General features: G+C 45.7%; 2 protein-coding genes across 2 annotated transcripts; both read left to right on the top strand.

Annotated features, from left to right (window-relative positions):
• The first annotated feature begins 33,770 nt into the window (after positions 1-33,770).
• On the top strand, positions 33,771-97,564 carry EIF3F (eukaryotic translation initiation factor 3 subunit F). Its single transcript, XM_069217797.1, has 8 exons — positions 33,771-33,977; positions 43,978-44,048; positions 52,162-52,241; positions 69,754-69,891; positions 83,066-83,157; positions 93,899-94,035; positions 96,495-96,608; positions 97,193-97,564. Exons 1-8 carry the CDS (start codon positions 33,797-33,799, stop codon positions 97,268-97,270), a joined length of 891 nt encoding a protein of 296 aa, XP_069073898.1. The 5' UTR covers positions 33,771-33,796; the 3' UTR covers positions 97,271-97,564.
• Positions 97,565-278,699: 181,135 nt separating this feature from the next.
• On the top strand, positions 278,700-773,077 carry LOC138268285 (Fc receptor-like protein 3). Its single transcript, XM_069217783.1, has 9 exons — positions 278,700-278,807; positions 460,884-461,144; positions 621,092-621,358; positions 656,834-657,121; positions 677,391-677,678; positions 728,936-729,223; positions 746,101-746,388; positions 747,989-748,291; positions 772,288-773,077. Exons 1-9 carry the CDS (start codon positions 278,771-278,773, stop codon positions 772,590-772,592), a joined length of 2,325 nt encoding a protein of 774 aa, XP_069073884.1. The 5' UTR covers positions 278,700-278,770; the 3' UTR covers positions 772,593-773,077.
• Positions 773,078-1,153,433: the final 380,356 nt, after the last annotated feature.

Here is a 1,153,433-nt window from a genome sequence, read left to right as displayed (position 1 = left end):
TAATTTGTGTGAGGGCCCTTTAAGAGGAGAAAAGTCTTCCTTGTTCCGAATGCATCCACTTCCGATCACCGCCGCGCTCAAATAAGGCGTGCGATGATCGGGAGCGGGCATGTGCACATGCTGTTTGTTCAGATGGGACTAAAAATAGGACTGCGGCCGCAAAGTGCTGCAGTCAGCTCCCACTCCACAAGTTAGCCGAGCACTCAGAAGCACTGAAAATGGCAAAAAATTATTACACTGAAACAATTATTCTACAACAGCGTTAGTGCTACACGACGATGAACGCTAAGCGCATAAGCAATATAGTAGCTTTATGAGATAGGAAAAAGGCACTGAAGTGGCTGCAGGAGCAGCAAAGAAAGAGTAAGTGTTTTGATAGTGTCACCTTATATAGAGGCAGACTCTATGGTTAGTCAGGTGTTGTTAAGGGGTTAATGGGATATGTTTTGTTTGTGAACTTTCCCTTATTGGCTCCTGGATAAATTAAAGCATGGAAAGAGAAGCATAATCAGAGCCTCCCGTTCCCGACATAGAATTTACGTGTAGCAGTTTATCACACCTTTTAGGATTTTAGATAAGGACCCTTACATCGGACGTAGTTTATTAAACACTAGACTGAATATGACTAGAAGAACTATCAGTCTCAGAGCTTGGAATTGTGTTTATTTTCACCACATATGGCCACTCCCCACCCTAAAAAAATACACATTGTCTTGTTTCTTAACCCCTTGTGTGCCACAGATGTATCAGTTAAGCCTTTGGCAGCACCGCTCGGGTGCTGAGGACATAACCGTTACTTCCTGCACCAGGACCTCGGGGGAAGTTCTAGCGCTCCCCCGAGGGCCTCCCACCCCCCTCCCCTGGGCAGGGTGGAAGGGGAATCACTGCCTCTTCCACCCCGACCCCCCCAACACCCTCCCCAGTGACGTCTGATGACATCAGCGTGTACCTCATCAGAGGCCACCCTCAGATTCCAATGCGATCGGAAGAGAAAGGGAAGCATTTGTCTTCCGATCAGGGGTGTGGGGGCACGCAGAGAGGCAACGAAGGAAAGGAAATGAAAGGCCTTTCTTTCAATGTCTTTCTGAGCATTTATGCAGCCCGATCGTAAAGCGATCGGGCAGCAGAAATGCCCACTAGCCACCAGGGATGTTTATTTTGTTTGGAAATTGGCATAAGGGGAGCAACCCTTTTAGCAATGGTCGCTCCCATGGGTGGCATTGATTTTTTAGGCCTTTTGCCCTCTTTAACCGTAGGCACCAGGAATGTTTTAATTTCTTACAGCTGGGGAGCGACCTCTTAGGCAAGGGTCACTCCCCTGGGGCGCAAATTTATTTTAGGCCATTTCTGCCCGCCTTGGGGGACAGATCAGCCTATTTCTATTAGGCTGATCTGCCCTCAGGGTGGGCAGAAACCACTTAGACACAAGGGATAGGTGTGTGTGTGTTTTGTTTTGAGGGAAGACCTTTGGGCAAGGGTCGCTCCCCATGGGGGGTCATTACTGTTGGCCATTTCTGCCCCCCATGGGGGCCGATCGGCCTATTGTGAGGCCCATCTGCCCCCAAAGGGGGCTTGAAGCCCACCAGACACCAGGGAATAATGTTTTTCAAAAAAAGAGGGTGGGGGTATGGCCATATTCCCACCCCAAATAAATGGGGACAAAGTTGTTCTGCCCACTGGTGGGCAGTTGGGGCAATTACACCCGATCCATTCCCGGGGGGCAGAAAGCCTACTAGATGCCAGGGAATTAAAAAACAAATAGTGGGGTGGTGGCTAACAACCAATTTGGGCATGGTTATGCCCCACCCCAACTGAAAGGGGTAACAGTCTTTCAGCTCTCCCCCGCACACTAATAGATCTTATCCCAATGGAAAGCAAGAGAACATTTGATTATTTTGGGTTTTGAATTTACATTTGGGCCATGAGAGCTTGTCTAACTCTCAAAATCATCCCACTTGGAATGTTGAAGCTGCACTTTTTGGACTTTGGGACGCTGCCATGTAGAACAATCTACGAGACCTAGACACATCTGAAAACTAAACATCTGGGTGAGTCCAGGGTGGTGTGCTTCACATGTACCCTGCACCATTTTCTTACCCACAATGCCCTGTAGACCTCCAACTTTGCTTGAAATCACACATTTTCCTCTCATTTTTGTGATGGAACTTTCCAGAATCTGCAGGAATCCACAAAATTCCTACCACCCAGTATTGTTGCATCTATACCGATAGAAATTCTGCCCCACTTGTCAGCCTAAAGACGTTTTTTTTCAAACTGCCCTTTTGAGCCTGCTTTGGTTCCCCCCCAATTTTGACATGTTTTTGGCTCTTGCCTCTCACAGGCACTTGGCCTACCTACAGACGTGATGTATCATTTTTATCAGGAGACTGAGAGGAACATTGGGTGGTAGGAAATCTGTGCCGGTGAGGTGATCCCACACAGAAATGTGGGAATTTTTTGATTTTTTAGCTAAATTTGAAGTTTGCTGAGGATTCTGGGTAAGAAAACACTGGGGGATCCACGCAAGTCACACCTCCCTGAACTACCTTGGGTGTCTAGTTTTCAGAAATGTCTGGGTTTGGTAGGTTTCCCTAGATGGCTGTTGAGCCCAGGACCAAAAACGCAGGTGCCCCCTCCCGCAAACACAGGTAGTTTTATATTTGATCATTTTGATGTGTCCACGTTGTGTTTTGGGGCATTTCCTGTCGCTGGCACTAGGCCTACCCACACAAGTGAGGTACCATTTTTATCTATCGGGAGATGTGGGGGAATGCTGGCTAGAAGGACATTTGTTGCTCACCTCAGATTCCAGAACTTTCTATCACCGAAAAGTGAGGAAAAAATGTTTTTGACAAATTTTGAGGTTTGCTAAGGATTCTGGGTAACAGAACCTCGAGAGAGCGCCACAAGTTACTCCATCCTGGGTTCACCTAGGTGTCTAGTTTTCATAACTTTTCAGGTTTACTAGGTTTTCTGTTATATTCTATGGGATATTGTAGGAAGGTGCCACTGTTCAGATGCTTACCCCCCCCACACACACCTATTGCCTAGAGTTGATGCCAACGTTGAATGAAAGTGTGCTGGGACTCTGCTAACTAGGCCCCAGCACCAGTGTTCTTTCCCTAAAACTGTACCTTTGTTTCCACAATTGGCACAGCCCTTGCACAAAGTTAAGTCCCTTATAAAAGGTATGGGTGTTTGTGCCAACAGTTTAACACTAACCTTTGGTCTGGTGGATATGTGTTTGTGTCAGTATTCTGTCAGTTTGGTGTGTGTCATATTATGGTGAACAGATGTTCACATCCGTGACAGTATGTTGGTGGCCGTCACCACAGCGGTATGCAGGATTTACCACCAATGTTATGATGAGGGCCACAGTGTTAATGGTTGATGATGTGAGTGTGTAAGAGATTTTGAGTGAAGCAAAGGATGTTTTTGATTAAAATAAAATTGGGGATGTTAAAGGGTATGTACACAAAATTACATTGGAACAAGGTGTCATTCCAGTAAAACATAAAGTGAGGAGAGTTCCGGTAGTAGTGAGGCAAGAGGTTAGGAAACTTTTGGATGAGATGTTACAAAAAGGGATTATATAACTAGGTGAAGCCTCTCCATGGGTTTCTCCAGTGGTTATAACAAAGAAGAGTGATGGGAAACTCTGGTTCTATATGGACCTACGGAGCTTGAACCAACATGTGGTGACAGATACAGTTCCCCTTGTAGGAAAGTACCATCTTCATTGGCATGTTTTCCCCAATTTCTACCTGTTTGTCAGTGTTTTTTTCTGTCTCACTGGGATCCTGCTAGTCAGGACCCCAGTGCTCATAGTTTGTGACCTATATGTGTGTCTGTATGCTTGAATGTATCACTGGAGTTCTGCTAACCAGAACTCTAGTGCTTATGCTCTCTCTGTGTACCAAATTTGTCACTATAGTTTAGTGACTCCATATTCCAATTCTGATTGGTACACTGGACCCCCCTTATAAGTCCCTAGTATATGGTACCTAGGAACCCAGGGCATTGGGGTTCCAGGAGATCCTTATGGGCTGCAGGATTTCTTTTGCCACCCATAAGGAGCTCAAACAAACCTTTCATCAGAACTGCCAGTGCAGCCTGAGTGAAACAGTGCACATGCTATTTCACAGCCATTTTTCACTGCACCAGGTAATTTATAAGTCACCGATATGTCTAACCTTCATTTACTGAAGGCCATGTGCAAAGTTACTGTGTGTAAGGGCACCCTTGCACTAGCAAAGGTGCCCCGAAATTGTCCAGGGCCAATTCCCCAGACTTCGTGAGTGCGGGGACACCATTTTAAGCGTTCACTACATATATAAATACATATATTTAGCTTTGCAATGGTAACTCTGAATGTGGCCATGTTAGGTGTCTAAAATTATGGAATTAAACCCCCAATCCAAATCTGGTATTCGGGGGGCAATTCCATGCACAGTGGGAGCTCCACTATGGACCCCCAGTACTGCCAAACCAGCTCTCTGAGGTTTCCAGTGCAGCCCCAGCTGCTGCCACCTCACAGACAGGTTTCCGCCCTCCTGGGGATTGAGCAGCTCAATACCAGGAAGGCAGAACAATGCATTTCCTTTAGGAGAGGGGTTTTACACCCCCTCCCATTGGAAATAGGTGTTACAGGCATGGGAGGGGTATCCTCCCAGAGCTTCTGGAAATGCTTTGGAGGGCACAAACTGTGCCCTCCTTGCATAATCCAGTCTACACTGGTTCAGGGACCCCCAGTCCCTGCTCTGCTGCGAAACTTGACAAAGGAAAGTGGAGTGACCACTCCCCTGTCCATCACCACCCCAGGGGTGGTGCCCAGAGCTCCTCCAGAGTGCCCCTGGCATTAGCCATCTTGGATTCCAAGGTGTAGGGACCCTCTGGAGACCTCTGAGTGGCCAGTGCCAGCAGGTGACATCAGAGACCCCTCCTTATAGGTGCATGCCCTGGGTAGGTAGCCAATCCCCCTCTCAGAGGTATTTAGAGTCTCTCCTCTGGGTGTTTCCTCAGATTCAGTTTGCAAGATTCCTCCAGGACTCCTCTGCATCCTCTGCTTCAGCTTCTGACCGTCGGATCAACCACAGACTGCTCAAGGAACCGCTGTAACTGCAAGTTCAGCCTTGGCTGCACTGCTACAGCTACCCCTAGACAGCCTAAGCTGCTAGAACACTGTCTACATTTCACTAATAAGGGATAACTGGACCTGGTACAAGGTGTAAGTACCTTAGGTAACCACTACAAACCAGGCCAGCCTTCTACACCCCTCCCCAACATAAATGACCTTCTGTTTCTTAAGGATGGTAAGTATTTCTCCAAATTAGATTTAAGAAAGTGCTTATCATCAGATAAAATTGCATGATGAGTCCAGAGCACTGACTAGTTTCATAACGATGGAAGGCACGTTCCCATTCACAAGGATGCATTTTGGCTAGTCCTCAGCTGAGTGCGTGTTCCAGAGAATAATGTCAGGAATTTCCAAAGGAATGCAAAATGTAACTTATTTTCAAGATGACATTTTGGTTTTGGTCAGACAAAGAGAGAACATAATGTGATCTTAAGGTCTGTTCTAGACAAGTTGAAAAAGGCCAGGCTCACCCTTAGGCGAGATAAATGTAAATTTTTGGTAGAAGAAATTGATTATTTGGGGCACACAATATCGTGGGAAGGGATCAGGCCCAAAGTGGACCTATTGAAAGCTATTAGATCTGCGGCCGTTCCGTGTGATAAAGACCAATTACGATCCTTTATGGCAAGTTTGTTGATAACTTTGCTCAAAAAACCGAAGGATCGAGGATGCTGTTGTGTAAAAGTTGCACATTCAAATGAGATGATGCTCAACAGGTAGCGTTTGAGGTTATAATAGAAAGAGATTTGCAAGTCAGGTATTTTGACACCCTTTGATGTTAGGCAAAAAACCTTTTTGACGGTCGATGCCAGTGCTTGGGGAGTAGGAGCAGTTCTCTCACAGGCACAAGGGAAAAATTAAGTGACAGTGGCATTTGCTGCGGTCTCTCTAACAGAAAGTGAAAAGAATTATTCAGTGATAGAGCGGAAGGTGTTAGCTGCAGCATGGTCTGTAAAGCATTTTAGAACTTTCCTCTAGGGCATAGATTTCCTCATAAGAACTGATCACAAACCACCCCTTAAAGTGTTGAGTCCAGGAGAGGCAGGCAAATGTTACGCTAGATTACCAAGGTTAGCTTCACTGCCTTGTCTGTAAAGAAAGTGAAAAAACATTGAAGACGGGTGTGTAAAGCGTGCGAGGTCAAATAGCAGATCCGGGTTCACCATGGAGTAATATATGTGTAGATTTCATTGGTCCCATGCAAGGCTTAAAGAACAGCTTTAAGAAAGCAATGGTCATGATTGATGTTCACTCCAGATGGGTTGTGGTCAAATTTTTAACTGAAGTTAATACTAGAAGCACTATAGAAACAATGGGAAAAGTGTTTCAGGAGGGATTCCCTCATGTTCTAATAAGAGACAATGGGACACAACCTACTTGACATGAAATGAAGAGCTTTCTAGAGTAATGTGATTAAACATCATCGCACAGCACTGTACAATCCGCAGGCTAATGGTATGGTGGAAAGGATCAACCATTTGGTTAGGGGTACCATACTTATGGCCACCCAATGTGATGGGGATGTGGAAAGAATGGTGAGCGAGATAGTGTGGGCTCATCGTACTACGATTAACAGAGCGACTGATGTATCTCCTTTAGAGAAGATGAGGGGTAGGAAACCTGGGTCAAAGATAACTCCTGCTTGGATGACACCTCATATGAGTAAGACGTGTGAGGATAAGGGGAGAGAGGAAAGTATGAGGGATGTTAAAGAAGGTGATCTGGTGAAAATAAAGCATAGGAGAGTGTCTGGAGGACTATCCAAATTTTAGGGACCATGGACTATGATGTGTTGGAAAATGTAAATAAATGGAACAAAAGGAAAGTAGCTTTGTATCAAAGAGGGAGTGAGGGTGCCATGACAGAGAGATATGATCATTCAAGTTTCAATAGTTTCATGATGATGGATGATGATGAGTTTGCAAGGGTTGGTAAAGATAAGGATTGCAAAGTTGTTGAGAAGCCTGGTGGAGAGGGTGTTACTAGAGAACGAGGACTCAACACCTCTCCGCCAGGAGTGACAAGAGCGTTTTGCTGCGAGAGAAATCATAAACCTCCTCGTTAATTGGAAGATTACATACAGGAGGTGTAGACTTTAAGTTAGGGTTCTTCGCTTTCATTTAGGTATGTATTCTCTTTTTTCATCTCTGTGTTAGTTTAGTTAGTGTGGGTGTGAAAGGGGGGAGATGTGTTATATCCTATGGGATGTGTATTTCTTTGATAGTTGAAATGTAATGTCTTTTAAAGTGTTGTGCTATCAGTTCAAGAATCTTGACTGGCATAGAGTCAGTTTGTTCTGTGGCTAGTGAAGGGAAGGTTCATGCCGGACTCATCTTCAAATAAACGTCATATATTTGAATCCTGTTTTGGTGTACGGTGCAGCTACTTCATTTTCCTAGGTGCCGGATGAGCTAGAGACCAAAATCCACAGCTAGGCACTTTGCAAAAAACAGGTCAGTTTTCTTTGGGAAAATGTGATGTGTCCATGTTGTGTTTTAGAACGTTTCTTGTTGCCGGCACTAGGCGTACAAACACAAGTGAGGTACCATTTTTATCGGAAGACTTGAGGGAATGCTGAGTGGAAGGAAATCTGTGACTCCTCTCAGATTCCAGAGCTCTCTATCACCGAAATTTGAGGAAAAGGTGTTTTTTTTGCCAAATTGTGAGGTTTGCAAAGGATTCTGGGTAATAGAACCTGATGAGAGCCCCACAAGTCACCACATCCTGGATTCTCCTAGGTGTATAGTTTTAAAAAATGCACATGTTTGGTAGGTTTCCTAGGTGTCGTCTGAGCAAGAGGCCGAAATCCACAGCTAGGCACTGCTAACGCGTCCCTTTCTGATTATTTTATTCACTCTGGGACTCGTTTTAGGCCAATGAATCTTTTGACTCTGATTGAAGATACCTTAGGACGAGATAACTGATCAACATGTCAATCAATATGTCAATAACGTCATCAATAAGACTCATGAACCACCATGACCTTGCAGTCATGAATAACCACACCAGTTTAGTATGATTATATGAAGTTTATTCCCTATTGATTACAATTCTACTAGCAAGTTTATTAGTCTCAAAACCAAGAAACACATTAGCATAGTCATAATATGGCAACTCAAGTAAGATTTCAATAAGGCAAGAATCACAAACATTAGAACATAGCACGACGTCAACATAGGTTAACCTTAGCAGAGTATCATTAGCACATCATTCAACAAAACATTGAACCAGTCATTTGTCTGTTTGCGTCCGTTTAGTGAACCCCTTAACTAACCTCGAATTAGCATTGGCATGTTGGGCTTCATGCAAAACAATTTGGTAACACGAATTTGGAAAAACATCTAACTATGGTCCCTGTAAAAAGAAGCAGTTGGTACCTAGAAAGGAAAGGCAATCAGACAATTACAATTTCATCATCATATAGTTACCCTCCATAATGGGTCAGCATACAGATTCCGTCTTCGTCCTCAGGACATCAGCTGATTCGCCATCAGTCAGGGAAACACAGCAAGACGGCTAAAAAGGGACACTTCCCTCATAAGGAGGAAAAGTACATAACGGGCAAGGCAAGGCAAGGAAGGTTTGAAGAACCAAACAGCAAAGTCTCTATTCAGAGTGACAAAGTGTCTGGGTCATAACAACTTTGCAATGGCATCTCTCCTAATGGTTCCTCGTGTCAAAGGTTTTTATCCCTTTTCTGTTGTACAGTCCCCTAATTCTTCATTGGTCAGGGTTGGCACCCCACTATCTCCATCCAGTAGGTTTTCAATGATTTCATCAAAAGTGTCACCCCATAACAGTTCTCACGTAGTTTATTGGTTCTTATGATTGACGTCTCCAGGGGGGCAGAATGTCCGGTATGATTTCATACTCTTGTGGTCCTCTTGCATCTTCAGTCAGTAGGTCCATTGTCTGTACCGGTTCAGGCGACCTTGTACCTGCTACTAGTCTACAGTGTTGCATTTAGCAAAAATGTTTCTCCTAGCAAGTCGAATTTCATGAGAACGGATCTACTATGGTTACCTTCATCCTTTAGCTTCGGAAAGATACGAGTACATGTCCTTCAGCAAGTCAGCACACTGCATGTTAGAAAAATACATTTAATATGAAAACCGGGCAGCTAGGCCTCGACACATGCTAACTAAAGCCTAATGATTTATTAGCAAAACCTTAACATATAATTCTTAATATTAGTGTAAAATCATACTTTAAACATCTCATTTTCATTATTATTAGTCAGTTTCATTAGTCATTGTATACATTGGTGGCCACTCCACGTGGGCACATTTCAAACGCGTGTTTAGCAAAAGTACATTAATACATTTTCTATGCGCCATTATTATGCATTAGTTCATAAAAATGTCAGGTTAATATTGAGTATAAATGCTACGCTCTATTAGTCCCTCCTCTGATGACACTTGTCATCACACAAAACCTTTCCCTTCACAACCTTTCACTTTCTTAAGTTACGCATTTCAATTTCTTCCCCGCGTGTGATCTTTCCCAATTTCTTTGAACATTTTCTCCTTTTTCTTTTCTTCTTTTCTTTTATTGCGTTTTGCCAAATTTCTTTTAATTCTTTTACTAAATTTGTATGATGACCATAGTCCACATAAACAGGTTAAAATAATCAATATACCCCCTAATAATTTTGCAAGTACCCCATTCCAAATACTACTAAACCAATTCCCTACTTTAGTGATTCCTTGTCCAACCTTTTCCCAAACTCCAGGTTCCTTCAGCTCCTTCAAATCTGCACTGTCTCTTGTTAGGTTAGTAAGCATACTCCTAATCTTTTTACTATTATCTGGAATGAATGCACAACAATGGCGCTCATTAAGCATCTTATAGACTCCGCCACTCTTCGCTAAAAGAATGTGTAAAGCAAGACAGTTTTGAAGAGTCATAGCCCTCTCCGCAGCAAGTTCAGTATCCATCAGGAGTATAGCCCCTGTGAAGTTTGTCAGCATGTTATCCACAATAGTAGACAACTTTTGAATCTTTATGGAGTTTAAGATAACCCCCACTGAAGGAATTGTGGCTCCAAATATGTCACCTACAACAGCAGCCGCTGTCTCTCTCTTTTGTCTAGTATGATGCCATTCAGACATTTTAGGAAGTTGCTTTAAGTCATCAATCTGGTAGATCTTTGGGAAAACTATTCCCAAATAACATGTCCCATCCCTTTGGAAGACGGTAATAAGCATTAAGTCCACATATATAATAGATCCCAGTGATCGCTGGATCCTGTCCATTTAACATGAACGTCCGTTTACTCTGAAACAAAAACACATGCCTGCACGCACTCGTTCCCACAAATAAAGTGTCATGCTCAGATTTTGGCCTATATATGCAAAGCCTTCCTACGTGTAATGCATCTATAGCTAATTTGCCTTGCGTCTTTATTGCACTATAAGCCTAGTCATTTGCAAGAGTTCGTTTTTCTAATCCCTTTTCTAGCCTTTCCTTTAATGCTTTTCTTCTATTATCAGAGTGATCTAAGAAGCTCTTTTCTACCGGCGTCAGTAAGCAGGTTAGATTCTTGCGGTGCGCATAAGCTGTCCCAAATGTCAGTGTCGGCTCAAAGAAACCCCTAACTATTTTTATGTTATGTTCTTTAGCTAATTTGTTTAGAAACTCAATCACAGGCACAAAAGAAAACACTACCTCTAAATTAGAGTAGAAGTATTGAACATGTTCCTGATTATAGAATCTTGTTAATAGCAAACTACAACTTATCCCATATGTTAATGGCAGACTATGGTAAGTAACCCCTTCTTGTACTGACGAAGGAATCTTTGTGCACACATATCAATTTTTCACATCCATTGTGTCAACATACTCATTCAGCAAGCGATAGAAGACATTAGTAGATAGTTCCCCTTTTGAATTAGTTCCCTCATGCAAGTATTTTGTATCCTGCTCAAACCTCTCCCATGGTGTTAGTGTAGCAGTTTCAGGAGTTGAAGCATTGTTAATTATACTCTTATCCACCAATGGCATTCCCACAATCACACCTATAATTATTATTACGCATGCAATGCCTAAAATAACACTCAACCAACCAAGCATCCTACCCTTATCATTATCTCTAGTGTTACTCATGATCTATAAAGAATCAGAGAGCAGAATAGGAATAAACAAACAATCAACTTTGAGGTCGACTAAAAGCTCTTTTTTTTTTCTCGTGCAAAGTCTCTTTCTCTTTAGCAAGTATTTACAGCGTTTCACTCACTCCCAGGACCCTTTGTCAAATCAGGTTAGCAGCTTGTCATAATCGGTTTTTCAGAGTCAATTCAGGTTATCAGTGTCATATTGGGTAATTTATCAGTCTCTTTTCTCAGATTTTTTTCTTTATTAAATTTTTCTAAATTTTAACACAGTCTCTTTCTATGGTTGAATTCAGGTGCCGCAGTATTGACCTGGAATTTCTCGATCAAAACAGAATGCCAGGAATTCTTGTTGCCATTCAGCTGATGTTGCATACGCCCATTCAGGACCTGCGGATCTTCTGTTTGCAACTCTCTTTCTTTTCAGTTTGCGATCACCCTGTAACTCTCCTTTACTGAGAACTTCTTTCCTGGTTGTGTCAACTTCTTCCTCTATTGTTTTGTTAAGAATTACTCTCTCCTTTGCAGCTTGTGTCTCCGGCCAGTTATCTCCTTTAAGTGTTTTCTTTCCGCTCGACCTTTCAGTGTGTTGAACAGTGCCCTCCTCTTGCGCTATGGTGTTTTCTCTTGATGGACCTGCATGTGGCTCAGGAGGAGTCTGGATACTCTGACATTCTTCCGCCTCCCCTAGGGTCAGTTATGGGCTCAAGTTCAAACCCGTATCCGTCTGCTTCTGGGAGAACCTCTCTTTGTGTTGGTTCCCCTGTTACCTCAGCTGAGATAGGCTCACTGTCACCCCTCTGGATCTCGTTTACTGTTTGAGTGATTAAGCCGCCCTCAGCGAGCTCTCCTTCAGTCTCAGTTCCCCTTTGATTACTCTCCAGACCTGAGTCTTCCTTTTCTGCAGCTGTTGTTTTGGACACTTCAAGTTCCTCATCAGTTGGACACTTCACCTTCTTTGTGTGACAGGCATGTATCCAATTTGGAAGACCTGCACATTTTACTGCAGTAGTAGTTGTCAGTATTACTTGATATGGCCCTTCCAACGTGGCTTCAAACACGACTTCCTCACGTGTTTCTTGACAACCACCCAGTCACTGGCTTTCAGGGTGTGACCTGGATCACTTATCAGTGGCAATGTGGTAGCCTCCACCTGGTGAGAGAAAGAGCGGACCACGTCAGTCAGATCCTTGCAGTAGTCCAACACCATATCATCCGTGATATTCACAAGAACATTTGCAGGCACTGCGGGCAATCTCATAGCTCGGCCCATAAGAATCTCATGAGGAGACAGTCCTGTTTTCTTGTCGGGTGTGTTTCTCATTGACATCAGCACTAAGGGAAATGCATCTAGCCATTTCAAATTGGTAGCTGCGCACATTTTTGCCATTCTCAACTTCAAGGTACCATTCATCTGCTCCACTAGTCCTGATGCTTCAGGGCGACAGCTACAATGCAACTTCTGTTCAATGTTCAATGCAGCACACAAGAGCTTAATCACCTCATTGTCAAAGTGTCTTCCCCTATATGATTCTAAAGAGATCGGAAACCAGAAACGTGGTATTAACTCCCTAAGCAGCAGCTTTGCTACTGTGAGACTGTCATTCCTACGTGTGGGGTAAGCCTAAATCCAATGACTGAAAATGCACACAATTACCAACACGTATCTCAGACCTCCACACACAGGCATCTCGATAAAATCCATCTGCATTCTGCTAAATGGACCTCCTATTCTCCCAACGTGGCTCTAATTCGCCACGGTCTCTTTCCCCGCATTCATCTGCTGACAGAAGATGCACCTGTGACAGATGACTTCTGCAGCTTGTCTGAATTTGGGATTGAACCAATCGATTCTGAATAACCTGATCATTGCGTCTCTCTCAACATGTGCTTGACCATGGTAAAACCTCGCAAATTGTGACAAAAGACTGTATGTCAAAAACATTTTCCCCTCCTCTGAAACCCATAAGTCATCAGATCTCTGTATGCATTGCATTCTCTGCCAGGAGCGTTTCTCCTCTTTACTAGCACGTCCCTGCAATGATTTTAGCTCATCTAGTGTGTCAACCACCCTCAATGCATACCCTGAGCATGTTTCATTTTCAGTTTCAGGTAACAATTCCCATTGGTCTTGAAACGATATACAGTTCAATGCACAGAACCTTGCGACTTGATCTGCATATCCATTTCCCATTGACACAAAGTCTTGTGACTTAACATGAGCATTGCATTTCACCACGGCAATTTCAAGAGGTAACTGAATCGCATGCAACAAGTCCTTAATTTTCTCGCCATTTTTCACTGGTGAACCATAAGAGGTCAGCAAACCCCTCTGTGACCACAACTGGCCAAAATCATGTACAATTCCGAATGCGGATCTGCTGTCAGGATAGATAGTGACTTTTAGGTTTTCAGCTGCATGTCGTGCCCTAGTAAGAGCAAGTAATTCAGCCACTTGAGCAGAGTATACTCTTTCGAGCCAGGAAGCTTCTAAGATACCAGTGATTGTACACATGGCATATCCAGCCCTCAGTACTCCTACTGCGTCTCTCAGGCATGAACCATCAACAAAGATAATGTAATAATTTTCTTCCAATTGGGTATCTTTAATGTCAGGTCTCGGTTTGGTGCACAGATCTGTTACCTCAAGACAATCATGTTCTACCTCCTCAGCATCATCAATGTCTGCATTATCAATAGGAAGTAAAGTTGCCGGGTTCAATACAGTACATCTCTTCAGAGACACATTGGGGGAACCCAGTATAATTGTTTCGTACTTTGTCAATCTCGCATTTGTCATATGCTGAGTCTTTGTTCGGGTCAACAGGATTTCAACTGAATGTGGGACCATTACTGTTAAAGGATGTCCCATCACTATACCTTCACACTGAGTGAGGCTTTGACCAACTGCTGCAACTGCACGCAAACAACCCGGTAAGGCTGCGACTGGGTCCAAAGTAGCTGAAAAAAATGCTACTGGGCGGTTTGCACCTCCATGGACCTGTGTCAGGACAGACAAAGAACAAGAATCACGTTCATGACAAAACAGTACAAAAGCCTTTGTGTAATCAGGAATACCTAAAGCTGGTGCCCTGCACATGCTTTCCCTCAGTTCCATGAATGCCTTCATCTCTTTCTCGGACATGGTTATGGCACCCGGGCCATCCTGAACTTCTTTAACAGTCAATCCCACCAAAGGTTTAGAGATAATCGAGAAGTTGGGAATCCACTGACGACAGTAGCCCACCATTCCCAAAATCATCCTGACATCTCTCTTTGTTGTCGGGGGATTCATCTGTAATATGGCTGTCACCCTTTCTTTGGATATTTTTCACGACCCTTTCTCAATCAGGTGATCTAAGTACTTCACCTCTTTCTGACAGTATTGCAGTTTCTTTGGGGACACTTTGGTGGTCTTTACAACCCTGGCGGTCGGTGTTAAATATATACACTATTAACAAATATATACACTAAGAATAGAAGTCCAGGTATTGCTCCATTTAAGACCGCCAACAGGCCGGTGGTAAAAAAAATGGAATTACGACTGTGGCGGAAACCGCCAACATGGACAGCCACTTTAACACTCTGACCACCACGGCGGTACAAACAAACAGCTTGGCGGACACCGCCAACAGACAGGCGGAAGACAATGTACTGCCCACAGTATCACAACCTACCAATCCGCCACCTTTTCTGGGGCGGATTCACTGCGAACAAAAACACGTCGAAAACAGGACTTCGAAAGGAAAACGCTCACCTCTACACACCCCTTGAGGAACCAGGACGCCATGGAACCAGAGCTTCACATTTTCCCAGCTTTCATCTTCTTGCTCCTCTACCAGGAGCACGAACGCCGGCAGCGAAGACCCCGGTGAGTACTGCACCTACGACACAGGGGAGGGGGAGGGGGAGGGAAAAAACAGGAACATACACATGCAACACGCAACACCCCACCCTCACCCACAACAACACACACACTAATACATATTGAGAAATCACAGTTACACCCCTCAACCCCCCTGGAAGAATGCAAAGACAAAAGGAAATGAGTGTAACCATTGTAATCTAATAAAATCCAGTACGCAAAAATATATATACACTATTAACAAATATATACACTAAGAATAGAAGTCGAGGTATTGCTCCATTTAAGTCCCTGGAACACTGGGCCCACACTGCATGGGCAAGGCCCACACAAGGTACCCGAACATGACGGAGAGAACACTGCAGGGGCATCAGATAGAAATAAAACAGGCACCTCAGGGGGAAGGAAAAGGGGGGGCACCTCAGCCGGATGAGTGCACAACGCCAAATCCACGAGGGGGCCACATGCCCACTGTTCAATCCTGGGGAGTGCAAAACCACAGTCTCTCAAGTCTCTACAGTGTGTGGTTTGCCCACTGTTCAATCCTGGGGAGTGCAAAGCCACAGTCTCTCAAGTCTCTACAGTGGCTGGGTTGCCCACTGTTCAATCCTGGGGAGTGCAAAGCCACAGTCTCTCAAGTCTCTACAGTGGGTAGTTTGCCCACTGTTCAATCCTGGGGAGTGCAAAGCCACAGTCTCTCAAGTCTCTACAGTGGGTAGTTTGCCCACTGTTCAATCCTGGGGAGTGCAAAGCCACAGTCTCTCAAGTGGATAACAGTCTCCACTGGTTCTGGAGGGGGCTTGGTGCCCAGAGTGCTTCATCCTGTCAAGAACTGAGGTAGTGGATGTAAATCTCCACTGGTTCTGGAGGGGGCTTTGTGCCCAGAGTGCTTCATCCTGCCAAGGACTGAGGTAGTGGACGTAAATCTCCACTGGTTCTGGAGGGGGCTTTGTGCCCAGAGTGCTTTATCCTGCTCGTGGCGGACTCAGTAGCGTCAGTGCTCTTGGCGCTCATGGGCCAGCGGTGCTTGTGGCGGCGGTGTCCTTGGCAGCGGTGCTTGTGGCGGCGGTGTCCATTGCAGCGGTGCTTGTGACGGTGGTGTCCTTGGCAGCGGTGTCCTTGCCAGCTGTGCTTGTGGCGGCGGTGTCCAATGCAGCGGTGCTTGTGGCAGCGGTGTCCATTGCAGCGACTCAGCTGCTGACGGTCCTGTCTGGGCCAGCGGCGGGGCTGGTGCTGGCAGTCCTGTCTGGGCCTGCATGGCTGCTGCTGGCGGTCCTATCTGGGCCTGCGTGGCTGCTGCTGGCGGTCCTGTCTGGGCCAGCGGGGCTGCTGCTGGCGGTCCTGTCTGGGCCAGCGGGGCTGCTGCTGGCGGTCCTATCTGGGCCAGTGGGCTGGTGCTTGCGGTCCTGTCTGAGCCTGCGGGGCTGGTGCTGGCGGTTCTGTCTGGGCCTGCGGGGCTGGTGGTCCTGTCTGGGTCTGCGGGGCTGGTGCTGGCGGTCCTGTCTGGGCCTGCAGAGCTGGTGCTGGCGGTCCTGTCTAGGCCAGCGGGGCTGGTGCTGGCTGTCCTGTCTGGGCCTGCGGGGCTGGTGCTGGCGGTCCTCTCTGGGCCTACGGGGCTGGTGCTGGCGGTCGCATCCTGGCCAGCGGAGCTGGTGGTCCTGTCTGGGCCTGCGGGGCTGCTGTTGGCGGTCGCATCCTGGCCAGCAGAGCTGGTGCTGGCGGTCCTGTCTGGGCCAGCGGGGCAGGTGCTGGCGGTCCTGTCTGGTCCTGCGGGGCTGCTGCTGGCGGTCGCATCCTTGCCAGCGGAGCTGGTGCTGGCGGTCCTGTCTGGGCCAGCGGGGCTGGTGCTGGCCGTCCTGTCTGGGCCTGCGGGGCTGGTGCTGGCGGTCGCATCCTGGCCAGCGGGGCTGATGGCGGTCGCCTCCTGGGCAGCGGGGCTGATGGCGGTCGCCTCCAGGGCAGCAGGGATTATGGCAGTCGCCTCCAGGGCAGCGGGGCTGATGGCGGTCTTCTCCGCCGTGCCGATCTTCCCAGACTTGCCAGGTTTCTTGTGCCCCTTCCCCACCTTGGAAGGTGTCGCAGCTGACTCCACACTCCCACCTGTACCCCTCGGAGCGGCTTTGGTGGCTGGTGTCTTCCCCCTCTCCCGCCAGGCACTGGCCAACTTTTGATGCTTGACAGGTGGGGGACTATCCGTGCTGTGGCTCCTTGCAACACTGGCTGCCCTGCTGCCTGGTGCACTCCAGAATCCGGTGACTACTGGCACCACTGATCCCGCCGATGTCGTGGCTAAGGTGTTAGGTTGGGACCTGGAGAGTCGGGCCCTAGGGGACTGACGGGTGGGGGAGGTGAGGGAAAGAGGTCAAGGGTGGGCAGGAAAAGTTTCTTGGGAACACTGGGACGGGTAGCTGGAGGGGGTTTGGGAGTGGAGGAAGAGGTTGTGGTTGTAGGAGGTGTACGTTTGGTGACTGGGTGAAGGTGCATGTGCTGGAGGCTGTCGTGAGGTGGATGGCTGTTGGGTGGGTGTGTGCCTGAGTTTGTGTACCTTTGGAGGTGGCGTCACAGACACACTGGGAGAGGACACAGTGGATGTGTGAATTGTAGTGGGGGTGGTGACTGCACGTGAGCGGAGTGTGGTGGTAATGGAAGTAGTGGCTGTAGATGTAGTGCATGCAGGTGTGAGTGGAGACAAGACTGGGAGGGAGGAGGGAGACGAGGAGGAGGGGGACACAGTGGAGGCAGTGGATGTTGCTATGTCTGCATGTGTGTGATGTTTGCGTGAGTGCCTGTGGGATGTGTGGTGCTTATGTTTGCCTGAGCTTCCTTTGTGTGTTGGGGTGTGTGCATGCTGGTCTGATGATGTGCTTGGGGTAGGCTGAGGTACAGGGGTGTGGGTCTGGGTAGAGGAAGTTGGAGGGGGGAGGGACAATGGCTGCAATCAGTGCTGAGGCCAGAGTCTGAAAAGCTCACTGAAGGGCTGCCTGACCAGAATGAATGCCCTTCAGGAATGCATTCGGTGGTGCAACTGCCTCTCTACACCCTGGATGGCATTCAGAATGGTAGACTGCCCAACAGTGAGGGACCTGAGGAGGTCAATGGTCTCCTCACTGAGGGCAGCAGGGGCGACTGGGGCAGGGCCTGAGGTGCCTGGGGCGAAGGTGATGCCCACCCTCCTGGGTGAGCGGGCACGGGGCAAAGGCTGAGGGTCTGCTGGGAGGGCGGTGCTTGAAGGGGGGTGGCGGCTGTACCTTTAGATGAGGGGGGCACAAGTTGGCCCGCTACCACAAGGGCGCTCCCATCAGAGGATGAGTCCGTGTCATTGGTGTCAGCACCTTTTCCCGCTGTGGAGCTCCCCTCGCCCTCCGTCCCACTGGTGAACTCCGACTCCGTAGTGTCGCCCTCCAGGGCCATGTGGGATGCAGCTCCCGCCTGCTCTGGTGCCAGTGCTCCTGCGCCTGATGATGCTAATGCACACAAGAACAGGGAGACCAGAAAAAGGAAGGGGACGACAGAAGAAATGCATGTTGAGTGCATGCATTACCGCTACCGTTGGCGGACAAAACAGACACAGAAGCCCCCTGCACTACGCTGCGCACTTGGGGTCCACTATTCAATCCCTGAGACATGGCCTACAAGGCTAAGGGCGACATCTGCACACATGGATGTCACAAGAGCCTGACTAGGTGTAGTTGGCACTGTACCCAGGTGGGGTGGGGTGCCACAGGGCCTGCCAGAAAAAGGAGACCTAACTAGCACACTCGCCCTGGCCTAGGGGAACCCACAGCCCACCTCCCCCACCCAGACACCTCAACTGCACGCTGAATCAGCAGAATGAGAGTGTACTCACCCCCTTGTTGCTGCTGTGATGCCCTCAAGCGCCCATCCAACTCCGGGTACGCCACTGCCAGGATCCTGAACATCAAGGGATCACGTTGGGAGGCCATCCCCAGCTGGGCCTCCGCCATCTTCTTGCTCCAGCGGCAAATGTCCTCCCATCTCTTATGTCAGTGGATGCTCCATCTGTGATAGACCCCCAGGGTCCAGACGTCCTTGGCGATGGCACGACAAATATCCTTCTTCTGGTGGGCGCTGACCTACAGGAATTGTACAGGGGAAAAAGAGAAGTTATTTCCAACTGCACCGTCAACTGCACCGTCACAGTCATTGGCCCGCATCCCTACCCTTGCCATGTGGCACATGCACTCACTGTCGTTTCATGCACGCCTCATTCTCCCCCCCCCATCTTTCATCCACCCCACTCCACACAGGCATAGCCCATACAGCAGGCTACCAGTGTACTTACCTGTTTGTCTGGAGGACCGTAGAGTAGCGTTTACTGGGGGAGGACCCCATCCACAAGTTTCTCCAACTCCTCCGATGTGAAGGCAGGGGCCCTTTCCCCAGACGCACGAGCCATTGTCTCTTCCAGACTGAGGTCACAGCAGCACTTGCAGTGTAGGTCCTCTCCTTTCGAAGATCAGGTATCGAGTGATTGAACAAATAGAAAATGGCGGTCACGTATGCGGCAGTGCGTACTGTCACCGCCGGCGTACATCGTCATTGGCTCCTGTGACCCATAGGGTCCAATGCTAACCAATGCAGAATTGCACCGCGGTCTTCGACCGCCTACCGCGACGGGGTACAACGCCAGCGCAGTTACCTCATATCCCATTGTCCCACTTTACAGGTCAGGCAGCCGCCATTTCAGGGGCCCACATGGCTCTATTTTTAACTGCGTCACACATAACTAGGCCTTGCCTCAACATACATACATGCTTATTTCGGATTATGAATCATGTTCTGTGTAAGCTATGTGTACGTACCTCCGAGTTGGTTGACTCTGTGCTCGCTGTTGTCCTTCATAGGCACTGTCCGCTGGGACATGTGAGGAGATGGCGGCATCCTCTGGTGTACAGACCGCTGGTGGACCTGTCGACAAAGGAGGAAAGACATGTAATCATCACATACAGGGTAGATCGTGCCACAATCCTGGAACTGTGTGCCCAGTTGGAGCCAGACGTGATGTCAGCTCCGCCATCCCACAGGAATCCCCCCAAGAGTGCAGGTGCTGTCAGTACTCCATTTCCTTGCAAGTGGGTCATTTCAAACAACAGTGGCCATAGCATCAGGGATGTCCCAGCCTATGTTTTCCAATGTGTTGTCCAGAGTGTTCTCTGCCCTGCTGAAACACATGCAGAGCTACATCGTTTTCCCTCAGGTGGATGATTTGCCTATAGTGAAAGGTGACTTCTATGCCCTGGGACATATCCCCAACATCATAGGTGCCATTGATGGGACACATGTGGCCTTGGTACCCCCCCCCCGCAGGAGTGAACAGGTGTACAGAAACCGGAAGAGTTATCATTCGATGAATGTGCAGATGGTGTGTTTGGCAGACCAGTACATCTCCCATGTGAATGCCAAATTCCCTGGCTCAGTGCATGACGCTTACATCCTGCAGAATAGCAGCATCCCTTATGTGATAGGTCAACTCCAGAGGCACTGTGTGTGGCTATTAGGTGAGCACCTGGAACCAAATCAGTGGGAATAGTTGTCTGGGTCTGGGAATATCCCTACAGGTTAGTGTGTGTCTAACAGTTGTCCCTCGCGTTTTTCAGGTGACTCTGGTTACCCCAACCTGTCATGGCTACTGACCCCAGTGAGGAATCCCAGGACAAGGGCAGAGGAATGCTACAATGAAGCCCATGGGCGAACTAGGAGGATCATAGAGCGGACCTTCGGCCTCCTGAAGGCCAGGTTCAGGTGCCTCCATATGACGGATGGTTCCCTATTCTACTCACGAAAGAAGGTGTGCCAGATCATCGTGGCCTGCTGTATGCTTCACAACTTAGCTTTGCGACGACAGGTGCCTTTTCTGCAGGAGGATGGTCCAGATGGAGGTGTTGTGGCAGCTATGGAGCCTGTGGACAGTGAAGACGAGGAAGTAGAAGAAGAGGACATCGACAACAGGAACTCGGTTATCCTGCATACTTCCAGTGAGACACAGGTAAGAAGACAAACCTGCCTACTACATGTAATTTCACACTACTACCGCTCTACTGTCTGTCCTTCTCACCCACTGTGTGACATCTGCTTTGTTTCCTCATGGACTAGAGCTGTGTGACATAGGTATGTTGACATTACAATTGTAAGAGCATTTTGTCACTGTAATTGGTAATACACTATTTCAAAATCACAGACAGACTCCAGATTGTTTTGTGCCTTAAGGGTGTTTATTTAAGTGCTCAATTTTGGAGGGTGCTGTAAAATGGGGAGGGGTGATGGTGGAGGAATGTCCATGGCACATTCCCATCTATCAGTCTCACAGGTGCATTGTCCAAAGGGGCATAGGAAGTGGAGCTGGTGCAGTTTGAGGATGGACAGGGTGACAAGGTGGGACAAAAGGATGACATTCAGGGCGGTCTCATTTCTTGGCGGGGGTCTTGGCATTGTTCTCTGTCTTTGCCCTGGATCTCAGGGACCGTTTGCAGGGTGGTTCTCCATCTGCAGGGGGTGGGGTGCTGGTGTGGTGGTCCTGCGGCGGTGCCTCCTGTCCACTAGCGCCGGCGGAGGTGGTGGGCAGTTCATCGTCCAGGCTAGTGTCAGGGGCCCCTTGTGGTGCCACAGTGTCCCTCCTGGTGTTGAGGACTTCCTTCAGCACCCCTACGATGGTGCCCAGGGTGGAGTTGATGGATCTGAGTTCCTCCCTGAAGCCCAAATACTGTTCCTCCTGCAGCCGCTGGGTCTCCTGAAACTTGGCCAGTACCGTTGCCATCGTCTCCTGGGAATGGTGGTAGGCTCCCATGATGTTGGAGAGGGCCTTGTGGAGAGTGGGTTCCCTGGGCCTGTCCTCCCCCTGTCGCACAGCAGCCCTCCCAGTTCCCCTGTTTCCCTGGGCCTCTGTCCCCTGAACGGTGTGCCCACTGCCACTGCCCCCAGGTCCCTGTTGTTGTTGGGGTGGTGGGTTAGCCTGGGTTCCCTGTAGTGGTGGACACACTGCTGCTTGACGTGTCCCGGGGACAGAGGTACGGGCCCGCTGGGTGGGTGCTGTGCTGGTGTTTCCAGAGGGGGGAGGCTCTGTGGTGGCCTGTGACTGTGTGAGGGGAACCGACTGTCCCGAGGCCCCAGATGGGCCGGGCTGGTCGTCTAGATCCAGTTGGACAGAGCTACTGTCATCACTGTGGGCCTCTTCTGTTGGTGGTGTGGACATGTGTGGACCCTCCTGTGCGGTGACGTTGAGTAGGGGTCCTGCAGGGGTGTAAAAGCATGATTATTGCATCTGTGTGTACCATGGTGTGCAACGGGTGGGTGACCGTGTACCCCAGTGCTTGCATTCCTGTGTGGGACCTTGTGTGATAATGGTTTAGGGGAGTGTATGGGTATGTGCAGTGGCCATGCTTTGGTGATGGGTGTCCATGCTTTGGTGTTGCATGCAGGGCTGGGTTTGGGATGTGTGGTTAGTGATATTGGGACATGTGTGAGGAGTTGGAGTGATGGGGGTGAGGGCGAGGGTGGGGGTATGTGATAGCATGCAGGTAGGGTGGGGGATAAGGTAGTTAAGTTTTGACTTACCAGAGTCCATTCCTCCATCTACTCCTGCGAGGCCCTCAGGATGCAGAATCGCCAAGACCTGCTCCTCCCATGTTGTTAGTTGTGGGAGAGGAGGTGGGGGTCCGCCACCAGTCCTCTGTACCGAAAGGTGGTGTCTGGATACCACGGGACGCACCTTCCCCCGTAGGTTGTTCCCTATTTCTTGGGTGCTGTCCCACTGCGTTGACCCTGTCCACTATTCTTCGCCATAGCTCCATCTTCCTAGCTACGGAGGTGTGCTGCACCTGTGATCTGAATAGCTGTGGCTCTACCCGGATGACCCTGAGCTCCTCCTCAGAGAACCTGGGGTGTCTTTGCCGTACCATGGGGTGGTGTGGGTGATGTGTGGGGTGGTGTGTGTTATGATATGTGGGGTGATATTTAGTGGTGTGTTGTGTGGGGTGCGTGGATGTTATGTGGGTGATGGTGTTGTGTGCCTGTGGATGCCTGGTTATAGATTGTTGTGTCTCTCTCTGACCTTCTATCGTAATTGTGGTCGTAAGGGTTTGTGGGTAATGTGGGTGTGTGTTTTATATTGTATTGGGTGTGTGGGAGTGGTGTGTGTATGTGTATCAGGTGTGTGTATTTCGAATTGTCCAATGTGGCTGTGTTTTGTATATGTGTGTGTATTTTGAGCGCGGCGGTGTGTACCGCCAAATGGAATACCGCGGTTGAAAAACTGCTGCGTGGATTCGTGGGTAGTGATAGTGTGGGCGTATTTCTGTTGGCGTGACGGTGGAGGTTTTGTTTTCGCTAGTTTATCACTGACCTTTGGTGTGGCGGACTTGTGTGGGTGTCTGAATTTTGGCAGATTCTGCGCTGTGGGTCATAATAGCTGTGGCAGAATTCCGCGGCCGCGGCGGTGTGTTGGCGGTCTTATGCACGGCGGTAAGTGGCTGTTACCACCAATGTTGTAATGACCCCCTTTATGTCCATTCTTTCCCAAATGGTTCAGTAAGGCAATTGTGTCATACCTGCAGTCATCTTTTGTTCTGGACGCAATTAACAAATCATCAATATACTGCACTAGAGTCGAACTGAAAGGCAGTTCTAATGACTCCAAATCCTTCTTCAGTATCTGATTGAAGATGGAAGGTGATTCAGAAAACCCTTGAGGGATTCGACACCAACTGTAAACCTTGTCCAGGAATTTGAAACTAAAAAGAAATTGGCTATCCTCATGAAGAGGCACCGAAAAGAATGCTTGACACAGGTCCACGACTGTGAACCACTCTACATCACACGGAACCTGAAACATGATCACGGCTGGATTTGGCACTATGGGGCAACATTTTACCACAATCTCATTTATTTTCCTCAAGTCTTGAACAATTCGAACTTTCCCACAAGGCTTTTTCAGACCCATTATTGGTGAATTACACAGGCTGCTCATCACTTCTTTTAGAACACCTTGCTTTATAAAGTCTGCAGTTATCTGCATCACCTGTATAAGGACATCTTGTGCCATGTGGTACTGTGGTACCTGGGGAAACACTGCATTTGGCTTCACCTCTACTTTGACCGGTTCTACTCCTTTTATTAGTCCCACTTCTTTTCCTGTCAGGTCCCACACCTTTTCTGTCACTGTTCCCTGTAATTCGACTGGTAAATCCATCACTGTGAACATCGGGAATAGGGTTATCAAAGGGTACTTTTCATTTGCGGTCTCCGTTTTTGACTCTGAGAACTGACCATAGTCCCCTTCATCATCACTGTTTGTCTGCACCTCGATTCCTTCATTGGAACAGGTAATCGAACACCTTGTCTTACACAGCAAGTCTCTTCCCAGTAGGGATACAGGACTAGAGTCACAGACTACAAATCTATGTAATCCCTGGAAAGTACCAATCTCGACTTGGACTGGACCTGTAATCGGATTTGTCAGGAACTGATTTGCTACTCCTACCACCCTTATGGTACGCCCCGAAAGTGGCAATTTCAGAACCTCTGCACTTCTGACTGTAGGGCGTGTAGCTCCTGAATCAACTAGGAATGAAACCTTATGACCCATCACCTTTCCTTCTACATAAGGTCCCCTCTGATCTACTTCTAAGGACACTGCAAGCCTGCACTCCTCACTATCTGAACAATCATCCAACCATTCATCGTTTATTCCATCCTCACCACGCAATGGGAACTGCTGTACTGTGTTATTTTGACTCACTGTTTGACCTGTGACCTGTTGAGGAAGCATCACCTGTTGCTGTCCCATTGGAGCTAATGGTATTTGCATTTGCTGTCTAAGTACCATGGGAATCTGCTGTTGTACCTGCTGCATTTGTGCTGGTTGAACACGTGGCATTTGCATTTGTTGCATGGGTTGGAGACCCTGCATCTGCACCATGTTATTCTGGAAATTCGGATTTTGGCCCCTCACTTTTAGACCCCTCACATTTTGAAATGTACCGGTATCATTGCCTTGTTGAACAACACCATCCTGCACCATCATTGGGCATTCCCGCTTCCAGTGCCTCACGCCCCCGCACGCGTGGCATGGTGACACCTTTTTCATCCCGTGCACATCATTTTGAACCACAACGGTATTGATATCTGGACCACGGTTCACAAAACCTCCTCGACCGCGACCTCTTGGTTGTGCCTGAAACACTCCAATTCCCTGCGGTTGCTGCTGTACCATCTGCTGTATCCTATTTCCCTGCATCCCTGCTTGCGCTGCCTTAATTTGCATCACCATCACTTTCTCTTTCAACTTTCTCTGCTTCAATTCAATCTTGTCACTACAGTATTTCGCATACTGCAACACCTCATCAATCAGCTTCGCTTGCCAACAGATCAAGTGATTCTTAATCATCTGGTTAATCTTTGGTCTCAGCCCTTCGACAAACCTGAACACAAGGTGATTCATGTCTTTCGGCTCTATGACCTCTGTGCCACAGTAATGTTTAAATGCGTTCAACAACCTCTCATAGTAAGCATGTATCGACTCTTTGCCCTCCTGTGATGTTCGATCAATTTTCTGCCAATCAGTCACTTTCGGCGACACTTTCTGCTTCAAAAACTCAATCACTTTGTGATAATACCTCATCACCTCAGAAGACGGTGCTCCAGTAACCTTGTCCCTTGCTGGTTCCTCTGTCGGCCAATCCACACCCCTCTTGCATTCAAGCCATAAGTCAGCTGGAACTATTATCTCAAACAGGGTATTCAAGTCTTCCCAGAGACATTTTGCAAGTTTCACAAACCTGTCCATCTGCTGGTACCATTCTATCAGCTTCTCCCTCAACCTGGGATAATCATTTGTGAATGACAAGATATCACCCCTAGACCATGGTACATGGACTAGAACCCCTCCAGCTGTCTCTCTCATTGGTAACATCTTTAATGTCCCCGTGTCAGGTGCAGCTTTCGCCTGCTTTGGTTCCGGGCCATCACCTTTCTATTTATCTCTCTTCTTTGCCCATCTGCCTTCCCATTTCTCTAATGCTCCCCAAATTTTAGCACTCTGCAATATCTCTTTGAGGTGTGCCTTCATCCCCGTAGATCTCATGTGATCAAAATCTTTAGGTTCGAAGTCTAGCCTATAGCTCCTTTTGAAATGCTTAGTACTCTCTATGTCTATGCCGTATTTGTCTGCTAGGTTTGCCAACCTCTGATGCACCTTGCTCACTTCCTTGGTTATTTTGGGACACAGATACCTCAATTCTGCTTCCGTGTATGATTCTAATCTGTTCACCCCCATTGTTCCTTCCACTAGTTCCGTGGCTTCTACACCCAGCCTCACAAAATTCAGATATTCTTCTCTCTCTGACTTCTCTGCGGTCACAGTAGTAGTCTGCGGAGTGTTGAGCTTATCCAACCACTCGTTCAATTGTTGCACTGTTAAGCCTTGCAACGAAACATTTTCAGACTGCATCATGGGTGTCTGTGTCGTATTTGTACTCATTACCTGTGGGGATAGTGTTCCCAACCCTGCTTGCCTCATCTTCTCCAAAGGAACCCCAATTGGACTAAAGTCCAACAAGGACCTAGACCTTTCAGCTGTCTGTCCTCCCTGTGTCATTCCCTGCAAGTTTCCGGTGGACCCTCCTCTTATTGCCTCTTGGGTCATTACTCCCTGATCACACACGCCAGGCTTACCTTGCGCATACAGCGGTACTGGTGGACCAACAGTAATTGGCAATGATATAGCAACTGGTGATTGTCCAATTCCCAAACCCTGTGGGGCATTAACTCCCATAGCTTGATTCATCATGGGTGCTGTAGCTACTGACTGCGGTCCTGTAACAGAAGTGTAATTCGGAACCACCTGTTGCTGCGGCTGGGGCAGCAATTGAGGAGTTGGCTCAATCTGCACTAACTTTGATCTTGTATATACTGGATCAGGTGGCACCATCAGACTCGTAGTTGTCTCTAGTACGGGAACATCAGGGTAAAGCCTCTGAATCTGTGGCGGTTGCAACTGTATCTGTGTCTCTGGCGCAGTGGGTACACTGACACCATTCTGTATCAAAACTGTATCACTTGTCTGCACTGTATTCGGGATTCCCTTATTTTGTGCCGGGTCTTCAGAACCCACACTAGAGCTCAGTACATTGTCATTTATGGCATATGGTGGCGGACGATCATGTAACAACTGTATTGAATACATGAAGGTGTTTTAAATTTATTTAATTTTGGGAAATTATTTTTTTATCTGTAGGAACGGTTCAATGTATGCTCACTTCCAGCATTTACTTTCTGGGGTGAGGTACATGTACACGCATTTGGCTTTTGACACTTACTTTTTTTCCTTTCTATTTTCCTATAAAATAAGGGGATAAAATCTTTTTACTTTACCATACCAATATACGCATAGCCCTCCCAACATAGCGTTTTAAACCTTCATGGGTGAGACGTCTATACATAAACAAATATATTAGCATAAATCTACTATTTAGGGTTCCCTTTTGAATCAGTGGTATCGGTATTTTGGGTTTTGAGTATTATCATTCTTTCTTAATCACGTTACGGAGCAGATTTATTATCCTATCCCCCTAGTAGTATCTTTTTCTCACTCTCGATATTGGTATACATATAAAATGCACAAACCCATATACCTTCTCTTCGGGTTAGCCTATTTTCTTTTTTCTTTTCTCTTCATGTCTGCGGTTCTTTGTGCTTGGCGCGTGGTGGTTTCCGCCTTTGTTGTTTTGCTTTTGTTTGTTTGGTTTTCTATTTTTTTTGCAATAAATTATCTCTTGTTCCATAGAAAGTTTGGGCTTATCAGGGCCCTGCCACTAATATTTCTCACTATTTCGAACGTTTGGCTTATACAGCCATTGCAGCATACAGGACCTACGATTTTCTCTCAATTTGAGATTTACTTTTGGACGCAGTATCTCATCAAGCTATATGGTATGCTTTGGGATATTTATTCCCATCCTTACTACAACTTATTGTTAGGTTTTCATAACACACCCTGTTATATACCCAGGGGCTTTCTGTTGCTCATTTAATCAATGGGGTAACTGTTTTCTGCAGCCCCTACCCTAGCATCCTGCTCACGTACTCATCCCGTTGGTGCCATCTCGGCACTTTTTCTGACATTTGTCTGGCCACTGTATGGTCTTTATATTTATTGCACTTATCTCTCTTTGGGCTACCCCCTATGGTCTACAGCTTTCTACACAGTATGGCTTATCTATTTTTCCTATTCACATCACTACTTAACATCCGGTTGACGCCCTAGATCCTATTCAAACTAATGCACTTTTCGTAAATTTCTTTTTACACCACTTGTTGATAATTTGCAGTGGCTATCTATCTCACACTTAGCATGAGAGTATCTCAATTCTATTATCTGTCATAGTGATTCTATGGTTTTCAAATCTTGGAATGCACCACATATATTTTAATTTACAAAATCATATGTTTTGTCTTTGTACACCGTTTGTGTTTTGTGTAAATCATTCAATATTTGTACGCCATTTGGTGTTTGTAAAGAGATGTCATTTTTTTCCTTACAGCCTTGAAAAAGTCCGGTTGGACGAAACAAGTGTTGGCTGTCTCTCAAAATTGATTTGCATACTTGGATGTCTCTGAAAATGTATGTGCTTACCCTTTTTTTCAACACAAGGAATTAAAACCTTTTGTATTCTTTCATATTCTGGACTTATCATTTGGAGTGCTCTGGTATTTTCTGCCTTCATTTGTAGTCTGCGGAGTGTTGAGCTTATCCAACCACTTGTTCAATTGTTGCGCTGTTAAACCTTGCTACGAAACATTTCCAGACTGCATCATGTGTGTCTGTGTCGTATTTGTACTCATTACCTGTGGGGATAGTGTTCCCAACCCTGCTTGCCTCATCTCCAAAGGAACCCCAATTGGACTAAAGTCCAACAAGGACCAAGACCTTTCAGCTGTCTGTCCTCCCTGTGTCATTCCCTGCAAGTTTCCGGTGGACCCTCCTCTTATTGCCTCTTGGGTCATTACTCCCTGAACACACGCCAGGCTTACCTTGCGCATACAGCGGTACTGGTGGACCAACAGTAATTGGCAATGATATAGCAGCTGGTGATTGTCCAATTCCCAAACCCTGTGGAGCATTAACTCCCATAGCTTGATTCATCATGGGTGCTGTAGCTACTGACTGCGGTCCTGTAACAGAAGTGTAATTCGGAACCACCTGTTGCTGCGGCTGGGGCAGCAATTGCAGAGTTGGCTCAATCTGCACTAACTTTGATCTTGTATATACTGGATCAGGCGACACCATCAGACTTGTAGTTGTCTCTAGTACGGGAACATCAGGGTAAAGCCTCTGAATCTGTGGCGGTTGCAACTGTATCTGTGTCTCTGGCGCAGTGGGTATACTGACACCATTCTGTATCAAAACTGTATCACTTGTCTGCACTGTATTTGGGATTCCCTTATTTTGTGCCGGGTCTTCAGAACCCACACTAGTGCTCTGTACATTGTCATTTATGGCATATGGTGGCGGACGATCATGTAACAACTGATTAAGAAACTCTTCATCGTCTGAATCATCTTCATCTACCCAAGACCTCTGAGTCTCCTTTAGCTTACTAGAGCCCTTGTCTGTCTTACATGTGGCATTCTTTCCCTGTGTCTCATCTTCTTGGGTTATTGCCGGAAACATTTTAAGTCCGTCAACTATTCCCCTTCTCCACATTTTGGTCTCATTGTCCCATTTAGCTTCCGCTAAAGTCTTTTCTGCTCTTTTCATTCTCCTCATAAATTTCTGCTGCCTCTGTTGTATGGCCATTAAATCCCAGACTGATAATGCCTCATACTGAGCTGGTCTTGGGCGTTTTTTGCACACTTAACATCAACCGCAAATTTTCCAAAATTCTTATATTAAACGTTCCGTGTTCCGGAAACGCCAAACATCCCTCCTTCTCTGTCAATTTGCACCACTGCTTTAACCAAAGACATGGCGCGACTCCCTTCTCCTCCATTATTATATAAGCTGGAATACCCTCACGCGGTGTAGGCTCCCCCACACTTGCTGTAATGCATGTATCTGCCCTCAAAGCACACTTTAAAGCCTTGAAAAACTTCATTTTGTGTATTTTATTTTGTTTTGGAATCTAATCAGGAAGTGACTTTAATCCCCAGAACACTCTTCGCCTACCTTCTCAACCAATTGCCTCTCACAGACGGCTGCCAATCCATGCGTGCCCCCTCTCAGCAACTGACCTATTCCAGCGCAGCTCAAATGACGTCACACTCACACACTCTCTGCGGCTGACAAAGTCATGCGGCTTGTCCTCCTCACACAAAACTAATACAATATATTGTGAGCACCTTTAACAACAAAAACCCAAATTTGCCGGTTTACTACAGGAAGGGTAACACATTTGCTTCAGAACTTTACAGAGATTTCACTTGAAGCCTCGGCCGCTACTCTCTCCTTCTCAGCTCCCGCACTCGCAAGCAGAATTCGACTCGCAAATCCTACTCTCAACTTGTCAGTGGTTTCTTCTAGTGCACTTTAGAACTTGCCAAATCTCCATCGAGGGTTTCAATCACACAATTTGACTCAAACTCGACTTGTCAACCATGCCCGATTGACCTATTAAACCGCACAAATTACAACATAAACCAAATGTCTCATGCACTTTTCAATATACTCCGGAGTCTTAGACCACGCCGGGTCCGTACATCACCAACAACCACATGGATAATTTTGAGCGCAAAGCGCCACACTCACATGAAGTTCGCCGACTTCCCCACTCTCATACTGCGGAGTACGCCCACTCCTACTAAAACAACATTACCTGTCCTAAATCCACACAAATCTCACAAATCACCTGCAATATGCATAAGTTGAGCAAGCGTAAATTCTACACCATACATACTAAAACGCCGAGAACATACCCAACTCACTTAGGCAAGCTCTGAGATTCCAGGTAAGTCATAGGGAATTTAGAGACACATCATACCTCCAATTTGCATTCTTTCGAAAAACACTTTTAAACAATGGTCCCTCGTCCTAGGGCCCCAAAGGGCCAGAACCATCCTCTGCTACCAAAACTGCTAATGCGTCCCTTTCTGATTATTTTATTCACTCTGGGACTCGTTTTAGGCCAATGAATCTTTTGACCCTGATTGAAGACACCTTAGGACGAGATAACTGATCAACATGTCAACCAATATGTCAATAACGTCATCAATAAGACTCATGAATCACCATGACCTTGCAGTCATGAATAACCACACCAGTTTAGTACGATTATATGAAGTTTATTCCCTATTGATTACAATTCTACTAGCAAGTTTATTAGTCTCAAAACCAAGAAACACATTAGCATAGTCATAATATGGCAACTCGAGTAAGATTTCAATAAGGCAAGAATCAGAACATAGCACGACGTCAACATAGGTTAACCTTAGCAGAGTATCATTAGCACATCATTCAACAAAACATTGAACCAGTCATTTGTCTGTTTGCGTCCGTTTAGTGAACCCCTTAACTAACCTCGAATTAGCATTGGCATGTTGGGCTTCATGCAAAACAATTTGGTAACACGAATTTGGAAAAACATCTAACTATGGTCCATGTAAAAAGAAGCAGTTGGTACCTAGAAAGGAAAGGCAATCAGACAATTACAATTTCATCATCATATAGTTACCCTCCATAATGGGTCAGCATACAGATTCCGTCTTCGTCCTCAGGACATCAGTTGATTCGCCATCAGTCAGGGAAACACAGCAAGACGGCTAAAAAGGGACACTTCCCTCATAAGGAGGAAAAGTATATAACGGGCAAGGCAAGGCAAGGCAAGGAAGGTTTGAAGAACCAAACAGCAAAGTCTCTATGCAGAGTGACAAAGTGTCTGGGTCATAACAACTTCGCAATGGCATCTCTCCTAATGGTTCCTCATGTCAAAGGTTTTTATCCCTTTTCTGTTGTACAGTCCCCTAATTCTTCATTGGTCAGGGTTGGCACCCCACTATCTCCATCCAATAGGTTTTCAATGATTTCATCAAAAGTGTCACCCCATAACAGTTCTCACGTAGTTTATTGGTTCTTATGATTGACGTCTCCAGGGGGGTAGATTCTCCGGTATGATTTCATACTCTCGTGGTCCTCTCGCATCTTCAGTCAGTAGGTCCATTGTCTGTACCGGTTCAGGCGACCTTGTACCTGCTACTAGTCTACAGTGTTGCATTTAGCAAAAATGTTTCTCCTAGCAAGTCGAATTTCATGAGAACGGATCTACTACGGTTACATTCATCCTTTAGCTTTGGAAAGATACGAGTACATGTCCTTCAGCAAGTCAGCACACTGCATGTTAGAAAAACACATTTAATATGAAAACCGGGCAGCTAGGCCTCGACTCATGCTAACTAAAGCCTAATGATTTATTAGCAAAACCTTAACATATAATTCTTAATATTAGTGTAAAATCATACTTTAAACATCTCATTTTCATTATTATTAGTCAGTTTCATTAGTCATTGTATACATTGGTGGCCACTCCCCGTGGGCACATTTCAAACGCGTGTTTAGCAAAAGTACATTAATACATTTTCTATGCGGCATTATTATGCATTAGTTCATAAACATTTCGTGTTAATATTGAGTATAAATGCTATACTCTCTCAGCACTTTCCAAAAAACACGTCAGATTTCAATGTAAAAATGTGATGTGTTCATGTTGAGTTTCCTGTCTCAGGAATTAAGCCTACCCACACAAGTGAGGTCCCATTTTTATCGGAAGACCTGGGGAACACAGAATAGAAGAACAAGTGTTATTGCCCCTTGTCTTTCTCTACATTTTTTTCCTTCCAAATGTAAGACAGTGTGTAAAAAAAGATGTCTATTTGAGATATTACCTATAATTCACATGGTAGTATGGGGACCTCGGAATGCAGAGATGTGCAAATAACCACTGCTTCTCAACACTTTTTCTTGTGCCCATTTTGGAAATACAAAGGTTTCCTTAATACCTATTTTTCACCAAATGAATTGCTGTATACCAGGTATACAACAAAACCCATAGCTCATGTATTGGCACTGGGTACCTAGGATTGTGTCTACTTTTCAGATATGTTTAGGTGTTCGGGATCCAGCATTGGTTTCACACCCATTTCTGTCACTAACTGGAAGGAGGCAGAAAGCACAAAATATAGTAAAAATGGGTATGTCCCAGTAAAATGCCAAAATTGTGTTGAAAACTGGTAACTAAGGAGTTAAAGGTTTCTCCCAACCCGATCCCAACATTTACATATATGATAGATGAGGTCAGAACAGGAACATCAAACTAGAAATCAGCCGCATCTGACGTCTTTAAAAGGTAGGTACATGACGCGTCTGGGTATTGACTATGCCTTCCTCGAGTTATAATTTAACTACTTTAAAAAATGTGCGCTCTCTTGGTGTGCGAAAACTTTTTTTTTTTTTTTTTTTTTTTTTACATTAAATCCCTTTCGGTTTTTAAAGTGGATTGTTAATCAACATTCGCACAAGTGAAGGATCCACCAGAAACACCGAGAAGCATGGACCTGTTCACTTGAGATACAGTCGAGGTGACGTTGGTCTAGTTGTCGCCAATCAGCCTTCCGGCGCGTCACGCTCCTAGCTAAGCCAATCGCTGGAGCCGCGCTGCGCATTACCCTTTCCTTTCCAAAATGGCATCCACTGCACCGACATCTGGTTCGACAGCCTCTCCGGCGCCAGTTCCAGCGGTAACCGCACCCGGGGTACTGATCGGGCCAGTGGTACGAGTGCACCCGGTGGTGTTGGCTTCCATCGTTGACAGCTATGAAAGGCGGAATGAGGGAGCGGCTCGCGTGATCGGGACTTTGCTAGGTGAGAAGAGTGGATGAAGTGATGTCTGCCGCACTCATGGTGGCACTGGGAGTATGGGGTCCTTATCATTTTACCGAAGTGGCCATGTTTAAGTCAGGCACGCGGAACACGCTCATGGATGACAGTGGGAGGATACTTCACGGCCGTGTTATGTTAAGGGAACGGTAGAAGGCCTTTTAAAGAAAAGAACAACAAAAAGCGGGTCTAAAAGGAAACGAAACCGAAAAGCCCAATACAGATTGTTAACCATAGCTCCTAAGTATTTAGCTTGCTTAAGGGTTGCATTTCATTGGTTTCAACGTGCATGTTATGTGACTGATGTTATTGCCGATTGTGTGACATTTCAACTTCAGTGGAAGGGGTACAGCTCATCAATTACTCATGGTCTCCTCGCACAACATTTCTGTACAGTCTGTCACTGTTTGCCCCGTACGCCCATTTGCATGCATCTTCTTTCTTCACTCTGTTCCTCTGCATGTGCCTTTACTGTGTTGCTCCGGTTCACCACACCACCCACTTCCAATTTCCGTATCTGTGAACACACTATTTTGTTTTCATTTCTCTTTCACTATTTCAAGAGCAGCGTTACCTCCCTTACATACTTTAGACAGTTGGTATGCGTGACTATCGCTTTATGTGCTCTGCAGAAGGGTCAAGTATTTGAGCATCTTTATGCCCCCCTCCCCCCCCCCCCCCCCAAACACGCACATACACACACTCGCACAGGCACTCTCATTGCCTTCAGCCTGAACTCCAAAGCTCCCAATGATTCCCTTTCTTTCACACCTATCCATAACCTGGCGATACTCGGACACCTAGAGGCGGCTCATTTCATATATACAAGCTTCACATTTTGGTTAGGAAAAAAAAATACAAAAACCCCTCATTAGAAAGTGAATGTAAACAGGGTCCCAGACTGCGTCACTGTCATGGATTGATGTAAGGCAGCAGTTTCCAAACTGTGAGTCGCCTTGAGCCAATTTCTGGTAGGTCTTGTAAATCCAAACGATAAAGGAAGATGTCTTGAAATTGTGACGTTTTCTTGTCTCATTTGCTTTTTTCTTCAAAGACAAAGGTCAAGTCAGACAATGTCTTCTGATAAATTGTTTTTTTTTTTAATTTGGTGATTACTGTTTTCAAAAGTCCTCTCACTTTGCAGTTAGAGAAAGTAAAGTGAATTAAGTGACAGTCTTGTGACAGACTTGCTGCCCTGCTTGCGTTACCACACAATGCTTTGGTTACCTCTGAAAAATCGCCTCCCTCATGTTCATTAAAGCTAGGTTGGTCGCGAAACTTTGTTGTTCTGAAAACTGTCTGTGGCTTTAAAATGTTTGGGAAGCTCTACCTTAAGGGTTTACAGTTACTATAGAAAACACGATCTGGGCTGCCTTCTCTGCCTCAGGGTGCTCCGATTGGACTTCTAGTGTGCCACTTCTCTTTTCAGTCATAGAGTTTGTTCCAACTTGTGAGGGAGTTGAGCTGGACCTAGAGCTGATTTTGATGGCAGCCACAGTCACCTCATTTCTGGGCCCAGCACTGCCTGGTCCATTTTTAAATATAATTCAGACAAACGCTTGCTTTCTTTACACCTTCTGCCCTACTATCAAATAATTTCCAGCAATGAAGAGGAGCTAAGCTTGACTGAACTTTAGCGCATTGATGTGGAGACACACATCAAAGTGCATTGGATCATTTTTAGATGTGTAGCACATAGGAGGGCTGGTTAATACATATAATGAAATAAAGCTGGCCTTAGAAAACACAACTCAGTTAAAAAAAAGGGCAAAAATACAAATATATGAATATGTAGCCGAAACATTAAAGCGGACCATGGTCATTGTCATGGAGGCTGTCTTTGCTGGATTGTTACAGGAATGTTGGAAGCAGAGCTATCTGTATCCATCCACCAGTACAGATGCAATATCCACGGTTGTAGGATCATGTCTTTGTGACAACTATGTACACATAATCTGTCTGACCTGATCGCAAAGTGGTTGTCTGCGGTTCGTGATGTTTGTCATAGAACCATTTTTGGTTGTACGTTCTACTGTACTGGGGCTTCGAATGAAGGATCCAATGATTGTCAGTAGCTGCAGCATTGGCGAGGTGGCACCCTCCTGGCCTCTACCTTTCTCTGACTTAGGCCATGTAAGCAATTTTTCACCTCTATTCAGGCAAAAGGTGCTCAAGTCTCCCACTTATCTACTTCACCTAATCCATAAAGAATACTTGAGCTACAGTTATATCATTAGTAATGTTTTATATGATGGCGACAACGCTGACCTGAGTCGATCTACTCAGGTCCACAAATGCTTCTTTGACAGTGTTGCTACAAATTGCAGCTTAACTCCTAATGGAAAAAAGCCAATTACTGCTTCCTTTTGATCTGTTTGACCTTCATGATAGTTTTTCAAGTTGTTTCATTATGCTTAATTGGCACCCTTTGGCTTTTTATGAAAATGTTTTGCCACGGGGGGGTCATTGGTGAGTCCTGTGTGACTCTGCACCAGGTAGGTTTGAATGAGATTGTTTATTTGTTGCTCATGTAGCTCTCTTTCCTTTTCTTAGATTTTGGCATTATGTTGGTCAGTGCAGATCCTGGATTTTATGGTCTATTATTGTGATTGACGCCATGACGCACAGTTTATGTAGCTGATGACTCTTTATTTGTGAACGCGATTGTCACTAAGAGAGTGAAGTGGCAGGAGGTACTTCAGATCATGTTCCTCAAGGGGTAATTAAAGCTATGGTGTGCATATGTGGTATTGAGGGAGACATGTTGCCAGTGGTTTGACCTTGGGTGCTTTTGTATTTGTGATTCATATGTTTTGGAGGTCATTGGGTTTGTTTGGGATCTGTGGAAAGCTCAAGCTGAAGGTGGCAGTATGCACTCTGTAAACTTTGGGTCTTCGTGATGATTTCCCTGCCAAATATGTAGGGCGATACCGGTTCCAGAATTAACAAGTCTGGCTGCTATCGCACAGTGAGTTTATGGGGATTTAGAATTATTCTCCCCAGAACAGAAAATCGTAACAAAACATCGAAATGTATTCCAAAAACCATGCTCCAAAACATTACTTCTTCTAGCAAGGACATGCAGGGAGGGCTTTGTTTCCTTCCTGTGACAAAAGTTTCTATATATTAATAACAAATATTGGAATAAAAACGCCTCCAAATGAAAGTAGCATCCTTTCTCCTCTGGGTGCATTTTTCAGAAGCCAGATCCTATCTCATAAGACGAGACCATGGTGACACAATTGCATCGCAAGAACCATAAGCCATTTGTGGACAGAAGAAGCAGAATTACTTTTGAAAGGCATTGTTTTTGAAGTAATAGGGCTTCTTCCCCACTGTATTGCTTAAATATGTGTTCTTATCATGGTGTTGCAGAAATATTGGCCTTTAAGGTCTGTGGTGATCATAGTCCCACGTCTTAGTTCAGTGAGTGCTATTGTCACCATTTAGATAAGCTCCTTTAGGATTAACATAATTAAACGCTCAGACCCTCATGAAACAACTCCTCTACAAGGAAATCCCTGGAATATACTTCTGCTTATGATGAGAAAGGGTACTCTGTCTTCCCTTTCTTCAAAAAGGAAACATTTTTGAAGACTGAGTCAGTCCACTGAAGATGCGTCTTTTGGATGCCAGCTTGAACCAGTATCCACGCTAAACACCCCTTATCTCCCGCTTTATGAAATTAGGTTGCAGCTCGTAAGAAAATCTTGTGCACACTCTGCTGCCCACAGATATGAAGTGTATTAGAAGCAGCCTGATGGAGTTATTGTTTTGGGGGATTCCCCACACCTGCAGTAGTTGAGCTCTTAAACCTTTGCCATGATCAGTGGCTGCTTTGTTGACATCGTAAGAATGTCCTGTAAGTCTAATTGCCCCATTTCAGTATTTGAGCATGCCGGAAGTATCTCTGTGTAAAATAATATCTGTCATGCCCTTACAGAAGAGAGAGAACCATTCGTAGTGTTAGTCCGACCCTATGACAAAAACAGCTAGGTCACATCCTCTTGTTAGACACATCAGTAGGTGTAGCTTGCTCATGCTGTTTTGTTGTTCCATTGATGGTCACACCTCAGAAATCACCTGTGTCCTTGCAGCCCAGTCCAAATTACAGTGTTAGTCTTGCACTTAAAATGCGTGTTTCTGAATGACTAGTGAATGTTCAGGGTGCTAAAACAGGAAGGCAGGTCAATGGGCATGATACGACCTTGCATTTGATATTTGAACCCAATTGAGTGTGATTTAGAACCTTAGAAAGTGGAGTATTCAAATTGACTATTACTTGAATGCAGCAGTCTTAGGATCACTGTCAAACATCAGACACCGATATCGGATGTTTTCTGATTGGGAATAACTTCTTGGGCATTATCACGCTGTAGTCTCCATCTGCCAAAGTGCTTTCGCAAGTAAGCAAAAGGTGGTTCATGGCTTTATAAAACATTCCTAAATAAATAATACCTGGAGAGATCAAAGTGGTTCAGTTTTTTTTTTTTTTTTTTTTTTGTCCGAAGATATTTATAAGAAGGACTTTTCCCAATTTACTGTCATTTGAGAAGGTGGGTTGAATTTGTTCCTTTCTGAGACTGCACTCTGGCTCTTTTGTCTTCCATTATTTCCGCTACATGGTTCTCATCCTTTTCCACTTCCCTTGCCTTCTTTCAGTTTTCCCCTTTGAGAAGTCTTTCAATTACTTACATAAACGACTACCTTGTTCAGTTGATTTTTACCTCCTCATGACAAATTAATATGCATTATCTGGATCAAAAGTAATATATTTGTGAAGGTAAACCAGCACCAGAAAAATACTGATATCATTGCATGTGGTCCTTTCGGGGAGCAGTTCTGTTTCACCATTATAAATTAAGGAGTTCATAATGGGGATAATGCTGTACCATATTAGGTTTTCTCACTGTGAGGTGCAGCACTTAGAATCTTGCATTTGCCCCTCTTCCACTCACACAATTTGCCAGGTATGACATTTTGAAATCTTGGTACAGATGTAGCTTCTGTTTGGCTGCCAAGAGGCATTTAGCTGGGCTCTCAGATTGAGGCAATGTGTGTGTACACAAATACCTTAACCATCTACTAATCGACCTTGCAAGGAGCCCATGGGGTTTCAACTGTTTGGTTACCATCTCTGCCATGCCATCCGCAAACTACAAGTCATTTTGATGTAGTAAGTTGAGTTTTACTCACATTCCTGCTGTTTAAACTCGCCTCATCTTCTTATTTACAATATCACATTTTAAATGATAATTGCATGAAAGGGATATGCAAAAATTACTGTTTATTCTTATATAACTTTTTGAGGCCTTGCCCAGGCCGCGCATGCACTGTCTCTTCGAGACATGCTGTATCTACTGTACGGACGTTTGGCATGCCCCTCGCTTTTAAAATGTGCGTTTGTGTCTCTTTTAAAATCTGGTTCTTTTGGGTAGTGAATCACTCAATTGTCCCACCTTTTTGTGTTTTAGTTTCCACCCATAGCACTGGCCCTTTCACATGTGTTCTTTCACGGTTGGGCATTTATGTTGTTTTCAACGGACTAGTTTCTTATTTTGTCTTGCCACAGGATTTTGGAAAGATGTGCTTTAGGGGTGGTGAACCAACTGCGCTTGAGTGGACGTGATTTTTGCGTGTATTGAAGCAAACATGCTTTTTCTGATGGTGCTTGCTTTGTTTAAAGTTTTCCAGAAATATGGGCCGTATTGTTAATCGCTTTGAAAATACAGCAGTTGCTCACATACTGTCTGTTTATGTGCATTTCCCTCACTTTCACTTCAGTGCTCCAAAGCTTAGATTGCTCCTTTGAAAAAACAGTATTTGTGCTCGCACTGTGTGTTTTTGTGCAATTTCTCACTTTCATTTTGGTGCTCGTAAGCTAACATTGTAAATGTACATTATTTTATGTTCCATTACAGGGAGGTTATGTGATTTGATCAAAGACACCAAATGCTGATGCTGTGTTGCTATATGCTTGGAGCACATGCCAGTGCTTACGGTTTCTGTTTCGCTTATGGGCTTTAAAAACAACTTTCGCGAACAGATTGTGGGGGTTATTCTAACTTTGGAGGAGTGTTAATCCGTCCCAAAAGTGACGGTAAAGTGACGGATATACCACCAGCCGTATTACGAGTTCCATAGGATATAATGGACTCGTAATACGGCTGGTGGTAAATCCGTCACTTTTGGGACGGATTAACACCTCCTCCAAAGTTAGAATAACCCCCTGTGTGTTTTTGTGCAATTCCCTCACTTTCATTTCAGTGCTCTAAAGCTTAGATTGTTGCCTTGAAAACACCTTCTCGCATGCACTGTGTGCTTTTGTGCGATTTCTCACATTCACTTAAGCACTCCTAAGCGAACATGGTGAATTTAGCATTTTTGTTTGAGTACGGGGAGATATATGCTTAGATCCCATTCAGCAAATGCAGATACTATGTTCTGTACGCTTGGAGCACAATCCATTGCCCTAGGTTTCTATTTTGCTTGTGGGCTTTAAACATGGCACTCGTGCATGCACTGTGTACTTTTCTGCAATTCCCTCACTTCCACCACAGCTCTCTGAAGCTTACATTGTTGGCTTGAAAGCATGGCATTCACGCTCGCACGGTGTGCTTTTGTGCAATTTCTCACTATTACTTCAGTGTTTTCCCAAGCTAACATTGTAAATTTACATTTTTGCTTTAGTACGGGAACATTATGTGATTTGATCCTATTCAGCAAGATCTATACTGTGTTGTTGTACGCTTGGAGCACAATCCAGTGCTCTAGATTTCTGTTTCGCTTGTGGGCTGTAAATACGGCATTTGCACATGCACTGTGAATTTCATGCAATTCCCGCACTTTAATTACATTGCTGCAAAGCTTAGATTGCCGGCTTGAAAACACGACATTTGTGCTCACACTCTGTTTTTGTGCAATTTCTCACTTTCATTTCAGCGCTCCAATGCTAACATTGTAAATTTACATTTTTATATTTCAGCACAGGGAGATTTTATTCCCAGTGCCACAGTCTGATGCTGTGTGTTTACAGGCTTGGAGCACATTCCAGTGCAATATGTTTCAGTTTCGCTTGTGGCCTTTTGTTCCCAAGCCTTATTGTAAACATTTACACTTGTGGTTTCTGCCTCCTTCCGTATTTTTTAAGTTTGTGCCGTGACTCTGCATGCGCTGTCTCTTTGAGACATGCTGTATCTTTTTTTTTTTTTTTTTTTTTTTTAGTTTTTCAGCGTGTTCTTGTTCCCATCTCCCTGGCTTTTTTCCCCTGTTTTAGTTTTTGTTGTTGTTTTGTTTAATTGGGTCACATGAACACAAAATAATTTAAGTCTCAGTGAGACTTTTTTTTCCCCAAATGTCTACAGGGGTATAAGTCTTGTACATCTTCGTGTTGCTAAAAAGCAATGTAAGCTTCTGTGCGACCTTCTTATTTTGACTTGGGTGCTTTTAGTTGCTGTCTCACTTCTTGACATATGCCCCAAAATCATATTGTACTATTTTACACGTTTGGTTTTTGCCCAGCTCCATGTTCTCTAGTTTTCCTGCTGCTCCCAAGCCCTTTTCATTTTCCACATTTTTGAATTGGTATATAGTGCAAACACAAAGGTCGGACTATAAAGGTCCGGTTTGCTATTTATTTTTAGTTTTAGGCACAGTAAGATTGCATGGTTTGCTTATAATTAAAAGATGCTGGGCCATATTGCTCCACGCTTTAATCACATTGCATTTGTGTGTAGATACTGGTATTTTTTTATGTGTGTGAAAACACGTTAGCACACGACATTCGCTCACTCGTGTTTTTGTGCAGTTCTTTCACTTCAGCGTTCCAAAGATCAGATTGTACATTTACAATTTTGTTTCAGTATGAGGAGATTATATGATTTGATCCCAATCACCAGGGGCCAGTTTTATGTTGCTGTATGCTTGGAGCACACTGTTGGTTTTAGTTTAGTTTTTTGTCCCTGAGAGACAATACGCAATTTCTTACATTCACAATATGTTGATGCCATGCTGCGGCATGCTTTAAACGCTTAGCATTAGCTCACACATGTTAACATTTAATTTTCATTGGCTTTAGGGGAGCTGGGTTTGAGGTTGGTGGATGGGGTAACATCCTGTAGTTTATGGTATTTGACTCAATTGCTTTGTGTTTCCCAACATTTCATATGCAACTTGTAGTACTGACAGCATCTTAACAGATGCTAATTCATTCGCTCCAAATAGACAAGCAGATTCTTCTGTTAACAGAGCCTGCAAGATTTTTTTTCTTTCCCACACCACTTTCTCCAACCTGATGCCGGTTTTGTGCCAAAAGGTGTGAGTCTGCCTCTAGCATTGACATAGATAAAGGGTGGCTAAAAAATAACACTATGGGGGTTATTCTAACTTTGGAGGAGTGTTAATCCGTCCCAAAAGTGACGGTAAAGTGACGGATATACCACCAGCCGTATTACGAGTTCCATAGGATATAATGGACTCGTAATACGGCTGGTGGTAAATCCGTCACTTTTCCGTCACTTTTGGGACGGATTAACACTTCCTCCAAAGTTAGAATAACCCCCTATATCTGTTAAAATGTCAAAAAATGGTTTTAATTATTTGTCATTTCTAATGGGCAGGGGATTTTTATAAATGCACTTAGTTCAACACATCTTTGATTTACAAGATGGCATGTTTTTTTTTTTTTTTAAATCTGTGGCAAAGGAAGTTTATTTTCTGGTATAAGTTTTTTATGCGGGGGGGGGCTTTCAGGTTTAAAGGCACTGAACAGATTGATACATTATTGGCTTAGTCCCAAACGTACCAGCCTTTTATCATTAAAACACGCTCATGTTACAATTTAAGGGGAGCTTTATATTACTGTGGTGCACATTGCAATTTTAGTTGTGTATAGACCTTCTGTATTTAACAAAACTCCTATGGTGGTTGTCTGGTTATATTTGCTGATGAAGGGTTATTAGCTTTGCACATTCTTTTTTTTACCTATATTGTTACCTATTTTACCTATTCTATCACCCGGCATTTTCACACAGATGGTGAGATTTTAATATTGTTGTAATTAAGCCCAGAAGAATTTTTTTTTGTTTTTTTTGTTAGCCGATTCTAGTGGGCTCATTTTGACATAAGCAGTCCCACCACAGGACCGCTAATCTCCCCGTCTTATTACATAGTTCCCCCAGGTCTGACCGGCGCGAACATTGTGTTACGAAGTTCCCGCCGGGCTGACTGGTCAGAACAGTGCTACGGTAGTGGTCTTGATTACCTTAAGGGAGCCAAGGCAAATAAAGTAGCACCAGCACCCTCGGAATGCGTACTGTCTGCAGAGGAGTGTGCATTCTGAGGGTGCTGGGTGGAGGGGGGCCCTGGGCAGTGCAAGGGTTCCCCCTGTGGCCCCCTGAACTGTTTCTGCCAGCCTTTCCATAGCTGGGTCCCCGCCATGGAAAGGCTGGCAGAAACAGGAGTTGTGATCAGCACGGCGGCGATGAGTTCTGTGCCGCTGTGGCCGACCACGAGTAACGGCGGTCCGACCGCTAGGGTCGTCATGTGGTAGTCGGACCACCTGTATTGCGGCAGTTCAACCCTCACCGCGAGTGAATCTGGTGGTCCGTTTCTTCCTTCTTCATTATGTGTGTCACTGCCACGCAGTGGAATTTATGTGGGGAAACACTAAAAAGCTGAAAGCGTAGTACCTTGAGATGGCAACATTTGTGGGCAAAAAGGAGGGTACTTTTGAAAACTAAATTGTGGGAATGACCAGATTAATAGGATATTGTGCTGCATGGCTAAACACTTATAAGGTCCAGTGGCGAGACCTGTTGGCTATGCCAACACTTGTTTTGGTTTGTAATCTTTAGAGTGAGGTTAATTTACTTTACCCATGTTTGTAGATTTAGGTGTGATCAAAATATCAATTGGTGTTGGTTGATTCTAGAACTTGCATAAAAGCTCTTCTGTTTCATATTCTAACGTTGCTTTTTCTGTGTAGGTTCAGTCGATAAACACTCAATTGAAGTTACCAACTGTTTCTCAGTTCCACACAACGAATCAGAAGATGAGGTGAGTGTTTTTATCCCTCCCCATTGTCTCTCTGTCTTGCACCTGTAATTCAAGTTCAGCTTTTGCTATTGGTTGATAGGTGTTGTCCCACGGTATTGAGGTGAATGTGTGACTATCTGTAATTCCCTTAACATTCTTGGGTAACGTAATGCTCTGTAGTGTTTAGCAAAGTAGTTCAATTTCTCTTCTGCCCTATTTATGGGGCACAGAATTTTCTTCACACCCAGTATTTGCTATACTTTCCCATAGCCGTCCTTCAGTGTTGGTATCCGTGCTGTTCCCCATTTTGTTAAATAAACAGTATTAGCAGTCAGCAATAAAACATTCACTAATAGTGCTTGATTTCCATATCTTTTCCATTTTTGCTCAGACATTCACTCCAGTGTCATGCTATCTGGACTCTGTGGTATTTATGCATCTTTGAATGGATCTACAGCCTTTATTACCTTCTCCCATTAGGTTCCAAATTTGGGGCATTCCCACCGGATATGTATGATCATTCCACCTTGACTGTGTTTTGCCGATAAAGTTTGCAGAATTCATATTGATATTATGTACGCAGCAGGGTGTCGACTGCCAGTGGTATTGGATTTTGACGGCTGCTTCTCTCTCTTATGTTTCAACGCCCACTTGCCCCCATACGTATTTCAATATTTGTTCTCCTATTGTTCTAGGGTGAATTCCACTTCCATGTTTCTATCCTGGCTGGATTGAGAGCAAGTCTTGTGCACAATGTCTCTCATTAGTAATGTTGGTATTTTCTGGAAATTAAAAGTGTGTCCTCTGTCACTCTCTTAATTGTTATTCAAGTTTGCTGAGTGCACATTTTGTTTGCTTCTCTTTCTTTTTGCATGACCTAGTGTCTGATCTGCCTGCATCTAAAGCTCTCTGACTCACCTATGCCCTAGTCTGTTTTGATTTGTTACAACATTTTTAGAATTCCATTTTTTAAGACCTCTCCAATGTTTGTGCATTGAGCATGTCTCCACATTCAAGTTCCTCTGTCTTATCGCAGAACAAAATCTGGATTTCTGAGCAGTTGTGTGTATGGTAAGGGGTGTATTATAAGGCCTGTCGACTCGTGTTACGTCCCAAATTTAAAACATAGCCCTTGTTATCAAGGATCTTGACAGAATTTAAAGACTGTACTTCGGGCATATCCCAGAGTGGGCCTCCCGCCAATAAGTGGTTCATAAGACACCACTGTTTCCCTGTTTTGACTGCTCTAGAAGGCGGCTTCCGTGGCCTTCATAGTAATAAGCTACAGGTATTTCATGTCCTCCCTTTCATTGTGATATTTTTACTGCTTTTCCTGTATTCCTCCGCTCCCCCTCCCACCACCAAGAAAGTCTTAAGTATGCCTTTTGTAATTGATTGACACTCTAGAGGTCTGTTGTGATCAGCATTGTCTGGAATAGAAAACACATTGGGTAAGATCGCTACTTTGATGGAGGCAATTTGACAATACCAAGATAATGAGCAATCATGCCAGCTTTGTAATTATATTTGGGTTTCTCTTGATACAGGTAGGGAATTAGCATTTTGTATGTTCTGCAACTTACTCCCTGGTTGGATTATTAAATATTTAATGGTAAAGGCATAGGATTAGTTGGGTTTTAAGGCACTTAAGGCACGCCTCGTTGCTCCTCAAGAAGTTAATTCCAAGGGAATCTCATTTAGTCTGAACCCTAATATCTTGCACACCCAGTGGAGTTATTCCACCATGAAGGAGGATAGTGATTGTTTCGGTTTAGTGATGGCCACTAATATATCTTCTGCAAATGGGGATAATTTGAATTCGTCCCTGCCAAACATCCCCCCTTTGATTGCAGCTGTATTTCATATTTGTTGTGCCAGTGGCACTAATTAGATCATGAAAAGCAGGGTTGACAGTGAGCATCCTTGTGTCATCCCCCCCAACCCCCCCCCCCCCCCCCCTTCACTTCCTTGAAGTCTTGGTCGTTAACTCTAATCATGGAAGTGAGATAGTGATATTGAGCAAACACCATAGATATGAGTTGATCATCTGTGCTCCTGTTTCTCAGGTCTCTTTTCAAGAAAGTTGAATGCTTTTTCGGTCTTGTGTGATAAAAGGACAATGCTTTTCTTTTGCTTGTTGGCTATACTAATGGGCTGAATCACTTTCCTTGTGTTGTCTCCCACTCGTCTTTTACTCCTAAAACCAGTGTGGACTGAATGTGGTCAGTCAGCTATCAAATTATGGATTAGATACATAGATAAGTTTTTTTGTTGAAGCACAAGATCCTTGCCTCTGTCATTGATGGGTTCACCTTCCTGGTGGCAGCTATTTTGTTATATACCGTGGCCATAACTGCCAGTAGCCCAGGCCAGAGTAACTTGTAGATAAATGGGGATAACCTGTCTGGTCTTGGGGCTTTGGAAACTTGGAATCTGTGAACAACTTCAACCATTTTGTCTGCTGTTATGTGGCTGTCTGGGCTTTCCTTCTGTTTGGGTGTTAATTTGCCTAGATTGACGTCTTCTGTGTATGCTATTGCTTATGACTAATGTTCTGATTTGGCTGTTTTTTTTGTTATGGGATCGCATGCGCCAAGTGTCCCCTTTCTATCAAGTGAGTCCGCTATATGTCACTTCTTGGGGGTTGTTGGACTCTAATTCCCTGACAGGGCTGTTTAACCTCTCACAGTAAATTTTGTGATTATTAATCTACCAATTTGATATTTTGTGAGTTGCGTGACTTGAAGGTCCCGGCATGTGCAAAGTGATTAGGTCCAGTATGCACATAGGAGTGGAATTGATATCTACATGTTCATAGTATTTTACAGGCAAGTCGTATTTTAAAAGGAAAGTCCACATCCTTTATGCATTCTGAAACATGTCCTCTGTGTGGAATATTTTTTCTGTTGGGCGCATTGATATGTTCTCCGTGATGTAACCCAACCTGAGTAAGTCTTAGGTCTCACACTTACTTTGCAGAACTTACAATGTGACTTGTTCTTCTATAATCCCCTTCATAGTTACCTCAAGACAAATCTAATTCTCCTCATCATGTAGCAATACCAAGTTTGTCCCGGTGTTTAGCCAAAGTCATCATTCATTCTTTCTAGTCTCCATAGTAGATTTTGGCATGTTTGATTTCCTGGCTTCACCCTTCCTCGCCAGCTTCCTGAACTAACTGTTTAATTGTTAGTTGTTTCTGGGCTCTTATGGTTTTGTACTTGACTTTCTGTGATGTTTCCCTCTTGACCTTTTCAACTAAACTTATTTGTGTTGTGTTGCGTGTCTGGAGATGTCGCCTTACTGTTTTATCTCTTCAGGATTCCAAATATTCATGTAAAAGTAATCCTCAAGTGCCATCCTATGTATAATGAGTCAAAGTAAGTCTTTTATTGGCAGAAACGCTTTCCATTTGGCATGTCTTCATCTGTTCCCGTCTGTCACTCTTAGACTTGTTGCTGTTAAATTACTATGACCCCCCCCCCCCCCAGGCAGACAGTCCTCTATAGCAGTGTTGTCCAACCTTTTTATTGCCGCGGACCGGTAAATGTTTGATAATTTTTCCGTGGCCCGCTTGGGAGGGCGCAATGCTCTGCGCCTCGGCCGCCCGCCACAGTGAAATGATTTGAAGTTCCTCGGGCGGCCCGGTGCCGATTGATCCACAGAAAGGCACCGGTCCGCGGCCCGGGGTTGGGGAACACTGCTCTATAGTCTGCTTGTATGACAGTCTCCTGTTTCACTTACTGTCCTCTGCTTCCCCTTCCCATTCCTCTTCTCCTTCTCTTACAATGGTAGTTGTGCTGCTCAGATCTCATAGACTCTCCTGTGTTCCAGCCTTAGTGAGTGTTGGGGACACTTCGGTCAGTTTTCCACTCCCCTCTGCTTGCAATGTTGGTCTCCTATTGCTCCTCCCACTACCCCTCGTCCACCTAACTTAAGGTTTCGGTGTGATGGTTCCTTGCTGCTCTTTAGCATTTGGCTCATCTTCACATTCTTACACCTCTGCCACCTTAAACCTTGTCTGCCTTATGCTCCTCGCCAGCTGGGCTTCATCTTCCTCTAATAACAGGTTGTCGATCTCTATTTGGAAGCCCTGCTCTGATTGTGGGGCTTTTCCGCTGGGCTACAGTTCTGTCTTCATCTGTCAGAGAGTGATACATCTGTGAGGCTCAGTGTCTTCACCTATATGATTGTCTTTGCAGCTCCGAGCCGTTATATTGTTAGGTATAGGCCTTGCTCTTGGATTTTCACCATCCACCAGTACGCTCCCCTACTATATCTGTCATCTCCTGGTGCTGTTTCTTGCTGATGTCACTGCAGCAGAAACTGTAGAAATCTTTCTTGGGGCTAAGTCACACCCCAACCAAAAGCCATTGTGGATGTGCCCCTCCAGCAGAGCATTTCTAAATATGTTTTGACAGACATCAAAGTTGGCGGATATTGGTAGACCAGAACACTATGAGGGTCATTACGAGTTTAGCTGGTGGAAAAGGCCGCCTGACAAACTCCCACGGTCAGGTTGCCGCCAGTGGGCTGCCTTGCTGTGGGCCCCACTACGAGTTCCTTGCTGGGTCAGTGGGCAGAAACTGTTTCTGCCTGCTGGCCCCGCGGGGAACAGTCCACAGCATTGATGCCGGCTCATAATTGAGCTGCAGCAATGTTGCGGTGCTTGGGGTGCAACAGCACCTGTCGCGCTTTTCACTGAAGCGTGACGGGGCTGTCCAAGAGCATGGGCAGTGCAGGGGCCCCCATGGCGCCCCGTGCACCCAGTCTCCACCAGATTTTACATGGCAATGCAACTGCCATGTAAAAGCTGGCAGAGAGGTGGATCGTAATCTTCATGGTGGCGCTGCGTGCAGAGATGCCCTGGCTGATTAGGACCGCCAGTACCTCCAGTGGTCGGCCACGGTCATAATGTGGTGGTCTGACCGCCACCAAAGTGGTCAGACCACCGCTTTGGCTGCGGTCAGACCGGCAGGGTTGTAATTGGGCTCTAAATCTTTTCTGTTCTACGTTATTAGCATTCCATGTGCTTTTTGCCTTCAAGGGCATGTCAAGAAGTGTCATGTGTGGTTACAAATGGCAGGTCCTAGTTCTGATAACTGGGATGTACACATATTTATGCAAAAAAATAGAACTTAGGGTAATGGAAAATCTGCATTTTTGGTGGATCTTGCACAGCTTAAGTTAAGGGTTATCTGTGAGAACATGTATCTTCAGAGAAATTAGGTATTTGGGATGGTCCTTTTAGAATGTTATCAACTTTCACATACCCAGTGCCTTTTATGCTCAGGTTACATTCTTTCGTATTTTATTTTATTTTTTATTATTTTTTTAAAGGCTGTTGTAATATTGGGTGTTTTTATTCAGAATACACTCATATTTTTGAGATTGTCATTGCAGCAATCTTTTCTCGTGTTGGAGAATTAAAAGACCCACCATTCTTATCTAGAACTAGGGCCTCTGATGCCAAATGTAACCCAAAAGGCACATTACTTCATTAACAAGATGTTTGCTGTTAAAGGCTGTCTACTTTTGGGCCTTCACATCAGAATCCTTAGTTACTTGGGATAAATAGTGATAACTGAAGCTATCTACTACTACTTCTACAATTCGCTTTGTCATCTTATGAGTGAGTTTTGAAACTTGTGAGTTAGAGTAAAACAAATTGGTTCACCTAGAGATCTGCTTGGCAGATTTTTTTTTTTTTTAAGGCTCTGCTAAATTCGGAATTCTCCTTTCAAAAAGTGCATTTATGCCTTGCTATCAACTGGTAAATTTGCTGAGGTACTTTAATATGCTTCTGTACCACTGCTACTGAAGAAGTCATCACTATAACCTGACCTGTCGATTGCCGCCCAATTTCATAATTGTGAGAGTGCAGAAATAGTCAGTGACTTATGCTGGTGAGCTGAAGATAACATCCTTGCTGCGCTTAATTGTTCAATAAACCATCTGACCATTTTAGATGTTTTAAAGATATCAGAAAGCCGTCCATAGGAATGGCTCCACATTACTGAATTGGCAGGTGGTCTATCAGCAGTAGGGGATTACGTGTCATTAGCATTACATTCCGGGGTCCCACAGGGATCAATTTAGTCCCCTCTGCTATTTAATCTGTATGTGGCTCCACTTCCCATGTTGAATCAGTCTCATGGTTTTGACCTTTTCATGTATGCGGATGATAGGAATGTCACATTAAAATTCTCTCTAAGAAAAAAAAAAAAATGGAACAACATGCAACTAAACTTTTAAATTATCGCAGGGTGAACAGTGGATGGTCACTCATCATTTGAGGTTGAATAGCAGTAAAACAGAGTTTCTTTGTCCTTTTGGCCCTCATTTCATCACGTTTATGCATGAACAAACCATGCCACTGTTTTTTCCTGCCACAACAAGGGGCGCCATTCATAATGACTGGATTCCATTGTATAATTTTTCTCTTTCTTCAATTCATCTGCTATATCTCTATGTATGGACACTGGAATTGCCTCGTAGTGTGGACCTTAGGCCCAGTATTTCTTCCGTCCAATGTGATGTAGAAATTGTGTTTTCATATCCTTCCTTTAAATATTTCTGGGATCCCCACTAAATAACTGCCTCTGTTGTGAGCCTGTGCATTTCCACCTGAACTAATTCTTCTCCCCTGGCATCCAATTTAATGTGTTAAAGCTTCTGATGTTCTAATATTGGTAGTCTCTCCCGCGCAAGATGTAATCGCCCTGCACTACTATTTGCTAAACGATTCTAAACTCTAGTTCTTTTTATCCTGTAATGTTTATGAATGACCCAAAATATCCTTTTGGATTTTTATCATTCTTAGAATTTGACAGTGCTGGACATAACTCTTCATGTAATCCCTCTTCCAGTGCATATCGTGCTGTGACTTTCAGACTCCAGACAACTGTAACATGTACTGCACTTCATTTTATATGCTCTATAACCTCTGGCATAATAACGTATTGCACTTAGTGAGTGACTGCTTTCACTTGAAAACTACATAATGTAAGGCGCACACCTCGTAATAGCACACTCCCACAATTAAATATCTTTTAGGCAGATATTAATGTTCCTTGTAAACCTGCTAAGCATTAAAAAACGTTTATTCCAAATCTGCCACTATGTATTTCAGACTGTGTGTTCATTCCCTTTTTGCTACCAGAATGGTGCACTTAACTAATTATACAATTTACTTAGTTTGACATCCTGCCTTTTATCCAGCATCCTTCAACAACTATTTGCCATTCAGAAGTTTCTCAAACTTGATTAATTTTAGGGTGTTTTTCTTTTATTATCCTGCACATGTCTATCTCGAGCGTAGAAGGTACTTTACCATGGTGAAGTGAGTTTCCGATTTAAATGCAAAAGTAATTTTTCTGAATGTAGGTCCTGTAGTCAAGAGCAGCATTCACATGGTGTCCCCAGAGTTGCTCCTAAGTCTGTTTCGTCACAAAGTTGTCCCCAATTGAATGATCATCTGTTAAGTTATTTAAGACTTCCTTTTTTCAAACAGACCATCTGCACAGCAAGCAAAAATGTTCCTTTAAAAACCTGACACTTTCACAAGGTGATAATGGTTTTGAAGGCCACATGTGTTTTGCAAATAGTAGTGATTTGTATTGCTAGTTAGGGACCAAGAGTCCCATATACTGTTCACAAGTGGCTCATTCGCATAAGAAGGTAGTGCACACATCCCACACTCCACATCTTTTCTTAACTGAGATTGCCAATCTCCTTAATATTTGTTTTTGTCATAGTCATTAATTCTTGCTGTGCTATATCATTTTACTTTTCTTGAGCAAAAGATAAGTGATGTGCTTGAAGTAGCCCTCTATGCAGAATAAGTTACTAGTTTTGAATAGAAGCGGTGAACCTTCCTTGTTTTCTAAAAGCTTATGGTTGGATTTGAAGGCTCAGAGGGAGTGAGTTTGCTTTTGTGTAAGTACAGCAGGTCCACTCTCCAATGAACCACGCGATTCTTAAGAAGCTACACCAAGAAGGCTGAAGAGAAGTGAAACGGGGAACGGGTACTGGGAAGGTGGTGGCTGACCGAACAAGAAGTGAATTGAGGTGAATGCAAGTCCCTTATCATGAACTCTGGCCAGTGTCTTTCACAGTGTCTCCTTTTCCACAGGTGGCTGTTGACATGGAGTTTGCCAAGAACATGTATGAGCTGCATCGAAAGGTTACATCTAATGAACAAATTGTTGGATGGTAAGGCAATTATTGAAACTCCATTTCTCATTGTTTTGCTAGAATCTACTGACTTGTACTCCTCTGAAACACAAAAGAGAGGATGTGGCAAGCTTTCAGGAAATGTAATTGTGCTGGTTTGAGACAGATAAAGGTGGGCTGTAGTCGAGAAGAAGGTTGCATGTAGGTTCAGAAAAACAGTACTTTGAAGACCATTGTTTTATCAAGTTCCTTTGCAGAAATGCATCTCGCTCCATTATCTACCCAGTTACAGAGTGTAGGAAGATGGCCTGGTTTGTAATGGGTACCTAAGGTACTTACACCTTCTACCAGGTCCAGTTATCCCTTATTAGTGAAATGTAGGCAGTGTCGAGCAGCTTTATGCTATCTAGGGGTAGCTGTAGCAGAGCAACCAAGGCTGAACTAGGAGACATGCAAACCTCTTGCAATACTACTATAGTCACACAGTACTTATACACAATAAAAGACAAAGCTCAGTGTTACCAAAAATAAAGGTACTTCATTTCAGTGACACAAGGCCAAAAATATATTGGAGGCAATACTCCTACCGGAGGTAAGTATTATACACAATATATACACTAGTAACCAAAATCAGGTAAGAAAACAGTCATGGAATGGGGCAAACAGTGAAAAACACAATAGATTGCAATGTGCCTAGGGGCAACACAAACCATATACTTAAATAGTGGAATGCGAATGTCGGATTCCACCCTAGGCAAGTGTATTGTGTAATGTAACGTGGCGCTGGGAGTATAAGAAAACACCAAAGGTAAGTAAAGTACCCCACCCCAGAGCCCAGGAAAACAGGAGTAAAGTACAGCAAGTTTCCACAGAACACAGTACAAGTTGTGGTGAAGGATTATGCAAGAACCAAGCAAGACTGCAAGAAACCAATATTAGATACCTGGACCTGAAGACCTGTGGAGAGAGGAGACCAAGTCCAGAAGTCGATGAAGAGAACAGGAGCCCCTGCCCACCTGGAAGAAGGTGCAAAAGTGGATTCTCCGGTTGTAAGAAAAGTACAGAAATGCACTAAAGAAGATAGCTGCGGGTTCCTGCTTGGTGCAAGAGATGTCCCACATCGAGTTGTTGGATGCAGGGTGTTTGCATCGCTGGATTCCGCCAACAAGCCTTGGTTCACGCAAGAACTCGTTTTGCGTCAAAGAGGAGCTGCCCGGACCCAGGAGGGACCTGGGGTTCTCAACTCTGACTGGGGAGGCAGAGGGGGCTCTCTGCACTTCAGAGGGCACCCACGGGAGTCCCAGGACAAGGGGACAAAGGAGTTGCAAAGTGCAAAGCACTATACAGAGGGGTCCCATGCCTCTGGAGAACAACTCAGGGAGATTAGTGTCGCAGGATAGAGTGCTGGGGACCTGGGCTACGCTGTGCATGGAGAACGTTTGGAAGAAGTGCACAAAAGCCCAAGGAGCTGCAGAGGACGCGATGCACAGGGGTACTGTCTGGAATGGGGAGGCAAGCCCTTACCTCCACCATATTTAGACAGCTGAATCTTTGGACAGTCAGGATCACTTCGGTCCACCACCTGTGTTCCAGGGATCATGCTCGTCGACAGGAGAGGAGTCCCAGAGTACCGGTTGTTGTTGCAGAGAGGTGCCTACTGAAGCAGGGAAGTGACTCAGTCACTCCACGGGAGATTCCTTCCATTCTTCTGGTGCAGGGTGAAGACAGGCAGCCCTCAGAGCGTGCACACCTTGGTAACTGTTTCAATTGCTGGCTGGAGCTGAAGTTGCAGGTCACAAGAGTTGTCCTGGATACTTTGTTGCAGTTACAGTGGTTCCTGGAGCAGTCTGGGGTTGATCCGATGGTCAGAAGCTGAAGCAGAGGAGTCCTGGAGGAAACACCCAGAGGAGAGACCCTAAATAGCCATGAGCGGGGGAGGGGGGGGAGATTGGCTACCTACCCAGGGTATGCACCTATCAGGAGCGGTCTCTGACGTCACCTGCTGGCACTGGCCACTCCGAGGTCTCCAAAGGGTCCGACACCTTGGAATCCAAGATAGCTAACGCCTGGAACACTATGGAGGAGCTCTGGGCACCACCCCTGGGTGGTGGTGGACAGGGGAGTGGCCACTCACCTTTCCTTTGTAAAGTTTCGCACCAGAGTAGGGACTGGGGGTCCCTCAAGCAGTGCAGGCTGGATATGCAAGGAGGGCACAGTTTGTGCCCTTCAAAGCGTTTCCAGAGGCTCTGGGAGGATACCCCTCCCATGCCTATAACACCTATTTCTAATCGGAGGGGGTGTAACACCCCTTCCCTAAAGGAAATGTATTGTTCTGCCTTCCTGGGATTGAGTTTATTAATCCCCAAGAAGGCAGAAACCTGTCTGAGGTGGCAACAGCTGGAACTGCAGTGGAAACCTCAGAGAGATGGTTTGGCAGTACTGGGGGTCGATGGTGAAACCCCCAGGGTGCATGGAATTTGTAGCCTAATACTAGATTTTGATTGAGGGTTCAGTTTCACAATCTTAGACATCCCACATGGCCATATTCGGAGTTACCATTGTGAAGCTACATATATGTATTGACACATATGTAATGCACGCTTATAATGGTGTCCCTGCACTCACACAGTCTGGGAATTTGGGCCTGGACAACGTGGGGGCACCTTTGCTAGTGCAAGGGTACCCTCACACAGTAACTTTGCACCCAGCCTTCAGTAACTGAAGGTTAAACATATAGGTGACTTATAGGTTACCTGGTGCAGTGAAAATGGCTGTGAAATAGTGTGTGCACTATTTCACTCAAGCTGCAGTGGCAGTCCTGAAGGAGTGTTTGTATGAGCTCCTTAAGGGTGGCAAAATAAATACTGCAGCCCATAAGGATCTCCTGGAACCCCAATGCCCTGGGTACCAAGGTACCATATACTAGGGACTTATAAGGAGAGTGCAGTGTGCCAGATTTGGAATATGGAGTCACTAAACTATAGTGACAAATTTGGTAAACATAGCCTAAGCACTGGATGTAGGAAGTTGGCTCTGTATGAACTATTTCAAAGTAAGGAATGGTATGCACAGAGTCCAAGGGTTCCCCTTAGAGGTAAGATAGTGGCAAAAAAAGATAATACTAATGCTCTATTTTGTGGTAGTGTGGTCGAGCAGTAGGCTTATCCAAGGAGTAGTGTTAAGCATTTGTTGTACATACACAAGCAATAAATGAGGAACACACACTCGGAGACCATTCCAGGCCAATAGGTTTTTGTATAGAAAAATATATTTTTTTAGTTTATTTTAAGAACCACAGGTTCAAGATTTACATGAAATACTTCAAATGAAAGGTATTGCAGGTAGGTACTTTAGGGACTTGGAATAATCAAAATAGCATATACAGTTTCTAAATAAATCACATATAGCTATTTTAAAACTAGACACAGTGCAATTTTCAACAGTTCCTGGGGGGTGTAAGAGTTAGTTAGTTTTTGCAGGTAAGTAAACCACCTACGGGGTTCAAGTTTGGGTCCAAGGTAGTCCACCGTTGGGGGTTCAGAGCAACCCCAAAGGTACCACACCAGCAGCTCAGGGCCGGTCAGGTGCAGAGGTCAAAGAGGTGCCCAAAACACGTAGGCTTCAATGGAGAAGGGGGTGCCCCGGTTCCAGTCTGCCAGCAGGTAAGTACCCGCGTCTTCGGAGGGCAGACCAGGGGGGTTTTATAGGGCACCGGGGGGACACACAAGTCAGCACAGAAAGTACACCCTCAGCAGCACGGGGGCGGCCGGGTGCAGTGTGCCAACAAGCGTCCGGTTAGCAATAGAAATCAATGGGAGACTAAGGGGTCTCTTCAGCGATCCAGGCAAGGGGGGGGGGGCTCCTCGGGATAGCCACCACCTGGGCAAGGGAGAGGGCCTCCTGGGGGTCACTCCTGCACTGGAGTTCCGATCTTTCAGGTCCTGGGGGCTGCGGGTGCAGAGTCTTTACCAGGCGTCGGGATCTGGGAAGCAGGCAGTGGCGGTCAGGGGGAGCCTCGGGATTCCCTCTGCAGGCGTCGCTGTGGGGGCTCTGGGGGGGCAACTCTGACTACTCACGGTCTCGCAGTCGCCGGCGGAGCCTCCCTGAAGTGTTGTTTCTCCACAAGTCGAGCTGGGGGCGTCGGGTGCAGAGTAGCAAGTCTCACGCTTCCGGTGGGAAACGCAGTTGTTTTAAAGTTGCTCCTTTGAAACAAAGTTGCAGTCTTGGGTGAACAGAGCCGCTGTCCTCTGGAGTTTCTTGGTCCTTCTAGAGCAGTGCAGTCCTCTGAGGATTCAGAGGTCGCTGGTCCCTGGGGAGAGCGTCGCTGGAGCAGTGTCTTTAGAAGTGGGGAGACAGGCCGGTAGAGCTGGGGCCAAAGCGGTTGGTGTCTCCGTCTTCTCTGCAGGGTTTTTCAGCTTAGCAGTCCTCTTCTTCTTAGGTTGCAGGAATCTGAGTTCCTAGGTTCTGGGGAGCCCCTAAATATCGAATTTAGGAGTGTGTTTAGGTCTGGGAGGGCAGTAGCCAATGGCTACTAGCCCTGAGGGTGTTACACCCTCTTTGTGCTTCCTCTCAAGGGGAGGGGGTCACATTCTTATCCCTATTGGGGGGAATCCTCCATCTGCAAGATGGAGGATTTCTAAAAGTCAGTCACCTCAGCTCAGGTTGCCTTAGGGGCTGTACTGACTGGCCAGTGACTCCTCCTTGTTTTTCTCATTATCTCTCCTGGACTTGCCGCCAAAAGTGGGGGCTGTGTCCAGGGGGCGGGCATCTCCACTAGCTGGAGTGCCCTGGGGCATTGTAACACGAAGCCTGAGCCTTTGAAGCTCACTGCTAGGTGTTACAGTTCCTGCAGGGGGGAGGTGTGAAGCACCTCCACCCAGAGTAGGCTTTTGTTTCTGTCCCCAGAGAGCACAAAGGCTCTCACCACATGGGGTCAGAAACTCGTCTCTCAGCAGCAGGCTGGCACAGACCAGTCAGTCCTGCACTGAACAATTGGGTAAAATACAGGGGGCATCTCTAAGATACCCTCTGTGTGCATTTTTTAATATACCCAACACTGGCATCAGTGTGGGTTTATTATTCTAAGAAGTTTGATACTAAACTTCCCAGTATTCAGTGTAGCCATTATGGAGCTGTGGAGTTCGTTTTTGACAGACTCCCAGACCATATACTCTTATGGCTACCCTGCACTTACAATGTCTAAGGTTTTGCTTAGACACTGTAGGGGCGTAGTGGTCATGCACCTATGCCCTCACCTGTGGTATAGTGCACCCTGCCTTAGGGCTATAAGGCCTGCTAGAGGGGTGACTTACCTATGCCACAGGCAGTGGGAGGTTGGCATGGCATCCTGAGGGGAGTGCCTTGTCGACGTAGTCATTTTCTCCCCACCAGCACACACAAGCTGGCAAGCAGTGTGTCTGTGCTGAGTGAGGGGTCCCTAGGGTGGCATAAGACATGCTGCAGCCCTTAGAGACCTTCCCTCGCATCAGGGCCCTTGGTACCAGTTACAAGGGACTTACCTGGGTGCCAGGGTTGTGCCAATTGTGGAGACAATGGTACATTTTAGGTGAAAGAACACTGGTGCTGGGGCCTGGTTAGCAGGGTCCCAGCACACTTCTCAGTCAAGTCAGCATCAGTATCAGGCAAAAAGTGGGGGCGGTAACTGCAACAGGGAGCCATTTCCTTACACTGGAGTTCTAGTTAGCAGTGACACAGTCAAGCATACTGACAACACATAAAGGCCACAAACTATGAGCACTGAGGTCCTGACTAGCAGGATCCCAGTGACAAACAGGCCAAAAATGGGGGTAACAATGCTAGAAGAAAGCCTCCTTCCTACACAATACCTTTATAAATTTGAATCAATATATAGTGCTTACTACCACTATGTGAAGCAGTGAACCACTTGCCTACATGAGTAGGGTGTTTGGTTGGAACAATGTTGTCTTTGTTTTGATCCCATGTGGGAAGTGTTTCCATGTGGGTCATGATGACCACCGAGGTGCGGTTATTGTGAAACGGGACGCAGTGCTTAGCAGTGTGATGGATGAATGAAGAAGTGTGAGAAATAAATGCACAGTTTATGGTTTTCAGTAAGCTGGAAGCTTCGAGCAGCTTTGCAAGTGCCTTCATAATATATGTTATGTTCATATTTGTCTTTAACTTTCAAATGAGTCTTAGGCTGCAAGACAAGTAAAGCTAAAAAGTCCTATTTTTGCTTTTCATTTTTTTTAAATAAAACATTATCAACCCAGTCTTGAATGTATCTCAAAATGCGTAGTATTTTCATCCCAAATTTCTTCAGAGTATGAGCAGGGGCTAAATCAAGGACCTTGTTGTGTCCCAGGGTTACTGTTATGGTAGTTCCACAGATGCAACAGTTCTGTTATCCATATGTTTAAGTTTGTCCTGTTTATCAGTTTTTATCAGGTGTGCACACACCAGGATTGTTCCATACTTCTGGTACTGGTATTCTATTTCCTATTTTATGATATTAGATTAAAGGTGCTTCAGAGCAAACAGTAACCATTTTATATGCTGTCAGTTCTATTTCTTTATTTCACCTTCTCATCCTTTGCTCTCCTCAAGTTATTTCTGACTCCTCCTTTCATTTAGTCACATATCACCCATTATCCTCTCTTAACAAAGCACTCCAGTTAATATTGTGGTGCGTCAGATAATTTGTATCCGACTATTAATTCTTAATTTGGGATTGTTATATTTTCCATTTGGCCGCCTTGTTATTTGACTTGCTTTATTGGTAGTGCAATTTTTTTAGTTGCTAACTGTAAGGAAATGCCTCCTTGGCATGGTTGCCCCCTGACTTTTTGCCTTTGCTGATGCTATGTTTACAATTGAAAGTGTGCTGAGGCCTGCTAACCAGGCCCCAGCACCAGTGTTCTTTCCCTAACCTGTACTTTTGTATCCACAATTGGCAGACCCTGGCATCCAGATAAGTCCCTTGTAACTGGTACTTCTAGTACCAAGGGCCCTGATGCCAAGGAAGGTCTCTAAGGGATGCAGCATGTCTTATGCCACCCTGGAGACCTCTCACTCAGCACAGACACACTGCTTGCCAGCTTGTGTGTGCTAGTGAGGACAAAACGAGTAAGTCGACATGGCACTCCCCTCAGGGTGCCATGCCAGCCTCTCACTGCCTATGCAGTATAGGTAAGACACCCCTCTAGCAGGCCTTACAGCCCTAAGGCAGGGTGCACTATACCCTAGGTGAGGGTACCAGTGCATGAGCATGGTACCCCTACAGTGTCTAAACAAAACCTTAGACATTGTAAGTGCAGGGTAGCCATAAGAGTATATGGTCTGGGAGTCTGTCAAACACGAACTCCACAGCACCATAATGGCTACACTGAAAACTGGGAAGTTTGGTATCAAACTTCTCAGCACAATAAATGCACACTGATGCCAGTGTACATTTTATTGTAAAATACACCACAGAGGGCACCTTAGAGGTGCCCCCTGAAACTTAACCGACTGTCTGTGTAGGCTGACTAGTTCCAGCAGCCTGCCACACCAGAGACATGTTGCTGGCCCCATGGGGAGAGTGCCTTTGTCACTCTGAGGCCAGTAACAAAGCCTGCACTGGGTGGAGATGCTAACACCTCCCCCAGGCAGGAGCTGTGACACCTGGCGGTGAGCCTCAAAGGCTCACCCCTTTGTCACAGCCCAGCAGGGCACTCCAGCTTAGTGGAGTTGCCCGCCCCCTCCGGCCACGGCCCCCACTTTTGGCGGCAAGGCTGGAGGGAACAAAGAAAGCAACAAGGAGGAGTCACTGGCCAGTCAGGACAGCCCCTAAGGTGTCCTGAGCTGAGGTGACTCTGACTTTTAGAAATCCTCCATCTTGCAGATGGAGGATTCCCCCAATAGGGTTAGGATTGTGACCCCCTCCCCTTGGGAGGAGGCACAAAGAGGGTGTACCCACCCTCAGGGCTAGTAGCCATTGGCTACTAACCCCCCAGACCTAAACACGCCCTTAAATTTAGTATTTAAGGGCTACCCTGAACCCTAGAAAATTAGATTCCTGCAACTACAAGAAGAAGGACTGCCTAGCTGAAAAACCCCTGCAGAGGAAGACCAGAAGACGACAACTGCCTTGGCTCCAGAAACTCACCGGCCTGTCTCCTGCCTTCCAAAGATCCTGCTCCAGCGACGCCTTCCAAAGGGACCAGCGACCTCGACATCCTCTGAGGACTGCCCCTGCTTCGAAAAGACAAGAAACTCCCGAGGACAGCGGACCTGCTCCAAAGAAAAGCTGCAACTTTGTTTCCAGCAGCTTTAAAGAACCTTGCAAGCTCCCCGCAAAAGGCGTGAGACTTGCAACACTGCACCCGGCGACCCCGACTCGGCTGGTGGCGATCCAACACCTCAGGAGGGACCCCAGGACTACTCTAAGACTGTGAGTACAAAAACCTGTCCCCCCTGAGCCCCCACAGCGCCGCCTGCAGAGGGAATCCCGAGGCTTCCCCTGACCGCGACTCTTTGAATCCTAAGTCCCGACACCTGGGAGAGACCCTGCACCCGCAGCCCCCAGGACCTGAAGGACCGGACTTTCACTGGAGGAGTGACCCCCAGGAGTCCCTCTCCCTTGCCCAAGTGGAGGTTTCCCCGAGGAACCCCCCCCTTGCCTGCCTGCAGCGCTGAAGAGATCCCTAGATCTCCCATTGACTTCCATTACAAACCCGACGCTTGTTTCTACACTGCACCCGGCCGCCCCCGCGCTGCTGAGGGTGAAATTTCTGTGTGGACTTGTGTCCCCCCCGGTGCCCTACAAAACCCCCCTGGTCTGCCCTCCGAAGACGCGGGTACTCACCTGCAAGCAGACCGGAACCGGGGCACCCCCTTCTCTCCATTCTAGCCTATGTGTTTTGGGCACCACTTTGAACTCTGCACCTGACCGGCCCTGAGCTGCTGGTGTGGTGACTTTGGGGTTGCTCTGAACCCCCAACGGTGGGCTACCTTGGACCAAGAACTAAGCCCTGTAAGTGTCTTACTTACCTGGTAAAACTAACCAAAACTTACCTCCCCTAGGAACTGTGAAAATTGCACTAAGTGTCCACTTTTAAAACAGCTATTTGTGAATAACTTGAAAAGTATACATGCAATTTTGATGATTTGAAGTTCCTAAAGTACTTACCTGCAATACCTTTCGATTGAGCTATTACATGTAGAATTTGAACCTGTGGTTCTTAAAATAAACTAAGAAAAGATATTTTTCTATATAAAAACCTATTGGCTGGATTTGTCTCTGAGTGTGTGTACCTCATTTATTGTCTATGTGTATGTACAACAAATGCTTAACACTACTCCTTGGATAAGCCTACTGCTCGACCACACTACCACAAAATAGAGCATTAGTATTATCTATTTTTACCACTATTTTACCTCTAAGGGGAACCCTTGGACTCTGTGCATGCTATTCCTTACTTTGAAATAGCACATACAGAGCCAACTTCCTACATTGGTGGATCAGCGGTGGGGTACAAGACTTTGCATTTGCTGGACTACTCAGCCAATACCTGATCACACGACAAATTCCAAAATTGTCATTAGAAATTGATTTTTGCAATTTGAAAAGTTTTCTAAATTCATAAAAGACCTGCTAGGGCCTTGTGTTAGATCCTGTTTAGCATTTCTTTTAGAGTTTAAAAGTTTGTTAAAAGTTTGAATTAGATTCTAGAACCAGTTTTAGTTTCTTAAAAAGTATTCCAACTTTTAGAAGCATAATGTCTAGCACAGATGTGACTGTGGTGGAACTCGACACCACACCTTACCTCCATCTTAAGATGAGGGAGCTAAGGTCACTCTGTAAAATAAAGAAAATAACAATGGGCCCCAAACCTACCAAAATACAGCTCCAGGAGCTTTTGGCAGAGTTTGAAAAGGCCAACCCCTCTGAGGGTGGCAACTCAGAGGAAGAGGATAGTGACTTGGAGGACAATTCCCCCCTACCAGTCCTATCTAGGGAGAACAGGGTCCCTCAAACCCTGACTCCTAAAATAATAGTCAGAGATGCTGGTTCCCTCACAGGAGAGACCAACACCTCTGAAATCACTGAGGATAGCCCCAGTGAAGAGGACATCCAGTTAGCCAGGATGGCCAAAAGATTGGCTTTGGAAAGACAGATCCTAGCCATAGAGAGGGAAAGACAAGAGATGGGCCTAGGACCCATCAATGGTGGCAGCAACATAAATAGGGTCAGAGATTCTCCTGACATGTTGAAAATCCCCAAAGGGATTGTAACTAAATATGAAGATGGTGATGACATCACCAAATGGTTCACAGCTTTTGAGAGGGCTTGTGTAACCAGAAAAGTGAACAGATCTCACTGGGGTGCTCTCCTTTGGGAAATGTTCACAGGAAAGTGTAGGGATAGACTCCTCACACTCTCTGGACAAGATGCAGAATCTTATGACCTCATGAAGGGTACCCTGATTGAGGGCTTTGGATTCTCCACTGAGGAGTACAGGATTAGGTTCAGGGGGGCTCAAAAATCCTCGAGCCAGACCTGGGTTGACTTTGTTGACTACTCAGTGAAAACACTAGATGGTTGGATTCAAGGCAGTGGTGTAAGTAATTATGATGGGCTGTACAATTTATTTGTGAAAGAACACCTGTTAAGTAATTGTTTCAATGATAAACTGCATCAGCATCTGGTAGACCTAGGACCAATTTCTCCCCAAGAATTGGGAAAGAAGGCGGACCATTGGGTCAAGACAAGGGTGTCCAAGACTTCAACAGGGGGTGACCAAAAGAAAGGGGTCACGAAGACTCCCCAGCAGAAGGGTGATGAGACAACCAAAACTAAAAATAGTAAAGAGTCTTCCACAGGCCCCCAAAAACCTGCACAGGAGGGTGGGCCCAGAGCCTCTTCACAAAACAATGGGTACAAGGGTAAAAACTTTGATCCCAAAAAGGCCTGGTGTCATAGCTGTAAACAGCATGGACACCAAACTGGAGACAAGGCCTGTCCCAAGAAAGGTTCCACTCCAAACTCCCATCCAGGTAACACTGGTATGGCTAGTCTCCAAGTGGGATCAACAGTGTGCCCAGAGCAAATCAGGGTCCACACTGAAGCTACTCTAGTTTCTGAAGGTGGGGTGGATTTAGCCACACTAGCTGTCTGGCCGCCTAACATGCAAAAATACAGACAGCAACTCTTAATTAATGGGACTAGAATAGAGGGCCTGAGGGATACAGGTGCCAGTGTCACCATGGTGACAGAGAAACTGGTTTCCCCTGGCCAATACCTGACTGGAAAAACTTACACAGTCACCAACGCTGACAATCAGAGAAAAGTACATCCCATGGCAATGGTTACTTTAGAATGGGGAGGGGTCAATGGCCTGAAGCAGGTGGTGGTCTCCTCAAATATCCCAGTGGACTGTCTGCTTGGAAATGACCTGGAGTCCTCAGCATGGGCTGAGGTAGAGCTAAAAACCCATGCAGCAATGCTGGGTATCCCTGAACTGGTGTGTGTGAAAACAAGAGCACAATGCAAGGCACAGGGTGAAAAAGTAGAGCTGGAGTCTGGAAAAATGGCCCAGCCTACCAAGAGAACAGGAAAGTCAGTTGGGAAACCAACTGCAACACAGCAAAAGAAAGGGAACCTCTCTTCTCAGGAAGAAGTTCTGCCCTCTGAGGGAACTGAGCCTTTGGAGCTTGAACCTTATCAGGTTGAGCTCTTAGGCCCAGGGGGACCCTCAAGGGAGGAGCTGTGTAAGGGACAAGAAACCTGTCCCTCTCTTGAAGGCCTTAGGCAGCAAGCTGCTGAAGAGTCCAAAGGCAAGAAAAATGGAACACATAGGGTCTATTGGGAAGATGGGCTCCTGTACACTGAGGCCAGAGACCCCAAACCTGGTGCCACTAGGAGAGTGGTAGTGCCTCAGCTGTTCAGAGAGTTCATCCTAACATTGGCCCATGACATTCCCCTTGCTGGACATTTGGGACAAACCAAGACGTGGGAGAGGTTAGTCAACCACTTCTACTGGCCCAATATGTCCAACATGGTTAAGGAGTTTTGCCTCTCCTGCCCCACCTGTCAAGCCAGTGGTAAGACAGGTGGGCATCCAAAGGCCCCCCTCATTCCACTTCCTGTGGTGGGGGTGCCCTTTGAAAGAGTGGGTGTGGACATAGTTGGTCCACTGGAACCTCCCACAGCCTCAGGAAATATGTATATCCTGGTAGTAGTGGATCATGCTACCAGGTATCCTGAAGCTATTCCCCTTAGGTCGACTACTGCCCCTGCAGTAGCCAAGGCCCTCATTGGTATCTTTACCAGAGTGGGTTTCCCTAAGGAGGTGGTGTCTGACAGAGGTACCAACTTCATGTCAGCATACCTAAAGCACATGTGGAATGAGTGTGGAGTGACTTATAAATTCACTACACCTTACCATCCACAAACTAATGGCTTAGTTGAGAGATTCAACAAGACATTAAAGGGCATGATCATGGGGCTCCCAGAAAAACTCAAAAGGAGATGGGATGTCCTCCTGCCATGTCTGCTTTTCGCTTACAGGGAGGTACCACAGAAGGGAGTAGGGTTCTCACCCTTTGAACTTCTGTTTGGTCATCCTGTAAGGGGACCACTTGCCCTTGTTAAAGAAGGCTGGGAGAGACCTCTCCATGAGCCTAAACAGGACATAGTGGACTATGTACTTGGCCTTCGCTCTAGAATGGCAGAGTACATGGAAAAGGCAACCAAAAACCTTGAGGCCAGCCAACAACTCCAGAAGTTTTGGTATGACCAAAAGGCTGCACTGGTTGAGTTCCAACCAGGGCAGAAAGTCTGGGTTCTGGAGCCTGTGGCTCCCAGGGCACTCCAGGACAAATGGAGTGGCCCTTACCCAGTGCTAGAGAGGAAGAGTCAGGTCACCTACCTGGTGGACCTGGGCACAAGCAGGAGCCCCAAGAGGGTGATCCATGTGAACCGCCTTAAGCTCTTCCATGACAGGGCTGATGTGAATCTGTTAATGGTAACAGATGAGGATCAGGAGGCAGAGAGTGAACCTCTCCCTGATCTTCTGTCATCAGACCCAAAAGATGGCACAGTAGATGGAGTGATCTACTCAGACACCCTCTCTGGCCAACAGCAGGCTGATTGTAGGAGAGTCCTACAACAGTTTCCTGAGCTTTTCTCCCTAACCCCTGGTCAGACACACCTGTGTACCCATGATGTGGACACAGGAGACAGCATGCCTGTCAAGAACAAAATCTTCAGACAGTCTGACCATGTTAAGGAAAGCATCAAGATGGAAGTCCACAAGATGCTGGAATTGGGAGTGATTGAGCGCTCTGACAGCCCCTGGGCTAGCCCAGTGGTCTTAGTCCCCAAACCTCACACCAAAGATGGAAAGAAAGAGATGAGGTTTTGTGTGGACTACAGAGGGCTCAACTCTGTCACCAAGACAGATGCCCATCCAATTCCAAGAGCTGATGAGCTCATTGATAAGTTAGGTGCTGCCAAATTTCTAAGTACCTTTGACTTGACAGCAGGGTACTGGCAAATAAAAATGGCGCCTGGAGCAAAAGAAAAGACAGCATTCTCCACACCTGATGGGCATTATCAGTTTACTGTTATGCCCTTTGGTTTAAAGAATGCCCCTGCCACCTTCCAAAGGTTGGTGAATCAAGTCCTTGCTGGCTTGGAGTCCTTTAGCACAGCTTATCTTGATGATATTGCTGTCTTTAGCTCCACCTGGCAGGATCACCTGGTCCACCTGAAGAAGGTTTTGAAGGCTCTGCAATCTGCAGGCCTCTCTATCAAGGCATCCAAATGCCAGATAGGGCAGGGAACTGTGGTTTACTTGGGCCACCTTGTAGGTGGAGGCCAAGTTCAGCCACTCCAACCCAAGATCCAGACCATTCTGGACTGGGTAGCTCCAAAAACCCAGACTCAAGTCAGGGCATTCCTTGGCTTGACTGGGTACTACAGGAGGTTTGTGAAGGGATATGGATCCATTGTGACAGCCCTCACTGAGCTCACCTCCAAGAAAATGCCCAAGAAAGTGAACTGGACTGTGGACTGCCAACAGGCCTTTGACACCCTGAAACAAGCAATGTGCTCAGCACCAGTTCTCAAAGCTCCAGATTATTCTAAGCAGTTCATTGTGCAGACTGATGCCTCTGAACATGGGATAGGGGCAGTTTTGTCCCAAACAAATGATGATGGCCTTGACCAGCCTGTTGCTTTCATTAGCAGGAGGTTACTCCCCAGGGAGCAGCGTTGGAGTGCCATTGAGAGGGAGGCCTTTGCTGTGGTTTGGTCCCTGAAGAAGCTGAGACCATACCTCTTTGGGACTCACTTCCTAGTTCAAACTGACCACAGACCTCTCAAATGGCTGATGCAAATGAAAGGTGAAAATCCTAAACTGTTGAGGTGGTCCATCTCCCTACAGGGAATGGACTTTATAGTGGAACACAGACCTGGGACTGCCCATGCCAATGCAGATGGCCTTTCCAGGTTCTTCCACTTAGAAAATGAAGACTCTCTTGGGAAAGGTTAGTCTCATCCTCTTTCGTTTGGGGGGGGGTTGTGTAAGGAAATGCCTCCTTGGCATGGTTGCCCCCTGACTTTTTGCCTTTGCTGATGCTATGTTTACAATTGAAAGTGTGCTGAGGCCTGCTAACCAGGCCCCAGCACCAGTGTTCTTTCCCTAACCTGTACTTTTGTATCCACAATTGGCAGACCCTGGCATCCAGATAAGTCCCTTGTAACTGGTACTTCTAGTACCAAGGGCCCTGATGCCAAGGAAGGTCTCTAAGGGATGCAGCATGTCTTATGCCACCCTGGAGACCTCTCACTCAGCACAGACACACTGCTTGCCAGCTTGTGTGTGCTAGTGAGGACAAAACGAGTAAGTCGACATGGCACTCCCCTCAGGGTGCCATGCCAGCCTCTCACTGCCTATGCAGTATAGGTAAGACACCCCTCTAGCAGGCCTTACAGCCCTAAGGCAGGGTGCACTATACCCTAGGTGAGGGTACCAGTGCATGAGCATGGTACCCCTACAGTGTCTAAACAAAACCTTAGACATTGTAAGTGCAGGGTAGCCATAAGAGTATATGGTCTGGGAGTCTGTCAAACACGAACTCCACAGCACCATAATGGCTACACTGAAAACTGGGAAGTTTGGTATCAAACTTCTCAGCACAATAAATGCACACTGATGCCAGTGTACATTTTATTGTAAAATACACCACAGAGGGCACCTTAGAGGTGCCCCCTGAAACTTAACCGACTGTCTGTGTAGGCTGACTAGTTCCAGCAGCCTGCCACACCAGAGACATGTTGCTGGCCCCATGGGGAGAGTGCCTTTGTCACTCTGAGGCCAGTAACAAAGCCTGCACTGGGTGGAGATGCTAACACCTCCCCCAGGCAGGAGCTGTGACACCTGGCGGTGAGCCTCAAAGGCTCACCCCTTTGTCACAGCCCAGCAGGGCACTCCAGCTTAGTGGAGTTGCCCGCCCCCTCCGGCCACGGCCCCCACTTTTGGCGGCAAGGCTGGAGGGAACAAAGAAAGCAACAAGGAGGAGTCACTGGCCAGTCAGGACAGCCCCTAAGGTGTCCTGAGCTGAGGTGACTCTGACTTTTAGAAATCCTCCATCTTGCAGATGGAGGATTCCCCCAATAGGGTTAGGATTGTGACCCCCTCCCCTTGGGAGGAGGCACAAAGAGGGTGTACCCACCCTCAGGGCTAGTAGCCATTGGCTACTAACCCCCCAGACCTAAACACGCCCTTAAATTTAGTATTTAAGGGCTACCCTGAACCCTAGAAAATTAGATTCCTGCAACTACAAGAAGAAGGACTGCCTAGCTGAAAAACCCCTGCAGAGGAAGACCAGAAGACGACAACTGCCTTGGCTCCAGAAACTCACCGGCCTGTCTCCTGCCTTCCAAAGATCCTGCTCCAGCGACGCCTTCCAAAGGGACCAGCGACCTCGACATCCTCTGAGGACTGCCCCTGCTTCGAAAAGACAAGAAACTCCCGAGGACAGCGGACCTGCTCCAAAGAAAAGCTGCAACTTTGTTTCCAGCAGCTTTAAAGAACCTTGCAAGCTCCCCGCAAAAGGCGTGAGACTTGCAACACTGCACCCGGCGACCCCGACTCGGCTGGTGGCGATCCAACACCTCAGGAGGGACCCCAGGACTACTCTAAGACTGTGAGTACAAAAACCTGTCCCCCCTGAGCCCCCACAGCGCCGCCTGCAGAGGGAATCCCGAGGCTTCCCCTGACCGCGACTCTTTGAATCCTAAGTCCCGACACCTGGGAGAGACCCTGCACCCGCAGCCCCCAGGACCTGAAGGACCGGACTTTCACTGGAGGAGTGACCCCCAGGAGTCCCTCTCCCTTGCCCAAGTGGAGGTTTCCCCGAGGAACCCCCCCCTTGCCTGCCTGCAGCGCTGAAGAGATCCCTAGATCTCCCATTGACTTCCATTACAAACCCGACGCTTGTTTCTACACTGCACCCGGCCGCCCCCGCGCTGCTGAGGGTGAAATTTCTGTGTGGACTTGTGTCCCCCCCGGTGCCCTACAAAACCCCCCTGGTCTGCCCTCCGAAGACGCGGGTACTCACCTGCAAGCAGACCGGAACCGGGGCACCCCCTTCTCTCCATTCTAGCCTATGTGTTTTGGGCACCACTTTGAACTCTGCACCTGACCGGCCCTGAGCTGCTGGTGTGGTGACTTTGGGGTTGCTCTGAACCCCCAACGGTGGGCTACCTTGGACCAAGAACTAAGCCCTGTAAGTGTCTTACTTACCTGGTAAAACTAACCAAAACTTACCTCCCCTAGGAACTGTGAAAATTGCACTAAGTGTCCACTTTTAAAACAGCTATTTGTGAATAACTTGAAAAGTATACATGCAATTTTGATGATTTGAAGTTCCTAAAGTACTTACCTGCAATACCTTTCGATTGAGCTATTACATGTAGAATTTGAACCTGTGGTTCTTAAAATAAACTAAGAAAAGATATTTTTCTATATAAAAACCTATTGGCTGGATTTGTCTCTGAGTGTGTGTACCTCATTTATTGTCTATGTGTATGTACAACAAATGCTTAACACTACTCCTTGGATAAGCCTACTGCTCGACCACACTACCACAAAATAGAGCATTAGTATTATCTATTTTTACCACTATTTTACCTCTAAGGGGAACCCTTGGACTCTGTGCATGCTATTCCTTACTTTGAAATAGCACATACAGAGCCAACTTCCTACACTAACTATATTCTGAGTTGAGTTGTGGCAAACCGTGAAATTGATCTGCTGAAGGTCCCAAGCAGTTGAATTCTGTACAATAACTTGGTAAGTAAACCTATTCTTAATGACACAGTGAGTGGTCACTTTCAGATTTATACATTGGTGTGCGTAGACTTCACCATGCCTAAGTGTAAATCCTTCATTCCGGAACTACCTTTAGAACCAGTGTGGTTAAAGCTTTTGCCATTAAACAAATGACAGACCTGTTTAGGTGAAATATTCTTAAAGTTTAAATTCATATATAAGGGTTTACCTGTATTTGTTTTTTGTAGGTATGCCACCGGACACGATATCACAGAGCATTCGGTATTGATTCATGAGTATTACAGTCGAGAGGCACACAACCCTATCCACATGACCGTGGACACAAGCCTGCAGGGTGGACACATGAGTATTGATGCTTACATCAGGTAAACATTCTGTTGCTGGGTAGGCTTAAGAATTTGATGGCAACAAGGAGTGGATGCTACCTATAGTGTTAATGAATCTAGAATTGAAAGACTAACTAGCTGCACAATGTCAGTTTCTAAAGATGCCAATATTTTTTCCTGTAATTATAGGTGATCTGTGCCACTAGTGTTGTACAGAAGTTGCTGCCCAGTATATTGATACTTTTCTTCCAGAGAAGTTATAAACCTAATTTGGATTAAAGGTGATCTAAGAACCACTGCCAAGACTTTTTTTTCTCGCAATCTTAGAACATGGTTCATTTGAGCAATATCCATCGTCAACAGAAAATCCTCTCAATGTTAATCACATTTTCCTCAGTTTTGCAGAATGTATTTAAATTGTTGCACTCAATATGGTAATGTCACAGTTTTAAATATATATCCTTACCAATCTCCACTTACTAATTGGTTCAGTTCCTTCTTATCAGGGCCATCAATTTCTATACAACAGTATAATCACTGGTCATTTTTTATTTTTTTAAGTAGACATTTTTTCACACTTCATTAAAAACTTTAGTTGTTGGTCACCTACCTTGTCGCTTGTATTCTTGCAGTGTGATTTTGGGCAAAGAATCACACAGAAGGGTTGAAACCTAGTGCTGATCCAGTTCATATGTGCTCAATCACTTTTCCAGGCTTCCTGCTTCTGCTGTGTGGATTGAAAGACACAGCAGAGGTGTTGAGGAGCCTTTACTGCATAAATCTCCGAAGGGTCACATGCCTTTGGATGTTGGAAGCATGCTCCATTCTCTTCCTGATTTCGATTTTTCAGATATCATACTGATTAGAAAACATTTAAAGTTTGACTATGTTTAAGGTAGCCACACTTTTTAGCAATGCATATTGTATTTTGCAATTCTCATTTGTAAGTAAAATTATTCACAAAAAATTGCATTGGATAGTTGTACTTTGTAAGAACAAAAGCTGCTCTTTGAGCATTGTTAGTGGCTCACCCTATCCAGTGTTGTTTTTTGAGTCCATGCAAATCATGTATTTTTTTTTTTTTTTTTTTTGCGGGGGTATGGGAGTTGGGGTGTAAGAGCTGCATATCATCTGTTACTTGAGTGTGCTGTACAGATTTGTGGCCTAGCAGGAATTCAGTCATGTAAATGTCACACTTAGATATTTTTGTAGATATTCAAACATAAGCTGTATGTTTCTGCTTTGATTTTTGGTCAGGTTTTTGGAATGTAGCATAGATATTTCAGTAATTTGTGCCGCTGAAAGTGATCTTGTTAGTTACAAAAATTGTGTGAAATTTAGTCTGTAGAGGATCTTTTAGAGGAATGACAATGGCAAGTTGCTACCCTTGACCATGCTGTTAATTTTGATGAAAAAGAACATGTTGGCATATACAGTAGACGCTGGTCTGCACCCCTTTTGGCTGTAGGGGGTGGACTCAGTAGATTCACTGAACATCTCAGTGGGATTGATTTCTTTTATGTCTCATGAAACATGACAATGTCAGCCTTTGTTCCATTCAAAGAACATTACTGGCATTCAGTAGTATACATGATTAAGGAAGTTTTATGATTTATGTTCTGGTCTTCTAGGTGCTCATCCACTCATATGTATTTGGGTTTGTTGGCATACTTTTTTATATTTGGGCCTCATGTTGACTGAAGACCTAGGTCTTGGGCGCAAAGTGTATGTTGAACAATAAATAACAGGCTGAGCCTGTCTGTACTCCATCTGACACTTTACTCAGACATGGTGTATTGGATTTAATTTGCACTTGGCGCTGATCTCAGATGAACACCCCATTCCAATCTAAAGCACTCCATGTGGTCCCTCTCCAGTACTGGAACCTGAAAACACATAGAAAAAAGTGCAGATATTTTCATTTTGTAACATATTTGCTCAGTATTTTGTTGGATTTCTCAAATGGAGAAACATAAGTCCTTGAACGCTCACTAAGGCAATGTTACCCAGAATGTCCATACTCTGGCAATATCAAATATATTTGGGCTTTCCTAGGGAATGTCTTTGCAATCAATGGTGTAATAATATGTTAGATCACAAACTCGTGGCAGCCATCGTTTATTTGATGACATATCAAACTCTGCTCTATATGGAAAGGTCACAAACCTTATATTTTCTAATTTTGTGTTAACTAAGGAATCTAGTTTCTAATTTTGTGTTAACTAAGGAATCTATGTAAATAAGATCTCCCTTTCCTGACTGGCTGGACAGTAAAACAGTCTGAAAATGACGTTTGCCAGGCTTTTAACATTTTGTTCCCAAATCATGGTAATTCCCTCCTGTCCCCCTCATGCTGTAACTTATCCTTGTCAACGCTTGACCCAAATCTGTGCCTCCCATAGCTGTTCTGTTTTTCTCTGTGATGCCTAAGCCTTATGGGTGCCTGATATATTGGTTTTTGAAGGGTTCAGTGTGTCCACAGGCAATAAACTGTGTACGCTGTTTTGTAAGACATTCTAAGAGCTCTCGAAAGCTAAATGCTAGTTTAGGGTATCTCTATTTTGGTCACAGATATAACTCCTGGACTGTATGGAAACATACAACACATTTTTAATATCCATATATTATAAGGTTTCTAACGCTGCATCAAGACTGCCCTTGTCCTGATTACTTTACTGGGACAATGCGCTGAACAAGACATTTGGCAGGCTTCAGTTATTTTTTTCCCTGAAATCACAGTTCCCTTCAGTCTTCCTCACACAGGAACATATGCTTCCCAAAGCTTGACCCAAATCTATGTCCAATTGGTCTTGTGTGTGGGGTTATCCTACAGGGCTTTCCATGGGTTTCATCATGGATCAACACACTAGACTTGAGGGAATATTTTTAATGGGCGGAGATTCCATGGAAGATGTCTTCAGCATTTGAGTGCAGGTGCACCTAACACTATGAGAAACCTGCCAAACCAAGACATCTGAAAGCTAGAGACACTGTGGCATCCACAATGACATGGCTTGCATGAATCCCAGTATTTTTTATTACCCGTTATCAGCTCCTGCGAATGCCAAAATACTGGTAGAAACATTGTAGTTATTTCTTATTATGATGAAAAATTCCAGAACTTTAGGCAAATGTTAAAAGCCTTACCATCAGTGTTCCCACACTTTTCTCGATAAAAATGGCATCACACATATTTGGATGGGCTTATTAAACTGAACAGGAATAGGCCAAACTTTGACCACATGAAGACCGCATTGACTCTATATTGATTTAATCTCTCCCTGTCAGATACATTAGGGGCACCCGCGTGTGAACTACTGTTTTTATTGGTAGACATGTGTGAGCACGTGGTGTTTGGAGTTTTGCTCTTTCCAACCCATTCCATAGATTTGCGTCACAGAAATGTGATAATCTTTTTCCCTATTTTTTTTAACTGTATTTATTTTATTTTTAAAAGAAAAGGTATAGCACATTACTCCCTCATTAATGCAATATGTCTCAAAATTACAAACCTTTCTCTGCTTAACATAGTTCCTTAGCCAATACGTAGGCCTTGGTGAGTTTTCCTCTCACCCCCTCCCCCCCCCCCCCACACACTCCTCTTCCCTCACCTTCAACAACTTCAGGAGCCTCGATCGATGGCGTATTTAAGAGACTTTTTTTCTCCTGTCTGTGGACTGTCTTGATACAGCAAAAGTAATGTGTGGGGGAACCTTCCTCTCCCTTAACGGGTCGTATTATACTCTACAGTGACCCGAATCTTTATCAAACTTCCCTGTGCACATTTCATTACATGCTGGAGAGCCATAACAGTTTCTTGAGTCCTGTTGCCTTCTCCACATCATGTCAATATCCATTTTGACTTCCATGATTTTCTTGACCAATGTTTGTCTTGTGCAGGTGATTCTGGGTAGGAAAAAGTGGTGCTATCCATGCAAGCTGCACTATACTGGAATCCTCCAAGTGGTTAGTGTTTAGAAATGTCTGGAGTTGGTAATTTCCATCTGTAATAGAATTAAATTTGTTGTATTAGTCATGCAGATTGCAAAATCATTTGAAGATGACAAATCCACTGCTGCACAATCGCAAAAATAGTTTGTTGCCCCAGTGTGAGTTATACATAGGGTATTATGTTAATTTATCAGTCTTATAATGCAATATGGATTAGATGGTCGGAGGTAGGAGTCGCTTGATATTTTGCGTATAGATTTTTTTTCCCGATTCAGTTATGTTATTGAAGACATGGGAATCATATAATAATAGCAGAGATGTGATTTTCATCCTTAATTCTTTTATTAATAAGCCAATTGCTTGGCTGCCATATAATTGTGCAAACCTCATTACTGATTTTGTAATTGCCCGACAACCCCAGGCCCATATGTTTCTATGTCTTATTGTGGAGCTGTGCACGGTTTTGATCTCCTTGCTGGGGTGCAGACATGCGTGTCTGCACCCCAGTGAGGAACTGGGCACTGTTCGCATTTTTTCTTATCCTGGGGGGGAAAAAATTAAACAACATCCGGTTCCATGCTAGGATGTGCATGAATTGATTTTTTTTTCTTCTTTTTTTTTTATTTTTATTTTTAAATTTTTATTTATTGCAGATGGAATTACATTGCATAAATCAATTGATAATCCTGAGTCATAAATCAAAACTTAATCCTATTACACTTGCTGTAAATCATTGATAGTTATACTGCAATACTTCCCACTACCCGCATCTCAATACTATCTGCACCACTATACCTATAAAAAAATATATATCTTAATCCCACCTCCCCCCCTCGACCTAATCCTACTTTGAATTACTCATCTTCCCCCATGTCCCCTGGTACCTCCGCAGTGCTCCGACCCGCTGAGCATACAATTTTTCTTTTGCCTGTGTTGCCTCCATCTTAGCCTCCCACTCCGCATACATAGGGGGCACTGGTGATTTCCACGCCTAGAGAATCGGTGATTTGGCTATCAAAGTACCAGCAAATATTATTTGTCCAGAGAAAATAGACAATTCTGTATTTTGCGTAAAACCCCTTAATGCCACTAATGGGCTGGGGACTAACTCGTGCGATATCATGGTACTAATCCTTTGAAAGATCTTCTCCCAGTAACCTGCCAGATGAATACATGAAAAGCACATATGGGTCCAATCCCCCTGGTTTTTTTTTGCAACATGGGCAGATCTGTTGCTGCAGGGTGCATTTCCTTTACTCTAGTGGGTGTGTAATAAAGCAACCATTTGGAGTACAGAGCAATCTTTATAAAATTCGCCCCTCTAAGTGCTTTTTGAGACACCTCATTGTGCTTTTGCCATAACCCTATTTAACACCCCGTGATATTTTCTACTCTGACCAAGAGCTGTGAAATTGCCTTAGTTGCGCACCCATCTTGGAGTGTCTTATACCATCTGCCATTACCTATTTGATTATCATAAAAAGCCTGACCTACAACTTTATTAGGGCCATCTCTTACTTTTTCCGTTGAGTGTAGGATATGTTGGATTTGACAGTAAGAGAATTCTAAACTTTCTGGAATCTCCCTTTTTTCCATTACGCACTTTGCCCATGTTTTAAAATGGTCCCCTATCTAAAAATCCGCTAGCGTCTTAATCCCTATCTCTTCTCATTGCTGAATACTTCTTTGATTAAGTTCTAAGCCTATCATCATACATCCCAAACTTGGATTAGCGGGTGGGTTTTAAAAAGTTGATATTTTGCCTGTATTTGTAATATACTGAACTGTATCATTCCTGGTAATTTATATCTTACTCGTTTTGGTAGGCGGGGAAATTTAAGAAATCATGAAAGCTGCATGTTTGTCTCTGCCAACATCTGACTAAGGTAGAAATTGAGATTTGGCTTTTGCGCAGCTCTTGATGCCCAATCCAATATTGTAGTTGGGGAGTGCCAGCCCCCATCTTACACTGCAAAAGTTAGCTTCTTTAGCTGTAACCGAGGTTGCTTGTCGTTCCATATGAATTGTCTTATTAATGAATCTGGCGCGTGGAAAAACTTTTTAGGAACCCTCAAAACTATGCTAGAAAAAACAAGTAATAACAAAGGGAGAAGAATCATTTTGACCAATGCGGTCCTTCCTTTAACAGTTATGGTCGATTCCTGCCATTGCAAAAGTAACCCTTGGATCTTTTTAAACACCCTTGTGTAATTTTAGCTGAAACAAGTCAGCAGAGTTCTTGGACACCTATATGCCTAAATATCTAATGGAACTAGAAGATGAAGATGCTACCTGAATACCTGCTGTTCCTGCATTATACAAGAGACCCTCTGATTTAGCTTGATTGATTTTATAACCCCCCCCCGTCTGAAAAAGCCTTGATCTTTGAAAAAGCTCTGTCGATAGCATGTGGATCAGTGCGAAGATACAGAATCATCATCGGCAAATAGCTTCACCTTAGGTGCTAAAGAGAGTGGGGCCTGTATATGTTGATCCTGTCGAATCGTCGCAGCTAGTGGCTCGCTAAAAAGTGCAAACAGCACTGGAGACAGAGGAAAGCCCTGGCGCTTGCCCCGCGATATCTGTACCAGTCCTGCTATTTGTGTGTTTACCGAGACCTTGGCTTGGGCCCCAGCGGATAACCTACGTAGCATCTGGATAAACTTCCCTGGGAAGCCTAACTTGACTAAAACCATAAAACAGCGCTGCCCATTGAACTAGATTGAATGCTTTTTTAGCATCTAGCATTATGATCGCCGCCGGATGTTGATTGTGAGATAAATAGTCTATTGCCTGTGCCAAGAAGTTAGTGTTAGTGTAAAGTAACCTCCCCGGTAGAAATCCGTATTGGTCCTCATGTACCAATCCTTGCGCCATCTGAGCCAAGTACCTTGGTGAATAATTTATAGTCCTGATTTAAGAGGCTAGTGGGACGATAAGAACCCGGATATTCCGGTGGTTTATGTTTTTTAATAAAACTAACCACTACAGCTCTTGAGAATTCAGAAGGAACCTCGACTCCTTCTAATATTTCATTAAATAAATCTACTCCTATTTTAGCGATTTGACCCTCCTAGTATTTTGTAAACCTCCACAGGGGGGCCATCTTGGCCTGGAGCTTTTCCTTTAGGGGCTCCCCTTATCGCCTCCACTACGTTATTGAGCATAATAGGGGATGCTAAAATATTCTGTGCCACTGAATCTAAGCCTGGCAGTATCCCTGCATCTAAACACTGTTTGATTTGTAAGTTATTCACTTGCATCGTCTCGGTATATAGCTTGCGATAGCGCAGGAGTAATGCTTTTTCTATCTCTTTAGACTGACTAACCATTATACCTAGCTCCTCATCAAAAATAGTTTTTATTATTAAATTAGCGTTAGATCTCCTTTTAACTGACCAGGCCAAATATCTACCTGCATGCTTGCTTTCTTCATATTGCCTCTGAAAATGTGTATGTCTATTAAGTATCTCCCGAGGCAGATAGAAATCCCTTACTTTGGCCTGATCCCTGCCCAATATTAACTCCGCCTCCGGGCTGGGTAGTAATTGATTTCTTTTTATCGCCTGCTCTAGCTCCCTTTGAAGTAGATTGCTTTATTCGCAAGCTACTTTTCCTAAATGAGCCTTAAAGGAAATTGCCTCCCCTCGTAAAGAAGCTTTGTTGGCTCCCCAAATATTAAAAAGAGAGGCAGACTTCTTATTTACCTAAAAAAAAATCAATGACCGGCGCTTTGAGATTGGCTACCCAGCCTTCGTCTGCCAAGAGGGATTTATCCAATTGCCTTTGCAGGCGACTCTGTTGTTTGTCGAATTCGCAAATATGAACCCAGGAAACAGAATGATCAGAAAAAGAGATCGCAAGTATTCATGACCTCTGCCACTTCAGTGCGAATGAAATTAGAATATAGTCGATTTTTGATGCAGTATTATACCTTTTTGAATAGCATGTCAATTCTTTCTCCTGGGGATGATCAGCCCGCCACACATCTATTAAAGCTAAATCTGAGATCCATTTCGAAAGCATCTGGTAGGCGCTTGGTTTATTCTGCATTTTGTTCCTCCGTGATGTGTCCCATTGAATATTTGGTATAATGTTGAAGTACCCTCCAATTATAAAATAACCTGGAAGTAAAGATAAATGTGTATGTAAAGCCTGCATTGGCCCTGCATCGTCCTATATTGGAACATAAAAACTTACAAAATAGATTACTTTGTCTGCAAACATAACAGTAACTACTATCCATCTTGCCTGCGGGTCTCTAAAAACTTCCTTAATCTTCCCTGCAAATTTTCTAGAGAACAGAATTGCCACACCTCGTACCGTGGCATCAGCCGACACAAAGGAAGAATGCGCGATAGATGCAGGGAGTTTAGGAAGCTTGCTTTTGACCTTCAAATGATTCTTCTGCAAGAGGGTGACTTGTACCTGGGATGCCTCCAACCAGTTAAGAACCGGATGTAATTTAGCATTATTATCAGCCCCATTTAGATTACATGAAGCTACTTTTAACTTGTGCCCAATCATTCCTCGATATTCCAGCCCATCACCTCCATAGGCAAGTGTATCATGATTGCATTCTTACTTGCGCCCTCCTTCTGTACCTTATCCATAGGTAAAGGATATAGCTGACTAGTCTCCACCTGCATTTTTAGATCTAACTCCACCCTGTGTTTCCCCCCTCCCCCTCCGATGCCCGAGTTTTTACTTCCTCTCTGTGAGCTCGCCCCTCCCCCTTATTCTTGTTGAGGCCCTTTCCTGTCCTGGTTCCTCCCTCCCTCCCTTGTGACCCCCCGTGGTGCTTCCACCACTGTGACCCCCCCCCCCCCCCCCCCAACCCAACCCCACCCCAATATCCCAAAAATGAGTGCACTGTCTTGGCACTGCAAGAGCCTGACTCCCAAGGATGCACATGCCGGTGGGTGGAAGCGATGGAAGCGCACCCAATAAAAAGTGAACGTATAAAAGAGCATTGAAGAATGTGTAAAGGGAATCTTATACATCCCCTATTTTTCTGCCTACACCCCTTCCTCCTAATGCCTTATTTCCCAGATTACCTTTGCTTGTCTTGTCATTGCTTGACCCGAGGAAGTGGGGGGAGGGGATCAACGGGTCTCCAACCCCAAGGCAGTCCTCATTATGTTTGCTGTACTTATCCAAGAAAGCTCAATCAGAGGTAACGTCTCCAACAGCACCCGAGGTCTCCGAAGGGCTAAAGTTAGAGACCCGAAGACTTGATGAGTGTGGGAGATGACCTAGGTCCCATCCAAGTCTCCCCTGATATTTTTTTTTTTTTGTAACTATATATGCGGCTTAGGTCCCATGTTTTTTTTTCTAATTTGGGAACTCTATCTCTCGCTATCGCTGTTGGCATTTCCATTGTGTACACCTGTATGCCCTAGAGACTGGGATGTTGGATCCATATGTATGGTGGCACCTGTTATGTTCTTTAGCTCTAGTAGCACTGCTTTCCAAAATGTTTGAACTTGGTCACAAAACCACCACATATGGGACACTGTGCCTCGAGCACCTGACAATACCAGAAGGCCAGAAAAGTGCAAAGGCATGAGAGTCTGTTGGACTTGTGGATGGATGGAGAAAGAAGATGCCCAGTGAAGCATTTAGTCTTAACGTTTTCTCCACTTTCAATTATGTCTTAATGTTTCTTCACTTTAAAGTGAAGGGCACAAGGGCCTCCATTGAGGCTTTTCCCTGCCATGTGATATATAGCAGCAAGCGCCCCCAAGGATATCCAACGGGGGGGCACCCACTGCAAAGTTTCATGAGGAGCCCTTGCTTGGTCTCCCATGTGGACATTAATCAGTTGCAGCAGCCCATGTCTGCGCAATGAAGTTGGCATGAACACAGGGTAACCTCCTTTACAATGACCAGCCCGCTTGCCAGCCAAGGAGAGTGGTGTTGCAGTATTCCCTCTGGGGCCCCGCACTACCTTCTGTTCTAGTGAAGTGGCAGACATGGCCACCTGGGAGAGCCTTTAGGACTGGGGTCCAATGTCTGTTTCCATCTCTGAGTCCACAGTGGCCTCTGTCCGTAATACTGGGGGCTAACTGTTGCCATTGCAACTCCGTCACAGCAGTGGACGGCGAGTGACTTAGACTCTGCCATGGCTCCAGGCTCTGCATATGATCGCCCATCCAAAGTACTCCTTCAGTCAAGGGTGATTAGCCCACGTGGCCCCTCTCGGTCAGCGTGCATCGCACTGTAGGAATATGCAATACATGGCCTGGAGCAGCCGAAGTGCTACCCACTGCTCCTTTCTGGGGCAGAGCTAAGAGGAAAGACTTGAACCAGCACACTGCTGCTGGACGCACAAGGTGAAAAAAGTCCCACGGCAAGGTGCTTGGGGGAGGGGCAATCTCTGTTGATCCTGGGATTGCCAAATTGCGGGCAAGTCCTCATGCCCTTGGGAGACGCTTTAGAGAGACAGACAGACAGACAGGCAGGCAGGCCAGCTCATCCATCTAAATTACAAAGTGGCAGTCCCTCCTTCAGCGCAGTAAGCAGCATGCAGTTCAATAAAGCAGTTAGTAGGCATGGCATTGTCTATTGGCAGCACAGCAGTATCTCAATAGAACCTCTAGAGAACAGGGTCAGGGCACAGCTGGTAGCAGAGCAACAAGCAGAAAAGCAATCCAGTGAGTCCTTTATGCCACCCAGCAAATAGGAGGCAGCAGGACAACAGCAGAAGAGGAGTCCAGATGAGTACTTTGTGCAGCACAGTTGTCCTTCTGACAGAGATTCAGTCCCAGAATTGCTAAAAAAAAACATAGGGTCAGATCCCTTGTATTTATACTACAAAATGTCTTTGATGTGAAAGGTGACGTCAAAAGAACCCCTTTCAAATGTAATACAAACCCCTTTCAAGCATTTAAACAAATGGCTGTATTTGTCTTTTATAAAGATGGCACTGTGGCTACAGGGCGCTGGTAGCAAGATGCCTGCTGTCTGTAAATGTGACACTTGGAAATGGGAGAACATTTAAATGAGTTTTATGGAATCCATATAAACATAAAGATAGCTAGTAGTTTAATATTCTCCCATTTCAAAGTATCGCCTTTAGGCATCTTTCTGACAATGGCTGGTAGACACTTTGACATATATAAAACTGAAGAATACAGCCATCATTTTAGGTGGAAGAAATTAAAAATGCAGAAAAATGTTCCATTTTATGAACATTCTTGCAGAAAATTTTTCAGAATTTTAAATTGCTCCCATAAAAAAAAAAATAAAAAAAAAAAAATGTAACGGTACCACATATGGTGACAGGTATGTTCTGTACCACAAATAGATACAACACAAGCTTTCAGTCACCCATACACATATATTAGATTCATATACGCTCATGTTCATACATCCCCAGAAGATCATGCTCTTACCGACTCACACAGCAGCCCTGCCATAGTGCCCCTAGTCAAAGTATTTTGTTCAAACCGTAGTATTTGGCTCTATGGACATTCGGCTTAAAGTCAATGGGGCTTGGTGTGGTGGTGTCTGTTAACAATGCACAAGTTGCTTAGTCCTTAGTAGCTCACAGTGATTTTCGCTAATCAGAAGTACCTCTCACTGCAGAAAAGTTCTGAGATCCCTGATTTATTGCTAGAGCTTACCATCAAATTGGTGACAGCTTTTCGGGATTCCTGACATCAGTGATGCCAAAGATCTAGTCAAGTCAACATGGGCTAATATCTGTGTAGGCTTAAGCATCAATTAGTGATAAAAGTTTATTGTTACACCATCTAGCGAAGTCCAGTCCCATCTTGTGTCTAGAGTTAACATTTATGCTCCATAAATTATACACACTGAATTAGTGTTATAAACGTCAAACACTGAGAGTATTGATATTTCTCCATATAGCATTGAAAACTTTTTTTGTTGTTGTTTTGTTTTTGCAGTACCCAGTGTCTGATAATGCTGTTTATTTAATCATCTTCATTTGTTGTGATAATCATCGATGGTGCTGTTATACTACTCTTCCTTCCAAAGGCATCAAGGGGTCTTCCCTGTGAGCCTAGAAGTTTTGGACATATGGCTGCAGAATTCATTGAACATCTTTGTGTTGAGTTACTCTCTTGCTGGTAATCCACGGTGGCGCTGCCTCAGGCCACTTCTTTTAAATCTCTTTTCATCATTGTAGTCTTATATATTCTCACAGAGTTTTTTGCAGCATTCCACTTTATATTACATGTTACCACAATGCATAAAAAATGCATGAGGCAGGCGCGTCATACAGGTAAAAACAGTACAACAAATCTTACAGCACACAGTCAGACATCAAAAGCGTCATCATAGGGCTTTGTCCTGCAGGGTTCAACCATTGACACTTCAACCATATGTAGGTTGTCCAGGCTCTGGAAGGGGGTTGAGCAGGCAAATCTCACTAATCCCATTGGAGTAGGGTGCCACTTCACAGAGCCCTACTCTCTTCTCTGTACTTTAGCTACCACCTCAGCCTGCACCACAAACAGATCTGGATAATCTGTAAAGTTCTGGGACACCTCTCCCCACATGTCTGATGGAGGGCGCTTATGTATCCCACATGCCTCCTCTCACAATAGTGCTTCTTTCTCTTCTCTTGCCGATCTTTCCACTTCCACCAGTAACCTAACATAACTATGGCACATTCTCACCATCCCTGTTCTGGCTATCAGTTTCGTTGCAAGGGTGATGGCAAGGTCCAACAATTCATTACCTTCCTTTTTAGGTGTAGGTCAGGTGAAACCTCCGAAAATGCAGACCTTCAGTGTTATGTCCATCTCCCCGGCCAGGGTGCCACCCAGGTGTCACACCATTACCTCTCTGCAAGTGAGTATCACTGGGCCATTCCAGACCATCTGAAAAAAGGTCATTGACCCTGACCCACATCTTTGGCTCACCCACAGTTACGGTTGAGACCTCTGGGTCACTATCATCTGGGCCCTGTGGGTTGGACTAGCCAATGATGAAACATGCCATAAATAAGTGGGTGAGGCTTTTCCATCCATAAAGGAAATACCCCCTAAAGAAGGTGAATAATCATGTAGCGCAGTAGGCATCAAATCTGTACACAATAGTGAATGAAGCTCTGGCCCCTTTTTTCGTGAGTATGTGTTATGGATTAGGAGTGAGTGGAGCGAGTTGATTCTGCTACCTCTCTAATGTGATAGGTTTCGGGATGCCCTAACTGGCCTTTAATGGAAGGGCAATCTTACAAAACTGTATGTGATGTCATTGAATGCTTACATGTAATCTTTTCTCTTTCCAGTAGTCCAATGGGTGTGCCGGGAAAAACTATGGGAGTCATGTTCACACCTCTTACAGTGAAGTATGTTTACTATGACACAGAACGTATAGGAGGTAAGCAGTTTGCCTTCCGCGGTGGACTCTTCCAATGTTGTAGTGACCTAATTTGATTAATGTACCACCAGCATTTAAACAGGTTAAAAAAAGTTCGATTTTGTCAGACCTATATTATTCTGTATATGGCTACATTGTTCTCTTCACATTTTGCTTCACAGCTAAAACACATATTTTGGTGCCCTTCACTCAGCCCAGCCCTAGAGATCGATGAATCTTCTTGGCCCATGGCTCCCAGTATAATGCTTTCAGCCACACTGAAGGAGTGTTTTGGGGCTCCTTCTGGAGGCCTTTCTATCATAGTACGGCAACTTGGTAGGACATCAGGCTGCATCTACTCTTGAGTCTTTTCCAAGGCCCTTCAGCACCATGTCTAAGGATGTCCCTTGAGGTAATTTCAGCTAGGTATACATTATGATCTCTTGAGGGAGTCTCTTTACTCTGACCTCTCCTACCACAAACTTTCTTGTTGATTCCTAAGTGCTTGCTAGGCATCTTCTCCAAGAAACCTATGGTTTGGTAATATCAAATAAAGGTGTGTGACCTAATTCTTGTAACTAAGTGTAGATGAGTCCTCTTGTACTTTAACGTGTCCTGTGCCACAGAAGTATGATTTGAAGCAGTGTGCAAAAAAGTGTATAGGACAACAGGTTATTAATATTATTGTCATACGTTTTAGAATTACTTTAGTAGTTTTTCTGATAGATGAGTGATCAAGGGAACCACTTTCTTCTTCATTAGAGAGGTATCCCCCCCTCCTCCCCCCAGTGAAATTAGTAATGGCTCAGTATCTTGGATAAGGCTCGAATTTGTGAGTTACTTGGTGGGATCCTGTTATCCTAATGAGGTGAGATGACGTTGGTGTGTAAGCTTCCCAAAGTGGTGATCATGAATGTGATGCATAGCTGATTAGTCAAGAAATCGTTTGTTTGATTCTTTATTTGTCGTTAGATGCATATGCTCTGCAAACTCTTGCCATCTAGTGTGGGTTCTGGAATGAGGCAAGTTGTTTTAATTTGAATAGGACATTTGAATCACAGGATCGAGTGACTCCTCCTCTCGGTGATATAGCGCATGGACATAGACTCCTTTCTTATATTGTTTTCCCTCCGCCATCAGGTTCGGATATGTGTGCCTCTTTGACTCCATTCTGTTTCTATCTCTCTCTTTCTGTTCCGACATCATTGTACTTAATCACTCATTTCTACCTTTGCGTTCCCTACATTTTTCATCTGTTCAGGCTATGACCAACCGGCCTTCATGGCGTTAACGCCCGTCTCGGACCTACCTTCTGCATGGCTCTGGCATCAACCGAAATGGTTACCTGATGGAATGTACACCACTTTGTTTCTGATTTTGGTGCCATGCTAAGTTCCTGCACACTGACCATACCTTGTGCATCTTTTGCCTCTCTCCAAACCATCGTGAGGCCAAGGAGGCGCCAGCAGCTCAGGAGCAGGAAGTTGTTTCCGTTAAGGACTCTGGCTGTCATGTGCAGTCCGATATCGAGAGCCCAAAAATTTATTCTGCTCAGTGTGTGAGTACTGTGGCCCCTGCTCTCACACAGAAATCCTTCCAGAAGTCCCTTCTGTCTATCTTAGAGATTGCAGGTCCATCACTCCCTCCCGGCCATGGCCAGCACCGAAAGACTGTTACAGCAGCCTCGCCTTCGGGCTTGACTCTGAAAATTGCTGTGAAGGCTAAAACCTCATCCTCCGCTTTGACCTTGACAACTTTGAACCGATAACTTGTTTCGGTGTCAATCCAAACCTCAGGACTGACCCAGCAGCTGACTATTTCAGCCTCGGCGCTAACCAAGACCCAGCAGTAGAGCACCAAAATCCTTGGAATGAGTGACTCCGGCCAGTCTTCCACTAGGCCATCACCACTCGAGCCAATACTTGAAAAGATACAGGGTACACTGGATGACACACCCCAGGGGTCACCGCAGTCTTTCACTGGGGGAGTTAGGCAGCCCACCTGAAGATGCAGATTAAGTGGATGCTTACGACCCATATCCCATCACTCCTAATGACCAGGATCTTTATGCTGCACCCCCCTCCCCACCAGAAGGTACTACCTCATATCAACAGGTAGTATCCTGGGCAGCAGCATTCCACAATGTACAACTTCATGAGGAGCCCATAGAACAGGACTTTTTGTTTGATACTCTCTCCGCAGTCCATAGAGACACTTTGGTGGGGGGTGCGGGGGGTGATTATGACCATGGTGGGCAGCGTTAATATGGAGGAAAATACTGGCAACAGGCTGGCGGTACTTCTCTCCATATTAAGACATTGGCAATGTACCACACCGACGGCCACGGCGGTAACGACCGCCGGGCTGGAGACTTCACTCTCCTGTGAGACGGTCGTCATTAGCCCGCCTGCGGTATTATGACCCCGCCTACTGCCATGGTTTTCGTGGCAACCTTACCGCCATGAATACCATGGCGGTAGGCACTATCAGTGACAGGGAATCTCATCTGTGTCACTTGAAGGGTTCTTCCCCGCCCCCCCTCCACAGATCCCCCCCACCCCTCTCCTCTCTGAACCCCCCCTTCATACACGCCCCTTCCTTCACACATGCATACACACCCATTCCCACATTCATCCACGCATGCATACATTCATTCACACCCAGACCCACACACACATCCACACACACCCATACATACAAGCAGACACGCTCTCACACAACACAACATACACACACTCACACATCCATACATGCAAACACATACAACACGCAACACTCGCCCACATACACGCACAGACATACACACCCCCCCCACACACACACACACCCCCCCCCACACACACACACACACACACACACCCACCCACACACACACCCCACACACACACAACACCCCTTACCTCCCTCCCCTGTCGGAGCACCCCACTTACCTGTTGTCAGTGGGTCCTCCGCAAGGAGACGGGACAGGGAGCTGCCGCCAGCAGCAGTGTCCTTCAGCAGAACATCTCCAGGCCGTGTCATGATATGGTCGGCGGCGGTCTACTGGTGTGGCGCTGCTGCTGGCTGCAGCGCCACCTTACCGCCATATGCCGGTATGGCCACAGCCGGATTTCCTCCATCCTTCTGGCAGAAATCCGGCTGTGGTCCTAATCCGGCTGACAGCTGGTAGCTGCGGCAACGGTCTTTTGGCGGCCGCCACTGCGGCGGTAGGCGGTTTTTACCGCCAGGGTCAAAATTACCCCCTTAGTATCTTCCCATGCTCCCTGGCATTCTCAGAGATGTAAAAGATATATTTAAAGAACCTGTCCACTCCATAGTAATCACCACTTGGATGGACGAGCAGTATAAAGGGGTCCCTTTACATTAAAGTACAGATGCCACTAGAGACTCTATATTTACCACCATTGCCCATAAGTGAGCTAACAGCCAGGCAACAGGGCACTCTCCGTCCCCCAGAAAAGCAAAGCAAAAGTATTGATGCTGCAGGAAAGAGAGCAGCTCTTTGCCAAGCCGCAAATTATTGGCGCTTCGCCAATTCTCAAGCCCTTTTAGGCTGATACAACAGCTTATTGGGATGAGATGGAGGAATTGCTGCTATACCTCCCTGAAGAACATTGGAAACAGGGAGAGCAAAATGTCTCTGGGGGCTAAATCAATCCAAATACCTACATTTGTTGTGCCCTCGATGCAGCAGACACAGCAGCCAGGGGGATCAACACTAGTATTCTCTTGAGAAGACCTTCCTGGCTTTAGAGTTTCAGCTTCAAGCCAGAGGTCCACACAGGCAATCTTAAACATGCCCTATCATAAGGAGCACCTGTTTGGACCTCAAATGGACACAGCATTTGACAAAATGAAGAAGGGCACTGCCAAGGCCATGGGTGCTTTACAAACTCCCACAAGAGGTCGAGGGTTTAGGAGAACGTCCAAATCCACTACTACAGAAGCTTCCTCGTCCCAACACAAGCAGCCTCAATCCTCTTACTGCAGAGCCTACTTCAGAGGCTCCTACACGGAGACAAAAACCAAAGGAAGAGGGAAGAGTGCCACCACCCTTGGTTCCACTCCCCCTGACAATCAGTGACTACTTACACCTGCCACCCACCTATTCCCCCACCCACCCCTTTACCATTGAACACCTTTCAAAACTGCAACACTTTCATTCAGTTTGTGACATAATCACCACGGACCAATGGGTCCTTGCCATTAGCCAACATGGCTATTTTCTGGCGGTAATTACCACACCCCTAAACATTCTGCCTCTCATCCACAGAATGCTGCAGGGACAGCTGTCACTTCTCAAGCAAGAGGTTCAAGCCCTTCTTCTCAGAGGGGCCATAGAACTTGTTCCCCTGCAGCAACAAGGTTAGGAGTGTACTCCCTATACTTCCTGATCCTCAAAAATGATCGGTCTCTCAGACCAATTCTGGATGTCCGGCCTTTAAACAAATACATCCTATCCGAACACTTCCACTAGATCTCTCTTCAGGATGTCATTCCACTTCTGCACCAAGGTGACTTTGACAGCTCTAGATCTAAAGGACACCTACTTCCACCATACCCTTACAACCTACTTCCACCACCAATCCACCCTTCACAGCGGAAATAATTAGGACTAGTCATTGCAGGCAAACATTATCAATTTTAAAGTCCTTCCGTTCAGAGTGACTTGCACCCCTCAGGGATTCACAAAATGCTTAGAGGTGATCGCATTGCACCTGCAAAGGCAACATGTCCACATGTTTCCTTACCTGGATGACTGGCTCATTAAAGCCACTGCACTTCACCAGTGTCGGCAACATATTCAGTTGACAGTGGATCTCCTTCACAAATTAGGGTTCATTCTCAGCATCCCCAAATCTTATCTCCAACCTATAAAGTTTAAACCTTACTTGGGGGCTATATTGAACTCACAGTTAGGGTTATCATACCCCAATCTTACTCACATTCAGAATTTTCAGACATTTCGCCTCGGTCCCAGGAAAACCAATATTATAACAGGGGTGTGGATTTTATTAAAATATCTACTTGTCCAGGGGACAGGTTGCTTCTCAAATCTACTTGTCCTGTAAAAAGATCTACTTGTCCCTTTGGTGCCATGTAGTGTGGCGACAAATTATGGCAGCAATCTCATTATGTAAGAGCTCTGATAATAGTCTCTCTGATTATGCCAGGGCTACTACCATAGTAGGGCTTGAATACTTGCGTTTCAATCCCTACTGTAGCAATTTCCTTATTTTGCCACCTTTCTGCAGATCTGCATACTGGGGCTGGAGGAAGCAGTAAGCAATAGTTCCAGGGCTGGAATGCCTTTGAGTCTGCAAACCTACTAACCTGCATGTTTTAAAGATTTTCACCAGCTTCTCTCTAATATTTTCCCATAATAAGAAAGGTTGGACATTTACTCCTGACAATGGCAGAATTAGAACTTCTTCCAGGGTTGGGAAGAAAGTGGCTGGAGGGAAAATGAACTTGCAAATGCTCAATAGATTTTCACATGAGCAAATCTACACATGCGTATTTACCCATGCTAAAATACAGTTCACCAATATTTGATAGGGGTACGACATATACCATGGGTGCACTTTTGTGACTTTAAGAATTTGGGGCCACATGTAGGTAGGTTCAGATTTGCGACCCACAAATTGCGAGTCAGAGCGACTCGCAATTTGAGATTTGCAAATCCGAATGTAGGATGGTGTCCCTGACACCATCTGTGATTCGCAAGGGCTTCGCAAATGCCCACCTAATGAATAATCATGAGGTTGGGTCGCATTTTTCGACCCCCTTGTGAATGGCGGCCCTCAAAGGGATAGTGGCCTGCTGGAGACAGCAGACCACCATGTCTGTGACTGCTTTTCAATAAAGCAGTTTTTTGTTGTTGTTTTTTTTGTAATGCAGCCCGTTTTCCTTAAAGGAAAACGAGATGCATTACGAAAACGAAAAATGAAACGTTTTCGTTTCATTTGCCTACTCCGAAAAAATGTTTACAGTGACATTCACAATGGGGAAGGGGTCCCATTGGGACTCCTTCCCTTTTGCGAAAGTGTTAGCACCCATTTGAAATGTGTGCAAACTGCGATTGGTTTGCGCCCGCGTTCGCGGTCACAAAACAATCCTACATTGCACTGCGAGTCGCAATTAGGAAGGAAACACCCCTTCCAAATTGCGAGTCGCAAGCCCGTTTTGCGATTCGGTAACCAGGTTACCGAACCACAAAACTGGGTTTGTGCATCGCAATGTGCTTTTTGCACATCGCAAACAGCGAAAGTCGCTGTTTGCGACATGCAAAAAGCTACCTACATGTGGGTCTTGGTCCCTAATTAGGTCTGGTGTTAACTAAGACATTTTGTTTTTATTAAACTTCTATTTCTCTCTCTTTCGGCTGGCTTTACTATGAGTGATTGCATTCTGCTCTTCCACAAGGAGCATATTGGCACACAAAGTAGTTTTGTTCAGTGTCAGGAACTACAGTGGCAATCAGCGACGTAACGCAACTGGAGGGTGCCCCTTTGCAAAGAACATGGAGGAGCCCCCTCTCCAGACTCACTCAGGGTAGGTGATGTGCTGAAGGGGCCCCCTGGAGGGTGGCTGCGGGCCGTTGTTATGCCACTGGTGGCAAATTGTGCTTTCAGATTTCAAAAACTTTTTGGTTTTTTTTTTGCCAGTGTTTGTTACAATGTTGAGGGCCTGGTCGCTCCCACAACAATAAAGTGTTACAAAAGCCATGTCAAAACAAGACACTCATTGATGAAACTAAAAGACTTATAAAAATATGTGAGATCAGTTGGCTTTGTCAGTGTTTGTTTATTTTCATGCTTCCCATAATCGTGTTGAAAATGGTTACACTGATTTTCCATTAGAAATATTTTTGGGAAATACTAGCATGCATCAACACATTTTACTAAATGACATTTCATTTGCATATAATCAGAGAGCATTCTGGGAGCATTATACTTAGCCTCATAGCCTAAACTTTTCAAACATGTGTATACACGTCTTTTTTTTTTTAGTACTGGAACCAACGTCAGTAGTGAAGTGTGACCTTAAAACATTTACTTACAGCACTCACCCTAATAATGAAGGTTTTCAAATAATGAACCATAAATACAAGTTCGAACAGCATTATCTTTTGGTAACTCATTACCTCAACTGCAGAGAGTTCCACTCTCTGTAAACAGGCAGCCAAAGGGTTTGTGCTGCAGAGGGTTGGGCCTACTTGTCCCAAGGACAAAGTACACATAAAAACTTGTTGCCCTTGACCCCAAACAAGATGTCCCGGGCGTCGGGCGATAGGAATTCCACATCCCTGTATAAAGTAAGGCACATCGGGCCTCATTACGGCACACTGGCGGTTACACCGCTAGCAGGCTAGTGGTGTACCGGCAGTGTATTATGACCGTGGCGCATTAGCCATGGCCATACCGCTAGCCCCTCCACTTGACCGCCAGGCCATCATAATCCCCAACCGCCAGCCTGTCCATGGCGGTAAACACTGCCATGGAAAGGCTGGTGGTAAGGGGGTCTCGGGGTGCTACTGCACTGCCCATGCACTGGCATGGGCAGTGCAGGGGGCCCCCAGGCACTGCCCCATCATGCATTTCACTGCCCGAATTTCGGGCAGTGAAATGCATGACGGGTGCTGCTGCACCCGCTGCACATCAACATTGCCGCCAGCTCTATTATGAACCAGCTGCAATGTTGATGTGACTTTTCCACTGGCCCAGTGGAAAAGTCATAATAGGCGCCAAATATACCGCCAGCACTGGCGGTATAGTTGCGCCCGTGGCTTCGGCGGTCTTTTAGTAAGACCGCCGAAGTCATAATGAGGGCCATCATGTGTCTGCTTGGGAGGTTGGCTTCTTGCATTGCCATAGGTTCCTCATGCAAGACTACACATGCGTCCTCCACAGCAGTGTCTATCTCGTCAGTGGTCTCAGTCACATAAACTCCCTGTTCTCTGCAATGGTGGAATACCAACAACCTGTTGATGGGGTGGCTTTTTCCAGACCCTGTTCCTCACATCACACTAACCACAAACTTGTCACGGATGGGTTACAGTTCTCACCTACAAATCTGACCGTTCATGCTCTTAGGGATACCAAACACCAGTTGGTACATATGACTTGGAACTTCAGGCGGTATTCCTAGCACTGAAAGCTTTCCTTCCTCACCTGTCTCACAAGGTTGTCCTAGTCAAGATGGAGAATACAACAGCCATGTTTTACTTAAAAGACAAGGAGGGAGGGGGAGAACACAGCCTTCACAACTATCATACCTGTCTCAGACCATATGGAGTGGGCCATTCACAACATTCACCTGTTGGCGGAATACCTTCCATGCATGGACATCGACTTTGCAGACCTGCTCAGCAGGTTTGAGCAACAAGCCCACAAATGGGAACTCCACCCACAAGTCCTCCAGGCATATTTCAGAAATTGGGGGTCCCCTTGCATAGACCTTTTAGCCACAGCAGAAAACACAAAATGCCCAAACCTAAGCTCTAGGTACACCCACACTCTTCATCCAAGGTAGCACATTATGGATGAGTTGGTCAGGGGATATTTGCCTACGCTTTTCCACCTTTCCCTCCCTCTCATTCCATTTCTGGTCCAGAGGCTCAGGGAAATGTTTCTCACCATGATCCTTGTGGCTCCCACCTGGGCATTCCAACCTTGGTTCGCCACACTTCTGGAGCTTTTAGTAGTCCCACACAAGAAGCTCCCCAACAGGCTGGACCTTCTTACCCAGAATAAAAAACAAATCCAACATCCTGGCCCCAAGTCACTCAATATTGCAACATGGCTCCTGCGTTCATAGAGTTTGGCTACCTTGGTTTGCCTGCGGAATGAATGGACATTCTCAAGGAAGCACACAGACCAACCACTAGAACCTGCTGTGCTGCAAAATGAAAACATTTTGTGTGCCACTGCCAACCCAAACACATTGATCCAATGAAAGCCACGGTACAAGAAATTGTTTTACTTTCTGCAAATGCAGCAGATAGCAATCTCTTACGCTTCTATTCACTTGCATCTCACAGCAGTCGCTTCACAAATCTAAAATAGGCAATATATCTTGCTGTTCAGAATTCCAGTAATGAAATCTTTCATGGAAGGACTCAAACGAATCCATTCTCCCTCGGGTGCCCAAGCCCCCTCGTGGAACCTTAACATTGCACTCACTACAATCATGGGTCCCCTACTTGAACCGCTTCACTCATGCTTACTTCACTTTCTCTCATGGAATCTCAAATGTGTTAGTGAGCTCCAGGCACTAACCTTAGAAGAACCTTTCTTTTAAATTCATAGAGACAAAGTAGTTCTTCGAACTAATCCTAAGTTTTTACCTAAAGTGGTTTCAGCTCAATCAGTCTGTTGAGCTTGCGGTTATTTTCCTACAGACAGATTCTGTTGGGGAAAGAGCTCTTAACACCCTAGATGTTAAAAGAGCACTAGTACTACATAGACCGAACTAAAACATTTAGGAACTAAACACTAATCTGTGGATGTTTTAGCATGCCAGCAAACCAGTGTAAGTCAGGCAGTGCTACGAATCCTTTTTCAAACTACTGCAATTCCCACAGGCTATCCACTGCTTTTAAGGAGCGACTACTTTATAGTCTGTGCAGAGCATGTATATCTACAGCCACACAGGCCAACGAACGGATTATGTTACTTAAGATGTAAACATCTGTTTATGGCATGTAGTGTTGTAGATCCACATGCGTCAACTCCTATGGTCATTGCAGTTTCACTTTATGAACATGTATGAATTTACATTTAGCATGGGCATCTTTTTTTTCTCTTGCACATACCTTTCCACTCCTTCCTCACACCCTTGCGGGAAGATAGCCTAACAATGCGCAAGGGCAAAGACTCCTTTATCACCAAGTGGAAGAATCACTCAATTCTGTGACCCAAAAATCTTCTTTGGAGCAAATAACCTGCACCATTCCGGACCCAGCACTATGCGGCAGGAGTATGCAGAGGATGTGAATCTACAGCACTACATGCCACAAACAGATGCTTGCAAAGTAAGTAACATAATCCTTCAGATGCAACAGGGTGCAGGTAGGACATAGTTTCAATAAAGAGCATGTAGCAGGTCCTAATTAATGTTCAGACAACAATACAAATTAGCAGTGTTGTGTTAGGCTCTGTATTTCCTTTGCAGTCATAGTCACTCATACTACACATCTTCTTCATTAATGCGAGGTAAAAAGAATCCATTTTAGCAGAACTCAGTAGTGGCAGTAAATAGTGAAAGTTTGCTAAAATAAAAGGGAAGTGTGCAGCCTTAACTGGTATTACAAAGAAGTACTAGGTTGTAATCAACTTAAAAAGTGCCGCAGAGCAGGTTGATGAGTGATGAGAATGAAGAATGTGTTCTGAGTGAACTACAAAAATAATAATTTATTTGAGTAAGACTGAATTGTTCAGTTCATTCTGATTCTATGGAGGTAGCCTTTGCTTAGGAAGTATCCTTGAGCATTTATTTTAAACAAAACACATGATTAGACCCCAGTACTAGTTTAGTATAGACATCATTGCTGTTCAGCTTTAGACTCTGAACCAAATGCCAAGCATATTGGTTAGCATGAGTGATGCAATGCCAGATGACTCCTCCATTTTTATTTTGGCCATCTTTAGACCTATTAAGTGATAATTCGTTGTTTAATTGGAGTTCATATTAGGGATTTCTATTGAATTGTCCCAAAGAAATGTGGATTTAAGAATGTTGTTGTTCTCTCAATTTACAGTTGATCTCATTATGAAAACCTGCACCAACCCTAATCGTGTAGTGGGACTTACCAGTGACTTGCAGCAAGTGAGGTCTGCTTCAAGTCAGACGCAGGATAATCTGACTACAGTTCTGCAGTATGCCGAGGATGTGCTTGTAAGAATCCACTTGCTGTATCTTGTTACTAATATTTCTATAGCATGTTTCTGATGGATGCTTCTGCTCATTTCGTTAATCCTCCCAGGTGCCACATTCCATGCGCAAACCAGCAGGTTGTCCCTTGGTTCCGTCTTGACACTGACTCCTCCCATGGTGCTATAGAATGTACCACCTAGAACACTGATGCAAGTTCCTTTTTTCATGCACTTTGACACAGATCCAAATTGCTACTTTTCCTGTACTTGCAGTGGTAGTGTTTTCCGTTGAGGGGCCCCATTTGTGCCTAGCTTTATTGCAGACTGCTGCTTACCACATCATCTCATCTTCTCCCGAGAGTATTTGAATGTATTTGAGGGACTTCGTAGGTCAGTGTGACTATCGCCCCTCAGGTCCAGCCTTTGGAGTGGGTGTGAAATGTCTGCAGTTGAAGTGTACCACTGGTTGCCATTTCACTTTCATCTGCGTGTGGGTGGTCATCACTGTCCAACACTACATACTGGGTAGGTCTGATTATCAGCCGCCCTGTGGCCCAGACTTGGGCTTTGGTGTCATCCTCAGACTTTACTCCTGCCGAACTGGCCAGCACTGGTACCTGTCTCTGTTCAAACTCTGTGCTTGATGCTGGTGGATGCTCTTCTAAAGTCTTTCCTTGTGGGTGGCTCTGATCCTACATAGATAGTGCCACTCAGACATTGTTTGCAGTTATGCCCTCATTCTACCTTTCTCTGATTCACCTCCCAGCTCCAAGATTACTTCAGATCCTTTAGTCCCTCCTCCTTCACTAGACTCTACCTTGGCTGGTCTCACTGGTCCTTTCTACGTTTGCTTAACGTAGACTGCACCAGTTTTGCTACCAGGGGCCTTGTCGATTTTCTTTGGCTTTGAACCCGGCTATAGCGTTGTCCTCTACTCCGTCTCTTGCTTCCCCCATTCCTCAGCACTGAAACATTTTGTATGACTCCATAATTAAAATGCACATTGTCTATGGGTACAATAACCAGTCTCACTGGTTGGAATGTAAAATACTCTGTCTCTGTTCCTGATACAATCCTATATCAAGGACAGAAACTATCAGCCGCCGTTAAGTGCCATTCTTCATCATAGGGTACCTTTTTGCCTTTGCACCACTTGCAGAAGCTTGTGGTTTGGGTTGCAACTTGCCCCGCATCTTGAAGGAATGGTCAAAAGTGATGGGCATTTGTTCTTGACTGCTAGCTGGTGCCAGTGGGCTGGAATAATTTCTCCATTGTATGTTGATTTTTACACTTTGGTGCAGTTGCAGTACCTGCATACCTGGCCTCTCACGTGGCCTATGTTTCCTTTAACATACTCTGCCTTTCAGTGGCCTTTCATTAAGCTGGGTTTGTTTTCATTTCTCCACTTCAAGCACCCCCTCCACCCCCCACTCCTCCTTTTCATGAGGTACTGCTTTGAATTAGGGATTCACGAGGGAAGGAATCTATTGGTAGAAGTATCAATGTAAGAAAAAGCTATTTGCCTTCAGTAATCTTTCTGGTGGATAAATCTATCTGCCGATTCCCCACCATTCCAGCTTGCCTCCTACTCTAAATTGTCGGTGGGTGGGTGTGTGTATGTATGTATGTATGTATGTATGTATATTTGGATTCTGGCTGATTTTCTGCATGACTGTACTATTTCTTTCATGAGTTCGATCTCTAAGGATATGATTAAAATATGGGAACTAACATCAGCATTCATGATAGCTTCTTATGGGGCTCTGTTTTTGTCTCTACTGTGGAGCTGGAGATAGAGCCATGGTGCCACATGCTGACATAAAGGAGCAATTTCAGGTTTCTGGATCCAGGCAGGGACCTGGGAATATTGATGAGCTGAGGAATCTGTAGGTAGAAAAGGGTATCCACCTTTAAAATGGTTGCTATGGGTAAGTTACTTTCTCCTCTGCCTCTTGTTTGGCTTCTTAACGTGTGTGGGCTGTGCAGGTTAAATTTTGCCACACTTTTCTGGGATGCATCTGTTGCCACTTCATACAAGCTCTTTGTGCATTGCCACATGATATTGGTGCTGGTGCTACACTCACTGATATGCTATACCATCTTTGTACCTTTGGTGGATAGGTTACTGTTACAGTGTGGTTTGTGCAGGCTGGGTCATCTGTGTAGCAACAGGTCATGTTTAATTTCATAGTACCTGTTTGAAAGATCTGTTGCGCAGAAACCCCTGTTTTCATGATCGCTGGCATCACCCTTTTTTCTTGGTTTCTGTGTGGAATATTTCAGAGCAGGTAATGTTGAGAAGGCAATTTGGCAAAAACTGATTCTGGTGAGACAGATCTGGAGGGATTTGTCAGATTAGAGGATAACCTGGATGAGAATTTTCTTTAGCATACAAATTGTTTATTATATTGCAGACTCTCTGTAAAATAGATTGCTTTCTGTGACACTGCATGTTTTTTTTTTTTTTTTGTATTTCTCTAGTCGGGTAAAGTTGCAGCGGACAACACGGTGGGGCGATTCCTGATGGACTTGATAAATCAAGTACCCAAGATTTCTCCCGAGGACTTTGAGTCTATGCTGAACAGTAACATCAACGTAAGTACCCATAAACTCGATCTTAGACATTTCCGAAACCTTGTGAATAAAGATGTGCTATTTTGTGGTAATGGCTATAATGCATTGCTCACTAGGCACTTTTAATTCTCCACCCTCTCCCTCTTTTCAGTGTACTGGTGTGGTGAATTTGTCTTTTGTTTGGGATGGTGTGTGACATGTTCACAACGTTTCTCACAATCATCCTTTACCTAATTGAGTTGAAAGATGATGCTTGGAATGCTGATTTTACACCTTTATTCTTTTAGACAAACCTTTCTACTTTAAAACAATCACATTGTTCACAACTACACATGTAGTAGTTTGTAAAACTTATTTTAAATGAAGCTTTTATGTGTTCTAGAACATACAAATTGTTTGTCACTACTGTGCCATTGTCTGCACCTTTTTCTTTGTGTCTTGTCTTCTATCCCAATCTCTTTGCATTTCTCCGTATTTATTGTATATTTTCCCCAAAGACTGAATATGATGTGAAGGTTCTTAGAGTGCACTATAATTGAACATGCAGAGTTATACGTTTTCTAATGCCTTAGGCTAACAGGCTATTTTTTTAATTTTCTTCCTAGGACTTGCTGATGGTGACGTATCTTGCAAACCTGACTCAGGCCCAGATTGCGCTCAATGAGAAATTGCTGAACCTTTAATGGTGACTATCTGAATTGAGGAATTCCTTTAGCCTTTTCAGACTAATAACCAGGTGGCAATTAATAAAGTGTGTTGCTTCTTCAGACGTACAAGAAGTTGTTTTTCCAAATTTGATTTCTCTAACCTCAGCAATGAGTTGGCAGGTCTAAGATGGTTGAAAGTAAGCAGGTCACTATGCTTATTGGTGGAAATTATTTCATAGCCTGTTTTTTGCACATGCCAGGTCTACAAAACAAACTTTCTTCCCAATTTTTACTTGTTGAATATGAATAAAAATTTTCCATTAGAGCAAATTGTCTGATCTCTTTATCATGTGGAAGAGGATATCCTGCTTTGCAAACATAATTTTTTGGAATGAGAATACTTGATTGTTATAGTAAATTGTGGGTATAGTTAAGAGAAAGCTGCCCAAAGGCAAATCATAATCTTGATGTTAAGTGAAAACACAGTATCAGAATGATAAAAACCTTTTAATAGTACTTCTGATGGATACTTCAAAGCGCAGATTCCTCACCTTGTGTATTTCTGCAGGCTCCAGGCTAGATAAGGAATACTCAAAGGCAGCACTGATAGGTAGTGCCATGCTTTCCATGCCTTAAGTTGCAACTCTGGAGCTCTGCCCTTTTCCTTCACTCTATGAAGAGATTTTCTTTACACATTTTCTAGGTTGCAAGGGACATGTCACCCCCTTAAACTATGGGGTTTAAACATTTTAAGGACTGTCACAGATCACGAGGTGTGTAGGGTCAACAGACCGCTTCAAGGACTCTGACGACTGCCCAGATGAATCCAAAAGCCATCTAAGACTCAAAAACGAATCTGTAAGTGACGAAGCACTGAAAGGCTCTGCGCCGGTCCTGCTCCAGGGCTTAAATCGTTGGCACGGTCCTTCTCAAATATTTTTCTTGCCGTAGAAGTCCTAGAAGAAACTTAAGAAGTCCAGACGGGACTCTGCCCCTTCCCACCGCTCTGGCTGTCCAGTGAAGGTATGAGGACATCATGGTGCCTCCGGATCGCACCCCTGTTCCTCTGAGGAGCAGATTTCATGCTTGGTCCTGATGCATCCTATGTTCCCAGGTCCATGGATGACATTGCAACAGGTTGAAGTCTTTCGAGAGGAAATGCTACACATCTTTGGCAAGGTTCAGGCTCCCTCTAACGCTCCTTCATACCCCAAGGGTCCTCCAAACCTCCAGTCAGGTTGCCATCAGAGGGAGGGGTGTGGCTCACCCTCTGCACCTTCTGTTACCCTGTAGCCTGCTTTGGTGTTCTCTACTAGAGTCGGGTTCGGCTTCTGTTCAGCTCCTAAATGTGTTCCAACCCTTACAACATCGACCGTGGCGTCAACCGTGCCAAATGGCACATGCAGGCAATACACTGGGATATGTGATCTCAGTAGGCCCAGCACCAAGGGAACCTGTCAGGTCCAATTCAGGTGTTGTAGGAGACTGCAAAATATCTGCAGTGGTGGCTGTACCCTTACTGTTGGACCAACGGCAGACCCTCTCTCCCATGCTCCACCCAGAGTTGACTGTGGTGATGGATGCGTGGCTACTGCGTTGGGGAAGCCATCTGGGAGAGATGAACATCAGAGGGTTCTGGTCTCTGGCGTAGACCTGCCTCCACATCAATTTGCTGCAGTTGGAGGTGTTACTTTTGACATTGAAAGCCTTTGTGCCTCCCATCAATGGACAGCTGATGCACGATCTCACAGGAAACAGCATCCCTATTTGGTACTACAACAAGCATAGTGGTGTGAGGGTCGTGAATCCTGTGCCAAATAGCCCCGTGCCTCTGGAGCTGGATAAATCAACAGGGGATTTCCCTGGTGACTTGGCTACATCTCTAAATACCAGTGCAGACAAACTCAGCTGCCGACGCTTAGCAGATCATGAAATGCAGTTACATCTGGAAGTGGTGAAGGGTGTCTTCTAGCAATTGGAGAGAACACTGGCTCGATCTGTTCGCCACTGCTAAGGATGGCCAGTGTCAATACTTTTGTTTCGCAGGAGCAAAGAAAGGCAAGACAGTAAAGGAAACAGCCATCTCATTAAATCTGCTATGTGTTAGCTAAGAAGCACCCACCTGAAGGATTACAGGACCATTCCACTTAGGCCAAAGCTGCTACTACTGCGTTGGCAAATGGAGTACCTGTTACTTGATATCTGTCAGGCTGCTATATGGGCATTATTGCACATGGTCACCAAGCACAATTGTATGGCCGATCAGATCTGGAGAGAAGAGGTTTTTACCCGATCGGTCCTGCAGGACTTTTTGATCTGAGCCATTCCTGGAGAGTTACTGTTTTGATATCTATTCACAATGTGAGGAATCTGCGGTTAGAAGTGTCCAACAGAAGAACGACTTGCCTACCTTTGGTTAGGCTCTTTCTGGTTGATACTGTATCTAACCACAGATTCATCAACAACTCCCTGTTCAATGGAATGGACTTTTTCCAACTGAAATAGATTCCTCTCTAGAGATCTGCACAGTGGTCATACCAGTTTCCTTATACGCTCTGTTTGAGGGCAAGACCAGCCTGTGAAAGAAAGTGACAGCGCACATTGGTGGAGCTTATATTTGGCTCTGCTTGGCACATCCGAAGCGGAACAATGTTGATGCAGAGCTGCACACTGTCACCTACTCAGTACTGCTTTTTGAGTTTTCCATATCCATTTTGACACCTGGGGAATACTCACAAGGTGAGGAATCTGAGTTTAGAAAGAGTAGTTCCCTGCCACTGAATTGTGTGTATATTGTACCCTTTACATTATTGTTCTGTGTTGGGTCACTTCTGCCAGCCCACACTTTAGTCCTGGCTACCACTATTGCCCATGTGTGTTGGGTCTTACCCCTGTTCCGTCCCATCTGCCCTCTGCCTCTCTAGGTGTGCAGTTTTTAGATGACTACACCTCCCTCTTTCTGCTCCTCACTTTGCTCCTCCAAATGCATCCAAACTGGTTGTCCAGATGATTGGGAAGAATGGCTAATGATGTCTTAATATTGCATTGTCTTTGCCTGGGTTAGGGCCAGGAAGTGTTCTAGACAAACCTTGGCAGACTCCCTACTTAGTTACTGCCATTATCCACCATTATATACCAAAACTTAACTGTACCTTACTTCTACTCTCCTTGTACCTTGCATCTCTCACCTCTCATTACATTTTGTGTTTATCTTATGGTGCCCTGAAGCGGCTTGGCTCATTCCCACTTCTAGGGAGTAGGATATTCCCTGCCGCCTTATATTTCTATTAAGTAGTTTTCTGCACCTCACGTCTGGGTGGTCACTATTAAAATACTTTAATTGTATCACATCTGCTCCCCTTTTGCTCCTGATTGGAGCCCATAGAAGACTACTGCTGTTCCTCTTCAGGGGCCACATCCTTTACCTAACCCATATTTGCCGAAGCGCTTTTAATTCTCGGATCTAGGCTCACAGAAGAAATGGTGTCCTTGTCCTTGGTCATAACTTCACTGCTCCTGCATGCACCCTTTAGTCCACTTCTATGAGTGATCCCCTAGATTTCTGGGCCATTCCATACTATACGGCAAATCCTTTCATAGGTGGACCCATAAACACACATACCTTCAGTTTCTTAGGGTAGTTTCATTAACTGTGTGGGTGGACACAGTAGGCTTTGCAGCGATTTTCTCTCTTAACATGGGTCACAGTATATCCCAACTTGGGTGGCTCCTAGAGGCCCATGTAAGAATGGTATCTCCTAATCTTACCAAGTCCAGTGTCTGCTCCATGGTGGGCACGCTATACCCATGTAATAATAGCTCCTAATCATCCTTGGTCACTACGACTCAGTTTCTAGTTTGTTACCGCCTTGCAGACTGACTTTGTTATAATATGTTTGACTGTGAGCAAACTTCTTTTTTTAGGATCGAGCCTGCGTTGCATGCGCTCGTGCATTCGTTTCGCAGGGAGAATCTTTTGTATTTATAAAAGGGCTCAGAGCCCTGTCAACTTCAAATCAGTGTTTTTTATTGGTTGGTGGGCTTCCCTAACAAAATCTGCTTGCTTTTATTAGTCGAAGGCACGCATATGGCATGCCTTTTCCGGTGGCTAGCCCTCCTCCAGCGCAGCGACCAAGTACAGAAAACATGCGAGGCTCGCTGTTTTCCATCGGGCTCGTGGACTTTTTTTTCACTAATTTACGACCCCGATCTCGCTTGGCAGGAGTCGAGCGCTTTATGTACATAAATGTACTTTTGCCCGATAGGTGAAAAGTCGGGTTAGGAGTTTACAACGCGATCAGCTCTAACATGAGCAAACGCGAGACCCGATGCATTGTAAATGCTTGTTCTTTGTGTCCCTCTTTCACACTCATGGTGGCCATGGGGCTATGAATCGTCTTACTTATGTCAACTGCTTTACTTTTAATTTTCAATTTATGTGGCAGGAAAAGTCCAGGTAGGATTTCATAACGCCAATAGCTATAACTGGAGCAGATGCGAGACTGATTACATTGCAAATGCTTGTTAATTCAGCTGATAAAAAAAAAAAACTATAACATCCGGCAATGCAGAGCAGCTTTTAAATATCTCCAACAGCTGGCAAATACAGATTGCTGTTACCATATAGGATCTTTTTTTAAGTTAGCTGTGCGTTCAGGAAGCAGTATGCACTTTGATACTTTATGGGACATTGTGACATTTTTAGGGCTGTATTAATTTTATCCTTCAAGTTCTACAAGTCCTGAATTGAAGAAGGTTTTTACTGTTGAATTATGTATATTTTACTGTAATTATGGATGAAGGTTTTAACTTTCATTGTACTTTTATGGATGTTTTTAGCATCTGAATAAAGATAAATTGAATTAAATTGACAATTACTTTACACTTGAAAATCTTTTAAATGTTTAAAAATACTTTAATTATTTTCCCTATACTTTCCCATAGGGAAATCTTCACCATGGTGGCAGGGATCATCATTTACTTTTACACACTAACTAGTGGTAATGTTACACTCTTAAGTCCTGTTTTAGGAGGCTCCCACCCAAATCTACACCTACATGTAAACCTCCACTTGGAAATGGTGAGTAGCAAAAGAAATAAAAAAAAGAAAAGAAAAGAAAGTAGAATTGCCCCTAGGTGTAGCAGTAAAAATAGACCTACTTAGTTCTCTTTGTGAATAAGCCCTCACACAGTAGCAGCTAAACATAACAAACCAAGCTGCTTACTCAGCTATCTACAAAGTGCTTTGGTGCCATGTAAAAGGTACGAATGTGTTATGCAAAAGCTACCATATAATACAATGCAAATTTTTCCAAGTTTGATAGTTCAAAATAAAATGTCATCAACAGCAAAAAATAACTTTAAGTAAAAAGATATAAAACAATAATACCATAAATATACCTGTTTCCACGTACATAAAAACAGCAATAAATAGTCAATTTAAAGCCCTTATAAGCAAACGTGTATCACATCAGACCCCATAAAATCTCATCCCATCATGTTACAATAGCCTTTGCCTCATTATCCAAGCTACATACAGAAACTTTGACACAGCTACTACGACTATTGTGGAGGTGTCTCTTTTACAGATTCTATACAACTCTCCTCTTTCCGGCAAGCTTAGAGTGCGACAAAGGGTCACTGTCCACTTGCTTTTTGTCTTTGGCGTACAGGGGACAGATGAATAACAAATGTTCATCTGTTTCCACAACAGATTTACAACTAAAACAATAACGTGACCGCGCCTTCACATCCACCCGTGAGGCGGTAAGAACTGCAACTGGTGGTATCCCATATCTAAACGTGTAGAAACACTGTAAGTGGGTATGGTGCGCATATAAGGTAAAAAAAAAAAATCCAACATCCGGTTTATTAGTGGATTTGTATAATAGAAAGGATCAGGTTAAACTGCCCACGTGGTTTTGATGCTCCCTGCAAGTGGCAACTTTCATTTAAATCAATTTTTTTACTACTTGTGCGTCCCCATGTCAGATACAACAGGGTTCTTCCCAAACTTTTACCAGGGCTAGTTTGTGCTAAACTTTTTTCACAAAACCCAGTCATTTTATGTTTGCAGCAAGTTTCATGCTTAAAATTTCTGCCAACCCTTCTCTAAAGCAACACAATTTGCTGGTGCTCCAAATGCATATCCAGTTTAACAATGGTCTTAATGCTGCCAACACAACTATTTCATGGATACCTACATCCAGGCATAGTGGTCCTAATGGTGTTTCCCCTCTCTTGGCTAGTGAGAGCTCTGAGGAAATTATTTTCAGCACACTCAATACATCCATGTTGCCATGACCTCATAATTCAGCTCCGTATAGGGCTGCCACCCCTTGCTTGGGCCTTGTAAATTTCCACAGCTGACATGATTGGGGACCAGGTAGCCATACATTTTGTCCTAGCTCTGTATTGAACCGTAAATTACCTTTTTTAAATCTCCACTTCCCAGGACCCTGTTTCTGAAAATGTATGCCTAAATAATCAAACTCCCGCACCCTCTCTACTGGCTCGTTTCCCGCTCTGATGACACCCCTTGCCCTCTCTCTTCTTGAGTAGGTCATGAATTTGGTTTTGGTGGTATTAATTCCGAAACCGTATATTACACAGAAGTCATTCAAGGTGTTGATCGGATTCTGAAGGCCCCTCCCGGTTTTAGCCACAGACATGTCATCAGCAAAGAGCAGAACCATGATTTTGTGGCCCGCCAGGGAAGGGGAATCATTACACAGGTCACAGTTAAACAGGTAACTAACACAATTGTTGATGTATAAAAGAACAGGTATTGGCGCTAGAACGCACACCGTGTTCAAATGGGAAAGCTTCAGTGAATTCGCCACTTGTGCCACACTGAACCTTTGCAAAATGTATCTTGTGGAGGAGTATAACTAGGGTAGACCCCGTATCCCTCGAAGAACCTCACACAGTTTCGCCAGACACTAAACCAAATGCATTATGAAGGTCAATGAATGCCACAAAGAGTTCCCTCCCCTCCCAGGCCAGAAGAAATCAGAAGGCCTGGTCAACCGCAGTCTATTTGTGCCTGAAGCCTGCCTGCAGGTTCGAGCAGATATGGTTCCCCTCACACAAGTCTAGGGAGTCACTCCATACCCTGTTTAAAGAAGGCCTTTTGTAGATTGTTTATAAGACTGATTGGTCAGTAGTTAGATGGGATGCTGGGATTCTCTTTCCTAAATATTGGCACAATTTCAGCACCCTTCCATGATATAGGAATATAGCTACCTCCGCAACAGTTGCATTTGAGATGGCAAATATCACGATAAAGTAGACCACACCAATATAAGCAACCAGCCTGAGGGGTGCCCAGCAGCAGATTTAATAGCGGGCAGTCTACAACTCTTAAACCCGCCCCTATACACTTGCTCAATTGCCCATGTCTCTTGAAATAGACACATTTCATGACTGTCAATAAATGGACCCCAGCAAGGGTCTCCTAACTTACTTCTGATACCTGCAGTGTTCCACCTCAGAATAGTTGTCTGTGAAATGGAACCATGGACAAAGTGAGGTGAAACTTTGCCACTTCTGTAATCATGGCTATCGGAATTATGACTTTATGATGACAAGGGGATTATGAGAATGTGTCACCTACGGGGCATCAAGAGCATGAAGGGCCATCCTTCATCACTATAGATTTCCCACAAAATGATTGGTGAGTTTATCAGCATTGTTTTTTCCTTACAGTTGGTTTAAGTATTTATGCAGTGCAACACTTTGCGAGTGATTTGAAGAACATTACTGATTTTGTTTTCTAGTCCTTACTCACCTGAGCTAAATAGATTCCTTTGTCCATTGTAGTCCAGGTACTTCTAGGCAGCTTCCAGTTTCCGTCCCATCCGCCTCAATCGGTTGCCTGATCAAGGCTTACTTCTTTTGGCTGTCTTAGAGTGGGGTGGGGGGGGAGGGGGGGGGCTTAAACTGTACTTTGGTTCTGTGCTGCTGATTAAGGTGGTATCTGGCCATCAAAAATTTAACTAATCTGCCTGCACTGCATGTGCGTTTTTAAGTGTGCTATATTGGAGTACAGACCTGCTAATTGAATTTTAAAATTTTGCAATTCTGCTTTCCAGGAGATCTTTCAGTACTTGGGCAGCAGGACCTCCCTGCAAAATATTTCAGTAATTTTACTGCTTCTGTTTTCAAGCCTTCTTTCCCACACAAGCTACACTGTAGTCCAAGTGTTTCTCTTGTCTTCCTGTCCTTTCTGTTTGTCACCTCCCTCCCTTAACCTACTCTTTTCACACTGGAGACCCCCCTGGGTGTCCAGGTTAAGGTCACAAAGATTGAGTGTCCTCCTGTGTCATCTTACCTGTTTGGACCTTGAAGGGCCATGATTATAAACTATGCCTTCCTGTCACTTTTTGGTGGATTCTCTATAGTTCTTTCCGATAACTATGCACACAAAGTAAATTGAAGCATAGATTTATTGGCATAAGTAATGCAGCACCTCAAGTCACTCTGACGTCCCAGCAACTGTCACAAACTCTGGAATAACGCAGCCCCTAAACCATTTGCACTTAGCGTCTACATCAATGACACTTCCTTCAAAGGTACACCTTGAATAAAAAGCTCTTCATTTTTGCTCACCCCATGTAATGTAAACTGGTGGCCCTTATGCAGTAACAGCCTCAGGAGCTCCATAAGTTCTGCAAAACTTTCAACAAATGTACTGTAATATTCACAGTGCCCTCCTAAAGAGAGAAACTTCTTCTTGCAATGTGTGGCTACTGCACCCTTTATGGCTTATACAAAAGTGTACCTTGGTACTGTTCCCTCATTAGAGAAAGTGTCCTAAATAATCAGCTTTACTTGGAGGAAAGAAAACCCCAGTCAGCACACAAAACCATACCATTCCTCCACAGTATGGAGCTTACTTCTTTAGGTTTTCCAAGATGATCTGCTTTGTTTTTGTGAAAGATCAACATATCCTGAAAGATCTTGATGGCTAATTTCAAATCATTAACTATGCAGATCACATATATCTGAAAAACAAGTGACTGAAACCAGGCTAAAAGGCATAATTTTTAAGCAGAAGCAGATAGGCCAATGTTGTTTTGAAAGTGCTAAGTAACTTGGATTCAGGAGCCAACTCCACTTGATGGTATGCTGCCTTTAGGTCTATGGTAGAGAACAGTGATGCGCCATCTAGCATTGATATAATCTCATTAATATTGGGTAATAGGTGCTTATCAACAATGATACAGTATTTCAAAGCTCTTAAGTTAATGCATGGGAGCAGCTCTCTATCCCCTTTTTTTTAGATGCTCAAATAGGCGAAAACCACTTGGACAATATTACTTCTTCAGTAATAACAGATTTTATCGTTTTTCAATTCATTCCTTACACTTCTGTTTCACAAGAACAGCTTCACTTTTAATAATAATCTTGTGCTTGTAACCCCTAGGATTTCCCAACATGCCTGAAAATTCATTCTGAAATTCCTCTCTTGTTTACGCCTGGATCTTCATGAATTTTCTGTTGAATGGCCAAGCCTTGTTGCGGGTGAAAACGTCTTAGGGAGCATCACTAACAAACGCTGATCTTTCCATTCCCGTATAAATACATTCACCTTTGATAGCAATATATTTGATTCCAGTCACTTCTGTCCTTGAAGCTCATATCTCCAGCAAAGTAGACCATAATATATATCTTTTTTTTTATTTTAATTTTTTATTGTATTTATCAACAAACACAACTAAAGAGAGTATGGCTCTGCACATCATAAACAATGCAGTAGACCTTGTCAATTTGTAAGCCTCGTAGTAATAGACTGTCGATCGAGCTGGAAAACAAGCAATAGAAAAGGTGGCTTAATCTGTAAATATCATCCATAAAGTGCACAATTGGAAATTAGGGACAGGACAGGGGAGGGGGGGGGGGGGGGGGAGGTCAACGCAGCAATCATGTTACTCACTGATGGGGTGCAATTTCGCTTCCCTTCTTCCCCTCCCCCGCCCGGAAGGGGGCTGACCACCGCTCCAGAATCCATGAGATGTGAAAATCGGCTGCCTGCCGCCTTATATTCAGGTCTCGAGAAAGGATCTCAAGGAGACCCATATATCTCACGGGCGGGAGCCCTCTGGCATCAGCTCCCAATAGGCCATTAGTTGTTCTTGGCAATATGCGGAGTCCTTCACCTATTCATTACACCGGGAAGCCTGCTTCCTCCTTCAGCACAGCGCTATACTACACTTAGCCAGCAGCAGCAGACTCACTAGCATCCTACACGTAGAGGGTATCTCCTCAAGTTAACCCAAGAGGGTGACTTTAGGACTGCGCTGCAGCACAAGCTCAGTCATCTCCTCCAGCACCTCTGTCCATTAGTCCTGCAGCACCCCACAACTCCAGAACCAAGACCCCTGAGTATCTATATTTGACACGCTGAGGAACTCATGTAGCTGGCCGTCCCCCGACGGAGACCGACCCACATCTCTAACTGGCATCAAAGGCGTGAATGGCTCGCGCACTTCGGTGCGTTTCAATAGCATTAACCAGGCCCGTGCCGAGCAAGACACAGTATCCACTTCACGCATCCGGGGCCTGTGCATTCCGCCAATCACCCGAGATAACGCAAAATGAGCCTGTGCGCTGTTGTAATAAAGTTCAAGATCTGGGGCCGCCAGGCCACCTTGTTCGAATGGAAGAGTCAGTGTTTCCCATGATATTCTAGGTTGGCCGTCCGCCCATACAAGAGTCACCAGCGAGGATTTGAGTCTTCAGGAAGCTAGTGGTAAGGACAAGAGGTAGACCCACCCGTCTGCCCAGCTAAGGGGTATCTGGGGCAGCACTGCGTCATAACATCAGACAAAGGTGACACCACTGACTTTGACCGATTAATTGTGATCCTGAGAGCCAGGCAAATCGGACTATCTTATCCAGCAATATATCGAGGTGTAGCCGTGGTTTGCGGACATACAGTGCAACATCATCCACATACATAGAAACCAGTATTGGACGCTGTCTGAACGCCAGTTCCCTATGATCACTACGATGTGCAGCCTCCTCATATAGAGTCAGTTTTTCCCTGAGTTCAGCCAGGACGCCACCAGACCAGCCAGAGGCCAACCATTTCTTCAGGTCAGCTAATTGTGCCTGTAGGTTCGTCAGCTCCCACTTTATCGCCTGTTTGGCGAGGCAAGACCCCTGAATTACGACGTTGAAAGATTCCTATAAGGTGCCCGCCGAGGATACCGATCCCTGATTAACAGCAAAATATTCCACTATAGTGGCATGTATCTCTTCCCTGAAGGCCTGATCTCTCAACGCTCCACAGGGCAACCTCCACAAGAATTTGAGGCTGGAGCCCCCAGGTACGAGCAATTCATGCATGACCGATGAGTGATCCAACAGGGTACAGGGCTTATGTTCAATTGATTTTGTCCAGAGCTCCACATACCTAGTACCGAGCCACCTGTCTATTCTGGACCAGCTACCATGCACGTAGTTGACACATGTGCCCTCCCTTTCCTTATCATGTTTAGTCCTCCACCGGTCAACCAAGCCATCCTCCGCCATGATATGAGACAAGGTTCTTGCAGCAGCCGCATGTTGCAGCCTAGCCCGGCTCTCGCAGTTTGCCTCAAGGCCCAGCACCACATTGAAATCGCTGCCCCACAGCACAGACCCAGAGCCCAAAAGTCCCATATTGCCCCAAAGAATTCGGGGTCGTCAACATTGGGGCAGTAGACTGATACCAATTGGAACGGCCTGTTGTGTAATGTTCCCTGCATCATGACATAACGACCGTGCGGGTCCACAAGAACTTTTTCTGTGCGCCACTGCAGTCCCTTTCTAATCAATATTGCACTCCCCGTGCATAACTCGAGTATACCGCTACATGAGTCTCCCAATCCAGCCAGCCTTCACCCTAGATCTCATGGCCTCGACCAGGTGTGTCTCCTGCAGCATACAGATATCAGTTGCATGACGCTGCATACAAGCCAACACCATTCTCATCTTTCTTCCATCATTCAGCTCCCTGACATTCCATGTGAGGCACTGGAGATGAGTCACACTGTTACACACCAACACAATAGTTTACTGCAGTGCATAGCGCTCCCATCCAAAACACTTGCAGCCTCAGTAGCGAAATGCCCCCAGCCATCACACATGCACCATCAGCTGCGCGAGGAAGGAGAAGGAAGGAAGGTGGGGAGGGGAAGGACAAAACCAACAATCCCAATAACAAACAGTACAGGCCCCCACCCAGGCTGGTCCCCCAATTGGACCAGTCCAGAAAATCCACCCGCGCCCAAACTCATAACCCATAACATAACAACAAACAACTTGGTTGGACTCATCCAGCGGGACTTCTGTGAGGCCATCCGTTAACCACCCCGGATGGGGTGGGTGGGCAGAAGCATCAGAATGCCATTCGTACTACAAGACCGGCCGCACCAGAGTAGGCCCAAGTCAAAACTCGACCGGTTCCAGGCCACAATGTAGGTTCTCCTGCGGCATCCAACGGCGGATCAAGCTTAATCATTGTCACTGTCCTCGGGGGCACTGCCACTCACCCTGCCCGCCTGCGCACAAGCCGGAAGTGCCTTTTTGGGAATATTCTTAGCGTATGTGGTTGCCAGTTTCGGGTCTGTAAAAAAGTGTAACTTGCCCTTATGTAATACACGCAATTTGGCAAGGTAAATGAGGGAGTACTTGGCATCCGTGTGGCTCAAAGTGGGCTTGACCGGGAGAAAATGCCCTGCGGGCCGCCTGCACTCCGGGGGTGTAATCTGGGAAGATACTTAGCTCGTTGTTATTGTATATCACTGGGCGAGGCTCCCTGGCCAGCCGAAGTATTGTGTCTGTCCTGATAGTTCAATAAGCGCACAATGATTGGGCTTGCCGGCGTCCCCGTCGGGGGTCTTGGGCCAAGCGTACTGTGAACCCGATCCACTACCAGTATCTGAGAAAGCTCAACAGAGAAGAGCGTAGTTAACATAGTCTCCACGCAGTCTTCCATACGCCCCATGGCTGTTGTCTCTAGATGACCCAGAATACAGATATTGTTGCGGCGGGAGCGGGCCTCGAGCTCCTCATTCTTATTGCAGATTAGTTCTAGCACACGTTCCATCAGCAATAACTACTTCCCATTGCCCTGGCGGCCGTCCTCCAGATCCGAGGTGCGAGATTCCACATGTTCGAGACGGGTGTCATGACTCCACTCTCTCCTTCAGGCGATCTATTTGTTTGGTCAAGTGGTCAAATTTGCCATCTGCGCTAGCCCTGATGTGCTTGGGGTCCAGAAACATAGCCTTCATAGAGGGTGATTGCGCTTCCTCCTGGGTTAAGTCGTCAGACGACCTGGCTGCCTGGATGCATTTCTTTTTGCCCTCAAACGTAAGTTTGGGCTGCTTCTGGTCCGCCTTTCCCATCATAATTAGGGCACACCACAGCTTCCGACCCGGCCAGCCGCACGAGCAAAGGGGAGGAGAGGGGGGTTCACTGGCTCCCCGGCACGCCTACAGTCGAGTATTCGAACGCACCAGCCACCGCCAACCTGAGCCAGCGCGCACCTCCAGTCAAAAATGGGCCCTGGCCGGCAGTCTCCGTCCACTCCAGCAACGAGCGTCATCTGTGCCCTCCAACTGCAGCCTCTTCCTCCAGGCCTGCCAAACCGTGGGGTCTGAGCCTTGATCAGCGCCGCTGGTGCGGCCCCCGCGGGGGACTGATGTCAGAAGCGCCGGCGGTGTCCCAAAGCACCCATTCACTGAACCAGCAATCCTCCTCTCTGGGGTGGGGGGGTTCTCCCCCTAGTGCCCTCTCTGTCCCTGGGGCCCCGTCGTGTCCACTGCAACTGCCAACGATCCATGGCGCAGCCCAGCCTCGTGGCGGAGCAGTCATCCAGCCCCAACCGCCCGCCCAGGCTGCCAACCTGCCAGCAGAGACACCCACAGGGCCTGCAGTCCGATCTGTAGCGCTGATCCAGCTCCGCTGGACTTCACTCCCCAAGGCTTGCGTGGCGAAGAACAAGCGCCACCAATCCTCAGGAGGGCGGTGGGGGGGTCATCACCCAGCAGCACTGTCCGTGGGAGCCCTGAAGTCTGGCCCGCTCCATCGCGCCCCCAGCCGGCGCCTCTGTCGTCTTCTGCCGCACTCAACAGTTCCCCGGGCTAGGGGAACCTCGTCAGGCCACTCAGGCAGCCGATCTGCAAGGAGAAAGGTCGGATTTAGGCTCCCACCCAGCAAAGTCTCACTAAGTGGCGGCCATGTTGCAGGTCGGCCAAGCCACGCCCCCACCATTATATATATATATATATATATACCTTGCTGTTATCGATCACATGATACAGCTTTCACATATAGGACTTGGAAGCTCCTCAACTATATCTTTAATTTTGCAGTCAAAATAGTTGTTCATGGTGATGGAAAATGAGTCAGTCATGACTTCTAAATCCCTACTTGTAGTGCTAATGATACACATTGGTGGTCCTAAAACTCCATCTCTTTTGTTACTGTCAACGTTTTTAACTACAAGTATTATCTCTTTAAGTTTATGATAACACTCATCATATTCTTCAACTTTGGCTAATATGAGCTATTTTCCCTTTGTTGCCTATATTCTTTTCTCTTTGTACTTTAGAAAAATGTTGCCATTTTTTGTTGGCAGCACACCCCTAACTGAAGTCATGTGAAACGTACCCCCACACCTAAATGAAAAAAAAATGACCTCACTCTTCCTTTTTGTCTTGCAAATTGTTACTCTCCACTGCACACACTTCTGTTTTTCTTTTCATGTCTGTCTTATTTGACTTCTTTAATACACAAGGCAGATTGCTCATTAAACTTAAAAGAGCTAATTACTTCCTGTAACTTTGGTCCACCTAAAATCCACAATGTTTTTTGTATTTTATTTTGAGCTAGTATTAACCATGAGTAGATCTCTGATAATCTCATTCACAGATGCTCTTAAATTACAGAAGTTAATTAAGCCAAGCCCTTCAGTGCTCTGAATAATTCCTCAAATGCCTCAGTGTAAAAGTGGTACCTTTCAAGGGTTACACTTAAGCTTGAATCTCTGTTCAAGTCTCCTCATAGCTTCATAAGAGCCATTAATATCTCCCTTCCCTTTTGCAAACACTACCCTGGGCAAAGTTCTGAATATTTCTCGTCCTTCTGACCCTAGACATTGCAGCAAAATGCGCATTTTCCTACATAGGGGCATTTTATCAGCACAATTTATACCAATAAGAAATTTCTGTGGAGGGTCACGCTGCGTTAGAGGATGATACAAAATTAAGGAAGCAAAGGTGCAGAGTAGTCTTAAAGCTCACAAGGAATATGACAAAACAGCAATATGGTAATGACCCATTTAATCAGACAGAGGGTAAAAAAAGATGTGCGTACAAAAAATAGTTACAGAGAAGGAATAATGTGAGCCGCAGTTCAAATTAATAGGAAAGGTGGGTTAAGTAACTAATTAAATCATATTGCATGACTCCTGGGTGGGTTGTTATACCAGATATGTATGAATTCCTGCTCTCATCTTATCAAACTTCTCTACCCATCATCATGTCATGTCTCTATCAAACTATCCTCCATTCTCACTCTGACTCATCCCAAATCCTTTCTACTACTTTCATCTCCTAAAAAACTCTGCCTAAGCTCTTCCCTCCGCTTCCACATCTAACTCACCAAACCTCACTCTACCACCGTGACCTCCCACACAACCCTACTAAATTCTCCCGCATTTATCTCACCCTGCTACTACGCTCTCTTTAACACTTCCACATACTCTTCCCTCCTCCATCCCCCTTTACTCATCCCAAGCCTTTGGGTTGAGTAAATTAAGGATATACTCCCAATTAACACTTCTGGATTTCTTTCCTCCTCTACCCCTCCATTACTCCAGTCAATCTAACTAACAAACTCTCATATCCGTGGCTCAAATTAACTCATAATAATACTAAAACTGTACTCATTATTTCCCGATACTAATCCATCACTAGTTCTTGTTGGGTTCCAGAATAGCGTGCTACTCACCGAAAAGCGCATCGACGCCTCGTCAGGGGTAGTAAGCGCTATATAAATACGATTAGAAATACAATGCAATATTAGAAGCTTTGAGTGTTTTGAGAACTAAATTACTGTGGGTGCATTGCAGTGAAGATCCACAAGGCTCAGTCTTAGAAATACTGAGTTGTATTGAATTTGTTTGTGCGTCATAGGAGGCAATACAGTGATTTCTCAAACATATTCATGCATTTATGCAGAAATGTTTTCAATCCTACATGTTCATTACAGATAATGTGAATTACACACGCTTTTAATAGCTAGAGTTGTAGAGCTAGTGTTGCACTTAAAAATAGCCACCATCTTTGACATTAAAATTCTCTGTAGGCATGAGGGGAATGCTCCACCCCGTTATATACTACCTGCTGATGCAAACTCCTCCCTTGCAAAAAAAAAAAAAAAAAATAAAGTGGGAAATACAGAAGACTTTGCCCACTAAAGAGACACCTGCTCAAGCAGCCACAATCTGAAGGGTGGGGTGTAACGCTCTGGATGAAGGGTGATAAAAGGTGTGCTGAGTGCAGGAATTTTCCTCAGTGGTAGGATAATAATATTTTCAAGGATACTCTGAGCTCCAGCCAGGAGTAAAGGAATTATCATTGGTGCCCTTGATGCACCCTGTATCTGTGGCCAAAAGTACCTTAAGGGATGACACTCCGCAGTGAAGGCCGGCCAGGAAGATAAATGCAGGCTTGGTGAGCTCATACAGGGGTCAGATGCTGCTTGATAGTGCTCTTAAACAGCAGTAGGGTAGATTCACCGGTACCAACTAAGTGTGGTAATGAAGCAAATAGAAGCATAGATTTATTAGGTCAAGTAATGAAGCACCTGAGTTACCACTGAAATCTCAGCAACTGCCACTAACTGAACCATGGAATATCCTAGAGAGAGTTCTGAAGGGGCATACCAAGGAAGAAAAAAGGGGCAGGGTAAGAAGAAATGGGGGGAGAGGGCTTGGGATAACTGCATGATATGTTCTACATAATGATGAATATAATGTCATCCTTTGGTGCTTTAAGGCTACCCTCTTCTTCTGCCACTTTTCAGTGGACTCCATATAGTGCACCTTTTGGATTCAGTATAGATATCCCTAATATCCTAATAGTGCCTCCAATGTGTTAGACCTTTCTGATACTAATGAGAAGACATGGGTGGTCATTACAACCCTGACGGTCGGTGTTAAAGCGGCAGTAAGACCACCAACAGGCCTGCAGTAAACAAATTGCAATTACGACCGTGGCGGAAACCGCCAACAAAGAAAGCCACTTTAACACTCCGACCGCCACAGCGGTACAAACAAACAGCTTGGCGGTCACTGCCAACAGACAGGCGGTGGACAATGGACCGCCCACAGTATCACAACCTACCAATCAGCCACCTTTTCCAGGGCGGATTCACCGTGGACAAAAACATGGCGGAAACAGGACTTCAAAGGGAAAACGCTCACCTCTACACACCCCACGAGGAATCCGGACGCCGTGGAACCTGAGCTCCAGGTCCTGCCAGCCCTCATCTTCTTGCTCCTCTACCAGGAGCATGAACGCCGGCGGCGAAGACAACGGTGAGTACTGCACCTACGACACGGGAGGGAAAAAACAGGGACGCACACACGCAACACCCCCACCCACTACAACACACACACACACTAATACAGCATGATACATTACAGTGACACCCCACAAACCCTCCGGAAGAATGAAAAGACAAAAGCAAATGAGTGTAACCATTGTAATCTATTAAAATCCAGGACGCAAAAATATATATATATATACACTATAAACAAATATATACACCAAGAATAGTAGTCCAGGTAGTGCTTTATTGAAGTCCGTGGAACACTGGGTCCACACGGCTTGGGCGAATTCCACACTCAATCCCCGAACATGACGGAGGGAACACTGCAGGGGCATCATATAGCAATAAAACAGGCACCTCAGGGGGAAGGGAAAGGGGCGGCACCTCAGCCGGTTGAGTGCATGGCGCCAAATCCATAAGGGGCCCACATGCCCACTGTTCAATCCTGGGGAGTGCAAAGCCTCAGTCTCTCAAGTCTATCCAGTGGGTGGGTTGCCCACTGCATTATCCTGGGGAGTGCAAAGCCACAGTCTCTCAAGTCTCTCCAGTGGGTGGGTTGCCCACTGCATTATCCTGGGGAGTGCAAAGCCACAGTGTCTCAAGTCTCTCCAGTGGGTGGGTTGCCCACCGCATTATCCTGGGGAGCGCAAAGCCACGGTCTCTCAGGTGGATGCCTTTCTCCACTGGTTCTGGAGGGGGCCTTGTGACCAGAGTGCTTCATCCTGCCAAGGACAGAGGTAGTGGATGTATCTCTCCACTGGTTCTGAAGGGGGCCTTGTGCCCAGAGTGCTTCTTCCTACCAAGGACAGAGGTAGTGGATGTATCTCTCCACTGGTTCTGGAGGGGGCCTTGTGCCCAGAGTTCTTGGTCCTGCCAAGGACAGAGGTAGTGGATGTATCTCTCCACTGGTTCTGGAGGGGTCCTTGTGCCCATAGTGCTTCTTCCTGCCAAGGACAGAGGTAGTGGATTTATCTCTCCACTAGTTCTGGAGGGGGCCTTGTGCCCAGAGTGCTTCTTCCTGCCAAGGACGGACTCAGTAGCATCAGTTCCCTTGGTGCTCATGGGCCAGCGGTGCTTGTGGCGGCGGTGTCCTTTTCAGCGGTGCTTGTGGCGGCGGTGTCCTGTTCAGCGGTGCTTGTGGTGGCGGGGTCCTTGGCAGTGACTCAGCTGCTGGCTGTCCTGTCTGGCCCAGCGGGGCAGGTGCTGGCGGTCCTGTCTGGCCTAGCAGGACTGGTGCTGGCGGTCCTGTCTGGCCCAGTGGGACTGGTGCTGGCGGTCCTGGCTGGCCCAGTGGGACTGGTGCTGGCGGTCCTGTCTGGCCCAGCGGGACTGGTGCTGGCGGTCCTGTCTGGCCCAGCGGGGCTGGTGCTGGCGGTCCTGTCTGGCCCAGCGGGGCTGGTGCTGCCGGTCCTGTCTGGCCCAGCGGGGCTGGTGCTGCCGGTCCTGTCTGGCCCAGCGGGGCTGGTGCTGCCGGTCCTGTCTGTCCCAGTGGGACTGGTGCTGGCGGTCCTGTCCTGGGCAGCTGGGCTGGTGCTGGCCTCCTGGGCAGCAGGGCTGGTTCTGGCAGTGGACTCGTGGGCAGCAGGGTTGGTGCTGGCGGTGGCCTCCTGGGCAGCGGGGATGATGACGGTGGCCTCCTGGGCAGCTGGGCTGGTGCTGGCGGTGGCCTCCTGGGCAGCTGGGCTGGTGCTGGCGGTGGCCTCCTGGGCAGCTGGGCTGGTGCTGGCGGTGGCCTCCTGGGCAGCAGGGCTGGTGTTGGCAGTGGCCTCCTGGGCAGCGGGGATGATGGCGGTGGCCTCCTGGGCAGCTGGGCTGGTGCTGGCGGTGGCCTCCTGGGCAGCTGGGCTGGTGCTGGCGGTGGCCTCCTGGGCAGCTGGGCTGGTGCTGGCGGTGGCCTCCTGGGCATCAGGGCTGGTGGCGGTGGCCTCCTGGGCAGCGGGGATGATGGCGGTGGCCTCTTGACCAGTGGGGATGATGGCGGTGGCCTCCTGACCAGTGCATCCTGACCAGTGGGGATGATGGCGGTGGCCTCCTGGGCAGGGGGATGATGGCGGTCTTCTCCGCCGTGCTGCTCTTCCCAGACTTGCTGACTTTCTTGTGGCCCTTCCCCACCTTGGAAAGTGTTGCAGCTGACTCAACACTCCCACCTGTACCCCTGGGAGCGGCTTTGGTGGCTGGAGTCTTCCCCCTCTCCCGCCGGGCACTGGCCAACTTTTGATGCTTGACAGGTGGGGGACTGTCCGTGCTGTGGCTCCGTGCCACACTGGCTGCAATGGTGGCCGGTGCACTCCCGATTCCAGTGACTACAGGCACCACTGGTCCCAGAGATGTTGTGGCTGAGGTGCTAGGTTGGGACCTGGAGAGTCGGGCCCTAGGAGACTGACGGGGTGGGGGAGGTGAGGGAAAGAGGTCAAGGTTGGACAGGAAAAGTTTCTTGGGAACACTGGGACGGGTAGCTGGAGGGGGTTTGGGAGTGGAGGAAGAGGTTGTGGTTGTAGGAGGTGTTCGTTTGGTGACTTTGGGTGAAGGTGCATGCGCTGGAGGCTGTCGTGAGGTGGATGGCTGTTGGGTGGGTGTGTGCCTGCGTTTGTGTATCTTGGGAGGTGGCGTCACAGACACACTGGGAGAGGACACGGGACGTGTGAATGGCAGTGGGTGTGGTGACTACACGTGAGCTGGGTGTGGAGGTGTGTGCTGGTGATGGAAGTAGTGGCTGCAGATGTAGTGCATGCAGGTGTGAGTGTAGACGAGACTGGGAGGGAGGAGGGAGGGAGACGAGGAGGAGGGGGACACAGTGGAGGTAGTGGATGTTGGTGTGTCTGCATGTGCGTGATGCTTGCATGAGTGCCTGTGGGATGTGTGGTGCTTATGTGTGCCAGAGCTTCCCTTGTGTGTTGACGTGTGTGCATGCTGGTCTGAAGGTGTGCTTGGGATAGGCTGAGGTAGAGGGGATTGGGTTTGGGTGGAGGAAGTTGGAGGGGGGAGGCTAGAGACCGGGACAATGGCTGCCATCAGTGCTGAGGCCAGAGTCTGAAAAGCTCGCTGAAGGGCCGCCTGACCAGAATGAATGCCCTCCAGGAATGCATTTGTTTGTTGCAACTGCCTTTCTACACCCTGGATGGCATTCAAAATGGTAGACTGCCCAACAGTGAGGGACCTGAGGAGGTCAACGGCCTCCTCACGGAGGGCAGCAGGGGTGACTGGGTCAGGGGCTGAGGTGCCTGGGGCGAAGGTGATGCCCACCCTCCTGGGTGAGCGGGCACGGGGCAAAGGCTGAGGGGCTGCTGGGAGGGCGGTGCTGGTAGGGGGGGTGGCGGCTGTACCTGTAGATGCGGGGGGCACAGATGTTGCCACCACCACAAGGGAGCTCCCGTCAGAGGACGAGTCCGTATCACTGGTCTCCGCTCCTGTCCCCGCCATGGAGCTTCCCCCGCCCTCCGTCCCACTGGTGAACTCGGAGTCCGTTGTCTTGCCATCCAGGTCCATGTGGGATGCAGCTCCCTCCTGCTCCGGTGCCACTGCTCCTCCGCCTGATGATGCTAATGCACACAAGACCAGGGAGACCACAAAAAGGGGGTGGGACGACAGAAGAAAGACATGTTGAGTGCATGCATTACCGCTACCGTTGGCGGACACGACAGACACAGAAGCCCCCTGCACTACACCGCGCACTTGGGCTCCACTGTTCAATCCCTGGGACATGGCCTACAAGGCTATGGCCGACATCTGCACACATGGATGACACAGGAGCCTGACTAGGTGTACTTGGCACTGTACACAGGTGGGGTGGGGTGCCACAGGGTCTGCCAGAACAAGGGGACCTAACTAGCACACTCGCCCTGGCCTAGGGAAACCCACAGCCCACCTCCCCCACCCAGACACCTCCACTGCGCGCACAATCAGCAGAATGAGAGTGTGCTCACCCCCTTGTGGCTGCTGTGATGCCTCAAGCGCCCATCCAACTCCGGGTACGCCACCGCCAGGATCCTCAACATCAGGGGGGTCATGGTGTGACGGGCACCCCTCCCACGTTGGGAGGCCATCCCCATTTGGGCCTCCGCCGTCTTCTTGCTCCAGCGGCGAATGTCCTCCCATCTCTTACGGCAGTGGGTGCTCCGTCTGTTGTAGACCCCCAGGGTCCGGACCTCCTTGGCGATGGCACGCCAAATATCCTTTTTCTGGTGGGCGCTGACCTACATGAAATGTACAGGGGGGAAAAGAAAAGTTATTACCAACTGCACCGTCGCAGTCATTGGCCCTCATCCCTACCCTTGCCATGTGGCACATGCACTCACCGTCGTTTCATGCACGCCTCAATCTCCCCCCCCCCCCATCTTTCATCCACCCCACTCCACACAGGCATAACCCATACAGCATGCTCCCAGTGTACTTACCTGTTTGTCTGGAGGACCGTAGAGTAGCGTGTACTGGGGGAGGACCCCATCCATGAGTTTCTCCAACTCTTCCAATGTGAAGGCAGGGGCCCTTTCCCCAAACACACGAGCCATTGTCTTTTCCAGAGCGAGGTCACAGCAGCACTTGCAGTGTAGGTCCTCTCCTGTTGAAGATCAGGTATAGAGTGATTAAATAGATAGAAAATGGCGGTCACGTCCGCGGCAGTGCGTACCGTCACCGCCGGCGTACATCGGCATTGGCTCCTGGGACGCATAGGGTCCAATGTTAACCAATGCAGAATTGCGCCGCGGTCTTCGACCGCCTACCGCGACGGTGTACAACGCCAGCGCAGTTACCTCACATCCCATTGTCCCACTTTACAGGTCAGGCAGCCACCATTTCAGGGGCCCACATGGCTTAATTTTTAACTGCGTCACACATACCTAGGCCTTGTCTCAACACTCATACAGGCCAAATTTCGGATTATAATTTGTGTTCTGTGTAAGATGTGCGTACGTACATCTGAGTTGGTTGACTCTGTGCTCGCTGTTGTCCTTCATAGGCACCGTCCGCTGGGACATGTGAGGAGATGGCAGCATCCTCCGGTGTACAGACCGCTGGTGGACCTGTCGACAATGGAGGAAAGACGTGATCATCACCTACAGGCTTGATCGTGCCACAATCCTGGAACTGTGTGCCCAGCTGGAGCCAGACCTAATGTCAGCTATCCGCCATCTCACAGGAATCCCCCCTCAAGTGCAGGTGCTGTCAGTACTCCATTTCCTTGCAAGTGGGTCTTTTCAAACAGTGGCCATAGCATCAGGGATGTCCCAGCCTATGTTTTCCAACGTGTTGTCCAGAGTGTTGTCTGCCCTGCTGAAACCCATGCGGAGCTACATCATTTTCCCTCAGGTGGAGGATTTGCCTACAGTGAAAGGTGATTTCTATGCCCTGGGACATATCCCCAACATCATAGGTGCCATTGATGGGACACATGTGGCTTTGGTACCCCCCCGCAGGAGTGAACAGGTGCACAGAAACCGGAAGAGTTATCATTCCATGAATGTGCAGATGTTAATGCCAAATTCCCTGGCTCAGTGCATGACGCTTACATCCTGCGGAATAGCAGCATCCCTTATGTGATGGGGCAATTCCAGAGGCACCGTATGTGGCTATTAGGTGAGCACCTGGAAGCAAGTCAGTGGGAATGGTTGTCTAGGTCTGGGGATATCCCTACACGTTAGTGTGTGTCTAACAGTTGTCCCTCGCCATTTGCAGGTGACTCTGGTTACCCCAACCTGTCATGGTTACTGACCCCAGTGAGGAATCCCAGGACCAGGGCAGAGAAACGCTACAATGAGGCCCATGGGCGAACTCTGCGGATTATAGACCGGACCTTCGGCCTCCTGAAGGCCAGGTTCAGGTGGCTCCATATGACAGGTGGATCCCTATTCTACTCACCAAAGAAGGTGTGCCAGATCATCGTGGCCTGCTGTATGCTTCACAACTTAGCTTTGCGACGACAGGTGCCTTTTCTGAAGGCGGATGGTCCAGATGGCGGTGTTGTAGCAGCTGTGGAGCCTGTGGACAGTGAAGACGAGGAAGCAGAAGAAGAGGATATCGACAACAGGAACTCGGTTATCCTGCAATATTTCAGTTGAGACACAGGTAAGAAAACAGACCTGCTTATTACATGTACTTTAACACTACTACCTCTCAACTGTTTGTCGTTTTCACCCAGTGTATGGTCACTGAGTTGTCCCTTTCCCTTACGATTTCACAGATGTGGGTCCCACTGTGTGACATCTGCTTTGTTTCCTCATGGACTAGAGCTGTGTGACATAGGTATGTTGACATAACATTTGAAAGAGCATTTTGACACTGTAATTGTTAATACACTATTTTGAAATCACAGACTGACTCCAGATTGTTTTGTGCTTCAATGGTGTTTATTTAAGTGTGCAATATTGGAGTGGGTTGTAAAATGGTGAGGGGTGATGGTGGAGGATTGTCCATGGCAGAGTCCAGTCTATTAGTCTCACAGGTGCATTGCCAAAATGGGCATAGGAAGTGGAGCTGGGGCAGTTTGAGGATGGACAGGGTGACAAGGTGGGACAGAAGGATGACATTCAGGGTGGTCTCATTTCCTGGCGGGGGTCTTGGCATCGTTCTCTGTCTTTGTCCTGGATCTCAGGGACAGTTTGCGGGGTGGTTCACCCTCTGCAGGGGGTGGGGTGCTGGTGTGGTGGTCCTGTGGCTGTGCCTCCTGTCCACTAGCGCCGGCGGAGGTGGTGGGCAGTTCATTGTCCAGGCTAGTGTCAGGGGCCCCTTGTTGTGCCACAGTGTCCCTCCTGGTGTTGAGGACTTCCTTCAGCACCCATACGATGGCGCCCAGGGTGGAATTGATGGATCTGAGTTCCTCCCTGAAGCCCAAATACTGTTCCTCCTGCAGCCGCTGGGTCTCCTGAAACTTGGCCAGTACCTTTGCCATCTTCTCCTGGGAATGGTGGTAGGCTCCCATGATGTTGGAGAGGGCCTCGTGGAGAGTGGGTTCCCTTGGCCTGACTTCCCCCTGTCGCACAGCAGCCTTCCCAGTTCCCCTGTGTTCCTGGGCCTCCATCCCCTGGACCGTGTGCCCACTGCCACTGCCCCCAGGTCCCTGTTGTTGTTGGGGTGGTGGGTTAGCCTGGGTTCCCTGTAGTGGTGGACACACTGTTGATTGACGTGTTCTGGGGACAGAGGTATGGGTCCTTGGGTGGGTGCTGTGCTGGTGTTCCCAGAGGGGGGAAGCTCTGTGGTGGCTTGTGACTGTGTCAGGGGAACCGACTGTCCAGAGGTCCCAGATGGGCCGGGCTGGTCATCTAGATCCAGTTGGATAGAGCTGCTGTCATCACTGTGGGCCTCTTCTGTTGGTGGTGTGGACATGTGTGGACCCTCCTGTCCGGTGATGTTGGGAAGGGGTCCTGCAGTGGTATAAAAGGATGTTTATTACATCTGTGTGTGTCATGGTGTGCAATTGGTGGGTGACCGTGTACCCCAGTGCTTGCATTCCTGTGTGGGTCCTTGTGTGATGGTGGTTTAGGGGGATGTATGGGTATGTGCAGTGGCCATGCTTTGGTGATGGGTGTCCATGCTTTGTTGTTGCATGCAGGGCTTGGTGTTAGGATGTGTGGTTTATGATGTTGGGACATTTGTGAGGAGTTGGAGTGATGTGGGTGAGGGTGGGGGTATGTGATAGCATGCAAGTTGGGAGGGGGATGTAATAGTTAAGATTTGACTTACCAGAGTCCATTCCTCCATCTACTCCTGCAGGCCCTCAGGATGCAGAATCGGCAAGGCTTGCTCCTCCCATGTTGTTAGTTGTGGGGGAGGAGGTGGGGGTCCGCCGCCAGTCCGCTGAACCGCAAGGTGGTGTCTTGAGACCATGGAACGCACCTTCCCCCGTAGGTCGTTCAACCTCTTCCTGATGTCATCCCTATTTCTTGGGTGCTGTCCCACTGCGTTGACCCTGTCCACTAGGTGTCCTGCACCTGTGGTCCGAACAGCTGTGGCTCTACCCGGACGATTTCCTCCACCATGACCCTGAGCTCCTCCTCAGAGAACCTGGGGTGTCTTTGCCGTGCCATGGGGTGGTGTGGGTGATGTGTGGGGTGGTGTGTGTAGTGATAAGTGGGGTGATATTTAGTGGTGTGTTGTGTGAGGTGCGTGGAAGTTATGTGGGTGATGATATTGTGTGCCTGTGGATGCTTGGTAGTTATTTGTAGTGTCTCTCTCTGGCCTTCTCTCTGTAATTTTGTCATAGGGGTTTGTGGGTGTGTGTTTTATATTGTAATGGGTGTGTGGGAGTGGTGTGTGTATGTGTATCAGGTGTGTGTATTTCGAATTGTCCAATGTGGCTGTGTTTTGTAAGAGTGTGTGTATTTTGAGCGCGGCGGTGTGTAACGCCAATGGAATACCGCGGTTTAAAGACCGCCGCGTGGATTCGTGTGTCATGATAGTGGGGGCGTATTTCTGTTGGCTTGACGGTGGAGGTTTTGTTTTTGGCAGTTTATCACTGACCTTTGGTGTGGCGGACTTGTGTGGGTGTCTGAATTTTGGCGGATTCCGAGCAGTGGGTCATAATGACCATGGCGGAATTCCGCTGCTGCGGCGGTGTGTTGTCAGTCTTCTGCACGGTGGTAAGTGGCTTTTACTGCCAATGTTGTAATGAGGGCCATGGTGTACTCTGGTGCACCAAACTGATTCACACTAACATCCTGTTTACGTGTGATACTGTCCACCAAAATGGTTGAAAGTACTCATATGTGCGACTGTGTCTAGTCTTGCTCAGTGACACTAGCTACACCCCGATGCCACAATGTTATTTGAAGCCCATGCTCTTCACCTAAAATGTCCAGTATAGGTCATAGGTCAAACTTGGAACAGCATCTTTTCAACAATGCACTCCAAAGGGTGCTCACAAACCTGATACAAATCCAAGCACTTAACCCTGCAAAGGATGTTAAGCACTATTTAAATAATACAGTTGGATCACCAGAAAGTGCTTTAGTTCTCACAAGAGGTATGCAAAGCACTATATAAATATCAATACTAGTCAGATGATGCAGTTAGACAAAATTCCAAATTATTTGGTAGAGTAGCTGAAGGGTTGGAGTCAGCAAGTCTTCCCTGGTCAGGCTGTTGTTTCAGAATGGTATGTAAGGACCAATTTGATACACCTGAAGGCTGATTGGTGATCCCTGAAGAGCACTTGATAGTGTCTGAAGGGGCACTCTGAGGGCAGACTGCTGATGCAAGGGAGTATTTTGCAGGTTTGCTTGAGGTGTCTGACGGCAGACTTAGGATATTTAAGCGTCCACTGGCAGAATGGAAGGACCAACTAAGGGTGACTGAAGAACGACAAAGGGACTGTTCAGGGCATGCTTGGAAGTATCTGGGTGTAGACCAAAAATGAATGACTGATTGGAAGTGTCTAAGCAGGATGGGAGCTGTCCGAAGGTCATGTAGCGTGCACATAGATTCTGAGTGCATGCTGGCGTTGTCTGAGGGCACATCAAAGGTGTCTGCAGAAAACCTTGATTATTTACATACAAGCTGATGCACAAATTCAACCTGAGGGAAGGCTTGGTGTATCAAATGGGTAAATGAAGGTGTCTTAAGTTGAAGCCCGAGATCATCCTACAAGTCTCTGAGGGCCTTTCAGGAGGTTCTGGGAATTGGTTTGGGGGATATCTGAAGGGGATTTAGCATGTATAGGTGCTAGTCGAGTGCTTGCTAAGGAAGTGCTGGGAATTTCTGAGGGAAAGCAAAAGATGTTTGAGGCATGCAGTGGGTTCCAGAAACCAGCTGTGGATGTCTGAATGTTGTTGAAGGATTGTCAGAGCTCGTCGGAGAAAATGCTCCCCGCTACATGCCGACCGGAGCTCCTATAACATGGCTCCACGACACGATATTACGTGCCGTTTCAACAACGCAAGTTAAGTTGGTGTTTACTTACACACCACTTACGAGCATTCCTTATGGATTTCTTCACACAGAGCCACATAAATTGCACATTGGTTTTAAGAACCAGAGGGATTGCTTTGCCACTTATTTTCTTGAATCTTTGCATTATACCTTATTGAGCCCTGAGGAAGTCGCGGGGAGCATTTTCTCCTACGACGAAACACGTGTTGGCTGTTTTTCTGTTCCAATAAAATATGAACATTTCATCCCAAGATTCAATTGGAGTTTCTGTTAACCTGTATGGTCTACTCAGATTTGGATATTGACTTGTGAATTCAGATTTTCCTAGCTTTAGTGAAGGAAAGTCTAGATTTTATTAAAGACACGGAGGCGAGTATTATGCTTTATGCTTTCCTTTCTTGCTTTAATCGAATAGCAGCCAAGATAAAATATTACAAAACTACATATCCCATGAACATGAGGAAAAAAGGTCATTGATGATGTCACAAACAAACAACCAATAATGAACGCCCAATCCCAATAACTATCTTAACTACGAGCAACAAGTCCTCTTTTCTTGCAGGAGCAGGTTAATACGAACGGAATAACGGAATTATCACCAAAACAATGGAAAAGGCCATTAATAAAGTGAAAAAGTCTTTGGCAAAGTCCAGAGAAGAGAGAGGAGACGGTTCCATGCGGGTCTCACAACATCCGGATAGTGGTAAGTAGTGAACATGGAAAGTGGGAGAAGAAAGATGGCTCCGAAGAAGGGCCTCACACCTGGAATCGGCATCTTCAGGATGAGACGACTGGTTCAGGAGGAGCCGGCACTGAAAAAGAAAGGGTGGGTTAATAAAGCGGTGGGATAATACTCGCCTCCGTGTCTTTAAGAAAATCTAGACTTTCCTTCACTAAAGCTAGGAAAATCTGAATTTTATTACAAGAACGGAGGCTCCTATTATGCTTGTTTAAAGCATATTAACAACTGAATCAGCCATAGAAGAAATAGGTTTGCAATAAAAGGTCCTAAAGGTGGTAACATTAGACCAATCCGCTGATCTAAGAATGTCCTCCAAGCGAGCTCCAGCCCAAAAAGCCTTAGAAGCCATGGCACCTCTAGTAGAATGAGCTCCAAAAGCGGTAGTGTCAATACCCGCAAGGGTCATAACCCATTTAACCCAACGAGCCAGGGTAGGGGAAGAAACGGGTTTATGAGGTTTAGAAAAAGAAATCAATAACTGGTGAGAGGAGGACGTTCTTAAATCTGCAGTTCTGGCAATATAAACTTTTAAACATTTACCAACACATAACTTAGGATGCAAAGGAAAATATGGATAATGAATTAAAGAAATGTTAGTTTTAGTTCTCCTATGAACTCTAAAAGATACATTAGAAGGAGAAAACTGGACGGAAGATATATCCAAAGCTCTTACATCAGAAACACGCTTCAAAGAAACTAAGCATAACAACATAGTTAACTTTGCAGAAAGACACTTTAAAGAAAGTAAATCATTATCGAGCCAAGAATTGAACAAATTTAAAACCAAGTTCACATCCCATAACTGCGAGTATCTAGGTGTAGGGGGATTAGAAAATCTTACTCCCTTCAAAAGACGACACACAAGAGGATGTTCCCCAACCGGTTTACCATCGATTCGAACATGTTCAGCAGAAATGGCGGATCTATAAGTATTCACTGTTCTATAAGCCTTTCCTTGGGAGGCAAGAGACGCCAAAAAATTAACAATTAGAGTTACATCGGCTGAAAAGGGATCTGAGTTCCTATTCAAACACCAGCCACACCAGACCAACCAGGCAGACTTGTAGGCCTTGGATGTTCCTGGGGCTCAAGAGTGGCGGATATATTGAGCAGCTTCTTCCGAAATTCCTGGGGTTCTCCAGGCTGACCCGAAATCTTCCATGCTACCAGAGTTAAGGAGTGGTCGAGAATCATGTCGTGAGGACGACCTTCTGGATCTAGCAAGAGCTCCGGGAAGGAAGGAATCAGGACAGGAAAGTCTATTGACAATTCTAGAACCGAGGGGAACCAAGGTTGGGTTTGCCAAAAGGGGGTCACCAATACCAGGGAGGCTCGTTGACGACGAACCTGGGCTATAACTCTGGCAATCATCACAAAGGGAGGAAAGGCATAATTGAACTGGGGAGACCAGTCTTGGAGAAAAGCGTCCGTATCGAGAGCTTGGGGATCCGGTCTCCAGCTGTAAAATCTTGGGAGGTGAGAATTCAATCGTGAAGCGAACAAATCTATTGACATGAGACCGAATGTTGAAGAAAGCTTGTTGAATACTAAAGGATGAAGACGCCAATCGCTGGAATCTTTTAGGTAGCATGAGCTCCAATCTGCTATGGTATTCATTTTCCCTGGAAGGTATTGTGCCGTGACCGACAATTTTCGGAGAAGGCAAAATTCCCAAAAGCTTTTTGCTAGATCGGCAAGGGGTTTGGATTTTGTTCCCCCCAGATGATTGAAATATTTCACGGCAGAAATGTTGTCCATCTTTAGGAGAATAGAACAGTTTACCTTGTCCTTCGCGAAGGTCTTTAGAGCAAAGGAGCCTGCAAGCATCTCTAAACAATTGATGTGCAAGGCAGACTCCCTCCCTGACCATACGCCCCCAGTCGAGATGTTGCCACACCTTGCGCCCCAACCTGTCCGACTTGCATCGGATTCTAATACTAGATCTGGGGCCAAAGAGAAAATAGCTCTTCCGTTCCAGGCTTCCAAATGATCGAGCCACCATTGTATCTCTGCGCGAGAATCCTGATCTAATCGAACGACGTCCGAGTACTGAAGACCCTTGCGGAGGTGGCGAATCTTAAGTCTTTGGAGAGCCCTGTAATGTAACGGACCCGGGAATATGGCCTGAATGGATGAAGCCAATAGGCCCTCAATTCTTGCTAAGGATCGCAGAGAGAGATGAGAGAGACTGAGGACCTGTCGTAATTCGGGCTTTATACGACTTACCTTCTGATGGGGAAGGGACAGAGATGTGGTTTTGGAATCTATGAGGAAACCCAGGAACTCCACTTGAGTTGAGGGAACCAGAGAAGATTTTTCAATGTTTACTAGAAAGCAAAGGGATTGTAGAAGATGAAGGGAAATGTGCAAGTGTTGCAACAGGGTATCCTTGTTCTGAGCCATAATGAGAAAGTCGTCTAGATAGACGATCAACCTTATTCCCTGAGCTCTTAAAAAAGCTACCACTGGTTTCATCACTTTCGTGAAGCACCAAGGAGCCGAAGCTAGACCGAAAGGGAGGGCTTTGAACTGAAAAATCGAGTCTTCCCATTGAAACTGAAGGAACTTTCTGTAAAAGGGATGGATAGGAATTGCAAAATAAGCGTCCTGAAGATCCAGTCGAACAAACCAATCGCCCTCCAACAGAATGTCCCTGAGATGCAGGATCGTCTCCATTTTGAAATGATTGTAGACAACATAGTTGTTGAATAGTTTTAAATTTATCACTGGGCGAAATTTCTTGTTTTTCTTTTGTACCAAAAATATGGTGCTGAGAAATCCCAAGGGATGGAAGCAAGTCTTTTCTATTACATTTTTTGAAATTAAAGATAACATTTCTAGATTCATCAAACGAGACTGTTCTTGAGAGAACCTTAGAGGAAGAGGTGGAGAGATTTGGCTGGGAATTTGATATAGATCTATGCAGTACCCTTGAATGGTTTGAAGAACCCAAGGGTCTGCGGTAATTCGGTACCAATTTGACAGAAAATGGCTAATCGACCACCTTCAGGAAGAGGGCCAAAACATAAATCTCTTACCTGAGACCTGTCCTCCCCTTTGACGGAAGCTTCTGTTCCTGAAGCCCCTTCCTCTTTGGGGGTAGAACTGAGGTCTGAAGTCCGTGGAGTAGATGGAAGAGCCTCAGAAACTGCCACCGCGGCTCCTTCCTTTACCGGCCCTGGCAAAAACTCTGGAATTGAAGATCTTCTTCATTGAAAATTGAGCCTTATCCAATGTTGCAAAGGTAGAAACATATCTACCGAGCTCTTTGATAAATGAGTCTCCAAAAAGAAGGCCGTCCGCCTGCTGTCCTTCTTCCCTGGCTGCGAAACTGCCCAATTTAGGCTCTATCTTGAGCAAAAGACTCTTGCGTCTCTCTTGAGAAATTGCGTTGTTTGCATTTCCCAGCAAACAAATTGCCCGCTGGGCCCAATTGGACAGAGCTTCAGGGTCAATTTGAGAGCCTTCCAACCTGGCATCCTCAGCTAAATCAAGAATCCTAGTTAAAGGACCAACCAAATCCAATAATCGATCCTGGCAAACGGACCACGCACGGTCGACCCCTTTCTTAGGATCCTTACCAAACTTGGAGAAAAATAACACCATGTTAGAATCAATTACCGGTGTGGAAGTAATTTTACAAGGAAGGGAGGGACGGGGACATTCAGATCGTAGTTTATTTCTCGTGGCTTTATCTAACGAGTGTCTCAAATGACACAAAACATATTCCGCCACGTGATCCGACGGGAACCACTCCGTAGAATTTGGATGGTGAATCAGCGTTGGATCAAACATTGGTTCCCCCATAGCATCCAGTACTGTGAAATCATTAACCTGTGAAGGATTTGCATCAGAGAGAGAAAATTTTAGCCTCTTCTCTAAAGGCCCTTTCCAGGGGTCGTCAGAACCCTGTAAATCATCATCGTCCCCATCATCATATTCCATTTCATCATCAGTATCCCTCAACTGAACAATATTCAAAGGAGAGGGACCCTTTTCCACCGTTTTGGATTCCTTACGGGGGGAAGGACCAGCCATCTGGGGAGATTCATCAGCGCTCGATTGAATTTGAACTTTGGAAAATATGCGCTTTTTACCTTTACCCGGTTCCAAATTATTAGAACCCTGAGAGGACATTTTCTTAAAAGACAACTCTAGCTTTTTTGACATTTGTAGCATAGACAAAGAAACAGCCTGTTGTACAGTATCCTGAATAAAAGAATTCAAATCAGCTCGTAAATTATCCATATCTATGTCATTAGACTGATCAGTTACTTGTTTTGACATATTAAAGTAAATGACAATACGAAAGAATAAAAAATACTAATAATAAGTAGGATGCCAGGCAGGAAAAAAAAAACAAATTGAAAGGGAAACTGTTTAAAAATTAAACAGTAAAGTAAGGGTTAAAAATGTGGCCAAAGCGGAAAGAAATAGACAAAATAGAGGAAAATACTGAAAAGGGGGGCGTGTCGCGCCTCCCGCGATGAATCCGAGCCTCTCAGAAACAGCTGAGAGGAAACTGAGCCTTCCGATGCAGGGAAAGGTTTCCCTGACGACGCGTCAGTGCTGGGCCGAGCTCTTCAGAGGAACGCGTCTGAGGAAAGACGCGCTCCTCAGGAGAGATCGGCGGGAGAGCCGAACGTTCTAAAAGAACGCTCGGCTCTGCCTGTAAAGCGCGAGGCAAGCGCTTATGGAAAAACGGCCAAAGAAACGGATAAGTAAAATAAATTAGCGAAGATAAAATATTTACACTAACATAATTCCAAAACAATAACATAAAGAAAATAATGTTAATACACAAGAGAAGAAAACGAGATGAAGAAAGAACTTATCTTGACTGCGAGCAGCAAGAAAAGAGGACTTGTGGCTCGTAATTAAGATAGTTATTGGGATTGGGCGTTCATTATTGGTTGTTTGTTTGTGACATCATCAATGACCTTTTTTCCTCATGTTCATGGGATATGTAGTTTTGTAATATTTTATCTTGGCTGATATTCGATTAAAGCAAGAAAGGAAAGCATAAAGCATAATAGGAGCCTCCGTTCTTGTAATAAAATTCAGTATACATGGACTACTGATCTCATATTATCATTTCATGTGTGCCTTGACCTCTGTTGAGCTTGCATTTGTCTCTTTTGAGGTTGTGTTGGAGGAGGGGGAAGATCTTTTGGCCATGCGCACCGTGTCCAAAATTGTTTGCATCTACTTACTAGTGTGGTGAATTTTGTGAGCGTTTTTATTCCCTTGAATCTTCTTCCCATTTCTGTTGTTCGTTATGTTGAGGGTTGTTTGGGGGTGTTTGAGTGACTGTGGGAAGTGTCTGACACCAAGCTGTGAAGGTTATAACTGCAGGAGACTATGGCGATTTGGAGGGTGGGAGTCAGAGAAGCTCTTTGAGGGTAGACCTAGATTGTTTAAGTATCAACTCTGAGTGTCTTAACATCAGCTGAGAACTTCCAAGGGGCAGCTAGCTGTGCCTTGAATGTAAGACGAGCTTCTGATAGTCTGGTGGTCCTGTAAGAAGGCCATTCTAGGGCCTCTGACACTTTCTGAGGGCCACGTAGGGCATGCAGGAGATGGTTCAGAATTAACTGTCTTGTCACAGTTTCGTCTAAGGGTCTACAAGGTCTTGCTGCTGCGGCTTTCGAGCTGTGCTGGTGTAGTTATTAGGGCATACTGGATGTTTGGAGTCCATACCAAGGTTCTCTGAGGCTAGAAGTGTTTCAAGTAACAGCCATGGGTTGCTGAGGTCATGGAGAAGACTTCGATTAACATTCTGCCGATCTCCGAGGGTCCACTGGGGAGTGTTTAATAGTCTGTAAAAATGATCTGGGTGTGCCGGTTACAACAGAACTATAAGGTGATATAAATAAGAAGAACACAAGCACAGTAAAAAAAAAAATGGAAAGAGATGTTACAGACAGGATAGCAAGCTATACGTTCTTTCATTAACAGCACCTTTCTTTTCTGTAAGCATGCATTTGTTGAATTGAATAGTTCTCTTAAATATTCCAAAATGAACCAATATAACCTGGTTGAGAGACCTCTGTGCCCTTCTTAGAATTATTTTATGTAGTTTTATCCCATTGCCAGTGTTTTCTCATTACTTGATTTGTGGAAACTGAAATCAGTATCATAAGTTGTATTTACATGTTATTAGCCCAGTGTGAAGCACCACCTGTCTTCAATTCTCCACAACGAGTTATGTAGCTTTTTGACTTTTTGGTTCTGCCCACACAACAATCATGGGTGTGCCCTAGGGGCATCCAGAGTGTGGCATTGTAGTCTGCAGAGGCACACCACGTGCGCCCTCCTTTTGCTGAGCATGACTAACATCAATCCACCTTGCTGTTGAGTACTGGCAGTGGTGACAACAAATTATTGTAAAAAGACTGGCTTTTCTACCTGTCATCTGCTTGCGAGAATCTGCTACTTGCCTCTCTTGTAGTTTTAAATTGGTTTCCCAGTACCGTGCGCCCTGATCCTTTGCTCAGCCCATGTGGAACATGCATGCCACTTGTTTATATTTACCTCTGTGTGCAGAGGTTGTAAACAGAGCGTGCCCGTTACATGTGGCTATGGCTTCACAAGAATCCATTTTGATTTCCGGAAATCCAAGTGGTACTCAGAGATTGAAGAGACCCAGACAACAATGTGTGAATTCCAGGACATTCCTAAGGCCATTCCTTAGGTCCTTTGAAGTGGGTCAGACTCTACATGTGGGGGAAAACAGTCTCTTTAAAATAGAAGCGAATCCACCTGCCCTTTCCTGGCCACTTTCTCCCTGGAAGGTCTACTTCCTGAGGTGCACAAGTAGTTAAGTGGGGCTGCCTTGCCTTCTTTTATGCCCATGCATTGGGTCTACCCATACAGGAGACCCCCAACTCCACCTTACCTTCCTGCCCACGCCTAAAGACAAGGTCCATGGCTCCACTAGTATGGGAGAAATAAGCAAAAGGCAAGACCTACCTAACACCTGTCTCAGGGCTGCCCTCTTGGAATACACAAACTGTCTGCAATCCTTAGTATAGAGATAGGAAAAAAAACATTTCCAGCCAGTGTACCAGGATTTCTCTACCAGAATGTGAAATCCTGTGCCAGTGGTGTCTGAGAATTTTTTTTTTCGATGGTCACCACATTGACTACAAACAACCCTTAGCCAGTTTTAGGATGAGAAACCTGGAAAGTTCTATGGGCCTGCAAGGGGAAGCTGAATTTGTTAAAGCCTTGTGAGAAGGTTAGGATCTGGCCTTGCCTGTACAGGAAGGGCACTGGAGGTGCCTTTGCTCAAGGAAGACAGTGTGAAGAAGACTGGGACAGGAAAGGACGTCAGGCTGAGCCGACTGAAGCTCCTACTGCATCTTGGAAGATACAAGCATTGATTAGCTAGTGGGTGAGGTCTGGAAGATACAGGCATCCCCACAGTGTGCAATGAATCTGAAGTGTCTAACTGCAGACGCTCATGAGTATAGGCTGTGTTGTATAGGCTTTTCTCCGGGAGATTACAAGCACTATTAAGAGCAAGGTGCTAAATGCATTATGACCCTATACGGTGGCCTCAACTGATGAACCTGAGTACCAGGCAAAGTGGTGTGCCAGGAAGTGAGGCACACCCTCTGTCAGAAAAGACATTGAATGGCACCTCACCTTTACTGCTGGTGTCCTACCTTTGCTTGGGTGATGGACCTTTGTCTAGGTCCAAAGAAGATGCACTCCAAGCCAGCTAGTTGGTGGAACCTAAACCTGGTTCAGCAGTAACCCCGCCCAGTTGAAGGAGTTTTATGAGTCCATGTGCTTCATATTTGGGCCCTACCCCTCTATAGTGCCTTTGGCCCCACTGGCATGAGGGAGCACCCCACTGGACCCACGCCAGTGGGTTTACCCTTGGCACCATGGATCCCATGCTGGATCCAAAGTGGAGCCGTCTGTGAGACAAGCCATCATCAGCATCTGCTCCAGTGCTCCCCTCCAATGTGGTGCCATCTTCATTGTTATTCCCAATTCCGACAGAGTCGAATGGGCGTTGTCCGATGCTGACTCCAGTTCCGACTGGGCCCATGCTTCCCGGTGCGGAGCCAGTCCTTATTTGTTTGATAGGCCTGGCGAGGGAGATAAAGGGGAGGGGTTTATGGATGCTTATGGTTACCAGCTTGATGAGGAACAAGACAACTTGTATGAGGAACTGGCGGAGACCAGGGTGATAGAAATCTCACCTGACACTGGTCTGATCTCTCTCCTACTGTGGCTATAGAGGAGGGAGCCTCTTTTGCAATTGTGGTGCGTAGAGTGGCTGAGGTCTTGAACCTTAAATTGCCCTCAGCGGCAGTCAAGATAAAGGTCTTGATGGAGGTACACCAACCGGAAGTCACCCCTTCTGAACTCTCATTCAATGAAGCTCTTATGGACATCCTACTCTGGGCTTGGTCCAAGCCCTGCACAGGAGCTCCGTGCATAGGGCAATAGACCGCTGCCATTGGCCTGTGCCGGAGGACTCCAGTTTGTTACCCAGCACCCCACCCAAAGAGCCTGGTGGTCCAAGCTACCACATCCAGAATTAACCCTGCACGTTCCCTACCGCTCCACTAGATAGGGAATCAAAGAGGCTGAAAACATTTGGTAAGAGAATATTCTCTTTTGCCAGCATAGCACTGCAGTCGGTGAACATTCCGCATCCCATATGATAAGGAAGTCTGTTGTGCAAGTGGTGCCTATGGTCTCGGAGGAGGCGCAAGCCATACATCCCCAGGCTATTACCGATGGGAGAGATTCAGCTAAATTCACCATAAGGTCTGGGCTTGACAACCTACTCGCTGGGCAGGATAATTTCATTGTTAGTGGCCTTGCAGCACCTCGGCTGTCTGAGAACAACTGTCTTTTCAGGGAATGTCCAGGCTTTCCTCATGCACATGTCAGTTCATGGCTGTCGCCTTTTTGGAGAGAAGGTGGACCCTGCTCTGGTTCGCTTTGAGGGCAGCAGAGCTATGGCCAGGTCCTTGGGCTTGTCCATGGCCCCTCTCCACCACCAGACTGCCTTCTGCCCCTTCCCACCCCTTTCATGGCCATGGAAGGTGCATCCAACTGCATCCATACCTTCCGAGCCCTTAAGGACAACAGGCTTCCCAGCCTTTTTGTGGCAGAGGATGCCGGTCCCATTGACAGTGTAGAACAGATGGCCTGCGGTCGGGTCAGTACACCACCCCTCGGCAGCTGCGACTTCCAAGCTTCTTAAGTTTGCCCTCTGACAATCATGGGCACCCCGTGGGAGGCAGGATGCGCCATCACCTTTCCCACTGGCGGTCCTTGACATCAAACTGCTGGGACCTACAGATCGTCCAAAGGGGCTACTCTATCCCCTTTGCGACTACCCCACCACCCATCTCACCCCCTTACAATTGATTGATGGAGGACAATCTCTCCTTGCTCCATCAGAAAGTTCAAGCTCTCTTGGCCAAAGGAATCCTAGAGACGATGCCTGCATCAGAAGTAAATTGTGATTGTTATTCCCACTATTTTCTTGTGCCAAAGGAAGACGGAGGGCTTCATCCTATCCTAGGTCTGCACCATGTCAACCTCTTCTTGAAAAAGAAGTTCCAAAGGCTTACTCTTCCTCAAGTCCTGTCTGTCCTGATTCCGAGAGACTAGATGGTAGCGTTGGACTTGCAGGATGCATATTTGCACATCCCTGTCCTGCCTGTCCACGGATGATACCTGTAGTTCACGGCAGGCCAAGAGCACTTTCAGTCTGCCACTCTCCTTACAGACTTACCTGTGCCCCTCGTGTGTTTACGAAAATGATAGTGGTTGCAGCTCATCTACGGAGATTGAGGGTTCCAGTCCTCACATGCCTCGAAGATTTGTTGTGAAAGACCGGCTCGCATCTGACAGTCGTCTCCCACCTTCAAACTATAGCAAACCTCCTCACTCACTGGGGTTCACTATCAACGTGCCAAAGTCTCACCTGCCTCCCTCTCAGATGCTTCCTTTCATCAGAGCCATTCTGGACACTGAGGTTTTGGGCCTATTCATCTGAGTCACGGATATTCAGGCTATGAATCTGATGTTTCAGCCTTCATCCTGGATTTCGATGAGACTGACTCTGAGGCTATTGTGCCTTGTGGCCTCTTGCATCCTGCTAGTTGCTCATGCTTGTTGGCATATGCAGGCTCAGCAGCAGGACCTAAAGGTCCCGTATGTGCAGCATTAGAGGAATCTCTCCAACGTGGTCCAGATCTTGGAGGGAACTGCAAAAGACCTGCAGTGGTGGCTAACAAACTGCGATTGCGTCAGATCTGTTTGGGGCAGGAAGAGTAGTCCACCACTGACTGTAGTGACAGATGTGTCACTCTGGGCTGATGTGGCAATCCGGTAGAGGTGGAGATCAGAGGACTCTGGTCTCCAGTGGTGTCCAAGCTCCACTTCAACCTGTTGGTGCTCCAGGTGATTAACTTAGCATTAAAAGCCTTTCTTTCTTCAATCAAGGAAAGGCTGGTGCAGTTGTTTACGGGAAACACCGATGCCATGTGGAATGCAATAAACAGGGTGGGGTGGTGCTGTGGACCCTCTGTCAAGAGGTACTGTGTCTCTGGACATGGCGGGACATCTGGGCATTTCCTTGGTGGTTCAACACCTGGAGGCTGACTGAACGCCAGAGAGGATGAACTCCGTTGAAAATGGCTAACATATCAGGAGTGGCGTCTCTATCCGGGGGTGGTGCATGGACTCTTTCAGCAGTAGGGAGAACCTTGGTTACATCTGTTCTCCACCCTGGATAATGTGCAATGGCAGCGGTTTTATGCACTGGAGTTTCTAAGGCGACTCTAGCTTGGAGATGCCTTTCATCTTGAGTAGAACTCGGACCTCCTGGGCACCTTTCTGTCAAAACCTCTCCTCCATGTTCTCAAGAAGATCAGGAATGACAGGGCCCCAGTTATGTTTGTGTCTCCGGATTGGGCATGAAGAGTCTCCAAGTCCGACTCCTTGTGTTGATGTTCATTCTGTTCCACCTTGACCTTTTTGTAAATGTTTAATTGCTGCTTTATGCCCTGACAATATTTCCTCCTTTTCAGGTCTGCTGATTACTTTGTCTGTTTACTTCCCACTATTATGGGCTTTTGGGACCTGGCATGTTTTGTTGGCAGTCATGGCTGTATTCCAGACCAAGCACATTGCAGGCCTCTGTAAGAGACTTTTTGGTCTATTTCTTTCCCTCCCAATCGAAGGAGATGCAGAAAGGATGTGCCCTTCTATATGTAATCCCATGGAGTGCAGAAAAAATATAATGCAGAATGCCGTTCTCTTCTGTAGTTTGATGATTGATAAATCTTGGTAACTTTGAAGATCTGTGCTATTAAGTGAGATGGGCCTCTTGTAGCAAGCCCTCCTTCTCTCTGCACTGTTGATTCTGATGGGTCCCATTCTCTCACTTCTTTCCAGCAGGGTATCTTGAAGTCCTTGCATATAACTTCTTAGTCCTTGCCTTCTACTCTTTTCATCACACTTCAGATAAAAATATTACCACTTCTTGTACAATTTTCAGTATCTTCAATTTTGTTCTTGTAAAATTACCATCTCTTTGTCTGGAATTAAGAACCGCTTTCTGCGGCCTTCCAGTCCAATCATTCTTTTGCCAAAGGCACTTTCAAGGGAGAGACCCAGTACACTAATATCGCTTTTCAAATTCTTTCAGGCCCAGCTTCAGTTCTCTTCCAGCCTGGCTTAACCCATCTTTATGTCCTAAAAGAAGTTTCATGAAAATTGTTGTAACTGCTGAATCATCATCCCTACACAGGTCACCCATCTTCTTTGGCTAGCTTACCGATATCTGTGGTGTTTTGCTGTTTAGATGATCTTTGTTATTGTATCTCATTGATATTGGTGTCTCTCTTGTTTCTCCCTCCACCTGCATTGGTAATTCTAGGTTAAGCCGTCACAGACATCGGTTGTGATGCTGAGGATATGTTTCTACTTCTGCTTTTTGTTGATGTCTCACAGGTACCCATTATCCATCATTTGAGAGCCCACTCACTTAGTCCTCTGGAGTGCCCCTGGACCGGAAGTCTCATGTTTTTTAATGGTAAAGCTGTTAAGTGTTAAATCACACCAACTATTCCTTCTTTGATGGAAGACCTGGCAGAGTTGCATACTTCCCTGTTTCATACTTTCTTCTTCAAATCTGTGAACAATTAATACGCCTCATATTTTTCATTTGCTTATGTCATTGAGGCCTTGTTTACTGTGGTGTGCCATTTCTCATCTTCTCTGGCAGCCGGCCGGGTGAAACTGCTAAGGCTCGACCTTGGTCACCACATCCATCAATGCCAATTGGTCCTATCCACCAAATGGGACACTTCACCACCTCTGTTGAGTCCAGTATGAGGAGAATTCTATCTTACTGTTAATTCAGTGTTCTGTGCCTATGGTTCCCTGCCCACAGTTCTCTTATTTGTGCTGGGGGTCTCAAAATAGTTATGAGGACATTCAGCCACCCAGGAGACTCCCAACAAGGGAAGGGGCTAGTGTTTTCCCCTGTGGCCAAACCTGAGACAGATGCTCAGCTATCCGAGTTATGTAGGGCCATGCTCTGCCCTAACATTCTGCATTTGAAGCATTGAACCTCAGTGCCTAGTCTTAACTTGGACAGGGTTTTAGTCATCCGTTAAATACTGCACAAAGTTTAAAAAAATACTACTTCTAACAGATCATGCATTTTACCACACAAAGCCCCCTTTAGGTCCTTGAAACCTCTTTTGTATTAGATCAGGGATTTCCAGTGGGCAGCTCTGTAGCTACTATTAGCTTACTAGTGCCCAGGAAGTGGCTCCACGAAGGGCAGCCAAGCACAGTACTTAATTAAAAGGATCTGGCCATTTTAAATATGGCAGTGGCTACATATCTCCATATCTTAGGAGTCACTGCTAGTAAAACCAGTAGCTGGGTCACACACATGCAAAAACTAACACTCACACACTGTAACAGCCTGTGTTATCCTTGTGAAAAATAGACCAAAAAGGAAGTACCAGCAATAGTCAGAATAGTTACTACGGTAGTAGCTCCCAACCTGTGGTCTGGGGACACCCGTGAGAGTCCATGAAGCCACCTAAGGGGGCCCTTGACTGCTTTGAAAATGAAATATTATTAACAGACTAATAAAGTGTATAGGAATAAAGTGGCTAAAAGTTACATTGAAGGCTTTAAAACGTACTGTATATGTCAAGGGGTTTGAAATTGGAGGCTAAAAATTAATTTAGTATTCTCGGATAGATTTGATGACTCTCTCTTACATAAAGTTGGCACTGGTATAATAATGGAAAATCTGGACTTTTTGGGGGGGATCCTGGTCTAAACATGGCCTACTGGCAGATGATGCTGTGATATTGTGATATTGTGAGCATGCTTGGTCTGATTGGGGCCAACTATCATATAATTGTGTCCATCCTTGAAATAGTAGTGTCCATGACTGACATGATAGAGTGGTTCTTAGCATTAATTTGGGTAGTCATGGCACAGTTACACCCTTGCATAATGGTGGGTAACCTTTATATAATCTGTTTATCTTTGACATTATGCTGGGCTTCCCTGACAAAGATCTCTCTCCCCCGCCCCTCAAGATGATAATTGTGGTTGTGAGTAGCTTTTGCCTTTATATTCCCTTGATATTACTTTTTATCTGCACAAGATAGTGGCTGCACATAACAAAAGCCCCACTAATAAGGCAATGTTATATACAGACGAAAACAGGTTCTGAGTGGCCTTATTGACTAATGCCATAAATGCGGCTGGTTAGTCTGGGCTCCCTAAGTTGTCAAGCTCTGCAATTGTCATCTCTATTTGTAAAAAAAAAAAAAATCCCAATTTCTCTTTTAGATTTGTTTGTTTAAATAGTGGGCAAGATTGACCTGGAGAGGCTCTATCAGCAGATCTCTAAGTGCAATTTTATCTCAGGAATTCAGTGTGGTTTTTAGGGCAGGCTTGGGGGATCATTGAACAATGTTTGACTCTTTTACTTATTTTCAAATGCACTATGGCTAAATGCTGCCCTTTTTTTATGGCCTTCATGGATCTTATTTGTGCGATTGTCCACAGTCTGGACTGGCTGACACTATCAAATATGAGTGATTATGGTATTGACTCTGGGTTGGTGACCTTTTTGAGTGCAGTACATTTTGATCGGTCACCTTCTTGATCTGAAGGGGAATGTACAGATTTATTTGACTTGACTTGGGACGGGGGGAGTATGGATGGATGGATGGATGGGTGGAGGGGGATGGCAAGGATGAGTCCTAGCCCCTATTTTTATTTTTAATGTCTACAAATGGTCTTGAGGATGCCTTGCTGCTGGGAGGGTAAGACATGTTTATGGTTAATGATAGACTCGTTCTGATCCTCCTATATGCAGATGGCGGAGTGCTTATGACCAGATCCCCCAATGGCCTAAAGAAGCTGCTAGGATCTTTTCTATTCAGTTTATGGAGCAGTTAAAACTGTACACAAACTTTACTAAATCTTTTACTGTGTCCTGGGGTCCCAAAACTCTGAAATCCCCTTGTTTTACTATCAAGAGAGGACCCCTTATTTTCCGTATCTAGGGGTGACCTTTGACATTAACTGTACTTGGAGTCCCTGCTTGATTGCTACAAAAGAGCTTCTGATAGAGACTTCTAGCTGCAGATTTCTTACTTTAGAATTTTCCTCAGGTGTCAGACCGGATCTGGAATTTTTTCGGGAGTAATACCTCTGCGTGCCGGTATGTGACGTCGTCCGGCTCCATGTAGTGTTGTATGCTCTGGAAGTAATTAGCGGGTCTGTATAGACACCACCTCAGCGCTCTGGCATCAGTTCTTTTCTGTCTGCACCAGTCAGCGCTGATCCGGAGAAGCGTTACCCCCAGTCTTTTTTAACTGACCCTTTTTTTTTTCCTGGTGTGTTCAGGTATGTCCACTAGGAAAGCTGGTTACAAGCCTGGTGGCCCGTCTCACTGACAAATGTCAGTGACGGACACACATTTAACATTTCTCTTGTGCATGACCACGATGCAGGGACCTGCACCTATTGCTGCTTCATGAACCCTATGGTCTTTAAGGAGCGGTCCTTCAAGCTCCTTGACTTGCAACACCGCAGTATTCTCGATCTCGTTCAAGACGAAGGTCCCATGATCTGTTGCGGAACCACTCCTGGTGCTCGTCATCGCAGTTGAAGTTGCTGGGGAATTTGGGTACTCCCACAAGAGGAAGAAGAGGAAGAAAATCGAAGAGGTCTTCGACTTTGCTCCATCTCCCAAATCTTTTGACGAGACGAGGAAATGTTGGTATTCTAGGCCTGGCTCTACAGTAGAGCCTGCTCCTGGGCCACCTCCGCACCTTCCAGAGTTTACAGGCGCCGGAGTGACTCCCCGTCAGCTACGCAAATTTTATTAAGCCATGCACCTCATACTTGAGCAGCCTGGCCCCCGGGAGCACCTTCGGGCCTAACAGGCTCAGAAGGTGTTCCTAGTGGTCTTCCACCTTGGGTTCGCCTTTGGCGCCAGTCAGACCCTAGGGATCCGATGATATATCTGGAACAGCACCTGTTGTACCAGTTCGACCTTCCCTGATATCTGCCCCCATGCCTTTGTCCACCCCATTGTCATCCCTAGCTCCCACAAGGAGCCTGAGTGATGGTGTCTGATGTCGATCCTGGCGTGAATCGGATCCTTTACCATATTCCTATGACATTGGACTGGGTGATGATTGGGAGATGCCACTGGACCCTTATGAATGCCAGCCATTAGGATACACTTAGGACAACACCTGGCATGAGGATCTAGCAGATGGCCACAGCCTAGATACCTCCCCAGACACTGGTTCGGTCTGTGCCACATACCGTGGCTATGAAGGAGGGTACCTCATTTGCAATTGGTGTGAGAAAAGAGGCTGAAGTCCTGGACCTCCATCTGCCCTCCATGGCTGTCAAGACGGTCTTGACGGAGATGCTTCAACCAGTAGTCACCCAATCTGAATTGCTTCTCCTTTACAATGAAGCCCTTACAGACATCCTACTTGGGGCCTAGTCCAAACCCTGCATAGGGGCTTCTGTGCATAGGACAATTGGCTGACGCCTTTACCCCACCCCACGGGACCTTAGTTTCTGCAACCAACACCCTACCCCACCCCAGAAAGCTTGATCTTCTAAGCCTCCACTTCCAGAGTAAATTCTGGTGCAATACCTGTCACTCTACCGGACAGGGAATCCAAGAGGCTGGATACCTTTGGGAAGAGGATGTTCTCTCCTGCCAGTCTGGCACTGGGGTCGGTGAACACTGCATGCCTTTTGGGCTTATACTCCCATACAATCTGGGACTCTGTTGTGCAGGTTCTGCCTATGGTCTTGGAGGCGTACTCTATCGTGCCATTGCTGGCGGGAGAGATGCAGCTAAGTTCGCATAGGCCTTCGTTCTGTCCTATACCTGCTTCTTCAGAATTTCTTCCTAAAGAAGGAGAAATTCTAAATGCTCACACTTGCTCAAGTCCTGTCTGCCCTGGACCTGGGAGACTGGATGGTAGCTTTGAAATTACAGGATGCAGACTTCCACATTCCTGTCCTGCCTTGCCAAAGGCGTTGCCTGCTGTTCACAGTGGGCAATGAGCACTTTCAGTTTACCATGCTTCTCTTTGGCCTTACCAGTGCCCCTCGGTGTTCACCAAAATGATGGCAGTGGTTGCAGCTTATCTGTGGAGATTAGGGGTACCAGTCTTTCCCTATTGTTCACGACTGGCTGTTGATGGCGGGCTCACCACAGGCAGTCGTCTCCCACATCCAAGCTACAGGCGACCTTCTGCACTCGCTGAGGTTCACTAACAACATGCTGAAGTCACATCTGACTTCCTTTCAGATGCTCCCTTTAATTGGAGCTGTTCTGGACAGAGTGGAGTTTCATGCTTGTCCTCCCGAGCAGCAAGTCAAGGATAATTCATGCTATGATACCGATGTTTCAGCCTCTATTCTGACTTCAGTGAGACTAACTATTAGACTGCTGGGCCTCTTGTTCTCCTGCACCATGATTTTGATGCATCCCTGTTTGCCTATGCGGGCTCTACAGTGGGACCTGAAGTTTTAGTGGGAACAGCTTCAGGGGAATATCTCCGACATGGTCCAGATCTCAGAGGGACCTGCAAAAGATATGCAGTGGTGACTGACGAACTGCGATTGGGTCAGCGGCATACCTCTCTCCCTTCCCTAACCAGATCTAATTGTAGTGACAGACGCATCCCTCTTGGGCTGGGGTGGGCTTCTGCGAGAGGTGTAAAGATCAGAGGACTCTGGTGGAATCTGGCTCCACATTAACCTGTTGGAGCTTCCAGTGATCTGATTGGCATTCAGAGCCTTTCTCTCTTCCATCAAGGGAAGGCTAGTGCAGATGTTCACTAACAACACCATTACCTATGGTATTAAAACAAACAGGATTGGGTGAGGTCAAAGGCCCTTTGTCAAGTTGCAATGCGTCTCTGTAGATGGCTGGAACGTCAGGACATTCCTTCGGTGGTTCAACACCTGCCAGGCTCTCTGAACTCTAGGGCGGACAAATTCAGCCATCGATGCCTAGTGGATCACAAGTGGCGTCTCTGTCCAGAGGTGGTGCAAGGTTTCTTCCAAGAGTGGGTAGAGCTTTGGTCAGATCTGTTCGCCACCACCAAGAATGCGCAATGTTAGCAGTTCTGTGTGCTGAAGTTCTCAAGGCAGCTCATGCTCCAAGACGCTTTTCATCTTGAGTCGAGCTCATACCTCCTGTATGTCTTTCTGCCAATGCCACTCCTTCCCAGAGTTCTCAAGAATATCAGGAACAACCAGACCCAAGGCATTCTTGTGGCTTTGGATTTGGCATGGAGAGTCTGATATCTTGAGCTGTTGAGCATGTCCATTGATCAGCCTGGCTTCAAGGGAGGACCTCCCTTTGCAGCAGCAAGGCGGCTTTCTGCACCAGAACCTGTCAACACTTCACCTTCATGTGTGGAAGTTAAACAGCAACAGTTGAGTCTTAGACCTTCTGCCTGAAGTCTGTAATGTCATATTGGCAGCCATGCATCCCTCCACCAAAGGCTTATACGCCTGCCATTGGGCCAAGTTTGTGACTAGGGTGGGTGGGATTGTTAATTCTGTTGGCGGAATTGGGGGAATTTGGTAATACAGTGTTACTCTTCCTCTGGTTGAATTAATCTGCAGTGTTTGGTTTTTAAACAGGGCTGGGAGTGGGAGCAGTCTGTCTATGTTTCAAAACCACTGCAGATTAAACTTTAATCTGCAGTGATTTTAAACAGAGGGACAGCTCACTCACTAGGCTCGGTTTAGAAACCGACTGCAGTGCTGTGCATAGCCCACGGCACCCTTATGTACTCAGAGTATATAAGTCTTATTCACTCTGAATATATACGGCTTATACGCTCTGAGTACATGGATGCGTAGGAGTATGCACAGTAGTGCATACCTTTTGGGCCCTTATCAACTCTGTAGTAATCACTACAGAGTATGTAAGGGCACCAAAGGGTATGCACAGCAGTACCAACTCCCCTTTCAGTGAGTACCCGTCGGCACCATTACATACTCTGCAGAGACTCCTGGAGCAAATGTAAGGACACCGAGGGCTATGCACAGCATACTGCTGTCTGTGTCTGTTACCTGAGAAGAGCCATGAAGGACTGAATCTGCTCCCACTTGTACCCAGGGTAAATAATTGGACTGCAAGGATCATAAAAGTCACCTGTTAAAGCTACAGGAATATACAGCAAGTTACAAGAAACCTTTCGTGGATGCAACCAGCTGCCTATTGCCAACTGGACCTGGACTGGAACCTGTTGTTGGCCTCTAACTGGCTACCTGTGAGTCTCCAAGTGCCACTCCTGAAGTCATGGGGGGCTTTAGAAGTGTACTTCTTTGGTGGATTTGAATGTAAAAAAATAACTAAACAAGAAGGTAAAATATTTGATCAGGTGAACCTTGTTGGTGTTTCTGACCTGCCGTCCACCGCGGTCATCCTAGAGTTGTCCCTAGGTCCCAACATACCGCAACCATTGGCTTTCATTGGTAAGTTTTGTCATTATGTTTATTAAAAAATTAAAAAATACATGTCTCCAGTTCCACTTATTGGATTCCTGGTGCCATTTTGTTTATTAAATTGTTCTCTATTTTTCTAATATGTTTTGAGTTTTTTATTTTTTTGCATTTTACCTTTATTATTGTTTTGGTACTGCACAAATACTTTACACATTGCCCTGAGTTAAGCTTGTCTGCTCTGTGTCCTAGCTACCGAGGGGCTGAGCTCAAGTTAATTTAGTGACTTTAAAAGTTCACGCTGACAAGCTGGGTAGTCAACCACCGTAAATAATAATTACATTTCTCATAATGGGTTATTGCAAAAATGTGATTTGATTTTTCCATTTTATATAGCGCTCGAGTGCCCGAGAGCGTCTTGGTCCTTGCGCTGTTGCAGAAGGGGGAGGGAGAAGAGAGTGAGGTGGGCTTATTGTGTAAAAAGCCAGGTTTTGGGGATTTTCTGAATTTCAGCAGGTCAGAACAGGTCTTTAGGTGTGTAGGAAGAGAGTTCCAGAGCTGAACTGTTCTGAAAAAAAGCTTATACCGCCCCATGATGCCTGTTTAACCCAGGGCAGCACAAGGTTCGTGGCAGCTGTTGATCTCAGATTCCGAGACAGTTGCTACCAGATGAATCTGTCCTGAATGGGAGCAATTTTATGTATCACCTTAAAGGCTATACAAAGAGCTTTGGATTCTATTCTCCTAGCTATGGGGAGCCAGCAGAGCTTTTTAATGGCTTGGGCGGTGGATTGATATTTTGGAATGTTCATCAGAAGCTGGGCAGCTGTATTCTGGAGCATCTGAAGTCTGAGACGCAGACTTTTCCTTATGCCTAGGAAAAGTGCGTTCAGCAAGGGTAGCACCATCTTTAATAGATCAGGTGAAATAAAACAGCAAATAATTCTAATTATTTTTAGGACATAGAATGCAGATAAAGCTAACTTATTGATCTGATATTCAAAGTTAAGCTGTTTATCAAAGAACCCAAGTTCTTTCTGCATGGGCGAAGAAGGTGCTCCTGTTTCCTGTGGCCACCACTTGGAAGACCAGAATAAGTGTCATTCCCTAGCAGGAGAACCTCTGTTTTACTAGAATTCAAGTTGGGACAGTTACTGTTCATTCAGCTCTTTATTTGTATCATACAGGAACTGAAATTAGCAGTAGTAACATCTGGATTTGTAGAGATTGAAACCACTATTTGTGTTTTGTCTGTGCATGAGATCACCAAGAAGCCAAAAAATTTAATAATTTTGGCCAGAGGGAAGAGAAAGAGAATGAACAGGGTGGGACTCAGTGAGGATCCCTGTGGCATACCGCAGGGTAGACAGAAGTGATCAGAAACAAAGCCCTCCACGGCAACTTAATGCACTATGTCAGTAGGCAAAGATTTTATTAGACTGAGTGACGTGCCACCTATTCCCAGTCCAGCAAGACGGTCAATCAAAATTGCATGATTAACAATGTCAAACGCAGCTGAAAGGTCCAGTAAAATCAATGCAGCCTTGCCACCATCATCCACTATAGATGTCAGTCCCTTTGATGCGCCAGTTAACACAGTTTCTGTGCTATGGCATTTCCTGAACCCGTATTGACTGCTATCCAGCAAATTGTTAGTATCCATGAAAGTCATCAGTTCCAAGTTCAAAGCCCTTTCTAATATCTTAGCGGGAAAGGAAGTTTAGAGATTGGTCTGTAACTACTGGCTTCCTTTGTGTCTAGATGAGATTTCTTTATTAATGGTAGGATAGAGGCCATTTTCCACTCCAGAGTGAAGTGACTTCACTGGATTATGTCATTCAGGATAATGGTCAAATGATATTTGGTGCAAGTTGAATATACGTAGGCAGGCCGGAATCTAAAGGCGATCCTGATCTCTTACTTGCTATCATTTTAAGAACCTGTTGGGTACTGAGTGTAGCAAAATTATCCAGGGTAGACATTGCAGATTGCAGTTCATTACCGGTCAGAGTTGACAAAGATAAGTTAATTTTTGATTGGAAAGTATTGTAAACTTCCTCGACTTCAACCCGAAACTAATATACTATACTATTATGGATGGCTTGGTAACAGTTATTATTTCTTGCCTCTGGCAGCTTAGATAAAGGGCCTCATTATGACCCTGGCGGCCGGCGGTAAACTGGCGGTAACACCGCCAACAGGCTGGCGGTGTTCCGCCAGCTATTATAAGCGTGGCGCTATAGCCACGGCCATACCGCCGGCCCCTCCACTATACCGCCAGGCTTTCGCCTGGCAGTCATAATCTCTAGGGCAGCGGTGAAAGCACCGCTGCCCTGGGGATTATGAGTCCCCGACTGCCAGCATGGCCACGGAGGTAAACACCGCCATGGAAGAGCTGCCGGTAAGGGGGACCTGGGGTGCCCCTGGGGGCCCCTGCACTGCCCATGCACTTTGCATGGGCAGTGCAGGGCCCCCAGGCATAGCCCCATCGCGCATTTCACTGCCTGAAGTACCAGAGCAGGCACTTAGAAGATTTGTGAACCCGGAGCTGGCTCAGAGTCCCAAAGGAGGGTCCCGTGATGTCGGAGTCCAACTCAGAGGGTTGAGCACTGCAGGACGAAGTGCTGGGGACCCAGGCTAGGCTGTGCACGAAGGAATCCTTGGAGAAGTGCACAGAAGCCGGAGCAGCTGCAAACCATGCAGTACACAGGTTTGCAGTCTAGCGTGGGGAGCCAAGGACTTACCTCCACCAAACTTGGACTGAAGGATCACTGGACTGTGAGAGTCACTTGGATATAGCTCCTGTGTTCCAGGGACCACGCTCGTCGAGATGAGAGGGGACCCAGAGGATTTTTTCATTTTGCCCCAAGTGGGTTGCTGGAGCCAAACGAAATAATGACCCAGCACCACTGCACATCGAAGCAGGTCTGTGTGACTAAAAGTGGATTGTCACATAAGAGCAATCAGGTTGGGTTACTCATAGCAAATCTGACAATTTTACTTTGGATTCGCCTACAAAGGTTTTGCACTTTGGGTCATTATTTCGTTTGGCTCCAGCAACCCACTTGGGGCAAAATGAAAAAAATGCAGGACCACCACAACCAGCATGCACTGCTCCCTTGGGAGGCCCACTGGGGCGGACTAGTATTTAAAGAGACTAATCAGGTGCCTGTAATTAGATAAGCTGAAGCCATGCCGGTCTTTTCAGTAAGAAAGAGATGCCTGGAACACCTCCAGCACTGGCTGCACCTACGAGGGTGAAACACTTTTATATTTTTTTCTGCTGAAGAAAGGATTGACCTTGAAACACGTGTCCAGAGATGATTTTATAACTTAAGGCCTGGAATAATGAAACTGCTTAAAGAATTCACTGTGAGTTGCTGGCTTTGCTTTTTCTTCCCGTTTATATAACCTGTTGGGAGTGCGCTTTCACATGAGGACAACTTAATTTTTGATATAAATATATATATATATATATATATATATATATATATATATATATATATATATATATATATAAAAAAACAGAAGAAGATAAAAACCTCATTCATAAAAACAAGAAAAATAAATGAGATCATGCTAAAAATTCTACGTTTTTGCGCCAAGTAGTATCTCCCTTCAGGAATGATCCCAGGCCCTTCCATACCAGTACATCCGAGGCCATTTGCAGCCACATGAAAGCAGGACGGTATTGCACAAAACCCTTGGGCCTAAGGAGCGGTAGTAGGAATCGGGTTCTAAATGGTGCATAAAAGACACAGAACAGTGTAAAATGGATCAAAGTCGGATGGGACACCCCATCACAGGGGCAGGGTCTAATACATTTCTCCCCATACTGACCTAGGGGGAAGCACAAATTACTTCTAATGATCCCCAAGCGAAACCGAGTTATGAGAGACCTTTCCCTCACATCCTTGATTTCTAAGAGATATCGCTCAGGACCCACCCACATCTTTAGCATAGTAAATTCCCTGATCGATTTTTTCCTTAGAGCCTCCCCCTCCCTCTTGGTCTCCTGGATTCTCTGAAAGTTATCCTTAACCCATTTCTTATTGTAGCTAGTCAGGTCCTCGGGATAATCAAACAATTCAGGCCGCCCCAGATCATGTGCCATCTTCCTTATGTACGACAGCCAGGGAATATGCTTTACATTGTCGCAGGCCAAACAATCCCTTAGGATATCCCTATTAAGAGAGGCATGTTCTATTCTACTCGAGCAGCAGCTTCCTCAACGCGAACAGCATCTTTATCACGAGCGTTAGCCGGCTACCGATTGCATTTAGAAATCTTGCTCGTGCTCGCCAATGTAGCGATTTCTCTCACTCGATTTTCAAGAGAGAAAACTCTGCGCTGCGTCACTTTGTAGAGTTTTTCAGAACTCCGCACTCCGTGCAGAGTGGAAAACACTCTATGAACTCTGTTGGCAGAGCGGACTTCTTCGCTCACCCCTACTCTTTAGATCTACTCCAGACCTTGCCACCGTGGAGGAACGGGATGTTCTCAGGAAGTTCAGGTTAAATAGACAAACTCTCTTGGATCTGTCAGCAGCTGAATCCTGATCTCCTGCCGCACAATATAAATACAACGGCAATAACACCAATAGTGAAAATCAAGGCATTACTTCATTTTGTGGCCACAGGATATTTCCAATACACTGTGGCAGCATCTGGGGTTATGCCCCAACCAACTTTCAGTAATGTGCTACAAGACGACCTTTCTTTAGTGCTGAGGCACATCAACAGCTACATCCATCCGCCACGACAACAGGATTTTGCCACAGTGAAGGGAGAATGTTAAAATTTTGGTGGCCTACCACATGTGGTTGGAGCAATAGATGGCACACATGCAAGGGAACAGGTCTACCGCAATCTGATAAACTTCCTTTCCATCAATGTACAAGTTGTCTGCTTAGCTGATCTGTACATCTCAAGTGTGTGTGTCCGCTTTACTTGGCCAACATGATTCCTTTGTACTATGCAACAGCACCATATCTCTGCAAATGTCACAATTTGGACCTGAGAGGGCCTGGCTTGTCGGTATGTACAAAATTACATGAGGATCATTTGTTTTAATCCTAGTTTAGGAAGATATAATGGCTTGATGTGATATTAATCTATTGATATATTTCTTCCATGTAGGAGACTCCGCATATCCTAACAGACCCTGGTTGTTAGCACCTCTGAGAAACCCAACAACGTCAGGGGAAGTCCTCTTTAGTGAGGCCCATGGAAGGACATGGAGGCTAGTGGAGCTGGCTTTCGGGCTCCTGAAGTCCAGATTTAGATGCCTGGACAAGACCGGTGTTGCCTTCCTTTGCTCACCCTATAAGATTTGCCAATTCACTTTGCATGCTGGGTAACATCGCCCTGCGATGGAACATCCCAGTTATCTCAGACGATGGAGACTGTGAAGATCCACTGGGTGAGGATGTTGAAATGCCCAATGGAGATGAAAGTGGCGAAGGACTTGATATATGTCAAGATGTCATTGACAGCTACTTAACCTGAGTGTAAGTGTACGTTTACATACCTTTGCATATTGTAACACCCAATGTCCGACATTTCAGTCTGTGATGCTAATTTAGTAGGAATGGTCAGATCAGGAAAGTCCTACGCAAAGATGTTTGTTGTTCAAAGGTTCCATACATTGACTGTTGTGTTTCTTGACGGAGATTCTCTTTGCTTGTGCAAAAACTATTTGTCATCTTGACCTATCAATGAAGTCAAATATCTCTAATGTAATCATTAGTTTTCCCTTGTTATTCTTTTTTAGGATCCTTTACCATGTCATCTTCATTTGGACATTTCAAAGTTGTGACACTTAAAATGCTATGTTGAAAGTACGAAGGGAACATGGGTTGATCCGGGGACAGACATCTACTTTGGATGTACACACTGTACAGGGACAACTTGCATATGGATTGGATGGAAGGTCTTCAGATTGTGTCAGATCTGTTTTCTGTTGGATCGTGGCACCAAGGCAATATGTGCTGCTTAACTTACTTTGACCACATGTATATGTCAAGGCATAGCATACTGAACTCCCTTCACATTGACCCACTCTCCACTTTGTGTTCAGTGTATGAAGCTGTTGATGTGTCTCCACACTGTTGAAAATACTTTTTGTTTCAAACCACTGAAAGGTGATTGTGACATTCCACCTGATAGTGCCACCATGTACTGAGCTGGTCCTGTGGCCTCATATTTTGTTACTGCCATAATGTGGACTTTTGTTGTTATTGATGTTGCATTCCTACTTTGGAGGCATGAAGTCTGGCTCCAGCTGTTGTCATGAATCAATAATACTGTGCCTATTTAATTTGACATACTGTGATTCTCCGTATCATTCAACGTGCCAAGGGCGTGGATTGTCAAACCACTACACGGCACACACTATTTGGATTATGCCTGGTTTCTTAACGCAGCTATGCTTTACTCAAAGACTTGTTACCTACACATGTGTGACACAAATACATTGTGATATTACTTTTGTTTTGTGTGAATAAAATGGGAAACATATTGTCTATTTGTCATACTGATATGTCTTTGGATGTTATTGGTCAATATGTTTTGCATAATGATGTTTGAAGTAAGACATGAGAAACTAAATCACATGATAAATACAACAGTCCGACTGTGTAATTTGCTTTGATTTTTGTGGCACAAATTAACAAAAAAGTGATTCAAATGACAAGCAAGGATAAAATAAATAAGTATCATGGTGGATGAAACTATTATTGTATAGGCTAAATTGTTTGGAGTCCAAGCTACAAATGAAACTGACCTCAGAAAAGGTAAATGTGTATTTGAAATAGTCCACAGAGTGAATGGTAGACAACAATGGAGGAAAGTATGTTCTGCATCTCTTGGAGGTGGTGGTGGAGGTGTTGTCACCCTCTCCTGGTGATCTGGAGGAACACCCACACCTGGCAGGGGGTGCAGATGCAGAGTGTGGGGTGGGTGGAGCACTCACATGTTGTGGCAGGGCCTACTGTCTGTGGCTGAGGTTGGCGTATTTGGTCCTGATTTTGAGGGACCACATACAGGGATAGATGGTACAGGAAAAGCCTTGCACATATGGTGGTAGATATCAATCATCACCCCAGCCAAGTAGCCCAAATGGTAGTTCCGATTCTCCTTCTGTACATTGTGCTCCCTATACGCCTGCTTAATGTCCTGGAGCTCTGTGACTTCCTGACCCATCACTTCTTAGGATTGTTGGAATGCTCCCACAACTTGGTCAATGGTGGTCTGGATGACGGTGACACCAGTTGCCTCACTATGCTGGCCCACAGATTCCTTCCCACAGCCCCTACCCCCAGTACCCTTGAGGCACTGTGCCCCATACCACTGTGTCCTGGCATGTAACTGGAGGTGGTGTTGGTAGTTAGTCAACCTCAGCCAGGACTAGGGAGCACAATATGAGAGTTGTGTTCCTCTGGACACAGGAAGTGGAAGAATCCATCAGCTGAGTTGTCGTATCAGCTGGGGTGAGACGTGTAGTTGTGGTCCGAGTGTGACTCACTGGGGCTCTCTGCACAGACAGACCAGATGTTCCAGGCATGTCATCATCCAGACTTTCAGGAGTGGTGTTCTCACTGAAGGCTTGATCCTGGCCTGGAGTGTGGAGGTGTGTTCAATTGCAGACAGTGGTCCACTGGCCCTGGTTGCTGGCCCTAATATCAAATACAAAGGAAACAACATTAAAGTATTGTACAGTTAATGTGTCTTCTTGACAAAATGAAGCAACCTGCAAAAAAGACAGAATTTATGAATAATGGAATGGTTAGGCCTTTGTGTGGTTTGTGACTTTTTAATAATGCAGGTTAATTTACATAGATGCCAACTTTAGACACACTAATGGAGAGATGACCTAAATTATGAGATGTAAAATAGACAGTGTACATTCCATGCCTCAGACATGCAACTCAACACAGTAAAGAGGAGATTTGAGAGCTATACTGTTTCAAGGCCTAGACGCCTCAGACAACTTGGTTCAACTTATTGTATTTAATGGCATTGGTCATTGTGAGTAACCTTGTTGCCCCAATTTTTCACTTTTTGCTGGTGTTTTCCTGACTCTGATGGTGCCCTGGGTACTGCTAACCAGTCCCATGGCCTGTGCTCTATATAAAGTAAGTATGCAAATTAGGCTAATTATAATTGGCTATGTCAACCTACCTATTGGTCCCTAGTATATGGTAGCGAATGTAGGTTTAGGGACCCCAGAAAGCATAGGTGATGCACCCATAGGTGAACTGCTGAGGTTCCCAGTGTCATTTTAAAGGCAGGCCTGCCTTGCTGGCTGCTTTTAAATTAAAGTTACATGCAAATTTGACTTTGGAATTAAAAGTACTTCCAGAGTTTTAAACTACCTTATCTAAACATATGTCACCACTAAGGTGCCCCTATGTGCCCCTAGGGTTGGGTGCAATGTAACTATAAGCAGGGACCCTAAAAATAGTTTTATAAGCCCTGGTGAGGTGAATTAGCCAAATTAAAATCCCCTCACTAGTGAATGACCTCCATAGACTAAAATGGGGAGACTTTATTTTAATTAACAAAGTCTCCTTAAGTGTCAGATACCACGAGCTTGGTATCAAATGAATTGTTAAAATAAATCGTACAACTTACAATTGTTGGATTTAATATAACTAGTTCAGGTAAAGAGTTTTTTAAACTCTACTTGAAAAGTTGTGAACTTCAGCTCTGTGCCCTTCTGTCTGGCCAGCCTCTTGCAGCCTGGCTGCCTTGATGAGGTGAGAAGTGGCCTGGGCTGAACACAACGGATGTGTCTGGAGGAGGAGAACTTCCTTGGCAGATGGGAATGCAGGAAGGAGGGAGGACTGTCAAATTGGTCTTCAAAGGCAGGGAAACCCATTTGGAGCAACCCAGTTCCTCCCTCACATCCTGCAACCCCAGACAATTAGGTGCCCTCTTGATTAGATTAGGAGATGGCAGGAGAGGGTTGTGTTTAAGATTTTTTATCACACCAGTGGGTGAGCTCAGCCAGACCTAACCTCCAAAAATCATTTTCAGCCATGATGGATTTTTGAAGAAAGTTGCTCTCCGGAATTGAAATCTGCCACCCTTCCCAGGAAGTGGTCATCACAGGAAGAAGGACCCTGCCTCTGATTGGAGAACCAGAACCTCCTAGTTTTTCACCCAGGAGCAAGGATAAATATAGCAGAGTTGCACGCACACCTCAGATCCCTACCAGATCCCTACAAGGAAGCACATCAGGAGAAGGAGGACTGCCCTGCTGGCCACCTGACCTGCACTTGGACACTGTACTCTGAAGTACCGCACCAGCTGCACAATTGGGCTCTACCACAAGAAGGACTTTGCTTTGCTTCAACTAGTTCAAGGAGGGACTCCCTACAGGTAACAAATTGCTAACCAGAGTCCCCTGCCTCAGATTCTGAAGGAACTGACCAGCTGACCACTGTCCAGTGGCCGTTTTGGAGTTTTCGCCAGGTGCATTCTGTGAGTTGTAGTCCGCACCCTCAAGGCCCAACTCAGAGCTTCTGGAACCTTGGAGTGAGTTGTGAAATCCAAAAGAACCTCAAAAGACCTTCTGGAAGCAGATCCAGAAGTTTGGAGAAGATTGAAGAGCTTTTTGGAGAAAGCTCCATAGAGGGACTGGACTGTTGCAGCAACTCTAGCCGGCTTGCAACAACCGTGACCCGCCCTGACTTGCAGGTGTTTCCAGCTGAAGAAAATCTCCAAAAAAGTGACTAAGTCCGAATGCAGAAAGTTGACTGGGACCTCCTGAGCAGTGTATCCGAAGAGGACTCCAGGGACGTTGGATCAAAAGTCAGGTTTGGCCCGGTTGAAGGATTTTCATCTCGAAAAATCTTCTAAGTCTGAACGTAGAAATCTTCACCAGGGCTCCTGCAACACGTATCTGAGGAAGGGCTCCAGGGAGGTCAGATCAGACTAGCGACTTCGTCCCACTGAAGAAAATCTTCAAGAAAACAACTAAGTCCTAAGGTAAACTTTCGACCGAGGCCTCCCGCTTGGTGTAGCCGAGGAGGGCTCCATTGTGGTCAGCCTCAAACTTTGACTTTGCCCCGGTCGAGGTGCGACCAGACGTCCAGATTGGCACTTTTCATTTCTATGCGCTAGAAAACAGTAATTCTTTAAAAAATCATATCTCCGGTTCCCCTAATTCAATGTTATTCGTTTTGGTGTCATTTTAAAGATAAAAATATAATCTGTTTTTATAAATTGTTGTGGGATTTGTATTGTGTTTTGTGTTATACTTATTTACTCTTTTGTGATTTTTAAATGCTTTACACTTGTCTCCTAAGTTAAGCCTTGTCGCTCGTTGCCAAGCTACCAAGGGTTGAGCTGGGTTTCATTTATTGAGACCTACCTGGATCTAAGTGGAGGATAGTGGCCTATTGCTAAGGGTAGGTACTTACCTGCCCTTACCAATAATCCACTTTCCAACATCATCATATGTACTCTGCAAAGTAATTTGTGTTTCAATACTACTTATAATCATCATGCCACAGAATATGATTGGAAACCTTTAAATCCACAAACTATTATTTATAGAAGCAAGTAAATCAATTCATTTTAGTGACAAGACAGTGATAGCATACTGGATCAACACAGCAGATGAAATTTCACTACATGCCATGAAATGGTGAACGTCACCTACATCAAGTGTTGATTTTTGTGCATATGTTGAAGGAAAGGGAGGTTGAGTTACATCACATTGTACTATTGTTTTGCAGAAACAAAAACAGGGCATCATGGTAGTTGCTGTCATTTGTAAACACTATTGCCAATACTTGGGGAAAAAAGTGGGTTACACATACCTGTAAACCTTTTCAGTGAAAATCAATTAGACATTTTCAATATGTACACACTTATGTGTTTAAAGTGAATAGGTTAAGGTACCACTTACAAGCACTATACCTTCATGTGGCTATGAATGGAGTTTGGAACCTGTTTGTGGAAGTAAAACAACCTACATTGATTTACAGTAAAGGACTAGGCAAATGCTTGTGGTGATTCATGGAGGACAACACACAATGTGACTATACATATTGGTCATTGTTAAATAGAGTATATCAACCATGGAGCTACTGTTTGGATTACGCAAGATATTTTGGTAACTGCAGTTTGAATAAATATGTTATGCTAGGTGCCTGGAAACATTCTGAACACGCATGTTAATGGCAAGAACTCCATTTGAAATTGTTAAGACATTTCTAAGTGTGACTACCAGTCTCCACTCCCCAGGGATTCCAATCAAGCCCTCAGGATGTAGGATCTGCAAGACCTTCTCCTCCCTGGAAATAGTTGTGAAGGGGAACTGAGACAACCACCACCAGTTATCTGGGCCTTGGGCCTCCAGGTGATGTTTGGAGGCCAGAGAACGCACTCTGCCCCACAGGTAATTCCACCTCTTCTTAATTTACTCTTCTGTGTGCAGATTGTTAGCTACAGCATTCATTCTGTTGACTATTCTGTTCCACATTTGCCTTTTCTAAGAAATTGTAGTATTTTGTACTTGGGCTCCAATCAATTGTAGCCCTACCCTAATAATTTAATCCAGCATGACTGTCAATTCTCCCTCTTAAGAACAGGGGGTCCTCCTCCCTGCAAAGTGAGAATAAATATATATATGTTTATATATATTTATATATATAGGATGCAGCTGGTGGTACGGAGTCCACTCTGTGAATTGTGGACAGCGGCTGAGCCTCAATAGATCTAAATAGGGCGGGCACGTGGGCCACCATCAGCTTGATGGAGTACTTGGGCCTGCCGCTGCGGCGGTTTGGAGGTAAGACTGTCAAGATCTAAATAAGGCCCTAAGTGATTTGCTTAGAATCATAGGATGTTAAGCATTGTTGATCACTGGCCGTTAAACCAAATCTTCTGGTTTTGTTCTGTGCCTTCTTAGTACTTTTAATTCCACAACAACCTAGTAAGATTTCCTGCTAAGAGTCTTCAGAATATGAAATATTTTGAAGAAATACACCAGCAGACTAATTGCAAAACTCTTGGTTGATACTAAATGTAAGCAGACCAGATGTGAGCTGTTTTTCTCCATTTAGGTAAGGCTGACAAAATAAGTCTAATATTCTTTCACTTTTCAGAGTCTGTAACCACAATCTTCATTCCCCTTTTGTAACAATGGGTGCATCTTTGGAGAAAGGGTATGGTACATTCATATTCCATTGTAATTTCGTTAGACTGCACAATGTACATTATGTTAATGAGCAAATGTTTGATATGCAGGACAGATATTCCTGAGCATTTGAAGGAAGCCAAGAAATGTTTGGAAGAACCTCAGATGGATGTATGAAATGTGATGGCAGTCTATATGTCAAATGAAAAAGAAAGGATTGTTATCAAAAGCAGGATATGTCATGTTTTATATGCTGTCTTTGACAGTCTGTTTATAGGCTCTGCCCTTAGCAACTTCTGCCCTAGCAGCTCATGACTCAGAACTGGCCAGTTTTAGCACCCCTTGCTTTAGAGGACTATTTGCCAACATCACTCCAACCTTTCCAGCCCAGTGCATGGACCCCCATACAGAATCAAAAGTTCTTGTGTTTCAAGAGAGGATGAGCCCTAGACCTTCTAGCGTGATGTGGGCGTAGGGGGAGAGTCTGGTGGTAAGACAAGGCCCACATAATTGCTGAACATTGTTCTCTTAGTTTGTAATAAGTCTCAATTTAGATGTCCACTAACTCAGCCGGAGTGAAATAACTAACTTCAATGGCACCTGTTTCTGCTTATGTTGATGACTCTACATAGGACATGCAACATGACAATCAGTGTCAGGCTATCCTATGCCACCTAATTTAATGTACAGACTCGCTCTACTAGCCCAGTATGCAAGCTGAGATTGTCATAAACACTATAAGCAGTTAGTAGTATATAACCATTCAGTTTCACACTCGCTGCATAAACACACGATGTGGTGTCCTTGACTGAAAGGTAGTTGATGACTGTTAGTTAAGAGCAGCCATGGTGGAGAGCATGGTGTAAAAGGTACTATCGGACATGCAGTCCTGACAAATGTTATCAGCTAGGCACCTGCTGCAAGCCGTCCCTTTCATCATCCTACTTCAAAGGGGACTTGGAGGGAGTAAGTCTCCCCCGGGCTTATCGGGCATCAGTGGCGCAATCCATGATGTGGATCCCCAGGATTGGTTAATGGACCTTAGTGGTGGGTCTAGTGGCAGGCCCTATAAAGGGAGGGTGTGGCAAGAGTGACCTTTTTGGCCACTGTCACACCGCAGGTAGCCAGGGCATTGTTTTTGTTGTTGATTTTGGTTTAGCGTGAGGTAGGCTGAAAATAGTTTTGGTGGTTGTAATTCACTACGGTATTAGTAGATAATGGCTCAGCCTAATAAAGTAGTGGAGGCATTAATAATTTTGTATGAGGAGGGTAGGGAAGCTTTGTCACAGGCAGGTGTCTTAGAGCAGGCTTCGGTAGGTATTAAACGCTTAAAAGGGCATCAGCTGAAGGGATTGCCACAACAGTTTTAGCGTACACATTGCCTGTGCAAAGAGGGAGAAAATACCGTCAGAAGAGCATGTCTGGTAGACAAGCATATTCCTCAACTGAGCTAGCAGTTGTCGGTGATAATTTGTTATCAGGTGATGTTGTTCCAGTTTTGGAGGAGCGAGTTAGGATTCTGCGTGGGGGGGGCTCCCTTTGCTTTGCTGCATGGGAATGTCAGGAAGGCAGTGCTTCGGAGGCAGAAGTGATCAGACCAGGCCACTAGTGTGGTGACGTGCCCGTGCCGCATCGGGCCTGGTGTTTCAAGTGCGCATGCGTTTCAGATTGGGACAGCATCATAGAGGAAGGACTGCTAGATTTGCACACATATTCAAGGCAGGCTGATAGGCCACCTGATTTATTAGAGGAAAATGAGTTGTGGGCACGTTGCAAGATGGTTGCCCCTCTTCATTCCAATCTAGTCATTGTAATCGATTTGGAGGAAGAATCGGATAATCGGTGAGGTGGCTATACTGTATGGTCAGGCAAGAATTTTTTCAACAGGATGAAGCGAGTCATAGCGAGAAAGATCATCTTGATGTGCAAATGGTGCATAGGCCGTGAGCCCAATGATTTATAAGGTGCAGAGATGGCAGATTGACAACAGCACTATGTGGCCAGTGAAGTTGTCATTTGATTGTGAGCAGGATGTAGTTAAGGATTTAGATTTCCATGCAGGGGAGGCAAATTTTGAGGACACTTTTTTCAGAGTGAAGGACATCATTTGCATGTTGGTCAGTTTTTTAGTCAGGCACAGCCCAGTGCAGCTGAAGGTAATTTGGGGTCTGACAGCAACTTTGGGCTTAGCGGCCCAATGGATAGAGCCATGCCAACTTCTTCAATGCTGAGTTTGGTGACAGCGGATTTACCGGCAAGGGTTGGGACACCCTTAAAACGTAAAAGTTGTTTCCGGAGCGAACAGCCTGACTCCAAGGGTGTTGCCTGGTGAATGTTTGGATTCCGGACGCAGGCGGATCCTGTAGCAATCATCTACCAGCCGGGGCGCTGATGTTCTTAATACTGCTTTACTTTAATTTTCAGGATGATTTGCTAGACTATGAGGATGATCAAGATATGGAGGATGGTGAAATTCAGGAGGAATTGAGTGAGAGCAATGTGCGGGAGAAGCCTAAAGGAAATATGGGGATGTTATCAAATGAAGGAAGGCGTTTTGTTTTTTTACAGAATTTGCCTCACAGGACGGTCCAGCGCATTCAAAGGGGCAGAAGAGAATGGCGGGCACCTTCAGGTGGTTTAGTTTCTAAAGGTGAGAAACCGGGTGTATTGGGCGAGAGACAAAAAAAGGTAATTTGGTTGGTCTCAGTAGCCATGGAGAATAGCTCTGGTGTGCCAGTGCCAAAAGGTTTGGTGAATTTGGGTGGCAAGGATATTCCTAGTCAGACAAATAATGAAGGGGTCAAGGGAGTATCGGATGACAACCTGGCTTTGGTGTGTAATATTGCTGGAGTTTCTGACGGTAAGTCGGTTTCGGGCTTTAAGGACGCTCCTTTGTCAGAGTCGTCAGGTGCGAAAGAAGGGACTTTGTTTAGTGGCAGTATTAAGAGCAAAAAATTACCGTTCATGGTGGTGTCCATGCCATTTGGGGTGCATCTCACCCAAGCAATGAAGGATAAAATTTGTAATGGGGAGTTTGTTGATGTCTTTCAATTGCTACACAGAGAGATTCAGGCTAAGGAAGGATTGAAAGAGGAAGAGTGGGAGTTAGCTAGGAGGCCCAAAGTAACTACTAGCACTGAGAATTGGATGTCCGCCTTTTTTATTATTGCAAGTGTATACTGTGAGCGGCATCCGTAGTGATTTGTTGCTTTATTCAAATATATTGCTATGGTGCAGAGGACGCAAATGAATTATGGTGGGTTTGGATGGTTTTGATATGATGAAGAATTTAGAGCGCAGATGGCTTTATTTCTAGATAAGGAATAGGGAGATATTGACACTGAACTATGATGCAATGTTTATGTAACTTCAAGAATGCCCCAACCCTACACACAGCTAGCAGACCTCCTTTACCACACACGTCCTTTAGGGGCTCCCCACCTAATTTGGGGTGGGTGGCTTTGCCAGAGGTCAGTTTCCACAAAATGGATCTTGTTGGTCCTTTAATAGGTGTTTATGTACCTGTCTCCAGTGTAAATTTTGACACAACAGCTCAAGCTGTGGGGGTAAACTTCCCTTGGTGCAGTGTTTCGGGGGGATGCAAAGGGGATGGCAGTCCAACTCTGGGAGAGGTGGAGACAGGGGCAGGGTCAGGGGCATCCAGTGGTGGGGAAAGGGCCCTACTCTTATTAAGTTGGATATTTTGTTTTACTGGATACAGTTTTATCATTTGCAGGAGGAAGCTAAACTGCTATACTGGGGATACTTAGAAGGTTTTAGGTTATGTTATCAAGGTCCTAGAGTGCATAGATTGGCAAAGAATTTGAAGTCTGCAGTTGATAATCCAGAGGTAGTGAGAAGCAAATCGAAGAAGGAATGCAGGCTTGGAATGTAGGCCCCTTTGTTTTTTGGCCCTTGGCTAACCTCAGAGGTGGTTTCTCTTTTAGGGCTGAGGAACTGTGCCCCTCTGAAATTCCTACACATTCATATTAAAAATATTAAATAGATCGAATTGTTGAGAGATATGATCGTGTCTCTAAACAGATTGATGCATTGAACTCTGGGCTGTCTATCCCGGACAGCTTGGCCTGCCTCGCTTTGAAGCACAAGGCGGAAGCCAGGCAGTAAATCAACTTTCTACACTATGGCATACAACGCAGGGCTGACTGCTCTAAAGCCCTTCATTTCCATTGTGGTCTAAGACAGTATCCACTATAGGCCAGTGACACTTTTTGCATCATGATTTTGGGCGTTGGAGTCTTCATCCCTCAGTGAGGGCAGCCGTCTGCCATTCACAGGCATAGAGCCCACCATTTCCCAATTCATCACGCAGTAGGAGTGGTTGCAAGCACGTGTAACTTGATGCCTTGTCTTTGGTAATGGTAAGTGTTATAATGCTATTCTTGAGTTATTTTTATTGTACGGAGACCCCACGTCTTACTAAACTCTGCTATGTGACACCCCAAGCCTTAGCTGCAGATCTCTGGCTCCTTTAGAACTGGAGCTGCTGTATTTATTCATTGTAAAACTGTTTCAAAAGGCAAGCAGCTTTCTTGCTCCCTTGCAAAATGGATCCAATTATCCGAGGCAAGCGCAAGGGTAGAAATACGTGCTTACAGTAAAGGCAGTTATCTGCTGTATGGCGCTAAAGCTGGCCCTAGCTTCATGCCCTTTACATTACTGCCACAAACCAGGATTGATATGCAAACAATAAATGTTAGAATGTGTGTAATGTGTCAGCCATGTAGTTCCTCCTATTTCACATGTTTTAATGTTGCATTCCCCAAGAGTTAGCTGTTTTATCATGGTGTGTTTCTGTGCATTGTATTACTCTTGCATAGTGCATACTTTGATTCGTGCCAGGTCTTCATGAGGTGCTTTGGGTGAGAGCGCTTGTGCTGAGGTTGAGGACAAAGCAAAGTGCCTGACAGTGGGCTGGTCTCTCTGCAGAGCACACAGAACAATGGTAATGTATTCCAGTTGCAAATGAAATTCAGTATAAATGTATGTGAAGGGGTGCATACAGGTCAAAATATTTAGAAGGCAAAAGCAAAATGAAATAAAGTGCTTAAATGTGAATGGGTGCAGTGTATGTTTTGGGTGGTAAAATGAGGGAGTTGCGAAGGAGTGCATTCAGGCGAGAGGGAAAAGAGGGTGCTGAAGAGGAAAGAGAGGAGATTGGAAATGTGCAGGTGCAGGAGATGTGAAGAGAAAATGGGCATACACTTCTAATGTAAAGCACACGTAACTGAAGGCCATACTCCTTCGATAGGCCTCAATAATATTTAATTCACAGTCCCACAATTTTAGAGTTGAAACACTTCCAAGGTTAACTATTTGTTACTAATCGTTGTTACTCATTTATCTTAAACAGATAACAACCATTGATATAGCCAATAGTACTGACAGGTTTTAGGTGTATGTCAGTGGTTGTGTTATATTTCTGGATGCAATAACGTCTCAGAGAGAAACCAAAATACAGGACAGGTGGCACACTATAGGAATCACATAAGTCCATTTTACATGTTCCCTTTTAGAGAGCCCCCACTTTTTTCATCCCACTTAAAGATCTGTCTGCACATATTTCTGTGTGATTGCAGCCAGCAGTTGTGGATGCTTCCTGATTCCTGTTTAGAGCATGTTCTTCCTATGTTTATGCTGCATGCAGTGAAAGACACTGGGCAGGCATACACTTTAAAGGGCCTGAAGTTGTCGCGCTGTACAATTTGCACCTTAAAGTAATTGTTGAAAGTATTAATGCAGTAAGATATGGGGCAGTTTTGAATGTGTTTAGTATTTTAAGACTATACGTTCCTACTCCTTTATAAACCTTGCTTTCTCACTAATTTGCTGTCAAATGCACCATTTTACAATCTCTATTCAATATTTTCTTGGGAGGAGGACTTACCTTGGACCCCACATTTGTCCAACTTTTACATCCCACCATTTTCAAATGTCACCAGCTGCCACTTGCTAAACCAACTAGTTTGCCCTTGGGAGGTGTACCTAAGGAGAAAGAGGGCAAGTTTAGGCTTATCCACCATTTAGCTTGGCCTTTTGGGCAGTCAGTAAATGATTTCATTGTGCAGGAAGACTCTATTGTGCATTCTGCATCTGTTAGCGAGGCAATTAGGCTGGTGAGGGCTTGTGGAAGAGGGGCGAAGTCAGACATTCAATCAGCATTGAGAATATTGCCTGTGCACCCTGATGATTTTTCTCTGTTAGGACTACAGTTTGACAGCTGTTCAGTTTCGTGTTCCTTTTTTGAAACATTTCGTTTTCTGCAGTGTTTCTTTCAGCAGAGGAGTGGTTTCAGACATGTGATACACTACCTGGATGACTGGTAGGCAAGTCTGGGTCCAATGAATGTCAGAGTGGTTTGCAGAATTTCAGGTGGCTATGGAAGAGCTGGGAGTTTCTCTAGCACTGGATAAGACTGAGGTTCCTGCTACATGCATTTTCTTTTTGGGTATAGAATTGGACTCTGGGAAAACGGAGGCAAGATTGCCAGCTGATAAGGTCAAGAAGTTGATTTCTTTGGTGGAGGAGGCAGTTAGCAAAGAGAAGTTGGAGCTACAGCAGGTGCAAGCCTTTCTGGGACATTTGAATTTTGCATGTCGAGTGACGAGAGTTGAAAGAGACTTTTGTAGACGGCTTGATTTTGCAGTCCAGGGTGTGGTTTTACCACACCACAGGATTAGGCTTAAGATGTGCATCAAGGCTGATTTGCGGATGTGGATTGCCTTTCTTCAATGATTTAACATTGTCACAATATATATAGCTGACGAGGAATGGTTATGGCAATTTTCAATTTTTTTCTGATGCTTCTGGAGTGCATGGTTTTGGAGTTTTCTGGGATGGTCACTGGGCTGCAGAATGTTGTCTTGATTCTTGGAGAGTGGCACACCATAGAATTGCTTTTCTTGAGTTTTCTCCTTCGTTGATCGCTCTGGTTTTGTGGGGTGGCAGCTTGGCAGACAGGTTAGTGGTATTTAATGTGAATAATCAAACTGTGGTCAACTTGGTTATTTTACAAAAGGCACATGATGAGAAAGTTTTGAAGTTGTTTTGCGGCTGTTTTTACTTCATTGCTTGAAGGTTAACATTTTGTTTAAGGCACAGTATGTTGCGGATTTAAATAATGATATCGCTGGCACGCTATCTTGTTCACAGTGGCAGAGATTCCATAGACTGGAACCGGGAGTGGATGTGCAGAAGACAGCTTTGCTGCAGGACCTTTAGGACCTGGAAATATGAGGATGTTACAGTTGATTAGTCAATCCATAGCTCCGCCTACTCAGAGGACGTATGATAATACTTGGTCTGAATTCCTCAAGTCAGGGGCAGTTAGGAGATGAGAAGGACCTTATGCGTTATGGCACAGGAGGCAGGATGCAGTCTGTTTTATCAGAGGTCAGATAGATCTGGGAATGGCGGTGGTTACTGTATCAGGGAAGATGTCAGGTATTTAATTTTAAGGTAGGTATTATGACCCAGTGGATGGTGAAATATGCAGTAGAATTGTTTTGGGTTGGGCTAGGGAGGGTGGGGTAAGGTCTGACAGAAGGCATCCTATTTCTATTCAATTATTGAGGGGCATATTGGGTACTTTACAGTTGGTTTGTTTTCCCCTTGGAATATGGCCTTGTTCTCTTCATGTGTCTTCGGCTAAACCATGGTGCTTTCAGAGTCTCTGAGTTACTGGGGACGAAAATGAGTGGAGGTTTACAATGCTGTCACGTAAGTATTCTTGAAGATGGAACTAAATTATGGTTGGGCTTGCCAAAAACAGACAAGTTGTGTAGAAGTCAAGAAGTGGTTTTAAGAGCAACTTTTCTTCCTGATTGGCCCTTAAATATTTGTATTTTGTTTTCTTCTACGTTTTTATCGCCATTGAGTGAATATGTGTTTTAACATGAGGATGGTTCTGTCCTAACATCTTTTCAGCTTATTTTGGTTCTAAGAGCTGCTTTGGGTAAGCTGGGCATATCCCCAAAAGTTTATGGTACACACTTTCTGCATTGGAGCTGCCATGGATGACAAAATGGAGGGGAAAAATGATAAATTGATTATGGATCTTAAATGCTGGAGGTCACTTTGTTTCAAGCAATATATTAGCCCAAGTAACTCTGCTATTTATTATGTTTTTGTATGCTTGCAATGTTACCGCAGGTTCTGTGGTTAATACTGTTTTTCTTTTCAGGTTTTGTTGCAGTTCATCAAATTTACGAATCATCAGTCTGGATTGTTGGTCATGCATTTGTGCACTGGGCAGCCAAGCAGGCAGAGGCAAGATGTTTCTGTCGACAGTTCGGCCTCAATGGGACTAGAGTCAAGATGTGGTGGGAGGGAAGAGTGGGATGAGGTGGGGTGAGCTTTAGGGGGGGTACTTTCTAAAAAATTGGCATAGGGGTATTGTCCTGATTTGTTGATTTTTTTACTTAGGTTAGAAAAAATTGGTTCAGTTGTCAGGTATCTGGTTGTTAAAAGTTATTAAATTAAATTTACTTAGGTTGAAAGCTAGTTGGTCTGGAACTCATATTTTATGGACTGAATTGATGCCGGGGAGATTTTGGAGAGGGGCACAGAGTTTTTCATGTATTGAGAAAGAGGTCATGTGAAAGCATGTGGAGGCAGGCCATTCACCCACAAGTTAAGGAGGATAGATGGAGACCGCTTTCTTTGTATCGCCTGATCAGAAGTGTGGGTAATAAAACATCCAAGTGCTCTCAGTGGGCCATCAAGGCTTTGTTGTTATGGGCAGAGCCACTGGAACTATGCAATTGTGCGGCGCATTGATTTTCGCATAGTTTCAGATTTGCTGGGTATTGGAACAGAGAAACAATGTGTGGCAGCACAGAGAGTGGATTCCCTGTACAAAGTTCCTGAATTATGAGTGTTATGTTGTAGAACATGTCATTTAGGGGCTCCTGGGTTAGTAATTGGCGTCATGAGTATTTTGAGGCACATTGAAAGGTTCTCAGCTGTCAGATGCATCGATGGTCACAAGAATGTTTCATTAATTTCGCTTTGCAGATTTAAAGCCAGCACCGTTAAAAGGTAAGGGCTTTGGTTGAGCGCCGTGCAATGTTATATGCAAGACAAAGGACCTGGCAAGGTCTTGTGGCTGATATTTTATTGGGTGCAGCTGCTCTATAATTTCTCTGGGCATGGGGGATTCAGTGAGCCTAACAAACTGTAGGCAGGGTGATAGGCCTGCTCCAATATCCGTGCCATAACAGGACTCCATTTCAGTTCGATAATAGATTGGTTATGTTGCATCACCTTTTTGGGATCGGGTTAGGGTGACCACCCGTCTGTAAATTTCACGGACTGCCCGTAATTTCATCCTGCCATCCGTTGTCCGTGATAAAAGGCTTAACGGACGGCATTTGTCCTTAATTTTAGCTTTTCACCAAAAGGACAACAGAGGCAGGGCGACATTATGGTCAGATCAGTTTCTCTAGCTGGATTGAAGGGCAGGAAGTCTGTTGTGCTCTGAGGGAGGGAGGGACAGACAGATAAGAAAAGGCGTTCTTGCCAGGGTGTCTCCCTCCATAAAGAAATGCAAATGGTGGTAACTGGTACATCTGCAAATGCAAAGGGGCTTGAAAACCTGCATTGACTTTAATCAAAGGAGTCACTTGAAGCTTTCTGATTGTAAATATATTATCTTTTAGAGAGGTACTGTATTGGTATTCCAAGGTGAGCTGTGGAGTGTGTGGTTTTAATTGGGTGTTATAAAATATGTTAGTACTAGGTATAAACCGTACATTATTCAAATCTGTATTTGAGAAGAACTTTTTTTTTTTTATTTAACCGAACTGTATTTGCGCATTTTGTAGCAGCCTGTATTATGATGTAATTGTATTTCTATTGCGCTTTCTACACCTGGCGAGACTTCGAATGCATGTTTAAAATAAGGACTTGCACAGTCAAAGTTCTTTCAGGGACCTCAGTACCTCATAGTACTAACAAACCTTGGCAAAGCCAATAGGTCTCGTCTATGTAAGAGTTATTGGCTTTGCCAATGTGTTTTAGCCATGTTATACACCAAAGTGGCTTCTGTTCAGCATGGCTAAAAGTTAGTGGCATAGTGGAGTGGAGTGGCGTAGGAGCAGTGGCGTAGAGCCCAGTGGTGCAGAGTACAGTGCAGTGGGGTACAGTACAGTTGTTTAGAGTGCATTGGCGTAGAGTGCAGTGGTTTGGAGTGCAATGGCATGGAGTGGCGTGGGACTGAGAGGAGTGGCATAGAATGCAGTGGAGTAGAGTGGCATACAGTAGAGTGACAGAGAGTGCAGTAGTGTAGAGTGGTCTAGTGGCATAGAGTGCAGAGCAGACTCACGTGGCAGAGAGTGCAGTGGCAAAATGTAGAGTGGTGCAGTGCAGAGTAGAGTAGAGTGCTGTAGAGTACAGTTGCATACAGTGGAGTGATGCAGAGTGCAGTGGCATAGAATGCAGTAGTACAGAGTAGATTGGTGTACAGTACAGCAGCGGAGACTGCAATATTGCAGAGTACAGTGTCAGTGCAGTGATGTGGAGTAGAGTGGCACAGAGAGCAGTGGGATAGAGTACAGTGGAGCAGAGTAAAGGGCAGTGGCATACAGTGCAGTGGCGTAGAGTGCAGTGGCATAGAGTGCAGTGGAATAGAGTGTATTGGTACAGAATGTAGTAGTACAGAGTAGAGTGGTGTAAAGTGGCGGACAGTGCAGTGTTGCAGAGTGGAGTGTCAGCATGCAGTGGTGTAGAGTGCATTGAACTAGAGTGCAGTGGTCAGAGTGGTGTACAGTGTAGTGGTGTAAAGTAGATTGTTTCACAGTAGAGTGAAATGGATTAGAATGGAGAGGTGCAGGATAGAATGGAGCTGCATAGAGTTGCATAGAGTATAATGACATAGAGTAAACTGGTGTAGAGTGCCGTGGCATTGGGTAGATTAGAGTGACGTATAGTGTATTGATGTAGAGTGCAGGGGTATAGAGTTGAGTGTTTCAGAGTAAAGTGCACTAGCATAGAGTGTATTAGCATAGAGTGCAGTGGGGTGCAGTGCAGTGTTGCAGAGTGCCATAGAGTAGAGTTGTGTGGACTAGATTGGTGTTGTCTAGGCTGGAGTAGTATAGTGTGCAGAGGCGCAGAATGCAGTGGTGTAAAGAGGCATAGAGTGCATTGGCATGGAGTAGAAAGGTACAGAGTAGAGTAGAGAGGTGTAGTGTGAAGTAGCATAGAGTGCAGTGGCATAGAGTAGAGGGGTTCAGAGTGGAGAAGAGTGCAGTGTCCACAGTCCAGTGGCATGGAGTGGTGTAAAGTGGAGTGATGCAGAGTAGGGTGCAGTGTGGAGTGGAATGGAGTGTGCATGGTGTGATAGTACATTGCCATTACAGGCAACACATTTTTGATTGAAATGACCATTACATTGCACAGAGATACCATTGTTCAAATCAAAATATACAGTGCACAGACGATGGTGTGTGGAAATTGCATCATCTAATGCATGGGTACTCACAAACATTTTCCCAGGGGCCAAAACGTTCGGTCTGTGACGCGCCTGGGGGCCGCATTGATGCCAGGGCTGTGGCGGACAAGTGGGGGGCTTGGGGGATTGGTGGCAAGGTAGGTGTAGGAGAAGCAAATGATATACATCTAGTGGCTGAAATAAACAATGAAAAACTAGAAAACCTGGAATAAATCCCGGCTTACCCACTTTTCCAAATTGTGTGATCCGAAGCAATTGTTTAGTCTCACTTCACTCCTTTTTCTGTATTATCACATTTAAGATGACCTCGAAATACATGATTCATGGTGTGCACTGCACAAAACCTGCCTCTATGTTTGATTTAATAAACTATAATGTTGTTAATGTATGATAGGAACCCAGGCCACCGATATAGTGCACATACCAAGTGACTGGCCTCTTCAATTTACTATTGGTTGTTTTCTTAGGATAAGGGAAATAATTAATGTTTCAAAATGTATGTTTCCAAATGTATGTTTGAAAACTATCACTTTTAAAGGAATACATCTCAGTGCACTGATAAAATAAATTGTACTAAGGCAAAAAGGTTCTGCATGTTAACTAAATACACGTTTATAATTTTAAATAGACTGTCTTAGTTTTACACTTGTGCTGCAAGATGTCTTTAAAAATGAAGGCGTTTCTAAAGTTAAGTGCAGGAGTCCCTAGTTACTTCCTTTGTTTAATACCAATTAAGTTTGAAATAAATGATTGTGTGTGTATTTAATATTTTTATTGTTAGTGCAGAGTCGAGCAAACAGCTGCCAGTGCTCCTGTTGCCCAAGGGGCCGTATGTTAAGGTCAGAGGGGCCGCATGAGGCCCACGGGCCGTACTTTGAGTATCCACGACCTAATGCAATGATCTGTTTTAATTGTATAAAGGTATTTGTTTCCAGGACAGTTCAGAATTAACAGAAATGTGCTTCATTTGTACTCCTAATTCTGATATATTCTGAAGTTTAGTTAAATGTTGTCATGTGATAGAAAAAAACTCTTTCATAACCCCAGTATCCAGCAGGATTGTCGCATAAATCCTCTCACTTTGAAGTCAGAGAAAGAAAAGTAAACACTGAAATCCCACCGAGAAAGAGCCTGACATTTGACTTTGTTCTTTGAATGCACAGCAACTGCGATGAGATAAGAACAAGATTTACAGAAAGGGAGCACTTGGAAGGATACTGTAAATAAGGTTTGGGCAAGGGACTCAAGCTGCATAGCCTAAAACAAATAAAGGCAGCAGACTGAAAGCAACAAAATGTGAGTTACAAACCACAAGGCCAATGGCAAGCAATGGGCAGAATACATTCCCAAGGAAGCACTATGAAATAGGGCATTTAATAATTATTAAGGCGGTTGTAAGTAAGGAGTTGACCTGAGTGAAGATGTTAGTCTGCTACAACGGTTTGGAGATTTAGTAGCTCGCCGTCCAGAAACAAATCCCCCAATTTTAAGACACCTGCAGCATGCTATTGATGGACGTGCTCTGAGCACAGCCATCCTGTGCGAGGGGGAAGGCTTAGCAAAGGTAGTGCAGGAGCACAGGGTTTCTTTGTGTCAGTGAGTTTACATAGTCAAGCAAGGCAAGAGAAAGCTGTTCATGATAACCCCGGATGGTGATCCGTAGAATGGTCAGTAGGAAACAATGAGCAGTGCACTAAGCCTTCCTTAAAAGTCTTTACTGATAAATCCCATCTCATGCAGGGAGGTGGGCAGAAAGCCAGTGAGCCACCCATTGGACCTGTGCAGCTGAATAATAGCATTCTAAGTCCAGAAGCCCTAATCCACCCACAGTCACAGGTAGCTTTAGAGTGGAAAGAGCTACCCGACGGCGCTGCAGCGACCAAATCAGATGTGGCATGTCTGAAGAAGGAATGAAGGCCAAGCAGGGGAAGGTTTGCATAATAATATTATCATTGGGGGTAGTACACCATCGTCACTATTGCCACGTGGCCCACTACAGAAAGCAGAAGATAAGACCAAAAAGCAAACTGGGCTTGAAGGGACCGTGACTCTGCCGAGATTTCCATCCTGCACATCAGTGAGAGAATGGTAAATATTAATCACTAGGTATCGAAAGGTAACTGGTTCCCAGTTCAATCTGAGATCTAATTGCATATAAAGGAGAAAACAGTGTCATATGTTAAAGAAACACTAATTACATTTTACAATTTTTACAGTTTGTGCAATTTACATCCCAAATATTTTGAATATTGTGTGTGTACTTGACACTTGGGGATACCCAAGATCACTTTTGCTCAATTTCAAAGCCATTGAAAGATATGGACAAAGCGGGCAATTGCCTTGCACAACCTTGCAAGGGGTCTGGCCCCTGCTCACCGTTCACAAGCACGAACACTGGACCATTGCACCAGAGGAGTTTGCCACGGTGGATGGGTGTTTTGTGTTCAACCACTTGACAGTGCCTCTTCTGTTTCTCTCCTGTGTGCAGAGACAACTCCCCAGGTACCCAAAACCTTCCGATAGTCTTGGTGGAGCCATCTTGTCTGATTTTAGGAACTGTCCCACCTTGTTCTACTCTTCCTTATTTATCCAGTTCTGAGCAACAACCCTTTGAATCACTTGCCATGGATCTCCCATTTGATCTCAATTTCATCCTCCTCTTTTATTATCTTTGGTAGTCCGGGCTCTCATTTCTGAGATAAATATAGAGTCCCAGACGTACAGTCTAGTGCTGTGAGACTACAGACAAGTTGTGGGTACCTCACATCCTGACATTAGGTGTGAGACTGTCGCCAACACCATCTGCCCTGCCTCATAAAAAAAAAATGTAGGTTGAAAGTCCATGGGCAGTTGGGGTGACTCGTTTAAACTAGCATAAGGTTAATTACCGTAATGTTCCCCAAACTGTTTGCCAGGGGTTTTAAAATTTTCAGAAACATAATAAAAATGTTGCTGTTACTTTCTCTTCCACAAAGATCGGGTAGATTTGGGTAGGGGTGATGGCCTTGACACAGTGCTGAAGGGCATTAATTACTACTGAACAAGACGTAATGTGACACCTGAATGTAGCATACCAGGAGGCAATCACAAAAAGACCACCGTGAATAAATAATGCAATGTTAAAAATTAGTAAATAAAAGTACTGACAACATAGAGAGTCATGGCCTTTCTTGGGTGTATCTGTAAAACTGATGTTTGTTCTTGAATTTTTGTCCTGAATTTTGCCCCTTCGCCTGAATTTTGCCCCTTTGTCCTGATTTTTTTACAGTCCTTTCCAGAATTTGCCTCAATGCTAGGTGGTCACCCTAGATCAGGTGGCAGCTTTTAAGTGTTCTCATACCCTGCTAGGTGGGGAGTGGTTTCTCAGCCTGAAGCGAGGAATATAATTTATTCTATGGCCCTTCTACTTGTTGGAGCGCATAGGCATTGTAACCCATCTGCAATCCGGGGCTACACCACAAAATTTGTGCAGTTCCAGTTTGTATTGAAAGGTACACTCATTTCCCACTTTGGACTTTGCTGGGTGTAGCCTACTGCCTTTATAAGGACAGCATCCAGAGGCCAGGTCTGAAGGCTTCACCCAGGTACAGAGTAGTAGTGCAGGGCTCCAGCTGGGAGGCGGGGGCCAATTTCAAAGCCTTCACGTAACAAGGGCAAAACCTCGGGAGACTCTGACAGGTCTACAGATTTTTCGGCGTAATTGTGAAGGTTTTATTTAAGTTGTCGGGGGCAGCAGGAAGCTGTAGCTTAATGGTTAGGTTGTGCGCCCTGGTGGCACAGACTCCCGAGAACACGAGTTCCGAATCCGCTAATGCTATTGAAGAAGGGGGTCTTTTTAATTTTGCAGCCATTGAGAGCTCGTAACTTGTTCTTTCTAGTTTGGTAGCACATACTATTTGCAGGTTTCTGTTGTTTGAGTGAGTTGTAGATTGGCAAGCTCATCCTTGCCTTTCTCCCTGTTCCATGCAGCAGGTTTTTGATGACTGTTGGGAGCCAGTGTCGGCACTGCCTTAAAGATTACATCTCGTGATGGTTCGCTCAACCCCTGGCGAACATTCGCTAGCTATCTCACTACCGTGTGTCACGGTAAAGGAAGGACAATCATACGCGGTGCTGGTGCACTGAGGGTTCATCTGACATATTTGGTAGTGGCTCCTTGCTGTTCTACTAGCCACAGGTTGGCACTTGAGGAGGCACTCTGATGTCAGTGTGCATAGTGCCCTGGTTTTTCACTTATGCGACTTCATGGCTTGATGATGTGCCCGGTGGCTTGCAGCACCTCGGATTCCTGCCCAGGATGTGGTGCCAAGGCAGAATATGAATAGAGTTAAGATCCTAGTGTTGTTCCCACCTCCACATTGCTGGTAGGGCAACTACATACCCAGCAGCGTCCCAAAGGTAAACAAACAAACTATTCCAACTCAGTGGCAGCAATTTTTTCAAGGTGCAAAAAGATTCTGCCTCACCTGGGCCTGCAGGGGCCTAAAGTTCAGTTAGGGAGCAAGGGTGCCACGTGTCTTTTCTGTTGGTGAAGTAATGCCCCAAACCCTGTTGGGGTGCGCTGCGAGGTTTGAGTCTGGTATGTTTTCATACCCGCTGCACCAATGGAAGCTACACCGCCGGTTAGAAAGTTGCACCTTGCATGTACAGATTAAGCCACCAATGTGGGATTACAATTGGGGTAACTGACAGTTTATGGTGAGTTGCAAACGGTGGATGCCGCTCGTTCACCCCTTTTGTTGTCAACAAATCAACCAGTGCTCTATCACTGTTAATCATGTTCAAGGCATAGGAATAGAGAGTGGGCTAGTACGAATGGCAAATTCTCATCCTGTCACTCTTGCATATGTAGGGGCGTGTTCCACCATATCTTATAATGTATCCTTCCTGTGAGGCCTGGTGCTTCTCTAGGGGGAGCAATTAATTAAGTGTTTCCTTGCAGGGTGATGTCCTTGGAATGTTCCACTCCTTGCTGTGTTTTGGTCCAATAAGCTGTTTGACCAGGTGCAGTAATATGGGTGTTTTTTCACTTAGTTTAGGGTGGGGTCGCAGTGGAAGATGCTTAACATGGAGGGTCTTAAAATGCTATTTTCGCGATAAAGCATATTCTTCTCGTGGTAGCGAGTGGCCCAAGTCATGTGTCTGCATAAGTAAAGCCATGTTTTTGGGACTACATGTGCTGGAGGATTTAGGAAAGGGAAAAGGTTGGTTAAGGATTTCTTCACCCGAATTTAGCAGCGCATCTCTTGAAGGCCTTGAGAGGTGAGAAACTACCTCGGCTGCACTAAATGCTAGACTCTGCAATTTCCTCCAAAACCAGGATGCCTGGAACTGGCATATGTGTGGATCTCTGAAATGGGGGAGCCTTTGCTGACTGTTAGACAGGCTGCGTTGCTTGGGGTAGGTGGCAGATTCAGTCTGTTCGGTTTGGGGTTGGCTCCGCTTGTCACACACTAATGCATTTGGACTAAGGTCAGACACCACTAAGGAGTAAGCTTCTTCCCATGTCTGGAAATCATCGAGCAGCCCTCTGGTTAGAAACTACCGAACAGTGATTGTCTGCCAAGTCCCCACTCCAGGTGGGCTGTCTTCAAATATTTCTCCCTCCAACCTGGCGCGAGGTGCAGGCTGCATGCCTGTCTTTATGGCTCCTTCCAGAAGGAACTATTCCACTTATTGGCACTTTGCCTGTTATGAAAGTCATTTGGCTGCTACATATCCAGGATCAGGTTCATTGAAATGCATCTACAGTCTGCCTGCATATTTCATCCTGAAGTTCATGGAGATCTGCTGCATGGGGGCTAAGTGATAATATCCCGCTGAGTGACAAAAAATATGTTGTTAGCTGGCAGGCTCATAGTCATTACATTTTCATCTACCTTGCTGTTACTTTTGCACAGTTTTTGAGAGCTGATCCTCGGATTGACCTGACTCAGAGCTTCAGTAATGTTTTATGGGTGTAGCATAAAAGTGGTAGGCAGGGCTTGCTCTCACAGTAGAAGCCACATTGAAAAGAAGCATTGTTGTATGATCCTTCTGAGTTTAGTTCTCAATCCTTTTGGCTTGGCGAAGCCACGCAGTGGCAGGAATTGGGGCTCTCATGCTCGAGAGCACATTTTGTAAAGGCTGCTTCTGTTCCCTGTTTTTTTCTTTCCTTCCTTCTCATGCTGATGCAGGTAGTAGGTGCAAACAGTCCTGTGAGCGGCCGGAGTTCTTGGCAGCCCCTGTCCATGCAGAGGCAACCGGAATTACAAATGTGTGGGTCTGAGGCCACTCTTACGTGCAGTGTACAAAAGAGTTTTTTTCAGAGGTGGTTTTCTGTCCAAGGTGCAGCAGGTTGGTTACTGCCTGTTCTTTTATGGTCGAGGAGGCATGCAGCTGGCGCACCTGAGGTCTTCTTGACATGATGTTGCTCAAGTGGTTTAAGGCCACTGGCATCATCATACTGCAACTGGGTGGCACTGATTTGGTGCACATTGGCCGGAAGAATGTATTTAAACTATTAAGCCCTGACATTGGATGGCTGGCTAAATTATTCTCTCATGCCACACTAGCATGGTCTAAAATCCTCCCCAGATTGCAGTGGAGGGATGATAAATCGCTGAGGGCTTTGAGTGATTTGATTAGTGAATAAACAACCTGGTTGGTAAGTTGTTCATATCGCCTAAGCTGTTGTGCATACCCAATGGGTACATAAAAGGTGAATGTTTTTTTCTTACATGATGGAGTACGCCTGTAAATGATTGGTAATGAGATATTTCTAGAGAACCTATTTAGCCTGGCTAGTGCACCGCCCTCTGTAGGGTATCTCTTTGGGAGGGGAGGCCAGATAATAGGAGAACTATGCTGGCCTGTGGCGGGTGAAGTTGTGATTGGTGGGACAAGTCAGCATACCTTTCTTTACATAAGCATGACAGCGAGGTCACAGAGCCATCCAAGGGGTGCGGGCAGGGAGTCGAATGAAGGAACCAGGAGCAATGGGGGGGGGGGGGGTTGCAGGAGTTCACTGGTCTCTGGTGCTTGTGGCCGACCACCTGCGCATGCGCAATTGGTGCAAAGCTAGCACTGACCCTTGGGGGAGTAATGATGGGTGTAGGGGGTGCCTGAGGTAGGGATCCTGGCAGGCAGGTGAGCCTCCTACACAGATGTACCCCAGTAGGTGAGTTGGGTGGGTGGAGTCCTCTCCTAAGGAGGGACTCAACACAGGTCTAAAATATAGGAAAGGCTGGTTCGGGACCAGGAGACCCCATTTGGTGCAGTCATGATCTCACTCGTTGGCATAAATTGTGATACGCAGGAACATGTTTAGAGAGTGCTAGGAAATCTGATTTATTAGCATCTCTGTTGAGGTGTAAATATTAAGAGTTACTGCATCTAACTATTTGACATAATGTGTGATCTTTACTGTAAAAATCTGTGTATGCTTTAATATAAATTTATCTAAGAGTTTATGACCTCAACCCAAAAAATTGTGGGCCATATTTATACTTTTTGACGCAAAACTGCGCTAACGCAGTTTTGCGTCAAAAAAATTAGCGCCGGCTAACGCCATTCTGAAGCGCCATGCGGGCGCCGTATTTATTCAATGACGTTAGCCGACGTTAGCCGGCGTTAGCCGCCGGCGCTGCCTGGTGTGCGTGAAAAAAAACGACGTACACCAGGCAGCGCCGGCGTAGGGGGAAAATGGAGTATGGGCGTCCACAAATGGTGCAAGTCAGGCTGAGGCAAAAAAATCGCCTCAACCCGATTTGCGCAATTTTTTTACGACGCCCAACCCCCATTGAAATGACTCCTGTCTTAGCAAAGACAGGAGTCATTCCCCCTTGCCCAATGGCCATGCCCAGGGGACTTATGTCCCCTGGGCATGGTCATTGGGCATAGTGGCATGTGGGGGGCACAAATCAGGCCCCCCTATGCCACAATTTTTTTTAAAAAAAAACACTTACCTGAACTTACCTTAATGTCCCTGGGGTGGGTCCCTCCATCCTTGGGTGTCCTCCTGGGGTGGGCAAGGGTGGCAGGGGGTGTCCCTGGGGGCAGGGGAGGGCACATCTGGGCTCATTCTGAGCCCACAGGTCCCTTAACGCCTGCCCTGACCCAGGCGTTAAAAAGAGGCGCAAATGCGGGGTTTTTTGCCCCGCCCACTCCCGGGCGTCATTTTTGCCCGGGAGTATAAATCTGACGCATATGCATCGGAGTCATTTTTTAAGACGGCAACGCCTACCTTGCATCTCATTAACGCAAGGAGGTGTTCACGCCAAAAAATGACGCTAACTCCATGAACTTTGGCGCTAGACGCGTCTAACGCCAAAGTATAAATATGGAGTTAGTTTTGCGTCGAAAAAAACGACGCAAATTCGGCGCAAACTGAGTATAAATATGCCCCTGTGTATATTTTTTGCTTGTCAAATGTGGAGATTAATGGGATGTATTAGGGAACGCAGATTTATGGTTGGAAAGGCTTCAGTGATACCAGGCCATATAGCAGGCTCTTCAAAATCAGCCTCTTCGAAAATGTCTGAGAAAGACTTGCCGAAGCCCAAATCATAGATTTGTCTGATCAGAATTTAAATAACGTAATATTTGTCCCAAACAATGTTTGAGTTTTTCTGTTACATGATTTCCAAGAGACCTTAAATGCAACAAAACTGTTTCGTTAAATCTGCTTAAAATATTTTTTTTTCCAGTCCGTGTGTGAAAATGCATGTTATCATGAAAGCAGACTTTAATTCCCTGTCGTTTAAGCATCTTACTAGGCTAACTTTGGAATCTGTGATGTCTACCTATTTGGAGCGTTCGTCCTCCGTATATTTTACTTTTTGTCCAGATTTGATTAATTAAAAAAAAATCTGTGGTCAAACAAATTTGGACAGTAATTGACAATTAAACTGCCGATACATGTGGGGAAATTATTATCATTAACAGTGAAATATACTGCTGCATTAATGCAGCTTCTTATTATTCAACAACGTTGAGTCACTTCTAAGGAATTCCATCCCATTGTTGCCATTTGACATGGACTAGCTACACTGATCCAGCAAACTCCGAATGGTGGGTGGATTCCAAGGAAGCAACCGGCATTTCTCAACCGCCCTTGTTCTAATATGCTTCTTCTGTATTGGCTCCCGAATTTTCATAAAACAGCTTTGATCTCCCCTCTTGCCATTTAGTATCTGGAATAAATAACAGCTTGAAACTTGTTTCTAAATGTATATTTCATTTTTGAGGCCTGTTGTGTAGGACATTCCAACCTGAGGTGATAATAGTTGGCCACGGGCTTGACTTTTGTTAACGAAAGAGCCATCTAATCCAAGTTGGAATGCCATCCAGCCTTTTTTAAATGTATTTATTTATATATATATATATATATATATATATATATATATATATATATAACACACACACACACTCTCTTTCTCTCTCTCTCTCTCATATGAGATAAATAATTCTTCCTTCAGATGAAGGTAATGAACATTGAAGCTTCTTTTGCCCCATCTTCAATCAGGCCAAAATGATGCATTAGTGCATATATGTTGATATTATATTCATTTGGATATGCAAATAAACTAACTTAGCCACTTTATGGTCTGGTCATGTCCAGAATAAAAACATTGCACTCTTGGATTTAACATTTACTAAAGAAGGCAAGTTAGGCACAACTACATATACAGAGGAATCAGTCAAAAATAAATTACAGCACTATCCTAAAAACGATTTACAGTGTGCACAGTTTCTTCATCTGCAGCGAGTTATTTGTTTTCACTGATTATAATACCAACTCTCTGCTGCTTTAAAACAAAATACTAACTCGTCCAAAACGCCTGGTGGCGTGCTAAGAAAAGAGTAGAGAACGATGACCAAGAATCATTAGTGCTCCCATCTGATAGATGCCAAGCATGACTTATTCTGACTAAACATAATTGATAATTTCTTAATGTCAAATATCGGTTCATACCGTTAGACGAAATATGATGAGAAATGGTGCCATTAAGGATATTAGTGGTATAAGGAAAGATACTAGCCCTATTATATGTGGCTCTTGCAGTGTATGCCATTTTACATAGGACCATAAGGGCCTGATGTAGATGTTGGCGGTAACAGTCCTGCCGTTGGTTTTCTGACTGAAAACTCGCCTGCTGCCATGACGGTCTGCCCACCAGATTTAGATGTTGGCAGTTCTATAGACAATAAACTGTCTGAGTTCCGCTGACTCCACCAAGTATTCCCATCTGCTGCTGATGGCGGGACTCCAGCCACACTTCTCACCGAGCAGATTTGAATGTGCCTTACCATCAAGCAAAAAGTGGCAGTCCGACCACTTCTGAGTTGGTGGATTGGGGGAGAGGTAAGGATTAAAACTCACCTTTTCTATTGATTCCACTTCTGTTGCCAACCGGACAGGATGCTCCATCGCTGCTGCCATGGGACCCCAGAGAAAACACGATACCCCATCCCCATTGTCGGACACAAAGGTAGGCAACTTGGGAGGCATTCATTGGGAGGTCACTGAACATGGGCTCGGGGCCACTGCAGACATATACATGTCACAGTATTTTTTTTAATTACTGTAGCATACATATGTCAGGGCATGGGTGGTTCAGAAACGTACAGGGACACACTGATACACAACACATATCAAACATGTACACAACTGTCATTATGGTGCCAGTAGTCATTGCCAAATGAATGCTGGCACCACAATGATGGCACATTCACTCTTGTCAACAGTGCTGATGTGTGCACATTACAAGGGGACCTCTACCTGTTATGTTGTGCTTCGAGTTGTGTGTGAGTCACTACATGATGTGTGTGAGATGCAAATGGCAGTGTGAGGTGGAGGGAGGTGTTGTGGGTGATGTGGGTGTCTGTGTGTGTGGCACCTGCATATGGCATGGATGTTGTGTATGTTGTTTTGCTGCATGCAGAATATAATAGAGTGTTGTGTAGTGGTTGCTGTCATGATGAATAGTTGTGCTTGTGTGTGCGTGTGTTTGTGTAGATGAGTGTGTAGTTGTATTGGCTGTGTCGTGTGTGATGCAGGGTGATGCATAAATGAAGGGTTGTGTGTGTGGGTGTGTGTGGCTTACTTGTATTCCCTGGCCACTGCCATTGTCCGATGTCCATTGGGTCCAGTGATGTCCTTCCTCCATCAGCAAACCGCCAGCAGGACTCTGCTTGTCCAACTGTAACATCTAAATATGGCAGATGGGAACCCGCCTGCATGACGGCTAGGAAGAGCACTCCTTCATGGCGATCTCTGGCTCAGCTGCAATACATCTAAATATGGCAGGCGAAACACTGCCGACTTGACTGTCTTCTCAGGCTCGCTGCCGATGTGGCTTAGCGGTAACACTTCCAAGATCTGAGGAGTGAATTTAATGCACTATACCAGTTATAATTTCAAGAACTTGATTTACATTTTACTTTGTTGCCCATATGTGCGTAAGACATCCAGGTTAAAAAATGATGATCAAACGATGCTCTGATACTTATTACCGTGAGCTGGCAGCATTTCCTCAATGGCTTTTTTAAAGACGTGCAACACGTTTTTAATACGGTTATTGTTGTTTGCAAATTTGTATATTCTTTTCTTGTAATGATAAAAATGAAAATAGTTTTGCTAGTTTCCACACATGCTACATGTAATTATGGAGTCATGGGTGGAGGCATTAATTTTGTCTCTGTCGCTTACCTTCAAACACAACAGGTATGGCTTGTAAAAACTACATGTTAAATAAACTCTAGCAAAGCCAGTAGATCTGGATTGAATGTGCTAACATATGCATACTCAAATGCTGTTTCTATGCAGTACTAAATGAAATGTAGATTACTTAATAGACCTATTCAGTTACTCCTTTGTTTCTCATTCACATTCTTCCTGTATTGGCTAACTTCTCTTTGGATCATCAACCTTATTTGGGGTGATCATGTCAACTGTTACCTTTATTTGATCAGCTTAAGCGTTATTTTCAATACACATATTTTTCACTTTGTTCTGTACATTAATTTACTGTCTGCTTCCATAATGCATACGCTACCACCCCTTTTGTCCTGCAGTAGTATTTTTAAGATGTCTTAGTACCTTGCGTGTTTCTACAGCCACTTAGTGGAGAACATAGGTGGATAAGCAGCTGTTTTCAGCAGTTCAAGATGTACGATATACATCTATATATATCTTTGTAAAGCCTAATTGTATTGATGCCAACGCTGTAACTCTAACGTTTAGAAGGAAGAAGTAAAACGTTTTAAGCTGCAAATGACGTTATTTCATCTTGTCTTAGCAACACTTTCTCCAGCCCGATGCAAATCAATGTGGAAATTAATTTCCTCTGATTTTTGTGTCAAAATCACTCGGCTGTTGGTTCCCAAATGTTAGCTGGTACGTAGTAGAGGGAAATGTTTCAGACTTGCACAGTGATCTCGTCATGAGTCTTTGACAAGCAACATCATTTAGCTCCAGATTCGGACCAGTTCTTGATGTGGGGGTGTGTAGCAATGTGGGAGGATAGGAGCAACATCATTGTGCACAAAGGGACTTTCCGTTGTATTCCCGAATTAAGGGCCAGATGTATCAAAGGGTTTTACCTATTCTATGTCTATGGGAAAGTGTGTTCGTAGATATGGCCCAAAATGGTTTCCACTGGTTTCACATCCACAACTTGCTGTAGTCTTTCCATGCTGCAGAACACTAACATTCCAATGCATACTTACAAAGCCAGGCTGCAGACCAAACAACACAGACAGAAAGGGAACAAGCATAGCCAGAGCCAGGTTCCCCTCACAGGCCCACAGATGCCTCACTAGGGCTTGACTTGCACTCAATTCAGTTCATACTTTGTATTCGGTCATCTAATGACCATACGAGAGACAAAAATAAAATCATACATAACAAACCGCACAGTATACGAAAGTGTTCTAAAATTCACGGTTTATAAAATAGACATTTGAAATAAAAGCAATAATTTATAGAACTACAGACATATAGCACATTGTACAAAAATTGCAGTCGAATAACATATCCTCACTGTTGGCAGTGACTGTAAATATTCCATAGCATGCCTGCATTGTGTAAAATTAGCCTGTTTAAAAAGGGTAAAATAAGTTGTTTTCTGAGCGAGGTATAGTATTTGCAAAAATGAATAAAGTGCAGTGTGCTTTGTGGAGAATGTCCATCACAAGGGCATGGAGGTAGATGGGCCACAAATATATCCGTCCTGGGGAATGAAGCAAGAAGGTGTACGAAGTTCAGTCTGGGTCTTGTTGACAAACGCCTGTGATTCACAGTATTAACCCAGGTTAGATAAGGCTCAATACCGAGAACAGTGGGTCTAGCAGCTTTATTGACCGATCTGTCTTCCCTGCTTTTAGTTTGGAGCAACTCAATCAGTAAATTGGAGAATCCAGTAGTAAAAGTACACTGGTTGTCAAACAGGTCAATTAAGTCCAAATGATTACAAGTTTTTTGTATGTGTGAAATCAAGGGCATCTTTAGACCCTTCTCCGAGGCTAGTATTAAACAATACAGGGGAGGTTTCCTCCTTGGTCCATATCTGTAACTGTAACAAGAATGGTTGTAGCTTCACATCGTCAACTATGTACCCTAGCCTGACTTCAGTGTGACATACGTAATAACTGGTGGATTTGGGTACCGCTAAAAATCTTTTTATGAAGCCATTTTCCACCTTCTCCAGCCCAGGTTGGTAACAAATGCCCCACAAACCTACCCCATATGTGGCAACTGGGCAGCACTTTGCCTAATTGGGTTCTCTAATCGGCTTGCTTCCCAGTCTAGACACAAAACCTAAAACTGCATCTATGCTTCTTACCAGAGTGGCTGCCCTGCTGGTTTTCAAAGCACCCCAGGTAAGCCTGCCATCAAAAATAATCCGAAGTATTGGTACCAGGGAACATTGCTAATTTCCATGTTATTTATTCTGAACACCTTGTTTTTCTTATCCCAGGATCCAATTCCAGTTCTGGCCAATAAGATTGTGTCACAAGCGTATTTCATTGCAGGTATACTAAGGTTACAGGGCCTAGGATAATCCGCATTAGAATCAAGCAGCTGTTTCTCCAACCCATTGGCATACAGTGAAAAGAAAAAGGAGTCCAGAACACAACCCTGTTGTACACCTTTATCAAGTCTGAACACTTCAAGTGGTTCCTCCAGCTAGCCCAAATCTCACACTGGTTTTTACTTCTAGAGGGAACACCCTCAAGAAATTCACAATACTGAGCTCTACCCCTAAGTCTGTTATAACTGACCTAAGTTTTGACCTACTAACACAGTCAAAGGCCGAGCTCAGATTCAAAACGGCTGGGTAGATCTTGCCTTCCTCAGCCACTGTGTACTTGTTGGTTAGGAAATATAAATTGAGGCATTGCTCCATTGTAACAAGGCTAGTGCGAAAACCGAATTGAAGATCAGAAACACCTTGTTTTCACTTGCCCACACCTGCAGCTTTTCTAACAGTATCCTGTCCATGATTTTGCCCTTAGAATTTAATAATGAAATGGTATGACAACATTGCAGACTGCTTTCAAACATTTTTTTGAAGATGAGGATTATAGTCACATGTGGCCAGTCCTTTTGGGGGTTAGGGAAGAGTGGGGGATTAGAGAAGCCTTGAGGACATTGGTCAGAAGAGTGTCCCCATAGGGGTACGTTTGCCCTAAATAGGTTCACTGGAATCCAGTCTGGACCAGGTCCTTTCCCTGCAGGGTATCTGCTAAGGGCTGTATTACATCAGCCAGATTACTCTCAAGGCCACTCGAAGGCTGGAAAGGAGCTATATAGGGCCTGCAACCATCACCTCACTCTGGACGTGTCCCTCTGACATGCTGCTCCTGAGTACAGTTGGGTAAAATGGCTAACCCAGGCCTCCGGGGGAATCACTGTGTCAAGCTCAGTTGGATGGGGTTTCTCTGTGTAGTTACGATCTACTGTATGCCAGAAGAGTTTACTGTCCTTGAGGTCACTGGCCATAACTAGACTATGATAGGCTTCCTCCTGCAATACTTTTTCCGGGCCACTAATGCCTTTGTGTAGAACTTCCTACAAATGTGCACCTGCTCAGAGTCTCTTGCCACTGCTTTAAGAGTTGACAATAACTGACTGCCTTGCACTCAGTTTAAGCTGTCCACTCTCTTGCTGCTGCTTCCATTGCTCATCCAGTCTGGAGAGGTCCTCTTCCAGGATGCCATGCTCATAATTCTTCCTATCACCATGCTAATACATTTGAATGCACCAGCTTGTCTTAGGAAGAGGGGCAGTACCCTTTGAGACAATAGCTACATGTATTTTGATACAATACTTGGGATAATGCACAGAAGTCTAACATGGGTTTAAGAAAGCAAGCAAGCAAAATTAAGCATGACAATTGCTGTTTCAGCGCGGCCCACACCTGCACCCTTGGTCATGTGGAGAACATAATGCTAAATTCCATGCTTTTTTAGGGTCGAGCCTGTCTGGGTCAAATGCTAGATCGTGGTCTCTCGCTTGCGAAACACTATTGTGTACAAAAAAGGCTTAGAACCCGCCCACTGCTTGTCATTCCTTTGTGGTATTTCTCTGTGAGTGCTCTATGCTCCCATTTAGAACCCTTGGAACTCGAGGGCTTCCAAAAGAAGCTGTTGGGGCTCAGCCGGTGAGGAAAGCTGTTGGCAAGCTGTTGCTGGGGTGTCTGAATAAAGCCTGTTTGTAATAGGAAACCTGCCTTTCTGTTTGCGAGGAGGTTTACGTTTTCACACTTGTGACCAGTTCAGGATCGTACATTTTTCCAAGACACCTCAACACGCGACGAGAAGCAGATGGAGTAGTTTGAAAATGGTGGTAGCAATCTACCCCCCATTTGGCGGAGGTCAGGGATTCTTTGTGCGAGTTTTGCCTTATCCGTAAAGAAAATAAAACTCTGACTTCTACATTGCTGAGAAGGTACTATGTGCTGGCTTCATGTTTATGGATATTTTAAAGGCTTTTTGTACTGGGATTTCCTCTGAGCTGTTATATTCCATACGGGACTGGGACGCCGCTTCATAGAATGGCTTTTTTTGTTGTACGAGAGCCCTGTGGTGTGGATTCGAATGGGGCAAAATATTTCCGGAAATTGTGGATTGGAAAGGGGCACCCATCTTTGCTCTTGCAGTGGAGCCTCGTTTGTGCAGAGCTGAGTGCCACGCTACATGCTGGCATGCAGGCTTGTGGACGGCCTGAGGAAGCAGTGCATCTCCTTAGGGACTTTGGGGAGGCCTCCCAAAATCAGTCTGTTTGCACTACATGGGAACAGAGGAGAGCCACCAGCTCTGTGTGACTTGCGCTGGGAGCAATCTGTGGTCCAATATCTAGGAGTCAGAATCTATTGGACATTCCCAGACCTCCTGGAGGGCAATGTGGGAGCGGCAGTGACAGCCTCCTGAACGAGTATGGGGTTTTGGAAGTCTTTGCCCTGGTCAGTGGCTGGCCGAATAGTCATCGCTAAGATGGTGGCGCTGCCTTGCCTTCTATACTAATTTGCAGTCCTCCTAATAGTGGTACCACAGAATATGTTCTGGGAGCTGGACTCTGTTCCGAAAGAGTTGATATGGAGCAAAGCCTGGCAGCATGTATCATTGGCTAATTAGCAACGGGTGTCAATGGACGGGGGGGATGAACGCTCCTGACTTTGAATCCTACTATTTGGTGGTGCAATAGCGATGGAGTTGCTTTTGCAGGGTTCCATGGGATGCCGGGATGGGGATGCTGGGTTTACCGGAACACTCTGACCAGCCCCCATAGTGGACCTTTTTGCTTAGTCCCAAGCAGGACCCCCCCCCCCCCTGTGGGGAGGCATGAGATAGTGGTACTTCAGGACTGCTGTACGAGGGTGGTGACTGTGAGCCCTCATCACGCAGATCGGAGGGTTGAAAGCAGGTCGCTTGCATTACTGGGAAGTGTCAGGCTTGGATACGGTGGGCACACCTTAAGAGGATGGCGTGTTGCGACCCTTTGATGATCTATGTGTGGAATTCAACCTCCCCGTGGGGCGGTTTCCGTTGTACGGTACGCTAGCTGTGCGAGAGGCAGAACCAAATCTGCTGTCAATTCCTATGTGTTGCTACTGATTCATGGCCTGGCTTTGGGGCTGTACGGAGCACTGCGTGAGGATGTCCACTCCCCCCTCACAACACTGCGCAAACATTGGGAAGTGAATTTGGGCCCACCTATGACTGACAGCGACTGGACTAAAATGTGGGCGATTGCACCCAAACTTTCCTGGAATGCTTATTTCAAACTCATACATGTTACATTGTGCATACCTCACAACACGGAAACTTAGGGCCTGATTAATAGTTTAGGGGACAGGTTACTCTGTCACAAATGTGACCCATATCCCATCAGCCACATTACGATTCCCATGGGATATATTAGGATGGTAATAAGGCAGACGGTAAAACCGTCAGGTTTGTGATGGAGTAACCCCATCTGCCAAATCCTTATCAGGCCCTTCAGGTCTATTTCCACCGACCTCACCTATATGTCCACGCTGTCATGATGTTACAGGCGATCTCTTCTATATGCTGTGAAGTTGTGCCCATTTGGTCTCTTATTGGTCTGAGGTGGTACGCCTCATGTTTCCGGACCCTCTCACTTTAGTTCTGCCTGCTGGGCCTTTATCCTCAGCCTGCTTTACTCAAAATCATGAGCAGGTTCATCGACTTGGCCCTGATACTTGCCAAACACAGAATTACGACGCACTGGAAACCCAATGTAGGGCCTCAGATTGAGTGCTGGAGGCTATGCTGGGCAGAGTGGGAGGGCAGTGCTTTACTCCAATAGGCACATCACAGCAATAGGCCCATAGCATCAGCACATGCTTGGGACATGATATTGGCTGACTTGCACAGGGTGAGGCCGGATGGAATGATGCTGCCTCTGACTAGGGGACACCTGGTTAGCTGCCTTGATTAACTGGGAGTGGGACCTCCCTGGGTGATGGCAACATGGGCATCTCTTGCACTGACTGTTGTCCCACTGATTCCTTATAGTTCACCCACCACTAGGAGGGCGAGAAGAACACTGGATAGTCTTAGGTGAGAAATGGGAGGCTCCTCTTAAAGAGAAATTTTTCCTGTTAGTAATGCTGTTTAGTTTCTAATATTTGTTGAGGTTGCGGGAATCATAGCCCACAGTTGTACAAACTATATTGCTGACTAAGTACGTTTATTGGGCGACAGCTGCGGAACCATTGCATTTTATTGATAATGAAAAGTTTCCTTCAAAAAAAAAAAAGGTACTGTCTGCACCGCCTGCCATTTTTTTCTCTGTTAGCTATTCAGTTCAGTCAGCTGTAATCATCACGACCAGTGAGTAACAGTCCCTTGGTACTAACATATGATATTGTATTAACCTTTGCCTTATAACTGAACAGATCAAGGCTATTATTCACACTTCACTATCAGTTATGAACAGTAAATCACTTTAACACTTTCAGGGGCACATGATACAGGTGGGCAGACTGTTGTTGAGTGTGTGCTAGCTGGGAGTGTGTCACAGAAGGCTGGGAAGTGCACAGTTGAGTTACTGCTGTTTCTCACAGTGAAAATTGAACCTGCTGTTTTGATCGAGTGCACAAAGCACTTTGACCTGTTGTAGGTATTGTGGGCTTTTAACCACACCCTTCTCATGGCAATCACTTTCATTCATTCCTGGGCTTGCGTTTCAAAAATCACTTGATGTCATTGGTAAATGCTATACATTTGTCCCTCCTTGAGGCTCTTTTTGTCACGCCTTGCAGGCTGCCACTGTTACATGGATTATTACATGGTTGCAAATATACATCATCGTGGGCAATCTATTTTTTCTTTTGTCTTTTCCCCTTCGTGCTGCATGGCCGCCATAGCCCTCACAGAGCAAATAGGCACAACAGCATGAACTTGATCAGCAGTATCGGAGTGGTGGTCACATTGTTCACAGTTACCTAATCAGAGTAATTTCTTGTGACTCTCCCCTTAAAATACTTAACATTTGTAAATGCTTTACGTAAAACAGAAATCCTCAAAGTGAAAGTGGCTTGCCCAGCATTCAGGAAACTCGCCCCATGATGCTTTGCAAGGCATTACTTTTACAAAACATTTTTGCTCATAACTCAGTCTGCTGGTCCTAGGACAATGGGACAACTTACAAAACATTCACCACAATGTGCTCTTTCTGTCTAGGTCATTTCTGGGTCCGCACACTAGCTTAGTGGGGACCACAAAATAATAACCTCTCCCACCATACAGAGTCTTTCTAAGCTCTCTAATGACTGGAACCTTTCTTTTACAGCTGGAAATAGCTTGTGTTTTAAGGGCCTTTTTAGAAATATCATTGCTATAGGCCTGCTAATCCTGAAAATGTGTAATGCACTACACCTTTTATGGGCTAAACATATTGGTTATACTGTATTATTTATTGCCATTTTGTTTTGTGTTGTTATGCCCTCTAGGGGCTAACTATATAGTTACAAGACCATGGCGGTCATTCTGACCCTGGCGGTCAAAGACCGCCAGGGCGGAGGACCGCGGGAGCACCGCCGACAGGCCGGCGGTGCTCCAATGGGGATTCCGACCGCGGCGGTAAAGCCGCGGTCGGACCGGCAACACTGGCGGGCTCCCGCCAGTGTACCGCCGCCCCATTGAATCCTCCACGGCGGCGCAGCTTGCTGCACCGCCGCGGGGATTCCGACCCCCCCTACCGCCATCCAGATCCCGGCGGTCCGACCGCCGGGATCCGGATGGCTGTAGGGGGGGTCGCGGGGCCCCTGGGGGCCCCTGCAGTGCCCATGCCACTGGCATGGGCATTGCAGGGGCCCCCGTAAGAGGGCCCCTACATGTATTTCACTGTCTGCTGCGCAGACAGTGAAATACGCGACGGGTGCAACTGCACCCGTCGCACAGCTTCCACTCCGCCGGCTCGATTCCGAGCCGGCTTCATCGTGGAAGCCTCTTTCCCGCTGGGCTGGCGGGCGGTCTGAAGGCGACCGCCCGCCAGCCCAGCGGGAAAGTCAGAATTACCGCCGCGGTCTTTCGACCGCGGAACGGTAACCTGACGGCGGGACTTTGGCGGGCGGCCTCCGCCGCCCGCCAAGGTCAGAATGACCGCCCATGTTTCTTACAAATATTATTTTCATTGTTGTGTCCTCTATGGTCTCTCTTCGGGCCCAAGGGGTTCAGCTGAGGGGCCTTTGGGTTCCACGGCGGCGGCTTCGGCTCCAGCCACCGAGGTGATCACCGGATCCGTGCATGGATCCGCACCGGCGCCTGTTGCACCCTTGAGACTTTCCCTGGCACTGGGTCGATTATCAACGCTCCAGATGTTGGTAGTGCCCACTATCGACGTCGACCCGATTCTGATCCCCGACAACTCGGATTCGGAGCGGCGTTGACCAATGCCGCCTTGGCTTCGATGGGGCATATTCGCCCCAGGTCAGATTCGGACCCTTTTTTTTATGGGTTGGAATTGGAGGGGTCCCTGGACCCTTATGAATACCAGGATGACCCTGCTATGGCCTGGGCTCAGGAATTGGACGAAGCTAGTGGTCTGGATACTTCTCCTGACACTGGCATGTTGTCTCCTCCTACCGTGGCTACAGCGGAGGGAGCAACTTATGGTATGGTGGTCAGTAGGGTAGATGAGGTCCTTGGTCTCAAGCTTCCCACTGTTGAGGTCAGGTTTAATCTCCTGACGGGGGCGCTTCAGCCTGAGGCTTCTACTTCAGAACCCCTTTTGCCTTTTAATGACCCCTCACCATTGTCCTTTTGGGTACATGGTCCAAACCCAACACAGGGGCTCCTGTGAATAGGACTATTGCATGCCACACTGAACGACCCTAAATTCCTGTCCCAACACCCCATGCCTGAGAGTCTTGTTATCCAGGCTTCCTCAACTTCAGGCGCATTCCCTTCCGCACCCCCGGTTAGGGAATCCAAAAGGCTGGAACAGTTTGGCAAGAAGTTGTTTTCTTCCTGCAGTCTCGCGCTGCAGTCTGTGAAAACCACATGCCTTTTGGGACACTATACACACTCTTTGTGGGATACGGTTGCGCAAGTCCTGCCGCAGATACTGGAGGACGCCCGTGCTATCGTTTCCCAAGCTGTGAATGATGGGAAAGATGCGGCAAAGTTTACAATCCGTTGTTGGCTGAAAACGACCAACTCTCTGGGCAGATCAGTTGCTACGACGGCGGCCTTACGACGCCACACCTGGTTACGTACTTCTGTTTTTTTGGGGATGTCCAACAGTCACTCATGGACATGTCCTTTGATGGCTCCCGTCTCTTCGGAGACAAAGTGGACTCGGTCTTGGAGAGATTCAAGGATTCCCAGGCTACTGCTCGGTCCCTAGGTCTTTCCTCGGCCCCTCACCCCCCACTGTATGCTTTTCACCCCTTTTGAGGCCACAGAAGGGGCTCCCTGTCGCGTCCTCCACACAGCCACGTGCTTCGCACGCTGGTCAGCCTATGCGTGGCTGAGGATGCGGAATCCCACGTGGCCGTGGGACAGGGGACCAGATGTCTGTCCAGTCCAACTCTGCCCCTGCTGCAGCCTCCAAACCCTCCTACTCCGTCCCCTCACTCCCGTCCAGTTGTTGGCAGGATTCGCCATCACCTTCCCCACTGGGAACATATCACCACGGACAGGTGGGTTTTGCAGATCGTTCGAAAGGGCTACTCCCTCCCTTTCGAATCTGTTCCACCACCCATGCCACCATCCTTCAATCACCTTCCAGAGGATCATTTGACACTTCTCCGCCAGGAAGTCGCAGCTCTCTTGGCTAAGGGAGCTATAGAAAAGGTCCCTGTGCCAGAAGTAGGTCATGATTGTTATTCCTGCTACTTTCTGATACCAAAGAAGGACAAAGGCTTACGTCCTATCCTAGACCTTCGGAACCTAAACTACTTCCTCAAGAAGGAGAAATTCAAAAGGCTCGCCCTGGCTCAGGTTCTGTCTGCCTCGAACCCAGGAGTCTGGATGGTAGCGTTGGACTTGCAGGACGCTTATTTCCACATCCTCATCCTGCCTGCCCACAGACGTTACCTAAGATTCGTGGTAGGTCACGAGCACTTTCAGTTTACCGTGCTCCCCTTCAGCCTTACAAGGGCCCCTCTGCAGTTCACGAAAGTGATGGCAGTGGTTGCAGCTCATCTGCGCAGGTTAGGGGTTTCAGTCTTCCCCTACCTCGACGACTGGCTGTTGAAGGCGGACTCGCCCCAGAAAGTCATCTCCCACCTTCAGACTACGGCAAACCTCCTGCACAGGCTGGGGTGCCGAAGTCACACCTGACCCCCTCTCAGTCGCTCCCTTTCATCGGAGTGGTTCTGGACACAGTGCAGTTTCAGGCGTATCCTCCCGAAAAACCAGTCCAAGATATTCAGGCTATGTTTCCGATCTTTTGGCCTTGGTCTTGGGTTTCGGTGAGACTGACTCTGAGGCTGCTGGGCCTCATGGCCTCCTGCATCCTACTAGTAACACATGCCAGATGGCATATGCAGGCTTTGCAGTGAGACCTGAAGTTCCAGTGGGCGCAGCATCAGGGGAATCTCTCTGACCTGGTCCAGATTTTGGAGTGGACTGCAGTAGTGGCTTTCGAATCTGCATTGGGTCCATGGCAGATCCCTCTCCCTTCCCCAACCCGATCTCTCTATAGACAGATGCGTCACTTTTGGGTTGGGGTGGCCATATGTGGGAGGCGGAGATCAGAGGACTCTGGTCTCCAGTGGAGTCAGGGCTCCATATCAATCTGCTGGAGCTCCGGGCAATCAGGCTTGTGTTGAAAGCATTCCTTCCCTCTCTCATAGGGAAAGTGGTGCAGGTATTCATGGACAATACTACCGCCATGTGGTATTGCAACAAACAGGGCGGAGTAGGGTCCTGGACCCTATGTCAGGAGGCACTACACCTCTGGACATGGCTGAAAAATCAGGGCATTACCCTGATGGTTCAACATCTGGCAGGTTCCCTCAATGCCAGAGTGGACGAACTCAGCCGTTGATGCACAGCCGATCATGAATGGCGTCTCCATCTGGAGGTGGCACTAGGTCTCTTCCAGCAGTGGGGCGAGCCTTGGTTAGATCTGTTTGCCTCTGCAGAGAACGCTCAATGTCAGCTGTTTTGCGAGTTGGAGTTTCCAAGACGGCGCTCGCTCGGAGACGCTTTTCGTCTCAAGTGGAACTCCGACCTCCTTTACGCCTTTGCACCTATACCTCATTGGACCAGAGTACTCAAGAAAATCATGAACGACCGGGACCAAGTCATCTTGGTGGCTCTGGACTGGGCACGGAGAGTATGGTATCCAGAGCTATTGAGCATGTCCATGACTGCCTCTTCGGGCGGATCTTCTGTCGCAGAAACACAGGACGGTTCTTCACCCAAACCTGTCCTACCTCCGCCTTCATGCGTGGAGATTGAGCGACAACAGTTGACAGCTTTTGCCCTTCCACCCGAAGTCTCCAAAGTAATCTTGGCAGTCAGGCGTTCATCAACTAAAACTGTATACGCCGGTCGTTGGAATAAATTTGTTGCATGGTGTACAAACAAATCTGTTGATCCCCTTTCTGCCTCTCTATCAGAGGTTCTTCTGTTCATTCTTTCTTTAGCCCAGCAGGGCTCTGCTTTGGGCACCCTTAAAGGTTATCTGCCATTTCGGCCTTTCTTAGGCTACCTGATCAGCCCTCACTCTTTAAATTTCTATTGTGAGTAGATTCCTAAAAGGGCTCACCCATTTATTTCCCCCCACTCCATTTATCATGCCTCAGTGGTACCTTAATCTTGTACTTACTTATTTGATGTGTAGCCCCTTTGAGCCAGTGCATAATTGTCTCTTGGCTCCTCACCTTCAAAACTGTCTTTCCGGTCGCTATCACCTCTGCTCGCAGGGTGAGTGAGCTACAGGCCCTTTCCTCAAGGCCTCCATACTTGTCTGTACACCCTGACAAAGTTGTGTTGTGCACTAGGGCTTCTTTCCTTCCTAAGGTGGTTACACCCTTTCATGTAGGCCAGTCCATCACTTTGCCTACTTTCTACCCACCCCACACCCTTCCCATGAGGAGGAGAGACTCCACCATCTGGACCCAAAAAGAGCGTTGGCGTTCTACCTCAATTGTACTAAAGATTTCCGAGTGGACGATCAACTCTTCGTTGGGTATGTGGATGCGAAAAAAGGGAGGGCGGTGCAAAATCGTACCATCTCTCCATGGGTGCTTCTTTGCATCAAAATGTGCTACGCTTTGGCCAAGAAGCAACCTCCTGAAGGCTTGCGTGCTCATTCCACCAGAGCAACTGCTGCTTCCACTGCGTTAGCACGCGGAGTTCCTGTCCTGGATATCTGCCAGGCGGCTACATGGGAGTCCTTGCACACGTTTGATGCACTACTGCTGGGACAGTCAGGTCCGTCGAGACGGCTATTTTGGTTCGGTCCTACAGGACTTTCTAGTATGATCTTGGTTCGCAGCCCACCACTGAGGATGGCATTGCTTGGTTATCTATTCTACGGTAAGGAATCTGCAACTAGAAGTCTCTATCAGATGTACATGTTACTTACCTTTGGTAACAAAATATCTGGTAGAGACATAGTCTACACGTTGAAACCAATGGCATGGTTGAGAGATTTAATAAGAAATTGAAAGAGGGCATGCAGTTGGCAAAAACTAATGAATTATGTTGAAAGAAGAAGTTATGAATCGTTTGGAGATTTACAGGTTAACCCCTCATTGGACTACAGATAAAGCGACCATTGAGTTGTTCAGAGGTAGAAAACCTAACTCAAGATTGGTGCCAGGGTGGATCAAGCAGTTAACAAGCTGTGACTGGGGTCTCAATAAAACCTCCACATATACCCCAAACCCTACCTGCCATATTTGCTTGTTGGTGATTTGTTGTCTTGTTGTGCTCCTGCACAAACCCAGGCATTTCTAGGGATAAAAAGAAAGGTTCGTATTGTCTTGAAAATGAAAGCATGCTGCGGCAGGACAGTGTTTTCAACTTTGACCTTTGTTCACAGATGATGGACTTTCATTTTCACAGTGAAAAATGTCAGTGCAGTCTCCCACCAAGGGTGCATTTGGATGACAGCTGAAGCCTTTGCATATTGCACTTGTTTTTTTACAATACTCTTTCTAAGTTTGAAATGCCAAAACATACCTCCAGTGGTTCATTTGTAAATACAAATGTGCCGGTGCCCATAGCTCTCCTCTGAAAAGTGGCTTCTGCCATTAAATGTGCGAGCACTGAATGCTGGGATAACGTAACCCTAAATACATCTCGAACCTCTTTAATCCATTTACAGCCGTTTCCTGCTTCTTCAGCTCAGTATTTCAGCTTCCTGCGTTCTCCGCCTTTGTGACGCTTTTCCGTCTTTCTCTTCATATTTACCATTAGTGTCTTTTGCTAGCAGTAAATGCCTGATGCAAAAAAAATAACTGCCGGCCCCCAAAAATAAGTGCTGGTGCCCCCCACCAGCAGCCACCCGCTCAAATTAAGCACTGCATATCTCACAGTTCATGCAGTTGCGCACCTTTGTTTAATGTATTTAATGTACTTGGGCTATGTTTGAGAATGCCACAGGCTGTCTTTGTACCCCCTTTCCTGGCACATTAATATAGATATAGATATCGCCAGCCTCACCAGATCCGGGGCAGTGCTTTTATAATGGGTTCGCCCTTATACCGGACCCATCTTCAATCTATTGAGCTGGGTGACATTAAACATCAACTCCAAGATGCCCCTCGGGTTACACAGGTGCTACATGTGAAGGAAGATTCCTTATTGTCACGGATGGAGCGCATCTTTTTTCACACTGTTGACAGCCTCCGTGTTGTCACGAAGCGAGGTGCAGTTCTCAATATTTGCTTTGATGTTATTGGTGAGAAGCCCATTGGCTAGAGCATGTTCGCTGTTCAAGAGTCCCACAGTTGAATTTGAGGGAAGAGAGCATACTAGAAAAGTATTGGCAAAAAAAAACAAAAAACAGCGGAAAAGCTGCTGATGACCGTTGCAGAGATTACAAAATGCCTGCTGCTTTAGAAAGAACATGCCACGTGTCCGTCACATTGAATCTCTCTTCACATCCTTGTTCACATTCTCTGCCCGTCTGGGTCTTAGCCTGAGGTCCGCACTGTGAGGAAGTAGCCTCTTTCTAGCCTTGTTACCCCCACTTATAGCCTGTTTGTGAGTATAAGTCAGGGTGTTTTCACTGTCTCACTGGGATCCTGCTAGCCAGGGCCCAGTGCTCATAGTGAAAACCCTATGTGTCAGTATGTTTGTTATGTGTCACTGGGACCTTACTTGCCAGGACCCCAGTGCTCATAAGTTTGTGGCCTATATGTATGTGTTCCCTGTGTGATGCCTAACTGTCTCACTGAGGCTCTGCTAGCCAGAATCTCAGTGGTTATGCTCTCTCTGCTTTCTAAATTGTCACTAACAGGCTAGTGACCAATTTCACCAATTCACATTGGCATACTGGAACACCCTTATAATTCCCTAGTATATGGTACTGAGGTACCCAGGGTATTGGGGTTCCAGGAGATCCCTATGGGCTGCAGCATTTATTTTGCCACCCATAGGGAGATCTGACAATTCTTACATAGGCCTGCCAGTGCAGCCTGGGTGAAATAACGTCCACGTTATTTCACAGCCATTTACCACTGCACTTAAGTAACTTATAAGTCACATATATGTCTAACCTTCACCTGGTGATGGTTGGGTGCAAAGTTACTTAGTGTGTGGGCATCCTGGCACTAGCCAAGGTGCCCCCACATCGTTCAGGGCAAATTCCCCGGACTTTGTGAGTGCGGGGACACCATTACACGCGTGCACTGTACATAGGTCTCTACCTATGTACAGGTTCACAATGGTAACTCCAAACATGGCCATGTAATATGTCTAGGATCATGGAATTGTCACCCCAATGCCATTCTGGCATTGGGGGGACAATTCCATGATCCCCCGGATCTCTAGCACAGAACCCGGGTACTGCCAAACTACCTTTCCCGGGGTTTCACTGCAGCTGCTGCTGCTGCCAACCCCTCAGACAGGTTTCTGCCTTCCTGGGGTCCAGCCAGGCCTGGCCTAGGAAGGCAGAACAAAGGACGTCCTCAGAGAGAGGGTGTTACACCCTCTCCCTTTGGAAATAAGTGTCAGGGCTGGGGAGGAGTAGCCTCCCTCAGCCTCTGGAAATGCTTTGATGGGCACAGATGGTGCCCATCTCTGCATAAGCCAGTATACAATGGTTCAGGGATCCCCCAGCCCTGCTCTGGCGCGAAACTGGACAAAGGGAAGGGAAGTGACCACTTCCCTGACCTGCACCTCCCAGGTGAGGTGCCCAGAGCTCCTCCAGCGTGCCCCAGACCTCTGCCATCTTGGATTCAGAGTTTGCTGGCACACTGGACTGCTCTGAGTGGCCAGGGCCAGCAGATGACGTCAGAGACTCCTTCTGATAGGCTCTTACCTGTGTTACTAGCCTATCCTCCTTCCTAGGTAGCCAAACCTCCTTTTCTGGCTATTTAGGGTCTCTGCTTTGGGGAATTCTTCAGATACCGAATGCAAGAGCTCACCAGAGTTCCCCTGCATCTCTCTCTTCACCTTCTGCTAAAGGATCGACCGCTGACTGCTCAGGACGCCTGCAAAACCGCAACAAAGTAGCAAAGATGACTACTGCAACCTTGTATCGCTTATCCTGCCGCCTTCTCGACTGTTTCCTGGTGGTGCATGCTCAGGGGGTAGCCTGCCTCCTTCTTGCACTAGGAGCTCTGAAGGAATCTCCCGAGGGTCGACAGAATCTTCCCCCTGCAACCGCAGGCAACAAAAGACTGCATCACCGGTCCTCTGGGTCCCCTCTCAGCACGACGAGCATGGTCCCTGGAACTCAGCAACTGTGTCCAAGTGACTCCCACAGTCCAGTGACTCTTCAGTCCAAGTTTGGTGGAGTCCTTGCCTCCCCACGATAGACTGCATTGCTGGGTACCGCGTGATTTGCAGCTGCTCCGGCCTCTATGCACTCTTTCAGGATTTCCTTCATTCACAGCCAAGCCTGGGTCCCCAACACTCTAACCTGCAGTGCACAACTTCTGAGTTGTCCTCCGGCGCAGTGGGACTCCCTTTTGTGTCTTCGGGTGGACTCCGGTTCACTCCTCTTCCAAATGCCTGTTCCAGTACTTCTGTGAGTGCTGCCTGCTTCTGTGAGGGCTCCCTGACTTGCTAGGCGCCCCGTCTGTCTCCTCATCCAAGTGGCGACATCCTGGTCCCTCCTGGGCCACAGCAGCATCCAAAAACCCTAACCGCGACCCTTACAGCTAGCAAGGCTTGTTTGCGGTGTTTCTGCGTGGGAACACCTCTGCAAGCTTCTTCACGAGGTGGGGCATCCATCCTCCAAAGGGGAAGTTTCTAGCCCTCTTCGTTCTTGCAGAATCCACAGCTTCTACCATCCGGTGGCAGCTTCTTTGCACCCTCAGCTGGCATTTCCTGGGCATCTGCCCACTCTCGACATTGTCGCGACTCTTGGACTTGGTCCCCTTGTTCCACAGGTACTCAGGTCCGGAAATCCACTGTTGTTGCTTTGCTGGTGTTGGTCTTCCTTTCAGAAACCCCCTATCACGACTTCTGTGCTCTCTGGGGGTTATAGGTGCACTTTACACCTACTTTTCAGGGTCTTGGGTTGGGCTATTTTTACAACCCTCACTGTTTTCTTACAGTTCCAGCGACCCTCTACAAGCTCACATAGGTTTGGGGTCCATTCGTGGTTCGCATTCCACTTTTGGAGTATATGGTTTGTGTTGCCCCTATATCTATGTGCTCCTATTGCAATCTACTGTAACTTTACATTGCTTGCATTACTTCCTTTTGCTATTACTGCATATTTTTGGTATTGTGTACATATATCTTGTGTATATTTGGCATCCTCATACTGAGGGTACTCACTGAGATACTTTTGGCATATTGTCATAAAAATAAAGTGCCTTTATTTTTAGTATATCTGTGTATTGTGTTTTCTTATGATATTGTGCATATGACATCAGTGGTATAGTAGGAGCTTTGCATGTCTCCTAGTTCAGCCTAAGCTGCTCTGCTATAGCTACGTTGTATAAGCCTAAGCTGCTAGAAACACCTCTTCTACACTGATAAGGGATAACTGGACCTAGTACAGAATGTAAGTACCCCTTGGTGCCCACTACAAACCAGGCCAGCCTCCTACATTGGTTGTGAAGCGGTGGGATAAGTACTTGCAACTACTTACCACTTTGTCATTGTGTACGTTTCATAAGAGAATAATATACAAAACAAGTTCAGTGTATGTACACCTAACCAAAAGGTTTTGCTTTTCTTCTCTTACACTATCTGCTAAGTGCTGAAAAGTACTTCTAAACTTTCTAAAAGTTTAAAAAAGTTGAAAAAGTTTTTTTTTCTGTTCTTTAAAAAGTCCTGAAAACTTTTTTTCTCTTTTATCTGTCTCTAAACCTTCTTCTATCATGTCTGGTGTAGGAACTCCTCTTCATTTAGTCAATACAACGTATGACCACCTTAACTTTAAGAGCCTAAGGAGTCTCTGCATTGATAGAGGTTTAGTGGTAGGAAAGAACCGTTCTAGAGAATTATTGTCTAACATGCTTATTGAGAATGATAAGGCCTTAGCTGGCAGTTCAATTGAGAAGTTAGGAGATAGCTCACACTCTGACTCAGGGGAGCCCCTAGTGGTAGTGGGACAGGGTTCTCTTCCAAACCTGCCCCCTAGCAGACCTCATAGCAATGCTGGTAGTATAAGAAGCTCCCATCATAGTAGGGAGGGTTTTATTCTTGAAGGCCAGGTTGTTAGAGTGCCAGTTGTTAGGGACAGGTCTCCCTCTGTTCATTCCAATATTTCTTCTGTGTCAAACCATTCCCAACCCACCCACCCTGATGACAAAATGTTAGAAAGGGAACTCAATAAGTTGAGAGTGGAAGAGACCAGGCTGAAGCTTAAACAGCAACAGCTGGCTCTAGAGAGGGAATCCATAGACTTAGAAAAGGAGAGACAGAGGTTGGGGTTAGGACCCCATGGTGGCAGCAGCAGTATTCCTGATAGCAATCCTGTGAGAGAGCATGATTCCAGGAATCTGCATAAGATAGTTCCCCCTTACAAGGAGGGGGATGACATTAACAAGTGGTTTGCTGCACGTGAGAGGGCCTGTATGGTACAGGGGGGTCCCACAAAGGAAGTGGGCTGCTATCCTATGGCTATCTTTCAATGGAAAGGGTATGGATAGGCTCCTTACTGTGAGAGAAAGTGATGCCAATAATTTTACAGTTTTGAAGGATGCACTCTTGGATGGATTTAGCTTAACCACTGAACAATACAGGATTACGTTCAGAGAAACCAGAAAAGAGTCCTCACAAGACTGGGTAGACTTTGTTGACTATTCAGTGAAGGCCTTGGAGGGGTGGTTACATGGTAGTAAAGTTTCTGACTATGAAAGCCTGTACAATCTAATCCTGAGAGAGCATTATCTGAATAACTGTGTGTCTGATTTGTTACACCAATATCTAGTGGACTCAGATCTGACCTCTCCCCAAGAATTGGGAAAGAAGGCAGACAAATGGGTCAGAACAAGAGTGAACAGAAAAGTTCATACAGGGGGTGACAAGGATGGCAAGAAGAAAGATGGTGAGAAATCTCAGGATAAGCATGGGGATAAGGGTAAAACCAAAGATCCTTCTTCAAATCCTAAACACTCTTCAGGGGGTGGGGATAAATCAAATTCTTCCTTTTCTTCACAACATACACACATTAAAAAGCCTTGGTGCTTTGTGTGTAAAAATAAAGGCCATAGGCCAGGGGATAAGTCCTGTCCAGGTAAACCCCCTGAGCCTACCACCACTAATACATCAAACTCTAGTGCCCCTAGCAGTAGTGGTAATAGTGGTGGGACTGCTGGCGACAGTCAAGCTAAGGGTGTAGTTGGGTTCACTTATGGGTCCATCATAGAAACTGGGGTAGTCAGTCCCAAGACAGTTTCTGTCACACCTAGTGGCATTGGCCTTGCCACACTGGCTGCTTGTCCCCTTACAATGGATAAGTACAGGCAGACAGTTTCAATAAATGGTGTTGAGGCCCAGGCCTACAGGGACACAGGTGCCAGTATCACTTTGGTGACTGAAAACCTAGTGGCCCCTGAACAATACATCATCGGACAACAGTATAAATTTATTGATGTCCATAACTCCACTAAGTTTCTTCCCTTAGCTATAGTTCAGCTTAGTTGGGGTGGAGTTACTGGCCCTAAGCAGGTGGTAGTATCACCTAGCTTACCTGTAGACTGTCTCTTAGGTAATGATCTAGAGACCTCAGGTTGGGCTGAGGTAGAGTTTCATACCCATGCAGCCATGCTGGGTATCCCTGAGGAATTGTTCCCTCTCATTTCTACTGAAATGAAAAAGCAAAGGAGAGAAAAAGGCCTGAAAACTCAGGATCCTTCTCCAACAACAGGTAAAAAGGGTATCATAGTATCCCCTAACCACCCTACCATTCAGGATACCATTTCTGTGGTGGGGGAAACCTCTCCTAGGGTGGCACCTGTACTAAGGGAATCATCAGCTGGCATAGCTGTACTGCCTGAGGTGGAAGTACCTCTCTGTGGGATAACTAATATTGGTGAGAAAACCACCATTGTAGTTAACACGGAGCATCCCTCCAACCCTCCCAGAGAAACTTTAGTGCAGAAACCCTGCACTGCCTCACAACACTTAGGACAGCAGCCCTGCCCTAGTGTGGAGCTCATAGGACAGCATCCCTGCCCAGCTCCAACTAAAGAGAAACAGCATCCCTGTTCTCTCTTCCAGCCATAGGAACAAGGTTTTTGCCCAGCTATGGCTTTTCTGAGACAGCATCCCTGTCTGGCATTTTCATCACTAGAAATAGGTCCAGTGGACAAATCCCACTGTTCTAAATTAAAACTTACTTATAGGAACTCTGAAAATATATTTTCACATTGTTGGTTAGCTAAAAAACTTCAAACAGGGTGGTTTACATCCCCACTGGGAAGTAACCATATAGTGGATGATAAAGGGAGTAACCAGTCTATTGCAGAGCTACTCTCCACTTATCACCACTTAGACAATAAAGTCTGAACTGGCCAAGGTTAGCCTTATTGTCCTTCATTTGGGGGGGGGGGGAGGTTGTGTGAGAAAGTAGCCTCTTTCTAGCCATGTTACCCCCACTTATAGCCTGTTTGTGAGTATATGTCAGGGTGTTTTCACTGTCTCACTGGGAGCCTGCTAGCCAGGACCCCAGTGCTCATAAGTTTGTAGCCTATATGTATGTGTTCCCTGTGTGATGCCTAACTGTCTCACTGAGGCTCTGCTAACAAGAACCTCAGTGGTTATGCTCTCTCTGCTTTCTAAATTGTCACTAACAGGCTAGAGACCAATTTCACCAATTCACATTGGCATCCTGGAACACCCTTATAATTCCCTAGTATATGGTACTGAGGTACCCTGGGTATTTGGGTTCCAGGAGATCCCTATGGGCTGCAGCATTTCTTTTGCCACCAATAGGGAGATCTGACAATTCTTACACAGGCCTGCCAGTGCAGCCTGGGTGAAATAACGTCCATGTTATTTCACAGTCATTTACCACTGCACTTAAGTAACTTATAAGTCACCTATATGTCTAACCTTCACCTGGTGAAGGTTGGGTGCAAAGTTACGTAGTGTGTGGGCATCCTGGCACTAGCCAAGGTGCCCCCACATCGTTCAGGGCAAATTCCCTGGAATTTGTGAGTGCAGGGACACTATTACACGTGTGCACTGTACATAGGTCTCTACCTATGTACAGCGTCAGAATGGTAACTCCGAACATGGCCATGTATGGCATTGGGGTGACAATTCCATGATCCACCGGGTCTCTAGCACAGAACCCGGGTACTGCCAAACTACCTTTCCCGGGGTTTCACTGTAGCTGCTGCTGCTGGCAACCCCTCAGACAGGTTTCTGCCCTCCTGGGGTCCAGCCAGGCCTGGCCCAGGAAGGAAGAACAAAGGACTTCCTCAGAGAGAGGGTGTTACACCCTCTCCCTTTGGAAATAGGTGTCAGATCTAGGAAGGAGTAGCCTCCTCCAGCCTCTGGAAATGCTTTGATGGGCACAGATGGTGCCCATCTCTGCATAAGCCAGTCTACAATGGTTCAGGGATCCCCAATCCCTGCTCTGGCGCGAAACTGGACAAAGGGAAGGGGAGTGACTACTCCCCTGACCTGCACCTCCCAGGGGAGGTGCCCAGAGCTCCTCCAGCGTGCCCCAGACCTCTGCCATCTTGGATTCAGAGGTGTGCTGGCACACTGGACTGTTCTGAGTGGCCAGGGCCAGCAGGTGACATCAGAGACTCCTTGTGATAGGCTCTTACCTGTGTTACTAGCCTATCCTCCTTCCTAGGTAGCCAAACCTCCTTTTCTGGCTATTTTCTGACAAAGTAGCAAAGACGACTACTGCAACCTTGTATCGCTTATCCTGCCGCCTTTTCGACTGTTTCCTGGTGGTGCATGCTCTGGGGGTAGCCTTCCTCCTTCTTGCACCAGGAGCTCTGAAGAAATCTCCTGTGGGTCTTTTTTTAAATTTTTTTTAATTATTTTATTTATTGAGTATTTCACGATATAAAAAATACAACAAACAAACTTGCCAGTTATCATCATTAGTGTGTTACATATAGTATGCTATTAGGTGTCATACAGAAAGGAACATATTACAATAGTCATCATGTCCATATCAATAGAGATTACAAGCTCCTAGACTGGGTACAGGGGCTCGGAGGGTCACAACATTCTGCCTTAGTGTGCAGAGAGGGCAGCCCCAGAAGAAAACAGGTGTAGCGGTCAGGGTCATGCTAGTGTTACAGGCATTCCCTCCATGATGTGAGAGGAGAGGAGTGCGATGTATCCCCACCGTCACCCCCCTCGCAGGGATCATTCACTTAGGGTATCTCCCTCTGATTCCCTGCTCTGATGTTCCAGAGCCCAACTCACAAACGGATCCCAGATGTCACGGGGCCTAGATGCAGCCGGCATTAACTCCCAGAATGTGGTTAGCTGCGTGTGCCCGTAAGTTACATCCGCCAGCCAATCCCTCACCGCGGGCACCCTCTGCCTACCCCAGTGGATCGCCACCCGTCGCTTAGCAAACAGTAAAAGTAATGCATGTAGCCTGCGCACTGCTGGCGGAGTGTCCCTGACATATCCTAGTAACCCAAGCAGAGGGGAAGGGACGTCCGAGCGGCCAACTATCTGGTTTACCGATACAAAAATCTGAGACCAATAACCCTTCAACTTCGGGCAGGACCACGCTATATGTAAAAAAGAGGCTGAGGCCGACCCACATCGCCAACATTCATCCGTCTCCCTAAGCCCCATTCTTTTAAGGCTGATGGGGGTTCTGTAGAACCTATGCAGGTATTTAAAATGTATTAAACGCAGCTTGTAATTTGGCGAAAGCTCAGTAAGCTGCCCATAGCAGAACTCCCACTGTTCCTCAGAAATCTCAGGCTGGAGCTCCTCGTTCCAATACAGCATAGATTTAGGCGCCACCCCCGGTGTCATGTTTTGCATATGGCGATAAATACGAGTTACTAGCTTTCTGGGAGAAGGGGAGCCCACCACCGCCTCCAAAGCTGTAAAGACCGGCGGCTCGTCAGGGAACCCCCCGAATAGTGTTCGGCACGCCGCACGTAGTTTATGGTACAGAAATAATTTGGAAAAGGGCACAGTACCCCCCTCCTCCGGCGCCGGGGGAGTCATAAACTTGCCATTGGGAAAAAGGTCCGCAAAGGTGCGGAGATGCATCCTGTCAATCAGGTGACCAGCTATCCCATCAGCCACACATGGCAGCATCGGGTTATGCATCAAAGGGAGCGATGGAGCATACAACAGTGGGACCCCGGCCCTCTTGTGCAACTCCTCCCATACCCACTGCAGCATCCTAGCCGTATCTACATCTGCTCTAGGACGCCTCGCCTTCGCGCATATCGCCACTCCAAGTGGAAGGGGCGCCACCACATCTCGTTCCACTGCCACGTGAGGCTGAAAAGGGACAGGGTGGGTCCAAAAATGCAAGAACTGAGCCTGAGCGCAGAGGGCATACAGTTTTATATCTGGGGCACCCAAACCTCCCTGTCACAGCGGCAGTGCTAGCGTGTCCCACGCTACCCTGGCCTGTCCGCCCGCCCACACCAGCTCCACCAGGCATGACCGCAGAGTGGTAAAGAAGTGTGCTGTAAGCGGTATAGGTATATTGACAAATAGATAAAGGAATTTGGGTAACACTATCATTTTTGTCAACGCGATCCGCCCAGTTAGTGATAAGGGCAGGGAAGCCCATAATTTCACTTTCTCGCTCAACCACATCATAGCCCTGCCAAAGTTAAGGCCCCAGATCTCCTGAAGGTCCCGGCTGATCCAAATCCCCAGATATTTGACTTTTTCCGCCTCCCAGCGCAGGGGGTATTCAGAGCACACCTCCGTAGTGCCGTTCGTGAGGGGAAAGATTACCGATTTAGACCAGTTAATGGAGATGCCCGCGAAACCCTCGAATCGGACAAATTCCCGCAGGATGGGATCCAAGTTGTCCGCTGGATTGGTAAGATAAAGGGTCACATCGTCTGCGTATAGTGATATTAGAAGGTTTCTAGAACTGAATCCTATACCTCTTGCAGTATGATGTTGCCTAATCCTCGCTGTCAGCGGCTCCATAGCTATGGCAAATAGCAGTGGGGAGAGAGGACAACCCTGTCTAGTACCACGCAAGACAGGGAACGGTTCAGACACCAGGCCATTCACCCGCACTCTGGCTGTAGGTAAAGTGTAAAGTAGGCGAATTTTCTTAAGCAGCAACGTACTGAAACCCATCCTTTTTAATATATGGAATAAATATGGCCATTCAATTGTATCAAAGGCCTTAGTGGCATCTAAAAATACCACGGCAGCTCTGACCTCGGGTGTAGGTAATGTAATACAGCGAAGATCGTTCGCAGGTTGTGGGAAGTCGCCCTCCCTGGTATAAAACCGGATTGGTCAGGGAGTGCGACCATCGACAACATTGGTTGCACCCGGTTAGCGAGCAGTTTGGCTAAAATTTTCACATCTACATTAATCAGAGATAGGGGCCGGTATGAGTTTAGATCGTCAGCAGGTTTATCCGGCTTCAGCATCGTGATAATCAGCGCTTCGCGCATAGTGGCAGGCAACACCCCTCTCTCCAGGGCCTCCTCGTACACTGCCAGCAACTGGGGCGACAGCTCATCTACGTATGCCTTATAGAAAGCTGTTGTCAGACCATCAGGTCCCGGCGCCTTATCAGGCGGCAGGCTCCTGATAACTTGTGCCACATCTCCGGCGTCTATCGGGAGGTCCATATATTCTCTGTGGTTATTATTGAGCCATATCAATGCAATGGAATCTAGGTAAGATGCAAGCTCCTCCGGGCATTCATCTTGGGTGTTGGTATATAAACAAGAATAGAAATTGGAGAATGCTCCTACAATGTTCTCCTTGTCATGAAGCAGTTCGCCATCAGTTGTGTGCAGTTCATGGATATATGTCGTGGGACGCGGCGGTCTAATCATATTTGCTAGGACCTTCCCCGGTCTCCCTCCTTCACCGTAGCGCCTCGCCTCCGCATATTTCCCCAGAAACCTGACCTCCCTCAACGCCTCCTCCTCATACTCCAATAATTTGGTTTTCAACAGCCCCGCCGCCTCTGACTCTCCAGCCTCTAAAAAAGTGCTTTCGAGTCGTTTTATATCGGCTTCCAGTGCTACCAGAGTGCCTCGTATTGCCCTCAATATACCCGCCTGCCAGGCTATACATTGGCCTCTAATGACGACCTTGAAGGCCTCCCACAGAGTCGCCTCTGTGTCAACCGACCCTACATTACGCTCAAAATAGTCAGTGATATCAGTCCGTATCTCCTCTCTGAATGCAACATCAAGTAGTGCCTGGGGTGGGAGTCGCCACGAGAACGCCGGGGAAGGACCCCCAGGAAGTAGTAACCTCAGCATACAGGGCGCATGGTCGGACAGCGTGCGGGGCATGTGCTCTACCTGCGCCGTCCACAGTGCAACATCTCGCGACACCAGCCAGAAATCTAGACGGGACCACGCACCGCTATAGGTCGATATACAAGTGGCCTCCTTCAGGTCCCCATGTCTACCTCGCCATATATCAACCAGCGCGCCATCCAGCATTATTTCCCACAGCGCGGAACCCGCCAACGGATTCAATGTGCGAGCTACCCCCTTCCTATCTACTTTGTCATCAAGTACTGCATTGAAATCACCTCCCCATACAATTGTATTGCATCCTGTGGCTTTCACTTGCCCCCAAAGCTTATGGAAGAAACCTGGAGAGTCAGCATTAGGCCCATACACAGCCACGAATACTACCGAAACACCGCACACAATGCCCTGTACCAAAACATATCTCCCCTCTGGGTCACATTGAACAGCGCCCTCCCGCCAGTCCAACCCGCGTCGTATCAGTATCGCCACCCCTCGGGCATAATTGGAGTAGATAGCGGAATAAACATGGCCCCATCTGGTGTGACGCAGTCTTTGGGCAGGGGCGGTGTTCAAATGAGTTTCCTGCAATAGGCAGACATCCACACCATGCCGCACCAAATATGCATGTACCAACCTAGCCTTCCTGTGGTCGTTGAGCCCCCTAACATTCCAGGTGAGACAGTTCAAGGTTTTATCCACTCTTGGCATTTCCCACGCACATTATATAAAGTGCAGTAAGACATGCTGACATTGACCAAGCTGTACGTTCAAGACACCACACAGATAGCATACAATAGATATTGGCAGTAAACAACAAAATAACAACCCCAACCAGCCTCCCCCCACCCACTCCAACCCCCCAACCGGGTCGTAGGTTCCCCATACTATCCCCAAAGCGACATTTTAATAAACAAGGGAACATTCCCGAGGGGGTGTGGCGATGCCGGCTACTTCCCCGTGTGAAACGGGGTGGCCGGAAGATCTGCAGGGGATCCTCGCCGCTCAAAACCTAATAGTTTAGATCTATCTAGAATGGCAGATGACAAAGATTGAACAATAGGCATCATAAATGCATCGCCCCCTCCAGCGGATAGAAGACACTTTTAAATAGGAGCCATTCCCCACAGGATATATTAGATTGGATCCGCGTTTACTCATTGTCGCAGAGCCTGCTATCCATTGTCTCTGCAGCATCCCTGGAATGTTGTGCGGATTTACGTCCCACATGTTTTGCGAACTTCATCGCCTCCTTGGCATCAGTGAATATGTGGGCAGACCCCACGAAGGACACCTTTAATTTAGCCGGGTAGAGGAGGGAGTACGGGACCTGCGCCTGCAGAAGAAGTCGCTTTGCAGGCTGAAACTCCCGGCGGGCAGCCTGGACAGCCGGGGTGAAGTCAGGGTAAAAGGAGATGTTATTGCCCTTGTGCGTGATGGATCCTCTCCCCCTTGCCAGTTTAAGGATCAAATCTCGGTCTTGGTAGTTCAGGATTCTCGCAATTATAGGCCGGGGCGGCGCTCCCACAGGGGGCCTCTGGCCCAGCGACCTATGCGCCCTCTCCACCGTAAACACCGCCGAGAGGCTAGGGTCAAACAGTTCGTGTAGGAGTTCAGTGATATATGTTTCCATCTTGGTTATGGCAGTGGTCTCTGGGATCCCCGTGATGCGTAGATTATTGCGCCGGGATCACGCTTCCAAGTCCTCATTCTTCGCATGGATTATTCCCAATAATTTGTCCATGTGCAGGAGCTGGTCCCTCGTTTCCACTTGAAACTCATGACACTCCGACTGGCGAGCCTCAAGCGTGTCCAACCTCGTCTCGTGTGTGGCCACCTGAGTTTTCACAGAGTCTAACTGACTGGTGAGATTGTCCAGTTTAGTATCAATATTACGGAGGCTGGAGCGCATCTCAAGCATCAACGTGCGCAAATCTTCACCCTGATCGTCAGCGGCCAGATCGCGCCTCTCCGCCGCCTGGGGCCCCTGCTCCAACTCTCCCTGACGCGTTAAGCGCTTATGATCAAAGTTCAGCTTCGGCTGCTTAGCATCATGCTTCCCCATTGCAGCGAGAAATCCACCTGGTCCTGCCGCTAGCCAACAGCCAAGGCCCGCAGCCACCTCCAGTGAGAAAGTAGTCTCTTTCTCGCCTTGGTACCCCCACTTTTGGCCTGTTTGTGAGTGTATGTCAGGGTGTTTTCACTGTCTCACTGGGATCCTGCTAGCCAGGGCCCAGTGCTCATAGTGAAAACCCTATGTTTTCAGTATGTTTGTTATGTGTCACTGGGACCCTGCTAGTCAGGACCCCAGTGCTCATAAGTTTGTGGCCTATATGTGTGTGTTCCCTGTGTAGTGCCTAACTGTCTCACTGAGGCTCTGCTAACCAGAACCTCAGTGGTTATGCTCTCTCATTTCTTTCTAAATTGTCACTAACAGGCTAGTGACCAATTTTACCAATTTACATTGGCTTACTGGAACACCCTTATAATTCCCTAGTATATGGTACTGAGGTACCCAGGGTATTGGGGTTCCAGGAGATCCCTATGGGCTGCAGCATTTCTTTTGCCACCCATAGGGAGCTCTGACAATTCTTACACAGGCCTGCCACTGCAGCCTGAGTGAAATAACGTCCACGTTATTTCACAGCCATTTTACACTGCACTTAAGTAACTTATAAGTCACCTATATGTCTAACCTTTACCTGGTAAAGGTTAGGTGCAAAGTTACTTAGTGTGAGGGCACCCTGGCACTAGCCAAGGTGCCCCCACATTGTTCAGAGCCAATTCCTTGAACTTTGTGAGTGCGGGGACACCATTACACGCGTGCACTACATATAGGTCACTACCTATATGTAGCTTCACAATGGTAACTCCGAATATGGCCATGTAACATGTCTAAGATCATGGAATTGCCCCCTCTATGCCATCCTGGCATTGTTGGCACAATTCCATGATCCCAGTGGTCTGTAGCACAGACCCTGGTACTGCCAAACTGCCCTTCCTGGGGTTTCACTGCAGCTGCTGCTGCTGCCAACCCCTCAGACAGGCATCTGCCCTCCTGGGGTCCAGCCAGGCCTGGCCCAGGATGGCAGAACAAAGAACTTCCTCTGAGAGAGGGTGTGACACCCTCTCCCTTTGGAAAATGGTGTGAAGGCAGGGGAGGAGTAGCCTCCCCCAGCCTCTGGAAATGCTTTGTTGGGCACAGAGGTGCCCAATTCTGCATAAGCCAGTCTACACCGGTTCAGGGGACCCCTTAGCCCTGCTCTGGTGCGAAACTGGACAAAGGAAAGGGGAGTGACCACTCCCCTGACCTGCACCTCCCCTGGGAGGTGTCCAGAGCTCCTCCAGTGTGCTCCAGACCTCTGCCATCTTGGAAACAGAGGTGCTGCTGGCACACTGGACTGCTCTGAGTGGCCAGTGCCACCAGGTGACGTCAGAGACTCCTTGTGATAGGCTCCTTCAGGTGTTGCTAGCCTATCCTTTCTCCTAGGTAGCCAAACCCTCTTTTCTGGCTATTTAGGGTCTCTGTCTCTGGGGAAACTTTAAATAACGAATGCAAGAGCTCAGCCGAGTTCCTCTGCATCTCTCTCTTCACCTTCTGCCAAGGAATCGACTGCTGACCGCGCTGGAAGCCTGCAAACCTGCAACATAGTAGCAAAGACGACTACTGCAACTCTGTAACGCTGATCCTGCCGCCTTCTCGACTGTTTTCCTGCTTGTGCATGCTGTGGGGGTAGTCTGCCTCCTCTCTGCACCAGAAGCTCCGAAGAAATCTCCCGTGGGTCGACGGAATCTTCCCCCTGCAACCGCAGGCACCAAAAAGCTGCATTACCGGTCCCTTGGGTCTCCTCTCAGCACGACGAGCGAGGTCCCTAGAATCCAGCGACTTTGTCCAAGTGACCCCCACAGTCCAGTGACTCTTCAGTCCAAGTTTGGTGGAGGTAAGTCCTTGCCTCACCTCGCTGGGCTGCATTGCTGGGAACCGCGACTTTTGCAGCTACTCCGGCCCCTGTGCACTTCCGGCGGAAATCCTTTGTGCACAGCCAAGCCTGGGTCCACGGCACTCTAACCTGCATTGCACGACGTTCTAAGTTGGTCTCCGGCGACGTGGGACTCCTTTGTGCGACTTCGGGTGAGCACCGTTTCATGCATCCTCGTAGTGCCTGTTTCTGCCACTTCTCCGGGTGCTACCTGCTGCTGAGAGGGTTCCTTGTCTTGCTCGACGTCCCCTCTCTATCCTGGTCCAATTTGCGACCTCCTGGTCCCTCCAGGGCCACAGCAGCGTCCAAAAACGCTAACCGCACGATTTGCAGCTAGCAAGGCTTGTTGGCGTTCTTTCGGCGGGAAAACACTTCTGCACGACTCTCCACGGCGAGAGGGATCCGTCCACCAAAGGGGAAGTCTCTAGCCCTTTTCGTTCCTGCAGAAACCTCAGCTTCTTCTGTCCAGTAGAAGCTTCTTTGCACCCGAAGCTGGCATTTCCTGGGCATCTGCCCATCTCCGACTTGCTTGTGACTTTTGGACTTGGTCCCCTTGTTCCACAGGTACCCTAGATTGGAAATCCACAGTTGTTGCATTGTTGATTTGTGTCTTTCCTGCATTATTCCTCTAACACGACTTCTTTGTCCTTAGGGGAACTTTAGTGCACTTTGCACTCACTTTTCAGGGTCTTGGGGAGGGTTATTTTTCTAACTCTCACTATTTTCTAATAGTCCCAGCGACCCTCTACAAGGTCACATAGGTTTGGGGTCCATTCGTGGTTCGCATTCCACTTTTGGAGTATATGGTTTGTGTTGCCCCTATCCCTATGTTTCCCCATTGCATCCTATTGTAACTATACATTGTTTGCACTGTTTTCTAAGACTATACTGCATATTTTTGCTATTGTGTATATATATCTTGTGTATATATCCTATCCTCTCACTGAGGGTACACTCTAAGATACTTTGGCATATTGTCATAAAAATAAAGTACCTTTATTTTTAGTATAACTGTGTATTGTGTTTTCTTGTGATATTGTGCATATGACACTAAGTGGTACTGTAGTAGCTTCACACGTCTCCTAGTTCAGCCTAAGCTGCTCTGCTAAGCTACCATTATCTATCAGCCTAAGCTGCTAGACACCCTATACACTAATAAGGGATAACTGGGCCTGGTGCAAGGTGCAAGTACCCCTTGGTACTCACTACAAGGCAGTCCAGCCTCCTACACCTCCGTTCCCGAGTAGCCGCAGCAGGGCACCCCTACCTCCTTCACGGCGCTCTTGCTGACTGATTCTTCTCTAACAAGCCACGTTGTCGCCGTCAGCACCTCCACTAGGTTCCCTTAGATTGACTCTCCGCATTTGACCAACACAGTTGCCAGGGTGTAAGCAAATTTCCACTATACCATCCACTGGCGCAGGGCGGCGGGGGGGGGGGAGGGACCTCCGTTCACCCCCCCACACTCACGAGACAACCGGACAGGCCCTAGCAGCACCTGTCCTTACTATCCACGTTTCGCCTTTTTCCTAGCTGTGTTTGCTCACAGGCTCCCAGTCGCCTCACCTCTGCATCATCGGAGCACGCCACTCGCGGCGCCGGGCAGACCAGGCACTTTCACCTTCTCCAAAGCTCCAATTTTCCTCCCTGTGGCGCCCTCGGCATCCGCGAGATTCCGCGCCGGCGCTCAGCCTCTCTACAGTCCGCGCACCACCTCACTTTGTCATCGGTGCTTTTGGCCTCAAAATGGTGGCCTCCGCCTCCGAAATCTGTTACTCCGACCCCCGCCTCAGGCTCAGCAATGATGTTCAGCGGGCCACCTCCGTCCGTCGGAGTGCAGCCCAAATATCACATGTATAGTTTTTATGGGGGTCCCACGTCTTGCCGGCGTCGTCTGAGCCCGCAAGCCGCGCTCCTAGCCCAGAGCCGCCACCCGGCCGCACGGCTCCTCGAGCTCCGCTCTTAGGCAGCCCAGGGGCCGCCTCAACACCCCAGCGCTGACAGGATCTCTTGGGCAGTTTTAGCAATGCCGGGACCTTTCCACGTCCCGGCGCTGCCCCAGCTTAGGCTCCGCCGCCAGCACACGCCCCCGGCCAGAGTCACGGCTCCTCCACCAGCGAGCCCCGGCAGACGCCCCCGCCAGCTCCGCTCTCAGGCCATGCGGTCCCCCAGCTCCTCACAGGCAATAAAAAATTAGAGTCTCGTGCCTCCACCTGCGTCGCTCCGTCATCTGCATGTTTCCTACAGGTTTTGGTAGCTTAGGCTCGCCCCAATGTGTAGGATAATTGAAGGATTTCGATCCGGCCGGCGGAGCTCACTCAGAGAGCGGCCATCTCGCTGCTCAGCAGGCCACGCCCCCCCAGAAATCTCCTGTGGGTCGACGGAATCTTCCCCCTGCAACCGCAGGCAACAAAAGACTGAATCACCGGTCCTCTGGGTCCCCTTTCAGCACGACGAGCGTGGTCCCTGGAACTCAGCAACTCTGTCCAAGTGACTCCCACAGTCCAGTCACTCTTAAGTCCAAGTTTGGTGGAGGTAAGTCCTTGCCTCCCCACGCAAGACTGCATTGCTGGGTACTGTGTGATTTGCAGCTGCTCCGGCTCTTGTGCACTCTTCCAGGAGTTTCTTCGTGCACAGCCAAGCCTGGGTCCCCGACACTCTAACCTGCAGTGCACAACCTTCTGAGATGTCCTCCGGCATCGTGGAACTCCCTTTTGTGTCTTCGGGTGGACTCCGGTTGACTCCTCTTCCAAGTGCCTGTTCCGGTACTTATGCAGGTGCTGCCTGCTTCTGGGAGGGCTCCCTGACTTGCTGGGTGTCCCCTCTGTCTCCTCATCCAAGTGGCGACATCCTGGTCTCTCCTGGGCCACAGCAGCATCCAAAAACCCTAACCGCGACCCTTACAGCTAGCAAGGCTTGTTTGCGGTCCTTCTGCATGGGAACACCTCTGCAAGCTTCTTCATGACGTGGGACATCCATCCTCCAAAGGGGAAGTTTCTAGCCCTCTTCGTTCTTGCAGAATCCACAGCTTCTACCATCCGGTGGCAGCTTCTTTGCACCCTCAGCTGGCATTTCCTGGGCATCTGCCCACTCTCGACATTGTCGCGACTCTTGGACTTGGTCCCCTTGTTTCACAGGTACTCAGGTCTAGAAATCCACTGTTGTTGCTTTGCTGGTGTTAATCTTCCTTGCAGAAACCCCCTATCACGACTTCTGTGCTCTCTGGGGGTTATAGGTGCACTTTACACCTACTTTTCAGGGTCTTGGGGTGGGCTATTTTTCTAACCCTCACTGTTTTCTTACAGTCCCAGCAACCCTCTACAAGCTCACATAGGTTTGGGGTCCATTCGTGGTTCGCATTCCACTTTTGGAGTATATGGTTTGTGTTGCCCCTATACCTATGTGCTCCTATTGCAATCTACTGTAACTTTATATTGCTTGCATCACTTCCTTTTGCTATTACTGCATATTTTTGGTATTGTGTACACATATCTTGTGTATATTTGGCATCCTCATACTGAGGGTACTCACTGAGATACTTTTGGCATATTGTCATAAAAATAAAGTACCTTTATTTTTAGTATATCTGTGTATTGTGTTTTCTTATGATATTGTGCATATGACACCAGTGATATAGTAGGAGCTTTGCATGTCTCCTAGTTCAGCCTAAGCTGCTCTGCTATAGCTACCTTCTATCAGCCTAAGCTGCTAGAAACACCTCTTTTACACTGATAAGGGATAACTGGACCTGGTACAGAGTAATTACCCCTTGGTACCCACTACAAACCAGGCCAGCCTCCTTCACGCACCTACTGCGTGATACATTTGTAGTGTGAATGTTACTCTCCACTAACACAACATACAGCGATCCTTCTCTGTCGGTCTTTATACATCACTCTGTACCCTCTCACAAAGACACCACAGACATTTCAGATGTCTCTGCTCTCCTCCTCCGCTCTGAGATCTCCTAAGAAGCTTGCATAGAAACGATTCAGTTCTTCATGTGTTTGTGTGTTATGTAGCACAAAAATAACAGAATCTGTGTCGGTTGCATAGTTGTCAATACTAAATCAGGTTCAAAGGCACCAGGACACAGGCCTGAAGGGGGCACTACATCCTAATTCTGGTTGGCACCACTAAATTCATGGAGGCACTGGGGTCTAGCTTCCTTGCATCCAATGTGGAATGCAATGCCATTAGTCTGTATGGACCACACATTAACCACTTGGGTTCTAAGCACGTGCTGGTCATGTCCTCAGAGCAGGTGCTGAGGATGTACCCAGCACGTCGTAGCTCCCACCGGCAGGGGGAAGTGCTGGATCCCCCCCGTGGGCACCCCTGCCACCTTCTACCCAGGGATGGCATCAGACGTTGTTCTGCTGCCAGCCCCAACCACTCCACTGGTGATCTGATGATATCAGTGTACACACTGTGCTGACATCATCAATAGGAGATGGGGACGTGCTGAAAGCCATTTCCTTCCAGTGTGTTGGGTAAAGAGGAAGTTCAGGTAAGTCCTCTCGTCTGAGGGGGGGAATCAGCAGCAGAAGAGACACCCAGGGAAAGGTAAGAGTTTTTCCTTTCCTCAAGTGTTTCTCTAAAGTGTATTCCTCTTGCGGGATCATGGGTGGTACTGCGATCATGCAGCAGGAATGCACTACTAGACATCAGGGAAGTTCTTCTTTAGTGGTGGGACCAGCTCCTTGGTCAAGGGACACTTATTGTTCAAAAGATACTCCCTTTTGACCATTTCTGACACCCCTGCCCCCTGGGGTCGATCTCTCCCCGTGGGGGTAGAAACCCACTAGAGACCAAGGAGATGAATCATTATTCTTTCAGGGAGTGACCTATTGGATATTGGATGAGGTTCGCTCCCAAATTCGGAATATATGTTTTAGCTGTACCCCCCCCCCCCCCCCCCCACTCCCAGGTGCAGATCAGCCATTTGTTAGCCGATCTGCTCCAAAGGGATTTTATTTAGACAATCAGTGCAAGGGTCACTCCTCAAAATAGAATATAATATGTTTTGGCTGTTTTCCACCCCTGGGGTTAATCAGCCACTTTGTTGGCAATCTGACCCAAGAGGGGTGGACACTTCTAGACACCAGGGATTAGTTTTATCTATGCATGTTTAGGAGGGCCCCCTTGGGCAATGGTCACTTCCTAAAAATATTGAGGCATGTTTTGGCCATTTCCACCACACGCATATTTTAAGCCAATCTGTCCAGAAAGGGGTGGCCGAAAACCACTAGACAACAGGGATTTTGTATTTATAGATGTTGAGGAAGCTGCCCCCTTGACAGGGGGCACTTCCTGGTAGTGCCCACACAAATCTTTTGTTTTCAGTTCCCAGCTTTCAGCATAGCCGATTTTATGTGGGATTATCTTCCCACATGGATGGTAGAAAACCACTAAACCCAGGGAACACATTTTTGTGTGGTGAACTGGTGTGTGGCTGGTGATATGTGTGGAATGGCTTGTTCTTGGCTGTTTGACTAGCGTTTGACTGGGGGTGTTTGTGAAATGGTGCTTGGCTTGCGTTTGGCTGGCAGCTGGAGTAAGGGTCACTCCACACTAGGGTACCATTTTTTTTAGTTTTTGTTTTGTGCCTGCCTTAGGGACAGCTCAGATGGTTGTGATGCTTATCTGCCCCCAGGTGCACACTTCATTGTGTTTTATGATGTTAACTGTTTTATTTCTCGTCAACATTTCCATGCAACTTAATATTTCATTTATTTTTATTGTAGTTCAAAGCTTTTGATTTCCTTGGTGGTGACTTCTACTTGCAGTTTCGACAATTACAGATCTGAGGTTTCATACTTGCTTGGTAAGAAAATGTTTTTTGTACTGTTTCTTTAAATGAGTATTAGTGCCCAGCATAAATATGTTTTTTTTAAATGGTGTAATAATTGCAGCATATTTAGCTTCTGTTTTGCTGTGTGTCAAATTCACTTTGGATTTGTGCAAAATGTGTATTGTGTTGCATGTGTAATTATCATTTGTTTTTCCTTTCTAGTTCGATATCATTGGTGCTTGCTGTGTCTGTGAAGGGTAGATGCAGTTTATCCTCAGTCTAACTGTCTGTGGCAAGGGAGAGGTATTTTTGGAGGATAAAATGAATTGTGTGGTTTGTATTGATAGGTTTTTTTTCTAGATCATTATATGTCAATAGTTATAATTACTTTGTGATACAGCCAGAGTTTGTTGAGTTTGAATTTGACACAGGGTTGTTTATAGCTGTTTTGTTGTTGTGTTTGCTTACTATGCATTATGACTGCCCAAAGGCTGACTGCCCAGCAGATTGTTAAGACCCACTCGAGCTTCCAGGTGCACTCCCAAAACTCTCAATGAGATTAAGCTGTTCTGAGGTTTAACATGCTTGATGGGATTGCTAGGAAAGCCATCCCTGTCTTTATATTGGTCTACTAGTCCCTTCATGGCAAATGCTATATATTTCCAACCATGAGGCGAGACATGTATTTGGTTCTGCAGCGGATGTTGAACTCAGTGGATAATACTACAACATTGCCACAAGATCATCCTGATTGTGACCTTCTCCTGAGGATTCAGCTTTTTTTGACCATTTAGTAGATCGCTTCTCAGAGATCTATGTTACAGGGAAAGATATATCAGGGGAAGGGATTCAACGGGGGTGGCAGGTCGCAGGACTATGGCACCCCTAACCAGTGGAGGGCAGCCCCATAGATCTGTCACTAGTTACACTTGGGGTGGGTCCGCTCGATGGGGGGTCCCCAGCCAGATAAAGGTCTGCCAAGTCTCAATCTGCCCCCTGAATGTATCCTATGTGTAGCGATCATGACTGGGGTCCCTCAAACTAGTCCTAAAATCAGGGAATCCACCACCCAGCTGAAAAACAATGTATGCCACTGGTTGTGTTACAATGCCAACTTCAATACCAGTGAATACAATGACATTTTGTTTGTGAGGTGGATGGGGTGGGTGGGTCCAGTGGCCAAAAACTTGAAAGGAGATTGTATGGTTATCAATTGCAAGTCCCTGAGTCTGGCAAGGTGCTTCATCCACAGCGCAAACACAAAGTCTTCATGAGACATGAGCATAAGCATGCTCTTGCTTGATTTTTTTCTAAAGGAATCTGCAACTCAAGCATGCAGCAGTATTCCCCCCAGGCTCACAGACCTTGGAGGAAACATCGGTTCCCTACATCCAACAGATTTCTCCCCTTGACAGACCTGGATCTTAACAACTTACTCCAGGTCACCCCATCCTCTAGTCCCAAGGTCCACAGGCCGACATTGTCCATACACCCCACTTCAACTATGATCTACCATCATGAGATTGATGTAAGGGCCCCTTGTTGGAACATGGCAGGCCTTAAGGCCAAGCTTTTGGACCCTGGATAGTTTGTTTATCACCCAATTTGATGTTGTAAAGCTGCAAGAAGCTTGGGCCCAAGAGTCGTTACCTGGGATGGCTTTGAATACTTTATCATTCCAGCCACTCCCTCCCCAGGCCATAGAGCCCAGGTTGGGTTTGCTACCATGGTCCATATTTCTAAGCGCCGCAGAATCATTCCAGTTCGTTTTGAACATGCCAGGACACAGATATTATGGATATTTGCTTATTTTGAGTTCCATTTCTTTCTAGTTAACATTTAAAACTCAGTATGTAACTTAGGGTGCCAGATTGAGACTTCATTGCAAGTGTTGTCCGTCCTTGAGGTTTGATCCCTTTCCAAACTTAACTGTTTTAATGTGATTTTAACATCAAATTGAGCTTGAATTCCACTACCTTTAATCTTAATGTGATACTGGGATATGATTTTAACTTTAAATTGGGCTTGAATTCCACTGCCTTCAATCTTTTTTTATGGTTTATGATTCTTTTTTTATGTCTGGCGACATCTGACACCAGAGGGATGAAATTTAAAAATGCCTTGGGGCAGGTGAGATTGTGTAATGTGATGGACATGGGGTAAATGGTTTCAATCAGCAACTGACCTTTGAGGGTTGGGGAAAGGGTCAACCATTGACTACGTGTTCACCTCCAGGACCCTTGTAGGAACCGTCGGCACTGGGAAGGTACATGAAACTTGTTATAGCGATCAGAATCCCATAGAGGTTGGGGTGGCACTACCAGTCAGAGGCATACTTGAGGCGTCCCCTGTCCTAACTGGCTTGACCACAAAGGACAAGGGTCTCAGGGTTAAATGGCATAATGTGTCAATCCCCACTCTAATAAAAGCCTTAGCTGGCTCAAATTTGAGCTTGATTATGGAGCCTTTGTTAACCTTTGGGGTGATCCCTACCTCTGTTCTCTTCCACCGCTTAAACCATTCCATCAGAATTATTATGCTAGAATTGTCTGGGCCCCGTAGGACTCCCCATACTGGTTAGTTTGATAAAGACTGTAGGGCGGCTAACAAACAGCTCTGTGAGGCCTTTAATGTCAGGCCACAAAGTCAGCAAAGTATCAAGACAGCTCGAGTAGTCTATAGGAAAGCTATTTGGGAGAGGAAACTAGCCTTATCAGAGGCAGCATGGGAGCACTCAGTAACTACTTGCAATGCTGGGGATGTTCAAGGCTTTTGGGAGATAGTCAATGGGAAGCAGCTCAGTACGCCGTGCCCGATGACATAGCTAGGACTATTGCTCCAGAACAATAGATGGCACACTATAAAAATATCTATGCACTTAGCGGGCTGGGCACCAGTCAAGGCAGAGGACTCAACTGTTCCCGTTGGGGGTCAGTTTTTACCTAGAGGAAGTATGTTAGAAATGGAGGTCTTTGGTTGGCAGTCACGTTACCCCCTGTCCAAGCAAGCACCCTCACTCTAGTCAGGTCAAAGGAGAAACACACCTGGTTAACCCCCACTCACCCCTTGGTAGCTTGGCACCAACAGAAAGACTTAACTCAGGAGCAATGTGTAAAGTATGTGTACCAACACATACAATAATACAGTGAAAACACTACAAAATGGACACCACACCAGTTTAGAAAAATAGGTACTATTGATCTAAAACAAACAAGACCAGAACAACAAAATTCCAACATACGCAAGCAAGATATGAATTGTTTTCAAAATAATAAGAGGCTTACTCCATAGAAAACAATGGAAATGTTGTTGTTACACAAAGTACCTGGTTTGTGTAAAAAATAAAGCTGCACAGGCAAGCGTGTGTCAGAAAAGTCAGCGATGCGTTGATTCTTTACTCGCAAGTGAGGCCATGCGCCATTTCTCCTCCGATCGTGTTGGCGATGCATAATTTTTCACCTCCGCAAGAGAGCAATGCATTGATTTCCAGATGGGCACCTCGGATCCGCGCAGGCTTGCAATGATTTTTGATGCCTAGCAACGATGCGTGAGAAATCCGATCGCACAGTGTTAGAAAACCACGATGCATGGGGGTTTGCGTTGTTATCAGCATTTGTGTGTTGAGTCATTTCTCCAGCCGCGATTCATTGATCTCCCAGCTGCGATGCAGGTGGAGCGTTGATTCTAGCCGTGAAGTGGGTGGCGGGACATTTTTCAGCCGAGTTGCAGGTGGTGCGTCTAAAATGTTCCCGCAAGGTTTTCTGTGTGTGGATTTCAGTCCATGTTCTGCCAACTTCACCTTTCAAGGGCCCAGGGACTGGATGGGGCACCACTTGGCAGGGCATGAGTCTCAGGAGAGAGTGAGTCCAGGTTCTGGCAGAGGAAGTTTTTGATGGCCCGAAGCTTCAAAACAGGAGACAAGCTCAGTCCAAGCCCTTGGAGGTTCTTCTCAAGAAGTTGATATGAAGTTGGTACCCCTATCAGATACCACCTCCTTGGGGAACCCCATGTGGGAAAAAACCCCCATCAATGCACGTCCTGCCACAGGGGAGGTGATTGCCCTTAAAAGAATGGCTTCTGGGTACCGGGTGGCATGGTCCACCAAGACCAGGATAAACCTGTTGCCCATGGCTGTCTTGGGATCCAGAGACCCCACAATGTCAATACCAACCCTTTCAAGGAGGGTGCTGACCACAGGAAAAGGTCGGAGGGGAGCCTTACATTTCCCCCCACTCTTGCCACTTGCCTGACAAGTTTGTCAAGACCTACAGTGTGAATCTGAGTGCCTGCACACTTGGGGCCAGTAGAAGTGGGTGACAAGCTGTTCAAATGTCTTGTCCTGCCCCTAATGACCAGCTAAAGGCATATCATGAGCCAGACCCAGTAAGAAGGCTATGAAGCACAGGGGTACCACCAGCACATGGGCTGACCCAAGCTCAGCAACCTTAGGCTCACTATATAGGAGGCCGTCCTCCCAGTAGATCAAGTGTGATCCAGACTCATTGCCAGACTCCTGGTCTGCAGCCTGCTGCTGCAATCTGTCCAATGCCTCACAGAATGCTTCCCTGGTAGGTCCCCTTCCTGCTGCCACTGAGTCAGCTCAGGGACCTCCCCCAGTTTAGCCACCTGTTCCCCTGTAGGATCCAGGGCACCCCCCTCAGGTTCAGCCCTCTCCACTGACCATGGAAACTTCTGGGGTGGGTTTCCCATGCCCCTTGCCCTTCCTCCTTCTGGCAGACATCTGGACCACTTTTTCAGGCTCCAGGGTCTCCTGATCACCCTGATGGGCTGCCATCGACCTGGTGGACACACCCACCCACCCAGGCAGACCAAACATCTCCAAGTGAGACCTGCATTCCACCTCCTTCCAAGGGGAATCCTCCAGGTCATTGCCAAGCAGACAATCTACAGGCATGGTTGGACTCACAGGTACTCTCAAGGCACATGAGACCCCCCCATTGAAAGGGAACCTGCCCCACTCTGCACAGGCGCTCCGAGTTGTCTACTGCAACTACTTGGTGAAGTACTTGGGGATATATCTGCCCTTCAGACACCAGGTGACTTCTCTCAGTAGTCACACTGGTTCCAGTGTCTCTTAGAGCCTCCGCCCTCTGTCCATTGATGGCCACCCACTGCCTGTACTTCTTAGTGTTCTCAGGTACAAGAGTTCTCTGGACCATCTCACTGTCCCCTAGTGAGACAAAGGTCATCTCAGCTGGCTCCCACCCTCCTGGAACTAACTCCTCCCTATGCGGTATACTGGCCAAACCCTGTGACTGAGCACCAGTGGGTGCAGGTATCCACTTGGGACATGTGGGATCCCCCCTCACATGACCCACTTGGTCACATGCATAACACTTGTGGGGACCCCCCTCTGCAGGTTTCCTTTTTAGAAAACCATGGCTTCTTTTCAAATGGGGACTGGGAATCCTTACCTTGGGAACTAGGTTGGGGCCCTTTAGAGAACTCCCCTTGTTTACCCTTACCCCTTATTCCTCTGAGAGGGACCCTGCCCACCCTTGGCGTGGTCTCCCCTATACCTTCTCTGGACCCTGGTGCACTCCCAATGGTCTGCTTCGTAAGCAAGCTTCCTAGGATCAGTCAGCTGACTGTCAATCAGGTGCTGATGCAGCTCTGGAAAACAAAGACTGTATAAGTGCTCCCAAGTAATCAAGTTGTAAAGCCCCTCATAAGTTGTCACCTTACTGCCCTTCAGTCAGCAATCCAGTGACCTGCAAAAAGAGTCAACACATTTCAACCATGTTTGGGATTCTTTCTTTCTGAAGGACCTAATCTTGTCCTTGTACTGCTCAGGGGTGAGACCATACCTTGTGAGTAGGGCGTCCTTCTTGACAGATTAAGAGCCCCTGAGGATCCCCTAAGGGTGTCAGAGTACCCCTCCATTTCTACCTCAAAGTGCTTCCACAGACCTTCCCCCTAATGTGCTTCAGGGACCATGTTTATGTGGAGAGCAGACTCATACCCTTTAAACCACAAGTATATGTCATCCTCCCTTTTATAAGCCTTTACTTGGTCTTTAGGAATGTGCACTCTCCTACTAGACTGGCTCCTCTGAACTCATGAGCCAAGATCATCTTTTTCTCTTCTATGGCCAACCTTCTCTCTTCCATCTCCATTTTAAGCTTCTCTAACTCCAGCTGGTGAATTCTCTCTGCTTGTCTGTCCTGCAACTCTTCAGGAGTCATACCCTTGGTTGACCCACTGCTACCTGCCCTGGAGACCCTGCCCCCAGGCAGAACAGGTACATCCACTTCCACATTATGAATACTCTGCACGTCCTCACCCTCATCCTCCTCCTCTGTGTGCCCCCACGTCTCATTGGCTGTCACCCAGGCCCTCAATGCCTTTTGCAGCTTCTCCTTCCTGGCGGAGCACCTGATTAGGCTGGCAAGGTCCTTACAAAACTGCTTCAGTTGAGCAACTGTATAACTCTCCAGCTTTTCCAACTCAAAAACAGCTCCAGCTGGTGCATCCCCAGATTGAGACATGTTGGTATGGTTCACTCAAAAATGCAAAGTTCCAAAAAGGACAGAGAGTTCCTAAGAGAGGTTAAAAAAAAAGATAAACATATGGAAGCATAAAAAGTCCAAAAAGAGAAAAAGCAAAAACAAGTAGTATGTGGTCACATAATGGTATGCACTGAAAACACTAATGTACAATTAATCACTGTATGTCAAGTACAAATGCAAGTCCAACCCTCACCACTGATCACCAATGTTAGAAAAGGGGTCTTTGGTTACCCCCTGTCCAAGCAAGGACCCTCACACTAGTCCAGGCAAAGAAGAAACACTCCTCGTTAACCCCACTCACCCCCTTGGTAGCTTGGCATGAGCAGAAAGATTTAACACAGAAGCAATGTGTAAAGTATTTGTACCTAGACACACAGTAATGCAGTGAAAACACTACAAAATGGACACCACACCAGTTTGGAAAATTAGGTAATAATTATCTAAATCAAACAAGACCAGAACGACAAAAATCCAACATATACAAGTCGAGATATGAATTTTCAAAAGAATAAGGGCCAGATGTATGAGGGTTGCATTTGCAAATACCAAATAGCGATTATTACCGAATCGCTAACTGGGATTCACAAAATGTGATGTAACAACACAATCACAGATTTTTTTGCAAATCCTTAAAATTCATAATCACAAGTAGCGGGTACCAAATAGCGATTCAGTAAAGTAGCGAATTGGTAAAATAGCGAATCGTTATTTGAAAATCGCAAATTGTGATTCCTGTATTCTAGAGCAGCTTGATGACACCACAACCAGGAAACCAGTCACTGCATGCTGTTTCCAGAAGCCTGAGCCACAGGAGCAGGCAAAGAGACCCACCACAGCACAAGGGAGGCACTCAGGAGAGTCAGCCAGGACCAGAAAACACAATGGTCACTGATGGGAATGGCAATGACAAAGGAGAGAGAAAAAGAAAACTGAAATTTAGTGAGCAGGAATTGGAGGTGCTCTCAGAAGAGGTGGTCAAGACCCATGACCAGTTATTTGGCAAACACTCACCACAAGTCACAAAAAGTGAGAAGAGGAAAATGTGGACTTATATCCAGACCTAAATATGCATGGTGGGTGTTATGCTGCGTTCCATTGAGGAGATACGCAAGCGCTGGTATGACTTGCGATTGCGTGCCAAAGAGAGGGTAGCAAGCAGGCTGAAGGAGGCAAGGAGCACTGGCAGAGGACCACCCACCCAGACACCGTCCACCCCCATGGAAGACATGGTGGAGTCAACACTGCTGCCTGAAGCAGTAAGTGGTGTCACTGACATTGCACCAGCAAAGGTTAGGGCAGTAATGATTTGACTCACCATATGTGCATGTACAAATGTCCCTTAGAAAATTGCAATGGCACTATGCACAGTGATAAGTAGTCCATGCCACCTATTCCATTCAACACAACAATGTCTTTGGGACTGATAGTCCATACCGCAAAAGTGCATCTACTACATAAATAGCAGTATAGTGTAAAACCAAACAGAGAAACAATACAACAGACAATTCGAGACACTATGCCAGGGGAAATGTTTATCATGAAAGTAACTGTAAGATTACAAATGCAAGGTGAACATCATGAATGACATGCTGCACATTGTTGTTTCAGATGTTTCTGGCCCTGACACAGCAGAAAGTGGAAAAGGGGGGAATGACGAAAGTCAGCTACAGTCAGATTCAAACACCAGTGAGTCTATCATACTAGCACCAACCAGATGCAGGGCAAGAGTGCTACCCCTCCCTGAGTTCACTGTGGACTCCGATGAATTGCAGGAAGAAGTAACCACACCACCTTCAGAGGGTAGAAGCACCAACAGACAGCAGTGCCTGTTCCAGCATCAGTCTACTCCCCTCAGGAGGCACTGTGAAGAAAGCAAACAGTGCACAGAGGAAGGTGAGGGCCCATCACTGTTCGGTGGTCTTGAGTCATCCATGTTGAAAGTGCAGCGCCTGCAATGTAAACACATGAGATCAATGCACAGGCAGTTGGTGCCCATTGATGACAACATGGGATAAATTCACAGGCAGTTGCTGTCTCTCAATAACAACATGTGCAAGCTGCATGAGGAACAGCAAGCTGCAGCAGAACACGTAAGGGAGATGACAAATACCATTAAGGAACTCCGCACCAATTGATGGGTAGGTTGGATGGGTTCAGCAGATCTGTCAATCGGCTCACTACCACAACGTGCTGTGGGCGTGCAAGTGGAAATGGCACATTGCAGTCAGGACATTGCACGAGGATTGGTGCAAGTCATCAATGTATTGGAGACAATGCAGACAGCCCGGAGTGCTTCAAACAGCGGTATGGGTGGTGTGGATAGTGAGGAGCTCTCTAGCCTCAGCACTGTCACAGCCCCTGTGATGGATCCTAGGTGTCGCAGTTCCAGACACAGTACTGTCTCTGAACCCACAACAAGAGGTGCCACTGAGCCTACTGAGCGTTCCAGTGGAGTGCATGGATGTAAAATGTAATGTTGAGAAGTACAGGGGCCTTGCATATCATGTAGCAATGTATTGATTCTATGATGTCAATAGTTTCACACTGTAATTGGGACCTGATTGTGTATTTTGTAAACCTATGTCCTATTCACAAATATTACCTGTCAAGTCAAGGCATTAAATGTGATACCTACTGAAATAAATGAAAGTAGATGTGGTATTGTCATTACTTACATCAGAAATAGTTGCGCGTAATCTCAGCACGTCTTTGCCTACCCTCTGCTGCTCTGGTTCTGTCTGCTGGTTGAAGGCATGGTAAGGGGTCGTCATCCTCATCAGAGTCTGTCTCTGTGGGTTTGACTGGTATGCCTCTTGTCCTTGCGATGTTGTGCAACATTGCACATGTGGTCACGATCTTGCAGGTGGTTTCCGGACTGTATTGCAGTGCGCCCCCACTCTTGTGCAGGCATTTGGAAATGACTCCTCAGCAGGCACCACTTGGCAGGACAGGAGTCTCAGCAGAGCGTCCAGGTTCTGGCAGAGGAAGTCTTTGATGGACCTAAGACTTCAAAACAGGAGGCAAGCTCAGCCCAAGCCCTTTGAGATTCTTCTCAAGCAGGAATGTACAACAAAGTCCAGTCTTTGTCCCCTTTCACAGGCAGAAGCAGCAACTGCAGGATAGCCCAACAAAGCATAGTCACAGGCAGGGCCAGCACTTCCTCAGCTCTTCACCTCTTCTTCTTGGCAGAGGTTCCTCTTGAATCCAGAAGTCATCTAAAGTCTGGGGTTTTGGGTCCACAACTTATATCCCTTTCTGCCTTTGAAGTAGGCAAACTTCAAAGGAAAGTCTCTGTTGTTTACAGGATCCTACCTTGCCCAGGCCAGGCCCCAGACTCACACCAGGGGTTGGGGACTGCATTGTGTGAGGGCAGGCACAGCCCATTCAGATGTAAGTGACCACTCTTCTCTGCACTCTAGCTCAGATGGCTCATCAGGATATGCAGGCTACACCCCAGCTCCCTTTGTGTCACTGTCTAGAGGAGATTCACAAACAGCCCAACTGTCAGTCTGACCCAGACAGGGAAACCACAAACGGGCAAAGTCACAGAATGGTTAAAGCAAGTAAATGCATACCTTCTAAAAGTGGCATTTGCAAACTAACATTCTAAAAAACTAACTTCACTAACAAATGTATTTTTAAATTGTGAGTTCAGAGACCCCACACTTCATATTTCTATCTGCTCTCAAAGGGAAATTGCACTTTAAGGGTATTTAAAGGCAGCCCCCATGTCAACCTATGAGAGAGATAGGCCTTGCAATAGTGAAAATCGAATTTGGCAGTATTTCACTGTAAAACACATCAGTACATGTCCCACCCTTAACATGCACTGCGCCGTGCCCATGGGGCTACCTAGAGCCTACCTAAGGGGTGCCTTATATGTATAAAAAGGGAAGGTTTTGGCCTGGCCAGATCGAATTCGCAGTTTAAAACTGCACACACAGACACCACAGTGGCAGGTCTGAACCATGTTTACAGGGATACTCATGTAGATGGCACAATCAGTGCTGTAGGCCCACTAGTAGCATTTGATTTACAGGCCCTAGGCACCTCTAGTGCACTTTACTAGGGACTTACTAGTAAATCAAATATGCCAATCATGGAAAAGCCAATTACACACACAGTCTCACATAGGGAGCACTTGCACTTTAGCACTGGTCAGCTGTGGTAAAGTGCCCAGAGTAACCAAAACAGCAAAAATAGAGTCTAGCACACAGCAATAACCTGGGAAGTAGAGGCAAAAAGTTAGGGGAGACCACACCAAGGATGCCCGGTCTAAAAAAGTACATTCTGCAATTTTAGTTACCCCATCAATAAAGTGTCTGGCCCTATGGACCTTTATAAAATGGGGATCTTCCTCTTGGCCCCTCTCCTAACTAACGCTCTAAACAAGGCTACCCAGGACACAATTCACCTCCTCGAAATCTGAGGTCACAGTACCTGTTTCTAAAAAGGGAAATAAGCAGGACCCTAGTTGCTACAGACTCATTTCTCTTCTCGACTCGTTAAGGTAGTGGGTTGTATGATTTTACAACGATTTGAAGATGAGGCTCAATCTGATAACATCCTCTGTCCAGTCCAGTATGGTTTTAGGGAAGGCAGGGACACCATGGAACAGTATTTGAATCTAAACCTGCTATTTGGGAAATATGTTGTTGCAAAGAAGGGGCCATTTATTTAGCATTCATGGATATGAGCAGTGCTTTCGACCGGGTGAACAATCCCAGCTCTGGAATAACTTAGCTGCACTTGGTTGATTGATTTTCTAAGAGCTCTTCATACCGATGTAAACGCCTCGGTAAGGTATGGTATGGGAGGTGACTGTACAGATTCCTTTAGCCTCCCCTGGGGGGTTAGACAAGACTGATTTTTGGTGCCTATCTTATTCCTGTTAAACATTACATGCCTGAACTCCTTTTTGGCAGCAAATGGGAGGGATTTGCCTAAAGTGAAGTCTGTACTTGTATTCTCCTTTTTATACACTGATGATTCAGTATTACTCTCCCGTACTTCCAAGAGTCTCAAAGGACTTGTTGATTTATTTGTAAAGTTTATGGATGATCTGGAGCTGGACACTAACATTTCCCAAATGCACTACATAGCATGTGGGAAGCAGTCCACAAAAAATAGACCCATTACCATCAAGGGGAAGGTGATCTCAAGGGTGGCTGCTTTCCCTTACCTAGGGGTCATATTTGATCAACAGAATAACTGGTTGCTTTGTCATGCTAACTGCTGCACTCTAATAATCTAATAAATCAAGTGTGTGGGGCTCTTTTTAGGTTTGCATCTATGGTGGGTAGTAAATCTATCCTATCATGTTAGCAAATCTATAAAATGAAATGGCTCTTGGTCTTGTCATATGGTGCTGAAAGTTGGGGCTAGTGCAATTATATGAGCATCTAGCAAGTGAATCGATTTTGTAGGAAATTGTTAGATCGCGGTGTAAATAGCTCCATTCTTTTTATGCATGATGGGCTGAGCCTTGACCATGTTGAAGATCATGTTAAACTTGCCCCCTTACTTTTATGGCTTGTTTTACCAGGGACATGATTGAAGATTGTCTCCGGTTGAGTAGGGCCATGAAATTCTGTGGCTTCATTACGTTAAGACTGTTGCCTTGTCCTTGGGTCAACCTGAATTGTTTTGTAGCCACCAGTTGCTTAAGAAAAGATGACAGAAGGTTAATCAGAAACCTGTTCCTAAACCGTGCCAAGGAGAACAGAGAGTGCAAGGCAGTGGAGAAACCAACCTAGAGATCTCTTTTGCTCCTAAAAAACATTTCTGGCCCTGAACCTTACCTGTCCCTCATGAGCAACCCTTGGGAGAGATCTCTTCTTACAAATTTCCAGTTGGGCAAAGTTCATTCAAATCTTTGTTTCACTCCCGGTCGATATGATTCAAACTCAATAGTTGCATGCCCCTGTGATGGTTGCTCTCTCCAGACTTTGGAGCATCTGGTAATATTTTGCAGGTATTATGATCCCCTATGTCGAAGGTACCTGTTGCCAGTCCTTAAATCAATGGGGTTTTCACTGATATAGGCCAGCTTTTCTTTACCTGCAGATGCTAACAGATCATACAGTTTATTTTGCAGTTTCTTTCTTTTGATAAGTACCCTGTACTGGAACAACATTATTAATTCTTAATATGTAATAGGGTGTTGAAACTTAGGGCTGCCATGTCCCCCTAAGAAGTATGATGGGTTTTGTGTTCATTTTAAACTTGCTGCTGATAATGTTATGTATATAATATTGCTGATTTTTAACTGTGTGTTTTTATATTTTGCGTGTTATTGATAAGCTGTCTTAATCTATTATGATTATGTTTTATAATCAATAAATATCTTATCAATCATATATCTGTGGATGAGTCTCTGGTCCTGCTCAAAGGCTGTTTTGGTTTCAGACATTACATTCCCAGCAAGAGAGCACTTTATGGTGTTAAGATGTCTATATTGTGTGCAACTGCCACAGGATAAGAGTACAATTTCAGGGTGTACACTGGTAGGGATTCTTAAATTGAACCCCCTGATTGCTCTTCCCCTTTTGGAACCAGTGAAAAAACTGTGTGGGAGGATGCCAATGGAGTTTTTTTTATAATTGTCACCATTTATAAGTGGACAATTTCTATGCAGGTGTGGAATTATTTAAGGAATTGTTCAAGGTGTGCACTGTGGCACATGACACAATCCACTTTAACCGTAAAAGGTACCCAAAGGAGCTTCTATGTAAAAAATAAAAATAAAAAGTCAAAGGGGACAGAGAGATGTCACATCTATTTTTGATGAAAGTACTTCACCTGTGACTGTTTGTGTTCAGGTAGTAGAAGTGTGCTAAGCTATGTGCGTTTTTGACCATAACAAGCACATGGGAGGTACAGATAGAGTAGATGAAAGGTGAGAGCTTTACAATGCTGCTCGAAAGTCATACATCTGGTACAAGAAGTTGGCTGTTCATTGTTTTCAAAGATCGTTCTTCAGATTCCAAGATGAGTTTTGTACAGTTTCAGCAGTCTGCAATAGGCAGCCTTCTTGCAGTTGAGCAGGCAATGGTCACCATTTTATATTTGGTAACTTTCTATGTAGGTGTGCAATTATTTAAGGAATTGTTGAAGGTGGGCACTGTGCCACATCGCACAATCCACTCTAACAGTAAAGATCATTCTTCAGATTCCAAGATACGTTTTGTACAGTTTCAGTAGTCTGCAATAGGCAACCTTCTTGCAGTTGAAAAGGCAAGTGTTCCTAGAGTCAGAGTGGTGGCGGATGTTGCCAGATTGAAAGATTACCACTTTCCTGAGTGCATTCCTCCAGCACCTAAAAAAAGTCTTTCCTTGTCGGAGATTTAAAGTCTGTGTCCAAAGAGGACTACAAAAGGAGAGTTTGTATGTAGTGCTCTGGGTGTCCTAAACCTTGTCTATGTGGGCCCATATGGTTTTAAATTGTACCATACACAACTCAAGTATTGGGAGCAACCATGACAATAAAAGGGGACTGACTGTGGTCTGTACTGCTAAAGATTTTCTGTTTAGATATCTGGTTGGCAGTAGTTTGATGTGCGTAATTACATCTGTTGTGTATGCACACAGTTGGTATTTCATCTTCTTCCAATAGGTTGGTTATTTCTATTTGAACAAAAAATGCTATTTTCAGTTGGATGTTTCATGTGTGCATATTCTGTTCACTGTGGGAGTATTTTAGAAATGAAATTGGTGTGGAGCTTCCCAGTGATGTCTTAGTGGCGTTTGGTTGGCGGTGTGTGTGGCTGGCGGTGTGTGGACTGGCTTATGGCTTACATTCTCTGTGTGTGTGGTAACCAGCAGCCAGTCACTACACACACACTGCCACTGAAATACCAGTCCACGCATTCCACATTCTGGCTGGCGGCGTGTGGGGGTTGGCATTTCACCAATGGTGTGTGTATTGACTTGCTGCTGATCACTACAAATACATTGCCATCCAAATGTTAAATCCATTCACTCCGCCAGCTGTCCGGTGGTGTGATTGCTGTCAGTCCTGTGGGCATATGAAAGTGATGGGCCCATGAATAGCACTGTTTGTTGATGTGAGTGTTTTAGTGTGCTAGATCAGGGTCAGTGTGAATGGTATTGTGTTTGTGACGCATGAAGGTGAGTGAATGGCCTGCATAGCGGTTGGTTCCTTGCTGTGGCTTTACAGCTCACAAGCTGTGAATCTTTGGTTGAGTGTTACATAATTATCTTACTACAAGTGACTTCTATGTTTTCATATTCATGAAATCTTTTAATAAAGTTTACATTTTCAGCATCTTCAACTTTTCACTCACCCTTGTGCCAAATTCAACCACTATGTGTGTGTACTTGGGTAGTAGATGGTTGTGCAGTAATATTTATCTTTTCTGTATTTGTCTGGCAGGGTGTCTATTGTTCCTATTGAAAATCTACCAATATTTTCTTAAAGTAGACACCAGAGGGACTCCATGGTAGCACATCTTACATGGATCCCACAAGGATTCTTACCTACAATTCTTAAACTTAGGCTAAAAACACATCTTTTCTTCATATTTGTGTGACTCAGAATACTGGAATCTGCAGGGAGTGCAAATTTACTGCAACTCAGATTTCCCTCATGGATCCTGATAAAAATGGAACCTCACCTGTGTGGGTGGGTCTAGCACCTAAAAACGGGCAGGGTCCAAGACGCACTGTGGCAGCATCAACAAAAGGAGAAGGTGCAGTTTTTGGGTCTCAGTCTGGTGGCCACCCAGGAAAACCTACCAAATCCAGGCATTCCTGAACACTGAACACCCAGAGGAGTACAGGGTGGTGTATCTCTCATGGACCCACAAAGTTGTCTTACCCACAATGCCCTGCAAATCTCACAATCGTTTTCCTTGCATTATTTATGACATATTCTTCCAGAATCAGAAGGAATGCACAAAATTCCTACCACCCAGCATTATTTTGCCACTTGTACAGATAGAAATGCTGCCCCACTTGTGTGGCTGGACCTATTGCCCACAACAGGAATGGATCAAACTAACATCAATGTGAGCCCTTACAAATGGACACTCTTTGATCTTGCTTTGATCTGTTCCTGTTTTGCGAGCACTAGACCCAGCCATGCAAGTGGGACAGTGCTTTTATTGGGATAAGTGGGAGAATGCTGAATGGTAGGAAGTTTGAGGATTCCTGTTGATTCTGGAAGTTTTCATCACAGACATGCAAAGAAAATGAGCAATATTTGGCAAAGTTTGAGGCTTGCTGAGCATTGTGGGTAAAATATATGTGGAACCCACGTAAGGCACACTACTTTGGATTCCCTTGGGTTTCTAGTTTTCAGAAATGTCTGAGTTTGGTAGGTTTCTCTAGGTGGCTGTTGATCCCCAGACAGAAAACCGCTGATACCCCCATTGCCAAACATTACCATATTTGTGATAGGAAATAATGATGATTTCACAATGTATTTTGGAGCCTTTCCTGTAGAAAGTACTATCCCTTCTCACACAAGTGAGGTACCATTTATATCAGGAGACTTGGAGGAATGGTAGGCAGTAGGAAATGAGTTGCTCCCTGCAGATTCCAGAACTTTCCACCACAGAAATAGGAGAGAAATATGTTTTCTTAGTCATAATTTGAGGTTTGCAAGAGCTTCTGGGTAAGAAAACCTGGTGCGAGCCACACACACCACCACACCCTGGATGTCCCCAGGTACCTAGTTTTAAAAAATGTGAAGGTTTTCTAGGTGTTGTCTGTGCTAGGGCCCAAACTCTACAGCTAGACACAATGAAAAAAGGGTCTGTTTTCACTGTACAAATGTGACATGTGCATGTTTTGGTTTAGGCCCTTTCATGTTGTGGGCACTAGCTCTACCCACACAAGTGGTACCATTTTTATCGGGAGACCTGGGAGAATGCTGGGTGGTAAGGAATTTGTGGCTAGCTCAAACTCCAGAAGTTGTCCTCACACAAATGTAAGGAAAACGTGTGTTTTAGTCAATGTTTGAGGTTTGCATGGGCTTCTAGGTAGGAAAACCTGGTGAGAACCACACAAGTCACCTGACCACGGTTTTCCATAGATGTCTAGTTTACAAAAATGTCCAGGTTTGCTAGGTTTCCTTAAGTCTCACTGAGTTAGGGTCCCAAATCCACAGCTACCCACATTGTAAAAAGGAACCGTTTTTAGTGAAAAATTGTGGTGTCCATGTGGTGTTTTGAGCTTTTTCCTTATTGCAAGCAATAGGCCTATCTACACATGTGAGGTGCCATTTTTATTGGAGGACATGTGGGAGTAAAGAATAGTGGAACATTTATTAATGCCAATTATATTTCTCTGCATTTGTAGCATCAAATGTAAGCCAGTGTGAGAGAAAAAAGATATTTTGAAAAATGCCCTCTGAATTACATGCAAGTATGGGTACCCACAAATCTGAAGATGTGCAAATAACAACTGGTCCGAAACTCTGTATCTCGTGTCTACTTCAAAATTACATAGGTTTCCTTCATACCCATTTGAATTGCTCTATACCCGGTACACAATTAAAAAACATTGTATGATGCGGTTCAGCTATTGAGTCTGGGTACTTTGGGTTCTTGGAAAACCTACAAACCCTATATATCCCTGCAACCAGAAGGGTCTAGCCAACATAATGGCATATTACTTTTGTAAATCGTCCATTGTAATACTAAGTTACTAAAGAAAATGGTGTTACAAAAGGTTGGTTTTCCTACTCATTTTTAATATTATTTTATTTCAACAGACATTTTCTTTGGGAAATGGGGAAACTTAGAAGGATCTACACAAATGACTCATTGCTGAACTCAGAATTCTGTCTACTTTTCAGAAATATATAACTTTACGGGATCACCAATGGGTTGCACCTTGATTTCCAACACAAACTGGAAGTAGGTTGAAAGCACAAAAAATTGAAAAATGGGCTACCTCTTAGAATAAAATGGCAAAACTTTGGTTAAAAAAATATTTTTTTATTCAGCTGTATGTGTTCTTGAAACATATGAAAATTGTGATTTTAGCATCTTTTGCTGATGCCAAACACTTTTTTTGCAGAACACTTGTTTCCTATTTTTCACCCAAAAAATCAAAAATGTACCTATATTTGGGCTATTTTTCGGTACCCCTCATGGAGTACATGAAACCCTGGGTATATTTGGAATCCTCGGATGCTGGAAAGAAAGGACGCAAATTTGATGTGGATACCTTATGTGAAAAAAAGGTTATGGGGCCTAAGCGTGAACTACCCTGAATAGCCAAAAAAGGTCTAAAAGGCTTAGCAACCAAGGGGTTAAGCTTAGCGGTATAGAAAATATAGGGTTCCTTTCTTATTCTAGGGAACTGTGGTGCATAACTGTATAAAGTGTTGAATCTCAATGGCAATTGCCATAAACGTAGTAGGAAATAATAGCTAGCTTATTCCTCTATGGTTTCAATTTTTCCCCATGTATGTGCAAGTCCGGAATACAAATATGGCACGAATATTTATCATGCATTTGAAGTATTTATTCATTATATATTTTCTGGTCTTTTTAGTGAGACTGTGACACTACATATTTTAAAAGTCACCTTTGTGCATCTGTGTGATTGCTCGGGTCCCATTTCTTCTACATAGACTTCAATCTGATGCATCAATTTTTTTGAATTTGGCATTAGAAGATGCTATTCTTAACTCTCTCAAAACAAAGTGCCTTTTTCTGAGCAATGCTTGTGATTTGCAAAATTAAATTATTTTATTCTTTATCACAAGAATTACATGCATCTGGGAGAGTGTCAAAGAGTGCTTTATGCTAATGGTTCAACGAGCACTTTTATACGCTGGAACATGTACATATTTGCCATGAGTACTGCTCCTGCCGGTATCCTCACATGAAATACGCACTTACGATGCATGTGACGAGGCGTGGCACGCTTGAGCCGCTCTGTTCATGACCGTAAGTTGGAGGAGGATGTGAGACTACTCGCAGAAAGGCGATACAGGCCTGCTTTGGTACTTGGGGTGCATGATTGAGCATCAGACTCGACATGAAGGTATTTTTCAGTGATAAAAGGAAAAGGGCATGTTTTGTAGTTAACCTGCCTCCATAACAGCTGTGCTATTATGTCATGCCAGAGCAAGCTGTGCTTCCTTCTTCACACTGCCTATGGGAGATCTATTGGCTTTGTAGTGTTTTTTTTTAGTCAAGTTGCACATTAGCACAACTACTGTGCAGGCGATGCTGTGCAGCATGACTAAAAGTAAAAATATAAAAAAATGCACTATGACGTAGTCGATGTTGGCCGTTTCAAATGTTTTTGTGTTTACTTTCAACCACACTGAACAACAATGCGCTGCTGTACAACATAGCTTCAAAAATCCTCATAGCCAAATATTAAAGCTATCTGAGTTCTTCAAATTTTGTTGGCAGGTTGTCCAGCAGTGCAGTGTTGCTCAAAGTAAAAAATAAAAAAAAATAAAGCTATGACGCAGGCAGTGTTGACCGCGTCATAGCAACACTTTTTCCCTTTTTACTTTCATCCATACTGCTGTACAACATGGCTAAAAAACATTGCCAACGTCAATAGATCTCACATATGCGATACCTATTGGCTTTGCCAGAGCTTTTGAGTTATATTTATGCATTTTATCTCAATACACATGAATGAGAACAAGTCACAGGAGACACATTTGTGGATACCTACTAATGAGCAGGAGCCAAGATGTACTTGTGGGATGGAATGTGAGAGGAGCTTGGGTGAGAGACGGTTATCACTAACAGGAGCTTAGTCTACTATTTTGTAACATCTTTGCTTCGTTGTGATGGCTTCAGAATGAGGCTATGCTTTGTTAGCATGTTGTGGAGGAGGGAAAACAGCACCACTACCACCTTTTGAGTGTGTAAAAGGCCGCTTTATTGGAAACAGGTGCACTCACAATTCAATACCCTTGGCTTCCAGCCTCACAAAACTAAAACCTCACTATACATAAATTCACCTCACCAAAACTCTCCCCCATCCCCTACTCTACCCTCCTCCCTCCCTTCCCCTTAAACTTGCATATCGTTAAAACCGTCCTCCTTAGCCGTCAATTACCTTACATTCATTTGCTGCCATCTATCTCTTGAACCTGCAAGTCTCCAACCCTTATTGCCCAATTTATCTCTGTTTCCCTGCACCCCCTTTCAAATCTGCAATTGTCTTGGCATATGTCCTGTCCATCCGTGATCATTATCACTTGAACAGTCTCTGTCTCTGCCACCAGAAAAGGAGGGGGAAACCCCCTTTTCTGCCCCCCCAGCCGCCGCATTCACCGCAGTTCGTGCCGACGCTGACAAACGCTGCAATCTCCTTATTCCTTCCAACACCTCCCTTAAGCTTCCTTAAACAAACCTTTCAAAATTTCTTTTAACTGGAGCAGGTACAATTCCATGCCCATAAAGGACAAATGTACACCATCGCTCTGAAAAAACTCCTGATCTTCAAAACACAAGTCTGTATGTTCTAAGTAAGTCATTCCTTTCTCCAGACAATACAAACGCATTTCTTTATTGATCTTCCTACGAGCCTTCTCAATTGCAGAGGGCCTCCGTCCCCCCTCCAAACCCTGCAGGGAATAAAAGCTGTCCATACTACGTGGCAACCATACCACTGCCTCTGAATTTCATACAGATCCTTCTTCATATCTTTCATAACGTCCAAGCCTGTCCTCTGCACCAAATCATTCTCACCCAAATGGATGAGCACCACATCAGGGCAAAAACCTCGTCCTTTTACCCGCTGTAAAGTCCCCAATAATTCCTGCCAAAGCATACTCCCTTTACCCTCGCAACGACACGGTACCTGTCCCTGTTCAAACCTAAATTGTCCCCGATAACCGTCGTCCACGCTTTTTGCCAGGCTCACTTGATAAAAGAGTGTCCAACGACCCAAATGGAGATGCATCGCACAGCTGGTCAGGGCACTGAACCTGCAGCAGGAAAGAACAAAGTTACTACTCCAATGCATCACAAGGGCGTCTCACATACCTCTTATAGGCATCTGAACGCCACCTGCCTAAAGACTGCAAATCACCCCGCTTCCAACCCCTACAACCCTGCTTCCGTCGCCATACCAATCCTGAAGGAATGAGTCCCAAACTGCGCTGCCTCCAACCCTAGTACCTTCAACCCTGCCCTCATTACTGATAAAAGCTGATAGGCAGACACCGCCCCACCCTGCTTGTGACAGAAAACCCTTCCTCGTAAATCCTGCGAAAAGGCCCTCAACCCTAAGCTTGACTGGAGTGGGCAAACACCCGAAAATGGGTATGCTGGCAAGAAAACATACTTACCTCTGCCTTAGATTTCTGTAAATAAATCCCCACACCATGGAGTCCAATGCAAACGTCATCCCATTGAACCCCTGGGTGTGCTCCCGACCCCAACAATTCCGACACCCGAAAGGCCCCAAAAAACATCCAATACATAAGAGTGCGGAACAACAGACACTCCGCCTCTTTAAAACACACCTCCTTAAGTACCCGCAGGAGTCTTTTCAAAAGGTTCACTGTAATAGGCTTTCTTAACCTCCCCCCCTTGTCGTCCTCCCTGGCCCAACTCGCCAATATCCTGTATCTAAACTCACCCGCTGAGGGGGCATACCGCCAAAAAACCTTCCCCATGACCGCAATACCAACCAATTTTCCTGGAATGGACACCTTGGACAAACGGCGACCTACTAAATCCATAATGAAGTTTACCACATCCTCCACCCTGTCCTTCGCCGACTGACGTCTCTGAGCCCCCGATCGCAAAAATTCCAACCACACCCTGACATACGTTTGTCTGGTGGAGGGGGCCAAGGAGCTCACCACCAACCGCAGCATCCTCCTTCTTCTGTGGTCCATAACGTCGCCGGCATCGCCGTCCTGCATATTGCCTCGTCCGCAACCAATCCATGGAACCTCTCCCATTGTAAACGAGACAACGCATCCGCAATGTCATTGTTGACTTCCGGAACGTGACGCGCCCTGAAGTAAATATCGCGCACAAACAATCCAATATGAAAACGCGCAGCAATTGAAGAACCTGTACATCTCTGGCCGACTGCCGATTTATCACCTAAACGACGTCGAGATTATCCACGCGAAACAGCACTCGTTTGTGCTCCAAAAGGTGGCCCCAAACCGCGACCACCAAGGGAAACAGCTCCAAAAAAGCAATGCTGCGCCCCCCGACCGCCAAGCCTCCGGCCAATCCTCTGCACAAAACTTCCCCTTCCAGTACAGGCCAAATCCTGATGCCCCCGACCATCCGAAAAGATCTGGACATCCCATTCACACAGCGGCCACCGCTGAATGGGGATTCCTTTGAAAGACTCCAAAAACACACTCCACATCTGTAAATTATGTTTCACCCCCGCACTCAATCTCACATGATGGCGCGGCAAACTGTGTCCAGACAAAGCCATCCCCAGTCATCTACAGAAAGTCCGCCCTGCTCTAACCACCTTGCACGCGAAATTCAGATGTCCCAACAGCACCTGGATATCCTTGACCGTCACCTTTGTCTTCTCCAGCATGGAGTGCACCAGTGTGAGCATAGCCGTTCGTTTTTCTTCTGGCAAGCGGGCCACCATGGCCACCGAATCTAACTCAATACCTAAAAAGGCCAAGGCTGTACAGGGCCCGACTCTTTTCGGGGGCCAGGGGCACACCCAAGTCCCCCATAATATCCTTAAACTGCCCCAGTACTGTTTCACAGCAAACAGAACCGCTGGGGCCCGCAAAAAAGAAATCGTCCAAGTAATGGGTCACCTCCTTGTGCCCCGTGAACTCCTGAAAAATCCACTGCAAAAAGGTGCTGAAACACTCAAAAAGAGAGCATGAAATGAAACATCCCATGGGCAGCGCCTTATCCACATACCATCTGTTCTGAAACTGAATCCCCAGTAATTCAAAATCCAGAGGGTTCATCAGCACCAATCTAAATGCCGATTTTATGTCAGTTTTTGCCATCAATGTGCCTGGGCCCAGCGAAACCACCATTGCCATGGCCACATCCACCGACACATACAACACCTTTGTCAATTCTTCTGGAATGAAATCGTTAATAGAAGAGCCTTCTGGCCAGGATAAATGATGTATGAGGCGAAATTGTCCTGGTTCTTTTTTGGGGACAACGCCAATGGGGGCACAATCAGATTCGGCATAGGCCAATCCTCAAAAGGACCTTCCATGCAGCCCTCGGCTACCTCCTTCTCCAATTTAAGCCGCACCAGCTCCTCTCTTCCCCGAACCGAACGCAGATTCTCTGCCCAACAACGCTGTCTAGGTCCAGTATATCCTAGTTCAAAACCATGCAGAAATCCGTTAAATAGCAACTGCCCTGCCTGTTTGTTAACATACTGCTCTGTCCAAAAACCAAGCCTCTCAAACTTAACTGGAGTAGTAGCTTTTTCCCAAAGGATTCTGACTGTTCCTATTTCTGCCTTGCCCTTGTTGTCCCTGCCCACTTCGGCCGTGCCCCGCGTCGGTGGTCCCCCCCCCCCTCCGGACCCATAGCAGTTAACGGCGGTCAAAAAAGGGCCGATAGGTGATACGCAAGCCACTGGCTGTAAAAATCGTGTTCCCAAATTTGGAAGGCCCCATCGTGTGTTGCCACAAATCCGTGTCGATTTCCCCCCATTGCACGTCGGCGTCCGCTGCCATACGATCCCTAAATTCCTCGTCATATTGGACCCAATCGTACCCTCCACAATTGAGGTACGCCTTTCGAATCACGTCCATGTATTTAAAGAGCGCCACTGCCCTGTCAGGAAAGTGCTCACAATATACACTAGCAAAAATCAGGAATGCGGCAGTCCAGTTCTCAATGGTCACTGGCAACTTGGGGCGTTTTGCCAACTCGTATTCCTTCGATCCTTCTTTGGACCGGACTTCCCGATGCAACAATTTTAACATTTCCACATACTCCCCTTTCCAGATTTTCTCTTTCGTAGCCAACATAAGGTGCGCCCCAAGCGGCTTCGCTGTGCCCATGTAGGGCAAACGCTTAGGCTTACCTGTCCCTTTCTCCTCGCTCGCCTTCTCTCCCTTGTTAGCGGTCTCCTCCCTGTCACTTGCGCCCCTTGCACCCTCCTGCTCTGGACCCGCCCCTCATCCTGAACGTAGACCCCCTTGTGCACCCGCTCCCCCGTGCCATCCGCATGCACCTCAACCGCAACAGACACCATCTTCGGGCGCACTACACCCACACTATTACCTTTTTGCAGGGACAGGGGCCAATCCTCAACCTTCCGTCCTGCTCGTCCTGAATCTAAAACACCGTCCGCACTCTGAAAAGACTGACAAACAGAATTAGACACCCCCCCCATTTTCATCCCACCAAACCGCTTCCTCCCGTAACTCCCCTTCCTCAATGCTGTCCTTGTCAAAATTCAAGTCGTCCTTACCAACCGTCTCCATACATTCGTTCAGCCAATCCCCTTCCCATCCCCTTGCTTTCTTAACTTCTGTCACCGAGCCCGTTAAGTGTACCATCTGCCGTCGGGAAGACACTCGTGACTTCCCCGATAGGTCGGAATTGCCAGGCCACTGCACGCCGGGCATCGCACCACTGGAGGACGCAAAACCCGTTCCAGTGCGCTGCCCAGTCATACCAACCTTAGCCTCCCTGTGATCCAAAACCGCTGTCCGTGATGAAATCCAGCCTGCCGCACTGGGCCCCGCCTTCCCTTCCTCCCAGGGTCTCCGGGCCACCTCAAGCCCGCCTGAGTCATTCAGGGCCGCATTTTGCTGATCCTGCCAAAAAAGGTCCGGTGTTCTGGTGAGCCATTGAAAAAAAACGCACCCGTCGTCCCGACGCCAAAATTCCAGTCCCTCCGCATCTAACCCAACTGGCCAAACTTCACCTTCACCCCACCCGGTTGCGGGGAACCTAACCTCTCCATCTGCACACGTTTCCCATAAGTTTGCCGAGGAGGGATGACCTTTAAGGTGATCCCATCCTCGTCGACCTCCAGCTCCTCTTCATCCCCCTCGCTCCACTCCAGTAGGGGCTCTAGCCCCAGAGGCTCAGTGTCCCGTGATGTTCCCGCACCATCCTCACCATCCCCCCTTCCCCCCTTCCCCCCTGACTGTACCCCTTCCAGCCCAACCTGTCTTGCCTCAACACACAGCACCCCTCCCACGATCTCCCTAGGGGGCGACACCCCCATGTCATGCTCTCCAATCAGAAGCCCCTCCCCCAGGGGCCCACCACTCTGTGCTCCCTTCGCAACCTTGGCCCCCAATCCTCCGCCATCCCCCACGTCAGTCTGGACAGCCACCCCACCCTCCCTCCGAGCCCCAGCCACCTTCTTACCTCCCCTGCTCCTGTCGTGTGCAGAGAGCCGACCAGGCAGTCTCCGAGCGGGTGCCGCCCCTCCCCCTGCCCTCCGGGACACACGCATACCACGCGACCGAAAAGCCATAACAGCAGGCTGCCTCGGCGCGCCAGGACTCCTCCCAAGGGTGGCCCTCACAGCCGAATTCCGCCTCCCCCGCCCCGATCCCTCACCTGATGCTCCTCCCTGCGAGAACTATGCGGCGGCGAACAGGCCACCACGGCCGCCGCCACACTGCTCACAGCACACTGTGTGGGCCGGGTGCTGTTGACTGCTCCTTCGGCCAGGAGATCCAAGCACCCGGCTTCCCGCAGGAACCTAAGAGCTTCCGTGACACGGCCGTCCATCGGCAAACACCAGGTGCAATCGGTAAGAAAATTACCACAACTAACACAACCACGATCCGGCAAATTCCGATTTTAGCCGCACCCTGCCGCAGTCTAAATAAGACTATAGCCCAAATGTCTAGACACTGCGCCACGCACAAAACTGGGCCACGCACAAACCAGCCGTGCCAGAAAAAACCAGCAGCGCACCAGCCACTGTGTCACCACTAAAATGGGGACCACACAAAATGGCTCCCCCTATTTAAACCACCTTTTCCTGCCTACCAAAAACAGCCTGAAAAGTGCCCAAACGGCGCCCGCGGGCTGTACCACCCTCCACAATCTTTCCGGGGGGGGGAGACCTCCTGTGCTCGTCTCCCCCTCAGGATCCATTTCCAGCAGAAATCTTTAGTGTACAATGTAAAGTAACACAAAGGTAGTTCTTTTAAAATATGTGTGAATGTGCAGTGATTCTAAGGCTTTAATGGTGCAAAAATAAAAAATAACAAATGATTAATAAAATGTGACCAATCATGTTGAGGCATTCACAAGAATTGCCATTTTCATAAAAAACATGTAAGCATTAGGGCGGGTATACAGGTAAATTCACTTTCTGACGCCCCTGGTTTTGTAGAGAGGAAAGGTTCCTACAACAAACTCAATAGGAAACAGACAACTGATTTCAGTTTTAATCTCTTTATTATCACCATCTCCATCACTCAGTGGGTAAGCAAGCATACAGATATTATTATTGCAGGCTCATTGGATGAAGCACATATTCAATTTAATTAGCATGTATAAAGTGATTTATGATCAGATGACTGCAACTTCGATCTCAAATATCTTCATTCCCAATTTCCAAAATGGCCCTGACAACCAAGACCAGATGGCACTCAAGTTGAAATCACTCCGAGCTAAGTACCTCACATATCTTCCATCTTTTGCTGCCAGGGGGTAATCTAAAGCCATTCTATACTGCAGCAGCATAGTCATCTAAGCATATAACAGATCTATTATCAAACCTAAGACTATAACATTTGCTGCTTTTTCCAGTTTTTCAGTAATGTGTCTAGTCTGTTGGATGTCCCGTCCCACCCCATAGCTTAGAAATAGAATTGAGAAACTTATGTTCATTTTAGAGATATTGAGGTGTCACATCTGTCTCTAGAGATGGTGAACAGTGTTGGAGCATGTCTTGCTATTGCCCTGGAACCCATATTCACAGTAGCGATCATGTGCACAAAGGAATTAGGAACATGATAGGGGACGACCTATAGGCAACGGGTTATTTTAGGGATGAGCATCATGGCACTAGGGTAAGATCTAAGGGCCACTTGAGGTGAAGGAGCTAGTGAAAATAGTGAATTGAAAGAGCTCATGCCAAAGGGAGTCTGGTGCTGCACCAAATAGATAAAAGGGGCCCCAAGAGCCCAATTGACAATCGTGGATACAGCCAACCATTATTTGTCAATTCATTCTTCAGGATGCTGCTGCTAGACATCAAAGTGGTACCCAGCGAACTCCCTCATCTTTCTTCCCAGAAATCCCAGCATTGCCCCAAAACAGATTGAGTCATCTCATGCGGGTAGCAGGACTGGCACTCAAGGAGTTTGCAAACAGAAACCTTGCCACCAGCCATTCACTTTCAATGCACGACTTCTGTACCCGTGTGTCATCACTAGGGCCCAAGGATCTCACCGAAGAAGGATAATGTCTCTATGTCACCTACCATCGACCTACACATAAAACGATCCATCAACCTATTGGTCAGATTCCAAATTCTGATTTCTGATCTCCATCAGTTTTGTATGTCTTATTTCTGCTGCCAAACCTCTGGCTCAGCTTCTGTCCTCTGAATCTGTCTTGCGCCGTCTGAATTCAGAATACTAATGTATGCTACACCAGGCTAGTAGGCTTTGCAAAGGTAGTTATTTCTAGTTCTTTCCTGGTTTTTCAGATTGACAAAGCAAATAGCTTCTTACCGAAACCAATAATACTCGCTATTCGTTATTTGGTTTATAACCGCATTAGGATGGATAACAAGGAAATAGATGAAGCAAATAACGCCACGTTTAATCAACACCCGATTTAATTAAGCATGTCACCCCAGTGGGAGTAAAGCAAAAAGGAGGAGAAAAGTATAACAAAAGCTTGTAGTGTGTGAATGAAGCCTGTTTGGGCCGAGTATTTGTATGTATGGCCACATCAGTGCCATGGGTTTGTGCTTGCTTTAGTTAGTCTCTAAAGTCACTTGAGCGAGACATACAAATGGTATATACCTTTATGTTCTCCTCTAGATTACTACTAACTTAAATTACTCTGGACAATGGGAAGGTACAAATTCATGCATGATGTGAACTTTAAAGCAGTGGTTCCCAACCTTTTGACTTCTGTGGACCCCCATTTTATCATTACTGGAACCCAGGGACCCCCACTGAATCATTATTGGAAACGGGGGACCCCCTGTGAGTCATTACTGAAAGCTGGGGACCTAAACCATTAATATTATTTAATTTTCTGAGCAGTCGCGGACCCCCTGAGGAGGCTTCCCGGACCCCAAGGGTTCCCTGGACCACAGGTTGGGAACCACTGCTTTAAAGGGATCAAATGAATCTCCTACAAAATATGAAAGACAGACTAATTTCTGGGACAACGACAGTCCATCCTCCACAGGAAAACAATAATGAATTGCAAGAAGCTGAGTTTTCAAATAGAGAAGTGAGGGCCCCATGGGTTATTGGTAAGGACAGGTAAGTACCTACACTTAGCAATAGGCCACTAACCTCCTCATAGGTCCAGTTAGATCTCAGTAACTTAAACCCAGCTCAACCCTTGGTAGCTTGGCAACGAGTGACAAGGCTTAACTTAGGAGACAGAGTGTAAAGCATTCAAATCTCACAAAACAGTAATTAATAAAACACAGGAAACAGTTTAAAAATCCAAAATTAATTTATAAAAATAGATTATGGGGGTCATTACAACATTGGCGGTAAAAGGCGCTTACCGCCGTGCAGAAGACCGCCAATACACCGCTACAGCTATTATGACACACATCTCGGAATCCACCGAAATACAGACACCCACACAACTCCGCCACACCAAAGGTCAGTGTTAAAGTGGCGAAAACAAAACCTCCACCTCCACGCCAACAGAAACACGCCCATGCTATTACGACCCACGAATCCACGTGGTGGTCTTTCAAGCGCGGTATTCCATTGGCGGTACACACCGCCGCGCTCAAAATACACACACATCTCCAAAACACCGCCACATTGGACAATTCCAAATACACACACCTGATACACATACAAACACCACTCCTATACACCAAACACGATATAAAACACACACCCACATCACCCACAAACCCCTATGACCAAAATTCACGGATGAAGGCCAGAGAGACAGCACAGCCAAGACAACACCACCATACAGAGGCACACAACACCATCACCCACACCACATCCACGCACAAAACACCACACACCACTACACATCACCACACACATCAACAGTCACACCGCCCCACACATCACACACACCACCCCATGTCACGCCAAAGACACCCCCGCTTCTCCGAGGAGGAGCTCAGGGTCATGGTGGAGGAAATCGTACGGGTAGAGCCACAGCTATTTGGCTCACAGGTACACCACACCTCCATAGCCAGGAAGATGGAGCTATGGCGCAGAATCGTGGACAGGGTCAACGCTGTGGGACAACACCCAAGAAATAGGGAGTACATCAGGAAGAGGTGGAACGACCTACGGGGGAAGGTGCGTTCAACGGTCTCCAGGCACAACATCGCGGTGCAGCGGACTGGCGGCGGACCCCCACCTCCTCCCCCACAACTAACAACATGGGAGGAGCAAGTCTTGACCATCATGCATCCAGAGGGCCTCGGAGGAGTCGGTGGAGGACACTGGTAAGTCAAATCTCAACTATCATATCCCCCACCCTACCTGCATGCTATCACACCCCCCCACCCTCACCCCCTCCCCTATCACTCAAACTCCTCACTAATGTACTAATAACACAAACCACACATCCCAACACCAAGCCCTGCATGACACAACTAAGCATGGACACCCCTCACTAAAGCATGCCCACTGCACATACCCCTAACCATCATCACACAAGCCCCCACACAGGAATGCTAGCACTGGGGTACACAGACACTCACCCATTGCACACCATCACACACACACATGCTATAATCATGCTCTTATGCCCCTGCAGGAACCCGAAGGTCCGTCACCACACCAGAGGGTCCAGACAACACCACTCCACCCCCAGAAGAGGCCCACAGTGACGATAGCAGCTCTGCCCTACTGGATCCTGATGACCAGCCCTGACCATCATGGGCCTCGGGTCAGTCAATTCCCCTTGCACAGGCACAGGCCAACACTGACCTTCCACCCTCTGGTAACACCAGCACAGCACCCACCCAGCGGACCCAAACCTCCGTACCCAGGACAGGTCAATCAGCTGTGTGTCCACCACTACAGGGAACCCAGGAGAACCCACCACCCCAACAACAACAGGGACCTGGGGGCAGTGGTAGTGGGCACACGGTCCAGGGGACGGAGGCACAGGAACACAGGGGAACTGGGAGGGCTGCTGTGCAACAGGGGGCGGACAGGCAAAGGGAACCCACTCTCCACGAGGCCCTCTCCTCCATCATGGGAGCATACCACCACTCCCAGGAGACGATGGCAACGGTCCTGGCCAAGTTTCAGGAGACCCAGCGCCTGCAGGAGGAACAGTATTTGGGGTTCAGGGAGGAGCTTAGGACCATCATCTCCGCCCTGGGCACCATCGGAGGGGTGCTGAAGGACATACAGAACACCATGAGGGACACCGTGGCACTCCAAGTGGCCCCTGACACTAGCCAGGACGATGAACTGCCAACCACCTCCACCGGCGCTAGTGGACAGGACGCCCCGCCACAGGACCACCACACCAGCACCCCACCCCCTGCAGACAGACAACCACCACGCAAGCGGACCCTGAGAGCCAGGAACAGGACAGAGCAAGATGGCAAGACCCCCGCCAGGAAATGAGACCACACTGATTGTCCCCCCACTGACCCACTTTGTTACCCTGTCCATACTTGAACTGTCCCAGCTCCACTTCCTATGCCCAGATGGGCAGTGCACCTGTGAGACTAATAGACTGGACTCTGCCATGGACATTCCTCCACCATCACCCATCCTCATATTACAACCCCCTCCCATTTCTGAGCACTTCAATAAACACCCTTAAAACAAAAAACAATCTGGAGTCAGTCTGTGAGATTGTAAATATGTATTATCAATGACAGAGTCATAATGCGTTCCCCATTGTAAAGCCAACATACCTATGTCACACATCACAAGTCCTTGAAGGATGCCATCAGATGACACACGTTGGTAACCACATCTGTGAAACCGTAATGTAAAGGAACAACTCAGTTACCAAATACTGGTTGAAATCGACAGACAGGATAGAGGTAGATGTGTGAAAATTAATGTAATGGTAAAAATTTAAATGTGCTCACGTGTGTGTCACTGGAAATCTTGCTGTATGACTGTTGTCGTTGTCTTCTTCCTCAGCTTCCTCCTCATCACTGTCCACAGGCTCCACAGGCTCCACAGCTGCCACAACACCGTCATCTGGACCATCCTCCTGCAGAAAAGGCACCCGGCCTCGCAAAGCCAAATTATGAAGCATGGAGCAGGCGATGATGATCTCGCACACCTTTTTCGGTGGGTAGAATAGGGAACCACCTGTCATATGGAGGCACCTGAACCTGGCCTTCAGGAGGCCGAAGGTGCGTTCGATCACCCTCCTAGTCCGCCCATGGGCCTCATTGTAGCGTTCCTCTGCCCTGGTCCTGGGATTCCTCACTGGGGTCAGTAGCCATGACAGGTTGGGGTAACCAGAGTCCCCCAATAGCCACACACAGTGCCTCTGGAGTTGACCCATCATATCAGGGATGCTGCTATTCCGCAGGATGTAGGCGTCATGCACTGAGCCAGGGAACATAGCATTTACCTGCAAGATGTACTGGTCTGCCAAACAGACCATCTGAAAATTCATCGAATGATAACTCTTCCTGTTCCTGTACACCTGTTCACTCCTGTGGGGGGGGACCAGAGCTACATGGGTGCCATCAATGGCACCGATGACGTTGGGGATATGTCCAAGGGCATAGAAGTCACCTTTCACTGTAGGCAAATCTTCCACCTCAGGGAAAATTATGTATCTCCTTACGTGTTTCAGCAGGGCAGACAACACTCTGGACAAAACGTTGGAAAACATAGGCTGGGACATCCCTGATGCCATGGCCACTGTTGTCTGGAATGACCCACTTGCAAGGAAATGGAGCACTGACAGCACCTGCACGTCAGGGGGGATTCCAGTCGGATGGCAGATTGGTGACATCAGGTCTGGCTCTAACTGGGTACATAGTTCCTGGATTGTGGCACAGTCAAACCTGTAGGTGATGATGACATGTCGTTCTTCCATTGTCAACAGGTCCACCAGCGGTCGGTACACCGGAGGATTCACCCATCTTCTAAATTGTCCCAGCTGACGGTGCCTACGAAGGACAACAGCGACGAATCAGTCATTTTTCATCCAGGTATGTACCCACAGTTACACACAAGACTACACCAATCACAAAACCCTTCCTATATGTGTGTTGTGTGTAGGCCTAGCTATGTGTGACTCAGAGGTAGATGAAGCCATGTGGGCCCCTGAAATGGCGGCTGCCTGACCTCTAAACTGGGACAATGGGACTGTGGGGTAACAGCGCTGGCGTTGCACACCGTCGCGGTAGGCGGTCGTAGACCGCGGCGCAATGCAGCATTGGTTAACATTGGACCCTATGGGTCCCAGGATCCAATGAACAGGTGCGCCGGCGGTGATGATGCGCACCACCGCGGACGTCACCGCTGCAGACGTCACCGCCATTTTCTGTCTGTTCAATCACTAGATACCTGACCTTTGACAGGAGAGGACCTACACTGCAAGTGCTGCTGTGACCTCGGTCTGGAAGCGACAATGGCTGCTGCGTCTGGGAAAAGGGCCCCTGCCTTCACTGCTCAGGAGTTGGAGAAACTGGTAGACAGGGTCCTCCTCCAGTACACGCTACTCTACGGTCCTCCAGACCAACAGGTTAGTACACAGGGAGCACGTTGTATGGGCTAGGCCTGGGTGGAGAGGGCTGGCTGTAAGAGGGAAGGGGGCAGAGTTCATAGAACATTAATGCATGTGAATGAATGGGCCACATGGCCAGAGTAGGGAGGGGGCCACTCACATCGACGGTGCAGTTGGTAATGAGTGTTCTTCTTCCCTTGTGCATGTCATGTAGGTCAGCGCCCACCAGAAGAGGGACATTTGGCGTGCATTCGCCAAGGAGGTCCAGGCCCTGGGGGCCCACCAGAGACTGGGCACCCACTGCCGGAAAAGATGGGAGGACATTCGCCACTGCAGCAAGAAGACGGCGGAGGCTCAGCTGGGGATGGCCTCCCAACGTGGGAGGGGTGCCCGTCGCACTATGACCCCCTGATGTTCTGGATCCTGGCGGTGGCCTACCCGGAGTTGGATGGGCGCTTGAGGGCATCACAGCAGACACAAGGGGGTGAGTACAACCTCATTCTGCGGACTTTGCGCGCAGTAGAGGGGTCTGGGTGGGGGAGGAGGCCTGTGGGTGTACCTAGGCCAGGCAGAAACACGAAGACTAGGCTCCTCTGTAATGCAGCCCATGTGGCACTCTACCCCACCTCAGTAGAGTGCCAAGTCGAGGTATAGTTGCCCCTGTGGCATCCATGTGTGCAGATGTCCACCATTGCCATATAGGCCATATCCCAGAAATTGCATATTCAGAGGGCAGGAGCAAGGCGTAATGCAGGGGGCTGCTGTGTCTGTCTTGTCCGACAACTGTAGCGGTATGCCATGCACTCAACCTGTCTTTCTTCTGTCTCCCCCCCCCCTTTTTGTGCTCTCCCTGTTCTTTTGTGCATCAGCATCATCAGGCGGAGGTACAGTGGCACCGGAGCACGAGAGAGCTGCATCCCACATGGCCATGGAGGGCCACACCACAGACTCAGAATGCACCAGTGGGACGGAGGGCGAGGGGAGCTTCACGTCGGCCACCGGATCACCAACCAGCGACACAGACTCATCCTCCGATGGGGGCTCCCTTGTGGTGGCAGCACCATCTGTGCGCCACACTTCTACAGGTACAGCCGCCACCTCCCCTACCAGCACCGCCCTCCCAGCAGCCCCTCAGCATTCACCCCGTGCCCGCTCACCCAGGACGGTGGGCATCACCTTCGCCCCAGGCACCTCAGGCCCTGCCCCAGTCACCCCTGCTGCCCTCAGTGAGGAGGCCATTGACCTCCTCAGGTCACTCACTGTTGGGCAGTCTACCATTGTGAATGCCATCCAGGGTGTAGAACGAGAGTTGAAACACGGTAATGCATTCCTGGAGGGCATTCATTCTGGTCAGGCTGTCCTTCAGCGAACCCTGCAATCTCTGGCCTCAGCACTGATGGCAGCCATTGTCCCTGTGTCTAGCCTCCCCCCTCCAACCTCCTCCACCCAGACCCAATCCCCTGTACCCCAGCCCATCCCAAGCACACCTACAGACCAGCATGCACACAAGTCAGCACACACAAGTAGCTCAAGCAAACATAGGCACCACACAACCCACAGGCACTCACGCAAGCCTTACCCACATACAGACACAGCAACATCCACTGCCTCCACTGTGTCCCCCTCCTCCTCTTCTCCCTCCCCCCTCCCAGTCTCGTCTACACACACACCTGCATGCACCACATCTAGAGGCACCAGGAATCGCACAAGGACACCCAGCACCACAAGACGCTCACCTGCACTCACCACCTCCACTGCCATTTACACGTCCCCTGTGTCCTCTCCCAGTGTGTCTGTGACACCCCCTCCCAAAGTACACAAACGCCGGCAATCACACAACCAACATCCATCCACCTCACGACAGCCTCCAGTACCTGCACCTGCACCCAAATCACCTAAAGTTACACCTCCTACAACCACCACCTCTTCCTCCACTCCCAGACCCCCTCCAACTACCCCTCCCAGTGTTCGTCAGAAACTGTCCCTGTGTAAAGTTGACCTTTTTTCCCCCACCCCCCCCCCCTCCAATTCATGATGTCCCGTTGTAGCGCCTCAGCCAAAAAACCTCCAATACCAGTGGTGCCTGTTCAAGGTATGTGGAGTGCACCGGCCACCAGGGCAGGCAGTGTGACCCGGAGCCAAGGCACTGGCAGCCCACCCCCTGTAAAGGCTCTGAAATTGGAGAGTGGACGACGGGACCGTGTGAAGCCTCATGGTGGGAAAACAACTCACATGGGTTCCAAGGGGATTGGAGAGTCAGCTGTGACTCCACCAAAGGTGGGGAAGGCCCAGAGGAAGTCTGGCCAGCATGTTGTGAGTATCACGGCGGAGAAGGGTGCCATCATTCGCGGCGGTCGAGACCCAACCGCCTGCACTGTCGTCACTGGTCAGGAGACCACCGCCAACGCCGGAGTCATAGCCCAGGAGCGCCCAAGTATCGTCACTGGTCAGGAGACCACCGCCGGAGTCATAGCCCAGGAGGGCCCAAGTATCTCCTCCCCCAGGCACATCTCTTTGTGTGGAGCCAGGCCACTTCACACCTCATGAAGGCAGCCTGGCCAGGCTGCCAGAGGCTGGCCAATCAGAGCACTGCAGCAAAAACACTGCAGGGCAGAAGTTGGCAACTTTTCAGGTAAAGTTTAAAACTCTTTACCTGAACAAGTTATATTAAATCCAACAACAGGAAGTTGTGGGATTTATTATATTATAACAATTAACTTGATACCAAACTTCTGGTATCTGTTACTTAAGGGGACTTTTAAAATTAAAATAAAGTCTCACCATTCTAGCCTATGGAGGCCATTCACTACAATGAAGGAAAAACAAATTTGGCTGTTTTACCTCACCAGGGCTTATAAAACTATTTTTATAAGGTCCCTGCTTATAGTTACATGGCACCCAGCCCTAGGGGCACATAGGGCACACCTTAGGGGTTACTTATATGTAAAAATAAGGTAATTTAAGACTTTGGAACTACTTTTAATTCCAAAGTCGAATTTGCATGTAACTTTAATTTAAAAGCAGCCAGCAAGGCAGGCCTGCCTTTAAAATGACACTGGGCCCCTTACCTCAGCAGTGCACCTATGGGTGCACTACCTATGCTGGGTTCCCTAAACCTACATGACCTACCATATACTAGGGACTTATAGGTAGGTTGATTTAGCCAATTATAATTAGCCTAATTTGCATACTGAGTTTACACAGAGCACAGGCCCTGAGACTGGTTGCCAGTACCCAACGCACCATCAGGGTGAGGAAAACACCAGCGAAAAGTGGAAAATGGGGGCAAAAAGTTAGGGGGTCTCTGCAATCAGCCCTGTTCTCTCACAAGAAGGATGCTTGAGGTGCGGGGAAGTGACCTGACACATGAAGGTGGAGTATGCAAGTTGCAGTGCTTAAAAAATTATCTTTGCTGAGGGAGCGAATAATTCTTGTTCAGGCTGTGTGTGTCTTCGAATTTAACATGTGTGAAAAAAATGTCTTCTGAATTGTTTGGGTCTGGTTCACAAAGCCGTCTCAGCGAGTGTGATTTAGTAGGAAAAAGTTGTAATTGATGCATGTGTGACTTACTAATAATTGACAAATCCAGGATGTCAAGGTCACACTTGCAGAAGAGTGAGTGACATGAAACTATGTGTTCATCCCACAAAAATGTGCACACACTGGTGTTTTCTGGAAGAGTATCACAGTTTAAGGAACTGCAGTTCAAGAGCAAGAAAAACAATATAGACACACATTCATAACCTTGTGTACACTCCATGTGGTATAGTGACAATCAGAATAAATATAAGCTCCTTTTTTATCTATAACCTGAGCAAAACATATGTTTTGCCCGCATTCGACTTTTGTAAATCAAATAACCGGAAGTATACTTCCACATGACAACAATATGCCTTCGTATATATGAGTCAGGATCTTTATGTAAAGACGTTGAATAAATGGATGACATAACGAAACATTACCTCAGAAGACATTGCACTTATGTCACAGCCAACTTGCCTCGCACTGGCACACCCCAAATGCTAATTGGGAAATATCACATATTGTAAACAGGTTTTTCAAATTCACATTCTTGGTAAATATAGAAAACAGACAAAAACAGATTTACATTTATAGTAACTTAACAATTACAACTTAATGATCCTGCTGAAGACAAAGGCACATGCTTTGAAAAACCCTCTCCATATTATCCCCAGTAACACTAAAGCCCTCATTACAGCCCTGGCGGTCAGTAATAAAGCGGCGGTAATACCACCAACAGACCGGCTGTAAAAAAACATGGAATTTTGACCACGGCAGAAACCGTCGACACAAACAGCCACTTTAACACTCCGACCGCCACGGCATTAGCAACAAGCAGCGCGGCGGTAACCGCCAACAGCCAGGCGAACTACAATGTACTGCCCACTGTATTATGACAGGCCACTCTGCCACCTTTTCCAGGGTGATACCAACGCCATCAAAAGCACGGCGGAAACAGTACACAGAAGGGAAACGAGACACCTCTCGACACTCAAGGAAGAACCACGACGCCATGGAGTCTGAGTTGCACATATTTCCAGTGCTGGTCTACCTCCTCCTACACCAGGAACACAAACAGTGGCGGAGACGACCATGGTGAGTACTGCACCTAGCACACAAGGGAGGGTGGGAGGAAAAAGAGTGACACACACACGCAACATGCAACACCTCCACCCCCAACACCATACACACAAACAGATGCAACAACATTACATATCCACCCCGTAACCCTCAGGAATAACGCAAGGACAAAAGGAAATGATTAAAGTGAGTGTAATAATAAAAATTTAGATAAATATGTCCTTAAAGCACAATACAGTATGTACAATATATACAAATGGAGGGACTATGCCCACTCCAAAATGTCCGTGGCCCACAGGGCCATAACACTTAGGCCAAGGCCACAATTGACTCTTGCCTCAATACGGAGAGAACACTGCTGGGGCATGAGGTCAAAGATACACAGACACCTCAGGGGGAAGGGGAACGGGGGCACCTCAGCCGGAAGATGGTACAACACCACTGCTCCTGAAGGTGGCTACATGCCCTGTGCGATGTCCCGGGGAGTGCAAAGCCACAGTCTCTCTAGTGGGTGGTTTGCCCACTGCTTAGTCCTGGGGAGTGAAAAGCCACAGTCTCTCTAGTGGGTGGTTTGCCCACTGCTTGGTCCTGGGAAGTGCAAAGCCACAGTCTCTCAAGTTTGTGCCTTCTTCCACAGGTTCTGGAGGGGGCCTTGTGCCCAGTGTGCTTCATCCTGACAAGGAGGGGGTGAGTGGATGCCTTTTTCACTGGTTCTGTAGGGGGGCCCTGTGCCCAGTGTGCTTCATTCTGGCAAGGAGGGGGTGAGTGGATGCCTTCTTCCACTGGTTCTGGAGGGGGCCTTGTGCCCAGTGTGCTTCATCCTGGCAAGGAAGGTGTGAGTGGATCCCTTCTTCCTCTGGTTCTGCAGGGGGCCTTGAGCCCTGTGATGCAGATCCTGGATGGTGCGAGGTCACAGTCAATCAATCAATCAATGAATTTGTAAAGCGCGCTATGTACCCGTTAGGGTTTCGAGGCGCTGGAGGGCGGGGGGGTGGTGTGCTGCTATCGTTCGAAGAGCCAAGTCTTGAGGAGTCTCCTGAAGGTGAGGAGGTCCTGGGTCTGGCGTAGTGAGGTGGGGAGAGAGTTCCAGGTCTTGGCGGCGAGGAAGGAGAAGGATCTGCCGCCAGAGGTCTTGCGCTGGATTCGGTGGGCGAGGGCAAGGTTGGCAGAGCGTAGTTGACGTGAGGGAACGTAGAAGTTGAGTCTGGCGTTCAGGCAGGTGGGTCCGGTGTTGTGTAGTGCCTTGTGTGCGTGGGTGAGGAGTTTGAAGGTGATCCTCTTATCCACTGGGAGCCAGTGGAGATCCTTCAGGTGGGGGGAGATATGACATCGGTGGGGTATGTCGAGGATCAGGCGGGCGGATGCGTTCTGGATGCGCTGGAGTCGTCTGATGTCTTTCGTTGGGATGCCTGTGTAGAGTGCGTTGCCGTAGTCAAGTCTGCTACTGACGAGGGCTTGGGTCACCGTCTTTTGTGGTTCCTGTTGGAATCCACTTGAAGATCCTGCGGAGCATGCGGAGGGTGTTAAAGCAGGAAGAGGAGACATCGTTGACCTGTTTGGACATGGTGAGAGCGGAGTCGAGGATGAAGCCGAGGTTTCGTGCGTGGCTGGCTGAGGTCGGTGGGGGGCCGAGGGCGGTGGGCCACCAAGAGTCGTTCCAGGCCGAGGGGGTGCGCCCGAGGATGAGGACTTCCGTCTTGTCGGAGTTAAGTTTCAGGAGGCTGTTGCTCATCCATTCGGCGATGGATTTCAGTCCCTCGTGGAGGTTGGTTTTGGCGGTGAGAGGATCCTTGGTCAGGGAGAGGACGAGCTGGGTGTCGTCGGCGTAGGAGATGATGATGATGCTGAGGTTGTGTTGGCGGGCCAGTTGTGCGAGGGGGGCCATGTAGACGTTGAACAACGCTGGGCTAAGTGAGGAGCCTTGGGGTACGCCGCAGATGAGGCTGGTGTCTTTGGAGCGGAAGGGTGAGAGTCGGACTCTCTGGGTTCTGCCGGAGAGAAAGGATGAGATCCAGTTGAGGGCTTTATCTTGGATGCCGGCTTCGTGGAGACGGGTTAGTAGGGTGCGGTGGCAGACTGTATCGAAAGCGGCTGATAGGTCGAGGAGGATCAGGGCTGAGGTTTCACCGTTGTCCATTTGTTGTCTGATGTCATCTGTGGCGGCGAGGAGTACGGTCTCAGTGCTGTGGTTTCGTCTGAAACCAGATTGAGAGGGGTCTAGGATGGAGTTGTCTTCTAGGAAGTGGGCGAGCTGTGCGTTGACGATCTTTTCGATGACTTTCGCTGGGAAAGGGAGGAGGGAGATCGGTCGGAAGTTTTTGAGATCGTTGACGTCAGCCTTAGGTTTCTTGAGGAGGGGTTGGATTTCTGCCTGCTTCCAGCTGTCCGGGAAGGTAGCGGTGTTGAAGGAGAGGTTGATGATCTTGCGAAGTTTGGGGGCGATGGTGGCGTCGGCTTTGTTGAATACGTGATGTGGGCAGGGGTCAGCAGGAGATCCTTAGTGGATGGAGTTCATGGTCTTTAGGGTTTCGGCGTCTTCTACTTGGGTCCAGGTAGTGATGCGGCAGGCGTGGGAGGAGTTGTCGGGGTGGGGTCTGGTGGAGGTTGGGTGTTGAAGCTGTCGTGGATGGCTGCGATTTTCTGGTAGAAGAAGGTGGAGAGATCGTCGCAGAGTTTCTGGGAAGGAGGGACGTCGTTGGCGTTGGGGTTGGAAAGTTCCTTCACGATGCAGAAGAGTTCTTTGCAGTCGTGAGCGTTGTTATTGAGGCGTTCTGTGAAGTGGGAGCGCTTGGCGAGTTGGATCAGTTGGTGGTGTTCACGGTTGGCTTCCTTGAGGGTAGCAAGGTTGTTGGGTGTGCACTCGAGGATCCATTTTTTCTTGAGTTTCTGGCAGGTGCGTTTGGAGGTGGTCAGTTCGTCTGTGAACCAGGCTGGTTTTTTCTTTTCTTGGTTGGCGGTGGGTCTCTTGAGTGGAGCTAGGATGTTGGCGCAGTTGAGGATCCATTGGTGGAGGTTGATGGCGGCGGAGTTCGGGTCGGTGGGGTCGGGTGGTGGGTTTTTGGCGAGGGTGCTGGTCAGTTGATCTTCGGTGACTTTTCCCCAGAGGCGGTGAGGCGATAGAGGGGTGCGGTGGTGTTCGGTGTTTTTCTTGAAGGTGAAATGGACGCAGTGATGGTCGGTCCAGTGGAGTTCGGAGGTGTGGCTGAATGAGATGTGGTTGCTTGAGGTGAAGAGTGGGTCAAGGGTGTGTCCGGCGATGTGGGTGGGAGTGTTGACCAGTTGACGGAGTCCGAGGTTGGAGAGGTTGGTGGTCAGTGATGCGGTGTTGGCGTCATTGTTGTTCTCCAGGTGGAAGTTTAGATCTCCCAGGAGGATGTAGTCTGGAGAGGCAAGGGCGTGGGTGCTTGCGAGGTCGGAGACGGTGTCGCTGAAGGGGCTCTTGGTCCTGGAGGGCGGTATATCAGGGTTCCTCTGAGGGTAGTGTTGGGGTCCGTGTGAATCTGGAAGTGGAGGTGTTCGGCTGTCTTGAGGGTGTCGTCCGTGTGGGTGTGGATCTTGAGGGTAGATTTGTGGGCGATGGCTATTCCTCCGCCGATTCCGTTGGTGCAATCTCTTCTGGTGATCTTGTATCCGTCAGGGATGGCGATGGCGATGTCAGGGGCCGAGGAGTCGTTCCACCAGGTTTCGGTCAGGAAGGCCACGTCTGGGGTGGTGGTGTCGAGCAGGTCCCAGAGCTCGATGGCGTGTTGTCGTGCGGAGCGTGTGTTGAGGAGGATGCAGTGCAGGTGGTTTGTGTTGGTTGTTGCTGGATTCGTTGTTCTGTTGCAGGAGAAGTTACAGGTGCGGCAGGAAAAAGGTCCTTTGGTGTGCTTCGGGGTGGTCTGGAAGCATTCTGTGGAGGGGCCAGGGTTGAGGGCGAGGAGTTCGCTGGCCGAGTATCGGAGGCAGGGGGAGCGGGGGGCGTGAGGACCACGGGGGGTGGTGCTGGGCGCGGTCCAGGCGCGGACGGGCGCAGACGGGCTTGCCTCTGGCGCGCCAGCGGCGCGGACGCGCAGCGCCAGCCATTAAGAAGGGAGGAGGGAGGGAGGGAGGAGCAGCTGGGATGCGGGAGGCGGGAGGGAGCTGCGAATGGGGTCGCGAGGGGGGCGGGCCGCAGGGAGGCAGCGGCAGGGAGAGAACTGCAAGGGGGAGCGCCCAAGGGGCGAAAACAAGAAAACAAGGCAGAAAAAAGTCGGGCACAATTTGAAAAACAGTCACAAAAATACACTAATGGCACAATATACAATCGGGGGACAGCAGTCAGGGGGGCACAACGGGGGCAGATGCGCAGGAGGCAAGGCGCTTGAAAAACAAATAGAAAATAATAGAAAAAGCACTTACAGGACGGCGAAAAGTGGCACAATCAGAAGGGGCACGACGGGGGCAGAAGCGCAAGGAGGCAAGGCGCTGAAAATATGGAAAAACACTTACAGGACGGCGGAAAGCGGCACACGGGTCAAGTGAAGCTTACTAGAGCCCACTAGACACCAGGGATGAGGCGCAGGAGGATGCCTGCGGGTGGAGGAGGGCCTCGAACACGCTAGCAGCAGCGTGGGTCAGAGGCAGGAGACAGCAGGTTGGTGCTGCGGACATGGGGGGCGAGCTCTAGACCTAAAACAGGTCAGTCTCTCACCTGGGTGTCACACCTACAGTTGTTGCAGGGGCCAGGATGCACTACAGCCCATGGAGGCATGACTACACACTGCTCGCCGACGGTGACGGCTGCTCAGTGCTGGCAGGTGGCGGTGCTGACGGAGGTGCTATCAGTGGTGGGGGGAGGCTCCAGCCCTTCCCCTGCAGCCTCGGACGGCTGCCCAGTGGGGCTGCTGCTGCTGGCAGTGATGCAGGTGGCGGTGCAGGTGGCGGTGCTGTCAGTGGTGGGGGGAGTCTCCAGCTCTTCCCCTGCAGCCTCGGATGGCTGAAGTGCCATGGCTGGTGTTGTTTGCCCAGATGCTGCTCCAGCCCCAGACACCAGATCCATCCTGCCTGCGGCGCCTTTTCTTTTACATTGGCCTTGGCATGCGTTGTTCCCTTCCTGCCCTGGCAGCATGTGGTGCCTCCTTGCTTCTGTCAGCTGGTGTTCCCTTCCTGCCCATGCTAGCTGGTGGTGCCTCCTTGTCCTTGTTGGCTGGTGGTACATCCTACCCCCTTGCTGGCTGGTGTTCCCTTCCCACCCTTGCTAGCTGGTGTTCCCATCCTGCCCTTGCTAGCTGGTGGCCCCTTCTTGGCAGGTGGTGCAGGCACACTGGCTGTGCTGACAGGTGCCTCCTAGGAGCCTCTCACACATGCAGTAGCTGCAGAAACTACAGTGGCCGTGGACAGGGTGGCTGAGGTGCGGCCTGGGTTCTGCCCACCCTGGCCCGAAGTGAAGGACGGGGGCGTGGCAGGGAATAGGTCAAGGGTGGAGAGGAAAAGCCTTTTAGGGGCATTGGGGCTGGAAGAGGGTGAAGATTTGGGAGTGGAGGAAGAGGGAGTGGTTGTAGGAGGTGTCTGTCTTCTGTGTTTGAGTGCAGGTTCATGGGCTGGATGCTGTCGTGAGGTGGATGGCTGTTTGGTGTCTGAGTGCTTGCGTTTGTGTACTTTGGGAGGAGGGGGCCCAGACACTGTGGGAGAGGACACAGGGGATGTATGCATGGATGTGAGGGTGGTGACTGCCAGTGAGGGGCGTGTAGTGATATGTTTGCTGGTGATGGAGGTAGCGGATGAGGATGTAGTGCATTGAGGTGTGAGGGAAGATGCAACTGGGAGAGAGGTGGATGACAAGGAGGAGGGGGACACAGTGGAGGCAGTGGATGTTGGTGTGTCTGCATCTGGATGGTGCTTGTGTGAGTGCCTGTGGGATGAAGTGTGGTGATTGTGTTTGCCTGAGCCACTTCTGTGTGTTGATTTGGGTGCATACAGGTCTGAAGGTGTGCTTGGGATAGGCTGGGGTTGAGGGGAATGGGACTGGGTAGAGGGAGTTGGAGGTGGGAGGCTAGAGGCAGGGACAATGGCTGCCATCAGTGAGTTTGCTAGAGCCTGGTATGATCCCTGTTGGGCCATGGTGAATGCCCTCCAGGAATGCATTTCTTTGTTGCAAATCCCCTGCTAGACCCTGGATGGCATTCAGTATGGTTGACTTCCCAACAGTGAGGGATCTCAGGAGGTCAATAGCCTCCTCACTAAGGGCAGCAGGATTCACTGGGGCAGGGCCTGAGAGGCCTCTGGTGAAGGAGATGCCCACCCTCCTGGGTTAGTGGGCATGGAAACTCGCTGAGGGGCTGCTAGGAGGGCAGTGCTGGTACGGGGGTGGTGGCTCTACCTGTAATTGGGGTGGCCACAGAGGTGTCCGCCACCGCCAGGGAGCTTCCATCGGAGGAGGTGTCGCTGTCAGAACTGTCCCCTCCTGTCTCCATTGTGGTGCTCCCCTCGCCTTCCGTCCCACTGGTGCCCTTACTGTCGGTGGATTCGGACACCAGGCCCATGTGGGATGCAGCTCCCTCCGTCGAGGGTGTCTCTGCGCCTCCACCAGATAATGCTAATGCACGCAAGGACAGGGTGACAAACCAAAAAGGGGGGGAAGAGACAGATGATACACTTGGTCAATGCCAGCAACAACACTGCTGTTGGCATACATAACTCACAGGGAACAGCCCTATGCACTATGCCATGCAATACCAGTTACAATGCCTAACGCCATTAGCTGCACTCCTGAAACCGACAGGACCCTGCCCAGTAGTAGATGCCCACTAGCATTATTGGGGTTGGAGTGCATCGGAGCTTGCCCATCATGGAACCTACCCTGCCATGATCGCCCTGGCCTAGGGCCACTCACGGACCCACATCCCCCACCCAGGTAACACCTTAACGTGTGCAACTTCATGATTCAGAAAACTGTACTCACCCCCTTGTGGCTGCTGTGATGCCTTCAAGTGCCCATCCAACTCCGGATAGGCCACCGCCAGGATGCAGAACATCAGGGGGGGTCAGGGTACGAAGGGCACCCCTTCCTCGTTGGGAGGCCATCCCTAGCTGGGCCTCCACCATCTTCCTTGCCCAGTGGCGCAAGTCCTCCCACTGTTTTTAACAGTGGGTTTCTCCACCTGTCAAAGACTCCCAGGGTCCTCACCTCCTTGGCGATGGCACGCCAAATACCCTCTTTCTGATGGCCGCTGACCTGCAGAAAAAGATACATAAGAAAAGGTATTGGTCATACCAAACGGACTGTTATACTCACGGCCCACCATATCCTTCCCATTCCCTTACGCACAGACATTGCCCACCAAAGATGCAGCACTCTGCCCTGGAACCCTCAGCCCCCCCCCCAGTTGACTTACACACACAGCACTCCATACATTCATGCCCCATGCATCGTGCTCATAGTGTACTCACCTGTTTGCCTGTTTGTCTGGAGGACCATAAAGTAAAGGGTACTGGGGTAGGACCCCATCCACTAGTCTCTCCAGCTCCTCAGAAGTGAAGGCAGAGGCCCTTTCCCCAGACACTCGAGCCATGGTCGGTTCCAGACACCCGTCACATCAGCACTTGCAGTGTAGGTCCTCTCCTGTTGAAGGACAGTTAGTAAGTGAGTGAACAGATAGAAAATGGCGGTCATGTCCGCAGTGGTGAGTACCATCACTGCCAGTGTACATCACCATTGGCTCCTGGAACCCGTAGGCCCCAATGATAACCAATGATGTGTTGCACGGCGATCGTCAACTGCCTCCCGCAACGTCAGAGGAATTACCTAATTTCCACTTGTCCCTCCTCACAGGTCAGGCGGGCGCCATTTCAGGGACAAACAGGCCATGGCACCTAACTGCGTCACAGCAGACATAGGCACATCAATGGACCTACACGTTCACATACTGTTTCTGTGAAAAAAATGCAAGGCATATTAATCAGAGTATATGTTTGAATATGACCATCTGCTCACCGTTTTTCACCCTAGAGTTCAACCGGTGAGGATGAATAGGAGATAGAGACAAACCCCCATGTACAGACCCCGGTGGACTTTGCGACAATGGAGGACAAGCACATTATCCTAACCTACGGACTTAATAGGGCCACAATCCATGAGCTGTGTGCACAATTGGAGCCAGACCTGATCTCAGCTATCTGCCACCCCACCGGTATCCCCCCTCTTGTGCAGGTCCTGTCAGTGCTCCATTTCTTCGCAAGTGGGTCCTTCCAAGCGACAGTGGCCATGGCAGCAGGGATGTCACAGCCTATGTTCCCAAACGTGCTGACCAGAGTGTAGTCTGCCCTGATGAAACACATGTGCAGCTACATCGTATTCTCCCAAGTGGAGGATTTGGCCACAGTGAAGGCTGATTTCTATGCACTGGGACATATCCCCAACATCATTGGTGCTATTGATGGTACATATATTGCCTTTCCCTCCGCCCCCCCAGAGAAATGAACAGGTGTTCAGAAATCGAAAGAGCTTTCACTTTATGAATGTGCAGGTAGTGTGCCTGGCGGACCAGTACATATCCCATGTCAATTCAAAGTATCCTGACTGTGCATGATGCCTTTATCTTGAAGAATAGCAGCATCCCATATGTGATGTCTCAACTCCAGATCCACAGGGTGTGGCTAATAGGTGAGCCCATGGTCCCCACCCAGTGTCTGTTGGTATGTGGGTGTGGGTTTGGCCCTAAGGGTGAGTGTCTGGCTAACAGGTATCCCTCAATATTTACAGGTGACTCTGGTTACCCCAACCTCTCATGGCTACTGACCCCAGTGAGGAACGCCAGGACAAGGGAAGAGGATCGTTACAATGAGGCATATGGGTGAACAAGGAGGATCATTGAGCGCACCTTTGGCCTCCTGAAGGACAGATTTCAGTGCCTTGATCTAACAGGTGGATCCCTGTGCTACTCACCCAAGAAGGTGTGCCAGATCATCGTTGCATGTTGCACAACCTGGCCTTGAGACGCCAGGTGCCTTTTCTTCAGGAGGATGAGGCTGGAGATGATTGTGTGGCAGCGGTGGAGCCTGTGGACAGTGATGAAGAGGAGGAAGAGGATGTAGACAACAGATCAACTATAATTCAACAGTACTTCCAGTGACACACAGGTAAGACACTGTAACTTCACCTTCCATTGCAGTTTTGTGTTGGACATTGTACATGGCAGCCTGATTTTCCAAATTCTATGGCCACTTACTGTATCCTTGGCATCTCAATTTTCAGATATCTGTGCCACACTCTGGCTCCTGGTGTGTTTACTGCTGCCCACTACAGATCATACCTATGTATATATAACTGTACATTTGAATTGCAATGTTTACAGCTTACATACTTCAATCAATTGACAGACTCCATACTTAGTTCAAAAGGGTGTTTATTTATGTGATAATAAGTGTAGGGGGTATTGCAATGGGCTGGGTTGATGATGGAGGAATGTCCAGGATAGAGTCCCGTCTATTGGTATCACAGATGCATTGTTCAAGGGGGCATAGGGAGTGGCAATGGCAGTTCAAGGTGGACAGGGTGACACAGTGGGACACAAGGGTGACATTCAGGGGAATCTTATTTCCTGGTGGGGGTCTTGGCAATGTTCTCTGGCTTCTGCCTGGATCGCAGGGACCTTTTGCACAGTGGTTCTCCTTCTGCAGGGGGGGGGGGGGGGGATTCTGGTGGCCTGTTGTTCCTGTGGCAGGGAAACCTGTCCATTGGCGTCAGCGGAGGTGGAGGGCTGTTCATTGGTGTGGCTAGTGTCAGGGGCCCGTTGGTGTGCCACTGCCTCCCTCATGGAGTTGGCCATGTCTGTCAGCACCCCTGCAATGGTGACCAGGGTGGTGTGGATGTTCCTCAGGTCCTCCCTGATCCCCAGGTACTGTCCCTCCTGCAGCCACTGGGTCTCCTCCAACTTGGCCAGTATCTGGCCCATGGTCTCCATGGAATGGTGGTATACTCCCAGGATGTTGGTGAGTGCCTCGTGGAGAGTCAGTTCCCTGGGCCTGTCTTCCCCCTGTCACACAGCAGTCGTCCCAGCTTCCCTGTTGTCCTGTGCCTCTGTCCCCTGAACTGTGTGCTCACTGCCACGGACCCCAGGTCTCTGATCGTCCTGTGTTTGTGGGGTTGCCTGGAGTCCGTGTAGTGGTTGACACACTGCTGATTGACATGTCCTGGGGACAGAGGTATGAGTCTGCTGGGTGGGTGCTATGGTGGTGTTTCCTGGGGGGGGAGGCTATGTGGTGGTATGGGACTGTGCCTGGGTCACCCACTGTACTAGGGTCCCTAAAAAGCCAGGTTGGTCATCCTGATCCAGGCGTGCAGAGCTCCAGTCATCACTGTGGGCCTCTTCTTGGGGGAGACTGGATGTTGCTGGCACCTTCTCTACGGTTATGGGGGTCCATGCTGGTCTCTGATGGGGGTCCATGCACTGGTGTTGCATGCAGGGCTTGGTATTGGGATGAGTGGGTTGTGATGGTGGGGTGTATGTGAGGTGGTGAGGTGATGGGGGTGGGGTATGTGATGGCATGCAGGTAGGGGGGTGATAATAATGGAGAGCTGACTTACCAGAATCCAGTCCTCCTGCTACTCCTTCCAGGTCCTCAGGATGCATAATCTCCAAGACTTGCTCCTCCCATGTTGTTAGTTGTGTGGTAGGAGGTGGGGGTCCAGTGCTAGTCCTCTGTACAGCTATCTGGTGTCTTGCAATCACAGAACACACCTTCCCCTGTAGGTCGTTCCACCTCTTCCTGATGTCATCCCTTGTTCTGGGGTGCTGTCCCACGGCGTTGACCCTGTCCACGACTCTCCACCATAGCTCCATCTTCCTAGCAATGGACATCTGTTGCACCTGTGGCCCGAATAGCTGTGGCCCTACCCTGATGATTTCCTCCACCATGACCCTTAGCTCCTTCTCAGAGAACCTGTGGTGTCTTTGTGGTGCCATGGGTGTAGTGTGAGTGGTGTGTGTGAGGGTGTGTGGGGTGATGTGTTTTGGTGTGTGCTGTGAGGTGCGTGTATGGTGAATGGGTGATGGTGTTCTGTGGCTCTGATTCTGTGGGTGCTCCTGGCGTGTCTGTCCCTCAGTTGTCAATTTTCTTTAGTTGTAAGGGGTTATGGATAATGTGGGTGTGTGTCTTATAGTGGTGTGGGTGTGGTGTGTGTATGAGTGTCAGGTGTGTGTAGTTTGAATTGTCCAATGTAGTGTTGTTTTGTTAGGTTGTGCGCAGCGGTATGCACTGCCAATGGTTTACTGCGGTTGAATGTCCGCCGCAGTGATTCGTGGGTCATAATGATGTGGGTGTATTTCTGTTGGCGTAATGGTGTGGGTGTTGGTACCGCCAGTTTATCACTGACCTTTGGGCTGGTGGACTTGTGTGTGTGGCTATATTTTGGCGGATGTCTATGTGTGGGTCATAATACGCGTAGCGGTATACCGCCGCGGTTTCGGTATGTTTGTGGCAGTCAGCATGGCAGTAAGCGGCACTTAACGCGAATGTCATAATGAGGGGCTAATTCTCCTACTGTTACTCAGAGAATGTGCGCCACTTATGGTCCACACAAACCAGAAGTTTGATCACTGCTTCCTTAGGTTAACCGGAGGTCCTAGGCCCAAAAACTGGTTATCATCACCCCTCCCTTCAAATGGTGACATTCACTCCAGAACCCATAGTCGTTAATTATCATCCCTTCACCGAATTCCCATTAATTGAAAAAAGGCTCGACCAAATGATAGACTGACAGTTATCACCCAAAATACACTAGTGAATCCAGTGCAAACTGGATATAGTAAGATTCAAGGAACAGAACTACGCAGTATTTGCAACAACAGATGTGCAGGAGTCAATGATTTTAGCAAATCCTTGTTCATTAATCCACACAATACTATTGTATCACCAAAAATAAGATAGTGAAATATAATGCCATACTGTCAAACTGTCCGAGTCAACATTGGCCATTAGGCCTAAAAATGGAAATAGGGCTAGTGTTCCTCTATCTTTACCCCTTTGTTCTGAAGTGCTCCGTGATTCCCGTTATTCAATATTTACATCCCTTCCTGTCCTAGAAACAATATACAAACAAGGCATGGCTCTGATTGACTATTCAGACTGAATACCTTCAGGTCATCCAAATGTAGCTGGGAGAAAGTTTCTGTGATTAAGCAAGTTGAGCGAACTACCTAAATATATATTTTATTTTGCTCGAGAATGCTGTTCTTTAAAAGTTTAACTTCTCTGATGATTTTTTTTTAAGTCGGAGACGACTATTGAGGGACCTACCAGTAAACATATTTTTCTGGCATGATGAATTAGAAGTATTCTGTGACGTTGGAGTCTTGTACTCTTGTTTGCATCAGGAATGTGTAAAACTAAGCCCAATGCTTTTTCACAGACAAAAATACTACTATTGTACAAGTATTTATTTGGTCTAGCATGAATGCTAATTTATACATTCTGCCTATGAGGCCTGTGAGTTGAGAACATGAAGACAGTGTTGTCCCTTCACCCGGGGCATTAGCTCTTCTAGCAAGGGCTTCCTACATTTTCATAGCTCTTGCACTGTGCACTGGTGATCTGCCTACATCTTATTGCTGCTGGACAATTCAGGCTCAAGGCGACATCCCGCGCTGCTGACTCTAGACAGGCACTTCCCGTATGCACAACCTTAGAAATGGGGTCTTATGTATTCCACAGCCAGGAAGAGGCACAGAATGGTTAAGCAAGAAAAAACCCTTTCTAAAAGTGGCAATTTCAAACTTACAATCTCAAAGCCAACTTCACAAAAAGATGTACTTTTAAATTGTGAGTTCAGAGGCTCAAACTCCATATCTCTATCTGCTCCCAATGGGAAACTGCACTTAAAAGATATTTTAAGGCAATCCAAATGTTACCCATTGGGAGAGATAGGCCTTGCCGTAGTGAAACCCACATTTAGCAGTAATTCACTATCAGGACATGTAAAACCCACTAATACATGTCCTACCTTTGAAATACACTTCATTCTGCCCATGGGACTGCCTTGGGCCTACCTTAGGGATGACTTACATGTAGTAGAAGGGAGGGTTTGAGCATGGAAAGTGAGTGCACTTGCCAGGTCGAACTGGCAGTTTAAAACTGCACACACAGACGCTGCAGTGGCAGGTCTGAGACATGTCTACAAGGCTACTCATGTAGGTGGCACAATCAGTGTTTCAGGCCCACTAGTAACATTTGATTTACAGGCCCTGGGCACCTGTAGTGCACTTTACTAGGCACTTACTAGTAAATCAAATATGCCAATCATGGAGAAGACCAATCACCAACCCAATTTAGACAGAGAGCACTTGCACTTTAGCGCTGGTCAGCAGTGGTGAAGTGGCCAGAGTCCCGGTAGCAAAAACGAGGTTCCGCACAGGATCATAACAGGTGGTCAGAAGCCAAAAAAGACTGGGAAAACCACCCCAAGAGCTGACAGGTCTAAAAGTGTCCCACTCCAACCCTCACTGCTCAGTAAATAGCCAGTTGGTGTCGAAGTAGCCAGCAGTTACCTCAGAGAGTTCCTTCCTAAACAATGCATCACCAAGTGACTTTGGGTGCAGGCGCCAAAGTGGAGACCAATGGTCTGCTCCCACATGCACCCCAGTCCAACCGTATATGATCTGAAAGATACCTGCCTGGATCCAGTGCTAAATTTGCAAATAAATATATGCAGGTGCCCAAAGGTCTCCTCTGAAGCATGCATCTGCCTTAATTAAATGTGTGAGCACAGAATGCTTAGGTAGCATAATCCTAAAGCCATCTTGAGGTTCTATAATCCATTTACAGCCACCCCTGCCCTTTCAGCTCACTCTTGCGGCTTTCTCCCTTTGTGATGCTTTTCCATCTTTCTCTTCCTCTGTCTTTCCCATCTGTGTCTTTTGTTCTTGGTAAATGCCTGATGCAGAACAATAAGTGTCGACCCCCAAAAATAAGTGCTGGTGCCCCCCACTTCCTCAATTTAAGCACTGCCTGGATCTGGGGCCAAAGAATGGCAGCCGCCACATCTCCAGACACCAGGAACCTGTCCAGGCGGCTGTAGGTCATATGTTTCGGTACATGGCAAGTTAATTCCCACTTCCCGGGGTGGGTCACCTGCCAAGCATCAATACAATACAGGCATCCATCCCTCCGTGCGGGCTGTTGACTAAGCATGGCTTGGTGTGCAGCTTTGCTCGGTGGCGGTTGAGCTGTCCATCAAGTACGCAGTTAAAGTCTGCCACCCACTGCAGTGGGACACCAATGTATGGGAGCAGCTCCCTCTTGAGGTCGAGGTAGCATAGCTTTTAGTAGGCACATCTCCCTACCATCTAAGAAGCCATGTAATAGGTGAATGTGTCCCCCAGTGCCTGCCTTTATATCCACAAATTTGAAAGGTGACCTGTGGGGCCTCCCATAATGGAACACCCTGGGCATAGTTTGAGTAGGTGGAAGAGTACATCTGACCCCTTCAGTTCTTGTGCACCTTGGACACGTCTTCCTCTATAAGATGTGTCTCCTATTGTAGTGCAACATGCACCCCAACTCTGCGTAAATATGTCTGCGCCCTGAATCTTTTCATGTATGAGTCAAGCCCCCTTACATTCCATGAATTGAACCTGAATTGTATCAACATGTTACCTGAAATATCCCCCCTGGGCCTCCCCCGCCCTCATACATCCAATGGCACAATAGTCACATCATTGTTGCTCTTATGATCCAGCCACAGAAATATCAAAAAAAGATTATTCCCACCTCCCCACCCCCAGGTAAACACAAAAACCAACAACTTGTGCCTTCCTGCCATTTCTCCCCCTTGTACCCTCTCCACCAATAATTATCAACAACATCTGTATCTCAGAAGTAAAGAATAGTGAAAGAAAAGGAGCAACAACAGACCCCATCCATTAGATCAAGGTCACAACCGGTCACTCAGTCAGTGTACACAGAGCCACATATATACTACTTGTCAATCAACTTTCTCTTTATTTGATTTGAATAAAAAAATCATAAAAGCACATAAAACACACACAAATACAGATAATCAAAGAAATGGACCATCCAGATAGGCAAATAGTGCCTCATGACATCTCATACATATGAATGGAACATCCCTGAAAAAAAACAAGAGACATAAAAAGTGACAATGGCCAAATCTAAAAATTGAAGGTACAATAAAGCAGGTCTAACATGTATAATTAATTGCTAAAAACAACAGCAGAATATACTTAAAACGTAATCTAGAGAATATCGAACATATAAAAAAATGTGCAAGGCATTAAACTTAGCAACAGGGTCACAAAGTGCAAAAGGGAGGCTCTGTAGGTTTGTGCCATCCCATTATTAACTGTGGAAACTAGTTCAAACGAAAATAGGTCATTAGGTACCAGGGTACGGGGTACGCCCGGCGACCGCCACGATGTAGTGTTTTCCAAGACAAACCCAGTCACATACAGTTGTCAACACACACACACATACACACACACCACTCACACCGAACCTTGTAATAGCTCAAATATCATACACATAGCATTCCAATCATTCACTCACGCAATCAAACATATCCTCACTTTGGCTGGCAAATCTGCAGTCTGGGAAGGGGAGGGACACCCTGTCACTCCAGGAGGCTGTTCCTCCTTGACACTTACGCCTCAGAGTCAGCTGCAAGTGGCAGGTCCCTGATGCCCGATCTCCAATGTCACAGAGTGGTGGAGCCAGGATCTTACACTCACCACACACCTCCAGCCACACCTCCTCAGGAGTAGAGAAGAAGTGTGTCCTGTCTTCATAGAGCACCTTCAATTTGACTGGATAGAGGATCATGTTGCGGAGACCCATTGCCCTGAGTTTTTGCTTCACTCCCCCAAAGGTTATCCGTATCTGTTGCACCTGCCTGGTGTATTCCGGAAATATGTAGGTAACATGAATAAAGCTAGGATCCCGAGTTTGTCAGACTGCCCGGAGGACAGCGTTCTCGTCTCTATAGTTGAGTATCTCAGCAATGAACGCATGGGATGGGGCTCCTGCTGGCGGCCCCAGGGCAAGGGTGCTGTGAACACTTTCAACAATGATTACAGAGTACAATGTGGCCCCCCCAGGAGGGTCTTCCTGAACCAGCGCTTGAGGAGGAGTTCAGGCTCTCATCCTCTGCACTCTCCGAAAAACCAACAAAGCATAGATTGCAGCACCTGGAGCAGACCTCCGCATCCTAGGCATGGCGCCCCAGCTCCGCCATTTTTGAAGAGAGTGTTGTCTTCCATGAGGAAGCGTCTCCTTGCAGTTCGGTCACATGTTGCTTGGTGGCCAGCAGTCTTTTGGCTGCCTTGCAGAGATCCACTCTTAGGAGGCCAACATCCAAGAAAGTGACGTCCATCTTCACCTGGACTGCCGTGCTGGCCGCCTCAATTGCTGCCAATATCTGTGCGCCAGTGGGCCTCTGACCCCCCCCCCCCCCCCCCCCCCCCCATTGCCGGCCACATCTCTGTGCTGGAGTCATCCCCTTGCAGCTGTCCCCAGTGCCGTGGACTGGTCTATTTTGGTCTGCTGTGCTCCCCTCTGTGGTCTACTCTTCCCCACAGTGGATGAAGATCAGGAGGCAGTGGGAGCAAGGCAAGGAACTGGGTGACTGCAGAGCAATCCTCTGTCCCTTATGAGGCAGTTCAAACCCAATAGTTCTAGTGGCCCAGCAGAACATAGAGACAAGCAAGAAAGGAGGTGGTGGGCTGGGAGTGAATACCTGTTCTATGGTGGCGTCAATCATGATGTGTGGGGTAGCCCAGCCAAGGAAGATCCCAACCAGAATCCATCTGACTTCAAGAGGTGTGGCCTAAGGTAGGAGGCAGTGGTAGCTGTCAGTATCCCTGCGGGGACGAACCAGCCAGGCAAGTCACCCAGGCCCCCAAGGAGTCCACAACAATAGAGTCAGCAAGGGGGTCCTATAAACCTGGCGGGCCAGTGGCAGCAAGATCGCACAAACAGTAAACTCTAGTCAAAGCACGTGCCAGCGGAGAGAAGTGGGGGATCCCTGCACAATCCCAGTGGGGGCAGCAGCTGGGCAGGCCTCTAACAGGATCCACCATTAGCACCTCAAATATTGTCCCCACAGCTCCATGGTGTCCAGCCAGGTGAGGTGCGATGCTCCCTCACCCCACTCCAGGGGCACTAGTAGCAGTCCTGGGCCCCACACTCATTCAACCTCTGCCCCCGAGGACCCCTGTCTATGTATCAGGCCAATGAGCTAGCCCGAGGTCAAGGGCCAGTAGTGCTAATGTATTATATTGAGGTGCATGGGGATCCCTCAGGGCTATTGTCTGCTAATGGGGGATGCCCCCAACTGACCTTTCCTCCCTTAAGAGATCCCAGGAAGACAGCCTCCAGGCCCCTGCAGGTTGGGAGACACGTGCGCCGAGGCAGCAGACAGTTCGTTAATATAACCCTGGGGTGCCAGAAAGAGCCATCTGGTCAGCTCCCCGGGTACGGTATCACTCCAAAGCAGGCAGCAGCTGGCTCTCCTAACACTCCAGTGGGGGGTAGGGCAACTCCCAGCATGGCGTCTCCCACCAATCCACATCAGATCTTAGCTGCTTTCCTGCTTGGCCTTGTGGCCTCCGCAAGATCGCCTGCAGACTCCAACTGTGTCTTGATGGTGGCCGGCGGTGAGCAAACGCTGACTCTGTATCCGGCATGGCCTCCCTCAGCCCGGCCAGGCAGGCCACATATCTAAACCCAGGGGCCAAGAAGAGCCTGCAGTCAATTCTCAGGGTACCAGCAACATCACAGGCTGTCGTCTGACCAATGCCCTTTCAGGCAAGGCTGTGATATGCAGCCCTCCTGAAGCTCCAGGGTCGCGGTGGTGAGTCTCGCTGCAGGCCGTAGCTCCAGCTACGTGGCACCTGGTCTCTAGGCTCATAGAGGGGCTGCACTTCTCAATTCTCCCCCATTGTGCACCCTCAGGCAAAGCCAGTGATATGGCAAGCAGGCCATGCAGGCAGAGGCGGGGATTAACAGGATGGATTGCGGATAAAAGCCATTCCGGCTGTGGAGCCCACTAAAGTTTGACTGGTGGAGCTGCCATTTTGGCCATGCCCCCTTGAATGATCTTTAGATAGGAAACAATGATTTTTGAAAAGATTATGTTGACTAGTTTCTAGAGGAAAAAATTCGAGTATCTATACTGTTCCCCAACCAACCATGGAATAGCCCTTTAAATGATTTGAGGAGGCAGGGCTACTTGGAGGGAGGAACTCACACAAAATACTGTTGCTTGAAATGCCAGGATTGTGCAATGGTGCTACACCCGATACTGGACCATGGGGTAGGAAAGCATAATCTGCATCTAATGAACAAACTCAGTGCCTCAATTAAGAGGCCTGTGTTGCTGGGTGGTGCAGCAAGTGACCCTGGGAAAGGGCGGAAATGCACTATATCCACATGATAGAGAGCATTTCTGTCCTTTTCCCTTGCGCTGGTGCACAAATTGACCATAGGGCAAGGGTGCATGCACTGTGGAGATGATTGTTTTTTTGCCAGAAAGGACACCTTCCTGCACAAAAAGCAATCACAAGAGGTGTTTTCCTCTTTCTATGTGTGCCGGTATTGGAATGTGACGCATTCTAGACTGCAGAATCTGGTAATGCATCAGATTCCATTGGTTTTGCATGGGCACACTCCAAACAACTCCCATGGAACGCCCATTTCACGCAGTGTTATGCTTGAAAGGGGTCCTTAAAAGCCATGAAGAACCATGAAAGGTGGCTTTGCGTGGCCTTGTAAATATGGGCTGACACACTGCCCCACTGGAGCGCTAAAAAAATTATGCTCCGTGGCGCACTGTACCACTAGGGCCTTGTGAATGAGGCCCCCAGTTTGTGAATTCCCACAACAGCTGTGCAACTGCTGTGTGAAAACCACCAACGAGCGGCAGCGTTATGCAACACTAGCAATTGATAAATTGCATGGACCCCACATTTTGTAGGCATCTCTCGCTTTTGGGGTACATTGTACAGACATGCATTAAAACTTAAGAACCTGCACCGAGCTCCCAAAGCCACAACACCCTTAACAAAAATACCTATAGCCACGGTAATTTAGCGGCAGCAGCAGACATGAATAACCAACCAGGGAAGTTGATCGTGTATCTGAATTATGGTCTTCATTGGCAGTATTCCGGTTCACCAGGGAGGAGGAAACGGTTGCATGCACATTGAGAATAGCCTCAGATTGCAAAACAATTCTTACAAGGTTATTTGTGAAGGGCCAGCCCATTCCAGATGCTCAAGCTGAGCACTGATTATGCAGCACAATTTTTTCTGAGGGTTGTATGAAGAATGGGTAGTTGGAAACAAATGCCTTAAATTTTCCCCACTTGTGTTTCTTAAACATGCATATCAATTGTCACGTAGCCGTACACAACAATGGTATTTAATAATATAAGTGTTTATTGTTTCAGCTATCAGCCTTACAATGATTAAACATCACTAATTAATAACATAGTACACAAATTAAAGACATGCATAGTGGAATCCGGGGAATAACTATCGCTTAATGCACAGAAGCATGTTCTTTCTGCTAAAACCAAAACATAAATGTACATGTGCGAGAAGGCATAAAAGCAGCACAGGAAGCCCCTACTGACTCTGCGCCAACCAGAACAATACATTAATAAATCAGTGCAGTGCAAGGACCTATTAAAGTAGAAATGCAAAAAAGCATAACATAATATCGGGTAAAATTCAATCTAGCAACAGGTCAACAACCTTCAACACTAGGCAATAATGCCTATGGGAACAACTACAAGTCAGTATCCTACTAAGGGCACACGTGCATAAAATAAATTAAAGCATATAAAAAAGATCAATTGGATAATGCATCTATGTTGTGAATAAAGAAGATAACATCCTATCAAAAAAAGTGCATGTGCGTGAGTACATAGGAGGGATCTCAGCAACAATTGTGTGGGTCATCCAGTTTACTTAATACCTAAAACACCAGGCAACTCTTTCAATCGTGGCCAAGCAGCCCATAAATACAATGCTACCGAGTTGAGAACATACTCATCATCTGTTCTAAGGCAGTGCAAATTTCACACAATTAGCCCCATGTTGTCTAAAAAGAGGAAAAAGCCTCCTCTCACATGTGGAGTTATACTTTGTTCAAAACAGCAGAAAATGACGATGGTTATCCTTCCCTCCAAATTCGCATTTACAATAATTGGAACAACAGCTAGCCTATAGCTTCTGGTTAGATATTCCCTGCTCAGCAAGGTAACCATTAATAGTCAGACATTACTTTTCGCAGTAATCTACAAAACGCTTCTCAGTGGATAATAATATTGGAACCCTTCTTCCACTATTGGTAGGAACATCTAAGGGTTCTTCCAATTAATATTCCACTGCATCATTCAAAAAGAGGCTGAATAATAAGAACGCCAGCATGCAACTTTGTCATACATCCTTCTCTACTTTGAACGTTTCAGTGCATTCTCCTCTCTGCCTAAACCTGACTCTGGTGGTATTATCAGAGTGGAGAGCCATTATTTTATACCAGGGTAGTATCAGCCTCCTTGTTCTATGAATGAACACCCCACTTTCTCCCAGTTGACTAGAGCGAAGGCTGCTTTCAGATCCACGAACATAAAATACAATGAAGATTTCCTTTTGACTGGGTACTTGTGTGCGATTATTTAAATTTGTATTGTTTGATCGGTTGTACCTACCAATGATCTGAAACCAGCTTGTACCTCCGTCATGATATTGTGACTGTCCGCCCGCCCTGCAACCAGTTAAGCAAGACCTTCCAGAGAATTTTCCTTTCCCTGCCCAAAAGGGAGGTTGGACAGTAATTTGAAGGTTTGCCACGATCGCCCTTCTTAAATATAGGTACGAGAATGACTGAACACAAGGAGGATGGAATCACAATCCCTGCTAGTCCCGGAGTTAAATTCATTAGTAAGGTCCTAGCCCAAAACTGAGGCTCGTCCTGATAGAAATCAATAGGCACCAGGTCAGGACCTGGAGCCTTGTGGTTCTTCATGCTGTTCAATGCTCTTTCTGTTTCCGGTACCAAAATGCTAATTGCGCAGTAGCCCTTATCAGAATAGCTCAGGCTCGCCTTTAATATGGGCACTGTACAAAGAACTAAAATGTTGTACCTACACTGCTGGGCCAATGTGGTTCTCTATTAAGTTGCATACCCCCTTCTTCACCCGTGTGACCAGTTCCCAGAACCTCTTAGAGTTTTTTATCAAGAGAGGTCATTGTCAGTTCCATCCGAAGTGAACTCTGAAGGCACTCTTTCTTGGCATTCAGGAGATATTTGTACTCTTGTCTACTTTTTCAAAATAGAGCTTCGGCCTGGGAGGTACAATGGTGCTGTATCAGAGAATGACAGAAACTCTCTTCATGTGAAAACATTAATTATCATACTAATTGTAACATGTGTTTTGTCTTTAGCCTATAGGACCTTCTATTTTATTCCCTATTGTATTGGTTTAAACCACGAGGACGTCAGCTCTTCTGACATTTCATCAAAGGCCACTAAACTTCTTTCGCTGTTGTCAGCCAGGGCATTCATAATTTTGGCTCCATAATTAGCCACTATAAATTTGAGCAAAGGAGGTCATGATCGTACTTCTCTCTACAGTATTTTATGCTCCTCCTTGGGAAATCTCATCGTCATAGGCCCCCCATGCTTGATTATTTGGAGGTTGCTTGATATATTGGAGGTCATTTAAAATATGTGATTTATATGTGTGATAATAAAGTACCTTTCCTCCATGAGAAATGTGTCCTTTGACTTTCTAGCAACATCTTTCCAGCTAATACATAACAAATCTGAATAGTCTTCATAATCCATCAAGCTACTTCATGCTTAGTCATTCAAATTTGAGACATGTGATAAAAGTAATTGTAAATGTCTGATTGCCTTTATTGATCAGTGTAATACATTGCTGCCTTAATATCCAGTGAACTTAAAGCTCTTTCTGCTGCTGATACTGGATTTTGAAACAAAGTCTGCAACTACATACTCTGATTAATATAGCAAGCAGACACTACTGTGGGTAGAAATGGTGAATGTGTGTTCACTGCTACATTATCTCTATGTATTTGTAAGTACTGCTGTTCGATTATAACCACTTGCATCTTAATAACTGTATGGAAATAGGTACCTGCGACAAGGAAAATGGTTTTTAAGGTCAGATATTTCAGGATAGAGCTTTATGCATCAGTTCAAAAGTGCATCACCCTACTAAAGACTGTGTTCAAATAGTTGAATGTAGTAGCTTATGTGCTGGATATACTATTACTCATCCATTCCAAAAAAAAACCTTAAATGCATACATTACAAGGATTGTACAGTACCCTATCAATTGGTCTTCTGATGTAAGCCAGCACGGCTGCCCAATGTACCCTGACTGAGGTGTAATTTAGCCGTTATTTCCCTGATGTAGGAATATGGGTTCTGCTCATCTTATTTGTCCAGATTTTTCGCTTTTTGGTCACCTGGTTTTAGACCTCTTACTGTGGTGGAGCCTCACAACCTGTGACTCATACATGGTGAACTCATGGCAAATGGCATGCGCATGTCTGCCGCCAGTGGCTGCCTTCTAAGATAAGGCCACTCTGGCACAGCAAGGGTAAAAGGCACTTGACTGGTCACACATGAACACATGTGCACATGTGAGCGCTGTGCAGAGGAGACTTCTGTCATGCACAGTCAGGGCACTGCACACAGGTAGCCTGGTGCAGAAGGGACTCTGCAGGGTTTGTTATTGACCTCGAATAGGTTTTATAATGTTGGTGTACACTCATAGGAAAAATCTGTGTAGTTTACTGTCTTGTCTGCAGTGACACCCTATTATTCACTTAACGGGAAGGCCGTCTTAGAGTGCGGCTCCACTTCCCCTTGGTCTACAGACACCAGAGTCGTACCATTGTACAGTGTAACCAGTGTGAAAAGAACAATTCTGAAAAGTCGAAAGAAATATCTGTACAGTTTATGGGTCAGCCAAGAATGTCATATTTCACTGGTTCAGTTCGGGATCGGAGCGCAGGCCTGTTGTCTCTAGTACTGGACATTCCTTATTTCCAAGTGCTCATATCCACTGTTATTGGGGATAAAACACTCCCCAAAATCTGGGTTGGAACAGTTGTCTCCAAGGGCCTCTCCACCAACCTCTGCTGATTAAAAAAGGAAAGCTGTTCCCAGGTCCTTGCTCATAAGTTAATCTTCTCTCCGCTTCATCAAATTGGTGAGAACTGCCTTCACTTTCTGAATCGTGTGCGTCAGAAAATGTAATCAATTTCTTTGTATTGTATCCATGTCCCGACGGTTCTCCCTCTTGATATTGGCCATGTTTATCATAATTATCAGAAATATACGGGTATGCCCTCTCTGTCATAAAGTACCTAATGCCCTTTTTTAACTTGTCTGCTTTTTTCTTTAGTAGGTACTCATTTGACAAGGTCTACTCACTCACGTCTTCCTCCAACTTCTTTTTGTGCTCCTCAAGGGCATTATATTTCTTCAATTTCTCTACTAACTGTAGCATTGTATTTATCAGAGCCCATGCCGTCTCTCTTGCTTTCTCCACTATTAACTGTCTAGACCACAAGGACTACCAAATATGCCACCACTGAACGGTGAAACCAACTGCCATTAATTGGTGCTTTGAGAATAGTGTTAATTAATTTACAAGCTCTGGGACCCTTTGGTCCACAGCTTATTCTTGAATCAGTCCCATGTGACAGTTGTACAGTTGTTTAGATAGATCTCCACTATTAACATCAACCAATCTCTGGAACATCTGGTGCCAATCAGAGACCATCTTTTTAAGAATTGTCAAATTTGACAAATAACCCTGGAACATTTCTTACTCTAAAACCTTGCGTTATAGTCCCTACACATAGATGTTGCTGCATAAATTCTCTGCGTGACTCTATTCTCTTAATTTTTTTTTCTCAAAAGTAATAGTTTGTTATATTGACTACCCACCAATTTAGAGTATTCCTCACCTATGAAGCCAAAAGATTTAAGTGCCTCCATCTTTGGTAGGCAAGAAAATCTAAAAAGTGAAAAAAAAAAAAATCACACAAATCCACAAACTTAACAACAGAGCTCATTAACCCACTACCTCAAAGATATATAATGATTGCTCCCCAAACAATAATACATTACTATCAATCCAAACAATGATCCCACACAGACAAGCTGTAGGTCAATATCAAATTCAAGAACACACGACTGAAGGTGGTCAACAGCAGTTACCATGTTGTGCAAACACCCTCTAGGAGTGAAATGTTGTAATTACACATGTTGTGAATATAAATGTGATGCCCTTTAGGGGATATATTTAAATTGCCGTACATTATGTCAAACTTTATAATGAGTATAAGCTGTAAAAACTCTCTAGAGGTAATTGGTTATAAATGCACAATTTGTGATTATAAATGTGATTCCCTCGAAGGGCTATATTTAAAGTGTATATTTCATGCCAACAGGGCATACAGTGCAACACTCTCTAGGGATGAAAGTCTATAATTGTGCAGTGTTGTGATTATAAAGGTAATGACCTTTACAGGCTATCTTTTAATTGCCTTATTCATGCTAAAAGTTATACTGAGGCAGGTATGCAGACATTTTCTCTTGTTGATGTTTTGATGAAGTAATAACACTGACAACCACTCAGATTCAAAGTATACGTGCTTTATTGCCAATTTTAAGTGAGTTTGTTGAAAGTTATATTCAATCATTGCATTTTAATCCGAATGAATGTTTTTGTCATTTGATTTGTTAATTGTGGTCTTCCTTTTGGAGGGGCAAGAGTGAATATACAATGTCACCAAGAAGTATTTCCACAATGTTATGTATATTTGTATATTGCTGCATAGTATTGAGCAGTATGTGTAATAAATGTATTTTTTCAAAGAAAAATGTATAGACTGGACAATGATTTATCTAGTATTATCACTGTGTATCTGTGAATGGTGATTACTAGCCCACACCACTTCCCTTGAGTATGCTTTGGACTACCCAAGGGACCATAATCTGAAATCCTTATGAGTGCACCAGATAACGGGCAATAGTTTTTTCTAGTTCACCCTGCTGTTCACAAGTAATAGTAATGCATAGATACTAGTAATGGCTTTCAGTTATTTGGATATGGGAAGCATGATTTAACCCCACCTAACCAGCTGGTCCGAAGCCTCACTGTACCCTAAATGGACTCTACCCACTTACTAGGGTGGTTTGATAGTACCTGACCTTAAGCTCTATTATTGGCCAATGCAGTTGGTGTCAATTGGTGATTGGTTGTTTGGCAATAGGCAAAAGTGCCCTCTGTGGCTAGAGTTGGACACTCTTGAAAAACCAAGGAATATGTGCCTGTACTACAGTGGACCCATCACCAACAATCACTCCTACAGATTATGAGACTTCCACTCCAGTGCTGGCAGGAGGCCATCAAGTATATTCAATAGTTTAAGACACTGATCAAACTCCTTTTTGGCTGGGATAGAGGTTGTCCAAAGTGGCGTGGCTGTCAATGTTTGGGTCTTGGGACCTCATAGGAATCTCTCAGTTGGAGGATGTCTGTGATGAGGATTATTAAATCTTTGAACATCAGACCAAAGAGTTTGCCTAACCTAGCTCTCAATTCTTGTAATGCCTGCAGCAGCGCAATGCGCTAGCCATGTATAAAGATAATCTGTTGACTGTTCCATACTTTAGTTGGCTCAAACCTAAGGTAAATGTGGAACCATTGGGTTGGAAGGGACTTTCTAGATTATATAGGTCCCTTTTTCTTAACACCCTGAATCCTTTGGAGGAGGTGAAGGCATCCTGGGAACCGGATGTGGGGGAATTGGATAAAGATGATTGGCGGGAGCCCAAAATGGCTACTTACATTCTGGTTGTCCCTTCCAACTTTAGTATGATTCATTTCAGTTATTTTATAGGATCTTTTATAACCCAGAGAGAATATGGTGGGTGGGTAGAGCTTGGAGTTCTACTTGTATACACTGCACAGGCTCAAAAGGGTCTTTTTTCATGTAATTTGGAAGTGCACCTTGATCCTGCCATATTGGAAGACGGTAATGATTAATCTCTCTACCCTGGACCTAAAGGGGGCTTTGCTGGGCATTATGCAGGTTTGGGCAGCCTCTAGGTCACAGAAGACTCTAATGGGTATTGCTGTTTTTGTAGCAAAACCAGGCCTTGCATGCTATTGGCAGAGGGATTACTCCAAACCCCCCCCCCCCAACCACCTCTGGACGACTGGACATGAGGCATGGACTACTGTGCGTCTGCAAAAAGAAAATTTATAGATGGAGAGATTGTGAAAATACATATTGTATAATATGGGACCAATAGCAGCTTCCCAGGGATATTCATTCATAAATATATGGTAGTCAGTATTATTCGAGGGTTGTGGTATCCTGCCTTGCCTTTTGATATAAGAGAGTTTACATGTCTGTGCCGTTATGCTGTGGTTCTCTTGTTGCTTTCCACTTGGGTTATGTTGCACTGTGTTGCTAATTTCTTACATAAAAAGTAAATAAAAAGATATATAAAAAAACTGAAAATTGCCAAACACCAGTGCAAAAGACCCGTATTCAGTGCAAAAGTTCAGATCACCGGCTTTGTTAGTGTAAACCACCCGCCACTCTGTAGATTTTCTTCTTATATAGATGCACAGCTACATCGCACTGTCTGTGACCTTTGTTTTATGTTTGAACGAATGCCTTCATTTGGTTTGCCCACTCTACAGTCACCAGAAGGGTTGAAAATGAAGTCACTCTAAGTCACAGCCCTAACATCCTTTGAACTCATGTATTTCCTATTCAGCTGCTACGGAAGGAAGCTGACGGGCAGCCGGGGGCCATGAAACCTTTCACCCAGCTGCCTCGACCTTCATAAAAAGATTTGACATCTCCTTGCAACACACGCACACTTTACTCTGCCCCAGCCAGCCGGTGTGGACAAGATGTTGATGGTGGCCTGGGTGATACTGGTTCCACTGGGTGAGTCCCTGTTTTCTTGTGCATTTTTCCCTGTAACTTTCTATTTTTCGGTATGTGAAGTAGAAGAGCTGAAGACGCTGTGCATAGTAAATGGGAGTTTGCAGTGCTTAATTTGTAAATAAAAAGGTGCCGGTGCTCAAAGCTCTCCTCTTAAGCAGGCGGCTGCTGCAATTAAAAGAGCGAGCACATAATACTGAGGCAGCGTAATCCTGAAAACACTTCGGTCCTCTTCAGTCCATTTATAGTCACTCCCTGCCCCTTCAGCTCACTCTTGTAGCTTCCTGCTTTTCCCCTTTCTGACGCGTTTTCGTTTTTCTCTTCCTCCGTCTTTCCTACGTGTCTTTTCCTCGCAGTAAAGGCTTGAGACAGAAAACCAAGCACCGGCCCTCAGAAATAAGTGCTGGTGCTCAGCACTGGAAACAACAAGCACAAATTAAGCACTGGGAGTTTGGTGTCCATGTTTCGGACTAGGGGCTCGGGGAAAATAACTTTGGAGTATACAAATGAAATGAATGTATATGGTAAAACTTTACACGCTACAGCAATTGGCATTCCGATCACTCGATCATTTATTTACCCCGCGAGATACCTTGCTGGACAAAGTGTTAGCTAGAAATTATTAAATTAAAACCATGTCTTCCTAATCCTATACACAAACACACATGCATAACCTACTGGCTATTGTCAGTAGGTATTTTTAGTTAGGACCATGTTTCCATAGAAAAAGAGTTTTTTGTCTCGGACATATTTTTGACACCATTTGACAAATGTTCACAACATTTTCACCCCCCAAAAAAGTATGCTGGTGATTCTTGTTGTGCATGGGAAGTTTCGAAGTGATCTATCCAGCAGAGGCTGAGAAAAAGGAGGGGGGGGGGCAAAATAAACTTGTGTTTCGCATGTTAATTTCCATAGGAGTTTTGAACGCGACTGCAGCCCGAACCACTGGACGTAATTACACCAAATTTGGCAAAAAGGTACCTGTCAATATGCAGATTACGCTTTCAGTAATTTGGTGTAAATCTGTTCAGTAGTTTTTGAGATATTAAAGGAAATCCAAATGTGTATATCTCTGGCCGTGACGACTTAGCAAAAAATGACAAGCTGAACTCTTATTGGCTGCAAATACTTCAACCAGGAAGTGTTGGCAGCCAACTTGGGACTCTGCTTCAGCCAAGCCCCACAAAAAAAGATTAAGAAATCTCACCCCTTAAGGTCACTTTAACTTGCGCCCTTGCCATGCACAGCTAACTACTCCACAGATTGCAGCACTCATGACATCTTTGATAACATCATCGATAAGGTCATTGTAACATGTGCAGTAAAATTATTGATCAAATAACTTTGCATGACGGGGCAGCGAGTTATAGTTGCTTGAAATAACTCTAACTATAACTGGTAAATTTCTATAGTTTTGATTGTTTAAAATGTGAACCTAATTATAACGTCCATGTAATCTTTGGATTTTTAAGTGAATATAGATAGATAGATAGATAGATAGATAGATAGATAGATAGATCGATCTTGCATTTTGGCTCCGTTGGTGTCCTATGAAATTTTTCATTCTGCCACATTATGATTTAGACTTCTAGTTCCCTGTCATCAGGTAGATTGCTGTTAAGCATCCTTTGAATACTCTCACAGATTTCTTTCCATAATGTACTGTGAAAGCTTTACACTTTCACTCCTGGTTATCTTATGGATCACTTTACATTTTCCTCTCTTTGGCATTCATCGAGATAGCCTTATTATTTACTTGGATTGTATGTTAAAGTTAGCCACATTTCTTCTTCTTCATGGCAGCTTAAATTACTGTCTTGATGATATCCCTGGGAGAACAATACAGAGCTCCATCTTGGAACGGTATGGGCTACTTCACACTTCCACCTCCTTTGTGTCCAAGGAATAGCGCCCCCCCCTCTTTTTCTAACATCATAGGGATACATTTACAATGTCCTCTCCCTGACATTCTAAGGGTGGAGATCCTTTTCCACCTCCATAATACATTAGGGATAGCTTTACACTACCCTCTCCCATACATTCCAAGTTCAGATGTACAAATCCTACCACTCCTTCCTGGTATCCCATTGATAGCTTGACATTGCCCACTTCCCGTTACTTCAGGAGTAGATTTACAGTTTCCGTCCCTTGTATCCTATTAGTTGGATTACACCGTCATCTCACTCTTATTTCCAGTGGTAGAATTATGCTTACCCTCCCTGGTATCATAGATGTATGCTTCCCTCTAATTGATTTTTAAAAATCAGATTTACGGTTGCCCCTTCTTTAAATTCTAGGGCTAGCTCTGCCATTTCCTCTGTACTACACTACCTTACAATTCCTTTCCCTGAAATCCTGTAAGGAGCTGTACATTATTTTCTTCTAGATATTCCAAGGGTAGATTTGCAGTTCTCCTCCTTGGCATCCCAAAAAAGCTTTCTAACCATTACCATACCCTTCCTCTTCTGTGCTATTATTCACAATAAGTGATGTTATCTGTTCATGTGGCTCTCTCTTTGAACCTCTCACATGTGTATGATTGGTTCAACAATAACTACTGATAAGCCTAGCAATACATTTGGATATTAAGGGCAGGGAGCATGAGAGCTCCAGGGAACTTCTGTCCACACCAAGGATCTCACAAAGTCTTCCTTAAGGCAGTATATCAAACTTATATCTGGTGGTATTCTACTTAGAAATAGGAAGACAAATCTCTTGCAATTTTGTTCAATCTTTAGGAGATTCCTCCTTTATTTTTATACAATGCTTTTTACCTGCTGGAAAATGAACCCTTTTCCGCAGACTCAAATGGATTTCCATTTTTTAGTGGAAGGTTCCTTTATTTCTGGTGCTTCTGAGTATATGATCAGAAGATTACTTCTTTATGCAATGTAACTAAGCAGATATGGATATATTTTTGCTGCCTCCAGACACAGATTAATCTATTTAAAAGGAATCCTTTTCTGTCAGAAGATATGTCCTTTAGTACTATACATGTTGTTTACTGTGGAGTTTCCACTCATCTTTTTCCACCCAGTAAGACATATCTGATTCTAAGGCAGCCTGGCCGTTCTGGGCCTTGTGGCAGGCTCATGTTGTAGCAACTTCGTCCCTTCTAGAGCTTTACTGTACAAGAGTGGGATAATAAGCAGTGCATTTACACACCTATGGACGGAAGTGGTAAAAAACAAGAACTATATGGTCAGAAGATGATCCAAACCTCATTAAAAGAGATTAAGAAGACACCACACCTTAAGAGTGCTTGTAATGAATCATCTGACTGCACACATTTCACGCGGTGAAGGGGGGACGTAGAAGATCTGTACTTTTTAGCAAACTCTACTTCACATTTAGAAGGCAGCAGCAATTGCACAAACAAGCTTTGAATAGAGCAGAATAGAAATTGTAGAATAATCGGACTACTGCATATTTTTACATTTCTTTCTGATAGTCAGTGAGGCGCTATTATCGTAGTACTTCAAATAAGTTAATACTACCAAAAGGCTACTGCTGATTAAATGCTAAAAAATGCAAAGCAAATATCACCAGTGTGGTTTATCACTCAATGCTCTTCTTGGATCACCTATTGTTTAGGCTTTAATTCTAAAACCTTGAACAGTACTGCATTTTCTTATGGACCCCTTGTCATTGCATTATTACTCTTGGATGAGTTTGCAGTCCTAATGAAACACCAAACTCTAAACAAAGCCCCCTTTGGTGCCATTATAATTAATACAAACGAAATCGAAATATGAATGTATGTTCATTTGATTATTATTGCGAACTCTGTGTCTAATCAATTTGGAGATTCATTCTTTATTCTTGATGATGTTTAAGAAGAATACATCTTTATTATGTGAACTCCGATATTTGCTGATAGATAGATATATTTTTTTGCTTTGCTTAGTATACGTGGCTACAACTCTTTTATTCCTTTATTCGTGAAGTGTCTGGTTGTAAGATTTCCTCTGTTCCTACAGAACACATCACATTGTCCCAGCAACAATGTCACTTGGTGGATGATCCCTTTCCATGTCCTCTCTGTCTCATCTATTGCAAGATTTCTTTATTCGTCTTTCCCTTCTTAGACTTATCTCCTCATCCTAGAATTCTTTATGGACTATCTTACAGTGCATCAACACCTCTCAACTACCCTGTTTTTCCAAAGCTTTTTAAAATCTCACATTCAATGCTTTCTTGTCTCTCCATGCACAGAGTATTACATGCTTTCCATTTGGACAGCCAGTCACCTAATTCTAGAGCAACTGCTAACGAAGAGAAGTGTCAACATCCATCACAGTAGTACCACCACATCTCTGTGCTTATAAAATGAATTCTGATTCGACGAGTTGTTAGCTCATGGATCCAGTCTCTTTACGCTTGCCCTCATCAACTATGCTAGCTGCCCTGTTTATCAAGAGACTCATTAATGACTCAATGTCTTTTACTTCTTTACGGGAAGAGACTCCCCATGACACCTTTATCCTCAGCCCATTCCCTCCTACTGTATATCTCCAATGTTTCCTATTTATTTTGGCTTCATTTGCGATCACATAGGCCCTGTTTTGGTTCTTCTTTATTTTTGTTTTGTTTTCCTTCCTGCTCATAGTTGTTCTTCCGGCTTCCCTTCCATTGTATGCAATGGCGTTCTTCCACAAAACCTATATTTGAAGTTGGCCTAAAGGTTAATCTTTTTTTTACATACAAACTCAATGAGTGTCAGGCACATCTTGGTTTTCCATGGGAGTTAAATTCAATGAGCTTTTCTCTTGTTAAGTCAGCACCTGGAGTGCAAAGCAAGTACCCTTGGCATAACTGTATCAGCTAATGAGAGGCTCCCAGTATAACTTTAGAGAACTAATTCTCAGTCTCTTGCTGTTTCTCGCCTTTATCACCAACTCCCCATGTCAATGTTGTTCTAGAACTCCTATCCTGGATCTCCATTATTCTCCCTTTACACTACATCTTTTGGTGAGTTAATATCCTCATTTGGTCTCAGAATAACACTTTGACAAATAATCCTCCAGTCATTTTCTCATTTTCAATTAACCCAATGTTGCAATTAAAAGTCTTCCTGAAGCTCCCCATGCCTCTCTTTTAAACTATCCTAGAGACCTACTAGAACTCAAGAACTGCTTTTCCTCCAAACCGACAGCTCTGAGATTAGTTTTTCTCAGTGAAAGACCAAGGAGGCAGCATCTAATTGTATTGATTGTGTTAATTTATGACTTCTCCTTCAGGTGATTGAGAGGAAATGGATTCATAATTAAGTGAAGTGTCTCCCCTTCTTGAATTGCATATTCGTAAAACGAATAAGGACCTAATTGTGTTCCAAGGAGCCCCTCAATTAAAACCACTTTTAGATCATTATTATCAATTATTAGCAATAATGGTGATTTTGGTAAAACTAATTAATGATTTATTCACTATTTGTGGGTCCAAAAGTATAAAGTAATATGCTAACACGTCTCCAGTCGTAGTAGGGTCGTCCCAAGCCTTCAATTTTTCAGTTTGTTCCATTGAGAACGTAACTAAAGGAGCTCCTTTTTGTGTTTTGAAGGGTCCGTGAATGGGGGCACTTAAATTGCTGAAAATAATAACGCAATTCATTTGCTGGGATGACCCAGACAATCAAAGAACCAGAGAAGCAAGAATACCCAAATCCTCATGGCACGTTTAGAGAGCGACTGGTGTTTGCTTCTTGATAATTGTGATCATTCTGGCTTTCTCCCCTAGGCTCTGACAGCAGCTCTTCAACTACTAAATTATTAAACAAAGAATACTAACTCTACTGTTATTCCCAACCGTGTGGTGAATATGTTGCAGAAATTAACGGAAACTACGGAGCTTGGGCCCTCATTGATGAAAGTGTGTCTGGGTGCCATGAAGTGTAGCGTGCGGGCTTTTAAAATGACAAGTAAATTAATGCTACATTTGTGTCCTGTTGTCACTCGAGCTCCTGCACACTACCTTAGTAAACAGGGGCCTAGTTAGTCTAAATGAATTATAAACCAGTGTTCTAACATTTGCTTCTAACACATTTTTTGAAGCTCCTACTTTAAATCTTTTTTGCACTTAACCTATCAGACACATATATTCCACAACATTTAGCTCTTGCTCTGATTTTAGGTGATGATGTTGAGACTTCATTTTTTTAAGTTGTATTTTTATTTCATAAGTACTAACACCAGTTACCTCTTTCAGAAAGACAAGGCCAATTTACCTTCCTTAAATAGGAAAATCATTTTGGCTCCCAGGCTAAGAGTTCTTTTTCAGGGACATAAGGCGGGAAGGAAAAGCAGACTTCAGATGCCCATTTTGTAATCCATTGTAGAATTCCACCTTTAGTGCAGTGTTATTCAACATGCTTTCTGTAGGCAAACACGTGCAGCTTTTTAAGGAGCCAATTCTTTAAGGAAAGTATGTGTCCGTAGATCTTTTGTTACTTCTCTCCCCAAAATATATACGCACTGTGGATTTCAGAGAAGTACACTTCTCTCACCTCATGCAATTGGTAGTTTTCGTGAATCATTTTGTCTGCTAGGGAGTCCTTCCGTTGCAATGCCTGAGGTACTTTGTTTTAGCAGTCAGCAGTTAACCATCTTGTAAAGAAGGCCATGTTACTGTAATTAAGAAGATGCAAAAAATATGAAGCATGAGAAGCACTGACATAATTTAACCATTTTTTATTATCACTTGCAAATGTCGCTATGCACTTATTGCGTCACAGTAAATGGTGAAACTGTATAACGACTCCGTTGAAAAATTAACATCTTCAAGAATTCCCATCTCTTAAAACACCCCCTATGTCAGATATTCTTCTTATCTGTCTGCTTTTTGACTTTGTATATTTTAAAGACTGTTCGGTAATTTGAAGCTGTTTGCTTTGTGTTTTCAATGAAGTCCAGTAAAATCCCTCTTCAAATTAACAGTGGAACTCAGACAGATGCCGAATCACGTGTGGTATCAAAACAGAAAATAGACTTAAAAGCTGACATAACAGTGCCTCCGTTTCGGAAAACAAAGATTACAGCTGTCTCTGATTATCCGTTGCATCCCAGAACTCTTCTCAGATATTCATAGCTATCTGTTTTTGAGTTTTATATTTAAATACGGCTTACAAACTTACCGCAGCATCTTTTCAGTACAGGCCAGCAGACCTCGGAAAGATGCCGGTTTTTTGTTGTTGTAACAAAACAGAAGACATATATCAAATCCGATGCATGCTGCGGACATTTCTGAAAAGCTATGCTTTCTTTTGGCAACAGCATCTGTGATTAATCCGTGTAATGATCAAACGCTTATTTATCTATGAAAACACAGGGGTCGTATTATGAACAGAATGCGAGCTATGCACATAAGACATCCTGCTGTCTATAAGGAAACACTTAACTCAATAACTGTATATGTAAGTCAGCTATAGACAGCACAGATTGCCCACATTTATGATATATGGCCCGTGTTTTATTTTTCTCAGTACAAATGTAATCATTGAACTGCAGCGAGAAGTAGCATCTCGATCTCCCTGGCTGCTTGTATTGATGTTTCCCTTATATTTTACAGCTGGCCTTCAGTCCTTCTCTTCCACATTAAACTATGTCAGTGCCAGGGCTCAAGGCAGGACCCTGCATCCTTCTCCCTCTTTTCTGAAAAGCCCATTCAGTCCGTTCGTTGAGTGAGGTAGCAGGACATGCTAAAGTGCCTCAGGGGCATCAAGAGCCTCTGCCTCAGTCTGTAACACAAGTTCCAAGTGTTTCTTCCTTCTCTTAGATCACCCGAACAACAAAGAGCCGCTTCACTCAATTAACAAGAATTGTCAAAGCCCATCGGTCTTGCGTTTATTTGAAAGTGCATTCGTGCTTTCATCCAGGCAGTCGCTCATCTATCTGTTCTTTGTGAGAGTGCTATCTGTAGTGTTACACTGCTTTGAATCATTTCTTCTGCACTCTCCCAACCACATAACAGTAGGTCACTCACAAACACAAGGAGAAAGGCATTTTAAGTAAAGAAGTGACATTCAAGGGGTTTCATAATAAACTCACTTCTTTCTATTTATTCCTACCGAGAGGAAATGGAACTCATGATACCACTAAAGGAAAGTTAATGAATGAAGATGTATACTTCATGCATGCTGATCTAAAGACAAAGGTGTAGGTAAAAATGTGTTTATGTGCATAGTAAACATCCCTGGAATTCAATAGGCACAAAGACATTAGCCCACTACATAGCCTTGGTGCACTCAAAACAGATTAAGGGCCATATTTACAAGAAATGATGGATCGGTGCGTTGCATCAGCGATGCATTAGCGATGCGTCAAAATCATTTACGGTGCGCAGGAATCCGTTATGATTCCATGGATGTGCCATATTTAAATATGGGGCACCATGGCGCAAGGACCCAAGGTGCGTCAGAAATACTGACCAATCTGTGGAAACTTTGATGTAACGATTCCACCCAAAAAGTGGCGCATCGCTGAAGGTGGCCTCAGAACTGACACAACTTCAGTGATGCGTCAAATTTAGAGGTGCTGCATCAGTTTGAAATGACGCAAGTAACCTAATGTTTTAGGAACAATGTAAAAGACTGTAAAATGTTGAGCTATCGCTAAGCACACTTTTACTTTGGACCTGGATGTAAGATGGTATGCATGCAGTATGTCTCTGTGTCACAATACAGAGGGCATAGTATACATATGTGTATGTAGAGACCTGAGTATGTGTGACATAGTAAGGGGAAGCATAATGTAAGTGAATACAAGTATATGTTGGAATGTGAAGTGGAAATGCACGTATTACTTACCTTATGTGTGTACTTACCTGTTGTACTTTCGGAGTACGCAGACCTGAATTGGGGACCCCTTCCTCCATGGATAAGTGACAATCCTTGCCTGTCCTTTTCAAACAATAAACAACATTACATAGTCTTGCCGCAGAAGATGATGGATTCATAGGCTCCATGGTCCCAGCTTGGTCAAGGGTTCCTACACCATGATTGGCACATGTGAGTAGCCACTATTAGTAGAGGGGAAGTGAAATACAGACATATTTCAGTGTGTGAAGTGACTTCAGCTGGTCAGATCACATTGAAAAGCCCACTGCATCATTTTTATGCTTGGGTTAAGCAGGTGTAGAATTTGGACACATTTTGGACATTTGCCAACGATGCGTCACTCTCCGAAAAACATGTATATGTGGTTGTGTCAGTTCCTTGCGTAATTTTAGGAGGGAACGCCTACCTTACAGATGATTATCTTAACCTGACGCAGCCGGTTGTAGCACAAGTTTAAAATGACGCACATGAGAGAAGAGGTGTATTTTGCCTAATGCGTCACTTTGTAAATATGGAGCACTGAATGCATTGCGGCAACTTAAATAAATGATGCAGCGGTGATGCAAGGTGCTTGTAAATATGGCCCTAAGTATATGAGAGGAGAAGGGGCAGGTGAGCCACTGAAAGTTTAAACCATGCACATGCTGCATGCCTGGTACTGGCTCGGCTCGAGGTCCCCTTGGTCCGTTGAGCCCAAAACGAGCCCAGCAGTCAAAGAAAGACATAGAACTGAATTTTGACTTAAAAAGTGTGAAAGAAAGATACCCATCTACTGACTGAACTGCCCAATGTGAAACCATAAAATATGGGATCAATCCCGTCTTCTCCACTTCAACAAATAGTGTGGTCCTAGGCAAGCATTTAATTTCACCAAGGCTCCTCTTTTGCTCATTGTAACAAATGAGAGCACCTTCAAATATGCAAGTTTAGAATGTGTACTGTACAAAAACCTCCCATGTTTGATTTACTAGACCAGCGCTGTCCATATCTAAGAATCTAGGCTACATAATGGGTGCACAAGACAGCAGACTTGTCTCTTAGTTCGCCAATAGAATTCTCACCATGTCGAGGGGCATGAACGATTCTAAATTCTTGTATACAAACTATCTCTTTAAACAAATGCATTTCTCTGCAGTGATATAATATGATGTACTATCGTGAAAGACTTCTGCTTGTTAAAGAAATACACTCTTTTGGATTTTGAAATACCTTTATCATATGTAATATGTTTATTGCATGATTTACATGCAAATATATTCATAGCTCGACTTGTACATGGGCTCTTGGAACCCATAGCTATGTTCATATTTGGCTCTTCCTGGTAATTTCTTGTCTCTCCCACCTGTAGAAAGGAGGCAAAAGAGAAATGGTTAAACTAAAGAGCCGCCTCGTTCCTTGACAAAAGGTGGGTCTGTTACCGCAATCTCTTGGGCATGTTATCTGAGCATCAAATACGTTATCTTTTTGGATAACAGTATACATTTGGCTGGTGACAGGAAAGTTCTAAAACATCACACCTGTTTGTGCTTCTGTAGTGGGTGCGCCAAGCTGGAGACTACCTGGTGCGAGGGCCATCATTTCACAGTCTGTGTGAAGAGCAGCTTGGCAAGGGTATTTGAAAAGAAGGCCAACCTAAACAGGTTCTTAATTAGTAGCTTAATCCTGTAGAAGCTACATTGGAGAACTCAGTACACTTAGTACAACGACTGTTTTCTCTTCCGTACAAAGGGAGCCAAAAAGCAATTTCAGACATCAATTTAATAGTTTATTTTCTGATTGTGATCAGGACCTTCCTCTTCCTCAAATCATTAAAGTTCTTGTGCGTTTGTAGTGTTTAGTGCGTTCATAGAAGATTTATCAAACCAGCAGAGCTCCACCAAAAAGCACTCCATGAAACTCTCACAATGGTTAATAAGCAACAAACAGACATGGGAAGGATGCAAGCTGCGGGGTTTGTCACCTGGTCTGGTTTACTATGGCGAAACCACACTGAACCTGACAATAAACTTGGACCTTGCAATACACTTTCTTTTGCACTTCTGTACTGTTGATTATTAGCTGCAACAGAGACCTCTGCAGCCATGTAATGTTTTTGAAGTCACCCTCTCGCATCTCTTCTGTCTGGAGTTTGGAATTCCCTGTGACACCTAGCTCCAGGTCACTGCACACCCCTTCCCTATGTCTTACTTCCAACTCTCTATTCCCCACCTGTGATAGAAGTGATAACAGGGTCTGCTCCAAGGAGCCGGTCTTGATTCCCAGCCCAGAGTCCATGGTGATGCCTGAGCAGAAAAGCGAAGAGACCCTGATGTGGTGCAGAGATGTGTCTTTGCCACCGGTGCTCCGACCGATGATGAAATAGGAACAGGAACAGTTTGACCAGTGGAGCCAAAATTAAAACTAAAGTTGTCTTTTAATAGAGATAAAGGATCATTTATGACAAGATGTAGGATGTATTAACAAAGGTGAAAATACAGTCATCAAGATGGAAAGCTTTTTGGCATGCCAAAGAGCGAGCCACCCATGCAACCCATGATGTATAATAAAAGTTTTTTAATGCATGGATGATATCATCATCCTACTTTGTCTTTAGGAGCCTTAAAAAATTTGCTGGAGCACTTCAAGTTTGTACAGTAGTAAGGTTTGGGACACACAGGCATAAAAATGTGCCTAATACCCATCTTTGGCGTGGGTGGACTTCTAACATGGTCCTGTACACCAGCAGTGCTCATGGACTGCATACATAACAAATAGCTATGCCTGTCAGTAGGTCATGTACTTCATGTTTAAAATGCCATCCTCCCTTTGATAATGATTGATGGACTTTTGCCATTGAAGGATTCAGTTGCTATGTCACATGTCTTGCAAGTGTCATAACAGCAAGTTCTCTATGACACGGATACCCAACATCTCTTTATAAAGAAAGGCACAAGTACTCAAGATGCTGCACAAACATGATTGTTTTAAGCAATTAGGGACATCAGTTGCCAAAAAGAAGGATATCCTTTAAGACTCTATATTCAGACATTGTGCTCCACTGTGGCCATCTAGTAAAACAATTAGGAGGGGTTTTGAGTCAAATTTGGAAGGAAGTGGAGGACATTAGTTCTAATATAAGTGTTGAACAATGGGACAAACACTATAGGCCTGTGTGTCGGTTGGGGCAATGCACTGACCTGCACTCTGTCAAACATCCATCTATTTATGATATCACTATTAGATTTGATTTACAGGAGGTTATTGCAGCTGGGTTTTGCCAGATATTCCCTCTGGCAAAGCTCCAGGACCAGACGGGGTTCCCATCAATCTTTATAAATCTAATATTGATTTTTAGGCTCTTCCTATCTCTAATGGCATCAACTCTACCTGTGGCATGTCTCCCCTCTTCTTGGCATACTGCTATTATTGTGCTAGTGTTCAAGAAAGGGGCTAGTCAAGACCCACGTTGCTACAGACCAATGTTGCTGTTAGATTCAGTGGTACAAGTGATTGGCCATATTATTTTAAGCAGAGTTATAGCCTGGGCTAATGTTTTGTTGGTAGTCCAATATGGCTTCTGAACTGGGCTAAGCATACTTGAACAATGTTTAAATGATCATCTGATTCAGTAAATACACTGTGGCCAAGTTGGGTGAAATTGGTTAATCGTCCTTGATAGAGTAAACAAGGCCAGGCTATGGGATATCCCATCCAATATGGGCATGGGTCAGACAAGGGTGGACTTCCTCAGAGCTCAGCATTCAGAGGTTTCAGCTTCCTTGAGGTATGGTGTTGGGAGGGAATATACCAGCTCAATTGTGTTAGAACGAGGGGTAGGCAGGGTTGTGTACTTGCTCCTATATTGTTTTTTTATTATGGATTAATAATTTAAATGCTTTTTAGTCTCCAATTAAAAGGATATACCTTTGGTCCGATCAAAACTAATCCCAGTTTTTATGTATGCTGACTGCTCTATTATGATGTCAGGAACCCCTAATGGTCATAGAAGATTGATTGACACATTTGTAAATTGTATGGAATCCTTGTATCTAGAAGCTAACTCTTGTAAGACGTCTTACATAGTCTGAGGCTGTGAGAGTAATAAAGTTCTACCCATCCTCATTAAGGACAAGATTGTTGAGAAGACATGTCACTTTCCATATTTGGGCCTTACGTTTGATTCCCTGTGCTCTTGGATACAGTGTTTATCGATCAGGTGGCAAAGACATAATCAGTCAGTGTGTGTCCTGTTTGAATTTGCACAGGAGATCAGGAACAATCCAATTAAGGTCTTCCTTCCAATCTAGAATTGGAAATGTATAGCGCAGCTACCTCAGGATACCGTAAACCATATCGCCTCCAAAACTGAAGAAAACTGACTCTGTCAGTGCCTGCTGGAACTACCCCAAATAGCCCACATTTCTACTTGCAGGAAGAACTTAGACTAACCTATGTGGAAGATTGGAAAAAAACTTGCCCCTTATTTTATTGTGGCTGCCTGTTTGGTCTAAGTTTCATGCTTCCCTCAATTGATAAATTATTGAGGATTGTTTCTCCTGTAAACCAGGTCACAAAATTCCATGGCTCCACTATAGTAAATTGACAATTGAAATACTTGGCATGCCAGATCTATTCAGCAGCCCTCAGAAGATAACACGGGGTGAGCCAACTTGGGTCAAGGATAAGTTTAGTGCTTATGTTATTTTAACCCAAGAGGGGGAGGAACTGAAAAAGCTATTTATTGGGGATTGTGTTATAACACAAACCACAAAGGGCATGGAGCCATATTTCAATATAGTTATTAACCCTTGGGAGAGATCTCTGATAACCATAATTAGATTGGGCAGCATCCATAGTGATCTTGGAATCCCCCTCAGACAATACGACCCCGCCGACCTATTGATCTGCTTCTGCGATGAACTGTTGCCACAGGCACTAATGTACTTTATATTTTCCTTACATTTCACAATCATTTCACACGTCATTTTTAGTGCCTGAAAATGACGGATTTTACAACTGTAAATCTGCCTTTTATTATTTAGGAAAGCTGCGCTCCCCTCTAATTTGTAATGCCATTTGCTGCTTTTTAAATTCGGCTACCCAACGTTGTAAATCTTTGTTGTTTTGACTACAGTTGATATGTTTTATTGTGTACATTATCATTATGGCTATTCATTGGAAAATGTTTTACACAGTGCTTTTATGATTATTTTTTAATGAACCAGTAAAGATGTTGATAGATTGAACCTAATGTGGACTTGCATTAAAAGTCACAGGAGTATATGTATTGTATTTGTAAAGTGCATTCTGGCCGTAGGATCGAAGTGCTGAGGGATACAGTAAGCCGTAGGGGTCCTGATCCAGGAAACAAAACACACTAAGACAACAAGAGAGTGCATTCTACCTAATGTGAAAACAGCCAGGTTTTGAGTTGCTTTCTAAAGCGGAGATACGTCTCCTCCAGCCTTATTGAAGGTGGAAGTGTGTTCCATAGTCTCGCTGCCACAGCTGAGAAGGCTTTATCTCCCCATCATGCCCGATGGCAGTGGGGCACCAAGATGAGCTGGAGAGTAGCAGATCTGAGCTGGCGACAAGGCTGGTAGGGCTGTAAAACCGAGCTCAGGTAAGAGCAGCCAGCCTGGTGGTAGGCCTTATATGTAAGGCAAAGTGTCTTAAACTTAATCAGTTTCTCCACTGGTAACCAGTGGAGCCATCGCAGGCTCCTGCAGGCCGATGCGGAGCGAGGTAGATCCAGGACAAGGCGGGCCGCAGCGTTCTGAATAAGCTGTAGTCTATGTAGGGCAGCCTTGCTGATGTTCAACATGAGAGCATTACAGTAATCCAATTTAGAAATGACTAAAGCTAGGATAACTTTAATTTTAAGTTCATCCTGAAGAAATGGGAAGATTTTCTTTAGCATTTTCAGAGACCAGTAGCAACACTTGACCATATGGTTGACTTGTTGCTTAAACAATAGAGTACTATCGAATACAATACCAAGGTTCCTGGCTGACGATCTCAGGACTGGACACTCATTGCAAGACTTTGGCCACCAGCGAGGGCTCCATAAATTAGTGCCCATGCCAAAGAAAATAATTTCTTGTCTTATCTCCATTCATTTTGAGCCAGTTGTGGCTCATCCAGCTGTTGATCTTGCTCATGCAGTCATAAAATCTGTCTGCCACCTCCTCCCAATTATGGTTGACAGGAATAATTATCCGAGTATCATCCACGTAAGACACCACTTGAAAGCCAAATGAACAAAACAATCTGGCCAGAGGTGCGACATAAAGGTTGAACAAAGTAGGGCTGAGCGAGGACCCTTGTGGGACACCACAAGGAAGTTGAAACGGAGTGGCCTTAATTCGCTGAAACTCACCATGATAGATCTGTCCGTCAGAAAAGATTTCAGAATATCAAGGGCCTTTCCTCTTACACCGGCCTGATAGAGCCGCTGGATCAACAGTTGAGGGGATATTGTGTCAAATGCCACGGAAAGATCCAATAGAACAAGAATGGCTCCCTCCCCCAGATCCACTCTTCTCCGAATGATATCTGCCGAAGATAACAGAGTGGATTCTGTACTATGAGCTTGGCGGTACCCATGTTGAGAGGGGTCTAGTCTGCCACTGGCCTGATGAAAATCAGCCAGTTCAGTATTAAGGTGTTTCTCTAATATCTTGGCCGTGGTGGGTAAAAGAGAAATGGGCCGTACATCTGTCAAGTGATTAGGTTCACCGCTAGGCTTCTTTATAAGGGGGATCACAGTGGATTCCTTCCAGGTGGGAGGGAAGCACCCTTCCCTTAATATGTCAGAGTAGACCGGTTCCAAAGCAGCAGAAACCAGGTCAGGCACTTACTTTAGTATCCTTGGGGGGCAAGGGTCATTAGGTGACCCTGACTTTACACCTTCCAGCAATTCTGTAATTCTGTTGGCTAATAGCGGTGAAAAATAGGTCAGCTCAACCCTGGAATCTAAGGGCGGAGTGCCCTCTGGGTCTCCTCCAGCCCCTTCAGGAGTGAGCTGTGCAAAATACGCATGCAGCTGAATAATTTTATTCTTAAAGAAGTCAGCGACTCTTTGGCAAAAGGTAGGAGAGTTCCAAAGCCAGGAAGAGGCCAGAGGGTGGGTCAGGGTGCGGACCATTTTAAAAAGTTCCTTAGCTCCAATCTGTGCTTCCCTGATTTTACGAGAGAAGTATTCTGTTGTAGCTTTTTTAATTGCTGATTTATAGTCCTTCAGAGAGGCCCTGAACTTGACTCTCTCCGCTACAGTCTTATGGGCCTTGCATCTGCCTTCCTGATGGCGATAAAATCTCTGTAGGTTCTTAAGATCCTCTGACTACCATGGAGAGGAAGGGGTCCGCCCCGGCCTGGGACTTAATGTCACCAAGGGTGCGAGCATATCGATGGCAGCCCTGAGCCCTGAATCCAAACCCTCCAATTTAGAGTGACCCCGCTCTCTTGCATAATCCCATCCAGATTTAAGGGCCTTGGCCAGGCTCTGCTCCTCCATCTTATGCCATTTCCTGCCTAACCTAGGGGCAGCGGGCAATTTAATACCAGCTGTGGAATAGGCTACTTAAAGGTCAACAAGTGGTGATCTGTTCAATCCAAGACAGTGTTGTCTAGGCTAGTCAAACTATCATGTCGGATGAATATGCCATCCAGCGTATGTCCTGCGCAGTGTGACGCAGCCATGTCAGTGAGAGACCAGTCAAAGCTTGACATCAGATCAAGAAACTCCCTTGTTGCTGGGTCCCATTTATCCTCTAAGTGGAAATTAAAATCTCCCAGTACAACGGCCTTGGGGGGGTCAAGGCAATGGGTTGGATTATAGCAGGCCACGAAGAAGGAAAGTCATTCTTGGGGCCTGAGGGGCGATATATTAAAAGGCCCTCAAAGAGTATGGAGTAATGAAGGCGTAACTTGAAAAAGGGCCCTTCACAGACAGCTGGTTTCACACTGATATCTTTGGATGTACAGTTAAGATTGCTCCTAACAATTGCTGGGAGCCCTCCTCCCCTTTTCCCCCTCCTGTCAAGTCTGGAGAATGAGTAGCCTGGGGGTGAGGCAGCCAGAAAATCGGGATTAGAATCTTCTCTAGCCCACGTTTCTGTGATAAAAAGGCAGTCTAAGTTAGTGGATTCATTTAGCTCCCTGATTTCTAAGGAGTGTCGGCCTAGTGATCGGGCATTAATTAAGTCACATATAATAAATTGCCTAGTCTTGCCACCTTTATTTCTGCATACCGATACTGTCAATTGCTTAGATGGTGGGCTATTGTAATGGGGTGTCGCTGCAAGGTCCCAGGCGCATGTCTCACAGCTCCATCCCCACATAAGGTTGGGATCAACTTGAGCGCAGCACTTGAGAGTCTGCCTGGTTGAAATATCGAGAAGCTCCTTTCTGGAGTATTTTTGAAGCGTAGTGGAGCAATTCCCTGAGGCAAAGTGTCTGGCACCGGCCCAGTTTGGACGCAGATTGGTGCAGATGGGCTTGCCTTAGGCGCGCCAGCGGCTTGTCTGCTGCACGCGTCCGCTGCACGGCCGCATCCACGCCACTTAAATGCGGCTGGGAGAACAGGCTGGATGGACAGCTAGATCACCCCCGCCTGCTACCTCCAAACTAGCCACCACTATGTGGGGCCAACACCCTGAGCGTAGTGATCCGGTAGCCGAAATGTCGCCTGGGACCTCCGAATAAAAAATGTAAAAGCTTTAAAAATTGTAAAAAATATAAAATATTAAATAAGCAAACTTTAAAATAGTACAGAGCAAATAGTAGAAAGTGCACATATAGAGAATAAAGACTTTAAGGGGATGATAAGGGCAACGGGGGCAAATGCAAACCACCACAGTCCCCGGAAGCCTCCCCAAGACATTAATGGGACAGAGATTCCCAAAGCTCCATAAAAGAGGATCTGGGGACCCACAGACTTACTGTGTATGTATTGACATGCAGAGATAATTATACACAACAGAAAAGATTTCAGTTTGACGGTATGTTGGGGCTGTTCTTTGAAAAAACATCAAGAGGGTTGGTAAATCTTTCTCCAGACATTCATAGGAAAGACAGAAGCACCCCCGACACGTATGTCCGGTAAAGATTGACCCATACTACGGGAGAAGTGCTCCAGTTTTATTTCTATTTCCATTCCTCCGAATTACTCTTCCTCTTTACAGTCCTTTCATCCAAGAATGTCTAGAAAGAGGTAGAGGACACTAGGGTAATAACAACTGATTAAAGGAAGCTGAGAGTGGGTTATTTGTATTTCAAAAGTTTATCAATTGGCAGCTCCTCAATGAGCCTCCCTGCCATTACCGGACATGTGCCTCCCTTCCTGTGACTAAAGAAAGATTTCAGAGGGCTAATAAACATCTACTCTTAAAACAACCCCTCTCCAATAGATAAATAAATGTTAACAGAGGTGTATATTGTGTTGTATTGCAACCAATAAAGCCTTGCAGCGCTGAGCATATAATTCCAATAATAAAATAATAATTTTGCATGAGTTAATAGGAAATGAAGAGCAAGTAAATGAAACCATGACAGAAAACAGACAAAATCAGGTTTCTGCTGCGGAACTTAAGAAACGTTGTCTGTGCACCAAAGAAGGGGCATTCTTTTTAGGCTGTCTGCCTTCTCTCCTGGGACAACCTAGGCGTGGTTGGAAAGGGAGTTCCACCCCTTTATTAGAAAGAGGCAGCTCAAATGAAATGCTATACTCTGCAGGGGCGTAACAAAGGCCCCCGCAGTGCACCGCTCCACGCTCCAGAGGGCACCCTCAACACAGTACACTGTGCTCGGGTGGCAGGCCCCTCACTGGATCCAGGGAAAAGGGGGTCCCTACAGGTACCTTACGGGGGGCTCTTTAAGTTTTCTTAAGCCACTGCTACACTGAGCAACACTGAAGACAAAGCATCATCACAAGGGGATATTTCAGTGCCAGCGGTACCTGAGGGAGAGCTCTCCAGGTTCTGTTTCTCGGGGTCATGGCCTGGATGACCAAGTACCTGACAGGCATGACTATTTCCGCTCGTAGTCCCAATGTTGTGCAGTGGCGGCTGACACTCAACTGGAGTGATAGGGTAGGATGGGGGGACGTTGTGGGGAATATAAAAAAAAAAGCTTACCTGTGGAGGAGCAGTGTTGTGATTGGTCTGAATGACCAATTTCGCCGCTCAGACTAGGAGTGGGAGCCTGGGCATGTTCTCCACTCAGCTGTGCAATACAGCCAGGTAGAGAACATGCAAAGTGCACATGTCTCTATGGCCAGCCCAACACAGCCAACCAAACAGACATGCGCACTTTATAGGGCACATTCCCCTCCTCCGCCCCCTCCCTCCAGCCCAGCCCCCTCTCCCAGGAAAAATAAAATTATGATAACACAGCGTTAATATCTTTACATTTTTTTCTTTAGTCACAATCCAGTGGGGCGACGCTCCTCCACCTTAGCGGAGGGGCCGCCCCTGATGTGTAGCCGCAGGGAAATGTGGTGCCCTTCTGTGCTCAGCTGCAGAGCCACATGTCCCTCCCAGTCTTGGTAGGCAAGATGAAGTGCCTTACGTGGTAAGCTGTCACTCACAAGAAACAGAGCCGCTGGCTAAAGTAGGCGTGCCCAATGCTATGTGCTGTAATGGATGGGAGAAAAGTACAAATGACCCAACAACAGACCAAGGCATGAAGAAGGTGGGCTGAAAGCCACTATATGTAAGTATATTAGGAATAATTGTAATAAAATCAAAAGTTCTTAGCTGACAACAGACCTAAAAATGGCAGGAGTTGGTGGAGTGCACACATCCGCCCCTGAGAGGAGGGAAACGATGCAAAATGCAAAGCAGAAAAGGGCTCTTAGGAGACTACCAAGCCATTAGAAATCTAGGTTTCAAAGAAGATATCCATTTCTTCTCTTCTTCCTTTTTAGGTCGAGGATAGCAGTGTCCAAGCACTGCTTTTCTGACCTGTTTTAGTCTATTTGTGGCTTTTAGCCACGCCCATCACTTTCACTCATTCCTCGGCTTGATGTCATTGGTAAAAAATGTATATTTGTCCCACCTTGGGGCGGTTTTGTTACCACCTTGCAGGCTGCCCCTTTTACATGGATGATTACACAATCCGCCATAAAGGTTACTCTGTGCGCACTCTTTTTTTTAAATTGTTTTTTTAAAACTTTTATTTTTACTTTTGTCTGTCCCCCTTCGTGCCCCGTGGCCAAAGCAACTGACTTGAGTGTCAGTGAGGTCAGTCCTGACCGAGTCTCACTAAAACCTCACCCGACCTCCGGTGCAATAGAGCCGCTGCTCTCTGCTCGTACTGCACCATGGCACCATGGTACCATGGTATTCATCAAGCGACCGCCGGCATTGTCCCACCTCCGGTGCCATATTTGTGCAGCTTCACACAGGGCTCCCAGTGCAACAGGAAGTAGTTGTAATAAAAAAAATTAGAGCTTACGGGTCAAGAATTTTCAATTCTATTCAAGACACGGAGACGAGGATTATGCTTCCCTTTCTATGCTTTATTATTCCAGCAGACAATCAGAGAAGTTTCACATCCTGTTTTTGATGTTTTCTATGTTTTAACATTGAAGATATAGTTGTTCTGGCATTCATATGCCTGCTACCTTCTTACTTTTTATACCAACCACCTCCTTCCTTGTCAGTATGGACACTGTTTCCATTGCTGGACTTTCACCTGCAAATAATTGCTATCTGGTTGTTTGTCTAATTTGGACAATAGACACAAAGCAAAAACATCAGTAAATGGTCAAATACGAACCCCGGCCCAAGAATTTCCTGGATCTCCCCATACCAGCATGTGCCCGAGCCTTACTCCTTCAGATCAGATACGGAACATTAGCAGTTAATAGCTTTACGGCCCGTTGGTCGACCAACAGTCCCATGTCTGATAAATGTATAAACTGCCACTTATGTAAGGAAACTCCTGAGCATTTTTTATTTTTCTGCCCCTTGTATAAGTGTCCTAGAGGAAAGTGGATTATCCCCTTGTGCAAGGTATTGCTATTGCACGATCGAACCAGTGCCTACACATTATGCAAATATGATACTTCCACGTTGATAGTAAGCTCTGTTTCCAAATATTTGTCAGCAGCATGGACTATTCGTAGTAGGACTATTTTAGACCCTAGTCTACTGGCTGAAGAGAGGTCCAGCAGCTAGTGGACGAGGATTTTAGATGGTTAGGGAACTCAAATACGATTATCTGTGTTGTTTTACCTATATTAGGTTTTATTCTTGTCTGTGTTTTTTATCGGGTTTTCTTATTTAATTGATTCATAGTATTGTAGCATATAGCACTTTGCAAATGGCTAGATCTAACTCCCATGAATAATTTATTCAAGAAATGAGGTTAATCCTATGGTACCCTTTTTAATGTCTGGTTTTTAATCGTTGCAAGCATGAAGTATTTTACGAAGTATTACGAACCATTTTTTATCCATAATTTGCATTAGAACAGTTTTTTTTCCTTCTTTTAAAAATATGTGTTTAGTTCAAAATACATGGCATTCCGAAGTTTTTATAGGTAACATCAGAAAAGATTTAGTATACTATTTGTTTTTCTCTTAAACTGTCTTGGTAAATAGTACCCAATAAGCTAGGAGGCATCAACTAAGGAGTATCATTTAACATTTGGTCTGTTGGACAAGGAATGTATTAATTGTATTTGTTTTTTTTCCCTTTTTTCCTTCGTGATGGTTATGATCTCTGTTTTACTTTGTATGTATGGTTCGCTTTTATGCATTTTAATGGTCTAATTTTAGACCGAATAAACAAATATATATATCAGTAACCCTAAATGTCTTGGTTGTCGCATAAAAGTCTATGGCTGGAAACAATGTCCCTAATGACATGGCGTGAGGTGATAGACCTTCTTCTTTTGGACCTTGAGATTTGGGTCACTGCTACTGGTACTCTAGCCACTAAGCTATCTCACTGATGCAATAACCATTGTTTTCTTCTGAAGTGTGTACTGCTGTCACTATGTACTAGTGGGAATATTTTATTGTGTGATTGTTGAAGTCATGCAGCTTAAGAACAAACTGTAATTGTCTAAAAAAAATAGGTGTATGGATTAAGCTGACTCCAATCACGTTGACACCCCCAAAACACATTTTTCACATAGGTACACTTGTCTTGGTTAGCATGCTAACTTGAAGCATGGTCAGTCTGTTGTGTTTTCTGACATACTCCAACCTGAGCGATAGCAGGGAAAGTGATAGTGAGGGGTCAGACTTATTCTTCCCATTTCATTGCAAGCAACAGTACGAAAAAGTGATGAACTTTGGTGGGGGGGGGGAAGGTGGTCAGGTTTCGTATTCCCACTCCAAACTGAACAAGAGCTGAGAAAGTGTTGGACTTTTGAAGGCCAGACTTACTATTTCACTCTATCGTAAGTATCATAAGCAACAGTAGGGGAAGTGTTGAACTTTTGAGTAATTAATTTCATAAGTGCAGTTTTGGTAGTTAGGAAAAGATATGAACTTGTAATATGATCATTATTCATCAAAGTATCATATTTATTTAACATATCTGCATTTTATTCTACCCTGTCCTGATGAATTTGTTGAGTACCCTACACACTACGCAATACATACATTGGTTGAAGCAGTTGTTTTTATGTACTTTGTATCCAAAAAATTATATACATATATATATATATATATATATATATACATATATATATTTTCAACCATTTTCCTCTTTCTGAGAACAAACATACGGGCATTTGTGGGGTGGAGCCCGAGTTATTTTATTTGATGAGTATAGCCGAGAACACCTTCCTAAGTGTTAATAAAACAAAAACAAACAGGCGGCATATTTAAAAGCAATTACAGTGCAACCATGGATTCAGAAACATAAATTATGGACTACCAAAGCGGAACATAAAATGCATATGGGCAGGGACCATTACAGAATGTAGAAGTGCATCACCCAGTGATGGTCCAACTTCCCATGACATGATTATAATACTTGTCAAACATACTAAATTATACAAGTGTAATGTAAATCATCACATACAAATGTGTGTCTATAAACTTAGCTCTAATAAGCAGTGCCAACAGTTACTGTCATGCTAGGGCCAATCGAATGTGAGAGGCCATGGTCGAATTTCTGCTTCCGTTGTCATAATTATTCAATTCATTTAAACTATATATCATTAATTGTACGTGATGCCACAACGAAAGAGCAAACATAAATCAAAATATACATAATAGTAAAAAAATTGCAACCCTTTCTTGTGTAATACTCCAGTGCTGAGACAATCCTGCCCTTGATGGGCATATGTCATTGTATGAATAAGCAGCTACCCTGCCTTAGTCTAATGTGCAGATAGCATTTAGCCAACTCAAATACCAAATAATCAAAACTCAAACTCATTAAAAAACATAACAATCTCTTGATCCGACCACCAGTTCTTCAAAAATTCTCCTGCCTTTGAGTCAGTTTTGATACTGGAAGACATAACTTGTGCAGGATATTCCTGGCCCTTGTGCCTTAGGACCCGTTGTTGGAAATGGCCCTTTCTGCAGGGTCACCCCCAACCTTTTTGTCTTCCTCTTTTTCTGACCACCGTTTTGTTGGCTTTAAGACTCTGAGCACTATACTACTGCTAACCAGTGCTAAAGGGCATTTGTTTCTTCCATAAACATGATGACATTGGTGTATGCACAATTGGCATACTTAATTTATTTGTAAGACCCCTGTAAAGTGGCATATCATATACCCAGGGCCTGTAAATTAAATGCTACGAGTGGGCCTTCAGCACTGGTTGTGCCACACACTTCAGTAGCCCTTAAACATATCTCAGGTGTGTGTGCAGTTTCACTGCCACTTCAACTTGGCATTAAAAACCCATTGCCAAGCCTTACACTCCCCTTTTATTACATATAGGCCACCCCTAAGGTAGGCCCTAGGTAACCCACAGGGCAGGGTGCTATGTAAGTAAAATGCAGGACATGTACCTATGTTTTACATGTCCTGGTAGTGACAAACAGCCTATTTCCTTTTTCACTACTGTGAAACCTGCTCCTCTCATAGACTAGCATTGGGAATTCCTTAATATACTTTTAAGCTGTAATACCTGATTGGATAGGAGTAGTTACATCATGTTTCATATCATTGGAATGGTAATGATAAATCCCCTTCACTGGTAAAGTCGGATCGAACATTACTATTTTAGAAATGCCACTTCTAGAAAATGGGCATTTCTCTGCTTCTACTGCTACATGTGCCTGGCAGCCTGTCTTTAGTACAGGTCTTGACTGGGCTGGATGACAGTTACATTTGTGCATTCTCTCCTGACAGCCACAACAAAGGATACTCAACTGCATCCACATTGATCTGCATACTGATGGGACTTCCTGGGCAGGGAGGAGGGGAGGGGTCCACACTTACACTTCAAATGGTAGTGGCCTATTACTTCCCATAAATAGCCTGGCAGACACAAATGGGTTGAAAGGGTTCCTTGTGCACTTCAGAAAGTTCCTTTGAATTCATCTCCAACATCAAAGACATTTTGGAGTATAAGAACTGGGTCTCTGACCCGCTCAAATCAGTACTCTACTGGACCTGGAAAAATAACTCTGCTGGAGTAAAGGCTCCTATGCTGAAGGATTGCCACCCTGCTGTGCCTGACTGTTCTAAGGAACTACTTCCCTACTTTGCTAAGCTGCCCTGCTGCCTTCTGACCTCTGCCCTGCTCAAGGACTAAACACAGAAGTGACTCCATGGGTTTGTTGGCTTGCTCCCAGTTCTCCTTGAGATCACAGGGACATCAGAGATCTCATTATCTGCTTTTTTAATCCACTGCCATATTGCAGAGGCCGTTCTGCAAGTGGGAGTGTGCTCGATTGTGTGCTAGTGCCGCTTTGTTCCACATGATTGTTCCGTTCTACAGTTCTGTACCCTTCCCCAAGTGGGAACTTCACAGCTGTGTGAGTTTGCACTTCGCTTCACCTGTAAAAAGGATGATGAGCAGCCTCTCCCGTGAGGAACCGAGCTTTTGTGCCAGAAGAGAAATCAACTACCTCAGGGTTGTGAGCGCGCTAGACACCCCCCTGGCCTTACGCGTTGCCCAGGCGATGGGGGGTGCACGCAGACTTCTGCACCACTTCAACTTGCTTACACAGAAGAAGGACATCCCATGTGTCCGAGGCCTGCTGACACCCCTGCAGCCCATTTCCTACTCAGGTACTGGTCCAAGGAGGCAGCCGACATCTTCCGCGGACCCCCACGACTACCTTGTGAGTACACCAGACTCGGGCAGGCCGTATCCACTAGCGGCTTGCCCAAGCCCACATCCATGTGTAAGAGTGCTTTTTTGGTAACCTGTGACCAGACCTGAGCAGTCCATGCAGCTGTGTGGCGCTCTCTGCAGCCTGATGCGTTAAACACACATATCCACACAGTATATACAAAACGTATCTTCGAGACAGTGCAAGCTGTCTAGGCGAGACCTAAAAAAGCGTAAAAACACACTTTGAGCCCACCCACTACTTACCGATACTTGCCATTGGTTGGCACCCACTTCACTCCATTTTCCTTGTTTCCTACTGGTCAGGCCTCATGCTTCCTTCTGGCTGCTCACCGCCTCATGCAGTTTTCTTTGAGCTTCTGTCCACACCGAGGAGCATAAACTCAGGACAGCTTCCAGTTTGAGGCCAGTGTCCTTCTACTGGCAGCATGCTGCTCCAGGTACTTTTTAAAACTTTTGGCGATGCACTTTTAATGTGCATGGCACTGTACGGACTCTCCCACCCCACAGTGTGTTTCCTCCAAATACCTGCTGACCGATACCCACACCCATCCCGCACTGTCCACACCACCCCACCACCTAGCAATCTTTTTTTACTCTCACCCTTGCTGCTCTGTTTGTGAGCATGCCACATGGTTTTCCCTCAGTTTTATCATGACCTTGACCAGAAAGTGCTTTACATGAGCACCAGTTACATGTACTCCCCAAAGAGGCGATGCCAGGCTAACGTCACCGGTGCACTTCAGTGAAAGGAGGCACGCACAAGGAGAAACAGGCCCATGTGCTGCAGAGTGACCCTGTTGGCGTGATTGCCATGACTACCTCAGAGTCATCTTAGATAACTAACGTGATGGCTATGTATGTAAAAAAATACTTCCAGTTTTAGCTGCAAGGGATAGTTGCATAAATGGAATTAGCTTTTTATCCCAAGCTAGAATGACTGTTCTGAAACGAGTGACGCCTTTCAAAATAGTACTTGTCGGAATTCTGCCTGCTTCCAGCATGATGCGATCCTTCAAAGTAGCTCAGTGTGTTAATGTAGTTGCTCCAGAGACAGCCATAAACTCATCTTTGATGTTGTGTCCGTAGTTTATGAATGTTATTAAAGGTGCTCTTCCTGGAAAAGTAAGTGGAAGAGACACCCACTTTGCTAGTAACCCGTTTGTTTTGGCAACACAATGTTTATAATTCAAATCATAAAGATCCTTTATATCTTCTGTATAGTTAACTCCTATAATAGCATTTGGGACGCTAATGTATGCAGGTTACTCACCAGTCCAGAAGAATGAGGGCTACTGTTGTCTCAGTTCTGTGGTTGGCTCAAAATCTGGATTGAGAGGGGTCCAGGCCGTTGTTGTGTTCCAAGTGTTTAGTGAGTTGCTGGTTGATTGCCTTTTCGAGAATCTTTGCTGGAAATGGGAGCAGGGAGATGAGCTGGTATGGTCTTCTATCTTTTTGCTAGGAAACAACTTCATTTCTAGTTGGCAGCAGTTTCGTTTGGAGGATTTCAGCTCTGCAGTGATTCAGTTGGCTCTGTCAGCAGGTACTTTGGGTTTGGCTGGCTTGGCAGGGGCGATTGTTTTGGCACATTCCGTGATCTACCGGGAGAAGTTCCTGGCAGCCTGTTCTGGGTCAGGTGATGTGTCTGGGAGGTGGGAGTTGAGAGTGTAATCCCACTGGTCTTCTGTTAACTTTTTCCAGCTGGGGTGGTGGTGCTAGTGTTGGTACGTCCTGAGATGGTAAAGTGGATGCTGTAGTGGTCGGTCCAGGTGACCTGTGAGACATGGTTGTACTTCACTCTGTTGCTGGATGTAAAAATTGGGTTGAGCATGTGTCCAGCGATGTGGGTGGTGTTTTGACAAGTTGTTGAAGGCTGGTGTTGCTCTTGCTTTCCAAGAGGTCGATTGTGTTGGTGTCATCGGGGTTGTTGAGGTGGGAGTTTAGGTTTCCTAGGAAGATGTAGAGCTTGAAGTTGATGGCAATTGTGATGATGAGGTCAGGGATGGTGCTGTAGAAGGTGGGGTGTGGTCCTGGTGGTCTAAATGTGATGGTGCCTCTGATAGTACTTTTTATATCTGTGTGAAGCTGGGAACTGAGATGCTGCAATATCAGAGTTGGGTCATCTGAGGAGGTTGTGCAGCCGATTGTGTCCTTGTAGATGATGGCAATTCCACCTCTGTATTTGCTGATTCGGTCCCGGAGTGTTACCTTTTAGCCTTTGGGTGTGGCGAGTTGTTGTTGATGCGCCCGGGGTCCAGGGCTCAGAGGTCTCCAGCGATGTAGCTGCACGGGTGGAAGAACCAGGGTTTCTGGTGCTGGGCACAGTCCAGGAGCGGGCAGGCTCAGATGGGCTTGCCTTTGGTGCATCGGCAGTGCACCCATTGCATGGCCACGCTGCAGTCTCCATTAAGTAGGTCCTGGGAGGAGGGAGGGATGCTGGGAGGCAGTAGGTGGGAGCATCAAATGAAGAAAGCACAAGGAAAAGCAGTGAAAAATGAAGGGAAAAGTAGGAGAAAACACTCACAAATGGGGTGAGAGGAAGGAGAAAGCAGTACAAAAATGAGGGAAAAGCAAGAGAAAGCACTCAGAAAATGGGGGCCGGATGGAGAAAGCATTAAAAAAAAACACATGGGGAAAAGCAAGAGAAAGCCCTCAGAAAAACTGTTGGAAAGGAGGAGAAAGAAGTAAACAATGGAAAAGAAGGAGAAGGCACTCAGAAAAGCAAGGAGAAAGCAGAGCTGTCTAGCAGCACAGGAGAACTGGGCCTGTGACGTGTTCAATTGGGTCACGCTGCTGCCTCCATTAGGTAGGTACTGGGAGGAGGGAGGCGTGCTGGTTGACGGTTGGTGGGGCTAGGCAGGAGGAAGGAAAACGGGTGGCAGGCAGAAGTGCCAAATGATAAAAGAAAAAGGAAAAGTGAAAAGTGAAGGAAAATCAGGAGAAAGCACTTAGAAAAAGGGGGGAGAAATTTGCTTGAGTTAGAGCTATTGGTGTTGTAAATACATAACTGGACTTTTCTTGCCACATAAATTAGTCAACCCTGCCGCATAATTTGGCCCTCTTTGCCACATAATTCCAGTGGCCCTGCATATAACTCAAGCACTTCCATTTACCTTCTTCTGCTATCTGTAGCAAACTATGAAAATATTGCCATTATTTACTATATTTATTTATATTATTATTTTGGCCCCCCAACCTAGTTTGGGGACCCAGAGATGACCTACACAGAAATAACATGCCATGCTGATCGTTATGATGGTGGTCCCATTGTCCTAGGACCACCACACAGTGGGTTATGGGCAACATTTGTAAAACAAATGCTCTGCTAAGCATTATGGGGCAAGTTTCTGAGTGCAGCAAATATTGAAGTTTCTTGATTGTAATGCTGAGGACAGCCCCTAGAAGGCACCAAAATAAAAATAGCATTTGTAAGGAAAATGGTCATGTAACCGTATAGTCAGCCCTTAGAAAGCATACCCACATTAAAACAGAATGGAAGAAATAATGCAGTGTAGCCCATATATTTAGCCCCTAGAAGGCATAGTGCATCGCACATTTTTAGGCCTAGCAGGCCTGCTAGAATAATATTGCAAACAGGGCCCTTAAAACACAAACTAGTTCCACCTGTAAAATAAAAGTTCCAGAATGAGAGAACTTAAAAAGACACTGAAAGGTGGAAGGGTTATTATTTTGAGGTCCCCCCAGCCTAGTGTGGAGGCCCAGAGATGACCTGGACAGAAAGAGCGCGTCATGCTGAACATTTTGATGATGGTCCCATTGTCCTACCACACGCTGAGGTATGGGCAGAAATGTTTTGTAAAAGGAATGACCTGCAAAGCATTATGGGGCAAGTTTCCAAATGCAGCGAATATTGTAGTATCTTGACTGAAATGCTCAGAACCCCTAGAGAACACCACAGTAAAAATAACATTTGGAAGAAACATGGTCATGCAACCATATATTCAGCCCTTAGAGGCCATAACCACATGAAAACAGAATGGTACACTGTAATGCAGTGTAACCATATATTTAGCCTCTAGATCTAGAGGGCATAGTGTCTTACTCATTTTCAGGTCTAGCAGACCTACTGCAATATTATTACAAACAAGCCCCTTAAAAAGACAAACTACTCCCAGTCATAAAACAAAAGTTCCAGCCATAAGAGCTTAAAAAGACACTGAATTTTGGGAGAGGTAGAGATGACCTAAACAGAAAGAGTGTGTCACGCTGAACGGTTTGGCAGTGGTCCCATTGTCCTAGGACCACAATAGGCTGAGTTATGGGCTAAAATATTTTGTAAAAGAAATGCCCTGCAAAGAATTATGGGGGGAGATTCCTGAGTGCAGTGAATATTGTAGTATTGTCTCTCCTGCTGTGCCGGGGGAGCCACATTGAGGATTTCTGTGTTTTTTATGTTTAAAATGTACGAGTTTGTATATTTTTGAAACTGCCAAACTTTTATGTATGTGGTACCCATGAAGGCGCTCCTTCGATCAAGTTTGCGGTATTTGAAACTTCACATAGGTAAGAGAAAGAAGTAAAAAATGAGAGAACAGAAGTAGAAAGCACTCAGAAAAACAAGGAAGAAGCAAGCTGTGCATGGGAGAAGTGGGCCTGGGACCTGCTCCTGAGTTTGCTATACCATAATCTCACGCTCCTCATATCTCTTTTGACAGTAAGTAAAATTGTCATAATAATTGCTGGCATAAAAATGCTCTCATAAAACAGATTTTGCAATTTCAACAGCCTTTCTTTTTCCTTCTGTATTATAAATTAAAAATAAATCATCATAAAGTCTAATATGACCTTCCAATGTAACAGTTTCTTCCCTCATAGCTTTATTCATTGCTATATCTTTAGAGATTACTTGAGCATCTATGAGTGCCTTACACCCATCCCAGTTCATATTCATCGAAGCAGTGCCTTCTTGCAAAGAAGTCCCCTATTTCCACTCTAAACCTCGCTAACCATTCTTTATTTTTCCAAATATATTTGATTAAAAATCAATCCCTTATGTTTAAAATTATTCTACCTTCCATTATGTGGACTTCAATTGCTGAGTGGCCAGAAAACTCAATCAGCAGCATCATTAAATGCTCAATCCTAATTGTCAATGAAACCAAAAAATAATCAACGTGTTAGCTTTTTTAAACCTAGCAGAGGTGGTGGTAAACTCCTTCTGTGGAAAAGTGTTCCTCCCAGGATCTACTAACCGCGTCTTTATGATACTGACAAATAATGTTAACTATCCTAGGTTTAATAAGCGTCTGATTAATTATTGTGGTATCAATTTCTAGATCTTGTAAAAAATTTAAATCTCCTCTTACTCTATCCCCAGAAAAATTGATTACAACAATGTAATAAATTGTCTGGAGTTAACTTCCACTGAAGCATACAAATTGACCAACTTTAACCGTGAAGAGACAATTTTATAGTTCATCCAGGACCAGTGGCCTTCACTGTCACTCTGCCAAGTAAGAATTTCAACACTAATATGTTTAGTAGGTCTGGGCAGGAATATAATTCTGCTTGCAGAGTTGGTGGAATTCGGGAACTCAGCGCCACATGTGTAACGCAGAATTCCCTCTAAATTCCACCATCCGGCACGTGGTGGAATTATTTGTCTGGTGGCACAAGTGAAACTAGTATTGGTGCACCCTGGCAAGCGTGATGAGATTTTCCAGCCGGTAGCGAGTTCATGCAACATTTGCTGTCCATTCATGTGGCTTCCGGTTGCCACAGAGCTTTCTGCCACTACTTTTGTAGCACTCACAAGTGGCCAAGCCTGCTTCTCAAGAAAATTCTAAGCTAAATCTTCTTGAAAATATGGTTTCAAGTGACTATTCTACTCCCATGGACCATTCAGGTTGTTTTTATTTTTATTTTAGTTTTTATTCAACTGATAGTGCCCCAGAGACTCTGAGTTCTTCTTCCTGTCCAGTAGATGCCACTCAGTGCTCTGTCCATCTCCTGGTGACTTTTCGTTTGGATTTCGAAGTGGAAGGATCACACTCTGTGTCTGCAATTCCTTCTGCACATATACCATTGGATCTTAAGGACTTTGTTTTTGTGATATCACAAGTAAGTTTGTATAAGGGTGATGTTTGTTTGATAGAGGGCATGCACCAGTATTTAGTTGTACTTTTATTCAATTTTGATTTTGATTGTGGTGGGTGGTCTGGAGTTTCAGTAGGGGCCTAGTTATTATTTTGCAGTTAATTTTTTTATGTTTTGTAATGGAAAAAGGTTGCACAGTTCAATCCATGTGTGTTAAATTTGCACTATTCATTTATTTTACTATGTGATCTAGCTTGCCAAAGGGCCATCCAGCCAGTACTAGTCATGGGTACAACTGTTTATGTGGTATATGTTGTTTAAAAACCTCATTTAGGCCAGCGATGGCATTGGGTTGAATTAAAACTGTGTTTTTTTATATTTCACGTTTTTTTCTGCAAAAAAGTGTATTTTGGAGGGGAAATATTTGATGCCTTGGGAGAATGTGTGCTGTTGTAAAATGTTTATAGCTCACTTAATTTTTGTTATAGGTATTGCTGAATTAATGGTAGTGTTTTCTTCATTGTTACCATGTCTTCTTTGTCTGGCCAGTATGTGTGTGTGTTTGCCATAGGACACCATGTGTCTTTGTTCTCCATGCCATGTGGCCAGGGGGCATTTTGTGCAGTCATTATCTGTAGACCTGCATGTGTTTTTTGTTGTCCATGCCTCTTTGCTTGTTGTTTGTCAAAGTGGCTGGTGACCATTTTGTGTAGCCTGCAAGTGTGCTTTTTCTATAGGCCTGCATGTGTTCTTTGTTCTCCATTGCACTTCTTGCTTGTTGTTGTTATTTGACCATGTAGCTGGTGGTCATTTTGTATAGGCAGTCAGTGTGTTTTTTCCACAGGCCTGCATGTGTTCTTTGTTGGCCATGCCTCCTTGCTTGTTGTTGGTTAACCATGTGGCCAGCAGCCATTTTGTGCAGCCAGCCACTGTGTAAATCCTTTTTTCCAGTTTTCAAAGCCATTTTCTAGGGAGACTGATAGGAGAGGCTATGCTTTTTAGTTTTGCTCATGTTTTAAACTTTGCTTGAGGATCAGCGTAGTATATGTATGAACAGTGTTTAATATTACATACACTTTATTAAATTTTTCACCTGCCTCCCTACCAGCAGTTACTTTACTTTTTAAAAACTTTTTACATTTTATAGTTTTTTTTTTTTTTTATTGCTTTTTTAGATTTTCAAAAAATGATTTTTTTTTTTTTTTTACAATTTCCTTTATCTAGTACCTGCCTGCCTTAGGCGCCTGCCGCACACCAGCAATAATTTTTTAAGGATTGTCGTTACTCATTTTCCCCAGGACTACCTGCCTGTCGTAGGTGCCCAGCCACACACACACCATCATTAATTTTTTAGGAATTATTGCATTTCCCTCTGGACCCCCTGCCTGCCATAGGCACACACCAGCATTTGTTTTTTAAAGATTATTTCATTGTCCCCTGGACCCCATGCCTGCTGTAGGCAGGATTATTCAATTTCCCTCTGGACCCTCTGCCTGCTGTAGGTGCACACCAACATCCATTTTTTAAGAATTATTATATGTTCCCCTGCACCCCCCGCCTGCTGTAGACATCTCCCCTTAGATGCACCTAAAGCAAACAGTTACATCTGTATGTTGTTATCGTCATTGAAAATGAAATATTATGTTATGGTGGTGTGGTTTGACTTTGGAATGGATACCCTATTGTTAATTATTTGAGATAATAAGTAACCACACTAAATTATATTGCCTGTATTATTAATAATTCAAATGCCAAAAATTTCACATTTCACTAAATATTTTTCTTGCTTGTTTGCTTTTAGATGCACAAGAGACATCACCCACGAAACTGCCAGACAGAAGACTAGAACAAAGTCGGGTGACCACAACATGTGAGTCCTCCAGTCTCTTCCGCTTATGCAGTGAAGTTCCACTGCCAACTTACAGAGCTTGAAAATTGCCCTAAAGAAAGGTGCTGCCATGAAAGAGGCTACTGAGGAGGAGGAGAAGGAGCAGAATTCCACCACTGGTGTGCCGTCCCAAACCTTTTTCAGGAAACATGTGCCTGCAGCACTGCCCTACGGGCAGCAAGCTGGGAACAGCACTCCCGCATCAATGGCACTACCCTGAACCAAGCCCAAGGCCATGTCTCCCAGTGAGGCAGCCACTGCGATCATGGTGACAACATTGAGTCGGAATTAGATTTGTCTGACCCACAAAATATTACTCAATTGTCAGAAGAAACTGAGCAAAGTGGACAACAGGAGCTGCAGCCAGTAATGGAATATCTTCCTGAAGTAGAAGCAGAACAAGAGGCTGAGCTTTCTGCTGAGCAAGATGTGACTCTCCTTGAACCATTGGCTTCCCGACCTCCAGAAAGGAAAAGGAGTCAGAGAACCACCACGAGAGACCTGGAAAGGAAAGTTCCTGAAAGCCTTACAATTATAGAAGGGTATGAGGAGGTTGAGCAGTCACTGTCATGGAAGCTGGCTCAGAGGACACCAACATTACCCCTCCAAATCAACCTGCTCTGAGGGATGTGGCACTGGTAGCACCACCGCCACCACCTACACTGCCAACTTCCATATTTGTAAGGCCCCTTCTGAGACCTGCATCCACCACTACCTCAGTCAGAGTACGCACTGCAGAGAGGCAATCATCGACACACACCCCTACCTCCAGATCTTCAAGCATTGGCACAGTGGCCCACTGAAAAAGTTCTCCCCCTCCAACTTGGGACTTCTTAACGATTAGCAATCAGGGGGATAACATTTAAATGTGCTCCATTTGCCACACAGTGTTTGTAGAGTTAAGCCTGGTGAACACTATGGTACTGGAGGCCAAACGACCCATATGATCAAACATTACACAATTTGGTGGGAGGAGCACCTTGAAAAAATTGCTACAGGTAGTGATGAGAGAGGGGAGTCAGCTCTGATCACAGTGGTAGGTGAAGGTGAGGAGGAAGAAGAGTGTGACAGCTTTATGCAAAGCAGCCCTGTCCCCAGCAGTATTACCCGCCTCAGCAACCTTGAAATGGCATAAGAGTCAGATGGAGACACCACTGCATACAGTGACTGCCCGAAGATGCACATTGAGTCTACCACTTCGTAGTTCTCTCCAGAAGTCGCCTATATCAGTGGCACCAGAAAAGGAAAACATACAGGCTACTATTATGGGCATGTTTAGGCAGGAGGGGCCCTATGAAAGCAACCATCCAACGGCATGTTTGTGCAATGAGAAGTTGGCTAAAATGTTAGCACTGAACTTCCTCCCTTTTGAATGTGTGGAAGGAGTGGGATTTTAAGAATTTGTGGTGGCCATCTACCCAAAATGGAAGATTTGCAGCCGGACCTATTTTGCCAGAGTTGTTGTTCTACCGCTCCATCACAATGTGCTTTAATTGGTTGGACAAGCTTTGTAGCAGAGTGCTGTTCACACTATCCACCTGATGACAGACATGTAGACCAGTTGTCAAACAACTGATTACATGTGTATCACTGCACACTGGGTCTCTTTTGTGGGGGTTAGGCAACAGCTATCTACAGGTATCAGTGCTCTTTAAAGGTGTTCACAACATGCAACAGTAGCCATGTCCACCAAGGAGAAATCCCACACAGTTGCAAAAATCTTGGAACACTTTAACAGCATGGTGTTTGAATGGCTGCAACCCAAAGGTCTCAGATTTGGATTTGCTGATACGGATAATGGCAATAATATAGTTAAGGTCATGACAGATGGTGGTTATTTTAGAGTCCTGAGTTTGGCGCATCGCATCAACCTGATTGTACATGACTTTCTCAAAAAAGAAGACATAGTCAGCAACATACAGACCACCTGCAGAAGAATCTGCACTCGTTTCAGCCATTTTTTTAAAGCCTGGAAGCAGCTGAGGATCATTCAGCGTGCTAATGGAGTACCAGTTAAAGCCCTCATACAGGAGGTGCCAACACGTTGGAACTCGACCTATTGCATTTTGCAATGTCTGTTTGAGCGGTACAAATCAATCAATGACTATGTCATTGGGAAAAGCAAGATCATGGAGGAGGAAAAATGAGCCTAGTCAAATGGCTGATACAGATGCTACTTCCTTTTGAGGTTTTCACAATGAAGTCCGCAAGGAGGACAGTACGATGAGCCAAGCTAGCTGTTCTATTGTTTCATCAGATACACAGGACCAGTTAAAAAATGTGTCATAAAGGTTTCCCGATGTGAACGGCAACAGAGAAGTGCATGAGTGGGTTAGGAGCATAAGTCTGTGCTTGGCTGTTAATCCAAGGTTGCAAGGAGACATTGTGTCATCCAAAGAGTACATCCATGCCACAATATTTGATCCATGGTACAAAAATAATACTGGCCACTTTCAGTCCTTTTTCAGAAGAGGATGTTTCACTGAATAAGACGTCTATTGTTAATCAAGCGAAAGACCTGGAAGAAGAATGGTTGGAAATTAGAGTCCAAGGCAGAACTTTTGGCATGCAGCCTTCAACCTCCAGAGAGGGCAGTGCTGTTGCCTCACAGCAGCCAACACCAGCAACAACAGCAACAGAAGAATCAGACCCAACCTCTGTAATGGTTTAGTTTCAAGTGGCAGGGCTTAAGGCAAGTGCAGAGGCCATAGCAAAAGAGGTTGAGCCAATGGCAGTACCAATGACCATACAAAGGATTGTCCTGGACTATCTGGATGACCCAAAAGAGGTCAATGTATTGCAAAACCCATTGGTCTATTGGTATGGGAAGATGCACCAATGGCCAGAGCTCAGTAGGCTGGCAATAAAGTATCTGGCTTGTCCGGTAGCCACTGAGTCTGTTGAGTGTGTGTTCAGTGCAATTGGGGCAGTTGTCACAGTCAGAAGAACCAGTCTCTCATCTCAAAATGTGGAGAGCTTGACCATAAGTAAAATGAGCCAACACTTCATTCCACATAATTACACTGTTCCTGAAACACCACAGGAGGAGGAGGAGGGAGATTGGCCAGACTCAAGTTCATTAGCTCACCAGCGTCTGGGTGAACCCCCTGAGTTTGAGGACAAACTCTACTTCCCTGACTGACCATAGGACTTTCAGATTATTGACAAACTGCTTTGCCAAAAAATGGATGTAGCTAAAGGAATATTCTATATTTTGTTTGTATCAGGCCCACCATTTTAGGCACATGTAAGGCCAGTCTGGAGTTTGACCAGTCTGCAGTGAAGACGCCTCCTCATTCTGTTTGAGGACATTGGAGACAATGCCTGCCTCCATTCTATTACTATCCTTCTATTTTTATCCCCTAGCAGGGTTTCCCCAGTAAAGATCATTGGATTTACAAGACTTCCAAATTGTCAATGTGTTGCTTCCATCTAGAGAGGAGATACAATTGTGTCCCACCATCCTTGGATTGGAACAGGTAACTATTGCACCAATGAGTGTATTATTATTATGTGATTATGAGTGATGATTGAGGATTCATGTGGTGCCAGACAGTGAGGGAGGGTGCTCAACTAACTTGATTTCGATGTTTGCAATGTTTGGGGCCCAAAAGGTGATTTGCCTGAAGGTGATTGGCCCATTCCCACTTAGATAGATTCACTTGCAGGGTCCACTTCCTGCTGTACTTTTTTTCAGATTCTTCTGAGACCAGACTAGGCAGTTTAGTTAAACACAAATCTACACAAAAACTTTAAATTTGTTTTCTCTTCTTGTTCATCAACAGCAGTGCATTACAGGTCTATCTTGCGCAATCTCATTTGCGTTTGAATGAAATTGGACTGATTTGTTACTCTGAGCCAGGACTTGGGGCAGGGCTACCTCCACAGACAAAAATTGGAAGTCATCGACGTCAAAGGGAAGCCCACGTCATGATGACTCTAAGAGGCGTACTCTCTCTGTGGACTGGAGGGAGGTGCCTTGATTTGGGAAGTTCTGCTAAGTAGTGTGTGTGCTGGCTCAAATGTGAAACTCCTCTAGTATGTGGTTATGGTCAAAGGGAGGCTGTTGTAACTGGAGACAGACGTGATGTCACATGATGATTACAAAATGGACGCGCATGGCTAACTTTTACGATGACAGTGGTGAGATTGATCAGCCCAGGTGCATGTAGCTACTTGTCTGGGATTTGTTGTAAAATTGCTCTCATCTTTCAGTTAATCAGTTAATAATGAATGATTACTGCAGCCTATGCTCTTGCTCTGCCTCTTAGTACACTCCTCATGAAGCTTACCTTCTGTTCTTCTCCTTGATTGAACAATATTGTTTCTGTTTTAAAATCTGCAGGCATTCTCTTCTCCATGAAAGGACTCCATAACATTCCTGCTTACCTTATTGGTTCAGCCAGGTATCCAAGAAGATGGACATTCCGAGAAGAATGGAGTTGCACCGCCCTGTTTGGCATTTAATACACTATCATCTTTCTTATAATAGTCATCATTTTCAGAACTATGTGGGTTCACGCCTCCTTAAATTGGTGGTTTTTTAACCTAGATGACAGAATATTTAGATATATAATAGCTTGGAGCTCTAGAATTAAAGAACTGTTTCCAATACATTTAAATGAACTGTCATTCCTTCATTTCTTTCCACAACAGATTTGATGATGATGATGTGCTGCTCATCTACCTGCTGAATATTGTTGTTTTCTTGTGTTTTTCTTTTTCACACCTTTCCCCAACTACCTGTTCCCACCCAGTCATCAAACCCCTAACCCTCTTCCCCCAGTCTGTGTGATATATATTGAAGAGTGACTTTACACCATAAATGGATCACACACTTAGTGGGGCAGCTGTGGTGAAAGTGACACCCACGCATTGCAGGATCTTCTATTACCTGAACAGTAGCCCACACCAGCCCCACTTACCCACCTACACATAAAAGGGCTCCATAATTTACATATGCAATGTAATTCATCAACATCATCTTGCAGGCCTTGTGCTGTGTAAACTCTTATCCTTGTCCTGAGAACACTTCTCCTGACAAAAGGATTTCATAAGTTTAGTTTTAATTGTTTTAATACATTAAATACTAACTATCCATTGCTCAGAAGATGTTCCTAATGCAATATCAGGCTTTGTGTCACGGTGGTAGTCCGGTCTCAGTATTTGATGAGTTATGAGATAAATAAAAAAAACTCTAACTGTGTTTTTCTGTTCCTAGTTGCCTGTGATGGATAATCCTTCAGATTAATCCTACAGTTGGAGTTCACCTAGGTGGAAGTGGGACCTCTCTTGTGATGTCTAACCTGTTAGTGTGCTATCCTGCTACTACTACCACCACCATTAAGAACGCTCCTTGGGAAACCCCTCAATAATGTTGTGGAAGATTGAGAGAGGTAGCAGACACTGCTTTATCTATTCAGGTAAAAGAACTATGGAGTGAATTGAACTAGTTTAGTTAATGACTAACTTCTACTGAAGATTTTTAGAATAGGTTGTTGTAGGCAATATAGGCTTTGGCATACCCCTCTAGTAGTCAATAATGGTTACAGAGGGTAGTAGGAAAACGGTATAACTAACTGGTGTACACTATGATTCATGGATTAAAAAAAGTTGCTCTAAAAAAAACCCTCTCCACCCACAACAGGCCCACCCCTCTCCTCAAACAAATAAATATTGCCCAAACTACTGTCCAGCAGAGTCCAAAACAGAGTCCCCAAATTCCCCAACTACAGTTCCCAATACCCACCCACAACAAAAGTACCTCCCACCAAAGTAAATAATGAAAAAAGGGCTTAAGAGGGCATCACCACTACAGTGAAGCACCACCAGCTTGCGTAGCATGTGGCATTGGAAGTGGTCTTGGTAGGATGCAGCAGTGGCGGATCACAGCTGCTGGTGGCTCTCTGATGGTGTGACTGGGATGGAGGTGGTGGTGACTGGCTGGAGGTACTGGGGCCCGAGGCAGTGGCAGATGCCTCAGCCACCTCCTGCTCCAGATCAACTAGCTGGTGGTATTCAGCCTGGATGGCCTTCTTCAGTTGCCACCACAGCAGTCTGCTATCTCCTGCCAAGATGGTGGGCAAATTGTAAATAATGCTCAGTGCAAACACTTGTTTATATAGTGGCACAGTAGCAGTTCATTGCTGATCCCCTGGAGACATTGGAATTTTTGAAGTGATTGATTAGTCACAGGGCCAAGTTTTCCCCACATATGCATTGCATAAAAGCTCTGTCTGGCTGCACGGAATTAAGCCAGAATACCACCAGATTAAAACAAAGTGATGTGTTTCTTTCAAAGGATTTCCTAGTTAAAAAAAATAAACAAACACTTTGTGTGTAAAAACAAAAACAAATTACCTCTCATAAATGAGTCAGGACAATTGCAGCACAATTAATAGTATTCTTGTTGTGTAACATTAATGAAGACATGCTAGCGTCGGGTACTACTTTGCTAATCTCTGCAGTCTGCAGCCTGCAGCTGAGGCAGCTGTAATGGACAATTTATTACCTTACTTTAATCCCAATGGCCCTGCTCTTCTCCGACTGTCTTTCAAGTCTACCCTGACTCCAAAGAGGCAGATGAGTAATAATAATACCATTATTATGTACTGCATTGCAGTACAGGGAAAGGTACAGGATATAGATTTTATTTGGCATGTTTGTCACAGAGCATCCCGTGTGCCAAACTCTGAATTAGGCCCTTAGTCCCACTTTACTCCTTGGCCTCGCCATCCCCCATAAAATATTTTGAAGAAATTCCTTCGCTTGGTAGTACGGAAAGTTACTCTACTGCAGGGTTAAGTTAGAGGGATTAGGCTAGGTGGAGGTTTTGCTATAGAATGGTGGGGGGTCACTGATCATTATGTGCTAAGCTTAGCCAGTCACTGTAGTTGACGAATGACAAAAGGTACATTAGGAAAGAATAATGGAGTGAAGTGCTAATAGTAGGTGATTGTGTGGGCTTGGAAACACCACTTGTTTTTGGTTTGTAATGCATTGAAAACTTTGTAATGGTACATTAACTGAAGCAGATGCACATTGCACAGTCAACACTGCAGTGCCAAATTGAACCATGCTGCAATTAGGTCACATGTGGCGAAATGCAATGGGCAGGTATGTGATGAATAATGTTGACCCTCGTGGGATAGCTGCTTCACTTAACAAATACAGCATACTTTAATCAGTAAGCAATGTGATTTACTATTAATCATCCCAGTCGCTGCTCAGACTCCCCTTCCAATTGCCACCTTGGAAGTACTGGCACTGCTGACAATGCTGGCCCGGCACTTGTGGTCTGTGTGGCTAGAAAACAAATTGCACATTTTAGATGCCAGATTCACCTCCTACGTAATTATTATTGTTTGTGAACAGATTATAACTGCAATAACTCACTATAGCTCATTTAACGGTATCTTCTTTCAAAACTTGTGAGATCACTTTGAGAGGTTTGTTGGGTGACAATGTAGGAGGCTGGCCTGGTTTGTAGTGAGTACCACGGGTACTTACACTTTACACCAGGTCCAGTTATCCCTTATTAGTGCATGTAGACAGTGTCTAGAAGCCAGGCTTACTAGTGGTAGTGTGGATGAGCAGCCAAGGCCTAACTAGGAGACATGCAGAGCTCATGCAATATCACTACAGTCATACAGTACTTACACACATAAAAGAAAATACTCAGTTGTACAAAAATAGAGGTATGTTATTTTGGTGTCACACTTGCCAAATATACCTTAGAGATTATCCTCCCTTAGGAGGTAAGTAATATATACAATACATACACTAGTATCCAAAAACAGGCGAGTAAACAGTTAGAAAACAGTGCAAATAGTGAAAATCACAAAAGTCAGAAATGGGCCTGGAGGAACACAAACCATATACTAAAATAGTGGAATGCGAATGTCGGTTTCCCACCTAGCCAAGTGTAGTGTGTAGAGGGGCACTGGGAGTATTAGAAAACATTAAAGGTAAGTGATAGAACACAACCCAGAGCCCAGGAAAGTAGGAGTAAATCACAGGAACTTTCCTAGAACACACAAGAAGTCGTGATAGAAGATAATTCAAGAACAAGAAGAGACTGCAAGACACCAATGGCGGATTCCTGGACCTGAAGACCTGTGGAAAAAAGGGACCAAGTCCAAGAAGCACTGAAGAGTCAAGGGAGAACAGGAGCCCCTGCTAACCCGGATGAAGGTGCAAAAGAAGAACCACTGGGGAAGAACAACAGTCAGTACTGCACCCAAGAAGACGGATGCCGGTTCCTGGTTGGTGCAGATGATGTCCCACGCCGGATGGATGATTCAGTCTGGTTTGCGTAACTGGATTCCGCCAACAAGCCTTGGCACAAACAAAGCTTGCGGTTAGTGGAAAATGGCACTGCCCGGCTTGCTTTATAGTTAAGTCTTGTAAGTCTTGTGTATATTCTGGGGTGGAGCCAAGATAGCGACCAGTATAGTCACATAAGACGAAGCTCCGCAAAGGCCCCCGGGTCTTTATCCAGCTATCGGCTGTGAACCAGAACTGATTATGCCCCGGACCGTCAGCCCGAGAGAGGGGCACAGGGGACTCAGGGTGATGGGGCTGTGATCGAACTGGGAGTGGCAGAGCCTTTAAAAAGCAGTACAGCCTAGGAGCGCACGGTTGCGAGACGCCGCCACGGGGGTCCTGAAGCACGGTGCAGCACCAGATTAGTAGTGGTAGGCGGCTCTCTTCCGGAGCTAAGCTGATGGCAACTGCGGTGAGACGGAGTTGAGTTGAGGAGAGTAGCTAAGGGGAGGAGTGGCCTACCCCGTGCACCCGAGGTGGTTGGAGAGAATCAGAGGAACAAGGGGAGCTGCGGCGCAGCCATACAGCCCGGGGACCTGGGGTGCACAGCGGTAACTGTGGATCGTAGACGAGCTTCTATGCGACTGGGCGCGAGGTGTGCTAATGGAGAGAGTCCCCCAGCCTTCCTAGGTGAGGCGCTGCTGAATGGAGATGGGGGCTGCGACTGCAGAACTTAGATGCCCCCGGCTCCTGTAGCTGTAACCAGCTGGATGCACGTGGCTTGCTGTAAACTCTCCAGCGGATCGAGACACCTGCCGGGAGGGAGCTCCCTGCCTCCTCGCAATTGAAGATTCCTTAACGAAGCTCCCCCTCGCCATTTATCACCCCAGGGGGTCTGTGCTTTTGATGGTAGATGGCTCTGCATAGCGTGCTGAGCAGGGAGCCCCACGGAATCCGGGGGTACCAACTCTGAGACTGGTCTCAGCTGCCTAAACACTGGTTTTGTCCGGGCTTCCTCTCCCATTGGAGAGTGGCTGAATCTTGGGGCTGCAGAGCTGCGAGGTTGTGTTTTGTTAGAACAACACGGCAGGCCACTCCCCGCAAAGGCGCAGGAGGTACTGGACTACTCCCTACCTTACATCGAGAACTGTACAAGTCAGCTGACATAAATAGTTGGATATTGGCCCCTTGAGAGATGGCTCTTCTGCTCTGCTGCTTGGAGTTAGTGGACGTAGCTGGAGGGCCAAGTTTACCTATCGTGGGGCGAAACCTGTTTTTCTTTGTACCACCATGATGGCAAAGCCCACAGGTAGCAAAACTCCACTGCAAGGTCCCGGACTGCCTGCCCCCTGTGACTCTGTGGAGGAGGCCTTAACTCATTTGGAGGCTACACTCAAGGCACACTCTGCTCAGTTCGACAAGGTACTCCAGGCTATACTGGACCCGAAGACCTCCCTAGAGGCTAGGATTGATGCCATATCCACAGACATAAATCTGCTTAGGGTTGACCATCGCAATTTAACATAGCGGGTTGAGAAGACAAAGACCTCGCTCACCTCCCTTCGCTCTACAGCTAAGGAATTACAGACCCAGATGACACAGCGCCCAATAGCATAAGATTGCTGGGCTTTCCTGAGTGAGCGGAGAGCCCTAGTGTGGATTTATTCGTGGAAAAATGGCTGATCGACGGTGTTTTGGGAGGCACTCCTTCAAAGTTATTCTCAGTAGAGAGGGCCCACAGGGTACGTGGGAGGCCCACCAAACCGGGTGCTCCACCTCGGCCCATCATAGCTCACCTATTTAATTTTAGGGACCGAAGCTTGATTCTCCACGTGTCCCGTACAAAGGGCCCATGGCGTCATGAGAACACAGAGATTACAGCTTACCCTGATTTCACCACTGAGGTACAGAGGCAATGAAGTTGATATGGTATGATGAAGCAACGTCTCAGAGAGCTAAACTTCAAATATGCGCTCCTGTTCCCAGCAAAACTGAGGGTGGTGGATGGGGAGGCAACCCGGATGTTTACCACCCCGAGGATGTATGGACGTGGCTGCATGGCAAAGGCTTAATGCACTCCCCATGAGACGTCCAAGATGAGACGACCTGGTTGACTCCACTTGGAAGGCGACAAGCACGCAGACTGCCTAGAACCGGGCCCAGGTGGCTAAAGAACGAGCAGAAGCATGATGGAGGCCTCACAGCTGTCATTTAATCCTTTCCAAGTCCTAGATGACTGACCGATCATGGACCCAGGCTCTGATATAGAAACTCCCACTTCCTCCCGGACCTCCGGGGAGGAGCACCCGGCGCTCATCCCACGCACAGCTGATGATTATAAGAACATGGGCACTGGTCCTTGCCGGGCCTCGTGGACTCGCCCAGATGGAGGGAGCTTGCATTGTTGTTGGCTGTCCCTCAGGCTGCTTGTGTCCTTCTTGTGGGCTTCGGTTCTCTATGTGGCCTTCTTCTGAGGGACCCCTCCATGCAGACCTTCTTTTGCAGAAGGCCTCCCTACCATCCCCCAGCATGTGAAAGAGAGTGAGGCTTATTGCCTTCCCCGTATGGACTAGAGTTTGGGAAGTTGTGGCATGATACTTGTTGAAGTTCACGTCTGGGCTCGGGGAGTTGTTACGAGGGTTTTTATTATCCTAATATGTCTAGCAGGCAAGGAAGGCATTTGGTACTTGGGAGAAATGTTTAGAAGTGGGGGATGGGAGGATAAGGATAGGATTGGACACTGTATACCGACATCATGGTTGCTGATTACGCTGCACTAACATGGAATATCTGGGGCATGGGTACCCTGGCTAAAAGACATAGGGTGTATGTTTACCTCAGACGTAGACAAGTACACTTTGCATGCCTTCAGGAGACACACTTGACATGTAAGGACTTAATCGGAGATGAAGAGGACATATGTATGGCACAGTATACTCTGCATATGCTAGGGGAGCTCTTATTTGGATAACCCCAAAGGTGCCCTTCATTAAACATAAGGTTCATGCTGACATGAAAGGCCATTATGTTCTTCTAGAAGGAATCCTAGATGGGCGTTCTATCATGATTGCATCAAATTATGCCACTAACACAGCACAAGGCACTTTCTTAAACATGCTCTCTCCAGCCCTCCTGCAAGACCCTTGAGTCCCTCGACTATGGGGAGGAGACTTTAACTGCATACATGATACAACACTAGACCATTCGGATCCTCCCCTCCAGAACACCCCTGGCCTACAGGCCACTAAACACTTGCAGCATTGGTCCTCTTCACTGAATTTACATGAAATATGGCACCTCCATTACCCTAGAGACAGGGAATATTCCTACTATGTACCCGGACACCAAATACATACACAACTGTACTATTTCTTCTGGAACTTAGAGGGCTGGCCTCATATACAAAGCTCGGAATATCTGGGCACAACGCTATCAGATCATAATCCCTTTAAGATTACATTCCAATGGGGTAGAGTTAGGCCACCCATCCCAACATGAAGAACGAGGGTATAGGCTTTACATGATACAGCATACAAAGAAGCAATAAGCAATTATATCACTGATTACTTTGCTGCCAACTCGGGTTCTATAGGTGATCCAAGGGTGGAGTGGCATGCAATGAAAGTGGTTCTGAGAGGTCATTGTATAGCTACATCGTGGGGAGTGAGATTTTCTCTCACACGTAAGGTGTTAGAACTGGAAGACAACATCCACAAACTGGAGAGAAAAGCAATCCACGCCCCTTCTGCACACTCTCTCCTGGCAGCCCAATGGTGCCAATATTGAGAGGAGCTTCAGCGTGTTTGTAATGAGAATTTTAAGACATATTTAGTCCGACAACACATGGAGGGAGATAAACAGGGACACACATTGGCGTAATTACTGCAATCCAAAACTCCTAGAACTGTCCTGGGAGAGATTTGTGAGGCCAGGTGGTGAACACTCAAGAACAAATCAATGGTGCCTTTGCCCTTTACTACGAGCAACTCTACTCTTAATCAGAATGTCCCTACCCCTCTCATATTCAATCGTTCTTGCAGGATCTCACCTTGCCTCGACTAATGCGGTCCCAAATGAGTGAGTTGGAACAACCATTGGACACAGACGAAATACATTTAGCAATCCAACAAATAGCTAGGGGGGAAAAGCCGGGCACAGATGAGTTCCCAGTAGAATAATATGCCACTTTCAAGGGTATCCTAGCACCACAACTACTGGACATGTATAGGGCTGCCCACCAGCGGGGGTAACTACCTGGTCTCCTTCGCGAGGCACTTATAGTAGTGTTACTTAAACTGGGCAGGGATACCCATGAAGTGAGCTTATACTGCCCGTTATCAGTGTTAAACATTGACTATAAAGTTCTGAGCAAAATCATTGCAAATAGACTGATACCATTGATCCACTATCTAATTCATCCAGACCATTGTGGGCTCGTACCACGCAGAGCCACTCACCATAATATTAGGTGGCTGTGCCACATTATGGATGCAGTCTCGGAGGGGGCGGGCCACCCAGATGCTGTCTCCCTGGACCTTGAAAAGGCATTTGAGACCCTAAGCTGGACATATCTAATGCAGGTTGTCCAACAATTTGGACATGGTCCCAATTTTCTGCGCTGGGTGAAGCTGCTATACACTTTCCCACCAACGTGGGACCGTACCGGAACCTAAATCTCCTGCTCATTTCATATACAAAGGGGAACACACCAAGGTTACACCCTCTAACCAGTGCTTTTTGCACTGGCTATGGAGCCCCTAGCGACTTGGCTATTGAGCAGAGGACCTGATTGGGGAATCCCGTGGGAAGACAAGGGCAAATAATGTTGTAATATGCAGATGATCTCCTGGTCTACGTGCATGATGCAGTGTGCACACTCCCATCCCTTTTTGACCTATTGGACAGGTTTGGTGAGGCCTAAGGGTTAACTGGAGGAAATCCTGTGTTTTCCCACTGCGAGCAACGGATGATCCACAGCCGTTGCGCCTAGGTGGCGAACGCCTCTCTTGGGCTCTTGGGACCTTCTGATACCTGGGGGTTCATATATATCATACAGAGGCTAATTTAATAGAGGGAAATCATGGCAGGGCTCTTGCTTCTATTCGGCAATCCTTATCCTCCTGGACATGCCTCCCACTTTACCCGAAGGGTAGGGCGTCCATAGCTAAGATGCTGGGGCTGCACCAACTCCTGTATCTTTTTGTGCCATTGCCGGTGACCCCTGTGAAAGCTTTCTTTTGAAGTTTACGAGGCTTGCTAACAGCATTTATACAGGGACAGGGATGCAAGAGGGTGTCCCTTATCGCGCTCCAGCACCCCTTGTTGGAGGGAGGCATGGTGGTCCCCGATATGGAACGCTACTTTGCAGCAGCCCAGTTACAGTGGCGGATGCGCTGGGTAGCTGAGGATCATATAATTGAAGGCGACAGTGTGAGCTGCACTGGACGGAGAAGGGGTGCTTGAATTGCTGTTAGCCTCCGGCTCGCATCGTCCCGCACCTGGGCTGCTTATGTGGACCCCAAATTGGTTTGGATTCGATACATTCAACCACAGCGAGCGCTGATGCCATATTCCCCACCGCTCCCATTGTGAGGGGTGCCCCAGTTAGGACTCCTCAATCAGCTTTATAATTTTGCCTAATGGAAGGGAAGTGGGCTACTGCGCTTAGGAGATCTCTATGACGGTGGCTTGTTACTCCTTTTCTGGGACTTTGTGGAAACGCATGGGCTGGGCCCCGGACAGTTTCTTGCCCACATAGCTGTGAGTACAGTGATTGGCGAAGTCTGGCAATCAGGCCCATCTGAGCCCCTATCCCACAAGGGGCTACACTGTATAATGACGCATGGGCAAGGCAATTTCGGGCTTATATGTAGTACTATGGGAACTCCATAGCGTCCAACAACTGCGCAGTAAAGCTAGATGGGATGACTGCCTAGGCATGAACTTATCCGACAGGCAGTGGGAGATGGCACTGGAGTGGGTGAAATACATCTCACACAACACCAGGCTGAAGTACTCACAATTCAGTTATCCTCACCAAACATACCTAATACCACATCACCTTCACAGAATATTCCCGGGAGCTTCATCCCTGTGCCCAAGATGTTGGCATGATGATGCTACTTTCTTACATAAGACATGGGAGTGTCCTTTGCTTCGCTCCGTATGATGCCAGGTCCTACTGCATGTATCAGAAATCATAGACACACCGCTCACACCAGACCCACTCCTATGCCTACTAGGGATCACAAAGAGAACCAAAAAGACAAAACATTATTTAAAGTTTGTTGTCTTGGCGTTAATATTGTTCAAACGACTTATTGCTAAGTCCTGGGAGGCTGCTGAGCCCCCCAATATTGATAGTTGGTAACGTGTCAACTTACGATGGGCCACAGCAGAAGCTAGTGTATTGGCGCAGGACCATAGATCACCGGGTGGGATCGGGGTGGCCACACTGTGAGACATTTACCTGCTGAAATTAGCAGATACACTGACTCCCCAAATGACCGATGAGGCAGGAACCAATAACCCACCTCTGGTGACCGAATTGCTACTCCCACCCTAAACACTGCCATTACTCCACAAAAGACCCACAGAGTCTCCTCCTCATGAGATTGAGACTAGTAAGTAATTGTTAATATAACCCATATATCCTTTGCAATCCACATAAAGTGCACCCCTGAACATGCCACCACTTCCCTTATCCCCTAGTTAATACCCATCAGACGAAGGTCAACTCAGGGTGCACAGGTTATCCCACTTACTTACCATTAGGCCAGACTAGACAGTTGTAAGGTTAATTACCCTCCTAGTTAACTTCCCCCACCCCCGCATGTTTGACAGGGTGTATCAGCTAGTTCTACATTGAGGAGATGATATAATGGTGCACGCAACAGACAGAAGGAGTTTGACTATTGTTTATTTCCAGAAGTGTAAGAATCGAGCATCAGTGCTGACTGTATTCAATGTGTCAAATTTCATGCTTATTATCTAATGCAATGTCATAGATATACACCATATGATTAACTGCTTTTATACAAGATTATGTTGATACTCGCTTGTTCCCCCACACTTGTTAAAATCAATAAAAGAAATTAAAAAAAAGTATTGCATATATTCTGGTAGTACATATGATTTCAACAAAAACCCTCAATGAATGATGTAGAGCCCATGACATCCTCTTTGTGTTCTGTACCCTAGTAATACACAGGTTGGAACATCCTGAGTGATTCTCCAAACGCTCTTGTTTACCTCTGAGCGATAATAGTTTTCGTTTAAGTTGCTTGGTAAATTCAGTCGTAGTGTGGATTTTATCTTTCTCATCTGTTCATTAATCCTGCCGAAAAGTTATTTAATCTTATTGGCCATCTTCTACTGGGTTGATTTTATTGAGTTAACCTCAATAAATGCTTCCACTGGTATGCGAACAAAGTGACTCTGTGTTTGGGGGATGATTTCCATTTTTCCTACAGTGTCTGGTGAATCTCTCCATAACAAGTTTACATCTAGCAGTCGATGCATCCTAATTTTCTGAAGATTCAGAGCTCCCAGTTCAAGGCTATTTATTGTAAAACCAATGGGCTCCTCAATTCAATGATCTTTACCATAGCTGTTACTAGTCTCAGCTTTTGTGGTGGCCCTATGGGACTAAAATAGTGAACTATATAATACTTAGGGAGAAAAGGAGGCTAAAGCAAACCTGCGTCTGCCTCTGGTAAACTATCACAAACCTATCATGAAGCGGTGATTGAATCATATGGTACTATGGGCCTCATTAAAACCCTGGTGGTCGGTGTTAAAGCGGCGGTAATACCGCAAACAGGCCGGCTGAAAAAAAATGGGATTACAACCGTGGCGGAAACCGCCAAAATAGACAGCCACTTTAACACTCCGGCCGCCACAGCGGTAGAAACAAACAGCGCGGCGGTCACTGCCAACAGACAGGCGGAAGACAAAGTACCGCCCACCCTATTACAAGAGGCCTATCCGCCACCTTTTCCGGGGCAGAACCAACGACATCAAAAGCACGGCAGAAACAGTACACAGAAGGAAAAACACTCCCCTCTCGACACCCAACGAGGGACCAGGACGCCAAGGAGCCCGAACTACACGGGTACTGCCCATGTTGGTTTACCTCCTCTTCTACCAGGAGTACGAACGGCGGCGGCGATCACGGTGAGTACTGCACCGACTACACAGGGGAGGGGGGAGGAAAGAGAGTGACACACACACGCAACATGCAACACCCCTACCCTCACCCTCACACACAACAACATACACACAAATACATGCAGCAACATTACATATACGCCCCCCACCCCCTGGAAGAACGCAAGGACAAAAGGAAATGATTGTAACCATTGTAATCATAATAAATATCCATTAGTCAAAAGACAAAATTCAGTATATACAAATATGTACACCAACCACACAAGTCCGGATAATGTCCCAATCATTGTCCGTGGACCACTGGGCCCAAAATGCATGGGTGAGGCCCACACATGATGCCCGGCTGAAAACGGAGAGAACACTGCAGGGGCATCAGATCTAAAATATACAGGCACCTCAGGGGGAGGAGGGGGCACCTCAGCCGGATGAACGCACTACGCCACTGCTGCACGATGGGGCTCCATGCCCATTGATGTATCCTGGGGAGTGCAAAGCCACAGTCTCTCAAGTCTCTCCAGTGGGTGGTTTGCCCACTGCTTTATCCTGGGGAGTGCAAAGCCACAGCCTCTCAAGTCTTTCCAGTGGGTGGTTTGCCCACTGCTTTATCCTGGGCAGTGCAATGCCACGGTCTCTCAAGCCTCTCCAGTGGGTGGTTTGCCCACTGCTTTATCCTAGGGAGTGCAAAACCACAGTCTCAAGTCTCACAAGGGGGTGGTTTGCCCACTGCTTTATCCTGGCAAGTCCAAAGCCACAGTCTCTCAAGTCTCTCCAGTGGTTGGTTTGCCCACTGCTTTATCCTGGGGCGTGCAAGGCCATAGTCTCTTAAGTGGATAACAGTCTCAACTGGTTCTGGAGGGGGCCTGGTGCCCAGAGTGCTTCATCCTGCCAAGGATAGAGGTAGTTGATGTGATACTCCACTGGTTCTGGAGGGGGCCTGGTGCCCAGAGTGCTTCATTCTGCCAAGTTCTGAGGTAGTGGATGTGATACTCCACTGGTTCTGGAGGGGGCATGGTGCCCAGAGTGCTTCATCCTGCCAAGGACTGAGGCAGTAGATGTATCTCTCCGCTGGTTCTGGAGTGGCCATGGTGCCCAGAGTGCTCCATGTGACGTGTGGCCGTTACAATTCCCTCACCTGGGTGTGCGTGCCACGAGATTTGCGAGGTTCAGGTAGCATGATATGCCATGGAGGCAGCGACATACCCCACACTGCTGTGGCTGCGCCTTCCACCTGCAGGTGTAAACAGTGATGGAAGAAATGCCTCATGAAAGCTGCCAGGGTCCAGGAGCTCTCCTCCAGCCTCAGACGACTGACCACTGGTAGCCATGTCAGTGGTGGTGCCAGTGTCCGAGGACGACGCGGGGTCGGTGGTGGTGCTTGCGGCGGTGTCTGTTGCGGCAGTGCTGGCGGCAGTGCATGGGTCGGTTAGCACCTGCAGAGGGACACAGCAGGATGTTTCCTGCAGCCTCAGACTGCTGCCCACTGGGGAAGAGGCTCGGGACTGTCGCTGAGGCTGTAGATGTGCCGGGGCGGTGCAGGTGGGTGTGCTTGCGGCGGTGTCTGTTGCGGCAGTGCTTGCTGCGGTGTCTGTTGCGGCGGTGCTGGCGGCGGTACTGCCGGCAGTGCATGGGTCAGCACCTGCCTAGGGACACACAGGATGTTTCCTGCAGCACCAGACGGCTGCCCACTGGGGAAGAGGCTGGGGACTGTCGCGGAGGCTGTAGACATGCCGGGGGAGGTGCAGGTGGCAATGCAGGTGGCGGTTGTGGTGGCGGGGCAGCTAGCGGTGTTTGCTGCCATACAGGTTGGCGTGGTCGTGGACAGAAAGTGTGACACTGCTCCCTCAGTTGGTGCCACCATGCCCTCTCCTGACCTGCTCTTCAGCTTTTGGCCCTCCCCAGCTTTGATGGTGCCGCAGTTGTCTTGCCACTATCCCCTTTGGTTTTTGCTGAGCCCTTGGTGGCAGGTACTTTCGGCTTCTCCCTCTGGGATGTGGGCACCTTTTTCACCTTGGCAAGTGGCGGAATGTCCTTGCCATCACTATGTGGCACACTGGCAGCCCTGATGTGTGGCGCACTCGATGACCCCGCAGTTACTGGCACCACTGTGGCTGGGGATTTGGTGGCTGAGGTGCTGGGCTGGGACCTGGAAAGCCTGGCCCTAGGGGAAGGACGGGGGGGGGGAGGTGTAGGGAAGAGGTCAATGTTAGCCAGGAAGAGTTTTTTAGACACACTGGGATAGGAAGATGGAGGGGGTTTGGGAGTGGAGGTAGAGGTAGTGGTTGTAGGAGGTGTACGTCTGCTGAATTTGGGTGAAGGTGCATGGGCCGGAGGCTGTTGTGAGGTGGATGGCTGTTGGGTGGGTATGTGCCTGCGTTTGTGTACTTTGGGAGGAGGGCTCACTGACACACTGGGAGAGGACACTGGGGATGTGTGAATGGTAGTGGGGGTGGTGTGTGCACGTGAGTGGTGTGTGGTGATGGGCGTGCTGGTGTTGGAGGTAGTGGCTGAGGATGTATTGCATGCAGGTGTGAGTGGAGAAGAGACAGGGAGGGAGGAGGAGAACGTGGAGGAAGGGGACACAGTGGAGGCAGTGGATGTTGCTGTGTCTGCATGGGGATGGTGCTTGTGTGAGTGCCTGTGGGTTGTGTGGTGCTTATGTTTGCCTGAGCCACTCTTGTGTGTTGATGAGTGTGCATGCTGGTCTGATGGTGTGCTTGGGATAGGCTGAGGTACAGGGGATTGGGTCTGGGTGAAGGAAGTTGGAGGGGGGAGGCCGGACACAGGGACAATGGCTGCCATCAGTGCTGAGGCCAGAGCCTGAAAAGCTCTCTGTTGGGTCACCTGCCCAGAATGAATGCCCTCCAGGTATGCATTTGTTTGTTGCAAATGCCTCTCAACACCCTGGATGGCATTCACAATGGTAGATTGCCCAACAGTGAGGGATCTCAGGGGGTCAATAGCCTCCTCACTGAGGGCAGCAGGGCTGACTGGGGCAGGGCCTGAGGTGCCTGGGGCGAAGGAGATGCCCACCCTCCTATGTGAGCGGGCACGGGACACACGTGAAGTACTGGGTTTTTCAGAACCCAGTGGTGCCAGGGAACACACCCTAAGACTTCGAGTCCTTCCTGTTTCAGACTACAGAAACACAGAGTCTTCTTGGTGAAGTCAAAGATCTTGTTTATTGGCTGCAGCCAGCAACAGGTATCCTAGAAGTACAACACGGTGTATATTCTCAGGAGACTGCTGTCTTTGCAAAGCTAACCTTCTCTTTTATACAAAATATTATGCTTTAGGCAAACATTCCTTATTTTACAGTTGACCATTCACATATTTTCACTACGAAGAAATAGCAGGTTTATGATGACAAGCCCATATTTCAGTTTGTCCAGCCCTCAATCAATTACCCGGAAAGGCTTAGTACTTTCATCAGATATCGACGGACCCCCAATAAAAACGGGCACCTCCTCCTTGTAAAGCAAGTCTTAAAGAAAGAAACAGAGACAGGTGTGTGTAAGATTAGGCATGGTTTGTGTGTGATGAAAGGTTTATGATGTGTTGTGCCTTGATACTAATCTCATTCGGCCACTGGGAAAGAAACTGGCCGAACAGGTTTGGCTTCAGGCAGTGGAGTCAGCTTGCCCAGGTCACAGAGGAGTCAGCAAAGGTGTACGTGTCCTTCAGACTCGTTTTCAGCATTAGACATTGGCCTATGTGAGGGCAATCAATAAATGGCTGTTGTTTAAATGGAACACAAGGGTTCAGGACGGAAACACTGATATTCGGGTGATTTCGTTACCCGAATATGAATACAATGCTTGTGCATACTATTCTAATCATTCTCGGTCTGCTGATATTAAATCGTTGTGATACAACGACGTTTATAACACGGGTCCAGAATTTTCAGTACCACAGACCCTCCTTTTGCCCTTACATAGGCAATAACCTATACTCACGCTAATCTGAGTCCAGGTCTATATTCATAAAGTCGTTGAGATGTTGCTGTAGCATCATCCTATTACTTAGCTCGTCCCTTGATACAGGTTTCCTTACACACGATGTAGCACAGAGGCCACATATTGCAGGAGCACACTGTACACACAGACAGGACAGGAAAAGAATGGCTAAGATCATCCCAATGACTACCAGAGTCTTCCATCCCCAGGCGGATATCAGCTCACAGAACCACCCCATCAATGACCAATCTCCTTTATCCACGTGAATAGACTCGGAGATCTTATGCAGTTTGGAAATGGCCTGGTAGACTGTCGGAGCGTTATCTGGGATGAAAACACAGCAACTTCATTGGATCACTTTACACACCCCACCTCGGTCTGCAAGTATGACGTCTAATGTGACCCTGTTCTGAAGAGTCATAAGGCGATCCGATTTGAGCTCAGCAGTCAAATTACCAAGGGCACCGGCGGTTTCAACTACCGTGGATTCAACCACCTTTGTCAATTGCCTTATGTTCCTGCTGTTAACCATAGGGCCCCAAAACAGCAGAAAACCCTTTGCGAAATCTCCAAATTCTTGTCCTGTATTGTCTTCTTTACTTATGACACCTCGAACCATCCTTGTCTTATGGTAATCTGCCGCGGCCGTGTAGGTGGGAGGTAACAGGAACGAAACAAAACATGTGCCTGAGAAGTCAGGAGGCAACCATGTATAGGCTCTATTATGGCAGATGAAATAGGTACCCTTAGCTGCTAAGAACGAAGGAGAAGTCTGAGACGCAAAAACATATGTTTCAGTGCAGATACTTTTCCCTAACTGAGCTCTGGGATTCTTGCCATTACCTTGCAGACATAGGTGACCCTGATGGGGTACAATCCAAATCGGGGAGGATCTCTTTGCTCGCTGGTTCCCACTCAGAGTAACTCCACATCCTGTTCTGTTCCATCCAATATATGCTAGTGTCTCATCTCTCGGGATAGTCTCATAGGAAATATCTTCCCTAATCATATCTACTATACCCTTAGCTAGAGCACTATTCTTAGGATTATCTTTCACAGAACGTAGGGGGTTGGCTTCATACGCGTATATGAACACCGTTCTATATGCCCACACAGAACCATTATGGCTGAAAGGCAGGACCAGATAAGGGATACCTTTATCAGTAGTATGAGGCATAAGACCACACACCCAACAGTTAGTTGTGTTCACTACTAATTGGTGTTGGTGTAGAAGCTGAATGAATGAATTGTTGACAAATTCTAATCTTCTGGCAGACTCGTGTTCAGGCAGGGGGTGAAAAGAATGCGAGGAAACAGTAGAAGGAGGTATGGGCTGTGTAATGGGTGCAAATGTCACTTGAAAAGAGAATAAAAACGTCATTACACTAAGCAACATGAAAATACATAATATCAAAAATTGTTTCTTTGTCATTATTATACCCATTCTGGCTTTAAAGTCCATCTGTCTGGCAGGTCTCTCATTCTTGAAAAACTCCATCCTCTCTAATTGCTGCTCGTGGTGGTAGGGTGTTCTATGCTAGGGAATGCTTCTGTCAGTCCAGGGCAACTCCCTTAGACCGACCAGAACTAACGTCTTCAGCTGCACTCCAAAGACTTCGGCAACCACGACCCTACAGCTGAACCCAGATGGCGGTTCAAAAAGAAAAAAAAAAGAAAAATAAGAAAGTTTCTCAGATGAGAGAGCTGCACTTTAAAAAAAAAAATAGCAAAGGAACGGGAAAAAAATTATTTGTCCTTAGTTCTTGGTCTCAAATTATAACGGCTTTTTCCAGGAACTGTCTGGTTCTGGAACAAGAGTTCAGGCTCTGTAGTGTTCAATCGAATTGACGGTGGCACAGCTTCTTGCAAATTATTGTCACTTTCTCGTTCAGAAATTGTTCCTTTTACACGTGCATCGTTAAATGGCAAAAAACAAGGCTCAATCTCAGTCTCAGAGTCAGCGATCCCCTCCTGGACCCACCGGTCGTACGGTAGAGGAAAAGGGACCCTCTTGCAGTGTACGCCGTGGATCCAGTTCTTTTTCCCTTCCACTCGAACAGCTGATCTTGTTGAGAGAAGGACGAGGTAGGGGCCAGTCCAACGGGGCTGGTCATTCTTTGTCCGCTGGAAGTTCTTGACCAGTACCCATGATCCAGGATCGATAAGCTGTCCTGGAGCTTCAGAGACCTGAGGCAGAGTATCGTGAACCTGTTGGTGTAGAACACGCAATTTAGCCGTCAATTCATACAAATAATCAAGCAGTACAGGGTGTTCGATCTCACTGAATTTTGTTGGTCTTGGCACTCCCCATATGTTGGCCGGGCGGCCAAACACGATTTCATAGGGACTAAGTCCCACTCGCGAATGCACAGTCATTCTTGTTGATAGGAGTGTTAGAGGCAGAGCGTCAGGCCATTTAAGACCAGAGCTCGCTTGTATCTTTGCCAACTTCAGTTTTAGCGTGCCATTTTAGCACTCTACTAGTCCAGCTGATTGGGGGTGATTTGCAGCGTGGAATTTTTGCTGGATACCTAGCCCTTCACATACTCTTTTCATCACTCGACCCACAAATTCACTCCCATTATCACTCCAGACCATTCGCGGCATTCCAAACCTAGGGAAGAATTCTTTGGCAAGGGCTTTAGCTGTGGATAAGGCAGTGTTGTCTTTTAGGGGATATGCTTCTACCCATCTTGAAAAAGCACAAACAACCACGAGTACGTATTTCAGATTGTTGCACCTTTCCATGTGGATGAAATCTAGCTGCAAAACCTCGAGCGGACACGTTGGAGGCGCAAAATGACCAGCTGGAGTTGGGGTTCCCCTACCAGGATTGTATTTCAGACACACCATGCAATTCTTGACCACATTCTCTGCACATTTAGGAATTCCAGCATTTTGCCATACTGGAGCCAACAACTTACAAATCCCTTTCACACTGATATGGGCCATTCCATGAGCCATTGTCACCACTGCAAGCACATACGCATCGGGTAACAACCATCGCTGATGTTCTGACAAATCAACCCAACAACCATTTTCATCCAATTTACCCGTACTCTCTTTCCACACGCTCAATTCTTTCTCTGAAGCTTCAGCTTGAATAGACTTCACACCCTCTATCGTATCTTCACATATTCCAACGTCACCAACCCATCTTGCGGGACCTGCAACATACATTCAATTCATCACATCTTTTGCTGTTTCTTTTGCGATTTCGTCAGCAAATGCATTGCCACGACCGACATCATCAGTAACCTTCTTGTGTGCACTGCATTTCACAATCGCAACTTGTAATGGCAAGGTCAGTGACTCAAGAAGCTCATTCACCAACTGACCATGCTGAATTTTAGCTCCATGCGAAGTCAGGAACCCACGTTCTTTCCACAATCGTCCAAAACTATGGGCCACACCAAACGCATACTGGCTGTCGGTATATATGGTCACTTTCATTCCTTTCGATAACACACACGCTCTCGTAAGTGCAATCAGCTCTGCTGCTTGAGCCAAATTATGTGGTATACGTGCAGCTTCAACAATCGTATGCAAAGTTGTGACAGCATATGCTGCAGTCATATCACCATTCGGAAGCTTGAAGCATGAACCATCCACCCATAAGGTACCATCACACTCTACAAGAGGTGTATCTTTAAGATCTACTCTCCCTTTCGTTTCTTCTTCTGTCCTAAGAAAACAATCATGTTGTTCAACATCATCTGTTTCTACTGAAATCGGCAATAACGTGGCTGGATTCAACGTATTGCACCTCTTTATGGGCACATGACTCGCTAACAGTGTCAACTCGTAACCTGACAATCGAGCACTAGTTAAATGCTGTGTCTTGGTCCTGTTTAACAACGTGTCTACTGCATGTGGAACCATCACAATCAACATATTATTCATCACTAGCCCAGCAGACTGTCGAATAGAAACAGCTGCGGCCGCTGTGGCTCTCAAGCAACTCAGCAATGCTTTAGCTACCGGATCCAAAGTCGACGAAAAATATGCACATGGGCGCTGCTTGTCTCCAAAAGACTGTGTCAGCACTGACAATGCACAACCCTCTTTCTCATGGACATACAGTGTAAAGGGCTTACTGTAGTCGGGGGTACCCAACACAGGAGCCGAACACAATGCATTACGCAATTCGGAAAAACTTTTCTGACAATCTTCAGACCACGGAACGGGGTTTGGTGTATCTTTATAGGTCAATGATACCAAAGGTTTGGCCAGCAAAGAAAAATTCGGTATCCATTGTCTGCAGTATGATGTAATGCCCAAGAAAGCATGTACTTCTCTCTGTGTCTTTGGCACACTCAAGTTTGCAATTGCCTGAATTCTTTCTGAGGTCAGTTTCCTTCCCTCCTTCAATAAGAGATGACCTAAGTAGGTCACTTCTTGTCGACGATATTGCAGTTTTGAAAGGGACACTTTGTGATGTAAATCAGACAAATGACGCAACAACAACAAGGTGGCTTCTTTACAAATCTCTTCAGTATCTGTAGCGACTAGCAAATCATCAATGTACTGAATAAGGGTAGCGCCGTCAGGTAAAACAATTGCATCAAGCTGTGTTTTTAAAGCCTGACTATATATTGATGGACTTTCACAGTAGCCTTGTGGAGCGCGTTTGAAGCGGAAACTTCGGCCTCCTAAACTGAATCCAAAAATATCCCTGCTCTCCTCTGCAATCGGAATGCTGAAGAAAGCATTCTTTAAGTCAATCACCGAGAACCAGGTGGCGGAAGCTGGAATCATAGTCAATAGGGCAGTGATATTAGGAACAACTGGAAACTGTGGCACAACTATTTTATTTACCTCTCTAAGATCAATCACAAGCCTGTAAACAGGTGGCTTAGAGGGGTCAGTACGTTTCAAAACAGGCAGAACAGGACTATTACAAACGTTGCCTCTTGTCTCTTCAATTACATCTTTTTCAATTAAATCATAAATGATCGCTAGCAACGCCTTTTCAACTTCACTAGAGATCTTGTATTGTTGAATGCGTGGTAATTTAACATTGGCTTTCAACGTCACAACATAAGGCGGTATTTCCAACAGACCCACGTCATTAGGACCAGTAGCCCAAATGGTATCAGGAAGAAACGACAATTCGGTCGGAAGTTTATCCTTCGACAAATACATTGGAGAGACCACTTTCCTACCCAGTGTAAGTTGTACTCCCGAAGGAGAACAATATAATGTCGCATACAATCTTTTCAACAAATCCAATCCTAACAAGTTTTCACCACAACCTGTCGTCAGAATAAGGGGTGCTTCCAATTCACAAGGTCCAACAGAAAGGGACATAGGACTAGAAATCGGGTTCCTAACCGGGGCGCTAGAAAAACCTACTGAAACATTAATCTCGCCAGACAAAGGTGCGCCAGGGAGTTTTGAGTGCATAATAGAACTCTTTGTAGCACCAGTATCCAACAGAAAAGGCTCCGACACACCTTAACATAAGGTCCATTCTGATCCACTGGAACTAAAAAAACTCCCTCCCTTCGTCTATGGCTGTCCTAGCAATTATTACCTTCCAGATTCTCATCTTCTGCATAGTAGTCGTCAGCATAGTACTGAGCCGTCCTACCAGACGCGTTATGTTGCTGGTCAAAACTATTCATTGAGTTTTGAGACGGAAAGGAACGCGTGTTCTGGGGAAAACTTCCACGTCCTCTACCTCTAGGAGCTTGTTGAACACCTCGACCTCTTGCGCCAGAAGCACCATTCGTACGCTGTAACAAAATAGGACAACTATACTTGAAATGACCCTCTTCTTTACAATATGAACACTGATTGGGACCTACAGGAACACGTGGTTGAGAAAACTCGAACCTTTGCGAGTTTCTCTGGAACTGTTGAGGTTGCTGATAGTTACTCTGACCACCACGTGGCGGATACGCCTGTTGTAAAAGAACCTTCGTCTTTAATTCTTTAGTTTTCTTGTCTGCTCTATCCTTCTCATCTTTATCCCTATTTTCGTAGAACTGTGCAGTAGCCAATATTTGTGCTGAAGAGGAAACGGCCCAAGAACTCTCTGAATCCTTCAATTTCTTACACAGCTCGGCAAGCAAATTGTGCACAAACTTGTCGACGAACAACCGTTGACCACCTTCTGTACTCATATCTTGACCACTGTGGTCGATAAACGTTTCCTTAACCTGGTGAAGAAATCAGACACTGTTTCATCTTTCTTCTGCTTACACGCAGACAATTTATCCCAATTCACACGCATCGCAGGCATTAAAGTCTTCATGTAAGTAATAATGCTAGCAGGCAGTTCTGCTACCAAAGGCTCAGGCTTGGCACCACCAACTTGTCTATCATTTGCAGCACTAATATTAGCCCATGAGTCACCTAACTCTTGTGCATGATCTGTATGGCGAATCAATCCCCACAAAGGCTGCGGAACAACATTCCCAAATAACATGTCTATGTCGGCTAAATTCATAATGCATGAGTCTGCAGTCTGTGATAATTCCTTATAATACCTTGCAGGGTTTTTACGGGGATCAGGCAAAGTCTGCTGAAGGGCTAAAACTTCAGCTCGCTTCCACAGAACATGTACCCAAACACGCTGAAAATGAGCTGGGACAGCATCAATGTGATTATCATCATCAGCCTCAACAGCGTCCTTCCATACCGGAGGGACTTCTCTCATTGGGTACTGTCGCACCTTTTTTTTCACAGAGGAGTCATGTTGGAACAATGACTGAGAAGGATCCTTATTCCTAAAGGACAACAACGTCGCAACTGCTGTCTCAACATCAAGACCCACAATCGTGCCCTTTGCAAACTCAAACCGTACACAGCACAAATCAGGCGGATTTGTTTCCAAATCATTATCTTCCAATTCCTCACAAAGGAAAGCACACATTTTCTCAAAAACGTATCTTTGTTTTGGTGCTCCCCATTGACGGAAGACATCCATAACAGACTCTACATCGTATCTCAAAGGGTAAACAACCCATTTACGCGCCATACGGTCCAACATTTCTTTCTCTTGAGAATTAGGCAGATGACTACGCGACTGTTTACGCTCCGAATCTGGGGTCACACCAGACGACCCAAAGAGAGGAAATATAAGGCTGGCAACAGTATCTGTCATTCTCTGTTGGACAGAAGGAGAAGTTGATGAAAGAACAGGAGGAAAAACAGAGGGAGGCAAGGCAGACGCAGAAGCAGACACAGAGGCAGTATCAGGAAGAACACCAGAAGAGGCAGTCGATGTAGTACATAAAGTCGCAGGAGGTACAGATGGAGCAGGTAGCGAAGTCGGCGGCCCTTGAAGGGGCTGCGCCATAGTAGTAGGAGCCAACTGAAAAGGAGCTGGCGGATGTGGAAGAACCTGAGGCACAATAACCGGAGGTTGCACAGCTAAAGGTTGCGGAGGTGCTGTAGCATTCTGCGCATAAGGGGGTGGCGAACTCAACAAGTGTGACATTAAAGGATCTTTCTCAAGTTCTTTTGCTGCATCTTGCTGAAGAAGTGGAAGAACTGGATAACATTTATCGGTCACCAATTTACGTTGCCTGTGCAACTGCTCATTCATCTGTTCTTCTTCATCATCTTTAAACTGCATAGCAGCTTGCATTATCGAGATACCCTCTTCCCTCTTATTTCTCTTTGCTAATTTAATTTCCTTCTGTTTGGCTTCCTTACGCCATAGGCGGAAAGAGTCAAACATCGCCGGCCGGGCTTTCTTCTTAAAAAGTTTAACCTCCAGATTATTCAGAATCTCTGTGTCAAAACTACCATACTGGGGCCATTTTAAAACACCATCTTTCCTGGTGTATCGGATCCATACTTCATTATATGTGAGGGGGCCTATGCCATGTTTCACATATAGTTCATAGGTTGGAGTTCCAATTGGAGGAACCGGACACGAGTCCTCCAATCGGGAATCCCTATTATAACCAAGACAAAGCAAATTTCCATATCTGCTAAGACCAGGCATCTTCGCTCTCTAGTCTAGCTTCAAACTTCAAAGGATTATTGAATACGATAGTCTCATGAATACACGAATCCCTCGGCTTTGGTACTTGCAAGTTCCAAATCAAAGATCCCAAGGGGATACCAAACTAAGAACCAAACTAAGGACTGGGAGACGCTCCACTTATACTTAACTGAGGTATCGATGACGTCACCAGAAGACTCGTTTATCGTTTCGCTCTACCAAATCATCAAGGGCCCAAAACAGGGCGATAGTCAGGGCAGCAGTCCTTCGTAGCCGTCGGAAAGCGGGGAACCTCGCAGCAAAGACTTTCGGACCACGTCGACATACAGGGGTCGATGAAGTGGCGGCCTCCCTCCAGAATTTTCACACGAAGCTCCTCACGAACCTCTGGCTTGGACCGGTACCACTGAAATCGCCCCACGTTGGGCGCCAACTGAAGTACTGGGTTTTTCAGAACCCAGTGGTGCCAGGGAACACACCCTAAGACTTCGAGTCCTTCCTGTTTCAGACTACAGAAACACAGAGTCTTCTTGGTGAAGTCATCGATACCTCAGTTAAGTATAAGTGGAGCGCCCTCAGTACCACACACGCTGAGGGGCTGCTGGGAGGGCGGTGCTGGTAGGAGTGGTGGCGGCTGTACCTGTTGATGTGGTGGGCACAGAGGTGCCCGCCACCGCAAGGGAGCTCCCATCAGAGGAGGAGTCGCTGTCACTGCTGTCTGCTCCTGTCCCCACTGTGGAGCGCCCCTCGCCCTCCGTCCGACTGGTGGCTTCAGTCTCCGTTGTTTCGCCCTCCAGGACCAAGTGGGTTGCAACTCCCTCCTGCTCCGGTGCCAATGCCTGATGATGCTATTACACACAGGGAGACCACAAAAAGGGGGGGGAAAGACAGAAGAAAGACATGTTCAGTGCATGCAACACCACTACCGTTGGCGGACACAACACACAGGGAGCAGCCCTCGCCACTACGCCATGCACTAACAGTTCCTAGATATTTCAGCTGACCATGTGGTACGAGGCCTAAGACCAATTGCTGGACACATGGAAGTCACAGGAGCCTGACTAGGTGTAGATGGCTCCTACCACTGGTGGTGGTGGGGTGCCACATAGCCTGCCTCACAAGGGACCTTGCCTACCAACTTCGCCCTGGCCTAGGGGGACCCACTGCCCACCTCCCCCAACCAGACACATCATTATCCGCGCAGAGTCAGCTGAATGAGAGTGTACTCACCCCCTTGTGGCTGCTGTGATGCCCTCAAGCGCCCATTCAACTACGGATAGGCCACCGCCAGGATCCAGAACATCAGGGGGGTCATGGTGCGACGGGCACCCCTCCCACGTTGGGAGGCCATCCCCACCTTGGCCTCCGCCGTCTTCTTGCTCCAGCAGCGCAGGTCCTCCCATCTTTTACAGCAGTGGGTGCTCCGTCTGTGGTAGACCCCCAGGGTCCGGATGTCCTTGGTGATGGCACGCCAAATACCCTTCTTCTGGTGGGCGCTGACCTGGAGGAATGGTACAAGGGGAAAGGAAATTCCTTACCCGTCCAGACCGTCATACTCATTGCCCCCCAGTTCCCACCCTTGCCCTGACGCACATACACTCCCCATCTGCACATGCAGGCCTCAGCCCCCCTATGTATCTTCCATCCACACCACTCAAAACAGGTATTGCCCATGCAGCATGCTCACAGTGTACTCACCTGTTTGTCTGGAGTACCGTACAGTTGCGTGTACTGGGGGAAGACCCAATCAACTAGTTTTTCCAACTCCTCCGAAGTGAAGGCAGGGGCCCTTTCCCCAGACACATGACCCATCGTCGCTTCCAGACTGAGGTCACAGCAGCACTTGCAGTGTAGGTCCTCTCCTGTTGAAGGTCAGGTATCAAGTGAGTGAACAGACAGAAAATGGCGGTCACGTTTGCGGCGGTGCGTACTGTCACCGCCGGCGTACATCGTCATTGGCTCCTGGCACCCATAGGGCCCAATGTTAACCAATGCAGAATTGCGCCGCGGTCTTCGACCGGCCACCGCAACAGTGTACAATGACAGTGCAGTTACCTCATATCCCCTTGTCCCACCTTACAGGTCAGGCAGCCGCCCTTTCAGGAGGCCACATGGGATGGATGTTAACTGCTTCACAGCTATCTGGGCCAGGAATATAGACAGATACCGGCACATTGTGGATTAATAACATTTCTGAAAATAAGACATTGTGATACCTCAGTGTTGGATGACTCTCTGCTCGCTGTTCTCCTCCATAGGGCACGTCTGCTGAGGCAGGTGATGAGATGGCGGCATCCTCCGGTGTACAGACCCCTGGTGTACCTGTCGACAATGGAAGAGAGAAACATCCTAGTCACATACAGACTTGATCGTGCAACAATCCAGGAACTGTGTGCCCAGTTGGAGCCAGACCTGATGTCCGCTATCCACCATCCCACAGGAATCCCCCTCTAGTGCAGGTCCTGTCTGTACTCCATTTCCTGGCCAGTGGGTATTTTCAAACAACAGTGGCCATGGCATCAGGGATGTCCCAGCCAATGTTCTCTAACGTGTTGTCCAGAGTGTTGTCTGCCCTGCTGAAACACATGTGCAGCTACATCGTTTTCCCTCAGGGGGAGGATTTGCCCACAGTGAAAGGTGACTTCTATGCCCTGGGACATAACCCCAACATCATTGGTGCCATTGATGGTACACATGTGGCATTTGTAACCTCCCACAGAAATGAACAGTTGTACAGACACCGGAAGAGCTACCATTCTATGAATGTGCAGATGGTGTGTTTGGCAGACCAGTACATCTCCCATGTGAATGCCAAGTATCCTGGCTCTGTGCATGACGCTTACATTTTGAGGAATAGCAGCATCCCTTATGTGATGGGCCAATTCCAGAGGCACCGTGTGTGGCTAATAGGTGAGGCCAAGGTCCCAACACAGTTGACATAGGTGTCTGGGTATGGAGCTGTCCGTAAGGGTTAGCGTGTGTCTAACAGTTGTCCTTCGACATTTGAAGGTGACTCTGGTTACCCCAACCTGTCATGGCTACTGACCCTAGTGAGGAATCCCAGGACAAGGGCAGAGGAACTCTACAATGAGGCACCTGGGCAAGCTAGGAGGGTGATCGAATGCACCTTCGGCCTCCTGAAGGCCAGATTCCGGTGCCTCATCTGACAGGTGGTTTCCTATACTACTCACCGAAGAAGGTGTGCCAGATAATCGTGGCCTGCTGTATGCTGCACAACATGGCTTTGTGACGCCAGGTGCCTTTTCTGCAGGAGGATGGGCCAGATGGTGGTCTTATGGCAGCTGTGGAGCCTGTGGACAGTGAAGAAGAGGAGGCAGAAGAAGAGGATATCGACAACCGAAACAACATCATCATGCAAAACTTCCAGTGAGACACAGGTAAGAAGATGCCACTGCTTCCCACATCTCATTCTATTGTTGGAACTGGCATAAGTGTGTCATTTTCATTTAGTGTATGGACCCTGAATTGTCACTTTGACTTTCCATTTCACAGATGCGGGTCCCACTTTGTGCCATCTGCTATGTTTACTGCTGGCCTACAGCTGTGTTACATTGGTATGTGAACAAGTAAATTGACATTGCTATATTCCATAGTTATTGCAATTAGGCATTTGTGAAAGCACAGACTAGACCAGTCTATTTGTTTCACAGGTGCATTGTCCAAAGGGGCATAGGAAGAGGAGCAATGGTAGTTTAAGGATGGACAGGGTGACAAAGTGGGACAGAAGGGTGACATTCAGGGGGGTCTAATTTCCTGGCGGGGGTCTTGGCAATGTTCTCTGTCTTGTTCCTGGATCTCAGGGACTGTTTGTGGGGTGGTTCTCCATCTGCAGGGCGTGGGGTGCTGGTGTCCTGTTTTTCCTGTGGCGGTGCCTCCTGTTCACTAGCGCCAGCGGAGGTGGAGTGCTGTTCATCATCCAGGCTAGTGTCATGGGCCCCTTGTTGTGCCACCGTGTCCGTCCTGGTGTTGACAAGGTCTGCCAGCACCCCTGCAATGGTGACCAGGGTGTTGTTATTGGACTTCAAGTCCTCCCTGATCCCAAGGTAGTGTTCCTCCTGCAGCCGCTGGGTCGCCTGAAACTTGGCCAGTACCGTTGCCATTGTCTCCTGGGAATGATGGTAAGCTTGTGAGAAAGTAGCCTCTTTCTAGCCTTGTTACCGCCACTTTTGGCCTGTTTGTGAGTGTATGTCAGGGTGTTTTCACTGTCTCACTGGGATCCTGCCAGCCAGGGCCCAGTGCTCATAGTGAAAACCCTATGTTTTCAGTATGGTTGTTATGTGTCACTGGGACCCTGCTAGTCAGAACCCCAGTGCTCATAAGTTTGTGGCCTATATGTATGTGTTCCCTGTGTGGTGCCTAACTGTCTCACTGAGGCTCTGCTAATCAGAACCTCAGTGGTTATGGTCTCTCATTTCTTTCAAATTGTCACTAACAGGCTAGTGACCAATTTTACCAATTTACATTGGCTTACTGGAACACCCTTATAATTCCCTAGTATATGGTACTCAGGTACCCAGGGTATTGGGGTTCCAGGAGATCCCTATGGGCTGCAGCATTTCTTTTGCCACCCATAGGGAGCTCTGACAATTCTTACACAGGCCTGCCACTGCACCCTGAGTGAAATAACGTCCACGTTATTTCACAGCCATTTTACACTGCACTTAAGTAACTTATAAGTCACCTATTTGTCTAACCTTTACCTGGTAAAGGTTAGGTGCAAAGTTACTTAGTGTGAGGGCACCCTGGCACTAGCCAAGGTGCCCCCACATTGTTCAGGGCCAATTCCCCGGACTTTGTGAGTGCGGGGACACCATTACACGCGTGCACTACATATAGGTCACTACCTATATGTGGCTTCACAATGGTAACTCCGAATATGGCCATGTAACATGTCTATGATCATGGAATTGCCCCCTCTATGCCATCCTGGCATAGTTGGCACAATTCCCTGATCCCAGTGGTCTGTAGCACAGACCCTGGTACTGCCAAACTGCCTTTTCTGGAGTTTCACTGCAGCTGCTGCTGCTGCCAACCCCTCAGACAGGTTTCTGCCCCCCTGGGGTCAAGCCAGGCTTGTCCCAGGATGGCAGAACAAAGGACTTCCTCTGAGAGAGGGTGTTACACCCTCTCCCTTTGGAAAATGGTGTGAAGGCAGGGGAGGAGTAGCCTCCCCCAACCTCTGGAAATGCTTTCTTGGGCACAGATGTGCCTAATTCTGCATAAGCCAGTCTACACCGGTTCAGGGGACCCCTTAGCCCTGCTCTGGCGCGAAACTGGACAAAGGAAAGGGGAGTGACCACTCCCCTGACCTGCACCTCCCCTGGGAAGTGTCCAGAGCTCCTCCAGTGTGCTCCAGACCTCGGCCATCTTGGAAACAGAGGTGCTGCTGGCACACTGGACTGCTCTGAGTGGCCAGTGCCACCAGGTGATGTCAGAAACTCCTTGTGATAGGCTCCTTCAGGTGTTGCTAGCCTATCCTCTCTCCTAGGTAGCCAAACCCTCTTTTCTGGCTATTTAGGGTCTCTGTCTCTGGGGAAACTTTAGATAACGAATGCAAGAGCTCATCAGAGTTCCTCTGCATCTCTCTCTTCACCTTCTGCCAAGGAATCGACTGCTGACCGCGCTGGAAGCCTGCAAAACTGCAACAAAGTTGCTAAGACGACTACTGCAACTCTGTAACGCTGATCCTGCCGCCTTCTCGACTGTTTTCCTGGTGGTGCATGCTGTGGGGGTAGTCTGCCTCCTCTCTGCACTAGAAGCTCCGAAGAAATCTCCCGTGGGTCGACGGAATCTTCCCCCTGCAACCGCAGGCACCAAAAAGCTGCATTACCGGTCCCTTGGGTCTCCTCTCAGCACGACGAGCGAGGTCCCTCGAATCCAGCAACTCTGTCCAAGTGACTCCCACAGTCCAGTGACTCTTCAGTCCAAGTTTGGTGGAGGTAAGTCCTTGCCTCACCTCGCTAGACTGCATTGCTGGGAACCGCGACTTTTGCAGCTACTCTGGCCCCTGTGCACTTCCGGCGGAAATCCTTTGTGCACAGCCAAGCCTGAGTCCACGGCACTTTAACCTGCATTGCACGACTTTCTAAGTTGGTCTCCGGCGACGTGGGACTCCTTTGTGTAACTTCGGGTGAGCACCGTTTCACGCATCCTCGTAGTGCCTGTTTCTGGCACATCTCCGGGTGCTACCTGCTGCTGAGAGGGCTCCTTGTCTTGCTCGACGTCCCCTCTACCTCCTGGTCCCTCCTGGGCCACAGCAGCGTCCAAAAACGCTAACCGCACAATTTGCAGCTAGTAAGGCTTCTTGGCGTTCTTTCGGCGGGAAAACACTTCTGCACGACTCTCCACGGCGAGAGGGATCCGTCCACCAAAGGGGACGTCTCTAGCCCTTTTCGTTCCTGCAGAAACCTCAGCTTCTTCTGTCCAGTCGAAGCTTCTTTGCACCCACAGCTGGCATTTCCTGGGCATATGCCCATCTCCGACTTGCTTATGACTTTTGGACTTGGTCCCCTTGTTCCACAGGTACCCTAGATTGGAAATCCATCGTTGTTGCATTGTTGGTTTGTGTCTTTCCTGCATTATTCCTCTAACACGACTTCTTTGTCCTTAGGGGGAACTTTAGTGCACTTTGCACTCACTTTTCAGGGTCTTGGGGAGGGCCAACTTTCTAACTCTCACTATTTTCTAATAGTCCCAGCGACCCTCTACAAGGTCACATAGGTTTGGGGTCCATTTGTGGTTCGCATTCCACTTTTGGAGTATATGGTTTGTGTTGCCCCTATCCCTATGTTTCCCCATTGCATCCTATTGTAACTATACATTGTTTGCACTGTTTTCTAAGACTATACTGCATATTTTTGCTATTGTGTATATATATCTTGTGTATATTTCCTATCCTCTCACTGAGGGTACACTCTAAGATACTTTGGCATATTGTCATAAAAATAAAGTACCTTTATTTTTAGTATGACTGTGTATTGTGTTTTCTTATGATATTGTGCAAGTGACACTTGTGGTACTGTAGTAGCTTCACACGTCTCCTAGTTCAGCCTAAGCTGCTCTGCTAAGCTACCATTATCTATCAGCCTAAGCTGCTAGGCACCCTATACACTAATAAGGGATAACTGGGCCTGGTGCAAGGTGCAAGTACCCCTTGGTACTCACTACAAGCCAGTCCAGCCTCCTACAAAGCTCCCATGATGTTTGAGAGTGTCTCATGGAGAGTGGGTTCCCTGGGCCTGTCCTCCCCCTGTCGCACAGCAGTCCTCCCAGTTCCCCTGTTATCCTGTGCCTCTGTCCCCTGAACCGTGTGCCCACTGCCACTGCCCCCAGGTCCCTGATTTTCTTGGGTTGGTGGGTTTGCCTGGGTTCCCTGTAGTGGTGGACACACTGTTGATTGACGCCCGCTGGGTGGGTGCTGTGCTGGTGTTTCCTGAGGGGGGAGGCTCTGTGTTGGCTTGTGACAGTGTCAGGGGAACCAACTGTTCCGAGGTCCCAGATGGGCCGGGCTGGTCATCTTGATCCAGTTGTGCAGAGCTCTTGTCATCACTGTGGGCCTCTTCTGTGGGGGGACTGGATATGCCTGGCCCCTCCTGTCCGGTGACGTTGGGTAGGGGTCCTGTTGAGGTGTAAATGCATAATTATTGTATCTGTGTGTGCCATCGTGTGCAATGGGTGGTTGGTCCTTGTGTGACTAGTGATTTTGGGGCATGAGTGAATCTCTGTGGTGGACATGCTTGGGTGATGGGTGTCCATGCATTGGTGTTACTTGCAGGGCTTGGTTTTGGGATGTGTGGGTTGTGTTAGAGGGGTATCTGTGGGTTGTTGAGGTGATGGGTGTGAGGGTAAGGGTGGGAGTATGTGATGGCATGCAGGTAGGGTGGGGGGGATAAGTTAGTAAAGATTTGCCTTACCAGAGTCCAGTCCTCCTGCTACTCCTGCAAGGCCCTCAGGATGCAGTATTGCCAAGACGTGTTCCTCCCATGTTGTTAGTTGTGGGGGAGGAGGTGGGGGTCCACCGCCAGTCCTCTGTACAGCAATCTGGTGTCTTGAGACACCTTCCCTCATAGGTCATTCCACCTATTCCTGATGTCATCCCTTGTTCTTGGATGCTGTCCCACTGTGTTGACCCTGTCGACAATTCTGCGCCATAGCTCCATCTTCCTTGCAATGGAGGTCTGCTGCACCTGTGATCCGAATAGCTGTGGCTCTACCCGGACGATTTCCTCCACCATGACCATGAGCTCCTCCTCAGAAAACCTGGGGTGTCGTTGAGGTGCCATGATGTGGTGTGGGTGATGTGTGAGGTGGTGTCTGTTGTGATGTGTGAGGGTGTGTGTTGGTGTCTGTTGTTTGAGGTGCGTGGATGTTGTGTGAGTGATAGTGTTGTGTATCTGTGGATGCTGGTGTTGTTTTAGGTGGTGTCTCTCTCTGGCGTGCTTGAAAAATTCTGGTAGTAAGGGTTTGTGGGTGATGTGGGTGTGTGCTCTATATTGGATTGGGTGTGTGGGTGTGGTGTGTGTATGTGTATCCGGTATGTGTATTTCCAATTGTCCAATGTGGCTGTGTTTTGTAAGTGTGTGTGTATTTTGAGCGCAGCGGTGTGTACCGCCAATGGATTACCGTGGTTGAAAGACCACTGCGTTGATTCGTGGGTCGTGATAGTGTGGGCGTATTCCTGTTGGCGTGATGGTGTCGGTTTTGTTATCGCCAGTTTATCACTGACCTTTGGTGTGGCGGACTTGTGTTGGGTGTCTGTGTTGTGGCGGATTCCAGGCTGTGGGTCGTATTACTTGTAGCGGAATTCCGCGGCAGCAGCGGTATGTTGGCAGTCTTCTGCACGGTGGTAAGTTGGATTTAATGAGGGCCTATGTCTTTTATCTTTACTACTCACTTCTAAGAAGTACTATCCACCCCTGGAAGCTGTCTAGTTAATCTCAGGGCAATCCCAAGAATTGGATGAGGTGGGCTCACTCACATAATGTGACATAATGTGACATGCTTCCTTATTGGCCACTTCATCCCACCCTGGTAAGATAATACTACCAGGGTGGACTCAACCTTCAAGGGGCGCCCTTGAGGGAGTTCTTATAGATTATGTGTCTGGATATTTCTCTGGGATCCATTTTATTGACTAAAAATACCTTGGGATAAACAACAATGGCTCTTTTATTTGGTGGTATCCTGTTATGGATTCAAATACCAATAAAAAGTATTGATTCAGGACAGTAAGAGGTATCATGGCCCCTGTGTCTCCCTATAGTGCCAACATGTTACTGCTCTTCTACAAAGCCTATACTAGGTCTTGGGCGTTCATCAGGGCTAATAGGATCCCAATACTATTGCCACTGTTGAGTATAAGTAAATAGGTTTACTTTCCCTAAGTAGGTCAAAGTAGGTAGTCTAGGTATGGGGAACATAAAACACAATAGGTAGATAGTATGTCTAAGAAACAAGAAAATCAAGTGGTCCATACTAGAACATTAACACAATAAATAAATAACAATACCCCTGTGGCACACGGGACAATATACATAAAGACACACACATGGCCAACGGGTGTAACACACATGCTCGCAAAAACATACTATGGCCCTCATTACACATTGGTGGTATTGACCGCCTACCGCCACAGCGACGGCCACCAACATACCGCTGCAGTGGCTACCAGCCGGCAACACGTATTATGACAGCTGGCGGTATTCTGCCAGAAATCTGGGGAACACCGCCGCCGGTCATGACGGCGGACTGCAGTAAGGCAGCACTGCTGACAACAGCACTGCCACGCCAGCAAAACACCGCCGACCATATCATGAGCAATGATACGGCCTGGAGGTGATTTGCTGGCGGACGCTGGTGCTGACAGCAGCGCCATGGACCGTCTCCAGCCGGAGGACCCCCTGCAAGCAGGTAAGTCAGGTTCTCCGACTGGAGAGGGGGGTGGGGGTTGTTGTGTGTATGTGGGGTGTGTGTGTGTGTGTTTTGGGATGCGTGCATGCGGGTGTGAGTCATGGTGGATGCATGCGTGAATGAGTGATTGTGTTGTGTGTTGTGGAAGCATGTGTGTGACAAAGTATGTTAGTGTGTGTTGTGGTATGTGGGTATGTATGTGTGCATGCGTGGGTGGGTTTGCATGTGTGCATGTGTGTATATGGGTGCGTGTGTGGGTGTGTATATGTTCGGCGGGCAGGAGCGGGTGGGGGAGGACTCTGGGGAGGGAGTGGGGCGCAGGGGGACCCCTATCAGTGCCAGGGAAGGGATTCCCTGCCAGTGATAGTGCCTACCGCCATGGTTTTCGTGGCGGTAGAGAAACCACGAAAACCGTGGTGGTAGGCCGGGTTGTAATGCTGAGGATGGGAATGTGACGGTCGCCTGGCTGGAGACCGAAGTCTCCAGCCCAGCGGCTGTTACCACCCTGGCGGTCGGTGTGTTAAAGTGTCGGTGTTGGATGGTGGTAACCGGCAGGCTCCAAATCCCATTTTTTTTTTACCGCCGGCCTGTTGCCGTTATTACCACCACTTTAACACCGACCGCCAGGGTTGGAATGAGGGCCTATGTCTAGGTGTGTTACTCCTTTCTATTCTTTCTTCGCCTAAGCCAGATGTGGGTGCCTTGCCTCATGGTCTGTGTTGGGTGGGTGTCTCCTATTGTCACTCTAAGAAAGACAAATGTGTTATCTCCTTATACAGAGGAGCTCTCTAGTACTGGTAGTGCTCTTAAACAGCTCAAATCATACTGAGAACATCATTGACCCTGCTAGTACCAGTATTTACAAAGACGCATACAGTTAATAAATAAGTTCTAGGTTAGACCTATACCCCATAACCACATGCAAGTAAGGTAACCCCTTTCAGTCGCTCACTCTTTCAACATCACTTGCTTCATCAAGGATAGCACCTTCCAGAGTCCTACCATGCCCCCAGACACAACTGACTGTTAAACCGAAATGGAGGGAAATGCAGTGTTTAAAAGCTGTGTCCTTTAATTAGTGTCAGCCCAATTGCTTTTAACAGGCGGCTGATTGATTTAGCCAATGAAAATAAAGCCGTGGGGACTACTCAGGGCTCCTGGGGACGTTGGGAGATATAGTTTCCAGCGATGGTCAATAGGGACTGAGCCCTGGGAACTACACAGTCACACTGGGGATGCTGGGACATGTAGTTCTCGGCAGACCTGTGCTAGTAACAAAGTGCCCACAAGTCTTTCAGGTTATTGAGAATGGCTCATCTAAAGGTTCCCACTGGTTTCATAAAAGTGATAAAAGTGATAACCCACTATACTAATGGGTATACTGTTTACCAGAAGTTTATAAACCTCTTAGGGGTCACCTCAGGGTCCCCTATCCTTGACCCGTGCGGATACAACAGAATGGCGAGAAGTGCACCAACTGACCCTCACTTCTATCAAAGTGCCCTTTACGGTAATAGGTTAGAACCAATTAGTAGCCCAGGACCCCTCAAGGCCTTGTTGAGGCCTCGGGTATCTGTATGTAGCCTGAATACTCTGCGCTGCTCATCTTTTAAGAGTGCACTGTTGAAATTGCAGCTTCTTCTATCAAGTTTTTCATTTATAAATCACATAATGTCATCCGCAGAGTGATTACAGTAATGTCTAGTAGTTTAGTGTTGTCTCTTTTGCACCTTAAAGTATCCCTGTGTTCTAATATCCGTGTGCAAGGACATTTTTTCAAGTAAATTACTTTTTCAGCTTGCTTAGCTCTTAAGAGGAAGGCAGTCCTAGGTCAAAAGTTTTGCATTTTTTGTAAGCTGGCACACTCCACAGTTACCACATGGTTTATGGCCTCTGGGGGTAGGTGCATTCCATATTGTCATCTGTGTGTCAGATGGTGATTTCTTTAGACGTGTGTGTACTTACATGGCCCTAAGATTCTGACTTTTCCTTAATGAAAATAGGGGTCTTTTCATTTTATGTTTTTCCAGAGTTCAAAATGCTCCAATGTTTTTTCTCTAATTCGGTAACCATAGTTGACTCGGTCAAATTCTTTTCACACATATTATTCGTGCTGTCCATGCTTTTTGATATGTTGCTAGAAGTGCCTCACAATCGTTTCTTGCTCTCTTATTCGCTCTCTTAATTATCTTATTCGAGTAATTCTTTTCTTTCAGTTTATCACTCAATTTAGCCGCATGTACTTTGTACTTATCAACCTCAATACAGTTCCTCCTAAAGTGGGAGAACCCTCCCACAAAGATCTGGGATGGAAGCTTTTCTAGTGCAAAAGGCTATTCATGTCCATGGGCTTATAGTAGACCTTTGTTTTTAGGATCGCATCATCTGGATATATCGTAAGGTCTAAAAAAGGGATTTCAGTTCTACCCAGTCTCATCGTAAATCTGAGAAAGGGGTTGAGGCTGTTGACCCCATGATAAATTCAGTTGCCTCCTCCTCTGTACCCCTCCAAATGACCACAAAAAAATCAACATACTTTTTCCAAAGCCTCATCTAGTCAAGAAACAGGTTGTCTTTACTGTAGACATACTCAGTGTTGCAATAATGCAGAGACTCCGCTCATTGATTTGCCCCTCCTGCTGTCATAGCCAAAGCTTCTTTAAATTGAGCAGATATAGCTTCTGTAGTAGCTGCCTGCTTATATTGTTCTGACATATTATCCATTGCTACTTCCGATTCTGTTTCTGGTATGACTCTCAGGGTTCACAAGGGATATTAATGTAGAACTGGCTAAGGTAGCTTCTAGTGATATGATTTAGGTTGTATTAGAGATAGTGCCCGTGGTGTCTACCCCTTCTGACAGTCTCTCTCCTAAACTTGACAGGCCCACCAGTGGGAGTACCTCTTTCTCACTGAGTGTCAGAAGTTTTGCAGTGCCACTTAGGGACTTAGGTTATTTAGCAGGCATATTCAGTTTATTGCCCCTTTGGTGAGTAGACCTCAGTGTCAGTGGTTTGATATGTGTAGTTACCTTACAGCATAGGGCTTCTCTCATTAAATATTTATCCATGTAGATATTTTATTGAAGAGGCCCAGACCAAGCTGCAGTAGGGAGTTTATTAAGCACTGCAAAACTCACTGAACCAGAGGCACCACAGATGTGGCTCCCCGAAGCACAGAGCTGGACACAGTCGATAGCGCCTCTATTAGCTGTAACTCAACAAGCAAGACATGCTCTTAAGAGCCAAAGGGGGAGCAAAGGTGAAACTAGGTTAAGCCACTGCAGATGCCCTAACTCCCCACACCCTAGGCACCATCTACTCCACACCTAGTACACAGTTTTCATTCTCTTGCCCCTCTTGTGGTTTAGCTTTCCGTACTCGCCTGCCTGCACTTCTTTAGACATTGCCTGTTTAGCCGTTCTTTCATTTCTACATTGTTTATTGGAGCATCATCTCCATCTCCATCGCCAAGTGGAGCAGCCATGGGAGAGAAGGCACAGCAGCAGCAGGCAAAGGGAGTCAGAGAGCATGCGGAGGCAGTGACATGCTCTCCATCCCTCTCAATCTCCAAACTTGAATAATTTCACATATCTCAAGTTAGATTTTGAAGACTCAGTAAAAGAACTCATGGTGGTAACAACCTAAGAGTTCACAAAGCACACATATGACCGAGGTTAAATTATTCTTACAAGCTCAAGACCACTATAGGCATTACATATCGTAACATAATCAAAAGCGATCTATATAAAACATTGAGTGACTCGGTATCATTCACTTTCATAACAGAAGATAATGTAGTACTAACAAAATTAAGACATAACATCAGATACAATAGTACCTGGAGCAGTAACACTTATTATTCAAATTTCATATTACACGTTTTGTGCAAATGTATTTGTTTTGGGTCAAACTGCATCTGTCTGTTTTCATATAATAGACACTTTTTGTACCAAACATTAGCTTTTCGTATTTAAATAAAAAAAAAAATTCTAAACACTATCTCATAATTTTCAGGAAATGCAAGCACTTTATCAAATAACAGTTTTTCATTTTTAGCAAATGCACGATTTTTTTCTCTTTTTATTGGCTTATCATTTTCATCTATCTTAGATACTAGTGCTCCATAAGGACCAATTGTGATTATATTTTCCATCACTGCCATCATAGGCCTAAGTTCAAATTCATACACTAATGCTCATTTGCACATGCATCTCTTCATATGGCAGTCATGGAAGTAGTATTCGATGGATAGACTCTTCACACCAGATATAGTCACAGTATGCCGGGATGGTAAACATAGACTGTAAATGGTCACAGGAAGCCATGAGTGCCCACTAGATACAAGGAGGGGTAAATGTAGGCCAGGGATGACCATTTTCTCACCAAGGTAGTCGGGGATCACCTATATAAAAATATGTATATATATATATATATATATATATATATATATATGAGAAGGAAAGATAACTTTTTGTAAAACAGTAGCAAGAGAGGAGGCAACAATGCGTATGTGTGGCACAGGTTCTAGTGTAACCATTGCTGTGCAATGGTGTAACAGCCCCATACAAAATATGTCTTCCAGAAAGGTATAGTAGTTAGACTTTGGTGGCAGAAACCATTAGTGACTACAGTCCTTAGTTCATTTATCTGAGTACTGGGATGTGAATAGCCTCACGGTGCTTTGTTGAATTTAGAGCTTTTTAACATTAGAGTCTGAGGTCTTCTCTATCACTGCTGATTTCATTACACTCCAGATACACCGTCGTAAATCTGCCCAGGCATATGAGTGGTTCAGAATGTTAGTCATAAAATCCTTGCCAGAACTGTCTCTCAGTAGAGAAAGAATGCACAAATTCAGGCCTTGCACAACAGAGACATCCATCAAATAGCACAAAAGTCCCCACTTTGGCTTTGGACAGCAGAGCTGTCTCTCCGATTACACACAACTTAAATATGTCCACTTTAGAGGTCAGCAACATACTTTAAAGTACACAGAACTAGCAGGTGTGTTCCTCACACTTCACAACAATCTCTCATATGTCACAAAACATAGAGGTTGAGACCTCAGGCAGCAAAGGAATCTCACATGCTCAGTGTAGAAAATACAGAAGTTTTGCCTGATGTGCCCCAGAGTTTTGCCTTATCTGCTTTGCTGTCTTTGGAATTCTGGGCCCTTTACCCTCAGTAACCACTGGTAAAGTGCCTGTGCTCCCCGTAAAACCTGGTTGAATTGGTATTCCAAACTGGCAACTTTAACTTGCCTATAAGTCCCTATTATATGGTGTAGAAAGTGGACCAGAGGCCAGGAAGTTCAATGCCACTTTTGGACAGCAGCATCTAATGTGACATCAATGGCAGGGCAAACATGACTTCAGGCCTACCCTGTGTGGTCTAGCTACTGCAGTGTAACATTTTAATTCTGCTCTCTTTGGATTGAGACACCTAGATATATGATTTAATCAATCTTTGTTATATTCATTACAAACTCCATGTAGTGGTATAGATGGATTTGTAATAAAGATAAAGGAAAAGTAACTTGCTGAAAGTTATCTATTCCTTGCAAAAAAGCTCCCGGAGGCTAATCTGCATTAGCTCTCAAGCAATAGCCTAGTGGGTGATTCACTCTGATGAGGTGTGAAAACTGGTCCTAGAGCAGAGACAATGGCTTGGGTATTAGGAGGTGTGTTATCTTCCTTCAAGGAAAAGCAGTTGGGGAGTACCCAGGAGCGTGATATATTTGAAAGGGGCCTCACCAAATGTTAAGTAAACCTGGGAAGACCACTGCTTTTGTCCTTTCAGTTAGGTGAGCATTAAACCCAGTGCGACGGGGGAGGGGCGGCACTACCCCCAGAACTGGTTCAAAGTGACCACAGAGGAGGAGACTGCTCATCATTTTTCCACCATTTCTGTGTGGGAGCAAATACTCTGCACAAGGTGAGAAGTGTTTCGACATCTTGGATCTTAGAAGTGATCTCACTGTGGGATTGTTTACAGTAGGGAAGACAGGAACTACTGCAAAAGTGGGTATGGTAACCCCTCGTAACTTTTGCCCTGTTAGTTAGGGAGGAGCTGGGATTCAGCCCCACCCACTAGCTAGTGCAAGGCATAAATGTAACACCCCAAGGCATCCTCAGAACACTATCTGGACCTGCACAAGAATGGAAGAGGACTGGACCTGCTGGGTGTCTTAATAAATGAAACATTGTTTACTCTGTCTCTCTCTCTCTGCAGCCTACTAAAGTCTTACTTTGATTTCAGTCACCTGCCCTGACATTCATGTCAAATCAACTAAATATTTCATAACAATCTCCCCTCCCCCACCCAAGCCACCTTTCATCTTCACCTAACCTGGCTTTTGCACTGCTGTTCCTTTTAGGTCAATTTGCAGGCCTAGTTCCAGTGACACACACACACTTGTGCCCTCACATAAACTGTTCTACTCTGCTTGCTGAAGGTTGTATGTGCATCAGGCGTGGCCATTCCTTTAGGGCGGAGGGGCCACGCCCCCCACCTTTTGTCTCTCATGAAGAGTGCGCATCAGGCTGAACAAAGGTCAGCCTGCCAGACACTCTTCATGTTCAGGTGAGTCAGCCAGGAGCAGGCATGCGTGATTTGTGCAGACTACCGGCTGCCTGAGCTGAACTTTACTGGGCTGAAGAGGTCACAGCTCCTGTGGGCATGACCTCCTCGGCTCAGCAAAGGTGCCTCAAGGCCCTCCCCCGGGTGATGAGGGAAGCGTCACCCATTGACTTCGACCTGGGCACTTCAGGTTTAAGCCCTGAAGCGCCCAGGGCGAGTGTCAATCAGTGACACCTCGTCACAGAGTGGGGTGTGGTCAGCAGTCTCACTGACCCCATCCTACTCTGTGACGAAGTTGGGACTGCTGCCTTCCCTCACTGTCAGTCAGTCAGTCAAAAATGTTATTCTGCAATTGCCATAAAAGTGCATACAAAGACACATATTACAAATCTGTAAATAGTATAAAACTCAATTAAAAACTGTAAAAACAATTTCTAAAAACACCATGTAAACATCTGATCTAAAACCCCTTGACATGTAACAAATAAGTATACTAAAACATAATTAAGAATCGCAAAAACACAAAATTTACAGATGTTATCTCAGAATATAAGTTTCTCACAGACCTATAGAGATTAAAATGGAGTAGACTTTTTCCTAATACTTAAAGAAGCTGTAACAAAATTTAGTACGTGTTGACAAGTTTGGATATCTGGCAATCTCTGGAAATATAATAAAGCTTCCATATAATGGATAGGTCTAAGATGACATAAAATGGGTAAAATAAAAGCCTTTCTAGGAGCAGCATATAGAGAACAAAAGAGAAAAAAATGTCAGGTACTCTGCTTGGATTTGGAATCACAGGGGCAAGGTGGTAAATCCTTTTTCCAAAAACATGGTTTGGGAAAGGCTACCTTAAAATGAATCAGATTAAATCTAAAGAATGTTAAAAGAGGGGTTATTTTAGAACTTGAAAACCAGATCAAATAAGGTTCAAGACATGGGGCAGTTACAATCCGGCTATAGGGATCAAAAGATTTCAGTTTCAGGGAGCTATAAAATCTCAACTCTGATATGTGCTAAAAAAAGTTGACTTCAAGACAGACCTAGAGTTTGAGGTTAACAATTGGGGTTCTTCATACATGTACCTGAGCCCTAGCTTCTCAAAGGAGTTTCGCAGGAACGCAAGCCAGGGAATCCTGTTTGAGTTTACCAATTGTAAGCAATCAGAAATGCAGTCTTGAACAAGTTTTGCCGTAGGGTTCAGCCAGCATCTAATCCAGAGCAGTAAAAGAGCGATAGAGACCCTGTCCTCCAAGAAACGTTGACCAATTTCCTCATGACTGATGATGTTTGCTATACATGTTGGAACCGTCATTAGTCTACGCAGGAATTTATTTTCAGCACTTTGGAGAGAGGGTATTTTGTTATAGCCCCAAACTCCTGCTCCGTATAGGACTGCTGCAACACACTTGGACTTATAAAGTGTTTTCATCTGTGCGAGGGGTCTGAGACCTAATTTACTAGTAAAGCGAAAAATCGCTTTATTATTCATTGTCAACTGTTGGAACTTGAAATTAATGTGAGTCTTCCAGGACAAAGAGGAACTCATATGCATACCTAAATAACATTTTTTTTTAACCTTATTTAAAATATGTCCTCCCATAATAAATTGTTTAGACTTTGTATTACGTGGGCCACGTGTCATAACAAAAGTCTTAGGGTAGTTCACTTTCAAATCAAGGTCCAACATAAAATTGTAAAATAGGTCCAAGAGTCCCTGTAAACCATTTGCGGTACGAGCAATTAAAACTGCATCATCAGCATATAATAAAACTGGAAGCGGTCTCTGGCCCATCTTTGGTACATCCTTTCCATGTTTTACCAACGAATCATAAAGCCCATTTATATATATCAAGAAAAGAAAAGGCGCTAGGATACATCCCTGTCTTACGCCGCTTGTTGATAGAATAGGAGAAGTTCTCTGACCATATAAACCAGTCTGAACTGAAACCGTTAAATCTGTATGTAGGCGTTTAATAAGCTCCAAAAGGGACGTATCACAACCTAAAGGTCCCAGAATTTGCCATAACTTCGACCTATTAACCATATCAAAAGCACTAGTTAAATCAATAAATGCCATAAGAATAGACTCTTTTTTGGATATCACGTATTTACTAAGTATCAGATGCAGATTTAAAACTTGCTCAACTGTGCCTACACTGGGTCTAAAACCAAATTGAATTGGGGATAAATCTGGGCCTCAGTCACTCAATCTTCTAAACGGGATAAGATCACACTTCCTAAAATCTTTGCCGTTGAATCAATAAGAGAAATTGATCTATAACAGGAAGGATCTTGTCTGTTTCCTTTTTTGAAGATGGGAACAATAATAGCCGATTTCCATGAAATAGGTACGTTACTATTTACTGCGCTATTTAACACATTTGTAACTAAAGGACCCCAAAGATCAATTTCAGATTTCAAAAGGTCAGCGGGAACCCCATCAGGGCCAGGAGCCTTTCCCTGCCTTAGCCGATTAATGGCGCTTAAGACCTCATAGAGATCAAAGGTAATATCTAGGGCCTTGATATTAGAGTCTGAAAAAGAATATGCAGTAGGGTTGTCTTCTATATACAGGTTCTCATTATCATCGTTTCCTGGGCAAAATACTTTCCTAAAATGGGTCACCCATACGTCCTCTGCAATGAGACAATCATCGGCCTTAGTGTTGTTATCTGAAAAATAAGGATGATTTATCACCTTCCAGAATTTGGAAGAGTCCTTCAGCTCAGAGGCAGCCAGAAGTTCATCCCAAGCCTTAGACCTAATTTCTGATTTCCTTTTTTCAAGAGCAGCCTTATAATCGGCTCTAGCTAGTTTAACTAGTTCGCGGGAGGGGGGAATGGCTTTAAGAGCATCTTTAAGTTTTTTTATGAGCAGAAGAGCACACAGAATCAAACCATCTATGGACCACTGGCCCCTTCAAGGGCCTGTCCACCACCAAGGCTCGCTAGATATCAGTACTTAAAGATTCAAATTCTTGGACTATACATTCAGGATCTAACTGCTGAGACAGACACATATTAATAGAGTCAGACCTAGTTCTTACAATTTCCTGATTAAATAATTTAGGATTTATTTTATCCCATTTTAAACGTAAACCACAATTTGGATTGTAGACAGTACTAGCTCTCAAACTTTTATTCTTTGGAAGCTGGTTAATATTTAAGTCCAGATTAATGCTGAGGGGATTATGGTCACTGGCGCAGTGAGGCATGATCTTAAATTCTTGAATTAAATGATAATCAGAGGAGCCAATAAGTATGTAATCAATGATGCTCGCCTTCGGTTTCCCTGTGAAGGTTGGTATATTATAGGCGTCAGCAGCCAGTTTCTCCGTAACGTGTACCAAATCAAACTTACAAATAAAATAGTTTAGGGCATCTCCTTCAGCAGTGTGAGTGAAATGGTTGATGACTCTCTGCCCTCATCAGGGAAGGCACACAGTTCTGTTAGTTCCTTGCTACACAAAGGGGTGTTGAAATTGCCCACCCATAGTATAATTAGATCGCTATCCTGTAAAACATTTGATGAATCCATGAAGTCTGCTACCTTCTCCAGGCATTCCATAAGGAGACCACGGGGGATATTATTATACAAATTTAAAATCAGAATATCTTTTTGTCCACTAATAGATACTAAAACAACCATAAAATAAGGGGAAGGCCAAATTAAGGACACGTTTAATAGAGGGAGATGTAAGGATACAAGAACTAAAAGGCTGCCACGTGCTCTCCCCATTGGGGGGTTATAGCCGGCTGACACAGAGAAGTAAATCCATTCAGAAGGAGCGTATCCTTAGACCAAGTCTCCTGTAGACAAATTATGTCATAAGAAGAAATAAAGCTCCTCCAATCCGAGTTGTCAGTTTTAGACCGCAACCCCGCTATGTTCCAACTAAGCAGAGTTAGTGGTCTAAACCCAGGACATGGTGTTAAAACTCTGGTATTTATAGGAGTTGACAAATCCAATACAGACTTTCCTACGTCCCGAGTACATTCATTGTAAACATTCCCAGCTATTGATCTCGCCATATTAATAGGGCAGGGATAAACCGTGGCCGTCAGTCAATCGTTCTGGTCAAGATAATTGAGAGTCAAAAAACAATTGCTAGTGGGTACATTTACCTGCAATTGGGACCTTACTGGGTCAGGTGTGTGGGTTCTTAGGTTAATAGCGGAGCGATGTGGTAGGAGCGCGGGGTCATAAAATTGACACAGGGGATGTATTTGGATCCTATTACATGACCTATTGCATTGTCGGAGTTGGTCATAAAATAGTCCACTGAACAAGAATTTGCGAAATTTAAAACAACATAATCTCCCTCCTCCATTTTCTTTGAATATCCAACCCCCCTCACTCTGCGGGCCATAAGAATCTTATCATTATGATGAAAATTAGGTTTAATATTAGATTTCAACCAGTGACCAGCTTTCCTGATTAGGGATTGGGTATCTTCTATTTTAGAACTCACCAAAGGGGGAAAATTTGATAGAACCAATACATACGGATTGCAATCTGGAGGTAGATCTAAAAAATCTGCATGGTTTGTAGATTCATTATGACCCGTAACATGCAACCTGGAGGAACAAACTTCCCTGGTCAACCCCTGTGCAGAATCGTCCGTTAAGTTTCCTTGGCCAGAAACGGCCTGTAGATTGGGTGAGGGATTACTTGCTCCTTGAGGTAACAAAGTAGATCGGGGGTTGGTTTGGTGAACCAGGACTTGGCTGAGAGGTTTTCCCGTACTTACTGATCCTGGCTTAAGTAAATGAGATAAAGTACTAGTCACACCATTACAAAAGCAATCAAGCTTCCTAGTGATCATTATGATAAGTTTTGCCTCTAAGGTTGCACAAAAAAGATTTAAGTATAGAATCTGTAACACTAGTAAAATCTTCAGGGGCATCCTTTCTCAGAAAACATTCATGAGTGGAAACCAGGGAAACTGGATCTTTAGCACTTGAAACCGAAAGGGTAGATGCTGGGCTTCAGCCCCACCTACTAGCTAGTGCAAGCCATAAATGTAACACCCCAAGGCATCCTCAGAACACTATCTGGACCTGCACAAGAATGGAAGAGGACTGGAACTGCTGGGTGTCTTAATAGATGAAACATTGTTTACTCTGTCTTTCTCTCTGCAGCCTACTAAAGTCTTACTTTGATTTCAGTCACCTGCCCTGACATTCATGTCAAATCAACTAAATATTTCATAACAATCTCCCTCCCCCCCCCCCAAGCCACCTTTCATCTTCACCTAACCTGGCTTTTGCACTGCTGTTGCTTTTAGGTAAATTTGCAGGCCTAGTTCCAGTGACACACACACACTCGTGCCCTCACATAAACTGTTCTACTCTGCTTGCTGAAGGTTGTATGTGCATCAGGCGTGGCCCATCCTTTAGGGCGGAGGGGCCACGCCCCCCACCTTTTGCCCCTCATGAAGAGTGCGGGTCAGGCTGAACAAAGTTCGGCCTGACAGACACTCTTCATGTTCAGGTGAGGCAGCCAGGAGCAGGCATGCATGATTTGTGCAGACTACTGGCTGCCTGAGCTGAACTTTGCTGGGCTGAAGAGGTCACAGCTCATGTGGGCATGACCTCCTCTGCTCAGCAAAGGTGTCTCAAGGCCCTCCCCCGGGTGATGAGGGAAGCGTCACCCATTGACTTCGACCTGGGCACTTCAGGTTTAAGCCCTGAAGCGCCCAGGGCGAGTGTCAATCAGTGACACCTCGTCACAGAGTGGGGTGTGGTCAGCAGTCTCACTGACCCCATCCCACTCTGTGAGGAAGTTGGGACTGCTGCCTTTGGCAGCAGTCCCAACCCTCCTGGGACCTCAGTGGCTGAAGGTAAGTGTGTGTGATCTTTTTAAATGAATGTTTGGTGCGTGCATGTTTGAATGTTGATGAGTGTTGTTAATGGATGTGCATGTGTGTGTGAAAGAATGAGTGTGAGTGTGCATCCCGCCCACCCCCCTCCCTCCTAAAACTGCCGGCCTTCACTGACGTGCATTCTAACCCAGTTGTACACTGTGGCCTAGGAGTGTGAGTGCCATAGAGGTCGGAAGCAGTGTGCTGCTCAGCATGATCTTGTGACTGAGACTTAGGAGTAGGAAATGCGCAGTGCACTGCTGTCACTCAGGAAACAACCCAAAGGTGCATCCATTGCGGCTGCTCCGCTGAAGGCAGTGAAACGTTGTTGAGCTGCCGCCATGTTTAATGTGCCCACACAGCAAAGTTTCTTATTTTTCAAAAACAAACCCCCAAAATAGCGGTGTGTTAGTAGAAAGCAAAAAAATATATATGCCTAGTATGCTGGGAGTTTTCTACAGGCTTATGAGTGTCATTCTTTTGCTTTCAGTTTGGGACTGCCAGGTTTCCCCTTGCATGCCTTAACAGGAGGAAAGTATGTTGGAACATCTGCCCTAAATAGGACGTATAGTCTGAGGCGCTTTACTCAAAGGTCCAATATTAGGCAGACCAATGTACAAAGGTTAAACTCCTCAGTTAGAAACATGGCAATTCCCCGAATTCTAAATAGAGTGGGAGAACCATACATTTGGTGGGCAGAGCACTCTGCCATGTATATGATGGAGTACTCTTTCTGTCAAACTCAAAATAAAGCCCATTCACTGTAAAACTTACCTTATTGTGGCAGTTTCTACCCAAGGCTCCAGAAAATGATAGATGGGGCAAACCTTGAGCACCTAGAGTAACATATTCAGCTATGATGTGAATTCAAACAACAGAAAAGTCAGTAGGACTTCTTTAATATGCTGATGCTTGCAAGTACAAGCATATACAAATGCACACAGTCTATTTGTGGAATATTTTAGTTCAACCTGCCTTCCCTATGCTTTTTAACAATGTGCCCTGTTTCATATTCCCAATGCTTGTGGAGTCTAGGTTATGTATTTCCCAAGCCTGCTAAAATGCGTATTTACTTGTAACCATGAAAATCTTCAAATGTATGTTTTGTGTAAACAAATGTGGTAAACCTAATGACTGCAACCGGCAATGCGACTTCTAGCTTGTGCCACTTATGGCAAGCATTGTGGGCCTGGTCGACAAGGGGCTTCCACAGTCGCGGTGGAGGCCCCGCAGTCAATGTGGTCCCAAAATCATTATGGGACCTTCTGAGGTCCTGCCATGAGTGTGGGACCCTCGCTATGACTGCAGGGCCTTTGCCACTGCTCAGGCCCTTTGTGAATCAGCCCCAAAGTCTTTATCCTGGGTGCTAGTTGAACCCGAGATCTCAACTTGGAAGATTTGCTTTCTTTGTCCACACTAGGAAACTGTGGAGCTTTCTCCTGGCCTGTATAAGGAATTTTCACTATGCTCCTCATAGGGCTATTAAGACATGCGTTCCCAATTAAGGGCAAGATTTAGAACTTGGCAGACGGGTTACTCCATCACAACGGTGATGGATATCTCTTCAGCTGAAATCCAAATCCCATAATATCCAATGGGATTTAGAATTCGGTGGACGGGATATCCGTCACTGCTGTGATGGAGTAACCCTTTTGCTGAGTTCTAAATGAGGCCCTAAGTGACTTCCTCACCCTGGTAATTTATTGTTGTTAGCTGTAGATTTTGGTCCCTAGCTAAGGATGCACCTAGGGAAGCCTAGCAAACCAGTACATTTTTTAAAACTAGACACCTGGGGAAATCGAGACTGCAGTGACTTGCATGGCCCCCACCAGCTTTGTTTGCATCAAAATGTTGCAAACCTGAAACGTTTACTAAAAAAACACATTTTCCTAACATTTCTTTGATGGCAAGTTCTGGAATCTGTAGGGAGCCACAAACTTCATTCTACCTAGCATTTCCAGATAAAAATGGTATTTCACTTGCGTGGGTAGGTCTAGTGCCAGCGGCACGAAAGGGCCCAAAATGCAACATGAACACAGCACATTTTTTGACTCACAAGTGATACTTTTTTTTCCAAAGTGGGTAGCTGTGGATTTTGGGCCCTAGCTCAGCCTACACCTGGGAAACCTAGCAAACCTGCACATTTTTTTAAAGATAGACACCTTGGGGAATTCAATGTGAGGTGATTTGCAAGGCTTCTTCCACTAAGTTTATCCCATAATCTCTTGCAAACCGCAAACTTTGACTAAAACACATATTCTGTGCAGGAAAGTTCTGGAATCTTTGGGGGTCCCCTAATTTCATACCACCCAGAGTTGCCTCATGCCTCCCGATAACAACGGTATCCCACTTGTGTGGGTAGGCCAATAGACATTGAAACTGGTGCCATTTTGAGTTCTCTGGTGTCTAGTGTGCTTTTTGCTCCCCACAGGGCAAATTGGGGGCAAATTCCCTGGCTCCCTGGGGGAGCAGGAAGACTGATTTGGCCCTTTTGGGTGGGAGTGTGGGCAATGCCGGAGTGCAGTGCCTGCGCCGCTTTCAATGGCCCACATGGAAAATCCCTGGTGTATAGTGGGCTGGTGCCATTGGACGACACCCACACTTAAGGGGTTTAGTAACTCATGCCGAGCTGAGAATGTGCTTTGTGGCTCTCGTGATTCTCTCACCTTTTGTCTTGCTTCAGGAACCAAGCTATTGTAATTATAATTGTTGCAATTGTTGTCGTTTCTGTTAGTATTGTGTGAGCTAGCTGAATAATGAGCTTCTACATCTATCCCTTGGGCAGCTTGACTGTGTGAGATATCTTCTGAAGGCCATTCACCTGGGAGCGTCCTTTGTGCTGTGTTATGTAAGACGGGCAAATACAACTTATCACAAAACTTTGGATTATGATTCATCGACACATCTTGGGAACCGTAGGGAGATGTTCTTCAATGTAGAATTTAAGTAACTTTAATTGTGCATTGCAGAACCAGTTAGTGTCAGTTATGGTTTCCCATTTGTTTGCAAAGAGACGTCCTTCCCCTGCTCTTGAGGCTTCTTTTGCCTTTGCTCAATAAGTTGGAATCGTGAGCGAATCCTTTCTCATTTACTTAAAAATGAACCTTCATTTGGTTTTGTTGCTTGAGGATTTATTAGCTGATATCTGCTTCCTCCCCGAACTCATCTGAATCCCCAGCTGAGCATTACGGAATCTCAATTGAGGCAAACTGTATCTTATTCGATTTGCATGTGATTATCTTTAAATGACTTGCCTTTATATTTGCTATTTTGACTTGCTTATATTATACTAAACCACTTATGAAGTGATTATTGATTAATGACTGATATGAATGATTTTGAGTTTGTAACTTTGCTGATCTGCTAATAAACCGTTATGATTTGAAAATCTACTCATAACTCTCATAATTTAAGGGGCCTAATGTGCTTCACTGTCATTGTTGTACTGTTGAACTGATGTTAAGCCTCAATTCAAGAAAACATCAAGAACTTGAGTACAGTTTGTATTTTAATTTGCAGCAATCATTTGCACAGTGCAAACCCCATCCTGTGTTGCTTCAGTACTAATACACTAATAAGGTCAAAATGCAAATAGTAAAAGTCTAAAACCAAAGTAGCTGAATTGGAAAAATAGATTGAATTTTAATAAACAAAATGAAACTAAAATGACAAAATTTCCATATGGGGGAAACAGGGATATGAATATTTAAAGATTTAAGCAGAAAGAGGCCAAAAAGGACAAAGACTCAATAACAGTCGGACCTAGGCACAGTTTGAGACTGAGACCTTCTTTGAGCACAGGTCGTTTACAACAACCAGGTTCATCTTTGCAAAAGATTTTCCCTCCTGGTTTAGTCTTTTAAAGCTCCCCACGACCTCAAGGGAGGTGTGTAGAGACTCAAAGTGTATCAGGCAGAGTGCCAACAGCGGGATCCAGTCTAGGTCCAGCTGCCACTAACCAGCTGGGTGCTTCCAGGAAAAGGACTCTTGCAGTTTGTTGCCTCCCTGTAGCCACACACAAAATTTGCCAATTGAACCTCGGGACCCATTTTTTGTGTCCTGTGTATAAGAGGGAGCAGGTCCATTCCTGCAGTACTCCTTTCAGGTCACAGACAACAGGTCCATTCCTCTTCTGATCTTGGTGCCACATTTATGCCTGCCACATGCTGGTGAGTGGAGATGACTCCTGGTTCCTCCCTTACTAATGGGGTAAAAGTTCCCAGTCCCTGACCTACCCAATTTTACAGCAGTCCTTGTGTGCCTATCTGCAAACAGGTCCCAATTGCCATGTGTCAGGCCATTTTCAAGATGACAAAAGTCTTCGGCCACTTGAAACTTGAAATCTGATGACAGACGGTACTGTACAAAGAACAAACCCAGAGATGGAGGTCCTATAGGGCAAAAGCAGGGTCCTTCATCAACCAAACAGTATATACACTAGAATTGTCTTGGCACCCTGTTCTCTCCCCTTCAAGAACACCACAAGTGTTATATGTGGACCCAGCAGACCTTTCAAACTGGAGTTGACACTCAAGCAGGATTTGTATGGTGTCAAAAAAGATGCACACAGCCCCCACTAATCATATTCTGTAGAGCTCACAGGAATCAACTCTGCCCATTTGGTTCACCCTCTTTTAACCTAGGAGGCATTTCACACCTCTTCAAGGCTACTCCCTGACTGGGAGAAGCTGACAAGCCAATGCAAACTAGTTTCCAGGACATTCAGCCATTGAATTGGATTTTAATAACTATTATAAGTAGTTGATTTATTGTTTTAGCTTGTCCCATTCCAAGATACAGAATTAGATTTTTAGCCTTTAGTCTGGTTTTATACATAGGACTGATAGGCCTGCCAAGGTGAAAATAGTTTTGGGTGTTAGTCCTTGTAAGGACATGCTAACAATTTTTAACATGTCCTACTTCTACATTCCAGGCACACTGATTATTGGGCTGCATGCCCTACATAGGATGACTTAATAATATTGAAAAGGAAGGTTTCTACCTATCAAAAACAGGTTACAGTGCATTTTGCACTGTTAATTGATTTGTTTCAGTAAAATTGCATGCATGTAGATCATACACTTAGATCATGTTCATACTTTGTTTCTCCCAAGATCAACTTTGGTTTCACAGAAACAATGGGAGCTTTACAATTTTACTTGCAAGTTCCTCACACAAAATGTATATATGAGGCGTTTGCACTTAGATTGAGTCCTCTAAAAGAGAACATAGTACAATCTTTAATGTTTGACATTCACATTTGATTTAGCATTACAATAAAAGTTATGGATTTTTCCAGTGGCATCTTAATATTTATTCCTGCTATACAAACTAGGCCATTTCAAAGTTTCCACCACAATACCTCTAACAATTTTGAATCCATATTTCAAGTAAAAAATAACATTTATATTAATTACTTCACGTGCAGTCCAAGCAAGTTGGCTGCTAATACCCAATTTCAATATACACTAATACAGTAGATATAATTGACTGGATGTTTTTATTTGGTAGAAAAGTACACTGTGGCACGTGTGTTCTGGAGAAGGGTACCTTTTAAAAAATCTCTCTCGAAAATGGGCCAGCCATTGAAGATTGCTTGTAACAGTACTTGCACACTATGCCTGAAACAGCAAATATATAAAAGACTGACAGAATACTACTAGCACTTGTGTAAATCTGAGCATCAATATACTCTGTGCAGATTGTACCCAGGTGCGGGCCGTCCTTTAGGGCAGAGAGGCCAGGCCACCCCACCTTTTGCCCCTCATGAAGAGTGTCTGTCAGGCTGAACAAAGATCAGCCTGACAGACACTCTTCATTTTCAGCTCAGACAGCCAGGAGTGAGACATGCATGATTTGCGCAGACTCCTGGCTGCCTGAGCTGAACTTTGCTGGGCTTAGGAGGTCACAGCTCCTATGGGCGTGACCTCCTCGGCTCAGCAAAGGTGCCTCAAGGCCCCCCCCGGGTGACGAGGAAAGCGTCACCCATTGACTTCGACCTGGGCACTTTAGATTTAAGCCCTGAAGCACCCAGGGCGAGTGTCAATCAGTGACACTTCGTCACAGAGTGGGGTAGGGTCAGCAGTCTCACTGATCCCATCCCACTCTGTGACGAGGCTGGGACTGCTGCCTTCCCTGGGTCAGCCAATGGACCCAAAGTCAGCCAATGAGGGAAGGCAGCAGTCCCAACCCTTCTGGGACCTCGAGGCTGAAGGTAAGTGTGTGTGTGATGATTTAAAATGAATGTTTGGTGCGTGCATGTTTGAATGTTATGAATGTTAATGGATGTGCGTGCGTGCATGTGTGAAAGAATGAGTGTGTGTGTGTGATGTTTTAAAATGAATGTTTGGTGCGTGCTTGCATGTTTGAATGTTATGAGTGTTGTTAATGGATGTGCATGCATGAGTGCGTGTGTGTGTGAAAAAATGAGTGTGTGTGAACTTTTAAAATGAATGTTTGGTGCGTGTGTGCATGTTTGAATGTTATGAGTGTTGTTAATGGATGTGCGTGCGTGCATGTCTGTGTGTGAAAGAATGAGTGTGTGTGTGTGTGTGCTTCCTGCCCACCCCCCTCCCTCCTAAAGCTACCAGCCGCCACGGATTCTGCTTAATCTGGTTACGGTCATCTTTATACAGGGTGCATTATGTCCAGACCATGACTGCAATCTTACAAGGGATATAGGGAGTCATTACAATATTGGCGGTAAAAGCCGCTTACCGCCGTGCAGAAGACCGCCAATACACTGCCGCGGCCGCGGTATTCCGCCACAGCTATTATGACACACATCTCGAAATCCGCCGAAATTCAGACACCCACACAACTCCGCCAACCAAAGGTAAGTGTTAAACTGGCAAAAACAATTCCTCCACCGTCACGCCAACAGAAACACGCCCATGCTATCACGACCCACGAATCCACGCGGCGGTCTTTCAACCGCGGTATTCCATTGGCGGTACACACCGCCGCACTCAAAATACACAGACTTCTCCAAAACACCGCCACATTGGACAATTCAAAATACACACACCTGACACACATACAAACACTACTCCCACACACCCAACACAATATAAAACACACACCCACATCACCCACAAACCCCTACAACCAGACATTTTGAGGAAGCCGAGAGACAGAGAGCACAGCAATTGAAAACCCCACCACACAGAGGCACACAACACCATCACTCATACAACATTCCACGCACAAAACACCACACACCACTACACATCACCATACACATCAACACTTACACCACCCCACACATCACCCACACCACCCCATGTCACGCCAAAGACACCCCCGGTTTTCCGAGGAGGAGCTCAGGGTCATGGTGGAGGAAATCCTATGGGTAGAGCCACAGCTATTTGGCACAGAGGTGCAGCACACCTCCATAGCCAGGAAGATGGAGCTATGGCGCAGAATCGTGGACATGGTCAACGCTGGGGGACAGCATCCAAGAAATCGGGAGGACATTAGGAAGAGGTGGAACGACCTACGGGGAAAGGTGCGTTCAGTGGTCTCCAGGCACAACATTGCGGTACAGCGGACTGGCGGCGGACCCCCACCTCCTCCCCTACAACTAACAACATGGGAGGAGAAAGTCTTGACCATCATGCATCCTGAGGGCCTCGGAGGAGTCGGTGGAGGAATGGACACTGGTAAGTCAAATCTTAACTATCATATCCCCCACTCTACCTGCATGCTATCACACACCCCCACCTTCACACCCTCCCCTATCACCCCAAGTCCTCACTAATGTACTAATAGCACAAACCACCCATCCCAACACCAATCCCTGCATGACACAACTAAGCATGCTCACCCCTCACCAAAGCATGCTCACTGCACATACCCAGAACAACCCCCTAACCATCATCACACAAACCCACACACAGGAATGCTTGCACTGGGGTACACGCACACCCACCCATTGCACATCATTACACACACACATGCAATAATCATGCTCTCATATCCCGGCAGGACCACTAAGGAACGTCACCACACTGGAGGGTCCAGACATCTCCACTCCACCCACAGAAGAGGCCCACAGTGACGTCAGCAGCTCTGCCCTACTGGATCCTGATGACCAGCCCGGACCATCGTGGGCCTCGGGACAGTCGGTTCCCCTTGCACAGGCACAGCCCAACACTGACCTTCCACCCTCTGGTAACACCAGCACAGCACCCACCCAGTGGGCCCATGCCTCCGTACCCAGGACACGTCAATCAGCGGTGTCTCCACCACTACAGGGAACCCAGGGTAACCCACCACCCCAACAACAACAGAGACCTGGGGGCAGTGGTAGTGGGCACACGGTCCAGGGGACGGAGGCACAGAAACACAGGGGAACTGGGAGGGCTGCTGTGCGACAGGGGGCGGACAGGCCAAGGGAACCCACTCTCCACGAAGCCCTCTTCTCCATCATGGGAGCATACCACCACTCCCAGGAGACGATGGCGACGGTCCTGGCCAAGTTTCAGGAGACCCAGCGCCTGCAGAACGAACAGTATTTGGGGTTCAGGGAGGAGCTCAGAACCATCAGCTCCGCCCTGGGCACCATCGTAGGGGTGCTGAAGGACATACAAAAGACCATGAGGGACACCGTGGCACTCCAAGGGGCCCCTGACACAGGCCTGGACGATGAACTGCCCACCACCTCCGCCGGCGCTAGTGGACAGGATGCCCCGCCACAGGACCACCACACCAGCACCCCACCCCCTGCAGACGGACAACCATCACGCAAGCGGTCCCTGAGATCCAGGAACAGGACAGAGCAAGATGGCAAGACCCCCACAAGGAAATTAGACCACCCTGATTGTCCTCCCACTGTCCCACTTTGTTACCCTGTCCATACTTAAACTGCCCAGCTCCACTTCCAAAGCCCATATGGGCAGTGCACCTGTGTGACCAATAGACTGGACTCTGCCATGGACATTCCTCCACCGTCCCCATCACCATTTTACAACCCCCCTCCATTTTCGAGCACATAAATAAACACCCTTGAACCACAAAACAATCTGCAGTCAGTCTGTGATTTGTTAAGTTTGTATTATCAATGACAGTGTCAAAATGTGTTTTCAATTGTCAAGCCAGCATACCTATGTCCCACATCACAAGTCCTTGAAGGATGCAAGCAGATGACACACGTTGGTAACCACACCTGTGAAACCGTAATGGAAAGGTACAACTCAGTGACCAAATAGTGCTATGGAATGACAGACATGATAGAGGTAGAAGTGTGAAAGTAAATGTAATGGTAAAAAATAAATGTTCTCACCTGTGTATAACTGGAAATATTGCTGTATGACTGACTCCCTGTTGCCTATGTCTTCTTCCTCAGCTTCCTCCTCATCACTGTCCACAGGCTCCACAGGCTCCACAGCTGCCACAACACCGTCATCTGGACCATCCTCCTGCAGAAAAGGCACCTGTCGTCGCAAAGCAAGATTGTGAAGCATCGAGCAGGCGATGATGATCTGGCACACCTTCTTTGGTGAGTAGAATAGGGAACCACCTGTCATATGGAGGCACCTGAACCTGGCCTTCAGGAGGCAGAAGGTGCGTTCGATCACCCTCCTAGTCCGCTCATGGGCCTCATTGTAGCGTTCCTCTGCCCTGGTCCTGGGATTCCTCACTGGGGTCAATAGCCAGGACAGGTTGGGGTAACCAGAGTCCCCTATTAGCCACACACGGTGCCTCTGAAGTTGACCCATCACATACAGGATACTGCTATTCCGCAGGATGTAGGCGTCATGCACAGAGCCAGGGCACATAGCATTTACCTGCGAGATGTACTGGTCTGCCAAACATACCATCTGTACATTCATGGAATGATAACTCTTCTGGTTCCTGTACACCTGTTCACTCCTGTGGGGGGGGACCAGAGCTACATGGGTGCCATCAATGGCACCTATGATGTTGGGGATATGTCCAAGGGCATAGAAGTCACCTTTCACTGTAGCCAAATCCTCCACCTGAGGGAAAACGATGTAGCACTTACGTGTTTCAGCAGGGCAGACAACACTCTGGACAACAAGTTGGAAAACATAGGCTGGTACATCCCTGATGCCATGGCCACTGTTGTCTGAAAAGTCCCACTTGCAAGGAAATGGAGCACTGACAGCACCTGCACGTCAGGGGGGATTCCTGTTGGATGGCGGATTGGTGACATCAGGTCTGGCTCCAACTGGGTACATAGTTCCTGAATAGTGGCACGGTCAAACCTGTAGGTGATGATTAAATGTCGCTCCTCCATTGTCAACAGGTCCACCAGCGGTCGGTACACCAGTGGATTCCGCCATCTTCTCAAATGTCCAAGCTGACGGTGTCTAGGAAGGACAACAGCGACCACAGAGTCAACAAATTTCCAGGTATTGCCCACAGATACACAGAACACGACACCAAACACAAAACTCTTCCTGTATGTGTGTTGAGTGTAGGCCTAGGTATGTGTGACGCAGTAGTAAATGAAGCCATGTGGGCCCCTGAAATGGCGGCTGCCTGACCTCTAAACTGGGACAATGGGATGTGAGATATCTGCACTAGCGTTGTACCCCGTCGCGGTAGGCGGTCGTAGACCACGGCGCAATGCTGCATTGGTTAACATTGGACCCTATGGGTCCCAGGAGCCAATGATGAAGAGCGCCGGCGGGGATGATACACACCGCCGCGGACGTGACCGCCATTTTCTATCTGTTAAATCATTCGATACCTGATCTTCGACAGGGGAGAACCTACACTGCAAGTGCTGCTGTGACCTCGGTCTGGAAGAGACAATGGCTGCTGCGTCTGGGGAAAGGGCCCCTGCCTTCACTGCTCAGGACTTGGAGAAGCTTGTGGACGGGGTCCTCCCCCAGTACACGCTACTCTACGGTCCTCCAGACCAACAGGTAAGTACACCGGGAGCACGTGGTATGGGCTATGCCTGGGTGGACAGGGCTGGTTGTAAGAAGGAAGGGGGCAGAGTTAGGGAACATGAAGGACTGTGAATGCATGTGCCACATGGCAAGGGTAGGGATGGGGGCCACTCACATCAACGGTGCAGTTGGTAATGACTTTTTTCTTCCCCTGTGCATGTCATGTAGGTCAGCTCCCACCAGAAGAAGGACATTATGCGTGCCATCGCCAAGGACGTCCGGACCCTGGGGGTCCACCAGAGACGGGGCACCCACTGCCGGAAAAGATGGGAGGACATTCACCGCTGTAGCAAGAAGATGGCGGAGGCTCAGCTGGGGATGGCCTCCCAACGTGAGAGGGGTGCCCCCCTGATGTTCAGGATCCTGGCGGTGGCCTACCCTGAGTTGGATGGGCGCTTGAGGGCATCACAGCAGACACAAGGGGGTGAGTACACTCTCATTCAGCTGACTTTGCACGCAGTGGAGGGGTCTGGGTGGGGGAGAAGGGATGTGGGTTTCCCTAGGCCAGGGCGACTTACGCAGGCTAGGCCCCTCCGTAATGCAGGCCATGTGCCACTCCACCCCACCTCGGTAGAGGGCAAAGTACAGGTATACATGCCCCTGTGGCATCCATGTATGCAGATGTCCACCATAGCCATGTAGGACAGATCCCAGGAATTGCATCTGTAGTGGCCAAGAGCACGGCGTAGTGCAGGGGGCTGCTGTGTCTGTATTGTCCGCCAACGGTAGCGATAAGCCATGCACTCAACCTGTCTTTCTTCTGTTTTCTGCTCTCCCTGTTCTTGTGTGCATCAGCATCATCAGGCGGAGGTACAGTGGCACTGGAGCACGAGGGAGCTGCATCCCACATGGCCATGGAGGGCCACACCGCGGACTCCGAATACACCAGTGGGACGGAGGGCGAGGGGAGCTTCACGTCGGGCACCAGATCACCAACCAGCGACACGGACTCGTCCGCCGATGGGAGCTCCCTTGTGGTGGAGGCACCATCTGTGCCCCCCACTTCTACAGGTACAGCCGCCACCTCCCCTACCAGCACCGCCCTCGCAGCAGCCCCTCAGCGTTCGCCCCGTGCCCGCTACCCAGGAGGGTGGGAATCACCTTCGCCCCAGGCACCTCAGCCCCTGCCCCTGTCACCCCTGCTGCCCTCAGTGAGGAGGCCATTGACCTCCTCAGGTCACTCACTGTTGGGCAGTCTACCATTGTGAATGCCATCCAGGGTGTAGAAAGGGAGTTGCAACACACTAATGCATTCCTGGAGGGCATTCATTCTGGTCAGGCTGCCCATCATCGAACCCTGCAATCTCTGGCCTCAGCACTGATGGCAGCCATTGTCCCTGTGTCTAGCCTCCCCCCTCCAGTTTCCTCCAACCAGACCCAATCCCCTGTACCCCAGCCTATCCCAAGCACACCATCAAGCAAGCATGCACACACGTCAACACACAAGGGAAGCTCAGGCAAACATAAGCACCACACATCCCACAGGCACTCACGCAAGCATCACACACATGCAGACACACCAACATCCACTGCCTCCACTGTGTCCCCCTCCTCATCGTCTCCCCCCTCCCTCCCAGTCTCGTCTACACTCACACCTGCATGCACTACCTCTACAGCCACTACTACCATCACCAGCACACCCACCACCACACCCCGCTCACGTGCAGTCACCACCCCCACTACCATTCACACATCCCCTGTGTCCTCTCCCAGTGTGTCTGTGATGTCCCCTCCCAAGATACACAAACGCAGGCACACACCCACCCAACAGCCATCCACCTAACGACAGCCTCCAGCGCATGCACCTTCACCCAAAGTCAGCAAACGAACACCTCCTACAACCACAACCTCTTCCTCCACTCCCAAACCCCCTCCAGCTACCCGTCCCAGTGTCTCCAAGAAACTTTTCCTGTCCAACCTTGACCTCTTTCCCACACCTCCCCCACCCCATCCGTCTCCTAGGTCCCGAACTAGCACCTCAGCCACAACATCTCCGGGACCAGTGGTGCCTGTAGTCACCGGAATCTGGAGTGAACCGGAAACCAGGGCAGCCAGTGTGGCACGGAGCCACAGCACAGATAGTCCCCCACCTGTCAAGCATCAGAAGTTGGCCAGTGCCCGGCAGGAGAGGGGGAAGACTCCAGCCACCAAAGCCGCTCCCAGGGGTACAGGTGGGAGTGTGGAGTCAGCTGCAACACCTTCCAAGGTGGGGAAGGGGCACAAGAAACTCAGCAAGTCTGGAAGAGCAGCACGGCGGAGAAGACCGCCATCTTCCCCTCTGCCCAGGAGGCCAGCACCAGTCCAGCTGCCCAGGAGGCCACCGCCACCAGCCCTCCAGCCCAGGAGGCCACCGCCAGAACCAGCCCTGCTGCCCAGGAGGCCACAGCCACCAGCCCTGTTGCCCAGGACCCCACAGCCGTCATCCCCGCTGGGACAGAAAGGACCGCCAGCACAAGCCCCGCTGGGCTAGAGAGGACGGCCAGCACAAGCCCCGCTGGGACATGAAGGACTGCCAGCACAAGCCCCGCTGGGCTAGAGAGGACCCACCAGCACAAGCCCCGCTGGGCTAGAGAGGACCGCCAGCACAAGCCCTGCTGGGCCATGAAGGACCACCAGCACAAGCCCAGCTGGGCTAGAGAGGATTGCCAGCACAGGCCCCGCTGGGCCATGAAGGACCGCCAGCAGCTGAGCCACTGCACAGGAGCCTGCCGCTCCATGCACCGCTGAACAGGGCACCGCCGTCTCAAGCACCGCTTAACAGGGCACCGCCGTCTCAAGCAACGCTGGCCCATGAGCGCCAAGGGCACTGACGCTACTGAGTCCGTCACAGGCAGAATTAATCACTCTGGGCACCATGCCCCCTCCAGAACCAGTGGAGACTGTTATCCTCTTGAGAGACTGTGGCTTTGCACTCCCCAGGATTGAACAGTGGGCAACGCACCCACTGTAGAGACTTGAGAGACTGTGGCTTTGCACTCCCCAGGATTGAACAGTGGGCAACCCACCCACTCTAGAGACTTGAGAGACTGTGGCTTTGCACTCCCCTGGATTGAACAGTGGGCAAACCCCCCATTGTAGAGACTTGAGAGACTGTGGCTTTGCACTCCCCAGGATTGAACAGTGGGCATGTGGCCCGCTCGTGGATTTGGCGTTGTGCACTCAACCGGCTGAGGTGCCCCCCCTTTCCCTCCCCCTGAGGTGCCTGTTTTATTGCTATCTGATGCCCCTGCAGTGTTCTCTCCGTCATGGTCGGGGATCTTGTGTGGGCCTCGCCCATACCGTGTGGGCCCAGTGTGCCACGGACTTAATTGGAGCACTACCTGGACTACTATGCTTGGTGTATATTTTGTTAATGGTGTATATATATATTTTTGCCTACTTGATTCTAATAGATTACAATGGTTACACTCATTTTCTTTTGTCTTTGCATTCTTCCGGGGGGTGTTTGTGGGTGTAACTGTGATGTATCAATATGGATTAGTGTGTGTGTGTTGTGGTGGGTGGGGGTGGGGGTGTTGCGTGTGTGTGTCCCTGTTTTTTCCCTCCCCCCCTCCCCTGTGTCGTAGGTGCAGTACTCACCGTGGTCTTCGCCGCTGGCGTTCGTGCTCCTGGTAGAGGAGCAGGAAGACTATCGCAGGGAGAATTTAGAGTCACGGCTCCATGGTGTCCTAGTTCCTCGTGGGGTGTGTAGAGGTGAGCGTTCTCCCTTCAAAGTCCTGTTTCTGCCGTGTTTTTATCCGCGGTGAATCCACCCCGGAAAAGGTGGCGGATTAGTAGGTTGTGATACTTTGTCCTCCGCCTGTCTGTTGGCGGTGTCCGCCGCGCTGTTTGTTTGTACCGCCGTGGCGGTCGGAGTGTTAAAGTGGCTGTCTTTGTTGGCGATTTCCGCCACGGTCGTAATTGCAAAGTTTTTACCGCCGGCCTGTTGTCGGTCTTACCGCCGCTTTAACACCGACCGCCAGGGTTGTAATGACCACCTTAGTTAGCAATTAATCAATTCATCTCCTTCATTGCCCATATGGTCTCTAGAATTGGTGTGGACTATTTCACCTAGATTTTGTAATGAAACCAGAACCTTGATATCTATTATTTTTTAGCAAGCTCAGGTACCGTTTTTTTTACTTTGCATAGTTATGGTTTTGAACTCAATGGAAGACAATTCAGAACTATTTGGTGAACATCAGGGAAATATCAGAGGCAATAGTTCAATTTTCTAATTATTTCCACAATACAAAGATGTGCAAGAATAAACTGGCATGCCTTTGCGAGGAAAAGTTGGCTTCACTGAGATTGCACTCTCTTATATCAAAGCTTTAAAAAGTCTCAAAAAGCTTTCCAACCACAGGCAAAATTGATAAATGTGAATTCCCAGTTGATGCTACTAAGCAAACTCCATGGCGGAATACTATGGAAGTGTACATGCATATAGCCCAACAGTGGAACTTAAAACCACATAAATTGTGTTTTTAATGCATTCAAGAAGAAGAAGTTCCATTGTCAGTACCAAATGCAAATAGGTTACTTTGCAATTGTAGAGTCTGTTGTCCATGCATATTGAAAAGTTATCAATCATCCAGCTAAAAAAAGTGAACAACAGGATAAAACCATTTTCCAAGCAGTGTGTGTACATCAGGCATTTTCAACAACATTTCAGTGTGTATAGACCTGGTTCCGTTTATGAGAGCAACGGTACTTTCATGCTGGCCTCCACATATGCTTGAAAAGAACTCTAAAGCAAGTCGGACAAGGATGTGCATATAACCATGGCGATGACTGTTAACAACACCGTGTTAAAAATGTTTTGTTCCCACTGCTCCAAGACATAGCTGCATGTAATCAGTAGTTCCTGGAAGTAAAGCTAGGACAGGTATTCCTTCATGTGCATCACATCTATTTTGTGCAAGAGGGAAGATCCTTAGCATTAGGGCGTGCTATACTACACTGGCGCTTCTGCTATGCCGCTTATGGTTCCCTGCTGCATGCAAAAGTGTGATGTTCAGACTTGCTTCATGCAAGTAGGTCTGCTAGGAGGCTTTTCACGCCACTTCAAAGCTACTCCCTAGCTGGGAGAAGCTGGTGAGCCAATGCAAATTAGCTTCCAGGACATTCAGGCATTGAATTGGATTTTAATAACTATTAAAAGTAGTTGAATTACTGTTTTAGGTGGTCTAATTTCCACGGTATAGGATTAGTTTTGCAGTCTGTATTCTCGTTTTCTACATAGAACTGCTAGGTCTGCCACAGTGAAAATAGTTTCCAGGTGCTAATTCCTATAAGGACACACTAACATTAATTTTCAACATGTCATACTTTTACATTCCATGCACACTGGTTATTGGGCTGCAAGCCCTACATAGGGATGGCTTAATATTGAAAAGGAAGGTTTCTACCTATCATAAGAGTTTATTTTGACAGGTTGCAGTTCATGTTTTGCACAGTTACAGTCAAGCTACAGTGGTAGGCCTGAAGGCATGGTTGTGCTGCCACTATGGTGGATGGCAAAATAGGTGCTCCAGTACACTAGTGGCATTAAAGTTCCAGTCCCTTGGGTACATTTTGTACCATATGCTAGTGGCTTATAGGCAAGTCAAATATACAAATAAAGGTATGCAAATTCAATAATGTTTAAAGGGGGAACACAAACACTTCCTACTGGCTACCAGGAATAAAATGCACAGAGTTCTAAACCGAGCAGAAATATAGGGTCCAGCAAAAGGTGAAAAATCTGTGGTGAATACATAGAAAAGGTGTGATTCTTACAGCTACTTCCTAATGGCAAAGGCTTTGGAACTTGCATATATTATGATTTTTTTTCCAAGGAGAAAAAGATGTTTTATAAGAAAAACAAGGATCGGGCCACGTTTAGTGTGACTGCCATGTTCTGAATTAATTGTCTCTTAATCAAGTATTTGGGTAAGGCAAGTTACGGGATTCTAGTCTGGATTAGCTCACTGTTTATACCACTATTCTCCAAATGCTCAACCGAAGGAAGTGTGAGAGTGTCCCTCAGAGTTTTGGGAAGTATAAAACATATAAGTAACTAGATTGATTTGATTTATTAAGGAAAGATGTCAGCAAAAAAGAAAACCCAGATGTCTAACCTCTGGCACTGACATAGGCCTGTGTCGCAATAATGATGGTCCCCATTCAATCATTGAAATGTTAGAAGCGCCCCCCAGAATCATCATCATCACGTTTTATTCGTGTTACATTAAGGTGAGTTTATCCACATTCCTTAGGATATTGCTGATAGGAAGTCATAAAAATAAGCCATGTAAAATGCTGAGATAGTGCTACAACACCATGTCGCTTGAGATTTCAGTTGAATAAAAGAATAGGGTTAGCGGAAATGACATTACATGCCCTTTGACCTCCTCTTTCACACACACACATACTTACACATACACAGAAATTCACACTTTCTCTCTCAAATAAACACGCTCTTATCTGCAAGCCTCCACACAACATACATTTGAAAACATTTTTACTTACCTCAGCTGCCACGGAAGCGCATAATCAAGCTAATTGTAGATCATTTTTATTACCATAATAACGAATAGTGCATAATTATTCACTATTGGTGCGATACAAATTGACAGAAAACAAAGAGAGCGGAGCCCCAGATAAATTCCATAAGATCGAGTTGCCACTGTGTTCCTAGCACTGAATTTGCCACCTCTGATGACGGGGGTTGCAAGGGCAGTGTTAGGGATCTCAGCTGCGACCCCTAAATGACATCCATGCTCAGAGGTTAGAATTTATATTGAAAATGGGAAGTAAAGTCAGCTTGAATCACTCCATAAAAAACTGAGCTAAGCTGTTTTTATACCTTATATCTACTAAATAATTCATACAGTCTGGTGGCGGAGATGCTGTGTTTGTGGAAGCAAAAGCATAGTGCATTATTGTAAAATGAAAAATGAACTTTTTAATTGTATGAATAAAGAGATTAAGAAATATGACCTTAATCAGTTCTTAATTTGTGCTGGTAGTTGCAGATAGAGGTCCACAGGCACTCATTTGTGCTGACCAGCACACATTTTTACTCAATACACCTTTCAACAGAGCATGAATGAGAATTACACAAAAGCATAAGAGAGAAAAACACAAGAGGTAAGATGAAGGAAGAGAAAGATGGGAAAAGGGTGACACGTGGAGAACGCAGGGATGAAAAAACCTGCAACTATGAGAAAAACAAGCAGGGAGAGTTTGGTGGTGGATTAAAGAGATGTGAGATGGAATTCAAACTACACATGCTTGATATTATGCCTGTCGATAATGCTGGCCACTGAGTTCTGAGCGCAACTTTAGGCCCCAGCACTTATTCTTTTATAAATTAAGCACTGACTTTGGTAGAGAATTCAGTTATTGAGGGTGGTAATCTGATGGTTGAGTCCTTAGATTTGGTGAATGTATGATGATTATTTTGAGTCAGATGAGATGAGAATTGTTAGAAATGGGGTTTTTGGTTGGCAGTCAGGTTACCCTCTGTCCAAGCAAGAACCCTCACTTTAGTCAGGGTAAGTCACACACAATCCAAAATTAGCCTGTGCCCACCCTCTGGTAGCTTGGCAAGAGCAGTCAGGCTTAACTTAGAAGGCAATGTGTAAAACATTTGTGCAATAAATCATACAATACCATAATATAGCACCACAAAAATACACCACACAGTGTTCAGAAAAATATAGAATATTTATCTGGGTATTTGCAGGTCAAAACGATCAAAGATGCAATATGAATTTGTAAAGATATCACTGAAAAGTGATATAAAGGGGGTGATTCTAACCCTGGCGGTCGGTGATAAAGCGGCGGCCAACCCGCCAACAGGCTGGCAGTCCAAAAAAAGGAATTCTGACCCTGGCGGGAACCGCCAACACAGCCCGCCACATTAACACCCTGACCGCCACGGCGGCACAAACAAACAGCGCGGCGGTCACCGCCAACAGGCAGGCGGCAGACAATGTACCGCCCACACCATCACGACCCACCAATCCGCCACCTTTTCCGGGGCGGGAGCACCGCCGATAAAAACACGGCGGAAACAGACTACGAATGTGAAAACGCTCACCTCTACGCACTCCACGAGCACGGAGGACAGCATGGAACCCGAATTGAACATCATACCTGCTTTCGTCTACCTGCTCATCTACCACGAGTACGAACTCCGGCGCAGACGTCAACGGTGAGTACAGCACCTACGACACACGGGAGGGGGAGGACGAAAGGTTACGGGCACACACATATGCGACCCCCCCTCCCCCCCGCAATATGTACACACCAATGCAGAGCAACAAGTCACAGTGACACCACCCAAACCCCCATAAGAAATGCAATGACATTTTAAAATTGTTAATAAATATTTATGTCCAAAATAGCCTCCGATAAGTATTGGTCAACTAGCAAGAATATTTACATTTAAAAGGTCTATATACACAGCAGTGGACAACTGAAGAAATCAGTCCTGCACATTTTACGTATTAACGATTTGTCCGTGGGCCAAAGGGTAGCAACACAAGGGCAAAGCCCACACACAAGACCTGAGTCCTTTGGAGAGAACACTGCAGGGGCATGTGATGACAAAACTACAGGCACCTCAGGGGGAAGGGAAGGGGGGGGCACCTCAGCCACATGAGTCCACGACGCCAGACCCACGAAGGGGCCACCATGCCCACTGCCATATCCTGGGGAGTGCAAAGCCACAGTCTCGCAATGTCTCTACAGTGGTTGGATTGCCCACTGCCATATCCTGGGGAGTGCAAAGCCACAGTCTCGCAATGTCTCTACAGTGGCTGGATTGCCCACTGCCATATCCTGGGGAGTGCAAAGCCACAGTCTCTCAATGTCTCTACAGTGGTTGGATTGCCCACTGCCATATCCTGGGGAGTGCAAAGCCACAGTCTCGCAATGTCTCTACAGTGGTTGGATTGCCCACTGCCATATACTGGGGAGTGCAAAGCCACAGTCTCTCAATGTCTCTACAGTGGTTGGATTACCCACTGCCATATCCTGGGGAGTGCAAAGCCACAGTCCATCAGGTGGAGGAATTGCTCCACTGGTCAAGGAGGATGCATGATGGCCACAGTGAACCGTGAACGGTGCTTGACAGGAAGGGCCCAGCGGAGCGGTGCTTGAGACGGCGGGGCCCAGCGGAGCGGTGCTTGACAGGAAGGGCCCAGCGGAGCGGTGCTTGACAGGAAGGGCCCAGCGGAGCGGTGCTTGAGACGGTGGGGCCCAGCGGAGCGGTGCTTGACAGGAAGGGCCCAGCGGAGCGGTGCTTGAGACGGCGGGGCCCAGCGGAGCGGTGCTTGACAGGAAGGGCCCAGCGGAGCGGTGCTTGAGACGGCGGGGCCCAGCGGAGCGGTGCTTGACAGGAAGGGCCCAGCGGAGCGGTGCTTGAGACGGCGGGGCCCAGCGGAGCGGTGCTTGACAGGAAGGGCCCAGCGGAGTGGTGCTTGACAGGAAGGGCCCAGCAGAGCGGTGCTTAAGACGGCGGGGCCCAGCGGAGCGGTGCTTGACAGGAAGGGCCCAGCGGAGCGGTGCTTGAGACAGCGGGGCCCTATTCAGCGGTGCTCTTCTGCACGGCGGGGCCCTGTTCAGCGGTGCCTGTCTTCACGGCGGGGCCCTGTTCAGCGGTGCTCTTCTGCACGGCGGGGCCCTGTTCAGCGGTGCCTGTCTTCACGGCGGGGCCCTGTTCAGCGGTGCCTGTCTTCACGGCGGGGCCCTGTTCAGCGGTGCTCTTCTGCACGGCGGGGCCCTGTTCACAGGTGCCTGTCTTCACGGCGGGGCCCTGTTAAGCGGTGCTCTTCTGCACGGCGGGGCCCTGTTCAGCGGTGCCTGTCTTTACGGCGGGGCCCTGTTCAGCGGTGCCTGTCTTCACGGCGGGGCCCTGTTCAGCGGTGCTCTTCTACACGGCGGGGCCCTGTTCAGCGGTGCCTGTCTTCACGGCGGGGCCCTGTTCAGCGGTGCTCTTCTGCACGGCGGGGCCCTGTTCAGCGGTGCCTGTCTTCACGGCGGGGCCGTGTTCAGCGGTGCTCTTCTGCCCGGCGGGGCCCTGTTCAGCGGTGCCTGTCTTCACGGCTGGGCCCTGTTCAGCGGTGCTCTTCCAGTAAGTCTAGGGAGCCAGACCTGGGCTGGACACCCTGCTCACTCGCCCTCCGACCGTGCAGTGGCAGGCCCCTTCGGGGACGGAGTCCTGGGCCCTTTGCTGTCGTCCCTTGCAGGCGGGATGGGGCTTGCGGGGCCCTCCTGCTCCGCGCTCCTGATGGATGACCTCTCCGCCCTGCTGCCCTTTCGCTCCTTAGATGGGGCTCTCGGGCCCTTGCCTCCCCTGGCTGTTGTGGCAGGTGAAGTGGCCGTTGTTGGCTCCTTGGGGGCAGCCGTCTCAGTCCTCTCACGGCTGCCCTTCAGATTACGTGTCCTCTTGCCTGGGGGTGGGCTGGATGTCCCCTTGCTGCTCAGTGAAGTGTCACTGCCGCCAAAGGGTGGACTCCAGAAGCCATGCACCACTTGGACACTCGAAGCTGGGCTGGTGGTGGCTGAGGTGCTCTTGGGACTCTTAACCGATGGAGGGGGTGGGTCAGGGGAGGGAAAGAGGTTAAGATTAGAGAGGTAATATTTCTTAGGACCAAGGTAAAGGGTAGGAGTAGTGGTGATGGAAGTGGAGGAAGAGGATGTGGTTCTAGGAGAGTCAGGTGTGCTGTCTTTGGGTGCAGGTGACTGAGACGTAGGCTGTCGTGAGGTGGTTGGCTGTTGTTTGGGTGTCTGCCTGCGTTTATGTGTCTTGGAAGAGGGGGTGACAGACACAGTGGGAGAGGACACAGGGGACGTGTAGATGGCAGTGGGGGTGGTGACTGCACGTGTGAGGACTGTAGTGGAGGGTGTGCTGGTGATGGAAGCACTGGCTGATGGTGGTGTGCATGCAGGTGTGAGTGTAGACGTCACAGAGAGGGAGGAGGGAGACGACGAGGAGGGGGACACAGAGGTGGTAGTGACTGTTGGTATGTCTGCATCTGGGTGTTGCTGGGGTGAATGCTTGTGTGTCCTGTGGTGCTTGTGTCTGGATGATCTGGCCTTGGGTGTTGAGGTGTGTGCAGGCTGGTCTGATGGTGTGGATGAGATAGGCTGAGGAACAGGAGACAGAGAAAGGGTGGAGGCAGTTAGAAGAGGGAGACTGGAGACAGGGACAATGGCTGCCGTCAGTGCTGAGGCCAGAGCAGTGAACGATCGTTGATGGGCAGACTGACCCGAATGAATGCCCTCCAGGTAGGCATTGCTCCGATGCACCTCCCTTTCCACCCCCTGGATGGCATTCAAAAGGGTAGTCTGCCCAACAATGAGCGTCCTCACGAGGTCAATGAGCTCCGCACTGAGGGCAGCAGGGGTAACTGGGGCAGGGGCTGAGGTGCCTGGGGCGAAGGAGATGCCCGCCTTCCTGGGCGAGCGGGCACGGAGCGAAGGCTGAGGGGCTGCTGGGAGGGCGGAGCTGGAGCGCTGGGTGGCGGCTGTACCTGTTGAGGCGGAGGGCCCGGATGTTGCCGCCACCGCTAGGGAGCTCCCAAACGAGGACGTGTCCGTGTCGCTGGTGTCTTCACCGGTCCCCGTTGTGGTGCTCCCCTCGCCCTCCGGATCACTGGTGCCCTCGGTGTCTGTTCCAGTGCCCACCTGGGCCTTGTGACTTGCAGCTCCCTCGTGCTCCGACGCCAATTCTCCTCCGCCTGATGATGCTAATGCACAAGAAGACAAAGAATAAGGGTGGGGGGAGAAATAAAACAAAGTTGAGTGCATGCCTTGTCAATACCGTTGGCGGAGAGGACAGACACAGGTGCCTCATGCACTAAGCCGCGAAATTGGGGTACGCTACTCAGTACTTCTGACTAGGCCAACAGGTCTAGGGACAACAGACGCGCACATGGGTGATGCAGGACCATGGATAGCTGTACTTGGCACCCTACAGAGGTGGGGGGCGGGGGCACAGGGCCATGTCTAAGGAAGGGGACTACACTACAGAAAGCGCCCTGGCCTACTGTCACCCACAGCCCTCCTCCCCCACCCAGACGCCTCAACTGCGCTTAAGGATAGCAGAATGTGAAGATACTCACCCCCTTGTGTCTGCTGTGATGTCCTCAAGCGCCCATCCAAATCAGGGTAGGCCACCGCCAGGATCCGGGACATCAGGGGGGTCAGGGTACGACTGGCACCCCTCCTAGGTCGTGAGGCCATCCCCAGCTGTGACTCGGCGGTCTTTCGGGTTCCGCGGCGGATGTCCTCCCACCTCTTGCGGCAGTGGGTGCCCCGTCTGGTGTAGACCCCCAGGGCCCGGACTTCCTTGGCGATGGCACGCCAAATGTCGATTTTCTGATGGGCGCTCACCTGTTTGACATGTACAGGGTGGGAAAGAGAAAATGTCATATTTCGGCATGTTTGGAGTACATGCCCCCCCTCCCCAACCTTGCCATGTGGCCCATTCTCTCCTCATTTTCTCCCCACCCCAACAACTTACATCCACCCCACTCCACACAGGCATAACCCATTCAATGTGCACTCAGTGTACTCACCTGTTGGTCTGGAGGACCGTAGAGTAGCGCATACTGGGGGAGGACCCCATCCACTAGTTTCTCCAACTCTTCAGACGTGAAGGCAGGGGCCCTTTCCCCAGTCGCAGCAGCCATTGTCACTTCCAGACCGAGATCACAGCAGCACTTGCAGTATAGGTCCTCTCCTGTGGATGATCAGGTCTCGAGTGATTAAGCAGATAGAAAATGGCGGTCACGCCCGCGGCGGTGCGTACCGCGGCGGTGCGTACCGCGACCGCCGGCGCACATCGTCATTGGCTCCTGAATCCCATAGGGTTCAATGTTAACCAATGCGGCTTCGTACAGCGGTCTTCGACCGCCTACCGCCACGGTGTGCCACGCCAGCGCATTGACCTCACATCCCATTGTCCCACTTCACAGGTCAGGCAGCCGCCATTTCAAGGGCCCACATGGCTTAATTTCAACTGCGTCACACAGGCCTAGGCCTTGCATTGGCACACATCCAAACATAGCAATCCATACCTTTTCGTGTACTGTGCAAGCTGTGGTGAACGTACCTGTGAGTTGATTGACTGTGTGCTCCATATTCTCCTTCCTAGGCACCGTCCGCTGGGACTTGCGATGAGAAGGAGGAATCCACGCGTGTACCGGCCGCTGGTGGACCTGTCGACAATGGAAGAACGCCATATTATACTACGATACCGACTTGACCGTGCCACTATCCATGAACTGTGTGCCCAGCTTGAGCCAGCCCTGATGTCCCCCATCCGCCATCCCACAGGAATTCCCCCTCTAGTGCAGGTTCTGTCAGTCCTCCATTTTTTGGCTAGTGGCTCATTCCAGACAACAGTGGCCATGTCATCAGGAATGTCTCAGCCTATGTTTTCAAAGATTTTGTCCAGAGTGTTGTCTGCCCTGATGAAACTCATGAGGAGCTACATCATTTTCCCAGAGGAGGATGATTTGCCTACAGTGAAGGGTGATTTCTATGCCCTTGGACATATCCCCAACATCATTGGTGCCATTGATGGGACCCATGTGGCTTTAGTACCCCCAAATGACGATGAGCAGGTGTACAGAAACAGGAAAAATTACCATTCTATGAATGTCCAGGTGGTCTGTTTGGCAGACCAGTACATCTCCCATGTTAATGCCATGTTCCCTGGGTCAGTGCATGACGCGTATATCATGCGTAATAGCAGCGTCCCATATGTGATGGAACAGCTACAGAGACAGCGTGTGTGGCTAATAGGTGACTCTGGTTACCCCAACCTGCCGTGGCTATTGACCCCAGTGAGGAATCCCAGGACCAGGGCAGAGGAACGGTACAATGAGGCCCATGGGCGAACTAGGAGGGTCATAGAAAGGACATTCGGCCTCCTGAAGGCCAGGTTTAGGTGCCTGCATATGACAGGTGGATCCCTAATGTACTCACCAAAGAAGGTGTGTCATATCATCGTGGCCTGCTGTATGCTTCACAACCTGGCTTTGCGACGCCAGGTGCCTTTCCTGCAGGAGGATGGTCCAGATGGTGGTGTTGTAGAAGCCGTGGAGCCTGTGGAGAGTGAAGAGGAGGAAGACGACGGGGAGAACACAGACAACAGGGAAACTGTTATACAACAGTATTTTCAGTAGCACACAGGTAAGATTCACCCACGCCATTTCCCATTTACTTAGAGCCTCCTGCATCTCTACTTTCTGTATTTCCCACTAGCTCTTTTAAACAAACTTTTTTAATTTCCCTTCCCTTCTCAGTGCTTTATGACTCAGAGCCTGACTTCTGCGTGGTTTGCCCATGAACTACAGCGTATTGACATTGGTATGTTGTCATCACTAATTGACATCACATATATTGAACTGTTATGTGTAATACATTTGATGAGAATACAGCATGACTCCAAACTGTTTTCTGTGCAATAATTGTTTTATTTTTTGTGCTTAGATATTTGTACATGATAGTAAAACGGTGATGGGTGGGGGTGGAGTAATGTCCATGGCAGAGTCCAGTACTCAGTCTGATAGGTGCATTGTCCATATGCCTGTGGAAGGATGGAGCAGGGGCTGTTTAAGGTTGGACAGGGTGGCAATGTGGAACAGTGGGATGACTTCAGGGGGTGTCTCATGCTGGCGGGGGTCTTGGCATCCTACTGTCTTTTTTTTAGATCTCAAGCTTCTCTTGCGGGGTGGTTGTTCCTCAGCAGGAGGTGGGGTTCTGGTGGCCTGTCGTTGTGTGGGGGCCTCCTGTCCACTAGCGCCGGCGGAGGTGGTAGGCTGTTCCTGGCTAGTGACAGGGGCCCTGTGTGGTGCCACATGGTCCCGCAACGTGTCTTCTATCCTGTTGAGGGCCTGGACTATTGTCCCCATGGCGGTAGCGATGTTCCTGAGTTCATTGCTGAACCCCATGTACCGTTCCTCCTGCTGTGCCTGTATCTCGGTGAACCTGGCCAGTACCGTCGCCATCGTCTCTTGGGAGTGGTGGTATGCTCCCATGATGGTGGTGAGGGCCTCTTGGAGAGTGGGTTCCCTGGGCCTCTCCTCCCCCCCCTGTCGCACGGCAGCCCTCCGAGTTGCCCTGTTTCCCCCGGCCTCTGTCCCCTGGACGGTGTGCCCACTACCACTGCCCCCAGGTCCCTGTTGTTGTTGGGGTGGTGGGTTAGCCTGGGTGCCCTGTAGTGGCAGACACACCGCTGATTGACCTGTCCTAGAGACAGAGGCATGGGCCCGCTGGGTGGGAGCTGTGCTGTTGTTCCCAGAGGGGGTTGGGTCTGCTGTGGCCTGTGTCTGTGTGTGGGGTACCCACTGCCCAGAGGTCCCCGATGGTCCGGGCTGGTCATCAGGTTCCAGGTCGACAGAGCTGCTGTCCTCACTGGGGGCCTGTTCCGGGGGTGGGATGGACATTTCTGGACCCTCCTGACCGGTGTGTTGGCGTTCGGGTCCTGCATGGGGTGAGAGAGTATGGTTATTGTTTCTGTGTGTGCAATTGCGTGCGATTTATGGGTGCCCTTATCCCCCAGTGCAGGCATTCCCTTGGGGGAGGTGTTGTGAGGGTGGTTTGTGGGGGGGGGGATGGATATGTGCAGTGGTCATGCTTAGGTGATGGGTGTCCATTGTTTGTGGTGGCATGCAGGGGTTGGTGTTGGGTTGGGTGGGTTGTGCTGGGGAGACATTCTCAGGGAGGATGTGTGCTGGGGGGTTGGGGGTGAGGGTGGGGGTGGGGGTGTGGGTTGGCATGCTGGTGGGGTAGGGTGGATGAAGTAGTTGAGATTAGACTTACCAGAGTCCATTCCTCCGCCTACTCCAGCGAGGCCGTCAGGATGCAGGATGTTCAGGACCTCTTGCTCCCATGCTGTGAATTCGGGTGGGGTGGGTGGTGGTCCGCCGCCAGTCTTCTGCACCGCGATGTTGTGTCGCGACACCATCGAGCGCACCTTCCCCCGTAGGTCGTTCCAGCGTTTGCGGATGTCGTCCCTATTTCTGGGATGCTGTCCCACCGCGTTGACCCTGTCCACGATCCGCTGCCATAGCTCCGCCTTCCTTGCTATACAGTAGTGGTGTGCTGCACCTGTGAGCCGAAGAGCTGGGGTTCAACTCTTATGATTTCCTCCACCATGACCCGGAGTTCTTGGTCCGAAAACCGTGGGTGCCTTTGGGGTGCCATGGGGTGGTGTGGATGAGGTGTGGGGTGGTGTATGTGGTGATGAGTGTGTTGGTGTGTGGTGCTTTGTGCTTCTATGTGGTGTGTGTGATGTTGTAGTGTGCCTCTGTGTGTATAGCTCTCTATTCTCTGATGTGTCTCTATCTCCTTCGTCTCAGATCTTTGGTTGTAGGGGTTTGTGGGTGATGTGGGTGTGTGTTTTATATTGTAATGGGTGTGTGGGAGTGGTGTGTGTATGTGTTTCAGGTGTGTGTCTTTCACATTGTCCAATGGGGTAGTGTTTTGTAAAGGTGTGTGTATTTTGACCGCGGCGGTGTGTACCGCCAATGGACTACCGCGTTTGAAAGACCGCCGCGTGGATTTGTGGGTCGTAATGGCATGGGCGTATTTCTGTTGGCTTGGCGGTCGAGGTTTGGTCATCTCCAGTTTACCACTGGTCGCTGATGTGGCGGACTGCAGTGGAGGTCGGATTTTTGGAGGTTTGGCAGTTGTGGGTCAGAATGTCCGTAGCGGCTAACCGCGGCCGCGCGGTATTGTGGCGGGCTTCTGACCGGCGGTAAGCGGCTTTTACCGCCGAGGTCAGAATGACCCCAAAGTGTCTTAAGTCTTTAAAAAGCAAACAAAGTCTCTTTCAAGCACAAAGTACCTGGTTTGGAGTGAAAAATCTCCGCAAAGGGCAGCAGAAGAAGAGATACGTGAAAAAAATGGTGTGTGCGTCAATTTCACACATGGACTTGCGTCGTTATTTTTCATGCGGGGAAGTCGTGCGTCATTTTCCGGCACGCGGACAGTCTCTTTCTGTGGATCGCGGGGATTACCAGATGTCCCGGGTCTGCGCGTAGATTCTCCTGCTTGTTTTCCGGCTGCGCGTCATTCTGCGGGGCTGTGCGTCAAAGTTTTGCTGTCATGACAGGCGTTGTGTCGATTTCTCCTCCGGAGGTCGGGCAGCGTTGTCCTTGCGAGGCCGTGCGTCGAAGTTCCGGTTGTCACGAAGATGTCGCGTCGATCAGCGTCGGTGTGCGGCGTTTTTCTCGCCGCGGAACAAGCTGTGCGTTGAAAATTTCGGCGCACGAAGCGTCCAAGTGAAAAAGAGAAGTCTTTTTGGTCCTGAGACTTCAGGGAACAGGAGGCAAGCTCTATCCAAGCCCTTGGAGAGCACTTTCACAGCCAGCCAAGAGTTCAGCAAGGCAGCAGGCCAACAGCAAGGCAGCAGTCCTTTGTAGAAAGCAGACAGGTGAGTCCTTTGAGCAGCCAGGCAGTTCTTCTTGGCAGGATGTAGTTTCTGGTTCAGGTTTCTTCTCCAGCAAGTGTCTGATGAGGTAGGGCAGAGGCCCTGTTTTATGCTAAATTGTGCCTTTGAAGTGGGGGTGACTTCAAAGAGTGTCTAAGAAATGCACCAGGTTCCCTTTCAGTTCAGTCCTGTCTGCCAGGGTCCCAGTAGGGGGTGTGGCAGTCCTTTGTGTGAGGGCAGGCCCTCCACCCTCCAAGCCCAGGAAAACCCATTCAAAATGCATATGTATGCAAGTGAGGCTGAGTACCCTGTGTTTGGGGTGTGTCTGAGTGAATGCACAAGGAGCTGTCAACAAAACCTAGCCAGACGTGGATTGAAGGGCACAGAAAGATTTAAGTGCAAAGAAATGCTCACTTTCTAAAAGTGGCATTTCTAGAATAGTAATATTAAATCCGACTTCACCAGTCAGCGGGATTTTGTATTACCATTCTGGCCATACTAAATATGACCTTCCTGCTCCTTTCAGATCAGCAGCTGCCACTTCAACAATGTATGAGGGCAGCCCCAATGTTAGCCTATGAAGGGAGCAGGCCTCACAGTAGTGTAAAAACGAATTTAGGAGTTTTACACTACCAGGACATATACCTACAGAGGTACATGTCCTGCCTTTTACCCACACAGCACCCTGCTCTAGGGGTTACCTAGGGCACACATTAGGGGTGACTTATATGTAGAAAAAGGGGAGTTCTAGGCTTGGCAAGTACTTTTAAATGCCAAGTCGAAGTGGCAGTGAAACTGCACACACAGGCCTTGCAATGGCAGGCCTGAGACAAGGTTAAGGGGCTACTGAAGTGGGTGGCACACCCAGTGCTGCAGGCCCACTAGTAGCATTTAATCTACAGGCCCTAGGCACATATAGTGCACTCTACTAGGGACTTACAAGTAAATTAAATAGCCAATCATGGATAAACCAATCATTAGTACAATTTACACAGAGAGCATATGCACTTTAGCACTGGTTAGCAGTGGTGCAGTGCCCAGAGGTCAAAAGCCAACAACAACAGGTCAGAAAAAATAGGAGGAAGGAGGCAAAAAGTTTGGGGATGACCCAGTCAAAAAGCCAGGTCCATCAAGAATGCTTGGCTTAGATATGACAGGTACAGGGTATATTGGCAGTGGAATGTCATTTCTGGTTTGTATATCACACCAGAAAAACAAAATAATATAGCCTCATATCTTGCTTCTGAGGGCTACATCTGTTTTTAAAGGCCCTGGACCTAGGTCATAAGTCAGAGCGGTGGGTGGGGCCGTTAATAACTGGTATAGCATGGGGTAGAGGGCCTATAAAGCTACTGAAACATTTCACCCCGATGGTAGAATGTTGCTAATCAAAAAGAGAGAATAAGAAAGACACATTGAAATGTGAGAAAGTTGTATACCAGCCCTAAACATCTCCTTTGTCTTCAATGGAGCTCGCAACATTCTACTATTCTAATAAAGGAATTTGCCTGGTCTTCCAACTACTACTAAACCGCTGTGAGCAGAAGCATAACTAGAACCATGACCCATTATTTGTTGATTTAAGATCAGGCTATCTAATTGTCACAAGATATCTATGAAAAGAATGAGGAAGTGGCCAATAGTTCAGTCATTTCCTTATAATACTTCACATGAGGAACTTCACTTATTAGGAAACTAAAGAAAGCAACTATGAGGTGGAAAATATTCAGTCAGCACAAACTGCAAGAATAAACGCAACAGAAAAAAAATTGAAAGTACTGGCATTTTGTGATGGATACAGATGTGAACCCAAAAAGCATACATTTCTGAAAAGTAGACACAATTCTGAATTCAGCAAGGGCTTATTTGTGCAGATTGCTCACAGTTTTCCAAATAATCTATGTGTTGAACTAAAAAAAAGACAATTCAGAATATGTTAATATCCACAACATTTGCAAAGAACTTGCATTATCCCTGGTTTGACCCGTTCCTGTTGTAGGCACAAGGGTAAGCCTTTAAGTGGGGTAGCGTTTGTACTGAGACAAATGTGGTAATGCTGAGTGGTAGAAATTTCTGTGGGTCCAAAGTCAGAAGTTTCTGTCATAGTAGTGTGAGGAAAATGTCTGATTTTATGCAGAAATTAAAATTTGCAGGGCATTGTAGTATAGAAAAATCCTGGGATCCACACAAGGTAAACCACCTTGGACTCTCCTGGGTGACTAGTTTTTACAACGTCTGTGTTAGTTAGGTTTGTTCGGATGTCGCCTGATCTCATCACTTACTGGTAGTGAGCAGAAAGCAATGTCAATGCACCATCCACTTCACAGTCCATTCACATGCCTTTCATGTGCACCACACAGATGCACTGACACTGCCTGCCAAAGGACCAACACACACATCACTCACATTAATAAACAACTGCCATTCAAGGGCCCACTGCATTCACACACCTACAGGACTCAAACACCAGTCATACTACTACTCAACCAGTCATCTGCCAGCTTACATACAAACATACCTCCTGAAAACCAATAGACACATGAGACCAGCCAAGAGCCACACATCCCACCAGCCAACAGCAACACTTGCTACTACACACACACGTACCACCAGCCACTATTTAGGTGTTAGTGCTTTGACCAGAGATTCACTTCTACCTTAATATATGCCTTCAACCTACTCAATATCCCTACAAAAAACATAGGCTAAGCTTTTGCAAAGAGGAGATTCTACCCCTTCCATAGATGCATCTTTTCAAGCCGTTGTGCTGCCTGTGGGGGACCAGAAAGGCTCCTGGTAGCACAAGTATAAAAAAAAAAGTGGCTTCCAAATGTTCTCTTCTCTGGTGGGAGTTGGGAGTAGATCACAAGGATTCACCCCCCCCTTGAGGGCAAGGCTGACACCCCCAGTAGGGTAAAATTGAAAATTACAATTTATGCCTTCCTTGCAGTGGTCGACCCATGTCAAAGGAGCTGACCCTAGCTGTCCATAAACAAGGAATCCCTGCTGTGAGGTGGGATCTCTGGTCATGAATCACGGTGTACACACAATGCATGAGCAGGTATTTGCTTGGAAAAAGGCATCGCTGGAGAGTGGAGCAGTGGCGGCTGGCTTGTATTTACAGAAGGAGGAATAATTTTTTTAAAAGGCACTTACTTGATGGCGACGCGTCTTCCTTTTCCTCACAGCGTCCTCCTCTCATCGTGGCTCCAACGTGGTCATGAGGACCAGGAAACAGCACTAACAAATCCTGATGCTGGTTTCATGCTGGTAACTAGCATGAAAGCAGCATCAGGATTGGTGGGAGTGGCCTCTCTCAGCACTCACAAGAGTGCTGGAGGCCTGTGCTTTCTCTAACAGCCGGGTTAGAGAAGTTTAAAGTGCGCATGTCAGGCTGGCCGTTCCAAGACAGCTGGCCAAAGGGACATGAACAGTTTAAACTAAAGTGCACAGCTTCCTACTGCTGTCACTCACCAGCTGTGGCCCTGCCCCGTCCTGAGACTGTGCAGAACGGGGTGCTGAAAAATAGATTTGTAATAAATAAACTTTATTACCATCTTATTTTTTAGTTCTGGGGGTATTTATTGAGGCATTTTTTTAGCCGGTGATGCTCCTCTGCTCGCTTGGAGGGGCCACCCCTTAAGTGAAGACTCTCCCCTTTCTAGTGATGCCTCTGTCAAATGGAGACATGGCGTCTCGGGGAGATATCCCACTGGATATGTGCAGTGTTGTCGTAACCTACTCCTCATGGTGCATCTGGTGGTATCTGTGATGTCAGCGTGCCATGTGGTGTGCTGACTCACTGATGGGAAGGCACTGACTCAGAAGCGATTGCATGCCAGCCCCTGCAAGATACTTCCATGGAAGGAAGTCTCCATTGTGAGCACCAGACGTACCCCCACAATCGCACTTCTGGGCATCCTGTCGACCTCCTCCATACTGTGGAGGTAGCCAGAGGACATCAGTGAAGTATCCTCTACACAGAAAGGTTGATACAGAGCTTTATGAGCCAGTACCACACATACTTGTGTGTGGCAAAGGCAGGCAGAATTCCCCGATCTCTATATGTGTATGTGCTATTGTTGGTTCCCTTTAATTTGCAAACCTTTTGTTTGTTTTCTTACTAATGACTAACAACACATTGATAATGGCAGAGAGCTTACAGGCTGAGAGAAACAAGTCATTGTAAAGGTAACTTTATAATGCTTTTATACTGCAACTCTTTTCCATTCTCAGCCTGTTGATAGATTTCACATCATTTGAAATCAAAAAGACAGCATCAGGTTTTGGAAATGAGGTTTCTCAGTACTTACTTGCCAACATTACCATTGCCCTGGGAAGAAACCACAAGAGCTTCAAATCAGCAGTGTGTCTGACCAACAGACATAATTCTCTGAAAACAGAATGGCCGAATATTGCCACAGAATCTGCCTTATCCCTGATAAAGGATGGTCAGTGGGCTACATGCAGAGTGTTACAATGGGTGGTGCCTGACCGTATCCATCTGGCAATTGTTGCATTAGCAGCTGCTCGGCTGGTATTCTTTCACCCAAAGGTTACAAATAGATGATCTGGTGAATGCAGAGCCCTATTTTTTCCAGATAAAGGTTTAAGGTGTGCTTTGTGTCCAATTGTGGAGCTTCTGCTCCACCAAGGAAACATGGAGACAAGGGAATAACACCTGCATAATGATGCCCTTACTAGAAATACGACAGAACATTTGAAAAGAAGAAAGGATATGTGTGTTGAACCATCCTGTGTTATTGGAATATCAGAAAGGGGCAATGGCTTGAAGCCTACGTATGCGCCAAGCTCTTTTTATATTCTCCAAGGAAGTTCCATTCATTCATTCAGAGCTGTTTTAAGTTCCAGGGTCCAATTGCTTAAAAGACTTGTTCATCAACCTGAAAAGAGCCAGTTTGAGATACCGGGAGTGTGGAGAAGCTATACTGGGGAAAATACATGTAAACTGTCTCGTTATAGCTCTGTTGGTGGTCTATGTGCCTGTCCCACTACAACTCAGTACTATTAGGCCTGGCAGCTATCCACCTGCACCTCTTTCTCTGCCAGTTGGTAAAAAAAAAAAATATCACATTATTGGCTTAGCATTTGGCAAGTACTTGGCCTGTTGTCATTTTGGCAGCATAGGTCCACTGAGGGATTTTGTTCCTGAACCAAATTAATATAGATGGATGGTTTGGAGGGTGTGGATGCCCTCACAAAGGGAAACCATAAAAGAGGGGTGGGTCTTGAAACAATCCAGCCTAATCTGTGTGAATATCGAGGGTGTGGTGCATTGTAGCTTCATGGTGGTTCCCATTAAGTTCTGGGTCTGGAGACCCTCCTCCCAACCTGTGTCTGATATAGCAGTGTAGAGCTCAGGAACAATGGGTCTTGTGCACTTTCAAATGACATTGTTTCAACTGCAATGTTTGTGGATCTTCTATTTCTCATCCCAGGGGTATTGTTTATAACCTAAGATCAAATGAAAGCATGCTACCTGGATTCTTGATTATCTGTCTCCTAGTAGTTGTAACAGGGCTGCTCTTATCTTGCATTGATTCTGTGCACAACCTCCCTATGTTTTTGTGTCTGATCTTTTCAGGACCCACACTTGTTCTGCCCCTGTGTCTTCAGTACACATGGCTCCATGTATACTTGATTCCTCTGTTTCACAGGATCATCTGTGATGTTATCTTTCTCCAACAGAATGATCTCTTGGGTTATATCTCGAAGGTCTTTGCTCCTGGCTCCTTCAGATAGACAAAACAGAAATAGACATACCCGTATACATCTTTTAGGGATAGCTCTGTGCTGCAAGGTATGTCTCTGAGTGATTTTTGTGTGTGATACTACAGCTGAAAGCAAACCCTTCTTCTAGGACAGTTAATGTATAGATTTGCCATCTGCACTGAGCAAGGTATTAAACAGCAGAGCAAAGGGTTGGTCTGCTGAAGGTAGGAAGTTGCCCCGTTGCCTTTGTAAGCACGGGGTAGCTATGCTGAATGTGGCAGATGGGGAGTAGCTCTGCAATCTGTGACTGGTAAAGGATAGTTGAGCTGTTAACACTGCATGAAGAAGAAGTCAGTCATGCAGTGGCTAGCTATGTGGTAAGTGGCAGGTGGATATGTTCACTATACCACCTGTCTCTGGACAAGTGACTGTTTATTCCATGCCCAGGTGTTTTTGTGAACTTAGAACTACAAGCATGATAACTGTATTGACATACCAACCTAGCCACTCCATTTCAATAGTGGATATACCTGCAGTGAGTAACACATCTCCATCTCTCGCTAGCCAATCAATACATTTTTCTTTAATTCCCAGAGTTCGGGAGATAGAGAGGAAAGACACCTGAGCTACCGGTATGATCTTCGCTCATTTTCCAAAAGAGCTTGGTCTTGTTGGAGAGGAGGGACCATCTGATTTCAAGACGTCATCATTGTGTTGTCAATGCCAATGTGAATGCTCAAGTGAGTCATTAGTTGCTGATGTTCTTCACTAATGGCCAGTAATAGAACCACAGACGTGCACTTATACAGAGTTCTGCTGGACCACTTTCAGGCAGACGGATAACCTTAGGTGTTGAAAGGTTAATGTTTCAAGTAGGATGTATTTAGTCAGAGTGTTGTCTGGGAAGGTTACAGCAGTCTTTCCTCCACCATAAATAGGAGGTCTCTCTTGTGAGGAAAGCTTACATGGTCCCTCTGTAGACATTGAACAGGACTGTCTACCAAATCTGGTGCAGCTATATCAGAGCCACCAGGTTAACAGAATAGACCTTGCTCTCTCTGATCATATAAAGCACTCTCAGAATCAAGTGGGTCATTGGAAAAGAGTATTAAAATGACATTGTCCAGCCATCTGCATACTGTTGTGCCCATCAGAGAAGCAAACTGTTTGCAGTTGGAGTTGAGGTGGATTGCGAAGGCTCTAATTGGTGGATGACATCAGGCCATAAAGATGGTATAAAGGACTTCCTGGAGGGTCTCCTACGCATGTAACAAGTTGGATGTGTCTCTGGTGTTCTTGGTCCTCAAACAATGATAGATCATTTACAATATTCCTTGTTGCAATGTTCACACCCATGGTGCAAGGGTGCCTGCATTGCGGGGATGATTATTTTTGTGCAGGAAGGAACACCTTCCTGCACAAAACAATCATGAGAGGCATTTTCCTCCAATGTGTTCTGCAGAATAGAAATAGAAAGAGGAAAAAAGAGGAGAAATAAAGATATTTCTCCCCTTTGCACCACCCTTACGGGGTGGTGTAGGCTATTGATGCATTCCCGGGTTTACGAAACCTTGTAAATCTGTGAATGAGTCAGAATCCATGGCTGTTGCGTGGGAACACCCACCACAACACTCAGAGAATGCCTCTTTGATGCAAAGTAAGGCAACGTCGCGACTTGTGCTTCATTGCCTTACTCCATTCCTACAATGTCAGGAAAAGCCACGCAAAGTGACTTTGCTTGGTCGTGTAGATATGAGTCTATGTCCTTCTGTGCCGATGCATCAAAAAAAGTGATGGCTGGCGGCGCAAGCCACTTGTAAATGAGGCCCTAAGTGTCCCCTTGCTCACTGATGTAGGAGAGGTCAATGGTATACTTTTTGCAGATCTTTGTCATCCTAAATTTAAGCCCTTTTCTGAAAGCTGTCAATTTAAAGAAGATTGTCTTCAACTGCATAACTGTTACGTGCATTGCCATGGTCAGATGTGTCCTATAAGGCACTGATGAGAGTTCTAAGGAATATGCTCCACACCCATACCCTGATGAGTCAGTGGCGGTATGTGGTATAGACAGTAAGTCGAAGGGTCATTCCACCAAAAGGTTGAGAATATATAACCTCGGTTCTAATGTCAGAACCAAGGGTGAATGACCTGGGATGAACTGTGACTTGTCATCTAACGACTGGTACCAGCACTCTACAAGATGGCTAATGGGTACCACCCTTATACAGTATGCTTGGAGTCTCAGAAAACTCTGGAACCACCAGGCTATAATAGTCTTGTTGGTTAAACATAACTTACTACACAACTAATGGCTGTTTCCTTTTGAAGTGCTGGGAAGTTCTTTGCCAAGCTGCAGCTCAGACTTGCCTCCAGTAACTGAACCATTTTGAAGAGAATTTAAAACAACACTTTTGCTATCCTGAAGAGACTGCCCTTACATGTAGTATTTGTGGATTGCAATCTGCATTGGAAAATGCCTTTAGGCACGTACTTTGGAATATGTGCACTCCCTTGGATCTCTTGAATATATTGAATCGGCTCCATGACAAGAACTTCACCACTGTTAGAGGAGGGGCAGCAGGAGCAACTACAAAACTGTGTCTGGCTAACAAAGATGCACGGCAAGGCTGTTCCTTTGCTCTATTTTTGTTCTCGCTTTAAATAAATCAAGTGGTCAGTAACTGCATTAATGGTGCTTCTAGGTTAGGCAGGACCGCCATTTCCACTTCTTACTGGCTGATGAAACTCTTTTGGTCTTCATGCGTCCCACCGGCCTGCAGCACTTACTTAATAAGGTTGCAGAGTTCTGCAAACCCAAGGGTCTAGAAATTAGGACAGATAACAAAAATAATGATGATCGCATAAAGGTGAGAAAAGCAACTCAGCTCTGAATAACTGAGCCCTTAAACAGGTGGATTCATCTATGTACCTAAAGAGTTTGTCATGAAGGCAACAAATGGATGGCTCATATTCTTCTAATGAGGAACCTTCTGGCACAAAAGGAAGGTGCAACAGCTAATTAACAGTGTAAAATAGGGGTGGGCAGGTGTTCTTTGCTGTCAAAATATATAAGGCACAGGGCCACAATGCTTATGTGTATGGAGTAGAACTTCGGAGCTATTCAAACATCACACAACTATCGATATGTAAAAGAGGTTTCCTCAAAAGACTGCTAGGACTAACTCAATGACAATCCTTATTATCTGGACCTGAGGATTATAGATGTTGCATCCTGTGCTAAACTCAAACCGTTGTTGGATTAGATCAGAGTATGGGGCACACCCCAGCATAGTCACTTTAAGGATGTACTTTGTGATGTACTGAGCTGGTGACTCATATTGCTTGGTTATTGACAATTAGTAGTATACCTACTGTATTTATTAAGTGAGGCAGATCCCACCCATCATCATCCATGACCTCCCTGCCCATGGCATTTCAGGACCTGTGGGCCATGACCCCAACTAACTGCAGCATGGTTCAATTTGGCACTGCAGTGTTGGCTGTGCCATGTGTGTCTGCTTCTGTTAATGCAGCATTTACAAGTTTTCAATGGATTGCAAACTAAAATAAAAACATGTCTTTCTCTTCCCTCCCAGTGCCCACTCAGTCACCTCCTAGTACCACACTGCTTTATTTGTCCTTATTTCTGTCTCAGCCTAGCCTACAAAAAGCACTGGAAAAAAAAGTTTTTGACATGTGCTACATGTTATGAGACAAGTGGTTAATATGGCTTCCATAATGGATTTACGCCTTTTCAAAATTTCCCTTTTGACATTCATCAACTTTCATTTTCAACTACAGCGACTGACTAAGCCTAAGTATAGTCACGTCATCAGTGACCCCCCACTATATTCATCATCATTCTTTATTGCCTAATTACTTAAAATCTTTGCAAGAGTACACGAAAATAAATGCAAACAGAAATACAAAAGATAAATGTATATAAAGTGGAGCCCAGAAGTCAATCATCCCAATAAAATTCCATAAAAGTATCTTAATACAAAAGGTAAAATGCCTGAATGCATGCTGTTGCCATTAACCAATGCTAGGCCAATAAAAGGACTAAGATTAAAATCCATATATACATGTTTGAGGTTAACAAAAGATGATAGTATCATGGTATTATGGTCAATTTTATGTTACAAAAAGAAAGTCTAAGTGTGCATTGAGTGGTCAGTCAGTTTTGCTTGGAGCTGCATAGTAAACTTCTCAAATTTGGACAGATCGGCCGGTTCCTTTAAGGCGAACACCAATGATCTGGCCTCCATGCAGGATCTTATGCCGAGGCATATAAAAACAGGTCTTAATAAAGTGCATTGTGCATTCATCAGTGCCGGGCAGCAGCACAATAGATCGATGAAAGTTTCAAATTTGTATTCGCAGAGACTGCAACCCTTTATGTTATTGAGGGAGTTCCATTTTGGATTTAGATCCTTTGTCCTCAGACCTTGCAGTCTTGTGAAAGCAATTTGTGTCACGCAGGCTTTCCTGATGGTGCAGGTAAGGTATGGCTGTGGTGCCGAGTGGTGTGAGATGTTTGTATAAAAGGCCATCAGTGTTTCTTGCACAGGACTATTGCTCAGTTTTTCCGAGTCACATGCCTGGGAAAGCGTTTTTGTCTGTCTTCTCAGCACAAATTTGATTGAAATATGTGACTGTGCCAATCTGATCAGTTCTGCTTGGTCGATTTAGAGTTTGTTGAAAGCTACAGTTAGATATTGTGACCAGGGGTTTATTTTTGTTTCAAAGATGTAACGAAGAGCTGATTTCAAGGTGTTTGGAGGGGCCATGACTATCCTGTGATAGTATTTCAGGAAGGCCCCCATTAAAGCCCAGTGCTGTCCTTCCTGTGCAAATTCCAGCCTTATCAGATGGTTCCTTATGTATTGTGGCAGCTTGAACACTCTTTTATAGATTGGAGCTTTTCTATCAGGGCGGTGGATTGTCCGGGAAGGTCTTCGTGACCATGGTTCAGTGCCAGATAAAAGTGACTTTGAGAATTTGGAGAATTAATCTTGCTGAAGGGCTTTCTATTAGGTTATTTAACTGACATATTCTGGTTGTTATGTGGTCAGCCTTTGCCTTCAGATGATGAAGGTGGGCTTTGGGCATTCCCTTGGCTGATAGACGGATGCCCAGATAGCTGTACACATCTGTGTTGCTGATGATAAATGGCCCCAGCTTCCAGCGAGAATGCTGATGTTTCGATGACCCACCAAATATTACAACTTTAGTTTTGGTAGCATTTGCTTTTATTTGTAGCTGTGCAAGGCTGTTAGTGCTTTTTGTAGGCCAACTTTGGAGTGGTCCAGCAGAACGATATTGTCCGCATATTGCAGAAGGATGACTTTTAGCTTTCTGATTTTTGGTGGAATCAGGTTTGCTTGTCTTAGCGCCTGCAACATATCTGCTGTGTAGAGATTGAATAATAGCGGTGCTAGTACGCCTCCTTGTTTTAACCTGTTGGTAGTGGGAATCTCCTTGTGACTGTGGAGTTTGACAACTTGACCCTTACCCAGGTGGATGTGTACAGTAGAGTTAGTGCCCTTAGAAGCTTATTTGGGATATCACAGTTTTTTAGCTTACTCCATAGTAAATTCCTGTCCACCACATCAAATGCTGTAGAATAATCCACAAAGCAAGCAAAAAGTGGTAGTGACTTTTTAGCAACATACTCAGGAGCTAAATAAAGAAAGGGCTATGATGTTGTCCGTGTTCACGGAATTCGCCCTAAAGCCAGTTTGATTTAGTGGCTCTATCTCCTTGGCCTCTGCCCAGCTTTGTAGTTCTTCCAAAATTACTGAGGCAAAACCTTTTGCTTCAATGTCCAAAAGTGCGATAAGATGATAATTAGCTGGATCTTGCCTGTTCCCCTTTTTATAAATTGGGTGTAGTATGGAGCCTCTCCAATTCGATGGTACTTCCTGAGAATCAAGGCAGGAGCAATATAGCACAGAGGATTGGTGACCAGAGCTTTGTATCTTCCTTGAGAATATATGCAGATATTCCATTTGGGCCGGAGGCCCGAGACAACCTCATTCTATCCAGGATGGTGGAAATTTCACCTGAAGAGGGACCAAGTCCTGTGGCCAGTTGATGTTCGTCAATATCCAGTTCTTCCATTAGTTGTTCCGGGGAGAGTGGGTCAACTGCGTGTAATTTTGTTACGTGTTTTATCCAGCTTCATTTATCAAATTGCGTCGTTGGGCACTCTGGCCCATCTTGTTTTTAATGTATCTCCCTAAGTCAACATGGTTGTGTTTTCTTGTCATGGAATAGATATGAGCAGACTCTTTTTCTGCTTGTTGTGTTGGTTTTTTAGGGACCAGATCAGCTGCTTATGTTGTTTGGTGTATATTCGTAATTTTAATGCTAGCTCTTTTTTTGTTGAAGGGTTCCTTTTTTTGGCACGTAGCCTTCTCAGTTTACCAAAATTCAGCTTGCTATCCCTTTTGAAATGATGTGGAAGGACTTCTGCGAGATGCCGTTGGGAGATGTTAGTGGATCCTGCTTGTTGTAGGAGACTGTTGGTAATGTCTGGCCATTTGGTTCGAAGTGTTTCGCTCGTCAGTGACAACAGAATCGGGCTGTTGAAATTTAACCAGGAGTTGTATGCTTGAGATACAATAGGTCCCCATTTTATTCATCTGATTATTTGTGATTCTTCTTCCCCCTGAGAGGTTCCTGTTGATGTATGTGTTTCCAAGCGCCTTAGGTGCATCTCAAAGCTTGCTATGAGTGGAAGGTGGTCATTGGCATTTAGTTGTAAGATTTCAAAAGATGCCAGATAATTGATAGCTTCCTTGGTGGCAAAGATGTAGTCTAGGGTGCGCTTGCCCTGGAAAGGAACTATTGTGCAGAGGAGCTTGCTTTTTGAGAATGCTGAGTAGAGACGAGGTCGTGTTTGCTAAGGAATCGTTGAAGTTGTTGGGTGACCAAGCATACCGTGCGATCCAGGTCTTCCTTTGTTCCTAAGAATCTGAGATTGAAGTCCCCACAGATTATGACGTTAAAGTCAATGTGATCGCAGAATACTCCGTCCAAGGTATCGACTAGTTGTACCATACTTTCTGCTCTTGTTTGACTGAATATGTTAAAGTAGAGATTGGTTATAAAAGATCTTAATGTGTGGCCTTTTGGTGCGGAGGTTTCCAATCTTATTGCTTGTAGCATTTGATTATGCGTGGGAACGGTGCTGACTTTGAAGTCTAGATTAACATTTAAATAAACCAAGAGGCCACCGGAGGGTCTCCCAAAAATAGTTTTTTTGTTGCTAGTTGTTGTATTTCATGGAAACCTGGGATAACCAGTGGGACGGTTAGTCAGGTTTCTTGTAGGCATAGTATATCAGCATTTTTTAGAAACTGTTGAGCTGCTACGTGTTTTAGGAGTCTCTTCAGGCCCGCAACATTCCAAGAGATGATTGTCAGGTGGTGATCACTACTCTTGAGTTGGTTTTTTCTGTTAGGCATATTGCTGAGTTGTTCTGTTAGGAGTGATGGTACTCCAGTTTGTGCAGCTTACGTTCCCCTGATCAAAAGACACCTTTCTAATGCAGCTCGTTGAAGTTGGATAAGTACAGGATATAGAGAGTTTGGTGTTCCACTCATCTGTCTTGAGGTGACCTACACCTTTTAAAATACTACGAGTGCTGGATTTGTGATTCAGGGTTTCGCTTAGTTTTTTAATGGGGTAGGGATATTTGGGTTGGCCTTTCAACTCTACATTTATGCCCCATTCCTCAAGGAACCATTTCTGCCAATGCTGGAGAGCTAAGAGTCATTATGGTAGATTCACGGTGATTACTGTGTTCAGGTAGCACCTTAAGTGCTACTCTTGCGATATCATCAGATTTTATGTTGATCTCCTCCGATAATGCATTGAACAGCCTTAGCAGGTTTGAACGGTTCAAAATGTTGTGATTACCTACAGAGCAGTATTGGGGTATAAGGATTAACTCGACAGTGGATACGCTGTTTCTCAGTTCTTTTGGCCCCTGGGTTCCTTCATCAGTGCCTTTTGGTGCTCTCAGTTTATCCCCACTTATGGTGTCAGATTGTAGCACACTAGATGATTGATCCATTAACCCAGGCGTTTCCGGGTTGTGATGCGAGAAGCCAGTGCTCGCCCCTACAGAGATAGCCGCTTTGAAGTCTGGTATGATTTTTGTTGAAGCTGGGTGGCCCTGGAACACGCTTGATTTTGTGCTTGTAGTGCCATGAAGACAAACTTGGGCCAGTGGCTGCGTGGGTGATTGTCAACTAATTGGGGAGCTGTAAAATCACAAGGTTCATTTGATTTTATGCTTGTGCTATCATTGTTGTGTGCACCAACTTGGGCCGGTAGCAGTGTATATTGATTGTCCGATGATTGTGGAGCTTTCTGATTTTTCTGAGTTTTTTTTATCTATATTCCTGCATTTGAAGATGGCAGTATGTGCTTGGTTCATCTATTGATCCACCCTATGTTCCACCCCTTGCAATGCCTGTAGAGTATCCTTTTTCGTTTTGTTCTTAGCTTTTTTTAGCCTCTTTTTGGCTCTCTTTGAAAGCATTGTTGGGCAGATTGGAACTCTACTATTTGCTGAGTCATTTGGGGCGTCTTTATACCTCTCCATTTCCATGCTCCGTTGATACGGGGTGGATAAGTGCTCTGACATGTTCTTGGGTTCATTGGACACCTACTCCCTGGCATTTAAAATGATAGGTGAATTATCTAGCCGAAGCGGCAGAGCCGGGAGTGCGCTGGAGTCTGTTCGGTTGGATTCCATCGATGAGGTATGATTTGCTTGTTATACTTGCGCGGTGTCAGGTATTAAAGGCCTAACCAGGCTTAAACATTGCAGGGCTGATTTATCTGTGGTCATGGTGGTCAGAACTTCCAGTAAGGATGATAATTTGTCCACTAATGGCGTACAAGCACATGCAAGTGCTATGGTATCGATGTATAGCCCTCTTTGTTCCAGAGCTGTGAACTTTGCTTCTGTTTTATTGATGGAATTAGCTAATGCATGTATCAAGTCCAATTGCATTTCTAACTTGTCCGATTGCCATGTGATGGCATTGATTGTGACAGTCGAGGTTGTGTTAATTGATGGCAGTAAATTGCTCCGGTCTATCTTGGTTTGAGTTGCCGGAGGAGTTGCCTTCACCTGGGCAGATCCATCTGGCTTGTATTGTAGGGTGAGTAATGCTAGTCATGGCGACGCTTCAGCTGCTGTGTTCAATCCAATCTTCATAGTTTGTGTAGTTTACCATTGCCGTTAGTGTGTTGTCTGTGACACTGTTTGATGATATTGCTATAATTGCATCATCTTTTGGCCGGACCGATCCGTTTTCCCTGGTTCTAACAGTTTGTTAAACGTTGTTTAGCAAGTTTATTGATACCTGGTTTGTCCCTGGGAGGGGGGGGGGGGAAGGGGACTGGTCTAATGTTGATGAAGTTGGTTTCAATGCTTTTGTGAAAAAGTCCAAAACCCACCTTTGAGCAGTTCTTTTGGCTGACTTGCCTTGTTTTTTTGCTGCTTTTTTTTCTTTTCTTATTTAGACGTAATCGATTGTGATTTTGTGCTGGGCAAGTAGCTGTCTCTCCAGTGAGATTTTTAATTTGTTCGCTCTGGTGTGATCATAAAGTGTTAAGTGGCCGTTGAGGCATCTATGGCTGTGAGCTAGCAATATGTTGATGTAACCCCCCTGTTTACTCTCCATCATTTTCCCTGATAGCGGTTTGCTAATATTCTCTGAGCTGGGGGGGGCGTCTGTCCCTTGAATGCCTTGCTACTACTTTAATTCGTCGACGGAAAGACATTAAATTGGACATTTTCCAAGTGAACAGGTGCAGGTTTGACTTTTTTGATTGAGTTGGTCACTGGCTTAAGCCCTTCGTAGATCAGTTAAACTTACACAGGTTGGACATTATTGTATTGTACTGCTATATCAAGCCAAAGGTTTTAGTGGTCTGTATTTGACCGCTGTAGGCCAGGGGGTGACAAGACGATGGCTAGAATGTTATTAAAAATGTGTTTGAGGCAAAGGCAGAGAGGGGTAGATGAAGCGATGAGTGCTTCAGGAGTTTGGCTTTGAATGAAGACTTCGAGCAGGGCCTGCCAGCCTCCTGCAAGGCGCAACCGACACTAGCCGGGCTGCTCCCGCTGGACTTTGGTGTGCACACTTAGCGGAGGCTCAGTACAGACTCCGCGCTCTGTCCTTCCAGGTCCTTCGTAGAGCCCTTAAACTTACACAGGTTGGACATTATTGTATTATACTGCTATATGAAGCCAAAGGTTTTAGTGGTCTGTATTTGACCGCTGTAGGCAAGGGGATGTCAAGACGATAGGGAGAATGTTATTAAAGATGTGTTTGAGGCAAAGGCAGAGAGGGGTAGATGAAGCGATGAGTGCTTCAGGAGTTTGGCTTTGAATGAAGACTTCGAGCAGGGCCTGCCAGCCTCCTGCAAGGCGCAACCGACACTAGCCGGGCCGCTCCCGCTGGACTCTGGGGTACAAACTTAGCGGAGGCTGAGTACAGACTCCGCGCTCTGTCCTTTCAGATCCTCCCTCGGACTCCCTCGGGCTCCCTCAACTCCTTCATTCACCTCTGCCTCCGGTCTGTATGGCACGTCTTGTCTCACCCATGTTCGCCCTTATGTTGGCCCATTGGTGCCTATAAGGTGCCTGGGGGGCCTGGAGGATGTCTGGAGAATGCCGGTGCTGGTGGAGGTATCAGGCTTGGGGTCCGAGTCCTGCGTTACTGTGTCTGCTTGTCTTGGACTGAGGTGGAGGCACTTGCAAGCTCTCGTGTTCCTTGTTCTTCCTCACTGCCGCCACATAGTCCTGTGGCTCTGGTTCCGGGTCAGAACGGGTCCAAGACTTGCCACCCCGAGTTTCCTGAACAGGCTAGGGCTGAAGGTGGGCCGAGCCGGGGGTTCCGAGGTGCTCCGCGCATCCTCCGTGTGCTGCGTGTGGCCATGCCTCTACGCTTTGACGCTGGAAGTGACGATCCTTGATGCTGGAAGTGACGATCTGCAACTCCGACGATCTTTGCGCCCTTCTCCCATTTGCACGTGCTCTTCTATCACCCCTCACTATTCTATAGCAAAACATCTACTGTACCTACCCAGCCTTTTCCCTGTACCTTACCCTGCTGCAGCAGACTAAGGGGGTCATTCTGACCCTGGCGGTCCATGACCGCCATGGCGGAGGGCGGCGGAAGCACCGCCAACAGGCTGGCGGTGCTTCCTGGGCGATTCTGACCGCGGCGGTAAAGCCGCGGTCAGAAAAGGGGAACCGGCGGTTTCCCGCCGGTTTTCCCCTGGCCCAGGGAATCCGCCATGGCGGCGCTGCTTGCAGCACCGCCATGGGGATTCCGACCCCCTTCCCGCCAACCTGTTTCTGGCGGTGTCCACTGCCAGAACCAGGATGGCGGGAACGGGTGCCGTGGGGCCCCTGGGGGCCCCACAAAGATTTTCACTGTCTGCTTGCAGACAGTGAAAATCGCGACGGGTGCCACTGCACCCGTCGCACCCCTGCAACTCCGCCGGCTCCATTCCGAGCCAGCTTCCTCGTTGCAGGGGATTTCCCGCTGGGCCGGCCAACGTCCTTTTGGCGGTCGCCCGCCGGCCCAGCGGGAAAGTTGGAATGACCGCCGCGGTCTTTTGACTGCGGTGCGGTCATTCGGCGGTAACCGCATGGCGGGCGGCGACCGCCGCCCGCTGCGGTCAGAATGACCGCCTAAGTCAAGTTTCCTTTCCTTACTGCCAAGCAAATGTGTTTGAAATAATTTTTGTTTGAGGACAAGGTCAGAAAGTAAAGTGTGATTAAGTGTCTGTGATTTCATGTTTTGCAGATGGGATCCTCTGCGAGGAATGTGCTCAATAAAATCTATATATCCCATTCCTTTCCCTGTACTGCAGTGCATTGTTTTTCCCACTGTCTACTTACAACAGACAGGATATCTGTTATCCGCATGTTATACATGACGTGTGTGACATAATAATTATCTGCCTCTTTGGAGTCAGGGTAGAATTGGAATCAAAGTAAAAAAAAAATCCATTGCAGCTGCCCAAGCTTTGGACTTCATTTCTACCCAATGCGCTAGATAGCACAACAAAGAATAGAATACTTGTACTCCATAATGGATAATGCCTTATTCATTAATAAGAGTTATTTTACTTTTTTCCACACAAAGGGGGTCATCATGAACACAGCTGTGTTTACTGCTGTGTTCATGCTGGCGGTCAATTCACTGACCGCCACCCCCCCGGGACCCTGCCGGCCGCATAATGAACATTCCGCTGGGCCTGGACATTGCCGACGGCTTCACATGGAGCCGCCGTCAATGCCACTGTGCAGCGGGTGCAGCAGCACCCGTCTCGCAGATCACTGCCCATAAATCGGGCAGTGGCCTGCACGACGGGGCACTGCACGGGGGCCCCTGCACTGCTCATGCCAAGTGCAGGGGCCCCAGGGGGGGCCCAAATCGCCCCAAGATACCCATTCTGCCAGCCTTTCCCTGGCGGTGTGAACTGCTGGGAAATAGCTGGCAGAATGCTTGCAGCGCTGCCCTATCGGATAGGAATACACCGCCCCTGCCAGCATTACAGCTGGCGGTGTATTCCGCTGTGGGGTTTTGGGCGGTTCGTAATATGGCGGTCTGGGCCGCCATGCCAGATTTTACCGCCACCGCCTGCATTGCGGCCCAGACCGCCAAGTTCATAATGACCCCCTAAAGTGTCTGTGTGGTTTACTTTTTTAAGAAATCATTTACAAGAAAAAAATACTCAGTTGTTTTAATCTTATGCTGCCTCTTTTCAGCCACTCATTGCTTTTATGTAAGGCATATGGTGGTAAAATCATGTCCCTTTGACTTTCCTAATCACATCACAAAATCCAATAGCCCTATGGGACCAGTAATGTAGTTATACTGTGACACTATATAATTTAAAAAAACAAGTGTTTGCACAGAGCATTCTTCACAATTTGTCTTTTTTCTTTTTTTCTTTTTTGATTTAGCTACTCCTGCTGGTCCACCACTGACCCGGCAGGAGATAGAGGCCTAGCAGCAGAGGCTGGAGGCCACCTGGCCCCAGTACCAGCAGCTGGTGGATGAGGAGGGCCAGACAGATGCCCCTTCTGTAGTGCCCAGTTCCACCAGATAACCTCCTGCGCCTCCAGGCCATGCCAGTGCTGCCAGTAGCTTGGAACTGCCCGACCCTGTACCCCCATTGCCGCCCCTCTTTCAGGCGAGCTACACCCTCACAGAGTGCTGCATGAGCTGGCACATTTGGGATGGAGGATGGCATGCCTCGATGCCCAGATCCAACACCTTTGGACACTCATCAAGAATGCCCTCTTCTAGCCATTTTTAATGTTTAGTTTTTTGGCTAGAGGGAGTTTTGTTGTGGATGGAGAGGGTTGGAATTTGGGCAGGGCATTTTTTCTTTTTGGCGATTTAGACATTTAGATTAATTTTGGACATTGGTTGGGGATGGGGAGAAATGTGGGAGAGGGGTGGGTCTGTTGTGGGTGGAGGGGGTGGGGCTTATTTTTATATGTTAGTAAAGGGAAAATCTTTCTAATCTACTTTATGTCTGAAATTTTTTGTGTGTGTTTTACTTTAACTTTGTACTGATGTTTTTTAGCACAGCCTGTCTTTTTAATCTACTTCTCAAAGGTTACACTAGTTAGGAAGGTATCCTGCCATTCCCTATATTGCCTAAAGAAACCTAAATAAATAATTACTTATCTTATCTGCAGTAGAAGTTAGGTACGTAGTAACTAAAGTAGTTCACTTCACCCCATAGTTCTCTTACCTGAATAGATGATGTGATGGCTGCCGGCTGCTCACTCTGTCAATCTTCCAAAACCTTACTGGGGGCTTTCCAAAGGTGCCTTCTTTATTGCAGTAGTTTTAGTGGGCTAACAGGGAGGTCCCACTCCCACTTAGGAGACCTCCAACTGTAGGATTAATCAAAAGGATTATTCATCACAGACAAGTAAATGGAAGGAAAAACTAAGTCAGTAGGTAATACATATAGACATATATTATAGCTTTAGAATTACTGAGGACAGTCTACTACCATCATGACACATCAAAGAACATCACATATTATAACACAAACTAGCAATAATACATTATTCTGAGCATTGGTGAGCATGGTATTTCATGAAAAACCAAAGTTATGAAATCTTCAAGACAGGAAAATTGTGCTCAAAGTCTGTACTCTGTAGTTGACAAGATTAATTGTTTATTTATGCATGACAAAAGGCCTGAATGATGATATTGAAGTTGAGGAATGATGTTCTTACTTATGGGTGGTTGGGTAAGTGGGACTGGTGTGGCTATTGATTAGTTAATAGAAGATCCCGCAGTGAAATGGTGTCACATTTAACCACATCTGCCCCACAAAGTGTGTAATCTATTTGGTGTAACTTAAGACACTCCTAAAAAAAAAAAAAACACACTCCCCAGGGGAAGAAGGTGAGGGGTTTGTTGAATGGATGGGAAAGGGGATTTGGGGAAAGGTGTGAGAAAGACATACACAACCCAACAACAATATTCATTAGGGCGATGAGCAGCATATCATCATAATTCTGTTGTGGAAGGAAACAAGGGAATGAGCATGACAAAGTTCAGTTAAATGCATTGCAAACGGTCCAGAGACCTATTTTGTTAGATGTCTGAATGTTCTGCCATCTAGGCTTGAAAAAATCAAATTACGGAGGAGTGAACTGAACCCACCCAGTTCTAAAAAAATGTGATTGATAAAAGAAAAATTATACTGTATTGCCAAATTGGGTGGTGCATCTGCATTCTCCTTGGGAATGTCTGTCACTCTTGGATGCCTCTCTGAACTGGTCCGGTAGGTAAGCAGGAGTGTTGAGCTCACCTTTCTCCTTTCATTAGTCCTCAAACTCAGGCGGTTTGCCCAGAAGTCGGTCAGCTAACACATTTGATTCTGACCAATCATCCTCCTCCTGTCCTGTTTCAGGAACAGTGTAATCGGGTTTTAGGAAACGTTGGTTAATTTTGATCATGGTCAATCTCTCCACATTTTGAGGTGAGAAGCATGTACTGTTTGCTGTGGCAACTGTGCCAGCTGCACTGAACAGACGTTCAGAAGACACATTGGCTACCAGACAAGCCAGATACTTTATTTTCAGCTGGCTGACCTCTGGCCATTGGCACGTCTTCTGATACCAATATACCAATGGGTTTTAATCCACATAGACCTCTTTATGTCATCGAGAAATGCTCTGAATTGTCATTGGTGCTGCCACTTGCTCAACTTCTTTTGCCTTCCCCACTTCACTGGACTTAAGACCTGCCACTTGAAATCAGAACAATGTAGAGGTTGGGTCTGATTGTTCTGTTGCTGGTTTGCTTGTTGCTGGTGTTGGCTGCTGTCAGGCAAGACTGCCCTGTCTGGAAGATAAAGGTGGCACCCCAACTACGGAGTGGGAATTTAAGTTCCAACTGTCCTTCTTTCAGGTCTTTGGTTTGCTCAACTATCCCCCTCTTGTATTTGGAAACCACCTTCAGAAAAAGGTATAAAAATGGCAGAATGTTTTTCTACTATGGTTCAAATACTTTAGCGCATATGCACTCTTTGAACAAGATGATGTCATTTTTCAGCCTTGCATTACAAGCCAAGTGAAGGATTAGGCTCTCAAACAAGGTATGCTCTTCTGCATTTTTGTTCATACCTGCAACACTGCAAACCTTTCAGACACCTTCTTTAGCTGGTCCTGTGGCAAGTGCAACAATGGGGTAGCTTGGCCCATCGCACCCTCCTCCTTGCTAACTTCCCATGTGAAAACCTCAAAAGGGAGTAGCATCTGTTTCAGGCATTTGACTAGGTCCCGTTTGCCTGCATCCATAGTAATAGCTTTCCCAATTGCATCCCCTCCTCTGTGAATGACATAGTCTTTGATCTGTCCGTACTGCTCAAACATACATTGCAACATGTAATAGGTCAAGTTCTAAAGTGTAGGTACCTAATGTATAGAGGGCTTTGACTGGTACTCTATTAGCATGCTGAATAATCCATAACTGCTTCTGGGCTATAACAGAAGGGCTGAAATGAGTGCAGATTCTTCTACAAGTGGTCAATTTGTTGTTGACTATTCCTTCTTTTTTGAGAAACTCTTGCACAACCAGGTTGATGCAATGTTCTAAACATAGGTGGTCATTACAACCCTGGTGGTCGGTGTTAAAGCGGCAGTAAGACTGCCAACAGGCTGGCGGTAAAAAAACTTGCAATTAAGACTGTGGCGGAAACCGCCAACAAAGACAGCCACTTTAACACTCCGACCGCCACGGCGGTACAAACAAACAGCGCAGCGGTCACCGCCAACAGACAGGCTGGAGACAATGTACCGCCCACACTATTATGACAGGCCAATCCTCCACCTTTTCCGGGGCGGATTCACTGCGGATAAAAACACGGCGGAAAAAGGAATCCCGAAGGAAAAACGCTCCCCTCTACACACCCCACGAGGAACAAGGACGCCATGGATCCGGAACTCCAAATTCTCCCTGCAATAGTCTTCCTGCTCCTCTACCAGGAGCACGAACGCCGGCGGGGAAGACCACAGTGAGTACTGCACCTACGACACAGGGGAGGGCGGAGGGAAAAAACAGGGACATACACACGCAACACCCCCACCCTCACCCACTACAACACACACACTAATGCAAATCAATACATCACAGTTACACCCCCAAAATCTCCCGGAAGAATGCAAAGACAATAGAAAATGAGTGTAACCATTGTAATATATTGAAAGCAAGTAGGCAGAAATATATATATACACCATGTACAAAATATATACCAAGCATAGTAGTCCAGGTAGTGCTCTTAGAAAGTCCGTGGAACAGTGGGACCACACGGTATGGGCGAGGCCTACACAAGATCCCCGACCATGACGGAGAGAACACTGCAGGGGCATCAGAGAGCAACTAAACAGGCACCTCAGGGGGAGGGAAAGGGGGGGCACCTCAGCCGCTTGAGTGCATGAAGCCAAATCCACAAGGGGGCCACATGCCCACTGTTCAATCCTGGGGAGTGCAAAGCCACAGTCTCTCAAGTCTCTACAGTGGGTGGGTTGCCCACTGCCATATCCTGGGGAGTGCAAAGCCACAGTCTCACAAGTCTCTACAGTGGGTGGTTTGCCCACTGTTCAATCCTGGGGAGTGCAAAGCCACAGTCTCTCAAGTGGATAACAGTCTCCACTGGTTCTGGAGGGGGCATGGTGCCCAGAGTGCTTCATCCTGCTAAGGACAGAGGTAGTGGATGACAGTTTCCACTGGTTCTGGAGGGGGCATGGTGCCCAGAGTGGTTCATCCTGCTAAGGACAGAGGTAGTGGATGACAGTCTCCACTGGTTCTGGAGGGGTCCTTGTGCCCAGAGTGCTTCATCCTGCAAAGGACAGAGGTAGTGGATGACAGTCTCCACTGGTTCTGGAGGGGGCATGGTGCCCAGAGTGCTTCATCCTTCTAAGGACAGAGGGAGTGGATGACAGTTTCCACTCGTTCTGGAGGGGGCATGGTGCCCTGTGCAGGGGTGCTTGAGATGGCGGTGCCCTGTTCAGCGGTGCTTGAGACGGCGGTGCCCTGTGCAGCGGTGCTTGAGATGGCAGTGCCCTGTTCAGCGGTGCTTGAGATGGCGGTGCCCAGTGCAGCGGTGCTTGAGATGGCGGTGCCCTGTTCAGTGGTGTATGTGATGGCAGTGCCCTGTTCAGCGGTGCGTGAGATGGCGGTGCCCTGTACAGCTGTGCTTGAGATGGCGGTGCCCTGTTCAGCGGTGCTTGTGGCGGGTGTCTCCATTGCAGGGACTCAGCTGCTGACGGACCTTCATGGCCCAGCGGGGCTTTTGCTTGCGGTCCTTCATAGCCCAGCTGGGCTTTTGCTGGCGGTCCTTCATGGCACAGCGGGGCTTTTGCTGGTGGTCCTTCATGGCCCAGCGGGGCTTTTGCTGGCGGTCCTTCATGGCCCAGCAGGGCTTGTGCTGGCGGTCCTTCATGGCCCAGCGGGGCTTGTGCTGGCGGTCCTTCATGGCCCAGCGGGGCTTGTGCTGGCGGTGGCCTCCTGGGCAGGTAGGCTGGTGCTGGCGGGCCCCTCATGGGCAGCTGGGCTTGTGTTGGCGGTCCTGTCCTGGGCAGCTGGGCTTGTGCTGGCGGGCCTGTCCTGGGCAGCTGGGCTTGTGCTGTCGGTCCTGTCCTGGGCAGCTGGGCTTGTGCTGTCGGTCCTGTCCTGGGCAGCTGGGCTTGTGCTGGCGGGCTTGTCCTGGGCAGCTGGGCTTGTGCTGGCGGGCTTGTCCTGGGCAGCTGGGCTTGTGCTGGCGGTCCTGTCCTGGGCAGCTGGGCTTGTGCTGGCGGGCCTGTCCTGGGCAGCTGGGCTTGTGCTGGCGGGCCTGTCCTGGGCAGCTGGGCTTGTGCTGGCGGGCTCGTCCTGGGCAGCGGTCTTCTCCGCCATGCTGCTCTTCCCAGACTTGCCGGGTTTCTTGTGGCCCTTCCCCACCCTGGAAGGTGTCACAGCTGACTCCACACTCCCACCGGGACCCCTGGAAGCGGCTTTGGTGGCTGGAGTCTTCCCCCTCTCCCGCCGGGCACTGGCCAACTTCTGATGCTTCACAGGTGGGGGACTGTCTGTGCTGTGGCTCCGTGCCACACTGGCTGCCCTGGTGGCCGGTGCACTCCAGATTCCAGTGACTACAGGCACCACTGATCCCGGAGATGTGGCTGAGGTGCTAGTTCGGGACCTATGAGACGGACGGGGTGGGGGAGTTGTGGGAAAGAGGTCAAGGTTGGACAGGAAAAGTTTTTTGGACACACTGGTATGGGTAGCTGGAGGGAGTTTGGGAGTGGAGGAAGAAGTGGTGGTTGTAGGAGGTGTACGTTTGGTGACTTTGGGTGAAGGTGCATGCGCTGGAGGCTGGCGTGAGGTGGATGGCTGTTGGGTGGGTGTGTGCCTGACTTTGTATATCTTGGGAGGGGGCGTCACAGACACACTGGGAGAGGACACAGGGGACGTGTGAATGGTAGTGGGGGTGGTGACTGCACGTGAGCGGGGTGTGGTGGTGGGTGTGCTGGAGAGGGACGTAGTGGCTGTAGATGTAGTGAATGCAGGTGTGAGTGTAGACGAGACTGGGAGGGAGGAGGGAGACGAGGAGGAGGGGGACACAGTGGAGGCAGTGGATGTTGGTGTGTCTGCATGTGTGTGATGCTTGCGTGAGTGCCTGTGGGATGTGTGGTGCTTATGTTTACCTGAGCTTCCCTTGTGTGTTGACGTGTGTGCATGCTGGTCTGTAGGTGTGCTTGAGATAGGCTGAGGTACAGGGGATTGGGTCGGGTGGAGGAAGTTGGAGGGGGGAGGTTAGACACAGGGACAATGGCTGCCATCAGTGCTGAGGCCAGAGTCTGAAAATCTCGCTGAAGGGCCGCCTGACCAGAATGAATGCCCTCCAGGAATGCATTTGTTTGTTGCAACTACCTTTCTACACCCTGGATGGCATTCAAAATGGTAGACTGCCCAACATTGAGGGACTTGAGGAGGTCAATGGCCTCCTCACTGAGGGCAGCAGGGGTGACTGGGGCAGGGCCTGAGGTGCCTGGGGCGAAGGTGATGCCCACCCTCCCGGGTGAGCGGGCACGGGGCGAAGGCTGAGGGGCTGCTGGGAGGGTGGTGCTGGAAGGGGGGTTGGCAGCTGTACCTGTAGATAGGGGTGGAACAGATGTTGCCGCCACCACAAGGGAGCTCCCATCAGGCGACGAGTCCGTGTCACTGGTGTCAGCTCCTGTCCCTGCTGTGGAGCTCCCCTTGCCCTCCGTCCCACTGGTGAAATCCGATTCCGTAGTGTGGCCCTACATGGCCATGTGGGATGCAGCCCCCTGGTGCTCCGGTGCCACTGCTCCTCCGCCTGATGATGCTAATGCACACAAGAACAGGGAGACCACAAAAAGGGGGGGGGAACGACAGAAGAAAGACATGTTGAGTGCATGCATTACCGCTACCGTTGGCGGACACAACAGACACAAAAGCCCCCTGCACTACGGCGCGCTCTTGGGCTCCACTGTTCAATTCCTGGGAAATGGCCTACAAGGCTATGGACGACATCTGCACACATAGATGACACAGGGGCATGACTAGGTGTACTTGGCACTCTACAGAGGTGGTGTGGAGTGCCACATGGCCTGCCTTACAGAGGGGCCTTGCCTACGGAACTCGCCCTGGCCTAGGGAAACCCACAGCCCACCTCCCCCACCCAGACCCCTCCACTGCACGCAAAGTCAGCAGAATGAGAGTGTACTCACCCCCTTGTGGCTGCTGTGATGCCCTCAAGCGCCCATCCAACTCCGGGTAGGCCACCGTCAGGATCCGAAACATCGGGGGGTCATGGTGCGACGGGCACCCCTCCCACGTTGGGAGGCCATCCCCAGCTGCGCCTCCGCCGTCTTCTTGCTCCAGCGGCGAATGTCCTCCCATCTTTTCCGGCAGTGGGTGCTCCGTCTGTGGTAGACCCCAGGGTCCGGACGTCCTTGGCGATGGCACGCCAAATATATTTTTTCTGGTGGGCGCTGACCTACATGAAATGTACAGGGGAAAAAGAGAAGTTATTACCAACTGCACCGTCAAACTGATTGGCCCCCATCCCTACCCTTGCCATGTGGCACATGCATTCACTGTCTTTCATGCATGCAGCACTCTCCCCCCTTCCTTCTTACATCCAGCCCTCTCCACACAGGCATAGCCCATACAACATGCTCCCTGTGTACTTACCTGTTTGTCTGGAGGACCGTAGAGTAGTGTGTACTGGGGGAGGACCCCATCCACGAGTTTCTCCAACTCCTCCGATGTGAAGGCAGGGGCCCTTTCCCCAGACACTCGAGCCATTGTCTCTTCCAGACCGAGGTCACAGCAGCACTTGCAGTGTAGGTCCTCCCTTGTCGAAGATCAGGTATCGAGTGATTGAACAGATAGAAAATGGCGGTCACGTCCGCGGCGGTGCGTACCGTCACCGCCGGCGTACATCGTCATTGGCTCCTGGGACCCAAAGGGTCCAATGTTAACCAATGCAGCATTGCGCCACGGTCTTCGACCGCCTACCGCGACGGTGTACAACGCCAGCGCAGTTACCTCACATCCTGTTGTCCCACTTTAGAGGTCAGGCAGCCGCCATTTCAGGGGCCCACATGGCGTCATTGTCAACTGCGTCACACATACCTAGGCCTAGACTCAACACACATACAGGCCACCTTTTGTGTATGAATGGTGTTCTGTGTAAACTGTGGATAAGTACCTCTGAGTTGTTTGACTCTGTCCTCGCTGTTGTCCTTCATAGGCACCGTCCGCTGGGACATGTGAGGAGATGGCGGCATCCTCCGGTGTACTGACCGCTGGTGGACGTGTCGACAACGGAGTACCGACATGTGATTATCACATACAGGCTTGACCGTGCCACAATCCAGGAACTGTGTACCCACTTGGAGCCAGAACTGATGTCAGCAGTCTGCCATCCCACAGGAATACCCCCTCAAGTGAAGGTGCTGTCAGTGCTCCATTTCCTTGCAAGTGGGTCTTTTCAAACAACAGTGGTTACCTCAACCTGTCATGGGCTACTGACCCCAGTGAGGAATCCCAGGACAAGGGCAGAGGAACGTTACAATGAGGCCCATGGGCGAACTAGGAGGGTGATCGAGCGGACCGTCGGCCTCCTGAAGGCCAGGTTCTGGTGCCTCCATATGACAGGTGGATCCCTATTCTACTCACCAAAGAAGGTGTGCCAGATCATTGTGGCCTGCTGTATGCTTCGCAACTTGGCTTTGTGACGACAGGTGCCTTTTCTGCAAGAGGATGGTCCAGATGGCGGTGTTGTGGAAGCTGTGGAGCCTGTGGACAGTGAAGCCGAGGAAGCAGAGGAAGAAGACATGGACAACAGGGACTCAGTGATCCAGCAATATTTCCAGTGAGACATAGGTAAGAGTACAGACCTGCCTACTACATGTACTTTCACACTACTACCTCTCTACTGTCTGTCGTTTTCATCCAGTGTATGGTCACTGAGTTGTCACTTTCCCTTACGATTTCACAGATGTGGGTCCCACTGTGTGACATCTGCTTAGATTCCTCATGGACTAGAGCTGTGTGACATAGGTATGTTGACAGTACAATTGAAAGAGCATTTTGTCACTGTAATTGCTAATACACTATTTCGAAAGCACATACAGACTCCAGATTGTTTTCTGCTTTGTGTGTTTATTTAAGAGCTCAATATTGGAGGGGGTAGGAAAATGGTGAGGGGTGATGGCGGAGGAATGTCCATGGCAGAGTCCAGTCTATTAGTCTCACAGGTGCATTGCCCATATGGGCACAGGAAGTGGAGCTGGGGCAGTTTAAGTATGGACAGGGTGACAAAGTGGGACAGTAGGATGAAAATCAGGATGGTCTCATTTCTTGGCGGGGGTCTTGGCATCAAGCTCTGTCTTGTTCCTGGATCTCAGGGACCGTTTGCGGGGTAGTTCTCACTCTGCAGGGGGTGGGGTGCTGGTGTGGTGGTCCTGTGGCGGAGCGTCCTGTCCACTAGCACCGGTGGAGGTGGTGGGCAGTTCATCGTCCATGCTAGTGTCAGGGGCCCCTTGTAGTGCCACAGTGTCCCTCCTGGTGTTGAGTACTTCCTTCAGCACCCCTACGATGGTGCCCAGGGTGGAGCTGATGGTTCTAAGTTCCTCCCTGAAACCCATATACTGTTCCTCCTGCAGGCGCTGGGTCTCCTGAAACTTGGCCAGTACCGTTGCCATCGTCTCCTGGGAGTGGTGGTAGGCTCCCATGATGGAGGAGAGGGCCTTGTGGAGAGTGGGTTCCCTTAGCCTGTCCGCCCCCTGTCGCACAGCAGCTCTCCCAGTTCCCCTGTGTTCCTGGGCCTCTGTCCCCTGGACTGTGTGCCCACTACCACTGCCCCCAGGTCCCTGTTGTGGTTGGGGTTGTGGGTTAGCCTGGGTTCCCTGTAGTGGTGGACACACAGCTGATTGACGTGTCCTGGGGACGGAGGTATGGGCCAGCTGGGTGGGTGCTGTGCTGGTGTTTCCAGAGGGGGGAAGGTCTGTGGTGGCCTGTGACTGGGTGAGGGGAACCGACTGTCCAGAGGTCCCCGATGGGCCGGGCTGGTCATCTAGATCCAGTTGGACAGAGGTGCTGTCATCACTGTGGGCCTCTTCTGTTGGTGGTGTGGACATGTGTGGACCCTCCTGTCCGGTGACGCTGGGTAGGGGTCCTGCAGGGGTATAAAAGGATGGTCATTACATCTGTGTGTGTCATGGTGTGCAATGGGTGGGTGACTGTGTACCCCAGTGCTTGCATTCCTGTGTGGGACCTTGTGTGATGATGGTTTAGGGGGTTGTATGGATATGTGCAGTGGGCATGCTTTAATGATGGGTGTCCATGCTTTGTTGTTGCATGCAGGGTTTGGTGTTGGGATGGGTGGTTTGTGATGTTGGGACATATATGAGGAGTTGGAGTGCTGGGGGTGAGGGTGAGGGTTGGGGTACAGTTAAGATTTGTCTTACCAGAGTCCATTCCTCCACCTACTCCTGCGAGGCCCTCAGGATGCAGAATCACCAAGACCTGCTCCTCCCATGTTGTTAGTTGTGGGGGAGGAGGTGGGGGTCCACCGCCAGTCCGCTGAACCGCCAGGCGGTGTCCTGAGACCATGGAACGCACCTTCCCCCGTAGGTCGTTCCACCTCTTTCTGATGTCCTCCCGATTTCTTGGGTGCTGTCCCACTGCGTTGACCCTGTCCACTATTCTTCGCCATAGCTCCATCTTCCTTGCAATTGAGATGTGCTGCACCTGTGATCCGAATAGCTGTGGCTCTACCCGGATGATTTCCTCCACCATGACCCTGAGCTCCTCCTCCGAGAACCTAGGGTGTCTTTGCTGTGCCATGGGGTGGTGTAGGTGATGTGTGGGGTGGAGTTTGTGGTGATAAGTGTGCTGATGTGTAGTGGTGTGTTGTGTGAGGTATGTGGAACTTCTTTGGGGGATGGTGTTGTGTGCCTGTGGATGCTGTTGTTCTTGCTGGTGCTGTCTCTCTCTGGCCTTCTTTCAGAATTTTTGGTAGTAGGGGTTTGTGGGTGATGTGGGTGTGTGTTTTATATTGAAATGGGTGTGTGGGAGTGGTGTGTGTATGTGTATCAGGTGTGTGTATTTGGAATTGTCCAATGTGGCTGTGTTTTGTAAAAGTGTGTGTATTTTGAGCGCAGCGGTGTGTACCGCCAATGGAATACCACGGTTGAAAGACCGCAGCGTGGATTCGTGTGTTGTGATAGTGTGGGCATATTTCTGTTGGCGTGACAGTGGAGGTTTTGTTTTCGCCAGTTTATCACTGACCTTTGGTGTGGCAGACTTGTGTGGGTGTCTGAAATTTGTCTGATTCCGAAATGTGGGTCATAATAGCTGTGGCGGAATTCCGCGGCCTCGGCTGTGTGTTGGCGGTCTTCTGCACGGCGGTAAGCAGCTTTTACCGCCAATTTTGTAATGAGGGCCATAGTACCGTATGCTAGCCACAATCTGTCTTGGCCTTGACTATGTTACTGCCATTGTCCATGACAAAAAATCCAATTTGGAGACCTCTGGGTCACAGCCATTCAGACACTTTTTTGTTAAATTTGTCCAAGATGTTTGCAGCTGTATGTGATTTCTCCAGAGTGAACATGACTACTTTTGCATGCCCGAACACTCTTAAAACTTTCTTCCGGTCCAAGACCTATAGATAGCTATTGCCTTAACTGACGAAAGAGATCCAGTGTGCAGTTATGTACATGTAATCAGTTGCCTGACAACTGGTCCACATGTCTGTTGTCAGGTTTATAGTGTGAACAGCACTTTGGTGCACACCAATTGCAGCACACTGTGATACCATACTGGAACGCAACTCTAGCAAAGTAAGTTCGACGAGGAACCTTCCATTTTGGGCAGATTGCCACCACAAATTCAAGGAATCCCACCCCTTCCATAAAAAGAAAAAGGGAAGAGGTCCAGGGTTAACATTTTTGTCAGCTTCCCATTGTACAAAGGTGCAGTTGGGTGGTTGCAGTCATAGGGCCCCTCCTGCCTAAACATGCTCGTAATAGTAGCCTGGATTTTCCTCTTTTCTGGAGCCACTGATGCAGGCGACTTTCGAGAAGTAGGTGGTGGTAGAATCAATGTGCATTGTGGGGCAGTCACTGTATGCTGTGGTGTCTCCACCTGACTCTGAGTCTTCTTGTGCCATTGTAAGGTCACTGAGGAAGGTGATTCTGGTGCACTGCTGGGGACAAGGCTGCTTTGTGTGAGGATGTCACCCTCTTCTTTCTTATGACCTCCCACCATGATTGGACTTGTAGCTGATGTTTCCAGAATCTCTTCACCTTCCCCACAACCACGTTCAGCAATTTCTTTAAGGTGCTGCTCCCACCAGATTGTGTGGTGTTTTTTCATATGGGCCATTTGGTCTCCAGCACTATAATGTGAATCAGGCTTACCTTGACAAACACTTGTGTGGCAAATAAAGCATACTGAAATGTTCTCCTCCTGTTTGCTAAATGTAAAAAAGTTCCAAACTGCTGAGGAATACTTTCTTATTGGGCCACTGCCAAAGCTCGAAGAAGAACTGGAGGTAGGCGGGTGTTTCATTGATTGCCTCTCTTCAGTGCATAATTCTACCAAGGTAGGTGTTGGTGCAGGTCTTAGCTGGGGCTTTACAATTATGGGAGCTGGCGGTGCTACCCGTGCCACATCCCTTGGAGCAGGTTGAATAAGAGGAGTATTGTCGGACTCCTCTGTACCAGCTTCCACAATGACTGACTTGTCGTTGTCATCCTCCTCATCGTCTCCTTCCATAATTCTAAGGCTTTCAGAAAATGTCCTTTTCCCTTGCCTCTAGTGGCAATCCCGGAATATGCCGGGGTCCACTCCATGTCCCTATCATCATCATCATAAGTGGTGCTTGGAGAAGATGATGCAGTACCCTTCCTTTTCCTCACTTGAGATATGGGAGCCAATGATTCTAAAAGAGGAGATTCTTGCTCAGCAGGAAGCTCAACCTCCTGTTCTACTCCAACTTCAGGAAGCTCTGCTATTGCTGGCTGTTGCTGTTGTCCACTTTTCTCTGTTTCCTGAAACAAATGGGTACTACTTTGGAAAAGGGACAAATCCAATTCAAGGTCACTGCTTGTCAGAGTCACCATGATTGTAGTGGCTGCCCTGCTGACAGACTTGGGCTTGGGCTTAGGTTGGGATGGTGCTGTTGATGGGAAAGTGCTGCTCCAGGTCCCCCCTGAAGGCCAGTGCGGCAGGCATACGTACCTCGGAAAAGGTTGTGGTAGGCACGTCACTGGTGGAGAACTTCTTCTCCTTACTGGCCACTTCTTGGCAGCAACTTTTTTTGGGGTCCTCTTAAAACTCTCAGTTGGCAGTGGCACTCAGCTGCACAAGCGGAAGAGATTGGAGGACAGACGTCACTGTATAGGCCTTCTGTTTGGCAGTATTGTGGGTAATGTCTCTTCTTCTTTTGTGCACGTAAAAGCAAACAAACAAAAAAGACGTAGTGAAATGTGGCATTGTTGCAGCTTGAATTAGTACAGACAAAGGCAATCTAATTTAATTTGGTTGCTTACTTAGGTAATTAACAACAATTTATCCAGCCATTTTAATGTTACGTCACACCACCATACTTAAAATGTCATTTCCATCTGGGGGGGTAACACGACATACAGACATAGCTCTTTGCTTTATGTGCATCTATTCTAAAGGAGACACTGTTGGACCTGCCTGGCATACTTGGTGTGGTTTCCTCTGTCTTTTTGCCTCTGCCTCCTGTATTTTTGACTGTGTGCTGGATTTACTTTTAGCTGGTTTTGGTACTCTGGATACTTTACCACTGCTGATCAGTGCTAAAGTGCAAGTGCTCCCTGTGTACATTGTGATTATGATTGGTTATCTATGATTGGCATATTTTATTTACTAGTAAGTCCCCAGTATAATGCACCATGTATGCCCAGGGCCTGTAAATCAAAGACTACTAGTGGGCCTCCAGCACTCATTGTGCCACCTACCTGAGTAGCCCTGTAAACATGCCTCAGACCTGCCATTGAAGTGTCTATGTGTGCAGTTTTAAACTGCCACGATGACCTGGCAAGTGCGCCCACTTGCCAAGCACAAACCTTCCCTTTTAGTGCATGTGAGGCACCCCTAAGGTAGGCCCATGGTAGCCCCAGGGGCAGGATGCAATGTATCTAAAAGGTAGGACATGTACTGGTGTGTTTTACATTTCCTGATAGTGAAATACTACCAATTGCGTTTTTCACTATTGCAAGACCTATCTCTCTCATAGGTTAACATGGGATTGCCTTGAAATATCTCTTAAGTGTAATTTCCCATGGGAAGCAGATAGAGATATGGAGTTTGGGGTCTCCGAACTCATAATTTGAAAATACATCTTTTAGTGAGGGTGGTGTTTAAATGGTGTGTTTGAAAATGCCACTTTTAGAGTGGGCACTTTCTTGCTTAACCATGCTGTGCTTCTGCCTGGCTGAGGAATACACGTCTGGGTCAGGGTGACAGTTGGGATGGTTGTGAATTCACTCTAGACAGTCATATAAATGGAGCTGCAGTGTGCCCTGCATATCCTGATGGGTCTTCCTGGGCTAGAATGGTTGGAGGAGCTGACCCTTGCACCTGAATAGGGCTGTGCCTGTCCTTACACAATGTAGTCTCCAACCCCTGGAGTGCACCCCTTGTGCACTACAAAGACTTTAGTTGGAAATTAGTATAAGTACTGGGCCCAAAAACCCCAGACTTTTAGACACTTCTCTATCAAGAGGAGACTCTGCCAAGGAGAAGAGCTGTGGGGAGGGGTACTGACCCTTTGCTGAGTGTGCTTTGCTGGGTTGACCTGCAGTTGCCACTTCTGCTTTGGAGTACAAACACTGGACTTTGCTGTGTATCTTGCTTGTGAAGTTTCTCCAAGGGCTTGGACTGAGCATCCCCCCTCTTAAGAAGTCTCAGGGACACCAAAGACTTCACCTACCAGCCCCTGTGTTCTCTTGCTGAGGACCTTGACTTGCCAAGAGGTGCCCACTCCAGTTCCTCAGCCCTTTGGGGTGAAGTCTGGCATAAAACACACCTGGGTCAGGATGTCAGTTGGGCTGGTTGTGAATTCATTCTAGACAGTCATACAAAGGGAGCTAAGGTGTGCCCCTTATATCCTGATGGGTCTTCCTGGGCTAGAGTGGTGAGAGGAGCTGACACTTGCTCCTGAATAGGACTGTGCCTCTCCTTACACAATGCAGTCTCCAACCCCCTAGAGCAGTGGTTCCCAACCTTTTGACTTCGGTGGAGCCCCACTTCATCATTACTGGAACCCGGGGACCTCCACTGAATTATTATTGGAACTCAGGGCCCCCCTTTCCCCACCCTCCCCCCGAGTCAATAATGGAAGCTGGGGACCTAGGCATATACATTGTTGAACTGCAAAAAGCGTTCCATCAAACACATACACAAATGATAATACATTTTATTTAATTTGCAAACAAATACAATAAAAATATACATTTTAAATGTAATAAGAAGGTAGGAGCTTTTCTAAATATAATTGAAGTCACACATCGTCCATAGTATATCCTGTTTGATGCACCTGCACTGCTCCCACAAATCAATTTGAGGATACTAATTATTTTTTTAGCCTCCAGTTTTAAATTCTTTGACATTTACAGTATGTTTCACATTTTTCAATTGGACATTTAGCCACTTTATTTAAATACGTTATTAATCTGTTACTATTAGTTAATTTTCTAAGAAGTCGCGGACCTCCTGAGGAGGTTTTGCGGACCCCCAGGGGTCCCCGGATCACAGGTTGGGAACCACTGCCCTATAGTGTGTCTTGGAACGGGGCAGGAAAGGCAGGGTCTTGTGCACTGCAAAGACTATCCTTTGAAGTTTGCCTACTTCAAAGGCAGAAATGAGTATAAGTATTGCACCCAAAACCCCAGACTTTTAGAACACTTCTGGATCAAAAGGAGACTTGATTAAGGAGAAGAGCTGAAGAGCTGTGAAGAAGAGTACTGCCCCTTTGCAGTGTGGGCTTTGCTAGGTTGACCTGCAGTTGCTGCTTCTGCTTCTTTGGAGAGGACAAAGACTGGACTTTGCTGTGTATCCTGCTTGTGAAGTTTCCCCAAGGACTTGGCCTGAGTTTGTCTCCTGTTAAGAAGTCTAAAGGGACATCAAAAACTTCACCTGCCAGCCCCTGGGTTCTCTTGCTGAGAACCCTGACTTGCCAAGAGATGTCCACTCCAGTTCCTGGGCCCTTGGGAGTCAGTCTGGCATAAAACAAGAAGAACCAAGGACCCTGACTCTGGACGACTCTAGAACCGGCGCTGCTGCCCGAATCCGCACCGCTGCCTGCACCCAGGGCCATGGTCCCTGATGAAGTGCGACAACCGTGTCCGACACTAAAGGCCTGCTGCACCGGCTCTGAAGTCCCGCAACATCGTGAGCCCCAAGTGCTGTGTCACCGACGTCTGTGACACCCGACTCCGCTGCAGCGCCTGTGACCCAGTGGTGTGACTGCGATACTGTGATGTCACCTCATTGCATCTTGACCTGCTAGACTCATTGTCCCCACCGAATCATAAAGAACTGACACTATGCCACCAAAGCCACATCACCTCCGTTGCCTCTGTAAGGAACTAACTCCTCACTCCTGAGTAGCAGTAAAGAACAGCCGTCTCACCTCCCCAGTGGCAGTACGGAACTAACCTGCACCAGCTCCAGCGACGCCTCACCTCCACAACTCCGTGCCACGTCTTTGACTCTGCCTCGTTCCTAAGGTACTGTACCGGGGTGACCACGCTGCACTCCCTTGCGAGTAGTGTTGGACTGTTGGGAACAACTCCGTCACGATGCCGTGATAGCACCAGTTGGAGCTTTTGTGTTTCTAAGCACTTTTTGGGGATTTAATCTTTAAAAATACATATCTTTGCTTGTGTAGGTTGGCCTTTTGTCATTTTGATCTTGTTTTCTATTTTTGTAAACTGGTGTGGTGTACATTTCTAGTGTTTTCACTGTGTTACTGTGTGTGGGTACAAATTCTTAACAAATTGCCTCTGCGATTAGCCTGACTGCTCGTGCCAAGCTACCAAGGGGGTGAGCAGGGGTTATCTTAGGAGTGTGACTTCCTTACCCTGACTAAAGTGAGGGATATAAACTGACTGCCAACTAGAGACCCCACTTCTAACAGACACCTGTGCAGTCGGGGAGGTGTATGGGTAAATGGAATAATCCTTAAAAAAATAAGGTTAGTGTGCACCTATGGCAGGTAAGCCGGTCCAGGGACATCGATTAATCATTAAAAAAAGAATAATGCTGATGTGTCTGCCGTGCAGCTACTCTATAGCAGGCAGGATGTCGAGAAGGAAATGGAAGTATACCTAAAAAAATGAATGCTGTTATGCAGCTGTGCGCCTATGGTGGATGGAAGGATCGAGGCAAAATGCAAAAATAAATAAATAAATAAAAAGATTAATGGGAAAAAAAATCAAAATTAAATAAAAAAAATGAAGAACAAAAATTAAAGTTAAAATAACTATGAAATCTACAATAATAATGCTAAAAAATAATTTTACAAAATTAAAAAATTAAAATAAATACATGATAAATAATTGCTGGTGTTGCTTTGGGAATATGAGAAACCTATTGTAAGGCAAGGAGTTGCAAATGAAAAATGCCATAAAATGCATGTAATATAAAGCACTGTTCATCATAATCATATCCATAATAATACACATATACTACAATGATTCTAAAACATATTATTAATCTGATATCACATCCATGCAAGCCTATGGCAAAATCGCACTGGCTGGATGTACAAAATGGCCGCCCGCGACATGGTCAATCAACAACAGCATGGGGAACAAAGAACACATGTAAACCTATGCCAAAACCAAAAGCGCACTGGCTGGATGCACAAAATGGCCTCCAGCCATATGGTCAAACAACAATAGTAAGCAAGGTGGCATAAGGAACACTTGTAAGCCTAAGGTAAAAGCACACTGGCTGGATGCACAAAATGGCCACCAGTCACATGGTCAAACAACAACAGCGAGCAAGGAGGAATTGGGAAGAAAGAACACACGCAAGCTTATGGCAAAAGCACACTGGTTGAGATGCACAAAATGGCCACCTGCCTCATGGTCAAACAATAATAGTGAGCATGGTGGCATGGAGAACTAAGAACACATGCAAACATATGGCAAAAAGCACATTGGCTGGCTCCACAAAATGCCCATCTGCCACATGGTCATACAACAACAACGAGCATGGGGGCATGGAGAACAAAGAACACGTTCAGGCATATAGACACAGACAACACAAAATGTCCCCTGGCCACACGGCATGGAGAGAAAAAACAAATGGTGGCCGATGACAAACACAATCACACACAGACTGGCCAGAAGAAGGAGACATGGTAAAGTTGAAGAAAACACTACTTTTAATTCAGCAATGCCGAAACAGAAAAATTAACTGAACTATGACACCTTTACAACAACACACATCCTTCTATGGCATCACACATTACCCCACATATACACTTTTTTCAGGAAAAAACATGAAATACAAACAATAGCCAACATTTTTAATTTAATTCAATGCCATCCATGCCCTAAATGATGTTTTAAAAAAACATATACTGCGGAAACATTTCTTTCATGCCCTGATGACTAGTACTGTGTCTACTGGCTGGATAGCCCATTCAAGGACTAGGCCACATAGTGAAATAAATTAATATTGCAAATGTAACAAACATGGAGAAAAGGTACTGAACTGTGCAACATTTTTCCCTTTCAAAAGGTGAAAAATGAAATCCAAAAAATAACTAGACCCCTACTTAAACTCCAGGCCACACACCACAATGTCAATTAAAAATCAAATAAAAGTACAAAGAAATATTGGTGCATGCCCTATCAAACAAACAACATCCATATACAATAGTTTTTGAACTTACTTGTGTGATATCACAAAAACAAAGTCATTAAATCCAAAGGCATAGATCCAGCAGACAAAGAGAGAGACCCTTCTAACTCAGAATCCAATTGAACACTGACTATGAGATGGACAAAGCAGTGGGAGGAGCCTACCCGAGAGGAACAGGAAGTTTGAGTATCTGGGGATCTTCCTTCCTGTTGGAAAAAAAAGTTAAGAAAAGGCTTCTTGCACTAGAAAACTAGAATGGTTAGTTGTAGAACTAAATCCACTTGAAAACGTCTTTGCGTAGATTTAGCTGCTTCTCGAGTAGAAAATCGAATTGAGGTGTGTTTGTGAGCAGCACTGTATTGGTGGTGTTGCGACCCGAACCCACGCAAGCTGGTGTGAAATCTTGTGCGCATTTACTAGCAGCCTGAAAATAGCGTGCCCCTCGTGAGCGAGCGCTGAAAACAAATCTCAAGGGAACAAACAGAAACAAAGAACTTTGCTTTGTACAGGATGGTGGAATTCAATAATTCTGTGCTACTCAGTGTAGCTCGGAATGCCTGAATTCTGAAAACTCCACAAGCAGAGTTTATAGCCCTGGCTTAATTTGATGCCTTTACAATGCAAGTAAAAATACTTATAAGTTTCCTATCTTATTTGTGGCCCAACATGCAATAAGATTAGAATCAGGCAGCTGCAACAACCTTTTTGTGATTCTGGTAGCAGAAATGTGGACAAAATATCAGTGTTGTTGTTGAGAAATCTGCTTTCGTACATTACTGCTGGGAGAGATGCCAGGAGATCTCTCCAACACTGTGACTAAACTACTGAACCAAGAAGGGTCTAAAACATAGATACAACTAAATTTAACAGCTTTGGTTGACAATATAGGGATGGATAGGATGGATGGTAGCAACTGGGCAAAAATAAAAGGACCCTTTTCACTACGTGACCCATGAAAGAACACGGTAGAGAACATTTGTATTCTGCTTTCTATCAAAATCAAAGTTACCTTTGGACTTTGTCCTTCCTTTTTCTCGAAATCATACTTTACCAACACAGAGTCTCAAGGCTTCCTCCAACAAGGTGTTTATGAAGTTATCAAAATCACAAGCGGATGCTTATGACCTAAAGGGAACTCTTCATTGAGTACAACCCTACCTGGCAAGCCTATTGGTTTGTTTAAGGAATTTCACCCACTGTGTTCTCACTCCAGTGGCATGCTTTATCATTAAGTCCTCGGCGCAGATATTCTACACATCTGGTCGGACTCTACCTTAGGCTAAGCCAAGGGAGCGCTTAAATTATAACCTACATTCTAGGAAGGGGTGTCTACATATTAAAATGGTCTCAGGTTGCCCTTTTAGTCTTTTTATTTCTCTGGGTTCCTAGACCAGGTTACAGACAGGGTTGTTGATGTCTAAAGAGTTTATATTAAGTGCTCCATATATCCTTAGGTCATATAAAGCAGGTTGCCCAGTGAAACAGAAGAAAGAAAAACAAAAGGCTCTATGCATTTGGCTGGGGCTTGCTAGCGTGCCTGGTCCTTACTAAGTAAACTTACAAGGGGACGCGTATAGGCCGATTAACCTTTTGGATTGCATGGAGTATCCTAATTATGCAGTGATTAGTGGCATCCATAACCACTTTAATCAATTAATAACCATAAAAATCATTAGTCAATAAACAACTATAACCATCAATTCATGAATAACCACAACTCAGAAAAGCATTTAACAATTTTTATTTCCCTATTAGTTACAATGCTAAATCATCAAGTTAGGTCAAACTTTATTCAATCCACACGGAAATTAGTTCATTAATCACCATCAATATTGTAAACTAATCAGAACTTGAGAAAACATATGCTTAAATACTTCAACATAAGCCAATAAAGACAACAACATTATTAGCAGAGTTCAGCAAGCAGTCCCTCAGTCATTTGTCACTGTTAAACGTCACCCATAGGAAGTCTACCTAACCCAGATTAGCATCGGCATGTGGGACTTCATGCAAAACAATTTAGAAAATGTGAATTTGGAAAAACATCTAACTACGAGAAAAACCATAAAACAGCGCATTTGGTACCTAGAAGAAAAGGCACAAAGTTAATCAGTCACATTGTCATAGCTACCTATCCACAGAATGGATCAGCAACAAATTCAGCCTTCGTCTTCAGGTCATCAATAGATCAGCAACGCATCAGGCTCTCAAGAGTATGAGCCCAATGACAGAATCTTCAAACCGCGTCTCCTAACGTCACCAATTCTCCCCTTCCATCTGAAGTTTTAGCCCCTTGTCATACCTTTTTATTAGAGTTTTCCAGTCCATCCCCCTAGTTTCTAACTGGTCAGTCATTCAGCAGATATGATTCTAACCTATAATATTAATTTTTCAAATCTATGAGTTCTAATATTTCTTCTTTCACAGTACACAGATTGGTCCACTATACAAAGTCCTCATCATCCGGCTCTTCAGGTATCGAAAATGTTGCATGTTTCTCTTCAGTCAGTGCACTCATTGTTCAAGTCCTGGGAAAGTACATTTAGCCTACTCCACACATAATTGTATCAAATTTTCTTCATCATCTCCTGTCCATCGTTACATTGCAGAAAATTCTAGCTAAGCGACTTTAACATCGGGTGGCTCAAGGTCGGGTCATGCAACAGCTTCTCTGCACTGCTCCAGGAATTCAGCTTCTTGTGTGAGGCCTGGAAAGGACTAGGCTAGGCCATAACCTCAGCTGAGCTAATTCTACAAATTAATGCAAAACATAGGTTATACATCTTAATATAACATATTACTACATTATTCTTACATCTTTTTATTATTTCACACATTTTTTGTTATTTTAGTACAATTTCGTATAAGTGGCTGCCACACCCCGTTGTCACATTTTCAAATGTGCACTTTATTTTCTCTACAATAAATGTTCCTATGAATTTTTCATTAATCAAAACACATAATATTCATTAATAATTTCTAATTAGCATATCTGTGTCAACAGGCTCAATAGAAGGCGTTGCGCATTCCTGAACAGGCTCTGGTGAAAACGTACACACAGGCCTTTCCCAAGCTGGCTCACAAGTATACTTGTCATCTATAGGAGCCAAACTCTGACATACACATTTGACAAATGTTATTTAAGTGCTTTTGCCACAAGTGCCTATTGCACACAGAATAAATAAGATTTACATCAAAATGTATATTTAGTATGAATTAAAGTTAACATGAATAGGCTTCTTTGGGCCTCTATCTCACAAGATTGTCAGAAGGCTTTGGTAGATTTTGTGAATGTTTCTCTGTATATGCTTGTTGTTGGTTTAGACCTTAATCAGTGCACCTCTAATCTGGCAAGTACTTTCTGTCTTGCCAAACAGCATCTTGCCAGATATTTTCCAAAAGTCTTGTTGTGTTATCTGAGAGATTACAGAGTAAGCAGAATATCTTTTCGTTGTTCATTTCAAGACGACAAACTTTTGTGTATGGGGATGGCTGAACTGAAGCTATATTTTTAACCGATGGTAAAAAGGTGATATAGAAGATAGACATCAGCAAAAAAAATCAGAAGGGGAGTTTTAATTAAGCAATAGCTGTATATATGCTTTATCTTGTTCAGATATCTGCCAACAAGGGGATGTTGAAAAATAGTTGTAGCAAGTTGTCCAGAAGTTTAGGAACATGAGTGCAGAGCGAAACTTTGGGTTCACCCATGCCAAAAGGGCCCAGTACACATCGAGACAACGCAGCGAGTGAGAGAAACACACATTTCCATCCATATGATTTTATATGTAGATCAATATTTTGCAGGCGGTGAACGGACCCAATGGACCGGACATATTCGCTATCTGCACTTTTAATGTAGAACCCGAATGGTCTGTTCATGAGGGAAGAAATTGGTCATAAAGATATAAGGTCTCCATCTTCAGTGGACGTCAAAGTACAGAAATACCTATTTAGAGATTCCTTCATGGGCAGATGATAGCATTACAGTTTGTTAATTCTCATTAGGTTAGCTACTCGAGAATTATTATCCGCCCCCATAGAAAGTGACTCTCTCTTTATATAATTTGTTAGAGGTTGTGTTGGCATTTGACCACATGTGAACACTATACATCAGTGTCTTTGCGACGAATTCTTTCCATATATCTCAAACTCCAGCAGTACCATAGTTTACAAAATGGAGAGTGGAGGGGGGATAAAGGAACGCAAACACCTAATTCCTTCCCGTGATCTGATGGGGTATTTACCTATAACTTTGTCTTCCATACAGGCAGCTGGGTCTGATAAAATCTCTAACACTTTTAGTCAGTCATTTTCCTATATGTTATATAATTTTTTATAATATGATATTTAGGTGGTCATTCTGACCTCGGCGGTAAAAGGCTCTTACCGCCGGTCAGAAGACCGCCATTCTACCGCCGCGGCCGCGGTAACCCGCCACGGTCATTCTGACCAACAACTGCCAAGCCGCCAAAAACCCGACATCCACGGAAGGCCGCCTCATCAGCGGGCAGCGATAAACTGGAGATGACCAAACCTCCATCGCCACGCCAACACAAACACGCCCATGCCATTACGACCCACGAATCCACGCGGCGGTCATTCAACCGCGGTATTCCATTGGCGGTACACACCGCCGCGGTCAAAATACACACCCAGCTCCAAAACCCAGCCACATTGGACAATTTGAAATACACACACCTGATACACATACAAACACCACCCCCACACATCCAAGCAACTATAAAACACACACCCACATCACCCCCAAACCCCCACTACTTGGAAATCGGAGAGAAGGCGAGAGAGAGAGAGCGAGCGAGCACAGCAATCGAAAAACCCAACACACACAGGAACCCAACATCATCAACCACACCACATCTACGCACACATCACCACACACCACCACTCACATCACCGCAAACACCACCCCACACCTCATCCACACCACCCCATGGCACCCCAAAGACACCCCAGGTTTTCGGACCAAGAACTCCGGGTCATGGTGGAGGAAATCATAAGGGTAGAGCCCCAGCTCTTCGGCACACAGGTGCAACACACCACAATAGCCAGGAAGGCGGAGCTATGGCAGAGGATTGTCGACAGGGTCAACGCTGTGGGACAGCATCCCAGAAACCGTGAAGACATCAGAAAGCGCCGGAACGACCTACGGGGGAAGGTACGGTCGATGGTCTCCAGACACAACATCGCTGTGCAGAGGACTGGCGGCGGACCACCACCCACCCCTCCCGAATTCACAGCATGGGAGCAAGAGGTCCTTAACATCCTGCATCCTGCGGGCCTCGCTGGAGTAGGCGGAGGAATGGACTCTGGTAAGTCTAGTCTCAACTACTCCCCCCCCCAACCACCAGCATGCCAACCCACACCCCCACCCTCACCCCCAACCCCCCAGCACACAGCCTTCCTGCCAATGTCTCACCAGCACAACCCACCCAACCCAAAACCAAACCCTGAATGCCAACACAAACCATGGACACCCATCACCTATGCATGACCACTGCACATACCCATCCCCCCCACAAACCACCCTCACAACTCCTGCCACAAGGGAATGCCAGCACTGGGGGACAAGGGCACCCACAAATCGCACACCATGGAACATACAGAAGCAATAACCATACTCTTTCACCCCTGCAGGGCCCGAACGCCAACACACCGGCCAGGAGGGTCCAGATATGTCCATCCCACCCCCAGAACAGGCCCGCAGTGAGGACAGCAGCTCTGTCGACCTGGAACCTGATGACCAGCCCGGACCATCGGGGACCTCTGGACAGTCGGTTCCCCACACACAGACACAGGCCACAGCAGACCTAACCCCCTCTGGGAATATCAGCACCGCTCCCACCCAGCGGGCCCATGCCTCTGTCTCCAGGACAGGTCAATCAGCGGTGTGTCCGCCACTACAGGGCACCCAGGCTGACCCAACACCCCAACAACAACAGGGACCTGGGGGCAGTGGTAGTGGGCACACCGTCCAGGGGACAGAGGCCCGGGGAAACAGGGCAACTGGGAGGGCTGCAGTGCGACAGGGGGGGGAGGACAGGCCCAGGGAACCGACTCTCCAAGAGGCCCTCACCACCATCATGGGAGCATACCACCGCTCCCAGGAGACGATGGCGACGGTAATGGCCAGGTTCCAGGAGATCCAGGCACAGCAGGAGGAACGGTACATGGGGTACAGAGAGGAGCTCAGGAACATCGTCCAGGCCCTGAACCTAATAGTCACCACATTGCGGGACCATGTGGCACCCCAAAGGGCCCCGGTCACCAGCCCGGACCAGGAACAGCCTACCACCTCCGCCGGCGCTAGTGGACAGGAGGCCCCCACACAACGACGGGCCACCAGAACCCCACCTCCTGCTGAAGATCAACCACCCCGCAATAGGAGCCAGAGATCACAAAGGAAGACAGAGTAGGATGCCAAGACCCCCGCCAGCCTAAGATCCCCCCGGATGTCATTCCACTGTCCCACATCGTCACCCTGTCCAACCTTGAACTGCCCCTGCTCCATCCTTCCACAGGCATATGGACAATGCACCTGTGCGACCGAGAACTGGACTCTGCCATGGACATCACTCCACCCCCACCCATCACCGTTTTACTATCATGGACCTATATGTAGCACTTTAAATAAATCACTTATTGCACTTAAAACACTCAGGAGTCTGCTTGTATTCTTAACAAATGTATTACACATAACGGTTCAAAAATGTACAGTTACATTGTGATGACAACATACCAATGTCAATTTGCTTTACTCCATGGCCGAACAAACCAGAAGTCACGCAGTGGGTCATACAGCTCTGAAAAGCCAAGGGAAAGTCACAATTCAGTTGAAAGGAACTGGGGGGAAACACAGAAAGTAGAGATGCAGGAGGCCAGAAGTAAATGTAAAATGCCGTGGGGGATTCTTACCTGGGTGCAACTGAAAATACTGTTGTATGACCGTGTCCCTGTTGTCCGTGTCGTCCCCGTCGTCTTCCTCCTCTTCACTCTCCACAGGCTCCACAGCTGCTACAACACCACCATCTGGACCATCCTCCTGCAGAAAAGGCACCTGGCGTCGCAATGCAAGATTGTGAAGCATACAGCAGGCCACGATGATCTGGCACACCTTCTTGGGTGAGTACATTAGGGATCCCCCTGTCATATGCAGGCACCTAAACCTGGCCTTCAGGAGGCCGAAGGTCCTTTCTATGATCCTCCTAGATCGCCCATGGGCCTCATTGTACCGTTCCTCTGCCCTGGTCCGGGGATTCCTCACTGGGGTCAGTAGCCAAGGCAGGTTGGGGTAACCAGAGTCACCTATTAGCCACACACGGTGTCTCTGTAGCTGTTCCATCACATAGGGGATGCTGCTATTTCGCCTAACATACGCAACATGCACTGACCCAGGGAACATGGCATTTACATGGGAGGTGTACTGGTCAGCCAAACAGACCACCTGGACATTCATCGAATGGTAACTTTTCCTGTTTCTGTTCACCTGCTCATCGTCTTTTGGGGGGTACTAAGGCCACATGGGTCCCATCAATGGCACCAATGATGTTGGGGATATGTCCAAGGGCATAGAAGTCAGCCTTCACAGTGGCCAAATCACCCTCCTCAGGGAAAATAATGTAGCTTCGCATGTATTTGGTCAGGGCAGACAACACTCTGGACAAAATCTTAGAAAACATAGGCTGAGACATCCCTGATGACATGGCCACTGTTGTCTGAAAAGACCCACTTGCCAAAAAATGGAGGACTGACAGAACCTGCACCAGAGGGGGAATTCCTGTGGGTTGGCGGATGGGGGACATCAGTGCTGGCTCCAGCTGGGCACACAGTTCATGTATAGTGGCTCGGTCAAGTCGGTAGTGAAGTATTATATGACGTTCCTCCATTGTCGACAGGTCCACCAGCGGTCGGTACACAGGAGGATTCATCCTTCTCCTCGCAAGTCCCAGCGGACGGTGCCTAGGAAGGACAACATGGAGCACAGAGTCAAGTAACCCACAGGTACGTAACTACAGCTTGCACAGTACAGGATTGTCAATGCATTGAATGGCTTGTATGAGTGGCAATGCAAGGCCTAGGCCTGTGTGACGCAGTAGTAATTAAGCCCTGTGGTCCCTTGTAATGGCGGCTGCCTGACCTGAGAAGTGTGACAGTGGGATGTGAGGTCAATGCGCTGGCGTGACACACCGTGGCGGTAGGCGGTCGAAGACCGCGGCGCAAAGCCGCATTGGTTAACATCGAGCCCTATGGGTTTCACGAGCCAATGACTAGCTGCTCCGGCGGTCGCGGAACGCACCGCGGCGGTACGCGCCGCTGCGGCCGTGACCGCCATTTTCTATCTGGTTAATCACTCGAGACCTGATCATCCACAGGAGAGGACCTATACTGCAAGTGCTGCTGTGACCTCGGTCTGGGAGATACAATGGCTGCTGCGACTGGGGAAAGGGCCCCTGCCTTCACTACAGAAGAGTTGGAGAAACTTGTGGATGGGGTCCTGCCCCAGTATGCGTGACTCTACGGTCCTCCAGACCAACAGGTAAGTACACTGTGTGCACGTTGAATGGGCTATGCCTGGGTTGTGTATGGTGGATGTAAGATGGTGGGGTGGGGGGACAATGACGAGTGCAAGGCACGACAGATGAGAGCATGTGCCACATGGCAAGGTTGGGGAGGGGGGGACAATCGCATCTATCATGCGGAAAATTGATGATATTTCAATTTCCACCCTGTACATGTCAAATAGGTCAGCGCGCATCAGAAGATCGACATTTGGCGTGCCATCGCCAAGGAAGTCCGGACCCCGGGGGTCCACAACAGACGGGGCACCCACTGCCGCAAGAGGTGGGAGGACATCCGCCACGGGACCAGGAAGACCGCCGAGTCACTGCTGGGGATGGCCTCCCAACCTAGGAGGGGTGCCAGTCGTACCCTGACCCCCCTGATGTCCCAGATCCTGGCGGTGGCCTACCCCGATTTGGATGGGCGCGTGACGACATCACAGCAGACACAAGGGGGTGAGTACCAGCACATTCAGCTATCTTTACGCGCAGTGGAGGTGCCTGGGTGGGGGAGGAGGGCTGTGGGTGACATTAGGCCAGGGCGCTTTCTGTATTGTATTCCTCTCCTTTAGCCATGTCCCTGTGCCCCCGCCCCCCACCTCTGTACGGTGACAGGTACAGCTAGCCATGGTCCTGCATCACCCATGTGCGCGTTTGTTGTCCCTAGACCTGTTGGCCCAGTCACAAGTACTCAGTAGTGTACCCCGATTGCGCGGCTTAGTGCATGAGGCTCCTGTGTCTGTCCTCTCCGCCAACGGTGTTGACAATGCATGTACTCAACCTTTTATTATGTCTCCCCCCACCCTTTTTCTTTATCTTCTTGTGCATGTGTGCTTCAGCATCATCAGGCGGAGGAGACTTGGCACCGGAGCACGAGGGAGCTGCGACTCACAAGGCCCCGGTGGGCCATGGCACAGACACCGAGGCCACCAGTGATACGGAGGGCGAGGGGAGATTCACAACGGGGAGCCGTGGTGAAACCAGCGACACCGACACGTCCTCGGATGGGAGCTCCCTAGCGGTGGCGGCAACATCCGTGCCCCCCGCCTCTACAGGTACAGCCGCCACCCAGCGTACCAGCTCCGCCCTCCCAGCAGCCCCTCAGCCGACGCTCTGTGCCCGCTCGCCCAAGAAGGCGGGCATCTCCTTCGCCGCAGGCACCTCAGCCCCTGCCCCTGTTACCCCTGCTGCCCTCAGTGAGGAGGTCATTGACCTCCTGAGGAGCATCATTGTTGGGCAGACTACCCTTTTGAATGCCATCCAGGGGGTAGAGAGGGAGGTGCATCGTAGCAATGCATACCTGGAGGGCATTCATTCGGGTCAGTCTGCCCATCAACGATCGTTCAATTCTCTGGCCTCAGCACTGACGGCAGCCATTGTCCCTGTTTCCAGCCTCCCTCTTCTAACTGCCTCCAGCCTGTCTCTGTCTCCTGTTCCTCTGCCTATCCCATCCACACCATCAGACCAGCCTGCACACATCTCAACACCCAAGGGCAGCTCATCCAGACATAAGCACCACAGATCACACAAACATTCACCCAAGCAACACCCAGATGCAGACATGCCAACAGCCACTACCACCTCTGTGTCCCCCACCTCCTCGTCTCCCTCCTCCCTCCCTGTGACGTCTACACTCACACCTGCATGCACACCACCAACAGCCAGTACACCCATCACCAGCACACCCTCCAGTACAGTCCTCACACGTGCAGTCACCACCCCCACTGCCATTTACACATCCCCTGTGTCCTCTCCCACTGTGTCTGTCACCCCCTCTTCCAAGACACACAAACGCAGGCAGCCACCCACCCAACAGCCAACCACCTCACGACAGCCTGCAGCCCATGCACCTTCACCCAAGGACAGCACACCTGACTCTCCTACAACCACCTCCTCTTCCTCCACTCCCATAACCACTGCACCTACCGTTTACCTTGGTCCTAAAAAGTTTTACCTCTCCAATCTTGACCTCTTTCCCTCACCTGACCCACCCCCTCCATCTGCTAAGAGTCCCAAGAGCACCTCAGCCACCACCAGCCCGGGTTCACGTGTCAGCGTAGTCCATGGATTTTGGAGTCCCCCCTTTGCCAGCAGTGAGACATCGGTCAGCAGCAAGGGGACAGCCAGCCCCCCCCCCTGGAAAGAGGACCCGGAAAGTGAGGGGCCGCCGCGGGAGGAGTGCCACGGCTGCCCCCAAGGACCAAAGTTCGGACGCTTCACCTGCCACAACATCCTGGGGAGGCAAGGCCCAGAGAGCCACAGCGAAGGAGGGCAAGGGCAGCAGGGCGGAGAAGTCAGGCAGCAGGAGCGCGGACCAGGAGGGCCCCACAAGCCCCATCCCGGGTGTGGGGGAGGACACCCAAGGGCCCAGGACACCGTCACCGAAGGGTCCAGCAACTGCACGGTCGGAGGGCAACTGAGCAGGGAGTCCTGCCCAGGTCTGACTCCCTGGAATTACAGGACAAGCACCGCTGAAGAGGGCCCGCCGTGCAGGAAGGCACCGCTGAAGAGGGCCCCGCCGTGCAGGAAGGCACCGCTGAAGAGGGCCCCACCGTGCAGGAAGGCACCGCTGAAGAGGGCCCCGCCGTCCAGAAAGGCAACGCTGAAGAGGGCCCCGCCATCCAGAAAGGCACCGCTGAAGAGGGCCCCGCCGTGCAGAAAGGCACCGCTGAAGAGGGCCCCGCCGTGCAAGAAGGCACCGCTGAAGAGGGCCCCGCCAAGACAGGCCCGCTCCGCTGGGCCCTTCCTGTCAAGCACCGCTCCGCTGGGCCCCGCCGTCTCAAGCACCGCTCCTCTGGGCCCCGCCGTCTCAAGCACCGCTCCGCTGGGCCCTTCCTGTCAAGCACCGCTCCGCTGGGCCCTTCCTGTCAAGCACCGCTCCGCTGGGCCCCGCCGTCTCAAGCACCGCTCCGCTGGGCCCTTCCTGTCAAGCACCGCTCCGCTGGGCCCTTCCTGTCAAGCACCGCTCCGCTGGGCCCTTCCTGTCAAGCACCGCTCCGCTGGGCCCCGCCGTCTCAAGCACCGCTCCGCTGGGCCCCGCCGTCTCAAGCACCGCTCCTCTGGGCCCCGCTGTCTCAAGCACCGCTCCGCTGGGCCCTTCCTGTCAAGCACCGCTCTGCTGGGCCCTTCCTGTCAAGCACCTCTCCGCTGGGCCCTTCCTGTCAAGCACCGCTCCGCTGGGCCCCGCCGTCTCAAGCACCGCTCCGCTGGGCCCTTCCTGTCAGGCACCGCTCTGCTGGGCCCTTCCTGTCAAGCACCGCTCTGCTGGGCCCTTCCTGTCAAGCACCGCTCCGCTGGGCCCCGCCGTCTCAAGCACTGCTCCGCTGGGCCCTTCCTGTCAAGCACCGCTCCGCTGGGCCCCGCCGTCTCAAGCACCGCTCCGCTGGGCCCCGCCGTCTCAAGCACCGCTCCGCTGGGCCCTTCCTGTCAAGCACCGCTCTTCTGGGCCCTTCCTGTCAAGCACCGCTCCGCTGGGCCCCGCCGTCTCAAGCACCGCTCCGCTGGGCCCCGCCGTCTCAAGCACTGCTCCGCTGGGCCCTTCCTGTCAAGCACCGCTCCGCTGGGCCCTTCCTGTCAAGCACCGCTCCGCTGGGCCCTTCCTGTCAAGCACCGCTCCGCTGGGCCCCGCCGTCTCAAGCACCGCTCCGCTGGGCCCCGCCGTCTCAAGCACCGCTCCGCTGGGCCCCTCCTGTCAAGCACCGCTCCGCTGGGCCCCGCCGTCTCAAGCACCGCTCCGCTGGGCCCTTCCTGTCAAGCACTGCTCCGCTGGGCTCCGCCGTCTCAAGCACCGCTCCGCTGGGCCCTTCCTGTCAAGCACCGCTCCGCTGGGCCCTTCCTGTCAAACACCACTCCGCTGGGCCCTTCCTGTCAAGCACCGCTCCGCTGGGCCCCGCCGTCTCAAGCACCGCTCCGCTGGGCCCTTCCTGTCAAGCACCACTCCACTGGGCCCCGCCGTCTCAAGCACCGCTCCGCTGGGCCCTTCCTGTCAAGCACTGCTCCGCTGGGCCCCGCCGTCTCAAGCACCGCTCCGCTGGGCCCTTCCTGTCAAGCACCGCTCCGCTGGGCCCCGCCGTCTCAAGCACCGCTCCGCTGGGCCCTTCCTGTCAAGCACCGCTCCGCTGGGCCCCGCCGTCTCAAGCACCGCTGGCCCAATGACTGTGCCGGTTCTGTGTCGTGCTAATGTTCACGCTGCACTCGGGCCACCCTGCCTCCCCCATTGCCTGTGGAGACTGTTATCCACTTGATGGACTGTGACTTTGCACTCCCCTGTATATGACAGTGGGCAAGCCACCCACTGTAGAGACTTGAGAGACTGTGGCTTTGCACTCCCCAGGATATGACAGTGGGCAAGCCACCCACTGTAGAGTCTTGAGAGACTGTGGCTTTGCACTCCCCAGGATATGACAGTGGGCAAGCCACCCACTGTAGAGACTTGAGAGACTGTGGCTTTGCACTCCCCAGGATTGAACAGTGGGCATGGTGGCCCCTTCTTGGATCTGGCGTCGTGGACTCATGTGGCTGTGGTGCCCCCCCTTCCCTTCCCCCTGAGGTGCCTGTAGTTTTGTCATCTGATGCCCCTGCAGTGTTCTCTCCAACGGACTCAGGTCTCCTGTGTGGGCTTTGCCCATGTGTTGATACACTTTGGCCCACGGACATTTGCAATTTCTGTGACTGTGCAGGACTTTCTGCCTCTATTTCTCGGTCACGCAATGTTTACATTTGAAATTTTTTGCTTCATTTTCCTATTTTACCATGTCTTCAATTAACCTATTTTTTACATAAATGTTGTTTCTCACTTTAATCATATCTTTTCGTTATTCCGGGGGGTTTGGGTGGGGTCACTTTGACTTGGTGCTCTGCATTGGTGTGTAGATAGTTGGGGGGTGGGTGTGATGCGTATGTGTGTGCCCGTAACCCTTCCTCCTCCTCCCCTCCCCTGTGTCGTAGGTGGGGTACTCACCGTTGTCGTCTGCGCCGGAGATGGTACTCGTGGTAGATGAGCAGGTAGACGAGAGCGGGTAGGATGTGTAATTCGGGCTCCATGCTGTCCTCCGTCCTCGTGGAGTGTATAGAGGTGAGCGTTTTCCTGTTCGTAGTCTGTTTCCGCCGTGTTTTTATCGGCGGGGCTCCCGCCCCGGAAAAGGTGGCGGATTGGTGAGTTGTGATAGGGTGGGCGGTACATTGTCTGCCGCCTGCCTGTTGGCGGTGACCGCCGCGCTGTTTGTCTGTCCCGCCGTGGCGGTCGGAGTGTTAAAGTGGCGGGCTCTGTTGGCGGTTCCCGCCAGGGTCAGAATTCCATTTTTTGAACCGCCAGCCTGTTGGCGGGTTGGCCGCCGCTTTATCACCGACCGCCAGGGTCAGAATGACCCCCTTAGTGTTTTCTGGCATTCCAGTCACATCAATCTTTACTTTCTTTTACACTCATTACGAGTGGCCCTATCGGGGTAACGTTATTGTACTGGGTACTAAATAGGCTGATACCATAGAGATTGATATTTATTGGGGATCAGTAAATATATCCTATCACGAGTTTTAACTTTCCAAATGGTAGCACCAAAATCTGCCTGTCATGGAGTGGACTAGACATTTCTTACCTGTTAAACTTCGGATGGTTGACCGGCTGAAACTTAAATTCGGGCATCGGAAAACTCCATCTAATTTAAAATAGCTGACCTTGTGTAAACAGGTGCCTGTGTAGGGGGCACAATTTACCAGGCCACTCCAAATGAGATCCTAAGGCCTAGATTTACTAATGCTTTCCACCAGGTTTGTGTTACTTTGTAATGCAAACCCGACACAAAGTGTTATGCTGGAACTCACTATGCAACCCAAGTCAGGATTTGTGTTGGCTATTTCTCTAAGTAAGGCAAAGTTGCGCTTGGCGCTACTTCCCTGACAGTGTCAAGGGACTTTGCATTAGTGATACATGGGCTTTCCCATGCAACCACCCAAGGGTTTTGATGCAAATCCCTCTCTAGAAATATTCATAGACACGTATTTGCTCCAAAATATTACGCCTCCTCAATGCAGGCATAACCATATAGAAATGTTTAAATTTTTCTTGTTTTTTCTTACTTGGTGTGGGTGTTGCATTGAACAGCATGCATACAAAGCAGGGAAAGTATTAAATGATCCTTTTTTTACTGAAAGAGTCACCTTCCATTAACAAACTATTCCTTACAGAACGCTCACACTCTTGCCCTTTATTGCTGCGTTGTGTTATGTGGATATTTTTGTAAATTTGGAACATAATGTCAAATTTTATTAATTTGTTATTATAGAAATATCCCACAATTTTATTTCCTTTTAGCTTTCTATGACACTTGCATAGGAAATGTTAAGAGGAGGCGGAAGCACCTCCGTAAGTCCTTTTTGTCTCAATTGTTACCTCACTTTATGGTAAAGGAATTAGATTCTCAACCTCTGCTTATGGGTCCTGCTTAAAGTGGGTGCAACTTGTAGAGATACAGAGACCGGGGGCGTAGCCTGTGCAGTAATATTGGGGGACTGTAAGCTTCAGATTTTCCAACAATCACGCTGGCTTGTAAAGTTAAAATAAATTATACAACAAGCATGGTGCAAGAGAGGAGCTTAAGGGGCAGTGGAAGGTGACAGTAAAACAGATTGGTAGGGGTACTAAGTTGGTGAAGATTCAGTATTTTGCAAATTAACCAACATTTTTGAAAACTTTCAAAACAGAGAGAGGATGAGAGTGTGCATGCCTTTTTTCTCTGTGTATGTAAATGATCCTGCTGAAATCCTAAAGATACCTTACCATGCCCCACTGAAAGCACCTCTACCCAACTATGTACCTGAAAATACATTTATTAGGAGGGTGTAACACTCCAAACACCTTCCTGAAGTTATGCTCCAGATATTTTAAGGTGTGGGCAAATGGGTTCCCTGGGAATGAGAATGCTCTCTTTCTCCATCTCACCACTGTTGGTTTCCATATCTCAAACTCTATCCTTCTCACTTTCTACTCCTCTTACTCTGACTCTCTCTCTCTCTCTTCCAAAGGATTTTTGAGGCCCTTGTAAAGATATATTTCACATATGTTTGTATGACCCCATTTCCAAAAGATTGTTTGGCATCATGTGGGATTGAATTGGTATAAAAAGTACAATAAAATAAATGTTGTTCAAAAACCTTTAAGAGAACACTCTATAGATACACATAATTATTAATGAAGGGGCTTAGGTGGCCATCCAATAATCTAAAAATTCCCCAAGACTCACAGAACCCACAATATAGCCTTAAGCTGTCCATCAAACTAGTGGGAAAGTAATAAGGCTATCTGGAAATGTTCCAGCCTTTGGGTATCTTATCCTTACTATATACTTGTTAATCAGTGACCTCCAATACGTTCATAACACCAAGATGTTCTATCACTAAGGCCATGAAAACTGCACCTTTCTGCTTGAGGTGATACTCCAATTGTGTTCGTCATTTGTTTCAGTTTTTGAGGTTATTACTTGAGGTAGATATGGCTTTAGGCAATACAGACCAGGCTGCATGTTTTGCGTTTATGAGGCAAGAGTGTGTAAATCCTACATGCCTCTCTGACTACAGATCGGTTTAGTGTGGAGATCTTGTGCCTCAATTCGAGGAACGATATCTCATAATATGGCCTTTTAATGAAAGACTGGGAAATGATGTGAACCCTTAACACATCAAGACTGTCAAGCCTACTGGAGTGAATTCCCTGGTGGGGTAATACAACCCAGCTGCTTCCCTGTAGCCCCATGCTAAATAGGGGTGGTTTCTCAATAGGGGCGCACGGGTGTTGAGCCATGCTTGCATGCCATTGTGAACCATTACACCTCATACATTATCCCAAGTACATTACTGTTCTCCTTAATGGGGTGGGGGCACCACAGAGCTGTATCTCAATGCAGACAAGAGCTATACTGCTGGGAGGTGTGGTTTATTGCAGTCACCAGCTGGGGCTGTGTATCTGAACTGCACATGTCAAATTCACTGGTATTTTGCTTGTGGCCAGCCTGACATATGCAGTTCAGGCTTTCCCAATCATCGCTGTCAGGGAGGTGGGGAAGCAGAGACATAGCCCATTGGTCTCAGATGGAATGCTGTGTTCTCCTGTGCCGGCCAAAACTTGCATTGCTCTTATGCTGCTTACTATTGCAAACAGCATGAGAGAAGTGCTTTCCTTGGCTGAGGTGTGTGATGCTTAGTTTCCCCATGCCTGGCATCCACAGCTCTTCAGTTCAGCAGACAGCACAGTGGATTTTAAAGAGTCAGAATGTGGGTGAGCAAAGAAGATTGACCGATGAGGTAAGGTGATTATTTTTTATTATATTACACCTTGTGTGATGTAAAAAATTGGTTCAGAATTAATGGTAAACTAATCTTTGGCCTCTATGCAGAGTGCAATAGCAATGATCATGTATACTAGTCATAATTGTGATTCTGTGCAATTGTGTGTGAGAAGGAAGAACCCAGTTGTCAAAATATTGACAAGGCTAAAGTAAAAGAGAATGCCGTGTTTGCAGGTGAGTGGGTGAGTTGTGTTTTGGGGTGGTGCAGTGAAGGGGATGTGAGGAACTGCATTTAGGGGAGAGCGAAAAGAGGGTGCTAAAGAGGAAAGATGAGGTGTAAAATATGCAAATGGTCGAGACGGGGATGGAAACAGGGTGGACATCACTAAAAGAGTGAACATAACAGGAATGATTGAGACACTCTGAAGACCACAACTCCTTCCACAGGCCTCAGCAAAGTTTCATTTAATTCCCACTCTAACAATTTCACAATTGAAACATTTTCAATATTAGTTGTTTACAAAAAAATTGTGTTGTTACTCATTTATCTTGAACAGCTAGGATCTATTGGCAGACAGTAGTCCTTACTAGTTTCAGGTTCCTTTCAATTGTTGGATACAATAAAAGAAAGCTGAGAGAGGAACCAAGATACCGGTTGGGGGGCCCAGTATGGGACTCACCACAATGTAGTTTATGTATTCAAGCCATACCGTGATGACGCAGAAAAAGAGGGTCCTACATATATTCATACATATTGCATAATCAAACTAATAATATAGAGTGATGTTAGTAAAAGAAATAATATATGAGGGAAAATGTGCCCTCGGGGTAGTTCGCCATCATTATAAACGAGCTTTATTAATCATGAAGTATTAAAAATGTATTAATCCGTCATAATCGCAAATGTATGCCATGATTTCTTGTTTGAAAACTGTTTTGCTTAGCTTAAATTTAGTACAGGCTTTGGCCTAGTTGCTTGGTTTCAAATTCTAACTGCGTGATTCTTTTTTTCCTTGAATTAATGAAATATATTCTTGCTTGAAGTTGTATTTTTTCCAGTAGAAACTGGCTGGTACACTTATCTCCAAGGTTTCGTGCTAGGCCGGTTACATCCCCTTTGATACAAGGTCAGTCTCTGCAGGTGCGGACAATGAAGGTACAGATAGTAAAATAATTGGCAAACCATGATACAATTTGTGTTCCAAGGCGCCAAGGACAGTGTATGCATAAATGGGCGCTAGTAAAAGACAATTTTGATTGGACAATTTGAAGCCAACTTATGAACCCTCAAATGGAAGACCCTACAGAATTTGGCTTGCCCTTAACTTTGCCCCTTTGAAATTTGCCCCATGCTGATCAACCGGTACCTGAAGGACGAAGACTTTTCTTGAATGCTGATTGTATTTGGTAAATATGAAAGGATAAATGTATTATGCATTGTGTTTTTTTTCCTTTTAGGTACCAACTGCTATTTTGATAGGATCCTAGCTAGAACTTTTCCAAATTTGTGTTGACTAAATTCGTTTTGCATGAAGTCCTACATGCCAATGCTAATTAGAGGTTAGTCGAGGTTTTCATTCAATGTACCATGAAGAATTGAAATCTTGTTATGCTGACCGAATGTATGCAATTAGTCAAATACAGTTAGTCACATTGGTGATTTGCATTGCTATAACAGAGTGTATCATTATTCAGATTTTACGTAGATTGCGTTTCTTCCGCCGTTATGGACAGCTAGTAATGTTCATATACATATATCAATTGGTTTTGAGACACATATATATCGTGCTAGCTTTGTTAATATAGGGAAATAAATTCACTAACTTTTAATAAACTGGTGTGGTTATTCATGACTGAAAGGTCATGGTGCACCGAAACACCAACTGTTATTGATTTTCGATGTATTATATTGGTCTATTAATTGAGTACTGATTACCGATTACAACAGTTGTTGATTATTGATCTGAGTGACTCGACTATTGAGGATGAGGAGAGCCCGACTCGGTTAAAAGATTCACCGACCTCCAACGTGTCCAGGTATAGGTAATTTATAAGGGCTGGACGCGTTATCAGTAGATGGTAGCAGAGATTGATGGTTTAGCCCTTTGGGACCCCATCCGAACAATAGACAGAGTCAGGTTAGAATTTTCTTTGATAAAACAAGTTGGAGAGATGATGATGCCCTAAGTCCCCGATGACTTTCCCGGGATCTCGGAGCTTGCGAATGAGGAACATGCAGGTATGAGAACGGTCTCAGCGTTTCTAGTGACGGTATGAGTGAAGTTAGGGTTTCGCGCTTGCACAGCTTATCGCCGCAGATTAATTGAGAAGTTTGTGAGGATTTTAAGGGGGGTTAAAAGATATTAGAGGAGTGTTACTCCAAAGGTGTGAGAGTAGGGAAGTCGTCGAACTTCACATGTGTGTGGCGCTTTGAGCAGAAAAATTGTCCACGTGGTTGTTGATGTTGAGACGGGCCCTGCGAGGTCAAGAGACTCCGGAGTATGTTGAAAAGTGTATGTGACACTTGTTTGATGTTGTGATCTGGTCGGTTTAATAGGTTGATCGGGCGTGGTCAACAAGTCGGTATGAATGTTGCAGAGTGAAAGAAAACTTCGACTTTGAGATTTGACGAATTCTAAAGTGCACTAGAATAGTTCATTGATCAGTTGAGAGTAAAGTTTGCGGGTCAAATTTTGCTTGCGAAAGTGGGAAACCGAGAAAGATGGAATAACTGCCGAGGCTAGTGAAAAATCCCTAAGGTTTCTGAAGCGGTTGTGTTACCCTTCCTGTAGTAAACCGACAGATCTGTTTTATTCTTTTGGTTAAGTGCTTGCGTTATATTGCAGAAATTAGTTTATGAGTGAAGCTGAATGAAAAGAGGACAAGCCGCAGGACTTTGTCAGCCGCAGTGTGTGAGTGTGACGTCACTAGGAGCCGTGCTGGGATAGGTCGGTTGGTGAGAAGGGTCGCGCACGGATTGGACGCAGTCCGTGAAGCGCAATTGGAAGGGGAAAGGCAAGCGAAGAGTATTCCGGGAATTAAAGTCACTTATTGATTACATATTGTCAGAAAAACAAAAGACGGAAGGATGAAATTTTTCAAAGCATTTAAGAGTGCCATGAGGGGAGATGTTTATATTAAAGCAAATGTAGGAGAAGAAACACCGCCTGAGGGTACACCAGCTTACATCGTCATTGAAGAAAAGGGTGTAGCGCCGTGTCTTTGGCTAAAGCAATGGTGCAAATTAACAGAACAACATGGAAGTGTAGCGTTCCCTATCCACGGGTCGTTTAACCTAAGGGTTTTAGAAAATCTGAGGTTTGCGCTATACGACATGAAAGTACCCCCAAGGCCAGCACAGTTTGAGGCATTGGCAATTTGGGAGCTAATAGCTAGAAATCAACAACAAAAGAAATTTGAGACAAGAATAAGGAAAGTAGAAAAGACCCTAGCGGATGCTAGATGGGACAGCACACAAAAGGTTTGGAGATCAGACGTATTGCAGGGAATTAAATTGTTTCCAGCGATTGCCGAGGAAGAGGAGACGGAAGGAAGGAAAGCCACCCGTAAGACAAACAGGAGTCAGTCCAGGGAAGGAGAGAGCAATAGAAACTCGAAAAGGGGAGACGAGTCAGATGATGAGGAGTTCATTATACAATTACTGAATGATCGCCCACCACCATATGTGGAAAGCGAAAAAGGCTCAAGCATTAGTACTGCCCCTCCAGAACCAATACAGGGTAATGTGACGCCAAATTTGAGAAGATCTCAGAGGCCGAGCAGTTCTGACATGCCTTTCTCACCACGAATACCACGGGTTCAGAGGATGTACCCAGACGTGCCAACATTGAAACCTGCTGATAACTATCAGCCACAGGTTCAAAGGCACTGTTGTGATGAGCATAACATGGGAATGACTTCCGATTCAATGGTGCAGGGAGGACAAAACTATCAGAGACCGACATTGATTCAAGCTGAATCAACACAGTTCTCGATGCCCCAAAAGCAGACACAAGAAGTGCGAGTAATAGAAAGCCAGTTAGGTATGCCAGCAATGATGAACCACAATGTGGGGATTAACATGCCACAGAATTCGGGGAACAGACAGAATCCAGATGCAATATCTCTACCTATCACTGTAGGTCCACCAGTACCACTGTACATACAGGCAAATTCAAGCACCAGCGACCAAGGTTTAGTGATACAGAATGGGACAGGGAGAAGATGCATAGAAACCACTCCAGAGACAACTCCGATAGCGGCACTGCCAAATGGATCTGGGTCCTTGTCGGAGTTTAGTCCAATTCCAATTTGTGCTCCGTCAACCGTGGTAAGGTCACATCCACCACTATTAGTACCGTTAACCTCACAGACTGAAGCATTACAGAAACCGTCGATGGCAGTTGATGTAACTGCTACATTGATGGGACTAAACGCGCAACAGTTGACACAATGGTTCAACAGCCTGAACTCCCCACAGAGTACATCAAGCGGGAAGGGAGAAGAATACCTGAATAAAATAAGGTTGGGGATGGAGGCAGATGAACTGGTAGAAGGAACAATGGGTTTGAACAGATTAGAATCATACACAGAGGAAGAACTAAGATACATGTGCCCTAGGATTACAAAAGAAGTGAGCAACATACATAAGAAGTTACAAGAAATTGCAGACAGAAACAAGATCGATATAGGTAAGACCAAACACCTGAGCAGAAGTTACAGGTTAGACTTCGAGACAAAAGATTTTGAACACATGAGATCCGCAGGGATGAAAACACACCTTAAAGAGATACTGCAGAGTGCACAGGTTTGGAGATGTTTAGACAAGTGGGAAAGCAGGTGGGTCAAGAAAAAGGATAAAAAGAAGGAAAACACTTCAGAACGAAGTGAGAAAAAACAACAGAATGACGATCTGATAACCATGTTACCAATGAGAGAGACAGCAGGGGGAAAACTTGTGCATGTACCATGGCACAGGTGCGATATTCAATCCTTTACGGATGACTTTCCCAAATTGAGAGAGAAGCCGATAGAGTGGTATCAACAAACGGATAGATTTGTGAAACTCGCGAAGTGTCTCTGGGAAGACCTGAATACCTTATTTGAAATTGTGGTTCCGGCTGATTTGTGGGAAGATTGTAAAAGGGCTGTAGGTTGGCCGACGAGTGAACCAGAGAGAGATAGGGACACAGGTGCGCCATCACCTATGGTAATGAGTTTGTACCACAAGGTGATCGAGCACTTGAAAACCAAGGTTGCGTCGAAAAATGTGGATTGGCAAAGGATTGACAGGACCGCTCAAGAGGTTAAAGAATCTATACACGCGTATTATGAGAGGTTGTTGAAAGCGTTTAAAAATTACAGTGGCACGGAAACGATTGAACCAAAAGACATGCTCCATTTTGTGTTCAGGTTTGTGGAAGGGCTGAGACCCGAAATTAGCCAGATGATTAAATCGCATTTGATTTGTTGGCAGTCAAAGTCGATCGATGAAGTGTTGAATTATGCAAAATACTGCAGTGATGAGATTGAGACAAAGCAGAAAAGATTGAAGGAAAAGGTGATGGTGATGCAGCTCAGAGCAGCTCAGACAGGTTTACAAGGTTTGCAAGGGTTTCAACAACAGATGCCGCAGCAGCAGCAACAGGGAAATGTTATGTTTCAGCCACAGATGAGAGGCAGAGGTCGAGGAGGTTTTGTCAATAATGGTCCAGATTTGAATACCGTTATGATTCCAAATGGTATACAGGCAATGAAGAAGGTGATGCCATGTCACACGTGCGGAATTGTCGGGCATTGGAAACGGGAGTGCCCAATGATGGTGCAGGAAGGTGTAGGTCAGCAAAACAATGATGTCAATGCATTTCAGACTATGAGAGGACCGAAACTGAGAGGTCCGAATCCAAATTTTCAAAACAATATGAACCAGATGCAGGGTCTACAACCCATGCAACCGCAACAGGTGCAAATGCCTTGTGTGCAAATGACACAATTGCAGCCAATGCAACAGCAGTTTCCTATGGTACCTAATCAGCAAATGCAAATACCCTTAGCACCAATGAATCAGCAGCAAGCAATGCTTCCTCAACAGGTCACGGGTCAAGGAATGAATCAAAATGACACAGTACATCAGTTCCCGTTACACAGTGAGAATGGAATAAACGATGCATGGGAGAGTGAAAGTTCAGATGAGGAGGGAAATTGTGTGCTTGCAGCATCCTTGGAAGTTGATCAAAAGGGCCCGTATGTGGAGGGAAGAGTTATGGGCCATCGTGTTTCATTCTTGGTTGACACAGGAGCTACACGTTCCACTGTTAGGAGCATTGAAGTACCAAATCTGCCACTTTCAGGGAGAACAGTTCAAGTAGTGGGAGTAGCAAACAGGTACCTGACGAACCCAATCACAGATCCAGTACAAGTCAGAATTGGTAACTATCAAGGGTCACATAATTTTGTGGTATGTGACTCAAGCCCGATATCACTGTTAGGGAGAGACCTATTGTGCAAATTGGGATGTTCGATTATGTGTTCGAACGATGGAATTAGAATTCAGACGAGCAGTGATGGGGAAGAAGAGGACAGTGTAGAAGGGGATGAGATGGAAACTGTCGATGAAGAATATCCTCTGATTACCCTTTTTCCGATTGTCACTGAAGCAGATATTCCAGCTGAATTACGGGAAACAGTCGGAAAAGAAGTGTGGGATATGACAGGAAAAGAGGTGGGATTGGTGAAAGGAGTGGAACCAGTGAAAGTGACCGTAAAACCCAATGTAACCTTTCCCCAGACCCCACAATACCATATGGCACAAGACACCCTCATGAAAGTCGCCCAACTCATTGACGAGTTTGTAAAACAGGGAGTACTGAAAGAAGTGTTAAGCAGTCCATGTAATTCACCAATCATGGGACTAATAAAGCCAAGTGGAAAGGTCCGAATTGTACAGGACTTGAGGAAAATAAATGACATCATAATTAAATGCTGCCCTGTAGTACCAAATCCAGCTGTGATAATGTTTCAAGTCCCTTGCGATGCCGAGTGGTTCTCAGTCATCGACTTGTCACAAGCATTCTTTTCGGTGCCTCTTCATGAGGACAGCCAATTTCTCTTTTGTTTCAAATTCTTAGACAGAGTTTACAGTTGGTGTCGAATTCCTCAAGGGTTTTCGGAGTCACCGTCAATTTTCAATCAGATTCTAAAGAAAGACTTGGAAGCGTCAGAATTGCCATTCGAGTCAACCCTAGTACAGTACATTGATGACTTACTGATTGCATCCAAGACAGAAAGTGACTGCACAGCCGACACCATTGCCCTATTGAACCATTTGGGAAGGAATGGACACAAGGTGTCTCCTTCAAAATTGCAGTTCTGTCAGAAGAAAGTGAAATATTTGGGTCATCAAATAGAGAAAGGGTCACGGAGAATAATGAAAGAAAGAATAACAAGTGTACTTCAAATGAGTCCCCCAAAGACGAGGAGGGAGTTGAGGAAGTTTTTGGGAATGGTGAGTTATTGTCGCCAATGGATTCCCAACTTCTCAACTCTAGTAAAACCTTTACTGAAACTGACCCAGAAGGATGCATTGGATGAAATTGAACTGAAAGGAGAGGAGATGGATGCTTTTATTGAATTGAAAGAATGCATGTGCAGGGCTCCAGCTTTAGGTATGCCTGACTACACAAAACCTTTCACATTGTTTTGTCATGAACGTGATGCATGTTCCTTGTCTGTCTTGACCCAAGCCCATGGTGGCGTAAACAGACCAGTAGCATATTTTTCAGCTACTTTGGATCCGGTCGCAGCAGCACTTTCAGGGTGCTTGCGCGCCGTAACCCCAGTTGGTATCAGCCTCACTCAGAGTGAAGGAATAGTGATGGGACACCCTTTAACAGTCATGGTCCCTCACTCAGTCGAGATACTTCTGACATGTTCCCGAACACAGCACATGACTGGTGCTAGACTCACAAGGTACGAAACAATAATTCTGGGATCACCTAATGTGCAGCTGAAAAGGTGCACTACGTTGAATCCAGCAACCTTGTTTCCCAGTGAAAATGCTGAAATTGAGAACGCTGAAGACATCGAGCACGACTGCCTTCAGGTGACTGAATTTTGCACCAAACCAAGGCCTGATATCAAAGATACCAAATTAGAAGAAAATTATCAAATCATTTTTGTTGATGGTTCATGTTTAAGAGATGCACTGGGTGTATTGAAAGCAGGGTACGCTGTATGTACTGTAACAGGTGTTCTGGAAGCCTCTTGGCTTCAAGGGGTTTACTCAGCACAGGTAGCAGAATTGGTAGCCATTACTAGAGCTTTCCAACTTTCTGCACTAATGAAAGTTACCATTTACACTGACAGCCAATACTGGTTTGGAATAGTGCATGATTTTGGACAATTGTGGTCACAGAGAGGCTTCATGACCTCTTCAGGATCACCAGTGAAAAATGGTGAAAGAATAAGAGAATTGTTACATGCCATTCAGTTACCAGGGGAAGTAGCAGTGGTGAAATGCAGTGCACACTCGAAGGGACAAGACTATGTTTCCCTAGGAAATGGATATGCGGATCAAGTCGCAAGGTTTTGCGCATTGAACTGTATATTGCTCAGGGATGAATGGAATTTGATAAGTGAACCAGAACTTGAACAAAGCGAAATATTTGCTCTAAAAGTTATAGATACAATGGACGAATTGAAATCCCTACAGAATGGTGTCAGTGAGGATGAAAAACTCTCGTGGACTAAATCACAATGTGTAAAGAGACTAGATGAATTATGGGTTTCAAGTGAAGGGAAATTTGTTCTTCCAAATAGCCTTTTGACACAGATAGCCAGATTTTACCATGGACAAGCTCATCTTGGGAGGGATGCCATGATTAGGTTATTTAAAACTGATTTGTTTAACCCCAAATTCCGTCAAGTTGCTGAAGCAGTTTGCCACCGCTGCGTCATTTGCCAACAGATGAACGCAGGGAAGGGAACAGTAGTAAATTTGAGCCACATTGGAAGAGCAGGGGGTCCATTCAGCAGGATGCAAATGGACTTCATTGAGATGCCTGTGCATGGAGGCTTGAAGTATGTGTTGGTGATTGTGTGCATTTTTAGTCACTGGATTGAAGCATACCCTACACACAGAAACGACAGTCTCACAGTTGCAAAACTACTCTTGAGAGAGTTAATACCACGTTTCGGATTCCCGATCTCTTTAGAATCAGATAGGGGAAGTCACTTCAATAATGAAGTAATAAAATTGCTTTGTGCAGCACTGAACATTGAGCAAAAGCTGCATTGTAGCTACCGCCCTGAAGCATCAGGTCTAGTGGAGCAAATGAATGGCACATTGAAATCGAGAATGGCGAAAATATGTGCATCGACAAATTTGAAATGGCCTGACGCATTGCCTTTGGTACTAATGTCAATGAGAAACACCCCTGACAGAAAGACTGGATTGTCCCCACACGAGATTCTCATGGGCAGAGCTATGAGACTTCCAGCAGTTCCTGCAAATGCGCTTTTGAATATTACAGATGATATGGTGTTAGACTACTGCAAAGGTCTAGCTGATGTGGTTCGATCTTTCTCTCACCAGGTGGAGGCAACCACCTTGCCACCGATCCAAGGTCCAGGACACACCCTGAAAGCAGGTGACTGGGTCGTGATAAAGAAGCACGTGAGGAAGTCGTGTTTGGAACCCGTTGGAAAGGACCTTTCCAAGTGATTTTGACGACTACCACCGCTGTGAAGTGTGCGGGAGTTCCCAACTGGATTCACGCCAGTCACACAAAGAGGGTGTTGTGTCCCACAGATGAGGAAGTTGAAGCGCTGAAACTGCCAGTACCTGATAACAAAGTGCCGAGCGCTGAGGCAGAGCAAAACAGAACTAGAAGCGAACAGGCAGAAATAGAGGAGGGAGAAATATTCTCTGAGGACGAAACAACCGATTCACTTGGGGAAGACCAAGGAGGAGCCTCAGACAGCGACGAAGCAGCTGAAGGTAACAAAGAGCCTGAAGCAGCTGAAGGTAACAAAGAGCCTGAAGCAGCTGAAAGTGACAAAGAGCCTGAAGAAAGTAACGGTGACAAAGGGCTCGAAAGAGGTGAAGAAGCAGGAGAGCCTGATCAGAGGAGGCCTTTCCCAGAAGCAGACGGTACAGAAAAAGAAAAGGAAAACCTGATTGACTCCCCAGAAGGAGAGGACAAGGCAGAACAGAACGAAACTGCTCAAACTTCTTCAGAAGAGATCGCAGGCCCATCAAGTGGACCTAGTGCAAAAAGAAGACCAAGTATATCACCAGTGAAACTGAGAACTAGAGAAACGTTGAACGACAGTGAAGGGCCAAGAGTGAAAGAGAAAAGAAAGGAAGTGTCTGTCGTAGTACCAACACCGAGTGAAGAAAAGGACTTGGCCAAAGAGGAAAGTAACAGTGAGAAAGAATCAAAGAGAGATGCAAAACTGAAAAGAAAAAGGATACCGAGCAGGAGGTATTCCGGTCCGGAGTGGGCATACGTAGCCAATAACGATTCGTCAGACGAATTCGTATCCCTCAGCCTTGAGAACGAAGAGGCAGAACTTCATTTTGGAAATAAAAACTTTATGGACTCTGTTGATTGAAACCATTGATCACTTGATTGATTTTCTTTTACTGGCTAAGACATTGCTAACTTGACATTGCTAACCTGATTGACTTTTCAACCGGCTAAGACATTGCTAACTTGATTGACTTTGAAACCGATTTTGAGACAACGCTGCTAACCGATAAGAGACTAAGCTGCTAAAGAAACTGTGTGAACATTGAACTCGTTCAGCTTTGTAAATACCTGCAACTTAGAAGAAAAAAAAAAAAAAAAAAACCTGCAAATACGCTTTGATAAAGTGTCTTCAGCTTTCTGATTCTATACAGATCATGACTAGCTTCACTACACAGGGACGTAAAATGAAGTGTTGTAAATACATGTGTATAGGCTTACTGATCGCATGCGTACTAATAATTGTAGCAATAGTTCTTGGAATGCATGGTAAAGGCGAGGGTGAGACGAATGATGCTTCTACTTCTAAACCTATTATCGTTACTGAACTAACAGCTCTGAAGAGACTCGAGCAAGACGAGAGACACTTGCATGATAAGAAGGAACTTTCATCTAACGTTTTCTATCGCTTACTGAGTGAGTATGTTGAGACCATGGATGCGAAAGATTGTTATGTGTGTACACAAATACCTACCTCAGTAGTGGAGGGGGTAACGTATCACAGCATGCCTCTTACGTATGGAATTACATGTAGTATAGTAGCTTCCAGATTTTATGCTCAAAAAGACATTCATTATTTCTATACTAATTACGATGTTACATTTGCATATGTCCCCATAATAGGGCACCTAAGTAAGATAGCTAGAGATTGGTCTGCCAAATTAATGAGGGAATTTTTCGAACCAATGTCCCCTTTCTACACAGCTCACGCACATAGGGAGAACCTTACATGCTTGCTTTCACCAATAGAAATAGAATTTTTAGACCGCACTGACGACAGAAAGAACGAAATGAAGGAGAAATTAGAGAAGGAGTTGCACGAAAGGACGTCTGTAGATAATTATGCTTTTGCCGCAATAAAGACACAAGGGAAAATAGCCTTAGATACATTGCATGTGGGAAGATTTTGTATACATAGATTTCCATCATATTATGACACAGTTTTTGTGGGAACGAGTGAATGTAAACACACATACGCATTTCAACAAAAAGTGGACGTTCATGCTGAATGGACAAGACCCAGTTATTCCTGGAGTATATTATATTTGTGGACTCAACGCCTATTATCGTCTTCCTAAAGGATGGTATGGGAGGTGTTATTTGGGAATATTGTTCCCAAAGGTTTACCAGTTAGATGACTTAAAGAAATTTCCAAGGCTGTCTGAATCACATCATGTTCAGAAAAGGGAGACAGCTGCTGGCGTGGTAGGAGATATATTTGGAGCTATGATTCCTTCAGTAGGAGTCATATTGAATTCAATCAAAATACGAAAGTTGTCTACTATTGTGGATAACATGTTGACAAAGTTTTCGGGAGCTATAATCCTGATGGATGCTGAACTCGCTGCAGAAAGAGCTATGACTCTTCAAAATCGGCTTGCCTTAGACATTCTTTTAGCAAAGGATGGCGGCGTTTGCAAAATGCTTGGCACGCGTCACTGTTGTACCTATATACCCGACAACAGGGGAAAAATTAGAACAATGCTTACAAATTTAACTAGAGAAAGTGTAGATTTAAAGGAATTGAAAGAACCCGGAGTTTGGGAGAAAATTGGAAAAGGATTTGCTTCTGTGGGAAATTGGCTCAGCAACGTTTGGAACGGATTGTTACTAAAAATAGTAAAGGGAATATTAATAATATTAATTTGTCTATTAGGTTCTTGGGGAATATGGAAAGCTTTCAAAATGTTAAAAGCAAGGAACAAAAGAAAAAGAGAAGAGAAAATAGAGAACAAAATGGTGGAAATTTATAGGGAGAAGTCAAAAGGGACTAAAAGAAAAAGGGAATTGACTGAAGTGCCAAATTACTATACAGAATTTTAATGGAATAAAATTTGTGGGTAGATTTGATGTGATGACATAATTAGTCATCAGAGGAGGGATTGATGACGCAGAAAAAGAGGGTCCTACATATATTCATACATATTGCATAATCAAACTAATAATATAGAGTGATGTTAGTAAAAGAAATAATATACGAGGGAAAATGTGCCCTCGGGGTAGTTCGCCATCATTATAAACGAGCTTTATTAATCATGAAGTATTAAAAATGTATTAATCCGTCATAATCGCAAATGTATGCCATGATTTCTTGTTTGAAAACTGTTTTGCTTAGCTTAAATTTAGTACAGGCTTTGGCCTAGTTGCTTGGTTTCAAATTCTAACTGCGTGATTCTTTTTTTCCTTGAATTAATGAAATATATTCTTGCTTGAAGTTGTATTTTTTCCAGTAGAAACTGGCTGGTACACTTATCTCCAAGGTTTCGTGCTAGGCCGGTTACATCCCCTTTGATACAAGGTCAGTCTCTGCAGGTGCGGACAATGAAGGTACAGATAGTAAAATAATTGGCAAACCATGATACAATTTGTGTTCCAAGGCGCCAAGGACAGTGTATGCATAAATGGGCGCTAGTAAAAGACAATTTTGATTGGACAATTTGAAGCCAACCTATGAACCCTCCAATGGAAGACCCTACAGAATTTGGAATGTTTCTTACTTAAACCCACCGGACAAAGAGAAGTCAGCCATTTTTTCCTCGATGCCAGTTTGAAGCCTGATGCCAGACTCCATTTTGGACGACACCCTGATGCCCTTTTCTCTATCTGAGAGAAAGAGACTTTAAGAATTCTCACCCTAGAGACTTTAACTTTGATTTGCCCCGTCTTGCCCATGCAGTAACTTTGCCCTATTCTCCTTGCCGTTGCAAGGAAGCTTGCCCTTAACTTTGCCCCTTTGAAATTTGCCCCATGCTGATCAACCGGTACCTGAAGGACGAAGACTTTTCTTGAATGCTGATTGTATTTGGTAAATATGAAAGGATAAATGTATTATGCATTGTGTTTTTTTTCCTTTTAGGTACCAACTGCTATTTTGATAGGATCCTAGCTAGAACCTTTCCAAATTTGTGTTGACTAAACTCGTTTTGCATGAAGTCCCACATGCCAATGCTAATTAGAGGTTAGTCGAGGTTTTCATTCAATGTACCATGAAGAATTGAAATCTTGTTATGCTGACCGAATGTATGCAATTAGTCAAATACAGTTAGTCACATTGGTGATTTGCATTGCTATAACAGAGTGTATCATTATTCAGATTTTACGTAGATTGCGTTTCTTCCGCCGTTATGGACAGCTAGTAATGTTCATATACATATATCAATTGGTTTTGAGACACATATATATCGTGCTAGCTTTGTTAATATAGGGAAATAAATTCACTAACTTATAATAAACTGGTGTGGTTATTCATGACTGAAAGGTCATGGTGCGCCGAAACACCAACTGTTATTGATTTCCGATGTATTATATTGATCTATTAATTGAGTACTGATTACCGATTACAACAGTTATTGATTATTGATCTGAGTGACTCGACTATTGAGGATGAGGAGAGCCCGACTCGGTTAAAAGATTCACCGACCTCCAACGTGTCCAGGTACAGGTAATTTATAAGGGCTGGACGTGTTATCAACCGTTAAATACATAGGGCGTAATCCTTTTAGAGACCTCCCTCTCCCCCCCACACACACAAATTTTGTCATACCATTTAAAGCCCTAACTACGAAGTTGCAATGATTCCCCAAAGCATCCGCACCTTAAAGCTCCCATTCAGGCCTGTCTTATCCTATTGAGGCGTCCTGCTCACATTGCCACCTCCTCAAATCAGTTGATAAATGTGAGGAAAGAAGTGTCTGGAATCCATGAAAACGTATGCGTTTTGGCACGCTGCATGTCCAGGGCTGTGTAGTTATTTCTAATTCCAGGGGTAATAATTCCGTGATTGCCATAAATGCATGGAGAGAAGCTGGCAAGACACGTTTATTTTGGCCCCAATATCTGCCCTCAGGGTTTAGAACAAACCAGCGATCAGGCCCCATATGTAGTCCTGCTTCCTAAATACCAAAATCTGATTTACAGTTCTGTAGAACCAGAAACGGTTTAATGAAGAGGCAAAGTGAGCAATTGCCTTGCACCCCCCACCCTCCAAGAGGTCCCCAAGAAAAATGAGCATTCTCTCTATTAGATCTCTTTTTAGTCTAATTATTGCTCTCTTCACCTCTCTCTCTCGTTAGTTTATGGATTTTTGGGGTAACAGCAATACACATTTAAAATGTTTTCGTGACCCTGTCAAAGCTTGACAGATGATTCAGTATTGTTTGGCATCATGCGCCTTTATTTAGCAGTAAATGGATGATACACTGCAAATTTGTTCTATACAGATGCCCCATAATATTCCTTGGGCCCCCAAAATCCTTAAAATGACACATGGAGAACCTCTTTGGATACCAATTGAAAATCAGTAGCCTGAGCATATAAAGCTCTGCCGTCAGATTTAGCTAAACATTCAGTAATAGCCTGGAATCCATGTCTGAAGATATTGCCTAGAACCCAGTGTCTGTGCCTAATGGTCTACCCTCATACCTACATTCCTAAGACAGGTGATACCGATACCACCAAAACATTGCTGTGTAACATAATAAATAAGCAGGCGTATCCACAATTGCCGGCATATTGGATAACTAACATTGTTTTCGGCCTAACATTGAGGGCAGATTAATATTAATGTTTTTCATGTTTGTGAATTACCTGATATTTAACTGATCGGTTATGTTTTTTTTGCCTCTTTTCAGTGAGTGCACAAAAAGCTGAATTGTCGATAGACCCACCGTGGACCACAATGCTTATAAACACACACGTTACCTTCGTGTGCAGTGTTCCTACAGGAGTTGGTAATTCTTACGTATTTTACAAAGACGGAATGTACATAAATGGAGGTCGAATGATAAACATCCATGTGATAAACAGTGCACAAAAAAGTGACAGCGGGGAGTACGCATGCAAAACCACCGGTTCTGAACGCAGTGACCCTGTAAAGCTGGCATTTTCAGACGGTGAGTACTACAGTAAGCCAAAAGCTAATAGTCCTACCTATCTCTTTGCCAATGTTCACTGTTTTCAATTGTGTTTAATATTTTGTGACAACTGGAAGTATCATATCAGTTACCGAAGATAGGACATGATTGGGGCGAATAGAGCTTAGTTCTAGAAAGAACGTGTTAGTGTATGTCTATGGTATGTAGTACTAGTTGCTTATTGAAGCACTTTGTATGTCCCTTAGGCTGCTTCAGCATGGAGGGGCAGTGATAAGGAGGAGTCTGAGGGAGGAGCTTTGTGAACAGAATGAATGCTCAGAACACCAAACTGTTGGAGAGGTAGGGAATTTGTAGCCAATCGTAGATATCGGCTTGGCTGTGAAAGGAAACTAGTTTTGCCATACAGTAACATTTTGAGAAGGACCAATGGATTACTCCTATGTGAGAGGGATTTACCTTTCCAATGAGTTTTTTTCATGTTGTACAGCACCTTGGCTGTTGTTCAGCATGGCTAAAAGGTAGTGGCATGGGGTGGCGTTCAGAGAAAAGAGTGGTATAGAGGAGACTGGCTTAGAGAATAGTAAAGTAGAGTGGCATAGTTGGAGTGGCATGGCGTGGAGTGGTGTGGAGTGGGTGACAGAGGGTAGAGTGGCTTAAGGTAGAGTGGCATAGAGTTACATAGAATAGATTGGTATAGAAAGGATTGTCACAGAGTAGAGTGGCATAGAGTGTAATAGAGAGGAGTAAAGTTTTGTGGAGTACAGTGGAGTGGCGTAGAGTGGAGTCACATAGAGTAGAGTGGTGTGGAGTGGCATAGAGTAGAGTGGCATTGTGTGGAGTGAAGTGGCGTAGACTAGAGTGGAGTGGAATAGTGTTGTGGAGTAGAATGGCATAGAGAGGAGTAGCATTGAGTGGAGTGGGGTAGAGTAGACTGGAATGGCATAAAGCAGGGGCATAGAGTTGAGTGGGGTAGAGTAGTGTGTAGTAGAGTACAGTGGCATGGAGTAGAGTTGCATAGTGTACTGTAGAGTGGCATTGCATGAAATTGAGTGGCATAGAGTAGAGGGATGTAAAGTTGAGGAAACTGAAGGGCATGGAGTGGCGTGGAGTGGCATAAAGTGGAGTGGCGTAGAGTCGAGTGAGATAGAATAGAGTGACATTAAGTGCCACACAAAGATAATTGAGTGGAGTGGCATAGAGGAGAGTGGCATAGAGTTAAGTGGCATGGAGTAGAGTGGAGTGGCATAGTGCAGAGTGAGGTAGGGTGGAGTTGCATAGAGTGGAGTGGTGCAGAGTGATGTACGGTGGAATGGCATTGAGTAGAGTGGCTTAGAGTGGAGTAGCGCAGAGTAGAGTGGCGTACAGTAGTACAGTTGTGAGTGTAAGTAACTAAAACATCAATAGAGATGGCAGATAGGGTGAAAACAATATAAATAAGAAGCTGTATGTCTGTGTTAAATATGGGAAAGCACATTGCACATCCACACATAGTACCAAAACACTTATATAATAAAAAAAATAGTGTGATGCATAAGGATGAGGAAGACCAAAGACTAGGAAGAACACATGTACTTAAATGAGACTGACAACGAAAACAACAAATGATATGCTGTAGGTGGATTGTAAATAATCTGTCTTGTAGCACAGCACATGCAATGTGTAGGCAAGACCTAAAAAGGGGCAGTGACATCTTTAAGATTTGTGAGGCCCTGGGCAATACATATTTTGGGGTGATTTGTTTAGAACAATGCAAAAGCAGGTGAAAGCTAAAGCATCCTGGTTTTCACCAGTCAAGCAGTACCAAAATGAAGCTTGAAAAGCCATTTCTTTTTTTAGTTTGGATCTACACATTTTGACTTGCAACAACATTTTATGTGGAATCTTGTGTCTAATGAGCTTGTTGCTCCCATGCTATGGGTAATCTGTTAGACGTTTATTGTACCAGTGCGTAATATTATAATAAGACATATGCACCTAGCTCTTGAAATTTTAGCGTTAGTAGCTGAATATTTGTAAACACAAATATAACACCCATTGCTTCTGGTATTCTTGTGCAACAGGAAAAGTATAAGCAATGCTCTGAGGATGTTCACCATTCCATTGGTTAAAATCTAATAACCTCCTACTAATTTGCCTTCCCCTACAATTCTACTTTTCTCCTCTGTGTATGTGTGCACTTGTGGCTTTACAGTTACCTGAGTATAAGAAATAAGATGGGGCAGTATACTGGACTGAGACAGAAACAAAAAGAGAACAGTATAGTGAGGAATGTAAAGCAGAGGAATAAGGTGGTAGAGATAGAAACAATGAAAAGGGGAGCTAGAGAAAGACGACTGAGCTAGAAAGAAATGTAAAGATTGATAAAAAGAGGAGAAATAGAGGTAGTGAAATAGGTAAGATTTTAGAGAGCAGAAGACAGAAACAGAAATGGGGAGGAGGAAGAGGATTACAGTACTCGAAAGGGTGAGGTAGAGAGAGGTGTTGTAGTAGATGAGGTGAATTAGAGAACAGCAAAGACAATGAAAGGTAGAGGTAGACACAGAGACTTGAGAAGAAAACAAAGAGATGCAAGACAAAGAGAGAAAAATCACATACGGTATAGAAAAACTGTCCAGGTAAAGGGAGAAATGAGGACAAAGAGAAAAGGAGAGAGAGGGTTGTAGGGTAGGAAAAGAAATATGGTTCAGATTGAAAATAATTTGAGAGACATATGTAAAATAGAGAAAAAGAGGTGAGTTTTAAATACAGATAAAGATTTGCAAGAGTAAGACATGGTGAGTGTCAGAACTCGTTTCAGAGGGCTAATGGGTGGTGGGTGAAGTCTTTTACTCCTTATTTCCCAAGGTTCAAACTACAATGGATCCTAAGCAACTGGGCCAAGCACTCATTCGGCACTTGACTCTTCGCTGTAGCAGTGGACGAACAGTCAAAGGCTCCATCGGGGAGCAATGTGAAAACAGATTAGTGAACGTGACTAATAACTCAAAAAGCACACAACCTTTTCAGTAAATCAGTGCACAGTCAAATACTCATCTTTGTAATAAGAAGGAGTATTTTATTTCTAACTATGTGCATTCAAAGAAATGTTACAACATGTATAAACAATAACACATTTCCTCTTAAGGTCAGGGATCTAGTGTTTCACTGGCAAATCCCTGTAACACCTACTCCTTGTAAAGTAGTTGGGATTACTCCCTATTCACTGGTGGCCGCATCCAGGGAATGTTCACTTGTAGGCCTTAACGCAAGATTCCGCTCGGGTCCTTAGAAAATTGTCAAAAGTGCCTTGGTGCTGCAGCACCCTTAGCAGTGTGTTTCTCAATCCCTAATAGGCCCATAACCATGGTAACCTGCTTCAGCAGCGAGGAATGGTGCAGCATCTAATCGGATGCCCCATCTGCAGGCACTCACAATACTCCAGTACTATGCTGTATATGAGAGGCGTGGTCGCCTCCAGCAAGTGCAGGCTCTCTTTCAAGCTTGCATGATTGGCTCCAGCAGCGATTCAAGGTGCTTCTGTGCTCCTCCTGCACTGTAAGTTCTATGCTCCCAGTGGTGGAGAGGGTTGGATTCTGATGCTCCTGATTGGGGTCCTGATGATGTGGCATCATGTGGCGATACACCCACAGTGTTCACCTGAGTTCATAAAGGCAGATAGGTGCAATTCTCAATGCTTCCTTATGACTTACAAATCGCACAACTTTTCAGTTCTGGGGCGGCAGACCGAACCTCACAGCACCCGGAATACAGGCAGCCCCTTCTGGCAGGGAGATGATACAACACCACAAAGCAAGATGAAGGCCCTCACCACACAGCAGTCCATATCATACAGCCCCTCCTGGCATACAGAGTTGTGGCAATGAGGCCACACAGTCTTTACTCTTCCTCAGAGTTGACAGCACTCTGCTGGTATGGCAGCTGTCTCCTCACAGTGCCCCGGGATCCACTTGACAGGAGTGCTCTTGACCTCTCTCCCTCCAACACTCTCCAACACTCTCCTCTTCTTCAGCGGGGGCACACAGGCAGGCACTAGTGCTTCAGGGTCCAGAGCAGGTGGTCTTGGTTTCCCTGAGTGATGTTCCCTCACCCAGCAGGGAGTCTAGCAGGCCTTGGCCCCCTTCCTCATCACACGCAGAAGTCATACAGAGCTTTGCCCCTTCTCACTGCCCATCTGGCTGCTTGGCAGATGACAAATATTTGAGGTCTTAACCTCTCCTTCTTATAGTCCATTTCCAGACACCAAATGTGATTTGTGGTTTAACTCTTTGGAGTTTTGTGTTGGGGTTCTGTTGCTTTTGAAGTGCACACTTCTCCTCTCACTCTTCCTCTGGAAAAGTCATTGGTCACAGTTTGGGATAATTCTAAGCTGATTGTCCCACAACACAGGCTATGGGAGTGACTAGAGTCCACACCTGGATGTCAGCCACAGTGGTATGTGCATCAAAAGGTTAATCTCAGGCTCTAGATCTACTCTTTATGATTCCCTTATCTGACCCTTCGCCTTCCTTAGATGTCCCTACACACCTTCCTCGTGATCTTTCACTGAATCAAAGAGTATACTTCTCCAGTATGCCCCCCTCAGGTCGCAGGAATGCAGCAATGCATAAATGTGTCTGGGAGGATTCATCTTCTTCCTATGTCTTCACCAGACAGGTCTGGGCTACCTAAAGTGAAACCCAGGGTCCTCCTTGTAAAGTACTGCTGCAGGCACTCAGTGTGTGTACACAGCACGCACATTGTCAAGCACTGTTATCTCCATGTATTGTGTCACCACAGGCACACATATATTCAGCACACATATTCACTCTATGTACACTGCTCAGCACAGTATCCTTTCTATATTGTGTCATGCTGTGCCACTTACAGGACACACAGACTGCCAGCAAACAGACTCACCATGCACGTGCTGCACAACACTACACCCTTCATGTATTGCACTTCTCACAGATACACACACTCTCAGTACTTGCACTCACCATGCACACATTGTACAGCACTACATCCCTTATGTAATTTACTCCTTGCAGGTAAACATACACCAAGTACAGGCCAACACTGCACAGCTGTGGTCTATCCCTGTACTGTGCCGTTCCCAGGCACACATACAACTAGTGCAGAGTCACCACTTTTGCACTACACAGCACTTTATATCTAACTGATGTAGGCCAAGGGTGAGTTAATCACACAAGAGCTACACTTTAAAAAGTAAGTGGGTCAGTAGGCCTCCCTCCAGTGACACAGGTTAAAAAGGACCTATTCACTTCAGTTGATCACTACACAGTATGCTGCGACCACCTCGCTCCTGCTGCTTAACTCTTGGTGAAGGTGGTAGCTTTCCACCACTATGAGGGTAGTGCAATGGGTGCCCCTCACGATCCAATAAAACTGCAGTCTGTGTGACAGGCCTATATTATGGGGCACATGCATGAGGTGTGTTTGCTAATGACAAAAAAAAATCAGCATTAGGCGTACAGACAATAGTGCATTTGGGCACTCAGGGCAGGTGTCCATGTCTATTACCACGCAGAGAACATTTCTGTCCCAACAGTGAAGTAGAGAGATCTATAGGGAAAGAGGTTGAGAGAGACAGTTGAGATGGAGGTGAGAAAGAGGTACAGAAAGAGATGTGTGTAAGTGATAGACATGGTCAGAGAGTGGAGTCAATGGAGAAAGAGGAATAGAGGTAGATCAATATAGGTACCTAGAAAGTATGAACATATTAAAGAGGTGAAGGAAAAGGAACAGATGTAGATGCTCAGTAGTGAGCTAATGGTGAGATTTATTTAGAGGTTTGTTAGTGAGAGAGAGAGAAGAGGTGTAGAAAGAGGGGAGGTAGTGAAGTAGAGAGAGAGAAATGACATAGAGAGGTGAGGAGAGTGGTGGTGTGCAGAAAGAAGTGAACAAGAGATAGACAGAGGGAGTGTCGTAGAGCCATGGAGATAGAGAGAAAGGTGGTTAAAGATAAAGATGTGTGAGAAGGGAAATCGATAGAGGAGAGATACAGGGAGGTCGGATAGAAAAAAACAGTGAAGTAACAGAGAGGGATGAGGTAAAGCGAATTAAGGTAGAGAGAGAGGATCAAGAGTGATAGATGTAGGCATAGAGAGTGACTGAGAAGTGAAGGGTCTTAAGAGAGCGGTAAATGGAGAGTCAAGTGAGGTATATTGGGTCTATTGAATATGGCATGTGGTAGACAAAGGTGAGGTACAGAGAGTTGATATAGTGAGGAAGGATGACAGTACATTGAGAAGGAGAGATGGGGAGGTTAAGTGAGGTGGTGAAGGTAGAATAAGTGAGTTAAATAAGGAGAGAGAGAAACAACACTGAAAGATTTTTTTTCAATGTAAGTGTCAGTAAATGCTTGAGAGTATGAGGGCTTAGGCTGGGAAGGCTAGGCACGCACACTAAGTGGCAGATTTATTATGTGTTTTGCAGTTACCAAAGTTGTTGTGCTGTAAAAGTAGTAGAAAGCATCACTGTGCAATAATTATGTATCGGCTTAACTTACTCTAATGTGTGAAGTATGTCTTCAGTACCAAAACAGTAATAAGATAAAAATGCAAATCAATGGAAATCCAAACTGAATTAGAAAAATATATGAACATATAAGAAACAAAATTGTGGTATAGTTAAAAAATCTTATAAGGGAAACCATATATTTGCTTTTAAAAGTTCCAAGTGGAAATAATACCAAAAAGCACAAAGCCCTAATGATAGTTATTGGTTGTGATAGACCGAAACCTAGGCACAATTTGTCGCGGTTCTCAACGGTCTTACCCTCGCAGCGGAGAGGCGTAGGGGAACGGTCCTTGTTCCGACGGGTTCTGCTCTGGCCGAGGTAGGGGCGACCCCTTCCGGTAGCCACGGTGCTGTTTGGTATGAGCGAACCACTACAGTCCGTGCCCTCCAGAAGGAGTCCCAGAGGAAAAACCCCAGTAGGGTAAAAAACCTCCACAGGAACTCCCTGAAACGAAAAGGAGGACACCAGGGTATTAGGACCGCAGTTCAGGAAGGCAGGAAAACAAGGCAAATCAGGAACAGACAGGATTCGCAGAAGGATATCAAATAGGAGCGTGACTATCACCAAGGAGTGTTGCAACGCAATGAACAGGCAGTTGGAATCCCCTTATATACCCCTGGATAGGAAACAGGAAACAGGAAGTAGAACACCGCCATCTTGGATTGGGGAAGAGATAACAATAGTGAATTAGGTATGTGCGTAAAACAATGCATGCTGGATAGAGAGGGAGTGGTCAGCATGCTGAGAGGAAAAAAAGGACAAGTATAAAGTGCACCATGTGTAAGGGTTCAGTTTCGTTCCCAGGATATCGGTAAGTGAGATATAACATGCAAGAAAGCGCATCACGCGCTGTAAGCGGCCCTGCCGCGTCTGTTTTTATTGTAAAATGTATAATAGGGGAGGCGGCGAGTGCCGCGACCCTTAAACCGGCTCCTTGGAGCCTCCCTGGTTTTCGCCTGAGCCGCGGCATCCCCCGCAACCCAAGCGTCAACCGTGGTGGGCGTCGAAACCCGAACGCCGGCCGCAGCGCTCCCCGTGACCGGGGCGTCGGCCGCGGCGAGCGCCGCGGTGAGAGCCGCGGCGTAACAGTATGCCCCCCCGAGGCCCCGGGTTTGTGAGGGAAGAGCCGAAAAAAGCGGCGGACCAAGAGAGGAGCATGAACCGAAGAGGCATCCTCCCAGGAACACTCACTCATGGGGTATCCCTTCCAATGAATAAGGAATTGGAGGCGCCCATGGAAAAACCGAGAGTCACAGACCTCCTGAACTTCGTACTCCGGTACATTGTCAACCAACAGAGGAGGGGGACAGGGCAACTGTCTATGAAAAAGATCAGGACGGTAAGGTTTCAACTGCGAGACATGAAATACCGGATGGATCTTCCATGTCCGAGGTAGACGAAGACGCATAGATACTGGGTTGATTTTCTTGAGAATGAGAAAGGGACCATAAAAGCGGGGTTTGAATTTGTTTTGGGTGAGTCGGAGAGGTAGGAATCTAGAGGAGAGCCAGACCTTATCATGGACCCGATATAGAGGAGCCGCACAGCGTCTCCTATCTGCTATTGTCTTCATGCGGGACTTGGTGGACACAAGGTTAGAATGGATAATTCGCTGTATACCCCGTAGCTGTCGAACGAAAGAGGAGATGGCGGGAAGGTTGGAGTTGTCTCTCAGGGGAGTTGGGAAGGCCCTGGGATGGAAACCATAGGAGCCATAGAAAGGAGAGACTTTAGAGGCACTGTGTAGAGAGTTATTATAGGAGAATTCTGCAAGCGGTAAGTAGGGAGCCCAATTACTTTGTGTAGCGTTACAGAAGCTACGTAAGTACTGCTCGAGACCCTGATTGAGTCGTTCTGTTTGTCCATTGGTTTGAGGGTGGAACCCGGATGACAAGGCCACCTGGATCCCCAAGATCTTGCAGAATTGGTTCCAGAAACGGGAGATATATTGGGGACCTCTGTCTGATATAATAACTTGGGGTAGCCCATGTAGCCTGAAAATTTCTTGAGTAAAGACCTGACTTAACTCCTTTGCCGTGGGTAACTTTCTCAAGGCCGTGAAGTGGGCCATCTTGGTGAAGGAGTCCACAGTTACCATTATGACGTGGTTTCCCATTGAGGAAGGTAAGGCGCACATAAAATCGGTGGATATGGTAAGCCATGGGCCTGGGGGAACAGGTAATGGGCGGAGTAAGCCCACAGGTCTGGTTCGGGGTGTCTTGGCTTGAGCACATGTAGGACAGGATAACACATATGCCTCAGTGTCAGCCTTGAGAGTTGGCCACCAGAAAGAGCGAAGCAAAAGATCTTGAGTCGCTTTCACTCCTCGATGACCCGCAATAGGAGAATCATGGCACATGTGTAAGGCTTCGATTTGCACTGTTTTAGTGGGTAAAAACAGGGCCTTATCATGATAATAGTAGTCATGATCTATGTGCAGCTGTGGACGTAACCTTTTTAGTTCTGTTTCGTGTAGACGGGCATATTCAGACTTAACTTGATCTAAAAAGGTCTGTGCTACCCCTATGATTTTATTGTTGTCGAATAAGTTTTGAACCGCGGAATCACCGCACCCAGGATAACGTTGGGACAGGGCATCCGCCAGGATGTTCTGAGAACCAGGGATGTAGGTGATATAGAAATCATATTGGCTGAAGAAGAAGGCCCATCGAGCTTGCCGGCTATTTTGGCACTGGAAATTTCTTACACACTGTAGATTTCTATGATCGGTCCGGGCTTCGAAGGGCTCCTTTGATCCCATCAAAAAGTGTCTCCATTCAGTGCACACGACCTTTAAGGCGAGTAATTCGCGTTCTAGCACGGAATAGTTTCGCTCAGAATCAGATAGAATGTGTGATAGATAGAATACAGGGTGTACTAGGTCATCATCGTCTTGTCTTTGTAACAAGGCAGCCCCAATGGCTCTTTCTGAGGCGTCTGTGACAACAATGAATTGTTTGCTAGTGTCTCGGTGTCGAAGAATAGGGGCTTGACTAAAGGCTTTCTTTAAGTCCTGAAAAGCTGACTCAGCGCCTGGTGTCCAACAAAAACCTTTCTTTAGGTGTTCCTTTTTGAGGGTTTGAGTAATGAAGCTGGTTCTCTGGGCAAAGTCTGCTATGAACTGCCGGTAGAAGTTGGCTAGTCCCAGAAAACATTGAGTCTCCTTGATGGAAGAAGGAGATGGCCAGTTCAGTATAGCCTGTACTTTGTCTGAGTCCATGGCAATTCCGGTTTGGTCTATACAGTATCCCAAATATTTCACTTCTATCTGATCAAATTCGCATTTTTCAGGCTTACAGAACAAATGATGTTGTCGGAGTCTTTCTAAGACTTGGCGGACGTGCTTGGAATGTTCCTCTGGATGAACCGAATAAATTAGGATATCGTCAAGATACACTACCACTGTTTGTTGCAAAAGATCAGAAAAGATAGAATCCATGAATCTTTGAAAGATGGACGGGGCATTAGTGAGTCCGAAGGGCATTACTCTATATTTGTAGTGACCAAAAGGTGTCCTAAAGGCGGTCTTCCACTCATCACCTTCTCTGATTCTTAGCAGATGATAGGCTCCTCGGAGATCCAGCTTAGTGAACCTCTTGGCTCCTCTGACTGCTTCTAAGATGTCTTTGATGAGGGGTAACGGATACCGGTCTTTGATAGTGATCCTGTTTAACCCTCTGAAGTCGATACAGGGACGCAGGTCTTTGGTTTTCTTTGGTACAAAGAAAAGAGGAGCCCCGGCGGGTGAAGAGGAGGGAGTTATTAACCCACTTTGTAGATTCTCATCTAGGTACTCCTTCAGAATTTGTTTCTCTGGTTCGGTGAGGGAGTACATCCGCCCAAAAGGAACTAGTGTCTGGCTCTAAAGAAATGGCACAGTCGTATTCTCTGTGGGGTGGCAATTCAGGTCTTTCTGGCTTCTGGAATACATCGATATAGTCCTGATACTGTCTGGGAACTCCCTGTAGAACATTAATGGATCCTCCCACCTGGGCAGGTGCTGTTGAGAGACTTTTTGGGGACCAATAATCCCCGGCCGGATAGCAATGGTGTTGACAAAAATGGGAGGATAACAAAATGGTTTTTGTTTCCCAGTTGATGTAAGGATTGTGCCGTGTAAGCCATGGAATTCCCAGGATCATGACATGGTGTGGTGATGAGATTAAGTCAAATGAGAGAATTTCCTGATGTTTACCGAACTGTAAACAGAAAGTAGGGGTGGTGTATTGTACAGGTCCAGAGGCCAAGAGTGACCCATCAACAGTATGTACCTGTTCTGGTATTTCTTTGGGTATTTGTGTTATCTGTTGTTCTTTGGCCCAGGTTTCATCTAAATATAGGCCACTGGCTCCGCAATCCAATAAGGCCAAAGTTCTTGCTTCGCGGCCATCAGTTAAATGGAGGGTAACTGGTAAGAGAAAAAGAGCAGTTCCTTCCTCCCTGGAAGAGCAAATAGAAGGTATATCACGATATCCCGTCCTCACCCTTCTTACTGGGGACGGGAGTTGGCGTTTCCCAAGGGCTTGTTTGGACGAATGGGGCAGGCGCGAATTAGGTGACCAGCTGCACCACAATATAGGCAAAGCCCCTTCCTTCGTCTATGTTCCCTTTCGCTGGCGGATAGAGGTCCGCGAACTGTGTCAATCTGCATGGGCTCTTCCTCGGTATTCCCTTTGGATTCAGGGCGGGCTTCCTCGGAACGATGGGCGAAGGGACGAGATGGTACTGAGTGAAAAGGCAAACGACTCTTCTTTTTCTTCATTCGTCGTTCATTTAACCGATACTCTATAGTTAGTGCTTGGTCCATCAACCCTTTGAGGTTTTCTATCCTGGCAGAATGTACTAGTTCATCTTTGATGTCCTCTCTTAGACCTCTACGGAAGAGTGTCACCGAGGTACGTTCCACCCAGGTTGTTTCTGCAGCTAATTCTCTGAAACGGGTGATGTATTGTAATACATCCTGACCCCCTTGTTGGACTTCGCAAAGAGCCTCTTCTGCTGACGCCTCGAGTCCAGGGCGTTCAAACATCTGTTTAAAAGTAGTGATAAAGGTGGAATAATTAGATAGACAGGGATCGTTTCTGGTTACTAGAGGTGTGGCCCAGGCCAAGGCTGGTCCTGATAAGGCACTAATCAAATACCCCACCTTGGTCTTATCTTGTACAAATTGCGAGGGGCGAAAGGCAAAGTACACCGTTAAGGCATCCAGGAATTCTTTTAATGTGGTGGGATCCCCGGAAAATCGAGGTGTAGAGGCGGCTACTGCAGGGACATCTGTGGTCCTGGAGGCAAAGGCTTGTCGATAAACAGTATTCTCAGTACGTAATTGCTGGAGTTCTTGAGCTTGTTGTTGTATCGTCACCAGTAGGTCCTGGTTAGTAGGTTCCGTGTTTGCCACTGGGTTATCCATAGTTCCGGACTGCAACTGGAATTGTGGGCGTTGCAATCTGTCGCGGTTCTCAACGGTCTTACCCTCGCAGCGGAGAGGCGTAGGGGAACGGTCCTTGTTCCGACGGGTTCTGCTCTGGCCGAGGTAGGGGCGACCCCTTCCGGTAGCCACGGTGCTGTTTGGTATGAGCGAACCACTACAGTCCGTGCCCTCCAGAAGGAGTCCCAGAGGAAAAACACCAGTAGGGTAAAAAACCTCCACAGGAACTCCCTGAAACGAAAAGGAGGACACCAGGGTATTAGGACCGCAGTTCAGGAAGGCAGGAAAACAAGGCAAATCAGGAACAGACAGGATTCGCAGAAGGATATCAAATAGGAGCGTGACTATCACCAAGGAGTGTTGCAACGCAATGAACAGGCAGTTGGAATCCCCTTATATACCCCTGGACAGGAAACAGGAAACAGGAAGTAGAACACCGCCATCTTGGATTGGGGAAGAGATAACAATAGTGAATTAGGTATGTGCGTAAAACAATGCATGCTGGGTAGAGAGGGAGTGGTCAGCATGCTGAGAGGAAAAAAAGGACAAGTATAAAGTGCACCATGTGTAAGGGTTCTGTTTCGTTCCCAGGATATCGGTAAGTGAGATATAACATGCAAGAAAGCGCATCACGCGCTGTAAGCGGCCCTGCCGCGTCTGTTTTTATTGTAAAATGTATAATAGGGGAGGCGGCGAGTGCCGCGACCCTTAAACCGGCTCCTTGGAGCCTCCCTGGTTTTCGCCTGAGCCGCGGCATCCCCCGCGACCCAAGCGTCAACCGTGGTGGGCGTCGAAACCGGAACGCCGGCCGCGGCGCTCCCCGCGACCGGGGCGTCGGCCGCGGCGAGATTGGCGTGCCGCGCCGCGGCGAACCGGGGCCCGCGGCTGCGGCGAGCGCCGTGGTGAGAGCCGCGGCGTAACACAATTTGAGGCTGACAGCGATGGAACATGGGGCGGATACACCAACCATGTTCAAGTCAAAGAGTTTTCCCTCTGATTTAATCCTTTCACTTCTATTCCACATCAAGAGTATACTGCTAAAGCATCAAGGACCTCTGGGGAGGCACTTAGAGGCTCATACAGTGTCAGGCAGAGGCCAACAGCAGAATCCAGTCCAAGTCCAGTTGCCACTCGTCAGCAGGGTACTGCCAGGAAAATAATTCTTGTAGCTTGTTGTATCCCTGTAGCTTGAGCAGGAGGTCAGCCATCTGACTCTCAGTTCACTTCTTTGTCCTGGGTGCAAGCGGAGCAGGTAAAGTCCTTCAGAGCTCATCACAGATAACAGGTCCAATCCTCTTCTGATCTTCAGCTGGTCTAGAAAGGGTTCTAAAGTCGCTGTCTGAAGGTAACGCATTTATGCTTTGCACTAGCTAGTGGATTGGAATGAATCTAGAGCCCGCCCTAACCAAAGGGGTAAAAATAATAGTGGTCGATCTTACCCGCTTTGAGAATTTTCAAGATGGTGAAAGTCTTTGGCTGTATTGAACTTGTCCCCTATGGGCAGGTTTGCGTGTGTGTAAAGAGTACTATGGTAATCGTAGTGTGTTCCGAAATCTAACACTAAAGTCCAGTTTGAGAATGCCACTGTACACAAAATAAACTAAGAGATAGAAGTCTGGTTGGACTAAAGCAGAGTCCTTCAGCAGCCAGAGAGTGGATCGACAAGTATTGTCTTCACATTCTGTTCTCTCCCCATTCAAGCTTGCCCCAAGGGTTTATGTACCCCAGGGGGAGACATCTGGTAGGTAAAAATCAGAGTCCTTCAGCCACCCAGGCAGTTGATCAACAGGAATGGTCCTAGCATCTTGTTTTATCCCCTTTCAAGTGTGCCCCAAATGTTATACTCGCAGAGCGGTCAAGCAGGATTTGACACTGTAGTGTCATAAACGATTCCTACAGCCCCTACCCTGAATATTCTACGGGGTTCAAATGAGTAATCTATGTTTATTCAATTAAGCCTGTTTTTCACTCCTGGGAAGCATTTCACGCCTATTCAAACATATTTAAGGTGAATTACTGGCTGTAAGAATCAGGAAAACCAATGCAAATTAGCCTCCAAGAACTTTATGCATAGAAAAGTTAACTTTTAATAACTATTAATAATTGTTGTTTAGATATTTTATAGCTGGTCTGATTCCAGAGATACATTACTCGTATTTTAATCTGTACTCTAGTTTTGGACATAGGACAGCTAGGTCTGCCAAAGTGAAAATTGCTTTTGGGTGCTAGTCAATGTAAGGACATGTTAACATTCAGGGCCTCATTACAACCCTGGCGGTCAAAGATCGCCAGGGCTGTTTGGCGATTGTACCGCCAACAGGCTTACCGCCATGGTTGTCCCGGCGGTTTTAATCCTCATGCCCAGGGGATTAGGAGTCCCCTTCCTGCCAGCCTGTCCATGGCGGTAGAGACCGCCACGAAAAGGCTGGCGGAAAGGGGAGTCACGGGGCCCCTGGGGGCCCCTGCACTGCCCATGCACTTGTCATGGGCAGTGCAGGGGCCCCCAGGCACAGCCCCACCCTGCTTTTCACTGTCTGCACAGCAGACTGCACCCGTCGCACCGCCGCAACACTGCCGGCTCCATTAGGAGCCGGCTCCCATGTTACGGGCGACATCCTCGCTGGGCCGGCGGGCGGAAACTCTGTTTTCACCCGCCGGCCCAGCGGGGATCTCATAATGCGGCCGGCGGGATTGCAGCAGCATTGGCGGCCGCTCGGCGGTTAAACCTTGGCAGGCAGCCTCCGCCGCCCGCCAAGGTTGTATTGAGGGCCTAAATGTCTATGGGCCTGATTCTGACCCTGGCGGTAAAAACCGCCAGGGCCGTGGTCCGCGGGAGCACCGCCAACAGGCTGGCGGTGCTCCTTTGGGCATTCTGACCGCGGCGGTACAGCCGCAGCCAGAAACGGAAAGTCGGCGGTGTACCGCTGACTTTCCGCTGCCCAGGGGAATCCTCCATGGCAGCGCAGCTTGCTGCGCCGCCATGGGGATTCTGAGCCCCATACCGCCATCCTGTTCCTGGCGGTTTCGGCCGCCAGGAACAGGATGGCGGTATGGGGTGTCGTGGGGCCCCTGGGGGCCCCACTTTGAATTTCAGTGTCTGCTTAGCAGACACTGAAATTCGCGACGGGTGCTACTGCACCCGTCGCACCCCTTCCACTCTGCCGGCTCCAAGCGGAGCCGGCTTCCTCGTGGAAGGGTGTTTCCCGCTGGGCTGGCGGGCGGCCTTTTGGCGGTCGCCCGCCAGCCCAGCGGGAAACCCAGAATAACCGCGGCGGTCTTTTGACTGCGCAGCGGTATTCTGGCGGTCCCAGCCAGTCCGGCGGCGTCCGCCGCCGGCCGAGGTCAGAATGACCCCCTATGTGTCCTACTTTTAAATCACAGGCACAGTGTCTTGTGGGTTACAATGCCTATCCGAGTTGAATTACTGATAGTTAAAAAGGAGGATTTTTTACCTATCAAAAGGGATTATTTGGACAGGTCGAATTGCAGTTTTCCCACTGCTACAATCAGGTTCCAATGTATGCCTGAAGCCATGTTTGCAGTATCAGTGTAGTGGATGGCACAATAGGTGCTGCAATCCACTAGTCACATTTAACGTCCAAGCCTTGTGTACACTTTGTACCATGTACCAGGGACTTACAGGAAAGTTACACATGCCAATTAGTAGAATGTGACTTTAACTGTCTAAAGGGGAAGCACAGACACTTTACTACTGGCTAGCAAGGGTAAAGTGCACAGAATTCTAAATCCTCCAAAAATATTTGGTACAGCAAAAGGCCAAAAATCCATGATGTTCACGTAGAAAAGGCAGATTTCCTACATTCTTCCAGTACATAATCCTATGCAAGACAATTTTTAAACATCCTGCACATTCCATGCATTGTATGTGTGCTACAGTACACATTCAATGTGAGGAATAATAGGAGAGGTTAAAACATTTTTTCATGTAAGTGCCTGCTTCAAGGAGGCTATTTTTACGTAAAGCCCAGTCTTGCTGTCTTAGTAGTCTGGGATTTGTGTTGAACACTATTGGTGCCTGCGCTAGTTACACACAAGTAACACCCCCTTGAGGTAAAGTGGTGCAAAGTAGTGCCAAGCACTATTTGTGTTGCTAAAGGGACACCTTACTATTTTTTGTGCTGAATTGTTATTACCCTTGGAAGAGTTGGCGCTGCTTTTCATCACTTTGTGCGACTTTGCCCTGGCCCACATCCTTATTGAATCTGGCCCTGAATTTGACAACCGAGCATGCTTGGTTGACAAATTAGAAAAAGAAGTTGGTTTTTAACAAACAATGTTACTATGTGGGGAATTTTGACTTTTACTTTACCAAGGGGCCCACCTGAAGAGGGGACCTGGGCTATTGTCTACTTTGCCGATGCCTTAAGTATCTCTAAAAAGGAAAGATACAGAAAAAGAGAAAGAAAATTAGGTTATGCGTGTCCGTATGTGTGTGTGTCTGGTGAAATAGTTAGGGCCTGTGGGTCTCCCCTGGCAGTGCCTGCACTCAGACCTCAGTCAGCTATCTGGTTGCGGGAGTGACTGAGTAAACTTCGCACTTGTATAGCGCAATACTCACCCGTTAGGGTCTCAAGGCGATGTACGCATACCGCTGTGGAACCCCTCCTGGCTTTTCCCTGTGAGGCGCCCACTCCTGGACAGCCCCAGGGTGAAGACAGGCATCCAAGCGCTGTGAGGGCTGTTGTGGAGATTAAGCAAGCTATTGCCCAGAGTTACAGAGTGGGACCCGATAATTAGATTAGGCACCAAGGTGAGAATTATCTGGTCCAAGGGAATTGAGCCCAAGCCCCACCGAGGTAGGAATTGTACCATGGCCCCGGGCCAGATCTCTGCATCAGGGTCTGCCGCTCTAAACATTGTGCCACACTTCTCCATGAGTGAGTTATTTAATGAAGGAGTGCAGTTTGTATGCAGTTTAGTAGGAAGATTAGTGATTGATAGGGTGCTTGAAAGAGGGAGCACTGTGGATCATTTCAATATAATAAGTATCACAGCTGCAGCGTTCCCTGATTCCCAAAATTCAAAGCAGGTCTGCTTCTAGGCGAGCCACTCAGTTGTAGTTCAGAGTTCTGAAAAGTGCAGATGAGCAAGCAGACGCATCTCCCACCGGTCACTCCCCTCTCTGCCCCGTCTCTCTCTCTTATCTTTAGAATACAATTGCTTTTTTTATCAGGGACATCTGTCCCATTTAGGCCTCAGTGCTGGTCTTAACGAATACCCTAGAGGTAAAGGGCCATACCTCCATGACGTCAGAGCACTAAGGCAAAAATTAAATTTGTACTAATGAGGAAATCAGTGGAAATCGCTTACAGTGAATTAGTTTAGATGCTGCCTTTAGGTCTAGGACTCCAAGGCTCATTGCCAATTTACCTATTTAATCACATTCTATCTTCTCTGGATATGGCTGTCCAGATCATTTATATACAGACTGAAGAGTTAGAGATCAGGAAGCATTCCAGCTTGTCACTAAAAGCACCCTTTTCCTAACAAACCGTTGATGTGTCACCAATGTAAAGGGCTTGAATCGCATATACACCACCACATTTAGTGCCAAATCCACAGCTAGTTACAGGTCTACTAATACCACAATGTGGAACCCTTTCTTTTATAATATATACTTATCTATTGTCAAATGGCACATGCTGCACTGTTCCATCTTTCCCTGATCCTACCATGCACCTACCTCATCACGTCTCCATCTTATACCCATTCATGATCTGCTAGCGCAGGACTATCCCATGGACCTTTGTGCTTTTGTAAAAAAAAAAGGTTAATCAGATGGTAGCAATCACAAAAATGATCAGTATGGAAGAGCTACAAGTTTGATGCACATGAGTGCTTATGTGAGCCCGGCAAGGTCATCTTTCCCAATCAATATATAAATGCCAAAGCCATTCATCTACGTTAGGAACTTGATCCGCTCATTGTACAGTATTGAGAACAATAACTCTCATCGGAGATCCTCCAAACAGCTTTCTCCATACACTCATCTTCTGTGCCCAATCTCCAATCACTCAATTTAGCATCAAAATCCCCTCAGAGGAGAAACACAGGTGGGAAACTTCTGTCCCGAACGGTACCAATGTCATTGTAAAATCTCCTAGACTAATCAGTATCTCACCCAGAAGCCCCTCACATCCCTAGGCATATTAACAAAAGACGTGTCAGCACCTAAAGGAAGTTTGAGCGTAATACATAGCACCTGAGATTTATCTATCCTTATCCACTTGGTTAATGTGAGCACTAACGACTAGTTAAGCCACGCTTTGTAATCTCCCACACCTTCCGCCCACAGCACCCTTTCTAGCAAGATCATTGAAGGACTTAGCACTTCCTATGAACTATCCACGAATGAGGAACTTTCTTGCTGCCCGGCAACTGTGAAAGTTTCACATCAATATTTGCTCATTTGCATCTTGCAGCGTGACCGACGGATCTTCAGGGCTCCAGAGATAGACATGAAAACCCATTGTAGTTCCTTGATTTTCTGTCAATATACTTGTGCCATTAGTGACCCCCCAGTCCTTACCCATCCCCCAGTAGCCGAACTGTATCAAACCTTCCAGGTTGGGTGTAGCCCTCTCTGCACCTAGTGCTCTACAGAATGCATTTCAGAAGTCTTTGTATTTCTTTCGAAACCAGTGAAAAATATTTAGAAGCAAAAAGAAGTTGACGAGTGCCCCAGTTATCAACATAAGGGCTACCTACATCTTCCTTCCTTGCCTTTGTAATTTCCCTTTGCTATCATAGCCGCAGAGAATTGCCTGTCTTGGCTGTTTTCACTTTCGCCAGCATTTTCTTTTGAAATTCATGAACAACACGTATCATGTCTGCAAAATATTCCCTGGCCAGCCTGTGTTCAAGCTATATTCTCTTTCCATAGGATATGTATTCTGAATTTGCTTTGTTTCACTTTGTTCCAATGTGTCCTTTAGCTTATGAGACACTTGAGACGATTGCAGGTTTGCTTATACCAACCTTCTCCTTCTCACTGGCCTTACTCCAAGGCCCTCCATACTGCAAAGCTTCAATCCACTATTTAATTGCAAGTACATTTTTTTGAGGATTTGACCCGGCATTATTACTTCATGGGAGGCTCGCTGTTCGGGTAGTGCAATTGCTTCAGGATGGGAAGGTTGACAGTTGCATTTCCTACCTGCTAGTTTCTTAAAATAGGCACTTATTAGGCTTTTCCCTTTCTCAGGTGACTGACGGGCTAGTTACCAGTGATGGCCGGAGTGCCAGGGAGGCCTTCTCTCTCTTTTTCCTCCTTCCTTCTCAATATCCTTCTGAAGGAATTGTTGGGCTACTGGTCTATTCATCCATGCCTTGCATTGTTTCTCTTACTATAGTCCTAGAATGTACGGCCTGTCAGCAATTGTCTTTCTTTTTGATATCCCTGTGTCTATATACGTGCCCTAATTCCCCACACACAAAAAAGCGTTTTTTTCTGACTGACTCCTCATGGAGTCTGCTCTGTGTGCTATATCATACCTAACCGCAGAGACACACAAACTCATTACAATTCTCCCAGCATGTGCGTAGCTCTAAAGCTCAATGAGAGAGGACAAAATCTGTTTTTGTTCCTCACCTGCTGACAATCCTCCTTGCCCTTATGTCATCTAGCCTGCTCCTCGAGGATGGCTGTAGATACGAGGACCCAAACACACACCTCATTACTTATGTTACACATTAATCAGTTTCTTACCAGTACAACAAAATGTCTTCTTCTATGACGTTTTCCTAATATCGAGTTTTTATTGGCATTTTCAAGTTAGTACGTATGATAGAAGTTTACAATAAAATAATTATTGTTATGCAAGACCAAAGTAAAACTGCAAGACCACCAGATCTTATTGTGTTTGCTAATGGAGCTCATTGACTCATAAATGGGCTTCTATAAGACTTTGCACATGGATATGACCCTGAAATCTTTAAGGGCAGGGTAGAGGCTACCATTCAGCGCTGAGCAGTGTCCTGCTGCAAACATCAGAAGAACCATTTAAACTGTACATATAACATAGCCTACAAAATAAAGTACAAGAACAGTACCCCATCTCTAATGTAAAAGGTTGTTTCATTGCAGAGGCCAGGAGGGAGAGGGTTTTTATTGAGTATACATTCCAGTCTGTAGTACTTTATTGGATCTTCCAAACCCACCATATATAACAGTAGTACAATTTTTCCTACATTTTATTTGATAATTGGGCTGGATGAAAAACCCTCATGCATATTATAAGCCGCAACAAGTCTGCAAATGTGCTGAGACCGTTAACTTTGTTTCCCTCCAATCTGAATTCTAGAATAGATTAGAGGTGAAAGTCAGATCCAGGGATTGGTTCTTCTTAACTACCAATATGGTGTCTGCTAATCACCAAGGACAAACTGTACATTTATTCTCAAACAAATATCTTTTCCGTAACAGTATTATTCTCCATTTGTTGGTGTCATAGTAAGCTTTTAGCTACATTTTTCTCTGTAGTTCTATTGGAGTTTTACCCAAAGGGATAAGGTTTTCCGCAAAGACGAGAGATAACAATTTTGTTAAAAAAAGAATGTGATTTTGCCATTAGGACGAGATGATCAGTCAAAAATAGTCCGCCCAATGATTGGATCAGCAAACAGCCCGTTTTCAGGCTAATTATTTTGTACTCAATCTGTCTATCGGTCTCTCATTAATTGAAACCGTCACTCTAGCCCATTTGCCTGAGTTTACTAATTGTAAAACAGACAAAAGATGCAGGGATATCCCCCACCCTTGCTGTTTCCACAATAATATTGATTGATGGAATCGAAAGCAGCCTCACAATAAAAAATATTCCCACCAAAATCAAGGCATTTTGGCCACAATAAATTTCCAGGCAACATCTCAAAGTACAAACATTGAACCACTGGCCATTTCAAAATCTTACTTCTTCCAAGGAGTTCAAGCATTCTTAGGTTGCAGCCTATCAGACAGCAAAAGACATCTTGAAGAATTTCAGAATGTTGACCTGGGAATTAATTCGGTCAGTTGCTTGCCATTGGCTTAGTGGTTTGTAACTCACATTTTCTGGGCTTCTATTTGCTGGCTTTATTTGAATATGTCTACCCAGCTAGGGTACATACCTGCCCATGCTCAAGCTTTGTTTACAGTATACTTCCACAAACTCATTTTCTTTAATCAATAAGCCTGTAAATCTTATCTTATCACATTTGATGGGCATTTAAAAACCTAGGTCAAATATCAAGCTGTGTCCTCCAGGAAAGCCCCGTGTTTATTTTGCTTTCAGCTGACTTCAAAATGAGAGTGTTTGCAGGAAAAGTGATGCAGTGTACTTTCTCTATGGAGCCTTCCTGCTCCTGTTTTGAATTTATTTTAGATATAGCCATCTCAAAAGGTATATTTTTCTTCAGCTGCACAAAACATGCACCTTTTATTCGTGAGGCAGAAAGTTGAATATTGGCATTGTCAGGGTAGGTGGAAGCATGAACGATTCTAAAATAATGTTTGAAAACTATCAGGCAATTTTCTTAAATAATGTTGGAAAGCTATTAAGCAATTTACTGTGTTTATGGACCATTCTCCATCAAGCACAGGATAAGAACTTTTCACAGGAAAAAGCCAACCACATTGTAACATAATTTATCAATGCTTGGTTTTCACTGTGATGTTCAAAGCATATGCTTTATTTATGACATCTGTAGCAACTCGTTTTGGAGAGTTGGATAAGTTTAAAGGCAATTTTTATGAAAGCCTTTATGTTTAGCTACACAATAATTATGTATTCCGTCTGCAACAGTGATGATAGTTTACTACTAAACACGCAGTCACAATTGCAGTTAGCTTTGAGGCCCTAGGGCCATGATTTAAAAGGTGCAGCAGGGACAGTGGCAGAGCAGACAAAAGCTCTAGGAAACCCACTGAACACTGATTATTGCTCTATTCTACTACTAAACAAGCAACCACAAGTTCAGTTACAATGCAGGCACTAGGGCCATGATTTGAATGGTGCAATAGGTGCAGTGGCACAGGGATCAAACGCTCTAGCAAACCCAATGAACACCTATTATTGCTACATTTTACTAGTAAATAAGCAGTCACAAGTGCAGTTAACTTGCAGGCACTTGGGGCATGGTTTGAAGGGTGCAGCAGGTGTAGAAGCACAGGGCGAAAAGCTCTCAGAAACCCACTGAACACTGATTAGTGCTATATGTTACTACTACCCCCAACTTGGAACCAGCTATGGCTGATATATCAGTGCTCCCGGTAACACAGTGCGAGCGCTGTCTCCTTCACCACCGCACTTCCTCATGCTTCATCTGTTCCCTCACATGCTTCCTCTCTCGCAGGCTTCCTCTTCTCCTCACCTAGGACTCTGGCACACCTTAAAACTGTGCCGATCACCTTTTTTCACAGTATGATCAGCTTTATAAAAAGCACTTAAAATTTCTATGAGGTCTTTAAGTGCTTAATAATACCACCAGTTATATTGCACAAGGGCACTCTTTTATGACACTGGGAAGATTACATGATTTGGTCAGGATCACAGGATGTTGAGCCAACACCAAGACTCAAACTCAATTCCAGAAGTCGACAGCTATTTACGTTACTTCACATCCTTATTATAGTCATCTGCAACATGTACAAAAAACATCGACAAAGACACTAGATTTCGCAAAGGTGAAACCTATGGGCTTTGCCAATGCTTGTTCTTTACCATTAGATATAACAGAACCTTTAAATACATACCTCCAGGATGTGAACTGTACGAAAACTTCTCCAACATTTGATTTTACTAAAATGTTGTTTATATAGAATAGCAACCCAGGCCAGCCAAAGAATGCACATACCCGACTTGCCTCTTAGTTCACCATTGGCATTGTCAGAGTTGGTGGAAGCATTAACGTTTCAAAATTCATATTTGAAAAATATTTCTTACAAAAAAATACTTGCACTGCTTTAGTCTAATGTACAAATACTACTAAGATGAACAGTTGTGCATGTGACTAAAATGCTTTTTGGGGATTTCCGTAGAGACTTGTTCATATTTTACACATTTTTTGTAGAATGCCTTTAAAAATAAAGATGACCCAAAAGTTTACTGTGCAGGACACCCTAGTTACTTGCTTTCTTTCACAGTGCCACTTGTAAATAAATGCTTAACCATTTTGAACAGGTGGCCGAATGCAAAGTTCAATAGTGTATTTATATCTACAGGAATGATATAGTATAGATTATACAGCAGCGCTGGCTTCAGTGCAGCATGACTCCAAGTAAAAAAAAAAAAAAGACAATATAAAGTAGCCAACAACGGCTGTGTTATAAAGCTTTTTATCTTTACTTTCAGCCATTTGCTATATGGCTAAAAAAACTTTGGCTAAGCCAATCAGTCTTGCATAGCTTGTTCTGAACAGCAGTCATTTAAACTACCCAATACAAATATAGCAATGGTTTTGTGGTCCAAACTCATTAATTAGAAGAAATTATAACACACAGCATCTACTCTATTGCCCCTTTAAAAAAACTGGTTTGACATGACCCTATTCAATAAATGGCGGATTATTTCACTCAAGAGGATCTTTCTCTAAATTGGATAGAGGCATGTGGCCCAGCTGCTGTAATTTCTCTCATATTCAAAGGCAAGAATGCATTCAGGACTGGCCTATCTAGAGAGATTTATTGACCTAATTGGTTTAGAGATCGCCTGCACGGTTATTGATTCTGGGAGCCCATCATCAGCAGTAGGAGCAACCATCAGCCCAGGGAGCTCCGAAGCTCAGTAAACAGATAGAAGTCATTTGAACCATAAGAATTTGGTGATGTTCCACTGTATAGAACAATATAGTATTCCATTCTTCATATATATATTGCTCCAAAAAGCAAGGATCCTTTGCTAATGATGTTCGGGGTGCACACCAATTTTTGTAACAAAGCCAGATTCTTCTTTCTTTTATAGTCTGGCAAAAATTAGGAGAATATCCTTGACCCTTGATATCTTTCCTCCTGGAAAAGCCTTGAAGTGGTGTCACTTGTGGGTCTTGTGGCCTTGTCCACAATTGGGTTCTATATCAATATATGAGGGACAGGGAGGATTTGGACAGGTCCAGTGTGCAATCTCCCTAAACAATCGGTATGAAACAAAGTGAGTACACTGTTCCTAAAATAAAGGTAGAAAGAAAACACAAGGGTACTTCTAATTTTAGAAGCTAAAACCCTCACACATTCATTGGATGTGATGCTTCATCCTCGGGTCTGCTCCTCGTCGGGCTGGCGCTGCAATGCCCAACGGCCCCTGTAAGGGGGCTCTATGCCAGATATCTTTTAAGAGTGCCTGCCACAAAGATAAGTAGGAAAAAATTCAGACCTACTGTGAAGGACAGAGAGCTAGAAATGTTAAAATTGGCTTGGGAACCACCCTACAACCAATGTATTGTGAATGATGGGTCTCGATCAAGTTTTAAAATAAGGGAAGTATAAGGAAAATAATGTTCCTCTACTCTAACCAATCACACGTAGGGCAAAGGACTTTGACTCTAGCCCTAACAATTAGGACGACATGTTTCACGCCTCAGGCGTCCCTAAGGATCGGATGGCGTTGCATCAGAACCAAAAGACAAAAACCTTAGCTACTCAAATAACAAAAAATAAACGTGTGCAAAAAGAAAAACTTACATGAACAGCTACGCAAAAAAATCCACAATCGGCATAGACCTGACAAAGAAAGAGAAACAGACCACAGCAAACAACATGAACAAAATATAAATTATACCATCAGTGATGGCATGTTAACATGCTGAAAGTGGCAAATACATACGATGTTATATACAACCATCAAAAGTCCCCTTAAAATAGTTAGAAACGTTAAGCACATGATCAGGAGCTTACCCTCTTATATTAAGGCAAGGGCGTCATGGGTAATTGCTGGCCAAAGGGCTGTCGTCACCTTGAAGGAAAGCAATCATCATAGATATATGCTATCACAAAGTGTTCCACAATCATAAAAAGACATAATCTGAGTGTACGTGGAAAACATGAAATAAGTATGTAACCCGAAATTACCAGGAGTGTCAAATGCCATAATGTCACAGACTAACTCTCCCCCAAAAAAACCTTTTTTAAACTTAGTTAGTGAAGACGTACAGGCATAACCTAACTTGAATCCCCCTTCGTATGGGAAAGCCTGTCTGTCAAAAAACACAGGACAGGGAAACAACAGTTGTAACAATCAATCATGTCCCTGCACATAAAGCAACTATCCGAACGAGCAAAACGTGCCAGCCAAAACGTGGACTACAGAAAGGGAATACTCACAGATTCAGATGGGGCCCCTGCTGCGAGACCTACCAGCAGTCCCACACCCGGAAGTAATGGTAACCTCAAACCGCCGGGTTAAATGTAAAGAAGGTGCCGCCCGCGGGCCAATCAGGTGAAAAGTCCAGCCCATAGGAATGGCTCTGTAGGGGATCATCTCCACAATGTGAGCCAAGAAACCAAAAAAGAACCAACAGCTCAGTAGCTAGGCAACCGTAATCACGATAGTGGTGAGTGATGCATGTCGAATCTTACAGGAGTAAGAATTGAGGAAAAAGGGGGTGACGGCCATGATAACTAGTAAAGGCATGGCAGTGGACTGCTTAGCAGGGGTCACTATAGAAGATACAGCCTCAACAAGGAATTGAAAAAAAAAATGTTCCCCAAGAGCATACAGTGACGGCTGTAATTGCTGATAAGAAACAAGCTAAGGTCACTGAAAAAGGAATTCAAACCCAAATCAAAAATTTATCATGGATATATACAAAAAGTCTCCCCCAAAAAGTAAGTGGATGCAGGATGACCAAGTAGGTGTAGGAAACAGAAAGATGTTGGGCGGTACCTTCTGAAAGAGAGGGCACCCCACGACTAATCGTAACTTTACTGTTGGTCTGTGCCATTACACCCTAGAACAGAAGTTCATCCATTGTATTTCGTCATTCAAACCCTTAGTATGAGTTTTGAGCTTAAAAACCCAACGCTGTTCCTTTTCTAGTAAATAGAGTTGGTCAATCCTTGGGTCATCAAATACCTCAAGAACAACCCAACTCAAGTCGTTGGGAGAATGTTTAATGTCTATGCAATGCATACTCAATTTCATAGAAGGGCGTCCACACCTAATATTACTATGGTGTTCGTTGATACGGACCCTGACTGGTCTTGTTGTCATCCCTATGTAACGCAAATGGCATGGGAATGTAATCAAAAAAATACAATTACAAGTATTGCAATTGGTATGTTTGGTAAGGTGCCAAATGCCAATAGGTTCCAAATCTAGCAACTCTCCTCATTTAGTCAGTGAAGATACAGAACAGTTACCACATGGGTGATGTCCCTGTACTGGTGGAAGATGCCATAAGGTACTCTGGCTAGGCTCAGAAGTAACTGTCTTGGGAAGGGTATGAACCACCATGTCCCTGATGTTTCTAGTGTGTTTAAAAGCAAACTAAGGTTTTGGTATCTTACAACCCCCACTTACAAGAATAGGCCATTGTTTATTGATTATTTTTTTTATGATGTTAGACAGTGGGATATAAGTGGACACACAGGTCAATCTGGGATCCGTAGCTTTAGGTTCAGTCGACAGTAGAGAATCTCTGTGATTATTACGTGCTCGTTTCTGAGCCGTATTGATGATTTGGCATGGATAGTGTCTATTCTGAAGTTTCTGGACTAAATCATCTGCCTGTCTCTCAAAGGTCAAATTGTTGCTGCAGTTGTGACAGAGCCTCAGAAATTGGCCGAAAGGTAGATTGTCACGTAGTGATTTCGGGTGGTGACTTTCATAAAGGAGCAAACTATTGCGGTCCGTCATCTTGTGGTAAGTACTCGTCTCCAATTTGCCATGGTTAATAAAAGTCTGCAGATCCAGAAAGGAGATCTGAGATGTGGACATAGTTGAGGAAAACCTCAAAAAAGGGTCAAGACTATTGACCCAGGTGGTAAAGGAGTCAACCAACTGTGGCTCTCCTTACCATACAATCCAGATAACGTCAATATAGTGGTGCCAGAGTTTGATGTTGTTAGTAAATGGATTGGAATTGGTAAGGATATAGAATTGTTCAAAGTGAAACATATACAGACACGCTAGAATGGGCGCAAAGGTGCTTCCCCTTGAGATCCCCCGTATTTGGTGATAGATTTGGTTTTCAAACTGAAACAAATTCTTGGTGAGGGCCAAGAAAGCACACTGCATTACAAACTGGACATGTGTGGGTGAGGACCATGTGTTAGCTGTTAAGGGATCCCCAACGATGCGAAGGGTGGCCTCCTGGGGGATGTTGGTATATAATGCCTCTGCTTCCAGGATTATTAAAGCATTCACGTAGACAGTCGTGTTGATACACTCAATCAAATTCAAAACATTCTTAGTGTCTTTCAAGAACGTAGAAGTCGCTCTAACTACAGGTTGGAGAAAATGGTCACAAAAAATAGAAAGAGTTTCCAAAATGGACCCTATTCCTGAAACAATGGGATGTCCTGGGGTGGGGTGGGTGTTTTTGTGAACCTTGGGGAGACAGTAAAAGTACGGCATACATGGATGGGGAGTGTACAGAAATTCGGCCTCCTTACGAGTTACCCATCTGTTAGACTCTGCCTCATGTATGATAGATCGTATAGTTTTCTGTAGTTTCGTGGTCCGATCACATGAGATCGGTTTATAATAAGATGAATCGCTGAGGAGGCGAAGACATTCTTGTCTATATTCTTGTGAATCAAAAATAACAATGGCTCCCCCTTTGTCAGCTGGTTTTATGACAATACTAGGATCTGTGTATAATGTCTTACAAGCCTCTTTCTCTTTAGATGGAACATTAACAAAGGTATGTTTGGGACACAACTTATTGACTCTTAGGGAGACAGCTTTTTCAAATGCAAGCACTTCGCATGGCATCAATGCAGATGGAGGAATGAAAGTAGAAGGATTCCTCAGGCCAGTATCTTCCTGTGCAGATTCCATAGATCTACCCTTAAAAAAGAATTGTAAACGAATCTTCCTGAAAAACTGGGTCAGTTCACAATTCAAATGAAAAAAGTCTTCCCGAGGGGTGGGTACAAATCCGAAACCTTTGTTAAGAGCATGTTGCTCATCTGTGAAAATATCTCTGGATTTACTTTGCCTGGTTACTTCCTTGGCTCCTTGTGACCATTTGTGGTTCCCCTCTGCCCCAGTGCACGTCGTCCTCTTACTCTGCGTCTGCCTCTTCCTCTGGCCCGGCCTCTGCCTAAAAAAGGCACAAAGGGCATCATGGGTCATGGTTGGTAAACAGGATATGGTGGCTGCCATGTACGGGGTTGGTGCATTGGATAATGTGAGAACTGATAGAAGGACTGTGGTGTAGCTTTGTCAGTACTCCAACAGTCCGATGATAAGCTAGTGCTATAGGTCCAAGGTTTTTTATAAGACAAACTCGATTCATCAGAAGAACATGATTGTACATCAAGCTCATAGTCTTCCTTGATGTATGGATATACCTTTTCCTTACTGAATTTGGAAATATACTTTTGTAATTTAGATATCTTATGTTGGGTGAGATATTCTTTGTTCTCGTTAAGCTCTGTATTAATTTCCACCAAACGATGCTTAAATGCGGTTAAGGACAAAGTTGTTTTTAAGGTATTTTCAGCTAGAATAATCTCAACCATAATGGAATCAGCTAGACGTTTCGATGTGTTGATGTTCAAAGCCAACCAGTCCCGAGTACATTTCCAAGCAATCTGGGCCCAATCTTTCCTAAGGATTAAATTCTGAAGGAAAATTCTGGGAACATTAGTCACAATTAGGCCATTAGGGGCAATATTTGCCCGCAGATATTCAGTCATGATGGTACCATGAAGGATAGTTTTTATGAGGTCTCTTTTTAACAAAGATAGTTTGTCCCAGTCTTCTTTGAGGCTCCATGAGGGGCCCATCCCACCATTGCCTAAGATGGAAGGGGTTTGTAAGATAACAGTAACAACATCATCATCAAAGGTAAGGCCTTGAAAATCTTACATTTTGAATTCACTATCCAGGAAGTAGAGCTTAATATCTAATCAATGAAAAATGCCAACGGGCCCCTGCAAGGGGGCTCTCTGCCAGAGATCTTTTAAAAGTGTGTGCGACAGAGATAAGTAGGAAAAAAATCAGACCTACTGTGAAGGACAGAGATCCAGAAACGTTGAAATTGGCTACACCCTACAACCAATTTATTATGAATGATGAGTCTCTGTCAAGTTTAAAAACAAGGGGAGTATAAGGAAAATAATGTTCCTCCACTCTAACCAATCATACATATTAATTTCATCCCATAAATGGGCTCTCCTGTTAGCTTACGATTCCAGAAGATAGCTTCGAGAGAGAGCCTATCCAGATTTTAAATACCATCTGAGTGGAAGGTGCTATCTGTCACCCCAGTTTAAGTAGTGTAACATGCAGACTTCTCCAAAGGCACACCTTCTAATCCTATATGCTAGGATCTTACTCATTCCCAGCATGAGATAGGTTATTAGCATCCCATAACAATGAGAACCTACTATAACTCTGTAAACACATGTTGGACAATGAGAATCTCTATTTACAGGTGTCCACATTATTCACAATTAGCAAACCACAAGATTTTCACTGTAGTAGTAGGACAGTAATGAATTAGCTGTTTCAAGAAATAGTAGACCCTCAATCCTTCTAAGTGCATGAACCTCATCCACTCCGGTATTGAAGTATAGTGGAAAAGACCATATAACAAACATTTTGCAAGATACTGAACATTAAGCCTAATATAGGGTCATGCTTTGTCATATAGGAATGCTTAAAAATGAGAGAAGTCATCAAATTTTGTGAGGTCCTGGTCTACATTCTTTGTCATTTTGGACCCAGCTTTGTGAATCCCAAAGTGATGCTGTTTTTACATTGCTGTCCCTTATTTTGACAGTGGGAGCCAACAAGATCAACAAGGGTTTCAAAGTTTTTTATCTGACGCCATCAAATCACTTTTGCTGCTGCCACACAAGTTTTGTGTGGTCTGAAAATAACAAAATCTGGAAAGAATCATAAAGTAACTAAACTCTTGAGCTTGCCTCTCTGAGAAAACATTTGGAAAAAAGCAAGACTAACCCTTAAACTCAATGACCACCCATGATACTCTTATAAAAACAACAAACAGTGGCTTAATTGGTTTTTCTTCAATAAAAAGGCACATTCCAATTGTAACAAAAGCTTTACCAGGTATACAAAGTAAATGGTGTGAGCTAAAACATTTAAATAACGTCACAGTGGAGACCCAATTTTTAGTGCAGCACATCAGACAAATGTATTTACGATATGTAGAACAGATTCGTTTTCTTTGCAAGTCTTGGAGCAAAAGCAGGAATGACTGCCCATCCAAAAGATGGAAGTTGATGAAGATGAAGTTCTTCATTGAAAATACCATTCCATCACTCACATAGGCTTTTTTATGATGGAAGCCAATGTAGGAAAGTACCCTCTTTTTGCCATGGTTACCCCCATTTTCTACCTGATGTCAGTGTGCGTGACTGTGTTCACTGGGATCCTGCTAACCAGAACCCCAGTGATTATGCTTTCTCCTCTAAATTTAGTTGTTGCATACTGGTAACCCAGTATTTCATCCACAATTGGCATACTGGTACCCCCTTATATGTCCGTAGTTTATGGTACCTAGGTAACCAGGGCATTGGGATGCCAGGAGATCCCTATGGGCTGCAGCATATATTTTACCACCCATAGGGAGCCCATGCAAAGTCTTCTGCAGTACTGCCATTGCAGCCTACGTGAAAAGGTGCATGCACCCTTTCACTGCCATTTACACTGCACCAGGTCACTTATAGGTCACCTCTATAGCAGCACGTCCAGCCCTGAGGGCAGGGTGCAAAATACCTGTTTGTGAGGGCACCCCAGCACTATCAGAGTTGCCCTCACGACCTCCAGGACCATTTTCCCAGACTTCATGAGTGCGGGGACACCATTTAACCATGTACTGGACATAAGTCACCACCTATGTCTAACTACATAATGGTAACTCCGAACATAGGCATGTTTGGTATCAAACATGTTGGAATCATACCCCAAGGCTTTTGCAAGCATTTGTTGTATGATACCATTCACTCTGGGGGCTCCTTAGCAGACCCTTAGTATTGCCATTCCAGCCTTATGAGGTTTTCCAGGCAGCCCCAGCTGCTGCCACATGTCAGACAGGTTTCTACACTGTTGTTGCTTGAGAAGCTCAAGCCCAGGAAGGCAGAACAAATGATTTCCTTTGGGAGAGGGATGTTACACCCTCTCCCTTTGGAAATAGGTGTTACAGGCTTGGGAGGAGTAACCTCCCCAAGGTATTGGAAATGCTTTGGAGGGCACATTTGGTGCCCTCCTTACATAATCCAGTCTACACCGGTTCAGGGACCCCTAGTCCCTGCTCTGGTGTGAAACTGGTCAAAGGAAAGGGGAGTGACCAGGGTGACCCCAGGGGTGGTGCTCAGAGCTCCTCCAGTGGGTTCCTAGGTTTTGCCATCTTGGATTCCAAGTTGGCACTGAACTCTGCGACCATTCTCAGTTGCCAGTGCCAGCAGGCGACGTCAGAGCCTTTCCATGATAGGTGCTTTCCTCTCTAGGTGACCAATCCCCCTTTCAGGGCTACTTAGGGTCTCTCTTTTGGGTGGTTCTTCAGTTTCGGATTGCAAGACTCCAGCAGGAATCCTCTGCATCCTCCACTTCAGCTTCTCACCAAAGAAACTACATCTGGATTTTCCAGGAACTCTACAAATTGCAACAACGATGCAAAGACGAATTCTGCAACATTGTATCTTCAGCTCCTGCCAGCAACTGCAGTTGTTTCCTGGTGGTGCATCCTCAGAGGACAACCTGTCTTCAGCCTGCACCAGAAGAGCAAAGGAATCTCCCTTGGGGTGAAGGAGTCACTCCCCTGCTTCAGCAGGCCCCTAATGCTACAACGACCGGCTGCATGGATCCCCTCTTCTGATGAGTTGCGTGGATCCTGCATCACAGGTGGTGGACTGGAGTTGTCCTGACTTCCTACTGTCCAACTTTGGTGGAGGTAAGAGCTTGCCTCGCTACGCAAGACAGTACCCCCGTGCACCACGTGTTTTGCAGTGCCAAGGCTTGTTGGCATCCTTCCACAAAGTTCTTCATGCACCGTGCAGCTCCAGCCCCCAGCACCCTATTCTGCGATGCACATCTTCCTGAGTGATTCTCCGGCGGCGTGGGAGCCTTTGTCGTAGTGCTGTGTGGGCCTCCATTTGCACCTCCTTTGTCCCTGTGCTGTGGGGCTCCTGTGCATGCTGCCTGGTCTTCTGTGGGCTTTTTGAGGTGCTGAGAGCCCCCTCTGAATCCCCCTTCTGAGTAGAGTCCACCTGGTCCTTCCAGGTCCCTGGCAGAGCCATTTTCCACTAACTGCGAGCTTTGCATGTGCCGAGGCTTGTTGGCAGACTTCAGTGAAGCAAACCAGACTGCAGTTATCCATACGGTGTGGGACATCATCTGCACTAATCAGGAACTCAAGTCTGTCTTCTTGGGTGCAGTACTGACTGTTCTTGTTCACCAGTGGTTCTTCTTTTGCACCGTCATCCGTGTTAGTAGGGGCCCCTGTTCTCCCTGGACTCTTCTGTGCTTCTTGGACTTGGTCGCCTTCTTCCACAGGTCTTCAGGTCCAGGAATCCTCTGTTGGTGTCTTGCAGTCTCTTCTGGTTCTTGCATAATCTTCTTTCTCGTGTTTCTGTGTGTTGTGGGGAAGTTACTGTGTTTTACTCCTGCTTTCCTGGACATTGGGGTGGATTCTAATACTTACCGTTGGTGCTCTCTAGACACTTGCATTCCAATTTCTTAGTATATGGTGTGTGTTCCCCATAGGCCCATTTCTAGCTATTGTGATTTTCACGAATTGGACTGTTTCTAATTGTTTTCATGCACATTTCTGCATTCTAGTGTATATAATTTCTGTATTACTTACCTGCTAAGGGAGTATAGTCTCTATGGTACTTTTGGTATTTGCGTCACCAAAATAAAGTACCTTTATTTGTGTTACACTGAGTGTTTTCTTTCATGTGTGTGAGTACTGTGTGACTATAGTGGTATTGCATGAGCTTTGCATGTCTCCTAGATAAGCCTTGGCTGCTCATCCACAGAGCCTGGCTTCTAGACACTGCCTACATTTCACTAACAAGTGCTAACTGGACCTGGTGTAAGGTGTAAGTACCATAGGTATCCACTACAAACCAGGCCAGCCTCTTACAGAGGACTACTACCTTTATTAAAAATGCACTTTTAATGGAGTATAATTTTCCCGAGAGTTAGTAAATGTTTAAGAGAAATCCATATATATGAATACACGCACATATTGGTAGGATAAACAAACCTGGCATCATTGTATTGATTGATTGGACTGGACCAGAGAATAAGCTAATCACTTTGTGACATTGGTTCTATAGTTGTGATAATTAAGTCAGAGAAATGTTGATTTTGACAGATTTTTTCAATAAAATTTTTACATGATTAGCATGGTGAACACCTAATGGTGTATTAGAGCCATATGATAGGGTTAATTACGCTGACAAGATTTACTGTGTGTGTGTTTGTATATATAGTTAGTGTTAGTGCTACTAACTATAACTGCTGAATTTCTCTGTTTGCTTACTTTAAAGCGTTAATGTTGTTACTGAGAAATTCATCTAACTATAATGTTACTTTAAGCTTTGCTTTATTCAGTGAATTTCTAAGGTTTATTTCATTGAAAAGCATGTTTCTATTATACCTAACTATGCAATAACTTTAACCTTTGTGTTTTAGTGAATTTCTAGGGCGTTAAAAAAAATATATATATATTAAAAAATACATAGACACTAACTGCTCCAATATTGTTTGTGCTGAGAATGATCAATTTCTTAGTTTTTGATACTCGCATATACAGAAATATTCCCAGCATGGTTTCCACAGTCTTTGTATGTATCTTCATATAAACTTCATATTTATATTTCAAAAAGACACTGATCAGTTTTTCTTAAACGTTAAAGTATGTGTTTTCACCACGTACATCTATTTTTAAGGTGGGGGATCACTCTCCAGAGAGGCATTCAAGATCGCAGACTTATACTTTTTGTTCTAATTTCTTATACAGAGTTCTTTTTCACCTGGTCAAGTTATTACTGAAGTCTAATGTTAATTAATAAAGTCAGTACACTATGTATATTACATTAATTATTTTGTTTACAAACTTACGGCTCTCATGAGGCGATCGTGGGAGCCTAACACACAATCCCCTGATTGAACTACAAGAGGGCTGTACTTCTTGTCGAGCTTTCGTGCTTCACTTGCAGGATCATACATTTGGAATTAACTTAATGATTGTACTTTTGTTGTTTTAAAGAAAGTAAGACGTGAGAAGTGTTGTTTAACGTAGAAAAACAATCAATCTATTGTTGCGTTACAGATAATTAGAAAGTTCTTTATTGTTACGATCTCACAGGCCTCTTGCGAGACACCCACAAGATGGCTGGGAGAGGAAAGACATCTCAAAGAAGGACTGTGTTTTGTTCAGATGGATGTCTTTATTTAGAAAATAAAGATTCCTTCCTTGTTGCATCATTTGCCCCTTGGGTTTTTCTGGGATTATACCTTTTTGGTTAGCTCTCTAAATTAGTTGGACTGTCTTCATCTGATTCAGATGAGAACCTTATTCAGTTCCTGCAAGACAGCCACCTTAGCCACCCAAGGAGTCCTTGGTCTGGCAATTTTTTCAGATGAGGCTTGGTGGGAAGAAAGTGTCTGCCAAATACGTAATTTGTGACATATGCAAAAAAGAGTTCAGCAGGGTCAGCTGGAACAAGCAATATTCTATGATTATCATTGAGATGTGGCAACATCTGAGAGCTATGCACCCTGGGTGCCTTGCTCGGGCTGATTTAGCCTGGGCTTCAGAGCTCAAATTGGTGACAGTATGCCTTCCCAGGTACTCGCTTCTCAAGCCGATAATAACCCTGCATATCTGAACAGCCTTTTTTTGCTGCTTATGCAAGTAGGTTATTTATTTTTCTGAGACAAGCAGGGCTGCACAAAACAGGCTTGTCCAGGATGATAAATGCCCACATAGGCAGTAGGTTTTTTAAAACATTTTTGTCTACAATCTTTTCTTTTTTTTTAAATACATTTTATTTTTTACTCCCAGTTTCTTGTTTTTGTTCTGTCCCTTTGAAAAATAAACAAAAAAGTTAAAAAGGTAATAAAAAAATACAGTTCTTCAAAATGTTACTTGAAAAAAGCCCTTTCCAGAGCTACCCTATACTTTCAATATGCATGTTGTTTGAAGTATGCACCCCTTTTTTTCTTTTTTCCATCCTGATGACTCTCGTGAGACAGTTGCAAGAGCCATGATGCTCCTATACATAGCATGTGAGATTCTCACAAGCTTCTAGCGAGAGTCAGACGCACAGTCCTCCAAGTTCACTGCGAAGGGGCATTTTTGCTGGTTTGCACTCACAAGCGTCTTGTGAGACTGCACTTTTATAACAGAATTCTCATTTTCATTGAACATATCCTGTTGTAACAGGTATAATTTATATGCACCAGATTTTCACCACCCTAGTTTTTTTTACAATACAATCCTTTGAGACTCGTGTGAGAGCATAAAAAACTTTGCAGGAAGAATTTACATTTTCCTTCTCTACAATACTTACCTTTTACAATCCCCACTACTAGAAGATGGAGAGAGACTGGCCTCTCTATTGAGACCTTGCATTAACTAAGATAACTAGTGTGTTGAGTAGGGTGTAAAGAGACACTGCCTCTCCATTCACACCCTTTCCCAGGGTCATTAGTATGCAAAGTAGGGTGAGGAAGGTACTTGCCTCACATGTAAGACCTCACTATTCCATAGCAAGTATAACAAGAACTAGCCTGTCCACTGAGACCTCTCCCCAGGCAAATAACTATATCTGTTAGTGTTGGGAATGGATTTCCCTGGCCACTTACAGCTCTCCCCAGCATAATGTGTATATATAGTAGTATGTAGGGAAACTTTGTCTTTTTCACTAACACCTATCTCCAGGACAACTTGGATAAACAGTATGGTGTAGTGACGCAGTGACATCTTGTCCTCATACCTCTCTTTAGAACAACAGTTATATGTAGTGCTATCTGTGAAGGGGGTCATCTCTTTGCTAACCAGGGTAAGTGGTGCCTCCAGTAGGATTTGAGAGAAATGTATCTCTCTGCCGATAGTATTTCTCATGCTGACAAGTATATATTATAGACTGTGGGAAGAAACAACCCTGTTTCCAGACACAAGTCTATTGAATAACTCTACATAGTATAATGTAGGGAGAAAGTGGACTCTTTCCTGTGGTCTGTCTCTTGGATATTGCTTGTGCAAATTAGGGTGTGAAAGGTCACTCATCTGTCTGGTTACAACTCTCTCATGTGTGACAGATATAAAAGCAAATTATAGAGTTGAAATTACCTTCATGCTCAAAAGTCTGTCTTGCATAACAGCTATAGAGATTATGATATAAAAACACCCTGCCCGCTCAGGTGACACATCCCCCCATAGTAACTCATGTGTAAAGTGGGTTAAAACTGTTCCCTCGGCACATACCTCTTTTCATACTGATGAATGTTTATAGTAGAGTATAAAATGGAATATTCTGTCTCTTGAGAACTGTCTCTTTGACAATTGATGTCCATATTTGATTGTGGAGATATACTCACGTCTGTTTCAGACGCCTCCCAACAGCAACACCCATTTGCAATAGGGTGTGCATAGCAGCTGCAGGTTGTGCTGAGGTACCCTCCACATAGCAGCCTGTTTGTGTGTTGCGCCCACCGTCACAGAGCACCACTGTATGTGCCAAGCCCACCTCCACAGAGCAACCTATTTCTGTGCAGCACCGCACAGGTGAACCCTTTGTGTTAAGTCAACATTAGACACGTGTCCCTCAAGGAGCAGCCTTCTTTTGTTGAACCAGTCTCGTGTGGTGCACCCACCGTATGAGAGCACGCTTGCTTCCCTGTGTGCAAAACATCTGTATTTGTTGTGTGCTTTGCCCACCTTCATGAGCAGGCTCTCCTCACCCCTGCCAGCACCTTGCAAGACCTCCAGTCCCTCCTGTGCCAGCACCATGCCCACTGAGTATGCGCACCCCCATGCTGCATCCCCTTCTACAAGTGGCCTCAGCTACCTGGGTTCTTTCATCCAAACTTCTCGTATACAGACAGTAGTAGGTGGTTTTGCACCCATTAGCTTCTCAACTCATGCAACATCAAAGCACAGTTGTGTTTGGGTGTAATCAGAAAAGGGGCGCAGCATCACCTCATCTCCAACCTTAGCCCCACTGAAAGGGGCCCTAATTGTGTGCATTCCTGTAAGAGACATATCCGTGAACTGCATCCCACCGATTGTGAAAATGCGCGTACATCTGTCAATGCATGCTTAATGAGAATCTCAATGCATGAGAGAAATGTCTGTTTCTCCAGACAGTTTCAGTCCTATAAATCAGAAAAAATAGGTAAGAGCAAGAAGAGCTGTAAGCCCACAGCCATACATTGCCTGCACGCACTGAGCCTGCCCCTGTTATGTCATGGGCCCTAGGCCCACTCGCTGTGATGAGTAACAACACAGACACCACTTAGTGGGATACTGAACTGGCCAATTTTATTGGTGGGGTCACCTGACTGGTGACGCCTGTGATGGATGGGTGTGGGGCGAGTGTAGAAGCAAGCCCTCACCTGAGTGGCTGGTGGACACACTAGAATGTGTCCAGCAGGACACTACTTCCCTCCCAAACTTTATTGAAAATGGACAAATAAGTCCAACCTGTGGGAGCGAACACTAAACAGACTAACCAAATACCACTGAGTCTCTTCAGGGTGTTAGCAGGATATAGGGATGGGTGCAGCTGGGAGCACCCGGTATCATGGCATACCTCCGTAGTTTAACCAGACTACTCCGGGTATGAATGGCAGCGTTGATGAAGTCCAGATCCCTCAATTGCCTGTCCTTGAGGTTACAGTTCACTCTGGCATTGTTGGTCCTGTCTCACCTGAGCTCAAGGTGTTGGAGTCCATTTACAAAGTGCACTGTACTGTCACATCCTGAGTAGTGGTGAAGTCTATTTACAAAGTTCAAAGTGGGGCATCAGGAGCCAAGGGGAGTCCACGGCAGAGATCTCTCTGAAGATGTTTAGGCTCCATGGATAGAGAACCTGCAAAGACGGAGGATGGCATGGATGCAAAAGGCACATTCTTTGAAGGCTTTGGCACTTCCTAATGTCCACTGGTAGAGCAGCTTCAGGCTTCCCTCTTAGGGTGGTTGCCTCAGGGTCAGTGTACTCTGGCCATAAGGCCAGGATAGTCTTTGGGTGACCTGTCTCCTTCAGTGACTCCCCTCTCATTGGAATTCCCTTGAGGCCTTTGCCCCTGGATTGCCACAGGACTGTGTGAGCTGTGTAGGCCTCTCATAGGCCGCGCAAAGGTGTCGCTGCAGAACTCCCAACAGGGCCACATCCAAGCCTTGTGCAACCCCAAGTGTGGATGGTCCAGTGGTCGAGTATGATCTCTTCGGCAGGCCTCAGGTCCACAGGAGTCACAGTAGGTTTCTGGGTGATCAGCCTCCCACGGTGTCAGGGACGCCTTGTTAACCTCTGTTTGTTTTGTATACATACAGCTCCACTCTGGTGGTGTGACTTTCCTTAGGTGGTTCTGGTGATGGACCTGGTAATGATGGTGTTTACCATTAGGTGACCTGGGCGACAGGTGTGGATGTTGCTTGAATGAGGGGAATTGGAGGGACTTCGTAGCAACATGACTCATTACTTTGTTGGTGCAGTTCTTCTCCTACAGCAATGTGTGGTTAACTGGCAGTGATGCCATCAGCTTCAAGCAACCAGTGACACTGTGAGACATGGAGCAAGTACGCGGTTCGCGCATGCAGGCCGCTTATGTTCGGTATTCCTGCTGAGCTGTCTCCAGTGACGTCGCTGCACCCCGGTGGCTGGCTTGTCTGTAGGTGCACTCTTCTTTGGTGGCACAAGACCTCCATCTCTTCTCCCTGTGATCTTCCACTCTTGTACTTTTGTGGTCACCAGGTGTTCCATTGTGTCAGATATTGTCACACAATCTTCTCTCCTCTCTTTCCATTTTCTTCATGTTGTGGCGCCACACTTTCTTCTCGTTTGCCATGATGTGGCATCCAGCCACATGTGTTCCTTTTGTGCAGACCTCTTGCAGGTCCAGCCCTGTCCAAGGACTAGGTATCCTCTCTGTGCTGCTGTGGTGACAGCTTGCCACTCGGGGTGTGCGACTCTCCTCTTGCTGGTTGTGAGTCACTTCTAACTTCATCTTGAAACAGTGTGAGGGAAGATACTCTTTGAACAGTTTCTAGCCCACTTCGGGACTGTGTTGGAAGACCACTTCCTTTCCGCTTCCTCTTTGCTCGAGGGAGCAGTGTTTGAGCATTCAGGTTGCGCTGTCACTGCGCTTGCTTCTGTCTCCTTTCAGGTTTGCTTGGCAGGGCAGGTCACTCCTTGTGACATGTTCAAGGATGGGCCAACGGTGGCAATCCGGTGCCGGGGTGTGGCTGGCTTGTGCAGCCTTGTTCACTCAAAATTTCTTCTCACTCTTACAGGGCTCTTTCTTTCCCCGGGCTCCTGCCCATCCTGTCAGGTTTGCTGGTGTGGCTCTCTGCACACCTATGACTTTGCGCTCTCTGTGCTTCTTCCATTTGGAGAGCTCTCCCTCTCCAGGACACCTGCCCTTACTGTCCGATTGCCAGGTACGGACATTTGCACACCTCTGATAGTCTCTTTTTTCTCCATGGGTGCCCTTTGCTAGCACTTGGCATGCCTGTTCTCTGGGACTGAGGTGGTTGCCGTTCATGCAGTGCTATCTTCTCACTTGTGAAAACAGGTGGCTGCTAGGGGGTGTGAGCACAGTGCACTGTGCTTCTCGTGGTTTGGTGTCTTCGTGGACGGTCCTAACATTCTTCTCATGTACTGTGGTAATGGCGTCCTGCCACTAGGGTGCATACCGTACTCTTGAGGCCTGATCTTCCTTGGATTTGCACACTCTGGGCACACCTCCTGCGCTTGCTGACCTTGGTATGTATAGGTGCCACGTTCCCTGCGCTGCCTGCACCTCTCCTCTCCTTCTTGCTTGAGGTGGCATCAAACAGCTACTTAGGGTTGTGCAATCTTCTCCTTTTCTGTCCGTACCACTCTTTCTTACCAGCAACTGACATCTGGTGCTCCATGGACAGTCTCTTTTGGTCCCGGGGCGACTGCAGGCAGCTAGGAAAGTGCGCATGCAGCGCTCTTTATACCCATCCCTGCTCTCTTCTTCTGCTGCAGCAGCAGGTAGTTTGATCGTCAGGGGACACAATGCCCTCCATGGTTCTTTGCGCTGCTGGAAACCTTGTCTCGGCACTGGCTGTGGCTGTGCTGCTGGGCACTCGAGGTTGGTTGTCCTGGTGAGGTGCAGTGTGCGAACCACTCGGTGATGCTCTAAGTGAACTATGCATACCGAGAGAGTATTGGTCGTATGCTAAAGTCCGGAACGTAGCCTAGAGGTATACCGCCTCTATTTGATATATCAGTGGCCGTGGGGCCGGCAGCATAACATAAGGGGGAAAAAATCACTAGCCAGCAGTAAGAAAGCCTTGCTGCTGGTTTGTCTTTATTCTGATGTTTGTCCGGTGTTGGTGCTTATGCAGCGCAACAAGCAGCCACCAGGGGGCACTGTTGATAACTCTGATAGTAGCCGCGACAGTCTTTCTTCCGACTGCAGGCCCGACGTCTGTTGGACATGCCGTGTGGGGGAGTCATGCAGTGCAGGTGCTGCAGGGCGTTCTGTTTTCCAACAGTACTATGGCCGCAGGGCCTGCTGCATGAGGGACAACGGTTCATTCACCAGCAGGCAGGGACTCTCATTGTAGGATCTCCTGACATGCCTCCTGCTAGGTAGCGTGTACTTACTGTGTCTATTTGCCCCCAGTGCAAGGTGATGCGGGGCACTCCTTCCTTGTGGCACTGTTGATGCATTGCAACTCTGCTTGGGGGTGCACACCAAGGTGGTGGCCACTGTTTCTTCTGCTGTGTTGGCTTCTGTAACTCTGTGGACCTCGCGGGAGTCTGCACAAAGCAGGAGCTTTACTCCCTGTACTCCCCCGGACTTTCAGAATGACGTGCGGCCCTTACTGTTAGCAGTGACTGCGCCATCTCATCACCACACATGGATGTTGATGCAAGGGGGCACTTTTTTGTTGCTGCAGCACGCTTCGCCCCTCTATTTTCTCCAGGGCCAGGCTGCACGTTGGTTCCTGGCAGGTGGGGAGGTGGCTGCAGGGACATGCCTTGCAGATGTGGGGATGCATCGTGCATTTCTTCATTGATGTGCGTCCGAGCTGCAGCCGGCTGACACATGGGGCAGACCCACTCATTGCCATTGTTATGTCGTGGGCCCTAAGCCCACATGCTATGATAAGTAACAACACTTATACCACTTGGTAGGTTACTGAACTGGCCCAGGGCATGTGCGCCCGGCCCCGTTTATTGGCAGGGTCACCTGACTGGTGACGCCCGTGGTGGAGGGGTGTGGGGTGTGTGTGGAAGCCAGTCCTCACCAGAGTGGCTAGTGGAAACACTAGATTGTGTCCAGCAGGACACTACAGCCCCTTCAGATTCCACCAAAAATATACAAATGACCCTGCGTGTTTAGTACTTTGAGCAAATCTTGATTAAAACACAAAGGGGCTTTTTGCAAGCCCCTTGCGCCGCTGGTGTGTCACTTTTTGCATGGAAGGAGGAAAGTGAGGCATTGGTGGCGCAATAGGCTTGTAAATAAGCCCCAAACTTCCTAGCCCAAGTGGCTTCCTCCTTGACGTGTCAGCAGATTACAATCAAAATTTATGTTTTATTTAACAGTATTGGCCAGTGGTGAAAATAGTGCCATTTTACAGGCATTTTCCCATCTGAAGAGAAGCAATTACAATCCTGAACAGGAAAAACAGTGAAAACTTCCCATGATTAACTGCCTGTACTTGGTTCGAAATTGCAGCTATAAAATTCAAGAAAACGGAAGACGGAAGGAGACACTGATGCTGACGCTGTACATCTGATGTCTGACGTCACTGGACCACAGGGGAACAGAGTGACGGACTGATCCGCTGCCGTTGCTGCTAGCCACCGCTCCCCACCGGAGGGTCGTTTTCCAGCGAGGACTTGCTAGATCGACCCGCAGGTCTGCGATGCTGGATCGCGGACCACCTCGGGAGCAGAGGGGCAGTTTCGGCGACCCGGTCCACCAGCCTTTGATCTTCAGCAAGGTCCCATCGGGTCTTGTAGCAGGATCGCAGAATTGTGGATTTCGGATCGTTCCAGGTGTAGGGGAGCTCTGCCTGGTCCACTAGCGCGGTAAGCCATCGGAGACTATCGCTTGTCTTTCTGTTGGAGGTCATCGTACTGTACAGTTTCCTTGCTCTTTGGGCCCTTGACTGCCTTGCCTCCCTACCTCCTCATCGCTTTGTCTCTCTGCTGTGGGCAAGGTGCCCAAAAACTGCAAAAAAAACCTGAAAAGTCTTTTTCTCGCTTTTTCGTTCTTATGCACCTGACTGACTTGCGATTTTTTCACCTCCTTGCCACCTCGTCCCTCTGCGGCGGGCAAGGAGCCCATAAGGATCCTGCTGAGGGACGGAGGAGGGGGGCAGCGGGGGCAAACTAGTAGGCATATTACAGCCTTCTGGTGGGGGCCGTTCAGCCCTTGCCTTGCCACCTTTACTTCAGCCATTCTGCAGTAGGCAAGGAGCTCATTAAGAACTTGTGGAGAGGGCCACAGTGGTAACAGTGAGTTACCACTACCCCGCTGGGGGCCACCTTTTTGTCCCACCGCCTCATACCTTTGATGTTCCATTGTGGGCAAGGAGCCCATTTCAGGTACCTATGGAAGGGGCCGAGGAGACTGAGGAGGCTGTTGGGGGAGTGCAGATGGCCCGCCCTCGATCACCATACTACCTGGCCGTACCACTGCTGATCGGTGGTTTGGAGCTAAGTTTTTGGCATCTTGGAGCTACACCAAATTTTCATTGCAGCTGGCGATCACGAGCATAGCGAATTCGCCGTATTTACTACCACTGTCTCTCCTTACTACGTTTAAAGAAATCTTATAGGACTACACAAAAGCTGAGGGCGATAGATCGACGATACAGCGTAGCAAATTGGAGACTTTCAGACCCTCAATTTAAAGAGCCGTAGATGCCACGAGAGAGGTGTTGATGGCTCGACACTGTAAGGACTGGGATCTAACGTTCGGAGGACAAAATGACAGCAAAAAAATTGAGACCCGGCCGTCTGTGTTTTTGGAGATCATGTTCAAAAACAAAATCTAATCCATTGCATAATAAGGTTTCAAATCCCTTAGGCCCAAAGTGCTGAAATCAAACTTTTTCCCTATGGGACAAAGAGAAGGCTCCCCAAATTTCTTCAAAGCCAGACTCTTTAGATCAAAAGGGTTTTTCTGTTGCATGGAATCAGCCCCCGCGCATGTCTTAGCAGATTACAATAAAAGCCTAGCTTTGTCTCATGCATCTTCCTCTATTTGTGAGCCTTTGACTTTTTGCAACGTCTCTTCACCCGCTTCAGCTATAATTCCCCCACCAAATCATGACGTGAACAGTTTACCCCCTGCAAAGGAAACTTCTTCACATGATCCTGCACTAATGCACTTCTTTCATGTACCAACCAGGAGAATCTTCCCAGGGATTTCACCCTCCCTGATTTAGACTTGGAACTCATCCAAAGATATGGTTCTCATCAGGAAGCAATTTCTCCCCCGCCATCGCCTCTCCCTCTACCCAAGGGATTACAGCATTTTAGTAGTACACCCTCCAACCACTCCTCTCTTTGTTCTCACCTTTCAACAACACATGATCTGAGCCTAAACATTAATCCCTTAAGTAATAATCTTGATCAAAATTATTTTGTCTCCTCTTCGCTCTCAAGTATAGAGCATCTCCTATCCTCTATTTTGAACCTTTTAGAAAAATTAGTTGGCGGGTCCGATTGTATTCTCGAGTCCATAATGGCCATTTTAAAAGAATTTACAACTGGCAACAGAATACATCCTGGTTTCTTCACGCAGCACCGCAATGATCTCCTAGCACAGAATCACACTATTGTAATCAGTGAAACACCCGCTGGTATTGACTTTTGTTCTCAGGCTGGAGCACCGCAGGTGGGACAACCCCCCACGACCCTCATGCCAATTGAAAGTCCAGTTAACTCCATTAGATTTGCACTAAGAGACTTTAAAACAGAGACAGTCTTGGAATCGGTCTGCCAAAATTCTGAGACGGCTACGTTACCAATCTTTAAAGCTCGTTCAAAGGCTAACATCTTAACTAGTACCTCGGATATTCCTGAGCAGCCCCCAACACATAAAAAGAAAAAAAAGGCCTAAAAAATCAACCCGGAGACATCCTAAAAAAGGTCAGAAAAAGATATGTTTTTCTAAAGAATGATTTGGCCTGCAAGATTCCTTAATCCAGGAGGCCCCAGTTTCACATTCTTGCCTCGCACCTTCGATCTCTTCGTCAACGTGCGACCTCCATTCATCTATCGGCATTTCAGAAATGGCCAACCAAATTTCAACTTGTGAGCCAACTACCTCTCAATCAACTAGATTATCCTTGAAACCCCTTGCTCAAACCTTTGAAGCCACCACAGGCCTTACACCCGCCCAGTCCTGGCTGCAACCTATTACAATAGGACAGGGTCGCTACCCTGTGGACACCTTAACATTAGATTTCATGCTTTTATTTGACAACAATCTCTTCTTTAACAGATCTCAATTGTTAAAATGTTTTTCTGACATTGAACCTCCTAGAATGATTGAAAGTAAGGAAATACATTTGGTTTTCTTGAAGGTCATAGATTCTGGTCTGTTGTCATGTGTATCGTTTTTCTCTAAATTGACAGTTAACAAAATATTAAGCAATTTGGAGTTTTTACAACGTAAAGGTATTGATGTAGTTCCCATTTTGAGCGAGATGGCTTCAAGGTTAACCAAGCGAGATCTCCAGTTTTCCGACAGTGTGCAGAATCCTCTCCCCTTAGGCTCCCCTTTGGTTAAACAGGACTTAAACTCTCACACTTACCAAGACTTAAAAATTCACTTGGGGGCCTATGGTTGGAATGTATTGTTTAGGGATCCTCCTGTTTGTCCACCTCCTGATTTAAGTATCAATCTTCACTCTTGGAATTGGTTACCAACAGTTTTGAGTAGTTATACTACAACCTCTAGACCAATAGCACCACTAATGTAGCAATGAGCTTACCCTCGTATCTTGGAATGTGGCAGGTATAAAGTCTAAAGGGGAAAAAATTGACTTTCTGAACTCTCTCAATTACAATATAATTTGTCTTCAAGAAACCTGGCTTATTGGGGAGCTTCAGCTTAAAAATTACTATTCCTTCTGCAGGAAGGCCTCAACCCTCAACAAGAGGTCACGCAAAGGGGGTGGGTGCATGTTTGCTGTCGAATAGATTGTATTGGCAGCATGAATGCCTTAGGGAGTCTAGCAATTTGTTTTTAGCAGTAACACTACACCACATTGGAGTAGGAGACAAGGTATTCTCCCTCACTTTGATTAACTTTTATGTTCCGCCTGGTATCCCTTTTAATAATCTCCTACTGAAGGTATTTCTTTACATTAAGGAACTTTGTGACAGGGATCCAGAAACCCAAATCATTATGGTAGGAGACCTAAATTGTAAGATTTCTAACCCGGGGCTTGCATCCTTCTGGGATGAGGAAAAGGAAGAAGCATTTAGGTTACCGTCTTGCATTTTCCCCCACACAATAAAGTCTGATAAGCGTGGGAGGCTCTTTCTAGAGTATTTGAACGAGAATGATTGTATTATTGCTAATGGTAGACTTCCATCTGACTCCCCAGCCCATCTGACCCATAAATTGCCTGGGGGTGCTGCAATCCTGGACTGCGTGGTAACAAGCTATCAGTCTTTCTTTATACTTAAGGTTTTATTAGTAGAACAGACTACCCTTAGTGATCACAATGTTTTGGTAGTATCTCTTGATCTGAAGGCTCAATGTGCTGACTCATGGAGTCTAGCAGTGCAGCACCCCCAGTTAAGCATTAAGAATGGTAGAACATATTGGTCCCGAATAGTTTTAAGGGGCTTAAAGGAATTCTGGAAAGTACCCTGAATGGCCTTGGTAGCTGGATAGGGAACGAAATGGAGAGTTTCATTAGCTTTAAGCAATTGGTTGCTTCAATTCCTAGTCAAAAGCCTCTGAATAAAAATATACCAAAACCCCCCTCCCTTTTATTAGTAAACAGAGGAATAAATGCTCTGATCCGTAAACAATATAGGGATCATACATCCTTAAGGCAATCTCAATTAGACATTCTAAAAAGAAGGAGAAGGAGATTAAGAGCGCGCCTAAAAAAGGACGCCACAGATACATCCTGGGTTGCAATAAGAGAAGCAGCCTCTTCCGGCCATACCAGGTGGTTTTGGTCCTTGATTACCAAATGGTGTGGTACTAGAACCAGGCCCCTCCCAATAGCTATCAGTGAGTTAGGCTGGTCAACTTTTCTATCCGATCTTTATGCCTCTAATGGGACTACTGTGGAAATCCCTCAAACCAGATCAGATTCCCCATACTCATATCCAACCCTAACAGAAATTGAGGCTACAATAAAAGGAATGCATAGTTCTGCAGCAATGGGACCAGATGAAATCCCAATATTGTTAATAAAACATGACATATCCTCCTGGTGCAAGATTTTATTCCTGGTGTTCCAGTATTGTTATGAAGTCACGGAAGTCTCTCATTCTTGGTAGGATAGCGTTATTGTCCCCTTGTATAAAAAAGGGGATCAAAACTGTCCTATGAAGTACCGCCAGATTGCACTTTTGGATGCAGTTGAAATTTTGTTTGCTAAATTCCTGCTGTCACAGATTAATGACTGGGCAGAAAAGTGCAAAATTATTCCCTTAGTGCAGTCAGGTTTTAGGAGAAATCATGGCACAATTGACAACATTTCTATTTAGCAAGTAATTAATGAAAAATATGTCTCTCTGAAAGGGGAACAGATCTATGCAGCCTTCATAGACTTCTCCACAGCATTTGATAAGGTTGATCGTGTTCTGTTATGGGAGAAGCTTTTAAGACTAGGCATGCCTAGCATCCTCCTTGACCTCGTGGTTGATCTTTACTCCTCCACCTGGTGTAGAGTTTTGCTTGGGGGTGAGCTAAGTCTATCTCATGATATATTAACTAAAAAATGGCCTAAAACAAGGATGTATGTTGGCTCCACTGTTATTTTCTCTGTATCTTTCAGACTTACCAGCACATTTAACTTCATGTGAGGGTTTTGCTCCTAAATTAGGAGGCAGATCGTTATGCTGTCTACTTTATGCAGACGGCATAATTATTTTAGATCGTACCCCAACGGAGCTTAATAACAGGCTAAAAGCCCTCGAGAAATATACTGAAGCGCACCGTTTAAAGATAAATTACTCTAAAAGCAAAATTCTATGCTTTACAGGAACAAAAAATTAAAGTACAGCAATTTTAACTGGACCATGGGAGCTCAACAGCTTGAAAGAGTAACCTCTTACACATATCTGGGTAAAATTGTCTGTGGGAATCTCAAAGAAAGAGAACATATTGAGCATAATCAAAGAAAGGCCCAATCTCAAGCCAATGGTTTGAATACCCTCTATAGAGTAACGGGCAGAAGGCATTTTAAACATCTCTTAGAGGTGTATCGGGTAAAGGTACCTCCATCGTTACTGTATGGTATTGAGCATATTGCAGTTTCTAAGTGGATCTTTCCCGACAAACTCGAGGGATGTGTTGTAATAAATAATTTAACTGTAAACTCTGCCTTCTCTGCACCATTACTAAGACTTGAATTGGGCCTGCGTATCACTTTTATACAAGGCCTGGCCGCAATAATCAGTTGGATGTTTAATCTGATGTCGAGCTGTGATGACTCTTTGCGGTCACTGCTAAAAAAAGAAATATTAGCTGGGCACAAAGTAAAATATACCATCAGTAGGAATTTCTTATACGCCATGGATCTTTTACAACTAGATCCATCTGCAATCTTTGCCCTCTCACCAGCACAACTTAAATTCGTTCTCAGGAAAGCAACTTGGGCAGTGAGTTTCAGCCAGGACAGACAGGCCTGTATACATATACAGAGCTTCCATATAATAGCTGATTCTTTAAGGCCAGGGGTCACACAGCCATACCTTATCTGGAACTCATGGGGTGAGAAGATTCTGGCTCCTGCAGCTCCCCCTGAACACAATACAAGCAAAATGGTTTGGCTCTTCCGCCATTTTTAATCTATGCTATGACGGCGTTCAGGATTTGAAGCATGTTGTCTTAATTTGTTCGACCTTATTGCCTTATCGTCGTAAGTGGTTGCGCTCCATTTGTCTATCTCTTTCACTTAGATCTGCTTCTAATTTATCTCAAGCCTTATTTATTCCACCTAATGAAATGTTTTGTGCTAGAGTTTTTAACAATTTTAAGTGTTTTTTAACTTTGTATTAATTCATTTCAATCTATTTATCAAAGTTTAATTCAATTGTTATTTCTTATATTTTTTCTCATTTGTGTATCTATGTTTTTATTCTTATGTAGATCTCCATCGGAGTTCCGTAACATAATAATAAACTATAAAATTCAGAACAATTTGATTGTAATGATTATGGGCGGGGTTTATTTTAGGAGGTGGAATAAAACTGGGTATAGCATAAATTAGCCCCTAATTATACACTAGTGTCATCGCTTGAAGTATCCTGTGATCAACATGGTTTGGTAAGTGCCACGCTTAGTTTCAGTTCTCTTCCTTTTTCGCTCCCCCAATATGAAAAGAACGTAATCTCTTGTTATTATTAATCCATGTATTATTTGCAAGCGGGTTTGTATGTGTGGTTCCTGCTGCTAGCTCACTGCTGCTCGGAGATAGACTTTGCAAATACATTGGGGCAGCTGGCGTCACTGGCCATGAGCGATGGGCGACCCCTGTCTCATGAAGACCCTATGAGAGAGGGCAGGTAGGGTCTGCTGTCTGATGGTGACAGCGGTGTCACGGAGAGAGGCGCTGATCCAGGACGGACACCCCTTGTCCACACAGCTCGACACAAGTTGCGCCAATTCACATCGAGGACACCATTCTAACCTTGGAGAGGAAAAAATGCAGTGCTAAGGTTTTCATTTAAATAAAACACAGTGACTTTCCAAAACACCCCAGGTACACTTAACCCAACAGCTGCCTCCTATTCACTTATTTGGATTGTTCGGGGGCCCACAATGAGCGTAGTTACCTATTTTGCCATAATGTGGAGCTGGGATAATTTCATCTGTTTTCGCGTTTCAGATAATCTAATACTGTGAGTCCGTCTTCCCTTTCCTTCTTGGGGGATGGTGGTACCAGGACCCAATTGGAGGCAAACAATAAAACCATCTCTATATTTCACTAGCTGTGGAGCTCGGCCTCTGAAAATTGAAGGTGATTGCACATTTTGGCAACATTTTTGCTGTTATTTGTAATTTAAAGAATGTCTTTGATTTTCCTTTCCTTCTCGGTGGAAGGTGACAATAGGTATCACTTGGTAGCACAAAGTAACAACTATTAGCATTATTTAGCCCTTGGAGGGTAGGCCCGTGAGCCTCCCTCCTGTTTTTATAAATTGGCTTTGCCCACATTTTAACTATGTTTTGCTGCAAATTTGTGGCAAAAGTAACAAAACATGCTTTTTTTGCCTTGACAGGGTCCCAGGGGGCACCAGCATCAAGGCCCAGGGCATCAGGGTATTTATACCCTGCTCCCTTTCCTTTATTTTTTATGCTTTTGTCTAGGACTCACACGAGTCTGAGTCCCAAAATGGCTGCCAACACTCCTTGGTTGAAGTGTTGGCTGCCAAACATGTCTCTCCAAGAGATTGATGGTATTCACAAATTAGTCTCAACACTAGAGATACAAATTTGGATTTCCTGTAATTTTTCAAAAACTACTGAACTCTGAAGGAGTTTGTGTATTTTGGGGGTTGCATTACCCATGAAATGCTTGCTTATGCATATTGGGAAAGGCTCATTGAAATGTGTACAAGAAACAGGGGCAGTGCTTAAGATGCAAGGAAAGATATGGCCCTTGTCTCTTAACCCGGCTGTAGATTAGTTTAGTTTAGTTTCATAGATTTATAAAGCGCATCCCTACTCGAAGGCCTCCCAGTGGTGAAAGAGGATGAGGGCATCATAGAGAAGGTTTATGCTGGAAAGAGCGAAGTCTTCAATTTACCTCGAAAGGAAAGTTCGGAGTTATCCAATTGAAGTGACTGGGGGAGGGAATTCCGTAAGTTTGCTGCTTTGAATGTAAAGGACCTACTTCCCCATCTCGTTTTTCTAAAGCGGCAGATGTCGACTAAACCTGCAGATGAGGATCTAAGAGCGCTCCAAGGGGGGTGTGGAGTAATCATACGCCTGATGTAGGAAGGACCCCTATTATGAAGAGCTCGATGTACCATACACAGAGCCTTAAAGTCAATCCTTTGTTGGACAGGAAGCCAATGGAGAGAAGCCAAGGCTGGTTTGGCAGATGAAGTTCTGGGGATGGCCACGAGTAGCCAAGGTGCTGCATTCTGCACTATCTGTAGAGATTTATAATAGAAAAGCTAAATCATCATTATTGCATGGTTCTGAGGTTTGGGGTTAAGCAAGGATTGATGACCTTGTGAAAGCGGAAAATATGTTTGGCAGGAGTCTTCTCAACCTTCCACAGGGTGCTTCTCTTCTGCCCCAAATTATGGACAATAATATTCTCCGACTAACCTCAGTGTAACGTTCAGACCCAGATTGCACAGCTGAATTTGATTCTTTTAGAATCACTAGCAGAGCTCTCCTGTGAAGCCTTGTCTTGGAGAAGGTCCCCTGGTTTGCACACATCAAAACTCTGCTTTATCAGATTGGCCTGGCCTCTCCCTGGGACACCCCGGAACAAACCACGTCATTCTCGCGTACTATGGTTAAAGATCGCCTAAAAGAATATCTTGGTTGCATGAATTGAAGGGGATAAACACAGGGAGCTTAAGTGGTGTGTTCCTAGATTTAAAATTGTCCCAGAATCTGAACCATTGCTTGATATTATCCCAGATGGCATCTCTTTGCAACTGGATCTAAATGGAGATATGGGTTTTCGATGTCAATAGCTGTTGCATCAGGTGTGGTGAGAAATACTATGGTACCAGCAAGTGCCCCTTTTGCCCCACAGTTGATTAAACTTTACCTGACTTTGCTTATGCCTATGCACCTCCTTGGAAAATATGGCTCATGCCAATATGCAAGCTCCTTGAATTCCCTCAAATTTCTTCTTGTCTACGTCTACTATGGTCAGATAGCAGACAAATGATTGTTGTAACAATGTCAAGATTTCAATATATGCTGCTTGGTTGATTTACAATTGCATTATCCACAGCAAGCAATGATCTGTACTTATTAATAGCTGATAAGTGGCACAAACAGTTAACAATTTTGGCCTTGCTGCTGGCATAAGTACTTTACGTCATTTTATGAAAGTTCTTGTTCTCACATTTTATTATGATTTTTAGATATCAAAGAAAATACCTTTTTGTATGTTTGCCACAAGTATGTCATTGAGGATTCTGTGTTTTTTAACTAGCATGCTGATATTTTATGATGTTGTTTTATTATGTTTTTTGGATTATTCATCCAAATAAACTATTCTATCTATCTATCTATCTATCTATCTATCTATCTATCTATCTATCTATCTATCTATCTATCTATCTATCTATCAATGTAAAGAAAGTATAAATTTATATCTATATGAACATATATATTACCTACGGGCGTAAGCTCATAGGTAGTTTTAGTTGGAACTAATTTCCATAGGAAAAGCGTTTTTTGACTTGGCCATATCTTTGCTGCTATTTGACGAATCTTCTTGAAACTTTCCAAACAAAAGTGTCCAGTAGCGTTTTTCTTTTTTTACACGGAAAGTTTTGAGGTGATCCATCAGGAGGGAGCTGTGAAAAAGGGGGGGGGGGCAAAAAGTGCATTTCCCGTGTTAATTCCCACAGAGATTTTAGACATGACTACAGCCCGAATCGCTGGATGGACCAGCACCAAATTTGGCAGAAAGGTAGCTCTTGATCCAGAAAGCACTCTTTTTGTTATTTCATGTAAATCTGTTCAGTAGTTTTTGAGAAATTAAAGACATCCCACATTTTTATATATAGGGATGCAAAGGCTCCACAAACCCTCCCGATCTTGTGCTGAGATCTCATTGGCTGCCAACACTTCAACAAGGAAGAATTGGCAGCCATGTTGTGACCCGGCTTGTTTCACTGAGGCCCCAGGTGGACCGGGTCCTGGGGGCATTTAAAATTTGAATGGGGGCTGCCCCACCCCCCTGAAGCCCCAGGGACTGCCGTGTCACTGGGGCTTCAAAGGAAATGGATGTGGGGGGCCACTGACCCTCCACTGCAGCCCCAGGGGCCACCACCTGCCAAGAGCGAAAATATACATGTGTGCAGGGGAGGGGAGGTGTGCAGCCTCCCTCTAGAAAAGTACCATCTTTCTTGGCATGTTACCCCCATTTTTACCTGTATGTCAGTATGTTTTTGCCTGTCTCACTGCCATCCTGCTGGTCAGGAATCCAGTGCTTATAGTGTGTGGCCTAATGTGTGTGTTGTCAGTAGTGCTTAACTGTGCCACTGAGGCTCTGCTAACCAGAATCTCAGTACTTATGCTCTCTCTGCTTCTAAATTTGTGACTTCATTTACCAATTCCAATTGGCACACTGGACCCCCACACACAATTTCACAGCCATTTTCACTGCACTTAAGTAACTTATAAGTCACCTATATATCTAACTTTCATTTACTAAAGGCTAGGTGCAAAGTTACTAAGTGTGAGGGCACCCTTGCACTAGCAAAGGTGCCCCACGTAGTCCAAGGCCAATTCCCCGGACTTTGTGAGTGCGGGGACGCCATTACACATGTGCACTACATATAAGTCAATGCCTATATGTAGCTTCACAGTAGAAACTCCGAATATGGCCATGTAAGGTGTCTAAGATCATGGAACTGTCCCCCCATTCCAAATCTGGTATTGGGGAGCCAATTCCATGCATCCTGGGGGCTCCATCATGGAGCCCCATTACTGCCAAACCAGCTCTCTGAGGCTTGCACTGCAGCTACACCTGCTGCCACGTCACAGACAGGGTTCTGCCCTCCTGGGGTCTGAGCAGCTCAGTCCCAAGAAGGCAGAACAAAGCATTTCCTTTGGGAGGAGGGTGTTACACCCTCTCCCTTTGGAAATAGGTGTTACAGGCTTGGGAGGGGTAGCCTCCCAGAGCCTCTGGAAATGCTTTGAAGGGCTCAGATGGTGCCCTCCTTGCATAAGCCAGTCTACACCGGTTCAGGGACCCCCAGTCCCTGCTCTGCTCTGGCGCGAAACTGGACAAAGGAAAGGGAAGTAACCACTCCTCTGTCCAACACCACCCCAAGGGTGGTGCCCAGAGCTCCTCCAGTGTGTCCCAGACTACAGCCATCTTGTTTTCCAAGGTGTGGGGACACTCTGGAGGCCTCTGAGTGGCCAGTGCCAGCAGGTGACATCAGAGACCCCTCCTGAAAGGTGCATACCTGGATAGATAGCCAATCCCCCTCTCAGGGCTATTTAGTGTCTCTCCTGTGGGTTTCTCTTCAGATTCTGCTTGCAAGTTTTCATCAGGAATCCTCTGCAACTACTACTTCATCCTCTGACCTCAGACTGCTCCAGGAACCGCTGTAACTGCAACAAAGTATCCAGAAGGGCTACTTTGACTCTGCAACTTCAGCTCCAGCCAGCAACTGCAACAGTTACCACAGTGTGCGTGCTCTGGGGACTCCCTGTCTTCACCCTGCACCAGAAGGACCGAAGAAATCTCCCATGGAATGACGTAGTCACTTTCTTAGTCCAGCAGGCACCTTCTAAGACGACGACCAGTTCTCTTGGACTCGTTTCCTGGTGACGAGTGTGCTCCTTGGAGCACAGGTGGTGGACCCCTTCGACACAAACTGTCCTAAGGTCCTGCTGTCCAAATGTGGAGGAGGTAAGAGCTTGCCTTCCCCGTTTGTGACTGTACCCCTGTGCACCACATCATCTTCACCTCCTGAAGCCTCTGTGCACTATTTGCAAGAATCCTTCATGCACAGCCTGGCCCAGGTCCCCAGCACTCTATCCTGTGACGCTCAACTCGTTGAGTTGTCCTCCGGCAGCGTGGGACCTTCCTTTGCAGTGCTGCAGCAACCACAATTTGCACTTTCTTTGTCCCAGTGTTCTGGGACCTCAGTGGGTGCTGCCTGGTCATCTGTGGGTTCTCTCTAGTGTTAGGAGCCCCCTCTGCCTCCTCAGTCCGAGTTGAGGCCCCAAGGTCCCTCCTGGGTCCAGGCAACGCCCTTTTGATGCAATCCGTGACATTGCTTGAACCAAGGCTTGTTAGATGAATCCAGCGCTGCAACTCGCCTGCATCCAACATCTCCACATGGAACATCCTTTGCATTACACAGGAACCCGCAGCCATCTTCTTTGGTGCTCTTCTGCAGACTTCTTCCAACCGGAGAATTCTCTTTTGTACCCTCTTCTAGGTTGGCAGGGGCTCCTGTCCTTCCTGGAATCTTTTGCAACTTCTGGACTTGGCCTCCTCTCTTGACAGGTCTTTAGGTCCAGGAATTCACCATTTGTTGCTTGCAGTCTTGCTTGGTTCTTGCAATAACTCTAATCACGACTTGTAGTGTGTCCTAAGGAAACCTGCAATACTTTACTCCTACTTTCCTGGGCTCTGGGGTGGGGTGTTTTACTCACCTTTATGGTTTTCCTACTCTTCCAGTGATTCTCTACACACTAAACTTGTCTGGGGGGAATTCGTGATTTGCATTCCACTTTCTTGATATATGGTTTGTGTGGCCCCTGGACCTATGTCTTCCTATTGCATTCTATAGTATTTTCTATTGTTTGCACCATCCTATGACTAATTACTTACCTTATTTTGGTGTCTAGTGTATATTTTGTGTATGATACTTACCTCCAGAAGGAGTATTGCCTGTAAGATATTTTTGGCCTTGTGTCACTAAAATAAAGTACCTTTATTTTTGGTAACACTGAGTATTGTCTTTTATTGTGTGTAAGTACTGTGTAACTACAGTGGTATTGCAGGAGCTTTGCATGTCTCCTAGTTCAGCCTAAGCCGCTCTGCTACAGCTACCTCTATCAGCCTAAGCTGCTAGAACATTACTACATTTCACTAATAAGGGATAACTGGACCTGGTGTAAGGTGTGAGTACCCAAGGTACACACTTACAATACTGCAGCCCCCATCGAGGAGCCAATTATGGCTCTGGGGACTGCCAACCCCAGGGCAGGTTACTGCTATGTCCCAGGGTGCCGACCCCTGGGACATAGCTGTTTTCTTTGGCTCGGTGGAAGCTGACATCTTCCACCAAGCAAAAGCAATGTTGCTTTTTGGTAGCAGGAGCTGTCAAACAGCTCCAGCTGGGAGAAAGCAGAGTTTTCATCTATTTCCCTACCCACAAATATGCTTGTAGGAAAACAGATGAAAACTTTGCTCCAATAAGCAGGGAGCTGCTATTTAAAGCAGCTTACTGCTTGTGTCAGCAGTGCTGACTCAGGCAGAACGGGGGGAGCTGGCTAGGACCACTGGGGCCACGTGGCTCATTCCCCCCCCCGAGGTCCTGTCACTCTCTCGCTCTTTTTCTCTTCCATCCCATCATGGGATGGGAGAGAGAGATTGTCATTGAAATTGTCTCTCCGTACAATGACTTCAAAGAGTAAGACTCAAGATGTTTGGTATGAATGTTATTGTTACCTTTGGTGCAAAGCAAAATAGAGTCACTTCTGGGCTAATGGTCAAGGTCTTGTGCTGTCACTCAGTAGGCTGAAGGTTCAAATCCTAGTATGGCTTGGCAGTGAGTTTGTTTATTTACAAGTGTTTTGACTGTTAACCCTTCCTATTCATGGAACATTCATGTTTCTTTCCAATCACATGTCTGGAAGCATCACAGTAAGAAGTCACCTATTGCCTAAAGGTTAAGATTACCGACCCTCGCACTGCAAGTTGAGGGTTTTACTCTAGGTGTGTCCGTGGCCTTTTTTCTTCTTTAATTTCTTGTAAGCTCAAATGTTTAAGGTTCATACTGAAAGGTGATCTCACTCTTTTTAAGTGACAAATACATTTTTCTTTTTTCATTCTAAGTGTATCATTCATCAAACCCTAAAAAGCTCTGTATCTCTATCTCTCTCAGTCGCTTTCCCCCTCAATTTCTCTTTTTCAATCACTTTCTCCCACTCACACACACACTCAGACACTTACGCACCCTCTCACAGACCCACTCAGACCCTCACGCACCCACTCACAGACCCACTCAGACACTCACACATCCACTCACAGACCCACTCAGACTCTCACCAACCCACTAACAGACCCACTGAAACCATCAGGCACCCACTCACAGACCCACACTGACACTGACACACCCGCTAACAGACCACTAAGACACTGATGCACCCACTCTCACACCCAGACAGACACTCTCACACCCAGATACACCCTCTCACACCTGTTCTTACTCCCAGAGAGAAAGGCTGAGGCCAGCTCCTGCCGCGCATGGCAAAAGGCTGTGCAAAGCAAGATGTTGAGTGGTTGAGTGGTTTGGTGGTTATAGAGGGTTGACTGCAGGGCCTGGCTGCAGGCCAGGTCTTGTGGCCAACGTGCGCTGCGAACGGCCAATGGGCGTTCGCGGCTGTGGATGGATTAACATATAGTTATTACTTAACGTTGAAAAAACACTGAAATTCACTGAAAAAAACAAAGGTTACAAGGATGTTATAGTTAGGAAATAGAATTTTAAAAACATAGAAATTCACTTAAAAAACCTAAGGTTACAGGTACATTATAGCTAGGCTCACATTTTAAACATACCAAACCATAGAAATTATCTGAAGTAGCTATAACTTGTGCCCTAAGGTAGCTATGACTCGCACCCTCGCCATACACTGCTAAGTATCCAATAATTTACGCACTCATGACATTTTTGACAGCATCATTGATAATATCAATGTAATATTTGCAGTAAAAGTTTAGACGAAAAAACTGTGCATGGCATAGGCGTGAGTTATACTTCCCTTACGGCACAAGTTATAGTTACTTGAGATAACTCTAATTGTTATACACATCAAAATAGCCAAGCCACTAAAACTATAGTCAGAGAAGAGAGAGGATCCAAATGTTTTTTTCCATCATATATCAATACACTACCCTACAGTCAGCCTTTGGATTCATCCAAGAATTGGAATAGACGCCTCACCCACAGAACATGGCATGCGTCATCATAGGCAGACTATCCACACCCTGGTAAGATTATACTACCAGGGTGGACTCAACCAAAGTTTTTGAGAGTACTTCTATAAAACATCAGGTGGCTAAAAGGAAGGATCCAGATCTTATTTTTTTATAAAAATACCTGTTGGTAACCCCCGAGGATATCCTTTATTAGAGGGTACCAAAGGTATAAATAAAAACTCTTATGCGCACAATGTTCCAACGGACCCCAATCATAAGCCAACATGTTTTGGCCCTTCTCATTGAGCCCTATGGGTCTAGGGGCCTTCATCAGGGCTATCGTAGCTGTCACTGCCTATCACTAAACCATCTCAAACATACATGTGAGGCCTAATGCTCTAACTGATACTGGAGGACCACACCTTCCAACAGACCTAGAAAATTGAATTTAAAGAAGACGTCAATCTAATCCATGTTTTGCTAGACTATGGGGAAATTTTATTTTCCTTTTTTTGAGGTTATTTGATTTATACCTCTCAGACTAGTTGCCTTAATCTTAGCTTAATCTCGCTGAGCTATTCAATTAATAGTCTCCAATATGCCCACTTTTTTGGACAACGTAGGGAAAATATCCTCGTACTAGCAGACTTCAACAGGCACTTTTTTGTAGTACTATCTAGAGGCTAGGATAATGCATCTCACCTAAATTAAATTAAACCATTACAAACCTACTGGTGTGTCCAGTATTTGTAATCATTGCACCAACTTTAAAAAAATAATACTTAACATAATCACAAAAATACGTAGCGTAGTTAGTATTATGTGCTTGGTGAGCATTCTCTTCACCATAGTTTGTAAAATAATATGAGTCTCTACGCCCGGTCCATTAGGCAGTTATTACGATTCACCTTGGTATATATACGTATGTAAAATATATATATATATATATATATATGTATATGTATGTAAAAGACTTCCACATTACAAGCCCTCAAATTTGGTACACTCAAAATGAATTTGTTATGTACTCATTACAACTGGTTGGTTAAACCATAAGGAGATTTGTAACCCCCTTTCACGCAAACTTTTTTTGCCATGCTCCAGTCGAGATATAGGTCTCTTACCTGTGACTTAATTGCTGTAAAGCCAATATCTTGGTTCAATCATACTCAATTGATTAGGATGTCCAGACAGACAATGAATGTACCAGGTTGAGCACTGTTATACAGGCCCCCTGGGTGTATGTCATATATGTGCCATTTACACACACCCTATGAGCTCAGGTGTAGTTTTTGGATTCATTCTTCTTTATAATGTGTATGCCATATATGTTCCATTCATCCCCGCCCTGTGAGCTCAGGTGTAATTATGCATACATTCATGTTTAAATATACATGCATAAGTCAATCAAACTCCTTGCCCTACTTCTGGGTGGTTCATGAGTCATGTGTGTCCGGCAGGGGTGTCGTCCTGTAGTCACACACTTAAAGGGTGAGAAGAGTTACCACTGTTTGTAGTATATCAAATACTTTGTATTTTAGTGTGGTCTCCTTCCTCCATGACCAACATATTCTACAACTATATTATGTAATGACTACAAAAAACGGTTGGTCCCATTCAAAGCTCCTGCCAAGGAACTAAATGTGTGGGAAATAGAAGGATAGCAATATGCGTAAATAAACGCGTAGATGAACCAATAATCAGCTGTTCCTTTTACCAAAATCAGCTAGTCCCCCTCAAAGCTTCCTCCAAGGTTCTATATGTGTGTAAAGTGGCATGCATGAAACCAGCCTCTAGCTGGAAGAGGGAGTTTTTAAAAACCTTGCCCAGCTTTTTTCTTCAAGGATCCAAACACCGCCACTGAACCTAGGGATCTCACCATAGGACCGCCGTAGAATGGGGTGCTCCCAGCAGCCAAGATCCTAACAGCACCTGTGTATGACGTTTTAATCCAATCGTCCGGCCCGAGTGTCTTTGCAAGTATTAGTTCCAGTTAATGGGACTAATCTGTAATGCCTACGACTAGTCTATGATCAACAAAACTACCAAGTTGTTTTTCGCTGTATCTTTGCCACAAGTAAAAACTACTTTTTTAATGTGTGCATGGATCTATTAGGAGCCAACTTATTCAATTGGCCCCTAGTTATTGATATAGCTTTACTTCAAATACATAGTATCATGATATCATGAGAAGCTAGTGATAACATTATAAATCACTACTTAAATTCGAAAAATACACATTTTATAAGAATTTGGTATACTTCAACCAAATGGAAGCTGACTTTACAATTGGGCCCTTAGTTGCTTTGGTTCCCAGTCCCTGTCTTTTATATAGTATTTTAATAAAAAATGCTCAAGTCATCATGAGACTGGTACATGTGTTGTAGAGCTCAGCCAAACCATATATCAATTATAAAATGTGAAATTATGGTTTTGGAAAAGTTTGAAGCCCATCAGAAAGACCTCATATGTGTGCTAAATTTGTGCTACAAAGTGACCCAGTATTGTGCTCAAGACTGACACTGTACTGTTTATCTTCCCATCAACTGATGCCATGGAATGTCATTGTTAAGGGCCTGAGTTGCAGTGGATAGTCTGTAAATCCATCTTTGTTCCCGGTTAAAGAGTTGCTGCTCATTAGCCCAAAGCAACTTCTCGATGACATACCGTGTCAAGTCATCTTCAGAGTGGCTAAAGCTTACAAAGTGACGCATCAATTTTGTAGATGTTCTTCTACATCTGAAAGTACTTCTATGTTCATTTATCTGTACTTTTACTTTCCGTGTTGTCATGCCAATGTATTTCAGACCACACGGGCAGATAAGACTACAGATTCAGTTGGCGGTCTCACAATTTGTATGATTCTTTAGGACCCAAGGAGTCTGTAAACCCAAATCTCATTCCTCCTTTTTCCCAGTAAGAAGGAAGGCAAACATTGCATTTATCACAGCAGAAATTATCCACAAATGGTGGTAGGTGCCACAAGGTTTTTAGTGTTTGTGCAGCTACTTGTCTCTTGTGTGGTATTGTGTGAATAAGTTGGTCTCTAAGGGATTTTCCTAATTTGAAGGCAGAGGTTTTTTAAGACTCATCGGGCCTGAATTCAGAATTCTTCAATGTGTTAGAATACGTTTTTTGAAATGACTGGAGTGAATACCAAAAGTAGAGACACATATCAAGCAGTCAGTACACAATTCTTTTAAAGTTGCCAGTAGCTTCTCTCTGGCATTATTACTGGCCCGTTAATTTGCCCTTTTGATCAAAGTAGATGGATACAGTCTTGTTGTTAACTTTTCCAAGAATAACCTAGCGTGTTTTTCATAGTCACACCTAATTAAACAATTTTTTCATAATCTGAGGAATTGACCGAGTGGTAGATTATCCCTAAGGGATTTTGGGTGGAAGCTGTCATATCTATGCAATTTATTACAGTCGGCTGGTTTATAATAAACTTCTGGATGTAGCTTCCCCCTTTCTGCCCAAATCCTCAAATCCAAAAAAGTAACTTACTTGTTTTCTATAGTGAAAGTGAAACATAAGTAGGTATCTCTGGAATTTAACCATCCGATAAAGTCAAGTCATATTCACTTTCCCATATCAAGTTCAGGACATCCTTGGTATCTTTTTACAAATGATGGCATCTTAGTAACCAAGGGTCGTAAAAAATGATCTGTAAATTTTGATGAGTGTTCCAATAGGGACCGTATCCCTGAAACTATAGGTCTGCCAGGTGGAGGGATTTTACCTTTGTGAACTTTCAGCAGTATATAAAAATAGGGTAGCTTGGGATTCTTTTCAATAAGAAAATCTGCTTATTTGCTTTTTATCCAGCCCTCCTCAAATGCTGTTTTTACCGTATAGCTGATGCCTTTCTGAATGTCCTTTGTGGGGTCTCGTTCTTATACTTACGTGTGTCAGGGAGGAGTTTCAGACATTCTTGTCTGTACATCTCCTTTTGGAGAATGACTGTAGCTCTCCCTTTGTCCCCTGATTTTATGACAACTGAGTCTATCTCCCCAATCTCTTTTAGGGCCTGTCTCTCAGCTCTCGATATATTCTGAAATGGCATTTTTGTGTCATCTTTCAGTCTGTCAACCTCTTGTATGACTGCTCTTTGAAAGGACAATACCTCCAGAGGCATAGTATATGAAGGTGAAATAAAAGTAGATTTTCTCCAGAGGCCAGTATTGTCAGGCTCCTCCGTGTCCTGGGATTCTTGGTTGCTGACAGATACCACTAATCTGATGCGTCTAAAAAATTCTGCCAGTTCTTGTCTTAGGTCAAACACATCTGGCTTTGGTGTTGGCACAAACCCTAACCCCTTTTCCAACACATGCATTTGAATATCTGTAAATGTGTGATGACTCAGATTTAGTACCCCCCCTGTCTCAATGGTCCCCGGTTGGGGATCCGAAATCTGGTCCTTCTGGGATTCTTTTGCCCATTGCAGTTTTTGTCCTCTCCTTCTTCCTCTTCCCAGATTCTGGCCTCATTTAAAAAAAAAGGAGACATAGGCTGCCAAGGGAGGCCATACTGGGGAGAATACTGGGGAATGGAAGCTGGGGATTCCAAGCATATGGGAAGGGCATTTGTGGTGGTTGCAGAAAGTTGCCTCTCCCCTGATATGGGTTACCTCCTCCCTGCCTCCCCTGATTGCGATTGAGTCTGCTACTGGATCTTGCTCTTGGTGATCTCCCTGAGCAAGAACTATCTGTATCGGAAGTGTCTGAGTGTTTCAGCTTTTGTGGTTCATAAATCTGTTCAGAATAAGGAAAAGTCCCCTCGAAGGAAAACCTCTTAAAATCCTTATGAAACTTTTCCATTTTGCTCTGTCAGATATTCTTTGTATTCATTGATTGTTCTTGTATAGGGAAAACTGCGTTTTTAGCCCACTTTCCGTGGTTCTTATCTGGATCAATAGGGAATCTGACAATCTTTTTGCAGTCTGTGTAATCAAAACTAGCCAGTCCGTAGTACATTTCCACGCTATCAAAGCCCAACCTTTTCAAAATTCTGCATCATGTTGAAAAATTTGGGGACAGTTAGGAATGATCAGATCATTTGGTGCTATGTCTTTTCTTAAGTATTCTGTCATGATCACCTTGTGAAGCAATGTTTTTAACTGTGCCCATTTTAGATTTGTTGAAGAGTCCCAATTACTAGCCTCTATACTACCTGAGGATAAAGTTGTGTCAGTAATGAGAGAAGGGCCAATGCCCTCTGCCATAACTCCTTCTTGTGTCAGGTGGACCTTATGAACTTTCCACCAAAGGAGCTGATACTCCAAATGAAACTGCATTCTCAGAGCTAATCAAGCCCCTCCTTACATGTTTCCACATTTAGGGAGTGAGAGAAAGACGCTTAGCTACACTCTTCCAATCCATACCATTATACACATCAGAGTAGATAAGCCACCAAAACTATAGTCAGAGAAGCAGAGAAGATCCAATTTTTTTTATCCGTCGTATATCGATAAACTACCCTACAGTCAGCCTATGGATTCATCCAAGAATTGGAATAGGTGCCTTACCCACTGATCGTGGCATGCTTTATCATAGGCAGTCTGTCCACACCCTGGTAAGATGATACTACCAGGGCAGACTCAACCAAAATTCATGGGAGCACTTATATAAAATGTCAGCTAGATAATAGCAGGTATCCAGATCTTTTTCATAAAAATACCTGTTGGTATAACCCAAGGATATCCTTCATTAGAGTGTGCCAAAGATGTGAATACAAAGCAGATTTGTTGGGTCTCTTTTGGGCACAATGTTCCAAGAGACCGTAATCATAAGCCTACATGTTTTGGCCCTTCTCAAGAAGCCCTCTCGGTCTAGGCGCCATGGTCAGGGCTATCATAGCTGTCCCTGCCTATCACTAAACCATCTCAAACATACATGTGAGGCCTAATGCTCTCACCTGATACAGGAGGACCTCCCCTTCCAACATACCTAAAAAAATCAATATAAAGAAGATGTAAATCTAACCCATGTTTTGTTAGACTGTGGGGAATTCTTTTTGGAAGCTATTTTATTTACACCTCACAGGCTGGTTGCCTTAATCTTAGCTTAATCTTGCTGAGCTATCCATTAATAGTCTTGAATATTTTTCAAAGAAGCCACATCACTCAGAAATAGATTGTGATCAACCAGTCATCCAGATAAGTTTGGTTGTAGTAGGTTCCTTTTATTTGTAGATATGGACATCATAGTAATAGGATGAATGTCATTCCACAATCACAGCCAACATGTGTTTCGTCACAACAGATGACTTCTTCAAGGCTGCAAAATATAAAGAAATATGATTGCTAAACCTTATAAGCAGATGTTGAGGATGATAGCATAGAGAACAAAATGTTAGCTCTGATGGTTAGGTTTGTGTCCATCCAAACCAGAGGGCAGGTGGTGAAGCACCCCTATAACAAAATAGAAGGAGCCAAATAGTTGTGAAGCACGCAAGACCATTAGTGATAGATCAGTGATCCCAGTGATGAGTTTGCAAAGCAAAAAGCCAAAGTTATATGTGCCCACCGCATTATAGTGCAATTGGAACCAATCCAGATTGGGCTTAGTCTGCCCAAGCTAAAGTCAGTGGAGTTAGTTTAATAGTGTGTGGGAAACTGAGCAATGCAGAAAAACAACAAAACAGAAAATCAAGAGAACCGTAGTGGAATGCCGTACCTCATTAGGTATAAGAGGTCTAACCTGGAAGAATCACAACGGCGTGTGTCTAAAACAGAACAAGAAATTGTGGTCAGTGGAGGAAAGATAGCGTATAACTGAGAGCTATGTAGAGTGAACATCCCCCTAATTGAGAACTCACCTCTAAATAACAACATGTAACAGAAGTTAGATAGGGGGCCAGTCACAAGTTCATGAACCAGGGTAACAGGTAATCCCTGATGCAACAGACCATCGTAAGTTTCAACCATGCTGTCTTTAGAACATTTCATCAAGCTGTTAAATTTTGTTTACTGGGATGCTCAATTCCAACAATTTGTCGATTTGTTAGGTTCCTGGCCTTGGCTGAAAGATTGCTCACATCTTCATCTTAGATTACTACCATTGATTTTATTTTTTTATTTTTGAGATGTAGATTTTTAATTATTGTGACCCTGAATGTTTTCTTATCCCTCATATCGATACTTATTGGTCTGCAACAAAATATTTGCCTACTTGAACTTTCAAACTATAGGCACTTATGCACTTTAGTATCACTTTGTATAATTGGTGTTTTATTTTGTCAATGTTACTGATTGTGTTTTTTGTATTCGCTCATAGAAAATGTGCTATTTGCAAATTATAGTTTGTAGGAAGCTGGGTTCTGGTTGCAGTACCACTCCCCCCCCCCACACACACACATTTTGCCTGGTTTTGGATGCAACTCTGACTGTGGTACACTTGGTTCCTGCTAACCAGGTCCCCAGTGCCAGTGTTTCTTCCCTAAAACAAAGACACCTTGTCACTTGATCTCCAAGTGACCAGGCCATTCCGACCCCTAAAAAGCCCCTAATAAATGGTACCCCTGGTACCTAGGGCATGGGAACCGGAGAGGGCCCCTCAGAGCTGCAGCACAACTTGTGCCACTCTGAGGACCCAGCACCAAACTCATGCAGACGGCCATAGCAGATTGCTTGATAAGATGCTCCCATACACAGCCTGTATGACAGGTCCCCTAAACACTCCATGCAATATAAGTAAGTCACCTTAGCAGGCCTTACAGCCCTAAGACAGGGTACAATATATTACTGTCGTGCTGCCTTTGTCAACCTGTTCAACGCCACATTTGATTTCTTTTTATACCATCACATGATTACTTTGGCAAAATGGCACACATTGAAGAAACTTCTATTTTCGAATGCAAAAACAACATTGCATTGTATAACATGCTCTAAATATATCCTAAATAAATATTTAATATTATTTTCAGTCTTTACCGAATGTTTGAAGAATTCTCATTCGTGAAAGTGTCTAAAAACCAAATGATACTGATAGTTGCACAATTAACACAGTTATAGATTAATTCTCCAATTAATCTGTGAAATTTTAAAGTTTTACTGCGTTACACACATGCAACCACACTGAATATATTCTGAATAAATATCTAATATTGTTTTCAACCTTTACTTCATTTTTAAAGAATTCTTGTTCATAAATATGTCCAAAACATTATGATACTTATAGTTACACAATTACCCCAATTATAGACTCATGCATTCTCCAACTAATCTGTGAAATGTCATATTTTTACACAAATGCAAAAGGTAGTCACCATCAAGTCAATGTATACTCAATAATAAATTGCATTATTTCCGATCTTCACCCTACTCCAGAAAAACCCCAATCGCAAAGCACATCTGCAGACGCAACTATACAATTCTATGCCATTACTTCCGCGGATGTGCTCCATGACCGAGAACCTCCAAAATGAAGCAAAAACCAGAAACAATAGGATTTTTCTAAAATTCTCCTGCTAATCAATTAAATTCGATTATTTTATCACTCAAAAGCATAGAGCAGAAATTGGCCGAATCTATACCTAGCCGGAGTGGGCTCTCATTATCTTTATACCTCATACTTAATAATGGTCTTAAATGTTACAGAGATGTTTGTATCGTTTTAGATGTATGTAGAGTTCTTCACTGCTGTTAAGTCCATTAGGTTCTTTAGTGTCAAGGGCTACTATGCATCTTGACTCTAGCATCCTCAACTTCTTCTCTCTACGCCCTCCTCTGATATCTCCAGCTATTCCATTAATCACACTATATTTTAGATCGTCCAACTTCCCACCATGCATCTCATGAATGTGCCGGGCGACCGGATAAGTGTAATCTCTATGCTGAATAGCTCGTAAGTGTTGTAAAATGCGTTTGTGGACCTGTAGCTTGGTATTTTCTATGTATATTTTTGGGCAACTGCATTTCAAAATATATATTACATATTCACTTTTGCATGTGTATAGTCCTCTGATCTTATGAACCTTTTTCCCCATCACCACTGTTTTAATATTTTCACCATTTTTACATGCTTTACATTTTTGGGATTTAACCAGGTGTTACTCTTCTCTCTTTCTAATATCACTTCTCACCAGTGCATCTCTCATAGATTTGTTATTTACAGTATCACACGTTTCCTTTGCAAGATGATTATGAATCTGAGTAGGAAGCCACTTCCTGCAGTTTCTGAAGCATAATTATTTGTCCAGTCGTTGGGATAGGAATAGTTCAGATCCAAAACAGAAGCTGCTGACATGGCTATGTTGTGCAGGGTATTGACATTTTATTTTTGTATAGCCGCCTCATGAATTCCTTCTATAAAAGTTACAAAGAAAGGGAGCACACTGCCTACACTCCAGCAACAAAGTCCAACCCCAATGCATCATGGTAAATGCAGTCGAATTCGTAGTCCATTCCGAAAGTAATAAAGTCTTTCACCTCTGTAGGGGCAGCAAGTGCTGTTTATCCCTGTACACGTGTTTCTGGGTTTAGCCCATCATCAGCAGGGAGCAGCATGGTATAGGGGTTTGCTTGAAATGCCGCCAAATGTTTTCTCAGGTTTATGTACCTCTCATGGCGCACAGGTGCCTCCCAAGGCTCGTCAGCCGTGGCTCAAGGGAGCCGTCCAAAGACAAAATTACAAAGAAAGGGAGCACACTGCCTACACTCCAGCAACAAAGTCCAACCCCAATGCATCATGGTAAATGCAGTCGAATTCGTAGTCCATTCCGAAAGTAATAAAGTCTTTCACCTCTGTAGGGGCAGCAAGTGCTGTTTATCCCTGTACACGTGTTTCTGGGTTTAGCCCATCATCAGCAGGGAGCAGCATGGTATAGGGGCTTGCTTGAAATGCCGCCAAATGTTTTCTCAGGTTTATGTACCTCTCATGGCGCACAGGTGCCTCCCAAGGCTCGTCAGCCGTGGCTCAAGGGAGCCGTCCAAAGACAAAATTACAAAGAAAGGGAGCACACTGCCTACACTCCAGCAACAAAGTCCAACCCCAATGCATCATGGTAAATGCAGTCGAATTCGTAGTCCATTCCGAAAGTAATAAAGTCTTTCACCTCTGTAGGGGCAGCAAGTGCTGTTTATCCCTGTACACGTGTTTCTGGGTTTAGCCCATCATCAGCAGGGAGCAGCATGGTATAGGGGCTTGCTTGAAATGCCGCCAAATGTTTTCTCAGGTTTATGTACCTCTCATGGCGCACAGGTGCCTCCCAAGGCTCGTCAGCCGTGGCTCAAGGGAGCCGTCCAAAGACAAAATTACAAAGAAAGGGAGCACACTGCCTACACTCCAGCAACAAAGTCCAACCCCAATGCATCATGGTAAATGCAGTCGAATTCGTAGTCCATTCCGAAAGTAATAAAGTCTTTCACCTCTGTAGGGGCAGCAAGTGCTGTTTATCCCTGTACATGTGTTTCTGGGTTTAGCCCATCATCAGCAGGGAGCAGCATGGTATAGGGGCTTGCTTGAAATGCCGCCAAATGTTTTCTCAGGTTTATGTACCTCTCATGGCGCACAGGTGCCTCCCAAGGCTCGTCAGCCGTGGCTCAAGGGAGCCGTCCAAAGACAAAATTACAAAGAAAGGGAGCACACTGCCTACACTCCAGCAACAAAGTCCAACCCCAATGCATCATGGTAAATGCAGTCGAATTCGTAGTCCATTCCGAAAGTAATAAAGTCTTTCACCTCTGTAGGGGCAGCAAGTGCTGTTTATCCCTGTACACGTGTTTCTGGGTTTAGCCCATCATCAGCAGGGAGCAGCATGGTATAGGGGCTTGCTTGAAATGCCGCCAAATGTTTTCTCAGGTTTATGTACCTCTCATGGCGCACAGGTGCCTCCCAAGGCTCGTCAGCCGTGGCTCAAGGGAGCCGTCCAAAGACAAAATTACAAAGAAAGGGAGCACACTGCCTACACTCCAGCAACAAAGTCCAACCCCAATGCATCATGGTAAATGCAGTCGAATTCGTAGTCTATTCCGAAAGTAATAAAGTCTTTCACCTCTGTAGGGGCAGCAAGTGCTGTTTATCCCTGTACACGTGTTTCTGGGTTTAGCCCATCATCAGCAGGGAGCAGCATGGTATAAGGGCTTGCTTGAAATGCCGCCAAATGTTTTCTCAGGTTTATGTACCTCTCATGGCGCACAGGTGCCTCCCAAGGCTCGTCAGCCATGGCTCAAGGGAGCCGTCCAAAGACAAAATTACAAAGAAAGGGAGCACACTGCCTACACTCCAGCAACAAAGTCCAACCCCAATGCATCATGGTAAATGCAGTCGAATTCGTAGTCCATTCCGAAAGTAATAAAGTCTTTCACCTCTGTAGGGGCAGCAAGTGCTGTTTATCCCTGTACACGTGTTTCTGGGTTTAGCCCATCATCAACAGGGAGCAGCATGGTATAGGGGCTTGCTTGAAATGCCGCCAAATGTTTTCTCAGGTTTATGTACCTCTCATGGCGCACAGGTGCCTCCCAAGGCTCGTCAGCCGTGGCTCAAGGGAGCCGTCCAAAGACAAAATTACAAAGAAAGGGAGCACACTGCCTACACTCCAGCAACAAAGTCCAACCCCAATGCATCATGGTAAATGCAGTCGAATTCGTAGTCCATTCCGAAAGTAATAAAGTCTTTCACCTCTGTAGGGGCAGCAAGTGCTGTTTATCCCTGTACACGTGTTTCTGGGTTTAGCCCATCATCAGCAGGGAGCAGCATGGTATAGGGGCTTGCTTGAAATGCCGCCAAATGTTTTCTCAGGTTTATGTACCTCTCATGGCGCACAGGTGCCTCCCAAGGCTCGTCAGCCGTGGCTCAAGGGAGCCGTCCAAAGACAAAATTACAAAGAAAGGGAGCACACTGCCTACACTCCAGCAACAAAGTCCAACCCCAATGCATCATGGTAAATGCAGTCGAATTCGTAGTCCATTCCGAAAGTAATAAAGTCTTTTACCTCTGTAGGGGCAGCAAGTGCTGTTTATCCCTGTACACGTGTTTCTGGGTTTAGCCCATCATCAGCAGGGAGCAGCATGGTATAGGGGCTTGCTTGAAATGCCGCCAAATGTTTTCTCAGGTTTATGTACCTCTCATGGCGCACAGGTGCCTCCCAAGGCTCGTCAGCCGTGGCTCAAGGGAGCCGTCCAAAGACAAAATTACAAAGAAAGGGAGCACACTGCCTACACTCCAGCAACAAAGTCCAACCCCAATGCATCATGGTAAATGCAGTCGAATTCGTAGTCCATTCCGAAAGTAATAAAGTCTTTCACCTCTGTAGGGGCAGCAAGTGCTGTTTATCCCTGTACACGTGTTTCTGGGTTTAGCCCATCATCAGCAGGGAGCAGCATGGTATAGGGGCTTGCTTGAAATGCCGCCAAATGTTTTCTCAGGTTTATGTACCTCTCATGGCGCACAGGTGCCTCCCAAGGCTCGTCAGCCGTGGCTCAAGGGAGCCGTCCAAAGACAAAATTACAAAGAAAGGGAGCACACTGCCTACACTCCAGCAACAAAGTCCAACCCCAATGCATCATGGTAAATGCAGTCGAATTCGTAGTCCATTCCGAAAGTAATAAAGTCTTTCACCTCTGTAGGGGCAGCAAGTGCTGTTTATCCCTGTACACGTGTTTCTGGGTTTAGCCCATCATCAGCAGGGAGCAGCATGGTATAGGGGCTTGCTTGAAATGCCGCCAAATGTTTTCTCAGGTTTATGTACCTCTCATGGCGCACAGGTGCCTCCCAAGGCTCGTCAGCCGTGGCTCAAGGGAGCCGTCCAAAGACAAAATTACAAAGAAAGGGAGCACACTGCCTACACTCCAGCAACAAAGTCCAACCCCAATGCATCATGGTAAATGCAGTCGAATTCGTAGTCCATTCCGAAAGTAATAAAGTCTTTCACCTCTGTAGGGGCAGCAAGTGCTGTTTATCCCTGTACACGTGTTTCTGGGTTTAGCCCATCATCAGCAGGGAGCAGCATGGTATAGGGGCTTGCTTGAAATGCCGCCAAATGTTTTCTCAGGTTTATGTACCTCTCATGGCGCACAGGTGCCTCCCAAGGCTCGTCAGCCGTGGCTCAAGGGAGCCGTCCAAAGACAAAATTACAAAGAAAGGGAGCACACTGCCTACACTCCAGCAACAAAGTCCAACCCCAATGCATCATGGTAAATGCAGTTGAATTCGTAGTCCATTCCGAAAGTAATAAAGTCTTTCACCTCTGTAGGGGCAGCAAGTGCTGTTTATCCCTGTACACGTGTTTCTGGGTTTAGCCCATCATCAGCAGGGAGCAGCATGGTATAGGGGCTTGCTTGAAATGCCGCCAAATGTTTTCTCAGGTTTATGTACCTCTCATGGCGCACAGGTGCCTCCCAAGGCTCGTCAGCCGTGGCTCAAGGGAGCCGTCCAAAGACAAAATTACAAAGAAAGGGAGCACACTGCCTACACTCCAGCAACAAAGTCCAACCCCAATGCATCATGGTAAATGCAGTCAAATTCGTAGTCCATTCCGAAAGTAATAAAGTATTTCACCTCTGTAGGGGCAGCAAGTGCTGTTTATCCCTGTACACGTGTTTCTGGGTTTAGCCCATCATCAGCAGGGAGCAGCATGGTATAGGGGCTTGCTTGAAATGCCGCCAAATGTTTTCTCAGGTTTATGTACCTCTCATGGCGCACAGGTGCCTCCCAAGGCTCGTCAGCCGTGGCTCAAGGGAGCCGTCCAAAGACAAAATTACAAAGAAAGGGAGCACACTGCCTACACTCCAGCAACAAAGTCCAACCCCAATGCATCATGGTAAATGCAGTCGAATTCGTAGTCCATTCCGAAAGTAATAAAGTCTTTCACCTCTGTAGGGGCAGCAAGTGCTGTTTATCCCTGTACACGTGTTTCTGGGTTTAGCCCATCATCAGCAGGGAGCAGCATGGTATAGGGGCTTGCTTGAAATGCCGCCAAATGTTTTCTCAGGTTTATGTACCTCTCATGGCGCACAGGTGCCTCCCAAGGCTCGTCAGCCGTGGCTCAAGGGAGCCGTCCAAAGACAAAATTACAAAGAAAGGGAGCACACTGCCTACACTCCAGCAACAAAGTCCAACCCCAATGCATCATGGTAAATGCAGTCGAATTCGTAGTCCATTCCGAAAGTAATAAAGTCTTTCACCTCTGTAGGGGCAGCAAGTGCTGTTTATCCCTGTACACGTGTTTCTGGGTTTAGCCCATCATCAGCAGGGAGCAGCATGGTATAGGGGCTTGCTTGAAATGCCGCCAAATGTTTTCTCAGGTTTATGTACCTCTCATGGCGCACAGGTGCCTCCCAAGGCTCGTCAGCCGTGGCTCAAGGGAGCCGTCCAAAGACAAAATTACAAAGAAAGGGAGCACACTGCCTACACTCCAGCAACAAAGTCCAACCCCAATGCATCATGGTAAATGCAGTCGAATTCGTAGTCCATTCCGAAAGTAATAAAGTCTTTCACCTCTGTAGGGGCAGCAAGTGCTGTTTATCCCTGTACACATGTTTCTGGGTTTAGCCCATAATCAGCAGGGAGCAGCATGGTATAGGGGCTTGCTTGAAATGCCGCCAAATGTTTTCTCAGGTTTATGTACCTCTCATGGCGCACAGGTGCCTCCCAAGGCTCGTCAGCCGTGGCTCAAGGGAGCCGTCCAAAGACAAAATTACAAAGAAAGGGAGCACACTGCCTACACTCCAGCAACAAAGTCCAACCCCAATGCATCATGGTAAATGCAGTCGAATTCGTAGTCCATTCCGAAAGTAATAAAGTCTTTCACCTCTGTAGGGGCAGCAAGTGCTGTTTATCCCTGTACACGTGTTTCTGGGTTTAGCCCATCATCAGCAGGGAGCAGCATGGTATAGGGGCTTGCTTGAAATGCCGCCAAATGTTTTCTCAGGTTTATGTACCTCTCATGGCGCACAGGTGCCTCCCAAGGCTCGTCAGCCGTGGCTCAAGGGAGCCGTCCAAAGACAAAATTACAAAGAAAGGGAGCACACTGCCTACACTCCAGCAACAAAGTCCAACCCCAATGCATCATGGTAAATGCAGTCGAATTCGTAGTCCATTCCGAAAGTAATAAAGTCTTTCACCTCTGTAGGGGCAGCAAGTGCTGTTTATCCCTGTACACGTGTTTCTGGGTTTAGCCCATCATCAGCAGGGAGCAGCATGGTATTGGGGCTTGCTTGAAATGCCGCCAAATGTTTTCTCAGGTTTATGTACCTCTCATGGCGCACAGGTGCCTCCCAAGGCTCGTCAGCCGTGGCTCAAGGGAGCCGTCCAAAGACAAAATTACAAAGAAAGGGAGCACACTGCCTACACTCCAGCAACAAAGTCCAACCCCAATGCATCATGGTAAATGCAGTCGAATTCGTAGTCCATTCCGAAAGTAATAAAGTCTTTCACCTCTGTAGGGGCAGCAAGTGCTGTTTATCCCTGTACACGTGTTTCTGGGTTTAGCCCATCATCAGCAGGGAGCAGCATGGTATAGGGGCTTGCTTGAAATGCCGCCAAATGTTTTCTCAGGTTTATGTACCTCTCATGGCGCACAGGTGCCTCCCAAGGCTCGTCAGCCGTGGCTCAAGGGAGCCGTCCAAAGACAAAATTACAAAGAAAGGGAGCACACTGCCTACACTCCAGCAACAAAGTCCAACCCCAATGCATCATGGTAAATGCAGTCGAATTCGTAGTCCATTCCGAAAGTAATAAAGTCTTTCACCTCTGTAGGGGCAGCAAGTGCTGTTTATCCCTGTACACGTGTTTCTGGGTTTAGCCCATCATCAGCAGGGAGCAGCATGGTATAGGGGCTTGCTTGAAATGGCGCCAAATGTTTTCTCAGGTTTATGTACCTCTCATGGCGCACAGGTGCCTCCCAAGGCTCGTCAGCCGTGGCTCAAGGGAGCCGTCCAAAGACAAAATTACAAAGAAAGGGAGCACACTGCCTACACTCCAGCAACAAAGTCCAACCCCAATGCATCATGGTAAATGCAGTCGAATTCGTAGTCCATTCCGAAAGTAATAAAGTCTTTCACCTCTGTAGGGGCAGCAAGTGCTGTTTATCCCTGTACACGTGTTTCTGGGTTTAGCCCATCATCAGCAGGGAGCAGCATGGTATAGGGGCTTGCTTGAAATGCCGCCAAATGTTTTCTCAGGTTTATGTACCTCTCATGGCGCACAGGTGCCTCCCAAGGCTCGTCAGCCGTGGCTCAAGGGAGCCGTCCAAAGACAAAATTACAAAGAAAGGGAGCACACTGCCTACACTCCAGCAACAAAGTCCAACCCCAATGCATCATGGTAAATGCAGTCGAATTCGTAGTCCATTCCGAAAGTAATAAAGTCTTTCACCTCTGTAGGGGCAGCAAGTGCTGTTTATCCCTGTACACGTGTTTCTGGGTTTAGCCCATCATCAGCAGGGAGCAGCATGGTATAGGGGCTTGCTTGAAATGCCGCCAAATGTTTTCTCAGGTTTATGTACCTCTCATGGCGCACAGGTGCCTCCCAAGGATCGTCAGCCGTGGCTCAAGGGAGCCGTCCAAAGACAAAATTACAAAGAAAGGGAGCACACTGCCTACACTCCAGCAACAAAGTCCAACCCCAATGCATCATGGTAAATGCAGTCGAATTCGTAGTCCATTCCGAAAGTAATAAAGTCTTTCACCTCTGTAGGGGCAGCAAGTGCTGTTTATCCCTGTACACGTGTTTCTGGGTTTAGCCCATCATCAGCAGGGAGCAGCATGGTATAGGGGCTTGCTTGAAATGCCGCCAAATGTTTTCTCAGGTTTATGTACCTCTCATGGCGCACAGGTGCCTCCCAAGGCTCGTCAGCCGTGGCTCAAGGGAGCCGTCCAAAGACAAAATTACAAAGAAAGGGAGCACACTGCCTACACTCCAGCAACAAAGTCCAACCCCAATGCATCATGGTAAATGCAGTCGAATTCGTAGTCCATTCCGAAAGTAATAAAGTCTTTCACCTCTGTAGGGGCAGCAAGTGCTGTTTATCCCTGTACACGTGTTTCTGGGTTTAGCCCATCATCAGCAGGGAGCAGCATGGTATAGGGGCTTGCTTGAAATGCCGCCAAATGTTTTCTCAGGTTTATGTACCTCTCATGGCGCACAGGTGCCTCCCAAGGCTCATCAGCCGTGGCTCAAGTGAGCCGTCCAAAGACAAAATTACAAAGAAAGGGAGCACACTGCCTACACTCCAGCAACAAAGTCCAACCCCAATGCATCATGGTAAATGCAGTCGAATTCGTAGTCCATTCCGAAAGTAATAAAGTCTTTCACCTCTGTAGGGGCAGCAAGTGCTGTTTATCCCTGTACACGTGTTTCTGGGTTTAGCCCATCATCAGCAGGGAGCAGCATGGTATAGGGGCTTGCTTGAAATGCCGCCAAATGTTTTCTCAGGTTTATGTACCTCTCATGGCGCACAGGTGCCTCCCAAGGCTCGTCAGCCGTGGCTCAAGGGAGCCGTCCAAAGACAAAATTACAAAGAAAGGGAGCACACTGCCTACACTCCAGCAACAAAGTCCAACCCCAATGCATCATGGTAAATGCAGTCGAATTCGTAGTCCTTTCCGAAAGTAATAAAGTCTTTCACCTCTGTAGGGGCAGCAAGTGCTGTTTATCCCTGTACACGTGTTTCTGGGTTTAGCCCATCATCAGCAGGGAGCAGCATGGTATAGGGGCTTGCTTGAAATGGCGCCAAATGTTTTCTCAGGTTTATGTACCTCTCATGGCGCACAGGTGCCTCCCAAGGCTCGTCAGCCGTGGCTCAAGGGAGCCGTCCAAAGACAAAATTACAAAGAAAGGGAGCACACTGCCTACACTCCAGCAACAAAGTCCAACCCCAATGCATCATGGTAAATGCAGTCGAATTCGTAGTCCATTCCGAAAGTAATAAAGTCTTTCACCTCTGTAGGGGCAGCAAGTGCTGTTTATCCCTGTACACGTGTTTCTGGGTTTAGCCCATCATCAGCAGGGAGTAGCATGGTATAGGGGCTTGCTTGAAATGCCGCCAAATGTTTTCTCAGGTTTATGTACCTCTCATGGCGCACAGGTGCCTCCCAAGGCTCGTCAGCCGTGGCTCAAGGGAGCCGTCCAAAGACAAAATTACAAAGAAAGGGAGCACACTGCCTACACTCCAGCAACAAAGTCCAACCCCAATGCATCATGGTAAATGCAGTCGAATTCGTAGTCCATTCCGAAAGTAATAAAGTCTTTCACCTCTGTAGGGGCAGCAAGTGCTGTTTATCCCTGTACACGTGTTTCTGGGTTTAGCCCATCATCAGCAGGGAGCAGCATGGTATAGGGGCTTGCTTGAAATGCCGCCAAATGTTTTCTCAGGTTTATGTACCTCTCATGGCGCACAGGTGCCTCCCAAGGCTCGTCAGCCGTGGCTCAAGGGAGCCGTCCAAAGACAAAATTACAAAGAAAGGGAGCACACTGCCTACACTCCAGCAACAAAGTCCAACCCCAATGCATCATGGTAAATGCAGTCGAATTCGTAGTCCATTCCGAAAGTAATAAAGTCTTTCACCTCTGTAGGGGCAGCAAGTGCTGTTTATCCCTGTACACGTGTTTCTGGGTTTAGCCCATCATCAGCAGGGAGCAGCATGGTATAGGGGCTTGCTTGAAATGCCGCCAAATGTTTTCTTAGGTTTATGTACCTCTCATGGCGCACAGGTGCCTCCCAAGGCTCGTCAGCCGTGGCTCAAGGGAGCCGTCCAAAGACAAAATTACAAAGAAAGGGAGCACACTGCCTACACTCCAGCAACAAAGTCCAACCCCAATGCATCATGGTAAATGCAGTCGAATTCGTAGTCCATTCCGAAAGTAATAAAGTCTTTCACCTCTGTAGGGGCAGCAAGTGCTGTTTATCCCTGTACACGTGTTTCTGGGTTTAGCCCATCATCAGCAGGGAGCAGCATGGTATAGGGGCTTGCTTGAAATGCCGCCAAATGTTTTCTCAGGTTTATGTACCTCTCATGGCGCACAGGTGCCTCCCAAGGCTCGTCAGCCGTGGCTCAAGGGAGCCGTCCAAAGACAAAATTACAAAGAAAGGGAGCACACTGCCTACACTCCAGCAACAAAGTCCAACCCCAATGCATCATGGTAAATGCAGTCGAATTCGTAGTCCATTCCGAAAGTAATAAAGTCTTTCACCTCTGTAGGGGCAGCAAGTGCTGTTTATCCCTGTACACGTGTTTCTGGGTTTAGCCCATCATCAGCAGGGAGCAGCATGGTATAGGGGCTTGCTTGAAATGCCGCCAAATGTTTTCTCAGGTTTATGTACCTCTCATGGCGCACAGGTGCCTCCCAAGGCTCGTCAGCCGTGGCTCAAGGGAGCCGTCCAAAGACAAAATTACAAAGAAAGGGAGCACACTGCCTACACTCCAGCAACAAAGTCCAACCCCAATGCATCATGGTAAATGCAGTCGAATTCGTAGTCCATTCCGAAAGTAATAAAGTCTTTCACCTCTGTAGGGGCAGCAAGTGCTGTTTATCCCTGTACACGTGTTTCTGGGTTTAGCCCATCATCAGCAGGGAGCAGCATGGTATAGGGGCTTGCTTGAAATGCCGCCAAATGTTTTCTCAGGTTTATGTACCTCTCATGGCGCACAGGTGCCTCCCAAGGCTCGTCAGCCGTGGCTCAAGGGAGCCGTCCAAAGACAAAATTACAAAGAAAGGGAGCACACTGCCTACACTCCAGCAACACAGACTTGGCTGCTCTCTGCTGATGACGGGCTAAACCTAGAAACACGTGTCCAGAGATACACAGCACTTGCTGCACCTACTTAGGTGAAAGACTTTTGATTACTTTTTCAGCACAAAACGAAGTGACTGCATTTACCATGATGCATTGGGGCTAACTTTTTGCTTGAGTGTGAGGCAGTGTGCTCCCTTTTTTCTTTTTGTCCAATGACTGCTCCCTTGAGCTAACGAGCTGACGAGCTCTGGAGAGGCACCTGTGCGCCAGTGAGTGGTACATAAACCCGAGAAGACTTTCGGCGGCATTTCAAGCAACCCCACAGACTTGGCTGCTCTCTGCTGATGACGGGCTAAACCTAGAAACACGTGTCCAGAGATACACAGCACTTGCTGCACCTACTTAGGTGAAAGACTTTTGATTACTTTTTCAGCACAAAACGAAGTGACTGCATTTACCATGATGCATTGGGGCTAACTTTTTGCTTGAGTGTGAGGCAGTGTGCTCCCTTTTTTCTTTTTGTCCAATGACTGCTCCCTTGAGCTAACGAGCTGACGAGCTCTGGAGAGGCACCAGTGCGCCAGTGAGTGGTACATAAACCCGAGAAGACTTTTGGCGGCATTTCAAGCAACCCCACAGACTTGGCTGCTCTCTGCTGATGACGGGCTAAACCTAGAAACACGTGTCCAGAGATACACAGCACTTGCTGCACCTACTTAGGTGAAAGACTTTTGATTACTTTTTCAGCACAAAACGAAGTGACTGCATTTACCATGATGCATTGGGGCTAACTTTTTGCTTGAGTGTGAGGCAGTGTGCTCCCTTTTTTCTTTTTGTCCAATGACTGCTCCCTTGAGCTAACGAGCTGACGAGCTCTGGAGAGGCACCTGTGCGCCAGTGAGTGGTACATAAACCCGAGAAGACTTTTGGCGGCATTTCAAGCAACCCCACAGACTTGGCTGCTCTCTGCTGATGACGGGCTAAACCTAGAAACACGTGTCCAGAGATACACAGCACTTGCTGCACCTACTTAGGTGAAAGACTTTTGATTACTTTTTCAGCACAAAACGAAGTGACTGCATTTACCATGATGCATTGGGGCTAACTTTTTGCTTGAGTGTGAGGCAGTGTGCTCCCTTTTTTCTTTTTGTCCAATGACTGCTCCCTTGAGCTAACGAGCTGACGAGCTCTGGAGAGGCACCTGTGCGCCAGTGAGTGGTACATAAACCCGAGAAGACTTTTGGCGGCATTTCAAGCAACCCCACAGACTTGGCTGCTCTCTGCTGATGACGGGCTAAACCTAGAAACACGTGTCCAGAGATACACAGCACTTGCTGCACCTACTTAGGTGAAAGACTTTTGATTACTTTTTCAGCACAAAACGAAGTGACTGCATTTACCATGATGCATTGGGGCTAACTTTTTGCTTGAGTGTGAGGCAGTGTGCTCCCTTTTTTCTTTTTGTCCAATGACTGCTCCCTTGAGCTAACGAGCTGACGAGCACTGGAGAGGCACCTGTGCGCCAGTGAGTGGTACATAAACCCGAGAAGACTTTTGGCGGCATTTCAAGCAACCCCACAGACTTGGCTGCTCTCTGCTGATGACGGGCTAAACCTAGAAACACGTGTCCAGAGATACACAGCACTTGCTGCACCTACTTAGGTGAAAGACTTTTGATTACTTTTTCAGCACAAAACGAAGTGACTGCATTTACCATGATGCATTGGGGCTAACTTTTTGCTTGAGTGTGAGGCAGTGTGCTCCCTTTTTTCTTTTTGTCCAGTGACTGCTCCCTTGAGCTAACGAGCTGACGAGCTCTGGAGAGGCACCTGTGCGCCAGTGAGTGGTACATAAACCCGAGAAGACTTTTGGCGGCATTTCAAGCAACCCCACAGACTTGGCTGCTCTCTGCTGATGACGGGCTAAACCTAGAAACACGTGTCCAGAGATACACAGCACTTGCTGCACCTACTTAGGTGAAAGACTTTTGATTACTTTTTCAGCACAAAACGAAGTGACTGCATTTACCATGATGCATTGGGGCTAACTTTTTGCTTGAGTGTGAGGCAGTGTGCTCCCTTTTTTCTTTTTGTCCAATGACTGCTCCCTTGAGCTAACGAGCTGACGAGCTCTGGAGAGGCACCTGTGCGCCAGTGAGTGGTACATAAACCCGAGAAGACTTTTGGCGGCATTTCAAGCAACCCCACAGACTTGGCTGCTCTCTGCTGATGACGGGCTAAACCTAGAAACACGTGTCCAGAGATACACAGCACTTGCTGCACCTACTTAGGTGAAAGACTTTTGATTACTTTTTCAGCACAAAACGAAGTGACTGCATTTACCATGATGCATTGGGGCTAACTTTTTGCTTGAGTGTGAGGCAGTGTGCTCCCTTTTTTCTTTTTGTCCAATGACTGCTCCCTTGAGCTAACGAGCTGACGAGCTCTGGAGAGGCACCTGTGCGCCAGTGAGTGGTACATAAACCCGAGAAGACTTTTGGCGGCATTTCAAGCAACCCCACAGACTTGGCTGCTCTCTGCTGATGACGGGCTAAACCTAGAAACACGTGTCCAGAGATACAGAGCACTTGCTGCACCTACTTAGGTGAAAGACTTTTGATTACTTTTTCAGCACAAAACGAAGTGACTGCATTTACCATGATGCATTGGGGCTAACTTTTTGCTTGAGTGTGAGGCAGTGTGCTCCCTTTTTTCTTTTTGTCCAATGACTGCTCCCTTGAGCTAACGAGCTGACGAGCTCTGGAGAGGCACCTGTGCGCCAGTGAGTGGTACATAAACCCGAGAAGACTTTTGGCGGCATTTCAAGCAACCCCACAGACTTAGCTGCTCTCTGCTGATGACGGGCTAAACCTAGAAACACGTGTCCAGAGATACACAGCACTTGCTGCACCTACTTAGGTGAAAGACTTTTGATTACTTTTTCAGCACAAAACGAAGTGACTGCATTTACCATGATGCATTGGGGCTAACTTTTTGCTTGAGTGTGAGGCAGTGTGCTCCCTTTTTTCTTTTTGTCCAATGACTGCTCCCTTGAGCTAACGAGCTGACTAGCTCTGGAGAGGCACCTGTGCGCCAGTGAGTGGTACATAAACCCGAGAAGACTTTTGGCGGTATTTCAAGCAACCCCACAGACTTGGCTGCTCTCTGCTGATGACGGGCTAAACCTAGAAACACGTGTCCAGAGATACACAGCACTTGCTGCACCTACTTAGGTGAAAGACTTTTGATTACTTTTTCAGCACAAAACGAAGTGACTGCATTTACCATGATGCATTGGGGCTAACTTTTTGCTTGAGTGTGAGGCAGTGTGCTCCCTTTTTTCTTTTTGTCCAATGACTGCTCCCTTGAGCTAACGAGCTGACGAGCACTGGAGAGGCACCTGTGCGCCAGTGAGTGGTACATAAACCCGAGAAGACTTTTGGCGGCATTTCAAGCAACCCCACAGACTTGGCTGCTCTCTGCTGATGACGGGCTAAACCTAGAAACACGTGTCCAGAGATACACAGCACTTGCTGCACCTACTTAGGTGAAAGACTTTTGATTACTTTTTCAGCACAAAACGAAGTGACTGCATTTACCATGATGCATTGGGGCTAACTTTTTGCTTGAGTGTGAGGCAGTGTGCTCCCTTTTTTCTTTTTGTCCAGTGACTGCTCCCTTGAGCTAACGAGCTGACGAGCTCTGGAGAGGCACCTGTGCGCCAGTGAGTGGTACATAAACCCGAGAAGACTTTTGGCGGCATTTCAAGCAACCCCACAGACTTGGCTGCTCTCTGCTGATGACGGGCTAAACCTAGAAACACGTGTCCAGAGATACACAGCACTTGCTGCACCTACTTAGGTGAAAGACTTTTGATTACTTTTTCAGCACAAAACGAAGTGACTGCATTTACCATGATGCATTGGGGCTAACTTTTTGCTTGAGTGTGAGGCAGTGTGCTCCCTTTTTTCTTTTTGTCCAATGACTGCTCCCTTGAGCTAACGAGCTGACGAGCTCTGGAGAGGCACCTGTGCGCCAGTGAGTGGTACATAAACCCGAGAAGACTTTTGGCGGCATTTCAAGCAACCCCACAGACTTGGCTGCTCTCTGCTGATGACGGGCTAAACCTAGAAACACGTGTCCAGAGATACACAGCACTTGCTGCACCTACTTAGGTGAAAGACTTTTGATTACTTTTTCAGCACAAAACGAAGTGACTGCATTTACCATGATGCATTGGGGCTAACTTTTTGCTTGAGTGTGAGGCAGTGTGCTCCCTTTTTTCTTTTTGTCCAATGACTGCTCCCTTGAGCTAACGAGCTGACGAGCTCTGGAGAGGCACCTGTGCGCCAGTGAGTGGTACATAAACCCGAGAAGACTTTTGGCGGCATTTCAAGCAACCCCACAGACTTGGCTGCTCTCTGCTGATGACGGGCTAAACCTAGAAACACGTGTCCAGAGATACAGAGCACTTGCTGCACCTACTTAGGTGAAAGACTTTTGATTACTTTTTCAGCACAAAACGAAGTGACTGCATTTACCATGATGCATTGGGGCTAACTTTTTGCTTGAGTGTGAGGCAGTGTGCTCCCTTTTTTCTTTTTGTCCAATGACTGCTCCCTTGAGCTAACGAGCTGACGAGCTCTGGAGAGGCACCTGTGCGCCAGTGAGTGGTACATAAACCCGAGAAGACTTTTGGCGGCATTTCAAGCAACCCCACAGACTTAGCTGCTCTCTGCTGATGACGGGCTAAACCTAGAAACACGTGTCCAGAGATACACAGCACTTGCTGCACCTACTTAGGTGAAAGACTTTTGATTACTTTTTCAGCACAAAACGAAGTGACTGCATTTACCATGATGCATTGGGGCTAACTTTTTGCTTGAGTGTGAGGCAGTGTGCTCCCTTTTTTCTTTTTGTCCAATGACTGCTCCCTTGAGCTAACGAGCTGACTAGCTCTGGAGAGGCACCTGTGCGCCAGTGAGTGGTACATAAACCCGAGAAGACTTTTGGCGGTATTTCAAGCAACCCCACAGACTTGGCTGCTCTCTGCTGATGACGGGCTAAACCTAGAAACACGTGTCCAGAGATACACAGCACTTGCTGCACCTACTTAGGTGAAAGACTTTTGATTACTTTTTCAGCACAAAACGAAGTGACTGCATTTACCATGATGCATTGGGGCTAACTTTTTGCTTGAGTGTGAGGCAGTGTGCTCCCTTTTTTCTTTTTGTCCAATGACTGCTCCCTTGAGCTAACGAGCTGACGAGCTCTGGAGAGGCACCTGTGCGCCAGTGAGTGGTACATAAACCCGAGAAGACTTTTGGCGGCATTTCAAGCAACCCCACAGACTTGGCTGCTCTCTGCTGATGACGGGCTAAACCTAGAAACACGTGTCCAGAGATACACAGCACTTGCTGCACCTACTTAGGTGAAAGACTTTTGATTACTTTTTCAGCACAAAACGAAGTGACTGCATTTACCATGATGCATTGGGGCTAACTTTTTGCTTGAGTGTGAGGCAGTGTGCTCCCTTTTTTCTTTTTGTCCAATGACTGCTCCCTTGAGCTAACGAGCTGACGAGCTCTGGAGAGGCACCTGTGCGCCAGTGAGTGGTACATAAACCCGAGAAGACTTTTGGCGGCATTTCAAGCAACCCCACAGACTTGGCTGCTCTCTGCTGATGACGGGCTAAACCTAGAAACACGTGTCCAGAGATACACAGCACTTGCTGCACCTACTTAGGTGAAAGACTTTTGATTACTTTTTCAGCACAAAACGAAGTGACTGCATTTACCATGATGCATTGGGGCTAACTTTTTGCTTGAGTGTGAGGCAGTGTGCTCCCTTTTTTCTTTTTGTCCAATGACTGCTCCCTTGAGCTAACGAGCTGACGAGCTCTGGAGAGGCACCTGTGCGCCAGTGAGTGGTACATAAACCCGAGAAGACTTTTGGCGGCATTTCAAGCAACCCCACAGACTTGGCTGCTCTCTGCTGATGACGGGCTAAACCTAGAAACACGTGTCCAGAGATACACAGCACTTGCTGCACCTACTTAGGTGAAAGACTTTTGATTACTTTTTCAGCACAAAACGAAGTGACTGCATTTACCATGATGCATTGGGGCTAACTTTTTGCTTGAGTGTGAGGCAGTGTGCTCCCTTTTTTCTTTTTGTCCAATGACTGCTCCCTTGAGCTAACGAGCTGACGAGCTCTGGAGAGGCACCTGTGCGCCAGTGAGTGGTACATAAACCCGAGAAGACTTTTGGCGGCATTTCAAGCAACCCCACAGACTTGGCTGCTCTCTGCTGATGACGGGCTAAACCTAGAAACACGTGTCCAGAGATACACAGCACTTGCTGCACCTACTTAGGTGAAAGACTTTTGATTACTTTTTCAGCACAAAACGAAGTGACTGCATTTACCATGATGCATTGGGGCTAACTTTTTGCTTGAGTGTGAGGCAGTGTGCTTCCTTTTTTCTTTTTGTCCAATGACTGCTCCCTTGAGCTAACAAGCTGACGAGCTCTGGAGAGGCACCTGTGCGCCAGTGAGTGGTACATAAACCCGAGAAGACTTTTGGCGGCATTTCAAGCAACCCCACAGACTTGGCTGCTCTCTGCTGATGACGGGCTAAACCTAGAAACACGTGTCCAGAGATACACAGCACTTGCTGCACCTACTTAGGTGAAAGACTTTTGATTACTTTTTCAGCACAAAACGAAGTGACTGCATTTACCATGATGCATTGGGGCTAACTTTTTGCTTGAGTGTGAGGCAGTGTGCTCCCTTTTTTCTTTTTGTCCAATGACTGCTCCCTTGAGCTAACGAGCTGACGAGCTCTGGAGAGGCACCTGTGCGCCAGTGAGTGGTACATAAACCCGAGAAGACTTTTGGCGGCATTTCAAGCAACCCCACAGACTTGGCTGCTCTCTGCTGATGACGGGCTAAACCTAGAAACACGTGTCCAGAGATACACAGCACTTGCTGCACCTACTTAGGTGAAAGACTTTTGATTACTTTTTCAGCACAAAACGAAGTGACTGCATTTACCATGATGCATTGGGGCTAACTTTTTGCTTGAGTGTGAGGCGTTGTGCTCCCTTTTTTCTTTTTGTCCAATGACTGCTCCCTTGAGCTAACGAGCTGACGAGCTCTGGAGAGGCACCTGTGCGCCAGTGAGTGGTACATAAACCCGAGAAGACTTTTGGCGGCATTTCAAGCAATCCCACAGACTTGGCTGCTCTCTGCTGATGACGGGCTAAACCTAGAAACACGTGTCCAGAGATACACAGCACTTGCTGCACCTACTTAGGTGAAAGACTTTTGATTACTTTTTCAGCACAAAACGAAGTGACTGCATTTACCATGATGCATTGGGGCTAACTTTTTGCTTGAGTGTGAGGCAGTGTGCTCCCTTTTTTCTTTTTGTCCAATGACTGCTCCCTTGAGCTAACGAGCTGACGAGCTCTGGAGAGGCACCTGTGCGCCAGTGAGTGGTACATAAACCCGAGAAGACTTTTGGCGGCATTTCAAGCAACCCCACAGACTTGGCTGCTCTCTGCTGATGACGGGCTAAACCTAGAAACACGTGTCCAGAGATACACAGCACTTGCTGCACCTACTTAGGTGAAAGACTTTTGATTACTTTTTCAGCACAAAACGAAGTGACTGCATTTACCATGATGCATTGGGGCTAACTTTTTGCTTGAGTGTGAGGCAGTGTGCTCCCTTTTTTCTTTTTGTCCAATGACTGCTCCCTTGAGCTAACGAGCTGACGAGCTCTGGAGAGGCACCTGTGCGCCAGTGAGTGGTACATAAACCCGAGAAGACTTTTGGCGGCATTTCAAGCAACCCCACAGACTTGGCTGCTCTCTGCTGATGACGGGCTAAACCTAGAAACACGTGTCCAGAGATACACAGCACTTGCTGCACCTACTTAGGTGAAAGACTTTTGATTACTTTTTCAGCACAAAACGAAGTGACTGCATTTACCATGATGCATTGGGGCTAACTTTTTGCTTGAGTGTGAGGCAGTGTGCTCCCTTTTTTCTTTTTGTCCAATGACTGCTCCCTTGAGCTAATGAGCTGACGAGCTCTGGAGAGGCACCTGTGCGCCAGTGAGTGGTACATAAACCCGAGAAGACTTTTGGCGGCATTTCAAGCAACCCCACAGACTTGGCTGCTCTCTGCTGATGACGGGCTAAACCTAGAAACACGTGTCCAGAGATACACAGCACTTGCTGCACCTACTTAGGTGAAAGACTTTTGATTACTTTTTCAGCACAAAACGAAGTGACTGCATTTACCATGATGCATTGGGGCTAACTTTTTGCTTGAGTGTGAGGCAGTGTGCTCCCTTTTTTCTTTTTGTCCAATGACTGCTCCCTTGAGCTAACGAGCTGACGAGCTCTGGAGAGGCACCTGTGCGCCAGTGAGTGGTACATAAACCCGAGAAGACTTTTGGCGGCATTTCAAGCAACCCCACAGACTTGGCTGCTCTCTGCTGATGACGGGCTAAACCTAGAAACACGTGTCCAGAGATACACAGCACTTGCTGCACCTACTTAGGTGAAAGACTTTTGATTACTTTTTCAGCACAAAACGAAGTGACTGCATTTACCATGATGCATTGGGGCTAACTTTTTGCTTGAGTGTGAGGCAGTGTGCTCCCTTTTTTCTTTTTGTCCAATGACTGCTCCCTTGAGCTAACGAGCTGACGAGCTCTGGAGAGGCACCTGTGCGCCAGTGAGTGGTACATAAACCCGAGAAGACTTTTGGCGGCATTTCAAGCAACCCCACAGACTTGGCTGCTCTCTGCTGATGACGGGCTAAACCTAGAAACACGTGTCCAGAGATACACAGCACTTGCTGCACCTACTTAGGTGAAAGACTTTTGATTACTTTTTCAGCACAAAACGAAGTGACTGCATTTACCATGATGCATTGGGGCTAACTTTTTGCTTGAGTGTGAGGCAGTGTGCTCCCTTTTTTCTTTTTGTCCAATGACTGCTCCCTTGAGCTAACGAGCTGACGAGCTGACGAGCTCTGGAGAGGCACCTGTGCGCCAGTGAGTGGTACATAAACCCGAGAAGACTTTTGGCGGCATTTCAAGCAACCCCACAGACTTGGCTGCTCTCTGCTGATGACGGGCTAAACCTAGAAACACGTGTCCAGAGATACACAGCACTTGCTGCACCTACTTAGGTGAAAGACTTTTGATTACTTTTTCAGCACAAAACAAAGTGACTGCATTTACCATGATGCATTGGGGTTAACTTTTTGCTTGAGTGTGAGGGCAGTGTGCTCCCTTTTTTCTTTTTGTCCAATGACTGCTCCCTTGAGCTAACGAGCTGACGAGCTCTGGAGAGGCACCTGTGCGCCAGTGAGTGGTACATAAACCCTAGAAGACTTTTGGCGGCATTTCAAGCAACCCCACAGACTTGGCTGCTCTCTGCTGATGACGGGCTAAACCTAGAAACACGTGTCCAGAGATACACAGCACTTGCTGCACCTACTTAGGTGAAAGACTTTTGATTACTTTTTCAGCACAAAACGAAGTGACTGCATTTACCATGATGCATTGGGGCTAACTTTTTGCTTGAGTGTGAGGCAGTGTGCTCCCTTTTTTCTTTTTGTCCAATGACTGCTCCCTTGAGCTAACGAGCTGACGAGCTCTGGAGAGGCACCTGTGCGCCAGTGAGTGGTACATAAACCCGAGAAGACTTTTGGCGGCATTTCAAGCAACCCCACAGACTTGGCTGCTCTCTGCTGATGACGGGCTAAACCTAGAAACACGTGTCCAGAGATACACAGCACTTGCTGCACCTACTTAGGTGAAAGACTTTTGATTACTTTTTCAGCACAAAACGAAGTGACTGCATTTACCATGATGCATTGGGGCTAACTTTTTGCTTGAGTGTGAGGCAGTGTGCTCCCTTTTTTCTTTTTGTCCAATGACTGCTCCCTTGAGCTAACGAGCTGACGAGCTCTGGAGAGGCACCTGTGCGCCAGTGAGTGGTACATAAACCCGAGAAGACTTTTGGCGGCATTTCAAGCAACCCCACAGACTTGGCTGCTCTCTGCTGATGACGGGCTAAACCTAGAAACACGTGTCCAGAGATACACAGCACTTGCTGCACCTACTTAGGTGAAAGACTTTTGATTACTTTTTCAGCACAAAACGAAGTGACTGCATTTACCATGATGCATTGGGGCTAACTTTTTGCTTGAGTGTGAGGCAGTGTGCTCCCTTTTTTCTTTTTGTCCAATGACTGCTCCCTTGAGCTAACGAGCTGACGAGCTCTGGAGAGGCACCTGTGCGCCAGTGAGTGGTACATAAACCCGAGAAGACTTTTGGCGGCATTTCAAACAACCCCACAGACTTGGCTGCTCTCTGCTGATGACGGGCTAAACCTAGAAACACGTGTCCAGAGATACACAGCACTTGCTGCACCTACTTAGGTGAAAGACTTTTGATTACTTTTTCAGCACAAAACGAAGTGACTGCATTTACCATGATGCATTGGGGCTAACTTTTTGCTTGAGTGTGAGGCAGTGTGCTCCCTTTTTTCTTTTTGTCCAATGACTGCTCCCTTGAGCTAACGAGCTGACGAGCTCTGGAGAGGCACCTGTGCGCCAGTGAGTGGTACATAAACCCGAGAAGACTTTTGGCGGCATTTCAAGCAACCCCACAGACTTGGCTGCTCTCTGCTGATGACGGGCTAAACCTAGAAACACGTGTCCAGAGATACACAGCACTTGCTGCACCTACTTAGGTGAAAGACTTTTGATTACTTTTTCAGCACAAAACGAAGTGACTGCATTTACCATGATGCATTGGGGCTAACTTTTTGCTTGAGTGTGAGGCAGTGTGCTCCCTTTTTTCTTTTTGTCCAATGACTGCTCCCTTGAGCTAACGAGCTGACGAGCTCTGGAGAGGCACCTGTGCGCCAGTGAGTGGTACATAAACCCGAGAAGACTTTTGGCGGCATTTCAAGCAACCCCACAGACTTGGCTGCTCTCTGCTGATGACGGGCTAAACCTAGAAACACGTGTCCAGAGATACACAGCACTTGCTGCACCTACTTAGGTGAAAGACTTTTGATTACTTTTTCAGCACAAAACGAAGTGACTGCATTTACCATGATGCATTGGGGCTAACTTTTTGCTTGAGTGTGAGGCAGTGTGCTCCCTTTTTTCTTTTTGTCCAATGACTGCTCCCTTGAGCTAACGAGCTGACGAGCTCTGGAGAGGCACCTGTGCGCCAGTGAGTGGTACATAAACCCGAGAAGACTTTTGGCGGCATTTCAAGCAACCCCACAGACTTGGCTGCTCTCTGCTGATGACGGGCTAAACCTAGAAACACGTGTCCAGAGATACACAGCACTTGCTGCACCTACTTAGGTGAAAGACTTTTGATTACTTTTTCAGCACAAAACGAAGTGACTGCATTTACCATGATGCATTGGGGCTAACTTTTTGCTTGAGTGTGAGGCAGTGTGCTCCCTTTTTTCTTTTTGTCCATTGACTGCTCCCTTGACCAAACGAGCTGACGAGCTCTGGAGAGGCACCTGTGCGCCAGTGAGTGGTACATAAACCCGAGAAGACTTTTGGCGGCATTTCAAGCAACCCCACAGACTTGGCTGCTCTCTGCTGATGACGGCCTAAACCTAGAAACACGTGTCCAGAGATACACAGCACTTGCTGCACCTACTTAGGTGAAAGACTTTTGATTACTTTTTCAGCACAAAACGAAGTGACTGCATTTACCATGATGCATTGGGGCTAACTTTTTGCTTGAGTGTGAGGCAGTGTGCTCCCTTTTTTCTTTTTGTCCAATGACTGCTCCCTTGAGCTAACGAGCTGACGAGCTCTGGAGAGGCACCTGTGCGCCAGTGAGTGGTACATAAACCCGAGAAGACTTTTGGCGGCATTTCAAGCAACCCCACAGACTTGGCTGCTCTCTGCTGATGACGGGCTAAACCTAGAAACACGTGTCCAGAGATACACAGCACTTGCTGCACCTACTTAGGTGAAAGACTTTTGATTACTTTTTCAGCACAAAACGAAGTGACTGCATTTACCATGATGCATTGGGGCTAACTTTTTGCTTGAGTGTGAGGCAGTGTGCTCCCTTTTTTCTTTTTGTCCAATGACTGCTCCCTTGAGCTAACGAGCTGACGAGCTCTGGAGAGGCACCTGTGCGCCAGTGAGTGGTACATAAACCCGAGAAGACTTTTGGCGGCATTTCAAGCAACCCCACAGACTTGGCTGCTCTCTGCTGATGACGGGCTAAACCTAGAAACACGTGTCCAGAGATACACAGCACTTGCTGCACCTACTTAGGTGAAAGACTTTTGATTACTTTTTCAGCACAAAACGAAGTGACTGCATTTACCATGATGCATTGGGGCTAACTTTTTGCTTGAGTGTGAGGCAGTGTGCTCCCTTTTTTCTTTTTGTCCAATGACTGCTCCCTTGAGCTAACGAGCTGACGAGCTCTGGAGAGGCACCTGTGCGCCAGTGAGTGGTACATAAACCCGAGAAGACTTTTGGCGGCATTTCAAGCAACCCCACAGACTTGGCTGCTCTCTGCTGATGACGGGCTAAACCTAGAAACACGTGTCCAGAGATACACAGCACTTGCTGCACCTACTTAGGTGAAAGACTTTTGATTACTTTTTCAGCACAAAACGAAGTGACTGCATTTACCATGATGCATTGGGGCTAACTTTTTGCTTGAGTGTGAGGCAGTGTGCTCCCTTTTTTCTTTTTGTCCAATGACTGCTCCCTTGAGCTAACGAGCTGACGAGCTCTGGAGAGGCACCTGTGCGCCAGTGAGTGGTACATAAACCCGAGAAGACTTTTGGCGGCATTTCAAGCAACCCCACAGACTTGGCTGCTCTCTGCTGATGACGGGCTAAACCTAGAAACACGTGTCCAGAGATACACAGCACTTGCTGCACCTACTTAGGTGAAAGACTTTTGATTACTTTTTCAGCACAAAACGAAGTGACTGCATTTACCATGATGCATTGGGGCTAACTTTTTGCTTGAGTGTGAGGCAGTGTGCTCCCTTTTTTCTTTTTGTCCAATGACTGCTCCCTTGAGCTAACGAGCTGACGAGCTCTGGAGAGGCACCTGTGCGCCAGTGAGTGGTACATAAACCCGAGAAGACTTTTGGCGGCATTTCAAGCAACCCCACAGACTTGGCTGCTCTCTGCTGATGACGGGCTAAACCTAGAAACACGTGTCCAGAGATACACAGCACTTGCTGCACCTACTTAGGTGAAAGACTTTTGATTACTTTTTCAGCACAAAACGAAGTGACTGCATTTACCATGATGCATTGGGGCTAACTTTTTGCTTGAGTGTGAGGCAGTGTGCTCCCTTTTTTCTTTTTGTCCAATGACTGCTCCCTTGAGCTAACGAGCTGACGAGCTCTGGAGAGGCACCTGTGCGCCAGTGAGTGGTACATAAACCCGAGAAGACTTTTGGCGGCATTTCAAGCAACCCCACAGACTTGGCTGCTCTCTGCTGATGACGGGCTAAACCTAGAAACACGTGTCCAGAGATACACAGCACTTGCTGCACCTACTTAGGTGAAAGACTTTTGATTACTTTTTCAGCACAAAACGAAGTGACTGCATTTACCATGATGCATTGGGGCTAACTTTTTGCTTGAGTGTGAGGCAGTGTGCTCCCTTTTTTCTTTTTGTCCAATGACTGCTCCCTTGAGCTAACGAGCTGACGAGCTCTGGAGAGGCACCTGTGCGCCAGTGAGTGGTACATAAACCCGAGAAGACTTTTGGCGGCATTTCAAGCAACCCCACAGACTTGGCTGCTCTCTGCTGATGACGGGCTAAACCTAGAAACACGTGTCCAGAGATACACAGCACTTGCTGCACCTACTTAGGTGAAAGACTTTTGATTACTTTTTCAGCACAAAACGAAGTGACTGCATTTACCATGATGCATTGGGGCTAACTTTTTGCTTGAGTGTGAGGCAGTGTGCTCCCTTTTTTCTTTTTGTCCAATGACTGCTCCCTTGAGCTAACGAGCTGACGAGCTCTGGAGAGGCACCTGTGCGCCAGTGAGTGGTACATAAACCCGAGAAGACTTTTGGCGGCATTTCAAGCAACCCCACAGACTTGGCTGCTCTCTGCTGATGACGGGCTAAACCTAGAAACACGTGTCCAGAGATACACAGCACTTGCTGCACCTACTTAGGTGAAAGACTTTTGATTACTTTTTCAGCACAAAACGAAGTGACTGCATTTACCATGATGCATTGGGGCTAACTTTTTGCTTGAGTGTGAGGCAGTGTGCTCCCTTTTTTCTTTTTGTCCTTCTATAAAAGGATAGGATGAATAGTTATTGGCACCCCAGAAGCGAAATGTAACTCTAGCTTGATATTTTGAGTTTTTACAATTGTGATTCTGTAGTTTGCAGTACTAGGTTGCTCACAATAGCACGTGAAGCAAGTTATATCGGATCGTTCCATATTGTAGCCTGGCAATGTTATTTAAAAGTGTAAGTAATGTGTGCTTTCCCTGTGCTTTTTCTCCCTCACCTGAAAATTAAATTTCAATGCATATTTAGTTTGTTAGTGCAAGAAGTATAATGTGCAAATGTAGTTCTTGAGTGAGCTGGACCTCAAAACATAGTGCTGATATCACCGTTGTGATTTCTAAGAATGTCTTATTAAGAAATTCTGCTTTTGATTTTTTGTGAGCCTTGACAATTTGAAATTGTAACAAACACTGTTAGATTCCCACGTAACATCAATTTAGCTTGATTCCAAGTAGGGATAATATTTGGAAATTGAATCTAACTTTGATACTCAGTTATGTAGGGCTTCATTCTTACAGACTTTCTGTAATTCTATAATTCTGCACCCTCAGGTAAAAATATTAGCGGCTGTCGACGGCTGAAGAGTTTCGACATGTTGATTCAAGTGGCTGACAGCAAAGCTCGTGTCCCAGCAGCATGAACGTTCTTTCACTGTGAAATGCTAGAAAATTGTTGTTCCTTGTTAGAAATGGGGTTTTTGGTTGGCAGTCAGGTTACCTCCTGTCCAAGCAAAAGCCCTCACTCTAGTCAGGGTAAGTCACACACTATCCAAGATTATCCTGTGCCCACCCTCTGGTAGCTTGGCACGAGCAGTCAGGCTTAACTTAGAAGGCAATGTGTAAAGTATTTGTGCAATAAATCATACAATACCACCATATAGCACCACAAAAATACACCACACAGTGTTTAGAAAAATATATAATATTTATCAGGATAATTGTAGGTCAAAAAGAATAAAGTTGCAATGGAAAATTGTAGAAATATCACAGGGAAGTGATATAAAGTGTCTTAAGTCTTTAGAATGCAATACAGTGTCTTTCAAGCACAAAGTACCTGGTTTCTGGTGGAAAATCTCCTCAGAGGGCCACAGGAGAAGAGATGCGTGGAAAAAGGGGTGTGTGCGTCGATTTCTCCTCAGCACACACAGACTTGCGTCGTTCTTTTCCACGCGGGGAAGTCGGGCGTCGTTTTCCGGCGCGCAGACAGTCTCTTTTTGTGGATCGCGGGGATTACCAGATGTCCCGGGTCTGTGCGTGGATTCTCCTGCTTGTTTTCCGGCTGCGCGTCGTTCTGCGGGGCTGCGCGTCGAAGTTTCGATCTCACGGTAGGCGTCGCGTCGATTTCTCCTTGGAAGTCGGGCGGCGTTGTCCTTGCGAGGCCGTGCGTCGAAAGTTTGGTCTCACGGCAGGCGTCGCGTCGATTTCTCCTTGGAAGTCGGGCGGCGTTGTCCTTGCGAGGCCGTGCGTCAAAGTTTCGCACTCACGGTGGGCGTCGCGTCGATTTCTCCTGGAAAGTCGAGCGGCTTTGTCCTTGCGAGGTTGTGCGTCGAAGTCTCGATCGTCCCGAGGGCGTCGCGTCGATCAGCGTCGGTGTGCGGCGTTTTTCTCGCCGCGAAACAAGCTGTGCGTCGAAATTTTCGGCGCACGGAGCATCCAAGTGAAAGGAAGAAGTCTTTTTGGTCCTGAGACTTCAAGGAACAGGAGGCAAGCTCTATCCAAGCCCTTGGAGAGCACTTTTACAGCCAGACAAGAGTTCAGCAAGGCAGCAGGGCAACAGCAAGACAGCAGTCCTTTGTAGAAAGCAGACAGGTGAGTCCTTTGAGCAGCCAGGCAGTTCTTCTTGGCAGGATGTAGTTTCTGGTTCCGGTTTCTTCTCCAGCAAGTGTCTGATGAGGTAGGGCAGAGGCCCTGTTTTATACCCAAATGTGCCTTTGAAGTGGGGGAGACTTCAAAGAGTGGCTAAGAAGTGCACCAGGTCCCCTTTCAGTTCAATCCTGTCTGCCAGGGTCCCAGTAGGGGGTGTGGCAGTCCTTTGTGTGAGAGCAGGCCCTCCACCCTCCCAGCCCAGGAAGACCCATTCAAAATGCAGATGTATGCAAGTGAGGCTGAGTACCCTGTGTTTGGGGTGTGTCTGAGTGAATGCACAAGGAGCTGTCAACCAAGCCCAGCCAGACGTGGATTGTAAGGCACAGAAAGATTTAAGTGCAAAGAAATGCTCACTTTCTAAAAGTGGCATTTCTAGAATAGTAATATTAAATCCGACTTCACCAGTCAGCAGGACTTTGTGTTACCATTCTGGCCATACTAAATATGACCTTCCTGCTCCTTTCAGATCAGCAGCTGCCACTTCAACAGTGTATGAGGGCAGCCCCAATGTTAGCCTATGAAGGAAGCAGGCCCCACAGTAGTGTAAAACGAATTTAGGAGTTTTACACTACCAGGACATATAACTACACAGGTATATGTCCTGCCTTTTATCTACACAGCACCCTGCTCTAGGGGTTACCTAGGGCACACATTAAGGGTGACTTATATGTAGAAAAAGGGGAGTTCTAGGCTTGGCAAGTACTTTTAAATGCCAAGTCGAGGTGGCAGTGAAACTGCACACACAGGCCTTGCAATGGCAGGCCTGACACAAGGAAAAGGGGCTACTTAAGCGGGTGGCACAACCAGTGCTGCAGGCCCACTAGTAGCATTTAATTTACCAGCCCTATGCACATAAAGTGCACCTTACTAGGGACTTATAAGTAAATTAATAGTCCAATCAGGTATGATTCAAGGTTACCATGTTTTAAGGGAGAGAGCATATGCACTTTAGCACTGGGTAGCAGTGGTAAAGTGCGCAGAGTCTAAAAACCAGCAAAAATGAGGTCAGAAAAAGAGAAGGAGGAAGGCAAAAAGTTTGGGGATGACCCTGTCAAAAAGCCAGGTCCAACATTCCTGAAGTGATTATTTGATGCAAAGTGGATGAGGAATAATTGGACCAAAGTTGACATTGTTTCAGGCTGTGTTCTACAGCTAGACCGAGTGCTGGGTGTTATAATAAGTCCAAAGCACTTTGTAGTTCTTCAGTGATGTTTAATACTACACTCTCAGCTTTTCAGTCAAAGATCCTCTCTCACATCCACATCTAAACAGAATCTTTATGAGTATTCAACTGACAGGAACATTCCATTAGAATGAGAAGGGGGAGGGGAAAGGAAAATGATGAGGGAAAGCAGTAAGATAATATACACACTGGTTCGACCCATAGGTCAAGTAATTACAACACTGGGTATAAGTGTAGCTGTTTTGACTGCCAACATTAAAGAATACATTTTCCAAACAGTGGAGGGAGGAGTGGTCACTTACACCTGAATGGGCTGTGCCTGCCCTTTCACAATGCAATCTCCAAACCCCTGGTGTGTGTCTGGGCCCTGGCCTGGACAAGGCAGGATCTTGCAAACAAAAGAGACTTCACTTTGAAGTTTACCAACTTCAAAGGCAGAAAGGTATATAAGTATTGGACCCAAAGCCCCCTGAACATTAGATCACTTCTGGACTCAAGAAGAACCTCTGCCAAGGAGAAGAGCTGAGGAGAAGTGTTGCCCCTGCGTGTGACTGTGCTTTGTTGGGCTATCCTGTAGTTGCTGCTTCTACCTGTGAAAGGGGACAAAGACTGGACATTTTGGTATATTCCTGCTTGTGAATAATCTCCAAGGTGTTGAACTGAGCTTGCCTCCTGTTTTGAAGTCTCAGGGCCATCAAAGACTTCCTCTGCCAGCACCTCTGCAAACAAGAGCTGAAAATCACTCACAAAACGCCCTGTGTTGAATTTCTTGACGCACCATCTGCAACGGGGCTGCCAGCTTTGCGGCTGAAATCGACACTCCACCTGTATCGAGGATGGAAGATCGACACACCGCAGCTAGAGAAATGACGTGCAACACCCGCTTGCGGCTGCTGATAATGACGCAAACCCCACGCACCGTGGTTTTCTAACACCGTGCAACCGGATTTTACATGCATCGTCCCTGGGCGTCGAAGTCATCCCGACTCTGCGCGGATCCGAGGTGCCCTGTAGGGAAATCAACGCATCTCTCTCTTGAGAGGGAGAAAAATGATACACCGCCAACCCGACCGGAGAAGAAACGATGCACGGCCTCTCTTGAGATGAAGGAATGGATGCATTGCTGACTTTTCCGGCACATGCTTGCCCGTGCAGCATTATTTTTGGCGCAAACCAGGTACTCTGTGCAAAATCATTGTTACTATTGTTTTCTATGGAGTAAGACTCTTATTCTTTTGAAAATTCATATTTTAACTTGTGTATGCTAGATGTTTGTCATTTCGGTCTTGTTTGATAAATATTGCCTATTTTTCTAAACTGGTGTGGTGTGCATTTTGTAGTGTTTTCACTGTATTACTGTGTGTTTTGGTAGAAATACTTCACACCTTGCTCCTGAGTTAAGCCTGCCTGCTCGTGCCAAGCTACCAAGGGTGTGAGTTGGGGGTTAACCAGGTGTGTTTCTCCTTTGCCCTGACTAGAGTGAGGGTCCTTCATTGGACAGGCGGTAACCAACTAAAGACCCCATTTCTAACTCTGGTGATCAGCGGCAAGGATTGGACTTGTATTTGTACTTGACATACAGTGATTAAGTGTACCCTACTGTTTTCAGTGCAGATCATTACTTGACCACATACTACCTGTTTTGCTTTTGCTCTTTTTAGACTTTTTCCTGCTTCCATATTTTTGGTGATCTTTTGATTGATTCTTGAACTTCTCATTCAGAACTCTTTTTTCTGCCTTGGAACTTTTCACTTTTGATTTAAAATCATGTCTCAATCTGGAGATGCACCAGCTGGAGCTGTTTTTGAGTTAGGAAAACTGCAAAGTTACACAGTTGCTCAACTGAAGCAGTTCTGCAAAAATCTTGCCTGTCTTATTAAGAGCTCCACAAGAAAGGAGGAGCTGCAAAAGGCACCGAGGGCCTGGGTGACAGCCAAGGAGGCTGGGGAGCACACAGAGGAGGAGGCTGAGGATGGGGAGGTGCAGAGTATTCGCAATAGTGTAGTGGATGTACCTGTTTTGTCTGGGGGAGGGTCTCCAGGGCAGGTAGCAGTGTGTCATCCAAGGGTCTAACTCCTGAAGAGTTGGAGACCAGACAGGCAGAGAGGGCTCACCAGTTGGAGTTAAAGAAGTTTAGAATGCAAAAGAGAGATGGAAGACAGGAGAATGGCTACTGAAGAGAAAAAGTTACTGCTGGCTCATGAGGTCAGCTTGAAGGAGCTGGATCAGAGGAGCCAGTCCAGTAGGGATAGTGGCAGCAGTACCTCAGTGCAGCCTGAGAGCAGGGTACACATTCCTAAAGACTTAGTGAAGGACTTTAAGAGGGAGGATGACATATACTTGTGGTTCAAGGGGTATGAGTCTGGTCCCAGAGGCACATTGGGGGGCTGGGTCTGTGGAAGCACTTTGAGGTAGAAGGAAGGGACACTCTGACATCCTTAGGGGATCCTCAGGGACTCACCTACACCATAATGAAGGACATCCTACTCACAAGATATGGTCTGACCCCTGAGCAGTATAAGGATAAGTTTAGGTCCTACAAAAAGAAAGAGTCCCAAACTTGGTTGGAGTGTGTAGGTTCCTTTTGAAGGTCACTGGATGGTTGGGTGAAGGGCGGTAAGGTAACAACATATGAGGGGCTTTACAATTTAATTGCTTAGGAGCACTTGTACAGTCTTTGTTTTCCAGAGCTGCGCCAGAAAGCTTGTGCAGGAAGCAGACCACTGAGACAGCACCAGGGTCCACAAGATGTATGGGGGAGACCACACCAAGGGAGGGCAGGGTCCCTTTCAGAAAAAAGCTGGGGTAAGGGTAAACAGGGGGAGGTCTCTAAAGGGCCCCAACCTAGTTCCCAGGGTAAGGATTTCAAGTCCCCCGGTGAGAAGAAGCCATGGTTCTCCAAAGGGAAACCCTGGAAGGGAGGTCCTGCAAGTGTTATGCATGTAAACAGGTGGGTCATGTGAGAGGGGATCCCAAATGTCCCAAGGGGACACCAGCACCCACTGGTGCTCAGTCACAAGGTTTGGCCAGTGTAGCACTTGGGGAGGAGTTGGTTCCAGGTGGGTGCGAGCCAGCTGAAATTACCCTTGTCTCACTAGGGGACAGTGAGATGGTCCACAGCACCCTTGTGCCTGAAAACCCTAACACATACAGGCATTGGGTGATCATCAATGGACAGAGGGTGGAGTCTCTGAGAGACACAGGAGCCAGTGGGACTGCATTGAGGAGTCACCTGGTGTCTGAAGAGCAGATAGATCCCTGTGTACTTCACCAAGTAGTTGCAGTGGACAACTCAGATCTCCTGTGCAGAGTGGCACATGTTCCCTTTGAATGGGGGGGAGTCTCAGGTTCCTTGAAAGTAACTGTGAGTCCAATCATGCCTATAGATTGTTTGCTTGGCAATGACCTGGAGTATTCCCCTTGGAAGGAGGTGGAACACAGGTCACACTTGGAAATGTTGGGTCTGCCTGGGTGGGTGTGTGTGTCTATACGGTCAATGGCAGCCTGCAAGGGTGGTCAGAAGCCCCTGGAACCTAAAACAGTGGCCCAGGGGTCTGCCAGTAGGAGGAAGGGCAAGGGGCACAGGAAACCGCCCCTAGAAGTTCTCACGGTCCGGACGAGGTGGAACCTGAGGTTGAAGCCCCAGAGCCTACAGGGGAATAGATGGCTTAGCTGAGGGAGGTCCCTGAGCTGTCACAGTGGAAGCAGGAAGGGGGGGCGACCTAGGGAGGAATTCTGTGAGGCACAGAGATTATGCCCTACTCTGGAGGGTTTGTGGCAGCAGGATGCAGACCAGGTGTCTGGCAAGGAGCCAGGATCACACCTGATCTGTTTGGAGGACAGTTGCTGAGCCTGGGTCAGCCCATGTGCTGGTGGTACCCCAGTGCTTGCTACTGGGTCTGCCTCATGATGTGCCTTTAGCTGGACATTTGGGGTGGGACAAGACCTTTGAGGGCTTGTCACCCACTTTCACTGGCCCCAAATGCACAGGCACTCAGATGCACATTGTAGGTCTTGCCTCCTGTTTTGAAGTCTCAGGGCCATCAAAGACTTCCTCTGCCAGCACCTGGACTCTCTGCTGAGACTCCTACCCTGCCAGGTTGTGCCTATCCAGTCCCTGGGCCCTTCAAAGGTGAAGCTGGCAGAACAAGAGCTGAAAATCCACACACAGAATGTCGTGCAGGGAAGTTTTTGATGCACCATCTGCAACGCGGCTGATAAACAACGCACTGCCAGCTTTGCGGCTGAAATCAACACTCCAACTGCATTGCGGCTGGGAGATCGACGCATCGCTGCTGGAGGAAGGACGCACAACACCTGCTTGCGGCTGCTGATAACAACACAAACCCACGCATCGCGGTTTTCTTGCTCTGTGCGACTGGATTTTCCACGCATCGTCTTTGAGCGTCAAAGTCATTCCGACTCTGTGCGGATCCGAGGTGCCCAGTCTGGAAATCGATGCATCGCTCTCTTGGTGTGGAGAAAAACGACACATCACCAACCCGACCGGAGAAGAAACGACGCATGGCCTCCGTTGCGAGGAAGGAATCGATGCATCACTGACTTTTCCAATGCACGCTCACCCGTGGAGCTTTATTTTTTACGCAAACCAGGTACTCTGAGAAAAATCATCGTTTCCATTGTTTTCTATGGAGTAAAACTCCTATTCTTTTGAAAATTCATATTTTAGCTTATGTCTGTTGGATGTTTGTCGTTTTGGTCTTGTTTGATTTAGATAAATATTGCCTATTTTTTTAAACTGGTGTGGTGTCCAATTTGTAGTGTTTTCACTGTAATGTGTGTGCGCCGGTACAAATACTTCACACATTGCTCCTGAGTTAAGCCTGCCTGCTCGTGCTAAGCTACCAAGGAGGTGAGTGAGGGTGAACCAGGTGTGTTTATCCTTTGCCCTGACTAGTAGTAGTACAAAATCTTTATTCGACTTTCACCAAGTCATAAAAGACATAACAATCATAAAAAGATCTCCAGTTATGGTACATACATTTCAATATACAATAAAAAGTCAAGTAGGTAAAAACAAATAAAAATGTGATAAAAACACACAGAAATAAAAGAGATCTATCACAGTAGATTATATTTCGGTTGCGTCCCCCATGGTTTTCCTTATCTTTAATACAGAACATAAAAAATTAGCTAAGATCCCACATGTCTCTAAAGAAGATAGTAACTGGAGACAGGCGTAGGCTGTGCGACATTGGGGGAGATTGATTTTCCTTAAAAGTGGAACAACTAGGCGCTTCCTCTGGTAGGCGTAGAAATCACAAAATAAAAACACATGGATTGTGGATTTCGGTGTTTTTGCATCACAAGGGCATGGTTTTAACAAGTTGCCCTGACTAGAGTGAGGGTCCTTGCTTGGACAGGCGGTAACCAACCAAAGACCCCATTTCTGACATTTACCATCCCAAAACAATTCTGAGTGCCGGATTCAATTACATAGAGAGCTATCCAACCAGGATGCTCATCCAAATAAAATACACCATGTTCTTCAAAGAAGTGTATCAGAAGGACCTATTTAACGTCTTTCTTGTTCATCCAGTCTAAAGTGCTGTTGGCCAAAAGAGAATGTCTCATTTGCACATACAGTTTACGCCTGGAAGTAAAGGTCTTTTAAGTTCTGCTGAAAAATAAAACAATAGTAGTGCTTGTTAAGATATGGTTTATAGACTGCAAAGGAGACAACCAAAGGTGAGTGTGTGACGTTTATTGTAATGAATTAAGAAAAAATGTTATTCATGCTATGTGCATAATTTGTGATAATGCATACTATTCTCATGTGCATTAGTTGCAAAGTTGCATTTGCGCTACACATTCAGTATTGTGGTAAGAGTATGAAGTTACATCTTTATTTGCTAGCGTTTACGGGGTTAAATTATGGCCCAAAACTTGACTATGATGGTCATTACAACCCTGGCGGACGGTGTTAAAGCTGCGGTAATACCGCAAACAGGGCGGCGGAAAAAAAGGGAATTATGACCCTGGTGGAAACCGCCAACTGAGACAGCCACTTTAACACACCGCCCGCCACGGCGGTACAGACAAGCAGCGCGGCGGTCATGTCCCACGAGGAACGAGGACTCCATGGACCCGGAACTCCAAGTACTCCCTGCCCTTGTGTTTCTGCTCCTCTACGACCAACAGCTACGTAGGTGCCGAAGACAACGGTGAGTACTGCACCTACAACACGGGGAGGGGGGGCAAAAGTTAGGGGGACACCCACGAAACACCCCCACCCTCGCATATTACAACATACACACCAATGCATTCACAAAAATCACAGTAACAACCCACAATCCCCCCGGAAGAATGAAAAGACTAAGCTACAATACGAGAAGTAGTGCAGATATGTACATAACAATGTCCGTGCACCAACAGTCCAAAAATGCATGGGCGAGGCCCACAAAGGATACCTGACGACAATCGGAGAGAATACTGCCGGGGTATCAGATAGAAATACTACACGCACCTCAGGGGGAAAGGAAGGGGGGGCACCTCAGCCGGATGACTGCAAAGCCAGATCCACGACGGGGCTCCATGCCCATTGATGTATCCTGGGGAGTGCAAAGCCACAGTCTCTCAAGACTCTACAGTGGGTGGCCTGCCGACTGTGCCATCCTGGGGAGTGCAAAGCCACAGTCTCTCAAGTAGATGCAGGTCTCCACTGGTACTGGGGGGGACTGGTGCCCAGACTGGATGAGTCTCCCCGTGAAAGTTCCTGTCCTGTTACTGTCCCAGCTGCACATGGGATAAGGATGCCTGATGTGGCTGTCCATTCATTCCTACCCGGTGCTTGCCCTGTTCAGCTGTGTTTTGCCATGGCGGTCTTTGCCCTGTTCAGCGGTGCTTTGCCATGGTGGTCTTTGCCCTGTTCAGCGGTGCTTTGCCATGGCGGTCTTTGCCCTGTTCAGCGGTGCTTTGACATGGCGGTTCAGGACTGTTCAGCGGTGCTTTGCCATGGCGGTCTTTGCCCTGTTCAGCGGTGCTTTGCCATGGCAGTCTTTGCCCTGTTCAGCGGTGCTTTGATATGGAGGTTCAGGACTGTTCAGCGGTGCTTTGCCATGGCGGTCTTTGCCCTGTTCAGCGGTGCTTTGACATGGCGGTTCAGGACTGTTCAGCGGTGCTTTGACATGGCGGTTCAGGACTGTTCAGCGGTGCTTTGCCATGGCAGTCTTTGACCTGTTAAGCGGTGCTTTGCCATGGCGGTCTTTGCCCTGTTTAGCGGTGCTTTTCCATGGCAGTTCTGGTACCGACATTGGTGTGTGGCATGACGTTCCCTACACTGGGCATTGGTGTGTGGCATGACGTTCTCTACACTGGGCATTGGTGTGTGGCATGACGTTCCATCATTGCCCAGCGGGGCTGTGGCAGCCGGGGCCCTCCAGGGCACTGACTCTACCGGTGGTGGTGGTCTCCTGACCAGTGACGATACTTGTGCCCTCCTGGGCTGTGACTCCGGCGGTGGTCTCATGACCAGTGACGATACTTGGGCCCTCCTGGGCACTGACTCCGGCGGTGGGCTCTGGGCCAGTGACGACGGTGCTGGCGGTTGTGTCTCGACCGCCGGGAATGATGGCGCACTTCTCTGCCGTGACACTCACAACAGGCTGGGCAGACTTCCTCTGGCCCTTCCCCACCTTTGGTGGAGTCACAGCTGACTCTCCAATCCCCTTGGAACCCATGTGAGTTGTTTTCCCACCAGGAGTCTTCACACAGTCCCGTCGTCCACTCTCCAATTTTAGAGCCTTTACAGGGGGTGGGCTGCCAGTGCCTTGGCTCCAGGTCATACTGCCTGCCCTGGTGGCCAGGGCACTCCACAAACCTTGAACAGGCACCACTGGTATTGGAGGCTTTTTTGCTGCGGCGCTACGACGGGACTGATGAATTGGAGGGTGGGGTGGGGGCAAAAAGGTCAACTTTACAGAGGGACAGTTTCTGACGAACACTGGGATGAATAGTTGGAGGGGGCCTGGGAGTGGAGGAAGAGGAGGTGGTTGTCGGAGGTGTCACTTTAGCTGTTTTGGGTGCAGGTGCAGGTACTGGAGGCTGTCCTGAGGTGGATGGATGTTGGGTGAGTGATTGCCGGCGTTTGTGTACTTTGGGAGGGGGCGTCACAGACACACTGGGAGAGGACACAGGGGACGTGTAAATGGCAGTGGAGGTGGTGAGTGCAGGTGAGCGGCTTGTGGTGCTGGGTGTCCTTGTGCGATTCATGGTGCCTGTAGATGTGGTGCATGCAGGTGTGTGTGTAGACGAGACTGGGAGGGAGGAGGGAGAAGAGGAGGAGGGGGACACAGTGGAGGCAGTGGATGTTGCTGTGTCTGTACGTGGGTGAGACTTGCATGAGTGCCTGTGGGTTGTGTGGTGCCTATGTTTGCTTGAGCTACCTGTGTGTGCTGACTTGTGTGCATGCTGGTCTGTAGGTGTGCTTGGGATGGGCTGGGGTACAGGAGATTGGGTCTGGGTGGAGGAAGTTGGAGGGGGGAGGCTAGACACAGGGACAATGGCTGCCATCAGTGCTGAGGCTAGAGATTGCAGGGTTCGCTGGAGGACAGGCTGACCAGAATGAATGCCCTCCAGGAATGCATTACCGTGTTGCAACTCTCTATCTACACCCTGGATGGCATTCACAATGGTAGACTGCCCAACAGTGAGTGACCTGAGGAGGTCAATGGCCTCCTCACTGAGGGCAGCAGGGGTGACTGGGGCAGGGCCTGAGGTGCCTGGGGCGAAGGTGATGCCCACCCTCCTGGGTGAGCGGGCACGGGGCGAACGCTGAGGGGCTGCTGGGAGGGCGGGGCTGGTAGGGGAGGTGGGGGCTGTACCTGTAGAGGTGGGGGGCACAGATGGTGCCGCCACCACAAGGGAGCCCCCATCGGCGAACAAGTCTGTGTCGCTGCTTGGTGATCTGGTGGCCGACGTGAAGCTCCCCTCGCCCTCCGTCCCACTGGTGCATTCAGAGTCAGTGGTGTGGCCCTCCATGACCATGTGGGATGCAGCTCCCTCATGCTCCGGTGCCACTGTACCTCCGCCTGATGATGCTGATGTACAAAAGGACAGGGAGAGCAGAAAAAGGGGGGGAGACAGAAGAAAGAGAGTTTTAGTGCATGGCATACTGCTACAGTTGGCAGACAAGACAGACACAGCAGCCCCCTGCATTACGCCATGCTCCTGCCATCTGCGCACATGGATGCCACAGGGACAACTGTACCTCGACTTGGCACTCTGCTGAGGTGGGGTAGAGTGCCACATGGCCTACATTACGGAGGGGCCTTGCCTACCGAACTCTCCCTGGCCTAGGGACACCCACAGCCCACCTCCCCCACCCAGACACCTCCACTGCACGCAAAGTCCGCAGAATGAGGTTGTACTCACCCCCTTGTGTCTGCTGTGATGCCCTCAAGCGCCCATCCAACCCCGGGTAGGCCACCGCCAGGATCCTGAACATCAGGGGGGTCATGGTGCGACGGTCACCCCTCCCACGTTGGGAGGCCATCCCCAGCTGAGCCTCCGCCGTCTTCTTGCTGCAGCGGCAAATGTCCTCCCATCGCTTACGGCAGTGGGTGCCCCGTCTCTGGTGGGCCCCCAGGGTCCGGACCTCCTTGGCGATGGCACGCCAAATGTCCCTCTTCTGGTGGGTGCTGACCTACATGACATGCACAAGGAAAGAGGAACAGTCATTACCAACTGCACTGTCGTTGTGAGTGGCCCCCTCCCTACTCTGGCCAAGTGGCCCATTCATTCCCATGAATTAATGTTCTATGAACTCTGCCCCCTTCCCTCTTCCAACCAGCCCTCTCCACCCAGGCCTAGCCCATACAACATGCTCCCTGTGTACTATCCTGTTGGTCTGGAGGACCGTAGAGTAGCGTGTACTGGGGGAGGACCCCGTCTACCAGTTTCTCCAACTCCTGTGCAGTGAAGGCAGGGGCCCTTTCCCCAGACACAGCAGCCATCGTCGCTTCCAGACCGAGGTCACAGCAGCACTTGCAGTGTAGGTCCTCTCCTGTCGAAGGTCAGGTATCTAGTGATTGAAAAGATAGAAAATGGCGGTCAAGTCCGCGGCGGTGACGTCCGCAGCGGTGTGCATCATCACCGCCGGCGCACCTGTTCATTGGCTCCTGGGACCCATAGGGTCCAATGTTAACCAATGCAGCATTGCGCCGCGGTCTATGACCGCCTACCGCGACGGTGTGCAACGCCAGCGCAGTTACCCCACAATCCCATTGTCCCAGTTTAGAGGTCAGGCAGCCGCCGTTTCAGGGGCCCACATGGCTTCATTTACCTCTGCGTCACACATAGCTAGGCCTACACTCAACACACATACAGGAAGGGATTTGTGAGTGGTGTAGTCTTCTGTGTAACTGTGGGTACATACCTGGAGGAATTATGACTGATTCTTCGCTGTTGTCCTTCGTAGGCACCGTCAGCTGGGACAGTTGAGAAGATGGCGGAATCCTCCGGTGTACCGACCGCTGGTGGACCTGTTGACAATGGAAGAGAGACATGTCATCGTCACCTACCGGTTTGACCGTGCCACAATCCAGGAACTATGTACCCATTTGGAGCCAGACCTGAAGTCACCAATCCGCCATCCGACTGGAATCCCCCCCTGACGTGCAGGTGCTATCAGTGCTCCATTTCCTTGCAAGTGGGTCTTTTCAGACAACAGTGGCCATGGCATCAGGGATGTCCCAGCCTATGTTTTCCAACGTCTTGTCCAGAGTGTTGTCTGCCCTGCTGAAACACGTAAGGAGATACATCATTTTCCCTGAGGTGGCAGATTTGCCTACAGTGAAAGGTGACTTCTATGCCCTTGGACATATGCCCAACGTCATAGGTGCCATTGATGGGTGGACTAGGAGGGTGATTGAACGTACCTTCGGCCTCCTGAAGGCCAGGTTCAGGTGCCTCCATATGACAGGTGGATCCCTCTTCTGCTCACCGTAGAAGGTGTGCGAGATCATCATCGCCTGCTCCATGCTCCATAATTTGGCTTTTGCGACGCCAGGTGCCTTTTCTGCAGGAGGATGATCCAGATGACGGTGTTGTAGCAGCTGTGGAGTCTGTGGAGCCTGTGGACAGTGATGAGGATGAAGCTGAGGAAGAAGACAACGACAAAAGGGAGCCAGTCATACAGCAATATTTCCAGTGAGACACAGGTGAGAACATTTTCAGGTTTAACATTACTTTAACTTTCACACGTCTACCTCTATCCTGTTTGTCGATTTCAAACACTATTTGGTAACTGAGTTGTACCCTTCCATTACGGTTTCACAGGTGTGGTTACCAACGTGTCAACTGCTTGCATCCTTCAAGGACTTGTGATGTGTGACATAGGTATGTTATCCTTACAATGGGAAACCCATTATGACACTGACAATACATATTTACTATATCACAGACTGACTCCAGATTGTTTTGTGTTTCAAGGGTGTTTATTGAAGTGCTCAGAAATGTGAGGGGTTTGTAAAATGAGGATGGGTGATGGTGGAGGAATGTCCATGGCAGAGTCCAGTCTATTAGTCTCACAGGTGCACTGCCCATCTGGGCATAGGACGTGGAGCTGGGGCAGTTAAAGTATGGACAGGGTAACAAATTGGGACAGTGGGAGGACAATCAGGGTGGTCTCATTTCCTGGCAGGGGTCTTGCCATCTTGCTCTGTCCTGTTCCTGGATCTCAGGGACCGCTTGCGTGGTGGTTCTCCGTCTGCAGGGGGTGGGGTGCTGGTGTGTTGGTCCTGTGGTGGGGCGTCCTGTCCACTAGCGCTGGTGGAGGTGGTGGGCTGTTCATCATCCTGGCTAGTGTCAGGGGCCCCTTGGAGTGCCTGGTGTCCCTCATAGTGTGCTGTATGTCCTTCAGCACCCCTACGATGGTGCCCAAGGCGGAGCTGATGGTCCTGAGCTCCTCCCTGAACCCCAAATACTGTTCCTCCTGCAGGGTCTCCTGCAACTTGTCCAGGACCGTCACCATCGTCTCCTGGGAGTGGTGGTATGTGTGGTACTGAAAATTCTGGACCCGTGTTATAAACATCGTCGTATCACAACGATTTTGGTATCAGCAGACCGAGAATGATTAGAATAGTATGCACAAGCATTGTATTCATATTCGGGTAACGAAATCACCCGAATATCAGAGTTTCCGTCCTGAACCCTCGTGTTCCATTTAAACGACAGCCATTTTGTGATTGCCCTCACATAGGCCAATGTCTAATGCTGAAAACGAGTCTGAAGGACACGTACATCTTTGCTGACTCCTCTGTGACCTGGGCAAGCTGACTCCACTGCCTGAAGCCAAACCTGTTCGGCCAGTTTCTTTCCCAGTGGCCGAATGAGATTAGTATCAAGGCACAACACATCATAAACCTTTCATCACACACAAACCATGCCTAATCTTACACACACCTGTCCCTGTTTCTTTCTTTATGACTTGCTTTACAAGGAGGAGGTGCCGGTTTATATTGGGGGTCCGTCGATATCTGATGAAAGTACTAAGCCTTGCCGGGTAATTGATTGAGGGCTGGACAAACTGGAATATGGGCTTGTCATCATAACCCTGCTATTTCTTTGTAGTGAAAATATGTGAATGGTCAACTGTAAAATAAGGAATGTTTGCCTAAAGCATAATATTTTGTATAAAAGAGAAGGTTAGCTTTGCAAAGAGAGCAGTCTCCTGAGAATATACACCGTGTTGTACTTCTAGGATACCTGTTACTGGCTGCAGCCAATAAACAATATATTTGACTTCACCAAGAAGACTCTGTGTTTCTGTAGTCTGAAACAGGAAGGACTCGAAGTCTTAGGGTGTGTTCCCTGGCACCACTGGGTTCTGAAAAACCCAGTACTTCAGTTGGCGCCCAACGTGGGGCGATTTCAGCGGTACCAGTCCAAGCCAGAGGTTCGTGAGGAGCTTCGTGTGAAAATTCTGGAGGGAGGCCGCCACTTCATCGACCCCTGTATGTCGACGTGGTCCGAAAGTCTTTGCTGCGAGGTTCCCCGCTTTCCGACGGCTACGAAGGACTGCTGCCCTGACTATCGCCCTGTTTTGGACCCTTGATGATTTGGTAGAGCGAAACGATAAACGAGTCTTCTGGTGACGTCATCGATACCTCAGTTAAGTATAAGAGGAGCGTCTCCCAGTCCTTAGTTTGGTTCTTAGTTTGGTATCTCCTTGGGATCTTTGATTTGGAACTTGCAAGTACCAAAGCCGAGGGATTCGTGTATTCACGAGACTATCGTATTCGATAATCCTTTGAAGTTTGAAGCTAGACTAGAGAGCGAAGATGCCTGGTCTTAGCAGATATGGAAATTTGTTTTGTCTTGGTTATAATAGGGATTCCCGATTGGAGGACTCGTGTCCGGTTCCTACGATTGGAACTCCAACCTATGAACTAAATGTGAAACATGGCATAGGCCCCCTCACATATAATGAAGTATGGATCCGATACACCAGGAAAGATGGTGTTTTAAAATGGCCCCAATATGGTAGTTTTGACACAGAGATTCTGGATAATCTGGAGGTTAAACTTTTTAAGAAGAAAGCCCGGCCGGCGATGTTTGACTCTTTCCGCCTATGGTGTAAGGAAGCCAAACAGAAGGAAATTAAATTAGCAAAGAGAAATAAGAGGGAAGAGGGTATCTCGATAATGCAAGCTGCCATGCAGTTTAAAGATGATGAAGAAGAACAGATGAATGAGCAGTTGCACAGGCAACGTAAATTGGTGACCGATAAATGTTATCCAGTTTTTCCGCTTCTTCAGCAAGATGCAGCAAAAGAACTTGAGAAAGATCCTTTAATGTCACACTTGTTGAGGTCGCCACCCCCTTATGCGCAGAATGCTACAGCACCTCCGCAACCTTTAGCTGTGCAACCTCCGGTTATTGTGCCTCAGGTTCTTCCACAGCCGCCAGCTCCTTTTCAGTTGGCTCCTACTACTATGGCGCAGCCCCTTCAAGGGCCGCCGACTTCGCTACCTGCTCCATCTGTACCTCCTGCGACTTTATGTACTACATCGACTGCCTCTTCTGGTGTTCTTCCTGATACTGCCTCTGCGTCTGCGTCTGCCTTGCCTCCCTCTGTTTTTCCTCCTGTTCTTTCATCAACTTCTCCTTCTGTCCGACAGAGAATGACAGATACTGTTGCCAGCCTTATATTTCCTCTCTTTGGGTCGTCTGGTGTGACCCCAGATTCGGAGCGTAAGCAGTCGCGTAGTCAACTGCCTAATTCTCAAGAGAGAGAAATGTTTGACCGTATGGCGCATAAATGGGTTGTTTACCCTTTAAGATACGATGTAGAGTCTGTTATGGATGTCTTCCGTTAATGGGAAGCACCGAAACAAAGATACGTTTTTGAGAAAATGTGTGCTTTCCTTTGTGAGGAATTGGAAGATAATGATTTGGAAACAAATCCACCTGATTTGTGCCGTGTACGGTTTGAGTTTGCAAAGGGTACGATTGTGGGTCCCGATGTTGAGAAAGCAGTTGCGACGTTGTTGTCCTTTAGGAATAAGGATCCTTCTCAGTCATTGTTCCAACATGACTCCTCTGTTAAAAAAAAAGGTGCGACAGTACCCAATGTGAGAAGTCCCTCCGGTATGGAAGGACGCCGTTGCGGCTGATGTTGCTAATCAAATTGATGCTTTCCCAGCTCATTTTCAGCGTGTTTGGGTACATGTTCCGTGGAAGCGAGCTGAAGTTTTAGCCCTTAAGCAGACTTTGCCTGATCCCCGTAAAAACCCTGCAGGGTATTATAAGGAATTATCACAGACTGCAGACTCATGCATTATGAATTTAGCCGACATAGACATGTTATTTGGGAATGTTGTTCCACAGCCTTTGTGGGGATTGATTCGCCATCCAGATCATGCACAAGAGTTAGGTGACTCATGGGCTAATATTAGTGCTGCAAATGATAGACAAGTTGGTGGTGCCAAGCCTGAGCCTTTGGTAGCAGAACTGCCTGCTAGGATCATTACTTACATGAAGACTTTAATGCCTGCGATGCGTGTGAATTGGGATAAATTGTCTGCGTGTAAGCAGAAGAAAGATGAAACAGTGTCTGATTTCTTCACCAGGTTTGAGGAAACGTTTATCGACCACAGTGGTCAAGATATGAGTACAGAAGGTGGTCAACGGTTGTTCGTCGACAAGTTTGTGCACAATTTGCTTGCCGAGCTGTGTAAGAAATTGAAGGATTCAGAGAGTTCTTGGGCCGTTTCCTCTTCAGCACAAATATTGGCTACTGCACAGTACTACGAAAATAGGGATAAAGATGAGAAGGATAGAGCAGACAAGAAAACTAAAGAATTAAAGACAAAGGTTCTTTTACAACAGGCGTATCCGCCACGTGGTGGTCAGAGTAACTATCAGCAACCTCAACAGTTACAGAGAAACTCGCAAAGGTTCGAGTTTTCTCAACCACGTGTTCCTGTAGGTCCCAATCAGTGTTCATATTGTAAAGAAGAGGGTCATTTCAAGTATAGTTGTCCTATTTTGTTACAGCGTACAAATGGTGCTTCTGGCGCAAGAGGTCGAGGTGTTCAACAAGCTCCTAGAGGTAGAGGACGTGGAAGTTTTCCCCAGAACACGCGTTCCTTTCCGTCTCAAAACTCAATGAATAGTTTTGACCAGCAACATAACGCGTCTGGTAGGACGGCTCAGTACTATGCTGACGACTACTATGCAGAAGATGAGAACTTGGATGGTAATAATTGCTAGGACAGCCATAGACGAAGAGAGGGAGTTTTTTTAGTTCCAGTGCATCAGAATGGACCCTATGTTAAGGTGATTACATCAGGTGTGTCAGAGCCTTTTCTGTTGGATACTGGTGCTACAAAGAGTTCTATTATGCACTCAAAACTCCCTGGCGCACCTTTGTCTGGCGAGATGAATGTTTCAGTAGGTTTTTCTGGCGCCCCGGTTAGGAACCCGATTTCTAGTCCTATGTCCCTTTCTGTTGGACCTTGTGAAGTGGAAGCACCCCTTATTCTGATGACAGGTTGTGGTGAAAACTTGTTAGGATTGGATTTGTTGAAAAGATTGTATGCAACATTATATTGTTCTCCTTCGGGAGTACAACTTACACTGGGTAGGAAAATGGTCTCTCCAATGTATTTGTCGAAGGATAAACTTCCGACCGAATTGTCGTTTCTTCCTGATACCATTTGGGCTACTGGTCCTAAAGACGTGGGTCTGTTGGAAATACCGCCTTATGTTGTGACATTGAAAGCCAATGTTAAATTACCACGTATTCAACAATACAAGATCTCTAGTGAAGGTGAAAAGGCGTTGCTAGCGATCATTTATGATTTAATTGAAAAAGATGTAATTGAAGAGACAAGAGGCAACGTTTGTAATAGTCCTGTTCTGCCTGTTTTGAAACGTACTGACCTCTCTAAGCCACCTGTTTACAGGCTCGTGATTGATCTTAGAGAGGTAAATAAAATAGTTGTGCCACAGTTTCCAGTTGTTCCTAATATCACTGCCCTATTGACTATGATTCCAGCTTCCGCCACCTGGTTCTCGGTGATTGACTTAAAGAATGCTTTCTTCAGCATCCCGATTGCAAAGGAGAGCAGGGATATTTTTGGATTCAGTTTAGGAGGCCGAAGTTTCCGCTTTAAATGCGCTCCTCAAGGCTACTGTGAAAGTCCATCAATATATAGAGGGTCATTCTGACCCTGGCGGCCGGTGACCGCCAGGGTCACCGACCACGGGAGCACCGCCAACAGGCTGGCGGTGCTCCCAAGGGCATTCTGACCGCGGCGGTTCAGCCGCGGTCAGAAAGGGTAAACCAGCGGTCTCCCGCCGGTTTACCGCTGGTTTACCGCTGCCCCATTGAATCCTCCATGGCGGCGGAGCACGCTCCGCCGCCATGGGGATTCAGACACCCCCTACCGCCATCCTGTTCATGGCGGGAAACCCGCCATGAACAGGATGGCGGTAGGGGGTGCCGCGGGGCCCCTGGGGGCCCCTGGGGGCCCCTGCAGTGCCCATGCCAATGGCATGGGCACTGCAGGGGCCCCCGTAAGAGGGCCCCACAAAGTATTTCAGTGTCTGCTTTGCAGACACTGAAATACGCGACGGGTGCAACTGCACCCGTCGCACCCCTGCAACTACGCCGGCTCAATTCTGAGCCGGCGTCCACGTTGCAGGGGCATTTCCGCTGGGCCGGCGGGTGCTCTTTTGGAGAGCGCCCGCCGGCCCAGCGGAAATGTTTGAATGGCTGCCGCAGTCTTTTGACCGCGGTGCGGTCATTTGTCGGCGGTACCTTGGCAAGGTCTGAATGACCCCCATAGTCAGGCTTTAAAAACACAGCTTGATGCAATTGTTTTACCTGACGGCGCTACCCTTATTCAGTAGATTGATGATTTGCTAGTCGCTACAGATACTGAAGAGATTTGTAAAAAAACCACCTTGTTGTTGTTGCGTCATTTGTCTGATTTACATCACAAAGTGTCCCTTTCAAAACTGCAATATTGTCGACAAGAAGTGACCTACTTAGGTCATCTCTTATCGAAGGAGGGAAGGAAACTGACCTCAGAAAGAATTCAGGCAATTGGAAAATCTGGACCCGTGTTATAAACATCGTCGTATCACAACGATTTTGGTATCAGCAGACCGAGAATGATTAGAATAGTATGCACAAGCATTGTATTCATATTCGGGTAACGAAATCACCCGAATATCAGAGTTTCCGTCCTGAACCCTCGTGTTCCATTTAAACGACAGCCATTTTGTGATTGCCCTCACATAGGCCAATGTCTAATGCTGAAAACGAGTCTGAAGGACACGTACATCTTTGCTGACTCCTCTGTGACCTGGGCAAGCTGACTCCACTGCCTGAAGCCAAACCTGTTCGGCCAGTTTCTTTCCCAGTGGCCGAATGAGATTAGTATCAAGGCACAACACATCATAAACCTTTCATCACACACAAACCATGCCTAATCTTACACACACCTGTCCCTGTTTCTTTCTTTATGACTTGCTTTACAAGGAGGAGGTGCCGGTTTATATTGGGGGTCCGTCGATATCTGATGAAAGTACTAAGCCTTGCCGGGTAATTGATTGAGGGCTGGACAAACTGGAATATGGGCTTGTCATCATAACCCTGCTATTTCTTTGTAGTGAAAATATGTGAATGGTCAACTGTAAAATAAGGAATGTTTGCCTAAAGCATAATATTTTGTATAAAAGAGAAGGTTAGCTTTGCAAAGAGAGCAGTCTCCTGAGAATATACACCGTGTTGTACTTCTAGGATACCTGTTACTGGCTGCAGCCAATAAACAATATATTTGACTTCACCAAGAAGACTCTGTGTTTCTGTAGTCTGAAACAGGAAGGACTCGAAGTCTTAGGGTGTGTTCCCTGGCACCACTGGGTTCTGAAAAACCCAGTACTTCAGTTGGCGCCCAACGTGGGGCGATTTCAGCGGTACCAGTCCAAGCCAGAGGTTCGTGAGGAGCTTCGTGTGAAAATTCTGGAGGGAGGCCGCCACTTCATCGACCCCTGTATGTCGACGTGGTCCGAAAGTCTTTGCTGCGAGGTTCCCCGCTTTCCGACGGCTACGAAGGACTGCTGCCCTGACTATCGCCCTGTTTTGGACCCTTGATGATTTGGTAGAGCGAAACGATAAACGAGTCTTCTGGTGACGTCATCGATACCTCAGTTAAGTATAAGAGGAGCGTCTCCCAGTCCTTAGTTTGGTTCTTAGTTTGGTATCTCCTTGGGATCTTTGATTTGGAACTTGCAAGTACCAAAGCCGAGGGATTCGTGTATTCACGAGACTATCGTATTCGATAATCCTTTGAAGTTTGAAGCTAGACTAGAGAGCGAAGATGCCTGGTCTTAGCAGATATGGAAATTTGTTTTGTCTTGGTTATAATAGGGATTCCCGATTGGAGGACTCGTGTCCGGTTCCTACGATTGGAACTCCAACCTATGAACTAAATGTGAAACATGGCATAGGCCCCCTCACATATAATGAAGTATGGATCCGATACACCAGGAAAGATGGTGTTTTAAAATGGCCCCAATATGGTAGTTTTGACACAGAGATTCTGGATAATCTGGAGGTTAAACTTTTTAAGAAGAAAGCCCGGCCGGCGATGTTTGACTCTTTCCGCCTATGGTGTAAGGAAGCCAAACAGAAGGAAATTAAATTAGCAAAGAGAAATAAGAGGGAAGAGGGTATCTCGATAATGCAAGCTGCCATGCAGTTTAAAGATGATGAAGAAGAACAGATGAATGAGCAGTTGCACAGGCAACGTAAATTGGTGACCGATAAATGTTATCCAGTTTTTCCGCTTCTTCAGCAAGATGCAGCAAAAGAACTTGAGAAAGATCCTTTAATGTCACACTTGTTGAGGTCGCCACCCCCTTATGCGCAGAATGCTACAGCACCTCCGCAACCTTTAGCTGTGCAACCTCCGGTTATTGTGCCTCAGGTTCTTCCACAGCCGCCAGCTCCTTTTCAGTTGGCTCCTACTACTATGGCGCAGCCCCTTCAAGGGCCGCCGACTTCGCTACCTGCTCCATCTGTACCTCCTGCGACTTTATGTACTACATCGACTGCCTCTTCTGGTGTTCTTCCTGATACTGCCTCTGCGTCTGCGTCTGCCTTGCCTCCCTCTGTTTTTCCTCCTGTTCTTTCATCAACTTCTCCTTCTGTCCGACAGAGAATGACAGATACTGTTGCCAGCCTTATATTTCCTCTCTTTGGGTCGTCTGGTGTGACCCCAGATTCGGAGCGTAAGCAGTCGCGTAGTCAACTGCCTAATTCTCAAGAGAGAGAAATGTTTGACCGTATGGCGCATAAATGGGTTGTTTACCCTTTAAGATACGATGTAGAGTCTGTTATGGATGTCTTCCGTTAATGGGAAGCACCGAAACAAAGATACGTTTTTGAGAAAATGTGTGCTTTCCTTTGTGAGGAATTGGAAGATAATGATTTGGAAACAAATCCACCTGATTTGTGCCGTGTACGGTTTGAGTTTGCAAAGGGTACGATTGTGGGTCCCGATGTTGAGAAAGCAGTTGCGACGTTGTTGTCCTTTAGGAATAAGGATCCTTCTCAGTCATTGTTCCAACATGACTCCTCTGTTAAAAAAAAAGGTGCGACAGTACCCAATGTGAGAAGTCCCTCCGGTATGGAAGGACGCCGTTGCGGCTGATGTTGCTAATCAAATTGATGCTTTCCCAGCTCATTTTCAGCGTGTTTGGGTACATGTTCCGTGGAAGCGAGCTGAAGTTTTAGCCCTTAAGCAGACTTTGCCTGATCCCCGTAAAAACCCTGCAGGGTATTATAAGGAATTATCACAGACTGCAGACTCATGCATTATGAATTTAGCCGATATAGACATGTTATTTGGGAATGTTGTTCCACAGCCTTTGTGGGGATTGATTCGCCATCCAGATCATGCACAAGAGTTAGGTGACTCATGGGCTAATATTAGTGCTGCAAATGATAGACAAGTTGGTGGTGCCAAGCCTGAGCCTTTGGTAGCAGAACTGCCTGCTAGGATCATTACTTACATGAAGACTTTAATGCCTGCGATGCGTGTGAATTGGGATAAATTGTCTGCGTGTAAGCAGAAGAAAGATGAAACAGTGTCTGATTTCTTCACCAGGTTTGAGGAAACGTTTATCGACCACAGTGGTCAAGATATGAGTACAGAAGGTGGTCAACGGTTGTTCGTCGACAAGTTTGTGCACAATTTGCTTGCCGAGCTGTGTAAGAAATTGAAGGATTCAGAGAGTTCTTGGGCCGTTTCCTCTTCAGCACAAATATTGGCTACTGCACAGTACTACGAAAATAGGGATAAAGATGAGAAGGATAGAGCAGACAAGAAAACTAAAGAATTAAAGACAAAGGTTCTTTTACAACAGGCGTATCCGCCACGTGGTGGTCAGAGTAACTATCAGCAACCTCAACAGTTACAGAGAAACTCGCAAAGGTTCGAGTTTTCTCAACCACGTGTTCCTGTAGGTCCCAATCAGTGTTCATATTGTAAAGAAGAGGGTCATTTCAAGTATAGTTGTCCTATTTTGTTACAGCGTACAAATGGTGCTTCTGGCGCAAGAGGTCGAGGTGTTCAACAAGCTCCTAGAGGTAGAGGACGTGGAAGTTTTCCCCAGAACACGCGTTCCTTTCCGTCTCAAAACTCAATGAATAGTTTTGTCCATCAACATAACGCGTCTGGTAGGACGGCTCAGTACTATGCTGACGACTACTATGCAGAAGATGAGAACTTGGAAGGTAATAATTGCTAGGACAGCCATAGACGAAGAGAGGGAGTTTTTTTAGTTCCAGTGCATCAGAATGGACCCTATGTTAAGGTGATTACATCAGGTGTGTCAGAGCCTTTTCTGTTGGATACTGGTGCTACAAAGAGTTCTATTATGCACTCAAAACTCCCTGGCGCACCTTTGTCTGGCGAGATGAATGTTTCAGTAGGTTTTTCTGGCGCCCCGGTTAGGAACCCGATTTCTAGTCCTATGTCCCTTTCTGTTGGACCTTGTGAAGTGGAAGCACCCCTTATTCTGATGACAGGTTGTGGTGAAAACTTGTTAGGATTGGATTTGTTGAAAAGATTGTATGCAACATTATATTGTTCTCCTTCGGGAGTACAACTTACACTGGGTAGGAAAATGGTCTCTCCAATGTATTTGTCGATGGATAAACTTCCGACCGAATTGTCGTTTCTTCCTGATACCATTTGGGCTACTGGTCCTAAAGACGTGGGTCTGTTGGAAATACCGCCTTATGTTGTGACATTGAAAGCCAATGTTAAATTACCACGTATTCAACAATACAAGATCTCTAGTGAAGGTGAAAAGGCGTTGCTAGCGATCATTTATGATTTAATTGAAAAAGATGTAATTGAAGAGACAAGAGGCAACGTTTGTAATAGTCCTGTTCTGCCTGTTTTGAAACGTATTGACCTCTCTAAGCCACCTGTTTACAGGCTCGTGATTGATCTTAGAGAGGTAAATAAAATAGTTGTGCCACAGTTTCCAGTTGTTCCTAATATCACTGCCCTATTGACTATGATTCCAGCTTCCGCCACCTGGTTCTCGGTGATTGACTTAAAGAATGCTTTCTTCAGCATCCCGATTGCAAAGGAGAGCAGGGATATTTTTGGATTCAGTTTAGGAGGCCGAAGTTTCCGCTTTAAATGCGCTCCTCAAGGCTACTGTGAAAGTCCATCAATATATAGGGGGTCATTCTGACCCTGGCGGCCGGTGACCGCCAGGGTCACCGACCACGGGAGCACCGCCAACAGGCTGGCGGTGCTCCCAAGGGCATTCTGACCGCGGCGGTTCAGCCGCGGTCAGAAAGGGTAAACCAGCGGTCTCCCGCCGGTTTACCGCTGGTTTACCGCTGCCCCATTGAATCCTCCATGGCGGCGGAGCACGCTCCGCCACCATGGGGATTCAGACACCCCCTACCGCCATCCTGTTCATGGCGGGTAACCCGCCATGAACAGGATGGCGGTAGGGGGTGCCGCGGGGCGCCTGGGGGCCCCTGGGGGCCCCTGCAGTGCCCATGCCAATGGCATGGGCACTGCAGGGGCCCCCGTAAGAGGGCCCCACAAAGTATTTCAGTGTCTGCTTTGCAGACACTGAAATACGCGACGGGTGCAACTGCACCCGTCGCACCCCTGCAACTACGCCGGCTCAATTCTGAGCCGGCGTCCACGTTGCAGGGGCATTTCCGCTGGGCCGGCGGGTGCTCTTTTGGAGAGCGCCCGCCGGCCCAGCGGAAATGTTTGAATGGCCGCCGCGGTCTTTTGACCGCGGTGCGGTCATTTGTCGGCGGTACCTTGGCGGATGGCCTCCGCCGTCCGCCAAGGTCTGAATGACCCCCATAGTCAGGCTTTAAGAACACAGCTTGATGCAATTGTTTTACCTGACGGCGCTACCCTTATTCAGTAGATTGATGATTTGCTAGTCGCTACAGATACTGAAGAGATTTGTAAAAAAACCACCTTGTTGTTGTTGCGTCATTTGTCTGATTTACATCACAAAGTGTCCCTTTCAAAACTGCAATATTGTCGACAAGAAGTGACCTACTTAGGTAATCTCTTATCGAAGGAGGGAAGGAAACTGACCTCAGAAAGAATTCAGGCAATTGGAAAATTGAGTGTGCCAAGGACACAGAGAGAAGTACGTGCTTTCTTGGGCATTGCTTTCTGCAGACAATGGATACCGAATTTTTCTTTGCTGGCCAAACCTTTGGTAGCATTGACCTATAAAGATACACCAAACCCCGTTCCATGGCCTGAAGATTGTCTGAAAAGTTTTTCCGAATTGCGTAATGCATTGTGTTCGGCTCCTGTGTTGGGTACCCCCGACTACAGTAAGCCCTTTACACTGTATGTCCATGAGAAAGAGGGTTGTGCATTGTCAGTGCTGACACAGTCTTTTGGAGACAAGCAGCGCCCATGCGCATATTTTTCGTCAACTTTGGATCCGGTAGCTAAAGCATTGCCGAGTTGCTTGAGAGCCACAGCGGCCGCAGCTGTTTCTATTCGACAGTCTGCTGGGTTAGTGATGAATAATATGTTGATTGTGATGGTTCCACATGCAGTGGACACGTTGTTAAACAGGACCAAGACACAGCATTTAACTAGTGCTCGATTGTCAGGTTACGAGTTGACACTGTTAGCGAGTCATGTGCACATAAAGAGGTGCAATACGTTGAATCCAGCCACGTTATTGCCGATTTCAGTAGAGACAGATGATGCTGAACAACATGATTGTTTTCTTAGGACAGAAGAAGAAACGAAAGGGAGAGTAGATCTTAAAGATACTCCTCTTGTAAAGTGTGATAGTACCTTATGGGTGGATGGTTCATGCTTCAAGCTTCCGAATGGTGATATGACTGCAGCATATGCTGTCACAACTTTGCATACAATTGTTAAGCTGCACGTATACCACATAATTCAGCTCAAGCAGCAGAGCTGATTGCACTTACGAGAGCGTGTGTGTTATCGAAAGGAATGAAAGTGACCATATATACAGACAGCCAGTATGCGTTTGTTGTGGCCCATAGTTTTGGACGATTGTGGAAAGAACGTGGGTTCCTGACTTCGCATGGAGCTAAAATTCAGCATGGTCAGTTGGTGAATGAGCTTCTTGAGTCACTGACCTTGCCATTACAAGTTGCGATTGTGAAATGCAGTGCACACAAGAAGGTTACTGATGATGTCGGTCGTGGCAATGCATTTGCTGACGAAATCGCAAAAGAAACAGCAAAAGATGTGATGAATCGAATGTATGTTGCAGGCCCCGCAAGATGGGTTGGTGACGTTGGAATATGTGAAGATACGATAGAGGGTGTGAAGTCTCTTCAAGCTGAAGCTTCAGATAAAGAGTTGAGTGTGTGGAAAGAAAATACGGGTAAATTGGATGAAAATGGTTGTTGGGTTGACTTGTCAGAACATCAGCGATGGTTGTTACCCGATGCGTATGTGCTTGCAGTGGTGACAATGGCTCATGGAATGGCCCATATCAGTGTGAAAGGGATTTGTAAGTTGTTGGCTCCAGTATGGCAAAATGCTGGAATTCCTAAATGTGCAGAGAATGTGGTCAAGAATTGCATGGTGTGTCTGAAATACAATCCTGGTAGGGGAACCCCAACTCCAGCCGGTCATTTTGCGCCTCCAACGTATCCGTTCGAGGTTTTGCAGCTAGATTTCATCCACATGGAAAGGTGCAACAATCTGAAATACGTACTCGTTGTTGTTTGTGCTTTTTCAAGATGGGTAGAAGCATATCCCTTAAAAGACAACACTGCCTTATCCACAGCTAAAGCCCTTGCCAAAGAATTCTTCCCTAGGTTTGGAATGCCGAGAATGGTCTGGAGTGATAATGGGAGTGAATTTGTGGGTCGAGTGATGAAAAAAGTATGTGAAGGGCTAGGTATCCAGCAAAAATTCCACGCTGCAAATCACCCCCAATCAGCTGGACTAGTAGAGTGCTATAATGGCACGCTAAAACTGAAGTTGGCAAAGATACAAGCAAGCTCTGGTCTTAAATGGCCTGATGCTCTGCCTTTAGCACTCCTATCAACAAGAATGACTGTGCATTCGCGAGTGGGACTTAGTCCCTATGAAATTGTGTTCGGCCGCCCGGCCAACATATGGGGAGTGCCAAGACCAACAAAATTCAGTGAGATCGAACACCCTGTACTGCTTGATTATTTGTATGAATTGACGGCTAAATTGCGTGTTCTACACCAACAGGTTCACGATACTCTGCCTCAGGTCTCTGAAGCTCCAGGACATCTTATCGATCCTGGATCATGGGTGCTGGTCAAGAACTTCCAGCGGACAAAGAATGACCAGCCCCGTTGGACCGGCCCTTACCTCGTCCTTCTCTCAACAAGATCAGCTGTTCGAGTGGAAGGGAAAAAGAACTGGATCCACGGCGTACACTGCAAGAGGGTCCCTTTTCCTCTACCGTACGACTGATGGGTCCAGGAGGGGATCGCTGACTCTGAGACTGAGACTGTGCCTCGTTTTTTGCCATTTAGCGATGCACGTGTAAAAGGAACAATTTCGGAACGAGAAAATGACAATAATTTGCAAGAAGCTGTGCCACCGTCAATTCGATTGAACACTACAGAGCCTGAACTCTTGTTCCAGAACCAGACAGTACCTGGAAAAAGCCGTTATAATTTGAGACCAAGAACTAAGGACAAAGAATTTTTTTCCCGTTCCTTTGCTATTTTTTTTTAAAGTGCGGCTCTCTCATCTGAGAAACTTTCTTATTTTTGTTTTTTTCTTTTCGAACCGCCATCCGGGTTCAGCTGTAGGGTCGTGGTTGCCCAAGTCTTTGGAGTGCAGCTGAAGACGTTAGGTCGACAGTTCTGGTCGGTCTAAGGGAGTTGCCCTGGACTGACAGAAGCATTCCCTAGCATAGAACACCCTACCACCACGAGCAGCAATTAGAGAGTGTTGGAAAATGGGTTATTGGTAAGGGCAGGTAGGTACCTACACCTAGCAACAAGCCACTAACCTCCACCTAGGTACAGTTAGGTCTCAGTAAATTAATCCCAGCTCAACCCTTGGTAGCTTGGCAACGAGCGTCAAGGCTTAACTTAGGAGACAGTGTGTAAAGCATTCAAATATCACAAAACAGTAATTAAATAAAACACAGGAAACAGTTTAACCGCTTAGGTGCGGGCGTCGGCCACTGGCCGACGCCCACACACCCTCCCTGGTGCGGGTCACGACCAGTGGCCGACACCAGGAAGGGCATTAATAAATCCTCGGGTGCGTCGCACCCGAGGATTTATTTTTTATTTTTTTTCCCCCCCGGGAGACACGGAAGCTACCGTGTCTCCCCCCGCCCCCCACCCGCCCCTTTGTGACGTCAGCGCGCCGCGAGGCGCGCTGACGTTGCAAAGGTGTTTTCCCCATGAAAGCAGGAAGCAGCCTTGCGGCCGCTTCCTGCTTTCATGGGGAAAACGGCCTTTTTCACGTTCGGGAAGGCCTCGTAAGAAAGGGGAGAGTCTCCCCTTTCTTACGAGGCCTTCCTGAAAGTGTTTCCTGGCCCCCGATCGCAGCACAGCTGCGATCGGGGGCCAGGAAACACTTTCAGGAAGGCCTCGTAAGAAAGGGGAGACACTCCCCTTTCTTACGAGGCCTTCCTGAAAGTGTTTCCTGGCCCCCGGTCGCAGCTGTGCTGCGATCGGGGGCTAGGAAACACTTTCAGGTTTCCTGGCTCCCCCGATCGCAGCACAGCTGCGATCGGGGGGGTCAGGAAACATTTTGAAAAGGCCTCGTAAGAAAGGGGAGACTCTCCCCTTTCTTACGAGGCCTTCTGAAACTGTTTCTGGCCCCCGATCGCAGCTGTGCTGCGATCGGGGGCCAGAAACAGTTTCAGAAGGCCTCGTAAGAAAGGGGAGAGTCTCCCCTTTCTTATGAGGCCTTCTGAAACGGTTTCCTGGCCCCCGATCGCAGCACAGCTGCGATCGGGGGCCAGGAAACCCCACTAGACACCAGGGATTTCACTTTTGGGGGGCAGCCCCCCCCCCCCGGAAAACGGGCCGCCCCCCCCCCGGATAATTTTCCGAAAAAAATAAAAAGGTAGGTGCCCCCTGGGGAGGGGGGGGGGGGGGGCGCGATCGCGCCCCCCCCCCCCCCCCAGGGGATTTAAAAAAAATAAATAATAATAAATCAAATAAAAAAAAAAATGAAATGACAGGGGGTCGCCCGTGGCAATTTTTTTTTTAGATGTTGTAGGGTTTCCCTGGGGGCCATTTTGGCCCCCAAGGAAACCATACAACAACTAAAAAAAAATATATGTATATATCTATATATATATATCTATGTAGATAGATATATCTAGGTACATGGATATATCTATAGATATATCTATGTAGATATATATTTATATATATATATATATTGGTAGATCTGTATCAAAGAGATTTATAAAGCGCGCTACTCACCTGTGAGGGTCTCAAGGCGCTGGGGGGGGACGGGGGGGAGGGAAAGGGGCTAGGAGGTTCACTGTTCAAAAAGCCAGGTTTTGAGGCCCTTCCTGAAAAGAAGTAGGTTTTGGGTCTTGCGAATGTGGGTTGTGAGTGCGTTCCATGTTTTGGGTGCAATGTAGGAGAAGGATCTGCCCCCGGTGGTGGTGTGTTTGATGCGGGGGTCAGAGGCGAGAGAGAGGTCAGCTGAACGGACGTTTCGTGTGGGGGTGTGGAAGGTGACTCTCGTTGAGGTAGGCAGGGCCTGTGTTGTGGAGTGATTTGTGTGTGAGGATGAGGATCTTGAAGGTGATCCTTTTGTCAATGGGGAGCCAGTGGAGGGATTTGAGGTGTGGAGAGATGTGTTCGTGTCGGTGGAGGTCGAGGATGAGTCGTGCTGCTGAGTTCTGGATGCGTGTAGTTTGCACTTGAGTTTTAGAGTGGTGCCGGCGTAGAGGGCGTTTCTGTAATCAAGCCTGCTGCTGATGAGTGCGTGAGTGACAGTTTTTCTGGTCTCTGTGGGGATCCATTTTAATGTTTTTCAGTATACGGAGTTTGTTGAAGCATGAGGAGGTAAGAGCGTTGATTTGTTGGGTCATAGAGAGGGAGGAGTCTAGGATGATGCTGAGGTTGCGTGCGTAGTTGGCGGGGGTGGGTGCAGGGCCTTGCGTGGTGGGCCACCATGGGGGGTCCCAGGTTTTTTTGGTGAGGGCCAAAGAGGATTATTTCGGTTTTGCTTGAGTTGAGTTTCAGGTGGTTGGCTGTCATATATACATCACTTTTGTCAATATGTGTGTGGTTTCCCTGGGGGGAAAAGGGTCCGACTTGTCTAGTGGCAGTTTTAGTGCCATAAAGAAGCGCAGAAGGTTTATATGCCTACTGCAAAGAGCACATCTGTATTTTATGTAAATAGCTGAGTACATTAGTAAAGTCTATGGAGAGATGAAGGGCACTTTTGCTGGGTGGTAATGAGGGAATCCGAGGAGGAGGGAGTGGGAGCACCAATAATGATTGTTGGACTGGGCGCAGGAGGTGCTAAAGACTGTGACGAATGGTATGTGACAAGGTGTTTTTTGAGTGTCTTGAAAGTACGTGCTGATTGAGGGAAGAAGCGCAGGTAAGGTGGCCTCTACTGTTGCACGTATCTCACACACACCATCGATTTTGTGACTGTCTACGTAGGCTAGTGTTTTAGAGCAACAGTTTAGCCAATAGCAGAGATGGCATCTTGATGGATGACTGCTGCCTGCACTCGGGTTATAGAGGACCGCTCTGACATAGGATCAGAGACTGAGACATCAGATACTGAGACAGCATCTGAGGGATAGGACAATGGCGCAGACTCTGGGAGTGATTTTTCAGTCAGAGGAGTCCCATTCGAAAACTCCTCTTCCAGTACATTATGAGGGAGGTGATGAGGACAGTCCTGCTGTCCCTTCGCAAGCTGTTCGTGCAACTGGGTAATAGTGGGTTAGGCCAACCCAGAGAGCAGGTGAATGCGGCGGCAAGCAGAGAGAGAGTGCTCTCTTGGGAGCTCACCAATTTAGTTCAGCCCCAAATTCCACCACCCAAATCATATTGTGGAGACATCAAAATTGTCTATGGCAAAACAAACTGGTTTTGTAAGGCAGGCACCTGTGTTTTTGGTCCTGGATTCGGCGGCCATATAGAGAAACACACTAAACCCAAACATTTCTGGAAACTAGACATTCGGGGGAGTCCACAGAGGTGTGACTTGTGTGGATTCCCCAAAGTTTTCTTACCCAGAATACCCTGCAAAGCTGAAATGTTGAGAAAAAACTCTATTTTTCTCGCATTTCTGTCACACAAACTACAGGAATATGCTGGGATCCACAACATTCCTACCACCCAGTGACTCCTCACCTGTCCTGATAAAAACACTACCCCACTTGAGTGCCTACACCTAGTGCCTGTGTCAGGAATGGATCACCCCAGGGTCAACAGCTGCCTCACGTAAGGACCAACATTGACCGTTGTGTGATCTATTCCTGTCGCAGGCACCAGGCCTAACCACACAAGTGAGGTATCATATTTATCGGGAGACTTGGGGGAACGCTGGGTGGAAGGAAATTTGTGGCTCCCCTCAGATTCCAGAACTTTCTGTCACCGAAATGTGTGGAAAACGTGGTATTTTAGCCACATTTTGAGGTTTGCAAAGGATTCTGGGTAACAGAACCTGGTCCGAGCCCCACAAGTCACCTCATCTTGGATTCCCCTGGGTTTCTAGTTTACAAAAATGTGCTGGTTTGCTAGGTTTCCCCAGGTGCCGGCTGAGCTAGAGGCCAAAATCCACAGGTAGGCACTGTTTTCTATGAAAAAATGTGATGTGTCCACGTTCTGTTTTGGGGCATTTCCTGTCGCGGGCGCTAGGCCTACCCACACAAGTGAGGTATCATTTTTATCGGGAGACTTAGGGGAACGCCGGGTGGAAGGAAATTTGTGGCTCCTCTCAGATTCCAGAACTTTCTGTCACCGAAATGTGAGGAAAACTTGTTTTTTTAGCCACTTTTTAAGGTTTGCAAAGGATTGTGGGTAACAGAACCTGGTCCGAGCCCCGCGAGTCACCCCTCCTTGTATTGCCCTAGGTCTCTAGTTTTCAGAAATGCACAGGTTTGGTAGGTTTCCCTAGGTGCCGGCTGAGCTAGAGGCCAAAATCTACAGGTAGGCACTTCTCAAAAAACACCTCTGTTTTCTTCCAAAAATTTTGATGTGTCCACGTTGCGCTTTGGGGCGTTTCCTGTCGCGGGCGCTAGGCCTACCCACACAAGTGAGGTATCATTTTTATCAGGAGACTTGGGGGAACGCCGGGTGGAAGGAAATTTGTGGCTCCTCTCAGATTCCAGAACTTTCTGTCACCGAAATCTGAGGAAAACTTGTTTTTTTAGCCACTTTTTGAGGTTTGCAAAGGATTCTGGGTAACAGAACCTGGTCCGAGCCCCGCGAGTCACCCCTCCTTGGATTGCCCTAGGTCTCTAGTTTTCAGAAATGCACAGGTTTGGTAGGTTTCCCTAGGTGCCGGCTGAGCTACAGGCCAAAATCTACAGGTAGGCACTTCTCAAAAAACACCTCTGTTTTCTTCCAAAAATTTTGATGTGTCCACGTTGCGCTTTGGGGCGTTTCCTGTCGCGGGCGCTAGGCCTACCCACACAAGTGAGGTATCATTTTTATCGGGAGACTTGGGGGAACGCCGGGTGGAAGGAAATTTGTGGCTCCTCTCAGATTCCAGAACTTTCTGTCACCGAAATGTGAGGAAAACTTGTTTTTTTAGCCACTTTTTGAGGTTTACAAAGGATTCTGGGTAACAGAACCTGGTCCGAGCCCCGCGAGTCACCCCTCCTTGGATTGCCCTAGGTCTCTAGTTTTCAGAAATGCACAGGTTTGGTAGGTTTCCCTAGGTGCCGGCTGAGCTACAGGGCAAAATCTACAGGTAGGCACTTCTAAAAAAACACCTCTGTTTTCTTCCAAAAATTTTGATGTGTCCACGTTGCGCTTTGGGGCGTTTCCTGTCGCGGGCGCTAGGCCTACCCACACAAGTGAGGTATCATTTTTATCAGGAGACTTGGGGGAACGCCGGGTGGAAGGAAATTTGTGGCTCCTCTCAGATTCCAGAACTTTCTGTCACCGAAATCTGAGGAAAACTTGTTTTTTTAGCCACTTTTTGAGGTTTGCAAAGGATTCTGGGTAACAGAACCTGGTCCGAGCCCCGCGAGTCACCCCTCCTTGGATTGCCCTAGGTCTCTAGTTTTCAGAAATGCACAGGTTTGGTAGGTTTCCCTAGGTGCCGGCTGAGCTAGAGGCCAAAATCTACAGGTAGGCACTTCTCAAAAAACACCTCTGTTTTCTTCCAAAAATTTTGATGTGTCCACGTTGCGCTTTGGGGCGTTTCCTGTCGCGGGCGCTAGGCCTACCCACACAAGTGAGGTATCATTTTTATCAGGAGACTTGGGGGAACGCCGGGTGGAAGGAAATTTGTGGCTCCTCTCAGATTCCAGAACTTTCTGTCACCGAAATCTGAGGAAAACTTGTTTTTTTAGCCACTTTTTGAGGTTTGCAAAGGATTCTGGGTAACAGAACCTGGTCCGAGCCCCGCGAGTCACCCCTCCTTGGATTGCCCTAGGTCTCTAGTTTTCAGAAATGCACAGGTTTGGTAGGTTTCCCTAGGTGCCGGCTGAGCTAGAGGCCAAAATCTACAGGTAGGCACTTCTCAAAAAACACCTCTGTTTTCTTCCAAAAATTTTGATGTGTCCACGTTGCGCTTTGGGGCGTTTCCTGTCGCGGGCGCTAGGCCTACCCACACAAGTGAGGTATCATTTTTATCGGGAGACTTGGGGGAACACCGGGTGGAAGGAAATTTGCGGCTCCTCTCAGATTCCAGAACTTTCTGTCACCGAAATGTGAGGAAAACTTGTTTTTTTTAGCCACTTTTTGAGGTTTGCAAAGGATTCTGGGTAACAGAACCTGGTCCGAGCCCCGCAAGTCACCCCTCCTTGGATTCCCCTAGGTCTCTAGTTTTCAGAAATGCACAGGTTTGGTAGGTTTCCCTATGTGCCGGCTGAGCTAGAGGCCAAAATCTACAGGTAGGCACTTTGGAAAAAACAGCTGTGTTTTCTATAAAAAAAATAGGATGTGTCCATGTTGTGTTTTGGGGCATTTCCTGTCGCGGGCACTAGGCCTACCCACACAAGTGAGGTATCATTTTTATCGGGAGACTTGGGGGAACACAGAATAGCAAAACAAGTGTTATTGCCCCTTATCTTTCTCTACATTTTTTCCTTCCAAATATAAGAGAGTGTGTAAAAAAGACGTCTATTTGAGAAATGCCCTGCAATTCACATGCTAGTATGGGCACCTCGGAATTCAGCGATGTGCAAATAACCACTGCTCCTCAAAACCTTATCTTGATCCCATTTTGGAAATGCAAAGGTTTTCTTGATACCTCTTTTTCACTCTTCATATTTCAGCAAATGAATTGCTGTATACCCAGTATAGAATGAAAACCAACTGCAGGGTGCAGCTTATTTATTGGCTCTGGGTACCTAGGGTTCTTGATGAACCTACAAGCCCTTTATATCCCCGCAACCAGAAGAGTCCAGCAGACAAAACAGTATATTGCTTTCAGAAATCTGACATCGCAGGAAAAAGTTACAGAGTAAAACATAAAGAAAAATGGCTGTTGTTTTCAGCTCAATTTCAATATTTTTTTATTTCAGCTGTTATTTTCTGTAGGAAAACCTTGTAGGATCTACACAAATGACCCCTTGCTGAATTCAGAATTTTGTCTAGTTTTCAGAAATGTTTAGCATTCCGGGATCCAGCATTGGTTTCACACCCATTCCTGTCACTAACTGGAAGGAGGCTGAAAGCACCAAATATAGTAGAAATGGGGTATGTCCCAGTAAAATGCCAAATTTGTGTTGAAAAATTCGGTTTTCTGATTCAAGTCTGCCCGTTCCTGAAAGGTGGGAAGATAGTGATTTCAGCACCAGAAACCCTTGGTTGATGGCATTTTCAGGGGAAAAACCACAAGCCTTCTTCGGCAGCCCTTTTTTCCCATTTTTTTGGAAAAAACAAAATTTTCACTGTATTTTGGCTATTTTCTTGGTCTCCTCCAGGGTAAACCACAAACTCTGGGTACCATTAGAATCCCTAGGATGTTGGAAAAAAAGGACGCAAATTTGGCGTGGTTAGCTTATGTGGACAAAAAGTTATGAAGCCCTAAGCGCGAACTACCCCAAATAGCCAAAAAAGGGCTCAGCACTGGGGGGGAAAAGGCCCAGCAGCTAAGGGGTTAAAAATCCAAAACCAATTTATAAAAATAGTTTATATTTTTATCTTTAAAATGACACAAAAACGATTAAAATCGGATAAAGGGAACCGGAGATATGAATTTTTAAAGAATTATTACTTTTCTAGCACTTAGAAACAAAAAGCGCCAATCGGGTCATCTGGTTGCACCTCGACCGGGGCAAAGTCAAAGTTTCAGGCCGACCGCGATGGAGCCCTGCTCGGCTACAAGTCGCGGGAGGCCTCGGTTAAAAAGTTACCTTCTGACTTAGTCTTTATTTTGAAGTTTTTCTTCACCGGGACGAACCTGCCAGTTGAATCTGACCTCCTGGAGCCCTTGTCCGGATACGCGATGTGGGTTTCCTCGGTGGAGACTTTTACCTTCGGACTTAGTCGTTTTTTCGAGATGAAAATCCTTCGACCGGGGTAAACCTGGATCTTGATCCGACGTCCGTGGAGCCCTTCTCGGATACGATGGCTGAGAGGTCCCGGTCAACTTTTTACCTTCGGACTTAGTCTCTTTTTCGGATGTTTTTCTTTACCGGGACGAACCACGAAGTCAGGCCGGGTCGCGGTTGAGGCAAGCCAGCTAGAATTTCCGCAGCGGGTCCCTCTCTGGAGCTTTTTTACAAAAAATTTCAAATCTTCTCCAAACTTCTGGGGCTTCACCCAGATGTTCTTTTAAGGTTCTTTTGGGGTCCACAGCTCACCCCAAGGGTCCAGAAGTTCTGTGATGGTCCTTGGGGGGTGCGGACTTCACCTCCCAGAATGCACCTGGCGCAAACTCCTTTTTGGCCACTGGACAGTGGTCAGCTGGTCACTTTTTCAGGAGTTGGTGCAGGGGACTCTGGATAGCAATTTTTCACCTGTAGCAAACAGGGAGTCCCTCCTTGAACCAGTTGAAGCCAGGCAAAGTCCTTCTTGTGGTGAAGCCCAAGTGTGCAGCTGGTGCAGTCCTTCTGAGTGCAGGTTCCAGGTGCAGGCCAGGGGTCCAGCAGGGCAGTCCTTCTTCTCCTTTAGTTCCTTCTTCTTGAAATTTGGTGGGGATCTGAGGCGTGGGTGTAGGTCTGCCAGTTTTATCCTTGCTCCTGGGTGAAAAGCAGGGGGGCCCTGGTTCTCCAATCAGGGACTGGGTCGTCCCCCTGTGATGACCACTTCCTGGGAAGTGTGGCAAAAATCCATCCCAGAAGGCAACAGTCTCCAAAAATCCAACATGGATGAATCTGATTTTTGGAGGTTACATCTGGCTGAGCCCACCCACTGGTGTGGCTAAAAATTATAAACACACCCCTCTCCTGCCCTCTCCTAATCTAATCAAGGGGGCACCTAATTGTCTGGGGTTGCAGGATGTGGGGGTGTTGCTGGGTGCTCCAAATGTCCTTCTCTGCCTTTGAAGACCAGTTTGACAGCCCTCCCCCTTCCTGCCTCACCATCTGCTGAGGGGAGATTCTCTCCCCCAAGCACATTCCTTTGTGTGAAGCCAGGCCACTTCACACCTCATCAAGGCAGCCTGGCAGACGCTGCTGCAGGCTGGCCAATCAGAGCACAGCAGCAAAAACAATGCAGAGCTGAAATTGGCAACTTTTTAGGTACAGTCTAAACTTTTTACCTGAACAAGTTATATTAAATCCCATAACTGCAAGTTGTGGGATTTATTACAACAATTAATTTGATAACAAATTCTTGGTATGTAACATTTAAGGAGACTTTAAAATTTAAAATAAAGTCTGCCCATTCTAGCCTATGAAGGCCATTTACTTCAATGAGGGAAAAACGAATGTGGCTGTTTTTACCTCACCAGGGCTTATAAATCTATTTTTATAAAGTCCCTGCTTATAGTTACATGGCACCCAGCCCTAGGGGCAAATAGGGCACACCTTAGGGGTGACTTATATGTAAAAATAAGGTAGTTTAAGACTTTGGAAGTACCTTTAATTCCAAAGTCGAATTTGCATATAACTTTAATTTAAAATCAGCCAGCAAGGCAGGCTTGCTTTTAAAATGACACTGGGCACCTCAGCAGTGCACCTAGGTGTGCACCACCTATGCTGTGGTCCCTAAACCTACATGCCGTACCATATACTAGGGACTTATAGGCAGGTTAACTTAGCCAATTATAATTAGCCTAATTTGCATATCCATTTTACACAGAGCACAGGCCCTGGGACTGGTTAGCAGTACCCAGGGCACAGCCAAGAGTCAGTAACCACCAGTACCTATCCAAAAAGAGTGGGGGTGATCAGGCAAAAAAGGAGGACTTTCCTACAGAGAGGATGGAGTTTTTCAAGAATGAGAGACCTGCCAGACAGATGGACTTTAAAGCCAGAATGGGTATAATAATGACAAAGAAACGATTTTTGATATTATGTATTTTCATGTTGCTTAGTGTAATGACGTTTTTAATAGGATATGTTTTATTCTCTTTTCAAGTGACATTTGCACCCATTACACAGCCCATACCTCCTTCTACTGTTTCCTCGCATTCTTTTCACCCCCTGCCTGAACACGAGTCTGCCAGAAGATTAGAATTTGTCAACAATTCATTCATTCAGCTTCTACACCAACACCAATTAGTAGTGAACACAACTAACTGTTGGGTGTGTGGTCTTATGCCTCATACTACTGATAAAGGTATCCCTTATCTGGTCCTGCCTTTCAGCCATAATGGTTCTGTGTGGGCATATAGAACGGTGTTCATATACGCGTATGAAGCCAACCCCCTACGTTCTGTGAAAGATAATCCTAAGAATAGTGCTCTAGCTAAGGGTATAGTAGATATGATTAGGGAAGATATTTCCTATGAGACTATCCCGAGAGATGAGACACTAGCATATATTGGATGGAACATAATAGGATATGGAGTTACTCTGAGTGGGAACCAGCGAGCAAAGAGATCCTCCCCGATTTGGATTGTACCCCATCAGGGTCACCTATGTCTGCAAGGTAATGGCAAGAATCCCAGAGCTCAGTTAGGGAAAAGAATCTGCACTGAAACATATGTTTTTGCGTCTCAGACTTCTCCTTCGTTCTTAGCAGCTAAGGGTACCTCTTTCATCTGCTATAATAGAGCCTATACATGGTTGCCCCCTGACTTCTCAGGCACATGTTTTGTTTCGTTCCTGTTACCTCCCACCTACACGGCCGCAGCAGATTACCATAAGACAAGGATAGTTAGAGGTGTCATAAGTAAAGAAGACACTACAGGACAAGAATTTGGAGATTTCGTAAAGGGTTTTCTGCCGTTTTGGGGCCCTATGGTTAACAGCAGGAACATAAGGCAATTGACAAAGGTGGTTGAATCCACAGTAGTTGAAACCGACGGTGCCCTTGGTAATTTGACTGCTGAGCTCCAGTCGGATCGCCTTATGACTCTTCAGAACAGGGTCGCATTAGACGTCATACTTGCAGACCGAGGTGGGGTATGTAAAGTGATCCAATCAAGTTGCTGTGTTTTCATCCCAGATAACGCTCCGACAGTCTACCAGGCCATTTCCAAACTGCATAAGATCTCCGAATCTATTCACGTGGATAAAGGAGATTGGTCATTGATGGGGTGGTTCTGGGAGCTGATATCCGCCTGGGGATGGAAGACTCTTGTAGTCATTGGGATGATCTTAGCCATTCTTTTCCTGTCCTGTCTGTGTGTACAGTGTGCTCCTGCAATATGTGGCCTCTGTGCTACATCGTGTGTAAGGAAACCTGTATCAAGGGACGAGCTAAGTAATAGGATGTTGCTACAGCAACATCTCAACGACTTTATGAATATAGACCTGGACTCAGATTAGCGTGAGTATAGGTTATTGCCTATGTAAGGGCAAAAGGAGGGTCTGTGGTACTGAAAATTCTGGACCCGTGTTATAAACATCGTAGTATCACAACGATTTTGGTATCAGCAGACCGAGAATGATTAGAATAGTATGCACAAGCATTGTATTCATATTCGGGTAACGAAATCACCCGAATATCAGAGTTTCCGTCCTGAACCCTCGTGTTCCATTTAAACGACAGCCATTTTGTGATTGCCCTCACATAGGCCAATGTCTAATGCTGAAAACGAGTCTGAAGGACACGTACATCTTTGCTGACTCCTCTGTGACCTGGGCAAGCTGACTCCACTGCCTGAAGCCAAACCTGTTCGGCCAGTTTCTTTCCCAGTGGCCGAATGAGATTAGTATCAACGCACAACACATCATAAACCTTTCATCACACACAAACCATGCCTAATCTTACACACACCTGTCCCTGTTTCTTTCTTTATGACTTGCTTTTCAAGGAGGAGGTGCCCGTTTATATTGGGGGTCTGTCGATATCTGATGAAAGTACTAAGCCTTGCCGGGTAATTGATTGAGGGCTGGACAAACTGGAATATGGGCTTGTCATCATAACCCTGCTATTTCTTTGTAGTGAAAATATGTGAATGGTCAACTGTAAAATACGGAATGTTTGCCTAAAGCATATTATTTTGTATAAAAGAGAAGGTTAGCTTTGCAAAGAGAGCAGTCTCCTGAGAATATACACCGTGTTGTACTTCTAGGATACCTGTTACTGGCTGCAGCCAATAAACAATATCTTTGACTTCACCAAGAAGACTCTGTGTTTCTGTAGTCTGAAACAGGAAGGACTCGAAGTCTTAGGGTGTGTTCCCTGGCACCACTGGGTTCTGAAAAACCCAGTACTTCATATGCTCCCATGATGGAGGATAGGGCCTTGTGGAGAGTGGGTTCCCTTGGCCTGTCCGCCCCCTGTCGCACAGCAGCCCTCCCAGTTCCCCTGTGTTCCTGTGCCTCCGTCCCCTGGACCGTGTGCCCACTACCACTGCCCCCAGGTCCCTGTTGTTGTTGGGGTGGTGGGTTACCCTGGGTTCCCTGTAGTGGTGGACACACCGCTGATTGACCTGTCCTGGGTAGGGAGGTTTGGGCCCGCTGGGTGGGTGCTGTGCTGGTGTTACCAGAGGGTGGAAGGTCAGTGTTGGGCTGTGCCTGAGCAAGGGGAACCGACTGTCCCGAAGCCCACGATGGTCCGGGCTGGTCATCAGGATCCAGTAGGGCAGAGCTGCTCTCGTCACTGTGAGCCTCTTCTGGGGGTGGAGTGGTGTTGTCTGGACCCTCTGGTGTGGTGACGGTCCTTCGGGTTCCTGCAGGGGCATAAGAGCATGATTATTGCATGTGTGTGTGTAATGGTGTGCAATGTTTGGGTGTTTGTGTACCCCAGTGCAAGCATTCCTGTGTGTGGGTTTGTTTGATGATGGTTGGGGGGGGTGTTCTGGGTATGTGCAGTGGGCATGCTTTAGTGAGGGGTGCCCATGCTTAGTTGTGTCATGCAGGGCTTGGTGTTGGGATGGGTGGTTTGTGTTATTGGTACATTAGTGAGGAGTTGGAGTGATAGGGGAGGTTGTGAGGGTGGGGGTGTGTGACAGCATGAAGGTAGGTTGGGGGATATGATAGTTAAGATTTGACTTACCAGTGTCCCATCCTCCACCGACTCCTCCGAGGCCCTCAGGATGCAAGATGGTCAAGACTTGCTCCTCCCATGTTGTTAGTTGTGGGGGAGGAGGTGGGGGTCCGATGCCAGTCCGCTGCACCGCGATGTTGTGCCTGGAGACCGTTGAATGCACCTTCCCCCATAGGTTGTTCCACCTCTTCCTGATGTCCTTCCTATTTCTTGGGTGCTGTCCCACGGCGTTCACCCTGTCCACTATTCTGTGCCATAACTCCATCTTCCTGGCTATTGATGTGTGCTGTACCTGTGAGCCAAATAGCTGTGGCTCTACCTGGATTACTTCCTCCACCATGACCCTGAGCTCCTCCTCGGAGAAGCGGGAGTGTCTTTGGCGTGACATGGGGTGGTGTGTGTGATGTGTGGGGTGGTGTATGTGGTGATGAGTGTGGTGAGTGTAGTGGTGTGTGGTGTTTTGTGCGTGGATGTTGTGTGGGTGATGGTGTCGTGTGCCTCTGTGTGATGGGGTTATCTATTCTGTGCTATCTCTCTGGCCTTCATTTGTGATTTTTTGGTCGTAGGGTTTCGTGGATGATGTGGGTGTGTGTTTTATATGGTATTGGGTGTGTGGGAGTGGTGTGTGTACGTGTATCAGGTGTGTGTATTTCGAATTGTCCAATGTGGCAGTGTTTTGTTGAAGTGTGTGTATTTTGAGCGCGTCGGTGTGTACCGCCAATGGAATACCGCGGTTGAAAGACCGCCGCGTGGATTCGTGGGTCGTAATAGCATGGGCGTGTTTCTGTTGTCGTGGAGGTGGAGGTTTTGTTATCGCCAGTTTATCACTGACCTTTGGTGTGGCGGACTTGTGTGGGTGTCTGAATTTCGGCGGATTCCGGGATGTGTGTCATAATAGCTGTGGCGGAATTCCCCGACCGCGGCGGTGTATTGGCGGTCTTCTGCACGGCGGTAGGCGCCTTTTACCGCCAATGTTGTAATGACCCCCTATGTATCCTAGGTTAACACATTACTGGGCTGTGGATTCCCCTGAAACTAGCCACAACCTTGGACCAAATTTCTCAGCTTCCTTTCATAGATGGATTGTCAGGAAATTCACTAAGTAGAAGACAGTTTTCTTGCTAAACATTTCAATTAGCAATGATAATTTTTCATAGATACGTAACATCTAGAATGAATTAAATCATAAGTTCACCATTCTTAACATATCTTGCAGTGCAACAAAAAAACGCGCATCAGCTTTTTTGACATTCTTCATTGCAAATGCTACCTGATAGTAAAGCACTTTGTGATGATTGGAACTGGATTTTACATTTGCTGAGCTATGTTCTTACTTAATAAGGTTAGACTGATAATTTTGGAACCTTGAAATGTGAATATGTGGAGCACACTTCCAGAAATCATTCTCGGCCCTCAATCATTCTGTTTTTTTTTTCTGTAGGGTGTCTTTCTTCACAGATGTGTTTGCAAAGAAAGAAGGCTAGTTCTCAAAGATTTTATTAAGAGTAGGCGTGACTTACGTTTGTAGTACTCCAGAACTCTAGTATGAACTCTAGTATGAAGCCAGAAGTTCTGCAAGAGTAAGTTTCAACACAATAATTGCCAGTTGGACCCATCATTTCTCTGCCTTTCTTGGTTAGGCCTTTATTTCATTTGATTGTTATCGACTCCGTACTTATCTGTGGGAAAATGGTTGTTAGGGTTCCCTGTTGGGGTAGTTCACTGGGTGAGTTGCAGTGCTTAATTTGTGTTGATGGTTTCCAGAGCTTAGCACCGGCTCTTATTTAACAGGGCTGGAGCTATTGATTTTTTTCTCCCCTGTGCGATGGGCCGAGTAATTATTACAATTATATGTACCTTCCTGTCCTCCTCCTTCAGTTCATATACCTGTTCTGCAAACCACAGGTATTGTCTGCATTTCATGTTGCTTTTAGAACACTTTCAGTTTGCTATATCCCCTTTGCCTAGCGGTGGATTATGTCCTGAGCTGGATGTAGGACCAAGCAGCGTGGTACTCGGTGCTCTGGTGCCGCTGCCGGTTTTCCAGCAGCGGCTTGAGCACCAACACTTATTATTGTACAAATTAAGCATTGGTGAGTTGTAGGTCTCACCTACATACAACTTTAAGGCCCATATTTATACTTTCTTAGTGCTGCATTTGCGTCGGCTTTTGACGCAAAATCGACGCAAACTTAGAAAACACAATTTTATTTTGTGAGTTTGCGCTGATTTTGCGTAAAAAAAAATTACGAAAATGCAGCGCTAAAAAAGTATAAATATGGGCCTAAGTGTCTGGTGTCAAAGACCCATTGTCTCTAATACATCAACATATTTAAAAAATAATGGGCTTTAAATCAGCCCTCTTCCCTTCATTGGATGGCTTTCTTGTCTATCTCAATTTTCTGCCTCATATTCAGTGGCTTCCTCTCTATTCTATGTTTGTTCCATCTGCCTACTCTTAAAAAATGAAACTGAAACATTTCATTTTTTTTCTTTTTAAACACAGCCTGCTTTCCTTTAAGGAAAACGGGCTGCGTTTATAAAAAAAAAGATTGCTTTATTTAAAAGCAATTACAGGCCTGGTGGTCTGCTGACACCGGCAGGCCACCATCCCTGTGATTTTGGCGATTCCTGTTGGATCGCAAATTGCGACCTACCTCATTAATATTAATTAGGCAGGCCTATTTGTGACCCACAGAGATTCACAAAATAAACTCAGTGGGGTTGCTTATATCTGGAATTGCAATTCCCTAATTGCGATTCACATGGAATCGCGATTAGGGAACCACAATTCCAAATATTCATACATGTGGCTTTGAATGGGTAACTTATGGGATACGTTTTGCATTGAGGGAACAATTTTTAGGTCAAGCATGCAAGCGCTCTGACGTGTTGTAATCTATCTGTGGGCTTTTAACCAGGATCACTGCACGCCCATCACTACTCGTTCATGGGCTTGTCTTTCAAAAATCCTTTGTTATGGCCTTGGCCATTGACCCTGTTACATGGATGATTGCACATTTGCTGATACGTTTGACTGCAAGCAAATTTCTTTTTCCTTTTGTGCCTCTCCTTCTCGCTCACGGCGGCCGTGACGCTTTGAATTGGCTTGCTCATGTCAACTGTTTTACTTTTAACTTTCAATTTATGAGGCAAGAAAAGTCCAGTTAGGAATTTACAACGCTAATAGCTCTAACTCAAGCAAATGCGAGACTCATTGCATTGTAAATGCTTGTTTGTTCTACTAATAACTTTGGCATTGTTTGATGAATCTTCACCAAATTTTCCTAGAAAATATGATACTCGCGTCAGCGTCTGTCTGGAAAGTTTTGGGGTAACCCGTCAAGGAAGAACAGTGAAAACAGGGGGGGGAGGGTTTACCAAAATGCCTTTTACCCATTCATTTTTCCATGGAGATTGTGAACAACAATTGTATTGTAATCGTATTGTATTGTAATCGTATTTATATAGCGCTTACTACCCCTGACGAGGCGTCGAAGCGCTTTTCGATGAGTAGCACGCTACTCCGGAACCCAACAAGAATTAGTGATGGATTAGTATTGTTAAATAATGAGTACAGTTTTAGTGTTATTATGAGTTAATTTGATATGAGAGTTTGTTAGTTAGACTGGAGTAATGGAGGGGTGGAGGAGGAAATAAATCCAGAAGTGTTAATTGGGAGTATATCCTTCATTTACTAGCTATAAAACTAAGGTTCTAGCCATGCGAAAGGTTAAAAGACATTGAATGGCTGGAGGGTTTATTATTTTGGAGTCCCCACTAACATAGTGAGGGGACCCAGAAATGATGTAGACAGAAAGAGCGCATTGTGGTAAGTATTTTGAAGGTGGTCCCATCGTCCTAGGCTACGTTATAAGCAAAATTATTTTGCAAAAGTAATGACCTGCAAACCATTATGATGCAAGTTTCAGTGCCACAAATATTTTAATATGTTGATATGACTGTAATGCTTAGAACTTCCCTTGGAGAACACCACAATGAAAATAGCGTTTGTAAGAAACATGGTCATGTACCTATATAGTTGGTCCCCCAGAAGGCATAACCACAAAAAAACAGAAAATGGCAATAAATAATGCAGAGAAACCATATATGTAGACCATAGAGGGCATTGTGCATTAAGTATTTTCAAGGGAACATGCCTATAGCAATGATATTACGAACAAGGCCCTTGAAACACAAGCTATTCCCAGCTAGAAAACAAAAGTCCCAGACAGAAGAATGCTTAAAAAGAGACTGAATGGTGGGAGGGGTTATTATTTTGGGGTCCCCACTAACTGTGTGGGGACCGTGAGATGCCCTAGACAGAGTGTGTTGTGCTGAACATTTTGATGGTGGTCCCACTGTCCCAGGACCACCACACAGTGAGTTATGAACAAATTTGTTTGTACAATAAACGCCCCGCAAAGCATTACGGGGCAAGTTTCCAAGTGCAGCGAACATTGTAGTATTTTTATTATAATGCTCACAACATCCCCTTGAGGACACCATAGTAAAAACAGCATATGTAAGAAACATGGTCATGTAACCATATAGTCAGCCCCTAGACGGTATAACGACATGAAAACAGAATGGCAGAAAGTAATGCAGTGTAACCATATATGTAACCCAGGTATGTGGAATTCCCATCGCCCGACGCCCGGGACATCCCGCCCGGGGCCAAGGGCAACAAGCCCCCATGTCCACCTTGTCCCCGGGACAAGCAGGCCCAACCCCCTGCAGCACAAACCCCCCGGCCGCCCGCCCACCCACAGAGAGCCGAACTCTCCGCAGCCGAGGCAACGTGCCCCCAAAAGACAATGCCGTTCGAACCTGTATCCACGGTTCACCACCCGAAAGCCCCCACCACTAGGGTGCGTGCTGCAAACAAATGCTCCAAGGTCACACCCCACCACCGACGCCGGCTCCAGCACAAAAAAAAAAAAAAAAAAACGTGTACACACATGCCCGAAAAGTCTAGGCCAAGAGGCCAAGCACAATGCTCCCAGAACGCTCCCCGACCACATGCAAATGAAGTGTCACCCAGCAAAATGCGTTGATGCATGCCAGCACCTCCCAAAAACACTTCCAACGGAAAATCAATGCAACCACCCTCAACACGACCATGGGAAGCATGAAAACAAACAAACACCGACAAAGCCAACCGATCTGACACATTTCCACAAGTCTTCCAGTCTCATCAATGCGCGTCCCGCCCCGACACGGCCCCTGCAACACTCCCCTGCCGCGGGAGCCACCAGGAACCCCAACACTGCAACAAACACTGGCAAAACCCCCCCAAAACGTTCCCGAACTCCCAAAGCACACGTTGCCACCAGCGGCACAAGCACCAATACCACCAGATGGAATTACACTAAATTTGGCAGAAAGGTAGCTCTTGGTCCACAAGGAGCCTTTTTTGTTATTTGGTGTAAATCCATTCCTTCGTTTAAGATAAATTAAAGAAAATCCAAATGTGGGGGGCGGCGCAACCCCCTGCGGCCCAGGGCTTAAAACATTTGGTGCGTGGAGGGCCACCTGGTGCCCTGCTGCACCGGGGACCGCCATGTCCCTTGGGCATTAAAGTAATTTTATGCAGGGGGGCCCCAGGACTAAAAACATTACGTGCTACAGGGCCATCAGGCCCCCTGCAGCCCAAGGAGTACCATCTCCCCCGCAGCCCCAGGGACCACCACCTCCTCAGGGCTTAAATTTCATTCAGTGTTGAGGCCACGCGGCCGACCCTCGCAGCCCCGGGTATTGACACCTCCTTGGGACTATTATGAAATTCAATGCAGGGGGGCTGCACCCCCCCCCGCTGCCCCAGGGACTGCACCTCCCTGGGGCATTAAAGTAATATGATGTCGGCCATCCTTCCCCCCAAAAAAATTAATTTTTCGGCCTGGCTCTAGGGGTGGGGTCCCTGGGGCTGAGATTGGCCTGGGGAGAAGAGCCTCCCGCCTCAAAAAATATATTGAAGCTGGGCCCCTGGAGATGGGGTCCCTGGGGCCCTAATGGGCATGGGGAGGGGAAACATGCAGGGTTGGGTTGTTATAGGGATTGGCCGCAGGCCAGGCCCTGTGGCCAACCCCTGCTGCACACGGCCAAGTAACTATAACTCATAACTATAGTTACGAGTAACTATAACTTGTGCCCTAAGGTAACTATAGACCCAGCCCTCTCCATGCACTGCTAATTACCCCACATAAAACGTCACCCATGACACCTTTGATAACATCATTGATAATGTCAATGTAACATTTGCAGTAAAATTATTTAGCAGAAAACTGTGCGTGTTGGGCACGAGTTATAGTTACTTCAGGGCACGAGTTATAGTTACTTTAGATAACTCTAACTATAACTGATGAATTTCTACGGTTTGGTACATTTAAAATGTGAGCCTAACTATAACGTTCCTGTGACTTTTGTTTTTTAAGTGAATATATATATATATATCTTGCTATGTAGTGGTTCCTTAGGAAATTGAATTTTAGTTTGTTAATAACTTTGTTGCCATTTGATGAATCTTCATGAAACTTTCCACAAAAGGTTTCCTCTATAACAGCTTCTTCCTGGAAAGTTTTGGGTTGATCCATCAAGTGGGGTTGAGAAAAAGTAGGGGCTCCCATATTCATTTTCTTCATGCAGTTTTACATAGGAAAGTTGAACAGCCACAAAACCACTGTACAGAATTTCACCAAATTTGGCAGCCAGGTAGATTATGGTCCAGAAAGTGTGCTTTTTGTTATTTGATGTAAATCTGTTCAGTAGTTTTTTAAGAAATGATGGTTCAACATTTTTCATTGTTTCATGCAGTGGAGGATCTGCGGAGATGGCTGATCAAAAGATAAGATCTTATTGGCAGCCACAACATCAAGAAAGATATTGCCGCCACCATTTTAAGACACAGAGACTCAATCACCTGTCCTCAAAAATGGTTAAAAAAAAATCATAGGGGGTCTAAGGGCAGCATGATGATTTAAAGTGGAGGGGGCTTTTGTCTGCCGTCCCGAAACGCTATGTGGCCCGGGAGACCCCAGCCTTTAGGGCCTCAGTGAATAAAAAGCTGCTGTGGGTGCCCCACTCCCTCACAGGACACTCCCAGCAATGAGAGGCCTAAGAGCTGAGGGAGAGCTCCACGGCCTACATCCATCCTGGGTTGTGGCATAAGTCAGCTGGATTGGCTTGCACCTACACAGCGGTGGCAGTCTTTATGTCTGCTCCCTCTGGAAGGGAGAAAATCTATGGTCCTTGCCAAGGAGAATGTGGGCAGGGAGTGGGATTTTTTTCCCTGCCCGCACCCCGTGGGCAGGGGCTGCGGTACTGTGCTGTCATTAAACCCCAGGCAATGGTGCCCAGAGCCATTATGTGGCTCAGATTTGGGGGCCCATGATACCCTCCCCCGGAGGATGGGGTCTCTGAAGTCTTCAGAAGGATGGAGATGGGGGGGGCGCACACCTCCTTCCCATTAAAAAAGATATTAACTCAAGGGGATGGACGTGAGTTGGATGGCTCCACTAACCCCACTCCATTAAAAAAAACTGCATCGGGCTTAGAGGTATGGGTTCCACGGGGCCATTAAATGTCTCAGGTAGGGGGACCACATGCCCCACCAATAAATAAAAATATGAAGCAGGAATGTGAAATGAGCAGTGTAGCCACTCATTTCACATTCACTGCTGCAGCTAGGGAGCGCCCCACAATGCCCCCCCCAGTGTCATTTTAAAAATCAATAGTACGTCCACTGGGTCACAGAATTCATGACCGCAGGAGACCATATTTTTTAACCACTCAGAACTGGGCTGCATGCTCCTCAGCTGAAGTGTGGAGACCCCTTGTGCTTAGTTCTAAGGCTGTATTTTGTGGCTTGAAGAATGTGCAATGGGCCCATCCCACAGGGTTAACTATTTGAAAGGGAAGGGGGGAAATGTGCCCCCCTCCCTGTGCCTCATTGAGCACTGGGGATCACCTCCCCCATGGCTTTTTTTTTAATAAAGGGGAGGAGGCAACGTGTCTCCCCCTCCCTCCCTGAGGCTTATTAGACCCTTGGGACCCCATTTTCCAGGGCAGTTTTTTCTTTTAAAGGGGATGGGAACCACGTGAGGGTGGGTTCGCGGTGTGAGCTCCCTGGTACACAGCATGTGAGCCTGCCCTGAGGGATGGGTGGTCAGCCAGTCCCCATCCCCTGATTTATTTGTTTGGAACACAGCAGATGGGGCCTGGGGCCGAAAGTTGCCTTGGGAGAGGGACTGTGTGCACCTCCCATTAAATAAAAAAAATGCTTCAGTCCCTGTGGGATGGGGCAGGTGAAGCCAAAAATGGCCTGAGAAGGAGGGGTCAGGTGCCACCCTCCCCTTATGTAATGCGCCCTTGAGAGTGGGCTCCCTGGGGCCTATAATGGGTCAGGGAGGGGTGCTACAAATCACCCTCCCCTTAAATAAACAATGAGGCCCTGAGGGTGGGCTCCCAGGGCCTTTATTTAAAGAATGTGACCCCAGCCACAATGTTTTTTTTTCTGATTATGCAGGAGTCATGTGTTATTTTGGCCTTAGAGGAGTTCCTTTGAGTCTCCCCCATCATTTCAGGACAGGGTACCCTGAGTCCTGTAATGGCATCCAGCAACATTTTTCTGATGTTGCTGGCAGACAATCAGAGCACTTGCTCCAATGGGAGTCTGACTCCCGCTGGAGTGAATTGGCCCAAGGGAACTAAAGCTCCCTGTGCCAATCAGCACTATCTATTTTTAAACTGGCACTCCTGCGAGAGTCTCTTGTGAACCCAACCATCCAGATATACAAATATTTTTAACCTTATTTTCCCAAAAACTACTGAACAGATTCACATCAAATCACAATCTACGGAACAAGATCTAGCTTCCTGCCAAACGTGGTGTAATACCGTTCAGTCATTTTTGTAGTAGAGCTTCTGAAAGAAGTCTATGGAAAATGCATGTGGATTTTGCATTTTAGGACTCCCTTGTTTAGCAACCGCCACTTGGCAGATGCCCCTGAAACTTTCCATGCACAAACTAGTTAAAAAGTAGAATCCCTTAGGAAAGTTCCATAGAGATTCGTCAAACAGGGTCACAGTTATTAGCAAACACAAACACACTTATACTACGGAACAGCTGACCTAACTAGAACTATCCAGTGGCAGAATCAAAACAAGGGCATCACCCTTCTAGCCACACACCCTACTTTTGTATTCTGTTCCCCCAAAATGCATTCCTCCCCCACTACACCTTAGTGGTACCATCCCTCTCCCACCATTGACTCTTCCCTTACCTTACCTTGGTACCCCCCTAGATGTCAACTGCCATCTGTAATATTGTAGCATAGTCAAAATGGCAGGGTACTGGATTGGTGATGTCTACTAAAGGAGATATTCCTTACCTGTAATAGGCCTCTTCAGTTCTTAACACCTTTGTGGTGTAGTGTGCTACCAAGTGGCTGCTGCTGTCCATCAGAAATGGTGGGGCATTCATAGGATACATTTTTGTTGTCACAGGCATTAGAAGCATTATGCAGCTACTACAAATGTTTATTGCATTTACATAGCGTGAACTAGAGTTTGTGCTATGCAAATACAATAAACATCTGTAACAGCCACATGATGCTTCTAAAGCCTGTGACAACAAAAATGTGTCCTATGAATGCCCAACCATTTTTAGAGACACCAGTGTTTTACATGAGCACCAGTTAAATTTACATTACAGGGGACTGAAATAATAAAAACAATTACCTTTCCTTATCTTCTTTCCATATTGGGAAGACTGTCAAATCCACTGTGCTGTCTGCTGCACTGAAGTGCTGGGCATGGGAAAGCTAACACCATGCACTTCAGCCAATAAAAGCAGTGCTCTCATGCTGTTTATATTAGTAAATAGCATAAGAACACTGCAAGAATTGGCTGGGACAGACGAACGCAGCGCTACCTCGGAGACTGATGGGGCTGTGTGTCTGTTTCCCCATCTCCCTGACACAAATGACTGGGAAAGACCGAACTGCACACGTCAGGTTTGCCACAAGCAAAATCCTGGCCAACCTGAGGTGCCCAATTCTGATAAGCAGGCCCAGCTGGTCATTGAAATGAACCACGCCTCGCAGCAGTACATCTCCTGTCTGCCCATAATGTGTGAGAGGTAACTGCTGGAAGGCAGAGGGGGTCAACGCTCCCTTGCTCCAGTGAAGAAACCAACGCTGATGGTATCCATTTAGGCAAGCACTTCAGTGGACCACATAAGGGTAGTAAACATTATATAACTATTAAAGTATCATACAATACAATACGACGTTGAGTGTATCAATGAGGTTGAAAAGGATAGCTCTTGTTTTTTGTGCTTTTTTAGCTAGTGTTGTCTCAGAGATTGAAGTCACCCAAATGGGTGTTGTGAGCGTTTGGGATGGACAGTAATCAACTAGGAACAGTGGATGCACAGATTGAAAAGCCTACTAGGTATTCATGCTTAAGCTTTATGCTTTTTTACTTATATTATACAGTATGCCCGGTAGAAAGAAAGGTTTCATGCTTTCAGCAATGCAGCACCTGATATATTCAATGATAAGTTGAAAGTGGATCCTTTAACGGTACAACTGCATGATAGTGCAAAAACTATTTAAGAGCAAGCATGATGATTGGTGGAAAGCACTCCTTTTTGTAGACGTGCACCTTCTACTCATAAGGTTTTAACTTGAATCTAATTGATGAGTTAGCAAAACCAATCTGTTTCCCAGGTGCACTTATCAATAACTACACTGTCAGTTTCGTAAATGCTAGTGAAGAGTCAAGCATCGGATGCTGTTCAGTATGATCCGCTGAGGATCCCAAATGTTTGACCAAAGGAAAATGGCATATAGTGTTAGGCAGTCTGAAAACTCAGTATGTTCACTGCTAGAAATGTTCTTGATTTTGTAAAGAAAAGTATGCCATATAGCTTCAAATGTTAACACTAAGCATTCCAAAGTACCTGACGTTTTGTGTGAATTCCTGAAATAGGTCCCTGGTTGATGTACAAACCTGTTGCAAATTGTCCGATCTATGAATCATTGCTTCTGCTTTGGATATTCAAGGACATTGCCTTGTTAAACAGTCTTTGAACCCTAGGTATGAAGGACTAACATGGTATTTTACATATGATACAGTAACGCACGATGTGAACAAGACAATTGACCTGGATTTCATTTAACTCACACACTGTGAGCTGAGTATCTAATGTGCTCAGTTGCTGAGTGGAAACAGATACACGCAAGACTCTTAAACTATCTTAATGCCAAGCTGTTTGTAAGAGCAGCGTACTCTAATGATAGTAAGGAAACCTGTAAGCACAAAATAATTGTTGAAAATGAAAGATATATGCCATTGTACATTTATGATGAGGAGCACTGTTGTTTTCTTTACAATATGCAATCTGAACAATTATATGTTTCATTACAAGATGAGATTCAGTGACGGACAATACCTTTCGAGTGATTTTTTGTTAATGTCAGAATTTTAAATAGGACATAATTCCATAACTGAATAAGTAAGAATGACTTAGTTCTGCATATTGAGCAGTAATTCTACTAACGAATGCATGATTTTCCCTGTGAGGCTAGCCAGATCACAAAGTCACTTAGAGTAACAGGATCAGACCATACAGTGGTTTGTATAAAATATGGAAATCAGTCAATTATTTTATTTTAAAATCATGGAGGGTCTTATTTTTGTCACAATATACAAAAATATGCATTAGTGAAGAGAGTGGGGTGCTCAACAATAGTGTATATGATGCTGTCTCTCCAGTCCACTAGCATGTTGAAGAAGGTCCTGAGAAAACACCCCTGGCCAAATTTGGTTATAAAAAGAATATATAATATCCCTTTATGCAGAGAGACACTTGGTAGCATTTTCTTATTATATTGAATGGAATTACTACAAATATGGCAGGAAGCCAGATTTTGGTTCGGAGATTGTGCTTTTTGTGATTTGCTGTAAATCCGTTCAGTAGTTTTTGAGGAATTAAGGTTTTACAATATTGTATATCTCGACAGTTGTGTTTGAGGGACTCTTGCGAGAACCCTTCAAACTCAATTGTAAGAAATAGAGTATTCTGATTGGCCCAGGGAGCTTTTTCTCCATTTAGCCAATTCACTTGAGGAGAAGTCAGGACGCAGGGACTTAGTTCCACTTCCTGAAGCTTAAAAGAAATAATAATATAGGGGGGCAGGATAGGGGTATCCTGCCTCCAAGACCCTGTGGGTGGGACCCAGAGGGACCCCCACACTAGGCCAAATAACAAACTAATTGGCATTTTTTCCCACAATTCTGTTTGACTCATGCAGGATTGTGGCAAAAAAATCCATAGAAGATGGCAGCTTCCATTTTCAAAATTAGATAGATGGGGAAGGGCTTGAGTAGGGCCCCCTTTACTGAGCCGATTTGGGACCCCAGGGATGTCATCCCCCAGAGCTTGGGATATTAAGAGGAGAGGGACACTTGCCCCCTCCCAAGCCTTGGAAGGCCCTGGGTACTCCATCACGTGGGGCAGATTATTTTTAAAAAAGGGAAGGGAGCCTCACTTCCCCCTCCCGATTCTCTGAAGGCCACAGGGACCTAATACCCTGGGGCCGATCACTTAAACAAAATTGGAGAGAGGCCAGGCGATGCCAATCCCAGAGCCATTGTAGGTTCTAGGGCCCCCGTTTCCCAGGGCCAAAGTAAATTTTGTCCTTCCCTTTCTGAGCCTTTATAGGTCCCATTCCTGGGGCAGACTCCCTTACTGTGTCCCGGGGAGTCCATGCCCGAGACACAGTAGTTTCCCTGCCAAAACCTGCGTGGCCAGGGAGACATGTGTTTCCTCCCATCTGGTGCACACATTTTTAAATGTGCCACCAGACAGAAGTAAACATCGAAGTCTGCCCTCAGATTATCGGAGATTTAAACATGCTACTGCTGCCTAGGAGCTGGCTGGAGTTATGTTTCTGTTGTAAATAACTCTTCACAATTTGAAGATAATTTCAGTAGTTTATTACCTCAACAAACAACATCCACGTCCAATCTCATCGATAATGTGATAATATTACAAATAAAGTGTGAATATATATGAAATACAACACATCCCTTTCCTAAGGAAAAGAAAAAGATAGAAATAGTAAAATAACTGAAATTTGGCTTCACAGGGCACAGACACTCAACAATTTGCTAAGTATGACACAGGGCAAGAATTTACCATCTATTCCATTACATAGTAATTTTGCCAAACAGGTCTCTTATACCTGTTTTTGCAAAATCGTTTTTTTAACATCAGATTCATTGCTTTTCTCTCTTGCTCTCACATTTCCTGCTCTCACATTGTTATCTTTTACACTTTTGTCCGTGATCCATAATTGGTTATTATCTAATAAACAACATTTTTCATTACCTTACACATTTTTCTTGGATAAGAAAATTTGAATGGTTCTGGGCAATTATATTCTCCCCCAACAACATTCTCTTTTCAGCTCACATGTCTACGCCCCACTCTGTTGTTATAGTTAGCCATGCATTTCTGTTGGTAAATATGTATTTTTTCCATAATACTCTCTCTACTTACTTCAGCTGTAGGATTTTTTCTTAAACACTAGGATACCAATTTGGATCCTGGATTCCTTCAAGGTCGAAAAGGAGAAATCCCTGTGGCCGAATGAGGCATAATACGGTGTGATGATATAATTTCCTCTAAAGCCTTTCTTAGACTGGTGCCACTGGCTGCATTGAGTTGAATACATTCTTTAATTAATCTGTTTATTCACCCATCTAAACATTTCACTCTAGGGCAGTAAAGAGCAGTTTGAATATGTGTTATAGACAGACTACTTTAAAATTCCTTCATTTGCAATGAAGTGATTTGTACGCCATTATCAGTTGCAGTTGTTTGAGATTTGCCTTAATTGTGAAAAACATTGTTAACAAATTTGATTACTCTACTGGTGTTGGTGTTGTCCACCACCTCAACTACAACCCATTTAGAATGCTAATCCATTAAACTAAAAATAAATCTTCCCCCAATGCATCTACACTTCATTTGTCCTATAATGTCTAAGGCAACCTTGTTACAATGAGTAGAAGGTGCTTCTATTGCAGATATAGGACTTTTGTTAACTTGTTTGCTCTTGTCACTGAATACACAACTGACACACTCTTTTACATTGCTCTCAATCGTGGAATCCATGTAAGGCCACCAGGAATGATGTCTTCATTTGTTTTTTGTTAAACTGCAGCCTAAATGGCCTTCATAAACTAAGCTAATATTTTTCTCATACAATCCTTCCAGTGGAACTAACTCGTCTCCTCTATAAACATGTTCACCATTACTGTATAATTAATTACGTACCTTCCAGAATTCTTTTATAGGAGCATATCGTTTAGAACATTTCTTTCATTTATTACTAACTCTTTAACTTTGTTCAACACTTGATCTAATTTCATGTTATCCTCCCATTCTTTAGCATTTAAACTGTCTTTATGTATGCAACTGCAAACTCCTCTACAATACCACTTTCCATACTCATTTCTGGAAGAGGCAGTCTAGAAAGACAGTCAACTGCTGGATTCTGTACACCACGAAGATACACCATCTTGAAATTAAAACCCTCCCACCCCAGAAACCACCTGGAGATTCTAGGTGTGGTTCTCGCAGTGCTCTTGACTGAAAATGCAGATATTAGTGGTTTATTGTCTGTCCTAAGAGTAAAAGGAAGGCCCACAGAAAACAAAATCTTAAATGCTGCACTGCCCAATAACATGGCAGTGCTTCTCTCTCTCCAGCTGAATACCTACTTTCACCATCTGACAAAGCTCTTGAGGCAAAAGCCACATTTCTTTCTTCCCTCTCCGAAATTTGACTGAGAGTGACTCTTATACCTTTAGTGCTGGCATCCGCTGTAAGCATGGTGTTTTCTTTTGGGGTAAAAATGTCCAAAATAAGGTGTATTAACAATTTATTTTTTAAGTAATGTGAAAGCACTTTGACAATCAGTATCCCAATTAAATTTTCCAAGTTTCTTCAACAATTTCCTTAAAAGGTCTCTTATATATGCACACCTTTTCAGAAATTTAGAGAAATACTCTGCAAGGCCTTAAAATGACTTGACTTCTTATTTGTTGTTAGGAGCTGGAGCTAATTTAATGGCTTCAGCTAAATCATGTTTTGGTTTTTATCCCTTCTTTCCATAATAAATGTCCTAAATATGCAACTGTTCTCACCTCAGTTTGACATTTCTCTTTTTTTATTGTTAGTCCTGCTTCTTTCAACTTGTTCAGCACTGTTCTTGGTACCATATGAGTTTCTCTTCTGTGTCACCTAAAATCAATAAATCATCCTGGAAAAACAGTACATTGCCAATTCCTTTTAAAATTTGTTGCATCACTCTTTGAAACACTGCTGCAGCAGATGCAAGGCCAAAAGGTATTCTGTGAAAGCTATGTGTTTCAAAGGTTGTTATAAATGACGTCAAATGCCTACTACCTGGTGGTACGCTCAAGAAAGATTTATGACAGTGAACGGTTCTGCATAACTGATCATGCTTAACATCTCATGTATATTTTGTACAGGATGACGATCTACCCAGATATTGGCATTAAACTCCCTCAGATCTACACATAAGTGAATGGAATTGCCCTTCGATTTGGATGCTGTGACTATAGGAGAGACCCACTATGCACACTCTATAGGTTCAATTACTCCGTACTTTGTTAATTTCTCTAATTCCTGGTTTAAAAGTTCTTTCATTGTGAGGAGTATTGTTCTACATTTGTGTACTGCTGGTTTAGCATTTTCTTTTAGTTTTATTCTATGTTGAAAATACCTTAGGTGCCCTAGTTTTTCAGTGAAAACTTCCAGAAATTCATCACACAATTCCATGCCACAAATCGATCTCTCAGTTGACATCACTGGTTCATCTGATGTGGAGTCTGATTTGATACCTAAATCTTTTTGATGTCCCCACCCCAAAAGATCAAATCAATTTTTTCCAATGTATACTTTTCCAGCAGTACGTCTATCCTTGAAAGAAATATTCACAGTTACCATTCCCTCAAGAGGAATGGGATCTTCATTATATCCTACTGGTGGTATATCCGTTTTTTGAAAAGTATATGTACTTATGTCAAAATTACAATGAAAGGTATCACTATTAATACAAGTGAAAGGTGAGCATGAATCCGCAAATACTCTACTTTTCTGATCTTCAAAGTCAATTTCATAGTATGGCAACTTTGTTTTCTCGGTTTATTCTCTTACTTGGAAAACAAACTTTTGTTTTTATTCCCCATTTTCTTTAATACTACTGACTACTTTATTACCAACATCTTTACAAATGCGGGAAAATTTAACTTTGCGATTGCATTTCCTGCAGTTCTCGCTACACAATTAACATTGTTAGCTAAGCCCCCTGTACTACCACATCTGAAATATTTTAACTTATGCACTTGATTATATTTTTATTTATCAAATTCCTTTACTCATTTGATTTTTTTCTTTACTGCCAACGTCTCACTTTTTTAAACACTAATTACATTCACTTTCGACTCCTAGATACTCTCATCTTTTAAATTAGGATTACTGATAAACAGTTTCTCTTGAATTTTAGGATTATTTATGCAATGCACTAATTGATCTGTGATAAATGAATCAGTTAACTCTCCACATTCATACGTATCAGCTCACCCTCCGAGCATAGCAATGTAACTACTGACTTTCTCATTCTTTCCTTGAGAACTTCCAAAACACTCTCAAGAACTACATTTTTTTTCCCCCAACTGTTTCTCTAATTTCTTGATAGTGCACACATACACACCGGTGTCTTCATAACCATCATCAATGTCATCCAAATCAGGAAGATTTTCAAAACCTTTGCTTCCTTCAATGCCTAAATTATGTAATAATATGTGTTGCTTACTCACTGATGAGAATTTGTCACCTCCAATAGCAATTAGATTAGAATCAAATAATTGTATCAATTTTTTCAGTAGTAACATAAGTTTCCCAATGTCAGACAGAAAAGATGGTGGTTGATTCATACTGGCGACAGCCATTCTCAATTAACAAATAAGGAATGAACAACAAAAATAAACAAAGAGAAATGGAAAACAAGTACAACTAGGACTAAAATAAATGGATCACTAATATATGATTTGGATATATAGCCTAAAATATGGATATGATTCCTTATACAACATTTAGTTTCAAGTTGTTTGCATGAATTACACTTAATACCAACCATACATATATATGAGACGTTAGATGTGCTGTTATAACTTTACCTTAACATTGAAATTTGTTTGAATTTGAAAATCAAAAATACCCTTTAATTCGTGCTATGGTTATCTTTCCAGACTTTTAAAATAATTATTAGGAACAAAAAGAAAGGACTTTCCTCTAATGAGCTTGTACATTAAAATAACAGGAACTGGAACTAGATTGTTTAATTTCCACTGACTGAAGAATGAATACTGGTGATGACGTCAAAACATTATCTCTCTCAGAGCACAGGAAACACAGTGCCGTAAACCAGTCAAGAAGCAGTCAAAATGTAATTGTAAATCAGCTCGTCGAAAGTACTCCAGTGATGGGCAACGCAGCGCATACTTCTGCAATGAAAATCTGTCCACCATCGACAAACTATGCAGAGCACGCTTGGGCGCAAATTAAGTCAGCCTGCCAAAAGCCTTTCCGTGACGGGCACTAAATACACGCAGTGCACCCTTCAGCAATGCGCGCCACCTCACTTCTGACTTCACAGTGGCCAAATACAGTGTCAATGACCACAAGTGCAGCCAGCAGCAATCTCAACTTGTTCCTGTTTCTTCATGTTGTCACTGCCGCCCCTCCAGTTATCCTGCAACATCTGTGGTTGCCTCAGCTCACGGCTCACCTAGTCGCCTCACCTCAGGTAATAGTGCTTCCTCATACTAGTACTTATGGACAATCACCGCTCTGCTTTGTGATCCACTCAGCAGCAGGGATTGTGACAATCCCAGATAAGGTGATAATTCTTATATCTATGTTATTACAATCCCACTTAGTCGATGCCTGGTACAATTCCCAGTAGATTGGATCCACAAAGCTTCAGGCGGGATGTTGTTTGAAAGTTGCTCCCTGCACAACTACTCATTGCTGTGATGTAAATAACTCTCCACAATTTGAAGATGATTTTCAGTACTTTATTTCCTCAACAAACAACATCCATGTGCAATCTCTTCAAAAGGTACATCAGCTTCTAACTGTCATAACTGCTTTTTCAGAACCTTTGTACTACTTCAACATACTACAGGTAGATAGTACAGACAGGGAAAGGGTGGAAAATAATGTACCATGAATATGTACACAATTACATTAATAAAATATTATAATGTGATACTATTACATATAAAGTATGAATATATATTAAATACAACAGTTTCCCTGCCTGTGCTCCTGTGGGGAGAGAAACAGAACACATATTGTTGCCAACCAGAGGAAGCATGCAAAAAACAGCTGCTTCCTCTGAGCAGGAGCAATGCTGGTTACCACACCATGCAGGGGCCGACTGGGACCCTTGAGGACTGGTCTCCAATGTGGTGGTCAGTGTGTGCCTCGAGTAGGCACAGGGTCCCACCTCCCCAAGCCATTGTAGACCCGGGAACCACATCCCAAGGGGCCAAAATAAAGGTTAATGAGATGGGGCATGTAGCCCTCTTCCCTGAGCTTGTATAGGTGTCAGGGACCACATCCCTCTAGGCCAGCTCACTTACTGAGTCTTGGGGAGCCCACCTGAGACACAGAAGTTTCTGTGCCTGCACCAGCATGGCCAGTGAAACATGTATTTACTCCCCTCTGGCAGGGACATTTTAAAATCTTCCACCAAAAAGGAGCAAACATGGAAGCCTTCTCCCAGATGGCGGGTAATTTAAACGTGCTTGCAGCGGCTGGGTGCAGATGTGTTCCATTTCCCTGCCATAACTCCTGCAGGCAAGGAACCAGAACACATATTTCTCTGCTTCCATCCGGAGGGAGCATGCAAAAAACAGCTGCTCACTCCAGACTGGAGCAATGCCGGCTCCTACAACATGCAGGGAACCAGCTGAGGCCACGGGGTCCTGGAACTACATTGTGGTTAATGGGTGCCCTGGGTAGGCAACGTAGCACCCACCTATAAATAATGCAGTGGATGAACGGGTCCCCGGGGCAAAAATAAGCTCAGGGTAGGGTACCATGCAGCACCCTCCCCTTTATAATGACTTGCAGCTTTGGGGGATGGGGTTCCTAATGAGGCTCGGGGAGGGGGCTGCATGCACTTTTCCCGTTAATTATATAATTTGGACCCAGGGGGTGGGGTCCCCAGGGCCTAATAAGGCTCTGGGAGGGGGGCACATTTGGTCCCCACCCCCTTTTTGTTGGCTTTGGCCCTGGGGGTTGTGTCCCAAATGCATTATAAGGCTGAGGGAGTGGGCCTGCGCAGTCCCCCCTACCCATTTTTTTACATTTAGCCCTAGGGCCCCTGTGGCACGTAGGATAACCCTATGCTGTGCATGCCAAAGGCTGTGAGCGGGGTGAGATTGGCAGCCTTTGGTTCGTTTTTTTCAGTGAATTCCTATGTTTTTGTAACATGAAGTAAAATTGTATTACCATAGGTAAAGCCAACCCTCACTACATACGACCTTTGGCTGGGTGTGGAAGGAGGGTTGGTTGCCCTGCTTCCAACCCCCATAGGCAGCCAACCGCATGCTGTGACATTGGCCATGATATTACAGCATTCATAACAACAATTATAGCATCTCAAATTACCATTTATGAGAATACTGTACAAGGGAGATTGACGAGCTATAGTTAGTGTACTCTGGCTAGCGAGTTGAGAACAGTGTGTACGAAAGTGCGTGAGTTGTAATTTGAAGGTGGGGCACAAATTATAAACTTATGGTAGAACCATAACTTTAGAGTTTGAAATGTTTGTGGAGTTTAATTTTGGTTTGTATAGAAAGAACAAGTACAGTTTCCCTACGTATAAATGATCTTTAATCTTTGTTTTGTCATATATATATATATATAATGTGTATCTTTTCTAAGACTTATTGCCTTGACAACGTTTTTCTTGAAGACATATTAAAATCAAAACATGTTCCCCTCGTCATTTTTATTATATTTGTGTAGTTAGTGTCTAATTGAGTGTACTTTTTGATTAGTGTAAGAGGAATTATTTCCTCTGTAAGACATAACACTAGTAGCTGAGCACGGTGAATATCTGTGCGTATCCATGCATCAATGAGCACCATCAGAAAACGTAGCGAGAGCAAGGGAAGTTTAATGTTTTTTCCCTATGTATTTATATCAGCCTTGTGTTTTAATATTTTGAAGTGTTTTTCCAGCCTGTGTGAATGTATGCACTCAACATACGTGAAAATATAAAAGCATAAAAACTATCCTTATTGAATTAAATAACGTTGTATTTTTCACTGAAATCTCTGTGTTTCTAAAATTTCCGTCAGGGAACAACATGAAGATTGCATCCTATATTATATAGGATATGTTGACTACATTAAAAGATAAATACATTGGACTTTATGAATATATTTACAGATTCCTTCGAATCAAAGCCTTGATCTAGGACCCAAAATCAAATATTGTCCTTGGGGCAGGAGTCATGGAGTTACAGTCCTCCTTGTACCCTGAATGATAACGAAGGCGCATTCATTGGTATTTCAGAATCATACGGTGATTTATCACATAGTATTTGTCTACATAGTGAATGTATCAGAATAATAGTGGCTCATTATAGACAACTCAGCAGATAATATGCAAATTAGGCCAAAAGTCCCAAATATTATTTGATTCCACTTCGCTTACCTATTAGTATATTCCCTACCCAAATTGCCCATAACAGTTTTACCCATCGAACCTAAATAGCTGTAGTAATTCACTAAACTTTAATATGCATAGTTTCCCCACATACCTTATCCTGTCAACCAATTAGTAGTTGGAATTCAGCCCTCCTATATCTCTCAGCAACTGGTTCATGAGTATCCCACCCCAACACTGCTACCTGCTACACCTCTATTACTAATTGTGACTTATGGAGCGAGTAGAGGAGACCTTCTTTGCTACAAAGGTGTGCAAACAAACCTTCTCTGTAAAAGCATACAGAAGCAACGAAAGCTAATACTACTTTTCCTTCTTCATTCCAAGATGGATTTGTACAAGGTCATCTTTCACCAAAGAGCTGAAAAGTTTTCCTTCTCTGCATTTGAACAGTGTCAGAAAAACATGCAGTTACCAAACTTGTGACTGAGCAAGCATTACCATTCAAACAGTTAATCCCCTTTTTTTGGAGACCTGCACCTATACATACAGTTTCGAATGTTAAATGCAGTAGTTTTTACATGCAATCAGGTCAGTTTTGCATGTAACACTCACTATTATCATTGTGAAATCCCTGCCACACACAACAGTCTCTTAATGAGTACCCACTCCTTTACTAATGCCGTAGTTTTCAACTTCCAGCCTTGCACTGAGATGTTAATGATCAACAGGATTGATTTCCAACCACTGTTGGGTCATGGTGTTGTGCTATGTATCTAAAGAGAAAGGAGGAACACAGTGGCATAAGCCTGGAAGTTCAGTTTTCAGAATTTTAAAAGGTATGTACTATTCCTTAATCCATGTGATTGTGTCATCTTGCAGTATCCTATAGGAACACCCTCAACAAGTGTAGCTGGCTGGATCTCCTTTCTAAGTTGGTGGTAGAAATTAGTATTGTGATTCTGTTATCCTAGTGGCAGCGGCGTAACAAAGGCCTGAGTGCAACTGAGTGAGTCTGGAGGGGGCCCCTCAATGTATTTTGCAGGTGGGGGGGGCAGGCTCAAGTTTTGTTATGGTAGTGCACAGTGAAATATCATTATCTTGCTCTGCTTGCCTGCTCCTTATGTTCTCAATTGTCGGATTTGGTTTCTACATATCGACATACCTGGATCACCCATTTGTCTACTGGGTGTCCTGGTCACTATCATTTTGTCTGCACTGTCATGAAGGCCTGTTTTATGTAATACACTATTTTTCTTGGTTGCCAAGAGATTCTTATCATGAGGGGTGTGGTTACAAGTGCATGCCGGAGGCACGCCAGTGGCAAGCCCGTCTGCGCCCGTCCGCACTCTGACCACTCCCAGTGCCAGTCCCATGGCCCTCCCAGCCCAGATCCCCCCAGACAACTCTACTCCCCTCTCATCCTCCACTCCCTCAACCCAGGAACTCGCCCCACCTGCACCCAATCCAGCCCCACACACACCCAGGGCCCTTTCACATGCTACACCTGCCATTTCTCCTGCTCCACATCCCACACGCCCAACACCAACTCCAGTGCCCCCCGCCAAACTCAAAAACCTCAACACCATAAACACCCAAACAGCCCCCGCGCCCGCCAACCGGCCCAACCACACAACACCTCACAACCTGAACACCCCCCACAACAACACCACCACAAGCCACAGCAACACCATCCCACGACACAACAGCAACACCCACCACAACCATCTCAACTGCCTGCTCCTCAACACCCATTCCCTACACAAACATGCCATAGAACTCTGGGATCTCATCACATCACACACACACCTGACATCGTCTTCCTCACGGAACCCTGGACAAACCACTCCTCAGAGCCCGACATAGCCACAGCCACCCCCATGGGATACAACCTCCAAAGAAAAGACCGCCTCAACAAGCCGGGAGGTGGCATCGGCATCCTGCACAAAGACACCATTAAAGTCACCACCAACTCCCAAGACACCATTGACAGCGCAGAACACATGCACTTCCTAATCCACATTAACAACAACACCACCCTCAGAGGTACACTAATTTACAGACCCCCAGGTCCATGCCCCGCCTTCTGTGACACCATCGCCAACACCATCAGCACGCACACCCTCACCTCCACAAACTACATCCTCCTCTGTGATTTAAACTTTCACTTAGAGAACCCTCAAGACCACAACTCCTCCTCACTCCTAGACAACCTCGCCAACCTAGGACTCAAACAACTGGTCACAGCACCCACCCACCTAGCAGGACACACACTCAACGCAATTTTCACCTCAAGCCAACACATAACCTACACCCACACCACCGAACTCCACTGGACGGACCACCACTGCATCCACTTCTCCTTCGCCAAAACCCCCACTCACCACCACCAACACACCACACCATATCGCATGTGGTACAAGATCCCCGCAGAACGCCTGAACTCTCAACTAATGCATAACCCCCCCACACCGACGACCCCAACACCACGGCCCACAACCTCTCAAAATGGATCACTACCTGCGCAGACACATCAGCCCCCATCAGAAAAAAAAGCACCACCCGCAACATCAAGAATGCCCCAGGGTTCACCACAGGACTCCAAGACCCCAAGCGCAAATTCCGCCAAGTGGAGAAAGCCTGGCGACAAGAACCCTCCACAACCAACTTCTCCTCCCTCAAAAAATGCATTCGCACCCACCACCAACTCATACGCACCAACAAACAAGCACACTACAAGGAACACATTGACAACAACTCCCAAAACAGCAAAGAACTCTTTACCATCATTAAAGAGCTATCCAAACCCAAAGCCAGCAACATAGACCCCACACACACACAAACCCTCTGCGACTCCCTCTCCAACCATTTCCACCACAAAATCCTGGACATACACAACAGCTTCATACCACACACACCCACCACACACGCCTCTCACCCTCCCAACTCAGACCACCCCACACCCTCCAAACCTACTTACCACCTGGGCCCCAACCACCGATGAAGAAACTGAAAAAAACATGGATTCCATCCACTCTGGATCTCCCTCTGACCCTTGCCCCATCGCATCTTCAACAAAGCCAGCCCTACCATCGCCCCCAAGCTCCGCGACATAATCAACACCTCTTTTAACACTACCACGTTTCCAGACCCCTGGAAGCACGCAGCAATCACAGCACCAAAGCCGATCCATACGACCTCTCCAACTACCGCCCCATCTCTCTCCTCCCTTTCCCCGCCAAGGTCGCAGAAAAACTTGTCAACACCCGCTATCCCACTTCCTTGAGGAAAACAACACACTCGACCCCTCACAATCCGGGTCCCGCAAAAACCACAGCACGGAAACTGACCTCATCGCATGTACTGATGACATCAGAACCAGAATCGACAAGGGCAAGACCATTGCACTCATCCTCCTTGACCTCTCTGCGGCCTTTGACACGGTCTGCCACCACACACACCGCACACGCCTCCACAACACAGGAATTTGCCACAAAGCCCTAGACTGGCTCACACCATTCCTCACCGATAGAACCCTAAAGTCCGCCTCCCACCCTTCCACTCTACTGCTACCAAAATTATCTGCGGAGTCCCCCAAGGGTCCTCCCTCAGCCCCACTCTCTTCAACATTTACATGACCCCTCTCTCCAACATCCTCCGTCCACACGGAATCACCATCCTCTCCTATGCAGATGACACCCAAATCATCATCTCCCTCACCCGCAACCCCACCACCGCCAAAACCAACCTCCACGCTGCACTCCTTGACACCGCCACCTGGATGACAACAAACCACCTCAAGCTCAACTCCAACAAAAAAAAAATCATCATTTTCGGCCCCAACAAAACCATATGGGACGATTCCTGGTGGCCCACCGCCCTAGGACCCGCACCCACCCCCGCAAAGAACGCACGCAACCTCAGCATTATCCTAGACCCCTTCCTCTCCATGACCCAGCAAATCAACGCAGTCACCTCATCCTGTTTCAACACACTCCGCATGCTGAAAAAAACCTTCAAATGGATTCCCACAGAGACCAGGAAGACCGTCACACAAGCACTCATCAGCAGCAGGCTAGACTACGGTAACGCCCTCTACGCCGGTACCACTCCCAAACTCAAACGCAAACTCCAGAGAATCCAGGACACAGCCACACGCCTCATCCTCGACCTTCCCCGCCACGAACACATCACACCACACCTCAACTCCCTTCACTGGCTCCCCATAGACAAGAGGATCACCTTCAAGATCCTCATTCATGCACACAAAGCCCTCCACAACACCGGCCCAACCTACCTCAACAAAAGAGTGAACTTCCACACTCCCACATGCCACCTCCGATCTGCCGACCTCGCACTAGCCACAATCCCCCGCATCCAACGCACCACCATTGGAGGCAGGTCCTTCTCCTACCTCGTCCCCAAGACCTGGAACTCCCTCCCCACCAACCTTCGCAAAACCCAAGACCTCCTGCTTTTCAGAAAAAACCTCAAAACATGGCTGTTCGAACAATGACCCACTTACCCCCACCCCATACCCTCCTACCCCCCTAGCGCCTTGAGACCCTCACGGGTGAGTAGCGTGCTCTGTAAATTTTTTGATTGATTCATTGATTGATGCATGCACACGCAGGGAAGCTAGCAACTAGGTGTGATTACAGGTTCAAAGTTGTCCTAGGGACAGCCATGACCCTCACATCCAAAGAGTGCTTCTTGATGTTATTGCTTGGGACTAATTTAGTCGGGGCAGCTGGAAATCTCGCCTAAGATGGTTCTACAAAGTGTGCGTGTAGAATGTTTAGTTCACCAGTAGGGTTTTGTGTACATATGAGAGGAATCTTTTGTTCTCTTTCCAGATTTCTCATTTAAAGAAGAGTTAAGACTGGGCGATACCAAATACAGGCAGCATGTTCAAATAACAATGGTGGTTCTGCATTTCAAAATTGATTCTTCATTTCAAGTTGGAGAAGTGAATTATGCAGGCTTAGATCTTGTGAAATTAGTAGGAAATGTTTGCTAATTTCTAAGCGGGGTCCTGGTGAGCATCTGAACAGGTGTCAGAGGTTTGCAGGGCCCTGGCACATTTCCTGCAGGCTCCACATAGCACAGGCACCTGCAGAAAGAGATAGAAAAAACATGGGAATATTAGTTTAGTTTTCACGGTTTCTTATTGGAGGCATGATGGAGTGCAATGAAGCTTGGTATATCCTTCTTAAGTAAGGACTGGGATGAGGAACACACTTACTTTCTGGTAACCTTCATTACTCCAAATTGACAATGTTTTTATCATAATTCTCAACTCCCATCCATCCATCCATACCTTGCTCTATCACCCTGCTACCACCTGTGGATTAGCTTGGAATTATACAGAAAGAGAAGTATACCTTAGCCCTGATGTAACCAGTGGTGCAGAATTTGTATTTATGAAAGCTTCATCTTTATGATCCTTAGGGAAGGAGTTTCTGGAAACAAGGATGAGGACTAACTTCATAGAGTAAAGACTTTGACGAAGAAGAATCGGGCTGTAGGGCAAGTGAACACAGCCCTCCCCATCTGAAATCTAAATTTCTACAGACACTTTTGTTTGTTATGTATCTTAATATAGCCCTATCTTGCCATTTGTTGAAATACCTTCTCTGCCCCTTTAATCGATATCTATTATACATGTGGTGTAAACTTAGGGCCTGATTCTAACTTTGGAGGACGGTGTTAAACCGTCCCAAAAGTGGCGGATATACCACCTACCGTATTACGAGTTCCATAGGATATAATGGACTCGTAATACGGTAGGTGGTATATCCGCCACTTTTGGAACGGTTTAACACTGTCCTCCAAAGTTAGAATCAGGCCCTTAAGCTCTTAAATCTATTGTCCACCTTTCGTTATTAAAAGCAAGCACTAATTCGTTAGAAGATGTGTGTGACTATATCATGGACTTTCCCATCAAATTCTTTTATTTTTATTTCCAGATTGGATCATTCTTCAGACTTCCTACTCAGCTGTGTTTAAAGGGGAAGAAATGCTCCTTAGCTGCTTGGGCTGGACGGGATACAGAGTGGCAAATGTAAAATATTTTAAGGAGTCAAGTCTAATTGCAATATTTTCTATGCCGCAAGCTCTGATCATAAAAAATGCAACCGTCGCTGACAGTGGAACATATCATTGCAAAATGAAAATAAAGAGCGGGCTTTTTTATTCTACCTATACATCAAATATTGTGGCCATGACCGTGAAAGGTAAAACTTTTTTTATAGCTATAAAGTTTGTTCACTGTCTCGAATAGAAGTACCTAATTTAATCAGTATCTCTTAGTTTGATCTTTTACTTTTTAAAGCTCCAATTGATATGTATTTCGTGTTTTTTCTAAAAGTTATTAGTTGTGAACATTTCTGATACTTTCTGAAATGCCAGTGGACTTTTGGACAGTAATGCCTATATAAGAGGATTATCTGATAAAGTATTTCGATAACCTCGGCGGAGATGTGTGTGTGAGGATTTTTCTGTTGTTAGCACCTGTTGTGCGTACTGGTTGTATGTTGGTGTGCTTCCCTGAGATATTGGTTATTGAGTGGAGTAGTGGTATGGCCCTGTTGTTCGGAGTGGTTGATGGTCCCTCCCTTGACTGCTTTTCTCCTCTTGATGCATGACTATTAAATGTATAAGCTTGAATGTCCGTGGGCTTAACAGTCCGACTAAGAGGTTGGCGATCTTGTCGGCCCTCGAGAAGTCTGGGAGTCATATCTGTTTGTTACAGGAGACACACTTAGTGCAGAAGGACACATACCGCATGCGCTCCAAGTGGTTCCCTAAGCAATTCTGGTCTTCAGCTTCCAAGAAACATGCTGGGGTTGCGATATTGCTTTCGAGGTCCTTCCCTGGGGAAGTAGTGGCAAAAATACATGAAGTGCAAGGAAGGTTTCTGGCCATTAGAATGAGGGTGGGGGCCTTTTCCTTTACTATTGCTTCCCTGTAAGCTCCTAATACTCAGCAAGAAACCTTCCTGAGGCAGGCAGGCTGTTTCCCCGATGCTGCACTCGCCAGATGGCGCCATTTTGGTGGGGGGCGATTTTAACTTGGTGATGGATAATGATCTAGATCGCTCTGGTCACCGCTATGGGCAGACGGGGGCGTTGACAGCGGCAGGCTGCCAGTGGCTGGCTGAGTGTGGTCTGGAGGACGTGTGGAGGAGGGCACATCCTACGCTTAGGGATTATTCCTCTTACTCAGCGGCGACCAAGATGTATGCACGGCTCAACCTTTTTCTGGCATCGCAGGAGCTCCTCTCCCGAGTTAGGGAGACCACAATTGAGCCTCGGCCTTGACAGATCATGCTCCTATCACTGTAGAGGTTACTATGGATCTGGGACGGGTGGGTGCCTCGGGCTGGCGCTTCAGGGACTCGTTGCTTCAGAATGGGGCAACGGTGGAGTCGATCCGACGTGCAATCACGGATTACCTTAGTTTTAATGACGACGGGGACACCTGTTTGGGGACTCTGTGGGAGGCCTTGAAGGCGGTGCTGAGAGGGGAGGTGATGTCGCTGTCCGCTAGGGATAATAAAGCAAGGAGGGAGATGAGGGAAGATCTGGAACAGAGGGTGGCGGTATTGGAGCGCTCCCATAAATCTACAGGTGCGCCTAGAATCTGGAGGGAGTTGGAGAAGGTGAGGCAACAGCTAAAACGGCTAGATTGGGACAGGGCGGAGTATGCGATTGCACGTCTTAAGCACAAGTATTACATCGGGAGCAACAGATGTGGGAAGCTTTTGGCACACCGGTTATGAGCGCATCGCGCAGCGTTGACGATAAAGCTGGTTCGTTCCCCTTCAGGAGCGGAAGCGTGAACGAGTGATCAAATTGCAGAGGCGTTTGCGGAGTTCTAGCGGGGGTTGTATGCGGCGGACGAATGGAGCAATGTGGCTCCAGATACAATTCTGGAGGGTATTGCAATCACTCCTCTTGGTGAGAGGGAGGCAGCTTCACTGGACCAACCTGTAAGGGCGGAAGAGGCCATATCAGCAATCTCACGCCTGCAGGTGGGGAAGTCCCCTGGCCCAGATGGTTTTACAGCACTTTTCTATAAGACCTTTTGTGTGGAACTTGTGCCGCTTTTGGTGCGGCACTTCAACTCCTTCTGGACGTCGGGAGTACTAACGACCAGTATGCTGGATGCCACTATTGCAGTTATACATAAGCCGGGGATAGATCCAGAGGAGTGCACTTCCTATAGGCCGATTTCGCTCTTGAATATAGGTGCCAAACTATTCACAGGAATACTTGCCCATCACCTTAATTACTATATGCCGGGTCTTGTTGATCCGGATCAGGCAGGTTTTATACCGCACAGACAGTGCATAACACGAAGCGGTTGCTTCATTTGCTAGACAAAATGGACCGTTCCCGCCGGGAGGCGCTCTTCCTCTCTATTGACGCGGAGAAAGCGTTCAATAGGGTTCACTGGCCATATCTTTTTAGGGTGCTGGAGCGTTTTGGGCTGGGCCCGGGTTTCATGATGTGGATCCGTTGTATCTACCAGTCTCCTAGCGCTGCTGTCCGTGTTAATGGTACGCTTTCATTGCCGTTCCCAACTAGACGAGGGACCCGGCAGGGGTGCCCGCTCTCTCCTCTCTTGTTTGCGCTTTACATGGAGCCTCTGGCGCAGCGTCTGCGAGACAGCCCTCTGATCACTGGCGTGAAATTCGGAGGCGATAATCATCTCATTACCTTGTATGCAGATGATGTAATCCTTACCCTGGCAGAGCCCGCGACCTCGCTGCCTGCGCTTATGGGGATACTTGGTGAGTTTGGCCGGGTCTCGGGATTCCGGATGAATATGCAGAAGTCGCAGGTCCTTAGTCGGTTTATCAGCGTGGAGCATGAAGAGGATCTGAGGGCCCGATACCCCTTTATATGGTTGTCCTCACGGCTTTCCTACTTAGGGATTGACCGGGCGCCTTCTGCTGCAAAGAAGGCGAGCTTGAATTACACGAAGTTGGTTCGTGAAGTGCAGCAAGATCTAGAGACCTGGGGGAGACTCAAGCTGTCCTGGCTGGGCAGAGTGGCGGCGGTGAAGATGACAATCTTGCCGGGTGTACTGTATGTGTTCCAGGCGCTTCCCCTGACTCCTCCGCCCCGGACGGTAGCGACTCTTCAAGTGGCGGTTCTGAGATTTGTCTGGGAGGGTCGACCAGCGCGCCTTCTGCGACGGGTTCTGTATTGCCCTAAGGGGGAGGGAGGTTTGGCGGTTCCCTGCCTCTTGTGATATTTTGAGGCAACGCAGTTGCGTTTTCTTTCAGAGTGGAGTCGCTCGTTCAATGAGAAACATTGGTGCTTTATGGACCAGGCGGTGGCGGGCTCCCATATATGGAAGGAGCCCTGGCTCCGACGTCGGCACAGGGCGGGGGGACTTTATTCCGCCCCGATCACGGGAGCAACATTACGTGTATGGTATGCAGTGGCCGGTCGGTTGGGGCTGACGTAGTTCCCGTCCCCGATGACCCCCATAGGTGCGAATCCTGACTTTGAGCCGGGGCTACACGTGGAAGCGTTGTGACGTTGGCATGAAGGGGGCTGTAAAAGGGTGGGGAGCCTTTTTGATGAGCAAGGAGTGATTCCCCTCGACCAGATGAGAGAGACATACGGCTTGACAGAGGCGGATTGGATGATGTATTATCAGATGCGGCACTGGGCCCTGTTGCCGGCTAATAGGGCATTAATGGATAGGCCGCTAACGCCGTTTGAGAAATGGCTCCTGCTGAAGAAGGACGATAAACGAGTAATTTCGGAGCTTTGTAGGTGGAGGGGCACCTGCCTAAGTCTAAGGGACAGTTGCGATGGGAGAGGGAGCTGGAAAGGGAGCTTTCTGACGAAGAGTGGGATAGTATCTTTTATAGGATACATCATACGGCCCATAATGAGGCAGGCACGGAGACAGCACATAAGGTGGCCTCCTACTGGTACTACACCTCAGCAAGGATACACACATGGGATCCCGCTAAGTTTAGCCTCTGTTGAAGAAGTTGTGGGGGCAGGGGTACGTTTGTGCACTTACTCTGGCATTGGCCCCAAGCTCCATAGATATTGGGAGAGCATTATAGATGCTACTGATGCAGCGTTTAGTACCAAGATCCCTAGATTCCCATCGTATATCTTGCTGGGTCTGCCCAACCCGCTCACCTTTCCTCTGAGATCATTAAAAGGGCAGCAAATGGCCCTGGCCCTCAATGCGGCGCTGCAGCTGATTTTAGCGTTGTGGGGCACAGACAGGATACCGACATACGTGTCATGGCTGCAGAAGTTGTGGTTTATTTTGGCAATGGAGAAGCTTACTCTGGCCTCTCAATAGCAGGTGGGTGATCTGAATGACTTATGGAGACCGTTCTTGCAGTTTTTATCCATAGAGTTCACTGAGTTGACATGCCCGGCTTATCTGAGAGTGCTGGGGCTGACCTGAGCATCTGGGAGTATGTCTGCTGGAAAGATCTTTGGGAGAACTGTGGCTATGCGGGGGCGGGGCGGGGGAACGGAGAGATTGGTGGATGACGGGGCCTACCAAGGGAAGTAATGTTGGTGTTTTACTAGTTATTTCTATGCTTTGTACTACTACGTATGGAGTTCGCTTCACAATGCAACAGACTTTTGCGAGTGACCCACCTATACATGGGATTGCAAGGAGGAGGCGAGGGGGAGGTCCCCTCTGATATGGCTACACAGGAGATGATCTCTATGGGCCGCTTCAATGCTTCTGGACTATAAGTGCTGCATTGTGTTTGTCATATTATGATGCACTGTACTTTCGATGTTGATAAGTTGAAAATAATAAACAGATTTGATCCCTAAAGTCTTTCGATAGACTTGCACTTTCACTTGGCTTTGGACCTTAAAATGAAAGGAATACCTTTTGGGATCAAAATAGGTAATTTCGCACAAAGATGTGTTAATTGTCAGTAAGTTACATTTGTTGAACAAAGGAACTGCCAAAGCCCATCCCTTCCAAAGCTAAGTCATTGGCGCCCTGCACCCATGAGTTTCTCGCACCAACTTTTCTTCAGCCACAAACCTGCTCATCAGTCACATGTGTGCCTCGACTCCCCTAGTAGTCGCAGCTCAATTTTAGAGGGCCAAAAGAATCCAGCACCTCATTTGGAGAATTAATACTTGGTACCTCATAGACACCCAATGCTCCTCATATTTACTGAATTAATTCCAAATTTACTTTGCAATTAACAAGGGCACTGTGCCGTCATCAGGAACTCAATGGGCGGTGGGGAAAACCACCAGGAGGGTATTGGTGAAGGGCCATTTTAGATGCAAGTAGAAGGAAAAACTCCACCAGGTGACCAGTCTTGAGTCCCAAATACTGTGTATGGAAAGGCTCTAACCTCTCCTTAAAGCTCACCATTAGCTTCTTTGGTGTTCAATACAAGTTATTGTCAGTCTACACCTCTGTCACACCTTTCTGATTCAAAGCATAACATACATTTGAACTTTAGAAATGTCGTAGTTTGACTCTTGCTCTAGGTAAGACTGCTGGCTTAAGGATGACAGTACTTAAGTTTATAGGTGACTAGGCCAATCCTACAACAGGTCACACTGTCGTCCTAACCCTCCCAGCTCACAAGCAGTACCTCACCAAAAACCCAAACAGTAAAATGTGATTTTTGACAGCCTTTATGCATGGACTGAAGAGTACCACATCTCAGGGAGGTCGTGGTTAAACTGAGATTGCCCCTTTCTCACATGAACAACATCTCTCAGTCATACACAGGCAATGAAAGAGATGCAGCAAAGTTTTCAATAGGTTTTATTAACAAGACCGCAATCTACAATAAGGTGCATGGGCTGCAATAATTAAGATAATGAACAATGCAAGAAACAGAATGGTAAAAATGAGAGTAATGAGTACAAAGATCACCGCCATATTGCAATATCATTAAACATGAAATAGATGTAAAGTAGGCCCAATACCCTAGCATGATGAACCTAATCTCTAACCTAAAGAGAGTTAGGTGTGTTTAACCTAATCTGCCAGTATCATGTCCATGAAAAGAGCCCCCCAACCCTTGTTACCTTGGAATGAGTTCTCTAGATCAGACTCTGTGGGGACACGAAGATTGGGTCAGCATCAAGGCGATGTGTAGCATAAATAGTGTCAATGGCAACTGATAGGAATCCCTCTGATTATCTTGTCTGTGTGAGATGTATTTGAACAGATCTGGTATGACCCCTGAGCTGGTATGTTCCCAAACAATAGATAGGAAGGCATGCTTGGGGCGGCAAACATATATAACGATTCTCTGAAAAGGTACATTATGTTACTGTCACACGAAGTGGGAAAGTACATGATCTAAATACCTACGTATCTCATTTATCTTTGACGCTGATATTGACGCCTTTACACAGTGGCACTGATAACGTGAGACTAAAACATCTTCCTAACTATAAACATGGCAGCCATCTTGGAAGTGATATTTAAATAAATGTGCTAAAACAGCAAGCTAAGTAGGTTAAAAGTCACTAGGTGACGGGACACAGGCCTGCAAGCCAAAGGCTAAGCTAAACTCCTGATTCCCATAAAACTAAATAGGATACAATACCCCCACCCCACCCCAATTGCCGGAACAAGTATGACGCCACAATGATGGCACCAGACAAAGTGAATGAACCCAAGCTAAAATGTTCTGGACTAAAACAAGCTAAAATCATATTAAAATATAACTAAAATATGTTTGAAAACTTGTTACAAATAGCTAAAAAATATAAAGACGCATAATTTCTACCATGACAGGCACAGGCCAAAGTGAAAGGCAATGGTGGCAAACTTTAAACCTTAGAATAGGCCAATGGTCAAATTAATCTAACAGTAGCCATGATCTTGAAGAATGTCTTCGAACCCATCAAAAGGAAAGGCATTCAAAAAAGAAGCTACATCGCCAGATGTTAGATCAATAACAGGATTGGCAGGCGGATCCACAGAGCAGTAGTGCGCAGCAGCACCATCCAAAGTACCCACAGGAGCAAGACAGTCTACCAAGGGCTGCTCGGAAGTGCCCTCGCAAATCAGCCTCAGACTTATGGGGCACGACTGTGAATGAACGCTCACCAGGAACATCATCAGTTCCTTGTCCACAGGAGGCACTGGCAGAACAGCAAGGCACACCGAAGGTAGATGTTCAAACAGGCACCAGGTGCAACTGAAAGACTGGTTGCACACACCATAGGACTGGTCGGAATGACAATGACCAACCATGCTCCAATTCTTCCAGCAACGGAGCACCAAAGAACTGTCCATGTCATCACGGCACAGCTGGGCTGTTGGTAGTAGCTCCATCACTCCGCTCATCTGGGAAAGTACAACCAGTCCGTATCAGGAACAACAGCAGCTGTGTCCCGCCGATCAATGCCAAAGTCACAGGAAAGCCACCAAACACAATGGAGAGAGTAAATGGATGGCTGAAGGAATGACTCTGAAGACGGTCTGGAAGATGGACACTTATCCAGACCCAACAGCCTTAAAGAAATGGACAATCCCTGTAGCGCTTGAGGCATTGAATACTCTGGATACCAGCTCTCCAAAGTGTTGGGGGAAGTTGGTATTTAATAGGGATTGTATCTCGGCTGATGATCTTGCTTTTTGGAGAGCATACGTCTCTCTAGCCGACGTCAATGCAACTTGTTTCTGGAACAGTATCACCATTAGTCTGCTCAGCCTGTCATAAGTTACATTAGTAGTATCAATGTGAGGCCACATTTCTGCTCTTGTGTGGGGGGTAATAAAACATCACCGCAACACGTTACGATCTTAATGACTGAAATTGCGTAGGCAATTCCTGGTCGAATATCGCAGCAGCTTTGGTCGCTCAGCACCACATAACTTCCATTCGAAAGTACATAAAATGCTGGTCGAATCAAAGGGATGGGAGGACCCTTCAGAAAACAGGCCAAGTTTGCGAACCCCGCATTGCATATGCCGTGAAGGGTCACCTGTTTGCAAATCACTGAATGACCAACAGCAGTCTCTCATTAGCTTCCGCTAAGAAAGACCTCTGTTTCGCCATTCAAACATTTGTAGTCAAAGGGCAACTCCCACTATTCTTTAAAATAGTCACCTAGCCGCTCATATCTACCCACTGCAAGATGTTTCAAGCATTTTGAAAAATGAAAAGTGGAAATGGGCAGATTTATAATGCCATGTACCAGCCATACTGTCGATGGACTTGCTGTAACTGTGAAAGGCAACTTTTCTATCTTTTTTATATGAAGCATGGTGAAACATGCTTCTGTTTTAGCCATTGTCTGTGGTTCCCTGGATAAGTTAAAAGTAGTAAACAAGCAGTGCTGTTAATATATTTCCATGGAATGCGGTCATTTTTCAGAATCTGTAGTGTCCAACCTAACTGCATGATGGAACACAGCTGACATTGTCCATTGTGTAAAAGGGACATGTCATTCTGAGTGATGTCAATTGCAAGTGACACCAGGTTATTAAGGGAATAAATTCTGTTGAACAGAGTGTTCATGCCGTTATCGACAACAGCTAAAGCCTTTTCCAAATTCTCTTTATCTATCTTCCTTAACCCCTTCACTGCCAGGCCTTTTCCCCCTCAGATGCCAGGCCTTTTTTTGGCTATTTGGGGCAGGGAGCGCTTAGGCCCTCATAACTTTTTGTCCACATAAGCTAGCCACGCCAAATCTGCATCCTTTTTTCCAACATCCTAGGGATTCTAGAGGTACCCAGACTTTGTGGGTTCCCCTGAAGGAGACCCAGAAATTAGCCAAAATACAGTGAAAGAAGGCTTGTGTTTTTTTCCCTGAAATTGGTATCAACAAAAGGTGTGCAGTGCTAAAATCACCAGCTTCCTAGCTTTCAGGACCAGGCAGACTTGAATCAGAAAACCCAATTTTTCAACACAATTTTGGCATTTTACTGGGACATACCCCATTTTTACGATTTGTTTGTGCTTTCAGCCTCCTTCCAGTCAGTGACAGAAATGGGTGTGAAACCAATGCTGGATTCCAGAAACCTAAATATTTCTGAAAAGTAGAAAAAATTCTGAATTCAGCAATGGGTAATTTGTGTAGATCCTACAAGGGTTTCCCTACAGAAAATAACAACTGAAATAAAAAAAATATTGAAATTGAGGTAAAAAAACAGCCATTTTTCTCTACGTTTTACTCTGTAACTTTTTCCTGCAAGGTCAGATTTTTGAAATCAATATACCATTATGTCTGTAGGACTCTTCTGGTTGCGGGGATATATAGGGCTTGTAGGTTCATCAAGAACCCTAGATACCCAGAGCCAATAAATGAGCTGCACCTTGCAGTGGGTTTTCATTCTATACCAGGTATACAGCAATTCATTTGCTGAAATATAAAGAGTGAAAAATAGCTATCAAGAAAACCTTTGTATTTGCAAAATGGGCACAAGATAAGGTGTTGAGGAGCAGTGGTTATTTGCACATCTCTGAATTCTGGGGTGGTCATACTAGCATCTGAATTACAGGACATTTCTCAACTAGATGTCTTTGTTACACGCTGTCTTATATGTGGAAGGAAAAAATGTAGAGAAAGACAAGGGGCAATAACACTTGTTTTGCTATTCTGTGTTCCCCCAAGTCTCCTGATAAAAATGTTATCTCACTTGTGTGGGTAGGCCTAGCGCCTGCGACAGCCCCAAAACACCACGTGGACACATCACATTTTCACAAATAAAAAAGAGGTGTTTTTAGCAAAGTGCCTACCTGTGGATTTTGGCCTCTAGCTCAGCCGGCACCTAGGGAAACCTACTAAACCTGTGCATTTTTGAAAACTAGAGACATAGGGGAATGGAATCCAAGATGCGGTGACTTGTGGGGCTCTCACCAGGTTCTGTTACCCAGAACTCTTTGCAAACCTCAAAATTTGGCTAAAAAAACACTTTTTCCTCACATTTCGGTGACAGAAAGTTCTGGAATCTGAGAGGAGCCACAAATTTCCTTCCACCCAGCGTTCCCCCAAGTCTCCCGATAAAAATGATACCTCACTTGTGAGGGTAGACCTAGTGCCCGCGACAAGAAATGCCCCAAAACACAAAGTGGACACATCACATTTTCTCAAAGAATATAGAGGTGTTTTTTGCAAAGTGCCTACCTGTGGATTTTGGCCTCTAGCTCAGCCGGCACCTAGGGAAACCTACCAAACCTGTGCATTTTTTAAAACAAGAGACCTAGGGGAATCCAAGACGGGGTGACTTGTGGGGCTCTGACCAGGTTCTGTTACCCAGAATCCTTTGCAAACCTCACAATTAGGCCCAGAAAACATGTTTTCCTCACATTTCGGTGACAGAAAGTTCTGGAATCTGAGAGTAGCCATAAATTTCCTTCCACCCAGTGTTCCCCTAAGTCTCCCGATAAAAATGTTACCTCACTTGTGTGGGTAGGCCTAGTGTCAGCGACAGGAAATGCCCCAAAACACAGAGTGGACACATCACATTTTCTCAAAGAAAAAAGAGGTGTTTTTGCGAAGTGCGGATTTTGGCCTCTAGCTCAGCCGGCACGTAGGGAAACCTACCAAACCTGTGCATTTTTGAAAACTAGAGACCTAGGGGAACCGAAGACGGGGTGACTTGTGGAACTCTCACCAGGTTCTGTTACGCAGCCTTCCCCCAAGTCTCCCAATAAAAATGATACCTCACTTGTATAAGTGGGCCAAATGTTTGTGACAGGGAAGAGCCAAAAACATGTTGAAATTGAGGGGGAACCAAAGTGGGTCCAAAAGGGCAGTTTGAAAAAAAACATTTTTAGGCTGACAAGTGCAGCAGAAATTGTATCTGTATAGATGAAACAATGCTGGGTGGTAGGAAGTTTGTGGATTCCTGCAGATTCCGGAAAGCTCCATCACAAAAATGTGGAAAAAATGTGTGCTTTCCAGAAAAGTTGCAGGTTTGCAGGGCATTGTGGGTAAGGAAATGGTGCGGAGTGCATGTGAAGCACACCACCCTCGAATCAACTAGATGTTTCGTTTTCAGATGTGTCGAGATTTTGTGGATTTTTCTACATGGCAGCGTCCCAAAGTAAAAAGAAAGTGCAGCACTCACTATTCCCAGTGGGACGATTTTGAGAGTTACCAAGCTTTCATGGCCCAAATGTAAAACAAAAAACAAAAATAATCAAATGTCCTCTTGCTTGCCATGGGAAAAGATGTTTTAGTGTGCAGGGGAGAACTGAAAGACTGTTAGCCCCTTCAGTTCGGGTGGGGGCATAACCAGGCCCATACTGGTTGGTAGCCTCTAACCCATTATTTTCTTTTATTTTTTTTATTCCCTGGCATCTAGTAGACTTTTTGTCCCCCCCAGGGTGTGGATTGGGGGTAACTGCCCAATCTGCCTACTGGTGGGCAGAATAACTTTGGCCCCATTTATTTGTGGTGGGGGTATGGCCCAAGGGGTCGCTACCCTTATTTCATAAATGCAAAACAAAAAAATTCCCTGGTGTCTAGTGGCATTTCTGCTACCCGATCGCGCACCACAAATGCTCAGAGAGACATGAAAGGAGACGAAAGGCCTTTCCTCTTCTTTCATGCCTCCCTGCCCCATCCACGTGATTGGAGGAGAAATGCAAAGCTGAGCTTCCAGCGCCGGAGGGGAAGGCCTTGGATGTGGTCAGCGTGCAAAAGCGCACTGACGTCATCAAACGCTTCAGGGGTCACGGGTGAAAGGGGAAGCGATTCTACCTCCATCTCTGCCCCGGGGAGAGGGGTACTCGGCCATCTGGGAGAGCGCTAGCACTCCCCCGGGTGCCCATAGCAAGACGAGCTGGTCTCGTCCTCGGCACCGGGCAACCAGTGCTGAGGGCGAGACCAGCTCGTCCTGGGCACCCAACAGGTTAAACGCGCAGCAGCCTAAATTTGAGAAAGTTTTCAGATCTCATTGTATATGGCATAGATTAATCTTTTAGGGCGTGGCTTTCTTGGACCTAGCAAGAAGTCCTTCAAGTCTATATCTTCAGGATGAGTATTAAGATGTTCCTTAACTGCTGCTAAGGTGATAGTCTGTAACCATTTTTGGCAGGTTACCCACACTGTATGTTGCAACTATACCCAAATGTTGACCCGAGACAAAGTGAGGGTCTGGCCAGCTAATCTTGCAACCCCCTGAGGATTTCACAAAACACTTCTGACACCCATTTGTGTCTGTTGGCCATAACAACCACCCGCTGGGACTGGAAAGTAAAGAATTATAGGTACCAGCTTGAACCTTTGCATCTAGTTCTTCCTCAGTGACATTCACAAAGGACTGCCAATTAGTGAATTGTGCCAGTGTGGGATACTGGGTGCATTAATTTCCTTCATTTTTGCTAACCCTGGACAGGATGTCTGTTGAATTGTGTCATTTAAAAAGATACTTTGTACAGGAATAAGGCACGCTCTAAATAAAGCTTCCCTACCCTAAATTTGCCAATCTTGTGTTCCCCATACACTTTTTACGTCAGTAGTGTTCTACCAGTATTCGTAGCCTTCAACTGCAAGTCGGGAAGCAAAGGACTCTGAGAAAATCAGTTTTGTGTTAGCAAACTCTTCCTAATTTTAGAAGGTGGTAACTTGAAATAGTATGACTACATTTTTTGTGTCATGCCCAGAAAAAGTATGTGAATTTATCTGAATAATGTTTTGGGGTCCCCACAAGTGGAGTGAAACAGTGTTCCCATTGTGTGTAACTGAGTACTGATCTGTCTAGTTGCATGGTGCAGGTAGTAAAGTCCCCAGTTGTTATAGCAGAACATTTTCCCATAATTCTTTGTGTTGGTGCACACATCATCACTTTCAAATGCAGTGTAATTCTTCATTTCATTTAACATGGAATCAACTGCTTAGACATTCCAGTCATCAGCTTCAACACCAGGTGTAATGACATCAGTCATTAAAATTTAAAGACATATGGAATTTCAATGACCTCAGTAGGCCTGTGTATATTGAATGGAACTTTATCCCACACAATCCCATCAGGAATCGGCACTGCTGAAATGTTCACAAGGGACAAGTCTCCTTGGACCTTATGTGAGGAAAGATATGGAGTTAGGACTTCATCCAAAGGTTCAACAGAGGAGCATTCAGGAAGGTAATGACCATTTATAAGCAGGAAGAAAACAGTCACAAAACCAATCCATAGAAAAAATGCAAGCAATGTCAGAAATAACCACAGATAGTTCCATGGATAAATTAAATAGTTATTTTTAAGCCATATGTACAGTTTACGTGTCTTTGAAACAGGTCCAGTAGCAGGTGTAGATGAAGTTGAAGGTGCATTATTGGTGGATGGATCCACATCGCGTGGAGGCTCATAGTAGACGATGTTGTCATTTTGTGTTGTGTTGGAGTAGAAGACAGCCACATCTTGGACAGGTGTTGTCATTGAAGTGGTAACTGGAATCAGCAAAAGCCATTTTATGCTATCTCCATGCTCGAGGAGGCATTTGTAGCATAGTTGGACATGCTTGTGTAGTCAGAAGTGTTGTTGTTTCTTCTTTGAAGAGGTATGTCCTGTTGGGTAGTGAGAGCAGACTGGGAACCACCAAGGGACCTTTGGGTCTACTGTGTAGGATCAGCCACATAGTGAAGTTTGATATTGTCAATAGAGGCGCATCTGTTTGTTTTGGAACCAGGCAGTGGTGGCAGGATGACAGTTCTGCTACATTGTGCTCTGTAGGATGGGCCAAGTTCCTTCTTCACAGTGATCCTCTCATGAACCAGATCCCCAACTTTAGGAATCCAGCCAGTAGAAGTTGTTGGCAAATCCCTTATTCCTAAAATGGCAGCACTGGTGGATGATTTATCATCATGAAATTGCTGAAGCTCCTGTAAGACAGTGAGACGTTCATTTATGTCAAAAAGTGTTTTAGCTCCCACCAAACTAGGGCCATCTTGAGCTAGTCTAGCTGTTAAGGACTGCTTTAGATCTCGATTCCTCCCCTCCACAACCAAATTTCCCTCAAGCTGGTAGAGTGAGGAGTAATGGAGTTCAACACCCATCTTCCCCATGTTGTCCCTAAATGCCTTAGAGGCAAAAGCAGGGCCTTGGTCCGAGTGGAATGCTGCAACTGCATATGTACCAATAAAGATCAGCAAGTCTATTATAACAGTTCAAGCATCAGCCAACCGCTGAGGCCATACCCATAGGAATCCTGAACAAGAATCCACAGCGACTAAGATGTAGTTGTATGCATCATCACGTTGTAGGGGACCACAATGGTCCAGGTGCACACACTGTAGTGGCCTGTTGGCCACTAAGAGGGATGTCTGTGGAGGGCATTTGATGTTTGAGCCCTTTATCTGCTGGCAAATGTCACAGCAAAGGACATATTGCTTGGTCTGTTTGTACAGACCTGGCCACCAGAAGCGTTTCTGTAAGAGTGTTATTTTTGCCACAATACCAGCATGTGCAGAGGCGACACCCTGAAGCGCTGCTTTGATTAGATCTTATCTCTGGTCTCGATTGGGGATCACAACATTCTGTGCAGTGATGTGGTAAGAGTATTTTGTAGGGTATGCTTTTGGGAGAGGCTTGCCTTCCGCCACAGCTTTCACGGCAGCCAAAATGTCATTATCCAATTTCATCTGAGAATGAGTCACTGCAGCCACAGAAGGCGTCGCTACTGCTGACTTGGCTGCTTCATCAGCCAAGGTGTTACCTATAATGTGTACTCCTACACGTTGGTGACCCAATGTATGCTCTACATGGACACAAGGTAGCTTATCCTTGAGATCAGCCACACTCCCCCACAGAGTTCTATGTTTGATGATGTTCCCTTTTGAGTCTCTGAACCCTTTCAACTTCCAATCATTAAGGTAATCATTGTATGATTGCTCACAGTAGTATGAATCACAGCCAATCAAAGTGAGTAGTCCTGGATCTGTGTGTCCTAGCGCTAGGATAAGAGCTTTAAGTTCAGCCAGCTGAGCTGTGCAGTTCCCTAGGGTCTGCGTGTAGGTTTGTAAGGGTGGAATACACCATCCTTCATCACTCTGCTCATGGCTGCGCCAGCGGCGAGTATTGATGTTTGGTAACTACAGCTGGTTGTGCTGAACCATCAGTGTAAATGACAATGTGATATCTGTCAAGTGGCAAGATGTCTAGAGGTGCAGGGTACTCCTGCTCGTATTGGAGAAATTCTTGTGTCTGAAGTTTTGGATCAAAGATGTAATCAACTTCGGTGGCAGTCAGGTAGGTTGCCTACTGAATCCAATGTGGATGTAATGCTTTAGCTTTAGGAACGCTTGCTTTTATGACGGCCTCTAAGGCAACAACAGTAATGTGTTTCTCTAGGGAAAGTGGTCCCTCCTTGATGACAGCCATCTGTACAGCAGTCAGAATTATTTCTGTGGGTGCAAAACGCTGTTCTGCGTTGGAGTATAAGTGTGATTTATAAGCTACTGCAACTCTGTAACTTCAGCTCCTGCCGGCAACTGCAACAGTTTCCAGGTCGTGCACGCTCCGAGGACTGCCTGTCTTCATCCTGCACCAGAAGGACCAAAGGAATCTCCAGTGGAGTGACAGAGTCACTTCCCTGCTTCAGCAGGCACATCTCTGCAGCGACGACCAGTATTCTGGGTCCCCTCTCCTCATGACGAGTGTGGATCCTGGAACACAGGTGGTAGACCGAAGTGACCCTGACTGTCCAAAGGTCCATCTGTCCAGATTTGGTGGAGGTAAGAGCTTGCCTCTCCGAGCCAGGCAGTACCCCTGTGCACCCTGTGTTTTGCAGCTCCTAGGGCTTCTGTGCGCTTCTCCAAGGAATCCTTTGTGCACAGTGTAGCCCAGGTCCCCAACACTTTATCCTGTGATGCTCAGCTCCCTGAGTTGTTATCCGGCGGCGTGGAATCCCTTTGTGTAGTGCTGCGACGAACGCGATTTGCAACTCCTTTGTCCCCGTGTACGTGGACTCCTGTGAGTGCTGCCTGGTCTTCTGAGTGCCCTCTGAAGTGCTGAGAGCCCCCTCTGTTGCCTCATTCTGGGATGAGACCCCCCAGGTCCCTCCTGGGTCCAGGTAGCGCCTTTTCCCGCCAAACGCGTCTTTTGCGTTGGCAGAATCCAGTGACAAAAACCAGCCTGCATCCATCTATTCGACGTGGGAAGTCTCTTGCACCAAACAGGAACCCACAGCTGTCTTCTTTGGTGCATTTCTAACTTTTTGTTCTAACCTGAGAATCCACTTTTGCACCTTCATCCAGGTTAGCAGGGGCTCCTGTTAGTCCTGGACTCTTCAGCTGTTCTTGGACTTGGTCTCCTCTCTCTACAGGTCTTCAGGTCCAGGAATCCTTCATTGGTGTCTTGCAGTCTTGCTTGGTTTTTGCATAATCCTTTATCACAAGTGTGTTCTGAGGAAACTTGCTGTACTTTACTCCTGTTTTCCTGGGCTCTGGGGTGGGGTACTTTACTTACATTTGATGTTTTCTTACACTCCCAGTGCCCCGCTACCCACCACTCTTGCCTAGGTGGGAAACCGACATTCGCATTCCACAATTTTAGTATATGGTTTGTGTTCCCCCAGACCCATTATAGCCTATGGTGACTTTCACTGTTTGCACTATTTTAAGACTGTTTACTTACCTGATTTTGGTTACTAGTGTATATTTTGTGTATAATACCTACCTCCGAAGAGAGTGTAGCCTCTAAGATATTTTTGGCCTTGTGTCACTAAACTAAAGTATCTTTATTTTTGGTAACACTGAGTTTTGTCTTTCTTGTGTGTGAGTTCTGTGGGACTACAGTGGCATTGCGAGAGCTTTGCATGTCTCCTAGTTCAGCCTTGGCAGTTCTACCTAGGGCTTACCTTAGGGGTGTCTTACATGTTCTAAAAGGAAGGTGTTGGTCTGGCAAGTGGCTGGTGTAGTGTATATAATAGGGGGACTAGGAGATTTAAATAGTTCCAGTGCACATTCTCCCAATAGTCAAATACAAAGCAATTAGGTACACTGTCCCAGGGACCCCAATAAGGCCCTGATAATTACCACAGATCAACAAGGCACTTCTATAAGTACAAGCAGGAGGCCTCACATGCCCCAGTGGCTGTCATGCTTCATCATTGGGCCTACTCCTCGTCGGGCCGGCGCTGCAATGCCAGACAGGCCCCTCAAGAGGGCTCTTTTGATAGGTGCCGTTGTCAATAGAAGGAGTAGACTCAAACCTTCACGGGAAAGTGAAGGGCCGGGGGGTAGTGTGTTAAAGTTGACTCTAGGCCCTAAAGTAGATCAGTTTATTGTCCCTAAAGGGTCTAGGTTAAAAAAGAGGGGAGTGACCAAGTAAATAATGTTTCTCCAACCCTCATTGATGGTCGACATGTTTCACGCCTATGTTGTCACCTACGGTTCAGTTGGCGTTTCTTCAGAACCAAAAAATAACAAAGAAACTCCTAGACTAACCTTAAGTGTGTTTATAGTGTATAAAAAAGTTGAGTAAAGGACTTACATAAAACGACTAGAAGCCCTAATTTGAGGTTGACACGAGGGAGATAAAAAGGAGAGAAAGAAATGCGATGACATAATAAAGAACATCAATAACTGATATAAACATGTGGTGCCAAAACACTCATGATGTCAACTTGGCAGTTTAATACTGCACACACAGACACTGTAGTGGTAGGTCTGAGACATGTTTACAGGGCTACTCATGTGGGTGGCACAATCAGTGATGCAGGCCCACTAGTAGCATTTGATTAAGAGGCTCTGGGTATCTCTGGTGCACTTTACTAGGGACTTACTGGTAAATCAAATATGCCAATCATGGATACACCAATACAATTTAGACAGAGAGCATATGCACTTTATCACTGGTTAGCAGTGGTAAAGTGCCCAGAGTTCTAAAGCCAACAAAAACAGGTCAGAACAAATAGGAGGAAGGAGGCAAAAAATTTGAGGAATGCCCTGCAAAAAGGGCCAGGTCCAACAAAATCTAAAATGAATAACAGATCCAAGGAGGCCTATGCCTAGATGCAATACATTTATGTGTGTGTTCTCAAAGTACGTTTCAGGACCCCTTCCATGAAAATCCTCTCAGTTTTCATCAGCTTTACAATTTTATACATTTACTCTCAAGAAAGAGCCATGTTGTTTACCTCAGGTAAACAAGAATGGCCTTGTGTGATTTGGTAAATCTTGATAAATCTGGAGTAACGCAAAGCACCTCAAGTCACTGTCTTGCTTTGCTCTACCTGGTGGAGGCGTTTCATGGGTGTAACATGGGTGTTTGCATGCATTCACTCATGTATTCTAAGGCATTCCCAGATTTCTCAACAATGATGGACCTTGAAATGCGTCATAATTGTAGGCATTCCCACCAGAAGCTCAACAAGGAGAAATATCTTTATTTCTCCTTGTTTCTGCTTTCTAAATGCGCTGCATTTTGACGTGACTTAGAAAGAGGAATAAGCCTCTAAGGATAATTTATGTGCAGAAAGGTGTACCTTCCTGCACAAAAAAAATCCTGCCTGTAAGTCAGGCATTCTTGGTTCATGGTGCAAGGGTGCCTGTGTTGGCGCTGGGCTGGTGATTGTAGTCCAGCACAGGCAGAGGAGATGAATGTGCCATATCCTGATAGATATGGTGCATTCCTGCCATCTCCCTTTAATACAACACAGCAAGTTGTCTTGCTGCATTGCATGAAAGAATACAAAATCTGCCATCTCCGTGTTTTATTGTGCATCACTTCAGTTCATGAGGTCAACAATCAGCATAGTTTCTTACTTAAACACTGGATACAGTTCTTGACACAAATAGTGCCTGTCTCATAGAAGAAATCCAAAGCCCTTTACAGACACAGGCCCTCATTACAACCTTGGTGGTTGGTGTAAAAGTGGCCGTAATATCGCCAACAGGCTGGCGGTAATTACCGCCAAATTGTGACCATGGCAGATAGATCTCAGATAGGCAGCCACTTTACCACACCGATCGCCAGGGCGGAAACAACAGGCACCAACGCGGTAGACGCCTACAGCCAGGCGGAAGTCAATGTTCCGCCTACCATATAATCACATTCCAATCTGCCACCTTTTCCGGGGCGGTACCAACGACATCAAAAGCCTGGCGGAAACACTGCTCAGAAGGAAAAAGGTCTCACCATTGGAGACACAGGGAACAACCACTCCGCCATGGAGCTCGAGCTGCATGTGTTCCCCATTATATTCTACGTGCTGCTTCACCACGAACACCAACACTGGCGAAGATGACGCCGGTGAGTACAGCCGCCTAGCACACAAGGGAGGGGGGGAGGAAAAAGAGACTGACACGCACACGCACACGCACAACACCCGCCAACACCATACACACAATCAGCTGCAGTAATAAAACAGAATTACTCCATACCTCGGATGAATAATGCAAGGACAAAATGATTTTGAAAAAGTGAATGTAATGAGAGCAACACATCAAGATAAATAATTTAGGCAAGATAATAGATATATACATATGTACACAAAAACAGACACAGCCCAGTCCACAATGTTCGTAGGCCACATGGCCACAGGCCAAATTCCAAGGCCACACATGGCTCCTGCCTCAACACGGAGAGAACACTGCAGGGGCATCTGGTGGGAAATAGGCAGCCACCTCAGGGGGATGGGAGACGAAGGGCACCTCAGCCGGCAGATGGAACAAGACCACTGGTCCTGGAGGGGGCAACATGCCCTGTGCTTGATCCTGGGGAGTGCAAGCGCACAGTCTCTCAAGTGGGTGACTTGCCCAAATGCTCTGTAGGGGGCTACATGCCCTGTGCTTGATCCTGGGGAGTGCAATGCCACAGTCTCTCAAGTGAGTGACTTGCCCACATACACTGGAGGGGGCAACATGCCCTGCGCTCTTGATCCTGGGGAGTGCAAAGTCACAGTCTCTCAGGTGGGTGTCATACCCACTGGATTTGCAAGGGGCAGGCCACACAGCAGCCCATGGATGCAGGGTTACATAATGTCTGCCAACAGTGACAGCTGCACAGTGGTGGTGCTGCTGGTGGGGGGAAGCTCCAGCCCTTCCCCTGCAGCCTCGGATGGCTGCCCACTGGTGGTGGTGGTGGTGCTGCTGCTGGTGGGGGGAGGCTCGAGCCCATCCCCTGCAGCCTTGGATGGCTGTCCACTGGTGGTGGTGGTGCTGCTGGTGGGGGGAGGCTCCAGCCCATCTCCTGCAACCTCGGATGGCTGCCTCAGACGGCTGCACAACCATGGTTGGTGGTGGGGGCTCCGTCAGAGTACCTGTCCCAGGCCCCTTGCCCTTCCTGCCTGCTGGTGCTGGCACCTTGGTCTTCCTGGCAGCAACTGGGCAGGCTCCTTGGTATTCCTGGCAGCAGCTGGGGCAGGCTCCTTGGTCTTCCTGGCAGCAGCTGGGGCAGGCTCCTTACCCTTGAGGCTGCCTGGTGCAGGCTCCTTCACCCTCAGGACATGTGCCCTGGATCCTTTCCCACCACGAGTGGGTGTGGTGACTACTGGGCCCTTGGACTGGGTGGCTGAGGTGCTTGGCTGGGTTTTTGCCACCCTCGCCAGACGTACAGGATGGGGGAAAGGGGTAGGGAATAGGTCAATGGTGGATAGGAAAAGCTTTTTAGGGACATTGGGGCGGGAAGAGGGCAAAGGTTTGGGAGTGGAGGAAGAGGGAGTGGTTGTAGAAGGTGTCTGCTGATTTTGGGTGCAGGAGCATGGGCTGGATGCTGTTGTGAGGTAGATGGCTGTTGGGTGTCTGAGTGCTTGCATTTGTGTACTTTGGGAGGGGGGACAGACACAGTGGGAGAGGTCACAGGGGACGTATGCATGGCTGTTGTGGAGGTGTTTGCCAGTGGGGTGTGTGTTCTGTGGTGGAGGAGGAGGAGGAGGAGACATTGGAAATAGTGGATGTTGGTATGTCTGCATCTGGATGGTGTTTGTGTGAGTGCCCGTGGGATGATGTCTGGTGCTTGTGGTTGCCTGTTCCACTCTTGTGTGTTGTCTTGTGTGCATGCTCATATGCCTGTGTGGAGGTCAGAGCCTGGATTGATCTCTTTTGGGCCGCCAAGCCAGTGTGAATGCCCTCCAGAAATGCATTAGTCTGTTGCATCTGGGCTGCCAGCCCCTGGATGGCATTCACAATGGTTGACTGCCCTACAGAGATGGATCCCAGGAGGTGAATAGCTTCCTCACTCAGGGCAGCAGGGCTCACTGGGGCAGGGCCTGAGGTGCCTGGGGCGAAGGAGATGCCCACCCTCCTGGGTGAGTGGGCACAGGCAACTCGATGAGGGGCTGCTGGGATGGCGGTGCAGGTACGGGGTGGTGGCTGTACCTGTAGCTGGGGTGGTCACAGAGGTGTCCGCCACCACCAGCGAGCTTCCATAGGAAGGAGGTATCTGTGTCTGGACTGTCCACTCCAGTCTCTGCCGTGGTGCTCCCCTCCCCCTTCGTCCCACTGGTGCCCTCAGCGCCGGTGGACTCTGCCTCCTGGGTCCTGTGGGATGCAGCTCCCTCTCTGTCGCTGGTGCCTCTGCTTCTCCGCCAGATGATGCTAATGCACATAAGGACAGGGTGACAAAACAAAAAGTGGGGGAAGACAAAGGATACACTTGGTCAATGGCTGCACCAGCACCACCATTGGCATACACAACACGCTCACACACAGGGTACAGGCCTACGCACTCTGCATTGCACTACCAGTAATATTGCTAGCCACCAAGGCATGGGGAGGGGCACACACCGGCAAATCCAGCACACCTGGGATACATGCAGCCTTGTCCAGTAGTGGATGCCTATGAGCTAGGTAGCAGGATTATCCCTTCAGAACTATTGCCACCAGGGGACCTACGCTGCAATGTCAGGCCTGGACTAGGAGCACACACTGACACACATCCCCCCGAATACCACCCTACCATGTGTAAGTTGTAATGATGGGCACTGTACTCACCCCCTTGTGGCTGCTGTGATGCCCTCAAGTGCCCATCAAGCTCAGGATAGGCCACCGCCAGTATGCAGGTCATCAGTGGGGTCAGGGTTCGACGGGCACCCCTTCCTCATTGGAGGCCATCCCCAGCTTGGCCTCCACCGTCCTCCATGCCCAGCATCTCAGGTCCTCCCAACGTGTCCTACAGTGGGTGCTCATCCTGCTATAGACCCACATGGTCCGCACTTCCTTGGCGATGGCACACCATATCTCCTTCTTTTGATGGTTGCTGACCCTCAGAGGAATACACACAGAAAAATAGTATTAGTCAGCCAGTCCTGCCTGTTACACTTATGGCCCACCATACCCCTTCACATCACCATTTACACACACATGGCCCAGCACACAACCTGTACGCTGCCAAGGAGACATCCACCCACCCCCTTACATGAGGCCTTCACATACCACTCTTGCCACATGCATAGTGCCAACAGTGTACTCACCTGTTGATCTGGAGGCCCATACAGCACTCCATACTGGGGTAGGACCCCATCCACAAGTCTCTCCAACTCCACCGAAGTGAAGGCAGGGGCCCTTTCCCCAGTCAGACGGGCCATGGTAGGTTCCAGACACAGGTCACAGCAGCACATGCAGTGTAGGTCCTCTCCTGTTGAAGGTCAGGTAGCAAGTGAGGAATCATATAGAAAATGTCAGTCACGTCCATGGCGGTGCATACCGTCACTGCTGACGTACATCACCATAGGCCACTGTAACCCATAGGGCCCAATGTTAACCAATGAGGCGTTGCACTGCGGTTCCGATCGCCTCCCGCAACGGCACACAACGTCAGCAGAATTACCTCACTTCCACCTGTCCCTCCACACAGGACAGGCGGATGCTATTTCGGGGGGGGGAGGTGCAGGCCCAGGCTAATTACTGCATCACTGTTTACATTTGGACATACAGGACAGTTCTCACTGACTCATTACAATTTGACAGCATGCATTGTACTGTTGTTGCCCCATTGTTAGTTTGTGACCGGCTTTTGTCCCTTAGATTGCTACTGCTGCGGATGAATAGGAGATGGAGACATACCCCGTGTACAGACCCCTGGTGGACTTGGAAACAATGGAGGACAGACACATCATCCTCACCTATAGACTGGACAGGGCCACAGTCACAGAGCTGTGTGCCTAATTTGAGCCTGATATCTGCTATCCATCACCCCACTGGGATCCCCCATCTTGTGCAAGTTCTATCAGTGCTCCATTTCCTGGGAACTGGTTCTTTCCAAGTGACAGTGGGCTTGGCAGCAGGAATGTCACAGCCAATGTTCTCAATTGTGCTGACCAGAGTGTTATCTGCCCTGATAAAACACATGTGCAGCTCCATTGTATTTCCCCAGGTGGAAGATTTGGCCACAGTGAAGGCTATGGGACACATTCTCAACATAATTGGTGTGATTGATGGAACACACATTTCATTTGTACCCCCCGTCAAAATGAACAGGTGTTCAAAAATCGTAAGCGTTTCCACTCATTGAATGTACAGATAGTGTCCTTGGCGGACTAGTACATCTCCCATGTCAATGCTAAGTATCCTGGGTCGGTGCATGATTCCTTTGTCCTGAGGAATAGCAGCATCCCAAATGTGATGGCCCAACTACAGAGGCACAGGGTGTGGCTAATAGGTGAGCACTGGTCTCCACCCAGTGTTGGTGTATGGGTATAGTGTGGGCCATATGGGATAGTTTGTGGCTAAATGTTGTCGCTCAATATTTGCAGGTGACTCTGGTTACCCCAACCTCATGGCTACTGACCCCTGTGAGGAATACCAGGACAAGGGCAGAAGAACGTTACAATAGTCACATGACTCAGGATAAAGGCTGCAGGCACCAAATCGTTGAGGCACAAGGGCAAGAAAATGACAACTTTCTAAAAGTGTTGCTTTCATAATTGTGACTTAAAATCCAACTTTACCAGGAAAGAGGGTTTAAAATTACAACTCTTTAGAGACCAAACTGGACTATCTTACATGCATCCTATTGAAAGTTATCATTTGTACAATAATGCAATAAGGTAACCTCCATGTTGTCCTGTGGTAGGGGTCAGCCTGGTAGTAGTGAATAACAAATGTAAGATGTTTTCACTAGTAGGACATGTAAACGTTAGAACTACATGTCCAGCTTTTTAAATACAATACACTCTGACCTATTGGATACCTAGGGCCTATCCTAAGGGTGATACATGTATTAAAAATAAAGATTTGGACCTGGCAAAAGATGTGCCTTCCCAGGCCAAAATCACAGTTTAAAACTGTAATGTCAGGTCCAGGACTTATTTGAAAAGCAACTTAAGTGGACAGCACAGTGTTGCATGTCCACCAGTAGCATTTAAGTTACAGGCCCTGGTTACATGCAGTACTACTTTGCTATGGACCTACAAGTAAAATAAATGTGCCAATTCGGTATACGTCAATTTCAGGTTTGAATATCAGAGATAGCAACAGCAGGGGGAATGGCTTGGCATGCAGCAAGATGACGACTTCCCTTTAAGCAACGACAATCCGCCAGCGCGCACCCCACCCATCAGGGAAAGGTAACTGACACCAGCCAGGGTTGCTCCACTTTGCAGCCTCTCCCATCCGGGTTTATCGGATCCGGCGCACTCAAAATGGCAGGTCGCATCTGAATCACTCTGCATGCCCTAGATTGATCCAGGAGCAGTCCCCTACTGTAGTGGTGAGCTGAGAAATGTGCCCAATCACTGGGGGACCTCAGGCAAAATGACACTGACAACAAAGATATGGGTGCCCAATTTATAGCGGGATTAAGTCTGGCCAGCTCTGGGAAGGCTTCTTAGAAAACAGTGGGCACAGGGACACTGGAGAGGAGAGGCTATTTAAGGCCTAACAAGCACCCTGCAATCATATGGGTACTGACCATCTTTGTGAAATAATTAGATGTTCAATCATTGGCCTTAAAATGGAGCCGATAAAGAAACCACCAATAGAGCAACCTAGAGAATTACAAACATCCCAACTGGTGGCTAAATAAACATAACTCTCCACTTGCAGCCCTAGCACCGGGTTCACCATAGCGAAGGCCGCTTGCAGCAGTGAGAGTTGTGAACTTCTTACAAGCAGGCCACGCAGCCAGCCAGTGGCTGAAATCAACGAAACAATGTTAAAAGAAAAAGAAACTAAAGCTAACCTTAAATGTTCCAAGCAATCCCCACCTATTCTGGAGTCACTGGTGAAAGGTAAATCAGACGCCTCCTCTACACTAGACATTATCCTCAAAAAACTGAAAATGTTGCATGGCATAACACCAATATGAACACTGATCTTCTTCAGTTTGAAGTCCTGGGATCTGCAATGACAATGAGGACCTAACAATAAGAAAATCAAATGCTGAAATACAAATCAGCTCAGTGTGAGACTATAACAATACACAATCCAAACATATACAAGGACTAGAATTCTCTGTCATACCTTAAATGTGAATGTGGAAAAGACGTATCACCCTTCCTCTCAAAACTGGTGAGGAATGCAATAGATTTTCCCTTGCTCCTCCCGAAGCGGCATCGGAACCTGCAAGAAAAAAGAAAGAAAGCCATTAGAGTAGAGGATGGGCTGAGTTCTGACAAAACTCTGCAAACAATGGGGATGGAATTCTCATTTCAGGTAAAGAGGGGTGGAGTAACTTGACAGAAAAAACATGTAGACCAGGAAGATGGCACAAAAAGACCCCAAAGCAACTCAGGGGACAAACAGTGACAAACAAGCATGCCAGGACTTTGGTGATGAGGTGAAGGGACCGGACGGCCAAGACACCAGGTACAGCATCATGGAAGTGACTGGAGAGAAACCCCCGTGACACAAAGACATAGGGAATCCCCTTTCTAGCGAATTATAGGTCTGGGATCTGGGGAAAACTGGGAACATCAACAAAAAATATCTCACACATCCTGTATTTTTTCATTAATAGTTCAAAGTGCAACGTGGTCTGACCCGGAATAAACTCAACCAGTTTATCTTTAGTACATTTTTATCTTTTTAATTTATTCTTTGTATTGCAGTAATAAACATATTTTGTACTTTTTTAACATATACAGAAACTTCTGTCCAAATCTGAACATATTAATTTCATCAATTCGACCTAGATATTTTTACAGTACTACTGATCTTCTTTGTACATTTTTTATACCACAACCCCAGAATAAAACACTATATTATAGGATAACCATCCTAGCCCAATCCTAGCAAACTGCTTTTAGGACAGATCCTAGGCCGCAACACAACAGCGGCTGAAACTGAAGATCTTTTCCCTTTTGTATTCTGTGGTGTATGTGAGATGTGGCTAGGATGGGTATGGGTGATGTATGTTAGAGGATATGTTGTGAGAGTAAAAGAGTGGATTGATGGATGGGGTAGATAATTGAGATGTATGTTATAGTGTTGTAATATAGTGTGTTATCCTGGGGTTGTTTTATGAAAAATATACAAATAAGTAGTATTGTGAAAACTGCAAAAACAAGGAATACCTTGTTTTTTGTAACATCTTATCAATAAAAGTCAAAATAGGAACAAAAAAAAGCCTCTGTAGTTCAACCCGTCCCTCCTATAGGAGGAGTCAGAAGTAGGATCGGAAAATTGGAGGCTTTTGTATCTCGAATGGTGGAAGGACAACAGTGCCTAGAGAAAGTGATCGAAAGGTTCCTATCCGTGGCTACCGAAGATTGTGAGACTTTCCAAAAGGCAATGACCTCTCAGACAGAACAGATTGACAAAGTAGGATAGTCACAAGATGCTGCCATTGGTAAACTGGCCGACGTGTTAGGCCAACATCGGGGTCACACCACTCTGTCTTTCGTACTGCTACAAAAATATGTGGGGGAGAAGACCACAATTTTTTTCAATAATTTTGAACACGTGTCTCAGGTGGCTGCCTGGCCTGAGGATAGATGTGGGCAACATCTGGGACCCTTGCTTACTGGTGATCTACAAACCACCTATCAGTCAGCTTATCCCCAAGGAATTACCCCCTTTGCAGACATTGAAAGAAGCATTGTATCGGTTAGGGATAGACAATGAGACATACTGAATCAGGCTGAGTCAGATCAAAGAAGGGATCCATGAAACTCCTAGAGCCCTGTAGAGTGAAAGACATGACCAAATAACTTAAATGACAACCCAAGCTTTATGAAATATTTAGGTATCCGTTTTTTCAAAAATCTAACTGAATCACCAAGACACAATGAAACACAAACCCTAGCTAAAGTTAAAGACCCTTGCACCTCTTGGTCACCCAAACACATATTTTGGTGGGGCAGACTTCAGTCCCTCAAAATGATGATTACTGCAGTAGTAAATTTTGTCACATCTATGTTCTCCCTGAAACTATCACCCACTTTCTTTTAGGTCCATTGATAAGTTAATGTCCAACTTTCTCTGGAACGGCAAAAGAGCGAGAATCACATATAAGACTCTCCAACTAAACTTCACTTCTGGGGGGTGTTACCTACCAAACTGGAACCTGTACCAATCTGCTTTCTTGGCACCACAAGGGTCACATTGACTTCTGCCAGATACAATGAAGTATACCACTTCCATCCTTACAATGCTGAAATATAAATTTACACAATCTCAGCCAATATTTACAGACACAAAGAACTCGCTTAGACCACTTGATAATCAAATTCAAAAATCTTTCTATACCTCAGCACTATCCTTCATATGGCACAACCTGAAAATAAAAGCTGAAACAGTCACCAACCTCAGCCATTTTTGGGCACTTAGAGGCATACAGCTAAATCGTGACCTACATATTAAGGACCACAACCCCTACTCCTTCGCAGAACTCCATCTATATTTAACCTACCCAGTTTAGCATTCTGTGGCTTCCTAAAACTTAAAGTAAAGTTATCCAAATTACAACCCTTCGCTCCCTACTATATTGCTCTGTGATTGTTGTCATTACAATCAACAGGGCATATGGCATTGAAAATAATCAAGATATTATTAAGCACATTGCCAACAGCCCAGTCATCAAAACAGTTTTGTAACACTTAACTATGCGATAAAATTGCTCATCTCCTTATACAATCAATATTCTTTACTATGAACGTCCTCCACTAGACCTCTGCCAAACTATACAAATTAAAAGTTTGCAACCATGACAAATGCTAGAACTACAAATTGGCTGCTGGAACACCTGAACAGATGTTCTTTACTTGCACCCTCCTTGCACTGCATCGGTCATCGATTAAGAACCAACTGACATTATTCCCCTTAAACTTTCTAATGATCATTTTATGTCCCCAGGCATCACCAAACAATCTAGGCCTTGATACCCATGATATGGCACTACTCGACCTACTTCTGACCATTGCAACCAAAATAATTCTCATGGAATGGAAATTGTTTAAAAACATTTCACATCACACATGATGGGCCTCGACCTCGTGTCTCAGGGGGGCCCACTGCTCCCAAGAAGAGACCCCAACTAATATCAAAAGTTTGCAGAGAGGTTTGCAAACTCTAGATTGGCGTATACAGAACAATCCCACCTTATCCGTCTCTTAGCTACAATAGGCGGCTGAAATCAATTAACACAACATGACTATGGCTCTCTAACATTGACACAAGGTAATGACCAATCTCACTGGCACTCTTTTCCTCCCATTCTAGTTGTCAGGTACATAAGGAGATACACCTATAGAATTATATACCTCGCCCTCTGTCGGATTCAGCTGGATCCCTCAGTCATTTATTGAGTACCACTTATCTCAACCATGGCTACCGTTCGAAAATTCGGTGATTACATAGATAGTCTTGCATTACATTCGTAGTCATATGAAATACAAATATTACAGTAGCGCTCCAATGCAAGTAGGGAAGTAACATTTTCAGAGTGTTCATGCTGGCATGGCTGCATTTACGATGAAGTTGGTGAGGGAGTTTCTCTGTCTGCGCAAAGTGTTAGGAGCTGAAGGGACTCCAAATATATTTAGGGCGATAATTCACTGATATCAACGCCCAGTAGTCTTCTAATCTTTCTTGGCAGTAGCCTGCGTCCTTCAGCTAGTTGTTAAGTTTGGGGCTTGTGTACCTTTCCCAATTCATCAGCCCCCTTTTCTTCGCAAAAAGTAGCAGCATTGCTGTCAAGAGCAGGGTCGCAGTTAGGATATACTTCCCAAACCTTAGTAGGGATTTAAGTGGCGTTCGGGGCACAGGATTCTCTATCATCAAGTCAATGCAGGTGAGAACCGCATCCCAATATGCAGCTAATGCAGTACATCCCCATGCAAAGTGTAAAAACTCAGCTCTCTAAACTCTCTAAGCTCTGCAGTTTATTAATTGCACCTCCTGGACTAAACCCATCGTTCTTCAGGCCTGTGAGTGTGTGATAGCTGAGATGTAGGAATTTTATGTGTTTGGGAGCTGTAATACCTCCATATCGATGTATGATGGAACAACGCATGCACTTACAACGCATGCCTTTACATAGCAGTAAGTGCAATGCATGGTCATTACCACGCATGCACTTACCACAAAATGATTTTACAATGCATATGCTTTTACCACAAATGTCTTTACCACAAACATTTTGCAGTGAAGGCATATGCATGGTAAAAACTAGAGGTAAGAACAACATCCATTAATTATATATATATATATATATATATATATATATATATATATATATATATATATATATATATATATAAATATATATATATATATATAAATGTGTGTGTATTTAGATATATGTAATAATATATATAAATGTCTCTATATATGTGTATTCATATATATATTTACATACATACACACAAACACAGCTTTCCACCCAAAAACCCTACCTACCCTAAAAATTACCTTACCACCCAAAAACCCATACCCACCCTGAAACCTAAAAACCCTTTACCATCCCAAACCCCATACCCACCCTAAAACCTAAACACCCCTTACCACCCCAAAACCCATACCCACCCTAAAACCTAAAAATGCCCTTACCACCCCAAAACCCATAACCACCCAAAAAAACTAAAAATACCCTCACCACCACAAAACCCATACCCACCCAAAACCTAAACACCCCTTACCACCCCAAAACCCATACCAACCCTAAAACCTGAAAATACCCTTACCACCCCAAAACCCATGCCCACCCTAAAACCTGAAAATGCCCTTACCACCCCAAAACCCATGCCCACCCTAAAACCTAAAAATGCCCTTACCACCCCAAAACCCATACCCACCCTAAAACCTAAAAATGCCCTTACCACCCTAAAACCCATGCCCCCCCTAAAACCTAAAAATGCCATTACCACCCCAAAACCCATGCCCACCCTAAAACCTAAAAATGCCCTTACTGCCCCAAAACCACCCCTAAAACTTAAAAATGCAATTACCACCAATAACTGTTACCCATATATATATATGTATATATATTCAAAAAACAAGATTCTCTTTCTGTTTTAGCAAGAGAAAACCGCACTCTGTCATTGTGCCAAAAATACCTTAACTTTTAATACATTAGTGAGATCATAAACAAACAAACAGGAATCCCCTGACGCGTTTCGGTCTCACCAGACCTTGTTCACAGGTGTGAACAAGGTCTGGTGAGACCGAAACGCGTCAGGGGATTCCTGTTTGTTTGTTTATGATCTCACTAATGTATTAAAAGTTAAGAATCTTGTTTTTTGAAAATATGGTTGTCCTGCCTCAAACCAGCACCACTGGAGAATTAAGTGCGCCGTAACACGCAGATCAGGACATCTTTTCTTTCATATGTATATATATATATATATATAAAATCACTCAACCCACTTAATACTTACCTTTAAAACCTTTACCATGCATACACCTTTACTATTCGTGCCTTTACAACGAAATTCGTTGTAAAGGCATGAGTGGTAAAGCCATGCGTGGTAAACACATATGCATTGTAAATGCATCTTGGTAAATGCATTTTGTTGCATTCACCGTGATGTAAGCGATGTTTCCCCCTCCATATTCCGTCCATTAGATCATTGCCCAGATCTGTCCATCACCTCAGCAGCACTCTGGGCTTGAGCATTGGGGGGGCCTTGTCATGCATGCAGGGGCACAGATTCGAGGGGCAATGTGCTGTGTCTGGCCCTGCGGGGCTGTGCAGTCAATAGTATAGGTGTTGCAATTGGGTTGCAGCCATTCAGTACTCCTGGATTTTTTGCTTTTTTGATCACCTGGTTTGGATTTTTTACTGTGGGTGAGTCTCATTACATGTGTCTCTCCCACAGTAATCACATGGTGTTAGAAAACGATGTGCCTTGCTGGGGACGGCCAGCTCCATCTCGCCGGCGCTCAAAAGCGTGCCGTGGTGCCCCGCAGCTTTTTCTTACCTGCATCTTCAATCAACGGGGACTCCCTGTCCCAGGAAACCTCGGGACGGCCAGCTCCATCTCGCCGGCGCTCAAAAGCGTGCCGTGGTGCCCTGCAGCTTTTTCTTACCTGCATCTTCAATCAACGGGGACTCCCTGTCCCAGGAAACCTTGGGGCGGCCAGCTCCATCTTTCAGGCGCTCAAAAGCGTGCCGCGGTGCCCCACAGCTTTTTCTTACCTGCATCTCCAATCAACGGGGACTCCCTGTCCCAGGAAACCTTGCGCCTTGCTGGGGGCAGCCAGCTCCAATTCACAGGGGCTCTAAAGCGCGCCGCGGTTCTCCGCAGCTTTTTCTTACCTGCATCTCCAATCAACAGGGACTCCCTGTCCCAGGAAACCTTGCGCCTTGTTGGGGGCGGCCAGCTACATCTCGCAGGTGCTCAAAAGCGCGCCTCGGTGCCCCGCAGCTTTTTCGTACCTGCATCTCCAATCAACGGGGACTCCCTGTCCCAGGAAACCTTGCGCCTTGCTTGGGGCAGCCAGCTCCATCTCACGGGCGCTCAAAAGCGCGCTGCGGTGCCCCGAAGCTCGGGCCAAGGGCATGCCCGTCTGCACCCATCATGATATAAAGTGTCTTTAGTCTCTTAAAAAGCAACAAGTGTCTCTTGCAAGCACAAAGTACCTGGTTTGCGTTCAAATTATCCGCAAGGGACCGCAGAGGAGGTGATGGGTGGAAAACAGGGAGGTATGCGTTAATTTTTCCAGCGCACACAGCAGATGCGTTGTTGAGTTTTCACGCAAGGCAGGCTTTGCGTCGCTTTCTGGCATGCAGATTGGGATCCTCTTCGGGTTGCAGGGTTTTCGGACGCCCCAGGGACGATGTGTTGAAATCTGGCACTTGCAGGACGAAGTCACAGGGGCTGCATCGATCCGGTGGGCGTTGCGTGGAAATTTCGACCGCACGGCAGGCGCTGCTTCGATTCCTCTCAGGAAGTCTGGTTGCATCATTCCAGCTCAGTTTGCGTCGATCCAGTGGGCTAGGCATCGAATTTCCAGTTGCAATGCTGGTGCTGCGTCAATCTTCTCCTTGCAAAGTCGGGCTGCATTGTTCGGCGTGTGGTGATTTTCTCACCGCGGTGCAGGCTGTGCGTCGTTTTTTGTAGACTGTGCCTCGATTTGTGTCACACAGGGAGTTTTCTTGCAGGAATGAAATATTTTTGGACCTAAGACTTCAGGGAACAGGAGGCAAGCTCTATCCAAGCCCTTGGAGAGCACTTCTCAGCACAGCCAGAGAGCAGCAAGGCAGCAGGGCAACAGCAAGGCAGCATTCCTTCTCAGAAAAGCAGTCAGGTGAGTCCTTTGGGCAGCCAGGCAGTTCTTCTTGGCAGGTTGCAGGTTCTGGTTCAGGTTCTCTTCTCCAGGAAGTGTCTGTGAAGTAGAGGTGTCTACCTCAGAAGTGTCTGAGTTGGTAGGGGCAGAGGCCCTGTTTAAATACACAAATGTGCCTTTGAAGTGGGAGAGACTTCAAAGAGTGGCTTTGAAGTGCACAAGGTCCCCTTTCAGTTCCATCCTGTCTGCCAGGGTCCCAGTAGGGGGGGTGGCAGTCCTTTGTGTGAGAGCAGCCTACTGTCCTTTGACATGTAAGTGTCAGGCCCTCCAGCCCAGGAAGACCCATTCAATATGCAGATGTATGCAAGTGTGACTGAGCATCCTGTGTGTGGGGTTTGTCTGAGTGAATGCACAAGGGAGCTGTCAACTAAACCTAGCCAGACTTGGATTGTAAGGCACAGAAGGATTTAAGTGTAGAGAAATGTTCACTTCCTAAAAGTGGCATTTCTAAAATAGTAATATTAAATCCAACTTCACCAGCCAGCAGGATTTTGTATTACCATTCTGGCCATACTAAATATGACCTTCTTACTCCTTTCAGATCAGAAGTTCCCACTCAAACAGTATATGAGGGTAGCCCTAATGTTAGCCAATGAAAGGAGCAGGCCTCACAGCAGTGCAAAACGAATTTAGGAGTTTTACACTACCAGGACATGTATCTATACAGGTACATGTCCTGCCTTTTATCTGCACAGCACCCTGCCCTATGGGTTACCTAGGGCCTATCTTAGGGGTGCCTTATATGTAGAAAAAGGGGTGTTTTAGGCTTGGCAAGTACTTTTAAATGCCAGTTCGAATTGGCAGTGAAACGGCACACACAGGCCTTGAAATGGCAGGCCTGAGACATGGTTAAGGGGCTTCTTAAGTGGGTGGTACAATCAGTGCTGCAGGCCCACTAGTAGCATTTAATCTACAGGCGCTGGGCACATATAGTGCACTTTACTAGGGACTTATAAGTAAATTAAATAAGCCAATTGGGTATGATCCAAGGTCACAATGTTTCAAGCGAGAAAGCATATGCACTTTAGCACTTGTTAGCAGTGGTAAAGTGCACAGCGTCCTAAAACCAGCAAAAACAGTGTCCAAAAAGTGGAGGGAAGCAGGCAAAAAGTTAGGGGTGACCACCCTAAGGCTGTCAGGTCTAACACATGGCAAACAGATGGTGTGTGTTTAATGCCAGTGTCTGCCTTTTAAGATAAGGCCACTGTGACACATAAGGGTAAAGAGCACTCTTTTGGTTACATGTGAACATGTGTGCACAAGCATGTGCATACAAGTATGGGCTGCAAGTAGGAGACTACTGTTGTGTGAAGCCCAGTACTGGGCTGTGCAGCCCAGTACTGGGCTGTGCATAGGCAACTTGCAGCAATGAGGACTCTGCAGGATTTGCTATTGACCTTGGGTAGGCCTTATAACGTTAGGGTACACTAATAGGAAAGTCAATGTGATTTGCTGTTTTGTCTGTAGGGACACTTTAGTATACAGAGAGGGAGAGACCTGCCTTACTGTGCAGTTTCACTTCCCTTTGGCCTCTAGAGACCATTAACATATTGAATTGGGGCGTGACCTGAGAGGGAAAATCAATTCTGCAATTTGATATCTGTACACTTTGTAAGTTAGCCCGAATTGTCATATTTCCCTTGCTCAGCCCAGGATCAGAGCCCAGCCCTTTTGTCACCCTGCTGGGTCCAGTTAATTAATTAAATTTCTTTCCAGAAGCACGAACAAAGTCCTCCCCAAATAACAAGAGCAATTAACAGTACTTCACCCAGCTCCCAAGGACAAAAGGGGTAGGTTGGAATGATCTGCATCAATTAAACAGTTGTCACACTGTGTCAAGGATGTGCCTGCCCTTGCCCACTGAACAATGGAGGGAGTCCGGAGAACTGGAGCCAACCTAGGAGGAGCCTGTCTTTTATCTATTGGTGTGCCAGACCCTGGCTCAGCGTTTGGCTCAGCTTCACAAACGTTACAAGGGAGTAGAGAATACTCAGACTTCTTAAAAGGTTGTATGGAGAGAGTAATTCTGAGGAATTCAGGATTCCTTCCTTCATAGCAAGAATGACCAGTGTAGACAATATTAAAGTAGTCCGGGTTTGTGGTTACTGTGGTCATGACAATGGCTATTGTAGGTCAATGACATAAGTAGCAGAAATTTCCAGAGAAGATGCTGGAGGTGGAGGACATCTTTAATGACTGAGCTGACTTGGAGATGGAAACTCAGATCCATAATGTACAATAGCCTAAGGTGTCATACTACTCCATAATCACAACAAGGTTGATGGGTAATTGAATGTCCCTTACCACAAACCCTTGCATAGATGTAGTAGACCATGTCCCTTTTTCACTTGACCAGGTGTTTCCCAATAAGAATGATCTAATTTTAGTCGAACAGGAACCCTTCCACACATATTCTAGTAGACAAATTTCACATTTTAGAAGTTCCCTACATTCCCTATGATATCTCTAGTTCACAAAACATCTCTTCCCACAGTTCTTAGCTCCCTTTTAGTAGATGTTACCCACTCATAGCTCCTACACCAATTCATAGGTCATACACAAGTATGCAGTGTAAAACTATGGAACTGAGTGTTTAATATATAAAAGTAGAACTCACCAAGTATTAAAGAACAGTATATTCCCACAATGAAAATTTTCTGACAATGGTTAATCAAAGCGTCAACCAACTTTGTTAAGTTGGTAGTGATGGCAAGCACACAAATTAATGACCCGATTTCTCACACCAAGACATTGTTACAACAAATAAAACCTTTTGTATTTGATTTTCTATTTTTTATTAGCATCTACCTACTTCCTGTCTCTGGAATTGCCTTGAGCTTAGTAGCTTTGTTAAGTGATGTTTATTAAGGTCAGAGACTTCATACAAACATCTGCCTTATTGTAGGCACATGCCCAAAAACCTTTCCATGGTGCAAATTAAATATTAGACAAAATGTTAAACTTATTGTTGAAATTATTGTCCAACTTCTTCTCACTAAACCACAGGAAAACTAGATACTGTCCAATAAAGAAGTACTTTCTAATTTGAGTTATGCATTTTCTCATTGTAATTAAAGTATTTTGTTACTTCCCTAGTCCCTGTCTTTGGAGTCTGCCTAGAGGTGCTGCCAATGGGAGGCCATGTGATTGAAGAGCAAAGACTACAAGTGAACTGTTCTGTGAAGGAAGGCACAGTCCCAATCATCTTCTCCTGGTGCAAGTTAAACACCGATGAATGTATTTACAAAGAAGTATCTGATGAAAGGTGGGCAGAATTTGTTACTCCATTGGTGCAAGAGAGGCACACTGGAGATTACTACTGCAAGGCTTCAAACAGAGGGACAGCTTCAGTTAAAAGTCCCGTAACCAATATAACAGTCCACCGTGAGTAAACTATTTATTCACCAGTTTAAGTTTCTAGTTATCTTTGATTGCATATTGTCTTCTATTTTTTCCAGAAAAGAACTACCAAGCAGGACTTTGTTAAACGTAGGCCAGGAGGCTAGACCTTTTAGGTTTCAGGAGACGTATTGCAACATGTCAAGGCTCATCCAAGAAATGGCTGTATAAATCCGGATGTTGGCAATTGTTTATTACTACCCATGAAAAACATAAAGAGCAGTTGTCACTTGGCAGTAAAATCTACAATGCTGGGTTATCACAGCTGTGGTAAACTGATGCTAGGGGTAAATATATTGTTCTGGCGGTAATTATATCAGGAGCGGCTCGTGGCCAGCAGAAGGGGTAGGGCAGGGAAGGGGAAATTAAAATAAAATTAAATATAATTTAAAAAAATCACTTACCTTAATCCTGCATGCCGCTCCTCTTTCCATTGTTGCTGCAGGCACAGGCTCCCAGCCTCAGAGCAGGTTTGGCTGAGAGCGCCCAGCCAGGGTGCTCCCAGGCAGACTGGGAGCCTGTGCAGGATCTCTCCAACCTGGCAACTGTGTTGCTGGGCTGGAGAGAGCCTAGTGCTCATGTGTGTTTGGATGGCCCGAGACGGCCAGACAAGCACTCATGCGCTTTGAGCACTCCCCCCCTCATTGCTCATCACCCCCATGGCCACGCTCTTGTACTAAAAAACGATAATATACACAGTTTATTATCATTTTTTTGTAAAAGGTATGGAGCTGCCGCTGCTGGTGGGGGACAACGGTCCTCCACCCTATTGGAGGAGCCACCCCTGATTTCTATTACTTCTGATGCTTTTTATTGTAGAAAATTACTGCCCAGAACTAAGGCAATCAGCTAGAAGATCAACTAAAAAATGGGAAAAACAGCTGTTAAACACTAAGGGCCTCATTTATAATTTGGCAGAGAGGGAACTCCATAACCATGGTGCCAGTGTTCCCTCCCTGCCAACAAAGTGGTCTCCCCAGCCCAATTTAAATGCTGGTAGTCCTTAAGTGTGGCCACAACAGTGACTTCTCGGTCACCAAAGGGACCACACTTCTCCAACAGCCTGATGGAGTAATGGCCGTCGAAGAATTGGCTATATGTCTGTCCACCCAATTAGGACGGGCAGACATATAGCCATTTGTTTGCTTCCTATCACCACCAGGCAAACCCCGGTGGTAAGGGACAGTAAAAAACACAAAATGCCCCCCTCTCCATGGGAGATATCTCCCATGGCAAGGGAGGGCATTATCTCATTTGAATTTCCTATTGGAAAAAAAAAAGAAACAGTTTAGAGCAGTTTAGCCCCACACCAGAGTGTAAAAAGCATTGACAGGAATCTGTGACAGCGGTGCCGTCGAATGATTTAGAAATGACCAGCAGCCTCTCTGCTAGTAATCTTCTCTGTCACCCTCATGTCACTGCATGTCAACATTAGAGAAGCCTCCCTGAACACCCCTAGTAAATGAGCCACAAGGAGCAATAAAAGACAGAACCGGCTTACCTGAAAGACAAGGCTAAGCCTAGGTCTGGCCTACCAAGTCCAAGTTTTGTAGTAGACTAGGTATGAGGCAAGTGCCAGTGTAATTGGAGATCCTTCTCCCTGGTCGGATACATCCCCTCTGCTGAATGACAGCGCAAGATACCCTTTTGTATTGGTTCACAAAGGATGCATGAGAAAGATGCTTTTGTGATTTTATTTGTGTGTGTGTGTGTGCGTGTGTGTGTGGGTGTGTGTGTGTGTGTGTGAACAGTAGAATGTAAATACCTATAAGAAATACTCTTATGTACTTGTCTTTTTGCAGAGGTCTTTCCTTATCAAAGTCATTTGAGGGAATCACCAGTATGTTCTGGCTGCATATAGATAGAACATAATTAGCTTTCTTGTCTACTAGTAAGAAAAATAAACAAAACGTTTAAACATATTAAGAATTGTGCTAATCAGAAATCAGATGTAGGGTGGTCGTAGGTCAGAGGTCACAGAGGTCTGGCACAGAAGAAAATAATGATGTGAATGAGAGAGGAGGACAGCACCCAGGAAAAGAAGGTTTATGCCAGAGAACATTATGGGGGTCATTATGACCCCGGCGGGAGGCTGGCAGTACTTACTGCCACATTATGACCGTAGCGTTGCCACGACGGTAATACCACCGATACCGCCAGCCTGCCGCTAGCCTGCAGCCTGCCGGTCCCGGCGGTTGGAATCTGCCAGGACAGCGCTGCAAGCAGCACTGCCCTGGGGATTACGAGTCCCCATCTGCCAGCCTGTCCATGGCGGTAAACACCGCTATGGAAAGGCTGGTGGTATGGGAGACTCGGGGCCCCGTGGGGCCCCTGCAGTGCCCAGGCACTTGACATGGGCACTGCAGGGACCCTCATGCACAGCCCCATCCCGAATTCCACTGCCTGAATTACTGGCAGTGGAATGTGCGACGGGTGCTGCTGCACCCGATGAACCTCAACATTGCCGCCAGCTTGATTACAAGCCGGCTTCAATGTTGTGGTGAGTTTTCCGCCGGGCCAGCGGGCGGAAACGCTGTTTACGTCCGCTGGCCCAGCAGGAAAGTCATAATAGGGCGCCAAACATACCGCCAGCACCAGCGGTATGTTGGCACCCGCAGCTTCCGAAGTTGTAAAGAGGGCCTATATTACCACATCAAAAATCTTAATTGAGTTTGAGGCTGACAGGAACGTCTTCAACAGTCCGATAAATCTGCACATCCTTACTTCAAACCCCATGAAAAAGATACTGCTTGCAAAGTCAGCAAAGATTAACTTGAAGTTTCTCTAAAACACTATCACAATGTTTCCCTTGAGATATTTACTGAGAGCACCACTGGCGTTCCACCCCCATCCATTTGCAATTATGAGAAGTTGTGTGAGGATTCAAATCCCATGTGGCACAACATGTCACCTTCCTGTTGATGCCAGTGCAGTTATAAAGCATAGATCTTCTCCTGCACCATTAGTGGTGTCTCCATCACTATACAGATCATCAGTTTTATACCTGTAACAATGAGATAACCTTCCAAATGCCCCTTTGTTTAAAACTGCAAAAGAAACACCAGCATCAAATACAGTTGTTATGTGATGCATACCTATGTTTACTTTCATATTCCATGTTTTGATGTCCCTGGCTTGACGTTGCATGTTCAAATCCAATAGAAAATCAGCACACATTTAACAACCAAGATACAACAATCCTGCCCTATTATGTGAATTCCGAAGAGAACTAAACACTAAACTATGTGCCCTTACATATTACTCCAGTAACTCATGACTCTAATTTACACCCTCAAGTAACAGTCTACCTCATGAGGATAAAGCTTAGGATACATTTCCATAATCAAGCTCTCACAGTGTACAAGATATACAGTAGAGTATATATTCATAAATGATACCTCATTGAGAAACTGTAGGGCACTTTCTAGCCCATTAACAATCTGTACAGCAGTGTTCTTGTCCACATTAATTGTTACCAGTAGCTGAGTCAGCAGATGAAAAATAAAATGAGAGCTTGCCACTGTTTATTTTTTCACCTTATTTCATCTGCTAGCTCAGCCAGCAGAATGTACCACAAGGGGAGGGACTGGGCCACGGGAGGTGAAAGGGGAGGAGAGGAGTGTACACTAAGGGGGTTATTCTAACTTTGGAGGAGGTGTTAATCCGTCCCAAAAGTGACGGAAAAGTGACGGATTTACCACCAGCCGTATTACGAGTCCATTATATCCTATGGAACTCGTAATACGGCTGGTGGTATATCCGTCACTTTACCGTCACTTTTGGGACGGATTAACACTCCTCCAAAGTTAGAATAACCCCCTAAGTGTGAATGTGTGTTTGGCCGGCCGTCTGCAGCCAGCCAAACACACATGCGCACTTAGGTTGCTCACAGTACAGGCCCCAGGCTTGTGCCTGAGTGACAGTGACTGCTGCTCAGACCTATCCTGACGCTGTGTACATGCTATGTTTAGCTTGTAAGCAACTCCCGTATTGCTGGGGAGTCTGTGCTGGTGTCCCAGTGAATGCTGAGACACCATAAGAGGAGCGAGATGACTGGAGACAGCAGCAGGGGATGGGCGGTGTGAGGTAAGTGTTTTCTTTATTTTAAATGTTGTTTCCCCCATTGACCCCTCCTGCCCCTCCCCCTTGACATATGCGGCAGCTGCCGCTGATTGTTACCTCTTTATTGGCTTGAAGAAATCTTTCTGAACATTACTTGCTGTCCCAAACCAGCCCCAAACCATCTGCTTCTACAGCATCTGAAAAAATCTGCATTCGTCAGAGGAACTCATCTTCCAGGCACCATTGTATAACACCATTGAAAATCAACCAAATTTTTGGATCTCCTCTAATCACTGCTGAGATGCGAATTCTGTGAAGTGGCAAAGTGGCAATGTGGCGCCAGACAAGTCAAAGCCTTAATGCTTACAAAAAGGTTTTATCTGCATGTGAGACTCTGCATGCAAAAATGAGTCGACTAAACAGCTTTAGAACCTTTTCTCAGCTCTAATTTCTTTGCCACAAATGCACCTTCCAACAAGCCTGTCACCTCTTGAACCTTCTCACATGGGAGATGAGCTACCATGGCCACTGTATCAATTTTAATTCCCAAATATTTGGCATTAGGTCCTTCTATCGTCTCGGGTGCCAAGGGATGCCAAGTTTATTCACCAACAACACAAATCCCTTACTGCTGTGTCAAATTCATTAGATTGTGGGTGCCCAAGAAAAAAAAAGTAATCCAACTAATGTTTCTTGTATTTCCAGTCCTAGAAACAAAACACCATTGAAGAAAACAACTACAGCTCTCAAATAATTTGCAACATATAGCACACCCAATGAGTAAAACCTTATCAACAAAAAGGTAGCCATCAAGGAAAATGTTCAAGAATTCAATGTCCATAGGGTTAACCAGCAACAATCTGAAGGCTGACTTTAGGTCACATTTTGCCAAAGTGCCCCTGCCCCACAACCTCTGATAAGCTCAAACAATAGATTCACTGATACAAATTGCACTGAAACATTTTCCCCTCCTATGAAATTATTCACAGATTGTCCTTCTGGACATGACAGATGGTGGATCATGCAAAATTCCCCAACTTATTTTTAGGGCCAACCTCCAAAGGTGAAACAGTCAAATTCCCCAAGGGCCAATCATTAATCGGACCCGTATTCATATCCTTCTTCACTTCTTTGAAAGTGTTTTCTCTTACTGTCAGTGGCATTTGCTTAGCAGATTTTAAGTTGTCCACAAAACGTCAAACTTTAGGTCCCTGATAACCAAGTATAAATCCTTCTATGAGACCGAGGCTAGCAGTGCTGCATCTCTTTTTTACAGGCCAGCTAATCTTTCAATACATGCAAGTTAACTGGTGTGAAATCCCATGTTACCAAACTGTTGACCCTCTATCCCTCCCCTGGGACCCTGGCACTGTGTTCTTTTGCTTCCCCCATACATTGCACAATATGGGGGGCAGAAATATCATGTTTTGTATTAGCATGAAAATTTGATGCAGTACCCCCCAGTTGAAGCCCCAGCATGCACCTGAGTTAAAACTTTGACCTCTTTAACCAACTCTCACCCAACCAAGGTTGGGACACCTCAGAAATAGCCCATAGCACACTGGTAAACCACTAGCTGTGTGTAATCATGCCGCAGGATGTGTGAGAGCCATAATCTGTTCTGAAAGCTAATTGTTCAGTCCATCCTAAGGCTTATCACTGAAAATACTCGACCTGGCTCTAAACTTCTCATGAAACCAATACCAGACGAATCCCCCAAAATCCATCTGGGCTTTTCTTACAATATCCAGGTTTTTGAAAATTGCTACTTCCATCTTGAGGAATTTCTCACACTACACACTAGCAAATGTCAGAAAAGCTGAAGTCCATGTATCCACATTTCTGGGCCACTTGATCCATACCCACTGGCATTTAGTAAGCTCTTTTGCCCCTCTCCAAGACTGTTCTGAATTGTGCATTAGTGCTTCACCTTCTCTACCTCTTTCCCTCCCATACCTGTCTAAAAGAGCACTTTGCACTTTCGCCGCCCTGCCTTCCTAAGTCTAACTTCTTCCCAACTCAATCTCAGCTCTCCAGGTCCTAATGAAGGGAGTAACCTGGTCCTTCTGTCCACTTACTTTTTGCTACGCAAACTGACCGTCTGCTCTGTGTTGTCCTATGAGTGCATGGCAAGGTGACCCTTGTGCTCTGGTATGTTGTTCATGTGCTGCTATTTTGCCTGCCATATGCCCAAATGCTTTGTTCCATTCCTTCACAAAATATATTTTTTAGGGAAAAGCCTGTGACTGCATGCGCTGGTGCATGCATCTCGCTTGGAAAACACTTTTGTGTACAGTAAAGGGCTTGGAGCCCTCCTGTCGCTCACTGTTTGTTGGCTTGTGTGGCACTCTTCTTTACAACCTCATAATTCGTCAACTGCAGGCCTGGCATAATTTCCGTTCCTCTCTGTGGTGCAGGGACCAAGCACTTATTGATTTAACTTAATCAGTGCCCGTCCACTGCTCCAGACATGATAGAGGTACTATTTTGTTCTTTTTAACTTCTAGTGCCCTGCAAACAGGTAGCTTGTGACTGGCAAAAACGTGCAGGACAAACAAAATTGCAAAGTTTTCATTTTTATAGCTAACTTTCTTTTATTTTGCCAACTCATCTTTTCTCAAGCTCCACTTATGTTTTATTTTGCTTTTGCTCGTGGGTGCTCTTCTCAAAATATTATCTTGTTTGAAATATTGCAATATAACGTTTCTTTATTATGTGTAATTTATGAAATGATGCTTTAACACATAATCGTGCAGTACCCCCCACTCTAATCTGCCCCACTACAATCTACCCCAGTCCACCCCCACTTTACTAGGCCTGGGCAAAATTTGGTGAGTTCTGGTGTGCAGAACTCTGCGAAGTGCTGAAAAAACTCTGCCGCACTATGTGGAGTTTGGGTAAACTGTGCTGTTTGCACTGATTTTCAGTGCAGGAGTTTCTCCTGCATTGTAAAATCAGTGCGAACAGCATCACGTGGAGTGCCAGAAGGTGCTAAATTCTTTCTGGCACTGAGTGGCAGCTTCCTCAAGGCGAGCGGTAGCTTTCTCATCACGAGTGGTCGCTGCCTACCGCTCACGTTCAGAAGTTTCATTCGTGCTCACCAATTTAGCGATTTCTCTTGCTCATGCTCGGCAACTTAATCTTGGCGAGCACGAGCGAGTGAAAAAAACTCTGTTCTGCATCACTTCGCAGAGTTTTAGGAACTCCGCTCACAGTGGGGAAAACTCTGCGAACTCCGCCAGCAGAGTGGAATTCTTTGCTCACCCCTACACTTTACTCCACATCAATCTGCTCCACTCCAATCCAAACCAGTCACCCTAATCCAGTCCAACCCATCCCACTCCAATCCTTCAAACCCACTCCTATCTAATCTGCCCCTCTTCAATTTGCCCCACTCTAATCCAAAAACATCTGCACCACTCCAAAATAATCTGCCCCACTCCAGTGCAAACCAATCTGACCCACTGCAATCCAAACCAATAAGAGCCACTCCAATCCAAATACATCCCCCACTCCCATCTACCCCACTCCAATCTGCCCCTCTCCAACACAAAGCAGTATGCCCTACTCCAATGCAAAATAATCTGCCCAACTCCAATATTCCTAAATTCAAAACAGTCTGCCCCACTATAATACAAAACAATCTGCCCCAATTTAATCCAAATCAATCTACCCCACTTCAAGCTGCCCACTCCCATCCAAAACAATCAAAACAATCTGCCCCACTCAATCTGTCCCATTCCAAACCAAAACAATCTGCCCCACTTCAATCCACCTCACTCCAGTCTGCCACACTCCGCTCCAAAACAATCTGTCCCGCTCCAAACAAAAAACAATGCACCCCATCCCACTCCAATCCACCTCACCCTAGTCCAATGACCCCACCCCATCCTAATTCACCCCACTGCCATCCACCCTAGTCCCATCCAGTCCATGCCACTCATCATCCAATATACCCCACACCTCACCAACCCAATACTCCACACTTCAATCTACCCTAATGCAATCTGCCCCAATCCAATCCAATCCAAAATAATATGCCCCACTCCAGTCTGCCGACTCCAATCCAAAGCAATCAGCCCCACTTCAATCCAAAACAACCTTCCCCAATCCAATCCATTTAAATCTGCCCCACTTTAATTGAAAACAACCTGCCTCGCCCAAACCTGCTCCACTATACCCTGCCCCACTCCAATCCTAAACAACCCGCTCTGATCCAAATTAGCCTGCTGTTACTCAAATCCAATCCACGTCACCTCACCCCAAACCAATTCACCCCACTCCAATCAACCACAATACAACCTACAATCCTGTCCACCCCACCCCACTCCAGTCCACCCTACTCCAATCCAGCACAGTCCAATTGACCCCACTCCAATCCAATACCACTTATTCCAATCCAATCCACACCCACTACAATCCAATCCACCCCAATCCACTACAGTACAATCCACCCCAATTAAATCCAGTCCCACCCACCACAACTCACTTCAATCCATTCCACCGCACTGTGGTCCAATCCACCCTGCTTCAGTCCATCCCACCCCAATTCAACCCACTTACTCCAATCCAATCCAACCCACTCCAATCCAACCCACCCCACTCCAGCCTGTCACCCCACTCAAATCCAGTCTACCTACACCACCCCAGTCCATCTCACTCCAATACAATCCACAATAATCCGCCCTCCTCCAGTCCAATTCATCCCGCTTTAAACCACCTTAACCTACTCCACTTCAATGCAGTCCACTCCTCCCCAATCAGTCCACCCCACACCACTCCAATCCACCCCACTCCACTCCAATCCAATCCACTCCAGTCCAATCCACCCCACTACAATCCAGTGAATCCAGTCCACCCCACACCCACTCCAAACCACCCCACTCCAGTCCAATATAATTTGCCACATTCAAATCCACCCCAGTCCCATCCACCTCATCCCATTTCCATCCACCCTGCATAAATTAACCCCACTCAACCCAATCCAATCCACACCACTTTACTCCAGTCCTGTCCACCCCACTAACTCAATCCACCCCAAACCACTTCACCCCACTCCACTCTACAACGCTCTCTGCCACTGAACCACTGAACTCTACTCATCTCTACAACACTCTACTCCTCCTACTCCACTTCGGGACATAATCACTGACACAATGGTACTTAGTGTAAACGACCATTTATTAGGACAGGATTGCATGTCATACATCAACATTATGTATACTGAAATTCAAACTGTTAACTTAACAAAAGCCCCCCACCCTTTGAACTTCTCTCTATCCTTCTTCCCTTTAATCCTTTCACTATGCCTCTGTTCACTCATCTTTCACTTCAATTCACCTACACCTTCCCCTTCCCTTTCATCCCGAACATGCTTCGGGCATCCCCCGCTATCATCCATCACCTGCTTCTTTCTGCCCCTGGAAGGGTGGCCAGGCCTGCATCTGACTCTCCACCCTCCCTCATCTACTGCCAACTAAATCCTGACTGAAACCTGCCCTGACTGGTGAAACCCCCCCCCCCCCCCCCAGAGCCTCACCAACTTTGAAAGTCAAAAACCCCAAAAACTCCTTTATCCTGTAGGGTGGGCGGGTGGACCAAAGTTCTCACATGCAAGCGAGCTGATGCGGAAGAGGCCGGTCCCCTTTTCCCACCGCATTACTTATACTGTCCCTAACTCCCTCCCCCACGTACCTTTCCCCCAATCCCTGTCCCCCCCGTCACTTCCTCTGCCCCGAATGATCCCCCGGAGAGACTAGAGTGAGTCTGCTCTCCACGGGACCCTTCATCGGGACATAATCACTGACACACTGGTACTTAGTGTAAAAGGCCATTTATTAGGACAGGATTACATGTCATACATCAACATTATGTATACTGAAATTCAAACTGTTAACTTGACAAAAGCCCCCCACCCTTTGAATTTCTCTCCATCCTCCTTCCCTTTCATCCTTTCACTGTGCCTCTGTTCACTCATCTTTCACTTCAATTCACCTACTCCTTCCCTTTTCCTTTCATCCCCAACTTGCATCAGGCATCCCCCATGCTATCATCCATCACCTGCTTCTTTCTCCCCCCTGGAAGGGTGGCCAGGCCTGAATCTGACTCTCCATCCTCCCCCATCTATTGCCACCCAGTGCAACCCGTTAGGCGTTGTGCTGCCCCACCAGCGAACCAACTGCAACATTGCACTAATTCATACCGCTTCTTGAAGCCACATCCTTTCCCCTAACAGATCCCCCACAATCAGGTGCAATTCCATCAGATAGTAAGCATTGCCCAGCTCTGAAAGATGCACACCATTGGCCCGAAAAAGACCGGATTCCCCTTCAATAATGCCCTCATGTCTCAGTACTGTGTGTCCAGAAGAAAACACTCATTGCTCTATTGAGCTTCCTCCGGACCCTGTCAATAGCCCCATGTTTGACTGCACCCCTCCATTTCCTTCTGGGTACAAGCTCCGTCCAGACAATGCACGTATCGTGCTTCCGCTGCCCAATCAACTCCAGATCCCGTTGCATTTGTTGCAGTAAGGTGAGCCCTGATCGTTTCACAAAATCATTTTCCCCCAAGTGCAATATCAGCAAATCCGGATAACCCCAGCTTGGCGTGATGGATGACAAAAAAGGAAGCAGGTTACCCCACCACATGCCACTCTTTCCCCACCATACCACTTCATGTCTGCAGCTCGGAAGTCCTAAAGATCGTCCATACATCTGCCTTTCGGCATACTTCGCTGTCCAATGTACAAATGAATGGCCCACCATCCATGTGACCATTTTCCCGCTCCTGGGGCCCTCAAAGCAACCTGAAAGAGAATAAATGTCAAGTCGACTTGCCACAAAACACTTATAATAGCTAAACATTTTGCTGTCCCACTCCCCTCTGCCCCAACTCAGGGTCGCACATAACGTTCACAACATCTAGACCTCCGCGTGCCGATCCGCTTAATCTGAGCCCAGTCCCACCCCAAGTGAGCTGCCACCGTAGCTGCACCTATCCAAAAAGAATGAGTCCCATAACACTGTGCCCTTCTGCCTACCTGACGCAGCGCAGTCTGCAACACTGCCAACAACTGAAAAGCCGTCACCTTCTCACCATTAGCATGCTGAAAAACCACCTTGCTGTCTTTATGCATCTGTGTTTGAAAAACACGTCACTCCCTCACCGGACAGGCCGCTGCATTACCCCCCATCTCTAACCAAGCCCACTTACCCCGTCCCATTTGGTCTGTCTTGGATTTACGCAACCATATCCCCAAACGCTCACCGCTCAAACACACCTCAGACGCTTTCACCCCGACTGTCTTCCCCACTCCGAAAAGCTCTGAGACACGGAGAGCCCCAAAAAACATTCACACCATGCATAGGCGAAACAGAGCCAGTTCATGTGCATCATAACAACACACTGGCAAAACATGCAACAATTCCAACAACAACTCAAATGTGATGGGTTCCCTCGCCGTTTTCCCAACACACCCCCTAGTCCTACCCCAACCTTTTAACATTTTCCCTAGGATGTCGTCCCTTGCTGGGTCCCAACCAAAAACCAACTTTCCGTAAAAGGAAACACCTGCCAATTTGCCTCCAATAGTTGCCAGCGACAAATCTTTACTGATCAAAAACAAAACAAAACGCATCGTATGAGCTTGCAGCACTGCCTCATCCTGCTCCCAAAAATTCCTTGCAACAGTCTCAAAATTCTGAAACTCAAACCATGCCAGCCAGTAATTTTTCTGTGAGGAATCCGCCAGCGACATCTCTACCAGTTCAATGATTCTCATGACCCCCATTCCCAAATGTCTGCCAGGACCGCCGTCTTGTATCGTTCCACCGCTGGTGCCAAACTTCGAAAACGGTGCCACTGTGAACAAGACAGGGAATCCACAATAGCATTATTGACCCCCAGAATGTGTGCCGTTTTGAATACTACATTCAGTGATAAACATTTGAGCATGAAAAATCTTTAAAAACGCAACCCTCTCACATCCCTTGCAGTTTGTCTGTTCACTTTATCAACAACTGTTATGTTATACACGTGGAACACCACCGTCCTGTTTGCCAGTTCATCCCCCCATACAGATAAGGCCACTAACAGGGGAAAAAACTCCAAGAAAGCAATGTTCCTGCCTTGTTGCAACCAGCGTGCCGGCCACTGCTCTGCACACCAACGTCCATCCCAAAAGAGACAAAAGCCCGTGGGCCCCGCTGCATCCAAGAAAATTTGTACCTGCCAAACAGTGTCCTCTTCTTGAAACATCATGGAGACCCCGTTGAACTGTGTCAAAAAAGTTTCCCACACCTTGACGTCCTCCCGGAGACCCATCGACACTCGGATCCTGTGATGAGGAAGGGAAGCGCCTAACATGGCCAAGCCCAGACGCCTGCAAAAAGTCCTGCCCCCCTTTCACAACCCTACATGCGAAATCCAGGTAACCCAACAACTGCTAAGCTCTTCTGTAAGGAGCGTACTTGTAGCAAAACTTCCAACATCCCGCCACCTTTCCCAGTGGTAAACAAGCCACCAGGTTAACCGTGTCCAGTTCAATGCCCAAAAATGTCAAAACACAACTTGGGCCTTCGGTCTTCTCAGGGGCCAATGGAACACCCATCTCTCTAGCCAACCCCTCAAAACATGCCAGTGCCCTACCGCGGTCGTCTGAGTCCAACCTTCCAATGAACAGGAATTCATCCAGATAATGAGTCACCTCCCTGTGACCACATACTTTAACAAAAACCCACTGTAAGAACATTTCAAAGAGTGCACAAGAAATGGCACATCCAATCGGGAGGACCCTCTCCACGAACATCGCTGCGTCCAACTGCATGCCAAGAAAACTGAAATCCTGCGGCCGAATGGCAACAGCCTGAAAGCCGCCTTAATGTCGCACTATCTTCAGGAGCAATTAAATCATTCACCCACTCTCCCTCTGGCCGAGACAGATGATGAATAAGACAAAACTCCCCCACCACTTTTTTGGGGACCACGCTCAGAGGGGAGATCATCAAGTCATCCATAGGTCAATCAAAAAAGGGGCCCGCGATCCTACCTCCTGCGACTTCCTTTCCCAATTTCTCTGCTACCACCAAAGGCATATCTTTGGCAGACTGCAAACTGTCTGCCCATCTCCTGTGTCTGGGACCTTGGTAACCTATCCGAAACCCCTCCAAAAAAAAACTTTCCAGCTTGTTCACTATGTCCCTGTCAGGGTACATGTGCAGCCAGGAGCGCAATACCTCTTGCTTAATTGGCGTAGGCGCCCTTTGGACCAGGAGTGCCTTGATCCCCTAGTCGCCTCCACTGTTCTGCAGGGCTATTGAGGGAGAAACATTGAGTAACCGGGTGCTTCCCCCGCATTTGGAGCACTCATGCTTGAATTTGCTGGGGTGTCTTGAACAAAGGCCTTTATTAAAGTTCCAGCATGCCCCTGAGGTAGATCCCTGTGATCGCTGTCCCATCCCCACCCCGGCCAAGGCGGAATGGGACTGAAAGGGTTTATAGAGTACCAGGAGCCCACTCGCCGTATTAGTGGAGGCCGCTGACTATGAAGATGCCATCCACTGCATCCAAAGCTCTGAGTCCACATCCCCTAGGCTTTCTCAGGATTCACACTAACCAACACCCGAAACTCCTCGTCATAGTTGAGCCATGCAAAACCCCCGAAATGCACCTGGTCCTTCCTAATAATGTCCATATATTTAAAGAGTGCTATGGCCCTGCCCGGAAACTTCACACAATATATGCTAGCATATATAAAAAAGGCAGAAATCCAATTATCCATAGTAACCGGCACTCGAGGTCGCCTGGCTAACTCCCATTCCTCCTCCTTGGACCCTTCCTTTGCTTGAATATCCCTATTCAAGAGCTTAAAAACACCAACATACTCATGCTTCCAAATCCGGGCCTTCGTCTTGCGAACCCAATGGCATTGCCAACCTCATATAAGGAAGCCTTTTCTTATGTCCTTCAACGGTCCCCTCACCGTCTGTTTCCTGTGGCATTGTGCTCGCACTCTTATCCACAACCTGTGCTTCCGGCAGGCCCCCGTCTTACCTTCGCCCACTTGTGTCGCACTCTCGTGAACGGAATGATCACCTACCCCAATAGACTTGTGCATCTTCGACACAGTCGTAGCCTGCCCACTACCCCATACCAACCACCATTCTTCCTTACCTTGAACTCTGGGCACAGCCCTATGTGGTGTCGTCAGGAATTGACACCCTCGTCTGCTTTTTTCGCCGTCCCTTGCGACGTGCCAACTGCCGTCGACACCTGTAAAACAGAAGTAGAAGAGGGGATTTCACAGCTCCTTCGCCCCTTATCCCCCTGTCACCTTGCTCATTTCGCCTCCACGAATCTCTCCTTCTTCCCATTCATCTGACTCCTCATCATCGTCCAATTCCAGCACCACCTCGTCGTTCATGGCACACTCGTCCTCCGCACCTCTCTCGTCCATCACCTCACTCCATTCGTCCTGGTCCCTTCCCACATGGCGCCTACCACCTCTGCTGTCTGTGCGGTCCCGTGATGTAGAGAAGGTTGCCGAAGGCTCCTCTATTTCTTCAGACCAACGTCCTGAGGCCGTGGTGCGCCCCGTTGGTGTCACCTTCTTACTGCCAGCCCCCTCTGCTGGCTTGTACTCTCCCCGCCTCTCATGGCTATGTGTGCCACTCGTGCCCGCTCCGCGTGGGGATCCCTCAGCCGCATAATCCTCTTGCCTGCCCCCTTTCTCCGTGGGGACCCAAACCCAACTCCCTAAATCCTCCCCAGGTGATACACTATGGGCCGCTCTCATGCCCCCCCACCTTCCTTTTTGGCTGCCTCCCCCTCTCCAACGCCATCTCTCTGTCCCCGCACAGCTTGGCCCACCTCGCCTCTCTCTCCACCACTGCCTTACTCTGCTCGCAGATCCTGGCCTCAATATCCACGGGTGACCAATCTAGGAGGGCATCTGAGCCAGAAAGGTGCTTCTGCACTACCCAAAAGTGGGGCCCCACCTGTCCCTGACCCTCCTCTCTCTATTCAGCCCCCACCCTGTCATCTGGTACCACTTGCTTGGGGAGGGTGTCATGCCCCACCCTCTGTCCAGAACCCGGGGCCCCACCCCTCGCTTCAATGGCAGGGTCGCTAGGCCCTCCCCCATCAATTGTGCCTGGGTAGCTGCCCAAAACAATGGGGCCAGCCCCCAGGCCCTCTGCCACAGCTGGGGCCCGCCCCTGCACAAGAGGGACAGGCTCAGGCATGCTGCACCACCTGCAGCGTGTGAAAGTCCTCCCCCCCTCCCACTACCATGCTGGCCAGAGGCCCCGTGGGGCCCACAATTGTATGTGCACCCGGGGGGGGGGGCGGACGCGCTGCATCCTCTCCCCCCCCGGCAGTGCGTCGCTTCTTCGGCCTCTTGGGCGCTGTGCAGGCCACCACACGCCCTGATGCCGGGTGCGTAGGGCACGACATCCCTACCCAGGCCTGGTCGAGGACGCCATGCCTGAGTAGATCCACGCGGCCGGCCTCGCCTATCAGGTGAAGCGCGGCCCTTACCGCGGCTGAATCATGGCCTTGAGCCATTTAGAATCAAAGCACTCCCTTATCAAGAACGCCCTACCTAGTTCCCAGGGGACCGACCAAACTTCCCACACACTAGCGAGCTGGCGCAGAAGAGCCCGGTCCCCTTTTCCCACCCCCTACTTATACCACCCCTAACTCCCTCCTCCAAATACCGTTTCCCCAATACTTGTCCCCCCACGTCACTTCCCCTGCCCCGAATGATCCCACGGAGAGACTAGAGCGAGTCTGCTCTCCGCTGGACCCTTCATTATGACATTCCAACAAATCCACTGTGCGAAACCCTGCTCCCTTACTCCTTCTGACACACCACTAACTTTTTGCCATGCTGAGCAGCTGCCACACTGGTGTACAACATGCCAAACACATTGCCAAAGCCAATAGCTCTTGTATAGACGAGACCTGTTGGCTTTGCCAATGCTTGTTTTCTGGATGGAGCTACTCTCCAAGCCCTGGCTTGCCTGCCACAGATCCCCCTTCTGCTTCCTCACGCTTTCATTCCTTGTCACAATTTGACTCCTCCCATCTTTAGGACTGGTGAGGCTTACAATGCTTTGCAGCTCGGCGTGCCCTCATGCGACCTGCTTCACTGCCCCTACTGTCACTGGTGCTGAAAGCAGCTGCCTCTTTCCACCGCAGGACCTGTAGCACTAACGCTGCGGGCTCTGTGCACTGGCGAATATATTTCTATTAACACAAGGCAGGGGACAGGTACTTCTGCTACTTACTGCATGCTATTCCTCCTTCTTGCACAGTCGCCGGTAACACCTTCAATGTCAGTTCCTCTGACATTGTATCCACTTTACCAGGAGCCATCCGCTTATCTTTAGCTTTTCCCCGTGGCGTCAAAGAGGCGAAAATAGCTGCCACCTGCCTCCAGCTACTTCCTTTTGGGCGGTGTCATCCTGACCCATGCCTGGGAGAGTGCTTCCGGCTTGATAAGGTCATCACACCTTCTCTCACATATAACCTCTGTAAGCCTTCCTGAACCACCTCGGACAACATTGCTGAACTGCAAAGAACCTACCTGACTAGACAAAAACAATCAAAGGGGCATCACACAGACAAGCAGCTATTGATGAATGAGGTCAACTAGACCCAAGGGAACCATAAGGTTATCTCACCCCCACCAGACAGGAACAACTAATGAGGATGGAGCGCACAACATGCCTGAAGGCCCCAAGGGGGGAAGCAGTGAGATTCTCTCCCGGGGCCCCATCTCACCATGAAGTGGATGCATTCTTTCTGTCGCTATGCCTTCATCAAAAGGTTTCCTTGTCTTCATCAGGCACTACAGAGCTTCGAAGGAAGAGATCTTCTTGAACTAGGCCTAGACCTGCCTCATCACCGCCTCTGTATTAATTGTAGAAGGTGTATATTCGAGGTTAGCATATTAAGCATATTAAGCCATTTTGGCTAAGAGAAAGACCACCCTAAGAGACGTATACGTACGTTGAATAACAGACAGCGGACCCCATTACTAGCACTACCAAAACTTACAGACAGCATTGTAATATCTGCTCAAGATGATCATTTGCTGACCAACTGCTTAGTACCGCTCAAATAGACACTGTAGCATCACATTGCATACCTACGGAAAGGGCTGCAGGCAGCACTGTGACTGCGCACCACCAGACCCACTAATCAGTATAATTTCTTTCTGCTGCTCTGCATGCCCATGCCCCACACTGTGAGACCCGGACAGCCCTGAATACTGCCTGTGTCATTGTAGTTTTTGCTTATATTTGTTATTTATACATAGGCCTTTTTCTTCACGCATGAGTTGTAGGAACCATAAAGCCCATATTGGAGTCACTGAACAGATGCTATATCATATGTATTTGACATACTTTCGATACGCATTACTGATAATATTCCTATGCCTATCCATACTGTGAACATCCATGTGTCAATAAAGAAGCATTAAGAAAATCCTTCACTACAAAGCATCATGAACATAGAAGATACGCCACAGTAAGCTTTCATGATACTGACCTCTATTTTGTTACCAAAGACTGCATTGGAGTGTTAATTACACATCAGATATGTTTGATGTTTTTGGCTTTCTTTTGCACTGCTTATTTTATTCGTGTAAGTATGTCAATGTTACTATTTAAAATAGTACGCTGTGAATTACACCTCAATTTATCCCCTATTCTTCCACCAATTTAGGGTTAGTGGCAGCAGTTTTGAAAGGGATAATCAGATAGTGTTTTCTCTATCTCCACCACTGCCAACCACCACACTCCTGTTATGTCAGGATCAGGGTGGTATTCGTCACCGATCATAGCATAACCTTGGTAAGGTGGAAGGATGGTGGTGGATTCTGCCAGCATGAGATGAGGGTGGCACTCCTGTTTGGATATTTCCATGAGCTCAGGAAATTCCAGAAAATTGTCCGAGCCCCAGTGACCGGCACAACTAAAAAGAAATCTCCTCCTAGTAAGGCTGTTTATTGTTTGGTATGGTGGCATCTAAGGTGCGGGGACCAGGCCTAGCTAAATGTTGGTTTGATGACAGAATGGCAGCAAGTGAGAGGATAAACTTGATAAGGGTTGGCGCATTGGCTGCACTGGGTCTGTGTTTGCTTGATGTATATTGTGTTTGGAGGCAATGAAGGTACTTCTTCGAATTACTACTCAGTTTCTTTGGGAAACCTCAGTGATTCTTTTGCCATTACTACAGATGCTATTGGCACCAGGAAGTGATTCCGCACCGATTCCCCTGCCTACTGATTCTTCCACAAGTTCTAGTTTGCTCACGCCAAAGCAGGGTGGACTGGAAACCCAAAGCAACCCAGGGAAATTTTGTCAGACCAGCCCCCATAGGGTGCATAGCGAGCGAGTGAGCCTGACAACTACAAGAGGTCTTGGGGGGGGGGGGGGGGGGGGTTTACCCCCAAGGGAATTTTTCATGATATAGTCAATTGTATTACTTTTTAAAGCATAGTAAACAATGACTGTACAGTGCACAACGATACTGCAATCTTCAAAGGGGCTTTTCAATGATTTCCTCACCATCATTATACAACAATTCCTCTCATCTCTCCATAGCCCCTCTATCTCATATATTTCAACACACACATACACACACACACACACTCTATCATGTGGGTGTAAATCAATTTATAGAAAATGTTGCGTAAGACAAAGAGAACTACAAGTCACATGTCATCCTTCCTGGTAGGCATTTTTTAGGAGTGCTTGTTCTGGGGAAGCATAAACTGAGGATTCGTAAGGTAATACAGCAGTTAAGGTTTACTTTGCTAATAAGAATCTGTTTCTACCCAAACAAACCCTTTATAGCAAAATTAGGACAATGAAAGGCTGGGAAAAACAACTTTCTAACTTGTACTATGCTGTTTGTATGCATCTCTTTGATGGCAGTTCATAGCTCACTATGCTAGATCATGAGTGTAACCTATGCACTACATAATAACAAAAGCATTTCTGTGACAAAAGCAGTATGCCACTGAACACTGCACATAAATTACTGTTATCCGCATAGTACATGTCTTTTTGCAGCAGGCATATTAACCCTCTGTGCTACCTTAAAAGAGTAAAAACTGTCACTAGACAAAACTTAGATCTTTCTCCAGCAGGTACATTAATCACCAAAGCTATCTTGGCACTTTTATTGTTGCCTGAAACTGTGGCCCTCCAGTAACAAAAGCGGCCCCCAAACCTTACAGCCTCCCGGAGAAACACCTGATTCCCGGTAGGTCAAGTCCGGCCTAGGGCAATAGTAACGTTGGCATGCTGATGATTCCACATTCATGCTGATACTCACCAATGTGCTTCCATCCTTTAGTCACATCCCATCCGCCAATGCAATCAAACTTGACTACCACCAACAGGCATGGCAGGGAGGTGGAATGGTTTAGGTCTTAGCAGAGATGATGTTTTCTCCCAGGTCCGCGTAATGCCATTCGTTATTAGTGTATGGAATTCCTGCTTTGGCCATATTCTTTTCTAGGTTGCACAACCAAGTAATATATACATGTATGTGGTGTTTTATAGCGTGAACCTAGCAATCAGGCAACAGAGACTATTATGATTTCACTCAATATCTCACATCATGACATTTGTGCACAACACCTAACAAATTTCAGTGATTGTATTAATGCCTTTAATTTTGCATACAATGTTATAAAGACCCTTATTTCATATGGTCAGGGACAATATGCTATTGATGGTTGATGATAGTGCAGGCGCCCAAAGCTGGCACCATAGCTGCCTAGTCCTGATTCCACCTCATGCCTCTTTCGTCCACCACTCTACACCCTACAGCCCCTTTGTTTAACTATTGGAGGACCTTCTTTTATCTGTGCTTTCTGTCTTTGTCTCTGTTTTTTCAATCATTCTCTTCCTCCTTCATCCCTCTCTCCTGCCTCTCTATATCTTGTTCTAAGTCAAAGTATTATCATTAAAAATAAGTGCTGATCCCAAAAATGAGTGCCAGTGAACCCCACCTGCAACCATCTGCTCAAATTAAGCACAAGGTGTGGTAGATTAATTTACCCCTAGGTAGTTCACTGCCCAGTAAAATCTGCGGCCCTTATAGTGACCAAACTTGCAGAATGATGCTTTCCTTTCTGCTTTGTAACTCTGACTTTCCCAATTCGCTGCAGGTATTCCTGTGTCAGGTATTTCAGTTCAGATCGAACCTCACGGTGGCAAGGTGGTCGAAGAAGAGAAGCTAGTGGTCACATGCACTGTGTCAGAAGGTACTGGGCCTGTCACATTCTCCTGGTGCAGACAAGACATAGATGCATGTCTTCAGCAGAAAACAACATTTTCAAGGCAGGTGACATTTGTAATGGATTCGATGATGGAAGAGGATGATGGTCTCTATTATTGTACTGCTTCTAATGAGAGAGCACCCATCGAAAGTGAACAAATACAGATATATGTAGAAAGTAAGTACCAGCTCCTGAAAAGAGCTTTCTTTTTCAGTTAGTTTGTAACAGTATTAATATACATGATGTGATAAAATGTGATCTTCTCAGACATACTGGTAGTGGCATCTAGAGGCAGATATTAATAAACGTTTACGTTGGTTTGTGTCAAGTTTTTGATGCAGGCCCAATGCAAAACCCTGGTATTTATAAAGTAATGCAAATGGCTATTTAGATTGCTTTATTAAAAAAAAAAATAAAAAATAGAACAATGCATCAGAATGTGCTACCTTGCATTTCATTACAACAAGTAGGTGTTCAATGAATGGTGCATTGGCATTCCAGTGCATTCCAGTGCCACAAACCCACATCTACAAAGACATGTAGACCTGAGTTTGCACGAAAATAGTGTACCTACCTAAGGCTGGCACAAGGAGAAATATCTTTATTTTTCTTCATTATTTCCTCTTTGCATGTGTGCTCCAGAACACATTCAAAGAGTGAATAGTCTCCAAGGATACTTTTTGTGTCCGAAGATACCCCTACTGCACAAAAACTATCCTGACCTAAAAGTAGACACCCTTGCACCATGGTGCAAGGGGGCCTGTGTTGGTGCTAGGCAGTCACAAATGTACCAGTGCATGGAAAAAGCAGAACTACATCATTTTTAGTCTCTGCGAGATATGCTGTGTTCAGTATAGGGGCTTAAGCCACGCCCAATCTTGTAAATCGTTCTTTGTTGTGTTTGTCTTAAATGCTTCACTTTTATTGGTGCATTGTGCTAAATGTCCCTTCTTTGTGCTATAAGTTCCCGCCTAGGGAGCATTCACTAAGAGAACATTTTTGTTGGCCCTCACACTACGTCACGCTTCCCCCAGTGTGTGATGGCCTCGTCCCAATCCTCCCGTCTGGGTTCAGTTTTCCCTTTAATACAAGCCGCGATCCTTTCTCCTCCCGGCTCGATGTCATGCTTCATGTTCGATGGTATGTTTTTTTAGGTCGAGCCTAGACAGTGCGCGTGTGCTGTCTGCAAGACCTATAGGATGGAGTATAGGCATTTGCGCCCGCTTACCGCTGCCTATGACGCTGCCTGTGACTTGCAATAGGTTAAAGGTATTGTTGCTCTTGTTGTGCTGCCTCCAAACTGGTTTGGCAGCTGATATGTCACCTCCTGTACTTGGCTGAAGAGCACCAACCAAGTACAGTTTAATTACGCATGGAATGTTTTTATGTTGTTTGGATGGACTATTTTTCTTTGTTTCATGCCTCTTGTGTTTGTCAGTAAGCACTCGTGTTCATGCATGCGGTTCGTTTTCTGTGTTTGCCCATCACTTGGTCCTTACTTTACATAATCAGTAATTACTAGTAGTTGTGTTGTGCGTGCCCTTTGTACTTTTTTTCTTGCTCTGTATAGCATGAAATCGACCCGAAAATGAATCCTCAACAGCGGCTCTCCCGGCACAGCAGGAGAGCCAATACTTCAATATTCACTGCACTCTGGGAAACTCACCCCATAATGCTTTGCAGTCATTCCTTTTACAACATATTTTTGGCCATAACCCAGCCTGAGGTGGTCCTAGGGCAATGGGACCACCACCAAAACATTCAGAACAATGGGATCTTTCTGTTCAGGCCATCTTGTGAGTCACACTAGGTGAGAGGGGGCCCAAAAATCATAACCTCTTCCACAATTCAGTGCATTTAAATTCTCTCCTAGCTGAAACTTTTTTTTTTTTTTTAAAGCCCAGAAGAGTTTGTGTTAGAATGCCCTTGCTTGTAATAACATTCTGACAGCCTTGCTCAGCTTGCAAATGTGTAGTGTACTTTGTTCTCTGAAGGATGATAATTGCTCCAAGGCCCTACTAACTCAGTTAATATTCTATGCACTCAAGGGGCTGATTATATGATTACACTGCAATATTCCTTACAATTCTTTTTTTATGTGAATCTACCCTCTAGGGGCTGAATATATATTTACATGGTCATGTTTCTTCAACCATTACAGCCTAACTCCAATTGCATGCAGGAATGCACAAATGCACTTTATTTCTGATAAAGGTATAATGTGCTGCATGGCTAAAAATGTATTATGTCCCAAATGCGCGATTGTCATTATAATTTACAACACCAACAGCTCTATCGCTAATGCGAGACCCACTGAATTGCAAATGTTTGTTTAACTGTTGAGCCTTGTTTTCGTTTTGTGTCTTTCCTTCTGGCATGTCAGATGTGGCGCTTTGAATTGGCTCCCTTATGTCAACTCTTTTACCTTTCATTTTCAATTTATGTGTCAAGAAAAGTCCAGTTATGATTTTACAATGCTAATAGCTCTAATTTGAGCAGATGCGAGACCCATTTCATTGCACATGCTTGTGTTTTAGGTGGAAGGGATTTTGTGGTGCGCGGTGTGCTGAATGTGGACGGCATTGATTTTAAAGCCCTGTATTCCTATTTGAGTTGCTATGAGATGCTGTTTGGTGATCTCTGTTTCAGATATTGATTCAACGCTGTAATTGCATCGGCAAAGCACAGTGCGGTCATTTTGCCAAACAGTTTTGAAGATCACAGCAGCGCTGCATTTTAGACAGTGAAACGTTACCTACTGGCGAAAAAATCGACTGTATCCGCATTAAAAAATCCGTACTCTGTGAATCGATCGTCAGCGACCTCATTGATAGCAGCCCTCCCCTGTGTTGACATTAGCATTGCTTTTCTGCAGTGTGTGAACATCCCGTCATGTTCCATTCTCCCCACATCTAAACAAACTCGAGTTTTTAGGAGCAGCCAGAGATGCAAAAGACATTAGTGCCGCAGGCACATGGAGCCCTGTGGCACTGTGTGTCACGCCAATAAGCAACAGCAGTCGTAGAACCTGCTCGTTTTCATATTTTTTGCATGCCCGTCAGACCCTCCGTTTTATGTTTTAGTGGAGTTCCGGGAGGGCAGGAAGACCTGCCTGCTTCATAACTATCCATGTATGAGTAGCTAGTGCTCGGTTTTAAAAGACGTTGTATTACCACCCTTTGATAAGTTCTTCCCAGTAACCCTTTACAAGCTGTATTCTCAGGGGCGCCCCCCCCACCCCCTAAATATATTTTCTGGTAAATAGTTGGGTATGGGTATCTTCTGGTAAATAGTTGGGTATGGGTGCTTTCAATCGGGGGTGGTGATGTATCATTCATATTTCACCAGAAATGTTGACATACACACATCCAAAAATGAACATTCTCTGTTTTGAAAGTCCTCAAAAATGTTGGTTAGTTTGTAAAATACTGTGTTTTCCCTTACTTAATGACCCTGCCAATTTCCGTTCTTCTCCCATTCCACTTCCCCTTAGGCCCCTCTCATATGCCCTGCTTGTGGTATAATGAATTTTAACAATGCATTCAAATGTGATTGTTAGGAAATCTGAAGCTCAAACCCCCTCCAACCTTACAGACCAAGCTACTCCCCTGCTCTCAACTGCATTTGTTTAGAGTTTAGAACTGGAAGACTTGTGTTGCTTTATGTCCCCTGCTCCTACAAGTCAGCCTGCCAAAGTTGCAATGGGTTGTTTGACTAGTTACACGGACTCAGCCCACAACCTCAACAAACCTTTCTCCAAGATACGTCTAAAGGAATGATTGTGCACTATTTATTTTTATTTATTGAATTCATTCGGTCTAGAGATCTAGGCCATTTTGAGTAACAAAGATAACAATCATACATGATAAAATAGTATTTGTTAAAAAAAACAAGATAACAATAAAAAAAACCCAGTAATAATCAGGACAGTATAACAATAAGATCAACAGGACTAAGTATTTGATTATAGATAAAAAGTACAATAAATAAGACATGGCTAAAATATTAAGAATAAAAAGATAAAAGATAAAATATAAAATTCTGTCTGACAAACCAATGTGTGCAATTGTTTCCCCGTAAGACCTGGCCCTCGTCAATCCTCATATAGAGGCAAAAAAAGAACAGTTGAGACTCCTTCTGTCGACTAATGACAGGATGGCTCACATGCCCTTTGAAACAATAAGCCTACGCCGGATGTACCAGGCCTCCGCTAAAAATTTGGTAACTGTAATAGCTACCACGGAGGATGAGTCGTATGTACAGATTCTGGTGGCGTTTGCTCTATCATGTAATGACATATTTTTGCAGAGGGGAATGATCCACCTCCCTCTGGGACTTTTATACAGAGGGCAGAAAAATAGTATATGCTCTATTGTTTCTTTGCAATTTTGGCAAGAGATACATCTATCATTTGAAGCGATGTTAGATGACCAGTGAGCCGTAAAACCATTAATAGGCAGTGTACCATATCTTAGTTGGAGATATAAAGCATGGGCGTACGGAGGCATGGGAAGGTTCAAGAAGTTCTCAGGCCAGGGCTCGTGCTTGAATTGGAGACATTCCATTGTTAGGCTGCCCGCCCCTTTTTGGTGCAAGGAGTCTTCGTTAACTTTCTCCCAATATCTTTTTGTGACAAGTTTCTTTGCATTATCAGGGATTTGATCCGGATAGTTCCAGTAGGAAGGAAAACCTATTTTGACCCAGGCAGATTTCATTTCCTTCAGCCATGGGATTTTCTCCAGTGCCTGGGGGGTGGCTATGAGCTCTCTTATAGCCAACCTATATGGTTCGAGTTCAACAGATTTCCATAAGCGGATCCAATAGGAGAGAGGCCTTAGGGCTGCTGTGGTTTTGATACTGTTTAGACCTAGGTCAAGCCTTAGAGGGGTCATTGGTGAGCCCATACCTAGCCGGGCAATCTGTCTAAGGAAATGGTTTTCCTTGGTTTGCAGAGTATCAAGGTTTTTGTGGGACCCCCAAAGTTCTGCTCCATAGAGGGCCGCTGCTCTGATTTGGACATTGTAGATCTCTGCAAGTATGTTCAAGGGGGGACTCGGAGCCTTTCTCGATCTACGGACAAGGGCCCCACCTCTCTGGTTATAATGAGAGCCCCTTTGTCAATGGCTGCCATCCATTTGCCTGAGGTCGATAGTCTGAAACCCAAGTAGTCGAACTCTTCTACTTTCTCCAGTGGAATCGAGTTCATTTCGATGCTGACGCGCAAGCGTTTCTTGGAGGTACTATATATCATGAGTTTTGTTTTCTTAATGTTTACATCCAGACCATAGTCACTACAAAAAACACAGAATTGGTTGATCAGGTTTTGGATTCCCATTGGCGATTTAGATATCAAAATTGTGTCATCTGCATATAGCAGACACAGGATTTTTTTCCCAACCAATTTAGGTGAATCATTTATACAGTTCTCTAAGTAGTGGATGCAATTATTGATATATAGCAAAAAAAGAGTGGGTGCCAGAACACATCCCTGTCTAACTCCTTTTTTAATAACTACGGGGTCAGTCAACTCACCCCCCTGGCCACATCTAATTTGAGCGAAAGTATTTTCATGCAGTTGAGCAATGAGTTTCAGGAGACCAGATGGCACTCCCATGTTTGATAATGTTGACCACAGCAGGTTCCGGGGGATCAAATCAAATGCGGCTCTGAGATCTATGAAGACCACATAGAGATTACCCCTCCCCAGGTCAACATTCTTCCTTTTTATTGACATGAATCTTAGGGCTTGGTCAATTGTACTCACTGCAGGTCTAAAGCCTGCTTGTAGGTCAGAAAGAGCTTCGGACTCCATAATCCATTCCTCAAGATGGAGCAAAAGATGCTTTGCATAGATTTTTTGGGAGTTATCAAGGAGACTAATCGGACGATAATTGGCAGGGATGTTCGGATTTCCTTTTTTAAAAATGGGTACTATTTCGGCCCCTTTCCAAGTGGGAGGAGCGGGGGCCCCTGCTGCAATAGCATTGCAGATAAGGTTGAGATATGGTGCCCATATATCTGGTCTTGATTTGTATAGATCGCCTGGGATCTTGTCTGGGCCAGGGGCTTTTCCCCATTTCAATGAGTCTATTGCTGCTCTTGTTTCGGTTAGAGAGAATGTGATCGGGGTAGTCTCATGGTTTATTGGGGCATCAGGGGCCCACAAAGATGTTTCAGAAGGCCCTTCATATAGTTGCCCAAAGTGCTCTACCCATGATGCTGAGAGGATTGATGAGCCAGGTGCGGCAGGGGAGTTGCTACAGTCATCAGTTATTAGTTTCCAGAACCTAGATGTGTCATTAGATTTGGCAGTCTCCAAAATAATAACCCATCTGGCCTCTTCCCAACTTCTGCGTGCCTTAGAACATTCCTTCTTATAAACTTTTCTGGCTGTTCTTAACTGCCCAACATGGCCATCTTTTATTGCTCCCAGGAGAGACAGTTGGGCTTCTCTGCAACAGTTGTCAAACCAAGGAGCGCACTGCTTTTTGTTAGATTTATTGAGAAACTTTTTTGTGAAAAGATGCTTTAAAGATTGGAACAAGTCAGTGTGGGCTGCTAAGGCTCTGTCACCCTCCCCGTTCTCATTTAGGCGGATCATACACTCCATCTGGTTGGCAAGCAGGTTGTAAATGGATGCCAGGTGATTAGGGGAAGAATTAACAGATTCCCATTTTAGGTTGCGTCTGTTATTTGTTAGAGCCAGCTGGGAGGCATGGCTCTTGGAGTAGGGCACAGTAAACGAAGGAAAAAGTCCTCTGGTTGATAAAATCAACGGGTCATGATCACTCTCAATTTGCTTTTGAACCCTAATATCAAACATGTGGCTCCACAGTCGGATGTCAAGAAGTATATAATCGATACGACTGCTGAGCCCTCCGCGCCTAAAGGTAGCTTGTAGATTTACATCCGAGTGTGAGCGACCATTGCAGGCTCGGAGGCCATGGGCTAGTGTGATGTCGGCCAGTAAGCGCGCGGATTTATTCAGCCTTGGTCTTTTGTTGGAGACTAGCTGAGGGATGCCCCAATGGGCATCCTCTTCTTTACATATTCCTTGGACTAGAGGATTAGGTTCAAAAGTGACATTAAAATCCCCTCCAATCAAAACAAAGAAGGAAGGATTGTTTTTAAGAAAACTGTCCAAAATGGACAGGACATCAGAATCAGTGTGGGAGCTCACATTCCTGTTATAGATATTAATTAAAAGTAACGGTCTCTCTTCAGAAATCATTATTAATAGGACTTGCAAGTCAGGGCAACCCGTATCTATTTCTTCTATCTTGCACCTAAGAGAAGTGTTGATCCATGCAAGCAGCCCTCCCGATGGTCTCCCAGAAGAGGACTTGCGTGCTGGAACCCAATAGCTTTTAAAGCCTAGTCTATATTTGGGTTCTAATGCCCACGTTTCTTGGAAGAGGCAGATCAGGTGATCATCAATAAGACTGCCCCATCGTGGACTTTGTAATTTGCTTTCCAACCCTGCTATATTCCAGCTGAGTACCTTATCGAGATCCTCTGTTTTTATGGACCCTGCTTTATTCTGAGGATATTTCCTACAGGGGGAGGAACTGCTAGGAACCATACTAATTCCCTCGGGTATATTAGGACCAGTGGCTTTCTCGCTATGTGCCATGTGAACCGCGCTGGATGTGACCCCAGCTATATATGAATTAGGTAGGTTGGACATGTGGGTGGACCCCAGAATGTGTGGAACAATTGACAGGTACGGAATACATTCCTCGCTGGCTTGGCTCGTGGTGCTTGTGGGTGGTCCCTGGTTAACAGGATCTGCCAAGGTCGAAGGGGCAACAGAGTTAGAGATGCTGAGGGCAGTAGGGTGAATGTCCTCAGCCTCACCATTGCTCGGAGCCACTTCCGAAAGGTCATCTCCTAGTCAGTCTGTCTCAGAGAGAGATGACAAAGGGCATCTGGGGCCAAGTAGAGGGATAGACTGTGTGTGGGTAGCCGGGGGAGCCCCGTATAACGTTGGCAGTTGTCTACTCCAAGCTGGCGTGGGAGGTGGATAAAAGACTTGTAACCTGCAAAGGGAGGCTTTTCCAGTTATAGGATAAGGTCTATTAGCGTTTATAAAGAGCCGTTGGACAAGGTCTGGAGAATTAAAGTTGATAACTATGCAGTCCCCTGAACCGATCTTCGCTAGGGAACCCACCCACCCTACCCTTCTCACCATCAGTATTGAGGGTGTCATGGAAAAAGCAAACCCTGCGTTCACATGCAACCAATGAATAACCTTGTTTTTAAGTTCGGTAAAAGATTCAGTGGAGTGGGGTTTGAGTTCAGGAACATTCGATATAATGAGTACATAATGACATGATTCTGGTGGCAAATGGAGCACTTTTGGATCTGACAGGCCCCTGGACTTGTCGCTCTTCTGGTGTTCTGTAAGCCGGTGATCCCAAGTGGGGTTGCCATCTCCCGGATTAGTTACAGGGTTATGCCATGTGGCGGTTCCTTTTAAAAGGGGAACTGGAACCATATGGGGCTTATTCATTAAAATACTAGCTGTTTTGACGGAGCTGGACCAATCTTGGTTTAAAGAGGAAAAAGGGATTTTTGCTATTTGGCCAGTAGGTCTGTTGGCAGTGATGGGGTCATGGTTGGCAAGGGGATGGGATTGAATTTCTACGGATGGAGCAATTTTGGGTGGCTGGCTATTGATAAGGCTTTCCAATTTGTCCTCAATCGATTGGAGGCGGGTTAAAATTGGAAGAAAAAGTTTGGAAAGCTCATCTCTTATGAAATCCCTGGTGTACTCATTTGTATGACACTCGTTTGTGTTGTGTAAGGGGATTGATACCGTATCCTTATTAAAAGGTTGGGCCATGTTAGAGGGGCTCAAGGTCCTAGATCGTTTGTTTTTAAAAGCGGGTTCCCTTTGTTTCCTTTTTCCTTTGGTATTGGAATCTGCTAAGGTCTGGGGGCCTTCGTTTGGGGGACTCTGGGCCAGCGGAATAGGTGCAGCACGGGTGGTAATTACAATTGGGGTTTCGTCCTGATTCTCCTGGGAATTTTTGGAGGGGGAAGGGAAAGGGGTAGTCAGTACAGACTGTAATTCTGGTCGCGGGGAGGGCTGTGGGGCTGAGCTAACATGAACTAGGCTGTTATTTGAAGAAGGGGGGGCAGCTAAGCGTCGCTGCACTAACTCTATTTCTTTTTCAAGTTCCCCAACAGCCTTTTGCAGAAAACCATCTAAGGTTCTGTTAGAGTGCTGTTTACCTTCCAACCCACCCCCACGTCGACGGCCCATTATTCTTTAAATCAGGGGCCTTTAGTGGGCCCCCGGCTTATAGGGGTGTGTAGGCCTTTGGGACCCAGCCACTGACACTATAGTGTGACTAATAAGCTTCTCAGACCCTGCTGTTAACAATTACCAAAGACAAGACCACAGTAAAACGCCCAAACGTATATATATAAAGCCTGGCCCAACCACTTATCGGGCACAGACAGGCGTAGAGCGGGTAATGGATTATGGGCTCCTGCCCTTGGGGGAAGAAGAATGGTGCCGCCTCCTTCCACCCTCCAAGAAACGGAATTCAATAAGCAGTTATATGATGAACTGACATAAATTCAGCTGAGTACGTGGATACACCTGCAAGTATCCGGTTTGGGATAATAGTTTTTCACGTGCTTGGTGGGGCCTGGGGCTCTGTGGAAGAACTACCCACGCACCGAGCAGAGGAACTTGGAGTCTCCTTCAGGCAGCCATAGACAAGTTTGCTGTATGGACCACGTCTTTGGGTAGATGTCAGGGGGGTGGCCCTGCCCTGCCTCTTCCTGGCAATGACGGGCAAGGACGGGCAAGGACGGGAGCGCAAATTCAGTTTAAAGGGCTCCTGCCCCTTGACAAGCCTCCCGGCACCAATCAGCGCGTCCCGCGATGGCGGGAGCGCGAGTACAGTTTAAAGGGCTCCTGCCCCTTGTCCTTCCTCCCGGCACCAATCAGCGCGTCCCGCGACGGCGGGAGCGCGAGTACAGTTTAAAGGGCTCCTGCCCCTTGACAAGCCTCCCGGCACCAATCAGCGCGTCCCGCGACGGCGGGAGCGCGAGTACAGTTTAAAGGGCTCCTGCCCCTTGTCCTTCCTCCCGGCACCAATCAGCGCGTCCCGCGACGGCGGGAGCGCGAGTACAGTTTAAAGGGCTCCTGCCCCTTGTCCTTCCTCCCGGCACCAATCAGCGCGTCCTGCGACGGCGGGAGCGCGAATTCAGTTTAAAGGGCTCCTGCCCCTTGACAAGCCTCCCGGCACCAATCAGCGCATCCCGTGACGACGGGAGCGTGAGTACAGTTTAAAGGGCTCCTGCCCCTTGACAAGCCTCCCGGCACCAATCAGCGCGTCCCGCGACGGCGGGAGCGCGAGTACAGTTTAAAGGGCTCCTGCCCCTTGTCCTTCCTCCCGGCACCAATCAGCGCGTACCTAGAGGTGATTAACAAACCCCACGTCGTTCCTATAAAAAGATTGAAGCTGCTTTCCAGTGCCTAAGGAATAGTCTCCCGTGCCCCTGTAGAGTGACTCGCTGTCTAACTGCCGAGATTGTGCACTACATTGAAGGCTTTAGGAGCTAACAATATGGTTACATGACCATGCGGGTTACAAATTATATTTTTGTTATGGTGCCCTCTAGGGACTCTTTTGAGCATTGCAGTCTAAATCAAAAGGTTTATTTCCAGTAAAGGTGTATTTGATCATTGTATATGTTTTAATAATTTCTCCTCACTTCAGTTTTGACCATGATTCAGGCTAGCTTAACATCCTAATTAGACTATGACTGTTTGAACACTCTATATGTTTGGGTGACCCTTCTAATTTATTTCTCCTCTGTGGCTGTCTTGTCTCTTTTATTGGGGACTTGAGTTAGCCAGCCAGCAACTCTGATAGTGGGGCGGTGAAAGTGATATTCCATTGCTGTTAGCATGGCAGATATAAATTAGGATGCTAAATGGCAACATTTACATTTTTTGCTGCAGACAGAGGAAGAAAGTAAACGGAAGTGCTTTAGTTATATGCAGGGCCACTGGAATTATCTGGCAGGAAAAGAAGAAATTATGAGGCAGGGGTGACCAATTTATGTGGCAAGAGTTATGAATTTACAATGCCAACATCTCCAATTTAAGCAAACGCAAGACCTATTGCATTGCAAATGCTTGTTTAAGATATGGTTACATGACCATGCGGGTTACAAATTATATTTTTGTTATGGTGCCCTCTAGGGACTCTTTTGAGCATTGCAGTCTAATGCAAAAGGTTTATTTCCAGTAAAGGTGTATTTGATCATTGTATATGTTTTAATAATTTCTCCTCATCACAGTTATGACCATGATTCAGGCTAGCTTAACATCCTAATCAGACTATGACTTTTTAAACACTCTGTATATGTTTGGGTGACCCTTCTAATTTATTTCTCCTCTGTGGCTGTCTTGTCTCTTTTATTGGGGACTTGAGTTAGCCAGCCAGCACCTCTGATAGTGGGGTGGTGAAAGTGATATTCTATTGCTATTAGCATGGCAGATTTAAATTAGGATGCTAAATGGCAACATTTACATTTTTTGCTGCAGACAGAGGAAGAAAGTAAACGAAGTGCTTTAGTTATATGCAGGGCCACTGGAATTATATGGCAGGAAAAGAAGAAATTATGAGGCAGGGGTGACCAATTTATGTGGCAAGAGTTATGAATTTACAATGCCAATAGCTCCAACTTAAGCAATTGCAAGACCTATTGCATTGCAAATGCTTGTTTAAGATATGGTGCAGTTTTACTCTCTCCAGGTGACACAACGCAGCGCAGCAACATCTTGGTAAATCTGGCCACTAATGTGCATTAACGGTCACATTGAATCTTGCTGAGGTCAGTGCTTGGACTTCTGCAACCCTAGAGAATATTTTGATGAGCACTGATCTGGGGAATACTACTTCTGCATTGGTTAACAGCCAGCATAAATAGTTTGTTGATATGGTGCAACATCCATTGAAACTCTTTCACCGGGTGCTTTTAAGGAGTTAGGGTGAAGATGGAGATGCAGGGATGCAACTGCTTGATGACATTGCAGTGGACATTGTTAGTGTTCCCAGATAAACTTAGTATAGAGAAATTCTTTCTGGACAGCCTTCTAACACAGAACTCAGGGCCTGATGGATGCATCCAGTTGAAACTCCGACGGGCTAACCAATATGCTGCCATGTCCATGATATTTCTGCCTCATCTACCATTGGTCCATGGTTCTGGTGCCACAGTTCTGGGTGCTGGTGGTCAGTGGCATTTCTATTTGTGCTTCTTGTACTCTTATTGGTACTGTTTCGGCCTCGTGGGTGTTAGCCACCGTGATGATGGTCTTTCTGGTGTTTGTAATCCCAATGTTGCTCATGTTTCTTGCAATCTAGCTAGTCAGTGGTGCTCCTGGTCCTCCTGTTACATATGTCCCTGATAAATGCATTAACGTATTCTCTGGTGGAGGCACTGGCTGCAGTGTCCCTGCTAACAGTGGAGATAAAATGGTAAGCAAATTGAAAAAGAATGTCAGTGAGATGTCCTCTTGTCACTTACGGATTGTGGTTTCTACAGTTCCTTGGCAGTCCCTGTTTCCTTGTCTAACTCCAAAGAATGGACAGTTGGGTGTTGCTACTCAGACATTTGTTCTGGTCATTTAATTTTGTCGACACATCCTCTTTCTTTGGTGTTTACCTTCTGCTTCTTGAGGCTGGCTGTTCAAGCATTATGTCTGGTTATAGGAAGACCAAAAGTTAAAAAGCGACATAAAAACAACTATATAGAGAACATACCATGAAACAAAAAACAGAAAGTACAAACCTTATACACTACCAACTAAACAAACTTACACAGATACAAACTCAGAAATCAGGTGTAGAGTGTAAGGTGAAAGATTGGAGCATATAAAACAGCAATCATGGGAAAGAAAGGAAATGTGAAATAGAACAAAAAGAATGAAAGATAGAAAAGAGGGAAGATGTTCTAATATGTTAGTCACAAAAAGACACTCTTTCTACAAATGCAACACTTTTAGCCTGTACTTATCTATGGCATTCATGCACATAGCTGCCAGAACTGAAAGACCAGTAACCAGTTCGGGCATGCAAGGTTCCTATTTGTTGCCACATATCTAATATGAAAGTTGTCTTAAGTGTTGTAAACCAATGGCGCCTGCTATTAAAGGGAGTAAGCATCCTTACCCATGATAAGCCTGATTTAGCCCAGTGGGGATCCTTCAAAGTGAGGTCAGGATCACCAGTCGCTAGCAGTAATAGAGGAAATAATACATTTGTTGACAAATGAATTGATGATATGTCACTTGCGAATGCATCAGACCTATCACCATTTTTTTCCTGCAGGAGGCATGAGCTAATTGTTAGCTCAATCAGTTTCATAACTTATTTGAATACATTGCATTCCTCTGCATTTCAGCTATAATGATAGTATAGAATCCCTTTCCTCCACAATACCTCTAAAGGTTATTTGGTATACTTGGCGAAGGGGAGTGCTATATGCAACATGAATAATAGTTGGGATTATACAGAAAAGGACAGAATTATAGGTGCACCGTCAGGTCCCAAAAAAAACATACAATAAACCAGAATACATGGAATCCAACTGGCAACAGTTTGTTCACAGGGGCACCTTAGGGTCCCAAAAAATCCCCATCACCTGCGGAGACCTCAGGTTTCCAAACTGTCTACTGTCATCTTCAGCCTCTACATGGAGCCTATTGGGTCCCTACTTTAAGATAACATCAAGATTCACAAGTAAGCATATGATACAGAACCAACACTCAAAGTCTCTTATACTCCAGAAATGCAGTGCCTCCAGCACTGCCTGCACATTATCCAGACCTGGATTTCCAAAGGCCACCTGAAGCTCAACCAGACCAAAACTATTATTTATTATTATTCCTATTATTTGCAAAGAATAATAATCAAGATACAAACCTGGCTCAATGAGATTAACCTTGATGGCTTCAACACCCAACTTTAACTGAATAGAAAGCCAAGTCACTTGGATTCACTGTGGACACCAAACTCACTCTCAAGGAACTCCTTGCCATAAAAAAAGACAGTCTTCTGCCAGGTCTCTCTTCTAAAGAAAGCAACTTAAGAATTGATGTTCAAGTCCTCATACACTTGCATCTGGGATGGTAGTAACATTGAGCTTCGTGGGCTCACAGACAACAAACTGGCTCCTCTTAAGGGAATCCTGCACACAAACAGCACATCTCATGAAGGGCAAAAGAATTATGATAATATCACATCCATCCAAATGAAATTATATTGGCTCCACTCGTCTTCCTGCACGATCTTCAAAACCAGCTGCATCCTTTGCACTACCGTTGTGATCAGTGATAACGCGCCCAGCCCTTATAATTTACCTGTACCTGGACACGTTGGAGGTCGGTGGATCTTTTAACCGAGTCGGGCTCTCCTCATTCTAAAATAGTCAAGTCGCTCAAATCAATAATCAATAACTATTGCAATCGGTAATCAACACACAATTAATAGATCAATATAGCACATCAAAATCAATAACAGTTGGTATTTCGGCGCACCATGACCTTTCAGTCATGAATAACCACACCAGTTTATTAAAAGTTAGTGAATTTATTTCCCTATATTAACAAAGCTAACACGATATGTATATGTCTCAAAACCAATTGATATATGTATATGAACATTACTAGCTGTCCATAACGACGGAAGAAACGCAACCTACGTAAAATCTGAATAATGATACACTCTGTTATCACAATGCAAATCACTAATATGACTAACTGTATTTGACTAATTGCATACATTGGTCAGCATAACAAGATTTCAATTTAGCATGGTACATAGAATGAATACCTCGACTAACCTCTAATTAGCATTGGCATGTGGGGCTTCATGCAAAACGAATTTAGTCAACACAAATTTGGAAAACTTGTAGCTAGAACACTATCAAAATAGCAGTTGGTACCTAAAAGGAGAAAAAAAAACACAATGCATAATACATTTATCCTTTCATATTTACCAAATACAATCAGCATTCAAGAAAAGTCTTCGTCCTTCAGGTACCGGTTCGATCAGCATGGGCAGATTTCAAAATGGGCAAAGTTAAGGGCAAGCTTCCTTGCAGCGGCAAGAAGAATGGGGCAAAGTTACTGTATGGGCAAGACAGGGCAAATCAAAGTTAAAGTCTCTAGGGTGAGAATTCTCAAAGTCTCTTTCTCTCAGATAGAGAAAAGGGCATCGGGGTGTCGTCCAAAATGGAGTCTGGCATCAGGCTTCAAACTGGCATCAAGGAAAATGGCTGACTTCTCTTTGTCCGGTGAGTTTAAGTAAGGATCATTCTAAATTCTGCAGGGTCTTCCATTGGAGGGTTCATAGGTTGGCTTCAAATTGTCCAATGAAAAATTGTCTTTTACTAGAACTCATTTATGCATACATTAGCCTTGGAGCCTTGGAACACAAGTTGTATCATGGTTTGCCAATTATTTTGGTATCTGTACCTTCATTGTCCGCACCTGCAGAGACTGACCTTGTATCAAAGGGGATGAAACCGGCCTAGTACGAAACCTTGGAGATAAGTGTATTAGTCATCTCTGCTGGAAAAATACAACTTCAAGCAAGAATATATGTTTCATTAGTTCAAGAAAAAGCCACGCAGTTAGAATTTGAGACCAGGCAACTAGGCCAAAGCCTGTACTAAATTTAAGCTAAGCAAAACATTTTTCAGACAAGAAATCATGGCATACATTTGCAATTATGACAGATTACTACATTTTCAATACTTCGTGATTAATAAAGCTCGTTTACAATGTTGGCGAACTACCCCGAGGGCACAATTTCCCTCGTACATTGTTTTCTTTACTAAAATCACACCACGATATACGTTTTGATTATGCAATAAATATGAATATATGTCGAACCTTCTTTTTCTGCGTCATCAATCCCTCCTCTGATGACTAATTATGTCATCACATCATATCTACCCACAAATTTTATTCCATTTAAAATTCTGTATAGTAATTTGGCACTTCAGTCAATTCCCTCTTTCTTTTAGTCCCTTTTGATTTTTCCCTATATATCTCCACCATTTTGTTCTCTATTTTCTCTTCCCTCTTCCTTTTGTTCCTTGCTTTTAATATTTTAATGGCTTTCCATATTCCCCATGGGCCTAATAAACAAATTAATACTATTAATATTCCCTTCATTATTTTTAATAACAATCCGTTCCAAACGTTGCTGAGCCAATTTCCCACGGAAGCAAATCCCTTTCCAACCTTCTCCCAAACTCCGGGCTCCTTCAATTCCTTCAAATCTACGCTTTCTTTGGTTAAGTTCGTAAGCATCGTTCTAATGTTTCCACTACTGTCTGGTATATAGGTACCAAGCATTTTGCAAACACCGCCATTCTTTGCTAAAAGAATGTCTAAGGCAAGCCGATTTTGAAGAGTCATGGCTCTTTCTGCAGCAAGTTCAGCATCCATCAGGATTATAGCTCCTGAAAACTTTGTCAGCATGTTATCCACAATAGTAGACAACTTTCGTATTTTGCTTGAATTCAATATGACTCCCACTGAAGCAATCAATGCTCCAAATATATCTCCTACCACACCAGAAGCTGTCTCTCTTTTCTGAACATGATGTGATTCGGACAGCTTTGGAAATTTCTTTAAATCGTCTAGTTGATAAACCTTTGGGAACACTATTCCCAAATAACATCTCCCATACCATCCTTTAGGAAGACGATAATAGGCATTAAGTCCACAAATATAATATATACCCTGAATAACTGGGTCTTGTCCATTCAGCATGAACGTCCACTTAGGTTTAAATGCATACGTGTGTTTGCATTCACTCGTTCCCACAAAAACTGTGTCATAATATGATTCAGCTCTATATATACAAAATTTCCCTACGTGCATTGTATCTAAAGCTATTTTCCCTTGTGTTTTTATTGCGGCAAACGCATAACTATCTACAGATGTTCTTTTGTGTAATTCCCTCTCTAATCTTTCCTTCATTTCCTGCCTCCTATCATCAGTGCAGTCTAAAAAATTAATTTCTACTGGTGAAAGCAAGCATGTAAGATTCTCTCTATGTGCGTGAGCTGTGTGAAAAGGTGACATTGGTTCGAAGAATTCCCTCATTAATTTGGCATACCAATCTCTAGCTATTTTACTCAGGTGCCCTATTATGGGAACATATGCAAAAGTAACAACATAATTAGTGTAGAAATAATGAATATTCTTTTGATCGTAAAATCTGGACGCTATAATACTACATGTAATTCCATAAGTAAGAGGCATGCTGTGATATGTTACCCCTTCCACCACTGAGGTAGGTATTTGTGTACACACATAACAATCTTTCGCATCCATAGTCTCAACATACTCACTCAGCAAGCGATAGAAAACGTTAGATGAAAGTTCCTTTTTATCATGCAAGTGTCTCTCGTCTTGTTCGAGTCTTTTCAGAGCTGTTAGTTCAGTAACGGTAGTAGGTTTAGAAGTAGTAGCATCATTCGCCTCATTCTCATTCTTCCCATGCATTCCAAGAACTATTACTACGATGATTAGTGCGCATGCAGTTATTAACCCTATACACATGTATTTACAACACTTCATTTTACGCCCCTGTGTAGTGAAACTAGTCATGATCTGTATAGAATCAGAGAGTTGAAGACACCTTATCAAAGCGGTTTTGCAGGTATTTACAAAGCTGAACGAGTTCAATGTTCACACAGTTTTCTTTAGCAGCTTTTGTCTCCTATCGGTTAGCAGCGTTGTCTCAAGATCGGTTTCAAAGTCAATCAAGTTAGCAATGTCTTAGCCGGTTGTAAGTCAATCAGGTGGTCAATGTTTTCAATCGACAGAGTCCATGAGGTTTTTATTTCCAAAATGAAGTTCTGCCTCCTCGTTCTCGAGACTGAGGGATACGAATTTGTCTGACCAATCGTTATTGGCTACATATGCCCATTCCGGACCGGAATACCTTCTGCTCGGTATCCTTTTTCTTTTCAATTTCGCATCTCTCTTTGATTCTTTCTCGCTGGTACTTTCCTCTTTGGCCAAGTCCTTTTCTTCACTTGGTGCAGGTACTACGACAGACACTTCCTTTCTTTTCTCTTTCACCTTTGGCCCTTCACTGTTGTTCGACGTTTCTCTTATTCTTAGTTTTACTGGTGATATGCTTTGTCTTCTTTTTGCACTATTTGACGGACCTGCAACCTCTTCCGAAGGAGTTTGAACAGTTTCGCTCTGTCCTGTTTGGTCTTCTCCCTCTGGGAAGTCAATCAGGTTCTCCTGTTCTTTTCCTATATCGTCTGCTTCTGGGAAAGCCCTCCTCTGATAAGGCTCTCCTGATTCTTCGCCTGTTTCGAGCCCTTTGTCACTGTTACTTTCTTCAGGCTCTTTGTCACTTTCAGCTGCTTCAGGCTCCTTGTCACCCTCAGCTGTGTCGGGTTCTTTGTTTCCTTCAGCTGCTTCGTCGCTTTCTGAGGCTCCTCCTTGGTCTTCCCCAAGTGAATCAGTTCCTTCGTCCTCGGAAAATATTTCTCCCTCCTCTATTTCTGCCTGTTCGCTTCTAGTTCTTCTTCGCTCTGTCTCGGCGCCTGGTACTTTGTTATCAGGTGCTTGTGACTTCAGCGCGTCAACTTCCTCATCTGTGGGACACAATACTCTCTTTGTGTGACTGGCGTGAATCCAGTTGGGAACTCCCGCACACTTCACAGCGGTGGTGGTCGTCAGAATCACTTGAAAAGGTCCTTTCCAACGGGGTTCCAAACACGACTTCCTCACGTGCTTCTTTATCACAACCCAGTCACCTGCTTTCAGGGCGTGTCCTGGACCTTGAATCGGTGGCAAGGTGGTTGCCTCCACCTGGTGAGAGAAAGAGCGAACCACATCAGCTAGACCTTTGCAGTAGTCTAACACCATATCATCTGTAATATTCAAAAGCGCATTTGCAGGAACTGCTGGAAGTCTCATAGCTCTGCCCATGAGGATCTCATGTGGGGACAGTCCAGTCTTTCTGTCAGGGGTGTTTCTCATTGACATTAGCACCAAAGGCAATGCGTCAGGCCATTTCAAATTTGTTGATGCGCATATTTTCGCCATTCTCGATTTCAATGTGCCATTCATTTGCTCCACTAGACCTGATGCTTCAGGGCGGCAGCTACAATGCAATTTTTGCTCAATGTTCAGCGCTGCACAAAGCAATTTTATTACTTCGTTATTGAAGTGACTTCCCCTATCTGATTCTAAAGAGATCGGGAATCCGAAACGTGGTATTAGCTCTCTCAAGAGTAGATTTGCAACTGTGAGACTGTCATTCCTACGTGTAGGGTATGCTTCAATCCAGTGACTAAAAATGCACACGACCACCAACACATACTTCAAGCCTCCATGCACAGGCATCTCAATGAAGTCCATTTGCATCCTGCTGAAGGGAACCCCTGCTCTTCCTATGTGGCTCAAATTTACTACGGTTCCCTTCCCTGCGTTCATCTGTTGGCAAATGACGCAACGATGGCAAACTGCTTCAGCAACTTGACAGAATTTGGGGTTAAACCAATCAGTTTTAAACAATCTAATCATGGCGTCCCTCCCAAGATGAGCCTGTCCATGGTAAAATCTTGCTATCTGTGTCAAAAGGCTGTTTGGAAGAACAAATTTCCCTTCACTTGAAACCCATAAATCATCTAGTCTCTTTACACATTGTGATTTGGTCCATGAAAGTTTCTCATCCTCACTGACATCATTCTGTAAGGATTTCAATTCGTCCATTGTATCTATAACCTTTAGAGCAAAGATTTCGCTTGGTTCAAGTTCTGGTTCACTTATCAAATTCCATTCATCCCTGAGCAATATACAGTTCAATGCGCAAAACCTTGCGACTTGATCCGCATATTCATTTCCCAGGGAAACGTAGTCTTGTCCCTTCGAGTGTGCACTGCATTTTACCACTGCTACTTCCCCTGGCAATTGAATGGCATGTAACAATTCTCTTATTCTTTCACCATTTTTCACTGGTGAGCCTGAAGAGGTCATGAAGCCTCTCTGTGACCACAATTGTCCAAAATCATGCACTATTCCGAATCCGTACTGACTATCAGTGTAAATGGTAACCTTCATTAATGCAGAGAGTTGGCAAGCTCTAGTAAGGGCTACCAATTCTGCTACTTGTGCAGAGTAGACTCCTTGAAGCCAAGATGCTTCCAGAACACCTGTTACAGTACATACAGCATATCCTGCCTTCAATATTCCCAATGCATCTCTTAAACAAGAACCATCAACAAAAATGATTTGATCGTTTTCTTCCAATCGGGTGTCTTTGATATCAGGTCTTGGTTTGGTGCAAAATTCAGTCACCTGAAGACTGTCGTGCTCGATGTCTTCAGCGTTCTCAATTTCGGCATTTTCACTGGGAAACAAGGTTGCTGGGTTCAACATAGTGCACCTTTTCAGCTGCACATTAGGTGATCCCAGGATTATTGTCTCATACCTTGTGAGCCTAGCACCAGTCATGTGCTGTGTTCGGGAACGTGTCAAAAGTATCTCGACTGAGTGAGGGACCATGACTGTTAAAGGGTGTCCCATCACTATTCCTTCACTCTGAGTGAGGCTGATACCAACTGCTGCTATGGCACGTAAGCACCCTGGCAGTGCTGCTGCGACCGGATCCAAAGTAGCTGAAAAATATGCTACTGGTCTGTTAACGCCACCATGGGCTTGGGTCAAGACAGACAAGGAACATGCATCACGTTCATGACAAAACAATGTAAAAGGCTTTGTGTAGTCAGGCATACCTAAAGCTGGAGCCCTGCACATGCATTCCTTTAATTCAATAAAAGCATCCATCTCATCTCCCTTCAGCTCAATTTCATCCAACGCATCTTTCTGGGTCAATTTCAGCAGAGGTTTTGCTAGAGTTGAGAAGTTGGGAATCCATTGGCGGCAGTAGCTCACCATCCCCAAAAACTTCCTCACCTCCCTCCTCGTCTTTGGGGGACTCATTTGGAGTACACTTGTTATTCTTTCCTTCATTATTCTCCGTGACCCTTTCTCTATTTGGTGACCCAAATATTTCACTTTCTTTTGACAGAATTGTAGCTTTGAAGGGGATACCTTATGTCCATTTCTTCCCAAATGGTTCAGTAGGGCAATAGTGTCAGCTGTGCAGTCACTTTCTGTCTTGGACGCGATCAATAAGTCGTCAATGTACTGTACTAGGGTTGACTCGAATGGCAACTCCAGTGCTTCCAAATCTTTCTTTAGAATCTGATTGAAGATTGATGGTGACTCCGAAAACCCTTGAGGAATTCGACACCAACTGTAAACTCTGTCTACGAATTTGAAACAAAAGAGAAACTGGCTGTCCTCATGAAGAGGCACAGAAAAGAATGCTTGTGATAAGTCGATAACTGAGAACCATTCAGCATCACAGGGAATTTGAAACATTATCACAGCTGGATTCGGTACTACAGGGCAACATTTTACTATTATGTCATTTATTTTCCTCAAATCCTGAACAATTCGGACCTTTCCACTGGGTTTTATTAATCCCATTATTGGCGAATTACATGGACTGCTCAATACTTCCTTCAATACTCCCTGTTTTACAAATTCATCAATAAGTTGGGCGACTTTTATGAGGGTGTCTTGTGCCATATGGTACTGTGGGGTCTGGGGAAAGGTTACATTGGGTTTTACAGTCACTTTCACTGGCTCCACCCCTTTCACCAATCCCACCTCTTTTCCGGTCATATCCCACACTTCTTTTCTGACTGTTTCCTGTAACTCAGCAGGAATATCTGCTTCAGTGATCATTGGGTAAAGGGTAATCAGGGGATACTCTTCATCGACAGTTTCCACTTCGTCCCCTCCTACACTGTCCTCTTCCTCCCCATCACTGCTCGTCTGAATTTTAATTCCATCGTTCGAACACATAATTGAACATCCCAATTTGCACAGTAAGTCTCTCCCCAACAGTGATATCGGGCTTGAGTCACACACCACAAATTTATGTGACCCTTGGTAGTTGCCAATTCTGACTTGTACTGGATCTGTAATTGGGTTTGTCAGGTACCTATTTGCTACTCCCACTACTTGAACTGTTCTCCCTGAAAGTGGCAAATTTGGTACTTCAATGCTCCTGACAGTGGAACGTGTAGCTCCTGTGTCAACCAAGAATGAAACTCGATGACCCATAACTCGTCCTTCCACATACGGACCCTTCTGATCAACTTCCAAAGATGCTGCAAGCACACAATTTCCCTCCTCATCGGAACTTTCACTCTCCCATACATCGTTTATTCCACTCTCGCTGTGTAGTGGGAATTGGTGTACTGTGTCATTTTGACTCATTCCCTGACCCGTGACCTGTTGAGGAAGCATTGCTTGCTGCTGATTCATTGGTGCTAAGGGTATTTGCATTTGCTGATTAGGTACCATAGGAAACTGCTGTTGCATTGGCTGCAATTGTGTCATTTGCACACGAGGCATTTGCACCTGTTGCGGTTGCATGGGTTGTAAACCCTGCAGCTGGTTTATATTATTTTGGAAATTTGGGTTTGGACCCCTCAGTTTCGGTCCTCTCATAGTCTGAAATGCATTGACATCATTGTTTTGCTGACCTACACCTTCCTGCACCATCATTGGGCACTCCCGTTTCCAATGCCCGACGATTCCGCACGTGTGACACGGCATCACCTTCTTCATTGCCTGTATACCATTCGGAATCATAACGGTATTCAAATCAGGACCATTATTCACAAAACCTCCTCGGCCTCTGCCTCTCATCTGCGGCTGAAACATAGCATTTCCCTGCTGCTGCTGTTGCGGCATTTGTTGCTGAAACCCTTGCAACCCTTGTAAACCTGTCTGAGCTGCTCTAAGCTGCATCACCATCACTTTTTCTTTCAACTTTTTCTGCTTTGTCTCAATCTCATCGCTACAATATTTTGCATAATTCAACACCTCATCAATCGGTTTTGACTGCCAGCAAATCAAATGCGTTTTAATCATCTGACTGATTTCGGGTCTCAAACCTTCCACAAACCTGAACACGAAATGGAGCATGTCTTTTGCCTCAATCGTCTCTGTGCCACTGTAATTCTTAAATGCTTTTAACAACCTCTCATAATACGCATGTATAGACTCTTTAACCTCTTGGGCGGTCCTGTCAATCCTCTGCCAATCCACATTTTTCGACGCAACCTTGGTTTTCAAGTGCTCAATCACCTTGTGGTATAAACTCATTACCGGCGCACCTGTGTCCCTGTCTCTCTCTGGTTCGCTCGTTGGCCAGCCTACAGCCCTTTTACAATCTTCCCACAAATCCGCCGGAACCACAATTTCAAATAAAGTATTCAGGTCTTCCCAAAGACATTTCGCGAGTTTCACAAATCTATCTGTCTGTTGATATCACTCAATCGGCTTCTCTCTCAATTTGGGAAAGTCATCCGTAAAGGATTGGATATCGCACCTGTGCCACGGTACAGGTACAAGTTTTCCTCCTGCTGTCTCTCTCATTGGTAACATAGTTATCAGGTCGTCATTCTGTTGTCTTTTCTCATTCCACTCTGGAGTACTTTCTTTCTTTTTGTCCTTTTTCTTGACCCATCTGCTTTCCCACTTGTCTAAACATCTCCAGACCTGTGCACTCTGCAGTATTTCTTTAAGGTGTGTTTTCATCCCTGCGGATCTCATGTGTTCAAAATCTTTTGTCTCAAAGTCTAACCTGTAACTTCTACTCAGGTGTTTAGTCTTACTTATATCGATCCCGTTTCTGTCTGCTATTTCTTGTAACTTCTTATGTATGCTGCTTACTTCTCTTGTAATCCTAGGGCACATGTATCTCAGCTCTTCCTCTGTGTAGGATTCTAATCTGTTCAGACCCATTGTTCCCTCTACCAATTCATCTGCCTCCATACCCAATCTTATTTTATTCAGGTATTCTTCTCCCTTCCCGCTGGATGTACTCTGTGGGGAGTTCAGGCTGTTGAACCATTGTGTTAACTGTTGCGCGTTCAGTCCCATCAGTGTAGCAGTTACATCAACTGCTACTGATGGTTTCTGTAATGTTTCAGTCTGGGAGGTTAATGGTACTAATAATGGTGGATGTGACCTTACCACGGTTGAGGGAGCACAAATTGGAATAGGACTGAATTCCGTCAAGGACCCAGATCCATTTGGCAGTGCCGCTATCGGAGTTATCTCTGGAGTGGTTTCTATGCATCTTCTCCCTGTCCCATTCTGTATCACTGACCCCTGGTCGCTTGTGCTTGAATTTGCCTGTATGTACAGTGGTACTGGTGGGCCTACAGTAATGGGTAGAGATATTGCGTCTGGGTTCTGTCTGTTCCCCGAATTCTGTGGCATATTAATCCCCACATTATGGTTCATCATTGCTGGCATACCTAACTGGCTTTCTATTACTCGCGCTTCTTGTGTCTGCTTTTGGGGCATCGAGAACTGTGTTGATTCCGCTTGAATCAATATCGGTCTCTGATAGTGTTGTCCTCCCTGCGCCATTGAATCAGAAGTCATTCCCAAGTTATGCTCATCACAACAGTGCCCTTGAACCTGTGGCTGATAGTTATCAGCAGGTCTCAATGTCGGCACGTCTGGGTATATTCTCTGAATCCGTGGTATTCGTGGTGAGAAAGGCATGTCGGAGGTGCTCGGCCTCTGAGATATTCTCAGATTTGGTGTTACATTACCCTGTGTTGGTTCTGGAGGGGCCGTACTAGCACTTGGGCCTTTTTCGCTTTCCACGTATGGTGGTGGGCGATCATTCAACAATTGTATAATGAACTTCTCATCGTCTGACTCGTCTCCCCTTTTCGAATTTCTATTGCTCTCTCTATCTCTAGACTGATTCCTGTTTGTCTTGTAGGTAGCTTTCCTTCCTTCCGTTTCCCCTCCATCGGTAATTGCTGGAAACAATTTAATCCCCTGCAATACGTCTGATCTCCAAACCTTTTGTGTGGTGTCCCATCTAGCGTCCGCTAGTGTCTTTTCTACCTTTCTTATTCTGGTCTCGAACTTCTTTTGTTGTTGGTTTCTAGCTATCAACTCCCAAATTGCTACTGCCTCAAACTGTGCTGGTCTCGGGGGTACTTTCATGTCGTATAGCGCAAATCTCGGATTTTCTAAAACCCTCAGATTAAACGACCCGTGGATAGGGAACGCTACACTTCCATGTTTCTCTGTTAATTTGCACCATTGTTTTAACCATAGACATGGTGCTACACCCTTTTCTTCAATGACTATGTAAGCTGGCGTACCCTCAGGCGGTGTTTCTTCTCCTACATTTGCTTTAATATAAACATCTCCCCTCATGGCACTTTTGAATGCTTTGAAAAATTTCATCTTTCCGTCTCTTATTTTTCTTAATATGTGTAATCAATAAGTGACTTTAATTCCCGGAATACTCTTCGCTTGCCTTTCTCCTACCGGTTGCGCTTCAAGGACTGAGTCCAATCCGTGCGCGACCCTTCTTTCCAATCGACCTATCCCAGCGCGGCTCCTAGTGACGTCACACTCACACACTGCGGCTGACAAAGTCCCGCGGCTTGTCTTCTTTCACTCGTTCTTCACTCACAAACTAATTTTTGCAATATAACGCGAGCACTTAACCAAAATAATAAAACAAATCTGTTGGTTTACTACAGGAAGGGTAATACAATCGCTTCAGAAACCTTAGGGATTTTTCACTAGCCTCTGCAGTTATTCCATCTTTCTCGGTTTCCCACTTTCGCAAGCAAAATTTGACCCGCAAACTTTACTCTCAACTGATCAATGAACTATTCTAGTACACTTTAGAATTCGTCAAATCTCAAAGTCGAAGTTTTTCTTTCACTCCGCAACATTCATACCGACTCGTTGACCACGCCCGATCAACCTATTAAACCGACCAGATTACAACATTAAACAAGTGTCTCATACACTTTTCAACATACTCCGGAGTCTCTTGACCTCACAGGGCCCGTCTCAACATCAACAACCACGTGGACAATTTTTCTGCACAAAGCGCTACACACACGTGAAGTTCGACGACTTCCCTACTCTGACACTTTTTAACCCCCTAAAAAAATCCTCACAAACTTCTCAATTAATCTGCGGCAATAAGCTGTGAAAGCGCAAAACTCTAACTTCACTCATACCGTCACTAGAAACGCCGAAAACATTCTCACACCTCCATGTCCTCCATTCGCAAGCTCCGAGATCCCGGGAAAGTCATTGGGGACTTAGGGCATCATCATCCCTCCAACTTGTTTTATCATAGAAAATTCTAACTTGACTCTGTCTATCGTTCGGATGGGGTCCCAAAGGGCAAAACCATCAATCTCTGCTACCATCTACTGATAACGCGTCCAGCCCTTATAATTTACCTGTACCTGGACACGTTGGAGGTCGGTGGATCTTTTAACCGAGTCGGGCTCTCCTCATCCTAAAATAGTCAAGTCGCTCAAAGCAATAATCAATAACTATTGCAATCGGTAATCAACACACAATTAATAGATCAATATAGCACATCAAAATCAATAACAGTTGGTATTTCGGCGCACCATGACCTTTCAGTCATGAATAACCACACCAGTTTATTAAAAGTTAGTGAATTTATTTCCCTATATTAAGAAAGCTAACACGATATATATATGTCTCAAAACCAATTGATATATGTATATGAACATTACTAGCTGTCCATAACGGCTGAAGAAACGCACCCTGCGTAAAATCTGAATAATGATACACTCTGTTATCGCAATGCAAATCACTAATATGACTAACTGTATTTGACTAATTGCATACATTGGTCAGCATAACAAGATTTCAATTTAGCATTGTACATAGAATGAATACCTCAACTAACCTCTAATTAGCATCGGCATGTGGGGCTTCATGCAAAACGAATTTAGTCAACACAAATTTGGAAAACTTCTAGCTAGAACACTATCAAAATAGCAGTTGGTACCTAAAAGGAGAAAAAAAAACCACAATGCATAATACATTTATCCTTTCATATTTACCAAATACAATCAGCATTCAAGAAAAGTCTTCGTCCTTCAGGTACCGGTTCGATCAGCATGGGCAGATTTCAAAATGGGCAAAGTTAAGGGCAAGCTTCCTTGCAGCGGCAAGAAGAATGGGGCAAAGTTACTGTATGGGCAAGACAGGGCAAATCAAAGTTAAAGTCTCTAGGGTGAGAATTCTCAAAGTCTCTTTCTCTCAGATAGAGAAAAGGGCATCGGGGTGTCGACCAAAATGGAGTCTGGCATCAGGCTTCAAACTGGCATCAAGGAAAATGGCTGACTTCTCTTTGTCCGGTGAGTTTAAGTAAGGATCATTCCAAATTCTGCAGGGTCTTCCATTGGAGGGTTCATAGGTTGGCTTCAAATTGTCCAATGAAAAATTGTCTTTTACTAGAACTCATTTATGCATACATTAGCCTTGGAGCCTTGGAACACAAGTTGTATCATGGTTTGCCAATTATTTTGGTATCTGTACCTTCATTGTCCGCACCTGCAGAGACTGACCTTGTATCAAAGGGGATGAAACCGGCCTAGTACGAAACCTTGGAGATAAGTGTATTAGTCATCTCTGCTGGAAAAATACATCTTCAAGCAAGAATATATGTTTCATTAGTTCAAGAAAAAGCCACGCAGTTAGAATTTGAGACCAGGCAACTATGCCAAAGCCTGTACTATATTTAAGCTAAGCAAAACATTTTTCAGACAAGAAATCATGGCATACATTTGCAATTATGACAGATTACTACATTTTCAATACTTCGTGATTAATAAAGCTTGTTTACAATGTTGGCGAACTACCCCGAGGGCACAATTTCCCTCGTACATTGTTTTCTTTACTAAAATCACACCACGATATACGTTTTGATTATGCGATACATATGAATATATGTCGAACCTTCTTTTTCTGCATCATCATCAGTACCCCTGCTTATCTTGTGGACAAGGTCACTATCTTTGGTAGATCCCAGAACACCTACAGCCAGAACACCATTGGACAGGAGGGTGAAAATTGCCTGGCACAACATGCAGGTATCCATAAGAACTTCTCAAACGCTGCTTCAATTTAGGAAAGTGTTGAAGACACTTTTTCAAAGAACATTACATCACAATGCATTGTGGATTTGTAGAGCTCAAAACTTGTCACCAGTGAGTGTACCCAGGCCCTGAGTAGGTGTGGGTTCTGCAAGTAGGATCAGTTGAAGAGCCAGCTTTTCAGTTTCTTGCAGAAATCCATAAATGACACAGCTGTCTTGATGTGCTGGGCGAGGTCTTTCCAGGATTTGGCTGCTAGGTAGGAGAATGCCCTACCTCCTGTCTTGCTTCTTTGGATATGGGGGTGTGGTTGAGCGTGCGTTATGAGGAACAGAGGTTCCTAGTTGGTTGGTGGAAGTGTAGATGGTGGTTGAGGTAGGCGGGACTTTGGTTGTGAATGCCTTGTAGGCGTGGGTAAACATCTTGAACTGGCAGCTTTAGTGAATGGGGAGCCAGTATAACTTTCAAAGGTGAGGTGTGATGTGCGTGTGGCGAGGAAGGTTGAGGATTACTCTGGCGGCAACATTTTGGAAAGTTCTCAGCTTGTTTAGCAGATGTGTGGAGATGCTGTAGTAGAGGGCATTGCCGTAGTCCACTCTACATGTGATGAGAGACAGGTTGATGGTATTTCTGGTGTCAGGAGGGAGCCCTTTGATGGTCTTTTTGAGCATGCAAAGTATGTGAAAGCAGGTAAAGGTGACATTGTTTATTTGGTATTGCCTGTTGAGGTCAGTGCACAGAATGATGCCCACAATTCTGGTGTAATTGGAAGGTGAGGGGATAGGTCCTAGTTCTGTGGGCTACCAGGTACAGTCCCAGAGTGAGTTATTGTTGCCTAATATTAGCACTTCCGTCTTGCCAGCGTTGAGTTTGAGGTATCTGTCTCTCATCCAGTTGATTTTTAAATCACCTATAGTGGTGTTGGTGTCTTCTGAGAGGGATAGGGACAATGCTTTAACAGTCTAATAACCAGGTACCACTCCTATCACTCATTGACTGAATGCTTGCCTTTGATCCTGTACAGCACCCCCTGATTTCTTTTAGCAAGGATCGTAAATGTGAAGATGGGGATGCACAAGTATCACATACCTACACACATCCATACAAGCATGACTATATTTTGTCATCTAATAGCTTGTTAATATCATCTACCAAGTTTTATTAGAAGGCCAAGAGCCATGTCATTGGTGTCTCTCTCACAACCCAATACCAACCTAAAAACACAGAAAGCTCAAGCATGCAGCCACCAACCAATGTTAGCCTACAGAAAGAGGTTGTAGTGTGGCTTATCCGCTCTCTGCTGCATTATGGCAGACGTGTGGGTGGCTGCATGCAGGCAACACATCTGTTGTTGGCCAGGCATGTTGGTGACGGAGTGCAGGAAATTACATTCTCTTGGTTATGGATGACATTGGGCATCTTAATCCTGTGGGTACAGAGACAGGCATGTCTTGTGACACTTTCAGGAAGATTCATCTGTGAAGTGGGGTGAGCAGAGGAGAGGGGGAGATAAAAGGCATATGTCAATGGTATTGCTGTTTAGCCCTCAAGAAGGAAACAATTGGGATAATGCACAATTGTTAAATGTTTTTAGAAGGTTTCTAGGAATGTGCATCCTTTGATATGAATGGTTTTGAATGCAGGTTGAAGATGATCGTGGCATTTACAGTATTTCTTCTTAACCAGCAATCCGCTTGACTCAAATGCTCATCCAGAAAAGGCCCATTAATACTAATAGGCATATCAAAGACTAGTGTATGGCTAAAACAGTTGCCTTGAAAAAACGTGAGAGCCATCTGTCCTGACCTAAACATGCTTTGGGTAGTTGGCAAGCTGCATATATGAGAAAAAAACCAATTCTGATTAAGTATTCTAAAAGAAGTGTAATTCACTCTCAACTAACCCTGATATCTTTCATTGTGTCTTGCATGCTCTCCAGCTCCTTCAGACTCTAATAATGCATACGTTTATCAGGAGAGCTTTGACAGTACATTAGACCACTCATGGCCTGAACTTTACCTTGGCATTGGACATAACCAAATAAGGCATTGCTATACCTCAAATGGTCCTACAGAATAATGCTCCCTATCATTATTGCTTTTGGGGAATCTCTTCTGCTAGACTCTATTGTTTGTAAAAACACTTTTTTGCACTGAAGCATTGCCTGATCAAATCAAGTGTGTTTTTTTAAAGAGATCTGCTCCCTGATGTCATTAAACTAGAGGGTGCATGAGAAGTGACTTGCCGGTCACTCTTGTAAGTGAGTTTTTAGAGGTCAGGTCAGGCAAGAACACTTTGCTCTTATCCCGTGCCAAAAGTAATTACATTCAGACAGGTTCTTTACACATCATTTCTGAATTTGTTTCATTTTATTATGTCAGAACAGACATTCTATGGTGTGAAAGTGAACCAAAGTCAGAAATCTCATCACAATATTGGTTGATTAGTGCATTCGATCCTATCTATAAAGCTCAAACTGTTATAATAACCATATATTTTCTCTTCTAGGCATGCTCTTTATTGAGTTATGTATGTTACATTAGGTCACATATATCCATTTCCTTTTTAATTGCAACTTAGGTCTGCTTGAATATATTCAAGTTTTTTCGGTATGGATCAACTTCTCTTTTTCAGTGATTGTTTTAAAGCAATGAGCAACATTTCAGAAAAGCATATAACTTCATTTCTTGTTTAGTGTTTTTCAACAGTAGACAAGGTTTCATAGAAAGTAAGTAAGTGAAAAGGTGCCAGGTCCTTTCTGCTAATTGATTATTCTGAAAATGTCAAACAATGTTCAAATTCAATTTATGAACTAAAAACGGACTGTAATGAGCTAGAGAGGAACTTTGCACCACCCACTCAGGACAGAGGGCATACACAGCAGCAATCATCTCCCTTAACTGAAAGCTGCAGGGAGGCACGTCTAGCCTTCACTGATAGGGCCTATCTGTCTGCCTGCTGACATAATTTAAAGCTCAAATTAGGCCTCTTTTTGTTGCTAGGTTTAGCTCCGTTATCCAATAAAAAAGTGGGTGCGGTAGGACATGTTAATATGCATAAAGCTTTATGATATCATCTCACTGTTACAGCATTTTGTTATTATTCACTCTCCTGATAAGTTTCGCTGCCACTGTTTTTATGATTTTTATTGTTACAATTCATATTATATTGCACTAGGATAGGATTTTGATTTTAAAATACGTTTTTTAAATATAGTCCTGTTTTCCTCATGTTCTTGAGTGTTTCTTTCCGTGATGATAGAGGGTTGGATTCCTCTAATTATGCCTGGAATATCTAACAGGATTGATGATAACCTAAAGCACATCTCACTCACGTAATGCCTTGTGGAGTGCAGGCTGGCTACACCCCCTTCGGATTCCTGTCTCCGGTTGGCACATTGACAAAGTCCTTAGTGCCAGAGGGTCTAGAAAGCCTATTACACAGCTGTGTTCTGGAAAGTAAATCTAGAAAATGTTCCAAACATTTGGCCTAGGAAAAGTGAATGCGAGAGGCATAATATGTTTTCATTTCAGAAGCATGCTTGACAACAGCTCTAAAAATGACACAACTAATATCCGAGTCAATGGTTCACCCTAGTTCATGAAATGAGAATTACATAATGCCCATCTGAAATTTATACAGAGGTTTACTTTTGGGTTTTGAAATGCAACATTTTCTGCATGTAACTGTGGGATTTGAACCACCACTTTCGCCTTTAATGTCTCTAAAAATACCAGTTGACACAAGCAGTCAACTATTCAGCTTATCTTACGACAGCCATTAGCAAGGATTTTTGATGCAGTAATACAAAAAGAAAAGAAATCACACAGACTGCAATAAACAGCAAGAATCCTCACTCAGCCACACACTCTTCAATACTTATATGAAACCTCTGACCAGCATTGCCAAAACCCATGGACTCAAAATTATATCCTATGTCAACAGCACACAACTCATACTTTCCCTCTCCGAACACACCACCAACACCAAGACCAACTTCCACAACTGTATGACAGACGTGGCCAGCTGGATGACGGCCAACTGCCTGGAGCTCAACACGGACAAGACAGAGATACTGATTTTCAGAAATAAAAGCTCCACATGGGACACATCCTGGTGGCCCCTGAACTCCACCCTACTCCTACCCCCATTGACCAAGCCAGGAACTTAGGCATCTTCTTACTCCTGCTTCTTAAATCTCTGCAAGCTTCGTAAGATATTCAAATGGCTATCCCAAAGCTCTAGACGTACCATCACCCAGGCCCTCATCTCCAGTCGACTCGACAACAGCAACACTCTCCACACAGGAATCACAGCTCACCTCCTCCGATGACAACAGATCATACAGAATGCAGCAGCCAGAATCATCTGGGTTTCCCTAGACAAACCCACATCACCCTTTACCTCAGGGAAGTCCACTGGAACCCTGTACAGAAAAGATACCAGTTCAAGCTCCTGACCCCTGTATACAAGGCCCTACACAACTGCGGACTTTAACTACTGCCTGAACTTTCATCAGCCCACCAGACACCTCCACTCTGTGTCCCTTTCTTTAACCCTAACTCACAAATCTGATTATCCCGATGTAGAGGTCGCTCCTTTTCCTACCTAGCAGCGAAGACATGGAACGAGCTACCCTTTCATCTACGGCCCTCCCCATCTCTTCCAGAATACCAAAAGCCCCCGAAGACCTAGCAATTCGGTTAATCAACTGGACCCTGCCAGCACCTGGATACCCTCACAGGTGCCAAGGAGCACTCTACAAATCTACTGATTGATTGATTGTCAACAAAGACAGACTTTACAGGTGCACTTCACAGGAAATAGCAATATTAAGGCATATGATTTACTTTAAATATTCCTGATGCTAAAGGTAGTGTACTTTTATTCAAAGATTTTTGATGAAATACATACCAAACGTCATCTGAAAAGAAGAATACATAATTTCCCTAATGTGTTCAGACTGTATAAAATTATTCTGTACATTTGTCTAAAATTATACAATTTGCCGTCTCCTTGTTACAATACAGATCCTTTGTACCACATCTAAATCCATTCAGCTTTATGTTACTCTCTCATGTACTACATTTCTGTTTGCAATGTTCGACTTGCATAAATAAATGAATACTGAAATAAATATGGAATGCTATTTTCTACTTATGTCTGGGGGTGCAGCAATGCATGGATTGCTGAGTGGATACATCAAGAATGGAATGTAAATTGTTAGTCAAAAAACAAATCAGCTGTCACAGTCAATCAACCTTTTAGCATAAATGATACACAGTTGGCAAGAGACATTTATATTAGAAAGTTTGTATTGCTGAAAGTATAACCAGTACATTGCACACTCTCCAAGAAATTCTTGCTTGTTTTCATGTTGTATTTGGGAATTATTGAATTTGCTTGTGTAGCTAGGATTCTTTTTTTCAGGGAGATATAACTATTAATGTATTTAATCAATAAACTGTGGCCGTACATACACCCAATATATTTTGCAATATTGTAATTAACAGTTTATTGAATGCATTCCATAATTGTGTATAAAACGACACAATCAGCCTGTCTGGGATGGGAGTGTTAAATTGTTAAGATAAAAAGTAGGTTCTTGTCTAAGAAAAGATAAGATAACTTGAATTCCTCCTAGTAAAGTGAAATCTATTGGCTGTGAATATTCCAATAACCAACATTTATCAGTATCGTTTGACATACACCTCTTCTGTTTCACCATTTTAATTTATTCCTGTATGCTTGCTTTCATTAATAGTTGTTATCTAAAGGAGATTCATAGATCCGCCCCTGAATTTTGTTCTTGAGTCATTACAGGATCCTCTTATTTATTATGATACATCTAAGGGATAAGGCTATTGCATACACCAAAATGACATGCTACTAGATTGTAATGTACGGAAAATTATCTCCTCTGTAACAAGCCTAGGGCTCTGGGTGCTGGGGCAGCACATGTGGTCCCCCAGTGTTACCGGGCCTTCCTACTGGGTTCGGCTCATGACATACACCTGGTAGGACATTTAGGACAAGACAAGACCTTCGTCAGGCTTGCCGCCCACTTATATTGGCCCCGAATGAAGACAGATTCAGATACATTCTGCAGGTCCTGTCTCACCTGCCAGGCCAATGCAAAGTTAGGGAAAAAGCTGAAAGCTCCCCTCATCCCACTTTCCGTCGATTGCACCCTCTTTGAAATGGTGGGCTTCAATGTCATTGGTTCATTAGACCCCAAGACAGCCCTAGGCAACAGGTCCATCCTGGTCCTGGTGGACCATGCCCATGGTACCTAGAGGCAATGCCTCTGAGGACGGTGACTGCATCTGTGGTGACCAGAACTCTGATGGGGATCTTTACCCATGTGGGGTTCCCCAAAGAGATAGAGTCTGACTGAGGCACTAACTTCATATCTGCGTACATGAAGTCCATGAGGAATGAGTGCAGTTTAACTTATAAGTTCACCACCCCCTTTCACCCCCTCTCTAATGGTCTAGATGAAAGGTTCAACAAGACCTTGAAGGGCACGATTGAAGGCCTACTTTAAGCCATGAGGTGTAAGTGAGACGTTCTCTTCCCATGCCTCCTCTTCGCCTACAGGGAAGTGCCGCAGGCAAGTGTAGCGTTCAGTCCCTTAAAACTTCTTTATGTCTGCCCTGCCAGGAGACCTCTGAGCATTTTCAAGGAGGGGTGGGAGAAAGCTCCTGGGAAACACCCCCAAGATGTAGCCAGCTACAGGGTTCACCCTCCGGAGCTGGATGCACCACTCCTGCAAAAAGCTCAAGAGGAACCTCGAGGCCAGCCAGGAGGTAATTAAATGCTGATATGACCAGAAGGCCACTCTGGTTCAGCCTGGTGACAAAGTATGGGTCATGGAACCAGTAGAGTACAGAGCTCTCCAGAACCTCTGTACTGGCCCACACAAGGTCAAGGAGCATAAGGAAAGGACACTCACTTAGTGGATCTCCACAACCCTAAGAACCCCCTAAGGGTACTCCATGTCAATAGACTCAAGCTCACTTTGAGAGGTCCGAAGTGAGCAAGCTCCTGGTAACAGATAAGAGTGTGGAAGAGGAGAGTGAACCTTTTTCTCTGGTCAGTGGAGGGTGTCAACCTTGCTGCCACCCTGACTCCAGAGCAGCAAGGTGACGGTTACCAGTTTTTGGGTCAGTTCGGCTCCTTGTTCTCACTCACACCTGGACTCACATATCTCTGCGTCCATGTTATTGACACAAGAGACAGTCCCTCTGTAGAAAACAAAAATTACAGTTTGTGAGACAGGGTGAGAGCCAGCATCCAGGAGGAAGTCTCCAATGTACTAGCTTTAGGGGTGATTGAATCCTCTAGCAATACCTGGTCCGGCCTTGTGGTGTTAGAACCAAAGGCTGCCCAAAGGCTGTCAAACCAGAACTTAGGTTATGCATGGACTACAGAGGACTCAATTCCATCACCAGGACAGACGTGTACCGCATTCCCACAGCTGATGAGCTTATTGACAGGCTAGGTGCTGCCAAATTCCTCAGTACTTTTGATTTAACATCAGGGTACTAGCAGATTGCTTTGACTGAGGGAGTAAAAGAGAGATCAGCATTCTCAATCCCTGAGAGCCATTACCAATTCTGGGTGATGCTCTTTATCTTGAAGAATGCCCCTGCTACCTTCCAACAGTTGGTTAACAAGGTCCTGGCTGGCAAGGAGGCTTTCTGTGCCGCCTACTTAGATAACATTGGCGTCTACAGTGCCAGCTGGGAGGAACACCTGCATCACCTCCAAGAGGTGCTCTGGGCCCTGGAACAGGCAGGCCTGACAATCAAGGCCAGCAAGTGCCAGATTGGGCAGGGTTCTGTGGTGTATTTGGGACACCTGGTAGGTGGTGGCCAGGAGCAGCCCCTCCAGTCCAAAATTGAAATCATCATGGCCTGGCAACCACCTAAAACCAAAACAGAAGTGAGAGCCTTCTTAGGCCTCACTGGCTGTTACAGAAGATTTGTTAAGGGATATGGCACTGTAAAAGTCTGGCCCTCTGTAGTGTGCAAAGCTCGGCACACTGTGCAGGGGGTCCAGACAACCACACATTGGTTTACAGGGGTAAAAACTAGATCACCTGATCTTCTAATTTTTAAGGTAGCTTGGTCGAGCAGTTAGGCCAATCATAGAGAAGTGCAAAGCATTTGTTGTACTCACAGCATCAATATTGCAACTCACACACTCAAAGGAATAACTCGAGACCAATCTATGAAAATACTTCAGATTTGTATATATATTTTAAGACCAAGAGCATCAGAATTGATTAAGTACTTTTTTGAGATATTATTTTTTGAAGTTTAATAAAGATAGTCTTTTTGTACGTAATTATGCACCCTAAAAGTCAATGTTGGATCACATTTAAAAATACATATAAAATCATACAATTGGTTTGCCAAGTTCTTCTTTTGCAGGTTGGTCGAAGTCGTTGGTGGGCACACTGTGCCATGGAGAAGTTTGGGTGGCTCCTGGTTCTGGCAGGAGTAGAGGGAAAGATCTCTGAAGTTGGTGCAGGGCCTCTGTGGGGAAAAACTTGGAAAAGCACTGCACAGATAAGGTTAAAGGTAAATCTTGGGGATCCCCTTAGAGTGTCAAAGCTGTAAGGGGTGGGGGACCCTTAGGACAGCGCTGGGTCCTTGGTGGAGGGCACAGGGCGGCTGGGTGCAGAGCGAGTTGGTGAGATAGGAGGTGTGCGCAAGGATGCCCTCAGAAGAAGGAGGTAGGTTGGTTCAAGGGTTGTTTACAGGACAACGGGGACACTCTGGTGGGAGGTTCAGGTTTCTTCCAAAGTCCCTCAACTGGGGCTTCCTCATGGTGCTTTTAAAGCCCCGGTGGCTGTCTTTCTTGGTGTGCAATGTTGGCTGACCAATACCCTGGGTATTGTCACAGTTTGACTGCTGGAGGGCACAGTGCCACCAACTTTGGCAGATTGGCAGGGTTTGTCCTTGCGGTTGTCAAAGTATACTTTTGTTCCAGCTGTGGCATCCAGTATTGGAGTTAGTGGCTGGTCGGTGAAGTGACCCTCACTGGCTTGTTAGTTTTTTGTGGGTTTAGAGTTCTGAAGGGAGTTCTCTGGTGATTTGTGAATTCTGTAGGTCATCTGGGGCTTTGTAGAGTTGTTCTGTTGTCCAGCAGCTCCTCAGTGGTGATTGAATCTTCTTTGTGCTGATCTTCTTCTGTCTACCAAATCTGCATTCTTGGTCTAGGGATGCCCACTAAAAACTGTATTTAGTGGGCGTTTTACGGGAAACCTGGCAATGACCAGTGGGTCATCTAGCTTAAGGTGGCTACACCCACTAAGGGACCACTTCCTTTGAGCAGGGTTCACTTCCCTACACCTGAAAATGAAATGGAGGGTCCACCTCACAGGCAACACCATAGGGGTGGTGCACACCAGGTTTAGCCCCCCTCTGTAGGAAGTTGGCTCTGTATGTACTATTTCAAAGTAAGAAATAGCATGCACAGAGTCCAAGGGTTCCCGTTAGAGGTAAGATAGTGGCAAAAAGAGATAATTCGAATGCTCTATTTTGTGGTAGTGTGGTCGAGCAGTAGGCTTATCAGAGGATAGTGTTAAGCATTTGTTGTACACACACAGGCAATAAATGAGGAACACACACACTCAAAGACAATTCCAGGCCAATAGGTTTTTGTTTAGAAAAATATATTTTCTTAGTTTATTTTAAGAACCACAGGTTCAAGATTTACACACAATACTTTAAATGAAAGGTATTTCACTCAGGTATCTTAGGAACTTTGAATCAACACAATATCATGTACAGTTTTAGCAAAAATGGCAATAAGCTATTTTAAAACTAGACAGTGCAATTTTCAACAGTCCCTGGGGGAGGTAAGTTTTGGTTAGTTTTGCTGGTAAGTAAAACACTTACAGGGTTCAAAGTTGGGTTCAAGGTAGCCCACCGTTGGGGGTTCAGGGCAACCGCAAAGTTACCACACCAGCAGCTCAGGGCCAGTCAGGTGCAGAGATCAAAGTGGTGCCCAAAACGCATAGGCTTCAATGGAGAAGGGGGTGCCCCGGTTCCAGTCTGCCAGCAGATAAGTACCCGCGACTTCGGAGGGCAGACCAGGGGGGTTTTGTAGGGCACCGGGGGGGGACAAGTCAGCACAAAAAGTACACCCTCAGCGGCACAGGGGCGGCCGGGTGCAGAGTGCAAACAGGCGTCGGGTTTGCAATTGGTTTCAATTGGAGACCCAGGGGTCTCTTCAGCGAAGCAGGCAGGCAAGGGGGGGGCTCCTCGGGGTAGCCACCACCTGGGCAAGGGAGAGGGCCACCTGGGGGTCGCTTCTGCACTGGAGGTCAGATCATTCAGGTCCTGGGGGCTGCGGTGCAGTGTCTTTACCAGGCATCGGGTTCTTTGAAGCAGGCAATCGCGGTCAGGGGGAGCCTCTGGATTCCCTGTGCAGGTGTCGCTGTGGGGGCTCAGGGGGGTCAACTCTGGTTACTCATGGGCTCGCAGTCACTGGGGAGTCCTCCCTGTAGTGTTGTTTCTCCATAGGTCGAGCCGGGGGCGGCGGGTGCAGAATGGAAAGTCTCACGCTTCCGGCGGGAAACGTGCAGTCCTTTAAAAGTTGTTTCTTTGTTGCAAGTTGCAGTTTCTTTGGAACAGGGCCGCTGTCCTCTGGAGTTCTTGGTCCTTTTAGATGCAGGGTAGTCCTCTGAGGCTTCAGAGGTCGCTGGACCCTGGGGGACGCGTCGCTGTTGCAGTTTTTCTTGAAGTGGGGAGACAGGCCGGTGGGGCTGGGGCCAAAGCAGTTGGTGTCTCCGTCTTCTCTGCAGGGCTTCAGGTCAGCAGTCCTTCTTCGTCTTCAGGTTGAAGGAATCTTTCTTCCTAGGTTCTGGGGGCCCCTAAATATTCAATTTAGGGGTGTGTTTAGCTCTGGGAGGGTAGTAGCCAATGGCTACTAGCCCTGAGGGTGGCTACATCCTCTTTGTGCCTCCTACCTGAGGAGAGGGGGGCACATCCCTAATCCTATTGGGGGAATCCTCCATCTGCAAGATGGAGGATTTCTAAAAGTCAGAGTCACCTCAGCTCAGGACACCTTAGGGATTGTCCTGACTGGCCAGTGACTCCTCCTTGTTTTTCTCATTATCTCTTCCGGCCTTGCCGCCAAAAGTGGGGCCGTGGCCGGAGGGGGCGGGCATCTCAACTAGCTGGGATGCCCTGTGGTGCTGTAACAAAGGGGGTGAGCCTTTGAGGCTCGCCGCCAGGTGTTACAGTTCCTGCATGGGGAGGTGAGAAGCACCTCCACCCAGTACAGGCTTTGTTCCTGGCTATAGAGTGACAAAGGCGCTCTCCCCATGTGGCCAGCAACATGTCTGGTGTGTGGCAGGCTGGCAAAACTAGTCAGCCCACACTGGAAGTTGGGTATGTTTTCAGGGGGCATCTCTAAGGTGCCCTCTGGGGTGTATTTCACAATAAAATGTACACTGGCATCAGTGTGCATTTATTGTGCTGAGAAGTTTGATACCAAACTTCCCAGTTTTCAGTGTAGCCATTATGGTGCTGTGGAGTTCGTGTATGACAGACTCCCAGACCACATACTCTTATGGCTACCCAGTACTTACAATGTCTAAGGTTTTGCTTAGACACTGTAGGGGTATAGTGCTCATGCACCTATGCCCTCACCTTTGGTATAGTGCACCCTGCCTTAGGGCTGTAAGACCTGCTAGAGGGGTGACTTATCTATGCCATAGGCAGTGTGAGGTTGGCATGGCACCCTGGGGGAGTGCCATGTTGACTTAGTCATTTTCTCCCCACCAGCACACACAAGCTAGCAAGCAGTGTGTCTGTGCTGAGTGAGTGGTCCCCAGGGTGGCATAAGACATGCTGCAGCCCTTAGAGACCTTCCCTGGCATCAGGGCCCTTGGTACCAGGCGTACCAGTTACAAGGGACTTACCTGGATGCCAGGGTGTGCCAATTGTGGAGACCAAAGTACAGTTTCAGGGAAAGAACACTGGTGCTGGGGCCTGGTTAGCAGGCCTCAGCACACTTTCAGATCATAAGTTGGCATCAGCAAAGGCAAAAGGTCAGGGGGAAACCATGCCAAGGAGGCATTTCCTTTCACCCTCCTATCCTTTGTTTGAATTTCCTGCCGTTACTGCCACTAAAAGTGGGGATTTGCAATGAGGCCGGCCATCTGCTGCTAGCAGCAGGTCTGGAGGTCGAGTATAAAAGGCGGTAAGCTCTTTGTAGCTCACTGTCAGGGCAGTGCACATTCCTGGGGGAGGTGGTGTTGGCACCTACACCCAGGAAGTGCTTTGTTCTGCATCCCAGAGAGAAGGATCTCTTACCCCAATGTTGTAGGTTTTTTGTCTGGCAGTGACAGGCTGGTTAGAACAAGTCACCAACCATGTCCGGGTAGTTAGCTTTTGCAGGGGGCACCATTAAGGTTACCCTTGGATACATTTTATAATAAATCCATCACTGGTGTCAGTTTGGATTTATCACTTTGAGTTGTTTGATACCAAACAACCCAGGTTTCAGAGTAGCCATCATGTAGCTATGAAACTCATACTGACCAGTGCCCAGCACATTAATTGAAAATGGCTGCACTGTTCACTTACTATGTCCTAGGTTTGGCAAGGACAGTGGGGGCATAGTGCTCATGCAGCTATGCCCTCACATACAGAATAGTGCACCCTGCCTTAGGGCTGTAAGGCCTGCCAGAAGGGTGACTTACCTATGTTGCATGCAGTGTGTAGTGGACAAGGCAGTGTGCCATGTCGAGTTGGCATTTTTGGTTTGGATCAGGGAGCTCAGCCTGCAATGGCAATGCTAGGTGTACCTGAATGCATGGCCCTAGAGGGTGGCACAATCAGTGCTGCTGCCCTCAGTGGTCTGCCCCTAGTACCTCCTGCCCTGAGTACCTAAGTACCATTTGCTAGGGACTTATAATGGCAGCAAAAGATGTCTCCAATTGTACCAATGCATCACAACAGTTTAGGAGAAGAGCTCTGGCCCAGGGAATCTAGTTAGGAGGGGCCCTGAGCACTAACAACTTCTAGGCTATATCATTTACCAGGCAACAAGAGGGGGCTAACCATGTCAAAAAGAGTCCTTTTCTCACAGGGACCATTGTTGTCCCCTTAACTGAGCTGACTTCTAAAAAGCAGCCCAAGTTGGTGATCTGGACGGTGGGTTGTCCTACAAATTGATCCACGTAACACATTAAACTCCCTTTTTGAGCTAGAACAACGCTGGGTGTTTAAACTACGCACTCACGTTATTGGATTGAATGATGATATCCCATGGATGAGTCTAATGAAGTAAACTCTATATTTTATCCAGAGACCTTTCTGGGTTTTATCACTGTCTCCTGAATATGCCATCTTTACATTTTCTTTAAGTCATGACGCCACCCTCCAATATCAGGCTACTTATCCGTGGCTCCTCTGACTGAATCTGGTTGGTTTCTGTTGGTTTCCAATCTTCCCCAATTAAGGAACTATGTGACATTACTAATGTCCTCTGTTTCTTACCCCCGAGGCTGACTTCTTGTTAACCACATCGGTTAGCTTCTTCTTTTTTCTTTTTTCTTATTTTGCTTTCCAGTATTGAAGGCTTCGTTGGACTCGAGTCAGAGTCTTTCTTCAATTTCCATGTCTGTGAGCCCTTTACACGGGCGCCGCCTGGTTGCCTGACTCTCACGTCACCGGAAACACGCATGCGGTGTTTCCGGGACGGTGAGCTTTTTACCGACTCCGACAGCGTTCCTCTCACTGTGCAGGGACCACGGACCCGGGTAGGTTCTCTGCCCACCAGCAACGTATTTACCAAGTAAGTGTATTACTGCCCGCATATTAGACAGTCTGGGCCCCCGATTTCGGGACCCATCGCGGAACGCAGGACCGGCTCTGCTGTAGTATTAAACGTGATTTACTTTTGATCTTGGGCACCCGTCCTTTGAACCTACCCTGTAATGAAGATTTGTCTGCACTTAATACAATCTTGCCCTTATCCCCTGCTATTTTGTAGACCTTTGGGTAGTAAACTTAACCATGAACGTACAAATCTGTCAATATAGTGAATCATTGGATACCACCGGGACCTCCAACATACCCTATAGGGGCCCGACGCTCGTGTAATACACCTGTGTTTTTCTCCGGCCCTATTGTCTTCCCTCCTGTACCTTATCCCTTATACTTTCCCTGATCTGTTACTAACTTTGGGGCAGGATTGGATATACATAACGTTCTTAGCATTTTCTATTGATTGATTGCCAGCCAAAACTTAGGGAAGTTTTATAGAGTTAACTTCTCCATACCGTATTTTTATTTATACACTTGTTGGTATCAACCACACGTTGTACCTCCTTGGGATTATTCTAATAGGGATTTCCAAGTACACCTATATCTCCATGCTACCGTATTCTTTACTGATCTGGATACCTATTTGGTATTCCACCCTCTCTGTTTAACCTTTTTCACGTTTTCTCCATAGACGTTAATTACGCTGGATTATAGGTCTATGTGTTCCTAGGATGCTCGTTCTCTAATGTAAGCCTTTATTATGTGCATATGCATGCGTGTGCCTCTTTCACGGTCTTTGACACTCTCACTGCATAGCACTTTTTGTCCTCATTTCCCACTACATGCAAGTGTGGTCTATTGACCTCTAGTAATTTGGTTATGACTCGCCCTTATCCTTGATTAATTTGTGTATTTTGATTTACAGGGCGACAATTAGGAATTAGTGGTTCCATGTTTATGTAAGTGACGGTTATTTCTCCCAGATAATCTCTGGCTTTTGTTAAACTGTACACTCGAATTTGGAAACATATGTGGCTCATATAAATTGGAGATTCACGTAGTCATCTAGGTCCTGATGAAGCATCACTGGATCCGTATGGACCACCAGGATGCGAAACATGTTGACCCATGATAGGGTAGGTTTTGGAAAATCCCCAATCCCCCCTTCACTATCCTATACAGAGGGATTGAGCATTACCTCTGGTTCACTCTTTTGACTATATATATCTTTTTAATCTTGGCCCTGGCCGTCCATCTGGTCCAATAAAACTATCAACCCAGTGGCAGTCTTGTGAGCCAATTTTAACCACAATTTTTTTCTATCTCCTTTTTCACTCATTCACTTTTGGGGTCACGGCACCATCATTGAAAAAGATCTCCGGCAAAGAGCCCCCCCATTAGGGGTGGTGCCCGTCAGACATTGCAGCGCCAGTCTGACGAGGAGCAGTGCCGATGATGAAGCATGACATCCTATGGATGTGTGAGGTTTCTTGCTCCTAAAATTTAGGACCCCCGCCATTTGTTTTCGTTCTTTTTTGGTTGGAACAGTGTATTACGTATTTCTTGACATTTCCACTGGGAGGATATACACTGGACCATAATTCCTCCTAAATCCCCTCATTTTTTGAAAATATCAGCACAGCAGCTTAGCTGTGGGATTATCACCTTTTTCTCAAAACACCCTTAACATGGATAATTTCCAGGGACTCAGTTTTGACGACGACATAGTTTCTGCAATTTTACAGACTCCCTCTATTCTGGGAAATGATGGCTCTGGCCCTTCGGGTCCCTCTAAAGAAGAGTGGGACAAGTTGTCTACACTCAAAAGAGACCTTGTCAAAACCGTCTTACATGGTACGATTATGACCGAATATCTGAGGGCAAATATAGACCCCAACGGTTTACTCGTCTCCAACATGCCCAGGATTTTTCTTCAAGATTTAGCATTTAGAAAAGACTGGGCACAGGTAGCTTGGAAATGTACCCGGGATTGTCTAGTGCTTATCATTAACACATCCAAACGTCTGGCTGATTCCATTGCGGTACAAATCTCTCTCATGGAAGGTACCCTCAAGACTACTGTTTCACTAACTGCTTTTAAGAGTCGATTAGCAGAAATCAACTCCGAACTCAACGAAAACAAGGAGTTCTTGACTCAACAGAAGATTACGAAGTTACAGAAAGACATCTCTAGGTTCAGTCGTGAAAAAGTCTACCCCTACATCACTGATGACTTTACCACTGATACACACTCCCTCTCATCCGATGAGTCGTCTACATCCACATCAACTAAAAAACCACGGAAATACAGCAACAGTTCCTCATCTGATGGGTGGAGCACGGATGATGATGGTACCCATCCCTTCTATCACTATCCCCAGTACCCTCCCGGACAACCCTTAGCATGGCAACAGCCCTTTCCCTTTTATCAACCTCGCCCCATGCTGCCATATTTGCCTTTTTTAGGCCGCGGCCGGGGTAGGGGAAGAGGCAGAAGGAGAGGAAGAGGCAGAAGGGTACACTGGGCACAGGACGAACCACAAATGATAACCCGCAGCCAAGGGAAGAATCCACCGAATCGGATCTAGTGGTAAACCTGTCTTCTAGAACGCTTTCCCCAATTGAAATACAAGTCCTGAACAAAGGGTTAGGATTCGTACCCACACCACAAGAGGACTTTTTTCGCCTCCATTGTGAGATTTCCCGTCTCTTCAGAAAGATTAGACTTAAATTCTTCTTTGGAGAAAGACCTAATACTGACCAACCCGCAGACACAGGCCTCAGTAAACCTTCTACATTTATGCCCCCCACCTCTTCTATGCCTTGCGAGATACTAGCTTTTGAAAAAGCAGTATCAAGCGACTTGGCATCTTTACAACCTAAACGGAGTTTTTCCAACATCTCGAATGTCGAACGAAATGCCCTCAAAACACTATCATCAGATATGAGTATTGTCATAAAACCTGCGGACAAAGGGGGAGCTACGGTTATACTCAACTCTTCTGACTACAGACAGGAATGCCTCCGCCTTCTGGGGGACTCTACCTACTATATGCAGATCAACACCGATCCAACTAAGAGACTGCAAACTGAAATACGAGGCATGATAGAGGAAGCCCTAGGAAACACATGGATCTCACGTAAAGAGGCAGAATTCTTGGACACTACCAATCCACGCATTCCTTACTTCTACTGCCTCCCTAAGATTCATAAGGGTAAGAGACCTCCCCCAGGGCGCCCGATAGTCTCTGGCATAGGTTCCGTCTTGGAACCCCTCTCCATCTTCTGTGACAAATTCTTACAACCCATTGTGCAGACATCCACTACGTATCTTAAGGATACTAAAGACGTCCTTAATCTGATTGAAACTATCAATTCTACTACTCAAGTCCATGCACTCATCACTCTGGATGTCGAAGCCTTATACACCAACATCCCTCAGGAGGCTACCCTAGAGGTTGTGGAGTCTGCTCTTCTGTCTACTAGTCAAACACTTACTACCCCTGCACATTTTATCATGCATTGTGCATCCCTTGCCTTAAAAGAAAATTTCTTCCAGTTTGAGGATCTTCTTTTCCATCAAACCCACGGTACATCAATGGGCAGTACCTTTGCCCCTAGTCTCGCCTGCCTATACATGTTTGACTTTGAATCACGGTTCATACTTCCTGACACGAATCCTTTTCAGGCTAACATCAAACTTTGGCGCAGGTATATCGATGACATCTTGATCGTGTGGCATGGCTCCCTTACAGAGGTACAAGCATTTACTACCTGGATTAATACATTGAATCCTTTTTTGAAATTTACATCCTCTGTTTCCGCCACCCAGATACCTTTTCTGGACCTCATGATTTATATAGAGGGTGGGAAATTACATACGCATACTTATCAAAAATCTACAGATCGTAACATCCTCCTCCTGTATGAGAGTCACCACCCTAAGGCATTGAGAGACAATTTACCCTACGGCCAGTTCCTTCGACTTCGACGAAACTGCAGTACCATGCACATGTTCAATTCTCAAGCTGATGACCTGTCTCATAAACTTGGCAATCGCCACTATCCAGACACGGTGGTTAGGACAGCCTATAAACGGGCAAAATCTCACAACAGAGACATTTTACTATCCAACACTCCCCGCAATCCAGACTTCAAACTTACCTGTGTATCGACGTTTACCCCTCTTTCCAATTCCATTAAAAAGATTGTGAACAAGAGATGGTCGATCCTATGTAGCGGGGGCGAGCAGATTCCAAAACCTCTGTTTGCTTTTAAACGCACCACTAATTTTAAGGATCTATTAGTCCATACCAGACCTCGCTCTGCCCTTCCAACCCCTCGACCAAAATCATTATGGGGCATTCCACCTGTGACCGGTCACTTTCCCTGTGGTACCTGCAATGTGTGTGCCCTCACCAAACAGTTAAAATCCATTGAATTTGAATCCATAGGTACATGGCATTTAGTCAAACATACCAACTGCAACACAAAAAACTGTGTGTATATGATCACCTGCCCTTGCAATCTACAATATATAGGGATGACCACAAGAACAGTAAAACTGAGAATCAATGAACACCGCAGCAATATTAGATGTGGTCGTATCACGACTAAATTGGCCCTACACTGCCTTGAGAAGAGACATAGCCCTGACGACCTGTGGCGGGTTGTCCTACAAATTGATCCACGTAACACATTAAACTCCCTTTTTGAGCTAGAACAACGCTGGGTGTTTAAACTACGCACTCACGTTATTGGATTGAATGATGATATCCCATGGATGAGTCTAATGAAGTAAACTCTATATTTTATCCAGAGACCTTTCTGGGTTTTATCACTGTCTCCTGAATATGCCATCTTTACATTTTCTTTAAGTCATGACGCCACCCTCCAATATCAGGCTACTTATCCGTGGCTCCTCTGACTGAATCTGGTTGGTTTCTGTTGGTTTCCAATCTTCCCCAATTAAGGAACTATGTGACATTACTAATGTCCTCTGTTTCTTACCCCCGAGGCTGACTTCTTGTTAACCACATCGGTTAGCTTCTTCTTTTTTCTTTTTTCTTATTTTGCTTTCCAGTATTGAAGGCTTCGTTGGACTCGAGTCAGAGTCTTTCTTCAATTTCCATGTCTGTGAGCCCTTTACACGGGCGCCGCCTGGTTGCCTGACTCTCACGTCACCGGAAACACGCATGCGGTGTTTCCAGGACGGTGAGCTTTTTACCGACTCCGACAGCGTTCCTCTCACTGTGCAGGGACCACGGACCCGGGTAGGTTCTCCGCCCACCAGCAACGTATTTACCAAGTAAGTGTATTACTGCCCGCATATTAGACAGTCTGGGCCCCCGATTTCGGGACCCATCGCGGAACGCAGGACCGGCTCTGCTGTAGTATTAAACGTGATTTACTTTTGATCTTGGGCACCCGTCCTTTGAACCTACCCTGTAATGAAGATTTGTCTGCACTTAATACAATCTTGCCCTTATCCCCTGCTATTTTGTAGACCTTTGGGTAGTAAACTTAACCATGAACGTACAAATCTGTCAATATAGTGAATCATTGGATACCACCGGGACCTCCAACATACCCTATAGGGGCCCGACGCTCGTGTAATACACCTGTGTTTTTCTCCGGCCCTATTGTCTTCCCTCCTGTACCTTATCCCTTATACTTTCCCTGATCTGTTACTAACTTTGGGGCAGGATTGGATACACATAACGTTCTTAGCATTTTCTATTGATTGATTGCCAGCCAAAACTTAGGGAAGTTTTATAGAGTTAACTTCTCCATACCGTATTTTTATTTATACACTTGTTGGTATCAACCACACGTTGTACCTCCTTGGGATTATTCTAATAGGGATTTCCAAGTACACCTATATCTCCATGCTACCGTATTCTTTACTGATCTGGATACCTATTTGGTATTCCACCCTCTCTGTTTAACCTTTTTCACGTTTTCTCCATAGACGTTAATTACGCTGGATTATAGGTCTATGTGTTCCTAGGATGCTCGTTCTCTAATGTAGGACGGTAAGCCTTTATTATGTGCATATGCATGCGTGTGCCTCTTTCACGGTCTTTGACACTCTCACTGCATAGCACTTTTTGTCCTCATTTCCCACTACATGCAAGTGTGGTCTATTGACCTCTAGTAATTTGGTTATGACTCGCCCTTATCCTTGATTAATTTGTGTATTTTGATTTACAGGGCGACAATTAGGAATTAGTGGTTCCATGTTTATGTAAGTGACGGTTATTTCTCCCAGATAATCTCTGGCTTTTGTTAAACTGTACACTCGAATTTGGAAACATATGTGGCTCATATAAATTGGAGATTCACGTAGTCATCTAGGTCCTGATGAAGCATCACTGGATCCGTATGGACCACCAGGATGCGAAACATGTTGACCCATGATAGGGTAGGTTTTGGAAAATCCCCAATCCCCCCTTCACTATCCTATACAGAGTGATTGAGCATTACCTCTGGTTCACTCTTTTGACTATATATATCTTTTTAATCTTGGCCCTGGCCGTCCATCTGGTCCAATAAAACTATCAACCCAGTGGCAGTCTTGTGAGCCAATTTTAACCACGATTTTTTTCTATCTCCTTTTTCACTCATTCACTTTTGGGGTCACGGCACCATCATTGAAAAAGATCTCCGGCAAAGAGCCCCCCCATTAGGGGTGGTGCCCGTCAGACATTGCAGCGCCAGTCTGACGAGGAGCAGTGCCGATGATGAAGCATGACATCCTATGGATGTGTGAGGTTTCTTGCTCCTAAAATTTAGGACCCCCGCCATTTGTTTTCGTTCTTTTTTGGTTGGAACAGTGTATTACGTATTTCTGGACAGAGGCTTGTCAGAAAGCCTTTTACTCTCTCAAGGAAGTCATGTGCCCCCTACCTGTGTTCAGGTCCCCTCATTACTCCAAGGAATTAATTGTGCAGACGGATGCTTCAGAGCATGGCAAAGAGGAACTCTTAACACAGTTGAATGAGAAGGCCTAGACGAACCAGTAGCTTTCATTAGCGGGAGGTTACTTCCACAAGAACAGTGGTGGAGTGCCATTGAAAGGGAAGCATTTGCTGTGGTCTGGACACTGAAGAAACTGAGACCATACCTGTTCAAGTCTCATGTCTGGGTTCAGACAGACCACAGTCCCCTCAGATGGCTCATGCAAATGAGGTATGAAAATCCTAAACTCTTGAGATGGTCCATCTCTTTACAGGGAATGGACTTTACGGTGGAGCATCGCCTGAGGACTGACCATGTTAATACCAGTGGTCTCTCTGGACTCTTCCGCCTTAGACAAGAGAGCTCCCCACTTTCAACTGGGGTGGACACATATTAGAACTGACAGCCTTAGAATGATCATCCCCCAAATCTTTCCTGTCTCCCTCCATTTTTCTGATCTCATTTTTTTCTGGTTTTAGGACTCTGCACATTTTCCCACTGATGACCAGTGCTAAAGTGCTTGTGCTCTCTCCCATAAACATGGTAACATTGGTGCATAACCAGTTGGCATATTTGATTTACCTATAATTCTCTAGTAAAGTGCACTATATGTGCCCAGGGCCTGTAAATTAAATGACTGATAACCCCACACAGGGCTTCCCCCAAACAGGGCTGAGTTGAAAGAGGAACCTGTGACCTTCAAAACCACTCTTTGAATTTTCCCCCATTTCAAAGGCACTTTTGGGTGTACATATACTGGCTCTGTGACCCCCCAAATCAGACACTTCTGGACCTAGAACTGAACTCTGTCGTAGGGAGTGCCTGGCTGCCCAAATAACTCATCTGGACTGCTTTGCTGGAAGGACTGCCTACCTTCTTGCTGCCCTACTGCCTGTTGGCCCCTGACTGCTGGACGGACCCTGCCTTCCCCAGAAGTGCTCTCCAAGGGTTTGGATTGAGCTTGCCTCCTGTTCTGAAGTCTAAGGGCTATCAAACACTTCACAAAAGAGAAGAAAATCCAGTGCATCAGAAGAGTGACACAACGCTGCAAAATTCATCACAACGCCTGCTAGATTGTTGCAGCGCATCCCTCGTGGCTTAAGAATCGCCACATCACCTGCCAGATCGACACAGCCCCTGTCGTCTCTTCACAACGTGCTCTGGATTTTCCAAGCATTGTCCCTGAGTGTCAAATTATCCTTGCATCACAGTGAGGAACTAAGGCTGAGCTTCTGAAATCAGACGCATCACCTTGTGACGTGGAAAGAAACAGTGCATTGCCATGCCGGAAAAAACAATGCATTGATTTACTTTCAGACGCATCTCCCCTCTGCGGCCCTCTGTTTCATTATTTTTGACGCATCCCAACATACTGTATTTTAAAAGGATACAACCACTGATTCTTAAGGGTTAAGTTTCAGCTAAACCTTTAAAAAGTGATATCTTGACTTGTGCATATTGAATTGTTGTCCTTTTTTTCAGATATTTTCCTAAACTGGTGTGGATTACTTTTTGTGGTCTTTTCACTGTGTTACTCTATGCGTTATTTCACAAATACCTTACACATTGCCTTCTAAGTTAGTCCTATCTTCTCAGTGGCAAGCTACTGGAAAGTGAGCACAGAATAGTTTAGATAGGATTGTGGTCCCTACTTGGACAGGCTGCATACCTCAGGCAACTAGAGACCCAATTTTTAACAGTAAGTATGTAGTTACTGTACTTAAATCTATGTATGCTTGCCTCTCAACGCAAGCATGACTGGAGTTAAGAATCATAAGTATATAACTACATTATAATGTAGTGGGAGGTCAATGTGGTGGTTACGATATTATTATAGATTGATATTGTTGGTCTTGATGTAGTAACATGCTACTAGGGTTGGCGGAATGTGTGGAGTTTCACTCCACAGAATTCTGCTGAGTTAAATGAAAATTTCACAAGATTCCACGGAGTTCTGCGGACAAACAGAATTAGGCTTGTCTCGCTGATTGTGCTGATCTTTAATGCCGAAATCTCAGTCCAAGCTGAAAAATCAGAGCGAACACCAGCACTCAGCGCACCGGAGTGTGCTGCCTCTCTAGTTGATTTGCTGCGGCTAAAGTAGATTTTTTACTGGAGCCGCAACTTTCTGACCACGAACGGTCACGACCGCCTGCGTTAGGGAAATCTCGCCAAAAGCCCTGCTGGCAACCAAAAATCATGCTAGTGGTTGTCAAATCTTGCTTGCTAACTTACTGTTGGAAGAAAAAACTCCCCCTTGTGGCAGTTGGCAGGATTGGGCCAGGACCCCACGTCATATGCAAAACACGAAGTGGCCAAAACTTTGCCAGCTCCACTGGTGTAGCGAAATTTATTGCCCACCCCTACATGCAACCTGAGAATCATTGATATGTTATTGTGTTATTATTGATAGACCAAACAATGGAAGGCAGTATATTGATGATGTGAGGTTGATAGTTATTAGGCATTTGGTCTCCGATCACATTTCTTCATGTTTGTTTTAATGATTATCCTGCTGGTTTTTACATTTCTTGTTGAAACAAGGCATGTGCCCAAGTATTAACCCTTCTTTCCTGTTCTGTCCCCTATTTCTGTCCTACTTTTTAGGAACACCTGTTTCTGAAATCACTCTGAAGGTCCAGCCGACGGGTGGAAAGTTCACAGAAGGGGAGAAGATGATCTTGACATGCTCTGTGGGTGCAGGCACAGGCCCAGTGACCTTTTCCTGGTGCAAGATGCGTACAGGAAATTGTGTTTATGAACAGACTCTCAATTCCAGAAAAGTTGATTATATAGTTCCATCTGTAACTGAAATTTTTGAGGGAGCGTTTTACTGCAGAGCTTCTAATAGCAGAGCTACAGTAGAAAGCGAGCTGATCCAGTTATCAGTAAAAAGTAAGTCAGAACTTGAAGTCTGTCAGTCACAACTAGATAGAGCGTGCGAGCTTAATGAACTGAAATACAACTTCTAATGAACAAGGGAATTCTAGCTTATGGATCCAATGCCGGCTGAAAAAGAAAGATTTTGGAACGATAATGAGCTTAACATTATTTCTGCTGGTAGTAAAAAAACAATCTACTACTGTAGATTAACCAGACCGCTCTGGCCATAATTCTAGTGGTGTTGATATAGGGCATCAGTACCAATAGTATATATCAACTAAATGTGGTCTGCAATTATTGTGACAATGGAATTTCACCAGTAGTAACAAAATACTAGTTTGACCACCCACAGTGCTGTAAAGATTTCCCTAAACAGCAGCATCAAGGTTTGCAATATCACTGTCTTACTACACATTACAATAGAGGACGTCATGCCGAGAGTGCTATTTAAAGGTGCCCTTTGGGATGGCAAGTTGCAAACCCAGGCCCCAGCTTCCACTTACCTGAACTGGTCCCCTGACCAGTCTAAGGCCCTTTTGGACCCGGCCTTGTTGCCTCAAGGCTAAGCCTCCTTCTTGCACTCCTCTCCCTTCTCTCTCTCTCTCTCTCTCTCTCTCGCTTCTTTCCCTTTATCCTTGTGCCTGTTTTTCACTCTCCACTCTCTCTCTTTGTGCCTCTTAGTGCCTTTTTTTCTCTCTCAACTCTCTTTGTGCTCTTTTTTTTTTACTTTCCACTATCTCTTTTTGCCCATTTTTTCACTTCCCACTCTCTCTCTTTGTGCCTGTTCTCCACTCTCTCTCTTTGTGCCTGTTCTCTATTCTCCACTCTCTCTTTGAACCTCTTTTTGCCCGTTCTCCATTCCCCACTCTATTATTTGTGCCTCCTTTTCTTGTTTTCCTTCTGCCCTATTTTCCTTCGCACATGTTCTCCTCTGGGTCATCCGGCACTTTCCTACTTCCCCCTCCCCCTCCCATGCTTTCCTGCCTTCCACCTTCCCCCGCTCCTTACCTGCATCTCCCTTGCTTGCCTTCTCCTGCCTCCTGCACCCCGCCCTTCCCTAGCCCCACTCTCCACATCCAAGTTCCTCCCAGGACTTACTTAATGGTGGCCCATTGAGAAGATGCCCAGGCCCAGCTCCCACTTTCCTGGACTGTTACTCTGAACAATCTAAGGCCCCTTCAGACCTGGCCTCCCTGCCTCGAGGTGCCGCCTCATTCTTGTGCTCCTTTTTCTCTCTCGCTCTCTGTTCCTTTCTCTCTCCCTTCTCTTTTGTGCCCATCTCCTTGTCCTTTTTACTCTTTCTCTCACTCCTTTGCCTTCAAACTTATGCCTATTTTTCACTCTCCTCTCTCTCTTTGTGTCCATTTTCTACTCTCCACTCTCTCACTTTGTGCCTCTTATTGCCTGGTTATTCACTCCCATCTCTTTCCCTTTGTGCCTATGACTCTCTACTCTCTAATTTCTGTCTTTTTCTGCCCATTCTCCATTCTCTCGATTTGTACCTCTTTTGCCAGATTTCCTTGTGATGATTTTTCCTTCATGCTTGTTCTCCTCTGGTTCCTGCTGTGCTTTCTCGCCTCCGCCTCCTGCATTTTCCCACCCCTTTGCCTACATCTCTCTTGTGTGTCTTCTCCCACCTCCTTGGCCTGCCCTTCCCTAGCCTCGTCCTAAATTCCCGCACTCTCCCCCCTTTTCAGGGCCTGCTTAGTGGCGGTCGGTGCACGACTGCGCCACTGGTGTGCCAAAGGCACACGAAAGGCAAGTCTGTCTGCCTCCAGCCACGCCTGGACCGCACCCAGCACCACGGACCCTGGTCTGACAGAATGACCTGCTACACAACACTTCTCCTGCATGCATTCAACAGTGGTAAAACAGCCGTTCTGTGCTCACCTGATTCCATGGTAGAAGCTTTCTCATGCGCTCATTTTCATTTCACCTGCACCAATACGCAAACCCCACTTGCCACACATGCCTCACCCCATCTGGCGTGCAAGCTCCTCAACACCAGGTCTCTCAGAAAACATGAAATCAAGATCTGGAGCACCATTGGCATGCACACCCAGACATCCTCTTCCTGACAGAAACCTGGCTAACCCTACATCCGCACCCACGCTCACCACAGCTATTCTACCGGGCTACAAGATCTCCTGCTATGACAGAACAAACAAGCCAGGAGGAGGACTCAACGTCATCCACAAGGACTCCATTACCTGCACCACCTCCACTGACAAGAACACAGCCTTCATAAAACATATGCACTTCCAACTGCAGACTGGCAACCAACTTCACCATCAAAGGCAAACTTGACTACCGACCACCCGGACCATGCCACACCTTCAGCAATCTCCTCATAGATTTTATCTCTTCCATCGCCATCAGATCGAACAACTTCATCTTAATCTTAATCGATGACCTCAATTTCCATCTTGACAACCGGAAAGATCTTAGCTCCACTGTTCTACTCTGGAACCTCAAGATCCTGGGACTCACCGTGATCGTCCAAGGTCCTATCCACAATGCAGGACAGACTCTCAACCCATCTTCACAGCCAGCAACAAGGTCAGGTTCAGCCATCTCACTCTGCTCACCTGGACAGACTACTCCTGCTTCTTCATCCTACGTATGTTCTGCAAACGTTTCCGATAGCTCCTCGCTGGCACCAAACACACGGTCACCCAGGCCTTCGTCACCAGCAGACTGGATTATGGCAATGCACTCTACACAGAGATTACAAAACAACTCATATAAAGACTTCAGACCACCCAGAATGCCACCGCCAGACTCATCCTCAATGTCCCACCCAGCGCACACACTCCCCACCCCAGAGAGCCACACTGGCTTCCAATTCAGAAGCTATGTCAATTCAAACTGCTCACCCATGCATATAAAGCCCTGCACAACATGGGAGCCATCCACCTCAACCACCACCTAAACTTCTACAAACCTCCTAGGCAACTAAGCTCAGCCACACTCCATCTCATGCAAATACCCAGTTTCCGCAGGGGAAGATCAGGAGGACACTCCTTCTCCTACATTGCTGCCAGATTTTAGAACTACCTTTCACACCTCATCAGGACTTACCCATCCCTACGAAGGTCTACTATGCTACATTGCCGAGAGGGTGGCGCGGAGACCCGCATGCCAACTGACGCCTGCAACGACAGTGCCAGTCACAACCTTGGCCAGCGTGTGAGTAGGCCCCTGCCCCACCCAAAGCAAGACGAGGGGCACCCGCCCCCCGCCTGACTGGAAGAAGCACGTAGTGTGCACATTTCAGGTGCCTGACACCGGCTCCAGAAGAGGTGAGGGCCCTCCCCAGGACAGCAGCGGCAGGGTGGCACAAGGCACAGCTGATTAAAAGCAGGCCAAGAGGAGAAAACGGCCGTGCAGTCAACAGAAAAGCCCAGCTACGACATTGAGCTGATGACAAGTGGGCTGGCTCAAAAAAAAAAAGAGAGAGGAAAAGGAAAATAAATAAAAAAAAAATTAAAAAAAAATTAAAGAACCGTTAACAAAGACAAGGGTTACACTTGCAGTAAAGTAAATGAATGGGGGAGATAAGAGGCAGGACAAATAAAACATATAAGCCATGTAAGTGAGAACATTGGGATAACAGACATATTTCACAAAAAGTGTACGGAGACACACAGCAGCATAAGTTTGTCCCAGCAAAATCCCGACAAACAGCCCCCACCACCAGCAGGTGGGGCCCACTTGTCAGTAGAAGTGTTGCCCCCGTCAGTCAGTTAGTGAACCCCGCCATGGTGGCGCCATTGGCTTAGCAGACTAGACAATTACTTCTGCACCACGAGAGAAACAGACTGTGCGAAGGTCTCTCATGCTACACATGGGTGGTGATGAGCTGTACGACTCTTCAGCACGCTCCCGAACATGGGGGCAGCCAACAACTTTGATGCGTCGGTGGCCGCCCTGAACCTATACTTAATTCCCAGCTCAACCCTGATTATGAGAGATCCAAGCTGCACCAGACACAACAAGTCAGTGGACATGTTTTATGACAGACTCTGAAAGTTGTCGAGCACCTGCGTAGGCCTCAACCAGCACGAAGAGATCAGGGTACAAATTATCCAAGCGTGCCGCTCAAACATGCTGGGGAAGTCATACTAAGGCGGTTTGGCATCACATTAGATGAGATTCTGATCCTGGCACGGTCACACAAACTCTCAGCTATCAGGGCAGACGACATGGCAGCTGCCAGGGAACAGTACCTGACTGCGTCCAGTGCAGCGCAGCTAATGGTTGTGAAACAGGAACAGGTTGATACCCTGCAAACGTGCCAATATCCCCAATGACCACCTCGAAGCCAGGTGAAAGGGACTGCAGCAACTATGGGATGGAACACAGGGTGCCGGGTGTGTGCCCAACGAAGAGGAAGAGCTGCAACAAGTGCGGCAAGGCAGACCACTTTGCGAAAGCATGTAGAGGTGGGAGACTCAAACAGAAGTTTGCACCGAAGAGGATATCAGTTGTGATACACCTAGTGCCGGCAGAGTGCATGAGCCTGGATGGTGGCGCAAGGAGGGCAAGCGACACTGGTTATGATGAAGACGAGGAAGAAGACGTCTTTGTAATCTCATTTTCAGGAGGATGGCAGCAGAAGAGGCGTTCACCATCCATGTGCACCGTTGACATTAATGTCCTTCAGCAGCGGCGCTGATCAACACCGGTGCGTCGGTCAATGTGATGGGCATTGCCTTGTTCAAACAACTAACACCATGGCCGGCGTTGGCACCTTGCAACACAAAAATATATACATATGATGGACGCGACCCTCTGCCCCTAAGAGGAGCCACCATGGCTGAGCCACTGTGTCAACTCACAAGGACCAATGCTAAGTGATACTGGGGCTTTGAGGCAAGTGATGCCTTCCAAGCCATAAAGGAGGTGCTGTTGGACAAGGTCACCACGGCTTATTTCCACCCGCAGAACAGGACTGAGGTGGTGGTGGATACTAGCCCGGTACGGCTTGGCGCAGTTGTGCTCCAGAAACAGAGGATCAGGAATGAGTGCCAGTGGCTTGCGCAAGCTGGGCTTTGTCTGCTGTAAAGGCCCAGTATGCGCAGATCGAGAGGGATGTGCTGGCCATTCATTGTGCCTGTCACCATTTTCATCTCTATGTATAGAGATATGTATAGGGACGTGAGATTCAGGTTGTCATTGACCACAAACCTGTCATCTCGCTGTTCGCGGGTCGACATGGCTGGTCCCGCCCAGGATAGAAGGATGGGCTGTCATGCTTCAGCCCTATAGATTCAAAGTCATTTACCGCCCTGGGATGAACAACCCGGCAGATTTCCTGTCAAAACACCCCGCCATGCCTCTACCCGGAGATCTACTGGAGGAAGAAGGTGAAGGGATGGAAAGCTTTGTGAGGATGGTGGTGCAGGCGACTTGTCCAGTAGCTCTCAACCTGCCGGAGATAGCTGACGCCTCACTCAAAGACCCGGTCGTGTGCTGGGTGAAGGAAGCACTGACCCTGCGAGAATGGAAACGATTCCTAGATGGCACCAGGCTCATGGAGCCCGAGGAACGTGCAGTCATGCAGGTGGTGTGGAAGGTGAGGAATGAGTTGTCAGTGGGGAGTGATCGCATACTGCTGCGGGCCAGAAGATGGTGATTCCCCGCTGTCTTTGGGATCGTGTGATCGAGCTGGCCCATCGGGGTCACCATGGGGTTGCCAAGGCGAAGGCTCATCTTCGGAGCAAAGTGTGGTTCCCGGGCATGGACACCCTCGTGGAAGACCGAGTAAGGAGGTGCCACCCCTGTGCAATTACTGCCATCAACCAGCCCACAGTACCGTGATCACGGAAGAACCCAGCGTGAGACCATGGTCCAAGGTCAGCATGAACTTTGGCAGTTTCCCAGACAGAAGGCTGACGTTGGTTCTGTTGGACTCTCACTTGCGGTTTCCGATAGTAGAGCTGGTGGCATCGACAGCCTTTGAAAATGTTAAACCTGTGCTGGAAAATACATTAACCCTCTTTGCCCTCTCTGAGGAGCTGAGGACCAGTAATGGCCCCCTGTTTCATTTGAAAGAGCTCCGTGACTATATCGACAAACAGGCGGTACGTCACCGCCGGATCACCCCACACTGTCCGCAGGCCAACGGGGATGTCAAAAGATTTATGCGAACCTTGAACAGGGCCCTCCGGATTGGAATGGGACAAGGTGTGGAACTCGAGAGATTCATGCACCAGTTTCTGCGAGCATATAGGAAGACTCCCATTGCACCACCGGATGTGCGCCTGCGGCGTCGATGTTCCGGCAACCCCAGCAGGATTGTATTCCTGCGGATTCCCAGTGGGTACCGGATGAGCTAGATCAGGAAAGGGCTCAGGTAAAACGCAGGAGAACCAATCTGAAGGCCAGTGCTCGGAGGAGGACCCAGCTCCCTGATCTCTGAGTTGCCGACACTGTGGTCGTCAAGGACAGACACCCGGGATGGAAATTCAGGACCTGTATGAATCTGAATTGTGGAAAGTGGTGGCAGTCAGAGGAACGATGGTGACAGCACAGAGGAGAGAACAACGAGTCACCTGCAACATATCCTGTTTCAAACAAGTGGAGCCTTCGAGTTTTGGTGCCAGCGATGAATCGGAGGATGGAGGAGGAGACGGAGAGATGATGGATGACGCTGATCTGGCGAATCAACAGATGTCAAGCTGTACTGTTAAGCCTCCAAGGAAGCGGAAGGGCTGATAAACCTGTAGGCTGGAGTGAGAGGTATCTCTTGTGGCTCAATCCACCTCTCAGCCAGCAACTGCAAGACTTTGCAGGTCATTATTAACACGGCGGGGAATGTGGTCTAAACATAGACCGCTAGCCCCCTTGAGACCCTGCCAGCCATATAAACAACATTCCACTGGGCCGGTGGGCGGAAACAGTCAGCCCAGTGGAATGCTGGGCCAGGACATTGCCGAAGGCTCCACATGTAGCCATTGTCAATCCCGCAGTGCGGTGGGTGAAGCAGCACCCAGCGCACAGATCACTGCCCGTAAATCGAGCAGTGACCTGCGCGACGTGGCTGTGCACGGGGGCCCCGGAGCACCCCTTCCGCCAGCCTTTCCTTGGCAGGGAAAACCACCAGGGAAAGGCTGGAGGAACAAGGGTTCTCTGTCCGGAAGGCAGCGCTGCTTGCAATCTGCCATCGTCAGGCTGCCTGTCAGCGGAAGCCTGTCGGTGGCGGAGGGCCGTCTGGGGCGGTCTTCCCTTGTTGTTTATATGGCGGTCCAGACCGCCATGCTGGTGGCGGGTATTCCCTCCGCCGCTGCCGGCATGGCGGTCTGGACCGCCATGTTCATAATGATGCCCTTTGTGTGTTAGCACACCTGTTGCTAGGTCATGCCTTAATGGTTCAGTGTTTGGAGTATCTGTCCCTTTTCTCTCTCTCTTTTCTATACCCATCTTTTGTTTATTATTTCGTTCTCTTTCGTTTCTGGTCATCTGTTTCTTTTGGCTGCCTGCCCCCTGCCCATTTTGGACTATGGTCCCCCCGAAGTATTGTCTGTTTGAATAAAAACTGGGAGGGATGTAGAAAGCCACCCGAGCTCTCTCAAACAATGTTGCTAAAGAGAGACGTGAGGGCGGTCAATGCACGGGAGTAGATAAATAAAGGGTGCGCTGCAGGTTACCCAGTTGTGCATTGTATCAGACCAAGGTGTGCGAGCATTCTGCAGCGTGCGTAGGCCCTCGTCCCGGGCCACGCTAGTCTCAACATCCTGTGATTCTAGGCAAATTACTTAATCTCCCTTTGGCAACCTAAAATAGATGTGTCCTTGTGTAATGAAACTGGTGTGCAGGTAAAGCGCTCCAATACCTGCGGGTCGAGTTCGCGCTGTATAAAACTGTCAAATTAAAAAATGATGAGTGTGCTTGGACGGACTGCCTTCAGACATACTGAAAAAGGCTTCTGTGAGTCTAAGACCATTTACTTATACAGTTTAAGTCTCGTTTCCAGAGATCATGTTGTGCCTTCTTTTACATTCTAGTTTCTGTCTTTTATATTACGGTCTCATGCGGAAAACTGGCCGCTGTAATGATTTTCGAAGCTCCGGTCAAAATTAAAGGTTATCATTTGGGTGTCATTTGTTGCAGTCTACTGCCCTCTCTCAAAAGCAGTTGTCTCTCGTGACATTGGTATATCCGACCAGATCTAGGCGACCTTATGGAGACGGGATTTGTTCAAAATTATGTGCATTCTGGGTTGCCAGGTCCCTTGAAATTCCAAGTCCGCAACAGCCTCTTTCTATCTACTAAAACATGCATTTAAAGATGCACTTGTTTAATTATTTAATTATTATGATACAGGCTTCAAACTTAGTGATGCCCAGGCCCGTTTGAAATAATATGCTCAGGCTACCCAAAATGAAATATTTTGTCACATATCCTGTTTAAAATCTTAAATTTTGTGAGTGAGCAAGCTAGAACATTGCAGTGGTGTTTGTGAGCATATTCTCATGCAAATGCGGATAAAACTAACATTCAGCAGTACTTTTAATTAATTGTCTAAGTGCCCAGTATTAGGCCTCAGTTTTATGGGGCCTGCGTCTTGCGAGCCTATATGCTGTAAATAAAGTGACACCGACACCAGTAATAAATTATGGGCATGAAAGATACTGAGGTTTCTTCATAACCTCTCACAAAGCCTGGCCAGAGGATCCATGCAGCGTATATCTGGGTCACCCCAAGCATCCTTAACAGTCTGGTAGGCTCCCTACATTCCTCCCACACTTGGTATCAACGTTTCTCTTTGTTGACTTTGAATTACGCTCACGTAGTCTCTGAGTCTTTGGCTCGGTGAAGGTTTGGGTCTCCGGCCGAATCGGGACGATGAGATCTCATCGTTATCTTCCCTTCTTGCATTCCCCCTTGACTGCTCTCACGCCTGGGTTCTCTTTCCTGGCTTTGATGTGGACTGTTGCTCATTGGGGTCAGGCAGGATTCCTTGCGTCTTTTGGTGAAGCTGTCGATCGTCTCAGTCAGTTCAGTTTCTTCTAGTGCTAGTGTGGCAGGAGTCAGGTTTTTTCAGAACCATGATACGTTTCCTGTAACAGTCTCTGGGTCTTTGTGAGCTGTCACCATCACTCCTTCCACGCTGACAACCTTCCAGACTCTGGGCTCGTAAGGTGTCTGGAATTTCCAGCCTGGTCTTTTGTCTCTCAGCATTACTTCATAGCCAGGTGTGATGCTTCAGACTTTGCACGTCTCCCTTCACTTCCATGGATAGTGTTCCGTTGATGCCTGTTTTTGTGTTCTCTGTGGATCATATGATGGTGGGTTCCATTCAGGATGTGTTGGGATCAAGTCCCACTTGTTCCCTTTTAGCATCATGGCTCACAGGGTTAGCTGAGTGGTGCAGTGTTGCATTCCTCAATACTCCTTCAAGAACCGGTGGACACTGAGTTCTGTGTCTGTTTTTTTTACAGGGCTTCTATCCTCAGGGCTTTGTTAAGGGTGCGCATTTAGCAATCTGCATCCCCATTTGCCTGTGGCCATTGGGGTGTGATGCAATGGTAACGGACCCCATGAGTTATAGGAATCCTTTGAACTCAGTCCTTTGGAATGGAGACCAAATGCCAGTTTTCAGTTCGTCTTGTACTCTAAATAGTGCAGCTATCTTTTCCAGAGTGGGAGCCTCATTGACAAATGCTGTCGAGTCCATAACGTCAACTACGGAGTATTTGGAGTACCCATCAACCAGGACCATTGTTATCCTTCCATCCAGAAGTCTAACAAAATCCATGCTTACTTTGAACCATGGGGCAGTGCACAGCTCTTCTATGATGATGGGAGCGGGCACCTTCTGGCTGCTTGTAAGCTGGCAGGCAGGGCAATGCTGTATGAGCTAATTCACAATTGCTTTGTGGTTTGGGAACCAATCTTTGGCTCTCAGATGTGATTTTGTTTTTGCCGAACCTATGTGACCACCATGTGCCAGGGATGTTACACAGTGTTGCAGGCTCCCGGGGATCACTAATCAAGGCCCAGTAGTATAATGCCTTCCGGGGAGGCACTGAGTTCATCAGGGATGCTCCACACTTGTCTCCACTCCTTGTAAATTGCTGAGGAAGTTCTGCCAAGACCCTAGATGAGGGCATCCATGATTCTTGTTAGTAGGTTGTTGCTCTTGGTGGCTTCCAGGATCTCACTGAGGTTCATTGCTCGCAGACATGCCCCTTGTGGACATAGTCGACACATGCCTTGGCTTCCCCTTCAGTTTTCTTGGTGTCATCAGCTGGGTGGCGTGATAGGAAATTTGTGGAGTTCTTGGCACACCGCTTATATATGATGCTGAAACTTTAGTGCTGAAGTTGCATAGCCCAGCAATCTATCTGGGGTGGGGCATGTTGAGCCGTCCCTTTGAATAACAGGATGAGTGGTGATGATCAGTCACTACTGTGAAAGATCTCCCGCAGAGGTATAAATGAAAATGGGTGCATACCCACTTGATTGCTAAGGCCTCTCTTTACACCTGGGCGTATCTGGTCTCTGTTGGGAAGAGTGCTCAGCTGGCAAATGCTAGCGGTGCCCTCTTGCCGGATTCTGCCTCCTATGTTAGCATTGCGCTTACTTCCACTTGGCTAGCATCTACCAGCAGCTCAATCCATCAGGTGAGGTCAAAGTATGCCACTGTGGTTTCGCTCAAAAGGGCTGTCTTGTCTTTCTGAAATGCTTGACCTTCTGGTTGTTCCCACCTCGATGTGGTGTCCACTTTTGTTAATATCCTCAGAGGCTCTGTGATGGTGGCTAAGTTAGGGATGAAGCAGCTGCAGTATGTGGCCATTCCCAGGAAGCTGTGGATTTCCAACACTGTGGTGGGTGCTGGGCCTTGCTTAATGGCCTGTGATTTTCTCCAGTCTACTTGAACACCCTCCTGGTTGAATATGCAGAGTTTTGAAAGAAAGAGCACTAGTCCTTGAGCAGCATGACTCCATATTCCCAGAGGCATTTCAGTGTAGCCTTCAGGTGTGTCTGGTGTTCTTCTGCTGTGTTTGAGAATATTAAAATATCATCACTTATATTCATAGCTCCCTGTAGTCCTTAGAGGGTTTCCTTGATGGCTGCCTGGAATACTTCTGCGGCGGAAGAAATCCTGAAATTGAACCTTTTGTATCTCTGGAGTCCTAGGTGGGTCGAAAACATTGTTATGTAGTGCCTTTCTTTTGCCAAGAGCAGCTGGTGGTAGCCCAAGTTTAGGGCTAACTTGGAGAACCTCTTTGATCCATTAAGGTCTGCTATAATGTCACCCATGGTTGAGGTCCGGTGTCTTTCTCTTTTTATTGCTTTGTTGGGAAGCCTTCTATCTATGCATAGGCGCACCTTTCCAGGCTGCATTGGCTTCTTGGCGATGACCATTGGGGAGACCCATGCTGCGTACCCGGTCACCTTCTCGTTCTCTCCTAGGTCTTCCAGTCTCTTAAACTCCTTCTCCACTACGGGTCTGAGATAGAAAGCCCCTTGCCTTTGGCAGAGGACCACAGGTTTGACTGTCTTGTCGATGTGCAATTCAACTGAAGGGGCATTGAGGTACACTAGCCCTTCGAAGGGACCTTGGAATTGTATTAATTCATCCATCTGATTGGATTTGACGTTGCAGGCAAATTATACTAGCCTCAGATCTTCGGCTGCATAACTTCCCAGCAAGGAAGTAGCTTCTTTGTCGACCACATGGAAGGTCGTCTGTATCTCCTGGCCGTTCGATTTGATGCATACTGTCTTGCGGCCTTTCAGTGGCAGAGGCATTTGGCTGCCGTAAGTAAAGATTTTTGTGCGAGTTGGTGATAGTGGCAATTTGAGCTTGAGGCGGTGGTATTGTTGGATGCCCATTGTTAGAAATGGGGTCTTTGGTTGGCAGTCAGGTTACTCCCGACCAAGGAAGGACCCTCACTCTAGTCAGGGTAAAGGAGAACCACCCTTGGTTAACCCCCACTCACCCCCTTGGTAGCTTGGCACAAGCAGGCAGGCTTAACGTCCGAGTCTAGGTGTAAAGTATTGGTACCAACACACACAGTAACTTCAGTGAAAACACTACAAAATGACACAACACAGGTTTAGAAAAATAGGTAATATTTATCTAAACAAAACAAGACCAAAATGACAAAAATCCACCATACACAAGTCAAGTTATGAATTAAAAAGCAAGAAAGAGTCTTAAATCCTTAGAAAACAGTGCTAATGCTGTTAGCATGAAAAAGTACCTGGGTTGCGTCAAAATAACACAGCATGGGCGAGTGTGCGTTGGAAAAGGCCAGCGATGCGTCGATTTCTCACTCGCAAGCAAGACCGTGCGTCGTTCCTCCCCCGATCGGGTCGGCATGCGTCATTTTTCCTCTTTGCAGGAGAGCGATGCGTCGATCTGGACAAGAACCTCACGTCCGGGCAGGCTTTGCGTCGTTTTTCCGCGCCCAACGAGGTTTGCGTCGAAAATCCTATGTGGTTGCGACGTTATCAGTCTCCGTTAGCGGGTGTTGCGTGTCATTTCTCCAGCCGTGTGCGTCGATCTTCCAGCCGCGATGCAGGTGGAGTGTTGATTTCAGCTGTGAGGCCGGCGGTGCATTGTTTCTCAGCAACGTCAAGGAACTTGACAGGGTACCACTTGGCAGGGCAGGAGTCTCAGCAGAGAGTCCAGGTGCTGGCAGGGGAAGTATTTGATGACCCTGAGACTTCAACAACAGGAGGCAAGCTCTGGACAAGCCCTTGGAGATTTCTTCACAAGCAGGAATGCACAACAAACTCCAGTCTTTGTCCCCTTGCACAGGCAGGAGCAGTAACTTCAGGATAGCTCCACAAAGCACAGTCACAGGCAGGGCAGCACTTCTCCTCAGCTCTTCAGCTCTTCTCCAGGCAGAGGTTCCTCTTGATTTCCAGAAGTGATCTACTTTTTCAGGGGTTTTGGTGCTCTTCTTATACCCATTTTGGCCTTTAAAGTATGCCTACTTCAAAGGAATGTCTCTCTTGTTCGTGAGATCCTGCCTTGCCCAGGCCAGGCCCCAACACACACCAGGTGTTTGGAGGCTGCATTGTGTGAGGGAAGGCACAGTCCTTTCAGGTATAAGTGACCACTCCTACCCTCCCTCCTCGCATAGGTGGCTCATCAGGATGTGCAGGTTATACCCCAGCTCCCTTTGTGTCACTGTCTAAAGAGAGGTGCAAACAGCCAACTGTCAAACAAACCCAGACAGGGAATCCACAAACAGGTAGAGTCACTGAATGGTCTAAGCAAGAAAATGCCTACTTTCTAAGAGTGGCATTTCCAAACAGACAATCTCAAAACCAACTTTACTAAAATATGTATTTTTAAATTGTGAGTTCAGAGAGCCCAAACTCCACATGTCTATATGCTCCCAAAAGGAATCTACACTTTAATCATATTTAAAGGTAGCCCTCATGTTAACCTATAAGAGCGATAGGCCTTGCAACAGTGAAAAACGTATTTGGCAGTATTTCACTGACAGGACATATAAAACACATTAGTATATGTCCTACTTTAAACATACACTGCACCCTGCCCATGGGGATACCTAGGGCCTACCTTAGGGGTATCTTACATGTAAGAAAAGGGAAGGTTTAGGCCTTGCAAGTGGCTACACTTGCGAAGTCGAACTGGCAGTTTAAAACTGCACACAGACACTGCAGTGGCAGGTCTGAGACATGATTACAGGGCTACTAATGTGGGTGGCACAACCAGTGCTGCAGGCCCACTAGTAGCATTTGATTTACAGGCCCTGGCCACCTCTAGTGCACTTTACTAGGGACTTACTAATAAATCAAATATGCCAATCATGGATAAACCAATCAACAATACAATTTACACAGAGAGCATATGCAATTTAGCGCTAGTTAGCAGTGGTAAAGTGCTCAGAGTTCAAAAAGCCAAGAAAAACAGGTAAAACAAAATAGGAGGCAGGAGGCAAAAAGATTGGGGATGACCCTGTGAAAGGAAAAAAGTCCAACACCCATTACATTGACTGATGCTCCTATGTCAATGAGGACTTTTGTTTCCAAACCAGTTACATCAATCAGACATGTCGGTTGTGGCCTTCAATGCTTTTGTAGCCGATAGATGAATGAAATGAGGAATACTGCTTTCTCGTCCTCGGCTGGTGATTCCATCTCGGGTTGTTGTTATCTCATTGAGTGTGTGGTTGCTCCTGTTGGTTGCGGCTCGCTCAGATATAGTTGACGAATGGCCTTAGTCAGCATCCGCCTCCCTCTTGCTACTCTTTCATTGCCCTCCTTAGCAGACGGACGCAAAATGATTTTATCTCCTGCAGTTGGAGCAAGTATGTTCTTGGGCTTGGCATTCGTTCTGGGGTGCTCTTCCCCGCCACATTGGTCAGAATGAGGTTTGGGGTGTGTTGGTGGTTGGTGGTTGGAATCTGAGGTCTGCTAGGTTTTCCTCTTCTGGTTATGGTGTCTGCGTGCTCCGTAGGCGTCTTTTCCGGTGTCTGCGTGCTGACTAAGTCCATCTCCAATGCTCTTGGTGTTGAGAGATAGTGTGACCTGGCCAAGACAAGAATGTTGTTGGGGCTTATGTTGGGTTGGTGTAAGATTAGGCCTCTCAACAATGTCTTACTGTGACAGCCTTGGATTAGTTGTGCTCTGATCACCTTGAGCTGATCATCTGCTGTGTATGTGCTCGAAAGCTCGTGTAGCCATGCGTAGAATGCGTCAATAGATTCCCTTACCTTCTGGCAGGCTTGATGCAGTTTGAATCGCTCAAAGCCAGGGTTCAGTTGGGGGTCAAAATGGGCATTGAGGGCTCTTACTGCTGCACCATGGTCAGTTGCGGCTCCAGTGTTGGGCAGATGATTGAATAATTTGTGGATCTCATATAGACATAATGAGGTAGTAGGGAGCATTTGACAGTTTCATCTGTTTCCCTGGTTGCTGCAAAGTAGTTGTCTAGCCTTTCAATTCATATGCGCCATCAGGGTGTGCTGTGGCTAGGTCTGCCAATGCACTAAATGGCTTATTACACCAACAAGCATGCGTTGGTGTGGGGCTCCGTTCTGCTTGCAGTGGAAGTGCCTTAGCATAGTTTGCCATTGTCACATGTATCGAGTGGGGGTGACTCCTGCTGGGTCACGATGCAGTCACATGGCATTGGATGTAATCCTCATCGTGGGTCAGCAGATGATCTGGTGGGGTGTGCCCTCCTCCTTACTTAGCCCTGCTATGAAGTTCTAGACTAATGTGCTTCTCTGCCTTTCAGGACAGCAGAATGCTTGAACACATAGTGCCAGATGTAGCAAAGGGTTTTTCCCATTCTGTGACAATGGGAAAATGTGTTCGTACATATGGCCCTAATGCTTTTGAATTGGTTTTGACAGTGCTTGTTGCTTTTTCTAGTTTAATGTTGTCTATCTGTGTCTGATAATTGTGGAGAGGGACAGGAGAAAAGCTCTGGGCACACTTGCCTTGTTTATTTGTCGTAGCTTTGGGTGTGCACTGGGCCTGCACTGCACACAGAACTGTGCTGTGCTGCGGTGGAGGCGTCTGACTGGAGAAGGGATGGGCTGCGCTGCTGTTGCGGTTGCACTGGGTTCTGACATGGCCTGTGGGTGCCAGGCGGAGTCTCCTGGGGTGATAGGCAGGACAGTAGGTGGTGGTGCTGAGGGGTGTCGGGTCCCTGACACTGCAGGAGGCAGGGCCAATGGACTACTAGTCCACAAGGGAGGATGTGGCACGAAGTGGTGAACAGGAGTTGTTTTTCCTGATAAGTGCTGGCATGCCTCATTGAAAGTGGCAGTGTCACGGCACTGAGTGGGGATGGAGCCAAATGTAACATGCCCTAGTGTTAGGCCTCAGCGTTAGGCGGCCTGCACCTTGTGAGCCTATGCTGCAAATAAAGAGACACCCACACCGTGATGAGTTATGGAGTGAAAGACCCAGAGTGGTTTATGACCCTTTTATTTATATCCTCTGGGCATGCTTGGCCAGAGGATGCATGCAGTGTACATCAGGGTCACCCCTGACATCCGTAACAGTCCGGGGGGGCTCAGTACAGTAGGAATGTGTATTTTGAAACTTTGGGTGCTTTCCCACAATCTCAAGAGAGATCAGATGCAGCTGAGAGGAGAAGAAGCGAATCTTGGCTGTTGGAATCTTGAAAGGGAAGTCGAAACTGAAGTGTGGCCTCACTAGTTCAGTATCCTTCTTCAACTTTTGATACAAAGGGCCTGATTTAAGAAAAGTGGTGCTGCACAGTGTGCAGCGCCACTTAGTGCTAATTTTCTTCTGCCCCTTCGTACCCCCCTAACGCCACCATAGGTGCACATTGTCTAAAATACGTTGCCCCATGGCAGTAGTTAGGGAACTAGCGTCAGAATTGTTAATGCTAGATCAGGGTTTTGCAGGATTAGTGTAAAAAATGTTGACACTAATCCTGCAAAGCCCATTGAGGCCCATTGTCAACTATGGTGTGCCTCCTTTTAATGCCTGGTTTGAGCAGGCGTTAAATGTGCTGAAAGAAATGACGCAAAGAAATCTCTTAGATTTCTTTGCACCATTTTTTCGGCCTCTCTAACAGGGGAATGCCCCCTTTGCATACATTATGCCTGGCACAGGGTTAATGTAGCGCAAAGGGTTACACAGTGGAGAATTTGCTTTCTTTGTGTCTGTAGTCCTGATTTTATGAAGGACCAAACTAAAGGACAAGTACCAGAATGAAAAGAAAAATGTGGACTGGATGAGCGGCTGACACAAGATCCTGGGAATGTGGGAGGGCTGGTGTGTGGAGCTGCTGAGTGGATAGCTGCCCAGTGTGAAGGTCACTTTTAACACCTCTTGAAATATTGTATTTGCTTTTTCTTTCTGTGAAGGACTGAAATTACAACCTTTCTAATGCCTCACTTGTTTCTTGACAGTTCCAGTATCTCAGCCGATGCTTACCTTTGGCTTGGATGGGGATCGTCATGTTTTGGGGGACACAGTGATGATTCATTGTGAGTCCAAGAGAGGAACACTCCCTATTGTTTATCAGTTCTACCATCAACAGAGAACATTGGGAAAGGTTTTCATTCATCAGAAGGAACCTGGAAGATTAAAAGTAACCTTGGCCTCAGCAGATGATTCTGGTGCTTATTCTTGTGATGCCTCCAATGATGTTTCAAGTGACGTCCAAAGGAGTGAAGAGCTTTTCCTTACAGTTGTAGGTAAGAAGCATTCTGTGGGGAGGTCACATGGATAGTCTTCTGGACCAGTACAGCACACACGTTATGAAACCAGAGGAATTTTGTACTAACAAAGCAGATCAGTCTTACTTTATCTTAAATAAAAAGATTATGGAATCGAGGTCACAGTCCTTTTAAACCCATTGCGCAGTTAACCCTGTTAGTGCTTTGTGTGGTCCCTGTCTCACTGACAGGACCCAAGAAAGTATTTCATCCAGTGTGTAATGATATCCCACAAAGGATGAGACATCTAATATTGTAATACAAATACATGTACTTCTGCTACTACTACCTTCCCTACTACTTTTGCTGCTGCTACAACTGCTTTTAATACCACTACTAATGTTAACAGTAACACATTGGTATTAACAATAATTTAATTCAACTAATAATAATAATAATGACTATAGCAAAATCACGAAGAAGATGAAGAGCAAAGTTACTAATATGACTGCTACTAGCAACAATGTAAATATCAACACTTCTGCCTAAACCTATTACCCCCTTTTGTACTAGTACCACTACTATTTCTGCTACAACTAATATTAATAACAAATACAATAATATAATAGTAGTTCTACTAATAAAATATGTATTTTCACGGTACCTTTTCATTAACTTCGAAATAGGGTGAATACATAGTATGAATTTTGCTTGTATTACCAATTACACCGTCTGGACCTGTCATCTACAGCAGGCGGTCCGCTGACAGATCATAGACTTCTAAAACCAGAGATCCAGGCAGAATACTATTGTACAACCTGTCAATCAACCTGGAGAAGGGAATATTAAAATATTCTGTAAATGCCCAGAGCAAGAGTCACTCAGATCATTGGGGTCTCTTCAGGTTTTTGAAATAGTCTTTCTATATTTCCCATCACTAGTCATCAAACATTATCGCAATGTCTACCGGTTAGCGAACTGTACTATTCTATGTCGGATTCACTAAGGAAACTCAGCAGAAGGTGCCAAAACAACGCCCGACTGTCCAATGCCTAAATCCCCATCAGTATTACTCTAGAAGTGTGGAAAACATTCCCCATTCCGCATTAAAGGCGAGAATGCTGGATGTTTACTTGACTCTGAATCTCAGCAAAGTAGGATTTTTCATCTAAAATGTACTTTCTCCATGCCTGACTTTTGCTGGCGTAAAATAAGGTAAAGTGCGTTTTCGGTACGCAAAATGTTATTGGTGGCCGCTACAACATTGTGCGTTACTTCTTAAGATTGGTGGGCGCTACATCATTGTGTACATCTTAAGATTTATATAAAACATAAAATCTCCCAAATATAACTTTTAGAAATATCAATTACGATCCTTAAAATATTTCATACATCCCAATAATCTACCTAATGCTAAAATTCTTTACTGTAGATTGATTCATTTTCTGTATCCTTGATATGCAGGAAAATGCCTCACTACTGAGCACCAAACGGAAATCGTTCAACAGTGCATGGAGTGTGCTCCTTGTGATATTTTAGAGCAAAGGTGACCACCTTGCTCATATCATTAGAGCAAATAGATGTCACCAAGTGCATACATTATTACCAATTAGCCTTCATGCATTGTTTACTTCTGCAGTGCCTGTATCTGGAGCCACACTGAAGATTGATAAGACAAGTCCTGAGGTCCCAGTTGATGAAAGTCTACGATTTACCTGTTCGCTGGCGTCTGGATCTTTACCAGAATTCCACTGGTTTCATGATGAGAAAGTGGTGGATGAGACCTCTGGAATTTACCTGCTTCCTGCTCCCGGGAATTCACTTTTTATTGAATCCATTCAGCCAGAACATGGAGGCAACTACCAATGTCATGCCACAAACATTCTCAATCAGAACAAGACACTCAATTCCACAAGCAACATCATCACTGTCAGTGTAGTAGGTAAAGTATGCACAAAGATTTGACATTTGTAACTCTTGATCTGTTTAATAATTGTCTTTGTTTGTAACCTCAATATAACTCACACTAGTTGACATTGACAAAAGTTGCCACGGACTTTTAGAACCTTTCTGAATAGGTGATGTTTTATTGTTTTCTGATCATTATCTGTCAGTACTATCACCTCCAGTTAGGTCAGAATTAAAATAAATAGTTACACATTTTTGCATTGATTTTACATTCAGTTATAACATATATAGCTAGCCTATAAGGAATATGAACATATTTACTTAAACATTCTACTTCTGTTTTCAAATCTAAGGGCCAGATGTATCATGAAGGCTTTATGCGATTCGGAAATAGCGATTTTTAAGAAATCGCAATTTCTGACTCACAACATGCCTGTTTCACATTTGCGAATCGGTAATAGCGATTTCTTAAAAATCGCAAATGCTATTACTGAATCGCAAATTGCGATACTGGCCCCATTCGCATCTATGGGCCTGTTGGCCCATATCTGCAAATTGTTTGCCTTTCCAAAATTGCGATTTCTTAACCAGAAATCGCAATTTTGGAAATGCAAAACCCCAGGGTGCTGGGGGCCTAAGGCCCCCTCTGCTGCACCCCAAAAATATTTTTTGAGACATGTAAGGAGCACACATGCCAAAAGGGCATGTGTGCTTTACATGTACATTTTAAAAATGCATTTAAAATGCATTTTTTACATTTTGCACATGGTTACCACCAGGTTCAACCTGGTGGTAAATAGCGATTCCTAAATGCCCAAATCGCATTTAGGAATGGCTTCATACATGTGCTAAGAAATTGCAAATAAGGAATCCTTATTTGCGATTTCTTGTTTAGAGAGTCCCAATATGCGACTCTCTAAACAGGGTCGCAATTTTAAGGAATCGCTATTTTAGCGATTCCTTAAAATTGCGTTCAGAATGTCTTTCATACATTCTGGACTGGCCTTTTGCATTCGAAAACGGGCATTCGCACCGTTTGCGAATGCAAAAAACCTTGATACATCTGGCCCTAAATCCCTGATTTGTTTACTTTTTAAAATGGTTCTGATGTCTGTTCAAACTTGTGTATTTTGTTTTATTTATCTTTTAAATATATATTACACACACATATTCACTGAAAAGGGGAGTTATATGTAATTAAGGTTGTTAAGATTTTAACTTACATTACAAAAAAATTGAAAAATAAACTGAAAAAACAAAGACGAAGTGAAGATACGTGTAGGTCTTTAATAATAAAAGACCTATGGTTTTAAAACAAAAAGAAAATGAAATTCACCAGTTATAAGTAACTGACATAAGTATAAACTGCACTGCCGTAGATTTCAGATGTCATCAGTGACGTAATATGTGCAGTCACAAGCAGTGCATCATAGTTGTGAAAGTTATACTATGGACAGTAGAGGAGACATTCATTGATGGTTTTGTAACATATAATGTTAGAGCCCTTCCACCAAACAATTCTGGAGAGGCGGTAGGAGGCATGATGATTTTGGTTAAAACTGATTTGGCTTGCATACACTACTCATTAAACATTGAGTCTCCTGATTTAATGGGTATAATACTTAGCTTCCCAACCGGGTTGAAACTGGTAGTGTTAAACATCTAGGCCAGGACTATGCCTGTTCACATTGACTCACCAACCGTGGTTCTGCTGGATGATTTAATTGCCCAGTTTGAGCAGAAAGCTAAAATACTGGAAGCTGTCGATTTCAACACCTTTCGAACTCTTACCCTGTATTGATTTAATAACAGAGAGAGAACATGAGCACTTAGGTATTTCCAGCATTATTGGTAAACTGCTCCGCCGCCCTTCTAATGTAGCATTAGAAATTTCTTCCATAATTGTGGGAAGGGGATTGAGTTCTTGTAATGGGAGGACTCGTTAAGACCTTAAGAGAACCTCCACTTTTAGGAGAGGGATCACACTTAGCGTTGTTGATTAAGTATTACTAGATGTCAGGTTGTGGTCGTAACTTCACGAAATGAAGGTAATAAATTGTGTGGATATTGACCATAATGCCTTCAATGGTATTCTGGCTGGGGATGATTTTAAGAGACCTACACATATACACCATACAGTGGTGCCTGGTCCAGTTGTAGCTAATAATCGTAAGAGGGTGTCCTGGCCTAGTGTTTTGGCTAAAGAACAACTTCATGCAGAGATTTTTTTATTGGTTTGTGCATTTTATGCCTAAATATGAAGATGCATCGGTAGAGGATGTACCTATATTTGACATTCATGCTGATTTATTTAAAGTCCTCCAGAGTATTTTCTGTGAGGAATATTATGGGAAATCAACAAACGCAGCTAAAGACCCCAGTTGATAATCTGCTGATTGTGAGAAGGCCAAGCGTGCATTTAAAAATGCTATTAGAAGTTGCATTGGTCAGAAAATCCGTGTAGCCTGCTCAAGGTATAAGTTGGCCATCATTCAGGCCAAACATGAGTGGGAAAATAAAAACTGGCAACAGTTGTATCAGGTGCTAAAAGCTGGTGATAGTAAAACTTTTTGGCATATTATTTCCCATGTGTCCACTTGCTATAAACATTCTAGGCGTTAGATAAATTTATGGAATTCACAGCGGTCAGGGGATTACAGCTGAACACGACCCAAACAAAGCTTATGGTCTCTGGTAAGAATGCTTCTAAAAGTCAAACCATCAGGGTTAGGACTGAGGTACTGGAGAGGGTCTAAGGCTTTGATTATCTGGGGGTGGCCCTGACTGGCAAACATAAATGGTGGTCTCAAATTAATAAAGACTGTCTGGTAATTTTGCATAGATCCAAAGTCATACTTCGCTTTCAAAAGAATACTTAGACTCGCTCTATTTGACCTGCCTTAAAGGCCTGTGGGACAAAGTCCAGAGTGCAGCTTTATACGGGGCTGAAATTTGGGGCTACGTTGATTCATATAGATTGCAGGTGGCTGAGAATAATTTCATCATGACATTGGTTTCTGTGCCAGATAATACTTCCCTAATTCCTCTTTATTTTGACTTGGGCTTAAGACAAGTAGTTGATCAAGCCCAACAGAAGCTCTTTATTTTGGATTTGGATTTGGTTGTTGTAGGAAAGTAGCCTCTTTCTAGCTTGGTTACCCCCACTTTTTGGCCTGTTTGTCAGTGTGTTCACTGGGATCCTGCTAACCAGGCCTTCAGTGATTATGCTATCTCTTTTAAATCTGGTTACTGGTAACATTTCATCCCACAATTGGCACACTGGTGCCCCACTGTAAGTCCCTACTATATAGCACCAAGGTACCCAGGGCATTGGGGTTCCAGGTGATCCCTATGGGCTGCAGCATATATTTTGTCACCCGTAGGGAGCCCAGGCAAAGGGTTCTGCAGTACTGCTATTGCAGCATGCGTGAAAAGCTGCAAGGACACTTTCACCGCACCAGGTCACTTATAAGTCTCCCCTATGGCAGGCCTTCTAGCCCAGGGAGCAGGGTGCAAAGTACCTGTGTGTGAGGGCACCCCTGCACTAGCAAAGGTGCCCCCACAAACTCCAGGCCCATTTTTCTGGACTTCGTGAGTGCGAGGACGCCACTTTACGCGTGTACTGGACATAGGTCAATACCTATATCCAGCTACATAATGGTAACTCCGAACATAGGCATGTTTGGTATCAAACATGTTGGAATAATACTCCAGTTCTTTTGCAAGCATTTGTAGTATGATTCCATGCACTCTCCGGGCTCCATAGAGGACCCCCAGTATTGCCATTACAGCAATCTGAGGTTTCCCAGCACCCCAAGCTGCTGCCACCTCACATATAGGTTTCTGCCCTCCTGTTGCTTGAGCAGCTCAAGCCCAGGAAGGCAGAACAAAGGATTTCCTTTGGAAATAGTCGTTACAGGCTTGGGAGGGGTAGCCTCCCCAAGCCACTGGTAATGCTTTGAAGGGCACATTTGGTGCCCTCCTTGCATAAACCAGTCTACACCGGTTGAGGGCCCCCCAGTCCCTGCTCTGGTGTGAAACTGGACAAAGGAAAGGGGAGTGACCACTCCTCTGGCAATCACCACCCCAGCCGTGGTGCTCAGAGCTTGTCCGTAGAGACCTTGGGTTTTGCCATCTTAGATTCAAGGTTTGCAGGGAACTCTGGGAGCATCTGAGTGGCCAGTGCAGGCAGGTGACGTCAGCGTCCCCTCCTGATAGGTGGTGACCCAGCTAGGTGACCAACACCCCTTTCAGGGCTATTTAAGGTCTCTCTCTTGGTTGGTTCCTCAGATTGAGTTTGCAAGACACCAGCAGATTCCTCTGCAACCTCCACTTCAACTTCTGACCAAAGAACTTGCATCTGGATACTCCAGGACCCGACAAGCTGCATCAAAGAAGTAAGACTCCTCCTGCAACATTGTAACCATGGCTCCTTCCAGCAACTGCAACGTTTCCCTGGTTGTGCATCCTCTGAGGACAGCCGCCTTCAACCTGCACCGGAAAGAAGAAGGAATCTCCCTTGGGGTGAAGGAGTCACTTCCCTGCATCTGCAGGCACCAACTGCAACAATTACTGGCTACGTAGATCCCCCCTCCTACTGAGATGTGTGGATCCTGCAACACAGGTGGTGGACTGAAGTGGTCCCAACGGTCCTCTCTTCCAGCTGTCCATCTTAGGTATAGGTAAGCCCTCGCCTGCCCACGCAGGACAGTGCCCCCATGCACCGCTTCATCTGCTGCTGCCAAGGCTTGTTGGCATCTTTTCCAAGGGATCTTCAGGCATCTTGAAGCCCTAGCCCCCAGCACTCCATCCTGTGTCGCACAGCTCCCTGAGTGGTTCTTTGGCACTGTGGGATCCTTTTTCGTAGTGCTGCGTGGGCTCCTTCTTCAACTTTCGTGTCCCCATCCTGTGGAATTCCTGTGTGTGCTGCCTGTGCCTCTGTGGGCTCTCTGTGTTGCTGAGGGCCCCCTCTGTCTCCCCTCCTGGGTAGAGTCCACCTGGCCCTTCCTGGTCTGCGGCAAATCCACTTTCCGCTAACCGAGAGTTTTGTGTGTGCCAAGGCTTGATGGTGGAATCCCAAAGACACCAACCCGACTGCAATCCTCCTTCTGGCGTGGGACATCACCTGCATCATCCAGGAACTTGACTCTGCCTTCTTGGGTGCAGTGCTGACCCTCCCTTATCACCGTCCACTCATCTCTTGCACCTTCAGTCTGCTGAATAGGGTCTCCTGCCCTTCCTGGACTCTACAGTGCTTGTTGGACTTGGTCCCCTTCTTCCACAAGTCCTTTTGTTCAGGAATCCACTGTTGGTGTCTTGCAGTCTCTTCTGGGCTTTGCATTTTTCTTCTTTTCTTCCAAGTGGGTGTTCTGGGGAATTTACAGAGATTTACTCCTGCTTTCCTGGTCACTGGGGGGTGTTGTGGTACTTACCTTTGGGCTTTCCTAGTACTCCCAGCTCCCCTCTACACACTCCACTTAAGTAGGTTGGGGACTGACTCTCGCATTCCACTTTTTAGGTATATGGCTCGTGCTCCCCCTAGGACTATTTCTCTCTATTGTGATTTTCACTAATTGCACTGTTTTCTAACAGTTTTTATACCTATTTCTGCATATTAGTGTATATAATTTGAGTATTAGTTACCTCGTAAGGGAGTGTAGCCTCTTTGGTATTTTTGGTATTTGTGTCACCAAAAGAAAGTACCTTTTTTTTTTTGTAATACTGAGGCCCTCATTATGACATTGGAGGTAAATCCAACTTACTACCACGCTGACAGCCACCAACTTACCTCAGCCACGGCGGATATCCGTTCACCCTAATATGACACACACACACCAATCCGTCAGTATACAGCCACATACACAAATCCCCCAGACCAAAGGTCAGTGATAAACTTGCGGTATCAAAACCCACACCGTTACGCCAACAGAACAACGCCCACCACATTATGACCCACGAATCACCACGGCGGACATTCAACGGTGGTAAACCTTTGGCTGTACATACTGCTGCACTCAAAATGGACACACACACAAACAAAACAGCACCACATTGGACAATTCAAACAACACACACCTGACACCCATACACATACCACACCCACACCACTATAAAACACGCACCCACATTACCCACAACCCTTTACGAATACCAATAAGCACCACCAGACTGACACCAAGACCACTGACACAACTAAAGCCACACACTATTCACACCTATACACCACTCACGCACCCCACATCACACACCCCAACACATTACCCAACACACCCTCACCAACACACCTCACACAACACCCATGGCACCACAAAGACACCCCCGTTTCACAGAGGAGGAGCTAAGGGTCATGGTGGAGGAAATTATCAGGGTAGAGCCACAGTTATTTGGAGCACAGGTGAAGCAGATATCTATAGCTAGGAAGATGGAGCTATGGCGGAGAATCATGGACAGGGTCAACGCTGTGGGACAGCCCCCAAGAACTAGGGATGACATCAGGAAGAGGTGGAACGATCTATGGGGCAAGGTACGTTCCATTGCACCAAGACACCAGCTCGCCATCCAGAGGACTGGCGATGGTCCCCCACCTCCTTCCCCACAACTCACAGCATGGGAGGAGCAAGTCTTGGCAATACTGCATCCTGAGGGCCTGGCTGGAGTAGGAGGAGGACTGGACTCTGGTAAGTCAACTCTCTACTACTACTACCCCCCCACCTGCATGCCATCACATAACCCCACCCCCACCCTCACCCCATCACTCCACCACTTCCCACATAACCCACCATCACATCTCCCTCATCCCAATGCCAAGCCCTGCATGTGCTACCAATGCATGGACACCACTCACAGCCCTGCATGGGCACTCATCACTAAAGCATGCAGACTATAAAGAACTAACTATCCCATCATACACCAACTTACACAAGTGAAAGCTGCCAGGGCAAATCCAACCAAAGAGGGCTAGCCATGGATGCACAATATGTCAGACACAGAAACCATAACACATCATTTACATCCTCACAGGTACCCCAGCCAATGTCAGTGGAGAGGAGGTGCCAACACTATCCAGTCCCCCAACTGAAGAGGCCCACATTGATGACAGCAACTCTGGTCTTTAGGTTCTGGATGACCTACTAGGCCCATCAGGGACCACTGGACAGCCGGTTACCCAGGTCCAGTCACACACCACCACAGAACCTCCCCATCAGGAAACACCACTGCAGCACCCACCCAGTGTACCCACACCTCTGTCCCCAGGACACGTCTATCAGCAGTGTGTCCACCTCTACAGGGACCCCAGGCCACACCTTGCACACAAGACAGTCATGGACCTGGGGTCAGTGGCAGTGGGCACACGGTTCAGGGGACAGAGGCACAGGCCAACAAGGAAACTGGGAGGACTGCTGTGCACCAGGGGGAGAACAGGCCCAGGTAACCGACTTTCCAGGAGGCACTTGCAGAGATCCTGGGAGCTTATCAACATTCCCAGAACATGATGGGCCAGATTCTGGACAATCTGCAGGAGGGACAGTACTAGGGGATCAGGGAGGACTTGCAGGCCATCAACAACACCCTGATCTCCATAGCAGGGATGCTGGCAGACATGGCCAATATTATGAGGGAGGCAGTCTCACACCAGCGGGCTCCTGCCACTAGCCAGCCATCTGAACAGCCTTCCACTTCCGCTGCCACTAGTGGCCAGGAGGCCCCACCACAGGACTCTCAGGCCACCGCACCCCTACCCCTGCAGAAGGTGAACCACCCCGCAAATGTTCCCTGTGATCCAGACAGAAGCCAGAGACACTTGCCAAGACCACCGCCAGGAAATGAGACTCTCCTGATTGTCACCCTTGTGTCCCTCTGTGTCACCCTGTCCACCTTGAACTGCCATTGCTCCCCTTCCTATGTCCCCATGGACAAAGCACCTGTGCTACAAACAGACCATTGCACTTGCCCCTCCATATTTTAGCACTTCAATAAACACCCTTGAAAAAAAAAGAATTTTGCAGTATGTCATGTATATCAAATATGTATTCATTGAAACAGGTACAAACATTGCAAATGAGCTGTACAGAAAATTAGCATAAATTAATGACCTGTATCTGGCTGCAGCGATCACACCAGGGGTATATGTCAGGTCAACAACATCTGCATAATGAATTGCCAGAGGAAACAGTAAGTGGGCATAGAAGTGGGAAATGTCAGCATGCCATTGCCACACAAATTAAAACAAATGTAATTGAAATGTGAAGTAACACTGTCCTACCTGTGTGTCATTGGAAGTATTGTCAGATCACAGATATTCTGTTGTCCTCATCCTCATCCTCTGGCTCCTCATCCTCACTCTCCACAGGATCTACTGCTGCCACACTGGCATCTCTAGCCTCCTCCTCCTGCAGGAATGGGACATGGCATCTGAGGGCCAGGATATGCAATATGCAGCATGCCACCACTATCTGGCAGACCTTCGTTGGTGAGTAGCACAGGGATCCACCTGTTAGATGGAGGCACCTCGATCTGGCCTTCAGGAGGCCAAAAGTCCTTTCAATTATACTTCTGGTTCACCCATGGGCCTCATTATAACGTTCTTCTGCCCTTGTCCTGGAATTCCTCACATGGTCAGCTGCCATGATAAGTTGGGGGTAACCGGAGTCACCTGCAAATATTGAGGGACAACATTTAGCTACACACTATCCCATATGGCCCACACCATACCCATACACCAAAATATACTGGGTGGAAACCAGGGCTCACCTATTAGCCACACCCTGTGCCTCTGTAGTTGGGCCATCACATTTGGGATGCTGCTATTCCTCGGGACAAAGGCATAATGCACCGACCCAGGATACTTAGCATTGACGTGGGAGATGTACTGGTCCGCAAGGCACACCATCTGTACATTCATAGAGTGGAAACACCTGTTCATTCTGGTGGGGAGGAACAAATGCAATATGTGTTCCATCAATCACTCCAATTATGTTGGGGATATGTCCCATTGCATAGAACTCGGCCTTCACAGTGGCCAAATCTTCAACCTGGGGGAAAAGAATGTAGCTGCACATGTGTTTTATCAGGGCAAACAACACTCTTGTCAGCACTATTGAGAACATGGGCTGTGACATTCCTGCTGCCAAGCCCACTCTCCCTTAGAAAGAACCAGTTGCCAGGAAATGGAGTACCGATAGCACTTGCATAAGAGGGGGGATCCCAGTGGGGTGACGGATAGCAGATATTAGGTCAGGGTCCAATTGGGCACACAGCTCTGTGATTGTGGCCCTGTCCTGTCTATAAGTGAGGATAATGTGCCTGTCCTTGAGTGTTGCCAAGTTCACCAGGGGTCCTATTCATCCGCAGTGGTAGCAACCTAAGGGACACAAGAGTAAGGATCAGGTCACAAACTGAACAATGGAGCTACAACAGAACTTTGCATCCTGTAAACATGTAATGTGTCATAGTGATTTGTCCAGTATGTCCTAATATATCATGTGACGCAGTATTATTCCAGGGCCTGCCCCCCCACCCCGAAATGGCGTCCGCCTGTCCCGTGTGGAGAGGAAGTGAGGTAATTCCGCTGATGTTGTGTGCCGTTGCAGGAGGCGGTCAGGAACCGCCGTGCAACTCCTCATTGGTTAACATTGGGCCCTATGGGGTACAGTGGCCAATCGTGATCTACGCCGGTTGGGATGGCATGCACCGCCGCAGTCGTGACCGCCATTTTTTATCATATTCCTCACTTGCTACCTGACGTTCTATAGGAGAGGACCTACACTGCATGTGCTGCTGTGACCTGTGTCTGTAACCTACCATGGCCCGTGTGACCGGGGAAAGGGCCCCAGCCTACACTTCAGAGGAGTTGGAGAGACTGGTGGATGGGGTCCTACCCCAATATAGACTGCTGTGTGGGTCTCCAGACCAACAGGTGAGTACTCTGTGAGCACGATGCACGTGGCATGAATGCATGGAGTTGTGTGTGTGAAGAACTCATGTAAGGGGGTGGGTGGGTGTCCTCTGGGCGGCATACAGGTTGTGTACTGGGCCATGTGTGTGTAAATGGTGATGGAAACGGATATGGTGGGCCATATGTGTAACAGTCAGGACTGTTTGTCTAAATCTATTTTCCTGTGTCTCTTGCCTCTGCAGGTCAGCGCCCATCAAAAGAAGGGTATATGGCGTGCCATCGTCAAGGAGGTGTGGACCCTGGGGGTCTATGGAAGGTGGAGCACCCACTGTCACAAACAGTGGGAGGACCTGAGATGCTGGGCAAGGGAGACGGGGGAGGCCCAGCTGGGGATAGCCTCCCAACGAGGAAGGGGTGCCCGTCGAACTCTGACCCCCTGATGGCCTGCATACTGGCAGTGGCCTATCCTGAGCTGAATGGGCACGTGAGGGCATCACAGCAGCCACAAGGGGGTGAGTACAGTGCCCATCTTAACAACTTACGCATGGTAGGGTGGCATCTGGGTGGGGGATGTGTGTCAGTGGGTGCCCCTAGGCCAGGCCTGACATTGCAGCATAGGTCCCCTGGTGGCTAGGGTTCAGAAGGGAAAATCTTGCAACCTAGCTCGTAGGCATTCACTACTGGTCAGGACTGCGTGGTTCCCAGGTGTGATGCATTTGGCGGTGTGTGCCCCTCCCCATGCCTTGGCCGCTAACTATTTCTCTGGTAGTGCAATGTATATTGCATAGGGCTGTTCCCTGTGTGTGAGGATGCTGTGTATGCCAACAGTGATGTTGGTGCAGCCATTGACCCAGTGTATCCTTTGTCTCTTTCTCCTCCATTTTTTGTTTTGTCATTCTGTCCTCATGTGCATTAGCATCATCTGGCGGAGGAGCAGAGGCACCGGCGACGGAGGGAGCTGCATCAGAACCCAGGAGGCAGAGTCCACCTACGGTGAGAGCACCAGTGGGACGTAGGGTGAGGGGAGCACCACGGCAGAGACTGGAGGGGACAGTTCAGACACAGATACCACCACCGATGGAAGCTCCCTGGTGGTGGCGGACACTTCTGTGACCACTCCAGCTACAGGTACAGCCGCCACCCCCGTACCAGCACTGCCCTCCCAGCAGCCCCTCAACGAGTTGCCTGTGCCTGCTCCCCCATGAGGGTGGGCATCTCGTTCGCCCCAGGCACCTCAGGACCTGCCACAGTTAGCCCTGCTGCCCTGAGTGAGGAGGCTATTGACCTCCTGAGATCCATCTCTGTAGGGCAGTAAACCATTCTGTATGCCACCCAGGGTCTGGCAGCCCAGATGCAACAATCTAATGCGTTCCTGGAGGGCATTCACACTGGATTGGTGGCCCAACAGAGATCGATTAAGGCTCTGACCTCCTTTCTGATGGCAGCCATTGTCCCTGTTCCTACCGTCCCCCCTCCAACTTCCACTGCCCAGTCCCATTCCCCTCAACCCCAACCTGTCCCAAGCACACATACAGATGAGCATGCACACAAGACAACACCCAAAAGTGTCACAGGCAAACACGAGCACCACACTTCATCCCACAGGCACTCACACAAACACCATCCAGTTGCAGACACAACAACATCCACTATTTCCACTGTCTCCCCCTCCTCCTCCCACCCAGTTACATCCACACTCACACCTGCATGCACTACATCATCATCCACTACCAGTATCAGCACACCAAGCAGAACATGCACTTCACTGGCAAACACCTCCACAACAGCCATGCACACGTCCCCTGTGTCCTCTCCCACTGTGTCTGTCCCCCCTCCTAAAATACACAAATGCAAGCACTCAGACGCCCAACAGCTATCCACCTCACAACAGCATACAGCCCATGCACCTGCACCTAAAAGCAGCAGACAGACACCTCCAACAACCACTCCCTCATCCTCCACTCCCATTTCTTCTCCCTCTTCCTGCCCCAATGTCCCTATAAAACGTTTTCTATCCACCATTGACCTCTTCCTTACCCCCCCTTCCTACGCGTATGGCCAGGGTAGGAAGAACGCAGCCAACCACCTCAGCCATACAATCCACAGGCCCAGTACTCAGCACACCCACTTGTGGTGGAAAGGGATCCAGGCCACATGACCTGAAGGGGAAGGAGCCTGCACCAGCCAGCCTAAAGGGGAAGGAAACTGCCCCAGCAGGCAAGAAGGGAAAGGAGCCTGCACCTGCCACCCAAAAGGCCAAGAAGCCTGCACCAGCAGGCAGGAAGCGCAAGAAGCCTGCACCAGCAGGCAGGAAGAGCAAGGAGCCTACATTAGCAGGCAGGAAGAGCAAGGAGCCTGGTCCAGGAACTGTGACGGAGCCCCCACCACCAACCATGGTTGTGCAGCCGTCCGAGGTTGCAGGGGATGGGCAGGAGCCTCCCCCCACCAGCAGCACCACCACTGTGCAGCCATCCGAGGTTTCAGGGGATGGGCAAGAACCTCCCCCCCACCAGCAGCACTACCACTGTGCAGCTGTACATGGTTGCAGCCTGCCCCCTCCAAAACAAGTGGGCAAGACACCCAACTGAGAGACTGTGGCCTTGCACTCCCCAGGATCAAGAACAGGGCAGGTTGCCGCCCCCTCCAGAACCAGTGGGTATGACACTCACCTGAGAGACTGTGGCCCATCACTCTCCAGGATCAAGCACAGGACATGTTGCCCCCTCCTGAACCATGGTTGCAGCCTGCCCCCTCCAAAACAAGTGGGCAAGACACCCACCTGGGAGACTGTGGCGTATCACTCCCCAGGATCAAGCACAGGGCAGGTTACCCCCTCTATAAGCAGTGGGTGTGACACCCACATGAGAGACCGTGGCCCATCACTCCACAGGATCAAGCACAGGGCAGGTTGCCCCCTCCAGAAATAGTGGGTGAGACACCCACATGAGAGACTGTGACCTTGAACACCACAGGACCAAGCACAGGGCATGTTGCCCCCTCCAGAACCAGTGGTCTTGTTACATCTCCCGGCTGAGGTGCCCCCCGTCCCCCGTCCCCCTGAGGTGCCTGCCTATTTACGAGCTGATGCCCCTGCAGTGTTCTCTTCGTGTTGATGCAGGTGACATATGTGGCCTTGAACTTTGGCCTGTGGCCAGGTGGCCTACTCAAATTGAGGACTGGGCTGTGTCCCTTTTTCTGTACATATGTATATATCTATTGTCTTGCCTAAATTATTTTTCATACTGTGTTGATCTCATTAAATTCACTTTTGCAAAATCATTTTGTCCTTGCATTATTCAGCCGAGATAAGGGGTGTGTGTCATTCTCTTTTTCCTCCCCCTTCCCTTGTGTGCTAGGCGTCTGTACTCTCCATCGGCGTCTTCTCTGGCGTTGGTGTTCATGGTGGAGCAGAACGTAGAATATCATTGGGAAGACATGCAGTTCAGGTTCCATGGCGGCGTGGTTCTTCCCTGTGACCCCAATGGTGAGGCCTTTCCCTTCTGACCTAAGTTTCCACCCGGGCTTTTGATGTCAATGGTACCGCCCTGGAAAAGGTGGCGGTTTGCAGTGTCTTAATATGGTGAGTGGATCATTGACTTCCGCCTGGCTGTAGGCGGCTACCGCCGTGGTGGCTGTTGTTTCCGCCCTGGTGGTCGGTGTGGTACACTGTCTGTCTATCGGAGATCTTTCCACCATGGTCATAAGTTGGCCGTAGTTATCGACGGCCTGTTATCGGTATTACTGCCACTTTATCACCGACTGCCAGGGTCGTAATGAAGGCCTGGGTGTTTCTTTCTTGTGTGTAAGTACTGTGTGTGACTACAGTGCTATTGTATGAGCTTTGCATGTCTCCTAGGAAGGCCTTGGCTGCTCATCCACAGCTACCTCCAGAGAGCCTGGCTTCTAGACACTTCCTACACTACACTAATAAGGGATACCTGGACCTGCTATAATGTGTAAGTACCATAGATACCCACCACACACCAGGCCAGCCTCCTGCAGTCAACTCCTGAATTAGTGGATTATAGGAACTCTATGAGAGATCTGTTATCTCATAAGGAAGTTGCAAAGGTTCCTTGGCTAAGCTGAGTGGTGCATGAAGTTGGGTCTAACAAGATTATGGAAAGTGCCAGAGTCTGCTTCCAAAGAGGATGCAAAGATTTTAAAAGCAGCATTGTGGTCTCATGTATGTGATTAAATAAATACAAGGGAGGATCTTGGGCATCTGACCCAACAGTTCTTGGCAGTCAAACCAGCCCCGCTATTTGAATCTTATCAGGATGTCATTACTGCACCGATAGCCAAGAGGTTGTAAGTGAGGTTTAGATTTGGCTGTTTTCCAACACAATCTTTCACAGCCAATTGATAAGGAGATCAAGACTCTCTTTAGTTTGCCCAGCATCTGGTTTAGCTTCAGAAACAATAGATCACGCTATGTACATCTGCCTAGAGTATTGTGATGCGCATGGGAAATGGCTCCATCTAATTTCCCTAATTATGGAGGAGATTCACTGCATTGACTCGCAGCAAATTCTGAGGACTGATATGTCAGCTCCAATAGTATTTTCCATCAGTCGTTTTTTTATTTAGTGTGTGGATAAAGTGTGGGAAGTTAACAAAGTGATTTTTATCAATATACCTGTGTAGTTGCTGATTGTGACCAATATAAATTAGCAAATGCAGGTATTGCCATGTATAATGAACTGTATTTCTACGTTTTTATTTTTATGCACAATGCACTTTGTTGCTATATTTATTGCCATTTCAAATATAAGTGTAGCCTGAAAGACTTTGACGATTAGAATGATTTAATACGGACTAACATTAGTTATTAATTATAGGTATTACCAAGTACTTTGTACTGTAATCAATCAATCAATCAAAGGCATTTGTATAGCGCACTGCTCACCCGGAGGGTCTCAAGGCGCTGGGGGGGGGGGGGAAACGCTACTGCTCGAACAGCCAGGTCTTGAGTTGCTTCCTGAAGGCGAGATGGTCTTGCGTTGTCCGGAGGTGGATGGGGAGGGAGTTCCATGTCTTGGCTGCCAGGTAGGAGAAGGATCTTCCTCCGGCGGTGGCTCTGCGGATGCGGGGGACGGTGGCGAGAGCGAGGCTGGCGGAGCGGAGCTGGCGGGTGGGCTTGTGGAAGGTCAGGCGGCTGTTGAGGAACTTGGGGCCCAGGTCGTGGAGGGCCTTGTGTGCGTGGGTGAGGAGTCGGAACGTGATTCTTTTGTTGACGGGGAGCCAGTGCAGGTCTCTCAGGTGTTCGGAGATGTGGCTGTGTCGGGGGATGTCCAGGATGAGTCGTGCTGAGGCGTTCTGGATCCGTTGGAGTTTCTTCTGGAGTTTGGCGGCGGTGCCGGCGTAGAGGGCGTTCCCGTAGTCCAGCCGACTGGTGACGAGGGCCTGGGTGACCGTCTTCCTGGTCTCGGTGGGGATCCACCGGAAGATCTTTCGAAGCATGCGCAGGGTGTTGAAGCATGAAGATGAGACGGCGTTGACTTGTCTGGTCATCGAGAGGGAGGAGTCCAGGATGAAGCCTAGGTTGCGAGCGTGGTCCGTTGGCTTGGGGGTGGCTCCCAGGGCGGGGGGCCACCAGGAGTCGTCCCAGGCGGATGGTGATGATCCCAGGATGAGGACCTCCGTCTTGTCTGAGTTCAGTTTCAGGCGGCTGTTCTTCATCCATTCGGCGACGTCTTTCATCCCTTCGTGTAGGCTGGCTCTGGCGGCGTCCGGGTCGCTGGTGAGGGAGAGGATCAGCTGGGTGTCGTCGGCGTAGGTGATGATCTTGAGGTTGTGTTGACGTGCGATGGTTGCGAGGGGGCTCATATAGACGTTGAAGAGGGTGGGGCTGAGCGATGACCCTTGTGGAACTCCGCAGATGACTTCGGTGGCCGCTGACCGGAACGGGGGGAGGCGGACTCTCTGGGTTCTTCCGGCGAGGAATGAGGCGATCCACTCCAGGGCCTTCCCCTGGATGCCGGTGTTGTTCAGGCGCTGTACCAGGGTGCGGTGGCAGACAGTGTCGAACGCTGCGGAGAGGTCCAGGAGGATGAGGGCCGCAGTTTCCCCATTGTCCATTAGGGATCTGATGTCGTCTGTGGCTGCGATGAGGGCGGTCTCCGTGCTGTGGTTGGCTCGGAAGCCGGATTGCGAGTGGTCGAGGGATCCGTTGGTCTCGAGGAAGGCAGCTAGCTGTCTGTTGACGGTCTTCTCGATGACTTTGGCAGGAAACGGGAGGAGCGAGATGGGGCGGTAGTTCTTGAGGTCGGAGGGGTCTGCAGTTGGTTTCTTCAGCAGGGCACTGATCTCGGCGTGTTTCCAACACTCCGGGAAGGTGGCGGTGTTGAAGGAGGCGTTGACGATGTCACGGAGGTGGGGTGCGATGATGTGGTCAGCCGTGTTGAAGATGTGGTGTGGGCAGGGGTCCGTAGGGGATCCGGAGTGGATGGTGTTCATTGTGCGTGTTGTGTCTTCGGTGCTGACTGGGGTCCAGGTGCGGAGGGTGGCGGTGGGGGGCATCGGTTCGGTGGTGGGGTTTGTGGTTGGTGGGCCGAAGCTGTTGTGAATGTTGGCGATCTTGTCGTGGAAGAAGGCTGCGAGGGAGTCGCAGAGGTCTTGCGAGGGAGTGATGTCATTGTTTCCGGCGTCGGGGTTGGAGAGCTCTTTGACGATGCTGAAGAGTTCCTTGCTGTTGTGGGTGTTGTTGTCCAGTCGTTCCTTGAAGGCTGTCTTCTTTGTGGCGCGGATCAGTTGGTGGTGTTTGCGGGTGGCGTGTTTGAGGGCCGTCATGTTGTCTGTGGTCTGGTTGGTGCGCCAGGTGTTCTCCAGGGAGCGGCAGTTCTTCTTGGAGGTGATGAGCTCGTCGGTGAACCAGGAGGCTTTCTTGCTGCTGCGTCTGCTGGGGGGGTTCTTCTTCAGTGGTGCGAGGGCGTCTGCGCAGTTGGTGATCCACTGTGTGAGGTTGTTGGCGGCTTCGTTGGGGTCCGTTGAGCTGGTGGGGGGGTTCTGGCTGAGGAAGGTGGTGAGCTGGTCGCCGGTGATCTTGTTCCAGCTCCTGCGGGGGGTTTGTTGAGGGTGGTGGTGGGTCGTCGTTTTACTGAAGCTGAAGTGGACGCAGCTGTGGTCAGTCCACTGGAGATTGGTGGAGTGGCTGAAGGTGACATATTTGCTGGATGAGAAGACTGGGTCAAGCGTGTGGCCGGCGTGGTGTGTAGGGGTGGTTACCAGTTGCTTGAGTCCGAGGTTGGCCAGGTTGTCCAGTAGAGCAGTGGTGTTGCGGTCCTTGTCGTCCTCCAGGTGGAAGTTGAGGTCCCCCAGGAGGATGTAGTCGGTGGAATTGATGGCGTGGGGGCTGACGAAGTCTGTGATGTCTTCGCTGAACTGTGTGCGTGGTCCCGGTGGTCTGTAGATGAGGGTGCCTCTGAGCGTGGTCTTGGGGTTGGTGTGTATCTGGAAGTGGAGGTGTTCGGCGGAGGTGAAGGTGTCATCAGAGTTGGTCGTGATGCGGATGGTGTTCTTGTGGATGATGGCGATGCCTCCTCCTGTCTGGTTGACGCGGTCCCTCCTGGTGATTTTGTAGCCTTCTGGGACGGCGATGGCGACGTCGGGTGCTGAGGAGGCGTTCATCCAGGTTTCTGTCAGGAAGGCGATGTCTGGTGCTGTCGAGTCGAGGAGGTTCCAGAGTTCGACGGCATGCCTGTGAACGGAGCGGGTGTTGAGCAGGATGCACATCAGGTGTTTGTTGCTGGGGCTCGGTTTAGTAGGTGCAGTGTTGGGTCGTAGGCTGGTGAAGCGGCAGGTCAGGCAGGTGAAGGGTCCGTGGGTGCGTCTCGGGGTGGCTCGGTAGCAGGCGGTGTTTCGGCCGGCGTTGAGTGCGTGGAGGGTTCTGGCATCGTAGCTGTGCAGGGTGTGCTGGGGAGGGCGAGGACCAGGGGGTCTGGCGCTGGGCGCGGTCCAGGCGCGGACGGGCGCAGACGGGCTTACCTTTGGCGCACCTTCGGCGCTCAGTCGGAGCTCCCGCTGCGCGCGTCCGCTGCGCGGTCGCTCTGGGGGCGTCATAAGTAAGGAGCCGGGAGGGAGGAGCAGCTGGGTGGCGGGAGCGGTCCGGCGAATGGAATCACAGGGGGGCGGGGCCGCAGGGAGGCAGCGGCGGGAAATCCCAGGAGCAGCGAGCGAGCGAAGGAATCTGCAGGCAGGAGGCGGCAAAGGCAGGCAGGAGCGGCAGCAGTGAGTGGGGCGACCAAGCCCTGTGGAGGGCTGAGCGGTCACACTCTGTGGTCCCCTACGGTCCCCTTAAGTAAGGAGCCGGGAGGGAGGAGCAGCTGGGTGGCGGGAGCGGTCCGGCGAATGGAATCACAGGGGGGCGGGGCCGCAGGGAGGCAGCGGCGGGAAATCCCAGGAGCAGCGAGCGAGCGAAGGAATCTGCAGGCAGGAGGCGGCAAAGGCAGGCAGGAGCGGCAGCAGTGAGTGGGGCGACCAAGCCCTGTGGAGGGCTGAGCGGTCACACTCTGTGGTCCCCTACGGTCCCCTTAAGTAAGGAGCCGGGAGGGAGGAGCAGCTGGGTGGCGGGAGCGGTCCGGCGAATGGAATCACAGGGGGGCGGGGCCGCAGGGAGGCAGCGGCGGGAAATCCCAGGAGCAGCGTGCGAGCGAAGGAATCTGCAGGCAGGAGGCGGCAAAGGCAGGCAGGAGCGGCAGCAGTGAGTGGGGCGACCAAGCCCTGTGGAGGCTGTACTGTAATGTTTTCATCGTCATGCATAATGCACTGTGTTTTATTGTTATTTAAAGTACAATGCCAGCCTAGAAGATTTAGATGATTAGAATGAGACAATCTAGTCCTTACTTCTAGATAGCTACGGCGGTTTGGGTCATTTGATGTGCAATATTCATTTCCCATAGTTTCTATGGAGGTTTTTTTTGATGCACTGGTACTTTTTTTCATTTATTTTAATGTTTCTTTTTTATGCTTTTTACTGACTACTTTTGTGAACAGTCTTTTGGGTATATATATGTATCTGTTTTTTTTTTTATATGTGGCATTATGTTCCATGTATTACGAAATAATGATGTCATGTTCTGTGATGTATGATATTAACTTTGATGATCTAGATACCGAATAAAGTTTGGTTTGATTGATTGATTGAAGTTATATTATTGGGCCGCCCCACAAGCAGCTAACCACCACAGGTGATCTAGCCCCCATCAGTGGGCAAACCACCCACAGACCCCTCTCCCCACATTCTTCCTTGTTTTATTAAAAATTATCTTCCCAATCCCTCACACTTCCACAGGATTATGCCCCCCAAAGCAAAATTGTTTATACTTGGCTCCCTCACAAAATCCAGGGTGTCAGGGTACCTCTACCCTGTCTCCTTTTATATTTTTGTTTTTTAATCTGCAGAACACAAGTGCTATAATGCTGGAGTCAACATTTTTGTTCAGGTTTGCGACTAGCCAATCATAGGAGCAAGCTGGCCAATGTGAGAAAAAGCCCTCTTGGCCAACCCGACCAGTTTTTTTTAATTTGTGATCCTGTGAAAGTCCTGTGGGGCCAACCATCCAGATATCTGTATTTTTTAACCTTAATTTCTCATACAATGCTGCACAGATATACACCGAATTACAAAAAAAGCACACAATCTGAGTAGAGATCTAGCTTCATTCAAAATATGGTGGAATTCTGCTCAGCCATTTTTCCTGAATCGTTGTCTAATTTTTTTGTATTGAAACTGCATGGGGAAAATGTGTTTTGTGAACCACCTTTTGCTTGTTCCCCACTTAGTGGATCACCCTGAAACTTTCCAGGAAGGAGCTGAGGTGAATAATTTTTTTTTTTTTAAAGTTTCGTTTTGAAACTTTTTATGAAATAGTGGCCACATGACATTGAATTATAGGAGACAGAAAAGTTAAATATAGTTGTTATTTTGTGAGATATTGAACTTGTGTCATTCCTTTTAAAATGTTTCTTTTGGTATAATTCACCTAATCGTGATGTAATACTGTGTAATAATTGGAAGAATATTTTGCAATGAAAATTGTGTTTTAAAAATGCTCAAAAGTCATGACATGGTTATGTGACTCCCCTCCTTTGGGGTAATACAGTTGAAATAAGGTACCAATTGAGTTGTGCTTGCTTGGGGTAACACAGGGTTTTGACTCCTAGCAGGGCCATGGGTGTGGATTTCTTGCACTCCTTTGCGCTTCTGAAAGAATAGCCAATTTGGAAGGTAGTGTTTTTCTTTATTAGATAATTGAACCCTCTTTACTATTTTAAATAACGTACAAGACATCCCCATAACCCAAGATGACTTTCTGCAGAGGCTCTTGCAAAGAGAGAGAAAGCTGCACTGAGTGAGAGCCGGCCGGCATCATGAATAAGTGCCAGAAGATCAAGGTGTGAGGTCCCAAATTATCCAAAGCTACTGTATTTGCAGATAGAGACAGTGCCCCATCTGGGCCCCGGGCTGCCCAAGGCCATAAGTGCCTGCCTTATTCCTGCTGTCAAACATAGACTTCGTCTCGTATAAATCCTGCAATACTGCCAACTCAAATGTATTGAACATGCCTCTGAATGCACGTCTGTTCATGTCTATATGTGCGCTGGGTATGTGGGCCAGTGGATTTAGTCCTTTTTTTAAAAATCACAGAGGCTTCCTTTACCAATAACGAACAACATTCTGTCGTAAATATTGTGGCCGAAATATCGTTCACATATATATTATTATATTCTGTGTCGACTCTCTGTTATTAATTGCAGTAAGGCAGTATTTTACTAAACAATGTTTTGGACATGCCTGCAGCACTGTTTGTGCGACCCACATAAGGAGCCCTGTAATCATGTCTAAGACCTGCCACTGCAGTGTCTGTGTGCAGTTTTAAACTGTAAATTCGACTTGGCAAGTGTACCCACTTGCCAGGCCTAACCCTTCCCTTTTCCTACATATAAGACACCCCTAAGGTAGGCCCTAAGTAGCCCCATGGGCAGGGTGCAGTGTATGGTTAAGGTAGGACATACACTATTGTGTTTTATATGTCTTGACAGTGAAATACTACCAAATTCGGTTTTCACTGTTGCAAGGTCTATCTCTCTCATAGGTTAACCTGGAGATTGCATTTAAACATGATTAAAGCGTAGCTTCCGATGGGAGCAGATAGACATGTGGAGTTTGGGATCTCTGAACTCACAATTTAAAAATACATCTTTTAGTAAAATTGGTTTTGAGATTGTGTGTTTGAAAATACCACTTTTAAAAAGTGGGCTTTTTCTTGCTTGAGCAATTTTTCTTGTGACTCTGCCTGGTTGTGGATTCCCTGTCTTGGTTAGTTTGACAGTTGGGCTGTTTGCACATCTTTCCAGACAGTGACACAAAATGGGCTGGGGTGTAGCCTGGATATTCCAATGAACCATCTGTGCTAGGAGGGAGAGGGGGAGTGGTCACTCGCACCTGAAAGGGCTGTGCCTGCCCTCACACAGTGCAGACTCCAACCCCCTGGCGTGTGTCTCAGGCCTTGCCTGGGCAAGGCAGGATTTCACAATCAAGTGAGGCTTTCCTTTGAAGTAAGCCTACTTTAAAGGCCGAAATGGGTATAAGAAGAGGACCCAAAACCACAGACTTTAGACACTTCTTGGGGTAGACACTCTACCTCGCAGACACTTCTGGACAAAAAAAAACTAAAAACCTGCTGGTGAAAATCCTTGAACCAGACCTGCAAGAGGAACTGCCTGGCTGCCCAAAGGACTCACTGTGAATGCTTTTCTGACAAGGACTGCTGCCTTGCTGTTGCCCTGCTGCCTTGCTGCTCTCTGGCTGTGCTGCAAAGTGCTCTCCAAGGGATTGGATACAGCTTGCTTCCTGTCCCCTGAAGTCTCAGGACCAAAAAGACTTCACTCCTGCAACTGGACTCCTAGTGCGGTGAAAATTCGACACACAGACTGCTGAAAACTACGCACAGCCTGTCCCGCGGTGAGAAATTCACCGGAACAACACAGCGCGACTTTGCAAGGAGAAGAGTGATGCGGCGCCTGTGTTGCGACTGGAACTTCGATGCACGTCCCACCGGATCGACGCACAGCCGACCCGGGATGACACAGCCCGACTTCCAGAGAGGAATCGATGTAGCGCCTGCCATGCGAGAGAAATATCCATGCAACGCCCTCTGGATCGACACAGTGCTTGTGACTTTGCTCTGCAAGCCCAGGATTCCACGCGCAGTCCCTGGGGTGCCAGAAACCCCCACAACCCGAAGAGGAATCAAGTCCATGCACTGGAAACCGACACAAAGCCTTCCCCTGCGTGGAGAATAACAACGCATGTCAGTGTGCGAAAGAGCAAAACTGACGCACACCTCCCTGTTTTCCACGCATCGTCTCCTCTGCGGTCCCTTGCGGAGATTTTGCTTGCAAACCAGGTACTTTGTTCTTGCAAGAGACCTTTATTATTTTTAAGAGACATTTACTTGTTTTGCAAAGACTTAAGACACTTTTTTATCACTTTTACAGTGATGTCTCAACATCTATTTATTCCAATTTGATTGTTTCGACCTGCATCTTATCAGATAAATATTATATATTTTTCTAAACACTGTGTGGTGTATTTTTGTGGTGCTGTATGGTGTTGTTGTATGATTTATTACACAAATACTTTACACATTGCCTTCTAAGTTAAGCCTGACTGCTCAGTGACAAGCTACCAGAGGGTGGGCACAGGATAATTTGGATTGTGTGTGACTTACACTGACTAGAGTGAGAGTCCTTGCTTAGACAGGGGGTAACCTGGCTGCCAAACAAAGACCCATTTCTAACATATACTATAACAATTAGCAGCTCAACGATTTACCATATGTCCTTTGGCACATGGCTCATTCTGCAGCCTTTTAAAAAGAGACGTTCTTAGGGAGGTGCATCAAACCACGTTTTTCCTGGACAATATCCTTTTATATCTAAGGAGTTAAGGAAAGTGAGGGTTGAATGAGGTTTACAGTGGTTGGATAATGATGGCGTGTCTGTGTACAGTAAGTGTTAGCTGATAGGGGTATCAATACCACACTTAGAACACACAATCCTTAAGAAGGCAAGATGGCTGGTGAGTCAAATGCTCACTGCTGATGTCTGCTGTGATTTGTAGGTCTATAATTAGCACTATTGGTCATCATGCCTTTCGTGCAGTTTATTTTAGAGGAGAAAAGGCGGTTCCTTGAAGATGTGACCATTGTACTTTAGAGCACTCCATTGTATTAGTCTAGGTAGCAGCCTGAGGGAGGGTGGTCACATGGTAAAGGCCTGTTTCGGATTCGCTGCAGTGAATGGTATTCAATCTAAAATGCTTTGCTTGAAACAGTGCACACCCCTAATACTGTTACAGGCTGACCCTTGGTGCTCCTCGAACCCAGTCATGATAATGATAGGTGCGATATAACTACAGTTTAGCCAAAATCAGAATGTGAGGTAATAAGAATGTGAAATGTTAAATTACTTGTGTAAGTTGTTTGCTCGTGGTGCCAGTGACTCAGATGGTCATTTAAAGATGAACAGTCAGGGCACCAAGATGCTGGCTGGTGTAACTCTCACCTCTGCCGGCAGCTGCCCACCAACGTGCAGTATCCCACACCCTGTAATTTGAGGTAACCACAGATGCTTAGACAAAAACTGGTGCCCAACACGCTATGAGTTCTTTCAATAAAAACATAATGCTAGGTTGTCTTCCATGTTATGATAGACTTTTAATATATTTTCTTTCTTCTGGTAAAACAAAAACCCATGGTGGGAAGTGGGGTGTAGGGCGAGGGGGTCCGGAGGCTTCTTTTACCATACCAAAATGAGTATTCTTGACACGCAGGGAGTTTTCTTCCTGTGCCTTTGGTAAAAACTTGTATTATGGCAATGTGATCTGTCATCAAAAAGCCTATTCCTGGAATGTCTGGCTTGCCATAAACTTTTTGTTCTCTTTTTAAGGAAAATGATGCCTGTATGTACGACACAGTTCAATGTATTTTACATTTTGTTGCCGTCCACAAACCCAGTGACATAGTCATAATACCAGTCGTATAATATTCATTCATTCGTTCAAAGTGATCCTTTTCTACATGTTCCCTGCAGATATACATTCTTATAATTGTTTTTTTATAACGTTTCAGGTCTTTCAATCAGAGAAAGATTGGCGCAGAAAAGGATAATAGAGGAACAGAAGCAGTTAGCATGGTTCAAGAGTCACCAGACTCTTCTAGAAACACAGCTAAACATGATGTACAAACTCCAGAACAACATGAAGTTGGAGCTGCAGCATCTAATGAACAAAGTGGACCACAAGTTGCAGTGCATTCTTCAAGTTCTAGAGCAGCAGGGAGACACAAGTTGCATTCCCGTCTCTACTCCATTTTCCCAAGAGAACAGGATGGAGACGAGAGCAACAGCTGAGAGCGAACGGGGTTCTGAGCTTTAGCAAAGTCATTCAGCTAGCATCACACTAAACGTCCTAAGATCCTTCTTTTATTCATGGGCTTTTTTGAAATACTGCTTTTCTTAATTTTTTGCACTGCTTGGTGATGATCTCTGAACATTGAAGGCTACAGAAAGCAATTCAGTTTCTATTGTGCCAGTGGGAATACAAGTCCTGAATCTTGTGCGCCCAGCCATTTCAGCACATCAATTAGTTTTTCCTAATGGTAGGTAAATTCCCCCAGTAGCAGCCCTACCTATATCTTGGCAAGTGCTACAAATTATTCTGCAATTAGTATTTCTGTTTTTAAAATTCTGAGTAATGTTCAGGTAGATTGTTTGAAAAAAATGCACAACTGTACTATAAATGTATTATGTTGTTAGGTGTTCATCGTATTATAACATACCAGTTTCAGTGCTTTATTAAATTCAGTTTTTCACTGTGAATATTGCATTAGATCAATAAAATAACTTCCTACTCATACATTCCACTAATGTCGTGGATTAGAATTTGATACATTAAGGATGGGTGCTACTGTACAAGAGGGTCTATGGAGAAGATGACGTGAAAGAAGCCACAAGTACCTCAAATTGATTCGAACGTCTACATAATAACAAATACAACTGATTTATTAAGCTGATGTTTCTGTTGTGGTATGTGTACTTGTAAAGTGTACGATCACCAGCAAAGGTATCCTAGTACTGAACAGGTGTGTGAGCCTACCCCTGCCCATGGTTGATTGGTTAATTGAAAAGCCAGATCTTTAGCCTTTTGTGAAATTCAAGAAGAGAGGAGCGTAAGAACAGCTCCAATCTGTTTATATAAGTTAGTTCCTTTATTAACAGCCTGTTACACCAAACAGGAATGGTGCATCCAAGCACTTCTTACTGCTCCAGAGCTGCACCTCAAATGAAGCTCAGCATTCAACCACTTAATTCAGTGGCATAATATAGAATGTACACATTCCCCTACATTCTACATGCAGTAATGGAGATAGCCCATTACCACAAGGAGAAGGTTCAGGTGTAGAGTGGGAAGCCATTCAGCACTTCAGGAACAACGGAAGCGAAGGACAGTCCTCCTGATCTGGTTCTGTGTATGCATGTAGGGTGAGTGCAATTAGGAGTCCTACAGAGTAGGGTTATCTGGGTGTTTGGTGGAAGGAGATGCAACTTTTCAGGTAGGTGGTGCCTAAGTTGTGTAGTGCCTTGAATCTGTGTGTGAGGAGTTTGAGTGCATTTGTGTGTTGTGAGCTAGTGGAGCTCCTTGAGATGTGCTATGATGTGACGGTGCTCTCATAGCTCAACTTGCTGGTGGCAAGGGAGTGAGTGACAGTTCTTCTAGTGTTTCTTGGGAGCCATTTGAAAATCTTCCTCAGCATCTTGATTGTGTGAACACAGGATGCAGTGATAGCGGTGACTTGTGTGGTCATGCACAGTTACATTTTGAATTAGATATTTGACAAAGACTTACCGTATTTTGCACATTGTTAGTATAGCTCAGGCAATGGTGAGTTTCATTTTGTAATACTAATCAGCTCCATATAATGACAATGTTAAACAACGAGGCCCTCGTTACAAGTTGCACAGTACTGGTATGGTACAAACACCTGTAACCACCCATGCTGTGCAATAACATCCACCTTGTACTGTGCAATTGCATGTTTATCTCCTCAGAGTGAGGAATGGTCACAAATCAAGTTTTGTAATACATTTTTATGCACAAGCCAAAGAAAGGGATGTTCTTTTCATCTCTCACCTTCCCCACCCACAACACTTATATTAGCACATGCCTGCTAGTGGTAGACGCAGGTTAAGGAGAATGGAATGAGAGAGAAAACAGACATACAGGACTCTGCCTTGTCACTTCTAGGGTAAAGATAGGCTGCAGGTTGTAGTGAAACTATACAAAACAAAGAGACACCTGAAGTAACTTGTCGTTGGAACGTGTGTGCTAAGAAAAAACTGAAATTCACTGAAAAAAACAAAGGTTACAGGGACATTATAGTTAGGTTCTGAATTTACTGCAAAAAAAACCATTGAGCTTCAGCAGATATAGACATGGTTAACTCAAGTAACTATAACTCGCACCTAGTCTGCTCCCCGAGGCTGATTTTGGACACGGGACCCTATCCCACTGGGCCCAGTGCCATGTTCGGTGAAAGGAGGACAAGCTGCCCACCTCCCCAGACTGTTTTGTGCCACAGTACCCAATCCCCTGGCCTGGTGTGAATTTTTTGGGGAGAGGGGGCATGCAGCTGTACACAGGGCACCCACCATACTCTCGGAGGCCACGGGCAGAGCCCCAAAGTCCATGCAGCCTCAGCCTGTTTGCCACGTTCAGTGGGAGGTAGAATTGCTATCGCCCACAGGGGGCAGATCCAAATACTGCCTCCTCCAGGTGGGAAGAATATTATGATTTGTTTGGGCAGTGAAAGAGATCAAAAGTCCGCTCCCAGGGGTGGGAGCATTTTTGAAGGTCCTGCCCACTGGGAGTTGACTTGGTGTTGGCTCCCACTTGGTGGGAAATTCAAAAATTCTCCTGCCAAGTGAGAGCAAACACAGGTTTGTCTGCCTGCTCCGCTGCGGGTAGGGACACCACTATGTCCTGGGTGTTGGCTCCCCAGGACCTAGCTACTGAGCCAATACCATGGGGTGGGTCCTTTGGGCCATTAATGGCTCAGGGAGGGGGGCCAGTAAGTAGTTATATGTAAGACCTAGTTTACATAGGAAAACATTTTTTTTGTTTTGGTAAGAACTGAGGAGCAGTTTGAAGAATCTTCATGAATTTTTCAAAACTAATTTGCCACTCACTTCAGCTGCTGTCTAGAAAGTTTTGGGGTGTTTTGTAAAGCAAGGGCAGAGAAAGAGAGGGGGGTCCCTAAATGTGCTTTCCCCATGTAACTTCCCATGGGGATTGTAGACACAACTATAGCCCGAACCGCTGGACGAATTACAGTAAATTTGGCAGAAAGATAGATCTTGGCCCAGAAAGATCTCTGTTTGTAATCTGGTGTAAATCTGTTCAGTAGTTTTTGTGTTATTAAAGAAAAACAAATGATGTATATCTAGAGATGCAGATTCACTGGGGTGGATCTGCGGATCCATGCGCCAACATCAGTGCCGTGATTGGCTGGACACAACCCGAGAGAAAAGTTGCAGCCACCAATTTGTGTATCTGGAGTCAGTCTAGGGGGGGATAAGCCTTAATAGTGATAAAAGGAGTCAGGGTAGAGGTACCCTGACCACATGGGACTGATGTAGCGGTATGTGAGGGACCCCTTATGGCAAGAAATTGCCCCATAACACTTTTTTGAGGCGAGAATCAGCAGATCCACCGCAGTGTTCAGCATCGCCCAGTGTGAGTCCGTGGCAGATCTGTAGTTACAGATCCAATTAAAAACATACTCCCACTCACAGACCCACTCTCACACACACACACACCCATTCACGCACTCATAAAACCAGTCACAAACTCACAAAGCCACTACCACACCCACTCACACACACCCACATAACCAGTCACACACCCATGCAGCCAATCACATAGCCACCCACTAATAGACCCCTAAAACCACTCACTCACAGACCCAGACAACCATCACACACCAACATACACACCCACACAACTCACTTTCCAACTCACATGCCCATACAGCCACTCACACACCCACTCAAAGACCCACAAAACCACTCACACACCCCCTCACATACTCACACACACACCCTTATATATCCACACACCCACTCACACACCCATACAGCCACTCATACATCCACTTATACACCCACGCAACCAGCCACATACCCATGCAGCCACTCACACACTCATTCACAGACCCACAAAACCCACTTGCAAACCTCTCATAGACCTAAGAGAGCCACTCATACACCCACTCATACACCCACTCATACACCCACTCACACACTCAAACACTTGCCTATACACCCAAACAACCACTCACACACCCTCTTGCACACCCATACAGCAACTCACACACCCACTTACAGATCCACAAAACTAAACACACAGACCACTCACAGACCCACACACCAGCACATACACTCACACGCCCACTTACACAACCACACACACCCAGTCACACACCCATACAGCTACTCACACACCCACTCACAGACCCACAGAGTGAGGTTTGCTGCATGGTTGGGGTTGGCTGTGTGTGCCCATGTGCAGCTGTGGTTGGATTAACTTTTGGTGATTCAGTTTTACATTATGTTAAAAAAATAACTAGAAATTCACTGAACAACCAAAAGATTACAGGGATGTTATAGTTAGGAAGTAGAATTAAAAAAGCATTAGAAATTCACTAAAAAGCCCAAAGGTTACAGAGACATTCTAAACTATAACTCATGTCCTAAGGTAACTATAACTCACAGCCTTGCCATGCACTACTGATTACCCCACATATTACATAAGTCATGACATCTTCTGTGACATCATTGATAATATCACTGCAACATTTTCAATAAAATTATTGAAACGTGCATGGCTGGGGTGCGAGTGATATTTACCTCAGGGCACAAGTTATAGTTTCTTGAGATAACTACAACTACTGAATTTCCATGGTTTTGTTGGTGTAAAATCTGAACCTAACTATAACATCCCTTTAATTCCTGTTGTGTTGAACGCCATTGTGCACCTGACTGGAGTGCGTGTCAGTGTGAATTGAGTAAGCAAACTCCGTAGACTATTTGAAACCTCCTTAGTTAATTTTAGACCAAAGAAACCAACACTCATTGTAATGTGCTGCTTGTGTGGTTGATTATTCCATCACCATACTGCCATTCTCCACCAGACGCGTTCCGGCTGCGTCTGAAGCCTTGATTATTGATAGCAAAGTACCATTTTGTGCCATTATTTACACTAAAGTTAGCCTGTGACATCATCATTAACAGTGCCAACAGACTATCGTAAAGTTGAATAATACATGTGCAGCAATTCTGTATGTTCATTATCACAATAAACCTTATCCTGAACATAATTTTACATATTCTTTGCATTTTCAAAATATACTACAATTTTGCCCATGTGGGCCCAATCATCGAATTTGTAAAACACTAAAATTGATGTGCTAAGCGCGATTTACCATATTTTGTTAAACTTACAGAGTTTACAGCGACATAAAAACTAAGTCACAAATATAAAAATGACCGAACATAAAAATGTTGTATACTCAAATATATACTTTCAACAACATTTAAAGTGCTATGTGCAAATTGTGCCCATGGTGGGCTTACTATATCCGAATATTTACTAGACTACATATTCAAGCCCAAGTGAGCTAGCAACAGCATATGTTTGCTTCATTAGGCACATCAATATTACTTATCATTGCGGTAAAAACACATATTAGCACAGACTGCATACTTTCAATTTGAATACTTCTTAAACCAAATATCTCTAAATAAACTATACAATATCTTCATACAACTTTTAAAAATCTCTAGTGAATTCTAAAAGAAGTGTAAAATGAAGCTTCTTAGTCCTAGGGGAAACTCACTACAAATGTGTATGCAGGTCTTCCTCCATATTAAGACTATTGGGGCTTTTAGTATTTAGCTCAATAACGTACCTCAGCTCCTTCCTTCTTAATGCCTTCTCCCTGTCCCCTCCTCTCATATGAATCAGAACTGCATCTATTATAAAATATTCAAGCCACTTTGCATCACTCTGATGATATTCTTCGAAATGTCTAGCAACAGGGTATACATTGTCCTTACTCTTAATTGCTTATAAATGTTGTAAAACTCTTTTATGGACAAGGAGTGTGGAACTGCCTATATAGAGAAGGCATAGTTATATAATACAGTACACTGTTCCAAGAGAAAGAAGAGAATACTAGGGGGTCCTAATTAATAGGAGCAAGAGTCCTCAGACACCCTATTGGGTGTCATGCTTCATCATCGGACGGCTCCTCGTCAGACCGACGCTGCAATATCTGACGGGCTCCCCCCAAAGGGGGGCTCTTTACCGGAGATCTTTTTATCGATGATGCCACAAACCCCAATTGTGGGTCCGATGGAAAAGAGGAGAGATCAATAGAGAGTAAAATTGGCTCAGAACCCTCACTAAGTATTCATTTATTCATTGCTGCAGGGTAGTGGCCAAGATTAAAAATAACCAAAGGAGTGGAATAGAGATAATGCTCAAACATTCACTAAAAAAGTGGAGGAAGTCAGTAATTGCCTGACATTCTTCAAAAAGAGGTCGACATGTATTAGCCACCCTAGAGATATGAAAAGAAGAGGTTAATACTTTATAGCTTCTTTTCATATCTCTAGGGTGACTAATAGAAAGTCCGGGTTAAAGTGAACTCGTGTAAGTGACTGTTGACATCTTGACTGTAAGCAACAGAGTGCAGGAGTCTATATATTACATATTTTTGTTTTGTATTATTGGAGAAGTATAATGATATATTAGGTCCTGAAGAAGCATCATAGGATCCCTTTGGACCGTAAGGGACGCAAAACATGTTGACCTCTTTTTGAAGAATGTCAGGCAATTGGCCGTAGTATTGATCTCAGGGTAGTCTTAATGGGAGTATCTCTCATAGAGTTCACCATCCTAAAAGATACACCTGGCCTACAAGGCACTACTGAACCTATCAGTGGATCGCTTTTAAGCAAATGCAAGTGCCTTTGCAGTAACCCTTTCACACTTCCCTCTTGTCTATTGAAAGTAGTAGTAAATCTAAAATGTGGTTCTATTTTCTCCTTCATATCCTTCTTCCTCTCAGAGTAATTGGTCTCTGGCTTGTAATGTGACTCTTCTTTGTGCTTCTTCAATACTCTCCTTTGAGCAGCTCCTAGGCAAAAAGCTATCAGACATTTCATTTAGTGCCTGTGCTTCCTCATCCTTTTTGCTGCAATTAATTTCAACATGTTATTTTTTACATAGACAGCAAGGTCTTAATAGTTTACCTCTGTTGCATGAATAGTGCTGGTAAACTGTAGATTTAAGTATATTATCACTGATTTGTTTCTACTATACTTTTCAACACTTTCTTTGGTACCCTTCCAGGCCACAAATAGACCATCCATATATATCTACTCCAGTGTACAATGTGTTCACATCAATCCTGGTAATATTCGACCTGGACCACCTACTCCTGCCACCAACCTATATGCAAATTTGCATAGCTGGGGGTGAAGCAGGTACCCATCATCGTCCCACAAATTTGGAGGAAAAACTCTCTTTTGAAAAAAATAATTACTCTCCACGCACCTTTGTATCACATTTAATAATATTTGGGCCCACTTCCTGTGACGCTGCCACGGCCAGTTGTGACACCATGCAGGCCATTCACAGAGCTTCTATTTCAACATATGGTCCTCCAGAGAACATCAGTTTTAGTCTATAAGAAATAAGCCAGGCCAGCTCTAAAATTGTGTGCCATAAAGCCCCCGGGCATGATAAAGTTCCTGCGGACCTCCTTCTGGATCAATTTGATGTACGGATACCATATTTTACTGTTCTATTTAATGCCATATTGAATGGGTGCCCCATTCAGACAGCCTGGGCTTGTGCTGAGATTGTACCTGTTTACAAGAAGGGTCCCAGGGATGTCTCTTCAAACTACAGGCCGATAAGTTTAATAGTGCCCAAAAACGTTTTGCTAGGGTCATCCTGAGTATACTCCAAGACTGGATGACCACCTCTGACATATTGACCTCGCTCCAAGCAGGTTTTAGAGAGCACAACAGCACATTGGATCAGGTTTTTCACATTCTACTATTCCACTGGAACTTTGTACAGCTAGGGGGTGGGTGACTATACGTAGTGTTTATTGACTTTCAGCTTTTGACCTTGTTCCCTGGCTCAAGTTGCAGCAGACTCTGGTTGATTTTGGGGTCTCACTTTATCTTTTTCATATGATTATAAGGCTGCATGATAATAATTATGCACAAGTTAGATGCTGGCAGATGGGAGAGCTGACTGATAGATTTCAGGTGAAAAGGGGAGTCAGGCAGGGATGCGTCTTGGTGGCCACTTTATTCTTGTTATTTGTAAATGCTTTGGTCAAGGATGTAGATCATTGTGAGTGTGACGCCCTCTCTTTGGCAAACATCAGGGTTCTTGGCCTGCTGTTTGCAGATGATACTATTCTCATATCCAAAACTTCCATGGGCCTCCAGAAAATTCTTGACAGGTTTGATCTTTTTTGTGGAGTGAGAGGCCTAGATATTAACCTCACTAAGACAAAGTTTTTGGTCCTTAATCCTAGTCATTCCACTTGTACAAATCCAATATTGAGAGTACGTCCCCTTGAGAAAGTCCACACCTTTATTTGGGCATAATTTGACTGAACATCTTAGATGGCAGACCAGTATTGCAAGGTGCGGTCTCAAATTAGATCAAACTGTTATGGGCCTGTTGAAAATAATGGGGACCTCACAATACCGACCTGTCTCCCCAGTCCTGCAGGTTTATAATCATCAGCTGTTGGGAGCTGCTCTGTATGGAGCTGAGTTTCGGGAGCATAGGGAGGTGCAGTCTCTGATTAAAGCAAGGAAGCTCTTCATGCGGCAAATAGTGGGATTATCAAATCACACACCATTGCTCTCCTTACAAATGGACTTGGGGCTTAAATATGTTTTGGATAAAATAAGGTTATGGCCGCTTTTGTTTTGGAGCAGGATTTGGGCAACCTTGGAATTAAATTCTTACCTAAAGGGTCTGGCAGAGGTTTTGCGCCTGCCAGGGGAGGGTAACATCCATTGGGCCAAGAATGTGTGGACAACACTGACGGATATTGGCCTTGAGCATCTCTGGACCAACCCAGAGGCGGCATGCCCAATCTCCAAAGGGCAGGTCAATAGAGCATATTGGTCATTACAAATGGGCCTATTGTGTTGACAACCCAGTTTGGGCTCTGTGACAGAGGCATTCCTCTTAAAGAAAGATTAATTTAAATTGGAGTCTTTTATTAATGAAATTTAGCCACACATAGCAAGAAAGTTCTACCTTCAATTTAGGCATGTGACCCTCCCCCTTAATTTGTATACGCCAGGTGGGCTCGGTTGGCAAAACCAACTGATAGTTACTGTCCATCTTGTAACATATGGCGAGAAACTATTGAGCATGTTTTATTCTTTTGTCTGGTGTACTATAGTCTAAGGATGAAGTGGATTGCTCCTGTATGTCGTAATCTTGGGTTGAGAAAACATGAGGAAGCCTTGAGAATTTTTCAATCAGACGCCAGGCAAATTATTGTTTTTGTTGTTTCGAGGTACATGATAGCGATGTGTAGGATTAGGATGGGAATGACTAAACAAATTTCTCCCTCATTGTAACCCATTTTGCATGGTCCTTTTTTTATTCGATATACATAAATTTGATTTAATATGTGTTATTGATCTTGATGTGGTTTATTTTTTCATTATGCGCTGTAACTTGGTTGCTTTTTCCCTGGTTCCTCGCGGCGCGAGCAGATCAGACGAAGGGTGCCCTAGGTGCACCTTTCAGCCTAACTCGGAACCAGAAGACTCTGGAAACCTGGATGTCCGTGTTTCCATGGAAGCAAAAGAAAGATGATCAACGTGCAAAGAGAGAAGAGGAGAGATGGAAGGCCAGCCTGAGAGACCTGCACATTGAGAGAGGCGAACGGAGGCAACAAACGAGGGCAGAACAGACGGCCCAGACCTGACAACGCAGGGTGAGAGGGCCCTTAAAGGACACATCTCCCACCATGTCCCTTGAGGGGTGTGGCTAACCCAGGTACGTGCCTGTTTGCACCACCGTTGCCGGGCAGTCCTCGGGAGAGAGGAGGGAGCGGGAGGTAAAAGAGGGGAAGACGGGGACGTCTACGAATCCTCCGGTTGAGAGTGGTTCCAAGAGCATAACATTTCTGCCCTGAATACATATATATATATTTAAATATTTTTTCTTTTTTTCTTTTCGCCCTCTCTCTGTCTCTGTAAACCACCATACTAATTCACCACGAGGACTGTGAAGTTAACAGTCCTCCGGTCGTTATCTGCTTATTTATTGCTTCTATTTTCTTTATTTTGTTTTTCTCTGTTGTTTGGACATCCATGGCAACGGGGAGCACAGCACTATCGGGTGAGCCCTCGTATCGGATTGGTGGGCATCCCTGCACCTCTCCCATCTCACCGCCCCTTCCCTCTTTCCTATCCACATACCCAGAACCTGAGAAATCCCGACTTACCTTTGCTTTCTTTTTCCCCGCGCTGCTCTGGGTCCACCTCCGATGTCGTAAGATCCTCACCTCTTCGGAGACAATGCAAAGCCCTTCCCAGGAAGATCCACCTGAAAGAAAAGAGAGGAGCGAGTCCTAAAACAGAGAAAGCCTGAGAAATAAACATAACAATCCACATAAAGGAGATATAAATAAGAAAATAAAAGGTTCCAACTAAAACCCCCATATCTCGACTTGTTTTGAGCTCTGTTCACACAACGCTACACCTACCCCTCCTGCAGTGTTGTCAGAAGTGGGATAGGGAGCGGCGAACAGAGTGATAAGAGGGGTCGTGCTGCCATGGAGGCAAAACCGTTGATCCAGGATATGATACAGCAGTTAGCGGAGGGACAACGCCATCTCCAAGTCATCTGGGAAGAACAACATAGAGAAGCCAGGGCCGACAGAGAAACCCTCCAGAGCGCACTTAAGAGCCAGGCCACTATCATTGCAAATAACCAGCTGGTACACAAGACTGTGTTACAAAAGCTTACGGACACCATAGCTGCCACCAAAGTCCACCCTAATGTCCCCAGCTCGGTTCTTCAAAAATATCAGGAAGGTGAGGATCTTGATGCATTCTTCACGAACTTTGAGAGAGTGGCTACCTCCGCTACTGAGGTACTGGGTTTTTCAGAACCGGTTCTGATCCGGTAACCCAGCGGTGCCAGGGTACACCCAAAGACCTCGGGTACTTTCCTGATTCAGACTACAGAAACTCAGAGTCTTCTAGGTGAAGTCAAAGATCGAATTTATTGGCTGCAACCAATTGACAGGCGTCCTAGAAGTACAACAGCACGACTTGTATGTTCTCAGGAGACTGTGTTTCAATGCAAAGTCAGGTTTCCTTATATACAGTTTTTTAAGCTTCAGGCAAACATTCTTGACATTTTGGTTGGTCATTCACATGTTTTCACTACAAAGGAAAAAACAGTGTCATGATGAAACCTCATATTTCATGTCATCCAACCCATAATAAATTACCCGGCAAGGCCTAGAATTTCACATCAGATAAGTGTGGACCCCCAATAAAAACGGGCACCTCCCCCTCGTAAAGTAAGAAGAAGAAAAGAGCAGGTGCAGGTGTGAGCAAGTTAGGCAGGGTGTGTGAGCGATAATAAGGGTTTTATGGCCTGGTGTGCCTTGATGCTATCTGATTCGGCCACTGGGAGAGGGACTGACCAAACAGGTTTGGCCTGAGGCAATGGTTCCAGCTTGCCCAGGTCAGAGAAAAGTCAATCAAGGTGTACGTGTCCTTGGAATCAAATCTGACTGTATTATAAGCCTATGTGAGGGCAACTTTTAAAATGGCTGTCGTGTATAAAATGGGAGCCACGAGTGCAGGACGAAAAATGGCGATTTCGAGGTGAAAACGCTGCTGGAATTGAGCGAAAATGCTCATGCTTAGTGTACTAGTCATTATCGGTCTTTTGATACTAAAATCGTACTGCTGTGGCAAAGCAGATTACATGGGTCCAGAATTTTTAGAACCACAAACCCTCCTTTTGCCCTTACATAGGCAATAAACCTATTCTCATGCTAATCTGAGTCCAGGTCTATGTTTCTAAAGTCGTTGAGATGTTGCTGTAACATCATCCTAGTATTTAGCTCGTCTCTTGGTGCAGGTTTCCTTATGCATGATGTAACACAGAGGCCACATATCGCAGGAGCACACTGCACGCATAGACAGAACAGGAAAAGAATGGCCAAGATCATCCCAATGACCATCAGAATCTTCCATCCCCATGCTGATATCAGTTCCCAGAGCCATCCCATTAATTACCAATCTCCTTTATCTAAATGAATAGATTCGGAAATTCTGTGCAGTTTGGAGATGGCCTGGTATACTGTTGGAGCGTTATCTGGGACAAAAACACAGCAACTCGACTGGATCAATGTACATACTCCACCCCGGTCTGCAAGTATGACATCTAATGCGACCCTGTTCTGAAGGGTCATAAGACGATCCGACTGGAGCTCAGCAGTCAAGTTACCAAGGGCACCAGCGGTTTCAGCCACAGTGGATTCAACCACTCTTATCAATTGCCTTATACTCCTGCTGTTACTTATTTGTCCCCAGAACGGCAGAAAACCCTTTACGAAGTCCCCAAATTCTTGTCCTGCAGTGTCTTCTTCACTGAAGACGCCTCTAACTATCCTTGTCTTGTGGTAATCTGCCGCTGCTGTGTAGGTAGGGGGCAACAGGAACGAAACGAAGCATGTGCCCGAAAAGTCAGGGGGCAACCATGTAAAGGCTCTATCATGGCAGATGAAATAGGTACCCTTAGCTGCCAAAAGCGGAGGGGAGGTCTGAGATGCGAAGACATATGTCTCAGTGCAGACGCTTTCCCCTAGCTGAGCTCTGGGATTCTTGCCAGTACCTTGCAGACACAGGTGACCCTGATGGGGTACAACCCAAATCAGGGAAGATATCTTAGCTTCAATTAATTAACATGACAACAGAAAACCTTGCTATATGGCCTCACATTCCCATTAGTGTAGAGTATAGTATTGGTGCTCAATGCATTCTGAACATGCCTGTTGTCAAACATGTATTCTGGGACAAGAGAACTTGTACCAACAACTTATAGCTCAAATTAGGAATGGAGCACACCTAAACAAGTGAAAGGGATTACAATTTCTAGTTCAATACATGGAATCCATAATACTGTTGAGAAATTTGATAAATAGTCGTACTGTGATTTAAGAGAAAAATAGACCTACGCTGTAAGACAATGGTGTATGATGTATCCGAGACTGTACTGTTACAATACTTTTAATACCAAGCATATCTATAAAATGTGCATGTGTACAACAAAAGATTTGTGAAAGACCAACAAGAAATATATAATAAAGCCAAGTCAAGAATAAGCAAGAACACCACACATTTGTCCCAAGACCTATGACTTAGTCACAGCCTCGTATTTTGTGTTTTGGCAATGTCCAAGCCTCATGCTGCAATAAGTTCATCAGTAGCCGAGTAATATCCAATTCATTGGTTTGTTGCACTGAAAGTTCTTGTCATCCAATGTGGAAGATCGACATGTAATTTAATAATCCATTTCAGACCGATGTAGAAAATAAATTTGTAGATCAACAATCCAATTCAGCCATAATCCAATTCAGCCGACACGTGTTTCGTCCCAAGCGGGACTTTATCAAGGCTGATAAAACAAATCATATCATTTCTTAATATCACTTGTTTTTCCATAAATACTTTGACCAATCTACCATCTTGCACCAAAAAGTGAATTTTAAAATCCAATGTGATACCACACACCAACTACGTGTGAACACATCTAAGCACCTAAAAGTGTGATAAGAAAAGGACCTCTACATCAAAACACCAGTCAACATGCCAACAAAATTCTATGTATTCAAAATAGTATCAGACTTACACAATATATCTAAAAAAGTAGCTTTTATATTAATTGAAATGCCAGAAAGAAGACAATAATTATCAGGTAGAAAGAGGGAAGAAAGAAGTGCATGCTATGTTCATGCAAGTTAATGTTAGTTGTTGCACCAAGTAAATCAGCAACACGATATCCTGTCACCATATGTTTAAGTGAAAGGAAATATCTATTCTGACCATGAGTAAGTGGCTCTAATAAAGAGCTGAGTAGTGTAAAATGAAAATTTAGATGTTTATATCCTGTACCTTATTTTTCTGTATTCTTTGTAAATAGAATGTCCTGTTTCAGATTGGGTGAATCAATTTAGATGCAGCAGCACTGTAGAGCTACAAAAGGACAAGGTCAGTAAACCATGTCAAATGAAGATAGGAACAAAGGTGTCCCGAAGTCAGTAAGCCCAAGAGTACCACTAACCTGTAGTTGTTTATACAATAAAATCCAAATGTGCAGTTCACAGGTATGGGTGATTTATGCACTGCGTAACCTGTAATAAGTTGTACAAACAGAAAACTTAACGGATGTTCATCACGCAAAGTCTTGTAGCAAGTAATAGAAAAGAGCCAGAAAACGCTACTGCCAAAGTAATACTCAGCATCCAAACAATTTAAGATTGTTAAGTACATGTGTATGCTAATTGCTATACAGTGCATACACGCAATAAGTCCTCACACACAGAACCCTTAATGCCGTCTCCTACCTAGTTTGTAGTCCGTTCGGACTGTGTCGAAAGTCCTTCCGTGTATGTAACGCGAACCGGAATGTCTCCTGACTGCGTCTTTAGTAGTAGTTAGAAACTGAAATAGGACTACCCGCGGCCGCCATCTTAGAGTGTGCAACGAGTATTTCGTTAGCACACATGGCCCATTACAGGGAAACGCAAATGTCTAGTATCGACCTAAAGGTTACGGGGACTCCAAAAGGCAATATTAGATTATTATACGACTACGAGGATTTTGACGCACTTGTCACATTATGTCTCTCAATGTAGATAATGGCTATTTGCAGTGCTGTTAGTCTATATTGTGAAGTGAATTAGAAGTATCAATGGTTAGTGGAGATTATAGAGTGTCATGCAAACCATATTTTAACCATATTAAGATACATATTAGTTTTTCACAGTTCATATGCATAACGGAGTAAGAGTCACGACATATGTAGTTAGAAAACATGAGAGGCATACATAAGTACATGTTATTAATCTGGCCATGTAGCTTCATAGGAAATGGTACATTTCATGATCCACGTTCATACCTAGTAGTATGCTCTTTAGCCTGATTATCCATCTAACTTCATTTTTTCTGAGTTCTAACTCCCGATTGCCTCCTCTGGGATGTGCTCGTGTTTGACTAATACCCATGTACTTAAAAACAGGAGTCTCCATAAGGGAGTGTTCCTTAGTCACATGGCGTACTATTGGAGAGGCTGTATCATTATTCCTCAAAGCCCGTACATGTTCCTGAATCCTCTCCTTGAGAGGTCGAATAGTACTCCCTACATATACCTTCATGCATTCACATACCAAGACATACACAACATATCTTGTATTGCAATTTATAAAATCTTGGATCTTGTATGATTTACTACCGTTGAAATTAAAGGTATGTGTCTTGTGTAGAGCAAGGTGACATATGTTACATCTGCTACAATTGAAAAAACCTTTAGGTTTTCCAGGTAGCCAAGTTGATGATTTCTCCTTAAAAGGTGGTAGAAAGCTCTTACATATCAGATCCCTGATTGTGATGCCTTTTTTGTGAATCATGTGGGGCTTCCTAGATAGAATATGTTTTAAGGTGTTATCGGTGTGAAGAACATTCCAGTGTTTAAGCAGGATTCTATATATATCCTGGCTATTTTGGCTGAACGAGGTACAGAACGATGTTGTCTTTTCTGATTTAACATCCTTTATTTTCCTATTTCTCAACAGCACTGATCTAGGTAGCTTGTTGAGTTTGGTTCTTGCACTATTCAAAGTAGTATTGGAATAGCCTCTATGGGTAAATCTGGTGACTAATCTGTTTAGTTCTAATTCACAGAGTCTGTCATTGCTGCAATTTCTCTTCACCCGAACCATTTCTCCAAAAGGAATAGCTTTGATCTGTGTAGTAGGATGGGCACTCCTGGCATGTAGCAATGCATTGCAGGCAGTCGATTTGCGATGTAAATTAGTATGTACACAGTTGTTCTCTATAAATATTTCTAAGTCAAGAAAGTTGATTCGATCTCTGCTGTATTCATATGTCATGTTGATGTTAAAATCATTGTTGTTGATATACAGAACAAATTCGACCAACTGTGACTCATCACCTGTCCAGATCATGAGTACATCATCAATGTACCTTCCCCAGAAAAATATGTGTTCAGTTAGATTGGGAGGGCCATTCAACCACAGATGTGTTTTCTCAAACAGTCCCATGTACAAATTTGCATAAGATGGTGAGAAGCGTGAGCCCATCGCCACACCTTGTGCTTGTTTGTACCATTTTCCTTCATGAATGAAGACGTTGTTATCAAGTATAAACCGAATCATTTCCACTAACATGTTGGTGTGTTCCAAATAAGAGGCCGATCTATTGGCCAAAAAGTGACATGTTGCTTCCAGGCCTCTATTCTTGGGTATGCAAGTGTAAAGGGAGCTGACATCCAAAGTTACCCACATCATTTCTGAAGACCAGGTGACGTCTTCCAACTTAGTCAGAACATCACGTGTGTCTTGTAAATAAGAAGGAAGGTTTTTGACAAACGGCTGTAAGTAACTGTCAATATATTTGGATAGGGTTTCGGTGGGCGAGTCCAATCCCGATATGATAGGTCTACCTGGTGGTGCTGTCCTATTTTTATGTATTTTAGGAAGTATATATATACAAGGTGCCTTTGGAGAAGCATTCAGGATATATTTGAATTCAGCGTCCGAAATTAGACATTGTTCAACCCAATTACGTAACAATATCTCTAATTCCTGAACGATTCTAGATAAGGGATTGTCTTTTAGTTTTGTATACGATATATTATCCCCTAGTTGTCGATTAATTTCATTGATGTAGTCTGATCTATTGAGAATGACTATATTTCCTCCCTTGTCTGCTTCCTTTATTACTATATCTTGATTGTTGGTTAAGTTTTTAAGTGCCAGTCTTTCTTTCATGCTGATGTTGAATGAGATGTGTGATTTGCCCTCAACAATCTTTTTTTCAAGTTTGTCAAGATCCTCCACCACTAATTTCTGGAACGTGTCTATAGCATTGTCCCCAACTAATACTGGTGTAAATAAAGATTTAGGTTTCAAGCCACTACTTAGGGACAAGTCCTGTGTGACATTTAGATCATTCAGAATTTGTTGAGTGTCATTGGCCACAGTCTCAGTGTCACTAAGTGAGATTAAGGTTTGAATGTCCTCAATATCCTTTATGGTATACGTGCTGGGTGATATGTCTAATATTTCTGGATGTATGCTTTTCCCTTTTTCTACAAAGTACTTTTTTAATTTCAATTGTCTTAGAAATTTGTATAGATCAATCTGTACCTGAGTCATATTACAGTGGCTAGTGAGACAAAATCCCAGACCTTTTCCCAATATTTTTATTTGTTCATTAGATAGAACATAGTCAGACAAGTTGACAATTGCAATCTCATCATTGTGTGCACAGTCGGCCTCAACTTGTATCATCTGAGAATATGTTGTAGCTAAGTTTTTTGGTATCTGTTCTTGGACGCTCTGGTTTGTACACCCGTAGGGTTGGTAAAGCCAGCCGCCCCTTTTCCTTTTTCCTCTTCGTGTTCTTTTGCATTTGGTTGTACAGTTTGGGGAAACTTCCTCCTGTTGCCAAGACGATATCTCTTGGCCTCTCGTAAAAAACCAGAAGGGGCATTCAAGTTTGTGTCTGAAGATAAGTTAGAACTGTCGCTTTGTACTTTGTGGAACACACCAACATGTTAGTGGAAATGATTCGGTTTATACTTGATAACAACGTCTTCATTCATGAAGGAAAATGGTACAAACAAGCACAAGGTGTGGCGATGGGCTCACGCTTCTCACCATCTTATGCAAATTTGTACATGGGACTGTTTGAGAAAACACATCTGTGGTTGAATGGCCCTCCCAATCTAACTGAACACATATTTTTCTGGGGAAGGTACATTGATGATGTACTCATGATCTGGACAGGTGATGAGTCACAGTTGGTCGAATTTGTTCTGTATATCAACAACAATGATTTTAACATCAACATGACATATGAATACAGCAGAGATCGAATCAACTTTCTTGACTTAGAAATATTTATAGAGAACAACTGTGTACATACTAATTTACATCGCAAATCGACTGCCTACAATGCATTGCTACATGCCAGGAGTGCCCATCCTACTACACAGATCAAAGCTATTCCTTTTGGAGAAATGGTTCGGGTGAAGAGAAATTGCAGCAATGACAGACTCTGTGAATTAGAACTAAACAGATTAGTCACCAGATTTACCCATAGAGGCTATTCCAATACTACTTTGAATAGTGCAAGAACCAAACTCAACAAGCTACCTAGATCAGTGCTGTTGAGAAATAGGAAAATAAAGGATGTTAAATCAGAAAAGACAACATCGTTCTGTACCTCGTTCAGCCAAAATAGCCAGGATATATATAGAATCCTGCTTAAACACTGGAATGTTCTTCACACCAATAACACCTTAAAACATATTCTATCTAGGAAGCCCCACATGATTCACAAAAAAGGCATCACAATCAGGGATCTGATATGTAAGAGCTTTCTACCACCTTTTAAGGAGAAATCATCAACTTGGCTACCTGGAAAACCTAAAGGTTTTTTCAATTGTAGCAGATGTAACATATGTCACCTTGCTCTACACAAGACACATACCTTTAATTTCAACGGTAGTAAATCATACAAGATCCAAGATTTTATAAATTGCAATACAAGATATGTTGTGTATGTCTTGGTATGTGAATGCATGAAGATATATGTAGGGAGTACTATTCGACCTCTCAAGGAGAGGATTCAGGAACATGTACGGGCTTTGAGGAATAATGATACAGCCTCTCCAATAGTACGCCATGTGACTAAGGAACACTCCCTTATGGAGACTCCTGTTTTTAAGTACATGGGTATTAGTCAAACACGAGCACATCCCAGAGGAGGCAATCGGGAGTTAGAACTCAGAAAAAATGAAGTTAGATGGATAATCAGGCTAAAGAGCATACTACTAGGTATGAACGTGGATCATGAAATGTACCATTTCCTATGAAGCTACATGGCCAGATTAATAACATGTACTTATGTATGCCTCTCATGTTTTCTAACTACATATGTCGTGACTCTTACTCCGTTATGCATATGAACTGTGAAAAACTAATATGTATCTTAATATGGTTAAAATATGGTTTGCATGACACTCTATAATCTCCACTAACCATTGATACTTCTAATTCACTTCACAATATAGACTAACAGCACTGCAAATAGCCATTATCTACATTGAGAGACATAATGTGACAAGTGCGTCAAAATCCTCGTAGTCGTATAATAATCTAATATTGCCTTTTGGAGTCCCCGTAACCTTTAGGTCGATACTAGACATTTGCGTTTCCCTGTAATGGGCCGTGTGTGCTAACGAAATACTCGTTGCACACTCTAAGATGGCGGCCGCGGGTAGTCCTATTTCAGTTTCTAACTACTACTAAAGACGCAGTCAGGAGACATTCCGGTTCGCGTTACATACACGGAAGGACTTTCGACACAGTCCGAACGGACTACAAACTAGGTAGGAGACGGCATTAAGGGTTCTGTGTGTGAGGACTTATTGCGTGTATGCACTGTATAGCAATTAGCATACACATGTACTTAACAATCTTAAATTGTTTGGATGCTGAGTATTACTTTGGCAGTAGCGTTTTCTGGTTCTTTTCTATTACTTGCTACAAGACTTTGCGTGATGAACATCCGTTAAGTTTTCTGTTTGTACAACTTATTACAGGTTACGCAGTGCATAAATCACCCATACCTGTGAACTGCACATTTGGATTTTATTGTATAAACAACTACAGGTTAGTGATACTCTTGGGCTTACTGACTTCGGGACACCTTTGTTGCTATCTTCATTTGACATGGTTTACTGACCTTGTCCTTTTGTAGCTCTACAGTGCTGCTGCATCTAAATTGATTCACCCAATCTGAAACAGGACATTCTATTTACAAAGAATACAGAAAAATAAGGTACAGGATATAAACATCTAAATTTTCATTTTACACTACTCAGCTCTTTATTAGAGCCACTTACTCATGGTCAGAATAGATATTTCCTTTCACTTAAACATATGGTGACAGGATATCGTGTTGCTGATTTACTTGGTGCAACAACTAACATTAACTTGCATGAACATAGCATGCACTTCTTTCTTCCCTCTTTCTACCTGATAATTATTGTCTTCTTTCTGGCATTTCAATTAATACAAAAGCTACTTTTTTAGATATATTGTGTAAGTCTGATACTATTTTGAATACATAGAATTTTGTTGGCATGTTGACTGGTGTTTTGATGTAGAGGTCCTTTTCTTATCACACTTTTAGGTGCTTAGATGTGTTCACACGTAGTTGGTGTGTGGTATCACATTGGATTTTAAAATTCACTTTTTGGTGCAAGATGGTAGATTGGTCAAAGTATTTATGGAAAAACAAGTGATATTAAGAAATGATATGATTTGTTTTATCAGCCTTGATAAAGTCCCGCTTGGGACGAAACACGTGTCGGCTGAATTGGATTATGGCTGAATTGGATTGTTGATCTACAAATTTATTTTCTACATCGGTCTGAAATGGATTATTAAATTACATGTCGATCTTCCACATTGGATGACAAGAACTTTCAGTGCAACAAACCAATGAATTGGATATTACTCGGCTACTGATGAACTTATTGCAGCATGAGGCTTGGACATTGCCAAAACACAAAATACGAGGCTGTGACTAAGTCATAGGTCTTGGGACAAATGTGTGGTGTTCTTGCTTATTCTTGACTTGGCTTTATTATATATTTCTTGTTGGTCCTTCACAAATCTTTTGTTGTACACATGCACATTTTATAGATATGCTTGGTATTAAAAGTATTGTAACAGTACAGTCTCGGATACATCATACACCATTGTCTTACAGCGTAGGTCTATTTTTCTCTTAAATCACAGTACGACTATTTATCAAATTTCTCAACAGTATTATGGATTCCATGTATTGAACTAGAAATTGTAATCCCTTTCACTTGTTTAGGTGTGCTCCATTCCTAATTTGAGCTATAAGATATCTTAGCTTGCTGTTTCTCATTCATTGTGGCTTCATATCCGGTCATGTTCCATCCTATATATGCCATTGTCTCATCTCTGGGGATAGTTTCGTAGGAGATATTGTCCTTCATCATGTCTATGATTCCTTTAACCAAAGCATTTTTCTTAGGGTTGTCTTCCGCAAAACGTAGGGGGTAGTGTGCATAGATGAATATCGTTCTGAATGCCCACACGGAACCATTGTGGCTAAAAGGCAGGATCAGATAAGGGATACCTTTATCTGCTGTGTGAGGCATAAGGCCACACACCCAACAGTTAGTTGTATTTATCACTAGTTGGTGTTGGTGCAAAAGCTGGATGAAGGAGTTATTAATGAACTCTAGTCTCCTAGCAGATTCATGTTTAGGGAGGAGTTGAAAAGAATGTGGGGAAACAGTGGAAGGAGGAGGTGCAGACGAGGTAGTGGGTGCCAATATCACATTAAAACAGAATAAAATATATCCTATAAAAAACATAAGTATACTAAATAACATAAAAATGCACAGCAGCAAAAACCGTTTCCTGGTTATCGTTTCACATATTCTCTTCTTGAAACTCAGTCTTTCAACATGTACTCCATTTTGGAAAGATTCCATCCTCTAACCGTTGCCGCTCGTGGCGGTTGGTTTACTTCACTTAGGAGTGTTCTGAATGTTCCATGCCGCCCTAGAACAAACCAGACCTGTAGACCTTGTGTCCACAGGCTACCCCCCTAAGTCTTTTCAGCCACGATCCTACAGCTGAACCCAGATGGAGGTTCAAAAAATACAAAAAGCAAAAAGTCATTCAAAAATAATTTTCCATATTGGAGAACTTTGTTAAAGAGAAGAAAAGTAAACTGTTTTATTTGTCCTTTATTCTTGGTCGTAGATTATAACGGTTAGTCCCAGGTATCGTGTGGTCCTGAAAAAGGAGTTCAGGTTCTGTAGTGTCCAATCGGACTGACGGTGATACTGCTGATTGTAAAATGTCATCACTTTCTTTCTCAGTGAGTGTTCCTTTTATTCGTGCATCGCTGAAAGGCAAAAAACGTGGCACGGTTTCAGTCTCTGAGTCGGCGATACCTTCCTGGACCCACCGGTCACATGTCAGAGGTAGGGGTACCCTTTTGCAATGAGTCCCATGGATCCAGTGTTTCTTCCCTTCTACTCGAACAGCTGATCTTGTGGAGAGAAGAACGAGGTGCGGTCCGGTCCACCTGGGCTGCTCGTTTTTGGTTCGCTGAAAGTTCTTTATTAAAACCCAGGATCCAGGCTCAATGGGATGACCTGGAGATTCAGAGACCGGAGGCAAGGTGTTGTGGACCTGTTGATGTAAGACACGCAATTTAGCCGTCAATTCATACAGATAGTCAAGCAAGACAGGATGCTCTATCTCGCTGAATTTCTTGGGCCTAGGCACTCCCCATATATTGGCCGGGCGGCCAAAGACTATTTCGTAAGGACTAAGTTTCACTCGTGAATGCACAGTCATTCTGGTTGATAGGAGTGCTAAGGGTAGAGCGTCAGGCCATTTGAGACCAGAGCTCGCTTGTATCTTGGCCAATTTTAGCTTTAGAGTGCCGTTATAGCACTCCACTAATCCAGCTGATTGGGGGTGATTTGCAGCGTGAAACTTTTGGTTGATGCCTAGCTCTTCGCATACTTTCTTCATCACTTGACCCACAAATTCACTTCCATTGTCACTCCAGATCATTCTCGGCATTCCGAACCTAGGGAAGTACTCTTTCACAAGGGCTTTGGCTGTGGATAGCGCAGTATTGTCTTTTAGGGGATAGGCTTCCACCCATCTTGAAAAGGCACAAACAACAACGAGTACATATTTTAAGTTGTTGCACCTCTCCATGTGGATGAAATCTAGCTGCAAAACCTCAAACGGATACGTAGGAGGTGCAAAATGACCAGCTGGAGTTGGGGTTCCTCTACCAGGGTTGTGTTTCAGGCATACCATGCAATTTTTAACTACATTTTCTGCGCACTTGGGAATTCCTGCATTTTGCCATACTGGGGCCAACAACTTACAAATTCCTTTCACACTGATGTGAGCCATTCCATGAGCCATTGTAACTACTGCAAGCACATACGAATCGGGTAGCAACCATCTCTGATGTTCTGACAACTCGACCCAACAACCATTCGCATCCAATTTACCCGTTCTTTCTCTCCACACATTCAATTCTCTCTCTGTGGCTTCAGCTTGAATCGATTTCACGCTTTCTATTGTGTCTTCACACATTCCAACATCACCAATCCATCTTGCAGGGCTCGCGACATACATTCGGCTCATCACATTCCTTGCCGTTTCTTTTGCGACCTCGTCAGCAAATGCATTCCCACGACCAACATCATCAGTCACCTTTTTATGTGCGCTACACTTCACAATCGCAACTTGCAACGGTAAAGTAAGTGAATCAAGGAGCTCATTTACCAACTGACCATGCTGTATTTTAGTTCCATGCGAGGTCAGGAACCCACGTTCCTTCCACAAACGCCCAAAACTATGGGCCACACCAAACGCATATTGGCTATCGGTATAGATAGTCACTTTCATTCCTTTTGATACTGTACATGCTCTTGTTAGGGCTATTAACTCAGCTGCTTGGGCTGAATTATGTGGGATACGTGCAGCTTCAACAATCGTACACAAAGTTGTCACAGCATACGCCGCAGTCGTGTCACCATTCGGGAGCTTAAAGCATGAACCATCCACCCACAAAGTACCATCACTCTTTGCAATGGGAGTGTCCAGAAGGTCTATTCTCCCTTTCGTTTCCTCTTCTGTTCTACGGAGACAATCATGTTGTTCAGAAGTATCTAACTCCATCACAATTGGCAATAACGTAGCTGGGTTAAGTGTAGTGCATCTTTTTATATGTACATGGCTTGCTAACAATGTCAACTCGTAACCTGACAATCGAGCACTAGTTAAATGCTGTGTCTTGGTTCTGTTTAACAACGTGTCCACTGCATGTGGAACCATTACGACTAATGTGTTATTCATCACTAAACCAGCAGACTGTCGGATAGAAACAGCAGCTGCCGCTGCCGCTCTTAAGCAGCTCGGTAGTGCCTTAGCTACTGGGTCTAAGGTTGAAGAGAAATAGGCGCATGGACGCTCCCTGTCTCCAAACTGTTGTGTCAAAACTGCTAACGCACAACCTTCTTTCTCATGGACATACAATGTAAAAGGCTTGCTGTAGTTGGGGGTACCCAACACAGGAGCTGAACATAATGCATCACGTAATTCGACAAAACTTTTCTGACAATCTTCAGACCATGGGACGGGATTCGGTATATCTTTACAAGTTAATGCCACCAAGGGTTTGGCTATTAACGAAAAATTAGGTATCCATTGTCTGCAATATGATGTAATACCCAAGAAAGCACGCACTTCTCTTTGTGTTCTTGGCACACTCATTGCTGCAACAGCTCTGATTCTCTCTGGGGTCAGTTGCCTTCCCTCCTTCGAAAAGAGATGACCTAAATAGGTCACTTCTTTTTGACAATACTGTAACTTTGAAAGGGACACTTTGTGGTGTAAATCAGACAAATGACGCAATAATGACAATGTTGCTTCTTTGCAGATCTCCTTAGTATCTGCGGCAACTAGCAAATCATCGACATATTGAATGAGAGTGGCGCCATCAGGTAACATAAGAGTGTCAAGTTGTGCTTTCAAAGCCTGACTATAGATGGATGGACTTTCACAATAGCCTTGAGGAGCTCTCTTAAATCTGAAGCTTCGTCCTCCCAAATTGAAGCCAAAAATGTCCCTGCTCTCTTCTGCAATAGGGATGCTGAAGAAAGCATTCTTCAGGTCTATTACTGAGAAGCAAGTGGCTGAAGCCGGAATCATTGTCAACAATGCAGTGATATCGGGGACGACTGGAAACTGTGGAACAACTATTTTGTTCACCTCTCTAAGATCAATTACAAACCTATAAACAGGTGGCTGAGTAGGGTCAGTGTGCTTCAAGACAGGCAAAACAGGACTATTGCAAACGTTGCCTCTTGTCTCTTCAATTACATCCTTCTCAATCAGATCACGAATAATTGCCATCAACGCTTTTTCCCCTTCACTAGAGATCTTGTATTGGGGAATACGTGGCATTTTAACATTGGCTTTTAATGTTATCACATATGGCTGAATTTCCAAAAGACCTACATCATTAGGTCCAGTAGCCCAAAGAGTATTAGGAAGAGACGAAAATTCTGGTGGAAATCTGTCCTTTGACAAATACATTGGTGAAACCACTTTCTTACCCAATGTGAGTTGCACTCCAGAAGGAGAGCAATACAATGTCGCATACAATCTTTTTAACAAATCTAATCCTAACAAGTTCTCGCCACAACCTGTCGTCAAAATAAGGGGTGTTTCAAATTTACAAGGTCCAACAGAAAGAGATATAGGGTTAGAAATCGGATTTCTAACTGGGGCGCCGGAAAAACCTACTGATACATTTGTTTCGCCAGACAAAGGTGCGCCAGGGAGTTTTGAGTGCATAATAGAACTCTTGGTAGCACCAGTATCCAACAGAAAAGGTTCTGACACACCTGATGCAATCACCTCAACATAAGGCCCACTCTGATCTACTGGAACTGAAACAACTCCCTCTCTTTGTCTATGGCTGTCCTAGCAATCATTACTGTCCAAATGCTCACCCTCTGTATAGTAATCATCAGTATAGTACTGAGCCGTCCTACCGGATGCATTAACTTGTTGATCAAATCTGTTCATTGAGTTTTGAGGTAGGAATGGGCGCGCGTTCTGGGGAACATATCCACGTCCTCTTCCTCTAGGTGCTTGTGGAACACCTCGACCTCTTAAACCGGAAGTACCATTTGCGCGCTGCAGCAAAGCAGGGCAACTATACTTGAAATGACCCTCTTCCTTGCAATATGAACACTGATTGGGACCTACTGGGATACGTGGTTGAGCATACTCGGCTCTTTGCGAGTTTCTCTGAAACGGTTGGGGCTGATAGTTATTCTGATAGTTGTTCTGTACACCACTATTCTGACCACCATGTGGCGGGTACGCTTGTTGTAACTGAACCTTTGTTTTCAAATCTTTTGTTTTCTTCTCTATTCTAACTCTCTCATCTTTATCTCTATTTTCGTAGTACTGTGCAGTAGCCAATATCTGCGCTGAAGAGGAAACTGCCCAAGAACTTTCTGAATCTTTTAACTTTTTACACAACTCAGGAAGCAGATTATGCACAAATTTATCGACGAACAAACGATTACCACCTTCCGTGCTCATATCTTGACCACTGTGGTCCACAAACGTTTCTTCAAACCTGGTGAAGAAATCTGATACCGTTTCTTCTTTCTTTTGCTTACATGCAGACAATTTATCCCAGTTTACACGCATCGCAGGCATTATAGTTTTCATGTAATCAATAATTCTACCAGGAAGTTCTGTCACTAAAGGCTCAGGTTTAGCACCACCAATTTGTCGGGCATCTGCAGCAGCAATATTAGCCCATGTGTCACCTAATTCTTGAGCATGGTCTGCATGGCGAATCTTTCCCCATAAAGGCTGTGGAACAACATTCCCAAACAACATGTCTATGTCCGCTAAATTCATAATGCAAGACCCCGCAGTCTGTGACAATTCCTTGTAATACCCTGTAGGGTTCTTACGGGGATCAGGCAATGTCTGCTTAAGGGCTAAAACTTCAGCTCGCTTCCATGGAACGTGTACCCATACACGCTGGAATTGAGGCAGGACAGGTGGATTAGCATTTGGGTCCCCTTCCCTCCACTGTGGGGGAACTTCTCTCATGGGGTACTGTTTCCCTTTCTTTTTAGCAGAAGAATCATATTTAAACAATAACCTGGAAACACCTTCAGTCCTAAATGACAATAACGTCGCAACTGCTTTCTCGACATCTGAACCCACAATCAAACCTGTCGAAAAATCAAACCGTACACGACACAACTTAGGCGGATTGGGCTCCAAACCATTTTCCTCTAAATCCTCAGAAAGAAAAGTACACATTTTCTCAAAAACGTATCTCTGTTTCGGTTCTTCCCACTGATGGAAGACATCCATAACAGACTCTAGTTCATATCTCGCTGGTTCAGTAACCCATTTATGCGCCAAATAATTCAGTGTCTCTTTCTCCATACCATCAGGCAATTGGCTACGCAATTGCTTACGCTCTGTAACTGGGGTCGTAGCTAATGACCCAAAGAGAGGGGATAAAAGACTAGTCACAGTGTTTGTCATTCTCTGACGGATAGAGGGAGAGGTTGACAAATGAACAGGAGGAAAAACAGAATGAGACAAGGCAGAGACAGAAGCAGTATCAGAAACAATACCAGGAGTGGTAGTCGCTATAGTAGTCAAAGTTGTAGGAAGTAAAGGCAGAGCAGATGTCAAAGCCGGTGGCCCTTGAGAAGGCTGCACCGGAGGAATAGGAACCAACTGAAGAATAGCTGGTGGGTGCTGGGGAGGAGCAGGAGGCAATGCAACCACTGGTTGTGCAACTAGAGGTTGCGGAGGTGCCGTTGCATTCTGCGCATAGGGTGGTGGCGAACTTAGCAAATGCGACATTAGGGGATCTTTTTCAGAGTCTTTTGCTGCATCTTGCTGAAGAGGCGACAAAACTGGATAGCATGTATCTACTGTCATTTTATGTCGCCTATGCAACTGCTCATTCAACTGTTCTGCTTCGTTATCTTTAAACTGTATAGCAGCTTGCATAATCGAAATACCTTTTTCTCTCTTATTTTTCTTAGCTAATTTAATTTCCTTTTGCTTGGCTTCTTTACGCCATAAGCGGAAAGAATCAAACATTGCCGGCCGGGCTTTCTTCTTAAAAAGTCTAACTTCGAGGTTATCTAAGATTTCTGTGTCAAAGCTACCATTTTGGGGCCATTTTAAAACACCATCTTTTCTGGTGTAACGGATCCATACTTCATTATATGTGATGGGGCCTACTCCGTGCTTCACATATAGTTCATAAGTTGGAGTTCCAATCGGAGGAACCGGACATGAGTCCTCCAACCGGGAGTCCCTTTTACAACCAAGACAAAACAAATTTCCAAGTCTGCTAAGACCAGGCATCTTCGCTCACTAGTCTAGCTTCAAACTTCAAAGGATTATCGTTTACGATAGTCTCGTGCATACACGAGTCCTTCGGCTTTGGTACTTGTAAGTTCCAAATCAAAGTGATCCCGAAGGGATACCAAACCAAATATCCAACTTAAGGACCAAACCAAGTGTCCAACTAAGGACCAAACCAAGTGTCCAACTAAGGACCAAACCAAGTGTCCAACTAAGGACTGGGAGACGCTCCACTTATACTTAACTGAAAATATCAATGACGTCACCAGAAGACTCGTCTTATCGTTTCGCTCTACCAAAAATCAAGGGTCCAAATCAGGGCGATAGCCAGGGCAGCAGTCCTTCGTAGCCGTCTGGAAGCGGGGAACCTCGCAGCAAAGACTTTCGGACCACGTCGACATGCAGGGGTCGATGAAGTGGCGGCCTTCCTCCAGAATTTTCACACGAAGCTCCTCACGAACCTCAGACTTGGACCGGTACCGCTGGTATCGCCCCACGTTGGGTGCCAACTGAGGTACTGGGTTTTTCAGAACCGGTACTGATCCGGTAACCCAGCGGTGCCAGGGTACACCCAAAGACCTCGGGTACTTTCCTGATTCAGACTACAGAAACTCAGAGTCTTCTAGGTGAAGTCAAAGATCGAATTTATTGGCTGCAACCAATTGACAGGCGTCCTAGAAGTACAACAGCATGACTTGTATGTTCTCAGGAGACTGTGTTTCAATGCAAAGTCAGGTTTCCTTATATACAGTTTTTTAAGCTTCAGGCAAACATTCTTGACATTTTGGTTGGTCATTCACATGTTTTCACTACAAAGGAAAAAACAGTGTCATGATGAAACCTCATATTTCATGTCATCCAACCCATAATAAATTACCCGGCAAGGCCTAGAATTTCACATCAGATAAGTGTGGACCCCCAATAAAAACAGGCACCTCCCCCTCGTAAAGTAAGAAGAAGAAAAGAGCAGGTGCAGGTGTGAGCAAGTTAGGCAGGGTGTGTGAGCGATAATAAGGGTTTTATGGCCTGGTGTGCCTTGATGCTATCTGATTCGGCCACTGGGAGAGGGACTGACCAAACAGGTTTGGCCTGAGGCAATGGTTCCAGCTTGCCCAGGTCAGAGAAAAGTCAATCAAGGTGTACGTGTCCTTGGAATCAAATCTGACTGTATTATAAGCCTATGTGAGGGCAACTTTTAAAATGGCTGTCGTGTATAAAATGGGAGCCACGAGTGCAGGACGAAAAATGGCGATTTCGAGGTGAAAACGCTGCTGGAATTGAGCGAAAATGCTCATGCTTAGTGTACTAGTCATTATCGGTCTTTTGATACTAAAATCGTACTGCTGTGGCAAAGCAGATTACATGGGTCCAGAATTTTTAGAACCACACTTCTTGGCCAGAAGGCAGATGGGGACAATACGTAGCACCATTATTGACGGGCAATCTTCAGGCGACATACCAAGCTGTCAACCCAGCCAGAAGGACACCATGCACGGAGATAAAGAAAAGCAGTTTGGAACGGGTTGGGTAGAATACTGAATATTATAGACTTAAATTCAGAAAAACCAAATGGTGTCCGTTTGAGAATCCCCGGGCTCTCTATCATAGAGTGAAGGATCGGGGGCTAAAATGGTTGGGGCCTATTGGGACCGAGAGAGAAGACATCATAAAAACCATCCTCCTAGAAAAATACCTAGAGGCGCTACCTGCCGTTACTCGTAACTGGATCAAGCAACACCCCAACATAGATACGAATATGGCCATTGACCTGGCTTGTGCGTATCACCACTCTACGGAATTTTGACCTGGTCCTTCAAAGGTCACCAACCCTGGTAAACGACCACCAGGAACCCCCTATCATCCTACACCATGGAGAAACATAGAGGAGGTCCCTAATCCCCGACTTAGTGAACAACTTCCCGCCCAACAGCCCCAGTGATACAGTTGTGGGGAATGGGGGCATATTGCCCGAATGTGTCCCCACAAAGAAGAGAAACCCGAGCCCATGGAGACTGGTATCACCAGAGGAAGAGTCTTGTATACAGGGAAGGAAAATGCCACCTACACTAAAAGAATATCCATTAATGGCCATGAAATCACTAACCTTGGTAGACTCTGGCTGTAGCCAGTCTGTTATCCGGGCCAGTCTGGCTCATCTCTATCTGTTGCATCCATGGGGAGCTGAGAGAATATCCACTGGTTTCTGTTTCCCTCAAGTAGGAGGGACGACGGGATACGATGGACATGGGAGTCATTGACCATTTAGTAGAGGAGTGTATCGTGGGCACAGACTATATGCATTTTAATGAGTTGCTGAGCAGTTTACAAGAGAAGACCCAACTGGAGTTATGGTGGGAGGAGACACCATTTTCTGAAATACCCATAAAACCGGGAGGAGAAAGATACAAACCGAGTAGGAAAGAGAAAAGAAAAGTAAAGAAGTTGGATCATGTAAAAGAAGGAAAAGATAAACCAGTGAGCACACAAACCATAGGTGTTACTTCCCTACCCCCTTTCCGCAGTAGCCATCGGGAGGACTCTACCCTCCAAAACACCTGGAAGATAGCTAAGCCTGAGATTACAGGAGAGGTGGGTCCCTATTTTGTAATGCAAAAGGGTCTCCTATACTGAGTCACAAATTATAACAACTGGGAGAAGATGCAGTTGGTCATCCCCGAACCCTACCGTGTCCAAGCACTACACTTATGGACCAGTCAGATGGGAGGGGGACATTCTGGCAGGGAAAAAACAGAAGAATACCTTTTACGCCGTTTTTACTGGCCTGGTGTATACGCCCACATCCGGCGGTTTTGTCTACAGTGTCCTAGATGTCAGATGACTGACCCAGGACCCAAAAAGAAAGTGCCCTTATACCCACTACCCATTATTGATATACCCTTCTCAAGAGTGGGAATGGATTTAGTAGGACCCCTCTTCCCTTCATCCAAGGGCTACACCTACATTCTAGTCCTAGTGGACTGTGCGACCCGATACCCGGAAGCCATACCCCTCTCCAAAATTACTACAAAGAATGTGGATCATGCTATGGTTGTTTTTTTTTCACGGGTAGGGTTTCCGAAAGAAATTCTGACCGACCAATGAACCCCCTTCATGTTGAATCTAATGACTCAAGTCTGCCAGATAATAGGTATCAAACATTTGAGGACCTCTGTATACCCTCCACAAACAGACGGTTTTGTAGAGTGGTATAACTGTACCCTAAAATCCCTTTTGAAAAAAAACATTTCCGAATCCGTGAGGGACTGGGATAAGTAGTTACCCCTAGTCTTGTACGCGATAAGGACTCATGTCCAGGCCTCTACAGGCCATAGTCCATTTGAGTCGGTCTTCGGGCGGCAACCGCAAACCCTCCTCAATACGGGTGTAGAACTCTGGGGAAGAGGAGGAAGGGAGCAAAAAAGGCATATTAGAATATACCCAAGAGCTGAAATCCCAGATACAGACAGTGTGGGAAGATGTGCGAACCCATCTTGAGAAGGCCCAAGAGAAGCAGAAACATTGCTACGACCAGGGCACCAAATTAAGACAGCTACAGTCAGGGGACCAGGTCCTTAAATTACTCCCTAGCTCAGACAATAAATTGTTAGCCAAGTGGCAAGGGCCTTATTAAGTAGTGACCGCTATAACACCTGTTACCTATAAGATCGAGTTGTCAAAGAATCCTAGAAAAACGCAAATTTACCATATTAATCTGTTAAAAAAATGGGAAGACTCTGAACCCTCGCTTCCTTCGGTGTCCACTGGGTTTCTCGTGTCCCTGACAAAGGAATTAGATATCGAACTGTGCCCCATAGATCCAGACCTTGGTTCTGATAAACCACAGATAAATCCTTCCATACTAACTCATCAACAAGAACAACTCAACTCCCTCCATCACGAGCATGAAGGGTTTTTCTCCTCAAAACCCGGGAGGACCAGTTTGATCAAGCATCATATTAAGACCTGATTTGGAAAGGTCATTCACCTTCGACCATACCGGATCCCAGAAGCTCGAAGGCACTTAGTCGAACAGGAGGTAGAGAAAATGTTGCAAATGGGTATAATAGAACCCCCGGTAAGCCTGTGGTGCTCCCCAGTTGTCCTTGTGCCAAAACCGGACAGCTCTGTTCGTTATTGTATTGATTTTAGGCAGTTAAACACTATATCCTACTTTGACACCTATCTGATTCCCCGAGTGGATGAACTGCTAGAAAAACTAGGGAAAGCCCGTTATATGTCCACTTTGGACTTGACAAAAGGTTATTGGCAGATACCTCTAGACCAAGAAAAAACAGCCTTCTCCACACCCTCAGGTCTCTATCACTTCACTGTGCTTCCCTTCGGGTTACATGGGGCCCCCGCAACATTTCAGAGACTTATGGACCAGCTATTACAGTCTCATAGCAATTATGCTAGTGCATATTTAGATGATATAATGGTCTATAGTGAATCTTGGAAAGAACACCTAGCCCACCTAGACACAATATTCCATCTGTTACATAGCGTAGACCTCACTGCCAACCCCTCGAAGTGCCACCTTGCCTGCAACGAAATTGCATACCTAGGCTACCACATAGGAAAGGGACAAACCAAGCCTCAAAAGAATAAGCTAGAAGCTATCCTACAAATACCTATCCCCTCCACACAAAAAAGAGGTACGCTCCTACCTTGGGCTCGTAGGATACTATAGAAGGTTTGTACCCCTCTATTCTACTTTAGCCGCCCCATTGACCGATCTATTAAGGAAGGGACAGCTGACGAAGATAACATCCTTGACACCGACTTAGCTAAAGAGCTAGTACACCCTACAAAAAAGTCTCACCACCGAACCTTTATTATGTTGCCCAGACTTCGGTAAACCCTTCTACCTACAAACGGACACTTCAGATGTAGGTATAGGAGCCGTACTCTTTCAGAAAGACAAGTCTGATCATAACCACTCCATTGTGTTCATTAGCCAAAAGCTCCTACCCCGTGAGCAACGTTATCCTGTGATTGAGAGGGAGTGCTTAGCCATAAAATGGGCCATTGAAAATCTTCAATATTACTTTCTAGGACACCCATTCACTTTATATACCGACCATGCTCCCCTTGCTTGGTTGTCTCGACATAAAAACACCAATTCTCACATTTTGCGCTGGTTTATGGAACTACAACCCTTTTCCTTTCAGATGCGAAATATCCCAGGAACTCAACAATGTACTGCTGTTTACTTATCACGGTACCCCATGAACTCGGAACGCCTGGAGGGGCGTGGCTAACCCAGGTACGTGCCTGTTTGCACCACCGGTGCCAGGCAATCCTCGAGAGAGAGTAGAGAGCGGGAGGTAAAAGATGGGAAGAAGGGGACGTCTACGAATCCTCCGGTTGAGAATGGGGTCGAGAGAGAGGAGAGAGCGGGAGGTAAAAGATGGGAAGAAGGGGACGTCTACAAATCCTCCGGTTGAGAATGGGATCCGAGAGCATAACGTATCTGCCCTGAATTTTTATTTTTATTTTCTTCTTTATGCCCTCTCTCTGTCTCTGTAAGCCACCATACTAATTCACTACAAGGACTGCACAACCGCCACATTACTGCCGACCGCCAGGGTTATACGACCTCCTCAGTCACTGTAGATGTTGACTGCATCTCTTGGCATAACAGGTACACATTTTAACTTTAATCTGAATTCCTTGGATGCATCTCCATAAATATCAACACCCTTGGTCTCTACTAACTGTCTCTTATGTCACTGGCACATCACTGCCCAAAATTTCATTTTGCGATTACTGGAGTTTTGTCCGAAAGGACACATCGGCTACCCTTAATGAATGTTGTTGTGCACTTCTCATTTCACTATGTGTTGGTATCTGTTTTAGTTGAATCATAAAATGTTTCCTTAATTTTATTCCTCTAGTAAACTTGAATAAATCTATTCTAGTTTGGGTGTAGTTCATATTATAACCCGGGCAATAAGATAGTCTGAGTTTAAGAATGTTTTCTTCTTTGTTTAAATATATATCTGTTAAATTAATTATTGCATTACTGTTATCGTCGCTTCCCAAACGTAACTTTTCTTGCCCCATTTTTGTGCTATTCCTGCAGATTGCTTTTCTTTGTCTACTGTGACACTGGCTCCTCCTCCTCTGCCTCTTCTTCTTTGTGACTTTTGTGCTATCTGATCTCTTGGGCTCAGGTTGAACCTGTGGTCTCTGCTAAAAAAAATCCAATTCTTCTACCACTGTGGGAAATGGATGGCCTGTTGCTGGTCCATCCTCACCTGTGGTCCCAAGGGCCTGATAATGCTCGAAGAGGAGGCACAGAGCCCCTCTGCTTTTTTAAGGATTTTGGCCCCAGGAAATGCGGTCCTCCCTCGTATGGGCTGCATGACCTTCCCTTTAATTATATAAGTGGATGCCATGGGATGGGGTCCCCCGAGCCAAAACAGACTCAAGGAGGGAGACTGTGTGCCCCCTCCCCTTTATAATAATATACAGCCGATAGGATTTGAGTCCAGGGGGCCTATTATGGCTCAGGGAGGGGGACAGCATGCCTACCTTAGAACTTGTACCCAGGGATGGGGTTCCCAGGGCCCAAGAGGGCTCAAAGGCAGAGGACGCATGGCCTCTCCTCTGTTTAATTTTATTTGACATTGAGGCATGGGTCCTTGGGGCCTAATAAGGCCTCTTCCCTTTTTATTAATTTTGACCCCTGGAATGGGGTTCCTGGGCCACAAGAAGGCTCGGGGAGGGGATGGCGTATGCCCCTCTTCTTAATTATGGAGTTTGACCCCAGGGTTTGGGGTCTCTGGGACCTAATAAGGCTAAGGCACAAGCGCCCTCCCATTGGAATTCTGTCCTGCAGGTATGGAGGTCCACAGGACCTAATAAGGCTTAGGGAGGGTTGCTGGGCACTCCCCTCCCCTTAAAATATATGTTTTGGCCCAGGACCACTATTGGCTTGGTAAGGGGGGTGACTTGTGCCCCCTTCCACCAACATACATGATTTGGATTCGCGGGATGGGGTCCCCGGGCCATTATTGGCTCGGGGGTGGGGGACCATGGGTAGGCCAGGGTCTGCTGCGCTCCTTTGCAGCGTGGGTTGACTGCCTGTGAAAAGGGTTGGTCTCAGGGCCCGGCTGCAGACCACAGGCCTTCAGCCATGGGGTTAGCTGTCTATGAGGGTTGGATGGAGAATCTGGCTGCAATCCAGGCCCTGTGGCCAACCCCACACCATGCACAACCCAAGGTGGTGCATGGTTGCCTGTCTCTTGGTGGGAGTTGGCCACAAGGCCTGGTTGCCGGCCATGCATTGTGGTTAACCCCCCCACTGTGAATGACCAGAAGTCACTTGCGGCGGGAATTTGCTTTACGTATGGTAACAAAATATTACTTTATTTAAAAAAGTATGAATTCACTGAAAAAAGCAAAAAATTCAAGTGATAGTTATGTTATAGTGATTTGAATGTGTCAGTACCAACATAACGTTTTAAGCATGGCATTGGGTCCAGGGTGCGTGACCTCCATCCCTGAGCCACTTCGGGCCCAGGGATCCAATCCCCCAGGCCCTTTTTTTTTTAAAGGTGGGATGCATGCCACCCCTAAGCCACTTTGGGCACCTGGAACCCCATCCCCTAGGATCCTGTCCTTGCCCACTTATGTCTTTTTTTAACCTTTTTTGTAGGACTCCAGAAGGAGTCCCTAGTCCTAAGATGGCTGCAACCACATCCTTTTTAATGTGGTGGCACCCAATTATATCACTGCATGAGATCTGTTGGGTCTGTGGAGCCTCCGGGACATGATATACACAAACCGTTTTAACTTTAATTTCTAAAAAACAACTGAATCTATTAACAGCAACTCACAAAAAGAGCTCTTTCTGGACTAAGATAAAGGTTTCTGACAAATTTGATATAAATCCACTCAGATGTTTGAGTTGTAGCTGTGTGTAAAATTCCTATGAAAAAAAGAGTGGGGAAATTGCATTGCCCCCTCCTTTTTCTCAGCCCTCATTTGACAGACCACCCTGAAACATTCTGTACAAAAACTAGGCAAAAATGAGCACTTTTTGGAAAATTTTGTGAAGATTTGTCAATAGCGCCAAAGCTATTAGCGAAACAAAAATGGAATTTCCTATGGAAACACCATCCTAACTATAACTAAACAGTGGCAATTGCCACTGATTAATGTGTATATATATTATGAGGGACCTAAAAATGTTTGAGAGAAGAATGAGACTTGCAGAATACTTTAAAATAATTTGATGTTGGGCTGCCAAGCTTTCTTCTGGATCCATTTAAGAAGTTCTGTTATGCGGTTCCTACTTTGGTGATAGGACTGTGTGTTTAGGACGGCAGGACGACAAAATGTGGGAGACTGATCTATCTACGCAGTGAGTAACTACCAGCCTGACTCCTGCCTAGCCCACAGTGCCTCACTCAAACCAAGGTGATTATGGTAACCTGAACATGGCGCTCTGACTCCCCAGGGAAGCCGTGGAAACAGATAACACCCCTTTCGCTCATGCAAGCTGTGGTGAGACAGAGAGGGAAGATAAGTTTTCAACACATTTATTGAAACAGTTACAACTGGGCATGTAATGAGTGAGCTACGATAAGCAGTTGAAACACAGCAAGGTAATCAGCATTACAAACATGGTAAAAAAAGATAAACATTCCAGCCATGTGGTTCTAGATGTTCCTCACTAACCCTCCCTAACCCTATGTCTATCTATGAAAGAATAGTGGTTATAACCCTCTGTCTGCCTGGTCTAAGGGATGAGCCTCGGCCACATACCTGAAAAGAGTATCAGGAATCAGCCTGATGTGTACATGGTAATTTTTCGGGGAGTTGGCAAATCACTGCCAGCCAAGATACGTGTCACACAGCATGCGTCCCAGGGAACGACATGGCCGGAATGCCCTCTGCTCTACAAGGGTTAATGCACGATTTATATTATAACAAGTGCCACATTAGGATTACAGTTCTGATATAATGCTTGGAAAAAATAAACTTTCTCCTGAACTGCCAACACTTGTCAGCATACCGTGTACCATGTTCCATAGCCTTGGACAAGAAGTACAGATTATATATGGTGCAAGGCTGATAAAATGATCAGCGTGTTCCTTGCTTTCCGAGAATAAAGTAAACTGATAAAATGTGTAAAAAGCCATCGCTAAAAAGCGTCCTTGCTAGCATGAATACAACCTGAGTAAACATGGATTATAAAACTAAGCTAAAAACAGGGGTGACCAACCCGGGCCCTAAAAGGGTCCTCACAACAGTTCTGCCATCCTAAATCATAAATTTCCCAATGTGGTAAAAATAAATTCTTGATGCGTAAATTTTATCCGTCAACAAACTTATCAAGGAATCAACACGTAAAAGGATTTTTGATATCATGGCTAGAGAAGAAAAAAAGCTCTCCACCACCAGAGAATGGATGTCATTATAAAACCGGCAGACAAAGGTGGTGCAGTGGGCCATAAAAGTGGGACTGTGGGCACCAGGTATTAACTTATGCACATGTGCTTCTTTTGCTTCAGATAATGGGCTATCTGCAAAGTTTTCACCACAGCATGAACACTGCATTTAGTATGATCTTTAACACCTTCAGACCGTGGTTATTTTTAGTGAATAGTGCCTTTTTTGCCAAGTGTTGCATAGAGAGTACACTGTTCTTAGTAGATTCTTTTAATACTCTATAGTGTATTTCTCATGAGAGTCTCACTGTCTCCAAACAGTGCTACAGACTAAACTCTCCATAGAGTGAACACTGTTTAGAGGGCCTACTTTTCTACTTATATCAACTTATTTTCTGAATGTAAACAAGATCGCCTGCGCCTGTTGGAGGCTGATAGGCCTGCCATTTTTCATCAGCCCTAATCACCTACACATCAGCACAAATTACAATCACTTAAAACACCAGTAGAGGAACTTTGCAGGCACTCTGTGCTTTGGAGGAATTTTAATCAGCATGTAAGCACTGCAAGTGGGAGATAGGGGGTTTCAATTCTGTACCTAACAATATAATAAAGTTACCTATAGGTAGTTGCTCCCAGGAATGGCATATGATGCTATTACACTGTAGATCCCTGTCTAAACACAGTTCTGAGATCTTTATTTTACTAGAGAAATGACTCTATGCCAGACATAGCCATGTCCCTGTCCCAAGGTTATGATATCAAAAGATGTGACCATGAACATAGGAAGGGGGGAGGGGTAGCAATTATTTTCAAAGAGAACTTAAAGGGTCAATTCTCCCACACAAAGTTTCCAGGAAGTGAAAGTTTGGTGTTCTCTCTGGATCTTTCAGCTACCTTCACCTATTCAGGGATCTTAGTATATCAATCACCAAGTCCTGCAACAGAATTCAGTTCAGCTGTTTTGGATTTAACTGCAGAACTAAGTTTAAAAGAATCTAATTTGACAATACTAGGAGATCTTAATATGCATGTTGATAGGCAGGATAATGATAGTATAAAAAAGGTGACACAGGATATGGCAGCACTTCAAATAAAGCAAACAGTGAAGTACCCCACTCATAAACTAGGTCATACATTGGAGCTGATAGTCTCCAATATAAGGGAGCTTATTGTTGATATTCCTATCCCATTGTATTAGTCAGACCATTGCCTGATACCTTTCACCGTAACCATTCTGAGGGATAAAAGGAAACAGCTTCATATGGCAAAAAAATCAAAATAGAGCTGGTCAAAATTGAATATAACAGCTTTGGAAAAGAAAAAGAAAAACTGATGAAAGATACAAAGATTTGGAAGATTGGCTTAAAGAATCCGTAGATGCTTTGATTCCTATGAAGTTAATAAGAGTATGCTGCCCAAAAGGTTGTGCCCCTTTGTGAGAAAGTAGCCTCTTTCTAGCCTTGTTACCCCCACTTTTGGCCTGTTTGTGAGTGTATGTCAGGGTGTTTTCACTGTCTCACTGGGATCCTGCCAGCCAGGGCCCAGTGCTCATAGTGAAAACCCTATGTTTTCAGTATGTTTGTTATGTGTCACTGGGACCCTGCTAGTCAGGACCCCAGTGCTCATAAGTTGGTGGCCTATATGTATGTGTTCCCTGTGTGGTGCCTAACTGTCTCACTGAGGCTCTGCTAACCAGAACCTCAGTGGTTATGCTCTCTCATTTCTTTCCAAATTGTCACTAACAGGCTAGTGACCAATTTTACCAATTTACATTGGCTTACTGGAACACCCTTATAATTCCCTAGTATATGGTACTGAGGTACCCAGGGTATTGGGGTTCCAGGAGATCCCTATGGGCTGCAGCATTTCTTTTGCCACCCATAGGGAGCTCTGACAATTCTTACACAGGCCTGCCACTGCAGCCTGAGTGAAATAACGTCCACGTTATTTCACAGCCATTTTACACTGCACTTAAGTAACTTATAAGTCACCTATATGTCTAACCTTTACCTGGTAAAGGTTAGGTGCAAAGTTACTTAGTGTGAGGGCACCCTGGCACTAGCCAAGGTGCCCCCACATTGTTCAGAGCCAATTCCCTGAACTTTGTGAGTGCGGGGACACCATTACACGCGTGCACTACATATAGGTCACTACCTATATGTAGCTTCACAATGGTAACTCCGAATATGGCCATGTAACATGTCTATGATCATGGAATTGCCCCCTCTATGCCATCCTGGCATAGTTGGCACAATCCCATGATCCCAGTGGTCTGTAGCACAGACCCTGGTACTGCCAAACTGCCCTTCCTGGGGTTTCACTGCAGCTGCTGCTGCTGCCAACCCCTCAGACAGGCATCTGCCCTCCTGGGGTCCAGCCAGGCCTGGCCCAGGATGGCAGAACAAAGAACTTCCTCTGAGAGAGGGTGTGACACCCTCTCCCTTTGGAAAATGGTGTGAAGGCAGGGGAGGAGTAGCCTCCCCCAGCCTCTGGAAATGCTTTGTTGGGCACAGATGTGCCCAATTCTGCATAAGTCAGTCTACACCGGTTCAGGGGACCCCTTAGCCCTGCTCTGGCGCGAAACTGGACAAAGGAAAGGGGAGTGACCACTCCCCTGACCTGCACCTCCCCTGGGAGGTGTCCAGAGCTCCTCCAGTGTGCTCCAGACCTCTGCCATCTTGGAAACAGAGGTGCTGCTGGCACACTGGACTGCTCTGAGTGGCCAGTGCCACCAGGTGACGTCAGAGACTCCTTGTGATAGGCTCCTTCAGGTGTTGCTAGCCTATCCTCTCTCCTAGGTAGCCAAACCCTCTTTTCTGGCTATTTAGGGTCTCTGTCTCTGTCTCTGGGGAAACTTTAGATAACGAATGCATGAGATCAGCCGAGTTCCTCTGCATCTCTCTCTTCACCTTCTGATAAGGAATCGACTGCTGACCGCGCTGGAAGCCTGCAAACCTGCAACATAGTAGCAAAGACGACTACTGCAACTCTGTAACGCCGATCCTGCCGCCTTCTCGACTGTTTTCCTGCTTGTGCATGCTGTGGGGGTAGTCTGCCTCCTCTCTGCACCAGAAGCTCCGAAGAAATCTCCCGTGGGTCGACGGAATCTTCCCCCTGCAACCGCAGGCACCAAAAAGCTGCATTACCGGTCCCTTGGGTCTCCTCTCAGCACGATGAGCGAGGTCCCTTGAATCCAGCAACTCTGTCCAAATGACCCCCACAGTCCAGTGACTCTTCAGTCCAAGTTTGGTGGAGGTAAGTCCTTGCCTCACCTCGCTGGGCTGCATTGCTGGGAACCGCGACTTTTGCAGCTACTCCGGCTCCTGTGCACTTCCGGCGGAAATCCTTTGTGCACAGCCAAGCCTGGGTCCACGGCACTCTAACCTGCATTGCACGACTTTCTAAGTTGGTCTCCGGCGACGTGGGACTCCTTTGTGCAACTTCGGCAAGCACCGTTTCACACATCCTCGTAGTGCCTGTTTCTGGCACTTCTCCGGGTGCTACCGGCTTCAGAGAGGGCTCCTTGTCTTGCTCGACGTCCCCTCTCTCTGTTGGTCCAATTTGCGACCTCCTGGTCCCTCCAGGGCCACAGCAGCGTCCAAAAACGCTAACCGCACGATTTGCAACTAGCAAGGCTTGTTGGCGTTTTTTCGGCGGGAAAACACTTCTGCACGACTCTCGATGGCGAGAGGGATGTGTCCACCAAAGGGGAAGTCTCTAGCCCTTTTTGTTCTTGCAGAAACTTCAGCTTCTTCTGTCCAGTAGAAGCTTCTTTGCACCCACAGCTGGCATTTCCTGGGCATCTGCCCATCTCCGACTTGCTTGTGACTTTTGGACTTGGTCCCCTTGTTCCACAGGTACCCTAGATTGGAAATCCACAGTTGTTGCATTGTTGGTTTGTGTCTTTCCTGCATTATTCCTCTAACACGACTTCTTTGTCCTTAGGGGAACTTTAGTGCACTTTGCACTCACTTTTCAGGGTCTTGGGGAGGGTTATTTTTCTAACTCTCACTATTTTCTAATAGTCCCAGCGACCCTCTACAAGGTCACATAGGTTTGGGGTCCATTCGTGGTTCGCATTCCACTTTTGGAGTATATGGTTTGTGTTGCCCCTATCCCTATGTTTCCCCATTGCATTCTATTGTAACTATACATTGTTTGCACTGTTTTCTAAGACTATACTGCATATTTTTGCTATTGTGTATATATATCTTGTGTATATTTCCTATCCTCTCACTGAGGGTACACTCTAAGATACTTTGGCATATTGTCATAAAAATAAAGTACCTTTATTTTTAGTATAACTGTGTATTGTGTTTTCTTATGATATTGTGCATATGACACTAAGTGGTACTGTAGTAGCTTCACACGTCTCCTAGTTCAGCCTAAGCTGCTCTGCTAAGCTACCATTATCTATCAGCCTAAGCTGCTAGACACCCTATACACTAATAAGGGATAACTGGGCCTGGTGCAAGGTGCAAGTACCCCTTGGTACTCACTACAAGCCAGTCAGCCTCCTACATTGGTTGTGCAGCGGTGGGATAAGTGCTTTGAGACTACTTACCACTCTTGTCATTGTACTTTTCATAAGAGAAAAATATACAAAACAAGGTCAGTGTATATACACATAGCCAAAAAGTTTTGCATTTCCTCTTTTCACTCTTCTCTAAGTGCTGAAAAGTACTTCTAACTTTCTAAAAAGTTCTAAAAAGTTTAAAAAGTTTTTTTCTCTGTCTTTCTAAAAGCTCTAACAAACTTTTTATCTTTTACTATCACTTTAACTCTCTCAAAAAAATGTCTGGCACAGGCCAAAATGTTGATCTGTCCAAACTTGCATATGATCACCTTAGCTGGAAAGGAGCAAGGAATCTCTGCATAGAGAGAGGTTTGAGTGTAGGGAAGAATCCTTCCTTAGAACTGTTAATTAACATGCTTAGAGTACAGGATAAGGCCATAAGTGCCCCATCTGTAGAAAAAGTAGCTAATGGTTCTCAATCTGATCCAGGGACTCCCCAGGAAAAGATTCAGGAAAGAAAGTTCCTAGCCTGCCCATTACTAGACAGTCTAGCATAGTTGGTAATGATGATGAGCCACACCATATAAATAGTGTTGTCTCACATCATAGCAAAAGCATTTATTCTCACCATACTGGTAGTGATGTTTCTGTTAGCCAAGCTGTTAGGGTGGCTTCTGTAAGGGACAGGTCTCCTTCTGTCCATTCTCACCATACTTCTGTTTCAAGGCATGTCCCTCCCACCCACCCTGATGACAGATTGTTAGAAAGGGAGCTCAATAGATTGAGAGTGGAACAAACCAGACTGAAGCTCAAGAAGCAACAGCTGGATTTGGATAGACAGACTTTAGAAGTAGAGAAGGAGAGACAGAAACTGGGTTTAGAAACCCATGGTGGCAGCAGCAGTATTCCCCATAGTCATCCTGCAAAAGAGCATGATTCCAGGAATCTGCACAAGATAGTTCCCCCTTACAAGGAGGGGGATGACATTAACAAGTGGTTTGCTGCACTTGAGAGGGCCTGTGTTGTACAGGATGTCCCTCAAAGGCAGTGGGCTGCTATCCTATGGCTATCATTTAGTGGAAAAGGTAGGGATAGGCTCCTTACTGTGAAAGAAAATGAAGCTAATAATTTCCAAGTTCTTAAGAATGCACTCCTGGATGGTTATGGCTTAACCACTGAACAATACAGGATAAAGTTCAGAGAGACCAAAAAGGAGTCTTCACAAGACTGGGTTGATTTCATTGACCATTCAGTGAAGGCCTTGGAGGGGTGGTTACATGGCAGTAAAGTTACTGATTATGAAAGCCTGTATAACACAATCCTGAGAGAGCATATACTTAATAATTGTGTGTCTGATTTGTTGCACCAGTTCTCTAGGAGGAAGGCACTTCAAAATGTCATTAGTACATCTTTTGGCCTTAAATCTCCTCTGCATCTCATTTCCTATTTTGTCATACACTGTTTCTGTACTGCAAACTCTCCTAGCTCTAAAACGTTCACCAAATGGTATGCTCTTGATTAATGGCACAGGGTGGAAATGCTGAGCATGTAATATTCCCCACTGTGAGTTTTCTGTAAAGTATAGTGACCAACTTCTGTTCATGTACTCTTACCAGAATGCCCAGAAACTCCTGTGTATCACTTATGTTACTTGCAAATGTCACATTCAAATTGTTTATGTTGATATCATGCACAAGCATCAATGCCTCTGTCTGACTTCCCTTCCAAATTATAAATAAATCGGCTATGAAGCAAGCCCAGGTACAATGTTGCCCAATTCTCCAACTCTGAACCCCCTCTGGCTGCCATTGTGTTTCTCCTCACATCAGGACTCTTTACTCATATTCCTCTTTAATGAGTTTTACGGAGTACTTCTGCTGCCTTTGCTATGCATGTAATTACTATTTAACTCTGAAGTGCAACATGTGCCTGGCTTGTTTTTTTAAAAGGCATTCAGTTAATATTTATACTGTGGAGATGTTCCGGCCACCTCTCTTATAATAAGCTATAATCCTTTTTCCTCCACATCGAGTTTCCATGAATACAGTCTATTTGGTTATTATTTCTTACATAAACGCCATGCTTAAGTAACCAAATAGTATTTGTGCTCCGATAGAGGTTGGAGATACCTCCATACTTTACACACGAGTGACAGTTGAATTATAAGGTTTTTACTTCCCACTCCTGAAAATATACAGGTTTTACATTACATTAGTTCTTATTTGACTTTACAAATTCACCATATTGTTATATGGGGAGAACTAAAAAAGTATACAGGCCCGTATTTATACTCCGTTTGCGCCGAATTTGCGTCGTTTTTTTCGACGCAAATTCGGCGCAAAACTAACGCCATATTTATACTTTGGCGTTAGACGCGTCTAGCGCCAAAGTATTGGCAAATAGCGTCATTTTTTTGCGTGAACGCCTTCCTTGCGTTAATGAGATGCAAGGAAGGCGTTCCCGTCTAAAAAAATGACGGCGACGCAAATGCGTCGTATTTATACTCCCGGGCAAAAATCACGCCCGGGAGTTGGCGGGTCAAAAAACCCCGCATTTGCGCCACTATTTAACGCCTGGGTCAGGGTAGGCGTTAAGGGGCCTGTGGGCTCAAAATGAGCCCACAGGTGCCCTCCCCTGCCCCCAGGGACCCCCCCTGCCACCCCTGCCCACCCCAGGAGGACACCCAAGGATGGAGGGACCCACCCCAGGGATATTCAGGTAAGTTCAGGTAAGTATTATTTTTTATATTTTTTTACTTTTTTTGGGGTGGCATAGGGGGGCCTTATTTGTGCCCCCCTACATGCCACTATGCCCAATGACCATGCCCAGGGGACACAAGTCCCCTGGGCATGGCCATTGGGCAAGGGGGCATGACTCCTGTCTTTACTAAGCCAGGAGTCATGAAATGGCGTCTGGGCGTCGTTAAAAAATGGCGCAAATCGGGTTGAGGCGATTTTTTTGCCTCAACCTGACTTGCCCCATTTTAAGACGCCCTAACGTCATTTTTTCCCAACGCCGGCGCTGCCTGGTCTACGTGGTTTTTTTCCACGCAAACCAGGCAGCGCCGGTCTGCTTGCGCCGGCTAACGCCATTCCATAAATACGGCGCCCGCATGGCGCTTCAGAATGGCGTTAGACGGCGCTAAATGTTTTGACGCTAAACTGCGTTAGCGCAGTTTAGCGTCAAAAAGTATAAATATGGGCCACAATGTCTTGGAGTCAACGATATATAAGATTACACATTTTCAGTCCCTGGGAAAATTTTAAGCGACATGAAGAGGGGCAAGGATTTCTCTCTTTCAGACAGTCAGAACAGTGTGTCTTCCAATCAGGGTTCTGGTGCCATTGTTACAAAGATAAACACCTCAAGTTCAGTTAAAATACCTAAAAAGGATGTGGACTCGCCTCCTAAATCTCCATCATCACTAACATTAGTTGATTTGATGGAGGACCTGGTGTCTTTGAGGTAATTTGTTCAGGAAACTAATGTCAGTTTGCAATGATTGGAAGAAAGGTGGTGTACCTCAATAAAGGGATGTCCATTATGGAGCAACGCCTTGGCAATGTGGACAACTCGGAGCCCAATGTTTCACAACTGAAAAAGGATATTGATTTGATTAAAGGGATAACCAAAGATTTTGAGTACAGAAACAGGAGTAAAAATCTAAGGCTGTATGGGATTCCATAGAGAGCAGAGGGCTCAGATATGATTGGTTTTTTACAGTCCATTCTGCCAAAGATTGTTCATCTTAATCCCTTGCATCTTTTTAGCTCATCATTTAGGTCTAAAGCTTTCATCAACTTTAAGAGTTAAACCTAGGGGTATTATTGTGTTATTTCTTCAATTTACTAACCTGATCAACATAGTTCATGCTGCAAAACTGCAAAACAAAGCTTCAATGATCTAGTCTGACAACACTGTTTATTTGTCACAAGATGTCTCCAGTGCAAATGCATCTAAGCAAAAGCAACTTCTTGAACTCAGACCTCAGCTTTTGGGCTATCAGTGCTAGATATGGGATGGTACATCCTTGTTTCTTCAAGGTGGCCTACAGAGATAGAACTAGCACTTATTCTGACCGTGGTGTCCTAAAAGAATTTCTGCAACATCACAAGATGGAAATTATGTTTATAAGTGCTCATGCTAGTAGCTAATTGTGTTTTGTTGTTATCAGAATAATTTTTTGTGCACTATCTCCTTCCAGTATTCTTTTTCTGAAGGTTCGAACATAATCCCTCATATTTCTTCATCTGCAAAAATATATTTTATTCTCCTTGCTTGTATGTGTGTTGTCCAGTGATCTTGTTTAGTGGATTTTAGTTGTTCAGTGTCATTGATAGAGTGTTCCGATGATTTCTCCTGTATGTAGGTAAGTGATAGTTCTTCCTTTGCGCTGTATATCCTGTTAATTTACATTTTACTAGTTTTCTCTGAACGTTATTTTCCCTGTTTGTTTAGTATGTTGCCGGTTTTGTTCTAAACCAAGATGGAGCCGGGTTCTGCATGTCTTCGTGAAAGTGTTCCCACTGCCTTGCACATAGTTTGCTATGTGTTTTCATGTTTGAATGGTATCCACGTGTGACCTTTTTAGTATGGTCACCTTCACTTTTCTTGCTTCATTTCTGGGAATTGTTTTTCCATCCCTTATGAGTTTTTTGTTTACTACTTTCTCCTTTTATCAATCTTTCTTCTTCCTTCTCTCTTCTTTGATTTCCATCTTTCTAATTCTGCCTGGTTACCTAAATAATAGCTATTTGTATCATACCATAAACATTTAATGATGGATGGTGGTTCATCTTAAACTCAATGATATTGAAATATGTATCGTCAATGTATATGGACCCAATAATCTGATCCACAATTTTGGTTCACCCTATCACAGACACCCTTAAAGTTTCCTATTAACAATTTGATTTTAGGGGGCAATTGTAATGAGATAATTGATCCCTTTTTAGACAAGCATTCACTAGTCAAATACATCCCTAACACTACACATAAATCTTCTCTGAGAGCATTCTCACAAAGACACCTAATAGATGCATGGAAATTAGTTAGCTCAGGGCATGGAGAACATACTTTTCACTCTGATCTGCATCATTCCCAACCAATGACTGAATATTTATTCATTAGCAAGAACAGGATTCAAGCTCTATGTCAGTGGTTCCCTTTTGACTTCTGTGGACCCCCACTTTATCATTACTGGAACGCGGGGACCACCACTGAATCCTTATTGGAATCCGGGGACCCCCCAGTGAATCATTACTTAAAGCTGTGGACCTAATCTGTTAATATTATTTAATTTACTAAGCAGTCGGGGACCCCCTGAGGAGGCTTTGCGGACCCCCAGGGGTCCCCGGACACAGGTTGGGAACCACTGCTCTACGTAATTCAGGGATTGGTTCCATAGTTAATTCCCTTGTATGCTCCGATTTTTATCTTTTGCCCAAAAAATCAAACCGTGCACACTGGAGGTTCAATTACAATTTATTATGTAATTTTGCCTTCTTGTCACAATACAAACAGCTACTCACGAATTTATGCAACTCAAAATGAATGATAATATTGCAATACATAGATGCAATAAATAGAGTCTGGGACGCATTTAAAGTTGCATTTAGGGTTTCATCGTCAATTATATTTCTGTTAAAGAAAAGGCTGCAGAAAAACAAGTGCTAAAACTTTTGTCCAATATTAAAACACTAGAACCTAAATGCTACATGACAAAACAGGTACAGATGATGTAGAGGAAATCATTAAAACTAAAAATGTAATTTAATAAAGCTTCCACCTATAAGGCCTCAGGCTACTTGCTAAAAGTTAACCCTAGATGTTATGGTGGCAGAAACAGGTCAGGTTCTCTTCTGGCCAATTACTCTTAATTTAAAAAAGAGAAGACTAATATAAACGCTACATTACTTGCCCTTTTATTTACGTTACCCACTTCTTTCTCCACCTCTAACTCTTCTCATGGATGTTTTACAGTGGCAATGATGTGCCTTATTCCATAAAAGGAAAGGATCACACATCATGCCAAAATTACAGGCCAATTTCTCTCATAAACATTAATTGTAAAATGTGTGCTAAAGCCCTGGCTCTTTGTTTAGAAACATTCTTACCGGATATTCTTGGCACCAAACAAATGGGTTTTGTGAAAGGACGGAATATTTCTGACAATTCCTGCACCTTTCTTCATATAATTAATAAAGCAAATAAGCTCCATCCTTCCTTGGCAGCATTAGCTCTAGATGTCATAAAGGCATTTGATAGGGTTAATTGGCGATTCTTGAAAAAAGCTTTATAGTGGCATGGAATTGGCTCTAAATTCATAGATCTAGGGTTCCTATTGTATTCCTTACCCCAATCCTTTGTATATGTAAAGGTGGTCAATCTTCTTTTTTTCTCTAAAACTGGTCACTAGCCAGCGTTGTCAACTCTCTTCTCTTTATTTTAGCCTCGGACTCTTTCTCATGTCGAATTATGTCTTCCTCTTCTTAAACTGGCCTTCAGATTAAAGACTAACATATTAAATTCACAGCTTATGCAGACAATATTTCATTGTTCAATCCTACACAAAAATGAGAACCCACTTATAACATTTATGAAATATACTGTCTTTATTGACAAATCCTTAAGTCCATTCAATTTAGTTATTTTAAATCCATAAATCCATGCAAAATCAATGAGTGAAAATTGAGGCAGACAGAGCTAATCTTGAAATCAAATGTATGCAGAGACGAAACAGCTGACACGTGTTTCGCCCCCTACTATGAGTCCACCTGGGGCTTTCTCAAGGCTGGAAACAATTATAAACAGGCCAATTAAGATCATTAGTAAATCATTTAAGAGAAAGTATACTAAAGATTATTAGTAATAGTGCATGCATGCAATAAAACATGCTGGAATGCAGCTAAGTCCATGCTTGTGGTTAAAATGTATAACGAATAAGAAGCAAAGTAAAGGTTTTGCTAAAGGTCCTAAGATATTAAAATGATCTTTGAAAAGAGAAAAACGACCAAAAACTGGGAAAGGAAGAACAAGAAAAAAAGCTGAAAGCTTTATGTGAAATCCAATCCGCAAGTGTAAAATAATAGTGATTTCCAAACAAAGTGAGCAGAATTATTGCAAGTTAAGCATTACATAAGTACTGAATACAGTGACCCATAGTGAAAAATGTGACTCCTAAGTGAGAAGTAAACATTAAACAATGAAGTGTGAGACACTACAAGACTTGAAATAGTTCATGAATAATTAGAAAAAGTTATTTGTTGATATATTAAAAACATACCAACATAATTTTCATGAAAATTACAGCACATCAAAAGTGGTCTCTGGTCTGGATTTAAACAACAAATTAAACAAATTGTACAATTAAGCCAAAAAATTAACCAGTTTCCTTATCATCATTCCGATATAATTACTTAACAGCTATACATTCATAAAACAATTAAAGAAAATAAAGAGAAACCCTACATTTTTTAAGCAATTATTTTGTCAAGAATCAAGGAATTCATATGTCAAACATTCATGTTAATGTTCAAATAAACAATAACCTGTGAGCAATATCGCTCATGACTTGAAATGTTGAAAATATTGTGCGTAAAGATAAACTAAAGTTCAAACATTAACATATTTACACAAATAAGTGTAACTACAATTACTCAAATGCCCACGGACAAAATCCTTCTAGGAATTGAATCAGCAGAACATTGCCGTAGATGCGTTCTACTTGGGCGCCATCTTTAATCATATAATAAGAAGTATTTTGAGCCCTTCCCTCTGCAAAGCCCTTGTAAATATCTTATATAAACAATATTACTATCTTACTATCTGGAACAAACAATGGCAAACCAGATGAATAGAGGTGAATTGCGAAATGCAAAGTTGGATCAAGGCTTCAATACCTCAGGTACTGGCACTACAAGACTGAATTCATCCAACCCTATGTCGGCTAAAAGTACTTTTCTAGCTTTAGAACGAGCCTTGAAAAAGGAGACCTCTAGATGGCGGGAAGCAGCCTCACTTAAAAAGTACTTGGAACATGATTTAATTCCACGTGGACTTAGAATTTTATTTTTTCCTCCAACAGATACCACATCACAAGATCATCTTCAACAATGGGAAGCCAACCTTAAGTTGGCTTCAAACAACATGATACGGCAACGAATAGAGATAGCCCAAGAGGCAAATGAGAAATATGGCAAGGAAGTTGATTTACTCAATAAACGTATTGCTGAGTCAAATTGGGGAGATATTTCAACTAAAAACTATGAGATTCTGAATAACATTATAGATCACTATGAGGAGGACATTATTCAGAGGAAGAATAGAAAATTTAGAAGGACTTAACTGATTATCAATTAGGTAGAGTCTATACCTTTGGGAAGCAATATGATAATATCAATGATTCGACCTCTATCTAAGAACAACCCAGTTGTTCGGAAACCATCCCTTCTTCAGATCTTGACTAATCGGAGGAAATTGATAAATGGCCACCGACCAAACCTTTGGTAAATTTTTCAGAGGAAGCCAGAAGACATTGTTTAGGGGCCACACAAGACAACCGCACAAGACCACCATGTACTTCAATGGAGGAACCCAAATCAACAGGTATACAGACAAGGGCTCGAAGCAAGGAAGCAAGACATCGAGAACAGACCAAGATCTGATTGTTAATCTTTCCAATACTGAGTTATCATGTGCTCAGACTGCAATACTGAATAAGGGGTTATCCTTCTGCCCAACGAGTGGATGGGATCTTGTTCAAACAAAAAAAATTCTCTTTAAATTCATACGAAAACTCAAACTAAAGTCCTTTTTTTCAACAACGGTTTCTAGACAACCTTCTATCCAACTATCTTCATCAAGCTTTGGTGGGTTCTCAATTCAAGATTTAGAGGGAATTTGTTTGCTAAGGAATTTATTGAATACTGAGGAGCAAGACTTAACAATAAACGAAACAGCGGAGGAATTAGGTCTAGAGATTTCGTCATATAAATCATTTGATCTTCCTATTAAATCTACATTCACGCCTACTTTACCAGCCGGCAATTCAATAGACCTTTTCTTTACTGCTATAACTCAGGATCTTGATAAGGAATATAGGAAATACTTTAAGAAAAATAAATTTTTTCCAACTAATGTGAATAACCAACAGAGTAGGGCAATTCGTAATCTACAACAGAACAAATCGATAGTCATTAAGGAAGCTGATAAGGGCAGAAATATAGTGATCCTTAACAAAGATGATTATCTTCATGAAATTTATAGACAAATTAATGATACCTCACATTATAAAAAGCTTCCTTCAAATCCCACATGTGAGATTCAAAAGGAACTTAAAGATCTACGAGATTTTTGGCATGCCAAGCAAATTATTTCACTAGAGGAAACAAATTTTCTGTTCATACAAAATCCTACTGTTCCTACATTATATGTGTTACCAAAAATACACAAAGGGGATATCCCACCTAAAGGTAGACCAATAATTTCAGGAATTAACTCTGTCTGTAATAATTTAGGCACACTTATTGACTCTGAACTACAACCATTCATGAAAAATGTGCCATCATTTATACAAGATACCAAGGATGTTCTCCAGAAATTACAGAAAATTGATTGGCAGTCTGACTATATTTTAGCGACAACAGATGTAGTTAGTCTTTATATCTCTATACGTCATCAAGATGGGTTAGATGTTGTCTCACAACAAGATCAGCTAAATACACAGAACGAAACAAAATGATAATAGACTTATTGGCCTTTTGTCTCCAAAATGTTTTTTTTCTTCTTTTTAATGGTCATTATTATCTGCAACTTCAAGGGACAGCAATGGGAGCAAAAGTTGCTCCACCGTATGCTTGTATTTTCATGGGAGCATTAGAAAGATTTTGGCTCTGGAATGAGAAATTTGAATCTTATTCTCAACATACAATTTTCTGGGGTCGTTTCATAGATGATATCTTGTTAATCTTGGAAGGGCAAGAATCTGTACTTCAACTCTTTCTGAATTCTTTAACACCTAATCAATGGAATATTGATATTACCTATCAGTTTTCTAGAACCATGATTGCATTTTTAGACTTAAGAATTTATATCAAGGATGCAAGATTTCATACTTGTCTTCAAGACTGCGGCTAATTCAATTCTACATTCATCCAGCTGTCATCCTTTAAATATTATTCGCAATATACCGGCAGGGGAGTTTAGGAGAGCAAGATTAAACTGTAGTGAATTGCAGGAATAGGAGAGAGTTTCTTCGGAAATTATGCAACAACTCTCCACTAGAGGTTACAATACCCGGAACCTTAATAAAACTAAGGACCACTTTGCAAAATTTGATCGAGACAAGATGCTTTATAAGCCTAAAACTGTAGATAAGAATTCAGTAATTCGTTTCATTACAGACTACCACAATGGACATCACTTGATTAGGAAAATACTCCGGAAGCATTGGTATCTGTTACAGAATAATCCCTCAATCAATCAATATCTCTCATCCTATCCCCAAATGGGTTTTAGAAGAGCCTCGAACCTTAAGGATAAAATTTGCTCTTCCATTTATCTAGATTCTTCTTCAAATCAGAGAATGTTACCAAAACCAATTGGTTTCTTTTGCTGTACAAAATGTTCCATTTGTAGACTAGGTCTTTCAAAATCTAAATCTGTGTCAATGATGTTCATCATTCGAGATTTTATTAATTGTGATAGTATTAATACTGTCTATCTAATTACTTGCCCCTGTAAACAAGCTTATATTGGAAGTACAATTCGACCGTTGAAGACCAGGATACAAGAACATTACCGGAATATACAGAAAAATGATATCAAACAACCTTTGGTGGAGCATTTTCAGGAACATCATCCTAATGATCGTACTTTCTCTTTTTGTGGACTTATACAGTTGAAATCACTTCCTAGAGGGAGTAATCTGGAATTGCAATTGCGGAGGAAAGAAAGTTGTTTAATAATTAGTTATAATACTGTACGGAGGCGTCTGAACAAAGATCCTGAATGGCGTTTTTGGTTGTATTATTAATTATTCCTTTAGAAAGATCTGGAGCCTTTTGGTTTTTGTTATTTGTGATTCTTTATTTCCCTGAGCAGGTTTCAGACTATTTATCTATTGGAGTGGTTTTTACCTATGCAATTACCAAAAAGTTATGAGGTTCTATTCAAAACATGTTGATAATACTTTCATGGAATTCAATTATAGTTGGATTAGAATTACAACGAAGGACAATTTATAATAGTTACTTGTTGGGTGAGATTTCTGACTTAGGGCTTTTGAATTTGGAAACATAGCTGTTTGAATTATTTTTAATCTCTTCTTTTTCTTTGTCTTAGTTTCGTAGTTTACCTCTAATAATATTTAGTATCTCCTATATATTCACTCTTTCTCTGCCCCCAGTATCTCATTTTAGATGTTTAAGGTTTCTTTTATGTTTTTTCTTCCTTTTATGTCTCGTTTTCATCTTATATTGCGTTCTTCTACTTTTTTCCACTATTTTTGAGCTGTAACTGGTGCCACTAATAGGGGTATCGGTTACGGTTTAAAGATCGCGTCACCATCTTTCCCATGTCGCTTCGATTATAAAAAGAGAAAAAGGACTAAGGATAGTCCCTTTAAATATGTGTAAATGCAGTTCGAATATTTTTTAAAGATGGCGCCCAAGTAGAACGCGTCTACGGCAATGTTCTGCCGATTCAATTCCTTGAAAGATTTTGTCCGTGGGCATTGAGTAAGTGTAGTTACACTTATTTGTGTAAATATGTTAATGTTTGAACTCTAGTTTATCTTTACGCACAATATTTTCAACATTTCAAGTCATGAGCGATATTGCTCACAAGTTATTGTTTATTTGAACATTAACATGAATGTTTGACATCTGAATTCCTTGATTCTTGACAAAATAATTGCTTAAAAGATTTTAGGGTTTCTCTTTATTTTCTTTAATTGTTTTGTGAATGTATAGCTGTTAAGTAATTATATTGGAATGATGATGAGGAAACTGGTTAATATTTTGGCTTAGTTGTATAATTTGTTTAATTTGTTGTTTAAATCCAGACCAGAGACCACTTTTGATGTGCTGTAATTTTCATGAAAATGATGTTGGTATTTTTTTAATATATCAACAAATAACTTTTTCTAATTATTCACGAACTATTTCAAGTCTTGTAGTGTCTCACACTTCATTGTTTAATGTTTACTTCTCGCTTAGGGGTCACATTTTTCACTATGGGTCACTGTATTCAGTACTTATGGATTGCTTAACTTGCAATAATTCTGCTCACTTTGTTTGGAAATCACTATTATTTTACACTTGCGGATTGGATTTCACATATAGCTTTCGGCTTTTTTTCTTGTTCTTCCTTTCTCAGTTTTTGGTAGTTTTTCTCTTTTCACAGATCATTTTAATATCTTAGGACCTTTAGCAAAACTTTTACTTTGCTTCTTATTCGTTATACATTTTAACCACAAACATGGATTTAGCTGCATTCCAGCATGTTTTATTGCATGCGTGCACTATTACTAATAATCTTTAGTATACTTTCTCTTAAAGGATTTACTAATGATCTTAATTGGCCTGTTTATAATTGTTTCCAGCCTTGAGAAAGCCCCAGGTGGACTCACAGTAGGGGGCAAAACACGTGTCGGCTGTTGCGTCTCTGCATACATTTGATTTCAAGATTAGCTCTGTCTGGCTCAATTTTCACTCATTGCTTTTACATGGACTTATGGATTTAAAATAACTAAATTGAATGGACTTAAGGATTTGTCAATAAAGACAGTATATTTCATAAAAGTTATAAGTGGGTTCTCGTTTTTGTGTAGGATTGTACTCTTTTTGAAGGGGATTAACTTTGAGTTCCCACTAACAAATACAATTTAATTGGGCATTTAACCAGGAAGAGTCTTATTTGGATCTTTTTGCATATAATAATAAATATTTCATTGTTCCTCTCATCCCCAGACTCATCCCTCTTGGCTTTTGTCAGTAATTACAAATCTGCTCTCAAGTCTCATAGTGCATACGTAATGTTAATAAGTCAGAGGTTTTGCCCCCTAACAAATATTTTGTAAAGGGTCAGTTTGATCATTCAGGATTGTTGTGAAACTCTTCCGAAATCAAAGTCCTGGGCATTTGGTATTCTAATACACTTTATGAGACTCTTAAGATTAATATTAACAATTTATTGGACAAACTTAATGAACAAAGGCAAAAATGTCCCCCTTTGTATCCTCCATGGTTGGGCAGATTGTATACAATTAAAAAGATGCTTCTTCCCCTCATAAATTATTTCCTTGTGATGTTGGAAATGGCAGGAAATCACACATATCTCTTGCCCAACTTTCCTGACTTTATACATTACTGCAAGGCATTTGGTATTAAACAAACACAAGAATACTTAATTTCTTCCAACCCTGTCCCGCAGAAAATATGGATGGATATGGATTCAGCACTGATACACCCATTCACATACACATATATCTAAGGTATGCCTTCCCCTCCAAAGTGTTGGTTACCTTCTGTCATTTCACACACCTGTTCCCTGTTCAAAACATTTACAGTGTCTAATACTCTTTCCTCACAATCATTTATTTCTACTCCCATAAGGTACAACAAACATATTACAAAGAATGGTTGTGTGATTCATTGGAAACATTGGATGGATAAAGGGATAATACCAGTTTTGCAGTTATACCAGTTTTGTAGTTAGTGCATAGCAATAGTTTACTCTCATTCTCCGACTTCTCTTCTAAATTTAACATATCAAACACACAACTTAACAAATTTCATAATTCACATAAGAAAATCTCTCCATTACTTGCACATTTTTTGCAAACTCCCTTGGATACTGCTAACAAAGATCCTATATAAAAAATCAGAGGTGTCCTAAATATAAGAGGGAAAACCTGATGCCAATGGATTCAAGAAGGAATCTATATACCTAGATACTTTTTCAAACATACCAACTTGCGCTGCTATTATGGGGCACTGGGGGTGGATACAAACATTCTTCTGGACTTTTGTAATAAGATAACAAAAGGGGAGTTTGGGATACTCCTGTTTCAAAACTTTATATTCATTCCAACTAATCAAACATTGATCCGTCCATTCTTGTAACTCCTGATCAAATTTGTTTTATGTTTCCAAATACTCTTCCATATTAATTCTCTAGTAACAGTTTTGGTCCTTAAATTGTCTATATGTTTCAGCTGTATACATTTCTGTAGCCCACAAGACAACATTTTTACCCTTGTCAGATCCTCTCACTACTATATCCTCACTATCATGCATCTTTCTAATTGTGGGCCTATATTCTCTAGCTCTATTACGCTAATGTTTCATTCTTCTAATAGAGCTACATCATATTGTTCTTAATTCTTTAGTCATAACATCAGAGAAGGTATAAATGTTATTGTGTGGGGTTTGAGGAACAAAGTTAGATTTCCATTTGAAAGTTTATTATCTTTTCTCTATATTCAAAGTAGTCAATTCGGACATTAAAACCTCATCCACATTATGCTGCACCTCACAGTCTTCTTGTTCCAGTACAATTAATTCTCTCATAAGCTGCCTCAGGAATCAACAAATTGCTCTTGTTTGTCCTGTTCTCATACCCTACTCTTGTTACACCCTTTCTCATTATGCAGCTTCATTAATTTAATTTTCTAATCAATTTGTACAAGTCTACCCTACTCTGGGCAGAAATCAAAACTCGATTCTGGACAGTAAAACAGACCTAATGACAATATCTAAGCTGCTGAAAGGGTTTAATTGATCAAAATCAATAAAGTTCTTACATCAAGTATTACTTCCTGCTGTTTACTGCTGGCCTCAAGTGCTCTCCTCATTAATTTTCTTTTGCATGTTTTCCCCTACTTTGCTTTATCCTCACCTTGTTTTTTATTCTCTCCCCTGGGTCTGTGATTTGTCCATTGATCCGGTCTTAACAAAGGAATTAATCAGTGATAGATGTATGAATTGTCCCAACAATTGGTTGACTATGGTCTTGATCATCCTGTTTCACTTCTGAACTTGTATCTGAACTGAGATAACTTAGGGAGACATCTTGTTTTGTTCTATTAAAGTCTCCTATTCTTTGTCTCCTAATGGAGTCAAATCTCTTAGAAAATTTGTAAATTTGGCCCTGTTCATAATCCAAATGATCAGTTTGGAACTTTGTCACTTTCCTTGCTTTTATGGTCCGCCCATACTACTTGAATCTCTCTTTCTTTCATTTTTTAATTTAATGACTTGAACTTTGTCCTCATCTTTACTGATTATTTTTTTCAGTTCTTTAATCTGGGACAACAGTTCATTCCTTTCAATGTCCGCATATTTAATTAGAATTCCCAACATGCCTAAGGAGCTAGTTACATTATGTTCAGCCCATTTCCTAAGGCGATCAGGGTGAGTATGCTCATAGCTTGGTGTAAACATAATTCTCTTGCTGTCCTTCCTAGACACATACCCACATACACACACACACACACACACACACACACCCATAGTTTTTGCTTGACTTCTGTCAACTGAAAACAGAACCTCATTAGCATCCTGTGATACTATGCACTTAGCAATGTTTGCGCATACAGGAAATACATAAGTCACTTTGCAATTGAATATCTATGAAAATGCCCCTTAAACTCAGGCCCATATTTATCAAAGTTTTCCTTCACCCTTGCACCACACAAGGGGACAAATGGGAGATGCAAAATCGAAATAGGATTTATCAAGCCACGCAAGACCACCTTGCGTTGCCCTGTGTGGCTTGATAAATATAGAGTAACGAAAGGCAGGGCAAATCGGTGCCTTGTGTTACTCTGCGGCAGAGAGGTGTGCCATGGGTAGATCGTGAGTGTTACCACTCATCCACCCATGCATAGTGACACATACCCAGATTAACCATCACTGGTAGACCTAGGAATGTGTCAGAGTTGTATGCCTCCCCCCTAGATGTGCAACAAGGAGAAATATCTTTATTTCTCCTCTTTATTTACTCTTTCTACGTGTGCTGCATTATATAGCACACAAATAAAACAATCCTGTCTACAATGCAGACACCCTTGCACCATAATGCAGAGGTGCCACAGTTGGTGGTAGGAAGGAGTTTGTGTGCTACTGCAGCATGAGGCAGGAATGTACAGTACATTTTTAATATGGATATTTCTGCCCTTTCATGCAGTGCAACACAGCACAGCAAGATAGCTTGCTGCACTGTGTGAAAATTTGATAAAAATGCCCCATCAGTTCTGTTCTGCCATATATGGAACATACAAGCCCCAGTTTTTAGTGTTCAAAGGAAAGTGCAAACATATTCAAAGTTGTTTTCTTATTCACAGAAAACTGTAGAAGATTACTATGACAGCCAAACTGGCCAGAAGCTAATTGTAGTGATCAAGATATACTGACACTTAATGCAGCATCCATATAGCATGGTTCAGGTGTAATAATGTAGTAGCACAAATTGTGGGGGAAGATGATGAGGGAAATTATACCTGAAGATCAAAAATGGCTGCTGCCTCTCCAAACTCACATGAATCTGCAGCTTACTGATAAATGTAGTTCACTGCACTGCGAGGTGCAGCTCGAATCGAGTCAGCACCCACGCTCTATATTGACATCAAGCACTGAGGGACAGACTGCCTCACCCTGGCCGAAGCTGGCCCTTATTGGCACCAATGAAGAACTTGCATTTTTTCTCTTTCCTGTGACCTGGAAGTTGCCATTTTTTCCCAAAATAAAGACATAGCTTGCATTATTGGTAGCACTTGTATACTATGGGCCAAATAACAACAAATTCTGCCATCTATCAGAGGTTGCAAGAGGCTAGAGTAGGACACTTCACATGGTTCTAAGAAAAACCCTTTGTGTGCCTAAAATGAATAGAATATACAAGATGTGTCCATAAGCATAGTAGTAGTGCCCCCTCCTTGTTAATGGAGTAGCTCTGGCTCATAGATGCCCTCTGGACAACATGTACGTTACTACTGCTAAACATCATGGGTCAGATTTATCAAGGGCTTTCTTTGCCCTTGTGCACAGCAGGGTGCCGCAAGGGCAACACAATCCCTAAGTGAGATTTACCAAGTAAAGCAAGGCCACCTTGCATGGTCCTGCATTGCTTGGTAACTCTGAAGTTACACAAGACAGCAAAGGTCGCTGCATTGCGTTACTCTGCCTCAGGGAGCCTTTCTATGGGTGGAGCGTGGGTGTTCCCACCAGTGCTTAATTTGTGAATAAAAACATGCCGGTGTCCAAAGCTGTCCACTGAAACACGCGGCTGCTGCAAAAAAAATGTGCAACCACTAAATACTTAGGCAGCTTAATCCTAAAGCCATCTCGGGCCTCTTTAATCCATTTACAGCCACTCCCTGCCCCTTCAGCTCACTCTAGCAGCTTTCTGCTTTCTCCCTTTGTGAGGCTGTTTTGGTATTCTCTTCCTCCATCTTTCCCATATGTGTCTTTTCCTCACAGTGCATGCTCGAGGCAGAAAAATAAGTGCCGGCCATCAAAAATAAATGCTGGTGCCCCGCACTGGAAATCACCAGCTCAAATTAAGAACTGGTTCCCATGCATCCACAAATGGACTTTGACACATACCCAGATTTACCATGAGTGGTAGACCTGGGAATGAGTCAAAGTGCTATGCCCACCCAGCGCAAGGAGATGACAGGAATGTGTCATATAATGTTAAATATGGTACATTCCTGCCCTCCCCCCTTTCACGCAGCACAGTGCACCAAAGTGTCCTGCCAGTGAGGTGAAGAAGACTTGATTTGCCCTAAATTATTTTGATTCTGAGGCGTGTTGGTAAAAGAAACATTATCTTAGACTGTACACACTTTTGAGAAACTATAGGTCTTGTGGCTGGGCTCATCAACTGTCATACTCTGCAAACATTACCCTTCATCAGCAGAATAAAGTGTTTTAATCATTGGACCCACTCAGACCGGGAATGAAACCATTCAGTCATTGCAGACCAATCATTTTGTTTCTTGTTAAGACTACGATATTTTGAAAAGCATATACAAGCTTTCTTTACGAGTGCTATCCATTCTCTACGGTTGGCGGCGATGGTTCAACCCATTTTCTACAGATCACATATCTGGCTAACAGTACTAAGTAGAACTGAAGCTTATTTTTCATTGTGCTAACCCTATCCACCATCTTTCCGGATTGTGTTTCAAAGAAAAACGAGTAAAAGTGACATCAAAATGGGTTGCCTCAAAACTTCAGAAAGAATCATATAACATTATCCCAAAAATCCTGCAATCTTGGGCACTCCACAAAGGTGTGAAAATCATCTGCCTATGGACAATTACACTTCTGACATCTAGATTCTTGCCTCCCATGGGACCTTAGATAGTTTATAGAGCGTCCAATATACCTATGATATGTAAACAGATGATTCCTTTTGAATGCGGCCGGCACTTTCTTAAAGTATCTTGGGTCTCTGGACTTATAGAGGAATCCTTTCTCTACTCTACGGGTATCTAACATAGCCCTTAACATCTGTGCTTTATCAGTCTTTCCCCATTCACAGAAGTTTAAAAAGAACCTCAATGACTTAAACTGAAATGCCATGCAATACAGGTGGACATCTGGACGTTGTAGACTTCCTTTCCTAATCAATGTTAGAAATGGGGTCTTTGGTTGACAGTCAGGTTACCCCCTGTTTAAGCAAGGACCTTCACTTTAGTCAGGGTAAAAGAGAATCGGCCTCAGCTAACACCTGCTTACTCCCTTGGTAGCTTGGCAGAGCAGTAGGCTTAACTCCAGAATGCTAGGTGTAAAGTATTTGTACCAACACACACAGTAACTTAATGAAAACATTACAAAATGACACAACACCAGTTTAGAAAAATAGGAAATATTTATCTAAACAAAACAAGACCGAAACGACAAAAATCCGACATACACAAGTCAAGTTATGAATTTTTAAAGATTAAACTCAAAAATAGCGCTTAGAAACAAAAATGCTTCGATGAGGTGTTAACACGGCGTCGTGACGGAGTCGTTCCCAACAAGCCGACACCAGCGGCGCCAAACACGGAGTCATGTAGACCCCCCATGTACAGTACCTTTGGTGAAGAGTGAAAACTAGCCGCTGCGCGAAGTCGGGGATCGCGGCGTTTGTGCGAAACGTTGAATCCATGCACTTCGAGCAGCGTCGGTCACGACGTGGTGCGGCGACTTCCAAGGAGTCGGGGACTTCAGCGGGGCTGCCGCGGCGTCGGGCCTGCGAAGAGCGTCGCGTTCCAGCAAAGGTCACGGCATCGGGTGCAGGCGGCGTCACCGGATTCAGCCGCGGCGGCGGTCCGAAGTCGTCCAAAGTCGATTTCCTTGGATTTCCACCAGCTTTCCTTTCAAGGGCCCAAGGACTGGATAGGCCACCACTTGTCAGAATAGGAGTCTCTCCAGAGACTCCAGGTGCTGGCAGAGAGAAGTCTTTGCTGTCCCTGAGACTTCAAACAACAGGAGGCAATCTCTAAATCAAGCCCTTGGATATTTCTTCACAAGATGGAAGGCACACAAAGTCCAGTCTTTGCCCTCTTACTCTGGCAGAAGCAGCACTGTAGGAAAGCTCCACAAAGCACAGTCACAGGCAGGGCAGCACTGCTTCCTCAGCTATTCAGCTCTTCTCCAGACAGAGGTTCCTCTTGGTTCCATAAGTGTTTCAGACTTCCTTTCCTTAGTTTATATTTTAATTTCTTCCAAGATATTCTGGCCCCCACAGAAGCCCATATAAATCTGCTAATATTTTTTTGTGAAACGAAAGAGGAATACAATTATCAAAAAGTGCTATCCCTATCTTTCCAATCATTAAAAATGAAACTCTTGGTAAAAAACTTTTTTTTAATGAAATTGCCTTAGCAATAGTCAATGGTAGATTTTGCAATCTTTTGAGAATAGCCTTAATCTTGCTATACGCTTGTTTTTTAAAATAAGTATCTGCAGTCACTTCCAAATCGGGGTGTATCCTATTTCCCAGACACCTTATTTCTTTTTTAACCAAATTACCTTGCAGCACCTGATTTCAAAACATGGTCTCAGTCTTGGCTTGATAAATATCATACCCTGAAATTCCCCTGAAATGGTATGTCAAATCTGCAAAAAGATTCCTTTACACTAGCGGTATAAACTATCAGGTCACCAGCACAGACACACACGTTTTATCGAAAAACCTTGCCACCTAAAATGCTTGATAGCTGGTTCTTCTCCTACCCTCTGGGAAAAAGGTTGAATGTAAAGATTAAAAAGAAGGTGACAATGGGCAGCCCTGCCTAGTGCCCTTTCCAATGTTAAATTTCCCTGGTAGTGTCCATTTGATCAGCACCATAGCTGACGTATTAGAATAGAGAACTTTAACTACATGTATAAAAGAACTCGGAGCTCAGAATTTAGTTAAGCAAGCCCATAAATATTCCCACTGCACCTGGTCAAAAGCTTTTGCTACGTCAAAAGACATTATTGCCAGAGGCACATTGTGTACTGTGGCCAAATCCATGGAGCCTATCAACAACTGCACAAGCTCCTGCATTTGCTTCCCTTGCAGGAAGCACTTCTTGTCCTGATGAATGCGCCTATCACTTTTCCCAACCTTCTTGCTAAAATGCTTGCAAATATCTTATAATCTGAATTTTAACTAGGAGTTTGGGTGGTAAGACTCATATAACTTGGGATTCTCATTTGGCTTCACAATTTCCGTAATCATGGCTTTGCCCCAGGATAGTGGAGGTTCTTGTCCCATCAACAATATGTCATTAAACAAAGAATTAAAGGAGGTGCACATTTCTTTAACAGTATATAAATACACTTCTCCCAGGATACTGTCAGGGCGTGTGACCTTCTCCTTCTTGATTCTCCTGATAGCCACACAAATCTCTCCCTCTCTGATATTTCCCACACTAACTTCTCCCTTTTCTCCTCTGACAAATATGCGAGCTGTATAGAGTCTAACCACTTCTCTATATCCAACATATTAACTGACAAGATATTTTTATACAGATTTTTATTAAACCCTCAAAGGCAAAATGTATCTGGTCTGAGGAATCTCTCAGCAGACAAGTGCTAGAGGTTAAAAAAAAAGCATAGGAGGAGATGCTACAAATAAAATACGCGTACATTTCACGAAGGGGCAGGAGCCCTTTAAACTTTTCCCGGGACCGCAGCCTCAGCTTCTGATTGGGCGAGAGGCCCTTATCTACATCACAGCGCGCCCGCAGCCGCGGGACGCGCGTACATTTCACGAAGGGGCAGGAGCCCTTTAAACTTTTCCCGGGACCGCAGCCTCAGCTTCTGATTGGGCGAGAGGCCCTTATCTACATCACAGCGCGCCCGCAGCCGCGGGACGCGTGTACATTTCACGAAGGGGCAGGAGCCCTTTAAACTTTTCCCGGGACCGCAGCCTCAGCTTCTGATTGGGCGAGAGGCCCTTATCTACATCACAGCGCGCCCGCAGCCGCGGGACGCGCGTACATTTCACGAAGGGGCAGGAGCCCTTTAAACTTTTCCCGGGACCGCAGCCTCAGCTTCTGATTGGGCGAGAGGCCCTTATCTACATCACAGCGCGCCCGCAGCGCGGGACGCGCCCGGGCAAAGCCCGGGCAAAGCCCGGGCCAAGGGCGGGCCCGTCCTTCGCCCGTCCTTGACAGGAAGAGGCTGGGCCCCCCCTCTTCAAATACCTGTTTCTTCGTCCCCCCAGCGCCCACTGCCTCCTTATCTAGCAAACCAAGCCGATAGGGAAAGACCCAGAAAGAAGTCTAGTCTGATCGAGCAGATCAGATACGTTCCCACCCTACAAGTGGACCTACCAAAGGAGGGCTAAGCCACCCCTATTCTCCCCCCTCTTATTTTATTAGGAAGGGTCTCTTGCAACCATAAAACATGGGTAAAAGGAAGCACTCCAAAACACATAACACAACAAATTTAAAAGACAGCACATCTATATTAAAATATATCTCAGGGGCGATGGGCATGATAGACAAGCAAATCGTCACTGTGGAAGAGAAAATGATGGGGCCTAAAGACCACTCCCTTGAATCATTAGTTTCCGTGGAACTAACTAACAACCCCCCGCAGAGTAAACAAGGCGACGAGCATATAGAACCAAGATATATTAACGGATGTATTAAAGACACCTCTAATCTAATCTCCTCCTTGGATGATACTTCTCCCGTGGCCAAACGACCAAGGAAACCAGAGGTGGGCTTGGAGGATAAGAACCCTATGAAACCCCCAGCGACAGGCACAATAATCACCCCAGCCACAAAACTACCTAAGAATTCAGTCAGGAAGAAACCTATAAACAATGTAGGAGATACGACTAGATCACTTCTTATAAACCTTAATAAGCTAGTAAACACGTTGAAATCATCCATAGAACTTACCCTTGACTCCATGCTGGAGCGATTAAAGGGAATGGAGAATAAACTCGAGGCAGGACTAGGACTAATAGAGGCCATACAACAAACAGATACACATTACGTACTAAAGGATCCAAATACTCCATTTCCGATCCCAGCTCAGGGAAACAATACCCAATCTCTCCCGCAAAAGATACACACCCGAACGCAGACCCCCTGAGAAAGACATCAACGCAGGCACAAGCATCCAATTCGCACCCAACTCTTAGGCCTGTATTCCCTACTGCCACAGCTCAACTTCCCTTGCCTGATCAAGTAGTTCCAAAACCAAGACTAACTAAGAGAACAGACAATAGCACATTGAGGACAATGAACTCCTACCCTCATGTAAACCCAGGGAGGAATATACAAAGTAGATTTGAATCCCCAAATACACGTTATCGCCCAAGTGATCTATTACACCTCCCTCCGGAGGCTACTCCATACGTAGTAATTCTGGCCAACGTCCCATCTCTAAATGACCAACAGACAGAATCATGGATAGCTCTGAGAAATAAGGCCCTCAATTGGATAGGTGTCCGTTTGGGCTTAGGAATGGAGGGGCCCCTCTTTGAAAACATAAAAATGGTCAGGAGAATCAAGTGGATAGGTAGCAGCAGGAAAGTGCTGGAAGGCGATTGTGTGGTACTTTCATTCAGGTCACCAAATTTAGTGGACGAAATCATCCACAACCTAGGAGCCAAACAGATTACTTCACAAGGTATCTCACTACTACCCTTAGGTTTATTTTACCAAAGCCCAGAGGGACATAACCCCATAGGCCCACAACCAGCAAGGGTACTCTCTAATACACCAGATTTTCCAACAGTGCGCAACAGATTTCATACCCTCACGGCCCTAGAAGATACTGATTGACTTAATAAGAATCAGACAGCTCCAGAAGAACAATCCCAGATAGAACACAAATCAGGGCGGGCCTCAAACGAAGGACAAACATCACATATAACAGATTCCATAGTAAACAGCCCCCATATTTACCCAACCCAAAACAGTGCCCACAGAATTTCACCCCAGTCATTAGACGACATCACCTCTGTCGGTACACCAGCGGACCAGCTAGGTATCTCTAAACAGAAAGCAGAGATTGCTATACTATTCTGGAACATTGCAGGTCTAAATAATAAATTAGCCAATGAGGCTTGGGTGAACTTTATAGAAAAATATTCATGCATATGTCTCCAAGAGACGTGGACGACGAGCCCCCTTCACATTAACGGTTATAAAACATTTCACTCACCAGCTTCCCCGTCTAGTCACGAAAGATCAAAAGGGGGTCTATGCACATACATCTCTAACAAGCTACGACTACAAAACTTAGAGATGAAATTCACGAGTCTATACTATCAAATGATAGAGGGCAACTTGGATCATAAGACTCACCTAGTCCTCATTAACTTTTATAATAATGCAATCCCAGGAGAGCTTGGCAACATTCTAACGGAGATGGGTAATGACCTTAAAAAAATAACAAGCACCAATAACAGCCGGGAGATCTTCATGATCTGGGGAGGTGACTTCAACGTCCACCCCTGTAAAGAAACTTCTGACAAGGTTTGTGGCTGGGATTCTGAGGGCGTTGGCTTAAGTCTCCATTTTGCACATAACACCCAAGGAGACGCATTAAACTTACTCGCACAAACCCATAATTTATCCTTTGCAAATGAATTACACACTGCTGAATCAAAGTTTAATGCAACATACAATGGAAGGGGTGCAGATACTGTGATTGATTATGTCTTAATGTCAACCCATTTCTCACACTACCTCAAGAAATATACCCTGCATGACATCGCAATTAGCGATCACTACCCCCAGAGCCTCAACCTCCTAGTAACCCCCATAACACCTGATAGAGATGACAGGCCCACCCCGTTAGATGATACTGAGTCAACGCCACATAACAAATACATCCTGAAATGGTCACAGATGGACCCCGACTTCCTCCTGAAACAGCTACTAATTAACTGCAAGTACGCTTTCGCAGACTGTTTAAGTGAGAACATAGACCCAGGGCGACGTTTGAACGCCTTTATATTGATCATGCAATCTATAAAGAAAGCCCTAACCACCAGAAGGGGTAACCAGGGAAAAAAAAGGGCCACCGGTTGGTTTGATTATAATTGTTCACAAGCACATAAGAAACTGAAAAAAGCTCTAAAAGCCCCAAAAAGATCTTCATCCGAGATACGTAAGTGTAGACAAGAATACAAAACAGCAATGAAGGGAAGGAAAATGTCCCTAAAAAGAACCTTGTGGGAAACTCTTCATACAGCTAGCCGCACAAAAGATAATATTCTTTTTTGGAAAACCATTAATGCACCTATGCTTGGGGATAGAGACCCCCCCAGAATGGAAATAGCGATATCCGAAGAAGATTGGATAGCACACTTCTCCAAAATATATGCGCGAGTCAGCGTAGAGAACCCTACACTGTCCGCACATGATCAAGCCCTACAGGAAGGCACACGCCCGTTAATAACCCCACAATTTAGCCTGGAGGAGGTAGAGGAAGCCATATCTCTAAGCAAATCATGAAAAGCTCCGGGCCCCGATGGCGTCCCGATAGATATACACAAGGCCAACATCCACCTATGGGGCCCTGTACTAACGCAGTCACTAAGGGACATTTGCACCCAAGGTCCCCTACCATCTTGGCGAGATTCTAATATAATTCCTATATATAAAAAAGGTGACCGTCTCAACCCAGCCTGTTATAGACCCATCTCGCTGCTGGATTCAACAGCTAAACTAGCAGGGAGAATTATCTTGAATAGATTGCAAACATGGGCAGAAGAAAAAAGAGTCTTATCCCCTGTCCAATATGGATTTCGGAAAGGCATTGGGACAGTGGAACAAAGCCTGAATCTAAGCATCATTATAGGAAAATATACAAGGATCAAAGAAGGTAATCTGTACCTGGCTTTTATTGACCTATCATCAGCATTTGACTGTGTACTACACGACAAGTTATGGGACATTTTAACCAGCTTGGGGGTAGAACCAGCTATAATCCAGTTTATACGAGACATGTATTCAGGGTGCAGTGCAAGAGTGAGGTATGGCCTAAAGGGGGAGAGTACTCGCCCTTTTGGCATATTTAGAGGTGTGCGCCAGGGCTGTGTTCTCGCCCCATTCCTATTCTCGATGTATATAAACAACCTAGAAAACGTATTGGCTACTAACTGCAACGATCTACCCCAAATAGGCAATTGCGCTGTCCCGGTTCTACTCTATGCAGACGATGCAGTTCTAATGGCCAGGACCCCGCTAGCCCTACAAAAATTATTAACTACTTGTATCACATTCATGTCACAACTGGGTCTCACTGTCAATCACTCAAAAACATTCATTATGAATTGTGGTGGGAAACGCGGAAAATCCTACAACATTACAACTGCGGAGGGGAGAGTAGAAACTGCGCGTTCCTTTTCCTATCTGGGCATAATGTTTGACAATCAGGGCTCTTGGGCCAATTGTAGGAAGTCAAAAAAAGCCCAGCTTATAAAAACAACGATGGGCATAAGGTTTTTTTCTAAAAGAATAGGGGGGATTACTCCGCCAAACATGATAAAAATTTACAAAGCAAAGTGCATCCCAGCAGTCACGTACGGGTCCGGCATCTGGGGACATACTGATTGTAACCTAGTACAGACGGTTGAAAACGACTTTTTAAGATATTTACTGATGGTCCCAAAAGGTACATCATCTTACATAATTCATTCAGAACTGGGATCCCCTTTTATTACCGATTTGATAAAGATTCAACCCTTACTGTTATGGCACAAAATCTGGACCTTGGAACATACTGAACTAAATAAGGCCATTTTGACCGACTGTATGGAATCTACATACGCAACAAGGGTGCCTTGGCTAAAATACATTATGATTTTTTTTTAAACATGGGCAATAAAGCTTTTTACACAAATCCAGCTCTTCTGGAAACAATCTCTAGGAAGGACCTGAGCGCTTTGGCATTAAAATATTTAGAAGACTTACGATGGGAGGCTGAATCAAAAAAGCCCACTGTCATTCATAATCAAATAATCCTGTCAACGGAGGCTATCCAGCCTTACCTGATGAACGTGATAAACCCCCGCCATCGTTTTGTGCTCACCAGACTGAGGCTGGATACATTCCATCGACTAGTAACCTTCCCAACCATGAATGATTGGAGCACCACCTTGAAGGCCTGCCCCTGTGACGCAAAGTCACTACAAACCACAATCCATGTGGTTTTATTTTGCAAACTGTATGCCAAGCAAAGAAAGCGCCTAGTAGCCCCTCTCTTAAGGATAATCAACCTCCCTCAGTGTCGTACTGCGTACGCAAGCCTCCAGGTTCTATCATCCATAGAGATGTGTGGAACCTTGGCCAATTTTTTATGCTCCGTACTAAGCACAAGAAAGCACATGGGGGTAGCAATATAACCTGAACTATTCTAGACCTTTTATTATTGTAAACCATTAAGATTTTAGCCTATTTATTGTATTTATTTATTGTATATTGTATATTAAAATGTAAATTATTGTTACTTTTATGACTTGTTGAAAGTCGAATAAAGTCTTTGTACTACTACTACAAATAAAATATGGAAGATCGGGCAGTCAGCACGATCAGTCAAATTTGTAAGGCGGGACTCCTTTTTGAAGTCTTATTTTCAAATTGTCCAGGAGAAGGAGAACATGGCTATGATGACAACCGGCAATACTCATGAACATCAAGTGTCCCAAGGAAACAATCCTGAGATAAGTATATGGACATCAAATATAAGTCTGTATAGCTGAGTATATCATGTACTGCAATTCAGTCACCATCATCCAAACACCAACCCATGTCCTTGTAGAGCATCAAATAAATTGAAGTGTCTAGAATCAATACTGAGAGAATCAACACTGTAATGTTTTAATTCATAATCCAATAAGGTAATGTAAAATTAAATGGGCATGGAGACAAGATACATTAATGATCTAGTACCTTTATTTGAGAGAATCATTCTGCACTCACGCTGCAAGGGGCAAAACTAACCATTGTCCAACAATCCAAATGATTCTCAAAAGTGTTGGCTCAAAATGTTCTTATAGAATGGTACATAATTATGGTTGATTGACACAATCTACAGGTGCTAAACATAGGGGCCTTCATTTGACTATAATATATTTTGAGCAAAGGACAACTAAGACACAGCTGGATGATCCCAAAACCGTAACTTCAACCTCGGATTTAGTTTAGTTCTGCAGTCTAGTTTATGACGATTTCAAAATAACTTGCCAATTGCACCGACAAAAGGGACTGGTGATAATCATTGAATTTACCCTTCATCCATTCTACCACAATTAATGAAGCAGCAAAGTTTCCTGATTTGATCATTGCATTAAATATATCAGAGGAGCCCATCCATGTATGAACCTTAATCCAGTGGAGAGGCATCAAGCCACAGTATTACAGGAAACAATTTACCAGAACAATATTAAATATGTATTTGAATCAAAGAGGAAAATATAAAACACACAATCCTTAGATATTTTGAGAAATGGGTTACCCGATTGATCCCTTGATTGCTTTAGTTCTGCATATTTTTCTTTTGAGAAATCTACATAATTTTTCAAAATTGGACAGAGTTGTCTCCCTTGTAACAGTTTCAGTATGCCCTGGACAGGTGAAGTATGTATCACATAATACTCCAAGCTGACCTCCTTATCAAACCAGTTTTGACCTCTGGCCGGCCACAATATTAATATGAAGCGTGGAATATTGAGGAAATTACTCAAAATTAAGAACGTAAAGAAGGAAAAAGGGCTAAAGGAGTGCTTGTCTTATCTCTTGTAGTTGTGCTGGAAAATCAAATGTCAATTTGCATTTTTAGCCACAGTTTAAGGATCAGCCACCTCTTACTTCATGTTTTTCTCTAGAGCAGCTAGATGGCCCATAATCTCATAAAATGGATTATGTCCAAAATTCTAAGGGCCGTACTTTGACCTGGGCAGTAGTAGGGCATACAACAAAAATTGGTAGATGTCCCTGCCACCCAACTTCTGCTTTAACCACTTCAATTTCAACACTACCTCCAAACCATTAGTTGCAATACTCAATATAGGGTGAGTGGTCTGAATTGTGGACCATGGAGGTGATGTTTCTGATTTTCAGGTATTTGGTAGCCTGCCCACTGGACTCTAAGCTATCTCTTAGGTTCGTCTCAGGTTTGAAAAGATAGGTTGTTATAGTAATTTTTGGTAATTTTACTAATGGAAAAGTATTTTATATAGTCAAATGTTGAAAGTAAATTATAATCATAAACGCTAATAGCTCTAAATTTGGTTACAAATGTGCTTTTATCAGGAGAGGGAATATATTTTTAAGAGGTTGTGAAATATGGTAAATTCTTCCCAACATTGCTTCTAACTGAGCAATATTTTTGTGATATAGAGGCTGAAAAGTGACCACTGCAGTTTTAACCTTATCACGGGAACCCACCTAGATGGTGTGAATATAATCCAAAAGTTCTGACAATTTACTTGGCAACAACAAACGGAAGATCTTAGAGTCAGTATAATGTATCCTGCCCACTGTTGCTGAAATTAATAGGTAAAGCGTTACCAATATATTGCAGGAGGGAATTCCAGATCCATTCAAAGTATCTGAGAACTATGAGACAAATAGCAAAGGAATACACTTGTGCCAGACCAAGTCTACTAAAAAGCATGATTGAATATAAGAATGATCTCTGGTTGGACAAAGAACCTAGACAGATCAAATCAGATGTATCAAGCTTTTTGTAATTTTACATGGTGCAAATAGAATCATACATTCAGTTGATTATTAGACACCCTGAATAAATAGTCAAAGGAAAATGAAACTTTCTTTAACCAAACTGGGAGATTCTTTATGCCTCATGCCTTTCTTCAGTTACATAACGCTGGCAGATTTTTTGAATTTGGTAATCTACGGTTTTAATGTTGCGATTGGGCAGCCAGACTTCCTCATTACTAGTGAAACTCTGTAGTAATTTTACAGTTCTGTCAAATGCCTGTTTTCAGAAATGACATACCCATGTACTATCTATTTTTGTTGTTTCTTCCTGGGGTTAAATTCATGTGATTTTTCGATCCCTGAGCCAAGAACATGGTCAAGCTGTGTTTTGTACTTGGTTAGTGATGATCTTTAGAAACAAGATATATAAATCAGGATTTATTTGATGTAGTTTGTATCTCTGGTAAACTACCAAGCTGTTGGCCAGGGGCAGAAGTCCCTATTTAGAATAGGTGAATAACATATGCATTCATTAATGGGTTGTTCAATTTTCTATGCACCTGGTAAATTGTTTGTTGGCTTTTTTTTCTTATTCATATTTGTGGATTAATGAAAATAATATTTTACAGCATCATTTAATGAGGTATGGCAATTTGACTTTTACCAAAATTCTACATCCATCCTGTTTAGCTATCTTGGGGTTTCTGCACCATAATTCTACAGTGTAGGTCTGGGATCCCCGTGTACAACGCATTGTCACTCAGGCAGTGGAGGCAACACCTCTGCTGCCCTGTTCGCACGGCAGAGGCAGCCCTCTTGCTGGACTCTGAGGGACAGATTTATCAAAGGGTTGCGTTGCTTTTGTGCTATGCAACGGGGGCAAAAGCTACGTAACCCTTAAGTTTGATTTACCAAGCTATGCAATTCCACCTTGCATGGCACTGAGTGGCTTGATAAAACCATAGTAATGCAACACAGTGCAAATTGCTGTGTTGCATTACTCTGCCCCAGGGAGGCGTTCCATGGGTGGTGCATGGGTGTTCCCATGCAACACCCATGGATTTTGAAACATTCCCAGACTTACCAGGAAGTTGCCCATTCCTGTACAAAAACAATCCTGCCTGCAACGCAGCCACCCCTGCACCATGCTGCAAGAGTGCATTTGTTGGCTCTAGGCAGCACATTGTGTGTCAGAGCAGGGAAAAGACTGGAATGTGCCATATAATGTTAAATATTCGATATTTCTCAACCACTCTGCGCAGCCGATCAAGGTGGCTTGCTGCACTGCATGGCTATTTAATAAATATGCTCCTAAATGTCAAGGCAGACAGCTCTTCACTTCGACAAAGACGGACACAAACAATCAACAAATCAGGTTTTAAATTATATAATAAGCAATCACTGATTTAAACTAGCTTTGGCGAGACCAACATGTCCAGCTTTAAAAAAAATTATATGCGTATTTGTACTGGTGGTCGCCACGGGACTCGTCTTGGGTACCTGCACTTATTTTCCCTCTATAAACTTTGATCCAGAGTAAGCGAGAAAAACACAAAAGTGGGAAAGAAGAAGGAAGAGAAAAGCATAAAAAACGTCTAAAGGAAAGCAAGCAGGAGTCTGCAAGTGCGTTATATAAAGGGGCAAGAAGGTCTGGAAGTGGTTTAAAGGGGCATGAGGTGGATTCAAGACTACAAAGCCTTGGCATTCTGCGCGCTGACATTTTATAGTGCTGGCTGTGGGCCTCTGATGAGGGATTTGGACAGTGGCACTCGTTTTCCTATAGCCTTAGAACCCGCCGTAGCGGGCTCTACCTGCTATTTGGCGAGGGCCTTTAACAAGGGAGAGGGCCTTTAATAGCTGGTAGAGCCCGCTACGGCGGGTTCTAAGGCTATTAGAACATTCTGCCACTCAGGGCAGAATGTTCTATTAAATAAAACAAATTCCTCACAGAGCCCGAGGGGATTAAAATCCCCTCGGGCTCCGTGAGGCTTTGTTCACAGCTGTTGGTGTGAACAAAGCGAACATTGGAATGTTGGTGCTGCTGGCTTTTGCCGACAGTAAAAGCCTGCAGCACTCCATTGTTTTCAATGGAGCTGGCAACGTTACAATGTTCTAATACAAATTAAGCACTGGATTATACTTTAATATGAGGGAGAGAAACAAGCATCATGATCTGGCTATTTGTATATTTTCACAATAAAAGATATTTTGCATGATGAGCAAAACAGGAATTTCGAAGTCTGGCAGCCTAGGTCTTAAAATCAAACAAATAAAACGTTCTTGACGCTTAAGGAACTCGAGGATTACTAGATGTTCAGGTGTATTTATCTGGTAAATTGAGTTCCTGCTTTCAGGGGCCTCATGGCCTTCTTTCTGTGCCATGTTGGCCTTGTCTGGAACAATGGCCTGCGGCGATTTTAGATCTTATTTCGGATGTATTATGGGACTGCCCTCGCTACTCTTAGTTGAATGGTTAGCACTGTGACTCTTTCAGAAATCCGACGGGATCACCGTTCTCATGTAATGAGACGTTTCTCACACAAATGTTGTGTAACACCGTCCCAGCCACCTCCTTGAATCTATCTTTATTATATTTGAGCCATTTGGGCTAACCTGTGTGACTTCCCAGAGACACCTGCAGACTTAGTGAAGGAGCTGAAGATATTGGAATATAGTACTGTTTCAAAATTGTTCTGTTTTTTAAGTGTCGGGGTGGGGGGATGGGAGTGAGGGGATGGAGTCGTTTTTTTTAGGGGTGGGGGTCGGAGTAGTTTAAGTTTTAGGGGTGGGGATGGGGGTAGTTTTCGTTTTAGGGGTGGGGAGTTGGGGTAGTTTTAGTTATAGGAGCCGGAGGGGGGGGGGTTGGGGTACTTTTAGTATTAGGGGCAGGGTGGGAGGTCAGGGTAGTTTTGTTTTTAGGGGCGGGGTGGGGGATCTGGGTAGTTTTGTTTTTAGGGGTGGGGGTCGTTGTTGTTTTAGTATTAGGGGTGGTGGGGTCATGGTAGTTTTAGTATTAGGGACGGGGTAGTTTTGTTTTTAGGGGTGGGGGTTGGTGTTGTTTTAGTATTGGGGGTTAGGGGGTCGGGTTGCTTTAGTTTTTAGGGGCACGGTTGGGGTAGTTTTAGCATTAAGGGCGGGCGTGGGGGGGGTCGAGGTAGTTTTAGTATTAGGGGTGGGGTACTTCTGGCCTTTAGGGCAGGTGGGGGGTTGCATGTTTGAACCATGCGTGCCGTCCCACACATGCCTTTACTAGGGCATGCCTTTACAACTAAAAATCGTTGTTAAGACATGCGTGGTAAAGGCATTCATGGTAACAACACATGGGGTTATTCCGACCGCATTTTTCAGGCATGCGTGATTCCAGGATTCGTTGTTTCATCATACAACCCAATTTTAAACATTATTAATGTAGAATCAATGCCAATCCCTGTCATATCGGGATGAGGTCTGCTAGCTGACTGGGTTTGGCACAATGCTCTGCATCCAGACGGCTAAGCGGTTTACTAAATCTCTACAGCAGAGGCTTAGATCACATTAGAATTTAGAGGCAGATTTACAAGAAGGTGGCGCATCGGGACCGATGCGCCACTTTTCTTGCGTCGCCCGACTGGCACCTAACGACACCGTAGTTGCGCTGAATTTATAAGACGATGCACTATGGCGGTCGTTAGCACAATAGCATCAACATTTTGACGCTCTTGTGGCGCTTTGCTGCACTAGCGTAAAAATCATTGACGCTAGTGCAGCAAAGTACAAGGAGGCCCATAGGTTAATATGGCTGCGTAATTTTAACGCCTGCCTTGAGCAGGCGTTAAAATTGATGGAAAAATGGGGCAGTGAAATCTTGGGGTGGGGACACCTCCTCGCTTACATTATGCTTGGCACAGTCATAATGCGGCACAATGGTTACTCAGTGGTACAACCCATGCTTTGCGACACTTTGCAAATATGGTGCAGGAAATGGCCTAATTAAAACAGCCTTAGCATAAACAAAGTTATGTTAAGGCAATGCTGAGAGGTGCTAGGGGCTTGTAAATCTGCCCCTAAATCTTAAAAAGAAAATCAGGGGGTCACATCATTGTAATGGTTTCTGGCAAAGCACAGACTCGAGCTTATATTTTACGCATGCGCATAGCTAAACTGAATTCCTTTAATTTGATATTCCACAAGTAGGTGCTTTATTTTTAGAAAGCACAGTTCAGAAACAGGAAGAGGCACACCTTGCTCACTGTTTCCCAACAGTCCTACCTTAAATGAAAGCACTAACTCTAAGAAATATTAGATTACATTAATTAACTTTAGCACTGTAGGTGCATAAAACAAAGCACTCAGCTTTGTGCTGCACCAGCAAACACCATTTTGATACAGCCTCTGACTTGTACATTCAGCCTCCATGAACATGTTTAGGATCCATAGTCACCCTGCAGATGCTGTAAAATCCATGCTTGAAAAAGAGAGGTAGAGAGAGTAAAGTTTGAAGTGAGGAACAGAGCACGCTGTAGGAAGAATGCAACATAGATGGAGAGGAGTGGAGGGTAGGTTATAGAGAAAGGTAAGGTAGAAAGAGAGATGAGGTAGATGAGCCAAAAGAAGTAAATTTAGAGAAGGAGAGTGCTGAGGCACAGAAGACAGGTCAGGAAAATACAGTGAGGCAGAGTATTGTTCGGTGACTGAGTGCAGGACAGAAAGAGAGATGAGATGCAGAGAAAGAAGATGTAATATACAAAGACAGCGGTGAGGTAGAGAAATAGATGTGAGGGTGATAAGTAGTAGTTGAGGTATAGTGAGACTGACAAAGTTAGGAAAGAGGTAGAGATATACAGAAGAAATTGAGAAACGTATTAGGAGAGCAAGAGAGGGAAAGGGAGGATAAAGGTAGAGAGGTTGTGTTCAAAGAGTGAAGAGGTAAACAGAGAGATGAGTGAGAGAGAATAGCTAATGTTAGGGAAGAAGAGGTAGACAATCTGAGCTAGAAAAAAGGTGTACGGTAATGAGTGATATAAGTTAAAAGGTATATAGGTAGAAGGAAAGGTGAGGTAATTAGTGCCCGTGAGGTAAGTTGAGTGTTAGATCGTGAGATAGAGGTGAGGTAGACTAAGGTGAGGTAGTGTGGTCTGAGGCAGGGAGAGGAAAGAGGTACAGATGTGAAGCTGAGAAAGGGAGAGAAGGGCAGTAGAGAGGTGAGGCATCGATGGAGACAGCTAAGGTAAAAAGAGATGGAATTCAGAGATGAAGTAGATGGAAGGGAAATACATGGTGGGAGGTGGAAACAGATCAGTGAGGTGCTGAGACAGATGAGGTAAAGAAAAGGGATAGCAAGGTAGAACTCTAGAGGTAGGCAGAGGGTGATAGAAAGCTGAAATCCTGAGCGGGCCCCTTAGAATGTGTGTGTCCTGGACAATTGGCCCTGTTAACTTAGCCTTAAAACAGCTCCCAGAAAAGAGTAGCTACCAACCAAGCCAAGTATTTGCGTGCGAAGAACGCTGCATGTCTTTTTCAGCTAACAAAATGCCAATTTTGTTTCATATTCTTTTTCAAAGGCAAAATTCTATGTAGAAATCCTTCTCAGAAAATAGAAAATATTTAACACTGAACCTTTGTTTCTTGCCTGCTACACAATTCAGATCTTACCTCAATTAATTTAATAGCTTTAGAAATTGCCCTTTATGCAAATATAAGAGACAAGCATTAAAACATAAAACTGTGATGTTGGCCTGCTTTATTTAATGAACTTTGAACACCCCTTGAAGATCCCTAACTGTTAGACTTTTCATCCTTGGCGTGGTCTCCCTTAACTTTTTGCCTCTGTTTCCCAGGTTGTTGATGAGTGCTGGACTCTGTTTTTGCTGTTTTTGTCACTCTGGGCCCTTTACCACTGCTAACCAGTGCTAAAGGTCAAGTGCTCCTAAACAAAATGTGTATGTAATTGGGCTATTCATGATTGGCACATTTGATTTACTAGTAAGTCCCTAGTACACTGCACTAGCGGTGCCCAGGGCCTGTAAATCAAATGCTACTAGTGGGCCTGCAGCACTGGTTGTGCCACCCACATTAGTAGCTCTATAAACATGGCTCAGACCTGCCACTGCAGTGTCTGTGTGTGCAGTTTTAACTGTAAATACGACTTGGCAAGTGTACCCACTTTCCAGGCCTAAACCTTCCCTTTTCTTACAGGTAAGACACCCCTAAGGTAGGCCCTAAGTAGCCCCAAGGGCAGGGTGCAGTGTATGGTTAAGGTAGGACATATAGTAATGTGTTTTATATGTCCCAACAGTGAAATATTGCTGAATTTGTTTTTCACTGTTGCAAGGCCTGGCCCTCTCATAGGTTAACAAGGAGGCTACCTTTAAATATGATGAAATTGTACATTCCCTTTAGGAGCAGATAGACGTTTGGAGTTTGGGGTCTCTGAGCTCACAATTTAAAAATACCTCTTTTAGTAAAGTTGATTTTAAGTTTGTGTGTTTGAAAATGCCAGTTTTAGAAAGTGAGCATTTTCTTGCTTATACCATTTCTGTGACTCTGCCTGTTTGTGGATTCCCTGTCTGGGTCAGTTTGACAGTTGGGCTGGTTGCACCTCTCACTAGACAGTGATACAAAGGGAGCTGGGGTGTAGTCTGCAATTCCTGATGAACCATCTGAGCTAGGAGGGAGGGGAGGAGTGGTTACTCACTCCTGAAAGGGCTGTGCCTGCTCTCACACAATGGAGTCTCCAACTCCCTGGTGAGTGTCTGGGGCCTGGCCTGGGCAAAGCAGGATTTCACAGTCAAGAGAGACTTTGCTTTGAAGTAGGCCTACTTCAGAAGGGCAAAATGAGTATAAGAAGAGCACCCAAAACCACAGACTATAGAACACTTCTGGAAACCAAGAGGAACCTCTGCCTGGAGAAGAGCTGAAGAGCTGAGGAATAAGAGCTGCCCTGCCTGTGCATTGTGGAGCTATCCTGCAGTTGCTGCTTCTGCATGTGCTAGAGGACAAAGACTGGACATTGTGTTGCCTTCCTTCTTGTGAAGATCTCCAAGGGCTTGATTTAGAGCTTGCCTCCTGTTGTTTGAAGCCTCAGGGACAGCAAAGACTTCTCTTTGCCAGCACCTGGAGTCTCTGGAGAGACTCCTACTCTGCCAAGTAGTGCCCATCCAGTTCCTGGGACCCTGAGAAAAAAAACTGGCAGCCCAAGAGTGAGAAATCCACGCACAGGTCGCCTTGTGGGGAAAAGATCAATGCAACTTCGATCTGCAGCTGAAAAATCGACGCTCGCCTGCAACGCGACTGGAAGACTGATGCCCGGAGCTGGTGAAACGATGCGCAGCATCGCTGATGGAGGCTGATGAGATCGCAACCCACTCTGCGTTTTTTTCAGATCATTGTGCGGCTGTCTGACGCAAACACCGCTGGGCATGAAAAAACGACGCAAGGCCTGCCCAGATCCGAGAGTGCTGACCGGATCGAGGCATCGCTTTCCTGCAGAGAGAAGAAACGATGCACGTCAACCTGACTAAAGGAGAAACAATGCAAGGCCTCGCATGTGAGTGAAATCGACGCATCTCAAGCCCTTTTTGACGCACATTTGCCCATGCGGGGTTATTTTTGACACACCCAAGGTACATTTTCACGCTAACAGCATTAGCGTTGTATTTAAAATTACATGAAGACTCTTTTTGCATTTTTTGTGAGAACTTGACTTGTGTATTGTGGATTTTTGTTGTTGTGGTCCTGTTTTGTTTAGATAAATATTTTCTATTTTTCTAGACCTGTGCTGTGTCATTTTGTAGTGTTTTCATTAAGTTACTGTGTGTGTTGGTGCAAATTATTTACACCTAGCACTCTGAAGTTAAGCCTACTGCTCATGTCAAGCTACCAAGTGGGTGAGTGTTGGTTAGCTGAGGGTGATTCTCTTTCACCCTGACTAGAGTGAGGGTCCTTGCTTGGACAGGGGTTAACCTGACTGCCAACCAAAGACCCCATTTATAACACTGACTATTAACCATAGTCTGTGTACATGTCATGAAGCAACCCTTTCATGCATGGTCAGCGGTGAACCACAGTGGGTGAGCATAGATTCAGTTCATAGACATGGTTTGCACACAGATATTTTCTTTGCTATAACATTAATCAGTTTAATGACCGTAGATGACATTTAGAGGTCATCAGAGGTCACAACTGTGACACCTGGCTTCTCTCCTGTGATCCCCTGGCTCTGCCTTTGAGACCACTGGCTTCAGAGGTGGTAAAGGCAGTGTCAGAAACAGAAGTGAAAAAAGGCTCTGTCTAACCTTGTTTACTGTCTGTGCCCCTTAGCTATATTGTTTGCAGACCCCAGTAAAAACCTTCCTGGGTGTTTCCTGTTGCCACTGGCTATGAAAAGGGGGCAAGAAATAAAGGAGAGAGAGAGAAAAGGTGTGGGGGGGAGGGTAGAGAGGAAATTCTATCAGAGTAAATGAAGGAAAAATAGCAAAAGACGAGCAGGAAGCAGACTCTGCAGAAAGACGGGTGAGAGATTTATACAAAGACAAGGCTTTGTGTGTGCATGTGAGAGAGATGGGAGGGATAGGGATTAAATAGATATTAGAGAGTGGAGACTGGTGTGTGAGAGAGGTATAGATGTGTGTGAAAGAAAGTGCAGCAGGTGAGCACAATAGAAGAGTTGAGAGCAATTCTTGATAGACACATAGAAAGCCCACAATGAGATAGTTAGGATTTAGACAGAGGAGATCAGTGAGTGGGCATGCCAGCCCAAGAGATCTGGTACAGGTAGAAACAGTTGAGAAATAAATAAAACAGTTTTGAGAAAAGTTGTAAAGCAAGAGCTTACGGTAGACAACTGATAGGCAGAGGGCGGTAGTTGAGACATCTTAGAAAGATACACCTCAGAGAAGGACAGGTAATAGACAAGTAATGAAGAGGCAGCTGACAGAGTGTGGGGAGACCAATAAAAGAGGTGAGAGTCTAGTGAGAAAAAGCCTGCTCAGAGAGAAGGAGAGGAAGTGGGTAGGGGAATTGAAGTAATTACACTGCACACCAGGAACCACTCGATGAATAAATGAAAATTTATTTCAGTCATGACTGACTGGGTCCTTCTCTTCGTCAGCCACAAATCAACTGACTCAGAAAGAATCCATGCCGTACAAAGTTATAATTTCAATAGAATGCTAAAGCGCATACTTCTTTAAAGAAGTAAGCAGCTCCTTAGAATATAATACATCTCCCTCCCTTCTGATCTACTACAGACAAACTACAAAAAAAAAACTCTCTCTCTCGCTCTCTCTCTCTCTCTCTATATATATATATATATATATATATATATATATATATAAATTCAAAACTTAAAACCCATACAAAACATGAATTTGGAAATGTATACACCCTGTATATAATCCTCCAAATAACGAGGAGGTCTTCGACTTCTCTGACTGCAAAACACTCTCACTTCACTAACCTGAGCAGTGTGATCTACCCTCCCTCTTCCAACAGCTTCTCCTCCTGATTTCTCAACAACTTTACACTCCTTTTCTTTAGAATCTCTTATGAACTCATCATCACTCATTAACATAAAACTGTTATAACCAATTGTATTAAATCTCACCTTTATGTCCCCATCGCTCCCTCTTTGGTACAAAGCCACTTTCCTTTTATTCTATCTGTTACCATTCTCCAACTCCGCATAGCCCTCTCTCACTTTTTTGTACTTTGAAGGTGTCCCAAAATTTGGATAAGCCTCCAGACACTCTCCCATGCCTTATTTTCACCCAATCACCTTCTTCAAAGTCTCTTTCCTTCTGTATTTTCTCCTCAATCACACTTGCCTTAAAGTTATCATGTGTCATCCAAGCCGGAATTAACTTTGAACATGGTTTTCTATCCCTCATCTTCTGAAAAGGAGACACACCAGTTGCTCTGTTGACTGTAGTGCGATGAGCCCACACCATTTCATATACCATTTTCTTCACATATCTTCCACATTGAGTGGCCTTGAGTATAGTACCTCTTACCAGTCGGTTGACCCTTTCGACCATCCCATTTGCGTGGGGATTATACAATGCTGTGCAATGATGTATAAGTCCACAATTTTCAAGAAACCTCTTCATCTCATGCAAAGTGAGCTGTGTACCATTACCTGTTATTAAAACATGAAGGAGCCCTTCTTTTGAAACATCTCATTCAAAGTTTCTATAGTACTTCTAGTTGTGATGTTTGGTAAAAATTTGATTACAACCCATCTTGAGTGAACATCAACCATAACCATGGCATTTTTCAAACTGTTCTTTAGACCCTGATTGGGACGGATAAAATCTACACACACAGCACTCCATGATAGTCCTGGATCCTCTATATGGCCTTGTACTCCTTGCACTCCCGTCTTCAATCTTTTCTCACTTTCTTTACAAACAATACAATCTTCCACCCATTGAGAAACCATGTCATCCATACCAGACCACCAACTGTTTTCTCAGTCTCTTTTCTTTGTCATGGTTTGCCCCAAATGATTTTCACAAGCCAAACTCAAAAATGTTTCCTTAGATTCTCCGGTGGCACACATTTGTCATTTCTCATGACCAATTTTTCATCTATTAATGACAGTCCATCCACAAGCTTCAGATACGGTCAATGAGATGTAATGACTGTACTCTTTCTCCTTTTCCCTCTACTATCATGCGTACCACTCCCTTGAGAACTGAATCGTTCTCCATACAACTCTTCCAATCCTTAGCTGTAAATGTTCCTGCCCCACATTCTTCAACAAGCTACTGCTCCTTCTTGTTCCTTGGTCAAAATGTAAATTTTATCCATATCTGTCAGGAATAAGGCCAGGCGCGGTCAAGGTGTCGCCCGAAATTCCGCTGTGCAACTCTGCAGCGCTTTATGCGCACCACTGGTCATCCCTGCTTGTTCCAAGAACGGCCAACAGCTTTGTCTGCCCTGTGGCAAAGCTCACGTAGCTGCAGGTTCAGGGCATTGGTGGACAAGATGCACTTATGAGTGCTATCCTATGAAGGGACTACATTTCCCATGTTTATAGAGGCGGCAGCCATCTTGGGGTGTGGCAGGCCTATAAAGCCCAGCCACACCCAACCACGTTGCTCACTATTTTGAAGACTTCGATGCAGCCAGACCTCATGGAGGTTTCTCTGGAGAATTCCAGAATTTATGAATGGCAGAGTATCGTCTAACCAAAGTCCATGGTGCATTTTAAAACAAGTAGGTCGTACTCGTAGCGGTAAGGCCTTGCTGAATCCGAGTTTGGAGGAAGTTATTACTTCCAAAAGGTAACGCGCTTTTATGCACAGTAATTCAAGGTGTTTCTGTTCACAGATGTAAAGCGCTCCTTTGGCTCAGTAATTCAAAGCGTTTCAGTTCACGGAGATAACGCGCTTGGTGCACAAGTAATTCAAGGTGTTTCCATTCACAGATGTAAGGCGCTCTTTTGGCTCAGTGATTCAAAGCGTTTCAGTTCACAGAGATAATGCGCTTGGTGCACAAGTAATTCAAGGTGTTTCCCTTCACAGATGTAAAGCGCTCTTGGCATGATAACTCAGGCGCTCCAGTTCTTATATGTAAAGCGCTCTTGGCATGATGCTTCAGGCGCTTCCTTTCCCAGATATAAAGCGCTTCAATTCACAGGAGGAAAAGGTTCTTGGCACAATAATCTAAGTGATTTAGACAACTTGAGTAAAAGCGCTTTATGGTGTTATTAAGTAAGGCGTTTTAGGTTTAACGAGTAAAACCTTTTTGGCATTATAATATGAATGTGAAAGTGTTTTTAGAGATAAACAAGTTTTCATTGTTCTTTGAATAACTTAAGATATGAAAAGCATATTTAAGTCTTTGAGATTTTCTAAGTCATGATCAAAGGTTTATGCTGTGAATACATAAATGTTACAGGATTGATATTCTGTGATTTTCTAAGTCATGATCAAAGGTTTATGTTGTGAATGCATAAATGTTACAGGATTGATATTCTGTGTATAATCATAGTTCAACGTTCTTCCCATCTCTTGAATCTGAGGTCGTGTTTTACAAGGGGCTTCACCCACATTTCAGAAGAGGTCTCCACCTGATATCTCGGAGACACATTTAGTCAGGAGTCCATAAATGATTTACGTTTCTATGAATGAGTAAATGCATATTGTTCTAACCTTTCCTTTTCAGATCTCTCTCCCTGCTGCTCCTTTCCCTAATTCCCTCCCCCCCGACTGGCTTCACCATAACTCTGTGCTATAATAGCTTTCTGAGTTGGTGACACTGGGAGGTGGGCCTTTTGTCCAGCGACATGCAGATTCCGAGGAAAGGACCCCGTGACAGAATAGTGAGCCCACAAGTTTTATACTTTCCTCTTGGTACGTACGGGAGCTGCGCAAAACGGCCACCCTAGATACCCTTATGCAAGTAGTAACTCAGATGCAAAGGGATTTGACAGACTCTAAAAATGTTACAGCTAATTTAGTGAATAAAGTAACTCAGTTACAGTGTAAAGTAGATGGTTCTGAATCTGAGACTCATCCTATGCCTCCCGCATCTACTAACATAGCTGTGAATGTGCCAACACAGATTCCTTTAGCTGCACCAAAGAGGTTTTCTGGGGACCCCAATAAGGTTCAGATTTTTTTGACACAGGTGGAATTACATTTTACATGTCAGCCTAGTGCTTTTCCAGATGCACAATCTAGAATTGCATTCCTTATATCATACCTGAATGGTGATGCAGCTACTTGGGCAGTGCCATTGGTCCGATTAGACAGTCCTCTTTTATACAGCTGGCATCGCATTGTAGAAGAATTCATAAAGGTTTTTGACAGACGCGCAATCACTATGCAGACAAAGAGTTGTTAGAATTACGTCAAGGAAATAAAGAACTGATAACTTATTTGTCCCACTTCAACCGGTTAGTGGTGGAAACTGCTTGGCCTAAGGAAAAAAGGTCAGCAGTATTTTATCAGAGGCTAAAAGACAAACTAAAAGATGTATTGGCCCAAGTTGAACCACAAACAGAAACTTGTACTGATTTAATTAATCTAAGCCTACGGATAGATCACAGACTTTCTGAAAGAAAAGGAGCAAGGAAAAAATGGGAAAAAACAAATTGGCCAATGGAAAGATCCAGACACTTTCAATTGTCTTCAGACTCCATGATAGAACCGATGGATATCAGAACTGTTTGCCCACCACTGACCAAAGAGGAGAAAAACATGCAACGAAAAAATGGTCAGTGTTTGTATTGTGGAAAAAAGTGTAATTTTATAAGAGAGTGCCAAAAGAAACCCAAAGGCAAGATTGAGCCAACAGTTGTGACAAAGAAAAAGATAGCAGTTGCTTTAGAAAATTCCCAGGAAAACTAAAGTGCCCAAGAAAAAATGAAGGGGACCTCTTGAGCAAATTGACAATCCCTTCAGTGTGCTCTTGCACAAATCGTTATGTCAAACATTTCCAAATCTTAGTACAAATGACTGTGCGGGGAAAAATACATAATGTTCAAGTTCTAATTAATTCAGGGGCAACAGGAAATTTTGTGGACCAACAACCTGCACTAGACCTGCATATACCAAGTGTCAAGAAAAAGGTTCCAGAAGTCATGTATGCAGGTGATGGAAGTGAGTTGGCAGGAGCCCAGTTACTAACCAAACCTCACGAATACAAATGATTTGTAAAGATGAGAAAAATCAGAGCCACTATGAGATAATTCGTTTTGATATAATCCAAGCACCTCAATATGGTTTTATCCTAGGAATGCTGTGGTTAATGTTACATAATCAATGCATAGACTGGCGCAACCAGGTTTTGCGTTTTTCTTCTTCTTGTGCAAAGAAATGTTTTCAATCAAAATGAAACAAAGAAGGAAATCTTCAACACTATATAGCTTAAGTTGAGAAGGAAATTGATTTACCATTGCAGTGTGCTGAATATACCTATGTTTTAAGTGAAAAGAAAGCAAAGTCATTACCATCTCACAGGCCGTACGATTGTTAGATCGATCTTGTACCTGGGGCCAATATACGAAATTGTAGGATCTATGCACTATCAGAGATAGAAAATCAAGTCCTACAAGAATACCTTGATCAATGTTCAGCCAACAAGCTAATCCGGCCATCACGATCTCCAGCAGCTTCTCCACTATTTTTCGTACCCAAAGCAAATGGCGATTTGAGACCTTGTATTGACTTTAAAGCAATTAAAAAGATCACAGCTTAGAATACATATCCACTACCTCTCATACCAGTCCTGTTAGACCAGGTAAAATCTGCTGTCATCTATACTAAACTTGACTTACGAGGTGCTTATCACCTAGTTCGAAATAGAGAGGGAGATGAGTGGAAAACGGCTTTTAAGATTCAATATGGCTTTTTGAGTATTTAGTGATGCCGTTTGGTCTGTGTAATGCCCCAGCAGCCTTTCAATATTTCTTAAACGATGTTCTGAGTGAATATCTAGACATCTTTGTCATCGTTTACATTGATGATATTTTGATTTATTCAAACTCTGAAGATGTACATGAAGAACATGTTAAAAAAGTGTTAGAAACTCTACAAAAACATAATTTGTTTTGTAAACTAAGTAAATGTGAATTCCATACCAAAGAAGTTGAATTTCTAGGAGTCATTCTAACACCTGAAGGCATGCAAATGACTGAAAAAAATATTCAAGCTGTATCCGAATGGCCCGCACCAAAATCAGTACGTAATATTCAATGTTTTTGGGGTTTTGCAAATTTTTATTGACGTTTCATCCATCACTTCTCTCAAAAGGTGGCCCAAATCACCAAGTTGTTAAGTAAAAAGGCTGTCTTCAACTGGTCCCAAGAGACAGAAAAAGCATTTCAAGATTTAAAAAAGGCTTTTACTACCGCTCCCATTCTAGCTCACTCTAATGTGGAAGAACCATTCATCGTGGAAGCTGATGCATCTGATGTTGCAGTTGGGGCCATCCTGTCTCAACGTCATCGAGAAACTGCATATGCATCAAGAAAATTGAATGAAGCGGAACAGAATTACACCATAGCAGAAAAAGAATCACAAGCAATTCGTAATGCTTTTAAAGAATGGAGACATTGGCTCTCATTACAACATTGCCGGTAAATGCCGCTCACCGCCGTGCAGAAGACCGCCAACACACTGCTGCGCGGGCGGAATTCCGCTAAAGCTATTCCGACTCACAGCTCGGAATCCGCCATAATACAGACACCCACACAAGTCCGCCACACCAAAGGTCAGTTATAAACTGGCGATAACAAAACCTCCACCGTCACGCCAACAGGAATACGCCCACACTATCACGACCCATGAATCCAAGCGGCGGTCTTTCAACCGCGGTATTCCATTGGCGGTACACACTGCCGCGCTCAAAATACACACACATTTACAAAACACAACCACATTGGACAAATCGAAATACATACACCTGATACACATACACACACCACTCCCACACACCCAATCCAATATGAAACACACACCCACAAACCCTTACTACCAAAAAGTCAGAAAGAAAGCTAGAGAGAGACACCACCAGAAACAACACTAGCATCCACAGACACACAACATCATCACTCACACAACATCCACGCACCTCAAACAACACACAACAACACATCCCCTCACACATCACAACACACACCACCGCACACATCACCCACACCACATCATGGCACCACAACGACACCCCAGGTTCTCTGAGGAGGATCTCAGGGTCATGGTGGAGGAAATCGTCCGGGTAGAGCCACAGCTATTCGGATCACAGGTACAGCACACCTCCATTGCTAGGAAGATGGAGCTATGGCGCAGAATCGTCAACCAGGTCAACGCAGTGGGACAGCATCCAAGAACACAGGATGACATCAGGAAGAGGTGGAATGACCTACGGGGAAGGTGCGTTCCGTAGTCTCAAGACACCAGATTGCAGTACAGAGGACTGGGGGTGGACCCCCACCTCCTCCCCCACAACTAACAACATGGGAGGAGCAAGTCTGGCAATACTCCATCCTGAGGGCCTCGCAGGAGTAGCAGGAGGAGTGGTCTCTGGTAAGTCAACTCTTAACTATTATATCCCCCACCCTACCTGCATGCCATCACATACCCCCACCCTCACCCCCATCACTCCAACACCTCACATATGTCCCTTTATCACAACCCACCCATCCCAACACCAAGCCCTGCATGCAACACCAAATCAGGGTCACCCATCACTAAAGCATGTCCACTACAGATACTCACACAGACCCCAAACCAAATGTCAAACAAGGACCTATACCCCTGTAGGACCCCTACCCAACGTCACCGGACAGGAGGTTCCATACATATCCAGTCCCCCCACAGAAGAGGCCCACAGTGATGAGAGCATCTCTGCACAACTTGATGAAGATGACCAGCCCGGCCCATCTGTGACCTCGGGACAGTCGGTTCCCCTGACAGTGGCACAAGCCACCACAGAGCCTCCCCCCTCAGGAAACACCAGCACAGCACCCACCCAGCGGGCCCATCCCTCTGTCCCCAGGACACGTCAAGCAGCAGAGTGTCCACCACTACAGGGAACCCAGGCAAACCCCCACCCCAAGAAAATCAGGGAACTGGGGGCAGTGGCAGTGGGCACACGGTTCAGGAGACAGAGGAACAGGAAAACAGGGGAACTGGGAGGACAGCTGTGCGACAGGGGGAGGACAGGCCCAGGGAACCCACTCTCCACGAGGCCCTCTCCAACATCATGGGAGCGTACCATCATTCCCAGGAGACGATGGCAACAGTACTGGCCAACTTTCAGGAGACCCAGCGGCTGCAGGAGGAACACTATCTGGGGATTAGGGAGGAACTGAAGTCCATTAACACCACCCTGGTCACCATTGTAGGGGTGCTGAAGGACCTTGTCAACACCAGGAGGGACACTGTGGCACAACAAGGGGCCCCTGACACTAGCCTGGATGATGAACAGCCCTCCACCTCCTCCTGGCACTAGTGGACAGGAGGCTCCGCCACAGGACCACGACACCAGCACCCCACCCCCTGCAGATGGAGAGCCACCCCGCAAACAGTCCCTGGGATCCAAGAACAAGACAGAGATCATTGCCAAGACCCCGCCAGGAAATGAGACCCCCCTGAATGTCACCCTTCTGTCCCACTTTGACACCCTGTCCATCCTTCAACTGCCCTTGCTCTACTTCCTATGCCCCTTTGGACAATGCACCTGTGAAACACATAGACTGGACTCTGCCATGGACATTCCTCCACCATCACCCCTGCCCATTTTACAACTCCCTCCACTTATTTGCACAGAAATAAACACACATCAATCACAAAACAATCTGGAGTCAGTCTGTGCTTTCACTAATGTGTAATTACAATAACTATGGAATATAGAAATGTCAATTTAAATGTCCACATACCGATGAAACACAGCTGTAGGTCTTGAGGAAATTTAGCCGGGGGCACAAAGTGGGACCCACATCTGTTAAATGGAAAGTCAAAGTGACAAGTCAGGGTCCATACACTGGGTGAAAATGACAGACTTCGAATAGCTCAAACAATAGTATGAGATGTGTGAGGCAGTGACATCTTACCTGTGTCTCACTGGAAGTATTGCTGGATAATGTTGTTTCTGTTGTCAATATCCTCTTCTTCTGCCTCCTCTTCTTCACTGTCCACAGGCTCCACAGCTGCCACAAGACCTCCAGCTGGACCATCCTCCTGCAGAAAAGGCACCTGCTGTCGCAAAGCCAGGTTGTGCAGCATACAGCAGGCAACGATGATCTGGCACACCTTCTTTGGTGAGTAGTAGAGAGAACCACCTGTCATATGGAGGCACCGTAACCTGGCCTTCAGGAGGCTGAAGGTCCGTTTGATCACCCTCCTAGTTCGCCCATGTGCCTCATTGTAGCGTTCCTTTGCCCTTGTCCTGGGATTTCTCACTGGGGTCAGTAGCCATGACAGGTTGGGGTACCCAGAGTCATCTGCAAATTTCAAGGGACAACTGTTAGACACACACTAACCCGTAGGGACAACCCCATACCCAGACGCCTATTCACACTGTGTAGGGCCCTTTTCCTCACCTATTAGCCACACATAGTGCCTCTGGAGTTGCCCCATCACATATGGGATGCTGCTATTCCTCAGAATGTAAGCGTCATGCACTGAGCCAGGAAATTTGGCATTCACATGGGAGATGTACTGGTCGGCCAAACACACCATCTGCACATTCATCGAATGATATCTTTTCTGGTTTCTGTACACCTGTTCACTCCTGTGTGGGGGTACCAAGGCCACATGTGTCCCATCAATGGCACCTATGATGTTGGGGATATGTCCCAGGGCATAGAAGTCACCTTTCACTATAGGCAAAGCATCCACCTGAGCGAAAACGATGTAGCTCTGCATGTGTTTCAGCAGGGCAGAGAACACTCTGGACAACACATTGGAAAACATAGGCTGGGACATCCCTGATGCTATGGCCACTGTTGTTTGAAATGACCCACTTGCAAGGAAATGGAGTACTGACAGCACCTGCACTCTTGGGGGGATTCCTGTGGGATGGCGGATAGCTGACATCACGTCTGGCTCCAACTGGGCACACAGTTCATGGATTGTTGCACAATCAAGTCTGTAGGTGACTATTACGTGTCTCTCTTCTATTGTCGACAGGTCCACTAGCGGTCTGTACATCGGAGGATGCCACCATCTCATCACCTGCCCCAGCAGACGAGCCCTATGGAGGAGAACAGCGAGCAGAGAGTCAGCGTACACTGAGGTATCACAAAATGTAATTTGCACACATTTATTAATCCGCAATGTGCCTGTTACTGTGTGTATGCAAGGCCTAGATAGGTGTGACGCAGTTATTATTAATGCCATGTGGCCCCCTGAAATGACGGCTGCCTGACTTGTAAGGTGGGACAAGGGGATATGAGGTAACTGCGCTGGCGTTCTACACCGTCGCGGTAGGTGGTCGAAGACCGCAGCGCAATCCTGCATTGGTTAACATTGGACTCTATGGGTCCGAGGAGCCAATGACGATGTACGCCGGCAGTGACAGTACGCACTGCCGCGGACGTGACTGCCATTTTCTGTCTGTTCACTCACTTGATACCTTACCTTCAACAGGAGAGGACCTACACTGCAAGTGCTGCTGTGACCTCAGTCTGGAAGCGACGATGGCTCATGTGTCTGGGGAAAGGGCCCCTGCCTTCACCGTGGAGGAGTTGGAGAAATTAGTGGATGTGGTCCTCCCCCAGTACAAACAACTGTATGGTCCTCCAGACAAACGGGTGAGAACACTGTGAGCATGCTGCATGGGCCTGTTTGGAGTGGTGTGGATGGAAGATACATGGGTGGGACTGAGGCCTGCATGAGCGGACTGTGAGTGTATGTGCCTCAGGGCAAGGGTGGGAACATGGCCAATGAGTATGATGGTCCGCACGGGTAAAGATCTTCCCTTTCTCCTGTACTATTCCTCTAGGTCAGCACCCACCAGAAGAAGGATATTTGGCGTGCCATCACCAAGGACGTCCGGACCCTGGGGGTCCACCATAGATGGAGCACCCGCTGCCGGAAAAGATGGGAGGACATTCACCGCTGGAGCAAGAAGATGGCGGAGGCCCAGCTGGGGGAGGCCTCCCAACGCGGGAGGGGTGCCCATCGCACCATGACCCCCCTGATGTTCCGGATCCTGGCGGTGGCGTATCCGGAGTTGGATGGGCGCTTGAGGGCATCACAGCAGCCACAAGGGGGTGAGTACAGTCACATTCATCTGACTCTGTGTGCATTACGAGGTGTCTGGGTGGGGGAGGTGGGCAGTGGGTTCCCCTAGGCCAGGGCGAGCTTGGTAGGCAAGGTCCCTTGGGAGGCAGGTTCAGTGGAACCCCAACCCCACTAGTGGTTAGTGCCATCTACACCTAGTCAGGCTCCTGTGACGTCCATGTGTGCAGCAATCGGGCTTAGGCCTTGTACCACATGGGCATGTGAATAACCTAGGAACAATAAGTGCAGAGGGCTTCTGTGTCTGTAGTGTCCGCCAAAGGTAGTGGTTTGCATGCACTGAACATGTCTTTCTTCTGTCTTCTCCCCACCTTTTTGTGGTCTCCCTGTTCTTGTGTGCAATAGCATCATCAGGTGGAGGAGCAGTGGCACCACAGCAGGAGGGAGCTGCATCCCACTTGGCCCTGGAGGGCTAAACAACAGAGTCAGAAGCCACCAGTGGGACGGAGGGCGAGGGGAGCTCCACGGCGGGGACACGAGGTGACAGCAGGGACAGCGACTCCTCCTCTGATGGGAGCTCCCTTGCGGTGGCGGGCCCCTCTGTGCCCCCCGCATCAACAGGTACAGCCGCCACCCCCCCTACCAGCACCGCCCTCCCAGCAGCCCCTCAGTGTGTGTCCCGTGCCCGCTCAACCAGGGTGGGCATCTTCTTCGCCCCAGGCACCTCAGGCCCTGCCCCAGTCAGCCCTGCTGCCCTCAGTGAGGAGGCTATTGAGCTCCTGAGATCCCTCATTGTCGGGCAGTCTACCATTCTGAATGCCATCCAGGGTGTTGAGAGGCATTTGCAACAAACAAATGCATACCTGGAGGGCATTAATTCTGGCCAGGCAGCCCAACAGAGAGCATTCCAGTCTCTGGCCTCAGCATTGATGGCAGCCATTGTCCCTGTGTCCAGCCTCCCCCTCCAACTTCCTCCACCCAGACCCAATCCCCTGTACCTCAGCCTATCCCAAGCACACCATCAGACCAGCATGCACACACCTCAACACACAAAAGTGGCTCAGGCAAACATAAGCACCACGCATCCCACAGGCACTCACACAAGCATCATACCCATGCACACATACACCCATCCACTACATCCACTGTGTCCCCCTCCTCCACGTCTCCATCCTCCCTCGCAGTCTCGTCTCCACTCACACTTGCATGCACGACATCTTCAGCCACTACCTCCATCACCAGCATGCCCATCACTACACACTGCTCATGTGCACTCACCACCCCCACTACCATTCACACATCCCCTGTGTCCTCTCCCAGTGTGTCAGTGAGCCCACCTCCCAAAGTACACAAACGCAGCCATCCACCTCACAACAGCCTCCAGTCCATGCACCTTCCCCCAAATTCAGCAGACATACACCTCCTACAACCACTACCTCTTCCTCCACTCCCAAACCCACTCCATCTACCCGTCCCAGTGTGTCTAAAAAACATTTCCTGGCTAATATTGACCGCTTCCCTACACCTCCCCCCTGTCCGTCCCCTAGGGCCAGGCTTTCTAGGTCCCAACCCAGCAACGCAGCCACCACATCCCCAGGCACAGTGGTGCCAGCAACTGCGGGCTATTGGAGTGCGCCAACCATCAGGGCTGCCAGTGTGCCACGGAGTGAGGGCAAGGACATTCTGCCACCTGCCAAGCTAAAAAAGTTGCCCACATCCCGGTGGGAGAAGCAAAAAACACCTGCCAACAAGGGGTCAGGGAAAACGAAAGGGGATAGTGGCAAGACAGCTGCGCCATCATCAAAGGGGGGGAAGGGCCAGAAACTGAGGAGCAGGTCAGGAGAGGGCATGGTGGCACAGACTGAGGGACCAGTGTCACACCTTCTTTCCACGTCGACACCAACCTGTATGGCGTAGAAGACCGCCACCTACACCACCGCCAGCACAGCTGCCACAGAGCCCGCCGCCAGCACTGCTGCCACAGAGCCCACCGCCAGCACTGCCGCCACAGAGCCCACAACCAGCACCACCGCCACAGAGCCCGCAACCAGCACCGCCGCCACAGAGCCTGCAACCAGCACCGCCACCACAGAGCCCGCAACCAGCACCACCGCCACAGAGCCCACCGTCAGCACCGCTGCCACAGAGCCCATTGCAAGCACCGCTGCCACAGAGCCCGCCGCAAGCACCGCCACGACTGACACCGCCGCAAGCACCGCCAGCGGCCCCGCAACATCCTGAGCCAGTGGCACCACCGCAGACATGGCCATCCCCAGTGGTCAGTCGTCCGAGGCTGGTGGTGAGCTCCAGGAGCCTGGGCAGCTTCCATGAAGCATCACTTTCAGTGGAGAAAGGCATCCACCACCTCAGTCCTTGGCAGGATGAAGCACTCTGGGCACAAAGGCCCCTCCAGAACCAGTGGAGTATCACATCCACTACCTCAGTCCTTGGCAGGATGAAGCACTCTGGGCACAAAGCCCCCTCCAGAACCAGTGGAATATCACATCTACTACCTCTGTCCTTGGCAGGATGAAGCACTCTGGGCACAAAGCCCCCTCCAGAACCAGTGGAGAGATACATCCACTACCTCAGTCCTTGGCAGGATGAGGCACTCTGGGCACAAAGCCCCCTCCAGAACCAGTGGAGTATCACATCCACTACCTCTGTCCTTGGCAGGATGAAGCACTCTGGGCACAAAGCCCCCTCCAGAACCAGTGGAGACTGTTATCCACTTGAGAGACTGTGACTTTGCAGTCCCCAGGATGAAGCAGTGGGCAACCCACCCACTGAAAAGACTTGAGAGACTGTGGCTTTGCACTCCCCAGGATAAAGCAGTGGGCACCCACCCACTTGAGAGACTTGAGAGTCTGTGGCTTAGCACTCCCCAGAATACATCAATGAGCATGGAGCCCCCTCGTGGAGCAGTGGCATTGTGCGTTCATCAGGCTGAGGTGCTCCCCCAACCCCCTGAAGTGCCTGTATATTTTCGGTCTGATGCCCCAGCAGTGTTCTCTCCGTTTGGAGTCAGGTATCTAGTGTGGACCTCGCCCATGCATTTTGGGCCCAGTGGTCCACGGACAATGATTGGTGCACTATCCGGACTTGTGTAGTTGGTGTACATAATTGTATATACTGGATTTGGAGTTTTGACTACTTGATTACAATCGTTCAAATCATTTACTTTTGTCCTTGCGTTATTCAAGGGGGGTTTGGAGGGTGTACATGTAATGTTGCAGCATGTATTTGTGTGTATGGTGTTGTGGGTGAGGGTGGGGGTGGGGGTGTTGCATGTTGCATGTGTGTGTCACTCTCTTTTCCCTCCCCCCGTGTTGTAGGTGCAGTACTCCCCGTGGTCATCGCCGCCTTCGTTGGAGCTCCTGATAAAGGAGCAGGAAGACCATCGCCAGAAGGATCTACAGTTCTGGCTCCATGGCATCCTGGTTCCTCATGGGGTGTGGAGAGGTGAGTGAATTTCCCTTCTGTGTACTGTTTCCGCCGTGTTTTTATTTGCGTTTGTTCTGCCACGGAAAAGGTGGAGGATTACGGGGTTGTGATAGGGTGGGCGGTACATTGTCTTCCGCCTGTCTGTTGGCAGTTACAGCTGCGCTGTTTGTTTGTGCCGCCATGGTGGTCAGAGTGTTAAAGTGGCTTTCTATGTTGGCGGTTTCCGCCGTGGTCGTGATTCCATTTTTTTTTTGCCGGCCTGTTGGCGGTATTACCGCCGCTTTAACACCGACCGCCAGGGTTGTAATGAGGGCCATTATCTGTTGGGAGAGAAACACACCATAACTGTATATTCTGATCATAGGAATTTACAATTTATGAGTTCTGCCAGGCTACTAACTCCAAGACAACTAAGATGGATGCTCTTCTTTGCAGAATTTGATTTCATAGTGACTTTTAGACCAGGAATAGATAATCGGAAGGTCGATGCATTATCTAGACAAGATTCTTCAATCACACCTACTGAACAAAAACCCATGTCTATTATAACACCTTCAAAAGTGTTGTGTTTAGGAGCTGCCGAGAAATCTTTTGATCTCATTCGTAATCATTTTCACATCACTAAGTGGCAAGAGTGGTTACAACAAGACACCAAGAGTTCTATTCAACAAGGCTTACCTCTACATGAATCTCGAGTATTTCTGCCTACTGAAGTGTTAAGAGAGACAGCTTTTCATTGGTTACACAAGCATCCTCTGGCAGGTCACCCAGGTCCTCAAAAAACAATAGAACTCATGAAAAGGTATTTTTGGTGGCCTACATTTGGTCACGATCCTAAGCAAATGCTACAATCATGTGAAGTATGTGCAAGATGCAAAAGCGAACATAGCAAGCCCAAAGGTCTATTGATACCTCTACCCATTCCCAATCATCCAGGGGAACATATCTCTATGGATTTTATCGCTGATCTTCCACAAATAAAACAATTTACAACTATTCTAGTGGTACCAAATATGCACATTTCATTGCCTGTAAAGGACTCCCAACTTCCGACACATTAGCAACTATCATCTTAAAAAATATAGTTTGGCTTCACAGACTTCCAAGAATTATTCTCTCTGATAGAGGAACACAATTTTCTGCACGTTCTTGGCAACAATGGTGCAAGGCTCTACAAATTGATTCAACGTTATCTAGTAGTTGTCATCCACAAACGGATGGTCAAACAGAGAGACTAAACCAAACTCTGAAACAATATTTATGATGTTATGCAACAAAGTCTCCGACAACCTGGCTGGATCTTTTATGGCTTGCAGAAATGGCTTATAATAACGCACACCACTCTCCAATAAACTCAACTCCTTTCTATGGTTTATATAGATGTCATCCGCATATTTTTGCCAGTTACGTTACCTACATCTACTCAAACCACTCCAGAAGTCAAGGACATGCTGACACACATGCAAAAGATAAATGGACAATTACAAAAAAATCTTTGTCAAGCAAAGAAAAAATATAAAATACAATATGACAAAAAACACCAGCCTGGTCATCAGTATACAACCAAAGATAGAGTTTGGTTGTCCACAAAAAACTTTGTATTCAAAAACAAAAATATGTTTACATCCAAAATTCATCCAGTGTTTCATACTTCACTTCTTAAACCAGCTTCACCCTCAAGCATCACACAACCTGCTCCTCTGTTAGTTCAGGGTCATTGGGAGTATGAGGTGCGATCTATTCTAGACTCTAAATTTAGGGGTTCTTCCCTTTGGTACTTGGTGTCCTGGAAAGGATACAGACCGGAAAATGACTCTTGGGAACCTGCAAGACATGTTCATGCACCACGTTTGTTGCGACGATTTCACCTCCTCCATCCTAATAAACCAGGCCCTGGACCGCGCTTGGGAGGGGTGTAATGTCAGGAATAAGGCCAGGCGCAGTCCAGGTCTCGTCCGAAATTCCGCTGTGCAACTCTGCAGCGCTTTATGCGCACCACTGGTCATCCCCACTTGTTCCAAGAATGGCCATCAGTGTTGTCTGCCCTGTGGCAAAGCTTATGTAGCTGCAGGTTCAGGGCAGTGGTGGACACGATGCACTTATCAGTGCTATCCTATAAAGGAACTACATTTCCCATGTTTTTAGAGGCGGCGGCCATCTTGGGGTGTGGCAGGCCTATAAAGCCCAGCCACACCTAAGCACGTTGCTCACTATTTTGAAGACTTCGATGCAGCCAGACCTCGTGGCGGTTTCTCTGGAGAATTCCAAAATTTCTGAAAGTCCATGGTGCATTCTAAAACGAGTAGGTCATACTCGTAGCGGTAAGGCCTTGCTGAATCCAAGTTTGGAGGAAGTTATTATTTCCCAAAGGTAACGTCCTTTTATGCACAGTAATTCGAGGTGTTTCCATTCACAGATGTGAAACGCTCTTTTGGCTCAGTGATTCAAAGCGTTTCAGTTCACGGAGATAACATGCTTGGTGCACAAGTAATTCAAAGGGTTTCCGTTCACAGATGTAAAACTCTCTTTTGGCTCAATAATTCAAAGCCTTTTAGTTCATGGACATAACGCGCTTTTGTGCACAGTAATTTAGGGTGTTTCCATTCAGAGATAAAGTGCTCTTTAGGCACAGTAATTCAAAGCGTTTCAGTTCACAGAGGTAACGTGCTTTTGTGCACAGTAATTCAAAGCGCTTCAGTTCTCAGATGTAAAGCGCTCTTGGCATGATAATTCAGGCGTTTCAGTTCCTAGATGTAAAGCGCTCTTGGCATGATAACTCAGGAGCTCCAGTTCTTAGATGTAAAGCGCTCTTCGGATGATGATTCCGGCGCAACCGTTCCCAGATATAAATCGCTTCGAATCACAGGAGGAAAAGGTTCTTGGCAGAATGATCTAAGTGATTTAGACTACTTGAGTAGAAGCGCCTGCTGGTGTTATTAAGTAAGGCGTTTTAGGTTTAACGAGTAAAACCTTTTTGGCATTATTAATATGAATGTGAAAGTATTTTTGGAGATAAACAAATCAAAGTTTTCATTGTTCTTTGAATAACTTAAGATATGAAAAGCATATTTAAGTCTTTGAGATTTTCTAAGTCATGATCAAAGGTTTATGCTATGAATACATAAATGTTACAGGATTGATATTCTGTGTATAATCATAGTTCAACGTTCTTGCCATCTCTTGAATCTGAGTTCGTGTTTTACAAGGGACTTCGCCCACATTTCAGAAGAGGTCTCCACATGATATCTCGCAGACACATTTAGTCAGAAGTCCATAAATGATTTACGTTTCTATGAATGAGTAAATGCATATTGTTCTAACCTTTCCTTTTCAGATCTCTCTCCCTGCTGTTCCCTTCACTAATTCCCTTCCCCGACTGGCTTCACCATAACTCTGTGCTATAATAGCTTTCTGAGTTGGTGACGCCGGGAGGTCGGCCTTTTGTTCAGCGAAGTGCAGAACCTGAGGAAAGGACCCCATGACAATATCTTACCAATCCACTGATAGTCCCGAAAGACAATCAGCTTGTGTATTTTTCCAGCCAGGAATATGTTCTACTCTGAAACAATACTATTGGAGTCAATACCTGAAGCTAATCTTGCTAATTTAACAAAACCTTTGCCTGCTCCACCAGGGCTTAATACTTTGAATGATCGGGCCTTAACAGAAAATATATACACCAAAGAAAAGTTCTGAAGTGTTCAACAGCCCATGTTACAGCTAATGCTCCATGCTCTATCACTGAATAGTTTTGTTCACTTACCGTCGGAGTGTGCAAAGCAATAGCCACAGTTACCTCTTTTTACCTCGTAGTTGCAATAGAACGGCTCCCACCCCGCATGCACTGGCATCGACTGTCAAGATAGTTTTAAGATGGGTATCAAAGGGTATCAAAATACTAGCTTTGCAAATGCCTTCCCTCACTACATCAAATGCTATCTATTGAGTTATTTCGCATTTGAAGGCATAACCCTTTTGTAAAAGCATCCTCAATTTCTCTGCTTTTTATGCAAAGTTGTTGACAAACTTTCCGTAATACTCTATAAGACCCATAAAATACCGTAAGTGGTCTTTGTGACGAGGAATAGATGCAGACCTAATGCCTTTCAGCAAATCCTCCTTAGGTCTGACCCCCCCCTGAAATTGTGTGTCCGAAGTAATTAATCTCCTCAACCAAACATTTACACTTATCTCTTCTCAAGGTTAGCTCAGCCTCTTTGAGTTTGCCCAGCACTGACTTTAATACCAGATTATGCTCCCTAATCGTTTGACCAAAAAACAAAATGTCATCTTGGAAGTATTTCACATTTTGTACTCCTTTAAAAACTCCAGACATAATTCTTTAAAATACGCTTGCAGCTAAGGACAACCCAAAAGGCATCCTAGTGAACTAGAATGTGCCCTCCATCATTATAAAAGCTGTGAGTGCGCTGGATTCATCATGTAACTTTATCTGATGGTAAGCACTCCTTAGATCCAACTTAGAAAAGTACCTACCACCTTCAAGTAGCGTCAGAAGTTCATTTATAGTCAGGCGAGGAAATGTATCTGTCACTACATTTTATTTTATTTTTTAAATCTCTTTATTGAATTTTACAGTGAACAGCTCTTACATTGATTTAATAAACAGTGTAATTATAATGCAATTATGCTTTTATCATTATTTTGCTTCTGATCAATTTATACATTTAGGGCCAGATGTAGCAAAGCTGTAGCGACTCGCAAACGGCGAAAATCGCCGTTTGCGAGTCACTAAAGCCACTTTGCTATGTGAAATGCATTTTGCGAGTCGGAACCGACTCGCAAAATGCATTTCCGAGTCGCAAATAGGAAGGGGTGTTCCCTTCCTATTTGCGAGTCGCACTGGTATGCAATTTCATTTGCGCAGTTACCATCCACTTGAAGTGGATGGTAACCCAGTCGCAAACGGGAAGAGGTCCCCATGGGACCCCTTCCCCTTTGTGTCTGGCATAAAAAAAAAAAATTCAGAGCAGGCAGTGGTCCAATGGACCACTACCTGCCCTGAAAATACCGAAACAAAAGGTTTCGGTTTATTTTTCAAAGTGCAGCTCGTTTTCCTTTAAGGAAAACGGGTTGCACTTTGAAAAAAAAAACTGCTTTATTTAAAAGCAGTCACGGACATGGAGGTCTGCTGACTACAGCAGGCCTCTATCCCCGTGAGTGCCCTGAATCGCTATGGGGTCGCAAATTGCGACCCACCTCATTAATATTAATGAGGTGGGTCTTTGAGACCCGCATAGCGACTCGCAGAAGGTGTCTGAGACACCTTTCTGCATCCCAAATTGAGACTTGCAATTTGCAAGTTACTGGGACTCGCAAATTGCAAGTCGCAATTTGGGAATTTGCTACATCTGGCCCTTAGTTCTACATGTTTTGCAGTTAGAATCTTTATTGCATTTGGTTAAAGGAGCATTGTAAAAGTAATGAGAAAACTGGAAAGAGTGAAACAAAAGATAAAGAAACCGGAATGGGGTTGAAAGAACAAAGCTATATATAATGGGTTAGGGGGAGGTGAGGAAGATGCTGTCGGTGGAAATGCTTTAGTGGGGGATTTGACGGTTTCTTGGTGGGTGTTTGTTAGAGCGGTGAGGTCCGTGTGGAATTTGGGGGGGTTCTATATTGCAGTCTTGTGTGTTTCCTTTAGAGGGGTATTGCGGGTACTTGTATATGGTCAATGATCTAAGGCGGGCGGGTGTCATCTTTTTCGAGTATCTGCTCTAGGAAGGTGTCCCATATCTTCGCATTTTTTACTACTATCCCTATATCTTTTAATGAGTCCAATACATGTTTTTCTGCATTGGCCCAGTGTAATAGGTCTTTATGCCTTCTATTTATATCTGCGGTGCCAGGAGACTTCCATTGTGTTGCGATGAGACGTTTGAAGATGATAAACGCTAGGTCTGCGCATCTATGTTTTTGCCTGTCTCTATTGCGTCTGTGTCGTATGCCCAGTATGCAGGATTTGGGTTCAGGATTCAGCTTTAGACCCGTCCATTTGCTTGTCTGTTGTGTGACGGTGTGCCATGTACGAAATAGTGGTGGGCAGTTCCAGGTCATGTGACAAAAATCTGCTTCCATGGTTCCGCATCGTGGACATTCAGACGTTGCTTGTGGAAACATGCGTTTTATGCGAAGTGGGGTTAAATATGTCTGGTGTAAATAATTAAGTTGGGTGTATCTGAAGCGGGCGTTGCAGGAGATTTCTTGCGTGGTTGTTAGGGCCATGGACCATTGTTGCTCTGTGAGAGGTGTTTGCAGGGCCTTATCCCAGTGTGATTTAGCTTGTGTTTGTGTTTTTGCGGGATAGGCTTGTAGTATTTGGTATATTTGAGCTATACTTGATGTCGTGTTAATATCTGCTAGTAGTTCATGTAGGGTGGGGGCTGTTGGTGGTTCTGAGTTGCCTTGGCCCCATACCTTGCGTATCAGTCCTTTGAGTGCCCTGTATGTTATGAATTCCCCTGGTCCTAGGTTATATGCCTCTGCTAGTTTTGTGTATGTTATATATTGCTCGTCTATATATAGGTTGCCAATTTTCTGTACATCTTTTGCTATCCATGTCGCTAGATACAGTGCATCGTACAGTTTATTTATCCCTGGTATGGCTAGTAGGGGAATCTTTGGTGAGTATAGTGGTACGCAGGTTCCCTGAGATACATATCGGTTCCAGGTACGTTCGGCAACTGTCATTAGTACGTTTTTGTGTTGTGAGGTGTGTGTCCCTCCTATGAGCCAATCTAGTATCTTTGTTCTCCCTAATTATGTTCTCACTTTGTGTCCCTCTGGGCTTGGGGGGTCTTGTAGCCAAGTCACGATCCAGTGCAACTGTGCTGCTGCATAATAATGCTCGAGGTGTGGTACCCCCATTCCTCCCTTTTCTATTGGGAGGTAAAGTTTATCAATAGCTACCCTTCTACGACCATTCGCCCATATCAGTTCAATCAATAACTTGGTTAATTGTGCAAAGAGTGTTTTTGGTAGCATTAGTGGTAGTGCTGTGAAGTAATAGAGTAGTCGAGGTAGTACTATCATTTTGGCCAGAGCCACTCTTCCCATAGGTGAGAGGGGTAATGAGCACCAAAAGGGTATTGATCTTTTAATTGATCTAATGGCTTTGTCCAGGTTGCCTTCCCTTAGATCTGTAGCGCTATGATAGATGTGTACTCCTAAATATTTAAAAGTGGTATGTTCCAACTTTAAGGCATCATCAGCTGACGCTTCGACGTGTGGTGTTGGGGACGGACACATGGGGAATATGCATGATTTGGACCAGTTGACACGCAGGCCAGATAGGTCTCCGAATGTGTTAAGTAGTTGTAATATATGTGGTAGAGATTCTGTGTGATTGCGTAGGTATATTAGTGCATCGTCTGCATATAGTGATATTATGCGGAATTCTTCGCCATCTGTGATACCCCATTCTACTGTTTCATTGCGTAGTCTTGCCGCAAGTGGTTCTATTGCGAGTGCAAATAATAGTGGTGATAGCGGGCAACCTTGTCGCGTTCCTCTCCCTATGTCAAATTTCTCTGAGATGATTGCGCCTGTTTTGATCCGTGCTTTGGGATTGGTATCTATTATGGATATCAAGCGTGTAAAGCCAGCACCAAATATCATTTTTTGTAACGCTGTCATCAGAAATGGCCAGCCCAGAGTGTCAAAGGCTTTTTCCACATCCAGTGACACCGCCACACTGGAGTGATCTTGTTCCTGAGTCATAGACATGATGCGTATTAAGTTTCTTATATTAATAGAGGTATTACGCCCTGGTATAAAGCCAGATTGATCTGGGTGTATCAGGGTAGTCATTAGTGGCAGGAGGCGATTGGCTAGAATTTTCCCCAATATTTTGTAATCTGAATTTAATAGAGATAAGGGTCTGTATGAGCGGACGTTTAAAGGATCTCGACCTTTTTTATGTAAGACTACAATTGTTGCTTCCCTTTGTGTTTCTGTGAGTTGTCCTCTTTCATATGTTTCTTGTAGCATAGTTTGGAGTAATGTGATTATCTGTGGTGTGAAAGTTTGGTAGTATTCAATGGGAAGTCCATCTGTCCCTGGGGTCTTATTGTGTGCCAACTGTTTTAATGCCTGTAGTATCTCTTCCCTTTCAATTGACCTATCTAGGTTAATTATTTGTTCTGCATTTAGCCTCTTCATTGGGGCTTGCTGAAAGAACTTTGCCAGTTGTGTCGGATGTGGGGAACGTTCGGCTGCGTACAGTGTGCTATAGTATTGTTTGAATGTGTCGTTGATCTCTTGTTGTGTGTTTACCATTGTGCCTGTATCTTGGCGTATAGCGTTTATGGGAGTGACTTTCTGCGTCCCTTTTGCTAGCCACGCTAGCAGCCTGCTAGAGCGGTCACCTTCAGCGTGTAGACGTGCTATGTAGTGTTTGTGGTCAAATTTACGCGAGCGTGTCTCGCTTGCGTTCCATTGTTTTTTGAGGTTAGTTAGTTTGATCCTATTGCCTCTCCCCAATGCCAATTCACATTCTGTGTTGCGAATTTTACTTTCTGTTTCGTGTAGTTCTGCACTTAATGCTCTGCGGACCCCGCCTGCACATGCCTCTTATAACTACCTTGTGTCCGTCCCATTCTACTGCACGTGATGTTGTTGTCTTTGTGTTAATTGCAAAGTACGTTTCTATTTCTTCTGCTATTTTAGCATGGAAAGGGGGATCTCGTAGTAGGGTGGGTTGTAGGCGCCATGTTGGTATGCATGTTGATTGTCTGCCCCATTTTAATGTTACAAGTAATGGGCAGTGGTCTGATAGAGTTTTGGCCAGGTATGTTGCGTTATGTATCATGTGTGCTAACCCGTTAGTGCATAATAATAAGTCTATTCTCGTATGGATATGGTGTACTGGTGAGTAGAAAGATTATTCTCTATCTGTGGGGTGTAAACGCCACCATATGTCTTGTAGTTCTCTTTCTTGTATCCATTTATTGAATGCACTGGACAGTGTCTTGAACTGTGTGTCTCTCGTTGGGGTGGGGGGGTGATCTATCTAATGACATCTCGATTACGCTATTAAAGTCACCCCCCCATATAGTGGGTATGGTCGGATCATATGGGATTTGTGTGGTGATGGTTCGGAGGAATTCTCCCTGTCCTGTGTTGGGTGCATATAGTCTGATTATCATTAGTTGATTTCCGTCTAACTCGCCATCTAGGCTAGTGTATCTTCCATTATTGTCTGTATGTACGTTTTTGATTGTGTACGGTACTCCCGGAGCTATCCATATTAATACTCCCTTCGCATATGTCGAGGTTTTGGTTCTGTGTGTTATTCCCGACCAGTTTTTGTCTATTTCACTCAGTTCTTGTGTTGTGACATGCGTCTCTTGTAGGATAGCTATGTGTATTTTGTGTTGTTTAAGGTATGAGTGTATCTTACATCTTTTGGTCATATTTGCCAGTCCCCTGACGTTCCAGGTTACTATATTACTATATTATATACCGTCATTTTGTGTGGATTGCTTGGTGTAGTGTGTTACGCGTGTCCCGGGTCCCAGGCCATTACGCACGTCACGCCCAGAGTCTCCTTTGTGTGGGATATTAAGCATCTTGTGGGAGAGAGTAAAAGTAAAAGAGAAAGTAAAACTTACATTGGTTAATCTTACTGGGGGCTGCAAGGCACAACTGGTGCAACTGTTTACATTAGTTACTGCAAGGTCCATTCGGTAACCCATTGGGTTGGGGGGGGGGGGGCGTTGTTCTATTTTCCGGAGTGTCTCCGATTTCCAGCCCGGTTATTTGTGCTTGCATCCCTTCACGTGTTTCATTTTGTGCCAAGTCTAGTTGTTGCTCTTCGTTGTTCGGCTTTTGTTCCTTGAGTTCTTAAGTACGCATAAAGGAAGTCCTACTATTTCAGAATTAAAGGTCATCCGCCGAGCATGGGGTAAACGTTGGCCCCACGGTGAGTGCCGACGCGATTAGGCCTTATTGGCTGTTCGTTGAGTTGGAATCTGAATTGTTTGTGTCTTGGTTGGATCGAGGCTGTATGGATAAAAACCTGTTCGCCAGTTTTAAGACTTGGAGTTGTTCCGCCTCTACTTGCAATTTCGTTGGACCCGATTCAGTCTTGCGTGTTGATTTCCTCTTGCGGCGTGGTTGTGGAGTCAACCACTCTTTTTGTGTTCGGGTCTGGGCTGTAGGGTCTATCATGCCTTTCGCGTGTATCCAGGTCCATGCATCTTCTGATGTTGGGAATATGTGCGATCTTTCACCATCCACTACCCGCAGTTTAGCTGGGTACATCAATGAGTATGAATAGTTTTTATCTCTCAGTATTTGTTTTGCTGTGTTGAAAGTAGCACGTTTGCGTTGGACTTCAGCTGTATAGTCTGGGTAGGCCGTGATTTTTGTGTTCTCTATGTCAATTGGGCCTGTTGTGCGGATGTTTCTTAGTATCTGGTCCCTGTCTCTGTAGTTAAGAAATCTTGCGATTAGTGGTCTTGGTGGGGCTCCCGGGTGGGGTGGACCCCCTGGAACTCGGTGTGCTCGTTCCACTAATAATAGTGGTGGGGGGTCATTTGTAAATATGTTTTCACTAAGCCAGCGCTCCAGGAATAGTTCTGCGTTTGGGAGTTCGATCTTCTCCGGAAAACCGAGGAATCTCACATTATTGCGGCGAGATCGTCTTTCTGCCTCGTCAGCTTGTTTGTTTAAGCGTAGTATTTCAGTTTCTTGTTGTTGAAGCCAGTGTTTTAGGTCTGTTATGTCTGGTTGCGCCGATTTAAGAGTTATTTCAGTTGTTGCGACCCTTTCTGCGAGTTTCCGTTGTTCCATTCGAAGCGTGTTTACTTCAGCCACTACGGTGTCTATTTTTCCTTCTAAAGATGTTTTGGTGTCTAGTATTGCTTGGAGTACCTTTTCCATTTGCACGGAGTGGGCGGCTAGGGTCTCCATCACTTTATGTAGAACATTTGGGTGAGGTTCTGTGTCCATTTCTGAGGGTGATGAGGGTCCAGTTTCAGTTTGTGTTTTTTGTGCTTTCAGTTTCACCATTTTTATGTTAACCTTAAGTTCATGCATATCAGATTCTAAGCTTATGCAGTTTGTCTACCGCGGTGGCAATCCGTCACGGGACCGTTGAGCAACAGCGTTGTTCCATCCGGAAGCTCTGATTTTATAGTTGTATCTGCACGTGAGTTTGGTGTTATGTCATGTTTTAGGGCTAAATGAGGTCGAGATCCTTGTTATTTTGCGTGTGTGGACAGTGGTCACTTTGTGGGTCGCTTAGTTCCTTATTCAGCCGTTTCTTTCTGTGACATCCGGATTGCGCCCTCCGACAACTTTCACACTAGTGGGTTTCTCTGTGCTAGTTATAGAGGAACTATAGAAATGTGTAACCATAGTGGAGCAGCGCCGCGCCGCGGGCCCCATCCAATTTGTCAGGTTGAATTAAGCGTCAGCGCATTTTTACGCGCGTCCACCAATGTCGGTGTCGTCTACGGGTTTCATTGCGGCCAGCGGTCGGGGCTCGACCACACCTCCGACTTTTCTCTAGGCCCTTTTGCCAACATAGTCATGCAAAGCACTCTAATACTGCCCATTGCACTGCGTAAAACTTGAAAGCGCCATTGTCGCCATGAGTGCAAATGAAAAACAAAACAAACAATAAGAAGTACCTTGCAGGCATGTAAATCGGTCCAATACTTCTGATCGAGTATACACTGTATAAAACTTTAAAGCGCCATGGAGAGCTTTGCGGAAACAAAATAAACAATATAGAATGTGAAGTAACTGGTAGTGATGCAAAGCGCTACAATACTGCTGATTGAGTTTGCGCTGTGCAAGATTTCAAAGAGCCATGAAGCGCCAAGGTATGAGACATAAGAGAAGCTCGACCCCCCCCCAAAAAGAAATAATAGTCCATAAACCATGCGTAAAACATGGAAGCGGCATATGTTAAGAGTAGTTGGCCGGAGGGCTGAAACAACGGAAAAGACATGACGTATCCATGCCTCTGCCAAATTAAATCAAGGGACTTTTGAATGGCAAACCCACAAATGAATGAAAGTGACAGGTGTGAAATGGCGATGGTTAAAGCCCGACAGAATAGATGACAAAAGGTCGGAACGGCTTGTACTGGACCTAAAAAACAGCAGTGGGGAGGTGGGAACAAGGACAGGTGAGAGCTATGGAATTGATACTGAGAATTAGACAAGTGAGAAAGAGACAAGGGAGTAAGAGAGGTGGGAGAAAATTGAAATAGAGGTGAAAAAGATAGAACAGGTAAGAAAGACAAGGGAGGGAAAGGGGAAGATATGTTACATATCATAAAGAGATCCATGAGAAAGACAGTTTAGATAGAGAAGGAAGAGACAGGAGAGGAGAAGGAAGAGCCAACAATAGGTGAGAAAGACATTAATTAAAGATATTATTAGAAAGATTGACAGCTGACAAAAAAGCAACTGAGGAGAGACTGACAACAGGTTAAAGGCCATTTGACATCACTTCTTATGATGTCATTGAGGTAAAATGGCATGTGATGCCCCTTCCGCTACCTCTGGCATGCTGGTTAATTGACGTCCATGCGTTTGTCTAAGTTTATTTTAGTTGGCTTCATTGAATTGCCGGTTCTTGTGATTATAATTCTTTGTAGTTTTTGTTATGAAGGACCAGAGTAGAGCCATTTAGTTATTTTCTCTGTTTTTATAATTATGTATTTAATTACTAAACTTTGCAATTAAAATGTTCAGGCCTCTTCTGTTTGCTTTTCCTGCCTTCTTTAATGTTATATGTGCAAATAGGCCGATTTCACTGATCGGTCCCAAAATCGGCCACCTTCTTGTGACTACCTGAATTTTTGCGTATGCATACATGGTTCAAGCACTGTGAAAGTTACGAATGCATGTCACCAGTTTCTGCATGCACACTTCAAACTTTTTCACCATTGTGAAACAATCATGTTATGCATGTTATTGTGCTAGACATTCTTAGGGTCACATTTTTTGTTTGTAATTCGGGCCCTAATACAACATTCAGCTTATTTATATTGTTTGTGGTAAATGAGGCACCCAGATGCCTTTCCAGAGACGTGCTTCGGTTTCTGAGCCGTTTTGTGCTCAAGGTCATCAAGGCAAGTCTAAATTTCGATTAGTGAAAGGAAAATAAGCAAATATAATAAAGATGAAACGTGAAGATGCAGTATTACATGTGGTTACTAAAGTAAGTTTGGCTAGAGAGGCAGAATGATTTTGGGGGTGGTTCATTTTTAGGGTCGAGCGCAAAGCGCTCTGTCTCTGGTGTAACCTCTCTGTAGGCTTTTAACTACGCCCATGTCAAAGCTATCAGTTTGGTTGGTTCCTGGGCTTGTCTTTTTAAATTAGCTTGATTTACGTAGTGAAAGGCATGCATACGTCATGCCTTTTCCGGTGTTTAGCCCGCCTCAAGCGCACCGGCCAACTACTGGAAACATAAGAGGCTCCATGTTTTTTGTACGGTTTCTGTACTACTTTTTATCTTTATTTTGTAGGCAGTGTGATCTCGCTGGGCAGTAGTAGAACGCTTTGCATGACATCGACCCTGTTACATGGATGCACTTTTGCCGGATATATGGATAATTGCACTTTTACTGGTTACATGGATAATTGCACTTTTGCGATACGTTTCAATGCAAGCAAACTTCTGTTTCCTTTGAGTGTTTGCTTTGCGCTTATGGCAGCCGTTGGCTCGCTTATGTGAAACTGTTTTAATTTTCAGTTTCTGTGGCAAGAAAAGTCAGGTTAGGAGTTTACAACGCTAATAGCTTTAACTCGAGCAAATGCGAGACCCATTGCATTGCAAATGCTTCTTTATTATTATTTATCTGGGGTTGTTTGGAGTTTCCAAGTTGAGGGACCACTTGCTGACTGGTCCAACTTCGAAGATATTTTCATCTGCTATAGCTAGGAACACTTCAATGCCCTAGAGTCACAGGTAAAATATGGACTGTGCCTTGCAATAGCACATAGGCTGAAAGCACAGATTATTTGAATTCCATGACCCCTATTGAATTACTACTAGAAGCGGAAGACCGCGGTCTAAGCAATTGTTACCATCTTAACTGCAAAACAATACACACAAGTCCGTACCGTATATGTCAAACAAATACACAGACCAAGAAATGTGTTTATTTATTTATAAACAAAAATATATGAAAAACATCAACATTTTAATTTTAACCCCTTCACTGTCAGGCCTTTTCCCCCTCCTGTGCCAAACCTTTTTTTTGGCTATTTAAGGTAGTTTGCCCTTAGGCCCTCATAACTTTTTGTCCTAATATGCTATCCAAGCCAAATTTGCATTTTTTTTCCAACATGCTAGGGATTCTAAAGGTACCCAAAGTTTGTGGGTTTTCCTGCAGGAGACCAAGAAATTAGCCAAAATACAGCTAAAATTTCGTTTTTGGGGGGGGGGGACAAATGGGGAAAAAAGTGCTGCAGAAGAAAGCATGTGGTTCTGTCCCTGCAAATGCCACCAACAAAGGGTTTGCAGTGCTAAAATCACCAACTTCCCAGATTTCAGGAATAGGCAGACTTGAATCAGAAAACCCCATTTTTACTATTTTTTGTGCTTTCAGCCTCCTTCTACTTAGTGACAGAAATGGCTGTGAAACCAATGGTGGATTCCAGACAGCTAAACATTTCCTAAAAGTAGATACAATTCTAAATTCAGCAAGGAGTCCTTTGTTTAGATCCTTCAAGGTTTTCCTACCGAAAAGAACAGCTGAAATAAAAAAATATTGAAACTGAGTTGAAAAAAAACAGCCATTTCTGTCCACGTTTTCTTCTGTACAGCTATTGCAGATTTCTGAAAGCAATATACCGTTACATCTACTGAACTCTTCTGGTTGCAGGGATATATAGGGCTTCTAGGTTCATCAAGAACCTTAGGTACCCAGAGCCAATAAATGCCAATTGCACCTTGCAATCGGTTTTCACTGTATGCGGGTAAACAGCAATTCATTTGGTAAAATATAAAGAGTGAAAAATAGGTATCAAGGAAATCTTTGTATTTCCAAAATGAGCACAAGATAAGGTGTTGATGAGCAGTGGTTATTTGCACATCTCTGAATTTGGGGGTCCCCATAATAGCATGTGAATTACAGGACATTTCTCAAATAGACCTATTTCTTACACACTATCTTACATTGGGAAGGGCTAAATGTAGAGAACAACAAGGGACAATAACACTTGTTTTTCTATTCTGTGTTCCCGATAAAAATGGTACCTAACTTGTGTGGGTAGGCCTAGTGCCAGCGACAGGAAACGCAACATGGACACATTACATTTTTATATTGAAATCTCATGTGTTTTTTGAAAAGTACCTAGCTGTGGGTTTTGGCCTCTAGCTTGGCTGGCACCTCAGGAAACATAGCAGACCTGTCCATTTTTAAAAACTAGACACTTTGGCAAATCCAGGATGGGGTGACTTGTGGGGCTCTTGCCATGTTCTGATACCTGGAACCCTTTGCAGACCTCAAAATCTGGCATAAAAACACTTTTTCCTCACATTTCGGTGATGGAAAGTTCTGGAATCTGAGAGGAGCCGAGGAGCCACACACTTCCTTCCACCCAACATTTCCCCAAGTTTCATGATAAAAATGGTACCTCATTTGTATAGGTAGGTAATCTCAAAAGTTTGCAAAAAAACACTTCTTCCTCACATTTCGGTGATGGAAACTTCTGGTCCAGTGTTTTCTTACAGAGAATCCTCAGCAAACCTCAAATGTAGCTGAAAATTCACTGTTTCCTCACATTTCTGTGTGGGATCACCACACCGGAACAAATTTCCTACCACCAAATGTCCCCCTCAGTCTCCCACTAAAAATGATACCTCACTTGTGTCTGTGGGCCAAGTGCCTGTGACAGGGAAGGGCCAAAAACATATCAAAACTGAGGGGGAACCAAGGCGGGTCCTAAAGTGCAGTTTGAAAAAAACTTGTCTAGGCTGACAAGTGGGGACACATTTTTACCCGTATAGATGCGACTATACTGGGTGGCAGGAATTTTGCGGATTCCTTCGGATTCCAGAAGGTTCCATCACAAAACATGTACGGAAAATTTGTGATTTCAAGCAACGTTGGAGGTTTGCAGGGCATTGTGGGTAAGAAAAAGGTGTGGTGCACATGTGAAGCACACCATGCTGGACTCACCCAGATGTTTAATTTTCAGATGTGTCTAGGTCTGGTAGATATTTCTAGGTGGCAGTGTCCCAAACTCCAAAAAGTACAGCTGCTCACCATTCCAAGTGGGATAATATTGAGAGTTAGCCAAGCTCTCTTGGCCCAAATGTAAAATCAAAAACCAAAATATTCAAATATCTTTTTGCTTGCCATTGAAATAAGATCTTTCAGTTTGCAGGGGGGTGCTGAAAGACTAATCCCCTTCAGTTGTGGTGGGGGCATAACCATGCCAATACTGGTTGGCAGCTCTCACCCCTCAATTGCTTTCAATTCCCTGGCATCTAGTAGGTTTTCTGTCCTCCCCGGGGAGTGGATTGGGGGTAATCACCTCATCTGCCCACCGGTGGGCAGAACAACTTTGTCCCCATTTATTTGGGATGGGGGTTTGGCCATATCCCCACCTTCCTTTTTAAAACAAATCCTTCCCTGGTGCATAGTGGGCTTTTGGGGGTAGAAGGGCCTAATACAAATAGGTCGATGTGTCCCCAGTGGGGGCACAAATGGGCAACAGTAATGTGCCAACATGGGGAGCGACCCTTGCTCAAGGGGCTGCTCCCCTAAACAAAACACACAACAATCCCTGGTGCCTAAGTGGTTCTGCCCCCCTTGGGGGTAGACGGGCCTAATAGAAATAGGCCCATCTGCCCCCAAGGGGGTCAGAAATGGCATAACATAATATGCCGCCATGGGGAATGACCCTTGCCTAAAGGGTCGCTCCCCTTATGAAATTATTATTTAAAAAAAATCCCTGGTGTCTAGTGGTCAGATGAGCCTAATAAAAGTAGACCGATCTGCCCCCAATGAGGGGCAGAAATATCCTAATATAATATGCTCCCCCTGGGGAGCGACCCTTGCTTGAGGGATCGCTCCCCTTATGAATTAATACAAGAAAATCCCTGGTTTCTGCCCCCCTTAGGGGGAGATTGGCCTAATAAAAGTAGGCCAATCTGCCCCTAAGGGGGGCAGAAACAGCCTTATATAATATGCCCCCCCCCTGGGGAGTGACCATTGCCTGAGGCATCGCTCCCCTTATGAAATAATAAAAACAAAATCCCTGGTATCTAGTGGTTTCTGCCCCCCTTGTGGCAGACTGGCCTTATAAAAACTGGGCCAATTTTGTGAGTGGGTGGCTCCCCCCTTGGGCCAGGTGAAGGAGGTAACGGTTACGTCCTTGGCACAGCAGCTCTGTAGCCGAGAACGTAACCATTTAGTCCGTAGGGATTAATAATTTGGTTAGAGCTTTTCAAAATGTATTTTTTTTTCTAAAAACCTAGAGATAAGTTAGGCTCAATTATGACACTTTGGCCCTCATTACAACACTGGCGGTCGGTGTTAAAGCGGCGGTAACACCCCCAACAGGCCGGCGGTAAAACAAATGGGGTAACGACCACGGCGGAAGTCGCCAACATAGACAGCCACTTTAACACTCCAACAGCCACGGCCGTAGCAACAAACACCGTGGCGGTCACCGCCAACAGACAGGCGGAAGACAATTTGTCGCCCACCGGATTACAGGGCACCAATCCACCAGCTTTTCCGGGGCAGTACCAATGCCATCAAAAGCACAGCGGAAACTAAACAACGAAGGGGAACCACTCACCTCTCGACACTCCACGAAGGACCAGGACACCATGGAGCCCGAATTGCAGATCCTCCCCATGTTGGTGTATCTACTAATACACCACGAAGTAGAAAGAAGGCGGCGAAGACGGTGAGTACTGCACCTAGCACACAGGGGAGGGGAAAAGGGAAAGAGAGTGGCACACACACGCGGCATGCAACACTCCCACCCCCACCCTCACCCACAACACCACACACACTAACAAATCCAACAACATTACTGATACACCCCATCACCCCTGAAAGAATGCAAGGACAAAAGGAAATGAGTCTAACCAGTGTTATATTCGAACATTCAGATATATCAAGAGAAAATCAAATAATCAGTATATACAAATATTTATATTATGTACACAGGGCCGTACGCTGTCCCTTGTAAATGTCCGTGGACCAGTGGTCCCAAAAAGCATGGGTGAAGCCCACACATGACACCTGCCTCGAAACGGAGAGAACACTGCAGGGCCAGCAGGTCGAAAAAACACAGGCACCTCAGGGGAAAGGGGGAGCACCTCAGCCGGAGGATGGTACAACACCACTGCTTCTCGAGGGGGCTCCATGCCCACTGCTTGGTCCTGGGGAGTGCAAATCCACAGTCTCTCAAGTCTCTCAAGCGTGTGGTTTGACCACTGCTTGGTCCTGGGGAGTGCAAAGCCACAGTCTCTCAAGTGGGTGATTTGCCCGCTGCTTGACCCTGGGGAGTGCAAAGCCACAGTCTCTCAAGTAGATGGGTTGCCCACTGCTTGGTCCTGGGGAGTGCAAAGCCACAGTCTCTCAAGTTGGTGCCTTTTTCCACTAGTTTTGGAGGGGGCTTTGTGCCCAGTGTGCTTCATCCTGCCAAGGATTGGGTGAGTGGGTGTATCTCTCCACTGGTTCTGGAGGGGGCTTTGTGCCCAGTGTGCTTCATCCTGCCACGGATTGGGTGAGTGGATGTATCTCTGCATTGGTTCTGGAGGCGGCTTTGTGGCCAGAGTGCTTCATCCTGCCAAGGACTGAGGTAGTGGATGTATCTCTCCACTGGTTCTGGAGGGGGCGTTGTGCCTAGAGTGCTGCATCCTGCCAAGGACTGAGGTAGTGGGTGCCTTTCTCCACTGGATCTGGAGGGGGCTGTGTGCCCAGTGTTGCTGCCCCTGGGATGTGGCAGTTCACATCCTCTCACCTAGGTGTCTGAGCCACGCGATGTACCTGGAAGAAGTAGCATGATACTCCATGGAGGCAGATCCACACTCCATCCTGCGGCGACTTGGGCTGCCACCTGCTGGTCGTGCCATTGCTGGAGGTGGTGCCTCAAGTGGCATGTCCAGGGTCCAGGATGTCACCTGTAGCCTCAGACGGCTGCCCACTGGTGATGCTGCTGACGTCCGATAGAGTGCTACCAGCTGGGCACGTGGCGGTGCAGAATGGTGGTGCAGGTGGCAGTGGCTGCGACGGAGATGCTGCCGATGCTGGCTGTGGTGCAAGTGTCTGTTGTGGTGGTGGGAGACACCATACCGTCTCCGGCAGCCTCAGCTGGCTGATCCTGCTGCAGACTGACGTTGTGGCAGCGGCGGTGCAGGTGGCGGTCGTTGCGGCAGTGGAGACTGTGGTACAGGTCGCTGGCATCCCTGACGAAATGGTGGTCACCAGCCCCTCACCAGGAGGCATCGTGCCCTGAGGTGACTTGCCCTTTGTCTTTTGGCCCTTACCCACCTTGGCAGCTGCTGCTGGGACCTTGGCACTGTCCTCTCTGTGTTTGGGCGAGGCCTTGCTGGGTGGGTGGTGCGACTTTCCACTGCTGGAAGCCGGCCCCTTTTTGACCTTGGCAGGTGGTGGATTGGGTGGTCCGTCACATCTGTAGGTGGCACACTGGCAGCTCTGACGGGTGCCCCCTTCGATCCACCCCGACTTGCATGGATCACAGCAGACACAGATGTGGTGGCTGAGGTGCTGGGCTGGGATCTAGACATCCTGGCCCTAGGGGACGGACGGGGGGAGGTGTAGGGAAGAGATTCAAGTTAGCTAGGAAAAGTTTTTTAGACACACTGGGATGGGAAGATGGAGGGGGTGTGGGAGTGGAGGAAGAAGTAGTGATTGTGGGAGGTGTACGTCTGCTGAGTTTGGGTGAAGGTGCATGGGCTGGAGGCTGTTGTGAGGTGGATGGCTGTTGGGTGGGTGTGTGCCTTCGTTTGTGTACTTTATGTGGGGAGGGCTCACAGGCACACTGGGAGAGGACACAGGGGACGTGTGTATGGTAGTGGGGGTTGTGATTGCACGTGAGCGGTGTGTTGTGATTGGCGTGCTGGTGATGGAGGCAGTGGCTGATGATGTAGTGCATGCAGGTGTGAGTGGAGACGAGACTGGGAGGGAGGTGGAGGATGTGGAGGAGGGGAACACAGTGGAGGAAGTGGATGTTGGTATGTGTGCGTGGGTATGGTGCTTGTGTGAGTGCCTGTGTGATGTGTGGTGCTTATGTATTCCTGAGCCACTTTTGTCTGTTGATGTGTGTGCATGGTGGAGGGGATTGGGTCTGGGTAGTGGAAGTTGGAGGGGGAGGCTGGACACAGGGACAATGGCTGCCAGCAGTGCTGAGGCCAGAGCCTGAAATGCTCTCTGTTGGGCCGCCACACCAGAATGAATGCCCTCCAGATATGCATTTGTTTGCTGCAAATGCCTCTCGACACCCTGGATGGCATTCAGAATGGTTGACTGCCAAACAGTGAGGGATCTCAGGAGGTCAATAGCCTCCTGAGTGAGGGCAGCAGGGCTAACTGGGGCAGGGCCTGAGGTGCCTGGGGTGAAGGAGATGCCCACCCTCCTGGGTGAGTGGGCACGGGAAACACACTGAAGGGCTGCTGGGAGGGCGGTGCTGGTGGGGGAGTGGCGTCTGTACCTGTAGTTGGGGTGGGCACAGAGGTGTCCACCACCGCCAGGAAGCTTCCATCGGAGGAGGAGTCGCTGTCGCTGGTATCCCCTTCTGTCCCCGTCGTGGAGCTCCCGTCGCCCCCCGTCCCACTGGTGCCTTCACCATCCATGGATTCACCCTCCTAGGCCATGTGGGATGCAGCTCTCTCTGTCGCCGGTGACTCTGCTCCTCCGCCAGATGATGCTAATGCACACAAGGACAGGGTGACAAAACAAGAAGGGGGGGGAGACAGAGGACACACATGGCCAATGCCAGCAAGACCACTACTGTTGGCAGACACAACACACACACAGCTGCCCTGTGCACTAGGCCTTGCCCAACCAGTCACTATGGCCATCACCATCCCATGGGGTACAATGCCTAACGTCAACAAATACACACCTGACACCTACAGGACCCTGCACACTAGTAGCTGCCCAATTGTACCATAGGGGTAGGGGTGCTTCTGAGCCTGCAAACAAGGGTCCTACCCTGGCATGACCGCTCTGGCCTAGGGGCACCCACAGCCCACACCCCCCACCCAGATCCCACCTAAACCAAGCAGAGTCAGCTTTATGACACTGTACTCACCCCCTTGTGGCTGCTGTGATGCCCTCAAGCGCCCATTCAACTCCGGATAGGCCATCGCCAGGATGCGTAACATCATGGGGGGTCATGGTGCGATGGGCACCCCTTCCACGTTGGGAGGCTAGCCCCAGCTGGACCTCCGCCGTCTTCTTGCTCCAGCGGCGCAGGTCCTCCCATCTCTTGCGGCAGTGGGTTCTCCGTCTGTGATAGACCCCCAGGGTCCGCACTTCCTTGGTGATGGCACGCCAAATACCCTTCTTCTGGTAGGCGCTGACCTAGAGGGAAAGTACAGGAGGAAAGGAAATTACTCACACGTCCAGACCGTCATACTCATTGCCCACCAGTTACCACCCATGCCCTGACACACATACAGTAACCATCCTCACATGCAGCCCTCAGCCCCCCCAACATGTGGCTTACATCAACACCACTCCAAACAGGCATTGCCCACGCATCATGCTCACAGTGTACTCACCTGTTTGTCTGGAGGACCGTAGAGTAGCGTGTACTCGGGGAGGACCCCATCCACCAGTTTGTCCAACTCCTCTGCAGTGAAGGCAGGGGCCCTTTCCCCAGACACTGTAGCCATTGTCACTTCCAGAGTCAGGTCACAGCAGCACTTGAATTGTAGGTCGTCTCCTGTTGATGGTCAGGTATCAAGTGAGCGAACAGATAGAAAATGTCGGTCACGTCCGCCGCGGTGCGTACCGTCACCGCCGGCGTACATGGCCATTGGCTCCTGGAACCCATAGGGCCCAATGATAACCAATGCTGAGTTTCGTGGCGGTCTTCGACCTCCTACCGCGACGCTGCACAACACCAGCGCAGTTACCTCATTTCCCCTTGTCCCTTCTCACAAGTCAGGCAGCTGCCATTTCAGGGGTGCACATTACATGGCACCTAACTACGCCACACCACATGTTGGCACATATACAGACTAACTATTTCACACACGGATTTACTAACATTACTGCAGACACATTGTGCTACCTTTGTGGGAAATGACCCTCTGCTCACCGTTCTCCTCCATAAGCTACAACCGCTGGGCCAGATGATGAGATGGCTGCATCCTCCGGTGTAGAGACCCCTGGTGGACTTTTCGACCATGGAAGACAGACACATCATAATCACATACAGACTTGTCGTGCCACAATCCAAGAACTGTGTGCCCAATTGGAGCCAGACCTGATGTCATCTATCCGCCAGCCCACAGGTATCCCCCCTCTAGTGCAGGTCCTGTCAGTGCTCCATTTCCTGGCAAGTGGCTCCTTTCAAACTACAGTGGCCATGGCATCTGGGATGTCTCAGCCAATGTTTTCTAACGTGTTGACCAGAGTTTTGTCTGCCCTGCTGAAACACATGCGCAGCTACATCATGTTCCCCCAGGTAGAGGATTTGCCCACAGTGAAAGCTGACTTCTACGTTCTGGGACATATCCCCAACATCATTGGTGCCATTGATGGCACACGTGTGGCATTTGCCCCCCCCCAGAAATGAACAAGTGTACAGAAATAGAAAAAGCTACCATTCGATGAATGTGCAAATAGTGTGTTTGGCTGACCAGTACATCTCCCATGTGAATGCCAAGTAGCCTGCTCTGTGCATGATGCCTATATCTTGCGGAATAGCAGTATCCCTTATGTGATGGGCCAACTCCAGAGGCTCCGGGTGTGACTAATAGGTGAGCCCAAGGTCCCCACACAGTATGAGGTAGTCCCTAAGGGTTAGTGTGTGTCTGATAGGTATTCCTCAAAATTTGCAGGTGACTCTGGTTACCCCAACCTCTCATGGCTACTGACCCCAGTGAGGAATGCCAGGACAAGAGCAGAGGACCGCTATAATGAGGCACATGGCTGAACTAGGCGTATTATTGAGAGGACGTTCGGCCTCCTGAAGGCCAGATTCCAGTGCCTCCATCTAATAGGTGGCTCCCTATACTACTAACCAAAGAAGGTGTGCCAGATCATCATGGCATGCTGTATGTTGCACAACCTGGCATTGAGACGCCAGGTGCCTTTTCTGCTGGAGGATGAGCCTGGTGATGGTCTTGTGGTAGCGCTGGAGCCTGTGGACAGTGAAGAAGAGGAGGCAGAGAAAGAAGATCTTGACAACAGAACGAAAATCATCTTGCAGTACTTCCAGTGACACACAGGTAAGAGACTGTAGCACCTCCTCACATATCAGAATACTGTAGGACATTGTACATGTCAGCCTCTTAACCTCTGCCTATGGACACTGACTGTTCCCTTTGGATTTACTTTTTGCAGATCTGGGTACCACATTCTACCTTCCACTATATGTACTGCTGCCCAACAACTGTCATACATTGGTATGAGTACACTAACATTTACATTGCTAGTTGTTGCTAATGTTGTAATAATACATTTGTGAAAGATCGGACTGACTCCAGATTGGTTTGTGATTAAAGGGTATTTATTTAGGGGATAATAAGCATGGGGTATGTGCAAGGGGCTGGGGTGATGGTGGAGGAAGGTCCATAGTAGAGTCCAGTCTCTTTGTATCACAGGTGCATTGTCCAATTGGGCATAGGAAGGGGGAGTAATGGCAGTCCAAGTTGGACAGGGTGACACAGTGGGACAGAAGGGTGACAATCAGGAGAGTCTTATTTCCTGGCGGGGTCTTGGCAATGTTCTCTGTCTTCTGCCTGGATTGCATGGGCCGTTTGCGGGATGGTTCTCCTTCTGCAAGGGGTGGGGTGCTGGTGGCCTGTTGGTCCTGTGGCAACAGGGCCTCCTTTCCACTAGCGCCGACGGAGGTGGAAGGCTGTTCCTCGGTTTGGTTAGTGCCAGGGGCCATTTGTTGTGCCACTGCCTCCCTCATGGTCTTGCCCATATCAGCTAGCACCCCTGCAATGGTGACCAGGATGGTGTAGATTTTGGTGAGGCCATCCCTGATCCCCATGTACTGTCCCTCCTGCAGCTGCTGGGTCTCCTGAAACTTGGCCAGTACCGTGCCCATGGTCTCCTGGGAATGGTGGTATGCTCCCATGATGTTGGAGAGTGGATTCCCTGGGCCTCTCCTCCCCCTGTCGCACAGCAGTCCTCCCAGCTTCCCTGTTGTCCTGTGCCTCTGTCCCCTGAACCGTGTGCCCACTGCCACTGACCCCAGGTCCCTGATCGTACTGGGTTAGTGGGTCCCTGTAGTGGTGGACACACTGCTGATTGACGTGTCCTGGGGACTGTGGCATGGGCCTGCTGGGTGGGTGCTGTGCTGGTGTTTCCTGAGGGGGGAGGCTCTGTGGTGGTTTAGGACTGTGGCAGGAGAACCGACTGTCCAGAGTTCCCAGATGGGCCAGGCTGGTCATCCTGATCCAGGCGTGCAGAGCTGCTGTCATCACTGTGGGCCTCTTCTGTGGGGGGACTGGATATGGCTGGCACCTCCTGTCCGGTGACATTGGGTAGGGGTCCTGTTGGGATGTAATTGCATTGTTATTGTATCTGTGTGTGCCATCTTGTGCAATGGGTGTGTTCCCCTGTAATAGTGCTTGCACTGTCACCTTGGCCTTGTGTGATTGGTGATTATGTGGGTTGGGTGAGTCTCTCTACTGGGCATGCTGTGGTGATGGGTGTCCATGCAGGTTTGTGATGGGGGTCCATGTTTTGGTGTTGCATGCAAGACTTGGTATTGGGATGGTTGGGTTGTGATAGTGTGGCATATGTGAGGTGTTGGAGTGATGGGGGTGAGGGTAGAGGTAGGAGTTTGTGATGGCATGCAGGTAGGGTGGGGGGATGAAGTACTAAAAAATGTGCCTTACCAGAGTCCAGTCCTCCTGCTACTCCTGCAAGGCTCTCAGGATGCATGATCGCCAAAACTTGCTCCTCCCATGTTGTTAGTTGTGGAGAAGGAGGCGGGGGTCCACCGCCAGTCCTCTGTACAGCAATCTGGTGTCTTGAAACCACGGAACGTACCTTCCCCCGTAGGTCATTCCACCTCTTCCTGATGTCATCTCTGGTTCTGGAATGCTGTTCCCTGGCGTTGATCCTGTCGACCATTCTCCGCCATAGCTCCATCTTCCTTGCAATGGATGTCTGCTGCACCTGTGATCCGAATAGCTGTGGCTGTACCCAGATGATTTCCTCCACCATGACCCTGAGCTCCTCCTCAGAAAACCTGGGGTGTCTTTGAGGTGCCATGATGTGGTGTGAGTGATGTGTGAGGTGATGTGTGGGGTGCTGTGTTGTGAGGTATTATGTGATGTGCGTGGATGGTGTATGTGTGATGGTGTTCTGTGCTTCTGGATGATGGTGTGGTCTTTGCTTTTCTCCCTCCCTGCTCGTTCAAATTTTTTTGTTGAAAGGGTTGTGAGTAATGTGGGTGTGAGTTTTATAGTATTGTGGGTGTGGTGTGTGTGTGTGTGTGTCAGGTGTGTGTATTTTTAATTGTCCAATGTGGTGGTGTCTTGTAAGTGTGTGTGTATTTTGAGCGCAGCAGTGTGAACCACCAATGGTTTACCGTGATTGAAAGACCGCTGCAGTGATTCGTGGGTCGTGATACTGTGGGTGTATTCCTGTTGGCGTAACGGTTTGGGTTTTGGTACTGCCAGTTTATCACTGACCTTTGGTGTGGCGGACTTGTGTGGGTGTCTGTATAGTGGCAGATTTCTCTGTGTGGGTCATCATACCCGCAGCGGAATACCACTGCGGTCACGGTATGTTGGCAGCCGTCGGCACGGCGGTAAGCGGGATTTTACGTCAGGGTTGTAATGAGGGCCATTGTCTTCTTTCCTTCTAATGTATGTTCTCTTTTTGACTGCGCATAACTGTGTTTCAAGTGAGGCCATCAGTAATCCATCCTATATTTTGTTTGCTGTATTTCTACTGCTTTCACAACTCAAACTAAGGATCCCAACTTCATATTTAGCATCCAATTTCTAACGCCTCCACATTTACAAAAAGTTTGAAAATATAACATTTTTCATTTTGCTTTTTTATTTACTTAATTAAACCGCCAATAATATTTTATTTTCTAAACAGACGCAAACCTCCTGAGATGTGTTGCAGATCTCTAGAGGGCTTATTAGGAACTGGGCGGTCCGGCCACCCGAACTCCAATATGACAATGGGGATGCAGTCGCCAAAGCCGGCGGCCTTTACACCGCCATATTACAATGTTCCTGCCAGCCTGGCCAGCGGAATCAGTACAGCGGCATGCAGTCGCACACAGCACCCTTGGAATGTGCACTGTCTGCCATATTAGACAATGCGTATTCCGTGGGTGCTGACAGGGAGGCCTCTGCGTTGCCCACGACACGGTCATGGGCAGTGCAGGGGCCCCCATGTGTCTCAAACTCTGCCTTTCCGCCAGCCTTTTCAAGATAAGGACCCTGCCATGAAAAGGATGGCAGAAAGGAAAGCTGTGATCATCATGGCGGTGCCACAGTTGGTGACCACATCTTTCACCACCACCAACTCATTGGGATTTCTGATCCTGTTGGTGGCGGCGGTGTTCTGGTGGTTCACCCACCAGCATCACAATGTGGGAGCGGGACTGCAAAGGCTGTGGCAGTCCGAGCGCCACCGCATATACAGTAGTTCATAGACCGCCATACGCCTAATCAGTCCCTAGGAGTCAAACGTCCCAGGTAACAGCCGCAGCTGTGAAATTTAGTTGCCCTGCAAACCCTAAATGCAGATGGTGCAACATCAGATTCAGTGGATGAATAGTGTAAAGGTCTGGTACATAACATCATATATCTTGTGGTCCAAAGTAAATGAAAATGGGAAATAGAAGTGCTTCCAATGCTCATGTGAAATGAGCAAATGTCATGTAATTGGCTTCAGTAAACCTGACTGTAGAAAATCAACCTTTTCTGCCTGGACAACCCAGATTTTTCACCTTGTGTTGAACCCTATATTTGTTCTGGCCTTCGAACTCTGTGCTGTAACCCCTGTTAACCAGTAGTAAAGTGCCTGTACCCCCACTTAAAACATGATTGAATTAGCATACTCCTAATTGGCATAATTAACTTGTTTATAAGTCCCTAGTATATGGTACAAAGGCCCGTATTTATACTTTTTTTGCGCCGAATTTGCGTCGTTTTTTGACGCAAAAACGGCGCAAACTTGCAAAATACCATTGTATTTTGTAGGTTTGCGCCGTTTTGCGTCAAAAAGCGGCGCAAATGCGGCGCTAAAAAAAGTATAAATACGGGCCAAAGTGTGCATAGGGCTGGGAATTAGAATGGCACTAGTGGACTGCAGTGTCTATTGTGTCTGTCAGTACAGTGGCGGTCCAAACATGGCTTCAGTCCTGCCATTTTAGTCTGACTGTTGCAGTGTAAAAACTGCAATTAGACCTGTCAAGATAAACCCTTTTCACAAATATTAATGTCACCGATATACAAGCCTTGTAGCTCACAAAGCAGGCTGCATGGCATTTAAAAGTAAGACATGTAGAAATTTATGGCCTAATTTACAAGGAAATTAAATTTTGAAAGGGCAGGGATGCGTCAGATTTACAGAACTATGACACATTCCCGTACTTTCCCCTGTGCTGGCACACAAACTGCTGCTTTGTGCCAATGCAGGCACCCTTGTACCATGCAGCACACACAGAAAGAGGAAATAATGGGACATAATAATGTTATTTCTCCCTGTTGTGCCACTTTAACAACACCCCTCAGGTGGTGTAGGAATCTGACATTCTCAGTCTTGTAAATATAGGAATGCATCAGATTCCCTCAGATTCCATGGGTATTGCCCCTTAGCACAGTGTTATGCATGAAACGGGACATATTTACAAGGCCACCAAAAGCCATGAGAGGTGGCTTTGTGTGGCCTTGTAAATATGGGCCGGCACACTGAGCCACAAGCGCATCAAAAAAAATAACACTCTGGTGGCTCAGTGTGCCGCTAGGGCTTTGTAAATGAGGCCCTTAATGTTAGTGTGTCCTTACAGTGACTAGCACACAAAAGCTATTCTTCACTGTGGAAGGCCTAGCTATCCTATGTAGAAAACCAGAGTACAGATTAAATTTAAATACTGCATACTGGGAATGGGGCCAACTAGAAAAATAAAAAAGTAACTTTTTTTATAGTTATTGAAAATTTGATTCAATGGTGAATTCTGATTATTAATAAATATTAAAGATAATTTACTTTTAGAAAGTTACCTTTTTCCTGTCTAAAGTTCCTCAACTCTAATTTGCTTTGGCTCTCCAGGTTCTCCCAGCCAGTAATTATCTTTGAATAGGTGTGAAAATAAGTGAATTGCCTACCAGGAGCAAACAATAGGCTAACATTAATCAATAGAGATGACTCCTATGAACTCCACAGAATATGCAAGGTAGGCTGTAGAATCCTTTTTGATGCTAGAGTGCCGAATCATGCCTGAGTGTCAAACTGTGCTTGACAGTTCTGCTGGGTTCACATATAACACTTGGGGCACACCTGAAAGGGTAGAGAACAGGGTGCCTAAGCAAGTCTTGTGGTTTCAGTGCCTGGAAGATGAAGAATTCTGCTTTTATTCTACCAGACTTCTGTCTCTGGGTTGCTGTGGGTACAGTGACTGCTTCAAACTGGATTTTAGTGTTGGGGGAACACTAGAATTTCTGGTGTGCACCTTGAATCCTTGAGTATGAAAACAACAATATCCATGGCACAGAATATGCAGGACAAGAAGGAATGGAGCCCTCACGGGTACTTTAGATCCAATTTATTGCGCCACAGACATGTTTCAGCATTCTTTGCCTTTCTCAATGTGATTTGCGCAAAAATAAAAGAAAAACAGTCACCTGAGCAGCCTTTAAATAGATTACTCCATGCTTTAAGTGAAAAGACAGATGACGGACTCGCATTTGCTTCTTCAAACCTTGTCATCACAGTACCGCCATCACTCTCTGTGTTGTACTCATTATTTCAAATGTAATGCCCGTGCTTTGATATTCTGCAGTAGAGGTCACCCCTTTAAATGGGTACAGGTCATTACACAGTGCCAAGTTTACAAAAAGCCCAAAGAAATAATGCTTTCCACTTTGCCCAGCAGTTCGAGTTTTTCTTACTTGTCAAGTTGATATATAACAGAATCAAACATCCCACGTTTGCCGTAATTTGCCTCTTTTGGAACATCACATGACTCAAAGCGCCAATTTAGTAATCAGAGCCTTCACATTATAGTAATGTGTGACCTTATGTCAGTCGATATGGCATTCCTTTAGCAAGCGGTGGTTCTGCCATTGTTAATTTTAATCCCTAACCAAAGTCCACTAAATAATGCCGAACTCTTGACGGGTGCATCCATTATGTGCAAGTGGCAGCACATTATTCATTTAAAACAAGAAGAAGGAATGGAGCACTCACGGGTACTTAAGATCCAATTTATTGCGCCACAGACGCGTTTCACCATTCTTTGCCTTTCTTGATTCGGGATTTGTTGAAAAACATACAGTTTTCCATATTTGAGCATTAGGGTCACTCAAACAGAGGCCTCTCAACTACTTCACAACACAAAGAAGATGCAGGAGGGCCTGGCTACTTCGATTGCCTACTGGAATGAGCTACCCTTGTTGGTGATGGGCAGGGTGGCGAGTGCTAAAATGGTCTTTCTCCCATGCTGCCTGTGCTTAGTACAGAACTCTTTATTCCCACTGCGCCCCTGCCTTTGTGTCAGCTTAATAGCCTATTGATGCCACTGATTTGGGCTGGGTTGTGGAGTAGAGTAGCCCTCTCTATTCTTAAGAGAGATATGGAGGATGGTGGCTTGGCCTTGAAATATGGGAGTCTGTAGTATGGAGGGTGATTTGCAGAGCTTCATTTGATAGGGAGCTAGGGCTGTGGGGTCTGGTGCTGTTTCGTGCATTCTGACATGTCTGTGGCCAAATGGTGGGAGGGAAGCTGTCAGGTGGCTGAGGATATATATCCAAATTAGGTTGTTATCACCTTCCCAGAGGCACAGGAGGCCCTCCAGGTGGGACCTGGTAATTTCCTACATTGTGCTCTGCTAACATATGGTGCAGAGGTCTGGGGTACTTTCCTGGCAGCACACACACCCGCTCAGGTTTATGGGGACACTGCTGAGGTGGGGTGAGGGCAGACACCCAAAGACACTCTTTGATAAGGCTCTCTAGTGGGATATGGTTCCACCTCCTCATAAGGCCAGGCGAGCTTTGGAGACCGACATGGGACAACCCATGCAGATGCAGATTGGGCATGTGCCAGTGAACTAGTGAGGATGGTGTCCTGTAATATTAGATTTAAGCTACTTCATTTTAATGATCTACATTGCACTTATGTCACTCCCTCTCAGCTTACAAGAATTGAAAGTGTGTGCGCTGTGCCTTCTTCTGTCTTGCCTGGGAGTGTGAAGCTGTGCAGGGGCTCTGGAGGGTGGTGGTTCCCAGGATTGAGACAGCGAACAGTCTTTCCCTCCCCCTTATGCCTGAAGTCTGTTTTTTCGGCTAGATGGCGTGGCCCAGAGGGAGGGAGATCCTGTATAGCGCTGCTCCTGGCTTATTGGTGAGTGGCAATAGGATGGTTGGGTCCCAGGGCTCCGCAGGTGATGTCCTGAGTAGGGAGTGGCAGAGGAGCATCATTTGTGCTTATCCCCTATAGATGACAAGGCTCCCCAAGATATCATAGCTTCGGGGCTACTGTTGGATAGATTCAATAGGAATGATGACCCAGATTCTACTGCTGGTTCGGGGGATGAGGGGTAAGGATGTGGATTCAATGTGAGAGTCGTGGCTACCAGGTGTGGGTGTGTTTTACTGCTACCAGTATATTTGGCTCTAAGGCTTGGTATATGCCTAATATATGTTTAAGGGGAAACATCCTGAACAACTAGGTCCTAAACAACTACTTGCCTAAACCACTACTGCTAAACAACTGAAAAGTCTCTACAACGAAGTACTTAACAACTTCTGTCTAAACAATGATTTTGCCTGAATAACGATTGCCTGAACAACACATTTTAAGGTAAGATTTTTGTTTTTTATGGCTTATTAGTTGATTAGAATTGATATATATATATATATATATATATATCACTAAGAAGAAGTCCTACTGTTCTTCCTGCGCTCACCTGGCGAGGTTGGTGCTCAAAAAATGGGCGCAGGAACCATTTCATATGTTCCACCACATTTAATTCAGACGCTGGCACTCCATGCAACAAAGATTGTTTATTCAAATCCAAAAATCCATATCATGTCAAAAAATCACCATTATCCAAAAACAAACAAGAAAAGGGCTACACGTTTCAACCATCACGGTTTTCTTCATTGGCCCCCAAAGAAAAAAATGTACAAACCAAGTGGCCCCTCCTACATCCCATATATAACACCTCTTACAAGTCATGGACATAGAAGATTTTTTTTTCTCTCTCTTCTTATCTCCTTCTCCCCTTCCTCTTTTCTTCTTTCTCACCCTTCCTCTCTTATTTACTACTTCTCATCTTCTCTCTTTCTTTCCTGCTTTCTCTTTTCTCTTTCTCTTCTCTTATTATTATTTCCTGCCATACTTTCTTTCTCTCTTCTCCCTCTCCATGCTTCTAATCTCATATGTTCTACTAAAAAAAATAACCACATACCCTCAACATCACTAGTATAGCTAATTGGATGGCCACTTGAACAGTACTGTCAACTTTAATTTAAAATTAGAATTCAACTTGAAATAAGCCCTGAACAGTATAAACACTACAGTGTTTCTACTACCATAACTAACCAATGTGAACATGAAGTTCCTCATCCTTGTTCAAACCCCAAGGATGCCGACTGTTTAGTCGAATAATGTATTCGGATTCCAACTTTGTTAACTGCCTCTATCGCCCCCCCATCGGGGTACCCAACACTCTATCAATGCAAAAGAATATAGTTTTTTCCACCAACCCTCCATGTACCAGATTGCAATGGCGAGCTACCGGGTACTTCACATCTTTGTTTAAGATTGCTCTCCAATGTTCGCCAGGTGAGTGCAGGAAGAACAGCAATTTCGAACATTTACCTTCAAAGGTTGTGGAGATTCATATAAGCGAGTAGAGGTTTCGTCTGGTGAATGGAGGACGGCTTGCAACATTGTATTTGACCTTTTGACACTAAGACAGCAGTAATTTAACACTTGGAGCCCTGACAGGGTTTTCTCTGCCGAGTTTGGGATATACTAGGCGTGGGATTTAAAATTCTACATTTGAACAACGGTTCCACATGAAACAGTTTGTGTGTGCCTCTCTGAAAGAGCCCCTGTATCAGAGCGACGAAAGCGGTAGACGCAGACATGTGTCTGTTTGATTTCAAGCTTCTAACGAACGCAGATGACGAGGCATAACATTGTGCTCTGAGCGGAAAGACGACTTTTGCTTTCCACCTGATTAACTTGGCTTCGGGAAGTTCCGCTGCTCCTGAGGGATGATAGCGGCGGGCGTAGAAGGGAGTTAGGCTGACTCCGAGACTCTCAAACATCAGTCGGCAAGGTAGGACAGTGCATGTTGGTTTTTGGTCAAAAAGACGTTTTCTGCTTTCCGCGTTTTCAATTTGCCTTTGATGGTTTTCGGTAAAGTTTGAGTAAATAGCGGTCAAGAATGACTTGGAGACATATAAAACAGACTCTATGAGGATTTCTCCCTTTGTTTACTGCATTTTATATTGACAATTTAGACTTGTGGCTCGGTGCATGTGTGTCACACAGTTTCTGAAGTGGAATAAATCATATTAAGGAAAGAGGACTGGCAGTTCTTTTCTGTGTTTCTGAACACGATTATGTTAAACTTTGGATGGCATGATTAAAGACGTTTTAATGTGACTCCTGTGAACCAGGGAGGGCATATGGTTGCTATGTATAGTACTCTTTTTCTCAGGCAACAACATAAGCGTTGACCACTGAATGCAGTGATCTAGACATTTCTCTTAACGCCATAACCTGTAGCGAATGTGCACCTGTGCGCTTTTTGAAACCAGCATTTGAAAGACTGGGAAATTGCCGGGAGGTGAATCATTAAGGCTTATTGGAGTGCCTAATAGAAAAACATATAGAACTACACAGGGTGACTGTTATTTAAACATAGCAGCCAGACTGTCTGTGTAAATTATTGGTATCCAACAGTGCTGCTGGCTTGCAGGCTATTGGGTTTTGAAAAATTAGTGAGGCTATGCGTGTGAGAATGGAGGAGCCACGTAATCTTTTCGATAAAACTGCTACTAGCCCCACTTTTGGAACCTATGGGAGTAGGGAAGGGGGATCGCAGTAGAGCTTGGGAAGTAATTTCACTAAACAATTATATCTAGGTTGGCCGGGTCCCCCGTGGTCTCAGAATATAGATCACTCCATCTCATATTAACCCACATCCTAAATTGCTGGAGGAATGGTCCCTTCTAATGGCATCCACGTGTAAAAGCATGTTGGAACTCCTATCTAAATATGCGGCGATGGAATTAACGCAAACCAGCGAGGAAATTGGCAAGTTAAAGGCAACTTTGGAACTCCATGAGGCACAAGATGATATTAAGAAATTTTGTAAAGACATGGAGGAACGACTTAAGAAATATGAAGAAGAAATTAAGTTGAGGAAGAGGAGGAAATGTATACGTGACAAAAATTATTATGCAATGGGACGTATCCTGACATTTGGTAGGAGGTTTGATCAAGCAAGAAAGGATTATAGGCAAGGTGAAGCCTTATGGCGACAAGAGATGTCCTCATCAGAATCTAGTGTGGAAAATGTTTCAGACATGGAGGAATCACTGGGACCGAGCATGTTGGGGGGGCATCCCTTCACGACCATGGAAGAGTACCGTTTTTTACAAATGAGTCAAAGACCACAGAGAAAGCCCCCAAGAGGTAGGGGAGAGGGCGTAGAAGTAAAAAGACCAGGAGAGGTGGTATGTCAGCAAGAAAGGGAGAAATCGGATGGCGAAAACACACGACAGAACAGGAGAAAGAGATAAACAATGACAGTAAATTGACTATTGTTAATATCTCATCTCATCCACTTTCTCAGGATGAACAAACAGTATTGGAATTAGGTTTATCCTTCTGCCCGACAGCTAATTTGAACTATACTAAGACACAAATTGATATTTTTCACTTTATTAGGAAATTAAAGCTAATGAAAATTGTTGCGCAACAGAAAGACCAATCTATAACACATTATGGAAATATGGATGATACAGATGTTGCTTCAGAACTGACTATCAGTGATATAGATGGTCTAGCTGCTTTAAGAGAATTGGAAGTAGGGGAAAGAACATGGGCAACAGAAACTGAGTTATTGGATGATTTGGGTTTGAAGACAGGTAGTATGAGTGGTATTAAATTTAAATTGAAATCAAGATGTAATCCAGTTTTGCCACATGATAATATTGATGGTTTCCATGAAGCTGTGACTTTTGATTTAGTTAGATTGTGGAAGAAGACTGATGATGTTTTTGCACATAACCTCACTCCAGGTCAACGATCAGCAATAATGTAGTTGAACAAAGGAACTTCATTTGTAATCAAGCCAGCTGATAAGGGGGGCAATGTGGTGCTGTGGGATTTAAAAAAATATCAACAGGAAGCAAGGAGACAATTGGTGTATTTGAATTGTTTTGAGGAATCGACTGTGATGGCCTATCGAGATTCTATAACTAGGTTTCATGATTTACTCTCTGAAAGCTTAGACAGAGGTTTGATTTCGGATGATGAGTTTAAGTTTTTGCTGGTGAGGAAACCATTAGCACCTTTCTTTTACATGTTACCCAAGATACACAAGGATATCCACAACCCCCCAGGGCGACCTATAGTATCAGAGAGAGGGAGTCTTTTGGAGAATGCCTCAATTTATTTAGATCCCTTTTCATGCCCTTACGTTTTCAGTTTGTCCTCATATTGCAGAGACACTACAGATTTTTTAACAAAAATACAAGCCATCCCGTGGCAAACTCATTACATCATGGTAACGATAGTTGTTGTATCATTATATACATGCATCCCACATGAAAAGGGAATTCAGGCTTGTAGGCACTTTTTTTCAGGGACAAACCTATCAGACTTTTAGAACATTCTGAGTTGCTTTTAAAAATGTTGAGATTTTGCTTGGAAAATAATTTTTTCATGTATTAAGATAATTAGTATAGGCAAACAACCGGGACTGTGATGGGAAGTTGCTTTGCCCCAAGGTATGCCTGTCTATTTATGGGGTGGTGGGAAACTCAGTTTGTGATGGTGGACGAGAATGCTGAATGGTTTCATCATATTATTTTTTGGACAAGGTATATCGATGATATATTCATGATTTGGGATGGCCCTGAATCTTTATTATCTGATTTTTTGAATTGGTTACCAAAAAATAGTTTGAATTTAAATTTTACTCATAAAACACACAAACAGGTTATGGAATTTTTAGATGTAGAGGTTAGGGTTGAAGCAGGTACTTTACATACTAGACTGTTCAGGAAAACGACAGCTGGAAATTGTATTTTACATGCCCAGAGTCACCACCCGCCCAGTGTGAAGTGGAGTATACCCTATGGAGAATTACTTAGAGCGAAGAGAAACTGCAGTACACCGCAGAGTTTTGAAAGGGTACAAGAAATAATGGTCCATAGGTTTAGATCCAGGGGTTATCCTAACAAAATTATCAAGGATGCTTGCAGTAAGGTAGAGAAAGTTCAGAGAGCCACCTTGCTTATACCAAAAAATAAGTGGACTGACACAAACACCCAGAGATTTTGTGACTACCTTTAATGCATATTCATTGGAAGTCAAACAGATTTTGACTAAATATTGGCTTTTGATTATGACAGATAAGGTGATTGGTCAGTTAGTTAGTCCTCGTCCAATGATAACTTACAAGAAAAGCAGTTCCCTGAGAGATATTTTGGTACACAGTTATGTACTAAAAAGGAGGGGAACCTTCTTGGATCAACAACAAGGTTTCTATAAATGTGCCAAGTGCAAAGCATGCAGATACAGTATAAATCGCAAAGATTATGTGCTACCTACCAGAAACAAAGAGAGTATTAAGAAATGTTTGAGTTGCACCACAGATTTTGCTATCTATGTTATTGTGTGCCCCTGCGGGATACAATATGTGGGGAGTACAATTTTTCCCCTGAAGAAACGGATTCTTGAACATTGGAGAGCAATCGTAAACAAAGATGTGACGTACCCGGTAGCTCGCCATTGCAATTTGGTACATGGAGGGTTGGTGGAAAAAATGAAATTTTTTGGCATTGATAGAGTGTTGGGTACCCCGATGGGGGGCGATAGAGGCAGTTAACAAAGTTGGAATCCGAATACATCATTCGACTAAACAGTCGACATCCTTGGAGTTTGAACAAGGATGAAAACTTCATGTTCACATTGGTTAGTTATGGTAGTAGAAACACGTTAGTGTTTATACTGTTCAGGGCTTATTTCAGGTTGAATTCTAATTTTAAATTAAAGTTGACAGTACTGTTCAAATAGCCATCCAATTAGCTATACAAGTGATGTTGAGGGTATGTGGTTATTTTTGTTAGTAGAACATATGAGATTAGAAGCATGGAGAGGAAGAAGAGAGAAAGAAAGTATGGCAGGAAATAATAATAAGAGAAGAGAAAGAGAAAGCAGGAAAGAAATAGAGAAGATGAGAAGAAGGAAAGAAGAGAGGAAGGGTGAGAAAGAAGAAAAGAAGAAGGAGATAAGAAGAGAGAGAAAAAAAAATGTCTTCTTTGTTCATGACTTGTAAGAGGTGTTATATATGGGATGTAGGAGGGGCCACTTGGTTTGTACATTTTTTTCTTTGGGGGCCAATGAAGAAGACTGATGGTTGAAACGCGTAGCCCTTTTCTTGTTTATTTTTTTGGATAATGGTGATTTTTTTGACATGATATGGATTTTTTGATTTGAATAAATAATCTTTGTTGCATGGAGTGCCAGCGTCTGAATCAAATGTGGTGGAACATATGAAATGGTTCCTGCGCCCATTTTTCGAGCACCAACCTCGCCAGGTGAGCGCAGGAAGAACAGCAGGACTTCTTCTTAGTGATATATATATATATATATATATATATATATATATATATATATATATATATATATATATATTTCAATTCTAATCAACTAATAAGCCATAAAAAAAAAAAAACATACCTAAAAAAGTGTTGTTCAGGCAATCGCTATTCAGGCAAAATCGTTGTTTAGACAGTAGTTGTTCAGTACTTCGTTGTAGAGACTTTTCAGTTGTTTAGCAGTAGTGGTTTAGGCAAGTAGTTGTTTAGGACCTAGTTGTTCAGGATGTTTCCCCTTAAACATATATTAGGCATATACCAAGCCTTAGAGCCAAATATACTGGTAGCAATAAAATACACCCACACCTGGTAGCCACGACTCTCACATTGAATCCACATCCTGACCCCTCATCCCCCGAACCAGCAGTAGAATCTGGGTCATCATTCCTATTGAATCTATCCAACAGTAGCCCAGAAGCTATGATATCTTGGGGAGCCTTGTCATCTATAGGGGATAAGCACAAATGATGCTCCTCTGCCACTCCCTACTCAGGACATCACGTGCGGAGCCCTGGGACCCAACCATCCTATTGCCACTTACCGTTAAGCCAGGAGCAGCGCTATACAGGATCTCCCTCCCTCTGGACCTCGCCACCTAGCTGAAAAAACAGACTTCAGGCATAAGGGGGAGGGAAAGACTGTTCGCTGTCTCAATCCTGGGAACCACCACCCTCCAGAGCCCCTGCACAGCTTCACACTCCCAGGCAAGACGCAAGAATGCACAGCGCACACACTTTCAATTCTTGGAAGCTGAGAGGGAGTGACATAAGTACAATGTAGATCATTAAAATGAAGTAGCTTAAATCTAATATTAGAGGACACCATCCTCACTAGTTCACAAGCACATGCCCAATCTGCATCTGCCTGGGTTGTCCAATGTCGGTCTCCAAATCTCGCTGGCCTCATGAGGAGGTGGAACCATATCCCACTAGAGAGCCTTATCAAAGAGTGTCTTTGGGTGTCTGCCCTCACCCCACCTCAGCAGTGCCCCCATAAACCTGGGAGGGTGTGTGTGCTGCCAGGAAAGTACTCCAGACCTCCGCACCATATGTTAGCAGAGCACAATGTAGGAAATTACCAGGTCCCACCTGTAGGGCCTCCTGTGCCTCTGGGAAGGAGATAACAACCTAATTTGGATATATATCCTCAGCCACCTGACAGCTTCCCTCCCACCATTTGGCCACAGACATGTCAGAATGCACGAAACAGCACCAGATCCCACAGCCCTAGCTACCTATCAAATGAAGCCCTGCAAATCACCCTCCATACTACAGGTTCCCATATTTCAAGGCCAAGCCACCATCCTCCATACCTCTCTTAAGAATAGAGAGGGCTACTCTACTCCACAACCCAGCCCAAATCAGTGACATCAATAGGCTATTAAACTGACAAAAAAGCGGGGGCGCAGTGGGAATAAAGAGTTCTGTACTAAGTAAAGGCAGCATGGGAGAAAGACTATTTTAGCACTCGCCACCCTGCCCATCACCGACAAGGGTAGCTCATTCCAGTAGGCAATCGAAGCAGCCAAGCCCTCCGGCATCCTCTTTGTGTTGCGAAGTAGTTGAGAGGCCTCTGTTTGAGTGACCCTAATGCTCAAATATGGAAAACTCTATGTTTTTCAACAAATCTCCAGGCCCTGAAACCACCCAGGCAGAAACCTCTCCAAGCACCCCTGAGGAAACAACAGCATCTTTTGGACATTAACCTTCAGGCCCTATACCTTGCCAAAATCAGCCAACAGCCTCATCAGGTATGGAACTGCTTTCCTAGGAGAGTGGAGGTAAATGAGTACATCATCTGCACAGTGGAAAATGATGTATCCCCAGGGCTCTAAATCTCTATGCAACAGTATTGCCAAGGGCCAGATAGCTAAGGCAAAGAGGAGTGGCGAGAGGGGGCATCCCTGCCGCATCCCCCTCCTATCCTCCCAGTCCTCCGATAGGACCCCCTCACCTTTATACGTAAGAGTTGTGTAAAGCAGATGCACCCACCCCCGAAATATGGGGCCAAATCCAACCATCTGTAACACAACCATGAGGTAGTGCCAAGTCAAAAGCTTTTTTCAGATCTATTGAAACAAGGGCTAGGTCCCGGTCATCGCACTCCATTTCATGCAAAACATGGGTGAGCCTGCGTAAATTGAATATGATGCTATGGGCTGGCATAAACCTGAACTGATCCTCATGCACTAAGTTGTGCACCATACCCCAACCTCTTAGCCAACATTTTAGACAACATTTTTACATTGGAGTTGAGCATAGTGAGGGGCCTATATGAGGAATGGTCAACCAAATCCTAACTAGGCTTCAACATGAGACATAAGATATCCTCAAGCATATTGGGGGAGATGAATCTGTGCCCTTTGAGCTTTAAGGGATACCTCAAATAACTTTTCTTTAGACTCTGCAGAAAAAGTCTAACAACTCATTGGCGAAGCCATCCTCTCTCGCTGCCTTATATTTAATAACTTTGCCCAAGGCCACCTCCAACCCTTCCAAAGTAAACAGCTAATCCAGCTCCCGCATGCACTCCTGTGATAGGCAAGGCAACCCCACCCCACCAAGAAAGTCCTCCACCATACCCAGACGTCCACCACACCGGCGCAATACACATCTTTGAAATGTGCCTCAAGGGCGCATAGGATGTCCTGCCCACTTGTCACTAGATCACCATCCATGGTACAAAGATGCAATATGGGTGAGGTTCTAACTCATACTGCAGTATCCAAGCCAATAGCTTGCCAGGCTTATCCCCCTTTCTATGCAGACATTGACGGTAGGCCTTAAGAGTGCACCTATACAGTGATTCCCACAACCCTCGGATAGCTGGCTGAGTTCACATTGCCTCCCCCTGTGCCACAACTGACTCTACTTCGGACCTCTGGAGCATCGCCAAACAGCATTCCTGTACCTTGCGATCTGCCTCTAATTGCCACCGAATGCCACAGGTGGTCCCAATACATGCACCCTTAATAACCGCCTTGAGGGCCTCCCACTCAGTAGCTCTAGCATCCGTAGTTCCCCAATTCAGGGTTAAGTTTTCTGAAAGCTTAGTCACCAATGGGTCCCTACAAACTCTGTCTGTAAGGAGCTCAGGGGCATACGCCAAATCCAAGCGAGCTGAGAGTCATCACTGCAGTGCAAGCAAATGATTCACCCCCAGAAAATGGTCCAGTCTACTGTGGGTACCACGAGTCAAGGAGTGGCAAGTACACTCAAGGCCCCCTGGATGCAAAACCCACTAGCTGTCCAGGAAACCCAGCTTCTACATAACAGAAGCAAGGGAGTGGGTCATCAATAGCTTTGTACCCCTTCAGGGTGGATGTTCATCTCTCTCCCTGTCCATAACACAAAATCACCTGCCCAAATCACTGTAGACCCCAGGTTATTCTCAAGAAAGTCCTGGATTCCCTCATGAAAACTCCTGTCATCAACATTAGGGGCATACTTAATTAAAATAGTAACAGCCTTTCCATCAAGTGTACCCTGGAGCAGGAGATATTGCCCCTCCATGTCTGCCTCACTGTATATGTGGTGAAAAGGAATCCCTGGCACAAATAGCCACCCCCTTTGCTTATGATGAGTTTGCTGGTGGGAAGAACTGACCCCCTCCATTTCTTCCCTAATTTCTGCAATTCATTACCTATAAGACGGGTCTCCTGAAGGCAGAAAATCTGCACCTTATTGTGTTCAATATTGAGTGCACCTTGTACCACTTGGCATAGCCCTTTAATCTCCTGACATTTCAGGTGAGTATGTTTGTGCAGGCCGTCATTAATTATAGTAGCCCCTCCCGCCACACCCATAAATGTCCCAACTAGGGCTCATGGGCAACTCAAAAATCCCTCCAACAGAGACCAAATAAAGTAACACTTAAGTCGCACTGCATGCATAACCGAACCCTGGGTTAACATAGAGGGTAAACAAAATAAACTGCCCAAACCCCACCACCCAGGAAAACCAACATAACAACAGAAAGACACACTGCTTGTCCATTAGTATCAATGCTGGCAGAATCCACAGCCTATACCCACCTACAACTGTATCCTATCACCAATTGTAGAGATACTCCAAACTACTCCACAAATTTCACAATTTAAAGCCCAAAACACCTTTACGAGCACCCCTTCCTTTGGTAACAACAATCATGTGAGCTTGACTCCATCTGATTCTCAGCATGGATACGTTACCCCAACCCAGAAGGAAAAAGGTGAAAGAGAAAAAAGAGGGGACGGGATTAGAAAAGGGAACAGGAAAAGAGGTGCAAATCAAGAAACAATAGAGGTCCCCCATCATAGAGTAGGATCTGCTGACACCGTGTACACCTCTAGGTCTTTTGAGACCCCTTCCAGTCCCATTTCCGCCCAAGGGGGCTAGTCCCATGGTGACATCCTCCTGTACAACAATTTTTGTGGGACTCCAGTCCTCTGGATTTCGGGACCCACCAGCTGTCTGCACGGGTCCCAGATCTGCATGACCACACTTTCTCCCTGGTGACCTTGTCCACATCTCTAGTCATCTCCACACATCCTCCGGTGAGTCAAAGAAATGAGACTTGCCTCCCGAGATCACCCGCAGTTTAGCGGGCTAGCGCAGCATTTGGCGGAGGCCCATGGAACGCAGCTCATGCTTGACCTCCTGAAAGCTTTTTTGGTTTCCCTGCACCTTCTGATAGTAATCCGGATAGACCAAAATCTTGTAATTCCCAAAACGGGCAGCATCTGTTTCCCTAGCTACGTGCAGGGTGCAGTCTCTGTCCTTGTAATTAGGAATGCTCCTGATGATTGCCTGCAGCACCCTTTCAATCACAAAGACAGTCCGGCTGGCTGCAGTGTGTCCCAGATCCAGGGTTCCACAAAGATCTCCATTGCACTCCCATCAGCTCACTCAGGAATCCCCAAAAGGTGAACATTATCACGGTGGAATCTCCCCTCCACATCCTCTGCCCCTGCCTCCAAAGCTTTAGAATTGACAGCAGCAACTTGCTTCCTGAGGGTGGCTACCTCCGTCTGGAGCTAAGCAATGGATCCTTCTGCAACTCGGGCCTTGTCTGACACCTTGCGCAGGTTTGTGAGAAGAAAATTCACCTCAAGGACCACAGCCTCTATCTTGCCCTCCAGTGCCACCACGGAGCCATGGATAGCCACTAGAGATTTCATGAGTGAAGGTTACTCATACAAGGAACCTAGCTCCGTGTCACCTTGTCCACCGTTCTGCTGAGCCTGCCACTGCACAGAGGGTGCTAGTATAGTGTTGCTGCTCCAACGTGTTTTCCTGTGAGGGCCCAGACTGCTTATTTCTTCCCTTAGGGTCGGCAGGTAGGCCCATGGGCTGTATGCAACTAGACCAATCCGTCCCTGCACAGGCTCATATGCAATCCCTATTCCTGGTAAGGCATAACAATGTCCCTTTCCCCCATAGTCATCAAGGAACAGTCACTAGAACCCCCCCCAGCAGTGGAATGTGCTACAGGGCAGAAGCAGCAAGTGAAGCAGTTCATACAGGGCTGCAGCGGAGACCCCCATAATGCCTAATCCCAACACTCATCAAGCTGTTAGGGCTGACGTGCATGGCACCAGCTGGGTTCACCAGGAAGAAGAAGGTGATGGTCACCCGGATCCAGCAGTGTCCCCCAATATCATTCTCCAGGAATCCTCCACAATTCAGCTGTTAAATGAGGAACTCTTCTTTTGGGGAAGCTGCTGCGCCGGCCAGGGCAAGGCCTCTCTAAAATGCACAATAAGTCTCAAAAGGGGGGGGGCGCAGCACAGATGGCCCAAGAATGATTATGTCAAGCAGAAGGGGGGGGGAAGTATGCCACTGCAAAAGCTCCAGCCAACCCAAATAACACTGTCTCCAGGGGCCAGGCTGGGCCACGAAGAGGCTGGCGCACCACACTCCAGCCATCCAAGGAGGCATGGTCTGCTAATGGTCAATGTCTGGTGCGGGGGTTGGGGGAAATATGCTGCTGCTAAAAGCTCAGGCTGACCCTAACTACACTGTCGCCATTGGCCGGACCATGAAGAGGCCACTGCACCACAGTCATCCAAGGTGGCGGGCCCACTAATGTCCAATGCCCAGGGAGGAAGATGAGAGGGAGGACCCAAATCCGACCTTGGTCACTCGTTTCCACTCTGTCCCCTACAACAAAGGAAAGGCCTCCCACAGCTGCTGAGAGCCCGGGTGAAGAGCCAGCCCCAGGTGCATAGTTGTTGCAAGGCCCAGGTAGGCTCCAGCCCACCAGTGAGCGGTCCATAGTGATCCAGAGAATTATACTCCCAGAATCAACAGCGCCAGCCGAGACCATTGTTGGAGTGTGACCTTTGGAATTAATATTAACATGAAACGCTTGCAATATAATGTGTAATGAAGCCGCATTGAAGATATGTTAACCTAGAAGAAAAATAAAGTACTCGTTTGAAATGTGCCCACGGGGAGTGGCCACCAATGTATATAATGATTAATGAAATTGACTAATAATGAATTAACAATGTACTAATGTATGACTTTGTATTAGCATTAAGGACTGTGTATTAGGGTTTTGCTAAGTTAATCACTAGGCCTTAGTTAGCGAGGGTCTGGGGCTAGCTGCCTGATCTCATATTAATTGTGTTTTCTAACGTGCAATGTGCTGCTTCCCTGAAGGACACGAAGCTGTACTTTTCCAGAAGCTAGAGATATGTGTGTAGCTGTAGTAAATTCTTTTTCATGGGACCCGACTTGCGCAAGGAGACATTCTTGCCGAATGCAACAGTGTAATTTGCAACAGGTGCAAGGTCGCCTGGACTAGGGGAAGACAATGGAACTACCGACTGGAGCGACAAGTGTAACTTTTCTTACCTGACATTCCACCCGTTGAAGACGTCAATCATAGGAGCCAATCAACTGCATGAGAACTGTGTTAGGTGAAAATTCTAGTAAGGTGTGTGACGGATTATTGGACAGAGATAACGATACACCAAATATTGCCAATGAGAAATTAGAGACTTGTTCGACAACTTTGATATAACGGTGTGACCTGAAGAGAAATCAGCCATTATCGAGCCATTCTTCGCCATTCTTCATCATCCTTTGCCATTCTGAGAGACTATGGCCCTCATTACAACATTGGCAGTTAAAGCCGCTTACCGCCGTGCAGAAGTCCGCCAACACACAGCCGCGGAATTCCGCCACAGCTATTATGACCCACATGTCGGAATCCGCCAAAATTCAGACACCCACACAAGTCCGCCACACCAAAGGTCAGTGATAAACTGGCGAAAACGAATCCTCCACCGTCATGCCAACAGAAATACACCCACACTATCACGACACACGAATCCACGCGGCGGTCTTTCAACCGTGGTATTCCATTGGCGGTACACACCACTGCGCTCAAAATACACACACTCTTACAAAACACAGCCACATTGGACAATTCGAAATACACACACCTGATACACATACACACACCACTCCCACACACCCAATACAATATAAAACACACACCCACATCACCCACAAACCCCCACGACAAACAATTCCGAAAGAAGGCCAGAGAGAGAGCACCAGCAAGAACAACAGCATCCACAGGCACACAACACCATTACCCACAGAACTTCCAAGCACCTCACACAACACACCACTACATATCACCACACAATCCACCCCACACATCACCTACACCACCCCATGGCACGGCAAAGACCCCCCAGGTTCTCAGAGGAGGAGCTCAGGGTCATGGTGGAGGAAATGGTCCGGTTAGAGCCACAGCTATTCGGAGCACAGGTGCAGCACACCTCAATTGCAAGGAAGATGGAGCTATGGCGAAGAATAGTAGACAGGGTCAACGCAGTGGGACAGCACCCAAGAAATCGGGAGAACATCAGGAAGCGGCGGAACGACCCTCTGGGGGAAGGTGCGTTCCGTGGTCTCAAGACACCACCTGGTGGTTCAGAGGACTGGCGGCGGCCCTCCACCTCCTCACCCACAATTAACAACATGGGAGGAGCAGGTCTTGGCGATTCTGCATCCTGAGGGCCTCGCAGGAGTAGGTGGAGGAATGGACTCTGGTAAGACAAATCATAACCATTACAACCCCCACCCTACCTGCATGCTATAACATACACCCACCCTCACCCCCAGCACCCCAACTCCTCACATATGTCCCAACATCACAAACCACCCATCCCAACACCAAGCCCTGCATGCAACAACAAAGCATGGACACCCATCACTAAAGCTTGCCCACTGCACATACCCATACAACCCCCTAAACCATCCTCACACAAGTTCCCACACAGGAATGCAAACACTGGGGTACACGGTCACTCACCCATTGCACACCATGACACACACAGATGTAATAACCATCCTATATACCCCTACAGGACCCCTACCCAACATCACCGGACAGGAGGGTCCACACATGTCCACACCACCAACAGAAGAGGCCCACAGTGATGACAGCAGCTCTGTCCAACTGGATCTAGATGACCAGCCCGGCCCATCGGGGACCTCGGGACAGTCGGTTCCCATCACACAGTCACAGGCCACCACAGAGCTTCTACCCTCTGGAAACACCAGCACAGCACCCACAGAGTGGGCCCATAACTCTGTCCCCAGGACACATCAATCAGCAGTGTGTCCACCACTACAGGGAACCCAGGATAACCCACCACTCCAACAACAACAGGGACCTGGGGACAGTGGTAGTGGGCACAAGGTCCAGAGGACGGAGGCCCAGGAACTCAGGGGAACTGGGAGGGCTGCTGTGCGACAGGGGGCGGACAGGCCAAGGGAACCCACTCTTCACGAGGCCCTCTCCACCATCATGGGAGCATACCACCACTCCCAGGAGACGATGGCAACGGTACTGGCCAAGTTTCAGGAGACCCAGCGGCTGCAGGAGGAACAGTATATGGGCTTCAGGGAGAAACTCAGAACCATCAGCTCCACCCTGGGCATCATCGTAGGGGTGCTGAAGGAAGTACTCAACACCAGGAGGGACACTGTGGCACCACAAGGGGCCCCTGACACTAGCATGGACGATGAACTGCCCACTACCTCCGCCGGCGCTAGTGGACAGGAGGCACCGCCACAGGACCACCACACCAGCACCCCACCCCCTACAGAGGGAGAACCACCCCACAAACTGTCCCTGAGATCCAGGACAAAGACAGAGCACGATGCCAAGACCCCCGCCAAGAAATGAGACCACCCTGATTGTCATCCTACTGTCCCACTTTGTCACCCTGTCCATTCTTAAACTCAGTGACCATACACTGGGTGAAAACGACAGACAGTAGAGAGGTAGTAGTGTTAAAGTACATGTAGTAGGCAGGTCTGTACTCTTACCTGTGTCTCATTGGAAATATTGCTGGAACACTGAGTCCCTGTTGTGCATGTCTTCTTCCTCTGCTTCCTAGTCTTCACTGTCCACAGGCTCCACAGATGCAACAACACCGCCATCTGGACCATCCTCATGCAGAAAAGGCACCTGTCGTCGCAAAGCCAAGTTATGAAGCATACAGCAGGCCACGATGATCTGGCACACCTTCTTTGGTGAGCAGAATAGGGATCCACCTGTCATATGGAGGCACCTGGCCCTGGCCTTCAAGAGGCCGAAGGTCCGCTTGATCACCCTCCTAGTTCGCACATGGGCCTCATTGTAGCGTTCCTCTGCCCTTGTCCTGGGATTCCTCACTGGGGTCAGGAGCCATGACAGGTTGGGGTGACCAGAGTCACCTGCAAATGGGGAGGGACAACTGTTAGACACACACTAACGTGGAGGGATATCCCCAGACCCAGACAACCATTCCCACTGACTTACTTCCAGTTACTCACCTAATAGCCACACACGGTGCCTCTCGAGTTGACCCATCACATAAGAGATGCTGCTATTCTGCAGGATGTAGGCGTCATGCACTGAGCCAGGGAGCTTGGCATTCACATGGGAGATGTACTGGTCTGCCAAACATACCATCTGTACATTTATAGAATGATAACTCTTCCGGTTTCTGTACACCTGTTCACTCCTGTGGGGGGTACCAAAGCCACATGGGTCCCATCAATGGCACCTATGATGTTGGGGATGTGTCCCAGGCCATAGAAATCCCCTTTCACTGTAGGCAAATCCTCCACCTGAGGGAAAACGATGTAGCTCTGCATGTGTTTCAGAAGGGCAGACAACACTCTGGACAATACGTTGGAAAACATATGCTGGGACATCCCTGATGCTATGGCCACTGTTGTTTGAAATGACCTGCAAGGAAATGGAGCACTGACAGCACCTGCACTTGAGGGGGGATTCCTGTGAAATGGCGGATTGCTGACATCAGGTTTGGCTCCAACTGGGTACACAGTTCCTGGATTGTGGCACGGTCAAGCTTGTATGTGATAATCAAATGTCGCTCCTCCATTGTCGACAGGTCCACCAACGGTCGGTACACCGGAGGATGCCGCCATCTCCTCACATGTCCCTGCGGACAGTACCTATGAACGACAACAGAGAGCGCAGAGTCAAACAACTCAGAGGTACATACCCACAGTTTACACAGAACACCAATCATACACAAAAGGTGGCCTGTATCTGTGTTGAGTCTAGGCCTAGGTATGTGTGACGCAGTTGGAAATGAAGCCATGTGGGCCCCTGAAATGGTGGCTGCCTGACCTCTAAAGTGGGACAATGGGATGTGAGGTAACTGCGCTGGCATTGTACACCGTCGCTGTAGGCGGTCGAAGACCGCGGTGCAGTGCTGCATTGGTTAACATTGGTTGATCTTCGACAGGAGAGGACCTACACTGCAAGTGCTGCTGTGACCTCGGTCTAGAAGAGACAATGGCTCGAGTGTCTGGGGAAAGAGCCCCTGCCTTCACATCGGAGGAGTTGGAGAAGCTCGTGTATGGGGTCCTCCCCAGTACACACTACTCTACGGACCTCCAGACAAACAGGTAAGTACACAGGGAGCATGTTGTATGGGCTATGCCTGTGTGAAGAGGGCTAGATGTAAGAAGGAAGGGGGGAGAGTGCTGCTTGCATGAAAGATGGTGTATGCATGTGCACATGGCAAGGGTAGGGATGGGGACAATCACCTTGACGGTGCAGTTGGTAATAACTTCTCTTTTTCCCCTGTACATTTCATGTAGGTCAGCGCCCACCAGGAGAAAGATATTTGGCGTGCCATCGCCAAGGACGTCCGGACCCTGGGGGTCTACCACAGACGGAGCTCCCACTGCCGGAAAAGATGGGAGCACATTCGCCGCTGGAGCAAGAAGACAGCGGAGGCTCAGCTGGGGATGGCCTCCCAACGTGGGAGGGGTGCCCGTCGCACCATGACCCCCCTGATGTTCAGAATACTGGCGGTGGCCTACCCGGAGTTGGATGGGCACTTGAGGGCATCACAGCAGCCACAAGGGGGTGAATACACTCTCATTCTGCTGACTGCACGCAGTGGAGGTGTCTGGGTGGGGGAGGTGGGCTGTGGGTTTCCCTAGGCCAGGGCGAGTTCCGTAGGCAAGGCCCCTCCGTAAGGCAGGCCATGTGGCACCCCTGCCCACCTCTGTGGAGTGCCAAGTACACCTAGTCATGCCCCTGTGTCATCTATGTGTGCAGATGCCGTCCATAGCCTTGTAGACCATTTCCCAGAAATTGAACAGTGGAGCCCAAGAGCTCGGCGTAGTGCAGGGGGCTTCTGTGTCTGTCGTGTCCGTCAACGGTAGCGGTAATGCATGCACTCCACATGCCTTTCTTCTGTCTTCCCCCCTTTTTGTGGTCTCCCTCTTCTTGTGTGCATTAGCATCTTCAGGCGGAGGAGGAGTGGCATCGGAGCACGAGGGAGCTGCATCCCACATGGCCCTGGAGGGCGACACTATGGATCTGAATTCACCAGTGGGACGGAGGGCGAGGGGAGCTCCATGGCGGGACAGGAGCTGACACCAGCGACACGGACTCGTCCTCTGGTGGGAGCTCCCTCAACATCTGTGCCCCCGCATCTACAGGTACAGCCGCCACCCCCCTACCAGCACTGCCCTCCCAGCAGCCCCTCAGCCTTTGCCCTGTACACGCTCACCCAGGAGGGTGGGCATCACCTTAGCCCCAGGCACCTCAGGCCCTGCCCCAGTCACCCCTGCTGCCCTCAGTGAGGAGGCCATTGACCTCCTCAGGTCCCTCACTGTTGGGCAGTCTACCATTTTGAATGCCATCCAGGGTGTAGAGAGGCAGTTGCAACAAACCAATGCATTCCTGGAGGGCATTCCTTCTGGTCAGGTGGCCCTTCAGCGAGCTTTTCAGACTCTGGTGGTCATTCCAACCTTGGCGGTAAAAGGCGCTTACCGCCGTGCAGAAGACCGCCATAACACCGCCGCGGCCGCGGTAAACCGCCACGGTCATTCTGACCCACAACAGGCAAACCGCCAAAATACAGACATCCACAAAAGTCTGCCACACCAAAGGCCAGCGAGAAACTGGCGATGACCAAACCTCCACCGTCACGCCAACAGAAATACGCCCACACTATCACAACACACGAATCCACGCAGCGGTCTTTCAACTGCGGTATTCCATTGGTGGTACACACCGCCGCGCTCAAAATACACACACACTTACAAAACACAGCCACATTGGACAATTCAAAATACACACACCTGATACACATACAAACAACACTCCCACACACCCAACACAATATAAAACACACACCCACATCACCCACAAACCCCCACTCCTAGAGATTCGTGAACATGCACAGAGAAAAGAGACCCGAGCACCCAGACGCGCAATTCACTGTGACCCAGCAATATTACCACGCACTTCAAACTACACACTAATACACATCACATCACCACACTTAGCACCACACAATCCACCCCACACATCACCCACACCACCCCATGGCACCGCAAAGACACCCCAGGTTTTCTGAGGCTGAACTCAGGGTCATGGTGGAGGAAATTGTACGGGTAGAGCCACAGCTCTTCGGGACACAGGTGCAGCACACCACCATTGCCAGGAAGATGGAGCTATGGAGCAGAATAGTGGACAGGGTCAACGCAGTGGGACAGCACCCAAGAAATCGGGATGACATAAGGAAGCATTGGAACGACCTACGGGGGAAGGTGCGTTCCATGGTATCCAGGCACAACATCGCAGTGCAGCGGACTGGTGGCGGACCCCCACCTCCTCCCCCAGAATTTACAACATGGGAGGAGCAGGTCTTGGCGATCCTGCATCCTGAGGGCCTCGCAGGAGTATCTGGAGGAATGGACTCTGGTAAGTCAAATCTTAACTACTTCATCCCCCCCACCCCACCAGCATGCCAACTCATACCCCCACCCTCACCCCATCACACCTACTCCTTGCAAATGTCTCACCATCACAACCCACCCATCCCAACACCAAGCCCTGCATGCGACCACAAAGCATGGACACCCATCACCTAAGCATGCCCACTGCACATACCCATCCCCCCCCAAACCACCGTCACAAAAGCCTCCACACAGGAATGCAAGCACAGGGGTACACGGGCACCCACCCATTGCACGCTATGGCACACACAGAAGCAATAACCATACTTTTATACCCCTGCAGGACCCGAACGCCACGTCACCGCGCAGGAGGGTCCACAAATGTCCTCTCCACCCCAGAAGAGGCCCACAGTGATGACAGCAGCTCTGTCTCCCTGGATCTAGATGACCAGCCCAGCCCATCGGGGACCTCGGGACAGTTGGTTCCCCTCAGACCGCCACAGGCCACAGCAGACCTTCCCCTCTCTGGGAACACCAGCACACCACCCACCCAGCGGGCCCATATCTCTGTCACCAGGACACATCAATCAGCGGTGTGTCCACCACTACATGGCACCCAGGTTAACCCACCACCCCAACAACAACAGGGACCAGGGTGCAGTGGTAGTGGGCACACAGTCCAGGGGACAGAGGCCCAGGAACACAGGGGAACTGGGAGGGCTGCTGTGCGACAGGGGGGGACAGGCCCAGGGAACCCACTCTCCACGAGGCCCTCTCCTCCATCATGGGAGCATACCACCACTCCCAGGAGACGATGGCGACAGTCCTGGCCAGGTTTCAGGAGATCCAGCTTCTACAGGAGCAACAGTATATGGGGTTCAGGGAAGAACTAAGAAACATCAGTTCCGCCATGGGCACCATCGTAGTGGCTCTGAATCAGGTAGTCACCACATTGCGGGACACTGTGGCACCACAAAGGGACCCTGTCACTAGCATGGACCAAGAACTGCCTACCACCTCCGCCGGCGCTAGTGGACCGGAGGCCCGACACAAGACCAACAGGCCACCAGAACCTCACCCCCTGCAGAAGGAGAACCACCCCACAAGCGGGCCCTGAGATCCAGGAAGAAGACAGAGTAAGATGCCAAGACCCCAGCCAGTAAAGGATACCACCCTGATTGTCATCCCACTGTCCCACATTGACACCCTGTCCAAACTTAAACTGCCCCTGCTCCACTTTCCACAGGCATCTGCACAATGCACCTGTGATACTGATAGTCTGGACTCTGCCATGGACAATCCTCCACCATCACTCCTCAACGATTTGCAACCACCCACCAATTTAGAGCACTGTAATAAACACACGTATTGCATAAAACAATCTGGAGTCTGGCTGTGATTTTGTACAAATGTATTAGACATTACCGTGCCAAATGGCGTATTCACATTGTGATGCCAACATACCACTGTCACACAGCTGTAGTCCATGGGGAAACAAAGCAGATGTCACTCAGTGGGGCCCACATCTCTGAAATCGGAAGGGAAAGTCACAACTCAATTACCATACACTGTGGGAAAAGGTCAGACAGTAGAGAGGTAGTAGGGGTTAAGTATATGTAATATGCCGGTGTGGATTCTTACCTGTGTGTCATTGGAAATACTGCTGTATTACTGTGTTCCTGTTCTCTACGTCGTCCTCTTCGCCTTCCTCCTCTTCACTCTCCACAGGCTCCACAGCTGCTACAACACCACCATCTGGACCATCCTCCTGCAGAAAAGGCACCTGGCGTCGCAAAGCCAGGTTGTGAAGCATACAGCAGGACACGATGATCTGGCACACCTTCTTTGGTGAGTACATTAGGGATCCACCAGTCATATGGAGGCACCTAAACCTGGCCTTCAGGAGGCCGAAGGTCCGCTCGATCACCCTCCTAGTACGGCCATGGGCCTCATTGTACCGTTCCTCTGCCCTTGTCCTGGGATTCCTCACTGGGGTCAGTAGCCATGACAGGTTGGGGTAACCAGAGTCACCAATTAGCCACACGGTGCCTCTGGAGTTGACCCATCACGTAAGGGATGCTGCTATTCCGCATGATGTACGCGTCATGCACTGACCCAGGGAACTTGGCATTAACATGGGAGATGTACTGGTCAGCCAAACAGACCATCTGGACAATCATGGAATGATAACTCTTCCTGTTCCTGTACACCTGTTCACTCCTGCTGGGGGGGACCAAAGCAACATGTGTCCCATCAATGGCACCAATGATGTTGGGTATATGTCCAAGGGCATAGAAATCACCCTTCACTGTAGCCAAATCCCCCACCTCAGGGAAGACGATGTAGCTCCGCATGTGTTTGAGCAGGGCAGACAACACTCTGGACAACACCTTGGAAAACATGGGCTGGGACATCCCTGATGATATGGCCACTGTTGTTTGAAATGACACACTTGCTAGGAAATGGAGTACTGACAGCACCTGCACTAGAGGGGGGATCCCTGTGGGTTGGCGGATTGGTGACATCAGGTCTGACTCCAGCTGGGCACACAGTTCCTGTATAGTGGCTCGGTCAAGCCTGTATGTCAGTAAGACATGTCTTTCCTCCATTGTCGACAGGTCCACCAGCGATCTGTACACGGGAAGATTTCTCCATCTCCTCGCATGTCCTAGCGGACGGTGCCTATGAAGGACAACAGCGAGCACAGAGTCAATCGACCCACAGGTACGTTCCCACAGCTTGCACATAACACGATTCCCAATGCATTGTATGGCTTGTATGAGTGTCGATGCAAGGCCTAGGTATGTGTGACGCAGTAGAAAGAAAGCCATGTGGGCCCTTGAAATGGCGGCTGCCTTACCTGTGAGGTGCGACAATGGGATGTGAGGTCAATGCGCTGGCGTGGCACACCGTGGCGGTAGGCGGTCGAAGACCGCGGCGCAAAGCAGCATTGGTTAACATTGAACCCTATGGGTCTCAGGAGCCAATGATGATGTGCGCCGGCGGTCGCAGTACACACCGCCGTGGTACGCACCGCCGCGGGCGTGACCGCCATTTTCTATCTGCTTAATCACTCAATACCTGATCTTCGACAGGAGAGGACCTACACTGCAAGTGCTGCTGTGACCTCGGTCTAGAAGAGACAATGGCTCATGCGACTGGGGAAAGGGCCCCTGCCTTCACTGCTCAGGAATTGGAGAAACTCGTGGATGGGGTCGTCCCCCAGTATGCGCTACTCTACGATCCTCCAGACTAACAGGTAAGTACACTGGGACCATGCTTTGTGGCCAATGCCTGTGTTGAGTGGGGTGGATGAAAGATGGTGGTGAGGGGAGCGATTGAGGCATGCATCAAACGACAGATGAGGGCATGTGCCACATGGCAAGGGTCGGGATGGGGGGGCCACTCACATCGAGCATGCAGAAGGTGATGATTATTCTTCTCTCCCTGTACGTCACATAGGTCAGCGCCCACCAGAAAATCGATATTTGGCGTGCCATCGCCAAGGACGTCCAGACCCTGGGGGTCCACCAGAGACGGGGCACCCACTGCCGGAAGAGATGGGAGGACATCCGACGCTGGAGCAGGAAGACGGCGGAGGCTCAGTTGGGGATGGCCTCCCAACGTGGGAGGGGTGCCAGTCGGATTTTGACCCCCCTGATGTCCCGGATCCTGGCGGTGGCCTACCCCAATTTGGATGGGCGTGTGAGGACATCACAGCAGACGCAAGGGGGTGAGTACACTCAAATCCTGGTGACTTTGCGCGCAGTGGAGGTGTCTGGGTGGGGGAGGAGGGCTGTGGGCATCCCTAGGCCAGGGCGATATCTGTAGGCTAGGTCCCTCCGTAAGGCATGGCCCTGTGCCTCCGCCCCCCACTTCTGTAGGGTGCCAAGTACAGCTATTCATTGCCCTGTGTCATCTATGTGTGCAGATTTCATCCATAGGCTTGTAGGCCATGTCCCACGGATTGCGTAGTCGACCCCAAGTGCGCGGCGTAGTGCAGAGGGCTTCTATGTCTGTCCTGTCCGCCAACGGTGTCGCCAATGCATGCACTCAACATTTCTTTATTTTTCCCCACCCCCCTTTTTTGTTGTTTTCCTGTTCATTTGTGCATTAGCATCATCAGGCGGAGGAGAGGTGGCATCGGAGCACAAGGGAGCTGCATCTCACATGACCATGGCGGGCCATTCAACGGAATCGGAATTCACCAGTGAGACGGAGGGCAAGAGGAGCTCCACAGCGGGGACTCGTTCGGATGTCAGTGACAGTGACTCGTCCTCTGAAGGGAGCACCCTTGTGGTGGCGGCAACATCTGTGCCCCCCGCAACAACAGGTACAGCCGCCACCCAGCGCACCAGCACGCCCTCCCAGCAGCCCCTCAGCGTTTGCCCCGTGCCCGCTCACCCAGGAAGGTGGGCATCTCCTTCGCCCCAGGCACCTCAGGCCCTGCCCCTGTCACCCCTGCTGCCCTCAGTGAGGAGGTCATTGACCTCCTGAGGTCGCTCATTGTTGGGCAGTCTACCCTTTTGAATGCTATCCAGGGTGTAGAAAGGGAGGTTGCACCAGAGTAATGCATACCTGGAGGGCATTCATTCTGGTCAGGCTGCCCATCAGCGATCGTTCAACACTCTGGCCTCAGCACTGATGGCAGCAATTGTCCCTGTCTCTAGCCTCCCCCCCTCCAACTTCCTCCACCCATACCCAATCCCCTGTACCTCTGCCTATCCCAGACACACCATCAGACCAGCCTGCACACACCTCAACACCCAAGGGAAGCTCATCCAGACATAAGCACCACACATCACACAAGCATTCACACAAGCAACATCCACATACAGACATATCAACACCCACTGCCTCCACTGTGTCCCCCTCCTCCTCGTCTCCCTCCTCCCTCCCTGTGACGTCTCCACTCACACCTGCATGCACAACATCTTCAGCCACTACGTTCATCACCAGCACACCCACCAGAACCCCCCGCACACGTGCAGTCACCACCCCCACTACCATTCACACATCCCCTGTGTCCTCTCCCAGTGTGTCTGTCACCCCCTCCAAGCTACACAAACGCAGGCAGCCACCCACCCAACAGCCATCCACCTCACGCACGCACCTTCACCCAAAGACACCAGACTTCAAACTCCTACAACCACAACCTCTTCCTCCACTCCCATACCTACTACACCTACCCGTCCCTCTCTTCCTAAAATTCTTTTCCTATCAAAACTTGACCTCTTCCCAACAACTCCCCCACCCCGTCCATCTCATAGGACTCCAGTCAGCACCTCAGCCACCACAAAAGCGGGCCCTGTGAAGACAGTCTGCCATGGACTGTGGAGTCCCCCACCCTCAAGGGCAGCCAGTTCAGTAGGGAGCCAAGGCACGGCCAGCCCACCCCCGCAAAAACATGCCGGCGTGAGAGGCCTAAAACACCAGGGACCAAAATCCCTACCATGGCTCCGGCAGGGAGTGTGGTGCCAGCTGGCACACCGCCAAAGGTGGGGAAGGGCCACAGGCGAACAGGAAAGGCTGGGAAGGGCAGCACACCTGACAAGACCGCCAGCAGACCAGCAGGCCAGGAGGGCCCCGCAAGCCCCATCCCAGGTGGGCAGGAGGACACCAACAGGCCCGGTACTGCAGCCCAGGAGGGCCCCACCAGCCCCATCCCAGGTGGGCAGGAAGGCGCAGCCAGCCACAGGTCAGGTGGCGAATGACCTCCACGCCATGGACGGATCCGCTGAACTGGGCACTCATCCGAAGCACCGCTGAACTGGGCCCTTCATCTCAAGCACCGCTGAACTGGGCCCTTCATCTCAAGCACCGCTGAACAGGGCACCGCCGTCTCAAGCACCGCTGAACAGGGCTCCGGCGTCTCAAGCACCGCTGAACTGGGCCCTTCATCTCAAGCACCGCTGAACAGGGCACCGCCGTCTCAAGCACCGCTGAACAGGGCACCGCCGTCTCAAGCACCGCTGAACTGGGCCCTTCATCTCAAGCACCGCTGAACTGGGCCCTTCATCTCAAGCACCGCTGAACAGGGCACCGCCATCTCAAGCACCGCTGAACAGGGCACCGCCGTCTCAAGCACCGCTGAACAGGGCCCTTCATCTCAAGCACCGCTGAACAGGGCACTGCCGTCTCAAGCACCGCTGAACAGGGCACCGCCGTCTCAAGCACCGCTGGCCCATTGGCGGAAGGGGCAGGCCCGCATCTGTGTCGGGCAGGGCTGCACGAAGCACTCTGGGCACCAGTCCCCCTCCAGAACCAGTGGAGACTGTTATCCACTTGTGAGACTGTGGCTTTGCACTCCCCAGGATGGTACAGAGGGCAAGCCACCCACTGTATAGACTTGAGAGACTGTGGCTTTGCACTCCCCAGGATGTAACAGTGGGCAACCCACCCACTGTATAGACTTGTGAGACTGTGGCTTTGCACTCCCCAGGATGGAACAGCGGGCAACCCACCCATTGTATAGACGTGTGAGACTGTGGCTTTGCACTCCACGGGATGGAACAGTGGGCAACCCACCCACTATAGAGACTTGAGAGACTGTGGCTTTGCACTCCCCAGGATGGAACAGTGGGCAACCCACCCACTGTATAGACTTGTGAGACTGTGGCTTTGCACTCCCCAGGATGGAACAGGGGGCAACCCACCCACTGTATAGGCTTGTGAGACTGTGGCTTTGCACTCCCCAGCATGGAACAGTGGGCATCCTACCCACTGTAGAGACTTGAGAGACTGTGGCTTTGCACTCCTTAGGATGGAACAGTGGGCATGTGGCCCCCTAGTGGATTTGGCGTCGTGCACTCAAGCGGCTGAGGTGCCCCCCCTTTGCCTTCCCCTGAGGTGCCTGTTTTATTGGTATCTCATGCCCCTGCAGTGTTCTCTCTGTCATGGTCGGGGATCTTGTGTGGGCCTCGCCCATACCGTGTGGTCCCAGTGTTCCACGAACTTTCTTAGTGCACTACCTGGACTACTATGCTTGGTATATATTATGTACATGGTGTATATTTATATTTCTGCCTACGTTTTTTAAATATATTACAATGGTTACACTAATTTTCTATTGTCTTTGCATTCCTCTGGGGGGTTTGGGGGGTGTAACTGTGATGTATTGATATGCATTAGTGTGTGTGTTGTAGTGGGTGAGGGTGGGGGTGTTGCATGTCTATGTCCCTGTTTTTTGCCCCTTTCCCCTGTGTCGTAGGTGCAGTACTCACAGTGGTCTTCGCCGCCGGCGTTCGTGCTCCTGGTAGAGGAGCAGGAAGACTATCGCAATTAGAATTTGGAGTTCCGGGTCCATGGTGTCCTCGTTCCTCGTGGGGTGCGTAGAGGTGAGCGTTTTCCCTTCGAAATTCCTGTTTCCGCCATGTTTTTATCCACGTTGAATCCGCCCCGGAAAAGGTGGCGGATTGGCCTGTCATAATAGTGTGGGCGGTACATTGTCTCCCGCCTGTCCCGCCGCGCTGTTTGTTTGTACCACCGTGGCGGTCGAAGTGTTAAAGTGTCTGTCTTTGTTGGTGGTTTCCGCCACGGTCGTAATTGCAATTTTGTTACCGCCGGCCTGTTGGCGGTCTTACCGCCGCTTTAACACCGACCGCCAGGGTTGTAATGACCACCTATGTCTTTAGGTGTCTTATACTCTAAACCATCCTCATACTACCCCTTGTCCGATATGCACTTCTCCTCCATATGAGGGAAGAGTCTTTACTAGCTATGCCCTACTGAGACTTACCTATCCTGGCTGATGGCGAACCGACTGATGTCCTGAGGACGAAGACTGATCCTGAATGCTGGCTCTTTCGGATGGGTAACTATCTGATGATAAATTGTAATTGTCTGTTTGCCTTTTCTTTCTAGGTACCAACTGCTCTTTTGATAGAGGCCATAGTTAGATTTTTTCTAAATTCATGTTGCTAAATTGTTTTGCATGAAGCCCAGCATGCTGATTCTAATTCGAGGTTAGTTAAGGAGTTCACTAATATCGGATGAAAATAGACAAATGACTGAATTCTTGCTTTTTTGAATAATGTACTAATGATACTCTGCTAAAATTGACTCATGTTAACGTTGTGCCTTGTTCTAATGTTCATGATCTATGCTTTGATAAAGTCTTACTCAAGTTGCCAAGTTATAGTGGTATTGATGTGCTTATTGATATTGCGACTAATGAATATGATACTAGAGTGTAACTAATAGGGAATAAATATCCTAAACCTTACTAGATTTGTGTGGTTATTCATGGATGAAAGGTCATGGTGTGTTTGATTCTTATTAAATGTTATTGATTAGTTTGATTGATTACTTATTGTGAATATTGATGAGGTTATTGATCTATTGATTGAAATGCTAAACGGATATCTTGTTCTGGGAAGTCCCCAAACGTGGTCAAAAGATTCATTGGCCTAAAACGTGTCCCCTTGTAAGTTAAATTATCAAGGTTCGGACGCGTTATCACCATGTACCAGCCATGCAGTGGAGCACCAAGAGAAATCCCTGCTGCCCCGAGCCTCCAATGGTGTAGTGTTGGTAGAATTTATGCAGGATCCTGCAGGGCCGGTGCGGAGCAGCTCAGGAACAAATCTTGTCTGCCATCTTGAGTGACCATGCCCATCCGGACACCAGATTAAATTACAAAGGGTCTTTTGTTTCTTTTCCTTTTTTGGCATTTTATATAGCACAAACTCGACCCAAAGGTATTGGAATGCTTCATATGAGTTACACTACACAAGATCATATTCATTTTTTCCAGGCTTGGGGAGATCAAAAGATTTGCTCTGAATCACATGTTTTTAAGCTGAAGTCAAGACTCGAAATAGGTTTTCCATTTCCAAAGTCTGCAGATCTAACCATAACGCCACATCCTCTCCAGGGTCAGATTTGCTTGTTTTTTCAGGCACAGGTAGATTATGTGATCTTTGATCCAGAGCAGAACCCCACAATATTGATCAGACACCTCGAATCAAACTCAGTGGTTGAAGTGGGCAGGATCTAAAGGGAACGAGGTCTCTAATCTTTTTTTTAATTTTACAGGAACCTTTCCAGTACCTTTTGTTAAAAAAAAACAACCACCCCTGGGTGCCTTTGACTGAAAGGGAAAGGGAGGGAGAAACCCTGTCCTGTGAAGCCAAGGAAGCCAATGACAGAGGCAGAGAGTGAAAGAACAAACACGCCTTCTCCCAGTGTACAGTTTTGTATGCATTTATATTTTTTGTGCAATACTAACAATGAGCATATTGCATTTTTACACATAATTTCACAAGTACATACATATATAATACTGTTGCTTTTGAAAACAATTGCTATGGTGTTTAGAAATGTGTTTTCCGAATGTATGTTAACTAGACCTCATTTTAATCACCATCTAATGCAGGATGGAAGTTACCCCTTTCACTTACTTCTCTCCCTCCCACTCACTTTCTCACTTTGCAAACTCTGCAGGGCACAGTCAAGCTGAGATGTATTGGTTTAGTTCCACTGTTGTACTGTCACAACCTGATACAATACCAAGGTCCTTCTGCCTGTTCATTGTGCCTATCCATTCACATAACAAATTACTGTTCATGTATCTAGTAATTTTCTAGTATTTCCAGATGATATTATAGGGTACCATCCGGCTTCTCAATACAATGACCAGATAGATTAACCAAAAGGGGGGGCAGCTTAGCCTTGATTTTTCGCAATAACATCAGAGCCACTTTTGAATTAGTTCCCTCCCTCAACTGCGAAGCTTTCCTTTTCAGCCTTAAAGTTAACAACAAATAATCTTTTCAAGGTATTCTTCTCTATCACCCACCAGGTCACAGGCCTAGATTTGTTAACAGCAGAGGCACACTGCTGGAATCCAGTGTCAGCGCTAAGTATGTCACTGTACTAGGTGACTTTTAATTTTTACCTTGACGCCTCATCAGATAGGGATACAGAAGTACTCCTTGAGACAATGTACAATTTAGGACAGACACAACTAGATAAAAACCCCACGCATTCAGCGGGTCATGCGTTAGATGGTTTGTTAAACAACTACTCTGCTATTACCTTTGAGGAAGTGCTAACCCTAGTCTGGTTAGACCATCAAGAAATCATTTTTAGTATAATCACACCTCAAAATCTCCGAATCAGCCCACAAGCTAAATGTATCTCCAGATTTCAGCTTGGAATGAATTAATATGGAACAATTCAATCAACAGCTGATACAGTCACAAACCAATTTCCCACGTGATGCCAAGTTAGGCTCTTAACATTAAACAGACTGGCTTAAAGCAAGCAGTTTTTAATATATTAATCCCTTCTAAAGTATCTTCCGGTAATAGAAACAAACCCTCTGCCCTTGGTTTACTTAGGCACTCAGACGAGAAAAAGAAAAGTGCAGAAGACTGGAAAGGCATTGGCGCTCACACTATGATGATTGTAAGAAAACATCGTATAAACTCTACTGTTTAAAGAAATAAATAGCTATTTTACCCCTCAATTTGAATCTGCCAAAGACTCCACTAAGGAGCTCTTTCGAGTGGTGACTGAGCTTACTATCTTGCCAGGCAACCGAGATACCAATCAGAGCCAACTCTTCTGCAACAAACTTGCCCACAGTTTTAGATATAAGGTTAACCAAATCTCGTCTAAATTTGAGACTTCTAATACTCATGGAACCAGTGACCAATCCTTTCAAAATATGTTTCCATTAAAAAAAACTTGGAAATTCACTGAATAACCAAAGGTTGGAGTAACATTATTTATGGTGAATTCCTCAGTGACAAGGTAACATTTTGAACTGAAACCCCACACAAAATTCAGCAGCACTAACTATAACTTGTACATCAGACATGCACTGCTTATGACCTCACATATGACATCATCCACAACATGTTCTATGAAATCATTTAATGATATCACTGATGATACCATAAGTGACATTGTGATGATTGGTCAAATGGGACCAAAGGTATTAGTACAGTGTCATCCTCTCCGGGATGTAAAATGACAAAAGCCATTTACCACTCCAGGCACAGTATTACATCTTTGGACTGGTCAACTGCCATCCAAGCCAACCTGGAATTAGTAAAGCAACCTCTGACACGCCGTGGATAGCACTATGCTGATCCTACGCTTAAAAACTTTGCTAGATAAACAGACATTTGAGGTGAACAAATCTAGAGTGTTGCTGGTGTTGCAGGGTGCTCCTTATTGGAGCTACTCTCCACCTAAACTTGGGAACTACCCAGAGTTCTCTCTTCCCTTTTAGATACATATATACATATATTATTATATATAAATATGCATATATATATATATTTATAAAGAGATCACTTGTATATATGGGTGTGGTTTCCCTGGGGGCCGATCGCAGTCTCCAGGGAAATCACACATGCATGGACAAAAGTAATTTCCAAATATAATCTAGAGATTAATGACATAGAAATGTTACATACCATGTGGGAACTGGATGTAAATATTGAAGCAAATCCTGACCCTATTCTGAAATTAGCTCAATTGCATATTGATGTAGGTAAAAGATGTCCTAGCAAGTTTAAACCAAAATCAACATTCTCCCCCTCTGTGAACTGTGATGCAATTAATGTTTTTGAAAAGGGTATGATAAAAAAAATGAAGAGATTAAGATTTGTGAAAAAATCAAAATATGACAATTTAGAGTGGAGACATAGAAAAACGGTAGAATCATTACGAAAGTATAAAAATATTGTAATAAAAAAATCTGACAAGGGGGTAATGTGGTAATACTCTCTAGAGATAAGTACATCAAAGAAGGTCTAAGACAGTTGCAGGATGAGAACCATTATTGTATTGCAAGTAGAGATGAAATGAAGGTCGCAAAAACAAAATTGTTTGAGAAATTGGAGGAATGGAAAGATCAGGGACTCATTGAATCGTATAAATATCAGTTACTTAAAGTACAATTTCCCAAGCTAGCTGCTATTTATTTTTTACAGAAAGTGCATAAAAATGCAGTGGATCCTCCAGGTAGACCCATAGGGGGTCATTACAACATTGGCAGGCGGTAACCGCCGCCCGCCAAGTTGTAACCGCTGTGTGGCCGCCAATGCGGCTGCACTCCCGCGGTGCACATTATGACATCCCCGCTGGGCCGGCGGGCGGAAACAGAGTTTCCGCCCGCTGGCCCAGCGGGGATGTGGGCCGCAACATGGGAGCCGGCACCAAATGCAGACAGTGAAAAGCTGCATGGGGCCCTGTCAGCGGGCCCCTGCACTGCCAATTCCAGTGGCATGGGCAGTGCAGGGGCCCGCAAAGCCCCCGCGACTCCCCATACCGCCAGCCTTTTTCTGGCGGTTCAAACCGCCAGGAAAAGACTGGCGGTAGGGGGACTCGTAATCCTCTGGGCAGCACTGCAAGCAGCGCTGCCCTGCCTGTTTGCACCACCGGGGCAAATGTGGCGGCACTCCAGAGTGCTGACATCAGGGGACCAACTTTTAGGTGGCACACTGTCACTGTGCCTCCTGACAGCTTCTTTGCCTCTGCGCCCACATATTTAATACAGTCCAGGCACAGAGGCAAAGGGATTTCCTCATTTGCATGGGGCCACACCCCCATGCAAACGAGGTACACTCTCTGGTGATAGCACTGGTAGTATATGTGAGCAATCACTATCTGTATTACAGAAAAGGCCACACAAGCGTCTGCTGTCAACCAAAAAACCTCTAAAGCAATGCTTTTGATGGAAGATACTGATAGATAGCTCACCTAACCAGATTGAGGTATTGCTGTTGTACCTTGTGCATAATAAATAATAATTTGGGTGGCTAATTTTGTATCTAAAATGGTTGCATCATGTTTTTCTCTAGGTGCACAGACCACCAGAACCGACACAAGCACCAGCCAGCCTGGGACATCATAGGAGGCTCAGCCGGTCAAGGAAGGGGGAGCAGTCGCAGTGGTGACAGGGGCAAGTGGTAAGTCACCTTGCTTTCTCATTGATAATACTGCATTTGTTAAGTAAGGCAGATATCCCTCCCATTACCTCCCTGCCAACAGTATTTCGCCACCTTAACCTGCAGCCCAGTTGTATCTGGCGCTACAGTGTAGGTTGTTTTGTGGGCTCATTTTAGAGCCTTGCTTAGGCACACATATTTAGCTTAGTCCTGAGGCCTGTGGCCTTTTACCTAATTCATGCTGTATTTAATGTATTCATTTTAATTATGTTTAGCATAACTAGCTTTTAGCAGGATGTTTTATTTTTCTAGTCAGCTGCTATTCTGCAAAAGTGTTGTTATTGCTTTCCTTGCTTGACATTTCACTGTGTACCTCTGCCAAAGGCTGCATAGGGCTGTACATGATCATCTATCTAGTATTGTCACCACAAGAGTGCGCAGACAGCCCGACGATTAGACCCATGATCACATCAGGCCTGTTCCTCAGAACACCGACACATTTCATTTTGAAAACATCACTCAGGCCAAAGAAGGTTAGAGAGGTCATTCCAGCCAGAAGATCCATCCTGTGCTGTACACCATTTCATTGCCACTCGTTGACCTCAGCCCTGTCTCTACAACCAACCAAGGAGACAGCCAGCAGACCCCTGCTTTTCAGGTATGAGGGCAAAAGTTCCTTCCATGGACTGATTACTGGCAGAAAAAAGGGCTCTCACTGCCAGGCTTTCGCAAAGATACTAGAAACTGTAGGAAGGAATTCTTAGGCACGTGTTTATTCCAATATGCTGGGTTTGTTTATTTTCTTTTCACTCATGATAACAATCCTGATTGTGCTATGTTTCATCTTCCTGATAATCGTAGCTCATATATTTTATTATGGTTTTCAGTCCTTTCAATAAATGTATTGAAAACTGTCCTGCATCTCTTTGTCTGCCTATGTGTGTGTGAGAACTGTGCTAACAAGAGAAAGGGGCAGGATCTGCCAATCCCGACTTCCTTGGGGAGTCATAGAGGGTCATGCATCAGGCTGCTACAAATCACCTTTACTTTCTAGGTTTGGGTGAGGTGCTGCTAGCTAGCTGAAAGAGTTAGGCTGACAGCTACCAGATGGTATCGGACTGACTCAGTCATGTATATGCAGTGGTGCTGCCACCTGAAACCAGCAGTCTTGTTCCCCTGACAAGAGTCCTATGACATGGCGCCACTGATGTTGGAAAGGCAAGGTACCCTAATTACCTTCACAGAGACGTCCATAGTCTTAGGGAATATCCTCCACAGCTGAATAGGAAGTATCCATGTAGGCTGTAGGTTGTTTGAGGTTGAACCTTAAAAGGATTCCCCATTTGGTATTCCCAACTCTGATCCCTATCTTTTGATATGGCTAATGCACAACCAATAAATATTCTAGAAACTATAGACAACTTGTAAGGCAGTTTCTCTTGGCTAATGGACTAACCAATGAGTGTTGGGATTTTACATTCATGGATGAGGCACACAACACATACAAAACAGAAATATTCTATTAATGGGTCATCTTTCCTAAAGTTAACGCAAACTCAAATAAATTTCACACATACAAAATAGTGAATGTACCACTACAGAACATATCAGTACTTTAAGATACCTCTAACTTATCCATAACATCATGATTGGTTTAATGGAGCCCTACCACATGTAATACAACCTGTTAGACTAGGCCATTTAAGTAATGATAGAACTACATGGCCAACATTGGCTACATACACACTACATCCCAATGTACAAGCTTTGCATGCAGCTAAAGCATGATCTCCTAGCTATATATAGACGCTTAATACAATTCGTAATGCAGACCTTGAATACCACCCCTGCGAGGGCTGCTCCAGCTATAAATCAGTTGGCTGTTACCGGGATAAATCAACAAACTGCATTTAGTAATGGGAAAGGCATTCACAGAATGGGAGAATATTCCGTTCTGGGTTGCACAAAAAACAAATCGGCTAGAAGCAGCGTTTCCCCATATGGGGCCCCTTGATATACATAGAGTTCTCACAATGTGCTTGCCGTTTGGAATGGTTCTCTTCAATAGAGGATTGTGGCACTTGGAACACGGTGTTTGCTGAAATATATACTACCACACATGGTACACTGATACTTGCGAACCTTCTGAAAGTGTTAAAACAAATTCAAAATTAACATGGGGCAGTCCTTGCCCTGGACTTGGGGATGAAAGTGATGTGCAGTTTTGACACAGTAGCCTCAATTATTTTATGTAACATTAAAGGGGAGGCAGCAGCATTGGCAATACTCCAGTAACTCCAGGAGGTTCCTCAACAGGATCAGGAACGTGAGCTGCTAAAGATTATTTCTGAGACATATTAGTATAGATCGGTATAGTCTTGGAGCCAGACCAACTGCACCATGCCTGCAAATTACTACCAGTAAGAAGGGTATTAAGCAAGCACAAGAGAGCTCTAAAAATGTAGGGATAAACAAACACACAATAAAGAAGAAGCCAAAGAAGAGAATATCTGCATCCGGAGACCTTAGAAGTAGGGAAACTTAAAAAAACATCTAACATACTAATATACTGACTGTGGCCCAGCTCATTCCTTTCAGGACAAACCGGATAAGCGGAGTGATAGAGGAGGGTGGTCAGAACACGGAAGTGACTACGTGAAGCCAAAAAAGAACTCACAACGTTCTTCAGAAACATTTAATAAAAAGGAAGAGAAATTTCCACAACAAAAGTCTCAATTTAAAAAGAAAAAGGTTGTGGCTCTTTTGGTCAAACACGGCAAAAATACTGAGAACATTTCTGAAGAACACAACATGGGCTGCAACTCTGCTAGACAGTGCAACAGAACTCACGATATATCACCAGAATATTATAGATATTCTGGATGTGACACTGAATAACAACTTCCTTGAAGTCGCAACAGCGGAGAGGCAAGTCACCTCACCCAACAGGGTTTACAAACTAAACATTCAGATTGAGAGAGACATAGAGCACACTTTTAAAATTATCTTCTGGAGAAGACTAACACTAAATTATGGCATTTTATTAGCAGAAAAATATTAGCCACCTGAATTTGTCCACATGCTCCCACAAGGGGAAGATGTCATTTTGCCTTCTTTCTCAGTCTTAGTTCCAGACGCAGTAAAAGAAGCTTACGCTGCAAATTGGGCATTGGTGCAAGCACCAGCGCTGTCCTGCAACCATGTAGAGTGGGATAGAGATTCCCCCTACCATATTATCCCAATGAGATCCACTCACAGATCCAGCTTCAACATCCAATTAAAATGAGGCTAAGGCACCTGTGAGAGAAATTCTCACAAAACTTGAGTACCAGGGAGTAATTGAACCCTGTATCTCTGCAATGAATACCCCTTTACTTACCGTAGCAAAACCTGACCATTCATATAGAACAGTTTTAAATTACAGCCCCTTAAACAATCACACAAGCACATTTTCAATACAAAATGCACAAAGCACAGCACTCATTAACAACATAGTGCGTAAAAAATACATAACAACCTTGGATATTTCCAATGTTTATTTCTGCCAAAATCTAGGACCTGAAAGCTGGGATTTAATCACCTTTACAGAGCTTGGCTCGCAAAGGAAATTTTGCCATTTTTCCCAAGAATATAAGAAATGCAAGCTTCTGCAGTGTTGTTCTATGTAGATGACATCTATCTCACAGATGACGACTTTAATGCACACTTGGTGGATCACATTGTTTTAGTATTCACCGCCCAAGGCCACAAATTTAATTTTAAGAAAACAAAAATTGCTTATCTTAGTGTCCTATTCTTAGGTTGCGAATTATCAGATGCAGGCAAAAGCCTAGCCCCACACTTTGTAGAAAAATGTGTACAATTTCAACCTCCAAATTCAATCAGAAAGCTACACTCATTGCTGCGCTTCCTCAATTTTGGCAGAAATTACATTCCTGAATATGCACAATGCACAAAACCTCTGTATGGCTTAATATGTCCAGATTTCTCAAGCAAACATTGGACACCGGAACATTCATGCATTCTCAGAGCATTACAACAGGACATTGTTGAATTAAAACACTTCCATACATGTGACAACAAAACAAATTTGGTCATCAGAATGATTAATGGTGCCATCGGGTTCACCTATGTCACATTTAATGAGGGTGACAAAGTACCCAGAGCATACAAATCACATTTGTACTCCAATGCTGAACAACGTTCGCACCAACAGACACAATACTGACTGCTGTTCAGATGGTTGTTATCAAGGAGAGACCAGTTTCCCAGGGGAAACACGTCATTGTTGTTACCCCAGTACCAGCCCTTGGGGCTGTCAGTAAGGCTAGCATCCCAAATGCAAAAGCATTAGATTCACGTTGGATTCAATGGGCGACATCTCTGGCTGCCACTGATGTTGATTATGTTTTTTACTCCAAACTTCGGACCCAGGAATTTCTTCAATATGAACTTGAGTACCTCATGTCCACTAACATTTTGCCTCTTGATCAATATCAAACCATAATTTATACTGATGTTTCAGCACGACCAGCCTTAGGTACCAAAGATCAATATTCTGCTGGTTGTGCAGCCGTAAGCACGGTGATGAGGGATGATAAATTCCACCCTCAACATACGTACATTCAGACCCTATTTTTTTGGCAATAAAACACATTGATCCTGAACTTTGAACTTTGTGTGTGATTTGTACTACTGTGCCTAGTCCTTCAATGAATACTTACACTACTGGCACATACACAAGTTCAGAGATTCAAAACGAAACACCATCAAACACAAATATTTTGTGGGCAGGGTAGCAGATCTTAAAGACAAGCTACCAAAAGCTCATGTAGTTTATACATTGGGCCACATGTTGGAATACAAGTTGTGAGAAACACTTTGGCTGATGAAGCTGCCAAATCTGCAGCAGCTACAGCTTCTGTTGCGGCAATTACTCATTCTCATATGAGGCTGGATGATGAAACATTGGCTGCTGTGAAAGCCTCGGCTGGTGGCAAGCCCTTACCAAAAGCATACCCTGCAAAATATTCCTACCACCTAAGTGCCCAAAATATTGCATTTGCAATAATTCCAGGGGTATGTGATCATGTGATCCCCAACCAAGACCAGAGATTAAATCTCAGCAAAGAAGAGCATGAGGGTGTTGCTTCTGCTCATGCTGGTATGGTGACTACCATCTCCCTAGTGCACAAAAACTATTTGGTTGCCAGGTCTATAAAAACAGACCAAGCAATATGTTGTTTGCTGCGAAAGTTGCCAACAAATTAAAGGGGTTACCATCAACCATCCACAGCAGACACCCCTCTTAGTTTCCAGCAAGTCACTAAAATGTGTGTACCTGGACCATTGCGGTTCCTTATAACCTGATGGTGCATACAAATACATCTTAGTTGCTGTAAATTCATACTCCAGATTTCTGTAGGTATGGCCACAATGATCAGCTGAAGCTTGAACTGTTATTAAAGATTTCCAAGTCTTTATCAGGATATATGCGGTTGCAATGTTTGACTTCGACCAAGGCCCTGGTTTTGCCTCAATGGGTGATCAACTCCACTCCTTGTCTCCCTACCATCCCGAGGGAAATTCGTCATGGAGCGGAAAAACTGAGACCTAAAGCAATCCTTAACAGCAAGAGTACTAGGTTTTGGTTGTGGGTGGCTTCACCACCTATATGGGGTTCAGAGAGCACTAAATAATCTTCCCAGAAGGTGCTTGGGAGGACGTACCCCTTAAGAGGTCTTATTTGGGATACCTATGTACGTTCCAGATGTTGATGGTCCTGGTGCAGTGTCAGCAGAAACATCTTTTGACATAAATGAAGATGTCACTGTTTTATAGGAAACACAACATTTCTGTGATGAAAATTCATCCACATATGCCACCACCTTGGGAATGAGGGATTTGCCAGTGACATCCACTGGCTGGATTCCTAAAGTTGGGAATCTAGTGTGTGACAAAATTGCTGTAAAGAAGGAGTTTGGCCCATCACATTGAGCACAGATTCCAGTTTTGGAAATACACACTACCAGAACTGTCATTCTACCACCACTACAAATTTGTTTCAATTGACAATGTCGAAGTGCACCTTGTGGCTGATCCTGCATACTAGACAGAGAGGATTCCTGGGTGAATCCCTTGTCTCTCTCACCACCCCAGGGGATATACCTCTTCAAGCACTAAATAATGCTTCAACACTCAACAATGCTACAATTGTCTCCCTGAGCTTGGGGAGGGCAGAGAATGAACTTTTGTTTATTCCTGTCACCACTTGATCAACAAGAAATGTTCAAGATGTAGTTCTCTACTATTCCAATGGAAAACAAATGGATGACATCATTTACTATGAACAACCACTGTTGGGAACATCTACCGGTACTGTATTGGCTCCAGTTTTTGCACAGACTGCTTCTGGTTACTTTGCCGACATTGACAACTTTTCTTCAAACTCTTCAGCATCAGCAATTGCACCTGTATCAAGAGCACGTAAGCTTTTCAAATGGCTTCAATACAATTATTTGGTCCATCCATGGTACTATCTATGGGTACTACTGCAGGGGCAGCTCCTCCGCTAGAGTGGAGGTGCGTCGCCCCCCCGAGCCAGCATTAGGAGCTGTAAAAGCTTTACAGTAAAAACATAATAAACTCAATTTTTTATTTTACCTTTTTTTTATCCATATTTTTATTGTTTATCTTAGGCATGTGTCAAAAACATTACAGCGTTATAGCTCATCATTCAAATGCATTCCTTAAAAGCATCATCATTTTCAGTTGTCTATAGGCGTGAACATACGTCAATCGGGTAGTAGCGGGTGTTCTCTATGTGTCATCTATTTGAGCTATGTTCCTCCACTAGGTTCAATGGCAGCCCATATGGATCAAGCTGAATTACAAACCAATAACATTTCAAACTTAACTTGGGTCCTTCCAAGGGGGTCTATTATTATCATACCCGTGTATGTTCTATAACCTTTTGTCTGAGGGCTCGATTTGATTCCTTCCTCTCTGTGTCAGTCTAGAGGGGCATATATGGAGAAGATCTAGCCACTGTACGTTTGCCACCTTGTCTGCGGACAGCTTCGGCTTCCTCTTTGTGAGCTCTAAGGGTTGTCGGGTTTTAAACATATGTCCCGGTGCCTGCTGGTCTCAATTGTTGCCATCAGCTAGCTAAGTCTCTGAGGATCTTAATTGGGAGAGCCAATTGAACTACTTTCTGTCTCAGTATCTGCATAATAAACTCACTCCCCCTCAGTGCCATGTATGTTTGTCCGGCCGTCTCGGGCTGGCCAAAAAGACATGTGCACTGTGGTCAGCAGGCACAGGCTCCCAGTCTGCCTGGGAGTGCTCTGGCTGGGCACTCCCAGCCAACCCTAAAGCTGCTTTGAGCAGCATCAGGATTGGCGACAGGGCAGGCTGGGAGCCTGTGCCTGCAATGACAGATGAGAGCAGAGCGGATGTAGCGGCACAGCACGGAAAAAAGGTGAGCTTTTTACCTTCCCACCATGCGCCATGCCACCCCTTTTCCCTCCTGCGAGCCACACCTGTACTACTGACACTGCTTTCCTCTGTGCTTTGGAGAGGTTATGTCATTGTTTTCTTTCTAATGATACATGGTCCCTATCTTCCCGAATGCTCTGCTGTTGAACTGGTGGATGAGGTTTTAACACCTTACCTATCATCACTTAAGGTCTGAAGAGAATTGTCCCTTGTGAACATTTGAGCTGCTCCAATTCCTGATGTGATTGTTTGGGATAAAGTGCTGTACAGTATATTTGGCCCTACTGAAGTCATTCAAATTCTACGGGGAAATGTTCTGTTCATCATTAAGGACATAATTTTCTGCACTGAGCTGATACTCCAAGAATAGTATAATTGCACACAATGAGAACATTGCCCAACTCCACCAGTGGGGAGTTTTAAAACATATGTAAACAAGTTTGCATATTCTACTGGGCATGATGTTAAGAAGTTACGCTCTTCCACATTAACAGCTCTAAAAGAACATCTAGATCTCCTTTCAGGAGATGTAGACTTACAAGATTTCCTGTTAGGTCCTAGAAAGCCATGCTCTATAATGGCAGCTAATTCATTTATTAACACACATACAATGTCTGTTCAGTTTTACTGGGCAATCCTTTAAACTAAAAACATGTTTTGATTATATTGGTGACCTAGCTTAATACCTTGCAGTCAGTGCTATTGTGATGCATGTGCGGTGAAATCTTGGCCCTGTGACTAACCATCATATCCATATTTAATTCCAATAACCCTAGGGGACCAGCAATGTTTGCTACTGTGCCACTATAGACAGTACAGACAAGTGTTTGCGCTGAGCATCACAATTAGTGTTTTTATTTCCTTACTTGATAGAGCTGCTACTGCTGTTGTAGCTGACCAGCAACCATCCTGGTGTGAGATAGCTGCCCGGTTGTTGCCAAATGTTGGAGGTTGTGGCAGCAGAATACCACAGACTGGCAGCCTTGAAGGAGGAAGTGGAGGAGGCTTAGGTCTCAAGGGCCTTGGGCTGTCAGAAAGGCTCCCCTCTAACCTGGTCACACCCATGTCAGCGCCACCAGCAGAAGGGTCCACTGCTGTCTGGAACACCACCAACCCCTGCTTCATCATCATCCGACCGCCTCATCCACCGCATCTTAAGCAAGCTGGTGCTGCTCAGACATGGACAGCGGAACATGGCCCAGCAGATGGCAGGCATAAAAACTGAACTTGGTGCCATAAAAGCCCTTTTTTATTTAACTGTTTTTGGGTGGAAAGACCTGTTGTGGGTGGAGAGGGTGTGAAGGGAAGTTGAGAAAAGGGTCAAAGGGACATTTGGGGTGTTTGGTGAGGGGTAGGCCAGTTGTGGGTGGAGAAGGTTGATCTTGTATACAAAAACGTATATGGGTTTTTTTCTTTGTGACTATCTGTCTTTGGTTTGCTGGTTAGCATAGAACTATGGTTTAGTGACAAGATGGAGACAAGAAGCTTTCCTCTCAAATTGTTACACATTATACTGTACATCAACTTGTTCCGCTAAACTTTCCCCTATAACTATTGACCACTAATAGGGTCTGCCAACAATATACACAAAACTTTCAAGCTTATCTATTTCTCCTTGTGGAGAATACCTCCAGTATTAGTTGTTATCTAGTTCTTACCGGTGTAAATAAAGCAATGTTTGCTACATCTGTCACTCTTTCCAAACCTTATTTCAGGTCTTCCCAAAGGGCTTTCCTAATGCTAATGGTAGTAATAGGCTATCTCTAACAGTGAAGACCTTACAAACTGAGGTCCCACTCCCCCCAAATATAAATGATATTTGCGAGGTGAACTACTGTAGGATAATTTGGAAGGATTATCTATGACAAAAAAGTCATATTACAAACAACAACTACCAGTAGTAACTTCTAAGCAATCTGGGAAGATAGTAACTATTGAATTTATTAAAACAAATTAAAACGGAACTTAAAAAAGCCTCCAGTGAGAGAAGGTTACTCCAGCTGGCATGGATTTTGTAAGCAACACAAGGCCTGATTCACAAACATAAAGTAAGTTACACTTTTGGTGTTATTTAACTTGTGCAGCACCATCCCTTGTTCAGACCAGTCCTGATCATGGGAGCAGGCTTTCACACCTGGAAGACTCTCAGACTAAAATGATTTCACAAATAGCGCAAGAAGAAAGAAATTGTCATGTTGAATTCCTTCGCAGCACTGGGGATTTTCAACAGAAGGTCCTCTAGAGAGAAACTGCAATATTTTCAGTGTTTCTGTCAGTGAGAGCATTACAGAGATTGATTACTAGCGCCTCAGTGCCAGGTTCAAGGATTGTGAGACAGGGAGGGGGTGCTTGCCACCTGAGTCTCTGCTGGGGACATGCTGTATGAAGATGGACCCTTGCCTCCCAGGCACTTGATTCAAGGAAGGCGAGCTAGTAAGTTCCTCCACCCTTGCTATGCTCAGCGCAATGTAGAGACTGTAGGGGACCGGTGTTGGAAAATGGGTTATTGGTAGGGCAGGTAGGTACCTACACCTAGCAACAAGCCACAAACCTCCACAAAAGTACAGTTAGGTCTCAGTAAATTAATCCCAGCTCTACCCTTGGTAGCTTGGCATCGAGCGTCAAGGCTTAACTTAGGAGACAAAGTGTAAAGCATTCAAATATCACAAAACAGTAATTAAATAAAACACAGGAAACAGTTTAAAAATCCAAAACCAATTTATAAAATTAGCTTATATTTTTATCTTTAAAATGACACAAAAACGATTAAAATCGGTTCAGGGGAACCGGAGATATGAATTTTTAAAGTATTATTATTTTCTAGCGCATAGAAACAAAAAGCGCCAATCGGGTCATCTGGTTGCACCAGGACCGGGGCAAAGTCAAACTTTCAGGCCGACCGCGATGGAGCCCTGCTCGGCTACAAGTCGCGGGAGACCTCGGTTAAAAAGTTACCTTCTGACTTAGTCTCTTTTTTGGATGTTTTTCTTCACCGGGACGAACCTGCCAATTGGATCCGACCTCCTGGAGCCCTTGTCCGGATACGCGAAGTCGGTTTCCTCGGTGGTGATTTTTACCTTCGGACTTAGTCGTTTTTTCGAGATGAAAATCCTTCGACCGGGGTAAACCTGGATCTTGATCCGACGTCCGTGGAGCCCTTCTCGGATACGATGGCTGGAAGGTCCCGGTCAACTTTTTACGTTCGGACTTAGTCTTTTTTTCGGATGTTTTTCTTGACCGGGACGAACCACGAAGTCAGGCCGGGTCGCGGTTGAGGCAAGCCGGCTAGAATTTCCGCGTCGAGTCGGTCACTTTATGGAGCTTTTTTCTAAAATTTCTCCAATCTTTTCCAAACTTCTGGGGCTTCACCCAGATGTTCTTTTAAGGTTCTTTTGGGGTCCACAGCTCACCCCAAGGGTCCAGAAGTTCTGTGATGGTCCTTGGGAAGTGCGGACTTCAACTCCCAGAATGCACCTGGCGCAAACTCCTTTTTGGCCACTGGACAGTGGTCAGCTGGTCGCTTTCTTCAGGAGTTGGTGCAGGGGACTCTGGTTAGCAATTTTTCACCTGTAGCAAACAGGGAGTCCCTCCTTGAACCAGTTGAAGCCAGGCAAAGTCCTTCTTGTGGTGAAGCCCAAGTGTGCAGCTGGTGCAGTCCTTCTGAGTGCAGGGTCCAGGTGCAGGCCAGGGGTCCAGCAGGGCAGTCCTTCTTCTTCTTTAGTTCCTTTCTTGTTGAATTCTGGAGGGGATCTGAGGCGTGGGTGCAGGTCTGCCAGTTTTATCCTTGCTCCTGGGTGAAAAGCAGGGGGGCCCTGGTCCTCCAATCAGGGACAGGGTCGTCCCCCTGTGATGACCACTTCCTGGGAAGTGTGGCAAAAATCCATCCCAGAAGGCAACAGTCTCTAAAAATCCAAAATGGATGAATCTGATTTTTAGAGGAGAGATCTGGCTGAGCCCACCCACTGGTGTGGCTAAAAATCATAAACACACCCCTCTCCTGCCCTCTCCTAATCTAATCAAGGGGGCACCTAGCTGTCTGGGGTTGCAGGATGTGGGGGTGTTGCTGGGTGCTCCAGATGTCCTTCTCTGCCTTTGAAGACCAGTTTGGCAGCCCTCCCCCTTCCTGCTTCCCCATCTGCTGAGGGGAGATTCTCTCCCCCAAGCACATTCCTTTGTGTGAAGTCAGGCCACTTCACACCTCATTAAAGTAGCCTGGCAGAAGCTGCTGCAGGCTGGCCAATCAGAGCACAGGAGCAAAAACAATGCAGAGCTGAAATTGGCAACTTTTTAGGTAAAGTCTAAACTTTTTACCTGCACTAGTTATATTAAATCCAACAACTGGAAGTTGTGGGATTTATTATAACAATCAATTTGATACCAAATTCTTGGTATGTAACATTTAAGGAGACTTTAAAATTTAAAATAAAGTCTGCCCATTCTAGCCTATGAAGGCCATTTACTTCAATGAGGGAAAAACGAATTTGGCTGTTTTTACCTCACCAGGGCTTATAAATCTATTTTTATAAAGTCCCTGCTTATAGTTACATGGCACCCAGCCCTAGGGGCACATAGGGCACACCTTAGGGGTGACTTATATGTAAAAATAAGGTAGTTTAAGACTTTGGAAGTACCTTTAATTCCAAAGTCGAATTTGCATATAACTTTAATTTAAAAGCAGCCAGCAAGGCAGGCTTGCTTTTAAAATGACACTGGGCACCTCAGTAATGCACCTAGGTGTGCACCACCTATGCTGTGGTCCCTAAACCTACATGCCCTACCATATACTAGGGACTTATAGGTAGGTTAACTTAGCCAATTATAATTAGCCTAATTTGCATATCCATTTTACACAGAGCACAGGCCCTGGGACTGGTTAGCAGTACCCAGGGCACCATCAGAGTCAGGAAAACACCAGCATAAAGTGGAAAATGGGGGCAAAAAGTTAGGGGGCCTCTGTAATCAGCCCCAGTTTCTCACAACCGGTTTGTGAAGTCAGACCTGCCACATTACGGAACACACCTCAGCGGAGTTAGACTGGGCGAGCGTGTGTGTCTCTGGTTCCACAGGAGAACAACAAGCAAATTGGGCATTTTAAACAGGGTGAAGACAAGCCCAGCCCATGATGACATAAAAATGTTGCATACGTATAGCATCAAAAGTAGTTGCATAGTTGCAGTACACTAATCAATTAAAATGTTATTAACGTCAGCGGAGTAATATTAGGATGGTCTGTAGCCTAACTGGGGTGGGGGCACCACTAAACTTTGCGCATTTTTTTGCTGAACTCAGCACTCCAAGCAGAGCGCAGAGTGACAACAACTTTGTAGGCGGAGCAGAGTTTACCACTCACTGCTAATATAAATGCCAGAATGGATGGTGCTTTTTCATTCTTCTTCTCTGAATGTCTGCTTGGGTGCAGGGCTGAACCATTTTCTTTTAGTCATGTTGTTTCCCATTGAAGTTTCATAACTTCATTTTTTTGGCAATTAGGGTAGTCCTGTCTCTACTCCGAGTTCCAATCAAAATGAGATATACCTGTAGCATTGATGAACAAGAAGAGCAAAATAATTAGAGCATTTTGTGTAGTTTTGGGCTCCAAACACTACAAATCAAGTTTACAAATTAGTTATAACACCCTGCCAGCCACCACACATATCCTCAATCACTCAATATACCACTCATAAGTGCAATAGTCAGCTGTTCCAAGCATGGTGCAAGTTTTCCTTAGAAGCAACAAACAATGGCAGTCTTGTATAATTAAGGATCTTTACTGGCAGCCCAGCTAGGGAATCAAAAAGAATGATGGGATATTAGTCATTGTCTTCATGTCCTTTAAGTGAATAGGGAGGCTTCTTCTGTACATATTTGTCCACTCCAAATATGTGAATAAATTGGGCTGCATAGATCAGACATCAAGGCCCTCCTTTACAGAGTTTTGGCTTAGGGCAGCGAAGCAAGTCACCACATTGGGCACCATGAAACAATAGAGGGGAAAACCCCTCTAGAATTCAAGCTGCTGACTGCCCCTGCTTCATCGGCGTGCAATATACCTCATTTATGCCATTCTGGTCAGGAACTGCATGAAACCGTTAGACATGTTCAAGGACAGGTGGGAGAAGAACCTAGGAATCCTGGAGAAGGAAGAATGGGCTGAGGCATGCAGATGCTAGAGGGAAGTAGTGATCTGGGCTGGATTCCACATCATTCAGCTTAAAATATTACATAGGGCACACTATAGACAGATGAGACAATATTTCCTGACAACTGTTTAAGGCGATGCAGACTGAAAGGGACCCTTATGTAAACTTAGTGCTTATGTCCGAGGCTGGGGGCATACTGGCAGACCATTTAGGGGTATATGGAGCAACTGATAGGACCTGTCAGCACAGCTGGTATGCCTGGATCTTTTGGGGAAACAGATATTACAGTTGTACTCTGTCCTATTTTGTATTATTGCACTGACAGTGGCTAGGAGAGATATTTTTCAGGCACATGGCAAAAAGACCTCTCAATGCCAGAGTAAGTTTGATAAAGTATGGGGCCAATGGTTGGAGTTTTGACAGCAGGTAGTCCAGCAGACAGGTGGTTTGGTAGCCAGGTTGTGGCACTTGTGGATAGAGGGGAGGTATGCACTGGCAGCACCAAGGGAGAGTTTATGCCCTCAATGGGATAGATGCTCGGTGTTCGAGGGACCCTTTTACATATTTGTGAACTTCCCAAAGATGCCATGTTATATGATAAAATGAATGGCCAACTAAGAATATCTGCAGGTCCATGGTAAAACTAAAGCACACAGGCTGCACAAAATGGACACCCTGGCACATGGCGACCAAGGGCAAAGGCATAGACAACAAAGAAAACATCCAGGTCTTGGGCTAAAGTAAACCACACTGGCTACACAAAATGGCCACCCTGGCACATGGCCACTAAGGGTGATGGCATTGACAACATAAAACACTTACAACCCTAATGCAAAAACAAAGCACACTGGCTATGCAAAATAAATGCCCTGCCACATGGACAGTGGCCACCAAGGGCAAAGTCATGGACAACAAAGAACACATGCAGGCCCAAGGCCAAAGCACACAGACTACACAATTTGTCTGCCAGCCACTTGTTCAAACAACACGCAAGAAGGCATGGACATCAGAGAGAACACTCACAGGCCTCTGGCAAGTGTCCTCTAGGCCAGCAGAGAAAGGAGGCATTGTAAACAAAGAAGAAGAAAAACTATCATTAATTCAGCAATGCTAAAAATTATGTCAACTTTATCCTACCAAAATATAATTTGCAGAAAAACAGACGCAGAACTTTAGACGCATCTGTGGAAATGTGCGCAATGGAAATCTGTATTGTAAATACAGCGCATCCATGGTGTTGTTAGGGTGTCACGGGGCAGCGCAAGAAATCTGATGCATCGGAGTCGAAGCATCAGATTCTTGTAAATGAGGCCCAAAGTATTTTGCGCAAAAAAACTACCTGAACCATCCATTTGTGTAGGATAGTTACTCAAAAACCCAATTTCAAGTTGATGTTGCTGTTTCTAATTTCGAAAATCTTCTTTAGAAGCAGCCCTCCGAGGGCAACTGCTTGCGACCACCCGCAATAAAAAAAAGTGCCAGAAGGCTTCTTATTGACCGTAAATCATGCTAAGGGGCGCCAAATCTCAGAAACTCTCACCAGCTCGCTTGCTTGAGCCTTGTTTTGTTCCCATCATAACCCAGTTGGTCAAACTGGAGCACCATTCTGCCATGCGGGGATTGGTGGAATTTGGCAGAATGATCAAATTCTGCCATCTATGTAAACTGAATGAAATTCCCCCCTCCCCAGGCCTAGTGGTTAGTTAATGAGGTTACAAAGAAAATGGGGGCCCCAAAATACATTTTTCCACCAATGCATTTTCCATAGACTTTTTACTCAGATGTAGTGACAAAATAGCTGAACAGATTTATATGAAAATAGGCAGAAATGTAGATTATGGTGTGGAAAGGGTCCTTTCCATTATTTGACCTGCATTGGTTCAGTAGTTTGTAAGTTATAAGGGAGAAAAAACATATTGAAATATTGGGCTACGGTATACTGTGGTACCTTTTGCAGTATACCGCGTACATGGCGATGAACAAGCACAATACTTTTGGTTAGTGAAAGCCCTTACTACCCACTTTATTATTGTTCTGGGTTTTGATTAGGCCTGGGCAGAAAACTCCTCTCCGCTCGTGGAGTTTTCGCAATTCAGGCATTTTGTGCTATGTGGAGGAGGGCAGAGTTCCCTAATTCCGCCATCTGGTGCAAAGCGCAGTTAATTATTTTCAATTAATGGGCACTAGATTTGTTTTTGGCACTCATTTGCGAGCGCCAAAATATTCTCAGGCCACTAGTGAGTGAGCACAAGATTCTACACCCGCTCGCACCGATATAATGCTGCTCGCGAGCTTGAATGCACCTTGAGTAGATTTTCACCTTGAGGAGCAGCTAAATCTACTCAAAAATAGGTTTTTGAGTGGATTTTCTTCTCCAATGGACCGTTCAAGTTGTTTTTTTAGTTACTTTTATTTTTCAACAGAAAGAAAGTACCCCAGAGACTCCAACATCCGGTTCCTGTCCAGCAGGCTCCTCCCAGTTCTTTCCCCATCTCCTTGTCACTTTTCACTTGGATTTCAAGGTGGAAGGATCACTCTGTTTGTCTCCTGGATGTATACCTTTGGATTTAAGGACTTTGTTCTTGTGATATCATAAAAGTAAGTTAGAAAACATTTCTACAAAAACGAGTACAAGAATCAAACAGTGCACTGCTAAGTTCACCAACTCTGTCGTAATCAAAGCATCAACCCTTTCTGTCCCCCCCATTCTTCCTCCCACCCCCACCACAATTGCCAGCAGACATTCACTTAACCATAGTAGGTTGGAATTCTTACAAGTTGATAGAGGTGCGATCATTACACACATTGCCTCTATAGCCTACCATCATCCCCAAGTCTTTGCCCACTTTTGGGGGAATCCTCGACATTCATACACTATCCTCTCACCCAGCATATGCCAATCCATAGCACATTTCCAATCCTGTTTCTCACGCCATAATCTAGCCACATTCCGTTTATCAACATTCAACCCAAGGTAGATCCATATACGCTGCACACAGAGGTGGTTTGCTTCCTCCCAACAGGAGACATCACTTTGCCAAGATAATGAGGGGGCCTCTACAAACCTAGCACATACCTGAAACCACTGTCACCCAGAAGCATTGCAGTATCAGACAGACCCATTGTATATGGTAAAAAGTGCTAGTATGTCCACAGCCTCGACTGCAGTTTTCATTAGTTGTTTTATCCATTTTCAGCAGTGTGATCTGAGCAGAGCAGGTGTGGTTGTGGATCTTTAATTAGACTAGTCAGAAACCCATCTGTATAGCCATCGCTTTAGGGGATGCCAGGGCCTCTGCCCACTCATCAGCTTCCAAACTTCCCAGATCTTGGTTCCCCTGCTCTTTCAGTCGTCTGTGATGGTGTGTTAGGTGCATTATTAAGCAGTTTTTGGTATGTTAGGGAAGTAGATTTGTGAGGCATGTACTCATTGAGGAATCTGTCCCCAAGAGGCGAGGAATCTGGGAGCTCCCTTTGGCAACACCGCCCACAATGCATGACGCACTGGTAGGTAATTATATGGTTCGGCCGGTGCCAATTGGTAGTCTTGCTGTAAGTCAGCTAAAGAGATGACGTCTCCCTGTGTCCATAAGTCTCCCACACAAGAGAGACTAATGAGGTCCCATTTTTCAAACCCTGATAGGTTTCCCAGGGTACCCAGTCTAGCTGCATCCCAGACATGAATACCTTGCATGATTTTATCTTTCCATCCCGGGGCCCTCGGGCTGTATGCCAAAGGGTACTGACAATATCGCTAGTCCCAGAAGAGCAGTGTGTCTCGGGATATTTTAGGAAGCCCTGAGAAGCCTCTCAGGCTGTATCACCAATCTGTCCATCCAGAATGCGGGTTGGACAGGGCCCATTGTTACACAGACCCGAGGTAACAAATCCCTCAAGGGCTATTACTGCCTCGCAGTCATGAGACAAGCATGGCAGTTGAACCTGTAGATTGTATATTTGGGATTTTCTCCAGTTAATAGTATAGCCAGAGTACTGGCCAAAAATGGTGATGATCTGCATCTACCTGTTCAGGGTGTTCTCAGGGTCTGTGACATCGAGCAGGATATCATTTGCATATAAGGATATTTTATCCGCCCAGGTGTCAGTCCACTGCAGACCTGAGACCAGCAGATCCTGATGGATCCATTCTGCCAGGAGCTCCAGGGCTAGGGCAAAGATCAAGGGTGACAAATAGCAGCCCTGCCTAGTACCTCGCTGAAGCTTGAATTCACAGGATGTCACCCCATTGACCCTCACGTACACCAAGGGGTCAGTGTAGAGGTGCTGCACCCAGCACAGGACAGGCAAGCCACAGACCATTTTGGTCAGCACCTCAAAGATATGTGCCCACTCCACCGAATCCAATGTCATTTGGGTGTCAAGAAGGGAGCCTGTGCGTGCTCCTGTAATTTAGGCGCCTGAATTAGTACACCATGTAGGCAGCTCAGGTTGAGGGTGGTGCTTTGATAGAGCATGAAGCCTGGCTAGTTCAGATCAACCAGGTCTATAATCACCCTGATCAGGCAGGAGGTCAAGACCTTTGCCAGGTTCTTAGCTTCAGCATTGAGAAGTGATGTTGGCATGCACAAGGCATAGTAGTTGAACTGCTTTCACTCTTTAGGGATGACCACAATAGTGGGCAGCATCTAGTCTTTGGGCAGCAAGCCACGCTGCTGGCTTTCCTGCAACATTTTCAATATGTGAGGAGTTAGCTTTTGTGCCAATAGTTTGTATAGTTGATCGTTATCCCCTTAGGGCCAAATGATTTGCTTGAATTCAGTTTGTATATAATACTTTCTATTTTGTGTTCCGTGATCTCCTCTTCAAGGAGATTGCGGTCTGAGTCAGAGAGTCTGGGCAAATGGATATCAGACAGGAATCTCAGGACTCCTCGGATGTGGCTGTCGCAGCTGGGGAGTATACCTGGGAAAAGTGGGAGGCAAAAGCATTTGCAACACCCTGTCTATCTCTCACCAGTGTACCATCCCTCACCTTCACTTTCAACACCCAGTGACCAGCTTGCTCTTGTCTGTCTAACCAAGCTAATAGTTTGCCTGACTTATTGCCGACCTCATGTAGGCGGTGCTGTGTGGCCCGGGGCACACGTAGGCAGCATCTTTTGCTACATCTCTGTACTCTTTTTGCTTCAACCGGAGAGCATGCTTGACAGTGCTAGAATCCTACATAAGTCCCCCTTCCAGCATGTGAATTTCCTGTTCCAGTGTCTTAATATTGGCCATATTGTCTTTACTATGTCTGGAAATCAAGTAGAGTGCCTGCCCTTTAATTACCACCTTCTATGCCTCCCAGAGAGTCAGTGAAGAGTCAACTGTTGTCTTGTTTGCAGTAAGATACTATTCTGTTGCCATTTGTAAACCGTCTCTAATCATAGGCAGCTTAAGATCCCACGGTTTAATTGGTGAGACATGCATCCCAGGGCCCCCGGCCCAGACTAAACACCGCCCATATGAAGGAGTGATCATAGATGCCTCCAGCCAGGCTGTGGATCTCTGAAAATCAGTGAAGCTAGTGCATGAGGGCAAGAAAACAGTCAATGCAGGAAAGACTGCCTTACGCCCCAGAGTGAAATGTAAATTGTTGGTTCCTGAGATGGTGGCCTCACCATAGGTCAGTCAACCCAAGGGCTGCAAGGAAATCAAACAGTGGGTGGTGGAAGCATCCCTCTTGTCTGGGTGGCAAAGGCCTCACTCCCCACACAGCGGCAGGTTAAAGTCACCCACCCACGAGAAGTTTTCCATCCAGGAGGCGAAGTAGTACGCCACTTAAGTCAGGTAGAGTGGCATCACGTAGGCGCAGCAGGACATAGACCAAGCAGATATTAATAGTCATCGCTTTCCAACTCTCTGTGAGGGTAACAAATCTCCCTTGGCTGTCTGACCAGACTTGGTGAACTGTAAGCAGGATCGATTTTTTTGATTAGGATACCCACTCCTCTTCATACTTTGGGATATACCGCATGAGCCACTAATTTGTAACCCCATCTGTCCAGTGCTCAGAAGGTATTACCCCTTAAAAAGGTCTCCTGAAGGAGGACCACATCCGGAGTTTGTCGTTTGACATATTGAAGAATTCCTCCCCATTTGATTTTGTCACCCAGGCCGTTAGTTTCCAGGATAGCAACTTAATCACTGGCATGTCAGCCTCTTCTCCAAAAAGTGTTGATAGTCATGGTGCCATCGCAGCTGGACAAGACAAATGTACTGTCAGGGGCATGGGACAGGGAAGCTGAGTATATGGCAAAGTCAAAGTGTAGTGCCAGTACATCAACAAACAACAACCTTGTCCTCTAAAACAAACAAGAAGAAAATTAAAAACCCTTGAACTCATTCTCCCTCCCTACTTCCCTGCAAGGCAGACATAGAACTGCCCACCCTCCACCAACTTTGGAGGGTGCCTTTTGCCAAGAATCAGAACTTAAAAAGTAGGTGACAGTAATGACTACAAACAATTGTCCCCCCCACCTGTAGTCTTACGTTACCAGGAGTTAATAGTCTAATAGTCTTCATGCATATCTCCACCTCTGCAGCTGCAGTGTAGGTATGACTGCCATAACCCCACAAGTTACTGTTTGTTGCATTGGTGTGCAGTAACTTGTTTATTCACAGCACGGCTGGCTTCAGCCTACTACATCGAACTAGTCTCACTACGACTCCTGTGGCGTTGTTCCAGAGGGCCCCGGTACTGCGATAAGCTGTGATCGTCTGACGTGTCATCATTGTCCCCCCTGAGGCCCTGCAAGTGCCAAGGTTTTGCTCCTGCTATCACTCCGAGTTGCGCCAGCAACATTATTTAATATTTCAGTTCTCGCTCTCGCAAAGCCCTCTTCAGTTTGGCAAAGTTGCAGCAAAGTCGCTGGACTCAAAGGGTGAAATTTGGGAACAAAATGATAATAGTGTTGTTAAACTTGACAGGAGGGGCACGGCGACTTGCCTGGAGTATGACATCCTGGTCTCTGAAACTGAGGATGTGCACGATTATAGTGCAGGGAGGTGTTCCCGGCCTGGTGGGGTGCTTGGAACCCTGTGGGCCCATTCAACCGAGAAGTAGTTCTACAGGCCTTGGGGTTACAACACTTTCAGTATCAGATCTTCCATGAAGAGGTCTACCGCTGGGCCCTTTGCCTTCTCAGGGATCCCCACCGAGCAAATGTTTTTTAATCTAGAACATCCCTCAAAGTCTTCCAGTTTCACCCCCAAGACACCTGTGGTAACATGCAAGACCCTGACTTGTTTCTTTAGAGTGGTGGTCTCCACCAAGAGGGATGTGATAGAGTCTCCCACTTCTTTCACCCTTGCACTTATATTTGGTAGGTCGGCTCTGACCAGAGTGACTTCCATTGAAATTGTGTCAATCTTAGTTTCCAGGGATCCACGGACTCCCTGTTAATAGCAGTCATAATATCTTTGGGTGTGAGGGTCTCACCTTCTTGCAGGGGATTTTCTGTGGGGGTCTTGACTTCCTCAGTCCCAGTTTTGTTGGGTCTGTTGCCGGGGAGAGTGAACTTGTCAAGTTTCATCTGGTCGGCAGCACATGCACCTCGTTCCCTGATCATCTTTGTGGACCACCAGTGTTGCTGCAGGATCAAGGGCTATCAGGGGTAGTCACCGCCACCAGCCAGGGGTATCCTCCTATGAAGGACTTCCCCCTCAGCCTGTTGGTTTTCCCACTGTCAGCCCTCTAGGTGTAGTTGGAGTCTTAATGAGTCATGCAGGAGTAAATCTTGGTCAATAGACCAGTGTTCATAGGCAAAGGCCAGTAGTGCAGAGACAGTACAGGCCACAGAGGTTCATTGGTAAGGGCAATTGCAATTAAGCTCCCCCTCGTAGGATTTCTCTGCCTTAATAAGTGTCACACCACATCAACTGTGCATATGCTATAGTCCCAGGCTGAAGGAGAGACATGAGGAGGGTGCGAAGCCCCAGGGTGACCTGGAGGAGCCCCGCCAAAGTGTTGGATGTCATACATTGTTCATTGGAAAGTGGTGGCCATTGCTGAGCCTTTCATTAGTCCCCACCGGGGCCCCATGAAAGATCAGATTGCTTGTCTGGGCCTTCCATGCAGCTATCAGGGGCCAAAGTGTAACGGTTAGCTGGTATGGTCGTCCCCAAATGGGGATATCCAATATTATACCCAAGTAGTAGGACCCAGCCCAGGGCCACATATGTGAGTCGGCATTCGTACCTTCTGCTGAGCGGGCCGCGTAGCTCCTGCAGGCCACCAGGGCACATGTCTTGAATTTTCAGGGGTCTCCTGCCACTCATCTGGGAGCCCACTAGTGCTGTTCTTCTCATGCAGGCCACTGCACCAAGACTCTGGCAGCGCACTCCCTGCAGCATTAGAAGGTTCTTCGAGTCTGCTGCACAGTAGCAGGTCGCTCCCTGTCGGCAGGGCCGTCCCGAGTGTTGGGAAAGGCCTGCTCTGTCATTGGCCATTAAGTGGGTCTACCAGATCTCACATTCATGGCGGTCCCCCATAGGTCACTGCAGGGACTGTGTGCTGCGCCCCTGTCATTGGTGGTTTTCCTGGTGGTGCACACTCACACTGAGCAGCACCGCACAAAACCGCCTGCTAAGTGAGGTCATGGTCCCCAACGTCGCAGCGGGCCACACTTAGAGATGTCAGTCATCCCCTAGTGTGGTGCACCAAAAGGGATCTCTATGATATTCCGGCAGCTTCCAGTGTATGAGTCAGCCAAGGTAGAGCTGCGGGACTAAGGAGGCTTGGGTGGGTAAAGGAAGGGAACAACTGTAGGAAGCCTCCATCTTCATCGGCAGTCGGCCACACCCCCCTCTTTGGGAAAACCTTGAGCAATATACACAGATGACCCCTTGCTGAATTCAGAATTGTGTCTACTTTTCAGAAATCTATGTTTCTAGGATCACCCATGGGTTTCACATCAGTTCCCACTATAATCTGTTAGTAGGTTGAAAACACAAAAATTATGAAACACAGGTTACCTCTTTGAAAAATGCCAAAACTGTGGTTAAAAAACAGCCTCTTTGATTCAGCTCTGCATGTTTCTGACATCTGAAAGCTGAAAAGATGGTGACTTTAGCACCGCAAACCATTTGTTGGTGCCATCTTTAGGAAAAAATAAACTTTTTTTGTAGAACACTTTTTTCCTCTTTTCCAAAAATGTAGTAATAATTTGGTTATTTTCTCCGTCCCTTCCAGGAACATCCACAAAGCCTTAATACCTTTAGAGGCCCCAGGATGTTGAAAAAAAGGACACAAATTTGACGCGGATATCTTGTGTAGAAAAAGGCTTAGAAGACATGGGGTTAACCTGTTTTTTTTTAAAGGTTAGGCTTAGAAGCCAAGGAGTTAACCTGTTTTTTTTTGTTAGTTAATTTTTAGGTTTATTTGTAATGTAAAGTTTCCAGCCAAACCTCCCGCCGCTCAAGGCTGAAGGCATGCGCGGTGTGCAGTTGGTCTTCCAGGTCCTGGCTTCACTCAGGTAGACTTACTGACTTGTCAATGAGTCACAAAGTAACTTATAAAAAGTGAGAATAGTGGCTTTATTAAGGAGTGAGCATATCAATATACATTAAGCAGACCGATATAATTCTTCAAAAATCACAAATATTTTAATCAAATGTATCTTTAAGTAATTCACTCAATGTAATGTATAATAATAGTGACTATTTAAAAAATGTTTAATAACGTTTCAATAGAAACAATTAGCACATCCGTGTGTCTTTCCTTTGACCTAGTGTTATTATTGCATTTTATGAGCTGAAAAACGTTAAAACAAAGATTCAATGACATTATGTTTTTTTTTTTTTTTTAAAGTAGCAACAATGTGTCTCTGATTCTTTAATTTAACATTTCTTTGCTCACAAAGTGTAATCATAAAAACAACCACAAAGTGTGCCTTGCGCTCCAGCTAAAGAGCACATAGCTGCAGCTAGGAGTGCTTTAAAAAAATATGGTAAGTTCTCCTGGGGTCATGGATTTAATAAACCAGGAGACTTAGGGGCAGATTTATGGAAAGTGGTGCTGCATCGAGTGCAGGGCCACTTTCCCTGCGCTCCTTAGCGCCCCCCTACCACTACCATGTGTGCGCCATATTTAAAATTCTCGCACCATGGCACAGGGTAGGGGACAGTAGCATCAATTTATGTGACGCTATTGATGTACTCTGCAGGAGTAGTGCCAAAATGTTGTCCTACTCCTGCAGAGTACATAGGGGCCCGTTCTAAATAATGGTATGCCCTCTTTTAATGCCTCCTCTGAGCAGGCATTAACAGTGCCAAAAAAAATGGCACAAGGAAATCTTATAGATTTCCTTGTGCATTTTTCCAGCCCCCCTAAAGGGGGAATACTACCCTTGCATGCATTATGCCTGCGGCAGGCATAATTTGGCGCAAGGGTTTACAAAGTGGCGCAATGCAAGCATTGCACCACTTTGTAAATATGGCACGTGGGAAATGGCACCCTTAACGCCACAATTACGTCTAAATAAATGCAGCAAATGTGCTGCTTACTTTTTTGTGTTTCCTTAATGTTGCTGGGGCAGCTGCACTCCCTCCACGCCCCCGCCGACAGTGTTAAAGAATGCTTGGTGGTGCCTGTCCCCCTTCTAGGGACATCAACACCATAAAAAGAAAATAGCTCTTGAAGGGCATTATAGGGGTGCCCCTTCAAGGAACAGTAAATAATAAATAAGAGACTACTGCCTTTTTTAAAAAAAAATACTAACGTTGTTGTGGGTGTTCTTGGGCTAAACTGGGACACCCACAATATACATTTTCATAGGGGGCCACAGGGAGAGTGGGAAGCTGAAAATCTCCAGTGGGGCGAAGCTGAAGGCTTTTGCCAGTGTGAATTCCCTTCTCAGTCTTCTCAAAGCAGTTTTTAGTAAAACAATTTCTGAGTCCCAACTTTTGAATTTTACCTATCTGGGCACTTTACCGATCACCACCATGTGTCTGGAACTGGAGGGGCTCCACTTAGGGGGCAGGTTAGGGCTTACTCAGGCTGGTTCACATGCAGGTTCAGGATGGTTGGAGCCTTTTCTGTCTCTGGGGCTCTGAGCAGGAGGCCAGCTAACTAGCCCTAGGAGTTACTCTGGTAGACCTGGGTTTAAGAAGTGGAACAGGGCTTTGAAGGTTCAAGCCAGAAAGTGAACTGAAGAATGGGTCTGAGGGTTTTACTTTTATACCTGGTGCCTTCTTTGAAGTAGGAGAAATTTCTAGATTATCCCCCTTGAGGTTCTTGAAGTTTCCTGCTTCCTTTGCCCTGGCTCCTAGATGTCTCCATGAACAACGCAGGGGTAGCAAGTCCTTTCTGTTAAGGCACAGCGTAGCCTATTCAGTTGTAAGTGGGGCTATGCCCAGCTCTATCCCCTATCCTGACATTGATGAGCAATCCAAGCACACCTAATCCCGCTATTGTGTGGTTTCTATGAGGAATAAACAAAAGTCCTACTGCCAATCACACCCAGTCATGTGGCCCATGAACAGGCTACTGGTTCAAACTAGTTAGGGCAGGAAAGACCAACTTTGCAAAAGTGGTATTTTCAAAATTGTAACATAAAATCTGACTTTACCATTAAATAGGGCTTTAAATCTCAGTTTGTCAGACAACAAACATGAAATGTTTACCTGTTCCCAATCAAAGGTTAGTACTTATTAAATATAATAAGGCAACATAATGTTTTCCTATGGCAGAGATAGGCCTCTCAGTATTGAAAAACAAATTTAGGAGTTCTTCACTACCAGCACATGTAAAACCTAGAAGTACATATCCAACATTTTAATTACAATGCACCTTGCCCCTGGAAATACCTAGGGCCTACATTAGAGTGACTTATATGTAATAAAAGGGGAGTTTAATAATTGGTAGTGGGGTTATATTCCCAAAACTAATTGGAAGTTTAAATCTGCATGCAGGCTGCAATGGCAGACTTGGGACACATTCTAAGGGGCTGCTTAAATGTCAGAAGATTACCCATTAAATCAAATTCCCGCAGGAGCAGATGCCTTTTACCCTAAAATTGGGAGGGCTTCTTTTAAGTAGCGAGACATGTAATACAGGATGAACCATAATCTGAGGGGGCAAGGCGAGTTTGACTGTTAAAGTTCTGCAATTTTCTTTATTTTAAAGGGTCCTACATATCTAGGTTAGAATTTTTTGTTTCCTCTTGAATGTAAATGTTGAGTGGATAGCCGGACCTTCGCACCCTCGCAATAACCAGAGTTGCCTCTCCTCTTTTTGTCAACATGTTTCTTGTAAGAGACCTTCGCCTTAGTCAAGTGTTCTTTAGAGGATTGGTAGGACTTTTGAATTTTCTTACTGAATTCATTTGCAGCTGGGACCCAGCCTCCCGACCTTCCTAAGATAATGTTTGGGTGCCTACCAGAGTTCAAATAGAAAGGAGAATAACCAGTGGAGGCATGAATAGCATTGTTGAACGCAAATTTTGCTGTCAAAATAAAATGTGTCCAATCATTATCTTGGTCCAGGAGATATAAGTGTAGGTACTGCTCTATCTCAGGGTAAACTCTTTCTGTCTGTCCATCCATTTCCGGATGATAACTGGAAGAATAATGTGAGTCTATTCCAAGTTGTTTCATAAAGGCCCTCCAGAATTGGGAAACAAATTGGGGACCACGATCTGAGATCACAACCACCGGAATGCCACGAGCTCCCACTATGTGCTGTGAAAATAACTGTGCTAACTGAGAGGCTCAAGGAACCTTCTTCAGAGAGATGAAATGACTCATTTTAGAAAAGGTGTCTACAAAAACAAGGATTGTGTCAAAAACTTGGCTTGAAAGTAAATCTACAATCAAATCCATAGTACTGGTGTGCCAGGGATATAGTGCAATGGGACGAGGATGAAGCTCAAGTTCAGTAGCTAGTCATGTTGTCTTTCCCCAAATACATTTATCACAGGTTTGAACATATTGTCTTATTAGAGGGATCATGACAGGCCACCAGAAATACCTCTTAATTAACTCGGTAGTCTTCAAAATTCCTTTATGCCCAGTTAAAGGATCATCATGACACGCTTGTAATTCCTGCTAGTTCTTGCAACTCACGAGTTGGCAAATATAAAGCATTTTCAACAAAAGGAAGATTTTCTAAAAACCCTTCTTCCTTCTTTTTTGTTGGCCCAATCTGAGATTTCTTGGTCAGACATGGATTCTCGAACCGTCCTTTTTATTTCAGAAAATTGTAAGGTACAAACGAACTTGTCTGCTGGAATAATTGGAATCTTTTCAGCTTCTCCGACTCCAGGTATATTATTCATTCTTGATAATGCATATGCCTTACCATTGGCTGAACCAGGTTGAAAGGCAATGGTAAAATTAAAATCTGTAAGGTACAAGGACCATCTCAATTGCCTTGGAGTTAATGTCTTAGCAGACTTTAAAAACTGAAGATTTTTATGATCTGTGAACACAGTGACTACATGACGAGCCCTTAATAAATAATGCCGCCATTCTTGAAAGGCATCCTTCACTGCCAATAGCTCTTGTCAGCAATTGGATAATTTCTTACAGGGGGAGTTAATTTCCTGGATCGAAATGCCACTGGGTGAAGTTGACCTGTTTCCTTGTGCCTCTGAGACAATACACCACCAATCGCTTGGTCGGAGGTGTCAGCTTCCACAAAAAATGGCTCCTCAGGGTTACGATGGAGAAGGATCGGGGCTGTAGTAAATGCTCTTTTAAGGAACTCAAAAGATTCTTCAGCATCAGTTGACCAATGGAATGGTACTCCTTTAATTAAAAGTTTTGTAGTAGGGACCACTTTTTTAGAAAACTCTTTCATAAATTGACAGTAGAAATTGGCAAAGCCAATAAAACTTTGCACCTCCTTCACCATTTTAGGAGAAGACCAATCCAGGATTGTTTGAATTTTAGCAGGATCCATAGAAACTCAATTTTCTGATAAGACAAATTCCAAGAATTCTACTTCCTTCTCATGAAAGGCACACTTCTCCAACTTCACATATGGGCTATTTTCCCACAACTTCTTTAGAACTGCTCTCACATGATCTACATGGTCTTGAAAATTCTGGGAGAAGATTAAAATATCATCAATGAAGACTATTACAAATTGATCTAAAAACTCTCTCAGAACATCGTTCACAAAGTGATGGAAAGCAGCCGACCCGTTACATAGCCCATAAGGCATCATTTGGTACTCGTAGAGGCCAAACTGGGTGCAGAAGTCCATTTTCCATTCGTCTCCCTTAGCAACTCGAATTAAATGGTACGTTCCGCGAAGATCTAGTTTGGTGTAGATTTTTGCGTCTTTTACCTGATCTAGCAGTACTGAAATCAAGGGCAGGGGATATTGTTTCTTCATCGTAACTTGATTTAACGCTCTAGTTCTCTTCAATCTTCTTATTTGGGACGAAAAAAAGGGGGGAAGAGACTGGGGATTGAAAGGGATGAATAAAACTGTTTGCCAAATAATTTTCCAAATATTCTTTTAGGAACTTGTTCTCCTTTTCAGTAAGGGCATAGATTCTATTGCAAGGTAGATTCGCACCTGGCTCAAGTTTGATCCCTTAATCATAAGATTTGTGGGGAGGTAGCTTCTCTGCCTCTGCTTGGTCAAACACCGCAGACAATTCTTTATATTCTGGGGGAATTACAACCTTTTCCAGAGCACCAACCACATTGGACTTAGCTCAAATTTGAGCGGGAGATGGTGCACTTCTTAACTCTTGAGGACCATAACAATGCTTCCAACAGTGACTTGAATTTAATTGGACAGTCCACTTTTCCCAATTAATTTCAGGGTTGTGTTCCGTAATCCACGGTAAGCCTAAAATCAGCTGAAATTGAGGAGCATCTAAGAGATAGAAAGATATCTTTTCTTGGTGTCCTAGATGATCTTTCAGAACTATAGGTTCAGTTTCATCTGTGATAGGACCTGAAGACACGTTTGTTCCATCCACCGCATGAACAGGCTCTGCTATTCTCTTTTTTACAAATGTATTCCTATTTTTGTGGCATACTTGATGTCGCAGAAATTTCCCATAGCTCCTGAGTCAATCATCACTGAATCCTCCTGCAGCTTCTTTTCTCTGAAGCTGAGGTCAAAAGAGATGGTAAGATAAAGGAAAGCAGACTATAAGGTGTTTGCCACTAATTGGGATGCAGTGGTTGGTTGGTGTTATAAGTCGCCCAGGGCTACTCTCTTGGTAGAGTGAGTTTTCTCTTTCTCTTTTCTGAATTATCTATTTAAGCTTCTTTGGGCATTCTCTTACAAAATGCCCAGACAACCCACAATAGAGACATAGGTGGTCATTACAACCCTGGCGGTCGGTGTTAAAGCGGCGGTAAAACCGCCAACAGGCCGGCGGTAAAAAAATTTTTATCACGACCTTGGCGGGAACCAACATTGACAGCCACTTTAACACTCCGACGGCGGTACAAACAAACTCCGCGGCGGTAACCGCCAACAGACAGGAGGAAGACAAGGTTCCGCCCACTGTATTACAACAGTCCAATCCGCCACCTTTTCCGGGGCGGATTCACCGCAAACAAAAACAGGGCGGAAACAGGACTTGGAAGGGAAAACACTCACCTCTACACACCCCACGAGGAACCAGGACGCCATGGAACCCGAGCTCCAGATACTCCCAGACTTTGTCTTCCTGCTCCTCTACCAGGAACATGAAAGAAGGCGGCGAAGACCACGGTGAGTACTGCAGCTACGACACAGGGGAGGGGGGAGGGAAAAAAGAGTGACACACACACACGCAAAACGCAACACTTCCACCCCCGCCCTCACCCACTACAACATACACACAAGTACATGTTGATACATTACATTTACAACCCCCAACCCCCCTGGAAGAATACATGGACAAAAGGAAATGAGTTGAAAGTTTGTAATCTATTAAAATACAGTAATCCCAAAAATATATATATATATATATATATATATATATATATATATATATATATATATATTTACACTTTAAACAAATATATACACCAAGAATACAAGTCCAAGGTATTCCACCATTAAAGTCCGTGGACAACTGGGCCCAAAATGCATGGGCGCGAGGCCCACACAAGATACCCGATCAAAATGGAGAGAGCACTGCTGGGGCATCAGATAGAAATACAACAGGCACCTCAGGGGGAAGGGAAGGGGGGGCACCTCAGCCGGATGAGTGCACGACGCCAGATCCACGAGGGGGCTCCATGCCCACTGCTGTATCCTGCGGAGTGCAAAGCCACAGTCTCACAAGTCTTTACAGTGGGTGGGTTGCCCACTGCTGCATCCCGGAGAGTGCAAAGCCACAGTCTCACAAGTCTTTACAGTGGGTGGTTTGCCCACTGCTGCATCCTGGGGAGTGCAAAGCCACAGTCTCACAAGTCTTTACAGTGGGTGCTTTGCCCACTGCTGTATCCTGGGGAGTGCAAAGCCACAGTCTCACACGTCTTTACAGTGGGTGGTTTGCCCACTGCTTTATCCTGGGGAGTGCAAAGCCACAGTCTCACAAGTGGATAACTGGTTCTAGAAGGGGCTTTGTGCCCAGAGTGCTTCATCCTGCCAAGGACTCAGGTAGTGGATGCCTTTCTCCACTGGTTCTGGAGGGGGCTTGGTGCCCAGAGTGCTTCATCCTGCCAAGGACTGAGGTAGTGGATGCCTTTCTCCACTGGTTCTGGAGGGGGCTTGGTGGCCAGAGTGCTTCATCCTGCCAAGGACTTAGGTAGCTGATGTGATACTCCAATGGTTCTGGAGGGGGTTTGGTGCCCAGAGTGCTTCATCCTGCCAAGGACTGAGGTAGTGGATGTGTATCTACACTGGTTCTGGAGGGGGCTTGGTGCCCAGAGTGCTTCATCCTGCTCGTGGCGGCCTCAGTAGCGTTGGAGCTTTTGGCGCCCATTGGCCTGCGGTGCTGGTCGTGGCCGTGTCCTGTACAGCGTTGCTGGTGGCGGCAGTGTCCAGTTCAGCGGTGCTTGTGGCGGCGGTGTCCTTGGCAGCGGTGCTTGTGGCGGCGGTGTCCTGTTCAGCAGTGCTGGTGGCGGAGGTGTCCTGTTCAGCGGTGCTGGTGGCGGTCTTGTCCGTCGCGCAGGTTTTTGGCGGCTTGCCTGTTTTTCTGTGCCCCTTCCCCAACTTGGATGGTGGCGCAGCTGTCTTCCCACTCCCAAATGTACTCCTGGGAGAGGCTTTGGTGGTAGATGTTTTGCCTTTCTCTCGCCGGGCAGTGGCCAACTTTTTGTGCTTTTGAGGTGGGGGACTGTCCGTGGTCTGGCTCCTTGGCACACTGGCTGCCCTGCTGCTTGGCACACTCCAGAAGCTGGTTACTACTGACACTACTGTTCCCGCAGATGTTGTGGCTGAGGTGCTGGATTGGGACCTGGAAAGGCATGCCCTAGGGGACTGAAGGGGTGGGGGAGGTGAGGGGAAGAGGTCAAGGATGGACAGGAAAAGTTTTTTGGACACACTGGCACGGGTAGATGGAGGGGGTTTGGGAGTGGAGGAAGAGGTAGTGGTTGTAGGAGGTGTACGTTTGCTGACTTTGGGTGAAGGTGCATTGGCTGGAGGCTGTCGTGAGGTGGATGGCTGTTGGGTGGGTGTGTGGCTGCGTTTGTGTACCTTGGGAGGTGGGCTCACAGACACACTGGGAGATGACACAGGGGATGTGTGAATGGTAGTGGGGGTGGTGGGTGTGCTGCTGATGGAGGTAGTGGCTGAAGATGTAGTGCATGTAGGTGTGAGTGGAGACGAGACTGGGAGGGAGGAGGGAGACGAGGAGGAGGGGGACACAGTGGAGGCAGTGGATGTTGCTAAGTCTGCATGTGTATGATGCTTGCGTGAGTGCCTGTGGGATGTGTGGTGCTTATGTTTGCCTGAGCTTCCCTTGTGTGTTGAGGTGTGTGCATGCTTGTCTGATGGTGTGCTTGGGATAGGCTGAGGTACCGGTGTTTGGGTCTGGGTGGAGGAAGTTGGAGGGGGGAGGCTGGACACAGGAACAATGGCTACCATCACTGCTGAGGCCAGAGTCTGAAAAGCTTGCTGTTGGGCTGCCTGACCAGAATGAATGCCCTCCAGGTATCCATTTGTCTGTTGCAACTGCCTCTCTACACCCTGGATGGCATTCAAAATGGTAGACTGCCCAACAGTGAGGGACCTGAGAAGGTCAATGGCCTCCTCACTGAGGGCAGCAGGGCTGACGGGGCAGGGGCTGAGGTGCCAGGGGCGAAGGAGACGGCCACCCTCCTGGGTGAGCGGGCACGGGCACACGCTGAGGGGCTCTTGGGAGGGCGGTGCTGGTAGGGGGGGTGGCGGCTGTACCTGTAGATGCGGGGAGCACAGAGGGGCCCGCCACCACAAGGGAGCTCCCATCAGAGGAGGAGTCTGTGTTGCTGGTTTCAGCTCCTGTCCCGGCCGTGGAGCTCCACTCGCCTTCCGTCCCACTGGTGGCTTCCTACTCCGTTGTGTAGCCCTCCAGGGCCAGGTGGAATGCAGCTCCCTCCTGCTCCGGTGCCACTGCTCCTCCGCCTGATGATGATAATGCACACAAGAATAGGGAGACCACAAAAAGGGGGGGAAGACAGAAGAACGACATGTTGAGTGCATGCAATACCCCTACCGTTGGTGGACACTACAGACACAGAAGCCCCCTGCACTATGCCGTGCACTTTGAGTTTCCTAATTAATCACAGGGACATGGGGTACAAGGCCTATGCCCGATTGCTGCACACATGGAAGTCACAGGAGCCTGACTAGGTGTAGTTGGCTCTGAACACAGGTGGGGTGACGTGCCACATGGCCTGCCTTAAGAAGGGACCTGGCATACTAAACTCACCCTGGCCTAGAGGAACCCACAGCCCACCTCCCCCACCCAGACACCTACAATGCGCCCTGAACCAGCAGAATGAGAGTGTACTCACCCCCTTGTGGCTGCTGTGATGCCCTCAAGAGCCCATCCAACTCCGGATACGCCACCGCCAGGATCCGTAACATCAGGGCGGTCATGGTGCGACGGGCACCCCTCCCACATTGGGAGGCCATCCCCAGCTGGGTCTCCGCCATCTTCTTGCTCCAGCGGCGAATGTCCTCCCATCTTTTCCGGCAGTGGGGTGCTCCGTCTGTGGTGGACCCCCAGGGTCCGGACTTCCTTGGCGATGGCACGCCAAATATCCTTCTTCTGGTGGGCGCTGACCTACACCAAAAGTACAGGGGAAAAGAAGATATAACCGTCCTCACCGTCACAGTCATTGGCCCGCATCCCTACCCTTGCCATGACGCACATGCACTCACTGTCGTTTCATGCACGCCTCATTCTCCCCCCCTATCTTTCATCCACACCACTCCACACAGGCATTGCCCATTCAGCCTGCTCACAGTGTACTTACCTGTTTGTCTGGAGGACCGTGGAGTAGCGTGTACTGGGGGAGGACCCCATCCATTAGTTTCTCCAACTCCTCCGTGCTGAAGGCAGGGGCCCTTTTCCCAGACACATGAGCCATTGTCTCTTCCAGACTGAGGTCACAGCAGCACTTGCAGTGTAGGTCCTCTCCTGTCGAAGATCAGGTATCAAGTGAGTGAACAGAGAGAAAATGGCGGTGACGTCCGCGGCGGTGCGTATCGTCACCACTGGCGTACATCGTCATTGGCTCCTGGGACCCATAGGGTCCAATGTTAACCAATGCAGGATTGCGCCGCGGTCAACGACCACCTACCGCGACGGTGTACAACGCCTGCGCAGTTACCTCATGTCCCCTTGTCCCACCTTACAGGTCAGGCAGCCGCCATTTGAGGGGGCCACAAGGTATTAATTTTGACTGCGTCACACATATCTAGGCCTTGCATAAACACTAATACAGGCATATATCGATTTTCAAAAATTATGGAATAAAGTTGTGTTTATGTACCTCAGTGCTGGTTGACTTTCTACTCGCTGTTCTCCTCCATAGAGCACGTCCGCTGGGGCAGGTGAGGAAATGGCGGCATCCTCCGGTGTACAGACCGCTGGTGGACCTGTCGACAATGGAGAAGCAACATGTAATTGTCACCTACAGACTTGATCGTACCACAATCCTGGAACTGTGTGCCCAGTTGGAGCCAGACCTGATGTCAGCTATCCGCCATCCCACAGGAATCTCCCCTCTAGTGCAGGTGCTGTAAAGTACTCCATTTTCTGGCAAGTGGGTCTTTTCAAACAACAGTGGCCATTGCATCAGGGATGTCCCAGCCTATGTTCTCCAACATGTTGTCCAGAGTGTTGTCTGCCATGCTGAAACACATGCACAGCTACATTGTGTTACCTCAGGTGGAGGATTTGCCTACAGTGAAAGGTGACTTCTATGCCCTGGGACATATCCCCAACATCATAGGTGCCATTGATGGGACACATGTGGCCTTGGTCCCCCCACAGGAGTGAACAGGTGTACAGAAACCGGAAGAGTTACCATTCTATGAATGTGCAGATGGTGTGTTTGGCTGACCAGTACATCTCCCATGTGAACGCCAAGTTTCCTGGCTCAGTGCATGACGCTTACATTCTGCGGAATAGCAGCATCGCTTATGTGATGGGGCAACTCCAGAGGCACCGTGTGTGGCTATTAGGTGAGGTCATGGACCCAATACAGTGTGGCTAGGTGTCTGGGGATGTCCCTAAGCGTTAGTGTGTGTCTAACAGTTGTCCCTCGACATTTGCAGGTGACTCTGGTTACCCCAACCTGTCATGGTTACTGACCCCAGTGAGGAATCCCAGGTCAAGGGCAGAGGAACGCTACAATGAGGCACATGGGTGAACTAGGAGGATTATAGAAAGGACCTTCGGCCTCCTGAAGGCCAGGTTCAGGTGCCTCCATATGACAGGTGGTTCCCTATTCTACTCACCAAAGAAGGTGGCCTGCTGTATGCTCCAGATTGTTTTGTGATTTAAGGGTGTTTATTTAAGTGCAAAATAGTGGAGGGGGTTGTAAATTGGTCAGGGGTGATGGTGGAGAAATGTCCATGGCAGTGTCCAGTCTATTAGTCTCACAGGTGCATTGTCCAAAGGGGCATAGGAAGTGGAGCTAGGCTAGCTTAAGTATGGACAGGGTGACAAAGTGGTACAGAAGGATGACATTCAGGGTGGTCTCATTTCTTGGCGGGGGTCTTGGCATTGTTCTCTGTCTTTGTCCTGGATCTCAGGGACCATGTGCGGGGTGGTTCTCCATCTGCAGGGGGTGGGGTGCTGGTGTTGTGGTCCAATGGCGGTGCCTCCTGTCCATTAGCGCCGGCGGAGGTGGTTGGCAGTCCACCGTCAAGGTTAGTGTCAGGGGCCCCTTGTTGTGCCACAGTGTCCCTCCTGGTGTTGATGAGTTCCTTCAGCACCCCTACAATGGTGCCCAGGGTGGTATTGATGGATTTGAGTTCCTCCCTGAACCCCAAATACTGTTCCTCGTGCAGCCGCTGGGTCTCCTGAAACTTGGCCAGTACCGTTGCCATTGTCTCCTGGGAATGGTGGTAGGCTCCCATGATGTTGGAGAGGGCCTTGTGGAGAGTGGTTTCCCTGGGCCTGTGCTCCCCCTGTCGCACACCAGCCCTCCCAGTTCCCCTGTGTTTATGGGCCTCTGTCCCCTGAGCCGTGTGCCCACTACCACTGCCCCCAGGTACCTGGTGTTGTTGGGGTGGTGGGTTAGCCTGGGTTCCCTGTAGTGGTGGACACACTGCTGCTTGACGTGTCCTGGGGACAGAGGTAAGGGCCGCTGGGTAGGTGCTATGCTGGTGTTTCCAGAGGGGGAAGCTCTGGAGTGGCCTGTGACTGTGTGAGGGGAACCGACTGTCCCGAGGTCCCAGATGGGCCGGGCTTGTCATCTAGATTCAGTTGGACAGAGCTGCTGTCATCACTGTGGGCCTCTTCTGTGGGTGGAGTGGACATGTCTGGACCCTCCTGTCCGGTGACGTTGGGTAGGGGTCCTGCAGGGGTGTAAAGGCATGATTTTTGCATCTGTATGTGCCATGGTGTGCAATGGGTGGGTGACCCTGTACCCCAGTGCTTGCATTCTTGTGTGGGACCTTGTGTAATAATGGTTTAGGGGGTGTATGGGTATGTGCAGTGGCCATGACTTGGTGATGGGTGTCCATGCTTTGGTGTTGCATGCAGGGCTTGGGTTTGGGATGTGTGGTTTGTGATAGTGGGACATGTATGAGGAGCTGGAGTGATGGGGTGAGGGCGAGGGTGGGGGTATGTGATAGCATGCAGGTAGGGTGGGGGATGAAGTAGTTAAGATTTGACTTACCAGAGTCCATTCCTCCAGCTACTCCTGCAAGGCCCTCAGGATGGAGTATAGCCAAGACTTGCTCCTCCCATGTTGTTAGTTGTGGGGGAGGAGGTGGGGGTCTGCCCCCAGTCCTCTGAACTGAAATCTGGTGTCTAGAGACCACGGAATGCACCTTCCCCCGTAGGTTGTTCCACCTCTTCCTGATGTCATCCCGTGTCCTTGGGTGCTCTCCCACTGCGTTGACCCTGTCCGCGATTCTGTGCCATAGATCCATCTTCCTAGCTATGGTGGTGTGCTGCACCTGTGATCTGAATAGCTGTGGCTCGACCCGGATGATTTCCTCCACCATGACCCTGAGCTCCTCCTCAGAAAACCTGGGGTGTCTTTGCGGTGCCATGGGGTGGTGTGTTGTGATGTGTGGGCTGATATTTAGGGGTGTGTTGTGTGAGGTGCGTGGATGTTGTGTGAGTGATGGTGTTGAGTGCCTGTGGATGCTAGTGTTGTGTCTGGTGGTGTCTCTCTATGGCCTCTGTCGCAATTTTTGTCGTAGGGGTTTGTGGGTGATGTGGGTGTGTGTTTTATATTGTATTGGATGTGTGGGAGTGGTGTGTGTATATGTATCAGGTGTGTGTATTTGGAATTGTCCAATGTGGTAGTGTTTTGTAAATGTATGTGTATTTTGAGCGCAGTGGTGTGTACCGCCAATGGAATACCGCGGTTGAAAGACCACCGCGTGGATTCGTGTTCGTGATAGTGTGGGCGTATTCCTGTTGGCGTGACGGTGTCGGTTTTGTTATCGCCAGTTTATTACTGACCTTTAGTGTGGCGGACTTGGGTGGGTGTCTACATTTTTGCGGATTCCGAGCTGTGGGTCATAATAGCTGTGGCGGAATTCCGCGGCTGCGGCGGTGTGTTGGCGGTCTTCTGCACGGAGGTAAGCGGCTTTTACCGCCAATGTTGTAATGACCCCCATAGATTCTTAGATCTTTGCTTACCCGTTTCCTCTTTAGGCAGGAGACCTCTAATATTGCCACTTTACATTGGCTCTTCCGAAGAGTGTGTCTCGGAGGTCTTGATACTTTCCACTTTACTCCTATCGAAACGTGGTGGAATAGGGCGAAATTCTCTCTTGCGTTCAGCTTTTCTTTCAAACAGACGCTGATCAATCTGTAAAACTAGATCAATTAATTTTGACACATCAGTAGGTTGATCTGGAATTTGGGCTTGCGCATCTTTTAGTTCTTCTCGTAAACCTTGGTAAAAAACCACAGCCCTTTTTCTCTCGGGTCAACCAGTCTCCACAATTAATTTGTTGAATTGGGCCACATAAAAGATCAAATCCCTATTACCTTGTTTTACGTCTAGTAATTCATTATCTGTGGCTTGGGAAATTGTTCTGAGGTCAAAGATTCAAAGGAATTTGGTTTTAAAGACTTCAAAATCATGTAATATAGGGTCATTTCATGGCCCATGAAGCCGCATCTCCACTCAAATAAGACAAAATGAACGCTGTTTTTGCATTTTGTCCATAAGTACCGCCAAGGCATTAACATCTAGGTGGAAATAAGTATTTGTAGGCACTTTAACCTGTCAAAAGATTACCCATTAAATCAAGCTTCCACAGGAGCAGATGCCTTTTACCCAACTCCCTCCAACAGATGTGTGCTCAGACTTTAACTGATTATCTAAACCCTGCATCCACTAGGGGGAAGGGGAATGGGAATAGAAAAAGAGAGACTGCCTTCAGATCCAGTTCCAGCCTGTGTTTCCCACTTGAAGATGGGATATTCAGTATGTGTCTCTGAAAACCTGCACCTTTCTTCTTATTGTTTTTTTTTCAGGAAGGGCCTGCAGTCGGTTGATAAGAGCATAGATAAGTACATTCCTACTGTGCATTCAACTGTTCAGCCATTCACATTCACCCAATTCTATCGTTCTCCTAACCTGGCTCTTTTGAGAGACGTGCCTCTCTCTAAGAGAACAATGTTAACTTAATATCTTCTTGTTCCAGGAGTCAGAGGTTTCCAAGGTTCTCTGGAGAACAGTTCAAAAGTTCACAAATATACAAACTACTAATGTCTTTTACAGGGAATGAAAATTCCTTCTCAAGGTTCAGTTTTCTCAATCCCAGTCTCTAGGAATTAGTCTGAGCACTGAGGTTTGTCTCTAAGACTGAAAAACCTGCAAAGCAAAAGGTTCTTGAATATATATGTACATATATGTATTGGCAAGTCTGGAAATCATACAAAAGGATTCCTTACTGCAGTTGGTTGAAGTTCTGTTAAGCCAAAATGAATTCTCCTCAGAAAGTTGATAGCCAGTTGTTGGAAGAAGGAAAAAATTCAGCTTCTTCAAAAGGGAAAAAGTAGCTGGTGTGCACACCGTAACAAGAAAAAAATAAATTACTCAAAATTGGAAGAATTCTCTATGAAACGAAGCGCCTCAGGAACACTGCTCATTCTCCTCAGGATGACAGTTGAAGTGCAGGGCTCCCAGAGAGGAACAGCTGGAGGGAAGCTTCAGCACGAGACTAAGGTGGAAACACTAGAGCGCTGACCTCACAAGGATTTGCGGCCACCATCTTGAGTGGCAGTTAAACCTGAAGAAGCTAGTTCTAAGAACAGCCTCCGCAAGAGTCGCCGGGAGTGAGTACGCCACTGCACCCAACGTGGGTACAAGGAAAAAGGGAATCGTTTTTGCTGAGGGAAGAATTTAACAACGCTGGCAATAGTTTTCCTGACAGTAAGTGTCGCAGGTCCACTAGTAGCATTTAACTTACAGGCCCTGGGGACATGGTATACCACTTACCCAGGACATATAAGTAACTTAAATATGTTATTCAGGTATAAACCAATTTTACCATGGATTAGGGAGTGAGCACAAGCACTTTAGCAGTGGTTAGCAGTGGCAAAGTGCACAGTCTTAAGGCCAACAAAAACAAGTCCAGCGAAATAAGAGGGGTAATGGCAAAAATTCCAGGACCAACAGTAATTCAAATGTATTCAATCTTACTAATTCAGCTTTAGAACCATCATTTTCACTAACTTCAACATTCTCATGTGTAGCAAGCCAATGATTGTGGGCAAAGCCTTAATTAGCACCAGTGTGTAGGATGATGTTCATCGTTGGTTTTAATAAATTATACAGAGTGACAACAGTATGACTGATGGCAATTACTATTTTAAATGTTTATATCCCCCAATTCCAGAATATCCCTGACAACCAAGACCAGATGCCCTTTATATTGAAATCTAATCTGTTCTTAATCTCATGTCATTCCTTAACATTATATTTAATGTGATCCATTTGGTCATGCATGCTGTGTGAGTTGTTTTGGAGGTAAGTGCAGCACATAGTTTCTACTGTAGCACAGATGCCCATCTTTGATTTATGGAGGTAATCTAAAGCCATTCTATTCTGCAGAAGCATGGTTTTATAGGCATATAACTAATAAGTAATCAGTCCTAGTGTGATAGTGGCTGCATTTGCTACTTTCTTCAGTCTTTCAGCATTGCAACTGGTTTCTTGAATAGCCTTCCCTACTTCATACATGGGAAAGAGAATGGAGAAGAATCTTTTCATTTTAGAAATCTCATGGTGGCATCACTGTCTCTGAAAAGGGTAAATAGCAGAATGTTTAAAGGCAGGTACAATGTAGCCAGAGTAACAGATTCAAGCTCACTCTTGGGGCAGCCATTGAGAGGTTATAGTTCTGCAGATGGAATTAGCATACCTTTTTTGAGATTGACGTTTGTGGAACACCATACCAGTTGAAGTCGGTAGCGATATGGGGAGATTCAAATCCTATGGTCTCTATAAGTGTCACACCCTCTCCGACCCACAAAGTTAGTTTAGTTGATTGGTTTGCAGCACTTGCAAAAACCATCTCCTGATCTCACTTAAGAAGATGAGTACTATGGGGTCAGTAACAGCCAAGGGAGTTGTCGTACTTTTGAAGTCTTTGGAAAGACTGGGGGAAGATGAGGGGCAGATCTTGCAGTCTGTGCCCATGGTAGAAAAAGTCAAGCAAGTTTTCTTCTTGTCAGAGGGCACTCTAATTAATGGCATATCTCCCTCCATATCAACAGCTGCAGATCCAGCAAAAGGATAAATTAATTCTATGTCTGTATTTCCTAGCAGCCGCACCTAGAAACTATTTACACAGACAACACAGCGGCTCCACTCAAGTCCTGCTTCAGTACAGTTACAACTTTTGAGAACTCCCCATGCCATAGCAATGATATATTCCACGAACAATCAGATGCTGAGGGCAGCAGAACACATAGGAGGCCAGACTCGTAGAGGAATCTAGTTTCCGGGAGATAGCTGCTTAACTCATCGATGGCTGATGCATGCAGTATTGCATGGTTGCGGAGGGAAAGATGAAGAAGGTGAACATTGGTGGCTTGGTCCACTTGCAGGAAATAGGGCAGCACCCGGTACAGTTCTGGCAGAGGGCCCTGACAGGGTGTGCGGTTGTCTCTAGGCAGTGTAATTAATTTGCACTGAGAGGGATTGATCCACATCACTAGCCACAACATCCGACAAAGGTGTTGATGGTGAGCCAGCACCAACGCCAGCAGTGTTGCAGAGTGGTCTTCCTTCAATGCATCCAAATATAAATCAAATCCTTAAACTGGATGGAGAGGTAGGCTTTGGTCAGACACTGATGGAAGGCAGCTTGGACTGGAGAATGTAGTCTGTAGAGACAGCATATAACATGTCAGCAATACCATAAACTGCATAGATTGGAGGGTTTGAGGCCAACATCATGTCACTCCTTCACGATTTTCTAGGGGCATAACCTGGGTTTCCAAGCAAGTGTAGCTCTAATGGACAACAGGCTATAGAGCCTATTCATTGGTATTCCTCGAAATATCTTTATTATCTTACAGCTGACAGTGCCATTGTTCTTTTCATCCTTAGTGGCTGACTCTGGGAGGTATACACATTGGCAATGGTAGCCTCTTCATAAGTATTTGCATGTCTCCTGCATTACAGTCAAGATGAAGTGTGTTTCTTGGGCACTTGGAAGCCAGTTCTGGATTTTGAACAGTGGAATCAAAACCCCAATTAAATGCCTCCATACTGTGATGGCTTCCAGCTCCCAAAGAAAATACAAACAATAATCAAGACATAAGAGTAAGATGTAAACCTCCACATCAGGATAAAATATATCTGTGGGTGCACAAAGGGACCTCAAGGAGAAGGTTGAGCAAGTAAGTGGTCATAATCACCTACCCAGCATTATGAGACTGACAGGTGGAACAGGAGGGGCAATGATTTTAGGTTAGTGAAGGAAAGTACTGAGCCACGTAACATGCTATCATTAATGACATGGGCTGCTCTGTTATACAACTGTGCAAGATTTGTGAATTTCAATGCAATGATATACCCAATGCTGTTTTGCACTTCCCCCTCCATTTCCTTCCACATTTTGCTAGATCCAGTATTGTTTCTGACTTTATACTCTTGTTCCTGCAACAAAAACAAATCTTTCAGACAAGTTACAAGAAATAAATCAGTTTGTATAACATACAAGCAACATGGGCATTTACAGACAAAGCAGCTTTTCTAGCAGCTAACTCAGCCATGCCATTTCTTTTAGACACCTCATTGTGAGGATATTGGTGAACTGTGCACTTGGTCACTGCTAACTGCTTTGGCATCTGTGGAGCATTGAGAATGTTTTGCAGATATTGTCCATTTTAAATGTGGGTTCCAGCAGATGTTAAGAAACCCGATTACATCTAAAGGAGCCCAAAATCATTTGTTACACCAAAATCATACTTTTAGTCCATATACAGGGTTACACTTATTTCATTGGCTAGTATACATTCTAAGGTTAGTGAAACAACCTTGCCCATTTGACTAGATGTTGGAGGTGGTGCGGTCTGAGTGGCTGAGGTAGGGCCATAGCCAGGCAGAACGCACCACTCCTGTCAGGGATGGGTGATATCACTCACAGTATAGCCTGCATTCACTTTTGGTTAGCTTGGCATAGAGCAGTCAGGCATATCAAAGGGACAATGTGTAAATCAAAGGCACAACAATACCACACAACAAATACACTGAGCATCACAAAAGAGGCTTCACACGAGGTGTATGTAAATGAAATTTGTATTCGAAGAACACCTTATTTAACACTGCATTAATAACATGTAACTCTGGGCAGGAATCACAATTTGAAACAACAGTAAAAGTATTATACCTACCTGTGTTAAAATGGCATTTGCAGTATGCACACAAGAGAAAAATAATACTTTCTGCCCCAGCAACCACAAGATGTGCCAAACATTGTCAGCCTGAGACCCACCCTTAGTGATTACTCCAACTCAGTTATACACAGTCCAAGGGTGCATCCTAATTCACAACAATAGCAGAATTATGTACATACAGACCAAAGCAGCACTTTAAATTAGCACCGCGGACTGGGTCGCACAGGTAAAATCTAAGGTCAACTGTATAAGTCCTCTTGCAGGAATTAACGTGACTGGCAACACTGTCGTACGGTGTAAAATCAGCCTCAATTGCTCCCACACACTCACTCGGCACCACCAAACGGTGCCACAGATATCAGGCTGCTGGTAACTTACACACTTGCATAAACTTGCTCCCAGCACCCTAATGCGGTGCACTGATATCTGGAAGGTTAGCTTCACTGCGCCCACAGACTCCTCCCTTGGCCCTAACCCTTCCTCCACCCTCCAACTGACTGTACTACTCTGCCTCACACTAGCTGAAGATGTTAACAACCCTTCCCCTGGTGCTAGGCCACACATGGCCAGAGTCACTCTTGTTCAAGCACTTGGGGACAATATGGGGGAAAGGAAGAGATACCAGCGGAGCAGATAATAGCCAACAAATAGAGGTTTGGCCACAACTTGTGAAGTTTACTGAGAGGTCTCCTCATGCATGTCTTTTGGCACTGGCCCAGGTCTGCAAAGCATGGGGAGGATGGCCGTTGGGGGGACGCACGCTGGTTATAGTGGTGCCAAGCCAGTCCCTCTAATAGACAATAGTTAGCAAATCCCACACCTACCTGGGAAGAGGTTCAACGTCTGGGGTGCGATGAGTTGAGAAACTCCAGACGATCTCATTTGCATATGAAGAGATACCAATCTGCACTTCCATGGATGGGGGAGCTATGTCGGGTGCAGGTTGACTTGAGTCACACTGGACGATTCCAATCACAAACACAAGTCCTGAATGCCGTACCTCCCTGAATGTGGCACAACATCTGGTGCTCGATGACTTGAGCTGCACCAGACAATCTGGATAAACATACGAAAAGGATTCCACTCCTGTACCTCCCTGGAATGAGGCACAATATCTGGTGCTCAATGACTTGAGTCACACCAGACACTTCTGATTGCAAACACACAATGTTCATTGTCTGGCCTCCCTGGAATGAGGCACAACGTCTAGTGCACAATGACTGGAGTCGTATCTGACAATCCCGATCACCAACAGAAAGTGTACAATGTCGTACCTCCCTGGTATGAGTCACAATGCCTGATGCACGATGACTTGAGTGGCACCACACAATCCTTGAGCACGTACACTAAGGATTCCAATTCTGTGCCTCTCTGGAATGAGGCAAAATGTCTGAGCACAAAGGCTTGAGTCACACCAGATGATCCGGCTACACACAGAAAAGATGCAAGTTCAGCGTGGCCGCACAAGGTGAGATACGGCCCTGCTTCTGGGATAGTCACATCTCTCAGGGTTGTCACCTATGACACGGACACCACACACAATGAGCATGCAGTCAAGAGTTGCATGAGAGAAATGTGATGCACTCAACAAAGATGGGCTATGCGTATACCCGCACCAGTGAATCCGCTCACAACAACCAGCCGCTCATGCGTGTCATGGCCCCATGATGAAGGGCCACACGCATTGAAATTATGGCAATACTTTGAAATTGTTGCACCAGGGAAAACCGGTCTCCAAATAGTATACTTGCTTCAGCGCTCGCACCGCTGCTGCCTGAGGAAGTCACGTGGATGATGCGCATACTTACGAGGGCATCAGTCTACAGATGACACTGGTAGAAGGTGTAAGTCCCTCACTGTAGGTCTTTGATGTCTCTGAGACCTCAACGTGAGAACGGGAGCATACCACCGTATCCTTGGAGAGCACACTTCAGTTTACCACACTGCAACAAAGGGTGCACGGTCTCTTTGTGGGGCAGTAAATACTCCTTCTGTACAAAAGAGTCCTCTGGCAGTGTGCACCATGTGGTCCAGCATCTCCGTCCCGCATTTCTGCAAGCGTAGATCTCAGTTGCTGAAGTGTGGTACCAGTATATATGCTGAAGTGTGCCTTTGAAGTTGGGGGTGCATCAATGGGTTCCACTTTGATCCGCAGGTGTCTCCCCTCATCTGTAGTGAAAACACAAATGGGCATTCTTTCACTACATGGGCACAAGAGCCTTGGCACGCGCCCAGACCTGCAGGGGCAGGCTGTACACAAGTTAAAGGATGCCAAATGGGTGCAAGTGCACCTGTTCAGGCCTGCTGTGACAGGCCAGGTACGTAGGGGAACACCAGTATGGATATGTGCACATGCTGGTCAGTGCCACTTTCCTGGCATAGGTAGTAAGGCATGTCCGCTTTCACACTGTATTCACAGTTGAAAAGTGCCTAGGGCCCAAAAGGCACTTAAAGAAAATCAGCAAAACTTTGCGGGAAAAAGCAAAATGTTTGGGGAAACACTACCTATGCTTGCTAGGTCTAACACTGGATGCTTCATTTGGAAAGCAGTGGGTTTCTTCATTGGTGTCCAGTACATACTGCATAATCTGATACCAGGACCCCTTCCCAGTTCGAAGGCAAGATCCAGCAATCAAATATATTACCTTGTCATTGGGAATAGAAACATCAGCTAACTTAACAGAGGGCTTAGTGAGTAGTAACAATTAGGCAGTCGTGGAGTTCTCCCTCCTGAAGGGTAGGCGTCAGATATGCATAATTCAGAATGGATGAGAATGATATGTGAAGGGGACAACAATAATATCTCATGCCAGCTACAAAGAAGTGTGTATTTCTGTGGTAAGCAGGAGGGTAACACCAGTGTAGGGGGCAGCAACAACCAAGTGGGAGCTGTCTGCGTGTGTAGGCACAGAAAAGAAGGCAGAACAGAAGTCCACCACTGTGAAGAACTGGGTGTGTGCAGGGTAGGTTGGTGGTAGGGTTGAGGACCACAGCGGAACTTGGCATAATCACATTTTATAGCTTCAATTCCTAGACAAATCTCTACATGTGGGTCTAACTTGTCTATCATAATTAGAAAAATCAGGATGTTTCACCTGCTAGCAATAGGCACCAGAACCCTTTCCTTAATCACCACAAGATGAAATCCTGCCTTTGCTTCAGGTTTTTGTGCATCAATCTTGAATTTCATGATATGAATCCCCCCCACATCATTAGCTGTTGAGGATCACAATATGGGTGGAACCTGGGAAAATAATTAAGTTAAATCTGGAGACATTACATTTTATTCTCTGGCTGACGATTAGTGTACCCACAGAGGGAAGTATAGACCACTTTTTTGTGTTATTGAGTTTTGTTTAAATACACTCAATAAAATACACACAATTTAGCTTGCACAGTGTATCCTACCTCAGCAGATTGGCAGATGAGGTCAGGCTAAATAAAAATGAATTTATGTCATTCAAGGGACCAAGGAAAATAGAAATGGAGTTGGAAATTGGACTAGTGGCTCAGTGGTTTGAAATACTGACTGCATTTCTGGACAAACTCAATACACAAAGTGAGGAAAATTCATATGTTTTAAGGTGCAGTGATAGGTGCCAAAGTCAGTGAGGCAGGTGGTGCATTACCCTTAATAAAGCAATCTATATAAGGGATTAGGGTATTTATGACACAATCAGAACCTTTTGGGTGATCAAAAAATTAGGGATAAGAATTTTGAGTGACCTGATGAAACTCAGGTTGGCAGTATGACTGGCACATTAAGCACTGTTAGTATAATTTTAATTCCAATGTCCTATCTGACCACAAGCAAAACAAGATCCTCCAGCTCCCGTTTTCCGGGCCATCCACTCTCCTCTCTAGTTCCCTCCCCTGGTCTCCCACCACTATGTCTTTTCCTCCCATACCTCATTGCCCCCCATCTCCCTATGAAGAGACTCCCTTTCCTCTTCCCTTTGTCTGTTGCATATTCTGCAGTTGCAACAATTAGGTTTGGCTTTGATTCAACAGCGTCTTTCTTTCTTTCCTGTAAAGCCACACAGCAGCTAAGAGTTGCAAGAGTTACCAATTCTGCAAACTTTGAAATTTGCCATCCAATTAATGTTGTCCCCAATTAGGCTCTCACACTGGATAACAATTTATTCCCAAAGGCTGCACCTATAGCTAGCTGAGCCATCTCAACTGGATGAATTTAGCCTGAATATCTTTCAAATACATCCTTGAGCATATGTAGCTAATTTGTCTAATATGTTTTCATCAGGCATACATCCATGATCACAGTACCAGGATACCCTTCCAGGTGAAAGGGCAATCTACAAATCCATATGCATATCATAATATTCATTAATGCAACATGCAAATCCCTATTGTTACCAAGATCAATTCTCTGCCATCCAAATTTTTCACCAGTCGCTCTCTCAGTTCACTTGGTACATCCACGTGCAGTAACTTATTCAAATCTGCATATTTGGGCCTGCATACCTCTAACACACTTTTAGGGGGTTATTCTAACTTTGGAGGAGGTGTTAATCCGTCCCAAAAGTGACGGAAAAGTGACGGATGTACCACCAGCCGTATTACGAGTCCATTATATCCTATGGAACTCGTAAAACGGCTGGTGGTATATCCGTCACTTTACCGTCACTTTTGGGACGGATTAACACTCCTCCAAAGTTAGAATAACCCCCTTAGTAGCTCTTCTCAGATCTGGTTTCGGTTTTTCCTAATGTTAGAAAACTGCTTCTTATATGTATCAGGTCAGTGTGGGGAAAGGGGACATGCGCCATAATTTGCCCCCAATCCACGTGTTGGGGTGGGGGGTGGGGGTTGGGGGTGGCGTTGGGGGACGAAATGCCTCTTAGCCAGTCAGTCCACTGTCTATCTAAAGCTTTTTCTAGTAAATGTTAGGCTGTGCTCTCTGGGGTCTCTACATCCTGTGGGGAGTGGAATCAGCATCTTGCTAGTCACTCACACCCCTCTACCAGGTGCTTTGCAGTCAGTCAGTTTTCACAGCACAGTGCTCACTTGCATGTTACCTCCTTATACTAGGGGAATGAGTAGGGAGGAGGTGGAACAGTCAGTACTGATGATGCACAGTATGGGCATGAGTCCCTTTCAGTGGAGGCCACAGTACTGTCTATCGGTGGGGACTCGCTAAATGTAGACTTTTTGCCCATCACAATGATCTGTCGTTCACTCATACACAATTAGCAAGGAAAAGGGTCTACCAGCCTTATGCCTGCAGCTCATCCTGTCGAGGTGGTGGAAGGGAAATGGGAAACAGAGTAAGGATTCCCTCTGTTATTTTTCTAACTGTTCTCGTGTAGAGGATAAGGGAATATATTGTACACTCACACCCAAAGATTTCCTTGTATTTTGCTGGCGTTCGGTTAGGAGCCTGGATGGGCTAGCAAAGAAGCCACGGCAGCCAGATCACAGGGCCCCTTTCTCTCATCTTCTAGGGTCTGTGCTTCAGGTCCTGGCACTCCTGCCTATCTTTCCCATTTCCACACTATTACTAAAGCCTGCTTGCTCTAAACATGGATTTACACATACACTCTTTCCATCTCTGGACTCCCGTTCCTAATTACCAAACCAGTTTACTATTCCATTATCTCATATCAAGGCGACACTTGGTGCACTCTTAAATTCCAGACAAGCATTTAACAGTACAGGCCATGTAGGCAAGCAAAGCAAATACAGGAAGCACCATTTGAGTTTACTTAAATTTGGCTCAACCTGCTTATGCTGCCCGACTGAATCACCAGGTACAGGGCTGCGTTGTTTACCACCCTAGTCCTCCTGTAAAACTTCTCCCTTATCGCTGACACTTGGCATCATCATGTGGAGTTTGGTCCAGCACTCCCCTGTTCATCTAATGTAAAAGATTCCTGACACACAATGTTCCAGACTGTGAGAGAAAACACAGCACTTCGGAGAAACATAAAACTCTGATGTGCCTTTAATGAGAAAATAACCAGTAAGCTAGCAGGCAATGCATGCCGATTGCTCTTTCAACAGACCAGAGCTTCCACCCTCATTTCAGAGTCTATAATGATAAAACTCATATATTTTTAGTACGTTTTTATGCAGTTTTTTCTCCATACAAGTGAATGGAAATGAGAGCATGTGATTGATACTGTTATTTAAATGAAGATAACTAATTGTCAAGAGGCCATGCGCTAACTTGCTAGTTTCAGTCTTGCCGTTTTGTTTCCTTTATCCCCTTATCTCAGTCCTTGAGTCTAGACTAGTATCCTGTATCCTTTATTCCGTTGTTTCAATTAATCCCTTATCTCAGCCCTAGGGCCCTATAGATAATGTCTGGAAATCAAGGCAATTTTCTTTTTAGCACAATGAGAAATAAACAAGTTCATGAAAGAACACCCGCTTCATGAGATCATGCATAACTCTTGTCAGACATCTTAGGCGTGGCTGCTAATTAAGCTGCACCCCCGAGAAACTTGTGCCTTGCCTCAAGTAACCCAAGGTGGTAACATCATGCTAGCATTAAAGGGCACACTGGTTGAGGATCCTACACTTACCCGTGCCACAGAATTTCCAGACTCTGCACAACACCTCGATTTGCTGGCATTTGACATCTTCTTGCTTCCTTGTGGCTCATCCTGAAAGGGAAAGACCAAAAGGAAAACAAGTAACGTACACAGTGGCAAAGCCTCTCTTTTCAAAAACTAAGGGCCACATTTTTTAAGCCAGTTGCATTTGCACTTGCACCATTCAACATGGTGCATGCAAGACGCAACTCAAAAGTGAGATTTATGAAACCACGCAAGGCCACGTGCATGACCCTGAGTGTCTTCATAAATTTTGAGTAAGCAATGCAGCGAAAATTGCTGCGTTGCCTTACTCTGTGCCAGGGACGCATTCCATGGGTGTTACTTGTACCCACACATCATCCATGGGTTTTGAGGCTTTCCCAGGTATACCAGAAGTGGTAGGCCTTGGAATGTGCCAAAATCCTACGTCTCACCATGTGAGGTGTAACAAGGAGAAATATCTTTATTTCCTCTCATTGTTTACCCTTTTTATGTCTGCTGTATTCTTCAGCAGACATAGAAACAGCAAAACTCCTCAGGGGTTGTTTTTGTTGAAGAATGTGCCCACTCCTGAACAAAAACAATCGTACATGCAATGGAGGTACCCGTGCACCATGGTGCAAGGGTGTCTGTGTTGGTGCTAGGCAGCCCATTGTGCACCAGTGCTGGGTCAAGGACAGGAATGAGCCGTATTGGTGTAAATACAGCGCATTCCTGCCCTTTCCCTGTGACACAGCGCAGTGCAGCAAGGTGATTTGTTTTACGGTGCTGCACCACTGGGCCAGAAATATGGCCCTAAGAGCAGTAACTATTCGACTCAGGTAAAATTTTTGGAAAACAAAGACTAATAAGCAGTATTAAGATACACCTAAACGAACTACTGTTTATGTAAATTGAATTGCCACAATGTGGGATAGATATTCAGAATGAAACTCGACAAGCATTCTGATAATGCCATCACCTGTGAAGTTAACAGAACGTCAAAAAACCTTCTAGGAACTTTCTGGAGTGAAACGTGAAAAGGAAATCCTTGAAGGACAAAAATCTAGAGCTGATCAAGAATCAAATTCAAGACTGCAATACCATGATGAGCAGAAGTGGATTGCAGTTAAGGAGTAGTAAAAGTAAATATAATCAGAGATTTTAGAAGGGAAGAAGTTAAGTGGAAAACAAAAAACTGTTATTTTGTTAATTCATCCCAGTTTCAGTTTATGTCTTGCAAGAAGCTATAGCATCTAAGAGAGCCCTAGAAGTAGCTCACTACCAATCAAGAAAAAAATCCTTCCGCAATCCTGACCTCATCTTTCACTGTGGTAATTTTATTACAAGACCGGAGGCTAATATTATGCATTTCTTCTCTTACTTAAATAAACAGCAGCCAAGAAACTACAAATCCCAGAAACGCTGGGAGAAAAAATGACCAGGTTCCATCACAATGGAGTAACCAATCACACATCAAGTATGAACATAACAATCTTGACTGAGAGCAACAAGCCCTCTTTTTTTGCTGCTCGCAGTCAAGATAAGTATTCTGCTCACCATTTCATTCATAACATTGCTATTGTGTTTATTTAACTTGATATTTCATAAGGTTTACACTACTTATTTATTTCTGCATATTGGTTTCTGTTACCGTTTCTGGTCGCGAGCCGTGTGCTCGCCGCGTTCCCCTGAATTTTCTATAACATTCATTGTTCAGCGTTCTGAGGCATTCTCGCCTCTTTGGTGTTCCGACGCGTGTCGTTCCAGTCAGCGCTGCTGCCTCTGCTGCGCTGAAACTTTTGCTGCCCTCCTGACATTTTCAGCTGCTTTTGGCTTTGCTCTGACACTCTCTTTTTGTCGGAATAGCGGCTGGTGAGGGCTTTCCCAGCTGGTGCCTTTGAGTTCGGATGTATACCGCCTCCGAACACGGCCCCTTCCTAACCCCTTTCTCCAGGCCCTCCCACTTGGGTTTACCTCAGATTTAACCCTTCCTTGTCAGGGTTTTTTCTGTATGAGACCATTCCTAGTTTTTCCCTTGGGTTACAGTCAAGTCCTTTTATATTTTGTATAATTTATTCTGGTTTTAATTGTCTGACAAGGGGACAAAAAAAAATCTGTAAAACTTTTTCCACAATATTATTCCCTTGTGGGATTGCATCAGGTCCTTGCTCCAGCTGATACTAGGAGGCTGGGGGCCTATACCTAGTGTCGGCCATCTGAACATGGATACTCCAGATCAAGCCCTTGATGAAAACAAAAACAGAGCTCTTAGATTGATGGGCACTGTTCTCATATCTCCCCCACAATGCTTTGTCAGACCACCGTGTGTGTACCTATTCAGGTTGTACGAGGAGCCCCTGTGCCATGCCTTTGATGTATTGCACTAGCCCCCCCCCCCCCCAACAGTGCTCTGTCTCTGTGTGTGAAGGTTCCTGGCCCAGCCACCGTGTGTGGACCTACTCAGTCTGTGCAAGGGGTTCATGTGCCATGACCCTTACCACTTCACCATCAACATATACCTGTTTACTTTCAGGCCTTTCAGTGCCCACCTCTAAGCCACCAATAATCCCGTTTACTCGCCTTAGGCCATAGTTTGGCACCTGAACCGTAGCTGAGGGAGACCCAGCTCCTCTATCCTCGAAACTTTGGTGTCAATCCTCCTCTGTGTCCTGGCTTCGATGCCCCATTCCCAACTCTTCTGCCTCTCGCTTTTCATCTCACTCATCACTCTTCCTCTGGACATCGCTGGCATTTGTTGATAGAAACTCCCCCTCTTTTAGACCATCTTTAGTTTTTATTTCCACCTCCCTCTTTCATCACTCGCTGTCACTTCTTCTGCCCTTTGTCCCTTGTAGATCAGTCACTTTGGGCCGGCTTTCCTCCATCCTCTTTCTCTTTAACTCTTTCATTAGCTTGCTCCAAACTAAGCATCAGTACGGGAAGTGTTGGATTTTGGAGGGATTAGATAAAATTTACTATTCCCACATCATGGTAATGAAAAGCAGGCAATGTGTTGGAATTGGAGAGGTTAACTTTACTATTCCCACTCCAACATAAGGTTAAGGTGGCGGTGCGCATTCTAGGGCCCACCCCAAGCACTACCTCCATTAGGAAAGCCTCCGTAGGCTTGCCGTGCTGCCAAAGGTGATATGTGCAGGGATTACTAAAGTAAACATTAAATAAATAAAAAAATTACACATTAAAATTGAAAACTACTCTAAAATAATCAAAATAAAATTATCAGAATACTAGTACCTAATAAAATAAAACAATAAATTATATATTCTAATTTTATTAAAATGATAGGTAATACAACTATTTTAAAGTAAATGATAATATATACAAAAATATTTTACAAAACTATATTATATACCTAAAAACTATATTCTTGCCGTCTGTATTCTGCCCACCAATGGTTTTGAGTTGATATTTTTTGACACAATATTCTATCAGAATACATTTTATTGAACATTTTGGGGAATGCCCACACGTCTCTACACATGGAAACCCACGGACTGTCACATGCATGTAAAAGGCTCATCAAAACCAACGAAGTGAAATTTTTTGTCACGTCTAGGTGCTAATGCAAAGTTATTTCCTGTGTTAAAGTTTCACTTCCCCTTGACAGCATTCATTAACTGTTTGTTCTGTTACAAGTTATCATTACGAATCATTTCACCATGCTGGCATGGGCAGTTCTGATTATCCTGGGTAAGTCATTCTTGTGAATCTAAGAATGTTTTTATAGCGTTTTTTCTGCACTGTGGATTCTAGAATCACAAGTCATCTATATGCACATGAGCGTTTGCCCTGATCTTTGGTATATGGTGACGAGATCCGACCTTTGACGTTTTGTAATGTAATTCTGATCCCTAAATTATTGTAATTGTAAAATGTATTTACACTGCGCTCACTACCCATAAGGTGTTGAAGTACTCTACTCCGGAGCCCAAGGTTAGAAGTAAATAGTACTTGTAATATGTGCTTCCTTTTCCTTGTTGTATTAAGTTTGTGCTCTTGAGATCGCATGCATTTCCTCTAGCGTTTTTAACAGGGATAGATTAATATGAATGAATTAGTAAAGGGAAGATGTGAGATTTTATTGGTAGTGCTGGACATGTGCGCCTGTTAGTGGTATTATTGAATAGAAAGAGAGAGAGGAGTTCAGAAAGCATCCTTGGGGCACCCTTGTAGGCGGAACAATTTTGGATAAGTGAGAGAGTGGAGGAAGAGGCAGAGGTGGAAGTTTCTTTTAATGAACATTAATATATACATGATTACAGGCATACACACATATATATATATATATATATATATATATATATATATATATATATATATATACGTATATGTATACATATGCACATCCATCCTCGCAAATAGACATTATACATAGTTCTATCTCTATTTATATATATATATGAGAGGACTGTCTCGGCTTGTGATATTTGTGTGTGTGTATATATATATATATATATATATATATATATATATGTATATATATATATATATACACACACAAATATCACAAGCCGAGACAGTCCTCTCACAGCTCACTCAACAGCTGGTGCCTGCGTCAGGGACTGACCATTTCCCTGTGATTAGATAGCTTCCAAATAGACACGCAGCACTCCAAAATACTTGTTATCCATATTTTGATGATCATCAGAGCAAACCATCACCAATGTGTTTCGACTATCACAATCTTGATCACGGTAAGTGAGCGCATTTTCTATGTCACCTATATATAGTATCCCAGTCTATGCCCTTATGCAGCATTCTGGGAAATGTAGTTCATTGTTAAAAACAAACATATATTAACAGGCATTATATACATCTTCCCAAGAATTTTGACATCACACCACAGATATGTTTATCCAAATTCATATTCTTGAGTTATCTATAATAAACATGACTTGAGCAATATATTCCACTTAATCCCTTGTATTCATAGGAAACCTAAATACCGGTAGGTTTCATCCATCATTCCATAAATCTTATGTGAAGTGTGGATTCTATTCTGATATTGGATGCTAGTCTCAGTTGATATCATGACCTTATTACTATGTTGTTTAGTATAGCAATGATTAATTAGTATTGGATATAGTATCCCCAACATTAACCCATTTGCATCACTGGGAATAATGATTATCGGATATAGTATCCCCACCATCCCCTTAGTTCACCACGTTAGGTCCCTGGAGGTATCCCTTTTCCCAATTATATTGCTCCATAAATATGTATAGCTATCTGGGACCACATTAGCAATCCAGTGCCCCTCTACCCACCATGGAATATTAGCCATTATCTGTGGGAAAGTACCATCTTTCTTGGAATGTTACCCCCAAATTCTGCCTGATTGTCAGTATGTTTTCACTGTGTCACTGTGATCCTGCTAGTTAGGAGCCCAGTGCTTATGGATTATGGCCTGCTTGCCATTGTGTTTTACTGTTTCTCTAAATTGTCACTGAAGTACTGCTAATCAGAACTCCAGTGCTCATGCTCTCTTTATTTCCAAATTTGTCACTATAGTTTAGTGACCCCGTATTCTACTCCAATTTGGCATACTGGGCCCCCCTTATAAGTCCCTAGTATATGGTACCTAGGTGCCCAGGGCATTGAGGTTCCAGGCGATCCTTATGGGATGCAGCATTTATTTTGCCACCCTTAAGGAGTTTATACAAACACGTCTTCAGGATTGCCATTGCAGCCTGAGTGAAAATAGTGCAAGCACCATTTCACAGCCATTTTCACTGCACCAGGTAATTTAAAATGTCACCTATATGTCTACCCTTCAGTTCCTGAAGGCTAGGTGCAAAGTTACTGTGTGTGAGGGCACCCCTGCTCTAGCAGAGGTGCCCCCACATTGTCCAGGACCAATTTCCCAGACTTTGTGAGTGCAGGGACGCCATTTTAAGTGTGCACTACATATAGGTCAATACATATATTAGCTTCACAATGGTAACCCCGAATATGGCCATGTGAGGACTCTAGGATTGTGAAACTGTACCCCCAATCCGATTCTGGTATTGGGGGGGGGCAATTCCTTGCACCCTGGGGGCTCCACTATGGACCCCCAGTACTGCCAAACAAGCTCTCGGAGGTTTCCACTGCTGCCCCAGCTGCTGCCACCTCACAGAAAGGCTTCTGCTCTCCTGGGGCTCGGGCAGCCCAATCCCAGGAAGGCAGAAAAAAGCTTTTCCTTTGGGAGGAGGGTGTTACACCCTCTCCCTTTAGAAACAGGTGTTACAGGCATGGGAGGGGTATCCTCCCAGAGCCTCTGCAAGTGCTTTGAGGGGCACAGATGGTCCCCTCCTTGCACAATCCAGTCTACACCGGTTCAGGGACCTCCAGTCCTTGCTCTGGCATGAAACTGGACAAAGGAAAGGGCTAGGACCACTCCCCTGTCCATCGCTCCCCCAGGGGTGGTGCCTAGTGCTCCTCCAGAGTGTCCCAGGGGTTAGCCATCTTGAATCCCAAGGTGTTAGGACACTCTGGGAGCATCTGAGTGGCCAGTGCCAGCAGGTGACGTCAGAGCCCCTCCTGAAAAATCCATACCTGGTTAGTGACCAATCCCCCTCTGAGGGCTATTTATGATCTCTCCTGTGGGTGTTTCCTCCGATTCGGATTGCAAGACTCCAGCAGGACTCCTCTGCATCCTCTGCTTCAGCTTCTACCATTGGATCAACCACAGAAATGCTCCAGGACCCCTGTAACTGCAACAAAGTATCCAAGAATGCTACTGAAACTCTGTAACTTCAGCTCCTGCCAGCAACTGCAACAGTTTCCAGATTGTACATCCTAAGAAGGCTCCCCGTCTTCAGCCTGCACTGGAAGAATTGAAGGAATCTCCCGTCGAGTGACAGAGTCACTTCCCTGCTTCAGCAGGCACCCTTCTGCAGCGACAACTGGTACACTGGGTCCCCTCTCATCTTGACGAGCTTGATCCCGGAACACAGGTGGTGGACCGAAATGACCCTGACTTTGGAAAGGTCCAACTGTCCAAATTTGGTGGAGGTAAGAGCTTGCCTCCCTGTGCCAGATAGTACCCCTGTGCACCACATGTTTTGCAGCTCCTATGCCCTCTGTGCACTTCTTCCAGAAATCCTTCATGCACAGCGTAGCCCAGGTCCCTAGCACTCTATCCTGTGATGCTCACCTCCCTGAGTTGTTATCCAACAGTGTGGGATCCCTTTGTGTAGTGCTCCGACAACTGCCATTTGCAACTCGTGTTCTCGGACTCCAAGGGGGCTGTCTGGTCTTCTGAGGGCTCTCTGAAGTGCTAAGAGCCCCCTCTCTCTCCTCATACTGAGTTGAGACCCCTAGGTCCTTCCTCGACCCGGGCAACACCTTTTCCTGACAAACGCATTTCTTGCATGAGCCAAGGCTTGTTGGCAGAATCCAATGGCGAAAACCAGCCTGTATTCTTCTACTTGACGTGGGACATCTCTTGCACCAAGCAGGTGCCGGAATCTGTCTTCTTTGGTGCATTCCTGACTTTTTCTTCTAACCAGAGAATCCACTTTTGCACCTTCATCCGGGTTGGCCGGGGCTCCTGTTCTCCCTGGACTCTTCATCGAGTCTTTGACTTGGTCTCCTCTCTCCACAGGTCTTCAGGTCTAGGAATCCATCATTGGTGTCCTGCAGTCTTGCTTGGTTTTTGCATAATTCTTTATCACGACTTCTAATGTGTTCTGAGGAAACTTGTTGTACTTTACTTCTTCTTTCCTGGGCTCTGGGTGGGGTATTTTACTTACCTTTGGTGTTTTCTTGCACTCCAGCGCCCCTCTACACACTACACTTGCCTAGGTGTGAAACCGACATTCGCATTCCACTATTTTAGTATATGGTTTGTGTTCCCCCCTGGCCCATTGCAACCTATTGTGTTTTTCACTGTTTGTACTATTTATGACCGTTTACTTACCTGATTTTGGTTACTAGTGTATATATTGTGTATAATACTTACCTCGTAAGGGAGTATAGCCTCTAACATATTTTTGCTATTGTGTCACTAAAATAAAGTACCTTTATTTTTGGTAACGATGAGTATTGTCTTTTGTGTGTGTAAGTACTGTGTGACTACAGTGGTATTGGAAGAGCTTTGCCTGTCTCCTAGATCAGTCTTGGCTGCTCAGCTACAGCTATCCCTAGACAGCCTAAGCTGCTAGACACTGCCTACATTTCACTAATAAGGGATAACTGGACCTGGTATAAGGTGTAAGTACCTAAGGTACCCACTACAAACCAGGCCAACCTCCTATGTGATCTTACTCTAATCTTCCTAAGGAATTTGTCAGTTTTACACAATTTCTTACAATATGTATATCACTCAGAGGTCACTCTAGTTGTATCAAATGCCCCTCCACCTGGTATAGAACTTGTCAGTCATAATTTTCCTGAAGAAAAGATTTCCCCATGGTTAACACTTTCTGTATATAGGGAGGTTATCCATCTAAACATAACCATTGAACATCCAAATCACTGCTGTTTTCCAAGCAAGTCAATTTCCCAACTTAGAGCTATCACAGCATATTTAAGTCTCATCGTACTTGGTAGACATCGCAATATGCATAATACAAAAATGCACAATTCTATTAGCTGTTACAAAACCCTCATTGTTCAATCACTACAAATGGCTATACATTTCTTCGTCCCCATTCAATCCATACGGCACCTTTGTTTTGAGTCTAATGATCAGTATTGCCTCTAGACGTCTCAATTTTGAGTATCCTATCCCCTCCTCTCTCATGTTTCTTTATACAGGCTACACCATAATAGTGCATGTGCGACCAATCTGCCCCTTCATGACACTGCAGATGCTTCGCCATGGTATAGCTTAAGGCTCTGTTTTGGACTGCTCTTATATGTTTCAATATCCGTTTTTTCAAACGGCAGATTGTGCTTCCCATGTACCTCAGTTTACAAAGGCATTCAATAAAGTGCACCACAAATGAGATGTCACACATTATCCTCTCCTTTATAGATCTATCCTTTCCTTTAAAGTCAAGAAAGTCCTTCTTGTTGATACCAATCTGACATGCCTTGTACTTGTTACAGCACACAAAGCCTTTGTTCCTCTCTTATAAACAATTTTCTGATATTGTTAGCTCAAAGTGGCTCTTTACTAGATGATCCTTAAGCAAGGGTGCCCTCCTATAGGTAACATCTGGTCGCACCCTTCTGAGTTGGCCAATATCTGGATCTTTCTTTATCACAGTCCAAAATTTATTTAAAATATTTAGGATCAGATATATATGTATATTCACATAAAAACCAAAGGTTACCGGGACGTTATAGTTAGGCTCACATTTTAAACGTACAGAACCATAGAAATTCAACTGTAGTAGAGGTGTCTCAAGTAACTATAGCTTGTGCCCTGAGGTAACTATAACTCACGTCCCCGCCATACACAGTTTTTTCATCTAAAATTTTACTGCAAAAATTACAGAAATATTATCAATGATCTTATCAAAGATGTCATGAGTGCCGTCATTTTTGGGGTAATGAGCAGTGCATGGCGAGGGTGCGAGTTATAGTTACCTGAGGGCACGAGTTATAGTTACTTGAGATAACTCTAACTATCATACATATTAAAGAGGCTAAGCCACCAAAACTATAGTAAGAGCAGAAAAAAGATCAAACGTTTTTTTTCTGTTGAGTGTCATTAAACTACCTACAGCCAGCCTATGGATTCATCCAAGAATTAGAGTAGATGCCTCACCCACTGATTGTGGCATGCTTCATCATAGGCAGTCTATCCACATCCTGGTAAGATGGTACTACCCAGGCAGACTCAACCAAAATTCTTGAGAGTACTTATGTAAAATATCAGCTGATAGAAGCTGGGATCCAGATCTTTTGTATATAAAAATACCTATTGGTATGCCCAAAGGATGTCCTTTATGAGAAGCTACCAAAGGTATGAATAAAAACAGATTATTTTAGGTCTCTTCTGGGCATAATGGTCCAAGGGACCCTAGATGTAAGCCAACATGTTTCGGCCCTTTTCAATCAGCCCTATGGATCTAGGGGTCGTCATCAGGGCTGTGGTACCTGTCCCTGCTTAAAACATTCTCAAGCATACGTGTGAGGCCTAATGCTCTCACTTGATGCTGGAGGACCTCGCCTTCCAATGTACCTAAAAAGGTGGGAATAAAGAAAAAACAAGAAACATTACTCAAACCCATATTTCTGTCAGACTGTAGCAAATTTTTTGTTGTGGAAATTATTAGATTTTTTGGAGCTGGTGGCCTTAGACATGACTCAATCTCTCTGAGCTATTTAGTCAATAGTCTCAGATATATCTAATTCTTTGGACCATATAGAGAAAACATCCTCACAAGAGCAGAATTCAATAGACACATATTTTTATAGTACTATCTACAGGCTAGAGTTATATTAATGCTTTCAATAAGATTGAACCTTTATGAACATGCCAGTGTGCTCTTTATGTATAAGCATTGGACTGATGTGTTACAGTAGTAAGTAGCCTAGTCACTATTATGTACTTGGTGAGCATTCTCCTTCACAATAGTTTGTGGAAAAAATAACAACATTTGAGTATCTACACCCAGTCTATTAAACTGTTATTGTGATTCACCTTGGAAAATATATATACATCCAAACTCCCAAATTTGGTACTCTTAAAAGGAAACTGTTATGTAGTTATTACCGCTAACTGATCCAATGTATGAGGTGATTTTTAGACCCCTTTCAACAAAGCATGTTTGCTGGATACTACATTAGGGTGCAGACCTGCTAACTATGGCTTAATCACTATCAAACAAAACCATCTCAATTACAATCATAAGTCCAGTCACGTTCCATTGATCAGGATATCAAGGACAAGTTAAACAGCTAATGCACAGGTATAAGCACTGCTGTCTAGCCCCACACAGTGTATGCTCTACTCGTACCACTCACACACACCCTGTGAACTTGGGTGTAATTATATATTGACTCATCTTTATACATATTCCCTGACCAATCACACTCCTTACCCTATTTCAGGGCGGTTCATACGTTAGGTGTGTCTGGCGGAGGTGTCACCCTGTAGTCACACACTTAGAGTGTGAAAGTGGTTATGACTGTGTTTAGTATTTCAAATACCTTGTATAAATAATATATTCTCCTGCCTGCCTAATCGGACCATTTTTGAAACCATGTTGTGTAATAACAACATCTCACTTATCCATCTTTAGGTGCCTTCTATCATGTAAATCTGATGATGGTATATTATCACATTGAAAAATGTTATCGTGTACGGGGTAGTGATTACTCCTTCATCCCTAATTGTTTTTTTATTTACAGCCATTGCCTTACCGTGAAATCACAAAGTAGTATAAGGCCAATTCAATAAGACCGTATCGTTCTAGATAAGCCTACTCTCTCAGATCAATGCTCCAACCAAGGGTTTATAAACTTAACAACTTAATAGGATAACAGCATGAATAAGTAAAGCTTGTACTCTGTTGTTTCTTATACAAGAACATGCTGTCCAAGTTCAAAGCTCCTGCCAAGATTCTGAATAAGTGGAGAGTGAAAAAAATAATGGTATGCGTGAAGCCTTGGGGTTTTTGATCTCAAGAAACTAGAAGGATAGCAGTACGCATTAGTGAACCTATGATCAGCTATTCCTTCCATGGAGCCCTACTATTACTGTTTAAGGCTCTCATCATGATTTTAGATGCATATAGAATGGGAGGATCGTGTGCGTGAAACCGTCCCCTAGCTGAATAACTAGAGTTTGAAAGATTGCCCCGCTTACTTCGTCAAGGATCCGAACACCGCTCCTGCAGCTAGGAATCCCGCCATCGGACTGCTGAAGACTGGCATACTCCCAGTGACCGATATCCTAAGTACACTGGTATCAGGGGTATGATGTATAATTCAAGAGCCCAACCCGGATTTCTCTGTGAATTGTAGTTTACGTTATCAGGACCTATGTGTAATGCTTACAGTGGCTCTTACGTCCTACACTAAGATTTCGTATCTCAGTGTTTCACAGCTGGTAACTAATATTTTCAGAATGAATGTATGGATCTTGTGAGAGCTGTTCAGCAAATTAATCCCTGGTTACTGACATACCTTCAAATCTGTGGTATCATGAATTCATGTAGGGCCGGTACAAAAATTGATTAAGGCATAAAAACCACATAGCCCCCTCCTCCAGCGTCATAAGGTCCTTTGGAACCCATCCCTCAGGGCCCTATTTTAAAGGGGAGGGGAGCCACATAGCCTCCCTCCCTGAGCCTATTATGGCCCTGGGACCCCCATCACTGAGGGCCATATATATTTTGAAGGGGAGGGGGCTTTAGGCCCTCCTTCAGAACCTGATTTAGCCCTACGACCCCTTCCGCCTCACCTGCATTAATTAAAGGTGCCTGTGACCCAAGCCACCTCACTGCATGCTGCAGTAGCCAGCATTGCTCCCACCCACAGGGAGCATACTTATACTGCTCCCTTAGGCGGGAGCAATCTCTTGATCAAAAGTCTGCTCTCAGCTGGCGGATGTATTTTCAAAGCTCTTGCTGGCTGGTAGCAGACTTTGTGTTTGCTCCCAGGTGGCAGGAGATTCAAAACTGCTCCAGCCAGTTGGGAGCAAAGACAGGTTTCCCCCGCTGCATTGCTGGCAGTGAAACTGCTGTGTCCTGGGCATGGGCTTCCTAGGATATAGTATGTGAGCTGACCCTGGGGAATGAGGTACCTGAGCCAAAAGAAGGCTCAAGGAGGGGGGGTCATGAGGCAAATCCCTTTTTAAAAAGTTTAATAGCCCTGGGGGATGGGGTCTCCAGGGCCTTTGGAGGCTCAGGGAGGGGGTCCACACTGCCCCTTCCCCTTTTATTTTATTAATCAGTCCTGGGAATGGGCTTGCCTTGGCTTCAATGGGTCGGGAAGAGGCCGCACGCCCCCTCCACTCATTTAAATATAACGCCCCCCGGGGATGGGGTCCATAGGCCTTTAAGGGCTCAAGGAGGGGGGGCCACATGCCCCACTTTTTGGGGAATTTCAGCCCTAGAGGTGGGATCTTGTGGCCATAATGGCTCAAGGAGTGGGTCTCTTGCCCCCCTCCCCTTATGTAACACGAACACTGAGGGCCACACACCATTTCCCCATAAATAAACAATGCTTACCAGGGGGTGGGCTCCCCAGGACTATAGTTGAAGAATGTGGCACCAGCTGGCATTTTTTTTTTTCTTGATCCTATGGAAGTCTTGCGGGATCACAGCAAAAATTGCAGATTTTTTCAAATTTTGGCCGAGAGACGGTCCCTCTTGGGTCTAGGGAGTCAGGGTTTCTCTACCCTGCCCCATATATATTTTATATTTACTTCAGGACAGGGGACCAAGGACCAAATTTAAGAAGGCCTGGCGCCATACTAGCATCATTTTTTTTATGCTAATGTGGCGTTAGGCTTGCAAAATCGCCGCACCATGTTGACAAAGTGACGCAGTGCATGCATTGCACCGCTTTGTGACCCTTTCCACCACATTATGCATCTGCTATGCATAATGTATGCAAAGGGGGTGTTCCAGCGCAAGGAGGCCTGCAGAAATGGCACAATGAAATCTACAAGATTTCATTGCTCCATTTTTGGCGTTATTATAAATGCCTGCTGAAAACAGGCGTTAAAAGGATGCATCCATTGTAGTCAATGGGCCTCCTTTCATTTTGCTTCAATAGGGCCAAAGTGCTGTAATGGCTGCCAGTAACATTTTTCTCATGTTGCTGGCAGCCAATCAGAGTACTGTCTGCCATGGGAGTCTGACTCCCACGGTACAGAGTTGGCCCAAGGGAAATAAAGCTTTCTGGGCCAATCAGAACAATCTGTTTTTAAATTGGAGCTCCAATGAGCGCCTCTCGAGTCTCTCGCAGACCCAACCATCCAGAGATGCAGATATTTTTTACCTTTAATGTTTAAAAAAACTACTGAACGGATTTGCACCAAAGCACAAAAAGCACACTTTACAGACTAAGATCTTGCTTGCTGCTTTATTTGGTGTAATTCCGTTTTGCTGTAGCCCTGCTTAAAGAAGTATATGAAAAATGTATGGTGATTTTGTGTTTCGGGACCCCCTTTTTTCTTGGGCCCTGCTTGATGGATCACATTAAAAATGTCTATGAACAAACTGGACACAAAAGAGCACTTCTATAGAGAGTTAAACTGTGACTAATGTATTCACATCACAAAAACCACATTTCCAATGGAAATGCTGACTTAACTATAACTACCCAGTGGCAACTGCACACATGTACGCTTTGCATAAATATAGTTACAATGTACATTTTATATTTATTTTTTAATTATATATATCTGTAGATCCTTGTAAATAGAAGTATAAACCAATTTGCACACATACATTTACATAGACAATCTTGCCTTGTTAACCAGACACATTTTTGACATACTTGAATATAATTGTAGTGCCATTATCTTTTTAGACTTTTGTTTATAACATCTTCATTTTATATACACTTATAGAAATCATAAAAACCTAATTTAAAATTGCTTCAGATTTATGCATGTGCTACCAAAACCACTTTACACTTTTCGGCTGCCCTTGCTCACTGTGAGCAAGACAACAGTACACCCGAAATGTGTCGGATAGTTTTGGTAGCACTTGAATAAATCTGAAGCAATTTTAAAGTGAAGCGTATTTCTGTTGTTTATTCACAAAGCATCCGTTTTCTGTCGCAGTGAGGAGAGGATTGTAGTATATCTATCTATCTATCTATCTATCTATCTATCTATCTATCTATCTATCTATCTATCTATCTATCTATCTATCTATCTATATGAAAGCATTCCTTCGTAGTTCACTCCAGAGATTCTCGCACTCCAGATTACGGCTTCAAAAAAAGTTTATTAGACGCTCTTGCGTATCGACCAAATGGTCTTCGTCAGAGCAAACAAGGTGAAAACCGGCATCCTCCAATTTAAAGGCACACCAAACTTTTTGGGGGAAAATACTAAACATAAAAAAGATACTTTAATAATCTAATGTCTCTATATCCCAGTGAACGTCATAAATCAGTGGTTCCCAACCTGTGGGCCGGGGACCCCTGGGGGTCCACAAAGCCTCCTCAGGGGGTCCGCGACTGCTTAATTTTTTTTATAATATTAGGTCCCAGCTATCAGTAATGACTCAGTGGGGGTCCCCAGGTTCCAATAATGATTCAGTGGGGGTCCCCGGGCTCCAGTATTGATAAAATAGGGGTCCACAGAAGTCAAAAGGTTGGGAACCACTGCCATAAATCATTAATGACAATTATTTATAACAACGTTATGAAACAATCCCCACAAAATATAAATGTTTCTTATGAGTTAATAATTTACACAAAAAAATACATATATATGCCAATGCAACCTGATCAAGTAGTGGTTCAAAATACTATCACAGTTTCTTGGCAACAATGTATAGTTGCATTCCCAAACAAGTGGAAACCTCTTATACAAAGTTAATTTGTGCTCATAAATAAACTATACAACTCAGTTGTTAATAATTTTTTCCAACAAAGTATTGAAGCATGCCCATTCTGATGATTGTACTCATAACTGAGTTACCTCAAAAACTAAGCCCACAAAGCTCGACCAGATAATGGTTCAAAATGCAAACACATGCCCAGTAGCTGAAATAAACTCACCAGACATACAACATTTGGCCACTTGGCTAATTTAGCTATAAAAAATAAATGTGTATATCCAGTGAGCTTATTTTAGCCACTGGGTTGGGATATTGAGAAGAAACATATGTCTGGATGGAGAATGATGGGAAACAGCCTTAACAACATAGACTAAACAAGATGCCTTTAAAATGAAGGCTTTACTACGAAAAAGCATTTGCCCCTTTGCTATAAAAGTCCTTCACAAAGATTTTTTTTATAATGGATATGCCTTTACCTTGGATGCCTTTTACCAAGAAAATTGTGGTAAATGCAACTATTTTGCAAGTAAGTAGATTTTAATATATATGTGTGCATATCTATCTATCTATCTATCTATCTATCTATCTATCTATCTATCTATCTATCTATCTATCTATCTATCTATCTATATATATATATATATATGTATGTATCTATATATGTATCTATATATGAATGTATGATGATGGAACAACAAATGCTGGAACCACGCATGCCTGAACAACACAGTTCGAACAACGACCGCGTTGTTACCACAAATTACTTTACCACGCATGCCTTTACAATGATTTTTCATTGTAAAAGCATGCCTAGTAAAGGCATGTGCGAGAACGGCATGCGTGGTTATTGTATGTGACCCCCCACCTCTCCTAAGGCCCAGAAGTACCCCACCTCTAATACTAAAACTCCTCCGACCCCTCACCCCTAATACAAAACTACCCCGGATACCTCCCACCCACCCTGAGCCCTAAACCCTTGCCCGAACTCACCCACCCTAAAAACAACCGATTCCCCCACCACAGCCCTAAAAACAAAACTACCCGAGCCCCCTCCCCCCAAAAACACTAACTACCTGCCCCCTTCCCCCAAAACCAAACTATCCCGATTCCCTCACCCCCAAAACCAAACTACCCCGACCCCCAACCCCCAAAAAAACTAACTACCCGACTCCTCCACCACACCCCCAAAAACCAAAGCACCCGACCTCCCAACCCTAAAAAACAATCTACCTCACCCCCAAAAACCAAACTACCCCAATGCACCCACCCCCACCCCTAACTACCCCGATCCACCAAAAAACAAACTACCCCGACCCCCCACTCCCAAAAAACCAAACTACCCCACCCCCAAAAACCAATGACCCCCCACCCTTAAAAAAACAAACTACCGAACACCCCACTCCCAAAACCCAAACTACCCCAATCCCCCACCCGCAAAAACCAAACTACCCTGACCCCCACCCCAAAAAAAAAAACTACCCGATCCCCCACCCCCAAAAAATAAACTACCCGATCCCCCACCCCCAAAAACAAAAGTACCCGACCCCCACCCCAAAACAAAACTACTCCGACCCCCATACCCCGTCCCTAAAAACAGAACTGCCCTGATCCCCAGCCCCTAAAAAACTGAACTACCCTGATCCCCCACTCCTGCCTCTAAAAAAAACAAACTACCCGACCTCCCCATCCCAAGCCCTTAATCCACCCCCCCAAAAAATTACCCTCAACCCTGCCCCTGCCCCACTTAACTGACCGTGTCCTCTCCCAATGCACTCTCCCTTTTTCTCTGACTTAACCATGCATGTGCGTGGTTCCTTTTGCGTTATCAATGTAGGTCGTTGTTCCGGATGTTCCCCTATATATATATATATATATATATATATATATATATATATATATATATATATATATATATAAAATATGTATATAAATATATAAAAATGTAAAATATATATATATATATATAAACATATATATATTTTATATGTGTGTGTGTGTGTGTGTGTGTGTGTGTGTGTATATATATATATATATATATATATATATATCTCACCTAGGTGGTGGTCTCCACTAGGTAGTTATAGTTAGGACCTAGTTTCTGTAGAAAAATCTTTTTTTTTTGCTAATAACTTTGGCGCAGTTTGAAGAATCTTCACGAAATTTTCAAAACATATACTTTGCTAAGTTCTGCTTCTGTCTGGAAAGTTTTGGGGTGATCTGTCAAGCAGAGGCCGAGAAAAAGAGGGGACCCAAAATGCATTTTCCCCAATCATTTTTCCCTAGGTCCTTTAGACACACCTACAGCCTGAACCACTGATCGCAATTACACCAAATGTTGCATGTAGCTAGATTCTGTTCCGCAGATCACAGTTTTTGTAATTTGGTGCAAATCTGTTCAGTAGCTTCGGGAAATGTAAGGCCAAAAAATATAGATACATAGGGTCGCAGATCCACCGCCGGTCGATCCGCAGATCCATGTGCCACAGGAAGAATGTGATTGGCTACCTGCAACCTGAGAGATATGTTGTGGCTGTAATTTTATTTTCTTGGAAAACGATCCCCCGGGGATGAAATGTGGGGGCCAATTGAGTTGATGGGGTCAGGTTCTCTAACCCCATGGGGGTGATATAGTTGTGGTGATGAGACAAATAATGCTTTTGAAATGCGGAAAACGATTTTTTTTAACGATTTGCGAGATCCACAGATCCACCCGCAGGGCCCCGGTGTGATCCCAAGGTTGGATCCATGGAGCTCAGGAAACGTCAAACAAAAAAGAAAGAAAAAATTCTAATAGAGACACTCTACATTCAGTATTACACACAGAGAGACATTCTCACACCCAGTGTGACATGCAGGCAGACACTGTCACACCCAGTCTCACACCTTCAGAGATGTTGTTACATCCAGTGTCACATCTACACAGGCAGTCTCACACTCTCTCTCACACCTACCTTTGCATCCAGGCAGACACTGTCACACTCCCTCTCACACCTAGACACAGACTCTCATCCTTAGGCTTACACTAACTTAGATACTCTCACATGTAGTGTGGTACACAGTAATGCACTCTGATGCTCACCCTCACACCCAGAGAGCTACTCTCACACTCGGTCTGACATGCAGGCAGACATGGTTACAAGCTATGTAGAGGCAGTAATGATTCATTCAACGGTTATTTGATATTATGATTTGGTTTTGTGTTCTAAAAAAAAGTGTTTATATGGATGTTTTTTTATAAGATCAAACACTTCCCTGTGGATCTGCGGCTCCACCCACGAATTTACATGGGGGGTCCACGTTAAGCACCGCAGTGGATTTGCGGAGTCGGTGAAACTCACATCATATTAGCTAACATTTCAGGAGCACTGCAAAGGGTTAGCTATACAACCCAGTAAAACGTTGTATTACATTGTATTGACATGAAAAGGATATTGTGATTGGTTTACTGACTCAGTAACCTTGAAAGGAGAGTTGAAGAGGTTGCCAATACTGGTTGCCTGCTATGAGAGTGGACTTCCATTCTTGTGGTTGGTTTTCTGAACTTTGTTCAGTGAGAAGAAATTCTAACTGATACTGAAAGAGAAACGTAGAGCACACGAAAGTGAATCTTCAGGTATGTGTAGTGAAATGTACTTTATTTTAGAAAGTGTTAGTATATGAATATATTAATATTAGGTTGAAGAATGGAGCTGTGTGCTCACCAAATGCTAAAAAAGATATAAATTCCAAGTTTTGTGATTTATGTAAAGGAATTATACAAGTAATTCATCATATAAGAAAGGTATTTAGCTGAACTTGGATAAGGGGTTTCATGGATGCTTCCAGTTTCTATCAGTATACTAAAGTGATCCCTTATGTATGCTGAAGCTAGGATGGAGAATGCACTCATGAGTAATTTAATGGTTAAAATGTTATATTGAGTTCTAAAAATCTAATGTGTTTGTCTATACTGAAATGGGCATGTATAAAAGCAATACTGAATTCATGCAGAGAGTCACACATGTATTGACGGATGATAGAGGTTATTTCACAATGAGATAGACATTGATATGAGTGAAGTATATTACTTGAAAAGGTAAAAAGGATATATGAGAGCGCGTTGAATTGTTTTTTGCTGTAGAAGGTGAAGGGGTCAGATATATACTGTGTGTAGGCTGAAGAGGAGGTTGCTGTGTCTATAAAAGTGAAAAAAGTGTTTTTAATTGTATTGTGTTAAAAGTGCACTTGCTCTCTTAAGGTATATGTGTACTGTCATGTATACTGTTAAGGAGATAGAAATTAATACAAATATAAAGCAGGATTTGTACTCATTTAGAGACATTACCAGCCACTTGTATATTGATATAGACATACAGAATTTAAGTACATAGGCTGCAGTAAGAGATGTATTTTGGATGGAATATACTGAATGCAATATGTAGTTTGTATATTGATAATATAGATTCTTATTCATATAAATTGGGGTTTAAATATGATTTAGGTTACTTATCGTGATAATGGGTACACAGTTTTATTTTTAAACACACTTGAAAATGTGTTTAAGTAGGTTTATACTGTGTGCTGTAAGAAATGTCACCCTTTAAGTAAGATGCATGTAAACTATAGAAGAGAGTGGATTTTTATTAAAAGATGAAACATGTTGTTCTGAGTTTTAGTGACGGAGGTATTTATTCACTCTATTATAACATATAATACTTATATAGCCAATAAGGAAAAGATACAGTCAGTCTTGTATCTAGTGAAATAGTCGTAAAGTCACTTGTGTATTCACCAATGCAGATATTAATATACCAAGCCATACACCAGGGATCACACTGATAGATTCAATAACACAATCAGAGTTGAACTGATGCAGACACTGACACACCTAGGTACACTCTGATCAGTATACTGACACACCTATGCACATTGTGATGTATAGACTAACATCCCCAGACACATACTAATGAATAGAGTGACACACCATGGCTTGCACTGTTGCATGCACTGAGACAACCAGGTGGAACTGATGCATTGACTGAGACACCCGGGTGCACTGTAATGCAAGCACTATAATGTCTAGGTGAGAGTGATGCATACACTGACTCATCCAGGGATTCACTGATATATTTACTGGGACACTTAGGTGTGCAGTAATGCAAGTTGTGGGACACAGAGATACACTCTGTTCTTAAGACTGAGAGAGCCAGGCACACACTGATGTATACAGAGACAAATCCAGACACACTCTCTTACATATACAGATACATCCAAGAATGCAATTATGCATCTACAGACAGACCCGGGCACATATTGGTGCATGCAGTGATGCAGCCAAGTGGGCACTGATATATTCAGAGAATCATTCAGATGTACAGTGATGTATACACTGAGACACCCAGGGAGGGAGAGATGGATAGAGTGGCACTCACACACCTAGGAGTACACTGATGTATAAACTACCACACACAAGCACACACTAATGCATACATTGATATAGCCAGGCAGAAACTCATGCATAAACTAAGATATCCATGTACAAACTTATGGAATCACTGATACAGCCATGCAGATACTACTGCATACACTGGCACACCCAAATGTAAAATGTGCATACACTGACAAAACCAGGCCCACATGATTCCATACACTGACACACTCAGATGCACACTGATGTATAGATTACTAAATCCAGAGACACATTAATACACACACTAACACACCGAGATACACACTGATACATACACTGAGAGACCCAGACAGACACTAATGCAGAAACTAACAAAGCCAGTTATATAGAAATGCTTCCATTCAACATATAGGTAGACACTATCATATAAATTGACATACCCAGGATCAGATTTGCACATACACTAACACACTGAGGGACACAATTATTGATACATTGAGACACGTAGACAGAAACTGATAAACTTATACAAGGAAATTAAATGTTTTATATATGCAGTCACACAGGGTTGGAAATATTGCTGAGTAATAAAGACTCAAACACAGCTATTTGTTTGATTCATTGGTGGTTTTAAGAAGAATCATTTTTTTTTGTAGTTTTTGATAGAACACGTTTTTAATTTTTTCTTTCCTTTTTTGTCAGAAACTGTCTTGGAAACTTGGGAGAACTTAAATGCAATACTTTTGCATTATGAAAGCACAACAGTGCGCAATCACAGCTAGCTTGAAGAAAAACGCTGTGAAAAAATATATATCAATGGGGGTTTTTGACCTGCAAAAAGAAGTTGTTGACATTTTTACCTTTTGCAACCACAAGATTATGGCAGATGCTGCAGGATGTTACCATTTGACTTATCCATGGATCCGAACAGCGGATTCATTCTGGTCACATGATCGGAACAGAAATCATAGAGCTTCGCCACTCTGCTTTTGCGGAACCGCAGATGACGCTGCGGTTCCAAAATTAAATAAAAAAAATAATAATATTATAATACTACTGTTTAAATACTGAATAGTGTTTAAAACAGTATCAGCAGCACTTTTATAAGAAGGATTGGGCCTCTGCAATTCAATGTTCAACACTGTACTGGGTTGGTGTATTTCATTGTGGCAGAGAGCCTAATGTAAGGATTCCTAACACCTTTTTTTCCCAGACATCTGAGGTTAATATCTAAGTATATATGAGAAATAAACTATAATTACCTAAAAAAAACATTATACACAAGTTATAGTTTTAAAATACAAACCTTTGAAGTTCCATAAAAATACAAAAGGTTAAAGGGACATTAAAGTTAGGAAACAGTATTAAAAAACCTTAAAAATTCAATGAAAAAAAACAAAGGTTGCAGGGACGTCATAGTTAGGAAATAGAATTTAAAAAAATTATAGTTAGGGTCTGAATTTACTCCTACAAAACTGTAGAAATTCAGCACTTTAGTTACCTGTTCTAATTATACCCTGTGCTCCCGTAATGCACTGCTTATGACCTCACATATTACATCACTCATGACATGGTCAGTGACATCAGTGATGACATTTCATATGACATCACTGATAACATCACTGTGACATCATCCTCACTGTTATACACCCCCTCATTTGCTGATACAAACGCTTGCATACCCATACACACACATCAACTCACATACTTATTCACTGACACAACCACTCACTCACCCATACACTACTAACTGAGGTATTGACAGACTCATACAGGTACTTACACACTCACCCAAATACACCCATACACCCACTGACACCCATTCATACACCCATATAACAACACATGCAGCCCATTAGTATATCACTCATCTAGTGACACATACAGTCAATCAGCTGTAGAAGCACTGGCACACCCACACACTCTCCATGTAGTCAATGACATAGTCATGGCTCATCGGCACACTCACTTACACACGCAATCACTAAACTATACAACTATTCACACACCAGCTTACTCACATGAACAGACACTCACATACCCACTCAGTCAACCATGCAGCCAGTCACAGAGTCACTCACTGACCAACACAAGTTCTCACACATTCACTCACTATTCTATTTAAAAACGGACACACCCACTCACTGTAGGATACAACCACTCATACACCCACTGGCTGTCACATACAGCCACTGACACAGCCCCTCAGTTATACTTACAGCCATTCAGACATTGACTGAGTCACCGATACAGTAAGTGACTTACCAAGTCACTCACTAATACAGTGACACCCATTCACTTACTCAGACAAACACTCTGACACCCAGTATCTCACATATACCGTCACCCACTGACCCAGTCACTAAATGAAATGCAGCTGCTCACACAGTCACTTGCTTCCCCAGACAGCAACTTACACATCCATTCAGTCTCCCATACAGCAAATGATTCAACCACTCATTTATTCATTGACCCACCCACATCCATTCACACATCAATACAAAAACTTACACTCACTGGATGATGTCATCAGTGATGTCATATGAGATGTCATCAGTGATGTCACTGACCATGTCATAAGTGATGTAATATGTGAGGTCAAATGCAGTGCATTACGGGAACACAAGTTATAGTTAGCTCAGGTAACTATACCTGCTGAATTTCTACGGTTTTGTATGAGTAAAGTCAGAACCTAACTATAGCATCCAGGAAACCTTTGTTTTTTAGTGAATATATATATATTCATTGAAAAAGACAAAGGTTACAGGAACATTTTATTTAGAGACACATTTTAAACGTACAAACCCATAAAAATTCATCTGTTATAGTTAGCTCAAGTAACTAACATGTGCCACATAGGTTTGAGTGATAGGATGTCTTTTTTTGAAATATAAGGATGAAGAACTTTTTGTTCACATTGACTGACATCCATCAAAAAGTTGCATGAAATATATGATAGTTAGATGTAGTAAATAATTGGGGATAAGTGTTATGTATTTCTCTTGGCCCTTAGATCAGAATCACAGGAGCACGATACATAATTTTATGTTTAGTACTGCAATGGATGAATAATTGCTTGATGATATTAATTTTGACAAGGATTATTAATGGCCCCATGTGTTTGCACACAATGCAAATATAATACTGTAGGCATATTGGTGATTCATCATATGGGGAAGTAACATTGGTAGCTTTGTGTGTTTTGAAATTTGATTGGATTCCATGACATTTTCATAGTATTTCTTTTATGTTGATGCACTAGGTTATAAAGGTTAAGGGGAGGAGAGATTTTCATAATGACTTTGGCTGTTGACAAAGACCGTAATGGTCGAAGCGCGTCGCCAGGCTTGACAAGCCTTGTGGAATGGTTTTGAAGATTTAAATAAATGTTGTCATTATGCACTAGGTTATAAAGGTTAAGGGGAGGAGAGATTTTCATAATGACTTTGGCTGTTGACAAAGACCTTAATGGTCGAAATGGGTCGCCAGGCTTGACAAGCCCTGTGGAATGGTTTTGGAGATTTAAATAAATTTTGTCATTATTCAGCAACTGTTGGTAGTGCCGCTTTTCTACTATTTACTTTGAGATATTTATATATGGGTCCTCCGCCCATAATGGTGCACCAGCTCCGGAAGGCCAGCGCTGGAAGAACAGCAGGAGCGGTTGGAATATATATATATATATTTATACACATATATATGTTACCAAACGCTGTGAATTTTGCAGAACGCCAAATTTGCTGGTGCTGCCATTGGAGCTTGACCACGCTCCGTTCACATCAAGTTTCAAAGCAGTGCACTCCAGGAAGAGTAATTTAGGCCAAGTCCTTATTATGTGTGCCAAATCACAACTCCATACCAACGCGTTATGACTAACACAAGTCTTGATCACGGTTTGCGAGGCCTTCCTTGTTTTCCATATATATAGTTTTCCCTTTTTACCTTGATTTTATGTTTTCATTGATGACGAAATCAAAAAAATTATCAGTTTTGTTGCCAGGAGTGAGTACTGGACAGAATTAAGATTTAGGTCTCAAGTTACTGTATTTGTGATTGTCTGTGCGTATTTCCAACTCTTTTAAGACGTGTCTGCGTGAGGCATGCACCATCTAAATCAAAAAATAAATCATACGTTGTTTTAATATCTCCCTTCTGTGTAATTGTCAAGTCAGTATAGTTGATTTGCTCCTTCATTCTTGCCATCTCTTTAGGTTCATTTTTGGCTAAATATTTAGCCAGCTTTACTTTGTGCACAAACTGATAGACATCAATTTTAGTTTGTACAAAATCAAAATGTCTCTCGGGGCAAAAGGTCAGCCCTTTGTTCAGGATTTTTGCCACTGAGTGTAATACTTGTAAATTATCATGGTCAAGGGTAAGATAAGGCCGATATATGGATTTTTAATGAGAACAGGACCATGATGTGCCAAGAATCACACAGAAGCAGAAATGTGTAAAAAGGCAATATTAAAAGGCCACTGAGTATGACGTACTGTAAATATGCACAAAACAAGTACATTATGCTAATCATGAGGAGATAACACAAGGCCTCTTAGCGAAAATGTCAAAAACAGTCAGGGAATTTTATTTTACCTCCATGATTATGAGTTTAAAGGTTAAAATGTTTTTAACAGGCTACATGTCCCATAATGCGAAGTCAAGTCCCACAATGGCTGGCAATACTTCCTTGTTGAAGTGTTGGCAGCCAATCAGATACCAGAATGGAGACATTTGGATCTGCAGAGGATCCACGTCAAAAGATATCTATATTTTTTAAAACTTTAATATCTTAAAAACTACTGAGCAGATTTACACCAAATCACAAAAAGCACAATCTGTGGAACAGGATATAGCCAAATCAAATCATAGGATATTTTGAATTTGATTGATGAAATGAATGACACAGAAAAGATTTACCATTAACGTAGATGGGGAGGCCCTCTACACTAATATCCCTCAGGATGTCACCTTAGAGGTTATCGAGAGGACCCGACTGTCGGATGAATGGACATCTCCCACTCTGGTCAGTTTCATCATGGAATGCACATCTCTAGCTTTGACAGAGAACTTTGTCCAACCAACTGTATCATCAAACCCAGGAGACTTTATTGGGCAGTACTTTTGCCCTGCGCTTGGCATGTCTTTATGTGGCAAATTTTGAGTTGGAAGAGATCTTCTGTTCCACCAACCTGTTTCATGCCATCATTCTCTTGTGGCTCCGATACATAGAAGACATTTTGATCTTCTGGAAGGGAGCGAGGATGACGGGTGAGGAATTCTGCAATTGGGTGAATACTCTGAATCCCTTTCTATGTTTCACCAAACATATTTTGGACAGGGCCTTCATTTTTTGGATGTGATGATTTATCACATTGATGGCAAACTGCAGACTACTACCAACAAAAAACTTACAGTCAGCAATAGTCTCTTGTTGTATGGTGGCCACCATCCCAAATCACTCACGGATAACCTTCCCTATGGGCAGTTTTTACGACTGCTTCGAAATTGTAGTACCTCACAAGATTTTAAGATACAAGCTGAACATCTGGCAGAGAATTTAGAGGCATGTCTATGTCCCCCACATTGTGTTAGAACAGCACGGAAACGTGCCAGGAATAATAACAGAGCAGCCTCGTTAGAGCCATATAACAGACCTAATGCTGATGCGCTTACATGTGTCACTATCTTTACTCAAGACTCTAACACTTTATGCAAAATTATCAGAAAACATTGGTTCATCTTACAAATGGGCAAACTTATATTCCCTCTCCCTCAGTTTGCCTTTAAATGCTCTACGAATCTGAGGACATGTTGATACACAGAAGACCACAGAAAAACATGGGGTCAGCACAACGATCACTACAGGATTTAACTCCTGTAAGAGGCCATTTTCCCTGTAGGTCTTGTTCAGTCTGTGATCTCACTGACACTGCAAAAGAGATTAGACTGGACACCACCACGACCTGGAGATAGAACACACACACTAACTGCAATTCCAAAAATTGCATCTTCATGATTACATGCCCATGCTGTAAAAGATACGTAGGCATGACTACTAGACCAGTGAAAGTAACAATAATTGAATATCACATTAGAATACATTGTAAAAATGCTAGCACAAGAATGTGCACACACTATCTTAGTGAAGGTCATTCACCTGACGATTTATGTTGCATAATACTAGAGGCACACCAACATATGAGTAAGAACAATTTACTAAGAAGAGAACAAAAGTGGATTTTCCAGTTGTCCACACAAATAAATGGCCTGAATGATGACATTCCTTGGAGTGCATTGGACCATTAACTATTCCCACAGCTGGTCTAGGACCCTCTTCATTTCATACTTAACTATGCGATGGTACTGACCTGGGGATGTATTCCTTTTGTATTTTGTGTCCTCTCTGATGTTTTGACATTACCAGGGTAAATGATAACATTCAGAACCATCAGGGATTCCATTACAGGACACTTGGTGATTGTCTAGCACATTAAACTTTGCGGTGTGTGAACCGCTTATTCTTACACTTACCATCTTTTATCTAGTGTCTGTGAACTGGTTTGCTGCTCCAAGATGGCCGCCATTAACCATTTTCTTCCCTTTTCTCCTCCTTTTTCGGAAGGGTTTGAGCTTCTTTGCCCGTTTTACTTGTGGAACTCTCCCCCTCAAGACATTATCTTAGTTACATTTGCCAGCAATATGTTGCATTGCTCACTCTCCCCCTTTTGTGGCCGCCTCTACCTTCTTTTCTGAGGTTCCCTCTAAATCCTGCTCAATTCAATCTCTTTTGGTCATGTCCATCCTGAAATTACTACTGATGGAACCCAGAAAGCTGTGGTCTGGTTGCATCTCCAGCACCCCATAGCCTATTGGTGTCGCATATCAGTTTTAAGTTTTGCATTTGAAGTGCATCCATGGCTTCGCATTAGAAATAAGATTTTCCTCCTACACTAACTGAGAAATTTGCAGTATGCCTCAGAAAACTGCCAAACTAGTTGATTTACCACCTTTCAATGTTATCTGTCATACTTTGAGAGGAGGCCCACAGTGCTGGCTATGCACTACTGTGTTGCTGCTCCCACTGCGGCCGTTCCAGCAGTATCCATCTTGCAACTTTTTAAACTGGGGGTGGTATGGTAGATTGTTGTTTTCCTTGTATAAGTCCCGTCTTCCCCATAATCTGTACTAGCAGGAAGTCAAGTGGTACATCAACCCTGATGTAATGAAAGTCTTTTGCACCTGCTTATAGTTCTCTTTTGTTCTAGGTGTAACCAGCCTAGCCATGACTAACAGTAAGTATTAGTATTCCCTTCTGCATTTTGTCATGCTCTTGAGCATACACAGTAATTAAATGGACTTCTTTGTTTTAGATAAGGTCTACACAATGAGGACATTGTCTTTGTCTATATGATGTACAGTTTCATCCTGTGGTGGACTGCTGCTCTTTGAATGACAGCACTGTTTTATTTTATTTTTTATATGTTTATTGAGAAGTACATGTCAATATACAAACTGTGTTCAATAGAGAAACAATACATCAAATGATGGCCATATATGAAAAATATTATGAAATATTAACTTCTCAGATTTCTAAACACAAAAAAAAATATTATACATATATCAATAAATACAATATATGAGATTATTTATAAGGCATCCAACTGTGCATTAACTCTTAGAAGTAGACCTATAACAGAAAATCTGGAAAGAAAGAATTATGCAATATGTATTAAACCATATATTATAGGTTGTTAGAAGACAGTCGAGATAGTATTATAATACAAATCCACATATATAACATTTCAAATGGAGCTATTCCTGCCAATTCAACAGTGTTGAATTGGTGAACAGTAAGTCTTACTTAAAATAACAGTGTTAATGGGTGAGATGTCAATTGTCTTAATAATAGCATGACTCAAAAAAAAAAAAATGTCTTAATAAAGATGGGAGACAAAGAATGAAAAACCGTTTACGTGTGAAACATTAATAGAATGTGTATTAGCTAGAAAGGGTTTCCAAATTTGGATGAAAATCCCAACATTATCTTGCAATCTGTAAATCAGCTTTTCATATGATGCCATGTTATACATTTCAATTAGCCATTCATCATGTGTAGGACGTTGTGGTGTTCTCCAATGTCGTAACATAAATTTTTGCCACAGTGAGTGCAATAGCAATCAATCGTCTTGTATGGTTTGTTAGATTTGGGAGATCAGTAACATCATGTAATATAACTAATTTTTCTGTTAAAGGAATGGGCACATGTATAGCTCTGTGTATAGAGGAAGTTATAGAAGACCAGTATTCTGTCAAAACTGGACATCGAAATAAAATGTGTAGGATATCACAGTCCTCATGAGGACACCTCCAACAGGTAGAATGGTGTAGTAAACCTGCTGCCTTGAGTTTTTGTGGTGACCAGTACCAATTATGAAGAATTTTGAAAAGAGTAAATTTCATTCTTGCCTCTCTGATTCCTTTATCCATGTTCATAACAACATCTGTCCAGTCCTCATTGGAATACGCTACATTAAGTAATCCTTGCCATTTGACGTGGGGTTGTGCTAGGAATGGTGATGAATGTAATTTATGCACAATGAGATTATAAAATCCAGAGACCGCTCCTTTCAATTTCCCCCAAGTTTTTAAGAATTGTACAACTGGGGAATCCTCAGGTATCCACGGAAATGGTCCTAGTCTACTAAGTGGAGCTTGTTTCAAATGTAAGTATTTCTCCTTTTGAGAGCTAGGGAGTTGAAATTCTATCTGAAGCATCGTAAAGGTTTTAAGCTCGCCTTCTAAAGTGAATAAATGATCTAGCATTAGAATACCTGCTCTCTCCCATGTATCCCAGGAAATTGTCTGTTTCCCTATTCTAATATCAGCATTATGCCATATGGGAGCCTTATTATGTAGCCTCGGATTACTCTTAAACAGTTTGTGGGAGTGTATCCAAATCTTAAGCATAGACTGAATAATAGGGTTAGAACTTTGTAAAGAGGGCGATTTATGACTATAAAACATTTGCAAACCTGAAGATACCTGTAAAGATTGCTTTTCAATAAGAACCCATAGTGGGGGGTCATCCTGTATTGGCCAAAGATAAACCAATTGAGATAAATGGAGGGCTGTATAGTTATGTTCAATGCATGGTAAACTATGGGCACCAGATCGCCTGTGAGCAATCAGTTTGGAGATTTTGAGTCTAGGTCTCAGAGATTCCCAAATAAAGGTTTTAATACCTTTGTCAATGTCTTGCAGCATTGATATTTTAACTGTCAAAGGTAACATACCTAAAACATATGTGAAACGAGGCACTATAATCATTTTCACTGCCTGGACTCTACCCCAAAAGGACAGGTTAAGATGGGACCATTTTTCATATTCTGACTTCGTTTTAGCAATGAGTGGATCTAAGTTATCTTGAATCATACGTTCTAAACCAGTGTTGATATAAATACCTAGATACTTCAGGCGATCCGCTTTCCATTGAAAATTGTAGCCTAAGATAGCTGCTTTTGTTGTGCCCCGGGACAATGGGAGAGCTTCACTCTTATTCCAATTGACTTTGTATCCAGAAATGTTTGAGAAGTGAGAAATAGTAGACATGAGTGCCGAGAGTGAAGTAGGTAGATCTGTAAGTGTAAGTAATATGTCATCTGCGTATAGAAGTAGTTTTGAGATGCCTGCTGGTGTAGGAATGCCTGCTATTTGTGAACACTGTCTTATTGCTGCAGCCTGCGGTTCAAGTGCAAGAAGAAATAAGAGGGGCGATAAAGGGCAACCCTGGCGGGTACCTCTTTGCACTAAAAAGGTTTTTGAAAGGAAACTCCCACAATTCACTTGTGCAGATGGTGTCTTGTATAACCATTTAACCTTAGAGATAAAATCATCACATAATCCCAACCTACGTAAAGTACGGAACATATAGCTCCATTCAATGCGGTCAAAGGCCTTCTCGGCATCTAAGGATAATGCTACTCTGTCTTCTCCAGCATCCTTGGAAAACCAAAGTATGTGAGCCAAAGTGCGGAGATGGCTACGAGAGTTTCTGCCTGGCATGAATCCAACTTGAGAATTATGTATGAGTTTAGAGATAACTTGTTTGAGTCTTTTGGCAAGAATGGTGGCTAATAGCTTTGAATCTGTATTCAGAAGAGAAATCGGACGATAGTTACTGCAGTATAATGGATCTTTCTCAGGTTTGGGAAGGACAGTTATGATAGCTTTATTTGAGAGTGAGGAGAGACTACCAGTTTCCTCTGCTTCTTTATAAACCTCATAAAGGGCATCTATTGCTTCTGGTTTTACCCAACGGTAAAATTCCCCAGGAAAACCATCTTCTCCCGGTGCTTTATTGTATGGGAGACTGGAGATTGCTTGCGCAATTTCATCCTTTGTTATTTCGCCAGTCAGTATGAGCCGGTCTTGTTCATTGAGACAGGGGAGTGTTATTTTATCAAAGAATTCCTGTTCTTTGAGGAGGTCATCATCAACTTCTGAACTATATAACTTGGTATAATAATCTGCAAACGTATTAGCTATTGCTTGAGTCTCAGTTATTAGTTTACCCTCAGGGTTATATATAGCTGGAATAGCTGTCATAGCTTCTCGCTGTTTTAATCGTGCCGCTAGTAAACGGCTGCTTTTTCTCCTTGTTCATAATTGCGAGCCTTAGGTCTATATAGCATATATTCTGCTTTGGAAGTATATAGTGTATGAAGTTCCATCTTAGCTTTTTCCAATCTGCATCTGGAAGCTTCAGTTGGATTACTAAAATGAGTATGTGTCAGTGTTTTGATATCATTTTCCAAAATGGCCTGTTGTTCTATTCTGCGTTTATTTGTTATGGCAGAATCCCTCATAATTTGCCCCCTAATAGTGGCTTTTGCGGCTGCCCATAAGATTTGTGGAGAAGAAACTGATCCTTTGTTATCTTTCATATAAGTAGTCAAATGTGATTGTAATTGTGACTTTTCTGCCGGTAGTTTGTAGCGTGATATGTTTAATCGCCATGGTTTCCTACAAGGGCGTTTCCGACCCCAATCAAGCTGGAGACTGATAGGAGCGTGATCTGACAGTGCAATTTCTAAAATATCACAATCTAGTACCTGTGGTGCAATAGAATGTGAAATAAGGAAGTAATCTATTCTAGAATAGGAATCATGTACTGTCGAGTGATATGTAAACCCCTTATCTGATGGATGTAGTAAACGCCAGATATCGATCAAACCATGATCTTCTCTGATGTCTCCCAGTATGGCCCTATCTCTACCATGAGTTGTGTCCAGGGGACCTGTCCTGTCTAAGATCACATCGGGCGCAAGATTCCAATCGCCTCCCAAAACTATTCTGGAAATTCACATTTCTGTTAGAATTCTATTTAGATGAAGGAAAAAGGGGGCTTTAGTCCCAACAGGGGCATAAATGGAACCCACTCCTAATATATTGTTACCAACTTTAAGCTTTGCTAAAACAAATCTATCATCCTCATCTGACCATGACTGAAGTATTTGGCATTGCAGTGTTTTCCGTATTAGAAAACACTTTTTCTAGTAGTAGTGTGGAATGTAGCATCTCCTGATATGTGAGAAGGGGATTTGCAGCTGTAAAGAATCTGGCCTACCCAATCTCGTTTTCATTTTTCTGATTCTATATCAGATAGATGAGTCTCCTGGATGAGAGCAATGTCAGTATGTTTGGAGGCTAAATAGGAAATAATTGTATTCCTTTTAATGTAATTAGTAAAGCCATTGACATTGAGAGAGACAATTTACATAGGACTTGTTGTCATGATGATGACTAAAAATGTTAGAGTATATTTGTACTGTGTGAAACAGAGTCAAAATGTTAAAAAAGGGAAAAGGAAGTAGATAAAGTATATGGTAATGTGATAATGAGAACTTACTGGAGAAAAAAAAAAAAAAAAACTATCTGGAGTATAGTAAACCTGAAACCAATATGTGGAACTATAATCATAAAATATTGTTAACACTAAACTCTAAATGGTGTAAGTACACCGTTATAAGTGCTAGAATGTAAAAGAACACTGCAGATCAAATAATGTGTATCTTTCGTCGGTGGGTCTAAATCTCAATTCGAAACCCAGACTCTGGAGGGGAGGAAAGGAAAACCACTCATGGTAAACGGATTCTAAGAAAAACAACTCCATGGACTTATAAAATCTATCCAAGAGAAAATCTGCAAATACAAATACAGTAGGAAATGTACATTGTTATTGAACAACAATATATGAGGAAAGGAAATAAATCATATCCATCAGAATTAATAACTGTAGTAAAACAGTATTAACATTATATTAATACATAGCATGTATAAATATACTCATCTAGCTGGAAGAAGTGATAGTGGAAGGTTGAGCATCAGTTACTTTATTAAAAGACGTGGGTGACTTTAGAGGTGATCTTGATTTGTCTCCGGGATTTTCCTGTGTGAGTGACTTTACGCAGTGGACTGCTTTATCTCTGTCAAACTGCTTCCTAAAGGTACGGACGTGTAATCTACCGGTGCAATGGCTGTGGATCTTTCTGTAATTGAAGCGGACTATTCATAGATGTTTTGTCCAGTGGCGTTGAGTCCATATGTTGGTCATCCAAACTGTCCAGGAAGCGCACCAGATCCTCAGGCTCTGTGTAATCCCTTGAGTTCCCATCCATTGTGATCCACATTGTGGCAGGTTCTAAAAGACCATATTTGATATCCCATTTGTGAAGTCTTGGCCTAAGTTACAGGAACGCTTTTCGTTTGGCATTGGTTTCAGTGGAGAAGTCTGCAGCAATAAATACTTTATGGCCTTCCAAGTCATACGGACCATGTTTACGAGCAGCTGTTAATATTTGGCGGACCTGTTCATGCGTAAGAGGCATGCTATAATTGATCTAGGTCTAGATTCAAGAGTTGAAGTTGAAGTTCTTGATCAAATTCTGTGAGCTCTCTGCAACTCAAGGGGATGCTCAAAAGATATGTTCAGTAGCTGCGGTATTAACGTTAGTAGCAAGTTCTTCACATCATTATTGACTTCCATTTTTTCTGGAATTCCATAAAAACGAATGTTATTTCTTCAGGCCCTGTCTTCCAAATCTGTAACTTTTTGTTTTAGGTGGCAGATATCCGGACCCCAATACTCTGCATTATCTAATTTCTCTTCCAAAAAAGTGGTTCTTTGATCTAAAATTTTCACTTTGGTATGAAAAGAGTTTAGATCCATCCGTATTGTCTTAATTTCTGTTGCGAGATCTGAAATTTTTACATCCATAGCTCCCAATCTTTGCCCCACGGCAGAGATCTCTTTTAAAATAAGGTCCATAGAAGCAATGTCTTGTGGGACAATAGTAGACGTGCCTGGAGATACAGTGTTCCCTACTATTTGTGTAAACAAAGGCTTTCTATTAGATTTGCCACTGGCCATACTGTTATATTTTAATGTTAGAGAAAACAATAAATAAGTACAGCTTAGTAATCAAATATGATATCCAGTTGACTCACAAAGTAGGTAGATATTAACACTGTAAATGGTGACAGACATCTGGGATTTTAAAATTAGGTCGCTGAGAAACAGTGCATCAGAAATGTACAGTTTTCGCCTGCCTACCCAAATTCACTTTACCCCCTCTGCTGATAGGAATTCCGGTGTTTATTTAATTTCGTAGTAGAGTCTGAATTGTCAAATTTAGAAAAATATCTCAGAAGTGAAAGTTTATATGCTTCTCATACAGCTGCCTTTCGACATTCAAGGAAAGGAATTTCACATATCTCTTCAGAAACTGTCTGTGTTTCCTGATAGAATGAGTAATTTTCACAAACTCTGTCAGCTGTAGGAATGGTGTACAACACTCACTTGCCAAACTGTATTTACGCCACACACCTGTAGACAAGAAATACCTGCACTTACATAATCACGTAATGGGTCCTGAACAGTTAAGTGAAGAGAAATACCTCAGAGTTGAGAGTTGTCAGAGGCTTCTTTTACAGCAGCCTTTTCACTTATCTCACCAGCAGCTGGCTGTGTTTCCTGACAGAATTAGTCTTTGCCACAGACTTCTATAATTTAAAAAAAAATAATGACTGAATGCTTTCAGACAGGTGTCCCTGAGAATCAGTGCATCAGAAATAGCTCATATGTTTTGCCTGCCTATCCAAATTCGCTTTACACCCTCTGCTGATAGGAATTTCAGCATTTACTTAATTGCGTAGCAGACTCTGAACTGTCAAATGAAGAGAAATACCTCAGAAGTGAAAGTCCATATGTTTCCCCTACAGCAGCCTTTCAACTTTCAAGAAAGGGAATTCCGCTTATCTGTTAAGAAACTGGCTGTATTTTCTGACAGAATAAGTAACTTTCACATACTCTCTCAGCTGAAGAAATGGTGTACAACACTCACTTTCCGAACTGCATTTCTCGGCTGACAAGAAAATCCTGTGCTCACACATTCAGGTAATGGAGTCTGAACAGTTAAGTGAAGAGAAAATACCTCAGAGTTGAGACTTGTCAGAGGCTTCCCTGTGCTGTGTGGAGAGTTCAACCAAAGGTCAACAGTAATTTAATTCCCCTGGTGCAGCCTCCCAGTTTAAACACCAAGAAAGCCCCTTATCTCTTCAGCAGCTGACTCTGTGTCCTGACAGAAAGTGTTGTTCTTTGCTCAGCTGAGGGGCCGTGTTCAGGTGATTTGTAGCCGGGCTTCAGGGCTTCAATTAAGAACTCCGTTTTAACTGGCATCTCTTACTTCGAAAACAACTTCAGAGTTATGTCGCTGTTATCACATGTTTGGGTAATCCTTCTCCCCTGGAGCCTCGGAGCTCTACGTTGAGGCGGCCATTTCAGACGGCAGCCAGACTCCGCCCCCCGACAGCACTGTTGAGGTAAGGCCTCAAGCTTAGTGTCATCCAGAAGGTCCACATTATAGCCCTGTCGAGGGTCTTCCCCATCATATAGCGGTACAGAATCACAGTAGGGCTCCTGCAGGTCAAACTATCCTTATTTGAGTGAGGTGAAAGCTGTAGTGACTATGGCAGTGGTATAAGAGCAAAGCTTGATGGAGGCTGAGGAACAAGGATGGTGTCTTTCTGTTTACGTCTCTTTGGTATAGGGAACGTATGCAATGCCTCCTCTAATTACAGCTTTTTCTTCACAGGGGCTGGGTTTGGCTCATATAGTGGAGGGTGAGTTAAGATCTTGACTGACTAAGGATGAATATAATCTTGTTCTACCTGACGTGAGGCTGATCCAAGCGCAAGGAGGTCACTGGAGGCGTGTCGAGGGCAGGAGCCCTTTAAATTTCTAATCGCGCTCCCGCCGTCGCGGGAAGCGCAAGGAGGTCACTGGAGGCGTGTCGAGGGCAGGAGCCCTTTAAATTTCTAATCGCGCTCCCGCCGTCGCGGGAAGCGCAAGGAGGTCACTGGAGGCGTGTCGAGGGCAGGAGCCCTTTAAATTTCTAATCGCGCTCCCGCCGCCCTTCTCCCGTCAGTGCCAGGAAGAGGCAGGGCAGGGCCACCCCCCTGATATTCATCTAAAGTTGCATGGACATGCCAATCTACACGTATGTCTGCCTGAAGGTACTGTGTTGACATTTACTCCTAAATAGGTCCTTTTACAGAGGGCCTTTGGACGGTATTCTCCACTTATTGTTGCAACGCTTTTTCCATTACTCGATAAATATTTGAGTGGGGCCAGGTTGGGCCTCTGCCTTTTTATACTTGGCAAGAGGTCTGCTTATATTTATAGTGGAAAACATATAGCTATTGTTCTCATATGTGAAGATAATTGTACTAAATAGGCTTATCCCTACCAGCCCTTTTCCTACTCTCCTTCAAAATTACATATTGGAGACTGGTTTACAGAGCCGAAGCACTATTTAGGCAGCTAATCTATGGGAAAACGCAAGGCATCAGAACCCCAAAGGGGAAAGGTGAATTCTGTAAAAAAACTAAGGAATGCGGGTGAGAACTGCACAATAGCTGAAATAGACGATCTTATCGAGGAGGTAGAGTCACTACTATGTAGTAGGACCACTATTCGGGAAGGTCCAGATAAAAAGATGACTTCCTTTTACACGAAGAAAATCGAACTAGTGGAAGATAAAGAGAAAGAGATCGCTTTCCAGCAAGAGGGGGAGGCACCATCCGATGTCAGGACTGACAGCCCTAGGGTTGCTGCAACTCGATCCATACACCTATGCACCATTGATAATATTAGGAAGAAGGGCCATATCCAGGAGTGCGAAGCTATGTGCTCCAATAAATATGCAGTCCTGGCAGAACTCGATAGCAGTAATATACAGAATGCACAAGAGGGGGAATCCGTGGATGAGTTACACCCATTTATCCCAACTGTACAGCTAGATAGTGAAAGGACCACTCCTCTCAATTCAGAACCAGGGAACCCTGTAAAATATAAAACAAGATCTATAGCAGACCTTTATGATTTAATCACCGGATTAATCCAGGAAGTTAGGGACTTGAAACTTGAAGTAAGAACCTTAACAGATATTGTGGAAAAGGAGGAGGGTAGGGGTACCTATAGAGCCCAATGCGAAAGGGAGTCCCCCCCCATATCACTCCATCTACAAGGTAGACCCACATATCCTAAAAATTTGATTACTACCCCTAATCTTACCCCAGCTATAGCTAAAATTGCACAACAACCACAGGGATGCATGATAGGGGTCAATGTGGAACATATTGGTTCACGCAATTTCTCGAGAAGAAATGCTAGTAATTTATGCCAAGGAACAGGGAAACCACAAAGAGATCCCCGTCTGGTAAAAGGACCCCAAAAAGGAAATTTGGAACTTACTCTTAACCCCTATCCCCAAGTATCTAATGATTATAACAAAAATACTATATGGAATCCATACTCTGAAGAGGATAGGTTTCCTACTAGGACCAATGTTGTTTATCTGTTAAATGTTCCAAAATTGCCTTTAAATAGCAGAGAAGATGAGGACTCCTTAAAAAACAAGCTTATACATTGGATTAGGGCCAAAAGACACTGTCTATCCATAATTCGATCAGATATTAGGGGGGCAGAAAGAATCCCTGGAGAGAAGGGGCAACTTGACGTTATTGCATTAACACTCAAGGATGGAAGATTAACAAGAGGTTTGATTGACATGGAACAGAGAACCCCCGCCCCTAATTTCAATGCTATGAGGTTTAGTTCGGATCCATTAATTACCAAACTTCGAGTTCAAAGGCATAAACTTAATCACAATGAGGGACTGCAAAAGAGAAATGATGATTCAAACCTTGAAAGAGTAGATTGACTAATCCAGATAGATCAGGCACAAGTGGAACCCAATGGGGACCCAATAGTAGGGGAGCCCCATGAAGGGAATGATCTTCATGCTACAGGGGTAGGGAGCGTAGCAGAGCTCTTGTATGGTAGGAAAGATCTAACAACCTATCCGAGCCATACTCTCAATGCCACAAGCCTAAACGGAAGGGGTCCTATTACCATGATCTCATGGAATGTAGCTGGCTTGAAAAATAAGCTTATAGACCCCGAATGGCAGGACTATATTGATCGACACCATGTCTGTCTCTTCCAAGAGACGTGGCTTAAAGATCCACCGTATAAAGTAGGATATAAAACCTACTTTATTAGTGCAACTTCAGCTGCCACAGGGAGACCGTCTGGGGGGTTGGTTGTATGGGCGAAAATCTCATTAAATGTTGAGATACGCATGCAAGCCACTGAGTCGGAGGACATCTTATGGTTGATAATGGGAAAAAAAAATAAGATAATAATCCACTTGTTCAATGTATATATAAGACCTAGAAAGTCAAACGTGGAGTCTCCCGAAATAACTCTACTAGACGACCTGCTAAAAAAAATTCCAGTAGGTGAGACAATTATGATAGGGGGTGACCTTAACTGTAACTATGAACCTATAACTGGATTCGAACATTTAGAAGAAGAGGAAGATCGAATGAGAACAATTCCTTATCTAACAATAGAAAAAACTGTCCCAGGCACAGTGGCCGCATTGCAAATCATGGGCCTTACATTAAACCATGGACTGAGGGCATGCAATGGCAGAGTGGGTGAAGGCGGCCTTAATCTGGTTACTTTCCAGAGAGGCAACTCAACTTCAAAAATAGACTACATTCTGCATAGTATAAATACATGGGGAAGACTAGCGACCTTTAAAATTGATAAAAGAAGGGATAGCGATCACTTCCCGCTAATAATTGAATTCAGTGCCCACTTCTTAGATTTGGACTCGAAATATATAGAACATGATAAGGTGGAGTTACAACCCACTCTCAGTAACAACAGAAGGGTTGTAAAATGGCCAGCAATACTAGGCAATCAGGTCACTATGACAAATATTTACAACATATTTTCTGATCTCTTGGAGCCTTATGCAGAAAATAAACCTAGTGACATTCCTATTACGGCTATCCACCATTCATTGAGCACTACGTTAAGACCCGTCCTGACCAAACAGCCACAGAATAAGCATAAAAAGGAGAAGGTGCAAACCACCCCAAACAGTCCATGGTATACTATCAAATGTAGAGAGAGGAAAAGAGCACTGGTAGAGGCACTAAAGCAAAAAAATCAATTAGCCGTACAGCAGGCAAGGGCCAGTTACAAGAAAACGCTGGCTACTGCCCAACGCAACTGGGAGGACCAAAAATGGCAAGACCTGCTGGTAGCAGCAAAAAGCAATGATGCAAGGACCTTCTGGAAAATAGTTACCCATGGTAGCAAAGAGGGGATATTTACTACAGACCATCACATAGACCCCAAAACATGGGTTAACTACTTTACATATCTTTACTCTGACCCCCCCACCCTTGATCTCTATCCCTCAAGACATAAAACCCCAGTTACTTGGGGTATTTTACCTGAGTTACAATTTAGTCTGGAGGAGACGGTGATTGCCATTGAAGCAATCAAGCCAGGAAAAGCCCCCGGTTTGGATAAGATCCCGGGGGATATGTTCAAACATAGCATAGAAATCTGGGCACCTTATCTAAACCTTCTAAGTAACGCTATAGCAAGGGGAGGCCCAATGCCCGAGACATGGACAGGGGCAGAAATAATCCCAATCTACAAAAAAGGATCCAGGGAAGACCCAGGGAACTACAGACCAATTAGCCTTATAGATGTCACACAAAAAATGTATGCTAGACAGATCCTGAATAGAATCAATATCTGGATAGAAGAGAACAGCATAATGACTATATACCAAGCAGGCTTTAGACAACAGACCAGTACAGTCGACCAGGCCTTTAGGCTATTGACAATAATATGGAAATACACCAGACTAAAGAAAGGCCACCTGTATATCGCGTTTGTGGATCTGCGCGCAGCCTTTGATCTGGTGCCGAGAGACTCCTTATGGGCAGCATTAGGAAAACAGGGCATGCCAGGGAACCTCCTGGGCCAGTTGGAGAGGCTACATTAAAATACATTCGCAAAGGTCCGGTGGGGGCCAAAGGGAGAGTTGACAGACCCAATACCTATCAATAGGGGGGTGAGACAGGGCTGTGTGCTCGCCCCAACACTTTTCTCATTATACATCAATGATCTGGTTCATCATCTGAAACAAAGTAACCACGACTCACCAAGATTGAATGATGATCCAGTCCCCGCCCTCCTTTTTGCAGATGATACCATCCTATTATCTCAAACTCCAATGGGCCTGCAAACTCTACTAGATAAATTCAGTGACTATTGCAGCCTGAAGGGATTAGAAATAAATGCAAACAAGACTAAATACTTAACTGTTAACCCTCACAAAGCACTCAAGAGAAACATTTGGATTAGAGGGCAGGCATTGGAACGAGTTAAAAATTTCAATTACCTAGGGATACTGCTTGATGCCAAATTGTCATGGGCACCGCACATCAACAAAGCTGCTATCTCCTTAACTCATAGCTCCATGGCAATCAGTAAAAATTACAAATGTTCAAGGTCGAGCACTGTGTCACCAGTATTCGAGATCTATAGGTGTAAAGCACAGGCCGCTGCTCTGTATGGCGCAGAACTCTGGGGGGTCACAAAACTAACTCCATTGGCTACTCAGGAAAACAATTTCATGAGGGGGGTATTGGGCCTCCCTCCATCCACTCCGTTGATTCCTTTAGCCTATGACACTAATATGAAACAAATAGGCAAATTGGCAGCCCTGAGGCCCCTGCTCTACTGGTGTAGACTTTGGACAACCCCTGAACTGATCCAATACAGGCAAGCACTAACTGAGATCATGGGCTTGGACAAGGCTATCTCCCTCCCGTGGCTCCTCTATATCAGGCAATGCTTTTACAATTTAGGGCTGAAATTCTATTGGGATGAACCGCATACACTCACAACCCAATCAAAGATCCGACTAAAGCAAGTATTTTGGGACTTCATCTTTAATAGCCCTTTTCATAGCAAGGATTCAGGTAGACTAACCTTAAGTTTTCTGGATTTTAAACCATTACCGAGCGCTGAGGAATGGATCGATACTATCCAACCTAGACGAGCAAAAGTTTTATTTATGAAGTTTCGATATGGGATTCTCCAGGTCAAGGCTTTTACCTTTAAATGGGGCCTCCTGAATGGGAGTAATCATGAGGCGACCTGCGAGCTGTGTAATATGGAGACACCAGAAACGACGGATCATGTCCTCTTAAATTGCATTGCCTACGATAAACCAAGGAGATAATGGATCCGACCCATCTGCAGGAACGTTGGAATCAGGAACTACAATGAAGCTGCCAGATTCTTGAGATCCAGCTCGATACCATATGTTGTTCTTGGTCTAAGCCGGTTCTTAATAGCAATTTCATTTATTAGAGACAAGGCGGGCCTGAGGCTGTAGGCGCTTTAACTCAGGCAAAACTCCCAAAGTTAACCTATGGTCCTGAAATCGATAATTGGGAGTCACCCTCTGCAATCTAATGGCCTTGGGACCTACAATCAGCCAAGGATATATTTAGCTCAGGGGACATTGTCTATGCCCGGGAGGACCGAAGTTACTGGGAGGTTAATTAAGTTACCTAGAATGATCATTGATACTTACGAAACTTGTTCCTGGATTCTGATATTTATGTATTTTTATCCCAAAAAATCTCCTCTTAGCTAGGCAAATAAGTGCCTGATGGCACGGGAGGTAAATTTTATGGGTTTTACAAATGAAATATTGTATTCGACCTTTATTTATCGTTTTTAAGACTAACATTAGATAACTTGTTTCTAGTAGTTAAGTGAATATTAGCTGCTGCTAGAACAATGTGCCCCTTGCGTTACTTGATCGTATATGGCTGCTAAGTAATATAGGCACGCAACAAAGAAAGGAATCGTTGGGCCCTAGGGATTGTCAATCATCTCTTAAAAACTAGTCAAATAACCCCTCATGTGATGATGGTATCTATATTGCCAAGATTGTAGAGGCAATTTGACATGCTAGAGGCAAATAATCTTTCAAAAGCATATATTCTATTTTTATAATGGTCACTTTTCGAGCTAGTCCGTAGTTAATGCTACTATTAGTGAGATAGCAATCTTAACTGTTCTTTGTATAAAGATTTATATTTTAGGGGTATTTTATTTTATAAAATTTTATAACATTTATATGGTGATTTGCATGATGATGTGTACTGCACATTTTATAGTGTTTCTACTGATTAATTGTTCACTTTTAATAACATTTATACCCATAACTTGCCTATTTGCATTGTATGGCCCTGAGGGAGCTCTGGTCTCGATCTGTTTTTAGTGTTTTCTTTTCTTAAAAAGTGTTTTTGTTCCTTTTAAAAATGTAAGAATTTTGCCAGTATGCTTTTATGGTATTGTTTTACCGAAATAAAGCTGAAACTGAACTGATCCAGAAGCATTATAGCCGGGTCATGTCACTAGAACAACTAGATGTGTCAAAGTGTGCTTGGTTTTGAGGCTCAGAGCTGTTAGCACAAGCTTTCTTTGGGGTCCAAATGAGCTCTCTGTGCGGGCTCTGGGACATTGGAGCAGATTGTCGAGGTCTCTTCAAAAGTGTGTCTAGGCTTGATGCCCAACTCCCCTAAGAGTGTAGCTTGCCCTGGATGCAATACCTTTGTCAAAGTCAAACCCAGGAGTCAATCCTTGGGTGGCATGTGAGATGTTGGGGTCTTTAGTGGAGTCTAGGTCTTCAATGCACTTTTGACTAAGGCCCTTGGAGGCTCTTACTCTTTGTAGCCAGAGACTTTAAAGGAGAAGGCTTCAAGATTTTGAACCAGTGACTAGATGAAATACTGGCTAGGCCTTCTCCTTCCAAATCAGCTCCCCCAGTGTCTGTGGGTCTCTTTGGTATTTAATAGCCTGTTTTGGAGGCTGTGACTGAGCAGCTGGATTCCTCATGGTCCTGGGGGTAACACAGGTTGTAAACCTGGTGGGGTTCCAACAATGTGAACTTACTGTTGCACCTGGACAGAACTAGAATGATGTGTTCTCTATTGTGCACCACTTCACAAGTCAGTCCTATGCGACCTAGTGCTACAAGAAACTATCCAGCCCCAATCATAACTGAATCATCAGTGGTTCTAAAAGGTGATTCTAGTCACTGGAGTTGACCGATTGTTGATTGTAGTGTGACTGCCTTGGAGCACCAAATTTCGAACCTGATGGCATGAAACAAACAGTCTGAGTTAAAGTCCCTGTGCACTGTGGGTTCCGTGGAATCACCAAAAGTTAACCCTGAAACTGATTTGTATAGAACAAAGCGGAAGCATCTTTCAATGTCCACACCCAGCATCAGATGGCAGGAGCGTGCACAGCATATCAGTCACAGCTATACAGATTACAAACAAATATATTCCTTTGCATGGTTTGAGCACAGAGCGATGCGGCATCAAAAAATAGTGCAGAGAAACTAAAAATCTAAAAATGTATTTGATCGAAATTCATACTTGTTGGAGGAGGCAATTTAGAGGATATAAGGAATTATCAACAGATCTGTAGATGCTGCCTTGCCATGAAATGAACCCCCAAGGGTGACTTTCACAAACTTTCTAAAACATTTATGAGATCAATAAATATACAAAAGACAGAAACAAGATAAACATGCCAAGCTTACTCTGCATCATTATCCTGCAAAGTACTTTCGGCATGAGATGCACAGTTTGAAAAAGGGGTGAATAAACACATTTTGATTTAAAATTAAATTGAAACCCAGTCAACTTACGTAAGATAACTTAGTTGTTCTGAGTTAAGTTTTGCACACATTCGAAATGACAAAGCTTGAATTAAGCTTACTCTGCAAGATGTTGCCAGGACCAATAAGGAAGAGATACTTTTTCACCATCCTAGGTGTTCGTGAGAGGATTCGACGATAATATAAATAGGCCTGACAATCCTTCCAATCTTCCAATCCTTCCAATGCATGGGATGAAAGAGCACTTTCAATAATTCTTAAAATTAAGCCATTTAAAAAGTCCCTATTCATTTTAATTAACAAGACAAACGTTCATAAACATGTAAAAGAAAAATCAAAGAAAATGTGCAACGCACTTATTTTTGACTGGAAACGAATCCATTGTGAATAAAACCCCAGTAGAATACCAAGGAGTACATGTTTTGTAGATAATTTGAAGTTCTTACTAAATGTTTAAACGGGTGATATATTTTAATTCTGTTGGTTTACATAACGTATGCAGCTGTATAGAAACAACTAAATATAGTGTAAGACACTTTCTGCAGTTCCAAAAGTAAACCCGGGCACAGATGAACAAGTTACTTACCTTCCTTAACTCTCTTTCTGGTGGTTAGTCTAGCTAACGCCAGCCTCAGAACCCCGCTAACACACCCAGGAAATACGATTCTCATCTCTGAGGGATAAGAAGGTGTGTCCTTTTTCTTGTGGAGAGACATGACTTGATTCTTGGGTGAGTTTTCTGCAGATATGACACCCGAGCTCGACGTTCTGGAGTGACGTTTGTCCCTGCTTAGTTAGAGTCTGGAAGATGCACCTCAGATCTCTGATGTGTATGGACATAATCCTAAACTCAGAAGCATACACAAATAGTATTTTGATCTTCTTTTGAATCAGGAAATGTACATAACCTACAAAAGAAAATTAAAATATGAGCCAAAATTTCCAAGAATGTGGAGATGTCTCTCAAATCACCGGAGCAATGGCAGGATGCGTCACAACTGGTAAATGAAGGAGCCAGTCCCGGTTCTGCCATTGTTAAGGCTATCCTCACTCATCTGACAGAATAAGATAGAGGTGGGGAATGGGACCGCCGTTATAGTTTTGGCACGATTTGGCTACCCCTTATTTAACAGCAGAATTTTCCTTCAAAGTTCTGGAAGTAATTCGAAAATCTGCACTAAACGTAATATAAATTGCTTGTGTCATATTATCTCTTCTCGAGTTACAAATATAAAAAACAAAATAGTACTAATGATAATAATCCACAGTCATTTCACAAGGTGGAGGGAAACACTCGCATTTTATACCTATCCTACGGCAATGCATTATGGTAGCTGAAGGTTAGTTTCCTCACCTTATTTTGCAGCCTTACTCTTAGGCCCTCATGTCCAGTGGCCCATTTAATTGTGATATGTTTGCAAAACTGCTATTATGGCAGATATCGTAATTGTGAGTTTTGAGATAAACATTGACCCATATTTACTGGCGGAAAATATCTATCTATCTATCTATCTATCTATCTATCTATCTATCTATCTATCTATCTATCTATCTATCTATCTATCTGTCTAACCCTGGCTCAGCGGAGTCCAATTTTGTCACAGCCACGGAACATCACATCCTGTGCTGAAAACTCCTAACGTGCGTCATAGCTTTTGCCATTCATCAGAATAGAATGTTCTTTCGAATCGCGGCTGCTCACATAGTACACATCAATTACTGAAGTGAAATGCTTAACCAAGCTTGGCGTGTCCCACCATCTCAGAGAACCCATACACACTTCCTTCCTGCTAAGAAACCTTTTTAAACATCTTACAGTGTGCGATTTGCGATTTCCGCGGTAGACCAGCTCCCACGTGATGCATTGTCTTAGAAACAGTTCATTTGACGCACATTTAAAACAATTATCTAGCCAAATACTAGTTTATTCTGAACATTCCTTTACACACCTTTCTTGAAGTGAACATTCATTTCATTTGGGGGTGCTTATATGCTTATACCACCAGTGACTTTGGGCCGTATGTACCAAAGCATGGAACAAGTGCTGCATTCAGCTATTAAATATGTCTGAGTGGTGAAAATGTACCCAAATAGTATAAATCACCCCAGTTGAAGTACTGGGGAAAGGTTTTCATCTGCAACAGGAAAAATGTAATTAATTTTAAATATAATTCAAACAGTTGAAAATAATGATTCTATCCTTTTCATGAAAATTATTGTGTTTCATTATTTTTGCAAATTCATGCGACAAAACTGACACTAAAAGCGGCTGTTATTTCAACATAACTTCCGGAATTAAGAAAAATACCACGCATGTTGCTTCTGATTGTAAGGTCTGATGTCTTGAATATTACAGCGCCTCCTTATCGAGGCACATGATGCATATGTATTTTTGTATTTTACTGTAGTGTTCGTCTGGGTTGTATATTAATGGAAAGAGGTCTTTCCAGAGACCCACAGTTGAAACGGAGAATACATCCCAAATTGAAGATCGGGATTAAAAACATGGTTAAGATGCAGAATAATAGAAACACACCATTACACGAATTGTACACATTGTTTTGATTGATTTGATTTAGAGACTTGTAGAGCGCACAAATGCTCTAAGACGTCTTGGCCCTAACATAAGCTGGAGCCTTTCTTTTGTGTCCTAACCAGAGAGTTGATGATTCATGTATCACTAGTTATTCAATAGATGTGGGGTACAGCCAGGTCTTTAACATCTTATGGAAACAGAAGAAATTATATTGTGTTTTAAGAGCAAGTGACATCCTATTCCAGAGTGTACTAGTAGAATGAACAAAACTCCGACTGTCTCAGGTCGCTTTCCTAAATCTGGAAATAGTCATCAATCGTGTTGCTGCTGATCGTAAAGCTCTTATTGGCCAATACCATCCAAATTTCTTTATAAAGAACTCTGGCCCCTGACCATGTAGCGCTTTATGTGTTAAACATACGCCCTCATTTTAACATTGGCGGTAAATCCCAGTTACCGCCATGCCGACTGACGCAAACGTACCGCCTCCGCAGCAGATATCTGCCAACATACCAATCCTCACTATACAGCCACACACAGAAATCCGCCAGCCCAAAGGTCAGTGATAAACGGGCAGTATCCAAATCCACACCGTCACGCCAACAGAACAACACCCACAACATTATGACCCTGAATCACCGTGGCGAACATTCATTGGCGGTAAACTATTGGCGGTACATACCGCCGCGCTCAAAATACACACAACCTAACAAAACAACACTACATTGGTCAATTCAAAACTACACACACCTGACACACACCACACCCACACACCCAAACCACTATAAAACACACACCCACATTACCCACAACCCTTTACCAATACAAACAACTGCCACCAGAGAGAGAAAGCAAGACCACTCACACAACCAGAGCCACATACCACCATCACCTATACACCACCCACGCACCTCACAATACATACCGCAACACATCACCCTTCAAACCCTCACCCACACCACTCACACCACACTCATGGCACCATAACGACACTCCAGGTTCTCCGAGGAGGAGCTAAGGGTCATGGTGGAGGAAATCATCCAGGTAGAGCCACAGCTATTTGGATCACAGGTGCAGCAGAAATCCATTGCTAGGATGATGGAACTATGGCGGAGAATCATGGCCAGGGTCATTGCAGTAGGACAGCACCCAAGAACAAGGGATGACATCAGGAAGAGGTGGAACAACCTGTGGGGGAAGGTGCGTTCCATAGCAGCAAGACATCAACTTGCTGTACAGAGGACTGGCGGTGGACCCCCACCTCCTCCCCACAACTAACAACATGGGAGGATCAAGTCTTGGCAATAGTGCCTCCTGAGGGCCTGGCAGGAGCAGCAGGAGGACTGGACTCTGGTAAGTCAATTCCCTATTACTATCACCCCCTACCTGCATGCCATCACATAACCCACCCCCATCCTCACTCCCATCACTCCACCACCTCCCACACACCCCACCATCACAACCCACTCATCCCAACCCACTCATCCCAAAGCCAAGCCCTGCATGCAACACCAATGCATGGACACCCCTCACAGACCTGCATGGACACCTATCACCACAGCATGCACACTAAAGAGAATCACCAAGCCCACCATATAACAACTCACACAAGGCAAAGCTGCCAGGGCAATAACAACCATAGAGGGAAACACACCTATGTACAATATGTCACACGCAGAAACAATAACACTGCATTTACATCCCCACAGGTAACCCAGCCAATGTCACCGGCGAAGAGGTGCCAGAAACATCCAGTCCCCCCCAAAAGAGGTCCACAGTGATTACAGCGGCTCTATTCGCCTGGATCTGGATGACCAACCTGGCCCATCAGGGACCTCCGGACAGTCAGTTACCCAGGCCCACTCTCATACCACCACAGAGCCTCCTCCCTCAGGAAACACCACGACAGCACCCACCCAGCGGGCTCATACCTCTGTCCCCAGGACACGTAAATCAGCAGTGTGTCCACCACTATAGGGACCCCAGGCCACCCCACAAACACAGGGCAATCAGTGACCTGGGGTCAGTGGCAGTGGGCACACGGTTAAGGGGACAGAGGCACAGGACAACAGGGAAGCTGGGAGGACTGCTGTGCTACAGGGGGAGGACAGGCCCAGGGAACCGACCCTCCAGGAGGCACTCACCGCAATCCTGGGAGCATACCAACATTCCCAGGATACCCTGGGCCAGATCCTGAACAAGTTGCAGGAGAAAATGAGGCTGGTCTCCATTGCAGTGGTGCTGGCAGACATGGCCAACGGTATGAGGGAGGCAATGGCACACCACCGGGCCCCTGACACTAGCCAAACCACTGAACAGCCCATCACCTCCGCTGCCGCTAGTGGACAAGAGGCCCCGCCACAGGACCAACAGGCCACCAGCACCCCTCCCCCTGCAGAAGGAGAACCACCCCCCAAATGTTTCCTGTGATCCAGGCAGAAGCCAAAGACTATTGCCAAGACCACCACCAGGAAATAATTCTCTCCTGACTGTCACCCTCGTGTCCCATTCTGTCACCCTGTCCACCTTGAACTGCCATTGCTCCCCTTCCTATGCCTCCTTGGACAATGCACCTGTGATACAAATAGACTGGACTCTAACCTGGACTTTCCTCCATCATCACCCCAGCCCATTGCACTACCCCCTCTTCTTTAGAGCACTGAAATAAACACACTTTGATAAAATACAATTATGGTGTATGTCAAATGTTTTCAAAATGTATACGTTTAACCAGGTTCAAACATTGCAATTCAACTGTACAGTAATGTTTACATAGAAAAGACCTGTAGTTGGCTGCATTGAACACACTAGGAGCAATAGTGGGGCACCAACATCTGCAAAAAGAGATGCCAAAGGGTACAGTGAGTGGGCATAGAAGTAGGAATACACAGCCTGCCAGTGACAATGTTACACATCAAACTTACAATTACATTTGTTTTAACACTGTCTTACCTGTGTCTCATTGGCAGTATTGACGCATAATTGAACTTCTGTTGTCCTCATCCTCATCCTCTGCCTCCTCAACTTCACTGTCCACAGGATCCACTGCTGCCACACGGCCATCTCCAGCCTCCTCCTCCAGCAAAAAAGGCAAATGGCTGTGCATCATACAGAATGCCACGATGATCTGGCAGACCTTCTTGGGTGAGAAGCACAGGGATCCACCTGTTAGATGGAGGCAACGAAACCTGGCCTTCAGGAGGCCGAAGGTCCTTTCTATGATCCTTCTTGTTCGCCCATGTGCCCCATTGTAACGTTCCTTTTCCCTTGTCCTGGCATTCCTCACAGGGGTCAGTAGCTATGAGAGGTTGGGGTGACCAGAGTCACCTGCAAATATCGAGGGACAACTGTTAGCCATACACTCATCCTTAGGGCCCACACCATACCCATACACCAACATCCACTGCGTGGGAACCAGGGCTCACCTATTAGCCACACTCTGTGCCTCTAGAGTTGGTTCATTACATTTGGGATGCTGCTATTCCTCAGGATAAAGGCATCATGCACAGACCCAGGATACTTTGCATTGACGTGTGAGATGTACTGGTCCGCTAGGCACACCATCTGGACATTCATGGAGTGAAAACTCTTTCGATTTCTGAACACCTGTTCATTTCGCCGGGGGGGGGGGGCAAATGCAATATGTGTTCCATTGATTGCCCCAATGATGTTGGGTAAAAGTCCCATTGCATAGAAGTCAGCTTTCACTGTGGCCAAATCCTCCACCTGGGGGAAAACAATGTAGCTGCACACGTGTTTAATCAGAGCAGGCAACACCCTTGTCAGCACTACTGAGAACATTGGAGGTGACATTCCTGCTGCCAAGCCCACTGTCACTTGGGAAGAACCAGTTGCCAAGAAATGGAGCACAGATAGCTCTTGCACAAGAGGGAGGAATCCCAGTGGGGTGCCGGATAGCAGATGTTAGGTCAGGCTCGAATCGGGAACAGAGCTCTGTGATAGTGGCCCTGTCAAGTTTATAGGTGAGGATAATGTGCCTGTCCTCCATTGTTGCCAAGTCCACCAGTGGTCTGTACATGGGGGTATGTCTCCATCTCCTATTCATCTGAAGCGGTTGCAATCTATGGGGCAAAAGAGTGAGCAGCTGGTCATTATCTGTACATTCCAACCACTACAGTTCAATGCAGAGTGTCATTGCAACAATATTTTGTTGGAGATGTCCAAAAAGTGCATTTGTGTACTGTGACGGAGTTAGGATCCATGTCCTGCATCCCCCATATGGGGATATATGGATGTATGGAGGGACAGGTGGAAATTATGTAATCCCGCTGATGTTGTGCGCAGTTGCGGGAGGCGGCCGAGAATCGCCGTGCAACTCCTCATTGGTTATCATTGGGCCCTATGGGGTACAGTGGCCAATGCTGATGTATGCTGGCGGTGACGGTACACACTGCCGGGGACGTGACCGACATTTTCTATCTGTTCACTGACTTGCTACCTGACCTTCAACAGGAGAGGACCTACTCTGCAAGTGCTGCTGTGACCTGTGTCTGGAACCAACAATGACTCGAGTGTCTGGGGAAAGGGCCCCTGCCTTCACTTCGGAGGAGTTGGAGAGACTGGTGGATGGGGTCCTACCCCAGTACCCTTTACTCTATGGTCCTCCAGACAAACAGGTGAGTACACTGTGAGCAGGATGCATGGGGCACGAATGTATGGATTGGTGTGTGTGTAAGCCTCATGTGAGGGGGGGTCTGAGGGGTCCTGGGCAGAGTGCTGCATGTATGGTGGTCAATGTATGTGCGTAAGGGGATGGGGGGATATGGTGGGCCATGAGTATAACAGTCCGGACGGTATGACTAATACTTTTTCTGCAGGTCAGCGCCCATCAGAAAAAGGGTATTTGGCATGCCATCGTCAAGGGGGTGCGGACCCTGGGGGTCTTTGACAGGTGGAGCGCCCACTGCTGCAAACGGTGGGAGGACCTGCGCCGCTGGGCAAGGAAGACGGCGGAGGCCCAGCTGGGGCTGGCCTCCCAACGAGGAAGGGGTGTCCGTCATACCCTGACCCCCCTGATGTGCTGCATTCTGGCGTTGGCCTATCTGGAGTTGGATGGGCGCTTGAGGGCATCACAGCAGCCACAAGGGGGTGAGTACAGATTCAGAATCATGACTTTGCGCACGTTTAAGTATTACCTGGGTGGGGGATGTGGGCTGTGGGTGCCCCTAGGCCAGGGCTAACATGACAGGGTATGTTCAATGATGGGAAAGCTCAGATGCTCTCCAACCCCAATAATGTTAGTGGGCATCTACTACTGGGCAGGGTCCTGTGGATTTGAGGTGTGCAGCTAATGGTGTTAGGCATTGTACCCCATGGGCTGGTGACTAGCATTGTAACTGGTAGTGCATGGCCTAGTGCATAGGGCTGTTCCCTGTGAGTTGTGTACGCCAACAGAAGTGTTGTCGCTGGCATTAACCAAGTGTATCCTCTGTCTCTCCCCCCCATTTTTGTTTTGTCACCCTCTCCTTGTGTGCATTAGCATCCTCTGGCGGAGCAGCACCATGTAGTGGTGACTACATGGGCTGCAGTGTGTCCTGGCCCCTGCAACACCAGTCGGTATGACACCAAGGTGAGAGACTGTGACCTTCCCCCATCCAGGATGAAGCACACTCCAGAACCAGTGGATGAAGGCATCCACTCAGCCCCTCCTTGCCAGGATGAAGCACACTGGGCACAAGGTCCCCTCCAGAACTAGTGAAAGAAGGCATCCACTAGAGAGACTGTGGCTTTGCACTCCCCAGGACCAAGCAGTGGGCAAACCACCCACTAGAGAGACTGTGTCTTTGCACTCCCAAGACCAAGCAGTGGGCAAACCACCCACTTAAGAGACTGTGGCTTTGCACTCCCCAGGACCAAGCAGTGAGCATGTCGCCCACTTGAGAGACTGTGGCTTTGCACTCCCCAGGACTAAGCAGTGGGCATGGAGCCCCCTCCAGGCCGGTGGCATTGTACCATCTTCCAGCTGAGGTGCCCCCCATTCCCCCCCCGAGGTGCCTTTGTGTTTTTGACCTGATGCCCCTGCAGTGTTCTCTCCATATTGAGGCAGGGGTCAAGTATGGCCTTGGCCTATGTGTTATGGCCCAGTGGGCCACAGACATTTTGGAGTGGGCATTGTCCCTCCATTTGTATATACTGTACATACTGTTTATTGTTTAAGGACATATATATCTAAAAACTGTACTATTACACTCATTTTACTCCATTCCTTTTGTCCTTGCGCTATTCCTGAGGGTTACGGTGTGTATATGTAATGTTATTGCATCGTTTGTGTGTATGGTGTTGGGGTGGGGGTGTTGCGTGTGTCACTCTCTTTTTCCTCCCCCCTCCCTTGTGTGCTAGGTGCAGTACTCACCGTGGTCGTCTTTTCCTGCGTTTGTGTTCCTGGTGCATGAGAAGGTACACCAGCATTGGACAAAAGTGCAGTTCAGGCTCCATGGCGTTGTGGTTCTTCCTTGAGTGTTGAGAGGTGAGTCGTTTCACTTCAGTGTTCTGTTTCTGACGTGCTTTTGATGTCGTTGGTACCGCCCCGGAAAAGGTGGCGGATTGGCATGTTGTAATGCTGTGGGCGGTACATTATCTTCCGCCTGGCTGTTAGCGGTTACCGTCGCGGTGTTTGTTGCTACAGCCGTGGTGGTCTGTGTGTTAAAGTGTCATGATTCAATTTGTTTTACCGCCAGCCTGTTGGCGGTGTTACCGCCGTTTTATCACCGACTGCCAGGGTTGTAATGAGGGCCATAGTGTCTGAGTCCTTGAAGTTTGGGATGTGGAGGTAGCCCCTTTTGATGTGCCCCCTCCTCTGTCCTGTCCTTTGTCCAGGAAGCAGAGATGTAACTCCAAACTTGATAGCCCCACAAGGCGATGTTAGTAACTAGATGACCACACCTGGATGTCAGCCTCACTGAATCTATCAAAAGTTTACCAAGGCTCCCAGCCCTATTATTTGTGATTCACTTAGCAGTCTCAAATCCTTTCTGATACCAGTGATATTTTCAGAATCAAAGAACTCTTTTGAAGTGTACTGCAGTCTTGCTCTCCATTCCTCTGGTGTGTGTGTCCCACCCAGGTAGCAGGAAGGGAGGCAATCAACACATCTATTTGGGATATCTCCTCCACATGCCTTTTGCTAGGTCCTTGGCTTCCAATTCAGAAAGCACAGATTTCCATGTACTGTACCATGCACAGGCACACATACATTAGAATATGCACATGCAATCACACGTGTGCTGCAAAGTGCCACATGCTAAACTGATTTAGAGCAAGGCGAATTAGGTATACTGCAGAGGAACTATACATGAATGGGCTGTAGGCTGCACTCTAGTGACATAGGTAAAAAGGCCTGTTCACTTTCTTGATCACTTGTAATAACCACATTCATGCTACTTTACTCTGGGCAAGAGCAGTAACCCGTTACCACTTCCAGGTTAGTGCTTTGTGTGTCCCTCAAGGCCCACCAAAACTGCAATCTGTGAGATAGAGCCATGACATGGTGCACATGCAATATAAATGTTTTCCCATGATGAAAAAATCATTACCAAGTGTCCAGATATTGCTGCAACTGGAACACTTGGGGACAGGGTGCCTTTCATTACCCATGAAAGGACTTTTACATCCCTACAAGCAAGTCTGGTTGTCTGTTGTGAGGCAATCAATCTAATGAATCTACAAAAAATGGTACCATTATCAGGATAAAGTCTTTATTGTGGTTAGATGCAGCCAAGAGATTGGTGACTTTACCAGAATAAATAGTACTAAAGATCCACACCCATCTTGCAGATCTCATGAACTCAGGCAAACCAACAGCTGTTGCCTGGTTGAAAATTATGGGGGACTTGGCCACAACCACCTTTCTGCTCCCTTGAGCAATACATCATCTGAACAAACTAGTACAATACATTATAAACCACTGGCCACCAGCTTGCCAGAATCTGTCTTTGATACAGAAGACAAAGGAACTAACTTGGTGGATGTTAGCTTTGAACATCTTAAAGAGAGTACCATCATTGAACCTGTACTCTGTAGTTCTAACAACGGATGTCCGAGTAACAGGTTGGGGTGCATGGAAAAGATCCTGTCAGATTCAGGGATGCTGATTGAGAACCCAACTGACGAGAGTGTCCAATTGTAAGGACCTGAAGGCAATTTACCAGGTGACGTTTTTCCTTCCCCTATCTCCTCCTAGGTACAGCTATCATTCTTAGGGCGAACAACAACACTGCAAGATATTATATCAACAGACAGTGACTTGTGGGGGTGATGTACAAGGTCTCTGACAACATCATAGATTTCAGATCAGGGCACAGACCAACATACCCTCCTTAACAGCAGTATAAATGCAAAGAAGTGGGAATGTAGAGACGGACTGGCTGAGCAGGCATATCCCATCCTCAAACTAATTTTGCCTGAGTGAGTATGTTTTTTTATCCACATATGTCGAAGGTGGGATTGCTGAGTTCTGTACTGGTTTGCTATGAGTAATACAATGCTTCTTCTTCTCTTTTGTTCCTGAACAGTTGAGATAAATTCCTGGGACTTGCATGCTCTCCGTGCCCTTGCCTGCATATACTACTTTATGCCTTACCTCCCATCCCTTTAATTCACAAATTCCTGGTCAGATTGATGAGAGAAAGTGAGCCAAGGTGACTTTGATAGCTTCTGCATGGCCCCATTCTGCCTTCTTTCCTGTGATAGTGGCAATGAAAACCTGTAATGATTAGCCTCTTACAAAGTATTCACCCCCTCTTGCTTTACCACTACTTCATGCAGACAATTAGACTGAGTAAATTCAGATAGATGGCCTGGAGTTAGAGGGTTCAGGGTTACTTAGAAAGGGCCTTTCTGAGACACTAGCCTCTTCTTTTCAAGAACACAGAAGACGTTCCACGCTTTCCTCTATTGTCAGAGACTGGGCTTCATTTAGAAGATAGTCTATAGCTAAATGTCTAATACTAAATTCGGTAGAGTTGGTTCAGATCTTGGTATTTCTTCAATAGCTTTGCTGTAGGTTTTAAGGTCTCCATCCTTAAAGTTCAATAGGCAGCCATTGAGGTATTTTTGGCCTCTAAGGGTAACATATAGGGGAATCAAAACTGGGAAACAGGGCCTTTGTTTCCTTCTTGGGATCTTCATCTGCACATTTAGGCCCATATTTATACTTTTTGACGCCAAACTGCTCTAACGCAGTTTTGCGTCAAAACAATTAGCGCCGGCTGACGCCATTCTGAAGCACCATGCGGGCGCCGTATTTATTGAATGACGTTAGCCGGCGTTAGCCGCCGGCGCCGTCTGGTGTGCGTTAAAAGTTAAAAAAAACGACGTACACCAGGCAGCGCCGGCGTAGGGGGATATGGGGCTTGGGCGTCAAGAAATGGGGCAAGTCAGGTTGAGGCAATTTTTTCGCCTCAGCCCGATTTGCGCCGTTTTTTTTTTCACTCCCAACCCCCATAGAAATGACTCCTGTCTTAGCAAAGTCCCCTGGGCATGGTCATTGGGAATAGTGGCATGTAGGGGGGCACAAATCAGGCCCCCCTATGCCACAAAAAAAAAAAAAAAGTACTTACCGGAACTTACCTTAATGTCCCTGGGATGGGTCCCTCCAGCCTTGGGTGTCCTCCTGGGGTGGGCAAGGGTGACAGGGGGTGTCCCTGGGGGCATGGGAGGGCACCTCTGGGCTCCTTCAGAGCCCACAGGTCCCTTAACGCCTGCCTTTTGCAGGCGCTAAAAAAACGGCGCAAAAGCGGCCGTACGTCTTTTTTTTTGACCCGCCCACTCCCGGGCGTGAATTTTGCCCGGGAGCATAAATCTGACGCACATGCCTCGGAGTTGATTTTTTAGACGGGAATGCCTACCTTGCATATAATTAACGCAAAGTAGGTGTCCACGCTAAAAAATGACGCAAACTCCATGGACTTTGGCGCTAGACGCGTCTAACGCCAAAGTATAAATATGGAGTTAGTTTTGCGTCGGAATTGCGTAAAAAAAAACGATGCAATTCCGGCGCAAACGGAGTATATATATGCCCCTTATTCCCTTAAGGGTTTTAACTCTGAACATCTTTTTTTATGATAGACATCATCACAGGGTGAAGCTGGGCTCCTTGCCTCATATGCATCCTTTTTTCAGGTGTTTGAGGACAGAATTGTCCTCTATCGCTGTACATCCTTCGCACCTAAGGTGAATTCTCACTTCTGTACAGAACAAGAAGTCAATTCTACCAGTGTTCTTTTCAAATTCTCACCCTCCAGTGAAGATTAGCCTGAAGTGAGGTGAATTATATTAATCTATCTCATCACAGTGTTTGAGTTCAGTGGTTCTGCAATGCTTTTCTTTTATTTTGGCCCTGTTAACAAGCGATTAAAACCTTTGGGAAACACCCCTAGTAGACGGATGTAGACCTTAATAGTCTTACCCTATAAGGAGTTGGGAGTTCCCCTTCCACAGGGAATTGAGGGAAGATCAACAAAGGAGTGTAAAAATTTTGGTGGAATTCCAGGGAGCTCCATTATCAGGGCCGGGCAGGGATTTTTGGCTAATCTCTCAACCTTTATTAGGCAATGCAGGGTGATCCTAGGTCTGCGGTCTCAAGACCATTTAAAGTGAGGGATTCTAAGTGAACATCAATGATTGTCGAATTAACTTAGGGAAAACAAGAGGGTATTCAGAAAAAAACATAAGGAAAGGCAACATGGCTTTCCATGGTCATGCAGAGGGTTGTGATCGCAACATACATAAAACCCTGGTGAGCCGTTCCTATAATCAATGTACTACACCTCTCTATTGCTGACATTCACTGGATAGTGCACCTTGCTGTCTCTGAGGGTGGTGAGAGTCCATAGACATCTCAAGCCTGCAAATTATTTGAGCTACAGAGCACAAAGAGTTGCCAGACTGAATTCCCCTTACTTTGTTACATTATCATTTTAAATGGCATACTAAAATGAAGGGTGCCTCTACGCAAACGCGGGGCTTAAAGGTGAGGAATTATACTACACTTCTTGCTATGTTGTGGGTTTCATAGAATTGCTTCAGACTTTTTCTATTTTCACAAACTAAATATTAAGCACACACACGCATGCAGGAGGACACGAAGACCAGATAATGGTGCCTCAGCAGTCTAAACTTGGTTCTACATATCAATTGACTTGTCTCTTCGAGTTACCAATGCATTTGTGTATCCTATCCAGTATAAAGGAATAGATTGAAGTACAAAAAGTGTGATGCCTACCTCCAGATATCACAGAATGTGTCAACTTAGAATTTTAATCTATTCAACAAATGTTATAAAGTAAAATATTGATTGGAGTGGATGGTAGTACACCACAAGTAATAAAGTCACCAACACAAGGTTTCAATATGTTAAACCTGAGTTTAACCTCTGGTAGCTAGGGCACAGAGCAGACAGTCTTTTAGAAGTACAAAAATAGTTAAAAATCCAAAATCACACACAATAAAAATCCCACTTTTATTTATAAGAGTAGAGAACAATTTAATAAACACATTACTTCCAAATTACAAAAATCCAATAAAGGGAGCCACAGTTATTATTTTTTAAAGATTTGAGAGATAACGGAAAGTGCCAATAGAAAATACTGTTCGCATGTGACCAGGACCAAGGTTCAATTTCAGGCCAACATTTTCACATTGGGAGAGAGGGTACTTGCAACGGAGAGAGTGTCCCCTCCCCACCAATATGATAGTCCTGCTGCTGATTTTGACATACAGGTGGAATCACAAAGGAGACTACTCTGTCACTGTCATAATAAATCCCTTCTTATGGCCCAGGGGAGTCAGGGCCATGGGAGAAATGGCTACATGTCTGCTCGCCCAATTTATATGAGCGCACATGTAGTAATTTTTGCTGTTTCTTACCACCAGGTAGAACCTGGCAGTAAGGAACAGTAAAAATATTATAATGCCCCCCCCCTACTATCCTTACTATGGGAGAAGCCTTCTATGGCAAAGGAGCAATACTTGTTTTTCTTTTCAAAAAGAAAATCCAGTTTCAGGACTTAAAAAAAAAAAAAGAACAGAATACTGTTTTCTATAGGGCTGCATCCTTCCAATGAAGCCCTGTGGCAAACAGTGAAATGCATTGACATAAACCGCTGTGACAACAGCTCCTGCCAATGATTTTCTAATTGCTGCCAGGTAGGTGGTCATTGATAAATCTAGTGGAAAGATTAGTTTTGGCCTGGTGGGTGTAAAGTACTCCACCAGGCCAAGACAGAATTCTCCACCTGCCAGAAAATAAATTGGTCCCTTGGTCTCTGAAATTGAACTCAAAATCCTCCAGACAAGATAGCAGGCTGTATCTGTCAAAGTCCATTCGAAGGCTGATAGGCATTGATTAAGATCCGCTTTAGCTGCTAGTTTTCACTGGAATAGCTCTGTGTGGGGAAAGGCACATTTCATGCCCAGGTCAATCGTCTCACCAGCTGGATAGTTTTGGCGTCTTCAACTGGTCTATATTTCTACCATCAGTTTTAGAGGTCAGTTTATATCCTGGTGGACAGCCCATTTCCCTTCCATAGTGACGGAGTAAATTACTATGTCACCCAAACAGAGGTACATGCAGGTACACAATATAGAGACAGACTTAGGCCCTCATTCTGACCCTGGCGGTCGGCGGAGAGACGGCGGTCGGACCGCGAACAGACCGGCGGTATTAAAAATGGCATTCTGACCGCGGCGGTCCCCGCCGCGACCGACCGCCACTTCTCCACTCCGACCGCCACGGCGGTCATGACCGCGGGGCTGGAGTTTGCGCACTCCGGCCCGGCGGTCGTCCCAAGACCGCCAAGGGTATTATGACCCTGCCTACCGCCGCGGTTTCTTGCGGGCGGGAACCGCCGTGCGAACCATGGCGGTAAGCACTATCGGGGCCAGGGAATTCCTTCCCTGGCACTGATAGGGGTCTCCCCCACCCCCCACTACCCACCCGAGTCCTCCCCCCACACCCTCCACCCCCCTGCCACCCCCCAGAGGTGGTACGAACCCCCTCCCCACCCCCACCCCGACATGCACATACATGCACCCCGACATGCACACACCCCCAACATGCACATATACACACCCCCTACACACACATACACAACGGGGACACATACCCGCACACATACATGCAGACATGCGCACCTGCCGAACAGCACACATTACCCATAGACACAGCAGCACCCCCCGCCCGCATACACGCACTCACACACCCCCTCTACACACTCACACGCACACCCCCATGCACGCCCACATCACACAACACCCCCCCACCCCCTCCCCTCACGGACGGTCAACTTACCTTGTGCGTTGGTCCTCCGGGAGGCGACGGGAGCCATGGGGAGGTGACCGCCAACAGAAGACCGCCAACAGAAGACCGCCACACAGAAATGTGGGTCGTAATTCTGTGGGCGGTGTTCTGCTGGCGTGGCGGTGGAGGTTGACCAGTCTCCACTTTCCCGCCGACCGCCAGTGTGGCTGCTGGCGGTTTTCCGGCGGAACGCTCCCAGCGGTCAGAATGCGCACAGCGGCATACCGCCGCGGTCGGCGGTCTTCACCGCGGCGGTAACTCGGCGGTCTTGCGAAAAGACCGCCAAGGTCAGAATGAGGGCCTTAATCACAAAATGTAATAGAAATGTTCAAGGATGCTACAGGGAAAGGCGGTAGTCATACATAGAATATTTTTTAAAATATGTATATTTCTTAAATGCAAATGTGTAAAGCGCAGTGTCCCAAGTGAAAAATGGAGCAACAAACAAACAATAGAGGGCATTACATCACAATAAATACAAACACAAACATTTTTACATGTTTCCAAAACCATAACAAATGACCACATAAAGAAATTATGAAATTAAACCGAGGCCTTTTAACAATCAAAGAAATCAGAAAGTTCGTCTGTTTGTGTGTGTCAGCGACGTTTCAACACTTCTTTGTAATATGGGGTCTCATCAGAACCAAAAAATAGGAGGGACATCTGAAAATAAAAAAACAAGCAGTGACAACTTAGTTTTCGGACAATGAAAACAAAGTGACTGAATGATTACTCTTCAACACCATACCTGATGAAATCAAAAGTGAAACACACAAAATGCACACCACCAAAGTGCTGATGAAAAAGGGGGAAGTGTACTCACATGGGACAACCTGGATGTGAACTGAATAAAAGACATAAAAAACTGGTAACTATAGTCATACTACAGCATGCCCAGAAGAAGAGGACTGTTACTGAAAAGCAAACATGGCAGCATCAATGATTAAAAGGATGTGGCAGCATTAATAGAAAGGTTAAGCCCTAAGGAGATGGATTCACTTAACAAGCTGTTTGCATGAACTGATGATCCAGGCGCCACGACTGGGGATGAATGAAAGTAGGCAGTACAAAATAGCTCATAACTTTTTGTCCACATAAGTTACCAATGCCAAAATGCGTTCTTTTTTTTCAACATCCTAAGGATTATAAAAGTACCCAGAGTTTTAGGATCCCCATGGAGGGGACCGAGAAATTTGCCAAAATACAGCTACATTTTGTTTTTTGGGGGAAAAATGGGAAAAAAGTGCTGCAGAATAAAGGGTCTGTTTTTTTCTCTGCAAACAGCATCAACAAAGGGTTTGCAGTGCTAAAATCACAATCTTCACAGCTTTCAAAAACAGACAGACGTCAATCAGAAAGCCAAATTTTTCAACACAGTTTTGGGATTTTACTGGGACATAGCCTATTTTTCCTATTTTGTGTGCTTTTAACCTCCTTCCATCTAGTGGTAGAAATGGGTGTAAAAACCAATGGTGGATCCTGGAAAGCTATACATTTCTGAAAAGTAGACTGGGGTAATTTGTTTAGATCCTTCAAAGTTTTCCCAAAGAAAGTAACAATTAAAATAAAAAATACTGAAATTGAGTTGAAGAAAGAGCAATTTGTGCTTAGGTTTTCATCTATAACTTGTTATAACTATAACAGATTTTCAAATGCGCAAACTGCTATGTACGCTGACCCCTTCTGGTTGCTGGGATATATAGGGCTTGTAGGTTCACGAAGAACCCTAGGTACCTATACCAGTAACTGAGCTGCACTTTGCAATGGTTTTTCATTGTGTGCAGGGTATTCAGTAACTCATTTGGTAAAATGTAAAGAGTTGAGAAATAGGTAACAAGGAAACCTATGTATTTCTGAAATGGGCAAAAGATATGGAGTTTAAAAGCAGTGGTTATTTGCACATCTCTGAATTTGGGTTACTCATACTAGCGTGAATTAGAGGACATTTCATAAAATGAATTCTTTCTTACAAACTGTCTTACTTTTGAAAGGTGCAAATACTTAGAAAGACAATTGATAATAACTTTTATTCTACTATTCTGAGTTCCCCAAGTCTCCTAATAAAAATTATATCTCACTTGTGTGGGGAGGCCTAATGTCTGTTACAGGAAACGGCACAAAACGCAACATGGAGACATCAAATTGTTCCACACAAAACTGATCTGTTTATTGCAAAGTAGGTTGCTGTGGTTTTTGGGCCCTGCCTCACCTGGCACATTGGGAAACCTAGCAAACCTGTACATTTTGGAAAACAAGACACCCAGGGGAATTCAGGATGGGGTGACTTGTGTGGCTCTCACCAGGTTCTGTTACCCAGTATCCCTCGCAAACCTCAAAATGTGTCTGAGAAACATATTTTCCACATGTTACTGTGATGGAAAGTTTTGGAATCTGAGTGGAGCCACACATTTCCTACCACCCAGAATTCCTCTTGGTCGCCCAATAAAACTGATACCTCACTTGTGTAAGTTTGCCAAGTGCCTGTGACAGGGAAGGGCCAAAAACTTGTAGAAATTGAAAGGAAACAAAGTGGCTCCAAAAGGGCAGCTTATTTTTTTACATTTTTAGGCTGACTCTGTATTAGGCAACCATTCAAGTGGGGCAGATGATTTTTCAGTACATATGGGGCAATGCTGGGTGGTAGGAATTTTGTGGACTGTTGTCCCCATTGTGAGGGTCATAACCATGCCCATGGTGATGGCAAGCCCCCACCCCTCTATTTTTTTTAAAATGCTTCCTTAGAGGCTAGTGGGTTGTTATACCTGACCTGGGGGCAGATTGGAGTTATTAAACCCCATCTGCCCCTAGGGGGTCAGAAAGACTGGGCTCATTTATTTGGAAGGGGGGGGGGGTTGGGGACATTGCCTTGCCCATTCTGGGCAGCCCTTACCCCTACACTACAAAAAAAACAAATCCCTGGTGCCTTGTGGCCTTTCTTAACCCCCTCTCCACGGCAACGGTCAGAAAGAATATGCTGATTATTTCTGGGAGGGTTGGGAGCATTGTACTGCAGATTCTGGACTGCCCCCAACCCTAGATGATTGAAAAAAAATCACCGATGCCTAGTGGGTTTCTGCTCCCCTGGGGGCATATTGGGGACTATTGCACCATTTGCTGCCCCGGGGGGACAGAAAGACTGTGCTGATTTTTTGGGAGGATGGATGGGGGTATTGCCATGCCCATTCTGGGCAGCCACCACATCTAGATGAATTTAAAAAACTCCTGGTGACTAGTGGGCTTTCTGCCACAACGTGGGGCATATTTGGGGCTATTGCCCCCATCTGCCCCCCCTATGGGGGCAGAAAGACTGTACTGATGTTTTTTGGGGGGTGTGGGGGCACTGCAATGGCCATTCAGGGCAGCCTCATCCCTAGATGAATACAAAAAAATCCCTGGTGCCTAATGGGCTTTGTGCTCCCCTGGGGGCCAGATCGGAGGCTATTTAAGGCACCCCGCCCCTAGATGTATATAAAAATGAATCCCTGGTTTCTAGTGGGCTTTCTGCCCCAGGAAGACTGAATATGCCAAAATTAACAGAGGGGGAGCCCTTGCCCAAGGGGCTGCTCTCCCCTCCTTCATGTCTAGTCGGTGGATCCCTGCTTAGGGATCACTCTCCTGCAGCAATCAGCAAGCAGGGATCCACTAGGGAGGAGTATCATTAGAAAGGGAAGATTCTTCCGTTTCCAAGGATGCCTTTCCCATCCACCTCGTTCCTCGGAGGGCTGAGATAGTCCCCTGAGCACTAAGGCAGTGAAAGTGAAATGAGCCGATCAGCTCATTTCACTTTCAGTTTCAGTGAAATGATGCCAGCACCACACGAGCACTGATCGTCCTTTCACAGAAACAAAAGAAACAGCCTGATGTTACTTTTCACTATTCTCTTGCTTATTGTCTGATCCCCCATCTCCTAAGGTTGTTTCTTTTTAAAATAAATCCCTCTGTTGCATGCACCAGAGGGATTTCAACTGCCATGTGCAAAGACGTCTGGGAGCCTTTTGAGGCACATGAGCACTTTAGTGTCAGACAGTTCCCGGCCATCCGATGCACCAAACAGGTTAAAGGTTAAGTGCAACATAATTAGTGGTCTTCGAAAATGAAAAGCATCAAGTGTCCGTTGGTGATCGTGGAGAAACTACGTATGAGAATTGTACATAAAATAGATACAGCCAGTTTGAAATTTACAGTATAAAAAACCCAAGACATATGCAAAATCAGACAGTAAGCAAGAGAATAGTGAAAAAAGGCATCATTAAAATAACCAATTCCAACACAAATCTAAAAGGATGAATGATTACAAAAAGAGTAGTGCACCGGACCCACTTGAGAAAACAATGGAAAGGGTCATGATCAACAATAAATACATTCTTACTGCCGACTGGAAATCAGTAGTTGTGACCTCAGAAGGGTGAAACAAAATGTCACTGACATCAAAGAAGAGTACAAGCATTTGTCAAAATTCCTTGTTATTGAGAATCCTTCTCTCAGGCAGTTAGTGGGCCTTCCAATCAGTACCCCGTTAAAGCCTCTCAGATTTGATGTGGACCTGAAGCCTATTACATTTGAAGCGGGCTAAGGCTGATTCTTTTTTGGAGAAGGTTGTGCACCTCTCCAGAGCTTGATAGTTTTTGGAGTAGACCTTAAGGAGGTTTTAAGCTTTTCTGGCTCAGGATCCATCCCTTGGTTAAGTTATGTAAAAGAGACCTTAATTAACATGGGGTGTGGTGGTTTGTGGACGGAGCCTGAGGCTGCCATTGGCATCAGCAAAATATCTTTAAAAAAGCTGTACTGGCAGCAAAAATAGGGCCTTGTGCATGCCCACTCTGTTTTGGCACCCTGACTCAATCTTTTCTCCAATTTAAGGATGAATTCAGGTTTGAGCAACTTAAGGATGAGATCGAGCCCCGTCGGCAAGGAAATTATTTGCAGTTTAGACACAGTACAATGCCTATTGCAGCTTTTACGGGCATCTCTGATAATAAGCAGAAATGTGTCAAGTTTGGATGTGTTATGTGTGGGGCATCCAGATTTGGAGGAGCACTTTTTATTTTTTGGTCCGGCCTTCACTCAGAGCAGAAGATAGTGGATAATTCCTGTGTGTGGGATTTGTATTCTAGTTCCCAGAACCATTCTTGATGGGGAGGAGGTTGAGTGCTGCTAATGATCTTTAAAATCTTGTTTTTACTGTTTCTATTGGTATTTATACTTTGTATTTTATTGAAGGGTTTGTGAATCTGCTGTTTTTAATGTTACTTTTATAGCATAATGCAGAACTAAAAAGAAGATTGTAATCATCGATAAATAACTGGTTGCTGCTCGCTGGTGAGCAGTACCTTCAATAATGTAATCATATAAGGTGCAGCATAATGTCAGAGGCCAGGAATCACCTGGAAGAGCCTTTTCAGATTAATTATTCAGTTTTGCTATGTAGCTACATCATTCTTCGGCTGTGTTGAGTCTTTGGTTAAGGGAATTACAGGATTCAATCCATTGCATTCCATTTTCTGGAGAATTTGCATGAGGCCAATGCCTCTCTCAGGGATGCATGGTGTGTCAAGGACTTGCCATAGTAACTTATCCTGTCCTTTCTGTAATTACATAAGATAAGATTTGCTCTGAAATCTAACTACTAAGTAAGGGCCTGTCTTCTGATTTCCTCTGAAATCTCATGCCTGTCTTCTGGCATTACAGAAAGGACAGATTTTTTTGTTTTGAAGACTGATCTATTGCATTTCTTTCGTATGATCAGACTTAAACTGTTCTTTCCAGACAGGAATGACCCAGCTACTGACTCTGTCTCAGGACTTAAGACCCCCTCCAATTTAGACCCTTTCACTCTTGAAAACACTAGGTCCCAGATTTATTCCTGCTTTGCGTTGCATTAGCGTAATTTTTTACTGCTAATTCCGCACAATCTTAACTCCATATCTATATTTTGATGCCATACCCATCTAGCATCAAAGTTTTGGAGTTAATGTCATTTTTTGGATGCGTGAAATCACCTTGCGTCAAAGAGATGTAAAGTAGGCATTCCCATCTAAAAAATGACTCTATGCCCCTAGTGCCATATTTATCCACCCGGGCAAAAATGATGCACCAGTGGGAGGCGGACCCAAAAATTAAGTTAACTCCGATTTGTGTCAAATTTTAACGCCTGGGTCAGACCAGGTGTTAAAATGAGGCAAACACATCACTACTTAAGAAAGACACACAGAAGCACCATTACCAACCCCCAGGACAACACAGAAGTACTACTGCTCCAGCTTGTGAGACGACGCAAAGAACAGCAACAACAACTGCAACCACCACCACAATGGGGCCCACAATCTTTGACATACTCAGTGAATGTCTTGTAGGGGATGAGACCAGCATCGACATTTATCCTGTTGGAACCTTGTGTGTAGGTATGTTCCCCCATATACCTGCACTCTTGTACTGACACTCTGGGGGTCATTATGACCCCGGCGGAGGGCGTTAATATGGAGGAAAGTACTGCCAACAAGCTGGCGGTACTTTTCTCCATATTAGGACATTGGAGGTTTGGCACAAGCCAAACCGCCAATGTACCACACTGCCCGCCACAGTGGTAATGACCGCCGGACCGGAGACTTCCGTCTCCAGCCCGGCGGTCACTAGCCATCACTAGCCTGCCTGCGGGATTATGACCCCGCCTACTGTCATGAAAACCATGGCGGTAGGCACTATCAGTGATAGGGAATCCCTTCCTTGTCACTGATCGGGGTCTTCCCCACACACTTCCCCCTCCCCAGGTTCCCTCCCCCTCCAGACCTCTCCTTAATTCACGCACTTTCATTCACACACGCACACACGCATTAAGACACTCATTCCCACATTTATCCACGCATGCAGACATTCATTCATTCACACATCTACACACACTTACGTACATACAAGCACACACGCATTCACACAACACAACATACACGCACTCACACATCCATACATGCACACACATACAACATGCAACACACACCCACATTCACGCATGCACAGACATACACACACACAACCCCAACCCTCTCCCCTGTTGGAGCACCCGACTTGCCTGTTGTGAGGGGTGCTCCAGCAGGAGATGGGACGGGGCGCTGCTGCCAGCAGAACACCACCAGGCCGTATCATGGGTCATGATACGGTCTGCAGCGGTCTATTGGCGTGGCGCTGCTGCTGGCAGCAGCACCACCATACTGCCATCCGCTGGCATGGCCACAGCTGGATTTCCGCCCTCCTTCTGGTGGAAATCCAGCTGTGGTCAAAATCCGGCTGACAGCTGGTAGCCACGGCGATGGTCTTTTGGCGGCCGTCACCGCAGCATTAGGCGGTTTTTACCACCAGGCTCAAAATGACTCCCTCTGTGACCAATGACATGGTTACACACATCATAATTCCTAAGCGTAGTAGATGTGTCACAATACACACAGACAAGCTGATTGTGCAGGAGGTGTTTATTTACAAGTGTCTTAGTGCAATATATATAATGTCCTGGTCAGTGACCCCATTTGTGTAACCCATACAATTGTGACACAACACAATTTCAGGGTTGAGGGACATGTCATGGGACATGCTTGGGTGAATTTTTGTTAAATGCTGAGGAACATGAATTGCCAATTTGAAAGTGAGAGACAATGAAAATCCATAGCAGACAGGTCAGCAGTGTGACGGTGAAGAGTGCACATATCCAACTGTGCAAACACTGGCTTGATCTCAAGCACAGGACAAAGGAAAACAGTGCCCATGTGGCATGGGCTGGTGCTACCGGGAACTCTTACGGGTGAAGATGTCTGTTTCACATCTTCATCCTCCGATGTGTGTGGTGTCTCCTATGCCCTTGATGGTGGTGGTGGGGAGGTAGAGGGGGGCCACACACACTTTAGTGGTTAGAGATGTGGACTCCCAATTCCCGTCAGGAGCCATCTGTGGAATAACATATGGCATCACTGCAGCAAGGAGGAGCTGCTGATTTTTGAGGATAGCAGCAAGATCCCTGTGGTAGGCAGCCATGTCTGCCCTGAGGGAGGCCACTTCCCCATGCATGGAGTCCAGCTTGTTCTCAATCATGCTGCTGCCAGTTTGGGAGGCCTCTCCCTCATGACAGCAGCTATGTCCCTCAGAAACTGCTGGATTCGTGCAGTGGGGAGTGTGTGCCTCGTTTAGCTGCAGTCTGTTCATTGGCCGTATCGAGGCACGTGCGCATACCCTGTAATCTGGCTGCCACAGTCTCCATCCCCACCCGCACCTCCATGGCCAGCTCCCGCTGGACTCCTACCACTGTCCTCTCAAAGCTGGTCCCTGGGTCTTCGGAGTCCTCAGCTGTGTCAGTGCTGGCAGGTCGTACTGTTGGGGTGTTGGGTGGGGCACCTGGGATCGCTGCTTCATTATTTCTTTGTCCTCCTTGCAACTGGAGGTGGTGTCTGGAGGGATATGAGGACTTCTTGGAGGGTCTCTTAGCTGATGGTTGTCAGCTGGTCATCCAGGTCATCGGGTACTCCAGGACAGGCAGATCAGCAGGAGAGCAATCATCCTCTGCAATGAGATGGTGTTAAATCAATTTTTCTGTTTTGTGGCAACTGGCATATCATGTCACTGACTTGCTATTGGAGGCTCATTGTCATCTTACTTCCTACCACTGTCTCAAAGCTGGTCCCTGGGTCCTCTCAGCTGTGTCGGTGCTGGCAGGTCTTACTATTGGGGTGTTGGGCGGGGCACCTGGGATAGCTGCTTCATTATTTATTTGTCCTCCTTGCAACTGGAGGTGGTGTCTGGAGGGATATGAGGACTTCTTGGAGGGTCTCTTAGCTGATGGTTGTCAGCTGGTCATCCAGGTCATCGGGTACTCCAGGACAGGCAGATCAGCAGGAGAGCAATCATCCTCTGCAATGAGATGGTGTTAAATACATTTTTCTGTTTTGTGGCAACTGACATGTCATGTCACTGACTTGCTATTGGAGGCTCATTGTCATCTTACTTCCCAAACATTGTTCCTGTACATCATGGTTGCAGTCTATCAGCCCTTTGCTCCACCTGAGTGTCACATGAGGTTAAGCTCAGGTGGCACAATTGGCTGCGTCATATCTACTAGGTGTGATGTATATCCTTTTTGTGGCTTGACACCATCTTCTCATGGTCAACCCTCCTTAAGCATCCATTTGCATGGTAGGGCCTTGCGATGGGTGTTGCAGTGGTCAAGCCACAGCACCACACATGGTACTATGCCCCTGTTCCAGTCTTACATGTTTCACAGACACCCGTGCGATACTGAAACCTTGCACCAACCCAGGGATGACATTGCCAAGACATTATGCTATTGTTACCTTTGATAGCTCCTCATGTTGATGTATGTGTATGTGTGCTACATTGCACAGTACACATGGACCTAGCAGAGTTCAAGTTCATCTTGTGTCTGTGCTGGTAGATGTGCCTTCCTACACACATACGATCTCCTCCCAAAGCAGCCAACCTTGCACTATGATGCTAGAGATGCAGCATGGTGGCAGTGCAGCTAATTTGACACAGGCACAGGGGTAGAACTAGGGATGGCCCGCATGGGTATCATTTTTTGCTGTGCATATCAGTTTGCATGTGACAGTGCCTGATGGTAAATGAGTTTATGGACATTGCCAGTTAACTGGAGTTGAACTTAGGTCAGGGCCTCGAGCTAGTTTGATGGTGATTCTGCAGGTAGTCATACTGGTCCCTCATTACAAGTGCAGCAGTCCTATGACCACCTGACTGCCATTGTTTATATGACCACCCCCAACAGGGCTGGTGGTAGTGGCACATGTTGTCAATGGGGAATGCCCCATGGGCCAATGGTCTGGCACTGGCATGTTTCCAGCAGCTTACAGACTGGCAATGCCACCTGTCTTGTGACACCAGACCAGTATTACGATCAACGCTACCCTCCAGGTATGTTCCTGCTTTTTCACCAGCCTTTGCATGGCAGTAAAATCCCCATGCAAAGGTTGGTGATGATGTGGTGTTGTGTGCCCCTGGGTGCCCATGCACCTATCATGGGCAGTGCAGGGAGTCCCATGCCCTGCCCCTTTGCCCTTTCCACTGTCTGATTTGCAGGGCTAAGAGCAGCATGTCCTGTCACACCCAATGTACCCCAAGACTGGCACTGACTTTATTTGATCCATCAACAATATTGTGCTAAGTGCCCCACAGAACTACCATGAGCAGATAGATTTCCACTCGCCATCCCAACTTGTGACTCATACCACCAACCGCAAAGGGTACACTTCACTGGCAGTCTTATCAACACCAGACTTGCCCATGCACCATTCCCCGCCGGTCAATGTGGTATTATACACCATTATGTTCACATTCATGCACCATGAGTTGTATTTCTGTATTTATTTCCCCATTCCTATGTGTCTCACATGGTTGTGTCAGAGTAGTTGTGAGCTCAACCTGTATCTGCTGTGACCGACAGTTTGCCATCTGTGGTACATATTTTCTGTAGTGGTTCCACACTACACCAGTTTAGTTGCTCTGGGTAGTGGCATGTTTCCTGTGATATAGGAGCACTCTGCTATTCCCCCAGCGCCTGCACTGATTATTTTTTCCCTGCATCCAGGGGGGATCCTCATTACATTAGGAGTGGTGTCTGCCTTATGTGGATGTGTTGTTAATGTGCAGAGTGTTGGTGCTACCGGCACATGTCGGGTTACTGTTGGGACGGTTGCAATGAATTATGTGCTGTAAGATGCAGCACACATGTGTTTGGGCAATGAGGCAAGGCTGTTGCAAGGTGTTAATGCAAGGGACACCACCATGATGTAACCCCAGGAATGGTATTGACTGTCTTCCTAGACTCTGATGTCTTGGTCGTGTTGGTAGGGTTAATTTAACTATATGTGAGGGATACTGTGATGACACAACCAGAGGCACAGTCATTAGACATGCCATCCATCCCATGTGCTGCATATGTACATGTAGGTATTTAGCCCTGATGATTGACATATGTCCAGGTTGTATATGTGTTGTGGTGCATGGCACTACCAAGGCGTAGATACATGTGTAGCTTACGTCAGCATCGTGAAACTTGCTTATTTGCAATGTGTCCCTCTGTGCTCCTTTGACATGCATTAAGTGAGTCCTATGTGCCTCCCCCTCCTTGCAATTGACAATTTAGCATTAATTTCCCCCAGTGCGACTTACCCTGCATTTGTGGTGTTTCCTAGTAGTCTGCGCTGTCCCGTCCTGCGATTCCAGTAACCAGTTCCTCCAGGATGACCGCTACAACCATCTCCTCCATCTCGCCCAGGTCCTCTTGTGGTGCTGGACTACCACCTCCAGTTTGCAGTGCTGCCTTTGTGTTCCTTTACATTTTGTCCTTTGTCCTTCGCTTGCAGTCATGCCATTGTTTCTTGCACTTAGTTACGATTCTCCTCATCTATGCCATACTGTTTGTCTTGTCTACTATCTGCTGCCAGATTGCCTCTCACCTTCCAATTGGCAATTTTCTTCTCCCTCCCCTGGGTCTTATGTGTGTCCTCCTGGCTGGTTACTGGTTCATTGGGGTCACCCTGGGGTCTCTCCTGGCTTTCTGGCTCCATTTAAAATATATCCCTGATTCTGAGAGACCAACATTAGCCACCACTACCACTTGAGGCACTAACCAAGTTCAAGCTAAGTTGCATAATTTTCAAAGCCTTGCGCTACAACAGACCTATGTACTTAGCCAACATCCCAATGGTGTGTAGACAAATAAGTCTATCTAGATGCAAGTCCTCCTTCACTTAAATTGAAGTTTGATTTAGCACGGAAGCAATCCTGTTTTGGAGCAGTACGCAGTTAGTAAATAGTTAATAAAGCCTCAATATCCTATCCTTCAGGAAAGGCATTAAAACATACCTCTTTAAATCGTACCTCCAAGGTGATTAAGAAAGCTTCTTAGCAGCCCACCTAGAACAATACATTCAATGCCGCCCCCATGTGTGCTCCTACTGTCACGTCTGATGAGCCTACATGACATATTTTCAGTTGTTTAATGTTGTTGACCTTTCCTTGTTCCACCCTACTGTTCCCCCTCCTCCAAGCCTCTACCACTTCCTGTTGTTTCTTGGTGTTCATTCACATATTCATATAAACTATTTGGTTCTCTTTAAAGTGCCTTAATTCCTGCCTGGTGCCATGGTGTGATTTAAAATATTAAACTAATTACTAAATAATAAATATAAAAACATTCTAAAAGTTACCCTTTTCTAAATAGGTATAAAAAATCCAATCTCACCATTGAATTCGATTTTAAATAAATAAAAAGAAAAGTGGTGGAAACATTTCTCTACCTCATCCCAAACCCGAGATAGCATTATTAATATATTAATCTGCACACTAGTTTTCCTCATAGGACAACCAGAGCCTTCCACCATGAAAATAGCTTTTGGGGGCTTGTCACTGTAGGCACATAGTAACAATATATTTCTACATGTCCCATATGCCAATGTGACATTTCCAATGTTTACACTTTTTAGAGGTCAGAGCACATATACTGGACACTGCATGGCAGTGCCCCAGTGTGCAGAGCATAGGAAAAGCAATAAAATTCAGCGAAACATAGGGGTGACCACACAAAAAGGGGCATTTTCACACTGCAAATAAATTAGAAATGCAGTGAGATGGATGCTGTGTGAAGGACGGTGGAGCAACACGTTCCAAGCTGCCCCATCCTCCCAAAATATGAGAAATAAATAAGTGTGGTATTGGATGCAAGATGATGAATTATGTATATTCACCTATGAGGTATTAAAGATAAGAGATATAGGATTTTTTAGGCCAGAATTGAACATCATCTGTGAATATGCAACGTCACTGGTTTTAAAAAATCATGAGACAATTACTATTTGTCGTATTTTTGCTAGTAATTATTTATTAGAAGTTTGGAAATTTGTGTCTGCATGCAGTTATTTTAGTGTCCCTAATGTTTTAGATGTGAGTGTGTGCGAATATGCTTCTAGTGTCTAATCTGAATGTGCTACCTTGTCCCAAATCCTAATAAAAACACCTTTCTGAGCCTAGTTCTTTTGCAGCTGCCTCTGAAGTTTTAACTTGTCTCTCTGGCGCAGGTTTAAGGCATTCTAAACCAGGTTTGTGACAGATATGAATGTTTGATTTGTTTAGCATTCCATCTATCCTCTGTTCTTTTTGCTTTTATCACCCTAAGTGGGAAGAGTATGCCCAGAAGTGAGTCCTGCACTCACTGTGCCAGTGGATACAAGCTAGCCTGGCTGAAGAGAGGTGATACCCAAAATACAGCTCCAGGATGCATGTTTCCGGTCCAGGGAGAACCTGGCCTGGCTGTTAGTGTCTGGAATGGTCTCATGGAGAGCAGGGTGAAGACTGATAAGCATATGGTTGGGTCCAAGCTGGGGTATTGTGGTGAGCAAAAAAATGATGGATTAAACCCAGATCGGTGGCGGGGTGAATGTTTGATTTGTTCAGCATTCCGTCCATCATTTGTTCTTTTTGCTTTCAATTCCAAGGTACAGGGCACAGGTATCCCAACGATCTACTTCAATGCCAGAGATGTTTTCTGGTTGGTACCTATCAGGTTACAATTTTGCATGGCTAATTTGGTTCCCGCCTCAGTATGCTTTATGCCCTGTATCTTGGGTTTGATCCTTCTTTCCATGGGAACTGATCATGGAGCTTTTTGAGGAAGTATAATGTTGACTCTTTGCAGTATAGAATTTACTATGGGAGGGCATTCTCTTATCAAGGTCAAAGATTTTTGTTACCTAGGCATGTATTTGAGTTCCTCTCTGTCCTGGAAGACTCATATTAATTTTAAGCTCCAACAGCTGATAAGGAACACCGAAGCGATCTTTCGCTTCTCTAATAAATTAGGCCATAGACCCCCTGCACAGATGAAAACTCTGTATAATTCTAAGTGTACCGCAGCTGTGCTCTACGGAGCAGGCGTTTAGGGCTGTGTAAAGGTACCATCTCTCCAGAGGGTCGAAAATAAATTTTTGCGAAGATTACTGTTGGTTCCAAAATGTACTGCAAATATCATCTGCCACGAAGAACTTGGTCAGTGTTTTTTGGAGGACAGGGTTTTTTTGGCGCCATTATTGCTTTGGATTAGATGTTGGCTAAACCCAATGGCAAAATTGGTCCAAGATTGTATTTCTGAATGCTTACAATTGGAAAATTCAAATAGGATCCCCTGGCTTATGTTTTTACGAAACTCTTTTGAGAATTTAGGTCTTAGATATATGTTTGATGAACCTCACCTATTAACTATAAATTCTAGGTCCGTTCTGAAGGCTACTTACTCCGAGTACATATCAGACCTGAGATTTTGCAGTTCTCTGAAATTAAAATCCTTTGATTCCTATTCTCAGGTTGTGACAGCCCCATGCCTTGAACCTTATCTGACCTGGTTTTCCAGTTTTAAGATACTTTCTTTTTTAACACTTTTTAGACTTAATTTAATTCATTTTAAGGTAGCGTTTCCTGAACCATGTTTTTGGAAAAGGGATTTACCTCTTTGTCCCTGTGATTCTAGATCAACCCAGAGTACTTTGCACTTTTTTCTCTTTTGCCCTTTTTATGCTGCTCCTAGAGGGGTTTGCATTTTACCCACTTTACGTTTTGTTAGACCCATCCATTACAAGGAAGCTTTAATATATTTTCAGAGATTGCCAGATAGGCAAATTTGTCATTTTGTATTAGATTTTGTTACAGCTTCTTTAAGTATTAGGAAAAGGCTCATTTCATTTTAAATGTATATGTATGTATAGTTAATATTGTAAGTTAATTTTTGTATTCTGTTATTGTGATTTTCCTTATGTTATGAGTTTTATTTGTTTATTTTATGGGATTTTAGACCGGATGTTTACGTAATGTTTTAGATATGGTACTATTTTATTCTTCTATCTATTTACTGTAACGTAATTATTGTGTGGTATTTGTGTTTTTGTCTGTACTTTTATGGCATTTGCCGAATAAAGTTTTGTGACTGACTGACTCTTTGCAGTATAACAATGCTGCTTAGTTTTAAATTCTTGAAACGTGTTGATAAAGTACCATGGGGTCCCAATATAGAAAGCTTTACAATAATAGAATAGGGGCAACCTGTTGGTCTGTTTCTTTCTGTGTTTTCTTACACTTATGAGGATTTCTTCAAATTGGTATGTTCTTCTACATTTGGAAAAAAACTACACCTCTTCGTCTACAGTGGGGACATAAAATAACACCTATACTTTAAAGAAATGTTGCAGTGTATTTGTTGTTTTTTTAGAAAATACTTCTGCCATTTTGGGTGGATGACAGTTGGGGCCTTGAAGGAGAAAGAAGGAAGGATAGAAAAGTTGATTGTGTTCTTTATTTAGATATGAATGGTTCTTCATTGTGTTAGGTACCCACTCTGCATGCATTTCTGTGATTGTCATTGTGACCACTATGTGATAATGAAATAAATTCATATCTCATGATCCCCTTTACCAATTTTTGTTGTTTTGGTATACTGTTAATTATTAAATTGTTTTTTCACTAACATTGGTTTGAAAATGCTTTCAGTTTAATTTCTTCGATTTAATATTCTTTGGTGCTACTGAAATATATTTTCTCTGAGGATTGTTCATTGCTTTAAGCATTGCTACCAAATTTATTAATCCTATTATACCTCATTGGCACCAGATTGTTACTTCTTGCTTACTGTACTTATTAACGTGATGGGAACTCAGGCCTATTTCTTCACTAATAAATATGAATGCAGTGTTTCTCACAAGTAAAAATACACAGTTGCTCAAAGACACGTGCACATAAATACAATTTTAAATAGAGACATACATACAATCATGTACACACACCAAGTTGCTCCCTTTAGTCCCATATGTTTGAAGCACCATTATGGCTAGAGTAACTAGAACTTAAACCAAACAAGAGTGGTAACTCACTCCTAGACCTGGTACCAGGAGAACTTTCTAAAAGCTTACAAAAATGTAAAGCACTCAATGCTTTGTTTAAATAGTTCACAGTTTTCCTTTATGGGAGGATTGGCCATGAGAAGCATACCAGCTACAAAAAAGTTAGAGTGTTGTAAATATAAATTAATGAATACTAGACCCACTCCACACAATTGGTTACAGGATCACTCTTCAACATCTTAACTATACATTTCAGCCATTGTCCACATGGTTTCCACGATAGGCCGGGCCCTGTGCAGTAGTCTTCTTTTCTCCAGCGCTAGGGATTCATTTTGCACTCTGAGAAGAATCCAACTCTTAGGAGACAATTTTAAGGGCTACTCTCAACATGATCCAGCATTACAAATTACTAATTGATGAACTACTCTCAAACCTAGGTCTGACTCAGAAGAACTTGTCACAAATAATGGGATTGGCATGCCAGTTCTAATAGCAAATATTGGACTTGGACCTCTCTGCAGATTCACTCTCAAACATTTTGTGTTTACCCTCCACTTGTATGCTGCATTCGTATTTTGCTTTAGGACTCTGTGCACTTTACCACTTCCAACTAGTGCTAAGGTGCTTGTGAATGCTCCACCAAAAATATGGTTATGTTGGCTTACACCCAATTGGCATAGTTAATTTACTTATAAGTCCCTTGTAGAGTGGTATGCCATATACCCAAAGCCTGTAAATTGAATGCTACTGGTGGCTCTGCACTCTTATTGTGCCACCCATTTAAGTAGTACTTTCAACATGTTCCAGGCCTGCCATTGCAGCCTGAACCGTTTTAAACTGCTGTGTCGATGTTGCATCCAAACCCTATTGCCAAGCCTTAAGCTTCCCTTTTATTGCTTGTAAATGTGGCCCCTAAGGTAGGCTCTAGGTAGGCTATAGGGTAGGGTGCTGTGTAATTAAAAGGCTGAACATGTACTTTTACATTTTACATGTCCAAGTAGTGAACAACTCCTAAATTCACTTTTCAGGTACACTCCTCCCATAGGTAACATTGAAGATTCCTTATTACCTTTAATAAATTCTCATTTCCAATTGGGAGCAGTTAGTTATTTCATGTTTGGTGCCTTTGGAATTGTAATGAAAAGCCCTACTTAATGGGAAAGTCATGTTTTTGATTATAATTATACCAATCATTGGCAAAGCAAATAGTTTTCACATTTGTTTTTTTCTTTTCCATTCTAGCTTACTAACTTGATTATAAATACTAGAAAAAGGTTATAAAAATGTTTGTTCTAAATTTGATAAACTGTTAATAGTTGTTTATGTTGTGATATATATTTAATTAATATCCCAGAGTTCCAAACTCATCATTTTTACCCTTACTTAATATGGCATTTTATGAGTGTATAGCAATGTGTAGTTAGTAGAGTGTCACTGCACCTGCTGCACCATTCAAATCATGCCCCTTTGAACTGCAAGGTAACCACAATTGTGACTGCCTGTTTAGTAGAAAAATATAGCAATATTTGATGTTTAGAGGAACTATGACAACTTTTGGCCCCAGTGCCCCGGCACCTGCTGCGCCACTCAAATCACGACCTTAATGCCTGCAAGATAACTTGTTACTGCCAATTTAGGAGTAAAGTTTAGTAATAATTTGTGTTTAATGGGGTTCGTAGAGTTTATGGGAACGGTGCCACTTCACCTACTGTGCCATTCAAATCATGACCCTAGTAGCTGCAAGATAGCTGCACTGTGACTGCCTTTTTAATAGTAAAATATTGCCATATGTGGTGCCTAGAGGAGTTATGAAAACTTTTGGATTGGGTGCCATTGCACCTGAAGCACCATTCAAATCATGACCCTATTGTCTGCAAAGTAACTGCAGGTGTGACTGCTGTTTAGTAGTACACTAATGCAATATTTGGTGTTTAGAGGGAATCCTGGAACTTTTGGTCCCTTTGTCACTGCACGTGCTGCACCACTAAAATCATGACCCAAATGCTTGTAAGCTAAGTGTACTTGTAACTGCCTGTCTAGTAGTAAACGTTAGCAATACTCTGGCCCATATTTATACTTTTCGACGCTAAACTGCGCTAACGCAGTTTAGCGTCAAAAAGTTTTGCGCCGTCTAACGCCATTCTGAAGCGCCAAGCGGGCGCCGTATTTATGGAATGGCGTTAGACGGCGCAATCAGACCGGCGCTGCCTGGTTTGCGTGGGAAAAAACCACGTAGACCAGACAGCGCCGGCGTAGGGGGAAAATGGCGCATGGGCGTCTTAAAATGGGGCAAGTCAGGTTACGTCGAAAAAATCGTCTTAACCCGACTTGCGCCATTTTTTAACGACGCCCATCCCCCATCAACATGACTCCTATCATTGTAAAGATAGGAGTCATGCCCCCTTGCCCAATGGCCATGCCCAGGGGACTTCTGTCCCCTGGGCATGGTCATTGGGCATAGTGGCATGTAGGGGGGCACAAATAAGGCCCCCCTATGCCACCCAAAAAAAATATAAAAAATAAAAAATTATACTTACCTGAACTTACCTGAATGTCCCTGGGGTGGGTCCCTCCATCCTTGGGGGTCCTCCTGGGGTGGGCAAGGGTGGCAGGGGGGGTCCCTGGGGGCATGGGAGGGCACCTGTGGGCTCATTTTGAGCCCACAGGCCCCTTAACGCCTGCCCTGAGCAGGCGTTAAAAAGTGGCGCAAATGCGCCGTTTTTAGCCACGCCAACTCCCGGGCGTCTCTTTTGCCCGGGAGTATAAATACCACGTAAAGTCCTGGGAGTCATTTTTTAGACGGGAACGCCTCCCTTGCATATCATTAACGCAAGGAAGGGGTTCACGCTAAAAAATGACGCACATTCCGGGAACTTTGGCGCTATTCGCCTCTAACGCCATAGTATAAATATGGCGTTAGTTGGCGTTAGTTTTGCGTCGAAATTGCGTCAAAAAAAACGACGCAATTTCGGCGCAAACGGAGTATAAATATGGCCCTCTGTGTTTAGAGGGGGTCTGACACCTTGGGGCACCGGTGCCACTGAACCTGCTGCACCATTAAAACCATGAACCTTGTGCCTGCAAGAAAACTGCACTTGTGACTGGCTGTTTGGTAGCAAAATATAGCAATATTTGGTGCTTAGAGGAGTTCTGACAATGTTTGGACCTAATGCCAATGTATCTGGTGCACCATTCAAATCATGACCCTAGCGCCTGCTAGATAACTGCACTTGTTACTACCTGTTTTGTAAGTAGTATATTGCAATGCTGGTGCTTAGAGGAGTTCTGACAAATTTTGCCTCTGGTGCCACTGCACCTTCTGCACCATTCAAATCATGACCCTGTTGCCTACAAAGTAACTGCACTTGTGACAGCCTGCTTAGTACTAAAATATTGCTATATTTGGTGCTTAGAGGTGTTATGACAACTGTTGGCTCCAGTGCCACTGCACCTGCTGCAACATTCAAATCATGACCCTAATGCCTGCAAAGTCTTCACTTGTGACTGTCTGTTTAGTAGTAAAATATAGCAATATTTGGTGTTTAGAGGGGTTCCTTGAGGTTTTGGCCGCAGTGTCACTGCACCTGCTCAGCCACTTAAATCATGACTCTAGTGCCTGAAAGGCAACTGCACTTGTGACTGTCTGATTAGTACTAAAATATAGCAATAGCTGGTGTTTGGAGGGGTTTCTAGAGCTTTTGATCCCAATGTCACTGTACCTGCTGCACCACTAAAATCATGGCGCTAGTGCCTGCAAGGTAACTGCACTCGTGACTGCCTGTTTAGTAGTAAACTTTATAATCTGGGGTTCTTATACCTTCAGGCACCAGTGCCACTGCACCTGCTGCACCATTAAAATCATGAACCTGTTCCCTGCAAGTTAACAGCACTTGTGACTGCCTATTTAGTAGTAAAATACGAGCCCTAGCCTGCCCTCTCTAGAGGGGGATCACTGCGCCTTCAAGGGTTGTATCATTTTTACCATAGAAGAAACCCTTGAGGCCATAAATAGTTTAAAACCTAGCAAATCACCCGGGCCGGATAAGCTCCCTGGAGATCTTTATAGATCTGAACCAAATATTTGGTCCTGGTACATTAATGCTATTTCGAACAGCATTGCTGCAGGGGGACAAATCCCAGGCACATGGAAGGGGGCAGCAATTATACCAATTTACAAAAAAGGCAATGAAAATCTTCCAGCCAATTACAGGCCAATTAGCCTTATAGATAACTTACAAAAGATCTTTGCTAAACAAATTTTACAGAGGCTAACTAGCTGGGTTGAGGATCATCAAATTCTCTCTTCACTTCAGGCAGGATTCCGTGTGAAAACCAGCATGGTAGACCAGGTCTTCAGGTTGGCTATATTGTATTGGAAATATGTAATTATCGCCAAGCAGCGCTTACATGTAGTATTTATAGATCTGCGATCTGCCTATGACCTGGTCCCAAGAGCTAAACTGTGGGAAGTGCTGGGCAGACTGGGAGTTCCAGGGGATATACTACTTTTGTTAAAACGACTACACGAAAACACCTACGTGCAAGTGAGGTGGGGCAATCAAGGCGAGCTGACTGAACAGGTTCCAATTAGAAGGGGAGTTCACCAAGGTTGCATGCTAGCCCCCTTACTATTTACCCTATTTATTAATGAGGTGGTGAAGGCTGTGACCACTTGTCAGAATAAAGCCCCCTCCTTGAATGCACAAAAAATTCCCATTCTCCTCTTCGCAGATGACTCACTCCTCATTTCAAAGACGCCAATGGGGTTGCAAACCCTTGTTGAGAGATTTAATTCATTCTGTAGTGAACATGGGTTGGAGGTTAACATTAATAAAACTAAATTGATGGTGCTTTCCAAAGGTCCTAGTAAAAGATGTACCATCTATATTGATGGAGTCCCTCTGAAGAAAGTCAGCTCCATAGATTACCTGGGTGTTAGGCCAACTAGTAAATTATCATGGGAAGATCAGATCATAAAGAGTGCAGGGTTGTTACAACATAGAGCTTCATCCATATTGCGTTTCTATCAAAGCTCCTTTACAAAAGTTGTATCCCCAGGAATTAAAATTTATACAGCCAAGGCGCAAGGAGCAGCTCTGTATGGAGCGGAAGTATGGGGATTTTCTAATTGCAACAAGATATCAGTGGGTGAAAACAATTTCGCAAGGGCCTTGATTGCGTGTCCACGCACCACACCCTTGTCCCCAATATTTTTTGACCTGGGTTTAAGTTGAGTAGCTGACTTAGTCATTTTAAGACCTCTTCTTAAATGGATCAGGATATGGACCACTTCTGAATTAGACATATACAAGACCTCATTACTCGATTTACTAAAATGTCAAAATGTCAACACACTCCCTTGGATCCGACATGTATCTCACTGGTTTTGTTTGTTGGGTCTGGGTGATTATTGGGAAAATCCCCACAATCTAGAGAGACGTCACAAAAATGTTTTAAAGTCAATTTATTGGTCTTATGTCAGGGATAATTATGTAACCTGCAAAACGCATGGTCGTTTAACCAATTCTTTTATCGATTTTAAATGGCTTCCACAGTTTGAATTTTATTTGGATATTATACCGGATTTGCAGGGTAAAAGTTTATATGAAAGATTTCGGTTTGGATCTCTGCCTTTGATGTCATTGACCCATAGCTGGGGGCAGACCACTCTTCCCGATATATGTCCTGCTTGTGGTGGTACTTCAGAAACTGTTGAACACTTCATGTTCTTCTGTCCAGCATATTCGATCCCACGGTCAAAATGGATCCGCAAAATGTGTAGGGTCATGGGATTAAAAAACTGTTCTTCAGCTATAAATTCTAAAAATATAAGTTCTAAAAATTCATAACTCTTCTGATGTAACTCTTGCAGTAAGCATGTTTTTAGTGGCAGCATGGTATATACGTCGCCGGTTTAAAAAAAAAAACAAGGATCCACACAACCGACTTAGACAAGACTTCTATGTGCAAATTTGATTTTACTTAATGTATTAAATGTTTTATACTAATTTATAGATGCTTGTTTTTAAATGTGATTACCTATTGTATTTGTTACCTATTGTATTTTTTGCTTTCATGGTCAATTGACCGAATAAAGCTGCTGATGATGATGATGACAGCAATATGTTGTCTTTAGAGGAGTTCGGACAACTTTTGGCCCTGGTGCACTGCACCTGCTGAATATTCAAATCATGATCCAAGTGCCTGCAAGATAACTGCACTTGTGACTGCCTGTTATTAAGTCACTGAAAGTATATACAATTCTAATTAAAACATCACCCAATTATACAAATGTATTTTCTTTAAAAATGAGTGGGTGGTAATTCAAGAAACAAACACAAATATAATTTTAATACTTACAACTGTTATTCATCCGATATGTAATTGTTAAGTCATGAGAAACACAGCATGATGAGGCCACACGCGGCTTCCTTTACATCTGCACTCAATACGACATTGCAAGATGGCTGACATGTTTGCACACATTTCAGCGCAAATTGATTTGCCTCCAGTTAATCTTTTTTGCGTACAATTACCTACAAGTAATCAGTCATAAAGAACTGGAAGGTGTACTTCTGCCACACTCCATGTGATGGCAAAAGCAGAAAAGAAAGCAGAAAAGAAGAGCAGAAGAGTAGGAAGTGACCTGCTAGCCAATAAAAAGCAAGACAATTCAAGTGACGTTGGAGCAACGCTTGAATGAATAAACAGGAAGTTTGGATAAGTAAGGGGCAAAGTAGGGGCGGGTTCTAAGTCCCTTTAAAGATTTTTTTCAGTATCTTACGATTTTGCAAGCACAGAGAAAGTTGCCATTTTTCTGCTCGTATCCCTTTTGTGTCTGGATCCTGGCCTTTTTTCACATGACTGGGTGCAACTGACAGTTAGACTTTGTGAATACCTCCCAAACAGTCACATAATAGAAGGATTGGGTGTGCCCTGAAAAGAGCATCTCGAGGCAGGATGGGGGTGAACATAGCCCACTTGCAACTGAATAGACTGTGCTCTGCCTTCACACAAAGGGCCTCACACCTACCCTTTGTCGCTGCAGGAGAAGCTCCAGACACCCTTGAAAACCAGTGCACCAGTGTATAAAAGTAGGAACTCTGACACCACATATTCATTACACTTCTGAATATGTGGACACTCTGCCAAGAAGAAGGACTGACGGGCTGCTTTGAGGTCTTCCACTCTGCTGAACTGCTGCTCTGAAGAGCTGCTGCACTGCTTGATTGCTGTCCTGTTGCTTTGTTGCCTTCCTCTAGGTACAAGGACTGGATCTTCAACTGTCCTAAGACCTCCCGAATGACCCCAAAGGGCTAATTTGCTGGCCTGCTGATCTGAGCCTCAGGGACACAAAAGGTTCCCTTCACCTCGGACCCACACCTGAACCCTACCTGAGTGAGTCCTGTCCCTCTAGGTGGTGCCCTACCAGTCCTAGACCCTTGGAAATGGTGTTGATGATGAACACATAGCCAAAACTCCAAACTTGTGAGTTTGAAGATGTTTGGCTAAAAACTGAGGAGACGGGGACCAACCTGCTTGCATATCTGCCCAAGGTGCATCACTTGTCGAACTGACTTTGCGGCTTCTCCTGATAAGTTCTTCTCCACAGCAGCAAGTCCTTTTTAGCGGTTCTTCGCTACAGCCCTCTGCCTTGTCCTGCTGCAGCCTTTTGACTTCCAATTCATGAACTGTGGGCACCTATTACAATTAAATGGGAATAAAATGGGAGCTTTGGTGTTTAATGCACCAACCTCTTCATAATGAAGTAAATAAGGTATGCTTTTCTCCATTAGGTTTTGGCAGGTTTGAGCTGCTGAAATTTACCAAATGTTGAGTTATTTAACATATCCAATATGCATCCTGTAACTATCAGATGCATTAAATATAGCTAAACTTGTAATTCTGACCCATGCATAAACATAGGTTTAGGCATGGGTCAGAATATAACAAGCAACTTGTAATCTGCTCCTAAATCCAAATGTAGAAATCTTCACCATACCTTTAATCCAGGGTTTTCCGACGATGATGCGCCCTTTTCAGACACCTCTTGCAGCCTTGTCCATTTGAACTTCACCTTCTCAGACTAATTGATTTCTTGTATCTCAACCATGCTCCATTGCTGTCAGCCATATTATTTGACTTTGATCCGGTATCAGACGACTAGATGTCCGCAGTTGTTGCTTTGATCTTTTAGGTGCTAGTTTTCACAAAAAACTTTTACAATTCTTAACTCCGGCTCTTCTGATTTGTTTTTTGCATTTTGGTGTCAAATAATTTATAAAAAATGTACTCCAATTTTCTAAATTGGTTTTGGATTGTCTTGTGTTGTGCTTTCACTTTATTACTCTTGTGTGCTGCATAATACTTTACACATTGTCTCTCGTTCAACCTGATTGTTTTTTTTGCCAAGCTGCCCAGGTTTAAGCACAGATTAATTTAGTCCCTTTTTGTGGTTCACCCTGTAAGTGATTGCGGCAGTTGGTTGACTGGGATGTGGCTATTGCTTGACCAATCTCACACCCCAGTCAACCAACAACCCGATTTCTAACACCAGGCACTCCTGATGACACATGACAAAACTCTAGGTACCACCGAAGGACTCATTATGAGTCACACTGAAATTTGGCGTGGGAATGCAAAACCTAGTAAATACAAATAGGTGCTCTTTTTACCAGATACGTTATTCATCCCCATTTTGATTTCTGCACAAAAGAATAGGCGATAATCTACATATTTTCCCACATTAGGAGGTACAGAAATTGGTGTAGTTTCTTATTTTTCCAGCGCAAATGTTGCCAGTATTTACCAAACAACATTTGTGCAGGGAAACATTTTTGCAATCCTGATGTACTTGCAAACAGATGTTTACATCTAACCAGTGGTATCTATAAGTCTTGTAAGGAGGTTGGACCTGAGCCAGAAACTTGAAGGCAAATAACATCTGCGAAAAAAGTGAGAAGAAAGTGATAAATGGGCAATAAAGAACCTATGTTGGAAAGAGTCATTCTTTTAAAACAAGGGCTGGGTGCGGATGGCGGTTTGTGTGTAAGCATGTGTGTAGTATTTGTATAGTGAGAACAAACCAACAAACAGTAGAGTGCTGTGCAAAGGTAACGATACAGTCAGCGACTGATGGAGATGTAATTGGATGTTGGGAGCACAAGTAGATTTTTATTGTGAGTAAGTATAATATGAGCCAACCATTAAATAACATTTCAAGTAAAAGAATAGAACAATATCGATATATAAATGTGTTACAAAACTCACCTGACACCCTCATTCCCCCTCAATTTCACGTGTCTGAACCCGGTACCATGCCCCGCTGTCTCTTCTGACAGCAGATGGTCCTCAGCCGAGAATTTTAGGTGTCACAGCATGCTGAAGAGTGCACATCCTGTCTGGTATTGTTGATAACTAAACCCCATTTATGTGTTTGATTGACATTTGCTCCATCTATCGAGATACTCATTGAGCTACTATGGAACTCAAGGGAGCATCATCATAGAAAATATATAGTTATTTGGGTGTCTTATAATTAAAATTATTCATATTTGCATATAAACATAGACCAATTATGTTTTCCGCAATATACCACAATAAACGTCGAAATCCTATGAAACAATGGTATCTGTACGAAGTGTAGGAAGGACTACACATACACCAGCTGTTTGTCTATAGGTTTATAGTGCATGTGATAGTTGCGCCAGTTAGCCTCATGCCATATGCAAGCTGCAAACCTAGGTGTGGAATCTGGAACGTCAATGGAAAGCTCTTATTCTCGATGTGGATGATACACTTTGTGAATTTCTCTCTTACTAATTTTGTTTCATTTTTTCCAGCTGCAGTCAATGGGCGAACAAGTGAGTATACTGACAGATCACGTATGTTGTTCTTAACCATTTATATTACTATGGTGGTTTCTGTAATATTATTCAGTAATGAAATTGGAGACGAGCATCGGCTATTAGAGATTCACAGCTCTGTGCCAGGTGCTTTGTTGTAAAACCTTACACAACAAAAGTTACTCTGCAGCGATAACGCTGGTGTAAAAACGTTAACGCATTCATCTAAAAGCTGACAGCAGTTTTTAGACAGTAGACAGCAGTTGTAGACTTCGAATACAACGAATGGGACATGAGAGAAGACTAAATGAAATGCAGAAATACTATAACTTGTGTTACAAAAAAGTTGTTACAAATGTGATCCATACAAATGTAGCTGGCGCAGCTCTCAGTGCACAGAGGGCAACGCTGACAATGGTGAAGAAAAACAATGTAACATAATCATATCATGCCCCACATTTGCACAAGTGTATAAAACACAAAAGGGGACAAGGGGCCGAACAATGAGCTACTAATGTGTCCAAAAATGTGAACCTGTCACTTATTCTAAGTCAATGTTTCAATCCTCCTAGACTAAACAGGCCATCATCAGGTCTGGGAATTGAAAGCCAAACATCCGTAGGTGAGTCAACTTTTTCACCCCAGAGGTTCCTTCGCTGCATTACTTTTAGACTTACTATTAATTCCTATCCACCTAGGTAGCCCCATTTTATATATTACATCGGGCATATTTAAGAGGCCTAGCACCATCTTAGCGCCGCCATAACGTCATTTTTCTTACGCTTAGGCAGTGCTAAAGTGGCATTTTCCCTGTGCCATATTTAAAAAGTGTCATAATGTATGCAAGGGGGCCCAAAAAAATGGCACAAGGATATATATCTAAGAGATTTCCTTGCTCCATTTTTTCAGCACTTTTAACACCTGCTCAGAGCAGGCGTTAAAAGGGGGTATGCCATTGAATACAATGGGCCCCTATGTACTCTGCAGGAGTAGCACCAACATTTTGCTGCTACTCCTGAAGAGTACATCAATAGCGTAAAAAAAATGGCACTATTGGCCCCTACTCTGCACCATGGTGCACCGTATTGCAAATATGGCGCACACATGGTGGCGGTAGGGGGCGCTAAGGGGTGCAAGAAAAGAGGCACTGCACTCGGTACAGCAGCACTTACCTTAAATCTGCCCCAGTGTTTCTGCGCAGCACAGCCGTCTCCCTTAGAGTGTTCTATTATGTATAAATATGCCGGGAAGCTTACCACAGGTTCAGTGTTTGCACCTTATAAATAACTAAACTAATGATAGACTTTGGTGTGAATAGAGCACAAGGAACCTCTCAGATATAACGCGAAGACAACGTTTTAAATGTGGATCTAGTTATTTATGATAGCAGCGTGATTGGGCTGTAATCACAATATGCATTTGGTCCTCCTAAAAAGGTATATTAAACAGAGCCACCTGTTAGGCTCCCACGATACTGAGACCAAACCATGGGACTTAAATTGGCCTTTGCGCATTGGTAGCTATTGCACATTACATTCAGTGTTTTCCTGTACTACTACTTTTCTCTTATTTAGCAACCCAGGCATGCATCTTGATCAAATCAGATGAATGTCCATTTCACAAACAGCGTGAGAAATCTGGTTTAGGGGGCGGCCGAACAGTAATCAGAAGTTACTGGCCCCTATTGTGTCAGTGATGCTCTTTCACCTCTTGTCATTCATCAACCCTCAAACTCAGGGAAACAAGGCAGAGAAATCCAAGGCTGACTCAGGGAGGCGTTGAGAGCTGGACACTCAGAACTCGACAACACACAACAATAACTCTTGATAAATCAACCAGCGTGTATGTTCTTGAAAAAAAATAGTCCTTTCATCCACATACAACTATATACTACACTAAAACTACAAAGATTTCAGGTGTAATTACGGATTTCTCTTGAAGAGACCTTACAGAATAATTACTCACCCTAATGAAGCACCACATCAAGCAACTAACCATGCACATCTACTCTGCCTCATCTACTCTGCCTCTTTTAAGTGTAAGGTGCTATGTGGCATTTGCCCACCAGCAGACCCTAACTCTAAAAAATAGCAATACAGGCCTATAGCAATGCCTAAGGCTTTTCATTATACAAAACCCAGGCCTACTGGCTTTGTCAAAGTGTTTCACTATTTCAAAGAATAGCCCCATAGTATTTACCGATGTATTTCACAGTCATGACATAAGCAACATTAGAGAAGTTCTAACACCCCATTTTAGACAGAACCAAAACTTGTTCAGGGGACACTCGCCCCAGCCTCTAGTCAAAGGCTGTCAACCCAAACTCTTGCCATTTTGCCGCGATGTTATGCAGGGCCTATGGTTGCCTTGCATCCCAACTGGGATCTGCCAGTCCCGGGAGGAAAGAATGAAGAATGCACAACAGCTCTAGGAATTCTGTGAAAGGAGACCACTTCCAAAAGCTTTAGCTTGGTTTCCACTGGTTGTAGCTTGGTTTTTATAAGATTGGACGCGGCCCAGCTCCTCAGAGCACCCATGCAGGAGGTGAAAAATGCAGCGTATGAGTAGCAGATCGATGTTAAGTTCGAACAGCTATGCTGGAGTGATTATTTGCAGGAGGTTTGAAACGCTTTGCTCCTGGAGATCCTTCCACCAGTGAGACTCACAGATAGGAGCCCTCCAAACACAATGTTGGCATGAGTTTTGTCTTTATCCTCTTTATAACCTCTGCCATTGATGCTTCCTCTTCCTGGCAGCAGCTTGGGTGCACTGGCCATGGGCATGCCAGCCCTGGTACTCTCCTGACACGTGAACTTCCTCTGCAGCACCCCGAAAATCGTCCATGGTAGACCACTTTCCTTAACTCCACTCTCAGTCCACCCAGGACCTGTGCTACTTGTGGGAATACTGTGCATAATAACAAGAATCTGTAGTGAGCATGCCTGAGACAGCACAACAGGACCAGTCTACAGACACCTAGAACAGTGGTTCCCTAACTTTTTATAAGCACAACCCACTTTTTAGAACGACAAAGTTTTCGACCCACCTACATTTAATGAATGAGGTGGGCGATTTTTTTAATGTAACTAAAAGCATCGTTTGGTAGTGCACTGTTATTCACAGACAGTACATTTTGCATTGAAGTGGCAATTACATTTGCACAGACTTAGGGGCATATTTATAAGCCCTTAGCCCAACCTTAGCGCCACCATAGCATCATTACGTTAAGGAAGTGCTAAAGTGGCTTTCTACAGGCGGCATATTTACAAAGTGGTACAATGCCTGCATTGCCCTACTTTGTAATCCCTTGCGCCACATTATGCCTGTGCCAGGCATATTGTGTGCAAGGGGGCATTCCGGCGCTAGGAGGCCCAAAGAAATAGCGCAGTAAAATGTAACAGATTTCACCGCACCATTTTTGGCATCATTATTAAATGATGCTCCCATAGAAACCTATGGGCTTACTTGAACTTTGCTACACTAGCATTAACATTTTTGAATCGAGTGTAGCAAAGCGCCACAATAGTGTAAAAAATGTTGACGCTATTATGCTAACAACTGCCATGGTGTGCCATATTATAAATACAGCGCAACCTTGGTGTCACTGATGCGCCACTTTTTCTTAAATATCGGTCATAGAGTTTTACTGATAAAACTATATTTAATACAAATTAGAATGTGTGTAGATAAGGTTTCAGTGAATATGCTTAATTTGTGCACCACCAAGTAAAGTGCCTTCATTTGTTTTGATCTTATTAAAATGTTTGCTTCCATCACACTTCAGAAATACAGAACAAAATGTCTTTCATTCTTGCATTCCTAACTCCTGAATGTGTACAGTTCAATTACAAGTGTTTACATTTTGTGGTGTAAGAAAAAATTATATCCTACAGCCTTCATCTCACACACCTGTACACCAGTGATATTGTTGCATAATTCACTTTGCTTTTCTTTCTCTGATTGCAAAGTGAGAGGTATTTGTAAACGTCAATCCCCATGTTAAAACAGCAACAACTTGTTACAGATATAGCCTGACATTTGACCTCTGTATCAAAAGCGCAGCAAAAGATAAATACATAGGCCCATATTTAGAAAGAGCTTTGCGCTGCCACAGCATCATTTTTTTTATGCTGCAGCGGTGCAATCATTACTCCACACTGCTTTATATTTACAAACGGGGCCCAAAGTGTCAGTTTGTAGAGGCCTGTGTCACATTATACCTAAACCAGGTATAATGTATGCAGGGTAGGCGTTCCCACGTTAAAAGCCACATAGAACTGACACAGTAAAATTTACAACTTTTCCCTGCGTCACTCCGTCAACATCCCTACGCCTACTCAAAGGAGGCATAAAGATTGACACAGGACTTTTCACATGGGACTCACCTCTGTGATCTGATGCATTGCTGGAATTGCATGAGTCTTACAACCAACTCCAGCAAAGCATCACTTTAGCGCCAAATGATGCTTCAGAATTTCTGACGCATCTGTGATTCCTTGCGCCATGGAGCCCTGTATTGTAAATACAGTGCATCCATGGAGTTGTAAGGGCATTTGCAGCAAGTGCAAGAAAACCGACCCACCAATGCTTCAGTTTGTGTAAATGAGGCCCATAATTTAAAGGCATCATTCTTTATTACATGAAAATTAAGGACCAACCAAAAATTGGTTGCCGACCCACCAGTCTCTACCCCCAGTTTAGTAAATACTGGTCTAGAGGATCCCATCCTTCAGGGTCCCAAGAAAGTCACAATTTACTAGCCCTAGGCGAGAGTCTATGAGCTGGTGTGATCAATCCTTCCCCAGTCTTCCTTAATACACACTCATCCCGCTCAAGAAGTTCTCTACTCCGCTTTCAGACATCTAACCTGATCTAACAAATATGACCACGTCCTGCTGATCCTCATTGACCTTTACTGTACCCGCATTGAATCAAGAATAAATCAAGAATAAAGATAAGGTTAGGATGCTTAGCCTAGAAAAAAGTTCAACTCAGCTCGCTTGAGGAATCAGAAGTGGGTGCACTCCTAATCTCCTGACAGGGGCTCATCAGCCACACAGGTGCTTCATCTGTTTCTGCAGACTCTTTCTCAATTTTCTGAACCTGTGAAGGGGCTTATGAAATGAGGTGACATTTCTTGTACCCAATATGGCACCCACAAAATGTAACTAGGACAATTTATTGACACCCATTCCTGCCTCTGCTCTCCAGAACAATTAATTAGGGACCTCTGCTAACAAAGATCATAATGTGTTCAAACTTGACTCATAATTGATAGGTATGTTCTCAAGCTGGTTCTTCTTTCAAGGTATCTTTAATGCTGGTTGACATTTCTTAAATTATGAACAAGATGGACTGATCAAACTGTACAAGGTCCAATTTCAAGGTTCTTGTACTAGCTCTTGCTTTGGCCCCGTTTGTACCTGTCCCTTAGTTGCCATAACAAACTTCACTTCATTTACATGTGATATTAAGGGAATCATGATCACTTTCTATCTGCCCCTTTGATGAGGCATTACCTATCCAAGCTTATTGCTGTGTAAAGTATCCTAGAAAAACCCTACACTTTTTAATGCAATGGTTTTCAATCACATGAGATTGGGTTCACACTATTATTTGAATTTCTGGTTTTCTTACAAACTTCTTCAAACTTAATATATTGACAAATTGGTTATTCCATTGTGCATTCTTCTCCAACTTCATCCAATCGATTCAAGCCACCAAGTCCCAGTTCCTTAGAAAGTTTGTGTTCAAAGGTATGTTAAAATTCTCAAACCAGATTCTGGAGATTAAGCACTTGTTTGATGTACAACTATTGTGTGCACTCAAGAAAAATTCCATTGGGTCAACAATTTCAACATTCTCTTCTTGTCTGCTGTGCTCACTTAGATATTAATCATCTGAATATTTCTCTTGTAGAGTAATTTTATAAAACACGTGGGATATCATCTGAATCTGTTTCAAATGTGTTCAAGTTAAAAACACATATCTTCAACCAGAAGTGTGAATCCCACTACGTCTCCCTTTTCCCCACTTAAACACAGGTATTTTGAAGGTCTGTTAACATTCTAAAAAAATAATGATTAACAACTCCAAAGCCACTATTTATTTTGATCCATACAAATACATTGACGACCAAAAAATGCTTCAAAGGATGCCTGTCAGGAGTCCACAAAGAGATTCATTCATGGTCAATGTAAATAGTCAAGGGATGGAGTAACTGCCCTTACAGTATGAGAAAGGAAGCAGATCATAGCCAGATTTCTTCAGAGTGTAGGGGAAGATTTATCCACAGGGAAAAATGATTTTCTTTCATACAAAAGAAAGTGCATTTGCAAGGATATTCCATTCCTCCAGTAAAGAATTCTACTCTCTCAGTGTTTCCAGGTGCACTAATGGGAATATTGGTGAGCAGCAAAATATAGTAATTTCGCACCTGAGTGTAGGCATAATTCTACAGTTTTAAAAATTGGAGGGCTTATTTACAACTAAGCCCTGTGGAGCATTGCAGCACATTAAGTGACCTTGATGCACTGCCCTGCGCCACAGGGAAAGGGCAGAAATATGCTGTATCTACAAGATATGTCATATTTCTGTCCTCTCCCCCTTGGCTGGCACACAATGGCCTTAGAAACGGTGATGTAGGCACCTTGCACCGTGGTGCAAGGATGCCTGCATCACAGACAGGATTGTTTCTGTGCAGTAAGGGACACATTCTTGTAAATCTGGAAATGCGTCAAAACCCATGGTTGTTGCATGGGAACACCCACACAATGCCCATGGAAAGCCTTTCCCAGGCAAAATAATGCAAAGCAGTGCTTTTTGCTGTGTTGTGTTACTCCAGATTTATGAAGCCACGCGAGGCCACTTCAAGATGGCCTTGCGTGGCTTCACAAATCTGTCTTAGGAGTTACGTCACTCTTGCACCATGTTGCATGGTGCAAGAGTGACCAGGGGCGTAAATATGGCTATGGGTTTCTAGCTGGCAGAGGTGTGCACCCTGTCCAAGCAGGGACCACAATCCTAGTCAGGGTAGGTCAGCTACACAACCTAAATTAATCTGTGTTCATCCTCTGGTAGCTTGGCACAGAGCAGTCAGGCTTAACTTAAAAGGCCATGTCTAAAGTATTTGTGCAGTACTTAAATTGCAGTAACACAGGAAAAATATCACTAAAAGATATGAATTTTTAAAGAATTAACTGCAATATAGTGCATGGAAGTCAATAGCGCTAAAAGGGTACTTGAGGTCGAGCTAGACTGGGGTAAATCCAAAGTTCAGGCCGACCTCGATGGAGGGCAGGCTGGCTACACGACCCACACAGGGCCTGCTGAAAAGTACCTTGGATGAAGGGTCGCAGCAATGTTGAGGAAGTGATGAGAAGGTAATCCATCAACTCTAATTCACGCACTCAGAGGGATGTGTTGTCGCCATGCAGTCATTGATGCAATGTCCTTGAGGTATGATGTCGAACTCCTTGCAATGAAGGCTATGCATCATAGTCGAGCCATGCAGTAAAGGCAATTCACCAGATCTGGTGGTGATGAGTTGATCCGGAGCCCCGCGGTCAGCGATGCGGAGTCCTCGAATTCAGGGGCAGCGTTGATGCATCAACATCGAGGGAGAATGTGGTGGTTCCAATTGGCACAACAGTGTTTATGCATCGATATTTGCAGGAGACCAGCTGCAGAATCCCTTTTTCAAGGCCCAGGACTGGATTTGCATCTCTTGGCAAGGCAGGACTCACAGTTGCAGAGTCCAGCAGCTAAAGCAGAGTTGGGGGAAGTCTTTGATGGCCCAGAGACTTAAGAACAGGAGGCAAGACAGCAAGCCCTTGTGTCACTTGGTTCTCTAGAGGGTGTAGAAAGATAAATCCAGTCCTTTTCATTCCCAGACAAGAGGCAGCAGGCAGTGGGCCAACAAAGCAAAGCAGTTCAGCAGAATGGCACTCTCATGGTAGCACAGCAGTCCGTCTTCCTGGCAGAATGCCCTCAGATCCAGAAATGTACTGATTTGATTGCGTTTGGAGTCCAGTACTTATACCCAGTTGAGCCTTTGAAGTGTGGGAGTCTTAAAGTGTGGGTGCCTTTGAAGGGCACAAGGCCCCTTCCCTTCCTTCCCTGACTCCAGACACTCTACAGGGGGTTATGCAGTTATTTGTGTAGGGACAGGCACAGCCCTATTCAGGTGTAAGTGTCAGCTTCTCTCTCCCATCTAGCCCACGAAAGCGTATCAACCTAGGATGTAAATGTTACACCCCGGCTCCCTTTGTTTATGGCTGTGTAGATGGAATGCACAAAGCCCAGCTGTCACCCACCCCAGACGTGTATTCAGAGACAAGCAGAGGCACGGCATGGTTGAAGTAGGAAAATGCCAACTTTCAAAAAGTCCAATTTTCAGACTTACAATTTAAAATCCGACTTCACCATAAGTTTTTTTTTTTTCAATGAGGAGACCAAAGACACCAAACATAAAATTTCTATCTTGTCCCAATTGGAAATTGCACTTAAAGACTGTTTCAAGGTAATCCCAATTTTAACCTAATAGAGAGATAGTCCTTGCAGTACCAAAAAATTAATTTAATACTTTTTTCAATGGCAGGGCATGTTAGACTTAACCGTACACGTCTAACGTTTTAAATACACGGCACCCTGCCCTTGGGGCTAACTAGGGCCTACTTGAGTGGTGACTTAAATGTAATAAAACAGAAAGTTTGGGCCTGGAAAGTAGGTGCACTTGCCAGGTCGAAATCGCAGATTAAAACTGCGCACAGAGCCTCTGTAGTGGCAGGCCTGAGACGTGTTGAAAGGGCTACTGTAGTGGGTGGCTAACCTGTGCTGCAGGTCCACTAGTAGAATTTAATTTTCAGACTCAGGGCACATATAGGGCACTTTACTAGGGACTTACAAGTAAATTAAATATGCCAATTCTGGATAAGCCAATTTCACAATGTTTTGATTAAAGAGCACCTACGCTTTCGCACTGGTTAGCAGTGGTAAAGTGGACAGAATCCTAAAGCCAGCAAAAATGAAGTCAGCAAAACAAGAGGTCAGAAGGCAAAAAGTCAGGAGAAAGGGATGCACAATCTAACCAATACGGTTTACACAATAGGGCTTCAAGTGTCCTGTATTCAACAAAGCTTATGCTCCTGCATAAAAGGGTGCTGATCCTCATCCTTTAGTTTAGAGATCAACCCAGCAGTGTTTCAAGGCTTTAATTCAATAGGCTTCAAATCTTACTCCCTAAATGTAACTCCTTTCTGCAAGTACCCATCCTTTACCACATTGCTAGTTGAATTTGTAACTGAGTAGCCTGGAAGGGGCGATACTGTGTCAATCAATATCACTTAAATGTATATGCACGGCGGATCTCAGCTGTCACATGTTTCTTTCTTTGTTTGATGGGTGTACCTCTGTATCACTCTTTCCTGAATGTTTTTATTGGCAAGGTTGAACATTTGAAGGGAATCTAATAATGGTCTGTTAATGACGGAAATTGTATGGCTCACATATAATTTCACTGCATAGATTGCCTTTTTCATCACTATATTTAGCTATTTATTGTCCTTACAGAGCCTTTAATGTTTTCATATGCTCCTTATTTGGGACAGGTTCTCATCTTCTTTTTTTCACACTTAATTAAGAAATAAATCCTATTTCGAGGAAAAATTAATTGATTTAGAAGTGCTTTTGCAATGCTAGACAGAAACTCAAACAATCTCACTGAAAAAACCCTGCTATCATTTCCAAGTATATGCCCCCTATTACCTCCCACTGTTTTGACTTGAAATAGTCTAGAGGCAAATAAAAAAATAATTAATCAATGCTGGAGTCTTTGTTTACAATAAAATAATTCATATTTGTGTATTGTAGTACTATTAGCAACTTGAGTTATTAGTGATGGAAGATAAAATGTATATTGCTGTTCAGCACCTGAAGACTATGTTAGTATGTTACAAAAAAGTCTCTAATAAAAGCTTTTACAAACCTAGTAAACGAATGTATCCAACAATTGCAAAAGTCTCTCCATGCAGCTTTGTTAAGAGTGTCCACTGCTGTTGATGGCCAGAAGAAATTACAATACGTGCCTAATAATCAGTGAAAGATCCGCGTGAACGGTTTGTTCCTTTTCTTCTGAAAGCTTACTTGTTCTTCCATTTTTGCTCTGTTTATCACAGATGCCCTCAGAAAAGCAGTGATTTCTCTTGACCCTCCATGGGGGACGCTATTCAAAGGCAGCAGCTTTACTCTTACGTGCATTGGACCTGAAGGAGATGACCATGTCTTTTACTGGTATAAAAACCAGGTGTTCTACAGCACAGGTGTCAAACTTGCAATAACATATGCCACGGAATTCAACAGCGGCGAATATACCTGTGCAAGTTCAAAGTCTCCTGAGAGTGATGGTGTTCCAATTATAATCTCTAATTGTAAGTTTCACAATATCAAGTCTCTTACTATAGAATGCCAGTTTTCTGGCAATGGTACAGGGTGTCAAAAAGGCATTCCATATCCCTAATCACTAGATATGAAATGTTATGTGTTTTTTGGTAGCAATTATATTTTCTGTCACTATTTATGTTGTTATTTATTGTGAAAAAATGTGGAATTTAAAGTAAGTAGAACAGGGGGATACCTTTCCTCATCAAATTAGAAAGTGACAGTTGTCCCACCCCGAAAATGACGTCACGTCCGTTACTGGCACTTCCGATGCCCCTAAGAGCCCACCCTCAAACTGACGTAGGTGCAGGTGGGTCAGGTGTGTTGATACATCATATGATCACGTGTTAGTCATGTGCCAGGGTCCTAGTTCAAATGTTGCAAAAGGTCATGACACATCGTTAACGTCACGTGTAACCACTCATCGTATCAGAGCCATCAAGGAGACCATATGACCTCTATGTGTTGTAGAGGAGTACGCCCATTTTTGAACCATAGAATACATATAAGGAGCTGGCTAGAGCTGAATGTCAATCCGTGAGCCACAGCTGAAATAGAGTGTCAGGGTATTATGGAGAGATACAACCCTCTCACCAGAAAAGCCATCTCCTCAGGGGCCTTGAATACTATCAATAGATATTATCGTACCCTAACACCTTTGGTGATGGATGCGAATGCACAGCTGTCTGACCCTAAAGATGGGGATTGCGATGTTACCGGCTTTTAAGAGGAACTCTGCCATCGGCTTGAAAACCTTGACAGGTTGACAGCAGCGGCAGTGAAGCCTTGAAAGACTAATTAAATGTTGGAATCAACTTTATCGACACTGAAATGATGAAAATTGATAGAAAAGGTATAGCACCACCAAATTTGTCTGTCTATGAAGATATGGGGATTCAGGAGGACCCTGATCCTAAGACAGTCATCGAATAGCCGCCGAGTGTAAACTCCTACACCACTTATGCACCAATGGGCGTATGTGACTCGCAAGATTTCAGAGCAGCCGCTGAGTGTAGAGAAAATGATGAGGTTAGTAAAAAAAACTCTATAGACACTCATCATGTATACGCTGATATCATACTTTTAACTAATAGTTTGTCTTTTCTTTCTGTTTGAATTGTAGAAAACAACCGCAAAAAGAGATACGCTAGAGGGGTTGGGGCCAAAGGTTAACAACGTACATTTTTACGCCTTATGCTGTTCCAAACAGTCTGAAAGTATTACAAGCCAGAACAAGGAACCGCGTAAGAAATGTGTTTGCACCTACAATAGCACAGATTTCAAAAAGGATACTTCGAGCGTACCCTATGACGCTGTACGGCCTGTTAAAGGTTTTGCGACGACTGTTATGAACACCTGTGTTAAATGTGACTATTATAGTCTATGTTATGGGCATCAAATTAACGAGCCATAACAGGAGGCTCACAAGTGTCTATACGAATCCTACACAGCAAGAACAATTCAACACATATGTAGCCAGTGAGACCTACACAAGGTATATAAGTTGTTAAGGGTGGTGTACGGGTTATCCACGGTGAAGAAATATGTCCACATTGATATGATTTAGGGCTTGGCAGTATCGATCAATGAGATCCGATTCGCGGATGAGCCCTGCTCAAAACTCGAATGTATGCAAGGGATATGAACCTATTTTGACAGAAGATTGATAGAAAAGGTCATAGAAAGACGAATGTGTGATATTTATTATTAAAATAGAAAACTTGGGGCTTTAGGCCCACAAAGGTTGTTTTAAAAAAATACAGAGGTCGAGGGTTGCGGGCCATAACTGTGTTATTTAAAACGAAATACTTACTCACTTTTAGGACGAGAATCAGAATGTCGTGGTGCAAGCTGTCTATGAGTTACACCCTGGATACATATGCATTGCCAGAATGGTATATGTGCTGCTTAAAGAAAGAATAGCTGAAATACTCCCTGTAACTCTGCAGTAGCTGATCATTTCTGAGCCGTCAACTACGGAGCTGTGTGACATTCCAGGATGTATAACCAGATGGTGTATCAACGCGTGGATGCCTACAGCGCATAAATACTGGAGCGTGTACAAAAGGTGTACACGTGAGTTAAGACTTTTGCTGACGACCATGTTACGCAAAGCTTTGGAGCTTCTGACCGATGATTATTTCACAAATATGGGTCTTGTATTGTTAGGCCTAGAACTGTACGAGCTTATGAATGCTGTCAGTATCCTGAGTGTACAAAGTTATAGGAGGGGTGAGAGGAAAGTCATGCCTAGAGCTATCGAGTGTACAGCTATAAAAATAGCAAAACTGGTAAAACTGAGACCGAGTAGCAGTGGGGGTCCTAGTGATGTATGTGGCATGTGTCATACTCTGTACGTGTAGTGAAAAGTCAACATATTGTACGGCAATGCCGCCCAAAAGACCAATAGCTAGCAACTGTAAAGTATGTTGTGTTTATGCTGTGCCAATATTCTTTATTTTTTTTAGAAAATGTCCTCACACAAAACATTTGTCTTTGATTTCATGGAATGTAACAGCTGATAACATGTCCAGTGGCGCTGGGTTAAGGAAGCTTTATTACGATGCAAGTGGTGTCGGTAGCTGTGGGGGGCGCTGAAACACTGTTTAGAAGGGCTCTAGTTGAAAATGAGCCAGTAAACAGAGCCCAGGTGAAGACGTGATTATATGGGGAAGAGGCGTATTCACTCCAGAAGCCTGCCCAGAAGCGGTTTAAGAGAAGATCTACAATTGTTAACACTTAAGTAGATTATCAATGGTAGGCAGACATAATCAGTCTTCAATATTTAGCAAAACACAATAACAGTGCTCAATATATATTAGCTGTCATAGATGCCTTATCTAAGTACACATAAGCCTTATTCGATAAAAGTGGGAGCAGTGTGACCGACTCCTTTAAAGCCATCTTCAGGAAAGGACGAACACCTCAAAAACTACAAACAGATGGTGGAAAGGAGTTTTTAAACAGAACGTTTCAGAAATTACTAAAACAGCACAATGTTAAACATTTTGTATTGCACACTGAGGTAAAAGCGGCTGTTATGGAGCGTTTTAAGAGAACCTTAAAGTCTAAGATGTGGAGATATTTCACTGCCTGCAACACTAACCGATACGTGGATGTTCTACAGGCTTTTATAGACGTTTATAATGCAATTACCACATCAAAACGGCACACGTAAATGTAACATCAGATAACTCGTTACAGTGTAAGGGAGTCAGATCGCTGCAGATGTAAAGAAGCCACTTTTAAAAGAAGATGACCGTGTTAGGGTTTCAAAACTGAAAGGGATCTTTACAAAGGGCTACCAACAAACTTTCAGTGACGAGATATTCATAGTGGAAAGTGTGGAGCTTAAAGAACATGTATATATTTACAGGCTAAAGGACTATGACGGGGAAAAGGTGTTGGTGTCTTTTACAACGAGGAGCTACAGAAGGTCCCCAATGATCCACACAGGGTGTACAGGGCTGAAAAGATTCTGAAGAGGAAAGGTAGCAGCGCTAACCACCAGGTTTTTGTCAAATGGCGGGGTGGCCTGTAAAATTTAACAGTTGGGTACTGGCCTGTTCCGTGCAGGTTGTGTGAGTTCAACGGGGGATTTTTGTAGACACGATAATGGATTCAGCACCATTTTATATCACTCTGCCATCCAACGCCTCAAAGGACATGTTCCCTGACAATAGAATTTCTATTTATACAGTGAAATTGGCTAAACCCTTAGACCTGAAAGATGATTGGGAGGTAGCCCTAACAGAAATCCAATACCCCAGAACAAGGAGTACGTTTTCAATGTACGGCGCCATATTTAATATAAAACGTGCTTAGGATGCTTTGACCATCCATACCGGGTTTCCTCATTGATATTATCCATCTGTGGCCTCGGTGGTCGAAGCCATCAACAAAACTATAGCCAACATTGAGTTGTGCGCCAATATTCAGTTAGTGTTAGATAATGTTAGACTGAAAGTGTTTCTTGAAGCTCCAAATCGTTATGCGGTGTTTCCGAGGGTAGCCCGTCACTTGGGAAAACTTCTAAAAAGTATTTCTTCTCATATTTATGCCAGCTTAAGAACTCACGTATCTGTTCAGTGTCCATTGTACAATGTTTTAAAGATAGTCAAACATAATCTGGTGGGCGTGGTTGACCTGAATGACTCTGTCAAACACCACAAATACAACCATATTCACATTGGTAGCCAGGGGTTGACTAAAACGTATTTCACCTACACCTACGTCAATTCTGGGGTGGGCTCTCGGAGGCACTGGAAGTCCCGGTAACAGATGTGATTTCCGGGGGCGGGACTACTGTCACTTTCTAGTTTGATGAGGAAAGGTAACCCCCTATTCTACTAAAGTATTTATTTCAAAATACATTGGCTTACAACAAATAGACAAGTAAGATAGTTTCCAGATCAAGAGTACCTATTAGATGTAAGGCTTAGAGCCTCGGTTCCTGCTGGTTCCTAGAGCTAGTGTCTATTGCCTGTATTGCTTAGGGCTTGGGCTCCTAATGCTAAGAAGAGATATGAAATCTATCAGCTGTAGGGCTTAGACCTTGGACCCCTAATGGTTCCCAGACCTAGAGTTTCTATTGGCTGTAGACTTTAGGGCTTTGGCTCCTTTGCATCCCATAGATAAGGTTTAGGGCATGAACTCATATTGGTTCCTAGTATTAGGGTTCCTATTGATTAGGACTTGTGACCCTATTGGTTACAAGCGCTACTGTTGTTTATGGTGAGGGTTTAGCCTCTTATTGTTTCATAGGTCTAGGTCCAATTTGACCTTCCGCATAAAGGGTGCTAGATTAAGGATATTGCCAGTCTGGGCCTGGAAAGGCCCTTGAACCATTAACTCTGCCCAAATTCCTACCCACAATAGGAAAGCAGAAATAACTCTATAAGGATATACCTTTACATTTTCTCCTGAAGTAAACTATACTCCCTGTTCCACTCACATAACCACTCCACAGGGCTACAACACATCACAACATATCACTGTGATTTCTCGCCATCACCTTTTTCAAATAGACATGCATCACTACCTGATCGGCCCTCTCTCCATATCTTTCCGCCTACACTTGCACAACCTCACAGCCATACCCTCTTTCCTCTTACACCCCTGCCCAAACTAACTGCCCAAACAAATGCAGCTCACCTCCTCAAATGACTACAGACCACAAAGAACGTGAAGCCAGACTCATCCGTGATCTCCCATGATGAACCCACATCACCCGCTACCTCAGGAAACTCCACTGGCTCCCTGTAAAGAAAGGAAGCCAGTTCAAACTCCTGGCCAATGCAAACAAGGTCCTACAAAACTGGGGACGAACCTACTTGTACCAAACTGAACTTCCATTAGCCACCAGACACCAGCCCTCTGCGTTTCTTTCTCTAACCCTCACCCTCTGCATCCGACATAGCAGATACCTAGCAGCAAAGACATGGAACAAGCTACTCTTTCATCTGCAGCCCTCCCCATATCTTTCAGAGTTTCAAAAATTTTTGATGACCTGGTTATTCAGCTAATCAGCACAACCCTGCCAGCTTCTGGATAAATTCACAGGTTACAAGTAGAGATCTACAAATCTACAGATTGAATAATTGATTGAACTACTGTTATCACTATGGCCTACCCCACTCACTTCCTACCACCTACATCTCTTTTCCACCGCTAACACATCATTACCACCTATCACCTTCCCATCCATTCTCCCTTTTCAAATCTACTCTCATCCTCTCTGTCTCTCCCTACTCCCTCTAACAGTGTTACTCCGATCACAGCATACTAATCCCACACCCAGACTATCACCTTAATCCCACATCTAACTTTTCTGTCCTAACATCATACATTAACGAACAACCCCCTTTCGGAACGTATCTAACCTCCCCCTCTAATTGCCACTGACATCTCCTGTAACACATTTGATATGCAATAATATCTCAACTCTTAATTCTTCCTCATCCCAAAACACACAACTTCTCACTCACAAACACATTCCACACATACTACCAGTCACCAACAATCTTCACCTACCAACGTAACCAAATATACAACCAGAAAAGATCATAGGCCTTCCCACCCTCACCCATTACAAACTCCATCCTCACAATCTCATTCTTCATCTAACACCATAATCACTCAGCCCAACACACCACTACCGAAACCCACCCATCAATGACTCTCACCAATCAAGGAGTTCAGAGCACTACAATGCCACACCAATGTTTCCTCACCACCCTTTACTCATTTCTCTCTCACTTTCAAACAACAAAAAAGAAAGACAAACACTACCATTCACGCAAACTTTGCATCACCCATACTGCATTACAACAAGAGGTGGGCGTAACTCAAGTTATTCCGCGTAGCGTAATCACACAGAATTACCTAAGAATTCCACATAATTATGCTTGAATTATGCAAAAGTAGTATTTCTGTGCTTAGTGCTAATTCTTAGCACAAAATGCCCCCTCACATCCAATGGACGTGAGGATGGATTTTGTGCTAAGAACCATCACTAATGCAACAGAATAGAAATATTGAGTGTAGGCAGCCACTCGCACTCACTAAATATGCTCTTAGGGAAGGATGTTCCCCAAGTTACTAAGGACACTTAGCACTATTTTCCTAGTGCAAAATGCACCCTCATATTCAAAATGGACATGAGGATGCATTTTGTGCTAAGAAAAAGCGTTGAATACAGCAGAACTTGAATAGCAAGCTTGTACGGGTGCTCACAGTCACTCAGCCCCTCATTACAAGTCTGGCGGTCCCAGGACCGCCAGACTCACAGTAGCAATAGGACTGCAGCCAATGATGCGGTCCGGCCTCCCCATTACGACTGCGGTGAAAGTGCCATGGTCAGACCGCCGTCACCGTCACTTATTTGTCAGCCGACAGTCTTAATCCACCAGGACAGCACTTCAAGCAGCGCTGCTCTGGGGATTACAAGTCCTCTCACTGCCAGCTTTTACATGGAGGTTGCACTGCCATGTAAAAACTGGTGGAGACGGCTGCTGGGGGCCCCATATGAGCCCCTACACTGCTCATCCACTTGGCATGGGAAGTGCAGGGCACAGGGGTCCCCATGGGCAGCCCCATCGTGCTTTTCGCTCTCTGCTTTGCAGAGAGTGAAAAGAACGACGGGTGCACTTGCACCCAATGCACTGCAACATTGCCGCCGGCTCTATTATGAGCCAGCACCAATGTTGTGGGCTGTTTCCCATTGGGCCGGCAGGTGGAAACTCTCTTTCCCGCCGACCCAATGGGAAACTCTTATTAGCTCTCACGGTTACGTCACTGCACTGGCGGTTTTCCGACCGCACGGCTTCGGCTGACAGGCGTTTCCGTCCACCAAAGTCATAATGAGGGCCTCAATGTACTCTAGCAGTAGATTTTATTCCACCCAAATTACTCTTAATTAAGCGAGTAGGAATAATCCCATTATTCTGCATCAAAAAGTAATGCAGCATTACCAAAATTACTCCGATTACTCTAGCATAATCGAAATTCTACGAAGGCCTAGTCATAATAGAACTGAACTCTGTTTTAGCACATCATCAAAACATAATCCTCTACTGACAACAATTTCACAAACACAATCTGACTCATACTTTCTGTCCAATAGAATCTAATCAAATCTCTGATAAACCTTCTTGAGTAGGACAGAGAAAGAAAGTAATGAACAATCCCAGCTCTGTCACTCCAGCAGCACTTCCCAGAGCCTCACCTTCCCATACACACAAAGAACAAATCCTACTGGTTATACCAACATGTCCACAAAGAGCTCAATGAATCAGACCAGCAATTATCCAGACACAAACCCTTTCTCCACAAAGGAAACAACTACATCTAAATTATTTGCTGATTGACCCCTGTTCAATGAGCAGAAACAAATACATCTTTCTGCTTACTGATAGGGAACCAGACATACCATTCATCACAGAAACTTGGTTGGGAAAAGACATGGACCTAGAACTGAATGAAGGTACACACTGGATAGTAAACCATAACACAACTGAAAAGGAAAAAGGACCCAGACTCTCCATTTTTATTTAATCACTATAACAATCACTAAGTTGGAAGAGGTGACTATACTAGGTTGGGCAGCCATTCTTGTAAGATGCAAACCTGCGCCTAATTTCACCTGCTGCTTCCTCTTCCTCTACAGACGTCAAGACAACATTTAAGCTTTTACTAATTCTTTTGTGTACAAAGTTTCAGATCTATCAAAATAACAGTCCAATATACCCGTACTTGGTGGTCTAAACATTTAGGGCCATATTTACAAGAGCTGATGCATTGTTGCAGTAACGCAGCGGTGCGTCCAAAAAACCTGCACTGCATTCAGACAATTTCTGTGCCACGGATGCATCGTATTTACAAGACAGTGCACCACGGCCTAAGGACCCATGGTGCGTAAAGAAAAATGATGCATCCATGGGAGGGATGTCATAAGGAAAACTGACGCTTGTGCTGCAAAAGTGACACATGGCTGATATGCGGCTCTTAAAAAAAGTGAACTCAGCCTTCTGTCACTTTTGAGTGCGGAATGTGTCAGAAATCTTTTAAAAAGTGACGCATTTCACGAAAAAAGTTTTCCCAATTCATAGAAAGGAAAAGACAGAGCAGGAAGCAGCAACCAGGGCAACAACCCCAACAACCCAGCATCTGCCAGGATGTCCAGACAAAGTCCCAGGGAAGGAGTAATTTTAGTGAGGAGGAGAATCAAATACTCATAACAGAGGTGACAAAGCATGAACATCAACTCTTTGTCACCTTTACCATTTGCAATCGTTGCCATTAGGGAAGAAAGAGGCCATACAAAAATCTTTTGTGGATAAAATCAACAGTGTAGGGCAAGTCAAAAGGCCAGTGACAGACTGCAAGAAGTGCTTGCACAACTATAAGCGCAAGACCACACTTGCAACATGTTGCAGGAGTACCTGCGTTGCATGCAGGTTTGACTTTGTGCCAGAAAGCACATCTTTCTTCACAATCCCATTCACTGAGGCATTTACTTCTTCCCATCTGTGCAGCAGAATGCAGCACACATGGAAAGACACAAAAAGGAGGAGAAATAAAGATAATTCTTCTTGCTATGCCTGCCCATGTCAAAGCAGGAGGATAACAAACAGGAACATTCAGAAGTGACAGAATGAGCTAGGTTGCTATAACTATAGGCAGGAAACTGTGATGGTTTGAGGCTGAGAAGTATGGGTAAAGTTGTATGGCAAACCAGGGTAGGTAAAAGTCATGCATTATAAAAACTCTTAGCATGTGTGGGTCCAGCCTGATACATAGCTCACAAATACCCACAGCCATGTTAGGCAACTGGAAGTGGTGAATGTAAATATAGGCTCTGGCGTAACATATGAGTCAATGTATGATCGACCTTCCATCTGTGTGCAACATTAAGTGGAGTCACTGAGCCTAAATGATGATTGCCAGAGGAGTAATGTACAAGTTCAAGTGAGTCGGTCTGAATCTAATAATATGTGATAATAATCAGCAGATAACCAACTCTGGAAATTATGAAATGGGGTGAGCGTCAGTGCTAGATATCTACCTAGTTTGATTGTGTACATCCCCTCAGAGCACACACTGGCCGCTATTTTCACAGATAGCACACCCATGGTAAGTACATGCACATACACTTTCCTGTAGAGTAGCAGGTTGCTAGCTATCTAGAGTAATGTGGATGCATGACCAATATGAACCTTGGCAACATGAAAGTACAATATGCATGCCATACAGCACAACAAGGCAGACTGCTGTGATGTAGCATGTGGGTAAGGATGACAGCAGGGACAAATTCAGGGGCGGTTTCTTCTTTAGGGCTCAGGGGCTGCACCCCTCTGGAATTCCTGTACATCTACATTAAAAAATATTAAATAGATCGATTAGTTTGGAGGTACGATATTATCTCCAAACAAATCAATGAATTTAACTCTGGGCTGCCATTCCTAGGCTGCCTCCCTGGCCCACCTCATTTTGAAGTAGGAGACGGAAGCTAGGCAGTAAATCAACTTTTCTGCACTGTGACTCACGACACAGAGCTTAGCTTTCTAAATCCCTTTGTTTCCATTGTGGCCTATGTTGGCATCCACTGTAGGCCAGTGACGCTTTTAGCGTCACGGTTTCAGGCATGGGAGTGTTCATCCCTGCGTGAATCATCTGTCATTCACAGGCACAGATCCCATCCTTTCCCACTCATCACACAGTAGGAGTGAATGCAAGCACACTTGGTGCCTTGTCTTTGGTAATGGTAAGTGTTATAATGCTAATCTTGAGTTATTGATATTGAGCTGTGACCCTTTGTCACCTTACCCTTCCCCTTTGTGACACTCCAGGCGCTGGCTGCAGATCGCTAGCCCCTTCAGAAGTGGAGCTGCTATATTTTTTCCCCCGCTAAATTGTTCCAAAAGGCAAGCAGGGTTCTGATTTCCCTTGCAAAGTTTATCCAAATATCCGAGTCAAGCTCAAAGCGAGAAATATGTGCTTACAGGAAAGGCAGTTATCTGCTGTATGACATTAAAACTGGCCCAATCTTCATGTCCTTAACATTAATGACAAAAACATGGATTGATTTGCGAACAATGAATGTTAAAAATGTTAATTTAATGTGTGTCAGTGATTTTGTTCCTCTCTTTTTTCACGTTTTAGTTATTGTTGCATTCCCCAAGAGAGTTAACTGTTTCATCTTGCTGTGTTTCTCTATTTATTTTTGTGCATCACGTTACTCTTCAATAGTTCATATTTTGACTTGTGCCAGGTGTTTTTGAAGGGCTTTGATTGAGCGCACTGGCGCTGAGGCTGAAGCTGGCAAAGCACAGTGCCTGTTAGTGGGTTGGGGCCTCTGGCGAGCACACAGAACAATGGTCATGTATTCCAGTTACAATTGAAATTCAGTGTAAATGTGTGCGAAGGTTGTGCAAAGACGTCAAACTATTTAGAAGGTGAAAGCAAAAGGAAATAAAGTGCTTAAATGTGAATGAGTGCAGTGTATGTTTGCAGTGGTAAAATGAGGGAGATGCAATGGAGTGCATTCAGGAAAGTGAAAACAGTTTGCTGAAGAGGAAAGAGAGGAGGTTGAAAACGTGCAAATGGATGAGATGTGCAGAGAAAAAGGGCATACATATCCAATGTAAAGCACACATAACTGAAGGCCATACTCCTTCTACAGGCCTCAATAATATTTAATTTATAGTCCCACAATTTCAGAATTGAAACATTTTCAATGTTAATTATTTATAACGAATCATTGTTGTTACTCATTTACCTTAAACAGATAACAACCACTGACAAAGCCAACAAAACTGACAAGTTTTAGGTGTATGTCAATTGTTCTGTTATATTTCTGGATGCAGTAACATCTCAGAGAGAAACCAAACTACAGGCCGGTGGCACACTAAGAGAATCACAGAAATGTATTTTACATGTCTCTTGTAGCGAGCCTGTCTGCACATATTTCTGTATCACTGATTGCAGCCAGCAGCTGTGGGTGCTTCCCAAGGCCTGGTTATGAATTTTTTTTTCAAAGGTGATGCTGCATACAGTGCCAGACACTGGGCAAGCACACACTTTAAAGGGCCTGAAGTTGTCACGCTGTCCAATTTGCACATTAAAATTACTGTTGAACTTATTATTGCAGTAAGATATGGGGCAATTTTTTATGTGTTTAATATTTCAAGACTATACATTCACACTGCTTTATAAACCTTGCTTTCTCACTAAATCCTTTTGTTTTTAAATGAACCATTTGTCCATATTTTTTCAATTTTATCTTGGGAGGAGGATCCACCCTGGACCCTACATTTGTCCATTAGGCTTTCTCGCTTCACTCGCTACATAAAAGTCATACCCAACATTTATGCACCACCACTTTCAAATGTCACCAGCCACCACTGGTCAAATTGAATATATCACCAACCCCTGTTCACTTTCACAGGAACTATGGCCTGAGTAGCGGCCTCTGGGAATTCTTGGCACACTGGTGACTTGGGACAAAGTTGTTGCAATGTGCATAGTAGTGCTATAAATACATGACAAAACATTAGGCATAGTCATCATGAAAAGAAGTGCCGATCTCCAAGGTCGATGTGTACCTTACCTCAACATATCCACAATGGGAGGGTACGCCAGCAAGCTGTGTAACTGTGTTGTATAGTATGGTATGACACAAAGAAACACCCTTGTCAAACAGTGGCATGCGAACAATGCACATATACTGCCTTCTGAAAGGCAACTACAGTGCCCTCAGTACATGCAAGTCACACAGGTACCACACATCAATGTTGACATGAAAGTGAATAAGGATAGCTACTGTATGGCAGCCAGATAACTACTATCAACATCTAGCATTGATCAACATTGACATATATCCATTTGATTGCAGAGGGGGAAGCCACTCCTCCTGACCAACTGCCTGTCCAGGATGACCAACCTGCTACCAATGACATCCTGCCCCCCCATGGATGAAGACACGTTTCAGCAAATGCTGGACTACATTCTCTCACCTTCTCTGTAAGTGGGTGGGGCTGCCAGCATCTCTAGAGGAACCGCCTACAACCCAAACTACCCCATCACTAAGTCCCAGGCCATCTCTGCACACCAGCAGATGTTGAATGAGGTGCGGGTGGTGAGGGGGACCATTGCAGGCACCTTAGAGGGAGTCTGTAGGTGCCACAGTCCAAATAAGGACACCTCTAAAGCAATTAGAGGCACCTACACTCTGCTGCAGAGATCGGAACAGTCCCTGGCTGACATCGCTTGTGTCATGAGGCAGAGGCAACAGCAACAACCTACCAATGTGACACCAGTGAGGTTGCCTCCCAGCTGGGGGCTTTACGCACCATCTTTCAATCTATGGAGGGGAAGCAGGACTCCTATATTGCATCAACAGGTGCCTTTCACTGTGACATTGCTGTGCTGACAAGTCAGAAAGCACTTCTCAGCATTATGCTGCTTTCCTTGTTGAGACAGGAAAATGCTGGTGGAGACAGGTGATCCACATTTTCAGCCCCTGATGTTTGTGTGTCGTAGATGCCCCCTGCACAAATAACACCACTCTCAGGGGGGCACACCCCTACATCAGAGGAGGAAGATGTGGCCTTTCCCACTTTCAGGAGGAGTACTTACCAGTAACATTCTTTTGTGACCTTTGGCCAGTTTCCCGTAGGACCTGTGTTTAGTAACATGCCATCGCCCTTAAAATTAAAAAAAAGTAAACTTCGCACTTGTATAGTGCACTACTCAACTGTTAGGTGGTCAAGGTGCTGTATGAATACCACTGTGGAACCCCTCCTGGCTTTTCCTTGTAAGGCACCCACCAGGGGGAAGCCGGGCATCCAAGTGCTGTCAGGACTGCTGTGGAGATTAAGCAAGCTATTGCCCAGAGAGGAACCCATTAATTAGATTAGGTACCAAGGCAAGAATTATCTGGTGCAAGGGAATTGAGCCCAAGACCCACCAAGGTGGGAATTGAACTCTGGTCCCAGGCCAGCTCTCTGCATCAGGGTCCGCCGCTCTAACCATTGTGCCACATTTCTCCACCCTTGTTATCTGGCACTGTCTACTTTGTGTATGCCCCTCTTATTCATTTGTGGGCTGTAAATGTGGCCTTCCTTCTCTAATGGCAATTTGGATCTCCTCCTCATTGAAATACTCCTCTCATCTACATGTCACATGACAGGTGTCCCCCATGGACTCTGTCTGGAGATCCTTGAGCTCTAAAACAATGTTGGGGTTGTTGCTAAAATAACTGCTACTGTCAGCCTTCTTATTCACACAGGTAAATGCACTATCTTCAACCTGTGTGTTGTATGTCTGTTGATGATTGGACTAAGTGGACCATGGTGGATGTGCTGACTCTAAAGATACCACCTACAGTCTAAAATAAATTTTATTTCATAGATACATGGACAAGTCTACACAGGCCAAGGGGAAAAGTTTGTATAAACCCTACGTGCAACTACCCTAGCATGTAGTTACCCAGGGTCAGAAGCATGAAGTGCAACAATTAGTAATCAGTCAATGGTAAGGGTGAATTAAGTTTCTGCACAGGTGGTCCCTCCTCCATGGTTACTAACCAGCAAAGAACACTGCTGTGATAGTAACATGGTGCAAGGGGGAGTTTGTAAGTAGCTGGCATCAGTGTGTGACCCAAAACATCCTTTATTAGTGACAAAGGTTTGACATAATCATCCATACAATACATATAGCATAACTTACACACATTGCAACAGTATGTGAATTCCTAAGCCTGTGTGTCCATTCCCAGCAAGAGTGCTACTTACAGATGGGGAAAAATAAAAAGAATTGAGTTTTCACACGGGTATACAACTATTGGGGCCAGACAAGAGTTCTTTATCTGGATGAAAACATGAGGATGGAACCCGGTGATATGTTCAAACTTAAAATCTTGACTTGGAATGTAAATGGCCTTAGAGTGAACAGTAGAAGGAGGAAAGTTTTTGAGTTTTAAGATTATCTGATAGCCAGATCATTCTCCTGCAGGGGACCCATCTAAGACATGAGGAGTGAATGAGTGTTCTTAAGTCACAAAAGTGGATCACACACCTTTCTTGTACTAATCAATCCTGCAACGTGAGAGGAGTAGCTGTTATTGTAAAGAGTAAAATTTGAAGCCAGCTGACAGATGTCAGTGGGGACCTAGGGGGAGATGGGTTTTGCCAAATATCAAGTTAGGAGGAGTTCAACACACTTTGGTCTCCTATTATGGCCCCAACGTGGATGACTTGGGCCCACTCAGGGATCTATATGGGCAACTGATTGGAAGAGCTCAGAATAAGATAATAGTTGGCGGGGACTTTAATGTTTTGCTTAATCCTTCCCTAGATAGGTCTTCCCCCAGACTGACCGACAGTACAACGAATATGAGAATTCGCTTGCATAACATAATGGAAAATATTGGTTTGATTGATCCTTGGCGCAGCAGAACGGGACAGACTAAAGAGTTTACCTTCTGGAATAAGAAACTTGGGCATGCTTCCAGAACTGATTTTTTTCTGATAGATACAAAACTTCGCAATCATTTAAGGGGAATCTCCCATCAGCCTAGTCATCTCTCAGACCATTCCGCTGTTCAGCTGGTTATAAACCTTGTTGACTCTCGTGAAGGTACTATATGGACATTGGATTGCTCTCTTTTGGGGGAGGAAGAGATCGCCTTAATGTTGAAAAGAGACTCTAAGGATATTTTTTAGATTAATTTAGGTTCCGCGTCAATAGCTACAGTCTGAGAAGCGTATAAGGCTTTCATTTGCAGAAAACTGATTAGCTAGACTGCCTTCAGAGCTAAGAGAACCAGAACTAGAATACAGTCTCTTGGGGATAAACTCCGTACTTTGCAAGCCCAAAGTCGATCCTCTCAGGATGCAACAACGCTCAAAGATTTACAGCACCAAATTCAGGAAGTGCAAAATTCATTCGAGGTCTTTTTTGAATTAATTGTGAAAAGCAAATGGGAAGCTAGTAAACTGATGTATTTTTAGTATGGCGAAGGCTGCGGCAAGTTATCAGCATGGAAGATGAGGTCCGACAAGGCTAGGAACAAGATTAAAGCAATAATACTAGCTGAAACAGGCAGAACCTCCCTAGAAGACCACGATATTGTAGGAGAATTTGTTAAGTCTTTTTCTACACTATAAAGAGATGACTCGGAGACCTCAGCGGCGGCAAATGAAAATTGGCTAAAGGGGGATACACTCCCCAGATTAGAACCAGTTAAAAATTTGAGCTTTAATCAATGCTTGCTCCTTAGTGAGGTAGATAATATTATTATTGGCTTGAAAAACGGGAAGGCGACTGGGGTCCAGATGGGATACCGGTAGAAGTATATAAACTCTTGAGAGAAGAGCTTGCGCTCGTCCTGGCGCAGCTGGTGAATTAGATCTTTATAGATTCCTTTCTGGTCCCGCTGTCTTGGAATCAAGCTATCATAACCTTAATATTAAAGCCTCAGAAAGACCCCAGAATATGCAAGTCCTATAGACCCATTTCATTGCTTAACAACGACTATAACATTTACGCCCAAATACTGGCCAGGAGACTGAATGAGGTGATTGGTGATTTAGTGCATATCAATCAGAAGGGATTCATGAGAAATCGATATTTAGGTGACCTGACTCATGACATGGTTGCCGCAATCGATTTGGCAACTACTATGAATATGCCTCTAACTATATTCCCAATTGACGCTGCCAAGGCATTCGATAGAGTGAAGTGGCACTTTCTGCAGGCGGTTATGGACCGCAACAATTTGGGAGATAACTTTGTTAATGCAACCAAAACTATCTATAAGGTCCCCTCTGCTCGGGTTCTGGTCAACGATATCTTATCCCCACAGTTTAAGATTGAACGGGGTACTCGACAGGGCTGTCCTCTCTTCCCTCTTCTCTTTAATCTCTACATTGTACCGCTGGCTAGGAGAATCAGGGCAGATCAGAGAATTGTACCTTTTCAGTATCATGATTGGGCTCTGAAGGAAGCCCTCTATGCGGATGATCTCCTGATATATACACCAAATCCCCAATGTGCCCTCCCGGCACTCTGGGAAATTATTACTAGTTTTGGAGGGATCTTTGGATATTTAGTTAATATAGATAAATCTGAACTAATGTCTTGGAACGGCCCGTGAGCTAACCCATTAGAGAAAGATGAAATTCGATATTTAGGGGTTAAAGTGGTCAAGAACCTGGCAGAGATGGCCCAAGTGAATTTTGTGGAGCACCTTAGGGAAAATAAGAACTTACTCATCCAATGGTCACATTTACATCTTTCTATATTGGGCAAAACTAATCTAATAAAAATGGTGGTACTGCCAAAATTCTCATTCATCTTTAATGCTATCCCACTATCTTTTAAAACCGAATGGCTAAGGAAATTGCAGGGTGAATTAGATAGTTTTATTTGGTTATATAAAAACCACAGAATAGCTTGGAGAAAATTGAGGAAGAAGAAGCTAGATGGGGGAATTGCACTTCTGGATTTACAGCTTTACTATTGGGCACTTCAGCTGAAAAATATCAGATCACTCCTCTCTAAGAAAAATTAAGTCCCTCGACTTAAGGCACTGACAGGGTGTTTTCGGGATCAGGGTTCACAGTTTCTTTATAAATGTGGTCATCCCAGATACTACAAGAAAGTCAGGTTAAACGTTCTCTTTAATGCTTGCGGCATCCGGTATGCAATAAGAACGAGACTGGGTATTCCGTATTATAGTGAACTGGCCCCAAGTTGGAACTCTCCCGGTACCCGGTATGCTTCCAGGATGTATTAGCCAAGCCACTGATAGAGGGAGGAATTATACAGTGGGGACAGCTAGCCAGTTCGGGCTCGGTTTGTTCTTGGGAATCTCTATCCGAAGCAACTAATGCTAAATTGTCCAGATTTAAATATGTGCAGATTAAAGCCTGGGCGCATGGGGAACCGGAGGACGGGTGTTCCACGACTTGGGAGAGGGAAATCACTGGTCCACAGTGTCAAAAAAAAAGGTCTCAAAGTGGTACTGGGTGCTCATACAAGCTGAAGATGTATCTTCTCCATCCTCTACAGAGGAATGGGATCTCATTTTTCCTGCCCTAGACCTTCTTCATCACTGGCGGGCATCTATGAAGATTCTTTGGTCTGTTTTTAAACCTGCCACCTTGCAGCGAAACCACTGGTTCACTGTGCACTGGGCATACTGGACTCCCAAAAGGTTTACTAAAATAGCCATCCAAGGAAAGAGCAACTGCCCAAAGTGTGACTTAGAGGGAGCTATTGATATTCATCTCTGGTGGCAGTGTCCAGGGATACGTATTTTTTGGGAACAAGTGGGCAAATCGATCCTGTCTATTATAAATAGGCGTAATGAGATTACACTACCAATGGTTGTATTTGGGCTATAGGAGGCTGCTGAGAGGAGTTTACCCAATAGATTGGAGAGCCCTCTGAGGCATCTCTTTTTTTATTTGGTTTTGATAGCCCGGCAGGAAATATGCATTAAGTGGATCTCTAGCCTCCCTCCCACTCATAGAGATTGGCTGTTGGCAGTGAAGAGAATCTCTGACTTAGATTGTAGCAATGGTTCGGATAGGTGCCTTAGAAAGTGGGAACCCTTTTTGGCTTTCTATAGAACCATCGCCTCCAGATGTGAGGATACTGTGAATTAATTAGACTCTATCCGTTCTGACTCCTGAGATCTGATTCTGGTAAGAGTCCAATGATTAAATCTTGAGATCAAACAGCTAGGTGGATGGGAGAGAACTAGTGCTGCCCCTCCCCCTAAGGCTGATGGGGGCCGTTCGTTCCTTTAGTGACACTGGAACACTAGAGCCATGATCAAGGCTGGGGCACGCTGTGGTCTCTTGTCTGTCTCTTGTTACATATGAGGAGTCAAAGAAAAGAAAAAAGAGTGCTACTTACAGTGCACAATCATGTTTGAAGACCCCTTAAGGAATGCCTTTGCAAACTTGACAGCATGTTCTCTATAGCTATTTCACCTAGTTACCCAGGTATACAAAATTACCTGGAAAACCCACAGCATGTCCTTAACACAACCTAAGCATATATGACAACTCCTGTGCAGTAAATAATGAAGCAGTCATGAAAGTAGAAAACATTCTTTATTATTATCAATTTAAAACATATAGGTGGTCATTACAACCCTGGCGGATGGTGTTAAAGCGGCAGTAAGACCGCCAACAGGCCGGAGGTAAACAAAATTGCAATTACAACCGTGGTGGAAACCGCCAACAAAGACAGCCACTTTAACACTCCGACCGCCACGGCGGTACAAACAAACAGCACGGCGGTCACCGCCAACAGACAGGCGGGAGACAATGTACCGCCCATACTATTATGGCAGGCCAATCCGCCACCTTTTCCGGGGCAGATTCACCACGGATAAAAACACGGCAGAAACAGGAATCCCGAAGGAAAAACGCTCACCTCTACATATCTCACAAGGAACGAGGACACCATGGAACCGGAACTTCAAATTCTACCTGCGATAGGCTTCCTGCTCCTCTACCAGGAGCACGAACGCCAGTGGTGAAGACCATGGTGAGTACTGCACCTACGACACAGGGGAGGGGGGAGGCAAAAAACAGGGACACACACATGCAACACCCCCACCCACTACCACACACACACTAATACATGTTGATACATTACAGTTACACCCCTCTAGTCCCCCGGAAAATGCAAGGACAAAAGGAAATGATTGTAACGATTGTAATCTATTAAAATCCAGTACTCCAAAATATATATATATACCATAAACAAATATATACACCAATAATACAAGTCCAGGTATTGCACCATTTATAGTCCGTGGACCACTGGGCCCAAAATGCATGGGCGAGGCCCACACTCGATACCCGATCAAAACAGAGAAAACACTGCAGGGGCCATCAGATAGAAATACAACAGGCACCTAAGGGGGAAGGGAAGGTGGGGCACCTCAGCCGGATGAGTGCACGAGGCCAGATCCACAAGGGGGCTCAATGCCCACTGTTCAATCCTGGGGAGTGCAAAGCCACAGTCTCTCAAGTCTCTACAGTGGGTGGGTTGCCCACAATTCAATCCTGGGGAGTGAACAGCCACAGTCTCTCAAGTGGGTAACAGTCTCCACTGGTTCTGGAGGGGGACTGGTGCCCAGAGTGCTTGATCCTGTGAAGGACAGACGTAGTGGATGGCTCTCTCCACTAGTTCTGGAGGGGGACTGGTGCCCAGAGTGCTTCATCCTGTGAAGGACAGAGTCCTTCAGAGGTAGTGGATGGATCTCTCCACTGGTTCTGGAGGGGGACTGGTTCCCAGAGTGCTTCATTCTGTGAAGGACAGAGGTAGTGAATGGATCTTTCCACAGGTTCTGGAGGGAAACTGGTGCCCAGAGTGCTTGATCCTGTAAAGGACAGAGGTAGTGGATGGATCTCTCCACTGGTTCTGGAGCGGGACTGGTGCCCAGAGTGTTTGATCCTGTGAAGGACAGAGGTAGTGGATGGATCTCTCCATAGAGTGCTTGATCCTGTGAAGGACAGAGGTAGTGGATGGATCTCTCCACTGGTTCTGGAGGGGGACTGGTGCCCAGAGTGCATCACTCACCCCGTGACGGACCCAGTTGCGTCAGTGCCCCTGCCGCTCATGGGCTAGCGGTGCTTGAGTTGGCGGTCCTTCATGGCCCAGCGGTGCTTGAGTTGGCGGTCCTTCATGGCCCAGCGGTGCTTGTGCTGGCGGTGCCCTGTTCAGCGGTGCTTGTGCTGGCAGTGCCCTGTTCAGCGGTGCTTGAGTTGGCAGCCCTTCATGGCCCAGCAGTGCTTGAGTTAGCGGTCCTTCACGGATCAGCTGGGCTGGGACTGTCGGTGCCCTCCTGGGCAGCTGGGCTGGGGCTGGCGGTGGCCTCTTGGACAGGGGGGATGATGGCGGTCTTCTCTCCCAGCTCTTCCCAGACTTGCCGGGTTTCTTGTGGCCCTTCCCCAACTTGGGAGGTGTCACAGCTGACTCCACACTCCCACCGGGACCCCTGGGAGCGGCTTTGGTGACTGGAGTCTTCCCCCTCTCCCGCCGGGCACTGGGCAACTTCTGATGCTTCACAGGTGGGGGACTGGCTGTGCTGTGGCTCCGTGCCACACTGGCTGTCCTGGTGGCTGGTGCACTCCACATACCGGTGACTACAGGTGCCACTGGTCCCAGAGATGTTGTGGATGAGGTGCTACTTTGGGACCTATGAGGTGGACGTGGTGGGGGAGGTGTGGGAAAGAGGTCAAAGGTGGACAGGAAAAGTTTCTTGGACACACTAGGACCGGTAGCTGGAGGGGGTTTGGGAGTGGAGGAAGAGGTGGTGGTAGTAGGAGGTGTACGTTTGGTGACTTTGGGTGCAGGTGCATGCGCTGGATGCTGTCGTGAGGTGGATGGCTGTTGTGTGGGTGTGTGGCTGCATTTGTGTACCTTGGGAGGGGGCGTCACAGACACACTAGGAGAGGACACAGGGGACGTGCGAAGGGTAGTGGGGGTGGTGACTGCACATGAGCGGGTGTGGTGGTGGGTGTCCTGGTGAGGGACGTAGTGGCTGTAGAGGTAGTGCATGCAGGTGTGAGTGTAGACAAGACTGGGAGGGAGGAGGGAGACGACGAGGAGGGGGACACAGTGGAGGCAGTGGATGTTGGTGTGTCTGCATGTGTGTGCTGCTTGCGTGAGTGCCTGTAGGATGTGTGGTGCTTATGTTTGCCTGAGCTTCCCTTGTGTGTTGAGGTGTGTGCAGGCTGGTCTGATGGTGTGCTTGGGATAGGCAGAGGTACAGGGGATTGGGTCTGGGTGGAGGAAGTTGGAGGGGGGAGGCTAGAGACGGGGACAATGGCTGCCATCAGTGCTGAGGCCAGAGTTTGAAAAGCTCGGTGAAGGGCCGCCTGACCAGAATGAATGCCCTCCAGGAATGCCTTTGTTTGTTGCAACTCTCTCTCTACACCCTGGATGGCATTCAAAATGGTAGACTGCCCAACAGTGAGTGACCTGAGGAGGTCAATGGCCTCCTCACTGAGGGCAGCAGGGGTGACAGGGGCAGGGGCTGAGGTGCCTGGGGCAAAGGTGATGCCCACCCTCCTGGGTGAGCGGCCACAGGGCGAAGGCTGAGGGGCTGCTGGGAGGGCGTTGCTGGTAGGGAGGGTGGCGGCTATACCTGTAGATGCGGGGGGCACAGATGGTGCCACCACCACAAGGGAGCTCCCATCAGAGGACGTGTCCGTGTCGCTGGTGTCAGCTCCTGTCCCCCTCCGTCCCACTGGTGAATTCCGAGTCCGTAGTCTCGCCCTCCAGGGCCATGTGGGATGCAGCTCCTGCGTGCTCCGGTGCCACTGCTCCTCCGCCTGATAATGCTAATGCACACAAGAACAGGGAGAACACAAAACGGGGGGGGGGCGACAGAAGAAAGACATATTGAGTGCATGCATTACCGCTACCGTTGGCGGACAAGACAGACACAGAAGCCCCCTGCACTACGCCGCGCTCTTGGGCTCCACTGTTCAATTACTGGGAAATGGCCTACAAGCCTATGGATGACATCTGCACATGACACAGGGGCATGAATAGCTGTACTTGCCACTCTACAGAGGTGGGCTGGGGTGCCACATGGCCTGCCTTACGGAGGGGCCTTGCCTATGGAACTCGCCCAGGCCTAGGGAAACCCACAGCCCTCCTCCGCCACCCAGACAACTCCACTGCACGCAAAGTCAGCAGAACGAGAGTGTACTCACCCCCTTGTGTCTGCTGTGATGTCCTCAAGCGCCCATCCAACTCCGGGTAGGCCACCGCCAGGATCCTGAACATCAGGGGGGTCATGGTGCAATGGGCACCCCTCCCACGTTGGGAGGCCATCCCCAGCTGAGCCTCCGCCGTCTTCTTGCTCCAGCGGCGAATGTCCTCCCATCTTTTCCAGCAGTGGGTGCCCCGTCTGTGGTAGACCCCCAGGGTCCGGACGTCCTTGGCGATGGCACACCATATATCTTTCTTCTGGTGGGCGCTGACCTACATGAAATGTACAGGGGAAGAAGAGAAGTCATTACCAACTGCACCGTCAAAGTGATTGGCCCCCATCCCTACCCTTGCCATGTGGCACATGCATTCACCGTCTTTCATGCACGCAGCACTCTGCCCCCTTCCTTCTTACATCCAGCCCTCTCCACACAGGCATAGCCCATACAACATGCTCCTTGTGTACTTACCTGTTTGTCTGGAGGACCGTAGAGTAGCGTGTACTGGTGGAGGACCCCATCCACAAGCTTCTCCAACTCCTCCGATGTGAAGGCAGGGGCCCTTTCCCCAAACGCACAAGCCATTGTCTCTTCCAGACCGAGGTCACAGCAGCACTTGCAGTGTAGGTCCTCTACTGTCGAAGATCAGGTATCGAGTGATTGAACAGACAGAAAATGGCGGTCACGTCCGCGGCGGTCACATCCGCGGGAGTGCTTACCATCACCACCGGCGTACATCGTCATTGGCTCCTGGGACCCATAGGGTCCAATGTTAACCAATGCAGCATTGTGCCGCGGTCTCCGACTGCCTACCACGATGGTGTGCAACGCCAGTGCAGTTACCTCACATCCCATTGTCCCACTTTAGAGGTCAGGCAGCCGCCATTTCAGGGGCCCACATGGCCTCATTTTCAACTGCGTCTCATATACCTAGGCCTAGTCTCAACACACATACAGGTCACCTTTTGTGTATGATTGGTGTTCTGTGTTAACTGTGGGTACGTACCTCTGAGTTGTTTGACTCTGTGCTCTCTGTTGTCCTTCATAGGCACCGTCCGCTGGGACATGTGAGGAGATAGCGGCATCTTCTGGTGTACCGACCATTGGTGGACCTGTCAACAATGGAGGAGCGACATTTGATAATCACTTACAGGTTTGACCGTGCCACAATCCAGGAACTGTGTACCTAGTTGGAGCCAGACCTGATGTCAGCAATCCGCCATCCCACAGGAATCCCCCCTCAAGTGCAGGTGCTGTCAGTGCTCCATTTCCTTGCAAGTGGGTCTTTTCAAACAACTGTGGCCATGGCATCAGGGATGTCCCAGTCTATGTTTTCCAACGTATTGTCCAGAGTGTTGTCTGCCCTTCTGAAACACATGCAGAGCTACATCGTTTTCCCTCAGGTGGAGGATTTGCCTACAGTGAAAGGAGATTTCTATACCCTGGGACATATCCCCAACATCATAGGTGCCATTGATGGGACCCATGTGGGTTGGTACCCCCCCCACAGGAGTGAACAGGTGTAGAGAAACCGGAAAAGTTATCATTCTATGGATGTACAGATGGTACGTTTGGCAGACCAGTACATCTCCCATGTGAATGCCATGTTCCCTGGCTCAGTGCATGACGCCTACATCCTGCGGAATAGCAGCATCCCTTATGTGATGGATCAACTACAGAGGCACCGTGTGTGGCTATTAGGTGAGCACCTGGAAGCAAGATAGCTGGAATGGTTTTCTGGGTATATCCCTACAGGTTAGTGTGTGTCTAACAGTTGTCCCTCGCCATTTGCAGATGACTCTGGTTACCCCAACCTGTCATGGCTACTGACCCCAGTGAGAAATCCCAGGACTAGGGCAGAGGAACACTACAATGAGGCCCATGGGCAAACTAGGAGGGTGATCGAGCGGACCTTCGGCCTCCTGAGGGCCAGGTTCAGGTGCCTCCACATGACTGGTGGATCCCTATTCTGCTCACCAAAGAAGGTGTGCCAGATCATTGTGGCCTGCTTTATGCTTCACAACTTGGCTTTACGACGACAGGTGCCTTTTCTGCAGGAGGATGGTCCAGATGGCGGTGTTGTGGCAGCTGTGGAGCCTGTGGACAGTGAAGACGAGGAAGCAGAGGAAGAAGACATGCAGAACAGGGACTCAGTGATCCAGCAATATTTCCAGTGAAACACAGGTAAGAATACAATCCTGCCTACTACATGTACTTTTACACTACTGCCTCTCTACTGTCTGTCGTTTTCACCCAGTGTATGGTCACTGAGTTGTCACTTTCCCTTACGGTTTCACAGATGTGGGTCCCACTGTGTGACATCTGCTTAAATTCCTCATGGACTAGAGCTATGTGACATAGGTATGTTGACATCACTATTTCAAAAACATTTTGTCACTGTAATTGCAAATACACTATTTCGAAATCACAGACAGACTCCAGATCATTTTGTGCTTTAGGTGTGTTTATTTAAATGCAAAATATTGGAGGGGGAAGTTAAATGGTGAGGGGTGATGGCGGAGGAGTGTCCATGGCAGAGTCCAGTCTATTAGGCTCACAGGTGCATTGCCCATATGGGCATAGGAAGTGGAGCTGGGGCAGTTTAATTATGGACAGGGTGACAAAGTGGGACAGTAGGATTACAATCAGGGTGGTCTCATTTCTTGGCGGGAGTCTTGGCATCGTTCTCTGTCTTGTTCCTGGATCTCAGGGACCGTTTGCGGGCTGGTTCTCCGTCTGCAGGGGGTGGGTGCTGGTGTGGTGGTCCTGTGGCAGGGCGTCCTGTCAACTAGTGCCGGCGGAGATGGTGGGCAGTTCATCGTCCATGCTAGTGTCAGGGGCCCCTTGTAGTGCCACAGTGTCCCTCCTGGTGTTTAGTACTTCCTTCAGCACCCCTACGATGGTGCCCAGGGTGGAGCTGATGGTTCTGAGTTCCTCCCTGAAGCCCACATACTGTTCCTCCTGCATGCGCTGGGTCTCCTGAAATTTGGCCAATACTGTTGCCATCATCTCCTGGGAGTGGTGGTATGCTCCCATGATGGAGGAGAGGGCCTCGTGGAGAGAGGGTTCCCTTGGCCTGTCCGCCCCCTGTCGCACGGCAGCCCTCCCAGTTCCCCTGTGTTCCTGGGCCTCCGTCCCCTGGACCGTGTGCTCACTGCCCCCAGGTCCCTGTTGTTGTTGGGGTGGTGGGTTATCCTGGGTTCCCTGTAGTGGTGGACACACAGCTGATTGACGTGTCCTGGGGACGGAGGTATGGGCCCGCTGGGCGGGTGCTGTGCTGGTGTTTCCAGAGGGGAGGAAGGTCTGTGGTGGCCTGTGCCTGTGTGAGGGGAACCGACTGTCCAGAGATCCCCGATGGTCCGGGCTGTTCATCTAGATCCAGTTGGACAGAGGTGCTGTCATCACTGTGGGCCTCTTCTGTGGGTGGAGTGGACATGTGAGGACCCTCCTGTCCGGTGACGTTGGGTAGGGGTCCTGCAGGGGTGTAAAGGCATGATTATTGCATATGTGTGTGCCATGGTGTGCAATGGGTGGGTCACCCTGTACCCCAGTGCTTGCATTCTTGTGTGGGACCTTCTGTGATAATGGTTTAGGGGGGTGTATGGCTATGTGCAGTGGGCATGCTTTGGTGATGGGTGTCCATGCTTTGGTGTGCATGCAGGGCTTGGTGTTGGGATGGGTGGTTTGTGATATTGGGACTTTTGTGAGGAGTTGGAGTGATGGGGTGAGGGCGAGGGTGGGGGTATGTAATAGCATGCAGGTAGGGTGGGTGATGTAATAGTAAAGCTTTGACTTACCAGAGTCCATTGCTGCACCCACACCTGCGAGGCCCTCAGGATGCAGATTCGCCAAGACCTGCTCCTCCCATGTTGTTAGTTGTGGGGGAGGAGGTGGTGGTCCACCGCCAGTCCGCTGAACCGCCAGGTGGTGTCTTGAGACCACGGAACGCACCTTCCCCCGTAGGTCGTTCCACCTTTTCCTGATGTCCTCCCGATTTTCTGGGTGTTGTCCCACTGCGTTGACCCTGTCCACTATTCTTCGCCATAGCTCCATCTTCCTTGCTATTGAGGTGTGCTGCACCTGTGCTCCGAATAGCTGTGGCTCTACCCGTAAGATTTCCTCCACCATGACCCTGAGCTCCTCCTCCGAGAACCTGGGGTGTCTTTGCTGTGCCATGGGGTGGTGTAGGTGATGTGTGGGGTGGAGTGTGTGGTGATAAGTATGGTGATATGTAGTGGTGTGTTGTGTGAGGTGCGTGGAAGTTGTGTGGGTGATGGTGTTATGTGCCTGTGGATGCTGTTGTACTTGCTGGTGGTGTCTCTCTCTTGCCTTCTTTCTGAATTTTTTGTCGTGGGGGTTTGTGGGTGATGTGGGTGTGTGTTTTATATTGTAATAATGGGTGTGTGGGAGTGGTGTGTGTATGTGTCTCAGGTGTGTGTATTTTGATTCGTCCAATGTGGGGATGTTTTGTATGTGTGTGTGTATTTTGAGCGCGGCGGTGTGTACCGCCAATGGAATACCGCGGTTGAAAGACCGCCGTGTGGATTCATGTGTTGTGATAGTGTGGGTGTATTTCTGTTGGCGTGACAGTGGAGGTTTTGTTATCGCCAGTTTATCACTGACCTTTGGTGTAGCGGACTTGTGTGGATGTCTGAATTTTGACAGGTTCCGAGATGTGGGTCATAATAGCTGTGGCGGAATTCCGCGGCCGTGGCAGTGTGTTGGTGTTGGTGGTCTTCTGCACGGAGATAAGTGGCTTTTACCGCCAATGTTGTAATGAGGGCCATAAAGTCTAAAACTAACTACACTGAACTACCTTACTTATCCTATCTAAACTTTGACTAAACTAAGCTCTGATAACTAACCTACACTACCTTAACTACAATCTTAACCTACCTAAATTAACATATACTACTCAACACATATACCACAACAGACATGTTAAACATCAAAGCTGCACCCCCTTAGTACACATTTTCATACAATACCAACATAAACTACATTTATATCCAAACTACCTAAACATTGACACCTAAACAAATATATATATATATATATATATATATATATATATATATAGTTTCTTTTTTTGAACATCCTAAACATCAACCACCATCCACTTAATAACCTACCCACCCATATCCTCACCTAACAACAAATAACTTATAAAATGTTAAAATTACTAACACTAAACTAACCTATCCCTATGCTACAAACTATCTTAACCTGTGCCAAAAAAAGAATCTATAACATGGATATACTGTATAACAAACAGGGGAAGGGAAGAGCTAGCTACCTCCAATTAAACTGGTCTGTTGGACACTTCTCCAATATTGACTCATGGCAATACCTGCAACCCTATAACATAGTTCATGTAATGAAATTCAAGCAATATCACCTGACCCTTTACATATCCTAGTGTCTGTCCATATATGTCAGTTCAGAATTTTACCTTGAGGCATATAAACTCAAACCATATCCATGTGATGAGTATATGAATGAATGCTGTAGTTCTCATATGTATCTGTATCTTGTGCTGTACCTTGCAGGTATTTGCCAAAAATGAATCAAGGGTGACATTTTTTAGGGGCGAAAGTATGGGTAATGCCACCAGCAGGTGGATTGTCTAATGGGCTGTATGCTGACAGCACAATGCAGACATGCATGTGGTACTTTACACAGTGACCTTTTAATTCACAAAAACCTACAAAGGTATGATCACATGATGATTATAGGACATTGGGTATATGAGGGTATGAGTCAGGCCTTTAACTGCATTACCATGTGTGGGCTGGTGCCACATCTATTCATGCCTATTCTGTCTGCACTGAGGTAGGAATCCTTGCATCCTGTCTGGACCTGCCACACAAAATGTTCATACATTGCCATGTGTACAACTACACTAGCAATGTGCATCAGACTGGCAGATCGAAGGTGAACCATCCAAAGCCATGTTCACATACATTTTCTCTTTCTGAGGGATGAACAGTTACCCATGATGCTGGAGAACAATTGCCACATATCATTATAAATGTGGGTTAAGTGGTGAACCCAAGTAAATGATTGGTATGGACCATGTACTTACACATTCACAGCAACACACAGGGATATACGAAATAATAATAATAATAATAATAATAATAATATTAATATCACTTATAAAGCACATGGCTACTTCAAACCGAAGTGTCCAAGCGCTAGGTAAAAATGGCCCATTAACCTAACTCAATGAACTATGGATGTGAAAAAGCAGACCTGTTAGGCGGACTTGAACAGTCAGGTTTTTCACTTTTTTGGATATGCCATTTGGCCACATGATTTGTTCTAATGAATGATACATATTAACTTTGCCACATCATAAATACATAAGCATTATCTATATTAGAAAGGAATCTTGTTTCATGATGCCTACCTTGTTGTCATGGTCACACACGTTTCTTGGATTTCAAACTTTGGCAAGACACAGAGCTACTAGTACATGCATAGATACAAAAACATTTTGCTGTTTCAATGGCATGAATGTCTGAACAAGCCTTCGGTCCTTCACACAGTACAAATTGTGGTAACAGTGAGAAACATATTCTGCTTGTATAGACATAGTATAATGTGAAATACACAATAGGGGGACTATTCAATTTGAAAAAATGTTCATTGTGTATTCTTTACCATAAACATGTATTGTTGACTATTAGTACTGTTGCAGGGGATATGTGTTACACCCCAACTACACCTGTGTCCTTCTCAAATTTGGACTAGGGCAAACATACTGTGTCTTGAAAACCTCAGCCCATCTCTTGCAATTTTTCTGTCACATAATTTGCAAACATTTGTGTTACTTTCTGTCCATGATATGGGAGAGAGACATTTGAACTTATGACCATCTGTTGGTCTTGCAGCTGGTAATGGTACATGTGCCAGAAGCATCCACATGATACCTGGACAAACATTACCACAGCAGATTCTGAGCCTTCCTTCATATGTACCCGCACAAATAGTCAATACATGCACATTGACCTTTGTCCATATCTATTGCACATGCAAGTTTGTCCTACTTCCTTTGTGATGTAAAATGTAATGAAAATTGTTTTCAGGTGACTGATTAAACCCCTACACACCTCAATGCAACCAACATCAGAGATCACACATGGGGGGTGATTCCAACCCTGGCGGTCGGTGATAAAGCGGCGGCCAACCCGCCAACAGGCAGGCGGTCAAAAAAATTGAATTCTGACCCTGGCGGGAACCGCCAACACAGCCAGCCACTTTAACACTCCGACCGCCACGGCGGGACAGACAAACAGCGCGGCGGTCACCGCTAACAGGCAGGCGGCAGACAATGTACCGCCCACACTATCACAACTCACCAATCCGCCACCTTTTCCGGGGCGGGATCCCCGCCGATAAAAACACGGCGGAAACAGACTACGAACGGGAAAACGCTCACCTCTATACACTCCACGAGGACGGAGGACAGCATGGAACCCGAATTAAACATCCTACCAGCTATTGTCTACCTGCTCATCTACCACGAGTACGAACTCCGGCGCAGAAGACAACAGTGAGTACTGCACCTACGACACAGGGGAGGGGGGAGGACGAAAGGTTACGGGCACACACATACGCCCCCCCCCCCCAACTATCAACATACCAATGCAGAGCAACAACTGAGTGACACCCCCCAAACCCCCCTGAAAAATGCAAAGACATAATAAAAATGTTAATTTAAATTTATGTATAAATTAGGTTCATTGAAGTCATGGAAAATTATCGATATGCAATATCAAAGCAAAAATAATGAACAGTGCGAAAGCTATGTACATAGTCAATAAGTCCTGCTCAGTTTGTCAAATATCCACAGTCCGTGGGCCAATGTCTACCAAACACATGGGCAAAGCCCACACAGGAGACCTGAGTCCGTTGGAGAGAACACTGCTGGGGCATCAGATGACAATACTACAGGCACCTCAGGGGGAAGAGAAGGGGGGGCACCTCAGCCACATGAGTCCACGACGCCAGAACCACGAAGGGGCCACCATGCCCACTGTGCCATCCTGGGGAGTGCAAAGCCACAGTCTCACAAGTCTCTACAGTGGGTGGGTTGCCCACTGTTACATCCTGGGGAGTGCAAAGCCACAGTCTCACAAGTCTCTACAGTGGGTGGTTTGGCCACTGTGCCATCCTGGGGAGTGCAAAGCCACAGTCTCTCAAGTCTCTACAGTGGGTGGGTTGCCCACTGTGCCATCCTGGGGAGTGCAAAGCCACAGTCTCTCAAGTCACTACAGAGGGTGGGTTGCCCACTGTTACATCCTGGGGAGTGCAAAGCCACAGTCCATCAGGTGGATTACAGACTCCACTGGTTATGGAGGAGGCAGGGTGCCCAGAGTGCAGCGTGAACACTAGCTCGACACAGAACCGGCACTGTCAATGGGCCAGCGGTGCTTGAGATGAAGGGCCCAGCGGAGCGGTGCTTGACAGGAAGGGCCCAGCGGAGCGGTGCTTGACAGGAAGGGCCCAGCGGAGCGGTGCTTGAGATGAAGGGCCCAGCCGAGCGGTGCTTCACAGGAAGGGCCCAGAGCAGCGGTGCTTGAGATGAAGGGCCCAGCGGAGCGGTGCTTGACAGGAAGGGCCCAGCGGAGCGGTGCTTGAGACGGCGGGGCCCAGCGGAGTGGTGCTTGAGATGAAGGGCCCAACGGAGCGGTGCTTGATATGAAGGGCCCAGCGCAGCGGTGCTTGACAGGAAGGGCCCAGCGGAGCAGTGCTTGACAGGAAGGGCCCAGCGGAGCGGTGCTTGAGACGGCGGGGCCCAGTGGAGCGGTGCTTGAGATGAAGGGCCCAGCGGAGCGGTGCTTGAGATGAAGGGCCCAGCAGAGCGGTGCTTGACAGGAAGGGCCCAGCGGAGCGGTGCTTGACAGGAAGGGCCCAGCGGAGCGGTGCTTGAGACGGCGGGGCCCAGCGGAGCGGTGCTTGAGATGAAGGGCCCAGCGGAGCGGTGCTTGAGATGAAGGGCCCAGCGGAGCGGTGCTTGAGATGAAGGGCCCAGCGGAGCGGTGCTTGACAGGAAGGGCCCAGCGGAGCAGTGCTTGACAGGAAGGGCCCAGCGGAGCGGTGCTTGAGATGAAGGGCCCAGCGGAGCGGTGCTTGACAGGAAGGGCCCAGCGGAGTGGTGCTTGAGACGGCAGGGCCCAGCGGAGCGGTGCTTGAGATGAAGGGCCCAGCGGAGCGGTGCTTGACAGGAAGGGCCCAGCGGAGCGGTGCTTGAGATGAAGGGCCCAGCGGAGTGGTGCTTGACAGGAAGGGCCCAGCGGAGCGGTGCTTGAGACGGCGGGGCCCAGCGGAGCGGTGCTTGAGATGAAGGGCCCAGCGGAGCGGTGCTTGACAGGAAGGGCCCAGCGGAGCGGTGCTTGACAGGAAGGGCCCAGTGGAGCGGTGCTTGACAGGAAGGGCGGCGGAGCGGTGCTTGACAGGAAGGGCCCAGCGGAGCGGTGCTTGAGATGAAGGGCCCAGCGGAGCGGTGCTTGAGACGGCGGGGCCCAGCGGAGCGGTGCTTGAGATGAAGGGCCCAGCGGAGCGGTGCTTGAGACGGCGGGGCCCTGTTCAGCGGTGCCTTTCTTCACGGCGGGGCCCTGTTCAGCGGTGCCTTTCTTCACGGCGGGCCCTGTTCAGCGGTGCCTTTCTTCACGGCGGGGCCCTGTTCAGCGGTGCCTTTCTTCACGGCGGGCCCTGTTCAGCGGTGCCTTTCTTCACGGCGGGGCCCTGTTCAGCGGTGCCTGTCTTGCCAATCAAGGGAGCCAGACCTGGCCAAGACTCCCTGCTTAGTCGCCCTCCGACCGGGCAGTTGCTGGACCCTCCTGTGACGGAGTCCTGGGCCCGTGGGTGTCCTCCGTCACACCCGGGATGGGGCTTGTGGGGCCCTCCTGGTCCGCGCCCCTGCTGGCTGACTTCTCCGCCCTGCTGCCCTTGCCCTCCTTCGATGAGGCTCTCTGGCCCTTGCCTCCCCTTGATGTTGTGGCAGGTGACGGGCCACGACTTTGCTCCTTGGTGGCAGCCGTGTCAGCCTTCTCGCGGCGGCCCTTGGTTTTACGGGTTCTCTTTCCGGGGGGGGCTGGCTGTCCCCTTGCTGCTGGCCGATGTATCTGTGCTGGGAAAGGGTGGAATCCAAAACCCGTGCACAATGGTCAGACTTGATGCAGGGCTGGTGGTGGCTGAGGTGCTCTTCGGACTCTTACCAGATGGAGGGGGTGGGTCAGGTGGTGCAAAGAGGTTAACTTTGGAGAGGAAAAGTTTTTTAGGAGCAATGGGAAGGGTAGGTGCAGTGGGTATGGGAGTGGACGAAGAGGATGTGGTTGTAGGAGAGTCAAGTGTGCTGTCTTTGGGTGCAGGTGCTTGTGACGTAGGCTGTCGTGAGGTGGTTGGCTGTTGGGTGGGTGGCTGCCTGCGTTTGTGTGTTTTGGAAGAGGGGGTGACAGACACAGTGGGAGAGGACACAGGGGACGTGTAAATGGCAGTGGGGGTGGTGACTGCACGTGTGCGGACTGTACTCGAGGGTGTGGTGGTGATGGAAGTACTGGCTGATGGTGGTGTGCATGCAGGTGTGAGTGGAGACGTCACAGGGAGGGAGGAGGGAGACGAGGAGGAGGGGGACACAGAGGTGGTAGTGACTGTTGCCATGTCTGCATCTGGATGTTGCTTGGGTGAATGCTTGTGGGATCTGTGGTGCTTATGTCTGGATGAGCTGCCCTTGGGTGTTGAGGTGTGTGCAGGCTGGTCTGATGGTGTGGATGGGATAGGCTGAGGAACAGGAGACTGGGAGAGGGTGGAGGCAGTTAGAAGAGGGAGGCTGGAAACAGGTACAATGGCTGCCGTCAGTGCTGAGGCCAGAGCATTGAACGATCGTTGATGGGCAGCCTGACCCGAATGAATGCCCTCCAGGTATGCATTGCTCCGATGCACCTCCCTCTCTACCCCCTGGATGGCATTCAAAAGGGTAGACTGCCCAACAATGATGGTCTGTAGGAGGTCAATGACCTCCTCACTGAGGGCAGCAGGGGTAACTGGGGCAGGGCCTGAGGTGCCTGGGGCGAAGGAGATGCCCGCCTTCTTGGGCGAGCGGGCACGGAGCAAAGGCTGAGGGGCTGCTGGGAGGGCTGAGCTGGTGCGCTGGGTGGCGACTGTACCTGTTGAGGCGGGGGCCACGGATGTTGCCGCCACCGCTAGGGAGCTCCCTTCCAAGGACGTGTCGGTGTCGCTGATGTCTGCACGGGTCCCCGTTGTGGAGCTCCCCTCGCCCTCCGTATCACTGGTGACCTCGGTGTCTGTAGCATGGCCCACCGGGGCCTTGTGAGTTGCAGCTCCCTCGTGCTCCGATGCCACTTCTCCTCCGCCTGATGATGCTAATGCACACATGCACAAGAAGATAAAGAAAACGGGTGAGGGGAGAAATAAAGACAGGTTGAGTGCATGCATTGTCAACACCGTTGTCGGAGAGGACAGACACAGGAGCCTCCAGCACTACGCCGCGCAATCGGGGTACACTACTCAGTACTTGTGACTAGGCCTACAGGTCTATGGACAACAAATGCACACATGGGTGATGCTGGACCATGGATTGCTGTACTTGGCACCCTACAGAGGTGGGGGGCGGGGGCACAGGGCCATGCCTAAAGGAGGGGACTACACTACAGAAAGCGCCCTGGCCTAATGTCACCCACAGCCCTCCTCCCCCACCCAGACACCTCCACTGCGCGTAAAGATAGCAGAATGTGCTGGTACTCACCCCTTTGTGTCTGCTGTGATGTCCTCACGCGCCCATCCAAATCGGGGTAGGCCACCGCCAGGATCCGGGACATCAGGGGGGTCAAGGTACGACTGGCACCCCTCCTACGTTGGGAGGCCATCCCCAGCAGTGACTCGGCGGTCTTCCTGGTCCCGCGGCAGATGTCCTCCCACCTCTTTCGGCAGTGGGTGCCCCGTCTGTTGTGGACCCCCAGTTCCCGGACTTCCTTGGCGATGGCACGCCAAATGTCGACTTTCTGATGGGCGCTGACCTATTTGACATGTACAGGGTGGGAAAGGAAATATCATCATTTTTCTGCATGTTTGATGTGATTGCCCCCCCCTCCCCAACCTTGCCATGTGGCACATGCTCTCATCTGTCATGCCTTGCACTCCTCATTCGCTCCCCACCCCACCATCTTACATCCAACATACACAACCCAGGCATAGCCCATTCAACGTGCACCCAGTGTACTTACCTGTTGGTCTGGAGGACCGTAGAGTAGCGCATACTGGGGCAGGACCCCATCCACAAGTTTCTCCAACTCTTCTGAAGTGAAGGCAGGGGCCCTTTCCCCAGTCGCAGCAGTCATTGTCTCTTCCAGACCGAGGTCACAGCAGCACTTGCAGTATAGGTCCTCTCCTGTGGATGATCAGGTCTCGAGTGATTAAGCAGATAGAAAATGGCGGTCACGCCCGCGGCGGTGCGTGCCGCGGCGGTGAGTACCGCGACCGCCGGCGCACATCGTCATTGGCTACTGAAACCCATAGGGTTCAATGTTAACCAATGCGCCTTCGCACCGCGGTCTTCGACCGCCTACCGCCACGGTGTGCCACGCCAGCGCATTGACCTCACATCCCACTGTCACACTTCTCAGGTCAGGCAGCCGCCATTTCAAGGGCCCACATGGCTTCATTTCTACTGCGTCACACAGGCCTAGGCCTTGCATTGCCACTCATACAAGCCTTTCAATGCATAGCGATTCGTGTCCTGTGCAAGCTGTGTGAACGTACCTGTGGATTGCTAGACTCTGTACTCCATGTTGTCCTTCCTAGGCACTGTCCGCTGGGACTTGCGAGGAGAAGGAGGAATCCTCCCGTGTACCGACCGCTGGTGGACCTGTCGACAATGGAAGTACGACATATTATACTTCGATACCGACTTGACCGAGCCACTATACATGAACTGTGTGCCCAGCTGGAGCCAGACCTGATGTCCCCCATCCGCCAACCCACAGGAATTCCCCCTCTGGTGCAGGTTCTGTCAGTACTCCATTTTTTGGCAAGTGGGTCTTTTCAGACAACAGTGGCCATGTCATCAGGGATGTCTCAGCCTATGTTTTCAAAGGTTTTGTCCAGAGTGTTGTCTGCCCTGATGAAATACATGCAGAGCTACATTGTTTTCCCTGAGGAGGGTGATTTGGCCACTGTGAAGGGTGATTTCTATGCCCTTGGACATATCCCCAACATCATTGGTGCCATTGATGGGACCCATGTGGCTTTAGAACCCCCAAAAGACAATGAGCAGGTGTACCGAAATAGAAAAAATTACCATTCTATGAATGTCCAGGTGGTCTGTTTGGCTGACCAGTACATCTCCCATGTAAATGCCAAGTTCCCTGGGTCTGTGCATGACGCGTACATCATGCGAAATAGCAGCATCCCTTATGTGATGGAACAGCTACAGAGACACCGTGTGTGGCTAATAGGTGACTCTGGTTACCCCAACCTGCCTTGGCTATTGACCCCAGTGAGGAATCCCCGGACCAGGGCAGAGGAACGGTACAATGAGGCCCATGGGCGAACTAGGAGGATTATAGAACGGACCTTCGGGGTCCTGAAGGCCAGGTTTAGGTGCCTGCATATGACAGGTGGATCCCTAATGTACTCACCAAAGAAGGTGTGCCGTATCATCTTGGCCTGCTGTATGCTTCACAATCTTGCATTGTGACGCCAGGTGCCTTTCCTGCAGGAGGATGGTCCAGATGGTGGTGTTGTAGCAGCTGTGGAGCCTGTGGAGAGTGAAGAGGAGGAAGACGATGGGGACGACACGGACAACAGGGACACAGTTATACAACAGTATTTTCAGTAGCACACAGGTAAGAATCACCCACGCCATTTTACATTTACTTCTGGCCTCCTGCATCTCTACTTTCTGTGTTTCCCCCCATTTCCTTTTAACTGATTTTTGACTTTCCCTTCCCTTTACAGAGCTGTATGACCCACTGCGTGACTTCTGCTTTGTTTGCCCATGGACTAAAGCTTATTGACATTGGTATGTTGTCATCACAATGTAACTGAACATTATTGCACCGTTATGTGTAATACATTTGTTAAGAATACAAGCAGACTCCTGTTAATTTAAGTGCAATAAGTGATTTATTTTAAGTGCTACATATAGGTCCATGATAGTAAAACGGTGATGGGTGGGGGTGGAGTAATGTCCATGGCAGAGTCCAGTTCTCAGTCTCACAGGTGCATTGTCCATATGCCTGTGGAAGGATGGAGCAGGGGGTGTTTAGGGTTGGACAGGGTGACAATGTAGGACAGTGGGATGACATCAGGGGGTATCTTATGCTGGCGGGGGTCTTGGCATCCTACTCTGTCTTCTTGTGTGATCTCAGGTTCCGCTTGCGGGGTGGTTGTTCTTCAGCAGGAGGTTGGGTTCTGGTGGCCTGTCGTTGTGTGGGGGCCTCCTGTCCACTAGCGCCGGCGGAGGTGGTAGGCTGTTTGTGGTCCTGGCTAGTGACAGGGGCCCTTTGTGGTGCCACATGGTCCCGCAATGTGGTGACTATCTGGTTGAGGGCCAGGACGATGGTCCCCATTGCGGAACCGATGTTCCTGAGTTCGTCTCTGAACCCCATGTACCGTTCCTCCTGCTGTGCCTGGATCTCCTGGAACCTGGCCAGTACCGTCGCCATCGTCTCCTGGGAGTGGTGGTATGCTCCCATGATGGTGGTGAGGGCCTCTTGGAGAGTGGGTTCCCTGGGCCTGTCCCCCCCCTGTCGCACAGCAGCCCTCCCAGTTCCCCTGTTTCCCCGGGCCTCTGTCCCCTGGACGGTGTGCCCACTACCACTGCCCCCAGGTCCCTGTTGTTGTTGGGGTGGTGGGTCAGCCTGGGTCCCCTGTAGTGGTGGACACACCGCTGATTGACGCGTCCTGGAGACAGAGGCATGGGCCCGCTGGGTGGGAGCTGTGCTGGTATTCCCAGAGGGGGTTAGGTCTGCTGTGGCCTGTGTCTGTGTGTGGGGAACCAACTGTCCAGAGGTCCCCGATGTTCCGGGCTGGTCATCAGGTTCTAGGTCGACAGAGCTGCTGTCATCACTGGGGGCCTGTTCTGGGGGTGGGATGGACAAATCTGGACCCTCCTGGCCGGTGTGTTGGCGGTCGGGCCCTGCAGGGGTAAAAGAGTATGGTTATTGCTTCTGTGTGTGCCATGGCGTGCGATTTGTGGGTGCCCTTGTCCCCCAGTGCTGGCATTCCCTTGTGGGAGGAGTTGTGAGGGTGGTTTGTGGGGGGATGGGTATGTGAAGTGGTCATGCATAGGTGATGGGTGTCCATGGTTTGTGTTGGCATTCAGGGATTGGTGTTGGGTTGGGTGGGTTCTGCTGGTGAGACATTGGCAGGGAGGATGTGTGCTGGGGGTGAGGGTGGGGGTGTGGGTTGGCATGCTGGTGGTTGGGGGGGGTGAAGTAGTTGAGATTAGACTTACCAGAGTCCATTCCTCCGGCTACTCCAGCGAGGCCGTCAGGATGCAGGATGTTAAAGACCTCTTGCTCCCATGCTGTGAATTCAGGTGGAGTGGGTGGGGGTCCGCCGCCAGTCTTCTGCACAGCGATGTTGTGTCTTGACACCATCGACCGCACCTTCCCCCGTAGGTCGTTCCAGCGCTTTCGGATGTCTTCCCGATTTCTGGGATGCTGTCCCACAGCGTTGACCCTGTCGACGATCCTTTGCCATAGCTCCGCCTTCCTGGCTATTGTGGTGTGCTGCACCTGTGTGCCGAAGAGCTGGGGCTCTACCCTAATTATTTCCTCCACCATGACCCTGAGTCCTTGGTCCGAGAACCTGGGGTGTCTTTGGGGTGCCATGGGGTGGTGTGGATGAGGTGTGGGGTGCTGTTTGTGGTGATGTGAGTGGTGGTGTGTGGTGATGTGTGCGTAGATGTGGTGTGGGTGATGATGTTGGGTTCCTGTGTGTGTTGTGGTTTGCGTTCCCTGTGCTCTCTCTCTGTGTATTGCGCCTTGTCTCTGAATTTCGATTTGTGGGGGTTTGTGGGTGATGTGGGTGTGTGTTTTATATGGTGATGGGTGTGTGGGAGTGTTGTGTGTATGTGTATCAGGTGTGTGTATTTCAAATTGTCCAATGTGGTTGTGTTTTGTAAATGTGTGTGTATTTTGACCGCAGCGGTGTGTACCGCCAATGGAATACCGCGGTTGAAAGACCGCCGCGTGGATTCGTGGGTCGTAATGGCACGGGCGTGTTTGTGTTGGCGTGACGGTGAAGGTTTGGTCATCTCCAGTTTATCGCTGACCGCTGATGAGGCGGCCTTCCGTGGATGTCGGGTTTTTGGCGGTTTGGCAGTTGTGGGTCAGAATGACCGTGGCGGTTTACCGCGGCCGCGGCGGTATAATGGCGGCCTTCCGACCGGCAGTAAGGGCCTTTTACCGCTGAGGTCAGAATGACCCCCATAGTCCTTACAGAGCACAGTAAACATTCAGGTGACACTCACTGGTAGCATTGGGATCCCTGAGGTGCCAACCTCAGCATTCGTGTATGGTGTAGGCTCACCTATAAGACAGAAACATGGTACATTGCTCTGTGAATTTTGAACTTGTACACTGTGCACAGAAGCACAGTAAATTAACTTCACAAATGTCTATTATGGTCTGCATGCTGGGCATGTAGCATATGACAAAGTTGACACGGCCTAATGATGAACATATGTATGCCATTTTGCAGTGTTTACGGATAATATCAGAGAAATCACATCTTAGGTGCACAGAGTGCAGGCAAAGTACCAAACCATATTTCCTTGGTACATGGTGCAAGGGTGACTGGCTTCAATGGCTATGGAAACAGAATAAATTGACAGACCACACTCTAAGGTTTTATTTTTGGTGTGGATTTTTCAAATTAATATGTTTTCGGAACAATGCTGCACTCATCATACAGCAACCATGCTTGTTTTTCTTCTTCACTTAGAACCCTACATGTTACTAGTGCACTGCAAATAAACATTGTCCATTCATGCCCTGTACAGGCTCATAAAGGAGTTGTGACCATTTTTACAAAAACATATGCTAAATTGGTAGGGGTGCACCAAACAGCCTGTCCAATCTGTGGTGTGATGATGTGAGTGTGCTCCCCCGCAACAGATGTGGCAGGTGACCCCCACAGTTTTGAGTAAGTAATGACCCAGCAGGCCGGGTGACAACACTCCCTGCACAACGTGGGATGGGTTCCCAAGCACCTCGGGCCTCCCCTGCACTGCATGCTCTGTTTGGGCTAGTCTTAGGCCACTGTGAACATGCCTCTGTGGCATGATTTCTTTTAACAGAATTAGAACAGAATTAGCCTGTATCATGGCATACTACCCCAAAAACATAACTTACCATTCCAGTTGAAAAAGCAATAACATATTTTGCTAAAGGCACACAGCCACAAGCTCAGCGAATATTGGTACTTGCCAACAGGCTTAGCAGCTTCCATTCCAAGATAATTGATAAGATCTGCCTCACGGCTTGCCACATCCCTCCATCTGTGTTTCAATTGGTGGACAGTGCGTCGACGCCAATGTCGCAGCTCATGTGGAAGTGAACCTTCTCCCACCACACCTTTCTCTCTCGGTCAGGGTCACCGTGGCTCACCCTACACCCCACCGCGATCATGTCGGGCAGAAAGCAGACCAAAAGCCACAGCAGGTCCCCAAACTCTTCCTCCAACAGATTCTTTGGTCTGTTTCTTCTGACATATCCCTGCCAAACTAAACAACCTTTCCTACAACTAAACTTAACCTAACCCTTCCCCCCCCCCTAAATTAAAAAAAGCCCTAAACAGATGAACATCTAAGAATGCAGTGGACAAAACAATACAAAATACAAATACAGTACACAAATAACACTTTTGTAACACAACAGGGACAGCACAGACACCAACCAGATCGAAAAACGCAAGCAATCAACCGAGCACACACCAAACACCTCCACCAAGCCAGCACAGACAAAAAGAATGTAAGTGAACACAACTTCACACTTCATGCAGCATGACAGAGCTATCTCATCATTTCTTGGGTGGATGCAACACGTTTTCTACAAGTGCATCGTTTTTTCTGACATGTTGGAGAATGAGGCAAAGCGTGATTCTCGCACAACTCATGTTAATGCACAATGCGTTCTTTTTATGGCATTGGCTTGGATGTGTGAATTCTGAGCGATATGCCAGTTGCAATGCATCACGCAAAAGGCCAATGCGTGTGTTTTGATTGGTGCAACTAGTCTATTGTGTTTGGTACACTGTAGTGAATTGTACAATGCAGGTAAACACTCCCAGGGTTCAGCTGTCTTGGGTACATTTTCTTATCTGATATGCTTGAAGACGTGGAATGTGTTGCATCTGTATGTTAACAGTGTACATATGTGTGACTCATTGCATGAATGCTGCTGACACTAGGACAGGCAATATATTACTGTGGAATACACATATTGTGAATTGCTGAGTCCTTGAAATTATTTACAAGTCTTACAGTTTGGATCATGCTTGGCTGGAGATAGGTAGCTGCGTAGTAGATTTTTTTATTACACAGATATTGCAGTCCTATGCAAATGTAATTTGCATTGTAATGCATGACTATGACCAAACTTGAAGAACATACTATCTGTCTGCATTCCTGACATAGTATGTGTTACAGACGCAATACACACAAAGGGAATGACATACACTGGCGGGTTCAGCCGTTCTACAGTATGTGTGGCATCCAGGTCACAGATTGACTGTCTAGAAATTAAAGGTATGTGGCTAGGCTTACATGTCACCTGTTAATATAATGAGACATTATTTACCAGACGGAATTACCCAACATCTACCATGTAATGTAGTAGTACACACACATCTGATCTCTGGGCTTGATGTCTGGAACAATATGTGTGACACATGCACATTACCCCTGCAGAAAAGTGTTTGCCTAAATTGGTAGCCTATATTTTGATCATCACAAGGCCAGCTTGAGCAGCCAATCAAGTGTAATGATTTCCAAGTAGGGATATGGTTATCATTACTCTGCATCACATTATTTGGCAACAGAGATGAATTTAGAATGTGGGTGGATATTCACACCAGATGGCCATATGCGCATTTACTGACACATTACACCACTCTAACCTGGAACACATCAATGCTTACTACCTTGGCAAGAGAGATATCGCATGTAGTTATACCTTCACATCTATTTTTATTTCTTATTTTCTTTTTGTCCTGTTTTAATTAGCATGCATAGATGCAGCAGTAGGAGTGACAGCATTGTTTGGTTCAGAGTAAGACACACCAACACAGTCACGTCCATTCCTGCATGTAACAGTTACATTCTTGCCTAGTGGGGCAAGTGTGCCAGTTTTGGGCTTAGGCAGCAATCCAGCACTGGCACAGTTAAGGATTTAACATTTATATGTCTTTTGTGATACACCACGCTGATTTTTCCATGTGCTTGCTAACATTGATGTAGCATTTTGTGACTCTCTGGTTGCACTGTTTGCCCATGCACATCATATGGGCCTCTGTTCACATGCATAGGACTTTGAGGTCACTATACTGGCCTCCACGAGTGGAAGGCAGTAGAAAATGTCTCAAACATACTTATAGAGATGGACCTTCCTAGGGGATTTCCCTGCAATTTTTTTGCATTTTCCTCCCGGTCTTTTACTGACTCTCTTTGCGTGGCCTTAGGCCTTTGGGCACTTTTCCACTGTACTACAGTGGGAAAGTACTCATGCCCTGCCGACACATGCTAGGAGGGGGGAGCACATGATTGGTTCAGGTGCTGTACCCTGGAGTGCCCTGTAAAAAGGTACACCACATACATGGTACAGCCCTGGCTACTAGTGGGATGTTGTACTGAGTGTGCCACTCACTAGCAGGGTGGGGCAGGTGGTAGATGGGAGGCTGAGCAGGTACACATGAGTGTCCCATGCCCAATGGGGAAGAACCCCAATGTAGTTCTCCCTACCTAGGGAAGGTGTAGCTCTTTTCATAGGTTTTTGTTGATTCTCTACCTGGTGGCCTCAGGGCCCTTGGCCCATTCCCCTGTCAATACAGTGTGGAAGTGGGTGCACCTTCCTACATATATGAGGAAGTAGTGCCGGCCAGTGTGTGCGGATGTGCACACTGGGGCGTCAAACATGGGCTGGGCCTGTCATGGCAGGCCTGGGTGCGCACATGATGCTATGACATGTTTGAATATCTATCCAGCCTATCATAACAGGCCCGGGTGTGCGCCTTAGTCCTTGTGGTGCTTTAAACCTGTATCCAGCCTGTCATAGCTGGCCTAGGTGTACGCACTAGCACCTATGGTGCTTTAAACCTGTAACTTGCCTGACTTAGCAGGCCTGCTTGTGCACTTGCACCCTTGGTGCTTTCAAACATGTGCCCAGGCCTGCCAATGCAGGCTTCTATGTGTGCAAGGTCACATATGCCCAGAGAGTGAAGAATACCCATGTGTGTTTTTCACTGTATAGGAGAACTGCTCTGCCCATAGGTTAACATGGGAGAAGCGTTACAATTACAGCTAGCTGCAACAGTGGATTGCAGCAGAGCAACCTCATGTTTTTTACTATCATTGGATTTGTTTTGACAAACCCCTTTCTACAGGGAGTGCAGAATTATTAGGCAAGTTGTATTTTGAGGATTAATTTTATTATTGAACAACAACCATGTTCTCAATGAACCCAAAAAACTCATTAATATCAAAGCTGAATATTTTTGGAAGTAGTTTTTAGTTTGTTTTTAGTTTTAGCTATGTTAGGGGGATATCTGTGTGTGCAGGTGACTATCACTGTGCATAATTATTAGGCAACTTAACAAAAAAAAATATATACCCATTTCAATTATTTATTATTACCAGTGAAACCAATATAACATCTCAACATTCACAAATATACATTTCTGACATTCAAAAACAAAACAAAAACAAATCAGTGACCAATATAGCCACCTTTCTTTGCAAGGACACTCAAAAGCCTGCCATCCATGGATTCTGTCAGTGTTTTGATCTGTTCACCATCAACATTGCGTGCAGCAGCAACCACAGCCTCCCAGACACTGTTCAGAGAGGTGTACTGTTTTCCCTCCTTGTAAATCTCACATTTGATGATGGACCACAGGTTCTCAATGGGGTTCAGATCAGGTGAACAAGGAGGCCATGTCATTAGATTTCCTTCTTTTATACCCTTTCTTGCCAGCCACGCTGTGGAGTACTTGGACGCGTGTGATGGAGCATTGTCCTGCATGAAAATCATGTTTTTCTTGACGGATGCAGACTTCTTCCTGTACAACTGCTTGAAGAAGGTGTCTTCCAGGAACTGGCAGTAGGACTGGGAGTTGAGCTTGACTCCATCCTCAACCCGAAAAGGCCCCACAAGCTCATCTTTGATGATACCAGCCCAAACCAGTACTCCACCTCCACCTTGTTGGCGTCTGAGTCGGACTGGAGCTCTCTGCCCTTTACCAATCCAGCCACGGGCCCATCCATCTGGCCCATCAAGACTCACTCTCATTTCATCAGTCCATAAAACCTTAGAAAAATCAGTCTTGAGATATTTCTTGGCCCAGTCTTGACGTTTCAGCTTGTGTGTCTTGTTCAGTGGTTGTCGTCTTTCAGCCTTTCTTACCTTGGCCATGTCTCTGAGTATTGCACACCTTGTGCTTTTGGGCACTCAAGTGATGTTGCAGCTCTGAAATATGGCCAAACTGGTGGCATCGTGGCAGCTGCACGCTTGACTTTTCTCAGTTCATGGGCAGTTATTTTGCGCCTTGGTTTTTCCACACGCTTCTTGCGACCCTGTTGACTATTTTGAATGAAACGCTTGATTGTTCGATGATCACGCTTCAGAAGCTTTGCAATTTTAAGAGTGCTGCATCCCTCTGCAAGATATCTCACTATTTTTGACTTTTCTGAGCCTGTCAAGTCCTTCTTTTGACCCATTTTGCCAAAGGAAAGGAAGTTGCCTAATAATTATGCACACCTGATATAGGGTGTTGATGTCATTAGACCACACCCCTTCTCATTACAGAGATGCACATCACCTAATATGCTTAATTGGTAGTAGGCTTTCGAGCCTATACAGCTTGGAGTAAGACAACATGCATAAAGAGGATGATGTGGTCAAAATACTCATTTGCCTAATAATTCTGCACTCCCTGTATGGTTAAGGTGGTGTTCTCAATAATCATGGAGAAATGCCACTTCTAGAAAGTGTACATTTGTCTGCCCTAAAACGCTTTGTGTGCCTTTTAATCTGACTCGAGTCCACACTGGGGAATGGGCGAACACATCTGTGCATTCCCCAGTTACAGCTATAGAACTTGGGCATGCAACTGGAATGAAGACCTCTGCCATTTGTGGGCCTGGCTGGATAGATTGGAGGGAGAGGTTCTGACACTTGACCTCTAAAAGACAGATCATGGCCCCAGTAAGGATTAAGATCTGCATTCCACAGCCTAATGGCAGACAAAACTGAAATTTAGGGGAGACTTGTGGTTCAATGGGGAGCCCTCGGAACCTCTCCCAACTTCAACGGCAGAGTGCAGTATAACTACTGGTGCCCAACTGCAGCAAAGTAGAGATACACTTGCAGAAACATGGTCACACTCCCAGAAACATCTGTGTGCAGGAGTAATTACTGCACTAGGAAGTGACTGCACATCCTTCCTGCATCATGGCTGGCCTGGGCAAACTGATTGCTGCTGTGTGGCACTCTGAAGCACGCTGTCCAAGGGCTTGTTGACTTGCCCTCTGTTCTTTCGTAGAGATCTTGGGACATCAAATACCTCCTACGAGGGATCTACACCTTCTACCTGTGTCATCTGGAGAGGGGTAACCTCTTAAGTGGTTATATTGTCTACTAGACATCACCTGGTAGCAGCAGTGCAGGCATCGATCTAAGTATTGCGCCTGGAGACTGGATGTGCCTGGTGTGGAGCCTTCAAATTACTGCCCACATTTAAGGAGTGTGGCTGTTCATCATGGGGCCACGACACGTATAAGCATCTGGTTAGTAGTGAGTGGATTCACGGGTTGCAGGATCCCCGCGTGGGCCACCTTTGTCGGGCATGCTGCATTCTCTTGTGCGACACCCGACTGAATGCTCATTGTGTGCAGTGTCAGATTCACTGGTTGCGACCCTCAGCAGTGTCGCATTCTACCTCATGCTGCACCACGGAACCTGCGACTCTGTGTGTGTGACCAGATTTGTCTAGTGCGACTCAAGTCATCAAGAGTCAGACCTTGTGCCTCATTTCAGGGTGGTCCAGCATTGGTAACTATCTGTGTGTGATCGGATTTGTCTGTGTGACTCAAGTCATCGCACACCAGATGGTATGCCTCATTCCAGGGAGGTACGGATGTGGTAACTTTTCATGCTTGTTCCGAACTGTCTGGTGTGACTCAAATCATCACGCATCAGATGATGTGCCTCATTCTAGGGAGGTACAGCATTGGTAACTTTTCTTGTGTATCTGGAATTATCTGGTGCAACCCACGTCATCATGCACCAGACGTTGTGCCTCATTCCAGAGAAGTATGGCATTGGTAACTTTTCATGTGTTATCAGATTTGTCTGGTGCAACTCAAGTCCCTGTGCACCAAACATTGTGCCTCATTCCAGGGAGGTAAGGAATTGGTAACTTTCCGTGTGTGTCCGGAATTGTCTGGTGCGACTCGAGTCATTGCGCACCAAACATTATGCCTCATTCGAGGGAGGTGCAAATTGGGTAACTCTTTGTGTGCAAGAAATACTGTCCAGGGCAACGCAAGTCACCACGCCCCAGACTTTGTGCCTCCTACCAGGGAAGTGTGGATTTGGTAACTATTTGTATATTGAAGTGCCTGGCTGGGCTGGATGCCACTGTGAACAGCGTGTGTCCAAGAGTGACCCTCACTCCTGTGCTTGGCAGACCAGGGCCCGCATCGGAATGCACAGTGCAGATACCTCTGAGTAAACTCCCCGAGAGGTGTCCAGATCTCCATTTGTGGACTATTGGCTGATCAGCCATTATATCTTTGCTTCCTCCAACTTTGGCCCCGGGATGTTGAAAATGTATAATTCCAGCCGTGAGTGGCCTAGTATTCAGGGGAAGGGTGCTATCATCTCCAGCTCATGAGGTGGCAGAGTAGTAGGAACTGATTGGAGGGTGGAGGAAGGTTTGGACCCAAGGAGGGGACTGTGAGTGCAGTGACCAGTAGCCTGCCGGATATTGGTGCACCTCAGTAGGGTGTTTGAAGCGAGTGTGCACAAGTGCGTGTTAGACAAGCCTGCCTGAAATCCATGGCAATGTGTAGCAGTGCGGAAGGAGTGAGTGGGAGTGACTGCCTGTGATTGCCTACACTGCATGGTGGTGTGGCGTACACGTTTTTTCTTGGTCTGAGTACTATCACGCTTGACATTGGGTTTTACCTGTTCTGCCTAGGCTGCGGAACTATCTAAAAGTGCTGCTGTTCTCTGTGTGTAAGCATTCCTGTTATTGTTGTGAGCCAGGGTGCATCCTAGAATCATGTGAGCTTGAACTGGGGAAATCGCTAGGGTGAGTCTTCTGCTGACAGCGTATTAGCACCGCATGAGGGCGCTGGGAGGTAAAATGTTTGTTTTCTCATGTGTACATATTTCTAATGTCGTTTTAACACAGTTGGGCCTAGTACTGCTAGTGATATTTCTAAACATGATTTATTCCCAGAATTACATGCTGTTCGTGTTGTGTTAATTAATGTGTGTGTTGAATACAAACTTGATTTACATACACCTTTTGTGAAGTCTCTTTTGTGATGCCCAGTGTATTTATTGTGTGGTAGTGCTGTGCCAATGCTTTACACACTGCCCCAGGATAAGGCCTGACTGCTCTCTGCTAAGCAGTGTCTAATTTGAGCCAGTGGTTTCTGGTACGGGGCACTGAAACTTATTTTTCTGCCTCAAGCTTTTACTGCGAGCAAAAGACACAATATGGAAAAGACAGAGGAAGAGAAAAACGAAAAAAGCATCACAAAGGGAGAAAGCAGAAAGCTGCAAGAGTGAGCTGAATGGGCAGGTAGTTGCTGTAAATGGATTAAAGACGTCTGAGATGCTTTCAGAATTAGCTGCCTCAGTATTTCGTGGTCGCACATTTAATTGCAGCAGCCGCGTGTTTCAGAGGAGAGCTTTGGGCACTGGCACGTTTTTATTTACAAATTAAACACTGGTGCGGAACTACCCAAGGGTGAGCTCATTTTTTGCGGTAAATGCAATCACCCAACCCCTGACTGGAGTGGTAGGTTCTACCTGGCTAGGGCCTTGAGTCAACCAACCAAAACATGCCACCTCCAACACACACATACGCAATCATTGCACACTGTTAACATTTGCACTCCCTTTGTAGTGTGGTAGAATGTCTTATGGTCAGTACACTGTTGCGGCACACATACAACATGCACATATTTTCCACATTGCAACCTTTTGTTTGGTGGATGTCTTCACCAAGTGCATACATTTGACACTTGTTGATATGTGCACACATGTTGTCCTGGGGTGATTGTAACAACTAGTTGCATACCTTTCTGATGGGCCAAATTTTTTTAGGTGAGATGTGAATGCCTCGATGTTTACAGTGCTGTGAAATGAAATTGCACACACAAAGGTAGTGTTCACTCATTTATCTACATTTATGAACACTCTGTCTAAACAAAAAAAATATCTATGAGCATCAAGTTACTTCAGGCTCCTGGCTTTTGTGGCCACATTCTTCCCCTCTGTCCTCATCTTGATCCTCATTTTTGTATGGTGTGTCCTGGTTCTCATGGCCCATGTCCCATGGGACGTGTGTCCACACACATATGTTGTGAAATACACAGCACACTAGGATCATTTTGCAGACTATAGGGGGGAAGTATAGCAATATCCCCTCAGACATGTCCAAGCAGCTGAAGCAAGAGTTCAGGACCCCCAATGTCCATTCCACAATGTCCCTGGTCTTGCCCAGTGCGTTGTTGTATGTGCACTCTTCCTCTGTCTGGGGATGTACAAATGGTGCCATGACCATATCCTTGGTCAGCTGAAAAGAGAAAAAGAGAAAGGTCAATCTATGATCATGGTGATTGATCAACCTACTTTCAAGTACATGTCTGTTATGTGTACTGAAGAGCTCATACACATTTCTACCAGTTTTGGACACTGTTGGTTACATTTAGATTAACACTTTTAATTCCACATGTCTTTTCCTGTTCTGTATGTCATATCAAAACATGTGCATGGACTGCTACCTTTTGACAGTACTATAATCTGACAATCACATTTGGCCAGTAGCTTAGTGTTTAGTGTTTTGTAGGCCCATAGCCACTCTAAGTGACAGTATGTTGTTCTCAAATTGGGAATTGTTGTCATCCCAAGGTAGGCTGTACCAGTACTAACAAATTTCACACTCACACATACATGTGTCCCTGTGGAACCACTGATGTTGTTGCTGCACTACCTGCCAATAATGTAGCCTTTGAATTGTTCACTTCATTTAGTGACTGATGTCTGGTTAGAATGTGTGGTGCATTCTACACAGGTTCTCTAGATAGTTGTACAACTTTTCTTCACCCTTCAGCTGCTGCTTTTCATCAGTCAAAATGTCATGGTGAACTGGGATTAACACATGGAAATGCAACATGGGGCAAATTTAGGAAGGACATACTGATTTTGTAACGTATATCAGTCTACCACAAACCTGTACACAATACATTGGCCTTCACACGTGTTGTACTGTAAATTGATGTGCATTACATGCCTATTCGCAATGGTTCTACCATCATTGCTATGTCAAAGTAATTTTGAGATTGGTATCCAGAGTACAGTGTGGTGCTTGTCCAGGTTGCATTACAATCTAGGTAGATGATTGTTGAAAGCAATATTTGACTAAGTTGTTTTAGTGTTTGCGACTTGCACATTCCTGATTTACTGTGCTTTTCCGTTGGTCAATTTACCACCAGAACAGTTGTACCAACACATTGTTTGCATCAGTCGTGGTGGACGTATACTTGAGTGAATGTCAGTACGTGTACTCAGTATGGCTGGGAGATATGTTGTTTTTGGACTGTTTATGTCACTTGGTGAACTTGTATTTACATTTACCCTTGTCTAGGACCTACATTGACATTGGATGGTATACATGGCCTTTCTAAATTATTATTCTTGACCCTTCCAAAAACATACATGTATACTGGCATGTGTGACTCACTTGCTGATTTACAAAAAATTGTTTTTCACACTAGCCTGAAAATAATGAGTCTTGACTGACCGAGAGAGTAAGTACGCCAATGAGGAGACACTTACCTCACACTTCCCTGTTGTGTTTGTGTAGAACTCATATTATCTTTTCTCTCCTACAACATGTCTTATTTAATATCTGTTACCCAGTGCAGATTATGTAGTCTCATTCATTCACAGAGACTGAAATATGACAGTAGTAATCACTTATATTCAGTAGCTACTGCCATTGATAGAGTAGTGAGTGCATTTCAATTGGGAACATCATTGTCTACATGTTGCAGTGTGTTGGGGCAGTTACTTGGACAGGAGACAAGGTTCCAGGTATATAGAAATGTGACACTGCACAGTGCAGCAAGTAAATTATCAGCACTGCACTGCCTCGCTGAGAGAGGACAGCGTAGGACATATTTTCACATCTAACGTGCCTTATTAGACGTGTGTATCTCATCCAAATACGACAATTTTTACTTGCTTCAATGCGGATCCCCTGGGGCACTGATTCACTAGTTGCAGCAAGAATCAGGTGTCCGTGAGTGCCTTTTCAGATGGCATAAATCACTGAGTGGATGCTGGCTGTCACTAAGGAACTTTGCCTGCTTCTGATTTCCAGGAGCATCCGTTTAAGGATATTTCTGCCGGTTACAGAAGCCAGTCTTGTTACTAACCTGCAGCCTTCTTTTTCAGTATCACGTTCTACTTTCCCAGAATTTAATGGATTACTGTTGTAACGTATTTTATTTATTTCACATGGTTTTCTTTTTGGCATGACTGAGCCTGATGTAGCGGTACAAAACAACCTATCGGAACCTTGTTCCATACTCGATGTCACGACACTAGAGCCACCTTTATCATCAGTACAAACAGTTGGGGTGGACATTCAGCCTGAAAAGGTGGAGGTGTAGCTTCTTAATCTGCCAACTGTACTATTTACCTCATAAGAAACTAGTACAGAACTATCAATGCATACGTTTTTAGAGCTTCACAAATTATTGCTCTAGTAAAGGCTTATTTTAACTCATCTTCTCGTAGTTTCTACAATGCCCCTTTCCACCCTCAAATCACAACCGTATTAAATAATATTTCTCACATTTTTATCTGGAGAATGTTGTGGGTTGCATTTCATTTTAAATTGTCCACCCTTGATCTTGTCTCCCTGGTTTATAGTACCACCAGTAACAGCACAATATATTGTCTTTCACAATAAACAAGCCATAACACTTTCACGGAGTTTCAGTACCTTACATTGCACACCTGCTCACAAAGCTACAACTTACTACAAAACACAGCTTATTATTAATCACATAGGCAAAACCTTATGCATTTATCAATGCTTGTTTTTTTTGTGCAATGTGTATAGTTTGGATTTTTCACCTTTTATCTTTCAAATTGTTCCAATTGTTTGTCAGCAGGGCAGGGTTAGATTGCTGCACCTTCTGACTCAACTGTTTTGCTAATAAGGAGATGACAGCACAATATTTGTAGCATGCAAACACCTACCCTGTGTGTTAGTAGCATGTGGCAGCCTGGGAGGAAGTAACCCATCCAAAGGAAGGCTGGTTCGTTTTTTTTTGGGGGGTGCTTGTGTACAGGGGAAGGCACAATATGTAGGGATCCCTTTTAGAATTGGGTAGACCTTTCAGCTTGAGAGAAGGGCGTACTACATCAGGTGGGGCTGAGTGTGGTGGTGCTGATGCCAAGGGATGGTGCAAGTCATGTTTAAAATTCAAGAAATAGTATTAATTATTTTATTTTGCATGTAAATATTTAACTTGGGACTCGAATAACAAAAGGAGTTCATCAAAGAAGAATAAATAATGAACAGTAGCTATAGATCACATAGGACCTCTGAATGAATAGTTAACGGATATTACTCTGGTGTAAGACTGGTACCAACAGAATGGGGCATTTATTTATAGGCCGGCCATGTTGGAATCAGAGTCTGTTTTTTGAAGCAGGCAAGAAAAAAGAAGGATGCTACTGATGCACTCCCAACCACAGAGCTTAGGTCATTTAATTTGACAGAATCCCACCTAAAGCCCCTCTGTACATCGTTCTCAGTCTCCAGGCCTGTCTTTGCTCTCTCTCTATGATTACATTATTTACACATACACATAGAGTTATGAGAATAAATACTAGTACCAACAGATTATCACATAGTTATTTTTCTGATATATGTTTTATGTTAAGTTTAATTTTATTTGGTGCATATAGTAAAATTGATTTTTTAAATTATTATTTGTAAACTTTTGGCTCATTTTTAGCAATACTATTGTAGTCAATATTGTATTTTTTGATATTTTTATTTTATAAAGTTATTTAAAGGGAATTTGTTAACAATGCTTGTGTTTTCGATTTAGGTAAAAAGACCTTTTGACAGCTATATTTTTGATCATCAATATTTGTGTTTTTGTTCATAGTAAAGGGTGGCAATATTTTTGCATTCAAGTTTTTGACAATATTTTTGGAGTCAATATTGTTTTCAACAATATTACAGCATTGATCCAAAGAGGCAAACCATTGCGTCTCTACCTATATGAGTGACACCCTGAAAAATGTGTGCCATATGGGGCAACATGAATCAGTTGATAACGGGATCTACTGTTACACAAACCTTATCCCCATTTTTCAAACACCCATCTTTGATCCACCTCTCCTATTCACAGTCTGGTGCCTCTTCTTGAAACTTCTTAAACACTTCCCACATATTAGCAGCAGACAACAACAGATTTGTAGAAGTGTCACGTTGTCTTGTTTGAAAACTTTCCACTGAAGGTACAAAAAATCCAAGAGCACAATATCAAGAGCACAATATCTGGCCATCTCATCCACATAGCAGTTGACAGCGGTTACAAAATTATTTCCGCTCTTGTGTGCTGCAGACTTCACCACAGTTATCTCAGCAGACTTTTGCAATGCTTCTAACAAAACTCAACACATATTGCCCATTCCCTATGAGAGAGCCAGACAAAGTCATAAGGCCCCTCTGAGATTACAACGGCCCACAATCGTGGACAATGCCAAAGTCTCACTGACTATTTATGTAGAGAGTGACTCTAATTTGACAGAGAGACAACAGGCCCTCATAAGAGTGATCAGTTCAACCATCTGTGTAGAAGTTAGATTGCGCAATTGGGAGGCTTCCATTATACCTTGTAAGGTGCAAATAGCATAAGCAGAGGTAAAATTCCTCTTTCACCTCTTTCACCTCTTGAGCAACAGCCATCCACAAATAGCACATAATCAGGCTCTTGCAGATGGTCATCTTTGATTTTGTGTCTTGCCTTGGTACACAATTTAGATGCTTCTGAACAGTTGAGGTCCATCCAATAGTCATTGTCATCAGTAAAAAGTAAAGGCAACAGGGTGGCAGGGTTGAGACAGGAGCACATCCACAAAGTGATGTTCCTTGCAGTGAGGATAACCTGGTCTTAGCAGGCCAACCCACTGTTGGTCATGTGTTGTGTTTGAGTGTGGGTAAGCAAGATTTCTACAGAGGACCATGATGATGAGAGGATATCCCATGATTGTGCCCTCACACTGCCAGATGCTAACACTAACTGTGGTCACCACCTTTAGGCAACACAGCAACACTGTGGCTACTGGTTCAAGAGTGACTGAGGAATAAGCAATGGGGTATTTGGAATCACCATGAGTCTGTGTTAATGGTGATACTGAGCACCCTTCCGACTCAGAGCAACACAGGATAAAACATTTGTCATAGTCAGGCATTCCTAGAGCAGGGCACTGCAGGAAAATACTTACGCTCTCCAAGGGCATCCTTACATTTGTTGTTCCATGGTAGCGGATCAGACACATCCTTGTGTGTAAGTCTCTTTAGAGCTTTGCCACCTGGGAAAAGTTGGAGATTCACTGACAACAGGAGCCTACCATTCCTAGAAACACCCTGACTTCTCTCTGCATCTTGGGATGATTAATTTGCAGCACAACAGACATTCTCCCAAAGCACCTTTCTTGCTCCTTTCTCAATATGGTGTCCTTGATAAAGGACTTCTGTCTGGCAGTATTGCAATTTAGTTGGGGACACTTTATGCTTGTTTTTGGCCAAATGATTTATCAGGGTAATGGAGTTTTGTCTGCATGCCTCTTGTGTTGTCGACACCACCACCAAAAGGTCATCTGTATATTGAACTAAAACTGAGTTGCACAGCAATGACAGGGTCTCCAGATTCTTTTTTTAAGATCTGATTAAAGGTCAAGGGGCTTTCTGAATACCCTTAAGGAACTCAGCACTATGCCAAACCTTTATTTTGGAAATAGAGCGCAAAGAGGCACTGACTGTCCTTTGAGAGGAATTGAGAAGAATGCTTGTCCCAGGCAAGTCAGCCTTGCAAGGTACTTGAAACAATATTACAGCAGGATTTGCTACCACAGGACAACATGGGCAACAATATTATTGACCTTTCAACGGACTTGCATGACCAGCCACTTCTCATTTGGTTTCTATGGGCCCATGATTGGGGATTTGCATGGACTCCCTAAGATCTGCCTTGCTCTAACATGGATTAAATCCCAGGAGTAATTCGAGCCACTAACTCTGATGATTGCTTGCATTGTTGGGTTAGGGGATATTCCACAGTCACCTGTATGGTCATTTTCACGGGTTCTGCATCTTTGATCAGGCCAATATATTTGCCAGTGCAATACCAGACCACCTCCTTCACTGCATTCTTTATGTCAGGAAATACATTTTCCTTTGTCAAAAGAGGGAACAGCCCAATGACTGGTTTTTGGGTGCTCAGTTTAAAGTCTGCATCCTCATCATATGTTTGAAGCTCAACACCATCCAGTGAACAGTACATCACACAGTTGACTTTGCATATAAGGTCTCTACCCATCAGGTTAATTAAGCTTGAGTTGCATATCACAAATTGATAGTCCTCCTCAAGTGGACCTAACTTCACAGAGACTTTAACTTGGGCAGGATACACAATTTGTTTATTGGAGAAACCTACCACATGGACTTGTTTTTCTGAGGTAGGTTTGGGGCGTTCACTGTCCTTACAGTAGAACGGGTAGCACTGGTGTCAATCAAAAATGTCACAGGGTGGCCATTCACCTATCCATCCACGGATGGGCCACTGTGGTCTTCCTCCAAAAACTGCACCACGCATGGGATATGTTGGAAACTATCAGCATTTGCAAAAAGGTTCTACTGAGCTCTCAGGTTCAGGTTCATAATTAAGACTCATGTTATTCAGATTCTGCTGCATCAACAGAGCTTGGAGCCTGTTAAGATTGTGAAGTCGTGGCATTTACATGTTTGTAGTTGGCATAACATTCACATTAGACAATTGACCATCAGACTGTAACTGATGTGGATAAGATTGTCATTCTCGCTTTCAATGGTCCAACTTATTACAGTAATGACACAGCGTAGTCTTGTTTAACATAGCTCTATCCAGTTCCAAATTCAGATCAACTGGCTTTCCTCGTTCTCTGCTTGTACTATACCATTTCCAATTTGCGTCCTTTGACCACGATTTTGATACCCAACTGCTTGCATTCCAGCACCAGAACTATATCCAGGATTCACAATGTGTGTATCAGTCTGAAATCTTTTCCGAGCTATCTTCTTTTTCTTTGATTTTCTTCTGTCCCGCTTCCAAATCATCACTGCGGAGTGTCATGTAGAGGCCTTGCCAGCCAACAAATTACATTCTGCTGAATTTGTGAGCAAACCTTTGTGTGTAAAGAAAGAGCAAACTGTGACACAAAATTACTGTAATTTCCTTGCTCAGGATTTTCATCAAGCTATACTGACAAAATACCTGCATCAGCCAATCTTGCTAAGTACTAACTCTTTGGACTCTTGGGTAGTGCTCAAGATCCCAAGATTTTCAACTTTTTTTGTGGAGCCTTCTTCTGTGGATGTTCATGACTTCAGAAGAGGGAGCATGCATTTGATCGTCCCTCAGCGATTCTGTATTTGGCCACGGCCCTGACACTTTACACTCAGCCCACAGGTTGTTAGGGACAACAATGTCAAGGAAAGTATTCAGATCCTCCCAAAGCCCTTTTGAGATCTACACAAATTTGTCAACTATACGAAAGGTCAGGTATATTTTTCAATTTTGGAAATGGATTTGTAAATGTGAAAAGATCACTCTGACTCCCAAGATACAGGCATTTCTGCACCCCCACTTATCTTCCTCAATTGGTAGGTCCTAACCTCTGAGTCATTGTTGCTGGTTTCACCTTCTGACCCTTCAGTCTCACTACCTTTCTTCTACTTTTCACCTTATTAGCCCATAGTTCTTTGATTCTTTAGGTATCGCTCCATTTCTGGATAACCAAAACGAATTCCCTCAAATGTAATCTCAATGAGTCATTCTCATATTTACAAGGGTCTCTTCAGTTACAAATATTCTAAAGTTGTTACGCAGGGTTTGAAGTTTGGACAAATAGACTCCATATTCGACTGCTGTTTAGTCTATGACTTTATGATTCTCGTATGAATGTTTAGCAGCCTCTCTACACATGAACAGGATTTCCTCCTTGTTTACCCATTTATAAAATCTATTTTCAGAGTTTCCTTCACAATCTCTTTAAAATCTGCCTTTGTTTTCACAAGGTCCAGCACTCTTGCTGGTGTCCCCTCTTACTCTGGGGTGTCTGACTCTGAGTCCTCATCTATGTCCATAACAGATATGTTCATAATGGAGGTTGTTATTGTCTGAGGCCTTGCTCCTGGATCTACAGAGCCACTAGTGCTTCAAGTAACAGGATTAGCTATAACTGGGAGAGTAACCGGGTCTTGGGCAACAACTATAGTACTTGGAGTTACTAATGGTGTAGGCAGTGGGCTCCTCCATTTGCCTTATTCCCCCCAACTGGACATGGTCGAGAAGCCAGTGAATCATCTAGAAGGTCATCACTAGAGTCATTATTGCTATCCACTTTCTTTGCCTCGGTCTCACAACCCTGTGGTGCTTTCTTCCCCTGCTCACCTCACTGGGTAGCACAGAGCACATCCCAACTCCCTCAATAATTTCTCTCTTCCTTACCTGATGTCCTGCATCCTACTTTGCTTCCATCCAACTATGAATTGCCTTTTCTGCTTTAGTCTGATACTTCTCCTTGGCATGTGCTGCCCACTGCCAAGCATTCAAAGCCTCGTATAGTTCTAGTATAGACAAAGGATTCATTTCATACAGCACTTGTCTCAAATTCTTGATTATTCTCAAATTGAAGGTACCATATGGGGAAAACTGAAATTACCTTTCCTTCACAGTGATCTTAGTCCATTGTTTAAATCAAATACACATGTACCCTGACTTGGATTGTCATGTAATGCACACGCGTGCCCTCGGTGGAGCCTCCTTGTCCTCACCCTGACTAGTGAGGTCTGCTGCTCTGCTTAAAAGGAGTATCAAGGTAATAAATCCCTATCTTTTGTGTGGCTCAGAGTGCTTCATAGTTCAAGACAAGTTACAAATCGATATACTCAGTGTTTATCAGTGGATCTTTGACTGAGACAAGTCGGATAACCAAAACTTCAACTCTTAGAACTAATGTGTTTCTCTTCATAAGCACAAGCAAGATACGCAAGAAAGCATCTCAAATCTCACCTCGACAGAGAACCCTTCTGTACTTACAATGGACACCACAACTCACTAATTTATACAAAACCCGCAAACACCACAATGCTTCACAACACACAATCAACGATTTATAACCCTACTTTCTTCACACTGCAGCCACTTCAGGGACGCCAGAATACTGCCAATTCATCAAACCAGACTATGGGAACTTCTGAGATGCAGACAGATTCTTTCTGTTTCTGGGACAAATTCCAGTTTTATAAGCCTCGGTAGGAACCGTCATCTGCTACCATTTTGATGGACGGATGAAAGGATGATGTTGCACTGTCCAAACTTGGTGCAAATTAGAAACTTCACTATACCTACTTGGATGGACCTTTACCACAAACTGAGGCTTGAAACAACATTATTCAAAAATCAAGGACAGTGAAGAATATTTTGCCCCACAGTAATGACAGAGAGTAGATTTGTCACCCATGAAGGCTTATTAACAATTACTAAAATTACAAACTTGAAGTAATCAATTTAGTTATAAATTAATAATCACGGGGTTACAGCATAAGTGAAAATAATCCAAGAGCATCAAAGAGCAAAAACAAAATGAAGTTATTTGAAAAAAGAATAAGCGAATCGTAAAAGATAGGTTCCGTTGAAGGGATATAACCTAATGCTAAGCTACAGCTGCGGCTAAAGTTGGGAAATTCATAAGCAGAAGGTGTCAGCATACAATAGAACAGAAAATAGAGCCAAGTGAAGGTTCCGATTTGTAAATGAAGAAATATGTTTGCTTGAGAGATTAGTGACCGGAAATCGAAGGAGCATTTGAGTCTCAACTGGAGGAAAGTGAAATCCACCTCCACACTCGCTAAAGTCTGTTGCACACAATTAAAATATAAAATTACATCTAAAGGTACACTGCACAGGTTCCCATAGGGAAGCAACCAATCAAAATTAAACATTCACTGTGAGCTCGGTGTCAGCCAATTTCACATGATTACTGCAATAAGCAGTTTCAGTTCCTTACCATGAGAGATATAGGACAAGGGAGGAGGTCATCTTCACCGACTCCTCACTCAGGCTCAGAAAATCACTATAAATCATTAACTGTTGCAAGAAAAGAACTCCAAACAAAATCTTATTAACAGTACAGGCTAACGCGGGAACACATTGATCTTCTATCTAAAATGAGAAAAGATTATGCGCAGCAAGCAGAAGTTCATTTCATTAATATGCAGCCATTCTATATGAGGCCTGCAATAACTGATGCTAAGTAACATGGGCATACTATAACTGTTTCTTGACCGTCAATGTAAAATTCACACACTTTAATCAATCTAAATATAGAAACCAGTGCATTTATGTAAGCAATGATAATACTGCTATGCATTAGCATGTTGATAAACGCAGATGAGAAATTATGACATTGCATCACCAATATTGTTCAAGGTCAGTATTACATGCTGGATATTCCAGTAGAATATCTTCCTCCTTGTAGGTTGGCAATGTGTGCCAGAGACATTTTTAGTATAATTGTGCTAAAATATAATTCTTTCATTCTTTATTTCAGATTGGGTGATTCTCCAAGCTCCTTATTCTGCTGTATTTGAAGGTGACACACTTCGTTTGAACTGCATAGGATATCCAGGTTACAGAGTGGCCACAACATGGTATTATAAAGATTTCCAGCTTATTTTACAAACTTCCGAGCAACAAAGCCTGATTTTTGAGAATGTGAAAAAGAGTGACACTGGTACATATCAGTGCAAAGCAAAAATAGATACACTTTTCAGTACCCTCTACGAATCAAGCAAAGTATGGATTGAAGTGCAAGGTAGGATGTTCATTCGTTTTATTTATGCCTGCTGTATTTTGATACATGTAAATCTTCTAGGGGGAGAAAGGGTAACAGTGTTAGAAATGTTATTTTCTTTTTTACTGCAAATTTTTATCTTTTGTGGCGAAGTGGCACTTTGAGCCTGGAACCTTCCAAATTGTGCCAGGACGGATTTTCTCAACAGCGTGCTGGAGGCTGGGTGTTTCCCCTCTCTGCTCTGGCACAATCTTCGTTGTCATCGACAGTGCAGGGTAATTGTGTACTACAACATAAGCAACAATCAGGGAAATGCTGATCCCGACTGAAGTAAACTTACAAGGAGACGCGTTCAGGCCGATGGACCTTTTGACTGCACTTCGAGTAGTTCCCACCATTTAACCCCGAACCAATACAAATCCATAGCAATAACAATCAATGACATCAATAATCAATAGGAGCCAGTAATTTCCACACACCATGACCTCGCGGCCATGAATAACCGCACCTTTATGTAAAAGTTTGAATGTTTATTTCGCTGTATTAACAACGCAAATGTCACGTAACTTAGGCCCTCATTTTAACATTGGCGGTATTGACCGCCTACCGCCATGGCGACGGTCGCCAAAAGACCATTGCCGCGGCTACCAGCTGACCACCGTATTATGACCACAGCCGGATTTCCGCCAGAAGGATGGCGGAAATCTGGCGATGGAGGTAACTGCCTCCAGCACCGCCACGCCAGTAGACCACTGCCAGCCGCATTGTGAAAAATAATACGGCCTGGCGGTGTTCTGCTGGCTGGCACTGCTGGCACTAGCAGCGCCCCGTCCCATCCCCTGCCGGAGGCCCCCACTGGATCCAGGTAAGTCAGGTCCCCGACAGGGGAGGGGTGGTGGGTATTGTGTGTGTGTGGGGGTGGGGGGGAATGTTTGTGTATGCATGTATGCAGGTGTGTGTTGCATGTTGAATGCATGTGTGCATGTATGGAGGTGTTAGTGTGTGTATGTTGTGTTTTGTGAAGGTGTGTCTGTGTATGTTTATGAAAGTGTGTGCGGATGTGTGTGTGAATGGATGTGTGCATGCGTGGATGCATGTGGGAATGAGTGTGTCTATGTGTGTGTGTGAAGGGGGTAGGAATGTGGGGGGATGGGGGGGCTTTGGAGTGGTAAGGGTGGGTGGGCTAACTGAAGGGGGAGTGGGTGGGAGACCCCTATCAGTGACAGGGAAAGAATTCCCTGTCACTGATAATGCCTACCGCCATGGTTTTTGTGGCGGTAAGAAAGCCACAAAAACCATGGCGGTAGGTGGGGTCATAATCCTGCCGGCAGTACAATGGCAGCCGCTGGGCTGGAGATAGATATCTCCAGCCTGGCGGCTGTTACCGCCGTGGCGGTCGGAAGCCAAACCGCCAATGTCATAATGTGGCGGTAAGTACCGCCAGCCTGTTGGCGGTACTAATGCCACATTATCGCCGACCGCTGGGGTTGTATTGACCCCCTAAGTCTCAAAATTAAATGATAAGCATACAAAAACAATAGTGGCTTCCCAAAGCACCAAAATATATGCAATCTAATCAAAGCTTGAACCACTGCACATTCTAAAGTTACAGTACAAATTAATAACACAAATAACTCTGCAAATGAAATAGAATAAATTTATATTCAGCAAAGAAAAGACATTAACTGTTATTCCATGTAGAAAACTTTATTGGTGAGAACTGATAGCACATCCAGTCTTTATAATTTACTTATACCTCGACACGTCGGAGGTCGGTGAACCTTTTAGCCGAGTTGGGCTCTCCTCATCCTAGAATAGTCGGATCTCTCAAATCAATGATCAATAACCATTTTAATCAATACCCAATGCTCAATTTACTGGATCAAACAACACATTAAAATCAATAACAATCGGTATTTTGATGCAACATGACCTTTCAGTCATGAATAACCACACCAGTTTATTAAAAGTTAATGAGTTTATTTCCCTATATTAACAAAGCTAAAACAATATATATGAGCCTCAAAATCAAATGATATGTATACGAACATTACTAGCTGTCCATAACGGCGGAAGAAACGCAATCTACGCAAAATCTGAATTATAATACACTCGGTTATAGCAATGCAAATCACTAATATGAGTAATTGAATTTGACTAATTGCATACATCGGTCAGCATAACAAGATTTCAATTCAACATGGTGCGTCAAGTGAATACCTCGACTAACCTCTAATTAGCATTGGCATGTGGGACTTCATGCAAAACAAATTTAGTCTTCACAAATTTGGAAAACTTCTAGCTTGCCCCCTATCAAAATAGCAGTTGGTACCTAAGAAGGAAAACACAATGCATAATACAATTATCCTTTCATAATTACCAAATACAATCAGCATTCAAGAAAGTCTTCGCCCTTCAGGTACCGGTTCGATCAGCATGGGACAGATTTCAAAGGGGCAGAGTTAAGGGCAAGTTTCCTTGCGGCAGCCAGGAGAATGGGGCAAAGTTACTGCATGGGCAAGACGGGGCAAATTAAAGTTTAAGTCTCTAGGGTGAGAATTCTTAAAGTCTCTTTCTCTGGAATAGAAAAAAGGGCATCAAGATGTCGTCCAAGATGACATCTGGCACTTGGCTTCAAAGATGGCATCAAGGAAAATGGCTGACTTCTCTTTGTCCAGTGGGTTTAAGTAAGAAACATTCCAAATATATCAGGGTCTTCCATTGGAGGATTCATAGGGTGGCTTCAATTTGACCAATGAATAGTGTCTTTCTCCTAGTACTCATTTTTGCATACATTGTGCTTGGAGCCTTGGAACACAAGTTGCAAAAAAAATTGCCAATTCATTTTATCTTAAAGCCTTTATTATCTGCACCTGCAGGAGCTGACCTTGTATCAAAGAGGATGAAACCGGCCTAGCACGAAACCTTGGAGATAAGTGCATTAGTCATTTCTACTGGAAAAATACAGAATAATGTATTTTTGTTAATCAAAGTGAAAACCACGCAGTTAAATTTGAGACCAGGCGACTAGGCCAAAGCCTCTACTAAATTTAAGCTAAGCATAAAACAGTTTCAACAAGAAAATCATAGAACACATTTGCAATTATGACGGATTACTACAATTTTCAATTCTTCATGATTAATTAAGCTCATTTATAATAATGGCGAACTACCCCATGGGCACAATTTCCCATGTATATTATTTTTCTTTGCTGAAATCACACTACTTTATATGATTTTAATTATATGATATATGAATATTTGTTAGTCCTTCTTTTTCTGTGTCATCAATCCCTCCTCTGATGACTAATTATGTCATCACATTAAATCTTCCCACAAATTTTATTCCATTAAAATTCTGTTTTAGTAATTCGGCACTTCAGTCAATTCCCTCTTTCTTTTGGTTCCCTTTGATTTTTCTCTGTATATTTCTACTATTTTGTTTTCTATTTTCTCTTCTCTTCTTCTTGTGTTTCTTGTTTTCAATATTTTAATAGCTTCCCATATTCCCAAATACCTAATAAACAAATTAATACTATTAATATTCCTTTTACTATTTTCAGTAATAATCCATTCCAAATGTTGCTGAGCCAATTTCCCACAGAAGCAAATCCTTTTCCAACCTTTTCCCATACTCCTGGTTCTTTCAATTCTTTCAAATCTGCACTTTCGTTAGTTAAATTTGTAAGCAATTTTCTAATTTGACCAATGTTGTCCGGAATATAAGTATAACAGTGACGTGTACCAAGCATTTTGCAAATGCCGCCATCCTTTGCTAAAAGAATGTCTAAGGCAAGCCGATTTTGAAGAGTCATAGCTCTTTCTGCAGCAAGTTCAGCATCCATTAGGATTATAGCTCCTGAGAATTTTGTCAGCATGTTATCCACAATAGTAGAAAACTTTCATATTTTATTTGAATTCAATATGACTCCCACTGAAGGAATCATTGCTCCAAATATATCTCCTACCACACCAGAAGCTGTCTCTCTTTTCTGAACGTGATGTGATTCAGACAGCTTTGGGAATTTCTTTAAGTCGTCCAATTGATAAACCTTTGGGAACACTATTCCCAAATAACATCTCCCATACCATCCTTTAGGAAGACGATAATAGGCGTTAAGTCCACAAATATAATATATCCCTGGAATAAGTGGGTCTTGTCCATTCAGCATGAAAGTCCATTTGGGCTGAAACAAAAACGTATGTTTACATTCACTCGTTCCCACAAAGACTGTGTCATAATATGATTTATGTCTATGTACACAGAACCTCCCTACGTGTAATGCATCTAAAGCTATTTTCCCTTGTGTCTTTATCGCGGCAAAAGCATAATTATCTACAGATGTCCTCTTGTGTAATTCCCTTTCTAATTTCTCCTTCCCCGCTTTCCTCCTATCGTCAGTGTGATCTAAAAAGCTTTTCTCCATCAGTGAAAGCAAGCATGTAAGGTTTTTTCTGTGAGCGTAAGCTGTGTGAAAAGGTGACAATGGCTCAAAGAAACCCCTCATTAATTTTATATAATAATCTCTTGCTACTTTACTCAGTTACTCTATTATAGGGATATATGCGAATACAACATCTTGATTGGAATAAAAATAGTGAATATACTCCTGACTATAAAATCTGGTCTTTATTAAACTACATGTAATTCCATACGTAAGAGGCATGCTATGATATGTCACCCCTTCCATTACTGAGGTAGGTATTTGTGTGCATACATAACAATCTTTCGCATCCATTGTCTCAACATACTCACTCAACAAGCGATAGAAAACGTTGAATGAAAGTTCCTTCTTATCATGCAAATGTCTTTCGTCTTGTTCGAGTTTCTTCAAAGGAGTTAGTTCAGTAATAGGTTTAGAAGTAGAAGCATCATTTGCGTCTCTCTCATTCTTTCCATGCATTCCAAAAACTATTGCTATAATGATTAGTACACATGCAGTTATTAGACCTATATACATGCATTTACAACACTTCATTTTATGCCCCTGTGTAGTATAGCCTGTCATGATCTATATAGAATCAGAAAGTTGAAGACACTTTATCAAATCAGATTTGCAGATATATATATAAAGCTGAACGAGTTAAATGTTCACACAGTTCTTTTTAGCAGCTTAGGGCCAGATGTAGCAAACTTTAGCGAGTCGTAAATGGCCCGATTCACAATTTGCGACCCCGCAAAATCGGAATTGGGATGCAATAATCCCATTTCCGACTCACAAAATGCGACACGAGCCGTTACCGACTCGCAAAATTTGCGACCCCATTTTGCGAACCGCAAATAGCAAGTCGCAATTTGCGAGTCGCAAACCATATGCAATAGCAACTCGCAAATTGCGACTAGTCGCAAAAAGCCCATTTTGCACTTCCAATTTACAACTAACTCAGAGCAGGGGGTAACCATTACCAAAGCATAAAAGGGGACCCAGAAGGCATCTGGGTTACTCAAGATGGTGGAGATATACCTGATAGCAGTGAGGAGGAGAGCCCACGCCGCCCAGCAGAGGAGGAGGAGGAGCCAGAGACAGGAGAAGATATACAGAACAAGGCAGACACTCTTCCAGCAAACTGAGGAGGAAATATATGATAAATATAGACTTAGCAGCGCAGCTATACTAGATTTAATAGAATTACTCAAACCACAGCTAGAACGCCAGACTGTGCGCGGCTGCGCCATCCGTACGCATGTGCAAGTGCTATGCTCACTGCACCTCTTGGCCTCAGGTGGCTATCAGGGGGTCATTGCCGTGGCAGGTGGGGTATCCCAAAGTGCACTATCACGGTTCTTTAGGGCATTCCTAGACGCCTTACTCACCCACATGTCCCGATACATATACCTACCCAGGAATGAGGCAGAAATCAACAGCACCAAGTTGGAATTTTACAGGATTGCCAACTTCCCCCATGTCATAGGGTGTGTAGACGGGACACATATACAAATATGCCCTCCTGCAAACCTGAAATATCTGTTCCGCAATAGGAAGTGTACCCACTCACTCAACATACAGGTGGTATGTGAAGATGACTCCTACATTTTTAGGCACAGTGGGATACACCAACGCCTGGAACATGGGGAGTTTGGAGACGGATACCTCCTAGGTAGAGCTGAATACACCTTGAAGACATGCACACAGGTCAATGTGCAAACCACCCATGCCTTGCTAACATTGTACGTTTTGTGCCAAACAGGTGACAGTGCATATGCACTACGTCCATGGATACTAACTCCTTATTTAACACCCAGCAATGAGACAGAGAGGCGATACAACAGTGCACATAAGAGGACCAGGAACATAATTGAGCGTACCTTTGGACTGCTGAAAGCAAGGTTCAGATGCCTCTGCCGAAGTGGAGGTGCCCTCCAGTATACCCCAATAACAGCTTTCAAAATAGTTGTTGCATGTGCTATACTGCACAACATTGCCACCAGACGTGGGCTACCTCTCACTCCTGAAGACCCAGATTTGGAGGATGAAGAGCAAGAGCAACCACATCGCCATCATGGGGATAGGAGCATCGCAAATCAAGGCAGACTGAGACGGGAAAACATTGCAAACCAATTCTTTGGAAGGTACGTGCCAACTTTTACCATACTCATCAATGTAACAAACAAAGAGTCCATGTGTTAAGTGGAAAGAACGAGTGTTTAATAAGTGCAAATAACAAAACTATGTACAATAGGAACAGTTCAGGGGCTTCAATAGTCCACCTGGCATGGGACACATTGACGTCATGTGCCCCAACCCCAAGGACAGTGTGGAGCTCACACCCTATGGCGGGCTCGGCCAGCCTGACTGTCCTGTGGCGTGTCGCCTGTGCCCATGGCCACCTGCTGTGCCTCCATGAGGTCTATTGCATGACTGAGACGGCCCAGTCCCCGTGCCACGTCACCAGCAAAGTGGCCCATGTCAACCTGGAGGCTGACTGTGCGCCTAGACAGCCCTGTTGTGTTCACAGCCAGCCTTACTATAGAGGAGGACATCCTGTCCAGGCGTTGCAGCAGCCGGCGGTCCCTGCGCCGTGCACTATCAGTCTGCGTTAGCAGTCCTGCCACTAATTGGCGCATGGAGAGTGCAAGGTTACCCGCGTTGGTACTGATCACCTGCAACTCCGAATGTACCTGCTGCATACTGTTGGCATGATTGCGTTCAAAGCGCCGCAATGCCCCACTAATCCTCCTTAATTCTTGGTTTTGCAGGCGCTGACCCCATAGAAGTGCGGCCTTGGTTGGTGATGTGGAGGCATGCCCTGACTCTGCCTGCCGCTCTGCTGTTGATGTTCCACGTCGCCTGCGAAGCGGTGGAGGCCCTGTGTTGTCTCCCGTGGCACTCTGGCTCGTACCTGGTGCAGGCTCACACACCACTACTGCAACAGGTGTTTCCTGAAGGGACATGGTGTCGGTGGTGCAGGTAGCATTAGTGGCTGGTCCTGTTCTCTCCTGTGTGTGCTGGCTGACCAGTGGCCCCTGGCTGCTTGGGCTGGTGGGGGTGTCTTGTGGGAGACCTGTGGGACATAGGGAACACACTGTCAGTGTCTACTATCTGTTATCAACTTCCTAATAAACTAATGCCTATGAACTGCCTACTTGATTACATTGCCCATAATGCATCAGTCTGGTGTCTGCTACTCTGAAATGGAGCTATCTTGGTTGTGCATGCTCCTGTGTACAAGGTGGGTGGGGTATGGCATTGATGAGAGTACATGCATGTCACATGGTACTCACCGGTTGATGGTCCTGGCTCAGAGGTGTCCAGATCTCCCATCCCGCTTACAGCCTCAGGCTCTAGGGTCTCTTCTACCCTTTCCTCCAGGGGTGTGGGTGGTGGTACTGTCGATGGTCCCCCTCCTGTGCCTTTCATCTCCCGGAGCTGCTCTGCCACCCTCTCCTTGGTCCGGGAGCGAAGGTCATACCACCTTTTCTTCAATTCTTCCACACTCCGGTGGCTGACCCCCAGGGAGTTGACTTTGTCCTGGATCTCCTGCCAGAGTCTTCTCTTCTCTGTCTTTGGCACGGTGAGGGCTGACCTGCCAAACAGCTCGTCATGGTGCTGACAGCACTCATCAGTCAGCACCTCCAACTCCTCTTCAGCAAACTTAAGTTTCCTCTTCCTTGGATTTTCAGCCATGGTTGCAGGAGCTCTGTTTGTTTGCTGTGCTGAAGTTGAAATGGGTGTGGTCCTCCCTCCTCCCAGGTGTATTTGTAAACTTCCTGGCTGTGATGTCATCATCATGTGCCAGGAAGTGTTTTCCAGAGTGTTCTGAAGTGTTTTCCAGAGTGTTCTACAGCACGTGCATTCAACTTTCAGCACAGTCGCTATTTGCGACACCCACTCGCAAATTGCAAGTCTGTTTTTTGCGCGGTTGCAAAAAGCGACCTCGCAAACAGCGGACTCGCTATCTGCGGTGCGACTCCGTGTGCGAGTCGCAAATTGTCCTTGCACTTTCTACCTGCATTGCAGTTAGCGAGTCGGAAATTGCGAGTCGCAAATAATTGCAATTTGCGAGTCGCTAATTTTTAACTACCTACATCTGCCCCTTAGTCTCTTATCGGTTTAGCAGCTTTGTCTCAAAATCGGTTTCAAAGTCAATCAGGTTATCAATGTCTTATTCGGTAATGTTCATGGAATTTCACTTCTCAAGTGCCAAAGTGATGTTCTGCTTCTTCGTTCTCAAGACTGAGAGATAGGAATTTGCCTGACCAATCGTTAGTGGCTATGTATGCCCACTCCGGACCAGAATATCTTCTGCTCGGTATTCTTTTCCTTTTCAATTTTGCATCTCCTTTTAATTCTCTCTCGCTGGTACTTTCTTCCTTGGCCGGGTCTTTCTCTTCACTTGGTGTTGTTATTGCGACAGACACTTCTTTTCTTTTCTCTTTCAACTTTGGCCCTTCACTTTTGTTTAATATTTCCCTAGTTCTTAATTTCACTGGCGATATGCTTTGTCTCCGTTTCGCACTGTTTTCACCTGATGGACATGCAACCGGTTCTGGAAGAGTTTGAAGAGTTTCACCCTGTCCTGTCTTGTCTTCTCCCCCTAAGAGGTCAATCAGGTTTTCCTTTTCTTTTCCTGTATCGTCTGCTTCTGGGAAAGCCCTCCTCTGATCAGGCTCTCCTGCTCCTTCACCTGTCTCAGGCTCTTTATCACCTTCAAGATCTTTGTCACTTGCTGAGGCTTCTCCTTGGTCCTCCTCAAATGAATCAGTTGTTTCTTCCTCAGAAAATATCTCCTCTTCCTCTATTTCTGCTTGTTCGCCTCCTGGTTCTCTTTGACCTGTCTCGGTGCCTGCTGCTCTCTTGTCAGTCACTGGCGATTTCAGCGCTTCAACTTCCTCTTCTGTGGGGCACGTCACCCTTTTCGTGTTACTGCTGTGAATCCAGTTGGGAACCCCCGCACACTTCACAGCGGTGGTAGTTGTCAGAATCACTTGGAAAGGTCCTTTCCAACGGGGTTCCAAACACGACTTCCTCACGTGCTTCTTTATCATGACCCAATCACCTGCTTTCAGGGCGTGTCCTGGACCTTGGATCGGTGGCAAGGTGGTTGCCTCCACCTGGTGAGAAAAAGAGCGCACCACATCAGCTAGACCGTTGCAGTAGTCCAACACCATATCATCTGTAATATTCAAAAGAGCATTTGCAGGAACTGCGGGAAGCCTCATGGCTCTGCCCATGAGGATCTCATGCGGGGACAGTCCAGTCTTTCTATCAGGGGTGTTTCTCATTGACATTAACACCAAGGGCAATGCGTCAGGCCATTTCAAGTTTGTTGATGCACATATTTTCGCCATCCTCGATTTCAATGTGCCATTCATTTGCTCCACTAGTCCTGATGCTTCAGGACGGTAGCTACAATGCAATTTTTGCTCAATGTTCAGCGCTGCACACAGTAATTTTATTACTTCGTTATTGAAGTGACTTCCCCTATCTGATTCCAAGGAGATCGGGAATCCGAAATGTGGTATTAGTTCTCTCAAGAGTAGTTTTGCAACTGTAAGACTGTCATTTCTGCGTGTAGGGTATGCGTCAATCCAGTGACAAAAAATACACACAATCACCAACACATACTTCAAGCCTCCATGCACAGGCATCTCAATAAAATTAATTTGCATCCTACTGAATGGACCACCTGCTCTTCCAATGTGGCTCAAATTTACTACTGTTCCCTTCCCTGCGTTCATTTGTTGGCAAATGACGCAACTATGGCAAACTGCTTCAGCAACTTGACAGAATTTGGGATTAAACGAATCGATTTTGAATAGTCTAACCATGGCATCCCTTCCAAGATGGGCTTGTCCATGATACAGTCTGGCCAACTGCGTCAAAAGACTGTTTGGTAGAACCAATCTCCCTTCACTTGAAACCCACAAATCATCTGGTTTCTTTACGCATTGTAATTTGCTCCATGAGAGTTTCTCATCTTCACTAACATCGTTCTGTAGGGATTTCAATGCATTGATTGTATCTACAACCTTTAGAGCAAAAGCTTCACTTGGTTCAAGTTCTGGCTCATTTATCAAGTTCCATTCGTCTCTGAGCAATATACAGTTCAATGCGCAAAACCTTGCGACTTGATCTGCATACCCATTATCCAAAGAAACATAGTCTTGTGATTTTGAGTGTGCACTACATTTTACCACTGCTACTTCTCCTGGTAACTGGATGGCATGTAACAATTCTCTTATTCTTTCACCATTTTTCACTGGTGATCCTGAAGAGGTCATGAAGCCTCTTTGTGACCACAAAAGTCATGTACCATTCCAAATCCGTACTGACTGTCAGTGTAAATGGTGACTTTCATTAATGCGGAAAGTTGGCAAGCTCTAGTAAGTGCTACCAGTTCCGCTACTTGTGCAGAGTAAACTCCTTGAAGCCAGGATGCTTCTAGAACACCTATTATTGTACATACAGCATATCCTGCTTTCAATATTCCTAGTGCATCTATTAAACATGAACCATCAACAAAAATAACTTGATCGTTTTCTTCCAATAGGGTGTCTTTGATATCAGGTCTTGGTTTTGTAAAAAATTCAGTCTCCTGAAGACAGTCGTGTTCGATGTCTTCAGCGTTCTCAATTTCGACATTTTCACTGGGAAACAAGGTTGCTGGATTCAACGTAGTGCACCTTATCAGCTGCACATTAGATGAACCCAAAATTATTGTCTCGTACCTTGTAAGCCTAGCACCAGTCATGTGCTGTGTTCGGGAACGTGTCAAAAGTATCTCGACTGAGTGAGGGACCATGACTGTTAAAGGATGTCCCATCACTATTCCTTCACTCTGATTTAGGCTGATACCAACTGCTGCTACGGCACGCAAGCACCCTGGCAGTGTTGCTGCAACCGGATCCAAAGTAGCTGAAAAATATGCTACTGGTCTGTTTACGCCACCATGGTCTTGAGTCAAGACAGACAAGGAACATGTATCACGTTCATGACAAAACAATGTAAAGGGCTTTGTGTAATCAGGCATACCTAAAGCTGGAGCCCTGCTCATGCATTCCTTTAGTTCAATAAAGCATCCATCTCATCTCTTTTCAGCACTATTTCATCCAGCGCATCTTTCTGGGTCAGTTTCAGCAAAGGTTTGGCTAGAGTTGAGAAATTGGGAATTCATTGGTGACAGTAACTCACCATTCCCAAAAACTTTCTCACCTCTCTTCTCGTCTTTGGTGGACTCATTTGAAGTACGCTTGTTATTCTCTCCTTCATAATTCTTCTCAACCCTTTCTCTATTTGGTGACCCAAATATTTCACTTTCTTCTGGCAGAACTGTAATTTTGAAGGGGACACTTTGTGTCCATTCCTTCCCAAATGGTTCAATAGGGCAATGGTGTCAGCTGTACAGTCATTTTCTGTCTTGGACGCGATCAGAAAATCGTCAATATACTGTACCAAGGTTGATTCAAATGGTAATTCCAATGATTCCAAATCTTTCTTTAGAATTTGATTGAAAATTGATGGTGACTCCGAAAACCCTTGAGGAATTCGACACCAACTGTAGACTCTGTCCAAAAATTTGAAACAAAAGAGAAATTGTCTGTCCTCATGAAGAGGCACAGAAAAGAAAGCTTGTGATAAGTCGATGACTGAGAACCACTCAGCATCACAGGGAATTTGAAAACATTATCACAGCTGGATTTGGTACTATGGGACAACATTTGACTATTATGTCATTTATTTTTCTCAAATCCTGAACAATCCGGACCTTTCCACTCGGTTTTATTAGTCCCATGATTGGTGAATTACATGGACTACTTAGCACTTCTCTTAGTACTCCCTGTTTTACAAACTCGTCAATGAGTTGGGCGACTTTCATAAGAGTGTCTTGTGACATATGGTACTGCGGGGTCTGGGGAAAATTTACATTGGGTTTTACAGTCACTTTCACTGGTTCTGCTCCTTTAACCAACCCTACTTCCTTCCCAGTCATATCCCACACTTCCTTTCCGACTGTTTCCTGTAATTCAGCAGGAATATCTGCTTCAGTGAGCATAGGATAAAGAGTAATCAGGGGATACTCTTCATCAACAGTTTCCACTTCGTTTCCTCCTAAACTGTCCTCTTCTTCCTCATCACTGTTTGTCTGAATTTTAATTCCATCATTTAAACACATAATCGAGCATCCCAATTTACACAATAGGTCTCTCCCTAATAGTGATAACGGGCTTGAGTCACACACCACGAATTTATGTGACCCTTGATAGTTACCAATTCTGACTTGCACTGGATCTGTGATTGGGTTTGTTAGGTACCTATTTGCTACTCCCACTACTTGAGCTGTTCTCCCTGAAAGTGGCAAATTTGGTACTTCGATGCTTCTAACTGTAGAGCGTGTAGCTCCGGTGTCAACCAGGAACGAAACACAGTGACCCATAACTCTTCCTTCCACATACGGACCCTTTTGATCAACTTCCAAGGATGCTGCAAGCATACAATTTCCCTCCTCATCTGAACTTTCACTCTCCCACGCATCGTTTATTCCATTCTCACTGTGTAACGGGAATTGGTGTACTGTGTCATTTTGGTTCATCCCTTGACCCGCGACCTGTTTAGGAAGCATTACTTGTTGCTGATTCATTGGTGCTAAGGGTATTTGCATTTGCTGATTAGGTACCATAGGAAACTGCTGTTGCATTGGCTGCAACTGTGCCATTTGTGCACGGGGCATTTGCACCTGCTGCGGTTGTATGGGTTGTAAACCCTGCATCTGATTTACATTATTTTGAAAATTTGAATTTGGACCTCTCAATTTCGGTCCTCTCATATACAGAAATGCATTGACATCATTGTTTTGCTGACCTACACCTTCCTGCACCATCATTGGGCAATCCCGTTTCCAAAGCCCGACGATTCCGCACGTGTGACATGGCATCACCTTCTTCATTGCCTGTATATCATTTGGAATCATAACAGTATTTAAATCAGGACCATTATTCACAAAACCTCCTCGGCCTCTGCCTCTCATTTGTGGCTGAAACATAGCATTTCCCTGCTGTTGCTGCTGCGGCAACAGTTGTTGAAAACCTTGTAAACCTTGCAAACCTGTCTGAGCTGCTCTAAGCTGCATCACCATCACCTTTTCTTTCAACCTTTTCTGCTTTGTCTCAATCTCATCACTGCAGTATTTTGCGTAGTTCAACACTTCGTCGATCGATTTTGACTGCCAACAAATCAAATGCATTTTAATCATCTGACTGATCTCGGGTCTCAACCCTTCCACAAATCTGAACACAAAATGGAGCATGTCCTTTGCCTCAATCGTTTCCGTGCCACTGTAATTTTTAAACGATTTTAACAATCTCTCATAGTATGCATGTATTGACTCTTTAACTTCTTGTGCCGTTCTGTCAATCCTCTGCCTATCCACATTTTTCGACGCAACCTTTGTTTTCAAGTGCTCAATCACCTTATGGTATAAACTCATTACCGTAGGTGATGGTGCACCTGTGTCCCTATCCCTTTCTGGTTCACTTGTCGGCCAACCTACAGCCCTCTTGCAATCTTCCCACAAATCTGCCGGAACCACAATTTCGAATAAGGTGTTCAGGTCTTCCCAAAGACATTTTGCGAGTTTCACAAATCTATCTGTTTGTTGATACCATTCAATCGGTTTCTCTCTTAATTTAGGGAAATCATCCGTAAAGGATTGAATATCGCACCTGTGCCACGGTACATGTACAAGTTTTCCCCCTGCTGTTTCTCTCATTGGCAACATGGTTATCAGGTCGTCATTCTGTTGTGCTTTTTCATTCCGATCTGGGGTACTTTCTTTCTTTTTGTCCTTTTTCTTAACGCATCTACTCTCCCAATTGTCTAAACATATCCAGACCAGCGCGCTCTGCAGTATCTCCTTAAGGAGTGTTTTCATCCCTGCAGATCTCATGTGTTCAAAATCTTTTGTCTCAAAGTCTAGCCTGTAACTTCTGCTCAAGTGTTTAGTCTTACCTATATCGATCTCGTTTCTGTCTGCAATTTCTTGTAACTTTTTATGTATGCTGCTTACTTCTCTTGTAATCCTAGGGCACATGTATCTCAGCTCTTCTTCTGAGTATGATTCTAACCTGATCAGATCCATCGTTCCTTCTACTAGTTCGTCTGCTTCCATGCCCAGTCTTATTTTATTCAGGTATTCTTCTCCCTTCCCGCTGGGTGTACTCTGTGGGGAGTTCAGACTGTTGAACAATTGTGTTAGCTGTTGTGCGTTCAGTCCCATCAATGTAGCACTTACATCAACTGCTACTGATGGTTGCTGTAACACTTCAGTTTTTGAAGTTAGCGGTACTATTAGTGGTGGATTTGACCTTACCACAGTTGACGGAGCACAGATTGGAATTGGACTAAATTCCGACAAAGACCAAGATCCATTTGGCAGTGTTCCTACCGGAGTCGTTTCTGGAGTGTTTTCTATGCATCTCCTCCCTGTCTCATTTTGTGTCATTACCCCTTGATCGCATACGTTTGGGTTTGCCTGTGTATACAATGGCACTGGTGGACCTACAGTGATAGGCAGAGATATTGCATCTGGATTCTGTCTGTTCCCCGAATTCTGTGGCATGTTAATCCCCACATTATGGTTCATCATTGCTGGCATACCTAACTGGCTCTCTGTTAGTCGAGTGTACCTCAGCACTTCTTGTACCTGCTTTTGAGGCATCAAAGTTTGTGTTGATTTGGCTTAAATCAATGTCGGTCTTCGATAATTCTGTCCTCCCAGCGCCATTTAATCAGAAGTCATTCCCAGATTATGCTCATCACAGCAGCGCCCTTGAACCTGCGGCTGATAATTATCGACAGGTTTCAATTTAGGCACGTCAGGATATATTCTCTGAATTTGTGGTATTTGTGGTGCAAAGGGCATATCGGAACTGCTCTGCCTCTGTGATATTCTCAAATTCGGTGTCACATTACCTTGTATTGGTTCTGGAGGGGCAGAACTAGTGCTTGAGCCATTTTCACTTTTCACATATGGTGGCGGGCGATCGTTTAGCAATTGTATAATGAACTCCTCATCGTCTGACTTGTCTGATCTTTTAGAATTTCTGTTGTTTTCTCTATCTCTGGACTGACTCCTGTTTGTTTTATAGGTAGCTTTCCTTCCTTCCGTATCTGCTTCATCAGTAATTGCTGGAAACAATTTAATTCCCTGCAATAAGTCTGATCTCCAAACCTTTTGTGTGCTATCCCATCTAGCATCCGCTAGTGTCTTTTCTACTTTTCTTATTCTTGTCTCAAATTTCTTTTGTTGTTGGTTTCTAGCTATTAGCTCCCAAATTGCTAATGCCTCAAACTGTGCTGGTCTTGGAGGTACTTTCATGTCGTATAGCGCAAATCTTAGATTCTCCAAAACTCCTAGATTAAACAACCCAATGGATAGGGAACGCTACACTTCCATGTTTTTCTGTTAATTTGCACCATTGCTTTAGCCAAAGACATGGTGTGACACTATTTTCTTCAATCACGATGTAAGCTGGTGTACCCTCAGGCGTTGTTTCTTCTCCCACATTTGCTTTAATATGTACATCTCCCCTCAAGGCACTCTTGAATGCTTTGAAAAATTTCATCTTTCCGTCTTTTATTTTTCTAGAATATGTAATCAATAAGTGACTTTAATTCCCGGAATATTCTTCGCTTGCCTTTCCCCACCAATTGCGCTTCAAGGACTGCGTCCAAACCGTGCGCGACCCTTCTCACCAACCAACCTATCCCAAAGCGGCTCCTAGTGACGTCACACTCACACACTGCGGCTGACAAAGTCCAGCGGCTTGTCCTCCTTCATTCAGCTTCACTCAAAACTAATTTCTGCAATATATCGCGAGCACTAACCAAAAAGAAGAAAACAAATCTGTCGGTTTACTGCAGGAAGGGTAATACAATAGCTTCAGAAACCTTAGGGATTTTTCACCAGCCTCAGCAGTTATTCCATCTTTCTCGGTTTCCCGCTCTCGCAAGCAAAATTTGACCCGCAAACTTTACTCTCAACTGATCAATGAACTATTCTAGTGCACCTTAGAATTCGTCAAATCTCAAAGGCGAAAATGTTCTTTCATTCCTCAATATTCATACTGACTCGTTGACCACGCCCGATCAACCTATTAAACCGAACAGATTACAACATCAATCAAGTGTTTCATACACTTTTCAACATACTCCGGAGTCTCTTGACCTCGCAGGGCACGTCTCAACATCAACAACCACGTGGGCAATTTTCCTGCACAAAGCGCTACACACATGTGAAGTTCGACGACTTCTCTACTCTCACATTTTGGAGTAACACTCCTCTAAAATCTCTTAACTGGAGTTTGTAACCCCCTAAAATCCTCACAAACTTCTCAATTAATATGCGGCAATAATCTGTGCAAGCGCAAAACCCTATCTTCTCTCATACCGTCACTAGAAACGCCAGAAACATTCTCACACCTCCATTTCCTCCATTCGCAAGCTCCGAGATTCCGGGAAAGTCATTGGGGATTTAGGGCATCATCATCTCTCCAACTTGTTTCATCAAAGAAAATTCTAACTTGACTCCGTCTATTGTTCGGTTGGGGTCCCAAAGGGCGTAACCATCAATCTATGCTACCATCTACTGATAGCGTGTCCAGTCTTTATAATTTACTTATACCTGGACACGTCGGAGGTCGGTGAACCTTTTAGCCGAGTTGGGCTCTCCTCATCCTAGAATAGTCAGATCTCTCAAATCAATGATCAATAACCATTTTAATCAATACCCAATGCTCAATTTACTGGATCAAACAACACATTAAAATCAATAACAATCGGTATTTTGACACAACATCAGCATTATCGCCGACCGCCGGGGTCGTATTGACCCCCTAAGTCTCAAAATCAAATGATAAACATACAAAAACAATAGTGGCTTCCCAAAGCATCAAAATAATTGCAATCTAATCAAAGCTTGAACCACTGCACATTCTAAAGTTACAGTACAAATGAATAACACAAATAACTGTGCAAATGAAATAGTATACATTTATATTCAGCAAAGAAAAGACATCAACTGTTATTCCATGTAGAAAACTTAATTGGTGAGAACTGATAGCGCATCCAGTCTTTATAATTTACTTATACCTGGACACGTCGGAGGTCGGTGAACCTTTTAGCCGAGTTGGGCTCTCCTCATCCTAGAATAGTCGGATCTCTCAAATCAATGATCAATAACCATTTTAATCAATACCTAATGCTCAATTTACTGGATCAAACAACACATTAAAATCAATAACAATCGGTATTTTGACGCAACATGACCTTTCAGTCATGAATAACCACACCAGTTTATTAAAAGTTAATGAGTTTATTTCCCTATATTAACAAAGCTAAAACAATATATATGAGCCTCAAAATCAAATGATATATGTATACGAACATTACTAGCTGTCCATAATGGCGGAAAAACGCAATCTATGCAAAATCTGAATTATAATACACTCGGTTATAGCAATGCAAATCACTAATATGAGTAATTGAATTTGACTAATTGCATACATCGGTCAGCATAACAAGATTTCAAATCAACATGGTGCGTAAAGTGAATACCTCGACTAACCTCTAATTAGCATTGGCATGTGGGACTTCATGCAAAACTAATTTAGTCAACACAAATTTGGAAAACGTCTAGCTTGGGCCCTATCAAAATAGCAGTTGGTACCTAAGAAGGAAAACACAATGCATAATACAATTATCCTTTCATAATTACCAAATACAATCAGCATTCAAGAAAGTCTTCGTCCTTCAGGTACCGGTTCGATCAGCATGGGGCAGATTTCAAAGGGGCAGAGCTAAGGGCAAGTTTCCTTGCGGCAGCAAGGAGAATGGGGCAAAGTTACTGCATGGGCAAGAAGGGGCAAATTAAAGTTAAAGTCTCTAGGGTGAGAATTCTTAAAGTCTCTTTCTTTGGAATAGAGAAAAGGGCATCAAGATGTCGTCCAAGATGACGTCTGGCATTTGGCTTCAAAGATGGCATCAAGGAAAATGGCTGACTTCTCTTTGTTCAGTGGGTTTAGGTAAGAAACATTCCAAATACTTCAGGGTCTTCCATTGGAGGATTCATAGGGTGGCTTCAATTTGACCAATGAATAGTGTCTTTCTCCTAGTACTCATTTTTGCATACATTGTCCTTGGAGCCTTGGAACACAAGTTGCAACAAAGTTTGCCAATTAATTTTATCTTAAAGCCTTTATTGTCTGCACCTGCAGGAGCTGACCTTGTATCAAAGGGGATGAAACCGGCCTAGCACGAAACCTTGGAGAAAAGTGCATTAGTCATTTCTACTGGAAAAATACAGAATAATGTCTTTTTGTTAATCAAAAGTGAAAAACACGCAGTTAAATTTGAGACCAGGCGACTAGGCCAAAGCCTCTACTAAATTTAAGCTAAGCATAAAACAGTTTCAACAAGAAAATCATAGAACACATTTGCAATTATGACGGATTACTACAATTTTCAATTCTTCATGATTAATTAAGCTCGTTTATAATAATGGCGAACTACCCCGTGGGCACAATTTCCCACGTATATTATTTTTCTTTGCTAAAATCACACTACTTTATACGATTTTGATTATATGATATATGAATATTTGTTAGTTCTTCTTTTTCTGCGTCATCAGAACTGTAACTAACATCAGATTAGAATAGCATGTTTGGACTTCATGCAAAACAACTTAGTCAACAGAAATTTGGAAAACATCTATCTATGGCTCTATCAAAATAGCGGTTTCTACCTAGAAATGAAAGCAAATAGACATAACAATCAGTAACATCGTCTTTATACCCTGCCTCAGTATGGTTCAGCAAGCTGTGACCATTTTTGTCAATTGGACATCAGTTCGGTTCAGCATGAAAGTTCAGAAAAAGCAAAGGCTCTTTATGCAGTACAGAAAAGAATAATAACTAAGCACTCAAGCTAGTGGGGAGAATGGGCATCTCCTCTCGGTGCAAAGGAATGGGGCTAATGGCTTATCTTCTCTCTGTGCAGTCTGGCTAAGTTAGATTTGCTAAAACTACTTCCCACATCCTTATTGGTAAAAAAAATTGCACGTTTGCATTTAGTCCAATGAAAATAAAATGCCCTATCTAAAAGTTTAGTACTATAAGGTTCATATGTCAATGATTGGCTCCTCTTCTCCCATTCTCGTCAATGCGCTCGTCAGGTAACAGTATTGTATCAGCTTATACTCCAGTCAGTGAATCTATTGTCTTCTCC

Source organism: Pleurodeles waltl, chromosome 12 (assembly GCF_031143425.1).
Source record: "Pleurodeles waltl isolate 20211129_DDA chromosome 12, aPleWal1.hap1.20221129, whole genome shotgun sequence".
Classification (NCBI taxonomy): domain Eukaryota; kingdom Metazoa; phylum Chordata; class Amphibia; order Caudata; family Salamandridae; genus Pleurodeles; species Pleurodeles waltl.
Note: the sequence above shows the minus strand (reverse complement) of the source record. Positions and strands in the feature narration are given on the sequence as shown.

What these genes read in the sequence shown, in the direction of transcription:
- LOC138268285 (XM_069217783.1), top strand. Translation starts at nt 278,771, where the DNA reads ATGTTGATGGTGGCCTGGGTGATACTGGTTCCACTGG. An exon ending in AACCAATATAACAGTCCACC is followed by an intron (nt 657,122 to 677,390) that starts GTGAGTAAACTA and finishes AATTCGCTGCAG; the next exon opens with GTATTCCTGTGTCAGGTATT. An exon ending in AATACAGATATATGTAGAAA is followed by an intron (nt 677,679 to 728,935) that starts GTAAGTACCAGC and finishes CCTACTTTTTAG; the next exon opens with GAACACCTGTTTCTGAAATC.
- EIF3F (XM_069217797.1), top strand. Translation starts at nt 33,797, where the DNA reads ATGGCATCCACTGCACCGACATCTGGTTCGACAGCCTCTCCGGCGCCA. An exon ending in AATGAACAAATTGTTGGATG is followed by an intron (nt 52,242 to 69,753) that starts GTAAGGCAATTA and finishes TGTTTTTTGTAG; the next exon opens with GTATGCCACCGGACACGATA. An exon ending in AGTATGCCGAGGATGTGCTT is followed by an intron (nt 94,036 to 96,494) that starts GTAAGAATCCAC and finishes GTATTTCTCTAG; the next exon opens with TCGGGTAAAGTTGCAGCGGA.